Here is a 1,153,433-nt window from a genome sequence, read left to right on the forward strand (position 1 = left end):
ATTGCAGGAAGACCTTGTGAGACTGGAAAATTGGGCATCCAAATGGCAGATGAAATTTAATGTGGATAAATGCAAGGTGATGCATATAGGGAAAAATAACCCATGCTATAATTACACAATGTTGGGTTCCATATTAGGTGCTACAACCCAAGAAAGAGATCTAGGTGTCATAGTGGATAACACATTGAAATTGTCGGTACAGTGTGCTGCGGCAGTCAAAAAAGCAAACAGAATGTTGGGAATTATTAGAAAGGGAATGGTGAATAAAATGGAAAATGTCATAATGCCTCTGTTTCGCTCCATGGTGAGACCGCACATTGAATACTGTGTACAATTCTGGTCGCCGCATCTCAAAAAAGATATAATTGCGATGGAGAAGGTACAGAGAAGGGCTACCAAAATGATAAGGGGAATGGAACAACTCCCCTATGAGAAAAGACTAAAGAGGTTAGGACTTTTCAGCTTGGAGAAGAGACGACTGAGGGGGGATATGATAGAGGTGTTTAAAATCATGAGAGGTCTAGAACGGGTAGATGTGAATCGGTTATTTACTCTTTCGGATAGTAGAAAGACTAGGGGGCACTGCATGAAGTTAGCATGGGGCACATTTAAAACTAATCGGAGAAAGTTATTTTTTACTCAACGCACAATAAAACTCTGGAATTTGTTGCCAGAGGATGTGGTTAGTGCAGTTAGTATAGCTGTGTTTAAAAAAGGATTGGATAAGTTCTTGGAGGAGAAGTCCATTACCTGCTATTAAGTTCACTTAGGGGCGGATTTTCAGAGCCCTGCTCGCCTAAATCCGCCCATATCCGGGCGGATTTAGGCGAGCAGGGCCCTGCGCGCCGGTGAGCCTATTTTACATAGGCTCACTGGCGCGCAGGGCGGCCTATGTAAAATAGGCTCACCGGCGCACGCCGGTGAGCCTATTTTACATAGGCTCACCGGCGTGCGCAGACCCCGGGACTCGCATAAGTCCCGGGGTTCTCCGAGGGGGGCGTGTCGGGGGCGTATCAGGGGGCGGGCCCGAACTGCGCGGCGTTTAGGGGGCGTGCTGGGAGCGTTTCGGGGGCGGGCCCGGAGGCGTGGTTATGGCCCGGGGCGGCCCGGGGGCGTGGCCGCACCCTCTGGACCCGCCCCCAGGTCGCGTCCCGGCGCGCAGGAGGCCCGCTGACGCGCGGGGATTTACGCCTCCCTCCGGGAGGCGTAAATCCCCCGACAAAGGTAAGGGGGGGGCTTAGACAGGGCCGGGTGGGTGGGTTAGGTAGGGGAAGGGAGGGGATTTCGGAGCGGCCTTGGAGGGAACGGGGGTAGGCTGCGCGGCTCGGCGCGCGCCGGCTATACAGAATTGATAGCCTTGCGCGCGCCGATCCAGGATTTTAGTGGATACGCGCGGCTCCGCGCGTATCTACTAAAATCCAGCGTACTTTTGCTTGCGCCTGATGCGCCAGCAAAAGTAGGCCTATTCGCATAGTTTGAAAATCTACCCCTTAGAGAATAGCCACTGCCATTAGCAATGGTAACATGGAATAGACTTAGTTTTTGGGTACTTGCCAGGTTCTTATGGCCTGGATTGGCCACTGTTGGAAATAGGATGCTGGGCTTGATGGACCCTTGGTCTGACCCAGTATGGCATTTTCTTATGTTCTTATGTTTCCCTATCCTTTCCCCTCCTAGCTGTACGCTAACCCCCCCCAAATTATTTAAATACCTTTTGCGCCTACCTCAAGGCAGGCGCAGGTTGAGTGCGCCAGCAGCCTTCCGGCACGTGATCCTCCAACATAGCAGCAAATGGCCGTAGTGCCGGAGTCTTCTGGTCCCACCCCCACCCCTGGACTGCTCCTTTAGTAAAGCCCTGGGAGATAGACACGTCCTGGGGCTTTACGCGCATCACCGAGCCTTTCTAAAATAGGCCCGGCGCGCGAAAGCCATTCTACACTCATAAATCCACTGGGTTTATGTGTGCGTAGAGCTTTGAAAATCCGGCCCTAAGGGTATGCACTGGAAAAAAAATAATTTTATTATATTTTGTGTTTTGGCAGAATCTGCCATGCAATGTGATGGCACTGCCCTTGGTTTGACTGGTGGACATTTTGAAAATCCTGAGCTGTTGGATTGGAGTGACTATGGATTGCTTCTGCCCATGGAAGACCTGGAGATAGAGTAAGAAGGTGTTGAAGAGGCAGGAGGGGATGGAGGAATCTGGGGACCCAGAGGAGGCCTTTTATTTTCCAAAATTAAATGGTGGGAAAAGACACTTGGATCAGGTGGCTTTTTTTTTTTTTAAGGAAATGGCTTCAAAACAAAAAAATGAATAAAATTGTATTCATTTTTCTGTCATTTTGTTATGAAAATTAAATGAAATGGGAAATTAATATATAATTTCTTTTGTGTTTCAGTGAAAGCTCATCCCTGTCCACTGTTAACGGTAACAGAGAATTTACCACATCCTGATGCAGATTTCTGAAACACAGCTCTGTGTCAGGGTATTTTTCTTCACTACACAAGATATACTAAGATAAGTACTTTCTTGTAATTAATCACAAAAAAGTATTTGGCCAATGATTAAGCATAAGGCGAAATGAAGGTTTAATATATGCCGGACGTGCCTATTATGACTGGCCTAGTTGGTATTTAATTGCTCATAAGAGGACATTGTTATTCTTTGTTTATTTATTTTTGAATCCTCACTATTTTACACCTTTTTGTTTGACACAATAATTATGCTTCCAGCACCACAGTCCTTTCTCCTCTCTCAGTTATAACTTTTGCTTCTATCTATGCAGGAATCTTTCATAGGGCAAAGGATCCTACCACCCTCCTGGATTAGAGGAGATAGAGGTCTCAATGGGCAAGGCAACCTTTAAGCTGGGCATCCTTCCATGGATGGCCAAAATCCTGTCCTTGCACAGAGAGTAATCTCTTGTCTCTCTCTCCAGCGGCTGAAGACTCCGGATTGGTATCTTCTAATCTCTTTACAGTTCTTGTACTCACGGTTAGCAGTTTCTTCCACTCCTTAGCTATGTCTCAGTTTCCTTCTCTCCTCTGGATCCCTTAGGGGAGGGATCCCTGAAAAGAGATTCTCTTACCCCATTCTGCTGCAGCTAGGACAAGACAGCCAAAAATCTTTCTTCTGGATAGTTTAACTTAATGTCTCTTTTTCATTAGCCGAATATAATGCCCGAGTTACTCCCCATAATGGGTTACCAACTCAGGGACAAGTGTTCGTTATCCCTGGCTGACCCAGACACAAGGTTCCCCATTCCCTGAATCAGAGAAAGGCCCAGGTATCCAGTGAAACTCCTACCACGGAAAGCTCAAAATCCCCAAAACAACCCAGAGGAGTATCTAAACCAGCTAGGGAGTAAACTGGTAGAACTACCCTCCCAACCCTGGTCAGAAATCCCAGGCTGGTTTAGTCTGTTCTCTTTAATTGGGCCTGAAAAGCACAAAAAAGTTAAGCTCTTCACTACCTCCTAACGCTCCAAAACGTATACAGGAGTCAGGACTGCCTCCAGACTCTCAGGAGAAAGCTGTTATAAAGCCTTCTAAGGGAATGACCATTCCCAGTCCCCTCAAAGGGAGGGACTGAATTTAAATGGCTTTACCCCCATCCACTAACCTATTTTACCTAGTGCTTCTCTGGAGATACCGGTAACAAAAAAATTGCGCTTGGTTACACCTGCAAATGAGATACAAAAAATAGATGAACTATTGTGGATCTGCCAGGTACTTGTGACCTGGACTGGCCATTGTCAGAGACAGAATGCTGAGCTCAATGGCCTTGGTCTAACTCAGCACATCACTTCTTATGTTCTGTTCTTAAGCATGCAGAGGGCATCGTTGACAAGTCCAATTGGCAAACAGCTATTTACATCAAAGATGTATGTTTTTTCCGTTTAAAATCTGTGATTTTCTCAAGAAGTTTCCCATCTACTAGCCTCCCCTCCCCAGTTACCAAGAGGACAATATTTAGCAATATCCAAGCTGGATATTGAGTGGTGTGGTCATGCCGCTGAATATTCCCGGATAAGTTTAAAGTTAGTTGGCTAAGATAACTGGCTAACTTTAGACTTGTTCAATAGCAAATCTAAAGTTAATTAGATATTTTACCTGGATAAGTTTGAATATTTTTTCTTATCCAGCTAAGTCAGCCAGATAAGTAGCTCCTCTCAGTTACATCCCCAATATGCCTATTTTGTATCCAGCCAGATTTTAGCCAGATAATGATTTATCTGGCTAAGATGTATCCTGATAAGAGATTGAATATACCAAAACTTGCCATTTAAAGTTATCCATCTAAATGGCTTTTGAATATTTATGTCTAAAGATGCTTTGTAAGCTTCCTTCTAGCCTCTGGGTGATCTCCCAGTTTGATTCTTCATTTCTCATTTCTTTCTTTAGATGTCTTCAATAAACATCTTACAGTTTCTCCAAATTTTTTCAATACCTTTGGTTCCTGTCTAGCACCTTGGAACTTGTCTCAAATATATAAGGCTGATACATTAAGTGGATTAATACCAGATGGGTGCCACTCTACTTCTCCATGACTTTTTCCCATCCTTCTCAGAAACAGTGGGAGAATGTTCCAGACTCCTTTCATGGATGTGGTATTGAATTTCTCATCTGCAGGAATTAAGATGAGCAGCAAAAAGAGAACCAGAATAGAAATCTAAAAGGTGGAAGAAGGGTGGATAAAAATTCTTTAACAGAAATAAAAAAAAAGAGATTAATATTCTTTCCCAAAAGAAAAACACACTCTTAAAGATTTTCTAGATCCCAACAAGTAGAATCTAAGAGCCCTTTCATTCCAAAAATTAAAAAGAATTAAAAAGAAGCATGAACTGAAATAATCACTCCTGTCTCCTCCAAAGGCTAACTAAAAATCCACAGTGGAAACAAGGGGGCTATGGGATTTATAGCAGAGAGATGGCTACCAATACAGCTCTATTTTAATGTTTTATGTATGGACTGTAGAGATGATATAGTTCATTTTATATTTTTTACTATTTTATGTATTAACATGCTGATTTTACTGTTTTAGGTTATAAGGATTTCAGAATAGCTCATTCTAGCAGAAAAGAGGAAGTCTGAACAAGTGTTTTGATGTATTTTAGGATCATTTATGAAATGTCGCTTTCAGTTTTAATTTTTTGAGTTTTATATTGTTTTATGTTTTACTTGGTTGTTTTACTGTTTATAATGTATTTATTGTTGTAAACCGCTGCGATGGATTCCGAGTGATGGTATATAAGATCCAATAAATAAATACATAAAATACATCAAAGAGCAGTGGAACACAATGTGGCGAGCTCCTAACGTAAATACACTGCCTATATGATCTTAGAAAATAAAAGGACTTAGTAGGGACCTGGTAAGGCCCTGCATAGATAAATTGCAACAAAAAAATTCCATACAGAACTAATGGAACTTACTTTCCAGAATGTTTGCATTTGTGTGTAAACATATGTAAACACCAACCCCCACCACCCAGATGGCGCACATAAAATGAGAGAAGTTTCTGATGCATGTTTAGGATTTATCAATATCTCAGTAGGGTTCCATAAAGAATAAATGGGCAGGCAGATGGTATAGTGGACCAGGCCCAGAGGCACAGGCTGACTGTATTTTTGCTAAGCTGGTAGGGAAGTCCTCGCACAAGCTTATTTTCCCTTCTGTGATCCTCTTTTGACTGCTTTCCTCTCTTTTCCTCCTGGATAACAGACCCTGGACATAAAACCCTCACCCTGAAGGATCACAATGGAAGATAACTTTAATAGAAAACAAAGCTTTTTTTCTGGGGTTTCCAGCAATCAGAGCATGCAAAATATCAAGAGATATTAAAAGACATTGATTTTATAATGGATTCACGGATATCCGCAGCAAGGTTACAGCATTAGCAATAATAAACGTTAACAGTTTGTTTTCCTATCAATTGTGCAGTCCTTCCCTGTTGTCTAAGAGAAATACCCAGAGGTACTCCTCGCTTTCCATCTCTATAGAATATGTCAATCACATTTCGTTCATAATTCACCTTGTTTCCATTACATCAGTACTCACTCATTTGGTCACAATGTACCTCTTCTCATTACAACAGCAAAATTCTGTATCCTTCCCATACCAGCTCCAAATTTCTCCTTCAGGGAGTGATCACTCTCCTCTGAACCTCCTTGCTTCCAAGGTCTTCCATCTATAGTAGGATCTCCAACTACTCCTCTACCTAAGGGACCCTGGTCAAGTTCCCCAGTTGTTTCCCCTTAAGGGGAAATACCTCTCCAGCCTCAAACCTCTCGGCTTGAGGGATAAAAGCCCCTGCAGAGCCCGCTCCTTTAGGAGATCACCCCACTATCCTTGTGGGCCCCTCCAAACTCTGAACACAGCATTATGTACTCTGAAGGATATCCCTCTACAGCAAGTGGAGTGTGGACCACTTTTCGTCCTCCAAAAATGTTATGGACTCACTCAGGCTTCTCTTTAATTTTCGTATGCAGTTAAATAAATGCCGTATAGAAAACTGGTTAATGTCATTACAGATAATATACAATCCAGAATCTTTCATTCAAACTTAATAATAAATAAAGAATTGTTTCTGATACAAACTGTTATCTCTCTCCTGTCCTCCCCCTATGGCCCTTTCATGTTTGCTACTCCCTCTTCTCCCATGACCCCCTTCTCAAAGGCTTTCTCTCCTGCCCTGCTTCCTTCTGTTCATGGCCCTTTCTTTAGTGCTTTTCCTCCAGTTTTCACCCCTCCGCAGTCCTTTCTTTGATTCTATCCCTCCTCTTCTCCCATGACCTTCTGCTGAGTGCTTACCCTCCTGCCCTTTCCCCTTCCCAAGTGCTTCTCTTTTGTCCTGTATCCCCTTACCCTTGGCCCCTTCCTAAGTGTTTTTCTTCAAGCTCTTTCCCCTCTGCAGCCCCTTCTTTGGTTCGATCCCTCCTACTCTTCTCCCAAGACCTGAGTGCTCACCCTCCTGCTCTCTCTCCTCTTCCCAAGTACCTGCCTTCCCTCCTGCCCTGCTTGCCCCCGCACAATGCCCCTTCCCCAATGCTTTCCCTTCTATCCTTTCCCTCCTGTGACCCCCTTCCCTGGTCCTCACCCCAAAACCCATTCCTGAGTGCTTTCCCTCCAGTCCTTCCTCCATGACCTCTTTCTGAGTGCTGCACACCTCCATTTCCCCTTCCCTAGTGCCTTTCATCCTTCAAGCTTGCCTACCCCCATGGTCCCTTCCTGAATGCTTCCTTCATCTCCAATTCCCCTTGAGATTCTTCCTTGGGTCTTCTCCCTCCTCTGCTCAACCCATGGCCCCCATCTCAAATTTTCTCCCACCTTCCCTCCTCTTTCTTAAGGCCCTTTCTGAGTACTTTCACTCCCATGCTCTTCCTCTTACCCTCTCCTCCCTGTGACCCCTTTTCCACCCCTAGCCTCCTTCTTCCTGTTTCCCAACAAGGCAACACTACTTTCTCAGTGCAGAGTTTCTCCCTCTATTAGGCTAGCAAGATAGCCAGAACCCATGTGTGCAGCATTGGTAAAGAAAGCAAATAGAATGCTAGGAATTATTAGGAAAGTAAAGGGATGGAGAATAAAATGGAGAATATATAATATCTCTATAACACTAAATGGTGTCACCTCACCTAGAGTAGTACTGTGTGCAGTTCTAGTTACCACATCTCATAAAAGATATAGCAGAAGCAGAAAAGGTACAGAGAAGGACGACCAAAATGATAAATGGGATGAAACAGCTCCCCTATGAGGAAAGGCTAAAGAGGTTGGGGCTCTTCAGTTTGGAGAAGAAACGGCTGATGGGAGATATGGAGTGTAATGGAACAAGTTAATGCAAATAGGTTGTTTACTCCTTCAAAAATTAAAAAGACTAGGAGACACATCCTGAAGTAGCACATGTAAAACCAATTAGAGAAAATATATTTTCACTCAATGCACAATTAAGCTCTGGAATTCATTGCTAGGGAATGTTATAAAGGCAGTTAGCCTTGCTGGGTTTAAAAAAGGTTTGGACAAGTTCCTGCAGGAAAAATCCATAAACTGTTATTAATTAGGTAGACTTGGGGAAAGTCACTGCTTATCCATGGAGGCAAGCAACATGGGATCTATCTACTGTTTGGCATCCTGCCAGGTACTTGTGACTAGAGATGTGCATTCGTTTATTATGAATTAGGCAATTTCAACGAAATTGCCTAATTCGTTGTGGTTCGGGAGGACCTGAACCACGAAACGGATTTTCCCCGAGCTTTGGGGAAAATGCATTTTTCGGGTTAGTGCAGGGGGAAGGGCACATTTATTAAAAAAAAAACCAAAAAAACCCACTCCAACCCTTAAATTTTACTTTCTTACACCCCCCACCATCCCGATCCAAGACTTACTAAAAGTCCCTGGTGGTCCAGTGGGGTCCCGCGAGCGATCTTTCCCTCCATGCAGTCGGGCCTGCTATGACTCAAAATGGTGCCGATAGCCTTGCCCTTACGATGTCACAGGGGCTACCGGTGCCATTGGTCAGCCCCTGTCACATGGTAGGAGCATGTGACAGGGGCTGAGTCCCCCCCAAGACTTGCCAAAAATCCCTGGAGGTCCAGCGGAGGTCCGGAGCGATCTCCTGCACTCGGGCCGTCGGCTCCTACCATGTGACAGGGGCTGACCAATGGCACCGGTATTCCCTGTGACATCGTAAGGGCAAGGCTATCAGTGCCATTTTGAGTCATTTCAGGCTCGACAGCATGGAGGGAGAGATCGCTCGTGGAAACCCACTGGACCACCAGGGACTTTTAGTAAGTCTTGGAGAGGGATCGGGATGGTGGGGAGGTGTAAGAAAGTAAAATTTAAGGGTTGGGGTGGGGTTTTTTCCCGATTCGTGGTTTTTTTCCCCGATTTTTGTTTTTTTTTAATTAGTTTTTCCGGTTTCGGGTTCGGGTTCCAGTTTTGTTTTTGGCAAGTGCCCGAACCGAAACCCGACCCGAGCCAGAAAAACGAAGCTCATCTCTACTTGTGACCTGGATTGGATATTGCTGGAAACAGGATACTGGGCTTGATGGATCCTTAATTTGTCTTAGTATGGCAGTTCTTATTTAGAAGTGGCCAGAAATGCTCCTCCAAGACATCATTCTGCTTGCTGCCCACATCTGGTCATTGACCAGTGGCTGTTGAAGGTGCTGGTGGCAGTGCACTTTCCCTCTTTCTCTTGGTGCATCTTCAGGCTCCCAGTCATAACAATTAGGCACTCTCTCACCTGCCTCCTCTCCATGTTGATTTGGGCTTCTTGAGTGCAGTCTTCGTCTGCTCAGACAGTGGGATTAGGCAGCAGCAGCAGCCTTGGAGCAGAGCTCCTCAGAGGCGAGATAAGCCTGCTCTTTTTCCTCTACAGTTGCAGTTTGCTGCTCTGTGATGGTCTCAATGGACCCTGGCTTGGAAACCACTGCTCTAGAAGATCTTCTCCCCACACCTCTTAAAGGAAAACAGAGTAAAAAACACAATAACCATTCCATCATGACAGGGCCGATGCTAGCCTTTTTGCTGCCCCCCCCCCCCCCCCCCCCCCGATTCATTCAATGTCTATCCTGGGCCCATCAAATAAAGCCCAGATCTGACTTGCAATCTATATTAAAAAAAAACAAACTGAAAAGCCTCCTTACCCCAGAACCCTTTGGATAGGGAAGGGTATGAGGTACCTTAGGCAAACCTTATGCATTTATAACACATTTTACATGAAAAAGAACATTCAAAAGTACAGTCTTCTGAGGCAATAACACAATATACATATTATATTACATGCACTCCTGTGGTGTGAACTAGAAAACTCTGGAAAACGGACACTTGGAGCTCCTATGGAATTTGACATTTTGTAATGCATATTGGGTGTAAGCTTGGCCCCCAGAAAGCCATGAACAAACAGAATTACCATTACAATATAGTAAACCTCCCATACAAAAACAACCCTAACAACCTTATCTATGAAAAGGCAAACCTGCACATATTACACCAAGTCGTAGAACACCAATATATGCTCTTATTAGGAAACAAGGCTGCTATAGATCCCTACACAGAAATTACATGCCAGAAAAATACCTCACCTCAGTCACATATGCAGAACACAGACAGACCCTCACCAAATGCAGAATAAAGAGATTAGAAAGTATAAACAAAAACGTACTGAGAACTGAACTGGAACCCACAACATGCCAGCCTCTACATGCAGAGCAACAATGGAAAAACAGAAACAGTACCATGCTTCATAAATCATTAAATAAAAACAAGAAATATAAAACATCAATCATAACAGTAAAATCATATTCTTAAAAAGAATACATATTTCACCCAGTTAATGGATAGAATATCCAAAATTTCCCAAATGCCAATAAAATATTTCAAAACATCTGATGAATAAAAAATCCAATAATTAAAAAATGTTCTATCCCCCCTGCCCTCCCCCCCCCCCCACACTGAAAATTAAATATTTCGAAAGAGCAGAATCATCAAATTACACACAATAATTAGAACTAATAATGATTTGAAAATTTTCGGCTCTTCCTATCTGTGATCTTCTGATTTTTGGTCACCCTGAGATTGTTGTGGATTGGGGGAGGTAGGGCCACACAAATTTTATTTCACTCTCACACACACGCACAATAACATATTCATTCTCTCACACACTCTCTCTAACATACACAAGCTGCCTCTCCCTCACAGATACATTATGTATGTTTGTGTGCATGTGTGTGCCCATGCCTGTGAGAGCCTATTATATATGATATATGGGCTCACACAGGAACACAAACATACACAAACACACAGGCTCACACACACACACATAGCTTTCACACTGACACACATACGTGCACACAAATACAGGCTCTCAGACACACATAGACTCTCACTCACTCTCACACACATACAAGCTCACACACATATACACATGGTCTCTTGTTGTCATCGGCCATGATGGGATGAGCTGCACCAAGGCCCCACGGGCCTCTTGTTGTCATCGAACAGTGGAAGGGTGAGCTCCACCATGGCCCCACGGGCCTTCTGTTGTCTTTGGGCCATGGTGAGATGAGTTCCACCATGGCCTATTGATCTTCCTGCTTCACGTGGGGGAGTGGACCAGAAGCTGTGCATAGGCATGAGCACACACACAAAAGAAGGACCGGGCCTCTGTTGAGTGCTGGTAGCCTGCAGTGTCTCTCCTTCTGCGACTGCTGGCAGGTTGAGTGCAGGTAGCCTGCAGCATCTCTCCTTCAGCCGCCAGCAGGTTGAGCTCTGGTGGCCTGCAGCCTCTCTCCTTCTTTGGCTGGTGGTAGGTTAGGCTCTGCCAGTGAACCCATGGCCTCTCTTGCTACTGCCAGCCTGCCACCCATGCAGGTGTGCCATCCCATGCAACTGCATAGTATGTACACCTGTTTGTGCCAGGCCTAAATCAAGAATCTTCGCAAGAGTTAACATACATATAATTCTTTAACCATTCACTGTGCCATCTAGTGGTTGTTCAGAGTAACTGCTAATCTCAGTATTTTTCCCAATCAAATCATTCATTTTTTTTTAAAAATCCATTAACATGTTCAGGAACCTAGGAACCAGTCAAGGATTTTTTCCCACCCAGACGCCTTCCAAGGCTATACTCCAATGACTTAGAGCCCAGTTTGGAGGCCTGTCAAACAAAGGAAAAAAAAATTATGTCTTTAGAGATCTGACTACTAAAAATTTGGTGTTGATAATACTCTCAACACAAAAGTTATTATGGGACCAGGGGACACACAAACATAATGACCCCATAAGCCTTCAGAAAGTAGGTTGAAAACAGAATACAAAGATAAAATACTCTAGAACATTTATCTGGAAATCTATTATTTGGAAGCTCTTTAGCCAGAAAATGGATCTGTGGTTGGGCTTTCCTATTACTCTCCTCTCCTGCCACCAGGGCCTATTCCTCCCATAACAATCACAGCTCAGATCTGTGGTTTGGCGCAGCTGAAGCCTGGATTGAGAGACATTTGGTGAGGAACCCCCAGCCAATACCATCTTTACCTCCTTCGCTCGGCCCTGACGACGTCATCAGGCGGGGCCCACGCGCCATAAAAGCGGCGCGAGAGCGGGGTCTATTTGCAGCTGAAGCCTGGATTGAGAGACATTTGGTGAGGAACCCCCAGCCAATACCATCTTTACCTCCTTCGCTCGGCCCTGACGACGTAATCAGGCGGGGCCCACACGCCATAAAAGCGGCGCAAGAGCGGGGTCTATTCTCAGCTGAAGCCTGGATTGAGAGACATTTGGTGAGGAACCCCCAGCCAATACCATCTTTACCTCCTTCGCTCGGCCCTGACGACGTCATCAGGCGGGGCCCACACGCCATAAAAGCGGCGCGAGAGCGGGGTCTATTCGCAGCTGAAGCCTGGATTGAGAGACATTTGGTGAGGAACCCCCAGCCAATACCATCTTTACCTCCTTCGCTCGGCCCTGACGACGTCATCAGGCGGGGCCCACGCGCCATAAAAGCGGCGCGAGAGCGGGGTCTATTCGCAGCTGAAGCCTGGATTGAGAGACATTTGGTGAGGAACCCCCAGCCAATACCATCTTTACCTCCTTCGCTCGGCCCTGACGACGTCATCAGGCGGGGCCCACGCGCCATAAAAGCGGCGCGAGAGCGGGGTCTATTTGCAGCTGAAGCCTGGATTGAGAGACATTTGGTGAGGAACCCCCAGCCAATACCATCTTTACCTCCTTCGCTCGGCCCTGACGACGTCATCAGGCGGGGCCCACGCACCATAAAAGCGGCGCGAGAGCGGGGTCTATTCGCAGCTGAAGCCTGGATTGAGAGACATTTGGTGAGGAACCCCCAGCCAATACCATCTTTACCTCCTTCGCTCGGCCCTGACGACGACATCAGGCGGGGCCCACGCGCCATAAAAGCGGCGCAAGAGCGGCGCGCCCCCAAAGCCGGACAAAGCCGCGCGCGCCCCTTAGTGTTATTTTCAACATATTAATGAAAGTTTTATGGGTCAAAAAGTCCAAATATTCCCAGACTTATCAAAAACTACACAGGAGAGGAGAAAGGCCTTCCTTTCTATGAGACAAGAAGTGAATACAATGGGGGCAAAGTTACTACTAAGATACCCCTGTAAAGGGGTGGTTACTTTGAATAGAGATGTTTATATTTTTTATGCCCCGGAACAACTTAGAGTATTCATAGACTCTAGAAAGGCGGCCTTTACAACCTCCTCTCCTAACCAGGGAACGGGCTAGATATCCAAATCATATGTAATTGAGGTAAATATTTTTGTAAGCGTGACTTATTTCTTGATCAGATATCTTTTGATATCCCTTTTTGTGTAACTCCCAAGATTTCTATTCTCCTCTATTTATTTTTATTATTTTTCAAATGTTTGTGGTCTAAATACTAGATGATGCCTCAAATCTGTTATATTTTGACAATAATGTTACAGTTTTTTCTGTGCAAAGTTTTCTTTGTAATGATTTAAAAAAATTAATAAAGAATAAATATAAAAAAAAAGATCTGTGGTTTGAACCACAGAACACACCATAGATTAGATTTCCAGATTCTTGATTAATCAATGGAGCATCCCATAGTTCAACCAACTGATCTGTGCTATAAACTGCCCAGGAGGTAAAGGAGCAGCAGCAGGAGGAGTGAATTAGAGAAGAAATGGACCAGCTTGGGCTTCAAGGGGCAAAGTCAGACTACGGGATGAAAGGAGGGTCAGGTTGGGCCATAGAAGGGTAGAGAAGCAGAAACTTTGGTTATCCAGGAAAACTGTATATCCAGAATAGTCTTGGTCCTGACCATTCCGGAGAAAGGTAGTCTAATATATATATATATATATATATATATATATATATATATATATAAAGCAGTAGGTTTTAATACAACATTCTCTACAGAAAGTTTTTGTCAAGAAAAATGTAATTCAAAATATGGGGTCATGCAGTGGATCTGCAAATGTAATTTTTCTAAATTATATCCAGACATACCGCAGTCCTAATATTTATGCAAACTATATCTCACAGCTTTCAGGTACATGCACTTAATCATGTAAAATGAATTAAGTGTGAAATCCCCTGCAGTCCTGTACTAAGTACTAAAAAAATGTTTAAAGGAAAATTGCCTTCTACTTGGACTACAATTATATGCATTATGAAAGGCTGCACCTACATATATGAACCAGTTCATATTGAGATAGCTATTTTGATTATCAGTAATGACAGTAGACTCTATGGGGTGGATTTTCAGAGCCCTGCTCGCGTAAATCTGCCCAAAACCGGGCGGATTTACGCGAGCAGGGCCCTGCGCGCCGGGAAGCCTATTTTACATAGGCCTCCCGGCACGCGCAGAGCCCCGGGACTCGCGTAAGTCCCAGGGTTCTCGGAGGGGGGCGTGTCGGGGGCGTGTCGGGGGGCGGGCCCGGTCGTCGCGGCGTTTCGGGGGCGTGTCGGCAGCGTTTTGGGGGCGGGTACGGGGGCGTGGCTACGGCCCGGGGGCGTGGCCGCACCCTCCGTATCCGCCCCCAGGTCGCGGCCCGGCGCGCAGGAGGCCCGCTGGCGCGCGGGGATTTACGCCTCCCGGAGGGAGGCGTAAATCCCCCGACAAAGGTAAGGGGGGGTTTAGACAGGGCCGGGCGGGTGGGTTAGGTAGGGGAAGGGAGGGGAAGGTGAGGGGAGGGCAAAGGAAAGTTCCCTCCGAGGCCGCTCCGATTTCGGAGCGGCCTTGGAGGGAACGGGGTAGGCTGCGCGGCTCGGCGCGCGCCGGCTATACAAAATTCATAGCCTTGCGCGCGCCGATCCAGGAATTTAGTGGATACGCGCGGCTCCGCGCGTATCTACTAAAATCCAGCGTACTTTTGTTTGCGCCTGGAGCGCAAACAAAAGTAGGCTGTTTGCGCTCGTTTTAAAATCCGCCCCTAAGGGGCGGATTTTAAAAGGCGGATTTTAAAAGGCGCGCGAATAGCCTACTTTTGTTTGCGCTCCAGGCGCAAACAAAAGTACGCTGGATTTTAGTAGATACGCGCGGAGCCGCGCGTATCCACTAAAATCCTGGATCGGCGCGCGCAAGGCTATGAATTTTGTATAGCCGGCGCGCGCCGAGCCGCGCAGCCTACCCCGTTCCCTCCAAGGCCGCTCCGAAATCGGAGCGGCCTCGGAGGGAACTTTCCTTTGCCCTCCCCTCACCTTCCCCTCCCTTCCCCTACCTAACCCACCCGCCCGGCCCTGTCTAAACCCCCCCCTTACCTTTGTCGGGGGATTTACGCCTCCCGGAGGGAGGCGTTAATCCCCGCGCGCCAGCGGGCCTCCTGCGCGCCGGGCCGCGACCTGGGGGCGGGTACGGAGGGCGCGGCCACACCCCCGGGCCGCAGCCACGCCCCCGTACCCGCCCCCAAAACGCTGCCGACACGCCCCCGAAACGCCGCGACGACCGGGTCCGCCCCCGACACACCCCCGACACGCCCCCCTCCGAGAACCCCGGGACTTACGCGAGTCCCGGGGCTCTGCGCGCGCCGGGAGGCCTATGTAAAATAGGCTTCCCGGCGCGCAGGGCCCTGCTCGCGTAAATCCGCCCGGTTTTGGGCGGATTTACGCGAGCAGGGCTCTGAAAATCCGCCCCTATTAGTATAAACCCATTGAAATAACGTTTTACTTAATTTTTACTGTAATCCATATTTGACATATATTTACAATTCAAAGGAAGCAAAAAGAGGAAGAAAAAAAAAAGAATACTGTTTTTTAATGGATTCTCACCAAAATAAGAAATAATTTGTGAAATGAGAAAAAATCAATTTACAGAGGAAGAAATGCTTGAACTTACACAAAATAAATGAGAGGAGATAAGGCAATGTGAACTGATGGAGTATGCGCACTATACTGAGAGAGCTAAAGGAAATATTGACTACAGCCCTCACTTCTCTGTTCAACTTGTTTTTGGTTTAAGAGACTGAAGGAGAGTGGATATGGTCCTACTCTACAAAAGTGGGATTGAGAAGGAAGCAGATTAATTAATAGCCCTGACAGTCTAACTTCAAGAGTGAAAAAAGCTAAAAAGAAAAAAAAAACACTTTTAAAGAAAAGTATAATGCAGTACTTTGAAACTTACAGGAGCCTAGATGATAACATGATTTCACAAGCAAGGGGCAACATCTTGTCAAAAAAGCTTGAATGAATTTTTTTCATGATGTGACAAAAGTAGTTGATCATGGAGAAGCAATGGGTGAAGCCTATTTGGATTTCAGTATGATTTTTACCCAGCGAACTACATGAGTATATAGTAGATACACGGTAACAGATGGAAAATAGAGTTTGAAATTTGAGAGTAGTAATATTTTTGACGCTGTTCTATACAAAATACTGGCAAGCAAACTGTCAAGTACAGGAGTAGGACATAAAGAAGCCAATATTATTTTTTAAAAAGCCATAAATGGATAACTTTAGGCATGAATGAGTAAAATGCAACAAATGAGACCATGGCTGCTTCATTTGTGGACTCCTGAAACAAATGGAGGATGCTCATGAATTTAAACATAAAAGGGTAGATTTTCAAAGGGTTACGCGCGTAACCCCGAAAAACCTGCTCCTGCTCGCACCGAGCCTATTTTGCATAGGCTCGGCAGCTCGCGCAAGCCCCGGAACACGCGTATGTCCTGGGGCTTTAAAAAAGGGGCGGGAAGGGGGCGGGGTGTGGGCGTGGTGCTGGTCCAGGGGCGGGACCGAGGCCTCCGGCACAGTGGCTGTGCCGGGGGATGGCGCACCGGCAGCCAGCCAGCGCGCGCAAGATACGCCTGCCAGAGGCAGGAGTAAATGCTTGAAACAAGGTAGGGCTGGGGATTTAGGTAGGGCTGGGGGTGGGTTAGATAGGGGAAGGGAGGGGAAGGTGGGGGGAGTGGAAGGAAAGTTCCCTCCGAGGCCGCTCCGATTTCATGCGTCAACCCCGGATTTTATAACATGCGCATGGCAGTGCGCGCATGTTATAAAATCGGGTGTACATTTTGCGCGCCGGGTAGCATGCACAAATGTACCCTGTGCGCGCTTCTTTTAAAATCTACCCCAAAATGTTTCATACGTTCATATTGCCCTTTGAACAGGGAAACTCCAGGCCAGCTAGTCTGACCTTTGTGGTGAACCAATTAATGAAGTCGCTGCTAAAACATGCGATAGTGCAATTTCTGGAATCCAGTGGATTACAAGATCTGAGGCAGCATGACATTATGAGAGACAGGTATTGTCAGATAATTCTGATCAGAGTTGGATCAGAGGAGAGCAATGCATATATTATACTTAGAATTCAGTAAAGCCTTTCACATGGTTCCACATAGGTAACATAAATAAAATGAGAACTCTTGATATGGGCCCCAAAGTAACTGAATGGGTTAGAAACTGTTGAGTTGGAGGGTAGAGGTAAATGGAGTTCAATCAAAGGAGGTGGGGTGTTGCTAGCAGTGTGCCGCAGGGCAGGTCCGTGGAACAAATCTTTTCAACATTTTTGTGAGTGACATTGCAGAAGGATTGTTGGGAAAGGTTTGTCTCTTTGACTATGATACCAAATTCTGCAATAGGGTAGACAGCCAGGAAAGAAAACACAAGGATGGATCTAACGAAGCCCAAAAAATGGTCTAGAGTCTGGCAGCTAAGATTTAATGATAAAAAATGCACAATAGTGGTGATCATATGTTTACATATCCCTGGCAGAATTTGTAAGATTTATAGCATTTTAAGAAAACATGAGTAATCAGACAAAACACATTTGTTATTTTTAATGTTTCAAATAAGCTATTATACATTAAAAAAAATAGCACAATTATCATACAAACAATAGTAATAAAGAAAATAATAAAATGGTCCTGTTCAAAAGTTTACATACCCTTGAATATTTGGACTGATAATATACACTCAAGTTGACCACATAGCTGGAGAGGGTAAAGAAGGGTAGGTATCCACACCTGTGCCTTTTTGGATTGTAATTAGTGTCTGTGTATAAATAATCACTTACCCCTAGATTCATCAAAATGCTATAATTTCCGCATGGATAATGCCCATGATAAGAAAAAGGAGCATGGCTATGACAATTTTACAATTACTGCATTATGAGTTATCTTAGCTCAGGTGGTTTATTACAATGTGTGTTAAAGTTTTCACACCCTGTGTTACTTGTACTTCGCTACTTGCAAAGTGCCCACACGGGCATTTCCAAGAGGGAGAGAGAGAGAGAGACTATAAAGCCACTATAGTGGTCAACTGTTTATATCAGTATAGGAGGGCCAGCTAGTATCTTGAAGTGAGGATTTGTTGATGGTGTAGGGTTTTGGAGCAGGCTTTACATGCAGAGTGAAACCTATGAACAACACAGTACACCTCAGTGATGATTTGACATCATTTGGAGTGAGAAAAGTCAAACTAAGATGAGTTTACTTCAGTGTTCTGGTACCCTGGCTTGAGAGTACCCTGGTAGAGAATCCATCAAGCTAGGGTGAGAGAACATTGTAGAAATCTCATCTTTGTGTGACTTTCCTCATTCCAAATGACATCAAATCTTCACTGTTGTGTACTGTGCTGTTCGTACGTCTTACTCTGCATGTAAAACTGGCCACAAAACCCTACATCACTACCAAAACATCACCTTGAATTACTAGATGGCCCTCCTATAGCAGTATAGATGGTTGACTAGTATATGTGCCACCCCAGAGGCTCTCCCTCCCTCTTCCTCCCTCTCTCTCTCTCTTTCTCTCTCTCTTCTTCTCCCTCCCTCTCCCTTGCCCAAAAATGCCTGAAATGGAATTTGCAATATTTATTGCAAATTGTATTACGGTCATTTCGATATATCGCACAGCTTAATACCAGGAAAAAAAGGTGTCGTTATTTCCAGCATTAAAAGCATGCGATAGTGTATGTTACACAATCACACAGTGCGATAATGCCCCTCATTTTCATTAATCCTGCCAAACCCCTCCCCAATCCTGCCCCTTTGAATAAATTTGCTAAATTTTGCATCCGCACCATGCACTAACTATCACATGCGTTATGGCGTTATCGCAGACGTTAACACCATAATGCACTTTGATGAATGACCCTGTTAGTTTCTTAGCTCTTGTGCATTTCATCCAGGCTTCAATGACTTTGGTGGTTACTGAAATATGGGGAATGCAAAAGAACTGTCAAAGGACCTGCGAGCAAAAGTAGCTCAATTTTATAAAAAAAGGAAATGAATATAAAAAGATATCCAAAGATTTGAAAATCTCAGTCAGTACTGTTCCAACTCTGCTTAAGAAATGGAAAATTATGGGTTCTGTTAATACCAAGCCACGGTCAGGTAGACCAAGAAAGATTTCAGACAACTGCCAGGAAAATGTATCAGGATTAAAAAAAAAAGCTCACAAGCAACTTTTACTGAAATATAGGCTTCTCTGAAACAAAGTGGTGTGGGTGTTTCAGAATGCACAATAAGGAAATACTTGAAGAAAAATGGTAGAATTGCTTGAAAAAAGTCATTGCTGCACCAATAACACAAAACAGCCTGCTTACAATACACCAAACAGTACCAAGAGAAGCCTTAAAACTTATGGAACAAAATAATTTGGAGTGATGAGATCAGAATTGAACTTTATGGTCAGAACCATAAACACTATCCGGTCGATTTTAAAACCTTACACAAGCCAAAACCAGAAGATACCTGCATGTCTTGGATGCCATGTGGATTTTAAAAGGCCTGCAACAATGCACGTATCTCCCATTATGTGCACAAACATTTTTTTAGGAAAAAAAGGGATGGGGTGTGGGTGTGGTCTGGACAAGGAATGGGTGGGGCATGGGTGGGCGGGGGCTGAGGCATGAATTCTGTGTGTACATATTGTTAGCTACAGCAGCATAGGGAATTTAGTCAAGATTGATGGCAGGATGAATGCAGAAAATTTTGGATGAGAATTTGCATTCATGAGCCAGGAAGCTGTGCATGGGGCACATGTCCATTACTAGGATATACTTACTCATAGACAAAACTATAATTTTGTTTTTGTTTTTAGGACATTTATTTTTTTAGAGTCTAGCATTAAAAATGCAACTTATGATTGGACATTATTTTTTAAAAGGGGAGGATCCTGAATGTTTGATTGATCCATGCAATTTGCCTAAACCATCAGTGATTGGAGGAGCAGGAGTGTTATGGTAGTTGATAGGTCCTTTCAGTATTCAAATACTTGAAAGTTTGACAACTTATACTACCTAGAGATGTGAATCAGAACCGGAATCGGTTCCGATTCTGGTTCCGATTCACATCATGAAATTTTTTTCGTGCGGTCCGATCGTTTTTTTTTTTATCGGCTGTGCCCAAGCCAATAAACAAAAAACCCACCCGACCCTTTAAAACAGATCCGTTAGGTTCCCCCACCTTCCCGACCCCCCCCCCCCAAAAAAAATCTTTTTAAAAGTACCTGGTAGTCCAGAGGGGGTCCCCAGAGCGATCTCCCGCTCTCGGGCTGTCGGCTGCCACTAATAAAAATGGCGCCGATGGCCCTTTGCCCTTACCCTGTGACAGGGTATCCGTGCCATTGGCCGACCCTTGTCACATGGTAGGAGCAATGGATGGCACGTGCCATTTTTAAAGATGGTGCTGGCCGTCCATTACTCCTACCATGTGACAGGGGCCGGCCAATGGCACGGATACCCTGTTACATGGTAAGGGCAAAGGCCATCGGCGCCATTTTTATTAGTGTCAGCCAATGGTCCAAGAGAGGGAGATCGCTCCCACGACCCCCAAGGACCACTAGGTACTTTTAAAAAGTTTTTTGGGGGGGGTTGGGAGGGTGGGGGAAGCTAAGGGATCTGTTTTAAAGGATCGGGGTGGGTTTAGGGGTTGTTTTTGTATGCCGTTTTTCCCACCCTCCCCCAAAACGATAAGAGAACCCCACGAAAAATTTCATGAGGTTTTCCTATCGGTTTCAGGGAGCCCCCGATTTCTGACGACTTTGAAAATATCGTATGATATTTTCATTCGTCAGAAAAATGATTCACATCCCTAATACTACCGCCATTTTCATTAAGAACCCAGTCAAGCTGTGGAGTACTATGAAGCATTTGAACCAGAGCACCATAGATAATAGTGGTTATCAAAGATATTCTTGTATGTTTAAAATTTGGACAATGATATTCAATTTGTATTTTTCAGAACAATGGACATGCCCTGTTTTTTGCACTGCTTATGACCTGAAGAAATAAAAAGAAAATATGATACATGGGCAGTTTTCTATAATTTAAGAAAGGACACTGTTGATTTTCCTTTGAAGATTTATTGGATGGTTCATCATTAAATGCCATACTCATTCATATTTAGATTAATTGATTTTAAAATGCATTTCTTAAAAATCTAAAACATTTTTGAGACTGATGATTAAAATTCTGAGTGGCTTTAAACGCTTAGGGGTACATTTTTAAACCTGGGCATGGGCGTACATGTGCACGCGCTACTGGGCACACACACATGTACGCCCGATTTTATAACATGTGCGCGCAGGCATGCGCATGTTCTAAAATCAGGGGTCGGCGCACACAAGGGGTTGCAGAATTGTGCACCTTGCGCGCACCGAGCCCATGACAATCCGCGCTGCCTTCCCCCATTCCCTCCCAGGTCATTCCAAAATCAGAGCACCCTCAGAGGGAACTTCCCTCCCCCACCACCCCACCTTCCTTTCCCCTACCTCCCCCACCCTTTCTTCCCTACCTTTTTGTTCTTTTCTTTTTTGTTTTAAAACTTCAGCCCCGGCACAGCGGCAAATGGCCACTGTGCCAGGAGCCTCTGACCCTGGCCCACCCCCTCCCCTCCCCGCCCCTTTTTGGAAGCCCCGGGACCTACACGCGTCCTGGAGCTTTACATGCGTCGCCGGGCCTTTTGAAAATAGGCCCAGCGCGTGCAACCTTTTGAAAATCCCGCCCTTATTGTTCCAGCATGCAATTTACTAGCCTATTGGAACATATTGTAGCAAATATACGCTGCTCATATATAAAAGTCTCTGAATATGATTGATGTTTTGTTGTCAGCCCATGTTACCTTGGTTTTCTTTACATTAGATTTTGTATCCATCAGTGGTAGTTGATTGCTTGGGATTTTAATTTTTCTACTTATCCCTGGGCATTATCAGCATTGGATCTATCTAGAGCCCAAAATTCATAATTGTACTTATTTATTTATTTATTTATTTTTTATTTTTATATACCGGAATTCTTGTATGCAATACAAATCAATCCAGTTTACAAGTAACAAAAAGGTTGCCCTGGTCTGGGAGGTTAGACCGGGGTAATTTTACATAGAACATTGAACAATAACTAATCAACCATTGAACATTATTACAAGGAACATTGAAAGTAACAATAATATTTAACAAATATAAACAAATAACAAAATAACCTGGCTAAGCACCACTTAGCCAGCTAAGGGGCTCATTTTCCAAAGCGATCGTACACGAAAATGGACGTTTCGCACGTGCGATCACTAAATGGGGGCGGAGTCGGGGCAGCATCAAGACCAGATCAGGAGGAGGTGGGGCGGCACCGGGGTGGATGCCACGAAGACATCTTGGACATCGAAAAGATAAGAACTCATTTCACTGCCAATTTCGCGCCCAATAGCACCACCTTTTATGATGGCGCTATTGAGTGCGAAAGCCGGCAGCGATCGCACCGCAGAGGTGCGATTGCTTCCGGCTTTCACAGGCCTGCCCCCGCTTCGCCCCCCCCCCTGCCCCCCTGTACCGTGCAATTCAAAGAGCCCAGCTGTATTAGAGAATCCAGGCCTAAGTTCTGGCTACAATCAGTGTGCACCACTTAGCTATCTAAAAGGCTTAGCTGGCTAAGTTTTAAGCCAGACAAGTCCAAGCGGGGAATAGACAGATTGGGGAGGATTTGAGTTAGCAGGATAAATTTATCCAGCCACCTCTGATCAGGCCAAAAGGCTGTCCTAAAGATAAATGGTTATACATCACTGGCTAACTTTAAGAAGGTTAGGTATATTCAGGGGCACAACTGCATCGCTGAATATACAACACTAATTAGACAGTTATATATAACTGGAAAGCTAGTAGAACCACACGGTAGCTGAATATGGATCACCTACTGTTTTGCATCCTGATAGGTACTTGTGACCTGGATTGGCCACTGTTGGAAAAGGATGTTGGACTTGATAGGCCCTTAGTCTGACCCAGTATGGCAATTCTTATGATCTTATGTTCAATGTGTCATAGACTTACTTATTTATTTATGTATTTATTTATTTATTTATTTATTTGAAATCTTTTCTATACCGTCATTAAGTTATATACCATCACAATGGTTTACATACAGGCACATAAATTAAAAGTTAGAAACAGAAACATGACAGCAGCCTCTCTAGTCTGCCAATCCACATCAATGAATTGCTTTATAGTTCCTACTACTCCCTCAGAGATCCCCAGGGTTTATCCCATGCTTTGGGTATTGAGATACTGTTCTACTCTCCACCACCTCCACAGCTAGGCTGTTCCTTGCATTTACTATCCTTTCTGTAAATAAATATTTCCTTAGATTATTTCTGGGTATATCCACTTTTACCCATACCCCATGACCCCTCATTCTAGAGCCTCCTTTGCATTGAAAGAGGCCTGCCTCCTGTGCATGGAAACCTTGGATCTGTTTAAATATCTCTATCATACCTCCCCTACTTCGCCTTTCCTCTAGGGTATTCATGTTTAGATCTTTAAGATTTCCCCCATATGCTTTAGAACAAAAATCACTGATAATTTTAATAGCCACCCTCTTGATAGATTCCAATGAGTTTATATCTTTTAGAAGGTGCCAGCTCCAGAATTGTGCACAGTATTCTAAATGAGGGACCTATACAAAGGCAATATCACCGTCCTTTGTTTCCTGACCATTCATTGATGTATGCCCCCAAGCATCTTTGTGGCTTTTGCCATTGCCTTATCCACCTTTTTGGCCAACTTGAAATCATCAGATATGATTACCTCCAGATCCTACTCTTTTTTCTTGCTTAAAGTATTTTACCTCCTATACTGTATATTTTCCTTGGGGTTTTGCCACTTATAATTGTGCTCATAAGTTTACATACCCCTGGCAGAATTTGTAAGATGTGTAGCATTTTAAGAAAACATGAGTGATCAGACAAAACACATGCCTGTTGTTTTTAATGTTTCATATTAAACTATTGTGCAAAACAGAATAGCATAGTCATTAAACAAATCAGCAATAAAAGAAATAATAAAATGGTCCTACTCAAATTTTGTATTCCCATAGTTCTTAATATAGTATATTGCCACCTTTTGCATCAATGACTGCTTGCAGTCTTTTATAACAGTTGTAAATGAGGCCCTTTATTTTCTCATGTGGTAAAGCTGCCCATTCCTCTTGGTAAAAAGCCTCCAGATCCTGTACATTCTTTGGTTGTCTAGTATGAACTTCATATTTGAGTTCTCCCCAAAGTGGCTCAATGATGTTGAGGTCAAGCGACTGTGATGGCCACTCCAGAACCTTCACTTTCTTCTGCTGCAGCCTCTGAAGTGTCAACTTGACCTTATGTTTCAGATCATTGTCATGTTGGAAGCCCAAGTGTACAAATCAACTCCTCTTGTACGTTATTAATTCAAACAGCAGAAAGTCTTCAGTATGTCAACTTGGCTGTTCATACCTTCCATGTAGTGAGGGTTCAAGCAGTGACTAAGGGCTGGAAAAGCCAGCAGTTTTCTTTGTTTTGTTTTTCTTTCCCTCTCCTTCCCCCAGAGAGATACACTTCCCATAGAGAGAACATAAGAACATAAGAAAATGCCATACTGGGTCAGACCAAGGGTCCATCAAGCCCAGCATCCTGTTTCCAACAGTGGCCAATCCAGGCCATAAGAACCTGGCAAGTACCCAAAAACTAAGTCTATTCCATGTAAACATTGCTAATGGCAGTGGCTATTCTCTAAGTGAACTTAATAGCAGGTAATGGACTTCTCCTCCAAGAACTTATCCAATCCTTTTTTAAACACAGCTATACTAACTGCACGAACCACATTCTCTGGCAACAAATTCCAGAGTTTAATTGTGCATTGAGTAAAAAAGAACTTTCTCCAATTAGTTTTAAATGTGCCCCATGCTAACTTCATGGAGTGCCCCCTAGTCTTTCTACTATCCGAAAGAGTAAATAACCGAGAGGTACATAGTTTGGAGGCAGCTGAGAAAGAATGGAAGATGGAGCTAGTAATCCAGATTCTTGTTACAGGGTAGGAGCAGCTGCAGTCCACCCTACAAATGCAAATTTACCTGCAGGAGGTTCTTTGAGAACAAGTTATGCAGCAAAATGCAGTGCTAACTCAGCTAGCTCAGGCTGTACAGACCGCTGTGACCAGGCCACATCTCTTGTCACTGGTAATACTTAAGATGACCCCAGGAGAAGAGCTCAACCATTTCCTGAAAAACTGTGAATGAACAGCTCGGCTGATAGGTCAAAAGATATGTAGACTACCAATATGGGGAACCGACTCACTGGGAATAGTCAAGATGCCTTCCAAACTGCCTATCCAGAAGGGAGGGCCACCTAACAGGAAGTCAAGGGCCCGTGGATTACAAAATAGCCCAGCCAGATAAACAAAAGAAAACACAAATCTACCATGTAAACCTTCTGAAAAAGTAGTTTATACAGGATTGCGGAATAATCCAAGAAGAAGAGTTTGGTGCAGAGATCAGACTTGAAGTGGACCGAACCCTAATTCCTTTCAGATAGCAACTGTCCACCAAACAGACAGCTGGCTTAAATCAGATGAGGGAGAAAAACAAGGGGATTGTTGTACTTTGGACACTGAATCTTGGGCCCTTGGTCGCTGTAAGAGATGACACCTCCCACAGGGCTCCGGACTTGCAGTGATAGGCTAGCTCTAGGCAGAGATGGACACAGAGATATATCTTTATTGTACTGCAACGTAGATGGTAACCCGAGGATCGGGTGAGGATTCCAGCTAGGAGAGGAGACCCAGATGATAAGGTTCCATCTGTATGTAGCAGAGTGGAATGGCAGTTTCGCTGTCTCAACAGGCCTGCAGTGCAGGGTAGAGATGTGAATCGTGTGATCGAGCGTCTTAACGATCGATTTTGGCTGGGGGGGGAGGGAATCTGATCGTCGCGGTTTTGTTTTTTTTTAAATCGTTTAAATCGTAAATCGGGGGAGGGCGGGAAAACCGGCACACTAAAACAACCCTAAAACCCACCCCGACCCTTTAAAATAAATCCCCCACCCTCCTGAACCCCCCCAAAATGTTTTAAATTACCTGGGGTCCAGTGGGGGGGTCCCGGTGTGATCTTCCACTCTCGGGCCACGGCTGCGTTAATAGAAATGGCGCCGGCGCTACCACAGAGCAAAGGTAGTGCCGGCGCCATTTTGGTTCCTGTCCCCCGATGTCACGAGCGCAGGAGATCACTCCCGGACCCCCGCTGGACCCCCAGGGACTTTTGGCCAGCTTGGGGGAAGGCCTCCTGACCCCCACAAGACTTGCCAAAAGTCCAGCGGGGGTCACACCTGGACCCCCCACTGGACCCCAGGTAATTTAAAACATTTTGGGGGGGTTCGGGAGGGTGGGGAATTTATTTTAAAAGGTCGGGGTGGGTTTTAGGGTTGTTTTAGTGTGCCGGTATTCCCGCCCTCTCCCTTCCCCTCCCCCGATTTACGATTTTTGACGATAAATCGGGGGAATTCTTATTGTATCGTGCCTCTAACGATTTTTGACGATTTAAAATATATCGGACGATATTTTAAATCGTCAAAAAACGATTCACATCCCTAGTGCACGGTAGATCAGGAGTCTATGGAGAGAGAGATGAGAAAAGTAAAGACAGAACTGGAGCGGCAGTACTCACTCTGAAGCTGGTAGTTGTAGTAAGAGAGAGCCCCGAGGAGTGGAGGTCTCAGAAGAGCAAGGCCCCGCGGAGTGGGTACCGTAGGCATCCTGGTAATAGATAGGCAACCCCGAAGGGTAAATAGGAGCAAGGCAAGGCCCCCGAGGAGCAGGTATTTTAGGCGTCCTTGTTGGTAGCAGATACCCTGGAGGAGCAGGTATTTTAGGCGTCCTTGTTGGTAGCAGATACCCTGGAGAGTAAAGAGGAGCGAAGCAAGGCCCCCAAGGAGCTGGTGCCTTAGACATCCTTGTTGGTAGCAGGTAACCCCAGAGGGTAAAGAGGAGCAAGGCAAGCCCCCCATGGAGCGGGTACCTAAGTCATCCTGGAGCAAAAGGTCACAGAGCGGAGGCATCTGGTAACGAGGAGAGATCAGCATGGAGAATTCTTTGCTAACTCGTAGCTGGAATTGTGAATTGTTTTGGTTTTTTTTTTTAATTCTTTATTTCTCATTTTCAAAAATACAAACAAATCATAGTAAATTTGCGTATAGAATACATGAACTGGCAAGGCAAAGAAATAAACTTTTCCTTCAATTTAATGAAAACAAAATAGCTTAGGCAAAAGAGAAAAAACCACACCAGTATCACTTAGTATTAAACATAATTGAGAGCATGTTGCACAGTAAATGAAAATTCAATGGGGAGTACTTTCCTCGAAAATTTTTTTATAAGGGGCGCATATGACCTGCTATTTTTCTATTCCATTAACTCGAAATTGGGGATGAGGTTGGAATTTTTCGTTGTTCTAGAAACTTTTTAAGTTGTTCCAGTGAAAAGAAGATAAATACATCATTCTGTTTCCTAAGTACACACTTACACGGAAACCTTAAAGTAAAGATATAACCCATATCAATTGCTTCTTGGCGTATACCCAAGAAGGCTTTCCTCCTAAGCTGTGTTGAATAAGCTAAATCAGGAAAATTGGTGAGGTCTCCTTGGAAAGGCTGTTCTAATCTATCATTTTCATTTCTTTTTTTGGTATAAAATAGCAGTTAACTACTGTTATTGTATCTCCAGAGACCTCACCAAGAATATTAATTAGAAAACTTTTTAGAGTGATTGAGGGTAATTCCCCAATCACTCTAGGGAAATTCAGAAATCTTAAATTATACTTCTTGGTGTTGTTCTCTAGAGATTCCAACCTTCTTGAAATTACATCTCTGTCTTTGACAACAGCTGCATGAAATTCCATATTTTTCTTTCGGTGTTTCTCTAAATCTTTAGTCCTGTCAACTAATTCTTTTATTTGTTTCTGTGTTTGTAGTGTGTCTTGTTGATTACCAATTATTAAATTATCTACCTTCCTTTCTAGCCCCTTAATATTAATTAACATTCCCTCCATCATACCCCAAAGAGTATCGAGCATTACCACTGCAGGGTGGGTAGGTAAGCCAAAACTACTATCTTGGTCTGATTGATTCAAATTCCCATTCATGGGATTTAGTAATTCCAAGTCCCTTTCTCCACCTTTTGGAATTACATCCAAAATAGCAGCGGCTCCTTCAATGATAGTTTCTGTAACAGCTCTGTCAGAGCTTGTTTCCACCAGTCTTTGTGCAGGGGGTATGTTGATGTTTGGGCTCAAGGAAGCCTCATCTGTAGGCCCACTCAGCCCTCCCTGGCTGAGTGGCACATCAGAGTCTTTGGACTTCACTTCGTTTAAAGCAGGAGAAAGGAGAAATTTACTGATTTCTTGTTGAATTGGAGATGGTAGGGGAAGTGAGGGAAAAACCTGCACTTTCCCTTTATGTTTTGGAGGCATAATTTAGAAATTAAAGAAATCAGTTCTTTCTCTCTAAATATATTGCTTAAATTTACATGCAACTGATGGTAGCAGAGAGATAGAAAAAAAAACACTCAAGAAATATTACAATACCTCAAAAGGGCCACTTTTTGAGCGATGTTACCGACGTCTGACGAATCCGGGCAAAGCCGGGCAAAGCCATAACGCCGCACGCCCCTTTAGCGCACGCGGCTTCAGCGGCGCGCCGGCTCTGCTGCATGCCGCAGAGCGCCCCAGTTTTATGGGGCACTTCCGGGATCCGCCGCTGGGTCCACCCTTGCACGTCACGACGTCGGCGGGTCAGCTGGAGCTCAACGATCAGGTAGAAGATTTTTCTACCCCCGTGCTCGAAACAGCTTGCAGGAAAGGTGGTCAGTTTCTTGTACTCTGCGCCCTCAAATGCAGTCCAAGATGCCCCAGTTTTATGGGGCACTTCCAGGATCTGCCGCTGGGTCCGCCCTTGCACGTCACAACGTCGGCAGGTCAGCTGGAGCTCAACGATCAGGTAGGAGACTTTCCTACCCCCGTGCTCGAAACAGCTTGCAGGAAAGGTGGTCCGTTTCTTGTACTCTGCGCCCTCAAATGCAGTCCAAGACGCCCCAGTTTTATGGGGCACTTCCGGGATCCACCGCTGGGTCCGCCCTTGCACGTCATGACGTCGGCGGGTCAGCTGGAGCTCAACGATCAGGTAGGAGACTTTCCTACCCCCGTGCTCGAAACAGCTTGCAGGAAAGGTGGTCCGTTTCTTGTACTCTGCGCCCTCGTGAATTGGGTTTAAATATCCTGAGCTTGTGACGTCATGCGGTTGGGACACCCCCGAGATTCCCGCCATGACGCACATAAAGGACGGGGCTGCATGCACTCGTGTGCCCTAGGTGATCCTAGGAGAAAGATGGCGAACGCAAGCACCCATGCCGGTCTGGGGACGCCGGAGGGGTCGGCATAGAGAAGCAGAGGCAGCCATCTTCCCAAGGTGAACAGAGTTAGGCAGAAAAAAGGAAAGCAATAGAGGGCAGAGCCGTCTGTGACCAACGGGCGCAACAGTACCCCTCTTCGAAGAGCCCCCCCAGGGGGTTTCGGCTTACGAGGATGAGACTGATGGAAGTGACGGAGCATGTCTTTATCCAGGATATTGGCCATGGGCTCCCAGGAGTTCTCCTGTCCATATCCTTTCCATGAGATAACGTACTCCCATCGTTTACCTCTCTTGCGTACATCCAGGATGTCATCAACCGTATATGCAATATCTTCTTCTGCATCAAGCGGTGTGGGTTCCGGAGCTTTGCTGGAGAATTCAGACAGTGTGAGAGGTTTCAGTAGGGTCACGTGAAAGGCATCATGAATTTTCATGGATGGCGGTAGCTTCAAACTGTAGGTCAAATTCCCAAGGCGTCGGAGGACACAAAAGGTCCGACGTACCATGGAGCAAAACGTGCAGATGGCAGCTTCAAGTGGAGGAACTTTGTACTAAGCCATACTTTATCACCAGGCTGAAATTGAGGAGCCTTCCTATGGTGTTGTGACCGTCGCTGCCCGACGTCTCCACTCCACCCACCTTACCTCTTTTGCGACTCCCTCTTTGGTTGATGGAAGTTTGGCTGCCACAGCGTCATCTTGCCGACCTCCTCCGTCGTCCCCGGACCAGCTAGACGATGCCTTCTGCCATATTCTCCTGAAGTGTAAGGGCGCGCACGTGGCGCGGCCCCGACTCAAGGACCAGCTATGGTGCGAACCTCAGGGGGTTCCCCCTTAGATGATGTCATCCTCACCAGATACTTAAGGTCTTTGTTTTTGCTAGCTATTCGAGTTAGCAAGGACTTCCTCCAGGTATCGCTGTGGATGGGATTCGCTCTCTGCATACCTTGCTACTCTGCCTCCTCGGAATTTACCAGGGGTACCCGCTCCTCGGGGGCCTCGCTCTCTCTCTTGCTTTTCAGGTCGCAGTCTGGAACCGGTACTCGCTCCTCGAGGGCCCACGTTCCCAGACCTTCTACCGAATACAACTTCTGCCAGGAAGTCACCGCTGCCTACAACACCAGTGAGTTACCATCTCTCTCTCAGAGCTTTTCTTGGAACCAGGTACTCGCTCCTCGAGGGCCTACTTCATTCCAGCCTCTGGGCTGCTTCAAGAGACTATTGTGTGAGTGTTACCATCCAGGTTCTGTTCCTGAACTCTGCATACTCTGCCTCACTATATTCAGTTTCTCTACAGCTCATCCATCCTGGGATCGCTGTTCCAGTGCCTGAGGGACTACAGCCCAGCCGAGCTCTTCCAGTTTACCACTGCCATCTCTGGTGGTTCACTATACAGTTCAATAAAAGATCTAGTGTGTGTCTGTCTCCCAACTCTGAGCCTGACCAGTAGCCCCTCTCGGGATCTTTCCCCGGGAGCGTGGTCATCTGCCACCGGCCCAAGGATCCACCCACAATTATCACAAATAATAACACTATGGTGAGTGTTATAAGTCTTCTTGGCCCTTTCTCCCGCTTTGAGGAGCAGTTCTTTAGTCTGTTTCCACAATTGTTGTAATTCCATTGTGGTGGTTTGAGCTGCTGGAGATGTCACGGAGAGTGGTAGAGGTAATGGAGGTAATGGTTGGCTGCCATATAACACTTGAAAGGGTGTTGATCCCGTGGCAGCAGCTGGATGTGAGTTTAGGGCGAATTCGGCTCAAGGAAGTAATTCTGCCCAATCACTTTGTCTAGTATTCACATATGAGCGTAAACATTGTTTGAGCGTCTGATTCATTTGCTCTGTTTGGCCATTGGACTGCAGGTGATAGGCTGAGGTCAGATCCAATGCAATGTCGAACTTACAACACAGAGCTCTCCAGAGGTTTGCGGTAAACTGGACTCCTCTATCAGACAGAATGTGTTTGGGCATGCTGTGGAGGCAAAAGATGTGTTTCACGAATAATTTAGCCAGTTCTGCAGCAGATGGTAATCCTGGCAGGACCACAAAATGTGCCATTTTCAAAAACCGATCAACGGTCTCCCAGATCGTATTGTTTCTGGCAGGAGATAAGTCCACCACAAAAGCGGTCACAATGTGTGTCTAGGGTTCCTCTGGTACAGGCAAAGGTTGGAGGAGACCCCAGAGACGTCCGGCAGGAGGTTTTTGTCTAGCACAGGTGGTGCAGGAAGCCACATAGGCTTGGACATAAGTCTTCATGGTAGGTCACCAATAGAAACGTTGGAGCATAGCCAATGTACGTTCTTGCCCAGGATGGCTGGCCAGACGGGAGTCATGTGCCCACTTTAGTAATTTCTTCCTTATTCCTAGTGGCACCACTGTTTTCCCAGCAGGGACAGTGTGCATGGCTGCTAAGACCACCTTCTCTGGACTGATGATGTGACGAGCAAAAAAGCGTCTGCTCTGACATTCTTCGCAGCAGGACGGTATTTCAGTAAAAAATCAAAGCGATTGAAAAACAACAAACACCTCTCTTGCCGGTGATTAAGGCGTTGAGCATGTCGTAGATATTCCAAATTTTTATGATCGGTATACACCGTTATTTGGTGCTGCGCACCTTCCAGCCATGGAAGCCATTCTTTAAAGGCCAATTTTATAGCTAGCAATTCTTTATCTCCAATTCTATAATTCTTCTCGGCGGGCGAGAATCATCATGAGAAGAAGGAGCAGGGATGGAGAACATTGGCATCACTATATTGGCTTAATACTGCTCCCTCGCCGTCGGCGAGGGAGCAGTCGACCTTGACAATGAAAGGACATAGAGAATTGGGGTGGCAAAGACAAGGTTTAGTTTGGAAGGCTTCTTTGAGGGTCTGGAAGGCTACAGCAGCCTCAGCAGACCATCGAGATGGATCAGTTCCTTTCCTGGTTATGGCCGTAAGTGGTGCTGTTGGAGTGGAGTAGTGCTTGATGAAGGTATGGTAATAGTTTGTGAAGCCGAGGAAATGGCGTAAGGCTTTTAAGCTAGTGGGTTGAGGCCACTCTTGAATGCTCTTCAGCTTTTGAGGGTCCATCTGGAAACCATTCTTGGAAACGATGTACCCCAGAAATGGCACTGATTCCTGGTGAAAAGCACACTTCTCGAGCTTCGCATAACGGTGATTGTCACGTAGCCTTTGTAGTACCTTTATCACATCTGTCTGGTGGATCTGGAGGTCCTGAGAGAAAATCCGGATGTCATCTAAATAAACCACCACACACTGGTACAGTAAATCTCGCAGAATATCATTCATCATATTCTGGAACACCGCTGGTGTATTGAACAATCCAAAAGGCCTGACTAAGTATTCGAAGTGTCAGTCCCGGGTGTTAAAAGATGTCTTCCACTCATTCCCTTGACGGATTCTGACCAAGTTGTAGGCCCCTTTTAATTCCAGCTTAGTAAACACCTTGGCCCCCTGAAGTCTTTCAAACAGCTCGGTTATCAATGGTAGAGGGTAGCGATCCTTGATGGTGATTTCATTGAGACCTCTGTAATCGATACAGGGGCGAAGAGATCTGTCTTTTTTCCCAACAAAAAAGAACCCCGTGCCAGCCGGGGACTTAGAAGGTCTAATAAACCCCTTTTGCATGTTTTCTTGGATATAGGCCAACATGACCTCAGTCTGTTATTGAGAGGAGATATACCCTTTCCTTGAGAGGCTCCAAATTAGGCGTGAGATTTATCACACAATCAAAGGTCCTGTGCGGAGGTAACATGTCTGCTGCTTGTTTGGAGAAGATGTCCTGAAAGGATGCATATTGCGGAGGTAACCCATGTAATGAGGGAGTTGTCATCATGCAGGGCAGCGGTGAAACCTTTGCAAACAATGATCATGGCACCCTGGACCCCACTCGGAGAGCTCCATGGTGGTCCAATTGAACTGAAGTATGTGTTCCTGTAGCCATGGTAGGCCGAGTACCACAGGGTGAATAGCCTTCTCAAGGAGCAAGAAAGAGATGTTCTCAGTGTCTAAGGCTCCAGGGCGAAGGCAAATGGGCTGTGTGGTAAGTGATACCTCCCCTGGAAGTGGTTCTCCATGTATAGAAGACAGCAGCAGAGTGGTAGCCATGGGTATAGAAGGAATTCGCAGATGGTCTGCAATTCTTTTTAGCATAAAGTTTCCTCCCACACCTGAGTCCACAAGTGCGAGTATAGAGAATTCAAGGCCTCCAGAGATGAGAGAGATGGGGAGAGATAATGAAGGAGAAGGTGCAGTTAGACCTAGGGGGAGTCCTCTTGCAGATCCTAGGTCTGGATTTTTCCCGGACAAATAGGGCAGGTCTGGACAGCATGGCCAGATTGGCCGCAGTACATACAGAGACCTGAGCATCTGCAAAAACATCTCTCTTTAGAAATCAGGTGACTGCATCCTAGCTGCATAGGTTCCTCTTCTTCTTCACTGGGCGCAGAAGATTGGGATGAAGTCATGTGCATGGCTCGAGGGCGATTACCTCCCGTAGGGTGATCTTGTGACTCTTGGCTTCTTGTGTCTGGTCGCATATCCGGCAATCAACTCTCCCAGCTAGATCAATGAGAGATTCCAGTGTGTCAGGCAGGTCACGAGCTGCTAGTTCATCTTTTATACGAGAGTTGAGGCCCTCTAAAAATATAGCATGTAGACATCCCAAATCCCAATGAAGTTCAGATGCTAGTGTCTTGAATTCAATAACATAGACTGGTAAAGGCTTGCTTCCTTGTTGAAGGTGAAGAAAAGTAGACCCTGTGATGGTCTGACGTGCTGGATCATCAAAGATGGATTTGAACAGGTTCAAGAAGTCAGTCAGATCATTCAAAACAGGGTCGCTGCATTCCTAGAGGGGTGAAACCCAGGCCAGGGCTCTTCCATCGAGTAGCGATAGGATATACGTAGTCTTGGAAACCGCATTGGGAAAGTAGTTCAGTTGCAACGAAAAGTGCATACAACACTGGTTAATAAAACCCCTGCACATCTGGGCATCTCCAGAGAAGCATGTAGGAGCTGGTAGTGGTACAGTGCTGTGAACTGCAACCACTTGAGGAGAAGAATCTTTCTCTGGAACCATCAGCATATTCAGTCGGGTGTTCAACTGGGTGAAAGCTGCAGCTAGTGTCTCCAGAGATTTCTGTTGCTCTGTAATCCACTGGGCCAGGCCAGGAATGGCCTGTAAGGCTGCGAACTGTGCCAGGTCCATGGAGTTAGCAATCTGTTGTACTTTGGACATTGAAGCGTGGGCCCTTGGTCACTGTAAGAGATGACACTTCCCACAGGGCGTAGCCTTGTGGGGACTTGCAGCGATAGGCTAGTTCTAGGCAGAGATGGACACACAGATATATCTTTATTGTACTGCAACATAGATGGTAACCTGAGGATCAGGTGAGGATTCCAGCTAGGAGAGGAGATCCAGATGATAAGGTTCCATCTGTATGTAGCAGAGTGGAATGGCAGTTCCGCAGTCTCACCAGGCCCGCAGTGCAGGGTAGATCTGGAGTCTATGGAGAGAGAGATGAGACAAGCAAAAGAACTGGAGCGGCCCTACTCATTCTGAAGCTGGTAGTTGTAGTAGGAGAGAGCCCCGAGGAGTGGAGGTCTCGGACGAGCAAGGCCCCGAGGAGCAGGTACCCTAGGCATCCTGGTAATAGATAGGCAACCCCGAAGGGTAAATAGGAGCAAGGCAAGGCCCCCGAGGAGCGGGTACCTTAGGCGTCCTTGTTGGTAGAAGATACCCCAGAGGGTAAAGAGGAGTGAGGCAAGGCCCCCGAAGAGCGGGTGCCTTAGGCATCCTTGTTGGTAGCAGATAACCCCAGAGGGGTTTAGAAGAAAGTGAAAACTTGGTTTATGTTTCAATCCTTTAACACCTGATGTATGTGTGTTTTAATATATAGTGTTATTTGCAATATGTTCAACATCGCTTTGAGTGATTTTTAACCAGTGAAGTGACATATAAATATCACTAAATAAATAAATAGAGTCTAAGATTAAAAACGGAACCTATAATGGGACATTATTTTTTTAAAAGGGGAGGATCCTGAATGTTTGAGTGGTTCATGCAATCTGCCTAAACCATCAGTGACTGGAAGAACTGGAGTGTTATGATTGTTGATTGGTCCATTCAGTATTCAAATAATTGAAAGTTTGCTAGCTTATATTATGAAGAGAAGAGGCATGGGGGTAGCTTACGGGAATGACAGCTACTACATGGAGATTATTAATACCCTTATTCAATAAACATACGCACTGTCAATGCGACTCCAGCATTGCTCTATGCTTCAATGGTAAGAGGAAATGTGGTAAAAAGGATTTGCATTCACAAAAAACCGGGGAGTAGCTTGCTTGTTGTGGCAGTTACTACCCCAAACCAATTAAGTCTGATACTTCACTTTCAATGCATATCCAGCATAGCTCTCTGCTTCAACGGCAGGGGGGAAAGAGGAAAAGAGGATTTATATTCAGGCAACAACCAACAAGGACTGAATGGCACAGGCTGGGTAAACAAATAAGCGTGGGAGTTGCTTGCTTATTGCAGCAGTTACTACCCCTAACCAATTAAGCTAGATACTTCACTTAGATGCAGCTCCAGCACTGCTCTCTATATCAATGGTCGGGGTGGAAGATAACTAGAAACAGAAAGTTACTAATAAGGGCCAAGAGTAACAGATAAGTATGAGAGAAAAATAAAAACGTGAAAGCTTGCTGGGCAGACTGGATGGGCTGTTTGGTCTTCTTCTGCCGCCATTTCTATGTTACTATGATTACCATATTTATATTTTCAATAATAATATATACAAGAACACCTTGCATAGAGAAGACAATCAAATTTTTGTTTTTTAGAAGCATGGATGTGCCCTCTTTTTTGCACTGCTTATTATGCACCTGAAGATATAAAAACGAAACACATTGGGCCGGATTTGAATATCTATGTGCGGGCATAGATTTGTGCGTGCAACCGAGCATGCACAAATTTACTCCCGATTTTATAACATGCGTGCACAGCCACGTGCATGTTATAAAATCCGGGGTTGGCGTGCTTAAGGGGGTGCACACTTGTGCACCTGGTGCTCGCCAAGCCCTAGGGGAGCCCCAATGGCTTTCCCCGTTCTCTCTGAGGTTACTCCAAAATCCGAGCGGCCTCGGAGGGAATTCTCCTTCCAACCCCCACCTTCCCCTATCTAACCCGCCCCCAGCCGTGCGCTCAGAGAAAAAAAGAAAAACCTGCAAAGAAGAAAACCGCGCCAAGGCCCGCCCACAAAACAACTTGCAGCCTATCAGAGCTAGCCCGGCTGGGCTTTAAATCCAAGTTCCGCTAGGCGCCATCTCCTCTTCGCTGCCGAGCCCCGGATCGCCACCGCTGCCGATTGACCTGCACGACCGGCGCCAAAGCCCCGCCTGGGGAAGGTCAGAGTAGTGATCGCCCTGCACCCGGGAGGCCTCGGTGCCTGCCGCGCGCTCAGAGAAAAAAAGAAAAACCTGCAAAGAAGAAAACCGCGCCAAGGTCCGCCCACAAAACAACTTGCAGCCTATCAGAGCTAGCCCGGCTGGGCTTTAAATCCAAGCTCTGCTAGGCGCCGCGAGCCGAGCGTCGCGCGACAAAGGGGCAGGCCCCTTTGTGCGCCCCTTCTTGCACCCCGGAAGAGCATCCCAGAATTAAGTAAGTTAAGGCACCTAGAACTTTGCTGCTCCAGACCTTGACTCACGCACCGACAGCAAATATCAGCACTTCAGACATGCACAAAAATTAACCCTGAGCGCTTTCCGCATACCGGGCCCTGACTGGCCCACCGTCGTCTCCAGAGACCTCTTCTTACACAGACATCCTCTCTGAAGCCACAGGCATACCCAATCGCCTATTGCCCTTTCTCCCCAAACTCTCATATCAGTGCTGACTGAACCGAGACACAAACCCTTCAGTCCCAACTGTCGGTTCTACAAAATTTTCCCCTTCTCCCGCATTCTTGTTCTCACCTACAGCCTCACTCCATAGCAAAGCACATTCTACTCTTCCCTGCCTCCCACTCAGCCCTAACTCCTTCCCTCCATCATGCCCTATTCCACCATTCCAATCATCCCTTTTCACAGGAGACCAGCAGCTAACTTTACATGCCAATCAACCACTAATCATCAACAACAACAAAAAAGACTCATCCCCATCATGCTTTCACCACTGAACCAAGTACTAGGTCTTACCCTGTTCTCCCTAACTCTGTTGAGCGCCCAATCACTCACAAAAAAACCCCATCTTTTATATGACTACCTTTTGGACGAATTGCCAGACCTATGTGCAATTACAAAAACCTGGCTCAAACCAGAAGACACTGCACTGCTGAATCAACTACCTATCCACACATACGACATATTCTCCATTCCCAGAAAGAAGAAAAGAGGAGGAAGTCTACTCCTTGCTGCAAAAAAAAATTTGGGACTAACACTTCAATCAACCACCTCGTCTAGCTCCATTGAATTTGCAGTTTTCAAATCGGCTCATCTGCAAATAGGTCTCACTTATGCCCCACCTGGAAGCCTAGATTCCGACCCATCTTCCCTGATAGAAATTATAGCTAAATACATCAACTCTGACGCACCGGCCATCCTATTAGGCGACTTCAATCTACATGTGGACGCCACTCCACTTCCCTCTAACTGCGAATCCTTCCTTAATACTCTTACATGCTTGGGATTCAAACAACTCATAAAGGAGCCCACTCATAAAGCAGGGCACACCTTGGATTTAATATTTATTAACCAAAGCCTAGCCCAAGCATCCCACATTGTCTGTCAGCCAATTCCATGGTCTGACCACAAACTTATCTCCACATCATTCCTTAACCAACTCCATACGCCCTCCTCCTCACAGAAAACCACAATTCAACTCAGAAAACTTTGCAATCAGGAAACCTTAATCTCTCACCTCTCTCCAGAGCTTAACCATTTGGACCTCACAGACGCAGACACTGCCTTATCCTCATGGTCCAAAATTACGAGTAAAGTAGCAGACTTGATCTGCCCCCTAAAAACTAAGATTATCCTCTCAAACAAAGACATAAAAAAAACCTTGGTTCTCTCCAGAATTAAAATCCATGAAATGCAAACTTAGAAAAAGGGAACAGAGCTGGCGCAGGAATCCTTCCTCCTCAAACCTAACATCCTTCAAATCGCTCATGCACCATTACAGGATCAAAATTCTTCAAACAAAAAAAGATTTCTACTCCAAGGAAATCCATAATTTCATCTTTGATCCAAAAGCCCTCTTTTCACTGGTTTCTTCTCTAACTAAACCTCCAGTTCCGACTATCCCAGATGAAAAAGCAGCTCTCAAATCCATCGAACTTGCCAACTACTTCAAAGACAAAATAACTAACTTACTGGCTGCCCGCACAACGCTAACATCCCCGGACCAATCATGTCCTCTTCCCACGGCACCCCCTCTCATCTCTATATCTAAGCAACCTCTCAAAGCCTCTTCACCTCATATGGCATTCCTGGAAGAATTCAAATCAACTTCCTCACTAGAAATAGAATCTCTACTGAAGAAACTAAAACCAGCTGCCCACCCTTTAGATGCGATTCCTGCCAATCTTCTCATCTCAAGTGCCACTGAAGTTTCTAAACCCATCTCGCTTATCATCAATGCCTCCTTAGCACAAGGTCATGTCCCGGACCCTCTCAAACTGGCTATCTTAAAACCCCTTCTAAAAAAAACTAACCTCTCCACAGACAACCCAGCAAACTTTCGTCCTATTGCAAACCTTCCTATCATCGCCAAGATCCTTGAAAGAATTGTCAACAAACAACTTTCCAAGTTTCTGGACAATAACAATATACTCTCCCCAGCTCAACTAGGATTTCGCAAAGCCAGAAATACAGAATCTCTCCTTATTTCACTGTCAGATATCACACTCATGAACCTGGAAAAGAAAAGGCCCTGTCTCCTCATCCTCCTAGATTTATCGGCTGCATTTGACACAGTGAACCATCAGTGTCTTATTGACAGGCTAGAGGAGATCGGCATCAAAAATACCATACTAAACTGGTTCAAATCCTTCCTCCAAAATAGGCATTATAAAGTCAAATCCTTCCTCCAAAATAGGCATTATAAAGTCAAGATTAACAGCAAAGAATCCCCCCCTTTCATCTCCTCCCTAGGAGTCCCTCAAGGTTCTTCCTTATCCCCGACACTATTCAATATCTATCTTCTCCCCCTTTGCAATCTACTCTCCGAGCTGAAACTTACTCATTATCTGTATGCGGATGATATTCAAATCCTGATACCTATCACTGATTCGCTGCAAAAAACTCTTCTCTACTGGAATGCCTGTCTCACCCACATTAACAACCTCCTTTCAAAGCTGAATTTGTTACTCAACACTGAAAAAACAGAATACATCCTAATCACACAAGATGGCAGCGTACCACTAAACATCACTCAACAGCCTATGTCCCCTACTTTCTCACCCAAGGTAGGAAACCTCAGGGTAATCATAGACAGCCAAATGAACTTCTCTGGCTTCATCAACAACACAATAAAGGAATGCTATTTTAAACTCCAAGTGCTAAAGCGACTAAGACCCCTCCTCCATTTCCATGATTTTAGGTCAGTTTTACAAGCCATCATATTTTCCAAAATAGACTATTGCAACTCACTACTGCACGGCCTGCCTGATATTTCACTTAAACCTCTCCAGCTTCTACAGAATGCCACAGCCAGGATCCTTACAAAATCCAAAAAGAGGGATCATATAACTCCAATCTTAAAGAATCTTCATTGGCTACCAATTAAGTTCAGAATCCTTCATAAACTACTAACAGTCATTCACAAAGCCATTCACAATATTACCCCTCTAGACCTTACAATACCTCTGCAACTCCACACCTCGGTCCGTCCAATTAGACTAGCCCAGAGAGGCACTCTTCAAGCACCTACCACCAAGACCTCCTTCAGCAAGAGAGCTATATCCGTCTCGGGCCCCAAGCAATGGAACCTGCTCCCTCCTGATCTGAGGCTGGAACAATGTCCAATCACCTTTAAGAAGAGACTTAAGACTTTGTTGTTCAAACAAGCCTTCCCATAATGACTCACCTTCAGCCTTGGCTCTTATCCACATCATGAGGACTCTATCCAACTTGTTGCCTTTATAGTCCCCCCCCATTTAATTTCCCTGCTTTTGCCCAAGTTACACAGTCCCAATTCGCTATACTTTCTGCACCTATTTTATGTTTTTCCAGGTTATTCTACCCTGTTCATTGTTATTTATCCAGGTTATTCCACCCTGTTCATTGTAAAACAAGACTTGTCTCTGTTATGTTTGCTGTTATAATGTAAACCGAAGTGATAATTAATCTTGTTAATTGAACCTCGATATATAAAAGTTATAAATAAATAAATAAAATACCTAAATCCTCCCACTTTAGTTTTGTTATTTACACCTGCCAAGTGCCGGCGAGCGATCCCCGGGCCCAGCAGCAGTGGAGAGGCCTCTGGCCACGCCCATGCCCACGCTCCACCCCACCCCCGCAGTTTTTTCAAGCTCTGGGACTTACATGCGTCCCAGGGCTTGCGCGCATTGCCCCTTATGCGCGTAAATCCACCTGGATTTACGCGCATAGGCTTTGAAAATCTGCCCCATTATGTGTTAAGCAGTTTTATGCATTTGAAAGGGTCAGTAAGATGCCTGGAGTACACTAAAACACCTGTTTTAATATGTACTAATACTAGTATGATTGGACAACTCAACCCCTGTGTGTGAGCAGGAAAAATGCCTAGGGGCCGATGCAAAAAAAATACAATAAAAGCTGGCGCTGAGTGTTCAGCACTCGCTTTCCTAACATGCACCCAGACACCTCTCCTGGGGGCGCCATGCAATATTTTAATTAGGGGTCACGCAGTCTAGGAGGTGCTAGGGTTGATTGCGTGCCCCTAGTGCCTCCTTGACAGCAGGCATCTGGGAGTGGTCGGCTGCCCGTGGCTGTCCACAGCTGTCCGCGGGTTAAGAAAGCAGACGCTGAATTTATTGGCATCCATTTTCCTAATTGGTGCATGATCACGGGTTCAGAAAATAGACTCTGGTTAACTGAGCATTCGTTTCCCAAACCTGACCGCTGGCACTTTAAAGAAAAAAATTGTTAATCTTTTGTTCTTCCTACTTAATATCACCGCTATATTAGGTTGGAGGATGTACAACTTTTTGGGGTGCTTAGAAATTAACTTCTGAATGCAAAAATGTGCGTATTGGACAGACATTTTTTACAGCATGTGAATAGCTAATAGCCTCATACATGCATTTGCATGTGACAAGCAGTATTAGTTTCCTGGCGCATTGGGCGCGTGTTCTGGAGGCGCTAATCCCCCTATAGCATAAGGGGCTGTGGACGCGGGTTAAATACTGTATTGCATCGGCCCCCCATGTACATTTGCCCCTATGTTTACAACCTCTTTTGATAACATTTCCCATGTTCAATATTTTTCACCAAATACTTCATATAAGCCTGCAAAAATGACAGAGAGAAGAAGAAAAAAGAAAAAATGTCAAACTCAGTTTCCCAAACTATTAAAATTAATCTTAACACATTCCTGATATTTTCCATGACAGTGCCCTTTAAGGTAGAAAATACCATGACATTTGATCCACTGTCAAGGAGGAGGCTTACATGACAAAACCAAAGAAAATTTGATAAAATGCCTCTTTTACCAGGAAGAAAAAAATATGATTACTTTCTGTAGAAAATGAAATCATGATAGATGGAAGAATTAGCCTCCCTGTGCCCCTGTTTGGAAAAATGGGATGAAATTAAAACAACATGAGTATCTTTTTTTTTTTTTTACATAAACCATGCTAGAGCTATGAGAAGAATGTGGGGCACACAAATATATTACCAAGGATTGGAAAAATGAATCATGTTCCTAGAAGTCCTAATATTAAACTTGTAGGAAATGAAACACTTTTCTAGAGCTTGATAATAACATTTTTATGAAAGAATATCACTGGTTGTACAGGAGACGGAGGATTTTTTTTATAACAAAATAAAATTTCAGTTAAGATTTATTTTCCTTTATTTCATTTTTTTTAATAAAAATAAATTATATTGCAGCAGCCACTTACGTATAACAGCAAGCTCATTCTCGAAACTCTCACACATAGTACAGCAGAACATGATTGCAATTACTTTTCTATTTTAGTATCTTTTCGTTATTAATATCAGAAAATGTATGCTATATATATGTATACATATACAGTCAATACAAATATGGGCATTCAAAAAATATTCAAGTGTTCAATAATATTCCAAGTACCTATTACAGATGTGATTCGGCTGAACCTTCCAATTCGGCCTTTGTTATTGGCCCGTCGCAGGAAATTTCGTTTTCCCGCAGTTCGAGCTGATTTTATTTCAGCTGCCCCCCGAAACGAAACCTGAAACCTGCCCCAACCCATCAAATGTAATTAATTACAACTGGGGGTTGTAAAAAAAACCCCAAAAATCCAAACCCACCCCACCCTTCAAATTTAATTAATTGCAACCCCCCCACCCTCCCGACCCCCCCAAAACTTGCTGAAATTCCCTAGTGGTCCAGCGGGGGTATCGGGAGTGATCTCCTGCTCTCAGGTCTTCAGCTGCCAGTAATCAAAATGGTGCTGATGGCCCTTTGCCTTTACTGTGTGACGGGGCTATTGGTGCCATTGGCCAGCCTCTATCACATGGTAGGAGCAATGGACGGCCGGTGCCATCTTAAAAAATGGCACGAGACATCCATTGCTCCTACCATGTGACTGGGGCCTACCAATAGCACCGATAGACCCTGTCACATGGTAAGGGCAAAGGGCTATCAGCACCATTTTGATTAGTGGCAGCCGACGGCCCGAGAGGGAGAGATTGCTCCCAGGACCCCACTGGACCACCAGGGACTTTCGGTAAGTCTTGGGGGGGTTCTGCAATTAATTAAATTTGAAGGGTTGGGGTGGGTTTGGGGGTTGTTGTTTTTTTATATTCCCTTTCTCCCCCCCAAAAAAACGATAAGAAAACCACACGACATTTCATGGGTTTTCTTATCGTTTCGTCACCCCCCGAAACGCGACGAAATAGGAAATATCGTCTCTATTTCCTATTTTGTCACAAACGAATGCACAACCCTAGTATCTATGCAATTATCATGAATACTAATGTTATGTATCTTTTTAACAGAATACCTCTCACTTTATACAATCACACTTCTTTATTAAACAATAAACAATAATTTTTCTTTTACACTTTTTTTAAAAACATTGATTTTGTTCACATCATATATTAAGAGTTCAAATGTCCAACTACAAGCCATTTAATGGATCTAAAATTGTCAAAATATCAATTGAACTATTGTTAAATATAATTTATAGATGACTCCAGCACTCTATTGTGTATACTGTCCTAGAGCCAAATGCTAAGCACACAAACAGCAATTTATATGTACACTGCAAATGTGCTGCATGTAGCTGCAATTTTGCACTGCAAATGTGTTGTGTTAGGCTTCAATCCATTCTATCTGCCACATCTAGTGTCCCGTTGTCAACACAAATTCTCCTCAACAAAGTACCTCTGTTTCACCAATGCTTGGCTTCATCAGGAGGACGAGATATAAAACATTTTTCCCACACTTCCAACTGTGAAGACAAAAATAGGTTTATACCAGTCTACATATATAAGGTAATACAACTTAGCATACTTGCTCTATTGATCTTGCACCTACCACACCTTCAGGGGTAGATTTTCAAAGGGTTGCACGCATAAGATACGCGCGGAACCCCCGAAAACCTACCCCTGCCTCCCCCTGCGTGCGCCGAGCCTATCTTGCATAGGCTCGGTACGCACAGAGGGAACCGAGGAGCTGGTCGTCGATGCTTGTCAGCAAAAGTCTTGGCGGTGTGACCTGCTTTTTGTAGCATCTGTTGGGTATGAAACCAGAGCCGTCTCAATTGTGCAGCAGTGAGCTGGGCTGCCGGTGATGGCACCGGCAAAGGCAAAGGCAAGGGTGGCCTGGGTTGTTGTCCAAATACAATCTGAAAAGGTGAGGCCCCAGTCGAGGTACAGGCATGCGAATTGTGTGAGAACTCAGCCCAAGAGAGGAGTGCCGCCCAGTTGTCTTGACGAAAGTTGACATACATTTGTAGAAATTGTTTTAATGTACGATTTGTGCGTTTGGCCTGACCGTTGGCTTGTGGGTGAAACGCAGTGGTAAAGTCCAAGGAAATGTGAAACTTCTTACACAGATGGAGCCAGTAACTGGCTGTGAATTGAGGCCCGCAGTCAGAAGCGATGTGCTGTGGTAGGCCGTGGAGGCGAAAGATATGTAGCATGAACAGTTGAGCCAAACGAGGAGCAGATGGGAGGGAGGGTAGCGGGGTGAAGTGGGCCATTTTAGAAAACTTATCCACTACTACCCATATTACTGTATTGCCCTCTGACAGTGGAAGATCCACAATAAAGTCTGTGGAGATATGTGTCCAAGGTTTTGTGGGCACAGGCAGCGGTTGTAAAAGTCCCCAAGTTTTCCCAGTGGGAATCTTATGTTGAGCACAAGTTGGACAGGAATTGACATATGCTCGTATATCCATATGCATTTCAGGCCACCAATAATATTGTTGAAGAAGTGCTTGGGTCCGAGCTCATCCAGAATGCCCGGCTAACTGGGAATTATGTCCCCAGGCTAGCACTTTGTTACGCAGTCTCTTGGGGACCACCGTCTTACCAGGTGGAATAGTGAATGTGGCTGAGAGGGTGATGCAAGCCAGATCTATAATATGTTGAATGGGCTCCTCATTGTCTTAGGCGGAGAAAGATCGGAATAGGCCATCTGCCTTAATGTTCTTGTTAGCTAGTCGGTATCGAAGTTCAAAGTGGAAACGTGTGAAAAAGAGCACCCAATGAGCTTGGCAGGGGTTCAAACATTGGGCTTGTTGGAGGTACACCAGGTTTTTATGGTCAGTGTAGAATGCTGGCCAGAAGAATGCTGGGCTGCATAGAGAGAGGAATATCGAGTAAGAAAAGGGAAGTGATTATTCCCTTGTACAGGTCCTTGGTGAGGCCTCACCTGGAGTACTGTGTTTAGTTCTGGAGACCGTATCTACAAAAAGACAAAGACAAGATGGAAGCGGTACAGAGAAGGGCGACCAGGAAGTTGGAGGATCTTCATCGGATGACGTACGAGGAGAGATTGAAGAATCTAAATATGTACACCCTGGAGGAAAGGAGGAGCAGAGGTGATATGATACAGACTTTCAGATACTTGAAAGGTTTTAATGATCCAAAGGCAACGACAAACCTTTACCATAAGAAAAAAATCAGCAGAACCAGGGGTCACGATTTGAAGCTCCAGGGAGGAAGATTCAGAACCAATGTCAGGAAGTATTTCTTCACGGAGAGGGTGGTGGATGCCTGGAATGCCCTTCCGGAGGAAGTGGTGAAGACCAGAACTGTGAAGGACTTCAAAGGGGCGTGGGATAAACACTGTGGATCCATAAAGTCAAGAGGCCGCAAATGAAGAGTAGGTGACTCGCCAGAATGATGGCTACTGCCTGGAGACAATACCCTTATTCAATAAACATACACATGGTTACTGTGACTCCAACATCACTCTAAGCTTCAACAGCAAGAGGAAATGTGGAAAAAAGGATTTGCACTCACAAAGACGGGAGTAGCTGGCTTGTTACGGCGGTTACTACCCCAAACCAAATAACCAAATTACTACCTCCACCTTCCTCTATTCCTGATGCCTTTCAACTAGCTTGATCACTCCATTCTTATACTTCACTTTCAATGCATATCCAGCATAGTTCTCTGCTTCAATGGCAGGGGAGAAGAAAAACTGTTACTTCACACATCCAGCAGAGCTCTCTGCTTCAACGGCAGGGGAGAAGAAAAAAGGGTTCGCACTCACAAAGCGGGGAGTAGCTGGCTTGTTATGGCGGTTACTACCCCAAACCAAATGTACCTGATACTTCACTCTCAACGCATATCCAGCATGGCTCTCTGCTTCAACGGCATGAGAGAAAGACTGATACATCACGAATTTCCAGCATAGCTCTCTACTTCAACGGCAGGGGAAAAGAAAAACTGATACTTCACGCATATCCAGCATAACTTCAACGGCAGGGGAGAAGAAAAAAGGATTCACACTCACAAAGCGGGGAGTAGCTGGCTTGTTACGGCGGTTACTACCCCAAACCAAATGTGCCTGATACTTCACTTTCGATGCATATCCAGCATAGCTCTCTGCTTCAACGGCAGGGGAGAAGAAAAAAACTGATACTTCACGCATATCCAGCATAGCTCTCTGCTTCAACGGCAGGGGAGAAGATAAACAACCAATAAGGGCTGTATAACATAATCTGGGTAAAAACAAATAAGCATGGGTGTAGCTTGCTTATTGCGGCGGTTACTACCCCTACTACCTCTAACTAATCAAGCTAGATATTTCACTTGGATGCAGCTCCATCACCGCTCTCTACATTAATGGTGGGGGTGGAAGGGAAATAGAACCAAGAGCTAAGAGAAACAGATAAGTATGAGAGAAAAAATGAGTGAAGCTTGCTGGGCAGACTGGATGGGCCATTTGGTCTTCTTCTGCCGTCATTTCTATGTTTCTATGTTTCTATGTTTCTATGATGTTGAGCTCCCTCCAGCCACTGCCTCCACTCCTCCAATGCAAGTTTAATGGCAAGGAGCTCTTTGTCACCGATGGAGTAATTACATTCAGCTGAAGAAAATTTCTTAGAGAAGTAGGAACAAAAATGGGACATTCCCACAGTGTCCATCTGGCTTAGAACAGCTCCTACTCCTTCAGTCGGGGCATCCACCTCTAACATAAATGGACGTCTGGGATCACGATGTCGAAGGCAAGGTTGTTGAAGGAAGGAATTCTAGAGCGCCTGAAACGCGTTTTCCGCCTCTACAGGCCAGGCCTTGATGTTCACCCCTTTTCGAGTAAGGGCAGTGAGAGGTGCTGCCAATTTAGAAAATTTTTGAATAAAACTATGATAGTAGTTAGCGAATCCCAGGAAGCACTGGAGCGCTCGTAATCCATTAGGTTGGGGCCATTCTTGATTACATTTCAATTTAGAAGGATCCATCTGGAAACCTTGTTTGGAGATAATATACCCCAAAAAAGGCAAAGATTCCTGTTCTAAAATGCATTTTTCAATCTTAGCATAGAGTCGATTTTCTCTTAGGTGTTGTAAAACCTGGGTAATGTGTTGTCGATGTGTCTGTAATTCGGAAGAAAAAATCAAAATGTCGTCCAAATAGACTATGACACAGACATAGAGCAGGTCTCGAAATATCTCATTGATGAAGTGCTGAAATACTGCTGGAGCATTAGTCAATCCGAATGGCATAATGTCCATCTCTGGTGTTGAAGGCCGTCTTCCACTCATCACCCTCCCGTATCCTGATAAGGTTATACGCTCCTCGAAGATCCAACTTAGAGAACACCTTGGCCCCCTGTAAAAGGTCAAAGAGTTCAGCTATTAGCGGCAATGGGTACCGGTCTCTGATAGGAATGGCATTTAGCCCACGGAAATCAATACATGGACGCAGAGTCCCATCTTTTTTCCCGACAAAAAAGAAGCCAGCCCCAAGCTGAAGATTTAGAGCGCCTAATAAATCCCTTCAGTAAATTGTCTTGGATATATTCAGTCATAGCACGGGTCTCCAAGGCGGATAACGGACAGACCCTACCACAAGGCAGGGTAGCTCCAGGAATCAGATTGATGCTGCAATTGAATTCTCGATGTGGAGGCAAAGTGTCAGCTGCCTTTTTGGAAAAAACGTCCGCAAACTGACTGCACTGTGATGGCAATCCCTCAAGACGGGAAGTGCAGATGAAACTACAGGAGGAGTATGAGCCTTTAGTGCAGGTCTTATGTCATGCTGGACCCCAGTGGATATGTTTTAAAGATGTCCAGTCAAACTGTGGATTATGTTGTTGCAATTACGGAATACCAAGAACTATAGGATGGATGGCTTTCCGGATGACATAAAAGGAAATACTTTCCGTGTGGTTCGATGCAATGTGGCACTCCATAGGAACTGTGTGATCGGCCTGGGGATCTCCGTGGATGGAAGATATAATTAACGGTTTTAGACACAGACGAGTAGGAATGTGCAGTTGTTCTACCACATCTTGCAGAATTAAATTTTCTCCAGCTCCAGAATCTACTAAAGCCAGGGTGGAGAACTGGTGATCTCCGAGACACAGGGTGACATGCAGAGTTAGTGGGGGAGCTGGAGAAGTGATGCCTAGGTTTACTCCCCCGATGGAGCCTAGGCTTGGGAGTTTCCCAGATGTGTTGGGCAACGAGCAATGAGATGGCCTGATCCTCCACAATATAGGCAGAGGCCTACATTATGGCATCTAAGCCGTTCCTCAGGAGAGAGAGGACACACGACCCAATTGCATAGGTTCTTTGACAGTCCCTTCTGTGGTAGAGGCAGTTCGAGAGAAGGAAGCAAGAGAGCGAGAATAAGTAGTGCCCTTCAAGTGCCTTCTCGTGCTCGATCCCTCACGAGCTCTTTCCTGTAGACAGCGGTCGATTCTGGTTACCAAGTCAATAATAGAGTCCAAAGAATGAGGTAACTCCCGGGCTGCCATTTCATCCTTAATTCTGGATGGCAGACCCTCCAAAAATATAGACCGGAGACAGCTCTCCTCCCAATGGAGTTCAGATGCAAGGGTTCAAAATTCAATGGTGTAATCAGTGGCCGACTTCCTTGTCGAAGTTGTAGAAGCTTGGAACCAGCAACTACTTGCTTCCCTGGATCGTCAAATATGGTTTGAAACAGTTCCAAAAATTTAGGAAGGTCTTGCAGGACTGGATCCGACAGTCACCAGAAGGGAGAAGCCCAGGCCAGGGCCTTACCCTCTAACAGAGACAGGATATAGGTAGTTTTTGTAAGATCATCCGGAAAGAGGGAGGCATGAAGATGGAAGTGCATACTGCATTGATCGAGGAATCCCTGGCACATGCAAGGTTCACCAGAGTAACATAGAGGAATAGGTAATGGAATCGTAGGACTGGTAATGCCTCTGTATCGCTCCATGGTGAGACCCCACCTTGAATACTGTGTACAATTCTGGTCGCCGCTTCTAAAAAAAGATATAATTGTGATGGAGAAGGTACAGAGAAGGGCGACCAAAATGATAAGGGGAATGGAACAGCTCCCCTATGAGGAAAGATTAAAAAATGGTCAACCCGCGGCATGCGGGGAGGGCCCCCCTTAACCTGGCACTTGCCGGAGAGGGAGGTCCCCCGTTTTCCCCGACTTACCATGGCACCGAGGTGATGTTTCCGGAGCCCTCCCCTGGTAGGGGGGGGCGGGAGGTGATGACACGCGTGGCACGGCAACGCCAGCACGTCATCACGTGGTGACGTCAGCCTTGCAGTTATCGTGAGGCTGGGGTCACCAAGTAAACAGCGGCTCTGCCTCTTTTCGCGATCAACGCTTGCATTTTTCGGTAGGGAGCCAAAAGCGAGGGGATTGCGGCCGAGGCCAGAATTTGGTGATCCAGGCCACATGAAGCTCGAATGGAGCAGAAGAAGGCGGCAACAAATCGGGCAGACAGGCCACAAGCCTAAAAAGAGGACCTGAAGACCAGGAAAAGAATTTTAAATGTACAGGCGGCCCCTTTTTGTGCTGAGAAGGGCTGCAGGGTAGTAGCCACGTGTCGGAGCCCATGGGAAAGCTGCGGAAGGTGGGTAAAGAGAGGACAGACACTGAACTAAATGGACAAAGCCTGAACTGAGAGGTTGGAGAGGATCCAAGGGACCTTGGCAGCACTCCCTCCCTGCAACTTTGAACTGTGAGTTAAAAAAAAAAAAAAAAGTCCCATTGTGCAGTTTGTAGCAAGCATGGCAGGGGGAGGAACAGCAAGAGCACGGGGGAGAGCAAGGTAGCAGAGGATGCAAAACCCTGAGAAACGCAGAAGGAACCATCCCCATGCCCAGGGGAGGAAGGAGGAAGAGCTGGAAGGAGACAGAGACTGCAGGACAGGAGCCAAAAGGAAACAGGATCGGCCATAAGGGGACACAAGGTGCAGAAAGGAAGGAACAGGAGCAGGCAGCAGCCGACGTCAACCCCAAAGGAGCAAGGCAGCGATCAAGGGACAGCAGGAATGCAGTCTGAGGCAGAATGAGGCGGCCCACCACAGTGGGGTTAGCCCATGTGGCCCAAAAGGGGAGAAGTAAAGGTGCCAAAAAATATCATTAATTGGACCAGAGCGTATTTAAGAATGATTCGTGTCATAGGAAAAAAAGACCCATCCCAGTAAACACCCATGCTTAGCTACGCAGACGTGATACTGGAGGTTTACAAAGTATATCAAGGCTGGTGCTGGCTAAACTATGATGAAAAATTTAGAGATAAGATGGAAGAGAACAGAAACATGTCATGGGGGACACAGGATGTAGGTTTATGGTTGCGGCAGATGACCAGTAAGGCCATGGAAATAGGCGTGACACTTAGAACAGGGAAGGCAGGCAATGGGCAGTCGGAACCAGGGAGTAGTCAATGGGGGGGGAGTGGAAACAATAAGGTATGCTGGAGATTTAACAAGGCAGGATGCACCTTTCAAGAATGTAAATTCAAACATATCTGTTCCATGTGCGTTGCACCGCACTCGGCAAGTAAATGTACAAAGAAAGGCCCTGGGCCAGCAGGGACTTTTGGCGGAAGAGGAAAGCAATAACACTTTCAGCAAGGCACCCTCACCGGTGCAATTGGCAACTATCACCAAATGGCTGGCAGAATATTCTAGACAAGCAGACGCTGCCAGGCTTAGGGAGGGTTTCCAATACGGTTTCAGCATAACTTTTCAGGGAAAAATTAAGAGTGCAAGCTTAGGAAATTCCTTTTCTGCAGTTAGGCACGCGGACATAGTACGACAAAAGGTCAATAAAGAAATTGAAATGGGTAGAATGGCGGGTCCATTTGTGGACCCGCCGTTCCAGGATATGATGTTGTCACCGTTGGCGGTAGTGCCAAAGAAAGAACAGGGGGAGTTTAGATTAATACAGAACTTGTCATATCCACCGGGCGAGTCTGTAAATGATCATTTGCCGGAAGAAGTATGTAAGGTGCAATATGCGTCCTTCGACGTGGCAATTACTCTGGTAAGGCAATGCAGAAAGGGGGCTTTAATGGCGAAGGCCGACATAAAATCCGCTTTTAGATTGCTCCCGGTGCATCCCGACAGTTTCCCACTACTAGGTTTCCACTTTAACGGTCGATACTACTTCAACAAATGTATGTCAATGAGGTGTTCCTTATCTTGTGCATATTTCGAGATGTTTAGCACATTCCTACATTGGGCATTCCAAAAAAGGGCTGGGAATGGCAATGTGGTCCACTACCTAGACGATTTTTTGTTCGTGGGACCGGCCAACAAAAACATCTGTGAGCGAACACTATCGACATTTCAAGAGATGGCAGAGGAGTTCGGGGTTCTCCTAGCACAGGAGAAGACAGCGGGTCCTGCAACCATTTTGTCCTTTTTAGGAATAGAGATAGATACGCAGGCCATGACGTCGAGATTGCCGATTGAGAAAGTGCTCAAGTTAAGGAACATGCTCAGGCAGACGTTAGCGCCAAAAAAGGTCACTTTAGCCAATATGCAATCAGTAATAGGAAGTTTGAATTTCATGTGCCGAGTAATCCCCATGGGGAGGGCCTTTTTGAGGCGGTTGGCGGATGCGACCACGGGGAGTGAGGCACCCTCACCACATTAGAATATCACGACCAATAAGGACAGACATATTAATGTGGTGGGAGTTTCTGGACAGCTTTAATGGCATATCAATGTGGCAGGAGGAGGCTGTTTCAAATAGGGACTTGGCCATATACACGGACGCGTCAGGAGGATGGGGGTTTGGGGCGTATTGTCAGGGCGCCTGGTGCACGGCCCCATGGCCGAAGGATTGGAAGGACAAGGGATTGGTAAAGAATATCACATTCCTTGAACTATTCCCTATACTGGTAGCAATCACAGTGTGGGCCCACAAGTTGTGCAACAAACGGATAGTGTTTTGGTGTGACAACCAGGCGGTAGCGACGGTGTTAAATAAACAGGCTGCCCGTTGTTCACAGGTGGTGGAATTATTGAGGGAAGTGGTAATACAAAGTCTGCGTTTGAACATGATCTTAAGGGCCAAGCAAGTACCCAGTACCCATAATTAGGTGGCAGATTCACTCTCTAGGGCTAAGTGGGATCTTTTTCGCCAACAGGTGCCAGAGGCGGAAGAGGAAGGAGTCCCAGTACTGGACCGTTTATGGCGGATTGGAACGAGACCGAACGGGGATTGCTGAGGGCATCCGTGGCCTCCGTGACATGGAAAGCCTACTGTAGGGGTTATGCGAGGATGCAGGAATTCCTTCAGGGGTAAGGAGGAGCGACAGGGATGATAGAAGCCAAACATATAGTGTGATTTATATCATGGGCAAAGGAGTAAGGCATGTCTAGGGGAGCCACGGTAAACCAGTTAGCTGGTTTTGCCTTCTTTACAAAAGCACAAGGGTTAGGGGATCCACTTAACTTCTTCATGGTTAGGAAGCTGATAGGAGGTTGGGCAAGACAGGCGGCATGGGAAGGCGATAAGAGAAGACCAATAACGCACGAGGAATTGGTGCGCTTATGGTACGCAGTACCACAAGTATATACGGAGGCATTTGAGACAATATTGTTCAGAGCGGCCTTTTGCACAGCATTTTTTGCAGCATTAAGGGTGAGTGAATTAGTGGCGCCATCCAAAAAAGATAGTAGTACTAATGGATTACTGCACAGCAATGTTCAGTTGCAGGGCCAGCACATCAGCATACAAGTCCACAAATCCAAGACAGATCAGAGGGCAAAAGGGGTTGAGATTTGATTGGCACAGGTGGGGTCACAGGTGACTTGCCCAGTACAGAATATAAAGAACTATCTGCAAGTAAGGCCTAAGGGCGGGGCCCACCTGATGGTGCATAAGGGTGGCGTCCCATTGACAAAGTTTCAGTTTGCAGCAGTTTTACGCGGGGTACTAGATAGTATAGGGTTAGACCCTAAGGAGTATGGAACATATTTGTTCAGAATTGGGGCCACGACAAGTGCAGCACAAGTGGGTTTGCCAATGGAAACCATCCGTAAGATAGGTAGATGGCAATTGGCAGTGGCCAATCGGTATGTGAGGCCGGAGTTTCCACAAATGGGTAACTAACTTGATTTGTTTCACCCGCAGGCCTGTGGAGACAAAGGAAGATAGCATGGTTAATAGGACATTCCTTCATATGCTGGGCGGCCAGGAGGGCGCAGGAAAGACCATACGGCATGCATTTGGGCTTGGCACCATGGGGGGTCAGCCTGAAATGGATGGGAAGGTCAGGAATGAAATGGGAGCAATTGTTATCGGATCTGCGGGGCAGATTGAGCACATTGCAATGGCCAGATGCAATAGTTATTCACCTAGGTGGTAATGATCTAGGTGTGCATTCAGCCAAGCAATTGATAGGAATGATAAAAAGAGATCTGGAGATCCTGGGAGAGATGACTCCGGGAACAACCATAATATGGTCAGATATCATACCTAGGATTAAATGGCAGGGTAGTAAATTGTGGGGCAGAGGCCAGAAAAAGATAAACAGGTAGGTCGGCTTATGGGCCCAGAAGAGGGGCGTGCAACAAATAAGACATGAATGGGCGGATGAGCCATGTTTAGGCCTATATCGGCCGGATCGGATACATCTATCCGAAGTGGGTTATGACTTATTCAACAACTCCATACAGGAAGCGCTGGAGCAGGTATTCAGTGAGTTTAGGCTGCAGTAGCTGTGGGGTGCCTGGGACAAGTAAGACACTGTCCTAGGTTGGTGGCGGGGGTACCCAAGTCGCTAGTTAAATGGGAACCTTGAGGACACAGTGAGGACAAACCGGAAGTCCTCAGGGAAGGAAGAGTGCGCATAGTTGGGCGTGAGCTGCCTGGAGGAATGGCCCCATGGCTTGAACATGGTGGGGGGCCGGGAAGATGGTGGTGGACTGGCTTAACACGGTGGATGCCGGCATGAAGCCTGGATTACAATATGGTTAAACTCACCAACGACTTGGGTACCGGTAATGTATTACGTTAATGATTTAATAAATGCTGCGGCCTTGTTTTCACCAAAGATCGGAGTCTGAGTAGTATGTTGGGTGATGTAAATGGAAACCAAGAGTCTGGGGGGGGGGGGGAGCGGACATGAAGGTGCAAGCTGCCAATGTTAAAAATGGTCAACCCCCTTAACCTGACGCTTGCCGGAGAGTGAGGCCCCTCTGAGTTTTCCCCGACTTACCATGGTGCCGTGGCGGCGTTTACAGAGCCCTCCCCTAGTAGAGGGGAGGGGAGGTGATGACATGCGCGGCACAGCGACACCGGTGCGTCATCACATGGTGAGGTCAGCCTCGCGGTTATTGCGAGGCTGGGGTCACCAAGAAAACAGCGGCGAACGCTGGGCCTGGCCTCTTTTCGCGGCCAGCGCTCGTGTTTCCTCCCACCCACCCTACTAAGGAAAAGGGGAGAATACAAGGGGTAAGGGGCAAGTAAGGGTGGAAGGGATTGATAGTTAGACGTTAATGTTAAGAAGTAAATAACAAGAATGTATAATTAGTCGCAGCTACATAGTGGCGGGGGTACCCGAGTCACTAGGTAAATGGGAACCTTGAGGACGCGGTGAGGACAAACCGGACGTCCTCAGGGAAGGAAGAGTGCGCATAGTTGAGCGTGGGCTGCCTGGAGGAATGGCCCCATGGCTTGAACATGGCGGGGGGCCGGGAAGATGGTGGCGGACTGGCTTAACATGGCGGACGCTGGCATGAAGCCCAGATTACAATATAGTTAAACAACTCAGGTATCGGTAATGTATTAAGTTAATGAAATAATAAATGCTGAGGCCTTGTTTTCACCAAAGATCAGAGTCTGAGTAGTATGTTGGGTGATGTAAATGGGGACCAAGAATCCGGGGGGGGGGGGGGGGGGGGGGGGGGGGGGGGGGGAAAGCGGACACGAAGGTGCAAGCTGCCAATGTTAAGAGGTTGGGACTTTTCAGCTTGGAGAAGAGACGGCTGAGGGAGGATATGATAGAGGTATTTAAAATCATGAGAGGTCTAGAATGGGTAGATGTGAATCGGTTATTTAGTCTTTCAGATAATAGAAAGACTAGGAGTTAGCATGTGGCACATTTAAAACTAATCAGAGAAAGTTCTTCTTCACTCTTTATAGCCTTGTTTTACGTTGTAAATTCATATATACATCACTATATGCACATATGTTTTTGAGTTGGACATTTCCAGTTAAATTTGTTGTGCCATTTCTTCTATGGACCTACATTCACTAATTGCTGGCTTCTCTGTTCTTGTAGCCTCTTTTGTATTACAGTTAAAGGATGTTTTCCTTGTGATGTGCCTTCCAATGCAGCCCTTTGGCAAAACTCAGATTGTATTGGGAGACCTATTTCTTATGATGTGTGATGATAAAAACAACTCCTAATAAATGGCATCAAAGAACTGTAACTGTTGTGAGTTTAAGAAATTTTTTGTTTGCAATCTTTTTTTGATGTTTTCTATCATCGCATCAGCACCATTATAAATGGGAAGACTAAGAAGGCACTGATAGGGACCAACACAGGATGGCAATTCATATCATCATGTATCAGTGCATGGCAGTGCTTACCTTTCCTCTTACTTTCTTTTTATTTTCACCCAGGAGCATACCAGAACTGAATTTTTGAGAGGGCCCACAGTTAATGCTGAGGGGGGGGGGGGGCATGGTGGGGGAAGGCACTGCTCTAGCCCACACCCTGCTGCGTCTCTTACCCCATCTTATCTGGATCTTCAGGGCAGTAGCTACAGAACCCTTTAATTTCTGGCAGCATTCTGCACTGTCTATCTTTTCACTCTTTCCTTGCCCTGGCTACTTCATGCAAGTGTTAATCTCTATGCTATAGAGTAATCATATAAATAGGCTTCCAACCACTCCATGAAATGAGACAAAAATAAACAGAAAGACTGATGGCCTCAAGCCTGTACAGGACTAGCCCAAGGATAATGATGTTTCCCTGTCCAAGTGAGCTGCCTAAAGGGCAGGGGATCCTGGACTGGCAGTGATTATAGTGTTTCCAGGTCTTCTGACTGCTGTACCTTTAAAGACTGACTCTGATTCTGCTGCTTGGGGAGTGGGCCTGAGCCAAATGTGAGGGGTAACAGGCCCTGATACCCACCCTCTCTCCAGAGCTATGCTCCTGTTTTTACCTCTGATTCTTATTAGAGATGTGAATCGGTTCCGGAATTGTTTCCAGAATCGTGTTCATACTAGAACCGTGGGAAATCTTTTTTAAATATATCCAAACCAGAAAGCCTGTGAGGGAGTCAGTTGGACCGTTAGATGATCGAGGGGTTAAAGGGGCATTAGAGAAGATAAGGCCATTGCGGAAAGATTAAATGATTTCTTTGCTTCGGTGTTTACTAAAGAGTATGTTGGGGAGATACTCGTTCTGGAGAAAGTTTTCATGGGTAATGATTCAGATAAAGAGATAAAAATAAAACATAATACCAAAAAATTAAAAAAATTAAAAGATACATGTATAAGAGAGTGGGTATGTGATTAAAATTAATGGTGCTGTAAGAGCTGATACCGTTTGTGGCCCTATGGGGGCGTGAGACGGTGGATTGACACTATTAAGCACCTCTATTTATGATACCTGTCTCTCTATTTCATATATATTCAATTGTTCTGTTTATTATATTTTTTAATATATTTGGGAATACATTTTCCCTCTCCTTATTATATTATCACTATATCGGGAGAGGAGGTCTAACTTCTATGTTGTGATGGCTTTGTATACAAACATCCCACAGGCAGCGTCATTAGCATTCGTTAAAACGTTATTGCTATCCCAGGATATTCCTGATAAAAAAGCTTGGTTTGTTACGGAATTGGCCTCTTTAGCTTTAACTGAGAACTTTTTCCAGTACAAAAGTCAATTTTACAAGCAAATTAAGGGGACAGCGATGGGAGCCATGATGACTCCCTCGCTGGCATGCCTTTCTGTCTCTGAATTCGAAAAAACCCATGTATATGTATCTGATTTTTGGCAAAACATCCAAATTTGGATGCGATTTATAGCTGACATATTTTTCATCAGGAAGGGGTCAGAAAGAGCTTTACAAGGTTTTGTCATGTGGCTCAATACATAGGATGTTAATTTGAAATTCACTTTAACAAGTCATAAAAAATCTGTATCATTTTTAGATTTATGGGTTTACAAAGATCGACAATTTATTCTAAACCAACAGACAGAAACCATTTGCTTCATTATAAAAGTTTCCATCCTTTGAATTTGCGAGACAATATTTCAACAGGGCAGTTCCTCCATTTAAGAAGGTTATGTGATGGTATGGGAGAGTATAAAAAACAAGCGGTGCAAATGCAAGAGAGATTTCTGTCTAGAGGCTACCCCAAAAAAGCGATTAAGCGAGCGTTCAAACATGGGTTATATGCCAATTGAGACTTATTGCTTCAGACTAAACAGAGATCTGAATCTAATCCAATGGTTTGTGTGTTGCCATTTTCGTCGAGGACACATCAGATTTAAAAATTTATTCTTCAGCATTGGTCGATATTGTCTTTACATCCCCCTTTACAGAATAAACCTATCTTTGCGAGAACTAGGGGGCGCAATTTAAAGGATTTATAGGTGTCTTCAGAAGTAAAGGAAAGTAGTTTCCAACAGGTAAGGGGACAGGTTTGTTGCAATAAGTGTTCAGTTTGTGTACAGGTGTTGATTGGACAGATGTTTGAGCATGAATCTATTCCATATCAATATGCTTTGAGAGGATCCTTTGATTGCAGCTCCAGTAAAGTCATATATGCGATCAAATGTCCATGTCCAAAGTTGTATATTGGACATACTATTTTGCCAATAAGGACTCGGATCATCCAGCATAGAAGCTGTATACTTAGAGAGATTAGAAGCACTTTTAGTCAGACATTGGCTAGAGGCGGCTCATACGATAGAACAATTAAAATTCAGCGTTTTGAAACTGATACCTTGTCCCCAGGGAGGTAACATCTCACAAACACTCAGACAACAAGAGCAAAGGTTTATTTTTCAATGGGACACGCTGACTCCCCCTGGGCTCAACTCAATGATAGAGTGGGAAGCATTCTTTTAAATCAAAGAACCCGCGCAGGTCAACAAGAACAGGCTTGAATAACATAGAAGGTAGGGGACTGGTGGACAGACTAGGAACTAACAACATGACTCCAATGAGTGGAGATATAACTCTAAGGCAGACATGGGATTGGTGACCACGCAATCAGCAGGGCTGCTTTTAAGGGGCGGTTAGTGGTGAACAGCTACCGCATTTGTAAAGTTGTGAGGAGAGTCAAAGGAGGCATCAAGAATAAGTGTCCCGAGGAGAGTCAGTGTTTAAGTGTTTTTTTAGAAAAAATTGAGATAGTGATTGGCAGCACATTGTATATAGCTGAGAGATGTTTTTTTTGGTAAATAGATAATATGGTCGAGGGTAAGATACAGTGGGAGTATGAAGCAGGTCGGAGTCTTTGAGCTCTACAGAGGATTCTGTTAGCAGCGAGTGCAATAAAGTAGTGTGGTGGTGATTGAATGGATGGCAGAACCAAAGTATGCAGGTTTGAGAGGAGGGATGGTTATGAGTAGTAGTTTAAACAACACTGAAGGGTGGGTATATCCCTAGTGAGTTCAATATTGAAATGTGACAAATATGGATAGTACCATGAAGGCAAGGTAGCTGAGCAAACTTGGAATCCTGTAGTAGCGAAGGAAGTGTATTTATCCCTCCATGAAAAGTTATTTAGTAGGATAAGAGAGATATGTATTAACATCGGGTGAGTTTAGAAAATGGAGAGGTAATATTGATCTATTATATTTAGTAGAATTGAAGAGATACAAGCCAAAACTTTTTTGATGTTCAATGTGAGGAGTGAGGACAGCGGCTTGAGAGCTTTCATGCAGGTATTTGAGAGGTTTTATATGATTGGAGATATTTTGTGGAAGGATAAAGAATTTATAATAAATTAATTTGTAAAAATGAATTGGTGTCAACATTTGTTAAAAATTGCTTATATAGATGAAGATTTGGAGTTTCAATCCAAGAAAGCTGAAGTTTTAAGAAACACCAGTGGTGTATCTACCAAATCGGCAGCATATCGTGAATATGGTGAAACAATAAGAATATTTGTAACTCATCTATTCCAATTCCCCTGATGAAGCCGTAAGGTGAAACGAGGGCCCGGTCAGGATTAACAGAAAGATCGTGGGATTAACAGAAAGATATTGATGTCTAATGACTGATATATAATGAAGTATTGGGATTTTGTGATGGGATCAACAGAAAGATTATGGGATTAATAGAAAGATATTGATGTCTAAGGTTTGATACACAACGAAGTATTGAGATTTTTTTGATTCTTCTAAAGAAAAGAGAATTTATGTTAAAATAAGGTTTGTTCAATTTAGGATTTGAGTCATGAATGGATAGAGTGTGTTCAAGAATGTATGAGTATGAGTGGGAATGTTTTTAAATAACTTGTGAAGAAATACAAATGTGAACATTTAATGTAGATTTTACAAATGGTTAATGCAATATGAATGCCTGTTTTTGATATTTTTCTATAAATATAATAAAAGGAAGCGTTTGAAAAAAATATTTTGTGCTTTTACTCCATTCCACAGGGAGTGTTCTACAATAGCAATTATTGGGCGCAAAGAAAAGTGATATATGGCCTAAATTTTGGGTTTATATATGTAGCAAAGACAAATGGCAGTGCTAATAGTCAATCTAAATATAGTAGTGCTTATGTATCATCACCACAACCAAAAAACATACTACTACAGTGAAACTTATAGAAATAGTGTAAAATATTTTTAACAAAAAAGGTAAAAATCCAGTTCATAATTTACTGAAAGTCATCAAGCAAACTTGTAAGCCTGTCAGACAAGTGCCAGCGGGCCTCAAGATTGTAATCAGTACCAGCATTAAAAAAAAACCTTTTTATATATTTTTTAATGTTTTGACCAGATGCCACAATGGAGAAAAATTGTAGTTTTGTAAGGAGAATCCACACTGAAAGATGATAACTTTTAATCAGGCGCACATTTTCCAGCTCGTGCCCAGGGACGTACTATTTTATAACATATGCGCATATATGTGTGCATGTTATAAAATAGGCTGACTGCACGCACAAGTGCACATAATTGTAAGTGGGCACACACCTGTGCGTACAAATGACACTTCTACCATGTAAGTGGGTGGATTTTAATAGACACAAGCGACAATAAAATTACCCATTTTTTCAGTTCATTCCCAGTTCCCCCAGGCAAGGGACTCTAATAGTCCTCCTTCCCCCCTCCCCCCCCCCCCCCCCCCGTTAGCCCTGAGGCTTAAAACCCTGCTGATCTGTTTAATTTTTAATTTTTAGTGTTTGTGACTTACGCTCCATCCATAGCAGAAATAAAGTTATGCAGCAGGGGACTCCAGCGGGCATGTGTGCACATATTTGCATGCTGAATTCATTGAGAAATCCACAAATGCTCATCCCCCATCCAGACCGTGCCCACACCCTGCCCCTTTTTTAGAAAAAAGAATTTTTGTGTGCACAGAAGGAGATATGTGCATATCTGGGCAGCTTTTAAAATCCGCTCAGTGCACGCCGGCCCAACATATTCGCATATTTCCCAGTTTTGGTACACGCTAGGCTTTTAAAATCCACCTAAGAGTTTAGATATAGAAGTAGAAATCTCCTAACTGGTACCTGCTCCATCATAGCACATATTGTAAAAATGACTTCACTTGGGAAAAGCTTGTAATAAACCCTGAGAAAGAACAGCACAAAGTTTAGTGTCGCATTACTACCCCCACTTGAGGCGTCTGTTTTCGCCATCCAAAGTCTGGCTTCTTCAGAGGGATCTAGTTTTAACACTAGCTAGTATCTACAAGAAAATGAAACAAAATCATGAGGAGAAAAAATGTTTGCCTTGTCACAGCATAACATCTTGGATGTATAAGATTATGATCATAAAACTAATAGTCAATTATCAGACACAAATTTCTATTTGCCTTTGGATTTGGATTCTACCTAATCTATGAAATCCACATTGGTTCAAGACTTAAAAGACAAAATTATCAATGGAAAGAAATATCATTTTTTTGTGGGAACCACATCCATTTACGCCAATATTTTACTTGGTTCTCAAGCGTCACAAAAATCTTCAAACCCCTCCCCATGTAAAGTCTTGTGGGGTGATTAGTGTTACTTGCCCTTAACATTACACAGGCTTTACATTTATACTATTTACTCTCTGTCCGGGATACCTGCAGCTGCACAATTATGCTCCCTGGAGATAAACCATACCTAGGGATTTATATCATTTTCAAGTAGCCCTCTGACTAAAGATTAATAGAGATGTGAATCGTGTGCCCGATCATCTTAACGATCGGGTTCGGCTGGAGGGAGAAAAAAATCTGATCGCTGGAGATGTGAATCAGAATGGGTTCCGATTCACATCGTTAATTTTTTTTTAGTGAGGCCCGACCCTTTAAAATTGACCCCTTACCTTCCTCCCCAAAACTTTTTACGAGTACCTGGTGGTCCAGTGGGGGCGCGGGGACCGATCTCCCGCTCTCGGGCCATCGGCGCCATTTTGACTGCCACTCAAAAATGGCACCGATGGCCTGATTAAAAAAAAACCCACCCGACCCTTTAAAGATGACCCCTTAGCTTCTCCCACCCTCCCGATCCCCCCAAAACATAAAATTACCTGGTGGTCTAGTGGTGGTCCCGGGAGCGATCTCCCGTTCTCGGGCCGTCGGCTGCCACTCATAAAGATGGCACCGATGGCCCTTTGCCCTTACCATGTGACAGGGTATCCGTGCCATTGGCTGACCCCTGTCACATGGTAGGAGCACTGGATGGCCGGCGCCATCTTTAAAGAGTGGCAGCCGACGGCTATCTTTACGATGGCGGCCGCCATCTTTAAAGATGGCACCGGCCAGCCAGTGCTCCTACCATGTGACAGGGGCCGGCCAATGGCACGGATACCCTGTCACATGGTAAGGGCAAAGGGCCATCGGCGCCATCTTTATGATTGGCAGCCGACGGCCCGAGAACGGGAGATCGCTCCCGGGACCACCACTAGACCACCAGGTAATTTAAAAATGTTTTGGGGGGATCGGGAGGGTGGGAGAAGCTAAGGGGTCATCTTTAAAGGGTCGGGTGGGTTTTTTTTTAATCGGGTCATCGGTGCCATTTTTGAGTGGCAGCCAAAATGGCGCCGATGGCCCGAGAGCGGGATATTGGTCCCCGTGCCCCCACTGGACCACCAGGTACTCGTAAAAAGTTTTGGGGGTGTTTGGGGGGTGGGGAAAGTGAGGGATTAGTTGTATAGGGTCGGGGTGGGTTCAGGGGTTCTTTTGGTGTGCCGGTTTTCCCGCCCTCCCCCCAAATAACTCCCGTTAGTGGACACTAACGGGAGTAACGATTTTTCACGATAAATGAAAATTTCTCTTGTATTGCGCACTGAACCGATTTTTGACGATTTAAAAAATATCGGACGATTTTTTTAAATCGTCAAAAAACGATTCACATCCCTAAAGATTAATGTCATGATAGCATTTGGTGTCAGAACAAGAAAGAAGGGCCATTGCTTGGTCAGGGTTGATATACCTGCACAATGTTACAGGCCAATGTTTTGTAATAGGTGCACTATTACCTTCACATAGCTAGAGAACTCATTGCTCCCCAACAGAGTAAAAACATAGCTACTGCACTGCTAGTCAAACACTAGCTAGCTAGTGCCCATCTCATATACATGCCCATGTACTCAACAGTTAGCTAAGAGTATGCTCTCTGGAGAAGGCAACTGGAGCCAATACTGAAGCTTCACAGTAAGGAGCTTCCTGTTTAGCTCTTTCTGACTTCCTTGGGCGTACACAATCAGCTTTTGGTTGTATGCCATCTTGCCTGCCTACTTTGAATAGCCACTGGCATTCTAGCATGCAAGGTCATGTGGATCCTGAAACTTTCACCTAGTTAACCTTTAAGAGACAAGCAGAAAGTGTTCTTTTAAACCTGTGACCACTTTATTACATAACAAATGTCAACACATTGAAAGCAAGTCAACATCTTTTGTAATCACATTTGGCAAGGACAAGATATGTAATGATACATGACAGTGTAACTGAAATGAACAGCACTTTGAGTGTAGAACTTTGCATACATTGTTACAAATGCAAACATTACATATATAGTATTAGCACCTTATCCTATTGCACAATCATGATTTCAGCAAGTGAAGGCCCCAGACAGTCCATGTTGAAAGAGCATACTCAAAGGGGAGACAGCATAAGGGTCAAGGCAGCAGAGTTCAAGTGAAAGCCCCAGACGATCCATGTTGAAAGAGCACACTCAAGGGGACAGGCTAAGGGCCAAAGTAGCAAATGTTAAGTAGCAGGCAGCAGAACCGGGACTGGAGAGTGCAGTATGGAGGCAGGAGTATCAGGAGAAGACACAGCAGCATGGAGGTAGCAGACCCAGGAGAAGACACATTAGCCTGGAGGTAGCTGTACCAGGCAAAGACAAAGCAGCATGGTGGTAGCAGCACCAGGAGAAGACACAGCAGCATGGAGACAGCAGCAGGATGAGATGAAATGAGATGAGATGAGACAGACACCAGCATCAGAGGCAGGAGATGAGACATGATGCGAAAAGGCAGCAGCTAGACTGTGACAGGAGACCGCATCAAGGATGCTGGAGTATGGGCAGAGCATCGAGGAGGGCTTTAGAACTAGGCAGCAAGACAACAGTGGCAGACAGTTGACCATCCCCTTCAGCAAACCAGCATAGGAACTCTATAGTGAGGATGGGCCCAGCAGTCTTCTTCCATCTATCCAGCACAGGAACTCTCTCCAGAGGCCCAACCAGTCTTGTTCAACAACTGTAGCAGCCTTGCCATTTACAGGTGAGGTGAATTTACCGGCTCTGGCTCGCATGGTGTCCAGCCACTCAGCCATGTCCTCCTGTTATAGCCATTGCATGAGGCACTCTTCCATGTAAGTCAGCACAATCGGAGAAGGGGCTCCTTTGCCAATCTGCCATATGTACCTGATGCAGTTCGCCACCTTGGTCTTTAACTGGGCCTTTAGGTACCGGTATCTGTGGGCCACATGCTCCCCATTGTGTTTCATGCTTCTGCACCTTGAGATTGCCTGGGTGATGGTAAGCCAGATCTAACCCTTGGCTGCCCTCAGGGTGTTGGTCAGATCTGGCGTATCATCACCCAGGCAATCTCAAGGTGCAGAAACATGAAACAGAATGGGGAGCATGTGGCCCACGGATACCGGTACATAAAGGCCCAGTTAAAAACCAAGGCATTATTGCCGAACAGCATGGCATAATTTTCCAGGACTCCAGCAATTGTTTATTTCATTGTCCTCTGGGTTGAACTTCAATGCCCTGAGATGAGCATGCTGAGCTGCCAAGCTGCCTGAAGAGGGTGCCACTTCTGTTTCCAGAGAGGTGTCCTCCCTTTCCTCATTCTCGCTTCCACTCTTCTCTCCCCACCCTTCCTCCCCCCTTGCACTTGCCCTACCGACTCCCCTCCCCTCTGCCCTCTCTGTCTATCCCTAGCCTGTCTTCTTCATCCCAACGGACATGCCGGCCTATCCCTTTCCCACTTCCATATCCTCTTATCCCTTGCCCATTCCCCATCTCTACTCCTGTCCCAATCCTACTCCTAATCCTACTCCTTCTCCTTCCCCTAGCATTCTTTCCCTTGTTGTCCATCTTCCTCTCTTCCTTCTCCCCTGCCTCATGCCTCTCCTCTCTCCCCTGCCTCTAACACTTCATCCTCTCCACTCCTCAAAACCACCACACCTCATCACTCCTCCTCCGCCTCACCACCATGCCTCACCACTCCTTACTACCACCATGCCTCACCATTCCTTACCACCATGCCTCACTACTCCTCTACCTCACCACCATGCCTCATCATTCCTCCCCCTCTTCACCACCACACCTCACCACCACCTCACCTCACCACTCTTCCTCCGCCTCATCACTGTGCCACAACACTCTTCCTTCTCATCACCACTCATTGCCACCACCATGTCTTACCACTCCTCATCCACCTCACTGCCACTCCTCACCACCACCACCACACCTCACCACTCCTCCTTCGCCTTAACACCACATTACCATTCCTCCCCACCACTCCTCCTCCACTTCACCACCACATCTCGACACTCCTCCTTCTCCTCACCACCACTCCTCACTATTCCTCACCACTCCTCCTCCCCCATACCAACATGCCTCATCACTCCTCTTCACCACTCCTCCTCATCACCACCATGCCTCACCACTCCTCCTCGCCACTCCTCATCCTCACCTCTCTTCTTCCGCCTCACCCAAACACAAAGCCAGACAAACAGGACAAACTAACAAAAACATTCACACATACACATCAAGACAATAGACCAAGGGAAAGGGAAACAGATGAGAAACAAGCCACAGGACATCACACTCAGAAATCACTAACTACCTCCAACCAACTACCAACTACCACCAACTCATCTACTCTCCTCGCCTCTTTCCAAATGCCTGAGATGCCCTCAAAGAGGCACCTGCAAGAAGCTGGTATATTTAAACAAGAAAATAATGCACCATGCACTAATTTACGCATGCCTCGTAAAATGAGGTGCGGCATGCTGATGAAATGCACTACGTGCTAATGCAACATGCGACACGATAACGCAATCTGCCACACATAAATTGCCTATGCAATGTGGTAGATAGGCAATTAGCCTAACCACACCCCTTTTTATCACAGGTGCTATTTCTGCTATATTTATAGCAATTTGATGCATCTAGGCCTTAGATTGTAAACTCTCCCTGGAGCAAGGACCTAACTATTATACCTGAATTGAATTCACCTTGAATATAGATTTGGAAAGGGAAGTAATTAAATCCAAAATCCAAATCCATTTTATATATAGACTATGTAATATATCTATGTTATTATATCCATTATTATTTTTTTCTCTCATGGAAATACTGCATATTCCTTTTTAATGAGTTTCCCTTTGAAAATGAGGCTAGGGTGCTCAACACAACTATAGTACATTTCTACCTGTGTACTTGCACCTGCTTGGAAGCAGGTGGAACGTATGCATATGAAAGTACACATGGAAATTTCAAATTGAAATACTCATGTGTTCTTTCACTCCCTTGACTTAACTCCACCCCTTTCTCCAGGTGGTTAACTAAAAGTATGCATGTGGGTACTTCTACCCAAATATGGGGGGTGGGGGAGGTAATAAATCACATTTTCCTGTGGGTAAACACATATTTACCCCAGAAAGATTGCATAACCTGCTTAAAATAATTACAAAGTTCATGTTATTCTAAAGAAGGAATTATTATTATCCATTGCCATTATTTTATTTTATTATAGTATTGACAATATGTCATTGTCATCCTGCACATGGCAGCTACAAAAAAGTCAGCTCAGAAGTACACTCAATGACTGACCCAAATCATATAGATGCAATAGGGAGATGAGTCCCCTGCTTCCAAAGATCTTTAATCTATAGGGCAGAAAGAAAGAGACAAACGAAAGCTGTTCTTTTTAAAACAGCCTCAGCATTCAAAGACTTTCTTGTATATGAACTTCACAGAGTTCACCCTCCTTAGATGTGATAGTAAAGATCAAAGTGTGGAATACGGATACTTTCTTCCTTTATCTTTTTTGTTGAAGTTGAAGAAGGTACATCTGTGGTCCCAAAATCTCACATAAAACATCTCTGCATAATTATCATGCTAGTCCAACAAAAGGTAAAACAACCTATGAAGAAAACAGTTTTCGCCAAAACCATTAATACTAGTGGAATCAGGTACTATTGGGTCAGCATCGAAGGGTTATTTCCATAAATTTAAAAGGGGTAATTTTCAAAGACTTACATAAGTGTTGTGTGCATTAAATATGGCATTATACATACATAAGTAGCCCCTGGGCGCAGCAAGCAAATATTCAGAGGGCAGGGGTACTCTCGTATTGTTGCGGCTGCACCAAATAGTATGCATATACAAAGAGAGCATTTCTAGGACATTACAGGGCCTGGTTTCAAAGTGAACGCATCTTTACATATTTTATATGCAGAGCGCCTGCATACGTCATCAGACATGTTCACATGCTTTTACACTTGCTAACCAAGTTGCGGTTACTGGATTACATGTGGCTTCTCTTTTGTCTGCAATTTTTGGGTAGGGTATCATCCACAAAAACACAAACCTTTCCTGATAGTCCTTCCACAATATCACTCATGAAAATGTTGAAAAGAGCCAGCCCAAGGACAGGTCCATGCAGCACACAACTAATAACGCTCCTTTCCTTGAAGTGAGCTCCATTTACCACTACCCGTTGTCCCCTCCTACTCAACCCTTTTCTATCCCAATTGTTCACCTTAAGGTTCACTTCAAGGGTGCTCGGTTTATTTAGAAGTCTCCTATGTGGAACCATGCCAAAGGCCTTACTGAAATCCAAATGCACTACATTTAGCACACTCCCCTGAGCCATTTCTCTGGTCACCCAGTCAAAGAAATTGATCAAATTGTTCTGACAAGACATACCTCTGGTAAAACCATGCTGCCTCAATCTTTTTATCTGCTGGATTCCAGATGTATCCCATCTAGTCCCTTCACGTTTTCTACTGTGAAGTCCTTATTCAGCCACGGCTCTGCTAATTAGCCAATTGTACATAACCATCTGACTAGTACTGTATATTCAGCGGCACAATCACTTAGGTGAATGTTACCTGACTATCCTAAAGTTAGCCTGCTATGTATAACTGGATAACTTTAGGACAACCCTTTCTCCCGATCACAGTTGGCCAGATAAATCATCCGGCTGCCTCTGAATATTGAGTTAGCTGGTTAATTTATCTGGCCAACTTGACTCCTCCTGATCCACCCATTCCCTGTCCTTGACTTAAATGACTAAATACAAAGTGCTAAACGTTAAAAGCCCGTCACGCCCAAAAACCAGGAGATACGCGCGTGGCCGCGCCTTGCGCAAACCGAGCGCATTTTAAAAACGGCACGGACACGCGCGTATCTCCCAGTACACGTGGAAGTGCTGGGCTCTGAAAAAGGGGTGGGATGGAGGCGGGGTCTGGGTGGGGTGGGGGCAGGGAAGGGGCCGGCCGGTACAGAGGCCATTAGGCCCTGTCTTGGGGAAGCGTGTGCCGGCAGCTGCTGGCACATGGAACTTACTCCTGCTCAGAGGAGCGGGTAATTTCCAAAAAAAAAAAAATAAATAAGTTAATTATGGGGGTTAGGGGTCAGGGAGGAGAGGGGAAAAGGGAGAAAGGGTAGGTAGGGTATATGAAAGTTCTCTCCCAGTCCTCTCCGTAATTGAAGCAGGCTGGGAGGGAACTGGGCAAAGACCCGATCGTGTCACCATGCGTGCTTTAAAAAAATCCTCCCCATGCATGAGTCACAACCCGCACGCACATGCACGTGCCGATATAAAAAACAGACGTATTTTATAACATGCGTGTGGTGACGAATGTATGTTATAAAGTCGGGTGGCCATATTAAAATCTACCCCTTAGCCAGCGAGTGCCACTTAGGAGGCTAAGTGGCATTCACTGACCATAGCCAGATATTCAGGATCAAGGAGGAGTCAAGTTGGCCAGATAAATTAACCAGCTAACTCAATATTCAGAGTCAGCCGGATGATTTATCTGGCCAACTGTGATCGGGAGAAAGGGTTGTCCTAAAGTTATCCAGTTATACATAGCAGGCTAACTTTAGGATAGTCAGGTAATATTCACCTAAGTGATTGTGCCGCTGAATATACAGTACTAGTCAGATGGTTATGTACAATTGGCTAATTAGCAGAGCCGTGGCTGAATAAGGACTTCCCAGTAGAAAACGTGAAGGGACTAGATGGGATACATCTAAGGGTTTTAAAAGAACTAAGTTACATTCTGGTAGCTTTGCTGGCTGACCTTCCTAAAACTTGTTTAAAGCTGAGTGTAGTTCAGGAGAAGTGGTGATAGGCAAATGTAGCTCCTATTAACCTAATAAAAAGGTGAATTGCCTTATAATATCTGCTTTTAGTTTTGCCTACGGATTTTTTATTCCCCTAGATTTTCCCATCCAGTTGACTTCTTGAGGTACTCTCCCATTTTATCAAAGTTAGTTTTCCTGAAGTCTAGGACCCTTGCCTTACAATGAACCATCACCACCTGTACTCTAATGGTGAGCCACACCATCCCCTATGACAACAGAAACACTGCCCCCACTGGTAAGCAGCAGGTCCACTATCCCCCCTCCCATACGGGTTCCATTACCAGTTGTCGGAACATCTTTTCTTGTAGAGAATCCAGTGTCTCCCAGCTTCTAGAAGACACTGCTGCTAGGGTGTCCTGATCAACATCTGGCAGATTGAGATCCCCTAGCAATAACCCGTCCCCTTTCCTAGCAATTTTATGAACATCCTCATTTAAATCTCTAATTCTTCTCTCTGCGAAGGAGGTCTGTATATATGTCCCATTCCCTCTTTCCAAAGTAATGCTTAATGGGCTAGTTTTTAAAAGGGTTACACATGCCGGGCCTATTTTAAAAAGGCCCGGCGACGCGTGTAAAGCCCCAGGACATGTGTAAGTCCTGGGGTTTGCAAAAAGGGCTGGTGAGGGGACAGGGCGGTCCAGCAGCAGGGCGAGGTCAGGCTCTCGGCACGTGCAACTGACTTCAGGCCCAGGGCTGAAGTAAGTCTCGAGATAAAAAAAAAAAACAAAGTAAAAGGTAGGGGGGAAAGGGCGGGGGAGGTAGCAGCCTGGGAGGGAACAAGGGAAGGCAGCGCAGCTCGGAGCGGGCTCGGCGTGCGCAAGGTGCACAATTGTGCACCCCCTTGCGCGTGCTGACCTCGGATTTTATAACATGCGCGTGCCTATTATAACTATATACATGAAGACTACAAGTGTCATAACAGCTTTCTTTCATATATCATTTGATGGGGGTAGAGACGACCTCATTGCGAACTCACCAAGATACGGGACTTTAGACGACCTTATTGGAAACTTATCAAGTTATGGGAGATGAGACAACTTAATTGGACACTTAGTTTGACGTCATATTCGGGGGAGGTGCAAAAGCCCTGTTAGTTCGCCATGTTTTCTAGATTTGTGAGTCTGAAATCAGACCGCTGAAGAAGGACCACAAGCAGCCACCGTTGATTCCACTAAGGGAAGACTGTTCCTGGAAGATGTGGAGTTGATGATCTCCTTGAAGAAGACGCTGATTTGATGATTTCCCCTGAAGCAGGACCATGAGGTTCGAAATGCAATCGTGCCGGGACTTTATCTTGAGCTAATTACCGAGACTTTGTTCTTTTGAATGGATATATTATAACGGTTGTTTTGATGTCTGGAGTATTTTACCAAAATGGTCCATTAGACTGTTTTGCTTTGAGGTTCCCGTGGCAGTATGGAACAATTTTAGGATAAAATATACAAAAAATTCTAAAAATAGTTGAAATATATAATAAAGTAATGTGACCTTTCCATGGTGGGTCTGATTGATATACAAACTCTTTGGGCTAGATTTTAAAAGCCCTGCGCGCGTAAATCCTCCTGGATTTACGCACGCAGGGCACTCGTGCGCCGGCGCACCTATTTTGCATAGGTCGCCGGTGTGCGCAAAGCCCCAGGACGCGTGTAAGTCCCAGGGCTTCGTAAAAGGGGTGGGAGGGGGCGTGTCTGGGGCATGTCTGAGGGTCATGGGGCGGTCCAGGGCGGGTCCGAGGGTGTAGTGACGGTTCGGGGGCGGGCCGGAAGGGCAGTCCCTAGTCCCCCGTCACTGCGGCCTGTGCCGGGAGATGTGAGGGGGTGCTCGCAAGTTACGCCTGCTTGAAGCAGGCGTAACTTGCCCAACAAAGATAGGGAGGGGATTTAGGTAGGGCCGGGGGGTGGGTTAGGTAGGGGAAGGGAGGGGAAGGTGGGGGGATGCGGAAGGAAAGTTCCCTCGGAGGCCGCTCCGATTTTGGAGCGGCCTCCGAGGGAACGGAGGCAGGCTGCGCAGCTCGGCGCATGCAGGCTGCGCAGCTCGGCGCATGCAGGCTGCCAATTTTGCGCAGCCTTGCGCGCGCCGACCCCGGATTTTATAAGATACGAGCGGCTACCTCTTTGCGTATTGGTCCTACAAAACTACAAAATTAATTACATCTAATTAACATTGGTGTGGCGATTTGTATTGATAAAAAGATTGACCAGTAAACCAGTTTTGATATTTTGTACTTGTACTTAAGGTTTCTGGAGTACACTGTGTGTTTTTGGGCCAATTTGTTGTGATAACTATATATCAACCATGGTTTTCCATGCACCAGGTCTTCATGATAGTGACTACATCCAAGTCAGCCTCTTTTGTGACTGCTGCTAGATCCGGGACTTTATTTCCCATACTATGAACATTAGTGTACATAGCTTTCCAGATGTTGCCCTTTTTCTCATTTCTATATACATGTTAAATGTTTTACTTATCTGAGTACTTTGTTCACCCATCCCTGATGATCCTAGTTTAAAGCAAGGTTTGCAAATCTGTCCTGGAAAACACTGCACCACTTCTTTGACAGGTGGACCCCATCTCTGCTCAGCATTCCTTAAAGCAGCGACCCATGGTCCAGGAGGCTGAAATGCTCTCACTGACACCATCTATGCACCAATTCATTTATCTGCAGAATGTGAACTTCTCTGCCTGGGCCTTTATCCTTGAGTGAATATTTCAAAGATTGTATAAATCTCCTTTCCAGCTTTTATTCAAGACTATCAAAGGTTGTGTTCAATACAGTGACCCCAGATAAAGTTCTAGACGCAGCAATGAAGCACAGTGCTAGAGAGAAAGAGTTGATAGTAAGAGTTGGAGGTTAGACAAAGAAAAGGTTATGTTCTTGTCTCTCCTTCTAGAGTGGATTGAAGGAGTGTCTCCACTCCACAGTGTTGTGAAACTGTGGGTGTCTTGGAAAGGCCAGTTGTCATAAGAAGCAAAGTATTCTAGGTTTGTTTCCCCTTTTTTTCTATTTTCTGGCATGGTGAATTTACCCTTCACAAGGAAATGTAGCCCATGTCTCCATGGGTTGGCATACAGGGAAAGAAAACAGTCTATTTTAATGTATTTTCTGCCACACGATTCTCTAGAAGCATTCTAGAAACCTGTAGCCTTGTCTGCACTATTTTGCCATGGAGGAGTTTTGCATCAAAGTTGGTGTATGGGTGCTTAAACATAAACATAAACATAAACATAAAATCAGGAGCATTGCTTTCATCTGAAGGATTTGCACTATTGCTACCTCCATCATTAGCGCTAGTGCCAAGGCTAAGGGTGAGCACATTTTTATCCCGGGTGACGAGGGGCCAGTATGATTTTTTTTTTGCTTTTTCCTTCCTTTCATGCTTCAGTAGTAATAATCGCCTTGCTGAGATTATTATACAATGAGGTCACTGCATGAAAGTATTCAGCAAGAATTGGTGAGAGAAATGTACCTTTTTCAATTATTCTCTCACCCTCAGACTCAATATATGGCTGTGTGGAAATTGTTTTGTTTTGATTTTTTCATTTGAAGTGGTGCTTTCTGCTCTAATATGGAATATTAGGGTAGTTAAAAGCATGAACAAGTCATAACATTTTCTTCTCCACGTCTGTTATTTGCCCTTGAAGAAATACCAGCTCTCAGTTTTTAGGAGTAATGGGGTAAAGTTTGGTAATGTGCACCTAGAGACTCATTTTTGGACAAAGCCATTTTAAATTAAGTAAATAAAATACATTCTTAGCCTACCATGAAGATTCCATTCCTGCAGACTCTAAGAAGGTCAGTATTAAAATATGGATTTTTTTTTTTTAGAGATATTGCCTGTTCTTTTTTTCATCATGAAGAAACTTATAACGATCCCTGATGTGTCAGCATTAATACAATACTTCACATATTTGAAAAAAATAAAATACGGTTCTCTATAGAGTGTTAAACATGATTTATTTTCATTTGCTTGGGTGACCCCTTTACACGCTCATGGTGTTGCTTTTCTCCTCCACTCATGAGTGAAGCAATCATCCGAGAGAGTGAAGATAAATCACATAGAATGCTCCATGGAGAGATGAATTTTCTCTTTCTGTATATAATATTTATTCATAGTAAAATATAAATAACCAGAAATACCCTCACAGGGATCCTAAACTAAGCCGCAAATTATATCTTGTTTTTACTAACATTCTTTTTATAAATGCAGTCTAAGCTTAAACATAAAATGACTGGTTTAGGACAAACTGAATTAATAGCTATATCGAGTCCTAAATGATAATAGACTTTTATTTATTAATGCCAAACAGCTGCTGTAAAAATCTAAGAAACAGTGTATAGTTTTTTTTAACAAGACCAGTTGATGGGCAGCTGATAGGGGAAAAAAAGGAACTATTTTATGCTAAAAATTCAGCGCAGTTACTTGTTCTGAGGTTTGATCATCTAAAAAAAAAAAAAAAGTGACATTTATCCAGTGCTATTTTAAGCTGAAACCCACTGATACTGCAAAGAAAGATGTGATAAAATCATGGCGCTCATCTTCAAGGCTGTCAGCGCAGCCATCAAAACTCCTGTTCGTCTCCTCCATTTGCTAACTTGTGCTACCCTGTGCTGGATAAACTGTAATCCAAATGACAGCACTCAAATCACAACTGATTTGATTGTTCACATATGATACCACAAGACACCAGAAGCTTAAGGAGTGTATAAAAATGCCAGTATGTCTCATGTAGGCAATCCCTCCTTCAAAATCCCTTGCAAAGGAGAATACATCAGCTCTTAAACCCAAGGTAATTTACAAGACAGGAAAAAGGTCTGGTGGTGCAGTCAGCTCTTATCATGATCTAACTCTCGAGGCATTACTACTGCCAAAGTTCAAAAATGCAGTTCTCCTCAGACTTTATAAAAAGCACAAGCTTTCCCTCCAAGCTTCTGCTCCCTGGCAAGTCCCATACTTTTGCAATCTGTAGATAGGAATTGTTATTGAAGAATAGATTGAAGACCATTTACATTAAAATTGGCACATACATGAGGGAAAACTGTTTATTTTATAACTGAGCTCATTAATTCCAGTGTCACGGGATTCACATTTTCAAACTTCCCGGAGAGAGAGAAGAGAGAGCTGAATTAGTACAAGCTTGTGAATAGTAACAAACTTGGTATGACTTCAAGGTTTTGTTATGTTCCCATCCACTTCCAGCATTCTGTTGTATCTGTGAACTCTTGGACTGAGGTAAGATTGGCTCTGATGCAGGAGGGAACCCTGCAGGTTCTCACCGACAGCAGACTGACTCAGGCGAAGCAGAGACTGGTCTGGAGCTTCACCTTTACCAGCCCACGTTCCCTTAAGATTAAGCCTTTGGGTGCCGGGGCTGGCAAGACTTAGGCAAGGGTTTCTGCAGATGATTAGGGACATACTTCAAGGCCAGGCTAGAGTCATAAGCAGGCAGAAGTCAGGGGTCTTGAGAGTCCAGGCAAGAATCAAGTACAAGCAGTGATCAGGCATATCAAGAGTCCAGGTAAGGGTCAAGCCAGGTATCCTTCTGAGTGAGAGAAAGAGGGATGGATAGGGCTGAGGCAGACTGGGCTGGCAAAGCAGGAGCAGGTTAGGCAGACAAAGGTAGGAGCAGGCTGGCAGGTGATGGTATAAACAGGCTGGGCAGATGAAGACAGGAACAGGCTGGTAGACGAAGGCAGAAACAGGTGGGGGCAGAAGCAACATAGCTGGACCTGTTGTGGAGGCAGTGAGAGAGAGATAGAGAAGGCGTTTTATAGGGCTAAACATGTAATGTCATCAGGAGATGCTGCAGGACTTTTCCTTTATAGACTTAAAGGGCCCTTGAGCCTAGGGGAACGTCAGAGGGTTGGAGGAGGAGCAGTGTCCGACCGCACTTCCAGGAGGCCAATGATGGGGTGAGTGAGCTGGCTCACAGGGCCACTTGCAAACCAGGAAAAGTAACAGTAACCCCCCCCCCCCCTTTTAAGCCTGCTTCCTGAGTCTTTGGGTTTGGATTTATTTGGGTACCGCTTGTGGAAGTCCTCCAGGAGATTGGGGTCCAATATGTTGGATGATGTCTCCCATGAGATTTCCTCTATGCCATAGTTTTTCTAGTAGGCCAGGTACTCAGGTTTTTTGCCTCTCTGGTGGGAGTCCAAGACTTCTTGGACTTCATATACCATGTCTTCCTCTAAGGAAATGTCCTGGGGTTCAGGCAGTACTCTGGAGGGCCATGCAAATATTAATGGCTTGAGTAAATAAACATGGAACATGTTGTGAATCTTTAAAGTGGGCAGTAACTTCAGCTGGTGCATGAAGGGGCCTACTTGTGTAACACTGGGAATGGTCCAATGAAGCATGGTGCCAACTGTAGTGAAGGGTGCTGAAGGCATAAGTATCTGATGCTTAGCCAAACTCACCCACCTTAAATTGGAGAGCTGGTCTCCTTCGGGCGTCAACAGTTTTCTTGGCTTGCACAGTGGCTATCTCAATAAGTCGGTTGGTTTGCGCCCAGAGGCTTTATAATTCTTTTGCTGAAAGTTGAGCTGCAGATAAAGAGGCTGTCACTGATAATAGAACTGGAAGCAGAGGTTGTTTCCCACAAACAATCTGGAAGGGAGATGAACTAGTAGCTGCATTAATGTGGATGTTGTGGGAAAATTCAGGCCAGGACAACAGAGCTACCCAGTTGTCCTGGCACTCAATGACATATGAGTGAAGGAAATTTTTAAGGGTTCAATTAATACACTCTGCTTGCCCATTGACCTGCGGGTGGTAGGCAGTTGTATAATCAAATGTGATGCCAAATTTCTTGCAAATAGAGCGCCAGTTCCAGGCAGTAAACTGAGCCCCTCTATCTGATAGGATATGTTTCTGTAAACCATGCAGGCAGAGGACTGAAAGGTGAAGAGACGTGCCAATTTAAGTGCAGAAGGAAGGCCAGGTAATGGGTTGAAATGTGCCATCTTGGAGAAATGATTAATCACTACCCATATCACGGTGGCGCCGTTAGAAAGAGGAAGGTCCACGATAAAGTCCATGGACAAGTTGGTCCAGGGTTCCCTGAGAGTTGTCAATGGCTGTAAAGCCCACAGAGTCGGCCATGCAAGGTTTATTGCTGTGCATAGGTAGGACATGAGTCGACATAGGCTTTAACATCCTGTTTCACTTGGGGCCACAAATAGTGCTACTGAAGCAGTTCCAGAGTTCATGGCCTTCCAGGATGTCCTGCTACCCAGGAATCATGGGCCCATTTTAACACTTTTTCATGTAATTTGGAATGTAATACCATCTTCCCTGGGGGATGGGTATCACTGTGGCCAGTAATACCTTAGCGGGATTGATAATATGTCTTGGAGCTGATTGGACATCCTTGGTCTGAAAAGAGCAGGAGAGAGTATCTGCTCATTAATTTCTGAGTGTAGGGTGGTACTCTAACTCGAATTTAAAGTGGGCAAAGAACAGGGACCAGCGAGCCTATCTAGGGTTGAGCTGTTGAGCTTGAAATAGATATTCAAGGTTCTTGTGATCTATGTATATAGTAATGCAATGTTGAGCCCCTTCAGGAAGATGATGCCATTCTTCTAGGGCTAACTTGAATGCCAAGAGCTCCTGGTCTCCAATACTATAGTTGTGCTTAGTTGGGGAGAATTTCTGTGGAGAGGAAGGAACACAGATGAAGAACACATTCAGAGCTATATTTGCTGAGGACAGCACCTACCTGAAGGATAGAGGCATCTACCTCCATAATGAAGGGTTGTGTGAGGTCCAGATGGCACTGAAGGGGTCCATGGGAAAAGGCATCCTTTAGCCTTTGAAAAGCCTCAATAGCCTCTGGCGACCAAACCTTAGTGTTGGCACCCTTGGCGGTAAGGGCAGTAAGAGGGGCCACCAAGGAGCAGCAATTAGGGATAAACTTGCAGTAATAATTAGCAAACCCTAGAAACTTTTGCATGTCTAAACCAGTGTGCCTAGTTGGAGTCCCACCCGGTGCCTAGTTGGAGTCCCACACGGTGAGGCCACTCTAGGATGGCGTTAAATTGGTCAAGTTCTTCTGAAATCTGTCTCCTGAGGAAGGGAAGTTCCTCTTGCTCGAAGAGATACTTCTCCAGTATGGCATAGAGGTTATTTTCCTGGTGGCGCAGCAGAATGGTCCAAACATCTCTATGATCCAGAAAACATTTTGTCCAAGTATTTGCTTGCAAAAATTTCCTGCAGACTTTTTTTTTTATTTACTTCTTTAAGGTGCAAAAAATTAAATCCTTCAGCAAAATTGTACTATTTCAAACTTGTTAAGCATATTTAAATGTAATCATAAAGTCTTTATGCTTGCATAGCATATACTCTGCCCCTTCCTTTAGTTAATAGTTAAGAGTTTAATTAGCACAAGTATGAAACTTGAGAGCAGTAGTGCCGATTGACAGGACTTAAGAACATAAGAAATTTCCATGCTGGATCAGACCAAGAGTCCATCAAGCACAGCATCCTGTTTCCAACAGAGGCCAAACCAGGCCACAAGAACCTGGCAATTACCCAAACACTAAGAAGATCCCATGCTACTGATGCAATTAATAGCAGTGGCTATTCCCTAAGTAAATTTGATTAATAGCATAAGAACATAAGAACATAAGAAATTGCCATGCTGGGTCAGACCAAGGGTCCATCAAGCCCAGCATCCTGTTTCCAACAACTTGTCTAGAATTGAAGCCTTAACAACTGAAACTGCTGCTCCCAAATTTCAAGCTTTGCTACTTCAACCGCTGTTCGTGTCTATTATGAGGTGTCCAATATATGTGCACAGATCTCTTTTCAAAAGTGTAAGGCTGACTAGACCTTACAAACAGGCCTATGCAATAAATTACACGTAAGAAACAGACATCCAAACTCGGCACCCATTTTTTATTGCGCACATTCACCTCTCTTGTCGGCCCAACTCAATAGGCAAATGAGCCACCGTGCTAAAAAAGACACGCTAGAGATAAATTGTGCATGTCTAATGCATCCATGGCATCAGGTGCCCAGGAGATGTGGCTGTGCTTGGGTTAGGAAAACGGACGCTCGTAAATTGAAAGTCCATTTTCCTAACCTGACTGCCGTCAAGACTTTTTTTTTTCATGTTGCTGCTTTCTGTGATTCCTCCTACTTAGTACTGTGATGATATTAAGTCAGAGGAACCACGGAAAAGCAGTATTTTCTGCTTTTCTATTCAGGGCTTGGGGCACCTCAAGGCTTAATGCCTGCTCTGGGGCTGGCATTAATCTTTGAGGGTTAAAACATGTATGCAGGAACACAGTGAATTTTTACATTGGGGGTACTAATAGCCTCATCAACATGGCATTTACATGTGACGAATGCTATTAACTAGGCACACTGGTTTAGACATGCGTTTTGGATGCACTGGTCCACTTATTGCATCTGGGGTTATGGGTGCGCATCCAAAACGCACGTCCAACCGCGGGTAAAACTGTGCGCTGGCCGGAGCACACAATATTGCATTGGCCTACATTCTTAGAATGTGGAAACTTCCAGTAATGAGAGGTTCCAAGGGAGCATAGTCATTTATTGATTGTTAATCAGGGTCTATCTCCTATTGGGTGGATCAGTTAACAATATCTATGAAGGTGACTGCCTGAGTCACTAGAGGGAGTTGAAGAAAAGCAGCAGTGATGCTGTGCTTTCTAGGGCTTCAGAAGAAAAGAAGGCAGAGTCTTTTTCTCTCTACTGAGACAATGTGTTTTCTTTTCCATGTTGGGTTAGAGTGAGTTCCAGGAGGAGCTCAGCAAGCAGTGCTCAGGAGGGTTTCTTTCCCAAATCCAAAAGGAGACGGAGACTCATCTGAGAGGTTGAATGAAACCAGCCAGGTACTTCCTTCCGGATCCCCCCCCCCACACCTTCCCTCCATTCCCCTATCTAACCCACCCCCTAGCCCTAACTAATTCCCCCCTACCTTTATTTTACAAGTTACGCCTGCCCAAGGCAGGCGTAACTTGCGCGCGCTGGCCAGTTGCCGGCGTGCCATGTTCCAGTCTGGGGGCTGGTCCGGAGGCCGTGGCCATGCCCCCGGAATGCCCCCTGGGCCGGAAGCACGCCTGCGGCCCCGTCCTCGGAACACCCCCGATGACGCGCCGGCCGAGACTCACCCCTGACACGCCCCCGACAAGCCACCCCCCCAGGAATGCCCCGGGACTTACGCGCGTCCCGGGGCTTGCGCGCGCCACCGAGCCTATGCAAGATGGGCTCAGCGCGCACAGGGGGTGGAAGGGGCAGCTTTTCAGGAGTTACGCGCGTATCTTACGCTCGTAACCCTTTGACAATTTGCCCCAATGTTTTTAAAATGTATCAGTACAGTGAAGGAGGTGTTCCAGGGAGGGCCAAATTTACTGAATAACTTACCCAGATAACTCCAATATTCAGAGTTACCTGGGTAAGATATCTGGCTAAGTCTAGTCATGTTGTGAGACAGTCCTAAATTTAACCTGATAAACTTATTTGAATAACTTTGATTTATCCAGGTATATTCAGCAGCACAATTGCTCTTCTAAATATTTGGTTTAAAGTATCCGGAGAGTGTACCTAGATAATTTTCCTGGATAACCTACAGTCAATATCAGCATCTTAATATTTGTTTTGGAATAACACCTATCATGTGCAGCCTTAATTATTGAGAGACTATGTTGAGATCCCCTGAGCCTTACAGCTTTAGTTGTCACCTACTGGAGATTCCTGATCCAGAGTTGCAGTCAGTTTTTCCCTTGCCTTCTTCAGGGAATGCCATGAGAACAGGGGTTTCAAATGAAAAGAGAGAGAAATAAGAAAACCATTGCTCTTTTCTCTTAAAACACAATGTATACAGCTTCTGCAAACAGGAGAAGGGAAGAGAACAAACATTTATTTATTTCAGATATGGAAAGTGTTAATTCGGGATAATGAAGCATGAGAAGCAAAGACTGGGCAGTAAAGGTGGCTTCTTTGTTGTTGAGAGATAAAACTTGTGTCCAAGAGTTATTTGCTAAGTATGGTAGATAAAGATATTCCAATTTTATAAATTAAGAAATGCAGATACAGATTTCAGAAAGTAACATATCCCCTAACATGCCTTTTTAGACTATTCCTTGCTCTGAATTACTTCATTACAATGCATGCAACCTTTATTATCCTTTTGTTGGTATGTAGTTTCATGACACTATCAGCATCTGCATCTAGGTAGGAGCCATCATACCATGCTCCTACTATAATGTCAACTTATTGTAAGGAACCCTTGGTTTCCTTTTCAGAAGGAGCATACTAACTACCTAGATGGGGAGGTTCAGAGAGATTTAGTAAACAGTAGTTTGGATTTTGTTCCCCCATGTGGGAGACTGATATGGTATAGCCTTAGCCTTCTTCACTACAAAGCACTATTTTAGGTTGTGGAATTTTTAGTTTGATTTCCTGAAGGCAGGAATTTTTTGTTGCTTTTACTAACTTATACCAGAAGGGTTGGTTGTTTTTACCTTTCGTGGGTCTGCTGTTACTCTGACCTACTTCTGATTGCTTTTTGCTCTTTTAATTCACTTTTGGAGATTTCCATTGTGAGACCCTGGTATGAACTGTGTATGGATCCTGGCAAAGACCAGATTTATTTTGCATATTAGAAAAGGAAGAAGGAAGGATAAATGACTACCAGCATGGTTAAAATATGTTGTCACAGAGGCTATGAGAACTAAAAGAACATCTTTTAAGAAATGGAAAAGGGATCCGAATGACGAAAACAGGAAAAAAAGCATAAGCACTGGCAAGTTAAATGCAAAGCATCGATAAGGAAGGAAAGAGAATTTGAAAAGCTTGTCCTGGAAACAAACACTTATAATAAAAACATTTTCAGGTAAATTCAAAATAAAAAGCCTGCGAGAAAGTCAGTTGGATCATTAGATGATCAAGGGGTAAAAGGGATGACAAGCCCATAGCAGAGAGACTAAATGAATTATTTGCTTCAGTCATCACCGAGGAAGATGTAAGGCAGATCCCATGCCAGAAGTGATATTTAAAGATGATGATTCAAAGGAACTGAAACAAATCTCAGTGAGCCTGGAAGATGTAATATGGCAAATTGACAAACTAAAGAGTAGCAAATCATCAGATTCAGATGTATACATCCCAGAATGCTGAAAGAAATAAAAAATGAAATTACGGAACTGCTTTTGGTAATCTGTAAACTCTCATTTAAATTGTCTATGATACCTGAAGACTAGAGGGTTGCCTATGTAATGCCAATTTTTAAAAATGGATCCAGGAAACTACAGACCAGTATGTCTAACATGTATGTCAGGCTAAATGGTAGAAGCGATCCTAAAGAACAAAATTATTGAAAATATAGATAGGCATTGTTTAATGGGACAAAACTAACATGGATTTAGCCAAGGGAAGTCTTGCCTTACCAATCAAAATTAAAATCCTATGTCATACGGCATTTAAACTAGATGATGGGGGTGACAGTAGGACATTAGAATGTCACCCCTCAAATACAAATGCAACGAAAAAAGGCAAAGTGGATAACAAAAGTCAGCTAAATAAATCACAAAGAAAGTCCAAGAAAAGCATTAACCTGTACCAGAATAGCTCGAAAGCTATGAGCACAAATGCTCGTAGTTTGGGCAATAAAATCCCAGACCTGCAAGCCCTAATAGTGGAAGTGGACTTGGACATTGTTGCTGTCACGGAGACGTGGTTCACAGATTCACTTGATTGGGATACTACCATACCGGGAAATAACTTATTAAGGAAGGACAGTGAAGACAGAAAAGGGGGAGGAGTGGCTCTTTTTGTCAAAAGCAATATCCAAGCATCTGAGTTGCAAGGAAGATGGGGCAAAGAAGAAGCTTTATGGGCCATCCTAAAAAAAGATGATGGGGCATCCCTTTTTATAGGCGTGGTTTACAGGCCTCCAAATCAAATGGAAGTACTAGACAGAGATCTGGTTGAAGACATCCAAAAGATGGGTAAGAAGAGAGAAGTGGTGATTGTTGGAGATTTTAATCTGCCGGATGTAGACTGGAGAATCCCTTCTGCGGAATCAAACAGTAGTAAAGAGATAGTGGATGCCCTGCAAGGGGCTCTGTTCAAACAAATGATAATGGAGCCTACGAGGGCGGGAGCTATACTCGATTTAGTGCTCACTAATGGAGATAATTACTCTAATGTCCGGGTGGGTGCCCACCTCAGCACCAGTGATCATCAAACGGTATGGTTTCATATCACTAATACGATACGGAGAAGTTGCACAAAGACCCAGATTTTCAGTTTCAAAAACACTGACTTTGTTGAAATGGGGAAGCACCTGGAGGAAGAACTAGAAGGCTGGGAGAAAACAAGAGATCTGGAACAACAGTGGGCCAATCTAAAAGGAGCAATTACTGAAGCAACTAATATATATGTTAGAAAAGTTAAGAAAAGCAAGAAAAGAATGAAACCTATCTGGTTCACAAAGGAGGTGGCTGATAAAATAAAAGATTAAAGAACAGCATTTAAGTAATATAAAAGATCCCAAAGGGAGGATCACAAGGTAGAATATCTGGTAAAACTGAGGGAGATGAAGAAAGAAATCAAGAAAGTGAAAAGTCAAGCAGAAGAAAGGAGGGCCAAAAAGATAAAGCGAGGTGACAAAACATTTTTCAGATACATCAGTGAAAGGAGAAAAGTCCAAAGTGGTATAATAAAACTGAAAGGTGAAAAAGATCAATGGGTGGAAACAGATGAAGAAATGAATACTTCAGTTCGGTGTTCACTAAAGAAGACCCCAGAGAAGGACAGTTGCTAGTAAACAAGAAACTGGAGGGGAATGGAATGAAACTTTGTTCACAGAAGAGAATGTATGGGAAGAGCTAGGAAAACTGAAAGTGGACAAAGCTATGGGGCCTGATGAGGTTCATCCCAGGATACTGAGGGAGCTCAGAGATGTGCTGGTGGCTCCACTGCGTGATCTGTTCAATAGATCCCTGGAAACGGGAATGGTGCCGAGTGATTGGAGAAGAGCAGCGGTGGTCCCTCTTCACAAAAGTGGGAGCAGAGAGGAGGCTGGAAACTACAGGCCGGTTAGCCTCACCTCTGTGGTGGGAAAAGTATTAGAATCGCTGCTGAAGGAAAGAATAATGAACTATCTACAAGCAGCAGAATTGCTGGACCAGAGGCAGCATGGTTTCACCAAGGGAATGTCCTGTCAGACGAATCTGATCGACTTTTTTGATTGGGTGACGGAGAAATTGGATCGAGGAAGAGTGCTCGATATCATCTACTTGGATTTTAGCAAAGGTTTTGATATGGTCCCGCACAGGAGGCTTGTGAATAAAATGAGAAGCTTGGGAATGAGTGCCAAGGTAGTGGCCTGGATAGAAAACTGGTTGAAGGACAGAAGGCAATGTGTGATGGGAAACGGAACTTACTCGGAAGAGAGAGCAGTGATGAGCGGAGTGCCACAAGGCTCGGTTTTGGGACCGGTCCTGTTCAATATCTTTGTGAGCGACATCACAGAAAGGATAAAAGGTAAGGTGTGTCTTTTTGTGGATGATACTACGATCTGCAACAGAGTGGACACGTCGGAAGGAGTGGAGAGAATGAGACGGGATTTAAGGAAGCTGGAAAACTGGTCGAAGATATGGCAGCTGAGATTCAATGCCAAGAAGTACAGAGTCATGCATATGAGGTGTGGAAATCCGAAAGAAATGTATTCGATGGGGGGTGAAAGGCTGATGTGCATGGAGCAGGAGAGAGACCTTGGCGTGATAGTGTCTAATGATCTGAAGTTGGTGGAACAATGTGACACGGCAATAGCTAAAGCCAGAAGAATGCTGGGCTGCATAGAGAGAGGAATATCGAGTAAGAAAAGGGAAGTGATTATCCCCTTGTACAGGTCCTTGGTGAGCCTCACCTGGAGTACTGTGCTCAATTCTGGAGACCATATCTCCGAAGGGACAGAGACAGGATGGAGGCGGTTCAGAGAAGGGTGACCGAAAAGGTGGATGGTCTTCATCAAATGACTTATGAGGAGAGATTGAAGAACCTAAACATGTATACCCTGGAGGAAAGGAGAAGCAGGGGTGATATGATACAGACTTTCAGATATTTGAAAGGTTTTAATGATCCAAAGCTAATGACAAACCTTTTCCATCAGAAAATAATCAGCAGAACCAGGGGTCATGATTTAAAACTCCAGGGAGGAAGACTCAGAACCAATGTCAGGAAGTATTTCTTCATGGAGAGGGTGGTAGACGCCTGGAACGCCCTTCCGGAGGAACTGGTGAACACCAAAACTGTGAAGGATTTCAAAGGGGCATGGGATAAACATTGTGGATCCATAAAATCTAGAGGATGTGAATGAGGATAAGAGGCATACGGGTGGCTTGCGGGAATGATGGCTACTACTGAGTGATTAATACCCTTATTCAATAAACATACATGGTTAATGTGACTCCAACATAGCTCTATGCTTCAACGGCAAGAGAAAATGTGGAAAAAAGAACATAAGAACATAAGAAATTGCCATGCTGAGTCAGACCAAGGGTCCATCAAGCCCAGCATCCTGTTTCCAACAGAGGCCAAACCAGGTCACAAGAACCTGGCAAATACCTAAACACCAATAAGATCCCATGCAACTGATGCAATTAATAGAAGTGGCATTCACAAATAAGTGGGGGAGTAGCTTGCTTGTTGCGGCGGTTACTACCCCAAAATAATAAGCCTGATACTTCACTTGGAATACATATCCAGTGCAGCTCACTGCTTCAACGGCAGAGGGAAATGAAGTAAAGAGGATTCATATCCAGACAACAACCAACAAGGACTGTATTGCACCAGCTGGGTAAACAAATAAGATGGGAGTAGCTTGCTTATTGTGGCGGTTACTACCCCGAATCAATTAAGCCTGATACTTCACTTGGAATACATATCCAGCGCAGCTCACTGCTTCAACGGCCAGGGGGAATGAAAAAACGATGATTTATATTCAGACAACAACCAAAAAGGACTGAATTGCATAGGCTGGGTAAACAAATAAGAGTGGGAGTAGCTTGCTTATTGTGGAAGTTACTACCCCTAACCAATCAAGTTGGATACTTTACTTTGATGCAGCTCCAGCACTGCTCTCTGCACCAGTGGCAGGAGGGAAGGAAATTAGAACCAAAAAGTTACCAATAAGGGCCAAGAGTAACAGATAAGTATGAGAAAAATAAGTGTGAAAGCTTGCTGGGCAGACTGGATGGGTCACTTGTCCTTCTTCTGCCGTCATTTCTATGTTTCTATGTTTCTATGTTTCTATGTTTCAATCAGCTATAATTTTTAGAGGGTGTAAATGAATATGTGGAAAAAGGTAAGCCAGTTGATATAATGTATCTGGATTTCCAGAAAGCATTTGACAAAGTCTCTCATGAGAGACTTAGGAAATTAAAAAGTCATGGGATTTATTTATTTATTTAACAGATTTTCTAGACTATCGTTTAGTAAAACCATCTCAACGGTTTACATGATTAAGAAAATAAATACATCACTACAGTATAAAATATAAATACATAAAATAAAGAAATAAGACTAGATTTTACAAATAAAATAATTAAAATAATTAATTATAGGAGATATAATAAATAGTACTAAAAGAAGATAAAAGAATAAGATTAGAAACCTTATAAGCTCTGTTAAATAACCAGGTTTTCAGATTTCTTTTAAAAACCTTAAAATCAGCTTGCATTCTAATTTCAGGGGGAAGCTGATTCCAGATTTTTGGGCCTGCTAATGAAATGGCTCCCTCACGCACTTGTGTTAATCTCGCCGAGCTAATGGATGGCACAGACAGTAGGCCCTTATTTGCCGATCTCAAGTTTCTCTGCAGAGTATGTAGTCTTATAGCAGCTTTCAGCCAATCATTCTGATCTCCATATATTACTTTGTGTAGAATACTTAATACTTTAAAATGAATCCGAGATTTCATCGGAAGCCAGTGTAGGGCCATTAAGCAAGGTGTTATATGTTCATTTTTTCTTATGCCAGTAGTATTCTCGCAGCCGCGTTTTGTAAGAGTTGTAATGGTCGAATTGTAGATGTAGGTAGACCCAGTAATAGCGCATTGTAATAGTCAATGCTAGAGAAGATTTTAAAGTAATTTTGCTGTAACAGTGGCTTTAAATGTCTTAATGTCATTAATTTAAAGTATCCTTCACTGACTTTCTTTGAAATGTGTTTCTTAAAACTATGTTCTGGGTCAATTGTTATACCTAAGTGACATACTTTGTCCGCAAGGTTAACTGAGGAGTTATCATTTAAAACAAGTGGTGAGTGAGAAACTACTGTAGATTTTCTTTCTAATAAAATCACTTCCATTTTATTTATATTTAGAACAAGTTTCATTTGTTTTAAAGCTGGCAGATTATTGACAGGTATAGTGCTATTGCTTTGTAAGATTTTTCTATTGAGTCATTTATTGGAATTAGTATTTGTATGTCATCTGCATATACATAGTAGTTGAGGCCAAGTCCAACCAAAAGATGGCATAGTGGCAACATGTATATATTAAAAACTGTGGCCGACAGTGCTGAACCTTGTGGGACTCCAGTCATAAGTTTAATCTTATCTGAAGTGGAATTATTAATTTGTACTCTGTAAGCACAGTTGCTGAGGTAAGAAGTAAACCATCGTAGGGTTGTTTGCTCGCTGCCTATTTCTGCTAGTCTATCTAGTAATATGGAATGATTGACCATATCAAAAGCAGCGGACAGGTCCAAGAGTATTAACATGTACCTTTGGCCATTATCAAAACCTTTTAAGATAGTATCTGTCAATGATATCAAAAGTGCTTCTGTATTAAAAAATTTTTTAAAAACCAATTGTGATGGGAAGAGAATATCATTATTTTCTACATGATCTGTTAGTTGTTTTGATAGTGAGCAGTAGGGGTGTGCATTCGTTTGCATCGTATTGGCAAGCCGCAACATATATGCCATATTTGTTGTATTCGTGGGGGTCACGAAACGTATGGTGAACTCCCACGAATACAATGTGTCACTAATGAATAAACCCCCACCCTCCTGACCCCCCCAAGACTTGCCAAAAGTCCCTGGTGGTCCAGCAGGGGTTCTGGAGCGATCTCCTGCACTTGGGCTGTCAGCTGCCGGTATTCAAAATGGCACCAATAGCCTTTGCTCTTACTATGTCACAGGGGCTACCGGTGCCATTGGTCGGCCCCTGTCACATGGTAGGAGCACAAGATGGTGCCGGCCGTCCATTGCTTTTGGCAAGTCTTGGGGGGGGTCAGGAGGGTGGGGGGGGGTTGTAGTTAATTAAATTTAAAGGGTTGGGATGGGGTTTTTTTGGGAAACGAATACATATGTAGCTAATGAACAGATCGGGGTCCCCTGAGAATGGATGCAACGGATTTGGATCCTGATGAATATGAATACCGAATGGGATGAATCCGTCCCTGCTGCACATCTCTAGTGAGCAGTGTCTTATTATGGATTGGAAACTGGTTAAAAGATAGAAAACCGAGAATAGATTCTAAATGGTAAATTATCTCAAAGGAAAAAGTTGAATAGTGGAGTTCCCCAGGGATCTATTCTGAGATAACTGCTTTTTAAAAAATTTATAAATGACCTTGAAATGGGAACAATGAATGAATTGATCAGATTTGCTAATGACTCAAAATTATTCATGTTAAATCATAAGAGGATTGTAAGAAATTCCAAGAGAACCTTGCAAAACTGGGAGACTAGGCATGCAAATGGCAAATGAAATTTAATGTGGACAACTGCAAAGAGATGTACTTAGGGAAGTGTAACCCAAAAGATTGTTACACAATGTAAGATTCCACATTAGGAATCACCATTCAGGAACAGGATCTAGACGTCATTGTTGATAACATGTTGAAATCTTCTGTGCAATGTGCAGCAGCAGCCAAGAAAGCAAATAGAATGCTAGGCCTTATTAGAAAATGAATGGAGAATAAAACAGAGAATATTATAATGCCTCTGTTTTCCTCCATGGTGTAACCTCATCTTGAATATTATGTGCAGTTCTGGTCACCACATCTCAAACAAGATATAGCAGAATTTGAAAAGGTACAGAGAAGGGCAACCAAAATGATAATAAGGATGGAACGATTTACCTTTGAAGAAAGGCTAAAGAGGTTAGGACTCTTCAGCTTGGAGAATAGACAGTTGAAGGGAAATATGACAGGGGTCTATAAAAAAATGAGTGGAGTAGAATAAGTAAATTTGAATTAGTTGTTTACTCTTCTGTAAAGTACAAAGACTAGGGGACGCACTTTGAAGTTACTAAGTTCTACTTTTAAAACTAATAAAAGAAGATTTTTTTTTTTATTCAATGCATAATTAAGCTCTGGAATTCATTGCCAGAGGATGTGCTGAAGATTGGTAGTATAGCTGCATTTAAAAAAGATTAAGACAAGCACCTGGAGGAAAAATCCATTAACCATTATTAAGGTTGAGTGCAGAAATCCACTGCTAATCCCTGAGATAAGTAGCATGGACTCTATCTACCTTTTGGGAACCTACCACATACTTGTGTCCTGGATTGGCCACTGTTGGAAACAGGATACTGGGCTTGAGGACCTTTGATCTGACTCAGTACGGCAATCTTATATTCTTTTGTTCTTATATTATCTAAACAAATACAAAACAAAATGTATTAAAGTAGGAGTTCATTTCACTGCTTTATACAGCATACTTTCTACTTTCAGTTATAGAAACATTCCAAAAGAAAATAAGAATATATTATGAGCCTTGATTGCATAAGTCTTCACACCTTTTCTCATAGCAAACCCAAATTAGCACCAGTTCAAAAAATTGCTTTAACAAGGCCTATAATAAGTTGGAGACTACTGTATGCAATCACAGTAGTTGAGGTGATTCAAATATGCCTGGATGAAGAATCAAACTGTTTCTGTTGCATGAAGTGAATCTGAAGCAGTGGTTGAAAACATGCAGAACAAGGAGCTAATGAAAGAACTCCGAAATAACATTATGCAAAGGCACAGATTTGGGGGAAGGTTGTAAAAAAAAATTTCAGTGTGTTTGAATAGCCCTTGGGGCATTGTCAGGTCCATCACTGTAAAGTGGAAACAGTTTGACTCCACCAAGTCAGTGCTGTAATCAAGACATTTCTCCAAAATCAGTAGCCGAGCATTAAGGAAAGTGCCGTGGAAGGTCACTATGAAGCCTATGATTAATTTCAAAGAACTATAGATGTCTGTGGCTGAGAGTAAAGAAAATGTTTACTATTTAACAATTTAAAGATTACGTCACAAATGCTGGCCTTTATGGGAGGATGACTAGAAGGAAGCAACAGCTGAAAAAAAAATGTGGCATATATAATGTGCCACATAGTGTTTGCAAAGAAATATTTAGAAGATGCTACATGCATATGGGAGAAGGTCTGATGAGACAAAAGTCAAATATTTTTGGTCTCAGTGTTAATTATGATATAAAGGTAAAAACAAACATAATACATCACCGTCTCTAAAGTAAAGCATGGCTGTGGTGGCTTGTGAGGATGTTTTGCAGCAGTGGGGAAGGAAGGCTTGTGAAGATCGAACTAAAAAAAGGCCATGTTTGGTTCATTCAGAATAGCCTTGCCTGAAAATACCCAAAAATTGATTAATTTTTGGGGTAATTAAAAAAAAGTTGCCTCCCCAGGTTACCTTGGCCCCTGCTGCCACTTCTCTGAATATCTAGGGGCCTTCTGGGGCCACCTATACCCCTCCAATCCCCCACCTTCTATTAATAAGCCATAGTGCAGGCCTATCCAGCTGAGGTGAGTCAAGTTCACCCAGGACCTCTTTATGATCCTTCCAACTCCCCTCCCACCCCTACAAATGAGCTATAGGACTGGAGACCTTTCCAGCCTCCACTTACCTCTTTTCTGGCAGTCTTTTCTGTATGGTAGAAAAGGGAAAGGGGTGATCCCTATTGCTCGTTCCATTGACATCTCTTTCAAAATTACAACGGCCTGTCCTGAGTCTGTTATACAGCCATTTGTTTGTATGTCTGTACAACAAAATGGCACCAAACTGACCCTAAGACTGGCATTGTTTTGATGTCACTTTGGCCTGGTTTTAGGGCTGGCTGCTGCCATTTTTAAGGGAGCTGCAGACCAGACCCACAAAGGAAGAAGTAAATGGGGACTGGGGAGATTCCTGGCCCTGGCTTCTTTGGAGGGTGGTAGGTTGTAGGTTCAGTCACTAGGTGGACTTGGCTCAGCCCGCCCAGATAGAGTCTGACCCCTGCTCACTAACATGATGTGCCTAGTGAGGACCAGCAAGACCCCGGCTTATTAGCGGGTAGGTGGGGGGAGACCTTTGGGTCTGAGGAAGTGGCAGAAGGCTCCAGGGAGACCCTGTGTTGTTCATTTTAGTTTAGTTTAGTTTTCTTATTTAGAGGTTGATTTTCAAAAGCCATTTAGATAACTGAAACGTTATCAGTGTAAATGACAAAATGGCAGTATTATTCAACGCATATGTGGCTACAATGAAGCCACATAAACAGGGTCGAGCCAGAGGTGGGCCAGAGGTATTTCCGGGAGAAGCAGAGTCAGTTAACCGCATAAGTTATGCACTAATTCTGATATCTGGAGTTAGCCGCTTAACTTATGCGGCTAATTCTGGTCAGATCATAGGACTGTCCTAAAGTTAGCCGGTTAGACATAACCATCTAATGTTAAGATAGCCGGGTTGTGAGAATGACTGAATGATATCTTGTGGACTGGAGCAGGAATCATGCTGACTTCAGCCCTTTCTCATGCAATTTCAACTTTTATTAACATAAACAGCAAATAATATCAACAATAACTGCCTACCTTTGCAGAAATCTTACAACACAACTTCTGAGAGAGGGTCAGGAGCTGTTACTCCTGGGGATGTAGGGGCCTCATGAACCCAGTTGGGTTTTGCCTCTAAACCTGTTTGGCAGGATCCTTCCCACAGAGCTTTCTCCCTGTATGGGATTTAAGGTGGACCAGCATCTAGCCTGGTCCTGTTATGTTTTGCCTCAAAAGGCCTTGCATTCTGTTGTGTTTTGGTGGTTTAGTGTGCCCATGGGCCTCAGCCCGACCCAGTCCATCCAGGGTCGAGCCAAGGGTTGACGGTGGTCCCGCATGGCTGAACACTCTACCCTCTGCCAGGCCGGCAAGCTCCCATGGCCAAACATCCGAGGATGTTGGAAGATGAATGGTCCTCCGACCATTCCGGGCCCTTTCGGACCTGCTGCGAGCAACATGGAGCAGCAGGCCTGGCCTGAGGTTGAGGGCAGACGGGCCTTGACACGAAGACACTAGAGTTTATGCAACGGCATCACATGGCATGAAGACACTTGGCAGAAGACGTGACACCAGGGCTGTGGATACAAGACACCAGGATCGATGCGGACGGCATCGCAGACGAGACACTTGACGAGGTTGATGCAGACGGCATCCAAGACGAGGATACATGGCTGGGATGATGCAGACGGCATCCGAGGCAAGACACATGGCTGGATAAGGCAGATGAAGACACATGGCATCAAAAGGCTAACACAGGGCAAGGACATTGGCACTGTCTCTCAGGGCGCCCTACTCAGGCCACCCACGGGACTGAGTCGCAGACCACCCTGTCCGTTACGCGCCCTACACAGCCCCAAGGCTGGTTGCGGACCACGACGGGAGCGGGACAGCGCAGGAAGACACAGCAGGCTTCACGGCTCAGGAGCCAGACGACCGTCCACCGGCAGCCTAGTCCACCCAGGAATACTGCATCTGAGGGACCCCCGGCCTACCGGACCAGAAGGCTCCAGAGCGAGGACGAGGCGGAGTGTAGGCAAGAACATCAGGAAGGCAGGAACACCAGGATGAAGACGAAGAAACCTGGACATGGACCTCAGGTGAAGACGTGGAACATGAAACAAGACATCAGGGTGCGGAGCTCCGAGAAGAAGACCTTACATAGTCTCTGGCAGGCCGGAGCCTCCAGAGTGAAGACTGACCACGATGCAAGGCAAAGCACAATGAGCGAAGCAGCCCTATATAGGGCTCAGGCAGGAAACAGTCCACAAGGTGGGGCCCAGACACTTCCTGTGTCTGGCCCTTTAAATAGTGTAGAGAGACGCGGCCGCGCATCTAAGGAAGCAGGAGCAGGGCTGTGCAGGACCCTGGACAGCGGCCTGCACAGCGTCTGCATGCCGGGAGCGTCAGACGCTGAGAGGAGGCAGGAGAGAGCCTGGACACAGGCTCCGACGAGTGCAGCAGCTCCAGCCACTGCAGGAGGCCCCGAGGGCGTCTCCAGCTGCCAGGAAACACCAGGGCTTTTGCGGCCTCCAGCCGCGAAGATCCTGATGACGTCGGGGGCACTCCCAGCCCTGTGGGAGGCCGCGGCTCCGCCCGCGGAGCTACAGAAGAGGCATGGCGGCCTCCTGGCCACGTGGGTGGAAGGCAGAGCGTGGCTCCGGCCGCGTGGGAGGGCCGACGGCGGCGTCCTGCCACGTCAGCTGAAGATCAGCGTGGGTAAGTCCGTGCCTGCTCGCGGGGGGACCCGCGGGCAGGGCCAATTCATAACAGGTCCCACACAGCATACAGAGGGGAAATAGAATCGCTCCATCACATAACACCCCCCCCCCCAACTTGGACTCATCAGTCTGAGCGTTATTGTTCCCCCTCGATCCCATCCAGGTAAGTACCAGACAACCTTACTCCCTTTCATATGGCCTTCCACCAGCTAGGCTTGGGGTTGGGGCTCTAGGATCACACTCACCTCAACACATTAGGGTTACCCGAGATAGCACTTTTAGTACCACTCACTGCGCTCTTAGCCCAGTGTCCACCCATAGTCCTTTATCTGAGTCCCTCTGGAGCTCTGAGTGCAAGTTTTCCTCCAGTAAGACTTTTGTGACTTCTCTTTAGAAATACTGTTGCGGTTTCTCTTCTTCTCTCAGAGCTTTTCTTTCTTTCCTGGAGGCTCCTAACTCCCAATTCTTTTTCCAAACCTGGAGCTCTTTTGCTGAAGAATCTTGGAACTGACACTCAGCAGACGCATTTCTCTCAAGACTAGCAGTCTTCTCATCCCGTTCATGTAATACTCTGGCTAGATCAGATGTCTATAATAAGGCAAGGTTTACCAATTTTCTTTAAGCTGCTTCCAACTGAGTTGTAAAATGGTCTATAACACCCATTTGTTCCTTGTCTTTTACTTGCAATGCCTCCAGTTCCTTTATCTTAATTCCAGCCACCTGCAGTCTGCTCAAAACACCTTTCAAGGTGTCTAAAGGCGTACTCTTCAGAGCATCAGTCTCTTTTGCCTGAGCAGATCTCTCAGCATCTTGGACGATTTTTAAACTTCCCATTTCATTTTGCTGTTCTGACTTCAACTTTAACTTCCAAAGTTCTATCACCTCGGTATTCTACCTCTGTATTCTCCATGTTGGCATACTCAAGCTTGTTTTCCACAGATTCTTTCTCTCAAGAAATCTTTTCCACCCTAATTTTCCAGGGTATTAGCTTTCTTTCGATAAGCCTCTGCAGTGGTTTTTAAACGTTCTTGCATTCTGATTCTCTCATTGTGGCTTAGCTGCTCACTGGCTGCTTGTGTAGCCTCCGCCTCTACCCGAGAGTTCCAGACCTGAGTAGCCAGCCTGGAGTTCTGGTCCTTGAGCTCCTTAGCCTCCTGCTGCTGCTCTACAAGCTCCTTCTCTACTGCTGCCATCTGTTTGGCCTTCTCATTCCCTTCAGTTGTCAGGCAACCCTTCATGTTCCCAAAGTGGTGAGCTGTGTCACAGAAGGAGAGCTGGGACACCAAGTCCTTCAACTGGGCTTGCAAATCCTGCATCCTTGGCAGGTGGCGCAACTGGCCCACCTCAGCTGATGTCCCCTCATGCTTGCTCTTTATGTCACAGAGCTGTCCTAGCAGTTCTTGGGCCAGCTGTGCACCTCCTTCCAGCGCTTCCTAGCTCACATGCTCCTTCAGTGCCAGGAACTGACATTACATCTGCTTGCCTTTTCTTTTCAAGTCAAATGTGTTTTTGTACATCCTTGAACGCATTCTCCAGTTCCTGGATCTGCTTATCTGCCACCACCGGTTTGCCTGCATTCACTCTGGGTTGCCTTGTGGACCAACTCCTGCAGGAGTTTGGTCACCTCATCTTCTGCCCCCTCATAGTGTCTGTGTAATGTGATCAATTCCCTCCTCAGACCATCCAAGTCTGCAGGGACTGCCTCCTCCCTTTTTTGATCACTGTCCTCCCTGAGGCGTACCTCCTGCCCACGGGTATCCCGTTCCCGAGCCTTGGCTTGCTCCTGGTCGTGACTCTATATGACTTCCTCTAGCTGTTTCTGCAACTATACCAGCTTGCTTTGCAGGGCAGCTGTTTCCTTTTCTAGCCGGCTTTGGTCCTGCTTTCTGGTTGCATCTTCCAACTGTGCCTCCAGGTCAGTGAAAGTGACTTCATATGATTTCCTTAGTTTAGTTTGCTGCCGTAGTGGCACATGCTGAGTCTGCATTGCAGCCACCAATTCCTCTACAGCGACCCCCTCTGGGCTTCTTGTAATGCCTGACTTCGGCCAGTCTACAGCACCTCCCTCTGGCCACTCTGCAGTGGATGCTTCTGTGCTCTAGATAGCGCCATTCTCTGGCTCCTCTGTAGTTCCATGCATTGGCTCCTCTGCAGCCCCTTTCACTGGGGGCTCCATGGCATCTCTCTCTGTGCTCTCCATACCCCCTTTCTCAGGGCTCTCTGTGGCCCCTCTCTCCGGGTTCCCAGCAGCGCCTCTGTCTGGGTCCTCCATGCATTTTTCCGCACTAACCGCGTTATTATATACATGCATAAGATTAGCGCAGAAAAACATGCACAATTCACGTGCACAAACCTGTGCCGGGTCTATCGTAGATTATTACATTGGCCCCATAGAATGAAGAGAAGCCCCCTCTCCCCCAAAACACACACACATCCTCTCCAGCACCCATTGGAATCAACTAGACCAAGTTTTGCAGCTGAAAAGCAGTATTGGACTAATAGTAGAGGGTCTCCCATTTTTGGAGCAGTTAAATCTAGCTGGCTAGTGAAACTTAGGAATGTGGGTTTTGTTTTATTTTGTTTCTTTACTCAAATACATTTTTATGCACATAAAATTATATTTGCATGCATAAAATCAAATGTATCCACATACACAAATGCATATGCATGCAAAAATTGTTGTTATGCAAGTAATGTAAAAAAATTAAATGAATTAAAAAAAAAAACACAACAAAATAAATAAGGAACATTGAAATTATTCCTGTGCAGAACCCTAGTGCAACTAGGCAGCTGGCTTTAGGAATTCTACAGGAGGAACAACTCTCTTTGCAGCTAGATCCTTTTGAAAATGCAACCCATAACAAACAACTGGACTGCTGCAGAGCACAGCAATGCATTCTTTGATTATAAATTAAAAGACAATATATTAAGGTGAAAAAAAATCTAAACTAAACTTCACCTTACTGTTTCTAAGACCACAGTGCCAATAAGTAGAAATGTTTTAAGTGCTGTTAGGTAAAGCTGTCTCATAGGCTAGCCTACATTAATCACTGCATTCACTTCTGGATGACCCTCAGTAAATTTGTACACGAATGCTGAATCTTTTACTTCTAGTTATGCCAGTTCAAATCAGTTCAGGTGATGGTGTCAAAAGTCATTACTGACTGAAACCTGTTGTGACTTCAGTGGGCAAGTGGCCACATCACTCTAAAATAATTACAGTCACAATTGACACTAATTAGAATGGGAGGGCAGATGGGCCATGTGTCCGGTTGCCCATAGTAATATGGTGCCAGGCTCACTTCGAGAGCAGGCCAGAGGGGGGTTGGGGGAGATTGGTTGTGACTGGATTTCCAGTCTGTCAGAGTAGGAACCGTTGCATGGTTGAATTCAAACCATGGTGGGGTCGGGAGCCGATTGGTTCCCGGGCACTGAGCCTGTTGGGTAAGGAGAGGAGTTTGGGGTTTAATGGGTGTGTGCAATACGGCCGAGTTTACTCATAGAAACATAGAAATGACGGCAGAAAAAGACCATTTGGCGCATCCAGTCTGCCCAGCAAGCTTCCACACTTATTTTCCCATACTTATCTGTTTCATCAACCACCGAGTTCAGGGCCCTTGTTGGTAACTGTTTGATTCAAATTTCCTGCCATCCCATGTCATTGATGCAGAGAGTAATGTTGGAGTTGCTCACCTGCCGACGTTGCCGCAGTTGCATCTTGTTGGCTCTTTTCATTGTGAGACCTGGTCTGTATTTGTTGCTGTTTGTTTCCATGGAGTTGGCGGAAGTGGCTGCGGCAGCAGAGGACATCAGGGAGGCAAGTGGTTCCCTGCAGTCTGAGGCAATGGCGGATAACACGCCGGTGCAAGCAGCCCATCGGGCCCTGCGGTGGGTTCAGGTCCTCACTCGGCAAGTGTGCCCGACGGCGCACGGTCCTGGCCTGTCGGCAGGGAGGGAGAGGCTGTTCCTCCCGCCACGCTTTGTGAAGTGGGCGCTGGTTTCCGGGGAGGGCTTGGATGCCAGGGCACATGCTCTCATGTGCGTAGCCACGGCGCTCTTGCTGTTTTATGGGGGGGAGAGGGCTTTGGCGACCAACGCCTCATGGCCCTTGCCAGAGCCTTTTGTTCCTCCTTCCTGCATCGTGGGATCGGTCGACACTGTGCCTGTGAGTCCCGCAGCCTTGTTTCGGCGGCCTGCAGCTGCTGCCTCTGCTGCTGCCGCTGAAATCCTAGATCGCACGTTCCCTGCCCCCTCTGAGGGGCCAACCATTGATTCTTTTTTGAGCCGGGTACCTGACTTGGGTTTAATGGGACCTTGAGGTTTGTGGCCTGAGTGGGGTGGTCCCGGTGCGTGGGGGTTTTGTGTGCTGGTGCCGAGGGTTTGATGGGGGAAGGGTATCCTGGGGAATTTACCTAGTGCTGGTTTTTCTTTGGATTGGGGAATGGGGGTTGGGGGCCAGGCCACTAATTTTAGGGGGCTATGGGATAATTTGGGGCACTATTTTCCTGCGGTGGGAGAGGATTCCTCTGCGCCTTGTTGGGTCTGGGTTTTCAGGGGAGGTTTTCTTCACAGAGTGGAGGTAGCTGGGGCAGCACCCCTTGTTACTAGCCAGTTGGTCCTGATTTGGGGGGAGTTTCATTTGGCATCCCAGGTCAAAAGAGGTGGCATCCTACTTCCGGCTATTATTCAGGTTGGAGACTTTTGCCTGAGACATATAGGGTGGCTGATGGGGGTCCTGGGATGGTGGGGATTGTTGGGCCTGCTGCTTTGGCTGCCTTTTTTCCTTCTCAGGCTCATACCTTGCGCGACTTGACGAATAGTCCAGGTGCCTCACGTCAGGAAGGATGGCATAATGACCCAGTGGCCACGGCGGCCAATGTACCTGGTCCACTGATCCAAGATCCTGGGAAGGTCAAATTGAGCATGGTGCAGCAAGGTGAGTTGATGGCTATTGGTTCATCTGGGACGGGGGAGGCAGTGGTTCAGCCTGTTCCTGCTCCTCTTCTGGCAAGTTCAACTGTTATGGGAAGGTCTCTCGCCGCTGTAGATAAGTCCAGTGATTCTGCGGGGCTTAAAAGGCGCAACAAGGCTAAGCATAAGAAGAAGCATGATAGATGCAGGTCTTCTGATTCTTCGTTGACTACCTCCTCTTCTTCCTTGTCGGGTTCTTCGCATGCTTCGTCTCCAGCCAGTGTAGGTATGAGGGATAAAGGTGCCGATAGAGGGACCCCAGTGTTAATGCCTTTTTTAGAATTGTGGGAGGACATATTTAGGTCTCTTAGGAAGAAGATTCATCATTGCAAGTATATTGATATATTTCAGTTGTTAGAAGGTTGTAGAGGGAGGAGGAAGGAGAAAAAGAGGAAAGAGGGTGTGGAGCATTTCCCAGGAACTAAAAAAAAAAAAGGTTTTGCACAATATTCTTAACTGGATATGATCTTTTCTTTGTCTCATGAGTGTTGTAGGTCATCATGACACTTCGCAGTATGGGCCTTTATTGGGTTACACTGATGCGATTTTGGCTGCCAGTAGGGAGAACAAGGATTGGACCTGGCTTAATTACGATGAGCGATTTTGGGACCATATGGAAGAGAATAAGTTTATGTCCTGGGATACCCAGGATGTTGGTTTGTGGTTAACACAGATGAATAGCAAGGTTTCTTCCTAACAGTGGGTAACATCAGTGATGTAACTAGTGTGTCAAGCGGGGGATCCTTTCAGGCAGCACCCACGTTGGTTGGTGCGGGAAGAACCAGGACAGGTATCCTCAATATATGCTGGCATTTCAACTGTTCAGTTTGCAACTTCCCAGACTGCAGATTCTGGCATGTGTGCTCCAGCTGTGGAGCCAGTCACCCGGTATCCAAATGCCTTAAGTGGATGGATAATGGAGCCACTGGTGGGTCCTCTGTGAAGGGAGATTCTAAATGAGTCCTTTGATCGGGCACCTGCTCTGATTCACATGGGCAATTTGTTGCCTTGGCTCAAGGTTTACCCAAGGGTAGAGGTTGCAATTTTTTTACATAAGAACATAAGAAACTGCCATGGTGAGTCAGACCAAGGATCCATCAAGCCCAGCATCCTGTTTCCAACAGAGGCCAAACCAGGCCACAAGAACCTGGCAAGTACCCAAACACCAAGAAGATCCCATGCTACTGATGCAATTAATAGCAGTGGCTATTACCTAAGTAAACTTGATTAATAGCAGTTAATGGACTTCTCCTCCAAGAACTTATCCAAACCTTTTTTGAACCCAGCTACACTAACTGCACTAACCACATCCTCCGGCAATAAATTCCAGAGTTTAATTGTGCATTGAGTGAAAAAGAATTTTCTCCGATTAGTCTTAAATGTGCTACTTGCTAACTTCATGGAATGCCCCCTGGTCCTTCTATTATCTGAAAGTATAAATAACCGATTCACATCTACTCGATCAAGACTAGGGATGTGAATCATTTTTCTGATGATTGAAAATATCAGAAAATATTTTCAAACTCGTCAGAATTCAGGGGTTCTCATATCATTTTTGGAGGGGCAGGAAGAAAGGGAACTTAAAAATAACCCCCAAACCTACCCTGACCCTTTAAATTTAGTTCTTTCTAATCCCCTACCCTCCCGACCCCCCTAAAACTTTTTTAAAGTACCTGGTGGTCCAGTGGGGGTCCCGGGAGCGATCTCCCACTCTCGGGCCATCGGCTGCCAGTAAACAAAATTGTGCCGATGGCCCTTTGCCCTTCACATGTGACAGGGTATCCGTGCCATTGGCCGGACCCTGTCACATGGTAGGAGTAATGGACGGCCGGCGCCATTAGAAAGAATTAAATTTAAAGGTCGGGATGTTTTGGGGGGGGGTTTCGGCACGATACAGCCGATTTAAATGGGTTAAAACCACGGGAACAAAGATTTTCCGCGGTCTGGATTACTTTTCCCTATGTGCATCACTTTGCACTTGTCCACATTAAATTTCATCTGCCATCCCAGTCTCATATGGTTCTCCTGCAATTTCCAGCAAACTGCTTGTGATTTAACAACTTTTAATAATTTTATGCAAATTAATAACTTTTGCAAATTTGATCTCCTCATTCATCGTTCCCTTTTCAAAATCATTTATAAATATATTAAAAAGCACTGGTTCCTGGGGAACTCCACTATTTACCTTCCTCCATTGAGAAAACTGACCATTTAGTCCTATTATCTGTTTCCTCTCTTTTAATCAGTTCACAATCCATAATAGGGGCATTGCCTCCTATTCCATGGTTTTTTAATTTTCTCAAGAATCTCTCATGAGGGACTTTGTCAAACACCTGAAAATTCAAATACACTATAACCACTGGCTCACCATTATCCACATTTTTATTAAACCCTTCAAAAAATGTAGCAGATTGGTGAGGCAAAACTTCCCTTGGGTAAATCCATATTGGCTATATCCCATTAAACAATGTCTATCTATATGTTCTGTAATTTTGTTTTTTAGAATAGTTTCTGTGATTTTTCCTGGCACACATGTCAGGCTTTCTGGGCTATAGTTTCTTTTTTTAAAGACTGGTTTTACTTTGGCTACCCTCCAATCTTCTGGTACAATAGACAATTTTAATGATAGGTTATAAATTGCTTGTAATAGATCTTCAATTTCAATTATGTGTCCTTTCAGAATTCTGGGTGTATACGATCTGGTCCAGGTGGTGTACTATGCTTTAGTTTGTCAATTTGCTCTATTACATCTTCCAGATTCACCATGATTTGCTTCAGTTCCTCCAAAGGAGCACCATTAAATTTCATTTCTGGCATGGGTATCTCCCCCATATCCTCCTCCATGAACACTGAAGCAAAGAATTCATTTAGTCTTTCCACTATGGCCTTGTCCTCCCTAAGTGCCCCTCTATCATTATCTAACGGTCCAACCCTCTCCTTCACAGACTTCCTGCTTCAAATTAATTTGAAAGTTTTTTATTATGAGTTTTTGTCTCTAGAGTAAGCTTCTTTTCAAATTCACTACTTGTCTGACTTACCAGTATGCTGGGCAGCAACAGTGGACAAACAACATAGCACGGTGCTGAACCAGAAGAGAGATAGGAGATGAGGGCCAGGCAGGGTGATAGGCAGCAGCAGCAACAAGGATCCAAGATCCCAAGGCATCCAGAGAGTGGCAGGGAAGGAGAAGGTTTTATTAATATTTTAAGTTCTGCTTTTGGGCCAAAACACCCCAGTATAATCAGAAGAGAGGCAAGGAAGGAGGAGCAGCAGAGACAGCACCTGAAAAACTGGTAATTGGCAACAACACAGCAAGGTACTGAGGCCAAAGCATGTTGGTATTGGTTTGCTGTGGCTGAGAATGCAGTCGTCCTGAAATTCACATTGAAATTTCAGAGAAATCCAACAGAGGGAGGTTTATCTTTAAAATGATCAACCTTTGCACCTACTTTGATGCCAGTCACGAACTATTTGAACTCACAATGGCCCCCTGCATTGACAATACTTGTTTACTGTTTTCTGGCTAGGAAATGAAATGCTGGGTGACCTTGGTGAGGCCTAGCCAGACCGAGATGTTGTGTGTCCAGTATGCCACTGGGTCTGTCTGTGTCTTCTACGGGCTTTCCAAGGTACCACTTTGGACAGCATCTTTTTTGAGTTGAGAAAGCAGGAAATAAGACATTTTAAATAGTATTTATTTATTTATATTGCACTTTTCAGCACATCGAAATGGATTACATTCAGGTACTTTACAGGGGTCACCTTTGCTGAGGGGGGAAGGATACTGGTCTCTGTTGTTATGGCCTGTGGCAGGAAAGCCCATTGTGTGGTGGCCATGAATGGAGGGGGAGGAAGATAAAGGCAGCGTGGAAAGTTGTAGCTTTCAGGGTGCTACTGAATGCTGACAGACTGCATGGCATGCCCACTCTTCCCTCCTCTATAGCATCTGCACTTCCCCCTGCCTCTGGCACTTGCCCTCTAACCTTTCAGTAAGTCAGATTGTTGGACTATAGAGCAATACTCCATTTCACCTGTTGATCACACAGGGTTGCCAGCATATAACAATCCAGCTTGGTGTGGGGTTTGAGCTGATTTTTCAGTCCATGACTAGTAGCACCTCTTGCCGGGAATTCTGTAATTACTTCACTAGGATATTGGTTATCTTCGATCAGGATGACTGCAGTTGAATTCAGATCATCCATGATATCCTTGAAGGTTTCAGGACTTGTACCATTTGTATCATGTGTAACCAATCTTGATGTCCTAGTTGGCAATCTGCACCAATCTCTGCATCCACAGACAACTTCTGAAGGGGCATTAGTTGCTCCACTAAACTCTGCATCATCAGATCGGTGGAATCCACCTGATGCCTATATCCTGAATAAGTTGATACATAGGTGCCCAGACTGTTTTCTGCTTCTCATGGAATTGCTGGCTATCCTTCATTCTCTGGTTAAAATGCCCTGCTATTTCACTGCACCTCTCTGTCAGCTCCCACAGGACAAAGCTGCTATCTTTCTTGGCCCCCAACTGAAGGGAGTTCCTTACTGCCAGATGAAGCAAATGTCTAAAGCGGGGATCCACAAACTACAGCCTGCAAACCAAACCCAGCCCATGGAGCTCATTTATCTGGCCCTCCACATTTCTTCCTTTCCTTGGCTGGATCTGGCATGAGGAGAAAGGGGTTTTTTTTTTCCTGCTATGTGTAGCCAGAGGTAGTGGGAGAAAGGCTGGCAAGCTTTGTCAAGCCCACCAGCAGCTGCATGAGGGTCAGAGGGAAATAGGAGATTTTATGCCCATTCCCCATTATGCATCCCCCATGCCAAAAGAGGAGAACTATGTCATGGAGATATGGGGAGAAGTCTGGGCCTAAATGTAACAGGCGTAAGCAATGGCAGAAAGGTGGGGAGAGAAGCCTGGGCTTGAGTATCAACATCAGCATTGAAGAGAGGCCTGGGCCTGAACAATAGTTGAGAGGTGGGGAGAGAGGATGAAGCCCAAGGGTTGGCAGCAGCCTGGACCAGGCCTAGTGACATTAGAGGGGCAAGGAGAGAGAGCATTGGCCACTGCATGTGAGCAGAGGCCCAGGACAGAGTGATGTAGGGAGAGGCCCATTCATAGGCATTGGCCATTACGTGTGGCCAATGTCTGAGTGATGGAAGAGATATGGGGTGTGAAGTCTAGCCTGATCTTTGCCAGTAGCATAAGGAGGGAAGCCTGGATGGCAGACATCATGGTACGAGGAGGAAGATGATAAGGGGAAAGGAGGAGAGATAGAAGCTAAAGTTGGAGAGGAGTGGGAAAGAAAAAAAGAAGGTAGGAGGATATAGAAAGAGAGATGTGGTAGGGAGAAGAGAGAACAGGAGATGTGGTAGGGCAAGAGAGAAGGGGAGATGCATTAGTGATTGGGTTAATAGAGAAAGGGAGATGCTGCAGTGGTGAAGTAGAAAGAAGGAAAGATGATGTGGTGGTGGTGTGAAGAGAGAAGGGAGAGGATGAGGTGGTGGTGGGGAGAGGATGAAAAAAGGGGTAAGCTGCGGTGGGGGAAGAGAGAAGGGGTATTGCTGTGGTGATGGTAGTGAGGTAAGAAAGAAGGGAGGGGAGGGGAGAGTTGGGATTGTGCATACCCACACCTTCCTTTATTCCTACTCCAGGGGACATATTCAGGGGAAGGCAGGATTCCTAGGGGTGGGGCAGGATTGTCAACGTTCTAAAAATCTAAAAATAGTATTATTAACACTGTATCTTCTGTCACAACATTGGAAACTTTGTGTGTGTGTCCCCCCCCCCCTACACACACACACACACACACACACACACACACATCATGTCTGAAGAGGGCTGGACATGTGCCTAAATTTCTCCCTGACTCATCCCCTCCCCCTCTCAGCAAACTCCAAGTTGGACACCTCTGGCCCTATCACTTATTTGAAATGTTCTATGTGGCCCTTATCTAGAAAATTTAGGGAACCCTGGTATAAAGCATCAGATACCCTAGTAGCCTCCAGCACTCACTGTCCTGGTCATGGTCTTGACGCTGAAATTTAAGAAAACAGCAATGGTGAGGTGTTTCTATTCTAGCCACCAACCTTCCGTCATACACCTTATTACTGCTAAGATGTGGGCCGAGGTACGGCTCTGGTCTATCACCTGGGTTTGCAGCATAAGTCACCTGCACCCTGCTGGTCCGTCCCCACTAGAGATGCTGCCTGACCTTTCCTCATCCAGCTACTGTCAGTGCACCATCAGGGAGGCATAGACGTGCATAGCATTCTGGCTGATCGAGGTGTCACTGATAATATGCATGCCTGCCACCTTGGCCAGCTGTGCCTGCATCCAGGCATGACACTAAGGGCCGGATTTTCTAAAGGTTATGCGCATCGCCGGGCCTATTTTCAAAAGGCCCGGCGACGCGCATAAAGCCCCGGGACGCGTGTAAGTCCCGGGGCTTTACAAAAGGGGGCCCGGCAGGGCAGGGCGGGGGCATGGCCAGAGGCCTCTGCATGGCCACTGGGGAGTTAGGGGAAGGGAAGGGAAAGTGGGGTGGGGGGTAAGGAAGTTCCCTCCAAGACCGCTCCGATTTTGGAGCGGCCTGGGAGTGAACAGGGGAAGGCAGTGGGGACTCGGATAGGGCTCGGTGCGCGCAAGGTGCACAATTGTGCACTCCCTTGCATGCGCCGACCCCAGATTTTATAACATGCGCGCGCACATTTAGGCTGCGCGCATATGTTTTAAAATCCGGCCCTAAGTGTACGGTAGTGATCACTCACTTACTAAATGTTGTCCTGTAGAGAACATTGTAATTTAGTGCTAAGATACGAAGCAGTTGCTTAAATCACATATTCTCACTCTCCTGCAGGGATGGATCATCCAAGGCACTCGTTTCCCCAGTGATCTGTGCCACCAATTTTGATGCTGCCTGCCTCTTGTCCCAGCACAGTAAAGTGCCTCCATAGCTCTGATGTCCTGTGGGTGCTGCTGCTGAATGCTTGGTTGCTACTGCTGGGGTTAGAATTGAGAGAGGACCAGAATGTCCAACAAGGACTGAACTTCACAATCTGGGTAAACAAATAAGCGTGGGGGTAGCTTGCTTATTACGGCGGTTACTACCCTAAACCAATTAAGCCTGATACATCACTTTGAATGCATATACAGCGTTGCTCTCTGCTTCAACGGCAGGGGGGAAATGTGGAAAACAAGATTTACATTCAGACAACATCCAAACAAACAGCAACAAATACTGACCAGGTCTCACAATGAAAAGAGCCAACAAGATGCAACAGCGGCAACGTCGGCAGGTGAGCAACTCCAACATTACTCTCTGCATCAATGGCAGGGGATGGCAGGAAATTTGAATCAAACAGTTACCAACAAGGGCCCTGAACTTGGTGGTTGGTGAAACAGATAAGTATGGGAAAATAAGTGTGGGAGCTTGCTGGGCAGACTGGATGGGCCAATTGGTCTTTTTCTGCCGTCATTTCTATGTTTCTAAGTTTCTATGTTAAGGTATTGATCTGAATTAATAAGTTCTGCAAATATGTGCTGCAAATACTTGTCAGAATGGAACAGGGAGAGCTGTACTAGTTTTGGCTGATGTCCTCCTACTCCCAGTGCATCTCCTACTGCTGCTGAAACCTGCAACTAAGTCTGTGTTTTTCTTCCCCTGCAACATACTAACAGTAGAGATAGAAGCAGGTGGCTGCTGCTCTCCCTTCTCAGCCAACCCTGCCTTTCAAGTTGTTTTCCCTCTCTAAAAAAAAAATCTCTTCTGAGCCTGGTAGGAGGGCTTCTGGTCCTCAACCTATGCCTCTCAACATCACCACTGCAACTTGTGCTGGTCCCAGATAGTTCTGCATGAAAAGCCGTACTCTCCCATACCACACTTGCTGCTTGATGCCTGTCAGATGATGGAATCTATTAAAATAGATCACTCAGAATAGGGGCTTCTAGTGTTACAATGTTTGCACATCCTACTGTAAATGCATACAGAAAGCAGACCAGTCAATCACTTTTGTCGCAGCGAGTGAACATTCTGTTTGCTTTTTTGACTGCTGCAGCACACTGAACCAACAATTTCAATATGTTGCTGATTGACTACGAACACTAAGGGCCTGGTTTTCAAATACATTTACATGCTTAAGTTAAAACTGGGTTTAAGTGGGCTTTGAAAATTGCTACAATATATGCCATTGAAAAGTCAATGGGCTTTACCCACGTTAAGTGAACTTAATGCGGGTAAATGGCTTTTCAAAATTGCTGTGATAGTAAGCTACATGCATAATTCTTTTGAAAATGTACCTGTAAGTAAATAAGTCAAACTTGGTGCAAGAGTCACATATACAAAAATCAGTACACTGTCACACTGATTAAAATATTTACACAAAGAAAACAACAGGATGCTTCAAGGACACTGCAATGCACACACTGAAAGAATACAGTATATTTTTCTAATCTTTACTTACACTCTAAGTTTTCAAGCAAGGAGCTTAGAATCTTGGTCTTCTCTCTCTCTCTCACTAAGATCCAACAAAAGAATGACAAAGAAAATAGTGACTATTTTAAATCCTCTAAGTTTCACTTTCATCTAAATTAAAAAAAAAATGATTGAAGTCATGACCAGCAGCTGCCATCTGGGTTAGGTTGGTTGAAAAAAGTGCTGAAACATAATTGACCCCACTCCTTCATTGTTCCATCCCCAATCAACTCTGCTCTGACTTCAAGTTCAAAAAATGCATGCTTTGCTTCCCCCATAGACATTAATGGGACCAAACCAAGGCCTGGATTTATCAAAATGCGATGGATTTATCACATGCGATGGGAAAAGGGGTATGTTTTATGGTAACAGGGAGTTTATTGCAATTTGCAATAATACCTATGTGAAAAGCTAAGTTACCACAAATTGTGATCACTTTTTCAAACTTTGAGATAAGAGCCAGAATGTGGTATTTCCTACATATAACCACTGGGGGGGATCATGTGTGAGAGAGAGAGAGAGAGAGAGAACAGAATAGTGCTCTCTTTTGAACATTTGATGACACTCGGAGTGAGGAAACTCACCCAAAGATGAGATTTGTGCAATGTTCTCTCAACCTAGTTTGATGGACTCTCTACCTGGGTAACATGAAGCTAGGTTGAGAGAACATTGCACAAATCTCATCTTTGGGTGAGTTTCCTCACTCTGAAAGTAATCAAATATTCACAAGAGAGCACTGTTCTGTTTGTACATCTCATTAGGGATTTGCAGACCAAATGTTTAAGTTCATAAGTCCATAAGTCGAAAGGGGGTCCCATTTGAGGTCAATATGGACATATGGAGAATTCCATAAGTTGAGTCTATGTCCATATGTGCAAATAAAAATTTAAACCCCTCACCCGCCTTAATCCCCCCCCCCCAAGACTTACCAAAACTCCCTGGTGGTCCAGCGGGGTCAGGACGCCATTCCTGAACTCCTTTGCAAGGAGCACGTGATGTCGGCGTCACGTCGGAGTGACGCGGCGTCACGTGATTCCCCTCGGGTTCACTCCTGGACCCCTCGTTGGGCCCAAAAGGAACATTTGGCCAGCTTGGGGGGGCCTCCTGACCAAGGGGAATCACGTGACGCTGCGTCACTCTGACGTGGCGCCGACGTCACGTGATTCCCCTCGGGTTCGCTCCCGGACCTCTCGTTGGGCCCAAAAGGCACTTTTGGCCAGCTTGGGGAGTTTTGGTAAGTCTTGGGGGGGGGGATTAAGGAGGGTGAGGGGTTTAAATTTTTATTTAGATCAACAATCGCGATTTCCAACGTATTCAACATAGCTATGTTGAATAAGTTGGAAATCCGATCGTTTACGCCTCATCATTTTTTTAAGTTAAAAAAAAAAAAAAAGTTGCGTTTTCCATTTAAGTTCAAAACGAATGCACACCCCTACATCTCATATTGAATGTCAAAGTAGCCCCTACCCCCTACACTAATACCTAAACCTCACCTCGAGTTACTAGGTGGGCCTCCCATAAAGATATAAATACGTATCTAGGGGGATGCCATCATGGCTAGTCTCTCTCTCTCTCTCTCTCTCTCTCTTCCTTCCCCCACTAGGAGCTTCAAACCAGCATCCACAATTACATGATGCAAGCTAGGGCTTTGTAAAATGGTAAACCCAGCCAACTCCTCCTCTTTTTCAGATTTGCATCGCACCATACAATATGGTGCTATCACTTGCACTAACAGCACTTTTCACATGCGATAAGCCCTTAACGCATGCAAAAACACCTTAGCACATTTTGATAAATGAGCCGACCTAAATGGAAAATCGACTCATTTATCATATTTTTCCCTTTTAATCAAAACAAACTCATATCCCTAATATAAATATCTAAACTGCTGAATCTCTCATTTTTCTAAACTCTGTTTCTTTATTGGTTCTTTTCCCTGTCATCATCTCTCCTGTTCCTCTTAAATGCATCATTTTTTTCTAAGTAGCATCCCAAACCACACCAAATTCCTTCTCCCATTCTCCCCACAACCTCTCTCTCCCTTGCTTCTCTCCCCTAAAGTATCATTCAGGCTTCTTTGAATCATCACCCATTTCCTTCCAGCTTTTCCTCTGCGTGTCATATATTTCCTGGTTACCCATCCACCTTAATTCTTCAGCAAATACACACACACCAAATACACCAAATACACACTCACCAAATTCCCTTAATTCCCACCAAATACACACACACACACACACAAAAACATACACATATACACATACATACACATTCCTTCCAACTTTTTAAAAAAATGAATCAACTGGAAGGGTATCCAGACTGTTTCACATACCATACTAAGTGTTTTATTATTTTCAATGTATTAAAATCAGCAATTACTCATTTTGTATTAAAAATTTCAGAAAAATATTGTTTAACTTTGTAGAGGTTGTGCCAGCTTTTGTACACTTAGAGATTCATTGAAATATATAGTTTGACCTGGGTGCCTAAACTTTTGCACACACTGTGGTTTCAAAGGGTTACACGCGTAACACATGCACATAACCCCCGAAAAGCTGCCCCTGTGTGCCACAAGCCTATCTTGCATAGGCTCGGCGGCGCAAGCAAGCCCCGGGAAGCGCATATGTCCCAGGGCTTCGAAAAAGGGGCGTTCCAGGGGCGGGGCCATGGGCGGGGATGAGGCCTCCGGAACAGCCACCGTGCTGGGGGATGGTGCACCAGCAGCCCGCCGGTGCGCGCAAGTTACGCCTGCCCAGAGGCAGGCATAACTTTCACGATAAAGGTCAGGAGGGGGTTTTAGATAGGGCTGGGGGGTGGGTTAGATAGGGGAAGGGAGGGAAGGTGCAGGGGGGGTGGAAGGAAAGTTCCCTCCAAGGCTGCTCCGATTTTGTTCTGATTTCGCCGGGTTGCGCGAACAAATCTATGCCCCTGTATGTGTTAAAAAGTGAGACAGGATTTAGATCTCTGATTTTTCTCTGTATTCCTCCCTTTTATGCTCCTGCTCAATCAAACTGCTCAATTTTATAGTTTAATCCATTGTAGCCATCATCTTACTTCTTCCCTACTATCTTCTCCCCAAATATTTCTCTCTACCAACCTCTCAGTCTCCCCAGGGTCATAGTTCATCTTATACCACTCATCCTCCTTTTCATGATTGTCTGTGTCAGCTTCATGTTCATATCAACTCCTAACTTTTTGAGAACCCTTTGAGTAGCTATAATTTATAACAAGCTATAATTTCTAAAGCACAGGCTTTTAAACTACATCAGTGATCATTTACTTCCAAATATGAACAAAGGTACTGACACTACAATGTATGCAATCTTGTCTGTAATGCAATGTCCTAACTATTGACCTAATCAAACATTATGGCCCAGATTTTAAAAGCTTTACATGTTTATACCCAGAGGTTTACGCGCGTGACCAGTCCTTATTTATTTATTTATTTATTTATACCGCTGTTCAATCTGGAATATCACATCAGTTTACCTCATACCTTGGTTCTAAGAAGACAGGGCCTTCTTATTTTATATTATAACTTCAAAATTAATTCTTATTTTACATTTTAAATTCAAAGATAATTCTTACAGTAAAATTTAAATGGAAACGGGAACCACGATATGTCCTACAGAGTGTCTTATAGTATAACAACATGAATTAAGTAACTTACAATAATTAGGATATAACTTCAATGGGATACAATGGAGCAGAGGCAACATTGTTTTTAGTATCTAGTCAGGGGTAGCTTATGCGCGCCGGGCCAATTTTCAAAGGCCCAGTCACGTGCGTAAATACCCAGGACGTGTGTAAGTCCCGGAGCCGAAGAAAAGGGGTGGGGCTGGGTGGGGCTAGAGGCCCCTGCAGGGTGCCGGCGTGCATTACTTGCACCTGCCCTGAGGCAGGTTCAAAAGGTAGGACACGGGTTTGGGGGGTTAGGATAGGGCTAGGGGGTGGGAAGGATAGGGGAAGGGGTAGGAATGTCAGGCTAGGGGGTAGAGAACCAGGGAAAGCTGTGTGTGCACTGGGTACTATAGTGTTCGCACATGGATGCGCACATGCATTCTTTTAAAATCTACCCCTCAGTATACCACCTTGACGTGACTGCCCAGCCACAAAAGGTGAAATAAAAATTGCAAATTAAAAATGCATTTAAATCTTGACATTCTTATTCTCTTTGATCAATCTATACCTGCTTCCACTTGTCCATGCCAGCCTCTTCTTTCATTATATACACATCTGACACCACCCCTGATTCTGGCTTTTGCACACGCGCACACACACACACACACACACACACGCACATGTCCAAGAATGCTGACTAGTCTATGTTTTCCCTGCAGCTCCCACTTTCTGTTGTGTTCCTTCTGCTAGCTTCAAACACCTTTTATCTCTTCCCTCTCTTAGCTTCTCTAGTTTCTACGGTCCAGCTACACATGAACATAGCAACTACCTCCCATGCACATTACACGACATGAAAGACTGCAATGAAGTTGGTAGACTTTATTTATGAATAAATAGAGATAGGAAGTGCTGCTTGTCAGCACGCATTACTGCTGCACAGTCCATAGCAGTGATAAGCTATACTTACCGTCTGAAACAGCAAAGCTTTGTGACTTTTGCTGCCTCTTATTCAGGGCTACATTTATGCAAATAATTTGTCAGCCAGACTTCTCTTGAACCTTTCTGTGATCTCACTGCAGCTCAAGCATTAACGCAGTCTCACCAGAATGATCTTCAGGTTTCAAAGTTTTTGGAATCAGTCGCCAAACATGAGCTCTGACTTTTTTCGCTGGTAGCTGTGTTGATGTAAAATCCTCTGTTGGGTATCATTAGACTTCACTAAACAGTATATGGCCTTATTCAATAAAGATTATTTTCCATAGGGATGGAAGGGGCATAAGTCTTTTTTGATTGAGACACATGGTCTTTTGAGTCTCTGTAGAATTACTTTACTGTTCTATTAGTAGTAAGAAGATGTACAATCTTGCTGAGAGGATGACAAATTCTGTTACAATCTACTAGTACTTGACAGGTTCGATCAGGAAAACCAAACAAGTGAAGGATATATCTGCTTCCTACCAGATGTCACCAGCAATGAATGTTTCATGAGCCCTACCTGCGAGTGCACATATCTCTCAAAAGGCCAGATTAAAGGAGAAGGAAGAGATGACAATTTTTTTGAAAAAAAGAATTCTCATTTTCCTCTCTATCCCCTGCCCTCCCCCCAGCCCTTCAAAAAGACTAAAGAAGGAAAAAATAAATTCTACAGCAGTTACGATATGTTGCGTGTAAAAAAGGTGGGCTGAAGTGTAACTGCAATTCTCATGCTGGGCTCTCATCTGCTTTGTTGAAATTTCCTTGATTACTTTTGTTTCCTTACCTTTATCATGGGTCAAGCATAAGCAGAAAAATCAGACTTCCCTTCCTGTGTCTTAAATGAATAGCCACGGAATGATTTTTAATGCGGCTGAAAACTGTAGCAGGCTTTGCTTAGTACTTGGAGACAGAGAGGATATCGCCCTGCTTTGCCCTGGACTTTGAGATGTCCTGGAGCCCTAATGATTAAACTCCCCATCCCCATGCCATTCGGGGCAGTTCTCTTTACCTGAGAAGGCAATATAATAAGAAATGAAATGAAATTACATTTGGTGAGACTATTTTGCAGATGGCTGGGGCAAGAATCCAGGCCCTGGTGATGGGAAAGAAGTGGGACACCAGGAAAAAATAAAATGCATCTAGACCACTGCAGGGGAATGGAGCAAATAACCTCAGGAAGGAGAAACTGAAACTGTGATTGCCGTGGGTATTGCTGCAATGGCAGAGTTGGACTATCAGATGATGGAAACACTGGGGCCAAGCAGAATAGGCTTACCAATGATATTAAGTCCCCAAAATGAAGACCAGGATACTCCAGAGTTCAGCTCTGGGAAGAGAAAAAAATCATGCTAAAACAGATTAGGGCAGCATGGCTCATATGGACAGCTTCTCATACTAATAATCACCGTTGCCCTATTATACCTGATATTTCAAAATACTATCAATTCAAATTATGAACAATGCATGATAGGCACCGAAGAGTGAGTCTCCTCAGCACAGGCATGAAATGCTGCCTTAATTAAGAGCAATCTGATTCGCTACCGTAAGATAGAACAGTTGATGAATGCCAGCAGATTTGTCCACAAAAACTGATAGCGGTTCAAGTAATGAACCCTTCGTGGACACAATAGGGCGCCCTGGAGGTTTTACTAACGACTTGTGTACTTTCATACCTTTTTTTGGCAATGGTAAGTTTAGATTTCAGTCCTGTATGGACTGCCAATCTAAGGGCGTAATTTATGGGCTGTGGTGCCCATGCCCTTTATTATACTTTGGAAAATCTGCACAGAGCCTCAAAATTCGGATCATTGAGCATAGAAGTGCCATTGTACGGAATAGAATTGAGGCTCCAGTGGTACAACATTGTTTACAGTTTCGCCATACTTTTGAAGATTTAAGATTTGCGGTTATCGAGAAATTGCTGCCTTGTAATCAAGGGGGTGATTTGACAGTTATCTACTACGTAAAGAACAAAAATGGATACATTTCTTTGATACGGTGGATCCTAAGGGTCTTAACAAAGAGATTGACTGGTCTATTTTTTAGATCTTGGTGATGATGACTAGTCCGGTTTGCATTATGGGAAATGTAGTTCACTATGGTAGTAGTTTGATGTGGATTTCCGGTATCGCAGGATTTGGAGATGCTTTAAATTTAGAAGTAAGGGGGAGGAGGTACTTATTGGAGACACGGTGGCACCATGTTTTGAATTGTCTGAAGAGACGGGTCTTGCCGTCTGGGTGAGTTTCTCTATAAGATAATCTTTTCTGGGTTGTTCTAGGATGTGTGGTGTCAAGTTTTGGAGTATTTGTTCCTGTGAGTTTGTGGGTGTGATTTTATTTTGTTTGTTTTTAATTTGTAGGATTGGAGAATATTTGCCTATATGAAGTTATAATAAAATCCCCTGAAGAAGACTGATATACAGTTGAAACATGAATCACGTTGGGAATGTCTGAGCATTGTGGTGGATAAGCTGTTTTTGCTGGTTTAAACGTTTCAACTTTTTTGGGCTAAGTATTCTACTTTTAACTACTTTTTCCAAATTATTTGATGCTTCAAAATTGGATTTATTAAAATCATTGTTGGATATATTTAAATTTATATTGGGAATAAAAATTATATAAGGAGACACCTTTTTACAAATGACAATTGTTAACCAGTGGACCCTTGACCCGGCACGGAAGAACACCCACCTGAGGAACCGGGATGTCCTTCGTCTCCGGAGGGTGGATACCAGGAGCAAGACCCCTCAGTACCTAGCAAGAGAAAGCAGACAGGTACAGGCCAGGGAGCCCAAGCCGGGTTCCAAGCGAGGCAGGGGTCAGTGAAGATCAAATCCAATCCGGGTCCGGACAGGTAGCAGGTAGAGCAAAGTAAAGTCCAATCCGGGTCGAGGCAGGCAGCAGGCAAACAGAGTACAGTCCAATCCGGGTCGAGGCAGGCAGCGAGCAACCAGAGTAAAGTCCAATCCGGGTCGAGGCAGGCAGCGGGCAAACAGAGCAAAGTCCAATCCGGGTCGAGGCAGGCAGTAAGGCAAAGCAGAATCAGGCACGGTCCGGGTCTCGGCAGGCAGGTAGCAAGGCAAGGCAGAGTCAGGCACGGTCCGGGTCTCGGCAGGCAGGCAGCAAGGCAAGGCGGAGTCAAGTACAGCAAAGTCACACCAGGGCACAGCAAAGCACGGGACCTATTGAGAAGGCGTCTGATGCCTGAACTGCACCGCTTAAATCTCCCTCCCTGCTGACGTCAGTTTCCGGGGGCGGCCTCGTCCTCGCGATCCTGCCCCTTTAAGAGGCGGAGTTAGCCGCGTCGCACCCGATGCCGTCCCGCGACGGCCAGACGTCTGCACGCAGCGAGTCGTGCTCTGGGGGCCCTGAGGAATGGCGTGCCGATCCGCCGGCTGAAAAGAGGTAGGGAGGCCCGATCGCATGCGATCGCGATCGGGCCTCACAACAGTACCCCCCTCTTACGCCCCCTCCTAGACGGGCCTGGTTTCTCCGGATGCTGCAAATGGAACTGGTGAAGGAGAGATTTATCCAAGATGTTGACCATCGGTTCCCATGAGTTTTCCTCTGGACCGAACCCATCCCAAGCGATCAAATACTCCCACCGCCGATGAAGGCGACGGACGTCCAGAACTTCCCGAACTTGGTAAATGGAGTCATCCGCAGAGGCCACAGGGGGAGACGGACATGGAGCAGCGTGAAAGGAGGACGAGATCAGAGGCTTAAGGAGCGACACGTGGAAGGAATTGTGGATCCGGAGAGTGGAGGGGAGACGGAGCCGATAGGTGACAGGGCCCAGACGTCTGCAGATGAAGAAAGGTCCGATGTAACGAGGGGCAAGCCGCATGGAGGGAACCCGGAGACGTAAATGACAGGTAGATAGCCAGACCCGATCCCCCGGGTTAAATTGAGGAGCAGGCCTGCGATGACGGTCCGCAGTACGTTTAGCGGTAGCAGCTGCGCGGTGAAGGCAGGCATTGGTAGTCATCCAAAGGTCATGGAGCTGCTGGGCGGACAACTGAGCAGCCGGGGAAGCCACGGACAGGGGAAGAGGCAGAGGAGGGCGAGGCTGTTTACCAAAAACAATCTGGAATGGGGACTGACCGGTGGCAGAGTGGATGTGGGAATTATGAGCAAACTCCGCCCACGGAAGGAGGAGAGCCCAATCATCATGACGGTGGTTCACAAAGAGGCGGAGAAACAACTTCAGACCCCTGTTGACCCGCTCCGCCTGTCCATTACCTTGCGGGTGAAAAGCAGTCGTGAAATCCAATTGGACCCCAAACTTTTTGCACAGCCCACTCCAATACTTGGCCATGAATTGAGGACCCCTGTCCGAGGTAATGTGGAGTGGGAGGCCATGTAGACGAAAAATGTGAGAGGAAAAAAGATCAGCCAGTTCAGGGGCAGAAGGCAACTTGGCCAGGGGCACAAAATGGGCCATCTTGGAGAACCTATCGACCACCACCCAGACCACTCGGAACCCAGCGGAGAGAGGAAGGTCCACAATAAAGTCCGTAGAAATATGGGTCCACGGCTCCCAGGGGGGAGGAAGGGGTTGGAGGAGCCCCCAAGGTCGGCCAGGCAATGGCTTCTGCTGGGCGCATTTCGGGCAGGAAGCGACATAGGCTAGCACATCTCTCCTCATCTGCGGCCACCAGTAATAACGCTCAAGAAGGGCCCAAGTACCCGCTCGTCCTGGATGTCCCGCGGACAGTGAATCATGCGCCCAGGAAAGCACTTTAGGACGCAGTCTGAGGGGTACAACAGTCTTGCCAGAGGGTATCGTCTCGGTGACTGCGAGCATCAACTTAGCAGGATCAATAATGTGAGTCAACGTGTCAGGTACATCTTCAACCTCAAAAGCCCGAGAGAGGGCGTCAGCCCGTCTATTTTTCGTTGCAGGTCGATACCGAAGAATAAAATCGAATCGAGAAAAAAACAGAGACCAGCGGGCCTGTCGGGGATTAAGGCGTTGCGCTCGGTTGATATATTCTAAATTTTTATGGTCCGTGTAGACCGTGATGGTGTGTTGCGCCCCTTCTAACCACTGCCTCCACTCCTCAAATGCCAGTTTAATGGCCAAAAGTTCCTTATCCCCAATCCCATAATTTTTCTCTGCAGGTGAGAATTTCCGGGAAAAGTAAGAACAAGGAAACAGTACTCCCCGGGCAGAATGTTGGCTGAGAACCGCACCAACTGCGATTTCCGAAGCGTCTACTTCTACCACAAACGGGCGGTTAGGGTCTGGATGATGAAGACAGGGTTCTTGTAGGAAGGCTTCTTTAATATCCTGGAATGCTCGTATGGCCTCTTGGGACCATACTTTGGTGTCAGCCCCTTTTCTGGTAAGGGCGGTGATAGGTGCTATAATGTGGGAATAATGTGGAATGAAATTCCGATAAAAATTGGAGAAACCAAGAAATCGTTGTATGGCTCGTAATCCTTTGGGTTGTGGCCAATCTTGAATACAGGCTACTTTTCCCGGATCCATCTGGAACCCGGTAGTGGATACGATGAATCCCAAAAAAGGTATTGACTGTCTTTCGAACAGACATTTTTCCAATTTCACAAACAGTCCATTTTCTCTTAGTCGTTGGAGGACTTGACGAACATCCTTACGGTGGATCTCAAGATCTTTGGAGTAAATGAGGATATCATCCAGATAAACAATCACTTGCTTATATAGCATGTCCCGAAACACCTCGTTCATCAGGTTTTGAAAAACCGCAGGTGCATTGCACAGGCCAAAAGGCATTACCAGGTATTCGTAGTGGCCGCTACGAGTATTAAAAGCGGTTTTCCACTCATCTCCGGGTTTGATTCGTACCAGATTATAGGCACCTCGTAAATCCAGTTTTGAAAAGATCTTGGCGCCATGTAATTGGTCAAGCAGTTCTGGTATTAACGGCAAGGGGTAGCGGTCCTTGCGAGTAATCGCGTTTAGTCCCCGGTAGTCAATGCAGGGTCTCAACCCTCCGTCTTTCTTTGGAACAAAGAAGAAACCGGCCCCGGCTGGGGATGTGGAAGGTCTAATAAATCCTCGTGCGAGGTTCTCCTTGATATAATCGGCCATAGCCTGTGATTCAGGTCCAGACAGTGGATAAATCCTGCCTCTAGGTGGGATAGCGTTAGGAAGTAGGTTGATTGCACAATCGAATCTTCGATGGCAGGGCAAGATCTCCGCTTTCTCTTTAGAGAAGACGTCTGCAAAGTCGACGTATTGTTGTGGTAACTCCATCCTGACAGTAGCTAAAGATAACGCGGGTTGGTGAGACCAGTGAATACAAGTCTTTTGACATTCGGATCCCCAAGCTGAAATTTGCAGGGTGTCTTTGTAACCAAGGTAGACCAAGGTAGAATGTCTTTGTAACCAAGGTAGACCCAGTACCACTGGGTGGACAGTTTTTTCCAGAACAAAAAACGAAATCTCTTCCTTGTGAAGAATTCCGGTAATAAGAGATATGGGAGTAGTATTACATGTGACTTGTCCAGGTAGATTCTCACCTTGAATCGAAGAAATAAACAGTGGTGTTTTGCAGACCTGTGTTGGAATCTGAAGCTTACGGACGAGTTCGGCAAGAATAAAATTCCACCCAGCTCCGGAGTCGATCAAAGCTTGGGTGGTGAAAGATCCATATCTTCCTTGTAGTGTCACAGGAACTATGAATTGAGGAGCTGGGTTGCCCCCTAGAGTCTGCTCCTCAGAGATCCCTAGGACCGGTAGTTTCCCGGACGCTCAGGACACTGCGCGAGAAGGTGTCCCTTGTTGCCACAATATAGACATAGGCCCATCCTCCTTCGGCGTTGCTTTTCTTCCGGTGTAAGTCGGCTCCTACCGAGTTGCATGGGTTCTTCCTTCTGTTCCTTGGGAACCTCTGGAGTATCAGGAGTTAGGAGTGGTCGAGAGAAGTGAGGGGCCAATGGCGCAAAGCGACGAGGCGGTCTGGATTCCTTGGCCCGTTGTTGAATTCGTCTGTCAATGCGACCAGCCAAATCAATGAGTGCGTCGAGGTCCTCCGGAAGCTCTCGTCCAGCTAGTTCATCTTTAATACGAGGGGACAACCCCTCCAAAAAGATGCCTCGAAGGCAATCCGAATGCCATCCTAATTCGGAGGCCAATGTGCGAAATTCGATGGCGAAGTCAGCTAGGGTATGAGAACCCTGGCGTAGATTAAGGAGTTCTGACGTAGCTGTAGCAAGTCTCCCAGGTTCATCAAATACCTTACAAAAGGTGGAAACAAATCTGGATAAATCGTTCAATATAGGATCACCTTTTTCCCAAAGGGGAGAAGCCCATGCCATGGCCTTCCCGTCAAGTAAGGAGATAAGAGGTCTTAGACCGGTCGTTAGGAAATTGTTGTTCTTGTAATGAGAATCGAATGAAACATTGGTTGATGAATCCTCTACATCCCTTAGCCTCTCCAGAGAACCGGGGTGGTGCCGGTAAATGTGATACCGATACTGAGGCGCTAGGCGGAGGTGGTACCGGAGCTGCTGCTGCGGCCCCGCGTGAGGCATCTAATTGCCATACAAGTCTATCCACGGTAGCATTTAAAGCCTCCAGACTTAGTTGTTGCTGCTGCTGCTGTTGTCGCTGCTGCATTAGCTGTTGGGCAAGCCCGGGAATAGCCTGAAGACCGGATAGATCCACCGGGTCCATGGCCTTCTCAATCTGTTAACCAGTGGACCCTTGACCCGGCACGGAAGAACACCCACCTGAGGAACCGGGATGTCCTTCGTCTCCGGAGGGTGGATACCAGGAGCAAGACCCCTCAGTACCTAGCAAGAGAAAGCAGACAGGTACAGGCCAGGGAGCCCAAGCCGGGTTCCAAGCGAGGCAGGGGTCAGTGAAGATCAAATCCAATCCGGGTCCGGACAGGTAGCAGGTAGAGCAAAGTAAAGTCCAATCCGAGTCGAGGCAGGCAGCAGGCAAACAGAGTACAGTCCAATCCGGGTCGAGGCAGGCAGCGAGCAACCAGAGTAAAGTCCAATCCGGGTCGAGGCAGGCAGCGGGCAAACAGAGCAAAGTCCAATCCGGGTCGAGGCAGGCAGTAAGGCAAAGCAGAATCAGGCACGGTCCGGGTCTCGGCAGGCAGGTAGCAAGGCAAGGCAGAGTCAGGCACGGTCCGGGTCTCGGCAGGCAGGCAGCAAGGCAAGGCGGAGTCAAGTACAGCAAAGTCACACCAGGGCACAGCAAAGCACGGGACCTATTGAGAAGGCGTCTGATGCCTGCACTGCACCGCTTAAATCTCCCTCCCTGCTGACGTCAGTTTCCGGGGGCGGCCTCGTCCTCGCGATCCTGCCCCTTTAAGAGGTGGAGTTAGCCGCGTCGCACCCGATGCCGTCCCGCGACGGTCAGACGTCTGCACGCAGCGAGTCGTGCTCTGGGGGCCCTGAGGAATGGCGTGCCGATCCGCCGGCTGAAAAGAGGTAGGGAGGCCCGATCGCATGCGATCGCGATCGGGCCTCACAACAACAATAAATGATTAAAATTTCAGACTGCTCTAAAGGCTGATTACAGCTTGCGGCCCATTACGTGGCGAGAGGCTGCAGATTAAAATATGTTGGAGCTTCTTTATGATATTGTCATTTGTGATTTAAAATACTAAAAGGATTGTTTTATATGTTTTTGGACTTTGATCCTTTTTCCCTCTCTGTTTGTTTCTATTATCATTTTGAGAGGTGTTTGCTTCTGATTTTTGTGATTATCAAAATTCTATATATTCCATCTTGTATAAAGTAGTTACATTTCCAAGTTAGTCTACTTGAATATATGGAAATAATGGTTAACAAAAATATATAAGGTGATAATTTTTTATTGGGTTAAATTTTGTTGTTGACTTTTATTTGCCAAACTTCCCTTTCAAAGTCTCCCTTTTTGCTAGGCTTTATTAACTACTGGGAAAAAGTTCTTTGAGTTAGTGTTGTGTTAAGGAGCAATAGAGTTACAGTAAAATAAACTGGTCATGCTCCAGTCAAAAATTCTAATGTATATATTATTAATTTAGATGTCCTTGATATATGTTTTTCCTTTGAATCCTTGCCTCTTGTAGGGACTAAATAGACACCATCAGCTTATCACTGTCTTGGGTTTCTTTTTTGATTTTATTATTGCTCCATTGTATTACTATCTGTGTCATATTGCTTTTCAGACATATGTTTGAAATTATTTGTAAATTCTATAAATATAAAGTAAAAAAGATATTTTGAATGTGAAGAACACTACAGGCATTCTTCTGAAAATACTTAAGAATGGAAGATCAATTCCTCAGGATAGACAAATACACTGCACCTATTTATAATCTCACCCTTGAAATTGTTTCCACAATCAAGGGGTGACGAATCAAAGAGAAGAGAAGGAAGAGTTTCATAAAAAGAAGAGAAAGGAGTCAGAATGAGACAAAAGTAGAAGAAGGAGAGGGAGAGGCAGAGGTGAAGACAGAGGTAGAGACAATAAGAATCAGAGCCAAAAACAGGAGCATAGCTCTGGAGAGAGGGTGGGTATCGGGGCCTGTTCCCCCTCACATTTGGCTCAGGCCCACTCCTCAAACAGCAGAATCAGAGTCAGTCTTTAAAGGTACAGCAGTCAGAAGACCTGGAAACACTATAATCACTGCCAGTCCAGGATCCCCTGCCCTTTAGGCAGCTCACTTGAACAGGGAAACATCATTATCCTTGGGCTAGCCCTGTACAGGCTTGAGGCCATCAGTCTTTCTGTTTACTTTTGTCTCATTTCATAGAGTGGTTGGAAGCCTATTTATATGATTGCTCTATAGCATAGAGAGTAACACTTGCATGAAGTAGTCAGGGCAAGGAAAAAGTGAAAAGATAGTGCAGAATGCTCCCAGAAATTAAAGGGTTCTGTAGCTACTGCCCTGAAGATCCATATATGATGGGGTAAGAGACGCAGCAGGGAGTGGGCTAGAGCAGTGCCTTCCCCCACCATGCCCCCCCCCCCCCCAGCATTAACCTTCGGCCCTCTCAAAAATTCAGTTCTGGTATGCTCCTGGGTGAAAATAAAAAGAAAGTAAGAGGAAAGGTAAGCACTGCCATGCACTGACACATGATGATATGAATTGCCATCCTGTGTTGGTCCCTATCAGTGCCTTCTTAGTCTTCCCATTTATAATGGTGCTGATGCGATGATAGAAAACATCAAAAAAAGATTGCAAACGAAAAATTTCTTAAACTCACAACAGTTACAGCTCTTTGATGCCATTTATTAGGAGTTGTTTTTATCATCACACATCATAAGAAATAGGTCTCCCGATACAATCTGAGTTTTGCCAAAGGGCTGCGTTGGGAGGGACATCACAAGGAAAACATCCTTTAACTGTAATACAAAAGAGGCTACAAGAACAGAGAAACCAGCAATTAGTGAATGTAGGTCCAAAGAAGAAATGGCACAGCAAATTTAACTGGAAATGTCCAACTCAAAAACATATGTGCATATAGTGAAGTATATATTATTATATTATTTTAATTTATTATTTTAATTTAAACAATTTGTTATTTTATATTAATGAAAATTTATATTAATGAAAATTTTTGTAATTTATATTTTATATGTCAACCCACTTTCAATCATTATTATTCTTACTTTAACTTTTATTGTAATTTTAATTCGTTTTTATTTTCATTTTTATTATTTTTGATATATGTAAACCGTTTTGACTAAACACTGTTTGTAAAGACGGTATAAAAATACTTTTAAATAAATAAAAATAAATATATGAATTACAACTTAAAACAAGGCTAGAAAGAGCACATCTACCTGCAATGGTTCATTCTAGAAGAAATTGCAAATGCCAAGCTGATCTCAAATCCATACCCTGAGCAAGGTTACTAGTATTAAAAATTGTTATTACTGTGCAGTATCAAACAAGCTGTGTGAATAAGGGAATGTATGGAAAAAAAACCAAGAATCACACCAAAACCCCATTGACCAATCAAAACACTGGTCACATCAATGTGGCAGCGAGCGGCAGAGATGCTGCAGAAGGAGCACCTGAGAGGGAGCACAGCCTACCAGGCTGCATTGGAGCCATCCACCGGCACCGGGACAGCGCTTAGGATGTGCTGAGAGCACTCCACCCCCCGGAAAGAGGAGGGAGAGGAGAAAGTCAGTGACACTGTCTTGGCTCCCCCTTGGCATGCACACGAAGAAGCACAACAAAGGAGCTTGCCCCTTTGTGTGCCCTTTCATGCATGCTTGAAGTGCATTAATTCATTAATTCTTTGATCCCTAGATTGAATATTACAATCATGGACCAGATGTGCTTCATTGAGCCCATAGTAGTACAGGGCCTGAATAGAGATCTAAGGAGTGATCCAAGTAAGAAGCAAAGAAGAAGAAGGATAACAAACTCGGTCTTTCCAAGAATAAGTACTAACGCTTCCACTGTCTCTTTCTGTTTAATGTTTACTCTGCTCCTATTAAATGTTCAGAATATGCAAATAAGAGATCGAGTGTTTTCCATAGCGGGTCCAAAGCTCTGGAATTCTCTGCCTGAGACGTTATGTAATTTACCAGATAGAGAATTAAATGTGAACTAAAATCATGGCTATGCAAAAATGCATAGAATTTAACTTAAAAACACCAAAATATACAAAATCACAAAGACAAGAAGGACAAAAGTTAATAACCCAAATCATGAAGAGCAAATCAAATGAGAGAATGCAAAATTCTCAAAATAACCCACTAACTTGTCAGCTACCATCTCCTCTTGAACTCCAATACATCACAGTCATGGTGTCCCAACAAAACCACCTCTCCTAAGGCAGGCCATATCCCAGCAAAAAGAGATTCTAGCAGAAATTTCCTTCACACTCTATCTGACAGAGCCCATCAAGAACATGATAACAGATCCACTGGCATATCAGACACACAAGGTCGCAGTCTGGCCAACTTGGCCAGTGTGGCTCAGCATTATTTTTCCTGCCCACCAACCAGCATGCCCAGTGAATGTGTCTTCTCAATGGCAGGGCACATCGAGAACTCTCATCATTCAAAATTGTCACCAGATTTGATGGGAAAAATTGGTCTTCTTAAAAATGAAGCTGCCTTTGCTGGGTTTCCCAAAATTTCCATGCAAGTAGCAGCATGACTGAAAGCACCTAAGGTTTTTGCTGTCGTTTTATCTTGCTTCCCTGCTCCTGATGAACCTTGGGGATCTTGTTGGGGCATGAGTGAATTCTGAGCACAGGATAATTAACAGCAGGGTGTTGGGTATTGGAAGTTGTGGGTCTGGAAAGGTGGACAAAGCACAAGGATTTAGTTTTCTTTTAAAATACAGATCTCTGTATTTACAGCCATATAAAACAAGCATGCACCAACAGATTTTAAAGAAAATTTATTATGACCCAGGCATTGTAGGTAGTTTTGCTGGTATAAGTCCTGACTGATTGGCTTACAGATCGAGATGCTTATTCGCCACACAAACCTGCTAGGGTACATTTTAAAAGAAACAAAATGTGGTGAACTGCATGCAATGTATTTTGCATAGGCACGCCCAAACTTGAAGACTGGATATAGAAGTAAGCAAGTGATAGTGGTCACGTGAGAACAATCTCCAGGCAGAAGGACTGTAGCTGTTCATGAAAAGCTTTAGCTTTGTGATCCTGAAAATAAAATAATGGATGTGTATGAGACCCCTAAACGGCTTGAAATGGAACCCGAGCAGCAGCCAAAACTAAAGAGGTGCCATAAACGAAGAGGCATCTCAAAAAAGATATAATTGCGATGGAGATGGTACAGAGAAGGGCTACCAAAATGATAAGGGGAATGGAACAACTCCCCTATGAGGAAAGACTAAAGAGGTTAGGACTTTTCAGCTTGGAGAAGAGACGACTGAGGGGGGATATGATAGAGGTGTTTAAAATCATGAGAGGTCTAGAACGGGTAGATGTGAATCGGTTATTTACTCTTACGGATAGTAGAAAGACTAGGGGGCACTCCATGAAGTTAGCATGGGGCACATTTAAAACTAATCAGAGAAAGTTCTTTTTTACTCAATGCACAATTAAACTCTGGAATTTGTTGCCAGAGAATGTGGTTAGTGCAGTTAGTATAGCTGTGTCTAAAAAAGGATTGGATAAGTTCTTGGAGGAGAAGTCCATTACCTTCTATTAAGTTCACTTAGACAATAGCCACTGCCATTAGCAATGGTTACATGGAATAGACTTAGTTTTTGGGTACTTGCCAGGTTCTTATGGCCTGGATTGGCCACTGTTGGAAACAGGATGCTGGGCTTGATGGACCCTTGGTCTGACCCAGTATGGCATTTTCTTATGTTCTTTGGCCTTCTAAAAGATGTTGAAACAGAAGTTGATACACCAGTGTACAAATCGTACTCTTGCAGGAAGAGAAGCGCAGAAGAAATCACAGAGCCAGAATTTTATGAACTTCCGTTGGGACAAAAGCTTTTTGATTCACAGGATCCAGACTTGGACAATGAAAATGCTATGGACTCTGCAGATATAGAGCTGCACCAAGCCACATTAGATGCTGAAACAGATTATTTGCTGGAAAAGCTTGAGTGTAAGGTAAGAAAAATTTCTTTCCTTGTAATTATGCATTTTAGGGGTTGGGAGGCTGGGAGCTATCTATAATAGAGAGCTTGTTTAGAAGAGGTTTTAATTTAATGTCTACATTAAGTTTTATAGGAAAATGAAGGATCTTTACAAACAGAAGACTATGGGGACATAACAGATATCAGAATGACCTGTTTGTGTTGTTTTTGCCCAAACATCAAAGAACCACCAGACTCAGAAGGTGATCAAAAAAAAAAAATCAAACCTGAATATGTGCATGATTTCAGCTGGTGGAGCTATATAGGGTTTCCAAAACCTCTGCCGGTACATGGCCTTTTTTGAAAAATGACATTTAGATCAATCGTAAGGGTGGCTGTGTACAGCATTCTTACAAAGTGTCTGGCTGGCATTTGCCATGATGACTGTGATGGCTGTCTCAATGATGAACCAAGTCAGGAGGTCCATAGTTGCGTTTATTGGACTGCCTCTGTCACCCAGGAAAAATTAAGGGCCGCTTGTAACAGGTTGTGCCTAGAATGTGTTTTGAATCTGGTCATATATCTTATACATAGTGTAAAAAGTGCTCAAAATCCTATAGAAAAACTAAACAGCATGCTTAGACCTACAGATGAGGTTTTAATGATAAAATATATAAATGTCATCATCTATGGGAGAAAGCACCAGTCCTTTTTTAAAAATGCATAATAAAACAGCCTTTGTTTGCTAGTAATGTTTTTCCTGTCTGTATTTTCAGAAGTGTGTATTGACAATGAAATACTTTGTGATTTTTAATACATTTTGCCATGTGTATAAATTAGTTAATAAAAACAACTAATAAATATATATCAGAATTAACAAAATATGTCAATCGTGATTTAAGGATCTATGGAAGGTTTTTGGGTGGGGCTACAAAGGTGGGATATCTTATGGTTTATTAAGTCTCATTGATAACAATGCACAGACTGTAAAATGTTTGATACAGCAACTATTTCATTAACTAAAGAATGAACATTGCAATGACCTAAGTGTGGGGGAAGTTGTCTGGACTCCGACAGCCGGAGTGCAGGAGGTCACTCCCGGACCCCCGCTGGACATTTGGCAAGTCTTGTGGGGGTCAGGAGGGTCCCCCCCCCCCCAAGACTTGCCAAAAGTCCCTGGGGGTCCAGCGGGGGTCCGGGAGCGATCTCCTTCACTCGGGCCGTCGGCTGCCAGTAAGCAAAATGGCGCCGATCGCCTTTGCCCTCACTATGTCACAGGGGCTGACCGTCGGTCCCTGTGACATAGTGAGGGCAAAGGCGATCGGCGCCATTTTGAAACCAGTCCAGCATCGAGGGTATGAGTGCAGGGGATGGATCCCGGACTCCCCGCTAGACCACCAGGTACATGTAAAAGGTTTTGGGGGGTGGGGGAAGCAAAGGGGTCATTTCTAAAGGGTCGGGGTGGGGGGTTTTTATCGGGCCATCGGCACCATTTTTATTAATGGCAGCCAACGGCCCGAGAGCGGGAGATCGCTCCCGGGACTCCCAGTAGATCACCAGGTATTTCTAAAAGGTTTTGGGGGGGTTCGGGAGGATGGGGGAAGGTAAGGGATTAGTTTTAAAGGGTCGGGGTGTGTTTAGGAGGAGTTTTGGTGTACCAGTTTTCCCGCCCTCCCCCCAAATAACTCCCGTTAGTGGACACTAACCCCATTAACGATTTTTCACGATAAATCGGGGGAATTTCTATTGTTTCACGCACTCTAACGATTTTTGATGATTTAAAAAATATCTGACGATTTTTTTAAATCGTCAAAAAATGATTCACATCCCTAGTCTCTTGTGAAGATTTGATGGCCTTCGGAGTGAGGAAACTCACCCAAAGATGAGATTTGGGCAATGTTCTCTCAACCTAGCTTGATGGACTCTCTACCTGGGTAATGATAGCACTTTGCAGACTGGCTAACCCAGCCCACTCCTGACTCCTCCTGTTTTTCAAATTTGCATCGCACCATACGATATGGTGCTATCTGTTGCGGTCCCAGTTGTGGCAGTCACAACTGGGCCCTTACCTCCTTGGTCCTGGCCCATCTCCGAGGGTCTGTGGCCTGTTTGGCGGCATCCCCGTGGGGGGAGGGGATGCTGCCGAGAAGCCCTGCCTGGACGCCTTCTCCCTAGGCGCGCGCGCAAGCCGCACTTATGAAGCCATTTCCCGCCACTGGAAGCTCCGCCCTATCCCCGATGTCAGACGACGCGGCCTATGTAAGGCCGCCGCGGAGCCCAGGACTTTGCCTTGCAACAGGGTTCCTTGCGGTTCTCTGTTGCGCCATGCCCTGGAGTGTGCTATTGCGTTAGCAACTCCGTTCTTGCCTGAGACTTGTTTCACTCCGTGCCCAAGTCTTGCTTCTGTCTGGCTTGCTCGTAGTAACCTGTTCTGTTTCAGTTCCAGCTTGTTTCCAGTGGCCAGTCCTGCTTTAGCTCCAGTCTGGTTCCAGTAGCCAGTCTTGCTTCAGTTCCTGTCTGGTTCCAGTAGCCAGCCTGCTTCAGTTCCTGCTTGCTTCAGTCCCAGCCTGCTTCAGTTCCTGCTTGCTTCAGTTAACCTGTTCTGCTTCAATTCCAGCTCAGTTCCAGTAGCCAGTCCCGCTTCAGCTCCTGTCTGGTTCCAGTAGCCAGTCCCGCTGCAGCTTCTGCTTGCTCCAGTTCCAGCCTGCTTCAGTACCTGCCTGACTCCTGATCCCTGCCTGCCTGCTCCAGCTTCCGTGATCTCCTAAGTCCCAGCGGCCGGGCTCCTACGGGCTCCTCCCGGGGGAGTACCAGCTTCCAGGGTGAAGCTCACGTCCAGCTCCTGCCTGGTACCCACCTCCCGACCTGTCACTCATTAGAAACTATAGTACACCTCTCCCCAGTCTCACACAGGTCGGCCCAAGGGTCCACTAAACAGTTCACACTCAACACTATTGCATGCATTAAAGACATTTTCGCATGCGGTAAGGGCCTATCGCATGCATTAATAGGGCTTTTCGCAGGCGAAAATGCCTTAGCGCATTTTGATAAATGAGGGCGACAGTTTGGTGAGACATTCCGTATTGTTGTTCTTGTTATATGGAACGGGGGGGGGAGGGGCACAAAGGATTTTAAGGTCTATTCTGTACAGCCAAATTGTACATAAAAAGAGAATGAATTTAATAGATTTGAATAACACAGGTAACGCTCTATGTTTTGCAGGGAGCCTTGCAGCCCTCATGTCACCAATAAAGCTCACAGATGCAGAGCTGTTAGAACGTGCCAAAAAAATTGCACACAGAGCTAGGGTGGTCAGAACATAAAAAGATCATGCTAGATGATGTCTCAACATTTGAACATTTAGGTATAAATATAAGGGTTGTGCTTTATACAAAAGAATGGGATTGCTTTAAGACAAAGGACAGACCTGAATTCCATAAAACTGTTTTTATGTTGCTACATGATGACCATTTTTATGGAATCTTAGATGAAAAAAGCTCTATGGGGAGCGAAACTTCTGTAAATTTTGCCAGAAGCAGTACAGTTACGATCATAATTGCACATTATGGTGCCATCTCTGCTTAACAGCAACGTGTATAGACAATGTTGGTGCCCAACAGAAATGTCCTAAATGCAGACTGTATTGCCATTCTAAAGAGTGTCTACAGCAGCCCCACCACACCTTATGGGAAAGGCCTTTCTCCCACACTTAGGTCATTGCAATGTTCATTCCTTAGTTAATGAAATAGTTGCTGTATCAAACATTTTATAGTCTGTGCATTGTTATAAATGAGACTTAATAAACCATAAGATATCTCCCCTTTGTAGCCCCACCCAAAAACCTTCCATAGATCCTTAAATCACGATTGACACATTTTGTTAATTCTGATATATATTTATTAGTTGTTTTATTAACTACTTTAATGATGTTATATTCTCAGGGAATAACTACTGTAAAGTGTATAATGTAATTTGGACATAATTGTAACTATAGAGATAAGACCTCAGTATTGGCAAGAGATCTGAATTAACAGAAACTTCTGATGGCCAATTGGTCCAATCATCGGTCTTATAATCTCTAATTTTGATTTTATGTATTTTATTTAAAATTGCTTTTATTATAACTTGTGCACACTTACTTTTTATTTTATTAATTTTTTTATAAAATTAGTGTCTGTTAACACCAGTGAAGCAACATTGTGATTAGATATTTTGAATTTGCATTAAAGTTTAACTAGGTTCACTTTCTGTTTCCTAAATGTTGATGAAGTTAATATTAATCATTCATTGTTGAAATCTTATATACTGTGTTGCCTCTTATCTGGAAAGCTATTTAAATGGACAAACACGTCTCCAAGAGGCAAACATAGGGCCTCATTTTCCAAGCACTTTACCGCGTGCAATAAATTCGCAAATCGCGTTAACGCGTGAGAGAGAGAGAGAGAGAGAGAGAGAGAGAGAGAGAGAGAGAGAGAGAGAGAGAGAGAGAGAGAGAGAGAGCGAGCACCTTACTATAGTGCCTATGCCCTACATAGGTATTTCAATCCCTATGGGAGGGCTACCTACTAACTCGGGGTGGGGATTAGGTATGAGCGTCGGGGGTTGGGGGCCACTTTCGCATTCCACATGAGACCTACGGACAGAACAGTGGTCTCTAGTGCAGATTTGCTGGCCGTCGGAGTGAGGACGCTCACTCCAAGCGGAGATTTGGCCAACATTCTCTCCACCTAGCATGTTGTTGCCCAGGTAGAGTGTCCATCAAGCTAGGTAGAGAGAACGTTGCCCAAACCACTTCTTGGAGTGAGCGTCCAAGGCATTGACAGCACAGCACAACGTCAGCACGTTGGCAGCTTGTATTTGAGAACACCTATTGGTGACTTTTTAAGCCAATCAACAGTTTAAATCTAGCGCGGCCATTTTTGAAAACAATTTCAGTCTGAACCCGACCACAGTAGAAGGAGTTTTTCTCTACAAATCGTAAGTGACTTTAAATTTGCTTCCATGCAACATTGGTTTTCTAAATAAAAGGTAAACACCTTTTAATCATTTGTTGCTTAACTTTAGAGTCCGCCCTGAAGCAGCGTTTTTTGCGAAATGCCGGCCGCGTTGGCGGCGGTTGTTAGACCCTCTGGGTCCCAGTCATGGCAGAACAGAGTGAACAGAGTGAATGAACAATCTGTAAGCGTCTGTGATCATCAAACTCACCAAATTTAAGATAAGTGTTCTGCCGTTTATAAATATTGTCGGGACACAAGATTCCATGAGAGACGGAGTGAATTATACCGCCCGTCCCGCAATCAATTGCAAGACTGAAATTTCATTGCTTAAGTTGCATCATATATACGGCTGCAGAGAATTTTGCACCAAATTTTGTGGCACTAAGCCATTGAACCAGTCTTAAACAGTTTCATCAGTCAACATTGTGGTTTATTCATACAAAATCATCGAGTGGTTAACTCACTGTTACTAAGTTGTTTGAACATTAACATTGTTATTTTTTGAGACAATTGAATTCATCAGCATAACACAGCCAATTGTCTGGCTGAGTGAAAATTTTTGTCACTTTGTTTCATCAATGTCATCAACTTGCTGAACAGCAACACTATGTTTGCCTCTTGGAGACGTGTTTGTCCATTTAAATAACTTTCCAGATAAGAGGCAACACAGTATATAAGATTTCAACAATGAATGATTAATATTAACTTCATCAACATTTAGGAAACAGAAAGTGAACCTAGTTAAACTTTAATGCAAATTCAAAATATCTAATCACAATGTTGCTTCACTGGTGTTAACAGACACTAATTTTATAAAAAATTTAATAAAATAAAAAGTAAGTGTGCACAAGTTATAATAAAAGCAATTTTAAATAAAATACATAAAATCAAAATTAGAGATTATAAGACCGATGATTGGACCAATTGGCCATCAGAAGTTTCTGTTAATTCAGATCTCTTGCCAATACTGAGGTCTTATCTCTATAGTTACAATTATGTCCAAATTACATTATATACTTTACAGTAGTTATTCCCTGAGAATATAACATCATTATCTTGCAGCATATATCACATAGCCAGTCATTGTTTTGTCCTTATTGTATACTAGCTATATCCCTTGATTTTGTTGTTTATTAACTACTTTATACACATGGCAAAATGTAAAATATCACAAAGTATTTCATTGTCAATACACACTTCTGAAAATACATTTATTTATTTATTTATTTAAATTCTTTTAATATACCGATGCTCAAGACCAGGTCTTATCGTACCGGTTTACAATGAACTAGGGGGAGAAAACCAGTTAACAATAGAAGCAGGAAATTACATTATAACAGGGAATGTGGAACTTGGTAGTTAGAGGAAAGGATAGGTTAAACAATTTCTAACAGGAGAACAAAGCAAATAAGCAGAAAACGTAAGTGCTTACATGGTAAGCATTATATACCAAAATTACATCGTGTGTAATATTAGGCAAGTTATATTAAAGTGCGGTTGTCCGAGAAACAGTTCCTTTTTTTGAGTTGCTGAAGGACAAGAAAAACATACAGACAAGAAAAACATTACTAGCAAACAAAGGTTGTTTTATTATGCATTTTTAAAAAAGGACTGGCATTTATATATTTTATCATTAAAAACTCATCTGTAGGTCTAAGCATACTGTTTAGTTTTTCCAGGATTTTGAGCACTTTTCACACTATGTATAAGAATATATGACCAGATTCAAATTGTCATTGTTTAGACTTAATAATCCTCTTTTATATGCTGCTAATACAATAAGATTCAAAACACATTCTAGGCACAACCTGTTACAAGCGGCCCTTAATTTTTCCTGGGTGTCAGAGGCAGTCCAATAAATGCAACTATGGTGCTCCTGACTCAGTTCAACAATGAGACAGCCATCACAGTCATCATGGCAAATGCCAGCCAGACACTTTGTAAGAATGCTGTACACAGCCACCCTTACGATTGATCTAAATATCGTTTTTCAAAAAAGCCATTTACCGGCAGGGGTTTTGGAAACGCTATATAGCTCCACCAGCTGAAATCATGCACATCTTTAGGTTTGATTTTTTTTTTTTTATCACCTTCTGAGTCTGGTGATTCTTTGATGTTTGGGCAAAAACAACAGAAACAGGTCATTTTGATATCTGTTATGTCCCCATATTCTTCTGTTTGTAAAGATCCTTCATTTTCCTATAAAACTTAATGTAAACATTAAATTAAAACCTCTTTTAAACAAGCTCTCTATTATAGATAGCTCCCAACCTCCCCACCCCTAAAATGCATAATTACAAGGAAAGAGATTTTCTTACTTTACACTCAAGCTTTTCTAGCAAATAATCTGCTTCGGCATCTAATGCGACTTGGTGCAGCTCTATATCTGCAGAGTCCATAGCATTTTCATTGACCAAGTCTGGATCCTGCAAATCAAAAAGCTTTTGTCCCAACGGAAGTTCATAAAATTCTGGCTCTGTGATTTTTTCTGCGCTTCTCTTCCTGCAACAGTACAATTTGTGCACTGGTGTATCAACTTCTGTTTCATCATCTTTCAGAAGACCTCTTCATTTATTGCACATGCATGTTAAAAAATCAGCACATCCATGTGTGTACGCCAGGAAGCACACGCACATGGACGCGAGCGCACATTTATTAAAATCTACCCCTTCGAGAATAGCCACTGATTTTACTGATATTAGTAGCATGGGATCTACTTAATGTTTGGGTTCTTGCCAAGTACTTGTAACCTGGATGGGCCACTGTTGGAAACAGGATTCTGGGCTTGATGGACCCTCGGTCTGACCGAGTAAGGCAACTTTTTCTGTTCTTATGTTCATAGGACTTCATGTGCATATAAATGTTAATTTAATTATTTATATATATTTTTTTTTTAATTTGTATATTATACATCAACCACTTTTTGGGCCATTTATTCTAGGTCAGTGTTTCATAGAAACATAGAAACATATAGAAACATAGAAATGACGGCAGAAGAAGACCAAATGGCCCATCCAGTCTGCCCAGCAAGCTTCCCTCATTTCTTCTCCCATACTTATCTGTTTCTCTTAGCTCTTGGTTCTAATTCCCTTCCACTCCCGCCATTAATGTAGAGAGCGGTGGAGGAGCTGCATCCAAGTGAAATATCTAGCTTGATTAGTTAGAGGTAGTTTCCTATCCCTCTCTAGGAGGCACTCTTAGCCAGTTTTTGGAATAGATTTTCATACATTGCCAGTATATACAAATCATGCATATTCATTGTGGCAATCCTGAAAACCAGAAAAGGGTTGGGAAATACTGTTTTATATCATATTTGGCTCAGTTCCTAATAAGTTGCCTTTTTTTTTTACAGCTGTGAGTAGGGAGTGGAGGAGTAGCCTAGTGGTTAGAGCAGTGAGTTAGGAAGCCAGTGTTCAAATTCTGCTGCTGCTCCTTGTGATCATTGTCAAGTCACTTTACTTTCTACTGTTTTAGGTACAAACTTAGGGGGTCATTTATCAAAATGAAGTAAGGCGTTTTCGCATGAGTTAAGGGCTTATCGCATACGAAAAGCCCCGTTAACGCATGCGAAAACGTGTTTACCGCATGCAATCGCACCATATCGTATGGTGCGATGCAAATTCCAAAAATAGGAGGAGTTAGCCTGCGAAGAGCTATCGCACAGCCATAATGTCGATTTTAACACCACCTCTTTGGATTGCGTTAGGCTGTGCGATAGCTGCCGTGACCATGCGGTAAGGTTTCATTGCCATGTCTCCTGTAAGTCTGATTTCAGCTGAATTGACAGCTTTGGGGGGGGGGGGGGGGGGGGGGGAGAGAGAGAGAGAGAGAGAGAGAGAGAGAGAGAGAGAGAGAGAGAGAGAGAGAGAGCAAGCCTGGCCATAATATTGTGGCCCATAGGCAGGTATTTGTATCCCTATGGTAGGCTAGTAACTCGAGGTGGGGATTAGGTAAGAGTGTAGGGGGTTAGGGGCCACTTTGACATGCTATGTGACACCTACGAACAGAACAGTGGTCTCTTGTGAAGATTTGCTGGCCTTCGGAGTGAGGAAACCTAGCTCTCTCAAGGTTCTCTCAACCTAGCTTGATATTTCATCAAGCTAGGTTGAGAGAACCTTGCCCAAATCTCATCTTGGAATGATTTTCCTCACTCCGAAGGCCAGCAAATCTTCACAAGAGACCACTGTTCTGTTCGTAGGTGTCACGTAGCATGTCAAAGTGGCCCCTAACCCCCTACACTCTTACCTAATCCCCACCTCGAGTTAGTAGGTGGGCCTACCATAGGGATACAAATACCTCTCTCTCTCTCTCTCTCTACCATTAAAAATGGTCCCCCAGTGGTTGAATGCAGGAAATACAACAGGTCTGGCACTTATCACAATTTGTGATAACTTAGCTCTTCACACAGGTAATTAGTGATAAATGCTATATTAGCATAAAACACACCCCTTTTGCTATCGCGTGTGGTACTTACCACATTTTGATAAATCCAGGTCTTAGACTGTGAGCTCTCTGGGGACAGGGAAATACCTGCAGTACCTGAATGCAGCCTGCTTTGAACTGTCTAAAATACAGAATATAAACTGAATGAATAAAAAAATAAATTGGCAGAAACCCATCTGGTTCACTTCAGTGGCAATTAAATGCCTAGCCTAAAGCATAGCTTGAGAAATCCTGCTTTTTCATTCTTTGTCTTTTTATCTATATTTTTTGAATTTGGAAAGCATTATGAAAGTGGCAGCAGAGATTTGCTGTGAGCCTTTTTCCATTCGATCCTAAAATATTTTTCTAATCTTTTATTAGGAAGACCTGAGAACTTCAGTTCTTAGCTACCCACAATAAGCTATCAAGTCACTGGAGATAACTGCATCCACTCATTGAGAAGACCACCTTTTTACTGCAAAACAGAAAGATAAAAGATATGTTAGGATTTGGACACCTTACATAGACTATATTGATTGAAACAGAAGTGATAGTTTATGCTCCATAAACAAGAGCTCATGATATGAGAGAAAGGCTGGTAGATGCACAGATGACTTTCCCAAAGGAAGCAGTGGTAATAATTAAATCAGTGAAACAATCCAAAGAGATATGGAATAAGCACAGAGGATCCTTACTTGTGAAGAGTTAAGGGAAAACCAAGGGTTAGCTAGGGTCTATGATATTGTAAATTAGGAGGACTAGATGGGGGTTTATCATTATTATTCACCAACAAGTTTCCTTTTTTGTCTGGTAATCGAGATCTAGTGTAAGTGAATAATAAGAACATAAGAACCTGCCATACTGGGTCAGACCAAGGGTCCATCAAGCCCAGCATCCTGTTTCCAACAGTGACCAATCCAGGCCATAAGAACCTGGCAAGTTCCCAAAAACTAAGTCTATTCCATGTTACTGTATCTAGTAATAGCTGTGGCTATTTTCCAAGTCAACTAGATTAATAGCAGGTAATGGACTTCTCCTCCAAGAACGTATCCAATCGTTTTTTAAACACAGCTACACTAACTGCACTAACCACATCACCTGGCAACAAATTCCAGAATTTAATTGTGTGTTGAGTGAAAAAGAACTTTCTCCGATTAGTTTTAAAAATGCCTCATGCTAACTTTAAACTCTGGAATTTGTTGCCAGAGGACATGGTTAGTGCAGTTAGTATAGCTGTGTTTAAAAAAGGATTGGATAAGTTCTTGGAGGAGAAGTCCATTACCTGCTATTAAGTTCACTTAGAGAATAGCCACTGCCATTAGCAATGGTAACATGGAATAGACTTAGTAGACTTAGTTTTTGGGTACTTGCCAGGTTCTTATGGCCTGGATTGGCCACTGTTGGAAACAGGATGCTGGGCTTGATGGACCCTTGGTCTGACCCAGTATGGCATTTTCTTATGTTCTTATGTTCATGGAGTGCCCCCTAGTCTTTCTATTATCCGAAAAAGTAAATAACCGATTCACATCTATCTGTTCTAGACCTCTCATGATTTTAAACACCTCTATCATATCCCCCCTCAGCTGTCTCTTCTCCAAGCTGAACAGTCCTAACCACTTTAATCTTTCCTCAGGGGAGCTGTTCCACACATGTGCCATGTATGCCTGATTTTGGTGCATGCCTCATTGGCAGCAGTAGACCACTAAAGTTTCTCAAGTTGATGCTTATATTAATCCTCTAATTGTACTTTTTTTATGTTTCACATTGGCAAACACTTGTTTATTTATTTGTTTGTTTTATATACTGGCAATCTAGATCAGTGATGGCGAACTCCAGTCCTCTCTCTCCATGAGAGAGATTTGCATATAATGGAGGCAGTGCATGGAAATCTCTCTCATGCATATTCATTGTGGATATCCTGAAAACCTGGCCTGTTTGTGGCACTCGAGGAATCGAGTTCGCCATCACTGATCTAGATGATGTCTGTACAATTTTTATAATATACAGTGCCAAAATATTAAAATGCTAAATGAATGCACTTGACCTTGCTCTCATCTATTGAGTAAAATATTTAAAAAATACTGTGAGCCTCTAGCTCTTGAATTTTGTTCCTGTTTGATCTATATTTGGATGCAATGTGCCCAATAAGGTGGGAATATGAAAAGTGTTATTTTCTTTGTTGTTAGATAGAAAGTGCGTGCCTCGCCTTGATTTTGCAGCATATGAATTGCAGGATAATTTTTTTTCTGGTTAAATGGAAATTTGAATTTTATGGAGTCAATTTTCTAAGACTTATGTGGGGTTGTGCATGCAAAAATGGTATAGGGTCATGTAAGTAGTCTTCTTGCAGAAGGACAGGAGCACGTGCATACTATTTTTGCTACATGTAAAGAGGGAATTTTGAGGGCATTTACATATTTTATAAACAGAGTAAACGTATAAATCATCAAAGATGTGTGCATCCTCTTACACCTACTAATCAAGTCTAAGTAATTAAATCTGGCTTCTCTTTTAGTCTGCAGGCTTTTGGGGTGGGGAAGGTGGAGGGTGTGGCTGAAGTGGTGGAGGGTGTAGGAGAACTAATGAAGCTCTGGGTCTGCTAGTGGAGGTCTAGGCAAACTGATGCTTGGAAGCACCTGCACCAGTAAATTTTCATATGTCAGCCAACTTTATAAAACAGCTGTTTTCACACATAAACTGAGGTTTATTCTGTGCACATGTTATAATTATTTAACACATAAAATATATGCACATGGGGTAGATTTTCAAAAAATATACGCGCGCGTCCATGAGCACGCGCTACCCGGCGCGCACACATAGACGTGTGATTTTATAACATGTGCGTGCTGGCATGCACATATAAAATTCTGGATCAGCACTCACAAGGGGGGTTATTCTTTTGCAAATTCGTGGGGCAACGCATAGGGGCCTTCCCCAATTAAGGAGCGGACTGGAAGAGAACTTCCCAACCCCCTACCCTAACCTTCATTCCCCTTCCCCTATCCTACCCTCCCCCATCCCTATCCTAGCTACCCCTATTTTTTTTTTATTTTACCTTTTATTCCTGCAAAGGAGCAGGAGCAAGTTGCGCGTGCAGGCGCGTGATCCCCCAGCACAGCAGCAAATGGCCACTGTGCCAGGCACCTCTAGCCCTGCCCCACCCTACCCTTGGACCGCCCCCTTTTAAAGCCCCGGCACTTATACGCGTCGGGGTTTTAAAATGCGGCCTTTATTTTTTAAAATAGGTGAATAAACTATGGGGCAGATTTTAAAATCTATGCGCGCAGCCTACATTTATAAAATCAGGGGTCGGCGCACGCAAGGGGATGCACACTAGTGCAACTTGCGCGCGCCGAGCACTCGGGGAGACCAGCTGACTTTCCCCGTTCCCTCCAAGGCCGCTCCAAAATCGGAGCGGCCTCGGAGGGAACTTTCCTTTCCCCCCCCCCCCCACCTTCCCCTTCCTTCCCCTACCTGTCCCGACCCCCAGTCCTAAAGAAACCCCCCCGGTACCTTTGTTGTAGAAGTTACGCCTGCAGTTGGCCGGCGCGCGATCTCCCAGCCCAGCGACCCTGGAGATGCCTCTGGCCACGCCCCTGGACTGCCCCAGACTGCCCCGCCCTGCCAATTTTTTCAAGCCCTAGGACTTATACGCGTCCCGGGGCTTTACGCATGCCGTCGGGCCTTTTGAAAATAGGCCCGGCACGCGTAACCCCCCCTATGCGCATAAATCCTTTAAAATCTGCCCCTATATCTGTGCATTAAAAAACATGGTTACACTTAAACATACATACATATGGTGACACTTGATATTTTATAATCTCTGTGTCTCCATCTGCACAATTAATAAAAAGCATGCAGAAATTTAGGCACACATGTATGTTTCTATGTGCTATGTGCACTATTAAAAATTGCCTTCTCTATAGAATGCTCCCATTGATTTTATTGCTATTTGCAGCTTCCATGTAGCTTAGAATTCTACAAGTAAAAATAGAATATATTTCTTATGGTTTTATTGTGTTTTTTTGCAAGTAATTCAATATACTTGGTTAGAAGACTGGTGTGACTCCAGTTATTCTTCTAAATGGCAAGGTTTTGGATATCAAGCTCAAAGGTTTTTTTCCTGGAATGTGGCTATGGATACTATTCTTAGTTAGCTGAGTTGCACAACCTTAGTGAGCTGAGTTGTACAACCTTCTAGATCCAGGCCTTCTAGACCCAGTAAGATTTATTTTTTAAAGGCAAAATAGCATGTTTCAAGTCAGAATATTCAGATATTTATTTTGAACACCAGAGGATCCTGCTATGCCACGTAAGGACACAAGAGGGAAGTAGCACTGCTGTAACAATTTGCTGGGGTAAATTATTCGGCCATAAAAATGGCTGCCTGGTAGGGTGTAGTCTTTTATGTGGTTTAATGCAGAGTTTGTAATGCAGCCCATAATATGTGTAATAGGTGTAATATGCAAGTGGCGATAACTAGGCAAAAATAGGCACTTTACTGTTCCATTTGGGCTAACAAATGATATCAATAGAAAAATAAATATATAAAATGATAGCTTTTTATCAGACTAAATACATTTATAATTATCCATCCTTCAGGAGCTAATACTCCCTTCCTTAGGTAAGGGAGCATTAGTTCCCAAACGTTAATCAAGAAATATATTAAATTAGTTTGATAAACTGTTATCATCTCATATATTTTGTGTTCAAATGTACTAACACAGCATCCATGCAACCTTTATTTATGACGAGGGCTTCTGAATTTAGGTTTTAACCAATAAACCCTGATAAAATACTCTCAATGCAAAAAAAAAAAAAATGGTGTTTCTAAGATAAGCACCGGAAAACCAGCACCTCCCCTAGAACTCTCTCACCTCTCCTTTGCCTTCCCTGGATCCTCTGCTTTATTTTTGTGCCTTTTCCAAGCTAACGACTCCTCAGCTGCCACATGTATGGATTTGATTCAACCAGAAAAGATACTCAACAATGGCACCTGTACCGCGAAAACATCGATAAACACTGATTTTTGATACCCCCAATTAGTTGGAAAATAAACACCTTAATTTACAATGTATAACCATCTAAAATCAGACGCCTCAGTTATGATACCAAATGTTCACATTAACATCATGTTAATATTCAGCATATGGATGTGTGGAGATTTTGAGGTGAAACTGAAGCAGGCATATTCAGCCTGGATCAGGCTCAACAGAATTTTTTTAAATTTCACAGATTCAGGAAGGAAGTTTGACTAGCCCAGATATGATGTACATTTCTTCCAGATTCCCTAATTCAAATGAATGAGGGTGTTTTTTTTTTTTTTAAGTCTGCCAAATATATTTGCTAAACTCCCAAATTTATTTTGGGTTTGAGGAACTAGCTTGCATATTTTTTTTGTCCAGAGTTCAAACATCCCAAATAAAATCTATAGGAAAATGCACATAAGTAATGCTTTCAAATGTAGAAAATTAAAACATACACATTAGCATTTTCTTCAGGCAAAAGAAAAGGAAGAACGTGGGTGGAACTAAACACTAGTATTTCACTTTACTGGTATGGATGTCCAGGAAGTGTTTGACTCCCTTCCTGAGATAGAAGAAGATAAGGATTATGATGCTGCACAAAAGGCTAGGTGGATATTATTTAGAATTAAGAACAAATTATTACTATTAAAGACATTTGTGTGACTATGAGTCAAAAGAAAACAACAGACAAATGAATAGACTTCCACTAGATTAAGACAAAATAATAAAAAAATAGAAAAAAAGTTGTTTTAGGGATAATAGTATATGTAACCCTGAGACTAGAGTCCTATTTTAAGAGTACACAGGCACACACCTATTTCTAAGGCTAAAGTTCTCATCACATTCCATCCCATTCAAATAGACCCAGGCCAATCGGATGCTTCCATTCGGAGGAAGTGGGGGTGGGGCAGGGAGAATAATTTGCTGGTCCCTCCCTGGGCATTCTCTCACAGTCTCTGTAGTATGTAGTAAAAGTCATGCTGGGAACAAATAGGTGTTCCAACACAACTTTACTGAAAGGTTTCCTTGGAAATGCAATTATGGAATTTTTTTACACGTCTCCTTCTTTTCTCATAATCCATAAATCAAAGTTGTATATAATAAATCTGAGAGTCTGCATTATCTTCAGTTATAAGTTCTCAGACAGCTGCCTCTCTGTTCTAGTGGTAGTTAAAATTCTTTCATGGGAGATCCTTACTGATGGGTTCACTAACTCAAATGTAACTCCCAGTTTTCCATGCCTTGACTTAGATATCCTAGTAATTACCTGTTTACTCTTGTTGTACCTCAATGACACTTCTTCCTCTAATTCCAATAACAGATGATTTCCACTTCTAACTTCTTTCTTGGCACCTGTACTTCTCTTAGACACTGGATTAATGTCTGAACTTTGATCTCTGAATTGATAAAGTGATTCTCTCTCTCAATTGGAAAGAGATAAGAAAACACGCTAGAATCACTCCCAATGCTCATAAGAACATAAAACATAAGAAATTGCCATACTTGGTCAGACCAAGGGTCCATCGAGCCCAGCATCCTGTTTCCAACAGTGGCCAAACCAGGCTACAAGAACCTGGCCAGTAGGGATGTGAATCGTGTCCTCGATCGTCTTAACGATCGATTTCGGCTGGGAGGGGGAGGGAATCGTATTGTTGCCGTTTGGGGGGGTAAAATATCGTGAAAAATCGTGAAAAATCGTTAAAAATCGAAAAACCGGCACATTAAAACCCCCTAAAACCCACCCCCGATCCTTTAAATTAAATCCCCCACCCTCCCGAACCCCCCCCCCAATAACTTAAATAACCTGCGGGTCCAGCAGCGGTCCGGAACGGCAGCGGTCCGGAACGGGCTCCTGCTCCTGAATCTTGTCGTCTTCAGCCGGCGCCATTTTCCAAAATGGCGCCGAAAAATGGCGGCGGCCATAGACGAAAAAGATTGGACGGCAGGAGGTCCTTCCGGACCCCCGCTGGACTTTTGGCAAGTCTCGTGGGGGTCAGGAGGCCCCCCACAAGCTGGCCAAAAGTTCCTGGAGGTCCAGCGGGGGTCAGGGAGCGATTTCCCGCCGCGAATCGTTTTCGTACGGAAAATGGCGCCGGCAGGAGATCGACTGCAGGAGGTCATTCAGCGAGGCGCCGGAACCATACGCGTATGGCCGGCGCCATTTTCCGTACGAAAACGATTCGCGGCGGGAAATTGCTCCCTGACCCCCGCTGGACCTCCAGGAACTTTTGGCCAGCTTGTGGGGGGCCTCCTGACCCCCACGAGACTTGCCAAAAGTCCAGCGGGGGTCCGGAAGGACCTCCTGCCGTCCAATCTTTTTCGTCTATGGCCGCCACCATTTTTCGGCACCATTTTGGAAAATGGCGCCGGCTGAAGACGACAAGATTCAGGAGCAGGAGCCCGTTCCGGACCGCTGCCGTTCCGGACCGCCGCTGGACCCGCAGGTTATTTAAGTTATTGGGGGGGGGGTTCGGGAGGGTGGGGGATTTAATTTAAAGGGTCGGGGGTGGGTTTTAGGGGGTTTTAGTGTGCCGGCTCACGATTCTAACGATTTATAACGATAAATCATTAGAATCTGTATTGTATTGTGTTCCATAACGGTTTAAGACGATATTAAAATTATCGGACGATAATTTTAATCGTCCTAAAACGATTCACATCCCTACTGGCCAGTACCAAAACACTAAGAAGATCCCATGCTACTGATGCCAGTAGTAGCAGAGGATATTCCCTAAGTAAACTTGATTAATAGTAGTTAATGGACTTCTCCAAGAACTTATCCAAACCTTTTTTAAACCCAGCTACACCAACTGCACTAACACATCCTCTGGCAACAAATTCCAGAGCTTAAGTTTGCGTTGAGGGAAAAAGAACTTTCTCTGATTAGTATTAAATGTACTACTTGCTAATTTCATGGAGTGCCCCCTAGTCCTTCTATTATCCTAAATTGTAAATAACCGATTTGCATCTACCTGTGGAAGGAAGGATGCATAAACTTCCTTTAAAAAAAAATAAAGTACAAAAACTAGCTCTTCCTTTCTCCAAAGAGGAAAACTCACAAAAGAGAAAAGTCTATGAATTCTTCTAATCCAAGCCACAGTGTGTGAGGCCTAGTTTTCCTTTTTAATCAAAAATTTGGAACTCAAACAGAACAAACCTCACTCTCTAATTTCAACTAAAAATCCATGAGTGGTCCTGACCTTATATAGGAAACAGGCAGCAACCACTACAGTAGTTTCACAAGGGGCTACTATGAAATATATGGTAGGTTCCTCTAAAGCTGCTCTACCTTCCTTGTTTAGATACCAAGCTGTATTTTAGTAGGGAACCTGATGAGGCCTTATATATATAAACACATACAAGATCTGATCACTGAAAAGTAAAACTCAGGAAACAGGAAATTTCTAGAAAGAGAGAAGATCCTTACATTAGTGAAGTTCTTTTGCATTGTTTAAAACATGCTATACTCGGAAAGGCAGAGCACCCATTCAAATTCTCAACTTGCACATTGTAGGGTAGATTTTCAAAGGGTTACACACGTAATATACACACGTAACCCCCGAAAACCTACCCCTGCGCGCGCCGAGCATATTTTGCAAAGGCTCGGCAGCGCACGCGCGTATGTCCCGGGGCTTTCAAAAATGGGCGGTCCGGGGGCGGGGCGGCGGTCCGACAGTGGTCCGGGGCGGTCCCGAGTCCTCCGGCACAGTGGCCATACCAGAGGTTCTCGCACAAGTTACACCTACTTCAGGCAGGCATAACTTTGACAACAAAAGGAAGGGGGAATTTAGGTAGGGCTGGGGGAGGGTTAGATAGGGGAAGGGAGGGGAAGGTGGGGGGGGGCCAAAAAAAAGTTCCCTCTGATTTCGGAGCAGCCTTGGAGGGAATGGGGAAAGCCATCGGGCCTCCCCTAGGGCTCGGCCCGCGCAAGGTGCACAAGTGCGCACCCCCTTGCGTGTGCCATCCCTGGCGCATGTTATAAAATCAGGTGTACATTTGTGCGCGCCATGTAGCGCACACAAATGTACCCTGCGCGCGTAAGAATAAAAATCTGCCCCTGTGTATATAAGGTCTACTAGGCCTTTACCAGAGAATAACAGGGAAGTTTCCAATAAAAGGTATAACAGTGAGAGTATGTTCTTGTCAAAGGCCCAACCCCAATGAGATGGTCTTTTTCCCAAAGACTAAAAGACTAAAAGTCCTCAATGAGCCTAGAGTACAGGGATGTGCAGAGAAATAATTTTGATTTCAATTCATTCATTCATTTTGTAAGCCATCTCTATTCAGTTCATTAGTTTAAAACAAAAAAAAAATGTTTCTTTGTTTCATTTGTTCATTTGTTTACCATTAAAGTTAATGAGGAAAGCACTGCAGCCTATTTAGGGCTCCAAAATTGGGGTTTTCTCATCAATTGTAAAAACTTGTGGAAAGATACTATCAGAAGAGGAAAAGAACTCCGTGGTACCTAGACTGTGGAAAGAGTGGCACCAAAAGGGGAATGATACCAGCAGTGGCAGAAGCTTTTCAAGGCACCTTTAGAGAAGCAAAGAAGCAGCACGAGTGGAAAGAACACCCTGAGGTTTCAAAAGAGGGCACCGACAGTGGCATGAACCTTTGAAGATAGCACAAGAGGTAAAGTAGAATCAAAAGTGGCATCAACATCCTAAAGTACAATGAAGTGGGAATGAAGCACAAAAGGTGGCAGGAACCCCCTCCCCCACCACACACAGATACATATAACCCAAGGCATCAATAAAGGGACAAAGCAGCACAAAGAGTGGCATCAACACACAAAGGCACCATGAGAGATGCCAAGCAGTACTCCAAAGTGACAAGAACACTCCAAGATATAGAGTCAGGGGTATAGTAGCAAGACTGAGTGGTAGAAAGACCTCCAAAGTACAGCATGAGGAATATAGGGGTAGGGCAGAGTGGCATGGGAGATATCTGTCTTCCTGTACAAGAGAATTAACTGTCATCAGTATCACTTTTGTGTCATAAACTTGCATACAATCCCTACTTGAAATTGATTTTGCTGCTGGTGGAAATTTGGGTTTCATGTGAAATTTGTTTTTGATTGAAATGTTTGTCACAATGAGAACATGAGAATGTCTCTCATTGGTGTTGCTTTCCTTGTAATTTGTGAGATTAGCTTTATTAAGAAAGTTTTTCCCATATTCTGTAGCTGAACACCGTCTTTCTTTTGTTGATTTTCTGGTATTGCATTAGTTCTCTCTTCCTATTGAAACCTTGCCCACATTCAGAACGTATGAAGTTTTCTCCTATGCATCTTTTCTGTGGAGCCTGCATTTCTTCTTATTGACTGAGGGTTTCTAGGTACAACACACCCCAATCTAACCAAGAAAGAAGAAGGGTTTGAGAATTAGGCTGAGTAGAGAACCAGAAAAGAGATGGGGAAAGAAGAGAACTAGGCTGGGATTATAAAGGTGCAAAACAAAAATAAAAAACCATAAAATAGATGGACTAGAAGGTGAAACTTGTTTTTTTTATTCATTTTTAACATTTTTTTTTCTTAGGAGAAAATATCCCAGTATAACTAACAAAAAAACAAGGTGGGAGAACTAGGCTGAGAGCCAAAGTGCAAACAACACAGAGGCACCAAAATTCCCATGCTGGTACATAATAGGCAGGAAGGCATATTAATAGTATATCCCTCACACTGATATGTCAGCTGCATGATATGTAGGCAGGGTGGTAGCAGCAAAACACCTAAGGTGGTATATCTGAGACATGGCAAATAAGCAAACTAATGGGAAAACTTCAAAGGTGGTATACAAGCTCATCTATTGGTATCTGATAAACACATTTTCAGTATAACTGGGCCTATACTTTGAAATAGAGTACCAGGTGAGATCAGACCAGAGAATAACCTGTTATGTTCAGAAAGCAAATAAAAATGTATTTTTTCTCTCTAGCTTTTCCTGACATAACTTAGGTTCGCTGATTAATGAGTATTTGTCTTTCTTCTCATAACTCTGTTTTATTATTTTTCTCTATTTGTTTTGAAATTAATTGCTGTTGCTGTTGTTAAATATTTGTATGTATTTTACTTATAATCTGCTGAGATTTGTGGGATCAACAGAATATAAAATTGTTTAGATAAATAAATAAATAATAAGGGGCATTCCAGGTAGGCAGAGCGATATCAACACGACTCCTAAGTTGGTATATAAGGGGCTTGGCAGGTAGGCATATTGTAACAAAACTCCTAAGGTTTTATATCAAGTGCATGACAGGTAGGTAGAGTGAAAGCAGCAAGACTCTTAAGGTGGTATACCAGGGCTTGACAGATAGGCAGAGCAGCAGCAAGGTCTTCAAGGTGCTTTCAGTTATCTTGCCACTTATATGGAAATTTTGGAAACCCAGTGGAAGAACCATCCAAGATCGGCAGTAGTAGGGCAGAGGCATGGACAGAGGCAGGAAAAATACTATAACAAAAAGCAACTGCACACTCCTCTACATTGGTTGCTGCTTCTGAGGTAATGGAGGAATAATCTTGACAGGGATTCCCTGAATCAGATTTAGGGTCAGGACTTTCTTTTTTATTTCTGCCCCTGAAAAGCTGCCAACATCCCCTTTTCTCTGTGTTCCAGACATGATGGAAGTTTTTGAAGTGCACCGTCTACTGGGAGTTTGGATATTACAAACAATACCATAACTATACACCCACTCACAGTTCCATTCACTGTTTAGAGAACTGTCTGTGTATGTGGACTGAGCTAATTGCACTAGTGCTGACTCATTACACACAAAAATAAAATACTGGCAGCTTATTAAGTCTCTTTTCTTCAGTCTCTGAGTGTGCACTGTTCACCTCACTGGTGTGGTGTGGAAACAAATCACTAGCTCTGCTGCAACCACAATCTCAACACTGTCTGCCACCCTGATCCTCCCCCAGTGAAGAAAGAAATCAAAATCAGCAGCACAGTGAGTGTGTGAGACCACTGCAGCACAGAGAAAAGCAGGAGCAGCCCTTTACTAGTGCCAAATCAAAAAGTATGTAAGCTTTTTAATACTCTTTGAGAGCTTCTAATAGCACATCCTCCATCAGGAGCTAAAACAGAACATTTTGTACATGCTCAGACTTTACAGTAGGAGTGGATGAGCATCAATTAATTCAGACAGCAGCTATAAACTAGTTAAAATATGTTGTATTGTGATGTGTTCTCTGGCTAATCTTGTCAACTTGTCCTGCCTTGGCTTTGACAAGGTTCTAACAAGGCAATGAGGTCACACAGATAAGAGCTGGTTGCTAAGCTACCTACACTTGTTTATTTACTTAGAGTAGAGCCATAGAATTCAGTAGGCCATAGAAATGAATGGGAAACATAAATGAATGAGACAAAGATTATTTGTTTCATTTGTGGGATGCTTTCATTTGTTTTGGGGCTCATTTGTTACGTTTTGCCTATTTAATTCAAATGAGTGCACATCCCTATTAGGGTGAATAGAGATCAATGGAGAGGAGCAGGAGAAAAGTAGCATTTGCCTGGTTCTTTTCTAGTTCCATGAGAAGAGAGGGCAGATTGCCTCTTTCTTCACCAGCAGAACCTGGATTAGTTCTTACAGTATGGAAACCTTCAAAGACCGATTAAAAACCTATTTATTCCTTCTGGCTTATCCTTTGTGAGCTTGGTTCTTAAGATTTTCCTGTATTACTGATATGATTTGTTGTTCTTGTTTGTTAAAATTGTATGAAAGTTTTCTTGTACACCGCCTAGGACCTTTGGCATTGGTAGTATAGAAATTTAAATAAATAAATAAATAAAAAGTAGGACAAAGCTCTGAAAGAGACTGTTTCATAGACATTAACAAGGGCTAGGCCAAACAGGCCACGGTCCAACCAACTTTTAGTTGGACAACATCCCAATTAGCAGAGTTTCCTGTGATTCTGCATATGAAGGATCATATAATTAGTTCTTCACTATACAGACAGGGGTAGATCTTAAAAAAATACGCGATCGCGTACTTTTGTTCACGCACCAGGCGCGAACAAATGTATGCTGGATTTTATAAGATACGCGCGTAGCTGCGCGTATCTTATAAAATCCGGGGTCGGCACACGCAAGGGGGTGCACATTTGTGCAACCTGCGCGCGCCGAGCCCAGCGGCACTGCCTGTTCCCTCCGAGGCCGCTCCAATTTCAGAGCAGCCTCGGAGGGAACTTTCCTTCCCCCCCCACCTTCCCCTCCCTTCCCCTACCTAACCCACCCCCCCGGCCCTATCTAAACCCCCCCTACCTTTGCGCGCGCCGGCCGGCAGCCCCGCTCGTGTTTCGGTCCCGGGGGCTGGTCCGGAGGCCTCGACCATGCCCCCGGGCCGGCACCATGCCCCCGGGTCCGCCCCTGAAATGCTGCGGCACGCCCCCGAAACGCCGCGTCGTTTCGGGAACGCCCCCGGACACGCCCCCTCCCGCCCCTTTTCGAAAGCCCCGGGACTTACGCGCGTCCCGGGGCTTTACACGCGCCGGCAGCCTATGCAAAATAGGCACGCCGGCGTGCAGGGCTTTTAAAATCCGCCCCACAGGGAGCAAGGCCAAGCAGCAATAGCTACTTTGTCATAGGCAACACATCACTCCCCTTTCCAGCAACTGCTAATCCGGACAGATTATAGCAGGAGCAATGGCTCCTCAGGCCTTTCCTCTTCCCCTGCACATGGGCCAGCGCATCATATTAATAAAGGTGCAGTGCAAAGTGCATCAATGCAATATTGCAGACCATGTGCAGGGGAAGAGAAATGACCTGAGGAGCTGCTGCTGCTATTGCTACTGTTAGATTAGTATGCCTGGATCAGCAGCCAGTGGGGTGGGGGCCGACTGGTGCATAGCAAGGGGAGGGAATAGGGAACTGGAGGTGAGTAGGTATTTAAAGTGTGTGAAGTGTCAGAGTGGTGGGGGTGGCAGACTGAGCGTAAGAGGGGGATCAGAGGGAGTGGGAAGAGTATATCTCATTAACAGGCCAATACAGAAAAATGCGCAGGAGAGCTGGCGAGTGCCTGCTCTCCCGGCGTGTGCACAGGCCACTCTCCTGGGCACGCGATTCAGGAGGGTGGCCTATGCAAATTAGGGCCCGCGGTAAAAGGAGTGGCGACTCTCAGCGGGTTTGACAGCCGATGCTCAATTTTTTCGACATCAGTTCTCAAACCCGCTGACAGCCACAGGTTCAGAAAACAGACGCCGGCATAATTGAGCGTCCGTCTTCCGACCCGCGGGCCGCGAGCCGATTTTTAATTTTTTTTTTTTTTACTTTTTACTTTTTTTTTTTACTTTTGGGGCCTCCGACTTAATATCGCTATGATATTAAGTCGGAGGGTGTACAGAAAAGCAGTTGTTACTACTTTTCTGTACACTTCCCCGATGCTGGCTGAAATTAATGCCTACCTTTGGGCAGGCATTAATTTCTGAAAGTAAAATGTATGGCTTGGCTGCACTTTTTACTTTATTGCGTGGGAATAACTAATAGGGCCATCAACATGCATTTGCATGTTGCAGGCACTTTTAGTTTTGGGGGGGTTGGGCGTGTGTTTTTGACGCGCTATTACCCCTTACTGAATAGGGGGTAAAGCTAGTACGTCGAAAACACGCGTCCAAACCTAGGCTAACAGTGTGCTCCGGCCTGTAAGTAAGTAAGATAGGGTTATGGGGAGGTGAATAAATTAGAAAAAAGGTCAGGGAATTGCAGGAGTTGTGGAGGAGTCTATGTGTGTAAGTAAAGGTATTGGCATTGGGAGAATGGGTTTGAGTGCATCCTCCCTCCCTCCCTCTCCTGGATCCCCCTTCTTTCTCCTCCCCTTCATCTCCCCTCATCCTACTTCCATCTCCTCCCTCCGCTCCTCCTTCAATCCCCTATCCCTCTGCCTATTCTCCCTAAGATCCCTTTTTCATCTCTTTCCTCCAAGATCCCTCCTCCTTCTCCTTTCCTTCTCATTTCACAGGTCCCCTACCCTACCTCTATTCTTTATATCCCTCTTCCCTTACCAGCGATAAACACTAAAATCCTTTCCCCCTCATCTACTCCCCCCTCTCCTCCCCCTCACAAACAGAATGAGCAGGGTATGAACAGGGAGAGGCAAGAGAGAGCAGTGAGGGGGGTGAGGGGGTGCTGGGGACAGGGAGTTGAGAGAGAGATATGAGTAGAGGGCAAGGAGACAGAGAAGCAAGGGGAAAGAGAATGGGAGGGCATGGGGGAAGGGAGAGAGAAGATGGCGAGGAGATGAGGCGGGGAAAAGGATGGATGTTGTGGCTCCCCCCAACCAAAAAAGGCATTTTGCTGTCCCTGGGCTGTTTTGCATAATTCAGACTGAACTGGAAATCGATCCAAGGACAAACTGAGTCCTTTCATACTATATGGTTATGTGCTTAAGTTACACTATCCAAATAGAGTTCTTTTTATAATTTATATTGTGTGGAAACTGTCATTGCTGATTCATCTACATCTAACATTTATACTTGTAAGTTTTGCTGTACTGCATCAGTAAAATTTTCCTCTTGCACATGTAATCCGAGCTTTATTGTTGCTGAGTACCAGAGTTACCGCATGCTTAAAAGCACCATTTGCACAGGAGTAACTGGAGAATTGTATGAATTCAAATCAGTGCAGAAATGGCAGCCAAATCTCATCTTAAAGTCTCTTAAAGACTCTCCACCTGCAGCAAGGGGATGAGCCCCAAAAGTGAAGGGTTACAAAAAAAAGTGTCAATGCTTTCCTTATCTTTTCTTCTCTGCTTTATTTTTAACCATTTATGATTCTAATCGGTCTATGTATTACTTGCATATTACTTTGCAATCTGAGCCTGATGTGGCAGGAAACATGCCAATAAAGGAACCTGAATCTGATGTGAGAAAGGCAACCAATGGGGGTGTGGGTTGGGGCTGGAATACACACTCTCTCTGTGATCCCAGGGCTGGGGACTTGGCTGAGGACAGAAAGGTGGAGGAGCAAGACACAGCAGCACAAGTAAGCCAGTATAGTCAGGAAGATGCATTGCCAGTGTGTGAGTCCCACAGCAGCAGGACAGAGGTGGGGCACGTGAGACAAAGGACCCACCCATGTCTGCAACTTTCCTTCCTTTCCCTTGGATTGCAGCAGGCAGCCATGCGCTGCCCTGTAATTTTTCCATTGGGCTGCACAGGGATCATCGGAAAAGCAAGTGCTGAAGAAGACCGAGGACATCTAGACAGCTGCAAGTGCCTGGAAGCAGGCCCTTGCAATCCAATCCCTGCCCCAATCAACCAGTGCTGCTCTTTGCTCCCTGCCATCCTGTCTCTAAAGATATTGTAGCCTGGCCAAAATCCGCCACCTCTCTAAACCCAGGCCCCTGCCCAGGGGATCAAATCCCCTGCTGGAAAGATCATCTTTGGTGTGCCTCGTGATGGGCTTTGTCAGAACCAGGACTGGCCTAAAATCTCCCTCCAAGAACTGGATGACTTGGCATCTCTGAACATTATCCTTCTGTGTATACATCTCAAACAATGCATAGCAGAACTCGAAAAAGTTCAGAGAAGGGCAATCAAAATGATAAAAGAGAGCAAATGGCTGCCCTATAAGAAAGGGTAAACAAATTAGAGCTCTTCAGCTTGCAAAAGAGAAGGCTGAGAGGATGAGGTATGACAGAAGTGTATAAAATCATGAATGGTGTGGAATTGGTAATTAAGGAATAGTTATTTACCCCTTGCAATAATACTAGGGGGCACCATGGAGGCTTGGGAAAGCCACTGCTGATCACTGATTATGAGCATATCATGCCTGGCACTCTTGCAGTTGAGGGATGAAAATATGGGGCCGGGGGAGGGGGTCAGGAGAAACAACCAGCTAATCCAGCAGGCCTGGAGGCAGTTCCACACCAAGGTTAATCATTGAGCTTCATACCCACATGGGGTAAGTACATTATGGGAACTGGGAAGGTGGGTGGAAGTAGGGGGTGGATGGGGTGGGGGTGATAGGGACGGGTTAGGGGAAATTGGGGAACAATTGGGGATTGGGAGTGGGGACGAGGTATTGGAGGGCAATTGTGGAGATGGAAGGGGTGGGGTGTTAGGGTTGGGTTAGGGGAAATTGAGGAAATTAGGGGTTAGTGGTGGGGTGTAATAACTGGGCTGGAGCAATAGGGAGTTAGGGATGGGATGGTGGGGTTAGAAATAGGCTGTTAGTAATTGGGCAGTTGTGGGTTGGGAGTAGGGATGTTGGAGGACAATTGGGGATTAGGTGTTGGATTGGGATGTAAGTGAGCAATGGGGAAGCATTTGAGGGGCTTTTGGGATGGATAGGGTTGTGGAGGTGGGGGTGGGGGGGGGGGGGGGTGCAAGAAGGCAAATGTGGGCTACTGATAAGGCAAGAGGCAATACATATATATGGATGCTGGTTGAGAGAAGGACAACCAGAATGATAAAAGGGATGGAATGGCTTCCTTATGAGGAAAGGCTAAAGATATTGGGGCTGTTCAGCTTGGAGAAAAGACAACTGGGGGCCATGTGATAGTGGTCTATAAAATCATAAGAGGACTAGAACAGGTAAATGTGAATATTTACTCTTTAAGATAAGAAAAGGACTAGGGGGCATTGCATGAAATCAGCAAGTAGCACATTTAAAACAAATCAGAGAAAATTATTTTTCACTCAACGCTCAATTAAAATTCTGGAATTCATTGCCAAATGATGTGATTAAGGCAGTAAGCGCAATTGGGTTTAAAAAAGATTTGGATTCATTCCTGGAGGAGAAGTCCATAAACTGCTATTAATCAAACTGACATAGGGAATAGCCACTGCTTGCTACTGGTGTTAGTAGCATGAAATGTATTTACTGTTTGGGTATTTTCCTGGTACTTATAACCTGGATTGGCCACTGTTGGAAACAGGATGCTGGGCTTGATGGACCCTCAGTCTGACCCAGCATGGCAACCTCTTATGTTCTTATGTAATTGGTTCAAAATACATTATGGCATGATCAATGTACATATAATGATAAAGCATTATACTGAAACAGTTAAATACTAGAGTAGCTAAAAGAGGATTACTTTAGACAAAGGTCATAAACATTGTAAAGGTCCAAATAAGGGAAATAACAGCTGCAGGGACATGTTTCAGTTTCAGGATTTATTACTGGTTTCTATAGCAAGCAGACCAGTGTCCCTGTATTAGAGGAGAGACGAATGGGCCAGTCTTACTTTTAAACCTTCACCCCATTCCCTTTTAAATGATAATGCATCTGAATGGTGTTGTCCAAATGGCTGTACGGGCTTGCTATCTTCCTCCTAAAACTAGGTACTGTTATGAACGTGGACCCTTGGACCGGCTAGAGTGCTGGATGGATCCGCTGGAGGAAGACCTACAGCGGGACTCACAGCCAGAAGGCGGTACTGGACCAGGAGACCGGGCAGGACCTTCACCTATACCAGCCCTCGTTCCCCGCAGGTTGAGCCCTTGGGTACCGGGGCTGGCAGGATTTAGGCAAGGGTCTCCTGGCAAAGAAGAATCCAAAGAACAGTCCGAGTCGAGGCAGGCAGAAGCATGGGAGAGACGGTGATGGTCCAGAGGTCGTGTCAGGCGGCAGCGGTGCGAGATGGAGATCCAGGCCAGAAGTCGGGGTAAGCTGAAGACTAGCGAAGTCGGAGGACAAGCCAAAGGTCAGGATGGGCAGCAGACAGAGAGAACCAGAAGCCAAGCCGAAGTCAAACCAGGGAAACAAGCCTAAGTCCCGATATAACCGGCGATCAGACTCTCTCTCAACGCCTTGCAACGAGGTTCACAACTCCTTAGTTGCTCCCAGTTGCATTCCTGATTGATCTCCACGTTGCCTGCTTCTGACTTCGGTTTGCTCCTGACTCCGCTTCAGCTCGCTGCCTGCCTCCGACTCTGGTTTGCTTCTGACTCCGCTTCAGCCTGCAGCCAGCTTCTGACTCTGGTTTGCTTCTGACTCCGCTTCAGCCTGCAGCCAGCCCCTGACTCCGGTCTGCTTCCGACTCCACTTCAGCCTGCAGCCAGCTTCTGACTCTGGTTTGCTTCTGACTCCGCTTCAGCCTGCAGCCAGCCTCTGACTCCGGTCTGCTTCCGACTCCGCTTCAGCCTACAGCCTGCTCCAGACTCCGGTTTGCTTCTGACCCTGCTTCTCCCACTGCCTGCCTCTGTCTCCGGTTGCTACAGTCTTCGCAGCCCCCCGCTGTCCTGCCTTCAGCCGGCCCTCGGCCCTTTGCAGCCGGTCCTCTGCCTTCCGGGTACCTTGGACTTCCTAGTCATTCTGCTTGCTCTGGTCCCAGCCTACGCCCATCTCAAACTCTGGACATTCCGTACACAGCTCCCAGTCCCGAGGACCCGGGACCCTACGGGCTCCTCCCAGGGGGTCCCTGGCTCCTGGGTGAACCCGTCCAGCTTGTGGCTCCACCCCCCGGCCTACACTGTCTCCCTAGGTAGGCCGGCCCAAGGGTCCACTATCTTTTCCAGCAGCATCAACTGCAACATTCAGGAGGTCACAGAACCAGCAACATTGAATGCAAAACTTTTTATTCTTATTTCTCTTTTAGATTTCAAGAAGAATTTCTTGAAGAAATTCAAGAAATTTTCAAGAAGAAAGCTAGGGTGCTGAGAATCAAGGAAGGGGAGTGGCTGGACCAATTACATGCCTGGCAGGAAGAGATTAATGATAAGTTCATTAAATGCCCATCAGGGAGATGTCATCCTGGTCTGTCTATTTTCTGCTTCCATCACAGGCTCCACTATTTCCCTGCCACTCTACAAGACTCTGTCTCTGCTTAGAGTTGCAAGAAACTCTCATTCACATTAATTTCATCCTTGCTTATTCTCGGGGTCATGGGCAGCAGTGCCATGAAGCACTACTTGTAAGCACTCACATGCCTACTACTGGACTCATGAGGGTATGATAATATACTCCTAAAACTCTTACCAAACAACTACCCATAGAATTGGTGCTGCATCCTTGACGGCTTGCTATCTAGGCCACACCCCAACTCAAACCGATGCAGACAGAGCCTACTTCCAAGCCACAATCACTAGCTAGGAATAATTTTTTCAAAAACAGCTTTACAGAACCTTTTGTATCTCAGAGAATTTATCTATGGCCTTGCAAACCCCTATAGGAAACACTTACCATCATCTTCACCTCTCCCACTAATCCAATGCCTTCTAACTGCTTGTGTAATGACGCACATCACACTCTAGAACATACAAACTGATGGACTGACACACTCTTTTTGCTCTCATTACAGAAAACACTAGCTCAGAGGAGGAGGAGGAAGAAGGAAGAAGATGGTGAGCTCCTGGCCCCTCCCACAGTTGCAGCAGCTGTGCCCACTGCCAGGGAGGAGCAGCCACCACCACCATCACCAGCAACACAACCAGCAGCGGTAGACCTTGCAGCGGCACAGCAGCCACTCCCCCTAAAGAGGCTGGTGAAGGTGATGGAAAGGCTAGCCCAGGCTCAAGAGGGTTTCACTGACACTCTAGATCTTATGGGCATGAGATGGCTGCTACATCCACCAGCCCCCTAGGCCATTCAGGACCTGGCTTCCCATGATTCCTGGGCCCTTTGTTTTATATCTGTAAATAATTTCATCCCTGGTTTATCCCAGTCCTTTCCCAATTTTGTTTATTATAAATAGTTTTAAAAGGTTTTTATTATTCATATTATTATAAAATATTTCTATTATTTTAATTTCTGTTTGTCTCTTATTTGATTCATTCATAGATCCATTTCTACCCCTAATAAAGCCTCCTTTCAGCATTGTCTATTGCTATCACTCTCTCACTCACACACTGTCATGCATGTAGCTTGCCATGCAGGTCTGTCCATGTTGCGACCGCGGGCTTCGGATCCTGATGCAAGCGCGGCCTACAGCTGGTATGAGGGCTCGGAGGCGTGGTCGCTAGTTCATGGGAGAGAGTGAGCCCCTGAACCATGGCATGACTCAAGGAGGAGTCCCAAGGCACACCGTGGGAGGTGAGAGCATGCAAGCATGGGCAGAGCAGGAAAAGCAGGACTGAAACTGAGGCAAGGAACTTGGAACAGGAACCAGGCAGGATCAGCCCTCCGCTGGACCTACAAGCACCAATGAGATCCAGCAACACGCTGGTCTCATGAGTAGCCCTCCAGCCACTCGAAAGCCCTTCCGGAGCCGCCGCTTGGGAACAATGAGTACACGAGGCCAGATGGAGGTTGAGGGCAGGAACAAGACGAAGACTTGGAACTTGGAAGGACTCAGATGAGGACTTGGAACTTGAACTCAGACGAGGACTTGGAAGGTGCAGGTGGGCACTGTCCCTCAGGACACCCTACTCAGCCCGCCACGGGCTGGTCACGGACCACCCTGTCTGCTTGCGCGCCCTACACAATCTAGGAAATCTGGTCACGGACCACGTGGGAATGAGACAAGCACCAGAAAGGGATCCAACCAAACAAGGCTCCAATGACCGGAAACAGGAACCGGATCTATACAGATTTACCCTAAGGGTGGCCATCTGGAGGTCTCGAAGAGCTGGAAGTCTCGGAACTTGGAAGACTCAGAACTTGGAAGACTTGGAACACTCAGAACTTAGAATACTTAGAACTTGGAACTTGGAAGACACGGAACTTGGAACACTTGGAACTTGGAACTTGGAAGACACAGAACTTGGAACTTGGAAGATATGGAACTTGGAACACTTGGAACACTCAGAACTTGGAAGACATGGAACTTGGAACACTTGGAACTCAGGATCATCAGGACTTCAGAACAACAAGACATCTGGAACTAGGACATCTGGAATATCAGGACAAGGCAACGAAGGAGCTCCAACAAGGAAGGAAACCAGGAACATGAAGACACAGAACAAAGAACCATCTCAGATGCATGAAGACCATGGAGGACCTAGACCGGCAAGGAAGAACATGTACAACCATGACATCTGATCCGAAGGCCCCGAGGAACTGAAAGTAAGCCCTTATATAGGGCTGAAGCAGGAAATGAAGGGAAGAGGACTTCCGGTGGGGCCGCAGGCTTTTCCCGGCACTGGCCCTTTAAATAGAGTGAAGAGGAGCGCACCGGCACCTAGAGGAGGGCCCAGGAAGCAAGACAGCATCACGGACAGTGGTATCCCTGCCGCATGATGAAGAAGCAGGCAGAGGTCCCGGCGGCGGTGCACAGGCCACATAGGAGGCAGCGGCAGCTCCCTGCTGCCTGAAGGCATCCCGGCGGCATCTTCCCCTGCTGAAGGCGGAGTCAGCAGCGGCGGCTTGGAGCCATAAAGATGGAGGCCTCCTGGGGGTGGCAGTAGGCTGCAAGAGGGACGTCAGCGGCATCTGGCCACACAGGCAAGGCCCCAGGGAGCAGCAAAGCACAGCGAAGCCACGGCAATGGCAAACCAAGGCAGCAGGACGGTCCGGAGGCGGCCTAGGCCACACAGAGCAAGGCCCCAAGGTAACGGCATCGGCCACAAGACAGCAGCGGTCCGGGGCAGCAGTGCTGGAAGTGAGTGGAGGCCTGCTCGTGGGATGGGGTCCGCGAACAGGATCGTAACAGTCCAATAATTTCTATCCTCCTCTCATCTAATTTTATAGCACCCAATGTGAAACTATTTGGGTGTGTAGTCTATAGTTAGCTTCCCTGAATAACCTTCCTATAATGGACACTATGCTTCAGAGATTTTAGTCTATATTTAATTCTTTCCTCCTCAAGGGGCAAAAGAAATTAGTCCAGCCAAACTATAAGCACAGGTAGAGATTGTGCTTCAGCATTATTAAAAGCATTGCATGGGCAGACTATCTTCGCACATGAAGTGGGCCTTTCAATCAAAGTATAACTTCCAGCAGAGAAGAGGTGTCATCTAAAAGTGGAGGTAGGAGCCCTATTCACTTGAAGCTATCTGCTGCAAGTTGTAACAATTCTCTTTTATGTCCCAACAGCTGTATATGTCAATGAAAAGACAAATAATTGTTCTTACACCATAGAGATGAAGTAAAAAAGTGTCTGCTGTCTCACGTTCTATAGCACCAAGCCTAACCTTCTCCCTTCTCATACTGGCTATCCCTGGTATAGCCCTGATTACCTCCAGAAGGCTCCCAGCTTCCATCTGCAAATCCCTTCATTTATGTGCCCACACTTACAGTATAATCTAAGAAAGATCCACCTTTCAATGGATATCTGCCTGTTAGAAGTCTGGTTAGTTTTGCAAGACATGTAGGATTATGTCCTATTTGAGATATTCCACACAAAAGCTGCCAGTTGTGAGCTATCAGGGACTTCTTTCTGTTTCCATGGCCTTGCTCCTCACCCATCTTCACCACAAGTAATCCATAAGGACCCTCACACTAGAAGCTTCAGAGCTTATCTATCACCTGCAGCAAGATCAGAACTGTGATTTTCCTCAACTGTGTCCCATCCAAACATTAATTACACCATAAAGAGTTTGTAGCATAGTTGAAGCTATAGCTAGGGATGTGAATCGGGCTTCGGACAATTGAAAATATCGTTGATATTTTCAAAATCGTCAGAAATCGGGGGCTCCCCCAAAATGATAGGAAAACCCCACGGCACACAAAAATAACCCCTAAACCCACCCTGACCCTTTAAAACTAATCCCTTAGCTTCCCCCACCCTCCCGACCCCCCTAAAAACATTTTACAGGTACCTGGTGGTCCAGTGGGGTCCCGGGAGCGACCTCCCACTCCCGGGCTGTCCTCCCGGTCCCGGGCCGTCGGCTGTCACTAATCAAAATGACGCCGATGGCCCTTTGCCCTTACCATGTGACATCCAGTGCTCCTACCATGTGACAGGGGCCGGCCAATGGCACGGATACCCTGTCACATGGTAAGGGCAAAGGGCCATCGGCGCCATTTTGATTAGTGGCAGCCGACGGCCCGGGACCGGGAGGACAGCCTGGGAGCGGGAGATCACTCCCGGGACCCCCACTGGACCATCAGGTAACTGTAAAATGTTTTTTGGGGGGTCGGGAGGGTGGGGGAAGCCAAGGGGTTAGTTTTAAAGGGTTGGGGTGGAATTTTTGTTTATCGGCTCGAGCGCAGCCGATAAACAAAACCGCGATCGGACCGGACAAAAAAAAAAACCATGATGTGAATCGGAACCGGAATCCGAGCCGATTCCGGTTCTGATTCACATCTCTAATAGACACCCAATAAAAACTATTTGGCCAATATATAGTAATTCACAGAGTACATACAATTTCCAAAGAGATAGTTTGTTGCTGAATTAATGATCTGTTCCGTGTGGAGTGAAAAACAGGTATAATGAATAAATGCCAAGGCGAAAATATAAAATATCCAAGGTTCTGATGATGAACTCATCATCCACACATGCCTTGCTTTCCTAACACCCAAGAAATACATGCTGGATGTGGGATAATGGCAAACTTTATGTCATGAGGGACTGGCAGAACTGTACCAGGTGTTATCCACTTTCAGGCTGATACTATAAAGTGTGCTCAGCTGAGTGCACTGTTTAACACATGGTTGGGTACGCATTTTCGATATGCGTCCACTAGCCCTTATATTGTAAGGGGTTTAGCACATAAAAAAATGCGCAACCAACCTCCCCGTAACTAATAGACTCATCACATACAAATGCATGTTGATGAGGCTATTAGTTATGAAGCTGGGTTATTGAAAACAAATCTGCATCCAAGCCACACATTTTACACTCAGAAATTAATGCCTGTCCAAGGGCAGGCGTTAATTTCTGAGCAGCCCAAAAAAGTGTACAGAAAAGCAGAAAATTCTACATTTTTGTATGTCCTCTGACTTAATATCCTAGCAATATTAAGTCAGAGGAACCACAAATTTAAAAAAAAAAACTATTTTTTTAAATAATAATAAAAAAAGAAATGTGCTGGTCGTTCATGTTAGGTTAATGGATGCTCAATTTTAGCGGCATCCATTTTCCTAACACATGATTGTCAGTGGGTTTGGAAAACCGACACTCGCAAAATTGAGCGTCAGATTCCTGAACCCGCTGACAGCCACCTCTCCTGCTATTGTCCCTAGTGCCTCCTTTCTAGCCTGACCCCTCATTTAAATACAGGATCGCACACCCAGGAGAGGTGGCTGGGCACGTGTTGGGAGAGCGGCCACTCACTAGTAAGCACCCGTTTTCCCGCACTCTTATTGTATCAGCCTGAATGAAAGCTATAGGGTTAAACACTGGACCAGGTCTGAAATTCCTGATGACATGAATCCTGCTACTATCCCATTTATAGACCCTCTACACAATAGGGATGTGCAGGGGAAAAAAAAATTCATTTTTGTTTTCAGTTTGTTTTCAGAAGGTTTTTTTCTCACGAATTTTGGTTTGTGGATTGCTTAATTTGTTTCATTCATGTGAAAAAAATGGATCAAACAATGAATAAAAAAACAAAAACATAAAATGAAAAGGAGGACTGCCCAGAAAAATGCTGGGGTCGGGATTCCCGGACTTCCACTTATCCGGTCCGGAGGGGATCCTCCTGGACCCTGGCTGAAGTTTAGCCCAGAGGCTGGGTCCTGATGCCAGGGCCTTGACACGGACCCAGGGCTGACAATGAAACCTTGGTCCAGAGGCTGAGTGCCAATTCCTGGGCCTCAGCCTAGGCTGGAGCATGGACCCATCCCAATGCCATGGCCCAGCAGCTCAGGCTCAGTGCTGGGGCCTTTGCCCAAACCCAGACCTGACACTGTAACCCAACCTAAAGGCCAGATCCCAATGCCAGTGTCTCGGACTAAGCCGGGGCCCATGCCCAGGCCTGACACCTGGTCCTTGGCCTGGACCTAGGTGTGACACCATGACCTGACAGGGAGGCTGGTTCCCAATGCAAGTGCCTCAGCTCACTTCCAGGCCCAATGCTGGAGCCTCACCCCGGACACTGTGTCCCGACATCTGTACCTGATCACAGGGTCAAGCCCAGGCCTGGGAGCTCCTTTTATTTGGTGTCTTCTTTCTATGGTGCTTAAAAGCCAAATAAAGCCATCTGCTGGGGTTGTGCTGGAGTTAATTAACTCCTGTGCATTCACCCTAGCAGATGGTGCCATTTTGATGTACAGCAATGTATGTAAATAGAACTTACATGTATACTAGATTAATGGTTAAAGCAATGGGCCCTGGACCAGGGAAGCCAGTGTGCAGATCCTAAAGGCAAATTACCTCTCCCTGTAGAACAAAAAAGTACAATAATGATCTTTTTCCCAGGAAGTGTGCTTTTTGCTTGGTGTCAAACTCCAAGACATTATGGACAGATTGCTGAAAATCCTCATGCATACTGACTACTATCCAATGCTGCTCATCCACGTTGACCATGAATGATACCACAAGGTAGCAAACAGATCATATCAAAAGAGACTTCATGGCTCTAGAAGAAAGGGTAAAGCAGATAGAAGCAGAAGTGGTGCTTTCCTTTATCCTCCCAGTAAAGGATAAAAGCCCAGGCATGAATGTTTGCATAAATGAATGGTTGCTTAAATGGTGTCGATAAATGTGTTTTGGCTTTCTGGACCATGTGATGATGTTTCAAGGACTGCTGAAATCAGATGGGGTCCACCTGTCGAAGAAGGGGCACAATGTAGTTCAACATAGACTGGCAAATCTAATGAAGAAGGCTTTAAAATAGAATCATCAGGGATGGGTGAACAAACCCGAAAGAAAATAATACATTAAATATTTGTATAGAAATGGGAAAAAAAGGCAATATCTGGAAAGTTATGTACACTAATGGTCATAGCAAGCAAAATAAAGTCCCAGATTTAGAGGCAGTCATTGAAGAAGCAGATTTAGATGTAGTGGCTGTTATGCGGTCTTGGTACACAGAAAATCACGACTGGGATATAGTTATACCAGGTTACAATCTATTCAGGAAAGACCAGAGAGGAAGGAAGGGAGGAGGCATGGCATTATCTATAAAAAATTATATTTTATTTATTTATTTATTATTTTTATTATACCGAGTTTCATGATAAGAATCACATCAACCCGGTTTACAATTAACATGTGTGTGGAGGCAGGGAGTAACATAGTGATAAACATTTCCCAATTCAACATTAAATATAGTGTGAAACTTAAAAAATATTAAAACAATAATTAGGACGTGAGAAAGTTACAAAAAACAGGGAATAATAACTAGGACCAGAAAGGGGGAGGGAATTAAAAAAGAGAATATTTACATTTCAGCCAACTGTTTCCAAATTAATAAATATGTATAATGTATATATAAGCAACAGAACTGCAATGCTTATGAGATAAAGAGTTAGCACTGTGGGTTAATTTCGAAAGAGGGAATGGTACATCTATTTATATTGGTATAATATACAGATCTCCATCATAAATCAATAGAGAATTAATGGAGGATATTCACAAAATTGCTATGAAAGGGAAGGTGCTAGATGTTGATTGGGACATCCCAGCTGTAGTGTTTTCTAGAAGCAAGGAGATCCTACATTCTCTGCAAAGAGAATTGTTCTGTCCATTGATAACATAGCACACATGTGAGGGGTGCAGTACTGGACCTGATGCTTACCAATGGAGATATTATCTCTGATCTTGTAGTTGATGGTACTCTGGAATCCAGTGATCACTAGATGGCATGGTTCAGTATTAGAATACAAATGATGATGGTTCATTCATAGGCAAGGGTTTTATTACTTGGTTGGGAAAATCTAGGAGAAGTAGAAGAGCAGTGGACAATACTAAAAGGAGATATTAAAAGGCCAAACTACCTTTCTGTTAGGAAAGTAAATAAAAGAAAGAGGAAAAAGAGACTGCTATGGTTTTCTAAAGAAGTAGCTGTAAAAGAAAGGGAGAAAAGGTTAGCATTCATAAACTACAAGAGATTGCAGAAAGTGGAAGAAAGGCAACAATATCTGTAAAAGCTAAGAGAAGCTGTGAAAGTAATCAGGAATGTATAAATTCAAATGGAAGAAAAAATAGGAAATATGGTAAAATGGGGAGGCAAAACTTTATTTTCAGATACGTTTGTGATAGAAGAAAGTGCAAAAGAGGCATTGAGAGACTCAGAGGTGAAGGAAAGGAATATGTAGAGACTGATAAGGAAAAAGCAAAATTGTTTAACAAATACCAAAATGTAAAGACAGTTTTCAAAGACCACTAGATACCTAATTCTGGTGCTGAAAATACACCACTTAAGTTTGCTTATTTATTTATTTAGATATTTTAAATACCGTCATTCCAAATGAAGATCACAATGGTTTACAAAAGTAACATTCATACTATTGTTATGACCGTCGATCGCAGACAGCTGCGACTGCGTCTACTGATGTCCTGCACCATCCTGCACCGTCCTGCTTCCCTCTCCAGGCCTGCTCATGGCGCGGGCTAGTCTCTGCCGCTGCGTTCCTCATGGCTCCTCTTGGAAGTTGAGGCACCGCCACCACCCACACCGACTCCAGGCCCCCCTAGGCACATGCACGTGCCACAGGGCCTCCTTTGAAGTCTCTTCGGCAGGAACCTTGGGCGCGTCCCTGATTGATGATGTCATTGGATCAGGGTTCTTAAGCTCAACCTTCGCCCTCAGCTAGCCGACTTGGCAACGAATTCCATTACTACTCTATAAGCTCCTGTCTCTGTTGTTCCTGTGGTGATGCTACTGAACCTTCTTGGACTCTGGACCCTGCCTGGTGCCCGCTACTCGGGGGCCAGCATGAGCACTCTACAGGTACTTGGTCTCCTGACCTTCCCCGCTCCTCAAGCTGGCCCTGTGCCTTCCAGAAGTTCTATCTTGCTGGCTCCCTGCTCCTTGGGGCCACCTCTGGGAACACCTTCACCATCTGGGAGTTCTATCTCTGTGCTTCCCCGCTCCTCAGTGCAGTGCCTACGTTCTATACAGAGACAGTCAGTGCTTCCCCGCTCCTCGGGGCAGTGCCTATGTTGTAATCAGAGACTGTCAGTGCTTCCCTGCTCCTCGGGGTGGTGCCTACATTCTATACGGAGACTGTCAGTGCTTCCCTGCTCCTAGGGGCAGTGCCTACTTTCTATACAGAGACTGTCAGTGCTTCCTCGCTCCTCGGGGTAGTGTCTATGTTCTACACATGGGAGTGTTGGACCTCCCTCTCCTTGGGCTGGTCTACATCATCATCTGGAGACTGGACTCGGGCTTCACTGCTCCGTGGGTTGGCCTACATCATCGCATCAGTACCTCCTTTGCTGCACAGCTCTGCCCCTCGGGGTTGCCTCTCTGGAACACCTACTGTGTGTCCTGTCTTGCGCTTCCCGCTCCACGGGCCTGCCTAGCGGCATCCCCTTCGGAGGTCTCTGCCCAGGTACTGATCTCCAGCCTGCCTACTCACTCTGTGGATCCCTCCTTGCTATGTCTTACTCCACTCCTCAGGACCTCTCCACAGTTTCACCCAGAGCTCCCTGTGCCTGACCTCGCCTCCCGATGGTGTGGACCTGTGGGGCTCCTCCCCACAGGTTGCAAAACTCTCACCCACAAACCATTACAGATTGCCAAGGACATGGTCCTCCAGGCCATGGTCCTCCAGGCCATTCCTGGCCTCGCACAAAGGATCAGTGAACAGCAAAAGTTCTTGGAGTCTCTGGCAGCTGCCATGGACAACCTGAGCACTCGTCTAGATGCCACCGTGATTGCCACCATGAAGTATATCAAGCTCAATACCTCCACCTCTATTCCGGTTCCTCGGCCAACTGTGCCCTTACTGGCACCTCCACACATTTCAGGGAACCCTCTTATGTGCAGGGGTTTCTTGAATCAATGCAATATGCACTTCTGTCTGCAACCAGCTTACTTCCCAGACGTGATCACCAAGACTACATACATCCTTTCTCTTTTGGATGGTAAGGCCTTGGTCTGGGTGACACCTCTCTGGTAGCAAGCTGACCTGGTCCTTTGAGATCCTAGGCCTAACTTCACCATTTCCTCCATTGACTGTCCCCATGTCCATTAAGATGGACAACCAGGAGTTTCACACCTTGGCATTGGTGGACTCCGGGACTGGTAGGAACTTCATATTGAAACAACTCATGGAATCCTACTGTAGCCACAAAAAAATAATAATAATTCTTGGTTCTCTTAGGAATTAAGAATGAGGAGGAGTATGGGAAGGATAATAGACTTCATGGTGGCAGTCACGGTGGCATCTAGACGTGTGCTCAGGTTGTCCATGGCAGCTACCAGAGACTCCAAGAATTTTTGCTGTTCACTGATCCTTTGTGCGAGGCCAGGAATGGCCTGGAGGGCTGAGACATCTGCTGGGTCCATGGACTTGGCAATCTGTAATGTTTTGTGGGTGAGAGTTTTGCAACCTGTGGGGAGGAGCCCCACAGATCCACACCGTCGGGAGGCGAGGTCAGGCACAGGGAGCTCTGGGTGAAACTGTGGAGAGGTCCCGAGGAGTGGAGTAAGACATAGCAAGAAGGGATCCACAGAGTGAATAGGCAGGCTGGAGATCAGTACCTGGGCAGAGACCTCTGAAGGGGATGCCGCTAGGCAGGTCCGTGGAGCGAGAAGCGCAAGACAGGACACGCAGTAGGCAACCCCGAGGGGCAGAGCTGTGCAGCAAAGGAGGTACTGATGTGATGATGTAGGCCAACCCGCGGAGCAGTGGCTATTGTCTAAGTGAACTTAATAGCAGGTAATGGACTTCTCCTCCAAGAGCTTATCCAATCCTTTTTTAAACACAGCTATACTACCTGCACTAACCACATCCTCTGGCAACAAATTCCAGAGTTTAATTGTGCGTTGAGTAAAAAAGAACTTTCTCCAATTAGTTTTAAATGAGCCACATGCTAACTTCATGGAGTGCCCCCTAGTCTTTCTATTGCCAATGTGTTCTCAAAGAAGGCCACGGACACTTTACCTCCTCATCGCTCCTATGACTGCACAATAAATTTGCTGCCTATCACATAGCCTCCGCATGGTAGAATTTATCCCCTCTCGCAGACGGAGACCCAAGCCATGTCTGAGTACATCCGTGAGAACCTGGCCAAAGGGTTCATTCGGGCCTCCAAGTCTCCCGCTGGAGCAGGATTTTTCTTTGTAGGGAAAAAAGATGGCTCCCTCTATCCCTGCATCGATTACCGAGGCCTTAATGAAATCACTCTCAAGGATGCTACGCACTACTTCTTATCTCTCTGTGCTTTTCAACAGGCTTCAAGGAACAAAAATCTTCTCAAAATTGGATCTCCACAGAGCCTATAATTTGGTCCAGATCCACAATGGCGACAAGTGGAAGACCGCCTTTAACACATGTGACGGGCAATTTGAATAACTTCTGATGCCATTCAGGCTTTGCAATGTGCCCGCAGTATTTCAAAACCTGATGAACTAGGTTTTTAGAGATATGCTTTACCAGTGCGTAGCTGTGTACCTTGACATCATTTTAGTCTTCTTGCAAGACATGCAAAGTCATCGCCAGGATGTTTCTCGTGTCCTCCAGCATCTGCGAGATAACCAACTTTTCGACAAGCTTGAGAAGTGCTCCTTCAAGCAAGAGACTGTTCCTTTCTTTGGCTACATGGTGTTCAGCCAGGGGTTTAGAATGGATCCTCAGAAATTGAAGAGCATCCGTGATTGGACTCAAACAACTGGCCTCAAGGCTCTTCAGAGATTGCTTGGCTTCGCCAATTACTATTACTCCTTTATTCACCATTATTCAACCCTGACTGCACCACTCATGGCCATGACTCACAAGGGGGCCAACCCCTCTCAGTGGTCACCCTAAGCCATGACCACCTTTCAGGACCTCAAGTCTGCCTTCCTCAAGGAACCATGTCTCCGCCATCCGGACCCTACACAGCTGTTTGTTGTCAAGGTTGATGCCTCCGATGTTGGAGTAGGAGCCGTACTGAGCCAATACTCAACTACTCATACACTACACCCTTGTTCTTTTTTTCCCTAGAGCTTCTCGCCGGCGGAATGTAATTACGCCACTGGGGATAAAGAATTGCTGGCCATCAAGCTGGCCTTTGAGAAATGGCAACCTTGGCTCGAGGGAGCCCAACACCAGATCACCGTATACACGGATCAAAAAAATCTTGAGTATCTACTAGGGATGTGAATCGTTTTTTGACGATTTAAAAAAATCGTCAGATATTTTTTTAAATCGTCAAAAATCATTAGAGTCACGATACAATACAAATTCCCCCGATTTATCATCAAAAATCGTTAAATCGGGCACGGGAATTATTTGGGGGGAGGGCAGGAAAACCGGCACACCAAAACAACCCCTAAACCCACCCCCACCCTTTAAAACCAATCCCTTACCCTCCCCCACCCTCCCGAACCCCCCCAAAATGTTAAATTACCTGGTGGTCCAGTGGGGGGGATGTCCCGGCATGATCTCCTGCTCTCGGGCCATCGGCGCCATTTTGGCTGCCACTAATATAAATGGCGCCGATGGCCCAATAAAAAAAAACCCACCTGACCCTTTAAACCGACCCCCTTAGCCTCCCCCACCCTCCTGACCCCCCCCCAAAAAACCTTTTAAAATTACCTGGTGGTCCAGGGGGGGCGCAGGGAGCGATCTCCTGCTCTCGGGCCATCGGCTGCCACTCATAAAGGTGGTGCCGATGGCCCTTTGCCCTTACCATGTGACAGGGTATCCGGCGCCATCTTTAAAGATGGCGCCGGCCAATGGCACGGATACCCTGTGACAGGGGCCGGCCAATGGCACGGATACCCTGTCACATGGTAAGGGCAAAAGGCCATCGGCGCCATTTTTTTTAGCGCAGCTGATGGCCCGGGAATGGGAGATCGCTCCCCGCGGCCCCCCTGGACCACCAGGTATGTGTAAAAGGTTTGGGGGGGAGTGGGGGAGGCTAAGGGGGTAGTTTTAAAAGGTTGGGGTGGGTTTTTTTTTATCGGCGCGGGCCTTACTAAAAAATATTAGTGATGTGAATTGGAATCGGAACTGATCCCAATTCACATCTCTAACGATCAGATTCCCCCCCCCCCCCCCCCCCAGCCGAACCCAATCATTAAAACGATCGGGCACACAATTCACATCCCTAGTATCTACATCATGCTCAGCATTTAAACCATCACCAGGCCCATTGGTCCCTCTTCTTTACCCAATTCAATTTCATACTGCGTTACCACCCAGCCAATAAAAATGGTCACGCCAATGCTCTCTCCAGATCTTTCATCGCAGAGGATGTACCAGATACCCCATGGCACATAATAGACCCTGCATAGGTCATGCTGTCCGCCACCTTTCCAGTACCACCAGGGAAGTTGGTGGTCCCTCGCCAGCTTTGACAGAAGGTTTTGCAATGGGCTCATGATTCCTTGACTTCAGGACATCCGGGCCAATCCAGAACTCTCACCATTCTTCAGCAGTACTATTTCTGGCCTACAATACGAAAGGACAAACAAGCCATTTTGTTTGCTGGCAGCCGATGGCCCAAGAACGGGAGATCACTCCTGGGACCCCGCTGGACCACCAGGTACTTTAGAAACGTTTTTCAGGGGTTATGAGGGTGGGGGATTCTAAATAATTCGATTTAAAGGGTCGGGTGGGGTTATTTTTTTCAGCTCCAGATAGCCGAAAAAAAAACTGCGAACGAAGATTTCCCGTGGTTTTACTATGAACCCAATACCGGAAACAAGTCCAGTACCAATTCACATCTCTAATATTGGCCTCTTTCCTGTGCTCCACCATCTGTGTCTTGTTACCTACTGACTCCAGCTGCCTTCCTCACTCAAGATTCACAACACTTTCCACGTACTCTGCTAAAGCCTTTGATTCTCTCAGGATTTTCTAAGAAACCACCGGACTCCCAACTGCTGTCCTTGGAAGCAGATGTCAGATATCAAGTTTGAGATATCCTGGACATTAGAAAGCGTGGAAGGAAATGGGACTATCTGCTCTCATGGGAGGGCTTTGGGCCTGAGGAGAACAGCTGGGAACCTGCAGCCATTATCCTGTACAAGGAACTCATTCAGCAGTCCCATGCCAACCATTCTCGCAAACCCAAACCCCTGCAGGGGGCTTAAGATGGGGGTACTGTTATGACCATCGGTCGCAGATGGCTGAGACTGCATTTACTCACGTCCTACACCATCCTGCTTCCCGCTCAAGGCCTGCTCATGGCGTGGGCTAGTCTCTGCCACCACGTTCCACATGGCTCCTCTTGGTGCTCGAGATATCGCCGCCACCCATGCCAACTCTGGGCCCTTCTAGGCGCGCACGCGCACGCCACCGGGTCCTCCTTTGAAGCCTCTTCGGCGGGAATCTCAGAGGCATCCCTGATTGATGATGTCATTGGATCAGGGTTCTTAAGCTCCATCTTCGCCCTCAGCTAGGGCGAGTTCCATTACTACTCTACGAGCTCCTGTCTCCGTTATTCCTGTGGTGATGCTACCGGACCTTCTTGGACTCTGGATCCTGCCTGGTACGCACTCCTCGGGGGCCAGCATGCTCACTCTACGGGGACTTGGTCTCCTGGCTTCCCCCGCTCCTCGGGCTGGCCCTGTACCTTCCAGAAGTCCTATCTTGCTGGCTCCCTGCTCCTCGGGGCCACCTCTGGGAACACCTTCACCACCTGGGAGTTCTATCTCTGTGCTTACCCTCTCCTCAGGGCCGTGCCTATGTTCTATACAGAGACTGTCCGTGCTTCCCCGCTCCTTGGGGCAGTGCCTACGTTCTATACAGAGACTTTCAGTGCTTCCCCGCTCCTCGGGGTAGTGTCTACGTTCTACACTTTGGACTGTCAGGACCTCCTGCTCTTCAGGCTGATCTACATCATCATCTGGAGACCTGACTCGAGCTTCCCCGCTCCGCGGGTTGGTCTATGTCATCACATCAGTACCTCCTTCGCTGCACAGCTCCGCCCCTCGGGGTTGCCTCTCCAGAATACCTACTGCGAGTCCTGTCTCACGCTTCCCGCTCCATGGGCCTGCCTAGCGCCATCCCCTTTAGAGGTGTCTGCCCAGGTACTGATCTCCAGCCTGCTTACTCACTCTGGAGAACCCTCCTTGCCTTGTCTCTTACCCCACTCTTCGGGACCTCTCCACAGTTTTTCCCAGAGCTCCCTGCTGTATGTGACCTCACCTCCCAATGATGTGGAACTGTGGGGCTCCTCCCCACAGGTGGCAACAACTTTCACCTCGGGCCAAGGTTCCACAAACTCACAAACCATTACAACTATAAATCACAACAACATGGATTCATACAAATCTACAGTGATTTTCTAGTACATATTAATTAAAGGTCTAGGACAGCAAGTTTGTAGCACAGCCGATCTAAATCCACAGTTTTCACATAATATTCAGTTAGTTGTCTTAAGATACTTGGAGTCCCTCATTACTTATTACTCATTTTTCAATTATTATCTTTGTCTTTGTCCTTGCTATTGTAGTTCTCTGCATTCTGATATTTTTAAGTTAGGTTATATGCATTTTTGAATAGTCAAGTTTCAGCTCATGTTTAAAACTCTTTCTTTCTGGTATCAGTCATAACGTCTTGGACAGAGAATTCCTCAGCTTTGGGCCCGCTATGGAAAACACACAATCTCTTATTTATGTCAGATGTGTGTTCCATATTGTAGGCACAGTCAATTGTCCTTTATTTTGAGATCTTAGTATTTGCTGAGGTATGTATGGTTGTAGTGCCATGCCTATCAGGCCGGGGTTACTGGAGTGGATGATTTTAAATATTACTGTTAATACTTTATAATAGATTCTGGATTGTACTGGCAGCCAGTGCAGTGATATCAGCGAGGGTGTGATGTGATCAAATGTCCTTGTTCCTAATAAATTTTGTAATAACTGTAACGGTTTTAATAGATCTGTTGGAAGGCCGAGTAATAGGGAGTTACAGCAGTCTATGTTTGAGAAAAGTATTGTTTTAAAAACAGTACAGAAGCCCTTAAAAATTAGTAAAGATTTCAACTAATGTAATATGCACAGTTGGGCATAGCCTGCATTAATTAATTTATTTATGTGATATTTTATTGTAAGGTTTTCATCTGTCTGTATACCTAAGTCCTGTACTTTATCTGAGGGGGTAATGTGAATGCTATCCAGGTCTACAGGCAGTGGTTTAACTATAGAGAAATTTCTGCATAGCCAATAGGAAGAAAATAGGATAAAGCATAAGCGTTGGCAAGTTAAATGTAAGAGAATTTGAAAAGAAGTTGGCCGTAGAGGCAAAAACTCACAGTAAAAACTTTTTAAAATATATCCAAAGCAGAAAGCCTGTGAGGGAGTCAGTTGGACCGTTAGATGATCGGGAGGTTAAAGGGGCACTTAGAGAAGATAAGGCCATCATGGAAAGATTAAATGATTTCTTTGTTTCAGTGTTTACTGAAGAGGATTTTGGGGAGATACCTGTTCCAGAATAGGTTTTCATGGTATGATTCAGATGGACTGAAGCAAATCACGGTGAACCTAGAAGATGTGGTAGGCCTGATTGACAAACTGAAGAGTAGTAAATCACCTGGACCAGATGGTATACCCCCTAGGGTTCTGAAGGAACTCAAAAATGAAATTTCATATCTATTAGTAAAAATTTGTAACCTATCATTAAAATCATCCATTGTACCTGAAGACTGGAGGGTGGCTAATGTAACCCCAATATTTAAAAAGGGCTCCAGGGGTGATCCAGGAAACTACAGACTAGTCAGCCTGACTTCAGTGCCACGAAAAATACTGGAAAGTGTTCTAAATATCAAAATCACAAAACATATAGAAAGACATAGTTTAATGGAACACAGTCAGCATGGCTTTACCCAAGGCAAGTCTTACCTCACAAATCTGCTTCACTTTTTTGAAGGAGTTAATAAACATGTAGATAAAGGTGAACCAGTAGATGTAGTGTATTTGGATTTTCAGAAGGAATTTGACAAAGTTCCTCATGAGAGGCTTCTAGGAAAAATAAAAAGTCATGGGATAGGTGGCGATGTCCTTTCATGGATTACAAACTGGCTAAAAGACAGGAAACAGAGAGTAGGTTTAAATGGACAATTTTCTCAGTGGAGGGGAGTGGGCAGTGGAGTGCCTCAGGGATCTGTACTGGGACCCGTGCTTTTCAATATATTTATAAATGATCTGGAAAGGAATACGACGAGTGAGGTAATCAAATTTCCAGATAACACAAAATTATTCAGAGTAGTTAAATCACAAGCGGTTTTTGATAAATTGCAGGAAGACCTTGTGAGACTGGAAAACTGGGCATCCAAATGGTAGATGAAATTTAATGTGTATAAGTGCAAGGTGATGCATATAAGGAAAAATAACCCATGCTGTAGTTACACAATGTTAGGTTCCATATTAGGTGCTACAACCCAAGAAAGAGATCTAGGCGACATAGTGGATAACACATTGAAATCGTCGGTTCAGTGTGCTGCAGCAGTCAAAAAAGTAAACAGAATGTTGGGAATTATTAGAAAGGGAATGATGAATAAAACGGAAAATGTCATAATGCCTCTGTATCGCTCCATGGTGAGACCACACCTTGAATACTGTGTACAATTCTGGTCACCGATTCTCAAAAAAGATATAGTTGTGATGGATAAGATATAGAGAAGGGTGACCAAAATGATAAAGGGGATGGAACTGCTCCCCTATGAGGAAAGACTAAAGAGGTTAGAATTGTTCAGCTTGGAGAAGAGGCGGCTGAGGGGGGATATGATAGAGGTGTTTAAAATCATGAGAGGTCTAGAACGGGTAAATGTAACTTGGTTATTTACTCTTTTGGATAATAGAAGGACTAGGGGGCACTCCATGAAGTTAGCATGTGGCACAATTAAAATTAATAGGAGAAAGTATTTTTTTGTTGCGATTCCGGGCCGCCCCCGGAATCGCCACCTACCTCGTCGCGTTTCCGGGTCGAGCCCGCATTCCCCGGGCCTCCGGGGACCTCGGCCGCCGCAGGCCCGGCGCCTGTCCACCTTGCCCGGGCCTGCAGCTTCCCCTGCTACCACGTTTTCGCTGCGTCGGAGCAGCCGGCGTCCTGCTGCGGCTAGCTCCGCCCCCTAGACGCGCGCGCGCGGCAGGCCCCGGATCTTAAAGGGGCCAGCGCGGAAAAATGCAGCACAGCCCCCTGAAGACGTCAGACGCCCTCAGGGTATTTAAAACCTGCAACCAGATCTGCTCCTCGCCTTGCAACGAGGTTCCCAGGTTTCCTGTCTCCAGTTGCAGCATCCTGTGTTTTCCTGGTCTTCCCGATTCCTGATCCCGGATTGGCTGATGGTATTCCCTGGCTCTTGACTCTGGACTGGCTTACGACGATTCCCTGGCTTCTGACCCCGGTTTGGCTCACGGTGATCCCCTGGCTTCTGACTTTGGACTGGCAAGCGACGACTCTCAGGCACTCGACTCTGGACTGGCAAGCGGCGACTCTCTGGCATTTGACTCCGGACTGGTGAGCAACGACCCTCTGGCACTCGACCTTGGATCCCGTCTGACTCTGCCCCCGCGGGCGCTCCTAAGTCCCAGCGGCCGGGTCCCTACGGGCTCCTCCTGGGGGGACTCCGGCTTCCAGGGTGAATCTCCTAAGTCCCAGCGGCCGGACTCCTACGAGCTCCTCTCGGGGGAGGTTCGGCTTCCAGGGCGAAGACTTCCTCACCACAGTGTCAGCTCCATCCGTTCTCTTCTTCCTTGCCTAGCCCTTGGTCGCAAAGGGCGTCCCAGGGTCTTCTTCGGTCCAGCCACATCTCCGTCCTTGCCGCCTCCCGGTCGGGGCCTCTGCTGCTACCTTGCAGCAGTTCACCCTTCGGTTCCGATCGGCTCAAGGGTCCACGAATCCAACAGATTGCAAGGCCATGGACCCGGCGGACCTTGCCGGTCTCAAGGCTATTCCAGGCATAGCCCAGAAGCTGCAGCAACAACAGTCCTGTCTTGATACCTTGATGTCGACCGTTCAATGCCTGGCGGATCGTGTGGAAGGGGCCTCCGTTGCTCGTCCCTCCGCATCCTCGTCTCAGGTCAACGTGGGTTCCCCTGTCCCAGTACAGATGCCACCCCCGCCACGGTACTCTGGAGATCCGAATACGTGTCGGGGATTCCTCAACCAATGCTACATCCGCTTCGACCTTCTGCCTGCACAGTTCTCTATGTACCGGGTCAAGACGACCTACATTATTTCTCTCCTGGATGGGAGACCTCTGGCTTGGGCTTCTTCCCTCTGGGAGCGCCAAGACTCCCGACTGAATAACCTCGTGCAGTTCGTCAAGGCTTTCCGGAGGATTTTTGACGAACCGTCTCGTGCCTCTACAGCTGCCTCGGAACTCCTCCAGCTGAGACAAGGTAATCGCCCCCTAGAGGAATACGCGATGGAGTTCCAGACCCTTGCCACCGAATTGGCATGGGGGGAGGACAGCCTGCATGGGATATTCCTGGAGGGTCTTTCCCCACGGCTCCAGGACGAACTTGCGGCTCGGGATCTTCCGGATGATCTCCAAGAGCTCGTAGAACTGGCTGGACGAGTGGACCGTCGCATCCAGCGTCGTTTCCGGGAACGAAGGCCCGTCCAGGGGCCGGCCGCTCGTCGAACCATGCCATCTCGGGTCCGAGCTTCACCTCCTGCGGCAGCTGCCCTTTCGCCTGAAGAACCCATGCAATTGGGCCGAGGCCCTCTCTCGGCCGAAGAACGAAGACGTCGACGCTCGCAGGGGTTATGTCTCTATTGCGGTGGTAAAGGGCATTTTCTGGCTCGCTGCACGGAGCGCCCGGGAAACGCCAGAACCTAGAGTCTAGTGGGGGGTTGATTCTAGGCAGTACCTCTCCGAACTCCCCATGCACCGTTCCGGCGAAACTCTGTCTTCCTGGAGAAGGGTTTGACACCCTGGCACTGCTCGACTCCGGGTCCGGGGGGAATTTTATCCTCCGTGATCTAGTGCAACAACTGCAACTTGAGGTCCTGCCTCAGGAACCACCGCTGCGGGTATCATCCATCCAAGGGGTTCCTCTTCCAGGTTCCATCACTACTCGGACGAGTCCTCTCCAGCTTCAGGTCGGGCTTCTTCATAAGGAAGAGATCTCTTTCCTCATCCTCGAGAGATCCATTCACCCGCTCATCCTCGGACTGCCCTGGCTAAGGAAACACTCGCCAGTGATAGACTGGCACTCGCTTCAGATCACCTCTTGGGGACCAGCCTGCTCCCACAGCTGTCTCCCTGCTCGTCCGCTTCAGACGCTCCCACTTCTGGCAGCCCCGCTGACAGTGCCACCACCGTACCAGGCCTTCCGGGACATCTTCTCTAAAGAGAGGGCTGAGTTACTACCTGAGCATCGCCCTTTCGATTGTGCGATCGACTTACTGCCGGACACCACGCCTCCTCGTGGTAGAGTTTATCCTCTGTCCCTACCCGAGACCAAGGCCATGTCTGCCTACATTAAGGAGAACCTAGATCGAGGTTTTATAAGACCATCCAAGTCCCCCGCAGGAGCCGGTTTCTTCTTTGTGGCCAAAAAGGATGGATCTCTTCGGCCCTGTATCGATTACCGGGGCCTGAACCAGATTACCCGACGAGATCGCTATCCATTGCCCTTGATTCCGGACTCCTAGATCGGCTGCAGGGGGCCCGCATCTTCACCAAGCTGGACCTTAGAGGGGCGTACAACCTCGTACGTATTCGGCCGGGAGACGAGTGGAAGACCGCCTTTAACACCAGGGACGGTCATTACGAGTACCTCGTCATGCCATTCGGTCTCTGCAACGCCCCAGCCGTATTCCAAAATTTAATGAACGAGGTGCTGCGCGACCTCCTGTACACCTCAGTCATTGTCTACCTGGACGACGTATTAATTTTCTCCCGGGACCTTGAGGAACATCGCCAACATGTGCGCCAAGTTTTGCAGAAGTTGAGAGAGAACCGACTGTATGCCAAGCTGGAGAAATGCCAGTTCGAAGAGGAATCCTTGCCCTTCCTGGGGTACATCATCTCCTCGACTGGCTTCCGCATGGACCCCGATAAGGTTGCCACTATCCGGAATTGGCCACAGCCGATGGGAATAAAAGCACTCCAGCGTTTCTTAGGCTTCGCCAACTTTTACCGTCACTTCATTCCACAGTACTCCACCTTGGTGGCCCCTCTAACAGCCCTCACACGCAAGGGCGCCGATGCCCGAAACTGGACCCCAACCGCCGTGCAGGCCTTCCAGGCCCTTAAGGAAGCCTTCCTTCAAGACACCTGTCTCCGGCACCCGGATCCCGAACGCCCGTTCATAGTAGAGGTGGATGCCTCCAGTGTGGCAGTGGGGGCCGTCCTATCCCAGATCTCCAAAGACGGGAAAGCGCGGCCATGTTCCTACTTCTCCCGTAAATTTTCGCCTGCTGAAAGGAACTACGGCATCGGGGACAAGGAACTACTGGCCATCAAGCTGGCCTTTGAAGAATGGCGCCAGTGGTTGGAGGGGGCCCAACATCCAATCGTAGTGTATACCGACCACAAGAATTTGGCGTACTTATCTCAAGCACAAAGGCTCAATCCCCGGCAGGCACGCTGGTCCCTCTTTTTCAGTCGGTTTAACTTCTCCCTTCGGTACCGACCGGCGGCCAAGAATATTAGGGCTGACGCCCTCTCACGCACTACAGAAATTGAAGACACCTCAGAAACCCCTCAGTACATTCTGGACCCAGCGAAGGTCCAATTGTCTGCCACCGAACTGGTGCCCACGGGAAGGACGGTAGTTCCTCTCCGCTCGAGAAAAAGGGTCCTAGCTTGGGCGCACGACTCGCTGACGGCTGGTCATCCCGGGATCGCCCGGACTCTCGAACTACTAACCGAGTTCTACTGGTGGCCAAGGGTAAAAGAGGACGTTCGCCTGTATGTCCAGTCTTGCCCCACGTGCGCCCAGCAGAAGCCGCTACCAGGTCGTCCCTGGGGTCTCCTCCAGCCACTTCCTGTACCCACGGAGCCATGGACGCACATCTCCACGGATTTCGTGGTCGAGCTGCCCCCGTCCCAGGGCAAGACGGTAGTGTGGGTCACCATTGACCGCTTCTCAAAGATGGCTCATTTTGTGCCACTTGCCAAGTTACCCACGGCTCCGGAGTTAGCTGAACTATTCATCCAGCATATCTTCCGACTGCATGGTTTGCCTCTACACATTGCCTCGGACCGAGGACCCCAATTTACGGCAAAATACTGGCGGGCGCTCTGCAGGAAATTTGGCGTTCAGCTAGATTTCACCATGGCGTTTCATCCCCAGAGCAATGGCCAAGTGGAACGCACTAACCGAACCCTGAAAGCATTCCTCCGAGCCTTTGTAGGGGAGCAGCAGGACAACTGGGTGGCTCTCCTCCCCTGGGCCGAGTTCTCTTATAATCGCCATCGACACTCTGCCACACTACAGTCTCCTTTCCAGTTGGTATAGGGGAAGGTTCCCAAGCCTCCCCTACCATTACCGGTACCGGTCTCCTCACCGGCGGCGCAACTGACGGCCAGCCAGATCCACAGACTTTGGCACTCCACGCAGGAGAAGCTTCACCGCACCGCCGCTCGGTTCAAGGCCTACGCGGATCGGTCTCGGCAACCTGCCCCAGTGTTTCTGCCCGGAACCAAGGTATGGCTCAGTACCAAGAATATCCAGCTTCGGATCCCTTCCATGAGGCTAGCGCCTCGCTACATTGGACCTTTCCGGGTAGCCGAACGTGTTGGCGCGGTTTCCTACCGCTTACGTCTTCCCTCTACCCTTCGGATACATGACGTCTTCCACGTCTCCCTCCTCAAGCCGGTGGTCCTCTCTCGCTTTCGACCCCTGCCTCCGGAGCCCACTACTGTCGCTTCCGACCCCGGGGCCACATACACGGTTAAAGAGATGTTGGATGTGCGGGTCCATCGTCATCGGTGGGAATACCTTCTGTCATGGGAGGGATACGGTCCAGAGGAGAACTCCTGCGAGCCCTCTTCCCATATTCTGGATAAAGACCTTCTTCGCCTGTTTCACTCCACGCATCCAGATAAGCCACGGCCCCCCGGGAGGGGGCGTAGGAGGGGGGGTACTGTTGCGATTCCGGGCCGCCCCCGGAATCGCCACCTACCTCGTCGCGTTTCCGGGTCGAGCCCGCGTTCCCCGGGCCTCCGGGGACCTCGGCCGCCGCAGGCCCGGCGCCTGTCCACCTTGCCCGGGCCTGCAGCTTCCCCTGCTACCACGTTTTCGCTGCGTCGGAGCAGCCGGCGTCCTGCTGCGGCTAGCTCCGCCCCCTAGACGCGCGCGGCAGGCCCCGGATCTTAAAGGGGCCAGCGCGGGAAAATGCAGCACAGCCCCCTGATGACGTCAGACGCCCTCAGGGTATTTAAACCCTGCAACCAGATCTGCTCCTCACCTTGCAATGAGGTTCCCAGGTTTCCTGTCTCCAGTTGCAGCATCCTGTGTTTTCCTGGTCTTCCCGATTCCTGATCCCGGATTGGCTGACGGTATTCCCTGGCTCTTGACTCTGGACTGGCTTACGACGATTCCCTGGCTTCTGACCCCGGTTTGGCTCACGGTGATCCCCTGGCTTCTGACTTTGGACTGGCAAGCGACGACTCTCAGGCACTCGACTCTGGACTGGCAAGCGGCGACTCTCTGGCATTTGACTCCGAACTGGTGAGCAACGACCCTCTGGCACTCGACCTTGGATCCCGTCTGACTCCGCCCCCGCAGGCGCTCCTAAGTCCCAGCGGCCGGGTCCCTATGGGCTCCTCCTGGGGGGACTCCGGCTTCCAGGGTGAATCTCCTAAGTCCCAGCGGCCGGACTCCTACGAGCTCCTCTCGGGGGAGGTTCGGCTTCCAGGGCGAAGACTTCCTCACCACAGTGTCAGCTCCATCTGTTCTCTTCTTCCTTGCCTAGCCCTTGGTCGCAAAGGGCGTCCCAGGGTCTTCTTCGGTCCAGCCACATCTCCGTCCTTGCCGCCTCCCGGTGGGGGCCTCTGCTGCTACCTTGCAGCAGTTCACCCTTCGGTTCCGATCGGCTCAAGGGTCCACGAATCCAACATTTTTCACTCAACACACAATTAAACTCTGGAATTTGTTGCCAGGGGATGTGGTTAGTGCAGTTAGTGTAGCTGTGCTTATAAAAGGATTGGATAAGTTCTTGGAGGTGAAGTCCATTATCTGCTATTAATTAAGTTGACTTAGAAAATAGCCTCTGCTATTACTAGCAACAGAGCATGGGATAGACTTAGTTTTTGGATACTTGAAAGGTTCTTATGGCCTGGATTGGCCAATGTTGGAAACAGGATGATGGGCTTGATGGACCCTTGGTCTGAACCAGTATGGCATGTTCTTATGTTCTTAATTCAGTTTTTTTAGTGTTCAATGTTAGTTTAGTTGAGATAGTTCTAGCTATATTGCTTTCAAGTACATTCAGAATGTTGATACTGTTTTTTCAAATGATCTGGTGACTGGGATGTAAAATTGTATTTCACCAGCATATAGGAAGTAGATGATTCCTAAATGTGCTAGTAATCTACACAGAAGGAGCATATAAATATTGAACACTGTTGCTGAGAGTTCTGAACCTTGAGGAACATTTATATCATTATGAAAGGTATTGGATATGTGGTTGCCTAGTTTAACTTGGAATGTCCTATTAGATAGAAAGGAAGAAAGCCATTTGAGAACTCTCTCGCCAATTCCAGTTTTGCTCAGCTGACGGCATAACAAGGTATGTCCACAGTTTCAAAGGAACCTGTTAAATCAATTAGCACAAGAAAATGAGATGCATCATCATAAAACCTACATAGGACAGAGTCCATTAGAGAGATGAGTAAAGTCTCAGTTGAGCAAATTTTTGTAAATCCAAAATGGTTTGGGTATAGAATATCATGGTCTTCCAAGTGGTTTACCAGTTGGGATAACACTGCTTTTTCAAGGACTTTTGAGAGAATGGATAAATTGGATATTGGACAATAGTGGTCTGAATCATCAATTCTACCAGTTTTATTTTTTTAGGATTGGTTTTATCACAGCTTGTTTTGCCGCATCTGGAACCAATCCTTCTGAGAGTGAATGACTGACTATGGTTGCAATTGTTGGAGCAATTATGCTGTTTATTTTTTTCAAAGAACTAGCTGGAATTGGGTCACATGGGTAAATAGCAGGATTCATTTTAGTAATGATTTGACAAATTTCAAGCTTAGAGGGTCATTTATCAAAGTGCTATATGACGTTTTCGCATGCATTAGGGGTTTTCGCATGCGTTAAGCACCTTTAACGCATTCAAAAGCACCATAATGCATGGCGCGATACAAATGAGAAAAATAGGAGGAGTTTGGGGTGGGATATGTGGCCAAGTGGGCTGGGCTCACAGTTTTGCGAAGCCATACCGCACGGCTTTAATGCAAATTTTAACTACACCTTTTTCATTTGCGTAAAGCCATGATTTAGGGCTTTATCGTGCATTGCAATGTTTTCGCACATGCTGGACTCTCTACCTGGATAACATCAAGCTAGGTTGAGAGAACATTGCGCAAATCTCATCTTTGGGAGCGTTTCTTCATTCTGAAGGTTATCAAATCTTCACAAGAGAGCACTGTTCTGTTCGTACATCTCACTTTGAATGTCTAAGTGGACCCTAACCCCTACACTAATACCTAAACCTCACCTCAAGTTACTAGGTGGGCCTCTATAGAAATATAAATACCTACCTAGGATGAGGGCATTATGGCTAGGTGATCTCTCTCTCTGTCTCTCTCTCTCTCTCTGTCTCTCTCTCTCTCTGCCTCTTTCTCTCTCTGCCTCTGTCTCTCTCTCTCTCCTTATAGAAGGGCCCTGACAGCTAGGCTGACTCTCCAGGAGCTTACAACTACTAAACACTAAACATGGTCCCCCCAGTGGCTGTAGGTAGGAAATACAACAATTCTGTAAACTGCCTATTACCATAAAACATGCCCCTTTTCCTATCACATGCGATATTTAGTGCATTTTGATAAATCCAGGCCTTAATTACTCTGTCGATTTCAGTCCGTTTACCTATACTTTGTGTTTCTTCAGGTTCTTTTGTTGGCGAACAGGTGGAGAATTGTGTTTTCAACCAATTGATTTTATCTAACAAAGAAGAGGCATATTCATTGCAAGCATTCTTAGAGAAGTCATAGTTTCATGATATGGAGGATGAAGGGTACTTGATTAAGTGTTTTACAACTTCAAATAGCAATTTGGAATTAAATATTACCCCATGAATCTGTTTAGCATAGTAATCTTTTTTTGCTTTATTAATTAGTGCCCAATATTTTATAGGAGAGATCTATATTTTCCTAGGGATTCAGCAGACAGACATTTCCGCCATTGTTTCTCATATTTTTCTCAAGGTCTGTTTAGTGTGCCTTAACTTATCATTGTGCCATGACTTCTTTTGTTTAGAGGTATTCCTTTCTTTTTGAATAGTTTTCATCTGAACTGGTCTTAGACTATCGGCTATTTCATTGACAAACTGATCCCAGCAATTAAATGCTGAAGGGGCATTAGCTTAATTTAATCAATTATCTTATTTTTTATTGATTCTGCAAGTACATCCATTTCTATCTTTTTCTGAAGGTAAAAGTTTGATTATTATTTATATTTTTATGAGTTGGGCTGAGGAATGTTATTTTTGACCTTTATGAATTGGTGATCAGACCAGGGCAATATTGTGTGGGAGGTATTGATAATACTATTATTGCTATTGGCAAATATTAGGTCTAGAATATGCCCTGTTTTATGAGTCGCGTTAGTAACAAATTGTGATCATCCCATTTCTTCCGTTGACTCTTAGAACATTTCACATGCTGTAGTTTTAGGTGTTTATTTTTAAAAGTCTGCAGAACTGAGTGTTCTCCAGACTTTTAAAGAGCTGAATGTTTGTATTTAATACTAACTGAGTGCATTGTATTGAAAAAAAAAAACCCACAAAAAAAAAAACCCACAAAAAAAGTAGCCAGAAGCTAGAAATAAGCTAGGAGCAGTATATACCAAAGTAAAAAAGTTGAATAGTTCAGCTCAGTTACTCACCTTGTAAAGGTGTTGCGGTAGTGTGATTGGGTTTGAATAGGGACTAACATTTGTTAATCAAGGGAGTAGTGATTCACTCAGGCTGACTAACTAAGTGTGAAGATTGTGTGTTTGTGAATAGGTTCTATTCTTTGTTAATCAGCACAGCAGTGAGTCACTCAGGAAATCTAACTGAAAGGTCACACAGGAAATCTAACTGAAAGGTCACTCAGGAAATCTAACTGAAGAGTCACTCAGGAAATCTAACTGAAGTGTACATCTCCTAAGGGATTGTTTTGCACTAATTTACCTTAGAAGCACATTATAAATTAGAAGGAAAGAGCTCAGTAACTAACATTCCAGTGGAAACACTGAGAGGAGAGGATCACCTTGCTGGTGGCTGAAAGGAATCAGTAAGTTTTTGCTTGGGACATTGACTTTTTTAAAAGTATTGGGGCAAAGTTAACTATTTGGGAATATTATTTAGTGTGTTTATGTGTTTGTGCCTTTAATAGTCAGAAAAGCAGTGAATAAACAAGTTAGACTGTTTTGCATTTTTAAATAGTCAGTCAATAAGGTAGTAGTAGGTAGGCAGTGAATACACAAGTTAGACTGTATTTTTAGTCAGTCAATAAGGTAGCAGTAGGTAGGCAGTGAATAAACAAGTTAGACTGTTTGTATTTTTAGTCAGTCAATAAGGTAGCAGTAGGTAGTGTGTTTATTTTTAAAGGTCTGCAGAACTGAGTGTTCTCCAGACTTTTAAAGAGCTGAGTGTTTGTATTTAATACTAACTAAGTGCATTGTACTGAAAAAAAAAAAAAACCACAAAAAAAGTAGCCAGAAGCTAGAAATAAGCTAGGAGCAGTATATACCAAAGTAAAAAAGTTGAATAGTTCAGCTCAGTTACTCACCTTGGAAAGGTGTTGAGGTAGTGTGATTGGGTTTGAATAGGGACTAACATTTGTTAATCAAGGGAGCAGTGAGTCACTCAGGCTGACTAACTAAGTGTGAAGATTGTGTGTTTGTGAATAGGTACTATTCTTTGTTAATCAGCACAGCAGTGAGTCACTCAGGAAATCTAACTGAAAGGTCACGTTGGAAATCTAACTGAAAGGTCACGCAGGAAATCTAACTGAAAGGTCACTCAGGAAATCTAACTGAAGAGTCACTCAGGAAATCTAACTGAAGTGTACATCTCCTAAGGGATTGTTTTGCACTAATTTACCTTAGAAGCACATTATAAATTAGAAGGAAAGAGCTCAGTAACTAACATTCCAGTGGAAACACTGAGGAGAGGATCACCTTGCTGGTGGCTGAAAGGAATCAATAAGTTTTTGCTTGGGACATTGACTTTTTTAAAAGTATTGGGGCAAAGTTAACTATTTGGGAATATTATTTAGTGTGTTTGTGCCTTTAATAGTCAGAAAGGCAGTGAATAAACAAGTTAGACTGTTTTGCATTTTTAAATAGTCAGTCAATAAGGTAGCAGTAGGTAGGCAGTGAATACACAAGTTAGACTGTTTGTATTTTTAGTCAGTCAATAAAGTAGCAGTAGGTAGGCAGTGAATAAACAAGTTAGACTGTATTTTTAGTCAGTCAATAAGGTAGCAGCAGGTAGTGTGTTTATTTTTAAAAGTCTGCAGAACTGAGTGTTCTCCAGACTTTTAAAGAGCTGAGTGTTTGTATTTAATACTAACTGAGTGCATTGTATTGAAAAAAAAACCCACAAAAAAAAAACCCCCCACAAAAAAAGTAGCCAGAAGCTAGAAATAAGCTAGGAGCAGTATATACCAAAGTAAAAAAGTTGAATAGTTCAGCTCAGTCACTCACCTTGGAAAGGTGTTGAGGTAGTGTGATTGGGTTTGAATAGGGACTAACATTTGTTAATCAAGGGAGCAGTGAGTCACTCAGGCTGACTAACTGAAGCCAAATTTAGGCTCTTAGGTAGAAAGATTAAATCCAGAACCTCCAGGGTAGCATTCTCTGAAATGCTCCCTGTTCCACGCGCAGGTCACCAGAGGCAGTCTCAATGCATGGATGAGACGATGGTGCAAGGAAGAGGGATTCAGTTTTGTTAGGAACTGGGGAACCTTTTGGGGTAGGGGGAGTCTCTTCCGAAGGGATGGGCTCCACCTTAACCAGGGTGGAACCAGACTGCTGGCGCTAACCTTTAAAAAGGAGATAGAGCAGCTTTTAAACTAGAACAAAGGGGAAAGCCGACAGTCGCTCAGCAGCGCATGGTTCGGAGTGAGGTATCTTTAAAGGATACTAATGATGCATTAGAATTAGGGCATCCCGACAGTGAGGTTCCAATAATTAGAAAAGTTGACCAAGTGCCTGTAACTAAAAACTCACCTGAGCTAAAAAATTCTAACTTATCCCTAACAATTAAAAAGCAGAATAAAAATACAAACAAAAAACAAAATTTGAAATGTTTGTATGCTAATGCCAGAAGTCTAAGAAGTAAGATGGGAGAATTAGAATGTATAGCAGTAAATGATGACATAGACTTAATTGGCATCTCAGAGACATGGTGGAAAGAGGATAACCAATGGGACAGTGCTATACCGGGGTACAAATTATATCGCAATGACAGAGAGGAGCACTCGGGAGGAGGTGTGGCACTTTATGTCCGGGATGGCATAGAGTCCAACAGGATAAACATCCTGCATGAGACTAAATACAAAATTGAATCTTTATGGGTAGAAATCCCTTGTGTGTCAGGGAAGACTACAGTGATAGGGGTATACTACTGTCCACCTGGTCAAGATGGTGAGATGGACAGTGAAATGCTAAGAGAAATTAGGGAAGCTAACCAAATTGGTAGTGCAGTAATAATGGGAGACTTCAATTACCTCAATATAGACTGGGTAAATGTATCATCGGGTCACGCTAGACAGATAACGTTCCTGGATGGAATAAATGATAGCTTTATGGAGCAATTGGTTCAGGAACCGACGAGAGAGGGAGCAATTTTAGATCTAATTCTCAGTGGAGCACAGAACTTGGTGAGAGAGGTAACGGTGATGGGGCCGCTTGGCAATAGTGATCATAATATGATCAAATTTGATTTAATGACTGGAAAAGGAACAGTGTGCAAATCCAAGGCTCTCGTGCTAATCTTTCAAAAGGGAAACTTTGATAAAATGAGAAAAATTGTTAGAAAAAAACTGAAAGGAACAGCTACAAAAGTAAAAAATGTCAAAGAGGCGTGGTCATTGTTAAAAAATACCATTCTAGAAGCAGTCCAGATGTATTCCACACATTAAGAAAGGTGGAAAGAAGGCAAAACGATTACCGGCATGGTTAAAAGGGGAGGTGAAAGAAGCTATTTTAAACAAAAGATCTTCATTCAAAAATTGGAAGAAGGATCCAACAGAAGAAAATAGGATAAAGCATAAACATTGGCAAGTTAAATGTAAGACATTGATAAGATAGGCTAAGAGAAAATTTGAAAGAAGTTGGCTGTAGAGGCAAAAACTCACAGTAAAAACTTTTTTTTAATATATCCGAAGCAGAAAGCCTGTGAGGGAGTCAGTTGGACAGTTAGATGATCGAGGGGTTAAAGGGGCACTTAGAGAAGATAAGGCCATCGCGGAAAGATTAAATGATTTCTTTGCTTCGGTGTTTACTGAAGAGGATGTTGGAGAGGTACCCGTAATGGAGAAGGTTTTCATGGGTAATGATTCAGATGGACTGAATCAAATCACGGTGAACCTAGAAGATGTGGTAGGCCTGATTGACAAACTGAAGAGTAGTAAATCACCTGGACCGGATGGTATACACCCCAGAGTTCTGAAGGAACTAAAAAATGAAATTTCAGACCTATTAGTAAAAATTTGTAACTTATCATTAAAATCATCCATTGTACCTGAAGACTGGAGGATAGCAAATGTAACCCCAATTTTTAAAAAGGGCTCCAGGTGCGATCCGGGAAACTACAGACCGGTTAGCCTGACTTCAGTGCAAGGAAAAATAGTGGAAAGTGTTCTAAACATCAAAATCACAGAACATATAGAAAGACATGGTTTAATGGAACAAAGTCAGCATGGCTTTACCCAGGGCAAGTCTTGCCTCACAAATCTGCTTCACTTTTTTGAAGGAGTTAATAAACATGTGGATAAAGATGAACCGGTAGATATAGTATACTTGGATTTTCAGAAGGCGTTTGACAAAGTTCCTCAAGAGAGGCTTCTAGGAAAAGTAAAAAGTCATGGGATAGGTGGCGATGTCCTTTCGTGGATTGCAAACTGGCTAAAAGACAGAAAACAGAGAGTAGGATTAAATGGGCAATTTTCTCAGTGGAAGGGAGTGGACAGTGGAGTGCCTCAGGGATCTGTATTGGGACCCTTACTGTTCAATATATTTATAAATGATCTGGAAAGAAATTGTTCAGAGTAGTTAAATCACAAGCAGATTGTGATAAATTGCAGGAAGACCTTGTGAGACTGGAAAATTTGCCATCCAAATGGCAGATGAAATTTAATGTGGATAAGTGCAAGGTGATGCATATAGGGAAAAATAACCCATGCTATAATTACACAATGTTGGGTTCCATATTAGGTGCTACAACCCAAGAAAGAGATCTAGGTGTCATAGTGGATAACACATTGAAATCGTCGGTGCAGTGTGCTGCGGCAGTCAAAAAAGCAAACAGAATGTTGGGAATTATTAGAAAAGGAATGGTGAATAAAACGGAAAATGTCATAATGCCTCTGTATCGCTCCATGGTGAGACCGCACCTTGAATACCTTGTACAATTCTGGTCGCCGCATCTCAAAAAAGATATAATTGCGATGGAGAAGGTACAGAGAAGGGCTACCAAAATGATAAGGGGAATGGAACAACTCCCCTATGAGGAAAGACTAAAGAGGTTAGGACTTTTCAGCTTGGAGAAGAGACGAATGAGGGGGGATATGATAGAGGTGTTTAAAATCATGAGAGGTCTAGAACGGGTAGATGTGAATCGGTTATTTACTCTTTCGGATAGTAGAAAGACTACGGGGCACTCCATGAAGTTAGCATGGGGCACATTTAAAACTTTTTTTACTCAACGCACAATTAAACTCTGGAATTTGTTGCCAGAGAATGTGGTTAGTGCAGTTAGTATAGCTGTGTTTAAAAAAGGATTGGAGGAGAGATCCATTACCTGCTATTAAGTTCACTTAGAGAATAGCCACTGCCATTAGTAATGGTTACATGGAATAGACTTAGTTTTTGGGTACTTGCCAGGTTCTTATGGCCTGGATTGGCCACTGTTGGAAACAGGATGCTGGGCTTGATGGACCCTTGGTCTGACCCAGTATGGCATTTTCTTATGTTCTTACTAAATAGCCTGCTGAATATTGGCCTTGAGATTTTCAAACTTTTGAGTATTCTAGGGATGTGCAGGCCAAAAAATTTTGTTTTAATTTCTTTTAGGGAATGTATTTATTTATTTCAACATTCATATACCACTAATCAAAATGTCTTTTATTTTGGTTTGGTCTGTTTCCCAAACTGATATCAGCATTAAAAAAGACAAAACAAAATGGGCCTCTCTGAGAACCTACAGCCACTTCCCTCACCTAAGAAAGCTGAGCCTTCTTTAGGCTCTCCTGACCCACCTGTCTGCCCCACACAGAAAGTCTTAGGGCCTGTGCCCTTCCAGCTGAGCTGAGCCAAGTCGAACTGAGGCCTCACTGAGCCCCTCCAAACTCCCTCAGGAAAACCTACCGAGGCTGGGGGCTTCCTCAGCCCCCACTTGCCCCTCCCTTGGTAGTTGATGGCAAAAAATGGTGCAGGAGCTCTGTTGGCTCCTGACTTAACCTGTTCCTTTTTAAAACAGCACCAGCCACCCTAAGGCCAGCACCAAAGTGATGTTACTTTGGTGCCAGCCTCAGGGTGGCCAGTGTTATATTTGGGTATTTTTGGTTCAGATGTACCATTGTTTTAGAATGAAAGCATATTCCTCCCTTGTACTTTTCTAGCAAAAGTCTGCCTTCCACAAAAGTAGGTGCAAGTGACCACATGTGGTTTATATCCTCAGCAAGTTTCAAGGTGAATATAACCTTGAAACTGGTGCAGAGCCCAGAGGAAAAAGGATAGCATGGTCTTTGTTGCTATTTGGATAGTTTGAAAATTGCTCCAATGTACCTACTTAGACTACAAAAACTCCGACACACATCCACCTTAACACAAACATCGCTGTCTTTTTCACAGGTCCACACTCACTTCTACACCTACATCATAGACATCATGTCACCTACATTTTTTACTAAAAGAATTGACTCCACACTATATACAACATTCATAAAAAGACTAAAATATGTACTGAACTTCTCCAGCTTTAAATTAAGAAACTTGTTCATCCCTTCTGGGGGAGTTGCTCTCTGGATCCTTTCCAGTATCACCCAGGTGAGTGAGTGGATTCCTCCAGTTAGTTCTTCCATCAGAGAATGAGCAAGTCAGAGTATGACTGATACAGTTCTGTAAAACAAAAATATTTTCAGGTGATGGACCCCCACATGCAAGCCCTGTTCCTGCTCCATACGCCCTATCTCTCCCCCTTCCTCATTTTGCAAAAGAAACCCCAGACCTCGACCACCTTCCCCCAGCCCCCCTCCTCCATCAAATACCACAAGTGGATGTCATAATGCCTCTGTATTGCTCCATGGTGAGACCGCACCTTGAATATTGTGTACAATTCTGGTCGCCGCATCTCAAAAAAGATATACTTACATTGGAGAAAGTGCAGAGAAAGGCAACCAAAATGATAAAGGGGATGGAATGGCTCCCCTAAGAGGAAAGGATAAAGAGGTTCGGGCTGTTCAGCTTGTAGTAGAGATGGCTGAGGGGGGATATGATAGAGGTGTATAAAATCATGAAAGGACTTGAATGGGTGGCTGTTGAGGGGGGGGGGGGGGCATCCCTTCTGAAATGATTATTTACTCTTTCAGGTAATGCAAGGACTACTTAGTTTTTGGGTAATTGCCAGGTTCTTGTGGCCTGGTTTGGCCTCTGTTGGAAACAGGATGCTGGGCTTGATGGACCCTTAGTCTGAACCAGCAGCAATTTCTTATGTTCTTATCCCTAATGCTCATTGGGGCCTGGTGCCTCCACATTGAAAATGATGCTGGCTGATGAATTTTTCCCCTATCAATTGAGCTCATTACCATTCCCTCATTATGTTGGGGGGGGGGGTTGTGGGGTGGAAGAGATGATGCCTGCTTTATTGCACACTAAAGCCCTAATGCAGTTAGTACATCGCCCCCCTTAGATTGTAAGCCCTCTAGGAAAGGGACCTACCTACTATATCAGAATGTAACTCACCTTGAGCTATCAATGCAAAGCTGTTAGTTAAATGCAAATTAAAAAATCCAAAAGGTCATCATGCATCTACTCGTATAAAGCTTGGACTGGATAAATCAGGCCCTTTATAGAGTGAGCTGCAGGGTCTGTTTACACTGAATAAGAGATATTACAGATGAAGGCGAAAGAAAAGTGCTGAAGGAAGAGCTGGAAACAGCTCTTATGCACATATGAACACATATGCAAATATGCATGCTTACTCTGCACTTGTGTTTCCTTAGCACGCAGCAGAGAATCACACCCAAAATATACAATCAAAAAGCAGCTGGAACACACACATACGGAGGAACAAACAACAGAGTCACAGGTAGTAGACGTGCATTGTAAACGTGGCTGAACTGTGTGGCAATAATGGTGTGGCACCTGCCACACCATTATTGCCAGACTGACACAGAAGGCATGCAAACCACTTTCAGCTCCACACACAGAAGCTGTCATGCAAAAACCTACTGAGGAATAGGGCATGCATTTCCTTCCATAACTGGCTTTCTGACCCATCATACCCTTCTGGACTTCCTACAATCATTAAAGCATCAGAGAATTTACAAACCCTCCCTCCTGGCAGTTCCACAGTCGGTATTCTGGACCAGGACTTAAAGAAAAAACACCATTTAGCACATGGCCTACCTAAGTCTATTTTTGCAATTATTGTTAAGTCTCATCCTTTCAGCACACAGTGGACACATTAACAGTGTGTGACGAGCCCCAAATCGCACAAATTAGAAAGCATACAAATATTCTTTCTTACCAGAATTAGAAGTCAGACCCTCCAGAGCATTATTTTCGGGTCACAGTAGATGTCCTGGCAGACCAGCTATTAACTTGTGCCATCTCTCCTTTCAATCAGGTAAAAGAGGAGAAACTTGAGTTGCTTCCCTTTTTATAACATGTTATGTATCCACAAGGGGGCAGCAGTAGAGCTATTTAAAAGAGGCACATCTGTTGTAGCTTACTTACCTTAGCTGAAACACATCTTTTCAAATATTCTCACAATTCACAGCTGCCTTTGTGAAAGCAACAGAAGGACTGAGTGGTAGAATTTATTATTTTGTCTCCTGATGTGTCAAGTTCTTTGTGTATGCCTTGGTTGCCCATATGTCTTAGTACATGCAGTACAGATAAGAAGTGAAAGGTGAGAAAGTTTTTTTTTTGTTTATTTGTTTGCTTTTAACAACATAAGGCATTTTCTTAATGTGAAGAAGAAATATAGGAGCCATATCATTCATGATCCTATCATGAATGGCATATATGAAGACAGAAAGAGTATGACTGTTTGGGTTTATGACTGATGGAGATGCCCTGGATCTTAGAAGTCAACTTTTGAAAATGATTGGGAGTGTTGAACTCAACACAAATTACAGTGCCCCCAGCAAAAAAAATAAGAAAACAGAATACAGTGGGTTATGAATATGACTGACAAGTCTGTATTTAATTGTCCAGAGAGAAGCAGGTAATGTGAACATGGAAAATACCCATATGGCCAAAACAAAAGCTAAAGAAACACTCGGAGTCTTGCAATTCATTCTTCTCCCCAATCCCAGCTCATCCTTACCAGTCTATTTCCTCCTGCTCCATCCCCCCCCCCCCCACCCTACCAACAACCCATCCATATCACAGTCTCTTCCCTCTCCTGCCACCACCATACTTTCTCAACCTTCCTTTTCTCTCATTCTCCTAATCTACCATCCCTCTCCCCTCCTTACCATGCTATTCTCTTAAATTTTCTCTTCCTACATGGGAATATAGAGGAGACCTTCAGGGACATAGTAGATTAGTACCACCTCCAATCTGGTGGCTCCTGTACTGCCTTGGAGGAGAAGGGTCAGCTGGAAGGAGAGCATCAGCTTGATGAGGCAGGAAGCAATCCTGTAGCTAGGAACTGCCCTCAAGGTGATTATAGTATCCTCTTGCACCAAGAATATTTGATGATTCAATTAATAGGAAGATTTGGTAGCTGGGTGGCTGGTGGACATGAGGATTGCTTAGTAACTCAACTACATGGTGCAAAGATACTACCGGGCCCTGCCCATTCTCCACCAATTTTGTCACCACCTCTTGAAAGAACGTGTGGGTATATGTATTTGGGGCGTACACAGCGCACATCGTAACCTTCATGCCATTCACCTTTGCAATTAAATTGAGAAATCGACCCTTGTCACCAGAAATTTGTCGGATTAATTCAAACTTTATAGTTTTATGTATTAATATCGCAACTCCTGCCTTCCTCCCCACTGCTGGGGTAGCATAACACTGTCCCACCCATTGTTTTTTTAATTTCATGCTTTCAACCATAGACAAATGAGTCTCTTGAAGAGCCGCTATCCCCACCTTGTGCCTTTGGAGAGCACTCAATATTTTTTGTCTCTTAACCGGTGTACTAATTCCACCCACGTTCCAAGATATATATCTGGTCTGACCTATCCTGTAGTGAGTTCCGTCTCATACCACCCCATCCCAAATTTCTGTAGTCTGGCGGGCAGTTTCCCAGCCTGAACTGCCCCCCATCTCAGCGGCACGCCTCTATCTTGACAGCTACTTCCTCCCAGGGTATGATGTTTCCTCCCCCCCCTACAGAAACCCTCCCCTTCCACAATTTGTCTTCCTTCCCTCCCTCCCATCCCCCAAATCCACATATTTTTTAAGCAAAGGGGATAGTTGCTGAGAAATAGAACTCCCCAGGTCCACAATGGCATCCCAGATAGACTCAAGAGAAAAAGAAGGTATGTTCACAGACAAGGACGGCTGAAATTGCAATTGTAACTCACTCGACAATCCATCATCGGAACCACCAACTCTCCCTAATCCTTCAGCTCCAGCAAACACTTTGCCTGGGTGTCCAGAGATGATCACACTACTAACCGCTGCAGAGACTTCTCCACCACTCCCTGCCAAAAGCACCGCGCCGGCTTCTTCATCCAGCAATGCTTCACATGGTGCCCGGGAGGTTTGAGCTGCAGTGGGATTCCCGAGTGGGGTTCTCTCCACTGGGCTCAATGGTGAAAGTGAGCCTGGGGGGAGAAAGGAGCTCAATTCCCCTCCCACTCTCTCCAGTGGCTGACTTCCTGGCGTTGACTTGCTGTGGACAACATGGGCATCCCTCGGGCCCATTGAGAAGTGCGTTGGGTGGGCTGCGGGATAAGACCCAGGCTTCAGCTTCCTCTTTTTTGTCCATGGCAAGTAAAAAAAAGAAAGAAAGGCAAAAGTGTAGGCAAAAACACCTGCGAGAGATCCCACGTTGCCATCTAAAGATCTTGCGTGTGTTGATTTCTTTAACCAATATGCTTTTAATGCAACCACAATATTGTTTCCTGCTTAAACAACATGGGGATAAGAGGAATTTGATTCAGATGGCAACCGAGGGCCCTGACTTCCATGGTCTGGGATACTGTTACACAGAAATAAGGGAAAAAACAGAGGATTGCTTTTATAGCGAAGTACTAAAGGAAACGAAGAAAGCAGGCATGGGGGTAACTTGCTAGTGTGGCAGTTACTACACTTAACCAAATAAACCTTGATACTTTTGATGCAACTCCAACATTGCTTTCTGCTTCGATGGAAGGGGAAAAGGGGAATTGGATTTAGACAGCAGCCATCGAGGGCCCCGACTTTTACTGTCCGCAGAACTAATGAGCTTGGAGGTAACCATCACAGTGCAGCAGTAACTACCCTTAATAGAAGAATGGGATTGCTACCCTTAACCAATAAGCCTTGTTGCTTTTGTTGCAACTGGAACATTGCTCTCTGCATCAAAGGATGGGGATAGGGTCTGAAAGGAAAGAGATATTTTGATTCAGAGACAACCAATATGAGCCATGACCTTTTTGCAGTCTGGAATACTTATGATCAGACATTAAGAAAAAAAATGCAGATCATGCTTTGCTTATGGCCAATAGGGATGTGCAGAGCAAAATTTTATGTTCATATTTTTTATGTCCGAAAGGGGGTCCCACTTGCGGCCAATATGGACATAAAAAAAATCCAATGAGTTGGGTATATGTACATATGTGCAAAAAAAAAATTTAAACCCCCTCACCCTCCTTAATCCCCCCCCCCAGACTTACCACAACTCCCTGGTGATCGAGCGAGGAGTGAGGACGTCATTTCTGCAATCCTTGGCGAGAAGCATGTGACGTCGGTGGCACGTCGAGTGACGCGGCGTCACGTGATTCTCGGCAAGTTCGCGCCGGACGGCTCCTTCGGCCCAAAAAGAACTTTTGGCCAGCTTGGGGGGGCCTCCTGACCCCCTCAAGCTGGCCAAAAGTTCTTTTTGGGCCGAACGAGCCGTCCGGCGCGAACTTGCCGGGAATCACGTGACGTCGCGTCTGAGTGACGCGGCGCCACGTGATTCCCGGCTCGTTCACGCCGGACGGCTCGTTCGGCCCAAAAAGAACTTTTGGCCAGCTTGGGGGGGCCTCCTGACCCCCCCAAGCTGGCCAAAAGTTCTTTTTGGGCCGAACGAGCCGTCCGGCGCGAACGAGCCGGGAATCACGTGACGCCGGCGTCACTCGACGTGCCGCCGACGTCACATGCTTCTCGCCAAGGATTGCAGAAATGGCGTCCTCACTCCTCGCTCCATCACCAGGGAGTTGTGGTAAGTCGGGGGGGGGGGGATTAAGGAGGGTGAGGGGGTTTATATTTTTATTTTGGCTCAACAATCGCGATTTCCCACATATCGAACATATCTATGTTCGATATGTGGGAAATCCGATCGTTTATGTCGAAACAATTTTTTAAGTAAAAAAAAAATATGAGTTGCGTTTTACTAATGCGGTCAATCCGAATGCACACCCCTAATGGCCAAGTCCATAAGTAAAGCACATCATGTAAAACTGATTGATACATGGGGGTAACCTGCATGGTGCGACAGATACTACTATGGAAAGCTTGCTGGATAGACCATCGGACCTTTTCTGCTGTCATTTCTATGTTTCTATAGGAAGATTTCAGAATGCCATACTTATCACCAGGAAACAGCAACAAGATAAAGATCTACTTCCTAGAATCTCCAGATTCTTTTGACAGAGCAGGATGCTGGGCTTGATGGACCTGGCCTGACCCAGCATGGCATATCTTATGTTCTTATGTATTTAGATGGGAAATTAACATCAGATTAGACAGCCAGCATACAAGTTAGTGTGAATGGAATTGTGTGCTCTTGGACCATTAATTATAAATAGTACCAGAACAGTAACAGGAAAAAGTGGGAGCACAGATTCTGAAACTGGCACACAAAGACATGCAGACATCACAACAATAAAGCAAATTTTGAGATCAAAGTGTAATGGAGTTGTCAAGAATGTAAATTAGTAAGTTAACTAGCAAGACATGAACAAGTAAAGCAAATGGAACATCCTGGTGATCTATGGCAATATTTAGCCGTGGATATCATAGAACATAAAGATAATGTTCTATTTTTATCTGTATGGATTATCATCTCCTTAATCATGTTTGGCTTCATTCCAGGTTTAGCTCCTGTTGTCTTTTCTTTACTGATAATTAATTTATGAATGAATAATAACATAATGGAGTGTAGGAGTAGCTTAGTGGTTAGAGCAGTGGGTTGTGAACCAGGGATGTAACCTTGGGCAAGTCCCTTTGCAAACCTAGGGCCTGATTTATTTAGTCTTTTCTCCCATTCTGTGTCTATGGGAAATATGCTTAGTAAATGAAGCCCCTAGATTGTAAACCTTTAGGATAGGGAAATACCTACAGTATCTGAATGTACTCTGCTTTGGAGTGCCTGAAAAGTAGACTACAAATAGCTACTCAAGAAGTATGAAATATGGAAAACATGGGTAGCCCCCATCCCATGTTCTCACAATAAAGACGGGAGTTCTCTGGGGGCAGAAACCTGACACACCTTGTCTAATTTTGCAGGTCTGTCCCAAACAGGAGAGAAGCTTTACTTCAAGGCCCTTAGAGGCCAGACTAGCAATCACGCCAAAGAAGCACTCTTCACACTGACTGTGGTGTTCCAACAATATAAACGTTATATGGAATAGAAGAGAGCCTAGTGATTAGAGCAGGCTGAGAAGCAGGGAAGCCAGGGTTCAAATCTTGTTTCTTTCACTGATGCTTCTTGTGATCTTGGACAAGTCACTTTACCCTCCATTGCCTCAGGTACAAATTTAAGGGTAGATTTACTAAGCTATGATAACGGTATAACGCATGTTATATTGTGACAAAACTGCATACTGTTTCCAAGAAAATCTATCCCTATTGAAATTTGCATGCATTTGCCTACATAAAATGTACTAATGCATGCAAAGCAACTAATGCATAGGTAATCCTATGCAAATACAATAACACGGCTCGCCTCAAAAAAAAAAGCAAAGCACAGACTCATGAGTTATAGATAAAAAGTCCCAGGGCAATCGGGAAGCTAATGTGCATCTCAATGTCCCTTAAAAGGCCACATAGCCCAAAAAAAACCAAACCCAAATTCAAAAAATCCCTCCACCTCAGTCACCTGTCAAGGCAGCCCAACAGGCCCAAAAGTAAAAGTAATGTAAAAAATAATAGTGTGGCAATACCAGCCCCCCCTTCCCAAACTCCTCTCCTTTGGTCAAAATTACCTTCAACAAAAGACCCCCTCTGTATCCAAACTCCCCCCCCCCTCCCCAGTAACAGGCCCCCTTAGCCCCCCCAACATAAATCATAATCCCTAGTAGTCTAGTGGCCTCCCACCCCCTCCCACCCTTCCCCTTACATAGAAAAGCAACCCTTGTGGTCTAGGGGACCCCAAACGCCTCCATTCCTCTGGACCCCTCTTTACCTAAGAAATCAATCCAGGTGATCCAGTGGCAGCCTGAACCACACCCTAGCTCTGGTCTGGTTGATGCTATTTTCCAAAATGGCACTTTGTCCACATTTTGAAAAATGGCATCAACCGGCCTGGAACTAGGGAGCACTCCTGACCACCACTGGAGCACCATGGAATGATTCCTTAGGTAAGAGGAGTGCAGGGGCTGGGGAGCTTTTGGGGAGGCCCCCTAGATCCCAGGGTCTATTTTTTATGTAAGGGAAGGTGGGAAGGAGTGGGGGGGGGGGGGGGAGGTGATAGACTCTCAGAGATTATGATTTATGTTGGAGGAGTGTCGAGGAGGACTGCTACTTGGGTGGGGGTTGGATATGTGACGGTGTCTTTGGTTGGGGCAAGGGTAATTTTGACCAAAGTGGAGGGGGTTTTGGGAAGGGAGGCAGTGTGTCCCTATGCAATTGTTATTTACATTTTTTTTTAACTTTTGGGCATTCTATGCTGCCTCAACATGTGGGGATGGGTGGGTGTTTGAGTCATAGAGAGGGGAGTTTTCCGGGCTTCGTGGCCCATTATGACAATGGGAGCCCTCGGCGATGTGGCCTACCATCACATGGTAGTGAACCTTTCCCCACGATACATTCGATCACTTTTTTTTTCCCTCAATAAAATATATCATGGGGATACTGCTGCAATATTTTTCTGAGGAGGGGTAAAATAACGCTGGAATGCCCCCCCTGTGATATTCCGCCCCTCCCTTGGTAAATATCACAGCTTGATAAATAACCCCCTTAGATTGTAAGCCTTCTGGACGGGGGGGGGACGGACCTACAAACTGAATTTGTGACTTGCCTTGAACTTTGATTTGGAAAGGCAAGAAATTATATACAAATGTTTCTGAATCATTAGTGTCTTCCATGGTGATACTCTGCCAAACAGTAGATTTCCTGGGATTTTAATCCATATCTGCACAATTTTACATTTACAAGCACACTCTCTCATTACCTGTTAGTTTTCTCTGCCTCTGGAGCTCTTAGTGAATGGCTTTAAGGGTTCCTTTACTCTCTGGGACACCCCTTGTACCTAACACCCAGAGCTTTGCCCTGTAGACCCTCTTCTCTTGTAATTAAATGTGTTGGTCAAGTTCCTTTCTCACTTATTTTCTGTACTAGATAGGCACAATTTGCTTTCTCCTCAAATAATGCCTGTATGGCATGTGGATGTTCTGACTGAAAGAGTTAGATTGAAAACTCCTCTCCAAAGCCCTTCAGCAGGCTATTGATTGGTTTTCAAATGCACTACTGGCAAACCAAAAACACAAAACACCATCCTGATTTCTAAATTCTGGCAGGAACAGAAATCTTAAGGGTAGCAGCTATCATCTGAAAGATGGGGAACTCTTCTAATCTCTTCAAATCAAAAGAGAGACAGCTCACCAGCCTTGGAATGGGGTTAGAGGCACTTGTGATAAATGCCCCAAAACCTACACTTTGGGGTGAGGACAAATGCTACTATGGAAACCTGGTCCCCAATGTTCTAACTTCCTGTCAGCACGTGCAACATCACTTCCCAACAACACTAGTTGCCAGAGTTATTTTTGTCTGATACTAATGCAGCTGCAGATGCAGTGCCTTCCTCTTCCCCCTCTCCTGAAGTGGCAGCCACTGCTGCATCTCTCCTCACACCACACACACTCATCACAGAACAGCTGATGCAGCATCACTGTTACCCTGGCAGGCTGGGCTACCTGCATCTCTGCGTCACCAAGGTTTGGGCCACTCTTGCCACATGACCGAGTCTACTGAACTCATGCCCTGCTTCACTTGCTTCCCCTTGCTGTGGACAACAACTCCAAACCAGCATTCAACCTGCAGGAGAAACAACTCTGGTCGCTCTACCATGCATGACCTAGATGGACTTGCTTTTAAGAAGGTAGCACCCTCTTTTACCCACTTATATAATGTATGTAAGAACACAGACACACAACATGATGGAAACCAGTGGTCCAAACATTGTCTTCAGGCCTAGTAGGGGCCCAGGAAGTGGCAGCCAGATGCAGACCTAAGAGGAGGAAAGAGAAGCTTTCTGGCCCTGATTTGGGGATCCAGTAGGATGGAGATTATGTTTTTTCCTCAACTGGGGCTTGGGAGATTGCTGCAGGGCAGAGGAAAGGAGGAGATAAAGGGCTGCAGTAAGTGAAGAATAGAGAAGAGACAGTGAGAAAATAGAGGAGAATGAGAGGGCTGAGAGGGATAGGGGAGGAGGAGGAGACTGGAGGTAGAAAGGAGAGAAGACTGCATCTGGGTCTGCATCTACAGATGTTATAAAATTATTCAGAGAAGTTAAATCACGAGCGGATTGTGATAAATTGCAGGAGAACCTTGTGAGACTGGAAGATTGGGCATCTAAATGGCAGATGAAATTTAATGTGGACAAGTGCAAGGTGATGCATATAGGGAAAAATAACCCTTGCTGTGCTTACATGATGTTAGGTTCCATATTAGGAGCTACCACCCAGGAAAAAGATCTAGGCATCATAGTGGATGATAGAGATGTGAATCGGAACCGGAATCAGCCAATGGCATGGATACCATGTCACATGGTAAGGGCAAAGGGCCATCGCCGCCATTTTGACTAGTGGCAGCTGACGGCCCAAGAGCGGGAGATCGCTCCCGGGACCTTCACTGGACCACCGGGTAATTTTAAAAAGTTTTGGGGGGGTCGGGAGGGTGGGGGAAGCTAAGGGATCAGTTTTAAAGGGTCAGGGTGGGTTTAGGGGTTGCCGTTTTTCCCGCCCTCCCCCAAAATGATAAGAGATCCCCACGAACAATTTCATGGGGTTTTCCTCTCATTTTCGGGGAGCCCCCGATTTCTGACAACATTGAAAATATCGTACAATATTTTCAATCGTCAGAAAAATGATTCACATCCCTAGTGGATAATACCTTGAAATCGTCAGCTTAGTGTGCTGTGGCAAAGAAGCAAACAGAATGTTAGGAATTATTAGGAAGGGAATGGTTAATAAAACAGAAAATGTCACAATGCCTCTGTATCGCTCCATGGTGAGACCGCACCTTGAGTGCTGTGTACAGTTCTGGTCTCTGCACCTCAAAAAATATATAGTTGCACTGGAGAAGGTATGGAGAAGGGTGACCAAAATTTTAAAGGGGATGGAATGGCTCCCCTGTGAGGAAAGGCTAAAGAAGTTAGGGTTGTTCAGCTTAGAGAAGAGACTGCTGAGGGGGGATATGATAGAGGTCTATAAAATCACGAGAGGTCTAGAATGGGTAAATGTGAATCAGTTATTTACTATTTCCATGAAGTAAGCAAGTAGCACATTTAAAACAAATCGAAGAAAACTCTTTTTCACTCAATGCACAATTAAGCTCTGGAATTTGTTGCCAGAGGATGTGGTTAGTGCAGTTAGTGTAGCTGGGTTTAAAAAAGGTTTGGAGAAGTTCTTGGAGAAGTCCAGTATCTGCTATTAATCAAATTGACTTAGGGAATAGCACCTGCTATAACTGGCATTAGTAGCATGACATCTACTTAATATTTGGGTACTTGCCAGGTACTTGTAATCTGGATTGGCCACTGTTGGAAACAGGATGCTGGGCTTGATGTACCTTTGGTCTGACCCAGTATGGGAACTTCTTATGTTCTTATGGGTTGTTATGGTGTTGAGTGGGAAAGGGAAGTGAGGAAGGGAAGTGAGGAAGGGCCATTCTTGGTGGGGTGGCATGAACCTGCACTTTGGAAGGCCCCATATTACTATGTTACCAGCCCCAACTTCCCCAATTTGCTTTTGATGCCATCATCATCACTTTCCAAGAGCTATGATGGACAAGAGCTACATCAGCAGACAGTATGGAGAGCACCTGCTCTCCTTCTCTAGTGTACGAATCTAAAGGTGACAACCTCTTCCCCACTCCAACCCAAGTTTCTACTCTTCAATCAGGGAGGGGCACTTCCTCTGATTTTCCCTGGATCCCTCACCCTTCTAGAATCATCTCTGTCACTGAGTTTGTAGGCAGTCTCAGGATACACACCACAGATCCAGCACCATCTGTGCCCCTCCTGTAGCTCACTGTAGGAAGGAGGGAAAAAATGGCTCCCCTTCCTTCTCATAATTAACTCCATCTGCTAACTTTCAGAACACTCTAGGGCAGTGATGGCAAACTCCAGTCCTCGAGTGCCACAAAGAGGCTGTTACATGTGCCACCCATGGCAGCCCCATGGCACGGCCCTCTCACCTTTTCAGACAGACTCCAGCTCCTGGCTCCTCTTCACTGGTAGTGGTGGGCCACCAGCTCCGACCTCGGTTCCCTCCAGTGCCTCCGCCCCTGCCACGCTACCCAAAGTTGCCAGCCAAGATGTCCCTGTTCGTCGGGCTTCTCCGCGTGGCCCTTGGAGAGACGCCACCATCAGCGCCGCGCGCATCATTGATTCTTTTAAAGGGCCCGCGACAGGAACGTGGTCGCGGACCCAGATGCTGACGTCAGACTCTTCAGCGTATAAAAGCTCAGGCCTCGCTCCATAGCGTTGCCTTTGCAACAGGTCTCCTCATACTCCGAGTACTCATTGCTGATCCTAAAATTGTCTCATCGTTGTGTTCCTGTTTTCCTGTGGTTCCCGGTTCCTGTTCTCCTTGTTCCTGTTTCGTCTATGTGTTGGACTGACTCTCTGGATTTGACCACTACTACACCTGACTACTCTTCAGCTTCTCTCCAGCCCTGGTCCTCCGCTAAGCCTGACCACTCTTCAGCTTCTCTCTAGCCCCGGACCTCCACTATGCCTGACTATTCTTCAGCTTCTCTCTAGCTCCGGACCTCCGCTATGCCTGACTATTCTTCAGCTTCTCTCCACCCCCGGACCTCCGCTACACCTGACCATGTCTGCCTTCTCCATGCCCTAACCTGCCTTGACTGACTATGCCTACCTTCTCCGTGCCCTGACCACTGCCTTGATTGACTACGCCTGCCTTCTCCATGCCCTGGCCCTTGCTTTGTATGACTATGCTATGGAATTTCCTGTGTCCAGAGTTCTACGTTGCTTGCCACAGCTTCCACTCTCCGCCGGCTCTGATCCTAGCCTGTCAGTAACGTCTCCTCTCGCCTATCCTCTGCATGTGGACTTACAAGGCTTAGGCCTTCCTTTGCTTGAGTTCCTCCAGTTATTCACTGATCCTTTGGTGCCTGAGTTCCAGTACCAAATCCAGTCCAGGATAGGACTATGCCATCTACTGGCTGCTGTCTCTGGGCTGAATCACATTTCATCTCTAGCTAACCTCGAGGCCCACCAAAGTCCTGTCGGCCCCGGCACTCAAAGGCTCAATCCAAGGGGAAGGAGGGCAGGTTTAGGTGAAGCTCTAGCGGCCTCTAACTTCAGCCCACTCCACCTGCTGATGGTGGAGACCCATAGGTCCTTGCCTACGGGTTGTGTCACCTCCGACACAACACAGGCCAGGTTTTCAGGATATTCACAATGAATATGCATGAGAAAGATTTGCATGCACTGCCTCCATTGTATGCAAATCTATATCATGCATATTCATTGTGGATATCCTGAATACCTGGCCTGTTTGTGGCACTCGAAGACTGGAGTTCGCCATCACTGCTCTAGGGGATGCATTGCTTGGTAAGGAATCCATTAGGTCTTTACACATGGGTTCACTTCCTAGGCCAGAACTCTGCTCCTTGGGATGGCTGAACCTGAGGATGCTGCAGAGGTAGTGCTCAGATCCCCTAGAGGACAGAGTCCCAGTTATTGCTAAAAGGCAACTTCTAATGGCCAGACTTGGTGTCCACGTTACCAGATTCTGGAGGGAGCCATAGTCCGTGACCCCTGGACAAGAACTGTCAATTCAGTAGCTGTACTAAATCAGTTGGGAGAGGATAGATAAAAGAAACAAAGGTGAAAAAATTCCAGGTGACCGTGAATGAATGCTCATAGCACTTGTGGCTCAGTGGAGGATGATTCTGATTGAATTGAAAGCTCAAAGAGCAGGAGGAAACTGCTGGGCCAAAAAAAAAAAGAAGTAAGTATGAGGTTTTGCCAATCAAACTTCTTGTCAAAATGAGTTTAAAATGATCCATTCCTAGTTTCCTAACATCAATCACTATTATATTCTGCAAGGAAAAAAGCAACACATTGCATTAAAATAAAAGGGGAGAAAAAACAGAACTGGACTAATAGCTCATGATGGCATAGAAACAACAATGGAATCTTACATAATATCAAATTATTTCTCAGCTTTGTGACATTTATTATCTTAGCAACTATCTATTGTCATCCTTTTCCAATGGTTAAACTTGTTCTGTATGTCAGTTAATTTGTCATGTTTTAAAAGATTGTTGCCATAGACACTGATTTGAAGAGATATTTTGTGAAACAGAGCCATCGCTCTCTCAGATGTTCTCTTTGTGCCTTATGCCGCTTTCATTTCTCAGCAGAATGGCGTCATTACTTGCTATGTATCACAGAAGTGTAAGGCCATTGCAAGCTGAGGTGGCAGTCTTCCTATTCCCATTTGATTGCTCAGTGAATGCAGTGTGGAGATATTGTAGCTATGCTGGCCATGAGAATTTGGCTCCTTTGCAAACTGTACTACCGTATTATTTTACCAACATATCAAGATGTTCTCATACTTGAGCTCTGCAGATCACATAGATCCCTTCTTATGTGGATTTAGTGATTAAGCAGCATAAAAGGGATTCATAGCTTCATACCATGGGCAGTGGCAGGATCAAAATAGTAAAAGATTTCAAGAAAGTAGGAGTAAGCACAAAAGATCCTTTAGTGGTCAGAAAGCAGGGATAAGACCAGAAATCATTAAATAAGCAAACATGGGAACATGGGAAGACTTGAAGAGGTTCATATTCAGACATAGTCTGGATAGCAAAGTTAGCCGGATAAATTTATCCAGCTAACTTTGGAGGTGTATTCAATAGTGCAGCCGCACAATTGAATATAGCTTGCTAACTATAGCCAGCTAACTTTAGGATAGATCTTTGACCTGACCAGACTTAGCTGGCTAACCTATCTGACTAACCCTGAATAACTTACCAGCTATCTCAACTCCTTCCAGTTCTACCCCAGGAATGCTCCTAACTTTTTTAGCCAGCTAATATTTATAGGATAAGTGTCCAAATATTAATTTAGCCAACTAACTGCTGAGTTAGTCAGCTAAATGCTTTTGAATATAGACCTAGTAGTCTTTATTTGATGTCGTATACTATATTTTTTTTATTTTATGTGACTAAAAAGCTCACATACTCCAGCATCTTTGGAAAAATGTTATGTTGGACCAATAAGAGGTATTCCAATCTGCAAATGTGTGTGTGTGTGGTGTGGGTTTTGTTTTTTTTTTAGTTTTTAATGTTTATTTATTATAATTGTTGTTTCATGTTCTTGATTACTGTCATTATTACATTTGCTGTATAACACCCTGAACTCTGAGATAGAGTGGTATAAAATGTAATCTATGAATTAATACACAAATAAACCCTTTTTTTGGAAAGGAGGGGGCAATCTGTACAGCTACAAAAACTCTGCATTATGTTTACTGGACAAGACAATGAGAGCAGGAAGGCAGTCTCATTTCAGTTTGCAACAGCCTTAAGCAGTTTCAAAACCTGCAGATAATCCTGTTCTGGAAATGTTCTGTAAATGTTAGCTATGTCTAACAAGCCACAAATTATCAAAATACACGTTAGCCCTAAACCAGAGGATAAGCATTTTATGTATATGCTTTGCTACATGTGTTGCAACAGAAAGAATAAAATACTGAGAGAAAAAGTACCTATGAGTAGGGCTTCTTGAAAAACACCCAATAAAAGGGAAAAGCACACACAATAAAATGTAAATTGCACAATTTTCAGACTTATCTGCAATTTTTGGAGTTTTCCATATGTTCGTATGTTTTGATTATGAATCTCATTGTCCACAGTAAATATTAGACAGATCTTTGCATAACAGATGTGAAAAGTGACATCAAATGAAAAACAGCCATACGTGATTGTTTAAGCCAAAATAACGAAGTAAAAAAAAAAAAAAAGATGGTTTGGCATTAGAAAATGTCATACTTTAATGCGATAGGTGTCATACTGAGCCTAGTTTTGCAACACCCCCTCCTTTTCTTAAGATCAGCCAAAGCTGACATATTGACGTTGTTTGAGAACAAGTGATCTTTCCCAATTTGCCAATGTTGGAATCAAATCAGAGTGGCTTTGGCACATTGCTCATAGCATTCCACGTTAAGAAAAGTGCTTCTTTCTTTGTGCTCTGTTCCAGTGCTGGAGGGTCAGAACATTCAGCTGTTGCAAGCTATAGCTAATCTGAGGAAGAAATAAAACACCTTAATTGAGGCGATGCTGTGCCAACTCCGAGGCTGTCTGTTTTCACAGCCACTTTTTCCCCCTCAACAAGAGCCTGATTAGGGCAAGCATTTGCACCAACTACTGTGGCTTTAAATACTCAATTTATGGAGCAAATCTCTCTCATCATCATTCTTCACTGAGATTGTAAACATGGAAATTATACCCAGGGACTATGACCAGATTATGGTCATCCATTTCTGCTTCCGAAATGTTGGGGTGGTTTGTTTTTTTTTCTTCTTAGTCGTTCTAGACTATGGCTATGACTGATCATGGCTAGCAGGTTTATGACCTTCGAGTTAATTCCTGTCTTCAAATTTTTAGGCGAAGGATAACGCCTCATCATTGACAACACAGGGCTGAGTGAAACAATATGTTTAACATCAGAAAGGGGGGGTGGAGGAAAAAACCCCACAGAGGGACATGTTATGGAGAAAGCAGTAAGCATGCATCTTGATGAAAACTGCTTAGGCATTTCAAATGTATATATTATTGCTACTTTAGGATCACTGGCTATTTGGGGGAGCGGTGGCATTACTTGCATAATACTGAATGCAAATTATTTCTTTAGGGGAGGGGGGAGAAAAAAAATTCGCTTCCATTCTGTTTTGGTTTGTGGGTTTTTGTTGTCGTTTCTCTCTAAAGCGCTGTTTCCTCACATTTGCATCTACCAGCCTCTTTAATGTGATATTCCATTTATACTGTCTTTTAATTGCATGTGCTGCCTTGGCAGAACATGACTGATGTACTAGCGTTAATTAGGGCTCCAGTCAGCGGACTGTGCCAGCTGGAAACTGAGAAACAAGCGTAAATTATTCTGTCATCAATCAGCTCGAAAATGTTTGAATCGCTAATTAGTTTGCAATTTGGGTGACAGTTTATCTGACGCAGGCGGTGTCAAAAAAAAAAAAAAAAACTTAAGACCTAAGATGAATAATTTGCCAGCAACAAGCACATATTCCCTGCTTTTAAATACGCCAAGGTTTATATCTGCATGTTGAAAGGTGGCTCAGCAGTCTTCATTAACTCCCAACCGGGACTATGTAAATCAGGAATCAGTGTGAGGCAGGCACTTCAGTCTGGGGTGGCTTAGTAGATGGTACATAGAAACGAGAAGCCTTTCTCTCACCCAGCCCACTTTCTCCTTCTTCTTATTATCATTACTATTATTTCTATTATTTTTAATTCATAGACTGATAGATGAAGATGGTTGGATTTTAACAGCTTTAAAAAAAACAAAAACATACAATTGCAACAGTTTAAAAAAAAAAAAAAAAAAAGCAATCTTATTTCCTCATGAAAATGAGTTGTGCTGCATCTTGCTGTTTAACTGATTTATTCGCTCCCATTGTCATGTGACTGGAATGTTAAACACCCCATGATTAGCCCTTGTCCTTTAAGACAGGATCATTATTGGGGGTTTATTAAATGGCAGGCTTGTGCTACCATTTAAGAGGATGAAGGGGGCGGGAGGTGGGGAGGAGAGAGGAAGCAGCTACTGGGAAAAAAAAAAAAAAAAGCCTCCATCTTTGAAAGAAATGATTTCCTAACTACCATGCGGTTTCCAAGAAGCCACTCGTGTACTTCATAGGAAGGAGGGTCAAACGGCTAGATTTTCAGCTGATAGCATACATCTTCCCTGCCTTGTAAAAGTCAACTAATATCTTATAGATAGAGCTGTACTGTACACAGGCGATATCTCCTGGACATCTGTGTTACAGTGGGAAATTATTTACCCATAGACTCTAAAAGTGACTGAAGATGTGATTAGTAATGCTTGCTTGAAGCTGCAGCCTGAGTGTACTATTGCTATCTGTAGTTTATTTTTAGAACCCAAAGGCCCAAGGTTTCCTGCTATAACTCTAAATACCCAATCAGTAATTCCAGATATCATTTATGATACCCTATTACAAACACAAATACTTTTTTCCTACTAATTTGTTCAACACACTTGCTGTCATCTCCTAGTATTCCTCTGTTGCCTTCAAGTTTGTTTGTTTGTGTTCGTTTTTTAATTTTTATCTTTTTCAGCCTTTTATAACTTATTATTTGCCTTTCAAAGCTGACATATAAAGTTTTTGTAATTCATTAAAGAATTAATTAAGCCTGTGGATCAAAAGAACAGTTTATGGATAGCTTTTCTCTCCTGCTCTCCATCTTTTCAGCTACCTCTGTCTTAAACGTGTTTTCTTCATTTCCATTTATATAAAATGTGTCTGTGGGAAAGATAGCTCTCGCTCTGGTGTTCCAAGCAAAGCTCCAATCAGGAATCTGATTGGCACAGCGCATCCTGAACACAATCGAATCTCTAGCCTTACTGCCCTGCACAACAATTTGTTTGCATGAATCTCATCCAAAACAGACTTTCATAAGAGTTGCTAGCTACTTATTGTGTGTGCATATTTTATAAATCACAAGAATATATTTTATGGTTTGAAATACCAATATGTTTTCTCAGGAGTTTTTTTATTTTCCAATACAAGGTTCAATCCTCCTGCTTTGCCGGTGACATCGGCTTGTCACTCACTACTAGGGGGTCAGATGGCAGGGCATTAAACCTCCAGATATCATAAAGCATTCAGTTCCAGTCAGAAGATTGAGAATGGACCATCCTGAACTTATTGTCCCAAATCCCTTGTTTGACACTACACTTGATCTTAGCCAAAAGGCTGAAAAAAATGAGGAAAGTCTGTAGAAAGACAGAATGTATTTCTATCACCAGACAGTGAAGGAAGGGGAAGGAGATGCTAAGAAACAGATATGAGTTTTACTTGTAGAGGTATTAATAAGGTAGGGGTTGCATATTGCAATCAGGGGCACTGGAGTTTTACCATCAGAAGATTCTTTCCAGTCTGATTGGTTGAAAAAACGAGCAAACAATAATGATATCTAAAGACAACTCTAAGAAAACAGTAGTGAGCCTTTGTGAAAAATGAATTAATCTGGGGATGATTCACGAAACAGTATTTTTGTTTGTGCACAAACTAAAGTACTTGAACATGCACACTAATGAGTGTGCAATGTACTAATCAATTTAGTCCAGGTGAATAATAACCTTGCTAAATCAAGGGATAATATCAGCACTAAAATTAAGGACAGTTGCATTTTTAAATTATGTAAATGGAAGACATGAGCTCATTAGTTCTTTAACCCCTATTCATTAAGGTGTGAAAACATGACAATATTTTGCAAGACAGATATACTGAATGCAATTGCTCTTCACTTGATGAGGTGCCAAAGGGGCTAATGCACTGACCCAGTGAGCTATCCTCATAGCCACCATGATCTGACACCCCGATCCTGTTTTTAAAACTCTCCCTCCAACTTCTCCCTAGCAACCTGATCTCTTGTCAAATGCACCCCTCCTTTCCCCAGCAATTCTAACTTCCAATACAGTCGGCCATTGCACCTCCCATTTCTGCTTTGGCCTCTCCATACCCAGTTATTTCAAACCTGACCTTCCTCAGCTCAGAACCCCCTCCCCCAGCTATTTCAAACACTCAACCCCTCGGACCCAAAATCCTCCACCTTCCAGGGCAGAGAAGCACCTCCCCCATTATACCCAAACCTCCTCTCCCCATACAGCCAGCGCCAGCATCAGCATCAATTCCAAAATGATGCTAGTTAGTGGTATTCAATAGGGATGTGAATCGGGTGATCGATCGTCTTAACGATCGATTTTTGCTGGGGGGGGGGGAGGGAAATCTGATCGTCATGGTTTTTGTTTTTTTTAAATAGTAAAAAATCGTAAATCGGGGGAGGGCGGGAAAACCGGCACCCTAAAACCCACCCCGACCCTTTAAAATAAATCCCCCACCCTCCCGAAGCCCCCCCAAATGTTTTAAATTACCTGGGGTCCAGTGGGGGGGTCCCGGCGCAATCTCCCGCTCTCGGGCCATGGCTGCGATAAAAGAAATTGCGCCAGTGGCCCTTTGCCCTAACCATATGACAGGGCAAAGGTAGCGCCGGCGCCATTTTGGTTCCTGTCACCCGACGTCACGAGTGCAGGAGATCGCTCCCGGACCCCCGCTGGACTTTTGGCAAGTCTTGTGGGGGTCAAGAGGCCCCCCCAAGCTGGCCAAAAGTCCCTGGGGGTCCAGCGGGGGTCTGGGAGCGATCTCCTGCACTCGTGACGTCGGGTGACAGGAACCAAAATGGCACCGGCGCTACCTTTGCCCTGTCATATGGTAAGGGCAAAGGGCCACCGGCGCCATTTCTTTTATCGCAGCCGTGGCCCGAGATCGTGCCGGGACCCCCCCACTGGACCCCAGGTAATTTAAAACATTTTGGGGGGCTTCGGGAGGGTGGGGGATTTATTTTAAAGGGTCGGGGTGGGTTTTAGGGTGCCAGTTTTCCCGCCCTCCCCCCTCCCCCGATTTACGATTTTTTGATGATAAATCGGGAGAATTGTTATTGTATCGCGGCTCTAACAATTTTTGACGATTTAAAATATATCTGACGATTGTTTTAAATCGTCAAAAAACGATTCACATCCCTAGTATTCAATGCTATAACTACCACAATTTAAGGGCCTTATTTTCTAAGGCTATCGCAGGCTTGCACTAACAGCGCAAGCCGGCAGTGATCGCACTGCGGAGGTGTGATCGCTGCCGGCTAGCGCAGGACCGCCCCCCCTCCCCCCATTTCGGCCCCCCGCCCCTCATTACCGCATTTTTCTAAAGTATCGCAGGCCTGTGATACTTTAGAAAATGAGGCTCAAAGTCTTACCAGAGTATGATCATCCAGATCCACTGTGAGAATTCTTTACTAGTGATGGATGTACTGTAGGGGGTCAAGTTTTCTGGTTTCTCCCATGATGTCAATATATTAATGCAGAATTCCCTCAATGACTACATGTGTACTTGGATCCAGTAGATGGAGTTTTACAGGATAAGTGTGCAATCCTTGTTGTGTTCCCTGGTGATATGAATGTCTTTATATCTTTTGTATTTAATACAGTATCCCTTTCATTCACTGCTTGCAGGTAATAATGGCTATCCCCTGTTGGTCTGATTACTCTCAGTGCAATCATGCCCACCATTTGAACAGGTCCATACTTTTGGATGCTGACAGGGCAATTTCATGCTATAAACCACACTGAAGGCTTTCTAACTTGTGCCAGTGAAAGTCAGCTAGGTTTTCATTGATTTTGGTATGTTATGGAATATTTGCCACTATCACCATCTTCCATAGCTGAAGGAGATAGAGGAGATTTATTTATTAATTTAGTTAGTTAATTAAAATACTTGTATCGCACTTATAGCAGACCAGTTGTACCAGGAGGATCGCATTAAAAACATAATACTCCTTGAAGACCTCATATTAAAAGGAAGACTAGCCTAGTGTTTAGAGCACTGCGCTACAAACCAGCAAAACTTGTGTTCAAATCTTGCTGCACGACCTTGGGCAAGTCACTTCACTCTTCATTGCCTTAAGTACTAAATTAGTGGATCATTTACTAACCTGTGCTATTTTACTACAGGAGGGGCAAAATATTGAGGGAGTAGGCCTTCTTGCAATATTTTGTCCCTTCCTGGGAAAATATTACCACCATGTCCCCACAAAATGTTTTCTCATGAAAAAAATCCACAAGAAAAAATATTGCAGGGAAGGGCTGAAAAAATATGCTGGTGGCCCCTTTCATTTGGGCCACCACTCCCCCATCTCCCCCCCCCCCCCCCCCCCACACCTGTAGATGCAGCCCAATAGTACAAAAAGTAAAAAGATTGATGGAAGAATTATGAGAAAATTCCCCTCTCCCTCCCCAAACCCCTCCTCTTTGTTTAAAAAGGTCCCCCAATCAAATATTCCCCATGCATACACCCCCACACCCCCAGTAATTGCCCTTTACTTCCCACAAAAGCAAGCCCTGGTAGTCTAGTGGTTTTTCTACCCTTCTTTCACACAAAAGCATTCCCTTGCAGTCTAGTGCATCTCTGCCCCTGGACCTTTATGTAAGAAAAGGGATAGGAATGCTCTAAAAGTGATGCTGTAAGAAGCCTATAGAGAAGGACTCAGAATGAACTGCTAGCTTGCCAAGAGCCTTACATAAGACCCATTTAACTAAGAAAAGTATTCTTGGTAGTCTAGTGACGGCCAGAAGAACCTTCTAGGCCCTGGTCTGGCTGATGCCATTTTCCAAAATGGTATCAACCAGCTTTTGCTTCTATCACATGAGACTGGCCCCTTAGCAACCATGGCTTCTAGGATAAGGCATGATCTGATAGCCAAAGCATCTAAGAATTATGAATCTAACAAAGCTGGTTACTTAAAGAAGGTCAATAAGGCATAATAAAAATTAGAATTTTATAGACATAAGCTTACTAGTGCTTCATATGCAGAAACAATGCAAAAGCCTTGAATCAGTGTTACCAACTCCAGTCAGATAAATATCTTACAGTTCTAACAAGAACCAATACTGAAGAAAGTCTTGAGGAAAAAGATTTGCACAAGGACATTGATCTAGAATGTGACAGTTTGGTGCAAGCCACACTTGGTTTCCTTACCAGAATGAGTGAACCAATGATTTGGGGGATATACAGAGAGATTAGTGAGTAGAGGTTGGGACCAGACTCCCCGATGTAGGAGAAGTGTGTGCTTGAGTGTTTATAAACCCCTGACAGTATCTTAGTGGATGGATTCTTGGTTTAATTTTTCCTATGTTGTCTGCATGCATGCACAATAATACACACACACACACACACACACACATACTCATTCACAGTCTTTCTCACATGCACACGATCTGACATACTCACATGCTCTCTCATAGCACAATCACATACATATACACAACACACATACACAGACACATGCTCATTCACACTCTCACATGCACATAATCACACACATACATATGCTTGTTCACTCACTCACACAAACACACACACACACACACACACCCCTGCTCATTCACACTCTCATAAGTGCACAATCACATATATACACAAGCTTGTTCACGCTCTCTCACACTCATACAATCACACACACATGCTCATGCACACTCTTACAAGCACACAGTTGCATACACACATATATGCTTTCACTTTTTTCCTCCCTTTGGAAGCACAAGGAGCAGTAACAGCCTCCTCCTTCAGTTGCTTCTGACTACTTGGGTGGTGGGTTGGAGGGTGATGCTTCTTCTGCGGCCCTGTGGGCCATGCTCCTCATGACTGCTATGGACAGGGGTGGAGGAGGCCAATGTTTCTTCTTTCAGCCTTGCTACTGCTCGGGCCAGGTGTGGAAGAGGCTGATGTTTTCTTGTTGCAATCTTTGGGCCAGGCTGCACTTGACTGCCAGGATGAGGGGGCTGGGAAGCTGATGTTTGTTCTTGCAGCCCTGCGTCTCTTGACTGCAAGGCAGGGGGAGAGGGATTGCACGAGACCAGGGTCAGCAGAAGCATTTGGTGGAGAATGCAGTGGACTAGGGTGCCAGAAGTGGGCGGGGAAGCAGAGTAGCCAGTAAGGGTAGCAGTTTTGAAAGGAGTTCAGGAGGTATGAGATGCGGCGCAGGTAATGCACGGAGCTGGGGCCGTTTTTCTTTTGTATAGGGTATGTATTTATTTAAGGACCTGGGGCTGTGTGATGTGCAATTTGCATCCCATGAAGAGACAGAGAGAGAGGGAGAGAGATCACAAGTGGACGTGACATCATATCACTCCTAAGGCAAATGAATATCCTTGCACCGGCACTGCACAGGCCATGCCTGAGCTGGGTGGCAGTGCTAGTGGTCTTTGTTCCAATTTGCCCCCCCTTTTAAAGGAAGGCCCTGAGGGGAAGGGAGATACCAAGAGGAAACACAGCAGCTCTTCTTCTCCTTCGGACAACACAGTCCTTGAGGCCCAAAAGCTTTATCTGGTGGAGGGGAGGTGACTCTTCAGCCAAATTGTGAAAAAGATGGTACCCACAGGAGGATGCCCAATGTGGCTGAGCTCTGGGCTGTGCAGGTTCAGCCTGGCAGGGCCCATGATTTTGAACTCGGGTGGGAAGGGCGGTGATAGAAGCACTAGGCCTATGACATTAAAAAAAAACAAAACTGCAGCTACATTTAACTGGCCAGTTAAGGCTAAACTTATCTGTCCCCACAGGGATGGAAAATTTTAGACATGTTCTCAGCCACATCTGGAGATAGCTGAATAAGTTATTCAGCTAACTATAAATATCTGAATTAGCTGGGTAAATACTTCTGTTATCTCATCCCCGTCCCAAACTTCTCCAACATGCTCCTTATTTATTCTAAGTCTTATCCAGATAACGACTTATCCAGCTATAAGTTATCCAGATGAGAATATTCAAAACTCACCATTTAGCCAGATAACTTAGAGTTATCCAGTTAAAGGGCTTTAAATATTGGCCTCATTATAAACAGGGAAAAACATTCTTTTTCAAAAAATTGATCCTACTTGCCTTACACATGTAAATCCTTCTTAATTTGTAGCACAATCAGTACGTAGTTCCTCTTTAGTCACATTAAGTCCTAAACTGTTGCACTGGAGGTGGACCCTTGGCCTGGTGCAGGATTGGTACGGCCCTCTGGTCGGACCCAGAGAGTGCCTGCCACCAGGAGGTGGAGCACACAAGGAGACAGAGGCTAGCTGGAGCTTCACCAATAGCAATCCGGGCTTTCCGCAGGTTGAGCCTTTGGTTACCCAGACCGCCTGGACTTAGGTGGGCCTCAGGGGGTCTCTCTGAGAGCTAGTGGAGAGGTGTACCCACCACTAGCAAAGCTGCGCAGCTGATGAGGAATGGATGAACTAGACTTGGATCTGTATCACTGGAGACCTCCGGAAGGAGACGGGAGTTGAAGGTCCTCTGGGCGAGATAGGCAGCACCTATGGGTCTAGCTGGAAGTAAGCTGCTAGTAGCATCCGAGCAGGCTGGTCTGGTTGTCACAGGAGCAAAGAGAGTATCCGAGTGTAGCACAGGGATCAAAGCCAGGGTATCAGTCCGAGAATGGTCAGCCAAAGCAAAGGTCAGTTCCAAGATCAGTCTGTACGTGGTCAGAAGACAGGCTGTGGTCGGTTCCAGGCAGCGGTCAAACATGGTCAGTAGGCAGGCTGTGGTCGGTTCCAGGCAGCGGTCAACATAGGCAGGCAGAGGTCAGTACCAGGAATCAGTCCGAGGAGGTACAACAAGAGGAGGAATGAAGAGCAGGGATCAGGAGAGACACTGGAACAAGAGGAAGACCACGGGAACACAGGAACGCTGGAATGAGACTGGATCAGGCACAGGAACAAGGAACAGCAAACTAGCTACACCGAAGGGTCGACCCGATTGCCAAGGTGAGGTTCTGGGGACGGGACCTCGCCTTTTTATGCAGGAACTAAGTGATGTCATCACCGGGTGACGCGGACCGGATTCCTGCGCTGGGCCCTTTAAAAGGAAGCGTGGTCCACGTGCGCACGCCTGCCTAGGGGTGGGGCCGACGCTGTGGAGGACGCCGAACCCCTGCATGAGGAGCACTGAGACTCTGAAGGCCCCGACGGGACTGGGGACGCCTGGGAGCGCCGCGGACGGCGGGAGCTGGCCACGGCTGCCAGAGACGAGGATCCGGAGGTGGAGGGGAGCGCGAGGTGAGCAGGCCCGGTCGTGGCACCAACGCGGCCGGGACGCGCAACATAAACCTTAGCTTTTAGTAATATATATAATGTGATTCTATCTTAGTTTGATGCAGTATTGTTTATAAATGTATTTCTTAATTTTGTATTTTATGTCTTTTAATAAGTTATTTGTTGTTTTTTTAATATTATGACTTTCCATATGTTTATTCTATTTTTATAATATTTGAGTTTTATAATTTCTCTTTATTCAATTATACTGTACGTATTAATTATAAGTTACATACTTGTTATCAGGAAAAGAAGCTATGAGAAAATTATAAGTAAGAATAAAAATTATTAAACAAGAAAAAATACATCTCAGGTCTTCTTCAATTTCATAAATAATAAGGGAGCTTCAGACGTATGTAACCCGACCATCCTGTCAGTTACCAGGAAGCTGTGGGAAATGCCAGAAAGAATAGATTAGTGGCCATTCATATCCAGCCCCTCCTTTTGAGGGGTCTGGGAATGGCCATCCCTCTGACCTGCTTTATAACAGCTTTCTCCTGAGAGTCTGTGGGCATTTACAGTTTCTAGAGAGTTAGGAGGCAGTGAGGAAATTACCTTTTTTCCTGGCCTAGTCAGAGGAAACAGGCTAACCCAGCCTGGGGATCCTGACCAGGGTCGGGAGGGTGTTCCTGCCAGTCTACTCACTAGTTGGTTGGGAGATCCCTCTGGGGTGTTTTCGGGACTTTGAGATTTTTGTGATAGGAGCTTTGCTGGATACCTGGGCTTTTCCTGGATTCAGGGAATGGGAAACCCTGTGTTTGGAATGCCCAGGGATAGGAAAGACCTACCCTTCTGAGGTGGTGACCCATGGCAAGGGGTAACTCCGGTGTTATCTTTGGTTAAGGGAAAAGGACCTTAAATTGAGACATCCAGGAGGAAGATTGTTTTAGCTACCCCTTCCTTCCTGAATTAGAGCAGTGTAACATACCTGCTGTTATGACCATTGGTTGCAGACGGCTGCGACCGCGTGTACTCACTTCCTGCACTGCTCTCTTGCCCTCCCCGGGGCTGCTTGCGGCTCGGGCCAGCCTTCACCGCTGCGTTCCCCGGGACTCCTTATGGCGGCCTGGACGCCGCCACCATCTTCCTCGACTTCAGGCCTTCCTAGGCGCTCGCACGTGCCACCAGGCCCTCTCTTCAAGCCTCCTTAATGGGAACCTTGGGGGGCATCTCCAGTTGATGACATCACCAGACCGGCGTATATAAACTCCACCTTCACCCTCAGCTAGCCAACTTGGCAACAAGTTCCCTACATTTTCGACTACTATGACGTGTTCCTGAGACTACTCTTCCACCTTGGACTTGAACCCTGTCTGGTACCCGCTCCTCAGGGGCCAGTACACGCCTTGGGGACCCGCTCCCCTTCCCTACCCCGCTCCTTGGGCTGGAACTGCGTCTCCTGGGTTCTATCCTGTATTGCCTCCCATTCCTCGGGGCTACATCTGGGACACCTCAACTATCCATGATTTCTACTAGGGACTTCCCCACTCCTAGGGGTTGCGCCCACTTCCTGAATCATACTGCTCGTGCCTCCCGCTCCTCAGGACCGCGCTTCTTATACTACAGTAATTGCCAGAGCTTCCTCGCTCTTCGGGGTTGTGCTCTCTGGCTTCTCCTGGACTTGTGCGCTCCCCTGCTCCTTGGGGTTGCGCCTACGAATGATATTGGGACTGCATACACTTCCACGCTCCTCAGGGTAGTTCTACGTCATCATTTGAGGCTCAGTTCGGGCTTCCCTGTCCTGTGGGCTGGCCTACGGCGTTACTCTGTCATCCTACGCTGTGCAGCTCCGCCCTTCGGGGTTGCCCTCCGGAGTTCCTCCTAATTGCTCACGCCTCACACCCCCCGCTCTGAGATCTGTCTGGCATTCCTTCCTTTGGGGTCCCTGCCCAGGTACTGCCTCCAGTCTACTCTCATGGGGGTCCTCTCCTGATACCGCAGGACCTGTCTGTTGTCTCACCCAGAGCTCTCAGCTGTCTCTGACCTCATCTCCCGATGGTGCAGGCCTGTGGGGGTCCTTCCCACAGGCAGCAACAACTTGCACTTCTGACCAAGGGTCCACACACCCACAAATCATAACAGATTGCCAAGTCCATGGACCTGGCAGAGGTCTCGGCCCTCCAGGACATCCCTTGCCTGGTACAAAAGAACAGCGAACAGCAAAAATTCTTGGAGTCTCTGGCTACCGCCATCGACAACCTGAGCTCTTGTCTAGATGCTACCATGGCTACCACTACCACGTCTATCAAGCTCAATACCTCTACCTCTTTGCCGGCTCCTCGGCTGTCTGTGCCCTTGCCGGCACCTAAACCTATGCAATATGCATTTCTACCTGCAACCTGCCTACTTCCCAGATGTGATCACCAAGACCACATACATCCTGGCCCTTTTGGATGGAAAGACCTTACCTGGGTGTCACCTCTCTGGGAGCGAGCAGATCCAGTCCTCAATCTATGTTTCAATCCATCTTTGAAGACCCTGGTTGATGAGCCGTGTCCAGTTCATCCCTTCTACATATTCAGCAAGGCGCTCACCCTTTAACGGACTATGTCATCAAATTCCACACCCTTGCATCTGAATTATATTGGGACACCAACTGCTTACTTTCCATATTTATTGAAGGGCTGAGTCCTCGGATTAAGGATGAGCTGTCAGCCCGCGAATTGCCTTCTTCAGTGGACTCTTTCATTGACCTTACTGGGCGCATCGATTGTTGACTACAAGAACACTCTCTGGAGTCCAGAGCATCCCAGAAGGTGGCACCTGGGCCATCCCGAGTCAGAAGCTCATCTTCTCCTCGACCAAACGCATCACTGAACCCAGCGGAGGAGGAACCAATGCAGAAGGGTAGAAGTAGACTTTCACCTAAAGAACGTCATTGTCGACAGAAGTCTGGCCTCTGCCTGTACTGTGGCCAGCCAGACCATGCCATTGCCTCATGTCCGGTCTGTCTGGGAAATGTCCGGGCCTAGGATCTGATGGAGGACTTCTCCTAGGCTTATCCTCGCTATCTCCTCCACTGACCTTTCCTGTATATATAAAGGTGGACAATCATGAATTCCACACTTTGGCACTCGTGGACTCCGGGGCCGGTGGGAACTTCATTCTAAAGTAGCTCACGGAGCATCTACGGATCCCTACAATCCAGTCACCGGTACCCCTACTGCTATCCTCGATTCATGAGGAACCGCTTCCTGGTGAAGTTACCCACTCTACGGCTCCCATCCAACTTTGCACCGGAACCTTGCCTGTGGAGACCATCTTGTTCCACATCTTAGACAAGGCCATCCACCCCGTAGTATTGGGACTAGCTTGGCTACAACAGCACACTCCACACTTTGACTGGGCTACCTTACAGCTCTCTCACTGGGGCTCCGCCTATCACAAGAATTGCCTGGAACCCGTTTCACCATTGCCTTGTATGGTGACCACGACCACTCCTTCCAGCCTTCCACTGCAATATGCATCCTTCTCTGATGTGTTCTCTAAGAAGGCTGTGGATACCTTACCTCCACATCGCTCATATGGATGCGCGATTAACCTACTCCCTAATTCAGAACCTCCACGGGGTAGAGTCTTCCCTCTCTCACAGACGGAGACACAAGCCATGTCAGAATACATTTGAGAAAATCTGACCAAGGGATTCATTCGGCCCTCCAAGTCCCCTGCAGGTGCAGGATTCTTCTTTGTAGGGAAAAAAGATGGCTTCCTGTGCCCCTGCATCAACTACCATGCCTTAAATAAAATAACCCTCAAGGATTGCTACCCGCTGCTGCTTATCTTGGAGCTCTTCGACAGGCTTCAAGGAGCCAAGATCTTCTCAAAGTTAGATCTCCGCGGAGCCTATAACTTGGTCTGGATCCGCGAGAGCAATGTGTGGAAAACTGCCATTAACACCCACGATGGACAACTCAAGTACCTCGTAATGCCATTTGGATTGTGTAATGCCCCTGCGGTATTTCAAAACTTGATGAACGAGGTTTTCAGAGATATGCTTTACCAGTGCATGGTCGTATATCTTGATCATATACTAGTTTTTCACAAGACCTCGAAAGTCATCGCCGGGATGTTTCTCGAGTTCTACAGCGGCTGTGGAAGAATCAGCTATTCGCCATGCTTGAAAAGTGTTCATTTGATCAGGAGACCATCCCTTTCCTGGCCTATGTGGTATCTAGTCAGGGGTTTCATATGGACCCTCAAAAACTGAAGAGCATCTGTGATTGGCCTCAACCTACAGGCCTCAAGGCCCTCCAGAGATTCCTTGGCTTCACCAATTACTGTCGCTCTTATCTACCACTAATCCACTCTGATTGCACCACTTACTGCTATGACTTATAAGGGGGCCAATCCCTCTCAATGGACACCTGAAGCTATGACGGCTTTCCAGGATCTCAAGGCCACCTTCCTTAAGGAACCCTGTCTCCGTCTTCCAGATCCTACGCGCCCGTTTGTGGTTGAGGTCGATGCCTCCAATGTCGGCGTTGGAGCCGTATTAAGTCAATACTCCACTACACATACGCTGCACTCCTGTTCTTTCTTTTCCTGATGATTTTCACCAGCAAAACGCAATTACGCCATCGGGGACAAAGAACTGCTGGCCATCAAGTTGGCGTTTGAGGAATGGTGACCCTGGTTCGAAGGGGCACAGCATCAGATTACCGTATACACGGATCATAAAAATTTGGAGTATCTCCATCAGGCCCAGCTTCTAAACCACCGCCAGGCCCGCTGGTTCCTCTTCTTCACACGATTCAATTTCGTATTATGTTACCATCCTGGCAACAAGAATGGTTGTGTTGATGCCCTTTCGTGGTCATTTCTCCCCGAGGATGTACCTGATTCACCGCGACACATCTTAGATCCCGCTAGGGTCATTCTGTCGGCCACCTATCCAGTGCCTCCAGTGAAGACTGTGGTTCCTCACCCGCTATGACAGAAGGTGCTGCAGTGGACCCATGACTCTCTGACCTCCGGACATCCAGGTCAGGCCAGGACCCTTTCCACCCTTCTCCGCTACTATTGGTGGCCTACTATTTGTAAGGCCTCCCAGCCTACGTTGAATCCTGCCCTACATGTGCTCATCATAAGCCTCCAGCTAGGAAGCCCTGGAGGCTCTTGCAGCCACTCACTGTTCCAAGTTAACCTTGGACCCATATTGCCACTGATTTTATAGTGGTCTTGCCCGTCTCCAGCGGGAAGAACACCATATGGGTCACTGTCGATCGCTTCTCTAAGACGGCGCACTTTGTGGCTCTTCCTGGCCTTCCAACAGCGCCCCAGCTAGCCAAACTATTTTTTCGGCATGTGTTTCTCCACGGCCTCCCGAAACATATTCTCTCTGATCATGGTGTTCAATTTACTGCATGTTTCTGGAAATCTCTTTGCAAGAAGTTGGATATTTCCTTAGACCTCAGTTTGGCCTACCACTCTCAAGCCAATGACCAAACTGAGAGGACCAACGGGACTCTGAAACAATTCCTTTGAGCCTACGTGAATCAGTGGCAGGATGACTGTGTAAAATGTCTGCCCTGGGCAGAGTTTGCATTAAACTCTCACGTATCCACGTCCACCAGTTCATCTCCTTTCCAGTTGCTTTACGGGCGCCAGCCTCTACCACCGCTTTCTTTCCTGCTGTCTGTGGCCTCTCTGGCAGCTCAGGTGACTGCTCAAGAACTACACCGACTGTGGCGTGATACTCAACAGTTGCTCGAACGCACTGCTCAGAGATCAAAAAAGGCCTTCGATGCCCACCATCGCTCAGCTCTTCAGTTTCAACCTGGAGATAAGTGGCTTAGCACTAAGTTCATTCACCTCAAACTGCCGTCAACACGCTTTGCTCCTAGGTATGTTGGACACTTTCCTGTACTACACCACCTGGGTCCTGTTATCTACCGATTTTAGTTACCCTCCTCACTCAAAATTCATAATGCGTTTCATGTTTCCCTGCTGAAGCCTCTGATCCTTTCAGGATTTTCGAAGAAACCACCGGATCCCTTACCGCTATCCTCCGAGGCTAATGTCACCTATCAGGTCCGAGATGTCTTGGACATCAGGAAGCATGGCAGAAGATGGGAATACCTCCTGTCGTGGGAGAGCTTTGGGCCTGAAAAAAACATCTGGGAACCCATGGCCAATATCCTGGAAAAGAATCTCATTTGACAGTTCCATGCCAAGCACCCTCACAAACCCAAACCCCCAGGGAAGGGCCTTAAGAGGGGGGTACTGTTATGACCGTCAGTCGCCGATGGCTGCGACTGCATGTACTCACTTCCTGCACTGCTCTCCTGCCCTTCCCTGGGCTGCTCATGGCTCGGGCCAGCCTTTACTGCCGCGTTCCCCGGGACTTCTCATGGCGGCCTGGACACCGCCACCATCTTCCTTGACTTTGGGCCTTCCTAGGCACGCGCGCACCACCGGGCCCTCTCTTCAAGAATCCTCAGTGGGAACCTCGGGGGCATCTCCGGTTGATGACATCACCAGACCAGCATATATAAACTCCACCTTCGCCCTCAGCTAGCCGACTTGGCAACAAATTCCTTACGTCTTCGACTACTATGATGTGTTCCTGAGACTACCCTTCCACCTTGGACTTGAACCCTGTCTGGTATCTCCTCCTCGGATGCCAAAGGGACCCGCTCCCCTTGCCTACCCCATTCCTTGGGCTGGCTCTGCTTCTCCTGGGTTCTATCCTGCATTGCCACCCGTTCCTCGGGGCTACCTCTGGGACACCTCAACTATCCGTGAGTGCTACTAGGGACTTCCTTACTCCTCGGGGTTGTGCCCGCTTCCTGAACCAGACTGCTCACGCCTCTCACTCCTCGGACCACGCTTCTTGTACTACAGTAATTGCCAGAGCTTCCTCGCTCCTCAGGGTTGTGCTCTCCAGCTTCTCCTTGACTTGTGCGTTCCCCTGCTCCTCGGGTTGCACCTATGAACGATATTGGGACTGCCTACACTTCCCCGCTCCTTGGGGTGGTGCTACTTCATCACTTGAGGCTCAGCTCAGGCTTCCCTGTCCTGTAGGCTGCCCTACAGTGTTACTCCGTCATCCTACGCTGTGCAGCTCCGCCCTTTGGGTTTGCCCTCCGGAATTCCTCCTGATTGCTCATGCCTCATGCCCCCCCGCTCTGTGGTCTGTCTGGCATTCCTTCCTTCAGGGTCCCTGCCCAGATACTGACTCCAGTCTACTCTCACGGGGGTCTTCTTCTGGTACAACGGGACCTCTCTATTGCCTTACCCAGAGCTCTCCACTGTCTCTGACCTCACCTCCCGACAGTGCAAGCCTGTGGGGGTCCTTCTCACAGGCAGCAACAATGTGCACTTTGGGCCAAGGGCCCACACACCCACAAATCATAACACTTGCATTCAGGGATCCCTTCTATCATGGGTCCAGAGAAGAGACTGAGACTGAGATAAGCCTAAGGAATTGGATAATCTGCCTTGAGTAAAAGAACAGTAAAGATCCTAGAAGACACCAATCCAGAGTCTTAAGCCCCAGGGGAGAGAGCAAGTTTACTCTTTGTGCAAGGATAAGATTTTTGGCCATCTTTGGAAGGGGTTTTTCTGACCAGCTTCAGGGTTACCCTGCCCACTGGGACCTCCATTTCACCTAATCCAGGAGGGTAGACAGATCCCTTGCCTGCTTGAAAGATTATTGAACAGATAGAGGTGAATACTGTAATCAAGAGAAGAAAGACTGTGGTGCTAGAAACATAATTATTGTGCCATCTGCAACTATTTTAAAAATAAAGACTATAATTTCGGATACCAACCTAGTGTGTCCAGTGTATGTATTTGGGCACGCAGCATTCACTGAGAAGAGAAATTACCCCTTGCCCAGGGATAATCAGGAGGAAGTTAGTCACCCCTACACTGGGCCCTGAAAGTAGATCTTTCCCCCCAACAAAAAGAATCCATACCCTGGGGAAAGGGGTACAGAGAAGAGCTAGTCAGGGTTCTTATCCCAAAGAACTTACAAATTCTTTTATGGCCCCACCTGTGCAGGACAGGCACACCAGGGTGGGGTTACACTTAAATACAAGAAAATTGAATTATAGAAACATAGAAAAATGTTATGGCAGAAACGGACCATACAGCCTGTCAGGTCTGCCCATCTACACTAATTATTTAGCTTTACAATCCCTCCCACTCCCTCAGAGATTCTGTGTTTTTCCCATTCTTTCTTTAATTTAGATACTGTGTTTGTCCCCACCACCTCCACAGGGAGACTGTTCCATGCATCCATCCCCCTCCCTGCTAACATATATTTCCTTAAATTACTCCAGAGTCTACCCCTTTCCGCCCTCATCTCATGACCCCTTATTCTAGAGTCTCCTTTCTTGTAGAAGAGGCTCACTTCCTTGTCATGGAAACCTTGAAGGTATTTAAACTTCTTTATAATATCTTCCCTATCCTGCCTTTCCTCAAGAGTACACAAATTTAGATCCAGGCCTGGATTTAGGCATAGGCAACATAATCAACTGCCCAGATTGCCAAATTTTGAAGACGTTAAATATCCAAGGCCAAAAGAGGAGCCTGCTTCTACTGGTTTTAGAGCCATATGCTGACGCAGCTTCAAATGGGTGATGACATGGCATTCTGTCTATGGAAACCAAAACCTTAAATCCAGCCCTGTTTAGACCTTTAAATCTGTCCCCATATGCTTTAGAAAGAAAATCATTGACCAAATTCATCCTGTTTATATCCATTGATTTGTGTGAAAGAGAGAGGAACCTGATCGGGAAACCTCGGACTGGTTCTTTTCAACATTTTCATGAGCAATATTGCAGCAAAATTGTTGGGAAAGATTTGTCTTTTTGCGGATAAAACCAATACCTGCAGCAGGGTAGATAGCAAGAAAGCTGTAGAAAACATGAGGAGAGATCTAGCAAAGTTTGAGGAATAGGACATGACCACTCATCTGGAGGATGTCAAAAGAGTGCTGCAAAGACTCCATGAGAATCATATATACGCTAAGTTGTCTAAGTGCGAATTCCACAAGGATTCAGTGCCCTTCTTGGGCTATATTGTTTCCCACCAAGGCTTCCAAATGGATCCACAAAAGTTGGAGAGCATAAAGAATTGGGCTCAACCCACTGGTCTGAAGGCTCTCAGACGTTTCCTAGGTTTCACCAACTATTACAGGACTTTCATCAAGAACTACTCCTCGCTCACTGTTCCGCTTACAGGGATGACGAAGAAAGGTGCCAATGTTGCTAATTGCTCTACGGAGGCCATAGCTGCATTTCAGAAACTAAAAGACGCCTTCTCGAGCAAGCCGTGTCTCTGACACCTGGACCCCACTAAGCCCTTCAACGTTGAGGTCGATGCCTCAGACGTCGGCGTAGGGGCCATGCTAAGCCAAGCTGGTGACTCCAAGGCATTACATCCATGCTCATTCTTCTCTCATCGCTTCTCTCCTGCAGAGAAAAATTGCATAAGAACATAAGAACATGCCATACTGGGTCAGACTAAGGGTCCATCAAGCCCAGCATCCTGTTTCCAACAGTGGCCAATCCAGGCCATAAAAACCTGGCAAGTACCCAAAAACTACTTCTATTTCATGTTACTGTTGCTAGTAATAGCAGTGGCTATTTTGTAAGTCAACTTAATTAATAGCAGGTAATGGACTTCTCCTCCAAGAACTTATGCAATCCTTTTTTAAACACAGCTATACTAACTGAACTAACCACGTCCTCTGGCAACAAATTCTAGAGATTAATTGTGCGTTGAGTGAAGAAGAACTTTCTCCGATTAGTTTTAAATGTGCCACATGCTAACTTTATGGAGTGCCCCTAGTCTTTCTATTATCTGAAAGACTAAATAACCGATTCACATCTACCCGTTCTAGACCTCTCATAATTTTAAACTCCTCTATCATATCCCCCCTCAGCAGTCTCTTCTCCAAGCTGAAAAGTCCTAACCTCTTTAGACTTTCCTCATAGGGGAGCTGTTCCATTCCCCCTATCATTTTGGTCGCCCTTCTCTGTACCTTCTCCATCGCAATTATATCTTTTTTGAGATGCGGCGACCAGAAAATTGTACACAGTATTCAAGCTGGGGTCTCACCATGGAGCGATACAGAGGCATTATGACATTTTCCATTTTATTCACCATTCCCTTCCTAATAATTACCAACATTTTGTTTGCTTTTTTGACTGCCGCAGCACAATGAACTGACAATTTCAATGTGTTATCCACTATGACGCCTAGATCTCTTTCGTGGGTGGTAGCACCTAATAGGGAACCTAACATTGTGTAACTATAGCATAGGTTATTTTTCCCTATATGCATCACTTTGCACTTATCCACATTAAATTTCATCTGCCATTTCAATGCCCAATTTTCCAGTCTCACAAGGTCTTCCTGCAATTTATCACAATCTGCTTGTGATTTAACTACTCTGAACAATTTTGTATCATATGAAAATTTGATTACCTCACTCGTCGTATTTCTTTCCAGATCATTTATAAATATATTGAAAAGTAAGGGTCCCAATACAGATCCCTGACACACTCCACTGCCCACTCCCTTCCACTGAGAAAATTGTCCATTTAATCCTACTGTCTGTTGTCTTTTAGCCAGTTTGTAATCCACGAAAGGACATCGCCACCTATACCATGACATTTTACTTTTCCTAGAAGCCTCTCATGAGGAACTTTGTCAAACTCCTTCTGAAAATCAAGTACACTACATCTACTGGTTCACCTTTACCCACATGTTTAACTCCTTCAAAAAAGTGAAGCAGAATTGTGAGGCAAGATTTGCCTTGGGTAAAGCCATGCTGACTTTGTTCCATTAAACCATGTCTTTCTATATGTTCTGTGATTTTGATGCTTAGAACACTTTCCAGTATTTTTCCTGGCACTGAAGTCAGGTTAACCGGTCTGTAGTTTCCTGGATTGCCCCTGGAGCCCTCTTTAAATATTTGGGTTACATGAGGTATCCTCCAGTCTTCAGGTACAATGGATGATTTTAATGATAGGTTACAAATTTTTACTAATAGGTCTGAAATTTCATTTTTTTAGTTCCTTCAGAACCCTGGGGTATATACCATCTGGTTCAGGTGATTTACTACTTTTCAGTTTATCAATCAGGCCTACCACATCTTCTAGGTTGACCGTGATTTGGTTCAGTCCATCTGAATCATTACCCATGAAAACCTTCTCCAGTACGGGTACCTCCCCAACATACTCTTTAGTAAACACCGAAGCAAAGAAATCATTTAATCTTTCCGCAATGGCCTTATCTTCTCTAAGTGCCACTTTAACCCCTCGATCATGTAACAGTCCAACTGACTCCCTCACAGGCTTTCTGCTTTGGATATGTTTTTAAAAGTTTTTACTGTGAGTTTTTGCCTCTACGGCCAACTTCTTTTCAAATTCTCTCTTATCCTGTCTTATCAATGTCTTACATTTAACTTGCCAACACTTATGCATTATCCTATTTTCTTCCTTTGGATCCTTCTTCCAATTTTTGAATGAAGATCTTTTGGCTAAAATAGCTTCTTTCATCTCCCCTTTGAATCATGCCGGTAATCGTTTTGCCTTCTTTCCACCTTTTTTAATGTGTGGAATACATCTGGACTGTGCTTCTAGGATGGTATTTTTTTAACAATGACCACGCCTCTTGCACACTTTTTACCTTTGTAGCTGCTCCTTTCAGTTTTTTTCTTACATTTTATCAAAGTTTCCCTTTTGAAAGTTTAGCACGAGAGCTGTGGATTTGCTTACTGTCCCCCTTCCAGTCATTAATTCAAATTTGATCATATTATGATCACTATTGTCAAGCGGCCCCACCACCGTTACCTCTCTCACCAAATCCTGTCCTCCACTGAGAATTAGATCAAAAATTTCTCCCTCTCTTGTCGGTTCCTGGACCAATTGCTCCATAAAAATGTCATTTATTCCATCCAGAAACTTGATATCTCTAGCATGTACCAATGATACATTTACCCAGTCAATATTGGGGTAATTGAAGTATAAACCAAATATAAACAAAATCTCTTAGTTCAAATACGCCACGATCAATGTAACATCAAAACAAACAACGTGGTTCAAAATATTTTTTCTATTTGAAATGCTGTAATACTATATATTACTGTATATTATTTCAAAGAAATTTTTTTGAAGTTAGGGACCATCATACCACCCGCTGTGCTTCAAAGTTTTAACTTGTGTATTTTGCACTTTATCAGATCATCTTTAATCATCAGTCCAAATGAGTCCAACATCCAAACATGCAATTTTTTAACTTTTTTTAACTTTTTGTAAAAAATATGAAAGGTATAACTTCCCTTCGGAGTCAGTAGTCCGACGCGCGCGTTTCGCAACACTGCTGCTTCAGAGACATACGCTTTTTGACTCTCCAATCCCGCACTCCCATGCGTCCTACACATGGGACGGTAGACAATACTTCTTCAATGGTACTTCTATTGGAATCGCCAAAAATTACTATAGCGACTTGCTGGAAACTGTAGGTCCACTGTTATTTCTGAAACAACAGAAACTTTAAATGGAAGTATCTTTATAACAATCTTAAGCTTTCAGAAAAACATTTTTCTAAAATATTTTTACGATGCATTTTTTGCAGTTGGGATGGCTTAACTCATGAACGTACTTACCGGACCCGACGCCATTCCTCCGCACAAAAGTTTATTTGGCGGTGAAACAGCTCAGGCCCAGTCTAGCTCTAAATAGGTTATACAGGAATCTACCAGACATTCAATTCATATGTGATTTTGGCGGGAAATAAAACACTCAGGCAGCCACCTAATGTCCAATTCATTTTTGGTTTCAGCAAAAGATCACATAAAGTGAAACCATTCTATCTCCTTATTCAGTCCACCAGGAGTGACTGATTGCAAGCGACAAATCCACTTCTGCTTGCATTGTCTCAGTATCTTTACTCGATTCCCCCCTCTCCAATGTTGATTAACAATTTCCAAGACGGTCCATTTAATATCCTGAAATGTATGTCCTGATTCTTTAAAATGTGCAACCAAAGGTTCTTCAAGACGGTCAGTTTTCAAACAACATTTATGTTCAGTTAGGCAAATTTTGACTTGTCTTTTCATCATGCCCACATATGTTAGTGGGCATGGACAAAAAATAGCATAAACTATGTAAGTGGAATGACATGTAAAGTCTGGCAACACAATCACTTTTCCAGCTGCTGTAGTGATGTGAGTCTGAGAAGATTTAAGTGGACAGAACTTACATTTGTCACAGGTTTTCAATGGTTCCAAATCCGTAGTTGGTTTCGTGCAGCTTGTTCATACAACATAATCTCGAATGTTTTTGCCTCGAGAGTAAGCAATTCTCAATGGTTGATTCAATGAAGGGTGAATCTGCTGGACAATCTCCTAATGCTTTCTCACAGCTCTGCTGATAGAGGTCGATAAGAGCATGTGTCTAAGCACAACCATCTGAGGGTTTGATTCTGGTCCAGGTGTCTTTGGTAAAAATAAATATTCTCTATTGGAATATAATGCCCTTTGGTATGCTTTTTTAATTCATTGTATTGGGTATCCCCGCTGTAAAAAGCGATTAGCCATGTCTTTTGCCTGATCTTTAAAATCACTCTGATCTGTGCATAATCTCCTTAGTCGCAAAAACTGACCCACTGGTAAATTATTTATTTATTTATTTATTTAAATTCTTTTAATATACCGATGCTCAAGACCAGGTCTTATCGTACCGGTTTACAATGAACTAGGGGGAAAAAACCAGTTAACAATGGAAGCAAGAAATTACATTATAACAGGGAATGTGGAACTTGGTTGTTAGAGAAAAGGATAGGTTAAACAATTTCTAACAGTTAAACAAGTTCTAACAGTTTTGAAACTGGTGTGGTGGAAACTATCAAAGCGAAGCAAATTATTGCGGTTATTGGGCTTTCGATGTATGCTTGTGATGACATTAGTATCTTTCCTTGTAATGAGTATATCAAGATAGGCAATCTGCTGTCGATGACACTCCATGGTAAACTTCAAACAGGAGTCCAGGCTGTTAAGCCAAATATGGAATTCCTGTAGAGTTGCTTGGGACCCTTCCCATATAACAAAAACGTCGTTGATGTACCTCTTCCAGTATTTTAAATAGGGAGTCCATTGGCATTTTTCAATGTACTGAGTTTCAAAATTGGCAACAAAAATGTTAGCTACATCAGGGGCCATGGCTGCTCCCATTGCTGTCCCACAAATCTGTAAGTAAAATTCTCCATCAAACATAAAGTAATTTTTACTTAATGTAAATTCCAGTAATTCAATGATGTAAGTAATTGGAATTCTTTTAGGATGCAAATGTAACTTCAAGGCTTCTGTAACTGCTAACAATGCCTGTTCCTGTGGAATCACAGTGTAAAGCGACTCAATGTCAAATGTTACTAACAAACATTCTTGGGGTAGCTGTATAGTATCAAGAAACTGTAACATACTAGTGCTGTCTTTAACGTAGGAGGTGGACTTGGAAACGCACGGCTGAAGGATCTTATCCAAAAAAATCAAAATGGGTTCTAAAATGGATTCATTTGCTGACACTATGGGTCTTCCTGGATGATCACATAAGTGTCTTGTGGATTTTTGGTAATATATATAGAACCGGTATTCTGGGATTTTCATTGATCAAAAACCTTCGTTCAGAACTAGTTAGATACCCTGATTCAAATCCTCTTTCCACTATTTCTTTGATTTCCAACAAAATCTCATTTGTAGGATCCTTTTCCAATCATTGATAAAAATCTTTATTGAAAAGTTGACGATGAACCTCAGTTAAGTATGAAGATTTTTTCATCACCACCACTAGGGATGTGAATCGTTTTCCATATCGTCTTAACGATAGAAATCGTGTGGCAGGGCAAGAAAATCGTCTTAGGCACGATTTTTTAGTTAAAAAATCGTTAAAAATCGTTTTTTCCGATTAGTGCGCACTAACGGGAGTTAGTGCGCACTAACGGGAGTTAGTGCGCACTAACTGGGAGTTAGTGCGCACTAACTGAAAATGATACAATTTGACACTTTTCAGGTCAGTTAAGGTCAGTTTAGGAATGAATATGTATTCCTATTGGCTGCCCTCTTATTTATTCATGTTACCAAGTTTCCTACTGACAGTATATGGGGGATGGGAAATGGAAACAGTTGGTAGCTTGACAAAACAAGTAATGTGATCAGTCAATGTGACTAGAACTTGTGCCCTAACCCTGATACCAGGGGTATTGTGATCTTCCTGCACACAGTGCCCTATCCCTATTAATACCAGGAGTGTTGTGATCTTCCTGCACACAGTGCCCTATCCCTAATACCAGGGGTGTTGTGATCTTCCTGCACACAGTGCCCTATTCCTGATACTGGGGGTGTTGTGATCTTCCTGCACACAGTGCCCTATTCCTGATACCGGGGGTGTTGTGATCTTCTTGCACACATCCCGATATCAGGGATAGGGCACTGCATGCAGGAAGATCACAACACTCCTGGTATTAATAGGGATAGGGCACTGCATGCAGGAAGATCACAACACCCCTGGTATCAGGGATAGGGCTCTGTGTGCAGGAAGATCACAATACCCCGGAGGAGTGAGGGTCAGGCAGCTCCCCCCTGTCTGTGAAGCCAGCCTCTCACTAGTAATGCAGGGAGGGAGCTGTCTCAGACTTCACCATCCTCCCCCCCCCCTTACCCACACACCATTCACTAGCTGGGACATGGGGGAAGTCAGGAGTGAGGGTCAGACAGCTCCCCCCTGTCTTTGAAGCCAGCCTCTCACTAGTAATGCAGGGAGGGAGCTGTCTCAGACTTCACCATCCACCCCCCCCCCCCTCACCCACACACCATTCACTAGCTGGGACATGGGGGAAGTCAGGAGTGAGGGACAGGCAGCTCCCCCCTGTCTGTGAAGCCAGCCTCTCACTAGTAATGCAGGGAGGGAGCTGTCTCAGACTTCACCATCCTCCCCCCCCCTCACCCACACACCATTCACTAGCTGGGACATGGGGGAAGTCAGGAGTGAGGGTCAGGCAGCTCCCCCCTGTCTGTGAAGCCAGCCTCTCACTAGTAATGCAGGGAGGGAGCTGTCTCAGACTTCACCATCCTCCCCCCCCCCTCACCCACACACCATTCACTAGCTGGGACATGGGGGAAGTCAGGAGTGAGGGTCAGGCAGCTCCCCCCTGTCTGCGAAGCCAGCCTCTCACTAGTAATGCAGGGAGGGAGCTGTCTCAGACTTCACCATCCTCCCCCCCCCCCTCACCCACACACCATTCACTAGCTGGGACATGGGGGAAGTCAGGAGTGAGGGTCAGGCAGCTCCCCCCTGTCTGTGAAGCCAGCCTCTCACTAGTAATGCAGGGAGGGAGCTGTCTCAGACTTCACCATCCACCCCCCCCCCTCACCCACACACCATTCACTAGCTGGGACATGGGGGAAGTCAGGAGTGAGGGACAGGCAGCTCCCCCCTGTCTGTGAAGCCAGCCTCTCACTAGTAATGCAGGGAGGGAGCTGTCTCAGACTTCACCATCCTCCCCCCCCCCCTCACCCACACACCATTCACTAGCTGGGACATGGGGGAAGTCAGGAGTGAGGGTCAGGCAGCGCCCCCCTGTCTGTGAAGCCAGCCTCTCACTAGTAATGCAGGGAGGGAGCTGTCTCAGACTGGTATCAGGGTTAGGGCACTGTGTGCAGGAAGATCACAACACTCCTGGTATTAATAGGGATAGGGCACTGTAAGAGATGACTGTAGTAGATTGAATAAAGATCTGATGTTTCTACTCTCCTCACACCAAACAAAAACAACACACAAGCAGAGAAGCCCTTCTTACAAAGCTGAGCTAGTGAGTTAAGTAGGAGGAAAAGTAAACATACTGGTGCCAGTGTGGCTACTTAAAAAATACACTTACCAACAATCAATTACATATATTTGAACTGTGTACAGTTCCAGCCAGGACCACCTTTCTAAAATGCACAGTGATTGGCAAATTCAACATGCACTAGCATTTCAGGTGCCTGCTAACAAAAATAATAAACAAACAAGTTCTAGTCACGTGAGTGCTGATCATTACATTACTTTTTTTGTCAAGCTTCCAACTGTTTCCATTTCACATCCCCCCAACCATATTGGTAACATCAATAGATAAGAGCACAGCCAGCCAATAGGAATACATACATACATATTCATTCCTAAGTGACCTTTACTCACCTGGGAAGTGTGAACACTTTGTTTCATTTTCTGTTGGTGTTCGTTAGTTTCCAGTTCCATTTCCCATCCCCCCAACCATCACCTCAGTGGTAACCTTGGTAATATCAATAGATAAGAGGGCAGCCAGCCAATAGGAACACATATTCATTCCTAACTGACCTTCAGTGACCTGGAAAGTGTTTATTTGTATCATTTTCAGTTAGTGCGCACTAAATCGAGTTAGTGCGCACTAACTCCCCGTTAGTGCGCACTAACTCGAGTTAGTGCGCACTAACACGATTTAACGATTTTTAACGATAAATCGTTAGAATTTCTATTGTATCGTGTTCTATAACGATTTAAGACGATATAAACATTATCGGACGATAATTTTAATCGTTGAAAAACGATTCACATCCCTAACCACCACTGCACCTCCTTTATCTGCAGGCTTTATAACCAGATCTTCATTGTGTTGTAACTGGTCGTGTCTATAATATGACATGAGAAGAATCTCAGGCTTTGTACCAGTTACAACACAATGAAGATCTGGTTATAAAGCCTGCAGATAAAGGAGGTGCAGTGGTGGTGATGAAAAAATCTTCATACTTAACTGAGGTTCATCGTCAACTTTCCAATAAAGATTTTTATCAATGATTGGAAAAGGATCCTACAAATGAGATTTTTGTTGGAAATCAAAGAAATAGTGGAAAGAGGATTTGAATCAGGGTATCTAACTAGTTCTGAACGAAGGTTTTTGATCAATGAAAATCCCAGAATGTAAGTTCTGTCCACTTAAATCTTCTCAGACTCATATCACCACAGCAGCTGGAAAAGTGATTGTGTTGCCAGACTTTACCTGTCATTCCACTTACGTAGTTTATGCTATTTTTTGTCCATGCCCACTAACATATGTGGGCATGACGAAAAGACAAGTCAAAATTCGCCTAACTGAACATAAATGTTGTTTGAAAACTGACCGTCTTGAAGAACCTTTGGGTGCACATTTTAAAGAATCAGGACATACATTTCAGGATATTAAATGGACTGTCTTGGAAATTGTTAATCAACATTGGAGAGGGGGGGAATCGAATAAAGACACTGAGACAATGCGAGCAGAAGTGGATTTTTCACTTGCAATCAGTCACTCCCGGTGGACTGAATAAGGAGATAGAATGGTTTCACTTTATGTGATCTTTCGCTGAAACCAGCAATGAATTGGACATTAGGTGGCTGCCTGAGTGTTTTATTTCCCGCCAAAATCACACATGAATTGAATGTCTGGTGGATTCCTGTGTACCCTATTTAGAGCTAGACCGGGCCTGAGCTGTTTCACCGCCAAATAAACTTTTGTGCGGAGGAATGGCGTCGGGTCCGGTAAGTACGTTCATGAGTTAAGCCGTCCCAACTGCAAAAAATGCATCGTAAAAATATTTTAGAAAAATGTTTTGCTGAAAGCTTAAGATTGTTATAAAGATACTTCCATTTAAAGTTTCTGTTGTTTCAGACATAACAGTGGACCTACAGTTTCCAGCAAGTCGCTATAGTAATTTTTGGCGATTTCAATAGAAGTACCATTGAAGAAGTATTGTCTACCGTCCCGTGTGTAGGACGCATGGGAGTGCGGGATTGGAGAGTCAAAAAGCGTATGTCTCTGAAGCAGCAGTGTTGCGAAACGCGCGCATCGGACTACTGACTCCGAAGGGAAGTTATACCTTTCATATTTTTTACAAAAAGTTTAAAAAGTTAAAAAATTGCATGTTTGGATGTTGGACTCATTTGGACCGATGATTAAAGATGACCCGATAAAGTGCAAAATACACAAGTTAAAACTTTGAAGCACAGCGGGTGGTATGATGGTCCCTAACTTCAAAAAAATGTCTTTGAAATAATATATAGTAATATATAGTATCACAGCATTTCAAATAGAAAAAATATTTTGAACCACGTTGTTTGTTTTGATGGTAATTGAAGTATCCCATTATTACCGCACTACCAATTTGGTTAGCTTCCCTAATTTCTCTTAGCATTTCACTGTCAGTCTCACCATCTTGACCAGGTGGACAGTAGTATACTCCTATCACTATAGTCTTCCCCAACACACAAGGGATTTCTACCCATAAAGATTCAATTGTGCATTTAGTCTCATGCAGGATGTTTACCCTGTTGGACTTTATGTCATCCCAGACATAAAGCGCCACACCGCCTCCCGAGTGCTCCTCTCTGTCATTGCGATATAGTTTGTATCCCGGTTTAGCACTGTCCCATTGGTTGTCCTCCTTCCACCATGTCTCTGAGATGCCAATTAAGTCTATGTCATCATTCACTGTTATACATTCTAATTCTTCCATCTTACTTCTTAGACTTCTGGCATTAGCATACAAACATTTCAAAGTTTGTTTTTTTGTTTGTATTTTCATTGTGCTTTTTAATTGATAGGGATAAGTTAGAATTTTTTAGCTCAGCTGAGTTTTTAGTTACAGGCACTTGGACTACTTTTCTTATTATTGGAACCTCACTGTTGGGATGCCCTAATTCTAATACAACATTAGTATCCTTTGAAGAAACCTCTCTCCGAGCCATGCGCTGCTGAGCAACTGTCGGTTTCCCCTTTGTTCTAGTTTAAAAGCTGCTCTATCTCCTTTTTAAAAGTTAGCGCCAGCAGTCTGGTTCAACCCTGGTTAAGGTGGAGCCCATCCCTTTGGAAGAGACTCCCCCTTCCCCAAAAGCGTCCCCAGTTCCTAACAAAACTGAATCCCTCTTCTATGCACCATTGTCTCATTCACGCATTGAGACTCCGGAGCTCTGCCTGCCTCTGGGGACCTGCATGTGGAACAGGGAGCATTTCAGAGAATGCTACCCTGGAGGTTCTGGATTTAAGCTTTCTCCCTAAGAAACTAAATTTGGCTTCCAGAACCTCCCTCCCACATTTTCCTATGTTGTTGGTGCCCACATGTACCACGACAGCCGGCTCCTCCCCAGCACTGTCTAAACTCCTATCTAGGTGACGCGTGAGGTCCGCCACCTTCGCACCAGGTAGGCATGTTACCAGGTGATCCTCATGCCCACCAGCCACCCAGCTGTCTACATTCCTAATAATCGAATCACCAACTATGACGGCCGACCTAACCCTTCCCTCCTGGGCAGTAGGCCTTCGGGAGATATCCTCAGTGTGAAAGGACAATGCATCACCTGGAGAGCAGGTCCTTGGTACAGGATCCTTTCCTGCAGCATCAGGATGATGCTCTCCAATCAAGAGACCTTCTTCCTCCAAGGCAGCACCAGGGCTGCCAGTCTGAAGTTGGGAGTTGGCTACTATATATATATATATATATATATATATATATATATATTTAATTTTTTATATACCAACATTCATCTCAATTGAGACATCACACTGGTTTACATTCAGGTACTGTAGATATTTCTCTATCCCCAGAGGGCTTACAATCTAAGTTTTTGTACCTGAAGGTCTCATCTATATACCTTTCTGTTTTTGTACCTGAAGGTCTCATCTATATACCTTTCTGTCTGCCTCAGCTCCTCCAGGTCTGCCACTCTAGCCTCCAGAGATTTGACTCTTTTTCTGAGAGCCAGGAGCTCTTTGCATCGCATGCACATGTACAATTTCTCACCGGCGGGTAAAAAATCATACATGTGACACTCGATGCAAAAGACTGGGAAGCCCCCCTCTTGCTGCTGGACTGCTGCCTTCGTCTCAAATTTGTTCAGTTCCTATTTAAGTTTTAGGTTGCTATGGGAGTAGGAATGTGTCTAATTAATGTCCTTTAAATGTATTAGTGAATTCACTATATGTCTGGTAGTGGCCTACACGGGAATGATCAAACTCTCAATAAGGTGTTGTTTTGGTTTTTTTTTAAAGTGGCACCTGCCTATAAATTAAAGGATGAGCTAGGGGTGGGTGGGCAAGGGGTGGGAGGGTTGGGAAATACAGTCTAACTTCAGTTAGTCAGCCAGAGTGACTCACTGCTCTCTTGCTTAACAAATGTTGGTACCTAATCAAACCAAATCACACTACCTCAACACCTTTCCAAGGTGAGTAACTGAACTGAAGTTTTCAACCTTTTTACTTAGGTATACACTCCTCCTAGCTTATGTCTAGCTTCTGGCTACTATTTTTTGTTTGTTTGTTTGTTTTTAATATACAAACACACTAACTACTGCTTACTAGCTGCCTTACTGACTGACTATTTAAAAATACAAACAGTCTAACTTCTGTTCATTTGCTGCTTTACTGACTATTAAAAGCACAAACACACAAACACACTAAATAATATTACCAAATAGTTAACTTTGCCCCAATACTTTTAAAAAAGACAATGTCCCAAGCAAAAACTTACTGATTTCTTTCAGCCACCAGCAAGGTGATCCTCTCCTCTCAGTACTCCCACTGGAATAGGAGATAAAGAGCAACTGGCAATAAAGATGGCATTCGAGGAGTGGCACCCTTGGCTCGAAGGAGCGCAACATCAAGTCACAGTCTTTACAGACCATAAGAATTTAGAGTACCTCTGCCACGCACAGCGCCTAAACCATAGGCAAGCGAGATGGTCTCTGTTTTTCAACAGATTTGACTTTGTGCTGAAATACCACCCTGGAGATAAAATCATCAGAGCAGATGCCTTATCTCCCTCATTCCTCTCTGAAGATATTCCAGAGGAACCGCAACACATCATTGACCCGAAAAGAGTTATTTTAGCAGCTACTCACTCAGTACCTGCAGGAAAAACCATCGTACCCAAGAACCTCAGAAAAAAGCTGTTAGCATGGGCTCACGACTCCAAACTGGCTGGACACCCTGGTCAATGCAGAACTCTGTTTAAACTGCAAAATGTTTACGGGTGGCTCACCATGAAGGAAGACACATTCTCCTACGTTGCTTCCTGCGCAAATTGTGTCAGACAGAAGGTGCCACCCGGTCATCCTTGGGGTCTACTCAAACCCTTACCAGTACCAGACAAACCATGGACACACATTGCTACAGACTTTGAGGTGGACTTACCACTCTCAGGAGGAAACAACACGATTTGGGTAACTGTAGATCGGTTCTCAAAGATGGCTCACTTCGTGGCTCTCCCTGGTTTACCCACAGCTATGGAGCTTGCCAAGCTCTTCATCATGCACATCTTCCGCCTACACGGCATGCCTAAGCACATAGTCTCCAATCGTGGAGTCCAATTCACAGCTAAATTCTGGACGGCATTATGCAAGAAGTTTGACATTTCTCTCGACTTCACCTCAGCATATCATCCTAAATCTAACGGACAAACAGAGAGGATGAACAGGACACTCAAGCAGTTCACTTATGCCTACGTGAACACTCGCCAGAATGATTGGGCAGAACTATTGCCCTGGGCTGAATTCGCCATCAACTCTCATCCAGCAACATCCACTGGATCAACACCATTTGAAGTGGTTTACGGATGACTTCCATTGCCATCATCTCCACTTCCACTGTCCTTGTCGTCCCCGGCAGCTCAATCAACTGCCAAAGATATTCAACAACTCTGGACTCAGACCAAAGAGATGCTTCTCAAAGCAGGACTTCGAGCTAAAAAGGGATACGATGCTCACCACTGCAAGACTCCAGATTTCCAGCCTGGTGACAAAGTCTGGCTAAGCACTAAGTACTTAAGACTTAAAATACCTTCAGCTCACTTCGCTCCATGCTTCATTGGACCATTTCCTATTCTCTGACGATTAGGCAATCTCACCTATAGTCTGAAGTTACCACCTACATTGAAGATTCATAATGCATTCCACATCTCACTATTGAAGCCATTGATCCTTAGTGAGTTCTCTAGCAAGACACCTGAACCTACACCAATAGATGCAGAGGAAGACATCAAGTACAACATAGATGCTGTCCTTGACGTAAGAAAAAGAGGCAGAGTATGGGAATACCTCCTGTCATGGGAAGGTTATGTAACTGAAGATAATTCTTGGACACCTTTGACTAATATACTGGATAAAGAGATGATACAAGATTTCCATAAGATGCATCCTCAGAAACCAAGACCAGGTAGGAAGTCTGGAGGACGCCCTTTGAAGGGGGGTACTGTTGCGTCCATCGGTGCTAGACGGTTTCACCCCATTTGCTTCATCTTGTTCACGGCTCCTCCCGCATCGCTAGGGAAAATGGCTGTGGCCACGTCTACAAGCCGACCTCTCCAGTGTCCCCGGAATGGCTATGGTGCTGCCTCCCGCCATGCTCCTCCCAAGGGCCTACTAGGGTGCGCGTGCACATGCCACCTACGTCTTTATTCCAGCTATGGTGTGAACCTTGGGGGGCGTTCCCCTCTAATGACTTCACGCCATCCAGGTATATAGCCTGTACTATGTTGCTAGCTAATTGAGGTTAGCAAGGACTTGGTCTCGGCCAGTCTAACCTACTCTGCCGCTTCCATGCTGCCGCTGGAAACTCTCTCTCTGCCCTTCGGGATAATTGCTAACCTGGGTATCCGCTCCTCAGGGGCCCTCTGCTTTATTTCAGGTGCCTTACAGGGATCAGGTACTCACTCCTCGAGGGCCTGCTCTTCCTGCCTCGGTGCCTGTACCATCTTCTTCAACCTGGTAGAATCGCATACCTACAGCAACCATCTAGTGAGTAATCTAACTCTCAGTCTATCTCATCCTTAGAACTGCCTGACTGGAAGACCATCCAGAATTCCCCTTTACCAACGGGGTGAGAAGGGTCCCCTCTTCCGAGGGTCCTGAGACTGCTACATCCAGACTACCTCACTACTGCCACCTCTGGTGGTATACTTCAAGCTGACTAATAAAGAACTATTCTGTGTTTGTGCATCCTGCGTTTAGCCCAGTTCTGTGGCACCTCACGGGGCTCCTCCCCATGGGCATGGTCATCTGCCACAGTACCCAAGAATCCACCCAAATACCGCTTAACCATAACATCTTGTGTTGGGGTAAGGTTGATGCAATCTACAAGGAAGGCCCTGTAGATCTTCCCCACCAATTGTTAGAACAGATAGTGCAGAGGCTGGGCTGGAGCTTCGCCTACATAAGCCCTTTTCCCCTTGGGTTGAACCTTTGGGTTCTGGGAACCTGCAGATCTTAGGTGGCAGTCTCTGAGGCACAGGCAGAAACATAGTTTTGTTGGCAGGTTGAGGTAAAGGCAGGAGGCAAGCAAGGATGGTTGTGGTCCAGGCTGAGGTTGAGGCAGGTAGAAGCAAGGATGAATGAGGCACAGGCTAAGGGTCAGTTCTAAGAATTAGTCCGAGGGTTGGCTTCCTCCATTGACTTCAACATAAAACAAAAAACAAATGAAATTAAAAAACAAAACATTTTTTTTCATTTGAGATGAACTTGTCGAAGGGTTGTAACCTTTGAAATAAATGAATAAAGTGAAAAAAAAATTTCAAGACTAGACATCCCTATTTGCTATACTTTCCTGCAGCCCAATATCCATTACTGCTTCAAGCATGTATTTTAAACAATTAAACACATGCCACTAGGTTGTACTTTCCTTTAACTCCACTATTAACAATTAAGGATGCTATGGGTTTATCGTAAGCTCTCTTAAACTCCATTACTGTTTTAGCTGCACGTCCCCTACCAAGAGAGTTTTCCACACCTCTACCATTCTATCTGTGATAAAAGATTTCCTGGTGTTCATATGGACTCATGACACTCCGCATCAGTCTTTCTTTGTCTGGAGTTAACACATCTCCCATTGCTTACTGGCAGCCCTGCTAGAAAGTCACTTGGCCCTGGGTCTTTCCGTAACAAATTTTTGTTTGGGTTTTATATTTTATTTATTTTGAGTTGGCTTTAAAGATGATGTATTGTTTTGTTACATGTTTTCGACACATATACATTGCTTAGTGCTCTTATGGAAATGAGGCAACTCATAAGTCTGATTAAATAAACTTCTCTTCCCTGCATACTGTAGGCTTCCTTCACACCCCTCTCTCCATGTCTTAGAGGAAAAGTATTTGGATCCTTCTCACTGGTTGGACTTGGGGGGGTTTCTTGGGGCATACCATTATTTAGACTCAGAACTATACAAGCAATGTATTATTCATCTGGAGTTGCTCTAGATAAATGAATAATAATTTGAAACAAATAAATAATAATTCATAAAAACAAGTGATACAAGTATTTCAATAATCCAGGTGAGAGATGATAGTTTAGTCTTTTTCAATATATTGATCTGGGCATTCATTGCTCTCCAGAACTCAATTGATACTTAAAAGTACTTACTGTTTTGGCAACATTGGCATCAACTGATCATTTTAATGCATGACATCTCTGAAAATCCTGATGGTGAGATTGAACTTGGTGATCTGATGGAATATGTCAAGCATCAGAAGCTTCAGTAACTTTCCTTTTTAACACTGCCAGTATGCATCACATCCTTGAAGATTTGTGTTAAAAAAAAGTGCTTTTTCATGCTTTTTTCACTTTCTTCCTTGGTAATTGGAACTCTTTACTTTTCAGGTTCCATTATGTTCAAAATAGTGCTACTTGATTCCTTGCTGTAACAAAAGATATGATCATATTTTTTCCATGTCCTCAGAAGAGTTCACTGTTCCCCATCTCTTTTTCAGAACCCAGTTCAAAATTGCCCTATTCATCTTCAAAATACTGCACAAAGTGGTCTGAGAATTTCCAGGGTAGATTTTCACAGGGTCTAAATGGATAACTAGCAGGAGTTAACCAGCTAGACCCAAAGCTCTAAATGTCCCCTTACTGAACAGCTACATATACTGGTAAACTCTAAAAGGAATGCGTGTGCGCCCATAAATGCATGTATTGCAGCGTAAGCAAAAATATGCCTTATATTATAAAGTGCACACAGCATTTAAAACACTGTTGCCACACATACTTCTCTACAGCCTTTTGGAGAGAGAGAGGGAGAAAATCTCTGGATAGAGGCAGTCTGATATTCTGTATATTTGTACCACTCTAAAGGGGCACTTTGAATCAGGGTGGGTTTTCGGGAGATGGGTTGAGGTTGGGGGGGGGGGTATTGTTACAGACACAATCTATTCACTGGTAAAATTGACATCGGTAAAGAATTGTAGTCCTTATAAGTGATGAAAGAGGAGTTGATTTGTACGCTGCAGTGCTAGCTGGATTGTACAAATCTACTCCTTTTCGTCACTTATGAGGCGCAGTAGCAAAGTTACACAGGCAACATACGCACACTGCCTTTGCAAAACTTGTAGTTATGTGCGACAGTCTTGGCCCCGCCCCTTTTCTGCCTCCTTATTCTGCATGCGTGTCTATTCACGTGCGCGCACCCTTCCTCGCTTCTTAAAATTTGCATTGCTCACGCGCATATGTGGCTGTTTTTGCACGAGCAACGTTTTTAGAATCTACCTCATAGTTATTTAGCCAATGAAAAGTGGCCATTCTTGGAGGCATGCGAGAAACTTAAAGGCCAATATTATGCAGTAGGACATTTAGTGGACAAAGTTACCGACTAAGATTAGCTGGATAACGTGTTCCGTGTATTCAGCAGGATAAAAGTCCCGCTGAATACACTTGCTTAAAGTTATCCGGCTAGATATAGCTGGATAACTTAAAAACATAAATGGCTGTGTTTTAATACGGCCGTTTAAGTTTTTAAGTTATCCAGCCTTGTGTGCCTGGACAACTTGCTACTTATTCGGATATTTGCAAAAGATATCCAGGTAAGTATTGCTTTTTCCTCCAAGCAAAAACAAAAATTAAAGGGGTCATGGCCCAATTTTTGGTCTCCCCTACCTATTAGGCAAGTTGCCCTATCTGGTCTTGCATGCCCCACCTCACATCTTTAAGTATAATGAAGCAGGCATGTGCCCCTCCACCCTTTATTCAGACAAAAAACTAATGAGGCCAGGCCCTTCCTCCCTACTGCACCCCAACCCCTCAAGCCTTTCTCCCACTTGGGGGCCGATGCATGTGAATGAGACTATTACTCGTTCACTCTGCATGCAAAAAAAATAAATGTGCATCTCAGACGCACATTTATCGCTCAATTATTAACGCCTGCCTGGAGCAGGGGCCATAGGCTCCAGGCACAGCAGCCATTTGCTGCTGTGCTTGGGATCGCGCTCCGGCCAACTCCCCAGGGCTGAAGTAAGTTTGGAAACAAGAAAGAAAAAAAGAAAAAGGTAGGGGGGAAAGGGCAGGAGAGGTAGCGGAAGGGAAGGGAAGGTGGGGTAGGAGGGTAGGGAATGGGGGAAGGCAGCGCAGCTCAGAGTGGGCTCGGCACGTGCAAGGTACACAATTGTGCACCCCTTGCGCGTGCCGACCCCGGATTTATAACATGCGCGCACCTGCACGTGCATGTTATAAAATCGAGAGTATATGTCTGCGCACTGGGTAGCGCGCACACATGTACGCCCGTGCACAACCTTTTAAAATCTAACCTTAAGTGAATATTTGAAAGGGGCAGGGCATAGGCATGTTGGGGGAGGCCAATAAATGTGCCCATTATGCTTAAGTGCACAGGTGTGTGCCGCGGGCCCCTGCCTTGTAACTTTACTACTGCTATGGATGGCATGTAAGTCTGAAAAAAAAAATTCTAGGCTACTGATTGGGCTATTACAGATTGGGGTTAACAGGTGAAAAGGAAGAAAATTAAACTAGAGGGGTTTGGAAGTCCTATCCCTAGCCTGGGTGAACTGGGAACAAACTGGTGAAACTTGCAATGGCATCGGCGCATGTCCCTTTTAAGTGCAAACATTTGTATTAGCCAAAATTACCAAATAGGGATGTGCAGAAGAAAAACATTTGTTTCGGTTCATTTATTCATTTCGTTGGGACCCCATTTCGTTTCATTAGTGTCAAAGCAAAAAAAAATATTTGTTTATTAGTTTGATTCATTTTTCGTTTGCCATTAAAGACAATGAGGGAAGTATTGCAGCCTATTTTTGGCTGCAGAATTGGGGTTTTCTTATCAATTTGGACAAAACTTCTGGAGAGCAATCATCGGAAGAGCAAAAGAGCTCCAAGGAACTTAGACTGTAGAAAGTGGCACCAAAGTGGCATGAATAGCCTAAGGCACCGTAAAGGGGCAAAGGGGTACCAGGAGTGGCAAGAGTGCTTTAACAGAGGTGCAAAGCAGCAGCAAGAGTGTCAAAAACACCCCACAGCTTCAAAAGAGGGCACCGATAACAGTTTCATGAACCCTCAAAGGCAGCACGAGAGGCAAATTGGCATGACAAGTGGCATCAACATCCTACAGCACAATGGGGGAACATAGCAAGCAGAAAATGTGTCAGAAAAAACCCCAAGGTGCCAATAAAGGGACAAAGCAGCAGAAAGACTAGCACCAAATCACTGAGGAACTGTGATAGTGGCAAGAACACCACAAAGATTAGAGTCATCTGATGTCTGGTGTATGGTAGCAAGGCAGAGTGGCAGAAAGTTGATAGAGGCAAGACAGGCAGGCACAGTGGAGGTATAGTCAGGTCCCTCTGGTGTTGACAGGGCAAGACAGGCAGGCTATTGCGACCGTCGCTGCTCGACATCCTCACTCTGCCCTCTTTACCTCTGTGGCGACTCCCTCCGGGTCTGATGGATGGCTGGCTGCCGCGGCGTCTCCATGCCGTCTCCTTCTGGCGTCCCCGGACCGGCTCGACGTTGCAGATCTGTCATGTTTGCCTGAAGATGTAGGGCACGCGCACGCACTCTGATTGAAGTACCAGCAAGAGTGCGAACCTCAGGGACGTCCCCCTGAGATGACGTCATCCGCTTCCAATATTTAAAGGTCTCTGATATTGCTAACAAACTGAGTTAGCATGGGGATTCGTTACCTAGCTTCCTCCTGGTCGCTGCGGATGGGATTCGCTCTCTGCAACCCTAGCTACTCTGCCTCCTAGGACTTACCAGAGGTACCCGCTCCTCGGGGGCCTCGCTTTTTTTCTTTACTTTCAGATTACAGATAGGAACCGGTACTCACTCCTCGAGGGCCTATGTTCCTGGACAGTCTGAAGATTCTCTACTGCCTGGAAGCTATCGCTGCTACAAACAATTGTGAGTTACCATCGCTCTCTCAGAGCTTTCCCTGGAACCAGGTACTTGCTCCTCGAGGGCCTAAACCTTTCCAGCTCCTGAGCTTCCTTGAGACCTTATGTGAGTTTTGTCATCTAGTTCTGTTCATGAACTCTGCCTACTCTGCCTACTCTCTTTCTACAGTTTCTCAACAGCTCAGCCATCCTGGGATCGCTGTTCTAGTACCTGAGGGACTACAGCCCTGCCAGGCATACCTGCTCACTACTGCCACCTCTGGTGGTTTCAAAAACCTGTTTAATAAAAGAACTAATGTGTGTCTGTCTCCATACTCAAGCCTAGCCGGGGGTCCCTCTCGGGATATCCTCCCGGGGGCATGGTCATCTGCCTCCGGCCCAAGGATCCACCTAGCATCAGAGCTTTCCTAACAGTTTGCTAACTCCTCCCTCTTTCAGGAGCCCGCAACACAGATTCATTACAGATTGCTAAATCTCAGCTCTAAAACAGAGCTTTTCTAACACAGGCATCGTGGAGATAAAGTCAGGTCCCTCTGGTGTTGATAGTGGCAAGACAGGCAGACACAGTGCAGTTAGACAGGTCCCTCTGGTGTTGATAGGGGCAAGACAAGCAGGCACAGTGGAGTTAGACAGACCCTCTGGTGTTGATAGGGGCAAGACAGGCAGGCACAGTGGAGGTATAGTCAGGTCCCTCTGGTGTTGATAGGGGCAAGACAAGCAGGCACAGTGGAGTTAGACAGACCCTCTGGTGTTGATAGGGGCAAGACAGGCAGGCACAGTGGAGGTATAATCATGTCCCTCTGGTGTTGATGGAGACAAGACAGGTAGGCACAGTGGAGGTAGTCAGGTCCCTAAGAACATAAGAACATAAGAAATTGCCATGCTGGGTCAGACCAAGGGTCCATCAGGCCCAGCATCCTGTTTCCAACAGAGGCCAAAATCAGGCCACAAGGACCTGGCAATTACCCAAACACTAAGAAGATCCCATGCTACTGATGCAATTAATAGCAGTGGCTATTCCCTAAGTAAAATTGATTAATAGCCATTAATGGACTTCTCCTCCAAGAACTTATCCAAACCTTTTTTGAACTCAGTTACACTAACTGCACTAACCACATCATCTGGCAACAAATTCCAGAGCTTTATTGTGCGTTGAGTGAAAAAGAATTTTCTCTGATTAGTCTTAAATGTGCTACTTGCTAACTTCATGGAATGCCCCCTAGTCCTTCTATTATTCGAAACTGAAAATAACCGAGTCACATCTACTCGTTCAAGACCTCTCATGATCTTAAATACCTCTATCATATCCCCCCTCAGCCATCTCTTCTCCAAGCTGAACAGCCCTAACCTCTTCAGCCTTTCCTCATAGGGGAGCTGTTCCATCCCCTTTATCATCTTGGTTGCCCTTCTTTGTACCTTCTCCATCGCAACTATATCTTTTTTGAGATGCAGTGACCAGAATTGTACACAGTATTCAAGGTGTGCTGATAGGGGCAGGACAGGCAGGCACAGTGGAGGTATAGTCAGGTCCCTCTGGTATTGATAGGGGCAGGACAGGCAGGCACAGTGGAGGTATAGTCAGGTCCCTCTGGTGTTGATAGGGGCAGGACAGGCAGGTACAGTGGAGTTAGACAGGCCCCTCTGGTGTTGAAAGGGGCAAGACAGGCAGGCACAGTGGAGGTATAGTCAGGTCCCTCTGGTGTTGATAGAGGCAAGACAGGCAGGCACAGTGGAAGTAGACAGGCCCCTCTGGTATTGATGGAGGTGGAGTCAAGTCTCTCTGGTGCTGATGCGGTGAGACAGTCAGGCACAGCAATGAGGTCAGGCCCTTGTAGTGACATAAGGGGCGAGACAGACAGGCACAGCAATGAGGTCAGGTCCATGTGCTGATATATCTGGAGCATATGAGGAAGGCAGAGATGCTGCAAGGCTTTAAAGTGCTTTATTCATCTTGCCATTCACAGTGAAAATCTGGAAAGGCAGGTTTATTTTCAAAAACACTAGCTTTTCCATGAACTCTGGTGCCAGCCTTGAGCGATGAGGGCTCATGATATCCCCTGTCATTGAAAAGACATGTTCACTGGGCACACTGGTTGGTAGGGATATGCAGAGGGATGCAATACGTTGCATTCGGGATTCGTATTCGTCGGGGGGCAGATACGTTGCACTCGGCAAGGGGGGCCCCTGATATGTACATGCATTAATTCTTATTTGTTTCCCGGCTAAAATTGAATTAAGTAGAACCCCCCACCCTCCTGATCCCTCCCCCCCCAAGACTTTCCAAAACTCCTTAGTGGTCCAGCGGGGGGTCCGGGAGCCATCTCCTGCACTCACACCCTCGGCTGCCGGTATTCAAATGGAGCTGATAGCCTTTGACCTTCTATGTCACAGGGGCTACCGGTGCCATTGGTCAGCCCCTGTCACATGCTAGGAGCACAAGATGATGCTGGCCATCCATTGCTCCTACCATGTGACAGGGGCTGACCAATGGCACCAGTACCCCCTGTGACCTAGTGAGGGCAAAGGCTGTCGGCGCCATTTTGATTACTGGCAGCTGACGGCCCAAGTGCAGGAGATCGCTCCCGGACCCCGCTGGACCACCAGGGACTTTTGGCAAGTCACAAGACCTCCTATGTCACAGGGGCTACCGGTGCCATTGGTCAGCCCCTGTCACATGGTAGGAGCACAAGATGGTGCCGGCCATCTATTGCTCCTACTATGTGACAGGGGCTAACCAATGGCACCGGTAGCCCCTGTGACATAGTAGGTCAAAGGCTATCGACGCCATTTTGAATACCGGCAGCCGAGGGTATGAGTGCAGGAGATGGCTCCCGGACCCCCCGCTGGACCACCAGGGAGTTTTGGTAAGTCTTGGGGGGGGGGGTCAGGAGGGTGGGGGGGTTGTTTAAATTGGCTCCTTTAGATGGCCGAATAATTTGTTGTATTCATGGGGAATCGCGATACGTTTCGCTTCCCCACGAATACAACGAATATGGCCCTATACGTTGCGGATTACAAATACGTAGGAAACGAATGCACACCCCTATTGGTTAGTGCACAGGACAGATATCGCTGAGCCACGATGGCTAGGTGTGGCCAGACAGTGGACTTGTGTGCCCAATATGCCAGTGGATCTGTCTCCATCTTAGGGATGTGCAGAGCAAAATTTTATGTTCATATTTTTTATGTCCGAAAGGGGGTCCCACTTGCGGCCAATATGGACATAAAAAAAATCCAATGAGTTGGGTATATGTACATATGTGCAAAAAAAAATTTAAACCCCCTCACCCTCCTTAATCCCCCCCCCCAGACTTACCACAACTCCCTGGTGATCGAGCGAGGAGTGAGGACGCCATTTCTGCAATCCTTGGCGAGAAGCATGTGACGTCGGTGGCACGTCGAGTGACGCGGCGTCACGTGATTCCCGGCGAGTTCGCGCCGGACGGCTCGTTCGGCCCAAAAAGAACTTTTGGCCAGCTTGGGGGGGCCTCCTGACCCCCCCAAGCTGGCCAAAAGTTCTTTTTGGGCCGAACGAGCCGTCCGGCGCGAACGAGCCGGGAATCACGTGACGCCGACGTCACGTGATTCCCGGCAAGTTCGCGCCGGACGGCTCGTTCGGCCCAAAAAGAACTTTTGGCCAGCTTGGGGGGGCCTCCTGACCCCCTCAAGCTGGCCAAAAGTTCTTTTTGGGCCGAACGAGCCGTTCGGCGCGAACGAGCCGGGAATCACGTGACGCCGGCGTCACTCGACGTGCCGCCGACGTCACATGCTTCTCGCCAAGGATTGCAGAAATGGCGTCCTCACTCCTCGCTCGATCACCAGGGAGTTGTGGTAAGTCTGGGGGGGGGGGGGATTAAGGAGGGGGAGGGGGTTTAAATTTTTATTTTGGCTCAACAATCGCGATTTCCCACATATCGAACATATCTATGTTCGATATGTGGGAAATCCGATCGTTTATGTCGAATCAATTTTTTAAGTAAAAAAAAAATATGAGTTGCGTTTTACTAATGCGGTCAATCCGAATGCACACCCCTACTCCATCTCCTCAGTGGGCTCTGTGAGATATTATGTCAGTGACATTTATGCTGGTGTCTCCTTTGCTTGGGTGGGCTGAGAGTCCTTCTTGCCAGCTGCTGTCACTCTAGCCTGTGCCAGAAGAGATGATTTTTTAGGGGCAACATGGCTTTGGCGTACTGAAGTTGAGGAGGAGGTACTAACTGTCGCTGACAAAGTGCTGCTCCTACTTGGGCTTGCACTACTCTCTGAAGTGCCCGCTGTTTCCTCCTCTGCTTCATGCCTAATCTGTCTCTGCCTGTGGTGCTTCTGTTCACAGACCTTTTTTAATAGGGATGTGAATCGTTTTAGGACGATTAAAATTATCGTCCGATAATTTTAATATCGTCTTAAACCGTTATGGAACACAATACAATAGAGATTCTAACGATTTATCGTTATAAATCGTTAGAATCGTGAGCCGGCACATTAAAACCCCCTAAAACCCACCCCCGACCCTTTAAATTAAATCCCCCCCCCCCTCCCGAACCCCCCCCAAATGACTTAAATAACCTTCGGGTCCAGTGGCGGTCCGGAACGGCAGCGGTCCGGAATGGGCTCCTGCTACTGAATCTTGTTGTCTTCAGCCGGCGCCATTTTCCAAAATGGCGCCGAAAAATGGCGGCGGCCATAGACGAACACGATTGGACGGCAGGAGGTCCTTCCGGACCCCCGCTGGACTTTTGGCAAGTCTTGTGGGGGTCAGGAGGCCCCCCCCAAGCTGGCCAAAAGTTCCTGGAGGTCCAGCGGGGGTCAGGGAGCGATTTCCCGCCGCGAATCGTTTCCGTACGGAAAATGGCGCCGGCAGGAGATCGACTGCAGGAGGTCGTTCAGCGAGGCGCCGGAACCCTCGCTGAACGACCTCCTGCAGTCGATCTCCTGCCGGCGCCATTTTCCGTACGGAAACGATTCGCGGCGGGAAATCGCTCCCTGACCCCCGCTGGACCTCCAGGAACTTTTGGCCAGCTTGGGGGGGGCCTCCTGACCCCCACAAGACTTGCCAAAAGTCCAGCGGGGGTCCGGAAGGACCTCCTGCCGTCCAATCGTGTTCGTCTATGGCCGCCGCCATTTTTCGGCGCCATTTTGGAAAATGGCGCCGGCTGAAGACAACAAGATTCAGTAGCAGGAGCCCATTCCGGACCGCTGCCGTTCCGGACCGCCACTGGACCCGAAGGTTATTTAAGTCATTTGGGGGGGGTTCGGGAGGGGGGGGGATTTAATTTAAAGGGTCGGGGGTGGGTTTTAGGGGGTTTTAATGTGCCGGTTTTGCGATTTTACGTTTTTTCGATTTTTCACGATTTTTCACGATATTTTACCCCCCCAAATGGCAACAATACGATTTCCTCCCCCTCCCAGCCGAAATCGATCGTTAAGACGATCGAGGACACGATTCACATCTCTATTTTTTAACAGCAGGTTCTTCACAAATGTGAGACAATCGGACTGTAGGGTGAGTTTCCCTTTCACACAGGGATCACAGACTGTGGCGAGCATGTATCTGTCGTCTTTTGTTAAAGGTCCTATTCTCTCTTGCACCTGTTTCTGCTAAAAGTCCAGACAACGCAGCACCTCTGCTGTCATTCCCTCTTCCTGTTTAAAGCCCTCCAAATTTTCCTCCAGAATATTAACTATAGGGATGATGTCAGCCAAGGAGGCTGACATCATCCCTATAGGGATGCCACCGCTCTTCTGTGGCATCCTTGAAGGGCTTCAGGATTTTACCAGCTGACTCATGACTACCCAATCATGATACCCTAGAGGACTATGCATACCTATCTCCATTTCCAGAGAAAGTTCATGAAGGAGTGTCTCCTGCTCCACTAACCTCTGCAGCATCATATAGGTGGAATTCCACCAGGTGCCATTATCTTGAATGAGACACTTGTGAGGCATTCCCAAATCAGTCTGCTTTTGACGGAGAACCTGCCCCGCCTTCACACTTCTGTGGAAGAACATAAGAACATGCCATACTGGGTCATACCAAGGGTCCATCAAGCCCAGTATCCTGTTTCCAACAGTGGCCAATCCAGGCCATAAGAACCTGGCAAGTACCCAAAAACTAAGTCTATTTCTTGCTACCGTTGCTAGTAATAGCAGTGGCTATTTTCTAAGTCAACTTAATTAATAGCAGATAATGGACTTCTCCAAGAACTTATCCAATCCTTTTTTAAACCCAGCTACACTAACTGCACTAACCATGTCCTCTGGCAACAAATTCCAGAGTTTAATTGTGCGTTGAATGAAGAACTTTCTCTGATTAGTTTTAAATGTGCCACATGCTAACTTCATGGCGTGCCCCCTAGTCTTTCTATTATCTGAAAGACTAAATAACCGATTCACATCTACCCATTCTAGACCTCTCATGATTTTAAACACTTCTATCATATCCCCCCTCAACCATCTCTTCTCCAAGCTGAAAAGTCCTAACCTCTACAGTCTTTCCTCATAGAAGAGCTGTTCCATTCCCCTTATCATTTTGGTCACCCTTCTCTGTACCTTCTCCATTGCAATTATATCTTTTTTGAGATGCGGTGACCAGAAAATTGTACACAGTATTCAAGCTGGGGTCTCACCATGGAGCGATACAGAGGCATTATGACATTTTCCATTTTATTCACCATTCCCTTCCTAATAATTACCAACATTTTGTTTGCTTTTTTGACTGCCGCAGAACAATGAACTGACAATTTCAATGTGTTATCCACTATGACGCCTAGATCTCTTTTGTGGGTGGTAGCACCTAATAGGGAACCTAACATTGTGTAACTATAGCATAGGTTATTTTTCCCTATATGCATCACTTTGCACTTATCCACATTAAATTTCATCTGCCATTTCAATGCCCAATTTTCCAGTCTCACAAGGTCTTCCTGCAATTTATCACAATCTGCTTGTGATTTAACTACTCTGAACAATTTTGTATCATATGAAAATTTGATTACCTCACTCATCGTATTTCTTTCCAGATCATTTATAAATATATTGAAAAGTAAGGGTCCCAATACAGATCCCTGAGACACTCCACTGCCCACTCCCTTCCACTGAGAAAATTGTCCATTTAATCCTATTGTCTGTTTCCTGTCTTTTAGCCAGTTTGTAATCCACGAAAGGACATCGCCACCTATACCATGACATTTTACTTTTCCTAGAAGCCTCTCATGAGGAACTTTGTCAAACTCCTTCTGAAAATCAAGTACACTACATCTACTGGTTCACCTTTACCCACATGTTTAACTCCTTCAAAAAAGTGAAGCAGAATTGTGAGGCAAGATTTGCCTTGGGTAAAGCCATGCTGACTTTGTTCCATTAAACCATGTCTTTCTATATGTTCTGTGATTTTGATGCTTAGAACACTTTCCAGTATTTTTCCTGGTACTGAAGTTAGGTTAACCGGTCTGTAGTTTCCTGGATTGCCCCTGGAGCCCTCTTTAAATATTAGGGTTACATGAGGTATCCTCCAGTCTTCAGGTACAATGGATGACTTTAATGATAGGTTACAAATTTTTACTAATAGGTCTGAAATTTCATTTTTTTAGTTCCTTCAGAACCCTGGGGTATATACCATCTGGTTCAGGTGATTTACTACTTTTCAGTTTATCAATCAGGCCTACCACATCTTCTAGGTTGACCGTGATTTGGTTCAGTCCATCTGAATCATTACCCATGAAAACCTTCTCCAGTACGGGTACCTCCCCAACATACTCTTTAGTAAACACCGAAGCAAAGAAATCATTTAATCTTTCCGCAATGGCCTTATCTTCTCTAAGTGCCACTTTAACCCCTCGATCATGTAACAGTCCAACTGACTCCCTCACAGGCTTTCTGCTTTGGATATGTTTTTAAAAGTTTTTACTGTGAGTTTTTGCCTCTACGGCCAACTTCTTTTCAAATTCTCTCTTAGCCTGTCTTATCAATGTCTTATATTTAACTTGCCAACACTTATGCATTATCCTATTTTCTTCCTTTGGATCCTTCTTCCAATTTTTGAATGAAGATCTTTTGGCTAAAATAGCTTCTTTCATCTCCCCTTTGAACCATGCCGGTAATCGTTTTGCCTTCTTTCCACCTTTTTTAATGTGTGGAATACATCTGGACTGTGCTTCTAGGATGGTATTTTTTTAACAATGACTACGCCTCTTGCAGGAACCCTGCTATGTTCCTGCACTTCTATATTAATGTATGCAGGTATTCATTGTCTTGGTGCTTGGACTCCAATCCCAGAGCTGACTTCACTACCAGGTGCAGAGTGTGTGCAAAATATTGGATGTTCTGAAAGCTCGATAATCCACAGAAGCAAACCTTGCACATAAGCAAGTACTCAGGAACACTGGTGCAGGGAAAAGTTCAATTCCATCCAATAATCAAAGTGTTTTTTTATTGTTGAAAGTTACAGGAAATTCAATACGGCAACTCCATTCAAGGTAACAATGAGTGATTTAAAGTCCCCCGACACGGTCCCGTGTTTCGCGGTAGCTGCATCGGGAGGGACCAGATAGCAATTTTTTAATCTACAATATAACAATAAACAAATGTAAGTAATGGAACACGGTGGCTGCTAAACAGAGTCTACAAGTATAATCACATACCTTTTTATCATGAACTCAGGAGCGCAAGTGCCCTCAAACTTTGACAGCCATTTAAAGAGCAAAAAGGCGCGAGAGGGAACTCTCGCGAGATGCTGTTACTGGCAGGACAACACATGTGAAAAGAATAACATTAACAACACTCTCAATAAAATAAATGCCATTCTATGTCTTTGTTGAGACCTTTAGGGAAAACTGTGTCAAGAGTGAAGATCCATCGTTGCTCCCTCCGACCAAGTATACCGGCGAAATCTCCTCCCCGAGGGGGGTGCGGGACCACCTTTAACACCAGGAAGGAGAGAGCAGCGATGGAATAACCAGACTGGAGCCAATGTGATACTAAAGGCTCATCTATTCTAGAGGACCTAATGTTGGAACAGTGCTCAATAATACGTGTTTTAAACATACGTGTAGTCTTACTGATGTATAACAGGGAGCAGGGACATTTCACAACATAGATTACTCCTCTAGTGGTGCAGTCTGACAGGGAGTACAATTTGAACACACGTCCCGTCCGGGGATGTATGAATTCTGTCGCCGACTCTGAGTGACTGCACATAGTGCAGTGACCACAGGGTACATGATGACCAGTCAAACTAGGTTGATTATGAGTAGGGGATAGTAATGTGTGTACTAGCCGGTCACGTAAATTAGTGCCCCTTCTAAATGTAAAATGCAGGGGGCCATGGAGAAGGTCTGTAAGAGATAGGGCTGACCAATGTTGTTTTATCATATTTACTATGGTTCTCCCTACAATAGAGAAAGGAAGGATACAGTTATGAGTAATGTCATCAGAGACTAAAGGAGATGTAAACAGCCATTCCCGATGTGTGTATAAGGCACGTTTAAATGCCTTTTTAATTACCCTCAATGGATATCCCCTTTCTACAAAGCGAGTAAACATACTATGCGAGTAAACTATGCGAGATGTTCTGAAAGCTCCCATCGGATATTGCCTTTACCATGTTTGCCCCATTGTCTGTGACAAAGAACCCTGCCTGAATATTCCTGGCTCTCTGGTGTAGCTGCCACCCCTCCAGCATGTCTCTGATGCATGATAGCATATTGGCCAAGGAATGGGCCTTGTCTGTGAGGTGGGTGTGCAGTAAAGCCCACCTGCACCCTGATACTTGGTCACTAATAGAGCTGCTGCCTGCCCCTGCCTCAGCCAGGTCCCACCAGTGTGCTGTCAGGGAGAGGTAAGAATGTGAAGCATTTGTGGTGGTCCAGATATCACAGGTGAAATGCACACTCCCCTCTGCCTTAGCTAGCAGTGCCTGGATGTGACTGTGACACTGTTGTACAAGCTGGGGATGACCTTTCTGCTAAATGTGCTTCTGGAGGGGGCTTTGTAATTTGGAGCTAAGACCTGCAGCAAACGCTTGAAACCCACATTCTCCAGTACCTGCAGGGGCTGGTCATCAAGGGCAATCATTTCCCCGATGCTCCTGGTTACAACTTTTGAGGCTGCCTGCCTCCTTCCCTGGGATAGCGTTACCGAACACCACCCCATTTCCTCCATGGTGGGTTGTCACTTCTGACGCATGGCAGGGGGCTGCTGGTCTGCCACCTGACTGCTGGAAGGGGCTAAGGGCGTAGGATGACTCTGCTCCTTTTCAACCACTTTACGCTGCGTGGAAAAAGGGGTCCCCTGACTGGTACTGCCACCATTCCTAGATATCAATACCGTTGGATGTTGCTTCTGCATATGATGCATAATTCCAGAATTAGTTAAATGGCCCACTTGCTTGCCTCTGCTAATATCCCTGGCACAGTAATTACACTGAGCAAAATGTGGGTCCTCCCTCACTTTAAAGTGGCTCCAGATCATAGATTTCTTTCGTGATCCCTTCTCTATAGCCTTTGGGGTGGATGCTGGCACTGGAGTTGAGGTAGTGGGTGCATCCTGAGAAGCAATGCCAGGGGCATCAGTCACACTCTCTGCCTGTGCTGACTGCTCTTCCTCATCATCATCACCAGTTTCCTCTCTCTCCTCCAGCACTGAAGTGGAGGCTCAGATGGAACTAACTAATCCTCCTAAACCTTCTTCAGCTATTATATCTTCCATTTCTGATAAAGGGAATTCCATACAAGATGATTCTTCATCGGAATCAGAAGCAAACAGTGACTGTGCTGCATCGTCAGCGCTAACTAGAGTATCCTGTCCTGCTTTTGGGACTCACTCTTTTACTTTCTCCACTACTCCAACGGCCTTGGATGGCTCAGCCTCCCCTTCCCTCACCTCCAAAACATAGTCAGAAACAGGTGGTGGCGGTGCATCATCTTTAAATTTAAGTTTTTTCTGGCTGGAACTGCCTGCCCCTCTAGAGATTTTAGATTGAAACAGGTCCCTTTTTAACTTTAATGGGGAACTGCCTCTTGAAGTTCCTCCTCTGCCAGTGCCTTTCCCTGACATCATGGATTTTAATGTCACAGCCTACTGGGGATTTCAATTAAAAGGATTATTTCTTTATTGGTTGTACTGATCACCACTGTACCAATATATGTGAGTGTGGAAAACTATACACACAGACACACAGTACAGTGTCTTGCTGTACATTACAACTGAGACTGCTCTATGTGTACAAAAAAAAACCTAAAACTCCAGATGCCTACTGAAGATTTGGATTAAAAGAACACCACTGTAACAATATATGTGAGTGTGGAAAACTACACACACACACACACACAGAGACAAAAGGGCAGTGTCCTGCTGTACACTACAACTGAGACTACTCTATGTGCACAAAAACAGTACTGAAACTCCAGATAAAACACTGGAAGCATCAGCCTGTCTACTCCTGCTGTGAGTCTGCAAGCCCAATTCCTACAGTACTCACTGTGATGCTGCCTGCAACCTACCCCAGGGGGGTAAGAACAGCAGCAAAATGCCACTGCTGGCAGCTTGTCTCCGTGGGTGAGACAGAGAGACAGTCTGAGTGCACTAAAAAAAAGCCTGGCTGCCTGGCTGGCACAGCAGCACATAAGGACAAAAATATTTTTCAGTAATAGCAATAGCTCTGTTTTTCAGCAATTGAATAGATAATTGAGACACTCTGAGAGAGCTCAATCAGCAAATACCCTTCTCAGATAGAACCCAAGAAGAAAGTTCACTGTGGTACACTTGCTGAAGGTAGAAAAACACCAGGATGAGCATCACAGAGCACCGATTGGCTGAATTTAAAAAATGCTTTGCTCGGATATGTTGGCATTCTGGCCTCCTTGCCAACCTGTCCAAACCACTCTATGACAGGGCTGTGAGGTCACTTATGACTCACAGGAAAGGGCTGACTGCTACGGATACTCCCACATGACCTTCTCCTATTTCAAAAGGCTGCTAAGAAAGCACTGTGAACCAAACGAATGAAACTAATATGATATGTTTCATTCATGGGGGATCACCATTCGTTTCACGGTCTCACGAATGAAATGAATAGGGACTTTTTGTTGCGGATGTGACATTCATTGTAAATGAATGCACATCCCTACCAAATACACAAACCTTCAGAGTGCAGTGTCTCTTACGCACTCCAAAGGCAAATCACAAAAACAATCATACATTTGCCATTTTCGACTTCTTGATTCTGCTCAGCACCCTCCCCCACCTTACAGCCCTGAACAAATCCACACAACTCCCTATCATATCCTTAACATCCCCCTAGTTATGTGATGAAAGCGGGATTTGCGAGCACATGTGTGTGTATATTGAAAATAGGATGCACATGTTAGTGTTTTCAGGCTATTTGATACCATGTGCATATATATGAGCTTAACTTATAATGGTTGCAGCCACAGTATTACATAAGTATGTATATGCACGCATGGTATCAAATAGGATGAAAGCGCTTACATGTGTGCCCTATTTCAAATGTATGTGCACATGTGTGCGCAAATGCTGCGTCCATCACATAACTGGCCCAGTGAAGCAGACAGTATCCCACTATTAGTACACTGCCCCCTAATACAAAGAAGAGTTAGGGAGACAAGGCAGTTAAAAAAGGGTGGGGTTTTTTTTTGTCTAGCAGGGCTATGTAGGTGTGTATGTGAGAAAAGCCCTCATTTTATCGCTCATGATAATAGTCACCATTATAGCCGTGACCCACAATAACAGAAGTTAACCCATGATAAACATGTTTTCCACTCTACTGCACAAAAAAAGGTGTTATTTACGATGTTAAATCCCACATTAGTGTGTGTTAAATTTTCATGACATGTGGTACAAGTCCAATAATTTGCATAAAAAGCTAGCTTTTGCATACTCATTATATAATTTGCATACAAACATGCTACAGGATAAACATTGTGCGTGTATTCTACATTAGACTTCTTTTATCGTGCAATGAGGCCCTAACACAATTTGATGAATGACTCTGTTAGCCTGATATATGCAATATTCGACAAAGTTAGCTGAATAACTGAACTCCTCCATGGAATGCCCTAGTAATGGATAAGTAGTTATCCAACTATAATTTAGCTGGATAAGTGGCTAAAAATGCCACTTCTGCCATTTAGACGGATAACCTTTGAGATATCCATCTAAAAAGCACTTTTGAGTTATCCATCTAAAAAGCACAAAATGCTAGAGATTGTCGCTTGGTAGTTATGAGAGAGCCAGGAATACTTTTAATTAAATTCCACTATATAAAAGCCTAAACAGAATTAAACAGGCTTTGAAATTTATATAGAAAGAAGAAGTGGATCAAGGCAGGATCAGTGGCAATGTGTGATTTTTGCAATATTTTTGTGATTTTATCCTGAGCCCCAAGGACAGCATCCCAGTCACTTTACTTAAAAAAAAAAGTTTTTGTTCCCTAACCTATCCCCCTTACCAAAGATTCACATCTCCCTGCACACTTTTTTTTCTCATTGATATTTATATTTCCTAAGGAAATTTCTTAAAATTTGTAGCCAGAATGCCCAAACTGTCCTTATCAAAGCATGAGATAAGTGAATGCAAAATGAACTTATTCAAAATGGATAGGAAATTAAAACTGAAGAAATAAATAGTGAACAAATTGTAGGATTTTATTTATGTATTTTTTAAGATAATTAAATTATGAATGTACTGAATTATGAATGTATATGAAGAATGCACCAAAGGATGGTAGCTGGGTTGAAACTTTTACAGTGAAGCTATTGCTCACAACTCTCAAATTTGTGCTAATTCAATCCCTTTTTTGTGTTTTTATCTTGTCCAATATATGTGCATGCATTCTTCAGAAAATTCAAATCTAACGTACATTAGTAGAGCTTAACCAGGGAGCTAATCTTTAGAGAGAGCATTCAAATTCAAAAGTGAGACACATAGGACAGTATTTCTCATGCTGGACGTGTCATACCCCCTAGCCAATCTGTTTTTCAAGATATCCACAATGAAAATGCATGAAATAAATTTGCATACACTGGAAGCAGTATATGGAAATCTATCACATGCATATTCATTGGGGATATCTGTAAACCAGGCTAGATAGGGCAAGGGTGGGTAACTAGACCTTGAGCTTCACGAACTGGCTAAGTTTTCAGGATAATTTTAATGAATATGCATGAAACAGATTTGCATACAATTGAAGAGTATGCATGAAAATCTTTCATTATTGGATATCCTGTAAACCTTACAAGCTGCTGGCCTTTAAGGACTGGAGTCATAGAAGAGCAGCTCTAATTAAAGTACATGGAAACATTCTAGATAGAACTGTATATTTAGGGCAGTGGTTCTGAACCTAGTCCTGGGGACACAACTAGTTAGTTGGGTTCTCAGGATGCCCACAATGAAAATGCATGAGTTAAATTTGCATACAGTAGAGGCAATGCATGCAAATGCATCACATGAATACTCATTGGGCCAGATTTTAAGAATTACGCGCAGGCGTAGATTTGTGCACACAACCCGGCACGCACAAATCTATGGCCGATTTTATAACATGTGCGTGCAGCTGCACGCATGTTATAAAATCCGGGGTCGCCGCGCACTAGGGGGTGCACACTTGTGCACCTTGCACGCGCCGAGCCCTAGGGGAGCCCTGATGACTTTCCCCGTTCCCTCCAAGGCCACTCCGAAATCAGAGTGGCCTCAGAGGGAACTTTCTTCCACCCCCCCACCTTCCCCTCCCTTCCCCTATCTAACCCGCCCCCCAACCCTACCTAAATCCCCCCCCTGCCTTTACTTTTTTATTTACGCCTGCCTCTGGGCAGGCATAGGTTGCGCGCGCCGGCCGAGTGCCGGCGTGTGATCCCCCGGCACAGTCACTGTGCTGGAGGCCTCGGTCCCGCCCCCACCCCACCCACTCCCTGCCCCTTTTTTCAAGCTCTGGGACATATGCGTGTCCCGGGGCTTGTACGCGTCGCCAGGCCTATGCAAAATAGGCTCGGTGTGCGCAGGAGCGGGTCTTAAAGGGTTACACACATATATTACGTGCGTAACTCTTTTAAAATCCGCCCCATTGTGTATATCCTGAAAAGCAGCCCAGCTGGGATGAGAACCACTGCTCTAAGAGACTTTGATTAAATTAAATAGAATATTGTTTCACTGAGCAGTTTCCTGCAGTTGCTCATAGTCTCTGAAAGAATTACTAAATCTCTGACTTACCAGCTCTTTCCATTCTAGCTGTATTTTTCCCCTTCATGGGAATCCATCAGGAATAGTGGGTAGCAGTGGTCTCTGCCACGCCAAGGTATGATAAGAGCCTGAACCAGGGCTTACAGGGAGCCAAGCATGGTCTCAATAGTTTTTGCAGAGCTGGCCTCATCACAGAACTCTCTGGTATCAAACAAGCTGAGCAGTCCAAGAGCTGAGCAATTCATTTCAGTGGATAACTGAGATATGCACTAGATAAATCACTTCACATAGAACCATGGCGCAACATACAGACTGAATTTATCCTCTCTTTCTCATTTTCCAACCTTACAGGCCGAAACAGTACAGTACAGTACAGTGGAGCACACTGTTACCCCGTGTTTGGACGCGCATCTAACCCCCCCCCCCCCCCGAGACTAATAGCGCCCGCAACATGCAAATGCATGTTGATGGCCCTATTAGTCATTCCTGCACGATACAGAAAGTAAAATGTGCAACCAAGTCGCACATTTTTTTTCATAAATTAGCGCCTACCCAAAGGTAGGTGTTAATTTCTGCCGGCGCCGGGGAAGTGCACAGAAAAGCAGTAAAAACTGCTTTTCTGTGCACCCTCCGACTTAATATCATGGCAATATTAAGTCGGAGGTCCTGAAAGGTTAAAATAAAATAAAAAATGTAAAATCGGCCCACGGCTCGTGGGTTGAAAACCGGACGCTCAATTTTGCTGGCGTCCGGTTTCCGAACACGTGGCTATCAGCGGGTTTGAGAACTGACGCCGGCAAAATTGAGCGTCGGCTGACAAACTCGCTGACAGCCGCCGCTCCTGTCAAAAAAGAGGCGCTAGGGACGCGCTAGTGTCCCTAGCGCCTCTTTTTACCACGGGCCCTAATTTTACTAAATTAATTTACTGAATCACGCGCACAGGAGAGCGGGCACTCGCCCGCTCTCCCGCAATTTTTACTGTATCGGCCTGTACGTGCTGGAAGCAGAAGTGCATCGTACACTTTTGCCCCACAATTTGACAGTCTCCCTCTGTCCTTCCACCTTATTGGTTCCTGCTTTTATTTTCATTAAACCGGGAACCCATCTCCGATCCCAATCCAAGGAATATTACTGGTATTACAATTAATTCTTGTGTTGTCAAATACATACATAAAACACATTTTCCCTCTCCCCTTGCCCCCTATCCCGCCAGCCTTGATTCTTATCTTCATCAGATTCCTCAGCTATTTACTGCAGCTATTAACTGTTTAGGGAGTGAGTCTGAAGAAAATGATACGTCTGTGAGGTATATTCTACTATAGGTAATATAAGACCACAGCTTGTAGGAGAGAGTCCATGGAAATGTTCAACTATTAGATTTCTCTATATGAGGTATGGATAATCAAAATATCTTCACAAGGTTTCACTAAGATTGTGCTGCATATTATACATAACATTATCATATCTCACCAGCAGGATTTTGAGCTCTGCTCAATGAATATAAAGACTCAGCTTGAAATGGAGATACATATATCCACAAAATCTAGAGTATATAGATTATATTTAGTGTATGATATATACTTTTATTATATTTATATTATATTATATTTAGTATAACATTATATAATATATATATTTTATTTCATTTCTGGTTTATTTTTATTCCAGTTTTCATTTATTTAATGTTTATTTCAGTTTGGTTTAAAATGAACCAAAATAAACAATAAATACAGAAAAAAAATAGAAAAATGAACTGAAATAGAACCGTAAAGTATACACCCATGAAATGAAATGGCATTGGTCTCAGGGCTGGCTGGTTGCATGGCCTTACAGCGAAATGGCCTTAGGGTCAGCTGCTGCCATTCCACAACTGGGAGTCGGCAGGGCAGAAGGGGTAAGTGGGGGCTAGGGAGGAAATGTTTCAGCTCCAAGTGGGCGCAAGGAGGTAAAACTTTTTTTTTTTTTTTTTAAATGAACCGAAAATATCTGAAAACATTCAAGTAATTTCTTGCTTCTGTTGCGTCCGTCGGTCGCAGACGGCTGCGACCGCTCTGCCTCACCTCTCTTCTACCCTTTTCCTCTTCCATTGGAAGAATGGCTACCTCCGCTGCTGTTTGCCGAAACCCTCGGCGTATCCGAGCCAGCTTGGGCATTCTCGTCTGCCATGCTTCTTCCTGAGGCCTCCTAGAGCACACGCGCGCACACTGCCTACGTTTTTGAATACGTCATGGCAGGAACCTCAGGGGCGGCCCCACCGCATGATGTCAGTACCTCCGGGTATTTAAACCTCCACTCCACTCCAATTGAACGAGTTAGCAAGGACTTTGGTTTTGCTACTCTGACTGCTTCTAAGCTGCTTGCTTGATTCCTCACTCCCTCCGGAGTATCTCGCTCCTACGGAAGCTCTTGGTACCCACTCCTCGGGGGCCTCTCGCTTCTACTCGCCCTCTGGGGTTAATCTGCCTAACCATAAGGACACCCGCTCCTCGGGGGTCCTGTCTGCTTTCTTTCAGGAACCCTCAATGCTCCTAGGTACTCACTCATCGAGGGCCTACTCTACTCAGGGTATCCTGCACCTCGGACCACAGGTCCCTTTCCTCTTCAACTACCAAAGGAAGTTATCTGCACTGCTACTCTGTGAGTATCACTACGCTCCAGCTCTCTTCATCCCACTCTTCAGGTGCTCAGCCTATCCCGCGCTGCGGAACACTACCGCACCTTTGCTACATCTGGGTGAGACGATCAACTACAGAGACTATCTGAGCTTACTGTGTTATCGCTGGACTACAGTACTGTCCGTTCCTTGGGCAAGATTCAACTCTTCAACAGCAGTATAATAAAGCTTTCTTTCCTCAGTGTCTGCTTACTAGAGTCTAGCCAATCGTTGTGGTTCCCCACGGGGCCCCTCCCCATGGGAGGAGTCATTGCCACTTCAACCAAGAGTCCACAATATGCCACAAACCCAACAGCTTCATTTGTAATAAACTTTTTCTCTACGAAATATGCATTCATTTAAAACAAATGCACATCCTTGCTAAGCATACTTTTGTAGGCACATTTTTGGTTAGCATGCTGTTTTTAACTGCTGCTGCATTAGCATTCTATTAACTTGCTGCATTGGGGTTAACTCTTATTTTAGAATGTGAGTATGGAAAACGCGCGCTGAACTTAGGGGCACATTTTTTTATTTGCGTCATTTTTACATGGAGGCCTCAGTTCTACAGTAAAAACATCAAGAAAGGAAAACCTAATGACTATCACTTTATGTTGAGAACTTGTGATGGCTTTTAAATTGCAATAGCGTAGAAGTGTACTATGTACTGCTATATTTCAGCTTTAGTAGAAATTCGTTTGTGGAAGATCTTCACAGTGCCAGCCAATCAGGGGAAAAAGGAGAATTGGATTCAGAACCCTGGGCCCGACTTTTATGGTCCAGGGTAGTGATCCTCAGACATTAGGGATAAAGCAGAGGACTGCTTCTACAGCCAAGTCCAAAAGCAAAGCACGTTCTCGCAGCAGCGTCTAAATTATCATGAAGGCTGCTCACTCTGTGAAAATGTTGCTAGCAGTAACTTTGCTGTGGGTTTGACAGTTGCTTGGTTTTGATTGTAAATGTTGCTACCCTTGACATAAGGCTTGGGGGTAACCTGCACGGAGCAGTAGTTACTACCACAGGAAACTTGCTGAGCAGACAGGCTGGACCATTTAGGCGTTTTCTGCCATCACGACTATGTTACTAAGTTCCTATGTAATGCTGCTTCAGCGTCAAGGCTTTGTTTGCCCAAAGATTTTCTCCCAAAAACGTTTTCTGAGAAATAGGCCTATAACTGAAAGTCTTGAACCAATACCCACAAATATAGTCAGATCTGCAAAACCAGGGAAGGAATGACTTGCTGAATCTTCTTAGCATAATTTCTGGAACACTGCAATAAAATCTGTGATTATTATGTTATCCAAAAAAAAAAATTAAAGATAAATATAGAACAAGCAGGAAAGAGTTAAAATTCTCACCTTTTCTAACTGGCTGAAGAAAGAAAGGAGCAGCAGCAATGGTTAGCCCATGTCATATCAATTAAGGAGCTACTTAAGCAGTCTGAGAGAATTTGCATGCAGATAAGGTTAGATCTCCACAGGGTGCTAGAAGCACACCCCTGAGGGAGAGAAACCCAATAAGATAAGAATATTTTAAAGTCCTTGTTTAACAGGCTGTAGAAGGCAGACCTGTGTGTTCTGGGAAGAGCATGCAAAAGCTCTCCATAGTGCGAAACCGGAGACCAAGACAATGCCAGAGGAGCCTCGGTCAAGGTCACAAAGTATACCTTTCAAAGCCTATTTCCCTCTTGGAGTGAAGGGGAAAATCTCCATTTTCACCATGCACATTTATGGGAGCTCTGACTGTTTTGTACAAAAAGCAGTAAAAAAAGTAATGGTATCAGCAGTTGAGTGAAAGGATTGCACAAACATATGTCAAATGCTAACCCTTATGCCAAGGCCCCTTAAAGGATCCCCCTTCGCTTTAGAATTCCCCTTTTTCTCAAAAGACAAGAGGAAAGGAATGATTCAGGAAATAGCTTTCATCCCTTTTTGGTAAACAAAAGAAAGACTATTTCATTTTCTGTGCTTGCTCAGCACTCCAAATTCCACGTTTCTCTACAATCTGTCACCCTGGCTCTGTATCAAGGAACAGATTTGGCTGCACTGCAATACAGGGCAAGTATCCTCTGGACTCCGGTGAAAAAATAGCTCCAAAATTCAACAGGACTGACTGAGTGACTCTGTTCCATGTGTCACGGTCCCAGCAGCAGATTGTAAACAGAATGTTGCCAAAACAACAAGGAGGCTGCAGCATCTTATAGACTACGTGATTTATTGAGGCAGGAGCTTTCCAGGAGTCCACTTTGTCAGATGCCAGGAGCAATAAGCAAGGGCTAAAAAATACAAATGTCTCTCTTTTCTTTTAACAAAAAAATGATCTGGTAGATCTGGAGTCTGCAGTCACCTTCCCTGCCAGCATGCTGGCATGGAGATCAATTTCGAAATTTGTGGGATAGCTGGGGCAATCTTGTTGTGCAGTCAGCTTGTTAACTTAGAAGATGTTCTCCTACTACTGGCACATAGGTAGGAGTGGCAACTGGGCAGGTGGTTGGTTATGAGCCAGCTTTTTGCAGTTGTTGGTTGGGATTGACTTTGCCATGAGGATCTCCTCTCCCCATTGTGCCGCCACTAGGAGCTGCTGGTAAGGCCTTCGCCACCATAAGACCTCCCTGGAACAATAGATTTGCCGCTCTGCCCCCTCCCCCCAGGAGGAATGACTTTCCCCGCTGTGATGAACACCCCACCCTAAGTAATGCCCTCTCCAGAGCAGAGCTTATGTTGCTACAAGGATCCCTGCCTACTTCTGGGTAGGGACTGGCACTGCAGCATCTCCTTAGGAGATCTTGCAAATGTTTTTGCACTCTGCCCAAAAAACATTGCTGACCCCTATGGTAGATGTTTCCGGAGCCTTTCTTTTTTACCGTGTTTTAAAGGGAAAGGGAGCTAAACTTGTTGTAAGAGCAGCGAAGGTAGCCAATACCTGTCCTCAAGAGCCACAAACAGGCCTGCTTTTCAGGATGTCCACAATGAATATACGTGAGATAGATTTTCATGCATTGTCCCATTGTATGCAAATTTATATCATGCATATTCATTATGGATATCCTGAAAACTTGACCCATTTGTGGCTTTTAAGGACCGAAGCTGGACACCCCTGTCTTAGGGCTTTATTTACTAAGCTTTTTTCCTCGTAGAGAGACAGAACAGGAAAAAAGTCTTAATAAGTCAGTTACTAATGTCAAATCTTTACAGTGTGCAATGATTGGTATTCATTGAATGCTGTAAAAATACTGAAACGTTTGCTTGACATTATGTATAATCTGGAATATTATATCAGTCCTCATTTTCTTACTGTTTTAGGTTAGTTTCACTTAATATGTGTTGATATAATGCCTTCCATAAAAATATTGAAACTTAAAAAATACAAAAGTGTTAGCGTTTATTGTCAGCCAGTAAAAAAAAACATTTTGCAAATATATATTCTTCTTGATTTGCAATGTTAGAGATTTTTTTATTGCAAATGCCAACATTTTCAGACAACAATTAAAGCAGCAGCTTTTTCCTGTGTTAATTAAGGGACCCATTGCCTCTTAAAAAATGAAGCAGCCATAAAGAATAAAATTACGGTGCCTCGAGCTGATGATTTGTTTTTTTGATTTCAACGTAGCAATTCGACATCCAACTATGGCATCTAATTTTTAGTGTTGCAAAATTGCTGCCCCATTACTGGCTGAATATGAAATTCTTGGGAGTGCCTGCCACAATCATGATGGCAAAGCATTGAAATCTTGTGTAAAGTAGGTTATTTAGAGAGAACTTGTCATCTTCGTGTACATGACTTCTTCACCCTGTTCCTTCACTGTGCTCAAACCATGATTATGTGCTCCAGGATGAAGAGCAAATTCAGCCTACATACTCATTAAATTCGGAGCTATTTTGAACATACTGCCACTTTTGTCAGGCTGCCGGGGAGAAACAAAATCTTGCTCGTTTTTTTTTCTCAACTCGGTACTTGTCACTCCAAATGCCATTTAAACTGTTTCCTCGGAGGCCAAATTCTGGTATGGAATTTCTTCGAACTACATGCGAGCAGAGCAATGATCTTCAGTGCTCAGAGTACTGCGACGACAGGTAGCAGAAATGAGCGCTAGCACTGACCACTTTCACAATTAGCCATGGCATACTCATGATTTATTTTGTTTTTCACTTATGCACAGTATACAGCATCCTAAACCATTCATGAATTAGAATGGCACAGAGATCATGGAAAATGAATCAGAAAATGCAAACTGAACTGAGCAATAGGTTTCAATGAAAACTGTGATGTGCTGTGTTTTGGGGGTTGTGTTGGGTTTTTTTTGTCTTTTCCTCTTTAAAACCCTTTCTCCCCCACATCTTCTGCCCATGTACACCCTAAATAGTATGCTTGGATTTTACAGAAACCCTTTATGGTTAGAAGCATTTCCTCCAAGGCACTCCTTAGTGTCAATCATTGGTAGGCAGGGACCATTATACTGTTAGCAGCCATCATCCCTCCCCTGGACTTGAGAGAACCACCTCAATAGTGCCATCAGATCTAACAACCTGGACCAATGCTGTATGTAAACTATGGATGTGCAGACCCAAAAATGTCATGGCATGTTGTTTGAGGGATAGATTTTTATTTTGCTAATGTTTTCCCATTTCTTGTACATATTTTTTTACATTTCAGAAAGAGTGCGCACTATTTGCAAAAGAGTACGCACTGTTTCCAGGTAGTGCACACTATTCAGAAAGGGGTAGATTTTAAAAGAAGCGCGATCAGCCTACTTTTGCTTGCGCATCAGACTCAAGCAAAAGTACGCTGGATTTTAGTAGATACGCGCGCAGCCGCGCGTATCCACTAAAATCCTGGATCGGCGCGCGCAAGGCTATCGATTTTGTATAGCCTGCGCGCGCCGAGCCGCGCTGCCTCCCCCCGTTCCCTCCAAGGCCGCTCCGAAATCGGAGCGGCCTCGGAGGGAACTTTCCTTTGCCCTCCCCTCACCTTACCCTCCCTTCCCCTACCTAACCCACCCACCCGGCCCTGTCTACACCCCCCCTTACCTTTGTCGGGGGATTTACGCCTCCCGGAGGGAGACGTAAATCCCCGCGCGCCAGCGGGCCTGCTGCGCGCCGGGCCGCGACCTGGGGGCGGGTACGGAGGGCGCGGCCACGCCCCCGGGCCGTAGCCACGCCCCGTACCCGCCCCCAAAACGCTGTCGACACGCCCCCGCAACGCAGCGCGCTCCGGCCCCGCCCCCCGACACGCCCCCCTCCGAGAACCCCGGGACGTACGCGAGTCCCGGGGCTCTGCGCGCGCCGGGAGGCCTATGTAAAATAGGCTTCCCGGCGCGCAGGGCCCTGCTCGCGTAAATCCGCCCGGTTTTGGGCGGATTTACGCGAGCAGGGCTCTGAAAATCCGCCCCAAAGAGTGCGTATTAAAACGACATAAGAAAAAACATGAAATTTTGTGCTTTTTTTCTATAGTTTCTTTTTGAAAACGACAAGAAATGACATAGACAATGTCGTTGACATTAGCAGTATCACTTCAAATGAATGCACATCCCTAATTGTAAACTCTGATTCCTCTGCAACACAGCATATAGCATTAGGACTCAGAAGGTGTTTTTTTTATAGTAATGTAAACATTCTCCCCCTAGCAAATGAACTGAGGTAATCAACCCTTTTCACAAAGACTACCAAAAATGTTCATACATTAATTACTTTTGCAATCATCAGATTGAGCCAAATTTAAACCTGTGGCCTAGAAGAGATAACACTGTATATTAGTACAGGAATATTGAACTCATCTAGTGCCCCATCATAATAGTGATCATAGTTTTTATTTATCTGACTTATGGACAGATTTTTTGTCGAAGTAGAGAAAAAAAACTGAATAATCTTGTGTCGCCCTTGCTTGGCCACTAGAGATCTTTTATAATCTAGGATGGGGAATCAATAGTGGGACAAAGATTTGTAAGCAAAGTATTACAAATACCTGTTGATATCTCCCTGAAGGAAATGTTACCTTCATTCTGGTCCTCCCAGACCCACACCTGGATCAGCCATTCCCACGTCTTCCTTCTGAACTCCTGGGCCTTAAGAACATAAGAACATAAGAACATGCCATACTGGGTCAGACCAAGGGTCCATTTAGCTCAGCATCCAGTTTCCAACAGTGGCCAATCCAGGCTATAAGAACCTGGCAAGTACCCAAAAACTAAGTCTATTCCATGCTACTGTTGCTAGTAATAGCCGTGGCTATTCACTAAGTCAACTTAATCAATAGCAGGTAATGGAGCTCTCCTCCAAGAACTTATCCAATCCTTTTTTAAACCCAGCTACACTAACTGCACTAACCACATCCTTTGGCAACAAATTCCAGAGTTTAATTGTGCGTTGAGTGAAAAAGAACTTTCTCCGATTAGTTTTAAATGTGCCACATGCCAACTTCATGGAGTGCCCCCTAGTCTTTCTATTATCCGAAAGAGTAAATAACTGATTCACATTAACCCATTCTAGACCTCTCATGATTTTAAACACCTCTATCATATCCCCCTCAGCCATCTCTTCTCCAAGCTGAAAAGTCCTAACTTTAGTCTTTCCTTATAGGGGAGCTGTTCCATTCCCTTTATCATTTTGGTCACCCTTTTCTGTACCTTCTCCATCACAACTATATCTTTTTTGAGATGCGGTGACCAGAATTGTACACAGTATTTAAGGTGTGGTCTCACCATGCAGCGATACAGAGGCATTATGACATTTTCCATTTTATTCACCATTCCCTTTCTAATAATTCCCAACATTCTGTTTGCTTTTTTGACTGCCGCAGCACACTGAACCGATGATTTCAATATGTTATCCACTATGACACCTAGATCTTTTTCTTGGGTGGTAGCTCCTAATATGGAACCTAACATTGTGTAACTACAGCATGGGTTATTTTTCCCTATATGCATCACCTTGCACTTATCCACATTAAATTTCATCTTCCATTTGCATGCCCAATTTTCCAGTCTCAAAGATCTTCCTGCAATTTATCACAGTCTGCTTGTGATTTAACTACTCTTCTTCTTCAGTTCCTCAGTCAATACAGAGAAATAGAAATACTAAGCATATTATTTTGATTTAAGGCCCCCTCATTTGCCCCCTACCACCATCAGCCCTTCCTCCAATAGCCACCCTGACCCATATCCAACCTCTATATTGCCGCAGCACTCCTACCCCCAATTTTTCCCCTAGTATCCCCTTAACCCACCTCCACTACCCCTACCACCCAATACCCAAACCCCTACCCTACTCCATTTGCTCCACAAAGACTCCCCATAACAACACCCCCACTCATAAACTACATTTATGCCCCAAATTGTCATTGCCAAAGCCACATTAAGCCTTCCTAAACCCATCCCCAACCCCCAAACCCATATTTAAGCCCCCTTAACTCACACCTAACCCTTCAAACCCACATTTAAGCCCCCTATACCAACACCCAAAGCCATTCCACACCCCCTTAACTTACCCCCAGTCCCATATTTAAGCCCCCTAAACCTACCCCCTACTCCTCAAATCCACATGTAAGACCCCATAAACCCACCACCCCCTCAAACCTACCACTCCTACCCAAATTCCACAGGGAGTCTGTTCTGTGATTATCGAAGGCCTGAAAGTCCCTCCAGGCCATCCTCAGAAGGGCATTGTGTCGCTCTTTCCCCCAGCGTGGGAAGAGCATTTCCTCATGCTTGTCCACCAGGAACACTAATTGGTAGACATCCCTGGTGGTAACATTTGGTTATTGTGCAGGGGAAGCCATTTTGGAATAAGCCTACTCCAGAAGAGCCAGAAGTTGACATCCACGGAAAAACATATTCATACATCATAATGTCATGCTTACGTTCATGTATGATTTCAGTTCACATACATGCACACATTTTTACGAGTAGCTAACATGCACATGTATGTTTTCTCTATAAGATACGTGCATTTTATAATCTGTGCATGCATATGCGCATAGATTATAAAATACTAGACTACAATAATATGGGGGAGAAATTTAAAAAAATGAAAGGGAGAGAAATCACAATTTAAACTAAAGGTCCTGATTTCTTTATGTTGCTAAAGAAGGGATCTCACTTGAAGTAGTCTTATCAAGTATAAATGTCTCAAGATGCAAAGGGTCAGTAAAGATACATTTCCTAGCGTGTAGCAGATGGACTCAGGACCAATGGGATATAGTGTACTCCTGTTAGCAGTTGGAGACGGATCAGATTTCAATCTGATGTCAGCCCCTAGTACATATACCCCTGCAGGAAGTGTAGCTCTTCAGTATTTTCCGTCTCCATAGCAGTTAGGGACTATCTGCACGCTCTCACAGCGTTAGAACCAAATTCAAAGAAGAAAACCAAATTTTAAAGGAAAAACCTACCTGAAGACGAGCCCCGCTCTCCTGTGGTGATACCCTCGGGTCCCTCCCCCAGTTGAGATTCCCGAAGTGATTTCCGTGGTCCCTCGGAGGTAAGCTTCGGTCCGACGGCCGAATCCGGGTGAGGACCTAGCCCCCGATCCTCGGGCACGGCTGAGAGGCAGTGGGTGCACCCTCGAGCGTGGCGGTGACGGTATTTGCCCTCTCCCCCCACAGCTGGAGACCGCCCAGAATGAAACTGGGAAGCGCCGTAGACAAGGTAAGGTAGAAATCTTCTGCTTTAATCCGGTCTCCGAGGATCGAGGAGAAGCACAGGCCACCGGCCGGGACCAGTGCCACTGGGTTGATCTGGCGTAGCAGGGCCAGGCCCTGGTTATTTCCAAGGGTCTACCCATGTGGAGACCCTCCAAAGGGGGTCGCCATTTTGCCCGCGTGCTCGCCGTCGCCATCTTGGCCCATTTCGCCGTGCCGTTCGCCGTCCAGCCTGAGCGTACAAAACCGAGTTAGGAGCACAAAACCCTTGTGCGCATAGACTTACACGCACATAAAACCTTGTGCGCATAAGTTGCACGCACAGAGCTGTGCGCATATCTACGGCTGGACGCACAGCTACGCGCACAACTCACACGCTCACCTTGAACGCACAGAGCGCATAAGAGTTTACGCGCCGACAGCATGGCACCACCAGAAACAGGGATAAAAGCTCAAGGCCTCTGACCAGCATGCCACATCAGAGATGCACAAAGCGAGGAGGCCGATGCCCTGTGCACGCAGTGTGAGGAGGCCCTGGGAGATCCAGTTCAGGGCCAGTCCCACCCAGGGCCAAGTACTAGCTCCTAAGGGAATACCCCGGACCTAGCAGATCCCAGTGGGACCTCCCCACAGACAGGGACCCCCAGGGAATCAGCGCCCCTCAGCTTGGATCCAGCGTCAATCTCATTGGTGGATTTCTTCAAGGGGATTCACGCCTTTGTTCAAATGCAAACTGAACCTCCGGCCGGTACCTCTGTGGAATCTCAATCTCGTTTTGGATTTCCTAGCGGGAACCGCCTTCAGACCCCTCTGAGGACTGTCTCTCCGCCTGTTAACCTTAAAGACGGTGTTCTTGCTGGCAGTTTGTTCAGCCCGCCGCATCTCGGAACTACAAGCACTGTCCTGCCGTGAGCCATTCCTCAGGCTCACCCCAGGAGCCATCCAACGACGCACGGTTCTCTCCTTCCTCCCCAAAGTGGTCTCACACTTCCACCTTAACCAGACCATCTCGCTACCAGCGACGGATGGCTTGAAGAATTCGGAAGAAGCCCATAGTCTACGCCACCTCAACATCGGCAGACTCCTATCCAGATACCTGGAAATGTCGGAAACTGTACGAAAAACGGACCACCTTTTCATCCTGCACAGCAGAAAGAGACAAGGGGAAGCGGCTTCGCGGGCAACCATTGCCCACTGGATCAAGGAAGTCATCAAGGCGGCCTACGTAGAAGCTGGCAAGCCACCACCTCTACAGATCAAAGCCCATTCTACCAGAGCCCAGGCAGTATCCTGGGCAGAAACTAGAATGCTGTCACCTGCCGAGATCTGCAGGGCAGCAACATGGTCCTCCATCCATACCTTCTTCAAATTCTACCGTCTGGATGTTCAGGCTCGGGAGGACACGGCATTTGCAAGGGTAGTACTAAGTGGGTCATGGGCAGCCTCCCACCTGGTTTGGGAGTAGCTTTTATACATCCTATTGGTCCTGAGTCCATCTGCTACACGCTAGGAAATGGAGAAATTACTTACCTGATAATTTCGTTTTCCTTAGTGTAGACAGATGGACTCAGCATCCCACCCTTGGCTGCCGTTATGCATGGTATTTCAAATGATTCAAGGATAAGCCACGTTTCATAAGTCATGGATGAACAATTTTGCACAACGGGGTTACCCTTCACATATCATCAAAAAGGCATATAAACGTGCCCGTTGGATTAATAGAGATCTATTACTGCAACCTGCTCGAGACAGCTATGATACAGATCAGATGGTATATGTACTACCATTTTCAACTCAAATTTATAGAGTACAAAAGGTGATCAAAAAATTCTGGCATGTGTTGAGTCTGCATGAAGGTTTTCAACGTTTTCCAATTTTCGCGTTTTAAACGGGGGTAAGAACATCAGAGATTTGATTGTACATTCAGATTTTTCTGATGAGACATGTAATAGCATTACGAATGTAAATTTGACTGCTGGGCACCGACCCTGTATGAAGTGCTCTGTATGTAATCAATCCTTTGATGGCACAAAGTTGCCATTTTTTGCAAAAGGAAATTTTAAATTAACAGCTGCTACTACCTGTGAATCCAGAGGGGTGATTTATGCCCTATGGTGCCCTTGCCCGTTATTATACATTGGGAAAACCAAGAGATGCCTCAAGACGCGAATGATTGAACATCGTAGTGCTATAACTAGGAGCAGGTTGGAGGCACCGTGTGTTCAACACTGTATTGAGAACAATCACACGTTTGCAGAGTTGAAATTTGCAGCAATTGAACAGCCAGTTCCGAGTAATCGGGGCGGTAATTTTGATCTCTTTCTGACACAAAGAGAACAAAAATGGATACATTTTTTTGATTCAGTGATTCCGAAAGGGCTCAACAAGGAAATTGATTGGTCAGTTTTTTAAACCGATTAAGTTAAAGTTGGGTCGTGAATTCTGTATATCAATATTGGCAGCTAACGCTTGCATGGTATGTCGGGACTAGTAGTTTTTAGTAGGCGATTAAGCAACCGGAAAGCAGTTCCATTTTTATTTCCAGTCCCACAGATCTTAGCGGTCTATTTAAATCTGGCTAGACAGGTAGAATTGACAAAGGCGTGAATCGCCATGTTGCAAACTGGAGAAATGTGATTCCGGCGTCCCGGTGAGTTTTATGCTGAGAATTTTGTTGTATTAGAGGGAAGTGCTTGTGTCAAAATTGTAGTCTTCGTGTGCAGTTGGAATGTATGATAGTTTGAATATTTTTCTTTTGTCTTGTAGGGTGCGTGTAGATTTTGAGTGTTTTTAACTTTATATATTGCTTCACAGGAACTAAACGAAAATAATTTACCGGTGATACAGAGAGCCGTTACATTCATTCCCCTTGAAAAAGACTCATTGTGAGTCGAAACATGGACCATGTCGGGGTTGAATAACTGAATTATTCCCAATGCTTGATTGACCACTTTGTGGCTAAGTATTTTTTGATCAATATCTGTGGGTTATCAGCCGGTTTAATGATACAAAAAAAGTTGTTTTAATAATTTGCACTTTAATGGAGGAGGACCATTGCCTGGACTCAATGAGGCACTAGAAGTGCCTCCCACACAGTCACTAGTTAGCAAACCGTTCACCCTATTCAGATGAATGTCCATAGGGTCATGGACAGGTTGAAGAGTGGGTGAAGAAGTAACAATCTTAGCTTTCCTTTTCTTCCCCATTTTAGATCACACAAAACAAAAGGACAGAATACTTATGCAAGCCAGGCAAAGCCAGACGAAGCCGCGCACCCTTCAGCGCATGCGGTTTAGGTGGCACACCGCTGAGCCAGAAGATTTAAGAGACGGAAGACACGCCCCAGTGACGTGTGCAGCAACGCACCAATCAGGTTGGATGGTACGCCTGATAGAGTTCCCCGGGACAGGTACTAAGTGGGTCATTTTCAAAGGCTTATCGCGTGCAATAAGCCTCTATCGCACGCGAAAAGGCCCTTTTTGCGTGCAATAGCATGCTGGGGGCGGAGTCGGGGCGGCAAGGGGAGCAGACTCGGCAATGTCTTCGCTGGCGACGATAAGGTTAGTAACCTTATCATCGCCAGTAGCACGCCGAATAGCACCACTTTTCACGGTGGTGCTATTTGGTGCGAAGGCCGGCAGCGAAGACACCGAGGTGGTGCGAAGGCTGTCAACTTTTGCAGGCCTGCCCCCCACTTCGCCCCCTACCTTCCATTTTCACAGGATTCATCATTCTGCAATAGAATGATGAATCCAGGCCTAAGGTGGAAAGTCGACCAGAATCCAACCATGAATCAGGGAGCACCCGGTAACTCCTCTCCCTTCAAGTAACTCCCCCTAAATGCATAAAATAGTTTTAAGGAGAGATCATTTTTATGCATGAGCCTTAAATTTGGCACAAAATGCATTATAAATGCATAATATTTGTAATTGTGCTTCCTTTTTTCTTGCCCCTAAAACTGCCTTATAGAATTTGTATAGGGACTGAAGTGGAAAGAATAAAAATCTTTGTTTGCAGCAGAGAAAAATGCAGTAAAGCGTTTTCACTAAGTATGACTTAAGGAAAAGACTGCACATAACATACACATATCTCATTCAAAAGGAGTATCACGGTGACACTAACAGCAGCATCAATTACAGAAATATTACCAACAACAAAAACATTCAGTTTCCTAGGAAAGGTCAGCGGTAAATCTCTCCAAAATATGTACAGCTCATAAACATAATAGGGTTGCAACTGTGATTGAAACAGATGTTCACAAGATCAGCATTGAAAAAAAAAATAAACGAAAATAAAGACACTATAAAATATATGATGACATGGATTAATTTTACAGATGATGCAAAATGATTTGCTGCTCACTGTTTGATGCAGATTTGTTTTTTGCTTTTTTTTTATTTATCACCAAAATCGGTGAAAGAATGAAAAATAAAAAGCCTATGGGATCTTGAAGCTTGCTCTGTATGTTTTAGCAAGATGCAGAATTTGCTCAAATCAAGCAGCCTATGTAACAAGAGGCAAGAACATGCACCCGCTCAAATGAAAGAGCCTGTCTGCTGTTGGATTTTGAAAACCCAAATCCATCTGTATAAGACAGAAGGACCTCTGCTGTTCTTGGCAGTTCCTGCTATTCTGAAATCAAGAATGTGACAGCTTAATTAACATTATTCAGATATTTTTAAAATTCTAAGCAGTGAAATCTTAAAAAAAAAACCCACATTTCACCCTTATTTATTTTATCATATGCAATATCATTTGGAAACACCCCAAAAAGTACTATTTAAAACAAAAAATGGGTGTGAAACTAGGAAAAGACACCTAATATATCTCGGTGTTATCCTGTCTTCAAAAAAGTGTTTTGGACACTGCTATGCAGTGTAAGAAATGGTATGTTTTCTATCATAATGTAGTATTGTTTTAAATTCAACACTACCTGAGGCCCGACACTGCGGGTCTGGTCCAGAGACTGGATCCTGATAACAGGGCCTTGGCATAGGGCCTAGACCTGGTTCCAGGCCTAAACCCAGGCCCAGGCATTGAGTTCAGACCTCGTAGCCTGTGCCTTGCTTAGGGCCCAGATTGAAGTCCCAGCAACCTACCGCATCCTAGGCCTACACAATGCCGAAACTTTGGTCTGGGCCTATGTGTCAGGACTAGGCCTCAAAGCATAGTCCCAACAGTTGGGCCCAGGCTGAAGCCTAGGCCTTGTGTAAGTCTTGGCCCAGCTTTTGGCCTGGACCTAGACTTCAATTTTATGGCAATGCCTGTCTTCATAGCAATACTGTACGAGTATCAAAATTCACATAGATACAACTAAAGCCATCCAAGGTTATCAATCAGGAAATATAGAGAAAGGAATCCTAACTTTCAAATCTAACAGTGGAGCAACATTTGTGCACATAAACTGATGCACAGAGATTAATGGTAATATTTTATAACCTGTGCAGTGGGAGCTGCACATTTTTAAAAATAACATGTATTACTATTTTAAAGAGTACGCACGTATGTTTCAATATGCAAGTATATTTCCAATAGAAGAAAATGCATACTTTCTCTACTCATTTTATAAATATATTTGTGCATATTTTATGCCCAGAATAATTGTGACACTGTGTAAATAAACAGCCAGAATTAAATGCAGAGGCAAGTATTTTATAAAATATATGAGTATACCTATTAAAAATACTTTCATGCAGATTTGGAACCACCAATTAACCGAATACTTATTCACTTCATCTAGACCCTCTAGCATTTCATCCTGAACCCCCACCAGTTCACCCTGTCATCCCATCCAAAAACTGCAAACAAGTCTGATTTCACTTGCGTAAGTCAATAAGCAGGTGCAAATGTATGCAAGTAAGTTCAGTAATGTATATAAAAAAGAAGCAGCTGGCAGGGGATATAGCAATCGAAAAAGGAGAGGGACAGACTTCTCACCTTTATTCCCCTGACAGTTCTCGCCCATGCCATGGGCGGCTGGCCAGTCGCATCCCTCGGTATGGCCAGCTGCTCGATCACGTTACCGCATTGTAACCCAGCATGCAGGGAAGGACCTGGAAGAAGCTGCACCAGCCATGTGGTATGGTCTCATCTGGAGGGGCGGGCGGCCCTCAGTGCCAACTACACTGCCATGCATCCCCCCACCTTACCACTTGTGGGGGCGATCCAGCCATCCACGAAGGCTGGAGAAGAGGCCTTGGCACCCCATGCACACCAGCATTTCAGCAGTCACCCACATAACTCTTACAAAACTGCAACCACTATGCGTACTTCTGAACCCCAACCCAGAATGCCTCTAATCTGCCCCTGTTTATCCCCTGGTAAAATGGACATGCGAAACGGAAAATACACATATAATCTTAACATTTATAAAATAGCATATACACATGGAACCTCTTTGAAAATTCACTCTTAATGTTATAATTAGATCTAGGGAAAAAAATTACATTTCATGTCTGTGAGAGTGTATATAAGAAATTCTCTCAGACCACCTTAAAGTTCCGGCCACAGGTATCTTTACCCATGCTCCTTAAGGAGGCCCCGGAGAACAGAGAGGAAGCCTTCTAAGAGAGGACAGGATACAACTGATGTTGAATACTAGTTGTCAGAACAGCAAGGTGAGCTGCATTTATTCTACTGATTTGTAACAAACTCAATGATAAGACAACATCGGAAATAAAATCGTTACATAATACTCAAGCTATTATTCACAAAGTAAGAGATTTAGGCATCATTTTAGATGGCAAATTCAATTTCAAGAAGTCCATTAAAACTATAGTAACGGAGGGATTTCACAAACTACAAATCCTAAGAAAATTTAAACCTTTATTACATACCAATGATTTCAGAACAGTTCTTCAGGCCCTTTTATTTTCCAAACTTGATTACTGTAATGCTCTGCTATTAGGCCTCCCTGCATCAACGATTCGCCCTTTACAACTTTTACAAAATGCCGCAGCTCGGCTCTTAACCAGCAGTAAAAACATTCGATCATATCACTCCGATTCTGAAAGACCTCCAATGGCTCCCCATTTACTACAGAACCCATTACAAATGCTTGACCCTAATACACAAAACAATATACGGTGACAAAATCGAATGGTTGAAAGCCGCCCTACATATTCTTACTCCTCAGCGAAACATACAATCTCTAGGCAAGGTATTATTATCCATACCGTCCCCAAAATTAGCACATTTAAACTCTGTTCGTGACAGAGCGTTATCCCTAGCAGGCCCTAAAATATGGAATGCATTGCCTTTGGACATAAGGCTTGAGTCACACCCACATTCTTTTAAGAAAAAACTTAAGACATGGCTATTTGAACAAGCATTTTCATAGTCAGGCTGGTCCCCTTGCTTTAATAAATAATTTAGTTTACTGTATTTATATATTTTTATTTTATTTATTTATTAGTCTTATGGGCAGCTTGAATTACTTTGGATGTTAGCAGCTGAATCTTTTTTAAATGATTTATAGTAATTGTGTTTTAAAATGATTAAAATGTTTTAAGATTGTTTTTAGCTTAGTTTATTTATTGATTATTTAATGTTATGCATTGCTGGATTTCTACATTGAAATGTGATGTAAACCGATATGAAGCTCTCACGAATATCAGTATATAAAAAGTGAATAAATAAATAAATACATTTTTCTGTTTTGCTTTCAGTGTAAATACAAGTGCATATAAGGAAACAGCCAGAATCTGCCTCCTTTGTTTTCCTAGCTGTTTCCCAAGCTGCTACGATCCAAGTTACACATATGGTGTTAGTAGTGGGATCTATCGCCTAAGCAGAAAGCATAGGCAGAAGCCCACAATGCAGCATAAAAAAAAACATAACCCTGCAGAGTATTTTTTTCCTTTTTCGGGGGCCTCACAGTTCCACTCCCCCAACTGAAGGTACAACAGGCCAAGGGGGTTAGCCTCGCATGTGCACTCAGGGGTGAAGCAGTGAGTTAGGACCGGACAGGTCAGCAGGAGTATTTTTTGCTTTTATTGCTTCTCCTTCCCTGAAGAGATACCCTGGCAGGAGGCAGCCCTGGAAGCAGGGAAGATGGAGCAAGTGATGCAGGTCCTTAGTATAGGGCAGTAACAATTGCAGAATGCCATATAAATGCAAACTGACCTGCAGCAGGTGCTGCGACGGCAACTTATGCAGCAAAACACAGTGCTAACGCAGGAAGCACAGACAGTGCAGACCGCTGTGACCAGGATAACTCAACTGAATCCAGTACCTCACATCCTGTTTAAAATGTAGGCTGGTGAGGACCCAGCTATCTTACCAAAAAACTTTGAGAGGACCACCTGCCTATCAACTTGGCCTGAAGTCAACTGACTACATTCTTGGCAAACTTGCTCACAGGCAGAAGTCAAGTGGTGTTCCTAACAGCCAACCCAGATGGGAGGGCTACCTATGCGGAAGTCAAGACCGATATCTTGGAGAGAGCTGAGTATACCTCAGAAACCTACCAGCAGCCATTCCAGTGGGGGTTCCTACAGCCCAGGGAGAGCCCCTGAAATCTGTTTCATTGCCTGAAGGATGCCGGCTGGAAGTGGCTACAGCCATAGGCAAACAGTGGCCTTGAAGTAGCCTGACAGGTGCTTCTACAGCAGTTCTTACTAGACAAGCTTGAGTGGCCTATGCAGAATTGGGTTTGCCAACACACAGGGCTCATGTTAGAAAAAGTTCTAGAAATGGCGGGTGTCTTCTGCCACGTGCAATTAATGCCCGACGTGGTACAGAGGCTAGAAAGGCAACCTGTAGAAATTTCCTGGCAAAGCACAGAGAGTAGATGTTTCCAGCAATGTCTCTCAGAGGCAGATAACTTGTCTTCTGGAGCCAAAACCCAGGCCACAGTCCTGTCTACATGCCTTAACTGTGGTCAGAAGTCATTTGGTAAGGGACTGCCGATTTGAGAGCTCTGAAGTTACGGGTGCATATTTATGAGCACATCTCTTGGTCAGGATCTGAAATGCCCACGCTCCACCCAGACCACGCCTATATCATTTTTGGAAATTTTTTAGATGTGTGCGCCGCAGCATTTATGCACATATCTGGGCGCTTTTTAAAATACGCAAGTCCAAATTATTCACGCATTCCCCGATTCATGCCCATGTTGGGCTTTTAAAATTCACCGTATAACTTTATCCGCATTTATTCAGCAGCAAATGTATCTGGGTAAGGCCTTCTGAATATCCAGGAAAAGTTATGCACGTAAATTTACCCGGATAACTTACCCAATTGCCAGCTCTCTGTACACTGACCCCTGAGCGGTCTCAGCTTTTTGGACAGCAGAATATTTTTATTTTAAGAGTTTTCAAACAAAATTATGTTTTTCTTCTTTCCAGAGCAGATAAATAAGGAGCAACAGGACAGTTTAGCATCACTCTCTTTGTCTCTCTGGGTGTCATATACTAAAAGCATATGAAAATGAATGCTCACACTAAGCATTCTAATCATGTTCTAGGTGCAAAATCCATAATGTGGGGCAAAATATGCATCCTTTAGCATTTAGCCAGGCTCTTTAAATCTTTTGGGGTTTTTTGGCCCAGCAGTTTCCTTTTGATCCTTTGCGCTTCCTGTTCAATCAGTACCAGGACAGGGATTTGGTGCCATGATTCTTCAATGGCAACAACATGGGGATTTTTTTTCCCTATTCTTTATCCACATCCTATTTTGGCGAGTTGCCATGCACCAGGGATCTTTCTGGAACCTAGCAATCTTGGACCATAAATCCAGCCACTAAGTGTTATCATTTCACGATGACTGAGGCTTCCTCTCCCTTCCTGCCCCCCCTCCCCCACCCCCACCCTGAGGCTGTAAATGTTGCCTCTGCTTTATTGCTAGCCCTGGGCAAACTAGGGAGCAGAGGACCTAACCCAGAACCCTCCAAATAGTGTGTAGCATTACTACTGATCCAAAATCTTAACATCAGTGCTTCTTTAACTTTTAATATGCCCATACGTTCGTAGCATGCTAATGACCTTATTAGTAATCATCATGCTGAATATTAAACCCTCCTTAATGCAAGCTAAATTTAACACACACCTATATTGTATAGAATATAAGACCTGTCAAATCAGCTTTTAGGAAAAGCATAGCTGATTTGAACAGTTTACTAATGGGAAGGCCAAGTCATCGGTTTCCCCCAACAACTTGAAAAACCTCCACCCACCTTCAGAAGCCTTCCAGTAAAAGAAATACCCTGCTGAACACCCCCGGATATCAGACCTCTGAACACCTCTCCCCTCCCCTCCATAAACACCACTTTTCTGTGGTAGACAAAATGTCATCCCCAGTCCCCCACTGACCTTCTCTCACAGACCTTCTCTCCCAAAAGCTATTATTCCCTCAGACAAATGCCATCACAGCTGATACCTCACCTAACCAATCCCCCAACAACCATTGCCCCTGAAACCATACCCTCTACCCATTCCTTGAAAGAGATCCCCCCCAAATGGCTCTCCGCACACCCTTTCTCTTGGACATCCCCCAACCCTATGGAGCCTCCTGTAGCACTCTTCAAAAAGACGCCATGCCAAACCAGCAGGAAGAAAATCCCTTACTTCCTACTGACTTGGTGTCCTTCAGTCTCAAGCTGCCTAGCAGCATCGAGAATTTTCAACCACATGTACATGATTCAAAGTTCTTGCTGCCGCTAGGTGGCACCAGATTATCAATGGACACAAAGCTGATAGGAGGCAAGGGACTCTCCTCCTGCTGGTTCATCATAGGTAGGTACCTTAATTTTCTTTATTTTGCCCAGGAATTTATTAGGTTTTATTTTGACAAGAACAACAACAGTAGAAAATCAGTTGAAAAAAATTACTCATTATTTTTCCAGGTATATATCAGAGTTTAATTTAGTGGAGAGAAGCCAGGACAGTAAAACAAGATTAACCGATTCTCCCACCCACCCTCCCACACAGCAGCAACCTTATCTCAGTCCCCATCCCTTGCCTAGCATGCTCCTCTTTCTCTCCTCCCACCCCACTGAGAATTGCCCTCTCTTCTCCCCCACACCCACCATTCCCTGCTCTGCAACACTGAACGTCTGCTTTTGTGCAGGACCAGGGAGTCTGACCAAAAGTGCTTCTAGTGTACATGGTCTGTTTCAAATACAAAAGCAAACAAAGAGCCTCGTTGCAAACCTATATATGCCCAATATAGAAAAAACACAAAAGGTATCGCTTAAACAACTCCCAAAAAATGCTCTTCACCAATCAACCCAAAAAATTATTGTATGAAACGGAACCGCATCAGCAAGCCTTAGATGATGTGCTTAGTAGTGTGCTAAGCCCTCCGGTCTTCTCTATCATTTGCGGTCCGACAAAGATTTTCAGTTGGCACCATCTGGTGATCACAATGTCTCTAGTCATTTATCTATGCCCATCTAACATGACTCAATTTTCAAGTTTACCTTTGGAGATTTACAAATACTAAGCATATGTTAGATGTGCTTAAATAACTGACTAGAGACATTGTGATCACCGGATGGTGCCAACCGAAAATCTTTGTCAGACCGCAAATGATAAAGAAGACCGGACAGCTTAGCTCACTACTAAGTACATCATCTAAGGCTTACTGATGCGGTTCCGTTTCATACAATAATTTTTTGGGTTGATTGGTGAAGAGCATTTTTTGAGAGTTGTTTAAGCGATACCTTTTGTGTTTTTTCTGTTTCAAATACATTCATGGTATCAATCAGCAGGCTGTTTAGGGGGATTGAGTAGGTGGGACTTTGAAAAACAGCATGCACTTTTGCCCACACTGGCTTCCACAGTGGTTGAAGAATTTGAAACGATGCTTCTGCATCTCTGGAGCAAGTTTTTAATCATCCTAAAATTAGGGTGAATATTGGTTTAAACTAATTGTCACCTTTGGAAAAATCTGGGAATTTATGAATGAAAATTGGATTAAACTGAAAAGAAAGGACCCTAAACATAGAGAGTTTTATGAAGAGTCCAATAAGGAGGATGTCCAGTGGATATCATTTTAGGGAATGGATCCATAGGAGATCAGGTTGATGGTATTTAGGGAGTCTGGGGAAAGTCCTGTGTACCCTCAGGGAGAGGTAAGCATGAATAGCATTCGCACAAGCCAAGATGTTGCTGGTGAAAAGCACGCTACTTCCTACTGCCTTAGCCAGCTGCCCTTGCATGTGGCTATGGCATTGATTTTACAGGATGGGGATAAACTGCCTCCCAAATGTAGTCCTGGAGAGGACTTTATAACACCTTCCTTCAACTGATTGCCTTAATGCAGTGAATACACTAAGCAAAGCATGGATTCTCCCTCACTTTAAAGTGATTCTGCTACATTTGCTCACTCACCCAGCACCGCCAGCCTAGGAACGCTGCCATGCCTCGTGGCCAGGAACGCTGCTATCTCCATCATTGGGGCCTTCCTGTAGACATGTGCACCAACCTACAAAGGCCCCACAGCGGGAAAAGACACTTTCATTGCCTACCAGTGACATCACATGGCCAAGTATTTAAACCCCCACTGTGCACCACAGACTCACTACAGGAGTTGTTGCTTCCCCCATGCTTTCTTCTGGCTTCAGCTGTCTTTTGCTTCTGGCTTTCTGCAACTAGAAAAGTCTCTTTTAAGGTTAGGGGCAGGGCTATCTTTTTTCTTGCTGCTACTACTAATATTTATTGTACTTCTCACAGGCTAGGATAGCTCTGCAGCAAATTCTCTGCCAGTGCCATTCCTTTCTCTGCCCTTTCGACACAGTGTCATGATATAAATCAAAGAGGTGACTTGGGGTTTTGATATTATAACAGAATTTATTGATATTGTACCAGTACTCACAGTACCACTCTAGTAGTGAATCAGTGTGTCTGTCACACACATTCAATCTAGTTGATAGACTGAGTTCACATCAGTGCTTAGCAAGCCCAGAGCCAACTTGCCAAGCAGATTTAGAAGCATCAGATTGTTAGTGGTGGCGCAAACTCAGTCTCTGCCTTTCCAGGGCTATTTCTCACAGTGTGTACAAAAATGTCTCTGTAACACACACAGACACATATACAGTGCATGTGTACGCACTGTTGACTGACTCTTTTTGCACACACAAAAATCTGTTAGAAAGAGAACCAAGAAGAAGAAAGGCTATGCTTCTCTTCACTTCAGTCAGTGTACTGCTAAATAAAAATCAATCTGTACTGGTATTGCTTCAATCTCCATTCCAGATCACTTCTACCCTGTCCCCAGTGAACAAAGAAAGCAGTGCCAGTGCCTTTCACTTTCTGTCACAGTAAGTGAGAGACCACTGACTGCAGGAGAGAAGATCAGAAAAAAGCCCTTTGGCAAATCTAAGCCATCTTTTTAAAAGCTTTTCTTCCACTGAAAGAGAGCTTCTAAATGAATAACTCATCTCTTAAAATGCAAGAGAGCAAATAGAGTTTTTTGCACATGCTCAGACCATTCTGTGGGAGGATGTCAGCATCACTTCATATAGATGGCAGCAATAGGCTAGCTAAAAAATACTTCACCGTGATTTGTCCTCCAGCCAGTCTTCTTACCAATTTGTCCTGCCTCCGCTCCCAAGAAGCTTCCATGTCACACAGACAAGAGTTGGGTTAGTTACCAATTAGTCCCTGTCTACATCTGCTGTTTACTCAGTAAAGTCATAGACTTGAATAAGAAACAAACAAATAAGACAAAAATGTTTGTTTAAATGCATGGGCACCCTTCATTTGTTTTGGAGGTCCATAAATGAATTGAAAATGAATTCATTTGCTGCATTTAACCATTTGTTTCAAATGAATGCACAACTCTATTATATAGTAGTCGCTAAAGCAATGAAGCATTTTTTTTATATATTTAGCTTTTCTTCTTTTTTTTTTTGTTCTTTCTCTTCTATTTTATTTTCCCAGACTAGAATCTGGAATACGATATACTTTGCCATATTTATTTTTTATTTGTTTATTTAAAAGTTTTTATATACCAGTATTCATAGGTACATCATATTGGCTTACATGAAATGTAACATATTACATAAAACATTGCAGAGAGAACAAGGGTAATAAAACAAAGGGGAACAGGATAAGGAGAGGAATTTGAATTGGGAATGGGAGGGGAGGGAGTTAAATTGGGATAATTAAAATGGATTCAGGTATTATAGTTTATAACTGTTTGTGTATTACCATTCCTTCTTTGGTTTGACTCCTCTGTGGTGACCTTGAGGTCCATGTTCAAAAGTCATTTAAATGGATAACTCAAAAGTTATCTGTCTAAATGTCAATTGTGGCATATTCAGCCACTTATCTATATAAATTATTGCCAGGTAAGTAGTTATCCAACTATAAGTTAGCCAGATAAAAAAGGGGTGTTTTGGGGCCACTCCAGGGAGGGGCTGAGATATCCTGCTAATCAAGCTGAATACTGGGTATATCCAGCTAGATTAGTTGGATAACTTTAGACCTGCTTCTGAGTATATAGCTATGGTGGATGCCTGCCTGTACTTCCAGTGTAACTGCTTAGCTATGCCAGAAGAGTTGGGCCTGGGACATGGTAGGAGGCTAACGCCATCTGGGCTAAAGAAAACCAGAATTATAAGGTAGAACAAGGGTGGGAGGGTTAGGGCTGGGTAGAGGGAAGGGAGAACTGGGAGGAAGAGTTATTTTTATAATAAACATAAATCGGACAATGGAGCGAGGGGTGGGGAGAGGGGAGGAGTCTGTCACAAACCCCAGCCTCTATTTTTAGTAAACCAGACAATGCAGTGCATTTTTGGGACAGGCAGCAGATTCAGCCCTGCAAGGAGGGGGGGCTGACTGGAGCTTTTGGCTTCAATTCTTTTTTTTTTTTTTTAATGCTTCAGCACTTAACCAGCTATAGTTTTTTTTTTAATATAGCCAGTTAAATCTCAAGTTATTTAGCTAAAACTAGCCGGATAGCTTTAAACATCACCAGATATTGAAAAGAATGTTAGCTGGATAACTTAAATTGGGGATATTCATTAGGACATTTACTCACTGAATATTCAGGGCAAATTATCCGGCTAACATTAGCCGGATAAGTTGTTCACAAAGGGACAGATTTTCTAAAGGTTACGCGTGCCGGGCCTATTTTAAAAAGGCTTGGCGGCGCCATAAAGCCCCGGGACGCATGTAAGTCTAGGGGCTTTACAAAAGGGGCGGGGTGTGGGTGGGGCAGTCCAGGGCAGGGCGAGGCCAGAGGCCTGCAACACAGCAGCCATTGCCTCTGTGTCGAGGGATCGCGTGCTGGCGCGTGCAACTTGCGCCTGCCCGGAGGCAGGTGCAAAAGGTAGGATAAAACTTTTAGGGGGGGGAAAGGTTAGGGGAAGGGGTGGGAAGGTCAGGCTAGGGGGGTGGGAATAGAGGAAGGCAGTGCGGCTCAGTGCACGCAAGGTGGTGCACAATTGTGCACCCCCTTGCACGCCGACCCGGATTTTTTAACATGTGCATGTTATAAAATTGGGCATACATGCACACGTGGCCTACATGTGTGCGCGCTACCCGGCGCGCACGCATGTACGCCCAATTTTATAACATGCGCATGTTATAAAATCTACCCCTAGTCCAAGAAAGCACTGGAGCACAAGTGCACTCTGCACAGGAAATTGTAAACACCAAAAGCGCACACAAATCTACCCCTAAACATTCTACTGAATATGGCCCCCCCCCCACCCCTTAAGTTTTAATAAAATATAAAATGGTACAAAATCAGGAATGGATTAGCAACTCGTGTTGACACAATTTGTCAACAGTAGAGGAGTCTTGCACAATACTATATACTCAGATTTGCAATTTTTAATGTAGACAGGCAGTTACAGTAATCAATTTTCAAGATCTTAATACTATCTATATCTATAAAAACATCTTTATATGAATAACTGCTTAAACAATTGCTTCCTCTAATTCCATGTATTATGATAGCTTTGTATGCAATGCATCATGGGAGTGCAGGGTAGGAGAAGCCAGGTATGATCCTGTTGCTTCCCTATTTCATTGCTTTTTAAGTGCTTCTTTGTGGAGGTAAAAGGCAAATGAAAATCAGCAAAATATCTGAGCAACTTAGCCTACTTTTTATGCTTTGCATTTTGTGAGACCTCTCTGAACAATCTAATCAGAAGACTATTTTCTGTAACAATCTGGCTTGCTAAAATATGAGACAATACAATGCCTAATTTGTCCTGGTTTGGGTAACCCGAAAACCAAACCAAATTTTCCCAAAATTTCAGGAAAATTTGGTTTTCGGGTTAGTGCGCAGTCGCACTAATGGTCTGTGGTCTGAGGACCTTAAATATCTGTCTTATACACTTGCCATTTCAGGTCTGGGTTGCAGTTATACTGTTACTGTGAAAGTCCAGGCAGAGGTTGGTAAGCTGAGCATACTTTGTGCCAACCACTTTTGATTGCTTAGAAACATCTGTGCTGCATGTCATCAAATATTTCAACAATTCAAAAATGTTGTCTATTGCCTGGCAGACAAGATATAGAGTGTTATTATCAATGCAAACACTTAAAGGAATAAGTGCTTACAACTCTATCTCTGATTTCCACTTGCTTCATGCTCTAGCCCCTCCTTGGAGAAATGCTAGCAAATAGCTTTTTGATGGTTTGAGTAACTATTTCATTGCTGGCTAGAAATAGCAAGTAGACTTCACAAACAAAATTAACTTCAGGGCTGGCAATTTTACAGTTTATCCTAGCCAGACCTAATTCCATGAGAAATATCTTGGGTTGGCAACAAAAAAAATATGTATTTGATTTGTATGGTGATTAGAATGATCGGGTAATAAATGAATTACTTAAGAATAACAAGGCAGCCATTAGATTAAGAATAAAATAGCATGTATGTATTAATTTATTTATTTATACAACTTCTATTCCGCTGATTTGCTAATCTCAGCAGAGTGCAAAAACATACAAAATAAAATCAAACAAACAATAACCAACAATCAGTGTAACTCAGCAAGAACCGGAGAAATGTGACAATGTAGAGAGGCGCCAAAGATTAGATGAGCCGCAGAATTATGAATTAGAGGGCATGAAAATGAGAGTTGGGTAGACCTAAGAAAAGACCATTTCAGTAATCTAGGGGTGAGAGATTAGGGATGAGGACACATCCCTCCCCCTAACCCCCCCCCCCAGCATATACACAAAGTTGTATAGCTATCAGGGAAACCATGCATTTTCTGTATTCATTTTTTTTTATCACAACTGTACTCTCCTCACCACTTAAATTAAAATTGCCCCTTTTAAAACATATTTTAGTCTATTTTAACATGCCTACGTTTATATGAATGAAAAAGTCTCATCAGCCATGATATCTGACTTAAGAATGAACTTATATTTAGCTTCAAACTTGGTTGGATGGCAGGATGCACATTTTTTAGATGAGGATGATGATTAAGGACAGCATTCATAGAGACACAAGCCTAGTCTTTTATCAGATGTTGCTCACCACTGAGGAAACTACTTACAAACCTCTCTAAGTAGAATCATTATATAAATTGTACTATTTAGTAATCACAATGTTCATTATGAGAGGCTTAATTATGGTCATCATTTATGAAAAAAATCAAAGTCTTGTCAGAGAAAGCATAATAATGAATGTCTCTTGTTTAAAAATTAATGAACCATTTTTAATGAAGGTTTGCAGCCTGCTAGTCTGCAGGGTGTCGTAATTTTTATTCTCTTGTTTAAAATGGATTAATATTCATGAAATTTAGAATCCAAACCACTGCATGACAGAGGAGAGGGGGGGGGGGGGGTGCGTGTCCTGTGTTGAAATACATGTGCTTATTTATTTGCACACAGCCAAAAATAAAAACAAAGGTGGTAGGCTAAAATTAATTTCAGTAGGTGGCATGACATTGAGGTGTGTTAAAGATGGTGTTTAGATTGTTCAGTTTTATTGCTGTACTGGAATGGGAAGGAAGGAATGTTCTAGAGTGCTAGATACATAAACGATTCTTATGAAGTGAGGATATTTACAATGCCACTGATAGCAATGCAACTGACATTTCATCTGTGACCTCCTGAACTTGCAAGGGTGTTCTGGAATATAGAAAAGTGTTCATCCATAAATGAAGCAGGCACTTTGTAAGAGTCATACCTCTGAACAGAGGTAGCTGCTTTCCAAATTGCTCTAAATTAGACCTCAGTAGTTTGGGAGGGGTTTTTTTTCTGCTTTTCTCAGCTAGCATTACAAACTATGAGGGTGAAAATACTGCTCTTTAGATTGATGCCCTGCCCTGTTACATCTTCAAAGCAATTTTTTTTCTAACTAGATTTTACTGCAAGGAGCATCCACATTTCCACTTGAGTTCTGAGCTCCTCTGATCTAGTATTGTAAGTAATGCGATGAAAAACCTCCTACCCTCCCCTTGTCCCTTCTCCCTTCCCCAACCACTGAGGAAAATATCAGCTCAGCACATTGGGCAAAGAGTGGAAAAAATTAACAAGCTAAGCTAAGTAAAAGAATATTTCAGCTCTATTGAAATACCTTAGAGGTCACTGATTAGTTAAAGTTATTGCAGTGAAGGACATTTAAATAATTAATTCACAGACTGGGCATCTCTTAAATGAGATGACCTCTGGGTCAATAAATTGTAGCTGTAATTTCTTTAATAAGTAAAAAGAATATGAACCTATGGTCAATTAGTAGGAGGTGTGTTGTAATGTAAACTGAATTTATGCTTGTCACTCTCTTGTTGCCCAAGCAGATTTATTGCATTTATTTGCCTACATTCACAACGCCAGTTCATAAACCTTCAATGAAAGTTTATTCATGCAGAGAGGACACATCAAGGAGAAGGTCTAGTCTAAGGATTAGAGCACTGAATTTTATGGATGTACACATAAAACATTTTTGTTTTGATTAATTATTTCAGTTTGTTTGGCTCCATGATTTGTTTTGTTTGGTTGGGGCACAAGCTTGAATTCATTTATTTGTGCCATTTTGTTCATTCATTCTCCATTAAGATCGATGGGGGAAGCAATGCCCCGTATTTTGGTTATTTTGTTGTCTAATATTGGAGATTCTTATCCAGTTTAATTAAACCAGCAGGTAGGTATCAGCAGAAGTGGGAAAGCACTCTGAAGACACCAAGAGTGGGGCAAAGTGGTAACTACAGATGTGCAGTTGGAAAATTTTCATATTTTTTTCATTATTATTATTATTCATTTTGGGGTTTTGTTTTGTTTTTTTTCATTTTATTTTTGTTTTAGTGGGCACTGAATTGATTTACTGAACAATAAACTGCATTAGTGCACACTAATTTGATTTAAGGCACTGAAGAAATGAGTATGCACTAGAAACAAAAACAAAAAAATAAATGAAAACACAAATACATAACTCTAGTGGCAACAATAGTGACCTGAATTGCCCAAGGGACTGAGAAGGGGCAAAGTAGTCTAAGGCATCATGAAAAATGCAAGGTGGGGACAAACACCCCAAAGTAACATGGAAGAAGCAAAGCAGAATCAGCAGTGGCATAAACACCCCAAGATACTGTGAGGGGGGGGTCAGAGCAACCCAAACAAAGGCATGAACACCCCAAGGCACAGTAGGAGTGGCAGGAGTATCAACAACAGTAGCAAAAACAGCCCATAGCAGCAAAGTGGAGCAAAGCAGCACTAACAATTGCATGAATACCCTAAGGTATTGTATTGGGGGAAAGCAGCCCATAGAGGCAGGAACACCTCAAGAAATTGTAAGAGGGGCATGGGGTAGCAACAAAAGTGGCATGAACAGCTCAAAGCACTGAATGAAGATTAAAACAGCACTAACAGAGGAATAAAACCCCCCATGGCTCAGTGAGGGGAACAAAGCATCCTAACCAGAGGCAGGAGTACCCCAAGTCACAGTGAGAGAGGTAAGGCTGCACAAACACTAGCAAGTACATCCCAAGACATTGAAAAAGGGGCAAAAAGCACCAATAACAGTGGCATAAACAAAGTATAATGACAGGGGCAAAGAACACCATCAACAATGGAGCAAGCCCCCCATGGTACTAAAATAGAGGCAAAAGACATCAACAACAATGACATGAACATCCCAAGGCATTGTGAGAGGGGCAAAATGGTACCAGAAGTGGCAGATCTCCAAGACAGCATGAAAAGGGCAAGAGCAGGCTAGGCACAGTAACAGTGGCAGAACAACACAGGAAGGTGTTGAAAAAAAGAGAGTTGGGGGCAGGCAGGACAAAACACCCTAGTATAACCAAGAAACAGGCAAGGCAGGAGGAGCTGGCTATACAGCAACAGTAAAGTAGAAAAAGAAATGTATAGGAGGAGGAACAAGTCAGGCCACAAAAGTAATACAACAACACAGCAAGGAGCCAGACCAGGAGAAAAGTAAGGCATAACAAGCTGTGGCTACACTGGCAATTGGCAACAGCACAGCAAGATGCTGCAGGCAAAAAAACTGTGGTCATTAGATCACTGTAGCTGTGCACTCAGTCCTCCTACTTCTTGCATGAAAATTCAGGGAAACCCATCAAAGGAAGATGCATTTTAATCAAGTCCAACTTCGCCACCAACTCTAGTGCCAGCCAAGAATGACGTAGGCTCACAATGCCACTTGCCACTGAAAATATTCATTTATTAGTAATGCTGGTTGGTGGGTAAAAAAGGAAGTGCTGGGCAACCTTGGCCATGTCTGGTCAGATCATGGCCTTGTGCCAGAAGGTCAATGGATTTGTAGTTATATCCTCAATGGGCTCTGCGAGATAGTGTGTGACTGAAATTTGTGCTAGGATCCTGTGTGTTAGTGAGGATCCTGTGCTAGGATCCTGTGTGTTAAACACACAGGATCCTAGCACAGGATCCTCTAACTAACGCACAGGATCCTCACTAACACACAGGATCCTCTAACTAACTAACACACAGTTAGTGACTAACCTGTGTGTTAGTCACTAACACACAGGATCCTGTGCTAGGATCCTGTGTGTTAGTGAGGATCCTGGCCGCTGCAAAACGCAGCGGCCAGGATCCTCACTAACACACGGCGCAAGGACCATATCACTCCAATCCTAAAAATCTTCAATATAGAATACTTTTCAAAGCTCTAACTATCATCCACAAATCCGTCTACCAAAAATCCACACTCCAACTCACCTTCCCTCTCGAACTACATACTTCCGCAAGGCCGATCAGAACTGCTTACAAAAGTTCGCTCAAGGCCCCCCCCCCCAACAAATCCTCGGTCCACAACTCTATTCACAAGCGAGCACTTTCGACAGCAGGTCCGCTACATTGGAATTCGCTTCCACAAGACTTACGCTAGGAACAATGCCATCTTACATTCAGAAAAAAACTGAAAACCTGGCTGTTTGCACAAGCCTACCATTGAAGGAACTTCTTTCAACCAACACTGACTCTCACCCTTTGACCTCTCCCTAATCCCTCCCCCCTACTCACCTCCCCTCCTCTCCTCCTCCCACTGGACATACGGTTATTAACACACCATGTTAATAACCGCCTAGGATAAATCTCTGTTTATTTATTACTAATATATTGTTTTTGTTGATTATATCTATCACTCTTCAGTTGTTATAGTTTAAAATCTGCCCTGTCTTCCATCTCCCATGTTTTTACGCTCCCTGTTTAATGTAACTTTACCTTCTACCTAGATGTTAATTGGTTTCCCCCTGTTCTATTGTAAACCGGTACAATAAGACCTGGTCTTGAGTATCGGTATAGTAAAAGAAGTTAAATAAATAAATAAATAAAGGATTTCCTTTGCTCAGAGAGATAATTTCTGCTGCTAACTCATGAGGCTACAGCCTGTATTAGAAGACCCCACATCGGGGATGGCAGATAAAAGTAAGTGAGAAAGGGGTAGCTCAACACTTTTGATGTCTTGTGGGATCTCTCTCCCTTGTTTGGATCCTTAGGTGCTGCTGCTGTGGCTTGGGTTAAGGGCAGATTTGGAGAAAAAAGACCAGAGGCATCTATTCCATTGTCTACTATTTAATCATTTTAGGGTTGCTCTTTGCCCTAACATTATCACTTGCTGCCTCCAGGAGCTGCTTTCTGGATAGGATGCTAGTATCTAGACTCCCCAAATCCTCCCCAGCTACTAGATTTAAAACATTTTGTAGAGAGCATTTTTCCACTCAACACACAATCAAGCTGTGGAATCTGTTGCCAGAAGACGTGGTCAAGGCGACTAGCATAGCGGGGTTTAAAAGTAGTTTGGAGAATTTCCTGGAAGAAAAGTCCATAAAGAATTTTAGCCAGGAAGACTAGGGAAAGCCTTTATTATACTTGGATCAAGTAACAAGAAACAGATCTACTTTTGGGGAAATGCTGGGTACTTGACTGTCCACTGTCACAGAGAGAATACTGAGCTTGATGGACTTTGGTCTGACCAAGCATGGCTTATCTTATTATTATATTCTTATGCTAGGACTTCTAGTTGTTACAGTATTTGCAGTATGCCAGACAGACCCAACTGCAAATTCAATTCCCTGCTGCTGTGAAATTGCCACTATCCATTAGGGATATGCAGAGCAAAAGTTTATGTCCATATGTCCATATGTCCAAAGGGGGTCCCATTTGCGGTCAATATGGACATAAAAAAAATTAAATGAGTTGGGTATATGTCCATATGTGCAAAAAAAAAATTTAAACCCCCTCACCCTCCTTAATCCCCCCCCAGACTTACCACAACTCCCTGGTGATCGAGCGAGGAGTGAGGACGTCATTTCTGCAATCCTTGGCGAGAAGCATGTGACGTCGGCGGCACGTCGAGTGACGCCGGCGTCACGTGATTCCCGGTGAGTTCGCGCCGGAAGGCTCGTTCGGCCCAAAAAGAACTTTTGGCCAGCTTGGGGGGGTCAGGAGGCCCCCCCAAGCTGGCCAAAAGTTCTTTTTGGGCCGAACGAGCCTTCCGGCGCGAACTCGCCGGGAATCACGTGGCGCCGCGTCACTCAACGTGGTGCGACGTCACATGCTTCTCGCCAAGGATTGCAGAAATGGCGTCCTCACTCCTCGCTCGATCACCAGGGAGTTGTGGTAAGTCTGGGGGGGGGATTAAGGAGGGTGAGGGGGTTTAAATTTTTATTTTGGCTCAACAATCGCGATTTCCAACATATCCAACATAGCTATGTTGGATATGTGGGAAATCCGATCGTATATGTTGAATCCTTTTTTTAAGTTAAAAAAAAATATGAGTAGCGTTTTACATATGCGGTCAATACGAATGCACATCCCTACTATCCATCCCTTTTACATATATGGTCCTAGTTCCAGCTGCCTAGATTAACTTTATGCCAGTATTGCCTGTGACTAGTGATGTGTATTCATTTGAAATGAATGGGTAAAACAACATACCAAATGTACCTATATTCATTTCATTCATGGTCCTAAAACTAAATGGAGTCCCATGAATAAAACAAATAATCTTCATTCCATTTATTTACCAGTATGTTTTCCATTCATATCTATGCCCAATGAAGTCTATGGCGGTGTACTGATGAGAAAAAAAACTGTTAACTATAGCAACAAGCTCTGGTCTGTGTGAATGCATTGCCTTGTCAAAACTTTGTCAGAGCCAAGGCAAGGAGACTAACCAGAGAACAAATCACAGTGCGGCATCTTTTTAACAAGCCTATCTGGATCAAGTGATGTTGACTTACTCCCACTATAAATTCTGAGCACATCCACGAAGCTCTGTAGTTCCTATTTAGATCTTGGTGGAGAAGGATATGCTACTAGAAGCTCCAAAAGATTTTTTTAAAAGCTTACAAACTTTGGGATTTGGCACTGGTAAAGGGCTGTTTATTTTCTTCCCTGTGCTGCAGTGGTCTCCTACATTCACTGTGCCTGAAACAGAGGCAGTGCACTGCTACTGAATTAGATTTTTCTCTTCACTGAGGAAAGGTCAAAGTGGGAGACAGTGTGGAGATTACAGTTGTGGCAATGCTAGTGATGTTTTTGGTTTCTGTCTGGACACCAGTGTGGTGAACAGTGCATACTCGGAGACTGAAGAAAAAAGTCTCCCCAGGATGCAATCTTTTTTATCTGTTGGTTTTTAACAGAATGCAAGAGTGTGGGGTCAGTCAGCTCTAGTGCATACAGCAGAACACATATATACTGTATATCTGTGTGTGTGTGTGTGTGTGTGTGTGTGTGTGTATCACATGGTTCTCCATACAAGTGCCACTGTGAGTGGAGTACAGTTACAGTTTCAATATATTCATTTGTAATAACTAAACCCCCAATAGGCAGTGCACTTCAACAAATTCTATCATGTCTGGAAAATAAAGGGGGGGGGGGATTTTGGCAGGTTTGACAGCTTGGCAAGAGCAGCAATATAAAAGGTAATTCTGCACCTACATTGATGAGGGACTTTTTTAGGTCCAGAAATTTGGAAAGCATGTGCCACCACCACCTGTTTCTCTCCTTTTTTGTTTTGGAGTAGAAAGAAATGGTGGGAGAATCATACAAGACTAACATTAGCAAGGCAGAAGTAGCAGAAGGGCAATGCCCAACCCAGCAGTGTGCTTCTCTTTGGTTTCTGCTTCTGAGGCAATGAAGGCAACTACACTAATAGCTTTTACCACATCCTCTGGCAATGAATTCCAGAGCTTAATTATACATTGAACAAAAAAAATATTTTCTCTTATTAGCTATAAAGGTATCACCTAGTAACTTCATTGTGTGTCCCCTAGTCTTTGTACGCTTAGAAAACATAAACAACTGATTAATGTTTACTCGTTCTACTCAACTCATTAATTTATAGACCTCAATCATATCTCCCCTCAGCCATTTCTTCTCAAGTCCTAATTTCTTTAACCTTTTCTCATGGGGAAACGTTCCATCCCCTTTATCATTTTGGTTGCCCTTCTCTGTGATTTTACTAATTCTGCTGTATCTTTTTTGAGATATAGCCCTGGATTCTCTAAGGTCGCAGAACTTAGAGAATCCAGTGGTAATGGGGGGTGGGGGGCAGTCCTGCAATAGCTGGCAGCGATCGCACCTCCGCGGTGCAATCACTGCTGGCTTTCGCGCCGAATAACTACAACATAAAAGGTATAGTTATTCGGCGCGAAACTGGCGCCAATAAGGAATCTTACCTTTTGCCACCAGCGATGTATTCACAGTGTCGGCGCCAGTGCCACCTCCGCCCCGACTCCACCCCGAGCTAGCTATCACACGCAAAAAAGGACTTTTCGCGTGCGATAGCATTAGAGAATGACCCCCATAGTGACCAGAACTGCACACAATACTTAGATCACAGCATGGAGTAATACAGAGGCATTTATATATTCTCTGTTTTATTCTTCATTCCTTTCCTAATAATTATTAGCATTCTATTTGCTTTGTAGGCTGCTGCTACACACTGAGTAGAAGTTTTCAACATATTATCAATGATGTTGCCTAAATCCTTTTCCTGAATGGTGACTCCCCTGGGGTGACTGCCAGGCTGGGAGCTGTCCCTGCTCCTCCCATGTGGCTTCAGGCAGCTTCTCCCCCTCGGCCGGAATCCAAGATGGCAGCCGCCATCTTAGGTGCAAGGCCGCGCCTCCTCACTAGATTTAAAGGGACCTGATCCCTTTAACTACTTTCAGCTGTCTTCAATGAGCCAGAGCAGAGGAAGTATAAAAGGAGGCTTCATCTGCTCATTCCTTGACTTGGCAACATTCCACGTAGTCAGGTCTGCTTGCTTCGGTGAGTTCTTGTACTTTGGATCCTTGCTCCTTGGTTCCTGTCTCGTCTCAGTGATTCTTGGTTCCTGACTTTGGATTGGCAAGCGGTGATTCCTGGTATGTGACTTCAGACTGGCAAGCAGTGATTTCTGGTGTGTGACTTCGGACTGGCAAGTGGCGATCCTTGGTGTGTGACCTCGGACTGGTAAGCAATGACCCTCTGGTACTTAACCTTGGACTTCTTCTGGACCTTTGTCTCCAAGGGCCCACCTAAGTCCCAGCAGCCCAGGTCCCTACGGGCTCCTCCCGGGGGGACCGCAGCCTTCCAGGGGTGAAGCTCCAGTTAGCCCTTGCACTGATCTCTCGACGCCATGACCTCTCAAAGGTCCACCTAAGTCCCAGCGGCCCATGTCCCTACGGGCTCCTCCTGGGGGGACCGTGGGCTTCCAGTGGCGAAGACACAGTGCCTCTCTTTGACGTCATGACTCTTTGTCTGCCTCCACAGTCACCTCAGTTTCCAGTGCCGAGGGTCAGCTGGTCGCATCTTCTGTTCAGCATCGCCACCCGACGGGAGAACCTACAAATCCACCTCCTAAAGTATACCATCCTCCCATCGGTCCAAGGGTTCACAAGCCTGAGCATAACATATTGCCAAGTCCATGGACCAGGCGGAGGTATCTGCCTTCCAGGCCATTCCTGGAATGGCCCAGCTTCTGATGGACCAGCAAAAGACCCTGGATGCCCTTGTCTCTGCAGAGGAGGGCCTGACCCAGTACTTCGAGGCATTGGGGCCCATGTTCCCCACTCTGCTGTCCCCGCCTGTGGGTTTCGGGGGCCGTCCAGTTATCTGCCTGCCTACACCGTCACGCTTCTCAGGGGAACCTTGGGCCTGCAGGGGTTTCATTAACCAGTGCAACATGCACTTCCACCTGCAGTCGACCCTCTTTCCCGACGACGCTACTGAGAGTAGACCACCTTCATTCTCTCTCTCCTCGAAGGGAAGGCCCTAGAGTGGGCTTCCCCCCTGTGGGAATGGGATGATCCCGTTCTGAGCAATCTGAGGGAGTTCTGGGAGCTCTTCCGGATGAGCTTCAGTGATCCTATGCAAGAGCTACACCAAGGTTCAAGGACATTGGCTGAGTTTGCCATAGAATTCCGGACCCTATCTTCGGAGCTCAGTTGGGGCCCCGACTGTCTATGAACCATCTTCCTTCAGGGGCTTAGTCCCAGAATTAAGGACGAGCTCGTGGGCCGGGAACTACCTAGGTTCTTGAACGCCCTTATCGATCTGGTAGGGCGTATAGATCGGCGCCACCAAGAGCACCGCCAAGAGGTCCAGATGACATCGAAAGCCGCAACTCCTTCCAGGCACCCCTGACGCTCGCCTTCTTCCAAGGCTAGATCGGGAACCTCCCGACCACCGCCCGAAGAGCCCATGGAATTGGGTCGTGGGAGACTTTCCACCCAAGAGCGCCAACAGCGAATAATGGAAGGACTCTGTTTTTATTGCGGCACAGCGGGCCACCAAATAGCCGTATGCCCGGTGCAACCGGGAAACTCCCGGGCCTAGGACCTGAAGGAGGTCTCTTCCTGGGCCTAACCTCACCCGCACCTCCACTAACGCTACCAGTGGCGCTAATGTCTGCGGCCGGAGAATTCCACACACATTAGCCGAGTTTGCCATAGAATTCCGGACCCTATCTTCGGGTTAGACTCTGGCGCCGGCGGCAACTTCATTATGAAGAGTCGGGTGGAGCACTTGAAGATGCCACAGGTCCGTGTTCCAGCCCCACTGGTCATCTCATCAATCCAGGGTAAACCCCTCCTGGGACGTGTGACACGCATCACGGAACCCATCCAGCTGAGGGTTGGACTCCTCCACTATGAGCGGTTTCCCTTCCACATCTTGGAGCATTCCACACATCCTGTTGTCTTGGGCCTCCCCTGGCTCCAGGAACACGGTCCCCAGTTCAACTGGAAAACCTTGCAGCTATCTCACAGGGGGCTGAATTGTCACTTCAATTGCCTCCAATCAGTGATTCCAGTCTCATGCTCCATCGCCTCTACCAGTCTTCAGGGCCTGCCGGCCCCCTATGCCTCGTACATGGATGTCTTCTCTAAGCAGAGATACTTCCACCTCATCGATCACTCGATTGCACCATCAATCTCCTCCCTGGCACTGAGCCCCCTCGGGGGCGCACCTATGCCCTCTTGCCTGCAGAGACGCAGGCCATGACACAGTATATCAAAGAGAATCTGGAGAGGGGCTTCATTCGGAAGTCAACATCCCCAGCGGGTTCTTCTTCGTTGGAAAGAAGGACAGAACCCTTCACCCTTGCATCGACTACCGGGTCCTGAATGCAATAACGGTCAAGGACCGCAACCCCTTGCCCCTCATCTCCGAGCTCTTCGATCGGCTGCAAGGTGCAAGGATCTTCTCCAAGTTGGATCTCTGAGGGGCCTATAACCTGATCCGCATCAAGGAGGGTGACAAATGGAAGATGGCCTTCAACATCCGAGATGGCCACTATGAGTATTTAGTGATGCCATTCGGGCTCTGTAATGCTTCAGCGGTGTTCCAGAACACCATGAACGAGATACTCCACGATCTCTTGTATCGATGTGTGGTCGTGTACCTGGATGACATTTTGATATTCTCAGATTCTCTGACCACTCACCGTCAGCACGTCGTTCAAGTATTGCAATGCCTAAGAGAACATAGACTGTATGCGAAACTTGAAAAGTGCCTTTTTGAGCGGGAGTCCCTTCCCTTCCTGGGGTATATTGTCTCCAGTGAGGGTTTCCGTATGGACCCCCAGAAGCTGAAAGTCATTCAGGAATGGCCGCAGTCATCTGGATTAAAGGCACCAACGGTTTTTGGATTTCGCCAACTATTACCGATCCTTTATCCCTCATTATGCATCCATCATTGCCCCAATGACAGCCCTGACCTGGAAAGGCGCGGATCCCAAGAACTAGCCTCTGGGAGCATAGGCTGCCTTCCTTTGCCTCAAGGAGGCATTTCTGCAACAGCCATGCCTACGCCATCCGGATCCACAGCGGCCATTTGTCATCGAAGTGGACGCATCCTCAGAAGGCGTAGGGGCCGTTCTGAGCCAGACTTCCAAAAATCACAAGTTATGCCCGTGTGCCTTCCTCTCTTGTCAGTTCTCTCCAGCAGAGCGGAACTATGCCATTGGCGACAAGGAGCTCTTAGCCATAAAGGTGGCCCTAGAAAAATGGCATCCTTGGCTAGAGGGGGCACAACACCAGTTTATGGTCTACACAGACCATAAAAACCTTGAGTACTTGCATTGGGCACAACGACTCAATCCTTGACAGGCATGCTGGGCGTTATTCTTCACCCGATTTAACTTTGTTCTACGCTGTAGACCTGCCGGGAAGAATATCGAGGCCAATGTCTTATCACGTGTCTTCGAGGCTACAGAGACTTCTGATGACCCTCAGCTCATCATTGAGCCGTCACGTGTCCTACTATCCGCCACCATGACTATTCCCCCCGGGGAAACTCTGGTTCCACCGCACTTGCGGAAACAAGTCCTGGAGTGGGCTCATGACTCCCGTTGCTCCGGTCATCCAGGACAATCTTGGACCTTACAGACTCTGAGCCGATACTACTGGTGGCCGAAGGTCAATAAAGATGTCCGGTCTTACGTAGAGTCCTGCCAGTCATGTGCCTGTCATAAGAGGATCCCAGGTTCGACCCCAGGCTTGCTTCAGCCTTTACCAGCTCCCTCGGAACCATGGACCCATCTTGCGATGGACTTCGTGGTTGATCTGCCGTCATCCAGTGGGAACATGGTCATATGGGTGGTCATCGACCGATTTAGTAAAATGGCACACTTCGTGCCTCTCCCAGGGTTGCCGTCCGTACCCCAGCTGGCCCAGCTGTTCATCCAGCACATTTTTAGACTACATGGTCTACCTAGAAGTATCCTCTCGGACCGAGGTCCTCAATTTACTGCCCGATTCTGGAGGGCCCTCTGCCAGAAGTTCGACGTCACACTGGATTATACTTCTGCTTACCACCCGCAGACCAACCGTCTTGCGGAGAGAACGAACCAAACATTAAAGCAGTTCCTCCGTATCTATGTAAATGAGAAACAGGACGACTGGGCAAGTCTGCTGCCATGGGCAGAATTTGCACTCAATTCTCATCTTTCCACGGCTACCGGATCCTCGCCATTCCAGATAGTTTATGGGAAGCAGCTACGCCCGCCGCTGCCAGTTCCTATTTCAGTCATGTCCCCAGTTACCCAACTCTCTGCAGTTGAGCTACACCGCCTGTGGATTTCCACATGGCACGCATTGATCAAAGCCAGTCAGGTGGCAAAAAGGCATACCGATCAGCGACAAAGACCCTACCCGCCTCTGAGGCCGGGCCAAAAAGTATGGCTGAGCACCCAGTTCATCCACCTGAAGCTGCCATCAGCGCAATTGGCCCCTCGATTTATTGGGCCATTTCCCATTATTCAACAGGATGGTACGGTATCTTATCAGCTTCGTCTGCCGCCTTCACTCAAGATACACAACACATTCCATGTCTCCCTCTTGAAGCCCCTGGTGTTATCTTGGCCTTCCAGTATGCCTCTGTCCCCAACCTTTTGCCTCCGAAGATGACCTCATCTATCAAGTCCGGGAGGTGTTGGACGTGCGGAAGCATAGAAAGAAATGGGAGTATCTGCTCGCCTGGGAGGGTTTCAGCCCCGAAGAAAACACCTGGGAGCCGTTGGCCAACATACTGGACCGAGGCTTGCTTGAGCAATTCCACAGAGACCATCCGTCTAAACCCAGGCCTCCAGGGAGGCGCCCTAAAGAGGGGGGTACTGTTGTATTCCGCACCCCCTACCTGACTGTGACGGCGACCCGCTGCGGCAGCATCGGGAGAAGAGCTGTGGCCAAGTGCTCGGTGTTCCCACGCATTGGCGCGGGTCCCTGGGGTGACCGCCGGGCTAGGAGCCGTCCCTGCTCCTCCCGCATGGCTTCAGGCAGCTTCTCCCCCACAGCCAGAATCCAAGATGGCCACCGCCATCTTAGGCTCGAGGCTGTGCCTCCTCACCAGATTTAAAGGGACCTGATCCCTTTAACTATTTTCAGCTGTCTTCAATGAGCCAGAGCAGAGGAAGTATAAAAGGAGGCTTCCTCTGCTCATTCCTTGACTTGACAATGTTCCACGTAGTCAGGTCTGCTTGCTTCGGTGAGTTCTTGTACTTTGGATCCTTGCTCCTTGGTTCCTGTCTCGTCTCAGTAATTCTTGGTTCCTGACTTCGAATTGGCAAGCGGTGATTCCTGGTGTGTGACTTCGGACTGGCAAGTGGCGATCCTTGGTGTGTGACCTCGGACTGGTAAGAAACGACCCTCTGGCACTTAACCTCGGACTTCTTCTGGACCTTCGTCTCCAGGGGCCCACCTAAGTCCCAGCAGCCCGGATCCCTATGGGCTCCTCCCGGGGGGACCGCGGGCTTCCAGGGGTGAAGCTCCAGTTAGCCCTTGCACCAATCTCTCGACGCCTTGACCTCTCAAAGGTCCACTTACGTCCCAGCGGCCCATGTCCCTACAGGCTCCTCCTGAGGGGATTGCGGGCTTCCAGTGGCGAATACACAGTTCCTCTCCTTGACGTCATGACTCTTCGTCTGCCTCCACAGTCGCCTCAGTCTCCAGTGCCGAGGATCAGCTGGTCGCCACCCGATGGAAGAACCTAGGGATCCACCTCCTAAGGTATACCATCCTCCCGTCGGTCCAAGGGTTTACAAGCCTGAGCATAGCAGTCTTGCTAACAGTGGCAAAGATGCAGAAGGGTTCCCATTGCCAGTAGTATCCATATTTATGCTCTTTAAGAAATACAGTGGTAAATGCAGTCCTAACTCTCTAAAAGGCATACTAATCCTGATTTTTAATACACTTTAGTGAATAGGTAGCAAAAATGAAAATTTCTCATTTTATTTGATTCACTAATGAAGCATTCTTTATATTGACAGTAGAATTACACCCATAGTTTGTGTGTTCTGTCTGTAGACTTTTGTTCCTATTGTTGGTTAGGCAGAACTCTTCTTGAGTGATATGAAAATGGAGAGTATAAAAGAAAAATTTAAAAAGTTTTTCCTGCTGGGAGGGGACACCCTATGCCATATATGGCACCCCCTGATAGTGTCTATGGCCACGCTAGAGCTGCAGTGAACACTGGCTTCTGCAGAGAGGCTTTTGCGCTACCTCTTGCGGTTTCTCTGTTCTCTTGAGGGGGGGGGGGGGGGGGGAGACCCGAGAGCAAGTGCTGCTGTGGCTCACCCAACAGCCGCAGAAGAGAAAAGGAGGTGTCAGAAGATATGGGAAGGCTTTCCCTACCTCCTGTGGTCCCTTGGAGGGGGGGGGGGTGGCCAGAATACGTGCTTTTGCTGTTATGGTGTTGCTCAGCCATGGCAGATGAAAGAGGGCCTTGTTGCTGCTGCAATAACATGGGTTCCGGCAAGAGGAGCAAAAAAAGAAAAGTGGCAAAGAAGCCAGGGAAAGCTCCGTGCCACAATGAATCAGGCTTCTTCCAGGCCCAGAGACCCAGCAATGATTTTATCATCTGGTGACTCTCTTAAAAGGGCTGGGTGACAAAAGCACCGCGGAAGAAGGCAGAGTAAAATAAAAGAGAATAGAAAAGAAAAAAATGAAATCAAAATAATTTAAAAATATAATAAAATCACGGGGGGAACAGAAAGCAGCAAGGGATGCTCGACAAGTCTCTGCCATGGCAATCAAGACCTCTACCACCTCAGAGGTGCATTGGGACATACGGGGGAATCCCTGATGCTGCTACAGACTGTGCTTGGGAGAAATGGAAGACCAAGAGACCAATAGTAACACATCCCGGGGGAGGGGTGTCATTTTAAAATGAATATTGGGCCAGGATGAGTGATGGCATTGCCAATACATGCCCCATCACCTGTACAAGGGTGTTTGGGCACTTTAATGTTGCCAGGGAAAGCTCATATGCTGGACTCCAGTCTAGGCAGGAATACATGACAGGTTTTTCCTGTGCTTGCAGTTGCAAGCAGAAAAGCACAAGGGCTAGCTTTGTGGCTTTTGCCAGTATAGGGATACAAAAGAAATGAGTAACCAGCCCTTGAGGACCTTGTTTTGGACAGTACAGCTACTTTAAACATTATGGAAATTAAACAGAATCAGCCAAAAAGGTTTAGAATGGCAGTGCCAGGCAAGCTAACAGTTTTTAAAAGTGTCACTACTTTGGGTGATGGAGCAAGGTTCTATTCTGGGAAGAAAAAGGGTTGGCACATACAAACTGACAGGAGAAGGCAGGAGGTGTTTGGAGGAGGCAGAAGCGCTAATCACCAGCTCTTCCAGACTCCAAAGAAACTTGGTGAAGCCAGCCTGCACCAAAGGGGAACAGCCACAGGAACCAGTAACACTTGTTTTACTGAGAGACCGTGGAGTTTGAAGAAAAGAAGAAAGAAAAAAATCATGAGTTTAAATTCTAAGTTATTCCTGTGCCCTGGTTTAAGGTAAAAAGGATACATGATTAGGATAGTTAACAATAATGAAGTGAACAGGAACAGGGTCTAATTGAATCTGTTGTAATTAGAAGGGAGTGTGAAGATTGAGGAAGTGAATGCTGTTCCCCTGAGAAATTAATGACAGGGAATATTTGATTATTTGTTATTTTCTTTAGTTAGATCATCAGTTTCACCAAGCTATGGAACACTTAGCTGCAGGAAGATACTTAGTGCCAGAGAGACAGTTTCTGTTATTGATATGTTATAGCCAGGTAGGAGGTAACCCCTAGAGGTGGATACAGATGGAGGAAAACCTGACACTCAAGACATCAGGATCCTTCACCAAGAGATGGTGGCCATGCCAGAGACCATTGCCTCAGAGTTTGCATCACAACAGACTAAGGGCCTCATTTTCTAAGCAGCTCACATGTGATAAGGGACCTTTCGCACGCAAAAAGTCCCTTATCGCGTGCGATACCAGGATGGGGGCGGAGTCGGGGCAGAGTCGGCCCCAGAAGAGAAGGAGTCGGGGCGTCACTGGGGCCAACTCCGCTATGACGGCATGCACAGCAAAAAGGTAAGTGCTTTTTCGCTGCCTATTTCGCTCGCAATAGCTACACCTCCTATGGTGGCGCTATTGGGTGCGAAACCGGCAGCGATTGCACCGCGATGGTGTGATCGCTGCCGGCTAGCGCAGGCCCACTCCCCATTTCGGCCCCCTGCCCCTCATCTTCTAAAGTATCGCAGGCCTGCGATACTTTAGAAAATGAGGCCCTAAGACTCAGAGATTCCAAGTAAGTGTGTACACACATCTGTGAGATACACCCTAGGTCTGACCCAATTATCAGTCTAGAACAATTATTGAGCTCAATAGAAAAGCAACATAGAGACAGACAACAATGAAAAATACCACAAACATATACAGAGAAGAAAACAAGGAAGCTTACCATAAGAGGGACTCTTTGTTTTGAAGTGTCTGAAAGAGAAAAAAAATACAGTGACTCAGGGACCGATGCAATAAGATATAAGCTGAAAATGGGTGCTCGTACTGAGCATCCATTTTCCTAATGTATATGCAGCTACATTCCCTGGGTACGTGATGCAGTATTTAAATGAGGGGCTGCATAAAAAGGGCATGCAAGAAGAGACTTGTGCATCCACAGCGTTCAATTGTATCAGACAAGCACCCATATTTTCAATGGGCACTCAATACAAGTGTCTGTTTTTATCCTGCTTCTTCAGGCTAATTTTTTTGTTATTTTGCAGAGGTTGCCATATGTGTCTAAATTGTGTGGCCATAAGATTTTTTTTTTTAATCAAGCCAATAAACATTTTTTTCTCCACCGCAAGCAGTAAACTAAAGTGTTACAATGATACTCACTCATTGTAGCACAGAGGACCATATTTTTTTTGTTTCTCATGAGCTCTTGACTTGTGAATTGATTTTACTCCAACTCTGGGGCTGGAGTTAAATTTGCCATGTTAAAAAGTATGCATTGGGTGCCCAGCACTTTCCTGTGTTGGGGTAATAGCTAATAGTTTCAGCTACATGGAACTTACATGTGATGGGCACTATCAGCTATGCATATGTTTGGGCATGCATTTTGGACACTCTAATCTCCATATTGCATTGGGTGCTAGTCTAGCATGTCCAAAACACATGTCCAACATATGTAAACCTGTGCTCTAGGCTGGGAGCACTTTATTGCATTAGCCCTTCAGTTTCTTAAAATACAAGTTTAGTGTCTGGGCTCAGAGTAAAGTAATGGCAAATACAAAAAAATAATACTTATCTGATTCTGAGTTGAATTTAGTATAAAGTCCTGCAAAAAAAAAAAAAAACCAGAATAGAATTGTTAATATTGTTAGGTATTGTTTATGTGAAAAGAAAATTTTGAAAGCATTTAAAAATTTCAGATTGTTGTCTAATTGTTGCTAATATACATGTGAAAAAAAGGAAAATGTTTTTGAAATATTATTCCAAAAATACAGGTTGAAAGAACTTGTATACTTATTATTGTAAAATTACTCCTAATCCTTTTCTTTTTAGTAAAAATAAAATTTGTTAAAACATTTACTTTAGGAGTTATGTATTTCAGAGGTTCTCAGGACATTTACCCTAACTTTATCCCTGCTTCCCCTCTCTACTCCAAGGAAACTTTGCTGGGTGGGTACTGGACCCCATTTCTGAACAGGAGACCCAGTTGGGAAGATGACATCAAAAAGTACACCCTGTAAGATTCCAACTAGGGATCTTGCAATATAGAAACATCTAACACACCACCAACCAGGTTTCTTCCACAAGGTGGCTCTGTTTAGATGAATATTGTCATTATAAATTACTCTATGAAATATTTCTTCTTTATTTAAAACAGTTGACTATTAATATTCATTTTTGCATTATCATTTTTATTACATATTTATCTCTTAATTTCATTACTTTTCAATGTAATACAATATGCAATATTGTTCTTTATAAAGAATAATCACAACACAATATCATATCTTGCTCAGGTCGGTTAGTCTACAAAATGTTTGATTTTCATCACAAGATGTTTGTCTTCCATCAATACCTTTACGATAAAAGATCATGTTGATTAGATGTTTTCACACTAGTGATATACTGTCTCTCTTCTTATAAAATCCACAACTTCTGAACTGGATATATATGTCAACATGAGATAATATTGATCACTTATTAGTCCATTACATATACATTCCAATGTGTTAGGATTCACTTTTTGTTTTAATAAGTATCCCTTTTATTTTGTCTATTGATTAAACTTACTTTATGGTTTATTTATCAAAGTGTGTTAATGCTGATACAGGTGTTAATGCAGATATATAATGTGTTAAATTAAAGCATATGCGTAATAGTAATGTACTTTTGTGAAGATTAACACTGATTAATGTGATATGAGCTAATACAATGTAAAATTATACTAATCAGTTCTTTAAAATGAAATGAACTTTAATTCCAACCATTCTGGATATGAAAAAGGCAGGTCCTCAATTATAAAAACACTAGATGCTTGTTCAATATCTTGCAGTTGGCTATTAAGGGGAAAATCATAAGAGATTAAGAGCATAAAATATGCCATGCTGGGTCAGAAAAAAGGTCCATCAAATCCAGTATCCTTTTCCCAATAGTGTCCAAGCCAGGTCACAAGTATCTGGCAGGATCCCAAAAGGTAAATATATTCCATGCTGCTTATCACAGGGATATGCAATGGATTTCCTCAAGTCCACCTTAATAATGGTTTATGAACTTTTCCTCCAGTAACTTGTTCACAACTTTTTTAAACCTAGCTATTCTAAAATTTTTCAACACATCCTCTGGCAACAAATTTCTGAGATTCTGCACTGAGTAAAAAATATTTTCTCCTATTTGTTTTAAATGTACTTACTTAGTAACTTCATTGCATGTCCCCTAGGTCTTTGCACTTTTTGTAAGCGTAAATAACCAATTCACATTTACTCATTCCATTCTGCTCATTATTTTATAGACCTCTATCATATCTCCCCTCAACCGTCACTTCTCCAAGCTGAAGAATTCTAACCCCTTTTCTCATTTTGATCATTTTTCTCTGTACCTTTTCTAATTTTGCTATATCTTTTTTGATCCGGTGACAAGAATTGCACACAATACTCAAGATGTCGCACCATGGAACAATACAGAAGCATTATGATATTCTCTGTTTTATTCTCCATTCCTTTCCTAATAATTCTTAGAATTCTATTTACTTTCTTAGCTGTCTCTGCACACTGAGCATAGGATATCAATATATTATCCACAGTGGGGCCTATATCCTTTTCCTGAGTGATAATTCCTAATGTGAAACTTTGGATTGTGTAGCTATAATTTAGATTGCTCTTCCCTAAATGCATCAATTTGCACTTGTCAACATTAAATGTTACCTACCTTTTGCATGCCCAGTATTCCAGTTTTGCAAGGTCCTCTTGCAATTTCTCAGAATCCTCTTGTGATTTAACAACTTTGAATAATTTTGTGTCATCTGAAAATTTGATCATTTTACTCATTCCCATTTCTAGGTCATTTATAAATATATTAAAAAGCAGTGGTCTCAGAACAGATCCCTGGGGTCCTTCACTATTCTTTCTCCATTAAGAAAATGTATCATTTATCCTCCTATAGAAGTTCAAAAACCATATAAATGGGCCTTATTTTGAGATAGAAAGTAATTATTACAATACACCAATGTTAATAAGACACAATTTGGAAGGGTAATTTGTATAGTTCCATTTTCAAACATGGCTGTAGGAATTAAGTACATTATTTATTGTCACTGGCAAGTATTGAGTTTACCTCTTTTTTGTAATGTCTGTCATGTATTACATACTCACATGGTTCTAATATATGGGATAAATTAGTCTCTGCTGATTTGAGACCACACACTGAAGAATTACAGAGGCAAAACATAGATTTGCTTCTTGGACATAAGTGTGTTCACTGCAGCATGTGATCTTTCACTTTGCACATTTAAGAAATAAACACTTTCAAAGAATAAAAGAAACTTGTACTCTTAAAACAAGATCACTCTAAAATATGCACCACTACCTGAAATAGCACAATAAAAATAGTTATAAATCACATGTGGATATACTCAAGGACTGTGTTGTAAAATGCTCATGAAATATATATTCTCTTTTCAATTTGAAAAGTACAGCGACTGGGTGATGATTAGAGATATTAGTGGTACATATATGAAGGGATTATTATTTATTTATTTTATTTATTTGACAGTTTTATATACCGACGTTCTGGTAACATAGTTACTAATCACTTCAGTTTACATTGCAACAAATAACTTGACAATATATAGAATAATGTCTTACAATGAACAAGGTAGGATGAACTTAAAAATATTTTAACCACAATTTATGAATGCCTGCTGCTATGTTATATTGAAAATTTGTGGATTAAACTCTACTTTGTTTTTCTTGTTTATGTCATTGTTGTATTATTGCCTTATCTGTGGTACATTCCCTATTAATCTGTTCTTTACTACTTTTAATCTATTAATCTGTTCTTTACTACTTTTTCCTTTCGTGACCGCCGCGATTGCACCGCCCGACCAAGACTGCAGCTCTAGGCCTGTGCAGCTGGCGCTGAAGCCCGTCGGGGCAAGGCCTAGATTATACACAGCACTCACCACTGGGGCTTCAGCAGCGGCCACGCAGCTCTTCCGCTCGTCCCTCCGCTCCGCCCCCAGAGAAGCAGCCAACCGGGGACAGGATCGCAGGACACGTCAGCAGCCAAGGTAAGCGGGGGATTTAAATCCCTGCCGCTCCTCCCGGCGTCCTTTCCTTTCGCGAACGCCGCGATTGCACCGCCCGACCAAGACTGCAGCTCTAGGCCTGCGCAGCTGGCGCTGAAGCCCGTCGGGGCAAGGCCTAGATTATACACAGCACTCACCACTGGGGCTTCAGCAGCGGCCACGCAGCTCTTCCGCTCGTCCCTCCGCTCTACCCCCAGAGAAGCAGCCAACCGGGGACAGGATCGCAGGACACGTCAGCAGCCGAGGTAAGCGGGGGATTTAAATCCCTGCCGCTCCTTCGGCGTCGCGTGCCGAAGGAGCACGACAAAGGGGCCCACCCCTTTGTGCGCCCCTTCGTGCAGCACCTGAGGAAAGCCCTGACCCCATCTCGCGCTCGACTCTGCGATTTTCCTCCGGGAACCATCCACATCACCTCAGACTGCAACCTACTACATCGCTCAGCACAAGACAGCGGCAACAACCGCAAAACCCTAAACCACCCGCAACAGCACACGTCTGCACCAACCCTCCAAGAGGCAGCTACGACAGTGGCACTCAATCAAGGCCTACGCAAACAGCACCAATGAACCATCGGAGCCCAGAAGAGGAATTGGTGCCAGGTGGGCGGGAAGGAGATTCAAGACCAGATGTGTTAAAGTGCTTTGAGGGGTCTCTGTAAAGATAGACCAGCTGGTGGCAGTGAAGAGTAGAAGAATCTGAAGCTGTACAACAACCTCTACAACAATCACTATTCAGACCACACCAGCAATCAGTACATACCTCACCAGCTCTCATCCGAACAATTATTTACCATGTACACATTCGCTGTACCAATCATTTATAACCAAAAGAGATACTTCGTAAAAAACCTTACCACACCAAATCTCATCCAAAAAAGAATTATTCCCATCATGACTTCGCCATTAAACCAACTGTTGGCCTCACACTATTATCCATAACACTTATCAATGCGCAATCTCTCTCAAAAAAAGCGCATCTCCTCGATGACTACCTAACAGACTCAAAACCTGACATTTTTGCAATCACCAAAACATGGATGAAACCTGAAGACACGGCACTAATCAACCAACTCCCCTCACACGAATACGACTTCTTTTCCATTCCAAGACCTAAAAAAAGAGGCGGCGGTCTTCTTCTAGCCGCCAAAAAACAACTTGGGCTTTCTCTAAAGATCTCGAACTCATCCACCACCCTCGAACTAGCTATATTCAAATCTAAATTTCTCCAAATTGGCCTCATTTATGCCCCGCCAGAAAACCTGGAATCTGACCCCTCACCGCTCATTGAACTATTAGCTAAACATATCAACACTGATTCACCCGCTATAATAATGGGAGATTTCAACCTCCATGTGGACAAAACTCCCCAAACCCCCAGTTGTGAATCCTTTCTCACCACTCTTAATCACATGGGTTTCAAACAAATCATTAAAGGCCCGACTCACAAAACAGGCCACACACTGGACTTAATTTTCATAAATGAAAGCTTTACCCCTGTATCATCTATGACTTGCTCCCCAGTTCCCTGGTCAGACCACATGCTGGTATCCACAACTCTAAAGCACACCCAACCCATCACCCCACCATCACAAAAAACCACGTTCCAATTCAGGAAATTATGCAATCCTGAAACCCTTAGCCCGCATCTTTCTTCTGCTCTAGAACATCTAGACCTCACGGATGCTAACTCTGCCACAACATCCTGGACAAAAATAACCAACAAAGTAGCAGACCTCAAGTGCCCTCTAACCTCCAAAAGTAACCATCCTAATTCGAACAACAGGAAACCCTGGTACACCCCACAACTTAAAACCCTTAAACAAGAACTAAGACGGCTGGAACGCGTATGGCGAAAAAACCCTTCCACATCTAACCTGGGGGCTTACAAATCTCTCATGCACCGATACCGGATATCCATTCTATAAACAAAAAGAGACTTTTTCTCCCAAAAAATTCACCATTTCATATTCGACCCTAAAGCACTTTTCGATATCGTCTCATCCCGCACCAAATCTCCACCCTTTTCCATCCCGGATGATCAAGCAGCCAGCAAAGCTTCAGAACTAGCCACATTCTTCAAGAAAAAAATCACCGATTTGATCAATCCATTAAATGCCAACAACGCCACCCTTCCTCCTTCATCCTACTCAACACATATTCAACTGAACACGAGTCTTGAATCCTTCGAACTGACTTCTTCACTTGAGATCGAATCAATCCTTAAGAAATCAAACCTGCATCTCACCCCTCAGATGCTATACCTTCAAATCTACTAATCGCTAGTTCAAAAACCGTCGCCAAACCGCTCAAACATCATTAACTGCTCTCTAACGCAAGGCTTAGTCCCCGATCCACTGAAACTCGCTATTCTGAAACCACTCCTGAAAAAGCCGAACCTGTCTCCAGATGACCCTGCCAGCTATCGCCCGATCGCTAATCTCCCCTTCATTTCCAAAATTTTAGAAAAAATAGTTAACAAACAACTTTCAGAGTACCTCGAAGACAACAATATATTATCCTCCTATCAGTTCAGCTTCCAAAAAGCTCGTAGCACAGAATCTCTCCTAATCTCCTTAACAGACACTATTCTACTAAATCTTGAAAAAAAACAACCCGGTCTACTCATTCTCCTCGACCTCTCTGCCGCATTTGATACCGTCAACCACCTAATACTACTAGATAGGCTATCTGACATCGGAATCAAAGGCACGGCTCTGAACTGGTTCAAGTCATTTCTATTCAACAGATTTTACAAGGTCAAAGTCAACAATAACGAATCACACCCTGTCCACGCTTCCTTGGGAGTACCACAAGGATCATCCTTATCCCCAACCCTCTTCAACATTTATCTTTTACCGCTCTGTCAGCTCCTTTCCAAACTAAAACTAACCCACTACATCTACGCAGACGATGTACAAATATTTATCCCGGTGACCGAATCCTTGCAAAAATCACTAGAACTCTGGAACAGCTGCCTACAAGCCATCAACAACTGCTCACGAGCCTTAATTTAATAAAGAGCTCACACTCATGCCATTCACAACAGATTATTGAGGCAATGATCTTGGTGAACGCAACTTCACAATAAGCCATTGATGTCTTGGTCACCCAAGTGCAGGAGCAAAAAACTAGCTTAATTCCTTGAGTGGTTTCCTCTATGGGTTTACACACCAGGTTCAGCAGCAACGTGATAAAGTAACTGGTTTTCTTCAAACTTTGACAAGCAATTAGATACAGTATAAGTCCAACTTCCGAGTCCAGTCCCAGTACCAGCTCTGGTGAACCCAGCACTGGCAATTGTTTGCACCATGGAACCTATGATGCAGCTTTTGCCACCTCTGAGGTCTAGTGGCGACTCCAATGGGTGCAGAGGGTTCCTCAATGTGCAGAATGCATTTTGGGCTACAGCCAGCTCATTTTTTCTGATCGTGTCAAAATAACCCTCATCCTTTCCTTGTTGGATGGCCCCACTCACGCCTGGGCTTCTCAGTTCCATCTGATCTTTGACAAACCCAGACACATCTCATTCACCGCCAAAGAACCGCTTTGTATTCATCAAGGCACTTGTACTGTTGGCGAATATGAGGTAGAATTTTGTACCTTGACTTCTGAGCTTGGTTGGCATGAAGACAGCCAAACCACCATTTTCTGGCAAGGATTATCTGGAAGAATAAAAGATGAGCTAGCAGCTTGGAAAAATGCTCCATACCTAGATGGACCTTCCTCCATCCCTAAAAACATTTATTACCTTGGCTATCCGAGTTGATCTAAGATTCCAGGAACAAGCTCGAGAGAAGACTTCCCATCGATCCAGTCACATGGCTCTTAAGCTTCTGAACCCCCTGGATCCAGTCTCAGATCTTGCAAAGAACCTATTCATTTTGGGCAGCACACGGCTCTCAGTAGAAGAGAAACAGATGCAAAGATTGCATAACCTCTGCCTCTACTGTGCAACACAGGGACATTTCACTAACCATTGTCTCTAGAAACCAGGAAATTCCACGAACAGAAACATAGTTGGGAATACAGTTTTCAACCATCCATCTTCCTTCCCAGAACTGGTAATACCGGTGTCTCTCACCTTCAGTGAATATTCCATTCAAACGGAAGCCTTACCACTCTCTGAGCCAGGGGCAATTTTATTCAGGAATCAGTGTTACACCAGTTTGGGTGCTCAACCATCACCTTGACCACATCCTGTGTTATTTTTTCCATCTATGGTGAACCCTTGCCTGATCACATAACTATGGTCACCTTGCCTATTACCATGCAGATTGGTTCTCATTGAGAAAACCTCCAGTTCTGTGTGCTACCTAATGCAACCAATCCTCTCATACTTGGACTTCCCTGGCTCAGACTCCATCAACAGTCTAGTGACTTTAGCACCTTACAGATCAACCATTACATCCTTCCTGTCAAGATCATTGTCCCGCTTCATCTTTTCCTCCAGCTACTCCATTCCGGACCACCCAGAATGTTCGAATCTGCTGCTCCGATACATGTCATGTGTGACTTATGCTATGAGCCACGACCTAAAGCCTTAGCATCCTGCAAATATACTGACTGTCCAACATCATTGAAGATCATCGTCGTGGAGGTAGAGGCCACTGTCAAAATAGCAGGGGTTGTCTCATTCTACATTATGATCCAGATGATCTTTCTGTAGAAAAGAACCAATCAGTAGATGCTTCTTCAGTTTGACCCAGAAACCAAGGAATCCCTGGACATCATGTTGAACCTCCCAAGTCTCCTAATGGTAAAAATGTACCCTCTGTTACGCGCGCCGGCCGCAGCAGACCCGCAGCTCGGCCCCCTCACCTCTTTCAAAGTAATCCATTGCCTAGTCCCTTGTCTCTGGCGGCTATGGGCCTCCGGCTCCGACCTCGGGCCGCCCCTGCTGCCTCCAGGCTCTGCTACTACTCCCAGCGCTCCGTGCCAGGCTTCTTCGCATAACCTGCGGAGAGACACCGTTTTGACCAGGGCTGCGCCCCTCCCTAGGTACGCGCACGCGCACAACCAGACCTTAAGTAGGGCCCGCGGTGGGAACCTAGTTGCAGGCCCCAGATGATGACATCAGCGGAACTCCAGTATATAAGGCCAGGCCCCGCTACCTCAGAGTGCCTTTGCAACAGGTCCCCTCACTTGTCGAGTGCTTGTTGCTTCTGCTGTTCCTGGTTCCTGATCCTGAGCATCCTTGTTCCTGTTTCCTCGTTCCTGCATTCCTGTTCCTTCGTCTCCCCTTTGGACTGCTGACCTGGCTTGACCTCTGCATTGACTGACTACTCTGTTGCCTCTCTCCAGCCCCGGACCTCTGCAGTGCCTGACTACTCCGTTGCCTCTCTCCAGCCCCGGACTTCTGCATCGCCTGACTACTCCGTTGCCTCTCTCCAGCCCCGGACCTCTGCATTGCCTGACTACTCGTGTCCTCCCTCCAGTCCCAGACCTCTGCATTGCCTGACTACTCCGTTGCCTCTCTCCAGCCTTGGACTTCTGCTTCGTCTGACCATCCACTTGCTTCTCTCCTCATCCAGGCCTCAGCCTAGCTTGCCACTACTTCCAGATTGCCACCAGCCCTGAACCCAGCTTGATCAGCGATGCCTCTTCAGCCCTTGTCCTGGACGTGGCTTATTCAGGCTTCAGCCTGTTCTTGCTCGGGCGCCCCCTGTCTGACTGTGTTCCTATTGATGCCCGGGTCTCCGGGACGCCAATTCGTCCAGTACAGACTGATACCCTCACCTATTGCTGCCTCTGGGCTGACCTCGATCCATCCATCGACGACCACCAACGGAGGCCACCTAAGTCCAGCCGGACCCGACACCCAAAGGTTCAACCTGCGGGAAATGAGGGCTGGTATTGGTGAAGCACCAGCCGGCCTCTGTCCATCAGCTCTCTCTGCCTGCCAACAGTGGGGACCTGTAGGATCCCTCCTATGGGTAGCATCAACCCCACCTCGGCTGAAGGGTCCACCTCCAGCTCATTACCCTCGATGTCTCCCCCAAAGCTGAAGATAAGAGGTTTGGGAAGGGGGCAGAATAGGGAGAACTGTTACATTTGCCACTCGCAGGGCCATTGACTTACCCCAAAGACCCCAGTGGTGGCCTGCGGCCAGGATGTCGCCATCGTTGATACTGCAGTATCACAATGCAGTATCACAATGCCAGCTGATGGCACAAACGCCATCAGCTGGCATTGACCTCCATAGGAATGCGTGCGCATAACGCAGCATCTTTTGAAGGCCCTGCCGCAGGAATCTTCCTAGCGGGCACCTCCAGATGACATCAGATGCCTGGGTATGTAAACCCAGTCTCAACTCCTCTCCCTCACCTCAGCAACAGGTCCCTTGCCTTTTTAAAGCCTGTGCTTCAGCCTTGCTTCATTCCAGCCTTGTCTTCAACCTTGCCTCACTCCAAACTTATCTTCAGCCTTGTCTCCAGCCTTGCCTCTAACCTTGCCTCACTCCAGCCTTGTCTCCAGCCTTGCCTCATTCCAGCTTTGTCTCCAGTCTTGCCTCAAGCCTTGCCTTGCTCCAGCCTTGTTTTCTGGTTCTGACCCTAGTTTTGGACTTCAACCACACCTTGTCAGCCACCTGCCCCAACTCAAAGATTGTCCTGGACTCTGCCTTAGCTGGTCTGTTCCAAGGCATGTTTGCCAGCTGTCAGCATAGACCTTGGACCCTACCTGTGAGGATGCACCAACTGTGTCACAGCAAAAAGGGATCTCACGCCGTTCACAACAATAAGATGAGGCAGCAGCAGGTTCAGGAGATGACACATGATGAGAAGAGACACCAGCAGGAATGTGACTAGAGACTGCAACAAGAAGACAGGACTACAGGCAGAGCATAGAGGAGAGCATAAAAAGGAAGCAACAGGACAAGCCTGGCAGACAGATCATCCACATCAGCAAGGTGGCACAGAATGCCCAACAGGCTTCTTCCATCTAGCTGGCACTGGAACTCTGTACATAGGACAGGCCTGGCTTGGTTGGAACTGACATCTTTGAGTGGAATTTGTAAGGGTTGGTTGGCACCAGTCAGCTTCATAGGCCTTTTCCTCCCTGGGGCTTTGTGCTGGATGGGAGTGGCATTTGTTTAGGAGGCTTACCCCTGGGCCATCCTGAAATCTGGGGACTGCTTCTCGAAATAGACTCCTGTGAGGATGGTGATGGCATGAGTTCAGGCTCTGGCATAGGCTGAATGAATTGTATGACAGCTGTTGTTAAATTATTAATGGAGGTTGAGATTATGGTAAAGTCCTGTGTTAGGGCTGCTTTCTGCTGCTGCATGACCTGGGTGAGGGCAACCTGAGCCCTCCTCAAGCGGACCATTTCTGCCTGTATATGTTGAAGTTGCAACCCATGCCTCCTCTGAATGCGGTCTAATATGGCCTGCACTGTTAGATCCACTGCTGGTGCTGCAGGTAGTGAGATTGGTGGTTGCTGAGGTGTTATGCCAATGCTGGTATCACGGGGCTCATAGTATGAGCTGGCTGGCTATTTTCTACATCCTGCTGGTCATATGTCATGCTGGAGGCGACTGGGCTGTATCCTCCCATGGGTAGGGGTGACCCAAGGGGTTGAAGTAGCAACTGCTGCTGCTGTGGCTGCTTCTCCTCCTCTTCCTTGTTCCACTGTGTCTCTCCATCCAATTGAAAGGGGTGGGTGAGATAGGGGAGCTGTGCTGCTGGTATCTCTGGCTTCATGGCTGGGATTGGGGGTTTCCTGGGTGAGAGCTGTGGAAACAAAAAAGAAAATATGGGTATGAAGCTAAGAAGTGCACATGTACTATTTTGCATAAGATGTACCCTTTACATCATTCAATGTGAGCATCCTATGCAAAAAAAAGTGTGGATATCTGTAGCAGATTTGACATTTATAGGTTATTCAATTTACCGGCCTTGGCTCGCGTCATATCCAGGGTTTCGTTCATTCCCTTAAACATGTCCAGTCCCACCCATTCATTCAACCTCTCCTCCATCGGTATCAGGACAGTTGAGCAAGAGGTTCCTCCTCCTGCCTGGTGCATGCATTCATTACTGCTTGCCACCTTATTCTTTGACTGTGCCTTCACGTCCCTGTAGCAGTGGGTAACCTGCTCTCCAGTCCTCTTGATGTTGCTCCGTTGAGGTATGGCCTGTGCGATGGTCCACCATATCTGGCCCTTGGAAGTCCTGAATATCTTTGCAGCCCGGTTGCCAAACATTAGGTGGTAATTCTGAAGGATGCCAGCAATGAGCTGTTCGTTTTCCTCCATGCTGAATGTGTAGGTGTGTAGATGAGCCAAGCTGCTCCTTGGGTGCTGGAGGATCAGGTTGCCACTTTCACTTCTGGAGAGGTGTCACTATCCTCACTCTCACTCCCACTCCCCGCTCCCCTCCCTTCCTCGCCCCCCGCATCTGCCCTGACAACTCTCCCACCATCTGCCCTCTCTATCTAGCCTAGGGATGTGTGAAGTACAAACCTATTGGTTCGGGCTTCGTTTTCAGCCCGCCGCAGGAAATTTCATATTTCTCACAGTTTGGGAATTTAAAATTTGGGGAGACCAGAATTTCGTTTTAGTGCACACTAACTCCCGTTAGGGCGTGCTAACATTTTTTCATTAGTGCGCACTAAACTCAAAAATGAATATTTCTTGAAATTTTGGGGAAAAATTCCTTCAGGTTTCAGGCTCCCCGAAATTGCCTAATTTGTCCTGGACGAATGCACATCCCTAATCTAGCTCTATCCTGCCATCCTCCTCCTGCCACACTCATCTGCCTAGCCCCTTCCCACTCCTGCTTCCTCCTATCCTTCCATTCTCCCTATCTCTACTCCTACTGTCCCTGCTCTTATTCCTCCTACTACTACCACTCCTGCCCTCTTCCTCACCTCCCTCCTGCCCCTCCTCCCTCATTTCCCTCCTCTCCTCATACATCTCCTCTCCTCTCTCCCCACGCCTTCCATGCTCCATCGTTTCCTGATCCACACCACTCCTCCACCACACCTCTCTTCACCTCTTCTATACCATTCCTCTCTAAGCCACTCCTCTCCACACCACTCCTCCAACATTCCTCTCCTTAGCACTCCTCCACCATTCCTTTCCTCCACACAAAGGGACAAACAAGACAAACTCACAAAACCTTCCACATACAGATAAAGACGAGAGACAAAGGTAAAGGAAAACAGATGAGAACACTAAATAGGATAACTCACTCAGGTAATCACTAGAAAAAGCTCCTAAACTCTAACTAACCACCAACTCATCTCCTATCCTCTCTCTCCAATGCTTGACATACCCTCAAAGAGGCAGCTGCAGGAAGCCGGTATATATAAACAAAGAAAATAACGTGCCAGACGTAAAATGCCACGCATCGGGTAAAATGAGTTGTAGCTAACTTTTGATCAAATGCCATATCTTGCCATCTTCACCTTAAGCCCCAATGTTTGATTTGCATATTAATGAGCTGATTTGCATTTATTTACGTGCATTTTCATGCAAATCAGAGCATTTTAATACCTACATTCTTCCAGTTTTTTGGGGGGAATATAACAAGTGGAGATTTAAATTTCTCATGCTATCTGTGTGGTAAGGCATCTACCGTGCTATAAAGCCTTATTGCAGCTTAGTAAATCAACCCCTATATTTGATATTAATGTATTATTTTAATATAGTTATATGGATGCACACTAAAAACTAAACTGTTTTCCTCCATAGTATAGCCTCCAGTCTCTCACTGGCTACCTCTTAAAGAAATAACAGACCTGTCAGTTCACTGTAAGCTTATAAAAGTTTCAATGAATTTTATATTAGTGGTATTAACACATTCCCTTTTCCAGTGGTAAAGAATTGCTCTAGTATCATGCTTATAAGTGGATCCTTTTTATACTTATCAGGATCCAATGTGTATTGCTGGCTGAAACGTCCCCAGGATTTTCTGAATATTATTTTTTTGGTTATAGTCTGGGGGTGATATTAGAGGCATAAAATAGAGCATCTTCATTCTCCCTTACCACTGTGTTACATAGGTAGATTTCCGTGACCAGACCCAGACATTTCACAAGCCAGTCAGAATTATCCTGCAGCAAGTGAAAAAATGACAATGGGTGGATTTCTTTCTCTGTTTTCCCACTTTTATGCAACGCCGTAATGCCTCGGAACTGAGCCCTCTGAGAATAATGACTTTTTGTTAATTTTCATTTGAAAATTAACAAAAAGTTAATTGCCACCTTCACCTCCTCACCTTGCAACTAACCCTCACTGCCCTAAGCACTATGTTAATATGTTAATATGTAAATATCTTTAACCCTTTAGTTTCAACTTTTCAGGCTCACATATAGCGCCTCCTTCTAGCTGCAGCACCTTTGTTGCAACTTGTTACTCTTGTTGCTCCCCTTTCCCCCCTCCCTGTTTTTGGTATTTTCCACCTTTTTGTTCAGATGTAAACCGATATGATGTGCCCTCTAATGTCGCTATAAAAAAGCTGTTAAATAAATAAATAAATATGACACAGAATACTGTGCAGCATATGGGACTCAACTGGCAATTAACCTGGATTGTGAATGTATTTGTAGAACAGATTCTCATTCTTGAACACACTTTCATTTGTTTGTGTTATTTCATGGCTCCCTTTCTTGCTTGTTTTAACTGTCAGGTTTTCCCCTATAACCTAATGGAATTATGACTGGGCAAAAGCAAACATTAGGGTCTCCACAGCTAAGGTTAATCTTATTATAATGTGCTAATAGTGTTAGATACATTCTACGGACTTTGATCCATAACCCAAACTATCAACACCAGCATCAGTACTTTCAACAGAAAACAGCATTCCACCTCAATCAGGGGCACTCAACTCAAGTCATTGCAGGATAGAAACAATTTTGGTTTAACCTGGGTCCACAAAATAAATATATTTTCATTATGGATACATGGAAAACCAAATTAAGGGGCCAATGCAATAAAGTGTGCTCAGCATAGTGCGTGCATTTTGGACGTGCTAGATTAGCGCCCGACTCAATAAGGAGTTTAGTAGAAGTGTGCAAAATTTTTTTTCGGGTCCATTTCGGTTTGGGGGTGGGCCATTTCGTGTCCACCCCTGGATTGGCATTTTTTATTTCGTTAAAATTTTTGTATTTAAAAAAACCCACCCCCAACCCTTCCTATTTATTTAAATATAAAGCCACCCACCCTCCCAAGCCTCAACCAAAGTATGTGGTGGTCCAGCAGGGGGCCCGGGATCCATCACCTGCTCCTGGGCCGGTGGCTGCCAGTAATCAAAATGGCATCAGCAGCATTTTGCCCTTACCATGTGTCAGGGGCTACTGGTGCCATTGAGATTGCTCCCAGGTCCCCCTGCTGGGCCACCATGGACTTTGGGAGAATCTTGGAGGTCGGGATGTGGGCGGTGGTGCTTTATATATGTATAAATGTGAAGGTTTGGGATGGGGTTTTTTGGGTTTGGTTTTTTTTTATTAAACTGCATTATAACTGTCCCCTAAAAAAATGCTAGCACAAATCACACAAAATTTGTGGGTTTTCCTATCGTTTCTTTTTATTCCTGAAATGCAACAAAATAGGAAATATCATTATTTCCTATTTCATTGAAAATGACTGCACATCCCTAGAGATTAGAGCATCCAAAATGCACACCAAATGAAATGTGTATCCAATAGTGTCCAGATATAAATTGCATATAGATGAGGATATTAGATATTACCACCAATGCAGTAAAGTGCTGGGTGCCCAACACATACTTTTTAACATAGCAAATTTAACTCATCTTGGAAGTGGAGTAAAGGCAACTTGCAATCAAGGGCTCATGAAAAATATTAGAAAATAGGTTCTCTGTGTTGTGAAGTGTGTCCTCTCCATTTGTATCATTGTGACACTTTAATTTACTGCTTTTGGTGGTGAATATTAATTGTGTATTTTGACTTGATTAAAAGAAACCCACTTTTCTTATGGCCACACAATTTAGACGTCCATAGCAAGGAGCACCAAACATTTTGCTGAGATTGCTGAAGTGAATTATGATTAAAAAAAAGAAGCTGGATGAAAACAGACGATTTCCAGAAACTATAGCTGCCTTCATTGAAGGAGGCTGAGTGTAGCTCTGGCTGCTTTTCCACTCTTCAGCCTTCTCCTCAACCAGCTTCAGAGGATCTGGTCTGGTCAACCTCTGTTTCAAGCCCTGCTTCAGTGCATCTGTTCCAACCAGCTGATTCCGGCTCTGCTGTATAGACTCCAAGCCAGCCAGAAGCATCTGCCTCTATGCCAGCTTCAAAGAATCCAGTCTAACCAGCAGTAGCAGCTCACTCCAGTTTGCCCCTGAGGATCCACTCCAGCCAACAGTTGTCTCCAATCTTGCCCCAATGGCTGCCTCCAGTCTTGTTCCAGAGGAACTGTTCCAGCCAGCAGATGTGGCCAGTCATGCTCAAGTCTTTGCTACTCTGCAGACTCCAGCTCAGCTGGACTGCTCAGTGCTCACTATCGTACTGCTCTTCAGACTCCAACTCAGTCAGGCTTTGATCAGGATCTTGCCACTGTGTAGACTCTAGGCCAGTTGGACCCCACTCCACATCTTGCTACTTTGTAGACTCCAGCTTAGCTGGATTCCTCTCCAGGCTTTGTCACTCTGCAGACATTGCTCCAGCCAAATTCCATTCCAGGTTTTGTTGCTCTGCAGACTCAACTGCAGCCAGATTCTGCTCCAGGCTTTGTCATTCTTCAGAATTCATTCCAGCCATATTATATTGCAGACTCATTGTTAAAAAATACCATTCTAGAAGCACAGTCCAGATGTATTCCACACATTAAGAAAGGTGGAAAGAAGGCAAAATGATTACCAGCATGGTTAAAAGGGGAGGAGAAAGAAGCTATTTTAGCCAAAAAATCTTCATTCAAAAATTGGAAGAAAGATCCAACAGAAGAAAATAGGATAATACATAAACGTTGGCAAGTTAAATGTAAGACATTGATAAGACAGGCTAAGAGAGAATTTGAAAAGAAGTTGGCCACAGAGTCAAAAACTCACTGTAAAAACTTTTTAAAATATATCCGAAGCAGAAAGCCTGTGAGGGAGTCAGTTGGACCGTTAGATGATCGAGGGGTTAAAGGGGCACTTAGAGAAGATAAGGCCATCGCAGAAAGATTAAATGATTTCTTTGCTTCGGTGTTTACTGAAGAGGATGTTGGGGAGGTACCCGAAATGGAGAAGGTTTTCATGGGTAATGATTCAGATGGACTGAATCAAATCACAGTGAACCTAGAAGATGTGGTAGACCTGATTGACAAAATGAAGAGTAGTAAATCACCTGGACCGGATGGTATACACACCAGAGTTCTGAAGGAACTAAAAAATCAAATTTCAGACCTATTAGTAAAAATTTGTAACCTATCATTAAAATCATCCATTGTACCTGAAGATTGGAGGATAGCTAATGTAACCCCAATATTTAAAAAGGGCTCCAGGGGCAATCCAGAAAACTACAGGCCAGTTGGCCTGACTTCAGTGCCAGGAAAAATAGTGGAAAGTGTTCTAAATATCAAAATCACAGAACATAGAGAAAGACATGGTGTAATGGAACAAAGTCAGCAGGTTTTGCCTCACAAATCTGCTTCACTTTTTTGAAGGAGTTAATAAACATGTGGATAAAGGTGAACTGGTAGATGTGGTATATTTGGATTTTCAGAAGGCGTTTGACAAAGTTCCTCATGAGATGCTTCTAGGAAAAGTAAAGAGTCATGGGATAGGTGGTGATGTCCTTTCGTGGATTACAAACTGGCTGAAAGACAGGAAACAGAGAGTAGGATTAAATGGACAATTTTCTCAATGGAAGGGAGTGGTCAGTGGAGTGCCTCAGGGATCTGTATTGGGACCCATACTTTTCAATATATTTATAAATGATTTAGAAAGAAATACGACGAGTGAGGTAATCAAATTTGCAGTTGATACAAAATTGTTCAGAGTAGTTAAATCACAAGCAGATTATGATAAATTGCAGGAAGACCTTGTGAGACTGGAAAATTGGGTATCGAAATGGCAGATGAAATTTAATGTGGATAAGTGCAAGGTGATGCATATAGGGAAAAATAACCCATGCTATAGTCACACAATGTTGGGTTCCATATTAGGAACAACCACCCAAGAAAAAGATCTGGGTGCCATAATGGATAACACATTGAAATCATCGGTTCAGTATGCTGCGGCAGTCCAGAAAGCAAACAGAATGTTGGGAATTGGTAGGAAGGGAATGGTGAATAAAACGGAAAATGTCATAATGCCTCTGTATCGCTCCATGGTGAGACCGCACCTTGAATACTGTGTACAATTCTGGTCGCCGCATCTCAAAAAAGATATAGTTGCAATGGAAAAGGTACAGAGAAGGGCAACCAAAATGATAAAGGGAATGGAACAGCTCCCCTATGAGGAAAGACTAAAGAGTTTAGGACTTTTCAGCTTGAAGAAGAGACGTCTGAGGGGAGATATGATAGAGGAATTTAAAATCATGAGAGGTCTAGAGCGGGTTAATGTGAATCAGTTATTTACTCTTTCGGATAATAGAGACTAGGGGACACTCCATGAAGTTAGCATGTGGCACATTGAAAACTAATGGGAGAAAGTTCTTTTTTACTCAACGCACAATTAAACTCTGGAATTTGTTGCCAGAGGATGTGGTTAGTGCAGATAGTATAGCTGTGTTTAAAAAAGGATTGGATAAGTTCTTGGAGAAGTCCATTACCTGTTATTAATTAAGTTGACTTAGAAAATAGCCACTGCTATTACTAGCAACGGTAACATGGAATAGACTTAGTTTTTGGGTACTTGCCAGGTTCTTATGGCCTGGATTGGCCACTGTTGGAAACAGGTTGCTGGGCATGATGGACCCTTGGTTTGACCCAGTATGGCATGTTCTTATGAATTTTAACTTATAGTTCCGAAATTTCATTTTTTAGTTCCTTCAAAACCCTGGATGCATACCATCTGGTCCAGGTGATTTGCTATTCTTTAGTTTGTCAATCTGGCCTACTATATTTTCCAGGTTCACAGTTGTTTGGTTCAGTCCATCTAACTAATCAGTCTTGAAAACCAATTCTAGAACTGGTATGTCCCCAACATCCTCATCAGTAAACACAGAAGCGAAGAATTAATTTAGTCTTTCTGTAATGGCCTTATCTTCCTTAAGAGCCCCTTTAACCCCTCGGTCATCTAATGGTCTAGCTGACTCCCTCATAGTTTTCTTGCTCCGGATATATTTTACAAATACTTTATTAGGAGTTTTTGCCTCTATGGCCAAATTAATTTCAAATACTCTCTTAGCCTCTCTTATCGATGTTTTACACTTAACAATGCTTATGCTTTTTCCTATTTTCTTCAGATGAATCCTTCTTACAATTAATGAAGAATGTTTTTTTGGCTAAAACAGCCTCTTTCACCTCACCTTTTAACCATGTCGATAATCGTTTTGCCTTCTCTTCCACCTTTCTTAATGCGTAGAATACATCTGGACTGCGCTTCTAAGATTGTATTTTTAAACAATATCCATGCCTGTTCTACACTTTTAACCTTTGCAAGTGCACCTTTCAGGTTTTTTTTCTATTTTCCTCATTTTATCAGTTTCCCTTTTGAAAATTTAGTGTTAGACCTGTAGATGTACATATTGTCCCCCTTCCAGTCATTAGTTCAAATTTCATCATGTTATGATTACTATTTCCAAGTTGCCCCACCAATGTTATCTCTCTCACTAAATCCTGCGTTCCACTAAGAATTAAATCTAAAATAGCTCCCTCTCTCCTTGCTTCCTGAACCAATTGCTCCATGAAGCAGTTGTTTGTTCCATCCATGTTGCGAATACGGGCTAGTGGACCCTTGGGCTGGCCTACAGGAGACTTGGGAAGAATTTCAGTGGTCTCGACTGAACAGGCCGGGAGGCAGACTTCAGGCGGGCAGGTCAAAGCGGTTTCACCCTGGAAGCTGGTACTCCCCCCCGGGAGGAGCCCTTGGGAGTCCAGCCGCTGGGGCTTAGGAGATTCACCCTGGAAGTCGGAGCCCCCCTGGGAGGAGCCCGTAGGGACCCGACCACTGGGACTTAGGCGAGGCGATCGATGGAGAAGAAGCAGGCAAGTATCAGGCTTGGCTGAGGCAGGCAGGAACGAAGACAGGCAGGAACCTGGCTAGGGCTGTAGACAGGCTGGAACCCGGCTCGGGCTATAGGCAGGCAGGAACCCGGCTTGGACTGGCTGGCAAGAACCCGGCTTGGACTGGCTGGCAAGAGCCCGGCTTGAGCTGTGGGCAGGCAGGCTTGAGCTGGCTGGCAGGAACCCAGGTTGAGCTGTAGGCAGGCAGGCTTGAGCTGGCTGGCAGGGGCCCGGCTTAAGCAGTAGACAGGCAGGCTTGAGCTGGCTGGCAGGAACCCGGCTTGAGAGGTAGGCAGGCAGGCTTGAGCTGGCTGGCAGGAACCCGGCTTGAGAGGTAGGCAGGCAGGCAGGCAGGCTTGAGCTGGCTGGCAGGAACCTGGCTTGAGCGGAAGGCAGGCAGGCAGGCAGGCAGACAGGAACCAGCAGGCAGGCAGGCAGGAACGGAGTAGCCAAGATGCTGGCAGACTCCGGAGCTCGGAGCAACGGGGGACCGAAGGAACCCTGTTGCAAGGCACTGATCGGGTGTCCGCGGTGGCCCTAAGTAGGCCGCCGCGTCTGACTTCAGACTCGGGGCAGATCCACCCTCCGGCAGGAAACTGTCTAGAAAAGCACGGGGCATTCGCACACGTGCGCGCCTAGAAGCAGGCCAGCAATGGCGTCTCCCCCACGGGGACGCCCAGATCCCGACTCTGCTTTGTTCCCAACAGGCAAGAACCATCGAGGTAAGGACTGGGACTTGAGCTTCACGGACTAGACCGCAACAATCCAGGAACTTTATGTCTCTAGCATGTCCTGATGTTACATTTACCCAGTAAATATTGGGGTAATTGAAATTTCCCAATATTACTGCACTGCCAAATTGGTTAGCTTCCCTGATTTCTCTTAGCATTTCATCATCTGTCTGACCATTTTGGGCAGGTGGAAGGTAGTATACTTCTCTCACTATGCTCTTCCCCAACACACATTGGATTTCTATGCATATAGAGGGGGGAGAGGAGAATGGGGGGAGAGGAGGGGGAGAGGGAGAGAGAAAGATTACCAGAATTAGAGAAGGAGATTAGACATATGGCAGAGACTATTACCTTTTCTGAAATATTACCTGTCCATGGAAAGGGAAAGGACAATCTAAGTCATATAGAAAATTTCAATATATGGTTCAAAACATTGTGTAAAGAAATTAGATCTGGATACATTGGAGACTGGAGTCAGTGAAAGACTATACAGCCTACATTTGACAATGGCAGGAAAGCAGATGATATGTGAGAAATTCAGGATTATATGCCAGGCATGTAAACGAGAGGACATAGGTGGCAGGAGGTGGCAGAAGGTGGCCAATGAAATCAGGATGTAGCCCCCAAGTAATACGGAAAGTGAGAGTCAAAAATAAAATCAATCAGCTCGATATTCCACACTTAAGCAAAAGAGCAGAAAATGGGACTAGGAGGAGCAGCAAACCAAGGAAGAAAATCTGGAAAGCTATGGCCACAAATGCTCGTAGTCTAAGCAATAAAATCCCAGATCTGTAGGCCCTAACGATGGAGGTGGACTTGTACATTGTTGCTATTACACAGACATGGCTCACTGAGTCTCATGATTGGGATACAGCCATCCTGGGCTATAATTTATTAAGGAAGGACAGAAAAGGGGAAGGAGTAGCTCTTTATCCAATATCCAAGCAATGGAAAAGAAAGGGCAGTGGAGTAGGGAAAACGCACTATGGACTGTCCTAAAAAAAAAAGAAATGGAGCTTCCATTTACACTGGTGTGGTCTACAGGCTTCCATCTTGCTGCCAGACATTGTCTGCCTCTAATATTTTTCCTGGTTTTTTTTTAGAGGTTAATAGGGTTTTTTTGCATTTTGGGGATCCTCCCCCTGCATTATCCCCACATTTTTGTGGGTTGTGGTTTAGGAATATAAATTGAGCATTTGAGCATGCTCAGAGGCAGTGTGTTAGAACATACTGTGAATTGCACAAGGTCTTTCTGCAGAGTGATCAAGAGGGGGCTTTTTGCTCCCTGCTAGACTGAAGAAATTGGAGGGTTGCTGCCTCTTGCTAAGAGGACTGAATAAAGGGCCTCTCCTGCTTCACGGTAGATTGACCCAGGACTTGCTGGAGAAGTGAAGACTGAGGTATTTTGAGAAGAGAAGAATTTTGGAAGTTTGAAGTTTGCAGGGTTTTTTTTTCAATGGTTGATCAGTTACTGAAAGAGGGACTCTCCCCCACCCTCTACTGTCGAAGATATGTATCTTGAGATTTTCTTTGCCTTTGTGCCCAGAGAGCAGCAGAGGTGAAGACCTAAGAACATAAGAACATGAGAAATTGCCATGCTGGGTCAGACCAAGGGTCCATCAAGCCCAGCATCCTGTTTCCAACAGAGGCCAAACCAGGCCACAAGAACCTGGCAATTACCCAAACACTAAGAAGATCCCATGCTACTGATGCAATTAATAGCAGTGGCTATTCCCTAAGTAAACTTGATTAATAGTTAATGGATTTCTCCTCCAAGAACTTATCCAAACTTTTTTTGAACCCAGCTACACTAACTGCACTAACCACATCCTCTGGCAACAAATTCCAGAGCTTAATTGTGCATTGAGTGAAAAAGAATTTTCTCCGATTAGTCTTAAATGTGCTACTTGCTAATTCATGGAATGCGCCCTAGTCCTTCTATTATCTGAAAGTGTAAATAACTGATTCACATCTACTCGTTCAAGACCTCTCATGATCTTATAGACCTCTATCATATTCCCCCTCAACTGTCTTTTCTCCAACCTGAACAGCCCTAACCTCTTCAGCCTTTCCTTGTAGGGGAGTTATTCCATCCCCTTTCTCATTTTGGTTGCCCTTATCTGTACCTTCTCCATTGCAACTATATCTTTTTTGAGATGCAGAGACCAGAATTGTACACAGTATTCAAGGTGTGGTCTCACCATGGAGCGAAACAGAGGCATTTTGACATTTTCCGTTTTATCCCTTTCTAATAATTCCTAGCATTCTGTTTACTTTTTTGACTACTACAGCACACTGAGTTGTCGATTTCTAAGTATTATTCACTATGATGCCTAGATCCTTTTCCTGGGTGGTAGCTCTTAATATGGACCCTAACATTGTGTAAATACAGCAAGGGATATTTTTCTCTGTATGCAACTGTTGCATCCATCGGTCGCAGACAACTGCGACTGCTCTGCCTTTCCTCTTTTCTTCCCTTTTCCTCCTCTTTGGGCAAGATGGTTGCCTCTGGTGCTGAGTGCCAAGGGCCTCGGCGTCTCCAGCTTAGCATGGGCATTCCAGTCCGCCATGCTCACTCCCGTGGCCTCCTAGGGTACACGTGCGCACATCTCCCATGCTCAAATACACGTCATGGCGGGAACCTCGGGGGGGGGGCGTCCCCACCACATGACGTCAATAACTCTGGGTATTTAAAGCCTCCACTCCGCTACCACCTTTGAGTTAGCAAGGACTTTGGTTTAAGCTACTCTGACCGCTCTAAGCTGCATGCTTAGATGCCGCTCTACACTCCAAGGGCCTCGCTCCTTTAGAAGATCAAGACACTCGCTCCTCAGGGGTCTCTCACTTCCATCACCCTTCAGGACCTCTACTAACTGAGACAACCGCCCCTCAGGGGTCTCTCTCTCTTATTCTTTTCAGGATCTCTTGACTATCAGGTACTCTCTTCTCGAAAGCCTACCAGTCTATGTATCCTGTACCACGGACCTTTGGTCCCAACATCTCACTACCAGGAAGACGCATACACTCCTGTGAGTACCTCTACAACCCGGTACTCCAACTCCACCCACCAGGCTCGGCGTTGCCCACACCGCGGGTCCCCCACCTCTCTTGAACATCTGGGTGAGATTCTACATCCGAGACTGTTGAACATATTGGCACCTCGCGGACCTCAGTGCCTTACCTTCCTGCTTCATACCATCTATCTACAGCAGTACAATAAAGCTTTCCATTCATTCCGTGTCTGCTATCTGAGTTTAGCCTATCACTGTGGTTCCCCATGGAGAACCACAGCGACCAAGGGTCCACAATGCCACAAACACAACAGCAACACCTTGCAGTTCTCCACATTAAATTTCATCTGCCAATTGGATGCCCAATCTTCCAGTCTCGCAAGATCCTCCTGTAATGTATTACAATCTGCTTGTGATTTAACTACTCTGAATAATTTTGTATCATCCTCAAATTTGATAACCTCACTCGTCGTATTCCTTTACAGATCATCTATAAATATATTGAAAAGCGCAGGTCCCTGAGGCACTCCACTGTTTACCCTTTTCCACTGAAAAACTTGACCATTTAATCCTACTCTCTATTTCCTGTCTTTTAACCAGTTTGTAATACATGAAAAGACATCACCACTTATCCCATGACTTTTTAGTTTTCTTAGCAGCCTCTCATGAGGGACTTTGTCAACTGCCTTCTGAAAAGCCAAATACACTACATCTATCTGTTCACCTTTATCCACATGTTTATTAACCCCTTAAAAAAATGAAGCTGATTTGTTAGGCAAGACTTCCCTTGGGTAAATCCATGTTGACTTTGTTCCATTAAACCATGTCTTTCCATATGCTCGATGATTTTGATCTTTAGAATAGTTTCCACTATTTTTCCTGGCACTGAAGTCAGGCTCACTGGTCTATAGTTTCCTGGATCACCCCTGGAGCCCTTTTTAAATATTGGGGTTACATTGGCCACCCTCCAGTCTTCAGGAACAATGGATGATTTTAATGATAGGTTACAAATTTTAACTAATAGGTCTGAAATTTCATTGTTTAGTTCCTTCAGTATCCCAGGATGCATACCATGTGGTCCAGGTGATTTGCTACTCTTTAGTTTGTCAATCTGGCCTACTATATCTTCCAGGTTCACTGTAATTTGGTTCAGTTCGTCTGACTCATCACCCTTGAAAACCATCTTCGGACTGGTATCTCCCAACATTCTCATTAGTAAACATGGAAGAAAATAATTCATTTAGTCTTTCTGAAATGGCCTTATCTTCCCTAAGAGCCCCTTTAACTCCTCAGTCATCTAATGGTCCAACTGACTCCCTCACAGATTTCTTGGTTCAGATATATTTTTAAAAGTTTTATTATGAGTTTTTGCCTCTACGGCCAACTTCATTTCAAATTCTCTCTTCGCCTATCTTATCAATGTTTATGCTTTATCCTATTTTCTTCAGATGGATCCTTCTTCCAATTTTTGAAGGATGTTTTTTTGGCTAAAATAGCCTCTTTCACCTCACCTTTTAACCATACCGGTAATCGTTTTGCCTTCTTTCCACCTTTCTTAATGTGTGGAATACATATGGACTGTGCCTCTAAGATTGTATTTTTAAACAATGTCCATGCCTGTTGAACACTTTTAACCTTTCCAGCTGCACCTTTCAGTTTTTTCCTAACTATTTTCCTCATTTTATCAAAGTTTCCCTTTTGAAAATTTAGCGTTAGAACTGTAGATTTACTTATTGTCCCCCTTCCAGTTATTAGTTTAAATTTGATCATGTTATGATCACTATTGCCAAGTGGCCCCACCTCTCTCACCAAATCCTGCATTCCACTAAGAATTAAATCTAAAATACTTCCCTCTTTCATTGGTTCCTGAACCAATTGCTCCATGAAGCAGTCATTTATTACATCCAGAAAATTTATGTCTCTAGCATGACCTGATGTTACATTTACCCAGTAAATATCGGGGTAATTGAAATCTCCCATTATTACTGCACTGCCAAATTGGTTAGCTTCCATGATTTCTCTTAGCATTTCATCATCTGTCTGACCATTTTGTCCAGGTGGACAGTAGTATACTCCTATCACTATACTCTTACCCAACACACATGGGATTTCTACCCATATAGATTCTACTGAGCATTTAGTCTCTTGTATGATCTATATCCTGTTGGACTCTATACTCTGTCTGACATAATGTGCCACACCCCCACCAAGTTGATCCTCCCTGTCATTGCAATGTAATTTGTACCCTGATATAGCACTGTCCCATTGGTTATCCTCCTTCTACCAGGTCTCTGTGATGCCAGTTATGTCAGTCTCATCATTTACTGCTATACACTCTAACTCTCCCATCTTACTTCTTAGACTTCTAGTATTGGCATACAGACATTTCAAACTGTGGTTTTTGTTTGTATTAACAACCTGCTTTTCCGTTATGGGGATAATTTGGAAATCTTTAGCTCAGGTGATTCTTTACTTATAGGCACATGGACTACATTTGCTTTTATTGGAACCTCTTTGTTGGAATGCCCTAACTCTTCTGTTTCATTAGTATCCTTCAAGGATACATTTCTTCAAACCATGCACTGCTGAGTGACTGTAGGCTTTCCCCCTTGTTCTAGTTTAAAAGCTGCTGTATCTCCTTTTTAAAAGTTAGCTCCAGCAGCCTGGTTCCACTCTGGTTAAGGTGGAACCCATCCTTTAGGAAAAATCTCCCCTTCCACAAATGTTTCCCCAATTCCCTACAAAACTGGATTCTTCTTCCCTGCACCATCGTATCATCCACACATTGAGACTCTGGAGCTCTGTCTGCCTCTGGGGACTTGCGTGTGGAACAGGAAGCATATATTATTGATGTTTTTGAGAAAAGTTTGGTTATCTGGTTTGCTACCAAAGGATTTCTCCCTAACACCCAGCACCTGATTAATGCTGGAACTTGAAAGAGATTAGCCTACCCTCCAAGGGGAAGGCCTTTTTGAAGTGGACATTGGTTAAGTTCTAAGGCAGAGAGTGAGAGAGAGAGTGGATGTTGTACCATGGATCAAGAAACCACAGTTTTTGTTGTCATGTTTTTCATCTTGTTATTTATGATGTTTGCTACCATATCCTGGAGCATCTTTTTTAAGTTATAGTAAAGTTTTTTAGTTGAATACCATCATTGGACTCCGTGCCATATTCCAGTGTGCCTACTTACCAGAAGACTCTTTTACTGTGAATATACCGACTGGTGTGAGCCAGTTGGGGTATGAGTTAAGAACAGAGACTGTGTTACCCATCATAGCACCAGGGCCCAGAAGGTTAATCCTCCCCTCTGCTGAAAGAACCCCAATTTCCCCAGGGGTTCTTATGAGACATATTTGAGAGTAAGAGAGGAGCAGTCTGGGGAGCTGTGTGACCTCCTTTATTCAGTACACCCCATGAAGGGGGGTTATAATCTCAAACAGAAGAAATGGACAGAGATCTGGTCAAAAACATCCAAAAAGTGGAAAAGATGGGAGAAGTGTTGCTCACTGGAGACTTTAATCTGCCAGATGTGGATTAGAGTATCCCTACTGCAGAATTTGCAAGAAGTAGAAAGGTAGTTGATTCCCTTTAAAAGGCTCTGTTCAAACAAATGATGATGGAACCCATGAGGGAGGGAGTGATACTTGATCTAGTATATGTAAATAGGAATAATGTCTCTAAAGTCCAGATAGGTGACCACCTGAGCACCAATGATCAACAGACAATATGGTTCAATATCACAGCCAGGACAGAGAGAAGTCATATGAAGATCCAAGTTTTGAATTTCAAAAATACTGACTTTGGTAAAATGGGGTCTGACCTTGAGGAGGAACTTGAAGACTGGGAGAAGAAGTAGAACAACCGTGAGCCAAATTTAAAAGAACTATTATAAAAGCAACACATCTCTATGTAAGAAAAAGAAACAAAAGTAAGAGGAAAAAGAAACCAATCTGATTCTCAAAGGAAGTAGCTGTAAAATAAAAGCAAAAAGAACAGCATTCAAAAAGCACAAAGAATCCCAAAAAGAGGAACACAGGGAAGAATATCTGATGAAGATGATTGAGATGAGGAAAGAAATCAGGAAAGTAAAAAATCAAATGGAAGAAAGGATTGCTAAAGAGGTAAGGCAAGGTGACAAAACATTTTTCAGATATATCAGAGAAAAGAGGAAGGCCCGAGGTTGTATAATAAAACTGAAAGAAAACAAGGAACAAATTGTGGAGAAAAATGAAGAAATAGTACAAATATTAAACAAATACTTCAGTTTGGTGTTCATTAAAGAAGACCCTGGTTGACAAAAGCATGAGCGGGAGTGGGTAGATGCAACCCCGTGTATAGAAGACAATGTATGGGATGAGCTAGGAAAACTGAAAGTGGACAAGGCCATTAGACCAGATGGAGTACATCTCAGGATACTAAGGGAGCTCAGAGATGTGCTGGCGGCTCTACTGAAAGACCTGTTCAATAAATCCCTTGAAATGAGAGTTGCCACAAGATTGGAGAAGAGTGATTGTTGTTCTGCTTCACAAGGGTGGTAGCAGAGAAGAGGCTGGAAACTGCAAATCAGTTAGCCTGTCTCAAGTAGAAAAAAAAATAATGGGAACTCTGCTGAAGAATAGAATAGTGAATTATCTACAGTCTCGTAGGTTGTTGGACCTGCATCAGTATAGATTCACCAAGGGAAGATCCTTTCAATCAAATCTGATTGATTTTTTTTTATTGGGTGGCTAGAAATTTAGATCAAGTAAGGGCACTCGGTGTAGTTTACTTGGATATCAGCAAAATTTGATGTGGTCCCACATAGGAGGTGTTGCGCTAATGGTGGACCCGTGGCCCAAGGTGGGGTTGATGCTACCTGCAGGGCAAGCCCTACGAGTCCCCACCGTCGGGTGGCGGAGCATGCTAGGAGATGGAGGCCAACTGGAGCTTCGCCAATACCAGCCCACATTCCCCTTAGGTTGAGCCCTTGGGTGCTAAGGCTGGCTGGACTTAGGCAGGCCTTCATGTGATGACTCCCAGTTGATGTAGACAAGGGTATGCCAGGAACCAGCAGAGGTATTGGAGGGCCGAAGTCAGTCCAGACGAGGCAGGGTTCCAAAGACCCAGACGCCAACAGGAACAAAGGAGAGCAGGGGGCATCCAGGCAAAGATAGGCTGAAGCCTGAGAGGCCAGGTCTGTAGGATACAAGGAGAGTCCAAGGCAAGCTGGAATCAGGGCAGGCAGCAGGAAGGCACAGTGCCGGAAGCAGAGCTGAGATCAGAGCCAGGAGATCAGATCAAGCGTAGTCCAGATGAAGCAGGGATCAATACCAGAGAATCAGTCCAAGCATAGTCCAGATGAATGAGGGGTCAATCCCAGAGAATCAGTCCAAGCGTAGTCCAGGTGAAGCAGGGGTCAATACCAGAGAATCAGTCCAAGGGTACATGGAGCAAACAAAGGGACAAGCAGGAACAGGAAAGAGGAACAACAACAGGAACAGGAGACAGGAAACAGGAACAAGCAACAAGCACACGAGCAATAGTGGAGACCTGTTGCCAAGGCAGGGAATGAGTGGCTGGGCCCTACCTTTTATACAGAGGCCCAGTAATGCCATCATCTGGGGCCAGTGGCTACTTTCCCGCCGTGGCCTCTTTAAGAGTGCGTGAGTTGCACATACGTGCACCTAAGGCAAGGTCCAGTGGAAGCATGGTGGCGGCGTCACTCCGCAGCCCGCACAGGGAGACCTGCTGGGCACAAGGAGGAACTGAGCAGGAGTCAGAAGCAGCAGAGGTTGCTGCAGGCACTCTGGGATGGAGGCGACTGCCCATCGCCACGAGCGAAGTGAACCGGAGCTGGCAGCTGGATTCCTGGGGTGAGTAGGCCCGGGCGTGGACCTAGCACGGCCAGGACATGAAACAGGAGGCTCATGAATAAAATGAGAAGCCTGGGAGTGGGTGCCAAGGTGGTAGAGTGGATTACAAACTGGTTGACCAACAGGAGACAGAGTATAATGGTAAATGGAACCTAATCTGAAGAGAGAACAGTGTTAAGTGGAGTGCCTCAAGGATCAGTTTTCAGATGGGTTCTTTTCAAAATCTTTGTGAGTGACATTATGGAGTAGTTAGAAGGAAACAATTGTCTTTTTGTGGATGATACTAAGATGTGCAATAGAGTAGATATGCCTAAAGGAATAGAGAGAATGAAAAGTGTTTTAAGAAAGTTTGATCATATATTTGGTAGCTGGGATTCATTGCCAAGAAGTTCAGAGTCATGCATCTATGGTGCAGTCATCCAAAAGTATATGCAAAGAGGGGTGACTAAAGTGCACGGACTAGGAGAGGGACCTTGGGGTGATAGTGTCTGGTGATCTGAAAGCAGTGAAGCAAAGTGATAAGACAGTAGCTAATAAGGGTACACAAGGGTAAAATTTTAATTTTGTTTTTTAACCTGGGGTGTTTTTAACCATCAATTTCATATTGTTTAATGTTTATTTCATTTTCTTTAGTTTACAAAATGAAATAAACAATTAAAAAATGCATTAAAAAAGAAATGAGGCCCCCTAAGGCCACCCAGTCTGCACCATCCATCCCTCCCACCTGAAAAAATGCTGGGGGCTGGATCCTCTCGGACCCTACTTACCCAATCAGGGGGGGGGGGGGAGGAATCTGTGGACCAGGCATACACCCAGGCTGAAGCATCAGCCTTGCATAGTCCTAGGCCACTTTAGGTCAATGTGACCTCAGCCTAGGCCCTACGCAAAGCCCTGGCTTCAATGCCTGGTTGTGATGACTTGGCCTAGATCCAATACTAGTGCCTAATCTGGACTCCAGGGCCTTGAACTTGGCCTATTCCAAGGCCCAGGCTGAGAGCTGATACTGGGGCGCAGTTCAGAATCCAGGTCCCGACACCACAGCTTTAGCCGGGACCCAGGCCAGACACTAGGACCCAGCCAGGAGGCCGGGTCCCAACGATGGGGCATTGGCCTAGGTCAAGGCCCAGGGTCCTGGTCCAGAAGCTGGGTCCCGATGCAGGGCCTCGGTCCAGATTCGGGCCCATTGCTGAGGCCCAGCTCAGAGACTACTTCCCGATGCAATGGACTCAGCCTAGGCCAAGGCTTTTGCCCAGGCCCAATGCTGAGGCCCAATATGGAGGCCAGTTCCTAATGCTGGCAGCTTGACATGGACCCAGGCCAGACACCAGATCCTCTGCCTCGGCCCAATGCTGGGGCTTTTGCCTCAGCCCAGGCTCAGGCCCTGGTCCAGATGCCAGAGCCAAGGCCTCATATCATCATTCTCTTCTTTCTTCTTCTTTAAAATGAAGGCGTTCACTGGGGACGCCTATTCCGTAGGTGAGGCACTGGCCTTGGGCCTGAGCTTAGGCCTGACAGATGACTTTTTTTTGTTTGTTTTCAAAACGAAACATGAAAACCAATGAAATCTCATCGGATATTTAATCATTTTGTTTTAAGAATGAAATGAAACAAAATAGGAAATTTTATTGTTATTTCCTAATTTGTTTCTCCCGCATGCACATCTCTAGTAGCTAAAGCCAGAAAGATGCTGGGGTACATAGGTAGGGGAATAACCACAAGATAAAGGTGGTGATAATACCATTGTACAGGTGCTTGTTTAGGCTTCACCTGGAGATCGTATCTTAAAAAGGATAGAGATAGAATGGAAGCAATTCAGAAGAAGGCAACCAAAATAGTGCAGGGTCGGCTTTTGGAAGACCTATGAGGAGAGGCTGAAGGATGTAAATAGATTTACCCTAGAAGAGAGGCGGTTCAGGGGAAATATGATACAGATCTACAAATACTTGAATTGAAAGGTATCAATGATGCAGAAACATCAAAACGTTTCCATTGGAAAGGCAACTGTACATCTAAGGGTCACGATATGAAACTCCAGGGAGGTCAACACAGAATCAACATCGGGAAATATTTCTTCACAGAGAAGGTGATGGATGCTTAGAATGCCCTCCCAGAAAAGGTGGTGAAGACAAGAACAGTAAATGAGATAAACACTGCAGATCCCTGAAGGTTTGAGGATGGAAATGAAGAACGAGGGTAAACTATGTAACTTTAGGTGTAACATTTCTGCAGGGGGGTAACCTGTACAAACTGATAGTTACTACCCTTAACAGAAGGCATGAGGGTAACATGTTATTACCCTTAACAGAGAACATGGGGACAAGCTGCACAGTGCTGAAGTTACAATCATAAGCAAATTGCCGGGCACACTGGATCTATCTGCCGTCATTACTATCTTATGTATGGCAGAGTCCGTGCTCAGATTATTTTGAATAGTCGCTTTCCAGTTGCTTATTAACCTTACTGTACACTGAGTTTTTTCTCTTCAGTCTCTTCCACTCTAGAAAGATTCAAGTTACCTCTACATTTTCTGAAAACTGTACTTGTTTTTGTTTTTTTTTTTTTACCAATCATTATTTAGTTTAATATTATCAGTTCTTTCGAAACCATTTAAATTTGCCATTACTATTTTTTGTGTTTTACTGATTCACTGCCTCTCTTTTATACGATATTGCATGCTGTGTATATAATTTTGCTTACCCCATTATTGCTGCTGCTAAGTAAAGGTTTAAAATTTACCTTTGAGTATATGGTTCTTTTTAAATTGCTGGAATAAAGGACCTGAATAATTTGCCATTTTCTCCATTCTGTGTTTAAAGGTATCTTTTTTTAATTTTCTTACTAATCCCCCTCTCCTACAAGCCTACACACGCAAGGTGGAAAGGGGGGGGGGGGGGAAGGAAGGGAAGGGTTACACAAGCATAGGAGGTTTAATAGTTAAATGTAAACAACTATGCCCTCCACACTTCTGGGCACATAGCAGTCCATAGAGGACACATTAGTGAAAATTGAATATTTTCTGTCAATGCACCTTCATCTTTTATTTTTAAAGACAAAATCATCCCCGTCAGTCCCCATGCCAAAACAAGGAGTGCTATGTGATCCCGTGCTCTCCTTCACTCAACACATAAAAGCTGTTGTAAAATCTTCCTTTTTCAAATTACGTATGTTCAAACGGTTTTGTCCTTATCTAGAACATGATGCTTTTCGGACAATCATCCAGTCATTAGTAATGATGAGTGGTATTGATTCGTTGTGCATTTGTCTCCCTCAATGCAAGGGGCAACCATTACAATTTGTCTAAAATATGCTGCTGCTTGCATACTAGCAAACATTCCCATATGAAAACATATTTCCCCAATCTTAATTTCTCTTCATTGCTTATCAATAAAATAACAGGTTAAATATAAGATCTTAAATCTGATTAAATAAAAAGGAAGTACATTATTTTGACATTAAGTGCTGGACCAGCTCAGTCCTAAGGATATATTGACCCGCACGCTCTTTAAGGTCTGAATGGAACTTTTTGCTTGAAATACCCTCTGTGAAGATGGCTAATTTAGAACTGATGTAAGACAAAGGGCCTCATTTTCCACGCCACTCGCACACGATAAGGGACCTTTCACACGCGAAAAGTCCCTTATCGCGTGCGATACCAGGATGGGGGCGGAGTCAGCCCCGGAAGAGGAGGAGTCGGGGCGTCACTGGGGCCAACTCTGCGCCGACGCCACGGACAGCGAAAACGTAAGTGCCTTTTCGCTGCACCTTTCGCTCCCAATAGCTACACCTCCTATGGTGGCGCTATTGGGTGCGAAACATAAGAACATAAGAATATGCCATACTGGGCCAGACCAAGCGTCCATCAAGCCCAGCATCGCTGCCGGCTAGCGCAGGCCCTCCCCCCGTTTCGGTCCCCTGCCCCTCATCTTCTAAAGTATTGCAGGCCTGCGATACTTTAGAAAATGAGGCCCAAAGCCTTTTCTTTAGTAGGTCCTACACTTTGGAACTCTTTACCAGACTTTATTAGGAGAACTGGCAATACCAATATGCTTAAAAAGGCCATAAAGACTTATTTATTTTAATAAAGCCTATTACTTAGAGGTTTAAAAGCCCAGCTTCAATGAGCTGCCTTTGATCTCATAAGTAAAATCTAGAGCATGGCAATTTATTGTTGTTTTGTACTATTCATCTATTTTATTTAAACTGATGTTTTTTATTATGAGTGTTACTATGTAAACCACCCTTGTAATGGTTCTCCCTGTGAAAGTGCTGAATATATGTTTTTAATAAATTCAAATTCAAATTTTCACAGACTTGTCAAGATACCACTTGCAACAATGCTGGAAGCATCATACAATCTGCAGTTTAAGGCTACAGATAGGGTAAAAAAAATGCCTAAAGATCTATATTAAGCCTAAAATAATTCAATATAAGATCACGTACAGTAGCTACTAAATGACAACCAACATTTTTACACCTTGTATGGAACCATCTTTATCATAATCATCATCATCATCATCCTTTATTTATGACATGCTTTTCTATCTGGGGATTTCAAAGCGTGTTATAGGAGAACAGTTTGCACGATGTAGTGCAATAGATTCATACAAAGTACATACTTAAGAATCAGGAGAATGTTGTGATTCTGCTTGTCATACAGCCTCCCAGCCACCAGAGGTCCTCCGGGAGCTGCCTCTACCCTCTTTCCAGCTCTAGCCTTGGTGACCTCATGACTCAGCAGATCTCTGCCTATTATAGCCCTGCCTCAGTCTACACTTGGTGCCTTGTCATTCAGTCTGAGTCTGCTTGGCTCCTTGCTTGGCCCCTCATATCTTGTTCCTTGTGGCTGTCTGCAGCCTTCCACCTTGTGGCTTTCCAAAGCCTTCTTGCCTTGTATTCCTTGTAGCTCTCTGTAGCCTTCTGCCTTGTGGCTTTCCAAAGCCTTCCCACCTTGTATTCCTTGTGGCTTTCCAAAGCCTTCTGCCTTGTGGCTTTCCAAAGCCTTCTCATCTTGTATTCCTTGAGGCTCTTTGCAGCCTTCTGCCTTGTGGCTTCCCTAAGCCTCCTCGTCTCAAGCATCGCTCCCTGGCTTCCCTAAGCCTCCCTCTCTCAAGCCTGAGTTCAGACCCACCAGATATCAGCCTTCAGCCCTGCAGCCTGCATCCCAAGTCTCCTCTGGCTCCTGTCTCCAGTCCTGTCCAGCGTCAACCTACAGCCCTGTAGCCTGCTTCCTTCAGTCCTGCCTGACTTCTGCCTCCACTCCGAATTCCAGTCCAGCTTTAGCATTAGGTCTCTCCCTTGTTTAAGTCCTGCTGGCCACCAGAACTCAAAGGCTCATCCTGCAGGGAAGGTGGCTGGTATAGGCAGAAAATCCCCTAGTTTAGCATGTCCCTGGAGTCCTAGACTGTTCCCGTGGGGGTTCCCCAGCCGAGCTGGGTTCACAACCCTAACAGAGAAAAGGAAATACACTACAGGACTAAATCAATACAAAATATTGCAATAGTTAAAAATAGGTTCAAGTTGGCCAAAGAGCTAGTTATACATCAGTACCACACAGTGCAATGGTTAAAAATATGTACATTTGGCCAGAGGGGGCAGATAGTTTTAGAGGGTAAATAAAGCGAAAGAAGATATAGGAGGCTATGTACAAAGATTTTAACAGGACTCATGTTACAGTTGGCACTAAATGATGCCTCAAAGAGCCAGGTTTTCACCAGTTTTCTGAATGATAGGAGCTCTGGATTGCATCCAATGTGAGCCAGTAGAGAATTTCATAGGGTTGGGATCAATCCTGCAAAGGTTTTTTTCCTGGTGTTCGTGAGGTATGTTGTTCTGGGGACAGCACCACTAGCGAGCCTGTGCCAGTAGGTTTAGAGAGTATGTGGGCCCAAATGGGACTAGAGATCCATAGGTTGGTGCTAGGTCTCTAAGAGATTAATAGGCTGAGACCAAAAGTTTGAATTTGATGTGGTAGAGTTTTGGGAGTCAGTGTTGGGTATTTAGGATATGATTTATGTTATCAAATTTGTTTACTTTCATTTTCATGCATTCTACAGCCTTTTGTATGAGCTATAAGTGGTGGTTCAGGGTGTTATGGACTCTAGCATAGAGTGAGTTACAGTAAATCATGTGAGAGATTACAGTGGCTTAAACAGCAGTTACAAAAGCAATGTCACCTAGTAAGGAGATAGAGATGGTACAGCAGGAGAAGAGACAGAAGGCCATTCTGATTACTGCTTAGATCTTGGGCTTGGTGGTATATTGGGAGTCTAGAATAAAGTCTAAATTCCAGATTTGGGAACTAAAGGTTAGGACTGTTCCTTCAACGTTCACTTTATGGGGGAAGGTGGCTAGGTTCCTGATCCATAGCATCTCTATCTTTTTCAGATTTAGACTTAATATGTTTTGGTACAGCCAGTTAGGACATTTTTTCCAGCCAGTTGTTGAGGTTGGTAATGGTTGTGTCTTGGTTTATGCTGAGTAGGATTAGTAGCTGAATGTTATTGGTGTAGGAGTAGCATGAGATTTAGCAGTCTCTGATACATTTGCTGAAGGAGGCCATGAAAATGTTGAAAAAAGGTAGATAAAAGGATGGAACCTTTTGGAAAATGATTGCAGAACTGAAGAATATTCACCGCATAAGTCACATAAAATAAGTTGAAAAGAGTTATACATTGCTGAAATAGGGATGCGTTTGGGGTTCATGTGATGCCAAAACAGGACCAATCTGAACCAGGATTTCCTCACAAATTTCAGTTGAGAGTCATTCCTGTATTTAGATAAATCAGTACTGTATTTGTGCCACTGCAACATGTGCATGGATGGACAGAGAGAAAGACAAACAGACATAGACCAATCATTGACAATAAACTCTTTGTTCTGACAAATGCATCTAAAACCCCTTGAGCTTCTCACCAAAAAATGTTAGCATCATGATGTCATATAGAACCCCACAAAAGAAATATGACTGACATGTAAATGAAAATAACAACATGAAAATAATTAAATAGAAAAAAGGATAAGCACCTCCTCAAATCACATTTACAGTTCATGTAAATATCAAAGTCTAATTCCTAATGCAAAATCAATTGCTTATTCAAGGAGGGTAATGGGCACTGGATAATCTCAAAAGCAGAAAATGTAGTTTTACAATATCTTATACTCAAGTCTCCTTTTTAGGCATATGCAATGAGAACATTCTCAGAAAGACCAAAATATAAAGAACAGTCAAGTTTCATCAATCCATCGAAATGCTGGGTAAGTTGAGGGAGCTCTCCATCTTTTATTTTAGCTCACTAAGCAGAGTTATCAATTGTTCTTGACGTATTAGGAAATGCAGCCATTCTCATATTAATTGTGGCAATACTACTTTCTTATGCTGTAGATAATAAACAGTCCCATTGTTTCAAGTTATAATGTCAGAATGTAGTAGAATAGGGTCTTAATTTTTACCTGGTAACAACAAAATTTCAAATTTCTAAATACCTATACCTAAACAAACATATGATGCTTTCACAGTTAGAATACATTTGCTTGGTCTGAAATATACTTACTGACCATGGGCAAAATAAAAATGAGAATATAGTTTTTTAAATACATGTAAAGTCCCAATTTCTTCTTCTCTGACAGTTTCCTTCTTAACTGAATTATAGTACCAGGACACAGGGCCATTAAAATGGAAAGAAAAACAGGTATATCTGGAGTGTCAGGCCAGCAAGGGTGCCAGTGTGCCATGTCATTGCTGTCATTATCACAGAAGCTCCTACTCAGTCATGTCATCAGAAGGAGCCTAATGGTTAAGGTTATGTCATCAGAGGGAGACTTCCCCTTCCCTAACTGCATGGGGTGATATTTAGCTTGGTGATGGTCCTGTTAGTCCCAACAGAAATCAGTGGTCAGACAACTTGATACTGGTTCAAATGTAAAAGTTATGTATTGTAAAAAATAAATATAAGATAAAATCTTCTTCATGAGGAGTAAATTAATTCATAGTTCTCTTACTTTAGAAAGACATACAGAACTTTTCCCAGTTGCCTGAGTAGCATTTATGAGCTAGTTCAATTCTATATTGCAACAACAAAGAGGTGATTTACTAGTGGTTTCCTTCTTATTGCACATCAGTTAAAGCAATGAACAAAAACTTAACTGTCCCTAGCTGAAAATACATTTCTGCAACCTCCTTTTTGAATTGCTCAGTGAGTATGATTAAATCTTCACAATTTTCTTGCAAAGATGAACTGGGGAAAGTAAATTCAGCATCGTTCATCTTGGACAGTCATGTTTGCAAATGTATTGCTCAAAGTCTTGTTACCAAAATCCCAGACCTGAAGGCCATTATGGCAGAGGCAGACTTAGATATAGTTGAAATCATTGATTCTTGGTACAATGAAAACCAAGCAGCCATTCAGACTGTAACCTCTTCAGAAAAGACAAAATAGAGAAAAGTGGAGGTAGAATTAACTCTTTATATTAGGAACATACTGAAATAAAGAATACCAGGGGAAAACTGAATCACTGTGGGTTGCTCTTGAAAAACCTGAAAGGATTACTTTAAAACAATTGCATGTGAGCCATTCATGCGCATATGAACTCGCACATTCATGTGCATGCTTTTTTTTTATCATGTATGCACACTATATAAAATAGGTGTCAATATAACATAGAAATTATGTGTGTACATTTGCATATATTTACATGTGGCCATGCATTTGCGCAGGTATGCTTCCACACTGCTCAGCTTCCAGTTCTTCCAGGGCAGGTTTATACAGCCTTGCCATCACAAACTAAACTTTACCGCCAGGAACATTGCCCACTTGGCATCCCTGGTGGTGGAGTATGTGAAGGATCTGATCCCTGTCAATGCTATCTGGTGGAATCTGCACCAGAAGAAGGAGGCCTGGCACCTCCCTTGCTGTTTATTCAACTGCGGAGCTTTCTATATACATGGGATAAGTAGAATGTGAGTAGTGAAGTGGGGATAGGTTAGAGTGTGTATGGGGGTTATTAAGGGGCCTCTAAGGATGTGAGGGTGGGAATGGTGGCGTTAGGATATGTATCAAGGGTCACAAGGGGAAGCCCCAATGTGGCTTATAGATAGGGCAAGAGTGACTAAGTAAGTCTAGATACTGTAACAGATCCATTAATAGCATGATTTTTGTACAGGTTGCCAATGTTATATAAGGTATGCATGTAATAGTTGATAGAGATGTGAATCGGAACCGGAATCGGTTCAGATTCCGGTTCCGATTCACATGCGTTTTATTTTTCATCAGGCCCAATCGCGGTTTTGTTTATCGGCTGCGCCCGAGCTGATAAACAAAAAACCCACCCCGACCGTTTAAAACTAATACCTTGGCTTCCCCCACCCTCCCGACCCCCTAAAAAACTTTTTACAGGTACCTGGTGGTCCAGTGGGGGTCCCTGAAGTGATCTCCTGCTCCCAGGCCATCGGCTGCCACTAATCAAAATGGCGCCGATGGCCCTTTGCCCTTACCATGTGACAGGGTATCCGTGCCATTGGCCAGACCCTGTCATATGGTCGGAGCACTGTATGGCCCATGCCATCTTGTGCTCCTACCATGTGACAGGGGCTGACCAATGGCACCGGTAGCCCCTGTGACATAGTAAGGGCAAAGACTATCGGCGCCATTTTGATTACTGGCAGCCGATGGCCGAGTGCAGGAGATCGCTCCCGGACCCCCGCTGGACCACCAGGGGCTTTTGACAAGTCTTGGGGGACCCTCCTGACCCCCACAAGACTTGCCAAAAGTCCAGCGGGAGTCTGGGAGCGACCTCCTGCACTCAGACCGTCGGCTGCCAGTATTCAAAATGGCACCGATAGCCTTTGCCCTTACTATGTCACAGGGGCTACCGGTGCCATTGGTCAGCCCCTGTCACATGGTAGAAGCACAAGATGGTGCCGGCCATCCAGTGCTCCTACCATGTGACAGGGCCCGGCCAATGGCATGGATACCCTGTCACATGGTAAGGGCAAAGGGCCATCGGCGCCATTTTGATTAGTGGCAGCCGACGGCCCAGGAGCAGGAGATCGCTCCAGGGACCCCCACTGGACCACCAGGTACCTGTAAAATGTTTTTGGGGGGGTCGGGAGGGTGGGGGAAGCTAAGGTATTAGTTTTAAAGGGTCGGGGTGGGTTTAGGGGTTATTTTTGTGTGCCATTTTTCCCACCCTCCCCCAAAATGATAAGAGAACCCCCACGATCAATATCGTGGGGTTTTCCTATCGTTTTGGGGGAGCCCCCGATTTCTGACGATTTTGAAAATATCGTCCGATATTTTCAATCGTCCGAAGCCCGATTCACATCCCTAATAGTTGACAAGGATGACAAGGGATGACTTAAACCAATAGTCACAAATATAGTAAAGTTATGAGAAGATCTAGCTCATAGATTTAATAGTGGTCCCAATAGCACAGAAAACCAGAGATTTGGCCCTGTCACATGCCTAGCTTGTTCCCGCATGAAAAGAAATACAAAATAACATAGTAACATAGTAATGATGGCAGAAAAGGACCAAATGGTCCATCCAGTCTGCCCAGCAAGCTTCTTAGGGTAGCATCTGCCACACCTTGCAGGTTACTCCCATGTTTCTCTTAAGGGTAGCAACTGCCACTTCATGCAGTTATCCCTGAACCATACGATAACCCATATAAAATGTACTGCTAGCAATATGACATGGCCGTACAAGCTATCCTGTGCTTTTTACCTTATGTCTGCATATTAGAACCCCAGACCATAAAAGCCATGGCCTGTGCTGGTTGAATCCAATTCCCCTTCACACCCCCAACCCCCGCTGTCAAAGAAGAGAGCAAAGTTGCAGTTCACAGACTGTCCCTGTTTTGGGCTAATTTCAGGCCTGGTGGCAGAATACCACTACTAAGTGCATTAAGGGAGTGCAAAGACCCATACTACTTACCTCAGGTGTCAGTAGAATATATTGATATATACCAGTATGGAGGTCACGTTAACAACTATAGCACGCACTCAACTTTGTAATCCTATTTCTCTCCATAGATTAAGGACATGAAGAAGGAGGCCCAGGAGCTGCAATCAGAAGCAACAAAGATGACCCGGACCGACTGAAAGCCAGAAGGGATGGGAGATAAGTTAATGATATGGCCATCAGGGAGATTTTCTCAAGGTCTGTCTAAGTCCTGTTTCCATCACCAATTATAATATAGGCCTACCGCTCAGTAAGACCCTGTCTCTGCCTTGAGCTTAAACAAACCCACATGTAAACATACTAATACCTTCTGGGTCATGGGCAGCACTATCATGAAGCCTAGCTGGAAACCCTTCAGGGTGTTCACAACAACTCCTAAATTTATTCCCACTATACAACTATATATTCCCCTATACAACTATGCATTGTCTCATGATCTTAGATGCCTTGCTATGTAGTCCACAGCCCAATGCTAATAACCCTAACATTGAGTCTATGAACCCATATCACAAGTAAGGCACCATCTAGTAAAATACCACACAAATCAAGGTTCTGCATGTCATGGGTATCCCATAGCTAGGAGCAATTCCCTTTGCCAGAATCTCTCCTAGAAAAGGAATGCTCTCTAACTGTCTATATGATTGTGCACATAACACCCTGGAGCATTTGAGCACACCAAATGACATACATTTGCTGTTCCCTTCACAGGTGAAAATTCCTTTTAACTATCTGAGAAGGAACAGCAGGAGTAAGAAGACAGTGGCAAGCTACAGGCAGCTGATGCTACCACTGAGGAGAAGCTGGCTCCTCTTCCCTCAACCCCTCCACCACCAGGAGACCCTGTGGTGGCTGTCCAGCCCCACTCCATGCCCAACTGACCTGCCTCGGGCTGAAGATGACATTATCCCTCTCCCCATCCTAATAGGGCCTCCCCCGTGTTATGTCATGGGATGTAGGGATGCTTGAAATCACTGGCCAAGGGAGGCCTGGATCCTCCTCTACTTCCACCACCATCATCTGCTGCTCTGCCAAGGACTCCTGAGCTAGGTTGATTGTCTGGAGCACATGCTCTAGGTAATAAGCCGATTAATCAATGAGCTTTTCAGAATGGTGTACAAATGATGGTGGAGGTGATGAAAGGGATCTGAGCTCAGAAGTCTGCTTGGTATGTTGGGCTGCCTCAGTGAAACAAAAGAGCACCTCACTGTGGCAATGCAGCTCATGGCCATGAGGATCCCACCACACCAACCAGATTTCCTAAGTCTGCAGCACCTGGCCACCCTAGTTCCTTGGGGTTTTTTTTGTTTCTATAAATAGTTTGCACCCTAGATTGCCCCATCCCTGTTCTATTTTATTTTTATATATTATAAATAGTTTTTGAAAAGTTTTATATTTTTGATATGTCATAGAAAATGTTTATAAATTCATCTAAACTTTGAGTGTGTGTGTCTATCATTTACTAGCACTATAGTTTATTTTCAACTACACTAAAAATAATTTAATCATAACCTATAGCCATGACTTTCTGAACCATACATAGCCCTGCATGTCACTTGCCTTGGTGATTTCTCCAATAATTGTTGATGCCTCTAATCTACCCTTGGTCCTCTGAAACAGCTACCAGTAAGGAAGACTACAAATCAATATCCACAAGTACCACTTTCTCCCCAAAGGGCACCAGATATGAGTGCGGCAAAGCCACAAGCAGGGGTTTAGTGTATCAAGTTTCTAGTATGTTAGACATCCCCTAAAATTAAAATACAGCATAGGGAGATAAGGAGCATATATGAGGTGGTCCTTTCAGAAATACTTTAAATTCCAGAGAAAGACGAAAAAAATGGTGGGGTTTCTCCATCAACTGACGTATGAAGAGAAATTGAAGATCTTAAATATGTATACCCTGGAAAAGAGAAAGTGTAGGGGACATATGATACAGACCTTCAGATACCTGAAAGGTTTTAATGATGCACAATTGACAAACCTTTTCCGTTGGTAAGAAATCAATAGAACTAGGGGTCATGTAATGAAACTCCAGAGAGGATGACTCAAAACCAACATCAGGAAATATTTCTTCATGGAGAGGGTGGTGGATGCCTGGAATGCCCTTCTGAAGGAGATGGTGAAGACTAAATCAGTGAAAGATTTCAAATGGGCATGGGATAAACACTGTGGATCCCTAAAGGTTAGAAAATGGAAATGAAGAAAAGAGTACATGTGGGTAACTTGCTGGTGTGGCAGTTACTATCCTTAACCAATAAGCCTGATACTTCTGATGCAACTCCAACATTGCTCTCTGCTTCAACAAGAGGAAATGGGAAATTGGACTCAGACAGCAACCAGCAAGGGCCCTGACATTGAAGCTTTTGGGAAACTAAATATGGGGATGACCTCTACGGCACGGCAGATGCTATGCAGCAGATGCTAAAATAAGCTTGCTGGCAGACTGGATGGACTGGTAGGTCCTTTTCTGCCATCATTGTCTAATTCACAACAGAGAAGAGGTGTGATTTAGAGATTCTGGTAGGAGCTGAATTCCCCTGAAGCAGGCTGCTACTTAAAGGTCCCACAGACTTCCGATGTTACTGAGAAGATTTGCAATTTTCAAATAGAACAGAGGTGGAAAGCCTCCCAGCCTTAAAACAGGTGTAGATTATTGACCAGCACCCAGCCTTTCCCTCTCCATGCTCACAATGCTTATCCTTGCAGGTAAGGCCCTGCCTTTTGGCTGAAGATTCCAAGATTCTATCTCCAAGTCTTTTCAAAAACTAAACCAAATGTAGAACTCTCAAACCCCAACCTTTCAAAGGATATCTGCCTGCTGGAAGACTGCTAGGCTTCTGCTCTACAAGACATCCATGATCATATGCTTTTTTTTAGGACTTTTAGACCAAAACTACCAGCTGAAAGCAATCAGTTACTCCTTGGTGATCTCATTAGCCCTCGCGACCTCTTCCACCAATGGTAAACAGAACACTGGACTAGAACACTGACCTGATTTAAGGGGATCATCAGAGCTTGTCTAGCACCTAGAGGTGTAATTGTCAATAGCTGCTTCCCATTCTTACTGATTTAAGAGGACAAAGGGTTAGGAGGGTCAAAGAAAAGACAGAATCTAAATAGAAAATCTGGGCCAGATATACTGTGGAACACAGGACAGATATAAATGAAACAAATGTGCTGCATTTTTCTTTTTGTTTCATTTCAATTAGTGCACACTAAATCAAAATAGTGTGTACTAATTTCCAGTATCACCTACTGGATTTAGTTTTGATATTTCCATTATGTAGCAATTTTATTTATTTGTATATATTCTTATCCTTTCCTACCTTTCACTTTATGATTCTATTTTGTCTGTATATTTAATACTTTTTTTTTTATTTTTATTTTTGATCATTTGCTTCTTGCTTCCTCTTCTCTCTCTTTGCATACATTCAACTACACTGGCAAATCGCAGTCCTTCTTGGTTAAGAACAAGGGATACGAAGTTGCCGAGAGAAAGATACAGAGGAATTAGGAGGAAATACTTCTTTATTGAGAAGGCAATAGATATCTGTTTTAGCTTACCAGCAGAGGTATTAGCAATCAAAGCCATGAAAGAATTTAAAAATGCTTGTAATAGATACAGAGCATAGTAATAAGGGCTGGTGGAGGAAGGGGGTGCATAACAGGTAGAAGAAATAAGGGAGGAGTCTTCAGTGTTTACTCAGTCACATGGGCCGTAGAAAGGAAAATTAAATCCAATGTGCAGAGATTGGCAGCATGGCTACAGCAGGCTTCCAAGAAAGTTAGGACAACCTAAACAGAGTGGCCATGGTTACAACATTAACATCAGCAGTACCATCACGGCAGGTTTTCTAGAAGACTAGGGTAATCTGCACATGGTGAAAATGAGTTACAATCCTAAAATCAATAATATTACTGCACCAGGCTTCCAAGAAGGTTGGTGAGAACTTGCATGATGTGGCATTTGTATCAACCCTGCCATAGATGTAGATGGGGTGGCCAGATGTTTGGACAACCACCTCACTCAGGGCCTGAATTATTAAGCCTTTTCAAGTCTTCTGTGTCTGTGGGAAAAATGCTTAGTAAATGAAACCCTAGTTTTTTGATAGCTGTTTGGATTATTACAAATCTTGGTCATAAGACATGGGAGGGAGCAAGAATGCTGGATTAAGTGTGAGTCTTGTAAAAACAAAGAGGAAGACAACAAAATCTATCAGTATAAACAGTAATTTTCTGCAGACAGCAGACTTCTACAGCTGATAGTTGTAATGTATCCTTAGTAAATTATGATAGTAATAGCCATTCAGATGGGATGGGCTACTTGGTCCTTATCTACAATCATCTTCATCTATAGATAGATACAAAGAAATGAAAGGAAAAACAGAGCTCAACTGGGGTTTATGGCACTGTAGTAGGAAATAAAATGGATAGACTAGAAAGGGCCTTTAGGCTTTTGCAGTAACTTCTGTCAGATTCATGCATTAGCTAATACAGTTTCCCAATTGTGTGTAGTATTTGCCCTTCATGATATCGCCTTAGTTCAGGATATCAACAAGCATAACCCCTTCAGTATCCCAGAAGTTTAATAATAATTACCTTTCCTGCCAAAACAACACAAAGTTGTTGGGAGGCACAGATAATGAGTGTTTCGAAGTCATGCTTTGCAGTTTGGTGTCTAGATCAAAATGATAAACCCATGTTTCATCATTGGTATTCAAAGGGGATAGAAAGTCCTGCAGTTTCTGCTAGAACTGTTCCAAAATTGCAGTTGACATCTGCAGCAAAGGTGCCTTTTGTTCATCCATCAGCATTCATGGTACCTATCTTGCACACATTTAACAGCTTCAAGCAGTGAATTAATATTGAGTGCCTTCCACCAAACAAAATGCCAAAAGACTCACAAATTTACCTGACAGTCAGTCGATGATGATCATTCATGATAAGATTATGCACTTTCCCAGTAGTTTCTTCTAAAATAGATATTGATGGGCACCCAGACCAGTCAGCATCTTCATGAAAAACGCTGCCATGATTAAATTCAGCATGCTACTTAACAACAGTTGAATAAACCAGATCAGAGTCCTTTAATGTCTGTTACATGTCAGCAAGTACTTCCTGCAGTGTAATGCCCATCAAACAGAGGCATTTAATGACAGCACACATTTCAGATTTTTCCATTTATATTTTTTCCAGACATGCTTCACAAAAAAAAAGGTTTACATTAAAAAAGAAATTGTTAGTACAATGATACAATTTCATACACTCTAAAATCAGTTATTTTTGAAGGCGGTAAAAACTTCAGCTCTATATATCAATTTCTTCTGGGTTAAAATTCAAACTTTTTGATTAACATACTGTGAAAGAGAGTTGCTGATAGCTACATCACATTCAATCAGGCTCCTCATCGGTGACCATTCCAAAATAGTTAGGTTCCATTAGCAACAGGCTCCACTGCAAGAACCTTACTCTCCAGCCCAACAGGAATCTTGTTGTATTGGTAAAGAAAAGTAAAGTTACAAAGGGGAATGAGGTTGGGGAACTCTCCCTCGTGTTGCCTCTTTTTCCATCATTTTTTCAGGATCTCTCTCTCTCTCTCACTAAACTCTCTTGGCACCAGTCTGGGAACCCTAGTGACAGGGTATACCAGTTCTTCTCAACCCAGTCCCCAGGGCATACCTAGCCAGTCAGCCAAGTGGAATACTGGGAAGTAACAATTTGGAATTGTGCAAGGGGGTTATAGATTGCTCTAAGATAAGGTTCTCATTTTTCCTATCACAGAAAAATTCCTCCCATTGCCTATAATGTCAGAATTGCTCCCATTTCCTATAATGGGAGGAACATAGTAAACTTCAAGCAGAATAAATATAATGAGTTTGATTGCTCTGGGAGATAAATAAAAGGTGTTGGATTTGTGGACCCTTAGGCCGAGGTGGAGTAAATGCAACCTGCAAGGAGGAGCCCTGCAGGTCCCCACCGTTAGCTGGCAGAATCCGATGAGGCAGAAGCATAACTAGAGCTTTGACTTCATGAGCCCAAATTCCCCTCAGGTTGAGCCTTTGGATGCCAGGGTTGGCAAGTCTTAGGTGGGGGCCTCTGCTGATGGAGGAGAGATCCATCAAGATCATTGGGTCAGAATGGATGTAAGTCAGGAGAGTCTGGTAGCAGGCAGTAGTCGGTGGCAGGCAGTGGTCAGAAGTATCCAGTGACAGGCAGTGGTAGGTGGCAGGTGGAGGTCAGAAGTATCCAGGGACAGGCAGTGGTCAGTGGCAGTTGGTAGTCAAGAGAATCCAGAAATCAGGCCAAGGTCAACATTTGGTATCCAGTGAAAGAAGGATGAGGAGAAGAATAGGCGCGCAATGAGGAGATGAAGATAACTGAAGAACTGAAGACAAGGACGCTGGAACTGAAGATGAGGATAAGAACCATCGGAACTGGACAAAGACAAGGATGCTGGAACTGAAGACCAGGACAAGGACCACAGGAACTGAAGATGAAGAACACTGGTTTAACTCATACTACTAATAAGTAGGGAGACCTGTAGCCGAGGCTAGGAAGTGGTGTCCTGAGGAGCCTTTTATAGTCCAACTGTGTGAGGTCATCAGCCCACGCCATGAAGCTCTTTCCTGCCATGAGTTCTTTAAATGTGGATGCAGCAGCCGCGTACGCACCTAGGGGAAGGTGTGGTGGCAGGGAGTCGGTGGCATCCAGCTGCATAGCAATTCACCAGTAAGCTGCTGGGAGAAGAGGTGGGACCCAATGCAGAAAAGAGCAGCATCCCGCCGCACCAGTGTCGCGCGGGAACTGAGGCTCATCCTGGAAGGTGAGGGTGGCGGGTCACGGGGTTAGCCCTTCGACCACTGATTGCAACCAAAGGCATGTATGTGTGAGGGTAAATAACCATTTGAAAGCAGGCCTATGCACAGAGCAGAGGGCATTGCTGAAGCATCTATAGTGACTCTTTCACCTGCGCAATTCAAATATTCATGTTTTAGACCCTGAGGTACATTTCTTCAATCATCACGAATATCTCCCAAATTTCCCCTTTTATGACAATTGCTGCTAGGAAAAACCTGAATATAATATAATATAATGAAATAGTGCTCACAAACATTTCCAGTGTTGGTGCATTAGGGCAGTGTATCCCAACCAGTGTATCATGGCAAACTGGTGTGCCTTCAGACCTGATCAGGTATGCCATGGAAAAGTCACCACTCTATGGTGCCCAGATTCAGAACAGCACCTGGACTCTGCTCCTAGCATCTTTCAGCAATAAGAGACACCAGAGCTGACTCTTAAACATGTAGGAGCTTCTTTCTGAGAATGTGTATTCATGAATGCTGATTCTTCCTAGCTACAGCAAGAGCCCAGAGTGTGATAATTAATGGATAGCAAGACAGGCACGCATAGCTGGGTCCCATTTTGGGCAGCACACACATTGCACAAAGCACCTCTTCCTTTTCCCCACCCTGAGCCTCCACCGAGTCCTTCTAGCCTCTGTCCTATCCCCATGCTGAGTGAGATGGGGAGAATATGCACTGAGCACCAGATGTGACTCATTCTGAGTGTGGGGAGCAGCAGCAGTGCAGGAACTCTGGTAGCCACATGTGGTAGCCAAGCTAACAAATTTAGGGCCTTATTTACTAAAGGCTTTTCTCCCATTTTGAGTCTATGAGAAAAATGCATAATAAATGATGCCCTTAACCGACTGCCCCCACCTCCCTGTCTTCTCCCTTCTCCTGCACTTCTATATAGAGGCAGCGCTAGTCTATCTTGGCAGGTACGTATGTGTCTCTGCCCGCTCTCTCCCTTTGTTTTAAAATGTGGAAGAGAGACCGGTGGGTCTTTTAGTGCTTCCCTAGCTCTTCTTCTAAGCATACAACTCCTCCCGTGTCTTCATTGCCTGCCTCATGGGGGTTGATGCAAACCAAAGTTTTTGTTAATATAGGTGTGCCTTGGGCTTGAAAAGGTTGGGAAACACTGAATTAGGGCAGATATTTTCAACTCTGTCCCTGAGGAACACTTAAACAACGTGGTTTTCAGGATACCTCTGAACATAGAGGAAATAGATTTGCATACACTAGAGAGAGTCCATATATGCTAATTTATCTCATGCCAATTCATTATAGAAATCCTGAAAAACAGACCAGTTAGGTACAATTCCATGACAAGGTTGAGAACAGCTTGAAGTATATTAAAGGATGGCCATCAGCTAAAGACAAGTTTGCGTGCATTTAAGCAGGTCAATCAGATTTCCGTGGCAGTCAAAAAAAACTTTACCCAATGTTATCTAAGATCTCATTTCAAAATAAAAAGACATTTTTAAAAACTTGCAGAGGGCTAAAGAATCATCTTTCCACTGCCGTGTTTGCTGCTCAGCCTTTTGACATGAATCCTCAGAAGAGAACCTCCTGTCTTTATAGCATGTTTTTATACATATGTATAAGTTTGGCTGCTGGCAGATTGTACCTTCTATTTTTGCATTCTGATGGGATTATATATCCCATCCGGGGTGGAAAAAAGGCAGACATAAAGTCATCGAGTGCTGATGGCAACAGGCAACCTTGCAACTTCTTGTTATACACAGGCCCCAAAGCTAGCTGCAATCACACAAGCCAACTTGGGCCTAGGTCTATCTCGTACACTGTGCAGAATGTTTAAAACCCATGAGGTTCTAATTCTTCTGGTGCAGTACCTCACTGTTTTTCACATCAGCCTGTCTCATGCATATGCATGTGATGCCAGCTGTTCTGGTGGTTATGTAGCACTCCCCACCTTGATAGGACAGAAGCTTTCCCTCTGAAGGAAACAGTATAACCTGAAGTGTATGCAGGCTACTGGCACTACATGCAAGGAAGTTTTTCAAATTTGTAAATCATTTATAAAAAAAAACAAAAAACAGAACATCAGTATTACCTCATGTAGCACTGACAGACTTTTCCAAATCAGCCTCACTTCGTGGCAATGGTTTCATTTTTTAAGTTAACTTCTACTGTGTTTTTATATTCATAATTCAAATGAGGAAGTTGCTATTACACATACTATAGTATGCAAATTTGCAAATTTTCTCTTATGCATATTCATTGTGGATATCCTGAAAACCCGACTGGCTGGGGGGTTCCCCAAGACAGGGTTGGGAACCACTGCTATAGAATAAATTTATTTCATAAGAATATAAAATGTTCTGTGCTGCATTAAAGCAAAGGTCCATCAAGCCCAGCATCCTGTCTCTGACAATGACCAATCCTGGTCACAAGTATTTATTTATTTATGTATTTATTTTAAGCATTTGATATACCGAGATATGTTGGGAACATCATCTTGGTTTACAAATAACTCAACATAGCAAAAAGCTTCACAGGGAACGGTTGTCAACAGAATTAACAAGGGACAGGATGGGGGGGGGGGGGGGGTGAACTGGGTGAGAAAGGCAACATATGCAAATTTATACGAGATTTACAAATATATACAAGAAATTAACAATAGATTACCAATTTTCAGGGGGGGAGGAGGCAAAGGGCTGAGGAGGATTAGGTGTAGGTGTCTTTAAAGAGCCAGGTCTTATCTCAAAGTTTAAGCCCACTTCTTGTTACTTGATCCCAGGGATAAGCGGTGACTTTCCCAAGTCCACCTTGCTAATAATGGTTGATGGACTATACCTCCAGGAACTTTTCCAAATCTCTTTTAAACCCAGCTATGCTAGATGCCTTGACCACATCCTCTGGCTAGAAATTCCACAGCTTGATTGTGCATTCAATGGAAAATACCTTCTCTGTTTTGTTTTAAATCTACTACCTGCTGGTTTCATGGATTGTCCTCTACTCTTGGTACCATTTGAAAGGGTAAATAACTGTCTCCTATTTATCTGTTCCTCCCAACTCATAATTTTATAAACTGCAATCAAATTCCCTCTCAGTCGCCTTAGCCACCTAAAGAGCCGTAACCAACCATACCCGGTTTAGCCTCTCTTTATTATGGAGTTTTTCCATTCTCTTTATCACTTCTGCCGCCATTCTCTGTACCTTTTCTATGTCCTCTATGTCTTTTTTGAGAAAGGGGAACCAGATCTGCACACAATACTCAATGTGTGGTCATACCATGGATTAATACAGAGGTATTATCATATTCTTCATTTTATTCTCCATTCTATTCCAAATAATTCCTAATATTCTATTCGCTTTTTTTTTTTTGTTTTGTTTTACCACTACTGCAGACAAAAAAGCAAAATAGGATTCCAAAATAAGAACATTTTTGGAAAATAACTTTCTGCATACAGATAGGGCCTGATGTACTAAAAAAGATTTCTCATTTTCTCTCTATGCTTATTACATCTGTGGCCTGTTGTTAGGAATAGTGACAATCTGCTGTCCAAGCTAAGCCTTAATTCTAGAAAACAATATTTTGTTTGAACATATTTGTTCACTATTGGAGCACATTCTGTTCATGCATTTTTTTTATTCTTCACTGTTGGAGCTGATTTATAATTATTTTTCAGTATTTAGCACCCTTTATAGGACACTTTGTAGAGATTTTGGTATTGTTTGTTACACGTCTCTTTGATAGAAACATAGGAGATGTCAGCAGATAAAGACTACTTTGTCTAACCAGTCTGCCACAAATATATTAAGTTATTATAATTAGAAGGTACCTCCGACAGCTTATTAGTTGACCTAAATTTCTATATATCTTGATGGCAAACACTCTAGTCAAGAAAATATCTCTGATAGGTTGTCATATGTACTGTAGTCCCAGTACATTTATCCTCAGCTTCCATTGTTAAGCCACAGTTTTCGTTCTTCATTTATTAGTAAGCATTTCAGTCCATCTTTGCAAAATTAAATGTTCTTTGCTTTGCAGACTTGTAAACCTCACTGCCCTGCTACACCCTACCTGACACCTATATATAATAGGCAGTTCATTTGTGTGCATTATATTTGCTTGATTCAGTGGCCCCTACTGCACATGTATGGGCAGACGCACGTAGCATACAGCAAGCACTATATGTGGCCTGTCCATCAGCAATGCTGGACAGGAATGGGCCTGTGGATCTTGCACAGTGCCAGCCTCCTGAAGCAGGAGCTCTGCATGTCCCGCAGGTTGGATGAAAGCTAGATGGTAGTGGCCCATGTGACTGCCAGAACCAGTGTACGTACAGCAGGGGTGAAGGCGGCTAGAGGATAGCTGGAGCAGTGGCAGATAAACTGTTACAGGTCAGGAAGCCAGCTTAGCTTGTCAATTTTGACAGGCCTTAACTAGTTTTAAATAATGCCCCCTTCCCTTTGAACATTACGGGCAGATTTTTAAAAAATACACGAGTGCGTACTTTTGTTCGCTCACCAGGCGCGAACAAAAGTATGCTGTATTTTATAAGATACGCGCGTAGCCTATAAAATCCGGGGTCGGCGCACGCAAGGGGGTGCACATTTGTGCAACCTGCGCGCGCCGAGCCCAGCGCGAGCTGCATGTTCCCTCCGAGGCCGCTCCGATTTGCGCGCATCGCCAGCCCCCCGTTTCCGTCCTCCGGTCCCGGGGGGCTGGTCCGGAGGCCTCGGCCACGCCCCCGGGCCCACCCCTGAAACACTGGGGCACACCCCCGAAACACTGCGTCGTTTCGGGAACGCCCCGGACACGCCCCCTCCCACCCCTTTTCGAAAGCCCTGGGACTTACGCGCGTCCTGGGGCTTTACGTGTGCCAGCGGCCTATGCAAAATAGGTGCGCCGGCGAGCGAGGGCCCTGCGCACGTAAATCCGGAAGGATTTACACGCACGGGCCTTTTAAAATCCGCCCCTATTTGCAGCACTGGAGTTTTCCTAAAATGTATTCTTAATTAAGCAAAATCTTCTCTATTTATCTCCAGTCTGAGAATTGCAGATAACAGAGTCTTAAGATTTTCATCATTTGATCTTACCGGAGAGGTCTCCCAAGGAATATAGTAACATCTAGTGACATCATAAATTACTGTAGAAAAAGAACCAATGGTCCTTCCAATCTGCCCAGCAAGCTTTTATTTTTTTTAGGGTAATAACTGCTGCTCCGTGCAGATTACATCCCTGCCCCATGCCTTCTGTTAAGGGTAGTAAGTGCCACTACATGAAGGGAAAAAAAAACTTTCCAAAATAACCTTCAAAATTCTGTTCATTAATTCACAAATACCAGGGTCAGAGATTAAAGAAAAATCTGCTACTTCCTCTGTAAATTCCTCTCCCATTTTCTCATCCTTTCTCTATAAAGCCCTCTGATAGAGTCTCTTTAGTGGGGGGGATCTTCTTTTTAAAAAGATGTATTTATTTAAAATCATTTATCACTCACTTATCACAGACAAAACCATCCTAGAGTAGAATTTTAGTAAGTAGTCTTGGAGGAAACTAATCTGAATTGTCATATTGGTAGCAAGCCCTTTTAGAATAACCCAGAGCCACTTGCAACAAATGGAAATACAATTTCATGAAAACCGCAGTCTTGGCAGGTGGTGATACCATCTCAGAGGAAATTTCTCAAAGCCATTCACCCAGGTGAATAGCGAGTTACACCTGTAAATTGACTGAAAAGGATTAAGCCCCCTGAAGCAGACTATGTGCGAAACATGAATTCATGTCAGGGTATCATTTCAGATTGGATTACAAGCCAAGTACTGCTTTGGTTCCTTCACGCTCACTTTGATAATTCTGATAACTTTGATAATTTTGAACTTTGTTACTTTATTGGATGACAAGGATCATTTTTATTTGCAACAAAAATCCTTAAAAATATATATAAAAGTGGACTTTTTAGTACGAACAGCTCTCATACATGTTGTGAGCTGACTCCGTGTCAGTCCTACAAATTTAATTAAGATCATTTAATTCCTTTAGACATATATATTAGAAATATATGACCAATAAACCAATTCTGAATGTTCACTTCTGAACCACATCATCTGATGATCACTAGATCACAGATGATAATCTAAGTCATCAAAAATGCTGTCCCTAGAATTTCCCCCTCCCATGATCCATAATATGATTTTTAAAAGGAAAATTCTTCATTTGTTCTAATAAAAACTCTTCCTTAAAATCCCAAAAATATCAGCACACTATTTTTTAATAGAGTTGGACCATCATATAAAGCAGCAACTTGAATATATATCAGTTTTTTGATAATCAGTCCATATATGTCAGTTCAATATGTCATTTGGCTATGTCAGCAGAGCATCAATATAAATGTGTTTTAGGTTCAAGTTCAAAATATTTTGAAAACATTGAACTGACATATAAGGCCTGATGATTTAAAAACATTAAACCACCATTGATATATATTCAAGCTGGTTCTTTATATGATGGTCTAACTCTATTAAAGAAAGAGTGAGGTAAAATGTCTGTAATTTTTTTTTTTTTTTTTTAAGGAAGAGTTTGTATTTGTTATTGTCCTTCCTTCATTCAGTCCGTTTTGAGCATTAATAAAAAATCCTTCCACTCTCTCCCATCCCCAGCATAAACCCCAATAATCTGTTTATCATAGCCGGGGCCGCTCTGGGGCAGCAGCAGCAATATGTGGTGCAGGGACAGAGGCTGAGGGCTGAGCTAGGGCACACTCTGCCCCTGTAACCCAGCAGTGGCCCCTGTCCCATCCTGGATTCCGAAAAAGGAGGCAGGGCCCAGGACTCAGTCCTCAGCAGGCACCCCAGCACTGTATGCTGCTGCCACCTGTCCTACTCTCAGGCAGCTGAGAGAGGTGGCAGGCAGCAACCACGAGAGGGACCCAGCAAATGCAGGAGGCAGGTCAGTTTCTAGGGCTTTTCTGTTATAACTGAAAAGCTGATTTTGTCATGGACAGGGGGCTCTTGGTGTTTTTCAGTTATATAACTGCATATCGGAAGTCCTAAATATATCCCAGCATTTATAACTTTTATTTGGGCCAATGTAATTTAAGCCATGCCAATTACAATTAGGGTTAACATGTTCCCTGCAGTTGTTAATTCTATCACAACTGCCTTCCTTTTACAAAGGTAAAATGTTGATATATTCACCCCATAGTGATGAAGAGCTATTGATGCAAGACAATCTTAACTAAATTATAGATTGCTACTGATCTATATCTGATTAGGTAAAGTAAACATTCCCATGCTTACACACACATCCCATCACAGATGGAATATAAAATTACAGGCTGCAGAAAGTTATTGCATGGACTATTATAAAGTACAGAGTCAGTCTTCGAAAACTCATATATCTGAGATGTGTATTCCATTTTATGTTTGCTACATTTTTACACAAAATTATACGTCTAAAAGTGCATTTTGTTTTTATTTTACTTTTTTCTGTATAAACCCCGTTCCCTTAAATATTTGTGACCCCAATTAATAAAAGACTGTAAGGAAAGCTTCAAAAGAGACTGAGTCCTTCTATACATCGCATGCATTGCATATGACTGCTTTGCATCTTTCCCTACACACCACCAAGAAATTAAGGTAGTCAGCCCCATCAGACAAGAAGGACTAAACTAGGTGCTTAATATTGTCAAAGCCATGAAACTGGCACTATAAATGTATTTTTAATAATAAGAACTGTCCTCTCAAGTTGACTTTGTAAACATTTTCCAGAGTTTGAGGTTGCGAGCAAGAGTTTGCATGCTTACTTGTATACAATGAAAACACAGTTACGCATCTTGAAGGGATTCTTCTCCTCCATATCTTTGGGATTTTCTGGGCTCTCTACTGTCTTTATATTTTTCTAGCTCTTATGCCTCACCCTTAAAAAGAAATGGCTCATCGAACGGACATGTATGGGTAAAGAAATTCCATCCATTTGTTCTCATACTACGAGTGGAAGAGATTTTTGTAGTCTTTCCTATATTAATAGGGATGTGAATCGTTTTTGAACGATTAAAATTATCGTCAGATAATTTTAAAATCATTCTAAATCGTTAGAGTGCACGATACAATACAAATGCCCCCGATTTATCGTCAGGGGCATTTGTATTGTATCGTTAAATAGGGCATGGGAATTATTTGGGGGAGGGCGGGAAAACCGGCACACCAAAACAACCCCTAAACCCACCCCGACCCTTTAAAACCAATTCCTTACCCTCCCGAACCCCCCCAAAATGTTGTTACCTGGTGGTCCAGTGGGGGGGGGGTTCCCCAGCGCGATCTCCCGCTCTCGGGCCATCGGCGTCATTTTGGCTGCCACTAATTAAAATAGCGCCAATGGCCCAATAAAAAAAAAACCCCACCCGACCCTTTAAATCGACCACCCTTAGCCTCCCCCACCCTCCCGACCCTTTTTTTTTAGGGAGGCCCGCGCCGCTAAAAATAGGGGCTGATGAGTAAAGATGGCCTGCGCCATCTTTAAAGATGGTGCCGGCCATCTAGTGCTCCTACCATGTGACAGGGGCCGGCCAATGGCACGGATACCCTGTCACATGGTAAGGGCAAAGGGGCATCGGCACCATTTTTTTTTAGAACAGCTGATGCCTGGGAACGGGAAATCTTTCCCCGAGGCCCCTCTGGATCTCTCCTCTCCCCGAGGCCCCCCTGGATCTCTCCCCGAGGCCCCCCGAGGCCCCCCTGGACCACCAGGTAATTTTAAAAGGTTTTGGGGGGGTCGATTTAAAGGGTCGGGTGGGTTTTTTTTTTTAGCGGCGCAGGCCTCCCTAAAAAAAAAAGTAGCGATGTGAATTGGAATCGGAAACGATTCCAATTCACATATCTTAACGATCAGATTCCCCCCCCCCCCCCCAGCCGAATCTGATCGTTAAGACGATCTGGCACACGATTCACATCTCTATATATTAATGCTTATGATCCATCTTGACCACCTCTACCCTGTACCCATCCCCCAATACATCAATAAACATTATCCTTCTTTTATTTATTCTGCTGATAAGCCAACACATGCACACATAAATACAGATGACATTCTATTTTTCTATTACTGGTAAACTCCTTTGTTTATCCTGCCTACCAACATTCTTGATACCTGACATAAAGGTTAAGACAATGCATTTCTCTTCTACATTTACAAAAGTTTAATTTATTTACTTTGAATCTATTTTTGGCTTCCCAGAATATAACCTATTGGAATATAAATTCATGTTCATTATGAAACTCAGGGATGCAATAAAGGGCTTCATTTACACTCAAAAGAGATAAGAAGAAAAGAAAAATTGGTTAACATTTTTACTAGCCAATTAACTGAAAGATTCAGCAAATATTACCTAATAATAGAAATCCACTGAGCAGGAAATAAAATGGCGATGGTCTGCTTAGACTCTGCAAGGATTTCTTAGAGCTCTTTCTATCTTATATCTACATGAGTCGAAAGGGGGGGAAAAAAATCTACATTCAAGCTTCTGAATCTGCTAGACAATTGATATGGATTCAGAGGTGGGAACCATGCTGCCTCAGCCCGGCAGGACCACAGCAGTGGTCTCCATAATGGCAAGCAATGTTTCCCTTAGCCTAAAGGTGAATTTTTCACTACCATTAGCATCTGTGAGTAGAGCCTTTTTTAAATTAGCCTGGCATTGTCTCTATGAGCCACACTGGAGCATCAGCTGAAATCTGACAATGCATGCATAGGAATGCAACCAACAGATTTAAAACAAATCACTCAGCGCACAATCAAACTGTGGAATCTGTTGCCAGAGATCATGGTGAAGGCAACTATCACAGCAGGGTTTATAAGAGGGTTGGAGAAATTCCTGGAGGGAAAGTCCATAAAACATTATTAGTTAGGAAGACAAAAAGAAAGCTATTGCTATCCCTGAGAATAACAGGAAATAGATCTACTTTTGGAATTTGCTGGCTACATGTCACCTGGACTGGTGGAGATAGGATGCTGGACTTGATGGACCTTGCTCTGACCTAGCATAGCATTTTTTATGTTCTTATGCTCTTATGTAATAGTGACAGTGGTGACAATGAATGCTGTCATTATCTGCAGCCCAGGCAGGAGACTCTCCAAGTGTGCAGTGTATAGTCTCTTTCTACCTGTGGGAACAGTGTGTTTGAGTTTGTGTGATGCCCTGATAGTTCCCCTGGATGGGATAGGATGACTGGTCTCCATTTCCAAAGTGCTATAACTAGTCTATGCTGAACAGACTGGGAGCAGGAATAGGAGAATGGTGGAGCGTCATGGAGAGCTTGTCAACCGTTACTTGGAAAGAGGGCATGTAAGGCAATTGTCTTGCTAGAACTCATCATCTTCATTCAAGTCCAGGACCTATCTTTATTTCTTAAAACTACAGAGGGAGCCAATTTTCAAAATGATAATGAACATCCAGCTTGGCTGGATAGATTCTGACCTGATAAGTTGAAGTATAAACTCAGCTGCAACCTAGCTGAAAATAAGCCCAAATTAACCTGAATGACTGAGTGGCTTTACCAGTGTAACAGAATATGAAGATCCCAGACCCCTCCTCCCTTCCACCTGATGTGAAAGAAAAATTAATCCCTCTGATCCCTCTTCCCCTCCTATCCAACATTCCAATGAAACAGAATGAAAAGTCCATCACCCGCACTTACCCCAAGAACTGCAATAATTCTTAAAGTCAAGTCAGCAGAACACAGCTTTACATCCTTTCTAGCCTAGCATCCAGTGTTACTCTGCACTAGGCAGAATAGCAGTCAATACTGGATGCTGGGTGCCAGGCCAGTAGGAAGCAAGGCTGTGTCCAACTGCCAGCTCAGCATTAGGAACCTTTGGGAGGTTCTGCGATGTGATGAGATGAGATTTAGTTATCTTTTTTCTGCCGTCCTGGGAGCAAAATGTGTGCAGTTTTGCTACCCAACTCAGTTGCATGGGTAGAAAAGTTGTGCATGAAGGAAGCCACTAACCCACAGGAAATCCCATGGGTTAGTACATCGGCTTCTTGAAGAGTTTCTGTATATAAGAGAAATTGACAAAAATTGGATTCTAAAATTCTACCTTCATTAAAGGGACTCGTCTTATATGAGCCAAAACATTTTTACTGACATCTCTTGGTTCACCCAGACTAAGTATAAGAAATTTTAAAGTCTCTGACAGGAAACAGTTCAGTTAGGCACACAATTCAATGTGAAGTGTCCTTGAAAATGCTTAGTTAAATTCAATTACAAAGAGTACAGATTTATATATTTAGACTCTGAACAGTTTGTGGTTTTTCTTAAAAGTAAGGCCAAAGAGTGCTCCCCATCTGAGTACTAGGGATGTGCATTCGTTTGCGACGAAATAGGGAATAGAGACGATATTTCCTATTTCGTCGCATTTCGTCTCGTTTCAGGGGGCATCGAAATGATAAGAAAACAATAAGAAAACCCACAAAATTTCGTGGGCACATTTTAAAAAAAAAACCCAAACCCACCCAACCCTTCAAATTTAATTAATTGCAAACCCCCACCCTCCCGACCCCTCAAGACTTGCCCGACACCCCCCCTCCCCCCAAGACTTACCGAAAGTCCCTAGTGGTTCAGTGGGGCAGTGGGGTCCTGGGAGTGATCTCCCCCTCTCGGGCCATCAGTTGCTACTATTCAAAATGGCGCCGTTGGCCCTTTGCCCTTACCATATGACAGGAGCTTTCGGTGCCATTGGACGGCCCCTGTCACATGGTAGGAAGAATGGATGGCCCGTGCCATTTTTTTAAGATGGCGCCGGCCATCCTATTAATTAAATTGGAAGGGTCGGGGCGGGTTTCAGATATCATTTCGGGGGCAACCAAATTAAAATCAGCCCGAACCACGGGAAAATAAAATATTTCCCGCGGCAGGCCGATAACAAAGGCCGAACCAAAAGGTTCGGCCGAATCACATCTCTACTGAGTACTATCACTTCTCCCTCTTTCATGGATAACTAGTTTTTCATTTCTCTCTTGTACATTTAGGGCCAGATTTTATAAATGTGTGCGAACGTGTACTTTTGTTCTCGCACCAGGTGTGAACAAGAGTAGGCGGGATTTTAATAGATACACATGTAGCCGCGCGTAGCCATTAAAATCCGGGGTCGGCGCGTGCAAGGCTGCCCAAAATCAGCAGCCTGCGCGCGCCAAGCCACGCAGCCTGCCTCCGTTCCCTCCGAGGCCGCTCCGAAATCGGAGCGGCCTTGGAGGGAACTTTCCTTCCACCCCCCCTGCACCTTCCCTTCCCTTCCCCTACCTAACCCACCCCCCCCCCCCCCCGGCCCTATCTAACCCCCCCTACCTTTGTCGGCAAAGTTACACCTGCTGAAAGCAGGCGCAACTTTGCATGCGCCAGCCGGCAGCCCCGCTCTGTGTTCCGGTCCCGGGGGCTGGTCCGGAGGCCACGGCCACGCCCCCGGAACACCCCCGGGCCGAAACCATGCCTGCGTCGCCGCCCCCGAAACGCTGCGTCACGCCCCCAAAACACCGCGTCACTCCGGGCACGCCCCCGACACACCCCTTTTACAAAGCCCCGGGACTTACACGCGTCCCGGGGCTCTGCACGCACCGGCGGACTATGCAAAATAGGCGCGCCGGCGCACGAGGGCCCTGCGTGCGAAAATCCGGCCGGATTTACGCTCGCAGGGCATTTAAAATCCGCCCCTTAAGGAGCAATTTTCAAACTGTCCACATTGGGACAAAGACCCTGCGCACGTTTTACCTGCAGCTTTGCACTAATTCTCAGTATGAAAGTATGCCTGTGTTTACTGTGGGTAGAATTTGCTGGAAAATTGTAATGATACTGGCTGCTTGGCAGTCCCCCTGACAGCAGGTGCCATCGCTTGGCCACATTCAGACCCACTCTAGCCTCCATTTGAAGGCTGCATGATGCAGCAAGGCCAGCCCTATAAATCCCTTCCTCACAGATTACTCCCTGCCTCACTGTTGCCCCTTGTCCTTGCTCTGGGATTCCTTTTTCTTGTACGCCTTTTCTGGTTCTTTGCTCTGTCTTGTGTTAGGCTTTCCAGTGGCCTTCCTTTCCTGTGTGTTCCTAGCTTTGCTCCCATCCTATGTCAGGTATTTCAGTGGCCCTTTGTCCATGAGATTCCTTTGTGCTATCTCTTGTTGTTCCATATTTTGTCAGGTTCCTTGTTTGGTCACTGTGCTTGTCTTGTGCTTATTTGTTGGTCTGTCTTGTCAGTGCTCACCCCTGTTTATGTTCAGTTGGCCAGGACTCCTTTTTGTCCCCTTGCTTCTCACTGCCTGCCAGTTCCAGTGGGTGCCTTGTCCCTGACCCTGCACACTGCCTTCCATAAGACCTGCCAGCCACCAGCATCAGAAGGCCCGACCCAAAGGGAAGGTGGCTGATCAGGCAGAAGACCTACACCTGTCATCTCTGCTCCTAACCCCTGCAGAAGACCTCATGCCTGACCTGCTTGCTCCTGACCGCGCAGGAGGTACCTTCAAATCAGCCAGAATGTGTTACAGTTTTGCCTGCTATGCAACTTCACCATGCCCTGGTTTTATCTGTTATGATGCCTCCCCACTAGCAGAGGCCCCCAGCAAGGTTCGCTCACAGTTCTGTCAGTCACATCCTCACTGGTCATACCACTCCTCAGCCTCAATCATATTTAACCCAGCCTGCTCACTACCTCTGGCCTCTTCATCGAGTCACCTTGGCTTCCTGACCTGGCCATCCTGTCTTTACTGTCTTGTCTTGCCTTGCAGCCTACCCAGGCCTCCTGCTTTCCCTTGTGGCCTCTCCTGGTCTCTTGCTTTGCCTTGCAGCCTCCCAGGCCTCCTTGCCTTGCTCTGTAGCCCCCTGGGCCTCTCTGCCTTTCCTTAAAGCCTACGGGTCTGCTAAGTTCTCCTAGCAAATCTTGTACTCTGTTGGGCTTCCCTGTTTACTGTTGCCCGTTCTATCTAGTTTAGTCCTGTCCTTTCTAGTCTAGTTCTGTCCTCATCCCAGTTCTGTCTTGGTTCCTGTCTTTGCGGTGTATCTTGTATCCAACCCCAGCCAGTCTCAGTACTCAGTATGTATCTGTATCTAGCTTCAGCCGGATCCTGCATTCTGTGTTTGTATCCAGCCCCAGCCAGTCCCTGCATTCAGTCTTTCTTTGTATCCAGCCCCAGCTGGTTCCTGCATTCAGTCTGTATCTGTATCCAGCCCCAGTCGTTCCCTATATTCAGTCTGTGTCCATATCCAGCCTCAGGTTGTCCCTGCATTCAATCTGTCTGTATCAACCCCCAGCCCGTACACTGCACCTAGCCTCCAGCCAGTACCTATATCCAGCTTACAGCTTGCACCATGATATTCAGTCAGAGACAAGCCCTACCGTCGCCCAGAACCCAAGGGGGAGGGGGTTAAATAGGCAGAAGAAAAGCTCCAGTCTTGCCCTGCAGCCCTATACTTCCTCTGAGGGGGTGCTCCCAGACTGCAGCCTGCCAGCCCATGACAATGTAAAACCCCCAGGAGAGGCAGGCGGTAGTCAGTTAAGTCTACATTATTTTTTGCCCTAGTAATGCCTTGATTCAAGACTAGGCCATGTTGGATCTCTGTACATAAAACATTTCCTTCTAATAGAATATCTGGATTGTATGCTCATAACCCTAAAGTAACCTCTAGTATCTGTTCCTCAGCCCCAACTCCTGTAGCTTTTCCAACTTTTATTGTTTACTGAGACTGCAAGTGCCAATTTAGGAACCCACCCTTGGAATCGATGTGTCTCTAGGGTTACCAACTGGCTCCAGATTTTCAGGACAAATTGTTTCAGTCTTAGTTTTTCTCCCCTGCATTCAAGTACTTAGAGTCCTGCTTTTGTTCGGGAATGCAATAGGAAAATCAGAACAAGTCCCATATGCGAATGGGTAAAACAAGGACTGGATCATCCTGTCCAGAAAATCTGGGGCCACTTGGCAATCTTGTGTGTCTGTGTGGTTTCTTTAATCCTGCTGTTTCTGTTGTAACTTGTCTCCTCTGTCTCTCACCAAAACCAGATCCTGAAATACAGATCCCAGCCCCAGATAGTCTATCTGCCCTCACAGAAGTTCCTAGCCATTTCTGAAACTATTTCAGTACAGCAGACATCTGAGGTAGTAGCAATTTGCAAACAAACATTACAGGAACAGTCTGTGATAAAGAAATCATGTATTTCTGTTCCCATTATAACCATCATGGAAGCCATGCTGGCTAAATCTGTTACTATGCTAGCTTCTGCTAGACCTGCAGTTATTCCAGCCCTAGTCAAACCTAGTCAAACTTCCAAGAAATCAGTATCTGCTAAACTGAATCCTGTTCCAGAGTGCAGTCCAGCAGTTGTTCTGGTGTCTCTGTTTCAGTTAGCAGGGTCCACTCCAACTTTAGGGTCTCCTAATCAGTCAGCTGTTCCCAGCTCAGTGTCTGAGAATACTGCCTATCCAGGCACTTTCAGTTCAGAGTCGAGAAGGGCATCCGATAGCATATCGGGTGCCCGGAGTAATATGGGTGCCAGGCATGATTCGTGCTGGCTCCCGAGGGGGGAGGGGGGAGCTGCTGAGTGCTCAGCAGGGAAGGCTGCCGAAATGACGAGGTTTGATTTCAAAACTCTGGGGAAAAACGCAGGAACCTATTGGTTCCCCTGCCGTGGTTGCCCAGATGGGAGGAGTTTGCGGGGAATTATGAGGGGGGAGTAACGGTCAGAATCACTCATCTGCCGTTGCTCTCCGAAGCCGTTGCACTTCCTGAGTCCTGTGGGCTAATTGAGCTCTATAACAAAAAACAAAACAAAAAAAAGGGATTAAATTCGGATGCTTCCTGTAGTGATTCTGAGGAAGCTGCCGAGGTGGAAGTGGAGTCAGGGGCGGCAGACAGGTCTGCGATTCACCTACCTTCTGAGCCGGGTGACCATGAAATGGAGGTGGGACAGGGCTTAAATACCGATCTGCCACGGGAGGTTAAGCAGGCAGGCTCCCGGAAGAAAGGGGCGGGAGGAGTTGAGGCGCAGGTGCCATTAGCGGAGGGGGTTGGCCGGAGGTGCTCGGGTGCTGAGCAGCGTCAGGTTCGAAAGCGCGGTAAAACTGTGATGGCCGGGAAGGGAGAGCCTGTTCGTGTCAGCGGTGCCTCAGGCCCTGCCTTCCCTGCATCAGCAGGGGGAAAAGAGGCTGCAGCAGCGGCTCTGGGAGTGGTGCTGTCCGGGGTAGAAAGTGCTCATCCTGGGCAGGAGGTTACGGGGAGGGCTGAGACTGATCCCAAGGCCTAGTTTCGGGTTTGGAGAGGAGCATAGGTGCTCGCAGGGGAGCAGGTGTGACAGTGGGGCAAAGGGAGACTAATTCTGTGTCTTGTGGGATGCAGGGGGCGGCGCTGAGCGGCACTGCCCAGACTTTACCGGATAGTGAGAGGCGAATGATGAATAGAGAGGATGCAGGGGATCTGGTCGGCGCTAATGCAGGTTTTGGAGGTGATGAGGGAGCGGGGGGGGGGGGAGCTGGCTTATTCCGCCCGGCTCGGGCTATCCAGGAGAGTGGGGATTTGGGGGTTTGGGTATTGGGCGTCAGTTTAGTGACTGGGGAGTTGGGCTGGGTGGTGAGGGTCCACATGGTCCATGGGTAACAGCAGCTCCCTGGGCTTCTGGCGGACCTTCTGCACATATAGCTTCTCCACTGGGTCCTAATTGGGGGGTTCCGGCCGGATATTGGCCAAGGGGGGCGAGATGGGATTCCCATTTGGATTTTTGGCACCACATGCTTGGAGATCCCCGGGTGCAGTCCCGAGTTAGGGTTTGCTGGGAGAGTGAGCACGGTATGAAATGGGTAATGTAAGCAGGTCAGGTGTGCTGGGTACTGCTGCTGCTGCTGTGCCTTTACCTTCGCAGAGCCCTGGAGGACAACTGATGCCAGAAGGTCCAGGCACGTCGCGGGAGAAGGAGTGGCGTGGGAATCCTCGGTCTGCAGCAGCAGGTGTTGCCGGCAAGGTGGATCATACGGCGGGTGAAGAAGACGGAGGGACGATTCATGGGGGTGAGTGTAGAGGTGATGCAATGGCGATTGCAGTTAGGGAAATAGTGCGGGTAAGGGAGGGCAGGAAGAGAAAGAGAGTAAGGGTATCGGGAACTGAGGAGACTGGGACAGAAGAAGGGGGGCAGAGGGTGATAAGGGCGGCTGGGAAGAATAAACACAAGCGAAAACGTAGTAGCTCTAGTTTGTCCGATTCCTCATTGTTGTCTTCCTCTTCTTCGTCGGTGTCCAGTTCCACTTCGGGTGGTGAAAAGGAGAAGGATGAAAAAGGGCCAGATAGAGGAGCGCCTGCGCTCGTATCGTGTACTGAGCTGTGGGAGGTGGTGCCGAGGGCTTTATGAAAGAAAATAAAAGGATTCTAAGAAAGGTTGAGCATTTTCCAGGAACTCAAAAGAAAGTGGCTAGGAACATGATAAATTGGATCAGAAGTTTCCTTAGATTTGCTAGCATGATCGGACATCAAGATAATGCTCAATATGGCCCGCTGCTTATGTATGCGGATACCATTTTAGCTGCAAGCAAAGAGTATGATAGCTGGTCGTGGTTGAACTACTATGAGAGTTTCCGTGATCAAATGGAAGAAAACAAGTACTTCACAATGGATTAATTCACACCAAACCACCACTAGTGTTCCAAGAGATTACTCATTCCAAATATTCATATCTAAACAAAAGACTTTTTCAACAGTTGCCACCAAATATCAACAATGAATGACCTGGAATGTTTTACAACATGTGTTGAGAGCGGCCTCGAAAGGCCTTGCAGTCTGTTGAAAAGGGCCTCGAAAGGCCTTGCATTCTGTTGAGAATGGGGTGTTTAGTGTGCCCTTGGGCCTCAGCCCGGGCCCAGACCTTCAGGGCCGAGCCGAGGGTTGACGGTGGCGCCGCATGGCTGATGATCTTACCCTCTGCCAGGCCAGCAAGCTCCCATGGCTAACATCCAAGGATGTTGGAAGTTGAATGGTCCTCCGACCATTCCGAGCCCTTTTGGACCTGCTGCGAGCAGCATGGAGCAGCAGGCCTGGCCTGAGGTTGAGGGCAGACGGGCCTTGACACGAAGACATGACAATGATTGATGCGACGGCATCTAGATGAAGACACTGGGTTGATGCAACGGCATCCTTGGACGAAGACAGAGGGTTGATGCAACGGCATCCATGACGAAGACACATGGCTGATGCAACAGCATCCATGACGAAGACACATGGCTGATGCAATGGCATCCATGATGAAGACACTTGGCTGATGCAACGGCATCCATGACAAAGAACTTGACATCCAAATAGGCAAAACACAAGGCATGGACATTGGCACTGTCTCTCAGGGCGCCTTACTCAGGCCACCCGCGGGACTGAGTCGTAGATCACCCTGTCCCACTGCGCGCCCTACACAGCCCTTGCAGGCTGGTCACGGACCACAAGGAGAACGGGACAGCGCAGGAAAGATCCAAGACATGACAGCTCGAGAGAGCAGGATACCAGTCCATCTGCAGGCCACTCCAACCCGGGAAAGACGTCGTCCGAGGGAGTCCGGCCCACAGGACCAGAAGGCTCAGGAGCGTAGAAGACGAGACACAGGAACACACATCAGGACGTGGAGGAACATAGCGAGACATCACAACATGGACCGGGACCTCAGGCGGAACACCACGACATGAAGACGTGGAAGAAGGCAGACGAGACGAGACGAGGAGCTCCACGAAGACAGAAGACCTTACAAGGCTCTGACAGGCAGGAGCCTCCAGAGTGAAGTCACCACGATGCAAGGCCAAGAACAGACTGACGACGCAGCCCTTTATAGGGCTGAAGCAGGAAGTCCCATCAAAGGTGGGGTCAGCACACTTTCTGTGCCTGGCCCTTTAAATCTTGCAGAAAGGCGCGTGCCGGCGCCTAAGGGAAGCAAGCAAGAAGCTATGCAGGACCGCGGACAGCGGCCTGCACCGACGTCGACGTGGGAAGAGGCAGGGCTGGGCCTAGATGCAGGCCCTGATGTCAGCAGCAGCTCCTGCCACTGCAGAAGCCCTGAGGGCGGCTCCAGCCGCCAGGAGGATCCCGGGGCTTGCGGCCTAGCACCGTGAAGATGGCATCAGCGTCGGGGGTGGTCCCGGGCCGCAAAGAAGGCTGGAAAGTCCACGGCTCTGGCCACGGTGAAGAGGAGAAGCACGGGCAGCCTCCGGGCCGCATGAGGAAGGAAAGTCCGCAGCTCCTGCCGCGCGGGGGGGGGCCGACATCGGCGGCATCGCACCACGAAGAAAAGGCAGCATGGGGTGAGTAAGCGGAGCCTGCTCGCGGGGAGACCCAAGGGCAGTGCGTTCATAACAACACGACAACAGCAAATGTTCTCAACCTTAACTCCACATTTCCACAGCTAGGAAAAAATCTCCACAGGTTTTTCTACCCTTTTTTTTTCAAAATCACCAGTTCCCGTCGCCATCAATTAAAATGATTTGAAAACTCCGCGGCTGATGGCGACGGGAACTGGTGATTTTGAAAAAAAAGGGTAGAAAAACCTGTGGAGATTTTTTCCTAGCTGTGGAAATGTGGAGTTAAGGTTGAGAAAATTTGCTGTTGTCGTGTTGTGAAACATCCCAGGTCATTCATTGTTGATATTTGGTGACAACTGTTTTTTTGACCCTGTTCCATGGCTCCAAGTTATTCTTTCCTTGTTAAATGTAAAAGCATTCTTACATGCTAGTTAATGTTATTCTGTAAACCGAAGTGATATGTAATTTTCTACATGAATTTCGGTATATAAAAGTGTTAAATAAATAAAATAAATAAACTGTTGAAAAAATCTTTTGTTTAGATATGAATATTTGGAATGAGTAATCTCTTGGAACACTAGTGGTGGTTTGGTGTGAAGTAATCCCTTGTGAAGTAGATGTTACATCCCCTGATGAAACCATGTGGTGAAACAGGAGTCTCTTGTTGGGAAGAAGAATTCAATGGGAAGGAAATTCTAATTAAATAAATGAAATAGATACAGTTGAAGATAGTGAACTGACAGGATTACACCACCGTAAAAAAAAGAAGAAGTGGATAATTAGAGATTGTGTTTTAATTGGTTTATTATTTGTAAAATGTGAAATTTGTTTTTTGTAATGTCTTTATGATGAGTATGAATGGTGAGTGAATGATTTGTGGGTATTGTTGTATTTTGTATGACATTATACTAACAAAGAATTTTTAATGAATTGTCTCTTTTTATACTGTTAAAATAAAAATCGATAAAATACTATATATACACAGATTTTGAACTTGATATATTGCCTATTACTAATGGGAGGACGCCATATTCACCACGAATGGGTGTGGGATTATAACGAGGGGTTTTTCGGAGGGGATGGGATCCATTTGTCTTTTATTGGAATGGACTAGTTTTTAAATTCTATTCAGGAGGCCTTGGAGGATTTATTGCATTAGGGATCCGGAGGCTGCATCTTTGGGGGGTCACAGGATGGGTCATCCTGTGCTGGTGGCGGGTTGCCCGAGCCAATAAGGTGCCAAAGTGCTCTTGTATGGTACGACGACCTGACAGCTGTCAGATCCGAAAGGCAAGCAGGACAATTGGGTGCAGTTGTCCTGTGGGAGGCTCCTTGCTGGCTGGTGGCAGGAGCTGGTTTAACAACCCCTTGCTGGAACATGGCGGTGGTGGAAGTGGAAGCATATGAATTATGCTATTGGTACAAGACCGGCAGGTCTGGACATGTGTGCTTTGCTGGGGCGTGGCTGGTGCATTATGTGGCCTAGTTATATAAGGTTTACTTGAGCTCGGGCACCTGGAGTTATTGTTAATAAAGATGCGGCCTGTTTGATCCCAAACTGGAGTCTGTATTTTATTGTTGATGTAAGAGGTCAGGTGAAGGGAGAAGAGTGAGTCCTGGCTACCAATATTATGTGATTTCACTCCAGACTGCTGCCTTTAATTCAGCCTCCTTGACTCTTAAATCATCCAGTTGATTCTTGCTAGCAAGTTCAAATTCCTGTTCCACCAGCTGTTTCACGTCAGGCCTTAACGAGATTTGCTATAGATCCCAGGAAAGGCAGGTTGCGCTTTCCACACTGCTACTTCATACCTGCCAATTGGAATTAACATAAAACAATGTTAAGACAAACAACAATAGAAAATAAAATATTAAAATCAGTCAGAAAATGCTTCAGTAACTAAAACTGCTATAACTTACTTACAAAATATTTTAAAGTCTGATAAATCTTGTAATTCAACAGGTAAATCATTCCAAAGGGAAACACCCCTAAATCTTAGTATCTTAATAATGAATTTCCTTCACAGGAGGCAACTCTAGCAGTTTCCTAGAAGCTAAGGGGTAGATTTTAAAAGCCCTGCACGCGTAAATCCTGCAGGATTTACGCACGCAGGGCAATTGCGCGCCGGCGTGCCTATTTTGCATAGGCCGCTGGTGCGCACAAAGCCCCGGGACGCGCGTAAGTCTCGGGGCTTCGTAAAAGGGGCAGGAGGGGGCGTGTCTGGGGGCATGTCGGCAGGCCGGGGGTGTGTCCGGGGTCAGGGGCGGTCCGGGGCGGGTCCGGGGGAGTGACGACAGTTAGGGGGCAGGCCGGGAGGGCGATCCTGAGTCCCCCAGCACTGCGGCCTGTGCCGGGGGATGCCGAGGCGGCACGCGCAAGATACGCCTGCCTCAAGCAGGCGTAACTTGCACAACAAAGGTAGGGGGGGTTTAGATAGGGCTGGGGGGGTGGGTGGACGCGGAAGGAAAGTTCCCTCCGAGGCCGCTCCGATTTCGGAGCGGCCTTGGAGGGAATGGAGGCAGGCTGCGTGGCTCAGCGCGCGCAGGCTGCCGATTTTGCGCAGCCTTGCGCACTCCGACCCAGGATTTTATAAGATACGCGCGGCTACGCGTGTATCTTATCAAATCCGGCATACTTTTTTAAGATCTACCTCTGATCGTAACATTTGAGATGGAACATATACATTAAATAAATTGGTTTGAAATTTTGGGGCCAAACCATGAATCGATTTAAACATAAGGCTCAGGATTTTAAACTTGATCCTCTGTTCCACAGGTAGCCAGTGAAGCTGGAATAATAACGGTGTAACATAATCTTTTTGAGAGGTGTTCAAAACCAATCTGGCTGCAGAGTTCTGCAAAAACTGTAAATTCAAAAACAAACAAAAAAGGATAGATAGGAAGGGTTTAGGGGGGTGGGAGAGGAGAGGGGAAGAGGGAGGGAGTTTAGGTAGGGGGTAAGGAAGTTCCCTTCCAGTCCGCTCGTTAATTGGAGCGGACCGGGAGGGAACGGGGGAAGGCCTATGCACACATATGTGTGCGGCCCACGGATTTTATAACGTATGTGCGCCAGCGTGCGCACGTTATAAAATTTGCGTGTCCATGTGCGCTTAGTTTAACCAAGTTATTATAGGTAGAAGTATTTTTAATTAATAAATAAATCATAGCTATAATCAACAGCACTATTATTTAAAAGCTTGTGAAAATAGATGTGCTTTTAGTTGTTTCCTGAAGATAATATCATTAATCACCTGAAGGGTTACAAGCAAAGACTTCCATAATCTTGGCCCTATCACCGAAAAAGATCTAGCTCACGTTACCTGCAATCATTCTGCCTTTACTGTGGAGATTACCAAAAGATTTTTATCAGCCAATCACAATGCATAGCTAGGAATGTAACATTTCAAAAGATCAGCTCTATAGGAAGGGCCTTTCAATTTCAAACTTTATATATCAAAAGTAAAACCTTAACTTCAATCTAATGTTTAACAGGAAGCCAATGAAGTTTCAGTAATAGGGGAGATTCATGCTCCCATCGCTGCCCCTCCCGTCACAAGTCTGGCTAAAGAATTTTGTAGCACTTGTACTGCTTTTAAAGAAACAACAGGAAGCCCATCCAAAAGGGAGTTACAATAATCCACTGCAGACAGCACGAAGGCCTGGACCATTGTCTGGAAATCATTCGTATCTAATATATAGTTTGTGCCTTAGCAATCTGGGAGTTTAAAATAACCAGATTTCTGCCTTCTTATTAAATCAATATACCATCATAATGGGCACTACTGGCATAATACCTTCATTGAATTTTTCTTAATCAAATGGCATCCACAAGTAATATCCCAAAGGTTGGGGTTTTTTTTTTAATTTTTTGTATGCAAATAAAATACTTCTCTGTTGTCTCTGCTTTTTCAGTTCATATAATGACCCCGACATGATCCAATTAGGAAGTTGTCTAAAGTTGACAGGATCTACAAATTGTTTATCATCGTTTGTATGCCCCTGTCAGAAAGCATATTCAGAACTAAACAAAAGATCCATATTTGATTAACAGAACATAAGAGCCGCATCACTGCGAACAAAGTACAACCTCCATTGGTAATGCACTGCCTGGAACAAGAACATGTATTTGAGGACTTGCACTGGGGCATTCTTGAACATAATGAGTTGCCTAGAGGAGGTGATCATGAGATGTGTCTCAATGTTCGAAAATAATTCTGGATTTATTTTTTGAAGACTGTCACACCATATGGATTTAATTTGGAGCTAGAATGAAACTCAAAACAATACAAAACAATGCAAAACAAATAAAAAATATTTTTTCATACACTACTTGCTTTTACTATATAACCCTTTCTTAAATCTGAGTTACTTCCTGCTTTGAAATTTGGTGCCAAAATGTCTCTAGCCACCAGTGTTTGAAGGGTGAGCGGTGCTGGTGCAATCTTTGGTGAACAGAGGACTTTATTTTATCTAACTTACTTGTTTTATATTGTAGTGATACGGCATTGATATATGGGGAATAAGACCCCTTTGTAGTTCCCTGATGTAGAACTGTGCTTTGAAACTTGGATCATGTTGGAGTGATTATATGAAATGAACAAGCAGAGACAGAGGTAAGTCTTTTATTTGCATAAAACAAAATTTAAAGAACTTTGGGACTTTACTATTAAGAAAGAGGCAATAAAGGTACTATGCCAGTAGTGCCTATTTTGATGGCATATTGACTTACTAACAAGATAGATATATATTTTGGAGTGATTATATAGTGAGTATATAGTGTTCAATTAATAGCTTCCAACCCTGTTGTCCAATCAGTAGAACATATTGAATCTGTTCACTTTTTTAAGTGGTATGGAATATTTTGTTTGATTAATTTGGATACTGTTCTGTTTATTTCTATTTGTTTGGACCCATGGCTTAAATAAGATTTTGTTGCTGTTGAACCAATTCCAGTTCAGATAGATTCTATCAAAGTCTATGTATAGTTAAAAAAAAAAAAAAATTAGAAGAATGCAAATGCACTTTTTTAAAAACAAAGTTTTGTTTTGTGAGTTTGCACATTTTTTTTTTTTCGTTTCCTGAGTTGCTTTCAAGTCTTTTACTATACACTAATTTGTGGGGCAGCAGACTCATCAGTAAGTTTTAAGTGGTTTGTTCTCTTCACTCATTTTCTTTCCTGAAATCAGTCAGTAATGTGGGCTGAGCAGCACATTGTACGACAGAAGGAGACACTAGGCACCAGTCAGAGTAAGACAACAGCCATATTTGTCTATGATCCAATTTTATATTCTTTAAAATTCTTATTTAACAACTTTTGAAAATGTATAGGCCATTAAACAACTCTGATTAATAGTACTAGGACAAGAGAAAATAAAGATAAAACTCAATTAAATGCTACAGATCTTGGGCAAGTCCTCCAGATTAGATATGTTTTCTGCTGTTTATCACTGCATTGACCCTAAAAGCAGGGCTGGCTCTTCCATTAGAGGAACTAGGAGATTGTTTAGGGGTGCCCAGTTTTGGGCAGTGATACAAATCCCAGAAGCCTCCAATTGTTTCCTACTCATTTCTAAGGCATGGCACCACAAGGAAGAAGGGAATGGATGCTAGGTAGATGTGGCAGAGTGAAAGCCAGATGGGTAGAGAAGTTGTGGAGAAAGGGTGCTGGGAAGATGATGGTGGGGTGCAGAGAGAGAGAGGATTTGGAGCAGGTGGGGGTGGAGACAGAGGATGCTGGACACTGCACAAAGAGGGCCAAGAGACTGGGGCAATGCTGGTGTGCTGAGCAGGGAGTGAAGGGGAGAAAAAGGGGGAGGACATGGGGGAGAAGAGAGAAAGAATCCAGGGCACTACAGACAGAGGGCAGGGTAGGGAATGCAGGTCTTGGCAGAGCGTGACAGGAGAGTGAGGGACGGATGCTGAACGCAGCAAGGGAGAAGAATGCTGTGCCAGAGCTGCTGCCAATAAGCAGGTGTGTAAGGGGGAGAGTACAAGATTGAAGGTTCACCCAAGGCACCTAATATCCTTGCACCAGTCCTGCTGCAGGTGTACATCTCCTAAAAGTTATTGCTTATCCATTCTCTGATTTCTGGGGGGGGGGTTGGAACTTGGCATGAATGAATGCAATGCCTCAGCCTGGAAGCCATCTTCTCACCCCCTGCCTCCCTCCTTTGTCCCACAGAATTCTGATGGCTGCCTCTCCTTGTCCATCCATTTGATTCTGACAGGGGGGGGGGACTCCAAGCTGGGTAACAAGCATGCTTTTCCATCACTGGTGGCCCGTGGAGATTCCAGGTCCTCCTCCTGCAGTGACTGAAGTAAATAAGAAGCGCTCCCTAAGTTTGAACGCATATATAATCAGGATGAGTAAAGGTATGAATGGGATAGGGAATGCAAAGGATGTAAGGGGAGTGAATAAGGATGGAGACTGTGTTCCAAAAATGAAAGGCATCCCTTTCTAGTCTGCACACTGTTGTCTGGAGCAGTGTCAGAATTCTTAATTGATGCATCTGGTGCCAAGACATCAGTATACTCTATGTGGTATTAAACAATTCCTTTTAATATAATTGCATGCTGTTAAAATACCATATTTATTTGTTGATGTTTTAGTGAAGACTTGCTTACGATGCCATACTGTGCATGATATTCTAGCCGCAGCCATGTGTTTCACCCACTGGATCGGTAATGTATCCCAGATGAACTTTAAAACATAGATTCAGTATGAACTATTTGTATTTCAAGAAGATCAGAGACGGTACAGATAATGACATCCTCTCCTAGTCACTTTGTGTCCTGGAATAGGTCGGATAATGGGAAAAAAACTGGATTTCTGGCCACTTGTCATCTACTACATGGAAGAGACAGCAGCAGATTTGAGTCAAAAAGACAAAAGCTGGCACAAGGCAGTGTTAGAAGAGGCAGCAGTAGGTCTGAGGAAATGGCAAAGGCAGTGACAGGCGCAGTGGTGGCAGGCCCAAGGCAAAGTCATGTCTGAGACAGGGGTAGAAGAGGTGGAAGTGATAGTGTAAAGCCCAAAATGAAAGAGAGGTTGAGAGTTGTGGCCTCCAAGTTCCAATCAAGGCAGCTGGCATTGGTCAGTTAGATGAACTTATCTGACCTCAGGACATCAGCTGCCAAAATGGTTAACTGGGCCAATTAAATAGTTTGTGGTTGGAAAATAGCTCCATGTTGAAAAGCAATTCCCTCTACAGAATCCCTGGGACAGCATGTAATGCTGCCAATATGCCACACAAAATAAAGTTCAATATAGGAGAAATAAAGTCAATATAGGAGAATTCCAGAGTAGTTCCCTTCAAACAATGACATTTCTGCTGCAATTCCTTCAAGTCCTACTCTCCTCAGCACAGCAAATAGCAAGGCTCTAAAACACAGTTTAATCATCCCTTTGACCTGAAGAATGGAAGGTGGCCAATGTAACCCCTATATTTAAAAAGGGCTCCAGGGGTGATCCAGGAAACTATAGACCAGTGAGCCTGATTTCAGTGCCAGGAAAAATCATGGAAACTATTATAAAGAATAAAATCACAAAACATTTAGATAGACGATTTAATGGAACACAGGCAGCATGGATTTACCCAAGGGACAAATGCAAGGGACAAGTGCAAGGTGATTCATGTACGGAAAAATAACCCTAGCTATTGTTACACGACATTAGGTTCCATATTAAGAGTTACCACCCAGGAAAGAGATCTAGATATCATAGTGGTTAATAGGGATGTGAATCGGGCTTCGGACGATTGAAAATATCATCGATATTTTCAAAATAGTCAGAAATCAGGGGCTCCCCCGAAACAATAGGAAAACCCCATGATATTGATCATGGGGATTCTCTTATCATTTTGGGGGAGGGCGGGAAAAATGGCACACAAAAATAACCCCTAAACCCACCCCGACCCTTTAAAACTAATCTCTGCTTCCCCCAACCTCCCGACCCCCCCAAAATCATTTTACAGGTACCTGGTGGTCCAGTGGGGGTCCCGGGAGCGATCTCCCGCTCCAGAGCCGTCGGCTGCCACTAATCAAAATGGCGCCGATGGCCCTTTGTCCTCACCATGTGCCAGGGTATCCGTGCCATTGGCCGGCCCCTGTCACATGGTAGGAGCACTGGATGGCCCGCGCCATTTTTAAATTCTGGTCACTGCTTTTCAAAAAAGATATAGTTGCACTGGAGAAAGTACAGAGAAGGGCAACCAAAATTTAAAGGGCATAGAATGGCTCCCCTATGAGGAATGTAATCCACTTTGGAGCTGAAAGAAGTGTGAAAAGCGGAATATAAAAATCTAAAATAAAATAAATAAAAGGCTAAAGAGTTTAGGGCTTTTCAGCTTGGCGAAGAGGCAGCTGATAGAGGTCTACAAAATCATGAAAGGACTTGAACAGGTAAATGTAGATCAGCTATTTACTCTCTCAGACAATAAAAGGAGTAGGGGGCACTCCATGAAGTTAGAAAGTAGTTCATTTAAAATAAATCAGAGAAAATTCTTTTTCTCTCAGTACATAATTAAGCTCTGGAATTCATTGCCAGAGGATGAGGTTATGGCAGTTAGTGTAACTGGGTTTAAAAAAGGTTTGGATAAGTTCCTAGAAGAAAAGTCCATAAACTGCTATTAATCAATAAGCAATAGTAGCTTGGGATCAATTTAATCTTTGGGTACTTGCCAGGTACTTGTTGTTATGCTCAGGCTTGTGAACCCTTAGCCGACGGGAGGATGGTATACCTTTCGGAAGATCCGTAGGTTCTCTCGTCGGGTGGCGAGGCAGAGCGGAAGACGGGGCCAGCTGACCCACGGCACTGGAGACTGAGGCGACTGAGGGTGGATGAAGAGACGAGAAGAGGAGCTGTGTCTTCACCACTGGAAGTCTGTGGTCCCCCTCCAGCAGTTCTCCTACTCCTCTTCCATGCAGGCCACAGCACACAGCAGAAGCAGCAGTAGAGGCTAAGCTCTATACTCATGGTCCTCTTCCTTATTGCCCATGTCTCTCACACACACACCATACCAGTCATGCCCCCATGACCAGTTTCTGTCTCTCACACACCAATCATCTCCCAAACAGTCTTTGACACACACACCAGTCACCTTCCTGAACAGTTTCTCTCATGCCATACACACACACAGGCTTCCCACTCCCGTGTTCCACTTACATATATGGGCTTCTCACTCTCATAATCACTTTCTCTGTCTCACACACACACACACACGCACACTCACAGGTCTCTCACTCCCATGCTTGTTCTCTCCACATGCACAGGCTTCTCATTCCCATAATCACTTTCTTCTCTCTCTCTCACACACACACACACACATAGACACACAAACACACACCAGTCACCTGATCTCTCTCATGCATACACACACACAGGCTTCCCATTTCCATGTTCTGTCTTACATATACAGGCTTCTCCCTCCCATGCTGTGTCTCACACACACCTAGGTTTCTCACTCCCATGCTCACTCTCTTCACATGCACAGGCTTCTCATTCCCATAATCACTTTCTCTCTGTTACACACACACACACACACACACACACACACACACCAGTCTCTCTCTCATTTCCATGCTCGCTCTCCACTGCACAGGCTTCTCATTCCCTGAATCACATTCTTTCTCTCACATTCACACACACCAGTCTCTTTCTCTCACACACACAGTCACCTTACCAACCAGTCTCTCGCTCATGCACGCACACACACACAGGCTTCCCACTCCCATGTTCTCTCTCACATAATCAGGCTTCTCACTCCCATGCTTTTTCACATACCCAGATTTCTCACTTCCATGCTTTTTCTCTCTCTCACACTCACATACACATCAGTCATCTCTCTGAGCAGTCACTTTCATTGTCTCTCACATATACACACACACATCAGCTCTCTAACCAGTTTCTCTCAATCACACACATGCTCTCAATCAAATACATTCTCTCACTTACACACAAGCTGGCTGGCTGCTTCTCTCTCTTTCTCTCATTCACTTCCTCCTCCCCCCCCCCCCCCCCAAAGGGTAGCTGCAGCAGCCCAGCCTCCTCCTCCAGCCCCCACAGACCAAGAAAGAAGAATCCCATCGGCCGCGGGAGGCTCATGCTGCTGTCTCCTTTCTCGATTACCTGCTGCTTCAATTGCTCGGGGGCCGATGCTGCAGCCGCCACTGCTACTTTATCACACGGCCCGGCTCTTTCTCCTTCCCGCACACCACTCTGTGTATCACTTCCTGTTCCGGGTCACGGAGGGGGGGGGGCAGGCGCGGAAAGAAGAAAAGGTTAGCCATGGGTGCCAATGCTTCTTCTACCATCGCTGCCATTCCCACTGGGCTTGAACGTTCTGATAGCCCGGCGGCAACGGCAGCAGGGAAGGAAGAGCAGCAGGAGAGACCGGGAGCACGCAACACACCAGCCGGTGCTTGGTGACACACTAGTGTTTCGCGACACACCAGTTGAGAATCGCTGCATTAGACTACAGGGCAGTATTGTTGAGTCCTAGGGGGGGTCAGGAGGGTGGGCTAGGGTTTTCAGCTGGTGGGAGGAGATCAATATTCTACTAAAAGAGAAGGGCTAAAGTAGGTTTGGGTTTTTTTGCTTGTTTGTTTTTTTTAAAAAAGAAAAATCCAGTCTGGGGATGGATCTGAAATGGCCACACCCGAAATGAAAATAAAAAAACACAACAACATTTTGTGGGGCTACCACCTCTAATTGTTATAATAAATTTAGTATTATGTAGTACTGTGTACATCACTGTACCAGTACTAGAGTGAAGACTGGAGACACACAGAAAGAGTGATGTGTTTTCTCTCACAAAGTGACACTAACAAAACAGAAAACAGCACAAGCCACCCTGCTTTAAGTTTTTCTTTTCTTTCTAAATCTTTTTTTAGCCTTTTTCTTTAACTCTGAGAAAGAACTTCAGAAACACAAGCTCTCTGTCTGAAATTCAGCAGAGAAATGATTATGACAGCTCAGAGTTACAGCTTGCTTTCAGTTTCAGGTTTAAAAAAGTAATGAGGAACTCATTGTCAATCCATGCAGGTGCCAGCTGAGATAGACTGGTTACAAAAATGCTTGATCTTGATTGGTGCTGCTTCTTCCTCGTCCCTTCTCACCCCCACTCTATTCTGACTTCAGGGCTTGCCTTGTGAGGAAGAAAAAAAAAAAGGCTGGGATCCAAAAATTAATTCAAAGGAAAATTGTCATTATTTCTGGGGCACTATCCATTTGTTTTATTTTACATGAAATGAAACAAAAATGCCCAATCTCATTTTAGATTACCCATTTTAAACAAATACATATCCCTACAAACTTTGGACTGTATTATGATCCACTGAAGGAATAGCAAAATTATATGAACTTCCATGGCTTCACGCTGATTTTTAGGTAGCGTCAAAATACGAAATCCAGTTTATATTTAAAAGCGCTACATTTGATAAACCTAGATGATATATTTGTGATTTTGGCATGTATTATGTCAATGAATTTGTTAAGAAAACTTATAATTTCATTAACCATTTGTTAGAATATATTAGTTTAATCATTCATTTGCTATTAACAATGGACAGGTCTGCACAGAGTACATATGCCTCTCTTTGAATACCTTGGGTTGCATAGAAGGCATGATTTATTAAGAAAATATGGTATGCCATGCACATCAAATATTATCCTAGGTGTGAACTTATTTAGTGTGAGAAATTCACAGAATGCTTTAAAACAAGAGTTGATAATCTAGGAGTGGTTGACTTATTCCTTAGATCTGGAGGTAAAAAGAAAACTTTAAGAAACAAAAAAATTGGTGATATGACGCTGTAATCAGAACAGAGAATGGAATGAAGGTGAAAGGGGATAGACTCAATGGTAGACTCAATGGAGCTGATTTTCAAAGCCCTATGCACGTAAATCCAGAGGATTTACGCGCATTGGGGGGGGGGGGGGGGTTTACGCGCACCAGGCCTATTTTATAAAGGCCCGGTGACACACTTAAAGCCCCGGGACGCGCCTAAGTCCCAGGGCTTTACAAAAGGGGCAGTCTGGGGGCGGGGCCAGAGGCCTCCAGCACAGCGGCCATTAGCTGCTGTGCCGGAGGATTGCATGCGGGCAGGCTCCTGGTGTGTGCAATTTGTGCCTGCCCGGAGCAGGCGCAAAAGGTAAATTAAAAGAATTGTGGGGGGGGGGTTAGGATAGGGCTAGGGGGCAGAAGGGTTAGGGGAAGGGGTGGGAAGGTTAGTTTAGGGGGAAGGGAAGTTCCCTCCCAGGCTGCTTCAATTTCAGAGTGGGCTGGGAGGGAACGGGGAAAAGCCGCGGGCGTCGGCGTGTGCAAGGTGCACTAGTCTGCACCCCCTTGTGCGTGCCAACCCCCAATTTTATAAAATGTGCACGCATGTTATAAAATCGGGCGTACATGTGCACGCGTATGTATGAAAATCTACCAAAATATTTCTTTACAGAGAGGATGGGTGATGCATGGAACAGACTCCTAGTGGAGGTGGTAGAGACAAAAGCAGTATCTGAATTCAAGAAAGTTTGGGATAAGATGAGCGATCTCTAAAGAAGTGATGGAAATTGTAAAGCTAAATTAATTGGGGGAATGGGCAGACTTCATGGGCCATATGGTCTTTTTCTGCCATCATGTTTCTACATTTCTAACTATGTTACCGAGCTTATCAGGCACCTCCGTTACTAATAATAGGAACAGATGCATGTACAATTTACTATACGTGCCTCTATGTAAACCGTTGTGACGGTAATCTACTGAACGACGGTATAGAAAAGATTTTAAATAAATAAATAAATTTCTGTGATCTGCCAGCAATAGAGGATTTACAACATTGTGCCTTGTTTTATATATTCAATTCCAAAGAAATAAGGGCGAACCAGCTAGGAATATAGACACCTAAAGAAATGTTACAGTAGCATTTGTCAGTTAATGATCAGCAAATTGTCCATTTATATGCTGTGTGTTTCTATGTTGCAGAACAATGTAGGACAAGGAATAGAGGGAATGTTTACCCTGTAAAATTAGACCTAGAGCCTTTGTGGTAGTATTTTACTGCCTGCTTTTGAATTTTTACCTATAAATTTTATTTGTTTGTTGTCAGAATGCTGTCATCAAGGCAAAAGGCAAGAGGCAATGCAATAATTGAACTGATGTGCCATGCTGCACCACATTTTCATTTTTTCCCTTTTTTCCAGCTGACAAAATATATTTATTTGGTCTATAACCCAGAGGTTCAGAAACCTGTTCTAGGGGAGCCACAGTCAATCAGATTTTCAGGCTATCCACAATGAAAATGTATGAGATAGATTAGTATGTACCTCCTCCAATGCATGCAGATTTAACTTATGCATATTCAGTGTGGATAGCCTGAAAACCTGACTGGCTGGAGGACCTTCAGGATAGGTTTGGGAACCTGTGGTCAAGATAGCCTAGTAATTGTTGAAGAATTCTGCATTATCTCTCCCTCTTATAAGATCCTGCTGCTGTATTATTGTTAATATGCACACGCATTAAACGTGGCAAGAATCATTCCACAGACTGAAAGAATTTCCTTTTAGTTTTACAGGTTTTTAACAAAAAAAAAAAAAGGAAGGAATAAAAATCCGGAGTTTTACATTGATAAACAGCACGCCGAAAGAGAAAAACAAATTCCAAAAAATGGAGAGAGTAAAGGGGAGAAAAGGAAAAGGAAAGAGAAAAAAAGACGGCACACTGACAATAAACAAACCACAAGAAGAAGAGGAATTCCACAATTATTACTGATTTTAAAGTTTCTTCCTCTACATGGTGTCGTGTCTGTCACCAAATTTCTTTTTGCTTTTTTTGTGTATACTTAGGTATTAAATGTCCTTGGAGTAACACATGATTTCTTTTTCTAGAACATCTTTAGCAGAGAGGGTGGTCCAGCGTGTTTACATTGCACTGGCTGGTTCCACTGCAGGGTCACTTGCTCCTCTGATCATGCAAGAAAGAGCTATCAAAGCATTTCCTTTCTTAAGTCTGCCTATATGTCGGCCAGCCAACTGGAAAGCCATATTTTAATTCTGAAAACAACAGTAAAAGTGCACCACCAAATCCCTATTCTAGGGCCTGACATTATAGAGCAGAGTGTTTCTGAAAAGAGGAAAACCGTTAGAGAATAGCACATTGTGGTGGCATCTCTAATGCAACAATGTGTTCCAGTACATCATGGGCTGGGAGTTCAGGGAGACATACTTGCCATGTCTAAAAATTGTATTATTTCTGTTACTATTACCTTCCACGTGACGGTCAATGCACTCCGTGCTGTACAAATGCCGTTTATGTAATTCAGCACTAGAAAGAATGACAGTGAGACAAAGCTAACTGCAAGACAGAATGCTGTGCCAGTGCCTCTCAATCTATAAAGAAAGATGACAGATAAACGTGGTGGGGAGAGGAGCTGTGGAGGAAAGGGAATCGTGGAAAAGGAACTCTGTGCCTGATGACATGTGAAAGAAAGGACAGTAGATGCTCTTGAGGAGAAGTGATGAGAAGGAAAGAGAATGTTAGATGTGGAAAGCTTTGCAAAAGAATATGGGCTTTATTGGGACTTCATATTGTTATTCTCCAGATGAAAAACATTAATGTATTCCTATTGAGAGGAGAGGGAAGAAAAGTAAGCAGAAATATTTATTTTGGAATAAAACAAGTTTGATAGCTCTGTTTTAAACACAAGAAAGCTTTGTACTTTTGAGGTTGAATTTCTTGAGGAATGTGCTTGAATCTATTTTAGCTCCCACTCCTCTCTACAGAGCTAGAAGAGCATTGTAAGGGCTCGTGCAAAAGTTGAGATGCTTTTTGGAAATTAACCATCTGTGTTTTCATACATTCCATTTCTTCCCTAAGGCCTAGCACATTACCTCTAATTTATGCCAAGCTTCACAGGAGAAGGAGAAGGAGATGTTAAAATACTATTGAATCTGCCATCATATTTTCTTTAAATGTTATACAGAAAAAAAAATGAATGCATCTTGTAAAATATACAGGACTCTTTAACAAGCTGATTGCAAACCCTAAAACGATAACTTTTAAAAAGGTGCTCGGGTGCACATGTCCACGCGTTCATTGTCCCGCGCCCAGGGGGTGTGGCCATTTTATAACTTCTTTGCATATTATAAAATAGCCTGACCACGCACACATATGTGCAAAATTTTAAGTAGACACAAACCTTGTGTCAAATCCTGCTTCTACATTGTTAAGTGGGGGAATTTTAAAAGACTCGCGTGCCACCATTACCGGTTTTCCCAGTTCATTCCCAGTTCACCCAGGTAAGGAATAGGAGTTTGAAACCCCCCCCCCCCCCCCCCCCCCCCCAGTTTAATAGCCTCCTGTTAACCCTGACCCTTAAATCCAGGAATGCCCATGCCCCACCCAGACCATGCCCACGCCTCGCTCCTTTTTTGGAACTTTTCATTTGTGCACATAGCGGCAAGTACAAGCGTACTTGGGCGGTTTTTTCACGCTGGCCCAATGTCTGCGCATATCTCCCAGTTTTGGTGCTCTGGGCTTTTTAAATTCACCTTTAAGGAATTTGTCAAATAAGGATGAAAGCCCTAGATAGTGCTGGAAAATGTAATAATGTAAGCACTATGATGATCAGTGCAATCACCTACTTCAGAGAAAGGTATAATCCAGTATTACCCTCAGATCTGTACCTAAATGTGGCTGTCCAATAGTAGGATATAAGAAGACATTGTTTGGAACTGTCCAGCTTTTGCCAAGGAAGTGAAGAAGGATGATCTAAAAGAGAGTAGGGATGAGCATTCGGGAGAAACGAAATAGGAAATATCTACCCCTTGGGATGCTGCCAGGTACTTTTGACCTGGATTGGCCACTTTTAGAAAAATGGATATTGGGCTTGATGGATCTTTGTTCTGACCCAGTATGGCAAAGCTTGTGTTCTTATGTTCTTATAAAATGAGACGAAATTTCCTATTTCTTTTCACGTCGTTTTCAAAATGGAACAAGTTAATTTCCAATGAAATGTCATTGGAATCTCATTTCGTTTTGAAAACTGATTTTTAAAAAAGTCATTGGTCAGGCCTAGCTCACCTAGGGGATAGGCTCAGGAAGTTTCTTGACCCCTGCCCACATACTTACCAAATTTGATGCCATGTCCTGGCCCCAATGCCCAGGCCCAAAGCCAGGGTCATGATGCCTGGGCCTTAGCCTAGGCTAAGCCCTGGAGACCAGGTACTGACATTGGGGCCTCAGCCCAGAAGCTAGGTACCAAACGCCAGGGTCTTGAATTTGAGGCCAAGTACCAATAAAATAGCCTTGGCCCAGACCCAGGCCAGACACTGGAGCCTGGCCCTGAATGCTTGGTCCTGATGCCTGAGCCTCAGTCCATAGTCAGGCCTAGGCCTTAGAGGTCCTCTTTGTAGGTTTTCTTTATTTGATCTTCTTACTTCAAATGGTGGCGTCTGCTCAGGGATGTACCGAAATTAATTAACTCTGGCATATTCTCCCCAGCGGAGGATGTCATTTTGATGTATTGTAGTATGACAAACTTGGCGCATTCCTGAGTGGACATTGCCATTTGAAGTACAAAGACAATACCTATGAAGAGGACCACCGAAGCCTGGGCCTGACACTGGGCCAAGGCCCAAGCATTGGGTCTGGGTCCTCGCAAAGGCCCTGGTGTCAGGATCTGGTATCCAGGCCGGGCTGCGATATAGGACCTGGGTCCGGGCTGAGGCCTTGGAATTGGTACCTTACCTCCGGACCCTCACTAGGCCAAGGACCAGATGTTAGGTCCAGGCCTCGAAGCCTGATCCTTGCATAGGGCCTAGGCTGAGATGGCAGTAACCTACCTGATCCTGATGCCTAGGCCCAGGCAGAAGCCTTGGCTTTGAGTAGGTTTAGGCTGTGGTAGGTTGCCACAACCTCTGCTTAGGTCTTACGCAAGACCCAGGCTTCAGCCTTGGCCTAGATCTCATCTGCGGATCCCCCCTGGACCTGGTAAGTAGGGTCCAGAGAGCATCCTCACCCTGGCATTTTTCCAGGTAGGAGGGATGGGTGGTGGGCATGGGAGGTCTCGGTATCCCCATTTTATTTTCAATTTTTTTTTTTTTTGCTTTATTTGGGGTTTTTTTAAAACTAAAAATACAAAATAAATATTACAAGATTCAAAATTCATAGGAACCCCCTCAAAAAAACAAAACAAAAAACAAAACAAAATTTTTATTTCTTTCCACCCCTAAAAGAAAGTATCTTTCTCTATTGCAGAGAAACACGTGGAACTTGGATTCTCACTAAGAAAGTGTGGAGTGTGGCTTGTGGAATCTCTTTTTATGCAGTACATCAGCAACAATAGGGACTTCAGATCCTGCCCTATGGATTGAAATTATTAAAATACTGAACCAGTCTAATGCCAGAACTGTCAGTAGACGTTTTAAGAACATAAGAATTGCCATACTGGATCAGATCAAGTGTCCATCAAGCCCAGTATCCTTTTTCCAACAGTGGTCAATCCAAGTCACAAGTATCTGGCAACTTCCAAAACATTGTGGACTCTTTGTGGAAAACCCTGTTCCAGATCAGCCCAGAACTATTAAAAGAAGCAGGATATCAAATTATTCAGTAGTAGACAGAAGAAGCCAGCTTGTTTGAAGTAACTGAGTAGATGGAATCCCACTGGGAACCCTTCACCTGGGAGAGTGAAACTGACTGGATTGCTGAACATCCAGTGTTAATTATTTGTTTGGTGGAAGAGATGAGCTTCGTTTTTTTCTACCGGGTCATTTTTTGAGTCGGACGCTTCGGGGTAAAGTTTGTTTTCCCTCGGTTAGTTTTTGGAAAAACGAACAAAAACTAAGCAGGGAAAAATGAAACAGGCCCAAAAAATGACGCGGGAAAACAAAGCTCAAAAAAACCCACCCCAAGCATTAAAATTGACTTTAATACATTAAATACAACCCCCCCACCACCACCATCCTGATCCCTCCCCAAGACTTACTAACATCCCTGGTGGTCCAGCGAGGTCCAGCGAGGGATTTCTCCCTCCGTGCTGTCGGGCTTTCCGGCCTGCCTCGCATCAAAATGGCGCCGATAGCCTTTGACCTACTATGTCACAAGGGCTATGGTGCCATTGGTCAACCCCTGTCACATAGTAGGAGCAATGGATGGCCGGCGCCATCTTGTCCTCCTACCATGTGACAGGGACTGACCAATGGCACCAGTAGCCCCTGTGACATAGTAAGGGCAAAGGCTATCAGTGCCATTTTGATTACTGGCAACCGACGGCGAGATCGCTCCCGGACCCCCGCTGGACCACCAGGGATTTTTGGCAAGTCTTGTGGGGGACAGGATTCATTTTTCCCCGTTTTTTCCCAGTTTAGTTTTTGTTTGTTTTTCCTAAAAACTAACCGAGGAAAAACAAACTTTACCCTGAAGCGTCCGACTCAAAAAACGACCCGGTAGAAAAAAACGAAGCTCATCTCTTCCAACAAACAATTGATTAACACTGGATGTTCAGCAATCCAGTTAGTTTCACTCTCCCAGGTGAAGGGTTCCAGTGGGATTCCATCTACTCAGTTACTTCAAACAAGCTTGCTTCTTCTGTCTACTACTGAATAATTTGATATCCTGCTTCTTTTAACAGTTCTGGGCTTATCTGCAACAGGGTTTTCCACAAAGAGTCCACAATGTTTTGGAAGTTGCCAGATACTTGTGACTTGCCAAAAGTCCCTGGTGGTCCAGCGGGGGTCCGGGAGCGAACTCCTGCACTCGGGCCATCAGCTGCCAGTAATCAAAATGGCGCCGATAGCTTTTGCCCTGACTATGTCACAGGGGCTACCGGTGCCATTGGTCAGCCCTTGTTACATGGTAGGAGCACAAGATGGCGCCGATGGCCATGTGACAGGGGCTGACCAATGGCACCGGTAGCCCTTGTGACATAGTAGGTCAAAGGCTATCGGCGCCATTTTGATGTGAAACAGGCCAGAAAGACCGACAGCACAGAGGGAGAAATCCCTCGCTGGACCCCGCTGGACCACCAGGGATGTTAGTAAGTCTTGGGGAGGGATCGGGATGGTGGGGGGGGGGGTTGTATTACAGTAAATTGTAATGCTTGGGGTAGTTTTTTATTTAAAAAAATAAAATGTGCCCCTCCCCCCGTACAAACCCGAAAAACTAGTTTTCCTCGTAGTTCAGGGCCCCCGACCCACGACGAATTAGGCAATTTCGTTGAAATTGCCTAATTCGTGATAAACAAAGCACATCTCTTTCTATAAGATTCTGAGAAAGGAAGCAGCTTGCTTTGACTAATGCCTGCTAATCCACATTGAAACTGACTTGGTATGGATAGGCTGCCTTCTATACATAATAGTGACCTCACTGAGGTTGAAGTATTGTGAAATTAATTTTGTAATCATTTAGTACAACTTCTACCTCAACAATAAAATCCTTGGAAATAATTTGCACTTTTATGAACATTCCCATGGGTAGTAAAGTAGGACTTTAAAGTGATGTTTCCTCATTGGGAGCTGAAAGTGTCATTGGCATTAAAATATATGCAAACCTGGTTGACTCTAAACTTAACTAGAGAAATCAGGGTACATTACATTTATAGTTTCTATCCCTCGTTCGATGTAAACCGATCTGATATGGTATTCAACCATGAAGCTCGGTATAGAAAAATGTGAAATAAATAAATAAATAAAATTTATAGGAGGAAAGCCCCGGATAGGAACACACATGAGATCAAATATTAATATTGCAGCTCTTAATATTAACAGAAGCATTTTCTGCTTCTGATTTAAAAAAAATGATAGAAAACTGATAAAAATACATAAAACTGATAAAAATACATAAAACTAATCTCATGACTTCTGAGACAAATCATTAAAAAGAAAATAAGAGAGTAAAGAAAGAGACCTGGGGTTCTGCTGGGTACTCCAAGAGTCCTAGCCACATTTTAAAATGCTAAATTCTTTCCAGACCTTTACTAAAATATTTTCTCCTTGTGATCAGACAAGGGATTAACAGCTCTCACTGGAAATGAACGTATTAGACTTCAGATAATATAAATTGTGTGCTTGTTTAACAATGTTTAGACTTTTCACACCTCCATACCATAGTCGGATGACTGGCTTATACTACTGGTTGAATCACAATAATTGCTCAAAACTGGTTTGGAACCTGTGAGCTCTAGCACGGCAGTCACAACTAACCATTTTACAGACCATATGACCTCTTTATAAAATAAAAAGGCAAAGTTTCTTCATATCAAACTTTAAACACAATTTATAATTATATTTTTAAAGACAGACACAGATAATCAAATGGGTCAACCCCTCACCTTCCCAACCCATATCAAAATGAATATGCATAGATCACGTGATACAGCAGCTCATGGACTTAGCCCCCACCCGATCACCATACTTTATTATAATTTTCTGCATACCATGCCTGCTACTTCTAGACTTACACAAAAACTTGTTCACTAGATTATGGGCTGAAAAGGCAGCTAAATTGCAAGCTACGGAAGGACCTCTTCTCAGAGGAAGACACCTGGAACAGTTATATTGTCCTCCCAGATTTTGCTAATTTGATTAGAAGATATCTGGACAAATTTTAGGAGTGGCTTATCCCGCAGATTAACTCAAAACTGGAACATAAGAACATAAGGCTTGCCATACTGGGTTAAACCAAGGGTCTATCAAGCCCAGTATCCTGTAGCCAACCAAGTAACAAGTCCCTGACAAGTACCCAGGAAATTGAAGTGGAGAAGGTGGCACAGCTTGTGTCCTCTGTGAAGGAGCAGAATGAGCAAATTAGAGGCCTGGAGGTGCATGTGGGCAATCCAGAGGTTGTATGTACTGTACTTCCTATAGACAGAAAATTGAGAGATTGGAATGGCAGCTGAAGGTTATGGAGGAAAAACATGACCATCTGGAGAACAGAAATCATAGAAATAATATATAGTATAAAATGTTGGCCTTCCAGAGCAGATGGAAGGCGCAGACCTGGCTAGATTCGTGGCATAATGGCTACCAGAGCTCCTTGGACTAGAAGTGAAGGGCGCCAACATTAAGTTGGATTGCACACACAGGAACTTGGCTCCTAAGCTTGATAAAAATGGGAGAGCAAGAGCCATTACAGCACGTATTCATAATTTCAAGATAAGCAAAGTATCGTGGAGATGGCTCACCAACGTGGAGCACTGCATTACCAGGGCAAATGTAATTTTATTTTCAGGACTTCTCTCAACATATGCAGAAATGTAGGCAGAGCTGCATGGAAGTGAAGCACAACTGTGACAATGTGGTTTTGCCTATACTATGGTCTTTCCTGCCAAGCTCCAAGTTTTGGACAATGGTAGGGAGATATTTTTTACTAGCCCTGATGAGGTGAACACTTTTGTTCAACAAAAGGTGAGAGAAGCTACTGAGACCTGAATAAATATGAGGATTAGGTGGAGCATAGAAGTTTAGATGTGTAGAGCATCTGAATCTCTTTTCAGCTATTTTGTTTCTTTCTTATTTTTCCTTTCTTTTTTTTTTGGTGAGACTATGATATTTTGATGCATTCTTGTTTTTGCTTTAACTGTTGGTTATCAGCTTTCAATTGCAGAAACTTATTTTTTCTTACTCTTTTTCTTTTTGAATGGGCCCGATGGACTACCTTGCTGGACGAATTTGACCTCAGCCGCCCTCTGTTCATTTTCAGAACTGTGCGAGTAATGGCTCTCTGGACTATATTGGCATTTATTTGTTAGAGCCAGGTTTTTTGGTTTTTTTTCATTTTGGGAGCAAAGGTTTCTCTTAGCACTCTTGCTCATTTTTTTTTTTTTTTGCACTCTACTTCTCGGGTCTCAATTATGGCTCACCAAATGGATCATTATGTTTATTTCTGCTGGTATTTTGTTTTTCATTCGGGTTTTCTGTTTGGTCTTGTTCATGACTATTTGGGATGTCATCACCAGGTTTTTTTTTGTTGTCGCAGGCCGGGGACCCAGGTTGTCCCCTGCCTTCAGCAGCATTTGGATGGCAAGTGCAGTCCCTGTATTACAGTCACTGTTTTACAGGCAACTGTTGGACTTACGGTCTTGCTCTGGTTCTTTGGAGACATGCTTGAATGAGGATGACGAGAGTGGGTTTTTCTGGGGATTTTTTTTGGGGGGGGGAGTGGGAAATAGGGAGGGGTGGATAGTTAAACAAATGGGCACTTGCAACTGTTGATAGAAGGGCCTATTGTTGTCCTATACTAGGTGGGAAGGGATGGTGACTTGAGATGGGTTGCGGATGGGGAGAATGTTTCTTGTTGATTTTGTTATTTTTTTTTTTTATAATAAATACTTAATCACATGGGGCGACTTTGGTGGGAGAGTGAGCTGTGGCATAGATTGTATTTTTTCCCACATTGAACGTGTTACTTCTATTGTAAGTTTGACTCTAGATAATGCATGAATGCAATATGATTATTTTACTAGTAATGAGCATATCTCTTCAAATTGTTTCTTTGAATGTAAGAGGGATATCTACTCCAATTAAAAGATTGAGAATACTGAACTTTTAAAGGAGCAAAATGCCCAAGTAGATTTTCTCCAAGATACTCATCTGGACCAGAAAGAACATGACAAGCTCCTTATAGGTTGTGTGGGACATGTTTTTGCAAACTCATATAACTCTAGGAGTGAACGTACATGTATATTAATTCATAAATCTCTTCCCCTTACAATTAATAGCTCCTTTAAAGATCCTGAGGGACAATATGATATACTAGAAGGGATCCTATATGGTGAATCCATTACTTTGGTTAATGTTTATGGGCCTAATAATAATTCTGGGGAATTTTTCCAGTCCTTTGTTGCACGGTCGACTACCTTTGACAACTCGACACTGATTATTGGTGGGGACTGGAATATGTGTGTTCACCTTAAACTGGACAGATCTAGCTTATCTAGTTCACAACTAGGCCCCCCCGGGAGCTTGCAGATGAGTATGCAAATGTTCTCCTTGCAAGATGTGTAGAGGGTGTGGAATTCTAGTATTCGTGACTAAACTTATTGTTCCCCTCGCTATGGGACCAGGTAAACCATTTTTTATTATTATTATTTCTTGTCAACGAGAATTGAGGACTGCGATACCTTGTCCAATTACTTGTCAGATCATCACCCTGACTCGCTTACTGTTATCTTTTTTAGACAGAAAAGGTTGGAGAGTTGATTGGATGCTTAATCTTTCTATTCTTAAAAGCATAGAATTTGATTGTATGATCAGGGAAAACTTGGATAATTCTCAATATCACAATCTGGCAGACACGTTTAACCCATTACTCTGCTGGAAAACTCAGAGGATATGTTATAGCATTCAACAATCATTTGAATAAGCAGAAATTAACATAACAGGCAGACCTTTTGGCCTGGTTGAAAGAGTTGGATGCCAAACATAAACAAGGGTCTCTCAGTAGATGTACCGGGCTATGATCCTGGTGAGGGACAAACTGAGTGCTCCTCAGAGTGCTCAAGTAGAGAAATCTATGCGATACGCTAAACATAAATTTTATGAGAGTGAAAATAAGCCGGGATCACTTAACTAGGTCAATCAATACCCAAGAGAAGACTACTGTGATAAGTTCAGTTGGCAGTAATAGGGGGGAGGTTCACTACTGGCCTTTACAATTGTTAGATACTTTTCAAACCCATCTTGAGGCATTATAGTCAGATCCAAGGGAAGCTGATATGAGTGACATTGAGCAATTTTTAAACTCAGTCTTGTCTGTTCTCTGATAATCAACAACTTCTAGCTGCTCCAATTATGGATTTGGAGATTATATGTGCATTCAAATCTTTAGCTTTAAAAAAAATTCTTGGTGTACATAGCTTTCTACTAGACTTTTATATATACTTTATGGCGGAATTTATTCCGATTGTTTAATTTTCTGAGGACTATAACTCATTCTTCTAGCCATCTACTGGGCAACTTTATCACTCTGCTTTCTAAAACAAGGAAAGATCTTTTGGACTGCAGTGCTTATAGATCAATATCTCTTATTAGTGCTGACATTAAGACCTTTGCTAAAATACTCCAACTACAATTGTAACATATTATGCCATTACTGGTTCATTCTAACCTGACTAGTTTTATCAAAGGCCAGTCATCCATTAATAGTACTAGGAGACTTTTCAATCGTATCATTTGGCAAAAAAACCATGGAATGCTGGGTCTGGTCCTCTCTCTTGATGCTGATACAATTTCATGCTCAGAATTTCTGTGCTTCAGAAACTGGGCTTCCCTGATGAATTTCTGTCTTGGCTTAAGGCCTTGTATTGAAATCCTAAGGCTCATAACAGGGTAAATGGTTAGCTATCTGACTCATTTGCAATTGCCTGGGGGGTGCGACAGAGATGCATTGGAAGTTCTGGTTCAAAAGATTAAGGAGGACTCTCGGAAATAGGGCTTTCAGTTTGGTGAGTTTCAGGATAAAATTGTTCTCTGTGCTGATGCTGTTCTTTTGTTTTTAACTAAGGTCCCTAAATCCACTTTTACATTATTATCCTTGCTTCATGGGTATAATAATCTATGGGGCTATCAGATCAACTCTTCTAAATCAACGGTTCTGAATATTGAACAGAAGATCAAGCTCCCTGATTGTGTTAATTCCTTTTCGTTTGTAATGACTCATTTTAAGTACTCAGAATGAATGTATCAGCCAACATTTCAGATCATTTCAAGATTAACTAACTTCAAAGTTATTAAAAAACAAGTCTGATATTGTTGCGCATCCCAGCCGCGCTAGTGCCGCAGCCAGGCCTGCTCACCCCACTCCGGCAGATCCTGGTCCATCTTCCCTCGCAGCTGCAGCCATCTCCTCTCGCCCGCTGTGTTCCCGGGCGTCCCCAGGCCCGTCGGGTCCTTTTGACTCACAGTGCTCCTCATGCCGGGCTTCGGTGTCCTCCTCGGTGACGGCCCCACCCCTAGGCACAAACGCTCATGGACCACTCAGCCATTTAAAGGGCCCAGTGCGGGAAACCGGTCTACGGTGCCCAATGATGACATCACCTAGCCTTGGTATATAAGGCGAGGCCCTGTCCCCAGAACCTCGCCTTCACAAACAGGTCGACACCATCGGTGTAGCTAGTTGCCATCCTTTGCTCCTTGATCCAGTCTCTGTTCCAGTGTTCCTGCGTTCCTATGTTGTTCCAGTGTTCCTGCATTCCTGTGGTCCCGTGGTCCTCTCTGTGTCCCAGTGTCTGTCCTGGTTCCTGCTCCACTTTCCTCTTCAGTAGTACCTTCTCGGACTGATTCACGGTACTGACCTCTACTTACCTGACCATGTTTGACCGCTGCCTGGACCTGACCTCTGCTTGCCTGACCACATTTGGCCACTGCCTGGAACTGACCTTTGCCTGCCTGACCATGTTGACCGCTGCCTGGAACTAACCTTAGCTTGCCTTGACTACGTACAGATTGATCTTGGAACTGACCCTTGCTTTGGCTGACCACCCCTTGGATGGATACCCTGGCTTTAACCCTTGTGCTTCACTCAGATACTCTGTTCGCGCCTGTGTCCATCAGACCAGCCTGTTTGGACGCTGCCCACGGCCTTCCTCTGACTAGACCTATAGGTGCTGCCTATCTTGCCCGGAGGTCTTTCATATCCTGTCTCCTTCCTGAGGTCTCCGGTGATCTCTGTACAGGTCTAGTCCATTCTCTCGTCACCAGCTGCGCACCTTTACTCATGGTGGGCACACCTCTCCGCTATCTCTCTGGGAGATCCTCCAAGGCCCACCTAAGTCCAGGCGGTCCGGGTACCCAAGGGTTACAACCTGCGGAAACCCCAGATTTCTATTGTTGAAGCTCCAGCTAGCCTCTGTCTCCTTGTGTGCTCCACCTCCTGGTGGCAGGCATTCTCTGGGTCCGACCAGAGGGTCGTACCAATCCTGCACCATGCCAAGGGTACACCTCCAGCGCAACAGATATGGATAAATGGACTACTTTTCCCTTATCCTTATTGGATAGGGCATATCTTGTGAAGATGGCAGTTGCTCCTTGCCTGCTCTATTTATTTAGCATATCCCTTTTATAATCCCCATAAAGTTTTTACATCTATTAAAGGCGCTATTAATTCTTTTTTGTGAAGAGGGAAACTTCCTCAAATTAAATGTCATATACTACAACAACCATTGGATTGTGGAGGGCTTATGTTCCAAATTTTTTTCATATTATTTGTCAGTAAGGTTGTTGAGAGTTTGGAGCAAAGTATCTTCCTAGTCTTGGCAGAAACTAAAGGAGTGGCAGATAAAAGGGTAAACTCTCCCTTCATTCTTATATTGCCCTGCTGACTTCTTGGTTCTTGCCAGGATTCACAGGGGGCATCTCATTGTTTCACACACACTGTCAGGATTTGGCTTGATGCTCTTAAAGTATCAGGACTCTTTCTTATTCAATTTTTTCCTTTATCCCCTCTATTGTACAATCCATCCCTGAACACTGTTACCTCCTCCCCTGAAATCAGGGTGTAGGTCACAAAGATTTAAGATACCTTGTGCAGTTCTCCGTAAAGGACACATTTAAAACTTGCCTAAACCTAGTAGCTGAGTTTGCTACACTGGCTTACACACATTACTTGTTTCTCAAAATTCAGAGAGATGTTTTTCGTAAGAGAGGAGAGCTGCATATTTTGCGAGTTAAGACCAGTTTGGAAAAACTTTTAATCAGAGAATTATCTAGTAAAATGATTTCTCATATTTATCGTTATATATGCAGTCTTATTTGTGAATCTGAAACACAAACTAATTGATTGACCAGTGGAACTTTGAGTTCTCCCTGGAAGTGGATGCTACAGTATTCTATCTCTGAACTGTCTATTTACAATAAGAGCAGAGACTTGATGTTTCAACTCTTGCATAGTACATACAGATTTCCTCTCTTTTTTTTTTTGTGTGTGTGTTGTAGGTAGATCCATAACTAGCTTCTGAAAAACTCTTAATTTCTTGCCACATTTCCTTGGAGGAGACATATACTTAGTGCTTAGTTGTTGATGTTATCAATGTATGTTTGCGCCTCGTGGACAGAATCGAACACCTTGGCCTGTCCATCTTTCCATATTTTCAATTTCACAGGGAAAAGCAAAGCAAATTTAATCTGCCATTTGAAAAACTGGTTGCAAACTGGAGTAAAGTTCTTCCGCAGAGCCGTCACTCGGGCCGAATAGTCCTGAAACATACGAACTTTCTGCTCTTTATAACTCAGTTCCGAGTTCTTGCGGTAAGCCTGCATGATGACTTGCTTATGTGCAAAATTTAAGACTTTTGCAATCACTATCCATGGTCTCATCTCTTTCTCTTTGCAAGACCCAAATCTGTATGCTCTTGCAATAGAGAAAGACTGGCGCAGGTCAGGCAGATTCAGGATTTCCAGAAGCTATGTTTCTAGGAAGGTACCGAGGTTTCTATCTTTGATGGTTTCAGGGAGTCCTAGGAACCTCAGGTTATACCGCCTAGATCTAGTCTCTAGGTCATCTAGTTTGTCTTCATATGCTGCGAGGGTTCGCTCTAGAGCCACCATCTTGACTTCTTATGCCATCATATCGTCCTCGAGAACCAAAATCCTTCCTTCTGCTTGATCTATTCTAGGGTTGAGATCTGCGAGGGCTTGTTTAACTTCCTGCAACTGGGTTGAAATGCTGGTAAGTTTTTCTTCTAACGCAGAAAGCACCACTGCTTTGATACCGGCGAGAGCCACGTCATTAATAGTCATTATTTCTCCCGCTGCCGACGAGACCACCATTTTTGTCTCTGCACCTCGGGGTTTTTCTTTCTACTTTTTTGATCCCTTTACAGGCATACCTGATGGAGATTTGTTCATATATGGCACAATTGACATGTGCCCTCCTGGAGATCCAGGTTTCTTGCTTGAAAAGGATCTTTAAATTGCAGATTTAAATAAAAACAGATTTAACATAAATTGCAGATTTTCAGTTAGTTAGGAACAGGGCACCCGGAGCTTAAGAAGAAACGTCCTCTCTAGCTCATCCCATCACGTGACCCTCATTTCCTCTCTATTTTAACAAATTCAGTTCTTCTAATCCTTTGTGTTGGAGGGGATGTAGATTGATATTAGGGATGGGCATTCGGGAGAAATGAAATAGGAAATTAGCAAAATTTCCTATTTTGTTTCATTTCATTATCAAAGTGAAACAATTGAAAATCCAACAAAATATCATTGGTTTTCATATTTTGTTTTGAACACAAAATTTATCCATTGGGCCTAGGTCCAGGGCCAAAGCCGGGGCCTTATCTATGGAATAAGCTAACACCCCAAGCAAGGGCCTCGGCCTAGGTCAGGGTGCAACGTTGGGGCCTGGGCCTAGGCGTGAGGCCGGGGATTCACCTAGGCATAGGCAGTGGCCCAATGCATGAATCACAACCTAGGCTCGAGTGCAATACCGGGGTTTCAGCTGAGGCCTAATGCCAGGTCCTTGACTGAGACCTAAAAAATGTAAAAATCGTACCTGCTCCAGGGATCCAGCATTGTTATTCAGGCACAGGCCTGATGCCTGAGCCTCAGCATGGGCCCAGATGCAATGCCAGGACCTGACCCAGAGGTCGGGTCCTGATACCTGGGCCTTGACCTAGGCCAGGGCCTGGTCCCAATGCTGAGACCTTGGCCCAGACCCAGGAGGGACACCGCAACCTAACCCAGAGGCCAGATCCCAATCCCTGAGTCTCAACCCAGGGTCAGGGTCAGGCCCAGGCCTCAGAGCCCGGGCTTGGGAGCTCCTTTTCTTCATCTTTTTTTCTTTGGCACTTGATAGCCAAATGACGCCGTTCACTGGGATGAATACACCAGAGTTAATTAACTCCGGAACAACCCTAGTGGACAGCATCATTTGGCTTTCAAGAGATTCAGTCAATTATGGGTAGGGGCCTCTTTCCATTTCCAGACAGTTATGTTTACTGGGTAGTCGATGGGGATCATTGTCTTTTCCTAATAAGGTTAAACAGCATCTCATTTGTTGTATGCCACCCATCTAACTATTGCTTCTCACTTGACATCCAAACCTAATATAGAACATGAACAAGGAGGTATTTGGTCAGTAATAAAGAAAGTTCTCACTATAGGTGCTGCAATAAACAAGAAGTCCATGAAACAGTGGTTCGTAGCATATCATCATGTCGGGCATCACAATTGGGAAGTATGCTTCTTGATTTTTCATGAGCATAAAAAGACTTTTAAAAAAAATTTCATGAACAGTATAATATATTGGACTGATGATTATTTACGCCCCATCAGCATTGAAAGTACTGAAAGTGTTGTAACAAATCTTTTCAGCATGCATGGGCTGTTATGAAGGTCCTCAGTTTAAAGGACATATTGTTGGGTTTCTCTGTGCGAGTCTATTAATTTAGGTTGAAGATTCAATATTGTATATTCAGATGTCACTTTTTTTTTTAGTTCCTCTGGTTATGGGTGCCATAATATTAAATCTGGCCCTGCTATGGCAGCAAACATTTTAATCTATTAAATTAGTCCATTCCAGATCGTGCTTCTTGTTTCAAACTGGAGGGAAAGTCCACAATCCAAATACCCAAGATGAATGGATTAAAAGCAACCCAAAAGCTGAAATAGCATAGAGCAGAGCTGGGAAATATGTTCATAGCATCAGAAATTATTATATGCATTATTATTAAAAGAGCATTGGTCAATCCTTGTGTGAGGGGACAGATGGCCGCACTGTGGGGATCTGGAAATGAGCTGGCTCTGCATACATCATGCTTCTTTATTTAAACACTGTCAAGATAGCACTGGAATTTGTACCATTAGAAAAACTGCATGTGTGGGCTTGAATGGATATGTATGTTTTCATTAATCTAACGCTGTTAGATTTATTATTACGATTATTTCACGTGGTTAAATCGATTTGGTAGGGAAGGAAGAATTTTATTTATTTTTTTAATGCCTTTAATGGAACTCATGTTAGGCTTAGAAGATCCGAGATAAAGCACTCCCATTACCTTCTTATAAAGGCTGCAACCTTTGCATTATCAGCCATTACTGAATGACATGGTGCAGAAAGGCAGTTATAGCAGGCTAATGCCTATACAGCTTCTGTAATGAGGAAATGGGAGGTTTAGGCATGGAAAACTGCAGCTCCAGCAGAAGTTGCTGAAAAGATATAGATAAGATTAGTGACATATGTAAGGGCACAGATACTGTGTGACAAAGTCTGCCTAGCTGAATAGGCTGGAGCCGGCAGTAACAGAAAGCCCATGTTCTACCTAATCCTCCCAGATAAGCTGTTCCATCCAGAATTATCAGAGCACAATCTTCAGAATATCAGACTGAAAATGAAGTTTCAGACTGCTTTGATTCCTCATCCATAAATGAAAAAGTGCCTGAAGGATCTTTATTTATTCTCACTCCTGGCGAAACACTCTTCAAAAAGTACCAATATACTAGCAGCAACAGATGCAAAAAGCCTCCCCTGCCTGGATTGGCAGGACATGATATAAAATTTAAAAAAAAAAAAAAAAATCCTCTAGCTTGACATTTCAGTTTTATAAGTCTCCTAGCAAGAAAAAAGCAAAGAGAAAAAAAATTACTTCTGATCCAAATTAAATAATTCATAGATCTTAATCTGGGAACCGCAGGCTAGTGATTTGTGATTAATTTGAGTAATTGTAGTTACCCAAATAAATAGCCAGCAAGCATTGCAATTTGCATATTTCTTAATTTGGATCTGCCAAGGATTCCCCCTAACAAATGCATGGTTTTCTCCACCACAAACAGAGTGGGGAAAGGACCGCATTCAGGATTGAATGGAAAAGAGAGTGCCATTTTTCTATGCTGGTTGGGGAGAGAATTATATCCAAACCTAAGATATCCCTCCTCTTATGTCAATCATGTACCCATAGTGACATACAGCAACACTTATCACATAAGGCAAGTAAAGCATACTCATTAGTCACAATTTCATCAAATTAAACATATTTTTCTTATCAGTTATCATATTTTTCTAATCAGTTATTTGTTAATAATGTAACCTATTTATTCAGTTATTTGTTATAATTTAACTTTTTTCTTCCGATCTCTCTTCCTCCTCTTCCCTATCATTTTATGTAAACCGATGTGATGTCCATACGAACTTCAGTATATAAAAATGTATGTATAAATAAATAAATAAATAAATAAATATTACAAACAATAGAAATTAAGACTCAATATTCAGACCATAATAAAACATCAGCAGCATCAATAAACTCAGAAACACAGAGGGGTACATATTGAGGACATTTAGTAGACAAGTTATCCGGCTAACATTAGCCGGATAACTTGCCCTAGATATTTAGTGGGATAAAGGTCTCACTGAATATCCCTGATTAAAGTTATCTGACTAACCATAGCTGGATAACTTTAAGCATAACCGGATATTCTTTTGGTTAGCCGTATTATCTGACTAACCATAGCTGGATAACTTTAAGCATAACCGGATATTCTTTTGGTTAGCCGTATTATCTGACTAACCATAGCTGGATAACTTTAAGCATAACCGGATATTCTTTTGGTTAGCCGTATAACTTTAGACTTAACCGGGTAAATTCAAACAATAATATATCCAGTTAAGTAAGGTTCCATTTAAAATTTTAAAAAACCTCACATCATGGCCTGTCATCTGCCTCCCTCCCACCCGAGCTGCAAAGGCCCTACAGGGCCGAACTTGCCACTCCCCCAAAATGGCCTATTTAATGTTAACAAAAATGTACTAAGGCCGGGAGCACACCCCTCCCCCACCCCCTGCTCCTATTTCCCCTTATACTTAAAAAATTAAACCTCGTGGGCTCCAGATCCCTTCCCCCAATCCTTTCCCTTCTATCTCCTTTCCCCTCCCTGTACCCTTATTTGAAGATGGTCTCCAGGATCACGATAGCCTCCTACCGCGATCCAGATCCGGCGCCTCTGCTGATACCTCTGCCCTTGCTAGACAATTGCCATGGAAGTGTACGCAGAGGCGCTGATCCTTCAAATAAAGGTACAGGGCGGGGGGAGGGGTAGAAGGAAAAGGGTTTGGTGGGCATGGGGGGGGGGGAGAATCTGGAGCTGCAGCCCCAGTAAACGTTTGTTAACATTAAATGGGTCATTTTGGGGGGTGGCAAGTTCGGCCCCGTAGGGCCTTTGCAACTCGGGTGGGAGGGAGGTGGGAGCAGGCTGCGATGTGAGGTTTTGTTTTTAATTTTAAATGGAACCATACTTAACTGGATATATTCTTTTTTGAATATATCCAGTTAAGTCTACAGTTATATGGCCACAGGAGACTGGATAACTTTAGACCTGCTGCCAAGCAGGTCTAAATATATGTGGATAACTTAGCAGGATATACTCGATACATCCGACACACCTACAAAATGCTCCTTTTATATCTGGCTAAATTATAGCTGGATAACAACATATCCACTATAATTTAGCTGGATAAGAGGCTCAATATGCCATATAATCCATTTAGGCAGATAACTTGTGAGTTATCCATCTAAATGGCTTTGGAATATGGACCTCAAAAATTTCATGAAAAGACTGTTACGGGAAATGGTGGAAGAGGTCCCATTTCTGGAGATTGTGTACCCTTGGGCCATGACGCAACTGCAGAGGAGCTCTGGGGAAGTGCCGAGGCAGGTGAAGAGTGCCCAAGCATGGGTGAACAGGCTCAAGATACTGGACCCTGGACTCTGCCGAACCTGAATGCATCAAAGAGACCCAGCAATGCAATGTTGGTCTCTGGAGTAGCCCTCCGGCCACTCGATAGCCCTTTCGGACCTGCCGTATGGGAATGGCAGCTGCAACAGGATGGACAGAGGCTGAGGGCTATAACAAACAGGTTCAGACGAAGACTCAGGATACTTGAAGAGGTGAGATGAGACTCAGGATACTTGAAGGACTCAGATGGAGTCACAGGTTGCTTGGAGATTCAGGATTATGGAGAGTACTGAGTAGGTACTGCTACGATACATGCCCTACACAGCCAATCAAGGCAGGTCACGGACCACGCAGACGATGAAGCAGATTCCAGTCTCAGAAGAAGACGAAGACTCCGGCGAGGCCTGTACCAAGACAGGCCCTCCACAGCCAATCAAGGAAAGGCATGGGTCAAGCAGGAACAGAACAGGTTTAGGCAGAATTCTTAGGCATGAATAGAGGCAGGCACAAGGAACTCCAAAGACTGGGATAGGATTCGGAGAAGGATTTGAAGAAGGACCTCAGGATCCAAGACAGAGCAAGAAACTCAGAAACAGGACTCGGAGCAAGGAACACAGAGACAGGACTTGGTGCAAGGAACTTGGAGCTTATAACCTGAAGCTTGGAGAATTAAAAGCCAAGATCTTCTGGGGGCTTGTGCTGCCGAGGAGAAGGACATCTGGATAAAAGAAGTCATCTAGCACATCAGGAGGTTTCGAAGATTTGAAGAGAAGGACCAGAAGAACATTGGGACAACTGGAACTTCAGGGGATCTAGAAGACGAGATATCAGGAGGTCGGAACATCGGAGCTTGACAGGACAAAGACACGGGATCTGACGAGAGACCAAGATGAAGATGAAGACATGGAATTCCAACATGGAACAGAGTGCCTAGGAGAAGCTGGAAATGAAGAAAAGGCCTAAGGAGGACTGGCTCCTTGCGAAGGCCACGAAGCAATGAAGACAGGCTCTTCTTATAAGGCTGAAGAGAAACTCCCACAATGAGGTCATCAGAAGGGGCCGCAGGACTACTCCCACTGCGGGCCCTTTAAAAACTGAAGAGAGGCGCAGCCTCACGCCTAGGGACAGGACCCTGGAGAGCGGTGTCCATGCCGCAAAGCAGAGCAGGAGTGGTGCTAGGCCGCAAACCCAAGCCCAGCATGAGCGGCGGCGTTCGAGCTGCAGGGAAGCAGCCAAGGGCGGAGGCTTCCCCGCGCAGGAGAGAAGAGGACGTTGGCGGCCTCCAGGCCGCATGGAGGAGCGGCAGCAGAAATGTCAGCGGCCTCTGGGCCGCGTGGAAATGCCATCGGTGGCCTCCTGGCCGCAAAGGCTGCACCCGAGCGGCTCCAGCCACATAGAAGGAGCGACGGCGGCCTCCGGGCCACCGAAAAAGGAAGAAAAAATGAGGTGAGAGGCTGCCCGCGGCTCCGGCTGTGGGTAGAATCGTAACAGACTTGAACAAACAAGGAACTCTTTGGTCATTTCCTAAAATTATAGTAATCATTTATGGTCCTAATTGAAGAACTTAAAGAATTGTAAAGCTTAACAGTTACAATGTAAAACGTTTTAGTCCTTGTACCAACCAGCTTTACATCTGTAGCCAAAGGGACACATAAGAAAACGTCACTAGAAGAGCAAAGCTGTCTAACAGGAAAATAGCAACACACCCAATTTTTCAAGTAACTAGGTGCCAAATCATGCAAAAACATAAAAACCATAGGTAGAATATTAAATCTACATCTGAAAAATACCAAAAGTCAGTGCAAAGAGTTAAGTTCTGAGAATAAATGCTCCCAGGATCACAGGCCTAATAACAACCTACCTGCAGAGTTTGAACTAACTGTAGCTTTGCTAGGTATTTCATTGGCAAATCAATCCAAAGTGAATTGCAATAATCCAACATGTTCATTACAAAAGCCAAAACAAGTGTAGATAAATCAGATGTCTCCAAAAGGGGTGCAATTTATGTAGTTCAGACAAATATAAAAGGTGTGATTTATCAGCCTCCTAGTGTGTGAGGAACCATTGTCAGAACACTGTCTACTCAAAATATGAGCCTGTTTACTCCTACAAAGCTCCACTCCCTTCAAATCCAGAGCTGGACTGCGAACAAGAAGAGATGGATTTTGAATCCATAGTATTTCTGACTTTTGAGCATTACGTTTCAGTTTATTCTCAGTCATCAGGACTGCCACAGCAGTGCCGCCAACTCCCCACAGACCTCAAAATTGATCCTGCTTCTCTTCCCTCCACCTGGACTTCCAGTCCAATCCTATTTTCACCTCAGACCTTTAATATGATATCCTCACTCACTCACAGACTTAAGATCTGATTTGCAATATGGAATTCAAAATTCCCATCTTTCAACCAGACCATTAATTCTTTCACTCCCTTATGGACCTTAGTGCTTCAGAAGCACAGCAACGGAAGGCGGTGTGTGTGAGGATGGAGTCAGTCAATACTCGCAGGCCCTACTTATTGCATGGAAATCCAGAGAGGGCAGGGCCACTGTGGTTTCTCTGAGCACAGGCTTACTCATTCCCTGTGCTCACAGCTTCCTATAATACCACCACCAGAGCTCTGAGTGGCAGGAGCAAAAGGTTTGGAAATCCAGGGCCAAGGCAGGAATGGAAGTCTACAGAGGATGGCTAGAGATTTGCCACCCCTAAGAACTTTGCTGACCTAGGCATGAGTAGGCCTGTGAATAAATACAGGGCTGAGGGCTTAGCCCCATGGCAGTACCATCAGGACAGCTCCCCAACCAAGTTCTCCTAATGCTTGCATTTTATTTATTGCTCATTAAACAAATTTAGATTCCAGGGCTGATGGAAGAGTATTTGGCACCCTAGAAAAAGCCTGAGTCATGCATTCCCCTCTCTCAACTTATCTATTGAAGGCAGCTCCAGCACAGTGCTCCCTCCTACTGGCAGTAGTGGCTCTAGCACAATGTGAGGCTCTCCTCACCCCTCTGAGCCTCACACTGGTGGGAATTTGCTGCTCCCCCCTCCCCCGCTTCCCTATACACAAACAAAATTTCGGCACTCTAGGTGACCACCAGTTTGCCTAATGGAAGCGCCGGCCCTGGCAGATTCTCAGTTTAATATTTGCAGGACAATTTATATATTACTTGATCTGAAAAATATATTGTTCAATTTATCTTTTAAAACAATAGAGTCATGCAAAAAGATGCATGTAGCATCTTTTTGCATGACTATTGCATGATAAACTCATACTTAATAAGTTAGGGAAATGGAAAGAAAAAACATGTCATCCTTTCCTCTCCTCCTCCCCACTCCCACCTTTTCACCCCACACACAGAGAACCTAACAGGGAAAAAAAACAACCTACAAATGAGACTTTATATGATTGGTGATTTGAATCTATTTCCCTGTTAACACACACAAAAAAATAAACTACTGAGGAATGGCTGCTAATAATGATTTCCCCATTAATCTTCAGCATTAAATTAGTTTGTCCTTTAATATCTTTTACAAAGGGGGGTTGTGTTGTCCTTGCATTCACAGCATCTGTAGTGCACTAATGACATAACAAAACCTAAAACCTGCTGATGAAATAGCCTTCTCCCCCCCACAACACGGACACACTACCACCACCACCACCACCAATTCAGTTCCTGTTTAACCTAACCCTCCACTCAGCCCTGGGTGCCCTCCCCCTTACACACCACCTCAATCCTGGATTCAATGTTTACTGCCCCCACCACCCTTCAGCTATCCTCCAATTTTTACTTCTCCCCTTCTTCCCTAGGCAATCCTCCAATTTGTACTTACCCCTCCTCCCAGATCCTTTAATTTGTATTCCCCTAGACAATCCTCCAGTTTTCATCCCCTTCCCCAATTACATTTCCAATATTTACTACCTTTCCCCCCACACATTCATCTGGCCCCAGGACTCACTCCTTCAGATGAAGGTAGTGAGAGAAAGAATCAGTGCGGCACCTATGGTGGCCCTGCACCCATCTCCCTACAGACTTTCTTTTATCAGGAATCAGTTCTAGGGTCAGTTCTAATCAATATCTTCATGAACAAGCAATATTGTGGAGGAGTTAGTAGGAAAAGCCTGTCTTTTATTATTGTAGAGGAATGTGTTATGTTTGATTTATTTTCTTTTCTATTGTATCTTTTTAATTTTTTTTTGTTGATTTTATTCTGTTTTAATTTAATGAAGTATGAATTGTTTGTTTGGTCTTAATCAAAATAAGTATGATTAGTTATAATTCTATTTTACTCTTTTTATTGATGGATAAATGTAACTGGGTAAATGTGACATCAGGACTTGCTAGAGACAAAGTTCCTGGATGTAATAAATGACTGCTTCATGGAGCAATTGGTTCAGGAACCAACAAGAGAGGGAGCTATTTTAGATTTAATTCTTAGTGGAATGCAGGATTTGGTGAGAGAGATAATGGTGGTGGGGCCACTTGGCAACAGTGATCATAACATGATCAAATTTAAACTAATAACTGGAAGGGGGACAATAAGTAAATCTGCAGCTCTAACACTAAATTTTCAAAAGGGAAACTTTGATAAAATGAAGAAAATAGTTATAAAAAAACTGAAAGGTGCAGCTGCAAAGGTTAAAAGTGTTCAACAGGCATGGACATTGTTTAAAAATGCAATCCTAGAGGCGCAGTCCATATGTATTCCACACATTAAGAAAGGTGGAAGGAAGGCAAAACGATTACCGTCATGGTTAAAAGGTGAGGTGAAAGAGGCTATTTTAGCCAAAAAACATCCTTCAAAAACTGGAAGAAGGATCCATCTGAAGAAAATAGGATAAAACATAAGCATTGTCAAGTTAAGTGTAAAACATTGATAAGACAGGCGAAAAGAGAATTTGAAATGAAGTTGGCCATAGAGGCAAAAACTCATAATAAAAACTTTTTTAAATATATCTGAAGCAAGAAACCTGTGAGGGAGTCGGTTGGACCATTAGATGACCGAGGGGTTAAAGGGGCTCTTAGGGAAGATAAGGCCATTGCAGAAAGACTAAATGAATTCTTTGCCTCCGTGTTTACAAATGAGGATGTTGGGGAGATATCAGTTCCGGAGATGGTTTTCAGGGGTGATGAGTCAGACGAACTGAACGAAATCACTGTGAACCTAGAAGATGTAGTAGGCCAGATTGACAAACTAAAGAGTAGCAAATCACCTGGACCGGATGGTATGTATCCAAGAGTACTGAAGGAACTCAAAAATGAAATTTGTGATCTATTAGTTAAAATTTGTACCTATCATTAAAATCATCCATTGTACCTGAAGACTGGAGGGTGACCAATGTAACCCCAATAATTAAAAAAGACTCCAGGGGCGATCCTGGTAACTATAGACCAGTGAGCCTGACTTCCATGCCAGGAAAAATAGTGGAAACTATTCTCAAGATCAAAATCATAGAACATATAGAAAGACATGGTTTAAGGGAACACAGTCAACATGGATTTACGCAAGGGAAGTCTTGCCTAACAAATCTGCTTCATTTATTTGAAGGGGTTAATAAACGTGGATAAAGGTGAACCGGTAGATGTAGTGTATTTCGATTTTCAGAAAGCATTTGACAAAGTCCCTCATGAGAGGCTTCTAAGAAAACTAAAAAGTCATGGGATAGGAGGCGATATCCTTTCATGGATTACAAACTAGTTAAAAGACAGGAAACAGAGAGTAGGATTAAATGGTCAATTTTCTCAGTGGAAAAGGGTAAACAGTGGAGTGCCTCAGGGATCTGTACTTGGACCGGTGCTTTTTAATATATATATAAATGATCTGGAAAGGAATACGTCAAGTGAGGTTATCAAATTTGCAGATGATACAAAATTATTCAGAGTAGTTAAATCACAAGCAGACTGTGATACATTACAGGAAGACCTTGCAAGACTGGAAGATTGGGCATCCAAATGGCAGATGAAATTTAATGTGGACAAGTGCAAGGTGTTGCATATAGGGAAAAATAACCCTTGCTGTAGTTACATGATGTTAGGTTCCATATTAGGAGCTACCACCCAGGAAAAAGATCTAGGCATCATGGTGGATAATACTTTAAAATCGTCAGCTCAGTGTTCTGCAGTAGACAAAAAAGCAAACAGAATGTTAGGAATTATTAGGAAGGGAATGGTTAATAAAACGGAAAATGTCATAATGCCTCTATATCGCTCCATGGTGAGACTGCACCTTGAATACTGTGTATAATTCTGGTCGCCGCATCTCAAAAAAGATATAGTTGCAATGGAGAAGGTACAGAGAAGGGCAACCAAAATGATAAAGGGGATGGAACAGCTCCCCTATGAGGAAAGGCTGAAGAGGTTAGGGCTGTTCAGCTTGGAGAAGAGACGGCTGAGGGGGAATATAATAAAAGTCTTTAAGATCACGAGAGGCCTTGAACGAGTAAATGTGAATCGGTTATTTATACTTTCGAATAATAGAAGGACTAGGGGGCATTCCATGAAGTTAGCAAGTAGCACATTTAAGACTAATCGGAGAAAATTCTTTTTCACTCATCGCACAATTAAGCTCTGGAATTTGTTGCCAGAGGATGTGGTTAGTACAGTTAGTGTAGCTGGGTTCAAAAAAGGTTTGGATAAGTTCTTGGAGGAGAAGTCCATTAACGGCTATTAATCAAATTTACTTAGGGAACAGCCACTGCTATTAATTGCATCAGTAGCATGGGATCTTCTTAGTATTTATTTATTTATTTTATTCATTTTTATATACCGTCATTCGGTTCAGCCATCACAACGGTTTACAGAAAATTAAACAATATCAGGTCACTTAAACATAGATTCAGTACAATAACAATGGGAAGGAGGGGGAAATGGAGAGAACGGGAGCTGGTGGGGTAAATAATAGAGGGGAGGGAGAAAGTGGAAGAAAGGGAAGGTAAACAGTATTAGTGTAAAGTCATTTTAAAAGAGGGTTTCCATCATTAATACTTATACTTTGCAAATTACAGTAATTGTGGCTGTTGTTGGTTGTGATTACTGTATCTTTCTTGTATGGAAATTGTTGCTTGTGTTGATTGTAGTTGGAATGTTGATTTAGTTGATCATTAATGTAGATTTTATGAAAGAGGAAAGTTTTTAGATCCTTCTTGAATTTCTTGATATTCGTTTGAGTTCTCAAATAAGGCAAGTAAGTTCTCAAATTTTGGGCCAGCAATGGAGAATGCTCTATTTCTAGTGGATGAAAGACGAGCATCTTTAATGGGAGGAATTTTTACACAAGATGTGTAGTTAGATCGAAGATTATTTTTGGTAATTTTAGGAGAGACTTTTAAACTAGTTTGTTTATGATGATCAGTATTTATTAATTTGTGCATGATTGTTAGGATCTTATATTCTATTCGGGATTAAATAGTAAACCAGTGGAGCGACATAAAGACTGGTATAATGTGAACATATTTGGGTACTTGCCAGGTTCTTGTGGCCTGGTTTGGCCTCTTTTGGAAACAGGATGCTGGGCTTGATGGACCCTTGGTCTGACCCAGCATGGCAATTTCTTATATTCTTATTCGTTATCTGTGTTTGTAACTTTTTTTATAGCATTTATGCTTTACTGTACATCGCTTAGATTACAATTGTAAGATAGGCGATCAATTGTGTATAAATAAATACATTTATTATAGATAATACGTAAATCTTCAAGTGAGTGAACATCCCTGAGGATTCAGGCAGAATGAGAAGCAATACTCTGACAGCTAGTAAAGGGTAAATTTATCTAGGTCTATATACCCGGATAACTTTGAAACCTAACTGGTGATATTCAAAGGTAGCTGGTTAGGTTTCAGTTATCTGGCTATGTGTAACCGGGTAACTTTTTAAAAGAACATTCAGCGGGACATTTAGCCTGTTGAATATCCTTGATAACTTGTTTGACTAATTTTAACTGGATAAGTTATCCATTTTCATTTTTTTGATTGTTGACCTCTAAGTTTCAATACAAAACAAAAGGACTGCATTTGGGGTGCAGAAATATAAAAGGATAACTTTCAAGCCGGTGCACAGACACATGTGCGTGTGTTTGTCAGCCCACACCCAGGGACAAGGCTATTTTATAACTTGCACTCATATATGCACGCATGTTATAAAATAGCATGGCTACGTGCAAGTGTGCCAAGTTTTAAGTGGGCCCTCGCAAGCAGCACAAATGTCGCTTCTACTGCGTAAATCATAGGACTTTAAAAGGGGCACGCACCAACGCCATTTCCAGTTTTACCAGTTCATCCCCCAGTTCATCCAGTTAAGAGATAAAACTTCCAAACCCCCCCCCCCCACCACCACCACCTAGTTTGATAGCCTTCACTCCCCCAGTTATCCCTGACCCTTAAAACCCCGGCACTCTGCCTATTTATCTTTATTTTATAACTTATACAGCATCTTTAGCAGAAGTAAATTTATGTGGCAGGCGGCATTGGCATGCACACATCTCAGCTTCACTCCCCAAAATGCCCATTCCCTGCCCAAGCCACACCCATGCCTATTTACTAAACACTTTTCCCATAGATACAAAAATGAAAGAAAATCTTTAGTAAATAGGCCCTTTGGTTAGGTTGAAAGACCAGCGATCCATTAAGTCCCACCTACTTCATCTATAACATAAGACATTACTTCATGTCAACTGCTCACTTAAATAGGTTTTCAGGGTATCTAAAATATGCAAAATAACCATATTCTTAGACCAAAAATATGTAAATATGTCTTATTTGTATTCATTGTGGATGTCCTGAAAACCAGACATTTTGGAGAGGAGGAGTATCAGAAGGAGCAAATTTGGAAGCCCCTGACCCATACTGGCGTAGATTTTTTAAAAAAGCGCGATCGCGTACTTTTGTTTGCGCAGCAGGCGCAAACAAAAGTATGCTGGATTTTATAAGATACGCGCATAGCCGCACGTATCCTCTAAAATCCTGGATCAGCGCGTGCAAGGCTGCCGATTTTGGGCAGCCTGCATGCGCCGAGCCGCGCAGCCTGCCTCCGTTCCCTCCAAGGCCGCTCCGAAATCGGAGCGGCATCGGAGGGAACTTCCTTTCGCCCTCCCCTCACCTTCCCCTTCCCCTCCCTTCCCCTACCTAACCCACCCCTCCGGCCCTATCTAAACTCCCCCCTAACCTTTGTCCCTAGATTTACGCCTGTGAGAAGCAGACGTAAATCTACGCGCGCCAGCGGAATGCTGGCGTGCCGTCTTCCAACCCAGGGGCTGGTCCAGAGGCCTGGACCACGCCCCCGGGCCGGAGCCACGCCCCAGTCCTGCCCCCGAAACGCCACATCCCGCCCCCGAAACGCTGCGTCATCCGGTCCCGCCCCCAACACGCCCCCTTCAAAAAACCCCGGGACCTACGCACGTCCCGGGGCTCTGCGTGCGCCGGCAGCCTATGCAAAATAGGCACGCCAGCGCGCAAGGCCCTGCTCGCGTAAATCCGGGCGGATTTACGCGAACAGGGCTTTTAAAATCCGCCCGACTGTGTATTCTGTCCTTGAACAACACTGACACTGTAAAACTAAGCAGGTCTTTTTTTTTTTTTGCTTTTTCTTTTATTAGTTCATTTGTCAGACTTATTATTTCTCAGAGAATAAGAGGAATGAAAAGAGATATTTTTCCAGTTTGGCCTGGAGATTATTCTCTTGCAGGCATTCCAGGATGAATGAAGTGATTGTGTCTTTGTCCATCGCCTAGGATATGGGCGATTAGTAATAAAATACAAATAAAAGAAAGATGATGTGAACATCTCTTCTGTGGGAACTCAGGGTCTGAGAAAAGATCAATAGCTCATCTAAGTATACAACCATACATGTGTACAGCAGGTCATGAGAGATCTTGTTGACCATTTTCTGGAAAACCAATGGGGCATTGCAAAACCCAAAGGGCATGACCAAGTACTCATATTGTCTGTTGCAAGTGTTAAATGCGTTTTTCCATTCATTACTAGCCTAGGTGCAGATGAGATTGTATGCACCCCTGTGATCCAACTTTATGAAAATCTTGGCATCCTGTAGGCAGTCCAAGAGCTCCACTATTAAAGGCAATGGATAACAGTTCTTTTTAGTGATGGCGTTCAGGCCACAGTAGTCAATGCCCAGCTTGAGAGATCAATTTTTCTTCACAACTAAGAAGAACCCAGCCCCTGCCAAGGAGGAGGAAGGGCAAATAAATCCATGTTCCAGATTCTCCTGAATGTAGGCAGAGATGGCCTAATTCTCAGGGAGAGACGGGGTAAACCCATTCGTGTCAGATTAGCTCAATGCCGCAATCATGCGTACAATGAAGTGGCAATAATTCAGCACTCTTTTTTGAGAAGATATCCTTGTAATCCACATATTGGGGTGGATGTCCTAGAAGTAAGGAAGCCACAGTCACTGGTTGAGGGGGGTTCTACCAGCAACAAGCAACAGTCTGTACAGCCGTGGACTCAGCGGGCGAGTTATAAGGTAGACCAGTCGAAATGTGGTTGATGTTGTTGGAGCCATGGCAGACCTAGTATGATGGAATGGATGACTCTGGAAATTACATGATTGATTTTCTCTTGCTGCAAAAGGCCAGTGCATTAGGCTATAGGTGTCGTGGTCTGAGTAACCTGGCCCAGAAATGAATCTCCGTACACAGAGGAAATCACCAGAGGGAAAGTCATCTGGACCATGGAGATTTGGAGTTGATTGACTATGTCTTGTAAAATGAAGTTCCCCCAAGAACCAAAGTCTACAAAGGTATGGGTGGAGAAATGTTTGGAGCACAATTCCAGTGTAACCAGCAGGAGGAGTTAGGGAGCCATAACTGTAGGGCATAGGGTCATCTCCCCAAAAGACCCTAGGCATTTAAGTTTCTTGCTCTCTGAGGACTTTGGGCTGAGAAATGGCCTTGGATTGCACAGCAGAGACAGAGGCCCTGCAGAGACTGAGGCCTCTGTCTTCTGGCAGAGACAAAGGCCCTGCTATCTTCTGGGGCCAAGCGGAAATATCTCAACTGCATCAGCTCTTCTGGAGCAGAAGATGTCGAGACTGAGGTAGCTGAGGACGAGAGCAGATGTTGGAAGCAAGGCTCCAATGACACACTCCTCTGTGCTGGACGAGTTTCTCAAACACTGTATTGCAGATAACAATCGACTTTGCCAGTTAGGGCAATGAGATCCTCTAGCGAGTTAGGAAGATCCCGGGCAGCAAGCTAGTCTTTGATTTTCCCAGAGAAGCCTTCTAGGCAGATGGTGGCTAAACTGTCCTCTTGCCAGTTTACTCAGAAGCCAGTACCTGAAACTCCACTGCATATTTAGCCAGGGTTCAGGGAGCCTTGACGGAGGTGAAGCAAATCAGAGGCTATTGCTGCTACATGACCTGGCTTTTCAAAGACGGTGTGGAACTGCTCCATGAACTGTTGCAGGTTGAGAAAGAGGTGAACATCTTGCTCCCAGAGGGAAAAGCCCAGGCCAATGCTGTTCTGTCAAGCAGGGAGAGGGTATATGTTGTTTTAGCTTAGTTTTCAGGGAATAGTGGATCCTGCAACTGGAAGTGCATTCTGGACTGGTTCAAGAATCCCCAACATTGCTCGGGATCCTAGCATACCTGGGTGGAGCTGGCAACTGAGCAACGGACTAACTGGGTGCTGAAGGAGGTAGCGTAGTTGTGTGGATGGAAACGGTACTGCAGGTGTGATCAAGTCGTCTAGGTGGGTGGTGAGCCAGTTCATCACAGTGGCAAGGTGCTCCAGGGTACCTTGTTGGTCTTGCTGTCTGCAGGCTATGCCAGGGATGGCCTGTAGTGACATCAAGTCCATGGCCTCAGCAAACTGTTGTGTTTGTGGACTCTTGGGCCAAGGCAAGATTGATGCTACCTGCAGGGAGGAGCCCTGCAGGTTCTCACCATAAGCAGGTGGACCTAGGCTCAGAAGATCCCAGTCAGGACCTTCAACTATACCAGTCCATGTTCTCCTTGGGTTGAGGCTTTGAGTGCCGGGGCTGGCAAGACTTAGGTGGGATCTCTGCTGATGGCAGAAGGGAAGGTCCATAGTTAGCTAGGGTCATAGGCAGATGGCAATCGAGCATATCTGGGATCCAGGCAATGGTCAGAGGCAGGTGGAGGTCAGGCATATCCAGGGTCCGGGCTGAGGTCAAAACCAGGCATCCATCCGGAGGAGAAGATGGACGGATAGGCAGGACATGCAGGCAAGGGCAAGAGCAAGTGGGACAAAGACTGAAGACAAGCTGTACGAAGGCTGAACACAGGGAAGCATCACTGAGAAGTAGCTGGACCTGTTGCTGAGGAGATGAGAGAAGGCCAGGGAGAACCCTTTATGGGGCTTGGCATGTGAAGTCATCAGCAGGCACCATGGGGCTTTTCCACCTAAGGAGGAGTACTGTTGGATGGGCCTAGTGGCGTCTTGCTGTGTGCAGAGCTGATGGTATCTCTCCATGTTGGAGTATGACATCTGACCACAGGGAGAGGCGGCGATGTCAGGCCACGATGGGAGTCAGTCAAGATAGCCTGGCTGGGGAGGTGAGTGCTGCAATTCACAGGGCAGCCCGCAAATCGCCAAACATAAGATCCACTTACCGGTACTGTTCTATTTCTTCCTACTTAAATCATATACTTACCGCATGGTAGCTGTTTGACTTGTATCATCATGTGTGTCATTTATTGTGTTCCTGTATTGGCATAACTATGTTTCTCTGCACAGCATTTATCATTCATGCTTGAAAATTATTTTAAATGGCACATGGTGCCTAGCATTACTATAAAATGGGGCTGCTTTGAGAAAGAAGAGTCATAAACTTCCTGCTTCTTGGAGCTTTGTGTGTTTGTATTTGTGTGAGAGTGTGCGTGTGTGTGTGTGGTGTACAGGGAGAACCATGCCAGCACCCAATGCTGAAAAAACAGTATGATTAAGAAAATGAACATGTTATTAAAGGGAGGAAAGATTGCAGCTTCCAAAACAGGAGCTTGTGGGGAGTCTCCTAAAAACACAGGGATGGTCAAAACAAGCCTCTTTCTTTTTTCTACTCTCTTTTTATTGGCAGTTTTCCATACCCACAGATTCCTCTTGGCTCTGGGTGCCAGGATCACCAAAGGAGAATGATGCCGAAGTGACAAGGAGCAAAGCGATTAAACTACCAATCTGAGGATTCCTGAGGCTCTACTGACTGCCATTTAGTGAGGGATGCGGCCAGGCACAACAAAGGAATATTCTCCAAAAGGTCCTGAAATATTAAAACCACAGGTATGGAAAAAATGGGGACTAAAAAGCATTTTATCTCCATAAAAGAGACAGCATGCATTTAGTAGCTGCTTGGGGCCTGACTGTACTGTTAATATTTGCCTTAACCAAATGAAATGCAAAATAACAGTAGAAAACAAACTTTGCTCGCTTTGATCAGATTCCCATTTTGCTGGGACTTTTGTCTCTGTTTTGCAAAATTTGGAGGTATGCAAACAGTTATGCAGACAGCATAAATCTTTGTGGTAAAGAGCCAAATACCCTTTGAACCAGCCTGAATATCATTTTATGTAGCATGAAAAAAATACTGTATGGTGAAGGAATAGTTGGTTCAGATAGCTGGTAATTTACATGGCTCAGGAAATATGCAGAATTGATGCCTCTGTCTGTAAAGCACAGACCTTTTGTCGTTAGATGTTAAGTTTAGAGTTTAAGGTGCACTATATCTCCCCCTTCTTTTCAAAGAGAGAACTTCTCTCTTTCTCTTTGCCTCACAAAAAAAATTAACATGCAATTTATTCCAGGTCAAAAAATCATAAGGATATATTGGAATAGCAAATGTGATGTTAAAATAGGGACATAGCATCTTCTTGAGAAACCTGCACAAGTGATTCTCCGAGTGTATGCAGTCAATAGATAACTTATAGAGCAAACTACCTAATTATCTTCTGCTATTTGAGAGAGTTGCTGTTAAAACAGGAGATGCAGAGACTGGGACTTTGCACTGGCCAAACATCTGGGATCTAACATGCTTAACTAAACTACTTCTTTCTACTGGGAAATGTGCTTGATTGTGCCTCTGTAGTGTAAAGAACCCTTTTGTTTACTTACCAGAGGAATATGCTAACTTGCTGGGGAGGTTCAGAGAGATTTACTAAACAGTGGGTTGGATTTTGCTCCCCCATGTGGGAGACTGAGATGGTATAGCCTTAGCATTTTGTACACCAGTCACCATCTTAGGTGTGGGAATTTTAGTTGGAGTTCCTGAAGGCAGGAGTTCTCTGCCTCCTGTTATTTTGTTTTGCTAACTTAGTTCAAAAGGTTTGTCTGTTTGTATCCTCTGTGGGCTAGCCTGTCAGTCTGACCTACTTCTGGTTGTTCTTGCTTTTTTAAGCCAGATTTTGGAGACTTTCCCTGTGAAAGCCTTGATAGCTCTTCACACAGGATTGGGGCGTCCCTGTGTAAAGTTAGATCAAGGGGTAGGGAAGATTCTGGCAGCATTCTATCACTCCTCCAGGGGATAGACCTGTCCACGACCTGATGCAGAGGAGTTTCAACCTTGAATTGCCTTACTTCAGTAACTATCTCCTCATTTTTGAGGCAAGGTAGTTTTTCCACCCTTTGTCTCGTTTGTTTTTTTCCCCTTTTTGAGTCAAAGTCTAATATTGTTCCACCTGGAATTGAGTGTCCTTGGTACCAGGGAATCCGTTTCCAATCTATTGAGAGAAGTCATGTTTTTCAACTAGGAAGAGCCTGAGGAGTAGAGATTTCATCAGAGGAGAAATGGATTCCTGACCATTGCCAGAGGGAAGGAGCAGAAGGTATCGTGCTGCTGACTCAAGTATGCTGTATTTGAGAGGAGAGTGTCCATTGGTACTGTCATAAGGAGATCTAAAATATTTAAGAAGACTTTGGGAAAGGTATGAGAACTGGGATTTACATTCTGATAAATAATTAGGACTTTATTCTAACCATTCTGCAGTGGGGATAGGATATGTTATAAAATTGGGAGTAGAAGGAGGATTGAACTATCTTCAATCTGAGTAACATGAAAGAGAAGGAAATGAAGTGTAAAGAACTGGCTTCCAAAGAAAATCAGATGTCATCCATTTATTAATCTTTCTTCTGCCTTATTGTTCAATTACTTTATTTGAAATCTGATCTGAGTGCTGTAAATATTCTTCAGTCATTTAATCAACTATCAGTAAAGAAGTTGGAAATCACATTGCTTCTCATTGTGATTTTTGCTACTGTAGACTGTAGAAATTATCAGTGCTGTATACAGAGGAGGAAAAAAGGCTGTGTACTTTAGTATTGCAAAAGAGCCCTGAAGCTTCCCCACACAGGGAGCCCTGGAACTCAGATGTGTGAAACTATCCGTAGAGAACTGGTTGAGGGTAGGATCCAACTCTCTTTCTATGTGCTTCTGGATTCAATATATGGGAGCCATCCTGCCCAGGGTTTACAATAGTTTATTTCCTTTTACTGTAGAAGACAAAAGGCATTTAGTTTGCTTAATTGTGCATGTGTAGTTTATTTGTTTCTGCTTGGAAAGTTAGTTTCTCTCTGTTTAAGAGTATGATAGAGCTGTTTTCTTGTTTGTTTATAGCTGAATAAAGATTTACTTGTTTGAAGTGTAGTGTGAATCATAGAACTTCTTTGTAGGAAATGTTGAAAAAGCAGAAAAATAGAAAAGCTAGGGCAGAACAAACCTTAGTCTAAATAGATTAATTTTCAAAGAAGTTATACATGTAAATGTAACATACTATCATAGCAATTTTCAAAAGGCATTTACCTGTGTTAAGTGCACCTACGTGCATAAAACCTATTGACAATTCAATGGAATATATTGTAGCAATTTTCAAAAGCTCACTTACACAGGTAAAGTGCATTTACACATGTAAAACCTAGTTTTAATCTTGTAAATACTTTTGAAAATCAGGCCCTAAGAGAGTTGCTGTCCAAGCAGAAGCTTCTGAGAGTGGGACATGGAACTTAGGAAGCATCTAGGGTCTGTCTAACTTGCTTCTTTCTGCTGAGAAGTTTGCTTAATTGTGCCTTTGTAGTTTTTTCCTACATGGGAGGCTCATTTGCTTAATTATTCCTTTTCTAGTTTATTTCATTCTGCTTGGGAAGTTAAGTTTGCTTAATTGTGCTTTTATAGTTTCTTTCTGTTTGAGTGTGATAGAGTTATTTCCTTATTTATTTTGCCCACTCACCCTTAGCTCTAAGCTACACTTATTGACTTGCCCAGTTAGAAAGCTAGGAAAAAATTAGACAGTGAATTTTAGACAGTGCTAGGGAGGAGCCGGCTGTCGTGGTACATGTGGGCACCAACGACATAGGAAAATGTGGGAGGGAGGTTCTGTAAGCCAAATTTAGGTTCTTAGATAGAAAGCTGAAATCCAGAACCTCCAGGGTAGCATTCTTTGAAATGCTCCCTGTTCCACGCGCAGGTCACCAGAGGCAGGCAGAGCTCTGGAGTCTCAATGTGTGGATGTCACGATGCTGCAAGGAAGAGAGATTCAGTTTTCTAAGGTAGTGAACCTTTTGGAGAAGGGGGGAGTCTTTTCCAAAAGGATGGACTCCATCTTAACCAGGGTGGAACCAAGCTGCTGGTGCTAACCTTTAAAAAGGAGCTAGAGCAGCTTTTAAACTAGAACAAAGGGGAAAGCTGACAGTCACTCAGTAACACATGGTTAGGAGGGAGGTATCTTCAAAGGATACTAATAACACATTAGAATTAGGGTATCCCAACAGTGAGGCTCCATTAATAAGAAAAGTAATCCAAGTGCCTGTAATTAAAAACTCACCTGAGCTAAAAGATTCCAATTTATCCCTATCAATTAGAAAGCAGAATGAAAATACAAACAAACAACACACTTTGAAATATTTGCATTCTAATGCCAGAAGTCTAAGAAGTAAGATGGGAGAATTAGAATGTATAGCAGTGAATGATGACATAGACTTAATTGGCATCTCAGAGACATGGTGGAAGGAGGATAACCAATGGGACAGTGCTATGCTTGGGTACAAATTATATCGCAATGACAGCGAGGAGCACCCGGGAGGAGGTGTGGCGCTTTACATCCAGGATGGCATAGAGTCCAACAGAATAAAGATCCTGCATGAGACTAAATGCACAATCAAATCTTTATGGGTAGAAATCCCTTGTGTGTTGGGGAAAAGTATAGGGATAGGCGTATAATACCATCCACCTGGCCAAGATGGTGAGACAAACGGTGAAATGCTAAGAGAAATTAGGGAAGCTAACCAAATTGATAGTGCAGAAATATTGGGAGATTTCAATTACATTTACCCAGTCAATATTGAGGTAACATCAGAACATGCTAGATGGATAAAGTTCCTGGATAGAATAAATGGCAGTTTTATGGAGCAATTGGTTCTGGAACCGACGAGAGAGGGAGCAATTTTAGATCAAATTCTTAGCACAGGAGCACAGGATAAGATGAAAAAGGTAATGGTGGTGGGGCTGCTTGGCAATAATGATCACAATATGATCAAATTTGAATTAATGACAGGAAGGGGGACAGTAAGTAAATCTACGGCTCTAGTGCTAAAGTTTCAAAAGGGAAACTTTGATAAAATGAGAAATATAGTTAGAAAAAACTGAAAGGAGCAGCTACAAAGCTAAAAAGTGTGCAAGAGGCGTGGACATTGTTAAAAAATACCACCTTAGAAGTACAGTCCAGATGTATTTCACATATTAAGAAAGGTGAAAGGAAGGCAAAACGATTACCAGCATGGTTAAAAGGTGAGGGAAAAGGCTATTTTTTTAGCCAAAATATCTGGAAGAAGGATCTAATAGGGATGTGCAGAAGGATGGCATACGTTGCATTCGGTATTCGTATTCGTCGGGGAGCAGATACGTTGCATTTGGCAAGGGGGGCCCCCCCGATACGTTCATGCATTAATTCTTATTCGTTTCCCGCCTAAAATTGAATTAACTACAACCCCCCACCCTCCTCCTGACCCCCCCCCCAAGACTTACCAAAACTCCCTGGTGGTCCAGCGGGGGGGGGGGGGGGGGGTCTGGGAGCCATCTCCTGCACTCCCGCCGTTGGCTGCCAATATTCAAAATGGCGCCGATAGCCTTTGACCTTACTATGTCACAGGGGCTATCTCTGCCATTGGTCAGCCCCTGTGACATAGTAAGGGCAAAGGCTATCGGCGCCATTTTGAATACTGGCAGCCGACGGCCCAAGTGCAGGAGATCGCTCCCGGACCCCCGCTGGACCACCAGGGACTTTTGGGAAGTCTTGGGGCCGGCCATCCATTGCTCCTACCATGTGATAGGAGCTGACCAATGGCACCGGTAGCCCCTGTGACATAGTAAGGTCAAAGGCTATCAGTGCCATTTTGAATACTGGCAGCCGACGGCATGAGTGCAGGAGATGGCTCCTGGACCCCCGATGGACCAGTTTTGGTAAGTCTTGGGGGGGGGGCTCTGGAGGGTGGGGGGTTTGTTTAAATTCACTCCTTTAGACGGCCGAATAATTCAGTGAAGATTTGTTGTATTCGTGGGGAATCGCAATACGTTTCACTTCCCCACAAATTCAACGAACATGGTCCTATACATTGCAGATTACCAATATGTTGGAAACGAATGCACACCCCTAGGATCTAACAGAAGAAAATAGGATAAAGCATAAGCACTGGCAAGTTAAATGTAAGACATTGATAAGACAGGCTAAGAGAGAATTTAAAAAGAAGTTGGCCGTAGAGGCAAAAACTCACAGTAAATGTTACGGTCTCGGTCGCCGCTGTGGCGCCCGAGTCCTTACCTCCTCTGCTGGGTCCGGGGCCCTGCCGCGATCCGCGGGATTCGGGGTCGGTCGGGCCACGTGGTGATGGCCTCTCCTCGTGCGGGACGCCGCCAAGCTCCGCGGAAGTCTCCTCCCCCTCGGGGGAACGCGCGCGCGAGGGTCGGGCTTTTCACGGTCCAGCACCCGGATGTGCTGAACCGCCCCCTGATTGACGTCAGCACCCGCGGGGGATTTAAGTCGGCGCCAGCCCTTCTGAAATTGCCTTGCAACGAGGTCTCCTGTGTGAGTTAGTTGCTGTTCCAGGTATCCCTGTTTCTGCTCGCCAGTTTCGGAGTTCCTGTATCTATTTCTGTGCCTGATCGTCGGACTGCTTACTCTTTCCTGATTCCTGCTGCCTGCCTAGACCACGGACTGCTTACTCGTTCCTGATTCCTGCTGCCTGCCTAGACCACGGACTGTTTACTCGTTCTTGACCCCCGCTGCCTGCCTAGACCACGGACTGCTTCCTCGTGTCTGACTCCTGCTGCCAGCCCAGGTCCGGTTGGCTCTCTATCTACTCCGGGTTCCACTCCGGCTCCAGTTTCGCTCCGGGAGTTCTTCCACGCCAGCTTATCTCCTAAGTCCCAGCGGTCCGGGTCCCTATGGGCTCCTCCTGGGGGGACCTCGGACTTCCAGGGCGAAGACACCTAAGCCCTAGCGACCCGGGCGCCAACAGCTTCTCTGGGGGCGTCTCGGGTTTCCAGGTGAAGATCAGGCCTCAGCTAGGCGCATCTGCCTCCCGACTGTTCATTCGACGGTCGGCCCAAGGATCCACCCTCTACCATAACAGTAAAAACATTTTTAAATATATCTGAAGCAGAAAGCCTGCGAGGGAGTCAGTTGAACTGTTAGATGATCAAGGGGTTAAAGGGGCACTTAGAGAAGATAAGCCCATCGTGGAAATATTAAACAATTTCTTTGCTCAGGTGTTTACTGAAGAGGATGTTTGGGAGATACTCATTCCAGAGAAGGTTTTCATGGGTAATGATTCAAATGAACTGAACCAAATCACGGTGAACCTAGAAGATGTGGTAGGCCTGATTGACCATCTGAAGAGTAGTAAATCACCTGGACTGGATGGTATACACCCTAGGGTTCTGAAGGAACTCAAAAATTAAATTTTAGATCTATTAGTTAAAATTTGTAACCTATCAATAAAATTATCCATTGTACTTGAAGACTGGAGGGTGGCTAATGTAACCCCAATATTTAAAAAAGGGCTCCAGGGTCGATCCATGAAACTACAGACCAGTTAGCCTGACTTCAGTGCCAGGAAAAATAGTGGAAAGTGTTCTAAAGATCAAAATCACAGAAAATATAGAAAGATATGCTTTAATGTAACAAAGTCAGCATGGCTTTACCCAAAGCAAGTCTTGCCTCACAAATCTGCTTCACTTTTTTGAAGGGGTTAATAAGCATGTAGATATAGATGAACCAGTAGATATTGTGTATTTGGATTTTCAGAAGGCATTTGACAAAGTTCCTCATGAGAGGCTTCTAAGAAAAGTAAAAAGTCATGAGTTAGGTGGTGATGTCCTTTCGTGGATTACAAAACTGGTGAAAAGACAGGAAACAGAGTAGGATTAAATGGACAATTTTCTCAGTGGAAAAGGGTATACAGTGGAGTGCCTCAACGATCTGTGCTAGAACCCGTGCTTTTCAATATATTTATAAATGATCTGGAAAGGAATACGAGTGAGGTAATCAAATTTGCTGATGATACAAAATTATTCAGAGTAGTTAAATCACAAGCAGATTGTGATAAATTGCAGGATGACCTTGTGAGACTGGAAAATTGGGCATCCAAATAGCAGATGAAATTTAATATGGATAAGTGCAAGGTGATGCATATAGGGAAAAAATAACCCATGCTGTAGTTACACAATGTTAAGTTCCATATTAGGAGTTACCACCTAGGAAAGAGAAATAGTCAGCTCAGTGTGCTGCAGCAGTCAAAAAATCAAACATTGTTAGGAATTATTAGGAAAGGAATAGTGAATAAAATGGAGGATGTCATAATGCCAAGTAGATCACATTGAGCGCTCTTCCTCGATCCAATTCTCTAGTCACCCAATCAAAAAAAACAATCAGATTTGTCCGACAGGATCTTCCCCTGGTGAATCTATGCTGCCGTGGGTCCAGCAACCCACTAGATTGTAGACAGTTTGCCATCCTTTCCTTCTGCAGCATCTCCATTAATTTTCCCACCACCGAGGTGAGACTAACCGGCCTGTGGTTTCGAGCCTCCTCTCTACTACCACATTTGTGAAGCAGGACCACTACTGCTCTTCTCCAGTCCTGCGCACCACTCTCGATTCCAGGGATCTATTGAACAGGTCACACAGTGGACCCGCCAGCATATCTCTGAGCTCCCTCAGTATCCTGGGGTGTATCTCATCTGACCACCTGGCCTTGTCCACTTTCAGTTTGCTATCTCTCCTCCCATACATTCTCTTCTGTAAACAGGGGTTCATCTACTTCATCCCCATCTACGGTCTTGTCAACCAGCAACGGTTCTTCTCCAAGATCTTCTTTAGTGAATACCGAACTGAAGTATTTGTTTAATAATTCTGCCATTTCTTCATTACCTTTCTCACATTGTTCCTTGTCACCTTTCAATTTCACTATACCACTTTCTGGCCTCCCTTCTTTCAATGATTTATTTATTTATTTAAAATCTTTTCTATATCATCGTTAAGTTATATACCATCACAACGGTTTACAGACAGGCACATATAGAATTATGGGGATTGTATATATTAATACTATCTATAAAAGTGACATGAAATTCCAGTAACAGTTTCATAATAAAGACTAGCTGAAGAAAGTTGTAAATATTGTCCTTTTTTTACATGTCTATGCATAACTGTATATTTTACTAATGTTAATGGTACAATAAAATAACAAAATCGCACATATTAAGTGCTGTGTGCTGGTGTTCTGCTGCCTGTATTCATTACTCTCCTATACTCCGTTTTCTCTAACAAATGCTTGTTTAGATAGCCAGGTTTTTAAACTCTTTTTAAAAAGTTTATAATCTCTCTGATTATAATCTCTCTGATATATCTGAAATATGTTTTGTCTCCTTGCTTTACCTCTTTAGCCATCCTTTCTTCCACCTGACCTTTTGCTTTACTTATTTCTTTCTTTGTCTCTCTTGGTTTTAACAGATATTCTTCCCTGTGTTCCTTTTTTGGGATCCTTTATATTTCTTGAACACTGTTCTTTTTGCCTTTATTTTTTTAGCCACCTCCTTAGAGAACCAGATCAGTTTCTTTTTCCTCTTATTCTTGTTTACTATTCTAACAGAGTTGTTGCTTTTGTAATAGCTCATTTTAATTTGGCCCACTGTTGTTTCATCTCTCCTATTTTCTCCCAGTCTTCCAGTTCTTCCTCCATGTACGTCCCATTTTGACAAAGTCCGTTTTTGTGAAATTCAAAACTCAGGTCTTCATGTGACTCTCTGTCCTATCCTATTTGCAAAATTAAACCATACCGACTGATCATTACTGTTGCTCAGGTAAGCCCCTACCTGAACATTAGAGACATTATCACCATTGGTGAGCACTAAATCGAATGTCACACCCTCCCCTTGTGGGTTCCATTACCATTTGTTTCAGCAGAGCCTCTTGAAGGACATCCACTATCTCTACTTCTCATAGATTCCAGAGACAGGATACTCCTATCCGCATCTGGCAGATTAAAATCACCAACTAGCAACACATCACCCTTTTTTCCCACTTTTTGGATGTCTTCGATGAATTCTCTGTCCAGTTCTTCTGTTTGAGTCAGTGGCCTGTAGATCACACCAGTTAAAATGGAAGCACCATCTTCTTTTTTCAGGACAATCCATAATGTTTCTTCTCTACCCCACATCCCTTGCAATTCAGTTGCTTGGATATTGCTTTTGACATAAAGAGCTACTCCTCCCCCTTTTCTGTCATCTGTGTTCTTTCTTAACAAGTTATAGCCCAGGATGGCCGTATCCCAATCAAGAGAATCAGTGAATCGTGTCTCTGTAACAGCAACAATGTCCAAATCTGCCTCCATCATTAAGGCCTGAAGGTCTGGGTTTCTGTTGCCCAGATTATGAGCATCTGTAGTCCTAGCTTTCCAGCTGCTCTTCATAATCAACTTTTCTGCTTTTTTGAACTGATTGATTTTGTTACTTTCTCTTCCCGAGAAATAGAAAAAAAGCAGAACATATGGAAAGCTATGCACATTGATGTTAATAGTATGGGAAATAAAGTCCTGAATGTAGAAGCAGGATGTGATACATGGAAAAACATGGCTGGGATATAGATATACTAGCCCCAGGCTATAATCTATTCAGGAAAGACAGGGTAGGAAGGAAAGGAGGAGAAGTGGCATTATATATATAAAAAAATAATATTAAAGCAACACAACAGCTCCCTCTCTCCAACCCTGGAGTTCACCTGTCTGCTGTTACCCAAGCTGCTGCCTGCTGCGAGGAACATCTCTGCAGCACCCCAAAGCCCCGCAGGACTTCCTGCCCTGCCCCTTGCTGACAACATCAGGGCAACGGGCTAAACGGGCCAGCATGTTGCCAGTGGAATCATTTGGTTTTGCTTCCTCAACTCTCTCTCTCCAACCCGGGAGTTCACCTGTCTGCTATCTGTTACCCGAAGCTGCTGCCTGCTGTGAGGACCATCTCTGCAGCACCCCAAAGCCCCGCAGGACTTCCTGCCCTGCCCCTTGCTGACATCATCAAGGGAACAGGCTAAAGGGACCAGCATGCTGTCGGAGGCACCAAGCACCGAAGGAGCACGACAAAGGGGCCTGCCCCTTTGTGCATTCCTTTGCTGCCCTTCTCTCGTTGGTCTTTTTGATCATTCTGTTTCTCTAAAGTTGGTGTTTGTATTTCTTTTACATACTTCAATATGCAAATTTTGACTGTTACATATAATGGTATATATGGCAAACTATTCAAGAACACATAGATCTAGAAACTCTTTAATTTCTATTATGCTGCACTCTAACGCCATTTTGTTTTTGATCTCAATTATCTTTGTGCTAATTTTCAATGCATAATCTATAAGGAAATAAATGCCCATTATTTATTACTTAATTTCTGTTACAAATCCAGATTATGTGTTAATATCTGAATCATGGCTTGCTGATCATGACATTGAAACATTAAATAAACTCTATCCCCCAGATTATGCGCCTATCTCTGAGCCTAGACTGAACCACCGAGGTTGAGGTTTATTGGCTATTGTAAAACCTGCTTACAGCCTTGCAACAAAATTGTAGATATTAAAGTCCCTCATGAAGTTTTATTAATTTTCTCATCTATTGTCAACTTCTGTGTGGTATATTGCCCACCTAGATTATTAACCTCTGATTTATCTCCCCTACATGAAATCTTTTTCTTCTTCACAACTGACTTATCCAAAACTATCATAGCCAGTGATTTTAATTTACATATTGATGCCTCTCCTCCACCACTTACTGTATCTATATTTCTTGAGGCAATGATCGGTCTCGGTTAGAAACAAATGATCAAAGAACTGACACACAAACATGGTCATACCCTTGATTTTGTATTTTGCAAACCCTGATTTTATTTGTACATCCTCAGTAAATTTGAATTTGGAAATGGTACCTTGGTCAGATCATTCTCTGATTTCCATAAGTTGGGCGATCATTTCTGTGAGCCTTAAAGACTTAACAAAACTCAAAAACTTTTGAAAAGAAAATAAGTCGAACCAAATCAGTTAACTGCTTTTCTTCCAATCATACCATATATGACTTTGAAAAATCAATACTGTTGTAACAGAATGGAATGCCTCTATTCTTGAGACATTGGATTCTCTTGCACCTAAAAACATCATCAGTTTTAACAAGAAACTATTGTACCTTGGTTCACTTTACAAGGCATCAGAAGCGAAGCGGGAAAAAAATTATCTGATTGAACACAAAAACATCAACATAGCTTTTTTGGTTAAACAAATTGATAAAGAAAAAAAATGTTATTACTCAGAGAAAATTCTGCAGGTAAAAGTTAACCCTATGATTTTTTTCAATATTGTTATGTCTTTTGTTGCGATCCCCCCTGCTGCTGCGCTGCAGGAGGTCTCTTACCTTCCTCCAGAGGCCGCCTTGAAGCCAGGGCCTCGCCTGCGCATCATCCAGGACTTGCTCCAGAGCCTGAGAGGCCTAGCTGCTCCTGAGGCATGCCTGTGGCTTGCAAGCCTCAGCGTTTGGACTTCCTGCTTCCAGCCACGCCCGTTTCTCTAGGGGCTGGCCCGCAGCTCTCTACCCTAGTTATAGGACCAGCGGTGGGCGGTCCTGGCAAGCTCCTCCCAGGGAGTTGCCTTCTACCTCCAGTATTTAAGGACTTTCTGTTCACTGTGTCTTGGCCTTGGATCTGAGCATTACAGTCGCCTGTAACCTAGCCGATCCAGGTCCTCCATGTTTGATGGCGCCTTGTCCTGTCTCTGCTTGCTGTTCCTGATGTCCAGTGTCTCTGCCTTGATGTCTGTCTCTGACCCTGCCTAGATGTTTGTTCCTGTGCCTGCCAGCCGTAAGGGCTTCGGATGTGAGTTTCCCAGCATCGGAGTCCTGTTCGCCTGGGTCTTCCCCGCGCCCTCCTTCTCAGCGTGGTCCGCGACCAGCCTCTCAGGACTGTGTAGGGCGCGTCTGGGACAGGGTGGTCCGCGACTCAGTCCCATGGGTGGGCTGAGTAGGGTGCCCTGATGGACAGTGCAATGTTCCCGTCCAGCCTTGTCTACAGTGTCTGCTTCAGCCCGTACCCTGATGTCTTCCTCTGCCAGCCGAGGGGGCTTCGGATGTGAGTATCCCAGCATCGGAGTTCCTACTCGCCTGGATCCTTCTAGTGTCTCGCTTCAGCCCTTGTCCTGATGTCTCCGTCTGCTTCAGCCTGCTTCTGCCCTGTCTGATGTTGTCTGTTTAAGGACTCTGTCTGCCCTCGCCTCTGTCCGGCCTGCTGCCCATTGCCGTTCCCTGCGGCAGGTCCGAAAGGGCCGGGAACAGTCGGAGGACCGTTCGCTAGTCAACTTCCCCGTGTTGGCTACCATGGGCACGCAGGTCCGGCTGAGGGTCGGACTCCCTGCTTCTGTTTCTGCCTGCCTGGCTCACCATGCCTGCTCAGCTCACCTCCCACGGTGTGGCCTTGGGCTCCTCCTGGGGTCCTGCCGTGGCCCAAGGGCTAACCACCCGCCCGAGATGACCGCGCCCCCGCGCGCTCGTAACATCTTTAGCATCCTTAGGATAGAATACTCTACATAACATTGACAATAGGTTTTGTAACAAGTTTGCTCAGTTTTTTTAAGGAGAAAGTAACATATTTTCACGGAATTCTCCCATCTCTCTATGTCAAAACTTAATATTTCATTAATTCCTTGTATCTGAGACTCCTTTCAAGAGGTAGGCTCTCTGATGATCTCCCAAATTTTATCAAAAATGAAACCTTCATCTAGTCTATTAAATCCATGCCTGACATACTTATTAAAAGCTGCCATGATCATATCTCTTTACCATTATCTCATTTGGTAAACCTATCTTTTAGTTCTGGCATATTTCCTGAGGCCTTGAAACAAACATCAATTCTGCCTATTCCAAAAAAGAATCTCATTAATTCAAATGACTTTTCTAACTTTCAACCAATTGCTTCGCTCACAATCTTACCACAAATCATAGAGTCTGTTGTTTTGTTTCAGTTGACAGCTTATATAAAATGAGAATTCCATCTTACATTCTAAGCAGCATGGTTTTAGACAAGGCCACAGTACTGAAACATTACTGCTATCGTCATTTGATACAATTATAAAAGGTTTTGATTCAAACACCGATTACATTTTAGTTTTATTAGACATATGTGCAGCATTCGGCACATTAGACCATGCAATCTTACAGATCTGGAATCTATTGGAATTTCAGGCACTGTACATTTATTTATTTATGATTTATATTCCGCTTTTCGCACTTTTTCAGTGCTTCAAAGTGGATTACATAAATGATTTACCTCATATTTACTCAATTGCACTCAACAAATAAACATTGGTGCACATAATTCAAATTGGTATTTCATTCCTTCAGGTGTCCCACAAGGCTCTTCTCTCTCGGTCTTACTCTTCAATATATATCTGCTCCCTCTCTACTGTCTTCTATCTGGGTTGTGTGTAGATTTCAGAACCTATGCCAACGATATACTATTTTTTAATCCATATAATGTTTCTTGGGATAACACTATGTTCTTTATTAGTCTTTGCATAAATTCTGTGAACATCTTGTTATCTCACAATCATCTGAAACTGAATACATTAAAAACTGAAATTATACACTTAACCACCATCCCATATTCATCTCATTGCCCACCCAGTACATTGAAAGTTGATGGCAATTCTTTCCAATCACACAAAAAGCCCAGAACCTCGGTGCAACACTAGATGCAGAGCTGTCAATGACCCATCATATATCTGTCATTGATAAATCCTCAATCTTTAAAATTTACTTATTGAAACAGCTTAAGCCATATCTTGATAGAGTTGACTTTTGCTTAGTTTTACAAGCGCTGATTCTCACTGGCCTAGGTTACTGTAATGCCCTCTATATAGGCCTTCCAGCCAATTCAATCCAATCTCTTCAATTAATTCAGAATGCAGCCTCTCACACATTAGTGAATTCTACCCAGCATGAACATATCACACCCATCCTCCGATCCTTGCATTGGCTACCTATATCCCTTCATATACAGTACAAAATTCTCACAATGATTCATAATTTAACATACAATAACACTTCTATCTTGTTATGTACACCCTTGCGTAACTACAAACCTGGAAGACACTTCTGTTCAGCAAATAAAAACCTCCTAGACATTCCTACAACTAAGATAGCTGGACTTGACTCACTGGAAAGTGTGCTTTTTCTATTACTCACTCTCTGGAAAGCTTTGCCTGACTTGCTCTGCTTAACATCTGATATTAAAGAGTTTAAGAAAAATTTTAAAACACGTCTCTTTAAAAAGGCTTTTAGCAACACAGATTGAAAAGGTGTTGCGCACCCCGTCCACGTACGGGCCTGCTCACCTCTCTGGCTCCTCTGCAGGTCCCGGGTCAGCCGCCCCAGCAGCAGTCGCAAGCTCCTCCAGGCCTCGGCGTCCTGCGGCGGCGTTCGCCGGGTCGTCCACGGCGCACCAGGCCTCACGCCGGAGTTCGGCGTCTCCCATGGTGTTGGCCATGCCCCTACACACGCGCGGACCACCCGGCCTCTTGTAGAGCCAGGGGCGGGTCCTAGCTCCGTGGCGCGCCCTGATTGAGGAACTACATAAGGAAGTTCCTGCCTGCACTTCCTTGCCTTGGCAAATCTGGTCGGCATTGCATTGTGTGCTAGATTGTCACTGCGTTCTAAGCCTTGTTCCAGCCCTGTTCCTGCATCCTACTGTTCCAGCGTCCTTCTGTTCCTTCATCTGTCTGTTCATCTCCCAGGTAGTACCCTCGGACTGTCTCTCTGGTACTGACCTCGCCCTGCTCCTTGACCTTCCTGTCTGCTGCCTGAATCTTCTCAGCCTGCCTTGTGACCTCATCTGACCTCCAGAACATGACCTATGCCTTCTTGACTACTCCTTGGACTGGCCCTCGGATTCTGACCTTGGCCTGATTGACCACGTCTCCTGATTCTGGCTTTGTCCCTTGCCTTGTCGTCATCTACGCTGTTTGGGTCTTCCTTGCTTCTCCAGACCAACAGTGTGAAGCCCGACTGCGCTCCTTTGTTGATCGTGGGCACGCCTCTCTACTACCTCTCCAGGAGACCCTGCAAGGCCCAACTAAGTCCAAGTGGCCCGGGTCCCTACAGGCTCCACCCGGGGGGACCTCAGGCTTCCAGTGGTGAAGCTACTAGTAGCCTCTGTCTCCTCCTGTGCTCCGCTCCCTGGGGGCAGCTGCTTCCTGGTCCCTACCAGGGAGCCGTTCTCCGCTGCGCCCCAGGACAAGGGTCCACCGCCAAGTGCAACAAAAGGTTTCTGTCAATTTAGATTAATATTTTTACTATCTAAATACCGAGGCACGTCAGCATTAAATGTTTTCTTTTCCTGTAAATTGTTCACTGTATGTTTAATTTCATTTTTTTAATTTTTGCTTTAAATGTCCTAAGTTGTTTTATTATGTAATTCTGTGAATGTCATATTGTAAACCACCCCGATCAACATTGTTTGAAGGGCGTGGTATACAAACATTTAAAATAAACAAACAACTGCAGAGTTTATAAGGTAAAGAGTAGGCACTATGGGTTAATCTGGAAATAGGGAATAGACCATCTATTTATATTTGGCAGAAGTAATGGAGAGATATTTATTAGAGGATTTTTACAAATTTCCTATGAAAAGTGGGGTGCTATTGCTAAGTGATTTCAATCTACCAGATGTTGACCGGTTGCAGTGTTATCTAGAAGCAGGGAGATCCTGAATTCTCTGCAGGCAAAACTGTTCTATCAACTGGTAACAGAACCCATATGGGATGGGTCAGTACTTGACCTGCTGCTTACACATGGGTTTGGACCTTCATTTTCATTTTAAACTGATTTTTACCATTAATTCCAGGATATTTTACCCTATGTGACTGTGAAGCCATGCTCTGGCTGATGATACAGTTCCAGCCCTTTCCCAGAGTATTGGGCTGGAACTAATGCTTCAGCCAGAGCATGGCTTCACAGTCGCCCACCCAAGTGGAGATGAGCAGCAGTCCCCCACCAGAAGTAGTTTCTGGAAGGATCGCTGCCTCTCCAGCACAGTGCAGACTCAGAAGTTCAGTGTAGGGCTGCACTGCAGAGTGTGGAAACGTGAGCATGCTGCCGAAAATGGAGCGAGGAGAAGACTAGAGTCATCACAGCCAGGAAGAATGAACGTTTTATGGGTAGGGAGATTTTTGGAAAGAAGAAAGTCAATGAGCAGAAGAACAGTGGAAGACAAAGGGGAAATGGGTAACGGGAACAGGATCACCTAAAGAATCATTTGAGGGGAGGCTATATAGGTGAGTTGGAAGGGAATGAGAACGTGGGAAGTTTCTGTCCACCAAAATAAATTCCGATATTCTCCCAGAAAAATGACAATTTTTTTCCTACTGGTTTTCTCTTGTGTTTGTTCTTGTCAAAATAAACCCTGATAAATTCCCAGGAAAAATTTAAAAATGAAAACTGAAAGGTCCCTACAAATGAGGAATATAAGGTTTCTACAAATGGGGAAAGTGTTTCTGATGACATAGTGGATGATCATCTGGGATCCAATGATCGTCAATGGTATGGTTCTGTGTTGTAATACAGACGGTAGGGATGTGCAGAGCAAAATTTTATGTTCATATTTTTTATGTCCGAAAGGGGGTCCCACTTGCGGCCAATATGGACATAAAAAAAATCCAATGAGTTGGGTATATGTACATATGTGCAAAAAAAAAAATTTAAACCCCCTCACCCTCCTTAATCCCCCCCCCCAGACTTACCACAACTCCCTGGTGATCGAGCGAGGAGTGAGGACGTCATTTCTGCAATCCTTGGCGAGAAGCATGTGACGTCGGTGGCACGTCGAGTGACGCGGCGTCACGTGATTCCCGGCGAGTTCGCGCCGGACGGCTCATTCGGCCCAAAAAGAACTTTTGGCCAGCTTGGGGGGGCCTCCTGACCCCCTCAAGCTGGCCAAAAGTTCTTTTTGGGCCGAACGAGCCGTCCGGCGCGAACTTGCCGGGAATCACGTGGCGCCGCGTCACTCAGATGTGGCGTCACGTGATTCCCGGCAAGTTCGCGCCGGACGGCTCGTTCGGCCCAAAAAGAACTTTTGGCCAGCTTGGGGGGGCCTCCTGACCCCCCCAAGCTGGCCAAAAGTTCTTTTTGGGCCGAACGAGCCGTCCGGCGCGAACTTGCCAGGAATCACGTGGCGCCGCGTCACTCAGATGTGGCGTCACGTGATTCCCGGCAAGTTCGCGCCGGACGGCTCGTTCGGCCCAAAAAGAACTTTTGGCCAGCTTGGGGGGGCCTCCTGACCCCCCCAAGCTGGCCAAAAGTTCTTTTTGGGCCGAACGAGCCGTCCGGCGCGAACGAGCCGGGAATCACGTGACGCCGACGTCACGTGATTCCCGGCAAGTTCGCGCCGGACGGCTCGTTCGGCCCAAAAAGAACTTTTGGCCAGCTTGGGGGGGCCTCCTGACCCCCTCAAGCTGGCCAAAAGTTCTTTTTGGGCCGAACGAGCCGTCCGGCGCGAACTTGCCGGGAATCACGTGACGCCGGCGTCACTCGACGTGCCGCCGACGTCACATGCTTCTCGCCAAGGATTGCAGAAATGGCGTCCTCACTCCTCGCTCGATCACCAGGGAGTTGTGGTAAGTCTGGGGGGGGGATTAAGGAGGGTGAGGGGGTTTAAATTTTTATTTTGGCTCAACAATCGCGATTTCCCACATATCGAACATATCTATGTTCGATATGTGGGAAATCCGATTGTTTATGTCGAATCAATTTTTTAAGTAAAAAAAAAATATGAGTTGCGTTTTACTAATGCGGTGAATCCGAATGCACACCCCTAACAGACGGTGAAAGTTCTTTTAAAGATGAGTGTCCTAGAATTCAGGAAAACTAACTTTGCTATAATGAGGAAGTACCTTAAGGAGTCATTAGCTGAATGGGGAAGTTGAAGAACAGTTGGCAAAACTAAATAAAAGAAGCTGCTATGGTTTTCTAAAGAAATAACTAAAAGAGAAAGGAAAAAATGATAGCATTCATAAATTGCAAGAGATCACAGAAAGAGTAAGACAGGCAACAATATCTGTAAAAGCTAAGGGAATCTGGGAAAGTAGTCAGGAGATCAAAGATGTAAATGGAAGAAAATGACTAATACTGTAATACAGCGGGACAAGACTTCTATTAGATATGTTCGTGATAGGAGTCTACCCCACCCAGCACTCGGATGTAGTGATTCTCCGGTGAATCCCTGTTAACCTACATGAGAGTAGAGAGAGGAAAAATGTGCTCTTCTTCTGGCTGGGTCTTCTCAGAAAGAAACAAGGGACAGAACCCACTCAAGCAGTCTCCCAGGGACAGAGAGGGAAGACAGAGTCCTGATAGCAATAATTCATATGGAGTGCAGTTATATATAAACAAAATTTAAGTGTTCAGCTTTCTTGGTTACACTCTAAAATATTTTTACAGCACTAAACATGCAATGGCATTGTCACTAACAATATCAGTCAGTATTTAACCCTTTTCTCTTATTTCTACAGATATCTACAACCTTAATCATAAAAAAATGATTCTTATATCCTAAAAGAGGACTCATCAGATAAGTTTGATTACTTTCAAAACTACTTTACTTTACTCTTTGTAAAATGTAATTGATTGACTGCTATTTCCTTAAAGAAATTGAATCTTTGTAGTAACTTTTTGGTTTTCAGGTGCGGTGAATTACCACTGTTTCCTGGATATGCTAAGTATTAACTATTTGTTCTCTTGTTTACATTTGTCTGTGTTTCTCCTACTTGTTTTCCTTATACATGTATATCATTTTCTCTGTCTCTTTAATTTAATAGTAATCTCTGGATATCTCTGTAGATGTTTTTTTCCTTCCTTTATAGTTGTTAAATCAGAACTGGTAAGTATGCTTCTGTCTCTTTCTCTGTGATTCACTGTTTAGGTGTTGGTAATGTCTTAGTTTTATGATGATCTAGCTACAGTATGAGTTAACAATGCACTTAGCTGTCTCTGATGCTCTCCCTCACTGGTCTTCATCCCCTCCACTGATGTTTGACAGCATAGCTGACTAAACGCTGTTAGAGATTGCAAGCTTGACCAACTGGAGGAGCTCTGTCATCAGAACTATTTGTGGAACTGTTATAATCTGGTGTGGTTGTAGACCCTGGATCGTAGTGAGAGCTGACTCCACCCACAGGGAGGAGCCCCGAGGGACTCACTATAATGGGCATGACCTCAGCAGAGATGGACACAACAGTGAGAGACTTTATTGTACTGGAATGGTGGATGATACTCACAGTATGGAGAGAAGACACAGTCCAGAGTAGAAAAGCTGCTCAATGCAGATGTCTCTGGTAGTGGTCCACAGAGCGGGGTATGCCAGGGAACTCCTCTCGAGATGATATCCTTAGAATAGATCCGGTAGTGGCCAGCAGTGTGGGGTATGCAGAGGATCAGCGAGTAGTAGTTCAGAGAGGTGCAGAAGGTCAGCACAGCGAAGCAGATGATGGTACTTACTCCGGAGTGTAGATAGGTAGCTGGGATGAGCACGGTAGTGGCACGAGGCATGGGGTACACCAGCGGTTCCGTCAGCAAGATGGGAGCGATGATAGTACTCACAAGACTGAACTGGCAGGCAGGAAGGCCCTCCGAGGAGCGGACAGCCAGAATGTAACAAGGCCCCCGAGGAGAGGGTACCTAAGGTGTTCTAAGATCAGGAAGCAGTTCAAGTAGAAGCAAAGCTTTTCCGAATGGAGTGGAATTGCAGGAAGGAAGTCTTTGCTAACTCATAGGAAGCATGGTTTAGCTGGGTTAAATTCTTCTGGTGGGTGAAGTCATGCGGAGGGGATGCCCCCGAGATTCCCGCCATGACAATGATAAGAGAGGGCCTGGCACGTGCACGTGCTCTAAGTAATCCCTGACTCAAGATGGCGGATGGGATCGCCCACACTGTCCCGGGGATGCTGAGGGAGGCGGCGTTTGCAGGCTGAGTCCGCCATTGTCTTGAGAATTGCTGTAGCAGGGAAAAGAGGTGAGCAGCAAAGGTCACAGCCGTCTGCGACCGGGCGCAACAGTACCCCCCTTCTTAGGGCCCCTCCCAGGGGGTTTCAGCTTCCTTGGGTGAGTTAGATGAAATTGGTAAATGAGATCCTTGTCAAGGATGTTATTAGCAGGTTCCCAGCTGTTTTTTTTCCGGCCCATATCCTTCCCAGGATAATAGGTATTCCCAATGCTTTCCACTTTGACGTACATCTAAGATCTCATCCACTTGGTTCGTAATGTCCTCTTCAGCAGACAGAGGCTGTGGATCTGGAGTCTGTTTTGAAAACTCAGAGAGGATGAGTGGCTTCAAAAGAGATACGTGGAAGGCGTTGTGTATCTTCATGGAAGTGGATAAATGCAAGCTATAAGTTACAGGTCCCAGGTGGCGGAGAATAGAAAAAGGGCCAATGTAGCGTGGAGTGAATCGAACAGATGGCAGCGTGAGATGGATGAATTTGGTACTGAGTCATACCTTGTCTCCTGGTTGAAACTCAGGCACTGCTCTGTGATGAGCATCATAATATTTCTTGGCCCATTGTCCTGCCTTCAGCTGAAGCCTGGGCTGCTGGTGATGGAACTGACAAGGGTATTGGTACAGGAGGTAATGGCTGACGGCCATACACTATCTGGAATGGTGTGGATCCAGTTGCAGCAGATGGGTGTGAATTTAGGGCGAACTTGGCCCAGGGGAGCAATTCTGCCCAGTCACTTTGTCTGGAGTTGACTTAGGAGCGAAGAAACTGTTTAAGTGTACAGTTCGTTCTTTCGGTTTGACCATTTGATTGAGGATGGTATGCTGACGTTAGGTCTAAAGAAATATCAAACTTTTTGCAAAGAGCTCTCCAGAACTTTGCCGTGAATTGCACCCTCTATCTGAAAGAATATGCTTCGGCATGCCGTGCAGGCGAAAGATATACCGTATACACAGCTTTGCAATTCTGGAGCAGATGGGAGTCCAGGTAATGCCACAAAGTATGACATTTTTGAGAAGCAGTCTACCATGACCCATATGGTGTTTCCGCTGGACACTGGCAAATCAACGACGAAGTCAGTCACAATGTGCATCTATTGTTCCTCTGGAACTGGTAAAGGCTGGAGAAGGCTTCAAGGGTGACCAGCCAGAGGCTTCTGTCTTGCACAGGTGATGCAAGATTCTACATATGCTTGTACGTCCTTCTTCATTGAAGGCCACCAGTAGTATCTCTCTAGGGTGGATAGCGTATGGGCTTGCCCAGTGTGACCGGCTAATTGAGCATCATGAGCCCACTTATGAAGTTTCTTTCTTAAGGTCTGAGGAACTACCATCTTTCCAGCTGGAACAGAATGGGTAGCAGCAAGAATCACTTTATCAGGATCCTGAGAGAGCATCTGCACATGCATTTTTGTCAGCAAGGCAATACATGAGTAGAAAGTCAAACCGATTAAAAAACAAAGACCATCGGGCTTGTCTATGATTGTCGTTGCGCATGACGCAGATATTCCAAATTTTTGTGGTCTGTGTATACAGTTATCTGATGTTGTGCCCCCTCTAGCCATGGATGCCACTCTTCGAAGGCTAACTTGATAGCCAGCAGCTCTTTCTCTCCTATGCCATAATTCCTCTCAGCAGGAGAAAAACACCGGGAAAAAAAAGAGCAAAGGTGTAGAGTATGGATATCACCGTTCTGGCTAAGAACAGCCCCTACACTGATGTTGGAGGCGTCAACCTAGACTATAAATGGACGTCGAGGGACCGGGTAGTGAAGGCAAGATTTTTTGAGAAAAACCTCTTTGAGGGTTTGAAAAGCCACAACAGCTTCTGGAGAACACTGTGAAGGGTTGCCTCCCTTCTTCGTCATTGCAGTAAGTGGTGCAGTCAAGGTAAAGTAGTTTTGGATGAATGTGCAATAATAATTAGTGAAGCCGAGGAAGCGGCAGAGTGCTTTGAGACTAGTGGGTTGAGGTCAGTTCTGTATACTTTTGGTCTTTTGTGGATCAATCTGGAAACCCCTGCTGGATACCACGTAGCTCAAAAAGGAAACAGACTCCTGGTGGAAAGCGCACTTTTCGAGCTTAGCATACAGACTGTTATCATGTAGTCTTTGCAGGTCTCTGGCAACATCTGCCTGATGACTTTGTAAATCCTGGGAAAAAATTAGTATGTAGTCTAAATACACAACCACACATTGGTAAAGCATATCTCGCAGAATCTCATTCATCATATTTTGGAATACGGCTGGGGCATTACACAGGCCAAAAGGCATGACAGTCTACTTGAAATGGCCATCGCGAGTATTAAAGGCAGTCTTCCATTCGTCTCCTTGATGGATGCAAGTCAGGTTGTATGCTCCTTTTAGGTCTAATTTTGTGAAAATCTTGGCTCCCTGGAGTCTGTCAAATAACTCTGAAATCAGAGGCAAGGGATATCGGTCCTCTGTTGTCTATACAAGGACAAAGAGATCCATCCTTTTTGCCAACAAAAAAGAATCCGGCTCCAACAGGTGACTTGGAAGGCCGGATAAACCCTTTTTGCAAATTTTCTTGAATACAGGCAGACATGGCCTCAGTCTCTGAAAGAAAAAGTGGGTAAACCCTTCCTCTAGGGGGCTCTGAACCAGGCTTCAAATTAATAGCATAATTGAAGGACCTGTTTGGTGGCAATACAATTGCTGCTTGTTTTGAAAACAGATCTTGAAATGCAGAGTATTGTGATGGCAAACTAGGGAGAGAAGTAGTAGTTGGCATGCAGGGATAGGTGTTACCTTCTTCAAGCATCGGTTGTGACAGGCTGCTCCCCATTGTGATAGTTCCAGGGTGCCCCAGTCAAACTGGGGTGTATGGTCTTGCAACTAGGGTAGGCCAAGTTCTACTGGATATTAGAGATGTGAATCGGAACCAGAATCGGATCCGATATCAGTTCCGATTCACATCTCTACTGGATATATGGCTTTGTCAAGGACCAGAAATGAGAGGGTCTTGGTATGAAGAGAACCTGTGTGCAGGCATATTGGTTGCATGGTATAAGAGACTTCTCCTGGAAGAGGCTTTCCATGTATAGAAGAAAGGAACAGCGGAGTTGGTGTAGGGACAAGAGGAATCCGGATATGTTCCACCAGTCCTTTTAGAATAAAATTGCCACCTGCACCGGAGTCAACAAGTGCAAGGGTCTGAAATTCGAGAGTCCCGGAAATGATTGAAACTGGGAGAGTCAGTGGAGGAAATGGTGTAGTAAGACCTAGGAAGAGTCCTCCCACGGATCCTAGGTCTGCATGTTTCCCGGACAGATGGGGCATGATTGAACTGCATGGCCAGGTTGTCCACAGTACATACAGTGACCTAATTGCTTATGGTAGCATCTCTCTTTGGCAGTCAGGTGGCTGCGGCCTAGTTGCATGGGTTCATCTTCTTCAGTAACAGGGGAAGGCGGAGTCTGCAGAGCAGGTGTAGGTCATGAGCAAATACTCCCTAATGAATGTTTCTTAGGACTCTTTACCTCGGACGAACGCTCACGCAGGCGATGATCAATTCTGCCAGCAAGGTCAATGAGTGAGTCCAAAGTATCAGGCAAATCACATGCGGCCAATTCATCCTTGATACGAGAGTGAAGACCCTCTAGGAAAATTGCTCGCAGGCACCTCTGGTCCAATGAAGCTCTGAAGACAAGGTCTTAAATTTGATAACATAGTCCGGAAGTGGCTTAGCCCCTTGTTGGAGGTATAAAAGAGCTGACCCAGTGACTGTCTTGCGAGCTGGATCATCTAATGACTTGAAGAGAGCAAGAAAACCTGGCAAGTCACTGAGAATCGGGTCATTGCATTCCCATGGAGGGGAAGCCCAGACCAGGGCTCTCCCATCTAAAAGAGACAGGATATATGTGGTCTTGGCTAATTCAGTAGGGAAGTAAGATGGTTGTAGAGAGAAGTGCATACAGCACTGGTTGAGGAAGCCCCTACACATCAAGGAATCTCCTGAGAAGCGAGTGGGGGCTAGTAGAGGTACAGCAGTTCAAACGGAAACCACTTGCGACAAGGCATCATTATCAGATGTGGTAGAAGAATTCAGTCTAGACCTCAACTGATTAAAAGCAGCAGTCAAAGTCTTTAAGGTCCTCTGTTGTTCAGAAATGTGTTGGGCCAGGCCTGGAATGGCCTACAGGGCTGAGACCTGAGCTGGGTTCATGGAGTTAGCAACCTGTTATAATCTGGTGTGGTTGTGGACCCTGGATTGCAGTGAGAGCTGACTCCACCTACAGGGAGAAGCCCGGTGGGGACTCACTATGATGGGCGTGGCCTCAGCAGAGATGAACACAACAGTGAGAAACTTTATTGTACTGGAATGGTGGATGATACCCACAGTATGGAGAGAAGACACAGTCCAGAGTAGAAAAGCTGCTCAATGCAGATGTCCCTGGTAGTGGTCCACAGAGCGGGGTATGCCAGGGAACTCCTTTCGAGATCATATCCTTAGAATAGATCCGGTAGTGGCCCGCAGCGCAAGGTATGCAGAGGATCAGCAAGTAGTAGTTCAGAGAGGTGCAGAAGGTCAGCAGAGCGAAGCAGATGATGGTATTTACTCCGGAGTGTACATAGGTAGCTGGGATGAGCACGGTAGTGGCCCGAGGCATGGGGTACACCAGCGGTTCTGTCAGCAAGATGGGAGCGATGATAGTACTCACAAGGCTGAACTGGCAGGCAGGAAGGCCCTCTGAGAAGTGGATAGCCAGAACATAACAAGGCCCCCGAGGAGCAGGTAACTAAGGCGTTCTAAGATCAGGAAGCAGTTCAAGTAGAAGCGAAGCGTCTCCAAATGGAGTGGAATTACAGGAAGGAAGTATCTGCTAACTCGTAGGAAGCATGGTTTAGCTGGGTTAAATTCTTCTGGTGGGTGACGTCAAGCGAAGGGGATGCCCCCAAGGTTTCCTGCCATGACGTGGATAAGAGAGGGCCTGGCGCGTGCATGCCCTAAGTAATCCCTGACTCAAGATGGCGGACAGGATTGCCCACGCCATCCCAGGGACGCCGAGGGAGGCGGCGTTTGCAGGCTGAGGCTGCCATGGTCTTGAGAATTGCTCTAGCAGGGAAAAGAGAGGTGAGCAGCAAAGGTCGCAGCTGTCTGCGACCGATGGGTGCAACAGGAACATAGTCTCCTTGCTTGATTATGTCCCTAACTAAGCTTTAAATAACAAAAAATAGTGTACTCCTAACTAAACTGATACCTATGGTATCTTCCGCAAGTGTACTAATTTGAGTTCCCTCAAACTGAGATCCAGGAGCCTTGTTGGACTAGGCTATCTTAGTGAGTGAAATAAATTAATAATTCAATTTCCTTTTCTTCTATCTAAGCAGAGGAATTTCTTCAGTGTGCTGAGCAATAATCACATACACACTCACTCTATTTACTCATACATAATGGCTTCAGGTCACTTTTTCGTACTAGCAGGCCACTGCAATACCGTGTAGGGATGTGCATTTGTTTGCGACGAAATAGGAAATCTAGACAGTATTTCCTATTTCATTGCGTTTCAGGGGGGAAGGTCACCGAAATGATAGGAAAACCCACAAAATTTTGTGTGGTTTTCTTATTGTTTTTTTTTTGGGGGGGGGGGGGGGGGGGGAGTAAGGGCACATTAAAAAAAAAAAAGGGCACATTAAAAAAAAAACCCAAACCCACCCGAACCCTTCAAATTTCATTAATTGCAACCCCCCACCCTCCCAAGACTTGACCAAACCCCGCCCCCCCCCCCCCCAAGACTTACCGAAAGTCCTTGGTGGTCCAGCGGGGGTCCCAGGAGCGATCTCCCACTCTCGGGCCATCGGCTGCCAGTAAACAAAATGGCGCCAATGGCCCTTTGCCCTTACCGTATGACAGGGCTATTCAATTCAGGTACAGACAATAAAGGCAATTGCTTCCAGCACCAAATAATTGATAGGGGCCGGAGCGTTGTTGCGGCTCCCTTTCATCTATCCAGGCCCTCCTTCAAGCTGGCGGGCGCTCTAATCCAGCAGCAGCCAGAGCAACAACTTTAAAAAGGAAATTCAGTATGGGGCCTCCAGCCACACATTGCATACTCAAGGACCTGCTACAGTTCTGCCCCTCACACAGGCTTCCATAGTAACAAGAAGCCCATTTGAGAGGAGGGAGCAGAGTGCCACAGGGTCTTGAGCACCTCACAGGGAGCTGGAGACCCCGCACTGAATTTCTTTTCCAAATTTACTGCTGCTGCCGCTACTGTTGGATCAGAGCACCAGCACTCTAGCAAGCAGATTGGAGGTAATGAGAAGGACCAGAGAGATAAAATGGACAGGAGTAATCTAGGGTCTCTTTCCCCCTCCCTCTTCCCCCTGCTACTTCATACTACTCATGTCTCCTGTAATGCTTTACTTAAGTAGAAGGTCAAGCTGGCTCATTGTGCTGTTAAAATTTAGTGATGATAAATACTATGTAGAAGAAATGCTAAAAATGGTAGACATGATTTTTTTTTTCTTTTTCTAACGATGTTTAAGCTTTTTTTTGGTCATGCCTGACTGACTAACAATACTGACTAGGTACAAGCATACCACAGGCATTGTTGAGACTGTCCCGGGCAATTCACAGGCCGATTCAATAAAAGTCGCGGGAGAGCGGGCGAGCGCCCTCTCTCCTGTGCGCGCGATTCAGTATTTAAATGAGGGCCCGCGGTAAAAAGAGGCGTTAGGGACACTAGCGCGTCCCTAGTGCCTCTTTTTTGACAGGAGCAGTGGATGTCAGCAAGTTTGACAGCCGACGCTCAATTTTACTGGCGTCTGTTCTCAAACCCGCTGACAGCCACGGGTTCGGAAACCGGACACCGGCAAAATTGAGCATCCGGTTTTCAACCCGCGAGCCGCAGGCCGATTGTACATTATTATTATTTTTTTTTTACTTTGGGACCTCCAACTTAATATCGCCATGATATTAAGTCAGAGGGTGTACAGAAAAGCAGTTTTTACTGCTTTTCTGTACACTTTCCCGGTGCCAGCAGAAATTAATGCCTGCCTTTGGGTAGGCGCTAATTTCTGAAAGTAAAATATGTGGCTTGGCTGCACATTTTACTTTCTGAATCGTGCGGGAATACCTAATAGGGTCATCAACATGCATTTGCATGTTGCGAGCGCTATTAGTTTTGGGGGGGGGTTGGACACGCGTTTTCGACGCGCTATTACCCCTTACTGAATAAGGGGTAAAGATAGCATGTTATAAACATGCGTCCAAATGTCGTGTAACAGTGCGCTGGAGAGCACTGTACTGTATTGGCCTGTCAGTCAGTAACGCTCAGTCCTTTCCTTCATTAACCCTGCTAGTTTAATTCTTTCTATGAGAGAAAGACTCAATTGCACCACACAGAGATTGTTTTGTGATGAGAAGGAACAAATTTCAGTAAGCATTAACAAGTTGAAAATACAGTACAGTGACATTCATTACAGCCCTTTTAAAGTACATACAATGTACGTGCAACACCTCTGAACATGTCCCAACTATAATAGTAAATACATCAGAGGAAATAATACAATATATAAAATATCTATATGCGCTACATATTTTCACAATATCTTTTCATTATATTTCACATACAAAAATGTGTTCACAAATATTATTTCACAAATCTTAAAAAATGGCGCAGGCCATCCATTGCTCCTTCCATGTGACAGGGGCCGGCCAATGGCACGGATACCCTGTCACATGGTAAGGGCAAAGGGCCATCGGTGCCATTTTGATTAGTGGCAGCCGATGGCCCGAGAGCGGGAGATCACTCCCGAGACCCCCACTGGACTACCAGGTACTTTAAAAAAGTTGGGGGGGGGGGAGCTAAAAGATGTGTTTAAAGGGTTGGTGGAGTTTTTGTTTATCAGCTCGGGCGCAGCCGATAAAAAAAAAAAAAAAAAACGATCGGACCGCACGAAACAAAATTTCACAATAGTCCCCGAACCCAGAACAGATTCCGGTTCTGATTCACATCTCTACTTATTACCATTTTAGGCAGCCACCACCCTTTCTGTGAAAAAATAATTCCTGACATTGTTTTTGACCCTTAGTTCTACAACATCCTTTCTGAGGGTAAACCTTAGAGGAGATTTCTCTATAGTCCTCCTGGATAGTAAGGGTAACTTAAGTTGCCCTGGTATGCCATCTGGGGATACCTATAAAAGGTGGGAAAGGGACAAAGACATCTTAAAAAAGAATAAGGGCATTCAATATGTTCATTTTAGATTTTTAAACATTTTTTGTGTTTCCATTTGCAATCAAATTTACAAGTAACTTGTTTTAATCAAATAAATATTTCTATATCATGCATTGACTATAAAAATTATGAGTTTATATTCCATCTTCTTAAGTCTACCAACTGGGAAGAAAAGCATGTAAACTATAAATTGAGAAAGCAAAATCATGTTCTCTGAATTCTAACAGAACAAAGGAAGCAAACACTAAACATTTTGTTTCATTTCTCATTTTGTTTTAAGGAGGTTCCCCACAAATTTTGTTTCATTTAATGTTTATTTCAGATATTTTGTTTTAAAAATGAAATAAACAAAAAAAAAATCAAACTGAGGTCTCCTGTCCCCACCACCCATCCCGCCCACTTTAAAAAATGCTGGAGCCTCGATCGTCCCTGGCCCCCACCTACCCGGTCCAGGGTGGGGGGGGGATCAGACAATGAGGCCCAGGTCCAAGCCTAAACCTCATCCTTGAGTAGGCCTAGGCTGAGGTAGATGGCCGTGAACTCGGCCTAAGCCCTACATAAAGCCCAGACTTGAAGGCCTGGTCCTGACACCAGAGCCACAGTCTAAACCAAGGCCTGAGCCCAGGCCCAATGCCAGGACCTAGTACAGTAGCTAGGTCCCAATGCTGGAACCTTGGCCTGGACCCAAATCCTACCTGAAAACAAAGTCCAGATGCTTGGGCCTGGGCCTAAGCCCTGGCACAGGCCAGGTGGTCAGAGCCCAGGCCTCTTGTGATATTTTCTTCTGTCTTCTTTTGTAAAATGAACAGCCATTCACCAAAATGGTGACCTCCACTGAAGAAGAAGGCACCAGAATTAACTCTGGTACATCCCCAGCAGATACCATTTTACACAAGACAGAAGAGGATATCGCAAAAGGCCTGGGCTCTGACCTAGGCCAAGCCCAGGCATCAGGACTTGGCCTCCAGGTCAGGCACTGGTGATGGGCTTGGGCAAGGGCCTTGACCTAAGCCCAAGCACTGAGACCCGTCCTATGGAATGGGCCCTGGCAGCAGGCCTGGGTCCACACAGAGACCCCAGCATCGAGACCTGGCCTCTGGACTGGGCCCTGGCATTGGGCCTAGCTCTAGGATTAAGCATCAGGATCTGGACTCCAGGCCGGGCCCTGGTGTCAGTTCCTGGCCTCAGTGCTACACCCAGGCCAAGGCCCCAAAAGGACCCGGCCTCTGGACTGGGCCCCAATATCAGGCCTTTGCCTAGATCAAAGCCCCAGCATTGAGACCTGGCCTCTGGACCGAGCCCCAGGCCTTGGTCTAGGCTGAGGCCCAGGTATTGTGACATAGCCACTTGGCTGGGTCCCAGCATTAGGCCTGCGCCTCGGCCGCGACACTGGATCCCTGATAGAACAGGTAAGTGTGGACAATTTTTGGAGTCTCAACCAAGACCCTGACGTCAGGCCTGGACCTTGGCCGAGACCCTGGTATTATGCTCGGGCCTAGGCTGTGGTTCCTGTGTTGGGCCACAGTCTACACCTAGGTGAGGCCCCTGGTCTAGGCCCAGGCCCCAGTATCATGCTACGGTGTAGGCCCAGACCCTGCTTTGGGCCTTGGCCTATTTCCTAGGCAAAGCCCAGACCTTATCACTAGGCTCAATGGATCACGTTTCTAGTTTGTTTTTGTTTTAAAAATTAAACATGAAAACCAATGAAATTTCATTGGATTTTCAATTGTATTGTTTTGAGAACAAAATGAAATGAAATAGGAAAGTTCTTCTCATTCCCTATTTCATTTTTCCCAAATACCTATCCCTAACAATTATTAACATTTCCATTCAGATTCAATAATATAAACATTTAAGCATGCAGCCTTCAGAAATCATTTTAAACTTATACAGACATATTAATTACAGTCCTCCATCCCTACCTCTTCCCCACACTTTAAGGCAGCGATTCTCATCCGGTGTGTCGCGATATACTAGTGTGTTGCCAAGCACCAGCAGGTGTGTCATGTGCTACCAGTCTCCTGCTGCTCTTCCTTCACCGAGCAAGAGGCAGATGATCTTCTACTGCTGCTGTTGCCGCCCGGCTATCAGCATGTTCAAGCCCAGATGGGAACAGCAGCAGTGTTAGTGGAGGCTGGCAACTCCGGCTGGCCTTTTCTTCTTCCCGCACCTGCCCCCATGGCCCAGAACAGGAAGTGATGTGCAGTGGTGTGCACGGGAAGAAGAAAGTCATGCTGCATAGAAAAGCAGTGGCGGCAGCTTCAGCCCCAAGCAGTAGAGTGGGCCCGGAGCAAAATCTAAAGCAGCCGGCAATCGGCAAAGGAGACAGCAGTATTATCCTCCCGCAGCCAATGGGATTCTTCTTTCTTGGCCTGCAGAGGGTAGAGGAGGAAGCTGCTGTAGCTACCATTTGTGCTCTGGGGGAGAGGCAGGAAGTGAAAGATAAAGACAGCCAGCCAGCCTATGTGTAAATGAGAGAATGTCCATGTATGAGAGAGAAAGCATGGAAGTGAGAAATCTGTGTATGTGAGAGAGCATGGGAGTAAGAAGCCTGGTATGTGGGGTATGTGTGAAAGAAAGCATGGGACTGAGAAGCCTGTATATGTGAGAGATATGGGAAGCCTGTGTGTGTGAGTGTGTGTATGCATGAGAGAGAGACTGGTTGGTGAGGTGACTGGTGATTGTGAGAGAGAGAGAGAGACTGATGTGTGTATGTGACAAAGAAAGTGACGTCCGCGTCACTCCGACATGACGCCGACGTCACATGCTTCTCCGCGCCTCCGCTCCCGGACCCCCGCTGGACCCAACCGGAACTTTTGGCCAGCTTGGGGGGGTCAGGAGGCCCCCCCAAGCTGGCCAAAAGTCCCGGTTGGGTCCAGCGGAGGTCCCGGAGCGGAGGCGTGGAGAAGCATGTGACATCCGCGTCACTCCGACGTCACGTGCTCCTCGCAAAGGAATACAGAGATGGCTTCCTGACTCCCCGCTGGACCACCAGGGAGTTTTGGTAAGTCTTGGGGGGGTCAGGAGGGTGGGGGGTTTAAGTGTTTATTTAGGTTCAACGTATTCAACATAGCTATGTTGAATAAGTTGAAAATCGCGATGCGTTGCGCATCATCACTTTTTTAAGTTAAAAAAAAAAAATAAGTTGCATTTTACATTTGCGTTCAAAATGAATGCACACCCCTAATGTGAAGAGAGCAAGCATGGGAATGAGAAACCTGGGTGTATGGGTATGTGTGAGACAAAGCATGGGAGTGAGAAGCCTGTATATGTAAGACAGAACATGGGAGTAGGAAGCCTGTGTGTGCATGAGAGAGAGACTGTTCAGGAAGGTGACTGGTGTGTGTGTAAGAGAAAGACTAGTCGTGAGATGATTGGTGTGTGAGAGAGAAACTGGTCGTGTGTGTGTGTGTGACTGGTGTGTGCGGGTGTGTGTGTGTGTGTGAGTGTGTGAGAGAGACAGAGAAATTGGTCATGGGCCCTGAGGAAGAGGACCATGAGTACAGAGCTTCAGTCATTATTTATTTCTTTATTATTTATGAACTTTTCTATACCGATGCTCATGAAAAGTAATATTGCACCGGTTTACATATAACTCAAGGTTGAAAATACATCAAACAGGGTGATTTAAACAGGATTAGTAACTTGAAAACTGAGAGGGTAGTCAAGAAATTAACGGTGGGGGAGTAGAGGCAAAGAAACTATATACAGAATTTAAATACAGAAGAACATCTATGTACAGAAGAACATCTATGAGGAATCTATGTACAGAAGAACATCGAGCAATAAGAGTTTACAACTGTAATTAGGAAGTGAAAGATGTAATATAAAGTCTGGGGTTAGCTTCCCTTCTTCAGGGAGACGCTTGGCTAAAGAGCCACGTCTTAAGCTTTTTCTTGAACGTCCGGTGGCAAGGTTCTTGGTGGAGGTCCAGTGGTAGTGCGTTCCATTGTGCGGGACCAGCAGTGGAGAGGGCACGTTTTCTAAGAGAGGACTTGGCAGGAGGTGCATAAAGGGTACCTTTATATGTTGATCTTATTGGTCTGGAGGACGTGTGAAGTTGGAGAGGGATGTTTAAGTCGAGAGACTTTTGCAAGTTGATGGTCTTATGTATCAACGTTAAAACTTTGTGAAGGATTCTGAATTTAATGGGAAGCCAGTGTAAGTTTTTAAGAACGGGGGTGATGTGTTCTCGTCTGTTGGAATTTGTCAGGATCCTTGCAGTAGAGTTCTGTAGCATCTGTAAAGGTCTGGTAGTAGTGGCTGGGAGGCTAAGTAAGAGGGGAGTTGCGGTAGTCTATTTTTGAAAGAATGATGGCTTGTAGTACTGTGCGGAAATCTTGTGAGTATAGGAAGGGTTTTAGCTTTTTTAGGATTTGAAGTTTGTAGAAGCATTCTTTTGTAGTATTATTGATAACTTTTTTTAGGTTCAGACGGTTATTGAGAATAACACCGAGATCTCTCACATGGGAGATGGTGGTTGGATGAGGCGTACGGAGGTTGTTGATTGCAAGATTGTTGACGTCCTGTGAGATAAGGAGTAGTTCAGTTTTTGAAGAATTGAGTACTAGATTGAGGCTGGAGAAGAGGAGGTTGATGGACTGTAGGCAACTGTTCCAGAAGTTAAGGGTTTTGGAGAGGGATTCATTGATTGGAATGAGAATCTGGACGTCGTCGGCATAAATGAAATGAGTTACTTTTAGATTTGAAAGGAGTTGGCAAAGGGGGAGGAGATAAATGTTAAAAAGAGTAGGGGAGAGCGAGGATCCTTGCGGGACTCCAAGTGTTGACCTTACAGGGTGCGATTCTTTGTTACTTATTCTGACCTTGAAGTTCCTATTGCAGAGGAAGGACTTGAACCAGTTGAGGGCTGTTCCTGAGATGCCGATGTCTGAAAGACGGTTAATGAAGATGGAGTGATTCACGGTGTCAAACGCAGCTGAAATATCGAGCAGTGCTAGAAGAAAGGTAGTTTTTTTATCAAAGCCCAGAAGGATATTATCCATGAGTGAGATTAGTAGTGATTCTGTATTCAGTGATTTGCGGAAACCAAAGTGAGATGGGGTGAGAATCTTGTGTTCATCATGGTATTCTGAGAGTTGTTTGACAGTTTTCTCCAAGAGTTTGGCGATAAAAGGGAGGTTGTCGATGGGTCGAACGTTTGCTGGGTCCGTTGGGTTCAGGTTGGGTTTCTTTAATAGAGGTTTGATAGAGGTGAATTTGAGAGCATCTGGAACTGATCCTTGTGATAGTGAGCAATTGATAATTTCTGCGAGTGGCTTAGAAATTGTATTGGGGATGGTGAGCAGATGTTTTGAAGGGATAGGATCCGTTGGATGATAAGATGGTTTCATCTTTTTTAGAATGTTTTCTATTTCAAGGGGAGAGGTGGGTTCGAATGAAGAGAAGGTTGCATTTATGTCGTGGGAGGGGGAGAGGGGGGGAGGTGGTTGAAACTTTGAGGAGGAGAGTGGGGCTAGGAGGTTAGAGATTTTCAATTCAAAAAAGGTAGCAAGCTCTGAGGACTTGGATTCGGCTTGGTTGTCAGGGATAGTGGGGGAGGAAGGATGTGTCAGATCCGTGACGTAAGAGAACAGTGCCTTAGAGTCGAAGAAGAAGTCATGGATTTTGCTGGCGTAGAAATCTCTCTTTGTGCGGAGAATGATGTTTTTGTAGTTGTGCAAGGTTGTTTTGTAGGCTGATAATAATGCAGTGGAGGGATTCTTGCACCATAGGTGTTCTTTGTGACGTAGTTCTTGTTTTAGAATATTGAGTTCAGGTGTAAACCAAGGTTTTTTCTTCTTGAGGGAGTGATTTAATTCTTTTGTTGTCATGGGCATAATATGTCTGCGACATTGTTTGTGATATTGAACCAGGAGGTAAGGGCTGAGTTAATGTCAGATAAATCAAGGTTCACTAGACCCGTCGTGAGGAGGGAACTGAGGTCTTCCCTAGAGCAGGGTTTCCTGAAGTGGATAGTTGTTTTTGGAAGGGGGGGGGGCAGGATTTTCTGATATAGAGAAGTGAGTAGTGATCAACCAGTGGTCTGACCAAGGGATAGGGGAGCAGTGTGGTGGAGAAGTTAGGGTGAGGCCTGAGTTAGTGAAGAGGAGGTCCAGTATATGGCCAGCTTTGTGAGTGGGGCTATTGATGGTTTGGTTGAAACCCATGGCCTTGAGAGAGGAAAGTAAGGTTTCGCAATTGGAGGAGAGAGGCGTCGAATGAATGTGTAGGTTGAAGTCTCCCAAAATGATAGCTGGGGAGTCCATGTTAATATGCTTCGCAACTAACTCAATGAGGTGAGATGGTTCTGATTCAAGTAGACATGGGGGGATGTAAATTAGACAGATTTGAAGTTGTTTTGACTTGAAGAAAGCGATTTCAAGTCTAGAAACAGATTTGGTATTCTGGATGGTTAATCTTAGCTCTTTTTTTGCTGCTAATAGAAGTCCAGCACCTCTTTCTTTGAGTCTGGGCACAGAAAAAATGTCATAGATCTGAAGTGGTAGTTGGTTGATTAAAGCTATGTCTGTGGGTTTCAACCAGGTTTTGGTGATTGCGCAGATGTCCGGTTGCGAGTCCAGTAGGTAGTCATTGAGTATATGAGTTTTTTTCGAGAGGGATTGGGCATTGAAGAGTGTTAAGGAGAAAAGAGAGAGCCCCAGGAATTGAGTGATGGGGGAGGTAATTATGGGTAGCAACCTATTATGCTGAGGGTGGGGGGGGGGGGGGGAGGGTGGTATGTTTTCTTCAGTTATTGTAGAGGTTCTTTATGGTGAGGATGGGAAATGATAACATATTGAATAGGATGAGGAGTGAGCTGAATTAAGAGGAGGTAGGAGGAGGGGAGGATATTGCTGTGTGTGTGTGGTCCTGGAGGGTGGAGAGGCAGGCGGATCGTGGTTGTGTTATAGGGTGAATTGGAAGCAGGCATTCCTGCACTCAGGGCTTCTTGTAAAGGCCTGTGTCGAATGTGATGGCGCTGCTTAGATTCGGTCGGGGGGGGGGGGGTGGCGTAGGCCTGTCAAAGTGAGGCCTGGGCAACTGGGGGGGTCTTATCCTGTAGTGGGCGCCACTGTGTGGTAAGGGCCTCCTGAACCCTGTGTTGCTTGAGGTGGGAGGAAGAAAGCGAAGGAGGAGTTCGCATGTGAGTGTTCCCAGAGTGAAGTCCAGTTCGTCGAAAGATTCTGTAGGATCTTAGAGAGGGAAGGACACACTAAGGGGCACACCAAGGGGCAGGCCCCTTAGGTCGCACTCCTTCGTGCGCGCAATGCCCAGCACACAGCACCGTGGGATGCAGCCCAAATTTAAGGGCCTTCCTTCCCCCCTCCCAGGCACTAATGTCAGCGCAGCTCTGACCTGTGGTTGGTTGAGAGCCGAAGAGGCAGCGGCCGGAGCTCAGGGAGAGGGATGTCGGGCTGTGGTCACGTGGTCCGGAGTCGGAGGCTCGGGGTGCTGGTGGCGTTGGCGGTTCGGTAGGGCCAGAAGATGCTGGGTCAATGAGCAGGCAGGCAGTCAGGTAGGCAGAGACGCCGGCGAAGAGATCGAGCCATGGGATGCAGCCCAAATTTAAGGGCCTTCCTTCCACCCTCCCAGGCGCTGATGTCCGCGCAGCTCTGACCTGTGGTTGGTTGAGAGCTGAAGAGGCGGCAGCCGGAGCTGCTTCTGGTGTGTGCTACTTGCCTGCATGGAAGAGGAGTAGGAGAGCTGCTGGAGAGGGTAAGTAAAGATAGATTTTTAAGTTTATTTTTCTTGATTGACTGCCTTTTTAATTATTGAATATTATGTGATGTGTCTGTTTTGAAATATTTTATTGGTGTGAACAGTCTGGATAATTTTTAATAATTTTTATGAGTTTTTAATTGTTGGATGCTATTCTGTTCATAGCTGTTTTGAAACATTTATTCTGTTTATTAGTATAGTTTGAGGGCACACAGGAAGGGCGGAGTAAATAGCACACACATAAAAAGCAAATGTAACGTGAACTGATGTGTGGCACACATAAATCCCTGATCCATATATCTTGGCAGCAAAAAATGTATTGTAGATACAATCACAACAATGGTGTACATTAGTCAAATAATTGTAGTTTATAGTGTGGAAACTAGGGCCCTGCCATGGCTGTGTTTCACATCGGGCTGCGTCAGGGGGACCATCACTGTATATATCTATAAACGGAAAACAATATATATAATATTGAGCAGGAGGCAAACAGCAGATGTAAAGGAAGGTTAAATATATTTAAGGAAAACATTGAGGAGGAAGGCAGATGAATAATTAACAGCAAATGAATACTAAAATATGGGGGGGGAAGGAGGAGGGGAAGGGGAGAGAAGGGGTAAGGGGGGAGCCGATGATTTCAATGTATTATCCACTATGATGCCTAGATCTTTTTCCTGGGTGGTAACCCCTAAAATGGAACCTAACATCTTGTAACTGCAGCAAGGGTTATTTTTCCCTATATGCATCACTTTGAACTTGTCCACATGAAATTTCATCTGTCATTTGGACGCCCAATCTTCTAGTCTCGCAAGGTCCTCCTGCAATTTATCACAATCCACATATGATCTAATTAATCTGAATAATTTTGTGACATCTGTAAATTTGATCACCTCACTCGTGGTATCCCTTTCCAGAACATTAATAAACTCGGCAGCACGCAACCTCACCAATGCCCACCGAGGTGATCACATCACCCCAGTCCTCAAACACCTACACTGGTTGCCCATCAATGCCCGGATCTTATACAAATCCCTAACTATTATGCACAAAACTATCTACAACCAAGACATGCCCTGGTTCAAAGAACATCTACGATTCTGTATCTCTAACAGACCTATCAGATCGCAACACTGTGCCGCACTACATACTCATTCTCCTAAAATTGCAAAGCTTAAGTCTACCAAAGAACATGCTCTCTCTATAGCTGGTCCCACCCTTTGGAACAAGATGCCTCCCTCCCTCTGCCAGGAGCCTTGCCCAAAAAGATTTAAACAAGATCTAAAGACTTGGCTCTTAAAACACTCTTACACTTAAACTTCCTCAGTGCACCTCTCCCCCCCCCCCCCTAAATTCATAGATTTCTTGCAAATTTCTTGTAAATATTTGCATTCATACCGAGTTAACCATCTCTTTAACTTGTTTCCTGTTGATACTTTTGATTTGTGTTCTCTGTAAAGCTTCTTGCTATATTTAGTTAAATGTAAACCGAGATGATGTTCCCAACGTATTTCGGTATATAAAAATCCTTAAATAAATAAATAAAGTATTAAAAAGCACCAATCCACGTACAGATCCCCGAGGCACTCCATTGTTTACCTTTTTCCACTGAGAAAACTGACCATTCAATTCTACTTTCTGTTTCTGTCTTTTAACCAGTTTGCAATCCACAAAAGGACATTGCCTCCTATCCCATGACTTTTTAGTTTTCTTAGAAGCCTTTCATGAGGGACTTCATCAAATGTCTTCTGAAAATCCAAATACACTACATCTACTGGTTCTACTTTATCCACATATTTATTAACCCCTTCAAAAAAATGTAACAGATTTATGAAGCAAGACTTCCCTTGGATAAATCCATGCTGGCTTTGTTCCATTAAACCATATATTTTCTGTGATTTTGTTCTTTCAAATAGTTTCCACTATTTTTCCCAGCATTGAAGTCAGACTCAACAGTGTATAATTTCCTGGATCACCCCTGGATCCCTTTTTTTAAATATTGGGGTTACATTGGCCACCCTCCAGTCTTCAGGTACAATGAACGATTGTAATGATACATTACTGAAATTTCATATATATTAGTAAAAATTATTTTTTATTTCTTTCAGAATCCTGGGGTATATACTATCTGGTCCAGGTGATTTGTTATTCTTTAGTTTGTCAATCTAGTCTACTACATCTTCCACGTTCACTGTGATTTGGTTCAGTTCACACAAATCATTACCCTTGAAAACTGTCCCTGGAACCAATATCTCCAACAGCCTCATTAGTAAACATGAAAGCAAATTATTCATTTAGTCTTTCTGCGATGGTTTTATCTTCCCTAAGAGCCCATTAACCCCTCGATCAGTTAATGGTCTAACCGACTCCCTCACAGGTTTCCTGTTTCGTATATATTTTTAAAAGTTTTTATGTGTTTTTGTTTCTATGGCCAACTTCATTTTGAATTCTCTCTTAGCCTGTCTTATCAATATTTTACATTTAATGACAAAACCTATGCTTTTTCCTATTTATCAGATGAATCCATCTTCCAAATTTTTGAAGGACATTTTTTTGGACTAAAATAGCTTTTTCCATCTTGCTTTTTAACCATGCCAGTAACATTCGGCCTTCCTTCCACCTTTCTTAATGAATGGAACACATCTGGACTGCGCTTCTAAGACAGTATTTTTAAACAATATCCATGCCTGTTGTACACTCTTAACCTTTGCAGCTGCACCTTTCAGTTGTTTTCCTCATTTTATCAAAGTTTCCCTTTGGAAAGTTTAGTTTTAGAGCTTTACATATTGTCCCCCCTTCCAGTTATTAGTTCAAATTTGATCATGTTATGATCGCTATTTCCAAGTGGCTCCACCACCAATACCTCTTCACCAAATCCTGCATTCCACTAAGAATTAGATCTTAAATAGCTCCCTCTCTTATTGGTTCCTGAACTATTTGTTCCATGAAGCAGTCATTTATTCCATCCAGGAAATTTACCTCTCTAGCATATTCCTGATGTTACATGTACCTAGTCAATATTGGGGTAATTGAAATCTTCTATTATTACTGCATGCCAAATTAGTTAGCTTCCCTGATTTCTCTTAGCATTTTGTTTTCCATCTCATCATTTTGGCCAAGTGGATATAGTATACTCCTATCACTATACTCTTACCCAACACACAGTATTTCTACCCATAAAGATTCTACTGTGCATTTAGTCTCTTGTATAATCTTTATTCTGTTGGACTCTATGCCCTCCCGGACGTAAACCGCCAACCCTCCACCATCATTGCGATATAATTTGTACCCATCATTGCAATATAATTTGAACCACTTTCCACCAGGTCTCTGAGATGCCAATTATGTGTATCTCATCATTCCAATTCTCCCATCATACTTAAGATTTTTGGCATAGGCCTACAGACATTTCAAAGTGTGTTTTTTTTTTGTATTAACAACTTGCTTTTCAGTTGATAGGGATTATTTGGAATAACGTGGATTTCAAAGCCTAGATCACTTGCCGTGACCTTTCAAGTCCTTTCCTAGGGGCCGCTGGGAATTGGGACTGTGGAGATCAAAACCTTAAGTTTGCTCACCATGACCTCAAGCCCTCTCCCAGGGACTACTGTGAACAGTATGCAGATAAGTCTTCAGGTCCTCTTCAGCTGCAAGGAGTGTGGGGCCTCTGGAAGATGGGGCTGTGGATTTCAAAGCCTGGAACACTCGCCTTAACCTCTGGCGTTCTCTCCTGGTGCCGCTGGGAATAGCCTGCAGATGAGCCTTCCAGTCTTCTTCAGCTGCAAAGGTTGTGGAGCCTATGGAAGCTGGGGCTGTGGAGTTCAAAGCCTGGATCACTCGCCTTGACCTCTCCCAGAGGCTGCTGGGAATGATATGCAGATGAGCTTGACACAAACGTGTTTCGATTACCTGCATCAGGATTTGTCATTAATACAAAATTGCAATCGTGTATGAATAAAGTGTAGTCAGAGGGTTAAACTTGTCTTAAAAGTACAGAAACTTCTTTCTCCTCCCTTGTGTTAGTTTTGATATCTCAGGAAACATCAAGATCTTAAAACTTATAAAATGTTATATTTTTTTTTTGTTTTGTAGAAACAGTTTTATAATCCATCTGTTATCTGATATAAATACAGGTTTGAAAACTTTACTCCAGTTTTTAATTTGATGCATTTTCTTTTCCATTACTTTCACTTTTTCTTCACAGTCTCTTGATTCACATTTTCCCAAAAATGTAAGTGATTTGTAACTTATTTCATCTGGTCAGTCAGCTTACTCTCAAGATTCAATAACAGTTTGCCCAATACGTGATGGGCAGAACTCTGGAGAAGGGGGACCAAAATTGGGCATATTAACTTTAAGCAATTCTGATACAACTGTCTGGAAAACAGGAATATGATGTGTCCAGCCATTTTCTCTTTTTTGGTAATCGTTTAGTATGAGAAACTAGCTTCAGAGGATTCTTCAGAAACTGGTAATTGACCTTCAGAGATTGGTAACTCTTAACACTGTGGCCACAGACAATGTAAAAAATTGATTTATGGGACCAGAAAGCAGGTTCAGAATTATTCATCAGCTACCTAAGTTACAGTTTAGGGCTTCAGATTAGGAAGTGCTTCTAAATATAAAATACATTACTAAATTTCTATGTTTGTTAATGCTATGAGGCCTCTTAAATTTGACATAGTTTAGGACAGTGGTTCTCAACCCTGTCCTGGGGACCCCACAGCCAGTCGGGTTTTCATGATATCCACAATGAATATGCATGAGAGAAAATTTGCATGTTATGGAGGCAGTGCATGCAAATTTTCTCTCATGCATATGCATTGTGGATATCATGAAAACCCGACTGGCTGTGGGGTCCCCAGGACAGGGTTGAGAACCACTGGTTTAGGACCTCCACCTATCGTAATCTAGTCCTGGCAGACAGGGCCGATGCTAGGTATTTTTTGGTGTTTTTTTTACTGCCCTGTGTGAAAAATTACTGTGCTGTCATCCCCCCACCCCAAGATTCATTCAGTGCCTGATCCAGGCCTATCAAATAAAGCTCAGCTCCGTCCTGCAATCTATATTTTTAAAAAGTGACAAGCGCCCCCCCCCCCCCACTGCCTAGAACCCATGGATAAGGAAGTCTTTAGGTACCCATGGCAAACCTTACAGCCTTGCACACACGCCACCTTCCCCAAACACACACAATTAAATTATGCATTTATAACAAATTTTACATGAAAAAAAAGCATTCAAGAGTTCAGTCTTCTGAGGCAAAAATATCACTTATAACATGCATATTATATTTACATGCACTCCTGTGGTGCCAACCAGAAAACTGCAAAAAAAGACACTTGGAGCTCCTATGGAATTAAATTTTGTAATGCTTATTGGATGTGAGCTTGGCCCTTAGAAAGCCATGAACATACAGAATTACCATTACAAAATAATAAACCTCGCACTAATTTGGAGATATTGCTCAACAATATTAAGAAAATGCATAAAGACTTTCAAAGGGCTGGATTATTTATTCAAGATATAAAATGGAATTGTTTGGTCTATTCTTCAGCAACTTTGATTATGTGCATTAAACTTACTCCCTATGTGACAATTAACCAGAAAGTCTGGATTGCACTTGGACTGTTGTGGCTAATATTTATTGTACCATAATTTCACTTCACTTGGTCTCTGAAAGAACTTGGTCAAGTCCAAATTTCTGGTATATTTTGAGCCTTGCTCATATAACCAATGTTCATTTATTTTTATCTTAACTGTGAATATTTCAACAAGTAATCCTGTCATTAGTAACGTGTACTTTCTTTTCTTTCACTTGCTACTGTTAATATTATTGTAATTTGAGTCAATTTCAGACTTCTTTTTAAAAATGTTTTTCTAAACCGTTGTCCAAGGTCACTCATGTTCATGTACTGATTTATCTTGATCTGGAAGTCATAAAATCACTTTTGCCATCATATATTTTTGTATTATCTACTTTCCATTAGGGCACCATATAAAAATGAGAACGTGTATGTATGTAAAGTAAGGTCATAAAATAAGGCCTTTCTGCATATACTATCCCTAAAGACAGCTAAATTAATGGGCACATGGAAGAGATCTTTTTTTTCTCCAGCCCCTTCTCCGTGGAACACTCTTCCTACAGATTTTTATTATACATAATAATAAAAGTAACATAGTAGGAAAATGCCATCTAGCTCATCCAGTCTGCCCTGTTATTCTGTCCATGCTATCCACAATAAAGCCAATCAGAATCGAGCTTCTAAACACCTACAGTGTGCTTTGGTTCACCCAAACAACATAGTAAAAGCAATCGTAATCATGCTGTGACTCGCGCGCAGGAAGGCCAGACATCGATGCAGAAAGTAGCAGCGTTCATGTCGCCATGAGGAGACCAGAGGAACGCAGCAGTGTAGGCAGGCCCACGCACGAGCAGACCCAGGGAGGGCAGGAACGCGACGCGGGCAGTGAGTACTCGTGGTCGCAGCCGTCTGCGACCGACAGGCATAACAGCCTTCTTGATAATTCAGAAATGCTGTTTGAATATGCTTTGCTTTTGGACTTGGCCACAGAAGCAGTGTTGTGCTTTTTCACTAATGTCTGTGTATCAGTACCCTAGACTGTAAAAGTCAGGCCTAGCATTGGCTGTCATTAGAATCCAATTCCCCCTTTTTATTTTTCCTTCCCTCTCCCAGCTGCTGAAGAGGAGAGTGATGCTGCAGCTGCGTCAAAATCACATAAGCTAATTGGTTAAGGGTAGTAATCCCCATGCCTTTCTGTTAGGGGTAGCAGCTGCTGCTCCTTGCAGGTTACCCCATACCCCATTTTCTTCATTCGACCTCCAGTCTTTAATGATCCATACTGTTTATTTCATGACTTTTTGAATTTTCTGTTTTCATCACCACCTCTTCCGGCAAGGAATTCCAGGCATCCACTAACCCCTCCATGAGAAATATTTTCTGATGTTGGTTTTGAAGCATCCACCCTGTGCCAGCATCGGGCACCGACCGGTGACCGTCCGGCGTCGACGACTTCCCGGCCATCGACAACCTCTACTCCCCCTCAAGATCGAGGGGATCATAGAGAGAAAACATCAGCATTGACACCGAAAGCGTCGGACCATAGATGAAGGAAAATCATCAACTTTGCCATTGTCTGAGACGCCGAAGAAACCCCATCCAGACCCTTTCCGAGGGTCTGGATGGGGTCACCGAGGCAACCGAGGGTTGCCTCGGTTGCCCTTTCTGGGACCGGGTCACCGAGGCAACCCTCATCCGGATGGGTATCAGGAGCCGCAACTCTGCCTTTAACGGTGGTCCCTCTGGCTATGCCTCTGCCTCCTTCTTCCCTTCTGGAGCCGGGGCTGCTTGCTCCAGGTCTCCGTGAAGAGCTAGACCGGATGGTTCAGGAGGCCATCGCTAAGGTGATGACCAGGTTCCAAGTTCCTCAGACGCCGACACCGGTGCCGATTGTGTAACCGACCACCGATCCCATTCCAGCAGCATTGGCACCGCTGCTCTCGAAGATGGAAGTGCTTATAGCCACTTTTCCACCGATGGATCCTGGGTCACCGGTGGCTCCGGTGCCTTCTCCACTTACTCTGTCATTGGGAGGAGAAACACCGTTCTGTATTCCTCCATCTGGAGTCCTGGCAATGCCTCAGCCATTGATGCCGATCCGGCCATCAGCACGACCGATCCATCCATCGATGCCCTCGATGGCTGCACTGGTGCCCTCAATGCCTTCATTGGTGCCTCCAGTACTTACCTCAATGCCTTCAGAGCCTAGATCAGGACCTTCAGGAATACCATCGTCCCGACCTTCTCAGGTTCCTAGAGGGACAGGTGCTGATCCTTATGACACCTGGACTGACGATTCATCTCAAGACACCAATGATTTACCATCTCCTCCTTCTCCTATGGAAAGCAGGAAGTGTTCTTCTCCAGAGGACTTGTCCTTCATAATTTTGTGAAGGAAATGTCTGAGTTGGTTCCCTTCCAATTACAGACTGAACAAGATGATAGGCACCAAATTGAAATAACCTCCATCCCTATCCATCAGATTCTTTTGGATCTTCTCAAAAAGAAATGGGAACACCCTGGTTTGATAGCTCCAGTCAACCAAAAGGCAGATACCACTTACTTGGTCCAGTCAGCCCCAGGGTTCCAGAAACCTCAGCTGGATCACCAATCCGTGGTGATAGAGTCTGCCCAAAAGAGGGCACGACGCTCAAAACCCCATCTTCCTTCCCCCAGGTAAGGAACAGAAATTCCTGGATACCATTGGCCGGCGTGTCTTTCAGGGATCAATGCTCATCTCTCAGATTGCCTCTTACCAGCTGTATATGACCCAGTATAATAGGGTCTTATTCAAATAGATACAGGACTTTGCAGAGTCCCTGCCTCAGCAATTCCAGGAACAGCTTCAAACCCTGGTACACAAGGGTTGTAAAGCAGGGAAGCATGAAATAAGATCCTCTTACGATATCTTTGACACCACTTCCAGGGTATCTGCAGCTACCATTTCTGCAAGAAGATGGGCTTGGCTTAAGTCTTCGGACTTGTGCCCTGAAGTACAAGACAGATAGTCTGATCTGCCTTGCATAGGAGACAATCTGTTTGGCGAACAGATCCAGTGGACGGTGGCTGAACTCAAAAAGCATTATGAGACCTTCGCCAACTCTCTCTGATGCCTTCTGAGTATTCCTCCAAACAGCCATTCAGGAAGGATACTAAAAAGTAATTCTTCCATCCAAAGAAGTCCTATCCACTACCTTCTAGAAGTCGTTCCACGAGACCTTTCCAGAAGGCCCAGCCTTGTCAACCTCGGAAACAAAAGCCACAACCAGCTCCTCAGCCGGGCCCTGCTTCCCGCTTTTGACTCCTGCATAGAGAGCAGCAGCCAGCTTCCACTGCCTCAGATACCAATGGGGGGGGGTCGATTGTGCCATTTCAACAACAGATGGCACACAATCACTTCAGACCAGTGGATCCTTGCCATAATCTCTCAGGGTTATCACCTGAACTTTCTCTCCATCCCACCAGATTCCCCACCTCGACTGACGTGGGGAACATCCAACCTCTCACCACTCCTGGAACAGGAGGTTTCCCTCCTCCTCCAGCCCAGAGCAATAGAACCAGTGCCCTACTCCCAACAAAGCCAAGGATTCTATTCCAGTACTTTCTATTCCCCAGAAAGTCAGGCGGCGTTCGTCCAATTCTGGACATATGTGCCCTCAACAAGTACCTCCAACGAGAAAAGTTCAAGATGGTAACCTTGGGTTCCCTCCTTCCTCTTCTGCAACGAGGAGACTGGCTCTGCTCTCTAGACCTCCAGGATGTGTACACACAATTTGCGATAACTCCATCTCATCGCAGATTTCTGAGATTTCTGGTAGGCCCCAAGCACTATCAGTACCGCGTGCTACCGTTCGGCCTGTCATCTGCACCACGAGTCTTCACCAAGTGTCTCGTAGTAGTAGCAGCCTTCCTCAGGACTCAAGGTGTTCACGTCTACCCCTATCTCGACGATTGGTTGATCAGGGCTCCCACTCAGCAGGCTGCTCTGTCATCCCTACATCTCACCTTACACACTAATTTCACTAGGATTTCTCGTCAACTACGCAAAATCCTGCTTAGTCCCATCTCAGACTTTGTCCTTCATAGGGGCAGACTTGGACACCTTTCAAGCAAAGGCATTTCTGCCTCAACAGCGAGCTCTCACTCTCATTTCTCTCGCACACCAGCTACAGTCTCAGCACCGCTTGACTGCACACCACTTCCTCATCCTGCTGGGACACATGGTGTCCTCAGTACAGGTTACTCCAATGGCCAGCTTGGCCATGAGAGTCTTGCAGTGGACTCTAAGGTCACAGTGCAATCAATCCATCCAACCACTATCGACCATTGTCCACATCACAGACCCATTTCGTCAGTCTCTAGCCTGGTGGAAAAATCAAATCAATCTCCTCCAAGGCCTACCATTCCAGGCTCCAGACCCTCACATAATTCTCACCACCGATGCTTCCAACCTCGGCTGGGGAGCACATGTTGCCAATTTGCAGTCCCAAGGAGCTTGGTCTCCAGAGGAAGCCAAACACCAAATCAATTTCCTGGAGCTACAAGCAATCAGATATGCTCTCAGGGTATTTCAGGATCAACTTTCCAACCAGGTCATCCTGATTCAGACAGACAACCAGGTGGCCATGTGGTACATCAACAAACAGGGAGGGATGGGCTCCTACTTACTGTGTCAGGAAGTGGCACAGATATGGGCGGAGGCCCTCTCCCACTCGATGTACCTCAGGGCCACCTACTTGCTGGGAGTGGACAATGTGTTGACAGACAAGCTGAGTCGCGCCTTTTAACCGCACAAGTGGTCCCTCAACCCCACTGTTGCAGACTCAATATTCCAATGTTGGGGTTACCCCCGCATAGACCTCTTTGCATCACCTCAAAACCGCAAAGTAGAGAACTTTTGCTCTTTCACTCGCAGTCAACACTCACTGCTGGTTGCAGGGTTAGTGCCATCCTGGGCTTGCCCAGTAGGTGCAGTCAAAGTTCTAGAAACTTTGATAAAAGTGTTCCGTGATTGGGTTCCATCCTGTGATGTCACCCATATGTGAGGGCTAACATCCTGCTGTCCTGTGAGAACACCTGTTATAGGTAAGCAACATTTGCTTTCATGGAGGCTTTTCATTCACTGTAATGTTTTTTATGTTTGTTTTATTTTATTGTTGCAGTGTTTTTAGTCAAGTATTATGATAATGTTTATGAACTGGATTCTGGTAATTATAGTGGTTTATAAATTATTGTTACGTAAATAAATAATTGATTCCTTTTGACTCTAAGATTGCAGTGAACACCAGCCTGACTTTCTGAGTTTACATGTGCGCAAAAGGAATCAGCACAGCATGTGTGAGACATTTTTGCACACACTGTAAGCGTTACTGGGTGTATAACTATAGTATACTACATAGGCACAGCAAGCCAGTAGTCAGTGTGTACCTCTGTCAAGCATTCTAACTCTGCTTGTTAAGCAGAATCACTATTTTTTTTTTTTTTTTGCTGCATTGTTCTGCACCTACCATTTATGATTATTAATGCCAATGCCACTGCTGCTGCCTTAAGCCTCTCTTGTTACCTTTGGGAAGTTCTGCCTCTGCTCTGGCTGTCTTTAAGATTCTTTTCAAATTCCCTTATGGTACTTACTGACTTTTCATCTTGCTATGGCAATCCAGTGCTTTGCACACTGGCTGCACCATTCGTGGACCCTTGAACTCTTCATGACATCTGGTACTTCTTTGCTCTTCTTGGTAACTTGGGCTTTTGATGCCATTCTTCTTCCTACAGCGCTCACTGTACATCTTGAGACCTTGATGCCACTCTTCTTGGTGCATTGCTCTGCATCTACCATCTTGATTTTAATGCTAGAACTGCTAAAGCTGCTGTTCCAAGTCTCCCTTGGTACCTTTGGGTGGTTCCTCCTCTGCGCTGTCTTCATGGTTTTTCCAAATTTCTTTCCCTTTGTTGCGTGTCCTGGCCATGGCAAGCCCACAACTAGGCCTACTCACCTCCAGCGCCTGGCTCCCGGCCCGTCCTCACTGGTGGCAGTAGGCAGCCGTCTGCGCTCCTGCACCCCCGTTGCCTCCTCAGGCACTCCTGGCTCTTCTGTGGACCCCTTTGGCTCTCGGCGGTTCTCCTCACATGTGGCACGAGGAGATGCCACCGTCCAGCATCCTGCCTCTTCCTAAGCATGTGCCTTGCCGGCCTTTAAAGGGGCTGTGGCGGGAAACTAACCCACGGCCCCGGATGATGACATCATCGGGCCCTGCTACTTAAGGGTAGTTAAATCACAAGCAGATTGTGATAAATTGCAGGAAGACCTTGTGAGACTGGAAAATTGGGCATCCAAATGTCAGATGAATTTAATGTGGATAAGTGCAAAGTGATGCATTTAGGGAAAAATAACCCATGCTATAGTTACCAATGTTAGGTTCCATATTAGGAGCTACCACCCAAGAAAGAGATCTAGGCGTGATAGTGGATAACACATTAAAATTATCAGTTCAGTGTACTGCAGCAGTCAAAAAAGCAAACAGAATGTTGGAAATTATTAGGAAGGGAAAGGTGAATAAAACAGAAAATGTCATAATGACTCTGTATTGCTCCATGGTGAGACCCTACCTTCAATACTGTGTGCAATTCTGGTCACCGCATCTCAAAAAAGATATAGTTGTGATGGAGAAGGTACAGAGAAGGGCGACCAAAATGATAAAGGGGATGGAACAGCTTCCCTATGAGGAAAGACTAAAGAGGTTAGGTCTTTTCAGCTTGGAGAAGAGAGGGCTGAGGAGGGATATGATAGAGGTGTTTAAAATCATGAGAGATCTAGAACTGGTAAAAGTGAATCAGTTATTTACTCTTTTGGATAATAGAAGAACTTGGGGGCACTCCATGAAGTTAGCATGTGGCACATTTAAAACTAATCTGAGAAAGTTCTTTTTCACACAATGCACAATTAAACTCTGGAATTTGTTGCCAGGTGATTTCGTTAGTACAGTTAGTGTAACTGGGTTTAAAAAAAGGATTGGATAAGTTCTTGGAGGAGAAGTCCATTACCTGCTATTAATCAAGTTGACTTAGAAAATAGACACTATTACTAGCAACAGTAACCTGGGATAGACTTAGTTTTTGGGAACTTGCCAGGTTCTTATGGCCTGGATTGGCCACAGTTGGAGACAGGATGCTGGGCTTGATGGACCTTTGGTCTGACCCAGTATGTTCTTAAGGCAGGGCCTGCCATTCATTCCTGCCTTGGCATCAGGTCTCCACGCTAGTCGTGTGCTTCGTTGTTCGTCCCAGTTCCTGACTTCATTCCTGGTTCCTGACTCTGTTTGTGATTCCTACATAGCCTTTGCTTGGACTGATTATTGGCTTTGACCCTTGCATCGTTGGACCACGCTCAGGCCAGATTACCGGCTTTGACCCTTGCTTCATTGGACCATGCTTAGGACTGATTATTGGCTTTGACCCTTGCTTTGTTGGTCTATGCTCTGGACTGATTACCGGCCTTGACCCTTACTCCACTGTACCTCACCTAGCTCTGCCGGCTGCCCCGACTCCAGCCTGTTCCTGATCACGCCTCTGGTACTCCCTGGACTTGGCCTTCTTAGGCTTCGGCCTTCTGTTGCCCAGGCATCACCTATCTTGCTTCTGGACTGTCCTTGCCGCCCGGGCCTCTGGATCCCTGCCTTGATCCCTCCAATACCTCTGCTGGTCCCTGGCTACCTGCTACAACTTCCACTGGGAGTCGTCTGATGGAGGCCCTCCTAAGACCAGCCGGCCCTGGCACCCAAAGGCTCAACCTCTGGGGAACGAGGGCTGGTATTGGCGAAGCCCCAGTTGGCCTCCGTCTCCCAGTCTGCTCTGCCTCCCGATGGTGGGGACCCGTGGGGCTTGCCCTATGGGTAGCATCAACCCCACCTCGGGCCAAGGGTCCACCACCAGCACTTCCTAACTCTTGGTCTTACCCTTGCAATCCGATGCTTTATGCAGACTTTACACTGTTACTTTTAATTGTTTCATGCCCTCTTGGCCTTTTTCTTCAAACTCTCTTTCCTTACAGTTATTTTATTTATTTAAATAAGGTTTTCTTACCTGCCCTTCTAAAACGTTCAGAGTGGAGTACAATAAAACATACGTAACTCATTAAAATGTATTTATTTGTATTTATTTTCACAATTTATATCCCACTCTAACTGCAGGTCTAGGTGGGTAACAAAAGTACATACATAATTAATACAAATAAACACAAAAATAAATAAATGAAATAAAATTTAAAAACATAATAAAACAACAAATAAAAAATAAGACAATGAAAGTAAAACAAACAAAAAGAAACCATGTTGTAGGGATGAAGGAGCTGGTCAATTGGTCAATAAAACAACAATCAACTTAAACTCAAATGTGCAGTTATTGGCTGAAGATAATTTGGGATCTCTTGTCATTAGCATTTTAGCCTCTGGTGTGGAGCTGGCGTAAGCAGATGATACTGACAGGGCTTATATTATACCACAGCAAAGGAGAAGACTAACCCCAAGCCCGAACCATCAGCCCCTTCTCCAAATGATGCCATACAGAAACTACATCAGGTTTCCTCCAGGGATTTTCTTTGCTTCTCTCTGCCTAGAGCTTTGTACCAATTTGGTTGGTGTCCTTTGCCCCTCATTTGGAGCCTTGGGGTATTCTTACCACTGGTGATGGTTGCTTTGCACTCTTGATTGCATTCTTCATGGCACTCTTTTTGCTGATTTGACACTAACAGTGCCTTGTGGTTTTTCCTGCTACTTTTGGTGTTTCATTTTGTCTTCATGGTTCCTTGAGCTGTTCATGTCATTGTTGGTGACCTTTGCCCTCTTTGGAATCTTGGGGTATTCTGGCTACACATGCTGTTGCTTTGCTCCTCTCATGGCACCTCAAAAGAACCCCTTTTACTACTCATACTCTTTTTCCCCTTCATATTGACTTGGGCTATTCATGCCACTTTTGGGTCCATGTTGACAGAGGGGCAGATTTTCAAGGATTTAAGCGCATGGGGGGGGGGGGGGGGGGGGTTTACGCGCGCGGGCCTATTTTCAAAATGTCCGGCGGGGCGCCTAAAGCCCCGGGACACGTGTAAGTCCCGGGGTGGGGCATGGGAGGCCAGGGGCGTGGCCAGAGGCCTCCGCACAGCTGTTGGGCCAGGGATGGCACGCCGGCAGTTGGCCGGCGTGCACAACTTACATCAGCCCCAGGGCTGAAGTAAGTTTTGGAACAAAGAAAACAAAAAGGAAAAGGTAGGGGGGAAAGGGCGAGGGAGGTGGGGTGGGGGGGGCTAAGGAAGTTCCCTCCCAGGCCGCTCCGATTTTGGAGCGGCCTGGGAGGGAACAGGGATAGGCAGCGCGGCTCAGATAGGGCTCGGCGCACGCAAGGTGCACAATTGTACACCTCCTTGTGTGCGCTGACTCCGGATTTTATAACGTGTGCAGCTGTGCGCACATGTTTTAAAATCGGGCGTACATTTGTGCGCGCCGGGTTGTGCACACAAATTGTACGCCTGCGTGTATGTTGTAAAATCTGCCCCACAATCTTGGTGTATGGGCATGCTCTTCACCCGTCCACTGATGCCTACCCATGTTTCATTAGAATTGATTAGAAAAATCCCAATTTAGGAGCCAAAAATAGGCTGCATTGCTTCCCCTATTGATTTTAATAGAAAACAACTTTTTTTTTTTTTATCTACAAAATGAATATATAAACCAAAACAAAAATTTTGCCCTAATAAAGATGTTATGTCACTGTCAGGCCCAAATCCCACATCCTGAGAAGTGATAATGGAAAAGACCAAGCCATGAAAAGAAAGGGCAAACAGGGCATGCAATAAACAAAATACATATTTGTTACCTCAACCCTTTTCCAGCAATATCAAATCACTAAACTGGTAGGCAAGAAATGTATTATGAGATGTGTTTTGAATGAACAGGCATTAGAAAGATTTGGGACACTGGGGCACAAGTTTGCATTGTTTCACATACCTGGCATAAGAACCCCAATAAAAGCCAAAGGGCCAGATTTTAAAATATGCGCGCACACATGTACGGCCGATTTTATAACATGCACATGCATGGGGGTGCACAACCTCCTTATCCCCCACCCCACCTTCCCTTCCCCTACCTCCCCCACCCTTTTCCTTTTCGTTTTCTTTGTTCCAAAACTTACTTCAGCCCTGGGGCTTAAGTAAGTTGCGCGCACCAGCCCAGGCCCAGCAGCCATGCAGAGTCCTCTGGCCACGCCCCGCCCCCAGACCGCCCTTGCCCCGCCCTTTTTTCAAGCCCCGGGACTTACACACGTCCCGGGGCTTTACGCGCGCCGCCAGGCCTTTTGAAAATAGGCCCGATGTGCGTAGGTCTTTGAAAATTTGCCCCAAAAGTTGCTAGGACTGAGTTCTAGGATTGAAATAGGAACTAGAATTAGTAGCAACATATGAAGCACCTATCCCCTACAGGCAATGGATAGAATTATATTTTCAAATTACACTATAGCATACAGCAGTAGCAATTTCCATTCTGGTAAGTTCCCAGCAGATCAGTATAGACGCCGTTAACTTTAATGTGATTAAATAAATTGTTAAGCAAGCATGATGAAAACTCAGCCCAGTCACAATCTACCCTGTTGACAACCTTGGGAGTGCCAATATCCTATCTCGTCAATAAAATAATAGAGACCTTGTTTCAACTGATTAACTGAAGAGAGGATATTGACTTTGGTACTTTTTTAGGAAAGAGCAGAGTTAATCTTTAAAAAAAAGGGGAAACAGCAATGTGAATTTGAGCTCCTTCTAGAACAGATGGAGCCTATCGGTGACACTATACAGTTACCAGAGGGAACAGAACTCTCAAGAAATCCTGGTTATATTCTCACAAGAGTTAGCTTGGAGAGTGAAAATATAGCACAGAATTCAGCCAGTTTTAACATTCAATGGTAGGGAAACCATAATTGATAAAGTCTGAGATTCCATGTCATGTCATGGTAGAGTTCATCTTAATATTGCATTATCATCTTGCAATTAACTTCTGTAAATCCCTGTTACTCCTTGGGAACTAGCCATAGAGTTAAAGTATCTGAGCTAGAATAAACAGAAGATGGTACGGCAGCTACTAAGGGCAGAAGTGTTTTCATCTTGAATGAGGAAGGTATAGCAAGTACTTCTATCCTGAAAATGAATATTCAGTTGACTGACAACTCTTCTGTAAGGAAGAATTATGTCTTTGTGATAGAATCCCTGTTTCAGAAAGTTAAAGCCTACTTGCAAAACTTGTTCCATCGATCACCAAACCACAATTAGCCTATTCTTCCTCTGTAATCTGTGTGAGGAAACATGATGAGAGTTTTAGTAATCCCTACATCTGATTGACACCCATTTTCCCATTATTCAAGACCCCACGGTAAGAAACACATGGTTCTCAGTGCTAGATCAGGGGAAAGGCTATTATTAATGGCTATGGTTAATGGAGATACAAAGTACCCTTTTTCACTGCATTTGCTACTCCTGTGGGTTATAAAAGTGAGTAAGAATTCCATTTGGATTAATGAATGCTCCTGCAGCATTTCAAGGATGAATGGAAGACTATGGAATGAGGTGTCCCTTTAATCTGGACAATGCTCGTTTTCAGGAAGACCTTCTCTAATCATGTGAAGAATGTAAGGAAAGTATTGTAGAGGCCGAAGAGTTGTGCAATTAAAGTAAAACATGGCAAGGCTGAGCTCTTCAAGAAAAAAGGCAAGATATCTTGGGAGAAGTATCTCAGTCATGGGATAGATCCAAATAATGCAGTAGGCATATTATCTCAGAAAGAAGGCCATCCACCATGGGAGAACCACGCAAGCTATTAGGGTTGATGGGCTACTACTTCTTCAAAATGTCAAACTGCTATATGATCTACTTTCAGTAGAGTAAGAACACAACTATCATCAAAGACTGGTCTTGGAAGCTGTATAAGTGCAAAATACACAGCAATATCAGAAATACTCCGATATGTGCCATCCATATGGTCCTACTTTTGAACCTGAAAAGGGAATGGGAATTTTTTTTAAATCAGGGGACCTCCCAGTATCTTGATGAATAAAGTTTCATTTAAAACTTTTTGTTACAGAACTAAGACCTAAATTAACAATCAATTTGCAATTCTAATTACTCACAATCCTTAAATATGAGAATAATGCAATTTCCTTTCATTCTTGCTCACCCTATTGACAGAGCTAACAGTTCACTAAATCAGCCTACAGAATGAATTTGTGAAAAGGCAAAAGTGCTCTGACAAACACCTGTCCTGAAAAAGAATGTTTTTTTCTTTTAGAAGTCTCTCCCATAAATTACCTTTGTAAAGATCACAGGTCAACCACAGATATCGGGCTGAAATTTAAAAGGTTTACGCGCGGCAGGCCTATTTTAAAAAGGCACGGCGATGCGCGTAAGTCCCGGGGCTTGCAAAAAAGGGGCGGGGTCAGGCTCCCGGCACAGTGGCCATATTTGCTGCTGTGCTGGGGATCGTGCGCCAGCAGTTGGCTGGCGCATGCAACTTACTTCAGCCCCAGGGCTGAAGTAAGTTTCGAGATAAAAAAAAAGTAAAAGGTGGGGTGGGGGGGGGGGGGAAGGGAATGTGGGTGTGGCTCAGCATGGGCTCGGCGAGCACAAGGTGCACAATTGTGCACCCTCTTGCGCGTGCCGACCCCCCGATTTTATAACATGGGCCTGCCTGCTCATGTTATAAAATCGGGCATACATGTGTGTGCGTGCCAGGTAGCGCACGCACACACATGTATGCTACGTGCGCTCCTTTTAAAATCTACCCTATCCTGTGTAAGCCTAAAAATATTCCAAATCCTGTTTGAGCCATTGTTTATCACGCTATTTTTGGGAAATTTGGTCCTTTTGGAGTTAATACAAAATGAATAAAATGCAAAACTGCATAGATTTGAAAATATAAAAGAATGAGGAAAAAAAAAATCACTTTTGTTTTTTTAACATAGCTCCCTTGAAGTTCAGGTAAGAACACAATGCACTTTTTTTTTTTTTCCTGAAAAGCTCAGTTTTTTCACAGGTTAGCATTTCTGCAATTAAATCTCTAGAATAGAGAATCAGGCATTGTGACACAAAGGAGTCAATATGACAGTGTCAGTCTTCACTTCACAGAATACGGGCACCTCATTTCCATATCGTTTTACAGGGTGATTAAATGGAAACTGGCATAAAGGCAAGAGGAACCCCACTGAGCTGCCTTCAACTATGTGCTTTTTTTTTTTTTTTTTGGTATTTTAACATAGCTGATCGCCCTTTACACTCTTTTCTAACAGAGCAAGCATGTTTTGCAATCTTTCAACCAAAGATGCAGAGAAAATTGTAACTATGCTTTTCTCATCATCCTGACCCTGTTTCTAAATGTCAAAAATTAAAAAAAAAAGGATGATTATCACAAGTAAATTAAAAAATCAGCTAAAAACGAGTCATGTATGTGTTAGGAAATTCAATAGACATTCAGATTTGAATGAATAATACCAGCAATACACCAAAGAACATGGAGAAGCAAAAAAAAATACCCAGGAAGTTACTTTGTAATTAGCTACAATGGGTGTAGAAATTCACAAAAGGATCACAGAGAGTAAGGGGTAGGGGAGGAAGAGGGGGTTCAACAGATTTCTTTTTTCACTGTTTTAAAACTTCTTTAAAATGATGCTTTGTCAAGTTAAAAAAAATTCTAATTCATTTTATTACTTTGTGTTCGACATGGAAAAATGTTTTGTCTCCCAAGTCAAAAATAATTTGCTCTCACTGTAGGACAGGTTGTTTGGTTTTTTTTAAAGGTTGTCTGCATTCCATGTTATGGTTGAGCAGGTACAAAACAGTTTTCCAGAAAAGCACTAATTAAGATGTCAGGTGAGCAAGTAATAAGGGTGTTTAACTCATTCAGAGACCTTCTTTGTAAATGTATCTGAGGCATCTTGATTTAGAATATTAGGAACACCTGACCGCTTATACAGTCCTCAAGGACTGGAGAGACAGGCTACAGTTATAAAAAAATTAAGAAAGGCATCAAAAATGCTAGTAACAAATCTAGCTTAAAAAAAAAACCAAAATAGTTACAGTAAATGTGTTTAGTCACTTAAAACCTAAAATCAGAGGCCTTAATTGTGATATTACACCGACACACCCAAATGTAAAAAAATCATAAATACTGGTCCCTAGTACTCTTTTCATCCCTCCTCCTTTCTGCCTTGGATCCTCTACTGTTTTTGTGTCTTTTCTGTGCCAACTACTCAGCTGCACAAATGTATTTGACTCATCTTGAAAAGGTACCCAACAATAATACCTGTGCTGCAAATACGCAGATCAACAGCAATTTTCCTCAAAGAACCCCTAATTAGCTGGAAAATAGACACCTACATTTCCAGTTTATAAAGATCTAAAAATAGAAGCCCTAATCAGAGGCATAGCCATGGGTGGGACTGAAGAGGCCTGTCTCCCCTCACCCCTAGCAGCAAGGTCATGTCCCATCTGAGTCAGCCCTTTCAAGGTGCAACAGTTAGGGGGGCCTGGAGGCATTGGAATCAGTCCATGATCCCCTGCACCTTTAAGGAGGCTAACTTGAATGTGGAAACACCACTGTCTTCAGTGGTAACTCAAGGTGAATTACAGTCAGGTACAGTAGGTACTTCCCTGTCCCCAGAGGGCTTACAGTCTAACAGGGTCATTCATCAAAATGCGTTATCGCATTAATGTTCTCATAACGCATGCGATAATTGCGGTACCGCATGGCGCGCATGCAAAGGAGCGGGATTGGGGAAGGGTTTGGGTAGGATTAATGAAAATGAGGGGCATCACCACATGTTTTTAACACTGGAAATAACTATACCTTTTTTTTTCTTGACATTGAGCTGTGCAATATGCCCAAAATGGCCATAATGCAATTTGTGATAAGGATTGCAAATTGCATTTTGGCCATTTCTGGGCTTGGGGGGGGGGAGGAGAGTGGAGTACAGTAGAGTACAGTACAGTAGAGAGAGAGAGAGCCTCTGGGGAGGCCTTCTCAGTATTCAACTACTTATATCACTATAGGAGGGGCCAGCTAATAACTCGAGGTGAGGTTTTGGTGGAGGTTTATAGTTTGGTCCATAAAGCTAGGGCGAAAAAACATTGTAGAAATCTCATCTTTGTGAGACTTTCCGCACTCCAAATGACGTCAAATCTTCACCGAGGTGTACTAGGATGTTCGTACGTCTCACTCTGTATATCAAACTGGCCCCAAAACCCTAAACCACCACCAAAGCCTCACCTCAAGTTATTAGCTGGCCCTCCTATAGTGATATAAATAATTGACTACTATGAAGGCCTTATAAAGAGTCGCTCTCTCTCTTAATATCTATTACAGTGTGGTAACTCTAAAATGATCATAGCCATACCCGTTTTCCTTATCATGGGCATTATTCATGCAAAATTTATAGCACTTTGATGAATCTAGGCCTTAGGGAGTTATTTACTAAAGGTTTTCTCCAATTTGGGGGTTTATGGGAAAAATGCTTAGTAAATCAGGCCCTAAGTTTGTACCTGAGGCAATGGAGGGTGCAGTGACTTGCCCAAGGTTACAAGAATTGTCAGTGGGATTTGAATCTTGGTTTCTCCGGTTTTCAGCCTGTTGCTCTAACACCAGGCTACTCCTCCATGCCACACAAGCATTTATGCACTAGCCCCCTGGCTAGGCTATTGTACTGTACTGCACGCTGTGCTGCAAAGTGGAAAGCTGGATTTCTGGAACAACTTCATTTCTCCTGCTCTCCTGGTTTGAATTTAACTGCATTAATTAGGTGAAACATCTAAGGGACAGGCAAGAGCCTGTCATAGCATTGATTGTATGAAGTTCAAGCTCCCCTTGATAGCTGGTGACGGAACAGCATTTATACTTGTTTGCTACTTGCTCTGTGGTTGCTACCTGTCCCATGTTAACCCTACTAGACTAATCCAGTACTAGCTTTGTGTCATTGCCCTTAGTCTTACTTTTCTGATTTTATAAGAGAAATTGGGACCACGAGTTCATAGATGCAAAAGGGTAAAAAATGCAGCCTAATTTGTTCTCAGAACCATAAGAAAAGTTATTATGTAGATAGAGGAAGAGGAGTCTGGCCCAAGACTCAAACTCTCAGAATGGATCTTCTGCTTCTGTAGGGGCAGCCACTAATATTTATCACACAGAGCTCAAGTTTATCACCTTTATGACTAAATGTTATTCTCTAATCTCTCAATAGCACAAATATCAAAACTGTATCCTAATAGTACCTCTGTACAACAATCTATAAATAATATTATATAACAAAATAAGGCTGCACACCAAAAAAAGCAAACAGAATGTTGGGAATTATTAGAAAGGGAATGGTGAATAAAACAGAAAATGTCATAATGCCTCTATATCGCTCCATGGTGAGACCACACCTTGAATACTGTGTACAATTCTGGTCACCGCATCTCAAAAAAGATATAATTGCGATGGAGAAGGTACAGAGAAGGGCTACCAAAATGATAAGGGGAATGGAACAGCTCCCCTATGAGGAAAGACTAAAGAGGTTAGGACTTTTCAGCTTGGAGAAGAGAGGGCTGAGGGGGGATATGATAAGAGGTGTTTAAAATCATGAGAGGTCTAGAACGGGTAAATGTGAATCTGTTATTAACTCTTTCGGATAAAGAAAGACTAGAGGGCACTCCATGAAGTTAGCATGGGGCACATTTAAAACTAATCGGAGAAAGTTCTTCTTTACTCAATGCACAATTAAACTCTGGAATTTGTTGCCAGAGGATGTGGTTAGTGCAGTTAGTATAGCTGTGTTTAAAAAAGGATTGGATAAGTTCTTGGAGGAGAAGTCCATTACCTGCTATTAAGTTCACTTAGAGAATAGCCACTGCCATTAGCAATGGTAACATGGAATAGACTTAGTTTTTGGGTAATTGCCAGGTTCTTATGGCCTGGATTGGCCACTGTTGGAAACAGGATGCTGGGCTTGATGGACCCTTGGTCTTACCCAGTATGGCATGTTCTTATGTTCTTAATTATTTCAAATCAGGGCCTCACATAAAATGAAAAATCATAGTCTGTTCATAGGAGCCATGTGTGGTGTAATTGGAGTTTGTTTGGCCTCCAAACCCTACCCCTTTTCTCAAATATGGAATATATTATCTCCCTCCTTTAAGTGTTTCTTCCCATCATTATTCATTTTTGGATCAGTGTTTCCTTCATGACATTTTACACATCTGAAATAAGAGGCTTAAAGAATGCTACAGTACACACCACCATAGCTAATGTTACCACAGAGTTTGCGCATGAAGTCAAACATGTGTGCTTATGCTTCCAATAACATATAGTAACATAGTAATGACGGCAGAAAAAGACCAAAATGGTCCATCTAGTCTGCCCAGCAAGCTTCCCAAGGTAGTAACTGCTGCTCCATGCAGGTTACCCCCATGTTTCCCTTAAGGGTAGCAACTGCCACTCCGTGCAGGTTAGCCCCATGTTTCTCTTAAGGGTTGTAACTGCCGCTCCATGCAGGTTACCCCCATGTTTCTCTTAAGGGTAGTAACTGCCGCTCCGTGCAGGTTACCCCCATGTTTCCCTTAAGGGTAGTAACTGCTGCTCCGTGCCGGTTTAGCTTTTTTATTTATTCCCATCCTCTAGCCTTTTAGGGATCCACAGTGTTTATCCCATGCCTCTTTGAAATCCTTCACAGTTTTAGTCTTCACCACCTCCTCTGGAAGGGCATTCCAGGCATCCACCACCCTCTCCGTGAAGAAATATTTCCTGACATTAGTTCTAAGTCTTCCTCCCTGGAAGACAGGAGGAAGTTTTTGGCAATGTTTCCACTAGTTATAGGCTCCTATGAGCACTGCTTCCAAGGAGTTAATCAACGTTGGATTGCTCAGCTCAAAAAGAAGATGTCTGGCCAGGTAAAACCTAGTCAAGCAGTCTCTCAACGAAATTTCGTAGAGCTCTAAAGGCTCCCCCACTGGACTAGCCCACTTTGGCACCTCCCAAAGAAAGGATGCACTGGATAACAGGTCTAGTCCATTTTTTACACTCACTACTAATAGGTTTTCCAGTACAGCCGATACTTAAACCTGGTAAGGATCGTTAGGGCCCTTACAAATATGTTGGTTTTAATTAGAACCCATATACCTTTTGTCATTTATTTAAAATTTGATTTCTGCTGTAGCAATGATTCACAATATCTATAATAAGGAAAAACATACAAAATTCTTCCATCCTTCAACGCCACCCCCCCCCAAAGATCGCCAAATATTTCTATATCGCCAACCTCCACACCCTCCCTCTCCTAAAATATAAAGCTATAAATTTTACATAAAATAAAAAAAAAGCCCAAAATAAAGTCACTGTCAAGTGTGAAAAACTGATTTAAAAGGACAAGAACTTTTTAAGGAAATATTTTTCCCCCCTTGAGTCCCTGCTTTAACCTACTGTATGAGGAACTCCTCAATGTCTGACAAAGAAAGGACAAGCAGCTTATGATACGAAGATCTGCAGTAGAAGGGTGTTGTGATTCTGCCCAAGGCAGTCTCTTACCTGGTCTCCACCAGCTGGCCCGACCCCCGACGCCATCTTCTGCATGGCGGGCCTAGCTGCTGTGCTCTCTTGCAGCAGGAGCCACCGCTGATGTTCTTCCTTGGCCCAGAGGCTGCCTTCTTCCTTCAGGCACGGCAGGGCCGTGCCGGTGTTCTAGAGTGGCAGGAGCCGCTGACGTCATCTGTTTCGCGGGATCCCTCCTCGTCGTTCCTGGTCTCTTTACTTCATATTCCTGATGTGTTCTGATGTTCCGTTGTTCCTGACATCCTGATGTGTCCTGATGTCTTCACGTCCTGAAGTTCTTTGTCCTTGTTCCTAAGGCTCTGTCATCCCATCCCTGCATAGTCCGCGACCAGCTTGGCTGGGTTGGTAGGGTGCACAGTGGCCCAGTGGCCCGCAACCACCCCCGCTGGGGTGTGTAGGGTGCTGGCTGGATTCCTCCATCCCACGGGGACGAAGATCCTCTCCGTCTGTCATGTCCTGATGTCTTCTCGTTCTGGGTTGAAACCTAGTGGCCATCTTCAGCTCAACCTCAGGATTCCCTCTGTTGCATCTTCCACGCTGGGTCGGAGGTCTCGTCCTCCATCTATTGACCTGTCAGGTGCATCAATCATGCTGGGTCCCAAGGCTCCTTCCAGGACATTGCTGCTTGGAGTTTGGCCGGATTCCTTCATCCTCCTGTCCAGATGTCCATCTGCTGTTCCCGGATTCCTTCTGGGGCAGTTGTCTGTCCTGGCTCATGGCTGCGAGCAGCAAGAGGCCCTATGCTCTCCTGGAGTCCCTGACTTTTATTCTCATCTGATTTTAACCTGTCTTCATCTGTTCCGCTGTCTTCAACATCCACATTCAAGTCCTCATCCTCGTCTGCCTCATGCTGGCCTGCCGCCTCTGCTGTTACCCAGCTGCAGGTCCGAAATGGCTTGGAGTGGTCGGAGGACTACTCAGAGGCCAACTTGCGTGGTTGGTCTCACTGAGGCGTGCAGGTCGGCAGGGGCTCGGTCTACGCTCCACTCCCAGATGAGGCTACATCTCACTGCAAGGGCACACACTCCTCGTCCCGCAATGGGGAGCGCCCCATAGCGCGCTCCCTTCCATCACATTGCAACAAAGGGACATTGGGGGCAGTCTTTGTGGTTGGGGAGGCCAACCAAACTCCACCCCTAGCTCCACCTCCACTGCCAATTTCTTATTTTGTTTACAGTTAATGTCATGCTTTCTTTTGTTTTCTTTGCATAAATCATAGATTAGAATTATTCATTCCCAAAACTACCAATAAAATATTTGATGCTAGAAAACTGCTAAGGTCTTCTTTCTGCCTCTGAGTAGGGATGGCCTTCCCCTGAGATAAAATTGGATGGGTTAGGGCCTGGGTGGCCCACTCCCTTCTGACACCTATCCATTGTTGCCAGCTCCTACTTAAAGAAAGTCACTAGATTCACTGTAAAGTCTAGAAAGTAGCTAAAATCATGTTGTTGCACAGTGGTGTTGGCATAGTTGGTTGAGCCTAAATTTGGTGAGGGAAAAGGGGTAACTCACACTCGCATACACTGTCTTGCTGTCACAGAAACTGACACATGCTCACATACTCTCAGTGACACACACACAGTCACACACTTTCCTACTCTGACGCACACACACAATATATGCTTCTATTGCTGCTCATGTGCTTACTCAGCAAGTGTCCCCTCCTCTGGACTGACTAACTAAGGGCACTACAGCATCATCATGTAAAGTTCCTGCCCCTGTTGCCAGCCCTTACCCAGCCTGCAACAGCCTTTACACTTCCTCCTCACTCTTCAGGTAATCACTGTCTCCATTTGCTCAGTCAATGGGGCCCACTCTACTGCCCTTCTCTGAGATCAGTCCAGCCAGCTCACACAGAGGCCTAACAAGGTAGAGATCTTCCCCTGCCTCCCAGGAGCACAAGAATAACAAAAAATTACTGATGATAAAAAAAAAACATAGCCTTTGCCTTGTCTTATGATCTTCTGCTGCTGCAGTAAGTCTGTCATAAGGTGCTTTTTTTTTTTTTTTTGGCTGACTGGGATTGGTCCTCCTTCCAGCAGAGAGCACTTGTCTGAGACTGAAACAGCAGAGCCTGTTCTGAAAGGGAGGGGCAGGACCAGGAAGTGCAGCAATCTAGCCAGAGGTCTCTATCTCTCTCTTGCATTCTCCTGCAGAACTCTAGCCAGAGGCGGCCACACTCTCTTGTACTTTTCAGCTTCCAGATGTCTGGTAAGTAGGGAGCCCAATGGAAATTTAGGAGAAGGGAGCTGTCATTGCCGGTGATGGCCTGAATTTTAGGGGGGGGGGGCATAGTTGCTGTAGCCTCCCCTTTCCACTGCCTACAAGGGAGATGGGGACATGGTATATGGGGGGTGGAAGAATATGAAAGGGAAAAAACATTGGAAGAGAAGCCAAGGGTTTAGAAAATAACTTCAGTATGAAGAAAAAAAAAAAAAAAGAGTAAAAGCTTTGGATTAAGGATGCCAAAACCCATTAGCTGTGTGTTAGAAGATCAAGAACTGTCAAATGTCAAGTGGGAAAGAGATCTAGGAGTAATCATCCCAGATGACCTCAAGGTAGCCAGTCAATATGATAAAGCAAGTGGGGAAACCTAGCAGTATGCTTGGTTATATAAATGGAAGTATTATTAGCAGGGAAAAGGAGGTAATATTGTCTCTCCTTGAGCTCACCAATTACTGTCAATTATGTATCTGGGAGCTGGCCATGGAGCTGGATGAAGGAATAGCAAGACATGAAGCCTTGACAAAGCAGTACTGCTTACAAATTTGAAAAAAAAAAAAAAAAAAATTGCCCTGTGCACTATTTTCGAAACAATGTGACATACAAGTTGTTAAATTGCTTGCACTTTTTTTTAAAATAGATTTTTGCAATTTTTCTGGAGCAGATATTTAAATGAGATTGAACCCTAGTCAAGAAAGCTAAGCAATCTTGGCTTTATATACACTTGTTAAAAAATGAAATTTACCTACTAGGCAAGGAAGAGGGAAATTGTTCATTTGCCATAGATAGCAACTCTGAAGAAGCAAGATTAGTGTAAGCACATAGTCTCTAGCGGATTTTTTCTTTTTGCGGGGGGATGGACAACCTCCCCCACTAAATGACAATGTAAAACAAAAATAATTTTGATTAAATCTGAAATCATGCCTTCATTTTTTTTTCCATGCTCCACAAAATAAATGAAATCTTCTACATCTAACATGTAACTACAAAGTCCAGAATCAAAGACAAGATCAAACAAGGGAACAACGCATCTTTCTGTCAGACATGAAGGGTTGCAGCAGCTCATTTTCACCCCACCCCATCACAATTTTGATAGATATATATATATATTTTTTTTTTTTTTTTTGCTGTGGGCTTGGGAGACAGAACCCAAGAAGTTGAGGAACCAGAAACAACTCAAAACCTAAGTTCTTAACGCCTCTTACACCAATGACATAGCACAGCAGAATCCCAGTGAGGCAGCAGGCCTTGTCCTTTTTTTTTTTTTAATTTAAATATCTTTGTTGCAAATTTTCTGCAATGGGGGGGATTGATCTGTAGCACAAAGTCTGAATTTCCTCCAAGTGCAAACAATCATGGGCCCAAAACCAGTTTGCAATGTTGTACAAGTTTAGGTGCAACTCAATGCAGCACCTTTAAAACCTGGCCTTTGGCATCCGAAACCTATTGGAAAAAAAGTACACAGCTCCCAGCATGCACGGTAGGCTGACTTTTTCAAGACAGCTTTTGTCCAGGTCTGCACTTGGGTAAGGCCACACCAGTGGGGTTGCATTAAATAGGTTATTAAATAACGTGAACGTACACCAGAAGAGGGGACGGAAAACCTTTTCGGAAATATTTTCTGGGCTTTTCCACTGGAGTCTTCTCCCCCCCAGGCTTTTCCAAGAGGCGAGTGGCTACATCAGAGCTACATTCAAAATACACTATTTAGAATAGATGCCACGGGATAGCATTAACCTTCAATGTTTATGTACTTTGTTCTTTGGTTGAGACTAATATTTATACTGTGTATGAAACAAAGGAAACAGTCATCTGTTATTTGCTTGAGCTCTGCTCCGCCTTATCTTGTAGCCTAACATCAGCCTGACAAAAAAAAGTGTTCATTTATATATTAATAAATACATAACCTTCCCTTCTGCTGAATCCAGATCAAGGGCTTTCATCACTGCCATACCATACAAACTGCAGCAGAACAGTATTTTTGAACTGCAACTGAAGAATTCGGGACACTTTTTTTTTTTTTTTTTTTTTAAAGAAAATAGAATGAGTCAAGGTTTGCAATAGCTTAAAAGCCCTCAAAAACCACACGAGTATTTTTCATAGACCGTCAAACAAGATTCACAAATAAAAAAAACCCAAAAAGAGAGGGTGTGTGTGTGTGTGTGTGTGTGTGTGTGTGTGGTGGGGGGTGCGATGGATGTTTGTTGGAACTTTGTTAAAATTAAGACTTGGCTGTCATGCTGTGGAGCTGAAGTCATAGCACAAGGGGTGGGAGGAACCACCGACAGCACAATCCAAGGGAAAATATGCAAACTGATAGAGCATAAAGATGCTTTGTTTGAGAACAGTGAATATATTTCCAGCAGCTATCAGGGAGGGGAAAAATGCAGGATACAAGGGAATGTAATTAAATAACAAAACTAAACTAGAAGAGAATCATTATGAAGCAGACAAGGACACTTTGTTTTTAAGTGCACACAATGAATCTTAAAGACCTTCATTCTGGAGGGGAATAAAAGTATCAGGCAGGAATGACACATTTGATGGATGGGTGGGCTCTGGAAAACCACATTATCCATTACTGGGTTGTTGGGTTTTTGTTTTTTTTTTCTTTCCCTTGTTTGGCTACAATCCAGCATTTTTTTTTTCTTTTTATGTGAACAAGCCACATGCTGGCACAGTTCAGATTGCAGGAAGCGACTGGTTGTTGGTAAAGGATACTGTTTCATTGATGTCCTTATCTCATTCCTCTCCCTCTGCTTTCTGATAGAGAACCAGATAGGACAAGCAGTGTTTTCAGTTGGTACAAAAAAATAAATAGATTGAAGGTATGTCACAAACCCACCCAGTATTTTGCTCTCAGCCTGTTAGTCTGACTCCAGCGCTAGTTGTACTTTTCCACTGGTTTGGTACTCAGTTTGTCGTCACCCTTCTGACCTTGATTTTAGTTTTAACACAGATTTTGTTTTTTGTTTCATGTTCCCTTCCTTTTAAATGTGTTAAGAAGCACACGGTTCGGTCAGCAGAAAGAGTAGCTGTGACTTTAAAAATGTCAAACAAGAATGGCTGATATAAGAGGTCCCAGAGGTCACCCCAAATGCAACCTTCAAGGGCTCAGAAGATTCCCCCCTTCCCCGTAAACAAGAGGGCAGTGCCTTGATTTTCCTCTCTTTAGTTTAGTTACATTTATTTTATCCAGGTTTCCGCTCCCAGCAGCATGAAAATCTCATTTACACTTGGTAGTTGTGCCAAATCAGCAGCCATTTCTGCAGGCAAACTCTGGCATGGGTCCAGAGCTCACTCACTTTCACCAGCTTCAACCCTCACTCACATACATACAAGTACGGTGCACAAGAACATGCTTTATTTTCTGAAGCAGCTATAATTCATCAGGCTATAACCCTTATTGTGGATGCTAAAGCTTTGACTTCGGACCCTGGAATTACACCCAGCAGCAAGTTATTTGCAGCATCTTGCATAGCTAAAGCTCCTGGCCTCATTACTAAACAGCATGGAAGGGCTCTGCTCCTCGCCCTGCTGTGCGAGGAGGAGAGCAGCAGCCTGCAATGTAGGCCTTCTGTGACCCAAGGGCCTGGAACAAGCACTATGTATTAGCAGCTCACCCCGAGAAATGGAAGGTGTATTTTCAGCAGTTATGTGCTGGATCTGGTTTTGGATCACGTATAAAACCCTTCAAAATGCCTTCCCATGTACTTTGTAACAGTACTAGAGCAGAGGGGGCAGCATGGCCTGCCTCCTCCCTCAGCTGGAAAGGGATTGAAAGAACATCATTCACTGCTTTGGGGCCGAGGCAGTAAAAAGCGCAGAAAGCGGGCGCTGCTTTCCTAATGTGCGCTTGGCGCCCACAAGGGGAGGCGCCCTGCAATACCCAAATTAGGGGGTCGTGCTAGCAAGGAGGCGCTAGGGTCGCTTGCGCGACCTTAACGCTTCTTTGCTGATGCGACCCGATGCCGGTAAACTTGGCGATGGTTTTCATAACCGGCCGTCTGCCAGTAATGAAAATGGCCGAGTTTACCAGCTTCAGTCTTCCTAACTCGGCAGTCTGCCGAGGTTTTGTTTTGGTTTTTTTTTTAGTTAAGAAGTACAGAAAAGCAGTTTCTTCTGCTTTTCTGTACTTCTTTTACCTGTGCTCAGCTGTTAACACCTGCTCCCGGCAGGCGTTAATATCTGAGAGCAAAATGTGCGTCTGATACGCACACTTTTTTTTTTTTTTTTTAATGCGGAGTGAATGAGTAATAGCGCTCATTCACATGCATTTGCATGTGATGAGCGCTATTGCATTCACTCCGCGTCCGACGTGGGTTAAATAGGCGCTAATCCCCCTATTGCATTAGGGGGTGGATTAGCGCCTATGTAACCTGCGGAGTGCGAGTCGGCTGAGCGCACTCTATTGCACTGGCCCCTTTGTTTGTTGCTGCTCACAGGACGGATGTACCTAACATCAGTACGGGGACTGGATTTTAAGTAAAGGCTCACCCCATTTTGTACAAAGCCTGTTATGCCTAGCTATGTGGGTACTTTGACTTAGCTGGCATATTAAATTTGAGAAGGGGATGGTAACTCTTAAACAGCCTCACGGGCATACTCGCACAAATGCCGGCTCGCACCAATGGATGCAACATTTTGTAACCTATGCGCATATATGCATGCATGGTATAAAATAGGCTGTACACAAGTACGAGTGCACAATTTTATACAGAGGTGCGCATGTGTGTAAAAGTGCCGCCTCTACTGTGCAAATGGGGGAATTTTAGTAGACACGCACGCTAACCCAATTACCAGTTTCCCCAGTTCGCTCAGGTAAGGGATATGGACTTCCTAACCCCCCTAATTAAACTAGCCTACCTGTTAGCTCCAACTCTTAAAACTCTGCTAACCTCTTTGGTTCTTTTTTGTTTCAGGACATACACACCATCCACAGAAGTAGTAAAGTTACCCGGTAGGGGACCCCGGCACGTGCTTGTGCAGATTTCATTGAGAAATCTAGGAACGCGCATGCCCTGCCCATGCCACTTTCTGGAAAAAAAGCTATTGTGCGCATACCAAGAAATACTGTGCGCAATATTGTGCGCATACCAAGAAAGTTGACTACTGCAACGCACTTCTACTCGGGTCTCCCTACCTCTTCTACTAAACCTCTACAGATGCTGCAAAACGCAGCGGCCAGGATTCGTACAAACACACGTCGTAAGGAACACATCACACCAGTCCTAAAAATCCTACACTGGCTACCCATCCACTATAGAATACTCTTCAAGACTCTCACTATTATTCACAAATCGGTCTACCAGCAATCCTCACTCCAACTCTCCATCCCTCTTGAACTTCACACCTCCATAAGGCTGATCAGATCCGCATACAAAGGTTCTCTCCAGGCTCCCCCAAGCAAGTCCTTGGTCCACAACTCCATTCATAAACGAGCACTTTCGACAGCGGGCCCGCTCCATTGGAATTCTCTTCCCCCAGATATATGCCAGGAACAATGCCATCTATCCTTCAGAAAGAAACTGAAAACTTGGCTGTTCGCCCAAGCTTACAGTTGAAGGAGCCTCTCTCAACCAACCTTGACTCTCTCTCCTACCTACCCATTCCCTATTCCCCCCCCCCCCCTGCTCCTGTCCCTGCCCCGCCCTCAACCCCCCCCCCCCCCCCCCCCGGTTACCTCCTCCGTTCTTCCTTCCTCAGGAAATATTATGCTGCCTAAGATAAATCTCTAGCCGAATTCAGCAACCTTGTGTTATCCTTTATATGTCTCACTACTTAAATGTTTTCGCTGACTATTTCAGTACTCTCCAGTTGTATTAGTTTGAAATCTTTCCTTTCTTCCTAATTCCATGTTTATGCTCCCTGTTTAATGTAACTTTACCTTCTTTTTTTTTTGTGTAAATCATTTTTATTAAGATTTCCGAGAGGGTCACACAACATTCAGCGGGAGGCAAATGTACATAACCAGGGAGAACAGACTCCCACAAGGTATAACAAATAACAAACAGCCATAGTAACCAGAGGCCCATATCAAACAAAGCACTGAACATAGAAAGTACAATATATGAAGTACAATATATGACGGACTGCCTCTCACATTGGAGCTAAACTCCCCCACGTAGAGAAGCAAAATGTCACCATTTGTATAACTGTGATGAAACCTTCTCTCAATTTTTCTTCCATCCCCCAGATAACTCATTGAGCCCCTCCCCCCTTTTTTTCCCTCCCACCCACCCCCCCCCCCCCTTTTCCTACTGGTACTGAACTAAAGGGAAATGGAAATGGAAATGAAAATGAAAAACGCCTCAGGTATGTAAATGAGGTATAGACATGAACAGCGTACAGGCATCAAAACATATAGTTCTCCAAGGTAAACTGTAGGTAGGCTGCTGCCGCCCCCGTCAGGCATCCTGAGGCCTCCACTCCGCCACTCCTCCCAGCAAGTCCCGAAGGCAACGTCCACTCAGCAAGGCAAAAAAAAATTTTCGCCCTCGGGAAGCCACAAAATATAGGCAGCCCAAAGTTGCTTCGTAGCTGTAAATTTTGAAACAGAAAACTGCCGGGCAGTCAGCAACTCCATATGCATAAGCCACGACATCTTCTTCTTCCACACTGGTACATACTGAGGTCTAGGTTCAGTCCACTGCGCCAGAATCGCTGTTTTTGCAATCAGAATAAATTTCCCTATTAATTTCGCTTGACATTTTGGTAATGCACCGCCTGGGTTTTCAGGTAGGCCGATCAGCCACTTCTCTGGATCCATGGGTGGCGTCCAGCCCCACAGCTGGACAATTAGGCGCCCAATGAAATTCCAGAGCTTTGTCACCTCTGGGCAAGTTCAAAAACCATGATAGAAGTGAGGGAAAGGGTCTTCACAGCGTATGCACCGACTGCTGGAGACTACCCCCATATGGAATGCTTGGGTTTGAGAATAATAGGCTTGGTGCAGAAATCTGTACAGTTTTTCCCACAAGGGCACATTTTCTACGGTATTCGGAATGTTCAGAAAGCTGGCTCTCAGGGCCTCCACTGAAGTGGCAGTCGGAAGTATTAAGTTCCATTTTGCGACAACCGACACCAAGCCTTGATTTTTAATGAGATCCTTCAGAGCAGCATAGTATTGGGAACAAGCAGTCCTCTTACCGTCATCACCAGCCAGCAATTTGCCCAAGCTTGCAGACTGAGACAGACTGGCGTGAAGTCGGCTTTCAGTTTGTAAGAAATGTCTCAGTTGCAGGTAGCCGTAGAAACCTTCCTGAGGAAGCTGATAACGATCTTGCAACTCCTGGAAACTGAGAAGTTGGAACGTTTCAGAGTCTGCCTTCATGACTTGCCGCAGAGAACAGAGGCCCAGAGTTGCCCAGGTTTTAAAGAGATGTTGAGTCATACCCGGCACAAAGCGGGGGTAGCCGCGTATGGGTAGGTGAGCCGTGAAACGAACATCTAGCTGGAAATGGTTACACAGCCAATGCCACTGTAGCCGTAAGGGTTTGATAATCACACTCTGTGCAATATAGACCGGCAGCTCACGACGGTCCAGATGTAGTACGGCCCCTGGAGCATAGGGGGCCAACCAGTCTTTGTATAAATCCATCGGAGAGTGGAAGTCCGTTTCTAGAATCCAATCCCGAATATGTTGAAGCAAACTCGCCTGGTTATAGCTTTCCAAATCCGGGCACTGTAGACCCCCTTCCTGCCGGGGCGTCATGAGGGTGTTTAGAGAAATACGCGCTCGCTTGCCATTCCATAAGAAACGTCTGATGCTCCTACGTATTTCCAGGACATCCTTCTTTTTTAGCCACACAGGGAGCATACGGAAGAGATATAACCATTTGGAAATTTCCATCATTTTCAATAGCAGTATTTTCCCCGATAGCGTAAGAGGCATTCCACGCCAACTGTCCAAGCGGCTAAGCAATTTCTGTTTCAAAGGACCAATGTTTAAATCATACAAGTGCTGTGGCTTGGCCGGTATATAGACCCCCAGGTACTTAAGAGCAGTTTGGACCCACCTCAGAGGGAAACAGCCCGGCCAGGAGACACGCAAGGTTCCCAACACATCCAAAGCCTCAGATTTTTCAATGTTAATCTTAAGCCCAGCAAATTGCCCAAAGGCAGATTGAATCTGTAATACTTTTGGGAGCGCTTCCACTGGGTTGGTTAAAAAAACCAGCATGTCATCTGCAAAGGCAGCGACTTTAAATTGACACTGCTTATAAATGAGCCCTCTAATATCTGAAGTTTCAGCAATTTTTCGTAATAAAGGGTCTAAAATCAATATATACAGAATAGGTGACAATGGACAGCCCTGGCGTACTCCCCTCTGAAGTGGGATTGCTTGAGAAGTTACATCATTAGCTCGGATATACGACACAGGAGATTTGTATAGAATAGAGATGGCATCAATAAACGGGGCCGGGAACCCAAAACGGTGCAAGACCGAGAACATATAGTCCCAGGATACACGATCAAAGGCCTTTTCTGAATCGAATCCTATGGCTAGGGCTTCGATATGGGAAGTATGAGCCATTTCTATTGCAGAAATGAGCCTTAGGACATGAGCTCCCGCGTTTCTACCATTTACGAACCCCGCTTGATAGGGAGATATAATTTTCTGCAATATGGAAGACATACGCCCTGCAAGGATCCTGGCATACAGCTTGAGGTCACAGTTTAAGAGAGAGATTGGGCGGTAGGAGGCCGCCTGACAAGGGTCTTTCCCCGGCTTGGGCAACACTACAATATGTGCATCTGTGAAATGCGCAGGGAAACTTTGTTGCTCCCGAGCACTATTAAAAAAAGCCGTCAAGGGGCCCAGTAAACACGGATTCAAGATCTTATAGTATTCGGCCGTAAGGCCATCCGGCCCTGGGGATTTGTGCGGTTTACTAGTGTGTATGACTCCCCTAAGTTCCCCCTCCGTGATGGGCCTACTGAGGAGAACCTGCTGATCCGAGGACACCTGAGGTAAAGTTAACCCCTTGAAAAAATCAGCCTCTTCTAGCCGCCCCCCAGGCCTGTCCTCTGTATAGAGGCCCTCATAGAACTGGCGCAGGATTAACCTTCTTTTTGTTGTTAATTGGTTTCCCCCGAGTTCCATTGTAAACTGGTACGATAAGACATCGTCTTGAGCATCGGTATATTAAAAGAAGTTAAATAAAATAAATAAATAAATAAATACACGCATACTCGCACACTTTTTAAAATCCGCATGATGCACGCCAGTCCAACTTCTGTGCAAAGCTTCCAGCTTTGACGCACATAGGGCGTTTAAAATTCACCTTTAAAAGTTTTCTATTCACCAAATTTGCAAAAATATATATGTGTGGAGAGAGAGAGACAGAGACAAACAAAAACAGACAAAGAAATATCTATATTAATAGTTCCCCCTCAATACAAAATTATACCAATTCAAACAAAGGAACTTCCATATATCAGCGACAGAGTGTGTTTCCATGCATATCAGCAACAAGATGTACTTCTATGCACAACAATCTTTTCTATTTAGTTGAAGAATTGTATTGCCATTCATAAAATGAATTTTGTAGAAGCAAAGAACCTTCCTTTTGTACACACACACACACACACATATTTATTGATTTATTTATTTATTTATTTATTTAAATAAATCCAAGGGCAAGAAACATTCCATGGGAAGCAAGATGAAGAAATGGGAGAGATGGATCACAACAAATGGACTTGGCTCTGGTGGACAAGGTAAGATCCTGGAGTCTAGTTGTTTCAAAGTATAGAGCCACTGGGGAGCTGTAGATTTCCCCAATCATTTACAAAGAGAAATGCGTATTATTATTTGTGCTCTGTTTGGAGACTAATATTTAAAAGGCACAGTTTAAGGTAAGGAAGACTAGCTTTATATCATCTCAACAATTAACATTTGTTCCCTTTTTCTTTTTGGGTCTTGCTTCTTCCCACATCATTTTTATCCATCACGTGATTCACATTTATAATCAGTCATCCAGACAATAGAAAGAAGACAGATGAAAAGAGAGGGTTTCTTAAAAAAAAGGTCTTTATTTATTGAGATGCCACAGATCTGCTATGTGGATGTCCGATGCACGTCTGTACACACTACTTACACTATCACACTTTAGTTCTTAAAGAGCGAGAACTTGAAGGCAATAACCAGAAAAGTTAAGCAATCTAGAAGCAAGTGGTTTTAGTGCTTTTTAAATACAGAAATAGGTGAAGCATGACAGAAGTAAGCAGGTAGTTTGATTCAGAGATGGAAGGTGACAGAGCATGAAGAACAAGATCTGAAGAAGTCGTTTGTTAGGCTCACTATAACTTAACTATTTCATCTACACTTTTCATCCCACTGCTACCTCTGTACCTTAATTTCTTGATCCCATGCTGGGAAGCTTACAACTAAGAAAAAAAAAACAAAACAGAAAAACGGGGCGGGCTGGGGAACAAAACAGCGATGTAGCTGTGGATCAAATTCCATCTTAAGGTGGCGATTACTGCTGCAATTTTTTTATTTTTTTTATTTTTTTTTTTTTACAGTAGCACTAAGAATATTGCTAGAAAATGAATTTCACAGTAGGGCCTTAGCTAGAAATTAAAAGTGCCTGGGCACAGGATTTTTTTTTTTTTTTTTGTAGTGAAGATGGATTTATAAAGGTGGTCTTGCCTCAAAAACACTATCTAGATGAATTGCTCTTACGGATTTTAAATTTTCTAATCTTTTCACTACCACTGAGCTTAGGAACTTACATAACATGCCCCTCAAGTGAAGTGAGAAATCACCCAGTCTAAGCAGGAGAGACTGCAAATCAACCTGAAGGAATTCATGTGAATGCAGTAGCGGGCTCAGGGAGTCCACTGAATGCAAAGGGGCTAAGAGAGGAGTAAGCAAAAAGGTAGAGACTGTGCAAGCTGAGCGCCCGTTGCTTTGTGAGCAGTGTATATGGCAGAACACCCAAGGGTCCTAAAAGAAAGAAAATCCAAAATATTTTCTTTGGCAGCAGGTCTTCTTGTGGTCACATTGCAGTGTTTAATGCAGCAATATATACATTCATTTAGATTTTATGAAAGATATAGCATTATACCAACTGCATACTATTCAGTTATTGATTGTCCAACTTGTGGGATTGCTGTGTATGGACACATTTTGTTTGATATTACATTTTTGGTCAAGATTCCAAAATAGTAGCTGGAGTACTTGAACTCTTCTCCAGATTCACTCCTCTGTACTTCAACTGGTAGGTAAGAAATTGTCTCTCATCCTGTATAGTTGCTGGGCACTATGGTAGTTCAGAGTTTAAAGTTTTAGAGCAGGCTTGTCAAGTGGCACCTGCCAGTTGGATTGTCAGAATATATATATGAGGTATTTCCATGCACTGCAGGATCATTGTGGATATCTTGAAGAGCTGACCAATTTGCAGAACTCAAGGACTGGAATTACCGATCCCAGTCTCAAACCAGGGGGGTGGACCAAACTATAGATCATTACCACCTTTTTCCTAAGCTCCATTACCTCTGGCTTGCAGATGCCCAACATCATCGATGGCATTTCAAGCCTTTGAGAACCTCAAGCTGGCAAAAAAAAAAAAGAGAGGCAATCCAGTGGGAGAAAAAAAGGGGAGCCAGCCTCCATCACAGAAGGGGAAGCCAGGGTTACTGAAGGGAAAGAAGGGAAGGCTGGAGCTTGGATTTCTCACTGAGAGCACTAGGCCTGTATCTAGGGTGGCAAAATCTTGAGGGGGGGAAAAAGAGTAGGCTGGCTGAAGATTTGCTGCCTTCCAGCTGTGCTGAATCTTACTCAGAGAAGAAACCTCTGCTTCCTGATCCATCCTCTCCCTTACTAGCAGGCCGATACAGTGGAGCTCCGGTGGAGCGCACTTGTTCACCCGCGATTGGACGTGTGTTTGACGCACCAGCTTTACCCCTTATTCAGTAAAGGGTAATAGCGCGTCAAAAACGTGCGTCCAACCCCCCCCCTCCCCTCCCCAAACTAACAGCGCCCGCAACATGCAAATGCATGTTGATGGCCCTATTAGTTATTCCCACACAATTCAGAAAGTAAAATGTGCTGCCAAGCCGCACATTTTACTTTCAGAAATTAGCGCCTACCCAAAGGTAGGCGTTAATTTCTGCCAGCACCAGGAAAGTGCACAGAAAAGCAGTAAAACCTGCTTTTCTGTACACCCTCTGACTTAATATCATGGCGATATTAAGTCGGAGGTCCCAAAGGATAAAAATAATCAAAAATTTAAAAAAAAAAAATTAAAAATCGGCCCACGGATCGCAGGTTGAAAACCGGATGCTCAATTTTGCCTGCGTCCGGTTTCCAAACCCGTGGCTGTCAGCGGGTTTGAGAACAGATGTCGGCAAAATTGAGCTTCGGCTGTTAAACCCGCTGACAGCCGCCACTCCGGTCCAAAAAGAGGCGCTAGGGATGCACTAATGTCCCTTGCGCCTCTTTTTACCGTGGGCCCTAATTTGAATATTTTTATTTACTGTATCGCACGCACAGGACACTGACCTGTGCGCTTGCCCGCTCTCCCGTGTTTCTTTCTGTTTCGGCCTGTAGGATAGAAAGGTGTGATTCTTGTAGCAGACAGAGCAAAGGGAGATCATTTTGTGGAGGTGAGGAGGGGTAAGTGGGGATCTTTGGGATGTGCAGAGAAAGGCCGGTGGATAAGAGGAGGTTAGTGCAAGATGTATCTGTGTGTGAAAGGCGTTGTGCAAGGTTTGTGTGTGCGTGACAGATTGGGTGGGAAGTTAGAGAGGGAGCAGGACTGAAGCAGGGTAGGGACATCTACCACCCTCCTGGAGAATTCAGATCCTCTTTCCCTTGATCTTGGATTCTGTCCCCCCGATCCTAGAACTTCCCTCCCTTTCAACCTGTTTCCCCCCCGATCCTGGAACCCACTCCCTAACCTCTTTACTCCCTCTTTCCCTCTTCCTCAATATCAGATTCTTGCTCTAGCCCATCTCCCATCCCCCCATAGCCCAGTCCTCTCACCCTCTTCTTCCCCTATCCCCAGTCCTCTCACCTCGGCCCTTTTCTTGTCACCCCATTCCTGGTCCTCTCACCCTTTCCTTCTCCTCGCCCTCATCTCAGAGATCTTCTCCTCTACTGAGGGATGGAGAAAGGAAAAAAAGGAGATGCCACAGATTCTACTCTTGGGCTGCCGCAGAAAACTGTGAGGCTGTTCCTTAGACTTTCTACCCCATGTTGTTTGACCTCACAAGGTGGGAGGGAGGGGGAGGGCTTAAGGGGCAACAGCAGCAACGGTACCTAGGGGTGGCAAAACCCTAAATCCGGCACCGACTTGGAGGCAAGGGGGGAGGGGGTGCCGTGGTGCCTGGCTGGAGTCAGAGTGCTACGTGTCTGTTGGGCAGCAAGGGGACCACCACCACCTCCTCCCCAGTCCTGGTGCAGATGAGAGCCACAAAATGTGGTCTCACAAAGTTTTTCTAGCCCTGTTTTAGACTATCTCCAGTGCCATAGTGAAGGAAAAGCGCAGAGTTTTTGGTAGAAGGCCGGGGCCCATTTGTTCGTGGAAGCAACATGCATTTATGCTTGTCCATTAAACTTTAATGGACTGCTATAGCAACTGCATGGTCACATTATCCTATATAAAAGTCTACCTCAAGGCTAAGATAACCTATAATTACTTTATATAGAATCTATTAGGTTTAATTAAGACTAGCATCTTATGGAGGGTACAGATTTGCAACTTTTCTATTGCAAGCTTTAGTCAGAGTCTTTAGACTTTTTATTTTTTGGGCACATTTTGATTTGGCACTATTTTGGGGTTGGAGTCATTTTTTTTTCTAATTTTTCCTGGTACAGCAACAACCATAATGATAATCAAAATGGCTACCTGGACAAAATTACACAGGCTATAGCCATAAAGCAACTGTAGAAAGAGCCAACAGGAGCAGATCAGTATGCTGCAGGGGTAGAAGGTCGTATTAGATACACTCAAATATACTTATGACTAGTAAGACAATAATAGTTCCTTCAGTTGTAGCATACTCTGAAGTCTTCATCCATTCACAGTGGTCATAAGAGATCTTAGAGTCTGTCACCCAAACTTATTGAATAAAATGCCCCAGTGCTTACATGAGTAACATAAGTAAAAGAAAACATGTTTTCAAATGTTTAAAAGGCTGCTTGTCAATGTCCCTCACCCATTTAGGTCTGTGGCCATACAGCAAAAAAGTAGGCATAGGGTACCACACTGACAGATGACTGTCATCAAGTTGAGGAAGAAGTGAACAGTTTTCCATGGAAGTTTTATTAATGGATTTGACAGACTTTGTTTGTCAGGGGGAGGAAAGTGACTCTGCTGAAAAGTCACAGGCCAAATCTTGATAATAGGGGTGGGAGGAGTTATTTTTTTGGCCTGAACATTTCCTTCTGTTTCTTACGCTTGCAGTTCAATCAGAAATAGCCTCTTTTAGGCAACAATGCCATAAGACTTCATTTACAATTTGCCAAGTTATTTACCCTATTTTTAATAATCTTCATTATCCAAGCCATTGTAGTGCCAGTCCTGGACTGGGAGCCATAGAACTATTCCCTCACAAATTCAGTAGACATGCAATCCAGTTCCAGCCAGTAGGTGTCACCATAGAGCAATGAGCAAGGATCTGTATGCAGTCCCAACTGGCCAGCAGGCAGATACAGTACAGTGTGCTCCGGAGCGCACTGTTAACCGGCATTTGGACGCGCGTTTGACGCGCTAGCTTTACCCCTTATTCAGTAATAGTGCTTCCAAAACGCGCGTCCAACCCCCCCCCCCCCCCCCCCCCGAACCTAATAGCGCCCGCTACATGCAAATGCATGTTTATGGCCCTATTAGGTATTCCTGCGCGATTCAGTAAGTAAAATGTGCAGCCAAGTCGCACATTCTACTTTCAGAAATTAGCGCCTACCTTAATTTCTCCGGGCACCGGGAAAGTGCACAGAAAAGCAGTAAAAACTGCTTTTCTGTGCACCCTCCAACTTAATATGGCGATATTAAGTCGGAGGTCCCGAAAGTTTAACACAGTAAAAAAAATTAAAAATTTGAAATAGGCCCGCGGCTCGCGGGCTGAAAACTGCTCCTGTCCGAAAAGAGGCACTAGGGACGCGCTAGTGTCCCTAGTGCCTCTTTTTACCGCCGGGCCTAATTTAAATAATTTTTTTTACTGTATCGCACGCTCTCCCGCTTTTTTTTTTTTTTACTGTATTGGCCCGCAAGAGAGCAAAGGCTGTGCCCAGGAATTAAATCTGGGTCTTTTGCATTGTCGATGAGCTATCACGCTGGCATGGGCATTCTTTCACTATTACTACTAGTTAACATTTCTATAGTGCCACTTGATATATGTAGAGATATGTCTTCAATTTGGTCTTTTAAGGGCTAACATTCCAATTTCTTTTTTGTTATTATTTAAATAGGAGTGGAATGGGGCAGTGGTGGGATTAAGATATATAGTTATGGACAAAATGTAATAATTAAAAAAAAAAAAAAAAAGGATTTAACCCACACATATCTCAGATTTTATAGGTAAAACCTGAAGCTGCTACTACAATTTGCTGACACAGGGTTCATGTGTATGAAGGAGACTCCCAAGCATGCATAACCTGGGTATACTGGTAGTGATGTGTTGAAGTGCACAGAGAGGGAGTAAAGATTTTTGCTGCTTTTAGAACGCCATTGAAGTCGTCTCATCAGAAACCTCTCTCTAGTCCTATGACCAAACTGGGTAAAGGATCAGCCTGTGGAGGAGAGGGAATGGTCTCTCTCTTCCCCAATTTTCATCTTTGTATTTATTAATCGCCCATATCCTGGGCGATATACATAGACACAATCACATCATTTACATAAAATCGATAGTCATAGTACTAGACAAAATACAGCACAAAATAAAACCTTCTTTAGACTTAGTAAAAAGTTTTTCTGAACAACCATGTTTTTACCAGAGACTTTAAGGACGTAGCATGGTCTGCCATCTGTAATGCTTCTGGAAACAAATTCCAGGTCACTGGGGCACTCTCTGGTGGTATTTAGCCTGGCGTGAAGCAGTGAGAGCATGGCCAGGAGCCCTCGTTGTGCTGAACGAAGCTGTCGGGTCAGGCAGTATAGCCGTAATAGGGCATTACTACACGGTGATGCATCAGAAGAGATAAGATTGAACATGATGGTTGTTGTCTTGTATTTAATTCACTCCGCTCATTCTTATTCACTCTCATAAGAGCCTACTGGCTCAGGAGTTGCACCTCTTATCATGGCTGCACTGGCTAAAGCTCCTGCTTGCCCATGTCAGCTGCTAAGCCTCCTGGCCTGGCTGAGCAGTAGTTTCCTGTTGGAACCCACCCCTTTAAATATCACAGGGGCCTCATGGCCTGTGGTGGTTCTAATGATCCTGGCCCACAAACATCCATGTTTTAAGGGGGAAAACTCCAACAGGACAGGATGCTACTTACATAGCTTTGCCTCCCACCCCAGCCCCCTCTACTGCCTATTCAGCTCCAGAAATATGCACCTTTTTATGTGTCTCTGGAAACCCCTAAACCTAAACAGATTCTTACTACCTCAAGCTGTTTTAAGCCGAGAGGAAAGCAAACTGATTAGAAAAGTTTATTTACTCTTTTAGAAAACTAGGAACACTAACTGCAACAAGCCTTCTTCTTTCACTTCATCACAATTTTTTTTTGTTTTAAAAACCCTTCCTTTTATTTATTTATTTTAACATTTTTATATACCGATAACAGTTTGCACATCGTACCGGTTTACATAAAACAGAATAGAGGTGCCAGAGAATGGGCGTATCCTTTACATAGAACATAAAACTGTAAGGAAAACTGTATCAAATTATACTAAATTACAATGTTGATGAAAGTAGAGAATTCAATTTAGGAGTTAACAATAACTAGCGAGAATAGATAAAAATAACTGGATAGTTAGAGTATATGTACGGGCTATTTATAAAATATCTAGTGTACATATTATAAAGCGACTCTCAAAAATACATGCCCTTATGTCGATAGGTTAAAAATGGCTACTTTTTCCTCCCAAAGAGGGCAATGCTGCTTCTCTTGCAAGGGATCCCAGCCTCAACTGTGAAAAGTTTTGACCTGACATAATACTTTCCTTGTGCAGCATACAAATCTGCTATCTTCACCTAAGCATGCTTTCGCATTAATTGATCAATGAACGTCTGCTCTCTCAGACCTCATAACAGATACAAGTGCATTCTACATACTTTCTATATGTCGGCAAACATATCAATCTGTCATCTACTCGGCCACACAGGCATAGGGGTCTCTTCTCGGGAATAGCTGCAGATGGACCATACGCAAACAGCACCATTATGCAGCTCTATTCCATTATTTAAGATGACTCGCACACAAAATCCCCCAGTGCTGCCTATGTATCTTTATCTCACAAAGATAAGACGCTCATAGCTTAATCAACCATGCGGCAGGCAGCAGTGGAGCCCTTACCTCCGTCCTGCAGAACTACTGCTTATAGGGCTTCTCTCACTCCTCTGGGTTTTGGCCTTCGTCCAGCAGCCAAAGCAGGAGCCCCGTTGCATAGGTGAATGAAGAGACAACATAACCTAACAGGTTCTTACCCCCTTCATTACAGAACATACCCTTTAGCACGATACTAAAGAAAGGTAAACTGGCAAGACAGTGGGGGGAGTAATCCATGCATGAAATTATAACTGAGAAAGTAACAAAGATTGATACAATCCATAATTACAGTCCAAGCACAATTATAAACCCTGAAATACGGTGCCATAGCAAAATATGAAAGAGGTTTGTACTGCGCTGATCACATGTACAATAACCAACTAATGAAACCTCCACTCCCGACATAAGCATCAAGAATCCACCAAAAACTGACACTCTTGTTCTCGATGCATGCATTGAGAACGCAATCCTGGAGGGCTAAAATACAGTCTAGTTTTTGGAACATCTGCCGTGTATATGAAATGCACAGTGGCAGCAGTTCATGCAAATCTCTCATGTATAGTATACTCACTAGGCATATTCTGAAAATCAGATTGTTTGCAGCCCTCCCAGATTGCAGCTCAACACCCTGATCTAGAACTATGCAGTGCAACTAAAGACAAGTAGCATTAACATGTTTAACATTTTATTTATTTTAGACAAGAGATTGGCAACCTCCAACACACCAGCTTTCTGCTGGCACATCATCTCTCAGATCAGCACAGTCAACCTGTGAGTTTTGAAAATGATTGTGGTGCTGGCATTTTTTCATCAAGTGGCATGATGGGTATATGTGGGTGGATGAGTGGCCACAGGAAGCTGGACCCTGGATGGATCTCATCAGGGTGTGGAGGAGGGGGGAAGCCTTCTGTGATAGCATTTCACTGGGGGTGGGGGGTGGGGGGAAGAGAAGGAATACCCTTTTTCTGGCACTTTGCATAAAAGGAATGCAGACCTGAGGGTTAGACTGACACTAGGTCATACAGAGCAGCCATGCTATCACAGGAGCATTCAGACTGTCAGCACGTTTACACACAGTGTCATGCAAGCACTTAAGTATACTTGACGAGATGAAAAGCATGCTCACAGTTATCCCTTAGTTAGGGGTACCGGTAGTAATCAGGGCACCCTGTCTTCAAGGATCCAGTACTCTGGCCTCTCCTCTGCACAAAGAAGCAGGTTGTTGCCTCTCCACCAAGAAAAGATGTAAAAAACACAGAAAACACATGCAAAAAGTTATTACATATTTAATCTAGGCTGTCAACAAGTAACATAGTATGATGGCAGAAAAAGACCCAAGTGGGCCATCCAGTCTGTCCAGCAAGTTTCCTATGATAGCAACTGCCGCTACATGTAGACTGACCCCATATTTCTGTTAAGGGTAGAAACTGCCGCTTCGTGCAGGTTACTCCCAAGCCTTATATATCAACAAAGCAACATTTTTACTGAGTGAGGAGCAGTCTTGAAAATTCAGACAATGGTGCTTGACGTGCTTTGCTTTTGGACTTGGCCATAGAAGCAGTCTTGTTCTTTTTTCCCTTATGTCTACGTATCAGTACCATGGACCATAAAAGTCAGGGCCTGGGTTGGTTATCCTCTGAATCCAAGTAATCCTACTGTAATTATACACCTATGAGCAAACAGAACCCTATCACTACGTATGCACCCTCCACTTATTACAGAAGCTTGCATCAAAAAACAAAAAAGAGAAAACACACTTATGGGAGATGCAGGATCACCTTCTAGGGTACCTTTCCTCAGGGTCTCAGTACTCATCCCAGCATACCCATAAAACGGGTATGCTGGGATGAGTAATACCCATATAATGAGTAATACCCATGAGTAATACCCATATAATGAGTATTCTGGGATGAGTAATACCCATATAATGAGTAATACCCATATAATGGGTATGCTGGGATGAGTACTGAGATCCTGAGGAAAGGTACCCTTGAAGGTGATCCTGCATCTCCCATAATAGACACCTAAAATAAAAAAAATAAATAGTCACCAGATGGCGTGATGCAGCAGTCTCTGGCCTTTTAATTAAAATACACATCTTATGGCAAAGCTGTGAATTTCAGCTTTCTTCAGTTAATCTTTTATGATTTTGGTTTCCTGAGCCCTCATTTAGGGTCAATTCAATCACTCAGCCTTGGAATTCAGAAAAGTTTATGACTGAAATATATTCTTTAAATTTGGCTTCTGAAAAGCAATCCTACCCTATTAGAAAAGCCAAAATAAAGCCCCTTTAGGAGGGCTTTATGACCAAACCATCTACTTTCAAGCACATAACACATTAACAAGCTTTGTTATAACATGAATGGATCTCAATCCCTGTGCAGACAGGTAAAACGGCTCTGCTTATTGCTACTGAAATCTGGACCACAGCATGAGCTTAGATTAAAAGGGAGGCAAGAAGTCCAAAATTCCTACATCTCATTTACGTATCTACTTCAGCACTTTGAATCCCCTGCTTCCTAGGGAAAAAAAATTGGGGAAAAAGAATTTTAAAGAAAAGGCCAAATAATAAAATGTTGGCTCAAAAATCAGCTATAATATTTACAATTAAAGTTATACTCATGATGTACATTAATTATGAAATAGCCACATTACACCAAGTCATTTACCAAATGCAATTTCTCAGCTTATTTTAACCCCTGACCTTGTCCTTCTTGGCAGAACCACTTATATTTGCATATCAAGGGCAAACAAGTTCTCACAATCCGAACAAGTCTCTTCTTTCATACTCCTATAGAAACAACCTGTAAGTGCACTGCTCACCCATTAGCATGCGGTCAGAACTATGCACGATATAATGCACATCAAAAAAGGTAGGTGGGCTGGGGAGTTTATTAACAGGAAGGGGGGAAAGTGTTGCTGACTGCTTCTCCCCCACCACCCCAAAAGAATTAAGTCTTGTTGTGTGCTATCATGTAGAGGGGGCCCATAGGAGCAGAGTACAGACAAAACATGGCTTCCATGTAGCAGCGCATGCATCAGCACAGAGAGGCCTCACAACTGCGCACTAAATCACAGCATTGCCAAGGACAGTAGATGCCTTGGTCACAAATCCCACCTAAAGGGGATTTATTTTGGCTTTTCCAATGGGTCAGGATTCTTAGTTGCCTTTTTCAAAGTGTAGGATAGGATTGCTTTTTATAGGCCGAATTACAGGATATATTTCAGTCATAAACTTTTCCGAGTCCCAAGGCCAAGTGAATTGACTCTAAATGAGAGCTCAGGAAACAAAAAATCAGTGAGACAAGCTGAAGAAAGCTGAAATGCACAGCCTTGCCATAGGATGATGTGTATTTTCATGAAATAGCCAGAGACTGTTGTATGACATCTGGTTTGGTGGCTTTTTTGTTTTGAAAGATTTTAGGTGTCAATTAACAGTGGAGCCAAAACAAAAAAAAAAAACCAAACCAGCCATCATGGCCATCAAAATTCTTTCAAGTGATGAATCTCCGAGAATGTCAATCTTCTTCACAATGCACATTTGGTCGGCTACTCTAGGTGCCAAAGGTAACAGGATTTGTTTACTTTACTTTTCATGGCTGTAATGATTGCCTTTCAATGTTTTGTAATTGTGCATTACCCATTGTCACACAATTGGTGGATATGGGCTCTTTGTAACTCACTCTGGGCTGGGTAGGGTAAGGCAGGGTAGGGCAATTAACGAAACAAAAATAAAAGAAGCTGCTGATCACCTTCACGTTGCTGGCAGACATGAATCAATCCACAATGTGGACAATCAACGTAGTCTTTAGTCCATGGGAGGCATGAAAATAAATAAAGCAAGCAAACACAAATAAATCCCCTTCTCAGTCATACGGTTTGTGTTCTTCCATCCTAGAGGGCTGTGCTGAAGCTCCTCAGAGGCTAAAACACCAGTTCATTGCAGAAAGTGAAACTTCTAAGATGTGTGTATGCATGGCAGACTTATTTCATGGCCCTTGCAAACAATAAGAGCAAGACTGTAAATGTGCTGCCAAGTTCCAGCACCAGAAACCCTGGCTCAGCATGAGAAATTTTTAAAATTTGACACCAGAAGACGGGTGCCAGTTCAATTGAAAAGCCTCATGTGACTATTTTTTTTTTTCCTTTAAACCAAATTACATAGGGTGTTTAAGTGTGTGGACTAATATGGAACTTAGCATAAGGACTCCTGTCTGTGCAGCTTGATGCATCAAAGATTTTCAGCACCTCTTTTGTAACTTGCAAACAGCAAAGGAAGTACTCCGACTTTGCTTAGCAACTCCGGTACTAAAATAAACTCTTACATCTTTTGGAGTGAAGCAGCCTCCTAGATTACTGAGAGCTGCCGGGTCCACCTTCATCACAGGTAACTGCATTTTTTCCTGTCGAGGGAATATAACCCATCCCGGTTACTGCCATAAACAAATATTAATGACCTTGATGCAAGTCCATAGAGATTTTCCCTTCATGGGACCTAGTTAATAATTCCATGGTGCTTTAATTTCATCATACATGTTATGTAAAAATATGCTGACGGCAGCAGAGATGCTATCAATCTTTTTCCCCCCCGGACTGGGTCCTTGTCCAGGTTCTTATCGGTAGAGCCTGGCTTCTCACATCCTTCACAATAGCTTGTGGGGCAGAGTTATTAATCACCAATAGCTAACACCTGACTTCTTAATATTTAAGAAATCTTCTAATAAGTATATATCATAAGGCTTCATACTGCAGTAGCTAAGAGGGATTTGCTCCTTACATTCTAACAGGTTTTTCTAATTCATGCAGCATTTGTTGCCCATTTGCTTCCATACTAATTATTCCAGCAGGAAGGAATCTGTCTGGGCTTTTGGAAGGGGGTGCAAGGGGAGAAACAGGATTGTTTTTACTTAGATGACTTGCTCAGGACACTTTAAAAAAGGCAGATGGTGAAATATGAAACAGTCTTATTGTTACATATAATCAATAAAACAAAGTGCACAAAAACATGATTACAGAGACAGACCTAATTGAATAATATGTTTGGATTCTTATTCCACCTTTTCAAAATGATGCTCAAGGCAGCTAAGAGCATTATTCAAATTCTTGTGCAATAATAATGCAAAGTGTCACACCAAACAAAGGAAAGGGATGGAAGCAAAAATAACCAAAACACATATCTTAAAAAAAACAAAAACAGGCACCTGCTAATTAAGCTATCTTGTGGAAAAAGCAATTATAAAAATGTAACTGTTAAAGCTGAGCCCCAACAACTACTTAGCAGAATTACTCTGAATTGAGATGTTCAGGATTCCAGAATAAAAAAGGATTGCCTTTGTATTTGCCTTAACTGGACAATTCAATTTGAACTGAGCTCCTAAACATCTTTGAGCTACAAGCCAAAAACAACTTTCTCCACTCATGTGAAGCAAAGGAAAGACACTGGTTGGTAACAAACAGACTCTTTTCTTTTTATGGCTGCAGATTTTGGAGGACAGCTCTAGAAATGTGCAGAGATATAATTTTTGTTTAGGTTCATTTATTCATTTTGTAGGTTACCTCCATTCATTTCAAATATAAAAATAAATGTTTGTTTCATTCATTTATTTGTTCCCCCCGACTGGGTCCTTGTCCATTTTGAGCTTCAAAACTGGGGTTTTCTAATGAAAGTTTGGGTAGACACAGGGCCGGTGCAAGGGGATTAGGCGCCCTAGGCGAGCCTTCTCCCTTGCGACCCCCCCCCCCGGTCTCAGTCCCAACTCCTACATCGTTCTCGATCATGCCCACCAACTGTGTGATTTTCTGGGTCGCGAGCAGACCCAGCCAAATCTCCACTCCTCTTTGCTACCGCTTGCAGCCCCATATGACTCGCACCCAGTGGGGCACAAAGGGTCTCCGGCGCCCTGGGGCCAATGCATGTGTGTGCCTCTCCAGCATCCCCCCCCCATCCCTAATCCTTCTTGTACTAATGCTTAAGGTCACAGAAAATTAGTGGCATTTCTAGACATAAGATTTTTTTTTTTTTTGGGGGGGGGGGGGGGGGGGGGAGCCAAAATGACATTTCTTCATCTCACCCACCTCTATAGCATGGATCCTGCTTTAAAATTGTTAAAAAAAAAAAAAAAAAGTGTTAATAAAAAAGCCCAAAGAGTCTTCTGCGAAATTTTAAAAAGCTGGCCAGTTTCACACTTCTAGTAAAACTACTATAAAATTATTTGATAGCCTCATTCAACTAATTCTATATGGCTATGAAAGTGAAGTCTGGAATATATAGGAAGGGACAGAATGTCAATATAAATCCTGCACCTCCAGTTCTGTAACTCTGTGCATCCACTGAAATTCCCCCAAACAATGGAGCTTGGATGTTTCCCTTACAGCTCATCATACTAAAAGATATTTTCAAATTCTGGTGTCACCTCACAGTAACAGCAGCACAAACACCTTCCCACTGCCAGACACATTGTGAACTAACACAAAACCCCGCACTCAAAATCTATACTGCAATCCCATCATAACATAACAGTAATAACACCAAGGACTAAAACAATAACCCTACCTGTGAAAAAGCAAGGGTAAATATTATACTGGGTCCTAGAATACCAATACACCACCTACTGAGGAAACAAAACAAACCCGATTGCTATAGATCCCTATGCTAGCAGAATCTCTCATCACGGTCACACACACAGAGCAGAGACAGACCCTCACCACATACAGAATACAAAATAAAGGAGCACAAATTAGACAAAAACTGAAATGGAAACTCCAAGAAGCCAGACTCCGTGTATTAACAATAGAAAAATAGAACCACCATTCCTCATAAAACAGTTATAATAGTAAAACCATAATAAAAGAATATTTTAAAACTACTGATAAATAGAATTTCTATTAATTAAAATCATATACATTTTTTACAATTTCCCAAACACCAATAAAATATTTCAAAACAGCACATATAATAAATAACATCCAATAATTAAAACTAATAAGGATTTTAAAAAGCCCCTGCTGTCCCCTTCTGTGGGAGCTCTTGATTTCCAGTCACCCTGATATTGTCGAGGATTAGGAGGTTATTCTCTCTCTCTCACACATACTCACATGTCCATTCTCTCTCACACATATACTGTCACATACATACACATTCATGCTCTTATACCCACCATAACCTCTCGCTCTCACAGACAATCACACACTCTCAGGCTCTAATACACTCTCTCCCCCTCCACAAGCCCCCCCCCCCCCCCACACACACACCCACCCACCCACAAACTCTTACTCCCCTGGATTTTCTCATACACACTCATTGGCTCCATAACATACACACAAACACACAGACTCCCAGGCAGGCTCCGATTCATTTTAACACCACTCCCTCCCCATCCCCAAGGCATGCACACATTCATTCTCACACACACAGACCCCCCCCCCCCCCCCCCCAGGCAGGCACCCATGCATTCACACACATACACCCCCAGGCAGAGTCCCCTTCATACACATTCACACACTAAAGGCAGACCCCCCTCTCTTTCTTTTGCCTGCAACCTCGGAACCTCTCTCATTCCTCTGCTGCCACTGTCACTGCTGCCATGTGGCTATTGGGGAGGCGCCGATTACTGCTACTGGCACTGAAGCCCATTCTGCTGCCTCCTCCGTGCAGGCCCCGTGGGCTTCCACTTCCTCCATGCTGATCTCGTACATTGTGAGATCCGCATAGAGAAAGTGCTACTCTTGCACATTCCCAAAGATAACATGTGTCAATCACTAAAAAGTAATTTTTTTTTTGTTTTACCTTTGCTGTCTGATCTTAGTTTTCTAATCGGTTTGTCACAGGCTTTTTTTTTTCCACCTTCCCTTTCTTATTTTTTTGCTAATTCCTTTTATAGTCTTTATTTCTATTTCTTTTCTCTCCATCTTCTTCCCTCAAACACACAGTCAGGTTCTCATTCTCACATACTTTCTCTCTCTCACACACACACACACACACACACACACACACACACACACACACACACACAAAGGCTCTCACTCTCACCTGCTCTCTCTCATGCAATCATTCATACACAGAGCCTCTCACTGGCACATGCTGTCTGACTCTCTCACACACACATGCATGCTCTCTCACTCCCACAAGCTGTCTTGCTCAAGCACAGGCTCTCACTGTCACATGCTGTCTCTCACACTCACAGAGGCTCTCACATGCTGAGTATGCAAACATTCAGGTCCCTCACTCCCACACACAGTCTCTCAAATCATCTCATATACACACACACACACACACACTCTATAGGCCCTCAGCCTCTCTCTCACCTCTGGGTCTCCTCTTCATGGGTCGCCGCAGGATGGGCTCTGCAGCGGCCCTGATTTTCTCGGGTCATGGCGGCCCTGCTACTGGGCCTCTTCCTCTTCTCAGGCTGCTGTGACTTGGGATTCGCGGCGGCCCGTAAGCGCTGCTCCTCTTCTACACGCGCTGATGCTCCTCCTCCTTCCTGCCTGCGCGGCTCCAGCAACGTTTTCTTCCGAGGCCATGCAGGCAGGAAGGAGGAAGAGCATCAGCTCATTTAAATGGGTCTTTTTCTTCAGGCCGTGGTGACGTGAGCTCCACCACGGCCCTGCTGATCTGCCTGCTATGTGTTGCTGCTCAGCCGCCAGTGGGATGAGGTCCACTGGCGGCCGCATGAACTTCCCTGCGCCTGGGGGAATTGGCTTCCCTCAGGATACCACTGCTCGCGGCGCCCCCTAATACAGGTTCAGGCCTAGTTCACCTAGTGCATCCACCAGCCCTGGGTAGACAACATCAGAAGGAGGAAGAGAACTCCTTGTGACATTGGCCAAGTCACTTTACCCGCCTTTGCCTCAGGTACAAATTTAGATTTAAGCCCCTCTGGGTAGATGTGTGCATTGTTTTGTAGTTTCGTTTTGGGCTTCGTTTTCGGGGAACCGAAGGAAACTTCATTTTTCCCGCGGTTCGAGTTTTTTTTTTCTCGTGGGCCCCCAATTTTCGGATTAGTGCGCACTAACCCGAACTACGAATTTTTCCGAAATTTCTGAAAAATTATTTTCAGGTTTCGTTGCCCCCGAACCATACTGAATTAGGCAATTTCATTGAAATTGTCTAATTTGGCAAAAACGAATGCACACCTCTACTAGAGATGTGATTCGGCCGAACGTTTTGCTTCGGCCTGCCAAGGGAAATTTTTTCGATTTAACTACTAACATATCCTTCTCTGTCTTTCATACATGTTCAGACTTTTACAGTGTGTGTGTTGGGAGGGGGGGGGGGGGGGCGTGGCATCAGCATCACTTGATCTAGATGAGCAGCTATAGGCAAGTTTAGAAAGATGCTTCACTGCGATTTATCTTCTGTGTGGTTTCCTTTCCTACTTGTCCTGGATTGATGTCGAACAAGGCTGTGAGATCACACAGGTTGATATAGTTACCCCTTTTTTTTTTTTTTTTGCTCAGCAGTAAACAATCATTGACTTGAATGGGAAACAAACGAGACATTTTTTGTTTCATTCATGAGACCCCTCTATGGTTTTGTTGAGTTTTACCCATTCATTTGAAATAAATTCATACTCTTAGACAGCTCTCAATTACCCAGTTAACCAGGCTCAAATACAAAATGTACGTATTAGTGAGTAGACCTTTACATAGAAACATAGAAATGACGGCAGAAGACGACCAAATGGCCCATCAAGTCTGCCCAGCAAGCTATGCACTTTATCCATTTTTTTCCCCTTTTTCTCTCTCCCACCTGTTACTATTGGCTTCCAGTACCCTCCAGCCCTAATTCCCCTCCACCCAATTTAGAGAGCAGCTTTGAATCTGCATCCAAGTGACATCCAGCTCAATTGGGGGTAGCAACTGCTGTAACAAGCAGGCCACCCCCTTGCCCCATACTCTTACCCACCCCTGTTTTTATTTTTATTTTTGGAAATAGCAGCCCTCCATCCTTCCGCTCCGTGAAGGTGGAACACCAACTACTGGCCACTGGCTTCCCGCTCCGTGAATGCCTCTGTGGCTACTGCCGCTCCGTGCAGTGTTTGAATGCCTCCATTTTATTCACGCCCTCTAGACTTGATGGATCCACAGTGTTTATCCCATGCCCCTTTGAAGTCGTTCACAGTTTTAGACTTCACCACCTCCTCCGGAAGGGTATTCCAGGCATCCACCACCCTTTCCGTGAAGAAATACTTCCTGACATTGGTTCTTAGTCTTCCTCCCTGGAGCCTCAGCTCGTGACCTCTGGTTCTGCTGATTTTTTTCTGACGGAAAAGGTTTGTCGTTGTCTTTGGATCATTAAAGTTTTTCAAGTATCTGAAAGTCTGAATCATATCACCCCTGCTCCTCCTTTCCTCCAGGGAGTACATATTTAGATTCTTCAATCTCTCCTCGTATGTCATCCTATGAAGATCCTCCACCTTCCTGGTCGCCCTTCTCTGTACCGCTTCCATCTTGTCCTTGTCTCTTTGTAGATACGGTCTCCAGAACTGAACACAGTACTCCAGGTGTGGCCGCAACAAGGATCTGTACAAGGGGATAATCACTTCCCTTTTCTTACTCGATATTCCTCTCTCTATGCATCCCAGCATTCTTCTGGCTTTTGCTATCGCCTTGTCGCATTGTTTCGCAGACTTCATATCATTAGACACTATCACCCCAAGGTCCCTCTCCTGCTCCGTGCACATCAGCCTTCCCCCCCCCCCATCGAATACAGTTCATTCGGATTTCCACTCCCCATATATATGACTTTGCACTTCTTGGCATTGAATCTCAGCTGCCATATCTTCGACCACTCTTCCAGTTTCCTTAAATCCCGTCTCATTCTCTCCACTCCTTCCGGCGTGTCCACTCTGTTGCAGATCTTAGTGTCATCTGCAAAAAGACAAACCTTACCTTCTATCCCGTCCGCAATGTCGCTCACAAAGATATTGAACAGGACCGGTCCCAACACCGATCCTTGCGGTACACCACTTAAAACCTCTCTCTCTTCAGAGAAAGTTCCATTTACCATCACGCATTGTTTTCTGTCCGTCAACCAGTTTTCAATCCAGGTCACCACCTCAGCACTCACTCCTAAGCTTCTCGTTTTATTCACCAGTCTCCTGTGCGGAACCGTATCAAAAGCTTTGCTGAAATCCAAGTAGATGACATCGAGCGCTCTTCCTCGATCCAATTCCTTGGTTACCCAGTCAAAAAAGTCAGATTTGTCTGACAGGATCTTCCCTCTGGTGAATCCCATGCTGCCTCTGGTCCATCAATTCTCCGGACTGTAGATAGTTCACTATTCTCTCTTTCAACAGTAACTCCATTACTTTTCCCACCACTGAAGTGAGGCTAACCAGTCTGTAGTTACCAGCCTCCTCTCTGTTCCCACTCTTGTGAAGCGGGACCACCACCACTCTTCTCCAATCACTCGGCACCACTCCCGTTTCTAGGGATCTATTGAACAGGTCGCACAGCGGTCCCACCAGCACATCTGAGCTCCCTCAGTATCCTTGGATGAATCCCATCAGGCCCCATGGCTTTGTCCACTTTCAGATTCTTTAGCTCTTCCCATACATTATCTACTGTAAATGGATTTTCATCTGTTCCACTTCCCTCCAGTTTCTTGTTGTGTAGAGATGGTCCTTCTCCAGGGTCTTCTTTAGTGAACACAGAGCTGAAGTATTCGTTTAATATTTCTGCCATTTCTTCGTCTCTCTCCACACATTGATCATTTCCACCTATCAATTTCACTATACCACTTTGGACTTTTCTCTTTTCGCTGATGTATCTGAAAAATGTTTTGTCACCATATTTTATCTCCTTGGCAATCCTCTCTTCCGCTTGACTTTTTGCCAACTTGATTAATTTCTTCGTCTCCCTCAGTTGAATCAGATATTCTTCTTTGTGCTCCTCCCTTTGGGATCTTTTATATTTCTTGTATGCTGTTCTTTTAGCTTTAATTTTGTCAGCCACCTCCTTTGAGAACCAGATAAGTTTCATTTTTCTTTTGCTTTTCTTTACATTTCTAACATATAGAGCAGTTGCCTTGGTGATTGCTCCTTTTAGATTGGTCCACTGCTGATCCACATCTCTCTCATTTTCCCATCCATTTAGTTCTTCCTCCAGGTACTTCCCCATTTCCTCAAAGTCTGTGTTTTTGAACTGTAAAACTCTGGTCTTTGTGCTTCTTTTCCATATTCTTTTAGTGATATTAAACCATACCGTTTGATGATCACTGGTGCTGAGGTGGGCGCCCACCTTGACATCAGAGACGTTGTCTCCATTATTGAGCACTAAGTCGAGTATAGTTCCTTCTCTTGTGGGTTCCAATACCATTTGTTTGAACAAAGATACTTGCATGGCATCCACTATTGCTCTACTGTTTTTAGATTCTGCAGATGGGATTTTCCAGTCTACATCTGGCATATTAAAGTCACCAACGATCACCACTTCCCCCTTCTTACCTATCTTATGGATGTCTTCAACCAGGATCTTTGTCCAGCTCTTCCTTTTGGTTTGGAGGCCTGTAAACCACTCCAATATAAATGGATGCTCCATCATCTTTTTTTAGGTCGACCCATAGTGCTTCTTCCTTGCCCCAACTTCCTTGTAGCTCAGATGCTTGGATATTATTTCTGACATAAAGAGCCACACCTCCCCCTTTTCTATCCACTCTATCCTTCCTTAACAAGTTATAGCCTGGTATTGCCGTATCCCAATCATGAGATTCTGTGAACCATGTCTCTGTGATAGCAACGATGTCCAGTTCTGCCTCCGTCATTAGGGCCTGCAGATCTGGGATTTTATTTCCCAAACTATGAGCATTTGTAGTCATAGCTTTCCAGGTACTCTCTTTAAGGTTATTGCTTTTCCTGTACTCCTTATGAGACTTTAGTTGAGATTTGTTATTCACTTCACTCTTTCCTTTTGCAGTTGTGCCATTGATGACAGAGTTATCCATCTCAATTAGCTGTTTCTTTTGGTTATGGATCTTGAAATTCTGCATGCATTGGTATTTTCTCTTTTCTGGTAACACGTCAATGTTTTTCTCTAGAATTTCTTCAGTTGTTAATATAGGGAGGGCTTTATGTTCTTGTTGCATTTGATACTGTGTGTGTCTCCTTGTTACAGGTCTAATTCTACCAGAGCCCACCGTGATCCTGGTTTTTAATGATTTACTTGACCTGATTGAGTGGGGGGGGTATACTTGTTGGCTTCCCATCTGTCAAGAATGGGTGACTGTGGGACACATGTGTTATCCTACCTGAGTCTACTGTATTTCTTTTTTTTGACTCGTGGTTATTCTTTGGTGTTGGGGAATTATTTTCTTTAAGCCATAATTTTTTATTTATTATGGCTTAAATTATTTTCTTTAAGCCATAATAATCACAGATTCTTTCAGAACTTGCATCAGGTTTCCACTAGTTAAGGCAGGTGCAGAATGGGTTTCTTCTAGTGGCTGTTTTTACTTTTTAGGAAGTAAGCTTTTCTTAAGAGGCAGCAAGCTTGTAGTTCTGCTGCAGAGAGGTTAACAGCCCTCAAATTCCTCACTTTTCAAAGATTCTCATTTCCTTTTGATATCATCATCCTTAACCAGGGCCCTTTGGTCTCCCATGATTCCATAGAATGACCACAATATCTGCCCCTTCCCCTACAATTTGCTCGCCCCTGTAGCACTGCCAAGGGAGACTAAGGAGCTGGTTCCTGCCAGGTCAAATCCTGTCAAAGTGCATCTGTCCCTTTGCGACTAGGGATGTGCATTCATTTGCGACGAAAAAGGAACGATATTTCCTATTTCGTCATGTTTGGGGGGGGGAGGGGTGACGAAACGATAAGAAAACCCACAAAATTGTGTGGTTTTCTATTTTTTTTTTGGGGGGGGGGGGGGGGGAGAGAGAAAGGGCACATAAAAAAAAAAGCCCTAACCCACCCAAACCCTTCAAATTTAATTAATTGCAACCCAAGATTTGCTCGACCCTCCCCCAAAACATACTGAAAGTCCCTGGTGGTCCAGTGGGGTCCCGGGAGCAACTAAAAAATGGCACTGATGGCCCTTTGCAGTTACTGTGTGACAGGGGCTATTGGTGCCATTGGTTGGCCCCTGTCACATGGTAGGAGCAATGGATGGCCCGTGCCATTTTTTAAGATAGCGCCAGCCATCCATTGATCCTACCATGTGACAGAGTTCAGCCAATGGCACCGATTGCCCCTGTCACACAGTAAGGGCAAAGGGCCATTGGTGCTATTTTGATTACTGGCAGCTGACAGCCTGAGAGTGGGAGATCGCTCCCGGGACTCCCGCTGGAACACCAGGGAATTTCGGCAAGTCTTGGGGGGGGGGGGGGGGGGGGGTGGGGAGGGTTCCGTGTTTCGTTTCGGGAGGCAGCCGAAATAAAATCAGCCTAAACCACGGGAAAACGAAATCTGCTGCGGTGGGCCGATAATTGAGACTCACTTTCAAAAAATCTCCTGCCCCCTTGATGACATAGCAAGGTTGAGAAGAGAAACAGCATGTCAGACTATGTTGTCTTCCGCCAGTGCTTTCAACCATGGCAAAGGAGGACGCGACCCTATGTACTATTACTCTTCTCCACCTTGCCACAGTGATCAGTACTGGCATGGCTGGGGGAAGGGATTTGGGTTAGTCTGGTGAGGAAGGGGGAGTAAGGGAAAGAGAAGGTGGGAGGTTGTGTGACTAGAGGAGAGTGGTATGAAAGGGGGTCTGGGGAATAAAGCAGGACTCATGGTCTCTTATGACAAGGATAGCAAAATCCAGTCCTCTCTCTGGAATTCATTATTCTTTGCAGAATTACCGCAGAGGACTGAGGATGGAGTTTTAACAGTGGCAGTAGGAGCAGCAGCCCTCCTAATTCCATCATGCTGTCACCCCCTCCCAGAACTGTAGTGCAGCTCAGTGCCTCATGCTACATACTCACCTTCTGCTTCCAGTCCCATGTCATTTTTGATCTGTGTGGCACTACAATGTTCCATGCCATTCAAAGTGTGACAGCAGTCCTAAGAAGCGTGGGGGAGGATGCAGCTTAAAATGCTGCACTGCTTTTGTGCTGCAAACAAGTCAGGATGAAAGGTTAAGTGAAAGGACTGAGGAGAGAGTAAGAGGTGTTTGAGTAAGTCAAGAGTATGTAACCCCTGGGCTAGTGTCCCATTAAAGGACTCCAAAGACCACAACTCAAATAAAGATTTAAATGGTAAAAGTCCTCTCCTGCTCTTCATACATGAAGAAAATCAAGAAATCCCCATCAGAATTTGTGTGGCGTGGGTAGGTAGAATATTACTTCCTAGGTCCCGAGTGGTGTTCAATAGTCAAATCCAGTGTCTTTTATACAGCACTAATAAATCATGCTGTAAGTAATTGATGGTTTCCAGCTTAATTTTTACTGATTAAAAGATGGAAAGTTTATTAAAAAAAAGTTACAAGTTTTTAATTTACAATCCATTTTATAGTTTCAGATCTGCCAATAAAGTTGTGATTTTCAGCTTCCATTTAATATATTCTGTTACTGTTGTCAATATATGTTTCTTATTCCTGATCCATTGTAATTAATGGGGTAGTTTTGGGGCTTCCTCCCAGAATTCAGAGAATAGGATACTGTTTGTCAGTTTAAGTTTACTTAAGTCCCATTTTTCATACTTTCAGTCCAGTTGTTCAGTCATTCTCCTTTCTTTCCCATTTGTATCTGGATGATATCTCCATACTCCTCTCTAACATCTTGACGATATAGATATGGTGCCACAGATGTTCTTCACACTCTCCTCTCTCCAGCCAGGAAATGAACCCAGATTCATCCATCCAGCAAGTTTAGGCCACCCGTGTTCCCTGCCTGACACTGCCCACTCCTCTTAGATGGCATGCACTGAGCCCTAGTGTCCTCGGGAGGTTTGAAAAACAAAAAAAGTCTTAAAGAAAGGGAAACCTTAAATAGAAAAAGGGTGGAACGTCCTTCTCCAAAAGAAAAAGATTTCGAAAAGGCCATAGTAAGATTAGGAAAAAGAACCCTTTCTTCTTTTCCTTACCCTAAGCCTAATCCTTAGAGGCCTAAGGGTCCTTCTCTAAGTGAATCAAACAAAAAAAACACAGGAGACCGAATAGGGACATGCTACCCCTAGAGGGGATAACTAAAAAGTCCACAACCTAAGATGGTGGCAGGGGTTTATTTACTGTGAGAACTTACCAGCTCAGGTTCCTACATGAAGGAGCTAGAACCCACAATAATACAACTCTTTCTCCAATAGTTCAATTAAAAAAATATATATGCAAACATATCTACTATTTTTAAATTAAAAATTGGTATAACTGATGCACATTACAAAATTACCCCTATACACTGACCATGCAGGCAAATGCACTGGGGAAGCCAAAGTGCTACATAATACTGGCTGATTCTTACTGGATGAACGATATGCTGCCAGTCTTTTGTTTAGGGACTCTCACTGGCTCTGTTCCACTTAAAGAGGCACCTTTTGTTTTCACAAATTATCTAAACCCAGTGTTTCCCCAACCCTCTCCTGGAGGTACAACTAACCAGTCTGGTTTTCAGGATAGCCGCAATGAATATGCACAATAGCTTTGCAGACCCTGGAGACCCAGTGAATGCAAATCTATTTCATGCATATTCATTACGCATATCTTGAAAACCATTCCAGCTAGCAGTGTCTCCAGGAGAGGGCTGAAAAACAATGATCTAATCCTCAACCATCTTTCTCCACATAATTAAAATGTATACAGAACATACTATAACTTAATATTAAAAATTATATTCCAGTTACAGGGTTCTTGGCAGACAAATTACTGGAACGGCATAAAAATGGTCTATAAATATTTTGTATGAGCTTTTCAAAACAAAAATAGGTCCATTTTTCAGATGTCACATCCGATACATTAGGGCAGAATTTAAAAGTTACACGCGCGGCCTACATTTCTGCGCGCTACTCGGGTACAAATGTACGCCCGATTTTATAACATGCACGCGCAGCCACGCGCATGTTATAAAATCAGGGGGGGTCAGCGCGCGCAAGTGGGTGCACACTAGTGCTCCTTGCGTGCGCCGAGCCCTCTGGGAGACCAGCTGGCTTTCCCCGTTCCCCCCCCCCAGCCCGAAAACTCCCGTACCTTTATTTCACACGTTACGCCTGCCAGAGTAATGCTAGTCACCTTGACAACATCCTCTGCCAATAGCGCGATAGTACGCTAAGTGAAAAAGTACTTTCTACAATCTGTTTAGAATGTGCTGGTTTTTTTTTAGTTTTGTGACGTGCTCCCTTGCTTTACTATTATTTGAAAGGGTAAATAATCATCCTTTATTTACGCGTTCCACCCCACCAGTGATTTTATAAACTTCTAGCGTGCCCTCTCTCAGCTCAAATGCTGAAGAGCTCTAAGCAGCTTAGGCTTTTGTAATAGTAGAAATATTCCATCCCTGTTGTTTTTCCTGTTCTCCTCTGCACCTTTTCTAGTTCCGCTATGCCTTTGTTGAGATGGGGCAACCAGAACTGCACACAGTACTCAAGGTGCAGTCAAAACCATGGCTCAATACAAAGGCAATACGTTTCCCATTTTATTCTTTTAGGATAATCCCTAACATTCGATCTGCCACCACACACCGAGCAGAGGATTTCAATGTCCTGTCCACAAGGACCCCCCCCCCCCCCCAGACCATTTTCATGGGTAGTGATTCAATACACAACCCAGCATTGGGTACCTGCCGTTGGGATTATTTTTCCTTATGCGCATCACTTTGCACTTTTACACATTAAATTCCATCTGTTGTTCAGTTGCCCAGTCTCCTAGTTTCACAGGGTCCTTCTGCAGTTCTTCACAATCCGCTGCTGTTTTAACAAACTTTGAATTTTCTGTCATCTGCAAATTTGATCATCTCACTTGTCTTTTTCCAGGTCATTTATAAATATGTTAGACAGCACAGGACCCAGTACTGACCCCTGTGATACTCTAATACGACCTTTCTACATTTGGAAAAATGACCATTTAGTCCTACCCTCTGTTTCCAGCTTTTTAACCAGTTACCAATCCACTATAGACACTGTCTTCTATCCCATGTCTTTGTGATTTCCTGAGGAGTCTCTCATGGGGGAACTTTGTCAAATGCTTTCTGAAAGTCCAAAACATATTACATTAACTGGCTCACCTTTATCTACATGTTCTTTTACACCTTCAAAAAATTCTAAGAGACTAAGACAAGACTTCACCTTACTAAAGTCACATTGATTTTTTTCCATTAAGCCATGTCTAGCTATACGGCCAGTGAATGTTTTCTATCATTTTGTCCTGTTCATCAGTCTATAGTTTCCAGGATTACCCTTGGAGCTCTCGAGGCATGGAGGTGAAAGGGACACCTCATGAGGGGAACAATTCTTATGCTCTGGACTTGAGGGTTGAAGGGTGCCCTCCCTATCACTAGCTCCTGGTGAGGCAAAGAAAGCCTTCAATTCTATTACGTGCTCTATGGACTGCTGTGTCCTCTAACCAGGAGCTGAGGGTGAGGGAGAATGACATCCTCTTCCAAGACCAGTATAGGTTTGTCCTCTTGAGAAGCTCCTAATGGACTCCAGGAGGGAATCTAGTGGATGCATGGAGACCAGAGGCTCCAAACGAAGTCCTTACTCAAGGAGACAGGACAAATATAACAGTGAAATGGAGGAAATAAATGCAGTGAATCACTCTCAGAGCCTCTCAATGATTGTTCCCATCTTGAATGCTTTGAGTGCATTGACAAGGCTAGACACCAATGTTTTACTTGTGCCAGGGCATGGAATGTTGATGGATCTGAAGCAAGGACGAAACAAACAGCTGGATCAAGGCCTGATGTGTTTCATGGGACTGATCCTGATCTCAACTTCGAGGGTTTCAATTGCACTGCTGGCTCTGACACATGGCACTTTTTTTCTTATGCGTCAATGAGCCCCACAAGGCTTGGGAAGGGTTCACAACACTTCCGCACCTTGCTCAGCCTTGGCACTGATAAAATGTCTTGTACAATATTATAAATTAGGGTAGAGAGTAATTTATGTACTTGGTTATTGGAGGCAGAAGAAGAGGATGAGGCCTACAATGACTCTGCTCAACACAGCATAGAGGGAGCAGAGAAGGGCCAGCTTTTCTTCAGCCTGCAAAGTTCTCATTTCTCTGGGTCCTTTGCAACATCTGGTTGTAGTCTTAGCAGTTTTCTGCGTCGTGGGCTGGTGCTAGACATTTTTAACAGATATTATGGCCATCAGTAATGGACATTTGTTAGTCACATGTGCAATCCTTGAAGCCACCGAAGTTGCCTTCTTGGTGTCGGACATAGCATATACTTTTTATTAATCTTAAAACATTATTTTTGGTAGAACTTAAAAGTGCAGTTAAGGGGCTGCTGAAGTAGCAAGGCAACTCGAAGTGAGTTTACAAATAGAAACCATAAAGTACCAAACAGATTAAAGAGAGAGGGAACACATTCGTGCAGAAGCTCAGACAAAAAAATAATAAAGACAGGAGCTCACAAGGCAGTGCATGCGGGAACTCTAGTGCATGCTCAGTAGAGCAAAAGCTCTACAAGCTAGGAGAGAAGAGGCCATTTGGCACTGTTGGATGATGTCACCACATGTCATGGCTAATTCATCCCTGCTTGTCGACAGAAAACTACCCATTTGTAGGCCATTACTCATAAATTTGATAGTTTCATATCTTTTTTCACCTATGTAGCTGGAGTACTGACTCACAGCCCAGTCTCTGGAATGCAGTAGTGCCACATGGAGACTAGTCATCTCTGCTCTGTTAGAGATCTTGGCTTCCATTGGTCACTTTATGGCAAAAGACAAATCATGCTTAATAATACTATGCATCACCAAGGAAACAAAACAAACACCAACAACAAAAACACCCCACACACTTCCTACACAGTTTTCCAGATGAGAATGGTACAAAAGCCTCCAGTGTGATCCAGACATCAAAACCTTAGTTTTAATAGCCCACAGACATGCGCTCAGTAACTGCCCCATTACTGAGCATGACTGTGGGCAATACACTGCACTATAGTGCTCCTCTGTGGCATTGCCTCTGTGCAGAAAAGGAACCAACAGACATGTTAACAAGAGACAGTCATCACCTACAAACCCACAATCAGCAGTAGCACTTCTGTATCCGTCTGCAGTTACCTTTCCCCACAAAGACTCCCATTGTTTCCTATTGTGACATCTGTGCTCCAGAATGGGAGTCACTTCACCTCTAGAAGTAAGTACTTTCCAGCCTGCTAGCTGCACTGTAGTAAAACTTATCTTGGAACCTCTTTTGTATAGCTTATCTTCAAGCGTAAAAGAAACATTTGAGTCATGTTGGCAACCAGGTCCAGTGTTCGCATTTTCATGCTGATGGCCTTCTCTGTAGCAACAACAACAGATAGTACTTGACAACACTGAAATGTTACTATGTCCTTGTTCAGACAATTTCATTATAATCATTTGTTACGTTACACTGTCCTTACGGGGATATAAGTAAGTCGTCAGTCAAGGCCAAATTCTTATAAGGCCTTACTCAACAGCAGGAGGAGAAACTCTACCAGCAGCAGTGATAGGGGCAGCATTGGTAAAACACCTAAGTGACACCTTCAAACCCCCCTCCAAAAAAAAAGAAAAAACATTTCTGAAAAATAAAAAAACAAACATTCACATTTTCAGTAAATCATAAATGCTGGTTTGTGCATTTCATTTTTCTTCAGATAAGTGCAAAAATGGCTAGGCCAGAATATAAAGAAGAAAAGAATCCTTGTGTAATTATAAATAAAGGTGACAGTCCAAACACGACCTGTTCCGACTGAGCTGGAAAACCAAGGGGCCAAGAGGAAACAATTGGGTCAATTAAACCTCCCTCCTCAATGAAAAAAACCCAAAAAACTTTAACATAGTCAAGAGAAAAAAAAAGGGGGAAATAAGAGAAAGGTTCAAATATCTCAAAAGGTAATAATACATAAGTAACAATCATTTTTAGCAGAAAGCACGTTCTCGAAGAAGTGGTTATATGAGGCTCAGAGAGGGAAGACTCAGGAGAGACACTGGAAAATAATTTCTTCACAGACAGAAGTGAAAATAATTCCTTGTGACCTGGGCACCTAAACCTAGGGGGGCTCTGGCACCTGTTTGAAGAGATGCCAGCCAGGACCAGGTGCTGCAGCATGGGTGACCTCCTCCTCTAAGGAGAATCTGTGGCTGTTAGTGGGGGCTGAAGGGAGGGGAAATAAAATTCTTAAAGAGGATAGGAAAGAGCAAAGGAAAGCAAAAGGTAAAGATAAATGAAAAGAAACAAACATAAAATAAAGAGAAAAAGCCAAAAGAAAAAAAAAATTCAATTCCTCTTAATGGCTCCTAAAAATTTTGGTTGGTGCCTAAGTTTTCTATATATTTTTCCACGCCTATAGAGAGAGGGTGCAATGAATGGCCTCTCGAAGGCAGAAACAGTAACGAAAATCAAGAAAATATGGGATAAACAGAGGGTGTTTAGCTTTAAAAAAGGAAAGGGAAGGTCAGATTAACAGGGATCTGTGACACAGCATTGGGAAATAAACTAGACAAACGGACCAGTGCAATTGAATTAAGCACCCTAGGCAAAACTTCAGCCTTGGACCCAGTGATGGATTAAGGATTTTGTAATCCCTAGGTGCTATTGAGGCTGTTGCTCTCCCATCCAAGTCAGAAAATAGGGATTATAAAAAGTCTAAGGCACAGCCCTAAAATTTCCTGCAGCAACTCAAAAGGCAGATTGTATGACAAAATTTTGATACGCGATTGACAAGACACTTTATCTTACATTACAAAACAGGGATGCTCTAACCATTTAAAGGGCCATGGGCAAACATATGGATGAGCCCCCTTTTATTTTTCACACATTGATCCCCAATCACCCTCAACTCCATAGACTCTCCTCCTTCCCTATCCCTCTGTTAATCTGATGCTGCCAGTCCACCACTGCAGCTTTCTTTCTCTGTGCCAGCAAACAGGAACAGGTCTGGATTTAGGTAAAGGAAACCTAGGCAGCTGCCTAGGGTGGCCAAGTTATGAAGGCCAAAAGAGGACCGTGTGCCATCCCATCTTCGAAGGGGTGTCCTTGTGGCACTCTGCCTTTGGGTGCCAAAATCTTAAAATCCAGCCCTCGAGGGCAGTAGCATGCCGCTTCTGGCCTGTGCAAGCCAATGCAAAACACATCTCCACTTGTTTGCAGCCCATGCAGGCTGATGCAATCACACCTCTAGCTTCTGGTTTGTGTGGGTGCATTGAAAATAAATGTACATGCAGTGGAGATAGTGCATGCAATTCTCTCTCATGCATATTAATTGCAGATATCCTGTTAACCCTTACTGATTGGGGGTCCACCAGGACAGGTTTACTGACCACCGACCTAGATGAAATTTTAACCTTGCACACAACCTTCTAGTTAAAGACTTTCAGGCCCATAAAGCTTCATCCCAAGATGTCGATGCTTAAATGCAACAATCATTATGACCCTCCCAAAACAATACTGTAAAAACACAATTAGGGCTGTGTGTTTGTGTTTAAACAAAATGAAAAAAAACTGAGATGAAATTGCTTGCCACTGTTTCATTTAAAAAAAAAAAAAAAAAAAGGAAATAAATCCCCCACTCCAATGAAAAGATCCTAAAAGGCTGGAAATTCAACTCTTCCCCCAGACCATGCTTAATCCTTCCACAAGGGTCTGCAGTGTAGAAAGGGGCTGGAGCATTCCCTGCCAACTTCCTGGTACAGTAATGGTGCCAGCTAGGCCCAAGACCAACACCGTACAGTCGTATGCTGTTTAATATAACAGCACCAGCCTCAGGGCCAAGCGCACCACCCCTGAACAAAGATCTGGCAGAGCAGGAGTGACCAAAAATCACTCTTACTCCTTTCTATATCAAGAGTTCCTGGCAGAAAGAGTAAGCATATTCTGGAAGGAGGTTTTTGTTTTTTTATAAATCCTGTTTATTTTGGTTTAGCAAATGAAAAACATTAAATAAACTGACAGATATGTAAAACTAACCCCGAAACATTTGTTCCCCCTTGCACATCCCTCATATAACTGGACATTATGGGGTCAATGTTTAAAGCGGTGCGTCCAGCTTAGTTTGGATTTCGCTAGAAAAAAAATGCAGGATACAAAACCCCACCAGACTGATTGCCTCGACATAACTGAATGTGTCAGAGGCAGAGCGGCGTTATCCGACTAATAGGGAGATTTATCAAGCTGCGATAAGGCTGTAACACGCATTGAACAGAGTGTATTGTGCGATAAAAGCTGTATATTGTGGCAATATTGTGCATTGTATTTGCAATCCGCCCGCTATAAAACTTTAGCTGCTTTGCAAGAATTAAGTTACATAATGCATGCAAAGTAGCTAATGCATAGTAAATTCTATGTAAATAAAATAATGCAGCTGTCTTAGAAATTGCTTCATTATTTTATCTACAGCTTTAGAGTTATTCTAGTGCAGGAGCACCGGGACCTTAACGTGTGTATCGCGATAATGCTGCAATATTGTCGGGGAGGGGCTAACTATTATGAGACCCCCCCACCACCATCGCAATATTGGGCTTCTCCGCAATAAAATATTACAGTTTTGTAAGTTTTCAGCATTATCCAACTAACTTTAGGACTGCATATAAAAACAGGTCTAAGGAACTTTGTTGACATCATGTGAAGTAGAGTTTCCATTTAAATCCATAGGCTCTCCTAGTTGGGTTTTTTTTTTCTGGCAGACACTATTATATCTTCAACTTCCTTCGGTAAGGAAAAATTTAGCCATCAGCAAGCACTCAACATTTAAGCCACCAAGTTGCGAGAGGGAAGGTTTGCATGATACAGACATCCCTCTTCTTGAGTTAATAGGGATGGATCAGAGAGAGACTGAAGGACTGCGGGACAGCTATACCAGGCATGGAAACCAAACTTGTCTGGGCCACAGGTTTGGGCATTAGTAGGATGAAAACCTGTTTCTATGGAGCTGAGCTATCCTTGGTCTGATCATTATAGCTATTGATTTTAAATTGTGAATATTTTTATATACCACTCACCTAGAATGGTGGAAAGAATGGGAAATTAATAATCATAATAAAAAGGATAAGTCAGGCCTCATCTGAACACTTTTTGCATTGCTCTGGCTATCAGTGGAATTGGTAGAAAAGCATACATCAGATCTGCATTCCAATAGAGCAGAAAAGAGTCCTGAGTGGATCTGAATCAGCTGAGAATAGAGCAAAATCTTTCTGCTTTTTCCCCGATGCAAAGAGGTTGATTACTGGAAGTTCCCATAGCCCATACAGTCTGTCGGCTGTTGATTGTTGCAAAGAAATCATGTGGGGACAAAAAAAACTCTGCTGAGGTGATCTGCTAACCTGTTGGAGATCTCTTAAAAGTAGGTTGCTTGCAGGACAGCTTGAAGTTTGCATGTCCATTCCCATATCTTTATTGCCTCCTGGAAGAGAGGAATGACCATGTACCACCCTGTAGAGCATGGCTACCTGGTTATTGGTTTGAATATGAATGCTCTTCCCATTGAGGACACAAGTGAAAGTTGTTAGAGCCTATCCAATCACTCGTAATTCTGTGAGACTGATCTGAAAAAGTCAGTCATAGAAAGACAAAGTTGCTCGAGTTTGAAAGGTTCTTGTGTGGGAAACCAACCCTTTGGGGAGGCATCCATAGCCAAAGTTGGCAGGGCAATAATAAAGGGAGATTTCAATTACCCTAATATTGACTGGGTAAATGTAACTTCAGGACAAGCTAGCGAGATATAGCTCCTGGATGGAATAAATTACAGTTTTATGGAGCAGTTGGTTCTGGAACTGATGAGAGAGGAAGTCATTTTAGATCTAATTCTTAGTGGAGCACAGGATTTGGTGAGAGAGGTAACGGTGGTGGGGCCGCTTGGCAATAGTGATAATATGATCTGAATTAATGATGGAAAGGGGGAAGTAAGTAAATCTATGGCTCTAGCGCTAAACTTTCAAAAGGGAAACTTTGATAAAATGAGAAAAATAGTTAGAAAAAACTGATAGGAGCAGCTAAAAAGGTAAAAAGTGTGCAAAAGGCGTGGTCATTGTTAAGAAAATACCATCCTGGAAGCACAGTCCAGATGTATTCCACAGGTTAAGAAAGGTGGAACAAAGGCAAAACGATTACCAGCATGGTTAGAAGGGAGGTGAAAGAGGCTATTTTAGCCAAAAACTCTTCATTCAAAAATTGGAAGAAGGATCCAACAGAAGAAAATAGGATAAAGGATAAGTGCTGGAAGTTACATGTAAGACATTGATAAGACAGGCTAAGAGAGAATTTGAAAAGAAGTTGGCCATAGAGGCAAAAACGCACAGTAAAAACTTTTTAAAATATATCCGAAGCAGAAAGCCTGCGAGGGAGTCTGTTGGACCATTAGATGATCAAGGGGTTAAAGGAGCACTAAGGGAAGATAAGGCCATCGCGGAAAGATTAAACAATTTCTTTGCTTCAGTGTTTACTGAAAAGGATGTTGGGGAAATACCCGTTCCGTAGAAGGTTTTCAAGGGTAATGATTCAGATGAACTGAACCAAATCGCAGTGAACCTAGATGTGGTAGGCCTGATTGACAAACTGACACACTCCAGGGTGCTAAAGGAACTCAAAAACAAAATTTCAGATCTATTAGTTAAAATGTGTAATCTATCATTAAAATCATCCATTGCACCTGAAGATTGGAGGGTGGCTAATGTAACCACAATATTTAAAAAGGGCTCCAGGGCCGATCTGGGAAACTACAGACCAGTTAGCCTGACTTCAGTGCCAGGAAAAATAGTGGAAAGTGTTCTAAAGATCAAAATCACAGAACATATAGAAAGACTTGGTTTAATGGAACAGTCAGCATGGCTTTACCCAAGGCAAGTCTTGCCTCACAAATCTGCTTCACTTTTTTTGAAGGGGTTAATAACATGTTGATATAGGTGAACTGGTGGATGTAGTGTACTTGGATTTTCAGAAGGCATTTGACCAAGTTCCTCACGAGAGGCTTAAGAAAAGCAAAAAATCATGGGATAGGTGGATTACAAACTGGTTAAAAGAGAGTTGGATTAAATGGACAATTTTCTCAATGCTTTTCATTTGTTGCATGGGTTGGTGCCCATGCTCGATGTCTGACCCTGCTTACCTTTATTTTGGGCTTGCGATTGGGGCTTGGCCTGACTGCGGAATTAGGTCTGACCGTGGCGTTGCCGTTGCTGTGCACGCAGGGGCCGGAGCTCTGTCCTCAGACTTCAGCTTTGCGTCCAGGGTCAGGTCGATGCCTGGATGTTGGTGGGTGCGCGGCCGGAGTGGCTCAGGCAGTCTGTGCTCTGCCATCTTCGCTGGGGTTTCTAAGTGCCACTGTCATCCGGGCTCTTTAGGCGCGTGCAGTTTAATTTTAGTTTAAAGGACCAGTAGCTTTTTTCCTTGCGGCCCTATCTTTGACATCACAGTGCAGGGAATATGTAAGGATAGTCCCTTGGCAACGACTTTTTCCAACGCCTGGCTCTTTTGTATTCCTGGGCATCCTGAGTTTTTGTTCCTAGATTCCTGTAGTTCTTGGTTTTCTTGTGATTCCTTATTTTTTTCCTGCGCTTCCTAAGACTCCTGTGGTTGCCTGAATTTCTGATTCATTTATAATTTAGTTTGGATATGTGAAGGGGATGAATGGAAGACTGCATGCAACACCAGGGATGGCTACTACGAGTATCTAGTTATGCCGTTTGAACTTTGCAATGCTCCTGCTGTTTTTCAAAATTAGATGAATGAGATTTTTCCGAGATCTCCTCTATGATTGTGTGAGTTGTATATTTAGATGATATTCTGATATTTTCCAAGGACCTGCAGTCTCATCAACAGGATGTCGCCAAAGTGTTACAATGATTACAGGAGAATTGCTTGTACGCTAAATTAGAAAAATGTGTTTTTGAAAAGGAGGCTCTTCCTTTTCTAGGTTAAATAGTCTGTAATCAAGGCTTCCATATGGATCCAGAAAAACTTAACATTCGAGATTGACCACCACCCAACAGCCTGCATGCCCTCCAAAGATTCCTGGGTTTTGCAAATTATTACCGCAGCTTCATCCAGAATTATTCTAAATTAGCCACGCCACTTACTGCATTAACACGCAAGGGAGCTAACACCAAGCAATGGCCCATCGAGGCTGAGGTAGCTTTTCCAACTCCTAAAGAGGCCTTTCTCCAGAAACTGTGTCTTCGACACCCAGATCAGAGACTCCCTTTGGTGGTGGAGCTGCATGCCTCATCCGGTGGAGTAGGAGCAGTGCTCAGTCACACGATTCCTCAGGTACCTTGCATCCCTGCTCCTCCTTCTCCAATAAGTTTTCCCTCAGTCGAGTGGAATTATACCATTGGTGACAAGGAACTCCTAACAATCAAACTCGCATTTAAAGAATGATGTCAATGGCTTGAAGGAGCTCAACACTGGATTACCATCTATATGGACCACAAAAACCTAGAACATCTCCAGCAGGCTCAACGCCTTAATCCATGTCAGGCTCGTTGGGCTCTTTTTTTTAAACATTTTGACTTAGAGCTTTGTTATAGACCCGCAACCAAAAATCTTTGTGCGGATGCTCTTTCCCATTCATTCTGCTCTGAGGAACCTGCTGAGTCTACACAAAACATATCGGATCCAGCTCGAATCCTCCTTACCGTCACTGGGACCATTCCTCTGGGAAAACAGTGGTTCCCAAAAGAGTACGGAACAAAGTTTTATCTTGGTCTCACGACTCCCACGTTGCTGGTCATCCAGCATGTGCCAGGACCCTGGCTTTACTTCAGCAGTTTTATTGGTGGCCAAATATGTGCAAAGACGTCCGGGCATATGTGGATTCATGTCCAGTCTGCGCGCAACAGAAAACTCTGGGAGAACGTCCTTGGGGGAAATTACACCCACTGCTGGTTCCTGAGGAACCGTGGACACATATCTACTGACTTCATTGTGGGCCTTCCAATCTCGCAAGGCAAGACTGTCATTTCAGTGGTAATTGACCGCTTTTTCGAAGATAGCACACTTCATTGCATTATCTGGCCTTCCTTCGGCCTCCCAATTGGCTCAATTCTTCGTGCAACATATTTTTCGTTCAAAGAAACAAACCGGAAACCGATCCAATGGTCTGGTCACATATTTTTCATTTGCATGGACTTCCTAGGCACATTACTTCAGATCGCGGTACTCATTTCACTGCAAGATTTTGGCAAAATCTCTATAAAAAAAAATCGATATAGCTCTAGATTTCACAACCGCATATCACCCTCAAGCTAATGGCTAGGCTGTGCGTACTAATCGATCTCTAAAGCAATTTGTCAGAACCTACGTCAATGTTCAGCAAGATGACTGGGTTGATCTACCTTGGGCCGGGTTTTCCCATAACTCTCATCCCTGCATGGCCACAGGAGGCTCACCATTTCAAATAGTCTATGGCAAACAGCCGCTTCGATCCTTGCCACTGATTTTCTCCGTTCCATCTCCAGCAGCTCAACTGATGGCCGAGAAATTGAAGCAGTTGTGGAATAAATATAGTCAACATATGATTAAGAAAGCAAGTTTGACAGCCAAAAGGTTCACAGACCACCATCGCAGACCGGCACCCTAATTTCTGCGAGGAGACAAAGTTTGGCTTAGTACTCACAATATCCATCTAAGGGTGCCATCCATGCGTCTGGCTCCCCGATACATTGGTCTCTTCACAGTACTCAAACAATTGGGACCAGTGACATATCCACTTCGACTACCTCCTTCTTTAAAGATTCACAACTCCTTCCATGTCTCTCTTCTTAAGCCTCTCATACTCTCCTGGCCTGCTCGAGGAGTTCCTGATCCACCGCAGTTTGCAGCAGAAAATGACACTATCAAGTACATGAAATCTTGGATGTTCGAAGACGAGGACGAAGGTGGGAGTACCTTTTGTCCTGGGAAGGATTCAGCCCAGAGAAGAACTCATGGGAACTGGCTTCCAACATTTTAGACAAGAATCTAATTAAGCAATTCCATGCGGATCATCCAGGGAAACCCAAACCTCCCGGAAGAGGGCCTAGAGGAAGGGGTACTGTTGCGCGGGTCAGACGCACTGCTCGATGTCCGATCCCACTTACCTTCATTTTCGGCTTGCAATTGGGGCTTGGGCCTGACTGTGGCAATGCTGTTGCTGTGTGCGAGTCGGCCTCGGTCTGACCGCGGCAGTCATTGCTGTGCACGTGGGGGTCAGAGCTCTATCCTCATGCTTCAGCATTGCATCCGGGGTCAGGTTGCTGCCTGGACGTTAATGGTGCGCGGCCAGAGTGGCTCAGGTGGTCAGGGCTCGGCCGTTTTTGCCGGGGTTTCTAAGCGCTGCTGTCATCCCAGCTCTTTAGGCGCGTGCATTGTTTACTTTTAGTTTAAAGGACCAGTAGCTTTTTTCCTCACAGCCCTATTTTTTGACATCACAGTGCAGGGACTATATAAGGATAGACCCTGCACTTTACTAGTGCCTTAGCAACGACTTTTTCTAAAGCCTGGCTCTTTTGTATTCCTGGGCATCCTGAGTTTCTTTTGTTCCTAAATTCCTGTGGTCCCTGGTTTTCTTGTGATGCCTGATTTTTTCCTGCACTTCCTAAGTCTCCTGTGGTTTCAGAGGTACTGGTGGTTGCCTGAATTTGATTCTTCTTAAATCTTCAGAATGACACCTGTTTTGACCTTCGCTTGGACTGACCATGAATATCGCTGCTTGCTTTGGATCTGTGCCTGGACATCAACCACAGAAACCCCAAAAGTCCTGCCAGCCCCAGTACCCGAGGGCTCAACCTAAGGGGAACGTGGGTTGGTACTGGTAAAGCTCCAGCAGGGTCCTTGTTTCTCTCCAGCCTTGCCACCTGAAGGAAGGGATTAGTGGGGTTTCTCCTCACAGATTGAATCACTCTCCTTCTGTCCAAGGGTCCACATACAGAACACCCATATATTTATAAAAGTGATCTGGAAAGGAATATGATGAGTGAGGTAATCAAATTTGTAGATGATACAAAATTATTCAGGAGTAGTTCAATTGCAAGTGGATTGTGACAAATTGCAGGAGGACTTTGTGAGACTGGAAAAGCGGGCATCCAAATGGCAGATGAAATTTAACATGGATAAGTGCAAGGTGTTGCATATACGGAAAAATAACCCATGCTATAGTTACATGATGTTAGGTTCCATATTAGGAGCTACCACCCAGGAAAAAGATCTAGGCGTCATAGTGGATAATACATTGAAATAGCTCAGTGTGCTGTGGTAGTCAAAAAAGCAAACAATGTTAGGAATTATTAGGAAGGGAAGGGTGAATAAAACAGAGGATTTTATAATGCCTCTGTATCACTCCATGGTGAGATTGCACCTTGAATTCTGTGTACAATTCTGGTCGACACATCTTAAGAAAGATAAAGTTGCAACAAAGAAGGTACAGAAAAGGGCAACCAAAATGATAAAGGGGATGGAATTGCTCATTTATGAGGAAAGACTAAAGAGGGTAGGGCTGTTCAGCTTGGAGAAGAGACAGCTGAAGGGGGATATGATAGAGGTCTTTAAAATCATGAGAAGTCTACAACGGGTAAATGTGAATCTGTTGTTATTTACTCTTTCGGATAACAGAAGGACTAGAGAGCACTCCATGAAGTTAGCATGTAGCATATTTAAAACTAATCAGAGAAAATTCTTTTTCACTCGACGCACAATTAAACTCTGGAATTTGTTGCCAGGGGAGGTGGCTAGTGATGTTAGTGTAGCTGGGTTTAAAATAGGTTTGATAAGTTCTTAGAGAAGTCCATTACTTACTATTAATCAGGTTGACTTAGAAAATAGCCACTGATACTACTAGCATCAGTAGCATGGGATATACTTAGTTTTTGGGTACTTGCCAGGTACTTATAGCCTGGATTAGCCACTGTTGGAAACAGGATGCTGGGCTTGATGGATCCTTGGTCTGACCAAGTATGGCAATTTCTTATGTTCTTATGTACTTGGAGAGAAAACAAGATTTCAGAACCATTCTGCAAGCAATCATTTTTTCAAAATTAGACTATTGTAACACCATCCTACTTGGCCTTCCCGCTTCATACACCAAACCGCTTCAGATGGTGCAAAATGCAGCTGCACAAATTCTGACAAATACCAGGAGAAGGGACCACATAACCCCTATTCTAAAGAACCTCCATTGGCTACCGATACACTTTAGAATAATATACAAGGCCATTCTCACCACATACAAAAACATCCACCAACTGGCTCCCATTGACCTACAGATCCCTCTCCGACTACACAATTCGTCAAGACAGACAAGAGATGCATACAAGGGTTCGCTACAGGTACCACCGCCCAAATCTACCAGACACAGCACACTAAGAGACCGAGCTTTCTCTACAGCCATCCCACCGTTATGGAACTCCATACCCTCAAATCTCAGAATAGAACCATGCATCTCAACCTTCAAAAAAAAGACTAAAGACCTGGATATTCATACAAGCCTTCCCAGACGTCAATTGATCTAATACTTCCAAGCCACCCCTAATCTCCATCTACACTATGGTCGACCTTATCTCCTATCGTTTACTTGTGTAAATTAATAACCTGTCCTTTCTCTTCCTCTAAGCCAAGTTCTTATCACCTTGTTATATGTAACTGCCTTTTCAGCACCATTGTTATTGTTATGTTTACTTTGCACCCCTGTTTTATGTGAACCAGCATGATGTGACTGCTGTCTCGAATGCCGGTATATAAAAAAAAATCTAAATAAATAAATAAATAAAATAAATGGCGTGGTTCTCCCTTCTGAAGGATGATGGGATCTAGTTACCAGTGCAGGTCCTTTATCATTTCTTTCAAAATCTCTACTTTGGTCCTCAAGGGTTGAGTTAGTTGTTCCCATGGGGAATGGAAACTGCACTTCAGGAGCCATATATGAAAACAAGTTAGTGAATATGTGAATTGCTGCTGCCATATGTCCCAGAATGACCAGTGCTTCCCTGGCCATTGACTGACTCACTTTCAACAGTCTGTATACAATAGATCGGACAGTGTTTGCTGATTTGACTGAAGGAAAGCTCTCTTGCAGAGAATCTATCCTTGCACCAATGCATTTCATTTTCTGGAAATTCACTAGGAATCCTAAAGACTGCAGAAACTGAATTGTCTTCTGCAGGAGTTCAAAATGCTTTCCCAGGAAAATGCCATCACAAGCTAGTTGTCCAGGTAAGGGAAAATCTGGATGCCCCATCGCTGAAGACGAGATGCTTTACCAGCTAGACACTTGGTGAAGACTTTAGGTGCTGCTGACAGGACAAACGGTAGAACTCTGTACTGATAGCAAGAGGATAGTGCCAATGGAAAGAATGAATGGGTACAAAAGCATCCTTTACATCCACAATGTACATTCACATCCCTTTTTGGCTAAAGGGAAGAATTATGTGGAAGGAATTCATTTTGAATTTCTCCCAGGCTATATGCTTGTTCAGGCTTAAATTCAGGATGGGTCTCAATCTCCTGGTTTTCTTGGGAATAAGGAAGTAGCGGGAGTAGAAACCCCTGCCATGTTGATAGGGCTCAACAGGTTCTATTGCCCGCTGATTGAGGAGTGACTCAACTTCTAGGCAGAGCTACGGTGAGTGAGACAAATCCGGATTGAAAACGAATGGGTAAATTTTAAATGGGCACATGCGTAAGATACAGCGGTTATGCTGTATCTTACGGGGGGGTAATCCCCTTGCGCGCAGAAGTGCTGGGCCCACAGAAAGAGGCGGTCCGGGAGCAGAGAGGGGCGGGGCTGGAGGTGGCTGATACAGTGGCCATTTGCTGCTGTGCTGGGGGAGGTACGCGCCAGCACCCTGGTGCCGCGCGCAACCTGCTACTGCTCCTGATGAGCAAAAGGTAAAAAAATAAAATAAAAAATCGGGGGTTAGATAGGTTAGGTAGGGAAGTTTCCTGCTAGTCCACTCCTTAATTGGAGTGGACTGGGAGGGAACTGGGGAAGACCAAGATGCATCGCTGCATTAAAATTGCATAAGTACCCCCTCCCTTGTGTGCGCCGCCCACACATTTGCGGCCCCTGGCTTTTATAACATGCGCGCGCATGTTATAAAATCAGCGCGGCCATGTGTTCGCACTGGGAAGCGTGCGCGTAAGTTTAAAAATCTACCCCTATGTGATGAGGAAGCACGGGAAGCAAGGAGACATGCAAGTACTATTCAGACTCTACAACTTGAGAACCCAACAATTTTTAGCAATCTTGCACCATTGCTCCAGGTAGTGCTGGATTCTTCCTCTTTCTAGAGAGGATGTTTATTGGGTTTGAAAGGTGGTCAAAAACTTGATCCAACTTTGGGTTGGACATGCTGTATTGCTTTTGGTTGGCAGTGCTCAAGTTGCAGAGTTCAAGCCAGAGGTAGTTGTGGAAGTAAAGAAGAGTTGCCGGAAGGAGCATCTCCAGAAATAAGGTCTTTTACACGCATAATGAGGCCTCCTCAAAGCAGACTGTTCTGATCCCGTGAAGAGGGATTGAACCACAAGTTGCTCCTTTTCTGAGCTACCATTTCTCTGAGCTTGTCTCTGAAGAGGTGATCACCCAGCAAAGGACCTTCTCTAAATTGTCATGGGCACCATCATACAAGCTACTGGATCTCAACCAAGTCATCTGGCATGCTCCAACAGAGGCTGAGGAGGAGTGGGCATTGTACTGAACACTTTGTAAATGGACTGAATAAGATGATACATACACTCTTAGGCATCCAAAAGTGGCTGATATATAGAACCACTTTCACTGAGCGGAACAAAAGGCTTTAGCTTTTTATGGAATCATAAAGTTATTGGCTACAGTCTGTGGAATGCCCAACCTGGGGTGATTAGGAGTATCACTCACTATAAAACTTTCAGGAAACAATTGAAAGCGCATTACTTTCAATCGGCTTTCACTTAAAGGCCTGTCTTATGATTAATGTATGATATTGTTTTATTGTATGCTTTGTATTTGTTTTATTATTTGCCTGAATTTTTACTTTTGATTAAACCGCTTGGCAGTTTATCTGATATAGTGGTATAAAAAAAAATCATGTAAATACATTATTGAATCATGTAGAAATAATGAACAGAAATCTATGCATTTAGCATGAGTTATGGAATATTTTTTTTCCAAAATTGCCCAGTAGTCTGGGATTCTTCCCTGGTGAAGTATTTGAGAATATTCTTATTTTCTTTGCTTTTTTTAAGAGTTGAGTTTTGCACTCAACTCTTCAGGTCTTACTTTCCTTGCAAATGGGGCACATGAAATTGGATTCTTCCACTTTTTTTTTTTTTTAATTCTTTCAGTATATCATAGATTGGAATGGACGATAGTTCTGCCCAGCTCTCCAAAATCTGGAGAAGGCTGAAAAGCATAGAGGATCTTTGCTTTTAGGCACATTGACTCCAAATGTTTTGCTCAACTTGTCCACAAACCTGGAAAAAGAGGTGGAATCGAGTGCTCTATAAGCTCCAGGAAGGGGGGGTTGGAGGATATCTCTGTCAAACCTTATTTAGGGTCTAGTGATGAGAGAATACTAATTCAGGACCATGATGAAGAAGGTGACTAAGGAGGAATCCTTGGTCATCTCTGAGTGGTATACTCCTGGTGCACATCCTCTGACTGCCTGATCTCTGCTGCAAACAAGCATTGTCACGGGGACCTCAACTTTTAATGTTTGGGAATCCATTACCTTTTAAGAAAAGAGCAATGCTGTCTAACAATCTGGGTATAAGCTCAGTAACTAGTTATACGAACAGAGGAATTCAGACAGAAACCTCTGATATGGGATTCTGCTTGTCTCCTACACATACACAAATGAATCACAAAGAGCCAATACAGAGGGAGACCAGGAGAGAGGGGAACAGATGAGGTAGAATGATCAGTTTTTAGATATGTGAAGTATCACACATCCCTGCATATTATTGCATTGTAATATCTGTGTTTATTATAATAAAAAGAATTGACAAAAAATAAAAAGTATAAACAGAAATGTGCAAACAAAAACTGAACTGGAAATTGAAACAAGCCAGACTGTTTGCAGTGCAACAATGAAAAAACAGAAACACCATCATACAACATAAAACTATAAAAAAAAAAAAATTGTACTCATAAAATGAATATTTTCAAAACAGCTGCCAAAAAGACTATCCATTAAAAACTCAAAAATGTAATATTTCCCAACCACCAATTAAATATTTCAAAACAGCAAACACATGAAATAACATGCAATAATTAAAACACATAAGGATAATAAAAAAATATTCCCCACTCTCCATACCTGGGAATTTATAATTTACAGTCATCTGGAGATTGTTGGGGATTAATGGGGTGGGGGGGGGGGGGGGAGAAGAAAGGTGCGCAAACTTTCTCCTCATTCCCATACACACACTTCTCTACACATTTTGTCTCTCACATATGCAGACACATGCCTGTGCTCTCTCTCTCTTCCTGCCCTCAGAAGAGAGGCAGCAGCAGCTCCTTGTGGGGCCTGCACAGCTTCTCCCATATGTTCTCACACACCCATACTCTCTCTCCTCTCTCAGAAAGGGTAGGCAGAAGCCTCCTCCTTGGGCCTGCGTCTCTCGCCCATGCACACACAAACAAGCTCTTCCACACATGTCATTGATCAGACTCGCTTGGCTGCAGGACGCAGGCGGCAGCAGCAGCAGTCTTCTCAGCCACGCAGCCCAGACTCACACAACAGCCTCCCCTTAAGTCTGACTGCAGGCTCGGCAGACGCAACAGCCACCTCTTTTCGGCTGCACGAGAGAAGGGACCCAGCAGAGCAGAGGCGATCTGGACTCCCTCTGACTCAGAGCATCACAGCAATGATCAATGATGCACTGCTGCCTGCGGCGGGGTAAACTGGGACAGAAAAGACAAAAAAAAAATGAATGGAGCCATAATACTCAGAACACAGCCCCTCATGCTCATTGGCAATGAGGCTCCTGTCCCCCTTCCACACTCTGATTTCTCTACGTGGGATGGTAGGGTTATTCTCTGCCGAATGAAATTCAGCACAACTGGAAGACAGCACATTTTCAGCCAGACTGACCCCAGATTTTTATGCCTTTAGGAACAGGTCTCATCTGCTTATTGACAAGTCTAGGCCCTTTTAGACCCCCCCATCCACTGGCCTCAGCATAATGCTCCCACCTACCACCAACAGCCCTGGGCCTGCTTGTACAGTCTGAGTGAGAGATGCCCTCCTACATTCTTTGGCTGCTGGCAGAAATAGCTCTGTCAGCAGCCCAATGTCACTGCTGCCGCCACAAACGTTTTGAAAATTCATAGGCTGGCATGTCTTGTAATGCATAAGGTCAGCAATCAGGAAATGCTTACCGCAAGCTTTAAAAGTGTTTTTAGTTGGTGCCATGCCTTCCTTAAAAGTGGACAAATGGCAGCAGGTTTGGGGGATTTTTCCCCTCCTTCCTTATTTTGACACTGTGGGAGCATCTAGTTTGCTTAATGGAAGGGCCAGTCCTGGGCAGATTAAACACCATTATATTTTAGGTTACTTTAAATCCATAGATGGATATCAAATTAAGAACCTGGATTTACTAAGGATTTTTCCTCCATTCTCTCTATGGAGTGGGGGGGGGGGGGGGGTAGAGGACAAAATTAGTAAAACAGGTCTTTAAGTGCACGAATAGCTAACTCCAGTCCTCAAGAGCCACAAATAGGTCAGATATCCATAAAAAATAACATGAAATATTTGTATACAATGGAGGTGGTGCATGCAAATCTCAAATATTCATTGTGGATATCCTGATACCAGATCTGTTTGTGGCTTTAGAGGACTGGAGTTGACCACACCTGTTTTAGGATTTTGCTACTCATATGCCATCTCTTTTACTACACCCAATATTTAAAAAATGTTTAACTTCTTCGCTGCTACTGTTCCACCTTCCTTATTCCTACTGTTCATGCTCACAGTATATTTTAAATTTGAGAACTTGCCATTCAGTTTCAGAAAGAACAAAAACACTGGAGCAGGATCAAATAATTCATCCCTCTAGAGAAAAAAAGTACAACCTACAAAAATAAAAAAACAGCAGAGAAGGCTAAATTTTGCAGAATTTGAAGTTTGGGGCAATAAGTTTTCATTGTATCTCTGGCCTGGACTCATTAGCGTTAGTGGTTACACGCTAAAAACAAGTAGCACAGTTACTCAGCCACGAAAGTCAAAAGCTTGTAGCAAGCCAGAAGTATTTTAAACACATGGGCTACAACATTACATAAACTTTACAGATAGGGGGGGAAACCCCCCAAAGGATTCTACATTTTCACTGGAATCCATTTAAATTTGTGGGTGGTTCCTGCAAGTTTACAGCTGCTCAAAGTGGGCCCTAGTAGAAAAGCTTAAGAACCACTACAGGAAATGCATACATAAGATGAGAGTCTACATAGCACTCCTGATTACAGCTGAACCAAGCCAAGTGTTAAACCAGAGAAACGTTTTTTTTCCGTTCAGCCCTCTTGCTAGCCCCCTTCTTGATTATAACATCAGTTATTTCTCATACAGAACAGCAGCAGTCAACAAACCCAATGCTGCATTTTAATTGCTACACTCGCAGTAGCATTCTCCTGTGGTAAACCAAATCAAGGAGTCTGTGAAAGGGATATTACTTATTTCAGAAACCTTCTAGGAAAGACACGGTCGGACAAAGCTTGGCTTTACAAATGACAAGAAACACATTGCTTCCAGTCTCGCCCCCTCCCTTTAAAAAAAAAACAAAACCCATAGTAATTGGCTTTCAAAATAAAAGCTATAATTTGAATGTTGACAAAAGAAATGTGGTGTTCCTCGTTAGCAACATAACCCTCTTCAGCTTCCGACAGTGCAGGATATAAAAACGGATAGACAGTCCAAAAAAGCATTCATAATACACGCAGCCAATAAAATCTAAACTAGCCCAGCGAGCACCGAGCTAAAAGCTCGGTTCCCATGCACACGCTGCCAGCTCCGGCGGGGCGTGAAATTGATGTACATAGGGAGAAGTAGAATCAGCGAGATCCTCCTCCCTCGAACCAACAAGGGACTCTCGGCGCGTTACACAAGACCGATCTTGTCTCTTTAAGGAGCCACTGCACCCTAATTAGTCAGCGTTCCATCCGGACGCAAGGACAAGAGCGGCCAACCCAGGACACCCCGGGCGGGGAGGAGGGAGAAAGAACGGGAGCGCAACGCGCATTCCCCACCCACTCTGGCTTGTTTTCAACACGGTTCACCACCACCACTACCGCCACCCAGCACTCACCGCGCGCGCGCGCACACACACACACTGGCAGCTTACGAGCCCCACGTTACTTTGATTGACAGCAGAACAAATGTTTCCCCTGTTCGAACGCTCCAACTGAAGAACGTCAGAGATTCACTCTCCGCTCCGCTTCTCGCCAGTTCTCCGATGAGAGAGAGGAGGGGATCAACACACTATTGTTGATTGGCCACAGTCTTCAGGAGATGCGGGGCCCCACGTGGGAGTTAGGAGGACGACGCCCCGCCCCTCCTCGCGCCCCATTGGTCAAAAGGATGGACGTGCTGGGCATTTAATACAATCGAGGCGATTAGAGACCCGCCGCTAGTGATTGGTTGCCAGAAGACGCCCTGGCTGGGCGGTCTTTGAGGGCTGGCGGACAAGAGCTGGGGCGCTGTGCTCTCTGGGAATGGTAGTTTTCCCTTGCGGGCTCGGGGGCCTGAGTTGACTGGCGCAGCCGTCGCCAGAAGACTCCATTTCCCAGCGTTCCGACGCATTGCCTGCCCTTAGTGTTGTGAATATGTATCAGAATGTTAATAGTGTGCTGCTGCTAAATTTGGTCAAAGAAGTCACCTACACAGAGCGTGTTGTGAGAGCGGAGCGGTGGCTGGGGCTGCTCTGTGTGTGTGTACGCGCGCGCGCGCGCCCCCCTCTTATTTTCTTTTCCCTTTTGTAAGGAGCTTGTATTCGGTGACACTTCAAAGAGTACAGAAGGAAGGAAGGAAGGAAGAAAAAAAAAAAAACCTCACGTCGTCGACTTTGTTTTTTCCTTTCTGTATTTTTTTTTGTTGCTTCCGGCAAGATCAGAAAGAAACCAAACCAGAAAGAAAAAGAATCACTTAAAAAAAGGAGGAAGAGAAAGCGAGACATTTAGAAAGAGCGGAACGAAAGAAGAAGCGCACTTTGCCGGAGCCGAGGAGAGAGAGAGAAAGAGAGAGTCGCAGCTGGGGCACGGCGGCCGCCTTACAGGGATTTCCAGCGCCGGGGTGGGGGAGAGGCGCCCCTTGCCTGGGATTGCGGCGGTGGGTGCTCGCGCTCCGGTGATCCTCCCCCCCCCCCCCTCCGGGAGCTGCTGCAACGCCCGAGCAGGAGCTCCGTGCCCTCCCGCCGCCCAGGGGACGATGAGCGCCCGGCCCTGACCTCCCTCCTTGCCTCTGCCCGTGCCATGCTGGCGCGTCCCGTCCGGGGAGCTCCCGTTGCTCGGCGCTGCCGCCTCTGCCCGTGACCCCCCCACCGGGGGCGGGGGGCTTTTGTGCCCCGAGATCTCGGTGGTGGTGGAGGAGGAGGAGGAAGCTCTCTTTCGCTCTCAGCTGGCGGCTTGGATGATTCGGGACTTGAGCAAGATGTACCCTCAGAGCCGACACCCGGTGAGTGCCCCGGAGAGGGAGGGGGGCAGCGGGTGACAGCCTCTCCTCTGCTGCTGCTGCTCTGGAGCGATCGCGCTCTCCCAGGAGCAGCGCGGACTTGACTTGTTGTAGCCATTTTCTTATTGTTTGTGCCGAGAGAGGCTGCTGCACCGCTCTTGCTCGACTAGATGTTGTCGGAGTTTTGGTGATGGTTGGTTTGGTTTTTTTTTTTTTAATTTCATTTGGTTCATTTTTATTTATTAATATTTTATATATTTTTTGCTACTGTGTTATGGTTGGGGGTTGGTGGAAAGTAAACTAATCCCAGCCCAGTCTTTCGGCTTTGCCGCCTGCCCTTACCTTCTCTACCGCTCTGGGCGCAAAAGAGGAAATACTCTCTTTCGAGTAACGCGCAGTTGGACTTTACTGTCTTCTCTCCCGCTTTCCTTTCCCTTCGCGATCTGCTCCCCCCCCCCCTCCTCCTCCCCCCTTTCCGCCCGGGTCGGTTCTTCAGCGCTCTGTGGAGGGGGGAGAGGGGGGTTGCATTCGACCATCCCTTCCTTCCTCCCTCTCTCCCCACCTCACTCGTTTACTTCTCCCCGTCCTGACCTGTAACTAATGTTTATTGTTTTAGGCTCCGCACCAGCCAGCTCAGCCCTTTAAATTTACCATCTCCGAGTCCTGTGATCGGATTAAGGAGGAGTTTCAGTTCTTGCAGGCTCAGTACCACAGGTAATGATGTTTACTTTCGCCGATCCTCGTGTTTGTTTAGTTCTTGTTGTCAGATTATTTGCTTTTCTTCCCCCCCCCTCCCCCCCTTCCTCTTTGCACGTCGTCGACTGTTTTTAACTCTAAAGAAAAGAGGAAAGACAGGTTCACCCCGTTAGGCAGGTCAGCGAGATCGGCGACTTCTGCCGCTATGACACAATGGGAAATAAAAAATGAACGGGGGGGGGGGGGGGGGAGTGTTGCTGGTAGTCCTGGGCCAGCGCAGGAATGAGGATTTGGGGGAAAGGGCTCCATGGGGTTGGATTGCTCGCAGCTCTGTGATCATCCTCCGCAAAAAAAAAAAAAAAAGGGGGGGGGGGGTGTGCGCTGCCCCAGCACACTGCATCCTCTCTCTTGCTCTCGCCAGGCTGCCATTTCGGGATCTTCAGCCGCGATGGCTTTCTTTCTTTTATTATTGTTGTTGCAACTGCTGATTTTTAGACCTAACTTTGGCGCATTTATCTCGCTGGCAGCGCTCAGTCCCGATTCCAACAGTACTTTGCAATTTTTCCTTTACAGCTCCCAGGCAAACTTTATATTTTATTAGGGGGCCCCGTTGATTTTAACAGCAGCCCTGTAAGCAGGAATCATTCTCTGGTGTTTGATAGGTTATGATACCTTGTATTGACCCAAGGTAAGAATTAGCCAAATAATTTGTACCCGAGCCTTTGGAACCCTTCGGATGTGTATTATGATATTAAAGCACAAGGGAAATGTCCAGACTTCAAAGGAAGAAGCACTTTTTTTTTTTTCCAGTACTCAAGCGCTCAGCTTGGATGTTTTGTCTAAATTTGCTCAACTGGAATTTGCTTAATGGACAAGTTTCACCTGATCTTATTAGTCAGCTAATGGGAAAGCTATACTAGAACCCAACGCAGGCCACTTTAGGCTTTGTTTTTTGTTGGTGTGCATCCGGCAGGGGAATGGATAGATCATTTCATTCTGCCTCTTGTTTGAAATACTTTCTATACTTGTGTTTTCAACAGTTTAAAACTGGAGTGTGAAAAACTGGCAAGTGAGAAGACTGAGATGCAGCGACATTATGTCATGGTAAGCAAGCTGCAGAACAAATTCACATCTTTTATTTTGTTGGGCATGCTAAACTCCTTTGCGCCAAACTTCTTACTGGAAGGTAAATGCATTGGATATACAGCATGTGCTTTGATTTCTGTAGCTCTCAGTTTTTTAGATTCTAATAACCTCCATTTTCTTTTTTTTTTTCCCTCCTCATAGTATTATGAGATGTCCTATGGGTTGAATATAGAGATGCACAAACAGGTAGGCAAACTTTTCTTGTGAGTGATGGTTCTGTGACTCTTACTTTGTTTATCTTTTAATTTGGACAACTGCATAACTGAACTAGCTTGATTCCTTTTGCTGTTTATGGGCGAGATTGCACAATGGAGATAAGTCATGTTGACTTTGTGCATGCTTTTATGAGATTTTTATAATTGTTTTCTCAGAATTAATAAGTAACTCCATGGCATTGCAAAGATAATGTAAGGTAGATATCCTACAAAATAGCTTACCTTGAACCACACAAACCTTAAGAATTTTTAAGTAGAAAGAAGCAAAATCAAGACTGTGTTGGTAATTTTTGTGTATCCTTTGTAAAGGTTATCATACAAAGAGCTTGGAATATGAAGACCTCTGCATATTAATATATTTATAGAAAGGTTTCAAAGAACCAAGCAGAGAGAAAACTCCATACTTTTTTTTTTTTTTTAAACGTAAAAGTCACTAAAAACCGTCCCCAAAAGAATTGTAATCTAATCTTCATAACTAAACACTGAAGACTACTAGGGAGTGGGCCTTACCAGAACGGAGTGTTCCAAATTTCATAGGTGATGGAAGGCATGATGACAAGTTGTTCTTTGCTTTGAACTAGTCAGCAATTAGTCAAAATAAAGCATATAATGATCAGGCAAGTGCTGAGGTTTAGATTGAATAAAAAATTATGGAGTCCTGTGATCCATCTCATACTTAACATTAATATTATTTTTTTGGGGGGGAGAATTATGCAACTGAATAAAAGGGTGGCATATTTTTTTGTTCATTATGGGACATAACATTTGTAAATAAAATGCACATAAATATATTTCATGAGGTTAAAATAATATGCATTTTTGCACAAAGGGGCAAACTTGAGTTACTTCACCTTTCTGGAGTTTTTTCTTTTGTACTATTAATGGTAATATGAAGTCTGTACATTTAATGGCACACTTTTTGTATTTAAGCTTTTAATTTCTGAAAAACAAATGTGTGCATCTTGATACTTAATTTTATAATTGAGTAAACTGACACTTTCATTTCAAATATTTGTTGAAATGTTGAATACATTTATGTTGATGGTTAGGTTCACAGTTTAACCGAAGCTTTATGCCCAGCTATGATTAGATTTTCAGATAACAGGATTATATTTTAGTTTATTTTTCAGCCCCCTCTTTTACTGTCATTTCTGTTCAGTAGTGTAAACAGCACACCCTTCCTTATTCATTACACATTAATATTTGTGGATGTCATCAACCGCTGTTGGCTCAAATCTGAAAATGAGGTTTCTTAAGTAATTACGGGTGTTTAAATTGGATTCCTGGCTTCTGTTTCGTATGTCACAAATTTTTTTTTCCCTTCTGAACATCAAAAATAATTAGGAACTTTAATGATTGCTTCAAAGACTTTGGGCCTGATTCACAAAAGAAGACTTTTTGATGTTTTTCATTGCCTCTCACCACTGTTGATATCTGCTGGTCTAAGATCTTCCACACCTTGTGATAACCAGAAGAGAAATTGGATCTGTTTCTCTTGTTGCTTTTCTCTTGCCTCATTTGCTTCCTAGATATAAAATCCTAGGACCTCCTTCCTTTCCTGCCTCCCTAGTGAAATTGAGCGGTTTTTTTTTTTTCCTCAACGTCCTAAATGCAATCATATCAGAAATCCTGAGGGCAGTTTATCACATTATAAAATACAGACAGCCCTGCAAACCACCTACTTATTATATTTTCTCTCTCTTCCCCCTTGAGCGCAGAGGCATATCTGTCTTTATTTGTTTTCCTAGGCAGACAGCCTTGGTTCCTCTTAGCCTTTTTTTTTTTTTCTTCTTCAAGATATGTTCACTGGATGCCCTTATAATGGAAAGCAGGCAATAATGCAGTGCAGTTGCCCTACGGCGTAATTGGGCCTAGTTCTCAAGATCAGGTTAGGCTTATTCATTTATTAGATTTGTCTCTCTGTGGGTTCAAGAGTAGGCCTCCCCTGGGGTCTTTGGAAGAACTCTGGTATTTGAAACCTTTTGTGTGTAATTTTTTTTTTTTCCCCCCTGTTGAAGCTCCTGTATTTTCCCGTCTGCTCTTGGCCGTATAGTGTTTATTTTTATAGGTTTTTTTTTTTCCCATTGGAACAGAAAATGATGTCTGTGATGGAGTCATGGCTCAGTGACTTAACAGACTGATAAAAGGATAAATACGTACAGCAATCTAACAGTGGGGGGGGGGGGGAGGGGGAAGGTCAGGTCGATAGTTCCTTTACCCCCCCACCCCCCAAAACACCTCATGTGACACTCATCATTAGTCATCCTGTGTTGATTTTCATAGAAGACTATTAAAGTTGAACCTATGGGGAATTTGTCATTCTGAAAGGAAAGCTAATGCAATTAGTACCAATTAAAGTACATTTAGTAAATTGGATTTAATCTTAATTAAGTCTGCATAATGTGGCCAATTTTTAACAATTATGTTTGAGAACCTAATTAATTTAAATTTTGGTAACCGAGTAAATAGCAATAGGCTGGTAGAATCTCCCATTTTACTTCTTGTGAGAACTACGGTAGGGGGTACCCTGAAGTACTTCTGTGGTGCTGTCCTGGAGAGTACGGGCTTACTTGTATATTTGCATTGATTGTAACTTGGGGGAGTGGGACTGGATTTATTACAAGTTAACATATCTGTATCAGTTTAATAGGTGTTTTGAGGGCTTAGAAGGCTGACCGATCCGTAAAAGGATCAGCAGAGTGCAATTACTTCATTTTTTTTGTTCTACTGCATAACATAGGAATGCTGTGGAAAGGGGGCTTGTCAAAGCTTTGTTATCTTGATGGATTCTTCTCTAAATAATGTTTACTTCCCACCCAATAAGCACAAATTGGGTGAATCCTCTTAGCAGATCTATCCTTGTTCTCTGCAAAAAAAAAAGCAACAAGTAGCAAATGAGCATCACAAACTGAAACCCCCCCCCCAGCAATTTTTGAGTAGCAGGGGACTAGCGTGTGTATCCCTGTCTGTAAAAACAGGGAAACCTCCCCCCCCCCCCCCCTTTAAAATTCCCAGTCTTGTTGGGCCCACTCAGTAGGCATGTATTTTTGCAGGCTTCCTAAAATAAGACCTTTTGGCTGCTGCACAGAAGCCAAAATTAAAAAAAAATATTTTAAATACCTCAGAATTTTTAGTTTCCTCTGCAAGAAATAGAACTACATTGAAAAAAAAAATCATTGCAGGGCACATAAAGGGTTCTGCTCAACCCGAGCAGCGACCATTTTGAGTGCTGCTGAAATATTAATTGACTGGAAGGGAGCGGGGCTTGGCTGGCTGATAGGATATCATAATCGTAGCAGCAGCAGTCGATGGTAAATGATGATAAATGGCATTAGGAACCTTTTAGCAAACTGTAATAACTACGAGGAGGGAAGCTGTATGGATTTGCATTCTATCTGATACCCTCTAGTACCAAGCGGATTGCCAATACTGCTTGTTTAGCATTTTCTAAGGGCAATAGGATATTGATTTCTGACTTACAAGGGAACAGCTCTATTTTCGCCATTGAAAAGTATTGCAGGCTGTTAAGAAGGAATTGACTCGGAGAGGCCTGACTGCTGCCCATCATGGAGCAAATAAAGCCGAGCTGCCGGAGCACAGTGGAGCGGTGAGATGGGGGGCCCCCTCAGCAATTTGCCGCTATTAATTTACCGTGCGCGACAGCAAATCAATCGGCATCTACTTCATCTGCTGGAGAAAATGCTGTCCAGGGCAGATAAAAGACCTTGCGTGGTACAGGCAATAGACTGGCTCGGGCCAAAAGGAGGCTGAAGTTAATGTGTAAATAAGTGAAATCAAGGTCTGCCGGCGCAGAGGAAGCTGTTTTTAATTAGGTTGGGGCTTTTTAGTGAGCTATTTTAGCAAACTACTAAAAGGGCTGGGAGAGCAAGCAAAGATTTATTGCCTGCTGAAGTAGTCTGTGGCTTGTAGGACATCCTAGCCTTGAGCTGCCTGGCTGCTTATGTATTTAGCATATTTTTGGTGAAAGGGTAAATGTTGGAATCTACTTGATTAGTTTAAATTAGCATTCTGAGTGCTTCAAATCCTCCCCCCATCCTTTCTGAAGTGCCTGTCCTTTCTGATGTGTGTATGTTTGCTCTTAAGATTTTTCTTTTTTTTTTCTTTTTCTTTGTTTAATAGAAGTAGGGCCACTGCTAACCGTTTCTGTCTGGGCAGAGGTGCATAACAGCTCCAGTTGTGTTCCTTCTGCACCGAGTAGAAAGTTGGAGGCTTTGCGTGCGGTGCAAGCAATGAGGGCGAAAAGGTCTAGGGATGCCTGAACGATTTCAGGGAGGAAAAGAAAATATGCGATGAGGAGGGGGAAATGCCTCCTGGTTTCCATCTGGAATCCAAATGGAAAGTGAAGTGGGGGAGGGCAGGTTAGTGCAGCGACAGCCGTGCATCATCAATCCTGCTTTAATATCAGTTCGCCTCAGTAAGCGAAGCCAAATGGTATTGCTCATCACCCCCCCCCCCCCCCCCCACCTCTGGCCCCCTTTTTCTCTTAGCAGGAAAGTGAAATCCTTCCGTATTCCCCTTGGCTGTGATGATGACAGCCTGCCCATCTCTGCATTTTATGATTAGGTTATGGATTATTGAATTCTTGATTTCACCCCATTCACCAATGGCTGATTTCTTTGTCGCTCTGTGGTCCTGTCAAAGGGCAGCTGCTGCTTGCAGATTTGTCTCCTGGAAATCTGCACGGATACACCATCTTGGGTTTAAATGCATGGTCCAACTGTGTTTGTGCACACAGCAAGAGCTAGAGGGAAGAGTGTGAGACATGCTCTGTTGTTCCGAGGTAACCTAGAATAGTTTTTGTCATGTTGTAACAGTACTTTTTTTTTTTTTTTGTTGTATGTGCATTTTAAAAAAGTCTGTATTCCACGTACCATAACCCCAATACACTACCTCTCTCTCTCCCCTCTAACCTTGTTTTTTGTTTTTGTTTTTTAAAGTGGACATTTAAAAAAATGTTGTCACAGGATGTTAATTCCTGGGAAATTATAAAGTTAAACCGATAGAGCTATATGTGCTTTTCTTCTATATTCTGAGTGGGTATCGGACCAGTTTAAGACTTCTATATCATTCGGTTCACTATGCAGTCAGGCAGTGATATATTTGAGGTTTCTGTTGGTTAAGGCAGGATCGCTGTTTGTGTTAGGAGGGGTGTGTGTGTGTGTGTGTGTGGGGGGGGGGGGGCTCTCTCCAGGGCCTTTTGGCTCCCTCTTCCGATTCTCCAGTCTGCCAGCAGGGGTGGTAGTAACCGAAACAACAGTGCTATTCCTGGGGCTTAAGTAACAAGAATTGGATTTTCTTTATGGGATCTGCTAGGTAATTGTGAATTGGATTGGCCACGGGCGGAGAAGGGATGCTGGGCCTGGCCCTTGGTGTGAATCTAGTACAGATAGAGAGGGGTCAAAGACGAGGTGAGAGAAGACCGATGGTGCTTGAGTTGGATCTGCGATGTCACAGGTAGGGGACAACTTGCAAGCTTGGTGGACCATGAATCTTTATTAGCAAGAAGACAATATACAACTTTGGTTTATATCCTGCTTTTCAAGTATAAAATACTACTCCTAGCAGCTAACTTACAAGTAAAATGTCAGAAAAGTATAATCCAGTTTACAATACGAATAATAAAAAAAAAAAAAAATGTGGCTAAGATCAAATGTATCCATAGCTGATATTTATAACTACTTTTGGTACTTGTATAAGTTACAATAGCCCCTGCCTGGCTTAGATTCTCCCCTTGGGGCTGACTTCTCACCCTAAGAATCTTTTTACCCCCCTCCAAGGGCCCAGAAGAAAGCAGCTCCTTTGCTGCTCACGAAGGTGCCTATATATATCCACCTTGCAAATGGGAGGCAGCCTAGAAAAGTTGGCGTTTGTTATCGGACGGCACATTTTGCCATTGTTGTGGCTGGTAATAAAATGGCTGGTCTAGGAGAGAGGGAGAGGAAATCCGTTCACCTTGAGAAGTGTGCAGAATTAAGATGGGGATGTGATGGTTCTGCACTTATCCAAGACCCTGACATTGTAAAATGCGATTAGACAATTGCTTATTTTTTTTTGCTGTAAACTTAATTTGTGTAACCGTTGTGACCCTTACTTGAGGAGAATTGTAGTTAGAACAAATAATTAGTTTGGTTAGATTAACATTCAGACCAGTGTGTGAAAATTTAATTTACTGCTTCATTATAGGTGTGCTAAGCAAACTTTTCTGCTATCGGATGTCCTTGCTGTATAGTACTGCTGGCCGGCGGCATTTGACTTTCATGATTTATTTTCAGAATTTGCTTACTACGGTTTTGGTTGGGTGGCGACGGCTGCAGGGGAAGAAAACAGTGTTCAGTTTCAGTATTGTTGAATACCATCCTCCCCGAAGAGTAGCTTCTCTCCTGCAGCTGTGTTGTGTGTGGTTTTTTTTTTTTGTCATTGGCTACCTTACCTCAGGAGCTATGCCTGGAGGACATGGGGAAATACTTTTTCTTTTAAAGGCTGGATCTTCAAATACAAGTAATTCTTCTTTTTTTTTTTTTATTTTGACTGGATACCGATTCATACCTGATCAGCAGGAGCAGTGCTGCACCGGAAGAATCAAAGCGACAGGCTGTTGTCTGATTTTTATGGAGGGGATAAAGGTCCTCATGGTCCAGTTAGTATGTGTGGTTAATTGCATTGACACGTGAGGCGTGCTTTTGTCTTGAGCCTTGTAGTTATAGACCCTTTGTAAATCATCCTGCTGCCTGTTTGAGGAATGTGCAGGTGTACGGGCGGGGCGAGGCAGGGCTGGGTTCTCTGCCTGTGGGGGATGGGTGGGGGATGCTGAGTGGGTGACACGTGGTTATGTATCTCACAATGCAGTTCACTGTGCTTTTTCAGTGGGCAGTAAAGTCACCTTTTTCTTTATTTAGCTTGTGTTGCTTTAGTCAAGATGCCGGTGCGTGTATTGCATTTGTTGCTAGTGATCTCCTGGAGGAGAAGAGCAGTATGCCTTTTTTTTTTTTTTTTGCTGTGTTAGTCCCACTCAAATGTGCAGAAGTAAAGGTCAGCCAACAAAAAACATCAAAGCGATGCGCCATTACTGGACTGAAGGGTCGCTTTTCTTCATCCGGTCAAAACAAAGAAGCCCCTGTACTGTCCTTCCTCCCTCCCCTCCCCCCCCCCCCCAATAGACTGTCTGCCTCAAATTATATTGGCTGTCTGTCCCTAGGCAGCTCTATTTTTTTATTTTTTTTTTCCCCCATGCTGCATCTCCCGGAAATTAGCCAGGCTGGTATCTTCGCTTCCCCCCATCCCTTTCAGAAAACGTGGGAGTGGCACGACCGTAACTTTTTGTCCTCGGCGGCTGATGCATTTCTGTAAGCCAGGTCGGATCCCACTTATTGTGCTGCTGGAGAGTATCCTTTCTTTTATTGCTTAAAATGTCAGCTGTTGTCAAGTGCTCTACTGAACGTAGCTGAATAGGCAGCCTTTATGCAGCCTTCATCACGTTCATCAGCAGTTACACCTGTAATATTCAAGGGGTGATAATTGTTTGAGTATTGTGTCAACAGCTGTCAATCAGGTTCACTTAACAGCTGTTCCTGTAACTCATACTCGGTACAGTATAGTACTTGTATTGTGCAGATAATGTAGTGGAGTCTTGGGCTGGGATTTTTTTAAGGACTGACCAAAAATGTGTTGCAATACCACAAATGTTTAAGATTATACAAGTCTCAGCTTCCTCGTTTGAAGAAAAGAGGCCTGTGAGGGCTCAGAAGCTCATATATTACTTTTTTTTTTTTTTTTTAATGTTTTGTCTGTTCTTTTAAAAGGTCTGACAACCTACAGACTCCAATTTTCTTCAGAGCCAGTGTGGCTACTAGAGCTGTGGATAAGAGTGGGATTTTGTTTTTAGTCTTAAACATAAAAGATTTTGTGTGTTAACGAAAGCTGAATACTGGTGGTAATGCACAGTATCGACTCTTGGTGTAAAAAGAGATCTGTCCATTGCTAGACGCTGGCTAGGAGGCTGATGTTATGCGTACCGCAGACAGATGGCGTGTGATATTTAACAGGACTGCACTGTGAAAGGGAGTTGGATGCAATATTCAATGAACGGCATAGAAAGGAGCCTTCAAAAACGCATCTCTTAAATGCATCATGACTACTGATGCTGGCATGCAGCATGGGGATGTGGGGTTTTTTGCTTCTGTTGGACTGACAGCGTGCCTGATTCTGTATTTGGATACTGAGCTTTGGCGAGTGTTCTGGCTGTTACAGAATCTACAATTCACTTCTCCCTGGGAGACTGTGTGTGCTTATTTCCTTTTCACCAGAGTTCCCAGTCCTTATGCCAGTCCTGTTTGGCCTTGCATGCAGTCTGTTTTTATTTATTTATTTATTTATTTATTTATTTATTTATTTATTTATTATACCTAAATTAATCCTTTAGTATAGCGTCAAGTTCTTTAAATAAAAAAGTGTATCGGGTTAAGAATTATTATATGTTTTAAGGTGATACTGAGCGAAATTCCCAGATCCATCTCCAAATTTTGGAGCAGTTTCTCCAAAGGCTGGGTATGGCAACTGGCAGCAGTTGATGAACATTTTCCAACATTTTGTAATAGCTAAGAACATTTGAGAAATCTTTTTTTTTTTTTTTTCATTTTAACAGATGATCTTAAGCCACCTTGATAGTCCCAGCTCTGGAGTGAGATCAGCCAGAAATCCAACTCTTTGGGGACTTTCTCCCAAAATACACTGGATAACAGGAAGGGCCCACCCGACATGTATACGAGAACCACAGAGCGCCACATTTCTCCCCTGTACAATGGGAGTGCCTGGGGATTGAAGTTAAGAACGTAAGGCTTGCCATACTGGGTCAGACCAAAGGTCCATCAAGCCAAGTCACAAGTACCTGGCAGGATCCCAAGGGTTAGAGAGATTCCAAGCTTCTTATCCCAAGAACAAGCAGTACATTTCTGCAGCCCTAACTTAAAAATGATCAATGGACTTTTCCTCCAGGAACTGGTCCAAACCATTTTTTAAACACAAATAGCTTTCACCACATCTTCTGGCAACAAATTCCAGAGCTTAATTATGCATTGAGTAAAAAAAAAAAAAGTTCTCTTATTAGTTTTAAATGTATTAGCCAGTAACTTCTTTGTATTTTTCGAAAGGGTTAAACAACTGATTAACATTTGTTTCGATTCCACTCATTGTTTTATAAAAAGCTGAAGAGTCCTAATCTCTTTAGCCTTTCTTCATAGGAGAATTGTTCCATCCCCTGCACCATCTTGGGGGGAAAAAGATAGAGAACCCGTATGTACAATGGAGAAGTCTAAATGCAAACTTCTGCAGCATAGCGAAGATTGGTTTGCTGAGTTGCAGCAGTCACCAGAACTTGCAGGATCAGGAGTGCTCTGATGCATTTACACATGAGATTTTAATTCAATAGTGCCATCTGTCTGTTCAAGTAGTCCCTAATTTTGTATATAGATAGAAAACAGAAATCACTTTAACGTCCCTTTTGTACAGGTAGTATTTCCACAATGGCTGGACTTCTCATCTTTCAGTTTTGTCTGACTTTATTTTTATATTGGGAGGGGATTGCGGGGAATGCTGTACTTCCTGGGCAAGAAATCAAATGACTTTAAATACTCGTTAGAGGACCAGATTTGCCATATAACTTGTAAGCCCTGTTCCTCGCGTTTAGACAGTTGGTGGGAAAAAAAAAATTGCAATCAAGATAACTGAATTGTTACAGATGGTGAAAAATTGGGGCTCTTTCTGGTTGACGCCAGGCTGCATGCACATAAAATGCCCCGGTGAGAGCATATTAGATATGAGGACGGTTTTTGCTTGGGAAGAGAAGGATTGCAGGAAGCTCAGTACCTTCCAAAAAAAAGACATTTTGATAGCTAGTCAAACAGAAAAAAAGAAAAGGCTTAAGCCCACTGGTTGTTTGTGTGAGAGCACTCTTGAAACTTCTGATCAGCATAATCCACATGGGGACCGATGTGAAAAAGTGAAATCTATTTGTGTGGTAAAGCAGTTCTGTCGTATTGCTGAAGAGTCTTGTTACAGCTTGGGCTTTGAGTCTGCTAAATTCCTGTCACGTAGATCGGTATATTTCAGCAAATATTTGACTTGTGACCCTGTTTTTTTTTTGCTCTTGTGTATGCTGGAAAAACTGCATGGGCAGCTGGATTGAGGGTTAGTAGAAGCTGTCCTGCAGAGGTGTACAGCCTGTGCATAACATCCCTTTATGTGTATCTGAATTTTGCTGCATGGAGTCCTTTGCAATATTTGTGGGCTTGTAGACTTTCTTTGCCAGGCAGCTGTCACCAGTTACTTGGTGTATCAATTTTTTTTTTCTGCAGAGGGAAGAATAACAGCAGTTTGTTTTATTTATGTATTTATTTATTTTTATTGATACAGCAAGTCTGACTAGTGGTTTGGGTCATTTTATTCATTTCAGTATTTATATAAGCAGCTTAAAGCAGAACACCAAACAGGTTAGTGATACTTAAGGCCTCTGATTTTAGGTTTTAACTATTAAACTCCGATAAAAGACCCCTGATGCGAAAAATATAGAATAGGTATTTATTATGTAAACACAGGGAAAACAGCATTTCTCCTCCGTACTCTCTTCATCCCTCCTTTCCCTGGGTCCTTTGCTTTGTTTTTGTGCTTTTTCCATGCTAACGACTCCTCATCTGCACAAATGTTTATATTTTGATTCAGTCGGAAAAGGTACCCAATAATAGTACCTGTGCCACAAAAACACCAATGAACACTGATTTTTGGAACCTATAAAGAACTCCTGAGTTTCAGCTGGAAAATAAAAACCTGCATTTACAAACACCTAAAATCAGAAGCTCCAGTGATTTAGTGAATCTGTGCCCTGAAAGAGTTTACATTCTAGGGGTCTGATTTCAATGGGAATTTTTTCCCAACACTGAATCGAGCCCTAAGGGTGGATACTTTTAGGCAGATGGGAGACAGTGTATAGTTCTTGGACAGAGCGAGTGCTGCTGACAGAAATGGGACTCACAATCTGCTTGATTGTCAGCCCACTGCCACTTGGCCACTTCCTGCCCTGTCGTGTTTTTGGTTTAACCTGGTATAAATGTAATATGCACTGGGGGCGTGCTGCAGTTAGTTTGTTTTGTGCAGCATACAGTAGTAGCTGCATTGTGCTTTCTGCCCAGTGGTTTTGGAATTTGAGTGGTAAATGCTGGATTCAAGTCATGCTTTTTCTATCCAGAAGGTCTTCGGAAGCTTGTGCATCTGTCTAATAACAAATGACTGACTAGACATGCTCGTTTCTTGAGGAAGAAAGGAAAACGGAGAGAAGCAGTAGGGAGATCGTGCACCCGTCCCTCGTCCTCTGATTGTGCTGCATATTTTCATGGCTGCAGATCACAGTAGAGACCCAGGCGCGATCCATGGGTCACGTGTCTTGCCAGCGCAGACACTAAATCATTTACATATGGGACCTCTGGTATTGGTTTCGGAGCTGGACAAGCAAGGATTTTTCTTCTTCTCTTCTTGCTGGCTTGTCAGTTGTCTGCTTCTCAGCACTTCGCTTTCTGCTCTGCTGCCTTGATCATCTGTCACAGGGGGCCGCACAAGAGCTGTTGGGAAGTAACTAAGGGAAAAAAGTCTGGATAATTAACACAACAAAAAATCCAACAGACATAAAGACCTGGTATTTGTGCTGTTAGTACAGTATTTTGGTTTTATGTAGTAAGCACAAAGTTTGCTGGCAAATAGTCTGGAAGAGGCAGTGTTGTGATGTTGGTCTTTTAAGCTTCCCGTGATGCTGCCAGAGACTGCAGAATATCCCTATCCAACTGACAAGTTGCAATGATGTTAAAACGGAAATGACTGAAGTGCTGCCAAGTTCAGCATGTGTGGTTGCTTTTAAATATCACGTTGTCTTGGGGAAACTATGCCCTTTTTCCTACTGAACATAGGAAAAAAAAAAGATTAAAAAACTGAAGTGTGGGCCTGAGCAAGAGAAATGGCCTCGTGTGAGCAGGCTACACACATCCCTCCCCCGGCTTCCTCTCATCGTACAGAGGCTCGGAGCGAGTAAGTCAGGAATACGTCTGCATGTGGGGAAACTCGGGCCACGGCGGCTTCATTTAACGTGACGAACGCTGAGCATTGCGAGACCCTGTAAGGCAGACCCCACTGAAGGCAGCCTGCAGCTGTAGTGGTATTTTGAGAATTGGTTAGTTTTGGTGCAGCAAGAGGGTACAGGTCAGTGCCCCATTTCCCCAGGGTCTGCATTACTAGTGTTCATTTCAGGAGCACCAAAAGCAAACCAGAAAGGAGCAACCTGTTTGTTGGAGTCTGCCAGAGTTGTGCCCCCCCCCCCCCCCCCCATCCCTTTTGCTTTGCTTGGGTGCTCTCTTGATTTTCCTTGGTGGATTTCAGGGACATCTGCTACAATGTGGGAGGCGACCCTTGATGCTAGATTCCTGAAGCTGCAGAAAATGTCAGGGCTACCAAAAAAGAAAATCATTTTGGCCAATCTGATTGCCTTTGTATCGATGGGATTCCTTACCTGAATATTTCGCGTTTTGCGCTCTCTGGAGGAAGCTTGCATGCACATGCCCACTGGACGCAGAGGCCCGATGTGATGGGTAGAGGAGGCCCACACATCAGGCAGGTCATGGGAAAAGCAAGTTGATGCTCCATTCTCCTATTAAGTTTCACAAGGTGACGGCTAATGTTTCCCCAGACTTAAAACTATTTTTACGGATTGTTTATGTACGTGTACTACTTGGATTGAATGCCAGTATTGATCAGAAATCTGTAAGCAATCAGGCCAATGCAGAAAACTGCATTCAACCGAACACGCCTTCTGTGCGCAAAGCTTATTGTCGATGCAGCAAGGAGCTTTGCATGTGGAAAATGCTACCCGCTGACAGATAGCCGGATAAATCGGTATTTATCCAGCTAAGTATGGGTGGCTGTCTGGGATACTTCTTTCTCTTCTCCCCACCCCATCTTCCTGAGTTAAAATGTGTGTTCGTCCTGTGCCGTGTCACAGGTCACTTTGTGCATATTGGGGTAACTCTTTTGTCTATATACAAATGAATATGAGCTAATTCACATACCATTTGTAGTGTGGCATAAAGTGAAGTATTTGCTTTTGTGCTAAAGATTATTTATAAAGTTGGTACTGATGTCCTAGGACTAGTCTTAATAACGCATAAGGGAGTACTTACTGTAATTCTTTGCAAGTTTGTATGAAATGGGTGAAAAATGACTTATTGAATTCCATGTCACCCACATAACTGGGAGCAAATTTGAATTGCTTGGTATGGGGTGGGGAGGTCTAGGATATCTACTGCAGGAGCAGGGTTTGATTTAACATTGATTATGAGAGCAGTTACTAACAGCTCAATAACTGCTAATATGTTTAGGTTTTGAATAGATATTAAAAATTGCTCAAGTAAGCATAGCAGTATTAAAAAAGAGGTAGAAAGTTTCTTGATAGTTTTGATTCATTATTCTATGCCTTACTCATGGGGAAAACTGCCAACTTTGTTCTCCAAAATTACTCTTCAAAATTAAAGTGTAAGTCTGAGCCTACAAGAACTTATATCCTTGTTAATTTGGTGGAGCTAGGTCCAGCCATTTTAAAAGTTTTATAAAGGGCAGAGGTGGGTACAAACACAGAGGTATTCAATACCCTCAGATAAGCCTCTGTTCAAGTAGAACTGAGACTAATGAAAAATGTGTGTATTCACACGTGTATTTATGTATGAGAAAATATATTGAGGAAACGTGTTGGGGATGATTTTTTCCTGCTTTCTTGCTCTCCTATTGCTGTTTGCTTATTTTGTTTGACTTTTTTCTTTTTTTATATATTATTATTTTGATCCTTCAAAGTGCGGTCTCACCATGGGGCGATACAGAGGCATTATAACATTTTCAGTTTTATTCACCATTCCCTTTCTAATAATTCCCAACATTCTGTTTGCTTTTTTGACTGCTGCAGCACACTGAACCAACGATTTCAATGTGTTATCCACTATGACGCCTAGATCTTTCTTGGGTGGTAGCACCTAATATGGAACCTAACATTGTGTAACTATAGATTGGATCCCCAATTTTCCAGTCTCACAAGGTCTTCCTGCAATTTATCAGATTTTGCTTGTGATGTAACTACTCTGAACAATTTTGTGTCATCTGCAAATTTGATTATCTCACTCATTGTATTCCTTTCCAGATCATTTATAAATATATTGAAAAGCATGGGTCCCAGTACAGATCCCTGAGGCACTCCACTGTTTACCCTTTTCCACTGAGAAAATTGTCCATTTAATCCTGTCTTTTAACCAGTTTGTAATCCACGAAAGGACATCGCCACCTATCCCATGACTTTTTACTTTTTTTAGAAGCCTCTCATGAGGAACTTTGTCAAACACTTTCTGAAAATCCAAATACACTACATCTACTGGTTCACCTTTTATCTACATCAGTGGTCCCCAAACCTGTCCTGGAGGGCCACCAGCCAGTCGGGTTTTTGGGATATCCTCAATGAATATGCATGAGAGAAAATTTACATATTATGGAGGCAGTGCATGCAAATTTCTCTCATGCATATTCATTGAGGATATCCCAAAAACCCAACTGGCTGGTGGCCCTCCAGGACAGGTTTGGGGACCACTGATGTACATGTTTATTAACCTCTTCAAAAAAGTGAAGCAGATTTGTGAGGCAGGACTTGCCTTGGGTAAAGCCATGCTGACTTTGTTCCATTAAACCATGTCTTTCTATATGTTCTGTGATTTTGATCTTAGGAACATTTTCCACTATTTTTCCTGGCACTGAAGTCAGTTCACTGGTCTGTATTTTCCTGGATTGCCCATGGATCCCTTTTTTAAATATTGCGATTACATTGGCCACCCTCCAGTCTTCAGGTATTTTGTATTTTAATGGTTTCGTTTCTCTGATTTTTAGGTGCCCAATGCTGAGATTTTTCTAGCTACACACAACTTCTTTCTTCCCAAAATCAAAATAGTCGATTTATCTGGAGACAGAATTTTAAAATTTCTATTTATTTGGAACGTATCAGGATTGTTGACTTAGGACCTTAGGTAGCAGCAGTTCTGGGTTTGAACCACAGATTTAAACTCTGTTTGGGTTCAGTTTTACAGCCATTGGCTTTCTCCTCCATTCAATGTCATTTAGAATACATTTGAAGAATACAGTGAGGATATTCATTGGGTATGGGCAAGTGAAACATATTTAAAAATAAATAAATTAGGTGACAACTAAAGTTTTTAGGGGCTGGGGGAAGAGGAGAGAATCAAATTATTTACTTTTGTTTTTGTGCTAAATTTTTACATTTTTTTTTTCCTTTTCTTTGCTTTTTGCCATTGTTTGCTCTGCCTTTCTCTTCCCACCCAGTCTGTCTCTCTTCCCTCTCAATCCTTTTTTTCTTCTGTGGCTCCTGCACAGCCCCCATCCATCTAGGCCTGGTGCCAGGTGGCAAGCCTGAAATGTTAAGCTCCCAGGCATCCTGGTGCCCAGGTTTTTTCCAGCCCTGAATATGGATCTATTCCAACTCTAGGGCAGGGGTGAGCAAACGTTTTGAGCCATGGCCCCCCTTGCATTCATGAAATTGAAATTGGTTGAGGACCCCCCCCCCCAAGGTGCTGAAAGGAGTAAGCTCGCACATACACACAGGCACAGAGAGAAACAGATACCTCGTACTCAGACAGAGAGACACCCTACTCTTAGACAGAAAGAGAACAAAATAGACCTAGTATAGGCCACACAACAATAGCAAGGGATGGGTAAAAATGAGGTGGCAGTCCAAATGTTTTTAAGAGTTGAGAAACTCCATCCCACCCTGCCCAACTTATTTTTTTTTTTTTTTTAACTGTTCTCACTAATTTTTTCCCTTTTTTTTTCTGTTTCTATACTTAGGTTGCTTATCTTTATTTTCTTAGGTTTTTGATTTACTTTTGTTTTGTTTTACACCATTTGCCTTTATTCCCCCTTCCCCCGCCTCCTCCATCCCTCCCCTCCACCACTCAATCTCTCTGACCTCTCTGTCCATTCCCCTCCTCTACTTCTTTCTCCCAGGGCTTTTGCAACAGCTGTGGCCTTTCTCCTTGGGTGGGGGACCTAGGGGGGCAGCAGGAACTCCTCCTGCTCTGAAGCCAGAGGATAGCAGATCTTGTAGAACGCTACAATGGGCTGCATTCATGTCCGGTTCTATCACAGAGTAAGCAGCTCCTCTCCCCAGGCCACTGAAAGAGATGCAAGCTAAGCTGTGGCATGCTTACAATGATTATATTCCGGCAGCCCCCTTCAGAGTTTTCAGTGCCGCCAGGGCACCAAGACTTGACAGTGCAGCCATTTATTTTTTTCTTCCCTGTTCAAGCCCCCCCCCTCCCCCAATTTGCTCACCCCTGACCTAAAATCAGAACCAATTCCTTTAGTATATAAAGTCCAATGAGTGCACCATGCTGGGTCAGACCAGGGTCCATAGAGCCCAGCATCCTCTCTGAAAGTGACCAGTTTAAGTCACAAGTACCTGGTAAGCCCCCCTCCCTCCCCCCCAAAAAAAAAAGCTCTATCTGCTTAATATGGTTGACACTGGAATGACAGAATATAAAACATTTTAAAATACAATTTAGATCTTTTTCTTGCTCCTAACCCCCCACCGATAAGTGATGGTTTTCCCAAGTTCCTTGGCTAACAATGCTTTATGGACTTTTCCTCTTGGAACTTGTCCAGATATCTTTTAAAAGCCACTGTGCTAGTTGCCTTGGCCACATCTTCTGGCAACAGGTTTCATGGTTTGATTGTGCGCCGAGTGAAAAAGTACTTTGTATGGTTTTTTTGTTTTAAATCTGCTGGATGGCAGTTTCATGGAGTGCCCCTTTGTTTTAGCAGTATTTAAAAGGCTAAATAACCATTCCCTATTTACCCATCCCACCTCACTTAATAACCTCTGTTGTATCCTCTCCTAGTCATTTCTTTTCCAAGCTGAAGCATCCTAACCTGTGTAGCCTTCCTTCTTCATAGGGGAGCCGTTCTATCTCCTTTATCTTTTTCATTGCCTTTCTCTGTACATTTTCTAGTTTCGCCGTGTCAATTTTTTTTGAGGTGAGTGACCAGAACAGCACGCAATATTTGTGGATCGATGTAGATATGTTAAAAGTATTTGCTATTCTATTTTACATTCTTCTCCAAATAATTCCTAACATTCGAATTTTTTGCTTTTTTGACTGTGTTGCACACTGATCTGAGGACTTCAAAATATTGTTCACAAGGCATTCAAGGCTCTCCTTTCCTGAATCCAACCTTGTGTGCCTTTTTTTAATTGGGATTATTTTTTCCCTGCGTGCATCACTTTTCTCTTGCCACATGAAATTTCATCTGCCATTAAGATGCCCAGTCTCGCATCATCCTTCTGCAATCACCCAGTCTACTGCTGTTTTTAACAATTTTGACTAATTGTCATCTGCAAATTTGATCACCTCAGTCATTGTTCTTTTTTCCAGATCATTTATGAATGTTAAACAGCTTAGGTTCCAGTACAGATCCCTGGGGCACTCCACTCTTGACCTTGCTCCATTTGATAAACTGACCATTTAGTTACACTCTCTGTTTCCTCTTTATTAACCAGTTACCTACCAAATACATGGGCTGATGCAATAAGATGCGCTCAGCAGAGCACATAGTTTTACCCACAGTAGCGCAAGTAAGGGAAAGAGCACTGTCACTGGCTGGTCCTGTACTCTGGAATACCATGCCACTCGAAATAAGACTACAGACAAATCTGAAATTATTCAAAACTAATCTGAAAACCTGGCTTTTTAAACAAGCATTTTATAAAGATAAAGAAAAGGAGAAAAATAGTTGAGCGATAAGGATGCACCAAGCTAGAAGATTTTAGTAACCTACATGAGCATATTAATGTTAAAATCAAACTGCCTAATTTGTTCCTAACAATCAGGTTTAATTTACACACCTAGTTTATTATTTTACATTGTTAGCGTACTATGATGGCACACGAGTAATTTGTAATCTATACCACCCATATTTCTCTTTATCGTGCCCTTCTGTAAACCGTTGTAATGGTATTTAACTTAACGATAGTATAGAAAAAATTTTTAAATAAAAAAAAAAGAGTATTTTATTTTGTATGCAAATGTTATTCCCAATGCAGCAAGGAGTTTTACATACAAAAAATACGTATGTAGAACTGTACATTCTATTCAGTGCCCTTGCTAATAAAGGCATTAACTATTACTCAGTAATGCAGAGAGCTGCGCTGGATTAACTCGTGTGTTTTTTTTTTAAAGCTCTAAAAACATTACTCCTGGTCAGAGGTGAAGTAAATTCCCCCCCTCCCCCCCAGTGTTAGGACCTGTAGTCAGGATTTATGTGCAGAAAACATGCTCTGTGCACACAAAGCATGTTTTCTGTGCATAAATGATTTATGGGAACAAGGTTTTCTGCACTGAATGTTTGTGCACAAATCAGTTTGTGCACATAAGCCATGTTTGAGAGACTCCTCCTTCCCAACTCCTGAGTTAAAATGTGTGATCAGATTGTGCTGAGTGCATATAACTTGGCTTTATGGGCACATTTCCAGTTGGCACACCTTTTTTAAACTCCTGATGCATTAGCATACTTCTAGCTTACTGCAGTGGGGCTAAATACATTTTTAACCTGCATGTTAAGAAACTGAATTGAGTTTCAACACAGTCTTAACCCACACCTTATTATATCGGTCCCCACAATTGGTACTTCTCCTATCCAATGGCTTTTTAAAATTTCCTGATGAGTCTTTCATGAGGGACATTGTCAAATGCCTTTTGAAAATCTAAGTATACTATATCAACTGGCTTGTCTATATCTGGATGTTGATTTACATCTTAAAAAATAAAATATTGGTAAGGCAAGACTTTCCTTTGCTATAATCATTATCTATCTGAGGGATAGACAACTCTGGTCCTGGAGTTCTGTTTTCAGGATATCCACAGTGATTATGTATGCACTACCTCCATTGCATGCAAATGCATCTTATGCATATCTTTGTGACGTCCTGAAAGCTATTGCCACCTGCTGTTCACAGATCTCCCAGGGAACCATCTCTCTCTACTACAATCTAAAATCCATCTTTTGCCAAAGTTGCTACATCCATTTAATCCCTTGTCTCAAGTCACTGTTCCCGCATATAGTTCAAGCTCCTCTTATTCACCAGGAACCTTCATGCTTCAGCACCTCACTACCTCTGCTCTTCTCTCTCTCTGCACTCCTTCTCGTGCACTCTGCTCAACAGGCAAGTCAGTCCTTACCTGTGCTGTGCCCTTCTCTACCAATAATTCCCAACTCTGTTTTCCAGCCGGCTATACCATATGCTTGGAATAGACTTCTGAGCTGGTGCGTCATACTCCCTCACTTACTTATTTAAATCCCATCAAAAAAAACCCCATCCTTTTGAGGCTGCTTTAAAATCTTAACCCATGATTGTTCTGCTTACAGCCTTATTGATTTTGACCATTTTTGTAATAAATGAAATTCCCAAAGTCTCCTTTTTTTTTTGTTCCGTATGTTTTGATTAAATTGTATCTATTATCTGTTTTTTTACAGTGTTGCTTATGCCAAGTAGCGCTATAGAAGTATTAAGTAGTAGTAGTAGTAGACTTGTTGCTTAACCCTCATTTATCTATATGGCCAGCAATTTATTTATTTATTTTTTTGAAAGAATAGCTGTTGCAATTTTGCCTAGCACTGACATCAGGCATATTTGTCTATAGTTCCCGGATGATCCCCCTGGTGCTCTTTTGTTACATTGGCTTACCTCCTAGTCTTCAGGTACTGTGGCTGTTTTAAGTTTTAGGTTACATGTTACTATTAACAGGTTTACAATTTAATGCTTGAGTACTTTTTGGACTGTGGGGTGAATACCATCTGTTCATAGTGACTTGTTACTTTTTAGTTTCATTTTGATCTATTACATCTTCCAGTTTCACAGTAATTTATTAGTTGCTCAGTCATCGCCATCAAAGAATGTTTGTGGTGTGGATATATCCTCAGCATCCTAAGAACATAAGAACTTGCCATACCGGATCAGGCCGAGGGTCCATCAAGCCCGGTATCCTGTTTCCAACAGTGGCCAATCCAAGTCACAAGTATCTGGCTAGATCCTCCTCAGTAAATACCAAGGCAAAGAACTCTTATTTTTTTTCTGCTATTTCTTTCTCATCATTCATCACCTCTTTTATCCCTTGGCCATCTAGGAGTCCAACAAACCCCCTCACTTCTTTTTGTTTCAGATATACTTGAAAAAGGTTTATGGTATATGTCTTTTCAAATTCTTTCTTAGCCTATCTTATTGGGGTTGCTTGCAGTATTTGCGCTCTTTCCTATTTTCCTCATTTGGGTCTGATTTCCATTTTTTTTTTTTAGTTTGATTTGACTTTAATTGCCTTTTTATGCTCAACATTTAAACCATTTGATCCTTTTTATTACATGGAATACATTTTGTCTGAGCTTCCAAGTTGTTACTTTTAAACAATGTCCACAACTCATGAACATAAGAATTGCCATTTCTCATTTTATCTTGGTTTCCCTTTCTTAACATTTAAATGCTGTTGAAGTAGTTCTACTTGGTCAACTTTCAATGATTTTTTTTTTTCAAGATTTAGTTGCATTATGATCACTATTGTCAAGTAGATCCACCACATCTACCCTTTGCACCAGGCAGTTCCTCTTTTCCTGAGAACTGTATCTAAATAGATCCTCCCCCCCCCTCCCCCCCTACTCTGTGGTTTCATGTCTAGCTGTTGCATAAAGTAGTCGTTCATAGCATCTAGGATCTTACCCATTTGTACTGGAAGTTTCAAGAAAATACAAAGCTGCTTCCGTTACTACCTTTAATTCTGTTTTGTATCTTTTTAGTGGAGGAAGAGGGGGGAACATTTTATATAAGTACACTATATGCTAGAGTATGAGTATACCAGGTTTAGTCTAAAAATAGCCATCTGTCTGAAGGCCTACCTCTCTTCTGGAAATTCGTTTAATTGCAGTTTGAATCTGTTATTAATATGGTTGATAAAAATGTGCCTGGAGTATGAAAGATCCCAATTATATCATTTACCCGCTTCTCTTCTCAGCCCCAGTTTTAATTCAGTCATTACAGTCATCCTCCGTAACATTCAAAGGGCCTTAACATATCTCGCTAGTTATGCAACTAGGAACCACCTGCCAAGTATCTTACACGTCTAACCTCCTAATTCTTAATTGTAATTGTTCTTTGTTTACTGCCTCCCCCTACCTTACTTTCTGGCTAACTTAACTTCCAAGTTACTCCTCCTTGTTGATTGTAACTGTGCTCCTTGTTTAAATGATTCGTTAAAGTTAAATTTATACCCCCCATGTTCTCTGTAAACCCATCCGATATGGTCCTGACCATGAAGGTCGGTATAGAAAAGTGTTAAATAAATTACTTGATGACTGTTAGCATGTCTCGTTTTTTTGAATCCTGATTAAAGTTAATCAGTTTTTTGACCCATTGCTATAAGGAAAATTGGTGTTAAATGTTTGCTGAATAGAAGCTTAATTACAATTTTTTTTTTTTTAGGTGGGGGGGGGGGAGGGAGATAAATTACCTGTAATGTTCCCTAAGCCAAAATGTCTGTATTTCAACCTGCTTGACACTCTTGGTTCTGTGGAACCTGAATATTCATGAACTGCTTTGAAGTTCTTTGACAGTGTGGCAGTGGTGACTTGCCACTGTTTTTTTGGAATGCCAGGAGAAATTGAATTTGTTAGCAGGTAATTTGCTCTTCACACTTCTCCTAAGGTATATATCCTGGTCAGTGCTAAATTTACAGTTCCCTCTAATGGAACACATCAGGGCTACCCCCTCTCTCCTCTCTTGTTTGATATGGCCATTGAGCCTCTTGTTCAAGCTATCTAGGAGTATGATGGGATTAACATAGATGGGGTGCAGCACAGTTTCTCTATGCTGACCATATCTTTCTTTTTTACTCAGCTGAATAACTCATTTCCTCAATGTGGTTAAATGAAGGAGTACAGGGCAATATTGGGCTGCCAAAGTAACTCAATTAAATCTGAAGAAGTTCTTTTAGGAGGGCCTGGTTACCACAAAGTTTGCAATGGTTCAGGCTTGTTTCAGGTGGGTTTACATAGGTATCAAGATCACGACTAAGTATATGAACCATCTTTTCAAGCTTAACTATGGTCCTGTACTGGCTTCCATTAGGGAAGACCTCAGGGACTTGGACGGACCTGCACATTTCATGGTCTGGCTGTATTAGTCTCATCAAAATGTGTATACTACCCAAGTTGTTATATCTGTACCAGTGTATTGCCTGCCTGGTCCCACATCATATTTGTATGAGCAAATGAGAAGTGCTTTTTTTTTTTTTTTTGGCAAAATAAATTAGCTCACACTAACCTAGCTGCTCTATATAGGCCTAAAGTTCAGGGGGGCATGGGATTGCCAGATATTCAAAGCTATTGGACATCGAGGCTGGCCTGTTTTCGAGAGTGGTTTGACCCCCATCTCTTCTTGTGGCTGACTTCTATTGGAATGAGCACAAACTGAAGGAATAGAGCTTCCTTTGTTTTTGACTTCATATTATCCACAACTGCTAGGCATATTCTTCAAAGCTGCCTGTACTAGCTCACATAGTTCAAGTTTGGTTCACAGTCTTGGGGCTCTCAACTTCAAATTTTTTTTTTTTCCCTATTTGAGTAAAAATCCAAAGCTCTCCTATTTTTCCTTCTTTCTTGATATGCTGGGTTGGCAGTGTGTGGGGTTTGATTCTTTTGGCAAATATGATATGGTGGAGGACAGTGTTTACCTTTGCTGAATTAGCTGTTAAATACCACATTACAAACGGTACCCATTATACATATCTACAAACTTTGAAAGGTTGAGCATGCATTCCCTGCAACTTGAGCCCTCTGGAAAGGTTCTTAAGTGATCTCATTGTACAGGAGAGTTTATTTCTTGTCTTTATAATTGCATAACAGATGTGGACCGTATCCCGGACAGAATGTTTTCTTCATAAAGAAATGGAATGAAGATTTCCAGCGGATTTGTATGAGATCTGGCAGGTGGCACACACTCTTATTTTTATCTGCCCTAAGAGAGTGGATCTGCTGATTAAACTCTTGTACCGAGAGTATAAACGCCCCCTCTTCATCACTGCCTGCTCTAGGCCTGCCTCTTCATTATGTTGATGTGGGTGTGATCGTACTGTCACATTTTCATATGTGGTGGTCTTGTCCTCCGGTCTTTTCCTTTTGTGGAGACATAGAATGAACTATTTCTTAAAACTAAGAAAAAAAAAATTAACCTCATTTACACCCTGTGTAGGGCTGTTGGGATACTTGAAGGATACTACGTGCTGGTTTTGGCTGAGAACAAAACTCTTATTACTCAATGATTTCATGCAGCCAGCCACACAATAACATTATGGAAACGCACCAAGCATTACTCAATGGCAGCTGCAACTAACAGATATAGTGCTAATCGAGAACATTACTTATTCACTGCAAGAAAAGTTGGGTAAACATGATTTTCTGTTCATAAGCAGGATGAATGAGCCATGCTGTCTGGGTGACATCATCCAGTATCATGGGGCGAAGCCATCTCTCCAAGCTTACAGAGCTTGGCTCTCCTGAGCATGTGCGGTCGTTTTTGCGCGATTATCTGTGAATCACCTTGGTTCTGTTTTTTCCACTCTACATACGGATGTGTGGAACACCTTCACTCCTAATTTTTCTCTCCTGAAAAAAAATTTTTTTTTTTGCATTGGTGAACCCCCCCAACAGCATTTTTAAGTGCTGCCATGTCCAAAAAAACACTGGGCTTTAAGTATTGCCAATGCAAGCATATTCTTGTGAAGAAGCATATTATGTCCGACATGGATGGACATAATTCTTTTATCTGTCTTGGATCTGACCATAACCAAATGATATGTTGGGATTGTGGATGGATGTCTCCACGAGCACAGAGGCAGAAATTCTCAAAAGATAGCATGTCTAAGAGAAGAAGAGAGCATTGGGCAGCTATACTCCTTCTTCTCTACTGGATTAAGGTCCATCACCCTAGCCTTCACAGACTAGCCTCGTCTATAGACCCAACAGGGAAAGTCGAGTGCTTCGTCCAAATTGAGTTCTAAATGGATGAACAGTCACGAGGTTGCACCACACAAAGAGAAAGCAACAACTTTTGTGGCTAAGTCCATGGCACAGGCTGTCCCTGCTTCCCCAGGGCCTGCTCTAGATGTGTCGAAGAGTACTAAATAAAACAAAAAAACATCAACGCCTCATGTACCAGGTGATGTCTCACAGCTAATGAAGCAGGATGCACTGAGGAACAAGAAGCAGGCTGCGCATGACACTCCAGGTCATGATGCATCGTGCACCAATACACGAAGTGCAGAAATGTGTTGACTGGCGTTAAGAAGTGCGACATCCGAAGCAATTGGTGCAAGTGCCAGTGAAGAAACCTATGCTGGCAGCACTGACACAGGTACTGCATTGCAAGGACAGATCTGCAGCAAAGATGATGCAAACTTCCACTGAGTTCAGAGAGTCATAAAAATGCCAAGGAATTGACTGCTACCAAAGAGGGTGCAGCATTGCTACTTGCAGTTCTGAGTCAGCAGAATCCAGAAAGGGTGAAGAGTGAGCGTTCCACTTTACCACCTCACCTTCCAGTTCAGAGGACTGGAATTAGAAAGTTTTTCTGAACATGTGTGATTTGTCTCTGTTGCCTGCCTGACCACGCTGTAGTGCATCTTCAGTCTTGTTGCAGAGAGAGAGAGACAAGTTTACTCTGACCTCTTCAGTATCTATAAAAAGATGCGACTCATCCTATCTGCAGGAAGAACTATTCATCAGATGGAAGAAGGTTGTCACCTCTTCCATTTTTTTTTTAAACTACTTATTTATATATTTCAATCATTTATACATTTATAGATTTCAAACAAGGGGTGGGGAGAAGTATTACAGATCTACAATATTTGGCAACCTAAATACCATTACATATAAAAGAATACAGGAGGCATTTAATTGAGAATAAAGGAAAACCTAATCTGCAGGAAAAAGTTACTGATAAATTAATATCTAAACTAACTAACTAGAGAGGAGTGTGGCTTGCGACTGAATTCTGGCATCCAGAACAGCAGGGAACACCCAGACGGCTTTATATGCAATATAAGCATCAATATGATCTTAGAAAACCTTATAAACAATATCCACCATTCCACACTTCTTTCTAACAATGTCAGGTGACACAGGCAAGAGGCTGCCAGAGAGACTAAAGACCGCAGAAACAGGTGTCAGTCTCAGCAATGTTTTTGATTCCCATCCAGCCACAGCCGCCAATTAAGGTCGGAGCAGAATAAGTCATCATTTAACAGCATGGACCAAGATAACGGACAAGTGGGAATTAAACACAATACATCAGGGCTACCATCTAGATGTCATCAGACACCCTACTATTCCCAGCTAAGGAGCATTCTCTTGGGACCCATCTCAGCTGGTCCTCTTAACCCAGAAAACCCAGAACTTGCTTGTTCAGAATGCAGTACAGTTGGTACCAGTGCATGGGGGGGGGGGGCTTTAACTGATCTTCAACTTCTGTTCTTACAACAAGTAGAAAGGAGAAATTCAAGAAGAAATCCCTCAAATCGATTTTTGCCCATCCTTCAGCCCAGTGATTGGATATGCTTCCTCGATTTCAAAGATACTTATATGAACATACCAATCCACCAATATTGTTAGTTGTACCTCTGTTCCAAGATAGGACTCGATCACTACCAATAGAAGGTACTCCCATTTGGACTCTCCTCTGCCCCCAGAGTCTTCATAAAGGGGCCTAGCTGTGGCCGTCTTAGACTATTGGCTTACATTGTAGTTTCCCAGAGTTCAGAAAACCTACAGGATTCCTAATAAATTACGAGAAATCTGTACTCAGACTGACTCACATTCTACAGTTTATAGGAGCAAGAAAGGATGCGGTTCTTTCAAGGGCTTTGTTTCCCCAACAATAGAGCCCAGCTACTCTATCAATTGTGTCTTCAAATTCATCAGCAATCTTCTTTGACAATATGCTGCAAACTAGTATTTGGCCATGTGGTAGTGGCAATTCATTTCACAATACTGATAACTCGTGTCCACCAAAATAACCATAATGGCATCCATGAAACCTGACACTGCTTGGTGCCTGACACCCAGACGTTTTGACCCCAGATTTGTCCCCTTTCAAGTAGCTCCACATCAGATAATCCTTTTAACAGATGCGTTGACTTATGGATGGCTCACTCACGTACTCCAGTATAAGACTCAAGGCTTATGGTCTCCAGAGGAAACGCCTACTAAATCATCTGTTAGAGCTAAGAACAATACAGAATGCCATTCACATGTTCTGTCACATACTGCAGAACAAATTTGTGATGATCCACACAGACAATCAGGTAGCCATGTTTTACACAAACAAGCAAGGAAGGTCTGGTTCCTGGATACTCTGCAGAAAGGTGGTGAGCATCTGGAAATGCATGGAAACACGCTCTATTTCCCTTCAGATGATGTACCTGCTGGGGATAATGAATACAGAGGCCAACAGACTCAGTTTTTCACCTGCACGATTGGTCCCTCAATCCTCAAGTAGTGGACAATATATTTCGTCATTGGATAGACTTGTTTGCATCAGAATAGAACAAAAAACTGAAGAGATTTGTTCTTTTCATCCCAGTTCCAGCAGGGAGACCCAGGATATGTTTCTTCTCTTGTGGTCGAAAGGACTGGTTTATGCCTATCCTCCAATTCTGTTGATCACTCGGCTAGAGCAAAAATGATTTTTATCTCTCCAGCATTGCCAAGGCATACCATGATATGACATCTCGTACAATTTTCAGTTCAAACTCCAAGATCCCTAGGAGATTACCTAGATCTCTTTATGCAAGGAGGAGGATCTCTTCATTACACTCATCCCTAAAACTAACAGCATGAATGTTGAATGCACAGCTCTAGCAAGATTCAATTTGTCTGGAACAATTAGACATTCTCATTTCCACAATGAAAGTCTATTCGCCACAACTATTCATTTAAGTGGCGCAGTTACTGAACATGGTATGTCTCTAACTCCGTCGACCCTTCCATTTGTGATTCTGGATAATTGCTAACATATCTACATAAATTGTTCCAGTCAGGTCTGGCCACTTCTTAAGTTAGGGTGTAGTTAAGTATTATCGCAGCATATCACAATAGAGTTGGATCACTGATTTCAACACATTCTCATATCTCTGGTTTCATGAAAGGCCTCCTTCGGCTTATCCATCTTGTATGTAAACCGGTGTTGTGGGTTATAAATGTCTTTCTGTCAGCATTAATTCCCGCTTGAATCTTTGGAATCTGCATCTTTAAAACACTTAACATGGAAGGTTCTGTTTTTGATGGCAGTGACTTCGACAAGAAGAGTAAGAACTTCAAGCATTAGTTCATTTCCTTCTGTATTTGCAGTTTTCCATGATAAAGTAGTACTTCGAATGCATCCAAAATTCCTGCCAAAGATGGTGTCGCCTTTTCACCTAAACGAGTCTCTCCCTTCCTACCTTTTTCCCTAAGCCACACCAGAATGAAAGGGAACAGCACTATATACCTTGGATTGCAAACGAGCCTTGGCTTACTACAAACACAGAGCTCAAGGCCATAGACACACATCTCAGCTCTTCATCTCTAATAATCCAAATTTATTGGGAATGACAGTAACAAAAAGGACCATATCAAACTGGATCACTCAATGTATACAGCTCTGGTATAACTCTAATTCATTGCAGTTTTTGACCTCAGTGAAGATGAATCAAGTGCATGCAACTGCCTCTTCTAGAGCACATCCACATGAGGTACCCGTTGAGGACATTTTGCAAGGCACTAATGTAGTCTATTCATATTGTCATGTCCCACTGTTGTCTAGACCAACTGTCTGCTTCAAACAGTTCAGTGAGTAGAGCAGTCTTTAAAGCACATGGCAGACAATTGATGGCTGTCCACCAGGAGTCCTGATTGCAAAAAAACAAACAAACCCAAATGCTAAGAAGTAAAGTCACATGACTTCAGTCAGCTTGGGATTCCCCAGACAGCATGGCTAATTCAGCCTGCTTATGATGGGGATTAAAGCAAGTTTGCTTACCATAAATGGTGTTTTCGGAAATAGACTGAGTTAGCCATGTGTACTTGCTCTCCTCCCTGGACAGCCTTCTATGGTGCACACCTACTGGACGCTTTGATACGAACTGAGGCGATTCACAGATAATTGTGTTGGAATGACCGCTCATGCTCAGATTAAGGTTCTCTAAGCTTGGAAAGATGGGTCTGCCACATGCTATTGGATAATGTCACCCAGATAGCCCGGGCAATTAATCTATCTATGGAAAACAGTTTATGGTAAGCAAAACTTGCTTGCAATTTGGGGGACATTTTGGGAATACAAAAACTGAATTGCATTTCTGGGCTTTCAAACCAAAGTTGGGGGAAATGTTATTTTTGAATTATGCTGTGTAACTCTGAAATTCGATTTGTCATTTTTTGGTATCATTATACATCTGATTTATATGGTATCTATATGTGTTCTACTTTTTAAAAAGTTAAAAAAACAAACAAACCCCACCCCGCCCCCAAAACCGGAATGGGGCAGATTAGGCAGATAGGATATCATTGAGTAGCAAAAGATCAGAAGCCTGCTGGGGTTGGATGGAGTTATTTTCTTTTGTGTGTCTAGGAGTAGCTTAGTAGTGAGATGAGGTAGGAGTCTTTTGAGGAAAATGTTATAATGGTTTGTGATAATGACAGACATATAGTCCCTGTTTATGACAGATGGCCTGGGAGCCAAAATTCTATTAGAAAGAGGATTTGTTGTAGCAAAAATGTGATTTGTATAATGAATATACACGAATCACCTGGGGAGACTAGACTTCTGTTATCGTCCAGATTTGTTTTAGAGAGGCTTATTTACATAGAAACATTAAAACATGATGGCAGATAAAGATCACACTGCTGTCTGCCCATCCTCGACTCCTGCAGTTAGGCAGTTCAGTGAAGCGCTGGGATTAGCCCCATACATAAAATATCACACTGGAATTTGTTCGGTTGTGGGGTTTTTTTTTTGGTTTGTTTTAAATAGGTAAGATCATTTTAGGTACACTTTAAAAGCCATTGTGCAGCCGTATATTTTGATTCTCATTGTGGCACAGGATCCCTTATAGGTTTTCTTCTATTGCGTCCCTTAATAATGTGCCAGACTGTGGTTCATGCTGTCAGTATTCCAAGAAGTTGATGGTTGATATTGATATCCATATCGACTCTGCTCGTTTCATACTTATTTGGAAAATAGACTGGGTCTGATTTATTTAAGGGGGTCAAGAGAAAAGCAAGCATCCTCAAAGAATTGAGACCCTTCTGGCTTTGTAATCATAGAGTACGAATTTCCACTTGTTCATTACTTCCTTAATTCTATTGCATACATATGAGGTAAACCATGGACATGTTTTTCTCACTTTTATTGCTGACTTCGTAGGGGTTTCAATATTTTATTTCCGATTTGGGGTGAAAAAGTACAGTAAAACAGCTCTCCTTGGTGTCCAAAAATAACAGTATACTTAAATCTATTATGTACTTTAAAAAAAAAAATCACCTTTAAGTACCTATTTTTTGACTATTGTTCTTGGAAATAAAATGATACTGACATTTTGGCATCAGATTTATTACCTTTTTGGATTAGGTAGTTAAATAGTAGATAACTGTGTCCCATCAGGTTTGTCCACTTATTCCTGTTCACACTGCCAGTGATATAGCTCAGCTGTCAGCCCATAGAGCATGATCACTTGTTGGACATCAGTCCTTATTCAAGACAGTTTTAGCTTCTTCCTCCCTTGTGCTTCACATCTCTGGGACGTTCATACCTAGCATCCCCTCTCCTCCCATGTCCAACCACGTCTGGCAATAATCCGATTCTGGCCGTTGCCCAAACCTGCGTCATTTACAGATGATATCCATCAACCCAGTATACCGTCCCGGTCAGCAGGAACACATGGCCTGCCAGACAGTCCCAACTACACGAGTGCCTGCATTTCCACTAGTACTTTGAGTTATCACTGTCCTAAAAAAAAAATAAAATAAAAGTGCATGTATGCATAAGTGTCAGGTCCACACAGTGGCCACCTTCCCTGATAGTGCAGGTGTCCAGTCCCGATGAATAGCTGGTGCTGAAATAGGTTTGGCCAAAATAAGCCACACCAGTTCATGTCCTTGTTGTGATCCTAATGCCTTTTCTTTAGGCATTTTCTTCTGCTTGGAGCACAGTTGGGCTGCACGAGTTTTAACTAGTCCGGCATGCTAATGCTTTTTATTTTCCTTCGCAAGTCCAAATTCCTGTTTTCATAGAGGGAGCCACTCCCGAAGCACTCTTCTTTGGTAGGCAGTAAATAACTGAATAGCTTTCGTCCTACCCAAACAAATGTTTTTTTTTTTTTTCTTTCAAAGGATTCATCTCCACCAAAATAGCAGGTAGTGATTATCTGCACACCAGTTTGTAAACAGTGATTGTTCACTGATGCTGGATCTTCTTTAGTGATACTTCTGGCACATTCCTAATGAAAACGTAATAGCAGGACTTGGTCTCTGATTGTCATAGGGAAGCTAGAACGTTTACAAAATAGTAATTATGCTTCTGCATATCATCATTCAAGGCAAGACAGCTATTGTGCATTTTTTTCCCTTCGATGTGCTAATATAAAATACAATGCGGTAGTGTCTGAATTATTGGGTTTTTTTTTTTTTTGTGTTCTCAGAGTTGACTACAAAGTTGGTAGTTTCTCCTTGAACGCTGTATAACATCTGTCTAGATCTTTAAAGAAGGGAAAAACAGCATGCTGGAATCAGTAAGCCTAATAACTTCAGTTTGGTAAACCAAGATATTGCTCTGTGGTGCAAAGCTACAGATCCATTAAAAAAAAACAAAAAAACCCCATCTATACATGAGTGTAGGACTGTGGTTTTGCTGTTTGTCACGCAGCTTGTTGCAACTGACAGGAAAACGTAGGTTTGTAAGGATGGAGTAGGTTATGTGAGTTTATAAAGCTTTAGTAAAGGACTGGAGATGTGATATGTTTTCAGGGCTATTCTTTTTGCAGAGGCACATTAACTTGGATACTTTTTTTTTTTTTTTTTTGGTGTGTGGTATACTTTTAAATGGTATTTTGGGATTTGGCTTAAAGGTGCACAATTCACTAGGCTGTCACTGGAGAGTCTGTTAATCTTTCTGCATCTTTTGTTACTTGGAGGAATGTTCAGTTTTATTAAACTGTGTTAGGTTCTTGTAGTCCAGTCTCATATGTTACTGATGCCCAAGGATTATTGTATCATGCTATACTGTACGTTGTCTGAAGCTTTTTAAAGTGAAACTTATTAGTCTAATGTGTAGTGGCTTCCAATTTAAAGCTGTTATACCTTTCACAATAATACCCTTTGCACAGCTTGGAAACGATTCGGTATGTTGGTTGTGCTTTTGGGAGAATTTTGCAATGATGGTTGCTAGGTAGTTTCCCGACATTTAAGCAGAACAGAAACCTAATGCGGCTTAAGCATTTTAATTTTGCCCAATGTTTTCTTTTGTAGTTGATCTTGCTTTCTGGAATATTGTAAAACAATGGTGCCCATTGCTTGGGCACGGTGAAAACCTGTGGGGTAGGTAGGATATTGAGATTTATTTGTAACATGAAGGGGAGCCTCCCGATCTGTTTTCTGCAATGCTTCCACCTGAGGTCTGGTTGAGATGCCCCACATGAATGGTTATGGAGATGGCAAGAGACATGGAAGACTGAGTTTTTTATTTTCATTTTGTTTTCCTAAGTGGAGTTCCTCTAACATTCCCAGTGGTTCTCTTCCTGTAAGAAATATTTGCCTTCCTCCCTGAAGCTGATTTATCATGCTGTAAAATGTGCATGGTATAGTGTGTTTTTTTTTGTTTGCTTTGGTAAGAGTTCCTCACTGTTGTCCACATACTGTCGAAGTGCAAAGTCTCACCACACAGCATTCATTGCATGCAGGCCTCGCCCCGACCATGCCACCCATAGTCCTATGTCAGAAGAACATTTTAGTTTTTGTTTTCACTTTGTTTTGCTTAGTATTTTGCCACAATGGCTTGTACCACAGCTTCTATTAATAAACCTAGGACTGTGGATCAATATCCTGTATTATCTTTTTAATATATAAAAGGGAGAGCTCTGTATGTGCACACACCCTAATAACTTTTGTGTCTGATATCCCATTCACACCAAATTTTAAGCAAGTCTGAAAGGGTGGGAGATAGAAGGATTTCTGACAGGTATGGGCTTTTTTCAGATCGGCGCACATGCATGGACTCTGGACGTGTGCGCTCTGGAAAGTAAGTTCCATTAGTTCTGGGTAGAATTTCTTGTTTCATTTTTGCATGCTTTTTATTTTTCCTATGGATATAGATATTTAAATGTTTGGCTGAAGACTTGTTGACAGTGGTTTGCCCGTTTCAGGGATAGAAATCTAGATTAAGAAGCATTTGACGGCACTAGTTTTGCCTCGCTCATCCTGGTGCCAGGGCTCTGCTCATACACTGGGTAAGGATAGTATATGTTACATATGAGAAAATCCATGCCATGGTGTTACATGTCTTAAAATGGATGCGTTCAACTAGCCCAAATCTTAAGGTGTCCAGTAACTTATTCAGTAATTTCTGGCATTTTATTACTAATTATAAAATGGATCACTGAAGCATTTTTGTTTTAAGAGGAAGGAGATTAAGCCACTTCTTGTTAATGCTGTTTTCTTCATCCACATGTTTATTATCTATCAGTCTATCCAGCAAACTAGTGAATACATTTAAGTTCTGACAAGGGGTGTCTGTCTCTTGGGGCCAGTGATATGCAAAAGTGTGTGTGCTTGTGAGACTCTGGTGACTCTGTGGGCAGGAAGGAGACCGATGCATTGGTTTCCCACTCGCACAACACAACCTGGGTGAGGAAAGCAGATTGGTGGGCCAAAAACCTTTTTGGAGAAATGCCTCTGGTTGACTGATAATAAGGAGAGACTGACTTAAGAAATTCTGAAGTGTGGTAGTGATTGCATTTGCAGCAGATGCAGTCAGCGCTGCAAACTGGTTCCCCAAGGGTGATGTCCATGACTGGGAGGTACACACACAGCAAGAAAAATCTCAAAGAACTAAAAGAGCCTGTTTTCTGAACTGCAAACATGCAAATTCCATGGATATGTGTGTTTATGAAATAAAAACCCCACAGCCCCTCTTGGTGGTCTTATGTCCTCCCAAACATGCCCTGAAAATTGGGTATAAACGAGAAAAAACAAAAGCCTTACAAAATGTTACTAAGGATAAGACACAGCAATCACATAAGCCGCCTTTGCTTTCAAAAAATAAATTGCATGTCCTCAAGTAACCCTTGACCAGTTGAGTTCTCAGGATATCCCCAGTGAATATGCATGAGACAGATTTATATGTAAACTGGCTAAAGGGTACTCCAGGATAGACTTGAGAAATACGCCCTCCGGTCATCTTGTTGGTGTTGGTGCTTGTTAATGTTGGTGTTAGACTCTTTGGAGAGGATCTGAGAGTTGTAAATATTTCCAAGCATTGAGAATTGATAATCGGAAATATAAACTCATTCTAATCGTGCCTAATTCTGGAGAGTAGCACCATGGTGGGTCTTAATTTTCACAATTAGTTTCTGTCTGTTTTTTTTGTTATTCTTGTTTTGAAATTTAGTAATGAGCACTGGAATTTTATCAGCAGGGAAATGCAAATGAAAAATATCTTTCATGTTGCATGGTAATTATATTTTGAGAATAAAAGTGGGTCAGCGATGACCACAAACACTTATGGGTTTCCAAATGTCCACAGCAACCACCACACCAATGAAGCATCCGGCTGTCAGTCAACGCACAATTAAGCTCTGGAATTTGTTGCCAGAGGATGTGGTTAGTGCAGTTGGTATAGCTGTGTTTAAAAAAGGTTTGCATATGTTCTTGGAGGAGAAGTCTATTAACAGCTATTAATCAAGTTTACTTAGGGAATATCCACTGCTATTAATTTCATCAGTAGCATGGGATCGTCTTGGTGTTTGGGTAATTGCCAAGTTCTTGTGGCCTGGTTTGGCCTCTGTTGGAAACAGGATGCTGGGCTTGATGGACCCTTGGTCAGACCCAGCATGGCAATTTCTTATGTTCTTAAATGACCCTTCTTCCGTGGTTACCCTGTTTTGTTTTTTCAGCCAAACCTATGGGGGGAAAAAGCAGTGGTTGTATCTACCCCTACTATAATCTGTGGGTCATTGGACCTACATGTCCATAAATCTAATTCACCACTGCAAGATTCGAGAATGGAGTTAGCTGGGATTTCTTTATCCTCCAAAGCATGTTCTCCTCCACCTAAACCCCATACTTCATCAGATATGTTGCTGGATGATTCCAGTATTTCTTTGAATTTTTCCTGTTTCCCTCAGAGAGACTTGGCTATTCGGGATGCTCAGAGGGACTTGAGGGTAACAGATAACTCCAGTATTCCACAGTCTGAGACTGTTGCTGAAACTACAGTGTCTGACTGCTGCTGGTCAATCTATCATGGACCCTGATCAATTGAACCTGTCGAAGGAGGGAGTCTGTGTTAAGCTCTCAGGAGGAACCAGCAGAAATATTTCTTCGAGATTATATGGAGAGTGATTACTAGAATTGATAACTCCTTAGCAAGTTCCATGAATCAACTTTGTCTTTATACTAAAAAAGCATCTGTGAATTTTTCAGATTTGGAAAGAAGATCCTTCAAATTAGAATCAAATGCAAAACTGCAGGCTGGAGCTATAGCTAATCTGCAATTAACTTCAGTTGCAGGCATTAAGGATAACCTAATTATTCACCAGAAATGTGAGATTTTGAAGAATAAATTACGTTCAAAAAATGTACAGTTAAATTTTCCTATAACGCTCCTCCTTTCAGGAATCCAGTTATTTAAGAAATAGGTAAATGAGGTTCTTCAGTTTTCAGATAAGATTTTTCTGCTATCTAATTTGCAGCCCCACTTGTATATAATCCCTTCCCCTCACACCTTTCTCTTTTCCTCCCCTACCCAAATTTTTATCCTCTCCTTCCCTTGCCCCCCCTTATTCTCCCTTGACTCTGTTATAAATTGTAATGTTATAACTACTTTATATAATATTATCATTATATATCTATTTATATTTTATAATTTGTTTTGTTGTTGTTACATTTAACAGTTTTTAATGTAAAGTTTTCTCAGTTGATTTTCTTACTGTTTTATGTAAAACGCAATTGCGGATTTTGTTCTATGTACACCGACGTGATATCTCTGAGCGGCGGTATATAAAAACCAATAAATAAAATAAATAAATACATTATTTGCCTGTTAAAAAGAAGGGGGTGTCACCCTGACTTCTGTCCACAGAAATAAACTGCAATATTTACCTATAAAAATGAGTCCATTTTTTCAACTGATTTTTTTCTGTTTTTGTCATAATAAACCCTGACAAATTTCCATGAAAAAACAAAAACCCAAAATGAAGGTCCCTAGGTATGTTAAACATAGGAGCAGTGATTTGTATATCAGTATTAGTGAGGATTTTAGGTTTTGGTTAAAATTATTTCATAGTGCTGAAGAAGTCAGGAGGTTTTCATCTACTGTTGGACCTCATGAAACTGAGCAAACTTATCATACAGAACACTTTATTTTGTAGAATTATGTCTATCCTCATTCAAGCTGTTGGGCCTCAAAATTTTCTTTGGCAAATTGGAAATCACAAGAGACATTTTCCATATTTCCATTGCTTCTTCTCCAGAAGTACTTTAGTATTCTGGTTGGATGATCAACATTTAAGGTGCAGAGTCCTTCCATCATTAGTTTGGCATCATCTCAAAGGGTATTCCCAAATATGCTTGCTGCCCTCATAGCAGTGGTAAGCAAATTTTGTGAAGCCTTATCTGGAAGACAGACTGATAAGAGCCACTTCCCTTTTGGCAGTAATACAGTGTTGTGAAATCTCTCTAGGGCCATAGCTGAATCATTTGTGAAAAATCATGTCCTCAGAATCAGCATTATCTGGGAATTTTGTCATAATAATAATATTTTATTTTTATTTAACGAGTTTTATATACAGTCATTCGGAAACGTCAAAATAACGCCATCAAAACGGTTTACAAAATAAGGTTATTAGGGATAAAGGGGTTGACAAGGGGTGGAAAAACATAACGTTGTTATTAGGCTTAGTAGTAAACAAATTCATGCTTAAGATCAAAACGAGTTCATTCTTATTTTAGAAAAGTATAGTTGTGCTGATATTCATTTAATGATGAGGTTGTAATGGAGGGCGGTGATGATTAGTTGAGTCTTTGGATGGTTTGATATGCTTTGATGAACAACCAAGTTTTTAATTCTTTTTTGAATGTTTTTAGGTTTTCTTGAATTCTGAGTTTAGTTGGGAGGGAGTTCCAAAGTTTTGGGCTACCAAGGGATATCGCTCTATTTTGAGTAGAGGTGAGTTGATTTGAGTGCGTTGGTAGTGTTTTTAGGAATCTTTTATTTGCTGACCTCAGGTTTCTACTTGGGGTATGGAGTTGAATGTAGGGGCTTAGCCAATTTTTCTGTTCTTCTTATATAATTTTATGTAGGATGGAAAGGACTTTATATTCGATCCTGTGTTTTATTGGCAGCCAATGAAGTAATATGAGGGTTGGGGTGATGTGGCATGTTTTTTGGCACTGAAAGGATTCTTGCAGCTGCATTCTGCAGGATTTGGAGAGGTTGAATGGTGTTTAGAGGTAAGTTGAGGAGTAGAGAGTTGCAGTAGTCTATATTGGAGAATATTAATATGGTATCAATGCCAGGGGTCAAAGGTAGTCATCTGCTGGAGAAGGCCAGACACCTGAGATATCAAAGTAATGATACAATATGGCCGACACCTACTATGCTTTGAGAGCCATGATAGGGAATGTACTATGGGCATGATGCCATATGAGAACTTACAATCTCTTTAAAAAAAAAAGAAAGCTGCCAAGAGCCAAAAACTATTGTATCCTATCTTGGACTTGATGGAGTTGGTAAGAAAATTTAGAGAAAGGGAAGATCCTTTAGTTTAAAAATTGGATATTCATTTTGGCTGATAAGTTTGCTTGGATAGGCAACTACTCAGTTAAGGCTTTCAGTTGAAGGGCTTTGTCTTAGGGCAAGAGAAAGCTGCACATGAATATTGCGTAAAAAGAGGTTATTAGAGAACGTTAATTAGTAGTCTTCTAGTAAAGGATGGTGCAAAAAGATGTTTGCATAAAATTCAGATAATTTTGTAACTGTAATGAAACTAAATAACTTGGGACTCCATATTCTCATTTATCATGTTAAGCGCTGGAAAATGTTCTGTCGTGTGGAGAGAAATCTTCTCAGTTGGCAGTCCATGTAGTAGGGAAGACCAGTTCGCAAGTAGACTGGCTGAACAGACACGGCCTATAATTAAGTCTTCCTGTAAACACGCAAGAGGTGGGACATGTCAGTGCTCTGTCTTCTGGAGTCTGTTTGAAAGAAAGTTTCTCTCTTTTTATTTTTGTGGATTTATAGGATCCGTAGGTGGTGGTTATGAATACACAAACTTAAAAGTGGAGAGCTCACTGCAGTAAATGTTATTTTCTTTCATGGTCTGCATGTAGTAAGAAAAGTAGTAGGAAAGATAGAAGCGCGCCAGTCCGAAGAGATCATGACAGCATCTTACTGGCTGAGAAGGCTGTGGTCTCTGGACCTTGTGGGAATGTCGCTAGCAGCCTCGGACTTCTTCTAGTGACATTACAGTTGACCAAGGACTGGCCTCTTATCTGAACTCAGATTCATGGTCTCACAACTTGGGAAGTTGAGAGGCTTTCCCTAAAGAAAAAGGGCAATTCAGGTAGCATAGTGGGAAGTTAGGATAGCTCCCACAAATAAAGCTTTGTTATATTTGGATAAAATTTGTATTCAGGTGTTAAGAGAGTAATGTTTCCTCCACTAATGCCTGTTTGCAGTCTATTTTGGAATTCTTGTTCAGTGGCCTCAGTAAAGAATTAAGAATACAAGCAAAAGCATTGTGAATACAAGGTGCAATGGCAGGAAGAGAATCTTCTTCCTACTGAGCTCTTGCAAAGTTGTTGCACAGCTATATTTTCTAACCTTTTTGGGTGGAAGTCCATTACAAAGTAGATTTTATATTTGGCTTGAAGGCACTAAGGAGGCTACCTTTTGAACCTTGGGCCTCAGTTTTATTATTTAAGTTAAAACTGTTTTCCAGGTGGCACTGGTGATTATTATTTTTTTTTTGTCTTCCATTTCTCTTTTTTTTTGTCAGTCCTTTTAATTGTAAGATAGATTTAAGGACCCATTCCATCTTAATTCCTAAAGTGAATTGAGCTTTTCATTTGAAACAGGAAATAGTATTGCCCAAGTCTCTGTTTATACTGTAAGTAATTTAAGAAGTGTTTAGAATTTTAGTTGGAGAGGTCCAAATCCTTCTAGATATCAGAACAGCTGTTTAGTTGGGGGGGGGGGGGGGGGGGGCAAACAAGGGTAAGACAGCTTCTTAAAACATTCATTATGAAATGGATAAAAAATTGCACTCTTTGAAGCTTATGAGGTATGTGTGGGAAAGGGGAGCCTTTTAGGCTGAAGCTGTAGGCAGAAAGCATGAATGCGTCTGTGGCAGAGATTTGTAAGGTGGCTCCTTGGAAGTCAACACATACTTCTACTGAACTTTATTGTATAGACAAGGGAGCATTAGTGTATGTGATGTTCAGAAGAGTTCGGCAAGCTTTATTTAGCACCTCCCCCCCCCTCCCCCCCCAGTAGGCCACTGCTGATAACAGAAGATGAATTTTCCCACCTAATTCCTTGTTCTCTTGCCAGTTTCAGTCAAATCTACCCTCATTAAAGGTAAGGGGACAGAGGGTATGGACTTGATATGATTATGTGTGTTGTGCTTAGTTATCCTTTCTAGTGCCTGTACTATTACTTGGGGAAGTGCTCAGAGCATCAGAAGGGATCCTATGAATGGGCGTCATAGGATCTCTTCCTGGTAAAAGTAGCATTGGTCTGCTAGGTCAGCAAGTGATCTTGTACCCTACATGGTCCAGACCTGTAAGAGGCTTTTAAGAGTGTTAGGTCCAAAAATTTCTGGTTTGCGTGTGTTTGATTATCTCAGAAACCAGATTTGTTTATAGCCCTTATGGATTAGTGCTGGCGATCTTTGCTCAATAATTCCATAGAATTTAGTTTTCTGGATCCTCAATCAGCAGCAGTTCTATAAGTTCTGTTACAGTACATAGTTTCTGGTTGTTTAATGTTTCTAGTGACTGAAGTGTTTTTTGTTTTTTTAAATATTCACATTTTGGTTTGCAGTTTAATGGTAGTTCCATATATTACATTTAGATCTCTGTCTGCTGGAGCAGTTTGTGGTGGTTATTTGTGACATATCTAAATAGCAAACTAAAGCTAGGACTACACTTTCTTGAATTGCTATTCTGAGCTATAAGAGCTGTAGGTTTTTAAAGGGAGTTGGGGAACTGCATACACCAGCTGCATATAAAGCAGGGGGTTGGGGAACTGACCTTCAAGAGTCAGATTTTCAGGATATCCCTAATGAATATGCATTTGACTATGCAAATCTTTCTCTCATTTTCTTAGGGGTATTCTGAAAACCCGACTGGTTTGTGGCCCTCAAGGTCCAGAGGTTTCCTATCCTTATTTTAAAGCCGTACTATTGGCAAAAAAGAAAAATTCAGTTGGTGGTAGAAACATGCAAAATTAATTTCTCCAGAAACAAGTGGTCATGAATTGGCTATTATGTGTGGGATATTGTCATCCGGCACAGACATGGAACCAGCTCTCTGAGTTCAGTAAAACTTTACTGATCATGTATGGGAGTTTTGTGGGTGCACATTACAGTGAGACCCTCAGTCTTTTTTGGCGAGAGCTGTCTCACAGTCCTGTTCCAGTCTTTCATGAAATTTTTTTCTAATTTGGGCCTAGTGCCCCTATCTGCCTCATTGCCATAAGGACACACAATTTATGCCTAGCATGTCCTTTTTAGTACGGCAGCTCATTTGCTTATTGCATTAGGGTGCCCAGGAGAGGCGATTGTGCATGCATTAAAAGAAATATGCGCCCAGTTTGGATGCACGATTTTAGCATGTTTATATTGCATCGGCCTGAAAATATGAAATCTTCTGTTCAGTGTGGCAGTGGCCAAGAAAGCAAATAGAATGCTAGGAATTATTAGGAAAAGAATGGAGAATAAAACAGAGAATATCATAATGTTTCTATCGCTCCATGAAGTGATTGCTCCTTGAATACTGTGTATCGTTCTGCTCACCGCATCTCAAAAAAGATATAGCGGAACTAGAAAAGACATGGAGAAAGGCAACCAAAATGATAAAGGGGATGGAGCAATTCCCCTGTGAGGAATGGCTAAAGAAGTTAGGGTTCTTCAGCTTAGAGAAGAAATGACTGAGAGGAGATGTGATAGAGATCTATAAAATGTTTATGCTTTCAAAAAAGTACAAAAACTAGGGGACTTGCAATGAAGTTACTAGGTGATACATTTAAGACAAATAGGAGAAAATACATTTTATTTAACACATAATTAAACTCTATTTCATTGCCAGAGGATGTGATAGCTGTTAGTGGAACTGAGTTTAAAAAAAAAAGTTTAGACAAGTTCCTGGAAGAAAAGTCCATAAAGCATTATTAAGGTGGATTTGGGGAAATCCACTGCTTAATCCCTGGGATAAGCAGCATGGAATCTATTGAATTTTGGAATCATGCCAGGTACTTGTGACCTGGATTGGCCACTGTTGGAAATAGGATGCTGGGCTTGATGGACCTTTGGTCTGACCTAACATGGCAAAACTTAGGTTCTTATGTTCTGAAATTGCTGAAATTCCTCCCATTCATAACTACAGTACAACTAAATTGTGGAGCTGCTGTGCAGATTCTTATTAACAAGACCCTTGTCTGTTTGCAGAGATTATGGGATGCAAGTCTTTGCAAAGGAAAATCAGGAGTGTCGAGGGTTTTAGCTGGTGTGGGATTTGCCTGCTGGTCCTTTGTCTCTGGAGGCACTTAATACAAGGTTAGGATGCTGTGGAAAAGCTGAGAAGTGTCTGGACAAGTGAGCATCTTACAGATGCAGAGGAGACAATGATTTTTGAGGACACGAGTTAAGAGGACCCCAACCCTGACTTAGTGGAGCACTATCCGCAATGAACATGCATGAAACAGACTTGCATGTGCTGCGTCTATTGTATGCAAATCTGTCTCATGCATGTTCATTGTGGATATCCTGAAAGCCAGACTGGCTATGTCTGCCTAATCTGGAAACGAGTCTCTTTTTTGACCAACAGTATCTAAAGCACATGAATTGAAGGTTATGGAGTACTTAACATGGACATCTGAGAAAACAACCCAGCAAGAGACACTGTCTAATGGAATTTAAAAACAACTTTGTGTCACAGAAAGGGGATAAACCTGGGAGAGGTTCTTCTGAGCCTTTTTTCTTACAAAGAGGAATCTTTCAAATCAAAATGCAACCCGGGTGAAAGTGAGCAAAATAGTTCATGATCCTAAAGAAGGGAGTGGTGTAACTTAATGTTATTTAACTTAAAGCTATTTTTTTTTTGTTTAATCTTTATTCAGATTTGGATCTTATTACATAAAGACAAATTTCAGAAAGATTAAATATTATTATAACAGTAAACAAGCATTTTCAATTTGCTTAGCCCACATTAGGGTGACACTTAACAATAAATAATGGGCCAGATATTGAAAGCGCGTTGAGTGCTCGATGGCCAGATAAGTAGTATCTGGCTATCTCTTAGCCAGCTTGATAGTGAGTGAACAGATCTGGGCGGCAACGATATTTAGCCTTAGTTGGATATGTTATGAAGGTAAGTTATATCTGCCTATGAGCAGGTTTAACTTAGCCGAATATAACTTCTCCAGTTAAGTAGCAGCTTGTACGCAGATATTTTAGCTGCATAGCTACGCTGTGAATATTCCTTGTAACTTAGCAGGATAAGTTATATCCAGGTAAGTTACTTCAATGGGTAGCTTTCAGTTTTGGGCCCAATAACCAAAGATAAAGAAAAGAAGTGGGAGGCATTATTCATATGTACATTCAATACTCCGGTGCCTCCGTAGCCAAATATAATCTATCCACTTGCTTTATCACTCAAAAACATTTCAAGATGCATATATATATATTTTTTTTTAATACAAGGAAACTTAAGGAATAATATTGCACCAAATAGAAAATGCCTTGTTGCAATGTAAAAACATTTCTGCATAACTGAGTAATAGTAACATCCAAAAACGTTTGAAATTTTTGTCCACAAATCTGAAAGTCCTTACAGGAAAAATACTTTAAGAAAACAGACTCTCCTTATGTCTCTCTAAGCTAAAAGAAACCAAGAGATTGGCCCGTGGAGAAACATCCAAAGAAGATTCTAAAAAGGGGGAGAGGCTCGCTTCTTTGGATGACAAACGAACTAAAATTCCTTCTATATTAATGCTGATAAATGAATCATAGGAAAATGTATAAACCATAGATCCCCCCCCCCCCCGGATGTTTTCATTATTTTCTAAATAGTTAAAGATAACCAAACTATCCTTAATAGTAGCAGATTTTACATCCTGGGTTTTCACATTTGCTAAATCTTTCTCAGTTGACCCTAGGTGAGAGTCTTCAGACATTTTACTTATCTGTTGAGATAACTGAGTTAGTTGTGTGTTGTTTTTTTCTGTTCTCGACACAATCTCCCAAACATCCATCAAGGGTATATTAGTATGCAGCAGTTGCAGATGTTGAAGAACCAAGTCCCGGCAGTGCAACATAAACTGGGCTCAGCCCGCCAGTTGAATTGGTATTAAAATTTTTACCCACCGTAAAGTCTCTACCAAAGGGGACATCCATTCTCACCCCTTACACCAGTCTAGCCTCTCCACCACGTTCACGTGATTCTCCATCTAGCCTTCTTTGGGTGTTGAAAAGTTGGCAGATTCCCCTCCCTCCATCCCGGGAGGAGTCAAGTTGCCCATTGAGGTTGCATGGGGACCAGGGCTTAAAGAGGATCCAGATGAAACAGAGCACGCTCCTTCCATGTCCGTAGAGGCTAACGAAGGTGAGCAAACCACATGGCGATCCATGAGCCCGCTCGATGGCAAGAGAGCAGGAGCTCTGCCTTTTCCTTCACATCGATTGTTAGCGGCTCTCTACAAAAAAAACCCCTTTGCCCTAGGAGGGCGTCCTTTGGGTGCATGGCTTCAGAGTGCTGCAGCCCTGCCACTTTTAAGACCTCGAGCAGCCCTTTTAGATGACGTTATGGGCTCTGAACAGGGAAAGGGAAGGGTAGGTAACACTGGCATCGCTCCCGAGAGATCTCTCATCAAGCCCCTTCTCCTGTCTCCTCAGCTGGTGTCCTCAAGCAAGCTGATTTTGGAAAGTATGGTCCCATGGGAAACAAATCTGAAGGAAAGAGTTCAAAATAACTAGCTCTTACAATGGAAAAGGTACAAGCACAAAACACCCCTATACAGAAAACTATTAGGGAGTATATTAGACAAAAGGGCTCTACCAGTTTTTGTGTCTATAGAAAAATTGCTTAATGCATTTAGCCCAAGTTAGGAAATCTGTAAGCGTCTTAATAACAGATGACAGACAAGGCTGAGGCACTTCATTCTTTATTTGGTTTGTGGGTTTTGTTTTTTTTTTTTGTTTTTTATATTTACTATGACCTTTTTAAAAAAAAAAAAAAAAAAAACTAGACTGGGATCAAATAAGCAAAATGTCAGCAGGTAAGGTGGAGTTCAGATCAGCATAAGTTAGTGTGGGTTTTTTTTTTTTTTTTTTTTAATTTAGACCCCAATGTGCATTATAGATAGGGACCTTCATTTACAGTTTTTATTTTATATTTCCTGGAAATTTATCAGTGTTTGTTACAAAAGCAGGAGAAAATCAGTGAAAAAAATGACTCATTTTTCCAGTTTTAGTTTATTGTGGTGGACAGAAGCTAGGACAGTAAAACAATATTTAAGCAGGTTCACCACTCAGCAGCATCCTTCTTTCTACCCCCCCCCCCCCTCCGTTCCTCTCTGTCACTCTCTCCTCCATCACAGCGGCATTCATCCTAACCAGCGGTGGCTCCAGGCTGCTTCCCCCTCCATCAGCTGCATGTGTGCGATGGCTCCTGCACTTCTGTTCTTGTCTGGAGCCAGGGAGCCTGCCGGGCAATGCTTCGTGTGGGGAGGGGGGTTCACTTCAAACACTGCGCTGGGGGGACTTGACATTCCGCATCAGTGGCCCTGGAAGGCAAGCACTTTCACTGGTGAGAGGTGGGACGTGAAACACAGCGCATACTTTGGCCCGCACTGGCTTCCAGCTTTGAAATGCTGCATCTGCAGCTCTGGAATTGCTGTTAAATTATCCTAAAATTAGGGTGAAAATTGATTTGGGATAGTTTTCGTGTTTGGAAAAATCGGGGAAATTAGGTGAAAATCTGCTTAAAACTGAAAATGAAGGACCATAATTAGAGTGGCAGAAGTTATCAGAGCCATTATATATATAGATATAGATATATATATATATATATAGATAGATATATATAGATATATAGATATATATAGATATAGATATATATATATATAGCAGTTAATGGACTTCTCCTCAAAGAATATCTATATCTCTACAATGACTACATAGTGCCAGTTCTTGAGGAAGGAAAGCATGCAGAGCCATGGCTTTAGAAGTACTTTGAGAAAAGGTTTGGAGAAGTTCTTGGAGAAGTCCATTAACGGCTATTAATCAAGTTTACTTAGGGAATAGCCACTGCTATTAATTGCATCAGTAGCATGGGATCTTCTTGGTGTTTGGGTACTTGCCAGGTTCTTGTGGCCTGGTTTTGGCCTCTGTTGGAAACAGGATGCTGGGCTTGATGGACTCTTGGTCTGACCCAGCATGGTAATTTCATATGTTCTTATGAAAAATAGATATGTGTCTGGGTGTGTTTATGATGGAAATGTATTTGGTGGAATATAAGGGTGGGTGTAGGAACATGTGGTGTACTTGTGGGCAGTAGGGGGTAAAATAAATACTTATGTGGGGGCATGGAGGGAGGTGTGCATGGGCAAGTGAGCATTGGCAGACCTGGATTTGGATTTAGGGATAGGTAGCGGCTGCTGGCACCATATTTTTATAGCTACGCAAGTGTCGCTGCCACTGCTCCTGCAATGCTAGCCCCACAGCACTGGGCCTCCTACAATCATGGTGCATTTACAGGCCCTGCAGTGCCCCAGCCCTTGCATAAGTTTCCATGTTAACAGGAAGCTTGTGTGGTAGGAGGGGGGCGGAGGTGCCAGAGGGCCTAAAAGTGCATGACTGCTGCAGGGAAGCCTTGCACTGGCATTTCGCTGGTTACTGCTGCTGTAGAGCTGCTCCTGGACTTGAAGGGAGAGAGGGGGCAACCACCCCAAGAGGTGAAGATTTTAGCATATATGAGGAGAAGGGGAGTGTTGTACCCTCTTGCGCCCCCATTGCCTAGGGGCACACTCAATTGAAATCAGCCCTGAGATGTAGGGGGATTTGGGGTGGATGTGTGCTGAGAGACTTAAGGTAATGTGTGTGTGGTAACTTTGGAGGAAGTGGGGGAGATAGGTGGGCATACGGGTGTAAAAGTGTTTGAGTTGTGGCTTTGTGTGGAGGGGGATGTTGCAGGTGATTGTGGGTGTAGGAGTATGTGTGGCGGTTATGTGACTTTGGAAGTGAGGGGAGGTTTCTTTTGAAAGTGCCTTTTGTTGCCATCTGACGCCTGCTTCTTGTAACAAGTAACTGCCCGACCCTTGGCACTTAAGGTACAGAGTCTCTCAGAATTAGCTACTGCACTGGCTGATCTTGAAACTCTCTCTTGTAGTAATTGCCTAGTCTATCTAGCAGCAGTGATCCATGTCCTGGAAGCTCCCGACTGAAACAGTCTTAGATGAGTCCCCTGATGGAAGCTGTACAGAAAGAGGACCCCTGCTTGCACCCCTCCGCTGATCTAAATAGTCTCCAGTGCCTTGTCTCCAGTGCTTCCTGCTCAGTGCCTGATTGCCGACGCACGACTGACTTCAGATCCTCACCGGGTCCCTGATCCAAGCCTCGGCCTGCCTGCGACCTCGGATACTAACTGTGGCCTGCACCTGTGGGTGCAGCCCATGCGGAACAGCTGTGGCATTGGGTGAAGACACCACCCGGGTTCTGTTATCTTATGAGCTTGCTTCCAAGTGCTGCTAACCCAGACCCCCTGGCCTCTGGATGCCGTCCTTGTTCTCCCTTGGAGGGAAGCCCGTGTAACACCTGACACTTCAGTTATTTTTTTCCCTGTCTGACTGACTCTCTTGCTGTGGGCCAGAGTGCTGGAATGGTTCAGTGGGGTTTGGAATGGAGCAGTGGTCGGCTATGGGGATTTGCTTGGAGGCTCACTTCCTTGAAAATACTGACCTGATGTTTCTAGTTTTCAAACTCGTACGAGAGATTCACGTTTCTTCCTACATGCCAAATTGAATGAATGTCTTTTCTTTGGAGATTTATTGTGCTGATAGAGAGATGGATAGGCATGGATATCATTTTTTTCCAACCTTCCATATGCTAGAAACCTAAAGAACAAAAGGAGGAATGCAGGGAATTGTAGGTAATAACATGCATTACCCAGAAAATATTGCAACACATTTTTCAATTAATTTGCATGGGTGCTGAGAAACAAATCTATGTGGATTTGTGAAGACCAGTCGTGCCAAAGCAACATTTTCTTCTATGACAAAGTTAAGTCCCTGTAGATAAGATGTAATTTTATCTTGATTTCAGTTAAGCATTTGACTCACATGATATAAACGAACAAGGAAATTTTAAGTGTTCGAAAGATGAACAGTTGGTTGGAAGACTGTACCAAGTTTATTAATGGCTTACTGCCAAACTGGGAGAACAAATCAAGTGAAATTCTGCAGGGTTCCTTACTGGTTCTGATTTCTGTTCAGGTATACGTGCCATCAGTTTTAGGAGATGGAGTGGCACATAAACTTCTAAAATTAGTGGATAGTACTGCTTTGTGATGAATAGCAAGTGCACTGGAGGGCAGGATTAAATTCTGAATGAATCTTCACGATCAGGACAGTTGTCATTAATAAATGAATTGAATTAAACAAGAGTTTCCTTCAGAACCAATGGATCCTGCTTTATGGAGCGTGTGTGTGTGTGAAGCCAGGGTTCAAGTCCTGCTGATGCTCCTTGTGACCTTGGGCAAGTCACTTCACCCCCTCCATTGCCTCAGGTAGAAGCTTAGGTTGGGAGTCCTCTGAGGACAGGGAAATATCTACAATACCTGAATGTCAAATGTGATCTAAATCAGGGTCCAAAAGAAAATATCCCCTTGAACTGAAAGGAGTGGAGGTGGTGGTGATAGAGTAGTTTTCAGATATATAAAGGACATTTGTATTGAAGACGACAGTTCTAATTCTACACTGGGTTTCTTGCTGGGAAATTCTGCAGCCTCTGTTTGTGCAGATAACACAATATAATCACTTTCTTTGAGTAATCGTTAACTTTTTCTGGATTGTATTATAAATTACTTAAAAAAAAAAAAAAGTTTGCATCTTTAACTTTTTTTTGTTGTTGATTTATCCCATCATAAGGCCTGGCCCCTCCAAATTGCTCTCCCCTTATGGCTTTCTCTCTGTCACCCCCTCTTTAGCAGGACCCCCAGTTCTCGCCGTCCTTCCATCCCCCTCAGCTCGCTGTCTGCCCTGCTGTTTAAAGCTTCATTAGGCCCCTCCACTGCTTCCTCTTTTGTTTGGGCCGTGCAAGCCAAGGCTCGCGTAGGCTCATCTCTTCCGGCCCTCTCTGTTCACCACCGACTCTTCCCAACTGTTTTCCGGTCCACGTATGCCAGCCTGCCACTGCTGACTTCTCACTTCCAACAGACACCGAACTATCCCTTTCTCCCTTCCAGCCCATGCAGGCCTCTGCTGTTTCCTGCTCCCTGTGTCTTATTCTGGGGGGGGGCAAATGCAGAATTCTGCGCAGGAGGGGAATTCCCCCAGGAGGAACTGATGAAAGGAGTCGTGTAATGGGCATAAACTACAGCCGGGGCAGTTTGGGTTAGCGCAGACACGGGGAAGACACTAACCGTAGCTGACTACTGGAACAAATTAATGAGGAAGATGGTAGAATCCATGTTGCTGGAGGCTTTTTAACAGCAGGTCAGACAAATATTGCCTGAGGTGATACAGGTTTAATAGATCTTGCCTGAAGGCAGAGAATGGACTAGATGAGTTCTCAAGGTCACTTCCAGCTGTGTTTTGTGTGTCGATGGTATATGTAAAACATGAATGTAGTCCTCATAGAGTGGATTCTGGGAATGAAATTTGAAAAATACAGAGGGTGTGGCCACAGTAATTAGCATACATATAGGAAAAAATATAAGAAACAGAGTATTAGAACAGTCAATCAAGGTGTAACCCCAAGATTAAAACCAAAAGAGGAAACCATATAGCCAAAAAAGACTGATATTTGAGAGGCTATGGCTAGTACTGTTTAATACAGCTCTCCCTTTCCCTTTACTGTTTCGTCTTTCTGAGCTTTGTTAGCACAAGTCAGTTTGCAAAGATTAACTTTTCGTCCGTCCTTGAATATTCTACATTATGAAGAAGGCCAAGTGGATTAACATTGCTAGGATGTTACTGTTACTCGTAAGTGCCCTATTCATATTGAATCCTAATGTTTTCTTGTGTTGGGTTTTTATTTATGGCTTTTGAAGTGGTACGTTAATGAAGTCTGATTTGCAGCATCGTATGATTTGTCATGTGCTCTCCTGGCATCGGGCCCCTGAGGGGGAGGGGCAGCCTCTTGTAATTGTTGTACTGTACTTGACTAGATTGTAGTTGAGAGAGTTCAGATAGGACCTGAGTTAACCTGAGTATTCAGTGCATCTTCCAGCTTGATAACACAATGCCAACACTTTTTTCCTGTCAGCACTGAGTGCCACCCACTCACTAACGGCTGAAACTTGGTATTTCCTGACAGATGGTTTTGTGTGTGTGTGTGTGTGTGTGTGGTTTTTTTTTTTTTGTTTAGATACCGGTGGTGCCATTCGACATAATTCCTGAGACATACATAAGTAAAGTGCTTAGAAATATTCAACCTGTATAATTTTTTTTTTTTCCTTTTTCTTAAAGTCCCCTTCCCCTCCCTAGTTTTAATCCTTTTGCACTCTTCTTTTTTTTTTTTCCCCCGGCATCGAGGCCGCTGTGGATACACTAAGTGTTTTCGGTCTTCAGCATTCAGAATGTTGAACCTGACATGAGTAAGGCCTGCTGCACTGCTCTTTAGTTCTGAACTTTGATAATACAAGTTCACCCTCTCAATCACTCTTGACCTTTGGAGCGGTGTTAAGTACTATAACCATAGCACTGAAGATGTATTTAGGATAATGACGACGGATAAGCTATCTTTTGAGTCTTAGTGGAAAAAGATCCAGATCTATGGGGGGAGTGGCTGTGGACATGCAGCTGGTTTTAAGGCAGCAGTCCCATCTTGACTTGAAGTGTTTACTGCTAAAGCCATTTCTTTCAAATGTGTATGTGTATATATAGATAGTAATAAGTAGTCCTGTGCAGTTCTGTTGAGAAAGATATCAAGCACGTCTGCCCTAAAAATAGTATTGAAAGAGCCTCTTCTCTTCCTTCTGGCAAAAGTTTTTTGAATAACAAATTAGCTAGTGGAAATCTGAGAGATGCTTGCTTGGGACTGCATGTTTATTGCCCGCTGAGAGCTTGAGAAAACTGTGGGTGTGGGGCCATTTCAATTCTTAATTTCCTAGTGTGTAGCCAGATGGACTTAGGACCAATGGGTAGAGATGTGCTTAGTTTTAAGTTTTCGGGTCGGGCTTCGGGTCGGCCGCTTAATGGAAAACTTCGTTTTCCTACATTTCTTTTCTTTCTTTTTTTTTTGCAAAGCAGACCGAAACCCCCCACCCCAACCCTTCAAATTTACTTAATTACAACCCCCTCCCCCCCCCCCCAAGACTAACTGAAAGCCCTGGTGGTCCAGAGGGGTCCCGGAAGCGATCTCTCCCTCTCGGGCTGTCGGCTGCCACTAATCAAAATGGTGCCGGTGGCGCTTTGCCCTTACCATGTGACAGGGGCTAGGGGCTACCGGTGCCATTGGTTGGCCCCTGGTCACATGGAAGGAGCAGTGGATGGCCCGTGCCATTTTCAGAGATGGCGCTTGCTGCAGGAACTCTGTTGGGTTGTGAACACGGGCAAGAGCAGTCTATAGCCCTCTCAATCGCTAGAGTACCTGGGTGCCCATTTCGACACCAAACAGAACAAAGTCTTCCTCCCTCCCCCGAAGAGAAGGAAACTGATGGAACAATTACGACGATTGATGACCAATGCACACCCCAAGGTATGGGACTATCTTAAAGTCCTCCACCTTATGGCATCAACCTTGGAAGTCGTCCCTTGGGCAAGGGCCCATATGCGACTGCTCCAGCGCTCCTTACTGTCACGATGGAATCCATTGTCCCAGGACTACTCAATTTGCCTCCAACTACCAGCAGAGGTACATTCTCAGCTCCAGTGGTGGCTACAGGAAGACCCACCTAAGCAGAGGAGTAAGCCTATCCCCACTGAACTGGATCTTGCTCACCACGGATGCGAGCCTGCGAGGGTGGGGAGCCCACTATCAGGAACTGACAGCCCTTAGACAATGGAACAAGGAAGAGGTGGAATGGAACATAAACCGCCTGGAAGCTCAAGCAGTCAGACTAGTGTGCCTGCAATTCAGCCACAGACTCCGAGCAAAGCAATTTGACTAAGGTCAGATGACGTGACAATGGTTGCTTGCGTCAACCGCCAGGGAGGAACCAAGAGCCAGCAGGTGTCTCTGGAGATAGACCCTCTCATGGCATGGGCGGAGATAAACCTACAAGGGATCTCGGCCTCCCACATCGCAGGAAAAGACAACGTCTCAGCAGAGAGAGCCTGGACCCGGGGGGATGGACTCTGTCGACCACAGCCTTCCAACTGATCGCTGGGGCCTCCCAGCCATGGACCTACTGGCCACCCATCTCAGTGCCCAAGTCCCCAGGTTCTTCAGCTGCAGACGAGAGCCGCAATCCCAAGGAATCGACGCTCTCGTCTAGACTTGGCCAGAGGAAGACTTACTGACGCCTTTTCCCCCATGGCCACTACTGGGTAGGGTCATCTGCAAGATAGAACATCAGAAGGGACTAGTTCTACTAGTGGCCCCGGATTGGCAAAGGTGACCATGGTATGCAGACATGCAAAGACTCCTTGCGGGGAACCCTCTGTGCCTACCTCCACACAGGGACCTTCTCCGGCAGGTTCCGATTCTCCATGGAGATCCGTCTCGATTCTCTCTTACAGAGACTGGCCCTTGAGAGGACTCGCCTGAAGAAGCACGGTTACTCAAAGGCTGTGATTGACACCCTGCTCCGAGCGTGCAAGTTCCCCACATCCCTGTCATACATTCGGATCTGGAGAGTATTCGAAGCCTGGTTCCCACGCTTTGACCTGATCAAACTTAAACTAATAACTGGAAGGGGGACAATAAGTAAATCTGCAGCTCTAACACTAAACTTTCAAAAGGGAAATTGTGATAAAATGAGGAAAATAGAAAAAACTGAAAGGTGCAGCTGTAAAGGTTAAGTGTTCAACAGACATGGACATTGTAGCTAATATATGTAACATTAACACCCTCCCATAAAGAATCCAGGTTGGCTTAAGACACATCAGAATACATCATTAAAAATACAATACAATGGCATATAAACTCAAAATCCCCACTATTTATTTGTAGTGGACTCTACAGTCACTTCACACCACAACTTACTGGTAGCGTATCAGCTAGCTAGTGTAGGAGGGTTCAGAGGGGAAGATCCATTCAAATACAGCCCCTCCTTCTGCTGGGTCTGGAATGACCGTCCCCCTGGTGATGCTACGTTGGCAGCTCCCTTGCTGCAGCTTGGGAGGGCAGTCCTTTTAAGTTTGCAAGAGAATTCAGAGGTAGAGAGGAGCTTATCTTTTGTTTTGCAGGCCCAATCAGAGGAGCCAAGCAAGCCCTGTTTGGTCCTGACCAGGGTCAGGAGGGGTCTTTCCAGTCCACTCACTGGCTGGTCCGGAGTTTCCATTCTGGATGCATTTTTTTGGAATTTAACTTTTTAAGTGGTAGGAGCCTTACTGGAGCCTGTTCAGCTCCTGGGCCCAGGGAATGAGAAACTCTGGGCCAGTTAGGGAACATCTGCCCTGCATACCCTCAGCTAGGAAGGGGGTGGGGTGGGGGTATCAGTGACCTGCTGTAAGGGGTTACATATTTTATCTTGTTAATGAACATTTGATATTCTCCCACTTCTTAAGTTAACCCCAAGATGAATAAATTGTTACAATCACCATGATAAGAGGTAGCTTCTCAGAAGTTCTTTAGGTTCCAGTCCATTTGGCGAATTAGATAGTAAGAATATAAATAAAGGTGGGCAGAAGAGTACAAATGCATATGTGATAAGGCAAGCACCTCGTGCAGAGGCAGTAAGAAATAATTAAGTATGATTAGTCCAGTTGTTGCTGAAGATGTGATCTCATGATCAAGAAGTTCTGGTACTGATGGTAGAAGGAAGAGCCTCTGCTGTGGAATCTAGGGAAAGGCCTGGCAATTCCCACTTCTCCATCCTTCCTCCGTCTCACAGGAAATGAGGAGAATGTGTACACACTTCCACCCAGTATACCAAAAAAAAAAAGTAACTCAATCCTTCCCGGTTGCTCCCAGAGGAGTAACTTTTTTCAGGGATGCAACTTCCAGCCCCAGTGTTGGGCTCTGAGTCCTAGTCCCTGCTGGATAATGAGGGAAGGGGTGGACACCGGGCAAGACCTGGGACTGGAGCGAGCAGGCTGTGGGTCTGGCGGAACATAAGGATACTTTAATATATGTCTGTAATCCTCAGACCATTATAACTAGAGTGACTACTCAGATCTATGTTCATGGGGTGATGAGCTGACCAGTTTGCTCTTACATTCATTACATGCAGGTAATTGTAGTCTTGATTGATTAGGGGGGAACTACATCTCCCTGCAAACTCTGAAGTAAAACCAAGGCTGGCTCAGCTTGTTCTCTTGCACATGCAGCTGTAGGATCACTTTAGTTGCCCTCCCTTACCTTGTCCCTTGGTTGAAAATATGATTTTATTTTGCCGATTCTGACCAGTCATCAGTGAATTGACTAAGTTTAGTACTTACTGAGAAAATCAACAGGAGCACTTTTTTTTCCATCCACACCAGGAATATTTTTATTTACCTACCATAAACCTTTTATTGCTGGGCATGAGTTTCCACTGTTGGCTTTCATTTGTGTAAATTTGAACGGAAGCAGGCTGCACAAACCCAAGCCAGGGTAATTCAGAAAGGACCCGATGAGCGAAGCCTGCATGCGCTACGAGCCTAGCGCAGCGCTTACATCAGTACTCGGGCTGAGTCCGCTTGAAGAGGCCAGTACATTCTCTCCTGGGCGTTTTCTTCATCAGGCAATAATGGGTGTGGTCCCACGCCCCCACCCCTCCTTGGGATGTGGTGGTTTCTCCCCAAAATGTAATATTTATTTAAAAAGTAACTTGAGATTTTAGTTTGACTAGTTGGAAGTCCAAAGATTTTTGAAGGCCATCAGCTGGTGTCTCAATTCAAGAGATCGTGAACAATAAAACTGGGAGATGACAGGGGAAGGAAAAAAAAAAATCAGTAAATGAAAACACCCTATTGGCAAAAGTGACTGACTTTGAAACCTTTTTAAAGTTTGCTCCCGTAATCTCCTTTATAGTTTATTGGTCTGGCAGGGATTGTTCAAATTTTTTTTTTTTTTATTGCTTTCCTTAATTTCTTTAAATTTCAATAAATAAAGGTAACACCATCTCCTGCTCATTTCTTTTATCACTTTGCTTCAGTTCCAGAAAATTAAGTGCATTAGTTAATTACGCTTGGATTTCAAGTACGTGTCCAGCAAGTTGAAATCTCTGCTAATAATTTAGCATTTTAGTGTGGAAGTATCATTTTTTTAAAGACTTCAGGCTGCTCCTCTATGGCAGCCTTTACTGGAGTCCCCGTGGGTGGAGGGGGGTCTTCCATTAATGGAGTGCATAAGCGAGGTCCAGCCAAACTGGGGGCCCCGATTTTATAATAAGGCGCGCTAGGTACCTGATTCTGTACATTTTACACACAAAAGTGCATACAATCTTGAGTAAAAAAGTATGCACAGATTAGTGCTCCTCCATGCAAATCCCATGTTAGTCCAGCATTAGGTATTACTGCCCAGTGCAGAGAGGTGCGTAGGTTTAACTCGAGCTGGAAACTGAACTCCTGGTCTATAGCCTTTAGAGCAAGTGGAATTTCTGGTGTCAAGCTCCTGTACTTAGCATTTTTGCACAAAACACCATGCATTTTATGCGTACAACTTTTAAGACGTTTTGAGGCACATAACTCTTTGGAGCACAACTTCTGCTCTTTGCTCCTACGAGCAGAACTTTTGTATGCAGAGAACATTTGTTTATCTGCACCATTACATTTTTTTTTTTTTTTGTGTGTGTACATTTTTAGATGTAACTTTTTTTTTAAATCCCTATGCATTGCATACGTTTAGCTTACTCTTTTGGGAATTAACGCTTTTTAGCATGTGAGTAGTAAAAAAAAAAAAAAAAGCGCTAAAGTTCATCCACATTTTTTACTCATGTCTTATTACGTTGGGGCCTAGGGGATGGATTATAATCTGAAGACAATTGCATTGGAGCTTCTTTTAACTTTTTTTTTTAAAATGAGAGCTATGAAATGTATAGAATGAATATAGTTTGGCAATATTGTTTTGTGTGAACTTCAAAAACATGCAAAGCCTGTCCGAGTCAAATGGGGCAAGGCAAAAGAAGCTTCCTAAGTTGAGACACACCTGCCAATTTCATAACTTACATGCTACTAGGCAAAAATGTTTCTTTCCTTGTCGCTGTTCTGTATTTCACTTTCATTTCTAGAGAAGGCTAAATTCATAGCTGAGAGACTTTAAATCCAGATTTCATTAGTAGCCCTCTTCTAGCTTAGACAGATTCGACACCAGCAGCCTTATCGTGTGACTGATTTAAAACTGCAGTCCATCAGTTAATCACGAGTCAGCGTGATTACTGTGATGTAATAAACTGGGTTCTTCCAGGAATCAGTCTTTAGCATTTGAAACTGATGTAGAATGAGCGCCCACTTGGTTTAAGATGAGAAGCTGACTATCTAAAATTCAGATCCTGAAGACCTGGTTCTTGACCCAAAATGATTTGTTCAGAATGAACTGTGTTGGTACCGAGGATGTGGATATGTCTTTTGAGATATGCATGTAACTCATGCACTTATTAGGCCACGCATAAAAATGGGTAGTGTGCCCATAACTTGTTAAAAGTTATGGGCACACTACAGTAATTTATGATGGGATGTGAAATAAAGATAAGTTTTGGGCTGGGTTTTAGAATTTACACGTGTTAGAGATATGATGGGGATTGGAGGGGTGACATTTTTATGGAGCGGGAGGGGGGAAGGGTTAAAAATAAATGAAATATATCATACTTTGCCATCTGGTTTAGAAGCGTATATTAAAGTTTCAGTAAATAAATAAATCCCAATGCATTTCCTTCCAGATTTCCAGCTCTTCCATACAGCTCTGTGTGTAGCACTTTGTATGTTAACTTGAGGGCCCCGAAGTTTGGTTCAGGGTAGATTAGCAGTTACCTCCTGTGACATATGGAGCCTGCTTATTACCGTGCCCTTTTTCAGATTGGTGTGGTATGTCTTGTGTATCTTATTAGTAGCAGAGATGTTTTTCCTTACTACTTTTCTTTTCCTCATGGCTATGTGAATTGCTTAATTGGAGCATATGGGAATCTATTTGTCGATGTTAAACGCTTAATGTAGCGGATTCATCCTGCTTGCCAAATGCCGTGGTGCATTGTAACAAATTAATAAGACTGAAACTGTTGGTATTCCATGGCTTTTTTTTCCCCTTTGATTTCCTGGGTGGCTTTTGAGTAGGGTTGGGAGGGGGAAATTTTCTCCCCCTCCTATTTCTTCACCTGGGTTCTCAACAAGAAATGATTTCCATAAAACATATGTAGTACTCAATGTTTTGGGGTTTTGGTTTTTTTTTGGCTCCAATTTGATAGATTTCTCAGCCATGCAGGTAAATCTAAAAAGGAAAAAAGTCATATGCCTAATAATGAGGTAGATGGATAAGCTTTTGTGTTGGGCCTATATTTCCAGTCATTTTACTTTCCTCCTCGGGCTACAACAAATATAATCCAGCAGAGAAATGGTCCCATACTGGAGATCCCAGTGAGCTTACACAGACTTCTTTCTGTATGTGCATCTTTATATAGTTGCATACACTCCTTTCTGTAAACTCACGGGCTCTCCAGTAAGACTGTGTGTGTATGTATATAAATCTTAAATGATATTAATGGATGGATGGTCAGGGGGTAGTTCTATCCAGGTTATAGGGTTCTGATATTGTCTGTGATTGAATAGGTATTGTAGTGGACCAGGGAGTTTAATCCCTTACTGGTAAAGGCTATCCAGATGTCTCTGTGGCTGGTTAGACCCTCCTGTTAATAATAGACTAGTAGTAGATTGAGCTTCCACTTTTGTGTTAAGATTTGATAAGCACAGACTACTACCAGATTTGTGGTTCCGAAATAGATTTGTCTTTATTTACAGGAAATGTATATTTACGTTGGCCAGGCCAAGAGAACACTTCACAGTAAGACCAGCCTTGTCACTTCAGAAAAGGATGTGATTCTTTGTGAAACTTTGCCATGGGAATAATCAGACCTACAACCATTTAAATAACTACAGCATTGTCTGTGTCCCTGAATGCTTGAGTTGGTTCAGATTGAGACTTAAAATAGTAAGGAATGTTCTCCAGGTAGAGACGTTCCAGCTAAGGAGCCTAGCGTTCTCAGTTCCTCATGTGGATAAAGTTTCTAATCAGTATTTAGATGCTTGCTACCAGAAGGGTCTTCCAGAAGAACAGAAGTTCTGGTTGTATTGCATAAATCTCATAGAGGCATAAAATAGACCCAGCTGAGGAGTGGACTGGACAGCTGGGACCCTTCCATAACTGAGGCAGGGGCTGACTTGATGATATGGTTATTCTTCTGCTGCCTCCTGCAGAACTAACTGCTGCTTTAAGAGCTGAAACTTCTAAGGGTCTCTGAGCACATATAAAGGGGTCTCTTAATATAGAGGTCACTATAATAAGGTGCGCTCAACAGAGCACATAGCTTAACCCACGCAAATTGGTGTGCAACTTTATTGCAAATGCAGCAAGACGTTTTGCACATAAATGTGTGTGTAGGTTAGCAGCCTCTCATGCAAATCCCAGGCTAATGTTGGCATAAGATATTACTCCTTCTCCAAGGGCAAGCAGAATGGTAGTCCTCACACATGGGTGACATCAGATGGAGCCCGATATGGAAAACTTATGTCAAAATTTCTAGAAACTTTGACTAGGCACTCTGAGCATGTCCAGCATGCCCTATACCACACATCCATACTGGGTCCCTCTTCAATCTCTTCTTTTCCATGGAGATGGAGCCTTGTGGTTGGTTGAGCTCTTAAACATTTTGGCTTTTTGGCCTAGTGGAAAACTTTTTCACTCGTTCGTGGTTTTTTTCTCTGTTCCGTTACCTGGGCCCTCTCTGTGCCTTTCCATAGTGTCCCCAGTTAAGATTTTCGACGTCTTTAGGTAAGTTTATTTTCTCGGTCGATTCCTCCATGATGGTGGTGTCTTGGTGCCCGCTGGTCATAGACGCCTGCCGTCACTGTTCCATCCTTTGGCCCCTTGGTGGTCATAGACGCCTGCCGTCACTGTTCCATCCTTTGGCCCCTTGGTTCTCTCTGTCATGGCCACATCTGGTTTTCGCTGTTGCTTCCAGTGCCTGAGGACCATGTCAATTACTGATCCGCATAGTCTTCATCCTCTGCCTGGGTGCATTGCATGACATCTAGGGTTACCATTTTGTGTGACCAGATGATCCTGAAGGGACGTCAGCTTTGACTTGACAAGATGAAGCACATTTTCGGTCAAAGAAGTTCAACCCTCCTCCCCTCCCCTTCCCCCCCACCCCCGTACACATAACCCTGTACATAACTCCCCATGTTCTTCCCAGTTTCCTTCTTGCGCTGGCTAAGTTTCCAGTTCGAACCAGCAAAAGTTTCTAATTTGAGCTAGCTATGCTAGCAAAGTTTCTAATCTGTTCCGGACAACCCTGCCCATATGTTGCTCATACGCCTATGTTCAGTCCCAGACTATTTGCCATTTAGTCCGAGTTCTCATAAACCTCTGTTTTTTTCCTCTGTTTCCCCTTTAACAGTTCCTCGTAACTTTGCTTTGTTCTGTTTTGACCGTTCTATGTAACAAATTTGTTCTATTGTAAACCGGGGTGAAGGCTTTTGCTAAACCTCGGTATATAAAAAACCTCAAATAAATAAATAAATAAATAAACCCATCGATATTGGCATCAAAGGACCTCTGAGCTGAAGTAATTGACACCTTGCCATTGACATTGGCAGGACCGTCAGTTCTGTTGGTCGCTGGTTGATAGGAATGCCGGAGACAGACTACTGTCTATCTCCTCCAGATTGAGGATGCCAGGTTTATAGTCTTCACCCTCTGCACTAGGTAAAGACTGGGCCAAGCATCGTGGGAAGTCCAAGAAGCATGGGTGCTGATCCCAGACTATGCACGGTGCTGGGCTTGAGGATGCACCGGCCTTTGTCATGATGCCTCCGAAGTGACTCCATGGTGAGGAGCACTAGTCCAATATCTGGGGTCCGCGAAGGTCTCCACTGGTCCTGGTGCCAGTTGCTGATTCCCCCCTCAAGGGTCCACGAAAGATCTGGCTACCCCTCCTTCCTCTCAGTCGATGTTGGTATCGGCAACATTTGAGGAGGAGCTGGAGTGTCGCATCCTAGCTGGTGGTGGAGCAGGTGCTGCAGGGCCACAATCCTCTGGCACTGATGGAACTGGAGCAGGTATCGCCTGCTCAATGTGCTCATTGGTGCCTTACCGACTAAGTTGGCACCAGTGCCCGACATGGCACCGGGGCCTCCTACCAATATGGTAGCTGTCACTGGTTCCTCCGAGGAGGAAGCTCCGCTGAGGCCTATAGCCCCCCTTCTAGTTCCATCAGTGCCTGCACCTCTGGATTTTGGCCGAGCACCTAGGGCCCAATGCCCTGTGATGTACAGTGAGGATGAGGGTCCCTATGACCCCTGGGGGGATGATCAGACTCAGTCTCCCTCCGAGGACTTGGATGGTCTCCCGTCAGACCCTTCTCCTCCAGAGGAGTGGAGTAAGTCTCTGCCTGAGAACTTAACTTTCGCAGGTTTTGTGAGGTTGATGGTAGAGGACAATGCCCTTCCAGCTGTTGACGGAGGAGGATGCCAGGCACAAGTTGCTTGAGATCCTTCAATTTGTGGAGGCTCCTAAGGAGATTGTGGTGGTCCCAGTACACTAGATCCTTTTAGAGTTGCTGCTGAGTATTTGGGAACACACTCTGTATCTCCTGTCAATAAAAAGGCGGACGGGTTTTAGCTTGTCCAGAAGGCTGTCTGATTCCATAACTGTCAGCTGCCCCTACCCCTGTTCTATTTGCTTTCTTAACTGCCTTGCACTGAGCCAAGGATTTCAAAATATTGTCCACAAGGACTCCATGGTCCTTTTCCTGGGTACCTCTAGTTGGAATTAATTTTCCCTGTGTGAATCACTTTGTACTTTTCCACATTAAATTTCATCTGCCATTCAGTTACCTGGTCTCCTAGCCTTACGAGGTCCATCTGCTGTTCTTTACAATCCACTGCTGTTTTAACAAATTTGAATAATTTGTTTCCTCTGCAAGTTTGATCACCTCACTCGTTTCCTTTTCCAGGTCTTAGTCCTTATCTCTGTGGTACTCCGCTAACAACCTTTCTCCATTTGGAAAACTAATCAATTAGTCTTATTCTCTTTCCTGATTTTTAACCAATTCGTAAGAGACCACTGCATCCTATCCCGTGACTTGCAGTTTCCTGAGGAGTCTCTCATGGGGTCTTTGTCAAATGCCGTCTGAAAGTCCAAATACATTATATCAAGCAGCTTACCTTTATCTACATGTTTATTTGCACCTTCAAAAAATTCTAAAAGATTGGTAAAATAAGACTTCCCCTTGTTTAAAGCTGAGTTGACTCTGCCCCATAAGCCATTCTGTCTATATCACCAGTGATTTTGTTTTTAAAAATGGCTTCTACCATTTTGCCCAGCACCAATGTCAGGCTCACCGTTCTATAGTTTCCCTGGTGGCCACATTCCAGTCTTCAGGAATCATGGCTGTTTTAAATATTTAGGTTATAGATTAGTAGTAATAGATTAGCAATTCCATGTTTTAGTTCTTTTAGAACTCTGGGACGGATGCCATCCAGTCCCAGGATTTGTTACTCTTTCGTTTCAGTCTGATCTCTTACATCTTATTTGTTTTAATTGCTCAATATCTTCACCATTTAAGAATGTTTCACTGTATGTAAGTTCCCAACATCTGCTTTGTAAAGACTGAAGCAAAGAACTCATTCAGTTTTCTGCTGTTCCCTTGTCCTTCTTGCGCACCCCTTTTGCTCCTCTATCATCCAGCAGCCCAGTTGATTCTTTCACAGGGTTTTTGCTTTGAATGTACTTAGTTTTTATTAGTTTGCCTCAGTGGCAAGCTTTTTCTCAGTCTATCTTGGCTTTTCTAGCTACCACTTCATGTGTTAATTTGACAATACTTTTGCTCTTACCTATTTTCATTGTTGCGGTCTGCTTTCTATTTTTTAAACAATACCCTTTTAGCATTAACTACCTTTAACCTCACCATTGAATGACGCTGATAGTCGTTTGATCTTCCTTCAACCTTTTGTATGGAATACACTTTATCTGGACTTCCAATATGGCATTTTTAAACAATGTCCATGCCTTAAGCAAACTTTCAACCCTTGTTTGAGACGTGCACTGCCTAATGAGTCCCCTTAGTCATTTATGTCTGAGCTTCTGCACAAACATATCCTCTTTCCCTTCCTTTTTTTCTACTAAACTTGTTTTTTGAGTTGGTTCGCTGCCTCTGGCCAGCATTTTTCTGTGCAATCCTGTTCTTGCCCCTCCCCCCAAAAAAGTGACTATTCATGATGTTTGTTTTCAAGAAGATCACTTCCTGTGGCTTCAAGCAACTGTTTGTTGCTGCAAGATGTCCATCATAGCCACAAGATCTATTACAGGTGCCTTTGACCTAATCACAACTCATCTATTGCTGATTGTGGTCAGATGTCACTGAGATCCGTTAGGGACAAGCCCTAGACAATGGAGCAATTTCACAGGTCAGTTAAAAGTTGGAGCTGTTACTTCTCTTGAAGCAGGTCCTCTTCGGACTCCCTCCATGCTGAATTGAGCAGGAGCTGCTCAGGTAAAGCCCAACTGAGCCACTGGACTCCAGGTCTGCAAAGTTCAGGAGTTGAGCAAGATGCAGAAGCTCAATTGTCCAGAAGTGACATGCATCTGAGCTGACACTGTGGTCTGTGGTGCCGAAGCGTGCGTTGTTTATGCACCAGGTCCTGGTGGTGCACTTGACACACTCTGTGAATGAACTGGCATTTGGGAACCCAGAGGAGACTTCTTATACTTAACCTTTCTTCATGTTGATGTCCTTATCTCCATTCCACCTTCTCATCCCAGACCTTGCTTTAGTTCCTATGCGGCCATAAGTGCAGTTTGCCTAGGAGGGAGTCTCTTCTTGCAGTTGGTACATGCTTCTCAAGAGGATGATCATGTGCTGATTTTAGAGAAGGATGTCTCTTATCTAACTCTGGGTCAGATGACACAACAGTCTGTAGACCACATTACTGAATTGGTGTTTATTTACCTCATTGGTGGCCATTGACGAGAAGGGCATTCTTCAGTCTCTCCTGTCCAATATGTTGATATAGTTACCTCAAGGGGAAGTCCTTCACACCTCAAGGGGAAGTCCTTCACACCTCAAGGGGAAGTCCCTCACTCCTCAGGAGCTCCTGTTGACATTCCAGTGGTGGGAACAACTCACATCAGGCAGGCAAGCCATCCCTCTCTGAAGGAATCTAGCAAGCAGTCCAAAGATGGCGCATGGGACTCCATCATTTGGAGTATGTCTCAAGAATATTCTCCTCAAAGATGACTGAGGACCTTTAGTGTATCTTCATCTCTCTTTTCAGAGGAAAGGTCTAAGAGAATTCCCTTAGAACCCCTTGCCTGACTGTCAAATCATTCATCTCCAACAGAAGTCCTCTCGGCCTTACCCAGCTTGTCTGGAAATTTAGAGTATATCAGGTTCAACATCCTTAGGGACAAGGTTCCCCATACTGAAGTCTGGAAGTTTGGATTACTTTGGAGTCTGGAAATGCCTTTCAAACCAGTAGTGATCCTGATCCATCAGGTCCTGAAGGATATTTATAAATGAGAATATCTGAGAACCTGGCCTCCTGCCCTCTGTTAACCAGAAAATTAGTCCTTAAATATAGAGTTCAGCTATCTCCTGAGTTTGAGGTACTTCAACTACTACATTAGTTGGCAGTAGTGAAATCAGCTTTAAAAAGTGTTAACAAGACTAGAATTTTTCCAACACCTTGTTGGCTAAGGACCCCGGAGTTTCGGGAAGAAAGTCTTCCAAAATTTGATGTACCAGACTTAAATTGTGGCTCATCACCTATATACAGTGCAGTACTTTCATGACTGCATCAACAAACTCAAACCTCTCGCAGAGTCTCTGGACAGTGAATTGAAAGGTTTTTCAGCAGGTTCTCCTGGATGCAGAGGAGTGCGACTGCCACTGTATCCTCTGCAGCAGCTATTTGAGCACAAAGGATGGCCAGGTTGAAGGCCAGCAAGCCTATAGGAGGATCTTCATTACAAAGTCAGGAAATGTCCCTTGTCCCCAGAACAATATCTTAGGAGACAAGATCAGGGAAGCCATGACCCATATTAATAGACAACATGCAGCCATTCATTTCATGTTGGCAGGACAGCCTTCATCCTCTAGATTCCTTACTTTGCTTTTAAGTATTTCTTTTTCCAGTGACCCCTTCCCCGCCAATTTCAGCAGTATCACACTCCACTTGTGCTGCCGCAACAGCAACGTCCAACACATAGACAACTTGCATGAGAGACGTCAGCCTAGGATACCATAATAGGCTCAGCCTGTTACCCATACAGCTAAGTATGGATAAGAAATCATCCCTCGATTGGCTCCAGATCCAAATGTCCTGGAGATAGGTGCCCCTCCCTGTTTATGGTTAGCAAATTTGCTTTACTTCTCCTTTGTATTTCCAGCACAATTGGACCTGGGGTTGGGGATCTGGCACCATGGGTTTTTCTTCATAACTATCTGGGCATTTTCCCCATTTCCCCCCTGACATTTCAGTGACTGTCTCCGGTTGCCAGGTTTCACCTTTTGAAGCAATGACCATGGTTGTCTCCCCATTGGGGCTGTGGATCCTGCCTTTGCAGCATCCCCAGCCCCAGCTAGCTCAGGCTTAAACTGAGGGCCCTCCACATGGCAGTGCATAACTCTTGCCACCTGGCCAGCCCAAGTTTGTTTTTAATCCAGCAAAGGTAATGGAAATGCTTTATTAAGGATATGGCAAAAAAAATTCCTGAACGTATGACCTTGAAAAGACATTTAGCAGTTCATGTGGTTAAAAACCTCTGTGTGTTCAGTTTTACTGGACATGCTGTTTTCATCCCCCTTGTTGTTTTGAACCATTCTGTGTCTACCTTAGCCTGAGCTGCTTGAAAAAAGCATTATACAGCAGAACTGCAGTATTAGGAGGTTCAGTGGTTTGGGTTCCCTCTCCCCTCCTCAAATTAGATTTGCAAAGGAGTATTGGGATTAGGCAAATGCAGTCTTGTTGCATTAATAAACCTGCTTGAGGACTGGTCAGTAAACTTTCACAGACGACCAACAACTCTGGCCCTTGGTATTTGCTGAATTGTAAGTGGAAAATACCTATTTGTTTTTCTAAAAAAATATATTTTTAATGAATTTAAAGTCTTGTTGTTTGAAATGCTTATTCCTCCTGCTTTTGTGTGCATATTTCTGAAAGTGTAATCTTTGTTTTTAACCACACAAAATAATGGTTTACCAAGAAAACAAATTATATATATTATCAACCTTTGTACCTATTTCTTTTAGCGCAAGTATTTCAGAGTGCATGAGGAAGGAAATCCTGAACGTGTACAGATGTGAGAGATGCTCTGCTTTCCCATGAGCACTTGTGTTCTGCTGGTTCTATTTGTGTTGCTTTGGCGTGCTATGTTGCATCGATGGGCAGTAATTTAGTGGCTGTTTTGGAAGCCTCGTTTCTTAGTTATCGAGGGAGTAACATTGCAGACTTAGCAGCAGCTTCTCGGTACCTTAAACTAGGCAACTGGGGAGCCATGTCCCTCTTCAGGGACGCATGACCCCGCCGAGCCAATAAATCTGAATGGAAGTCGATGCTAGCATGTAGACTGATGGATAGCAGATTAAAGCTCCGATTAACCGTGTTACTCGCAGGCATGGGAGGGTGAAGGGGGGGGGGGGGCGGTATTCATTGTCTGTCTAGGCGAGGTTCACTGGCTGCAATCAGAATTTTGAAATGGTCAGATGAAATTCAAATGTGCAGAGAAACACATCTTCAATGAATCTACTCCTCAGCCTAAAGCTGTCTGTTATTCATCAGGAAGCAGGTCGCAGTTCAGCGAGCAGAAGAAAAGATTTTAATAGAAGCTGTGCCAAGGGCTGTAATGCATCATTTTAGGATCCTAATTACATTACAATGACAAATATCGACGGTGACAACAGCAATAATCTACATCCTTTAATGGCCTGTGCTGCAAAAAAGAGTTTGAGCTCTGAGCCATTAGATTAGGACTCAGTTTCAAAACACAAGACCATTAGAGGTGTGCATCCATGGCATTACTGGGCAATAACGGAGGCCCAGCCGGAAAGGCCAGAAAATAAATGATGCTTTTCTTAAGCTCTGTCCTGTGAGACGAGAGAGAGGCAAAATTAGGGGATGACCATGTGAAAGCTTCATGAAAAATTGTGTAAAACCTCTTTAAATAGTAATAAACCCTCTACCCCACACAATAAATATAAATTTAAGATGGCTATTTAAGTACCCCCCCCCCCCCCCCACTTTGATTTAAAAAAAAATTCATGGCTTTTATTTTTGTCGGAGGAAAATAAATGCTAATTGTTGGAGGCGGTTTTCACAACTTGAGTGTGGAGGCTCTTCCATTGCACAGCAGTAACACCTCGGCGCTAGTCTCATGGTGGAAGTCTTTTTTTTTTTTTTTTTTTTTTTTTAATTTTGTTTTGTGGTCCATGGTTTAGGACTGTCACAGTAGCAGTACTTGCATTTTTTGGGGGGAGGGAGGAAGAAGGTTGACTGGTTGCAGTGGCTTATGGGTCCGTGGCATTGCAGAAGCCTGTTCAGATTTGACTTGGAAGCTCAAAGGAGCAAGTGAAAACTGTTAGACTATATAGATGCATGTTTTAATTTTTAGGGAACATGAACTCAGCAGCAGCATTTGATCTTAACTTTTTACCTTCCTAGTGTGAGGAATTCATGAGCATGTGCCTCCATCATGCCTGTATGTGCAGTATTGCATGTGATGCTCTGTAGGGCCTTGTTTGGTATTTTAACATAAATCTTGTAGAAAGATATTTTCATAGTTAAAAAAAAAAAAATTGGGGAGGGGTGGTGTTAGAGACTTACACCATATCAATGGCTGCCATTTTACGTACAAGCAGCTGTTACCTGCTTCTGTTGGTCAGATTATAACATTGGATGCCACCTTGAATTAAGAGGCAGGTCTACACAAGGAGAAGAACTGGAGATGTGAAGATAAAACATGTTATTTTGTCACGGAGAGGGTGGTGGATGCCTGGAATGCCCTTCCGGAGGAAGTGGTGAAGATAAAAACTATGATGGATTTCAAAGGGGCGTGGGATAAACACTGTGGATCCATAAAGTCTAGAGGATGTGAATGAAGAGAAGAGGCATGGGGGTGGCTTGCAGGAATGACAGCTACTACCTGGAGATTAATACCCTTATTCAATAAACATACACACAGTTAATGCGACTCAAACATTGCTCTATGCTTCAACGGCAAGAGGAAATGTGGAAAAAAGGATGTGCATTCACAAAAAAGCGGGGAAGTAGCTTGCTCTTTGTGGCGGTTACTTAACCCCAAACAAAATAAGCCTGATACTTCGCTTTCAATGCATATCTAGCATAGCTCGCTGCTTCAATGGCAGAGGGGAATTAAGAAAAGAGGATTTATATTCAGACAACAACCAACAAGGACTGAATTGCGCAGGCTGGGTAAACAAATAAGCGTGGGAGTAGCTTGCTTACTGTGGCAGTTACTACCCCTAACCAATTAAGCTAGATACTTCACTTAGATGCAGCTCCAGCACTGCTCTCTACATCAATGGCGGGGATGGAAGGTAAATAGAACCAAAAAGTTACTAATAAAGGCCAAGAGTATCAGATAAGTATGAGAAAAAGTGTGAAAGCTTGCTGGGCAGACTGCATGGGCCGTTTGGTCGTCTTCTGCTGTCATTTCTATGTTTCTCCTTAGCTGTAATTACCTTTCCCTTGTTGCAGGCTCTGAGCTGTATGTATTACGGTTAGATGAATGTGGTGAAATAGCTTGAGAAACCTCTGTGAAATATTTGTTCTGTTGGTTTTCTTAAAAGCACAGACTGCTTTATGTCCAGTACAGGTGTTTTAAATTGTGATGCTTTGCATTTTTTTTCCTATTTTTTGTGTCCCGTCTAGCACAGTGGTGTGAAAAAGAGAGCCTGTGGCATGCTTTTTCTGAGGAGTTACCTGAAATGCTCAGATATTTAAGTAAGCTTACCCCAAGCATCAACATACAAGACATGATTGTAGGGTATGTGTCGGATTACTTCTTGACATTTTTGGCTAAGACCAGGTGTAATGCGTGAGCTATGAGCTGACGACAGCTCCTTCTTGGCCTTTAGTTTGAGCTTGAGAACCTGTACAGGACTGGGAGAATTAATATTCTGTCTGGTGACAGAAAACCAATTTGGTCTGTTATCAAAGCTGGAGGATTAAATCACCTATTCAGAAGAAAAAACTACAAGGTTCTCTGCTTAAAAGAAATAAAAAACTGGGTGGTACAAGATATATCCAACTGTCACCCAACCATCGTTTTTATTTTATTTATTTAAACTAACATTTTTTCCCTCCTAGGGTGGGAAGAAAAAGCCCCAGGGCTCAAATATCTCCAGATATTCAGCCATTTACCTGACCCAGTAAATTTTATATAATGGAGACCCAGTGAACCTTTTAAGTATGGTATTTAATTTTTTTTTTTTTTTTTTTTACTTATCTTTTCTTAATCTTGATGATGTGCACTGTGGCAGTTCCTGCCACATCTGGGCAAGCGCTGAGATACCGAGCTGCTTGTTTACTGTGAAGTCTTAACATGCCGATGGTATTAAGTGCCTGGTGTGAAGATGATTCACGTGGAATATATGAATCAAAACAAACCTTTAGAAGCAACCGAAGGCCTTTGTGCCTGTGGCAACAGATGACTCTGCCTAGCAGAGCTAATACAGAAGAAATGACGATTTGTTTTAATTAAAGGAGCTTCACTCGCCCTCCTTAAATTTTTCCATGGTACGCAGACTATTTTTGCTGTATGTTTTGTAAGGCTCATGGATTTGTAACGTGCATTTTTTAGCTTCCTGATTTTATGCTGTCCAGCAAAATTAAAATATCCAGTCAGCTTTAAGTCAAACTAATTATCGTCAAACCAAGTTAATCTACAGCATGAGTTTCATCAGACACACACAAGCAGATGGATGAAATCATGAATACAAGTATCATGTTTAATTTTTGCAAGTAATTTAACAACCTTTTTTTTTTTTTCTCCTATCCCTATTGTTTTGTAAAGTGTTACACATTTAGATGTTTTCTGATGGGCCAAACACTAGCATGAGCCTTAGTCACGTGGCCCATCTGTAGGCCTCCTTGTACTGCTGCTGTCAGGAATCATCTGTTACATATTAGTGACTTATTTCTTTTCCATGGACAGGGTTTCACCAGCTCTCTGCCAGTGAGAATGGCATGTCATGAGACCATTCAGAATAGTATTTGTTTTCTATGGTGGTGGCATGCTTAGAAAACTTCGGGAGTTCTTGCCAGGGTGCTGCTGGGTACACACAGACCTGATTTGCTGGAAAAATTTTTTTATTTTAATTAACCTATCCCTTTTGACTCATAAAGCCTGTGACCTATGTTATTTTGTAACCAAGTGCTGTCTGCCAATAACTTCCTGAATGCCCTCTTCCCTCACCTTTATTTCTGATACTGTAAGTAATTTCTGAGCAGTGCACAACTATTTAACTGTCTAATTCATAGAAACCTTAAACCTGTTTTTTGTTTTTTTTTGTTGTTTTCTTGGGTCATAAAAAGGGAAAAAATAGTGTGGCTTTTAGACGTGTGAAAGCTGGTAGTGGAGTGGTGACGAAAGTTAGTCATGAATCTGAGGCATGAGCCGAGAATCACTTGTTGATCTGAGCATGAGCTGAGAATTGCACAGTGCCTCAGGACTTCTGGGGCAGTGGTGCTCTGGTGAAGAGAGAGATCGTGTGACTTCCCTTCCTAGCCACTAACTGCCAGACTGTCAGTTGGTCAGAAACGATGTTATGTTCATGCTTAAGAATTGCCTTTGTATTGTCCTAGGTTTATAATTCACACAATGCATTCCTCTGTGCTCATTGGAAATACATTAATAAAACGGTTATTAATGGCAAATCGAGCTTCAAGCTAACTGGGTTTCTACAGATAATGAACAAGAAAAATCAAAAAGGAAAACCACAAATATTAAATGCCAAAAATAGTTTTCTTTTTGCTGTTGAAGGATGCCAGGCTTTGGCTCTGAAAATCTAGAGGGGGAGGGACTTTCTGTCTCAAAACCTTATTTGGATTGAAAGAGATGGAAATGTTAATCAGTAATTGGTATGAAAAGAGTAACAGATTTTTTTATACTTTAATATGGTAGTCTAACCAAAGGATTTGAACAGTAAGTTTGAATGGGCTGTATTTTTTGAATGGGTGTTTCCATGTGAAGATTTTGAAAATAGAATTTTGTGAATGATGGAAATTTGGTGCATTTCTTTTGGTTGATTGAGATTGGTGGGATTTGGCGATTTTTTTTTTTTTTTTTTATGAAAGATGACATCCTACAGTTGACCAACTTGCTGTCGAGTGCGTTAAATATTTTTGATATCAGTATTTGTGTGCTTGTTAATGACATGGTGCAACCTTTCATGTCAGGCAGGAACAGATGGGAATTTTGCGAAGAAGCCCCATGTTTAGTAAAACATGTTTTTTTGGGGGGGATGCTTTGCCACTAGTTTCTTTCCTCACTGGAGTATTGGTTTGAAACTTTGAATGACCTTTTGCTGATTATTGCTAGAAATGTTGGGTGGTGGATGACTCATGGAAAAATGAGTATGTGCTTAATTCCTCCCCAGCCCCCTCAACTCGAACATTCTCCCTTCCTTTTTCCTCCCCCGCTTCCCCCCCCCCCACCACCACCTAAGGATCCCCAGAAGAGACAACATCCCCCCTCTACTTACTTTATCTCTTTTTGATAATGTGCGGTTTTTAATGTGTTTTTTGTAAGAAATAGTATTTTGTTCTAAGGTTATAAGAAATAGTAATTTGCTCTAAGGTTACATTGTAATGGTTTTCTACTTTTATTTTCTATGTACATTGTTTTTATTGTTTTATTGTATCACCCACCTGAGTTTTTTGTAAACCGGCATGATGTGCTGCACGAATGTCGGTAAATAAAAGTTAATAAATAAATAAATAAATAAATAAATAAATAAAATAAATATTGGCTCCAGAGACTTTCATCTTAGCAAGTATTCCTTCTCATCTGCTAGACCAGTCTGTTATGCTTAGGAATTTCCCTGCTCCTCGGCTGCTGGAGACAGAGGGCATGCCCCCTTGGTGACCTCATTCTTTTTTATAAAATGGGGGTTGTTCGTAGGTCCTGCCAGTAGCTCTCTTGTGTTTGACAGCTGTGGAGAGGGACCAAAAAAATAAAAAGAAGAATAAGGAAGAAGATTGTGAAGGTCTAGAATCAGGCTTTGGCCTAGGTCTGGGCAGCTACCCTTTGGGGTAACTTCCCTCAGGGTAGCAGTCTCCCAGGTCCCCCTCCCCACTAGTCAAGGAGCCTAGGCAAGGATCTCGCCTTTGGGCTGAGAATCCCCCTAGGTGGGTTCCCCCCCCCTTGGGAGCAGAGAGGTGGAGAGCTCAGGACTACAAGTTCTCACAAAGGTTTAAAACAAACAAAAAAAAAGTCCAAGGTTTCTCCCCCCCCCACCCTTCCCTTTTCCTACTATTTCTTGCACAATTTGCCAGGGGAAAAAAAAAAGACACCATGAGGGGAGAGCACTGAGACACAGCAGTTTGTTACTGTGAATTCACCCCCAGAACCCCCGGCAGTTGATGTCCTCCCCGGGGGGGGGGGGGGGGGGGGGGGCAGAAGCAGAGCAAGTGCCTTTACATGCACGCACTCATGCACTAGAGATCCAGGACAGGCCCCTGAGTTTGGGCCTCAAGGTTTCTCACCAGAATTTGTGTTAATGCACCACATATTTCTGTACAGTGCTGAAGCCTGGCAGGGGGTTGCCATGAAGTCTCTCTTCCACAGGGAGGAGGGCTTACTATAGGAACAGGTCTGGCCTGAGCCCAGGACACACTCCAGCTCCCACACCACACTGCAGAAGAAGCGCTGTTTTATCCCTGGAGTCGGGGAAGGGAGGGCGGGGGGGGGGGGGGGGGGTGTCTGTCTTTCCCCAGGAGGACAAGCAAGCCTCGTTGGAGGAAGAAATGGCAAACAACATACGGCTCTTTTGGAATGAAGAGCTCGCAGCTCTCACTTCGGGAGTTCAGGAAGTGCTGAGGCTTCCAGGCTCTCCAAAGTCCCCAAGCCTGCAGAAGGGGAGACCCCATTTTCCAGGGAGTGAGAGAGCATTCCAGAGCATTTCCGCTGCACAAAGCAATAAAGCAGATTGTGGTAGCGGACTGGAACACCCTGTTGGGAACTCTGAGAGAGGGCAAAGACCATTGAAAGGGTATTTTCCCCTGCTGGTGGAAGAGAGAGAGACGGTCTGCTGAAGATCTTGATGACAGATGTGGCGGTTGCAGCAATAGTGCGTAGGGCAACTATTCCAGTAGAGGTAGGTGCTACATGGAGCAGCCCACAGGACTGCTAGATAGACTGTGCTTGAACAGGCCTTTTCCATGGGAACTGGGGCCATAGAGACATCTTTTTTGGGGGCTTCATTGCACGGGCAGTCCTATGCTGGGTGCAGCAGCTCCTTGCAGGACTGGGAACCTGTGCATTTAGAGTCGGTGGTAGCCTTCCTGGCAAATACTCTGTTTTGGTCAGACCGTCTTCTAGGACTGCAGCAAGGGTCATAGCAACCAGAAGAATGTTGTGGCTGCTCAAATGGGCAGTAGACGCAGTGTCCAAAGCCAGTCTATGCAAGCTCCCCTTTAGTGAGGGGGGGGGGGGGGTCTTCTATTTGGAACAGACTTTTGGAGAAACCGGTGAAGAAAATTCCAGAAGCACAGATTCTGGTCATCCACGAGAGCTCCTAGGCATCATGTTATGACCCACTGCAAAAATAAGGCGGCAGCCTGGACTACCCCAGTGGCAAGGGCCTGGTCCCAGCCCTCTTATGGAGCCAAGTGACCAAGAATGGACCCTTCTTCTATAGGTCCCACTTATTACCCTAGCAGCTGCGTTTTGCACCATCTGCAAAACTTGAGACCTCTTCTGCTAGGCTCACAAATAAACCATTACAATAGTCAACATGGCTCAGCGTTAGGGCCTGTACCACAGATCTAAACAGGTACTGGGGCAGCAAAGTTTTTTTTTTAGTGATTTTTACCATCCGAAGCTTACAGAACGACACTCTGGCTACATTCTTTACATAATTCACCATGGCTAATTTGCAATCCAACAACCTGCCCAGGCTACAAATCTCAGTAGTATGTGGGACAGGTAGATATGAGCACGTCACTTCTGTGCTCAAGGAACTACACTGGCTCCCCATAAACCAGCAGTCCAAATTTAAAATGATGGTACTAGTGCACAGATTGTTATATTCAGAAAATAAGTGCAAAGTAGCTAATAAGTTAAGGCACTATGAGACGAGATCATTGATGGCAAAGGCACAGGACTGTTGGCATTACCTGATGATCAGGGATATTGTCTGCAGATCACTAGGTAAAGGACTTTTTCCTTTTCAGTGCTAATGATGTGGAATGCATTACCAGAGGTTTTGTGGAGAGAGCGAGATGTAAAGGTTTTTAGAAAACAGCTAAACACACTGTTACGTCTGTGTTTTTAATGATTGATCTGTCTACATTATTTTATATGTATGTTGTGCTCTGTAACGTGCCATGGACTATTGTATAGGAAGTGGTGGGATATAAAATGTGAATACGTAAAATAAATAAATACAGAGAAATCAATTAACTGCTATTAATCATATTGACTTAGGGAATGGCCTCTGCTACTACTGGCTTCAGTAGCATGGGATCTTCTTGGTGTTTGGGTACTTGCCAGGTTCTTGTGGCCTGTTTTGGCCTCTGTTGGAAACAGGATGCTAGGCTTGATGGATCCTTGGTCTGATCCAGCATGGCAATTTCTTATGTTCTTATGTTTGGTACCAGAGATGAGACGAGCAGCAGAATTTAGCAGGAGTTGTAGTGATTTGATGTGTGTTTGTGTGTTCGAGAAATGCCAGTATATAAGCTGTTGCAATAATCAAGAATTGGAAAGATGGATGCTTGAAGCTCAGTACGAAAGTCTGATGAATGTAGTCCCTTTTTTTTTTTTTTTAAACATTGGAGAGTGCACGGAGTCTGTAAAATCCTTGCGAAATGACCTACTTAATTTGAGAGAATGGAAAAAGAGTGCTGTCAATAAGAGCTTAAACTACGAATATGATTTCGAATAGGATAAGATTGACCTCCTAAACTATGGATTTTTCGTTGAAAGTTCAGAGGACTGTGTATAACTAGGAATTCAGTTTTGGACATGCTTAATGATAACTTGTGTTTTGAGCCAGGAGATAATAGCGGAAAAACAGATATGAAGATTGTGTAAAGTGTGCTGCAATGATGGTTCAATGCAGATAACAAATTGTATGTCAGTGGCATACAATTTGTAACATGTAGTCGGCGAAGAAAGAGAGAATTTTGCAGATGGGGGGCTAAGCAAGTATATGTTAAAAAGGGCCGAGGAAAGAGCAGAGCCCTGTGGAACACCAATCTTGATATGTGAATAGGAAGGGAATTCATTGTGAATTTAACGGACTGAGAGCGCTGAGACAGGTATGAGCGGAACCATGTGAGAACTGTAACATTAAGACCAAACTCCTGCAGAGATGGTAGAGTAGGATGTTGTGATCAACTGTGTCAAAGGCTGAAGAAATGTCTAAAAAGACAAGCAGATATTGTCAGCCAGAATCAATACCACATCTAAATGTAACTATCAGAGACAAGAGAAGAAGTTCAATATTCAGACCATGTCTGAAGCCACACTGGTGTGAGGGTCATGTAAATCATGTCTGCCTAGATGATCTGAGTTGTCAGTACTGCAGATTCTAGAATTTTTTTAAATAAAGGGTAATGCTGAAATCAGTCTGTAGTTTGTTGGCTTAGTTGAGTCAAGGTTGCTGGGGTTTTTTTTTTTTTGTTTTTTTTTTAAAAAGGAGTGGCCAAACTACTGCTTGTTTCAGAGATGTGGGGACAGATCCTTCATTAAGGGAGTAATTAATCAATTTAGAAATGATGGGAGCGAAAATATTACTGCAGGCTTTGAAAAGTGAAATGGGGCACAGTGCTGCTGGACAGAAAGTATTATTGGTTTTAGTAATGAGATTTTCAACTTCTAGGGTTAAAACATACTCGAAACTTTCCCCAAGGAGAGTTGATGATTGGTTCCAGATTGGCGTACCATTGGGATACTGACAAGAAGGGAAGACATAGTTTTTCTGTTTTAAGATTGAAAGCAATTGAATAGGAATTAGCAGTTAGGATAGAGGAGGTACAGGTTTGTGAAGGATCTGTAAACCTTCTAACTATGGCAAAAAGAACTTTCAGGTTGTATCCAATTTTATGGATTTTTTTTTTTTTTGAGAAAAATGATCTTTCGTAGCAGTATTGACAATGGATTGAAAAGTGACTGAGCAAAATGATTGTGCATATTTAGATGGCTCTGTGTTTTTCCATCTTCGTTCTGCTTTTCTGAGTAGCTAAGAACATAAGAACATGCCATACTGGTCAGACCAAGGATCCATTAAGCCCAGCATCCTGTTTCCAACAGTGGCCAATCCAGGCCATATGAAGCTGGTGTGTGACAACGTTTTGGGATTTTAGCCAAGGCAAAAAGGTGGATTTCACATGGTTAAGCGACTTAAGTGGAGCTACTTCAGTTGGAGTGGAGTTGAGGAGGGTATCCAATTCCTGTACTGCATCTTGGATATTATGAAAGGATGTCGAGGCTAAGAGGTGAGATTGTGGTAATAAATTTATCAGTATCAATAGGGACCACTGGAGCAGTGTGAAGTTTAGTGTCGGGACTGCACCGGGAAGTTGAAACTTGATGAGAAAATGATCCGACCAGAACACAGGTGTGAAGTTTATGGTTTGAGAAGAGAATGAAAAAATGGATTCATTAACAAAAGATGTTGAGTGTGTGTCCCAGCTTGTGAGTGGGAGCTTTGATCATTTGGGACCATCCAAGAGAAGATAGGATTTGCAGAAAGAGATTATAAGAAAGTGAAAGAGGAGCTGCATCAGCAGAAAGAGATTATAAGAAGGTGAAAGAGGAGCTGCATCAACATGTAAGTAGAAATCACCCAAAATTACCATTTTATTGAGATCAAATTTGGAGAGAAGTAATTGTTCTAAGAAAGGAGAGAGATCAGCAGATAATTTCGGAGGAGCATAAACTAGGCAAATGTCGATATTTAATAAAACAGTGATCATTTCAAGGAGGGAGTTACCATTTCTAAGTTTTGAACCTCAACATGCCATTTTGATTTACGGAGAATGAGAAGTCCCCTGCCATGCTTTTTGGAGCGCGGCTGGGACATAATTTGGGAGGACATAATTTTAAGATAGTGTGATCAGAGCCTAACAACTGTGATTCTGTAAAGCAATAGAAGTCTTAGCTGTTCAGTGTGTATGAAATCATGGATTAAATGAGATTTGCTTTTGACAGATTGAGCATTGAGGAACCTTCTCCTGGGTGGAATTTTTCAAAGGGCTGCAAACCTTTGTCCAGGCGCAACCAGCCTTGGCTGTCCACTTGACTCAAGCTCTGCCAGAAGCACAAGCACTTCTCAGCACCTCTCGAGGATCTCGAGACATGCCTTTCCTATCCAAGATCATCCCGGATGGGGGAGCCAGACACCTCAGAGAAGGAAACAGACTCCCTGGAAGAAGGGGAAATCCCTCAGGGATGGAGCCATATCAGACCATGCTCAGATTCTTCCACAAAAACGAATTACCAGCCCTCGTGTCCCAAACTATGAAGACACTGGGTCTCCCAGGCACGGACCCTACATTGGAACCTAAAAAGAATCCCATGTTGGTGTACCTCCGTAAAGCCTCATGCTATTTTCCTATGTTGGAGCCCATCAAGGAACTGATTGACTTGGAATGGAATGCTCCAGAGGCCAGTTTTAAAGGGGGACGGGCACATATACATGCTACCTTTATGTCGCCTACTAGCAGGTTTAGGAATTTCGCACTATATCTACGCCGATAATATTCAGTTAATACTCCCAATTGACAACACAATTGAGAAAACATTAAACTTAGCCAACATGTACCTAGATATAATAAAACAACTTCTAAAACAAATGGAACTAGTGATCAATATAGAGAACTGAATTCTAACACCTAGAATGAAAAGACATAACTATCATTCAGAACCCAATTACACTCAACAACCAAAAAATACATCTAGCTGAGAAAGTAAGAAACCTAGGAGTGATAATTGACCCAAAACTAAGTATGAAACAACATATATCTCAAAAAGTAAGAGGATATGCCAAACTTATGACTCTCAGAAGATTAAAACCACTACTAACTCCTACCAACTTCCGCTCAGTCTTACAAGCCTTAATCTTTTCCAGTGCCGACTATTGTAATGCCCTCCTACTGGGCCTGCCATACACCACAATAAGACCATTACAGATTCTACACAACACAGTGGCAAGAATTTTAACTGGGAAAAGTAAGAGACCATATCACTGAAACCTTAATAGAATTAAACTGGTTACCCATTGAACAAAGAATACAATACAAAACTTTATGCACCATTCATAAATTAATACACGACAAAAAAGCAGAGTGGCTGAACACAGCCCTCTGCGTACATACCCCCCACAGAAATCGAAGATCAGCAAACAAAGCACTGCTAACTATTCAGTCAGTCAGTCAGTCAGGACGGCCAGATTAACACAAGTAAGGGACAGGGCCCTATCCCTAGCAGGACCTATAATATGGAACACCATGCTGGTGGAAATCAGATTGGAAAGAGACATCAAAACATTCAGAAAAAATTTAAAAACATGGCTATTTAAGCAAGCATACCACAAAGAGAATCGAGAGTAGAACCCAGGAAAATGTTAGTTGCGGTCAGGCAAACTCCCACACACACACACACCTTTCTTCTTAAAGTGTGTCTTCTCTTCTATATTCTAAATTCTTCTTTTTATTTTAAACAACAAAAGAACTAGAGTTAAGTAACACCAATCTTATAGCGGAGTTAGAAAAACTGGATATGACTTATAGCACTCACCAAATAGTATTGATTATGATATGTTACAGTATTTTTGATGGCACCTGTTTAAGAGTTAGAATTCTAGACACTTTATACAACATAGTTTTTGTGCCCTATTGTGAACCGTTGTGATGGCACCCGCTTAACGACGGTATAGAAAAGATTTTAAATAAATAAATATACTCACTGGAAACCACGGCCAAGGAACTTCTATGCTTCCCTAAACTGAACGCTATGATCTGTGGTGTCTCAAAAAGCACCACAATCCCTGTGGAGGGAGGAGTGGCACTGAAGGATGGCCAAGACAGAAGGTTGGAAGCCATCCTTAAGCAGTCCTTTGATGTCTCAGCAATGACGCTACAAATTGCCTCCTGCTGTGCCTTGGTGGCATGTTCCTGTTTGATCCTTTCCAGAGACGCTACCATGCCCGGAGAAATGATGGAACCTGCAGTCTCCTTCCTCACCGATGCTACTGCTGACCTTGTAGGCACATCAACCAGGGATGTTGCTGCTGCAGTGGCGGCCAGAAGACAATAATGGCTCCGAAACTGGTCGGCTGACGCAACTTCCAAGGCGAATCTCACAAAAATGCCTTTTAAAGGATCTCTTCTGTTCGGAAGCGAACTGGAGAAGTTAGCCAACAAATGGGGTGAATCCCCAGTATCCCGATTACCTGAAGACAGGAACAAAAGAACATATCAGCGCTCCTTCCCCCGAAGAACCAAGGGTATAGAGGATTGCAGCATTTTAAACCTTACAGGAACACACAGTCCCAAGCACCTCGTACTTCAGGAAGGTTTCAGTCCTTTTGGAACAAGCACAGTAAGAGAGGAGCAAGCTCAGGAGCAGGCTCCGGCCGTGCCCCACAATGAGAAGATGCAGACCCATCCACAGGAAGAAGACATAGGGGGCAGACTTACCCTCTTCTACCAAAGATGGGTCGAAGTAATATCGGACAAGTGGGTCCTAACTATCATTCAAGAGAGGTACACTCTGGAATTCCAAAGCACCCCCCCAGACAAATTTGAGATCACCGTGCCACTCCCACTCTGAGACTGGCAGTGGAAACCACGCTAGCAAGACTACTCAGCCTGAAGGCAATAAATCCGGTGCCTACTTCTCAACAAATTCCATCTATTCCATCTATTTTATCATTCTCAAGAAAGAAGGAACATTCCGACCCATCCTGGACCTCAAGACCGTCAACCGTTACCTGAAGGTATCACACTTCCTCATGGAAACCTATGCTCCGTTATAATGGCAGTGCAACAGGGAGAATTCTTAACTTCCCTGGACTTCACTTCCTTCACATCCCGGTCCATCAGGACCACCAGTGCTTCCTGTGCTTTGCAATACTAGGCAATCCTTACCAATTTCGAGTGCTACCCATCGGACTAGCCACCCCTCCCAGAACCTTCACCAAAATTATGGTGGTAGTAGCGGCTGCACTGAGGAAAGAAGGAGTTCTGGTACATCCTTACTTGGACGATTGGCTGATCAGAGCAAAGTCTCCAGAAGAGAGTCGCCACGCTACCACCAGAGTCAAGAACTTACTACAAGAACTCGGGTGGGTCGTGAACACAGCCAAGAGCTGCCTACAGCCCTCCCAGTCACTAGAATACCTGGGAGTCTGGTTTGAAACCAAGCTGGACAAGGTCTACCTTCCCCCTCCAAGGAGAAGGAAACTGATGGGTTAACTGCGAAACCTGTTGAACTCGGTTCGACCCAAGGTATGGGACTACCTTCAAGTCCTCGGCCTCATGACCTCAACTCTGGAAGTTCCGTGGGCAAGGGCCCATATGCGACCACTACAACGCTCCCTTTTGTCACGATGGAACCCAGTGTCCCAGAACTATTCAATTTGCCTCCAGCTACCAACAGAGGTTCGGCATCAGCTTCAATGATGGCTACAAGAACACCTAAGCAGAGGCGTAAACCTATCCGCACCAAAGTGGATCTTGCTCACCACGGACGCAAGTCTGCGAGGGTGGGGAGCCCACTGTCAGGAACTAACAGCCCAGGGACAATAGAACATAAACCACCTGGAAGCGCGAGCGGTCAGGCTAGCCTGCCTGCGATTCAGCCACAGACTCCGAGGCAAATCTGTCAGTCATGTCGGACAATGCCACAACCGTGGCCTACATCAACTACCAGGGAGGAACCAGGAGCCAGCAGGTGTCTCTGGAAATAGACCCTTTCATGGAGTGGGCAGAAACAAACCTGCAAGGGATTTTGGCCTCCCACATCGCGGGAAAAGACAACATCTCAGCGGATTATCTCAGCAGAGAGAGCCTAGACCTGGGGGGATGGTCACTGGCAGACACAGCCTTCCAGATGATAGTGAATCGATGGGGTCCCCTAGGCATGGACCTCCAAGCAACTCGTCACAATGCCCAAGTCCCCAGATTCTTCAGCCGCAGATGAGATCCACAGTCTCAAGGAATAGATGCTCTCGTTCAGAACTGGCCAGAGGAAGATCTGCTGTATGCCTTCCCACCCTGGCCGCTACTGGGCAGGGTCATTCACAAGATAGAACACCACAGGGGACTAGTCCTACTAGTCGCCCCGGATTGGCCAAGAAGGCCATGATGTGCGGACATGCGAAGACTATATTGGCAGGGAATCCTCTGCGTCTACCACCATACATGGATCTTCTTCTGCAGGGACCGATCTCCCACAAAACCCGGCTCTATTCTCTCTTACGGTTTGGCCCTTGAGAGGACTAACCTAAAGAAGCGCGGCTACTCGAAAGACGTAATTGACACCCTGCTCAGAACACGCAAGTTCTCCACATCTCTGTCTTACATACGGATCTGGAGAGTATTTGAAGCCTGGTGTGAAGACCAGGCCCTCCTTCCGAGGACAGCCAAGATTCCCACAATCCTAGAATTCCTACAGGACGGCATGCAGAAGGGGTTGTCTCTCAACTCCCTCAAGGTTCAAGTAGCTGCACTGGCCTGTTTCAGGTCCGAAGCGGACGGCATGAGACTATCAACTCATCCTGATGTGTCTCGCTTCCTGAAAGGACTTAAACAACTGTGGCCAGTGCCTCTATGGAACCTCAACCTAGTACTAGACTTCCTAGCAGGGGAGCCTTCAGACCAACAAGCTACGCCTCTTGACCTTAAAGACTGCATTCTTGATCGCAATATGCTCAGCTCGGCGCATCTCTGAACTTCAAGCATTATCCTGTCAAGAACCGTTCCTCAGGTTCACCCCAGGCACCATACAGCTGTGTACGGTACCATCCTTCCTTCCGAAAATGTTTTCCAGTTCCATATGAACCAGACCATATCCTTATCACCAGATGAACACAGAGATTCGGAAGACTCACGCCTCCTTCGCCACCTGAATGTCTGCAGAATCCTAGTCCGATACCTCAAGAGATTGGAATCCTTGCGCAAAACTGATCACCTGTTCATTCTTCACAGCGGAAAGAAACAAGGGGAAGCGGCATTGCGGGCGACTATAGTCCGCTGGATCAAAGAAGTCATTAATGCTGCCTACATAGAAGCAGGAAAACCACTACCTCTGCAGGTCAAGGCACATTCTACAAGGGCACAGGCAGTCTCCTGGGCTGAAACCAAGCTGCTTTCACCAGCCGAGATCTGTCAGGCAGCAACATGGTCCTTCCTACACACCTTCTCCAGATTCTACCGCATGGATGTCCAGGCCAGGGAGGATACAGCCTTTGCAAGGGCAGCACTAAGTGGACCACGGGCAGCCTCCCACCCGGTAGGGGAGTAGCTTTTGTACATCCCATTGGTCCTGAGTCCATCTGGCTACACGCTTGGAAATGGAGAAATTACTTACCTGATAATTTCGTTTTCCTTAGTGTAGACAGATGGACTCAGCATCCCACCCACGTCTGCTCCAGCAAAGGAGAACATCAGATATCAATCTCGAGACTGTATAGGTAAGCCTTGGCCTACCTTTATGTAAAGACACCCGCAGTTACCTAGGTGTCTGCGTTTGTTTCAGTGCACCGGTGGTCTCCAGTGCCAAAAGATTTATATATATATAATCTGTTGAACCTGTTCAAAGTTAATCAAGTATCAAGCAACATATATCCACACTGGCTTTTCGAAGAGAATATTGAAGAGCTAAGCATGCACGGGTATATGTAGGCTGACGTCAGCTTTGAAATCTGACTCAGTCTCCCATCTGCTATCAGGAGAGCACAATACCCATTGGTCCTGGGTCCATCTGTCTACACTAAGGAAAACAAAATTATCAGGTAAGTAATTTCTCCATTCTTTTAATTGTGATTGTGGCCAACTCGGTCGCACTAGGTGCCTCTCCGTTCATCAGCTTGATCAGCGCGCGCCCCCCCCCCCCCCCAACCCCAGCAGAACTGCGCTCAGTGTAATTACAGTCCCCACAGCAGCACTGCTTACCCCCTCAAGTTTCTTTTCCAAACAGGAAACCTGTGGGAAGCAGGGACTGGGAGGTAGAACTGCCACAAAGGGACGGTGAGCACATGCTGTGACCTTGTTGCTAGTTTCTTACTGTGGAAAGCAGTGCCCTGCACATCTCTTGGGGGGGGGGGGGGGGGGGCGGCGGCGGAGGCACTGATTAACTGGGCAACTGATAGTTAGCAAGGAGCTAAAGTGGAAGCAAGAGGCGCATGAGTCGGGTTCTGTCATTTCTGAGGGATGTTATACATAATGCAGCTGCTGCTGCCCTACTCGCCGATTAACTAGGAAATGGAATTCAGCAACAGTTTACTGATAGCTGGTGCGTTGCACGATGCACCAGCTGTGACCGCGCACAGATTTTGTTTTGAGGTGTAGCCTGTGCATAGGTTTGAGGGGAGAATGCTTTTTTGTCTCTGGTAATGATTTTGCAAGCAACAAAATTCTACCCTATGAGGAACTGATCCTGTCCAGAAGCTATTTTTAGGATGTCTTCAGGGTTATTTTGCAGTGGCTTCCTCTTTCCCTTTCTGAGCAAAATGTTTCAAGTTTGGTGTATGACTTGCGGCTTGTGACATATTTATGGTGGTGCACTGAAGGCACTAGCTGTAGTGGAATGCAAACCTCAGGCTGGTTTATTTGTTGCTGACAGGCAGGAGTAAGATTGGGCTTGTTTAGTGATGCTGGCTCCTGAAAGAAGTATCCAGAATACTGAAGAAGTTTTGCCAGTGGTGTTTTTTGGAGGAATGGTGGGGCAGGGAGGAGAGGTAAATAAAACAGATCCGATGTCTAAATCGTAGAATATCTGTACATAAGTTAAGCTGCAACCTTATATTTACACACTGTTTTGTGTTGGAGCTTGCTTATAAAAGTCTTGTCATTTCCTAATAAATGCAAAAAAGCAACAAAAAAAAAAAAGTCTGAGGGAATGGGGGAATATTTTTTTTTTACCCCCAAAAATCTTAATTTGGGTTTTTCAAAAATACTTACAAATATCAGATGTTTGAGTCCTTGTTTCAGGTTAACAAGAAGATATAACAGCTCCAGGCCAAGTTGGTATAAGCCAACAAGTCTTGGTTGGTACATTGGACAAACCAAAAAACTGTCAAAACCCTGGACTAGGAACGTGAACTTGTGTGTACAGGAAAAGCACAGCTTAAGACAAAATGTACAGAGAGGCATGGAACAAACCCTTCCCCCCCCCCCAAGACTGCATAATTCATAATTTAAATATCTTTAATCACATTCAGTGATGCAAAATATAGCACTGCGGGAATAGCATCCATTGCTCCTGAAGTTGGAGAACGTTCCAACCGTTGTCCAACAGTGACACCTGCTGCCTGATATGACCTGTATTGGGTTCTGGAGGAAGCCATGTTCTGTGCCTCTCTGCCAGAGGACTGGTACTGTAATGACTAAGGCTCCAGTTGTAAAAGTGGTTGTGGGAGTTGGGGATCTCGGGGTAACACTGAATGAAACCTCAGTGCTGCTGCCCCAGTAGGAAGTAGATTCCGATGGAACTAGAAGAGCAAAGGAACGAGATGAAACAGACTGCTCAAAGAAAGCATTGATACTTGGAGAAATGCACAATACAATCATTGATTTGTTTTTTGGTTTCAAATATTTTCTTTTTTTTTTTTTTTTTTGTGCAGGCAGAAATTGTCAAGAGGCTTAACGCTATCTGCGCTCAAGTCATTCCTTTCCTATCCCAAGAGGTAAGGGGGCAGCATCTGAAACGTTTGAAATGGCATGTATGGTTCGGGGGCTTTGTGAACCTATAATGTCCGCTGTTAACAAATCAATCTCAAAATGCTTTTTTTTTTTTTTTTTGTGCTCCCCCCAACTCCTCCCCCCCCCCCCCCCCCCCCCAGCCTTCTCCATCCCCCTGGTGCTGTTCTCATTCCAGCTTCAACGCCTTATTAAAATGCAGCAGAATATAATTTAGACGCACTTTATGTAATGGAGAAATGTTCTATGCACCAAGCCAAAATGCAATTGTTAAAATGTTTTTCCTGTCAGGTACAATGCAGTGTTGCTCAGAATTATGACTGTTTGTCAAAATGGCGCTTAATAGGATGGATTGAAAAATTGCTAGACAGGCAAAGTTGTTCTGCATTCCTGATGATAGTTTTGTTTTGTTTTTTTTTTTAAAGTTGGCAGAAATGTGCAGTAGGCATATCTAATGGAGATGCTTCAGAAAGTAAACAAACTAATGCAGCTTTTGGCCAGCTGGGGTTATTTTTTTTTTTTATTGCTCATTATTACCTTATTAAGTGTTTTTATATTGTCTGTGCTCTGGGAGGGGGGAGGAATGTTCAGCGGATGTAATGGCTGTTAAGTTAGCTTTTCTCTTGAGTACCAGTATTTCTTGGAATTACACCGCACTGGCAAGAGCTTTGCCTGCACAGGGTGAGCCCTTGAGTGTTTTTGAGAGGGGAGGTCAGAGAGGGCAGCCATGATCCCTTTGTTACCATCAGCAAAGGTGCTTTGCCAGCAGTGTTTTGGGCCCTGTTTTGGGGGATGGGGAGAGCACTGTGATCCTCGGGGAGGGATGCCGTTTAGAGTGGGTGTACTGGAAAGCTAAATTATACTGCACTGATTTATTCTAGTCTTATTAAAAGCTGTGTTGGAAAAGTTTAGCTTAAACGCACAACCTGTATTTTGGTGTCACTACAACTTTTGCACCAATCTATAGTTAAGGGTTGTGTCAGTGGCGCAAACTGGAAACGGTTCAGGGCTCTCCGTCCCATGTTCCAGTTTTTCAGTGCTGCCGGCTTTTTTTAGTTTTGGAAAGCTGTTTTTAAATTTGCTAGGTTGAGAGAGAGGGGGGGGGGAGGGGGAGGCTGGGTGCACGTAACTCAGGTAACCAAGTGATTCTGTGAACACCAGCCCATCGGGGTTGACAAGCCCCATGCCAGATATTTTTGGAAGCCTTATTCCGCGCCCCCCCAACAGCCCAAGGTTAAGATGAGTTTCTGTATTCATTAACATTTTTGGCCACCCAGTGCTGCAGTCTCTCATCTAGTGAGCAATGTGCAATTGTAGGAGGCTCGCAAGGGTGAGGCTGTAATTAGTGTGGGAGCTGGTGGTTAACTGGATGCTGAAGGAGCTCACTACATGCCAAGTCCAGATTGCTGCTGGATGTGCTCTGGGTGCACTGCTCATAACTTTGCAGCTGGAATTATAAAAACCTAAAGGGAAAAAAAGCTGTATTCATCTTGATTCTGTAGGGGATTTTTTGTTTTTTTCTCTTGCTGAGTGTACTGTAGTAATTGTGCAAAGTTAAAAAAAAAAAAATAAAAAAAATAAAAATGTACACACTTTTTTTTTTTTAGGGTGATTTTCAAAGCCATTTCCGTGCCATGCTTTACCTGCAGGTAAAGGCTTTAAAAATTGTCCTTACTCCCCCCCCCCCCCCCCCCCCCCCATGTGCAGGTAAACTTCCACAGTTAGTGCCACTAGACGTGCAGCTACCCACACTCAGGACAAGGGGAGGGGGTTTGCACTCATGCACAATGCTTTTGTAAATTCATAAATATCAGTTTTCCTCAGGGGGGGAAAACTACTCACACAAAGTAGCAGGTGTAAGTGTGTACTGGTAGTTTTTTCTGGGATAAGTTTCAAAGGGGAAGTACACGTGCTCTTTCCCTTCGAGAATTTGTGTAAAATGTCCGTGGCTAAAAATGACCTGCAGACTTTGCACCAGTTTGGGCAGTTATGAAATTCTTCCCTTTAATGACATAAAAATAGAATATGTTATGACTTGCTTGTAGTCTCTCAAAAACTCCTCTTTCTTTATAAACAAGTTCCTTTACCTGACAGTACTTGAGCGTGTACCCAAGATTAAGCATTTTAAATCGTGCCTGGTCACTTTTCTTGGGCAGGGCTAAGGGTGTGTGAAAATTTCTGTAGACCTAAGTTTGCAAATTATTCTTGCTAATACCAAGCATAACATTTGTACTTGTGCTTATTCTAATTTTAAACAAATGCTAGGTGTGGGGTTTTTTTTTTCCTTTTTTGTATGTTTGTTTATATTTACCAGTTAAAGAAAAATCATTGAGCTATTTTTAATATACTGTGTTTGTAACTTAAATCTTACTCCTGAGGGGAGATATCTTGTATTTAAAGTCCTTGACATCTTCTCCTGCTTGGTCACACTCATCCCATATGAAATAAGCAAATTGGCTCATTGGCATGTGGCTCCCCATCAGAACCCCATTTAGACATTTCATCATGTAATTGAAGAGTGGACATAGGGGAAGGTTAATTATTTAAAATATATGAGCAAGGCCAATCAGAGAGGAGAGGGGCAGGAGGGGGCCTCCAGTTTAGATAGGTTGAATTTTTTTGGCATTGGATAACTTCTTTGAGGTCTCTGTTGGACTAAAGACCTCAAAAGCTGGAAGTGGCCCGTGCATTTCTGGATCTTTTAAGGGCCTAGAAAGACCCATCATTTTTTTTTTCTAAAAGAGCATAACACACATTGGCACATAAGAAAATAGACATAGTGGGATAGATTTTAAAAGCCCTGCGCTTAAATCCTGCTGGATTTACGCGCACAGGGCACTCTCACGCCAGCGTGCTTATTTTGCATAGGCCGCCGGCGCGCGCAAAGCCCCGGGATGCGCGCAAGGCCTGGGGCTTGCTAAAATGGGCGTGTCTGCGGTCTGGGGGTGTGTCTGCAGTCCGGGGGGCGTGTCTGCGGTCCAGGGGGGTGGCCGAGTGCACCGACACAGCGGCCTGTGTTGGGGCCTGGCTAGCCGGCGCGCGCAAGTTACGCCAGCGGCAGGCCTAACTCCATCGAACAAGGTAGGGGGGGATTTAGGAAGGGCTGGGGGGGGGGGGTGGGTTAGATAGGGGAAGGGAGGGAAAGGTGGGGGGGGGGTTACAAAAAAAAAAGTTCTCTCCGAGGCCGCTCCAATTTCGGAGTGGCCTCGGAGGGAACGGAGGCAGGCTGCGTGGCTCGGCAAAATCGGCAGCCTGTGCGCGCGCCGACCCCGGATTTTAAAAGATACGCACGGCTACGCGCTGTTTTTTAAAACGTACCCCAGTGGGTGCAATAGACCCAAGAAACAGGCAAGCTGATATTTATATGTTTCTAAGGAGTACTGCTGTTTTGAAAAATTTGTTTCCCTGAAAGCTTACTTGAGTTAAAGGTTGGCTATGGAGAAGTTGGGAAAGCAGTCAATATATGGAAACACTTTAGAGAAAAGCTATATTTCTATAACCGTGCATGGCTGATAAGAAACAGGCTGACTTTAAACAGTGTAAGAATACAGTTCTACAAACCTTTCACACAATTGCATGTTTTTATGTTTATCTTAGCAAACTACATAGGACCTTATTTAAACCAGTGTGGGATTACATTGCATTGTGGTCATTCGTGGACATACAGTACAAGCATGTTATACAAAATGGCAACAGATACGGACTGAAAAGCCCATCGATTCTCCCCATTCCTGATGCAGTACTACAGTGCTTACCCAGTCCTAGGTTTTACCCTCACATTTTCTCACCTGAGGATATTCTGTGCTTACTGTAACTGTACTTTCCTGAATTCTGCTTTTGTTTTAGTCTCTGCCACTTGAGCTTACAATGGGCTGGAAAACTCCAGCAGGTTACTCGGGCACCGAGGATTTGCTGCCTGGCACCTGCCCTGGTGCGAGTGTCCACCGAGGGCAGGCCGATGAAACCCATTAACTCTGCAACTGGGCCTGGGCAGGGAAAGGCCCATTGCTGCTGAGAAGGAGGGGGGAGGGGAAGGAAGAGAACAGTTGGAGAGGGAAGAAGATAAAACACTGGAGGGAAGTGGAGAGCAAATGTTTAGTTTATTAATTTATTACTCGCTATCTCCAAGTACAGACCAAAGTGAGTTACAATAAAAGCATACATAAAATGTAAAATGCAGTAACAAGTAAAAAAGACATTAAAATAAATAAATATATACAGAAATGACTAGTGCTCACTGTCATCCGGGAAGGTATTAATCTTAATTGCTGAAGCCAAATGCTTCACAGAACAAATATGCTTTTAGCATTTTTTTTTTAAACGGCTTCTGTCAGACAGGAGACGCAATGGTTCTGGGAGCGCATTCCACGCTTATAGGACCTGCTATAGAGCATGCACGTTCAAGTACCTCAACCAGGTGAGCAAGCTTAAGTGATGGAACCTCCAACAGTCCTTTGTTGGCTGACATACGTGCTCTAACTGGCTTGGATATTCTCAGTATGAAATTCAAACAAATTGGGTTAATCTCAAAGATTAATTTATGCATCAATAGGAGAACTTTATATTTCACAGGCCTGAAAATGGGTAGCTAGTGTAGATCAGCCAACATGAGTCTGTGATATGATTACGAATTCCTGTTTCAGTCAAAAGTCGTGCCACACTGTTTGAGACAATTACAAATTGTCTCAAACAGTGTGGCACGACTTTTGACTTTTGAGACAATTACAAATTGTCTCAAAGTGTAAGCAGGAAGACCCAACAACAGCGAGTTATAATCTATTGGTGGAAAAATTAAAGCTTGCAATGTAGTATGGAAGTCAGCAGGATCTAATAGCGGTTTCAGTCTCTGCAATAGGTATTTATTTTATTTTATTTAAAAACTCTTCTATACAGTCGTTGAATTGGATAACCATCGCAATGGTTTACAAAAAGGCACGATAATGAAAAAATATGAGTGGTATAGATTACAGATTAACCATGTGCCATCATAGAACGGTAACAATTTAGTATAAAAAACTGTGTGTGTAAGTTAAGCTTGTTTGTTAGGAACATATTAGGCGGTTTTAATTTAACATTAAAATGCATCTGTAGGTATAATTTAATATAAGATGACTTAATAGATGTTCTGACTTGGCATTGTATTGATAAGTTGGTATCTCTCATAATTCTTAGATTTTGTTTGACTGATTTAATTGGGATTTGAAGACCATCAAAGGCAATAGCTGATGGATACTGTCTGGAAGAGAATCATGTTAGAATAATTTTCTGTTGTGGGCACAGTAAGAAGCAGTTGATTGTGAAACAGCCATTGTTTAATAGAAGACAGAAATTTCACAGTTGATGTCCAGGATGCTGTATTTGGGGGAAAAAAATTTGTATGTCATCTGTATAAAATTTATAAGCTACCCCAGGGATGGCCAGCAACTAACAGAGGGGTTGGATAAATATTTTTCTCCTAGGACAAGCAGGATGATAGTCCTCACATATGGGTGACGTCAGATGGAGCTCGGCACGGAAAACTTGTTAAAGTTTCTAGAACTTTGACTGGCACACTGAGCATGCCCAGCATGCCCTAACTCACGCGTCCCATGCAGGGTCCCTCTTCAGTCTTTTTTTTTTTTCCAATGGAGCTTTCATCTCTTGGTGTTGGAGCTCATGCTCTTCTCTTCTGGAAAACTTTCCACTGTGGGATTTTTTTTGTCCCTTTTCCTGCACCAGGTCCTTCTCTGTTCCTCCAGCCTTAGTCAGTCCCTGCGAGGCAGTAAGCTTTTTTTTTTTTTTTTATTTTTCTTTTCAGTCTGTTCCTGCAGTGGTAGTGCTTCGGTGCCTGCCGGTCATCGACTGTTTTGCAGCTGTCATTATGGCGTCGGGTTTTCACAGGTGCCCCCAGTGTCCCCGGATTATGTCCATCACAGATCCACATAATGTGTGAATCCTTTGCCTGGGGTGTCCTTTTTACAATCAAATGACCACCAAAGGCCAGCGTGCCCGCCTTGATAATATAGCAAAGCTGTTTGGCTCGAAGAAACCTGAGCCTTTTATGTCTGCGTCAGTGTCTTCGATACCGAGGGATCAGGAGGAACAGATGGACACTGATCTCTCACATTGGCCTCTCCACTGGTGCTGCTAGAAGAGGGGTGTAGGGGATTGGGTATCCTCCAGGTCAAGGATGTCTGCATCTTCGACTTCTACTTCGGTGCTGGGGAAAGACCGGCCAAGCACAGAGGGAAATCTCATAAACATTGCCATTGGTCTCCGGCGCACGGAACTGGGCTCGGGTTGGCACTGGTTCTTGCAGTGATAACCCCCGAAGCATCCCCACGGCAAGGAGGATATACCCTCCATAGATGCTGGGGGTCCCAGGCACCCACCTATCCTGGAGTTGGGCACTGACCTCCTTTGTGGCTCCGAGGAGGATCAGGCCACTCCTCCTCCTCCATCCCAGCTGGTCCTGGCATCCTGCAGCCTTCGAGGAGGAGTTAGAGTGCAGGGTACAGCTGGCCGTTGATTGAGCCCTACAGGGTATTGAGCTGGTGCTGCCACTGGGGCCGATGCCTGCTGTGTCCCTGCTGGAACCGCTGTTGGATCGCTTCGTTATTCTCCTGAGTATGCCCGTGGGGCACAGTCGCTTTCTCAGCCTGATGCGGTCCTCGTTCATGGCTTCTTCAATGAGGAAAGTCCATCGGGGCAGCGGCATGGTTGTGCCCCATGGCCAGTGTTGTCGGGTCCACCTGCGGGTCATCGGGGCCATTGATCGGTGCCTAGGCCTTGGGATGGGGGCAGAACACCTGGGCCTTCGTCCGCAGCAGCTTTTAGTGAGGAAAACACCCCTTATGACCCCTGGGGGATGATGCCACCTCCAACTCCTCTTCAGAGGATTCTGATGACCTCCACTTGGACCCATCTCCTCTGGAGAAATGTCGGAAGTCCCTGCCCAAGGACTTAACCTTTGCAGGGTTTGTTCAGACGATGGCGGGGGCTATTCTATTCCAACTGCTGATGGAAGATTTATGTATTTATTTACCGGTTTTCGTATGGCATATCATATCGGTTTACAAGTACCTCAAAAACAAGAGAGAAAGTACATTAAACGAGGGGCATGCAAGGGGGAGGGGCGGGTAGGGGGATAAGCAGAGCTTAAAGCAAAGCGATACAATGTGGTTAATCACTAGAGGAAGTGATTAAGAGAGATACATTAATTTACAAGATACATTATTATTTACAATTAGGAGGATTAAGACTAGACATTGCAATTATTATTTACATGTAGAGGAAGCCACTATATGGTTGTTGGGTGGCGGTTAGATTGGGGGGGAGGAGGAAGATGATACCAGACATAAAATGCTGGAGATTCTCCAGTTTGTGGATTCTCCGAAGGATATTGTGGCTGTCCCAGTTCACAAAATCCTCATGGAGGAGTAGTGCAACAGTCAGCCGGTCTCAGCGCAGCAAATGTTGCAACTATTGGGCCATATGGCTACAACAGTCCATGTTACTCTTAGAGGCGTGCTTACACATGTACAGAGCCCAATGGACCCTGACGTCCCAATGGCGGCGAGACACCCAGAGCTTCCAGATGTACATCCGGGTTACTCATCCCTCTGGAACTCCTTGTCATGGTGGGGAAGTCCCTCTCCAACTTGGTGCGGGGAGTGATGTTTCAATCTCCCCCTCCCCAAATTGTTCTCACTACAGATGCATCCAAGTTGGGGTGGGGCACCCATGTGGAAGGGCTCCACACCCAGGGCAGGTGGTCCGCCCAGGGAACACAGTGCCAAATCAACTACCTGGAGCTATGGGCGATCATACTGTCTCTGGGCCTTCAGGGATCAGCTAGCCAACAAGGTAGTTCTGATCCAGACCATCAACCAGGTGGTGATGTGATACATCAACAAACAGGGGGGCACAAGATTGTTCTTTCTGTGCCAGGTAGCAGTCCAGATTTGGTCTTGGGCCCTATCCTAGGGGATGGTGCTCCAAGCCACGTATCTGGCGGGAACGGAGAACATGGTAGCAGTCTGCTTAAGTCGAACTTTCAGGCCCCACGAGTGGTCCCTAAACCAAGCAGTGGCAGATCGGATCTTTTGCCTCTGGGATCTCCCAGGTATGGATCTATTTGCATACCCCAGCAATGGGAAGGTGGCCCAATTCTGCTCCCTTTATAGGGGGGAACTGCTTACCGGCCTTGGATGTTTTCTGCCTGTGATTGGAGCCAAGGCCTCTGTACGCATATCCTCAGATTCCTCTGATGAAGACTGTCCTGAAGCTTCGTCAGGATCAGGGGACTATGATCTTCATAGCCCCTCATTGGCAGAGGCAAATCCTGGTTCCAGCTTCTACAGGATCTCTCCCGGGAATGGATCAGCCTGGGGACATCCCCAGATCTCATCCCTCAGGATCAGGGCAGGCTGCGGCATCCCAACCTCTGGGCCCTGTGGCTCATGGCCTGGATGTTGAGAGGTTAATTCTGCACTTTTGACCTTTCTGAGGATGTGTTTCAGGTCCTTGTGGCTTCCAGGAAGCCTTCCACTAAGAAGTCTCATGGGCTGATGAAGTGGAGGAGCTTTTCCATGTGGTATGGGCAACGTGGCCTAGACCCCCCTTCTCTTGCTCCACTCCAAAACTGCTTGATTACCTCCTGCTGGACTGAAAACCAACTCTGTTAGGGTGCATTTGAGTATGATTGGTGCCCATCACCATGGTGTGAATGGCTTGCCCATCTCTGTCCAACCTTTAGTGGGTCAGTTTATGCATGGGCTGCTTCAGTTGAAACCTCTCCTGAGGGGCCCCCTGCTGTGTCCTGGGACCTCCAATGTGGTTTTGGATCAGCTGATGAAAGCTCCTTTCAAACTGCTGAGGTCCTGCGACCTGAAGTACCTGACCTGGGAGGTCTTACTTTTGCTGGCGCTCACTTCAGCACGCCGAGTTGGTGAGCTTCAGGCGTTAGTAAACTACCCACCGTACACAGTTTTTTCAAGATTGTGTGGTTCTTTGCACGCACCCTAAGTTCCTTCCCAAGGAACTTCCACCTTAATCAGTCATCATGTCTACCTTCTTTCCTAAGCCTCACTCACACCAGGGCGAGCGGGCTCTGCACAGTTTGTATTACAAAAGGGCCTTGGCCTTCTATCTGGAGCTGACAGAAGGACATAGGCAGTCCATGCAACTCTCTTTCTCCTTGGACAATAATAGATTTGGGAGTTGCTGTTGCCAAGCAAATTCTGTCCAATTGGCTGGAAGATTGCATCTCCTTCTGCTGTTCTCAGGTGGGACTGCAGCTTGAGGGCCATGTCAAGGTTCACTCTGTCAGAGCCATGGCAATGTCGGCAGCCCACTTGTGTGCAGTTCCTCTGGAGATTTGCAAGGCTGCAACACGGAGGTGTCTTCACACATTTGCCTCTTAATATTGCCTGGATAGGGATGGTCGGCGCAACAGTAGTTTCGGCTAGTCCGTCCTCTGGAATGTCTTTCAACTGTAAAACCCAACTCTTCCTGCCTAGGGCCCTTTTTTTGGGTTCAGGCTGTCTCCCTATGTTACCAGCAGCACCAGTGTTGTGCCCATTGGCACCTGGTTGGGTGACTATTGGTTCCTTTATTGGGAACAGACTGCAGCTAGGGATTCACCCATATGCGAGAACTATCATCCTGCTTGTCCTAGGAAAACCCTGTTACAGGTAAGCAACTCTGCTTTCTCCTAGGACAACAGGATGTTAGTCCTCACAAAACCTGCCCGCCACCTTGCGGGCAGGTTTGGGTTTTTTTTGTAATTTTGTGTTACGAGACTGAAGAGGCACCCCATGTGGATGCATGGATTAGGGCATGCTCAGCATGCCAGTCAAAGTTTTTTGGAAACTTTGACACAAGTTTTCAGTGCTAGGCTCCATCTGATGATGTCACCCACATGTGAGGACTAACATCCTGCTGTCCTAGGAAAACACCTGTTACAGGTAAGCAACTGCTTAAAAAATCTTTTTTAAAAATGCGACCGATAAGGCTGAAGCCTGTGAAATTCCAGTAGGAGTATGATACCATGAAGTGGTGTTAGTGATAATTTGTACTTGCTGTTGATGATCTTCAAGATAAGAAGTAAACCAAGAGTACTGTGCGCCTCTGGCCGATAGCACCAAGTTGAGAGTTTGTCGTGGGCTGGAAGCAAGAGCTATCACCAGCAGGGAGAGATTTAATCCGCAAAGGATGGTTGCTTCACAGGTACGCCGATGTTATCGCAGCAGAAACTCTTCTTCACTGGCATAGTACAAGGCAGTCATGTCAAAAAAACAACACAAAAATAAACAAAATAAGCATAAAGTAGTTCAAAAAGTTAAGGCGAAAAATCAGTCTTCTATAAGTTCTTGGTTGGTGTCCAAGTTTGTTTATATATTTTTTCACACCAGCTATTACATTTATCCACCACTTTCTCTACTAAGAAACATTTTTGTTACTCCAGAGACGCTCCCGCCGAAACCATATCCCTTGATCACTTGTAGAACTCTTTCCATTGAAAAATGTTTGCTGCTTGTGCATTATTAATACCTTTGAGGTATTTGAATGCTTCTATTGTAGTCCCTTCTTTCTTCTAGGTGATACATATTTAAGGATTTATAAACCCAATGAAATTATATTTCGGTACAGAGATTGCACAATTTTGGTAGCCTTCCTCTGAAATGCCTCTAACCTGATAAGACCTTCAAGATCGGATTCCATACTGCAGATGAGGTCTCACCAGTGGCTTATATAGAAGCATTATCAGCTCAGATTTTTTTTTTTTTTTTTTTTAAATTAGGAATACCTGTCCTTGTACAGCATAGCATTCTTCAGCCCACACCGCTGTCTTGCGGCAGTGCATTCCTATCTTAAGGTAACCAGATAATATCATCCCAAGATCTTTCCAGTTTGGTGCACATCAGTATATCGCCCTCCATCAAGTACTGCTGTCTTCGACTTCTTTACCCCAAATGTATGGCTACACTTTTTTTTTCTTTTTTTATACTTTATTGATATTTTTTTAAATACACAGAAAAGACACAGAGTTTAATCACAAAGCAATAAAAGGACAAAGTTCTTTTTGCCCAAAGAGGCACAATTTAGGAAGTATGATGTAACCAGTCTCTTTAGCCAAGGGCTTGACAAATCCCAGCTGCCAGGTTGCCATGGCACTTAGAAGTTTCACCATTGCATTTGGCACCTAGCAAGGGGCTGGTGGCAGCATCTGTGCTGTGCTTCTGCCCATCCAGTTGGAGCCTATGTGGCTGGCACAGCCACAGGGCAGGAATACAGGAAAGAAGAGATCCATGCAACCTCTGTTTTTACAGCCCTGCACAGAGCTGCCACTGCCTCCCATGTTCTGAAGCACAAGAGAGACACCTGGCCTGTTAACCCCTCAGGCTACATCTGCAGTGTTTAGGTAGAAGGGCTGGGGGGGGGGGGGGGGGGGGGTGACCAGGGGATCAAGAGAGCTGCTGCCTCTGGGAAAGGAAGGAATTTCTGGAGTAGCTTGGAGAGAGGTCAGTGAGGGGGAAGGGCAGCATTTTTGGAGAGACATTCCCCCTCCCGCCCATGCCTTGTTCAGAAGTGATTGCCCACAGGAACCACTTCTAGCTCCTAGATCCAAAGAAAACGTTTCAAGCCCTGTTGTAGCTCACCATAAAAGAGAAAGCAAACCAGGAATTACTGCCAAGGTCACCACAAAAGTAAATAGTGATGTCCTTTGCAATTAAATGTCTAATCAACCAGTATTGGAAGAGAGCATCAAGGAAGAGAATTAAGGGAAGGAATTGTCAAAACTTAAAGAAATATTCTGAAGATCAAAGAAAATCTGCCTAGCCCCCAATATCTAAATAGGCATTTACCTTAGGAAACAAACTTGCACCCTTCCTGATAAAACCACTCTGTTCTGTGCAAGAAATTGCTTATGCCTGAACTGGATTGCTGTAGAGATATCGGGGGACAATGAATAGATTTTTAAGCCCAAACATGTCTCCAACAGAATTTTTTTTTTTAAACAAATGTTGACAAAAACAAAAATATATATAAAGTGATACTTTTATTAGAGTAATTTAGAAATTTCTTGACCAACTTACCTTTTGGACTTATAAAACAAGAGGGTAGGTTGTCTAAAAATGCCGTTTGGGCAACAATAATATGGATTAGACACCAATGTAGTCCAAGTGAGTGGAGACGTAAAATTCATACAAATACCCGACTCAGGCCGAGTTTAGCCACGGTTGGGGCTGTGTGGTGATGTTCTCTCTTTATATATCAGAAAACTCTCTTAGGGTAAATACATCAATTAACTAACAGTCTGGTAGTTCTGATGGTAGTGCAGATATGCGTCTCCGCTCAGGTACAGCAAGGACTACGCGTATGAATTTTACGTCTCCACTCAAATAAAAGTTTACACTTGGACTACATTGGTGTCTAACTTTCCTTTTGGACAGGTAGTAAATCTTTGCTATTGGAGACAGCTGATGCCAGATATTCCAAGACTTCATGGGATTTTTTTTAACATTTTTTTGTGGTTATTTAAGCAATATTACACTTTAAAATTTAATATTAAAAAAAAATTTGTTACATAGCTTTTCATTGATTCAAACTATATTAGATCACTCCTAATTTTTTTTTTTTTTATGCATCTTCATCTAGACCCCTCACCCTGTTCCAGGTCTTTATATCATCTGCTAAAAGGCAAACCTTTCCTGTCAGTACCTCTGCGACAATAGTTCTCAAACTTTTTCCCGTCAGGACACACCTGGCTGACAATGCTCACATGTGTGACACACTGCTCATTATAATCCATGGCAGAAATAATAATAGAAAAAAAATACTGGGCCATTTTTTTTTTTTTTTATTATTGTTAAGAATGACAGAAGGGCAAGATAAGTATTCTTTCTGAACAGAAATTACATAAATAATAAACCTCCCATACCAGAACAGCACCAACTTCCCACACTCAAATAGTAATCACCTTTAAAAAAAAAAAAAAAAAAAAGGTAGCACTGAAAATATTACACCAGGCCTTAGAAATCCAGTACTCCTGTTAGGAAATGGAACAAGCCAGGCTGCTATAGAGCCCTACACAGAAACAACTTGCCAGCAAAATTCCGCACCTCAGTCACATGTGCAGACCCTCACCTAACAAAGAATAAAGAGACCATAAAGCATAAATAGAAACATGCAGACCAAAACTGAACTGGAAACGGCAATAAGTCAGAGACTGACTGCAGCGCAGCAAAGGAAAAGAGAAACAGCACCAGTCCTCAAAACAAATCAAGAAATATAAAATCAATAGCAGTAAAACCATATTAACAAAAAGAATAGATTTCAAAAACAGCTGATGAATGGAATATCCAATAATCAAAAACTCATATAAAAAATTTCCATACACCAATAAAATATTTCAAAACAGCAGACACAAAAACCCAATAATTAAAAATAAGGAATAAAAAAAAAACCATGCTCTGCTCGCCATACCTGGAAACATTAGATTTCCGGGTGCCCCAAGATTGTTGTGAATTAGGAAAGTGGGGGGTGTTGCTTACAACTTTTCTCCTCTGTCTCACATAGGCTCTCAATCACATGCTGTCTCTCTTACTTAGTGTAGGCACTGAATTGCACAGTTACACACATGCTCTTTCTCTTATACGCACAGAGGTAGATTTTCAAAGGGTTACGCGCGTAATATACACACGTAACCCTTTAAAACCTATCCCTGCATGTCCCGGGGCTTTGAAAAAGGGACAGGTCTGGGGGTGGTCCCGAGTCCTCTGGCACAATGGCTGTGCCGGGGGGCTGGCACACCGGCAGCCGGCCGGCGCGCGCAAGTTACGCCTGCCACAGGCGTAATTCCTGCAATAAAGGTAGGGGGGGAGATTTAGATAGGGCAGGGGGGGTGGGGAGCGAAAAGAAAGTTCCCTCCGATTTTGGAGCGGCCTTGGAGGGAACAGGGAAAGCCATGTGGCCTCCCCTAGGGCTTGGCGTGCACAAGTGTGCATCCCCTTGCGTGACCCCGGATTTTATAACACGCGCGCGGCAGCGCACACATGTTATAAAATCGGGTGTACATTTGTGCGTGCTGGGTAGCGTGCACAAATGTACCCCCCTGCGCGTAAGATTAAAAATCTGCCCCACAGGCTCCTAATCATACATACATGTGCTCTTTCACACATACAGGTTCAATCACACAGATCAGGCTTTCAATCATTCACTTACATGCTTTCTCTCTCTCTCTTTCTCCCTCACACACACATACACACGCTCTCTTGCTCGTTCTCCTGCCCCGCCCTCCCCCATAGAACAACTAGCGGCAGCAACAGCCTCCTCTTCCAGGCCTTAAGAAAGGAGTCCCATTGGCCTCGGAGGCTGACATTGCTCCTCCTTTTGTTCTGGGCTGTGCTGTTCTTCTCCTTTGGGCCGATGTTGCATGCACTTGTACCTAGCATGGTCTCTTCTTCCTCCACGTGCAGCCGCAGCACACCACTTCCTCTTCTTGGCGGTGGGGGGTGGGAAGAAGAAGAGACCATGCTGATAGTACCGCTGAGTGTTTCTTCCAGCTCTCCTGCCATGTTCCGTCTGGCTATCAGCATTTTAAGCCCGTGCGGAGGCAGAGTTTGCATCTTGCTGGGGCAAGGGGGAACAGCTGAGGCAGCAGTGGACCACAAAGTGTGGTGAGACACCTGTGTGTGCTTGGTGACACACCGATTGAGAACCGCTGCTCTGCACTTGCATGATTACAAAATCGAACAGAAGATCTACAACTGATTCTGGAGGCACTCTACTGATGATCATACTTTCTTTGGATTGACCTCCCTTTACGCTTCGCACTCCTGTCTGTCAGTTGACCACCTTAAGACTCACTCATAAGCTGTTCAGCTTATTCAGAAGTCTTCTGTGTGGACTTGTCTAAAGCTTACATCCATTATTCGTCCTTGATCAAATTCTTTGGTCACTCAGTCAAAGAAATTGTTCAGATTTGTTAATGTGATGATCTTGTGGTAAAACTTTGCTATCTTGCATCCTGTAACCTAATTGGATACAAGAGATTTCACTATTTTTTCTTTAGTAGTAACTGCCCTGAGTTCATACTACAGGTGGTATTCATTTCCTGTCCTCAAGGGCCTCAAATAGTTTAGGTATTTTGGGCAAGTCACTTTACTCTTCATTGCCTCAGGTACAAACTGAAAGCCTCATTTGGTAAGCATTTTCACCATAGACTCAGAATGGAAGAAAAGCAGACCCTTAGATTGTAAGCCCTCTGGGAACAGGAAAATATTGTTCAACTACCAGTATAATATTGCACAGAAATGTATTTCTCACACCATCATTACAAAACTTTTTTTTAATTAGGAGGAAAAGACTTGAGATGCCAAACCAGTGAAATCTCACAGACTTGGTTGCCATACAAAATCATGAGTCAGAAAACCATTTTTTTTTTTAAATTTTATGTGATGAAACCCTACTACAGTGTTTCTTAAAATGTGATTTTAACATTGTTCTCTTTCAAATAACCTTCAAACTTTTAAACCCAGAAGCATGTATGAGTCTATGAAATTGGATTTCTTTACTGAAACATGGAAGCATAGGAATCAGTTCAAAGCTTATGTATAAAATGATGAATGGATTACAGTATACTTGTACCCATTGAAAGCAACTTGAAATCATGTAAATATGCTTGTCTTCTAAGCCCCTTTATAAGTCACTCAAAACACTCTGACCTGGCCAGTGTTTTGCCTGTGAAGGCTGCATCAGGGAATAAGCTCTCAAGCGTCTTATTTAATCACCTTAGTGCTTCCTTAGTTGCCTATATCCAAATAGAAAAAAATAGAAAAGTTTTCATGAAATTCAAACAGTTCAAAAAATCACTAAATCCAATTCAGTCCTATGTTGTGCATAGAGGGAAGCAAAAGAAGCATAGGCATTGATCTCCATTGATGCATAATACCAAGACGACAATAGTCTGATGCCTTGCTGACATGCCGGGGACTTGTGACAGTTTCCACCGATTCTGGTAGCTGTTACTGATCCACCTCTCAGTTTCGAAGAGAATGTGACCACTCCTTCTTCCCAGTTGATGTTCGTTTCCGTGATTTTCAAGAAGAAATTGGAGGAAAAGTTCTCTCAGGCCTTGGAGAAGGTGCAACAGGGCCTTTGTGCTGGAGCATCGAGAGCGCCAAAGCCAGTATTGAAGAGCCTTGAGTCTCTGCTAGACTCCCTTCAGGTGCTCACCAGCGATGCATTGATGCTGATGCCCAGAGAGGCATTGAGGGTCGATGGCTGCCAACCTGCTGCTGATCTCCAGTTGCTCGGTTCCCTGAGATGATGAAGTTTGTTGAGGTGCAGGCCCAGAGAGTCAGCTGCATTGATCCACACCCACTAGTTGAGGACAAAACACAGAGAGCCCTCACCTGCAGATCACAGCGACTCTGTCTCTCTTTGTGGGAGTACAACTGTGACTCTGCAAACTGCTCTAAAGAGATGTCTGAATCTACCCTCTGTCCCCTCTCCTCTGCCAGACAGAGGAAGTCCCTTTCTGAGGACCTCTCCTTTGCAGATTTTGTGTGGAAAATGACAGAAGCCATTCCTTTTTCATTGCAGATGGAGGAAGAGTCCGGCATCAAGATGGTGGAGCTATGTATACTGTTGCGAGAAAGGATGCTATGTGGGAAACTAATATAGGTTTTTCAGGGAGTTGTTATGGGTCAGTACATGTGTGACATTCTGAAGCAAGTGCAGGGGATGACCAAGTAGCTTCCTCAAAAGCAGGAAGACATCCTCAGTCACTAATGTACAAAGGGCTAGAGTGCAGAAATATATGATCTGTTCAACCTATGATGTTTTCAAAACAGCATCAAGAGTGTCTGGTTTGGCTATAGAGGCACACACTCTCCTGGCTGCAAGCCTCTGATATCTGTTCAGAACTGTGCCATGTACAAGTGAGATTCTTTAGAGAGAGGGTCAAGGATGCTGTAGCACAGATCTGAGATCATTGGACAATGTGCCAGGCTTGGCCTTCTCTTTTAGAATGTATCTGTGACCAGGGCAGAGGAGACGTTTCTTCCACCCGAGGAAGCATTATCCTCTGCCTCTTTATTCACCTGTAGTCAGTGCCAAAGTCCTGATGCCTCAGAACACCTATTTATAGGTAAGCAACTCTGCTTAATTACCAGCTTCCTTCCTTTGCCTACTTCTGTGAAGCTAAATGAAATCTGCTCAAATCAGTCTTGTCTGTAAAGTTGAACAAAACTGTCAGTGGAAGAGCTAGAACCTCTTAAGCTCCTCAACAGTGGCACCCCTGCCCCAACGCAAGGTGCAGGTGAAATAACCAAGAGGACTAAGGAGAGGGGGGTTCCCCTATGAAGTCTGGCCAGTTTGGTGATTTGAAATGCTGGGGCAAGAGGGAGGAAAGGGTCGGAGTTCCTTGAGAGAATAGCAGGTAGAGTGTTGGTAATAATATTTCTAAGTAGTTGGCAATTCTGCCATACTCTTAGTAACTCTACTGCCTGCCTTCCAGCATCCTAGCAATACTATCTGCTTCAACAGAACAGGGGGCTGGGAATTGGAACCCTAGGACAAAAAAATGGGCCTGGACTAAAGGTCTGTGGATCCAATGCAAAATAAGATTGCTGGGCAGACTGGATGGGCCTTTTGGTCTTTTTCTGCTGTCATTTTCTGTTTTTGTGTTTTCCCCCAGCATTTTCCCCCTGGGAAATTGGGTGAATGATGGGGTCTGTGTGTGGAGCACACTCTCTCAGGGCTGGAACAAGAGTATTAGGTTTGCCTAGGGTCTTTACAGCTCTGCACCACTCTTCCCACACATAATTAAAAATTATACCTTTATGGGGGGTGGAGCAAGATGGCTGCATACACATGGATGTAGAGTGCTGCTGTGCCAACCCCGTGTTTTCCTTTGACGTTTTCTTTGATATACCTTCTGAACATAAAGGGAAGGTCAAGGTTTTCCCTTCCAAAAGTATTCATCTAACTGGTCAGCAGTCGATCATCATCTTTATGTCTGGGTCTCCTGAATTGGTGGGTGGTGAAGTCCCTGTTGCAGTCCCAGGTGAAGGAGCACTAGTATCACCAGGGGATGAGATTTCTCTTAGCCCTTGGGATAAAAATATCCTGCCGAGAGAGAGAGAGAGACAGACCATTCCTTCCAAGGAGCTGCCGCGGCATGTGAAGATGTCACTTCAGCAACCATAGGGGAGAGACTTGAGGAGGTCTCTGTTTCTGGGAGTCTTATTTCCTTGCTGGCTAATTTGGATTCCTTTGTGGTTGATACTGCTCAGCAATTTTTTGGACTTGTCTCAGATTGAGACTGTTCTGAATGTTAGATGAGAGATTTCCTCACCTGTGGTTCAACCAAAGCAGTTTAGTGGTGAGTCATTTTAATAGTCTGTAAAGCCAGTGGTGGTTATACTTGAGTCACTGTGGGAGCTTACAGCTAGGTTTGGCCAAATTTTGAATGATTCTATTGTTAAGCTGGATTTCCTAACATCTAAGCTAGAGCTTCAGGTCTCGAAGCACAAAGGTCAATTGCTGGAGAATGACAATAAGCTTCAAGTTTTGGAAAATGAGATTAAGAATATTCATCAGACTCAGGCTACAGTGTTTTAAGAATGTAGAGTTTTGTCTTGAGAGAACTGAATTTTTGGAAAATCGTTCAAACTGTCTTAATTTACTTTATACTGAGTTTTCACTAAAGTTATGTGGGAACTCCCTTTAGTGACACTAAAAAGATATATTTTATGGAAGCTCTGCATGTGGCTGTGGTAGCAATGACTTCTTTAAACAGAGAGTGTATTTTTACCTGTGACTTCCCATTCAAGTGCTCAGCAGAATCGGGATTCTCCAACCACTACTGATGTAGTTTGACTACAGTTTTGGAAATTTCTGGAGCTGAGACTGAGCACGCTACTTTGCTTATTTCTTTTGTGTCTGATTATGATGATCTTAGTAATGTTATGCTCTTATATTTTAGAAATTTGAGTAACAGTTTTTAGGAAAAACTATAAAAATTTACCCAGATCTGTCTAGAATTACTCAGGAGAGGAGGAAAGCTCTTCTTGCCTTTAGGGAAAGAAGCTTTAGCTTTGGGTGCTTTGTTCACTTTGAGATCTCCTTGTAAATGTGTAACTAAGTGTTAGGTTTTCTTTGCTCATGAGCAACTTAAGTTCTTTTCAGATTCTAGGAGAGTACTAACATCATTGGCTCCCAATTAGATTCAGCAGTGTTGATCTGTCTAATATGCAGGATATCTCAATTTAAGGCTTATTTTTTATTTTGTTTTCTCATGTTCTCTTGATTTTTCTCTTTCCATGATTACTTAATGGTTTGAATGGTATAGATATGTTTGTATATATTTTTTCTTTCTTCTCCTCATTTATATTTCTGTGCAAAGCGTTTGAGCTTTGTATTAATTATATTCAATAAATATGAAGTTTAAAAAAATTATGCCTCTAAAATATTTTTCCCACAGATAAGTAGGGTGAATTAGCCATACTGTTTGGGTCATCCCTCCGGGGCAGCTAGCCAGAGCTTCTTAAAGATGACAGAGCTTTGTTCTGTGTGCAGCTGCACGTCCTTTCCCGCATGGCTCCGTTTTCTCCTCAATCTGTTCTTTCCGCGCTGCAGGCTGCACGCAGAGCCTTTTCTCTCCTCAGAGCGCTTTGCTTTTCGTCAAAATGCCTCCAAGGCCGCCTGGCTTCAAGTTCTGCCAGTGAGGGAAAATTGTTGGTCACCTACAGGCTTAATTACTGGTACTTATGCCTGGGCATGGATCATGACCAGGTGCCCTGCAGGAACTGCGGTTGCATGTCCCCCTGGGCCCCCAGCACCAACGAGTCGCCAAGATTGCCTTGCTGCGAGAAGGAAACTCGGGGTCTTATGCCACCAGCTCTGAGTGCCTTTTGGCTCATTCATCTCTGGAGCTGCACTTGGACCGCCCAAAAAAGTCCAAAAGGGCCGCCTCCGTGGGGCCGCTGGACAAGTGGCAAGGTCAAACCCCCCTCCATTCCTCAGCACCCCAAATCAGCCAGACATGTGGAGCGTTGGGAGATGCTGGCCCAACTGCTGAGGGAATTGGCATTATCTGGCATCAAAGCTCCAATGCAGCCAGCCCAAAGCACACTATGAAGCGCCACGTGCAAGATGCACCTTCGACGCACGTGTCGAAATTGAAGCAGATGGAGAATTTGTCTCTTGGCACTTTGCATCACTAGACATCATTGGGATCAACGCAGGACAGCCCTTCGATGCAGATGCCAACACAGGGCCATGCTGCATCGCACACCTCTATGCAGAAAGCGTCCAAAAGTCACCAGGATCCAGCCGCCTTCAGTCTTTCGGCTAGGAAGTCCTCTCAGAAGCCTCCTCTGGCTGTGGACCTGAAGGGAGTCTTCACCGCTGAAGAACTGGTGGATCTCAGATTCTACGATGTGGAGCCGGCATCTGAATGTGTCCATGGGCTCCCCTCCCCCGGTCCTTAGAGCGCATCTACTCGGATTTGTCTTCAATTTCCAGATGGAAGAGGTCTTCCTAGCAATTGCAGGAAACCCTCCGAAAGTGGCACAAGAGTTCTTCCTCAACTGAATGGTCGCAAGTCTGGCCCAGAGGCCCTGACTCTGACATTCTGCTGGCAGCATTGCCATCAAAAAATCCCACGGGGAACCTGGCCTCACAGGTGATGTCGCAAATTTTCAGGATCTTGACTCATTTCCTCTCCTCTATCGAATATCAGGAAGGCAACAAGTTTCATCCTATGCCACATGAAGATTCCCTCCTGGCAGACCACCTTCACCTCCACAAGAGGGCATTAGTCCGGAGCTTCGGCCCAGCCCCTCAGCATTCTCTTCAACCTGATGTCTCCCCACAGCTCTCGCCACCTACGTCACCGGGCTCCTCGACGGGGTACCCATCTAACCCACCAGAGGAACAGCCTGAGCCAGCCTTCCCACCTCTCCTCTTATTCAAAATTCGTAGAGAAGGTGGGCATTTGACTCAACATTGAAACACGAAAGAAAGGTGCCTGACCCTCGCGATGAGGTGCTAGGGATCCTGAAGATCTTCAAAGCGCCGGCCAAGCGAACCATGTTGCCATCCCACACAGTGCTAGACTCTGTTATGACGAAGGTTTGGGAGTCCCCGTTTTCCAGTCAAGCGACCGCACAGAAGACAAGTCTCAAATTCCGGATGCGTCAATCTCCGTTGTACAGTATGGTCCAACTACCACACAACTTGGTCGAGTCTGCCATGAAGAGTACCAAAAAATCATGTCTCCATTCAAATACTCTTCCAGAGCATGACTGTAAGTACCTAGATGATGTTGGAAGAAGGGTGTTCCAATAGGTATGTTGAATGTGAAGATCCAGCAGCACCAATTCTACATTACACAGTACCTATATAAGTGCCTGCAGTCAATAAAGTCCCTCTTTGCCACTGCTTTGCAGGATGAGGCCCCACCACAACAATTTCATGACCTAGAGAAGGATGGGCCAAGACATCATTGCAGACAATATATGAAGCCTTCAAGACTTCTGCACAGACTACAGCAGGAGCCATAGCCTCTCTGAGAATGGAGTGGCTTCGGGCCATTGCCATTTGGGAGGATGTTCATGAGAAATTGACTGACCTCCCCTGTCTCCCAGACAACCTCTTTGGAGACAAGCTCTGCGAAATTGTAGCCCAGTTAAAGGAGCAGAACATAGTGGTCTTGTCCTTGACATCTCCCATTGACCAGCAATCCTTGGGCAAGAAGTATTACCCATCCTATAGGAAGGCCTATTACCAGCGACGGCCATACAGGCCATATTCATCTTACTATCCACCTCCTTATCCACAAACCCGACCACAGTTACACAACAACAACAAAGCTGCAGCAGGCAGTGGAACCAGAGACAGCAGCGCCTGCCCCTGAATAACAACACGAAACCTCAGCAGGGTTTCTAGAGGTATCTGGGCCACTCATCGCAAAAGGTGGGAGGGAAAGTTTCCCTTTTCCACCGTTGGGTGCTGAGCATTATCAGAGAGGGATACCACTTGAACTTCAGGAAGTTACCAGATCTCCCCCATCAAGTATGGCCGCATTGGCCTACCTCAGAGAACCATCGCTGGCTGTGAGAGGAAGTCACCAAATTGCTCCAGCAAGGTTCTGTCCAGCAGGTTCCCAGTAGTCAGCTGAACCAGGGATTCTATTCCAATTGCTTCCTCATCCCCAAAAGATCAGGAGGGCTCTGCCCAATACTGGACTTATGAGCTCTCAATAAATTCCTGAAAAGGGAGAAATTCAAGATGTCTGTCAAGACCATCCTTCCCTTTCTACAGCCCAACGATTGGATGTGTTCGCTGGATCTTGGAGGTACGTACTCTCACATCCCTATGCACTATGCCTCCTGATAGTACCCATGTTTCCAGGTCAACAAACACCACTTTCAGTACAAGGTGCTCCCCTTTGGTCTCTAGTTGGCACCGAGAGTCTTAACCAAGTGTTTAGCGGTACCAGTGGCCCACCTCAGGAAGCAAAGAATCCAGTTGTTTCCTTACCTCGACAACTGGTTGATAGTAGCACCACATCCTGCAACTCTTCAGAGCAGCTTGGAAGCAAAATCCATTGTGTGGAAGGGCTCGGATTCATTATCAATTACGAGAAGTTCAGTCTTTAGCCAACGCAGAACCTTCAGTTTATTGGGACCAATATAAGTACCGGCTGGGCAGAGCATTCCTTCTGGCGGACAGAGCTTGCCCACTATGCACCCTGGCCATCCAACTGAGAGACAGTACTCGTGCTTCGGCCCGCCAGATCTTGACCCTTCTGGGCCATATGGCAGTGGCCATCTATGTGGTGCCATGTACCCACTTGTATATATGGCACCTGCAGTGGGGACTGAAGATACAATGGACACAGTTCGCTTTCCCGATGAGTGAGTCTGACCCAGAGCATGAAAGCTGTCCTGGGCTTGTGGTTGCGCCTCACAGCTCTTTCTGGTGGGACACCACTTCACCCCCTGACTCATCAGCTAATTTTCACCTCAGATGCCTCAAGCAAGGGGTAGGGAGCCCATTTGGACCAGGTACAGACACAGGGGCTCTGGTCTAGCCGGGAGACACTCAAACAGATAAATGTTCTAGAGCTCCGAGCGATTGGGAATGCCATACGCACATTTGAGAGATTCCTGCGGGGCAGAACCGCCATGGTCCACATGGACAATCATGTTGTGATGTTCTACATTAACACGGAAGGAGGGTCCGGTTCTTCAGTGTTGTGCAAGGAAGCAGTGCATATCCTGGAAGGGCAGAGAAGCACAGAAAAACAAAGAGGTAGGCGATCTATAATGGCCGTCAGGTGAACAAAAAAGAAAAATTAGATGCCTTGATCTTTTCCAAATATTTATTAAAGTAGAGACGTGTTCATAAAAATGCCCAACTCAGGCCGAGTTTCGCAGCTCAACAGCCGCTGGCTCAGGGGCTACAAATAAGCCAAAATAAAATCAATCAACCTTAATAAATCTAATACAAAACCAATTATTATAAAAACATTTTTTGTTAAATTTTTGATTGTTTGTAGTCATTTAAGTCTTTTATTGTGCCTTATGCCTTTTCAAACAAATTCATCCATATCTGTACTTGCCGGCTGGTTTCCAGCCTTAGCGTTATAACTACTGTAATTATTCATTGTGTATAAATACCAGATTTTCACTATGATTTGGTTTTGAGGAATAAATCAATTCTTTTGCTAAGGCATTTTTTAGTGAATGCTTGCGATTTTGATCGCCGTCATTAGATCATTCAATTAGCATTTTTTCAGAACCACATACGACTTTTTGTGTTCGGCAATTTTGTAAATAAAAATTCTTGGGCGCCTTAGTTTTCTTTTAGCAGCTGGCAGCATTTAAATTCTCTCCAAGTATGCACTCATTTCACTCCTAAGTTGCAATTCTTTCACATTTTTAAGTCAATACTAAGTTTATTACTTTTATTATTTCATACAACAATTTAATTTGTTTTAAAAAAATGTGCTGTGTTCAACACATTAACCTTTTTAAAAAATATTTGGTAAGAAAACCATAGATACATTGTAACACAAGGACTTCAATTACCAAAGTTTATGTAAAAGACATCTTTTGGGTTTTGTGGATAGTCATAACAAAGATACAAAGTTTCCAATGTTTTCTGAAGAATACATTTACTGCTTGCACATTTCTTATAGTTATCTGTCGGTGCTGGTGTATTGCAAAGACTGGCACATTTAACTAAGTATCCATTGTTTTTCAAAGGTTACATTAATTGCTTGCACATCTTTTATAGTAATCTTTCAGCGTTGGTTCATAGTGACCTTCCTTTGATTTCACACCACTTTCATTCATCTGAGATTCTTGATTGTCTAAGGTAAAGAGCTTCAAAAATAATTGTCATTTTTAGTGATACAATATACGTGTTTCTGTATAAGTAATGTAACATCAACGGTTATCTTTTTGTGTCTGTTCGAACATAGATGTCACCATTTTTAACAAAACATTTTTATAATTGATTTTTTATAATAATTGGTTTTGTATTAGATTTATTAAGGGTGGTTGATTTTATTTTGGCTTATTTGTAACCCCTGAGGCAGCGGCTGTTGAGCTGCAAAACTCGGCCTGAGTCGGGCATTTTTATGAACACGTCCCTACTTTAATAAATATTTGGAAAAGATCAAGGCATCTGTTTTTTCTTTTTTGTTCACCTGAGGGCAGAGAAGCACTCCATCATTCTTCAGGCAACCTATTGCCTGGAGTGGAGAACACCAAGGCAGACAGGTTATGCAGGATCTTCCATCCACACGAATGGGAGCTTCACCAGGACGTGGTGGATGGCCTCTTCCAAACTTGGGGCCTTCCATGCATGGACCTCTTCGCCACGGATCGCAACAGGAAAGTACAGACGTTCTGCTTAGTCTACCCTAGCAGGGAATAACTTGCGCAGGACGCGTTTCTCGTGTCATGGTCGCTTACCCCCCAATCCCTCTCATCTTGAGTACGATATGGAAGTGTATTGCGAACGTCGCCGATCTCATCCTGATAGCTCCGGCTTGGCCCAGACAACTGTGCTTCACCTATCTAGAACGTCTCACCATCGAACCACCTATTCCCCTTAGTGACAGTTCAAATCTGCTGACACAGGACAACGGCACCCTGCTTCACCCCATGCACTTCTCGTTGCATGGAGGTTGAAAGGACAGAATTAATTCACCTACACTTGCTATCTGAGATCCAAGAGGTCCTGGTGTCATCCAGAAAATCTTCTACCAGAAGAAACTATCAGGGCAAGTGGCTCAAGTACTCGGCATGGTGCAACGACAAGGGCTTAGACCCCTTCTCCTGCTCACTGGAACTCCTAGAGTATCTATATTCCCTTTACCAAGTGGGACTGGTGACAGTTTCGGTGAGGGTCCACATCAGTGCTATTGCAATCTATCATCATCTCTGCAATGGCTTACCGGTGTCCAACCACCCACTAGCCGCCTGGTTCATGAAGGGCGTTCTATGGCTGTGACCACTGGTGCAGAAGCCACCTGTTCCATGGGACCTCAATCTAGTACTGGAACAGCTTACGCTTCCCCACTTCAAACCTCTGGAAAGTGCTCATATGAGAGCTCTCTGGAAGGTTCTATTTTTGGTTGCCCTGACTTCCACAAGAAGAGTCAGCGAATTGCAGGCTCCTGTTCACTATTCGCCATATCTTGAATTTCATAACAACAAAGTGACCTTACTTACCCAAGGTGGTTTCAGCTTTCCATATTAATCAAACCATCATCCTGCCGACCTTCTTTCCAAAGCTGCACAAAGATGAAAGTGAGCAGCGGCTCCACACGCTGGACTGCAAGTGAGCCTTGACCTATTGTAAGCATAGAATGCACTTCTAATCTAGAACCTCACAGCTATTTGTTTCCTTTAACCCGAATGCCCCAGGACTGCCTGTCTCCAAGAGGACTCTCTCGACTTTGATTTCACAGTGCATTCACTTTTGTTACAATAAAAGATCAGAGACCCTGACCAGTGCGCCAAAGACCCATCAAGTGAGAGTGATGGCAGTGTCAGTAGCTCACCTGCGAGAAGTTCCTATAATGGAAATCTGTAAAGCCACTACATGGTCCTTGCTGCATACTTTCACTTCCCATTACTGTCTCGACCAGCAAGCCGCTTGCAGATGTGGTGATGGGCAGGTCCATTCTCCTGTCAAGGACCACGTAAAGAGACCATCCGCTAATCTGGATCAGGTTGGGCACAACACGTCTTTCTCAGCCTTGGGAACTGCACAGAGTTCCCACAGGGGACCCTTCAGACTGTGCTCACAACCTTCAGCTGGTCCCAGATAGAATGGCTAATTTCAGCCGCCTTTTCTGCGGGGGAAAAAAGCAAGTTTGCTTACCATAAACTGTGTTTTCCATAGATAGCAGAATGAATTAGCCATGCTGACCCACCTACCTGGACAGTCTCCACTTCACACTTCGCAGACATACTTTGGAATATACTGAGGGGAAAATGGAGCCGCGTGGGAAAGGACGTGCAGCCGCACCCAGAGCAAAGCTGTGTCATCTTTAAGCAGCTCCGCCTAACCACTCCGGAGGGACGTCCCAGACAGCATGGCTAATTCATCCGGCTATCTACGGAAAACACTGTTTACGGTAAGCAAACTTGCTTTTACACGAAAAAAGGGAAGTCAAAGTACAGTCTTGAGGTAAAAAATCACTACATATATATTTATTACTGCTGTGATGCCAACCAGAAAATCCTGCAAAAAATGACACTTGAAATATATATGTTATTGGACCTATATTAAAGTGGGTAAGGTATGGGCTTGGTTCTCAAAGTTATGAGTAAACTGAATTACAATATGGTAAACCTCCCATACCAAAACAGCATTAGCTGCCAGCACTCAAACAGTAACAGCCCTACCCAAGAAAAGGCAACACTGCAAATATTACATCAGTACATTTCCTACTGGGAAACTAGAACAAGCCAGGCTGCCATAAATCACTACATAGAAACTATATGCTAGCAGAATACCTCACCTTGATCACACATACAGAAAAAGTCTCACCAAATAAAAGAACAAATGACCATAAAGTATAAATAAAAATGTGTAAACAATAACTGAGCTGGAAACCACAATGAGCCAAACTTTCTATACAGTGCAAAAAAAATTAAAATCAAGAAATAAACATCAATCCTAATAGTAAAACCATACTAATAAAAAAAACCCCCAATATCTCAAAACAGCTGATGAATAGAATATAATTTAATAATTAAACTTGTATGACAATTTTTTTAAAAAAGTTCCCAAAAAGAGTAAAATACTTAAACAGTAGACACATCAGATATCACCCAATAATTAAAACTTTGCCCCCCTTTCCTTTCCCTTGCCTCAGTTCCACCACTGGGTCTTCATTTTTCTTCTTCTTGCTGTTGGGGTGTGGGAATCCCACTGGTATGTCATCCTCTGGTATGCATGCCGTGGGAATGGAGAAGAACCCGAGAGCGACAAGAATCCTAGGGCAAGGGGGCATTGAAGAAGACTGTCGGGGAGGGAAAAACGAAATACCCGTGGAAGCATAAGAGAATTTGAAGAGAGACCTTTTGGGGCAGGGTGAGGAGATAGGAACTTAATGGGGTATGGGAGATGTACCAGAAGGACAGCAGGGGGAGCCAGAGAAGATCGTTGAGATAGCCAGTGGAGAGGAGCCTGTTGCGTGGAGATGAAAAGGAACCTGGAAGGAGCAGAAGGGAAAATGAGTGAATGAGTTTGGGGAGGAGTAAACGAATGATACTGCATCATATCAGCTGCATACCCCTTTTTAAAATTCTAGGTCTGTCCATATGTATCATGTTATGAATTTCAGTTGAATTTCTTTTCCTGTGTTAAGGTCAGATTGCAGAACAGGACAGCGTTGCATCTTGTTCTTGCTTAAACTTATCTATCCATTGGCTTTCTCTGAACCCTTTGAACACTGAACAAGCGTATTGGTTCAGATTTTCTACTTTTTGTCATTCACGTCTTATAAACCCATTGCTGCACTTTGTTTTCACTAAGAAAGGTAAAGAGTCTTGCTGTACTTTTTTGCAGTCTTAGCTATTTTTTACTCAGCTTGTGCCTTTGCTGTCCTAACAAACATATCTGCTTCCTTTAGTTTTTCCAGATATTTGTCCCTTTCCTACTTTTGCTAGTATACCTTGTACCTTTTGAATGTTAATCCTTTTTCCCTTACCTTTCCAGCCACCTTTTGAAAGCTCTACTAGACTTTTTTTTTTTTTTACTTATTTTACTTTACTTTCCTAACACAGTTTTATAGCTATATAAGGGCTCCTATAAGTTTAGCCCAATATTCTACTTTACCTAGATTTTCCCACCCTATCGGTACCTTCCGAAGATACACCCATATCTTAAAGTTGATGCTCTTGAAAACCAAATGAAAAACCAAAACAATGAGTAAAAGAAATGATTCTGCTGTTCTAGGTGCAATATGCCACAATACTACTTATCCTGGAATTTTCTGAGCTCCGTATGTAACTAGTACAGTCAAGGTACAACAATAAAACTATTAAAAAATTTTATTGGAGAATGTGGTGAAGTGTAGTGGTATAGCTGAGTTTGAAAGGTTTAGACAAGTTTCTGGAAGATAGGTCCATAGACAGTTATTAGCCTCATAGACTTTAATGTGTATGCCTCTTAATTTTGGGAGTGAGAAACATGGAATGGTTCTCAGCTGACAAGCAGGTATGAATAAGCCATAATGTGGGTGATGCTATCTAATGGCACCAACATGGATCCAGCTCTCAAAGATTGGGAGTTCCTGCACATATGTGCTGCCTTGTGAGTACCTCAGTATCTTGTTCTTTCTTCATCCAAGCTACTGCAAATATGTATCTGAGTCTCAAATCTTTAAACTTTTTGAGGCCTAGTACCTCTTCTGACTTGTTGCCTAAACTTTTTTTGACTGTTGCCTCGGCAGCACCTCCAACATAGCATTTTAAGTTTTAAACAGCAAAAAAAAAGAAAAAAAAAGATGAAAATGTCAAAAAGTTCAAGAAACTGGTTATTAGCATGTTTAAGGCCTGCATCTGTGGGTGCTGCATGACCCACTCAGTCTGCTATTGGTACTTGGGCCCAGACCATGACACATTGAGCTGCTACAATTGTGGTTGTATGTCTCCCATGAAGCAATAATTCTGACCTGGAAGATGGAGACTTCTTTGAAATTATGGAATATGGCAACCATGTGCACTTCTCTCACCTTCCTCTAACCCATTGTATTTTGGTCTTCAGTTGAAACCCATCTGCCCAGCTGAAGTTGGAAGTAGTCACTACAGAAGGTGATTAAATCTGTACTTTCTCATGTGGCCAAGGATTCTATTTATGATATTTCTTAATTCCCAAAAATTGGGAGGATTTGGGCCTATGCTGGATTTATGAAGATTGAACAAGCTGCTGGTTCAGAAGAGGCTCAAGATGAACTCCCTCTAGACAATTCTTTCTTTTATTCAGTAAAAGGATTGGAAGTGTGCTCTGGCTCTAAAAGATGTGTTCACTCCAGCTACCTGAAGTTCCTCAGGTTTGTGAAGAAAGACACATAAAGTACTTTGATAGTGGTGGGTGGCTTAACTTCATCAGCAGGGAATCTGCATGATCCTATACCTAGACGATTGATTAACTGATGGACCCATCCTTGTTAGGGGTTCTAGAATCATTCGAAGACCATAAGTCTTCTCCAGTCCCTGGGTTTACTGGTGAACTTTGCTATACCAAACTTTGTTTCTGTTAAGAACATAAGAAATAACCATGCTGGGTCAGACCAAGGGTCCATCAAGGCCAGCATCCTGTTTCCAACAGAGGCCAAACCAGGCCACAAGAACCTGGCAAATACCCAAACACTAAGAAGATCCTATGCTACTGATGCAATTAATTCACCAACTCGAGCGTACAAGGGAATCCTTGTGCGGTGGTAATCTTGTACGGAGGTATTTGATGAGGATAACCGATTTGCAGTTATCCTTTCTTTTACCTCCGTCTATTATTCTTTTTACTAAGGTCAAAAAATATTTTTTAAGTGCTCTTTCGTGTGTTTTTTTCTTAAAATCCCTTCTCCCCTGCTGCTTTTCCGTCCCACTGCTAGTCTTTCGTCATACTTATCAAGGGCATCGCCTTTGTTGATTTCTCATGGGTACGGAGCTGCTTGTCCGACACGGGCCATGTTTCGGCACGGGTGCCTGCTTCAGGGACTGTGGGAGAGTGTGCTGTGTCCTATGTGGGGTTCACAGCATTCTAAAGTCTTGTCAAAAGTTTCTGCTGTCTCTCGTGCACGCCTTCTGTGTTTGCACGAGAGACAGCAGAAACTTTTGACAAGACTTTAGAATGCTGTGAACCCCACATAGGACACAGCACACTCTCCCACAGTCCCTGAAGCAGGCACCCGTGCCGAAACATGGCCCGTGTCGGACAAGCAGCTCCGTACCCATGAGAAATCAACAAAGGCGATGCCCTTGATAAGTATGACGAAAGACTAGCAGTGGGACGGAAAAGCAGCAGGGGAGAAGGGATTTTAAGAAAAAAACACACGAAAGAGCACTTAAAAAATATTTTTTGACCTTAGTAAAAAGAATAATAGACGGAGGTAAAAGAAAGGATAACTGCAAATCGGTTATCCTCATCAAATACCTCCGTACAAGATTACCACCGCACAAGGATTCCCTTGTATGCTCGAGTTGGTGAATTGTTGAAAAGGGAAAGAGGTTGGTTAGTGATTAGTGAATACTGATGCAATTAATAGCAGTGGCTATTCCCTAAGTAAAATTGATTAATAGCCATTAATGGACTTCTCCTCCAAGAACTTATCCAAACCTTTTTTGAACCCAGCTACACTAACTGCACTAACCACATCCTCTGGCAACAAATTCCAGAACTTTATTGTGTGTTGAGTGAAAAAGAATTTTCTCTGATTAGTCTTAAATGTGCTACTTGCTAACTTCATGGAATGCCCCCTAGTCCTTCTATTAAACAATGTCCATGCCTGTTGAACACTTTTAACCTTTCCAGCTGCACCTTTCAGTTTTTTCCTAACTATTTTCCTCATTTTATCAAAGTTTCCCTTTTGAAAGTTTAGTGTTAGAGCTGCAGATTTACTTATTGTCCCCCTTCCAGTTATTAGTTTAAATTTGATCATGTTATGATCACTGTTGCCAAGTGGCCCCACCACCGTTACCTCTCACCAAATCCTGTGTTCCACTAAGAATTAAATCTAAAATAGCTCCCTCTCTTGTTGGTTCCTGAACAAATTGCTCCATGAAGCAGTCATTTATTACATCCAGGAACTTTGTCTCTAGCAAGTCCTGATGTTACATTTACCCAGTCAATATTGAGGGGAAAAGGAATACTCTAGTGGTTAGAGCAGTGGGCTACGAACCAGGAGACGAGGGTTCGAGTCCCACTGTCACTCCTTGTGACCCTGGGCAAGTCACTTTACCCTCCATTGCCTCAGGTACAAAACTTAGATTGTAAGCCCTCTGGGGATAGGGAAATACCTACAGTACCTGAATGTAAACCGATGTGATATCTCAGATCGAATGTTGGTATATAAAAATAAATAATAATTGAAATCTCCCATTATTATTGCACTGCCAAATTGGTTAGCTTCCCTGATTTCTCTTAGCATTTCATCATCTGTCTGACCATTTTGTCCAGGTGGACGGTAGTATACTCCTATCATTATACTCTTACCCAACACACATGGGATTTCTACCCATATAGATTCTACTGAGCATTTAGTCTCTTGTTTTATCTTTATCCTGTTGGACTCTATACCCTCCCGGACATAAAGTGCCACACCCCCACCAAGTTGTTTCTATCATTGCGATATAATTTGTACCCTGATATAGCACTGTCCCATTGGTTATCCTCCTTCCACCAAGTCTCTGTGATGCCAATTATGTCAGTCTCATCATTTGCTGCTATACACTCCAACTCTCCCATCTTATTTCTTAGACTTCTGGCATTGGCATACAGACATTTCAAATTGTGTTTTTTGTTTGTGTTAACAACCTGCTTTTCAGTTGTTAGGGATAATTCGGAAATCATTAGCTTCGGTGATTTTTTACATATAGGCACATGGACTATGTTTGCTTTTAATGGAACCTCTCTGTTGGGATGCTCTAACTCTCCTGTTTTAATAGTATCCTTCAAGGATACATTTCTCCGAACCATGCACTGCTGAGTGACTGTTGGCTTCCCCCTTGTTCTAGTTTAAAAGCTGCTCTAACTCCTTTTTGAAAGTTAGTACCACCAGCTTGGTTCCACTCTGGTTAAGGTGGAGCCCATCCTTTCGGAAAAGTCTCCCCTTTCCCCAAAAGTTTCCCCAGTTCCTAATAAAGTTGAATCCCTCTTCCCTGCACCATCGTCTCATCCACGCATTGAAACTCTGGAGATCTGCCTGCCTCTGGGGACCTGCACGTGGAACAAGAAGCATTTCAGAGAATGCCACCCTAGAAGTTCTGGATTTCAGTTTCCTACCTAAAATCCTAAATTTGACTTCCAGAACCTCTCTCCCACATTTCCCTATGTCGTTGGTGCCCACATGTACCAAGACAGCTGGCTCCTCCCCAGCACTGTCTACAATTCTATCTAGATGACGCGTGAGGTCTGCCACCTTTGCACCAGGCAGGCAAGTTACCAGGTGGTCCTCATGTCCACCAGCCACCCTGCTATCTACATTTCTAATAATCGAATCACCAACTTTGGCCGGCCTAACCCTTCCCTTCTGAGCAGTAACCCTGGGAGACTTGTCCTCAGTGCGAGAGGACAATACATCACCTGGAGAGCAGGTCCTTGCTACAGGTTTACTTCCTGCTACACCAGGGTGATGTTCTCCTACTGGGAGACCTTTCTGACTCAAGGCAGCACAGGGACTGCCAGACTGTATTTGGCTACTATGTCCCTGAAGGTCTCATCAATGTACCTCTCTATCTGCCTCAGCTCTTCAAAGTCTGCTACTCTAGCCTCCAGAGATCGGACTAGTTCCCTAAGAGCCAAACAAATTCAGTTTATAGGAGCTTGAATAGACTAACTTTAGGAGAAAACATTTCAGATGGCCAAAGGGACTACATTGCTGAGGAGCCTCGTAAGGTTTCTCCCTTCAACAGGACTGAGCATTAGTAATGTGCAGGTAAGAAAATTTTTAAATAAAGAAAAGCAACCTATTGGTTAGCTCATGGTAGTTTTCAAAATAAAAACATACATAAAATACAATAACATAAAGAAATCTTCAGCCACAATATTTTCTTCAAGCTGCGATTCCTGCCTGAATCTTTAAAGGCTAGCATAAATAAATGAGTCTTTAATACTTTTGAAGGGTTTAAGCATCTGTGCTGAGTGTAATAGGTCCAGTAAATCATTCCACAGGCATAGGCTGGCCTCTGAAAACACGCTATCTTGTGATGTCAAGTCTTGCTAATTTAGCAGCTAGAGTGTCCAATAAATTTTTATTTATTGAAGATGGTCAGTTTGTATACTCATAATGTTGATGTCAGCTATGTTGAGGATACATATTACATAATTATGAATGTGAGGGGGTGTATTTTGTATTGTATTCTCCAAGTTATGGGTAGCCAGTGTAATTCGATGAGACAGATGTCCTCCAAGGTGCATGTAGCTCCTTTGACTTGTTTGCACACACAATGCTTTCAGTAGGGCCTTTGAAACCAATGGGATAAACTTTATCAGCTTTTATCTTATCAAATTTCAGTGACCTCCCAGGATTAGAGCATCACTTCAGTGGTGGATGAATCCAGAAGTTCTCAAGATGGGGGTCTGGCTATAAGTTCATGGCATCAAGTGACTGCCAATGCTTCCATCAAAGAATGGGGCATGTGCAGCAGTGTGGCATGGACGCACAGATTGTATTCTCCAGTTGAATCATCTATAGATCGACTGGAGCTGCAAGCCATTTGTTACACTAAAAGCTTTCTTTTACCTCCTCCAGTAAAGAGAATCTTAATCCAAATTGACAGCCAGGTGACCATGTTCTATTTTAACCAGAAAGTACAGGCTCTTATGCCATTTACTAGGAGGCCATCCAAATGTGGTCATAGGCAGGTAGTCACAATGCCCATCCCCAAACTTCTTATCTTCCAGGAATTCAGAATATGTTGCAGACCACCTCAATAGTGTTACAACCACATGTGTGTGGTCATTGGATCAAAGTGTTATGGATGACCTGTTCAGTCCCTGGAAAAAGCTGGTGGTCAACTTGTTTGTCTCATAAGTAAACAGGTCAAAGAGTTCTGTTTCTTTCATCCAAGCAGCTAGAGATTGGCTCCTGGCATTCTTCTGCTAAGTTGAAACATATTTGCTATACTCACAGACTCCTCTAATCACTAGGATTGTCCAGAATATCCTTTGGGACAAGACGAGGATAATCCTTTTTGCAGCAGCCTGGCCATGGCAAGTGTGGTTTTCATAACTTGTCCATCTATCACTGCAGTCTCCAGTTCTGTTGAAGATATTCCCAACCCACAATACACAAGAGGAAGGCAGGCTCTGCCATCTGAATCGGACGTCCTTAATCCTCACAGCATGGATGTTAAACACGCAGTAGTCTTCTTTTTACTGCTTCCAAAGAAAATGGAGAATGTACTTATTTTGGCTACAAAATCTTTGGACAAGAGCAATAGCCCATGTGAGGTAATTCCAGAGCAGTTGGATGGAACCAGTTTTGTGAAATTTTGAGATGAGAAGATTAAAGACTATTTCAGGCAGGTTAATGAAGTGATAATGAATGACAATGATCTGAAATGAAGGATGAAGTTGCAGTGTGGTTCAGATAGACGTGGGGAAGTCGGGTGTAGATACATTTTATTCAGAAGGGGTGAAAGTGCTGCAGGGGATATTATTCTCTCGTAGAGCACCAACGTGCCAGTTCGATCCAGTTGATTTATTGGGGTGGGGTGGGGGGGAGTTGCAGAAGATTGGGAACTTATCCTTGAAGGTTGTTTGCTGGCCCAACTGAAACAAATGGTAGTGTTCCACTTTTGAAAAAATCCATGTTGGATGGGGAAAGCTGTGCTAGTTATTGGCCATTAGCGAAAACAGCCCCTTCTTGGCAAAGACAATTGAGAAAGTGGTTTGTTTTAGGCTGTCTATATATTTGGAGGAAGTAGAATGATTGAGTGCCAGTCTGGTTTTAGAAAGGGTTATAGTACAGAGACAGTATTGGTGGCTTTGAATACTGCTATTTTGAGACACAGCGACAAAGGTGATTCAATAATTTGAATATTATTGGACTTGTCAAGTTCATTTGACTTGCTAATTCAAATAATGCATTGAAATGAGGAGTTAGGTATGGGGAGTCAGGTCTTAAAAAGGATTTTGTCTTGCCTAACAGAGGTCAGCTGTAGTGTGGGTTGGGGTGAATTGTCCATTCCTTTTACAGTGTCGTGTGGGGTCCCTCAGAGGTTCCATTTATCACCTTTCTTATTTAACCTGTCATGAAACCATTGGATCTGCTTATTGAGAGATTTGGTTTTCTGGGGTTTTTGTATACAGGCGATGTCCAGCTTTTGTGTCCAGGCCTGGAGCCCGATTCCTCTTGTTAGGGTTAATGAGGGGTTGAAGATGATTGTCTCGTGATTGGAAAGAAATAAATTGATATTAAATGAAGGAAAAATGGAATAGTGGTTTATTATGGGGATGATGAGGTGTTGGGTCTTCTGAGACTTAAAATTAAGGACACATTATGTTTCAAAAAGTGAGAGATTTGGGGCTATATTTTGACAATAGGATATCTTTTGAACCCCATATTTCTTCAGTGATGTGAAAAGTGTTTTTCAAACTTTGTTGAGCCTTCCTGTGTTTTGTACAGTTGTTCAGGTATTAGTATCACCTATATTGAGTTACTGTAGTGGGATGTTGGCTGGTCTACCTTGTAAGTCTATTCAAAGTTTACAAGTAGTACAGAACATAGCAGTAAGGTTGTTCTTTGCTTGCCATCTGAGATTCTGTGCCACACTATTATTGCATCAATTACATTGGCTCCCTATCAGAGAGAGAGTGTAGTTTTGATGTTCAAGGTGGCTTGGGGGGCGGGAGCCAAATATGTAACTGGTCAGGAGTTATATCCCTAACCATAATTTGCACTGAGCATGTGGTGTGTTCAAATTCCATCAGCACATGAGGTCGACACTATTATTGGGGGAATGGGGTTTAATTTTTTGTTTTATTTTGTATGATTTTGTTTTTGTTGTATTTTACTTTGTTGTACACTGCACTGGTGAGGACTAGTATCTGAATGTGAGGTATCTAAGAATTTGGAAATAAATTGTAGGACCTCTTAGTTTTATTTTTAAGTGGAAGAAGTTCTTGACTTGGTGTGAGACCAGCTATCTGGATCCTATCTCCTATGGACACACCAAACAAGCAGATATGTTGACTGGAGCCTTGAAAGAAGGATATCATCATTTCCCCTGATGAAAAAATTTAAATTTTTCGAAACATGGCTGTGTCGGGAGGGCTTCATGTCGGATAGAACACTTTTTAAGTTAAGTACAAAAGCAATGGAGGATTTGTGAAGCTATATTATCAAGCAAAAACTTTTTTGTGTTTGGTGATATGAGCAGAATGGGACATGTGAGTTTATAAGCTGCTTGAGCGGCGTCTGACATTTTCAAGTATTTTTGAGAAATTTTACAAAGAAGAAAAATCATATAAAAGAAAATATATTTTGTAATTAGTGGGGTTTCTGGTTCATCACATAGTGGGAGGTGGTATGTTGATGATTATATAAACAAACAACACCAGAAGTTAAACCATGAATTTGGTGTGTTGCTAAATGGTCAAAATATGAAACTACCACTTTTCGACTTCACTACATTTTTTTGGGTTTATTAAGAATATTTTTGAACAGAAATTGTACACCCCGGGACGTAAGGTAGGAGTGGGGTTTAGCGTTTATAGTTTTGGGTGACATTTAACCCCTGAAGTGGAGAATTACATGATAGTGCTTTCTTTCTGAGACTATATGTATACAGAGGAGACAAGCTTCTTCGCTCCTTGGACTGTAAAAGAGCCCTTCCAAATTATTTTAGAGACTCATAATCGTTGTCGAGCTTCTCAACTGTTTGTATCCTTTTGTTTCCAATAGATAGGGAATGGTAGCAGTCAAGTGAACTTTGTTAATTTGACTAGCACCCTGTATTGTGCACTGGCTGGCTTGCATATTACAAACTCTATCAAAGCATATCAAGGGAGAGCCATGGTGATTCAGTGCTTCACCTCAGAACTACTTCCATCGAAGACATTGGCAAAGCTGCTACTTGGTCAATTGTGCACACCTTCACATTCCCTTATTGCATGGAGAACATATTATGAGGAAACACTAATTTTGATAAAGCAGTTCTGCACATCCTATTCTCCCACTAGTCTAGTCTGCACCTGGTGGGACTGGAGGGACTGGATTGTACTTAAATGTTTCCACTGTGCAACTTCTCAGCTTGGGGCTCACCATGTGTAATGGCCAATTCTTAACTGCTTGTTGATGGAAAAAACAAGTTTGTTTACATGTAAACTGGGTTCTCCATAGACAGCAGGATGACTTGGCCATTCTTAATACCCTTCCTCCTCCCTGGAGTATCATCTACCTTGCTAAAGCTTAAACTCTGGAAAAGACTGAGGGGCTCACAAGGCAGCGCATGCACGAGTGAACTTCCATGCGTGCTCGGTAAAGTCTTCAGTGAGCTCTGAGAGCTGAATCCATGCTGATGCCATTGGATGATGGTACTCACGTGAAAGTGTGACTTCATCCTACTAATTACAGAAAACTCTGATTACAGGTAATCAAACTTGCTATCTTCCAGGTACTTCCAAGTGGCCCAGATTGGCCACTGTCAGACACAATGCTGGTCTTATTCAACCTTTGTTCTGACCTAGCATGGGACTTTTGTTCTTATAACTAAGTCCTTCCTTCACTAGGAGTTTGCTTTCATTTTAATCTTTTTAGCCCCTACCACCCCTGCTGGGTGGAAAAATTGGCAGGACTGCAAACATTTTTAAATATGTCTCTCCCTCATCCCTCTCCTCTGGAGCCACCTTTCCCTATCCTTGGATCTGTAGAAATCAAAATGAGGCAGGAGCAATCCCCAGGTGCTCCTGCCCTGCCAGGCATTTTCTTCAAACTGGTGCTAGCTGTTGCCATTTTTAAGAAGGAACCCAGCAGGTCAGGAGTGCCTAGGAATCACTCCTGCCCCATTTGGATTTCTACAGAGACATGGATAGCATAAGGGGGACTTCAGTTGTCATGGAATGTGAGTCTTTTGGGCTGAAGGTGAGGTTGGCACTGCCTGGCTGACAAACTAGCTAGGCTTCTGCCGCCAGCAGGCAGACACACAAATGCTAGGATAAGGGCTAGCCTTCACCTGTATTGGCTCTTTTCCTGGCAGGTTGAGCCCTTGGGTTCTGAGGCTGGCAAGACTTAGGTGAGGGTCCCATAGAGAGCAGTCAGGCAGAGTCAATAATCAGGACAGTGTCAGGATAGGCAGAGATCAGACAACTTTAGTATCCAGGCAATGGTCAAGTCCGAAAGGCAGAGAAAAAAGAAAAACAAGGAAAGGAGGCAAGGAGGCAAGAGACCAGGCTAAGGATAGGAGTGGAGTAAGACAAGGCATGGAGCAGGAATAAAGCAAAACACACTGCAGGCAGAGCACAGCAGGGGACCTGTTGCTGAGGCACTGGCTGGTTGCAAATGGCTTCCTTATATACCTGGCCAGGATGTGATGTCATCATCCAGTGCCCCAGGAAGCCTTGGCTGCCAGACCTATAAGAGTAGCTCAAGGGAAACAGGAAATGCTATAAGCAGCCCTTGGATGCAGCAGGTGCGGGATGCTGTGCTTGAAGGTAAAGGGGTGTTACATTAGGTTGGAGGGGAAAATCTGAAGGACTTCAATTTTTATCTTGAGTTACTAGAACTATTTGATTTGGTGTAGGTGGAGGAGCACCATCCCCTATGTGCTTCCCATTTGGTTTATTTTATTTTGAATAAACAAAGCAAAACATTTTTTTAAAAAAATGTAAGGACACGCCCCTGACCTTCACTACTCCTATTCATATATTGACGTACAGTTTTTGGCTTTGAATTTGAAGTAAAGGTGTCTTTTTTTAAATCTTGTAAGATATATTTATCAGCAGTATTGTGAACGATTGTTTAATAATGACTTGCTATTATGATGTAATGTGAGTAGTACATAATACTGCAAACTGTACTTTTGGTATAGAAAAAAAGCAGGAAGCAACATTAGCTTGAGAGTTTTAAGTATGAAAGGACATTGTATGATTTAATATTACACTCATTCTATTTGCCTCCTTACTTGGTGTTAGATTACAAATTGCAGCACACTTTGGTTTATTTCATTTGGCATCACCTATCCATAAAATACCATTGCCTCTAGCTCTGAAAATGTTGAAGCAAAACCAAACCACAAAACTCAAACACCACAGGGTAGCAAAAAAGGACAAGGACTTCAAGGGCATTCATCCTGTCAAGACTTTATAGGCATGATTCCCAGCTTTTCTGTTTCAATTTGTGGTCTGATCCCAGTAGGAATATTCTTCTGCCCACTCAGCGGGCTGCCAGGACTGTTCTCAAGCAGTGAAGTCGTGGTCTCGGCACCTGGCGCTTCACGTTTGTGGTTGTCGAGAAACATCATAGTTTTGCCCCCCTGTAGAAGTTTTCAAAGTGAGGGCTGTAAGGTTTAAGATGGCTGGCTGGCATGCCTTGGCATAATCTGGCTTTCCTTGATCTGATTTGTTGCGTTGATAGGAACTTTTTTCTCGACCATCAAGTGCAGTGCACGGGATTCCTGGTTTCTTACCTTCCTGTGCAGATGCAGAGTTAGCATCCATTAGTGTAACTGTTGCTTCCCTTTTGAGTAAGGTTAATTTTAAGAAGGGGGCTTGAGTTAGAGTAACATTTTAAATGCCTACTTGAGATTTGCAGCACTTATTCTTAGTAGGTGGAAAAAAAATAATCGAAAAATGGGCCAATATACAGTTCTGGAAAGAAATCTTGGTGCCTATTTCCCCTTCAAAGTTAAGGATTTTGATTACTTAGTTCAGTCTTTTAAAAAACGAAACAGACCCACTTTGAGGGCCACAGTCCTTGGGGAAGGAACATAAGGCCTGATTTATTCTGTGTCTATGGGGGGGGGGGGGGGGGGAGGGAATAGTTAATAGGGCCCAAAGTTAGCTTGAGGAAGAGTTCATGCTTTGTGTCATTTAGGGAAGTGCTCAGAAAGGTGACTACCAGCTGGTGGCTGGTTTCGTTTCACTAGGATAGATTTTGCTTTTAATTGTTATGATTTATTCGTGTGTATCTTCAGAAAGAGAGGCAATGAAGGCAGACACTGCTGCTGCTGACACATTGCTCAGATCCAGCTATGAATTCCTGATGATCACTTCCCCTGCTACGTCAGTTCTGTCATGTCCCTGCATCCCTCAAAAAGCAAATTCTTACCAGGGAATACGAAGGTCACGGTAGCTCTTTGATGCCAACAGATGTTAGCTAGATTTAGTTAGAACCCCATACTTATTTTGGTTGGTTTCTAACCTGGAATTAAATTGCGGTTTCTGGAGAGAAACCTCTAATTTGCCAAACCACGGACACACACGTCCTTTTACCCTTTCTTCTTCTCCATCAAGCCAAAACTATATTTTTCTTCACTGCTGCTGTTAATTCTCTGACATTTATGAAAGTGTGTGGCAGCTTGCACTGTGTGATGATGATAACAGTTTATATTGGTACCAACACGATTAAACTGGGATTGTCATTGCTTGGAATTTTTAACACCAAATTTTTCAGCTCTGTAGGGTTTAAGCATATCAGATCTTTGACCCTTTTTTTTTTTTTTTTTTTTTTTTTAATTTTCATCTGCCAGCTGTAAAAATGTTGGTTAAAAACGCTCAATGTTCCAGTTCTGCAGGGAGAGAAGCACACTGGTTACATCTACTGCCTAGAATAGACAGACAATTGTGCTTATAGAGTTATCATGATTTCTACGGACACAGCAGGTTTTACTGCCTGTGTTTATGATGGTGCCATATTGCTGATCCATTAACCTTGAAGGGCCAGGGTGTCAACTAGTGCTTGCCATAATGTGGAGGGCCAAGGTGCCTTTTCACTTCTCCAGCCAGGGCAACAGGGTGTAATACCTAATAGGTTGGTGTTTGTTGGCTACACTGATGCATGTGTTTATGCTAATACAGTGTTTCTGTGTAGATAGACAAAATCATAGCAATGTCAATATGAAAATTGGCATGGGCACAGACATTTAAAAGGTTTTTGATCATTTTATTATGAAAAGTTTGTTAAAGGAACATGATTCTGATGTATGTACTTTAAAAAAAAAAAACAAAAACCAAAACATAAAGGTCTGGAAGTTTGTTGATGGATGCGTCATCATCCAAAAGGCGCCCTTTTACAGTATCGTGGCATGACATCCCAAACGGGGTCTATCTCTCCTCCCCCCCTCCCCCCCTCCCCACAAACACCACCACATCACTCCCTGTTTCCCTTCTGTAACCTTCTTCCATCCTCTCACACTTCCACCAACTCTCATCTCTCATTCTCTCATTCCATCTGTTTCCCCTTCACTTTGTCACACCCCTCAGTTATCTTATCTTTCTCTCCCCCCCCCCCCCCCCCCCACACACACACACACCCTACTACCTTTCAGGCTGATTCAGTAAAGTCTGCGGGAGAGCGAACGAATGCCCGCTCTCCTGGCGCGCTCACCGGCCCTTCGCCGGTGCGTGTGATTCTGTATTTAAATTAGGTGACGCGGTAAAAACAGGGAAAAGGAGGCGCTAGGGACACTAGCGCGTCCCTAGCGCCTCCTTTTTGACAGGAGCGGCGGCTGTCAGTGGGTTTGACAGCCGATGCTCAATTTTGCCGGCATCTGTTCTCGAGCCCACTGACAGCCACGGGCTCGGAAACCGGATGCCGGCAAAATTGAGCATCCAGTTTTCGGCCCGACAGCCGCGGGCCGAATTCAAAATTTTTTTTTTTTTTTACTTTTCGGGACCTTCCACTTAATATCACTATGATATTAAGTCGGAGGGTGCACAGAAAAGCAGTTTTTACTGCTTTTCTGTGCACTTTCCCGGCGCCGGAAGAAATTAGCGCCGACCTTTGGGCCGGCGCTAATTTCTGAAAGTAAAATGTGCGGCTTGGCTGCACATTTTACTTTCTGTATCCCGCGCACATACCTAATAGGGCCATCAACATGCATTTGCATGTTGAGGGCCCTATTAGGTGCCGCGGGTTGGACGCGCGTTTTCCTCCCCTTACTGAATAAGGGGTAAGGGAAAACGCGCGTCCAAGAGCAGGCTGACAGTGTGCTCCGTCGGACCGCACTATACTGTATCAGCCTGTTTATCAGCTACTTATCTCTCCTGATCTTGTTCTCTTAGCCCCTCGCCAGCCCCCATGGTTGTCTCTCACTTCTCTGTCCAGGTTGTCTTGGTCGCTTCCCTTTTCTCCCATCACAAACAGTAATGGTAGCGCATGCCATGGGGACAGGGATAAAGAACAGGTGCCATGCCTTCTCTCTTAAGTTGGATGCTCAGATTGCAGAAAGAGGCAGGAACAGTGAGTACGTGCTGTCTATCCCTTTCCCCTCGGTGCACAGTTTTTTTTTGTTTTTTTTTTTTGCTTTTCCTGTTTTAATGCTTATGTAGCAAGCACTGTGTTTACGTTTGGAGATCTAGCGGGTAATTTGGGAGTGGAGCCCAAGCCCTGGCGTTTTCCTGGAAGATCTGGGAGACTTGGCGGCAGTTTCCTTATCTCCTTATCCTTCACCGGAGCACTGGGTGCCCATCTCTGCCGCTCTTGATAGTCAATTGCCCTTTCTGGCTCTGCTGCTTCTTATTGCAATATAGTTTCGAGCAAGGGGGCTGTCTTCTTATTGCTCTGATGTGCGTTTGGAAGAGACACAGGTGGGCCTGGGATGGGACAGCATTTGAAATAGTGGGGTTAGTCTCCAGGCAATGTTTAGGACCAAGTCTTTGGCAGCTTATCTGGGGGTTTTGGGCACCTGTAAATATTCTCTGGGGCTGTGAGCAAGAAAAGTGTTCCCGTAGTCGGCATCTTGGTTGGGGAATGCTGCACCTTTTGGTATTACATGGATCATGGCGCTTCAGAGATTTCAAAACAGGAAAAAATTGTAACATCTGGCGTCTCACATAATGGTGGGATAATGCAGATAAACCATTTGTGTGGATGTTTGAGGTAGGGACACTGCAAAGTCACGGCTGTGGGATCATGCACAACACTAAATTTCCTGATACTTGCACAATTATATTAGAGCCAGGACTTTTTAATTATCTTATTTTGCATATTAATTGCCTTAGCAATTACCTTTAATCATTAGGCAGTAGCATCTAAATTTATATATACAGAAAACCCCCAGTGCTATTGGTAAGAGATTTAGAAGAAAGATCAAATTCAGGTTTCTGTTGCGAGAGTAAGCCCCACAGCAGCGGGATTCTGTTAGATTTAGGCTCCTTTCCTTTTTTTATTTTTTTGTCAACTTTTGTTGTAAATCAGTTCTTTTCACTAAATGTTTTCTTGCTAAGTCAGTAGAGCCTTCATTTTGGTTTACAGCTTTTCAGCAGAACTGTTTCCCTAATCAGCAGAGCAAGGGCCAACTTGCTCCCAGAAAGCTCTGAGTTGTTGACTTGAAGGGTTTATGGGGGAAACTGGTGACACCGCTGACTTTTGAAAATACTTCTCCCCATCCCCTCTGACCTTCCATGTAGCACTGCCAACTGCCTCCGTGTCGACAGTAGCGGGCTGATCCAGTTCTGGGTTTATCCTGTCGCCTGCGTGGAATTAAAAGCAGCCCTACAAGTCCATTCTTGCAGTAAGGGGTAAAAACCCAGGACTGGATTGGCCCATTCCTGATGACATGGAGCACGCTGGCAATCCTCTTGGGGGAGGGAGGGTGTTGGAGGGGTGGGGAGCACCTACATTTGGAGGTCCAGAGAAAGCAGCTTTTTTTTTAGCTCTGTGAGCGGTGGGGCAGTAGAAGTCAACGACTGGGGGACGGGGAAGCTGTACATAAGTGAGCAGAAAAACCAGCAAATTTAATCTGTTTCTGATCTTCATTTATAGCACCAGCAACAAGTGGTGCAGGCTGTGGAACGTGCCAAGCAAGTGACCATGGCAGAACTGAACGCAATCATTGGGGTATGTGGTCTTTCCATTTTAGCTCTCATAGTCTTTGTAAGTACCTCTTATTTTTCAGTGGGTGCCAATGCAGAAAAAAAAACAAAAAAACTGCAGTCAAGCAGCCCAAATGAAAATTGACTGCCACATAAGTAACATCTGATTTCACTGTTGCAAAACAAAAAATAAAATAAAAAACAAAGCAATAAACTAGTGTCCTTTTAATTCCGGTCCAGTGGCATCATTCTTTATCTGATGAGTGCTGTTGTGGACGGACCGATCTTAAACCTGTGCTTTCTCAGTCCCTCCCTCGTCCTATACATTCAAAAAGGAATGGACATGTATTTGGGGGGAGGGAGGTGGTACTTTCCAAACTTGTCCGCATGGGGGCAAAGGTCGCAGGTACTTTATACCCATGCGGGCTCCGCACAGATTTTCAGAGCAAAAAAAGGGCACGTGGTCACTTTTCGCATGCTCTTTCTGCAGGTAGAATTTTTTTGCTTAAAAAGGCCGCGTGAAGGTTTAGGGGAAAAAAAAATGCAGATCCCTTCCCCCCCTGCATGTGATATCCCCCCCCCCCCCCCGCCGTGGAACGCCGCTGCCGCCTCCTCGGCGTGACTAAAAGGGCGCACATTGTGGAACAATGCCTGCATGCGCTTTTCGCTGCATGGACGCGGGGTCATTTTCAGATGCTGGATTGACGCAAGTTAAAAACACATTTTTTTTTTTTTTATCCATGTATATCGCTTTGAAAATTGTCCTCACTTTTTCTGTATGTAGAGAGGTTTTATCTTTTTTTTTTTTTTTTCCTGGTTTGTTTTCCTAAGTAATTTCACCAAAGGAGAATGGCAGACAGAGTGGTTGCTCCCCTCTTGCCTGAATATCTATCTCCTGCACCCTGCCTCCCACAAAAAAAAAAAAATTCATTTTAGCATCCCTACGGCCTAATGCTGCAGAGAAGTCAGGCGAGGCTTTGTTAGACCTGTTTATATTTATGATGCCAGGAGAAAGGGAAAAACCCCCCCCAAAACAATGAAATACTGGCTGTTCACATCACATAGCATAAAGGTGAGAAATCAGAGCTTAATAGTGCATTATTCGCATCTGTAATTATACAGCTGGTGCAAGCAGTTGCTTAAGTTATTCTAATGAAGGCCTTAGAACTGTACTTCACTTAGCCAGCCCCCTCCTGTATGCTTTATTCTTTTGTGTGTAGATTATACATAAAAAAGAAGACGAGGAGAAAGACTTTTTTTTTTTAGTCAGTGTATCAAACATACTTTGAAATGCTAATTATTCCATTTACTTTCATTAAAATTCAAATTGCTGAGTTGAAGATGTGAGTAAGGGTCGCGGAATAATCAATCCGAAGGTATTGCTGCCATTATGCCTCCTTCCTTTAACCAGAAAATCGGAGCCCCCTCTCTGCCCCGCTGACCATGGCAGAACGCTGGGGGGGGGGGGGCCCCCATTGTAGCCCTGTTTTATGGGCGAGTTCCAACTCCCTCTGCTGTCCCTCTGAGCACCTGAAAATGCTGGCAGGCAGGCAGGAAGTTGTAGACCTCTTTTGGAGGCACCACCTATCCAGTTGTTTTCAGGATTGCCAGGATGCATATGCATGAGGGAGATTTGCATGCACTTGGGTCCTCAATGTATGCAAATCAATACGAATATCATGAAAAACCCACCTGGTTGGGTGTGCCTGCAGGAGAGGAGGGTTGGAGAACCCTGTTGTAGATGAAAGCGAGAAATCTTTTTTTCCCTTTGGTGTGGGGCTGTCTCTTGTGGAAAGAATGGGGGAGAGAGAGTTTTGGAGAATCATTAGCAGCCTCTTTGTATGTCTGATTATGCTCCAGTGGGAGGCGCAAGTGGGAGATGAATGCATTCCCCAGGTTAGATTTTATTACTTAAGCCAAAGAAATATGGAATTTGGTAAGAATGCTTTTTGTTTCTGGAGGATGGGGGCGGGGAAATAGTGTTTTTAAATCTAAAATCCAAATTTTTTTTTTTCTTTAATTACTCACCTTTCCAAATCTGAGCTTGGAAGGCAAAGAAGCAAGAAGATGAACAAAATAATGTATATTCTGTAAAACGTGTATCGTTTAAAGAGAGCCTATTTCTGTCAGTTGAGTGTCTACATTTTTCACTTCATTTGTCATGTATATACTGCCTCCAAACATTGATACCAGTGAAATGAGCAGTCTTTAGACTCAGTCTGACTGGTTATAATGCAGCATCTATCAAGCTGCGGGGATTTTCATTTCATTTTATTACTAAAATTTTTATTAGCATTAGTCATTGACTTTATGAAGTTAGAGGACTGAGGTCAATACCAGGACCATTGCATGAGGTGTGCAAAAGGGGCACCTGCCCTGGTACCAAGCCAGGGGCAGGTGCCACATCATCCTTTCAAGTCAGTCTGCGAGCACATGAGGCAGAAAGGGAAGAGGGGGGGAGGGGTGTCACCAAAACAGCTCTTGTCCAAGGTATTTTTGTCTAGGGGCTACTCCAGCTTAACCTTTCTGCCCCTTAACTATATATATATATATATATATATATATATATATATATATATATATATATGTATCTTCACCATCCTGTGAAACTGTTTTTAGATTGTCACCTTGGGTGTAGCCCATCTTTTCCCTAAATGTTCTAATTTCTTACTGGGCAGGGGGAATGCAAATATCATCATAGGCCCAGATATTATAAGGTGTTCTGGGCTGTGCACAAAGTTTTACCCACAAATGTGTGCATTTTATTTATTTTTTTTTTTTTTGCATAGACTTTACTCTTGATGCAGCAAGGAGATTTGCATGCAAAAAGATGTGCATGCCCAACCTAAAGCTGTGCACAGAAATTAGTACCCCCTCCATTTAAATCTCCTCATATTGAAGACCTTATCCACGATGCCCTGGTGCAGAGCAGTGCGTAGGCATAATGCATGGCTTCTTAATGCTGGAAATTTAACACCTGGCTAATGTTAAGTCTATAGGACTGAACTCAGTTTGCAGCGTGAGGTCCTGTGTTTATTCAAAAACACTTATGATCCGCTGCTCCGAATGACTTATCAGCAGAAAGCATCATAAATATAAATACCTCCTATACATAAAGTTAAACTCGTCTAATTTAAAATACAAATAGTAAACCACATATAAAAAAACCCCACAAATTTAAGCAGTTACAGAATAGATGGCTTATTCTTGCAGAAAAGCCTTGACTTTCTCTCATATTTGCAATCTTTGCACATAAAACACAATTTGTGTACACACTTTCTGCACATAAAGCATGTTTTATGAACAGAATATGCTTTGTACACTTTCTCTGCACATAATCTTGTTTTAAAAAGGCCCGGCGACGCGCGTAAAGGCCTGGGACGCATGTAAGTCCCGGGCCTTTACAAAAGGGGCGGGCGGGGGCGGGGCCAGAGGCCTCCTGACAGAGCGGCCATTGCCGCTGTGTCAGAGGATCATGTGCCGGCAGGCTGCTGGCGCGCTCAATTTGCGCCTGCCCAGAGGCAGGTGCAAAAGGTAAAATACACATTTTTTTTTTGGGGGGGGGGTTAGAGTAGAGCTAAGGGAAGGAAAGATTAGGGGAAGAGGTGGAAGGTCAGGTTAGGGGGAAAGGAACGGGGGAAGGCAGCGCAGCTCGGCGCGCGCAAGGTGCACAATTGTAAAATCGGGTGTGCATGTCTACCCCGCTGTGCATGTCTTCTGCACACATTTTTTGGATTAGTTTGCTGCTTTTTTTTAAAATCTTGATGCTTTAGCATTCCTTTACCATACTGCATAGGGAATTAACTCCATTTTTAATGCGTGAATAAAGAAAATGTGAGCTAAGTCTTAGCCTGCATTTGTTTTACTCATGTCTTATTACATTGAGCCAGGATAACTCTGAAATAAGTGGCTGACACTCCGGTTATGAATTAAGTATTAGTACCAGAAGATGAATCGATTTGCTTGGTAAAATTATACCTGTAAAGCAGTTCTCAATATAATCATTAGCCTCTGGAAAGTTTTTTTTTTTTATGCAATTGGTCACCTAAGGTACTTAGCGATAATTCATAGATGCCCACATATAGATGCGTGACACGCTTTCCGTAGTTTTGAAATCTCTCCTTCAGGGGTAACTGATTCCTGAATGGTAACAATGGAGTAGGAGACATTAATGTGGATGGAAGCTCTTAGTCACAATCTGTTCAATTCAAGTGCCTAAGGTACTCTCAATTGGTTTATTTTGATTTGTATATTACGCTTTTTGGCACTTCTAAGTGGATTATATTCAGATACCGTAGTTATTTCCCTATCGCCAGAGGGCTTACAGTCTGTCTGTACCTGAGAGAACAAAGGGTAAAGTGACTTGCCCAGTGACACAAAGGAGCAGCAGTGGGATTTTAACCCAGGTTTGTAGGCTGCTCCTCCAGGTTGGTTATCCACTCATTCAGTCAATGGGACAGTTCTGCACGCTTTTCATCCAACAGAAGGCAACAAACCGAAGAGTTCCTATAAAACTCAATGCAAACAGAACCATTCAACTTCCTCATTTATTTCTTTGGGTGGCAGAGTGAAAATATACAGTATTGTTCATGCATATTCAACTTGGCTTCTCTATCATCCCCACGCCACAATAACCGAACATACTCAGTAATCCACCTCAGTTCTTGAAATGAGAGCCAAATGTAAGACAGGTGCTCGACCATGTGTGCTTGTTCTTAGGATGTAGGTAAATGCCGATGTTCAGTGAGACATTTTGCACCACTTTTTTCATCCAACCATTGTACATATTTGAATATACAATGTCCAGTCCGTATTATTTCATAATTAAAAATGAGCCCCCATCTTCCTGTGATAGAACAATTTCCCCCCTCTCAGTTGCCAGTGAGTTGAAAGCCATGGTGTCTTGAACCCAGGCACACTCTCTTATTTTCCATGGCATGCTGAGCAGAATTTGTTTTAAAATCTCCTTGGATGATTACTAGCCTTGAGCAAAGTGGTCATTTTTTAGTAAATGAAAAGGCAGGGTGGGTGCTGTATTTTCACCAGGGCTGTATTCTACATACACATGTCAGGTGCGGAGAAGGGGAAATAACACACAAATCCATATAAAGAAATTCTTGCGCTATTTTTAAAGAGCAGCAGTTTCTAGTTTGGAAGGATTAGGGAATAAGTTGATTTATTTGTATGGTATAACCTCTTCATACCCAACAGAAGTAGAGTTAAAGTAAGAAATACTGAGCACTTTCTTAGATAACACTAGTATGTATTCGGCAACTGTTTTTTTAAATTTCCAATCTATGCTTGGTAACCTATCTTTTCATATGATCGAAACTGTCTTTTTCTCTGTGCATGCCAGGTTCTTCATTAGCTACTAAACAGCACTGCAAGCCAAGTTGACCGTGCTGTCCTGTTGATTTTGCTTGCAATGTAGGCATTAGGTAGCCCGCTGTAATTTCCAACTCCGTGTTTTACCTTCTTTGTTGTCTTCAAATTGAAAAGCTGAATTCTGCTCCTGTTTGTATTTCAAGCTTCCTAGTCTTCTTTTTTTTTTTCTTTTTAAATACAGCCCTATTGTGGAAGTGAACCTCACTCCTGTTGAGATTAAGTTCAGCTGTTGTGGTTTGGTTGAACTGTTAAGGTTAGAGTACTGTGTAGTTTTGTGGTGCGATCATCCATTGTGAAACCTGCCCTGCTAGCGTCAAACTGGGATTTATCCTTATGCACAAACATCTAGCTGGTGATAACTGTTTAGTGTGTATAGAGAACAAATCTAATACACTCCTTGTTTTAGCAAATTTCATTTGGGAAAACATCTGTATATGTAAAATGTCAAACTGGACTTCCTTTGAAAATTAAAATTTCCTGTCATCATTGGCAAATGAACCAGGGAAGAATACTTTAATTGAGACCAAGGTCTGAATATTCCTGGGGGAATTCTGTGTTGTGCAAAATCCTTCATTTGCCCCACAGAATTGGGCGGGGAGACCAGGAATCAGCAACAGTGAGGATGGAGGCCTGCGCAGGCCAGAAGAGAGGAAGGAATGGCATTGATGTCAGCTGGAAGCGTGAAAGGAGCAGCAGCAGGCTGGGCCTATGCAGACTAGGAAAATAGTCGGGACAATTGGTCCTGCAGACTGGAAGAGACGTCTGCTCTGGCCTGCAAAGGAGGAATTTAGTGAGGTCCATTGGATCCTGAGCAAGAGAAGTAGATGGCAAGCTTGGGGGGGAAGGTAGGAGAAAGCTGGGGGGTTTGCTAAAGAGGGGGTGGAAGATAGAGAGAAAGCTAGTGGGCCTTGTTAAAGAAAGGGGGAACAGACGGAGAAAAAGCTAAGGGATATTGTTGGGGTGTGAGGGGAGAGAACTGGGGGAGGGTTTGATTTGTCTGCCTCAGGCATGAAGCCTAGGTGGGGGGAGGCAGAGAGAAAGCTAAGGGTCTTTCTGGGGTGAGGAAGAGAACTGGGGGGGCAGAGCTGGTGAATTTTTCAAGCCTTGCATGAGACGGAGAATATAGGGTCTTGCTAAGGCAATAGAGTTGGGGGAGGAAGAGAAAGCTTAGTAGTCTTGTTGGGGGGGGGGGGGGCACGTGTTGGGAGAGAAAACTGGGAGGAAGGAGGTCGGGGGGGGGGGGGGGGCTAAGGTTTTTCTGGGGAATGTTGGAGAGAATGGGGAGAGGGGATTTCAGCCTGGTGGATCAAAGAGAAAAGGCAGTAGGGGGGAAGGAATGGGAGAGAGTTTGCTCTGTTACCTGAAGAAGAAGAGAGCAAGCATGGGGAAGGGTTTCAAGCCACAAGGGGTCGAGAGCTGGGAGGGTTGTGTTTATAATTTATTACTCAAAGACCATGATTATATTATGTTATCTGAGCAAATAGTCTGCTGAATTTTGCAGAATTTTAAATTATTGTGCACAGAATTTGTACTTTTACTTGTGCAGAATTTCTCCAGGAGTTAGGGTCTAGAGAACTTCCCTTAATTCTTAACAGCAAACCTGCTGTGTTTAACAGCATGAAATATATTTTTAGGTCATGTTCACTTTAAAACTGCCTCTTATTTTTGTAAAGGAGATATTGAAGCTATTTTGCCCTGCCTGCAATCATTAAAGTATTTAGAGATTGGGGCACTTTTTTTTTTTTTTTTTAAAGTATGTATTCTAGGTTTCTGAAAGGCCCAGGGTTCCCATTTTTGTTCTTGCCATGTGCTTAAACCCGCATCGTTAAACTAAAAACCGTGCACACGCAAACTGCTGAGTTATGCAGGAGACCGTCTTTAAATCTTATGCTCGCATCAGGATTCACTGTTCTCCGACTGAACAGCCCAGAATCGGTATAGCAGGCTTTCAAAATGGTCGCTCTGAGTCTGCTGTATCATATATGCGGCACTTGGCTGGGTGAATGCAGACCTCCGACAAGTGGGAGTTTACGTGTGTGCGGACTCCTAGAAGACTTCTCTCTGAAATGCAACTTCATTAGCTGCTTTACTCTTTTTAATATGCATATTAAAATTAGACTTGAATTCCATGTATGCCATTATGGATGTACAGAGCAATCTGTATATGTTTGAGTATATATGTAATATATTTTTGCATATACATGTATATAAGCTATCACATATATATATAAAATGGTGTCCAAAATAAATGCAGTTTAGAGCAAGGAATGCTGAAGCTCAGTTTTTAGCAGTGACATTTTAATGATAGGAAGTCGGCAAAATTATTTGCCATCAATTGTGAAGGCAATAACAAGCCTTGGTGGTTTTTCACACTCTCTGTGTTAAGTGCTTTCAGAATGACAGCGTAAACTGTGTTAGAGAACTCCAAGGAAGTAAAACTGATTAAAATGTTCATGCTTGAATGGTGCTGATGGAATAGTTCATTTGGACTTTCGCTACCTCCTGCAGCTCAAGCTGAAATATTAAAATTCAGTGGATTTAAGTCGCTCTCCCCTCAGTGCAGGGGGAAAAAAAAAAACATTACGTTTTAATAGGTTTTAAACTCGTAATTCATTGGTTTGGAGCTGCATGTATTAAATCTATTTAAATATTACTTGTATTGCCAAAGAAGTGATTTAAATGATTTTACCTTTGGCATCCTGTGTGCTCAAAATGTATTTTTCTGTGTGCATGATTGGGGAGGGTTGCTTCCCATTACTTTTAATATCTTCTTTTTTTTTTCTTTAATGCTGGCTGGAATATCTTAAAAATGAAGGGTTTGGAGAGAAATTTGATTATCTGAAAACACATCAATTGCCGCACAATCATTTTTTATAGTCCAGTAATTAGCAAGCTGCAAAGCTTTCCGTTCAAAGTGCTGACTGCCAAAGTTGGCACATTTAAGTGACCCATGGTTGCCCCTCTTCTGGTTTGCGTGTTGAATGTTGTTCAGATGCCTCTCGTGCTTTCACGGCCCAGCGAGTGAACGGAATAGGACTGTGCATCTTTCAGCTTCCTTTTGTGCACAGAGCTCAGGAAGCTTGATGGCTCTGTGCCTGTTTTCTCATAAATGCATCACCGCTTGGTGGCGTTCCCTTTGGCGCTGGCAGTCTGCAGCACCTGCCGCTGTAAAACAATGTAAATCTGAGTGGTCAGGTTTCTTGCCCTTAGGAAGAACAGAGAAATTACTTAACACGGTGAATCTTAAGGTACAAAGTAGGAGCTTCATGAACTATCTTAGTGGCAGAGCAAAAGGGAGTTTATAAAGAGGGAAACGTTTTATCTTCTTTTTATCTCTGTTAATTACGAGCATCACATTTAAAAAAATTATATATATATAGTGATTCTTCCACTCAAAATGGCCTACTACAAAAAAGTGACAAGCCTGAAGAATAAACCAGGCCATAAACTTTAAATGCAATAGGGCTTGTGCTTTAAAGTAAAAAGAAACTAAATATGTCAGGGTATTGACAGGATAAGCTTAATCTTAGCTGTATTTATTATGTGCTTTGTTTTGCTTAAATACTTTTTTTTTTTTTTTAAACAATAAAAGGAGGGGGGATATATATACCAAGTAGGTAATGATGCTCTATATTTCAGAGGCTTCTGCACACACTATATTTTGGAGCTTTAAAAGCCAAAACCTGGATTACATACTGTGCATTCCAGTGTCTCTTTATTTCAAACCTATGGCATGATTTTGTTTGTATGGGAGAAGGCCTCTTATGTTGACGGATGGGGCCCAGTTTTCCCATTTGCACTCTAAATTTTAACATGCCTTGATCTTCTGAGCTACATTTCATTGCTGTTGCTTGCCTGCATCATATGATAATTGTTGATGTATTTCTTTTGAGCGAGCTGCACTCCAGTGGTCTGTTCAGCTGCAGCGTTCTGCAACACAGCCTTTTACACCTGGCTGAGCTCAAATCTTTACCCCAGAGTCCTTTATTTTTGCCCATTTTTGTTTACCAGCCACATTTAGCTAGCAGTATCTATTTTATGCCTGCAGTTCCACTTTCTTTGATTTTTTTTTAATTTTTTTTGCTCTGGTTTTAAAATGAATTCCACTCTGATCCATGTTAAGAACATAAGAAATTGCCATGCTGGGTCAGTCCAAGGGTCCATCAAGCCGAGCATCCTGTTTCCAACAATGGCCAATCCAGGCCATAAGAACCTGGCAAGTACCCAAACACTAAGAAGACCCCATGCTACTGATGCAATTAATAGCAGTGGCTATTCCCTAAGTAAACTTGATTAATAGCAGTTTTCTGATGACCAACTAGTTTCACTATTTCATATCATTATTAAAGCAGTCAAAGAAGTTTCCTCCTCTGCTAGGAACATAGAAAAATGTCAAGGCCTACCGGTAGTAATGACAGAAACTAAAGATATCATGGTATACCTACACGGTGTAAGGAGAGCTTGGTACTTGTTAAAATGTGTGTATTTTGGACACGGAGAAAGGATTCGCCTCTGGGGAGTGTTGGAGCTTTCCTTTTAAAGTCTAGCAGTACATTTCATTAAGTCAGATCTCTCGCCTGTTTTTCCAAGGAGTTCAGAATTTGTTACAATATAATAGTTACAGTACAGTTCAGATAAACCAGTACATCAAAACAAACCAAGTGTAAACCATAAATACCATAGACAAACACATGCATTACATGGAATCCATTAAGTAGAAACAATATCTATCAATTTTGTAAATACATAATGCAATTAAGCCAGTACAAAAACCAGAAAATCTTAAGACAAGGCCAGCCCACAACCGTCCTTTAAACTAAGATGATAAAATTTGCTGGATTAAGCCAGAGGTCGATATATTAAACCAACCCCCTAAGTTAATCATATCGAAGTAGACTACCTCCCCTATCTTGGGGGAAGCGCAAGAGATTCAAAACATGCTGTTAAAATAACCAGGTCTTTAAAGGATCTAAAGTAGATCAAGCAGCTGTTGATTCCAAAGCGTGAGGGGTTGGGTGGGGTGCCGTGGTTTTGAAGGATTGCTGCCAAGTATAGTGATATTCCAGGTAGTTTTCTTTGGCGTTTTTTGTTTTGTTTCGTTTTGTTCAGCTCATTCAGAATGCAGCTGCTAGGATTATTTCTCAGGTTCCTTATCGGGTGCATATTTCACATGGTACTTTACAACCTGCATTGGCTACCAGTTGCCTGGCATATCAAATTAAATTACTAGCACTAGTTTTCCGGGCAGTCCACAGCCTAGGTCCTGCATATTTAAGTGACCACCTTTGGATTTATGTTCTTTATAGAAGTCTTCTGTCGAAGGGAAAAATGTGTGTTCCAGCCGTTAGATATGCTTGACTGTGTAGTCACTAGGGCCTGTGCGTTTTCAGTCGCTAGACCTATTGTTTGTAACATACTCCCTTTATTTAGATCTTTGACTGAAAGATAACTCTTTTCCTGAAAAGTATATAATTGCCCATTTGTATTCTCTTGTTTTTTTTTTTTTTGTGTGTGTTTGTTTATTATGGAGTTCAGGAATTGGATGTTTAATTAAATAAGGGGTTGCTTTAGTTTTTAACTTTCTGTTATTGTACGTTGTATGTTTTTTAGCATAATATTATGTTGTCCATGTGTCTCTTAAATTATGGGTGTTATGATGTACCCCCACAGGGAGCAAGATTTTTTTGACTGATCTGAGGGTTAAAAATGACCTAAAATAAGTTTTAGCCTTTTAGATTTTTCTTAGTAGGAAAGCATAAAGAGTCTTGACTGAGAATGGAGAGATTGACTAGAAATATACTTCTCTGGTTCAGTTCTTAACTAGCTTGGTCCTAATCTGTGCAGTGTTTTGAATACCATAATTAGTACATTTTAAACTTATTGAGAGGGGTAATCAGTATCCATTGTAAACTTTGAAAACTAGGCGATATGTTGCCTGCAACCACTGCCAGTCAGCAGCCAAACAGCAGAATTTTGGTCTGACTGTAAACCTTTGAAGCCTTTTTAAAAAAATTTTACATGGAGAACAAATCTCCTTCCTTTGTGTCTGAGGGACCCCAAAGATGATAGTCTTTTTTTTTTTTTGTCCTGTTAATATTGGCGTTTTCTCTTTCCTTTTCTGGAGAGACATCCAACTGGTCTGTTTTTCAGGATATCTGCAATTGAATATGTGTGAGAATTTGCATACCTTTCCCTTTCTATGCAAATCTGATGCATGTTCATTTTGGCTATCCTGGAAACCAGACTAAGTGTACCTGAAGGACAGGGTTGAGGACTGCTGGTGTAAGACTGGAGAAAAATGTGGCAGAAATAGCTTTCTTAGAGCTGCTAAATTGGCATAGTCCAGTTTATGCTGTTAAATCAAAGCAGCTATCAACAATGATTCTAGAAGGAGATGGACTGGAAAAACCTTGTTGTAAAGCCTGTCAGTATTATTGAGAATTTCCCCCCATGGTTGAGGCTTATTAGATTATAAAATGAATGGAAATCAGGGAGATTCCCATTCCCCCCTCCTCTTCTAGGTCTACCCTAATATGTTCTCAAGAATATTGTATGCAGCAAAATTATTACACAATGGTCGGGCTTTCAGTTTTCCTTTTAAATTCTAGTTTGGGTTAATAAAAATAAGAAATTCAGTCATACTTTAAGGACATTGAAGACGTTGGATAGGTCTTCATTACACTACCAGTACTAGTACTAGTGCTAACATCCTCAGGGGTATTAAAAGATGCCAGAAGATGGTTCCAAGGGATGACTAGATTAGAAGCCATGATTTGAGATCAAGAAAAATACAATGACAATTGTACAATGACAATTGCAATAAAATATTGTTATATTCGTTAGTTGAAGGGTGCTGGATAAGTTTTTATGAAGGTAACTGTTGGAGGTGGTGCACTAAATTTCTTTTGAGATTGTAGGCACACAAGTATTTTTTGCATTTCCTGTCCTTGTTTTTTAAGCAGTGCTGCTTGCTTCGTCTTATTCCTGGATTTTCTTTCTCTTTCTCTTTTAATCTTTTTTACATTCTATTTCATACATGTACATTTTTTTTTTAATTAAAGGTGGATCCTTCAAGCTATCCTATTCCACTCCATATTTTAAAGAAATGTCCTTTCCCTAAGCCTATGTTTTACTTGATGCTGTTTTGTTCGTGTTCTCTGCATCTGTCCGTGTAATCTGTATGGAGTTCTGATGAGGATCAGAGGCATGTCATGCTAATTCACATAGGAGTGGTAAAGTAGGATAAACTTTCCAAAGTATTAAATGTCAGCTGATATTCTCTCAGGAATTAAATTCTGAAAAAAGAAAGATCCTTATGATTTTGTTCTAACTACCAATTGAATTTTCTTAACGCCCCCTCCATAAAAAATAAAAAAGAAATTTCTGAAAACAGATCCCCAGCAGGAACAACCTGCCTTGCTTCATGTCAAATTGAACACTGAGCTACTCAAATGTCTGGCATGGCTGCAGTTTGCTCTTGGCCAAGTTCACCATCCAACCTAGTTCCTGTAGCAAGCAAATCACCTTGCACAAGGCCTTGAAGACTTTTATGCTCTTGGTCTGAATTAGCCAGTCATCCAAGTATGGGTGGACCAGAATGCCATCCTTTCTCAACACTGCCCCTATCAGTACCATGACCTTGGAGAAAGTTCTGGGCGGGTGGCCAAACAAAAGTGTAGTGCACGAAACCGATGTCTCCCCCAAAACAGAAAAATGCAGAAAACCATTGATGCTCCAGCAGGATGGAAAAATGCAGATATGCCTCTGACAAATCCAGAGATGTAAGAAACTCCGACTGTACTGCCATCATCACAGAGCGTAAGGTTTCCATGCTGAAACAAGTCGATCGCAATGATGGTTGACTCCCTTGAGATCCAGAATGGGGTGAAAGGAACCCTCCTTCTTGGCTACCACAAAATAAATGGAATATCAGCATGTATTTTCTTGTGACATGGGCACTGGGATCATGGGCCGCAGGCTGAGGAGTCTCAACAATGTACACTCTACTGCCTGTCTCTTCTGCAGGGAGATACCATAAAAATGTCCCAAGGAACACTGAGAAACTCCAGAGTAGGTGTGACTATTGACAGAAACAATATGCCGGACTGTGTGGTCTTATCTACAGGTGCTCGGGTTGATGGCAGCCACTCTAGAGATGGTTACTTGGGCAAGGGTGCATATGCCTCCTCTTCACACACTGCTTGCACGTTGGAGTCCACAGTCTCAGGATTGCTCAATACGGGTTCAGTTACTGCAAGCAGATTATCTAAGGAATAGCATTCCACTGTGAACACCAGACTGGCTAGTACTCACGACAGGTGAGGGGGGGCTCACTGTCAGAAGTTCACAGTGCAGGGGCGCTGGAGTACAGAAGAGTCTCTCAGGAACATCAATCTGCTGGAAGCCCATACCCTTCAGGTGGCATGCTTGCAATTTGTCAACCACTTGCAGGGTCAAGCAGTCCGAATGATGTCTGACAATGCAACGATGGTGGCTCACATCAATTGCCAGAGAGGAACCAAGAGCCAGCAAGTGTCGCAGGAAATTGCCGTACTCATGGAATGGGCAGAGGTACGTCTTCAGGAGATCTTGGCCTCACACAATGCAGGAAAAGCCAATGTATGAGCCGACTTTCTCAGCAGACAGTGTCTGGATCCAGGAGAATGGGACCTCTCATTTTTAGTCTTACTGGCAACATCACACCATGCGAAGGTTCCTTGCTGCTTCAGTTGCAGGAGAGATCTGAAGTCTTTGGGTATTGATGCCCTCGTACAGGAGTGACTGGAAAGCTTGACGTGAGGAACGAGAGGGGTTCATCCTTGTGCGGTTAAGATCCCGCTTATTTTGGGTTTTTTTGTAGGATGGGTTGATTAAGGGCTTGGTTCTTAATTCCTTAAGGTACAGGTGGTAGCATTTGCCTGTTTACGAGGTCAGGTGAGTAGTGAACCTTTCGCCCATTTGGATGTGGCCTGGTTCTTGAAAGGGGTGAAGCATGTTCTTCCTCCCTTGCAGTTGCTGGTGCCCTTGTGGAGTCTTAATCTGTTCTGGATTTTCTGGTGGGTCCCACCTTTCGACCACTGTATAGCCTCTCCTTGAGGTTACTTTCTTTGAGGACGGTGTTTTGTGTGTAGAGTTTATGAACTGCAAGCTTGGTCTTTCTAGGAACTGTTCCTGTGAGGGACTCCAGGGGTGGTCCAGCTGTGAGCTGTTCAATCCTTTTTGCTAAAGGTGGTCTCAGATTTTCACTTGAATTAATGAGGTTTCCCTGCTGACACTGGACAGAGAGAGAGATGTGGAGGGATAATGTTTGTTTCGGACCTTGAATGTCAAGCGGCATATTATGAGGTATTTGGAGGTTTCTAAAACCTCTCAGGAAAATGGACCAGCTCTTTATAGTCCATGGTGGGTTTAAATGGGGTCATCCGTGGACTACAATAGCCTGCTGGATTAAGGAGGTTTTCATGGCTGTGTATATAGATGGCTGAGCAGCTGTTACCTAGTCAGGTTAGGGCTCATTCCATTAGGGCTCAGGCAGTGTCATGGATAGATAGATATTAGATTTTCTCCAGTCAAGACTTGCCGAGCTGCCACGTGGTCCTTCATACACGCCTTTTCTAGGCACACTTCTTGTCTGAGCTCAATGTTTTCTTGTTAACCGAGTGCTTGAATGGTTGTCTTTTAATAATTCTGATCATGTATTGCTTAGATATCCACAGTTGGCTTTTGCAGAAAATACTGGCGGGCTGATGTCAGTGCAGGGGTATATATACCATGATGTTAGCTTTGTTCCGTTTCCATCTGCTAGTAGAGGTGCATAAACTCACTGGTCATGGATTAACGTGTTTTCATTAAAGAAAAGGAAATTATCGGGTAGGTAGTAATTTCTCCTTGCAAAGAGCCTTTTGTGTACCAAACAAAGAGGTGAACAGTTGGGCTCTGTCCTCTCTTGAATGTATAGTGCTGTATCAAGGTTAAAAAAGTGCACAGCTGTTCCCATATAGGGCAGGGGTGGCCAACCCTAATCCTCAAGCACCACAAATGGGTCTGGTTTTCAAAATATTTCAAATATGCATGAAATATATTTCCATACAATGGAAGCAGAGTATGCAAATCTTTCTCATGCATATTCATTGTGGATATCCTAAGAACCAGACCTCTTTGTTGCTCTTGAGTACTGGAATTGGCCAATCCTGCTATAGAGGGAGCAGCATCTCAAGGAAAGTGTGAACAGGATCATTGAAATTATGCTTATAAATTATTTTTAAAACAGTGGGGCCTTATTACATGTTGCCATGACTTTGGTGTTTGTTTAGCACAGGGATAGCCAACTCTGGTCTTCAAGAGCTACAAACAAGTTTGGGTTTTTAGCATATGTACTGAAAAATGTTTGCATACATTGCCTCCTTTATATGCAGATACATGTCTTGCACATTCATTATGGATATCCTGAAAACCAGGCCTGTTTGTGGCTCTTGAGGACCAGAGTAGGCCACCCCTGGTCTACCACAATGGTGAAATGGCTTGGAAATAAAGGACCTGATGGCAAGAAAAGACAAGTGAGGCCTGAGGTCTCCTGTGTCTGATGCTGGCAAACAAGTTCTAGTAGACAGATTGACTCCATTGGCAATATCTGATAAGGCAATGGCATTTAGGTCTCTGGTTGGAAGCACGTCTAGCTAAAAAGAATGTTTGGCTAACTTTTCCTTATAGGCACACTTGATGAGGTTACTATTTAGTTCACAACTACATAAGAAACCTGAAAGAGTAAGAACTTGCCTATTATTGGAGAGCCTCAAAGGGCCTATCTTTTCAGTCCCCCATCAGAAGGATTACTGAAAGATTTAAATTAAAACCTTAATCAGGATCAGCAAACAATTTGTGATTATTTTATATTGGACTAACTCAATACATCTGTGACTAACTTTCGAGAGCTATGCTGCTGCCTCAGTTTAGTGAGGAAACAATAAGGTTACACTATTCCCAGATCTGAATTGTTAGATATTTTGTAATGGGGTAATGTTTACAAATGGGTTTGTTTTGCCAGTGCCATGCATTTAAAAATTCTTATAAACTGCATCTCTTATTCAACAAAGGGATACCTGAAGCAGTGTACCGAAAGAACATACATAAGGAAGTACAATAAAATAATCTCCAACTTGGCTTTAGACGTTGACATCAATATACATGATTCCATCACATATAACCACCAAAAGATTATAGGAAGCAAGCCACTCCACACCAACCATATTTGATTAAGAAACCCCATCAAGTAATCAGAAAAAACTCGGCCAAAAACAAACTAAGGAAATACAAAATTAAACTTTTATTGAAAGAATTTTCCTGTTGAATATCAGCAGGGAGCAAGTTCTACAGAGATGACGCAATGTCAGAAAAAGTTCTAGCTTAAAGCTACAGCCACCTCTTCTCCTTGGAGCAACACCCTTGACTAGACCTCAACTAATGGCCTGGAATATAATACAATTTATTTCTCAAGTATTCCAGATCTTGACCCCACAACACCCAGATCATCACTACCCATAATTTAAATTGTAACTGAGCACTAATTGGCAGCCAGTGCAACCCAGGATAGGAAAAATCAAAGTTCTTGGTGCACAGTCAGATAGTTCCCTGTGTACTGTGTTCTTGACTAACTGCAACCTCTGTATGAGCCACTCAGGGAGGAGCACACACATTTTGTGATGGTAGTCCAGATACAAAATCACCATAGCCTGGATCATAGATTTAAATGTTCCCATATTCAAAAAAGGGCAAAGTTTCTTAACTGTTCAGTTTCCATAATATAGTCTGAACTACTTGAGAAATCTGCTATTCCAAGAAAAGTTGGGGTCAAGGACAACTCATAAAACTTTAACATAAGCTGCAGGCTTCACTATCTCTGACCCCATATCAGTCATTAACTGTTACACCTGTCGGTTGCAGATGGCTGCGACCTCTCATGCTCACCTCCTTTTTTTTTTTTTTTTTTTCCCTGCACCATCAATTCTGGGAGGAATGGTGGCCTCCGCCAGCCAACACCGACCTCCCTGGCATTCCCGGGACAGCGTGGATGCCGCCGACCACCATCTTGACTCCGGAATCACCTAAGGTGCACATGCAGGGGCCTCCTTTGTACACGTTATGGCGGGAACCTTGGGGGCGTCCCCTTCCAATGACATCAACTCATTGTTGTACTTAAGCTGACTGGCCCTCTGCTACTACGAGTTAGCAAGGAGTTCCCTTGTTGCTGAATGTGCTCCATTCCTGGACTTCAGTTCGTGTTCCTTCTCCTGGCATGTGGATGCTCTAAGTACCTGCTCCTTGGGGGCCTTTCTGCGTTCCTGGCTATCAGCTCCCTAGAGGGCCTTCCTGCCTTGGACTATTGACCCGCTTCTCGGGTTACTCTTCTGAACCACTTCTTGTGAGTACCTCTCCTACTCCTACTTCATAGATACCAACCTGTGGTGTACCCCGAACCTCAGGCCACTACCGTTCCTTTTCAGTACTGGTGGTCCCAGTATATACCCTGTGCTGCAGGGTATTGCCGTACCAGCTCAAGATCCACTTCTGGGTTCCTGTACCTCAGACTACTTCATCTTCAGTACAGTCATCCTCTGCGTACCCTGCGGTGTGGGCCACTACCAGACCTTCATACCACCAGCATCATCCTGGGTATACCCCACTGCTCAGAAATGTATTTAATTGCATTCCCGCTCTGTGGGTTCTGCTTTCCTCCCTGCATAATAAAGTCTCTATCGTTCAGGGTGTCCTACGCTGCTGAGACCACACCTACTGACAGTGAGGCCCACAGGGCTCCTCCCTGTGGGTGGAGACCTCTCTCATCTCGGCCCAGGGTTCACATCCATACAAAAACATAACATTAACAGAGAAAAATGTAAACCTAATCACCAATAATCAACTATTCTTAAGGATTTTTAGATGACTTCATCAGCAGATTGTTTCTCAAAAACTAATCTTAACTTTCCAACAACTTTAAACTCTGTTTAGAGCAAAACGTAGACCTGTCTTCATTAATTGATACCACAATTTATATATCATCTGCATAGAATTACATGACGCCAAGTCCTTTTAAAAACAAAAAAAAAACTTGTCTGGATGTAGAAAGATGTTAAATAGGAAAGGGGAAGGTGGAGATCCATGAGGGACACCACAGCTCAACTCTTTTGGAGATGACAAAGCATTCTTCACCATTACCCTAGTACTCATTTCCTACCCAAGTGATCCAATGAAGAGCAGCATCGCATAATTGAAGATTTTAACTCTCATCCTGGAGAATCAGTTGATCAACCAAATCAAAAGGAGAAGTTAGATCTTAACAAAATTAACACTATCTATCTATCTATCTTTATTTATTTATTTATTTATTTATTTAGAATCTTTTATATACCGTCGTTTAGTAATGCACCATCACAACGGTTTACATATAGGCACATATATTTAGTTTGGTTACAAAGGTATCTACAAAAGTGCCATTACAATGCCGGTACATGCTTATATAAAATAAGGTATAGGATAGGTGGCATGGATCTAGTCCACGTATATGATTAATAGGGTAATCATACAAGAGTTGTGCTTAAACTGGAGTTCTCTAACATAATTGAGTATAAAATGAAAAAATGTGGGACCACGCATCTAGGTAACCTTGTTCTGTGTTTTTTCATTCTTTGTTCTCATTGTGAAATGCTTTTCTGAATAGCCAGGTTTTTAAACTTTTTTTTGAAGATTTTTGGATGACCCTTACCTAAGCCATCTCAAGATGTTATTAACAGTGACCAAATCAGTCTCCATACTATATCCAACTTGAAGACCAGCTTGATAGTCAAACCCACCTGACTCTTCCAGGAAAGATGTCAATTGACTGATTGCCTTCTTTATACTTTTTGAGACAAGGATATTAGACACAGGTCTATAGCTGGAGCATTCTGAAGCCTTCAAAGACTTTTTTTTTTTTTAATAGAATAGAGATACTTGGTGTCTAGAAACAATGAAGAACTAAATCTATCAAAGAGCCACTTGCCAAACACAAACAAAACACAATCTCATCTGAAAGACCCTGGTCTAGGATAGACTCACAAGTCTAATAGTCAAAATATTGCTCTTGCATCTGTTAAAATCATTTTAAATGTAAGTAATGTTAACCATCTCAACCAAAACTTCAATCCTCTCCAAACTATTTTTTTTTTTTAGCTAAATCATTCACTGAATTAGGTATCTTAGATGAAAAATATTAAGCAACACAGTGCAGTCTGGAGCCCCTTGCTGATCTTTACTGCCAATTACATCTTCCCCTAAAACAGCCCTGGGCTTGTTCACAGCTTTCTCAATTTATTAAAAACATTTGCCTTAAAGTTTCTTTATAAGTATTGGCCAACCTTCACCACTGTTTCCTTCTGGTTGAATGTCTTGTCTTCTCTAAACTCCTCACCTTCCTTTTTAAAATACTTAGGACATCCTTTAAGTTGGTTTACTGAAATCTTTTCTTCTTTTTCAGATCCTTGCAGTAGGTAATTACATTCAAAGCATCTACCACTGATTCTATTTAGCTGCTAAAAATTCACAAGAGCCCTCTGTCAGTTTCTTACTAATAAGTGAGAAGTCATGTGATGCAGTGAACCAAAAAAGACGTGGAGGACTTGGGCTCCCAGTACCATCCCTTGAAATTAGCTTTCATCCCAATGTTTTTTCTGGCTATGATAAATTATTGAATTAAGGGTACAAAGTACATTTCCTGTGGCACCTATAATTATATTGATTAGCTTGATGTGTGACTGACTGCATATCAAATCAAGTATTAAGGATATGCATGTGGTTAGTGACAAACTGAGAACAATTTTGGATATTTGTGAGTAACCAAAAACAATTTAGGTAACAGGTGCTAAGCAAGAAAATGGTATTCCACATCATATAAAACATTGTGGCAAAACAGGTGCTAGTTATGAGCATGGGTTTTGATTACCGCGAGCAGCTAAAAAAAAAAAATAAAATAAATTATGCAAATGATTTGCACGCAGAAAATCCGCACAGTCATGAAGAAATGCGTGTACCTAAGCATAGGTAAAGCCCTATGTGATAAGCGTCCTCTTCCTTGCTGAACAGGTCTCCCTATTCTGTGAAAGTACGAACCTGGAATGTATTTTTAATATTTCAAATAACTCTATGCTGAAGGAAAAATGGCAGTTCCCTGTACGTACAAGGATCAGTCCAGACTGTGGGTTATGCTCCCAGTCCAGCAGGTGGAGTCAGAAGCAAAAATTAGAGGGGGTTCTATATGACGTGACCCCCTGTGCCTCAATCCTCAGTATCTTCTGACTCCAGCAGGTGTGAGCAGGGGACTGTTCAGTCCCCAGCACAGCTTCTTTAGGTCTTTTCCTATTCTCTTGAGGGATCAAGAAATTTAAAAAAAAAAAAAAAAAAGGGAAAGAGCTTCATAATTTTAATATTTTATTTGGCTAAAGCTTTTATTTCAGACTTTTGTCTGCTACTGACAGGACCTTGTTAACTTACTGTTTCTGAACACCTTTCCTCTCTTATTCTCTCTTGGGGGAAGAAACTTTGGGGTAAGTGTTTTAATACTTTTTTTTCTTTCAGAAACAGTGAATTTTACCTCTTGCCGTTTTTGGGCGGCACTGGAGGACAACTTTCTGACAAAAAGTTTTTCCTGTCAGTTTCACCACCCTCCTCCCGAGTCCGTCGTGTCTTCCTACCCGCGGTCCCGCGACGCGCCATTCCGCGGGGCTGCTGCCTGCTGGGAGGCCCTTTCCCCGGCAGTGCTTGGGCTGGTAGGAAGAAGGAGGGTGTTTTTAGCGTTGTTCGCTATTTAATAGTACCTGTTTCAGGTCTCTGCCGCACCGTTTGGTTCCTGCCTCCCTGAGGGAAGAAACTCCTCCTTCATGTCGCGTACTCCTTCTTGTGCTTCCTGCGGGCGTTTGGGCAGCCGCCTCTCTGCCGAGGGGCTGTGCTCCAATTGTACCCTCCCCGAGAAAGTTAGCACACCATCAGGGGAAGGCACAGGACACCACTTGGAGGACGGCACTTCTCGTCAGCGGCAGGCTCTGTTCCCGTTGAGCGCGGGAACGGCGGCCATTTTGTTTTCTGAGGGAGAAACCGGCGCTTCTGATTGTGAGGACACAGGGGATTCAGTTTCTCGTCCACCGGCCATTCTGACACCCACGGTCGGCTCAGAAGACCCATTTACGGTAGGGGAACCCCCGGGGGGGCTACCTACAGGACTACCAGGTTTTTCCCCGGAATTTGTAGTTTTAATGCACCGCGCCTTTTTACAGAGCTGCGGTCAGCCTATGGGTACGGCCGGGGGTCCTCCTCCTGCCAAGTTACCACGTTTGGATCCTTCATTAGGGGGACCTTCGGCACAGGGTGTGGCCCAAGTTACAAGTGCTACTCCACTGCCTAACAAGCCTCCCGTGGTTCTACCACGGAATTCTCCGGTTACTCCACAGGGAAATGTTCTACAGGATTTGGCAGGAGATGATCCTTCTCTTTCAGTTCAGCTGGAAGGGGACGATCCCCGAGTGCTTCGCATTTTTCAGCTGGAGGAGTTGGAAGGTCTCATTCCACATATTCTACAGGAGATGGACATTGATCCTCCTCCGGACCCAACACCCTCAGACCCTAAAATTAAGAAGGGAGACCCTCTCCTGGCGGGCCTTCGACCCATGGCAAAGGCTTTCACTACTCACCCCAGTTTCTTACAACTGATTTCTAGAGAATGGGATACTCCAGAGGCCTCCCTCAGGGTCAGCAAAGCTATGGAAAAGTTATATCCTCTTCCTATGGATTTTCTAGACCTTTTAAAAGTACCGGCAGTAGATTCTGCGGTCTCTGCGGTGACTAAAAGCACCACTATCCCTGTAACGGGCGGTACAGCTCTGAGGGATCTGCAGGATAGGAAGTTGGAGGTTTTTCTTAAGAGAATTTTTGAGGTCTCTGCTCTCGGAGTGCGTGCGGCTATCTGCACTGCTCTTGCGCAGAGGGCTGGCTTACGTTGGATTCAACAACTACTCACCTCGCAGGATCTCCCTACTGCTGAAGCTCAACAGGCAGATAGGCTAGAGTCTGTGATAGCCTATGGTGCGGACGCACTTTATGACCTTCTTAGAGTTCTCTCTCGGTCAATGGTTTCAGCTGTTTCGGCCCGCCGTCTTCTCTGGCTCCGCAACTGGTCGGCGGATTCCTCTTCCAAGACACGTCTGGGTTCTTTACCTTTTAAGGGAAAGTTCCTTTTTGGAGAGGATTTGGACCAGATAATCAAGTCCCTGAATGAGAATGCGGTGCATAAGCTTCCAGAGGACAGACCTCGTTCGACTAGGTCTTTTAGTTTTTCCAGAAACCGATCTCGGAACCAGCGTCGCGCTCGAACAAACAGGCAACAGCCAGCTTCAAGGACTCCTTCTTATCGCTCTCAAGGCTGGAATCGGTCCTTTCGAGGTAGGCGAATGGGCAAAGAGGCTACAGCCTCTCGCTCAACCCCTAAACCATCACAATGATGCCAAATTAGCCCACGAGCTGACCCCGTGGGTGGGGGGCTGGCTCTCCCTCTTTTACAGGGAGTGGGCTCGCATCACGTCGGACCAGTGGGTTCTGGACATCCTAAGTCAAGGTTACGCATTGGATTTTGTCTACGCCCCCAGAGACAGATTTCTCTTCTCGCCTTGCGGTTCTCTCCACAAGCAGCAAGCCATCCGTCAGACTCTTCAGCGTCTGCGGGCTTTAGGAGCGATAAGACCAGTGTCCGTCACCGAGCTGGGTTGAGGTCACTACTCCATTTATTTTGTGGTTCCCAAAAAGGATTGATCTTTCCGACCCATTCTAGACCTCAAGACCGTCAACAGGGCACTCAGGGTACCTCGTTTCTGCATGGAAACGCTCAGGTCTGTGTTAGCAGCGGTCCATCGAGGAGAATTTCTTGCTGCTTTGGATTTAACGGAGGCGTACCTCCATATTCTGATCCATCCGGATTTTCAACGCTTTCTCCGCTTCAAAATCCTAGGGCAGCATTTCCAATTCAAGGCGCTACCTTTTGGTCTAGCCACAGCTCCTCGAGTTTTTACAAAGATTATGGTTGTAGTCGCAGCGGCCCTTCGTCGGGAAGGAATTCTGGTTCATCCATATCTCGACGACTGGCTTATTCGGGCAAAGTCCCGAAGACGGGATCCTTGCAGTGGACAGGGTAGTGTCCCTGCTTCAGTCCCTGGGCTGGATAATCAACTACGACAAAAGCCGTCTTACTCCATCTCAGTCGTTGGATTTTCTGGGCGCTCACTTCAACACGAGAGAGGGAAAAGTGTTCTTACGTCCAGAGCGAGCGCAGGCATTGAGAGAACAGGTCTCTCGTTTCTTGACTCTCCAAGTTCCAACAGCCTGGGATTATCTACAAGTACTGGGAACTATGGCCTCCACGATCGATCTAGTTCCATGGGCCTTTGCGCATCTTCGACCTCTACAGAAGGCTCTGCTATCCCGTTGGAAACCGACATCTCAAGAGTACAGTGCGGTTCTTCCAATTCCACCGGCAGCTCGACTCAGTCTCCTTTGGTGGTTGGATCCTCACAATCTGGCCCAGGGAGTATCCTTGGAGACACTGGATTGGTTAGTAGTCACCACGGATGCCAGCCTCACGGGTTGGGGGGCGGTATGCCAGTCGAGCTCCATTCAAGGAATTTGGACACATGAACAGAGTCAGTGGTCCATAAACCAGTTGGAGACAAGGGCCGTTCGCCTTGCCTTACAGGGATTCCTTCCTCTTGTTCGTCAAAGAGCAGTCAGGATTCTCTCGGACAATTCAACCACGGTATCTTACATCAACCGTCAGGGAGGCAAGAGGAGTCCCCTGGTTGCGTGGGAAGCGGAAAGGCTAATGCAGTGGGCGGAACAACACTTGTCTCGGATAGCTGCCTCTCACATCGCAGGCATAGACAACGTTCAGGCGGATTTTCTCAGCCGACAACGTCTGGATCCGGGAGAGTGGGAGCTCTCCAGAGAGGCGATGATTCTCATAGAAGATTGTTGGGGTCCCCCCCATGTAGATCTCATGGCCACAGCCAAGAACACAAAGGCCACTCGTTTCTTCAGCCGCAGAAGAGAGCACGGGGCAGAAGGGGTAGATGCTCTGGTACTCCCATGGCCCAGACAGATTCTGCTGTATGTATTTCCCCCGTGGCCCCTAGTGGGACGGGTACTTCGTCGCATAGAAGTTCACCCAGGACCGGTAATTCTGGTAGCCCCGGAATGGCCAAGGAGACCATGGTTCGCGGACCTACTTCTTCTAGTTCGCGAAGGGCCAATACGTCTCAGTCATCTTCCTCGTCTTCTCAAACAGGGTCCAATATTTTTAGAAGAGGCAGATCGCTTCTGTCTTGCGGCCTGGCTTTTGAGAGGCGCAAGTTGAGACATCAAGGATATCCTGAGGCGGTTATTTCCACTCTGTTGCGGTCTAGAAAGACTTCCACCTCGGTCACTTATATCAGAGTTTGGAAAGTTTTTGAGGATTGGTGTGTTGCTCGTGACATTGTACCGACTAATGCCTCGGTAGTTCAAGTCTTAGCTTTCCTTCAAGATGGCCTTGACATGGGTCTTGCATATAACTCCCTTAGGGTGCAAGTAGCAGCATTGGGAGCGTTGTTGCAGACGGGAATGATTTCTCCACTCTCTTCTCATCCAGATATACTCCGTTTTCTTAAGGGTGTGCGACAATTAAATCCTCCTTCCAGATCGCCATGTCCCTCTTGGAGTCTCAATTTGGTTCTCGAGGCTCTTGTAGGACCTCCTTTTGAGCCTTTACGCATGGCCACCATCAAAGACCTCACTCTAAAGTCTGTCTTTCTGGTAGCCATAAGTTCAGCTCGTCGTATTTCAGAACTCCAAGCTTTGTCTTGCCGAGAACCTTACCTCCGTATTTCAGAGGACGGTATTTCCCTAAGGACTGTTCCCTCTTTTCTTCCAAAAGTGGTTTCTTCTTTCCACTTGAATCAGTCGGTAGAACTCCCTTCTTTCTCCGTGTCTGATTCCAGACAACTACGTAGTCTGGATGTTAAAAGATGTCTCATGCAGTACTTGGAATCTACCAATGACTTTCGTCTCATGGATCATCTTTTTGTTCTATGGTCTGGCCCCAGGAAGGGTCAGATGGCTTCTAAGACAACCATTGCTCGATGGTTGAAAGGTGCGATTTCTGCTGCATACATAGGGAAAGGGCGCCAACCACCTCTGGGGGTTAAGGCACATTCCCTCCGGGCGCAGGCTGCGTCCTGGGCAGAAAGTTCTTTGGTGTCTGCTCAAGAAATTTGTAGAGCGGCCACCTGGAAATCTCTACATACTTTCTCTAGACACTATCGTTTAGATGTTCGGGCTCCGGGTTTCAGTTCCTTTGGAGATAGTGTCTTGAGAGCAGGGCTGGTATCGGCCCACCCGGAGTAGGGAAGCTTTGGTACATCCCACAGTCTGGACTGATCCTTGTACGTACAGGGAAAAGAAAATTATTCCTTACCTGCTAATTTTCGTTCCTGTAGTACTAAGGATCAGTCCAGACGCCCTCCCTAGAATTTAAGGGTTGTTTTTGGAATAAGCCTCTGCTCTTCACTCCTATCATTTCTACTGCTTCTTCTTTCAAGCTCGTCCTGGGGTTTCAGGACTTTCTGTTCTTACACAGTTTCGGTTTGACAAGTTCCTTTTGTAGGTTGTTTGTTATTAGTTTAATCTTCGTTCATTATTGTTGAACAATTGTTATTCTTGATCCCTCCGTCTCTTCTCTTTGGCTTTTTAAGTCTAGTTACTGAGGATTGAGGCACAGGGGGTCACGTCATATAGAACCCCCTCTAATTTTTGCTTCTGACTCCACCTGCTGGACTGGGAGCATAACCCACAGTCTGGACTGATCCTTAGTACTACAGGAAAGAAAATTAGCAGGTAAGGAATAATTTTCTTATATTTTCATGGATGATGATTCACAGTGGCATGGCAGCAAGATAAGGTGCTCAGCTGGCCATAAATCTGGAGGACTGGGTGCCTAGGTAATTGTCAATCTGGATGATTGGGCGCCCAGAAAAGCGCCTATATAATCACCAATCTTGCTGCTCGGGCGTTGAGATAGGCACTGTAACTAAACTCATGTTCTGTCCGTGGCAGTAAAAAAAACAAACAAAAAACAAACATGCACTCGTGCAGAAAAAAACGCGGGTCAGTAAGTGCGTTCGTACACGCTTTCTTTTTTCCCCGCGCACAAAACCCTTATTACATCCCCGTATAGAGCTTTGCATGGGAAAACGGGCGTAAGTCGCGCACAAACCCGTGGCAGCTTCAGTGCACCTTAGAGTATAAGAGGGGTAGCGCTGATGGGAGGAGCGGTTGGTAAACAAAATAAATAAAAATGTGAAGTCTGGTAATGTTGATTACTCTGGAGCCATGTATAGGTAACTGTTCAGGTTCCATATTAGGTGCAACTACCCAAGAAAGAGATCTAGGCATCATAGTGGATAACACATTGAAATAGTCGGTTCACTGTGCTGCGGCAGTCAGAAAAGCAGACAATGTTGGGAATTATTAGAAAGGGAATGGTGAATAAAACGGAAAATATCATAATGCCTCTGTATCGCTCCATGGTGAGACCGCACCTTGAATACTGTGTACAATTCTGGTCACCGCATCTCAAAAAAGATATAATTGCGATGGAGAAGGTACAGAGAAGTTTGACCGAAATGATAAGGGGAATGGAACAGCTCCCCTTTGAGGAAAGACTAAAGAGGTTAGGACTTTTCAGCTTGGAGAAGAGACGACTGAGGGGGGATATGATAGAGGTGTTTAAAATCATGAGAAGTCTAGAACGGGTAGATGTGAATCGGTTTTTTACTCTTTCGGATAATAAAAAGACTAGGGGACACTCCATGAAGTTAGCATGTGGCACATTTAAAACTAATTGGAGAAAGTTCTTTTTCACTCAGTGCACACTTAAACTCTGGAATTTGTTGCCAGAGGGATGTGGTTAGTGCAGTTAGTATAGCTGTGTTTAAAAAAGGATTGGATAAGTTCTTGGAGGAGAAGTCCATTACCTGCTATTAATTAAGTTGACTTAGAAAATAATCACCGCTATTACTAGCAACGGTAACGTGGAATAGACTTAGTTTTTGGGTACTTGCCAGGTTCTTATGGCCTGGATTGGCCACTGTTGGAAACAGGATGCTGGGCTTGATGGACCCTTGGTCTGACCCACTATGGCATGTTCTTGTGTTCTTATCCTTAACTTGACAGGAAATATTGTATAGAATCAAGGCAGGAGGGCCACAAAACTGTCTTCAATTGTGTGTCCTTTCTAAAGAAGTGGAAATTGGTGGATCACAAGCTTTTTCTGTACAGAGCATAAACTCAGGATGACATGAACTTTTTCCCTCCTGGAAAAGTGGGAGTATTTCCAGATAATAGCATATTCCATCTGTGGAATTAGTCCACAATTCTGTCAATAGTTCCTGTAATGAAACTTAAGTAAAAGAAAGTACAAACAGCGATCAAACAAAGCAGAAGCATGATAAAAGCAAACAAATGGAGGGATACGCTAAGCCAGGGATGGCGAACTCCAGTCCTCAAGGGCCGCAAACAGGCCAGGTTTTCAGGATATTCACAATGAATATGCTTGAGAAAAATTTGCATGCACTGCCTCCATTCGATGTAAATCTTTTTCATGCGTGCTCTTTGTGTATATCCTGAAAACCTGGCCTGTTTGTGGCCCTTGAAGACTGGAGTTCGCCATCCCTGCACCAAGCAATAATTAAATAAAATATGTACAATACTAACACACTTACTTGATGTGCACTAGTTTTCAAGGGAACTGTTGCTCGGTCTGGCACACAGCAGACCCCCTCTAAGTGGTTTTAAAATTCTTGATAGATGTTCACAAGTTTGCCCTCAGGATGATGACCCCACTGTGTATGTGTGTTGGAATGTAGCTGAGTTGGGAACCTCTATTAAAAGAGAAAACGTATTAAAATATTTGCAACAGTTGAACTGTAATATTGCCTTTCTACAAGAAACCCATTTGCCAGACAAAACATTTCAAGTTGAAACATTAATGTGCAGCACAAGTTTGTCTGGTGCTACTGAGAGATATGGTGTGGCAGCGCTGCGTAGAAATGTCTCTTAAATTGAGAATTTTGATTGTAGATCCTGAAGGCAGATTAATTATTCTTTTGAGATCTCTACTTGGGAGAGTGGTCATTCTTGCTTCTTTCTGTGCACCTAATCAATATAATCATGCTTTTCTTACCAATTTAATTATGCATGTCTAGTCATTGGGTAACTGTCCTATTATATTGGGAGGGTGGGAATGGGATAGGTGTTCCAAAATACTCAGACACCCAGCCCCATAGCAATATCCAGTTCTTGTGCAATAATCTACAGTTGTAAGATTTTCCAGGCATCCACCATCTGGAGATGAATGATTTTACTTGTACATCTAGGGCTCATGATACCAAAACTAATGTTGGTTATTAATTTCCGAGGCTCTCTTTCCTAAATTATCCACAGCTGATGTTAGAGTTCTGGTAACTTCAGATCATAGCCCAGGCTCATTTTACAAGAAACCTTTTTGGAAAGAGGACATGGGATGAACTGGAATATGCTGCTTTGGCTTGTGAATAAGCAATTAAAACAATTCTTAGAGAATTGGCAGTTTTATGAGATTAATAATGCTTAGCATAAAGAAAATACCATATTATTCTGGGAAACAGCCAAGGTGGTTCTTGGGGGAGGGGGGGAGGGAAATGATAGGTTTATATGAGTGGTAAGCGCAAATCTTTAAATGCTGACGTCTTACGGATAGAAAAACAATGAGGGTTTTTAAAGCAACATACGATAAATGACCATTCCAGGACTGTTAACAAACAATATATTCAGATTTTACAGTCCTTAAATGATTTGTTTTATCAGAGAGCAGGTGCATCCTTGGATTCTTTGAAACAAATTGTATTTATGTGGTAATAAACTCAATGGGATGTTGGTCAATTTGACGAGAAGTCAGCAAGCTTCAAAATGTGTTCCTTAGATGAGAGATAAACAAGGCAAACATGTATATTCTCAAAAAGCTATCTGTTTAGTCTTTAAGGAGTTCTATAAAGACTTATATACAGTTGAGCCGGAAGATATTACAGCTATTTGTGATTTTTTTTTTTTTACAAGATTTTCCTTTTACCTATCATCTCCCACATAGAGCTGGAACATTTAAATGGACCTTTTCCATATTGCATTTTCAACAGAGACTTATTTGCCTATTTCCCGATCAGGCACTATATTTGCTCAGTGCTGCTTCAAGATGTTGGTGCATATGTTTCACTGTTTCAAGCATTGATGAAGGTGTATCAGAAAAATCAGGCATCTCTGTCATGTTTATATACATTTCTTCTCAATATTAAACCACACAATATGTTTAGTGTGATGGCAACAAGATTTAAATCTGTCCTTGGAAATTAAATATTTGAAACTTTATAATACTTTAATATATCGGGGTACTGTAAATGTCCTTTTGCAAGACATGCAGTTGTATATTTTATATAAAATTTTCTTATCGCTTATGAGAGAACCTACTCCAATGACGAAACCTTTGTGTGTTGGGTCATGTTTCAGAAGGAACATTTATAGGATAGCACAATTTTTTTTTTTTTTTTTTTAAATTAAAGCTTCCTTAATAGCAAAAAGATGTATTTTCTTAAGTGGCTAGAAATTAGAAACTTAGAAATGATGGCAGAAAAGGACCAAATGGTCCATCCATTCCACCCAGCAAGCTTATGGTAGCATCTGCCACGATATATAGGTCACCTTCATACTTATCAGTTTCCCAGACTATAAAAGTCAGGGTCCTTGTTGGTTGCTGTCTGAATCTAATTCTCCTTTTCCTCTTTTCCCCCTTCCATTGAAGCAGAGAGCAATAGCAATGATGGAATTGCATCAATAGTATGAAGGCTTATTGGTTAAAGGTAGTAACCGCCACACCAGCAAGTTACCCCCATGCATTGTTTTCTTCATTTCCATCCTCTAGCCTTATGGGATCCACACTGCTTATCCCATGCCCCTTTGAAATCTTTCACTGTTTTTTGTTTTCACCACCTCCTCTGGAAGGGCGTTCCAGGCATCCACCACCCTCTCTGTGAAGAAATATTTTCTGACATTTAGAATGGAAAAGATTTGTCGATTGTGCCTCATGGATACCTGTCAGGTATCTGAAGGTCTGTATCATATTTCCCCTGCACCTCCTCTCCTCCAGGGTGTACATATTCAGATCCTTCAGCCTCTCCTCATAAGTCATTTGATGGAGACCCCCCCAATATTTTGGTCACACTTTTCTGGATCATCTCCATCCTGCTCTATCTCCTTTGAGATATGGTTTCCAGGTGAGGCTTCACCAAGGACCTGTACAAGGGGATTATCACTTTTTCTTACTGGTTATTCTCTATAAAAGGCAATAGGTTCCTCCAAGAATTTTAGTGTTATAACAAAAAAAAAAAAAAAATCAGTGGAAACAATGACTTTTGGACAGAAGAAAAACCAGTGTAAAAGTAATTTTCCTGTGACTTTTTTTTTTTTTTGTTATAACATTGAAATTCTCAGGAAAAATGAAATAATGGGAAAAGAAGGGCTCCAAATATTGGCTTGTTTCGATTCTAATTTGTCTTAATTTTAATCTGAATCTTTTTATGCCTGCAGTATAGGGAGGAGGGACTACAGAATGGAGTATGGGAGGAAGGCGACATTGTAGGCCCGCTTGTAAAAAAAAAAAAAAAAAAAGACTGCTACTGATCTACCAAGCCAGCATATGGCACTGAACCCTACACGATTCAGACTGGCAGGAGGCTGTAGAAATAGAATCAGCAGATAAGAGAAATTCCTATCATATTTTTAAGGATTAAGTAGTAGGCTGGTGGTGGTGGTGATACCAAGCAAAAATATTTGGAGCCAGGTAACTGAGCATGATTGCAGCCTTTATAGCATGATGATCTCTCCACCTCTATTCCCCTCTCCTCCGTTTTCCCTCCTTCACTTTCTCATATAAAACAAAAGTAGATGCCAACCCCGAAATCCTAGGTACCGACAACCAGGCACTTGGATTTTAAGCTCCTGACTATACGGTGGCTTGCAAAAGTATTTGGCCCCTTAAAAAGTCAGCATATTTGTGTGGATTACAAATAAAACTTAGATTGTTCCAGACAGTAAGCTTATTGCAAACCAGTATATTCTTAAAGTAAATTTTCAAAGTCACAATTCATTATTTCTCTGCATTTTTTGTAAAATAAAATAAACTGAAAAAGGATGCTTGCATAAGTATTCAACCCCTGTGCTGTGGAAGCACAGTTTATAAGTTTAACAGCTTATAAATGGTCTCTACCTATGAATCATTAAAGGTCAGCTTTTCTGGATAAGACCCCCTAATTCCAGTATCATTGGTCAGACTATGTATCTGATAGAAAACTGTGAAAACGAAGACCAAAGAGCATTCTAAGGAAATTAAAGATAAGTTATAGACCTGCACACAATTGGAAAAGGCTCAAAATAATATCCAAATGCTTGGATATCCCAGTGAGCACTTTTGGATCAATTGTGAGGAAATGGAAGCTGCATCATAGCACCCAGTCACTGCCTAGACAATGCAGCCCTTCAAAACTCATCGTATGAGGAAGAAGGAAACTTGAGGGAAGCCACAGAGAGTCTAGCAATCACTTTGAAGGAGCTACAGAGTTCAGTGGCTGAAACTGGCGTGGAGGTGCACCAATCGACCATATCAAGAACTCTGCATACAACTGGCCTACATAGGAGGGTGGCTAGAAAGAAGCCATTACTGAAAAAGAAAACACATCAAATCACATCTGGAGTTTGCCAAAAAGCATCAGTGACCCAGCTGAAATGTGGGATAAGGTTTTATGGTCAGATGAGGCAAAAATTGAGTTTTTGTTTGGTCAAAATTGAAAATCCTGTGTGTTTCAAATCTTAACACTTGCACATTCCTCAGCAATCACCTTCCCAACAGTAAACTATCGGGGTGGCAGCATCATGTTGTGGGGATGCTTTTCCACTGCGAGGACTGGGCATTTTGTTAAAACTGAAGGACAGATGGATGGTGCAACATACATGACAACCTGCTTCAGCCTGCTAAAAAACTAAAACTTGAGAGAAAGTTCACCTTTCAGCGGGACAGTAATCCCAAGCACAAGTCCAAAGGAACACAGGAGTAGTTGAACAACAAAAAGGTGAATGCTGTACAATGGCCAAGTCAAAGTTCAGATCTCAATCCAATTGAGAATCTGTGGCACTGTTTTGAAAATAGCAGTCCATAAGCATCATCCAGTCAACCAACCTAAACAAACTGGAACAGATCTGCCCGGAAGAATGGGCAAAAATCACTCCCAAACAGGGTGCAAAGCTGGTAGAAATTTACCCCCAACAGACTTAAAAGCAGTTATTGCAACAAAAGGTGCTTCTACCGAGCACTAGGCTGAAGGGGTTGAATACTTATGCATGCAGCATTTTTCAGTTTTTAATATTTTACAAAAAAAGGCAGAGAAATAATGAATTGTGACTTTGAAAATTTACTTTAAGAGCATACTGATTTGTAATAAACATACTGTGTGGAACAATCTGTGTAATGGTTATTTCTAATCCAGACAAATCTGACTTTTAAGGGGGTCAAATACTTTTGAAAGTTGCTGTATATATTTTTTTTTTATAAAGTGGTTCACTGTTATGCAAAAGGGCATAACATACTCTTCACATAAAATTGTCTGTAGAAAGGATAAATGTCTAGAAACTGCTGCAGGAATGCTATAATGGTTTTTTGTTTTTTGTTTTTTTTACATCACTCAAAATAATGTTGGCAATGGACTTTGAAGAAGTATTTTCTATTCCTGTGATGTTTTGACAAGGCACCTACCTATATAGTGCTCCCTTACTAACATCACATGTTTTTAGACATGGAAAAAACTTGTTGTTTTGTGTTAAATATTTTATGCATGCAAACCTAAATTGCAGGTAGGTGTCTTCCTTCAAGCAGTAACCTGTGCCCATTTTTAAAGGGGTAAAGTGTGTGTGCCTTTCTGTAATCCACTCTTTTCCCCTTGATCAGGCACATTTATTAGCTTAACCTGGAGGGTCATGCATAATGAGGCAACCCTTGTTACGTGGAGCTGGCTAGTTTGTTGAAACACTTTGCCATGAGAACAGCAGTAATGTCATCCTTCTTCCATACACTTTGGGCTTTTATTACTAACCCACGTGCTACGCTTGGCATGTCTTGCCATACTAGTTTCTTACTGTGGGGACAAAATCTTTCACCAGAGGTGAGAGCAGACGTCTTTAGACTAGCACAATCTCTTAGGTGATGGCTATGTTGAAATTTACATTTTAAAAATACATATGTAAAGTAGTAAAGTTGTTTTTTTTTATACAGTTTATTAAAATGCCTCCTTGCTTCAGCTGCAGTTGCAGAGCTGTGATCTTCAACACAAACATCATAAATGACTTTCCTTAAGTAAACAGCCACAGGTAACAATTTTACTAACCCAGTGGCTTCCAAAGTAAATTTTTGAAGAGCAAGTGATAATTCTTTCTGTGGCATAATTTTACACTTTTGTTAGAATATGAGCTTTGGAATATCTTCTGAATGTACTCCTTTTTAATACAAAAACAAAACACAAAAGGCTCCCCCCATCCTTCTACAAAGTAGATGTTATACTGGCATTGGGCTTTCTGTCCAATTTACACTTGTCCATTTGCATTTTATTCAGTGCTAGTTTTATTCCTGCTGGTGTGCATTTTTTTTCTATGCATCCTGTTCCATTTTGACCTTTGCTGACACAGCTGCTTAAACCTGACCTCTCTCCAAGAAGTTCAGTTTTAATCATAGAGAATGATTCTCTAAACATGTGAGAAATATGTGCTGCCTTTGTGTATAAATTCAAAATGTGTAATGTAAATGATTTGCAGCAAAACCTTTTTTTTTTTTTTTGTTTTTGTCAGGCTCTTCCATTTTCAAATAAAGTTCTTGTAAATTAGTTAAAAAAAAAAATTCTGTTAAAATTATTTTTAAAGATAATCTTCCAGAAGAAAGCAGCATATTAAAAAGTTGGCATTTTTCTTTGATTAAAATGTGAATTCTTTACGGATTTCAATGCTTTTTATTGACCCAACATAATCAGATGTGGTGCATGGCATTTTTCTAGCCATGTAAGATCCCGTCTTCACATGATACTGGAGCTATAAACATGTTGATTGACTTGTCACACACTGATGCACCTTGGTCCCCAGGATTCTTGAAAATCTGTGTGGAAATGAGTAAAAGAAATACAGTTTACTATGAAGCTGGGTTAGAAGTCCAGGGTAGAAATCTTTAAGAACTGATTGTGCATCTTAATTGGAATCGGAGAACTGTCAGGTTAAAAGCCTTATATTTCCAGCCTTGTTCAAATCAACCTTATGCTGAACATAAAAATGGGTCATCAAGTAACAAATATTTTGAGATAAGTTGCTTCAAGTTGATGTCCCTCAGATTGATACAAGATAATGCCAACGACCTTTTGACAGTATATAATATATTTTCTGCAGAGCAAGAATGTATCTGTGATTCATAGCAGTTCTTAGTCTATTTTATGTAATGATATACACAGGATGCAGTCCTAAACTGCATAATTTGTACTTGTGTTGAGAAAATTAGAATAATGCATAAGATGCAAAAAAAAACCCCAATAAATGTGCAGATGGGCAATATAATACCTTTTTGTTTTTATATTTCTAACACTTTAATTTAAAAAAAAAAAAAAAAAAGCCAGGGACACTACATAAAAACACAGTTTGCATCAAACAATCTGAACAACTGCATCAACTATTAAACTATAAAAATGTTTGACTTCTGCACTGCTCAGCTTTTCCTGTCTTATCTCAGAATGTAGCATCAGTAGAATTGTTTTCATGTAGAGTTTGAGGTTTATATTTAAAACACATTGCGCAAAAAGTACCATCATCAGAATTATAAAACAGAATGTGATGGCAGTTAAGAAACATTAGGCCCATACAGTCTACCCAATGTCATACTTACAGGCTGATGCAATACAATACGCTCAATGGTTACTTTAACCCATGGTTGGACATGTGCTATAAGGGGATTAGTGCGTCCAAAATGGGCGTCCAACCCCTCTTGAAGCTAATGGTGCTTATCACATGCAAATGCATATTGATGAGGCCATTAGCTATTCTCCTCTGAATTAAAAAAAAAAAAAAAGTGCTCCCAACACGCACATTTTTACTCAAAACGTAACGCCTTCCCAGAGCAAGTGTTAATTCTTGAGCAGTCCGAAAACTGTACAGAAAAGCAGAAAATACTGTTTTTCTGTACTTCTTCCAACTTAACATTGACTGTATTAAGTCGGAGGAACTAAAAGGACATTTAAAAAAAAAAAAAAAAAATGTGCCGGCAGTCAGGTTAGGAAAAGGGACGCCTGTGAAATTGAGCATCTGTTTTCCTAACCAGTGACTGCCACCTCAACTGGGCACCCACTGCTGAGGAGGCGCACAGTTGCCCCTAGCGCCGCCTCCTTACCGTGGTAGCAGATTTAAATATTAAATTGGTTTCCCTGGAGAGGTAGATCGGTGCGTGTTGGGAGACCAGGCGCTCAATCATGGGCGCTCGTTTTCTCCGCACCAATATTGCATCGGCCCGTTAGTGCAGTACCATAGATTCCAGTCAATCTCTTTACAACTAGGTATCCTCTGTGCTTATCCCACACGTAAATTCCATTACTGTTTTTGTTGCAATGGTTTCCAACTCGGAGGCCATTCCATGAAGAAATATTTTCTGATAGTTCTCCTGAGTCTACCTTCCTGGAGCCTCAAAATGTGACTTCTTTTTCTAGACAAGAATTCTTTACTCTTAAAAAGGTTTGCTTCTTGTTCTGAGGTATTTTAATGTCGGTACCATATCCCTCCTTTCTTCCCTTCTCCTCCTCTTATGTTTGTGATCCCTGGGTGGAGGCGAGTCTCGCCTTCCAATCCCAGCATCTCACATTCATGAAGGGAGATGCTGGTAGCTAGGGTGCATGAACAAGGGAGGCAGAGAGAGACAGTGGGGATATAGCACAATAAAGAGGCCACCTCAGAGAGTAGTCAAGGAAGAGCAGCACCTTGTCAGCTACCACTTCCTTCCCCAACTCAATATGCTAAAGCCATATTGCAGAAACAGAACCATCTATCCTAACACATGCCCTAACTAAAGCAGCAGGAAAGAGAGATCCTCTGTCCACCCCAGCAAAGGAGACTGCAACTCAAATTTCTGTGACATCAGACATGAACACTAACGTTTGGCAGTTCGCAGAATGGCCCCACGACTGGCCGCTGTTAACCCCGAGGTCACTCACGCTGTGGCAAGGATGCTGCCATCTTGCCGCCTGCTTTGGGTCCCCTTATGCATGCGCATGCGGAGCACGCTGGATAAGGACTCCGTGGTGGGAAACGGTGATGCCAGCAAATGACGTCTATACGGGCTGGGAATTTAAACCCCAGCTGCGCTTCCAGACGGTGCCTCAGCAATAAGCCTTCCTCTTGCAGTGCGTGTTGCTTTGCTGTCTCTTTCCCTTGCTTCCTTTTTGTTGACTTGCCTTGCCTCCCTGTTTTTTTGCCCTGCCTTACCTTGTCTATTCCTGCCGTATCTGGGTTTCTGTTCTTGTCTGGCTGTTCATCTCTTCCTGACTTCTGGATTGGACCCTGGCCTCAGACTCAGAGTATGCTTTTGAACTGCTGCCTTTCCTGACCATAGCTAGGACCTCGACACTGCCTGACCTCTGCCTAAACCTTGATACTGCTTGCTGGCTGCCCGCCCTGACTTTGGCTTGATACTAGACTTCATCTGACTACATCTTACAGGACTCCTGCCTAAGCCCTGCTGGCCCCTGAAATCCAAGGGCTCAGCCTGTGGGGAACAGGGCTGGTATAAGTGAAGCTCCAGTCCTAATTCTTGTAAGAGCATGTCCACCTGCTGTTGGTGTGGGCTTAGTGGTTTTGTCTACTAAGCTGAATCAGCCATTCCACAGCCCAAGGGTTCACATCCATGACAATCTTAGATGTATGGCCATATTTGACATAAAAGTCCGCAGTCTGCTCAGACCTAGCAGAGTGGCTCCATACTATCTTTAGTGCCTGCCAACCAGAATACTCGGAGAAAATGAAAGGGAACCTCGTGAGCCCTCCTTGCTCAAGGCTGGTGCTAGAGTTGATGTAAAAGCTGGTAGTTTTAATAACCAGTCTGCCTTTGTTTGGGTTTCCCGAATTTCATGCGAGAGCCAAGATGACCAAAAGCACTTTGGAAGCTGTGCTGCCGCATGTATGCATGCCTGCTGTGTTCAAGATGAACTACCTTGGGAGTCTTACTGCTACTGCTCTGCCTACCTGCCATGCCTATGATTTACCAGCATGGGAGTTTTGGTGCCTCCCATGTTTGCTTTTTGGATCTCTGCTTAGTTTATTTATTTTTATTTATCAATTTTTATATACCGTCCGGTTTCGCCATCACAACGGTTTACAAAGTTACGATGTTTAACAGTGTTTCCAAAACCAGTTCATATGGTTGCTAACAAAGAAGATATCATTTATGAACTAAGTTTGTAGATTAATCAAAACATATTACAGAACTGAGTAATAATCACATGCTTATTGGGTTCATCTGTTTTCCTAGTGTTATAGGATGGGAGCAGAGTTTTGCGTCAGTGGGTGAGTTGGTAGGCTTTGGTAAACATCAATGTTTTAGCTCTTTTGAAAGTTTTTAAGTTTTCTTGTATTCTGAGTTCTATTGGGAGGGTATTCCAGAGTTTGGGGCTTCCAAGTGAAATTGCTCTCTTTTGAGTTGAGATGAGTTATTTGGATCGAGACAGAGGAATCTTTAAAGTCCTTTATTTGTTGATCTGAGGTTTCTGTTTGGAGCATGCAATTGTATGGATGAACTAAGCCAGTTTGTTTGTAGTTCTCCTACCCTGTTGGCTATATTGCGATGTTTGTCCCCCAGAAAAGTTTTTTTGAAAAAAATGTAAGTTTCTCTTTCTACTCCACCTTTTTTCTGGTTCTTATACCTCTCTACAGTCTCAGCCTAGTTCTACCACCCTATTTCTTTCTTGGTTATATTGGTGTGTTTTATTCCCAGAAAAAAATATTTGAAAAAAAAAAATATTAAATTTTCTTCTCCCACCACATCTCTTTTCTGGTTCTCTAGGATCGTAGTCTAGTTCCCCAACTCTTCTTTCTTGGTTACACTGGGGTATGTTGTCCCCAAAATCTGTCAGAGGGAAGAAATGCAAACACAAGAGAGAAGATGTATCGGAAAGACCTTTTCTGAATATGGTAAAGGTTTCAGTAGGAAGAGAGAACTAATGCAAGACCAGAAAATCAACAAAGGGAAGAGACTGTGTTCAGCTACAAAATATTAGAAAATCTTTCTTAATTTCCAAGGTTTGCTTTACCAGGAAAGCCACACTGATGAGACCAACTGAAACTGTTACTAAAGTTTCAGTTGGAAAGTAAATTTCACAAGAAATCCAAAATTTCTTCCAGCAGAAAGATCAGTTTCAAGTAGGGAATGTAATAAAAGCTTATGTCACAAAAGTGATACTGATGACAGATCATTCTCTTCTACTAAATCTGACAATTTCCAATTACTTCAACAGGAAGACAAGCAATTCTTATGCCATTCTGCCTTGCTCCTATACCCCTCATTCTACAAATTGGGGGTCTTTCTACCATTCAGCCTTGCTGCCATATTTCAGCCTCTACACTTTGGGAATTTCTTGCCACTGTGGGGGGAATGCTTTGCTCCTGTCATGGTTCCTTGGTGTGTTGATTCCACTTTTTGTTCTGCTTTGTCCCTTTATCTGTGTCTTGGTATTTTTCCTGCTATCTTTTCTGCTTAGTTTCCCCTTCATGTTGCTTTAGGTGATGATGCCACTTTTGGGGCCATTTTGCCTCTTGGGGTGTTCTTCCCACTCTTGCTGCTGCTTTGCTTCTCTGACTGTGTTTTGGAGGACTCCCGCCAATGCTATGTACTCCTTTGTCCCTTTATAATAATGCCTTGGCTATTTATACCACTTTTGGTACCATGTTGACATAGTCTTGATGCAATGCCATGCCTTCTAATGATGTCTACCCACTAGCTTTATTAGAATTGATAAAAAGCAAACAACCCCGATTTTGGATCCCAAAATAGGCTATAGTGCTTCCCTGATATAATTTATTGGTAGATGAATGAAGAAATAAAATAAGTAAATTTTATTTTTGTTTTAAAGTAACAAACCGAAAAGAGGAGCCCATGAAACAAATGAATGAACTGAAAAAAAAAAATGTCCTCTGCTCACCTGAGCCCTTAAGTCTTGTTTCTCGTGGCTTTTGGTGTAGACCTTAGGCCATTTTGATACTCTTTCTCTGGATCCTCCTTCATAGGTGAGTTCTTGCCAACAACCTTATAGAGGCAATATTGTCTACTTTATTTTTGGGCCATTCCTCTCCTTATGCATCCTGGCATCCCTCTGGCTTTGGCCATTGCCTTATCACAGTGTTTCACTGCCATGAGGTTATTAGATAAGATCACTCCCAAATCTCTCTCCTGCTTGGTGAAAACAAAATATTTTGCTCCCAGTAGCCTCAGATTATTAGTATTATAAGGGAAATCATTGTTTCTTAATGTTCCTTTTTCAATTTTGCAAATAAGTTTGTGCGGTTTCAGAAAACTCCCTTCTTCTAATTATATGGAAAGGGGCACTATTCAAGCCCCAAAGCCAGCATACATATTGTTAATTACAGGGCTAGATGTACTAAAGGCTTTTTGCCATTTTATGTCTAAGGGGAAAATGCACAGTACTTCAGTCCCACAAAGAGGTGATTTACCTTTCAGAACACTGTGAATATGTCAGTCTGGTAAACTTAACCCTTTTTCCAAGGTGCATATTCCCTTTGGGATAGCATTGATCCGTGTGCCTGCTGTTGCTTGCATGTTTCTTTTCAAAATATATTGGCAGTCAATTCGCTGGGGACTTCTGCCACCCAGTCAGCTATAGTTTGAAGAAAAATAGATTATGGAGGGATTAATATAGTTGATAAATGTTGTACAATTTATATCAGATTATGTAGTTTAGGTTCTAATTATGTTTCTCGTGTCTTTTTCTTGGGTATCATATAGCATAGGAAATGTTGGGTATTATTGCACCTTGGAATGCCCTTTAGGTTACACATAATTTTGTTTGCTATTTTCTTTCTACAAAGAAGTTAATCTGTTTGGTGGTTTCGCAGATGGCTCATCCTATTAATCCTTAGGCTTTTTTTTTTTATGATGCATTATCTTTGAAATAAGATGTTGTGTTTGAATGTTGACTTGCAGCAGTCCCGTTTGACAAATAAAAATATTACCAAAGGGTTTTGTTTTTGTTGAAAAGTTGATTAACAGTATGAAATATACAGCCTTTTTAATTATATACAGCATTGTATTATGAAAGATTGTGTTGCATGTGGTATTTTAGTGATTTGAGGAGCCTTTATGAGGCACTGCTAATGAATGAAACTATTCAGCAGGGTACCATTTAGTGCCACCATAGATGTTACTAAAGTAATAATAGTATTAGACAATTCTAGTTTCATTTTATTTTTTGGTTATACCAGTAGGGATTTATTAATCGTCTCAACCGAAGCATGAAATGAGAACATGCCTTGTTTAGTAGAAGGTACCATTTTATGCATCACTTTAACACATTTATTTATTATTTTGATTTGTGGCTGGGATTTTTTTTTTGATTTCTTAAATCATTTTTTTTTTAATTGATAAATTCTGTCCATAACTTTTTTTTTTATGCTACCATAACCCCCAAATTCTTTCCAGACACACAGAGAGAGTGTAGTTGCATCATGGGAATGCATCAGAAATTGTTTTCAGGATGCTGTGTATGGTGGTGCAATTGCTGGAAAAGCTGAAGAGGGGAACTATAATGCTTTGACTTTCTGAAGGTCATGTTGGGGGAAGGGCATTGATGGGCTTCATGCCTGGCATCCTGGATTTCCAGTTCTGAAGGCACTGTGGCTGGAAGTGCACCTGTCCTATCCTATGGTACTTCCAATTGGTTTTTCAAGATTTTCACAATGAATATGCAGGTAACATATTTGCATGCATTGGACGCAGTGCAGATGTATCACATACACATTCATAGCTGACACCCTGAAACCCAACTAGCTGGTGATACTTTTGGCAACCGCTGCAGTAGTAGAAACGGTAGAAGACAAGAGGATCATATTCCAAAGCAGGTTGAATATTTTGAAGGAAACATGGAATTCTTTGCATTTACAGCAATCCGTGTGAACAAAACAAATGCACAATCATTATTCTAGAACTGTTCCAATGAGCAAAAAAAAAAAAATGTTTCAGGCTGGTACCATGTCTGAATCCCTAACTGTCCTGTGTCTGTACTAGACTGACTTTTCTCTGCTTGTTATGATCTACAATGCAATGCAAAACTTAACGTGGAAAAGTTGTAGATCACAAAATGAGTTGGTCCCTGCGCTAGAAATTTACATACAGGCTTGTGTGAGCAATCTGGCATAAACACCTACATTTGGTCCTAAATATCTGTAGTAAGAGAAGGAAGTGTGTATCCCTCATACTCCCCAGCACCCTAAAAATAGTAAATATTTGAAATAAAATTGTCATCTTAGAGGAAAGTAGCTTGTTTTTCTTGTATTTAATTGCTAAATCTATAACTGCCATAACAAACACATTCTTTGGAGAGGAATAGCAACTGATGCAATTGATGAGACTCACACAATCCTAGTAATAAAATACATACCATATAAAATAATAAACACATATCCCATATAAATGAAAAACACCATGAAATAAACCGACAGCATAATCCCTTCTCAGTCCCCTAGCAGCCAACTACTCTTCCTCCAATCTAGAATCCTAATCTAGTCCCCGAAAAGCTGCCTGGAAAAAATACATCTACCACTTTCCAGAAAGACTCCTAATCAGTAGTCTCCCAGGCTTGAAGAGACCATTTGTTCCACAAGTGATGTGGTAAATGCTGTCTGCTGATGATATCCCCTTCCTTTTTTTTGTTTTGTTACTGGAGGAGGGGTGTCTAGAACACCCCCCACCCCCAAGTAAAATTATTTAGATTTAGTGCATGCCTTATTGATAACTGGAGGCGAGTTGGCAGTCAGGTATTCTAGATATTTCTCTATTTCCAGAGAGCTTACAGTCTAAGGGGCTATTTACTAAGCCACAATATTTTTTCCCCCAGAGCGAAAAATACCACTGGGGCTTCAAATGCTGCTGTACTCTGTACTGCAGTTTAGGAAACGTCACAATATTTTCCCCAGTGATACAATTCCACGGGGAAATATACCACAGGGATGCAAAATACGCACATCAGTGGCCCCTTTGCCCAGAGCGGTCCTTTTTTTTAGTCATAGTGGCCCCACAACCCGATCACTATGGGTAAACCCCCCCTAGGCGTCTTGTAAGATCCCTACCCAGCTCCCCATCAACTCTAGAGGTGATTATCATGTCCAAAAATTTTAAAAACAAAGAAAATCAGTGTCATGTGGCGAATGTCCCACCCTTCCTCTTCAAAAATTCTCCTCCCATAGCTCCAACCCCTTCCCTGCCAGCAATAGTATCTTAATATCCCTCCGTGATGGGGCACATCTTGTATCACACTAGCCAGCACCATTTTGAAGGCAGAGATTGTTAGGCCTGGAGCCTAGGGGGGTGCTCCAGGACCCCCCCCCCCCAGACCACCAGGTATGCCTGGAGGCATATAGATTAGAGCAGGGGTCAGGAACCTTTTTGGCTGAGAGAGCCATAAACGCCACATATTTTAAAATGTAATTCCATGAGAGCCATACAATATGTTTAAAACTAAATACAAGTAAATGTGTGCATTTTATGTAAGATCACACTTTTAAAGTACAATAAGTCTCTGAAAATATTACACCAGGCCTTAAGACACCAATACATCTCCTATTAGGAAAACGGACCAAGTCAGGCTGCTATAGAGTCCTACACAGAAACTACACGCCAGCAGAAAACCTCACCTGAATCACGTGCTGTCCCTCACCTAACATAGAATAAAGAGACCAAAACGCATAACAAGAAGCATGCAGACAAAAACTGAATTGGAAACTGCAACAAGCCAGAGTCTCTGTATGCAGTGTAACAAAGGAAAAAAGAAACATCACACATCCTTATAAAACAAATCAAGAAATATAAAATCAGCAGTAAAACTGTACTAACAAAAAGAACATATTTCGAAACAGCTGATGAGTGGAATATCCAATAATTAAAAACTCATATAAAACATTTCCAGATACCAACAAAATATTTCAAAATAGCAGACACAAAGATCCAGTAATGAAAAATAATAAGGATACAAAAATTTTTTTGCTCTGCATACCTGGGAACGTTTGATATCCAGGTGTCCTGAGATTGTTCTGAATTAGCAGGAGGTGAGGTGGTTTGCTTGGAACTTTCTCCTCTCTCAGTCACATACCAGCGCTCTCTCTCACACTGGCTCTCAATGACACACCTATACACACATGCTCTCAGTCACTCACATATACAAATGTTTTTTCTCTCTCACTTATATAGGCTCTTAATTACACATTTACACACATGCTGTCTATCTTTTCACGCTTACACACACACAGGCTTTCAATCACATAAATACATGCTGTCTTTTTCTCTCACACACAGACTCTCATTCACATGCTTACAAACATGTCCTCTCTTTCTCTCATTTACACACAGGCTCTCAATCACATACTCACATGCTCCCTCACCTAAATCAGCTCTCAATCACACACATACACACATGGTCTCTCTCTCATTTAAACACAGGCTCTCAATCACATACTCACATGCTCCCTCACCTAAATCAGCTCTCAATCACACAGACACACATGGTCTCTCTCTCTCATTTAAACACAGGCTCTCAATCACATACTCACATGCTCCATCACCTAAACCAGCTGTCAATCAGACACAGACACACATGATCTCTCTCTTACTTATACACACAGGCTCTTAATCATACATACACATGATCTCTCTCACACACAAAGGATCTCAATCATACACACATACTCTTTCAAACAAACAGGTTTTCAATTACAAACTTACACATACAGGTTCCCAATGGTAAACTTACATTCATGCTCTCTCTCTCACAGGCAGGATCTCAATCACAGACATACTCTCTTTCACATATACAGGCTCTCAATCATTCACATACATGCAATCTCTCACTCACACACACAGGATCTCAAACACACATGCTTGCTCGCTCATTCATTCACTCTCTCTCTCCCCCTTCCCCCCCGGAACTCGCGGCAGCAGCAGCCACCTCCCAACGCTAACCTCCTTCATTTTCAGCCCTCGCGGAGGCGAAGGCGGAGTCCCATCGGCCGCGGTTGAAGATTTTCATTTTCCTCCGAGCCGCGCTGCAGTCTTCTTCCCGTCGGACACTAGCGTGCCTGCGCGGGTCTTCCCGCGCAGGCACCCGATGCTCTCCACTTCCTCTTCCGGGCCGCGGGAAGAAGAGAGCACCGGCGTGCTCTCTTCTTCCCGCGGCCCGGAAGAGGAAGTGGAGAGCATCGGGTGCCTGCGCGGGAAGACCCGCGCAGGCACCCGATGACTCCAGCGCTGGCACCCGGCTGACACCCGATGACTCCCGCGCAGGCACCCGGATGACTCCAGTCGGCGTGCTCTCTTCTCCTCCCCCCCGCGGCCCGGAAGAGGAAGTGGTGAGCATCGGGTGCTTGCGCGGAAGAAGAGACCACGCTAGTGTGGTCTCTTCTTCCCGCGCAGGTACCCGATGCTCTCCACTTCCTCTTCCGGGCCGCGGGGGGGGGGGGGGGAGAAGAGAGCACGCCGGTGCCGCTGACTCCAGCTGTCCTGCCGCGTTCCGCCTGGGCTGACAGCATTTTAAGCCCGGGCGGCGGAGGACCGGGGAGCAGCTGGGTCAGCGGGGAACCGCAAAGTATGGCGACACTTGTCTGCGAGCCAGATGCAGCCCTCAAAAGAGCCATATCTGGCTCGCGAGCCATGGGTTCCTGACCCCTGGATTAGAGGGTACTGCAAGGTTATTGCTGGAGAGAGGAGTGTTTCTGGAGCCGTGGGGGCGGAGACATTTTTAAAAGGGGAGATTGGGTAGGGGAACAGGGTGAACATGAGAACCAACTCTACAGGCAGCAGAAGTGTTTTACTCACTTTCTAGGGGGTTTGTGGGGCATGTATGGCCTTTTAAGAGATGATCCGGGAACCTTTGGATGCGCATTAGCGTCCCAGTGCTCCCCAGAGAAAATTAATTACAGCTCCTAAGTTGTAGCTTACTTTGAGGAAAATAATGCAGCTTGTGATTTCTTTCTTTCTTTTTTTTTTTTTTGAGGCAAGCAGAGTTATTACTATAAAAATAACTAGATTTGAGTGGCTTTGCATTCATTTGCAAAGCATAAACTTGCAAAACAACTCATTACTGTTCTTGGTTTATTTTGGGTAAAATAACACATGGTATTTAAAATACCACATGTTACTGTTGTGTTAGGCATTTACCATGTGGTAAATGCCTAACAGAGCTTAATGAATAACCCTCTTAAATTTGTACCTGAGACAATAAAGGATGAAGGTTACAAGAGTTCCTGACTTCAGTGCCAGGGAAAATAGTGGGAAGTGTTCTAAAGATCAAAATCACAGAACATATAGAAAGACATGGTTTAATGGAACAAAGTCAGCATGGCTTTACCCAAGGCAAGTCTTGCCTCACAAATCTGCTTCACTTTTTTGAAGGAGTTAATAAACATGTGGATAAGGGTGAACCGGTAGACATAGTATACTTGGATTTTCAGAAGGCGTTTGACAAAGTTCCTCATGAGAGGCTTCTAGGAAAAGTAAAAATTCATGGGATAGGTGGTGATGTCCTTTCATGGATTACAAATTGTTTAAAAGTCAGGAAACAGAGAATAGGATTAAATGGACAATTTTCTCAGTGGAGGGGGGTAGGTAATGGAGTGCCTTACGGATCTGTACTGGGACCCGTGCTTTTCAATATATTTATAAATGTTCTGAAAAGGAATACGACGAGTGAGGTAATCAAATTAGCAGATGATACAAAATTATTCAGAGTAGTTAAATCACAAGTAGATGGTGATAAATTGCAGGAGGACCTTGCGAAACTGGAAAATTGGGCATCCAAATGGCAGAAGAAAGTTAATGTTGATTAGTGAAAGGTGATGCATATAGGGAAAAATAACCCAATCTATAGTTACACAATGTTAAGTTCCATATTAAGAGCTACAACCCAAGAAAGAGATCTAGGCGTCATAGTGGATAATACACTGACATTGTCAGTTCAGTGTGCTGCAGCAGTCAATGTTAGCAATTATTAGGAAGGGAATGGTGAATAAAATGGAAAATATCATAATGCCTCTGTATCGTTCCATGGTGAGGCCGCACCTTGAATATGGTGTACAGTTCTGGTCGCCGCATCTCAAAAAAGATATAATTGCGATGGAGAAGGTACAGAGAAGGGCAACCAAAATGATAAAGGGATGGAACAGCTCCCCTATGAGGAAAGACTAAAGAGATTAGGACTGTTCAGATTGGAGAAGAGACTGCTAAGGGGGGTTGTGATAGAGGTGTTTAAAATCATGAGAGGTCTAGAACGGGTAGATGTGAATTGGTTATTTACTCTTTCGGATAATAGGAGGACTAGGGGGCACTCCATGAAGTTAGCATGTAGCACATTTAAAACTAATCGGAGAAAGTTCTTTTTCACTCAACGCACAATTAAACTCTGGAATTTGTTGCCAGAGGATGTGGTTAGTTCAATTAGTATAGCTGTGTTTAAAAAAGGATTGGATAAGTTCTTGGAGGAGAAGTCCATTACCTGCTATTAATTAAGTTGACTTAGAAAATAGCCACTGCTATTACTAGCAATGGTAACATGAAATAGACTTAGTTTTTGGGTACTTGCCAGGACCTTATGGCCTGGATTGGCCACTGTTGGAAACGGGATGCTGGGCTTGATGGACCTTCGGTTTGACTCAGTATGGCATGTTCTTATGTTGCTCCTGCTTCCAGTGGCTTCTGGTCCAAGGGGGAAAAAACTGCAGTACCCCTCTCCCTGATGTGGCCCAGAAGCTGAAGAGAAAAGCTGGTGTCTCCACCACCACCACCTTCTTCCCTTTTCCTCTTTCTCCCCTCATGTGCTGGAGAGGGAGGCTCTAGAGGCAAAAGGAAAAGGTTAGTAGCGCTGTAACACTGACCGTTCTCCTGCTGGCAGGGGCTGGGGTTGTATAGAGGGGTAGATGAAGAGGAAGAAGCCTTGGGATGCAGGAGGAGTTACAACTTTGATGCTCAGCGGTGGGGAGAAATTGGGGATTGGGGCATTTTGTGGGGTATGGAGAGTGGAAAATCAAATTAGAAGCTAGAACAGAACTTAGGGTATAGTGGGGACTCTGAGACTGAAAGGGAACTTGGAGCTTGGTGGGAAGGGAACAGAGGGGACTCTGTGATTGGATGGGGGTGTGAGCAGGGTATGATATAGTGTAAAATGAGGCACCTGAAGGACAGGGAGGGTTTTGCAGAGAATGTTAAGGATCTGAAGAGCTGGTGAGGAAATAAGATAGTGTAGGAGTGAGCAGATGGAAATTGGAGGGGATAAAATAAAGGGACAGAAGGGGTAGTGCATCAGTGACAGGGATGGCATTTGAGCTGGTGTGGGGATGAGATGTAGAGGAAAGTATATGAGGGCTGGGGAGGAAGATATTAGAAGGTGGCAATGAGAGACTAGGACGTGGGTTAAAGACTGGAGGGAAACAGACTAGTGAGGGATGGGGTGGAATGGAAGAGCTAGGGTGAGATTGGGAGATGGAAAGCAAAAAAAAGAAAAAAAGGGAGATTGAGAGCTGACAAGGACCACAGGGATAAGTGTGATGGGGAAGGTGGAAGAATCAGACTGAAAATGGGGAGGTGAAGGACATAAAAGATGTGAGGAGGGAGCAGTAAAGAGATGGTAAGGGATGGGAGAAGATAAGAGGGTGGGGATGGAGGAGCTTGGAAGGAGGTGAGGGTAAAAGGAAATGATTGGGAGAAATGAGAGGGGATGGTTGGAGAGTGTATACGTGGGGAAGTGATTGTCGTTTTGGGGGGGAGGGGGGAGGGGGCATTTGAAAGAGCCAGAAAGGAGGTCACATTTGAGAGGCAGGGCAGAAGAGCCAGACAACTGAAGATTGATAAGAGGAGCTACTCAGGGAGGGGGAAGATGGAGGACTGAGGTGGGACAATGGAAGGGAAAGTTGGGGAAGTGGCGTTGAGATGGGGAGAAAACGAGGGATGGTATCTAGCAATGAGTGGCTATAGAGAGAGGAGAGAGAAATGAGATTAATTGGAAATATCAAGTCAGACAAATGGGGTTAGAATTAAGAGACAATCAGAGACCCTGGAAAAGGAGTTGGGAGACTTAAGAGGAAAGTTGAAGAAAAAACTAGGACCGAAGCAATTATGAAAATAGTGTCTAGATCAGAGCTTTCCAAAGTGTGTGTCGGGACACATTAGTGTGTCGCTTGTAGTGTGGAGGTGTGTCGCCCGGTCCACAGGGCCGGCGGAAGCAGGGAACTATAGCAGGAAGATCGGCGGGCAGTGGTGGAGCTTACATCACCACGGCCCGAAGAAAAGGGTCACGTTCACTCCTCCTCCTTCCTGCCTGTGCAGCCCTGGAAGAAAAACGTTGCCGGAGCCGCGTGGGCAGGAAGGAGGAGGAGCATCTGCTGCGTACAGAAGAAGAGCAGCATTAATGGGCCGTTGCGGATCCCACGTCGCGACGGCCCGAGAAGAGGAGGAAACCCGATAGCAGGGCCACTGCGGATCCCACGTCGCGACGGCCCGAGAAGAGGAGGAAACCCGATAGCAGGGCCGCTGCGGATCCCACGTCGCGGCGGCCCGAGAAGAGGAGGAAACCCGATAGCAGGACCGCTGCAGATCCCATGTCACGGCCAGGGAAGATCAGGGCCTCTGAAGAGCCCATCCTTCGGCAACCCGTGCAGAGGGACAGCATGTGCCAGTGAGAGCCTGTGCTTAAGCAAGAGAGCATGTAGGAGTGAGAGAGCCTGTGTGTGTGAGAGTGAGACAGCATGTGCACGAGAGAGACAGTATGTATGTATGTATGAGAGAGAGGCATGTGAGAGTGAGAGCTGTGGATGTGTGAGATTGCATGTGAGTGAGAGCCTGTGTGTGTGAGAATGTGTGAGATAGCGTGTGAGAATGAGAACCTGATTGTGTGTTTGAGGGAAGACAGATGAGAGAAAAGAAATAGAAAAAAAGACCCTGTAAAAGGAATTGGCAAAAAAACAAGAAAGGAAAGGTGGAAAAAAAAGCCTGTGACCAACCGATTAGAAAACTAAGATCAGACAGCAAAGGTAAAAAAAAAATTACTTTTTAGTGATTGGCACATGTAATCTTTGGGAATGTGCAAGAGTAGCACTTTCTCTATGCCGATCTCACAATGTACGAGATCAGCATGGAGGAAGTGGAAGCCTGCAAATATTTATTATGAGATAGGTTGTGTTGTGAAACATTTTATTTATGTACATATTTAAGGAAACACATAAATTGTTGAAATACATTTTGTTCGTTTAACCTTTAACTTCTGGTTTGCTGGTAGACTGAATTACTGTGTCACGAAATTATGTTTGTCTAAAAAGTGTGTCACCAACATGAAAAGTTTGGAAAGCTCTGGTCTAGATAATAATAAAGGTAGTTTAGAAAAGAAGTTATTTTGTTTTTAGTTTAGTGGTTGGAAAATGTCAGCTTTGCACAGTAGAAGAGGAAATGTTTCTTTCTCTAGTATTGTAGTGCATGCAGTCTGGCTTCTTGGAATATCAGTTTCAGTTTTTTCTCTGCACATTTCTAGTTTCTAATTTGTGGTCACTTATTCTGTATTTATAGCTAAAGTGGGGGGGATTATGCTGGCAGGGATTGGTAATATGTTTCTCCAATAGGAGGTGTGTATTCTAGTGCTTGTTGCAAAATTGGTAGTGAAGCCTTTTGATAGATGGGGTTGTTGCTGATTGATTCCTGGCAGTGAGGACTGTTACAGTGTGGCAAGTTCGCTATATAGCAGGTGTGGCCAATTATGGTTCTCAAGAGCCACGAACAGGTCTGGTTTTCATGTTGTCCCCCGTGAATATGCCTGAGAGAGATTTGCATGTCTGATCATATTCATTGTGGATATCCTGAAAACCAAATCTGTTTGTGACTTCTATGACCAGAGTTGGCCACTCCTACTATATAGTTTATATATGTATCTTTTATAGGGTTTTATATTACTTTTCAACATTCAGGTTAAATGATTTCAGAATTTGATTTTTTTTTTTCTTTTATATGGTGAGTTGGAAGGGGAAAACCTTCTAATTCTGGGCTGAATCTATTGGTTGGGTTTTTTTTGGTTTGTTTTTTTTTTTTGGGGGGGGGGGGGGGAATTGCTGTGAATTTAGGTAGAATTTATGCTCTCTCATCCTATATAGACCATTGACTTCATATCTGACCTTCAGTGCCTAGGGATAGGAAAAACCTATATCCATCCTGGGACTCACCATAACTTGGTTAAAAGCAAATTACAGTGCTTTTATATAATAAAGGTAAAAGAGAACTTTTGTGAATGATAATTTGCCAAATGATTAAACATGCCCTTGTGAAAGATTTAGGGGTCTGTGTGCTGACCAGTGTTTGAGCATTTCCTGCAGGTTGTAATGCTGGTGTTTACGTCCAGCTTTAACGCCTGATGTATGAAAGTAATGATCAGCAGTATTACCATGGCCACAAGACAGCGTGATCATGGAAGGTAATGCAGGCCACGCTCTGCATGTGAGCTTTCTCTGTCACCCTCTCCTCCTCCTTCCCACCCCAGAACAGTTGAGACTCTGGGCTTCCCCATCCTCTAACAGAAACCATTGGGCCCTCTGTCCCTGTGAAACAACCCCCATCTTATCTCCAGCCCCCCACTTACCTGCTGATAGGTGTTCCTTGGATCTTTGCCAGCAGGAAGGAACCAGGAGGGAGCTAATGCCTTTCCTGCCCAGCTGTAATGAATGTTGACCTCCATGCCAAAACATGGGGAACCAGCGATAAGGATGTGCATGTCGGTGGCACAAGTTAATATTCTTTGTACATGGATATTAACTAACGCCCCATCACCGCTGACACCCATCAATGCATAGGTTCTTATAGTTAACGTTTCTTTCTGCTTTTTATTTTTTTGGTGGTAATCGATTTTAGTAATTTTTCTTATAAGCTGGTAATATACAGGAGTCCATTTTCAGCTGCTGTGCGGCTCAACTAGTTAGCCGGATAAACTTATCCAGCTAACTAGCAGGATATATTCAGCGGCATAGTCGTGCCATTGAATATACCTGGCTATCTTTTTTTTAATTTACCATATTTTATGCTCCAGAAGACGCACCTGACAATAAGACGCACCTAGGGGAAAATTAAAAAAAAAAAAAAAATGGTGTGCTAAACCGGCTCTGTTCACGGGCGTCTGTGCGTCTTATGGGGCAAATTAGGGGAGGGCATAAAATTGTTTTTTGTCCACATTTCATTTTCGGGTCTGGGGAGGCTCCATTTCGGTCCACTCCCCAGATCAGAAAACTTTTATCGATCTCTTTCTGGGGAAAAAAAACAAAAACATCCCAACCCTTTAAATTTAATTAACTACAACCCCCCACCCTCCTGACTCCTCCAAGACTTGCCAAAAGTCCCTGGTGGTCCAGCGGAGGTCCGGGAGCGATCTCCTGCACGTGGGCCGTCTGCTGCCAGTAATCAAAATGGTGCCGATGGCTCTTTGCCCTTACTATGTCACAGGGCCTACCGGTGCCATTGGTCGGCCCCTGTGACATACTAAGGGCAAAGGGCCGTCGGCGCCATTTTGATTACTAGCAGCTGACGGCCCACGTGCAGGAGATCGCTCCTGGACCACCAGGAACTTTTGGCAAGTCTTTGGGGGGGGGGGGGGTCAGGAGGGTGGGGGGTTGTAGGTAGGTCTTTTTTTTAATATTCGCTCCATAAGATGCACAGACATTTTCCCCCCACTTTTGGGGGGGTGGGGGGGAAGTGTGTCTTATGGAGCGAAAAATATGGTACACTTTATTGAATTTCTATTACATTTTACAATGGAAAAGAAAATACTTGGCTATCTTAAAGTTAGCTATTTATATCTAACCAGCTAACTTTAGGAAATCCCTAGGAGCCCAACCAAAGTTAGCCACACAAGTTAAGTGGCTAACTCCAAATATCAGAATTATCCACTTAGCGTTGCGGCCTGTCTCTATTTCTCTTCAGAACGCCCCTTGCCCGCCTACAGAATGTCCCCTTCTTATCCAGCTAAATTCTAGCTGGGTAAGACATTTAGGAAGATAATTGCTACATTATCTATCGAATATTGACCTCACGGAGACTAACCAAGGTTTGTTTTTTGTTTTGTTTTTTTTTTTTTTGGGGGGGGGGGGTAAGATATTGTCATTCACCATCAACAGTAAACAGCTGTTCTCTATCCTCCTTCCCACCAACATGGTTAGTGTAACATCAAGCAGGTTGCGGCTTTGGCTGAGGTCAAGCACTCCCAATTCTCGCCTCCTCAAGGGCTTTCTCTCTGTGTTGCCAGTGCACTGGTAAAAATGACTTTAAACTCTTGTCAGCGTAGCTACTGGTGCATGCATCACAGTCCCACTCAAATAAACCTGTCACAACACCAAGTCAGCAGCCGGGGAAGAGTACAAGGGCAGGCCTCCAGCTTTTCCATTCGAGCAGCACTAAACGTGCACAGAGTGCCCAATTATTTCAGCATTATTGAGCAAGCCTACAGGAGGACCCAGGCCTTGCTACATTAGATTTTCTTTAGTAATTTGCTCAAGTACCGCTGAGGACACTTAAAGGGCTTAAAACGGTGGCTGCAACCAGTTTCCTTTTCTGGGTTGTTAATTCAGGTTTTCTCTTTCAAATTAACTCTCGCTGCATGCTGCGCAATAGTGCTGGGAGAACTGTTTAACACTAATTTTCTCAATTTTTAGCTTTCTTTTTCCTTTTTTTTTTTATAGCATAACTGCTTTCAAGCTTATTCATTTCTGTCTGTCGATAAGAAATGTATATATGTGTTAACCCTGTGTATATCTTTAGCTGGATGCAAATAATGCGTGGATAGGTTCTGGCAGTGGGAATTGGTTTGACTGGAGCCATCAGCTTGCATTCTCTTTGCTCTGGGGTTTTTGTTGATTCTGACCTAATACTGAACCAGAGTGTGTGTGCTGTGCCTCCTGGATGTCCTGGATGCCCTTGAGCTGTTTTATTACAAAGGGACTGTTTGTCAGCTTCTTCATGCTGCCCTCTCATGCAAGGTGGTGAAACCTGTTGGCGCTCTGACAGGTTGTCCCAAGGCCCGACCTTGACTTCATGTGATAGTTGCCAAATTCCCAAACCTAATTTGTAAGCCTGCACAGTGATTATTTTGGTTGATTTCTGCTGATTATGCCTACTTCCTGGCATTCCCATGCCTTTCTTTCTAGTTTGCCGCCTCTATACATTTTGTACTTTTAATGAAATTTGAGAAGGGGAAGCCAAATTAGGTTTAGGAAGGAGATGGAGTAGAAATGTGTAAGTTTGAGCTGTTAAGTTTGTGTAGCAGTCCAAATTAGCTGAATGTTTTTTTTTTAATTTAGTAATGTGACATCACAGTTATATTATCCCACTTGATGTCATAAAATCCTCGTTATGATTTTTCTTATTTCCTGTTTTACATGCAAGTGAATAAAGAAATTGCTAGATATATTTAGAGAGCTGATGGGGAGGGAAGGAGGACAGACGGGACATTTGGGTAGATTCATGTTTGCACGGCTCCATGCATCTTTGTGATATTTGGAAGGGGGGGGGGGGGGGGGGGGGGGGGGGGAATCAGCTAGATTTGTCAGTCTGATGGAAGGAATCAGCTGTCTCCTGTGATCATTACATCTCTGACTACCTCTCATTGTTAAGTTTTGAAAATAATTGCCAGTAAATTGCAGAGCGTTGGGGCTGCACAGCATCAGCTCACTGATTGCCTGATTCAGGCAGCAGTGTTTGATGGAATATCACAAAAAGGAAAACCTAATAAAAGCAGACACACCCACCCATTAAATAATTAAGACAGCACTTGTTTTGCTGTTGCCCTCTTTAATGGTCCAATTCAGAAGTGGACAGGAAGTAATTTTATAAACTGTGCTGTGCCATTTTGTTCCTTTTTTTAAATTTATTTCTTTTATTAATTTTAACAATATCAAAAACACTTGATAATGGAAATTACAACAATCTAAAAAAAAAAAAAAGACAGAAAAAGTGTAAGTGAAAAAACATAATCTAAACTTAAATATGGGGGAGAATAGAAAGACAAATAACATTTAACAAGGTGATGTATTACTCTGTAACATAGAAACATAGAAACATAGAAATGACGGCAGAAGAAGACCAAATGGCCCATCCAGTCTGCCCAGCAAGCTTCACACACTTTTTTCTCTCATACTTATCTGTTTCTCTTAGCTCTTGGTTCTATTTCCTTTCCACCCCCACCATTAATGTAGAAAGCAGTGATGGAGCTGCATCCAAGTGAATATCTAGCTGATAAGTTAGGGGTAGTAGGGGTAGTAACCGCCGGAATAAGCAAGCTACACCCATGTTTATTTGTTTTACTCAGACTATGTTATACAGCCCTTATTGGTTGTTTATCTTCTCCCCTGCCGTTGAAGCAGGGAGCTATGCTGGATATGCTTGAGGTATCAGTTTATTCTTCTCCCATGCTGTTGAAGCAGAGAGCCATGCTGGATATGCATCGAAAGTGAAGTATCAGGCACATTTGGTTTGGGGTAGTAACCGCCGTAACAAGCCAGCTACTCCCCGCTTTGTGAGTGTGAACCCTTTTTTCTTCTCCCCTGCCGTTGAAGCAGGGAGCTATGCTGGATATGCGTGAAGTATCAGTTTTTTCTTCTCCCCTGCCGTTGAAGCAGAGAACTATGCTGTATATGCATAGAAATAGAAGTAACAGGCTTATTTGGTTTGGGGTACCCACCTCAGTAACCTGATTCACTAATGGAAAGCAACAGAAGGAGAAACTCCGCTTTGAAGAAGCCCATCCAGTGGCGTAGGGTCATAAAAACAAAAATCTGTTTTCATCTGTCTTCACCAGGCACTTGCAGGGAAACTTCAAAAGGAAACTTGCACTGGAGGAAATCACATAGAAACATGACGGCAGTAAAAGACTCTATGGCCCATCCAGTCTGCCTATCCTCCCAATTAATTTAGCATTATAATTCCCATCAGTTTAGAGCAAATCTGTATATTTATCCCATGCTTTCTTGAATTGAGATACTGTTTTTGTCTCCACCACCTCCACTGGGAGGCCGTTCCATGCATCCACCACCTTCTCTGTAAAGAAATATTTCCTAAGTTTACTCCTGAGTCTACTCCTGTGCATGGAAATCTTTGTGATATTTGAATGTCTCCTATCATATCGCCCCTATCTCACCTTTCTTCTTGGGTATGCATGTTTAGATCTTTACGCTCATCCCCCATGTGCTTTAGAAAGAAGACCACCGACCACTTTAGTAGCCACCCTCTGGACAGACTCTATCCTATTTATAACTTTTGAAGGTGCGGTCTCCAGAATTGTGCATAGTATTCCAAGTAAGGTCTCACCAGGGACTTAGAAAGGGGCAGTATCACCTCCAGTTTTCTGCTGACCATCCTCTCCCTGTGCAACCAGTCATCTTTCTGGCTTTTACGGTCACTTTATGGTTTAAGCAATAAAAACATCTTCTTTTGCAATTGTCACCTTTGCTATGTCTGATGAGCCATGAATATATATATATATACATGTACATTTTTTTAACCCTGGTTGGGAACAGTTTGATATCTGTTTAAATTTCTCACAGCAGCAACAACTCCAGGCGCAGCATTTGTCTCATGGACATGGTCTCCCCGTGCCTCTCACGCCGCACCCGTCTGGCCTGCAGCCTCCAGCCATCCCGCCCATCGGCAGCAGTGCAGGCCTCCTGGCCCTCTCCAGCGCACTAGGTGGACAGTCCCACCTGTCAATCAAAGACGAGAAGAAGCATCATGATAGTGATCACCAAAGAGGTGAGAAATACTAACTCTTCATTGAGTTTTTGGTTTTTTCTTTCCTTGCTTGGTTTAAGTTTTTGCCTTGCAAAATGCATTGGGCTGGTTGACAGGAGTTTAATTATTGATGAGAGGAACATTAATTTCATCCTGCATGTTAGATACTATTTCTAGCACACAACATAACATTATGGAAACTAACTGATGTTTTTCTGTTCTGTTTCCCCTTCATTCTCTCTGGTTCTTCTTGCCACCAATCTGTGTACAGACAGAGACTCCATAAAGGTAGGACTTTGGAAGAATTATTTGAATACTTTTTTTGGTGTATTTATTACGGTGCCAGTGATTCTGCCGTTCCAGTGTGATTTCCTTGCAAAGGAATAGTCAGCAGAGTTATGGATTGTAGCATCAGATTTGGTGACTTTCCATGTCGATACTTCTTTGCTCCCATATTCATCTGTATCTAAATATATTCCTGGACAATATAGATTAGGGTAAAGGAGGTTTATCATGTTTTGCTGGATTAAATTATGTCCAGGTTTCCTGGCTATACCACAAATAGAGTTTAATCATTTAGGGTGAAACCTTTGTAGCAAACGTATGTTTGATAAAGTCCCTGTCAGGAGGCAAACTGCTTATTCAGTGGAGATTTTTGAGAGATAATAGTATTTTGCATCACTGCAGAAATGAAATTATAGGCTTTGCATTTTGCTGCTTGCTTTTAGGGCTTTGAGGGAGTTTTTAACATATTGAGGTCTCCTAGTTTCCTGTGACAGATTATATAGGTAGATTCTGCATCAGATTTTTCAAGATTCTGCAACAACTAGATTTGCTTCTCAGTATGCACAGAAAAGCCAATTTTTACTGAAAATATTTCACATTGTACTTAAACAATATGTAAATGATATACAAATTAAAACAAATTACCATGTACATAAAAAAAACCCTATTTAACAAGTAAAGACCTGCAATAAGTTACAGACTTTAACTGTGAATTAAAACAGTGTGACCATTCTTTATATTTTCAGGGGTAGTTTGTCTTTCCAAGTATAAAAGCTTATGTATGCTAAAACTATGCTCGCTCACCATGAACAGAGTTCGTCACACTGCATTGTAAATAACTAAAATTAATGCATGAAATTAATGTTTAATTTATAACATTTCAAATAGATTGAATAAAAAGAACCACACGTGGAGAAATACAACAAATTGTGCAATATATACAGACAACACTAGAGAGAGCCATCACAAAAGACAGTAAACCATGACATTTCTGATCCTAATAAATAGATTTGTACAACATCACACATGAGGGGGGCAGCTCTCTGGCTCAAGCCACAAGATTTTGTCCTATGGTGCAAAAGGATCCCACAAAGATGGTGCATTCAGGCCCAGGGAGGGGGAAGGAAGATGGCTGCTACTAGTGTGTCTAACCAGTGGTACTGTGGGTGCATCTCAAAGGAGGTGCCCACCCATCCCTTGGATTCGTGAAAGTACCCTGAACCACTTCAGAATGCCATTTGGGGAGGCTAAGGAGGGGAGGGAGCAAAACAGACAAAAAGACAATATGTAAATACAAATCATAAATAAGATATAATACAATAATAACAAAATTAGAATGCAGAAAAGGTAGTTTATGCATGTCTGCTCCAAGTGAAGCACTGCATCACTAGTTGATGGGCTTGTAGTTCTCCCTTCTGGTCAGTAGGTGCCAGTAGCAAGCCTGTCCCGGTGTGCCCAAAATCAGAGAATCCTCTAATCTGATTTGACGAATCAGAGCCAATCAACCTCCAGCACAGTACCAACAGACAAATTAATTGAATTCTACACAGAGAGCTTAGTATGTGTCCTCCCCTGCAGCTGCAGATTTACGGGAGACCGGGGGCTATGATTATTATAATCTAGGAGTTACATGTATTTTGAGCAGTTTTATTGCTGAAATCCAATTTTTTGGATTATTCAAAACAAAAACATTAAACTGGCTATGCATGTGTGTTCCGGGTCATATTTCTCCATTGTGTAGATGCATAATATTTGTTTTACAAAATGAATAAAATGTTAAGGTATATGCTACACACACAGAGCACCCAGTAGAATGTGGAGTTGTTTTAAAGAAAATAGAAAATTTCTGAAGGCTGCAACTTAAAGAAATGTTCAGACTTATAAGCACAATAAGCTAGCCCATTTCTTGGTTTATTTTTTCTTGTTTTTTTTTTTTTTTTTAAGACCAGGCTGATTCAGTCCTGGTTTTACCCTGCTTCATACAAGTATTTGTCCTACTTTTCTTGGGGAAATCTGACCTGCTAGCCAGTGTATTCAGTGAGGTGAAGTGAGGCTGGGCCATTGTCTTCTGGAAAAATGAAAACTGTTAGCAACCCCACAGGCCCTTTAAGTGTTATCCTTGTGCATCGTAGAACCTAAGGATTCTTCCTGTACCTGAGACTTAAATTGCTGCTGTCAATCTGGAATTCCCCAATTAAGTGCGTTAGATTTGGGATCAGACTTACTAAGCTTTTTTTTTTTTTCCATAGACACAACATTGTGGAAAAAGCCCTTTCAAACATCTGGCCCTTGGATTTGTAATCAAAAAATTCTAAATACCGTAGTAGATTTCCTAAACCTGTTTTGGTGACCCACACGCTCAGTTTGGTTTTCATTATACCCATAATGAATGTGTGTGTGTGTATATACATAGATACCACACATTTGCATATGTACAATCACTATATAAATATATAGATAGATGTGAGGTAGAGGTGTATTTGTATCCATCTTTCTATGGTCATTATCCACAGGAGGCAGATAGTGTGCACTATTCATGTTTAGTGCACGCTATTTCCATGTTGAGAAGGGGCATAGCAACCACAGAACTAACCCCAACCCCCTCCCCCGTCCACACACACACATGAGTTTGCCTGTTTTGGCCCCTCCTTTATCCTAGTGCCAGCCAAGATTTTAAAGACCGGGAGTGATACCTAATTGCTCTTGCTCTGCTGGCACCAAAATTCAAAATGTCAGTTGACGCATGGGTTTCATTTACCCTCACGGGAGGAGAAAGGGAGGTGCGGTTAAGCTCTTGTCATTTGGAGACTGGCAGGACAGTAGCAACTACGGCCATTCATACTTTTCCTTCCCATGGCCATATCTGACCCGCGGAGTTATGGTTTTTTACTTCCCCTCCCCCATCAGGTGTGGCAGCAGCAGAAAGGCAGGTGGGGGTTTTCCAGGCCCCCCCCCCCCCAAGCAGAAAGAGGAGCCGGCTGGACCTGCAGCGCCAATGAGAGCCATTGGTGGGAAGGCCAGGCCCAACAGAGGAAAATCAAGATGGGTGGGAGGGAAGGAGGGAGAGTGGTGAGCGAGAAGAGAATGGGGTAGAGGGAGTATGCCACCCACACCCCTATATCTGAGGAGACCAGATGCAGGGAAAGGGGGGGGGGACGGGACGGCGGCAGCTTGGTTTTCAAGGTATGACAGGATTGCCAACTTCTGAGAAATCTACAATTGACACTCTTACTGTCTGTGCCACTACCCTGGGACCCCCCTTCCCCTGCATCCCTTCTTTCCCAGCATTTTCAAATCATTGAAATGGCCAGACATCTCATTCCCACCCCATCCCCCTCAGCAAATTCAGAGACTGCAAAGGGGGGGGGGGGCCCACACACCCCCCTGTCCCGTTGGTCCTCTTGGTGATTTGAAATGTCCTATCCGACCTTTCCCTTCCTTTGAAGAGTTTTTCATGGCTTATCTATCCACGTTAGAAAATACGGCTACTTATTTCTGTTGAACTGCAGGGGGGCCGATGCAATACGGCGCGCTGAGCCGAGCGCACTGTTAACCTGCGGTCGGGCACGGGTAGAATAGGCGCTGATCAATCCCCCTAACGCGTGTGAATGAGGCTATTTAGGCATTCACTCCCGATTAAAATCGGCGTTTGTTTTCAGCGGCGAAGATAGTCACGAAAACCGATGCCGGGTTTATCGGCGTCTGTTTTCGTTGGTGTCCGCCGGTAAGGTAAACCGACGCCGATTAAACTCTGTGTCGGTTTCCCTTACTGCCGTACGCCGGTCATGAAAACAGAAGCCGTGTTTATCGGCGTCTGTTTTCGTGACCGGCGTACGGCAGTCCCGAAAACCGATTGGGATCGCGTTAGCAAGGGATGCGCAAGGGTCTCACGCGCGCGCGTTAAGAGACAGCGGCACTTGCCTGTTCAGCGCCCGCTTCCTACGCGACTTTATTGTATCAGCCCCTTAGATTGTATCAGCTTACCCATAAGACACAGTCCTAGATTTGGGGAGCTTGTAGTCTAGTTAAGAAATAGACAAGTCAAATAGTTTTCATGAAATTTATTTCATTAAACGTGATTAAAATCAACAAAGCTATGATTGGCAAGAGCCAGGGCTTAAGTATTTTATTTATTTATTTATTTATTTTGTCGCCTCAAAAAGGTAGATGGTTCTGTCCTTTCCACTGCAAAACTTTATCAAGCAGTTGCATGAGCGAGCTGCCATACGGCTATAACCGTGGGCCGCTGATTTACTAGGAAACAATTGCTATAAATAGCCACTTGCCTTGTACTGGCCTCAAATTGTGAGATGGTGTGTGTCAACAACTGCTGGCCTTGCAAGGTGAAATAGTTTGCTAATTTCCTTAAACGTTTTCAGCGCGGCCCAGAGTAGCAGTGCAGTCGCTCGTCCCATCGATCCGTCCGCCCTTAAGTGGCTCCTGGTTAAGAGAGGCTTTTTATGATTGTCTGCCCAGGGACTCGAGATGCATTTTATCAGCCAAAGCGTGCCAGTTGCCAGCAGTCGGAGCCTGTGTGCTTCTGTGCAATAACTTATTCATGCAGAATAGTGCTCCTTAACATTTAACAGGTAATGAACGTGACATAAATTTCCTCCTCGCTTTTAATTTTTCCCTTTCCTCTGCTGCTAATGTGCAAACAGGCAGCCCCGGCGCGCTAAATAATAAGTAATTTTTGGCCATCTGTCAAAAAGGAAATTTCAAGACAAATTTAAATTAATGGTGCCTGAAATTTTTTTATAGCTCCTCTAAAAGCTTTTAATGTGCAGAAAATTCAGTGTCTGCTGGTAGTAATTAGTGTAGCATGTAATGAGGATGTGGGCAGTGTTATACAGCCCCTGTGCAACATTTTGATATGGCAGCAAAAAATTTTGATTTATACAGGGGCTTGAGGATAGGTTTAATTGAGAGAGGCACCGTAAAATGTTTTCTCTGCGACACAGATTATTAAGCAGGGCAGCTTTCAGACTAGCTCATAAAATGTAAATGTGGGCTTCTGGTACAAATGCAGGTAATTAAGGTGCGTTTCTCACTGGTGTGGAGAAAGGGAAAAAGGAATCTGTTGAATCTGATTATAACCCCAACCGCCGCTGCCTTTCGGTGGTCTGTTTTTCCTGGTAGATTTCAGGAGTGCTCTGGCAGATTTTTCTGCTTGGAACGTCTGTGTGCCTGTCAAGTTGGCCTTTGCACCCCCGTTTCTCAGAAGAGTGTGTGTGTGTGTGTGTGTTTTTATGGTTTCTGTCCGTTAAATATAATTGAAGTTGCTGTGTCGATGAGGTTGGCATGGGATGCGTGTGATTTCACCTCTGCTTTTACATGCTCTGTTTGTTTTAATGGTTGGTAAACAATTGTATGTACATGTTTGGGGAGGTGAGGTTACTGTGGGTTTTTTTTTTTTTTTTGGAGTTGGGAGCTAGGGGGGAGGGCTCAGTCTCGGCCTGTGCCATCCTCTGTGATCCATCTTGGGGAGTGGAAGAAGAGAGGACGCGGTCTCTTTCTCCACCAGGCCGGCTCTGCTTTGCATTAGTGAAACATGATGTGATTAGTAACCTGACGAAAGCTGACCTGGAATTTGTGCAGAGGCTGTGGTACAAACAAATTGTGTTTGTTTTTTTTTTTTGTTTGTTTGGTTTTTTTTTAAAACCAAAGAGGTTCAAGCCAATCCAGAGTCTGGGCAAGGGGAGCTTTGCGCACACCCTGTGTTATAGAACATGGGCCCTTTAGGTTTATCTCGGATTAGATGCTGTGTAAAGCGGTGATTGAATTAAACAAATGAATGGTCGCTTTCTTGCTGTTCCAGCGGTAGCTTACAGCGAGTTAAAGAAAAACCTAAAACTGCCTACGAGCCACCTTTAGCTGTTCAGGTGTGGCTTTTCATGCTGCAGAGTTACAAAATCTGCTCAGATTAAAGTGGAGCGTGGTGTGCGTTTTACCCTAAATTAAAAAGAAGAAAATAATTGAATGTGACACTCTAAGAGCTGGTGATCAAGGGTGAATGCTAGTCATGCTGCAAAATGTCTCATTGATACTCTGAGCACTTGGGATGATTGCATTTTTCCACCAGTTGTGGTGTGTTGTTTTTGGGGTTTTTTTTCTGCTACTCTATTTGAGGCTTTGCCACATCATTGAGACCCCAGTTTTATAATGGTGCACATAAAGCTAAAGGCCACAAGTAGAAAGTACTCACAGACTTTAGCTCGAATTTTCAAAGTGGACTTATGGCAAGCCCACGTCGAAAGTTATGGCTGTGGTCCACAACCCTGTCAGAGTTGCACGCACTTGTCTACACCTCCTCCAGAGCAGGTGCAAATGTGTGCGTGCATATTTATGCGTACACATCTGAACACCAAAAGTACGTGGGTGAATGATTTCCATGCCCCCCCGAGCCCCTCTATCTTGTGCATGTGCTTTTATACACACCCCTTACTAGGGCAATTTTTAAAACCTATATACATAAGCAGGTTTTAAGCATGTAAATGCTTTTGCAAATCAGGCCCAAGGAACATAAGTGGTGCTGTGCTGGGTCCATCAAGTTCAGTGTCCCGTCTCCAACAGTAGCCAATCAAGGGAGATACCTGGCAGGGCCGGATAAGAAAGTCCATTACCTATCGCTCGCTCTCACAAGCATGAGATTTAGCCAGACAGACTTGGGTGTCTGATAATCAGTAATGGATTTGGCCTCCAGAAATTTGTCCAAATCTTCCTTTAACGTCAGCTCTACTACTAGCTTTGGCCATGTTCTCTGGCTGGAAATCTCATAGTTTCTCTTGACTAAAACTATTAAAAGTGGTTGTTAATGAAGAAGGTCTAGGTTTTGCTGCTATAATTAAATTTTATGAAATGTTTTTATTGTATTTTGATGAAACAAATATAGACCATTGTACAATAAATATGAAAATACACAAACTAAAATTGATGATTAAACAAAGATTTAGCTTAGTAATGCCTAAAACAAAGTGGTCACTAGCAAGTCTGTAAAGTTGAACTTAAGAAATTGCCATGCTGGGTCAGACCAAGGGTCCATCAAGCCCAGCATCCTGGTCCCAACAGAGGCCAAACCAGGCCACAAGAACCTGACAATTACCCAAACACCAAGAAGATCCCATGCTACTGATGCAATTAATAGCAGTGGCTATTCCCTAAGTAAAATTGATTAATAGCCATTAATGGACTTCACCTCCAAGAACTTATTCAAACCTTTTTTGAACCCAGCTACACTAACTGCACTAACCACATCCTCTGGCAACAAATTCCAGAGCTTTATTGTGCGTTCCGTGAAAAATAATTTTCTCCGATAAGTCTTAAATGTGCTGCTTGCTAACTTCATGGAATGCCCCCTAGTCCTTCTATTATTCAAAAGTGTAAATAACCGATTCACATCTACTCGTTCAAGACCTCTCATGATCTTAAATCATATCCCTCCTCAGCTGTCTCTTCTCCAAGCTGAACAGCCCTAATCTCTTCAGCCTATCCTCATAGGGAAGCTGTTCCATCCCCTTTATCATTTTGGTTGCCCTTCTCTGTACCTTCTCCATCGCAACTATATCTTTTTTGAGATGCGGCGACCAGAATTGTGCACAGTATTCAAGGCGTGGTCTCACCATGGAGCGATAAAGAGGCATTATGACATTTTCCGTTCTATTAACCATTCCCTTCCTAATAATTCCTAACATTCTATTTGCTTTTTTGACTGCTGCAGCACACTGAGCTGACGATTTTAAAGTATTATCCACTATGATGCCTAGATCTTTTTCCTGGGTGGTAGCTCCTAATATGGAACCTAACATTGTGTAACTACAGCAACGGTTATTTTTCCCTATATGCAACACCTTGCACTTGTCCACATTAAATTTCATCTGCCATTTGGATGCCCAATCTTCAAGTCTTGCAAGGTCCTCCTGCAATGTATCTCAGTCTGCTTGTGATTTAACTACTCTGAATAATTTTGTATCATCTGCAAATTTGATAACCTCACTCGTTGTATTCCTTTCCAGATCATTTATATATATATTGAAAAGCACTGGTCCAAGTACAGATCCCTGAGGCACTCCACTGTTTACCCTTTTCCACTGAGAAAATTGAATCAGACACGAACCCCCACCTCTAACACACCTTCACACACAAACTTGGCAATTTTATAAGCTTGGGGTTTCTTCCTTTGGGAATTGCATTCAGAGTCTGCATACTCAGTCAGAGATGAGCCAAAGAGCATAACATGCAGAAGGAAGGAATATGGAGGGTCAGAGAATGTGCTTGCTACATTTACAGGCGAGGCGGTCTCAGAGTCACAGTATGCATGTCAAGAGTGAATGCAAAAAAAAAACCCCTGTGACGTGCAGCTCATCTTTAAGACTCTCGAATGACTGGAAGGGCATGTAGCTGCAGAACACATTATTATTTTATATACCATTGCTCTATACAATTGTGGCAGTTCACAGCAAAGTTAAAACAAATTACACAGCATTTACATACTATAAATGCAATCACCTATGAGTTATTGTTATCGGTGAACAGGTGTGAGGCTAGAAACCAAGCCGTGGCTGTGTTGGTATCACTTTGGTGCTGAAGAGAGTGGAGGCCTTCTTTTATTGCCACAGTTCACCTTGAAAATGGGTGCCTTGTTCAGAATAGTTACTCTACATGAGCAGGCACTTCGTTTATATGCACAATGTTTTTGGTGCTTTATGGTCTGTTTTCAGAGCTGCTTATTTCTGCAGGGTGCTACTTCTAAAGCTCTGCCTTCCCTCCCCCCTCCAAAAAAAAAAACCCTTAGCCTCACTACGAGGGACAGTGTATTACTGCAGTAAGGAGGTAGTTTTCAAAGGCGTTACACACATAGACGTAACATACTGTCATAGTAGGTTTTCAAAAGCCATTTATCTGCGTAAAGTGCACTTACTCAGGTAAATCCTATTGACAATGAGGTTTGTATCTTCTGCCTGGGGGTGTCGCATGATGTCCGCAGGTGTGCTCACTGCAATCAGATGACTCCCAATGGTTGTCATGCCAGTCTGGATATGATGGGAAAGCTTTTTGGGTCCAAAAATTCTGATCCATCTACCCCGGCATCAGGGGCGTTGACACCGGGAGGCTGTCCCTCTCCACTCCTCAATCGGGACCCTTTCGAAAGAGAGGGGTCTGAGATAGGCCATCTCCGGTGTCCTCGCATTCCAAGACATTGGGATCTTTGCTTTCCTCGGTGCCAGGGAAGGACCGGGCCGAGCATCGAGGGAAGTCCCGCAAGCATAGTCACCAGTCACCGTCTCTACATGGCATCGGGACAGGTGTGGCACCGGCTGCAGACCCGGGAGTCCCAGACATTCTCACTGGTGTCTGTGCTGGGCACCGAGCCTCTTCAGCCTCCAAGGAGGCTCTGGTGACCCTGTTGCCGCCTCCTTGGTCCATTTGTTCTTCAGAGGACTTTCAAGAGGAGTTGGATCGCAGGGTTCAGCTAGCAGTGCTACGAGCCCTGCAGGGTAATGTGCTGCCATCGGCACCAGTTCCCGTGCCAGAGCCTGCACAGTCTCTCTTGGCACCCCTGAACGAGTGTCTAGATGTCTTTTGGGCGTACCTCCAATGCCACCAGAGCCCGGGGTACCATGGGTGCCCCAGTGGCCACCAATGCCCCCTCCAGAATGATTTCCATCATCAAGTCCTTTGAGGAGGAAGAATCTATGCTGCCAATGACACCCGCAGAGGCGCTAGTTCCGTGGCCACGATTCCCTGATCCTGGGCCATCGGGGATCATGGTGTCAGTGCTCTTTGTGCCCAAACCGAGAAGCTTAGGCAGGAACCCTCCACGTCAGCCCCCAGAGGACCTTAGCGAGGATGAGCCCCCATATGATCCATGGGGGATGATACCTCCAAGTCCTCTTCAGATGACTCATGCAAACTTCTCTCAGAACAATCTCCACCAGACGAAAGGTTTAGGTCGTTGTCCCCCCCCCCCCCCCCCCCCCAAAGACCTTTCCTTTGCAGGCTTTGTCTGGGCAGTGGCAGAGGCCATCCCATTTCAGCCCCTCACTGAGGAGGTCACCCGGCACAAAATGCTGGAAGTCCTCCAGGTTGTGGATGCCCCAAAGGAAATAGTGGTGGCCATGAGACTTTCAAGGAGTTGCTACTCAGGATCTGGGAGCACCCCATGACTGTTCCTCCAGTCAGTCGGAAAGCAGGTGCGATTTACTTGGTACAGCAAGCATTTGGGTTTGAGATGCGTTACCTCCCACATCAATCTGTTGTGGTGGAGTCCGCCCTCAAGAAAGCCAAGCACTTCCACATCCACCTCTCTGCTCTTCCAGGTTTAGTGCATAGAGCATTAAATGCTCTAGTTAAGGTCTTTCAGGGCGCTATGCTCATTGCCTTTATTGCCTCCTACGAACTGTATATGACCCAGTACAACCAGAACCTGTGGAAGTAAGTCAAGGAACTGTCGTTGCGCCTATCTCAACTGCAGCAGGACACCTTTTCAGCAGTGGTTCAGCAGAGTCTGGAGGCTGATAAACATGAGGTGAGATCCATCTATAGTGTTTTTGAGACAGCGGCCAGGGTGGCTGCAGTGGCATTGGCGGCCGCAGGATGGCCTGGCTCCGTGCCTCGGACCTTCGACCGGAGTTCCAATAAAAGCTGGCAGATCTGCCCTGCACAGGGGAGAATTTCTTTGGAGATAAGGTCAGGGACGCGATGGTCCAGTTGAAGGACCACCATGAGACCCTTTAGCACTTTTCGGTCAGTACCTCTGATCCACTGACCTCAGATAGAAAATCCTCGTGACAGGGGAAGACCTTCTATCGCCAGAAAAAATATTACCCTTCTGCCCCAAGGGTACACATGCCACACGTGGCTTCCTGGGGTCGTTCCAGGCAACAGAGTGCCCCTAGGACTCTGCCAATCCCCCAGCAGAACCCCGCTATGGGGTTTTGACTGGGCGCGGGGGAATGAGAGCCAGACTGCTGGACCCTCAGTGCCCTGCCCTCCAGTTGGGGGCAAGCTGCGTTTTTTTGCAGTATACTGGTCCCACGATACCTTAGACCTGTGGGTCCTCTCCATTGTTTGCCTAGGGTACTGGCTAAACTTCAAGGATGTCCCCGCGAACTCTCTCCCATGTCCATCATGGGCCTTGTCCACTTATCAGGAAATACTTTCGACAGAGCTCTCTGCCCTTCTAACGACTGGGGAAGTTGACCCTGTTCCTCTGCCAGCGGGGACGGGGGTTCCACTCTTGGTATTTCCTGATACCAAAGAGAACAGGGGGCCTCCGCCCTATTCTCGACCTAAGAGCCTTGAACAAGTTTCTGCAAGGAGAAAAGTTCAAAATGGCCTCATTGGGTACCCTGATCCCACTCCTGCAAAAAGAAGACTGACTGTACTCCATCAACTTAAGACGCCTACACCCACATTGAGATCTTCCTTGGTCATAAGAACATAAGAAATTGCCATGCTGGGTCAGACCAAGGGTCCATCAAGCCCAGCAACCCATCTCCAACAGTGGCCAATCCAAGCTACAAATATCTGGCAAGTACCAAAAAACTAAGTATATCCCACGCTACTGATGCTATTTTCTAAGTCAACTTCATTAACAGCAGGTAATGGACTTCTCCTCCAAGAACTTATCCAAACCTTTTTTTAAACCCAACTACATTAACTGCACTAACCACATCCCCTGGCAACAAATTCCAGAGTTTGTGCATTTAGTGAAAAAGAACTTTCTCCGATTAGTTTTAAATGTGCTGCATGCTAACTTTATGGAGTGCCCCCCCTTGTCCTTCTATTATCCGAAACAGTAAATAACTGATTCACATTTTACCCGTTCTAGGCCTCTCATGATTTTAAACACCTCTATCATATCCCCCTTCAGCCGTCTCTTCTCCAAGCTGAACAGTCCTAACCTCTTTAGCCTTTCCTCATAGGGGAGCTGTTTCATCCCCTTTATCATTTTGGTTGCCCTTATCTGTACATTCTTCATTGCAACTATATTTTTTTTTAGAGATGCAGCGACCAGAATTGTACACAGTATTCAAGGTGCAGTCTCACCATGGAGCGAAACAGAGGCATTATGACGTTTTCCGTTTTATTCACCATTCCCTTCCTCATAATTCCTAACATTTTGTTTGCTTTTTTGACTGCCGCAGCATAGTGAGCAGATGATTTCAATGTATTATCCACTATGACAACTAGATCTCTTTCCTGGGTGGTAGCTCTTAATATGGAACCTAACATCATGTAACTATAGCATGGGTAATTTTTTCCCTATATGCATCACCTTATTCACATTAAATTTCACCTGCCATTTGGATGCCCAGTTTTCCAGTCTCAAAAGGTCATCCTGCAATTTATCACAATCTGCTTGTGATTTAACTACTCTGAATAATTTTGTATCATTTGCAAATTTGATTACCTCACTCGTCATCTTCCTTTCCAGAACATTTAGAAATATATTGAAAAGCATGGGTCCCAGTACAGATCCCTGAGGCACTTCACTGCCCACCCTTCTCCACTGAGAAAATAGTCCATTTAATCCTACTCTTGTTTCCTGTCTTTTTAACTAGTTTGTAATCCATGAAAGGACATCGCCACCTATCCCATTATTATTTACTTTTCCTAGAAGCTTCTCATGCGAAACATTGTCAAATGCCTTCTGAAAATTCAAATATACTACATCTACCGGTTCACCTTTATCTACATGTTTATTAACCCCTTCAAAAAATTGAAGCAGATTTGTGAGGCAAGACTTGCCTTGGGTAAAGCCATGCTGACTTTGTTCCATTAAATCATGTCTTTCTATATGTTCTGTGATTTTGATAGTTAGAACACTTTCCACTATTTTTCCTGGCACTGAAGTCAGGCTAACTGGTCTGTAATTTCCTGGATCGCCCCTGGAATCCTTTTTAAATATTGGGGTTACATTAGCCACCCTCCAGTCTTCCAGTACAGTGGATGATTTTAATGATAGGTTACAAATTTTAACTAATAGATCTGAAATTTTATTTTTTAGTTCCTTCAGATCTCTGGGGTGTATACCATCCGGTCCAGGTGATTTACTCCTCTTCAGTTTGTCAATCAGGCCTACCACATCTTCTAGGTTCACTGTGATTTGCTTCAGTCCATCTGAATCATTACCCATGAAAACCTTCTCCGGAATGGGTATCTCCCCAACATTCTCTTCAGTAAACACCGAAGCAAAGAAATTTAATCTTTCCGCGATGGTCTTATCTTCTCTAAGTGCCCCTATAATTCCTTGATCATCTAACGGTCCAACTGACTCCCTCACAGGCTTTCTGCTGGATATATTTTTAAAAGTTTTTAACTGTGAGTTTTTGCCTCTTCGGCCAACTTCTCTCTTAGCCTGTCTTATCAATGTCTTACATTTAACTTGCCAATGCTTATGCCTTATCCTATTTTCTTCTGTTTGGATCCTTCTTCCAATTTTTGAATGAAAATCTTTTGGCTAAAATAGCCTCTTTCACCTTACCTTTTAACCATGCCGATAATCATTTTGCCTTCCTTCCACCTTTCTTAATGTGTGAAACACATCTGGACTGTGTTTCTAGGATAGTTTTTTTTTTTGTTTTTTTTTAACAATGTCCATGCCTCTTGCACACTTTTTACCTTTGTATCTGCTCCTTTGTTTTTTTTCTAACTATTTTTCTCATTTTATCAAAATTTCCCTTTTGAATGTATAGCACTACAGCTGTGGATTTGCTTACTGTCCCCCTTCCAGTCATAAATTCAAATTTGATTATACTATGATTACTGTTGCCAAGCGGCCCCACCACTGTTAACACTCACCAAATCCTGTGCTCCACTGAAAATTAGATCTAAAATTGCTCCCTTTCTCATCTGTTCCTGAATCAATTGCTCCATAAAATTGTAATTTATTCCATCCAGGAACTTTATCTCTCTAGCATGTCCCGATGTTACATTCACCCAGTTAATATTGGGGTAATTGAAATCTACCATTATTACTGCACTACCAATTTGGTTAGCTTCCCTAATTTCTCTTAGCATTTCACTTCCGACTCACCATCTTGGCCAGGTGGACGGTATTATACTCCTATCACTATAGTCTTCCCCAACACACAAGGGATTTCTACCCATAAAGATTTGATTGTGTATTTAGTCTCATGCAGGATCTTTATCCTGTTGGACTCTTTGCCATCCCGGACGTAAAGCGCCACCCTGCCTCCCAGATGCTCCTCTCTGTAATTGCGATATAATTTGTACCCAGATATAGCATTGTCCCATTGGTTATCCTCCTTCCACCATGTCTCTGAGATGCCAATTAAGTCTGTCATCATTCACTACTATACATTCTAAGTCTCCCATCTTACTGCTTAGACTTCTGGCATTAGCATACAAACATTTCAAAGTGTGTGTGGTTTTTTTGTTTTTTTTTTGTATTTTCATTCTGCTTTTTAATTGATAGGATTAAATTATAATCTTTTAGCTCAGGTGAATTTTTTTTTTTTTTTTTTAATTACAGACATTTGGATTACTTTTCTTATTGGAACCTCACTATTGGGATGCCCTAATTCTAATGCATCATTAGTATCCTTTGAAGATACCTCCCTCCAAACCATGCGCTGCTGAGCAACTGTCTGCTTTCCCCTATGCTCGAGTTTAAAAGCTGCTCTATCTCCTTTTTAAAGGTTAGCGTCAGCAGTCTGGTTCCACCCTGGTTAAGGTGGAGCCCATCCCTTCAGAAAAGACTCCCTCTTCCCCAAAAGGTTCCCCAGTTCTTTACAAAACTGATTCCCTCTTCCTTGCACCATCGTCTCATCCACACATTGAGACTCTGAAGCTCTGCCTGCCTCTGGGGACCTGCACGTGGAAGAGGGAGCATTTCAGAAAATGCTACCTTGGAGGTTCTGGATTCTAGCTTTCTGCATAAGAGCCTAAATTTTGGCTTCCAGAGCCTCCCTCCCACATTTTCCTATGTCGTTTGTGCCCAAATATGCCACGACAGTCGGCTCCTCTCCAGCACTGTCTAAAATCCTATCTAGATGGCGCATGAGGTCTGCCACCTTTGCACCAGATAGGAATGTTACCAGGCGATCCTCATGCCCACCAGCCACCCAGCTGTCTACATTCCTAAAAATCGAATCACCAACTATGACGGCCGACCTAACCCTTCCCTCCTGGGTAGTAGCCCTGGAAGGGGAAGGGAAGTATCTCCGATTTGTTATGGACAGGGAACACTTCCAATATAGTGTGTTGCCATTCGGCTTTGCATCAGCCCCTTTGGTTTTTACTAAGTGCCTGGCAGTTGTGGGGGCGCACCTTTGCCAACGGGGGTGTACGTGTTCCCCTACCTCGACGACTGGCTGGTCAAGAGTGCCACTCAGCAGGGTGCGCTATGAGCACTCAGTTCTGACCATTAGAGTGCTGCAGTCTCTGGGGTTGGTCATCAGTTACCCTAAGTCCCAACTCATCCCTGTGCCATGCCTGGGATTCATCGGGGCCAGACTGGTCACAGTTCAAGCCAGGGTTTTTCTGCCCCACAATCAAGCACCCCCTGTCGTTCCTTGGAAGTTTGGTCCGCCGATGCCAGCAGGTTTCGGCTTGCCTTTTGCTTTGTTTTCTGGGTCTCAAGACAGCATCTGTCCATGTTATTCCCTTGGCCCATCTGTGCATGTGCAGAGTGTAGTGGACACTGCAATCTCAGTGGACACAGGCAACCCAGGACCTTAGTGCATGTTTCTGCATTACGCAGTCTCCCTGCCCTGGTTGGAGAACCTGTCCAATCTGGAGCAGGGGTTCCAGTTTCAAGTTCCCCTGCCCCAGGTCATACTGACCACTAATGCATTCCCCCTGGGTTAGGGAGCGCATGTGGATAGCCTCCGTACACAGGGTGGTGGTTCGGCTCAAGAATCTCAATGCCAAGTTAACTTCTGGAGCTTTGGGCAATCCACTACGCTCTTTGGGCATTTCAGGATCGCCTTTCCCACAAAGTGGTCCTGATCCAGACAGATAATCAGGTGGTGATGTGGTACATAAACAGGGGCATTGGTTCGTTCCTTCCCTGTCAAGAGGTGGTGCAGATATGGACCTGGGCTCTGTCACAAGTCATGCTCCTATGAGAAGTGTACCTAGCAGAGATAGAGAATGTGCTTGCGGACCATCTGAGTCAGGTTTTCCGACCGCACAAATGGGCGCTGGATCAAACAATAATGGACTGGATCTTCTGCCTGTGGGGAATCCTGGACGTGGCCCTCTTTGCCTCCCCTTGCAACAGCAAAGTGAGTCACTTCTGCTCCCTGTTGAGGGCAGATGGACTACCAGCCTCAGATGTCTTTGCCCGCCTTTGGGGGCAAGGGTCTTATGTATGCGTATCCTCTGCTTCCCCTGGTAATGAAGACTCTTGAGGCTCCAGCAGGATAAGGGGACCATGATCCTAGTGGCCAAGACAGGCCTGGTTCCCACTCCTGCGGGTCCTGTCGATCAGAGATCCAATCAGTCTGAGGACCTCCTCCAATCTGATTACTCCAGGATCGGGGCAGCCTGCGCCATCTGAACCTCAGGAGCTTTGATGGCCCGGATGTTGAGAGGCTAGTTCTGCGGTCCCTTGACCTCTCTGACATGTCTCAGGTGCTGGTTGCTTCTAGGAAGCCTTCCATCTGGTGCGAAGGTCATGGCTTGGATCCATTCGCCTGACCCACTCCAAAGCTGCTGGACTATCTGTAGCACCTCTCTGAGGCTGGGTTGAAAACCAATTTGGTCAGGGTACACCTAAGTGCCTTCAGTGCTTACCATCAGGGTGTTGCTGGTACATCCATCTCTGGGCAACCCTTAGTAGGGTGGTTTATGCGGAGTCTGCTTCAGCTGAAACCTCCCCTCCAGCCTCCCGTTGTGCCCTGTGATCTCAACGTGGTATTGGCGCAGCTCATGCAAGATCCTTTCGAGCCTTCACTCCTGAGATCTTAAGTTTCTCACCTGGAAGGTTCTCTTCCTGGTGGTGGTCACTTCAGGCTTTCGTTATGTATCCACCCTACACGAAATTCTTTCATAATAGGGTGATTCTGCGTACGCATCCTGAGTTCCTGCCTAAGGTGGTGTCTGATTTTCATCTCAGTCAATCATCCTGCTCACCTTCTTTCCAAGGCCTCATTCACACCAGGGCGAACGGACGCTGCACAGTTTGGATTGCAAGAGGGCCTTAGCTTTCTATCTAGAACGCACAGAAGGCCACAGGCAGTCCACACAACTCTTCATATCTTTTGACAATAGATTGGAAGTTGCAGTGGGCATGCAAACCCTATCCAACTGGCTGGCGGATTGTAGCTTCTGCTATGTGCAGGTGGGCCTTCAATTTGGAGGCCATGTCAAGGCTCATTCTGTGAGAGCTATGGCAGCGTCGTTAGCCCACTTGCGGGCAGGTCCCATCTCCGAAATATGCAGGGCTGTGACATGGAGGTCCTACACGCATTCACTGCCCAATACTTCTTGGACAAGGATGGCCGGCACAACAGTATCTTCGGCCAATCTGTCCTTCGCAATCTCTTCTAGCCTTAAACCCAACTTTCCCTACCTGGGGCCCATTGTTAGGGTTCAGGCTGCCTCCCTCTGTTACCAACAGCACAGTAGTTTCTTGTGCCCATTGGCACCCTGTTAGGGGCTGTTGGTCATTGTATCTGGGACCAGCCTATAGCTTGATATTCATCCACATGTAAGGACTACCACCCTGCTTGTCCTAGGAGAAAGCAGAGTTTCTTACCTGTAACAGGTGTTCTTCTAGGACAGCAGGACGTTAGTCCTCAGGAAGCTCGCCCACCACCCTGTGGAGTTGGGTTCTCCTGCGTTTTATTTTTTCGCTCGTGAATTCTATGTTACGAGACTGAAGAGGGCATCTACTTGGACGCGCGGATAGTGGCATGCTGGGCATGTTCGGTGTGCCAGTCAAAGTTTCTAGAATTTTTGACACAAGTTTTCCGTGCCAGGCTCTATCTGATGATGTCATCCACATGTGAGGACTAACATCCTGCTGTCCCAGGAGAACATCTGTTACAGGTAACCAACTCTGCTTTTTCTACTTTCCCCATCTTCAGTTCTGATTTTTGCCATTTTCTTTGTTTCTGCATCATTCAGAGCAAGGTCAGTCTCACAAATGGGACTAAATTGACCCCCAAGAAAACTCATCTTGCGCCTTTTCCCCATGCAGATAGGGTCAACCGAGGCCTCTTATTCTTCCTCCGCAGCTGCTGCTGCTGTTGCTGTTCTGCTACTCTTCCTGCTTGCCGGCCCCATGGTATTCAATGCTTGCGCTGCTAGCACGTCCTCTGTGCTCATCTTGTGCGTCGCGAGATGAGCATAGAAGTAGTGCTAACGCATTGAGCGTAGGATTCCGAGGGGCCTGCACATGAGAAGCTGCAGGAGGGGCTGCTTCTGCTCTGGGAGTAGCAGTGAGGGCCTCCTGCGTTTTCTGCTGTGGGTGGTATGGGGTCTGCCGGCAGCCACACGGGCTTCTCCCTCCTGCTGCTGCTGCTGCCCTGTGCAATTGTACGGTTTGCACACCTGGTAATACTTAGGCTTTTTTTTTTTTTCTTTACGTTCAGCCGTGAATTGTTGTGAGCGGTGTCACGCATGTGAGCATTTTCCATATGGATTGTCGCAACAGGAAAAAGATTGAGAACCATTGCAGTAGACTTAAGCTATGTCTTCATGCATTGTTGTTCCTTACTTTTGTTGTGCCGATCTTGGGAGTGGCTTGTTCCATATTGTTTTGGGGATTGGAGCTTTCTTACGGTCTCATTCTTCTGGGGCAGTTTTAACTCTGTGTAATGACACTGTCCCCAGGGCCTTATCTACCTGAGAGATTTGCACTGGAAAATGAAGTGACTTGCCTGAGGTTACAAGCAGGGAGGCTGACTGGCTCCAGATTTTCAATACAGGCCAATCTTTTCTTAGTTTTACCCAACTGTGTATGCAGGAACTTAAGTCTTGCTTTTTTAAGGGATTGCAAAAGGAAAGTCGGAATTACAAGCCCCAGCATGAAATGGGGTAAATCCAGGACTGGATCGACCTCTGCTGAAAATCTGGAGCTAGTTAGCAACCATAGCAAGGAGTGTCAGTGGGAGAAGCAGGATTTCAACTCTGGCTTCTGTGGTTCTCAATCCACTGGTTTAACCACTAGGCTATTCAGTATTAGTCCTCAAAACTTTTTTTTTTTTTTTTGTTTAATTTCAGGATGGTGAGGGCACTGGTTTGAGACTCTCTTTTTTTTTTTTTTTTTTTTTTTGTTTAATTTCAGGATGGTGAGGGCACTGGTTTGAGACTGTCTTTTTTTTTTTTTTTTTTTTTGGGGGGGGGGAGGGTTAAAGAACAAAAGTAGATTATTCAAAAGATGTAATGAGTCAGAAAATATCTGGATAGTATCTTGCACCTTGTGGATTGTAATTCTCACAGCCTGAAAATAAGTAGTTTTCCCCTTCCCACTGTTTAATTCTTCAACTTTCTTGTTCCTATGGTGTGGGCTTTGTCTCTTTTATATAAGAATTTAAGCCGCCTCCTTTGCATTTTTTTTTAATGCACACAAGGGGGCCAGCACTTACTGTTCAAGACCCAGGTGGCTCAGCTGGCTGCTTCTGCCTCACTTCCTCCTTGTTGCATGGATTCTGGGAGACCACATGAGACGGTGCTCACATGCACAGCAAGTCCAGCTATGCCAGGGAGATGGTAGATAAGACATGTTAATAAAATTTTCTCTGCTTAAATTCCTAAATAACCATTCTCCTAGACAGACCTAGAGATCTTGGCTTCCCTCCATATTTACTAATTTTATATTAGGAATTTCCATTAATATCTGCATGGCCTAATTTTACCTGGTTATATACCACAGAGTTCCCCTGGGGTCAAAGAAGAGAGGCTTATCAATTACCCTTTGAAGATACTGATTAATGCCCAAAGGTTTTATTGTATTTCTATGATGTGAACAAAAAAAGAAACTGTTCTTGAACTACCTGGAATTAAGAGATTTGTCTGTGGTGACATGTAATGTATAATTGAATAAAAGCACAACACGATATTTGGGGGATTATTTGTGTATTACTTGTTTGATGCTGTGACTTACTATACAACACTGTACTGTTGTGTGTGCTAGGTAGGACAATTTGCAATAAAGATCATTTAAGATCTTTAAAAACAATTACTCTTCATGGCACAGACCGCATGTGCTGCAGTCAGCACCACCACCACTTAAACTTGTTATAGAGCTGCATGTCCGCATGCTTTTTATCTATCAGGGGCTCTAAAAAAAAAAAAAAAAAAATTACATTACATTAAAAAAAAATCCAGTTCTCTAGGGCTACAAAGGGGCCTGGATTTCACAAGAGCCAAAATGAGCTAAAGTTCACCCTTTCTCAGGAACCACTGTCTGTTTTGTTTGGTTTTTTTTTTTTTTTTTTTTGCAATGTGAACACATTTTGTTGGAAGTATGCTGAAAATCCAAAGCTGCTGATGCTCCTTGAGGATTGTGAGTCTGGCACCCGCTGGCCCTGGAGCTAACATATAAACAGCATTTGTTAAACGAGAGAAACAGTGAACAACAAAATCCAAGTTCCTGTTTCAAGACTGTTTTAATTATTCTAGAAAACCTTGTGAGAGCTATTTATACAGCAAATTGGAAAAAAAAAAGTTCTACATTTTCTTGAGTGACATTTGGCCTTTGGAGCAACAAAATAAAATTGGAAATGCTAATGTGTTGCAGCCAACTAGGGAAATAAAATTTAAAAAAGAAAAATGTCACCATGGCAACAAAGCTGCTTTCTAGATGGTTTGCTAAGATATGACTGAACTAGAAGCAGATGTCTGATTTGAGAATCTTACTGCTTTCAATGTAAACAAATAACTTCTAGGCAGGTGCTGGAAATAATATGGAAATCCTATTAAGGGGCCCAAGGTTCCTGTCAACCAGGAAGCCCCTGCCACAAAAGGACCGGTCGCTGGAATAAAAGACACAGAGTAAATTCTCATTAGGCTTCTAGCTTTTCCCAGGAAATGATTGCCTCTGCATGGTGTTTTTTTTTTTTTTTTTTTCCAGCTTTTGAATCTTAATATAAGCTCTATTGCTTCTATTGATCTATTTCGCTTGCTCCTTTTCTCTCTCTCTCTACACTCGGTCTGGGCTAGTTTTCCGATAAGATGGCACTGGCGGTTTTTACCTGTCCTTCACCCCCCCCCCCCCCCCGCCCCCCACCACACACACACACACACACACACACACAGTTCGCCCATCCGCAAATCGAAAGCTGGTTTGCAAGGCTGCCGCTGCCTGCTCGGAGGGGGAGGAGAAGGGGAGAATGCGGCTTGGATTATAGAAGGAGATGGCCGAAGTGAAGCGCCCGTGCATCCGAGTTAAGCGCCCTGGATGGCTGGGAGAAGGCTGCGTTTCTGTCGAACGTCCTTAATCCCGAGGCGGCGGCGGCGTCTCGGCATTCCAGGAATAAAAACAGCAGCAAAGTTTTCGCAGACTTAGAATTGCCCGGGATTTCAGGGGGGTGGGGAGACGAGATGTCGCAACCCTGCCTCTTAGGATAACATTTTCTTTTTTCCGGCTCTTTGTGCATTTCTCTTGTCTGGAATTACAGTTCGCATCCCCCCAGTAACCTGCGGTGGAGCTGAACGAAGAGCAGCTTCCTTTGCTGTAACCTAGACTTGGTGCTGGTGTTTTGGAAGGTTTCCGGGTCTGGATAAGTTGTTTTTGGTTGGGGGGAGGGGGGGGGGGCTGGAATGAAAGACGAGGGTGTGCACAGCAGTGTTCATATAGTACTCGGGGTTAAATGTGGATGAACACGGTATGGTGCTCCCAAAAGCCTCCTTATTATCCGCCAGCGTTTCTCGGACTGTAGCCCCCAAGATCCACTTCATAAAGGCAATAAAGCACACGCTGGTGGTCTCCAGTTGCCCTGGCAACAGGACCGTAGGGCACAAGAGTATGTGAAATGCATGAACATCTGTGAATTAATCTTTTTTTTTTTTTTTTTTTTTTTTAAGCTTATTCTTTTGCTTGGCACTGATTGGGCCGCCCTGGCTTGCGCCTATGACATTGCGTGAGGAAGGGATAAGGCGGGGTAGGTTCCCCTGGGGTCCTGCCCTAAGTGGTTGGCAGAATGGGAAAGTGAAGTGAGATTTATCCGGGCAGTGGTTGAGGGATTTAACCTGACAGCACTCGCAGTGGGATGTTATTAGCTTGCTTTCTGCTGCACAGAGAAATGAATATATATATAAAAAAAAAAATCTAGTAAAGCTAGAAATGGGAACATAGTGTTTAGCTGACTAGAGTCTGGGAATTAGTAAATCTATTTGTAAATCTGGCCATTATGATTACATTTTGTGAATCTTCCTTGGCCAAAAAATAAATATATTCCAAGGAGAATATTTGATAGGATCACTTTTTTTTTTTGGTCTGGACATTAGTTGTGATTTTCTCTTATTCCTATTCAGCCAGACCAGAAATATTTTTCTAGTCTCATTGAATCCGTGAATGAAAATTTAAGAAAGCAAGACGAAAAGGACATTTTTATAGTTACATTGGTACAAGTTGTTTTTATCTAGTTTACAAAGAACACATTTTAATTGTTTTTCTATTCCATAACAAATTAACATAAGTAGGTCTTGCTAAGCCAGTTCATATTAATAGAAAATCTGTTACCGCTTCGCACACATACCTGCATCACCCTGTCATCCTGATGTTTACTCTGGACGCACATCTGAGGACAGTGTGCCCAAACCTTTGTGGTCTCTGTGTCTGGCTTAAAGGACACTAGGAGGAAATCTGAGGCTGTTAGAAACCATCTACGATGACTGATGCTAATTTGTACTTTTTAATGAAGTTCTGGAGTGTCCCTTTAGTCTCCTTATTGCATGGAGAGCAAGCCAGCTTGGCTGGTAACACACTTTCCCTTATGAGCGTAGCCTTATAAAGAGTTGCCTTGAAGCATGGCTTTTTTTTTTTGTGTTTTGTTTTGTTTTTGTTTTTACAGCCAGCCAAGCAGTCTCCAGTCTTTGCATATGTGCGTGAACTGGCATTGGCGCTGACCTGTTCTTTTGTTCTGATTTAGCTGCAGGAGGTAATGTGCTTCTATTAGAAAAACAAAATCATACTTGCTAATAAATAGCAGCACTTGGAGGTGAACGGCAGCAATGTTAACCTGATGTGGTGTGCACTCAGTAGTGGAAGTGGCCATTTACCACAATTTTAGTGGTTCTATAATTTAACGGTCAAATGCCAGGAATAGTGTACTTTGAGCAGATACTGCCAAGATGACTGTCTACAGCTGCAGCAGTGGTAGTGTAAAGGCCCTGATTATGCAGTGGCTGGAACAGTATTAGAGCACTGCTGTGTCTGTGATTACTGAGCTTCAAACAGAACTGCACAAGGTATGAACATTATAAGAGGAAAACAGACACAAATGAAAGCACTGTAATAGTTGTGCCAGTTTTTTTCTTACTAGTTGAAAATTCTCACTTGATTTTGAAGGGGGTGTGTGTGTGCGGAAAAAGCAGTCTGCAAAGCCGCCGTTGGACCTGTCCCACCGGCGGCTGAGAAGAGGAGGAGGCCCGTGGAAACCACTGGTAGATCACATTCTTCCGGCGACCTGGAAGTACAGAAGGGCCCGTGAGGCCGCAGGTAGACTCCATCCCACCAGCAGCCCGGAAGAGGAAAAGATCTGTGAGGCCGCCAGTTAACCCCCATCTCACTGGCAGCCCGGAAGAAGATGAAGCCGCCGGTGGACCCCATCTCGGCGGCCTGGACGAAGAGGAAGCCCGCAAGGCTGCCAGTAGAGACTCCATCTCACCGGCGACCGGGAAGAGGATGAGGCTGCCGGTGGAGCTCATCCCGCCGGCGACTGAAGAAAAGAGGAGCTCCTTCTCTGTGCTGGCGCATACGCTGTTCAAAGCACGTGCAGCTAGCATGTTTTCTATGCTGATCTCGCAATGCACGAGATCAGCATAGAGGAAGTGCTAGGCCCGCGTGATTTGATTAACACACGGGCCAGCACACCAGGAGGCGCAACAGGAATGGCTTCTGCTAGTGTGTATGTATAAATGAATGAGAGCCTGACCTGGGGATGTTGTGTATGTGAATGAGAGCCTGACTGGAAGGGGCAGGGGGGGGGGGTTGTTATGTGAATTTGAGCCTGACTGGAGGGTATGTGTGAGAATGGGAACCTGTCTGGGGAGGGTGTGTGAAGAAAATCTGTGCTGCCTCACTAATCCATGCCTTACTCAGGATGACTGGAAATAAAAAAAATTTCAGGTATAGAGAGTGGTGAATTTTCTATCCTTATTACTTATTGGATGTCTCTGTCTGCCATTTTGAAATTTGTTTGGGAAATTTTTAAACTTTTTTATGAGCTCTTAATTATTGGATGTTATTTTATTCCTTAGATCTTTAGAAATATTCTTTTTATAAGTATGGTTTTACTAATATGATTGGTTTATGCTTCTTGATTTTATTGTTTGATGAATGATTTATGAGGACTGGTGATGTTTCTGTTTCTCCATTGCTGCATTGCATACAGAGTCTGGCTGGCTGCGGTTTGCGGGTCAGTTTCTGTTTATAGTTTATAGTCTCAGAATTTGAGGGTGAGTCTGTGTTCTGCATGTTTAAGGTGGGGTGCTCTGTGTTTAAAAAAAAAAAAAAAAAAAAAAAAGGAGGGGGCAGCACAGTAATTGTTCACACTGGGCAGCAAAAATGCTAGCACTGGCCCTGTGTGTGTGTTTGGGTGATTTGTTTTTTTGAAGATTTTAGATACTGGCGAAGTACAATTATAAAAAAAAAACAGGATGTGGTTAAAAGATCTGTCCTGGACCTAAATTTCCCAGCTACGACCCCTCCACCCCCTAAATCATTTTCATTTGGTGCTTTAAGGTGGAAGGAAGATGACAACTTGTCAGTCAGGTTTCTTGTTCCTCCCCCACCCCACTCTGACAGTCATCCTCCTTGTTGGGCAATTAGACGGATGAAAAGCGTCTGACATAATGAAGAGCCGTTCCCTGGCTAACGTGTGCAAGGCTGCTGAATAATTCAGACCGCAAATTATCAAACAAGCGCCTGCCCATGTGACTGAATTACTGCAAATGTTTGCAGAAGCAGTGAAGCAAAAGAGCAGAATTAGGAGTACAGCATGGCAGTATTAACCTGTTATTGTTTTTCAATGTCTCCCCCTCCCCCCCCCCCCTCACCAACAGATACACACACACACCCACCACTCACACTCCCTTGTTGACATTGGTGTGGGCCGAAGCAGCCTGGGCAGGCACCAAGCAGCTGGGTTTGGATCTCTGTGAAGGATTCGCACTAGCTGCCTTGTCCGCACCCCATCCCACTTCAACCATTGTATTTGTAGTAGGCTGTTTGCTATTTGACTTCTGTTGAACTGTTGACAAAGGCATTAGATACAAATGAGAACAAACAAAATGGCTAGGCTCCAGATGGGCTGGGCAGTAAATGGTGTGTGGGGTTTTTTGGTTTTGTTTTTTTTTAATGCTGACAGTGACAACAGAGGGGGTGGGGTGGGGTGGAGAGGAGTGGTGCTATAGTTCAAATGGCTGGGATCTGGTGGGTATATACAGGGTTAGCTTAGATTGTTTCCCCACCCCCATCCCACAAACCCTTGTCTGTGAAATGTGAGACTCCTACTTCCTGATCGCGGTTTTGTAGCCATTATGGCTGTCCCTTGTGTGGAAACAAATCATGCATAAAGAAGAGTTAAAAACAGCAAGAGACCAGGTGAACAGTTGCTCTGAAACTGCTCTAGTCAACAGCATTTATTATTCACCAGAACACTTTCAGTTGACTTTGAAAATACAACAGTATTTAGTTTAAGGTAGTATGCAGACAAGTGTCAACAAGACAGATGGTAGCGTGATATTCATGTTTAATTATTATTATAAAGGTGTGGTACCATAGTCTGTACAGTAAGACTTGGAAAGGGCTCAGGCCAATAATAGGTGATTTCCTGGACTATCATGCACTTTTACATTTTCTCTTCACCTGCTTTACATACATTAATATTTATTTTCTTCAGTTCAGAAACTGGGTACAAGTCTATACAGCTGATTTCCTTCTGGGGGGGGGGAAACCCAGAATGACCAAACACTTTACCAGTACACACGGGGGGGGGGGTTTGGGGAGAGCAAAAAAAAATTTATTTTTTTTTTGTTTTGGCCTAGAAGTAGATCTTTTCTCTTCCAGCTCGGTCAGAACCAGCGCCCAAGATTCTGTGCCACGAGTCTTCATTCACAACTGCCCAGGAACTATTTTCCTCAATTTTAATAAATGCAGACCGTCCTAGTCTGCCCATTGCGGCAGTGGTCCTGAGGCCGGGAGCCCATACGCAGGGCTCCTTGCAGAACCCTGTGTCGTGGACTCTTTAAATCTGGCTCAAAGGTGTTGCCCTCAACAATGACCATGGCAGCCTCCCCCCCCCCCCCCCCCCTCCAACGACTGTGAACGCTGCTGCCTCAGCATCCTCGCCCGATCTGGGATTCGGAAGGCCCAATCCTAGGCTCCAACCATGGTGGCAGGGCAAGAAGGCACCACTTGAAGCAGGCTTTCAGCATCTGAGCACTGGGAAACCTGTCTTGTGTATCATCTTACTATATCCCTGTGCTTTATTGCACATGAACTTGTAATTTTAATAAATAGGCAGTGCTACAAAATGCATTTAAGCATCTTTTGGAAGAAAAGCTCACATTTTCAAGAATGCTTAAGTTTTTGATGGCCAAGAGCTCGTTCCCCCATTATGAATTGAATTAAATCGAAGTGGTTCTGCTCTGGTCTGACTCCAAAATTGACACCTGGAAAATGTGAATATAATGCGATCATCCGAATAATGACCTCCCAAAGAGATTTTAAGCATGGGACTGAGGGCAAGAATCAAAGGATGTACACAGTTGTTTTTTTTTTTGTTGCTTACAAGTGTAAGAGATGGTACACAGGCACGAGAGAGAGAGAGAGGACGCAATGAAACAGGAGGCCCAGAAAGCCAGCAAGTTGATCATTTGGAGGCATTTGTGGTTGTACTGCTGCCGAAAACCTCATTTTCTGCCCGCCTCCCTCCCCCCCTGGAAAAAAGGGCCAAGTTCTTCCCTTTCAGCAAATATACCAAAGGTTGGCTCACTATGGCAACCCTAAGCCTCTGCTCAAATAAGCTTTCCAGCTTAAGGTGCAACTTTAGTGTGCGGCTTAAGGGAAGTGGTATGTTCCGACAAGCCTGGGTCACTTGCAGTCTGTGTTCATTGATAGTAATGTGATCTGCCCGATTGGCTCTTGCGCGTTTAGGTGGCAAGAAAGGTTACTCGTTTTAATTCACCGACGACGACGGTACAACTTCACTTTTTTTTTTTTATTCTGGTAGCATAAAAAGGCAGTTGCGGGCTGCTTATGAATTGTTGACTTGAAAAGAAAGGAAATATTGATCTCTTATCCCCATGTTCCATGACCACATGCTCGCTGTGTCTGTGGAACTGAAATCTAAAATGGAAATTTTATATTATTTGATCTAGCCGTACCTTCGACTCATCTTACAAGTTGGTTGCCCTTGGAGCAGGTTCCGTGTTTTCACTGAAATTGTGGTTCTGACATGCTGTATTTGGAAGCTCTGCCCAACATGCGCTGTCGCCTTGCAGATTGGGTTTGAGAATGTGGGGGGTTCACCTGCCGAGATATGAACCCCAAACCATCATGTTTTCTATTACTTGAGGATTCATTAGAATTTGCTCAGATCTCCCATTAAGGCTTTCTTCAGAAAGTGTCATGGATTACATGGCACCCACTAGCATCCTGTTTGGTTGAATGTCTAGGACAGCACGTTGGTCTTTTTATTATTGTGAACTATCAGTTCCCTTCTACTCCTTTATACTTTTAGCTCAGACTTGAACAAGGGCTGGGATCTGGGCCCCCATGAGCCTTCGTTTGCAGTTACGTGGAGATTTTCCCACTGACTTTCTGTCTCCCAACTTAACCTCTAGTGCAGCCATCATAGTGACGGTCGCCAGCCAGAGCCTATGGCTGCAGAGTCTCCCTCCAGAGCCCCTGCAGTCAGGATTCCTCACCTATCCCCCGGGTGCTGCATTTGCCCAATGATCATGACTCCTTCCCTGCCACAGGGCTGTGAATGCTGCCTCCGCAGAATCGCTGGGTGGGGCTGGATGCCAGAAGCCAGGAATCCGAATCTGTGGGGGTACCCTCCATGTGACAGGGCAGGGCACGGGCCAGCCCATGTTTGCCACTTTTTGACACCACAGCTGCTCATGATGAGTGTACTGCTCATCTCCAGTCACGTTAAGATGCCAGCACGTTTAGTTGAACAGTCCTTTGACTGGTTTCACCCTTAAAATCCTTCTTCTTTTTGTTCCCTATTATTTTGTTTTGAAACAACTGCTGTTTAGCCTAATTTTCAGGGACAGGTGTAGATTCTGAAGTCTCTGAATAATTCAGAGAATATACCACGTTTGAAACATGAAGCTATGATTTCATAGGCTCTGGAATCACTCAACCTTAGAAACAAAGTGCTCTGGAGACTAGTAGCAGCTCTGCATAATGCATTTCATTTTCTGTGTTGTGCTGCCCTAGTGCACATTGCCACAGTTTATTTCATAAATTCACCTGTAGGGGCTCCGGTGTAGGTACAGTAAACACAAATGCCTTACATCATAGAAGCATTTAGCCAGAAACTGGAAACCTTCATGACTGTTCCTAGGATCTTGTGACCAGCTACCTATATCCATTTTTAACTAATCTAGCCAGTTGTGGTGTTCATCTGGCTTTGATTCTTGCACTGCTAGGTGGCAATTTATTAAACTATTGTCACATTGTTTGTCCAATCTGACGAGCACAATTTCGATGCTGAAAAATGCATTGTCAGCATTAGTAGAAAGAATGAGATCATATAAATGACAAAGTCAGGATGTCATAAAAAAAAAAAATCACCAACAAACCTAGGAATTCATAGATGAATTATTTAGGCACTTTTAGCTCCCTTGCTTAAAGGGGCACTTCAGCTTGAAGTTCTCCTTTTCATAAATAGTAGTTTGATTGTGCTGATGCTGCCCAGTAATAACTTATTTCAGCTGAAAATGCAGTAACTTAAAAAGGACTGTCAAACTGCATACACTATGTGTGAAAGAGTTTTTCAAAATGTTGTATCTTTTTTTAATTCCTTATTTTTTTTTGCCCAGCAGTTTCTTACTGCTCATTTTAGGCTTCCAGCTCAGTTGGAACTGACCTCTGTTGGACTTTGGTATCAAGAGCCTTCATTCGTTACTACCTAGGGTTTTTTCCTCCTCTCTCTCTCCCAATTAAGCTTGGCCCATCTCGGTGATCATCCTCAGCCAGGAGCCGCAAACCCCTGCTCCCTCTGGAGCTCAGCTCATGTGAACACTAGGTGTTGCCATTGAGTGGTGTCTGAGACTCCCATTCACTCCACCTCTCCACCCAGCATGCGCACACTTAATGGAATGTCACTAATCAAGAAACCGAGCACCCTGGCTAGGTGTTGAGGAAGCATGAATCTGTCTTAGTTCTACTTTAAACCCGAGTAAGAGAAATAAATGGGCTGCTGCTTACTAACCTCAAAACTATTTCCAGGTACAAGAGGTCTGAAATATTACCCGGATTCTCTTTGAGCATTTAGAAATATCCTATCCAGTTTTTCTTTTTGATTATTTTTTTACACACACTCTTAAATAATAAGAAAATTGTCAGATTATATGAATTGTTCCATATCCAGCATGGAGTTTAATCTTTTGACCTTTGGTTTTTTTTTCATCTGCAGTTTGTTTTCAAAAGATGAGACAAATTTATGGGCAGTTTTGTACAATAGTAATGAAACAGTAGAAGAAAAAAAAAAAAAAAAAGCGGCCTTCCTTTTCCATGTCTGTCTCCCCTGAGTGTTTTTTGCATTATTAATTGAATGCTAAAACCAATGTTAGAAATCCACCTCTTTTTTTTTTGTATTCATTGAGCTGTTGGGGATTTTGAACTGTTTCGTTTCATTCTATTTTATTCCCACCTTCTGTAACCATTTGAAAAATGTCAGTGACCCAGAATGATAGTAAATGCCTCAGCATCAGAGAAATTACCTACCTTTGACTTGTAAAATGTCACTGACACAAATCCAGCAATGTCATCAGCTCAGTGCCACCTGCCTGTCAGCCCTTTTAAACTTTGCAGATCCCTCACGTCCATGGCTCCAGTTATTTCACTGCATTCTCTGTGCTCACTCCTCTCTCTCTCTCTCTCTCTCTCTCTCTCTCTCATTCAGATTCAGGAAACTTTATTGGCATGACACTAAATGTATTACCAAAGTAATACGTAAAGGAGAAAAGAGAAATAAAGAACATAATAGTGATAATAGTAAAATAAAATGCAGGGTGCAGAGAGTAGTATGAGAACAAAGACGATTCCCTGTTTCGGGTCCCTGATCATATCGCATTTCTGACCAGGTAGCAGGATGAAACACATTTTTCTGCTGTTCCTCCCAGGATTATGCAGATCATTCTTTTGCTAGACGCCTTTCCCTCTCTAGCTCTCTATCTCTCTCTTACCTGTCATTTAACTAGCATACTTTTAGGGCCAGCTCCTGCGCGTTGCACCCTGAGGTGATCTCCAGGAGATTGCCGTGCCATGTATAAGCCCAAATGCAGTTTCAGAAGCTGACGTGTGCCTATGGTTAGAATGGTCATCTTGGCTTCATTCCAAGGGCAACCTGCAAAGTGCCAACCCCGTACATTTCCCTCTGTGTACAGACAGCACTTGTGAGATTTATCCTAATCCTGGCACTCTGTTTTAGTGATGATTGGAGGCTGTTGATCTAATTAGAGATATGCTACTTTTTATTTTAAGACACTGCATACAGAGATTTGCCAAGACATTCTTTTCGGGGGGGGAGCGACAAGGATTTTATTCTCTCCCTCCCTTCAAATGAGTGCTGCTGAATGGGAAGTGTTGTAGTCTCTGCAAACTTCCTTTTCTGTGATAACCTCCCTGCCTTCACAATGCAAATCATTCTTGACGTTATTAGCGTGCTAGAAATCCTTGGCAGCCCATTTCTGCTGCATGTATGCCCCCAGGCTCTCTTCACTCTATTGCTTTCTCAGGATTTATATGCTGGTGCTTTCTTATGAAATTGTTCATTGTATTTGCAGGCACCTGCTGTTGTGTGCTCATCTTGTCCTAGTGCAAGGCTTGGCTTGGGTCTCTTTGGGGTTAAGACTGTTTCACGCAGGACTAAGATTGCACTTAGTCCGCGATGTTCCTCGCCTGTCTCCCCTGTTCCCATTTTTTCAGGCTTTTTTTTTTTTTAGCTCTGAGTTGCAGAAGAGAGGCTGATATTTCTTTTCTGTTGGCGGTATTTCCTTCCTAGCTCTGAGTAACAGGAGCCCGTTCTTTCTTGCAGCTTAGCTAGCTCTGTCACCTTTCATCTTCCTGTTTTTCTTAGCTAACATTTAAATTAAACTCAAAGGAAAAATAAATCGCTGTGCATGCCGGTGTGACTTGGGCATCCAGTGCCCTTGGTACATGCTGACAGGGATGTGTGCTACAGATTAGCTTTCCTTGCAGAAAAAAGTGCAGCTGTTGCCATCTGTTAACTTCCACTGACATAAGATGGCTGATGGCTGGCTGGGCAGGAGCACACCTGAAGTTAAACTGCAGTCTTGAAGCCTTCATTTGCGCACAGGCTTGAAAGAACAGACACCACAGAACACTATTCCTCTCATTTCCAGTTGGCTGCTTTATGCCTTCTAAGCATGCTGGATATCCTTGATGACTCTTGCCTCTCGTCCCCCCTCTGTGTGATAATCTTTCCCCTAATGCTAGCTTTCCGTGGTCGCGCTTGTTGTGTGTGCCTTTTGCTTGTCTCCTTCCACTCTGCTGCTGTCAGTAGCAATTAGGCCTTTCCCCAGCTCCTATCCCTCAGTCGATGATTACAGGGGAAGCAGTCACTTACAGGATTTATTTTAAAGACTCTCACCTGCCAAGAAGCCAGGCTGTATCCTCATCACCTGCTGTAAATATCTCCTCATTTTGCCTCCCATCTTCCTCTGGCACACTGAAAGGGGGGCCTCCGTGGTAACAGCGCACGCTGGTAGTACCAAGCTTCACATGCGCCCTGCTGCCTCTGCTGCAGCCTCTTCTGTTCCTGTCCCTGGTGAGAAGGAAATTGTACATGCTTCCATCTAATTATATTATATTACACTGAAATTAGCATTGTGCATGTTCATTGAGCTATTATATGTTTTTGACATAGTATATGTTCGTTTTTTTCTCTTAGGACACACAGAGGAAGGAAACAAAGGTGAAAAAATATTTATAAGAGAGAGCTATTACCCCAATTTTTTTTTTTTTTTTTTTTTTAGGAACAGGGACAGTGTGATTTTTTTTTTCATTCTTTATAATGTACTTTTTTTGGTTTTGTTTGGTTTTAACTTATTTTGCTCTTTGCTAATGCTTTTCTTTCTTGCCTTTTCCTCTTATGTTTCTTTCCCTCATCCAGTCTCTGCTAACCTTCTTATCTTTGTGTCTGACAGTCCAGTTAGGACTAGCAGTGGATTACTAAAGATGTCACTGTAGCCGAGTGCAGTCCCTGCTGGGCTACCAGCGGGAACACATGCTGACCTGGCCCCTGCCAGAGGACATGCACCAAAAGACTGAAATGTATGCTTCCTCTCTAAGTATCACTGGAAGAATGGGAGGCCACACAAGATTTTAGTCTGAATTCCCAGGACGCTTGGCCATTTTTCTGTCTTGTGCTGTTTGTGGCTATTGTAATTCAACTGAATTTAAATAAAATCTAAAGATGGCATCTGACGAGTCACCCTATTAAATTGAGACATGCTTATGTCTACTAGCTGCTCACTTTGCTAGCCAAAGTCACTCCTGCTCTTTTACCCAGAGGAAATGTTTGAGGAGGCAAGATTGTAGGTTTCCTCCTGATGTAGGTTTTACCCTCGCCACTGTCCTTGTTGTGTAATGTCTGTTTACCTTTTGCCTTCCATTGCAGTAGACTCTACTGTTGTGGAGTAGTGTAAATCTGTGGGCAGATGCTGAATAGCCTTTGTCAACAGAGACTGAAAGTAATGGGAAAACTACAGAAGCTGTCACTGCCTGTGGATAATAGCTATCCATCTTCTGTACTGATGTTCAATGCCAACCAGAGGCTTATTGTAAGAACAAAAGGTGACCTGTATGCATTTCATTGAGATAGGATGGTGCCAGTATGAATAAGGTTTATCATTGTGACTGAACACTTAATACTGTGCAAACAATGTCTATTTCAGTGCAAGCATAATGGGATTTAGATTCTTAAGTAGTTAACCTAACAAATAAGTGATTATAGGACCTTTGAATATGGTTGTAGTAGATAGTGATGGTGGTATAAATGTTTTTAAAGTGTGCAAATGCTGAAGGTGTAGGTTTGCCTTTTCAGCCCATTTCCCCCTCCATATCATTAAAAATAAATTACCTTCACTGGTCACCTTGACACCTTTATTGTCAATCTTAACAGAGAAACTAAAAATTGAATAAACTTGGATGCAGGATTTCACTTGTTACTTAGTTCCTGCAAAAATAGGGAAAATGTTGTATATTACACACTGTCCACTTGTGTAGAATAATGGAAAAAGTTAAGGTTTCAGTGAAGAGTATTGAACCTTATAAGTATCAGATTCACAAAATATTGCAATAAAACCATTCTGTAAAATTACTAAACCTACGCCACCTTGTGCTCAAAGCATGACATTATATAGCCTGCATAAAAAATCTCTTACTAAATGGTCATGAAAAGTTTGCCAATCAGGAGTATCTAAGGTTCAGTACCTCCTGATGAAACGGCAAGCTAATTCCAATATTAGAAAAAGATCTTCCCGGAAATCTCTTCTGTTGTGTTTTTTACTCTCTTAATTTTTGGGTTGGTCTACTGGAATGCAGAAGCAGGATTCTCCTGCTCTTCTGATCTTTATTTTGCATGTAAGAGGCACTGATGGTTCTCACAGTGCTGCAGAAACCTGTCTGAAGAGTTTCAGTGATCTTCCTAATAGCCTGTCTTTCTGAGAGACTATGTCAGAGCTTGAAAGGGGCCATGGGATTGTAGTTTCAAGCCCAAAGTTTGACTGAAGCCGTATTAATCCTTTCATTTCCTAAAATTTTAGGAATGCTGAAGGCCTACGTGCTGAGAATTCACACCTGGAATAACAGGCAATGCCTGAGTTATCTAGTGTCACTTTTCTGAGGGAAGAGCCATCTGGGCAGGAAGGAGGGTTTCCTGGCCAACTAGCAGCAGGAGAAAGTAACAGCCAGCATCTGATTTATTGAGAGCTCCTTGTTTCATAGAGAAGACGTCTAGAGTAAAAAAAAAAAAGAGGTATATGGTGGGGGGGGGGGGGGGGTGCATTCATGTCTGGATTGTGGGAAATGATGCATCCCACTAGTGCCAGTTAGATATGTCTATTCTGAAGGTAAATTGAGCATGAATGAAAGACTTTGGAGTGGATAGAGGAAGATACCAAGAGGGAGATATTGAATCTTTGTGTTAACTAATTGAGCATTTCAAGACACACACCAATCTTTCATTGAATAAAAAAGCACTAGCACTACACAGTCCTTCCACCATGTGTGAGAGCAGGAGGAGTAGATCCGTTTCTTTGTCTTCTCCAGAGTCCTCGCAGTCTGGAACTGTATTTAGAGAGGGATTTCCAGTATCCATGGGGAAATGGTCTACCTACACAGAAGAGGAAGACGCAGCAACTGTAAAACTTCAGTTGTTCACAAAATCAGTTATAGCACTGTTAACCATGCAGATGGTGTCAACACTCTTGAAGTTGAAGAAAAAGGAGTCTGAGAAGGCAAATTCTTGGGAAGCTTTCCCATTCTCACCCATCAGTAAGAGAGATTACAGAGTGAATGAATTTACCTGGACCTCTTGGCATGCGTTTCCAAAGAATAAGGTGATCCTGTATGGCTCAGCCCGTTAGGCTCTAGGCTCTTCCCAGGGGAAGAGGGTGAAAGAAGGATGGATGTATGTTAAACCGTATATTGGAGTTGGGATTGCACAATACATCGCATGAGAACACACATTGTAGCGAAACACCATGCAAAGGTTTTTCGCCACAGAGTGAGTAGAAGTCTTTAGGATTGCTTGGGAGTCAAGGCACTTGGTATCAAGCAGGAAAGGGGGTTGTACTGGGTAATTCAGTCTGGTTTCTCTTCCAGTCCTCACCCATGGACCTCCAATTCCCTCCCCTGCTAACCTGCAGCGGACTGTGGAAGAAGCTCAGCCTAAGCCCCTGGAGAGATTTTATGAGAAGGGCAGTATCCACTGCCGACAATCAGTGGGTATGGAGCCTCTAAAGCAAGTACTTTTTACAGACCTCAGAGTGGTCCTGCCTATCCATAAAAGTTTTCTAATGGGAAACCCATTCATGAGCAGGTGGAGCTTTTGCAGGCTTTTGAAGACTCATGGACTCAGACAAGCCCTATACTGAGAGCAGCCACTGCCATTTCTAGACTGTAGTTGCTGGGGGAGGAGGTAAGAACAGCCAGATGTGTCCATACCAGCCCATTAAAGCTGCACTGGGGGGTGGCATGTGGAAGAAAGGGAGGGCATTAAGGCAAATTTTAGGAGACTAGGAAAATCACTGATGGAGACGATAAGATAGTTGTTACACGTAGAAGCTGAGAAGATTTCAGGTATCGGTTCAAATTATTTTATGTGCAAATCAGGGAAGGTGGGTAAAGGTTGCTTTTTTTTTTTTTGCCTACTGTTGAAATTCAAGATACTGAACTCATTTGTTTTACAGAAGGTGTTGCCATCATTTAGGCAGTCAGAGTGAAGGATTTTCTGTGTGTCTTGGATCTGCAGAACACCTTTCTCTACATTTCCAGTACTTGGTGTTATCAGAAGTACTGTCTCTTTGTGGTGGGCAGTCAGTATTTTCAGTGCAAAACCCACTCCCCTTCCACCTTTCATCGGTTTCAAAGGTGTTTACAAAGGTGCTAGTTAGGTTCCTAGCAACTCTTCTAGAGCAGTATATCTTTGTGTATCTACTTGAATAATAAATACATTAATAAGAATTACAAGATACAGATTTGTGAAGTCTCTGTAGGATTATATAGCTGGATCATCAAATGGGGAAAAGTAATTTCTATAGTCATCATAGAACATGTATTGACGGCAAATTTGCCAATCAGAACAATATGGTAATGTGACTTGTGTAATGAAGGAAGCCAGATGCACAAGATTACAGAAAGCAGTGACAATAGAACAGTATTTATTCCTACTAAGCCTCATTGGTGGTTATGACAATGGTACCGTGGGCATGGTTCCATATGAGAATGTTTGTTAGTAAAGCAATGGAAGCTACCGAGAGGCAATCCCAGACAGTTTTCACTTGTCACAGGATGTGTCCAGTCTCTGACTTGGTGAACTTGGAACAATTTAGAGAGAGAAAGATCCTTGAGAGACTTTCATTTCAAAAACTTAGGTTTTGTAAAGAGAGAAAGTTGCACAAAAAATACTCCTGAAGTGAGAGGCAGTGGAGAACCTTTTAGTGGCCTTATAGCAAAGGAGTATATGAAAGGATGTCATAAAATAAGGAACTTACGTACAGTAGAAACAAGAGGTACATGGAGTCAGAAGCTGTTGAATGCCAAAAAGATTCTTTGAGCAAAGCGGAATCTTCTGTGCTTATCAGTTCATGTAGCATGAAAGATGAATTTGCAAGTGGACTAGCTGAGCAGACAGTTCTATAGCCAGGTGGTCTGTTAATATGCAAAAAGTATGGCATCCTAGTAGTGGATCTCATGGCATTTGGCTTCAACACAGTGGTTCCAATGATTTACAACAGATTCAGAGATCCATGGGAGAAAGCTACTGATGCATTATCTCAGAAGAGGAGCAACTTGCTGCTTTTCTTTTATGGTCTATAACAAGGGTGGCCACCTCTGATCCTCAAGAACCACAACAGTTCTGGTTTTCAGGATATCCACAATGAATATGCATGAGATGCAATTGCTGGGCATGCAAATCTATGTAAATATTTCATGCATATTCATTATGGCTGTTCAGAAAACCAGGCCTATTTGTGGCTCTTGAGGGCCAGTTCTGGTCTATAATGTAAGAAGTGGTAGGAAGCATACCAATTTAAAATAATCACTAACAAATTAATAGCCAAGAAAACTATGCTTTTTTTTAACTTTGTGGCAATGTCTGTGATGGAGGTTTTCAGACTTCCAAGAAGGATATAATCAGCCACGGACCAGTCCTTTTTCTAAATTCAGACTGTGGAAGATTGAATGGCTTCCACAAATAAAGCTTGTATAATTTGGAAAAGATAGTTTTCTGCTATAGGGAGAGGAACATTTTCCCCACTAAAGCCTCTGGAATGTTTTGTTTTGGTGGTCTTAATAAAGACCTAATAGCTATTCAAGTAGCAGTACTGTCTGTGGTACATGAGCCAAGAGGCAGATATAAAGATTTAGAAGGTTGCTAAACTATCTAATCCTCAGTTAAGAAGTTTATTACCAATTGGTAATTCAAATCTGTTTATGAAGGCACTAATGAAACCACCTTTTGAACTGTTGGCCTTGGTTTCCTTATTTTTCGACAAAACGGTTTTCCTGGTAACAATTTTGGTGATCAGTTAGTTTTAAGGAAGATTGCCAACTTCATTACTAAGGCAAATGTATCCTTTATTTATATAAAAGATTCTTATATACCGCATATACACACATTGGTGGATCTAGGCGGTTTACAGTTAACACACAAAATCATTAAAAATAGACAAGGCTAAAACAAAGGCAAATACAGCAAAAGGTACAAGAAACTTAATGCTATTCTAAGAGGAGTTAACTCTGGGAGTTTGGAAAGACCATAGAGAATAGGTATGTTTTTATTGCTTTTTTGAAGTCGTTTTTGGTAGTAAGCTGACGGATATAATTTGGTATGTAGTTCCATACTTTAGGATCGGCAATAGAAAAAAATAGTTTCTAGTAAGGTCTGAATGAGCTGTTTTAACAGAAGGTATTTCGAGGTAGGTTTTTTTTTCCGGAAGAACGAAGGTAGCATTTAGGTTGATATAAACGGAGAGTGGAATATGACCATATGGAGGAAGTATTATGAAGTAGCGGGTGAATTATTCTTAAAATTTTATATTGTATTCATTGCCGAATTGGTAGCCAGTGAAGTTGTTTAAGTACAGAGGTGATATTGGTATTTCGAGGAGTGTTGGTAAGGAGTCTAGCAGCACACTTCTGAATTAATTGAAGGGGTTGGATTGAGTATTCTGGGAGACTGATATATAGGGAGTTACAGTAGTCAATGCATGTTAGAATTAGACTGTAGTACTGAGCAGAAATAGTTAGGAAAGAGTAAAGGTTTAAGATTTTTTAATAGATTAATTCTATAAAACATAAATTTTGTAATAGTTGAAATGTGAAATGACAAAGTTTAGAATCGATAGTGACACCTAAGTTGCGAGCATGATTGCGTAGGATTATGGTATGGTTATCAAAAATAAATATGGGGGTGAGGCATAGGTGGAGTTAGGAATGGTAGATAAATGTACAATTTCAGTTTTAGCTGCGTTTAAAGTGAGTTGATTGTTAACTATGTATTAATAGTGTATAAATAAAGAGTTGCTAGGGAAAAGGTGTATGGTTCCAAGATATACTGTATGGGAGAATGAATTGGATGTCGTCTGCATATATTTTATAGTTTACATCGAGGCTGGATAAAAGGTGACATAATGGGAGAAGATAAATGTTAGAGAATTGCGGAGAGGGCGGATCCCTGAGGAACTCCATAATTGATAAAATACCATAAACTTTGAATCAGATGGTCTGGCTTTCTACCTTTTCTGCTTGGAACCAAGTTGCACTGTTTAGATGTTGAAGTGTTTAAAGTTATATTTGGAAAAGCCTAATTCCCTAACAGAATCAGAGCAATTTGTTTTGTCTGGCGACAGACAAGAATAAGCCAGCATCTAAGACTTCCATTCTTAAATGAAATAGCATCTTTCAAGGCTTACAAACAGTGGGGGATTGGAAAATGACTTTTCAGCTACTGGTTCAGTGAGAGTTTAGAGATCTAAACATGTATACCATAAAAGATTGGGGAGATATGATAGATATTTAAATACAGCCAAGATATTAATATACTGGAGGCAGGCTCTTCAATGGAATGGAGGCTCTTGAACAAGGGGTCATGGGATGAGGGTGAAATGGAGTTGACTCTGTATCTAAGGAAATATTTTTCTTTAGAGCGAGAATGGTGGATGCATGGAACAGTTATTCAGTGAAGGTGATATAGACCAGTATCTGAAGTCAAGAAAACATGGGGCAGGCACAGAGGAGCTCTGAGAGAGTGAGAAAGATTGTATAGATGAGTAGTTATGAATGGGCAGACAAGATAGCCATATGGTCTTTTTCTGCATTACATTTATGTGTGTTTAACTCGAGATCAAAATATTAAGTGGTATTCTAATAAATAGTGCAAAATAGTACATCAGTAATACACCATTATTAGTTACTGGTCAATGGGTAGGGTATTTGGGTGGTAACTTGGGAGGGTATTAGGGGAGAGATGGTGGTGTCAGTGTGAAAATGGGTAGAGAGCTAGGGTGAGAAAGTAATCATTCAATCTGTTTGAATTTCTTGTCAGTCGTGGTTCTTGGTTCTTCTGGCAAAACATTTTAAAAATTCAAAAGCATATTGAAACTGAACACAATGTTGAACCAGTGGTGCATTCATTCTTCCATTCTTTAAACAATACCAGTGTTCTATAAGTCTGGTCTGTAATGCTCATTGAGTCTTTCCCACTTAAATTTTATTACAAGGGCATAATATAATGTATATTATGAATGTTGAACACAGTGAAAAAATGCCACAATTATACACATTGAGTAGCATGGTGTTCAAATGCCTTCGATTGAGTCATATTCTAACATACAGTGCAGTGAACACATTTATAGTGGCCATTCGGTTTCTCCGCTATTGTAGTTTGTATACTGAGAGATGTAAAAAGTGATGGTGATGTTTTGAAAGCACTGAAGAATTATTGCAACTTCTCAATGTTCACAGATACATTTAATAATTTCCTTAGATCATGGATTTCCAAGCCTGTCTTGGAGACCCCACGGTTAGTTGTGTTTTCAGGATATCCACAGTGAATATGCATGAGATAATTTTGCATATCACAGTGACTCAGTATATGCAAATCTATTTCATGCATATTTATTGTGATGCAGTGGTCTGGATTTTGTATTCATATTTAACCCACCCAACTAGGGCCTGCTAAGGTATTATGCATGGTATGGATTGGCAAAGACATAACAGAATTAACACATATGAGAAATTCCTTTTCTTTCTATTAGTTTCTTGCCAGTCTGGATCAAGCCTACCCTGTGAAAGGTACTAACTATGTAAGATGGTGTGAGTTTTGTATGAGCATAATATGGCTTGTATTCTGATAGGTCTGTTTTTAAGCATTTTTTTTCTGAGAGCAGCTATTGTCAACGCTCATTTTGTATGTTCGTCCATCTACACACTTGTGTTGGACCCTGTCCATGGATGATGGATTTGCCTGCAATTTGATAGAATATCTTACAGAAGTGTCAACACTTCTGCTAAATTTCAGCCACATCCATCCAATGGGAGGTTGCCTGAAGTGCCAAGAGACAGGCAGGGATCATGGGAAACTGGATCCTACAACACAGGAAAACTGTGAAATGCACCACCTTTGTGTTACGTTATAAACATACACTTTTCCAACTTTTTTTCTTTCTCAGTATTCTATTTATAGGATTGCTGGGGAAACATTCATAACAAGGGAGGAAGAGAAGTGGCAGAAGGGATCCTGAGGGAAGAGGGAAAATAGGAAGTCTTACAAAAATGATTGGCATTTCTCTATTAAGCCAACAGGTGGCACTGTAATTTCATGGACTAGGCTGGCAAGAGACCAACAGAGAGAGAATTAGCAAGTAAAAAAATGTTCCCCTTTCCCATGCTCAAAAATTAAATGCAAAGAATATTGAATACGCAGTCTTTTCAGTTTATGTAGAGATTAATTTTAACAGATTCAAATTATTTTGATTTTTGTTCCCCTTCTTCCTGCCCTCCTTGAAATAGTTCTCCAACACTTTCCACCCAAGTCCAGTTGCCCAGATGACCCTAGTACCCTTTGCTTGCGTGAGGCCAGGAAGGAAAATCGCGTGTCCTAACACTTCAGTACTACTTGAAGGGTCAGTTGTTCTTTCTGGATGGCTTGAGTTTATTACGTCTGGTATGTTTGCACCTTTCTGGCATGGATAAACAGGAAACTTGAAGATGTACCACCTGTACCCCAGTGCTCTAGCCAAGCTACACTAAAGATTCCAGTTCCCTTATGCTAAGGACACAGCGTTCAACCTGAAACTGTTCTCAGAGTTGTTTTCCTAAGATGCATGTTCTATCCATCTGTTTCCATATTTTTCTGTTTGCTGAGTTTACAGCAGCAATAATACTCTTCAGATGAGCAATTATCTTAATTGACCTTGTGATAAGCACCCTTGACTTTTACTGCAGTTTACTTAATACTTCAAGATGGTCAATTATCTCATAATGCCCACTTCGCTGAGTATTATTGTTTTTAATTATTGCATTCAAGACACATCAGTTTGTTAGTACTACAGGGCTTGCACTAGGGAATATTCATATTTGGAAACGCTTCAGTTGTTACAGTCTTTAGCTGCTAGTTTCACCCTTGCTGCCAGTGGTAGGATTGTGCAATGCTAATTCAGTGTAATGGATGTTTTTTTTTCTAAACAGGATAAGAAAGTAATCCTTTTGCTTTTGCCATATTTTAATCAACCATGTTGGATGATCAGTTAGTGCTAGCTATAGGGCCCATTAGTCAGTGAGAGTCATAGATCAAGCACATGGATTATCTGGTTTTCTTGCAGTCTAGCCAAAGAGTGAAAAGAAAAAAAAATGTGTAAATTTTCAATACAGATGTAATCAATGCAGTGGGCTAACTTTACTGTTTTCAGTAATATTTGGATTTTTAGCCCACCTTCTCAAATGAAGCTCAAGACAACTTTACAGCATTGTTGAAATTCAGGTACAATAAATTCAGGCTCCCATAAAGATCTGAGGCAACAAGAGATAAAATGACTTGCCACAGGTCACAAGGGCTGTCAGTTTTTAGGCTTTGGATTTTTTTTTTCGGGGAGGGATTTGAACCCTGTTTTTCAGCCTATTGCTCTAACCACTAAGTCATTCCTTCTCTTTAAACTTAATAAATGTGACCCCTTTTTCTCTGGTCTAAATATATAAGGAATATCTATGCACTTGTAGGATAGACACCCATCTTAAAAATTCTGTTCAACCCTTCAGTAATTTTTCAAGAAGTATTGTATGTTTCTTTCTAAATTTTTGTTCCCCAAAAAAGCATCTGCATGATTTTTACATATAGCAAACTCAGACCTTTAATGCAGTGGTCCCCAACCCTGTCCTGGGGGCCCACCAACCAGTCGGGTTTTCAGGATATCCACAATGAATATGCATGAGAGAAAATTTGCATGTTATGGAGGCAGTGCATGCGCATTCACAGCACTTTGCAGTATGATCTATTACAGCTTAAATTATGCTAGGTGACAGCACCGTGTTCAAGGTGTACTAAAATTTCAGTGGAGTCAGTTGAACATACAGTGAAAAGGTGCACACTTTCTATGTTATATTTAGAGAGAGATTGAGATTGGTTTTACCTTGAAAGTAAATTTTGTGGACGTGGTGGTTGTGGGACGCTTCACATGTACAATAACACACTCCAGAGTGTGCATCAAAGAATTTCACCTCATTTGAATGCACCCTGCTTTGTATCCCACAACATAACTGAGACAAGCAGTTTACTTCCTTCTTTGTGGGTATACGAAACCCATTTCTTTTTAGAACCTTAAGGTACATTTAAAACTAATCGGAGAAAGTTCTTTTTCACTCAATGCACAATTAAACCCTGGAATTTGTTGCCAGAGGATGTGGTTAGTGCAGTTAGTATAGCGGTGTTTAAAAAAAGGATTGTATAAGTTCTTGGAGGAGAAGTTCATTACCTGCTATTAATTAAGTTGACTTAGAAAATAGCCACTGCTATTACTAGCAACAGTAGCATGGAATAGACTTAGTTTTTGGGTACTTGCCAGGTTCTTATGGCCTGGATTGGCCATTGTTGGAAACAGGATGCTAGGCTTGATGGACCCTTGGTCTGACCCAGTATGGCATGTTCTTATGATAGCTTTAGAATTGATATACAATAATGCATCAGACTAAACCTGGCCAGTCATATGCAACTTCAATCAGAGCTTCCTACTTTTATAGTGGTTGATATTATTGAAAAGGAAGCTATGATAGTAAAATCAAAACAGCAACATTAGCAGCTCATATATTATCTTTGTAAACAAAATATCATTCTCACATGGACAGAAATATTTTCCTGTCTATAAGCAGGCTGAATTAGCCACGCTGTCTGGGATGTCCTCCGGGCGCCTCGGGGGCACAGCTTCTCTCAAAGAATACAGAGCTTTGTCTCTGTGCACCTGCGCAGCTGTTCCCGCGCAATTGATATTGATACTGCCAGGAAAAATAGTGGAAAGTGTTCTAAACATCAGAATCACAGACCATATAGAAAGACATGGTTTAATGGAACAAAGTCAGCATGGCTTTACCCAGGGCAAGTCTTGCCTCACAAATCTGCTTCACTTTTTTCAAGGAATTAATAAACATGTGGATAAAGGTGAACCGGTAGATATAGTATACTTGGATTTTCAGAAGGCGTTTGACAAAGTTCCTCATGAGAGGCTTCTAGGAAAAGTAAAAAGTCATGGGATAGGTGGTGATGTCCTTTCGTGGATTGCAAACTGGCTAAAAGACAGGAAACAGAGCTTAGGATTAAATGGACAATTTTATTTATTTTATTTATTTATTTAAAGTCTCTTTTATACCGATGTTAGTTTGCACATCGCATCGGTTCACAAATAACAAAAACTTTTGGGCAGAGCCCTTACATATAACAGCAGAATATAAATAACTTTCGGGCAGGGCCCTTACATGTAACCAAAACCAAAAGAATACATTAAACAGGGGGAGGGTAAAATACTGGTTAGGCGAGGCGGTATTCCAAATAATTAAATGGATACCATAAACTATATACATATGGATACCATCAATGAAACCATCAATGGATACCATCAACTATATACATAAATAGGAGAGTACAAAGTACAAAATCAGCAGGCATTCCTTAGTCATACATCGATAAGGCATTCTTGGTCAATTACACGACTTGTTACACGACTTGTTGAATTTTCTCAGTGGAAGGGAGTGGACAGTGGAGTGCCTCAGGGATCTGTATTGGGACCCTTACTTTTCAATATATTTATAAATGATCTGGAAAGAAATATGACGAGTGAGATAATCAAATTTGCAGATGACACAAAATTGTTCAGAGTAGTTAAATCACAAGCAGATTGTGATAAATTGCAGGAAGACCTTGTGAGACTGGAAAATTGGGCATCCAAATGGCAGATGAAATTTAATATGGATAAGTGCAAGGTGATGCATATAGGGAAAAATAACCCATGCTATAATTACACAATGTTGGGTTCCATATTAGGTGCTACAACCCAAGAAAGAGATCTAGGTGTCATAGTGGATAACACATTGAAATCGTCTGTTCAGTGTGCTGCGGCAGTCAAAAAAGCAAACAGAATGTTGGGAATTATTAGAAAGGGAATGGTGAATAAAACGGAAAATGTCATAATGCCTCTGTATCGCTCCATGGTGAGACTGCACCTTGAATACTGTGTACAATTCTGGTCGCCGCATCTCAAAAAAGATATAATTGCGATGGAGAAGGTACAGAGAAGGGCTACCAAAATAAGGGGAATGGAACAACTCTCCTATGAGGAAAGACTAAAGAGGTTAGGACTTTTCAGCTTGGAGAAGAGACGACTGAGGGGGGATATGAAAGAGGTGTTTAAAATCATGAGAGGTCTAGAACGGGTAGATGTGAATCGGTTATTTACTCTTTCGGATAGTAGAAAGACTAGGGGGCACTCCATGAAGTTAGCATGGGGCACTTTTAAAACTAATCGGAGAAAGTTCTTTTTTTACTCAATGCACAATTAAACTCTGGAATTTGTTGCCAGAGGATGTGGTTAGTGCAGTTAGTATAGCTGTGTTTTAAAAAGGATTGGATAAGTTCTTGGAGGAGAAGTCCATTACCTGCTATTAAGTTCACCTAGAGAATAGCCACTGCCATTAGCAATGGTAACATGGAATAGGCTTAGTTTTTGGGTACTTGCCAGGTTCTTGTGGTCTGGATTGGTCACTGTTGGAAGCAGGATGCTGGGCTTGATGGACCCTTGGTCTGACCCAGTATGGCATTTTCTTATGTTCTTATGTTCTTAATTGCTTCTAGTTTTTTTCTTTCTGTGTAGCTCATCGAATGCACAGAAGCACTTCTCTCTCCTCCTTGCTATTTTCTTTTTCTTCACCTCAAGTGAACCCCAAACAGCACTTCTCAGTGCTACCATGGCATACAAAACACTACTGTCAATCTGGCAAGATTATGTCCATAACAGATGGACTTAATTACTGCTACTTGTACTTGGGACCTGACCATGATCAATCGGCTTGCTGTGATTGTGGGAGGATGTCACCCAGGGTCCAGTGGCAATGCACAATGAAGATTGCCAGGCTAAGGGACGCAACAGCGCTTCCACAGGTTCCTACACATGAGTATCATTATGCCCCAGAGCATAAGACACACAGTGTCATTCGAGAGAAGTGGGCATTGGTGGGCCTGCTGTCCTCTTTGGATGGTCATGCGAAGTAGAGCCAGGTGGGGAAAGTTCCCATAACACTTGACGTGCCCCAGACCGCAAAAAAGCCACATAGAGCAGTGAGTGCAGCAGAAAGGGCATCATCCTCCAAAAAGAGCATCGAAAATAGAGAGACACTGCAACGCCCGACACACACGAAGCACGATGCAGCCCATAAGAAATGTGTGCACTAAGGGCATACTACACAGTCGACACACAATGCAGAACAAATAGCGGCGTCGCACCAAGCGCACACAAAGCAGCCGACGCACACAACTAGCTGCATCGCTTGACGCCAACACCATGTACCTTGACTCAGGTGCCTCGGCAAAAGGATTGTGATGCCTCTGTGACGAATAAACAGCGCTCGTCACATGCCTCGCAAGAGCAGCAGCCATCTACAACATATTCACAGCCCAATCAAACATCGGCTCCAGTGAAGCTGTAGAATGTTCAGACTGCCTCTCAGCAGCATACGCACAAGCTTGCTCAAACACTCCTCAAGGCCATTGAGGGAACAAGAAAGGGATCCACAAATAGTGTTCCTGCCCGAAGAACTCTTGGGTTCTGATACTTCAGAGGTTGAAAAGGTGGTATCCTCCCTGGGGAGCCATGTTCTGGTGGATCCTCGGCATAATCAGAGGGTCTATTAGATATATCCTTGTCAAGAGGAAAAGACTGTCTCCTCAGTTGCAAGAACCTCTCACAAAGAGCCATAGGTCCTCTGTGGTGTTCAGATGGATTTTAGTCACCAAGGGACACTGATTCTTCCATTTTACTAGCTGCCTTGCCACCAGCTAAGAAGGCAAATGGGAAGGCTTCTCGACATGTTGGTCCACTGAAGGATGCAAACACAATCCCGTAAAAAATGACACGTCTTCCTAAGGTTGGGGGGAGCCTCTGAGGCCAAGACCCAACTATTAGCTATCCTACAAACATTCTTTGCATCTTTGAAAGGCAACAGCCAGCTTCATCCGCCACCTAGTCCATCCATGAAGGATTTCTCCCAATTGCAAACTCCCTTTTCCCCAAACCAGGACAATAGTCCATAGAATCAAGGAGAGCAGCCAGTCCTGCATTCTCTCTGGAGCCAAATATGGAACTGTGAGATTTGCCTTCAGATTCTCCAGGAACTTCATCGAGAATTCCATCAGAGCCTTCATCATCCTCAGAGGACCTAACATACTCTGTGTATTGAAAAAGTGGGATCCGTTCTCAAGATCGAAACAAAGAAATTTCCAGATCCTAGGGCCAACGTAATGGGAATATTAAAAAGTTTTGATGTTCCATCTGAGCCTACTGCTTTACCATCACCCGTAGTTCTTGATGCAGTAATGGAAAAGTCATGAGTCCCCATTTTCAGGGCCATCGACGTCTCGCAAGAAAGACTCAAATTCCGCACAAGGAAGTCGCCACATTAGGGTACAGTGCAACTTCCCCATGCTTAGGTGGCTGTATAATCTGTGATAAAAAAAAATTGAAAAAATTGTCTGCATTCCATCACACCTCCGGGTACTTGGATGAATTTGGACATAAAATCTTCTAAGTGGCAATGCAATGCTTAACGCAAAAATTTAACACCAATTTTACATCACTCAATGTTTGAGTGCTTACAAACTCTGTCACACATTTCACCTGCAGCGGCAGACCATGCTGTACCTCAGCCTTTTACAGATCTGGAAGAGGCCTTCGGCTTCTGCTTAGAACCATTTATGAGGTCTATAGTGGCCCTCAGAATAGCCTGGCTCTGTGCCAGCACTATATGTGAAGATGAACATGAAAAACTTAGCAGATTTGCCATGTGAGGGAGACAACTTGTATGGGGGACAAGTTTTGAGAGATAGTTTCACAACTAAAAACAGAATGCAGCGGGCTTGTCCCTCTCTTCTCCATCAGAGCAACAATCTTCATCAAAGGGATGATATTCTCCCTACAAGAAGCCATACTACCAGCGGCATTTGTACAGGCCATACACAACCTACCAACCAGCTCCATACCAGCCCCCTAGGTGCAGCAAACCCAAACCAGGGACCGTTCCAGAGGACAACGTACACAAACAGCAAGGTCTAAGCCAAAAGCTGCAGCAGAATTTTTAAACCGGGTTCGCCACAACAATCAACGGGGGGGGGGGGGGCAGATTATCTCATTTCTACCATTCCTGGGAATCCATCACTTCAGATCGTTAAGAATTAATATAATTCACAATAGTTACAGGCTAAATTTCAAGAAGAACCCTTTTCTCCTGCATATTGTTCCTTTGACTCAGGATCAGGTGCAGAATATACTGTTAAAGCAGGGAGTTCACTCTTTTCTCTTCATCAACAAGCAGTTCAGCCTTTTCCTCGGTACCAATGCAGCAAGGGGTTTTATTCCCAATACTTCCTCAACCCGAAGAAGAGTGGAGTTCTCTGTCCAATTCATATCCATTTGAAAGGAGAAATTCAAGATGACATCTCTCAAATCCCTCCTCCCATTCCTCCAACCCAATGATTGGATGTGTTCACTGGATCTCAAGGAAGCTTACTTCTATATCCCAATGCACACTATCTGTGTTTTCAGGTCAGTGCTCACCACTATCAGTACAAGGTCCTTCCCTTTGGCCTCTCATCTGCCCCGAGAGTCTTTGCAAAATGTCTAGTTGTAGTACCTGAATGTAATCTGCTTTGAAGTGCCGAAAAGTGGAATATATATATAAAAAAAAAAAATCTGAATCTGTGGCCCACTTGAGGAGAAAGAGGGGATACAGGTGTTTCCCTATCTGGATGATTGGCTTCTAGTCTCTCCACAAGCCAAGACTTTCCACACAAAGTTTGTGGACACAATAGTCTGCCTGGAGAGCCTGGGGTTCATAATAAACTACAAAAAGTCCAACCTTCAGCCCACGCAAGTGCTGCAATTCATACAAGCAAGGATAAATACAATTCTCTGCCAGGCCTTCCTTCCCAACAAAAGAGCCCGGACATTGCACACTCTAGCTTAGCAGTTGAAGCTATGCATGCATCCCTCAGCACGTCAAATTCTTCTTACCCTACTGGGGCATATAGCGGCAGTGATTATACATCGTTCTACACAATCGCCGCCATATGCAACTGCAATGGGGGTCTCAAGACCCAATGGTTTCCATACAATCAGCTAATGTCAAAAAAGATGGCTCTGACGTGAGCTGTGAAAAGGGACATATGATGGCTATCCCTGTCTATATTAATGAGGGAAGCCCCAATCCGCAAACCCATGTATCAGCTTGTTCTAACCATAGACACATCAACAAAAGATTGGGCTGCTTATCTACAGCATCTAAAAATGCAGGGGTTGTAGTCTTCCATAGAAAAAACTTTTCAGATCAATCGCCTGGAGCTGAGAGTGATAAAGCCTGCAGTCTACACATTTGAGCAGCAGCTTCAAGGGAAAAATGTGATGATACACACTGACACCCAAGTAGGCATGTTTTACATAAACAAGGAAGGAGAGTCTGGTTTCAGGATGCTGGGCAGAGAAGCAGTTCAAATTCTGGAATGGACAGAGGCATGTTCAATAACGTTACAGGCAACATACTTTTCCTGGAGTAGTGAACGTGGAAACTGAGTCTCAGCAGGATCTTCCACCCACACGAGAGGTCTCTAAACCTGGACAACAAAAAGGTACAGAGATTTTGCTCTGTCTACCCAAGCTGGGGAAGGTTCGGGCGAGATGCGTTTCTCATTCCCTGGGAGGGGAACCTATTCCACATGTATCCACCAGTACCGTTGATAGCCCGAACAGTTCAGAAATGCATCATGGGCGAAGTGGATCTAATCCTTATTGCCCTGGCTTGGCCCCGGAAGCCGTGTTATGTCTATCTAGTTCGACTTTCCATCAGTCCTCCAATTTCATTAGGGAATAATGCAGATCTTCTGATGCAGGAAGAGGGCATCCTTTTACACCCCATGCATTCTTCCTTACCGTTGATGGCATGGACATTGAAAGGAAAGTATTAAACCACCTCCAATTATCATCAGGGATTGAAGAAATCATTCACAAGGAAGAACTATGCATTCTCCTAGGACAAGCAGGATGGTAGTCCTCACGTGGGTGACATCACACACTGAGCATGCCCAGACTGCTGCTATCTGCGCATCCACATGAGGTCCCCCTTCAGTGTCTTCTTTTCTACGGTGCAATTGCCTCGTGGTTTCTGGAGCTTTCAATTTTCTTGTTATTTTTTTCTCTATCTTTCAAGTTTCTCCCAATTTCCTTATCAGGTCCCCTTTGCAGTCTGTGCCTCCTCGGTGTGGTATGTTTTCTTGCCTTTTTCCAACTTTGCAGTCGATTCCCGACTTTCACCTCATGGGAACCGCACGCCGGGTGTCTTTTCATGGTGTCGACCAGTTTTAGTCTGTGCCCTCAGTGCCCGCGGACCATTTCCATCATGGATCTGCATGAGGTTTTCATTCTCTGCCTGGGGGCTTCGCATAACGTCCATGGGTACTGTCTGTGTGATCAGATGATCCCCAAAGGAAGTCTGGCACACCTTGATAAGATTGAAAAAAATTTTGGGGCTGCAGCCGGTGCCAGAGGGACCCTTGGTTCCCCAGTGGCCACCAATGGCCTCCACCGGAATGATCCCTTTCCTCGGGTTCTCCAAGGAGGAAGATACGGCCAGTACTGTTTCCCAGACCACGGTTCCCTGAACCCTTGCCGTGTCCTTCCAGCCTCCCGCGGCCTCCGGTCCCCTTGATGCTAGGAAACCATCAATTCCCACAGTGCCCTTGGAGCCCAGGGCTGATGCCCCTCACGGACCTCACCCACAGCACACTGGTCCCAGTGAGGAGGAAGAGCTTTACGACCCTTGGGGTGATGACTCTACGGAGTCTTCAGTTTATTCGGATGACCCCCCTCGGAGCCTTCCCCTCTGGAGGAATGGTGTCGGTGTCCCCCCCCCCCCCCCCCCCCGAGGACCTGTCCTTTGCAGGATTTGTCAGGGCCATGGCTGAGGCCATCCCCTTTCAACTGCTCACCGAGGAGGACACGCCGACATAAGATGCTGGAGGCTCTTGAGTTCGACACTCCTAAAGAGATTGTGGCAGTTCCTATCCACGACAGGTTCAAGGACGACCTCCTCTGCATGTGGAAGCACCCCATTTCTATCTCACCTGTCAGTAGAAAGGCTGATGCCACCTACTTGTTGCAACAGGCCATGGAGTTTGAGAAGTGGCACCTCCCCCACCAGTCGGTGGTCGTGGAGTCCACCTTGAAAAAGGCCCAGCACTCCCACACCCATGCCTCCGCCCCTCCGGGGTAAGAGCACAGGGAGCTGGATGCCCTGGGCAGGAAAGTCTTCAAAGGCACCATACTGGTGGCCCGCATCGCTGCCTACCAGCTGTATATGACCAAATACACACGCAGTCTCTGGAAACGGGTCCAGGACTTCGCAGAGGGCCTACCTCAACAACAACAGGAGACCCTCTCGGCCATTGTCCTGCTGGGTCTCGAGGCCGGGAAGCATGAGGTGCATTCCACCTATGATGATTTCGAGACGGCAGCCCACATAGCTGCGGTTGGCATCGGTGCCAGGAGAATGGCGCAGCTCAGGTCCTCTGACCTACGGCTGGAGGTCCAAGGCAGGCTAGCCAATCTCCCCTGCACAGGTGAAAACCTCTTCGGAGATAAAGTCCGGGATGCAGTAGTGCAATTGAAGGACCATCATGATACCCTTCAACAGCTTTCCGCTAGCGCTTCTGATGCCCCGTCCTCTACCAGGATCCCGGAAGCCCTTTTACAGGCAGAGGAAGTATTATCCTCCAGTCTCTAGGACTTGCACACCTTGCACCAGCTCCAGGGGCTACCCTCGCTAGCAGCGAAAGCCTAGGCCACAGCCGGTGCCCCGGCCACAGGCTTTTGACTGGCGGCAAGGGAGCGAAAGTCATTTGACCATACCCCTGATGTCGGATCCCCCTGTTGGAGGTGGGCTCTTGAGCTTTGCCCATCGCTGGGAAGAGATCACATCGGACCACTGGGTCCTTTCTGTCATTCATCAGGGATACCTTCTAAACTTAAGCTGGCTCCCAGAGGCCTCTCTCCCATGTCCTTTGTGGAGTTCCTCCACCCAACTGGTTATACTTTGGACGGAACTCTCTGCCCTCCTTGTAGCAGGTGCAGTAGAACCGGTCCCTCGCCATCAGCAGAGCCAAGGGTTCTATTCGAGGTATTTCCTCATCCCAAAGAGGAATAGCGGCTTGCGCCCTAATCTCAACCTTAGGGCGTTGAACAGATTTCTCGCAAGAGAAAAGTTCAAGATGGTGTCTCTGGGCACATTGATCCTACTCCTCCGAAGAGGAGACTGGCTTTGCTCCCTCGACCTCAAAGAGGCTTACGCTCACATAGCAATCTTCCCCAGCCACCGTTTTGTGGTGGGGAAGAACCATTACCAATACAGGGTGCTGCCCTTCGGGCTAGCCTCTGCCCCCCATGTATTCACCAAATGCCTAGCGGTGGTGGCTGCCTCTCTCAGGCATTGGTCGGTACATGTCTTCCCGTACGTAGACGATTGGTCAAGAGTGTTTCCTGTGCAGGGGCCTTGGGTGCTCTGGCCCTAATGGTGCAGACGCTATAGACTTTGGGGTTTGTTATCAACTACCCCGTCTCATCTCTGTCCATCTCCCCAACTAGACTTCATAGGAGCCAGAATGGATACGCCGCAAGTGAGCATTTCTGCCCAAGGATTGGGCTCTTGCCCTCTCCTCACTGGCCACCCTTGAACAGAACAGCCGGCAGGCGTCCACCCGCCGCCTTCTCCACCTGCTAGGCCACATGGCGGCTTCCGTCCACGTGACCCCTCTTGCTTGCTTGTGCATGCGGAGGGCTCAATGGACCCTGTAGTCCCAATGGTGACAGGCCTCCCAGGACCTTGAGACTCACATGGTGGTCATGGACCCTCTGCGAATGTCTCTGTCCTGGTGGGAAAAATCTCTCCAACTTAGACAGGGGGCTCCCCTTTCAAGTTGCTTCGCCTCAGGTGGTCCTCACCATGGATGCCTCCTCTCAGGGTTGGGGAGCCCATGTGAATTCTATCCATACGCAGGGTCTCTGGACTGCCTCCGAAGCCCACTGTCAAAGTTCCTGGAGCTTTGGGCTACCTGTAATGCCTTGTGGGTGTTCAGAAATCAGTTGTCGTACAGGGCAGTCCTGATTCAGATGGACAACCAAGTCGCAATGTGGTACTTCAATAAGCAGCATGGCATGGGCTCGTTCCTGCTCTGTCTGGAGATGGTACACGTGTGTACCTGGGTCTTTTCACAAGGGATGTCCCTGTGAGCCACGTACCTGCTGGGACACCTGAATGCACTGGTCGACTGCCTAAGCCACTCCTCCCAGCCTCACGAGTGGTCCCTCAACCCAGAGGTAGTGGCCATGCTGTTCCACCAGTGGGGCACACTAGATGTGGACCTCTTCGCCTCACCCCACAATTGTGAGGTGAGCAAGTTCTGCTCCCTATGGTCCCTATGGGAACCAGACCTGTCGGGGCCAAAAGGGTGCCTCAAGGATCACAGGACAGAGGGACTGTGATCCTTAAGGCACCCTTTTGGCCCCGACAGATCTGGTTCCCACTTCTGCAGAACCTATCAGTGCGGCCACCGTCCGGCTGGGGACGGCCACCCAACCTCATCTCCCAGAATCAGGGCATCCTGCAGCATCCGAACCTCCGGGAGTTAACGTTGACTGCATGGATATTGAGCACATAGTCCTTCAGACCCTGGTGCTCTCAGATTGTCTCTCCCAAGTTCTGATGGCATCTCGAAAGCCTTCCACCGGGAAGTCCTACAGTTTAAAGTGGAAAAGGTTTTCCATCTGGTGTGCGGGACATGACTTGGATCCTTTCTCATGCCCCCCTGCCTCGGCTGCTGGACTACCTGGGCACCTTTCCAAGTCTGGGTTTCAAACCAACTCAGAGTCCACCTTAGCGCTGTCAGTGCGTGCCGCTGAGGGGTCGCTGGCGTACCCGTATTGGTGCAACCTTTGGTAGGCCGTTTCATGCGGGTTCTCCTCCAACTGAAGTCCCCCCTTCGGCCTTCTGTAGTGTCCTGGGATCTCAACGTTGCCTGGCACGGCTCATGCGCTCTCCCTTTGAGCCACTGCGGTCCCGCGACCTGAAGTTCCTCACCTAGAAAGTTATATTTTTGGTGGCAATTACTTTGGCTTGCAGGGTCAGTGAGCTGCAGGCTCTGGTGATGTACCCGCCCTACATGAGGTTCTTCCACGATCTTGTGGTCTTGCGCACACATCCTAAGTTTCTGCCCAAGGTTGTAACTGATTTCCACCTCAATCATTCCATCATTCTACCCACCTTCTTTCCCAGGCCTCATTCCCACTCAGGGAAACGGGCTGTGCATACTTTGGACTGCAAGCGGGCCTTGGATTTCTACCTAGACCGCACAGACCACTACAGGCAGTCCACCCAGCTCTTCGTATACTTTGATTCCAACAGGCTGGGAGTGGTGATGGGTAAACAAGCCTTGTCGAATTGATTGGCGGATTGCATTGCTTTTTACTGAACGCAGGCAGGCCTTCCACTTGCTGGCAGAGTAAAGGGGCCACTCTGTGTGGGCTATGGCGATGTCGGTGGCTTGTTTGCGGCTCATTACTGTTTGGACAAAGACTGGCGTCAGGACAGTGGTTTTGTCAATCCGTCCTGATGCAACCTGTTCCACACTTGAACCCAACTCTTCATGTTCGTGCTTCTGCGGGAACCAGACAGTCCTCAGCTGACCTACAGCGTTGCAGTTGTTGTGCTTGTTGGCACCTTGTTCAATAGCTGCTGATCTTCTCTGTTCATTCGGACAGTCTGGAGCTTGGTACTCACCCACATGTGAGGACTACCATCCTGCTTGTCCTAGGAGAAAGTGCAGTTGCTTGCCTATACCAGGTGTTCTCCTAGGACAGCAGGATGTTGGTCCTCAGGAATCCTGCCCACCTCCCCATGGTATTGGGTTCTCCTCTGGTTTGTTTTATTTTTTTGCTCGTATTTTTCTATATTACAAGACTGGAGAGGGACCTCACGTGGATGCGTGAATAGCAGCAGGCTGGACATGATTAGTGTGCAGGTCAAAGCTTCTAGAAACTTTGACAAAAGGTTTCCCTGCCGGGCTCCATCCGATTTCACCCACATGTGAGGACTAACATCCTACTGTCCTAGGAGAACACCTGTTACAGTTAAGCAACTGCACTTTCCAATGGCAACGTTATTTTGTTTAGTGTCAGGGAAGGGGCATAGGTCTATTTTCCTGTTCACTGGAAACACTGTTGGAGTATTTACATGCGCTCTTCACAGCAGGGTTGGTGACATTGTCTGTACATGTACACTTAAGTGCAATAGCTGTGTATCTTTCCTCACAAGGTGGGCTCCCCATTTCAAACCATCTACTGGTATCGTGGTTCATGACTTCTAAGACTTTGACCACCAGTCTCTAAAGCTCCCATTCCTTGGGATATAAACATAGAATTAGAGACGCTCATGCTTCCATCTTTTGAACCAATGGACACTGTCTCTATGAAGTAATTAACTTGGAAAGTAGCTTTCCTAGTTGCAGTAACTTCAGCAAGAAGAGTCGGTGAGCTTCAAGCACTAGTTCTCGGTTCTCTTTAATTATAATGTCACCACAACAGGCACCCTGCGGACGCATCCGTCCTTAACAAAAGTTGTTTCAGCTTTTCACCTGAATCAATCACATTGCCTACCTTTTTACCAAAGCCACATAAGAATGACAGGGAGCAACTACTTCACATCTTGGACTGTAAGAGGGCCTTGGTCTATTACAAGAAAAGGACTTGTGCAGGAAATCGAGCATCCCAACTCTGTGTCATTCAGTCCAGATGCACAGGTTTTGCCAGTAGCAAAAAGGATTTTGGCTAATTGGTTAACTCGAAGCATTCTGCCAAGTTGATGACCTCAGTTAAGGCACACCAGGTCAGAGCTGCTGCAACTTCTATTGCACATCTCTGTGCCTCTGTGCCTTTGGACATTTGTAAAGCAGCTACATGGGCGTCTCTCCTTACTTTCACAACTCGCTACTGTCTTGATCAACAAGCAGTTGCATATGCCACGTTGGGATTGGCTGTGTTGCACCATACCGCTGGAACTCAAGGCTGTCCACGGAATTTGCGGGTTGTATACACGACAAGCAATTAATTCCGCAAATTGAACTGTACCATTCTTTATCTGTAAACTTCAGTGTGCATGAAAGCAGCTCTAAGCTGGGGACTCCTAGACAGCATGGTTAATTCAGCCTGCTTATCGACAGGGCAAAAAGCAAGTTTGCTTACCGTAAATGGTGTTTTCCGTAGATAGGATGAAATAGCCAAGCGAACCCACCCTCCTCCCTGGACAGCTTTTTTACCTTCGCTGCACTTGATGGACTATCTTATCAATTGAGGAGAAGAAGCAATCAAGCTGTGCAGGTGCATAGAGGCAAAGCTCTTTATTCTTTGAGAGAAGCTCTGCCCCTGAGTCATCCGAAGGACATCCCAGACAGCATAGCTAATTTTTCTTGCTGTTTATGGAAGTCACCATTATCTTAGCTCCTGGCTTTGAGTTGTAGAAATACCTTCCCTTGTTCTTAATTAAGAATGGCACCTTTAATTGGCAACAGTTTATGTATTGTGCATCTGTATGGAAGATAGCTGTATACAGGGGTGCAGATATGTTTGTGTGTGTATATATAAAAATAAGTAAAGCTTGATTGTAAGTAAAACGGTTGTCTCATGTTCACCGTGTATACTGACGCTTGCATTGGGTAGAGATAAAGAGGGTGGTGAAGGGGCAGTGATGTCAACAAATCAAGCAATTTGACAAACTGAACACTTTTTGATATCATAGTACCACAGTCCCGTAATTTATCATTCTTAGAGGACAAGCAGGATGGTAGTCCTCACACATGGGTGACATCATCTGATGGAGCCTGGCACGGGATTTTGATCTCAAAGACTCTAAAACTCTCAAACATGCTTTACTGAGCATGTGCAGTTGTAGTCATCACCCTTCTCCTTAGGCAGAGTTCCTCAGTCGTCTTTTTTTTTTCCCCCCCCCCACGGAGCTGTGTGGTCGCGGAAGCTGTGTGTTCACGGCATTCAGCTTTGCTCTTTTCTCGCAATTCTTGTAAGTGATTTTTTTTCTAGACCTGCAGCTGTTTTGTTTTGTTTTTTTTTCCCTTAAGGTAGTTTTATTTCTTCTCTTTTTCCTCTTTCCAACTGTCTCCTGGCTGCATGGTGAGCTTTCCGCTGTGTAGTCTGGAAAAGTCTGATACTATCTTACGAAACTACAGGAGCAGTTTTTTTTCTTTTTTTTAATCTGTGTTCTCTCCTTGCTGTTTCTGCTTTTTCTCCTTTTCTGGGTGCTGACAGGACTGACTTGTACAGTCCGGTGATCCGTGTAGGTCGCTGAGCCTGGGAACTTGCCTGAGTTCGACCTGGGCTGGAGTTCCATGTCGTTTCACTGATTGACTGACATTGATGGAATTGGATGGTGGAGGAATCGAGGTCCATGCCGTTCCTGTGGAGGGGAGACTTTACCCTCCCCATATCCCAAGGAACTAGTCTCCACGGACTGGAGCCCTGGATGACGTAGCTTCCCCCCCCCCCCCCCCCCCCCCCCCCGCTTTTCCAGTCTTGGCAGTGCAATCTCCTTAGGAGAGAGGGTGAGCACGAGCCTGGACGAGCAGCTTGCTGCTGCACTTTGGTGCCATGTCCAGTAATGGTTGCCCTTGCACATCTGTGACCAGTGCACCGTTTGTCTGACGCATTGATGTCAGGTCCAGGTTGAGGACCAGGCCCACCACTGAGCACCTTGGTCACCCTTGACACTGTCGAAGGGCATAGATGCCCTTGATGCCATCGAAGTGCATGACCACCCATGATGCCATAGAAGCCTTCTTTGCCATCTGCATTGGTGGAAGTGGAGTCTTGCTGTGCTGACTTGGGCATCAAGGTGGCGGAGTAGCAGTGCAAATAAACACATTTGATGCCTCAAGGCTGCACTGCCCTCTATGCTACAGTGCCTTTGATGCCGCGGTGCCCTTGGTACACTAGATGCCACCGTGCCCTCTCTACACTCAATGCTGTGCACCCACAGTACCATTGATGCCACTGTGCCCTCGATGCTCACAGGGCCCTCAACAACATCCATGGTGCCAGATGTCATTGATGCCCTCTATTCCATCATGGTACATGCATGGCCACCCTCGAGGCTGTCTAGGTTGAAGCGGTGGCAGACCCTCAGTTCTATCAAGGTGCGTACCCTCTATGCTGTGACAGCCCACTAGGTCATTGTGATGTGTAGCAACGCAGAGTGTGACCTCCGTGTCATCACGATGCGGTGCTGCCCCAATACCATTGACGCCCTCAAGGCCACTGAGGTGCAGAGCCACCGTTGAAGCCCTTGGGCTACTGATGCCTCTTGTTGCTGCCTCGACTACGTCCAGCACCAACCAGGCGCTGGATTCATCATTGAGCACCCTGGTCATCCCTGAGGCCATCGACCGCCGGGGCTCTCGGTAGCCCCCGCGTGACCCTGGAGCCCTCAGGTGGCAGGTTTTTGACCTTGAATGGAGAGTGCTATCTACTCGAGGCACCCTGGTATGTTGGGACATCTGAGCGCAGTGGTCCTGTGCCCTCAGCTCTTTGGTGGTGTCCTCTACGAGGCACTGAAGAGCTCTGTGCTGTCTCTTCATGGGCTATGGCTATTGGACCATGGCTGCCGATGATCTCTGCATTGGAGACCCCACCGGATTGCGTACATCGGTGTTAATAGGCACTAGCAGGTCTCTCATCAGCCTATTTGCAAGGCCATTGAGCTTGCAGCATCAATTCCCTCAGATGAATAAGTGAGCTGAGGGGAACAGTCGATGGCATTGGCGGTCATCGGATCCTTTCGGGCATCTATGATCTGTGTATGGGTTACAGAGCCTCTCTTACAGAAGTCCATGGCTTCCTTGGTGCCACTGGTCCATCGATACCTCCAGGCTCCGGAGTCTCTATTGAGACCACCGGGCGGTCTGTGTCTGCGGCGCCTGTGATGCCGGGGATGACACTCTTATTGAACTGTTTATGGTTCAGTTATGCGCCACCAAAGCCCTGTGTGGAGAATCATTGGGTACCCTTGTTGTGGCTTCCTGTTGGTGAGTGCAAAAGTGCCATAGGCCCTATGGGCACTGTCACTGCTCTGGGTACCAGTGTCTGCAGTCAGAGGCCGCAGGATAATTAAACCTGAATTCGGAGAGCACTAACACGAGGCAGACTGGTGGACTGCCGGGGCAAGCATAAGTCTCCAGGTTGTCTATCAATGCAAGCCAAATCCTCAGGGAGTTACCCACCAAGATAGAGCCCTCAACTTGCTTGGAACAGTGGAAATTGAGGCGAATGCCCCAGGGGAGAAATTCCACTAGGAGATGGGAAGCCGGGGAGTCACATGAGGAAACCCTGGTAGAACAGGATTTCATTACCGGCCCAGAAACCCGAAGGGCACTAGAGCAAGCCCAGGGCAATCTCGGAACAGATTGTCAAACACCTGGCTGAGGTATCACTACTCCAGCCACAAGTGCATATACCTCCCCCCAAGGAAGCACAGGGTCCAGCAATGGACAATCGTTGCATGACCCAGGACTCCCCTGTCCACAGACAGAGTGAACCCGAAAAAGGGGAAGAAAAGCTATTGCAGGGTCACTCGGCTCCCAACTCCCTTAGCCATGGACATGGCAAAAGGGTGAAAGGCATGCTCATCCATTTGATGGACTAGAACTCTCCTCACAGAGGAAGGTCCCACAGGCAAGAATGACTGGTGATAGCGGTCCCTAAGGAAAGATGCCCACAGAGTCCAGCAGGTATCAAATAGACTCCTGAGCAGGGAAACCTGTGGAGGATCACCAGGGCAGGCATCCTTGTGAATGGACTTGCAGCATCTTAGAGTGACTGAGGGAGAGCGCTACCACTCAACCAGTTCTCAGGGCTGGCAAGAAACAGAGTGCAAATGCCAGCCAGAGCAGTGCCATTCCTTCTCTGGGAATGGAGTAACGAGGAACACCCCTTGAAGACACTCGTGGTATATCTTCTGTATACCTGCAGGGAAGAATACACCATGTTTTTTTCCATATATTTTCGCAATGCTCTGGCTGCCTTTATCTTTTCTCATTTCTCTAGGTTGCCCAAGGACCTTCCTACTCCCTTGTGCTATCCTGAGGAAAAGATTAGATGAACATTTTCTTGATAGGTGCTCATGGATGAGCTTCAGGCCTATCTCATCTCCCTGCTCAGGAGTGTTCGGCTACAGATCTGTTTCGGGAATTGCCCTTCATCCCCTGAAACTCTTAACGCTGTCCTGCACGGTCAGCTAGGTCTGATGCTTCAGCATGCAGTGTCTATCCCCAGGCCTTGCCGTGGTTTGCCACTTGTTCTCCAAGCGTTATTTGGGTTTTCTTCTGCCCATTATGCCTACCAGTCAAACCTGTGCACTCTTCTGCAGAGACATTCGGTCCGTCAGATGTCAATGGACCGCAGTTTCTTTCTGGGGGGGCTCTTGAGCCCCAGTTTGTTTATTGGTTTGGTTTTTTTTTTGTTAAACACCAACGGAAGCAGTTTTCATCCAAGTGTCTCTTGTCTACATCTCTGGATTTTTCCTGTATCCAGGAGGTTCCAGACCCTCTGTCAGGGTTTCCTTGTCAGGAACTTCGCTTGTACTGTTTTCCATGATGCGGAGTTTGCTTCTGCTTGCACTCGCATCACTCCTCTGCCTTAGGCACCCCTGCTACGCATGAGGGTTTGTGTCTCAGTTTTAACTATGGCTTTTCTTTGTAGAACCCAACTCTTCTCAAGCCTAGATCCCTGGTGGGTCAGCTGCCTCGCAGGCAAGGGAAGAGAGGTACATTTTCCTGATTTGTCCTGCTCGGTCAGCCTATAGCTAGGGATTCACCCATATGTGAGGACTACCATCCTGCTTGTCCTCTGAGAAAGCAGAATTGCTTACCTGTAACAGGATTTTCTCATCGGACAGCAGGATGTTAGTCTTCACGAAACCCTCCTGCCTCCCCTGGGAGTTGGTTGCTCCATGTAATAACTATATCATTATTATTATTATTTTATTTGTATGCCGTCAATTCAATCTTGGCAGTTCACGATAATTTAAAAATACATAGAAACATAGAAATGACGACAGAAGAAGACCAAACGGCCCATCCAGTCTGCCCAGCAAGCTATGCATTTTTTTTTATTTCTCTCATACTTCTGTTACTCTTGGCTCTTAGTAACCTTTTGGTTCTATTTCCCTTCCACCCGCACCATTAATGTAGAGAGCAGTGTTTGAACTGCATCCAAATGAATATCTACCATAGTTAGGGGTAGTAACGGCCACAATAAGCAAGCTACACCCATGCCTTTGTTTACCCAGACTATGTAACTCAGTCCTTGTTGGTTATTGTCTGTATATAGATCCACCTTTCTACGTTCCCCCTGCCGTTTAAGCAGAGAGCTATGTTGGATATGCATGAAGTATCAGACTTCCTCCCCTGCCATTGAAGCAGAGAGCTATGCTGGATATGCATTGAAAGTAAAGTATCTGGCTTATTTAGTTTGGGGTAGTGACCGCTGTAAAAAGCTAGCTACTCCCTGCTTTTTGTGAATGCAAATCATTTTTTTCCACACTTCCTCTTGCCGTTGAAGCTTAGAGCAATGTTGGAGTCGCATTAACTGTGTGTATGTTTATTGAATAAGGGTATAATCTCCAGGCAGTAGCCGTCATTCCCGTGAGCCACCCAGTCTTCATTCACGTCCTCTAGACTTGATGGATCCACAGTGTTTATCCCACGCCCCTTTGAAGTCCTTCACAGTTCTGGTCTTCCTCCGGAAGGGCATTCCAGGCATCCACCTGGAATGCCCTTCCTTCTCTGTGAAGAAATACTTCCTAACATTGGTTCTGAGTCTTCCTCCTTGGAGCTTCAACTCGTGACCCCTGGTTCTGATGATTTTTTCCCGATGGAAAAGGTTTGTCGTAGTCTTTGGATCGTTAAAACCTTTCAAGTATCTGAAAGTTTGAATCATATCACCCCTGCTCCTCCTTTCTTCCAGGGTGTACATATTTAGATTCTTCAATCTCTACTCATAAGTCATTCGATGAAGACCCTCCACCTTTCTGGTCGCTCTTCTCTGGACCGCTTCCATCTTGTCTCTGTTTCTTTGGAGATACGGTCTCCAGAACTGTACACAGTACTCCAGGTGAGGCCTCACCAAGGACCTGTACAAAGGGATAATCACTTCCCTTTTCTTACTCGTTATTCCTCTCTCAATGCAGCCCAGCATTCTTCTGTCTTTTGCTATCGCCTTGTCACATTGTTTCGCTGACTTCAGATCATCACCATCACCCCAAGGTCGCCATCACCATCACCCCATCACCATCACCCCAAGGTCTCTCTCCTGCTCCGTGCACATCATGGATACGTAATACATATAGAAACATAGAAATGACGGCAGAAGAAGACCAAACGGCCCATCCAGTCTGCCCAGCAAGCCACGCAGTTCATCCATTTATTTCTTTATTTATTTTTTTTCCCACCCTTTTTCTCCCTCCACCCTTTTTCTCCCTCCCACCCATCACTATTGGCTTCCAGCACCCTCTGGCCCCAACTCCCTTCCACCCCTCCACCATGCAGAGAGCAGCGCCGTATCTGCATCCCAGTGAACATCCAGCTCAAACAGGGGTAGCAACCGCCGCAACAAGCAGGCCACACCCCTGCCCCATACTCCTACCCACACCTGCTTTGTTTGTTTGTTTCTTGTTTTAGTTTTTTTTGGAGATGGCAGCCCTCCGTGAAGGCGGAACACCAACCACTGGCCACTGGCATCCCGCTCCGTGAATGCCTCTGTGGCTACTGCCGCTCTGTGCAGTGTTTTGCTGCCTGAAGGTGGAACACCAACTACTGGCCACTGGCATCCCGCTCCGTGAATGCCTCTGTGGCTACTGCCGCTCCGTGCAGTGTTTTGCTGCCTGAAGGTGGAGCACCTACTGGCCACTGGCATCCCGCTTCGTGAACGCCTCTGTGGCTACTGCCGCTCTGTGCAGTGTTTTGCTGCCTCCACTTTATTTACGCCCACTAGACTTGATGGATCCACAGTGTTTAGAATGTGTGAAATTAAGTTGCAGTATGGGTAACTGCTGTGCGTTAGCTTTGTTCCATGAACCCTTGGCATTCCTATAACCCTGATCATGAAATGTGTTGGGTTCTTTTTTTTGCTTTAGAAGCTTATTTTTGTCTTTTTAGACTACATATACAGTGCATGATGCTGAATCACATCTTGGAAACATTAAATTCTTGCTGCCTGCGGGTTGGGATTTCCTGCTGTAACTACCAGTTCAAGATAAAATGCGTGCTGAGTCACGTGAGCTCTGAGACCCTTGGAATTGACCTTTAACTAACATTGAATATTTTAATGCTTAAGTAATTAAGAAAAATAACATTGTAAGGCAGGAAACTAGCTAAAATGAACTACAATGAATTAAGAGGAAGAAAATGCCATTCTTAATACAGCATAATTAGGTTTTCTACTTGTTAATCCATGGGGGCCCTATTGTATTTTCTGTTTAATACTGTATATATAAATGGTTTCTTGGTGTCAAAGGAGAAAAGAGTAAAGATTTGTGCCCAGACCAAGTATAGTACTGTCTGCTGCTGGGGAAACAGCTGTTCTAGTGCTTTCAAGAGGTCTTCCCCTTTTGCCCCAGGCATCACCATTGGGCAGAGAAACTAGGATGGCATTTATGTTGATTGAGGTTCCCTGATGCAATCCACATTGCATGCAGGGTCCTGTTTATTAAATGTCACTTTGGACTAACCGAGCAAGAGCAATTAACCCAGAGAGGACATTCTAGCCTACTTACTGTTCTATAATTAATACTTTTAAATTATAAGTACTTTTTTTTTTTAGCTCAGTTTGCAGTTGTTTGTTAGACCTCACTCTGGCTGATGAATATAAAATGCAAGTAATACAGTACTGTAGATGGATCTTACCTGGTTAATTCATATAAGGGAAATCATGACCAAGACGGATTAAATGATATAGAACACAGCATACAGTTGCCGCTCGGTGTCTCAGCTGTGTCTGCCAACAGCAGGATGAGTTCAGCAACAGCAGTCCTGCTCCAGAAGACAGATTTATAGTCGTGTATGGTCCCTATTTTAGGATCCACTTAAGGAGCTATAATAGAATTAGGGGAACTATGCATAAATATTAAAATAACATCAAAATTCAAATCTAAATGAGACTTATTTTTTCCGCTATAGTTTTAGTGCTCATGATAACTTGGGTTTATTGTCCGTTTATAGGTTTCTGTTGTGCTGTTCTCCTTTAATAGTGTTTCTGGTTGGATGTACCCAATTGGAGTTTATCATATAACCCATCTGAAAGGTTTTTGGGAGCCACTTAGTTAGTGTTGTAGAAACGCTGAAGGCCTCTCCCATTTATATTGTTAGTGGCATTCACAGAACAGCAACTTCTGAGTACCTTGCTTGTAATTCCGCCTTGCTGTTTCTCAGAAATGTTGTCAACCAGCCACCTCTTTATATGCCATGTTCTTTCTGTCCTTTCTCTTGCTTTGCATGGGTTTTGATTTTCTTATTTAAATCAATTACACTTTTTATAAGCCCAACTTTTAGGAATTCTTGCTAAGAAAATGCCCAATGTCCTGGTCACATCCAGCTGTCTGTTCCATCTGTTGACTCTCTTAGATGCAGTGCTTCAGGTCGTGATGCACGGGGAGGCGGTGTCGGCAAATACAGCCCAGGACCTTGTAGCTGTCAGATTCCAGGTGTCTGCACGAGCCAGGAGAGCAGGCACCAAAGTCAGTGCCAGCGTCCAGAGCAGGTAGTCTGTCAGGGATCGTAGGTAGCATGGTTGGGTGTGGGGAATGCCCCTTTTTGTTTGCCTGCTCCTCTCCTCAGTAGTTGCTGTTCATTTACACAGTGCTGGCATGCTCTTGTGTAGCATTTTCTTTGTCGTTACTGAATCTAGACAGAATGTCCCAGCATTGTATAAAGGGAGGAGAATTACTGCTAGGAAAAGAGCACAGTAAAAGTAAAAGGCAGCATGTATATACAAAGCTGATTTTTGAAGAAAAAGCCCAAAGTACATTAGAAATATGCCATGGATAAGTTAGGGATAGGAAAAATATAATTTTCCCTTCCTTTCACCTCAAGAAAAATGACTCAACTACTCGCATCAACATTTTGGATGAAAATGAGAAGAGATGGACTTGAAACTTTCAAAAGAAAGTATGGGTTTATATGGCTTGGCTGTAACGTATGTGTCTGTGAGAAGGATCAAGGGACCACCAGGCTTAGGATGTATGAGATATTGCATGGTCTGACAGAAGATATGTAATTTTTACAAGCTAGCAGTGGCTTCTGTGGCAGAATGAACGGTTGATATGTCATGTTGTGACCAGATAAATTTGTATTTCTAGTGAAACAGATGATTTTTTTTTCTGTAACTAAATCATTCGGTATATTTTCCAACTAGCCTAATTTCAGGATTCTAGCTGTGTCAGGGATCAGATTTTGAAATGATCTTTTATCTTGCAGTCAACCAGCTGGCTTTTAAATGTGACTGGTAGTAGGGACTTATAAAGATTTCCCCTAGTAAGGCTTTTAAGTGGGATATGTCTGCTGTGTAGCCTTTGCAGTAGAGTCACCAAGTCAGGAGAGAAACAAATTGTCAAACATGGAACCAAGGCTGGACAAATGCCAGGTACAAGGTTGCCCTGGAGTCTGTGGGAGGGAAAGGGGAAGTGGCCTTCCCTTTCCATTTTGGAGAAAAGTACAAAGACTTCCTTTGTCCTGGAGGTTGTAAAGAAGTGGTTGTTAAGTTTTAGTGAGAGATCTGCATCCATAGAAAGGTATCTATCCAAGGAGCATCAGTGTAAGGCGTTAGAGTGCGTGTAGTCAAGGGAGAGTCCATAGAAGCAACAGAAGATCCTTCAGTTAAGAACATAAGAAATGCCTTAATAGGTCAGACCAAAGGTCCATGAAGCCCAGTCTCTAACAGTGGCCAGTCCAGGTCCACAAGTACCTGGTAGTTTCCCAAAGAATGTGCAGTTCTTCTTGCTTGTAACCAGGATAATCAATCAGTTTCCCAAGTCTAGATGGCTAATAGTGGTTTATTGACTTTTTCTCCAGGAATGTGTCCAAATTCTTTTTAAACCCAGCTATGCTACCTACTTTTACCACATCCTCTGGCAACCAATTCCAATGTTTAATTATATGCTGAGTGAAAAAATACTTTCTCCGATTTGTTTTACAAGTGCTATCCATTAACTTCATGGAATGTCCCCTAGATTAGTACTGTTGGAAAGGGTAAAAAACAATTCCCTATTTACCCTTCCACACCACTCATGATTTTATAGACCTCTGTCATATCTCCTCTCTGACATGTCTTCAAGCTGAGGAGCCATAACCTGTTTAGTTGCATCGAGACCTGTTTTATCCCCTTTCTCATTTTGGCCACACCTCTCTGCACTTTTCAAATTCTGCTATCTTTTTTTGAGATGGAGTGGCCAGAACTGCTGTTGCACAAATAAACAATACAGAGGCATTATATCTTCTGTTGCATTTTCCATTCTTTTCCCTATAATACCTAATGTTCTATTTACTTTTTTGACCGCTACTGCACACTGAGCTGAGGATTTCAAAGTATTGTTCACAGAGACTCCAAAATCCTTTTCCTGAGTGGTGACACCTAATACAGAACCCAGCATTGTGTAATTATAGTTTGCGATATGCATCACTTTGTATTTGCCCACACTAAATTTAATCTGCTATTTAGATTCCTAATCCAGTTTTGCAAGATCCTCTTGCAGTTCCTCACAATCAGCTTCTGATTTAATTACCTTGAACAATTTTCTGTCCTCTGCAAATGTGGTCACCTCACTCATCTCTCCCTTTTCCTGATCATATATAAATAGATTAAAAAGTACTAGTCCCAGTACAGATCCCTGGGACACTCCACCCTTTATCTGCCTAAATTGAGAGATGTGACCATTCAGTTCTACTTTGTTTTCTCTTTTAACCAGTTAGCATTCCACAATAGGACATTGCTTCCTATCCCATGACTCTATAATTTCCTGATCAGCCTCTCATGAGGAAATTCGTCAAACACCTTTTGAAAATCCAGAAATACTATATCAACCGACTCACCCTTGTCCATATGTTTAACCTCTTCAAAAAAAAAAAAAATCCAACAGATTTGTAAGACATTTTGTTGACATTAATCTGTCTCTTTCCAGATGTCCAGTAATTCTATTCTTATTCTTTAGAATAGCTTCTGCCGAGAGATCACGTGATGCAGTGGGGGGAGGATGATGTATCGCTTTCTCTCTCTCTCTCCCTCCCAGGCCTTCTGCATCGGACCCCATCTGCACCATCAAAAGGCACAAAGAAGGCTAAACTATAACTGAGCTGAAACTATATTACTTGAGACTCGGCTGGGCTCGGAATGTCAGCTCGTGTTGTCAAAAAAGATAAGGGAAAAGAGTGCCAGAAACCCGCAGAAGCCCCAGTAATGGCCGCTAATAGCCCGCCAGACAGCCCCCCCCCCAGTTGTGGCCCTCGCGGATATAAAGTCAGCGGTCCTACAGGCATGGGGTCCTGATATTAAAAACATTTCCACTAAAAATTTCCGAAACATCGGCAAGATCGAGGCCCAGTTTGTGGAATTAGAAAGTTGTGTGTCTGAAGCCCAAGATGGCCTCCGGACTGCCCAGATATCGGGGCCTTGCCAGGCGGCGGTGGAGAAACAGGCAGCCAGGATTGAAGACCTGGAGAATCGATCTCGCAGGTCTAATCTGCGGTTTGTGGGGCTGCCAGAAGCCTTAGAGGACAGGAACTTACCCGTGATTTTGGAAGCGTGGCTGGAGAAGGAATTGATTCTCTCTCGAGCACATGGCAAGCTGCGCATTGAGAGAGCGCACCGACTGGGTCCCCCGAATGCACAATGCAGCTAAGCCTCGGGTTGTAGTGGCAAGAATTTTCAATTATGCCCACAAGCAGGAAATATTGCAAGCGGTACACACCAAAAAAAGAGCTGTCATACGACAATGCATGGATACTCGTCAGGACTTCTCTGTGGCGGTGCAGCAGCGAGCTATGGCCCCAGTTTGTACTCAGTTAATCGCACAAAGTATGCGGGCTACGTTGCTCTATCCTGCTCTGTTGCGAGTCCCTACAGATCGAGGCGTTTCGTGGTATAACACCGTCGAGGAGGCTCGGGTGCTGCTGAGAGCTGCGACGCCAGGAGCAGAAAAATCGAATGCCGGGCAAGCGAGACGTAACATTCAGTGCCCATAATGGGAGTGTAGTGGCTTGCTTATTTTTATTGAGTCACCAGCTCACGGCATATGTGGCAGCCAGTGGCTCAGTCAGCTTAGATAATCAATGTATTTTTTTGTTCCTGACTATAGCTGGCTGCCTCAGCCTTTGGGGTGGTATAATTGCTTATATCAACCCACTGCAGTTCCGCTGGTTACCTCAGACATTATACAATGGCTGCACAGCCAGTTTGTTTCCTTTTTCTGCCTTTTTTGACAGCCTGTTTACCAAGTTTCTTTGAACGGTTGAGAATTCTCTTGGTTCACTTTTCAATGCATTGCTTTACATGAGGGGATGCCCGGAGGGACGTGTTTAACCTTCGGGTGATCGGTCCACTGCCAGCAGATCACTGAAGCCTGGGTTGAATGGTGTTTTTTCTGAACCACAGATCCGGCAGTTATGCTACAACTGCCTACTATACTGACAGTCTCAATTGCTGGTTCCAGCTGGTTTTACCTGACTACTTGAGAATTGGTGATCCCACAATTGTTTGGCTCCCCTGTCTTACACATCATAAGGCTCACCTCTTCTTACACCTCATAAGCCTACCAGGACCCTTGGAGCGCTGCTCTCTGGCATCTGCATTCTGGGCTACATGGGGTTGGTTGAGCCACAGACCTGGCAGGTACAGGGCGACTCCCTAATTTGTCAGTAAGCATCGTCGATGATTTCTTGATTAATTCTGGCTATTTAGAGGCTTAAAGGTTCTAGCACAGTTCACACTATCCGCAGTTGAGGAATCGGGGTACCTGCATATCTATTAACCCCTTTGGATGGTCTCTGGACCCTAGTGCAAGTGGGGAGCTAGCATATGGACTCCACAACCTGGGCTAAGTATTTTCTTTTGGGTTTTTTTGAGCTATAGCCCTAGACTTCAAGATGCAAACCACTTATCGGCTCACCTGGACAGGGAATGCTTTTTATGGATTCTAACTGACAATAGGGGATTTCTGAATGTTGTCATTGTTTCTGTTACCTGCATTTGTGTTTTTCTTTTAAGCCTATGCCACACCTCTAGAGTTTGTTTCTCTGATTGTTTTGACCGTAGGGCCTAGTCAGCCTTACACATCACATTATCGTTATACAATTGTTACCACTGACTGGGCATGGTGTGGTGCAGATGGGGGGGCAAGCAGCATGGTGGTGATCTTGACTTCCATTATGGGAGGCGAGTCGGAGGGGGTGGGGGGAAGGGAGGGACGGGGGAATGGGATTCTTGGGGTGGGTTAAGATTTGTAACTGTTCATCATGTGCTGCATTATACGTTGTGTTCTCACTCTGGAAGGTCAATAATTAGGAGTCAAATGTCGGGCAGTTGGGGATCTCTGCTGGGAGGGCCCTCGCTGCGGTTCAAAAATGGTACATTCTCTGCAATAGACTTAACTGCATGTTATTTCTAGTAATGTCACTGGCTTAATTACTTGGAATGTATGTGGGATCAACTCGCCCATCAAGAGATCTAAGATTCTGTCCCTACTATAAAGGAGGAAAGCCAATCTAGCCTTTTTGCAAGAAACTCATCTTAGTGATGCGGTACTCGAGAAATTGTGCCGGCACTGGGGGGGTGGAGGTGCACTATGCTTCTGCCACCACCAAGTCGGTGGGAGTGGCCATTTTGGTTAATAAAAACTTACTCCTCAGAGCGCATAACGCAATTAAGGACCCCTTGGGACGGTATATTATACTGGTCGCAGAACTATACCGGACTCCAGTGCTCTTATACAATCTTTACTCCCCCAGTAATCATAGTCCCAGTTTCCTTTGGGAGATCTATCAACTCTTATTGCCATACTTAGGTGAATTAATAATAGTGGGAGGTGATTTTAACACAATCCGGGATTCCGAATTAGATAATCTCCTCCCTCTGGACAGACATCTGGCTATGGCAAAGAGCCTTCCTTTCTGGAACAAGGCGTGCAGTTGATAGATGTGTGGCGTGTCTTGCACCCCGGTGAAAAAGATTTCACCCATCTATCTAGGGCACATGGTACCCTTTCTAGGTTAGACTATTTTTTTGGTCAGCATGAGTGGTATGTCCAAGGTGTGCGCAGCTGCTATTGATGACATTATTTCAGATCATGCCCCGGTACACTTGGACCTAGTATTGGACTCTTCCAGCCCTGCCTCCTTTCATTGGCATTTTCCATTCTATTTAGCCAATGATGTTAAATTTCAGGAATATTTACGAGCTAAATGGACAGACTATGCAAAGCTAAATGCGCAACATGCAACATCCCCGGTGCTATTTTGGTATGCCGCAAAGGTGGTGTTGAGGGGAGATATTTCATATATGGCCCATAGGAAAAAGGCTATGGATCATAGAATCATGACTCTGACTGCCCAATTAAACAGAGGGCAGGCTAACTTGAACAGGGTTAATACAAGTGTGGCTCATGCACAATTCTTGACAATCCAAGGGGAGCTGAATATGTTACTACACCAGAGGGCCCGGAAGAGTTTCCTGTATTATCAGTATAAGCTCTACCAACATAGTAATAAATCTGGTAAACTATTGGCAAATTTGGTGATCTCTGCCCGGGGTCCCGGACACATACCAGCGTTATGCTCTTCATTGGGTCAGACACTCAAGGAGCAAACCGCCATCTTGCAGAGATTTAGGGAATTCTATAGTACCCTATACTCATCGGAAGGGTGGGATGGAGAGGCTTGTGATAGATTTTGCTCCCAGTTCGATCTTCTGTCGCTAACTGTGGAACAAAAAACTGGGTTGAATGTGCAATTACACTGGAGGAGGTTCTTTCGGTGATCAGGAGGGCAAAACGTCTCAAAGCTCCAGGTCCAGACTGTTATGGTGCGGAGTTTTACAAGTGTGTGGTGGACTTGGTGGGAGCCCCATTAGTATGTGTTTTCTCAGAGCTGCTGGATCTAGGCTCCTTCCCTGTTCATACAAATACAGAGAATATTACTCTCATTCATAAGTCAGGGAAGGACCCGTTATTGTCTGAATCATATCGCCCCATATCCCTATTAAACTTCGATCAAAAGATTTTCGCTAAAATAATGGCAGACCGATTGGTGGAGATACTTCCATCCCTCATTGGGATGGATCAAGTGGGCTTCATCAGAAAACGCTATGTGCTCACTAATATTTGTAAAGTGTTGGCTGCCATGACGATATGTCAGCAAATGGGAGCCCCATTCCTTGCAATAAGTTTTGATGCTGAAAAAGCATTTGATAGGGTGGAATGGGAGTATCTCTTTCATGTTCTGAGTAAATGGGATTTGAAGGACTTTTCTTTAATGCAATACGCCTCTTATATCTGGCTCCAGAAGCGGTTATAAAAGCTAACAGTTCAAAATCAGAGGCGTTCCCGGTTACTAGGGGCACCCATCAAGGATGCCCTCTTTCACCGTTATTGTTTCTCCTCCAGCTAGAACCCCTACTCAGATCGATCCAGTCTGCTAAGGGGATGAAGGGTATACGATTTCAATCTGTAACATTTAAGTACGCTGCCTTTGCGGACAATATACTAGTCTTTCTAACAGACCCACGCAGATCCCTTCATGCCCTCCTCCAAATAATTTGGGCTTTTGGAGTTTTTTCGGGCTTACGGCTAAATATGAATAAATCTACGGCCTTGGCCTACCCGGAAGACATGCAGAGGGACTGGGGGGATGATTTCCCTCTCCAATGGGCGTCTGACTCTTTCACTTACCTTGGGATTATTATCCCCATACACTCACGCACCTCTACAAAGTAAATGTCCATCCCCTGCTTACGGCCTCTCAAGATAAGCTGATTACTTGGACCCCCTTGCCGTTGTCATTGGGGGGATGGGTCAATCTCTTTAAGATGAATATTCTCCCCAAGTGGTTGTACCTGTTTCAGAATTTGCCTCTCCAAATGCGACGAGTAGATTTGTTGCAGCTGGATAAGGCCCAACGGAGTTTTTTTTGGCGGGGCGGGAAGGCTAGGGTCCCTCTGACCTGGTTGAGAGAGAGGTGAGGTTGGGGAGGTTTGGGAATCCCAGACTTAGCGCTTTACAATCTGGCTAGCAATCTCCGGGTAGTCAGGGATTGGTTACTGGTCATGTCCACCTTTATTAATGTCTTGGCAGATAAAGTGTTAAATGCCCCCTTAGCTCTAAAATTTGTTCTGCAATCACAGTCCAATAAACTTCCCTCATTCCTGGTGCACAATGTTATTACTCGATCCATTCGTCTGTCTTGGCTTAGGTTTACACTTTATTAACGACTGACTGCGTCTGTGCCTGTTTTTTTGCCAGTCCAAGGGAACCCAAACTTTACACCAGATTCACAAACGGATGACTTTCACTGCTGGGGAGGCAAGGGCAGAACACAGCTGGGTCACGTCATTACGCCAGAGGGTCGGATCTTACCCTTTCTGGAGTTTCGTGAGTTGTACGCTCTCTCCGCGAAAGAGGTATTCCCATATTTACAAATTCAACATTGTACTGGGTCGTTGCCTTCCGCTTCCCGACAGGCTTCGACTTTTCAATCCTTGGATAATATTTTTTAGTTTGAAAAGTCCAAGGTGCCCTTGTTATCGATTTATTACCACCTCCTTCAGCAGTTAACTATACTTGATACCTGTTCAATTCTGGTAGAGCGGTGGACCCAGTTTTCACGGTTACTGAGTTAATAATTAGCGCGTGTTTCAAACGAGTATCCCAAATTTCAGTGAACATGTATTACAGAGAAATGCAGTACAAATTTATACGTCACGGATATATCTCAGCCCAAGGCGCATTTAACTTGCTTTCCGCTGCTTGTGGGCAATGTCAACACGCGCTTAGCACTCTATCCCATGCTTTTTGGGAATGTCCTCCTATTCAGAGCTTTTGGGTTCAGGTGGTTAGATACCCTGTGACCTTACTGGGGGTTCAGGTTCCACTTTCCCCACTATGACTCTTTTTTGGCTGCATTTCTCCATTAAGAGTACGAGATATGGGATCTCAGTTGCTTATTCGTAAAGTCTGTTTAGTGGCCAAGAAGGTCATCTTACTGCATTGGAGAGAAGACACCCCTCCGCCATATTGGACGTGCATAACTGCCTTCATCGTATGATGCAAATGGATGCAGCGATTATGTGACAGTCTCCGCGACATAAGAAACAATTCTTGACCATTTGGGACCCATATCTGCAATCTCTCCCACATAGATCTCGTAGTTTGATATTGAATGAGGGGCATTGATTCGCACAACAGCTCCTGCATCGTTTGCTATTGGACAGAGTGATGGACAACACATTGGAACACATGGACAGAGTTTTTCTACAGTTGAGGGGGAGGGGCTTTGGGTGGGAGGATGGAGTGGGAATGATTAATGCCTGTTTCCAGTTATGTTATATTAACAGGGAATGTCTCAGGAACTCAGCATTCTCTGTGTAATGTTGTATGGCCTTTAAAATAATAAAAAATAGTCTCACACTAGAATAGGTTTTGCTTGGTACCAATATCAAGCTCACCAGCCTCTGTTTCCTTGTTAATCCCTTGATCCCTTTTTAAAAATGGGCCTTATGTTATTCACTCTCCAATCCAATTATTGAAGCTTATTTGAATGAGAAGTTAGATTACTAGTAATAAGACTTTACTTTCATTTTTTTTAGTTCTTTCTGAACTCTGCATATTGTCTAGACCTAGTGATTTCTTACTCATTAGTTTGTCAGTTCTGTTACATCTTTCTGGTTCACCATGATTTGCTTCAGTCCCTGTGAATCATCACCCTCAAAGAATGTATCTTGCCGGTATCTCCCCAAAACCACCCCCCTCAGTAAAGACAAAAACAAAGAATTTATTTAGTTTTGTGTTGTGGTCTTCCTGAGCGCCTCAATCATCTAGTAGTCCACCAGACTCCCTCACATACTTCTTGCTTCAACTATACTTGAAAACGTTTTTATTTTGGGTTATTTCCTCTGACAATCTTTTTAAATTCTCTTTTGGCCTGCCTCTAACTTACCAGTGGTTGATGCTCTTTTCTGTTTTTGTCATTTTGATCTACCATCCAGTTTTTGGAAGATGTTCTTTTAGCTTTAATAGCCTTTTTACCTCATCATTTAACTATGCTGGCAGTCGCTTGGTTCTCTTCTTACCATTTCTAATGTGTGAGTTTGTCTAGGCTTCCAAGATGATGATTTTAAACAATGTCCATGCTTCATGCAAACCTTTAACCTTTCTCGGTGCTCCTTTCAGTTTTTTCCTAATTTTATCATAGTTGTTTAAAATTAAATGCTACCATAGAAGTTTTTCTTAATGTCATCCCTTCAATGATTGTTAAATGTGATAGTTTTGATCCTTTTTATCTAGCAGCCTCATCTCTGTTAATTCTCCCACCAGATCCTGCATCGTAATGAGGATTAGATCTAGAATATTCTTCTTTTTCATCTGTTCTAGGACAAACAGCTCTATGAAGCAGTCATTTATAGCATCCAGAAACGTTAAATCCTTAGCATGTCCTGCCAAGATATAATATTGTGGTAATTGAAATCTCCAATTAATATAATGATGCCTAATTTGTTAGCTTTTCTAATTTCTTTTAGCATTTCACAGTTTCTTTATGCTAGCCAGGTGAATGGTAGAACATCCCCACAGCTATACTTTTCCCTATCACTCAGGGAATGTCTCTCTGTAGAGATTTCCCATTGTATTTTGTGTCCTGTAGGACTTTTTTTCTTGTTTGGACATATGCCCTCCTTAACATATAGTGCCATCCTTCCACCAGTTTGACCCAGCCTATCATTTTGATATAATTTATATCCTGTTATCACAGTGTCCCATTGGTTATCATCGTTCCACCAAGTCTCTGAGCTGCTCATTATGTCTGCATCTTCGTCCAGTGCCATATAACTAACTCTCCAATCTTATTTTTTTACCCTTCTGGCATTCACATGTAGACAATTCAAAGTAGGATTTTAAAATTGCATTCACATCCTACTTAGTAGTTGGAATGGGTAGTTTAGAATCATTCTTCTCTCCTTGCTCTTTATTTAAATGCAGCTGGGCTTCTCCTATCTTTATTATAACCTCTATATTGGGATTTTCTAAGTTCCCCATTATGCCAGTATCCTTTCTAGATACCTCATTCCAAACCATGTGTTCATGAGCAACTGTTGGCTTTCCTCCATGAATTAGTTTAAAAGCTGCTGTATCTCCATTTTTAATGTTAATGCCAGCAGCTTAGTTCCACCCTGGTTAGGATAAAGCCCATACTTTTTGGAATAGGCTTCCTCTTCCCCAAAATGTTGCCAAGTGCCCAATAAATTTAAAACCTTCTTCCCTACTTCATTATCTCATCCACACATTCAGGCTCCGGAGCTCTGACTGCTTCTGGAATCCTCCGACGCGGAGTGAATGGGATAATGCTCATTCACTCCAGATGCAAAAAAATAAATGTGCATCTCAGACACTCAACTATTAATGCCTGCCTGCTTTTCTGTACTTTTAAAAGTTTAAAAAAAAATAAAAAAACTGAGCCGGCCGCATTAAGAAGATAGACGCCGATATGCTTGGCGTCTGTTTTCATAACTGGCAGACCGCCGGTAACCGCGGGGTCGCGTTAGCAAGGAGGTGCTAGGGTCATGCAAGCGACCCCCTAATTATAATATAGCATGGTGCCCCCCTTGCGGGCGCCATGCGCACATTAAGAAAGCGGGTGCTGACTTTTCAGCACCCGCTTTCCATGCTGTTTTTTACATCGGCCACAATGTGTTTAGAGTTGGGAGGGGAAGAAAACACACTAAAAATTAGCCTAGATTTCTTTTAAATTGGGTACACATATTAAAAATTAATTTATCCCACAAATTGTCGTCTTCCTTATTCTTTAAGTCAGTCTTCCAACAAAGCAATTGTTTCCTAGCATGTAGACATTTGGACTTCGGACCAGTGGGTTATGCTTCCCTGCCAGCAGATGGATACGGAGCAAGCTGACGTCACAGTATATATACTCCTGCAGTGACCCCAGCGTGCCAGTATTCTCCGATTTCAGCCGATGGTGGACATGCATCACTCTCTGGAGATTGCTTCAGGTTTTTTTTGGAAGGAGAAATTTGAACTAAGGAAAAGAGAGCCCTGCTGTCCTGCAGTGATACCAAAAGGTCCCACCCCCAGTTGAGAATTCTTGAGGTGATTTCTGTGATTCCCTCAGAGAGGTGTGCCTTGGTCCAGTAGCTGGGTTTCCCGGCATGAACTTAGTTGCTCATTCAGCTGAAAGACAGCAGGTGCAGGAAGCTGAGCATGGCGGTGACGGCTGATGCCCTCTCCCCCCGCTGCTGAAGATGGTCTCTACTCAGCCGGCAAGCGCTGAGCTCATGTAAGGTTATGGCTTTGGCTGGAGGGACATCAGACCTTGATTCTCCCTTGACTGGCTCCTCCGCAGGAAAGGGCAGATCTGTGGGCCCTGCTCCAGTTCCTTCTGGGCTTGGTCTGGATCGGCTGTTTTTTCTTGGGTGGAATTTTTTCAAGACTTGCAAGCTTTCTTACAGGTGAAGTCTTCAGTTTCACCCAATCCTGACAGGTTGGACCCTCAGCCGGTGGCTCCTCCCTCTTCCAGTCCTATGCTAAAACACAGGGGGCTCATCTCTGCTCCCTGCAGGTATTCCTGACAAGACTCCGGATGACACTGATGAAGCAGATCCTGATTCACTGGAAGATGGGGAAATTCCTCCGGAACTGGAACTGTATCGATCCATTTTGTGGTTCTTTTATAGAGATGAATTGCCAGCCCTGATTTCCCAGATTTTGGATCAGCTGGATGTTCCAGGTCGGATGCCATGTTGGAACCGAAGAAGAATCCCGTTTTGGTTTCCTTGCGTAAAGCCTCATGTTTTTGTTTCCTGAGATGGATGCCATTCAGGAATTGATTGATCTTGAATGGGACGCCCCGGAGGCAAATTTTAAAGGGGGTTGTGCATTGGAAGGCTTGTATCCCTTGGATTCAGCTCTGAGGGAGCATTTGCGTTTTCCCCAAGTGGATGCACTGGTATGTCCTATCTCTAAGCGGATAACTATCTCTGTGGAGGGAGGAGCTGCCTTGAAGGATGTTCATGAAAGGATTGAGGCCATCCTTAAGCAAGCCTTTGAGGCAGTAGCTATGACTTTACAGATCGCTTCCTGTTGTGCCCTCATGGCGTGATATTGTCTGCTTCTCTCTCAGGAAGTTGATGATTCTGGAGTGGTTATAGAGCCCACTGCTGCCTTTTTAGTAGACATAGGCTGCGATTTGGTCCATACCTCGGCCAGAGGAGTGGCTTTGGTGATAGCGGCCAGGCGTTGCCTCTGGTTATGGAATTGGCTGACGCAGCCTCCAAGCTAATCTTATCAAGATGCCCTTTAAAGTTTTGCTCTTGTTTGGGAGTGAGTTGGAGAGACTGACCAGTAAGTGGGGGAAAATCTCCAGTTCCTATTTGCCCAATAATGTGGTCTTATCTACAGGTGCTCGGCTTGATGGCAACACTGGAAGTGGTGCATGGGTGAGGGCACATATGCATTCTCTTCAGCGCTCCTTACTGTCTCATTGGAACTCGCAGTCTCAGGACTATTCGATTCTGCTACACTTGCCGATGGAAGTCTGCTCTTGCCTCCAGTGGGGATGGCAGGAGGCTCATCTGAGGAAGGGAGTTTCCTTGTCCTCCCTGACCTGGTTGGTACTCACGACAGTTGCAAGTCTCCAGGATTGGAGGGCCCATGTCAGGAGCTGACTGCTGAAGAGTCTCTCTGGAATATCAATCACCTGGAAACCCAGGCGGTCTGGGTATGTCAGACAACGCGACGATGGTGTCCTACATCAATCGTCAGGGAGGAACCCAAGAGCCAGCAAGTGTCGCAGGAAATAAACTGACTTATGGAATGGACAGAAGGACACATACAGATGATCTTGACGCCTCATATTGCAGGAAAAGACAATATAAGAGAGCAGGGAAAGTCTAGACCCAGGAGAATGGGTGTTTTCAGCTGAGGCATTTTGACTGATTGTGGATCGCTGCAGCCTTCCGTTCCTAGACCTGCTGGTGACTTCTCGCAATGCGAAGGTTCCTTGATTCTTCTGTCGCAGGAGTCATCCATGGTCCTGGGCACAGATGCTCTCATACAGGTGTGGCTGGAAGACTGGTTGCTTTATGCCTTTCCTCCATGGCTCTTGCTGGGTAGGATAATTTATAAAATCATAGGCCACAAGGGACTAGTACTCCTAGTAGCGCTGGACTGGCCCAGGCATCTGTGGTATGCAGATCTGCGAAGACTCCTGGTGGAGACCCCCCTTTATCTTTCATCACACATGGATCTGTTGCAGCAGGGTCTGGCTCTTCACGAGGATCCTGTCTTATGGTTTGGCCCTTCACGAGGATCCTGTCTTACGGTTTGGCCCATGAGAGGGCTCGCCTGTTGAAGCATGGATATTCTTCTGTGGTGATTGCCACCTTACTCTGCGTTCAAAGGTTCTCCACTTTCTTAGCTTCTGTGCAGGTTTGGAGGGTATTGGAGGCCTGGTGGTGAGGAGCGTGGTGTTCTTCCTCATTCTGTTAAGATCCCACACATTCTGGAATTTTTGCAGGATGGGTTGCATAAAGGATTGGCCCTTAATCCTTGAAGGTGCAGGTTTCAGCTCTTGCCTGTTTCCAGAGGCCCATTGAATGGTGGTTCCTTTTCTCATCCTGATGTAGTCTGTTTTTGAAGGGAATGAAGCATCTTAGGCCTCCCTTGAGGTTACCGGTTCCATTGTGGAGTCTTAACTTGGTGCTGGATATTTTGGCAGGCCCTACATTCTGACCACTGCATAGCCTTTCTTGCGGTTATTGACCTTGAAGACAGTGTTCCTAGTAGCTATATATTCTGTGCATTGAATTTGAGTTGCAGGCCTTGTCTTGCCGGGAGCCATTCCTTCAGGTGACTCCAGAGGCATTACAGCTGTGTACTGTTCCATCCTTCTTGCCCAAAGTGGTCTTGGAATTTCATTTGAATCAGTCCTTTTCCTTGCCGTCCCTGGGAAAGGTCAGGGATGTGGAGGAGTATCGTGTCCTGCGCCCCTTGGATGTCAAGAGACTTGTCAGACAGTATCTGGAGGTTTCTGAACCTTTTCAGAAGACGGATTGCCTGTTTGTCCTCCATGGCGAAAGTAAGCAGGGCATTTCCAGCTTCATGGGCTACAATAGCTCGCTGGATTAAGGAGATGGTCACGGCTGTGTATATGGATGCTGAAAATCCATTTTCTATGCAGGGTCAAGCTCAGGCAGTGTCATGGGAGATTAGATTATTGTCTCCTGTCGGTATCTGCCGAACTGCAACATGGTCCTCCTTACATACTTTTTTCCAGGTTTTATCGTCTGGATGTGCAAGCCCGGGAGGACACAGCCTTTGCACATGAGGTGTTGACTGGACCGAAGGCAGCCTCCCACCCCATTGGGGAGTAGTTTTGGTACATCTGACTGTTCCTGAGTCCATCTGTCTACACGCTAGGAAATGGAGAAATTACAGCTTCCTGCTCTCGGCTGCCACATGAGTGTGTCAATAGTCCTTCCATTGGGCTCCGGATCCCAAGGGATTGCTTGTAATTTGCATCCAGTCCCTAGATTGGGATACTTAGATTCTTATGTGAGTTCAGTGTTTTTCTTGTTAGATGAGTACAGTTATGGTTGCCTGTTTTTAATCAAGTGTTTTGCTAGTCTGTCCACAGTTGCTTTTGAAGAGAATATTGGCAGGCTGTGGTCACTGCGGGAGTATTTGCTGGAAGTGTAACTATAGCCATTTATCCTCAGTAAACTGTGATTTTTATTGGAACAACACTCTTGGTGTGAAGATTACATTGTTTTTCAGGGACTGAGGTATAGGATCCTTTTGGACCTAGGAGCAAGTGCTGACCCTGATCTAGAAGAGCTCCCAGGACTATTGTGAGTTTTAAAAGGACTCAACAGTGCTTAAAGGTGGCCCCTACTTCAAAACCAAGGAGGATCCTGGAAAGAGATTTACAAGCTAAAGGGAGCTCAAACTTTCTGGCCAGTCCAGTGAAGGATCTGTTCAGATCCTTGGAAACAGGAATGGTACCACAAGATTGGAGAAGGGTCGCTGTGGTCCCTCTTGAAAAAAGTAACAAAGGAAGTTGGAAACTACAGGCTGGTTAGCCTTACTTTGGTGGTGAAACAATTAATAGAAACTCTGCTGAAAGAGAATATTAAGGTTGCAGAAGTTGAGGCAGCATGGTTTTACCAAAGAAAGATAGTCAAATGATTTTATAGATTTTTTTTGATTGGGTGACTAGAGAATTAAATCAATAGCATGGGCTGGTTGTTTACTTTAGTTTCAGCAAAACCTTTGGTACCAACCTGTATAAGAGGCTCGTGAATAAAATGAGCAACCTGGGAATGGGATTGGATTAGAAATTGGTTGACTGAGTGTAGTAGTAAATGGAAGTCATTCTGAAACGAGAAAGTTGATTAGTGGAGTATCTCAGGGATTTAGTTTTGTGACTGGTTCTGTTCAATATCTTTGTGAGTGAAATAACAGGTTGGATGAAAAAGTTCTATTTTGCACATGACACTAAGATCTGCAACAGAGTAGACACCCGAGAATGAAGAGTAGTTAATGCTTACACTTTTTGGCATTTAATCAGTCATACATTTGGAGTGCAGAAATCCAATGGAGTTTTATTTTATGGGGGTAAGAGATTGAAGAGCACAGACAGGGGAAGAGATCTTGGGTTGATAATGTCTGATGTCCTAAAGATAGCAAAGCAGTGTGACAAGGTGGTTGTTAGGGCCAGAGGGGATGCTAGACTGCATAGAAAGAGGCATAACCAGCAGGAAAAAGGAGGTGGTGGTGCCTATATACAGGTTGCTAGTAAGATCTCACCTGGAGTGCTGGTTCCATTCTGGAGGCCGTATCTCAAAAAGGATTGATAAAAGCAGTTCAAAGAGAGAGGCAACCAAAATGGTGCAGGGTCTGCTCTAAAAGTCATGTGAAATGAAACTTGAGAACCTGACTACATATGCCCTAGAGGAGAAAGGGATATGATTATAGACAGGGTCAGTGTCTGAGATGTATTAAAAATTCAATACAAGTTCCTTTCCAATGGAAAGGAACTTGTAGCATTAGCAGGGCTGTTGCTTCCATTAGGTGAACTAGGCGGTTGTCTAGCGTGCCAACCCATAGGGAGTGGCAAAATTGCCAGCGTGAGCCTCTGATCATTGGCCAAGAGCAGAGCCTAATCTTTCTGCGGCTGAAGATGAGTAGAAAGGTCTGGCAAGGCTGCAAGTGGAGCCCATCCCACTGGCGGCCCAAGGCTGAAGAGTCCAGGAGAGTGAGAGAGGAAACTTGTATTGAGGATGTGTGAAGGAGGGAGTGAGGGTGTAAGAGAGCATATGTATGTGTGCATTTGTGTGAAAGTATATATTTGTGTGAGAAAGAAAGCATGTTTGTGTGGGTCTGTGAGTGAGAGCATGTGTTAGTATATATGAGAGTGAGGAGAAAGTTTGTACACAACCACCCCACCCCCACCCTCACCCCATCAGCTAACCCACGACATTGTAATTATTAGATATCCTGTTTGTCAGCTCTTTTGAAATATTCTTTTTAATGGAATGATTTTGCTATTATTGTTTTATATTTCTTGATATTTTATAAATGGCAGTATCCTGTTTTTCCATTGTTGCACTGCATTACAGTGTCTGTTGTGGTTTCCAGTTCAGTTTCTGTCTACATATTTTTAATTGTTACTTTATGGTCTCTCTCTCTCTATTCTGTATTGGTGAGAGTCTGTCTTTGTTCTGCATGTGGTGATTGAACTTGAATATTCTGCTAGCCTGTAGATTCTATGTAGGGATCTATAGCAGCTAGGCTTGTTCTGTTTTCCTAATAGGAAGTGTATTGGAGTTTAAAGGCCTGGTGTAATATTTACAACATTGCGCTTTTATAAGTAGGGTTTGTTATTGATTGAGTTCTGGCAGTTAGTGCTGATTTGGTATGAGAGGTTTACTATATTGTAATTGTAATTCACTTTACTCATGACTTTGAGTGCCAAGCCCACACCTAACATATTACAATGGGCCTAATATGATATGGGTTCCAAGCATCTTTTTTTGTTTTAGCAGGGTGTTTTGGTTGACAAACAATATTTATTATTTTCATTTTTTTACCTCAGAAAAAATGTACTTTGTAGATATCCCAAAAACCAGATTTGTTTGTGGTCCTCAACTATCATTGCCTACTTCATCTTTGGCATGCAAGAACACCATGGTAAACAGTGTTTTCAGAGGTACACACACATAAAAGAGAAGAACAAGATGAAGTTGTGTTTAAGGTAGCCACACCTTCATTCCACGAATCCTCTCCTGAATGCAGCTCCTTTGGAGCTCGTTTGAATCATACTTGGTGATGCACTTTGTCTAATCAAATTAAGTGTTATTTATCTTTTACATAGGTTTTGAGTCACATCTAAAGGATTTTCTATTCCTGTTCGGATGTTGACAATATCTTTAAAAAAAATCATTTTATACACTTATTTTATAAATTTGTTTTAGCATGAAATTTAAGGATGTTTTAGTTGTAAAATCCTACTTATGTGTGTAATTTTAATGTAAACTGTTTTGACCAATATTTTATTGAAAAAGTGGTATATAAACAATTATAAATAAAATAAATGTTTTTTAATTTGAATTTTGTGATTCAAGGGTTCATTTTGTCCAATAGTTCGGTGGTCAAAGAAGAAAAAAATCACTGCTTTAAATTTAATTGGAAAAAAGCCAAAGGCTTAGGATAAATAATGCTAGTTAAAAATCACTTATTTATTATTTATTACCAGGGTGTTTTTTTAACTGTTTCCTAATACAGTGCATGGAGTAATGTATAGAGTTATCAAGTGGTTTAAATCCATATGATAGTGAAGACATCATAGTATCTTAGCACAGGGATGGGTTGAAGAGGCAAGACTGAAAGGATAGAGGAAATAGTGCGGTACATATAATACAGTCAATCAAATGTACATATAATACAATCAAATATACAGTACAGTTCAAAATGTAGTGCAATACAAATGAACAAAGATAGATTAACAAGTAGGTAGCATGCTGGCTATAGTATATATATGCAGTTTGCTAAGGTCAATACTGCTGACCATGGGGGTCGGAGGGTAGATTTGATGGAAACACTAGATAGCCAGGTGACGGAATACTAATATATTCTTAGCCCAGCTGGCCTCTTTTGGGAAGGGAATTCCAGAGCCTAGGGAGGAGCAGGGCGAGGGTGGATGTGTGGGTTCAGGCCAGCCTGAGATCTTTAGGGCAGGGAATTGTAGGAGAGCCTTTATTTTGGATCTTAGCCTATGGGTGGGTTTATAGGTAGACAGGCATTTTTTCAGATAGGTAGGGCCTGATCCCTTTTGCAATTTGAAGGCAATGCATAAGGATTTGAATTTGTGCCAGTAAGGAATTGGCAGCCAGTGAAGGCCCTGGAGAGGATTAAGGAAATGTAATCCCTGTAACTGCATCTGGATAACATCTAGGCAGCAACATACTTCACTAGCTGTAGGTGATACAGGAGTTTTTGTGGGAGATCTATGTACGGTATGTTGCAGTAGTCCAGGAAAGGACAAACGCATAATTCAAAGTGGCCAGATGACCTTTCTCCAGGTACGATGTTATCTGCTTGAGTTGCCTGAAATGGTAAAGGGCATTCCTAGCAACTATGGATATTTGAGAGTCCACGTTGTGACACCCAGGCTTTGGACTTCGGGTTTTATTGTGAGGGTGGCATGGTGTTGCTGAACATCAATTTCAGGTCATCAGGAGGGGTAGGGTTGGTATCTAAGACTAGTACTTCTGGTTTACTCGATGTTGCCCATTTCCAGGTCTCTGAGAGGCTGTCTTGGTACATGTGGGTACCAGTGACATAGGAAAGTGCAGGAGGGAGATTCTGCAAGCCAAATTTAGGGTTTTAGGTAGAAAGCCGAAATACAGAACCTCCAGGGTAGCATTCTCAGAAATGCTCCCCATTCCACATGCAGGTCCCCGGAGGCAGGCAGAGCTCCAAAGTTTCAATGCATGGATGAAATGATGGTGCAAAGAAGAGGGTTTTAGATTTGTTAGGAACTGGGCTTAATTTTGGGGAAGGGGGGACCTTTTCCAAAAGGATGGGCTCCTCCTTAACCAGAGTGGAACCAGGCTGCTGGCACTAACCTTTAAAAAGGAGATAGCGCAGCTTTTAAACTAGATCATGGGGGAACGCCGATAGATGCGTATAGTTCGGAATGATGCATCTTTGAAGGATATTAAGAGAACAGGGAAGATAGGGCATCCCAGTAGAGAGGTTGCAATAAATTCCACTGGATACCAGGTGCCTTTAAGTAAAGTGCAGAAAGATTCCAAATTACCCCTGTCAACTGATGAGCAGGTTGTTAATACAAACAAGAAACATACTTTGAAATGTCTATATATAAATGCTAGAAGTCTAGAAAATAAGATGGGTGAGTTAGTGTGTAGCACTGGACAAAGGTAGATATACCTGGTAGAAGGAGGATAACCAATGGGACACTGTGATACCAGGGTACAACTTATATAGAAATGATAGGATGGATCAAATTGGTGGAGGGGTGGAATTATATGCTTAAGATAGCATTGTGTCAAACAGGATAACATTTCTGCAGGAAACAAAATGCAATCTGGAACCTTTATGGATAGAAACTCCAGGTGAAAAAGGAAATAAAATAGTAATTGGGGTATAGTACTGCCCACCTGGCCAGAATGAACTAACAAATAATGAAATGCTAAAAGAAATTAGGGAAGCTAACAAAATCAGCAGCACAGTAATAATGGGTGATTTCAATTCCCCCAGTATTGACTGGGTGAATGTTATATCAGGACATTCTAAAGAAGTAAAGTTCCTAGAAGAAATATGACTGCTTCATGGAGCATAAGTAAGCTCTGGAATTTGTTCCCAGAGGATGTGGTGAAAGCTAGTAGTATAGCTGCATTAAAAAAAAAAAAAGGTTTGGACAAGTTCCTGGAGGAAAAGTCCATTAACAGTCAAGGTAGAGTTGCATAAATCCGCTGCTTATTCTTGAGATAAGCAGCTTGGAATCTATCTACCCCTTGGGATCCTGCCAGGTACTTGTGACCTGACTTAGCCACTCTTGGAAACAGGATACTGGGCTTGAGAAGACCCTTGGTCTGACCCAGTATGGCAAGCCTTGTGTTCTTAGATGTTTGCTTTTTGTCCTTCGTGGCATAAATTATATCCCAGAAATGGGAAGACCTGAGCTTTATCAGTGAAGATCAGGGGTGGCCAACTCCAGTCCTCGAGAGTCACAAACAGGCCAGGTTTTCAGGGTATCCATAATGGATATGCACAAGATAGATATGCATACAATGGAGGCAGTGTGTGAAAATCTTTCTCATGAATATTAATTGTGGATATCCTGGAAATCTGACCTATTTGTGGCTCTCGAGGACCGAAGTTAGCCGCCGCCCCTGATAGAGATGAAGCATTGGAGATTGGATTTTCTGATTTTTGTCAAATCGGGAGTCTCTGAGATGTTGAACAGGGCTGGGGAGAGGATTAATCACAATGGGGTTCCGCATGGCAGGTGTTTGTCAGATGAGGAATGGCCCACAATGACATTTGTTCTTCCTGTTACAAATAATCGGAACCAATTTAGGGCTGCACCCCTGGTACCAGTTTCAGCCTATCTGTCTTATCAGGCTGTCGTTGTCAGTGGTGCCGAAGGCTGCTGAAAAATCAAGTAGGATTAGGACAGAGGGCTTTCCAAAGTCTGAGAAAAGATGTCAGATCCAGGACTGTTTAAATTAGTTGGAGGGAAGCTGTTTTGTTTCATTTTTCTCTGCCTAGTCAGTTGTAGCATTTTTAGTTTTACATTAATCCATGATTGTGTTGCAGGCTATAGGTACACTTTGCAACTCCTTGTTAGATTGATGAAGTTTTAATCATTAGTTAGCACCAAGCCACAAGCTCTGCTCTGATACATATGTCTTGATGGCAGAATATTTTTGAGCCAACTTTGGATGTTGTATAACAGAAACTGAATGCAAGCTCCAGAGTTAAACAAGATTCAGTGTTTTAGCAGAACAAAATGTCTGCAAATTTAGCAAACACATTATAAAACGCTTATGCACTGTACATGCTTTTTCAGAAGTTAAGAAGATTAGCAGTAATCAACAGACACCTTTAAAGGATAGGCATAGCTTCACTAAGATTCACAAATATATAAAAGTTATTATATATTCCTCTAATTTTATTATTATAGCAATGGAAATGCATTTACTCCCCCCCCCCCCCCTCCCATGTGCCTATAACTTTGAGGGAACATAACCTCCAGGTCAACATTCCTGCAATTCTGTTGGACAATCTTTTTGACTTAGTAACATTTTGATAACAGTTAATGATCCTTATTCAATAAAGGTGGATTGTAGATGATCCCTGGAAGACGTGATCTAGCAAGAAAGTGATAATCCAATTAATTAAATATCCAGCAGCAGATTCTTAAATTTGTTTCTTAATGGAAATGAATGTCAGTCATGCTCTAGAGCTCATTGCATATATGTTGCATTGAACATTCTTCTTGGGTTGGATATGGAACAATATTTTTCTTTCCAGGGCCGGAGGAGGATTGCATTTTTTTCTGTTTTAAATAATTGGCTAATTGTCAAATTTTGTTAATTTGTACCTTCGCGTAGCCTCATAAAGCAGCTGTAGCGGCTGAAATACTAACAGAGTCCTGATCCAAAGACTGCCACCAATTGCCATCCTGGCTGTACTGAGATAATACCACTAGCCATCGCCTCAGGAAGTAAAAGCTAACCTTTGTGGCTATTTTCCCTTCTCTAATTTCAGAGCTCTTCTGTATCTCCATCAGCCAGTTTCAGAGCCGCAGAAAAGCACAGAAGCTCAAGTGATTATTCCTCAGACAGCAAGAAGCAGAAGACGGAAGAGAAAGAGCTAGCTGCTCGCTATGTAAGTAACAGCAGGGCATTGCCATTGTGCTGAGCTGCTCAACCTTTACCAAGTTCCTGCTGTTAAACAAAGAATTGTAATGAATGGGAAGAATGCTGTGACATTGCAGTCCCTCCCTTATTTCCCATTATGCCTTCATACTGTCAGCTGTGTTCAACATAGACTCTTTTTTTTCTCTCTCTCTCTCTGTGCCCAGTGATAATTTTCTGCCAGGTTGCCGACCTGGAACCTTTTTGTTCTTCCGTTTTTCCCATTGTAGCTTGAATAGAAAGTGGAGGCTGCCACTGGCCTTGACCTGGTACCTTTTTTTTTTTCCCCCCGCTGGAAAATTATCACTGTGCTTGTCTCCTCATCTTTAAAGCCTTCCATCTTCATGTCCAGTACCTCTGAATCTCGTAGTTTACTTTGCGTGCAGGACACCACCTCCCTCCACCCGACTCCATTAAGTCCCCCTTAAAGACATATTTTCAGAGAAGCATTTCACTAGTCCCTCCTAAAGCAATCACTTCTGTGATCTACAACCAGCTTCCCTAACCTCAAAACTCTTGCAGCTCTTCCCTTTTGCCCCATTTAACCTGTAATCTCTTTGGGGAAGGGAACTGTAGCATTAGTGTTCACTGTATCCCCATATTTGCTAGTGTGGTTTTTGACTTGTATACTGCCAGTGCTATGTAAAAGTAAAGTAGACATTTACCTTAAAGGCAAACCTAATCTGAAATTTAAAAAACTGGAGTGGTCCCTCTCTTCTCTTTGTAAACTTTCATGGTTGATTTATCTATTCAAGGCAAATGAAGCAAGCAACAGCTGTGATTTGGCAGTTTGTACAACCCCCCCTTTCTGTTGAGTGCTTTGGTTAAAAGTACTGTGTAAGAATGATGGCGATATTGTAACTGAGATTGAAAAGTAAGGAAATGTGGAATATGGAGTGCATCTTCAAAGCAAACAGAGCAAGCATCCTTGAAGCGCTCTTGTTTTACCCATACAGGATAGTGATGGAGAGAAAAGCGATGACAACCTGGTGGTTGATGTTTCCAATGAGGTATGTAGTGACTTGCTTTCACTACCCGCCATACACTTGCAATCCTGTCTTTCTCAACTTGATAGTTGGATGGTGCTAGTGGGTGCTTTTCCACAAGTGTTTCCTACAATCTGACCATTTCTGGTCAAATTTTAATTTAATTCTTTGTAATTTTGTCTGGAGCTCTTTAACAAAATCCTAATTATAGATGCGCTTTTTTCTGCTGTCTCACCCTAGACTGTACCGGTGTACACAGTGCAACATGCTAGAGTGAAATCAGTGGCACTTCAGGAATTTTTAGCTCTTCCCTTCAGGATGTCACTTCCTCCCTAGCACCAGTCTTATTGGTTTGGGGTAAAAAAAAAAAACAAACTTTAGTATTTTTATTTATTTTTATGCTTGTAGCCAGTTTGCCCCAGCAATTTGCTGCTTTCCCACTCTGTGGGGAACAATTGATCAGATCTGTCTAGTTGGGCCACAGCATTAGGGAGAACCCTGCTTCAGCTGCTCTCCTCCAGAGCTTGAGAAGTCTGCTTCCAGTTCTTCAGTGGCTTTGGTGACCATTTTGAATTTTTTTACCTTGGTGCAGGCTTCTGCTCCACAATCTCAGATCTTTCATGGTATGGCAGTGAAACTCAGTAGGGGGGAACTTCAGGAGTTGTTCTGCCCCGGAAGTCTGGATCTTGTCACTGGGCAATGTTTTGGTCCTTGGGCTGGTCATCAGCCCTCCAGGCTTCTCGTCCCCCTTCCCCCCCCCCCCCCCCCCCCCCCCAATGTAGACATCTGTTTCAGCCCTGAGCTCCTTTGCGCTTCTGCCATTCAAAAGGGGCAGATTTCACTCCCCCACAATATAAGAAGTTAGCCTGCTCACAAACTGGGAAGGCAGATTTCCTGGTCAGCACAGAACTGTATGATTGCTAGAATGTAGGAACCCAGCAGGACGTCTAACTGCTAGTGTTGAACCAGCTCAGAAACTCTGGAAACAGATACTTCTGTGATTGGGGTGACTCGTCAGACACAAGACTGGGGATTCCAAATAGAAGCCCTGGTTGGCACCAAGGGGTTCCCTGTCTGGTTCCCTGTCGATGGGGGTCAGATGTGGTCAATGCTATTACCTTAAGAGCCTGCTCTTATTCTGTGGCTCAGTTCATGTGTCAGGGTTAATCCAGACTTAGTGGGAAAACAGAGTTCCTTCCTTCTTTGACCCAACCTGAAGTCCAAGCCAGAGACAAAAGTGGCCAAAGCCCCCGATCCTCCCTATTCAGGCACTTTGAAATCCCTCCCCCAAAACCCTCAGGTCATTCTTTTGGTGGGAATCGGATTTCCCACTGTTGAAAGCTTGGGACCCATGTAGGATTCTCTGACAGAGGTCTCCAGATGTGTAGCTGATAATTTTGTGGCCCCACTTCCCTTGTTGGGAGGGCTTCTGGTTACCGTCTGAATTTGGGGCATTGAAAAGGGGAACAGGAGTCAGAAAACACAGATTCTGCAACATGTCAGACATGGATTTGTTTAATGAGCGGGTGACCTGAATGCTCAAACTTGTTTGTTTATTTCATGTTACTTATAGCCCTTAATCGCAGCACCAGCCATTCTAGGTGGGGGTACAAAGTACATAAATATTCACAAATCACACAATATAACAACATGAAAATAAAACACACAAAACCTACTACAACACTTAGTTGAAGGCTTGCATAAAAAAATATTTTAAGCTCTTGTGAACTGTTTCACATGTAGCTTAGAACGCGTTTTCAGTGAAAGAGTTCCACATTTTAGGACCCACTATAATCCCTCGTTGAAACAAGTTTTGCTTCCGTGATTGATAGAATGAACATTGGGTCCTGATCTTCAGATCATAAAGTACATTGAGGGGCATAGGAGCCAGTATATCTTTTAAATATTGAGGTTTCGCCTCATGTGCAACTTCAAAAACCAATAGTAGCACTTTAATTCATTCTGTATTGCATGGGTAATCATTGCAATTGCTTTTAACACGGGAATTTTGTGATCAAAGTTTGAGTTAAAAGGAGCAACAAGGGAATTCACAGGAGGATGCAATCTTTGGAGAGTGACTAGATTGTTTTCCATACGTCTGTGATGAGGACCGTGAGCAATGACTGAGCCAGCCTGTACAAGAGGGGGATCCACCCTTAGCCTGGAGGGCTTTGAAAGAAAATGATCTAAGCAGATAGATAAGCCATGGACCTTGTAAGAGGCATATCTATCCCAGTTGAGAATTTTTTTTTTCCATTTGATAATCTGGATACGATGGAGTCAAATCTTAAGTGATCATGTGAACTTTGTGTTTTCCTCCTCCTGGCAGCAATATGTTTTCTACTCTGCATTCCCAAGTGGTCCAACAGATGGAGACTGACCTCTCGATCTCTCTTAAATCCTGATCTCACTTACTGCAAAGTACCTTTTTAATATTGCCTATAAATTAGTGGCCTTAGCAGCAAAGTCTGTGACATGAAGAGTCACAGCCAAGAGAGGACTGTGATTACGACTGAGAGCTGTTTTTTTTATCTTTCAGGCGTTGCCTTTTGGGACAAACTGGATAAGATAATGCTGAGGCAAAGAAGGCCATGTTGGCCTGGAATGTATCCAGAGATGAGAGTGGTTTGCACCATCTGGTTTGGAAGGAATTTGTCAGGTAGCAGCCAAAGGGGACATAGAGGCAGGGGCTCTTATGCTTCTCAAGAACAAAGCAAAAGTGGTAAACCAGTGGCAGCTGAAATGCCCCCATTTGTGCAGCGCTCCTAACACAAAAGTCAGGATTAGGGGGCAGGTTAGCCCTTTTTCTTCCCATTATGGTCTTGGTCTGTTCTGAACTCATCCCAAATATTGTGAGGAATGGATGTTATATATAGAATTTGTTTGCCTTCTAAGATGCATGTTTCTCGGTTCTAAGACTTTTCAAAGAGACTGTGATACTGGACTCTTTAAACATTTGATATAGGGGTGAAAATAAATGTCCCACAGATGGGATTATTCCTCCAGTTTTTCTTATTTGTGGTTCATTTTCAGTGCACAGTACTGCCCCTTGAATTAGCATCTCTGCCAAGAGTGTTTTACCAAGGTCTTAGTGACAGCAGTTTTAATTCCCAGACTATATCTGTACCCATACCAATATAACTCCTTGATCAAGACCTTCCTCATTCCAGACCTTCATGATGACAGGGAACATAGACATTTCAGACCCGCAACTGGATCATCAACTGAGAGGTTCTGCTCCACCCCCCTCACAGGACCCCACATTCAGTTGGGGCAAGAGGCCAGACCACATCTGGCATGGTCAGACTTCTAGAGGATAAGATCCCTGCAGTGATAGAAGAGGTCTGGTGGTGTCCATAGCAAAAGCAGTGGCTGTACCTTTTGGCATTCCTGGTGTCCTTCATACAGATGGTTCCCAGGGTCATAGCACACACAAAACGAACTGTAACACAAACTGCTGAAGCATTGGAATCTGCCCGAGAGAGACTTATTCTAACACATCAACTTGCTGTGGACGTAAAGAGCTTGCTTTCTTAGTGAACTGTGCTAAGAAAATTTGGCAAAGAATACAGACATGGGCACAGAATGGATCTCTATTTTCATTGATTCAAGCCAGCAGAGGTAGGGAGCCATCCTGTGGACTTTATAGATCCAGTGCTTCTAGTCTTCCAGTGTATGTGAATTTTCTGTAAATGATGGCAGTGTGGAAAAAGACATTGGTGGCCTTTCAGCCATAGGTCCACCACAAAAGATGTGCAGTTGAACAAATGTGAAAGGACAACCAGCCTCAGTGCTATGCTAGAGACTGCCAAGATTTTCACATGGCCCAGCTAGCCTATCCATAATCTTTTTGCAGGTCATTTGGAAAGAAAGGGGATTCTCAGGCAGATTGGAAGGGAAGAGAAACACTATATGGCTAGAATGGAAGATGAAAGCATCCACCTTCCAGCTCATCTGTGAAAGGTGGGGCTCTCTGGCTATGTGACTCACACCATGAAGGTTAGTGAAGGAGAGGACCACAATACTTCAGGTTCAAAGACCCTTGGGAAGTGAGTATAGATGCGCTCACTCACAGGTGATGCATGCACCTTCTCTAAGTGACTGATGACCTGATGTCCATGCTGGAAAAAATGGTTGAAACTATTATAAAGAACAGATTTACTGAACATTATTGATGGCTTAATGGAACATTATTGATGGTTCAAAGGGACAAAATCAACATGGATTTAGCCAGGGGGAGTCTTGCCGCACCAATCTGCTACATTTCTTGAAGGCATGAATAAACGTGGATAAAGGTGAGCTAGTTGATCAGGTGTATCTGGATTTTCAGAAAGCATTTAACACAGTACCTCATGAGAGACTCTTGAGGAAATTAAAAAGCCATGGGATAGGAGCTAAGTTCTATTGTGGCTTGAGAACTGATAGAGAGCAGGGCTAAATGCTCAGTTTTCTCAATGGAGAAGGGTGAATAGTGAGTGCCTAATGGATCTGTACTGGGACCATTATTTAACATATTTATAAATAACCTAGAGATGGAAACACATGAGGTGATCAAATTTGCTGGTACAGAATTATTCAAAGCTATTAAATAAGATTGTGAGAAATTGAAAGAGAACCTTTTGAGACTGGTAGACTGGGTATCCAAATGGCAGATGACATTTAACATGGAAGAGTGCAAAGTGATGCACGTAGGGAAGAGCACCCCATATTATAGCTACACTATGCAAGTTTCCACATTAGGAGTCACCACCCAGGAAAAAAAATCTAAGCGTCCTCACAGATAATGTTGAAATCCTTTGCTTAGTGTGCAATGGTGGCCAAGAAAGCAAATAGAATGCTAGGAATTATTAGGAAAGGAAAGGAGAATAAAACAGTATATCGTAATGCATCTGTATTGCTCCATGGTGAAGACCTCACCTTGAGTATTCTGTTCTGATCACCACATATCAAAAAAGGATAGCGGAATTAGAAAAGTACAGAGCAGGGCAACCAAAATGATAAAGGGAATGGAACTATTCCCCTATGAGGAAGGACAAAATAGGTTAGGACTGTACAGCTTGGAGAAAAGATGGCCGAGGGGAGAGATGATGGAGGTCTATAAAATGTGTGGAACGGAATGGGTAACATGAATCTGTGTACTCCTTTTCAAAAAGTACAAAATCTCTGGTGCATACAATGATGTTACTAAGAGACAAATAGGAGAAAATTTTTTTTCTCAATAGATAATTAAACTCTGGAATTTGTTGCCAGAGGATGTGGTAAAAGCTGTTAGTGTAGCTGGATTGAAAAAAAAGCTTGGACAAGTTCCTACTACTACTATTACTTAAAATTTCTATAGTGCTACTTGACGTATGCAGCATTGTTTACATGAGACAGGTTCTGCTTAATAGAGCTTACAATCTAATCAAGACAAACATATAGGTCAAGAGATTTGGGGAATTTCATATAGTAAAACAATGGTTAAAATTTGTTAAGGCTAAAGGCAGACCAGGCTTAAGTTCCTGTAAGAAAAGTCAATAACCATTAAGGTGGTCTTGGTGAAATCCATTACTTATCTCTTGGTTAAGCAGCATGGAATCTGAATTTTTGGGATCCTGTCAGATAATTTGACCTGAATTTGGACACCTTTGGAAACAGGATACCGGGCTTGATGGAACGTTGGTCTGACCCAGTTTGGCAAATCTTATGTTCTTATGTGGTTCTACCTGGTCAAATTCAGGAGGGTTTTGGAAAGGCGCTGTCCAGATCTCATGATATTTGTGACACTAAGACTTCCAGGACTGATATTATCAGTGTCAGACTTGCTGGAGCTCACACTAGAATTAGGACATAATCAGGATCCACTGTTTCATTCAAACCCTGGGTGCCTGCAACTGGAAGATGAGGACTAGCTAATGAGTTATTTCATAAAGGTCATTTTTTGCTTTTCTGGCTCAGGAAAATCCTTCACCAATGAATCAAATCTCAAGAAGCGTACTCAGAAAAATGTGTTGTCTTGTGACATAAGAGCCATTTGGCAATTCAAACTGCCATTAAGTTTGTTTTGGAATTATCATCGGATATCATAGGCAAAGGCATCAAGGGGAAATCGCTCAAGATTTCAGGTAGTGGAAGTTGCCTTTATTAGCAGACAGGAAATTATTTCTCTACTCACCAGGACTTTTTTTTTTTTTTAATAGCCAAATTCATTTGGATAAAAGTGAAACTCGTACCCTCCTGGAACCTAAATTTGTTTTTAAGGGTGTTTATGAAGGTTTTTTTGTTTGTTTTTTTTTAAAGCAACTGAACTTTCTCCTTATTTCTTCATATCAAAAATGGTGTTTTTAGTGGCTGCTTGCAGAGCCACCAGAGTAAGTAAGCTGCAAGCTTTGTCCTCAGTATCTTTCAGTTCTTTCCTGAAAAGATAGTACTTAAACAGTACCAACCTTAATATAGCATAGGTCAGTTTAACCTTCTGTCCCATTTGAGGTATATCTTCTGACGCTTCCTAGAAAAGGGATTATACTTAATGTAAAGAGTTGTCTTAAATTCTTTCAACATAAAATTGCCACATTCTGTAAAGCTGAGCAGTTGTTTTCTGCTCTGTGTAGCAAATAAGCGGCAATTCCCTTGCTGATGATTCCATTGCTAAGTGGGTAAAGAATTGTAGTTTTGAGGCCTTCCAGATCGGTAACTATCTGATTCGTGTTTTGAGAAGAGGAATGGTTATCTGTCAGGCAGGGAATAAAGGCTAAGCTGACTGGAGGTCGATGCACACATTCGAGACGGTGTTGTATGGACATGTAGACATCAACCGATGTGGCTTTTGCATGCAGAGGTCTCCCTAGAAGTGGGCTGGTATAGGGTCCTATCTGGTACAGTCTGGAGTGGAAAGCCACAGAATAGAGTTACTTTTCTGATAACTCCTTTCTGTTAGTCTCACGACAGATTGGACCAACCTGCCTCGTGTATCTTGATTGTGGTACAGAGTTAACGTATAATGCCAAACTTTCCATACAGTTAAGGACTACCATGCAAATAATTTAGACTGGTGCAGGGGAGGAGGGAGGGCAGGGAGTGTCCTTATTTTGAAGGGAGGAAAGAGAGGAGCTAAATGTTTCTAAAGTGCTGCTGGTTTCACCCCAGTAGGTGGTGCTGTTCTCATCATGTCTAATCTGATGTGAGGCTAACAGAAAAGAGTTACTAGGTAAGTCATTGTTTATTAAGCATTAGGTATCCTAAATTGATGAGGGAGCAAAACCTTATTCCCCCCCAGTAACACAGCTGTGTAGCTAAACATTTATTGTCAATTGTGTATATGTGAGAATGTGTATACAGTGATAAATGTACATGATTACTGGCCTATCGGCCCATACCCTTGAGTTCACACTGAACTTGTAATCTGTACTGTGTTCCTTGTTAGGATCCCTCTTCCCCAAGAGGAAGCCCAGCACATTCTCCACGGGAGAACGGCTTGGACAAGACCCGCCTGCTGAAGAAAGATGCACCGATCAGCCCAGCCTCCATTGCATCCTCCAGCAGCACACCTTCCTCAAAATCCAAAGAACTTAGTCTTGTAAGCAGCTTGGCGAAATCTTTGTCCTGCTGTTAGTGTCTTGTATATTGTGCACTCGGTATAACAATAAGGGGTAAATGTGGTTCGCACAAACTCTAAAATGTACATGGTATGTTGGGAGAAGTGACAAAATGGGAGGGAAGTTAACTAACTGAAGGAGCAAGCCAGACCAACAGGCCGATACAGAAAAACGCGTGGGAGAGCCAGCGAGCGCCCGCTCTCCCGGCACACGCACAGGCCACTCTCCTGGGCGCGCGATTCAGGAGGGTGGCCTATGCAAATTAGGGCTGGTGGTAAAAGGAAGCGCTAGGGTCACTAGCACGACCCTAGTGCCTCCTTTTTGACAGGAGCGGCGGCTGTCAGCGGGTTTGACAGCAGACGCTCAATTTTGCCAAGGGCCGATTTTACATTTTTTTTTATTTTAAAATGTCTTTAAAATTGTGGGGCCTCTGACTTAATATCGCTATGATATTTAGTCATAGGATGTACAGAAAAGCAGGTTTTTCTGCTTTTCTGTACACTTCCCCGGCGCCGGCAGAAATTAACGCCAGCCTTTGAGCAGGCGTTAATTTTTGAAAGTAAAATGTGCGGCTTGGCTGCACATTTTGCTTTCTGGATCACGCGGGAATAACTAATATGGCCATCAACATGCATTTGCATGTTGCAGGCGCTATTAGTTTTGGGGGGGTTGGCCGTGCGTTTTTGATGCACTATTACCCCTTACTGTATAAGGGGTAAAGCTAGCGCGTCGAAAACGCATGTCCAAACCCGGGCTAACAGTGCGCTCCATCGGCCTGCAAATTAGATAACTTCCTTCAATAACTCTTGTCATATTTGCATCTGTGTAGGGATTTTCTCACATGGTGGTACTGATATTATCTTGGTTTGCCTTTCTCTCATTTCATTCTCTTAGTTACTTTTTTTTTTCAGTAACAGAAGATGGAACAGTATAAACATTTTTGTAGGACTTTACTAATCCAGATATAATATGTTGGTATGATCCTGTTTAATAAACAATTCCGAAAAAAAGGAACAGTAGCACGCAATATTGAAAACGTTCTCTGAACAGCTTCAGCACAGAGCGCATTAAAAAAATGCATGCAAATTGATCCAAAGAATATTTCTTTCTAAAATAACTCGTGGGAGGAGAGTTATCCCCCTCTGCCCCCCCTCAAAAAAAAATACTTTCCAGGGTTTCCTTTAAAATTAAAATCATAATCAACAGGGGAGTCTGCATTGTACAAAAAACACACAGTGGTTAATAAGTACCACATCCATATAGTGTATGTTGCATAAGCTTCCCCAGCCTCCACTCTCAGGTGCGTCTGTGGTGCAGTCTCTCCTGTTACAATACAAGCTTCAATAGGGACTCTAAATACTTAGCATTTTTGTTTTTGACCCCCCCTTTCCCTTACTAAGTAGTAACAATACATTCATCTCTTCCTTTTGTTAAAATTGATGAAAAAAAAAAATATGGAAGCCAATGTTGGCTGCTCTCTCTTATTGTCCTCTTTTGAAAGAGAAAAGATGCTTTAACATTTTTGAACATCTGGCTGTATTATGTTTGTAACACTTAATAATATTTAAGTCTCTGAGTACCCGATTAGGTTCTAATGTATGTTAGCGACTCATCTGACTCTGCAGGCAATGTTTTTTAACACGGAAATGATTTAAGAAAGGGATATGTTACAAAACAGCAACATTTAAAAAGAACAAAACAAAGAACTCTTTGGATTTCAGTTCTTTTAAGGTCCAAATGTTAAGTCCTTTTGTTTCCGTCGATAAACAGTACTGAATTAGCCATGACATGTGGTGATGTCATCCAGTGGCACCAAACAGACCTTTCTATTATAGCTAGTAGAATTTTATTTCTGCTGAGCATGTGCGGGAATTCCTGCTTGGGTATTACCTCATGCGCTCCCTCAAGCTTTTTTTGTCCAAGCACTAACACGCATGTGCTGCTACTCCCTCTCATTTTTCTTTTTCTTTTTTTTTTTTTTTTATAAATGTTTAATAGAACAAAAGGGTTCATTACAAGAAGCAAAAATGTATAACATTTTAGAAAATGCCATGTAAAGTGACCCATAAAGACCTAGTCAGGCTATGGGCAACATATCAAATAGGTCTAAACTCCATAGTAAACAGAGGAAACCATAAAAACGTAAACAAGAACAGAGCACGCAGCCTGCTAAGAAGGTCCCAAAATCACAATCTCCAAGAATAATGAAAACAAAAACAGCAATTATATAAATATAAAGGAAACATGATAGATAACAATTAATAAAGGGCAATAAAATTTCCAAAGGTTCGCCTCTTCCTTCCTTACCCATCACATCCAGAAAAGGCTTCCAGATTTTATTTGATTTATATTCTGTTTTTTTGCACTTCAAAGCAGATTACATTTAGGTACTAAGGATATTTCCTTGTCCCCAGAGGGCTCAAGATCTAAATTTTGACTCCATCCATATAAGAGTCTTTAACTTGCTTAGTCAGTCGCTCCATGGCATACATATGCCACCAATTTTGAAACCATAAGAGTATTGAGGATTTAGGAAGATGAGCACCGTTGTAAAGCAATGAGGCCCTTTGCGACTACTAACATGTAACCAATAGTAAAAAGTTTGTCCTAACAATATCAATGCAGGCTTTGAGGGGAGTTTTACCTTAGAAATTTGAAAAATCCAAGAGAGTACGGTATGTCAAAACTCGGTTATTTACACTTTTGAATAATAGAAGGACTAGGGGGCATTCCATGAAGTTAACAAGTAACACATTTAAGACTAATCGGAGAAAATTCTTTTTCACTCAACGCACAATAAAGCTCTGGAATTTGTTGCCAGAGGATGTGGTTAGTGCAGTTAGTGTAGCTGGGTTCAAAAAAGGTTTGGATAAGTTCTTGGAGGAGAAGTCAATTAACGGCTATTAATCAATTATACTTAAGGAATAGCCACTGCTATTAATTGCATCAGTAGCATGGGATCTTCTTAGTGTTTGGGTAATTGCCAGGTTCTAGTGGCCTGGTTTTGGCCTCTGTTGGAAACAGGGTGTGCTGGGCTTGATGGACCCTTGGTCTGACCCAGCATGGCAATTTCTTATGTTCTTATGTTCTTAAAGAGATAGTGGAAAAGTACCCTGCTCTTCATAACCTCTCCAACAAAAAGGATCTTTCCTACATCTCATTTTAAACAACCTCACTAGCATGAAGTACCACCTATAAAAATAAATAAATAAATAAAAATCCACCTATCCTTCCTTATCTTAAAACAGAGATCATATTTCCATAGTTATGAGACTTATTACCAGGAGTATGCAACCATACTTTTCAAACTCTGTGAGGCCTCTACCACATGAAATTTTGAATGGCTCTGAAAGAGCCCAACTTTTAAGTTGCAAGTATTGAAAAACAGGGATATTTGTAAAATGAAATTTGTCCTGGATATCTTTCATCAAGAGAGAGAGACTTGCCTTTGAAGGCCACGAGTATGCCACATTGGGAAGTTTGCCTCTGTAACATGAACATTCCAAAGGGGTCAGATGGGAGAATGAAAAGATTGCTGCTTCTAGGAAGATCACTGCTTAGACCAAGGAAGTAAAGGGATGAGAAACCAGGATTATTGTTTTTTGGATGAATCATTTTCCAGATAAACACTGGAAAGGAGAATTAGCTAAGAGTAAAACTTTTGCAATCCATATTTGGGCCTCACCTCCATTGAAAAAACAGTTCTTCAGCACAGTCACCCAATAATAGATCCTAAATGTAAGAAACTCCATTCCACCCTTACTTTTAAGGCCAGTTAGTACCTTGAACTGCATTCTAGGCTTCCTGCCCTGCCAAACAATGTCAGAGGCCAATTTTTGTAAGTCTCTTGAAGTTAGGTGGAAGTAACTTCCACCTAACTTCAAGAGAAGTTAGGTGGAAGTAACTTCCACCTAACTTCAAGAGAAGTTAGGTGGAAGTAACTTCCACCTAACTTCAAGAGAAGTTAGGTGGAAGTTAGGCAGCATATTGAACAAGAATAGAAAACAGGGAAATACATTCATTTTAATAGTAGCTATTCTACCAAAACATGAAATTTGGAGGGGAGCTCAAAGAATTAAATCATTCCTCATCTTCCTCAGCAAAGTTAAATAAATCATCTCATTCAATTTATCCATCCTATTTGGGATCAATACTCAAATATTTAATGGAATCTTTGCTCCATTTATAGGGGAATAACTCCTCCAATCGTGTCCTTCCTTCTCCCTGGGCAGGTCAGATTTCTAAAATTTCCATCTTGGGTTTATTTACCTTATAACCCGCAACCCTACTGAATCTATTAATTAGCTCTAGAACAACCTGCAAAGTCTAGTTTGGGTTTGACACACATAAAAGCACATCATTTGTAAACAATATGCAATACGATAATCACTACATCTGCTCCTATCATCCCTGAAAATCCAGGGCACTGCTTGATCAATGCTGCAAATGTTTCTATGACGAGTGCAACAGAGGAGGCAAGAGAAGACAACCCTGTCTACACGCCCCCAAAAAGAGAGAAACTCTGGAAAGCATTCCCATACACCTTAATCTGGGTCATAGCGTTCATGTAGAAGCACTGAACCCATTTAAGAAAATTCCCCTTGGAAGCTAGACTTGATAAAAGATACATACAAATAAGACCACTCAGCCCTATCAAATGCTTTCTCAGCTTCTAGGGAAACCAAGAGACTCTTCCCACTTATGCTTAGCATGGTACATCAAATTTGTCTTTACGTTTTCCATCCCTTGCCTTCCTCTTATAAAACCGGTATGATCCCTCCTAACCATCAAGAGGGGGGAGGGGGCATCCGCAGTACCTGTTGGCCAGCCAAAATCTTGTTACTGTAATTTAAAAGCAGGATTGGTCTATAGGAACTACATTCTACCGGGATCCTTTCCTACTGTGTGTATATCGAAGATAGAGGCTAAAAGGAAAGATGGTTTTAGGGATTCCCCCAAAGCACTCTGTTGCACATTGTCACCAACCTATGAGGGAGAGAATCCAAAAAATGTCTTATAGAATAAAGTGTGAAATCATCTTCACCTGGACTCACCACCATCACGCCTTTAGAGCTGCAGTCGCTGTCTTAACCTCCTGAACCGTAATTAAGGACTCAAGATACTCAGCCATCTCTTCTTCTAGTACCCCAGGGAAAGACAAACTGCTTAAGAAACTAGAGAGCTTAGATGTTTACAAGTCACATATTTTCCTAACATCAGAAGAAAGTTCCCCTAGAGGGATCCTGATCTTGATGAGATTAGAGTATGTCGTGATCTTCAACTTGTGAGCCAACAGTCTATTTTCCTTATTTCCTTTATCAAAGAATATCTGCTTGATTCATTGGAGTTTTGGGGGGGGGGGGGGTTTATCAGCTTTCTTCACAATAGAGTTTGATAGCTCTTTTATTTTACACCACTTCATGCAGAATAAAGGATTCATGGCTTCGGCCCTCTGTATCTCCAACCACACTTTTTCCTTCTAAGAACTAAAAGCACTTTCTTGCAACATTCAAAGTGATCAGCTTTCCTCAGTTTACTGGCCTTAGCGTCCTCCCACAGAGTAGCCCAGAAACCTTGCCATTATCATTGATTTCAAAGAGCTCTTCAGTGGCCTCCATGATAGAACAGCACACTTCCTCATCTTTTACAGTCATCCAATTCTGCAAAAATTGATCTCTATTTTCCAGAAAGCAATGCAGGGTGACCGAGGCAAGATCTGACTCTTCAGTGACTCCCACATCTGTAGAACAATGCAATCCCAAGTCCCTCTTGTCAATAAAAATAAAATCAATCCTTGAATATATATTAGGGATAGAGAGAGAGAAATAGTCCCTTTTACTGGGCTACAGGTGTTTCCAGGGATCTACCAACCCATGCTCAGCCAGCAGCCACTCCAACAACTGAGCCTTATGCTACAGGTTCTTAGCGATCAAACCAGTGTTTTCCCAACTCAGGGGACAAGATCAGGTTAAAACTCAATCCCAACAAACTCACTCCCCTTCGAAAAAGCCAAAAGGTTCAGCAAAACGCATTGAGGTAAAGGGAATTTGATCATTATTAGGAGAGTAAACTTGAGGCCAGAGTTACAGGACACTCTGCCACCCTACCTTTTAATAAAGATATAACGTCCCCTTGGATCTTTCTGAACACTGCAAAAGGCAAAACACCTGAAAAAAGTATACTTTCTCCCCCTTTTTCGATAAAATCAGAGACAAAGTAAGAAAAGGAATTATTTGACAGAGTTCCCTGTCTTTTTTAAAATGCGTTACTCCAGAGTTTTTTGGGGGGTTTTTTAAGCAGCTTCCCTAACAAGCCTTCCTCTTTTAGTAAGGGAGTTTAGCCCCTTCACATTTAATGAACAGTAGAAAAATTCAAAAGAATCCGACATAATACAACAAAAACACTAGCATGGTCAGGGACTGATTTATGCAACAAAAATACCTAAAGAAATGTGTAAGAAGCCACAGTTCTCCAATATGTGTCTCATTCTGAGAGACCCTCTCCTTCAAGTTTTTGACCAGCTTTTAAGGTCATTGATGGCACGACTAACAGCAGATTTGAAACAGCTTTATTTCCCCTGACAAGGTCAAGAGATGACAAATTCTGCTGCTGTCATATCAGGACTTGGTATAGATCCGGATGGTGCCTTAGCCATAGGATCCTCGGAGGCTGGATCATTATAGCTCCTCTATTGAACTTTGTGAGAGTCACAGCATAAGAAGACTTCTGTTCCATTATTGCACTCCCAGGGAAGAGAGATTCTGAAAATGTACCAAGAAATTGGAGAGATCAACAGAGCCAAAAGCGATGAGTCCACAGGATAAAAATGAAAAAAAAAATAGCACCCTGTTCACCTGGACACTCTTCGCACATCACCAGAATAGTGAAAATGAAAGAAAAAGAAACTGAAGTGGACATGCACAAAGATTTTCGTAAAGCCCCCACAAGAATAAGAGTAGGAGAGGAAATATCAGTGTCTCTGGAACTGAAGCATGCACCCTATCAAGGAGTTTCTCCGTGCTGAGAAATTGGGAAGTGTCATGCAATATTCTTCAAACTGGAGCATAAACTTAGCCTTCGCCACTGAAGGGCAGTGTGGAGGACCTTTGAGGCTCCCATAGGCAACCTCAGTATAGGCCCTGAGCTTGCCCTGCAGTGCCCACGCTCATCACATATAGCATACCCTCACTCCTGCTGCGTATCCTCAGATCTGCCACAATCAGCTGCCATTCCAGCGTTCCGAGGAGCCTGCAGGCCTTAATTCAGCCTTCCCCCACACCCCCAATGATGAGCGGACCAGAGTCAAAAACTAACAATGGTCTCCTTTAGAAACTTTCCTGCCCAGAAGAAGGTCAGTATAGCCTAATCCCCTGCACATTGCCTATGATGGAGTCAGCTGTCTCCTGCGCCTCCGTGGTGAAAGCCTGCTTCCCACTTAAAGCCTTCCAGGGCTCACTCAGCTTAATTAAGGCTTCCCACATCTAGGGTGCACCACCGCAGCAATCCAAGTAAAAAGGGCATGCAGGTTACAGCCGCAAGAAGCAGAGTAGGAATTGCAAAAAATGCCTTTGGGAACAGACAAGCAAAGGAATTGGTAAGGCCTGCTAGTGCCCCCACCCACCCCTTCATGTTTTCTATAAAAATCTTATTAACTTTATTCTGAAGAGAAGATACGATGTTTTTCTTAGAATAGTTAGATCCCCAACAGCGCTTTTCAATGCTACTGAAAAAAAAAAAAAAAGATAATCTACTCCTCCTTGCCTCAGGTGTTGAGACAAGCATGGAATTCTCTTCTGGCTTCTCTTTTGGTGTTCTAATTCGGGTCAAACAGGGTGCTCTGCCCTGGGGACCAGAGCCTGAAGTCTCCATGTTGTTATGCCAGGCTTCATTCCCTGCTGGGGGCTCCGAGAAGAAGCACCAGCCTCCAACTTCAGAATTCCTGGTGCCTTTACAGCATCCGTCTTCTTTAATGTGCACTCCCTGGTAGGTGAAAGTCTGCCATCATCCAAGTCTGGCTATCCTTGCATTCCAGTTCTGTTGGTGCAAGGCTTATTCCAGCTCTGTCGACACTAGGCCTATCCTGGTGCTGTGGGTGCAAGGCTTGTTCCAGTATCACTGGCCAATTTGAGTGTAGCCGACACAAGCCTGAGTGTGGCGCTATAGATGCACATGAGTATCCCTGCACTGCCAGCACACAATTAGTGGAGCAGCATCAGTCCTAGTAAAATCAGGTGCTATAGAAATAAGGCCAACTTCACAGGACTCCATGCGCTCTTGAATCCAGCATGAAGACAGTGCTATTCAAGTGCTTCTTCTTGGCCAGTAATCTTCTTGCTTGTGTAATTTTTCCCTGATCTCAGACTGGGTTGGTCACGGACAGCTCCTGTTATGAGGCTGTCACATTTTTAGTCTTAAAAGGCATATCTTGTCCAATACTTGTTCACAGGTCTCTGCAGTCCGTGGATCTCCTTTCAGTGTCGGCAGTAGCCCCCTGCCTGTTAGCTCAAGAAGAGGGACATCTGTTTCATATGAACCTTCCCTACTTCAGCTTGACGGTATAAACGTTGAATGATCTGTGATCTCAAAATTGTCCTTACCCAAGGAGTTTGAGGACATACTAGTGTGTGCAAGAAAACAATAAGCCTGTGAGTTTAACTAGAAAAGGTTCCCTACATGATGTCAACACAATACCTTAAATTCATTCCATGTGAATCCAAAGAGTTACTAAACCACTTTCTCTTTCTGCTTCAGACCTGGCCACCTCATCAGTAAGAGAACATCTGTGTCATAGCTGCTTACGAGGTTCAAATAGTAAGCCTATCTCACTCATCCGTTATCTGAATTATTAAAAGGACTGTGGCACTAAACCTCAAGTTATAAAACCACATATTCATGGGAACGTGATTCTGACCCAACTGATGAAACCACTTTTGATCCATAAGGGTCAGTGTCTCTCAGGTTTCAAATGTAGAAAATATTTCTTTTAGCAGTCATTTTAGCCAGAAGAGTCACCAAACTTTAAGCTTTAGTTTGTTACTCTTCCAATATGCAAATTTCCACAATAGGATAGTGTTCTACACCCACCCAAAGCTTCTGCCAAATGTAGTATCAGCCTTCCATATTAATCAAGCCATTGTGTTTCCTATGTTCTTAATGAGACCACACACAACATGAAGCTGAGAGTCCTTCATGCGTAAGACTATGATAAAGCTTTGGCTTATTATGAAAAAATTTAGCCACATCGTCAAGCTTTACAACTATTCACCTCTTACAATCCTAACAGACTGGGCATAGCAGTGGTCAAATGTATCTTGTCCAGTTAGCTAACAGACTGCATCACACACGTCTATCAGCAGGCCTGCAAGTCAGACACCATCAAAGCTCATCAAGTTAGAGCCATGGCTGCATCAGAAACTCCTCTGTGAACCGTACCACTCTGACATAGACAAAGCTGCAACATGCTCGCCAATTCACGTCGTTGCTTGTCCAAATTCAGTCATTCTGAGAGATTTTCCAGTTTTCCGTACACCCAGTAGTCTACTCTCCATGGTGAGGTTTGGTTTCCTTATTCTGTAAATGCTCCTCTGCAACCCCCACCTTGAGACTCCCCACATGTCAAGGCTAATTCAGCCTTGCTTATTGACAAAAAAAAAGCAAGTTTGCTTATTGTAAGTGATGTTTTCTGTAGATAGGATGAATTAGCCATATTATATCTGCCCGTCTTCCTGGAGAGTTAACTGTGTAGCTAGATTTGGCTTTAAAATCAACTGAGGGCTCTTACGAGGAACACCCAAGCAGGAATTCCCACACATGCTCAATAGACCTAGCAAATCATTTATAATTGCTGTCAACGACATCTGCATTTTTTCCATAAATGTAATTGCCTGCTTGGATTTCATTTTGCAGTCTTTTCTAGCTGTGTAATTGGGGGTGAAGGTGCAGTATCTACAGCAAATTATCATCTACAGCAAATTATCAATCTTTTCAAGCAGGTTCAGAGCGATGCATTTATTTATTTATTTTTTATTCTGGTTAGAATGAGAAGTCTACCACTCCAGTATCAAAATCAAACACCCCAACCCCCCGAACTGATGCCCCAACTCCAGGCAGCAACTCTACTCCAGGCCTGAGGCCTGCACCAGGCAAGCCCCCAGGAGTTGACTCCTTAGGTGAGTGAGCACAGTCCTCTGAGAAATATTCCCACACCCGGGGCTTTATGAAGGTGCGTGACAGCTGTTTGCTTTATAAGCCATGAGTTGCCTTCTCCCCCCACTCCCCTCCCCCCCGCCTTGGAAGCAGGTTTCGATGCCTATTCAAACTGAGCAGTATGTGGTTTGGAGAAGAAAATATAAGTATTGAAACATAAAATCTTTTATCCCCCAAGAGAATGCCTGAAGCGAGGGATGAGATGGTGCCCCACTCGCCTGCCCCCCCCCCCCCCCCCCCCCCGCGTCCCTCCTCCCTTCAGCTGCCGCCGGCGTGGCCTCCAGTGGCGGTATCCTTCCGCCGCCCTGCCCCCAGTGGCGGCCCATGGCAACGTCCTTCCTCTCTTCTGGCGGCAGCTCGCAGCATCGCTTCTGTCTTCTGCAGTCGCTGGCCTGGGTCGGCAGGCGCAGTAGGGGCCAAGTAGTGTGAGGCAGATACTACAGCAGCATTTTGAGAAGGGCATTTTTTTGCCTCCTTAAAATTCTGCCGCCTGTAGCGGCTGCCTCATAGAACCGCCCCTGCCTATTCATGTCCCTAATACTTTTATTTCCTTTCAGCTGCAGGTCTGAGGACACCCATGGCAGTTCCCTGTCCCTACCCTACTCCATTTGGGATTGTACCACATGCTGGGATGAACGGAGAGCTGACCAGTCCAGGAGCTGCCTACGCCAGTCTCCATAACATTTCACCTCAGATGAGTGCAGCAGCTGCTGCCGCTGCAGCTGCTGCCGCTTACGGGAGATCTCCAGTGGTAAGTTGTCTATTGAGAATACTCCAGGGTGTGGTTTTTTTTTTTTTTTTCTTTTTTTTTTTTTGGTTTGTTTTGGCTTTGGTTTGTTTTCCTTGAAGATGTATATATCTGTCTGCAGTATGCATTGGCAAGCAAACTATTTAAACTGCAGAGCAAAGAAAGGGGCTAAATTGGAACTCTCTTGAGAATATATACAGTGGCCTACAAAATTATTTGACCCCCTCAAGTCTGCAGACATTTGTGTGGATTACAAATGACACATACAGATTGTTCTAGACAGAATGTTTATTGCAACCCTGTATGCTCTTAAAGTAAATTTTCAAAATCTCAAGTCATCATTCCTCTGCATTTTTTTGTAAAATAAAATTAAAATTGAAAAATGCTGCTTGCATAAGTATTCAACTCCTGTGCTGTGGAAGCTCTAAGTTTAGGCAGATGAAAGACATTGCCCTAAAAATTGGCTTACAATTGTCCCACCTGTGAGTCATTTAAAAAAGGTCAGTGTTTCTGGTTTAAATACGCCCTAATTACAGTTCCATTGATCAGACTGTGAACCTGAAGGAAAGCTGTGACAATGAAGACCAAAGAGCATTCTAAGGAAATTAAAGTTTCCTGTACGTACCCGGGTCAGTCCAGACTCCTGGGTTTTGCCTCCCCACCAGCAGATGGAGACAGAGAAGTTTTGACTGACTCTGCCCTATACCGTGAGGTGCCACCTATAGTCCATCAGTATTTCTCTGTCTCCAGCAGATGGTGGAGGTGCTCAACCCTACATTCTGTAGTTAGTAAAAAAAAACAAAAAAAAAAAAAAAAAAAAACAACAAATAGGGACCGGCGAGGAGATTTGCTCGAGCCTCCCAGGGGGTTGGCAGGTCCCAAGGGGGCCATCCCCCCTTGTATTTGAGGCTAGGAGTGCTAGGGGTTGAGGACCCCGTTGCCCTGAGTTTCGACTTCATCGGGGGGGGGGGGGGGGTGATACCGGGGAGCCCTGCTCTCTCACCCCAGGAAGGACCAGATCTGGTCCTGCAGTGTCAGGTTTGAATCGAAAAAAGAAAGGAGAAGTAGCGGGCTTGCCTGCCGGGCAGATTCTCCGTTTTCTTTGACACTGGCGTTCAGCCTCCGCAAATTTTTTGTTCCCTGTGCTGCTGTTTCTTCTTGCCGCGGGCCATTCTCTCTGTTCACACAAGGCATAACCAGAGCTTCTGGTTATGCCTTGTGTGTGGTGATGCCTGGGCACGTGTTTCGAGGGACGGCCTCTGTTCGGCTTGGCTCCCCGGTGGTGAGGGAGCTTCAGGAAGCACCAGGGATGGCGTTTCTAAGTCGCGCAGAGAGCCCAGATGGTTTGCAAGACCGCGTCCTGCCTCACAAGATTTGCTCCTGCTGAGCGTGGGAACGGACGCTGTTTTGTCAACCATTCACGCGGCAGCGCAAACCACAGAGGGGGAGGGGAATTCCCCTCTCCCTTTGTCCCCACAGAGGGGGGGAGGCGGGCCGTTGGATGATTTACCACTGCCGACAGAGGAGAGCCCCCCCCCCCCCCCCGAGGGGGCTTTGGACTCCTCCTCTTTTTCGCCTGAATTTGTCATAGAAACATAGAATTGATGGCAGAAAAAGACCAATTGGCCCATCTAGTCTGCCCAGCAAGCTTCCACACTTATCTATTTCATCAACCACCAAGTTCAGGGCCCTTGTTGGTAACTGTTTGATTCAAATTTCCTGCCATCCCCTGCCATTGATGCAGAGAGTAATGTTGGAGTTTAATCAAAGGTGAGCATAAGGCTTAATATTTAAGGGTAGTAACCACCGCATCAAGCAAGTTACCCCGATGCTTGTTTACCCAGACTGCACAGATCAATGCGTTGTTGGATGTTGTCTGAATGTAAATCCTGTTTTCCACATTTTCCCCCTGCCGTAGAAGCAGAGAGCAATGCTGTATATGTATTCAAAGTGATGTATCAGGCTTAATTGGTTTAGGGTAGTACCGCCGTAATAAGCACGCTACCCCCACGCTTATTTGTTTACCCAGATTGTGAAGTTCAGTCCTTATTGGTTGTTATCTGAATGCTAATCCTCTTTTCCACATTTCCCCTTGCCATTGAAGCAGAGAGGCTTCTAAGAAAACTAAAAAGTCATGGGATAGGAGGCGATGTCCTTTCATGGATTACAAACTGGTTAAAAGACAGGAAACAGAGAGTAGGATTAAATGGTCAATTTTCTCAGTGGAAAAGAATAAACAGTGGAGTGCCTCAGGGATCTGTACTTGGACCGGTGCTTTTCAATATATATAAATGATCTGGAAAGGAATATGATGAGTGAGGTTGTCAAATTTGCGGATGATACAAAATTATTCAGAGTAGTTAAATCACAAGCGGATTGTGATACATTACAGGAAGACCTTGCAAGACTGGAAGATTGGGCATCCAAATGGCAGATGAAATTTAATGTGGATAAGTGCAAGGTGATGCATATAGGAAAAAATAACCCTTGCTGTAGTTACACGATGTTAGGTTCCATATTACCACCCAGGAAAAAGATCTAGGTATCATAGTGGATAATACTTTAAAATTGTCGGTTCAGTATGCTGCAGCAGTCAAAAAAACCAAACAGAATGTTAGGAATTATTAGGAAGGGAATGGTTAATAAAATGGAAAATGTCATAATGCCTCTATATCGATCCATAGTGAGACTGCACCTTGAATACTGTGTACAATTCTGGTCGCTGCATCTCAAAAAAGATATAGTTGCGATGGAGAAGGTACAGAGAAGAGCAACCAAAATGATAAAGGGGATGGAACAGCTCCCCTATGAGGAAAGGCTGAAGAGGTTAGGGCTGTTCAGCTTGGAGAAGAGACGGCTGAGGGGGGATATGATAGAGGTCTTTAAGATCATGAGAGCTCTTGAATGAGTAGATGTGAATCGGTTATTTACACTTTCAAATAATAGAAGGACTAGGGGGCATTCCATGAAGTTAGCAAGTAGCACATTTAAGACTAATCGGAGAAAGTTCTTTTTCACTCAACGCACAATTAAGCTCTGGAATTTGTTGCCAGAGGATGTGGTTAGTGCAGTTAGTGTAGCTGGGTTTAAAAAAGGATTGGATAAGTTCTCGGAGGAGAAGTCCATTAACGGCTATTAATCAAATTTACTTAAGGAATAGCCACTGCTATTAATTGCATCAGTGGCATGGGATCTTCTTAGTGTTTGGGTAATTGCCAGGTTCTTGTGGCCTGGTTTGGCCTCTGTTGGAAACAGGATGCTGGGCTTGATGGACCCTTGGTCTGACCCAGCATGGCAATTTCTTATGTTCTTATATTCTTATTAACCGTGCAAAGGTTTTTGAGTAAGGGTAGTTAGTAATCACCAGGTAGTAGCCACCATACCAGCAAGCCACCCCCATGGCTCTATTCTTCATTCCCATCCTCTAGCCTTTATGGATCCACAGTGTTTATCCCATACCCCTTTGAAATCCTTCGCAGTTTTAGTCTTCACCAGTTCCTCTGGAAGGGCATTCCAGGCATCCACCACCCTTTCCATGAAGAAATACTTCCTGACATTGTTTCTGAGTCTTCCTCCCCGGAGCTTCAGATCATGGCCCCTAGTTCTGATTTTTTTCCAACGTAAAAGGTTTGTTGTTGACCATGGATCATTAAAACCTTTCAAGTATCTGAAAGTCTGTATCATATCACCCCTGCTCCTCCTCTCATCCAGGGTTTACATAGTTAGGTTCTTCAACCTCTCTTCATAAGTCATTATATGTAGACCATCCACCTTTTTGGTTGCCCTTCTCTGGACCGTCTCCATCCTGTCTCTGTCCCTTTGGAGATACGGTCTCCAGAAGTGAACACAGTACTCCAGGTGAGGCCTCACCAAGGCCCTGTACAAAGGGGATCATCACTTCCTTTCTCTTACTAGATATTCCTCTCTATGCAGCCCAGCATTCTTCTGGCTATAGCTATTGCCTTGTCACATTGTTTCGCTGACTTCTGATTGTTAGACACTATCACCCCCAAGGGCTGTCTCCTGCTCCGTGCACATCAGCCCTTCACCCCCATCAAATACAGTTCTTTCGGATTTCCACACCCCATATGCATGACTCTGCACTTTTTGGCATTGAATCTCAGCTGCCATATCTTCAGCCACTCTTCTAGCTTCCTTAAATCCCATCTCATTTTCTCCACTCCTTGCGGCGTGTCCACTCTGTTGCAGGTCTTAGATCTGCAAAAAGACAAACTTTCCTTCTATCCCATCTGCAATGTCCTGCATAAGGCTTTTAAAGCTCTGAGGTCAGCAAAAAGGCAGTCAGGGAGTAACGCAGGACACCATTTGGACACTACTGGAGGCCGGACCCCTAAGAGGCCCAAACCTCTGGAAGGGGGCAGGGGGCTGGAAGACTAAGCGCCCCCTGCAGACTGCCTTGTCTCGCCCGGGGGCGGACTCCTTCTCTGAGGATTCAGAGCCAGAGGAGCAGGATCTCAGGGGCAAGCCCCCTCCGGGGACGGATCCCGATATTGACCAGGATCTTTTTTCCAGTCAAGGGCCCCAGAGGAATGAGTTAGGATCCTTTATCCCTGCAATCCTGGAGGAATTGGGCATTGACAGCCCTCCGGAGGACTCTCGGATGGGGTCCGTGGATCCCGGTCATGGTTGGTCTTCGAGGTCCGACTAGGTCCTTTCCCTTTCATCTGTCAGTCACTGACTTGTTTCGCCAGTGGAACACTCAGGATTTGGGTCTGAAAGTCAGCAAGGCGAAGGATAAGCTTTACCACCTGCCAGAAGAAGCCCTGGACCTCCTCAGAGTTCTTAAGGTGGATGCGGCGGTGTCCGCTGTTACTAAGAAGACTACCATTCCGGTGACAGGGGCGACAGCCCTCAAGGATCTCCGGGATCATAAGCTAGAAGTCCAGTTCAAGAAGATTTTCGAGGTATCCACCTTCGCAGTGCGGGCTGCTATGTGCAGCAGTTTCTCCTTAAGGGCAGGTCTATGCTGGGTACAGCTATAGAAGAATAACATGTCATTGTTGGAAAAGGAGGTTGTTCAGGCGGGGCGCCTAAAAGCTGCAGTGGCCTACAGTGTGGATGCCCTTTATGATGTGTTACGGACCTCCGCCCGGTCAGTGGTCTAAGCTGTTTCTGCCCGCTGGCTGCTTTGGTTGCGGAACTGGTCTGCTGATGTCTCCTCCAAGGCCCAGTTAGGTTCTCTGCCTTTTAAGGGCAAGCTGCTCTTCGGGAAAGATTTAGAGGATATGATTCAATCCTTGGGAGAGAACAAGGTGCATCGTCTTCCAGAGGATAAGCCTAAGACGAGAAGTTTTCCTTAGTCTCGGTCTCATTTCCGGGGACATCGGAGATTTTGATCCTCCTGGTCGGTGGGCTCCTCAACTAGGTAGAATGCAGGCAGACATCTGTCCTGATTCCAGTCCTTTCAAGGGCGTCGATTTGGCAGATCTGGGTCCTCCCAAGCCGCAGGAGGAATTAAGTCAGCACAATGAGGTGAGGCCAGTCCATTCCTCTGTTCCAGTAGTGGGAGGCAGGTTGTCTCTGTTTTACGAGGAATGGGCCAAGCTGACATTGGACCAGTGGGTCCTCAGCGTGATAAGACACAGCTACGTTTTAGATTTTGCTCGGTGCCCTCAAGACCACTTTCTCGTTTCCCCGTGTTTGTACAAGGAGAAACGTCGGGCGGTGGGGGACACCTTGAGATGATCTCGGAGCCATTGTTCCAGTTCCGCTGGCGGAGCAGCAAAGGGGCTGCTATTCCATCTACTTCATGGTTCCCAAGAAGGAAGGCACGTACCGGCCCATTCTCAATTTGAAGAGTGTCAACAGATGTCTTCGAGTGCCCCGCTTTCGCATGGAGACCATGCGATCGGTCATTGCGTCTGTACCCAAGGGAGAGTAGCATCGCTGGATCTCACGGAAGTGTATTTGCACATCGGAATCCAGGCTGCTCACCAGAAATTCCTCGGTTTCCATACTGGGTCACCATTTTTAGTTCTGCGCTCTTCCTTTTGGATTAGCCTCGGCACCAAGGACCTTTACCAAAGTCATGGTGGTGGTGGCAGCAGAGTTTCGGAAGGAAGGCTTGTTAGTCCACCTCTATCTGGACGATTGGCTTATTCTTCAACTGCTGAGGTCACTGGGTTGGGTGGCCAATTTTTGGAGTTCTTGGGAGCCCTGTTAGACACGCATCTTGGCAGGGTTTTCCTCACTGAGGAGTGGATCGTCAAACTGCAAGGTCAAGTTCGGGACTTGCTATCTGACAATCTCCCCAGAGTTTGGGACTATTTACATGTCCTCTGCTCGATTGCTTCTACTTTGGAATTGGTCCCATGGACCTTTGCTCATATGAGACCTCTTCAGTCAGCATTGCCCTCCCGCTGGAGCCTGGTATCTGAGCAATTTCATTTTCCACTGCCTCTTACGGACTCTGCACGTTCCAGTCTCATTTGGTGGCTTCTCTCAGACAATTTGCGCCGGTGGGTCAGCTTGGAGGTTCCCACTTGGACGGTGGTCACCATAGATGCCAGACTCTTTGGCTGGGGAGCAGTGTGCCAAGGAAAGTCTGTTCAGGGCCAATGGTCTGTGGAGGAATCTTGGTAGTCGATCAATCGCCTGGAGACCAGGGCAGTGCGGTTAGCGCTACAAGCCTTTCTCCTGCTTCTACAGAGGAAGTCTGTCCGGGTTCTATCAGACAGTGCAACACAGTGGCCTATATCAATCGCCAAGGGGGAACCAAGAGTTGACCGGTGGCGATCGAGGCCCAACAATTGATAAGCTGGGCGGAACAGCATCTAATCAGCATCGCAGCCTCTCACATCGCAGGGGTGGACAATGTTGAAGCTGATTTTCTCAATTGTCAGCATCTCGATCCCGGGGAGTGGGAGCTCTCCAAGGAAGCATTCCATCTCATTTGCAGCAAGTGGTCCAGACCAAGTGTCGATTTGATGGCGACCTTCCGGAATGCTAAGACCCCTCGTTTCTTCAGTTGACGCCAGGAGCCAATGGCGGAAGCGGTGGATGCTTTGGTTCTCGCTTGGCCAAGATACGTCCTTCTGTATGTGTTCCCGCCATGGCCTCTCATCGGCAAAGTGCTGAGGCACATTGAAGCTCACCCATCCGAAGTGATCCTAGTAGCTCCGGAATAGCCGAGGGGTCCATGATTTGCAGATCTCGTAAACCTGTCAGTGGAAGGGCCCCTGAGGTTTCGGGATCTTCCAAATCTTCTGCATCAGGAACCCGTTTGTTTGGAAGAGGCAGATTGCTTTTGTCTTGCGGCATGGCTTTTGAGAGGCAAAGACTGAAGAGCAAGGGTTATTCGGACACGGTCGTCGCTACCCTTTTGCATTTCAGGAAGACCTCCACTTCTTTAGCTTATGTCAGAGTGTAGAAGGTCTTTGAGTCTTGGTGTGTAGACCGCAAGGTGGATCCTACTCTGGCTCTAGTGTCCAACATATTATCTTTCTCCCAGGACAAGCAGGATGGTAGTCCTCACATATGGGTGACATCATCAGGATGGAGCCTATCACGGAACACTTTTGTCAAAGTTTCTAGAACTTTGACTTGGCACACTGAGCATTCCCATCATGCCACCAACCCTGCATCCAGCAGGGGTCCCCCAGTCTCTTTTTTTTTTTTTTTTCCGCACGGCAGTAACCACATGGGTTAAGGAGCTCTTACAGTTATTCCTGACAGGAATTCCTCACAAAATATTTTTTCTAAAAAATTGATAGGGGGACACCGGATGGGGTGAATTTTATCGACTATCGATATCCACTAATGTTAGCTAAGACTTTATCTTGTTTCACGGTCAGTTACCGACGGTTCCCATTCAAGGCCTGACGGCCACTGACTGCATCGTGGTTAATTTTTCTTAATTATGGCGACGGGTTTTCGAAGGTGCCCCGATTGTCCGAGGACGATGTCCATCACGGACCCGCATCAGGTATGTGTCCTATGCTTGGGGGTTACCCATGACGTCGCGACCTGTACCAACTGTGCCTTAATGACCCCTAAGGGCCGCCGGGCCCGCTTAGAGAAAATGGAGCTTTTGTTCCAAACTAAGCAGCCTCCTCCATTGAAAACCTCAACGTCATCAGCGCCGTTGCCTTCAACTTCTCAGCACCGGCCAGACACCGGTGGTTCTTGGCGCGCTGGATCCCTTTCGAAGACATCCACCTCTTCGTCCTTGGCGCCGGAGAAAGACTGGGCCGAGCACCAGGAAAAACAGTCATCGGCATCGAAAGGCTCCGTCCACCGGTCCAGGCAAAGCTTCGACGTCTGCATTGACAGAGCCACCGAGGAAAAAGGCTCGCGCAGAGGAGCCCCCATCCTCCTCCATGCCTGGGACACTGAGGCGTTCCCCCAGCTTCAGTGGTGCAGGGAGCTGAGGCTCCACTTTCACCGGTAGACCCTCCGGTGACACCAGCGCAGCCTACAATTCCGTAACTGGCAATTCAAACGCCAGCTTTCTGCAAGGAATTTAGCCGGATGGTTCAAGAGGCAGTCAACCAAGTACTTCAAGGACTTCTGCCTCCACCGGCACAGACTCCGATCTCAAGCACGGATCTGATGCCCACGGTGCTGGCTCCATTACTGGACAGGCTGGATACACTCATCGGCGCACTTCCAGTGCCTCCGAAAACACCGATATGTCCACAGCCGCTGTCATCGGAGGATCTGGAATCATCGATGCCAGACCTGATTCCAGGGCCATTGGGGATTTTTCCACCGAAGTCACAGATTCCATCGGTGCCTCCTCAGTCTTCGGTGCCACATCGACTTTTACCAGTGACCCCTCCGATACCATCGGTGCCACAACCTGATCCAACCAGAATAGGCCTGTTCCTTCCATCAGGAGGCCCACCAGATGCTGTTGATTAACCATACCTGCCCTGGAGTGATGATACCTCGGAATCTCAGGACACTGATGACATCCCCTCGGAGCCATCTCCTCCTGATGAGCGAAGGTGCTCCCCTCCTGAGGATCTCTCCTTCATCAGCTTTATAAAGGAAATGACAGAAACCATTCTTTTTAAGCTTCAAACAGAAGAAGTCTCCAAGCACAAGATGCTTGAAGTCCTTCAGTGTGTGGATACCCCCAAGGATGTTATGTCTCTACCAGTTCACAAAGTCCTCCTTGAGCTTCTACAACGTACCTGGGAGCATCCAGGTACTGTACCACCAGTGAACCGGAAGACAGATGCCACCTACTTAGTTTAATCAGCTCCTGGGTTCCAGAAGACCCAGCTGTCTCACCATTCTCTAGTAGTGGAGTCTGCTCAGAAGAAGGCAAGGAGACCTGGGCCTCATTCTTCTACACCTCCAGGGAAAGAACAGGGATTTCTTGATGCCTTGGGACATAGGGTTTTCCACGATTCCATGCTGATTTCACATATAGCAGCCTACCAGATATACATGACACAGTACACAAGAAACCTCTTCAAGCTGCTGCAAGACTTTTGAGTCCCTTCCAGAAGAGTTTCAAGACCAGCTAAACTCCATCCTCAAGAAGGGCCTTGATGCTGGGAAGCACGAGGGCCGAGCTGCATATGACATCTTCGACACTGCTTCTAGAGTGTCTGCAGTGGGAATAAGTGCCAGGAGATGGGCATGGCTGAAGTCATCAGATTTGCGGCCCGAAGTTCAGGAGAGGTTGGACCTCCCCTGTACAGGTGATAATTTATTCGGGGATAAGATACAAGAAACTGCCGCACAACTCAAGGACCACCACGAGACATTGCGCCAGCTCTCTGCTGTACCCTCTGATTTTCCCTCTACTTCTAAACAGCTGTTCAGAAGAGAGGCCAAGAGGACGACCTATAAAGCTCGTAGGTATTATCCTCCCCCATCTCGCACTCACCCAACCAGACCATACTAGAAAGGTCAGGCCCGTCAATCCAGACCTCAGAAAACCCAGCCAGCTCAGCAGCCTGGCTCTGCTTCGGGGTTTTGACTCCCTTCTAGAGAGCATGTGTCAACTTCTACCTCTACCATCTCTGCCAGTGGGCAGCCGCTTGTGCCATTTCACCAACACATGGCGCTCAATCACCAGAGACCAATGGGTCCTCTTTGTAGTGGCTCAAGGTTACCATCTCAACTTCCTTTCAATTGCATCGGACTCCCCACCTCGTCCGGGGTGAGGGGTTAACCGACCACTCACCACTTCTGGAGGAGGAACTAATAACCCTCCTCCAATCTAATGCCATAGAACCAGTACCCACCTTACAGCGGGGAAAAGGGTTCTATTCTCGATATTTCCTAATACCGAAAAAATCAGGAGGCATTCAACCAATTTTGGATCTTCGTGCCTTAAACATCTGCAAAAGGAAAAGTTCAGAATGGTAACCTTGGGCTCCCTACTCTCTCCAAAAGGAAGATTGGCTTTGCTTTCTAGACCTACAAGACACATATAGCGATTACCCCGTCTCACCGAAAATACCTCTTGTTTCCTAGTCGGACACCGTCACTTCCAGTACCCGGGTCCTACCGTTCGGCCTAGCATCGGCACCTCGAGTCTTTACGAAATGCCTGGCAGTAGTAGCAGCGTAGTTAAGACGGCAAAGCATCCACATCTACCCCTACTTGGACGATTGGTTGCTAAGGGCTCTGTCTGAAAAGGCAGTTCTAAATTCTCTTCATCTAACCCTACAACTGCTACTGTCATTGGGATTTCTCATAAACTATCCGAAATCTAATCTGACTCCTTCACAGATCCTCTCCTTCATTGGAGCAGATTTAAACACCATACAAACAAAAGCATTTCTCCCAAGGGATCGAACACACGCGATTGCAACCCTTGCGAAAATAATAGACTCGTCTATCCACAATGGCTCATCAATTTCTAACCTTGTTGGGTCACATGGCATCCTCGGTTCATGTTACTCCAATGGCTCGTTTAGCCATGAGAGTAACACAATGGACCCTAATGTCCCAGTGATCTCAGGTCCTGCATTGTCCAAGTCACCAGGCAGCTTCGTCTCTCACTAGCTTGGTGGATTCAGGAATCCAGTCTTCTCAGGGGACTACCTTTTCAGTCTCCAGAACCTTAAATAACACTGACAACAGATGCTTCCAACCTAGGCTGGGGGAGCCCGTGTCAACAACCTGCAAACTCAGGGAACCTGGTCGGCAGCAGAATCACAACATCAAATACATTTTCTGGAGCTCAGGGCAATCAGATATGCCCTTATGACCTTCTGGGATTGTCTATCCAACAAGGCAATCCTTGTCTAGACAGACAACCAGGTAGAGATGTGGTACATCAACACTCAGGGTGGAACGGGCTCATACCTGCTATGTCAGGAGGTACCACAGATTTGGGCCTGGGCTTTCTCTCACTCCATGTTCCTGAGAGCAACCTACCTGGCAGGCATGGACAATGTGATTGCGGACAAGTTGAGTCGGACCTTTCATCCTCACGAATGGTCCCTAAATCCCACAGTAGAGGAGAAAATCTTCTAGCGGTGGGGCTATCCACACAGATCTGTTTTGTCAATTCACAACCGCAAAGTGGAAAACTTCTGCTCACTACATCGCAGTTACAGGACACCCCCAAGGGATGCTTTCGTCATCTGGTGGTCAAGGGGTCTCCTGTATGCTTATCCTCCACTTCCACTCATCAGCAAGACTCTTGTGAAGTTATGACAAGACAAGGGCTTAATGATTCACATAGCCCTTTACTGGCCGTGCCAGGTGTGGTTTCCCATACTTCACGACCTTTCAGTCTATCAGCAAATCCACCTGGGGGCAGATCCGTCTCTGATAACACAGAACGGACAACTGTGTCAACCCAACCTCCAGGCCGTGTCCCTGACAGCATGGATGTTGAAAGGTTAATCCTACAATCTTTAAACCTCTCGGACACTGTATCTCGAGTCCTCGTAGCTTCACGGAAGCCTTCTTCTAGGAAATCTTATCATTGCAAATGGAAAAGATTTTCCTTATGGTGCACGTCAAAGGAGATAGATCCCTTTACCTGCCCCACAACGAAGTTCCTAGACTACCTCTGGTACTTATCGGAGTCTGATCTACAAACTTCCTTCATCAGAGTCCATGACAGTGCCATAGCTGCTTACCACAAGGGCATAGGAGATGTCTCGATATCGACACAACTCCTTACTACCTCTAAAGACCCCACTTCGTCCTCCAGCCCCTGCTTGGGACCTCAATGTGGTATTAGCACAGCTCATGAAACCTCCGTTTGAGCCTCTATACTCCTGCGAGCTGCGTTATCTTACGTGGAAAGTGCTCTTTCTCCTAGCTATAACATCAGCTCGCAGAGTCAGTGAGCTACAGGCGCTGGTATCATACCCACCTTACACACAATTTCTCCATGATCATGTGGTGCTTCGCACTCATCCTAAATTTTTACCAAAGGTAGTATCTGAATTTCACTTAAATCAATCCATTATACTACCTACTTTCTTTCCAAAACCCCACTCACATCCAGGTGAGCGAGCGCTACATTCCTTGGCCTGCAAACGTGCGCTAGCTTTTTATTTGGAACGCACTGCAGCCTATAGGAAGTCCATCCAGCTGTTTGTCTCCTTCGATAAAACCAAACTGGGAGTTCCGGTGGGCAAGCAAACCCTATCTTCCTGGCTAGCAGACTTTATTTCCTTCTGCTACAAGCAAGCAGGCCTTCCGCTACAGGAACGCGTGAAAGCGAATTCTATAAGAGCCATGGCAACATCTATAGCGCACCTCCGTTCGGTGCCTCTTAATGACATCTGTAGGGCTGCTACATGGAGTTCTCTCCATACCTTTGCAGCTCATTATTGTCTGGAGAAGGCTTGCAGGCAAGATTCCATTTTTGGCCAGTCTGTTCTGCGCAATTTATTCTCAGCTTAATAACCCAACTTCCTTCTAGTGACTCACTGGGAATTTCAGGCTGCCCTTTTAACCAAACCCACCCCGGTTGTTGTGCCTGTTGCACGTCATTGGGTGCTTTTGGTACATTTACTCGGGCATCCTCCGCTCGCTATTCACCAATATGTGAGGACTACCATCCTGCTTGTCCTGGGAGAAAACAGAGTTGCTTACCTGTAAAGGTGTTCTCCCAGGACAGCAGGATGTTAGTCCCCAGAAACCCGCCCGTCACCCCGCGGAGTTGTTTTCGCTTATGATTTATTATTTTATTTTTCACTCGTCCTTTTACTGTAAACGAGACTGAAGGGGGACCCCTGCTGGATGCAGGGTTGGTGGCATGCTGGGCATGCTCAGTGTGCCAAATCAAAGTTCTAGAAACTTTGACAAAAGTGTTCCGTGATAGGCTCCATCCTGATGATGTCACCCATATGTGAGGACTAACATCCTGCTGTCCTGAGAGAACACCTGTTACAGATAAGCAACTCTGCTTTCCTGCAGTCCGACCTAGCTATAAAGGCCTCTAGGGTAGCTCTTTGCAGGTACAGGTAGTGGCCCTCTGTTTCTGTGGTAAAATACAAGGTGTACCCTTGGCTGCTCATCTGGACGTGGCACGATTTCTCAGAGGGGCAAAACACCTGCGTCTTCTGGTCAGGAATCCTTGTCCATTGTGGAGTTTAAATTTGTTCCTCTGAGTTCTATGTGCGGTACCTTTTGAACCTTTAAAACGGGCGCCGCTAAAGAATTTTACCTTAAAGGTGGTTTTTCTCGTGTCTATTTTCTCAGCTCGCCAGGTATCAGAGCTCCAGGCTTTGTCCTGTAGGGAGCCCTTCCTAAGAATTACGGATATGGGGGTCTTTTTACATATGGTTCCTTTCTTTCTTCCAAAAGTGGTATCTGCCTTTCACTTGAATCAGTCGATAGAACTCCTGTCTTTTCCAGACTTGTACCGCTCTGATCCCCAAGATAGGAATCTGAGGAAACTAGACATACGCCGTGTTCTGCTACGTATGTCTGTCCTAAACGAGGATTCAAGGCGTCTAGGGCTACGATCGCCCACTGGTTGAAGGAGGCTATTAGTTCAGCCTACCCGCTAATAGGTCGGTCTTAAAACGCATTCTACGCATTCGCAGGCAGCCTCGTGGGCAGAGTGTCAGCAAATTTTGCTGCAGGAGATTTGTAGAGCTGCTACTTGGAAGTCTTCGCACACATTTGCTAGGCATTACTGATTGGACGTTCAGGCCCCAGGTTCTGGGGGGTTTGGTGAAGGTGTGATCTGAGCTGGACTCTCAGGGTCCTGATCCGGATACATACAGGGAAAGGAAAATTGGTTCTTACCTGCTAATTTTTGTTCCTGTAGTACCACGGATCAGTCCAGAGTCCCACCCTTTTTCAGCGTGAAGGTAATGGAAGAGTCCGCTCGTTCAATACTTCTTTATATTCTCTTCGGACAAGTTCTCCAAAGTTTTTCAAAGTTTTCAAGGGTTCTACTCCTACTTGGGTTTAGTGAGCGGATTCTTTTATCACCGGTCATAGCTGGTATGAAGTTCACAATTAGAATTAGAGTAATTGGTTTTAAGATGTTCTGCTTTGATACAATGAAATACTGACGGACTGTAGGTGACACCTCAGGGCAGAGTCGGTCAAAACTTCTCTGTCTCCATCTGCTGTTGGGGAGGCAAAACCCAGGAGTCTGGACTGATCCGTGGTACTAAAGGAATGAAAATTAGCAGGTAAGAACCAATTTTCCTTTATAAGAACATAAGAAATTGCCTTGCTCGGTCAGACCAAGGGTCCATCAAGCCCAGCATCCTGTTTCCAACAGAGGCCAAACCAGGCCACAAGAACCTGGCAATTACCCAAACACCAAGAAGATCCCATGCTACTGATGCAATTAATAGCAGTGGCTATTCCCTAAGTAAACTTGATTAATAGCAGTTAATGGACTTCTCCTCCAAGAACTTATCCAAACCTTTTTTGAACCCAGCTACACTAACTGCACTAACCACATCCTCTGGCAACAAATTCCAGAGCTTTATTGTGCGTTGAGTGAAAGAATTTTCTCCGATTAGTCTTAAATGTGCTACTTGCTAACTTCATGGAATGCCCCCTAGTCCTTCTATTATTCGAAAGTGTAAATAACAGATTCACATCTACTCGTACAAGACCTCTCATGATCTTAAAGACCTCTATCATATCCCTCCTCAGCCGTCTCTTCTCCAAGCTGAACAGACCTAACCTCTTCAGCCTTTCCTCATAGGGGAGTTGATCCATGCCCTTTATCATTTTGGTTGCCCTTCTCTGTACCTTCTCCATCGCAACTATATCTTTTTTGAGATGTGGCGACCAGAATGGTACACAGTATTCAAGGTGCGGTCTCACCATGGAGTGATATAGAGGCATTATGACATTTTCCATTTTATTAACCATTCCCTTCCTAATAATTCCTAACATTCTATTTGCTTTTTTTAATTTTGGCCATGGACAAGATAGGAACATTTTTGACATGCACAAGATAGGAAAAGGCTTCAAAATAATATCCTGCTTGGATATCTCAGTGAGCACTATTGGATCAATTGTGAGAAAATGGAAGCTGCATCATACCACCCAGACACTCCCTAAACAGGCTGTACCTCAAAACTCAGCATCAGAGCAAGAAGACAACTTGTGTGGGAATCAACAGAGGCCAACAATCACTTTGAAGGAGCTACAGAGTTCAGTGGCTGAGACTGGAGTGGAGGTGCACCAGTTGACCATATCAAGAGCTCTGCGTACAACTGGCCTGCATGGAGGGTAGCTAGAAAGAAGTCATTACTGAATTAAAAACACATCCAAGCACTTCTGGAGTTTTCCAGGAAGCATCAGAGTGACTCAGCTAAAATGTGGGATAAGGTTTTGTGGTCAGATGAGACAAAAATGGAGTTTTTTGGCCAAAACTCAAAATGCTGTGTGTGGCTCAAACCTAACTACCCATTCCTCAGCAAACGCCATTCCTACAGTAAAGTATAGGGGCGGCAGCATCATGTTGTGGGGATGTTTTTCCTCAGCGGAGACTGGGCATCTGGTTACAATTGAAGGACGTATGGATGGTGCAACATACAGTGAAATACTGCAAGACAACCTGCTTCAGTCTGCTTAAAAAAAACAAAAAAAAAACCTAAAACTTGGGAGAAAGTTCATCGTTCAGCAGGACATTGATCCCAAGCACAAAGCAGTATAGGAGTGGTTGAACAACAAAAAGGTGAGTGTTCTACAATGGCCAAGTCAGAAGTACAGATCTCAGTGCATTCAAGAACCTGTGGCACTGTTTTGAAAATAGTCCATAAGTGTCTTCCAACCAACCTGAACAATCTGGAGCAAATCTGCCAGGAAGAACGGGCAAAAATCACTCCCAAATAGTGTAGAAACTTACCTCAGCAACCTTAAAGCTGTTATTGCAGCAAGCAATTGTTCCTCCAAGTACTAGTCTGAAGGGGTTGAATACTTATGCAAGCAGCATTTTTCAGTTTCTAATTTTTTTACAAAAAATGCAGAGAAATAATGAATTGTGACTTTGAAAATGTACTTTGAGCATACTGGTTTGCCATAAATATACTGTCTGAAACAATCTGTTTGTGTCCTTTGTAATCCACACAAATCTGACTTTTTAGGGAATCAAATACTTTTGCAAACCACTCTATGTATTTTGTGGCGTACGGTGTAATATTCTCTTCTGGTTTTTTTTGGTTTTTTTTTGGAAACTGTAGGTTGGTTTTGATCCACATCATCACATGCGAGTGCCTGGAATACCTCCAAATCTGACGGGCATCCCTGGAGGAAAGCCGTGAGTATCTGCATTAGAACTTACACAGCTAATCGCTTATTGAATTTATGTGCCTTGGGTATTCGCCCTATCCCATGACAGCAGAGGACAAGTGTTTGAAATAGTTTGGAATACCTTTGGGGATTTTTTTCTTGTGCATCTGTGCAAGCTTTTTCCAGCATCTTTTTTTCTTTTTTTTTTTAAATTATATAAAGAGAGATGCTATTTTGCAAAGGAGTTAGTGTGTTGTTTTTAGTGTGAAGCTGCAGACCTTGCTTGCATTAGGTCAGCATCAAATTGTGATAGGAGTCTTTGGCAAACACCAATCAATTTAAAAATAATCGCTCTTTTGCTTAGAAATCATTCAGTTCATGGCTTTGTTCAGCATAACCCATCTTGCTGAAAATCCACTGGCATTGAATGTTTTTGACCTTTTTCTTTGCCCCATCTGCTCCACAAATATCAGCCATAGCTTCTATTTGTATTGTCTTCCCTGCCCCCATGCTATCAGCAACACGCCCATACCCTCCGAGCTGGGTGGCAAGAAACTCCTCCAGTATAAATAGATTTGCAGGCTTTCAGAGACAAAATTCAGTGCTTGCATGCATTGGGCTCTTTCTTCCTGCTTCCCCTACACACACGTACACACACACACTTTATCATATTTAGTTGATTTATGTGTGCGCATGCTCCCCAATGGGTCAGAGGACAAAACGTGTCGAGCTCTTCAGACAGCATATGGCATCACAGCAGAAGCTATCTTTGGTCTTTTCTTCTCTCTGTTTTCTCTCCTCACCTTTGCCCATGCTGATTACTTGAGTGACATAGGATCCCCTTGTTAGCTAAGGATGGGGGGAAAAAAGTCACCTCTGAGACCAATGCTCATCAGTTCTCTTGCGCCAACAGCAGTAGTCCTACCCCAAGTGCATCCTGTCCATGACATGTCCTGATAGACTGGAAACTTTGGTAGACGTCTTCATTGCTACAGCTTACAGTGCTGCAGTTGAATCATGGCTCTTGCTCAGTATCCATGTGTAATACAAACCTAGGCACTTTCCTCCTTTAAGCTTTTTATTTTTGAAAGATATTGACTCAGGGCTTCCCAAACCTATCCTGGGGACCCCACAGCCAGTCGAGTTTTCAGGATATCTGCAATGAATATGCATGAGATAAATGTGCATATATTGCATCTCCATGTTATGCAAATTTATTTCATGCATATTCAATGCAGATATCCTGAAAACCCAACTGGCTGTGGGGTTTCTAGGACAGATTTGGGAAGCCCTGGATTAACTTGAGAAAATGGGCCAGAGCAGAGTTAAGCAGCTCTGGTCTTGGAGTGCTACAAACAGGTCTGGTTTTCAGGACATCCACAGTGAACATGCATGAGATATATTCGCATACAGCGGAGTATGCATGAGATAGATTTGCATACAGCGAAGTGCATGCAAATATACCTCATGCATATTCATTGTGGATATACTGAAAAGCACTTTGGACTGACATTGCTTACCCCTGGGCCAGAGATTATTCTAGAAAAAGAAAAAAATGGTTGTGTCAAACACCATTCATACTTAAAGCAGTTATCTGCTTTGGAGATTAAAATTTGCTTCATATAAGAATTACTGTCTGTGGGATAATGTAGAATATTTCAGTGTTCACCCTTGGTTCCCATGCTTGGGAGGTGTCACATTAACATAAAGCAGTTTATTTAGAGGAAAAGCAACAGAACAGATTATTTCTGTAATCAGGTTACAGAGCATCTGTTAGTCTACACAGATGTTCTGTAACCCGATGATCCATTTTGGGCCAAACTACTGACTAATTACATGATTTATACATTTTTCTTCTGCCTTTCTTTCATGTTGAATAGTAGGTGAGGAGCCCAGTACTTCTGAGGAAAAAGGAAATGCAGTAGCCGGATATTTGTAAAAACTGTAAATTGCTATTTTGATTCAGAAACGATGCATGGTGCTGAATAAACCATCTGCACCAGTCACTTGCTAGTATAGCAACATCATGCAGTTCTCTGCTACACACACGGTGCCCCTCCCCTGAAACAAAAATTAAAATCCTTTTTCTCAGTTTTGAGGACATAGCATAAGCAGTGACCCCCTAGCACACTATCATCTGACTTTTATCTGTAGATATGGCCTGGCTTGCACTGATGGTTTGCTGTGGTAGATAGATCTTTCATTATTTAGCACTAGAATATTTTGTTCACATTCTGGCATTCTTTAGAGCAAAGTGATTTCATTCAGGAAGCGCTGTCCCTTGTAAACGCTTTTCGAGATGGATTGGTCTGAATGGCAGAGGCACTGGAGAGGAAGCTTGTGGGTGGCCGAACCCAGACAGCACATGGCTTTGTTTTGCTGGCTTTCTGATTCCCAGCAGGCGAGGGTTTTGATTCTTCAGTGTCATCGTCCTGGTGCAACAAATAGTTGATGTGCTTAATGATGCGTCATTTAGTGCTTTGTACCCTGAAGATTTAAAACTGATGTCTATGCCTTTTCAAAGCAAAGTTACTGCAACCATGCACAAGCAAGAGGGTCAGCGTTTTTGTGTTGGGGCCACAGAACAAATATACATAAATAGATACATAGATTTTTTTTTTTTTTTTTTTACAAGCGAGCTCTTTGATTTTCTTTTTTTTTTTCTTGAGGGTTTACAATTTTTCTTCTTACTTTGTCATCTCCATTGCCACAAGGGCCTACTCATTCCATGTAAGTGCGGACGGACAGATGCAGCCTGTACCTTTCCCACCCGATGCCCTGATTGGACCAGGAATCCCCCGACACGCTCGTCAGATCAACACCCTTAACCACGGCGAAGTGGTGTGTGCCGTTACCATCAGCAACCCCACGAGACACGTGTACACCGGCGGGAAGGGCTGCGTCAAGGTCTGGGACATCAGCCACCCAGGGAACAAGAGCCCCGTCTCTCAGCTGGACTGCCTGGTAAGCGCGTTGGGTCTTTGTTGGGCTTGCCCCCTTATCCCCCTTTATTTTGCATGGGCGCGCACGATGCCAAAATATTGAAAGAGGAGCCCTGAGAAGAAGATGCGGTGGCCATGCTGTCGTATCGTTTCCGTATTAAGTGCAGTATTGCAATTCGAGAAGATTATCAGGAAAGGTATTTTTGTTTTGTCTGTTTATGCGGAGTGATTTATCCTTTCTCCCCCCACCCCCCGCCCCATCCCTTCTTTACCCCTCCAAAAATCCTATCTACTGTGATCTTGTAAAAAAACCAACTCCCTTGACTTTAGTTAGCAACAGACCAAGGAATTCAAGTTGATCCGAAGATGTTTGTCCTCCAAGTGGTACACCTCTCTGTTAAGAATACTTCACCGATGGCTCGCTATATAACTTAAGTTTTCTTTTCTGTTCTTGAAGATTCCTGATGCTGCTGCTAGTAGTTTTTACGTTCCGCCAGCTGGGATGGATCTTGTGGTCAGGGGTGGCTCCATGGCCATATATCCCATGGGGCTGGTTCCAGTGACCCTCCTAAAAATAGAAATTTAATTTAAAATACAGCCTGATCAGGTGTAATGTGCACATTTTGTCCACATTTGACTTGCTGTGTAAGCTTTCACCCTTTCATCGGGCACCCACACTCTAAATTCTGCCAGAATCTGGAAAGTGTAGGTTGGCAGTTGCCTCTGAAATGTGGTGGATCTGAAATCCAGCAGTCACTCGGTGCCTCTATTCCAGGAAGTAAAAGTAGAAGAAATCTGTCGCCTTGTATCTCCTCCTGGTGTCCCTAGGGCCTATCATATCTTGAGAAATCCTTTCATCTGCCTCTGGGTTGATTGGTCAGTAATGTAGTGTATATATCCATTAACTTAAATCTTTTATCTTTGCACTTCTATTTCTGGTTGAAACTGTAGAAATACAGAGCACAGATAATGCTTTAGCTTGGGTGTACAGACCTCTGTGTTCTGATAATTGAGATTAAATATCTCACAGTACTACATTTTGTAGATCAAGTTTAAGTGCTTCCCTAATGTCATGTAATTTTCTGGCATTAATCCACTTTATCATTGTCATAAGTATAAATGGCTCATTAAAACCAGGAGGGAATACAGTACTTTTTCATGGATTCCTGCTCTCATGTTAATGCTGTTTTCCTTTTCCTCCTGAGTGATCTCCTGATGGTTTCTGTCTCCACAGAACAGAGATAACTACATCCGCTCCTGCAGATTGCTCCCTGATGGCCGCACCCTGATCGTTGGCGGGGAAGCGAGCACGCTATCCATTTGGGACCTGGCGGCTCCGACTCCACGCATAAAGGCAGAGCTGACGTCCTCCGCACCTGCCTGCTACGCTCTGGCTATCAGCCCCGACTCCAAGGTCTGCTTCTCCTGCTGTAGCGATGGCAACATTGCCGTGTGGGACTTGCATAACCAGACGCTAGTCAGGTAGGTCAGCGGAATCAGATTACCAGGTCATGAAGATTTAATTATCTCTAGTTTGGAGGGGGAGGATATTTTTTTTTGTTTGTCTGTTTACCTAATTTGTTACAAGCTGTTTAAATATCTTTTCTGCCAGATTGTTGGAACATTTCATTATTGGCATTGTAGATTACACGGTCTTGCTTTTAAAAAAATTAATACATCACATCTGTTTTATGTAAGACTTAAGATTTTATCCTGATGCTTTTGGTAAGCAGTTGAAGACTGCTGCTTTTAAATTATTTGTATTACAGACTGATGGGTGATGTCAAGTGCCTTGTGCAAAATGAAGCAGCATTGGCAGTGGGATTTATTTGTGGGTCAGAGTAAATCGACACTGCACAGCATATTGTTGTGTGATCCTACCTTGGGTAGACATCTGTTTCTGTAGACCTTGTGTATTCCCTATAGTAGAGAGAGAGCGTGTGTGTGCTCTTCTAACATAGTGGCCTAGTGGATAGAGCAGAGGGCTGCAAGCCAGGGTTCAAATACTACTACTGCTGCTCCTTGTGACCTTGGACAAGTCACTTCACCCTCTATTGTCTGAAGTACAAACTTAAGGGGTTTTCTCCCATTTTGTACTATGGGAAAAATGCTTAGTAAATAGGACCCTCAGATTGTGAGCCCTCTGGGGACAGAAAAATACTTACAGTACCTGATTGTTATCCGCATTGAAGTGCCTGAAAAAGAATATAAATCAAATAGATAAATAAATATATATTGCAGGCATGTGTGCCACGTGTAATACATGGGTTGCATTGAGGCCCTGTCATATTATCAGATGTCTTGTGTGACTGTATTCATATGTCCAAACTGTAATTAGAAGACTTACATCTGTCTCTTTTGTTAGCACCATTTTGTGCTAACAATATCTAGGAATGCGAGGCACTGAGTTTTATCTTTAACAATGGTTTTCATTTTAATATGTTTCAGGGACTCTTTTTCCTTGGAAATTAAATATTGATATGTAATTTTATTTTAAAAATAAAGCACTTTATCCTACTGTAATATTAATAATTTAGTGACTTTGGCATACAGACCACTGTTAGCAAGGGCATCACCAGCAGCATGGTCCATGAACCTTGCTCCTGTGCATATCATGAGAAGCCTTTTATTATTCTTTTTATTAAATACTTAAGCATATTTCACTGGTTTATCACATACATTTCTGAATTATGTTTCACTGTGTCATTGACTGCATGGGTTAATTTTTTTATACATATTTACACTCTTGTTTGTCTCTGTATTTATATAAATATTTTTTTTCTTTCACCAGTCTCTGTTTCTAGCAGTTAAGAGTTGCTGCGCTGTAATTCCAGTTGTTCCTTGTGCCCAGTGTTGATAGTCCCTGTTTTTGTCCATATATATGTGTGGTTGTGATAAGTGAGTTTCCCAGCCATTCCAAATTAACTGAATTGGACTGTCCTTTTGTAAAGTCCTTGAAAAGCCTGCCTGGCTGCGAGGAATAACTTAAGATATTACTTTTCTATTCAAGAGCCCCCTGAGGTTACTTTATTAATGGCTACTGCATGCAGTACTAAAAACTGAAACTAGGCTTTGCAAAATGTATAGGAGGCAATGATAACATTTATTCTTGCTTCGAATATGAATTATATTTGTGACTTTGTATATTCAGGCAGTTCCAGGGCCATACGGATGGGGCCAGCTGTATTGATATTTCCAATGATGGCACCAAGCTCTGGACGGGAGGTTTGGACAATACAGTGAGATCCTGGGACCTGCGAGAAGGGCGACAGCTTCAGCAGCATGACTTCACGTCACAGGTGCGTGCTCACAAACCCTAGCAAGCATTGGTATGTCGGGGATGGGTTAAGGTGGGGAAGGTGCTCTTTAGAGTCAATCTAGGAAGAGCCTGGCTTCCCGATAAGTTACCATATACTCTTGATCCTTAGTTGATTTTATTTTAAATTGTTTTTGGCCTTAAGTACGAGGGGGAGACTTAATGAAATATTTCTCTGCACCTGCCAGCCATGATCATAAAGGCAACAGGACAAGAGATGAAACAATCCATCCTAAATTCAGCTGGGCAACTTATCTTTCACCAAAGTCACTAGCCCCTCTTCTGAAGTCGCTGCATTGGCTCCCTATCTGTTCCTGGAATACAGTTCAAGCTCTTCTTACTCCCCTACTAGAGCCTTCACTCTCTGTGCTCCTCACTACCTTTCCTCTCTTATCTGTCTCTGTACCCTTTCTCTTCCACTTCATTCATCAGGCAAGTCACTCCTATCTTTGCCCTTCTCCTCTACTGCCAATTTCCAGCTCCATGCTTTTCACCTGGCTGCACCATGTGCTTGGACCAGGCTTCCTGAGTTGGTGCATCTTGCTCCTTCTCTCACCTTGTTAAAATCCCATCTAAAACCCCACCTTTTTGAGGCTGCTTTTAAATCTTAAGCCTGTTGGTCTGCCTTCAGCCTCCTTAACTAATTTTAGCAATTGGCTGTTGAACTGTAAGTTTGTCTTGATTAAATTGCAGGCTGTTTTGAGCAGGGAATGTCTCTTCTATAGTGCTCTATAGTGGGTAGAGATTAAGAAGATCAGTCTTTTTCTAACCCGGGGCATTACCCCATCGAGCACAATATAAATTTAAAATGATTTATTAGATCTACGTTTTGCATTTTAGATTTTCTCCCTTGGGTATTGCCCAACTGGTGAATGGCTGGCCGTGGGAATGGAGAACAGTAACGTGGAGGTGCTGCATGTTACTAAGCCAGACAAATACCAGCTTCACCTTCATGAGAGCTGTGTGCTCTCACTCAGGTTTGCCCACTGTGGTAAGCTGAACTGTTTCCTCTCTTTTGGATTCTGCATGTAAAAAAAAAAAAAAAAATTGTTTAAATGATATATTTTTAATAGATATTATATTGTGGTTTTGTAAAGTATAATATCTGGGTATAGATATTGGTTGTGTATATGTATGGGGAAAATAAAAAAAGGGACCAGAATTACTACTTTAGTTGGAATTTTTGTTTCATTCAGAGCTGACCCTGTGTCTCGAGAGTTTGGATGTGAAGCTTGTTTTGAGATGATTAAATAATAAAAAGAGAATTTCCCATTAAAGACTACCGCCTTTTTTTATTTCTGCAATTGCAGGCAAGTGGTTTGTGAGCACAGGCAAGGATAACCTTCTAAATGCTTGGCGAACACCATATGGAGCCAGCATATTCCAGGTAAAACATTTATTTGGTTAATCCTTCCCTGCAATGCCTCTCCCTACTTCCTTCCCATCAGACCCCATTCTGCACAGCTCCCAGTACTTTGCCTGTATTCTCTGTTGCACCTCCATGCAGAGGCAGGGGGCTGCATGGAGCCCCCTGCCTCTGCATGGAGGTGCAACAGAGCCTCTGCATGAGGTGCAACAGAGCCTCTGCATGAAGCTCGGTGCAGTACTGCTTTTTCATCTGCTGGTGATGAAGCACCTGGGGTTTCCCTTCTCTGCTGCTAAGACACCTGTTCTCTCTCACAAGGCAGCATTCTGCCTCTATTGCACTCATATCTTAGATAATAGTTACTTTACCTTTGAAAGGCAACTTAAGAAGTGGTTTTCACAATCACAGCTTTCTACAGCTCAGAAAAATGACAGATCAAAATTATTAAAACACCTCTGCCCCCCCCCCAAAAAAATATATGCCAGATGTCAAAACATTTACCTGTCATATAATATGCTTTATTTAATGCCCACAACTTATTTTGCATTTTTCCTCTTATAATAATTTTCTTACTTAATGCAAACACGCTCTTTTGCTCTTTTTGAAGCATCTGATCAACTCTGCCAGTTATTTCCCAATAACTTTGGAATGAAGAGACTTTATTGCATCTATTCCCCATGATAGCAGCTCTGTTGCTTTTGAGATTTGTGCTGTAGTTCATTTGTCTCCCCCCCCCCCCCCCCCTTTTCTGGGTCTGGTTCTGTTTTTAATATTGCCAAAACCTAACTTTATGTATGTCTGTTTCTTGCAGTCCAAAGAGTCCTCATCGGTGCTTAGCTGCGATATCTCTGTGGATGATAAGTACATCGTCACTGGCTCTGGAGACAAGAAGGCTACAGTCTACGAAGTTATTTATTAGAAGCAACCCTGAATGCAAACAGGACTCCTACTAGTAGCACTTTGCTGTATAATCCTCCCCCTTCCTTTTTTTTTTTTTGGTCTCTTCTAAAACAGACTTCAAATTCTCATCAAGGTTTGGGAGTTTACTTCCTCCCCCATCACCACCACCATCCTTCTCCCACCCACCACCACCTCCACATCACTGGCTTCTGAATTGTGAATGCTCATTAAGGACTTGATACCAAATCTTCACTTAATCTCTTTGTGAAATACAGTGGAAGGGGAGCATTCTTAACAAAAGGACTCAGAATCTTTAATTGTGTATCATAGCTGTAATATATTTATTTTGTTTAAAAGAAGACTTTCTAACAGTGAACTGACTAAACAGAGCTGGCTTTCTCCACCGAGGAAATGAAGGTATGTTCATTTGTTTTCTTAATAGCAAATGTATAGAATTTTTAGTTGCATTTGGAATTGAGCAGTGATGGTAGAGTATGGTCCCTTCATCACTTTGATAAATAAGAACCCAAGATATAATTGCTCTCTGTACTTAATAATCACATCCTTTGTGAATAAAAAAAAATTAAAGTAGATTTTTTGTTTTAAAATTAAAACAATCTGTGTGTGAGATACAAAAATAAGCAGTTTTTTATATGTCACCATTGAAGTCCCAGGTATCTTTTAAGGATTTGGTTTTTAAACCCACTTGATCTGTTTTTGCCTTGTGCCTTCTGGTGAAGCTTACATTGAAATCTGCAGTGGCCTAGGTTACTGACTGGTAGGATGTGGGCCTGTAAAACAAAATTTTCCTCTGGAACAAATGGGTCAGCAGCCACCCTTAGCTGTGGGGTGGCTGGAGATTTATTTATTTATTTATTTATTTAAGGTTTTTCTATACCAAATTTCTTGATGCAGATCAAATCAACTTGGTTTACATCGAACAAAAGTTTTAACAATAACATAGCCAATAAACATATTACAAGAGGCAGATATTTGCAGAGTCAAAAGTTACATTATAACAAGGGCGAGCAACTGGGGATTAGGAAAAGAAAGGGGGGAAAACAAGAGTATACAACAATCAGCAAACTTTATACAGAGTGTGAGGGTGGCTAGGATAGCCAATCTCTAAGGATACTTCTAAACATTAAGACATCTATGCGATATAATGAGTGATTATGCGAGCACACGTGCTGCCACAGCTCATTCATAGTATGGGTGGAGAATATAGCTGCTTGACCAGCAGTTTTTTTCAGCACATTAAAATTTTAGGTGAACTCGTTGCCCTTATGATGTTATAAGGGAACATATTCTATATTATTTGAAAGAACTTTACTAACTTACTCAAATTTATATAAGGCTATTAGTGTGAACATTTTTAGGATGGCAAATGCAGAATAACTAGCATAGCTAATAAAAATGTATCAGTGTCCTTCCAACTTCTGCTTAATTTCTCCTTTGTTATTAACTTCTTACCCCCATCACCTACCAGAGTATGAAACAAAGCAATTGAATGATCAGGAGGAGTAGTCTAGTGGTTAGAGCAGCAGTCTGCAAATCCTTGTGACCTTGGTCAAGTCATTTCACCCTCCCTTGCCTCAGCTACAAACCTGCCCCTGAATTCACCAAAATGCTATAATATCACATGGATATCGCCCGCAGTAAGAGAAAGGGGTGTGTTTAGGGTAATTTTTAGAATTACTGCACCACGCGGTAACATAGTGCTTCCATAGGTAGTATCAAGTGGTGCATTAAGTTTTCACACCCCGTGATACTTCTATTTCGCAGCTCGCAAAGTGAGCAAGACAGGCTTTTACTATGAGAGAGAGACTATTTATATGGCCTTCATACTAGTTATCTATTTTTCTCCTAGGACAAGCAGGATGGTAGTCCTCTCATGTAGGTGACATCATCCGATGGAGCCTGACATGGAAAACTTTTGTCAAAGTTTCTAGAAACTTTGGCCAGCAGACTGAGCATGCCCAGCCTGCCACTATCCGCACGTCCACTCTAGGTTCCCCTTCAGTCTCTTCTTTTCCACGGTGCAATTGCCTTGCGGTCTGTGGATCTCCAACTTTCAAAAATTTTTGGCGACTTTTTCGCTGTTTTTTTCCTGATCATTGTTTAGTCCCCCTTCGTGGTAGGTGCCTCCTCAGTACGTCCATTGCTCCTACCATGTGACAGGGGCCAACCAATGGCACCGGTAGCCCCTGTGACATAGTAAGGGCAAAGGCTATCGGTTCCATTTTGAATACTGGTAGCCGACGGCCCGAGTGCAGGAGATCACTCCCAGACCCCCGCTGAACCACCAGTGACTTTTGGCAAGTCTTGGGGGGGGGGTCAGGAGAGTGGGGTGTTGTAGTTAGTTTTTTTAATATTCAATCCATAAGATGCACAGACATTTCCTCCCCATATTTGGGGGGGGAAAAAGTGTGTCTTATGGAGAAAAAAAATACGATGGTACTTTGTTTTCCAAGGACAACAGGATACATAGGCCTCATCCCATCCTCTTCCTCTAGGAGTTGGTTCTACATTTCTGTAGCTTTATAGTGAACTGAGAGAAACCCCATTTGTGCTCCATTGATGCGAGAAGTCCCACACATTCTCTCTAGAGCATTTTTTTAACTGTTGACTTGAGAGAAGCTCTGACCTGGGCTCCATCAGCTAACATAACGCATGTGTGAGGGCTATGTATCTCTCTGTTCTTGGAGAACACCCATTACAAGTAAGCAGTTCTGCCTTCTCTGCTCAAGTGGGCTTACAGTTCATGTTTGTACCTGAGGCAGTGGAGGTTTAAGTGACTTGCCTAAAATCCTAAGCCACATCTGTGGGAGAAGCAAGATTTGAACCCTGGCTTTTCTGGTTCTCAGCCCATCTATTAACTATTTAACTAGGTGGCTACTACACTTTCTATTTTGCTCCAGTTGTTTCCTCCACTCCTGGGCTTCCAACTCATTTGGAAACTGGCACCTGGAACCTTTATTTGCAACCGGTTGAGAATTTTTCCCCTATTATATATCCTCTCCCAGGTAGTGCCATGACGGTACTTGCCAGGGGTCAGCCATTAGGATGACTCCTGGGTTCTGGAGGGCAGAAGCACTGAGACAGAAATTGTGAACCCAGGTCCTTTCACATGGTAGTGCACAGCATTATCACTGAGCCACTGTGTTGACCCCACCACAGTTTTAAAGCTGTTGATTTTTAGCATTGTGTGCCAAACATTGTGTAATAAAAAATTGTGGTAGTATACACTGGGAATCAGTCTCTTAAAGCATCAGTACTAATGCAAATATGAGTTTATTTAAATTGTATTGGTGCTTAAAGTCAGATTCCTGTCAAGTTTGGCTTTGTATTTCTTTCTTAATGATATATTTGTGTTTGAAATAGTATTTTTTTAAAAAAAAATTTTAAGTGACTAATCAGCTCTAACACAACATTAGTCTAAGAAAGTGAAAGCATTGACTCCAGACTTCAGTCAAGCATCATACTGATGTGTCTGACTTAAAAGACAGTGAAAAGAAGTAAAAACCTGTTCAGGAAACATTTTTTAAGAACAGAGGGTGTAGAGGACAATAAATTATACATATCTTTCAGTCCCCCCCCCCAAAAAAAAATACATTAGACATGGGGGGGGTAATATTTTTATAGCATGCCTAAATTAGGCAGTAAATACACTTGCGAATTACACCAGTTTTCAAAGTAAACTTGACTGAAAATTATCACACAAATTTATCCACACACATCTAAACCTGCTATTATGTGCAGAGAAAAATTTCAGAAAATTCTGCACACTTACTTATGGCGACACCTAGGTGAACTTGCAAATGTACAGGACATGCACATATGTAACGCAACCAATTTTGTAAAAGACCTTTTCTGCAGGTAAAATACTATTTTACTCATGGAAGTGCCTTTGAATATTACCCTCAGAAGAAGTGAAATATGAAGAGAAAAATGGACGAGAACAAAGATAAAGAAATAAAACCAAAAAAGGCAGCAGTGGAGTCAAAGTGGCAAGATGAACTGGGAATGATCCAGACAGTATTGCTGCTTTGAAAAATAGAAATGAAGATAGAAGATATTTCTGTTGGTAGTTCTGAAAGAATATTTAGGAAGTGGAATGAAATATGCACTTCCATCTTCATCCTCCTTTGGGCCGTAGCATGAATTCTGTGCAGGTTGATTAATTTTATTGAATCAGTGTAAGGATTATCCACTGATGTATGTAGTCTTATGGGCCTATAGAACTCCCTTTATTTGTACCATGGGATCTTGGCACAATGTGATTTGGCTGTCACGACATTTTATACATGCATTCAGCATTTCAATTTCTGATTAATATTGTCCTCTAACATTAAGACTGTAAGCCAAACTACCTGCATGTTTGTGACCATGGTAACCCACACTGTTTTACACAGGATACAGAATACACCTTTCATTGCCAGTGAAGGCAGTGTTTGAGCTCTGGATTAGACCATTCATAGCAAGACTATCCACAGCATGAGAAAGGGAATTTGGTGTTTGGATATCAACAGATTGTGTTGAAGCCTCTTCCATTAGAGATGGCAACATATTGCACAAGATTTTTCCTATCAAATCCTTATGACCATAACTTTTAGATGGTTTAAGGCAGATAATGTCTTACCTAGTGTAATGTGTCCATTAGCTATTGCTGTATTTAGAGTGTAGAATTTACACCCTATCGGGAAATGAAATCAAGAGCAGCATAAGTTTGTTGACGTGAAATTATGCTATAATTTCATTGTCTACTCTGAGCAGTATATTCCTTACACAGAGACATAGAATATGAAGGCAGATAAAGATCATGCAGTCCATCCAGTATGTCAGTCTATGCAAACTACTTCGTTTTACAATCCCTTCCTCTCTCTCGGAAATACGTTTTGGTTTTTCCCATGCTTTCTTTGAACATCAGCAAAGGCTCACTCTCTACCACTTCCACTGGGAAGCCGTTCATCACCCTCTCCATAAAGAGAGATTGCCTTAGTTTACTCCTGATTTTACCCCCTTTTACCCTCATTCCATGACTGCTCATTCTAAAGTCTCCATTCCATTAAAGACCTGCCTCCTCTGCATTTAATCCTTGAAGGAATTTATACGTCATGCTTTCCTCCTTTTCTCCAGGGTTTGTATGTTTAAATCTTTTAAGTCTATGCTCATGTGCTTTATAATGAAGACCGTTGAGTACTAGTGTACATAGCTTTCCAGATTTTGACGTTTTCCCCATTTCTGTACAGTTAAATGTTTTGCTCTTATTTTGATTTGCCGCTTTCAGTAGTAGTAATTGCCTTTTGCAAGTTGGTCCATGGTGATTACTGTTTAATTGCATCTTCTCACAGTACTTCTGAAGTCTTCAGTGAATGCACTATATTGTTCAATACTTGTATGGTTTTGTCATTACAATGCTTACCCTTTCTTTTATTATATTGCAGACGGAAGTATGACAACTGGCATCAGATTCAGAGATTTGTCGTCATCTCTCCCAACCTTTTTTTTTTTTTTGCCACATTTCATTTATTATAATGGAGATGTATGTCTTTTGGACAATGGTAGCGACATGGTTTTCTGCAGATGGTGGCATGTGGACAGCATACATGTTGAAAGCTGCACAGAGATAGACTACTGCAAGCCAAGCTACTAGAAAAGAACTACATAGATGGCAGGGGGTGGAGGATGTCACAAGAATGTACCTACATTGGCAAAAAGGACTTGCTCAATTTCCAACATGTTCCTTTCCTAGACCGCATTGGATGTCTCTGAAGTGGATGCAGGCTGAGCCATCATGCCAGAGGCATCGTGTTATCTTTTTATGTTGTTGTCATTGCTGTTTAAACTATTGAGCTGTGATTTTTTTTTTTTTTTGAATGCTTTAAAAAAAAAAATAATAAAATCTTTTAAGTCTGTGGATCTGCTGATGTACAGTGCCTTTGCTGCTATGGATCAAAATCAAAAGAACAGTGTAGATAAAACATTATTGTGTAAGTAGACAGTTACTTAATTTCATACTAGAAAGGGATTGATGCTGCAAGTTAAAATGGACTGTTTATCAGAGTTCCCAAATGTGGTAGCAAAAAATGGTGTCTTAAGTGCTGAGTGTTTGATGTCTTTAACAGTTTCGTAATATTCTACATTGTAGAAAGATTTTGATACTAAACTGTGTCCATTGTACATAGTTCTGATGCATTGTATTGACCACCCGTACTTCTATAATAGTAGACTATTGTTTGTGCATTCAGACTTTTAAGCATTAAACATAAGTAACTTCTAAGAGGCTGCTTTTTTTTTTTTTCTTTTGGGGAACAGAAAATATTATAAGGTTCATTTCTTAGTCCATAAAAGGGAAGACCGAGCAAAAAGGATTATGGTAAAGAGCATATTGCAGTGGATATATCTTATTGGCCTGAATAGAAGACATTTTGAACATTCTGCATGTCTGAAAAAACCTTCTCATCTTATCTCAGCCAAAAGCCTCCCACTGCTAAAGAGGCTTTGTGGAGTCCATCCTGTGAATAAAAGAAGATTGCTGCCAGGGACAATCTGCGGAGTCTGCCGCAAGAATGCACAGCGAAGCCCATCTTGGCTGCCAGAAACTATCGGGTTTTCCAGTTTAATATGCACAGTCCTGAAAGGTAGAAAGGGGGGGTCCTTTTTTATAGCTAATGTTTTATAGGTCATCTTTAACAGCACTCGAGGTCAATGGTAGTCAATTTTCCTACTTTGATGAATTTATGAAGAAGGATGCATGCTTTTCTGAAGGCTTTATCACTTTAAAAGAGACATTGTCTTCATTTGTCTTGGTTTTGAACTAAATTCAGCAGTATAAAAGCAATAGTCTGTATAAGCCATGATACGTTTTCAGTGGAGGTCAGTATTCTGACATAATTTAAAGCAATTTAACAAAGAAAAACTTTAACATTTACATACAATCTGTCTGCATGCTAATTTCTAACATCGGGACCTGAAAATCAATAAGCATACCAAAAAGTAAAATATTAGAGGAAGAAGATGGGTGAAGTAGAAAGGGGAGGAGATGCAGAGTGGGAGTAATGGAAGTAAAGAAGAGAACAGTGTCAGATGGTGAGAAGTAAAGGAGGAGAGTCAGGGTAGAAAAGCAGACAAAGGAAAAAAGCAAACTGAATGAAGTCATGTGAAGAAAAGCGAGAGAATAGATTACAGGAAAGAAAGGTAAAGTTTTTTTCAGTTTAAAATCTGGTTTTGTGGCTTTGAAAAGCTTCATTACACATTATTTTAAAAATACTTTTTAAAGTTTCTGGTGTATTAAGTGAAAACTTGATGTGGCATGTTGATCTTGAATTTTGCCATTAGTGGGTAGGTTGGGGGTGTTGTATACCTTTGCATCCTACACACATTCACACTTACAACATACACTCATGCTCTGAAGGTCCACAAATCAGACTCTGCCTGTGATTAGCACCATGGAATGTTTGGGTATTAAATGTCTCTACTGTATGCTAAAAGGTGTTAATGGTTGATATTGCAGATCTGTTGGATATACCAATGTATATCCAACAATATAGTGTAAACCCAAGCCAGTCTGTGGATGATCCAGCTAATTGTGATTGACTGCTGCTTGGGGTATTAACTCTTGACCTTTTCTTTTTTTTTTTTTTTTTTTTTGTTCTGTTCCTGTCAGCAGAAGCATTTCAACTTGGCTGACACAAGTTGACATTGTTCTTTCTGAGAGTGGGTGGCACATTTCTTTATCTTTGTGGTGTAAACTAAATAAAATTACATTTTTTTCCTTGGTAATTGAAGGTTTTCTTCTCTGTGCATAATAGCCCCTAGTTTCTTTCTGTCACCATGTAGACTAGCACATACAGCCTTGGGCTCAGCCTGGTATTGGAATGGCACTAAGAGTAGCAACAAATATTTTCTTAGCATACAGACAGGTGGATCCACAACCAGTGGGTTATGCACCTCTACCAGCAGAGGGAGACAGAGCAAAGCTGACATCATGATGTATATATACCCCTGCAGTGACATCAGCCCACCAGTATTCTGTCTTCAGCAGATGGTAGACATGCATCTCCTTACTGGGGATTGCTTAAAAAAAAATTGTCAAAGGAGATTATGCCCCGCTCTCCTGTGGTGATACTTTATGGTCCCTCCCTCAGTTGAGAAATCCTGAGATAATATCTTTGGATTCCTTCCTCGGATGAGTGCTTTATTCTTATAGCTGGGTTTTTTTTTTCAGCCGGCATGGACTTACTGTTTAAAAAAAAACAGCTGAAAGGCAAGCAGGTGCAGGAAGCCAAGTGTGGCAATGAAGGTCCTTGCTCTCTCCCCTCATAGCCAGAGAAATAACCTTGTACTCAGTCAGGATAGGCTGAGCTCAGGTAGAGTAATTTTTTTTTTTTTTTTAAGTTTTGTAGGGATTCCTCTCCCCTCCGATCTCCATGCTCGGCACACCGATCCAGCGTTTGTTCCCGCCTCCAGGGCAGCTTTAGGGGATATGGGCAGACTTTTGGCTAGGCTCTGCTCTCGGGCTTTTCTTGTTCACCATGTGGTAATCAATGGCAGCATTTCGTACGTTTTTCCTGCACATAAGGCTGCTCTCTTCAGTTCTGTCAGTTCGTGCTTGTGTGTCCGGCTGCGCGTCTGGTTGGGTCCCTATGTGGGTGCATAAGGATGTTTTCCTGGGTGTTCATATGCAAATGCTTATTTATGCACATGCTTATTACACGCACTGCGCAGCCTCGTGGTAACTCAGTTTTTGGGCACTCATCGAGATATAGTGTTAGGCGCTTAATTTTTGGACACTTAAATTTTGGGTGCCTAGTTCTTTTGCAGCATGATTCCAGTTGGCTGCACTCTTCTCAGATGACTGTAAAAGCATACTGACAGACTGATAGCGCCTATAGCAAAGAAGCGTAAGTGCCTTACCCTCTGTGCTGCTTGCCATATTCAGACATCCCAGCCTGACATTCCCTCTAACTTGGGACTTGGGTCAGCGCTGTTTGGAGACTCAGGGGGAATTGTCCTCATCTGATTTTACTAAACCCAGTTTTTCCCAGCCTGATACGGGAATGGGAAAAGAGCTGCGAATGGGGTCGCCTGATTTTGGAGCTCCACTAACTGATTCGTCAGCAGGGGAAGGTACTTCAGTGGGCATAGGACAGATGCCCACTGGTTTTGGCATGGATCCCTCTGCCTTTTCTTGGGTAGAATTTTTTTCAAGCACTGCAGTCTTTTCTTCAGGCGCAGTCCTCAGCCCCGGCCAATCTTAACAGATCAGGATCACAAGTGGCAAAATCCTGCACACCTGGTGCTGCAGGTAAGCATCGGAATACCCCTAGATCTGCTGTGGTCTCCCCAATAGGGACCCAGATAGCATGGATGATGAAGCCGATCCTTACTCCTTGGAGGATGGGAAATTCTTCCAGGATTGGAGCCGTATAGAACTATGTTGCTGTTCTTTTATAGAGATGAGTTACCGGCTCTGATTTCCCAGACATTGAAAATGCTGGGAGTACCGGAGGCTGAATCCATGTCTGAGCCAAAGAAAAATCCCATTTTGATTTTCTTGTGTAAAGCCTCATGTTTCTTTCCTATTATGAAGGTCATTCAATAATTGATTGATCTTGAGTAGGCTGGCCGGAAGCTAATTTTATTTTTTTATTTTTTTATTATTTTTTTTTAGACCTTTATAAATTTTTCTGATCAGTTAACAAGCATATACTTGGCAAGAAATGAAATACAGAGAAAAAACTTTTACATATTGTTAAATACATAAGGCGGCAAATATATCCCTGACATTAAATCTCTGTAATATCCTGTCAGACCACATAATTAAGGGGATTCCAATTGCAAATATGGAAGAAATATATTAAACTATAAATAAATAGGAATAAACCACAATAGCTAGCTAGTGTTACTTAATCTTTTTCTATGGTCTGTTTACTTGGAGCTGGTTCTAGGGATTGGAGAACCTGGATTTACTTTACTATCCAAAAAGGAATTTAACTGAAGGTGGTAAAAAAAAAACATATTTAACCCCAGCATGCTTAATCACACACTTGCAAGGATAGTATAACCAAAAAGAAGCACCCAAACCAATAACAGCCGGGCGCATCATTAGGAAACATTTTCTTTTAGCTTATGTTGATTTTGCAATATCTGGAAATACACAAATTGTTTTTCCCAAAAATAATATATCTCTTTTCCTAAAAATACATTTTAAGGAAAAACTCCCTATCCGAGTCCAGAACTAATGAAACAATTAAAGTTGAAGTTTTCACTTCTTCGTCTATTGAAGTCTCTAGAAACGAAGAGAAATGTGAAGTATCTATAATGGGAGATACTGCCGACTTTGTATTCACTTGCATAGGTGACTTTATCGGCAAATAATAAGCTTTAGAAATAGGTGGTAACATTTCTTCTTTTATTAGAAGTACTTCCAGGAAATATCTGCGAAGCATTTCTATCGGGGAGACTAATGTTTTCTTAGGAAAATTTAACATCCTAAGGTTACAGCGACGTATGCTGTTTTCCATGTTTTCCAGTTTATTTTGTAAGAATATATGGCCTTTTACAATCATGTCCACAGATTTTTGCATGTTAATTTCCTTAGTTTCCAAAGCTTCATTTTGAACTTTCATTTCTGAGATTTGATATTTTATAGAATTAACTTAACCAGTTAATTCTTGTTGAGAAACAAAAGAAGATAGCTGGCTTGTAAGATTTGTAATTGCCTCCCATATATTTTCTAGAGTTACTTGTGAAGGCTTTAAGATCTTGAGATTTATTACCTCACTTCCAAGTTGTGAAGATGTTGATTGTAGCTCTTTTGTTATTTCAAATCCAGCACCCTGCCAGTCTCTGTCCGGCTCACAGCCCCAGCAATTTGCCCTTCCATTGCGGCTCCACCCGACGCTGAGGCAGCTGGCTGCCTCCAATCATCTGTGTGCGATGGACAGGGGCTGATCATGTCAGTGCTCTCCACGGGGGAACCAGGTTGAGGAGGGACCCGACTCAGCTCCAGCATAGCAACGATTCCATGTCCGGACCAGGCTGCGTTGGAATACCACATGCCTCACTGCCCATGGACTTCACTACAGAGCTGGTTTCGGGGTTCCGGACAATGTGCTGATCCATTGGTCCAGTAAGAGGCTACATTTCACTCGCTTCAGGGTAGGTCTGAGCCAAAGAAAAAATCCCATTTTGATTTCCTTGCTTAAAGCCTCATGTTTCTTTCCTATTATGAAGGCCATTCAAGAATTGATTGATCTTGAGTAGGCTGCCCTGAAGCTAATTTTAAAGTGGGATGAGTCTTGGAAAGACTATACACCCTGGATCCAGCTGCATGAGAGCAATTGTGCTTTTTGAAAGTGGATGTGTGTGCCATTACCAAGCGGATCACTATCCCCGTAGAAGGGGGAGTGGCCTTGAAGGATGCACAAGATAGGAGAATTGAGGCCATCCTTAAGCAGGCTTTTGAAGCAATGGCAATGAATTTGCAGATAGCTTCTTGTTGTTCCCTGGTGGCTCACTCTTAATTTACTTCTGTCTCAGAAGGTCGATGACTCTGGTGTGAATTCCAAGATGGAACCAGCAGCCACCTTTTTGGCAGATGCAAGCTGTAATTTGGTCCGCACATTGGCCAGAGGAGTGCCATTGGTAATAGCGGCCAGACGTCAGTTATGGCTAAGAAATTGGTCGGCCAATACAACCATGAAGTCTAACCTTACGAAGTTGCCCTTTAAAGGCTTGCTTTTGTTTGGGAGCAAGCTGGAGAAAATGGCCAATAAGTGGGGTGAGTCCCAGGTTCCTCAGTTGCCAGAGGATAAGATATGGATGCAGCACTCCTTCAGAATGAGAAGTCATACTAGGGGATCCAAACATTTTTGACCCTATAGAGAAGCGGTCTTTCAGAGGGCTCAACCTTTGGGTAGGTCTCTCTCCTTTCATCCCAGGCAGCCCAGACGGGGTGCAGGCTCGAGTAGTGGAGCCCCCCAATGAAAATGTGCTGACCCACCCTGGGAACAGGAGATAAGGTGTTGCCTCTATTTTTTATTGGAGGTGGGTCGAATTCATGTCAGACCAGTGGATTCGGGAGGTGATAAGAAATGGCTATGCGTAGGAGTTTTGCAGTGTTCCTCGAGATGTTTCATAGTGTCGCTCTGCAACTCTCCGCAGAAGAGGCAGTCAGTGGAGTGTACGTTGTCAAGTCTCCTCAGCCTGTGGACTGTGGTTCCAGTGCCCACATCTCAAGAAGATATGGGCTGATATTCCATTTATCTCATTTGTGCCTAAGAAGGAGGGCTCCTTTTGCTCTATCCTAGATCTCAAGGGAGTCAACCATCATTTGCATGTGACTCATTTTCATATGGAAACTTTGTGCTCTGTGATAATGGCAGTAAAGTCAGGAGAGTTTCTGATGTCTCTGGACTTGTCTGAGGCATACCTGCATATTCCCATCTGGCTAGAGCATCAACAATTTCTGTGTTTGCAGTTTTGGGGCATCGTCATTTTCGAACGCTACCTTTTGGTTTGGCCACCGTACCCAGAACTTTTTCCAAGGTCATGGTGGTGGTGGTGGTGGAGTTGAGAAAGGATGGGATTCTGGTACACCTGTACCTAGACGACTAGCTGATTCGGGCCAAGAATATGGAAGAGAGCCTCTGGATCTCATGCAAGGTGATCTCTTTGTTGCAGGAGCTTGGTTTGGGTGGTGAACCTGGCGAAGAGCGATCTTCAGCCATCACAGTCACTAGAGTATCTCAGTGTTTGGTTCGACACGAAGCAGGGCAGGGTGTTCCTGCCGGAGAGCCGTATTCAAATGCTGATGGTTCAGGTGCATCTATTGGCAAACACAATACATCCAACAGTGTGGTCTTACCTACAGGTACTCGGATTGATAGCAGCAACCCTGGAGGTGGTGCCATGGGCGAGGACACATATGCATTGGAGCCCACAGTCTCAGGACTATTAGATTCGGCTTCTCCTACCATTGGAGGTCTGCATATACCTGCAGTGGTGGTTACAAGTGGATCATCTAAGAAAGGGGGTTTCCCTAAAGTCACTGGACTGGCTAGTACTCATGACAGATACGAGTCTCCAGGGTTGGGGAGCTGACAGTGCAAGGGTGCTGGTGTACAGAAGAGTGTGGCGCATCAATCAGCTTGGAAGCCCATGTGGTCTGGTTGGCATGGTTGTGATTCAGCGACCGATTGCAGGGTTTAGTAATCCGGATAATGTCGGACAATGCAAGACAATGGCTTACAGCAATCGCATAGAGGAACCAAGAGCCAGCAAGTGTCGCAGGAAATAGATCAACTTATGGAATGAGCGGATGCACATCTTCAGGAGATCTCAGCCTCCCACATTGCGAGAAAAGATAATGTAAGAGCCGACTTTCTCAGAAGACAGTCTGGATCCAGGAGAATGGGAATTGTCAAACACGGCATTTCAGCTAGTAGTGGATCATTAGGGGCTTCCATTTATAGACCTGCTGATGACTTTTCACAATGCAAACATTCCTTACTATTTCAGTTGCAGGAGAGATCAAAAGTCCTTCGGCATTGATGCCCTCGTGCAAGAGTGGCCAGAGAGCAGGCTACTATAGGCCTTTCCCCCGTGGCCTATGTTGGGCAGAATGATTTGAAAAATCGAGTCTTACATTGGGATGGTGCTTCTGGTGGCACCAGATTGGCCCAGAAGAGCAAGGTATGCAGATTTGCAAAGGTTTCTGTTAGATTCTCCCCTCTGGTTTCTGTCTCACAGGGATCTGCTATGGCAGGGGCCTGTTCTTCATGAACATTAGACTCAATTTTGTCGTATAATATGGCCCTTGAGAGGGCTCAGTTGCTGAAGCTTGAATATTCTACTACAGTGATTGCTACCTTATTCTGAGTGAGAGAATTCTCCACTTCCATAGCCTATGTGTGGTTTTGGTGAGTGTTTGAGACTTGGTGTGAACATCAAGGGGCTCCTCATCGTTCAGTTAAGATTCTGTTCATTTTGGAATTTTTGCAGGATGGATTGAATAAAGGGTTGGCCCTTAATTCATTAAAGGTACAAGTGGCAGCTCTTGCCTGTTTCTGAGGTCAGGTGAATGGTGGACCTTTCTCGTCTCATCCAAACATGGCCCGTTTCTTAAAAGGAGTGAAGCATCTTCATCCTCCCTTGTGGTTGTCATTGCTTTTGTGGACTCTTAATCTAATTTTGGATTTTTTTGGCGGGCCCCCCCTTTTCAACCAATGCGTAGTCTTTCCTTGAGGTTACTGACCTTGAAAACGGTGTTTCTTGAGGCAGTTTGTTTTGCGTATAGAATATCCAAACTGCAGGCCTTGTCTTGTCAGGAGCCGTTTTTACAAGTGACTCCGGGGGCGATACAACTGCATACTGTTCGAGACTTTTGGCTAAAAGGAAGGATTTTCACTTAAATCAGTCAATCTCCCTGCCTCCTCTGGACAGGGAAAGAGATGCAGAGGAATATCGCCTGTTATAGCCCTTGGAAATCAAGAGGCATATTTTGAGGTATTTGGAGGGTTCTAAACAATTCAGGAAGACAAATCACCTGTGTGTTCTCCACAGTGGGAGTAAATGTTGATACGACGTCGCAGGCTACAATAGACCACTGGATTAAGAAGGTAGTTACGGCCGCGTATGTGGATGCTGGGCAGCAGTTACCTAGTCAGATTAGGGTTCATTCCACTTGGGCTCAGCATTGTCATGGGCGGAGGTTAGATTGCCGTCTCGCTTCAACATTTGCCGAGCTGCAACGTGGTCCTCCTTACGCACATTTTCCAGGCATTACCGCCTGGATGTGCAGGCCCAGGAGGACACAACCTTTTCAGGTGCGGTGTTGATCAGACCCTAGGCAGCCTTCTGACCTGTTTGCGAGTGCCATCTCACCGTCCATATGCTAAGAAAAGAGAAAATACTACTTACCTGATTATTTCCTTTTCTTTAATTAGGACAGGTGGATCCACCTTCCTGCCCTTGGCTGCCAGATGGTTGTGCTAACATATTACACCCATTCTTCAATCTCTTCATTGGTTACCCATAAAATATAGAATAAAATACAAAGTTCTGACTATCATCCATGGTTTAATAAATAGTTCATCTTCCACATGGCTCTGTTCACTACTTCGCATTTATAAACCAGTACGACATTTAAGATCTCTAACTCAAAATTTACTAGATATTCCTTCCCCACGACAGGCTAGACTAGACATCACCAGAAAAAGGGCCTTCTCAGAAGCAGGACCCTCTCTCTGGAACTCTAACCTCAATTCACTTCGTCTATTATCCAATTCTCAACAATTTAAAAAAATCATTAAAAACATACTTATTTCAAATAGCATTCAACATCCCTCCACACTCCAACCAACAACACTCTATTACCTAGTATCTTCCCCTGCTTCCATAAGTTTATTTTATTTCTCTTCATTGCAAACTCCCTCCTACCCCTTTTTCCCTTCCATGATTATAAAATGAATTACGGCTCGGCTCCATTATTAGTCAGACTTTTGTTAATATCAGTACCTTTTTAGGTATATGCCAGTTTTTGTATTTTAACATTATTTTAATTATTATTTTACTTTAATTTTATTTTATTTTTACCCTGTAAACCGTTTTGACAAAAAACCCTGTTTTGAAAAACGGTATATAAATACTTTTAAATAAATAAATAACCATCTTTCTGCCTGAGCTCAATGTTTTCCTGTTGGCTAAGTGCAGGAATGGTTATCTGTTAATAATCAAGTTTTGTTAGTTTGTCCACAGTTGGCTTGTGCAGAGAATACTGGTGGGCTAATGCCAGTGCAGGGGTGTATTTATTTAGTTAGATTTTATATACCATTGTTCCATAAGATCACAATGGTTTACAGTAACAGCATTCATATTCATGATCTCCAATCATATACTTTGTGCCCACATTCAACTTCTAATTCAACATCACATCAAGTACATATTCTAGTTCATAGTTAATCTAGGATATCAAAGTAGCTACTATATAATTTAGTTCATATTGATACTTTTCTAGTTCAACACAACAGTAAATTTAAGTACTAATTATATTAGCAATACCCTTTATATCATTCATTATATATTGCTCGCTCATCTAGCATTAACTCTGGTACTATCATTGCTATTATCAGCATATTGACATTTTACGTTAAATCATATACCATTCTGAAGAGCCATGTTTTCAGTTCACACTTGAAATTCTTTCTGTTATCTGATGTAATGACTCTGGAAATGGGTTCCACAGCTTGGGGCCTACTATTGAAAACATTTGGTCTCTTATTTGCATTAGGTGTGTGTTCCGAGTGGAGGGTACCATTTGAAGTCCTTTGTTTTGTGATCTTAGGTCTCTCTTTGGTGTGTAGGGTTGAAGTATCTCATGCCTAATAAGCATGGATCGATATTGTTGATGATATTGAAAATTAGGGATAACACTTTATAATGAATTCTGGATTGTACAGGAAGCCAGTGTAGGGTAATCAATGATGGAGTGATGTGTTTGTATTTCTTTGTCCCCAGTAAAAATCTTGCAGATGCATTTTGAATTAACTGTAGTGGTTTTATTATACTTGACAGGAGGCCTAGTAACAGTTGAACTGCAATAGTCTAAGTCTGAGATTATAAGTGTTTGTAATACAGTGCGGAAGAATTGTATTGCTAATAGAGGTTTTAGTCGATGTAATATTCTCAACTTGGAGTATCCTGTTTTAATTAATTTGCTTATATGCTTTTTCATAGTGAAGTTCTCGTCTATCTGAATTCCTAGGTCTCATACTTCATCTGATGGAGTAATATTGGTAATTCCTAGGGGTATAGTATAACGTGATGTCAGCTTTGCTCCATCTCCATCTGCTGGTAGAGGTGTATAACTCACTGGTTTTGGATGTACCTGTCCTAATTAAAGAAAAGGAAATTATCAGGTAAGTAGTAATTTCTCCTTTCTGATTGCACACCAAATTTTAGATCCTGCAGAAAATATATTTTTTAATTAAAATGTTTTTCCGGGGCTGTCCTGAAGGCTCAGCTGCAATGCTATGCTGAAGCCCCAGGTTCAATTCCTGAGGTGAGCCTCTGCTCCCCAAACTGGCTAGGGATGCTGTAGAGAACAGGCTTCATGGGCCCTGGTGGCAGTCTCTCAGCTATTTTTCAATGGTGAAGTCTGAGGAGAGAGAAAAATTGAAGTAAATTTCTCACCAAATTTGAGTGGTCCCCTCCTTATATAACATCTGGACTAAATCTCAACAAGGTGAACATTACTATGGAAGTGACGGGGGGGGGAAAGAAAAATTCATGCTGGCTGCAAGTCGTCCAGGATAAAATGGTGCTCACCCTTATCTTCAGCAATAGGGCTAATGATGATGGTAGCAATAATGTGGTCCTTTCAGGTGAAGAAGATAATCCTGGTGCAACTATATGCTATGGTGACTTTGTTCATGGACCCGCTGTAGCAGCTGTGACCTACCCATAGAATTTAATGGAAAAATTAAGAGAAGATAGTTATCTGGACCCCTGAAGACAAAAAGGAGATAATATACTGCTGTTTTTTAGTAATAATTTTGAGACAGAAATCATAGTTTTCCTAGTGTGTAGCAGATGGACTCAGGACCAATGGGTATAGTGTGCTCCTGATAGCAGTTGGAGACTGAGTCAGATTTCAATCTGAAGTCAGCACTACATATACCCATGCACGAGGCTCTGTTCTTCAGTTTTTTCTGTCTCCATAGCAGTTCGGGACTTTACACACGCTTGCACAGTGTTAGAAAACTAAACTCCAAATTTAAAAAAGAAATAAAGAAAACCTTATCTCCAAAACAAGCCCCATTCTCCTGCGGTAATACCTAAAGGTCCCTCCCCCAGTCGAGATTTCCTGAGGTGATTTCCGAGATCCCTCAGAAGTAAGCCTCGGTCCCGGCGTGGACTTAGCCCCCGGGAAAGGGAGCGGCTGAGAGGCAGCGGGTACAAAACTGAGCGTGGTGGTGAAGTTAATTCCCTCTCCCCCCGCAGCCAGAGACCGCCCGGCAGAGGACCGGGAAGCGCCAAGACAAGGTAAGGTAGAAAACTCTCTAAGTCTCCTATCTCCGAGGCTCGGACAGCCACACAGATCGTCACTCTGGCATCTACATTCAGGTTGAGGAGCCACATCCGGCATGACCCCGATCCGGCAAGAGGGTCCTCCCACGTGGAGACCCCCTGAGGGGGCCGCCATCTTACTGCATGGTCGCCAGCACCTTCCCCCCCTTGGTCGCCACATTATCCACACAACCGAGCCGTGTGCACAGCGGCCAGCTGGGCGCACAAAGTATTGTGCGCATAGCGGCACGCGCATCTACGCCGTACGCACAGCGACGCACACATCGGGGCCGGGCGCACAGTGGCATGCTCAAGGGTGCCGAGCGCACAACTAGGCCCGTGCGCACAACGTAGGTGCACGCGCACCTGTACAGGATACAAGCGCAAATCATGGCACCACTGACCAAGACAGCTAAGGGTCAAGCCCTCTGTCCGGCATGCCACCTGAGAGCGGCGCAGTCCGAGATGACCCCCGCCCTGTGCCTGCTATGCGAGGAAGCTCAGGGAGAACTGAGACAAGGTCCCCCTCAGCCCGTAGAGGACTCCGGATGCACCAGCGAGACTACCCCAGACCTCTCTATTCCTGGCTCGGCCCCTCCACAGTGGGGGCCCTCGGGGAGCACCATCGGACCCAATGCGGTCCCAGGCAACTTCACCTGGACGGGATTCTTCGCTGAGCTGCAATCCTACATCCATGCACCGACAGGGCCACCAGCAGCACAGCCACAACCCCTGCCAGTGGCCCAGAACCTCCCAGGCCCCTCCCAGCCTCCATCAGATGAGCCTCGCCTGGACAAATACCTCCCCTTAGGGGACACAGATGACTGAAGCAGAATCAGAACCTCTGAAAGAGGGGGAAATCCCTCCAGGAATGGATCCATATCGAACCATATGCGCTTCTTTCCAAAAGACGAATTATCAGATCTTGTACCCACGAGTCTGAAGGCATTGGCCATCCCGGACACATGCAACACGGCAGAGTCCAAGGCGAATCCCTTCCTGGCCGGGCTCTGTCAGACCTCACGCCATTTTCCTACACTACAGGCCGTACAACAACTGATCGACCTGGAATGGGACGCTCCAGCGGCCACCTTTAAGAAAGAGCGAACCCTAGAAGCTCTCTACCCCTTGGATCCCACAACAAAGGAACTCCTGAGGTTTCCCAAGGTCGACGCCCTGGTCTGCGCCACCACAAAGTGCACTACCATGCCAGTCGAGGGACGAGCTTCACTCAAGGATGCCAATGACAGAGACAGGAATCCATCCTCAAGCAGTCTTACGATATATCAGCTATGACCTTTCAGATCGCTGCCTGCTGTGCCGTGGTATCGCGCGCCTGCCTAACTATGGCCAGGGACGCAACTACGCCAATCGAGGCATTAGACCTGGCAATATCATTCCTCATGGATGCGACCTCAGACCTGGTAAGCATCTCAGCCAGGAGCCTCTCATCCATAGTGGCAGCCAGAAGACAGCTCTGGCTCCGAAGCTGGTCAGCCAACGCAACCTCTAAGACAAAGCTCATGAGAATGCCCTTTAGAGGAACACTCCTGTTCGGAAGCAAACCCGACAAATTAGCCGACAAATGGGGCGAGTCCCCAGTACCCCATCTATCGGAGGACAGAAGCAAGAGGAACCAATGCCCCTCTCCCCGGGCACCCAAGAGCAGAGGATCCCAGCACTTTAGACCATACAAAAACACTTACCAAGCCCCTCACCCCACCGGCAGGGGACAGTCCTTTCGGAACAAACACAACAAAAGAGGAACCGGCTCGGGACCAGACCCCAGCCACAACACACAATGAGAATCAGCAGACCCATCTACAGGAAGAGATCATAGGGGGCAGACTCGCCCTATTCTACCAAAGATCGGTCGAAATAATGTCGGACAATTGGGTCCTATCCATCATCCGAGAGGGATACTACCTGGAATTCCACAGCATCCCCCCGGACAAGTTTGTGATTTCTCTGTGCCACGAGCCCTCCAAGAGGAAGGCAGTGGAAAACACACTATCAAAACTCCTCACTCTAAAGGCAATAACACCGGTGCCCACGCATCAACAAAATTCTGGGCACTATTCCATCTACTTCATCGTGCCCAAGAAAGAGGGAACATTTCGGCCCATACTGGCCCTCAAGACCGTCAATCGCCTCCTGAAGGTACCCCGCTTCCGCATGGAAACCTTGCGTTCAGTCATAAAGGCATTACAACCGAGAGAATTCCTGACCTCCCTGGATCTGTCTGAAGCCTATCTCCACATACCGATCCATCGCATCCATCAGCGTTTCCTACGCTTCGCGATATTGGGCCATCACTGCCAGTTCCAGGCCCTACTGTTCGAGCTAGCTACGGCTCCCCAAATGTTCACCAAGATCATGGTGGTAGTAGCGGTGACACTGAGGAAAGAAGGAATCGTCGTGCATCCATACCTGGACGATTGGCTGATCAGAGCAAAATCGCCAGAGGAAAGCCATCAAGCAACCACCAGAGTCAAGGAACTACTGCAGAGCCTCATGTGGGTCGTCAACACACCCAAGAGCCACCTGCAGCCCTCCCAATCCCTAAAGTTACCTGGGAGTCCAGTTCGACACCAAATGGAACAAAGTCACCCTTCCCCCTACAAGGAGAAGGAAATTGATGGAACAACTACGAGCATTGTTGAACTCCACCCTTCCCACGGCATGAGACTATCTCCAAGTCCTCGGACTCATGGCATCAACCATAGAAGTCATCCCGTGGGCAAGGGCCCACATGTGGGCCCGTACAACATTGTCTACTGTCGCGGTAGAACCCGATGTCTCAAAACTACTCCGCTCCCCTCCGGCTACCGGTGAAGGTTCGGAACCAGCTACAATGGTGGCTACAAGAAGACCACCTGAGCGAGTGAACAAGCCTATCCCCTCCGGAATGGACCTTGCTGACCACGGATGCGAGCGAGTGAGGATGGGGAGCCCACTGCCAGGAGCTAACTGCTCAAGGGCAATGGGACAAAGAAGAGTCGGCATGGAACATAAATCAACTGGAAGCCCGAGCAGTCAGATTAGCCTTCCTATGGTTCACTCACAGACTCCGGGGCAATACAGTCAGTCATGTCAGACAGTGCCACAACTGTGACCTACATCAACCGCCAGGGGGGAACCAGAAGCCAGCAGGTGTCTCTGGAAATAGAGCCCCTAATGACGTGGGCAGAATCAAACCTACAAGGGATATCAGCCGCGCCCACATAGTGGGAAAAGTCAACGTCACTGCAGACTACCTCAGCAGAGAGAGTCTGGATCCAAGGGAAAAGTAAACCACTGGGGAACCCCAGCCATGGATCTTCTGGCAACCGGGTCCAACACCCGGGTTCCCAAGTTCTTCAGCTGAAGACGGGAACCGCTGTCCCAGGGAATCGATGCCCTCGTCCAGACCTGGCCACAGGAGGACCTACTATATGCCTTCCCTCCATGGCCACTACTGGGCGGAATCATCCGCAAGATAGAACACCACAGAGGGCTGGTACTTCTAGTGGCCCCGGTCTGCCAAGAAGACCGTGGTACACAGACATGCGAAGGCTTCTGGTGGGAAACTCTCTACGCCTACCTCCACACAGGGATCTACTCCAGCAAGGACCCGTCCTCCACAAAGACCCAACGAGATTCTCACTTACGGTCTGGCCATTGAGAGGTCTTGCCTGAAAAAGAGTGGATACTCAGGACCAGTGATTGACACACGGCTCCGAGCACGCAAGTTCTCCACCTCCTTAACATATATATGAGTATGGAGAATATTCAAAGCCTGGTGTGAGGACCGTGACATCCTTCCACAGACAGTCAAAATCCCCATGATCCTGGAATTTCTGCAGGATGGCGTGAACAAAGGGTTGTCCCTCAACTTCATCAAGGTGCAACTGGCCGCCCTGGCCAACTTCAGACCCCGGGTGGATGGCACCAGCCTAGCAGCCCACCCAGATGTCTCCCACTTCTTAAAAGGGTCAAGCACATTCGGCCACCTCTAAAGAGGCCGATACCCCTATGAAATCTCAATCTAGTGTTAGACTTCCTAGCAGGAGCTTCGTTCAGACCAACTCGCGGTCTGTCCCTACGGCTCCTGACCTTGAAGACTGCGTTCCTCGTGGCAAACTGCTTAGCCTGCCGAATCTCTGAACTTCAAGCACTATCATGCTGGGAGCCATTCCTCAGATTCACGCCAGGATCCATACAGCTGCGCACTGTACCCTGCTTCCTGCCAAAGGTGGTTTCTCACTTCCATCTAAACCAAACCATCTCACTGCCATCTCCAGACGAGCATAAGGACGCTGAAGAATCGCGCCTTCTTCGCCACCTGAATGTCTGCAGACTCCTAGTCCAATACCTGGAAAGATCGGAATGTGTACGAAAGATGGGCCATCTGTTCGTTCTTCACAGCGGGAAGAAGCAAGGGAAAGCGGCCTCGCGGGCAACCATAGCCCGCTGGATCAGGGGCTATGGTAGACTTGTAGAGGCAGGACTTGTAGAGGCAGGCAAGCCTCCACCTCTACAAGTCAAGGCCCGTTCCACAAGGGCCCAGGCAGTGTCCTGGGCAGAAACCAAGATGCTGTCACCCGCAGAGATCTGTTGGGCGGCAACGTGGTCCTCCATCCACACCTTCTCAAGATTCTGTCGCCTGGATGTTCAGGCCAAGGAGGACACAGCATTCGCAAGGGCAGTACAAAATGGGCCACGGGCAGCCACCCACCCGGTTCGGGAGTAGCTTTTGTACATCCCATTGGTCCTGAGTCCATCTGCTACACGCTAGGAAATATAGAAATTACTTACCTGATAATTTCATTTTCCTTAGTGTAGACAGATGGACTCAGCACCCCACCCATGGCTGCCTCGTAATCAAGAATCCTCGGGGGAACCTCCCCTCGAGAGCAACACAAGCACGGGTAAGCCAACCCTTATCTCTAGTTCAGACACCCATATTACCAGGTGTCTGTGCTTCTCGGTTGAGTGCCCCGGCGGTCTCCAGCTAGAAACCATGCCAAACAATCCGAGTAATCAAATTACTCAATTTAATCAAAATTATCCAAAACACACACATCCATAATTGCATTTCGAGGAGAAAACTGAAGAACAGAGCCTCGTGCACAGGTATATGTAGTAGAGATGTGAATTGGAACCGGAATCTGTTCCGGTTCTGATTCACATCGTGAAATTTTTTTCGTGCGGTCCGATCGTTTCTTTTTTTTTTATCGGCTGTGCCCGAGCCGATAAACAAAAAACCCACCCCGACCCTTTAAAACAGATCCCTTAGCTTCCCCCACCCTCCCGACCCCCCCCCCCCCAAACTTTTTAAAAGTACCTGGTGGTCCAGTGGGTGTCCCGGAAGCGATCTCCCGCTCTCGGGCCGTCGGCTGCCACTAATAGAAATGGCGCCGATGGCCCTTTGCCCTTACCATGTGACAGGGTATCCGTGCCATTAGCCGGGACCCCCACTGGACCACCAGGTACTTTAGAAAAGTTTTTTTTTTTTTGGGGGGGGGGTCAGGAGGGTGGGGGAAGCTAAGAGATCTGTTTTAAAGAGTCGGGTGGGTTTAGGGGTTGGTTTTTGTGTGCCGTTTTTCCCACCCTCCCCCAAAACGATAAGAGAACCCCACAAACAATTTTGTGGGGTTTTCCTATCTGTTTCGGGGAGCCCCCGATTTCTGACGACTTTGAAAATGTCATACGATATTTTCAATCATCAGAAAAACGATTCACATCCCTAAATATTATGTAGTGCTGACGTCAGATTGAAATCTGACTCTGTCTCCAACTGCTATCAGGAGCACACTATTCCCATTGGTCCTGAGTCCATCTGTCTACACTAAGGAAAATGAAATTATCAGGTAAGTAATTTCTACAATACCCTGCCTTACAAGAGAGGTTAATTCCTGACAAGGTATGTGCAAAATTGACCCATTTTGGAAACATTACCCCATGTGACTCCGACTGTCAGATTTAGAGTACACCACCCGCACTGGTTTTCTGAAGGCATCATAGTTAATGGGCCCTGGCTAACTCCTATCACTCTGGTATGTGTGTGGTGTGGGGGGAGGCAGGAGAGACCCAGAGCAGTGGCAAATGAAAGTTTGTGGTGCCACAGTCCGGGCACAAGCCACAGGCTTGTGCTAACTTAGCTGGATCTCCAAACAGCAAGAAGAAACTACCAGGTAAAAATAATTTCTCCTTTTGTGGTGGGAGTGGGGGATCTATAGCACTATTTTAACACGACATTTGTTTTGTCCCCTCCCCTTGCATTGGCTTATTTGTGCTCTTGAATAATTAATTTTAGCCATCTTTTTTGAATTAAGTAGATTGGAATGGCTTTAGTTGTGAATTGTATTTATAATAAAGGTTGTGGGTCTATTTGCATTTGTTTCTGTGGGTGCCGAAGGGTATTAGGGGAAGTTGCTCTCAACTGTATGTACTGTGGCAGTTTTATATTTCTTATTTCCACCTTTTTATTTCTTTTCTGCTACCTTTTAGTTATTCTTGACTGTGACTATCCTGGAAGTGATGTGGGAAATTTGTGTTTTGTTTTGTTTTTAAGTCATACAAATTTAAAATGCTTTCTATGTAAGGGATAGATTCCTAGCATAATTGTAATCACCTCAGATAAGCTGCAAGAGATGAAGCCCTGAGGAGAGGAGACTTCTGTAAAAGGTTGTCTTTGTAAGCTTTTTAAATAGCGCACCTGCAGCGTCTACTTCTTGAACCAAGAGTTACCAAACATGGCCCTTGAGATTTCGTGTTTTTGTCCGATATTTGGAGAACAGCAATTCCATCTCGCAGCAAAAAAAATTTATGTCAAAACCAATAAGTGTTCTTACTGTTGCCAAATGATTTTCTGTCCTGGGTACAAGAGAACAATATTATAGTGGTTTTTTTTATTGTTAAAAAAAAATAATAGTCTGACATTTATAACATGTCTATAAACCTGTTGCTGAGTACAAGGGAGCACTTCTATGGACTTTATCCTACAGTTACAGTAAGAAGAAATGTGCCAGGTTTCTGCTTTTTTGTGAACCAACCATTTTGTGTATATTTTACATACAAATTTCCTAGCACTTATCCCATTTATCAGTCCTGACTTAATTACAATTAATTACTCCAAGATTGTTAACACAATACACTCTCACAAAAGTGAATCTCATTAATTCTATGCCAAATTCAGGTCCTGTAGGTTATGCTGGCAAGTGCTACCCACAAGAACTAAAGATAAAGCATAGTGATTAAATTTTACTCTAGCTGGGCCCTCTTTCATGGACTCTCATTTATCAATGCTTACTTAATTGCCTTGATTTCTTGGAGATAATTGGTGCATCATTTTAAGCATGAATATATTTGGGCACCAAGATGAGAAGTAGTGTGCACTATTATTCTTTAAAAGAGCAGACTAGAAAAGAATCAGATGACTATTTTAACTTTTATAGTAATGTTCTGTTACATATCTGTGCTTTGGTTAGAAAACTGAGTGCTTGCATACTGCCATTCACCCGAAAGTTAGCTTCTTTGTTGCCAGCAATAAAGCAATTCAAAATTGCATATGTAGTAGTAACTTTTTTGTTGACACATGGCATTTTCTTTACTTTTTATTGTGACGTGAGACACCTGAGATCGATAAAGTCAGAGCTATTAATAGTATATTCTGCAATGTGGTACGTACACTAAAAACCATGGAACGTGTAGTTCAGAAAGCTATTTGCATCACTGGAAATATAGCCACATCAGTGGCAATTTAGCCTTCTGTACTGCACTTCCCTGATGCTTAACACTGGACTGGAATCTGCAATGGTCAGCACAATTCTCCCCAGCATCCAGAGGAAACTTTGAGGGGGGAGGGGGCATTAATGGAGGCCTGTTATAGCTACATGTCACTCTTTTCTACATAGAATTTACCTCCAGTTCTTCTATCAATATAAAAAGCATTTAGTTTGCCAATCAAAAATCTAATTTCTTATTGCATTTGTTTTCTAGGGTGCGTCAGATTTACACAGTGCAAAGATCTCTACAGCACTTCATCCCATACGATGCAGGATGTGCCAAGGATGGCACACAGCGCTGACAACACAAGAGCCACACAAATCAAGCTCACATGCCACTGGTGCCCATAAAAGGGGGTATCGGGTAAAGTATAAGGATCATGAATATTGTGCTTATGGTAGTCTCTTACCATATGTATTTATTTATTTGTGACCTTATGCAACACTGTGAGCAAGGGGATTTTTTTTTAGTATTAGAAACGGGACAAAAATTATAATCTGAGCCAGAGTTACTAAGAATTTTCTCCCATTCTGTATCTGAGAAAAAACGCTTAGTAAATCAGGCCCTATTTTTGTAAACCCAGCCATAATCCATATGTTTTCCCAGGGATGAGATTGCTTGAATTACAATTGTAGATTATGATGGCTAACCCAGAAAAAAATCACAATATGTCTAGAAGCCAGTTCTCTGGTATTTTTGCCTGTTGTAATGTTGTGTTTATACTGGTGGCTGCTATGCACTTGCATGCAACTCAAATAGCATGTACTAACTGAGTATCACATGGTGATTGCATTTAACATATGGCTGTCAGGGATGTGCGTAGCCAACATTTTAATTTTGGTTTGTTTCTTTTGTTCCTGAGCCAAATTTCATTTGAGAGGTTTCGTTTGTTTTTTGTTTTTCATTTTTATTCTTTGCAGAGAATAGTGTGCACTATTTTCTGAAGCCAATAAAAACAAAATTGGGGATTTGTGGTGCAATTTCAACTTGTTTTGAATGTAACAAAACAAAAATGGCTTTTTGCTGTTCAGATTACAATTTGTTTTTAAGCAAATTCACATCCCTAATGGCCATAGCAGCTGCCAGAACAAAACTTGCCTTATACCTGAATTGGAATCATATCAATCCCCCAGGCCTCCTGCCATCCTCTTATGGTTATCCCGCCCTTGAGTAAAGGGTAAGGCCCAGTCTCTCTTGTCCTGCTGTCACTGAAGTCATTTCCATTTTCAATTTACAGTAGTTGCCTGCAGATCAGGAGTGATTGGGCATTGCTCCTGTTTTTGAACACCTTGCCTTTCCCTGGGGTAAGGGGCAACGTGGTTTTTCAGTTGGGTGAGGGGCAGGTTTTCTGACAGGTGAAGGGGGCAGTGGTGGGTTTAACATTGGATGGGAGGGAAAGGGGGGGGGGGGGGGGGGTTATGGCAGCAGGGACAATGGGAGGTATGTGGGATTTTTTCCCCATCATGTCACAATTTGTTCCACTAGTTGAGAATAAGAGCAGGCAAACCAACTAGTCTTCTGTCATTTAATCTTCAGTTTCTTTCACGTATCTCTGATCACGTCTCAGTAAAAAATACACTGATAACATGGATTACTAAAACGTTTTTGATCACAGTTCGTTTTTTTGTTTTGGTCGGGGGGGGGGTTTGGCGGGGGAGAGGGATGGGGAGTTGTTCATCCCTACTGACCAAGGCGAATTTCTATTTAGAACAGAAATGTTGAAAATGAGCTAGGTTTTCTTAATTTTGTTTCTCTACAGTAGATCTGGAAACCATACAAAGTAGTAGCTTGCCTGTGTGTATACATAGTTTTTTTGTCAATAAAGCAGACTGAATTAGCCATGCTGAATGGGTGTCATCATCTGGTGGCACTAGGCAGAGCTGTCTCTCAAAGCTTTCAGAGCTTTAGCTCTGCTGGGCATGCACGGCAGTTCCCAAACGATCGAGTTTTCTAGAAGTCTCATCCGTGGGGTTTTTTTTTGTTTTTGTTTTGCCCTTCACATGAAGGGAGGAATCCTTTCTCACAGGACAAGCAGAATGGTAGTCCTCACATATGGGTGACATCATCAGGTTGGAGCCCAATCACGGAACACTTTTGTCAAAGTTTCTAGAACTTTGACTGGCACCACTGAGCATGCCCTGCATCCAGCAGGGGTTCCTGTCTGTTACCGGTATAGGCCTGACAGTCACCAATCGCGCGCGTGTGGCCTAAGTTTTCGATGGTGATGGGTTTTCGTTGGTGCCCTGATTGTCCTAGGACAATGTCTATCACAGATCCTCACTAGGTCTGTATACTTTGTCTGGGCCCAACACATGACATGGACTCATGTACCAACTGTGTCCAAATGACCTCGAAGGGCCGCTGGGCTCAGTTGGAAAAAATGGCTTTATTTCATACAAAGCAGCGCCCACCATCGCAGACTTCCACATCATCTGTGCCATCGCCAGCCAAGTCGCATCAACAGTAGGACACCGAAGACTCTAGGTCAATGTCGAAGACTACTGCGTCTACATCCTCGGTGCTGGCCACAGGTAAAGCAGAGCACCAAGAGAAGCATAGGCATCGTAAATCTGTGCCATCTGAGCCAGGTGCACCGGTGGCTTCATCTTCTAAATCCATGGAGCCACTGAAGAAAAAGTCCTGTGCTGAGGAGCCCCCAACCTCTTCTGAGCCGGATACACGAGGCGTTCCCCCGCCTTCGTTGGGCATGGCAGCCGAGATTCCACTGGGGACCGGTGGACCCTCTGGCGATGCCATCCATGCCTCCTACTCCGGACCTGGTGTTAGCCGCACCAGCGTTCCATGAGGAATTGCACCAGATGGTGCAAGAGGCAGTGGTGCAAGCCCTACATCGCCTTCCGAAGTCATCGATGCCGACGCTGATTCCTGTGCCAACTCCGGAACCAATGCCACCGATGCTTGCTCCTTGACAGGCTGGATGTCCTCATCGGTACTCTGCCATCATCACCGGGGAAAACACTGATACTGCTTGGTCCTTCGCCCATTCATCTCTCTTTGGACGAGGAGGATCCATTGATGCCGGACCTGGTTTCAGGGCCTTCTGGAGCATTCCCACCGAGGCGTTCCCCGAGGTCACCGATGCCTTTGGGGCCCCTTCGTCCTTCACCGGTGCCAGCACCGATACCCTCGGTGCCCAAGAAGGTCCTTTTCTGCCAACTGAGCCACCATTGGGTGCTGGGGATCAACTTTACCAACCTTGGTCTGATGACTCTTCCGATTCCCAAGATATTGATGATATCCCATCTGAGCCTTCTCTGCCTGACAAAAGATGCAGGTCTCCACCAGAGGACCTCTTTCATTAATTTTATTAAGGAAATATCGGGACTATACCTTTTGCCCTTCAAACTGAAGAAGACTCCAGGCACAAAATGCTGGAAGTCCTTCAGTTCATCGATGCACCGAAAGAAATAATGTCCATCCCAGTTCATAATGTCCTGCTTGATCTTCTGTAGCGCAACTGGGAGTACCCAGGTATGGTCCCTCCGGTCATCCGTAAGACTGATGCTACTTATTTAGTCCAGTCGGCGCCTGGTTTCCAAAAAACTCAGTTATCCCATCATTCAGTGGTGGTGGAATCTGCCCAGAAGAAGGCCAGGAGAACACGGCCTCATTCTTTGGCACCTCCTGGGAAGGAACAAAAATTCCTCAATGCTTTTGGACATAGAGTGTTCCATGGTTCTATGTTAATCTCTCGTATTGCGGCATATCAGCTTTATATGATCCAATTCAACAGGAATTTGTTCAAGCAATTACAGGAATTTTCTGAGTCTCTCCTGGATCAGTTCCAAGACCAACTGAACTCCATTGTAAAAAAGGGCTTTGATGCAGGTAATCATGAGGTTAGATCAGCTTAAGACATCTTTGATACGGCTTCCAGATTATCAGCGGCCGGGATAAGTGCAAGGAGGTGGGCCTGGCTGAAATTCTCGGATTTGCGCCCAGAGGTACAAGACCGCTTAGCAGACCTCCCCTATATGGGGGACAGTCTGTTTGGTGAGAAGATCCAAGAACTGTCGCTCAACTCAAGGATCATAATGAGATGCTGCGGCAGCTTTCCACTGTACATACTGACTTCTCTACCTCTTCTAAACGGCCGTTCAGGAGAGAGGCAAAAAGAACTGCTTACAAAGCACAAAGATACCCTTCACCAGCTCGGTCTCATCCATCTGGACCCTATCAAAAGCCTCCACCTTGACAACCCAGGCCTCAGAAGGCACAGCCACCTGTGCAACCTGGTCCTGCCTCAGGGTTTTGACTCTCCACTAGAGACAATTGTCATCTTCCCCCTCTGCCATCCCTGCTGGTCAGCAGCCGACTCTGCCACTTCACCACCGTGTGACTCAAGGTCACCATGGACCAGTGAGTCCAGTCAGTTGTAGCTCAAGATTACCATCTAAACTTCCTCTCCATATTATCGGACTCACCACCTCAGCCAGGGTGGACTTCCTCCGACCACTCTCAAATCCTACAGGGAGAGATAGCTTCCCTTCTGCAGGCCAACACCATAAAGCCAGTTCCTCCTTTACAAAAGGGACAGGGCTTCTACTCCCAATACTTCTTAATACCAAAAAGGACGGGAGGCATTTGCCCCATATTAGACCTTCGTGCCCTAAACAAACATCTTCGAAAGGAGAAGTTCAGAATGGTAACCTTAGGCTCTCTACTTCCTCTTCTCCAACAGGGGGATTGGCTTTGCTCTCTAGATCTAAAAGATGCATACATGTGCACAGCAATTACCCCATCAAAATACCTCCGGTTCCTCGTCGAAAACCAGCACTTCCAGTACAGAGTGCTTCCGTTCGTTCTGGCATCGGCCCCTCGTGTCTTCACGAAATGCCTGGCAGTTGTAGCTGCATACTTAAGATGACTAGGCACTCACATCTATCCTTATCTAGATGACTGGTTACTAAGTGCTCAGTCTCCGGAGGTAGTTCTTCACTTCCTCCATCTCACCGTGCGGCTACTACTGTCCTTGGGATTTCTAATCAATTATCAGAAATCCAATCTGATTCCGTCTCAATCCCTCTCCTTTATCGGAGCGGATCTCAACACTATCCAAGCAAAAGCTTTCCTTCCCACGGACCGAGCTCATGTGCTTACATGCACTGTACAGTCTTGCCGAACCACCACTGGTCGTCATATCCTCGTCTTGTTGAGACATATGGCATCCTCAGTCCATGTTACCCCAATGGCTCGACTTGCCATGTGAGTAACACAGTGGACATTAAAATCCCAGTGGTCCCAGGCCCACCATTCAATGTCCAACATTGTCCATGTCATCAGGCAGCTTCGTCTATCACTGGATTGGTAGATCCAAGAATCCCACTTGCTCAAAGGGCTACCATGTCAGGCTCTAGAACCTCAGCTAATTTTGACAACTGATGCTTCCACTCTAGGTTGGGGAGCACATGTCAACCACCTGCAAACTCAGGGAGCCTGGTCTGCAGCGGAAGCGCAACATCAGATAAACTTTCTGGAGCTCAGGGCGATCAGATATGCCCTTCTAGCCTTCAAGAATTGCTTATCCAACAAAACCTAATCCAAACAGACATCAAGTAGTGATGTAGTATATCAACAAGCAGGGGGGTCCGGTTCCTACCTCCTGTGTCAGGAAGTAGCGCAAATTTGGGCTTTAGCTCTCTCTCATTCCATGCTACTGAGAGTGACCTACCTGGCAGGCGTGGACAAACTCAGTCGTGCATTTCAGCCCCATGAGTAGTCCCTAAACCCCGCAGTGGCAGATCAGATATTTCAGAAGTGGGGGTATCCGAGCATCGACCTCTTTGCATCGTTTCACAATCGCAAGGTGGAGAACTTCTGCTCCCTACATCGCAGTCACAAAACTCTTCCGAGGGATGCCTTTGCCCTCTCTTGGGCAACAGGTCTCCTGTATGCCTACCCCCTACTTCCTCTCATCAGCAAGACTCTCATGAAGCTATGCCAGGACAACAGCCTCATGATTCTCATAGCCCCCTACTGGCCGCATCAGGTTTGTTTTCCCATCCTTCGCGACCTCTCAATCCATCCACAGATTCGCCTGGGCACAGATCCATCTCTGATATCTCAGAACGACAGATAACTGCACCATTCCAACCTTCAGGCCTTGTCACTGACAGCTTGGATGTTGAAAGGCTAATCTTGTGGCCTCTCAATCTTTCAGACTTTGTATCCCAGGTCTTGGTAGCTTCAAAAAAAGCCTTCTACTAGAAGAACGTATCATTCTAAATGGAAAAGATTTTCATTGTGGTACACTTCAAAGGAATTGGATCCTTTTACTTGCCCCACAACGAAGTTTTTGACTACCTCTGTCACCTCTCGGAATCGGGTCTACAAACTTCCTCCATTAGAGTACATGTCAGTGTGGTGGCTGCCTTCCCTAAGGGTACAGGAGATTTCTCTATTTTGACTCAACCCTTAGTAGTACACTTTATGAAGGGCTTGCTTCACCTCAAGCCCCTCTCTGTCCCTCGGCCCCTGCTTGGGACCTTAATGTGGTATTAACGTGACTCATGAAACCTCCGATTGAGCCTCTGCATTCCTGCGATTTACGGCATCTCACTTGGAAGGTACTCTTCCTTCTTGCTTTGACGTCTGTTCACAGGATTAGTGAGCTACAGGTGCTGGTTATTTACCCCCCTTACACAAAATTTCTTCATGATCGGGTGGTCCTTTGCACTCATCCTAAATTTCTACCGAAAGTAGTCTCTCAGTTTCATTTAAATCAATCCATAGTTTTGCCTAATTACTTTCCAAAACCCCACTCACATCCAGGTGAGCGAGCTCTGCATTCCTTGGACTGCAAGCGTGCGCTGGCCTTTAATTTGGAATGCACTGCAGGCCATAGGAAGTCCACCCAGCTATTTGTCTCCTTTGATAAAATTAAACTGGTAATCCTGGTGGGAAAGCAGACCCTGTCCTCCTGGCTGGAGGACTGTATTTCCTTCTGCTACCAACAAGCAGGCCTTCCACTACAGGGACGCGTTAAAGCGAATTCTATAAGAGCCATGGCAACATCTGTAGCACACCTTCGGTCTGTACCTCTTGCTGACATCTGCAGAGCTGCTACTTGGAGTTCTCTCCATACCTTTGCAGCCCATTATTGCCTAGACAAAGCTGGCACACAAGATTCTAGGGGTGTGCATTAGTTTTGAACTTATAGGTAAAACGCAACTTTTTTTTTTTTTTTACTTGAAAAAGTGATGAGGCGAAAACGATCAGATTTCCAACTTATTCAACATAGCTATGTTGAATACGTTGGAAATCGCGATTGTTGATCCTAAATAAAAATTTAAACCCCTCACCCTCCTTAATCCCCCCCCAAGACTTACCAAAACTCCCTGGTGGTCTAGCGGGGAGTCAGGACGCCATTTCTGAACTCCATTGCGAGGAGCACGTGACGTCGGCATCACGTCGGAGTGACGCGGACGTCACGTGATTCCCCGTGGGTTCGCTCCGGGACCCTCATTGGACCCAAAAGGAACTTTTGGCCAGCTTGGGGGGGTCAGGAGGCCAGCTTGGGGGGGGCCTCCTGACCCCCCCAAGCTGGCCAAAAGTTCCTTTTGGGTCCAACGAGGGTCCCGGAGCGAACCCGCGGGCAATCACGTGACGTCCGCCTCACTCCGACGTGACGCCGACGTCACGTGCTCCTCGCAAAGGAGTACAGAAATGGCGTCCTGACTCCCCGCTAGACCACCAGGGAGTTTTGGTAAGTCTTGGGCGGGGGATTAAGGAGGGTGAGGGGTTTAAATTTTTATTTAGGGAATCGGTGCACGTATGGACATAGACTCAACTTATGGAATTCTCCATATGTCCATATTGACCGAAATTGACCCCCCCCCTTTCGACTTATGGACTTATGAACATAAACTTTTGGTCTGCACATCCCTACAAGATTCTATTTTTGGCCAACTGTTCTGCGCAATTTATTCTCAGCTTAATACCCAACTTCCTTCCAACAGCCTGCTGGGAATTTCAGGCTGCCCGTTATCCAAAATCACCCCTGTTGTTGTGCCTGTTGCCCGTCTTTGGGTGCTTTTGGTACATTGCTTGGGCATCCTCAGCTCGCTATTCACCCATATGTGAGGACTACCATCCTGCTTGTCCTGTGAGAAAGCAGAGTTGCTTAACTGTTACAGGTGTTCTCACAGGACAGCATGATGTTAGTCCTCACGAAACCCACCCAGTGGAGTTGGGTACGCTTGCAATTTATTTTATTTTTCGCATGTACTTTTTACTATACATGAGAATGAGGGGAGACCCCCTGCTGGATGCAGGGTTAGTACCATGCTGGGCATGCTCAGTGGTGCCATTCAAAGTTCTAGGAACTTTGACAAAAGTGTTCCGTGATTGGGCTCCATCATGATGATGTCAACCATATGTGAGGACTAACATCCTGCTGTCCTGTGAGAACACCTGTTACAGGTAAGCAACTCTGCTTCCTCTTGATTCCTCTCTTTAGTTTCTTCTCAAATTTTTTCACTTTAGCAAACCCCAAAGAACACTTTTCAGTGCTGAACAATACCCAGAGAAAGACCTCTGGTTTCAGTATTGTTCTTGGCTACAACTATTGCTGTTTTTGCCTGGGACTGGACCACAACCAAGTCAATTGCCATGATTGCAGCAGGATGTCTCCTAGAGTCCAGAAGCAAAGGGCAGATATGATTGCTAGTCTCTAGGCAGAAAGCACGCTGGCATCAGAACACTCCTCTGTCTTGGCTTCATCCTCATCCAGTGAGGGAGGTCAAAAAAGGTCCCAGACTCAGGAATGCCGACCGGCCTCTGCAGGAGCCTTGTACAGGTCACGTACACTGTTGGAAAGCTCCTGGTGGAAAGGTAGAGACTCATAGCACTGAAAAAAAAAAAAAAACCAAAATCCCAGCACCAAAAGAGTGGTGCACAGCGCATCACGACCATTGCACAAAGGGAGGATTTCTACAGTGCACAATGCGCTGCAGATGGCGCATAGTGCAAAGATTTCTACAGCGCATCATCCCATACAACGCAGAATGCACAGAGGACAACACAGCATATCACTGATGATGCAGGAACCACACAAACCAAGCTTGCATTCCAGTGGTACCCATAAAAGGGGGATAGGTGGAAAAAGACTGGCAGAAGAAGGTTCCTTACCATAAAAAAAGAAACGGAAGAAACATGACAAAAAGGGGACTGTGCCTCTGTCCAGCAAAACAAACTGCATCCAGGGACCGCAATAAGTCGCAAACTGAAAAGAGACCTCCACATTAGGAAGAACTCTCCACAAAGAGTCAGCCCTTCCTCAGAGACCATAGAAATCTAGATCACCTTCAGAATCCTCCAGAGGAAATGGGCAACAGATATACTCAGATCTCACATCTCCCAGGAAGGAGATCCAGCATAAGGAAGATTGCCCAAATTCCAAGTTTTCCCCTATGCCCCATGCCAGCTCATGACATATTGGCTGCAGCACTACCACCACCAAGATTATCATAGGGAATCTATCCTCTTACGAAATGGCAATCCATGTTCCTTCAGAGGGACCAAGCTCCTTTTTAGCTTCCAGCCAATGGCAACAAGGTCTCTGTCTCCAAACACCAAAGCCTGTTTGTTCTATTCTGTCAAGGGGCTCCTTGATCACTATAGAGCAAGAGCAAGTCATGGTTCCTGAAGAGGATGCCCCTCAATCTCCTGTCCTCATGTCTCAACAGACGGTAGAATAGATAACTGACACTGTGAGGAATTTCTTTACATCATAAGTCTAGCCACCAAGTTTTCCTCCTGTGTACCCCATTCTGCCAGTATCAATGGAAGCAGTAATGCGAGGAGCACCCCTGCTTCCTGCACCCAAATCCATCAGAAGACAATGTGGAGAAACTCCCACCACCTTTCATTCCTTCACGAGAGCCATCATCAGCACCTTCTCCAAAACTGGAGAGTCCCATGCTGCCCTCTCCAGGGGAATGCCAGGAAGCTCAACAGGCATATAATCTGACCCATTAGAAGAGTCTCCAGATCACTCCTCCCCTCCAGAGGCTATGACGTATTCTCAATTCATGGGGAAAAAAAAAAGGAACACATCTTAAAGTGGAGATATAAAAGGATCCTGCTCCCTGTGCCAGAGGTAATGAGAATCTTGAAAATCTTAGCCCGGTAGAACCAACCACTGTCCTGTCTCATGCAGTACTAGATAAATTACTGATAAAGACATGAAGCCCCCTATTCAGGGACAATGGTGACATGCAAATTAGATCTTAAATTTTGATTTAAAAAGACAAGTATATGGCATTTTGCAACCTCTTCATAACTCAGTGGTGGTTGAGTCTGCAGTGAAGAGGGTGAAAAAATCAAGGCTCTACTCTCTCATCCTAGAAAAGATCAAAAACTATTGGATGACTTTGGAAAGAAGGTTTATCAAAGTTCAATGCTCACGTCATGGATCCAGCAGTACCAGTTTTATATGGTTCAATATTTAAATGAGTGCTTGTAATCACTAAAGCCTTACATTAAAATGGAAGAGGGCCAACCAGTCTCACCCACAGCCTCTTGACAACCTAGAGGAAGAGCTATGACATCTCCTTAGATCTGTGTATGAGGGCTTCAACAGCGGCCAGGACAGCAGTTTGTTCGACAGCAGTGAGACGCTTTGCATAGCTACAGGCAAACAGCATAAGGAAAGATATCCATGAAAAATTGGTGGTTTTCCCTTGTTTGAGCAACACCCTCTTCGGTAAAAAGCTGAAAGAGACAGTCACGCAAATAAAAGAGCAGAATATCACTGTTCAGTCCCTGTGTGCTATTGGAGACCAGCCAAACACACAGGCATTTTTACCCCCAATATAAATGAGCCACCTTCCCAAATCAAAATTTCAGGCCATATCAATCCTACCAGCAAGCTTCATACCAACTGCCATGTCCTCAGCTGCCACCCTCTCAAAATCGAGGATATCAAAGAGATCGGCATCAGAAGAAATCACAACAGCAGCCAGCAGCAAAGTCACAACAGAATTTTTTAAATTACCACCGTGTCAGCAGCTAATTCCAGTCAGGCAGAATACAACATTTTGTAAATAGCTGGTCCACAATAACTATAGATCAGTAGATGTTGACAATAATAAGAAAGGGGTTGTAGGGTAAATGCCAGCAACTCTAAACAGGATGTGCATCATGAATTTGAGGCCTATTGCTATGCACACACAGTGAGTAAAATTGTAGGCCTAAAGCATTGCAGGTGTGGAGTTTTGCATCAATGTGATGGTTTTAGTACTAGACTATTTTTCATACAGAGGAGAAAAGACTGTTTCTTCAAATCAGATAGCTGACATCACCTCCCAAATGAGGAGAACCTTGGACCAGAACTGAGAACATGTCCTTGAAAAACTTTGTATCCAGCCTGAAACCAGCAATGAAAATGGTATTGTTCAAACACCTGTTTTGGTGATGGATTATAATGAGCATATGAGAATATTCCTATGCATCCTGACCCAGACAATGACATTTGTATCCCACCAATCCTGACTTTTTAGCAGGTGGCAATATCCAATCCGGATCAACGTTGAAACCTTATGGAATTGAATATCAAGAGGGATTCTGAGTTACCCAGATGGACTTTGATATTGGACATTATCCTGGGGACACTCTCTGAAAGAGCCTTTGCTAAGGGCTCTTCCCCATGACTTTTTTAATGGAACCAAAATCTTTGCCAAGAGAACATTAACAGAACTTTAATTGCTGCAGTGAACCTACAAGCTAAGCTGAGTTTCAGGTACTTGGTACAGTCTGTTCTGTAATTGAGAAGCAGCTATTCTTGTCAACACCCTTTCAAAGACTTTGGCAAACTAGTAAAGTCACCTTTTTTTCTGCCATCATATCTCACAGAGACATATGAGACTTTTGGGGTTTTATACGTCACCAACCAAAAAGGGCTTTATGGGATTAATTCTATGGTGTCGAGACAGTGACTTGTTCAGTACCTTGGTGGGTAAGAACACTGGCTTAATTACCTTTCAGCTGGGCTAATTACTTTGGCATTGCGTAATTTCTAAGTGCACAGTTGATCTTAAAGGTAATGCTTATAAGTTCTGATTATTTTCACTATACTGCATTGCACTGTAAAACTAAAACTAACAAACCAAAGAAAGAAAAATAATTGTACCATATTTTTTTACTTGTGCTGCTAATAAATTGTCTACCTCACAAGTGTCTGTTTCTGCTCCCTAAAACTAATCAATTTGTATCAGAAGGTTAACATATTAAATTCTGTTAATCAAATATAAGATATCCACATAGATATTTCCTATAGGGTTCCACCTCAACTTTAAAAGCCTGCCTCAGACACCTTACATGGCTTTTTTCCCACTTGACCAGCCCTAAATGACCCTTTTGAATCTAGCGGTACAGTCATTTCTGAAGCAAAACACCATCCAAGAACTAATCCATTCTCAGTACAACCAAGGCTCTTATGCCAAATATTTTCTCATTCCCAAGACATTTGGGGGTCTGCACCCTATTCTGGATCTCTGATCTCACAACAAACACCTTCGCCAAGAGAAATTTAAGATGTCACTTGGGATGATTCTACCTTTAATTCAGCCACAGGACTCTCTGTGCTTCCTAGATCTCAAGGATGCATAACCTACTGCATCCATCCTCTTGGCATCATCTCTGCTTCAAGGTGAGGGAAAAACACTTAGGGGCGGATTTTAAAAGGGTTACATGCGTAACCCTTAAAAAAAAAAAAAAACCCTATGCGTGCCAAGCCTATTTTGCATAGGCTCGGCGGCACGCGCAAGCCCCGGGACCCACGTATATCCTGGGGCTTGCAAAAATGGATGGGGTGTGGGTGGGGCCATGGGCGGTGGTCCGGGGACATGGCTGAGTGCCCAGACACAGCGGCCTGTGTTGGGGCCTGCCGCGCGGGCAGATAGCTGGCGCGTGCAAGTTATGCCTGCCAGAGGCAGGCATAACAAAAAAAATAAGGTAGAGGCGGGATTTAGGAAGGGCGTGGGGGTGGGTTAGATAGGGGAAGGGAGGGAAAGGTGGGGGGGGGGGGACAAAAAAAAAAGTTCCCTCCAAGGCCGCTCCGATTTCAGACCAGCCTTGGAGGGAACGAGGACAACCATTGGGCCTCCCCTAGGGCTCGGCGTGCGCAAGGTGCACGTTTGCACCTCCTTGCGTGTGCCAACCCTGGATTTTATAGCATGCACGCAGCAGCGCGTGCATGCTATAAAATTGGGTGTACATTTGTAGCGCGCAATTTAAAAAAATCTGCCCCTCTGAGTACAAAGTACTCCTGTTTGGCCTCTTGTCAGCCCCGAGAGTTTTTACAAAATGCTTATATGCATTGGTAGCCCACCTATGTCACTTGGGAATAAGGATTTTTCCTTATATGGATGACTGATAACAGCCCCTTCAAAATGCTCTGCACACCCACATGGAAGTGACCATTACCTTCCTGGAAATGCTGGGTTTTATAATAAATTATGAGAAATCAAATCTTCAGCCTACCCAACACACACAATTTATAGGAGCTCTGTTAGACTCATTACAGTCCAGCACTTTCCTTCCCCAAGGCAAAGGTCAGAAAACTTTATTTCTTAGCAAGCCATATACTTCTCCAGACCTTCACTTCAGCTCGACAAATCCTAACGCTGCTAGGACCGCATCACATTATACTAACCACGGTTACTTCTACTCAAAATTGGGGAGCTCATCTTCAATTCAAGAAACGGGCTGTGGTTTCCCCAAGAGTCTTTGTGCGAAATAAATCTGCTATAACTAAGAGCAATGTGACACAGATGTTTTTCAACATCTGCTTCAAAGGAAGAACATGATTCATACAGACAATCAAGTAGCTATGTATTATAGAAAGAAGCAGGGAGGAATAGGTTCTTGGGCTCTGTCAGGAGGGAATAAAAATTTGGAATTGGACAGATCTGCTAGCGGTGTATCTTCCTGGGATTACAAATAGAGGTGGACAGACTCAACCACACAAGTGGGCTCTATTGCAGGAGATGGCTGATTGCCTGTTTCATCATCTTTGGATAGATCTGTTCACCACAGAAGTGAACAGAAAGGTGAGCTGTTTTTACTCCATTCATCCCAGTCTGCACAGAAAGGCACCGGACGCCTTCCAGATCTCATTGGCAAAAGAAATACTGTAAGCCTTCGCCCCAATTCCATTAATAACCAAGACAGTGCAGAAATGCATGCATGACCATGCCAAGATGATTTTAATAGCCCCAATATGACTGAGACAATTTTGGTATGCTTATCTCATACAACTTTCAGTAGGTCCCCCACAGGGTCTGGATAGTGACCCATCACTACTGATGCAGGAAGAAGGTTTTCTCCTTCACCCCTTACAACCTTCAATCAGTTTTACGGCATATTTGTTAAGTACTCAATATTAGTGTAACAACATTGAGGACATTCTAGTATTGGCAAGAAAATCATCTACCCATCATAATTGTGCCTTCAAATGGTTAAAGGTATTCTACATAGTACAGAGACTGTTCCATCAATCCATTTACATGCAGACCTCCCCAGTTACTGGGGCCTTGTAACCTCGTCGATTCAAGTGCATCTCAGCACTATAGCGATGTATCATAATCAAGAGAATGGATTTTCATCATGTCCCCCCATGTAAAACCTGTTGTGCCCTGGGGCATAAATATAGTGCTAAAAGCACTAACAGAACCTCTATTGAACATTTAGACACTGCCAGACTAAAATTCCTAATGTGGAAAGTGGTCTTCTAGGTAGGGGTTACATCCACAGGAAGAGTGAGTGAATTGCAAGTATTAGTGCACTTCCCACCATATCTGCAGTTTTCCACAACAAGGTAGTCCTTCAAACCCATTCAAAGTTCTTAACAAAAGTAGTAGTATTGGCTTTTCACATATCAGTCCATCACCCTTCCCACTATTACTAGCAATGGTAACATGAAATAGACTTAGTTTTTGGGTACTTGCCAGGTTCTTATGGCTCGGGTTGGCCACTGCTGGAAACAGGATGCTGGGCTTGATGGACCCTTGGTCTGACCTAGTATGGCATGTTCTTATGTTCTTAACTTACATGGGTAAACTACATATACACATGTAAAACCCAGTTTAGAGCTTGTAAATCAGGCCCCTACTTTTATATGATGCTTTTGACTTAACACACTTACTGATGGAGAGAGTATGAAGTGTTTAGCTAAAGGGCCAGCTGCCTGGAATTGTGTTCTTACTGTTTTTATTTTATTATGCTTTTTTAATATTTTATTTCTATGTATTTTATGGTTGAATATTTTATTTTTTGGAGTATGTTTTTGTATAATTTTGTTCTGTTCTTTTGGTAATGTTGAATTATGAATATAGAACTATGAACTGACTAGAACCTGGGATCGCATGGCATATATTAAAAAATATCCCTTTTACAAAGGTCATGTTGGGGAATGTAGGAAGATATGACCCAATTGATACCATACCCATAGGAGGTTGCTACACCTTCAGATATCTAAAAGGTTTTAATGATGTACAGATTTCAAACCTTTTCTGTTGGAAAGAAAATAGAACTAGGGATCACGAAATGAAACTCCAGGTGGATGACTTGGAGCTAACATCAGGAAATATTTCTTCATGGAGAGGATGGTAGAGGCCTGAAATGCCCTTCCGGAGGAGGTGGTGAAGATGAAAACAGTCAATTCAAAGGGGCATGGGAAAAACACTGAGGGTCTCTAAAGGCTAGAAGAAGGAAATGAGATAAGTTATCCCCCCTGCACACTTAACATAAGAACATAAGTACATTGGTACAGCAGTTACTACCCTTAGCAGAAGGCATGAAGATTACTACCCTTAACCAATATGCTTTGAAGCTTTTAATGCAACTGCAACATTGCTTCCTGCTTAAATAGCAGGGGGGAATGGGGAATTGGATTCAGCCAACAGAGGGCCCTGACTTCCATAGTCTGGGGTACTGTTACGCAGGCATAAGGGAAAAAGTCCAGGGCTGCTTCTATGGCCAAGTCCTAAAGGAAGCTAAGAAAGTGTGCCTGGGGCAATTTGCTGGTGCGGTGGTTTCTCTTTGTTATAACGAAACACAATAGTTGACCTTTAGGTAAAGGGACTTTTCCCACTGAACATTCATTAGCTAAAAGGTTTTCCCATCAGAACCTGTAGCTTCAGAATTCATGAGTTAGGAAATTACCCTTCTTCTCTTATCAGTGAGAATAAAACCTTGATATTGGTAACCTAGAACCTTGTACTTCAGTCTTGCCTATGTGCCTGTATGGTTTTTGGAGGGGTTTTTTGGGGGTTTTTTTGCCTGATAAGAACCCTGAAGGTATTCCCCAGCTGCTTTGACCTTAGAAAAAGTGGTTTGGTGCAGTGGTAAAGCTTTTCATGGTTGATTCTTTACTGCTTTTTCCCTGTGTTGGTAATAATATGACAAAAGCATGATAGTCTAAAGGAAGGGAACAGAAACTTAGCTTTTATGATCTGAGAGTAGAAGAAGCACTTCAAAAAGCAAGTGTTTGAATCTTGTATTTCAGTTTCCTGTGGATTTAATAATACTTATGACAAGTGCCAAGTTGACAGTATTTGAAACTAAAACCCGTGATCTACAGAACAGACAGAGCACAAGTAGTGGCAGTGCAAGCCCTCCATATTGTACCGGAGGGGTGATTATTAGGGGTGAGAGGATATGTCACTTTCTGTGCTAAGTGTTAGGACTTTCTTTTAAGACTATCAACCTCTGTGCCAGGGATATGCAATCCCAGTCCTGGAATGCCACAAAAAGGTCTGGTTTTCAGAACATCCACAATGAATATGCATGAAATATATATTTTCATACAATGGAGGCAAGACATGCAGATATACCTAATGTATATTCTTTGTGAATATTGTGGAAACCAGATCAGTTTGTGGCAGACCAGGACTGGAGTTTCCCCACCACTACTCTTTGCTTAGTGAAAGCAGTTTTAGATTTGCAAGTTCCACTGGGAACTAGATTACCATAAACTAAAAAACAATAGCTTTCAAGCAATGGTTTTCCTTCACTAATGTCTTATACTGAGTTTCATTTGGCACCATAGGAGAGAGATCCCTGTATAATTTGGTGAGCTGCTCAGTCTCCTAGAACCCTTGAAGATTTAAGACTATATGACTTAAAAATTCTTAGCACTCCAGTCAGGTGAAATATGACCTTGGTTATCTTTGTAATCCCAGATTTGGGTACTGTCCAATAGAGGAAGGCAATAATGTAACCTGACATCCTCTCCTCCACAAAAATAAATGATACATACACACACACCAGTGCTTAGCTATTGTAATTTTGTTGCCTACATAAGCAGGTCTCATATGTAAGAAGATGATCAGATTGTGAGAAGTATTGCTTTGGCCCCAAAAGATTGTCTTTAGAATGAGTGTGTCCCTGTTATAAAGACTGCTTGTTCTAAAAGCACTTTAGTCATCTTTGGCAGCAAGTTAAAGGAATCCTTCACATCTTTTGACCTTAACATTAGACTTGCTGCCTTTTTCATAAGTGTGCGCCTAGATAATGCCAGGTTGCACTCATTATTACAGTAAAAATTGTAGCTTGCAGAAGGTTTGCTCTTGATACTTTTGACTCTTGTTTCCTGGAGATCCTTCTTTCCTTGAGTTACATGGGTAATGGAAGTAAAGTAAATTTAAAATGTCATCTTTCTCCAAACAAGCCTATGATCATCACTTTACACTATTAGATTTTTGGTAGCACTAGAAATCTGTTGGTCATATGACATTTGGAATCCATTAAAATTCCAGTTTATTGGAATAACAGAACTGCAGCATTTCCTGTAGGTAGAGGCTGGTAACATGCTCCATTTCTCTGATACATGAAATGGAGTCATAAGATGCTTTAATGCTTTCCTAAGTAGGATCCCTCATTCTGCATTCCTAATCAAACCACTTCTGTTATGCAGAGCTTGAAAAGATACACACAGTTTGTTATAGGTTTGGTTTATATAAGGATTGGAGTCAGCAATGGTGTCAATTATGTAAATATTATATAAAAGTTAAGGCTCCAGAGATGAAAACAATATATAATAGAGCAGGTTTGCTAGTGGGAATTAAGCTTTGATAATAACCAGAGACTCTGCTCCCTCTGTGTTCTTCTCCCACTTATAAAGAGTGTCAAAACAATCTTTTAGTAACCAGAGGAAAATCTACAAATGTTTACTTTAAAGTATTTCAAGCTCTCCATCCACTTCAAATTGTCTATGACATATGGTACAGTGCACCTATTTAGAGAAAACCCTTCTTCTTGCAAAGATAAAAGACATATGTCTAATTTCCTTTCAATAAGGAGGTGCTTGCAATTTTTATACTCTGCAATTAATATTGTAATCTTCATTATCAGTATTATTAATCTTATATATTGCTTAGTAATGGACTCAGTGCTTCTCATTTTGTTTTAGGTGAAAAGATCTTGTATTAGGTTCTAGTCAAATTGTATTTCATCTAGAGAACATTGTTTCTATGCAGGTAAAGAAATTACAGATTTATTACTTGCACATTGAATTCAGAGTGAATAATTTTTGTCTTTTGCCAATTTAGCGACAAAACATGTTCCAGAATGAAAAGTCACTAATCACATCGACAGCCTTGCAATTTTTTTTAATTCAAGTTTTTTTATTTTTATCATGCAAAACTGCTAAGCATCTCTGACCTCAATTATGTAAAATCCCTGAGTGCCACAAATGAATGAATATCTTCAGGCTCTGACTTTTTTTTTTTTTCCTTATGCTGCCAAAAAGATTTGTAGACCACATTGGGAAATTGGGGAGTGGGATTGCTCAGCTCTATCTCGCAGAGATTTCCTCTTGCTCATCTTTTTTGCATTCCTTTGAATTAACAGAATTAAAGCCTTTGTAAATATTACTGATCTATCCTCTCTGCTTTATCCCCAAAGTGCTTGCTCTCTGTCCTGACCTCCAGCTCATGGTACAGTAATGGCAGCTGTGCGGCGTAACCATGTTCTTTTCTATATGGAGCATTCTGTTTCTACTATAAACTGGCTTCCCAATTATTCATGATAAATATTCCTTGATATTGAATAGTTTTATTCAAGGATTACAAAGTACACAATGCTGCAGTGTTAGTATTACATGCGTTAGGGAATATGTACATTATAAATTAAGACTTCAAATGATTTTATTCATTTCTTTAGGCATACAACCAATAAAGCATATATTTGAGATTTTTGTATGAAATGTCATGTTCATAATAAAGCAGGCTAGAACCAGATGTGTCTGATGTAAAAGAGGTGACACGATCTGCTGATCCCAGTACCAAGAGCTGCTGATCCTATATAAATGTTAGGGCAGAAGAATTGTGGGTGTTCGTTAAAAGCTGACTGGCTCCAACTTGAACTCAAACTCGGGATCCCAGCATGATCAGGATGGGCTTCCCAGAGAAGATGAGCAAGGTAAGTTCTGTTTACGGTTAGCGATGTGCAAGAACAAACACATTTGTTTTGGTTGGTTCATTCGGTTAGTTGGGACCCATATTGATTTCATTAGTTTCATACAAATTTGTTTTTCGTTCATTCGTGTCAGTTTTATTCATTTTCCAATAAAACTTAAGGGGGAAGTATTAGTTTATTATGGGCTCTAGAATAGTGATTTTTTTTTTCTCAAATGAAACTTGAGAAAAAATCATCAGAAGGGGGAAAGAACTGCAAAGTATTTAGAGTGTGGCAAAGTGGCATAAACAGTAGTGTAAGGCTCCGCAAAGGTGTACCAGGCTTATGGGATTAGCAGGAGTTCTCTAATGTAATGTGCGTGAAGCATGGGGGAGAGCACCCCAAGGTTTAAAAAGAGGATGCCAGCCCAGAAATAGTGCCATGAATGCTTGATGACATCAAGAAAGGAAAGGCGGCACCAAAAGTGGCATCTGCACCCTAAGGCACCATGAAGGAGGAATGAAGCAGAAAATGTGGCAGAAAAAAAAAATCCCAAGGTAAAGATAAAGGGACCAAGAATCAGAAAAAGTGGTATCAAGATTTCAAAAGCATAGAGGTGCACAACAGCATCCTAGATTTGCAAGAAGCCCTCAAAGTGTAAGAGCTGGAGTATGCCGGGCTGCAGTATGGGCAGCAGGTACAGTGACAGAAAGTAGTGAAGAAACCCCCAAGGTTAGGGCATGACAAAAAGTGGGCAGGTACGGTAGGGGAAAGGTATTTGGCAAGCACAGGAAGCACCCGCAGGTACCAAGACCAGCTTGGAATGGCAGTGGCAGCAGTCGTGCTGGTATATGTTAAGAACTTGAAAGGTAGGAGCAGAGCAATGTACCGAAAAGGGTATTCATATAATACCTACAAAGGCATTTCTCAGTTCTTGCACATGCACAGAGCAGTGGATTGAGTGAGCACCATATTGTGGCAAGAATGGTTTGGAGCAGCAGGAGAAGAACTGGTATCTGTTGTTAATTTTAAAAAAAATTGGAACCGTAGGAGCAGAGCAACACAGTGAGGAGTGTAACAGTAACATCCCCAAAGCTGTGTTGTCCGTTTTAGGTCTATTTAGCATTTGAGAATTGCAAGTAGAAAATGTAACATACTTAGGGACTGCAAAGTTTATTGAAAATAATTAAGGATGCCAAGCCTTGCTAAGACTGTTTTTTTTTATATGGTTGGAGGATGACATGCTGAAGCTGGAAGTGTCAGGTTTCAGGGGTTGTGGTTGGAGAAAGACAAGCTAGTAGGATACATCAGGCCCAAGTGGATATGATTGTGCATGGGATGCTGCAGCTGGAAATGTCAGGCCACGAACGTGATCGCTGCAGAAAGGCTTATGCAGGATACATCGGGCCTGAGTTGATATGGTGGAGTATGGCATGCTGCAGCTGGAAATGTCAGGCCACAGTGGTAATGGTTGGAGTATGGCATGCCACAGTTGTGAGTGACAGGGCCTCACTGGTAATGGTTGGAAAATGGCATGAGATAGCTATAAGTGACAGGCCTCAGTGGTTAGGGTTGGAACATGGCATGCCGCTGCTGTAAGAGACAGACCTCAGTGGTTAGCGTTGGAACATGGCATGTCCTAGTTGTAAGTGTTGGGCCTCAGTATTAATAGGTTTAATATGGCATGCCACACCTGTAAGTGTCAGGCCTCAGTGGTTAGAGTTGGAATATGGCATGTTATAGCTGTAAGTTCCAGGCCACAGTGTTTATGGTTGGAACATGGCATGCCTCAGCTATGTCAGGCCTCAGTGGTAATGCTTGGAGTATGGCATTCTGCAGCAGCAAGTGTTAGGCCACAGTGGTTAGAGTTGGCATAAGTCAAGCTGATAAAGGATAAGTTATTCTTTAGAGGTATGACTCCACCGACCTCCCTTGCCTGCTTTGCCTCAACAACCTTTTGGAGCAAAGCAGCCAGGGGGAGGTTGGTGGAATCATGCCTCGAGGGTAGCATTTGGGGAAAAAGAGCTCAGTGGAGTCATACCTTGGAGGTTGCATTTGGGGAAAAAGGCAGAGGAACTGAGTGGAGTCGTGCCTCAGAGGATGCATTTGGGGAAAAGGGGGCAGAGGAACTGAGCGGAGTTGTGCCTCACAGGTTGCATTTGGGGAAAAGGGGGCAGAAGAACTGAGCGGAGTCGTGCTTCAGAGGTTACATTTGGGGAAAAGGGGGGCAGAGGAACTGAGCGGAGTCATGCCTCGAAGGTTGCATTTGGGGAAAAGGGGGCAGAGGAACTGAGCGGAGTTGTGCCTCACAGGTTGCATTTGGGGAAAAGGGGGCAGAGGAACTGAGCAGAGTCATGCCTCGAAGGTTGCATTTGGGGAAAAGGAGGCAGAGGAACTGAGTGGAGTCATGCCTCGAAGGTTGCATTTGGGGAAAAGGGGGCAGAGGAACTGAGCGGAGTTGTGCCTCACAGGTTGCATTTGGGGAAAAGGGGGCAGAGGAACTGAGCGGAGTCATGCCTCGAAGGTTGCATTTGGGGAAAAGGAGGCAGAGGAACTGAGTGGAGTCATGCCTCGAAGGTTGCATTTGGGGAAAAGGGGGCAGAGGAACTGAGCGGAGTTGTGCCTCACAGGTTGCATTTGGGGAAAAGGGGGCAGAGGAACTGAGCGGAGTCGTGCTTCAGAGGTTACATTTGGGGAAAAGGGGGACGGAGGAACTGAGCGGAATCATGCCTCGAAGGTTGCATTTGGGGAAAATGAGGTAGAGGAACTTAGTGGAGTCATGACATTGCAGTGGTGCTTGAAACATGGCAGGCAGACAAAGAATGTATCAAGTCCCTGAGGTTATGTGAGGAATGGCAGGGTAAGGCTTCTGCGGGATTTGCTGCCAGATCCCTGTGCTGTTGGTGTTGGGGAATGGTGGTGAAAGGCTTCTACTTGATGTGCTGTCAGAGCCTTATATTGTCAGGGCCCAGTGTTGTTAGGGGATATGTCAGGAGGAAGAAAGCTGATCAGACCCCATTGTCGAAGGGACGTGGTAGGAGAAAGCAAGAGGATTGAAGCTTCAGTAGTGTTGTTGGGGATGTATCATGAGGAAGTAAGCTGAGTCAGACTCCATTGTTGTTGAAGGGGATGTGTCAGAAGGATGCAGGAGGATTGAAACCCCAGTGTTGGGGACGTATCAGGAGGAAGCAGGAAGACTGAAGTCCCAGTGTTATTGCTGGGGATGTGTCAGGAGGAAGTAAGCTGAGTCAGACCCCCATAGTTGTTGAATGGGATGTTTTAGAAGGAAGTAAGATTGAAGCTTCAGAGTTGTTGGGAACATGTCAGGAGGAAACAAGAGGATTGAACCTCCAGTGTTGATGTTGGGGACATGTCAGGAGGAAGTAAGTTGAGTCAGACCGCAGTTTTCATCATAAGGTCAAGTCAAGAGGAAACATATTGTGATAGGCCTCAGTTTTCTCATGGGGACAAGTCGGGAGGCAGTATGTTGTGACAGGTCACAATTTTGTGGATGGGGACAAGTCAGGAGGTAGCAGGATTGGTCAGACCCCAGTGATGGCAGACACTAACAGGGCAGGCGGATTGTCTCATTGCATGTAATCATCTGTGATGATGATGATGATAAGAGCAAGGCAGGTGGATTGTGTTAGTGCATGTTGGCTCCTGTGATGTTTTTAGAGACCTGGCAGGATGAAGCAGGATGTGTATGGCCCAACTGGTGGTTTTGGGGACCCAGCGGAATTCAGCATTGGTGTGTTGTGATCCTCAGACTGCCTTTTCTGGCCAGGGAGGAGGCAGCAGCAGTGTGTTTGTTGAAGTGTGGCCTCACTGACAGTGTTGGGGACACAGCAGGACTCAGCATTGGTGTGTTGTTGCTCTTGGAGTGGCTTTAAAGGCAGGGGCGGCAGCAGCAAGTTTGGTTGTTGATGTGTGACCCAACAGGCGTTGGGAACAAAGCAGGCAAATGCAGTCAGTCAGTCACTGGATGTTGCTGGTTGCTGGATGTAGACCCTATTAGGGATGTGAATCGTTTTTCTGACTAATTGAAATATCGTATGATATTTCTAAATTTTTTAATATATAGGGTAAAAAAAAGAAACTATCACTTTTCCCCCCGAATTTTTGTAAAAATCATCTTTTGGGTTAGTGAGCGCTAACTCCCGTTAGCATGTACTAACAAAACAAGTTTATTTTTGTTATTTTTTGTTACTTTTCACTATTTTTATTAGTGTGCACTAACATAACTCCCTTTAGTGCGCACTAACCTGAAAAACGATTTTTCACTAAAAAAAAACAAAACAAAAATGGGGATCCGTGGGAAAATGAGATTTTCCCATGGCCAGACGATCCCGAAAGCGGGAACGATTGGGCATCCGATTCACATCCCTAGACCCTATTGCTGCTGTTGAGGCACAGCAGGCAGAAAGGCAGAGCAGCCAGCTACAGGACCTTCAAGTTCCTTTCATTTGTCTTGCTACTTGCATGGCAAATCTGGAAAGCTAAACAAAGGCAGATTAATTTATCTCCAAGAGTGGTGATGGCCTGGAGTGATGAGGGTTTATGTTTCCTATCATGGGAAAACACTCTTTTGGTGGAGACACTTGTTGGTGGACATGAGATAGCTCTGAGCCCTCTTGCTAGTTCTGGCCACATGCTGGATGTATGGGACCAATATGCCAGTATATTTATCACTATGTCCTCCCAGAGCGGGAGATAACATCTCACTGAGATTTGAGCTGCCGTCTCCTTTGTTGTTGTTGGACTTGTTTCTTTCTTTCCAGTTAACTTTCATGATGGCCTGGAAAAGACGTACGGATTGTTTCTGTTTTACTGTGCTGGAAGGAGTGCTAGGTGCCAATGACAGGTCGCTGCTCTGACTTGCACTACTCTCTGACCTGAGCAATGACGGTGTTTCCCCCTGTGCTATATCCCTCCTCTCCCTCAACCTCTAGCTCTCTAATGACTGACCCCCCCCTTTGTCAGCATGCTCTTCATCTGTGTCAGATTGTTGGCCTGCAGTGCGAGTCTCCTTTTCGCACGTGGCTCACATAATGTAGTGAGCATGTATGTGGGGTTTGTGGTCAGAGGTCCTAGTTTCTCTGTCACCTGCTTTCCCAAGGTCACAAAACAGTGCTGCACTTCACCTCCCTTTCTCTCTTCCTGTTGAAAGCCCCTCCAACGTTTTAATAGGGTTACGTATAGGGATGACTTTCCAAAGTGGTGCTTATGGCACTCGGCTCCTCTGTGGCACCCTTAAAGGGCTTCAGGATTTTCACAAGCTGTCTCATGACTGACCAATCATGATGCCCTAGGGAGCCTGCACATTTATCTCCATTTCCAAAGACAGATCATGCAGAGGTGTCTGCTGCTCCACTGGCTTCTGCAGCATCGGGTAGATTGAATTCCAGTGGGTACCCACGACTATCCTGCTTTTCAAGGAGAAGGTCCTTTGCCTTCACACTTCAGTGGAAGTGCCCAGCTATTTTTCTATACTTCTGTAGTAAACCAATCAGGTACACATGCTCTGGGTCCCTGGACTCCAGCATCTCCTTCACTGCTAGGTGCAAGGTGTGAGCAAAGCTTCATACACCCCGATATCCCCTGTTGGATACTCCCTTTACCATATTAGAGCCATTGTCTGTGATAAAGAACCCTGCATTAAGACTTCTGGCTCTCTGATCCAGCTGCCAGCGATCCAGCATTTCTTTAATAGCTTTTAAAATATTTGCAGAGCTACGGGAATGGCTTGCCAGTTGCGTGTGCAGCAAAACCCACTTACCTCCTATTGTTCTGGCCCCTGTGAGCTGCTGCCTCAGGTCTCACCAGTGTGTGGTGTTTGTGGATGTCCAGATGTCACTTGTGAAATGCACACTGCTCCCTGTGCCTTTACCAGCAGTGCCAGTAGATGGCTACAGCAATGCTTGTATAAAGTGGGGATGGCCTTTCTGCTGAAAGTGATTCTAGAGAGCACTTTATAGTTTGATACTAACTGCAGCAAACGCCTGAGACCCACGTTCTCCATGACCTGCAGGGGCTGATCATGTAAAGCGATCATCTCACCAATAGTCCTTGCCACCACTTTGGATGCTGTCTGACTCTCCCTGTGAGAGTGCTACTGAACACCACCCCATTTCCTCCCTTGTGGGTTGTTGCTTCTTAGATATAGCTAGGGACTACTGCTGCTGCCAGCCTGCCACCTGACTGGTAGAAGGAGCCGAAGGTTTGGAAGCAGCTTGAAGAACTCTTGTCCCCTTTTCAAATACTAGTGTGCTCTGGCTTGTAGAAGGGGCCCCCTGGCTACTTGCTACTACCATCCCCAAGTGCATAATGAAGGGGATGCTGCTGCTTTAGGAGTTGCTCCATCCCAGAGTTGCCTAAGTGGCCCAGTTGCTTCCTTCGGCTGATGTCCTTCGTGCAAAAGTTACAACGTGCAAAGTGTGGGGCCTCCCTGATTTGAAAATGGCTCCAGTTCACAAATTGTTTTTTGTGATCCCTTGCCTCTGTTTGCATCCTTGGGGGTGGATAATGCTGCTGGCTCTGAAGTGGTGTGGGGCCAGAGGGAGCCTGAGATATTGCAGCAGGGGATTCACTCATCCTCTCTCCTGTACTGTCAGTGTGGCCTGCTCTCCCTCAACAACATCAGCTCCTGCCTCTCTCTCCGCTGTCAGTGAAGTGGGCAGGGTTAGGATTAGCTGCTGGAAGTATGCACACCGACTTCAGTTTGAAATTCCCCCACATTCTTTCCCCCGCATACTTTGCACCTGTTTTTATATGATCTTTAATGATTCTGCTTTTTAAAATACTATAATATTTATTTATATATGTATGAAAGATGCTTTTAACACACGTACACACACCTGGGCCACAGAGGATTTCTTCCTCCCCCACAGAAAAGAGCTCACTCCCTGGGAAGTTCTGGAAGGAGGGGAAGGATGGGTGAGAGCAGCCCCGACTTACAAATATTTTTCATGGCCTTAAGGGAACCCAACAAAACCCCAGCAAAAGGGTTCCATAAAATGACACCCAAACCACGTGGGGCTCGAGGGTACACAAAAGGGGTTTTCTGCTGTAAAGCCATTGAAATAAAGCCATGGACCTGCCAGTACTCCACCAAATGATTGTCTATGATAATTGTCTGACGGGAAAATGCTGTGCGTGTTGGTAGAGGGAGATGTCATGACTGCCTATATTGTGATTGCAGTCTCCTGTAACTTAATGCCCATTTGTCTTTTGGGCTTTTATCCCTTCAGAGTTTTGTTTGTGGGTGGAAAGTAGTTTTGTGACTCTGCGAGCGTGTGAATTATTTTTCTGTGCGGTGTTGTGTGGACTGGTGACACTTTTTTTTTTTTTTATAAAGAGTACAATTAGTATTATAATTTGTAAGTGGAATAAATAACATTCCCTGTTCATTGCCTTTTGTAAGCAGAATGAAAGAAAAGCTGTTCCAAGAATTCCAAGCCCAAAGGAAATTGTGAGAGTTCAGAGTAGACAAAGTTCATCCATCTACTTGTGTGGCTCCAGCATGCTGGAATTCTCTGCCACTGGAGTTAAGGGCTTTGGAGGAATAAAAGTTGTTTCAAAAGCACTCAGAAACCCAGCTTTTTTGGTCAGATGTTGGAATGTTGACTCTATTAGATTGGAAGTAGGAGTGGGGGAGGCAGTGAGGAATGAGATATAGAATGAAGATAATGCTTGGGGATGGCGGGGGTAGGAGGAAGTGTGGCTCAGGAATAGAATTTCTTACATTTATTGTATACTAAATTTCCAGTTTAGCTTATACTTATGGCCATTTGATGTTTTTATGCATCTGATTGTTAGCCACTTAATTTCATTTCTTACTGCATTTTTTGAGTAAATAAACTTTTTAAAAGCAGTTCCACAAATCCACCTCCAAAGGCTGGTTAGTTTTTTTTTTAAAAGCTACCCAAAAGTGCAGTGCAAAATATTCTCACACAGTCAAAAGGAGAAAATAGATTCTCCACTGATTCCAAGTGCTGCACATTTTGGAGTCCTCTGACCCACTATCAAGCTTTAAAAGTGAGCTGGCATGAGAATATATGGCTTTACCTGACAAGCTCCAGAGAAGCTTGAACTTGACCAAGCAGGGTGAACAAATTCTGCTGGAATATTCCAGTCCCCAGAATGTCATACTTTTCATCTCTTGGGTCCATGACATGTGCCTTTCTTTGGTTTACCAACATAGCAGTGCACAATAAGCTTGTACAGAGCACCAGGTTTTTTTGTTTCAGCTTACTGCTATGTCAACAGAAAACCCAGCATTTCATACAAGTACTTTGAAAGTACAGAATGATGATCTCTGTTTTTCATATATATTTTTTTGTTTGAATAGAGAGACTGATGATCCATGGCATTTATCCATTTTTTGCAATGGTTTTTCCTTATAGTGGATAGGTTTGTGGTTTTGCTGTTTTCACATGTTGAGATGCATAATTATCAGTCGGGGTATGGTGTTGTATAATACGAGTTTACTAAGGAACTTAGCTTGGAAAGCCTTTAGGTTCAAATGACTTCTTGTTGCACATGCAACAGTTCTAGGAAGTGGCACAAGCTCAAACCAAACCACAATTGTTGTGATAATGGCTGCAGCTCAAGAACATTGCTCTGAAATTTCAATGTAAGTGTCCTACTATATATATATAGTATCTTTAGTATCATGTATCAGTGACGGTAAAAATCATAATGGATAACTCAGTAGGCTGTGATACCAAAGATACCAGCATCCTTATGATCTCAACTAGCATTAGAGAGAAGTGATTTTGGTAAAATGAGAGCTTGTTGGTTGTAACTCAAGACTCGTCTGTGACAGATCAGTGCCGGAAGCACCAGGAATGGTGCCTCACTCCCAGCAGGGCACTTAAAGATATTGGGGTGAGGGTCTGGGGGGCGCTCCCATGGCACAGAGGAAATATTTGAGTGGCTGGGTTGTCTAGGTGAGGAGGGAGAGCAGGACTCCCCGATTTTAATTTTTAAGAAGAAGGGAAGGGAGGCCAAACTGTGAGCTCCAGAGAAGAAGGGGGGGGGGGGATGAATGGTCCGATGGGACCAGATGTGAAATTTGATGGGGGAGGGAATGGATTGGGCTACAGGCCCTTTTACATGTGTGCTTTTTTTTTTTTTTTTTTTAATAGCACTACTTACCCGGATATCTTTTGAAGATATCCGGATAAGTAGCAAATTATCTAGCTGTATAAAGCTGGATAACTTACCCTAAATGACTGAATTCAAACATAACTGGTTAGGTTTTTAAGTTATCCAATTACATGTAGCCGGATAACTTTAAGCAAGTATATTCAGTTGCCCGTTTATCTTGCTGAATATCTGGGACAAGTTATCTGGCTAAACTGTAGCCAGATAACTTGTCCACTAGCCAGATTACTGAAAATGACCCCTCTATTGTCCATGTCTCCTGACCCCCTATCTTGCCTTATTGGCTGCTTGGCTGGACATCCTCTGCTACCAGTTTTAACCCTGCAGAGCTATTGATGGGACAGAAACTTAGTTGCATGGTCCCCATTATTGATTCTCAGCTCAGTCTATGTTGCCCTTAATGCCACACATTTTGGGACTGTAGAAGAGGGCCTATGTTGATCCCTAGAGCCCCCGAATTGTGGAGAGAGAATTGGGTAAAGGATTTCTATAGAAAGGACAGTGCAAAGAATTGCAGAAACCCCTCAAACTTATTTGGTTGCAGTGCCAAATGGCACTATTCATTGCATCTTGTTTTAGAGAGGCATCATTAGATAATACCACTGCAAAACAGACTGTGGAAACTATTTCCAGAGACATTCCCTTGGCGGAGTGCCCACCTTCTGTCCCCAACAGGACACTAGCTCCCAATTCACTGGTGAGTACTCTACAAAATTAACTCTCACAATTTGATGAATATTGTTAAATCCTCATGGATCCTCTCGATATTAAAAATCCACTACCCTGCTTTGGAGTCTTTGGTCATCTGGTAAACACCTTCTTAACATCCCCTCTCCTAAACTGGCTCACCTAATAGAGACAAATGAGTGTGCTTTCTCTATGGCAGGTCCTCTTGAAGTTTGCAGCATTTCTGATGCTAAAATATTTGAGTCCTGAAAACCTTTTAGTTCAAACAGGCCTTTGAGATCCCTGATTAGACACCTTTACCATCGGTTGATTTTAGTTAAGAACTATTTGTTTGCAGCATGAAGTAGTCTGAATTTATATCAATGTATACTAAGATGTTTTAATTTATTTAAGCATTGTATATCTTTTGTCTGTTATCACATCGTTGTGGATGTAGACTTGTACCTTGCCCCAAACTAATTGGAGGCTATAAAAAATGGCAAATAAATGTATCCAGCCAAGAAGAAGACAACCTCTAGTGTTTTTGAGAGACAATATTGTACCCAGAAGTCCACAGGATGTTGGGTTAATGACTGGCTGTCAGTAAGGCAGAATAATTGCTTACAGGAAGCCCTGACAGGGTTATCATATGTCCAGGTAGTCTCCCCTGGCCTTCAGAGAATATGACAGCATTTACATTTACTTAAAGGTGGCGATGTATTTTGTGTGAAGAATTGTCATTCCTCTCATTTAGAAAAGGTGATGTGGTATAAGTTGTACAAATATCAGAGCTACTTCATGGCAGTAGTAATAGTTTCATTTTCCAGCTCAACATGATGTCCATGTCTCTCTAACACCACACACAATCCATTGTTGCCAGTCTTCACCTACAAAATACAACAGGAAAAAAGAAGGGGGTTAACCAGACCCCCTGCTGTAATTGTCATCCAACTGCCTGAGATAAGATACATAGACTGTTGAGTGCCACCTACCAATATGCTGTATGGCACTGGTCAGCATGCCAAAGATTGCCATCTGGGCAACTTTGGACTACTGAATACACAGGAACAACTTGTCACTTGAAATAATAAGAGAGCCTAGCAAATTGCACTCTGATTGTTGTCAGCAGCTGCCACTAACTTGTCGATCTTCAGTGAGGCAAAGAAGGCTAAGGAAAAGACCATTCAAAGGAGTGCTTCCTCAATATACATGTTATGTCTGCCAGCAATATTAGCAAGTGCTCAGGTGTCCCTGTACATTACAAGTGGATCTATGTCCTACACCTACCCAGCCATGACTTTAAGAACATAAGAAATTGCCATACTGGGTCAGACCAAGGGTCCATCAAGCCCACATCCTGTTTCCAGCAGTGGCCAATCCAGGCTACAAATATCCGGCTAGTACCCAAACACTAAGTAGATCCCATGCTACATATGCCAGTGATAGCAGTGCCTATTCCCTAAGTCAACTAGATTAATAGCAGATAATGGACTTGTCCTCCAAGAATGTATCCAAACCTTTTTTAAACCCAGCTGCACTAACTGCACTAACCACATCCTCTGGCAACAAATTCCAAAGCTTAATTGTGCATTGAGTGGAAAAGAGTTTTTCCAATTAGTTTTAAATGTGCTACTTGCTAACTTCATGGAGTGCCCCCTAGTCCTTCTATTATCCAAAAGAGTACATAAGCGAGTCATGTTTACCCATTCTAGATCTCTCATGATTTTAAAGGCTTCTATCATATCCCCCCTTCAGCCATCTCTTCTCCAGGCTGAACAGCCCTAACCTCTTTAGCCTTTCCTCATAGGGGAGCTGTTCCATCCCCTTTATCATTTTGGTCACCTTCTCTGTACCTTCTCCATCGCAATTATATCTTTTTTGAGATGTGGTAACCAAAATTGTACACAGTATTCAAGGTGTGGTCTCACCATGGAACGATACAGAGGCAATATGACACTTTCCGTTTTATTCACCATTCCCTTCCTAATAATTCCCAACATTCTGTTTGCTTTTTTGACTGCTGCAGCACACTGAGCCGACGATTTCAATGTGTTATCCACTTTGATGCCTAGATCTTTTTCCTGGGTGGTAACTCCCAATGTGGAGTCTAACTTCATGTAATCACATCAAGGGTTATTTTTCCCTATATGCATCACCTTGCATTTATCCACATTAAATTTCATCTCCCATTTAGACACCCAGTCTTCCAGCCTCACAAGGTCCTCCTGCAATTTATCACAATCTGCTTGTGATTTAACTACTTTGAATAATTTTGTATCATCTACAAATTTGATTACCTCATCACATTCCTTTCCAGATCATTTATATATATATTGAAAGCACTGGTCCAAGTACAGATCCCTGAGGCACTCCACTGTTATCCTTTTCCACTGAGAAAATTGACCATTTAATCCTACTCTCTGTTTCCTGTCTTTTAACCAGTTTGTAATCCATGAAAGGACATTGCCTCCTATCCTAAGACTTTTTAGTTTTCTTAGAAGCCTCTCATGAAGGACTTTGTTAAATGCCTTTGAAGATCCAAATACACTACAGTTACCGGTTCACCTTTATCCACATATTTATTAACCCCTTCATAAAAATGAAGTAGATTTGTGAGGCAAGTCTTCCCTTGAGTAAATCCATGTTGACTGTGTTTCATTAAAACCATGTTTTTCCATATGCTCTGTGATTGTGTTTAGAATTGTTTCCACTATTTTTCCTGGCACTGAAGTCAGGCTCACTGGTCTATAGTTTCCCGGATTGCCCCAGAGCACTTTTTAATATTGTAGTTACATTGGCCACCCTCCACTCTTCAGGTACAATGACAGGTTTAATGATAGGTTACAAATTTTAACTAATAGATCTGAAATCATTTTGCCTTCCTTCAACCTTTCTTAATGTGTGGAATACATCTGGACTGTGCTTCTAGGAAGGTATTTTTTAACAATTTCCACGCCTCTTGCACACGTTTTACCTTTGCAGCTGCTCCTTTCAGTTTTTTCCTAACTATTTTTCTCATTTTATCAAAGTTTCCCTTTTGAAAGTTTAGCACGAGATCCGTGGATTTGCTTACTGTCCCCCTTCCAGTCATTAATTCAAATTTGATCATATTATGATCACTGTTGCCAAGCGGCCCCACCACCGTTACCTCTCTCACCAAATCCTGTGCTCCACTGAGAATTAGATTGAAAATTGCTCCCACTCTTGTCAGTTCCTGAACCAATTGCTCCATAAAACTGTCATTTATTCCATCCAGGAACTTTATCTCTGTAGCATGTCCCGATGATACATTTACCCAGTCAATATTGGGGTAATTGAAATCTCCCATTATTACTGCATTACCAATTTGGTTAGCTTCCCTAATTTCTCTTAGCATGTCACTGTCTGTCTCACCATCTTGGCCAGGTGGATGGTAGTATACTCCTATCATTATAGTCCTCCCCAACACACAAGGGATTGCTACCCATTTACTCTCATGCAGGATCTTGATCCTGTTGGACTGACTCTGCCATCCCAGACATAAAACGCTACACCGCCTCCCAGGTGCTCCTCTCTGTCAATGCGATATAATTTGTACCCCGGTATAGCATTGTCCCATTGGTTGTCTTCCTTCCACCATGTCTCTGAGATGCTAATTAAGTCTGTCATCATTCACTGCTATACATTCTAATTCTCCCATATCACCTCTTAGACTTCTGGCATTAGCATACAAACATTTCAAAGTTTGTTTTTTGTTTGTATTTTCATTCTGCTTTTTAATTGTTAGGGATAAGTTAGAATTTTTTAGCTCAGGTGAGTTTTTAGTTACAGGAACTTGCACTAGTTTTCTTATTATTGGAACCTCACTGTCAGGATTCCCTAATTCTAATGCATCATTAGTATCCTTTGAAGATACCTCTCTCCGAACCATGTGCTGCTGAGCGATTGTCTGCTTTCCCCTTTGTTCTAGTTTAAAAGCTGCTCTATCTCCTTTTTAAAGGTTAGCGCCAGCAGTCTGGTTCCACCCTGGTTAAGGTGGAGCCCATCCCTTTGGAAGAGACTCCCCTTTCCCCAAAAGGTTCCCCAGTTCCTAACAAAACTGAATCCCTCTTCCTCGCACCATCGTCTTATCCACACATTGAAACTCTGGAGCTCTGCCTGACTCTAGGGGACCTGCACCTGGAACAGGGAGCATTTCAGAGAATGCTACCCTGGAGGTTCTGGATTTCAGCTTTCTACCTAAGAACCTAAATTTGGCTTCCAGAACCTCCCTCCCACATTTTCCTATGTCGTTGGTACCACGACAGCCGGCTCCTCCCCAGCACTGTCTAAAATCCTATCTAGGTGATGTGTGAGGTCCACCACCTTTGCACCAGGTAGGCATGTTACCAGGCGATCCTCACTCCCAGCAGCCACCTGGCTGTCTACATTCCTAATAATTGAATCACCAACTATGATGGCCAACCTAACCCTTCCCTCCTGGGCAGTAGGCCTTGGAGAGACATCTTCGGTGCGAAAGGACAATGCACCACCTGGAGAGCAGGTCCTTGCTACAGGATCCTTTCCTGCTGCACCAGGTTGATGCTTCTCCGATCATGAGACCTTCTTCCTCCAGGGCAGCACCAGGGCTGCCAGTCTGAAGTTGGGACTTGGCTACTATGTCCCTGAAGGTCTCATCTACATGCCTCTCTGTCTGCCTCAGCTCCTCGAGGTCAGCCACTCTAGCATCCAGAGATCGGATTCATTGTCTGAGAGACAGGAGCTCTTTGCATCGCATGCACGTGTACAATTTCGCACCGGTGGATAAAAAATCATACATGTGACACTCAATACAAAAGACTGAGAAGCTCCACTCTTGCTGCTGGACTGAGCTGACGATTTAAAAGTATTATCCACTATGATGCCTAGATCTTTTTCCTGGATTCCTAATATGGAACCTAACATCGTGTAACTACAGCAAGGGTTATTTTTCCCTATATGCAACACCTTGCAGCTGTCCACATTAAATTTCATCTGCCATTTGGATGCCCAATCTTCCAGTCTCGCAAGGTCCTCCTGTAATGTATCACAATCTGCTTGTGATTTAACTAATCTGAATAATTCTGTATCATCCGCAAATTTGATTACCTCACTAATTGTATTCCTTTCCAGATCATTTATATATATTGAAAAGCACCGGACCAAGTACAGATCACTGAGGCACTCCACTGTTTACCCTTTTTACGGTGAGAAAATTAACATTTAATCCTACTCTGTTTCCTGTCTTTTAACCAGTTTGTAATGCACGAAAAGACATCGCTTCCTATCCCATGAATTTTTAGTTTTCTTGAAGCCTCTCATGCGGGAATTTTTCAGACACCTTCTGAAAATCCAAATACACTACATCTACCGGTTCACCTTTATCCACATGTTTATTAACCCCTTCAAAAAAATGAAGCAGATTTGTTAGGCAAGATTTCCCTTGGGTAAATCCATGTTGACTGTGTTCCATTAAACCATGTCTTTCTATATGCTCTACGATTTTGATCTTTAGAATAGTTTCCACTATTTTTCCCAGCACTGAAGTCAGACTCACTGGTCTATAGTTACCCGGATCACCTCTGGATCCCTTTTTAAATATTGGGGTTACATTGGCCATCCTCCAGTCTTCAGGTACAATGGATGATTTTAATGATAGGTTACAAATTTTAACTAATAGATCAGAAATTTCATTTTTGAGTTCCTTCAGTACCCTAGGATGCATACCATCTGGTCCAAGTGATTTGCTACTCTTTAGTTTGTCAATCTGGCCTACTACATCTTCCAGGTTCACAGTGATTTTGTTCAGTTTGTCTGACTCATCACCCCTGAAAACCATCTCCGGAACTGGTATCTCCCCAACATCCTCATTAGCAAACACGTAAGCAAAGAATTAATTTAGTCTTTCTGCAATGGCCTTATCTTCCCTTAGAGCCCCTTTAACCCCTCAGTTATCTAATGGTACAACCGACTCCCTCACAGGATTTTTGCTTGGATATATTTAAAAAAAAATTTATTATGAGTTTTTGCCTCTATGGCCAAATTCATTTCAAATTCTCTCTTCGCCTGTCTTATCAGTATTTTACACTTAACTTGAAAATGCTTATGTTTTATCCTATTTTCTTCAGATGGATCCTTCTTCCAATTTTTGAAGGATTTTTCTTTGGCTAAAATAGCCTCTTTCACCTCACCTTTTAACCATGTCGGTAATCGTTTGATCACTGTTGCCAAATGGCCCCACCACCATTACCTCTCTCACCAAATCCTGCGTTCCACTAAGAATTAAATCTAAAATAGTGCCCTCTCTTGTTGGTTCCTGAACCAATTGCTCTATGAAGCAGTCATTTATTACATCCGGGAACTTTGTCTCTAGCAAGTCTTGATGTTACATTTACCCAATCAATATTGGGGTAATTGAAATCTCCCATTATTGCACTGCCAAATTGGTTAGCTTCCCTGATTTCTCTTAGAAAACAGTCTAACTTCTGTTTATTTGCTGCCTTACTGACTATTAAAAGAACAAACACACAAAAATACTTAATATTCTCCAATAGTTAACTTTGCCTCAATACTTTAAAAAAAAAAAAAAAAAAGAAAATTTCCCAAGCAAAACTTACTGATTCCTTTCAGCCACCAGCAAAGGTGATCCTCTCCTCTCAGTGCTCCCATTGGATTGTGGGTTACTGAGCTCTTCTCTTGCAATATATATTGTGCTTCTAAGGTAAATTAGTGTAAAACAATCCCTTTGGAGATTTATACTACAGTAGTTGTCCTGAGTGACTCAATGCTCTCTTGATTAACAAATGTTGGTACCTAATCAAACCAAATCACACTACCTTAACACCTTTCCAAGGTAAGTAACTGAACTGAACTTTTCAAACTTTTTAGTTAGGTATACACTACTCCTAGCTTATTTCTAGCTTCTGGCTACCTTTTTTTTTTTTTTTTTTAAATTTTCAAACACTCTAACTTCTCCTTATTAGCTGCCTTACAGACTATTAAAAATAAACACACTACTGCTTATTAGCTGTCTTACTGACTGACTATTTAAAAATACAGTCTAACTTCTGTTTATTCGCTGCCTTACTGACTAAAAGCACAAACACACTAAATAATATTCCCCAATAGTTAACTTTGCCCCAATACTTTTGAAAAAGAAAATTTCCCAAGCAAAACTTACTGATTCCTTTCAGCCACCAGCAAGGTAATCCTCTCCTCTCAGTAGGTTGCCAACTCACTCCAGGTCAACTGAACAGGCTATTCCATTCCTGGTTTTGTCCTATTGCTTGCCTGGAGTATTAGTTTTAATTTCCCTATTGATTTCCCTTAGATAATCAGAACTATAACTCCAAGCATGCAAAGAGACAAAACCAGGATGGATCAACCTCTTTGGTTGATCTGGTGTGAACTGTAAACACAAATCTGATATGAACCACTTTCTATCTGAGATCTATAAATCAAGGCTTGCTAATCTGCAATCTTGTTCTCCTCTCCCTTGGGGACATCTTTGGTGGTGGGGGCATAGGAGATATTGTTGAACTAAATGGCTAGCAGTTGTTACTAGCGTTCTGCTGCCATGCCTATGGGACCATTCTGGTGGGCTTGTGTCTGAGGCCTAGTACTCAATCACCTGAGAAAGCTGAAAAGTTTCACCTTCTACCCCTTGCCCTTGGCTCTGGGGACACTGCCAGTGGGGCTTCCTCTGGGGGAATGGGTGTCTGATACTGCACCCCCCAGTTCCTCTACACTGAAGATGGTGTTGAGTCATGAACTGTATTGTACATCAGGAGGAGAGAGGTGCCATGCAACTTCATCTTCCAATTCTTCTTCCCCTTCTGGCTTATTCCCCATTGTCCTGCTCCTGCCACCCTCACTTGAGCGTTAACAGCCCAATCACTCTGGGCATGATAGTCTTCTCCAGCCCATCAGCATCCTTTCTCCTATCTCTTGGAGCCAGAAGTTTAGCCTAGTTCCTCATCAGTGAGCTTTATGCCTTTCTTCTACGCATCCATACTTAACCCCTTTTGGTTTCCAGTTGTGTCACATGGTGACGATGTGGCGAGCTATGACTGTTGCTGCAAACCAATGGGACATACTGCTTTGGGGCTTTTTTATTTTTTAATGTGGGAGGCAGGAATTAAGAAGAGTCACTGCCATATCTTGGAACTTTAGAGTTTTGGCCAGCCTTAGATTGGCATATGTAGCACTTCCCTCATGGTATAAGTGTACCTGACTGCCAAGGGAGAAATCATTGCCCAGAAGACTCCCCTACTTCCCACTTAGTCTTGTGAGCGGAGGGGGTGGGGTGGATTAAGGGTTACTATATAGCATCTGGAAGAAGAAAAGTCCTGTGCCTTCCATGAAAATTGTCCCCCTTCACATCCCCTATTCTGTGTTGTAGATCACTAGTGGCAAGAATCACCACATATAGGAAAAACTGAGAATAAATATTAGAAGAAACAGTAGATGGTGAAAATATTATGTGGTTAAACCATATAAAATAATACATGCATGACATCCAAAAGGACACAAATAAGTCTTTATGTAACATGGATATGACAATATTCTATTATGCAGATATGTCATTTCTCTAGAATGAAACTATATGGTAAAAATTAATACACGTACGGTAGTACTGCAGGTACCTTGTATCTGTAGAAACCTATAAACCCTCCCCCTCCCCTCCCTCCATCACCAAATACTTGGGAACTAATGTCCCCAGTCACAGTCCCAAGCAATGCATACCACTCTTCAGGTCTTTGAAGATTGGTTTATCCCAGATAGGAGGGCCAATCCAATGGTTGTTTTGCAGTGTGAGGTGGCACACTTCCTGTGCTGGCTCAACTGTTCCCTCTTTCCCTCTGTTGAGGTGGGTTGCAGCCTCAGACATTTGGTCCCAGAAATCCTGGTTTATACTGCCTGCTCAGCACAGAAGGGCAGTCTTGTAATTGGATACATGTGTAAACAAGTCTGCACTCCACACAGGCGGGGGGGGGGGGGGTCCTCTCAGCTGTGAAAATACAGGAGAATGAGAGAGAAAAAAATCCCCTCCAATCTCACTTGTAATGAAGAGTGTTTTGTCCCTGGATTTAGCTGGGATGTGAAACTGAGGGTTTACTTAGCTTTAATCCTGTAGCCCGCAGATCACTCCAGCCAGGCTGGGGCCTGGGGATTTGTTGTGAAAGTTTCCCTCTCAAGCTGCAGTCTCTCTCTCTCTCCCCTGTTTTTCTTCCCCAGCTCTGGCCTCTGTCTCCTCCCTTCCGCTTTCTCACAGGTTTCAACAAACCTGTCACTTGCTTCTCCTCAGCCAGATCTGTCTCCTAAGGATCCACATGGTTCCACCAGCCAGGGAAAGAGACAAAATGTGCCTTTTTTCTGGGCGCCCATTGGCTGAACTCTTCAAAATCTCGCTTCCTGAAACAGAGTTCTTATTTGCTGTATCCAGTCATGCAACCTCTAACGTCAGCTTCACTATGTCAGCCTGAATGAGGAGGGAAAGGGAATCTCTCTCTCTCTCTCTGTTGAAGTTTAATCCTGTAATTCCTGGTGCTGAAGAGATACCAGCTGTGGCAGTAATAAATCTTCATCTTCACTCAGAGAATTCCCTTCTTTTTACTATGTTCTTTGTTTATAGCAGAGGACTGTCAGATTGTGAGTGCAATCCCATGAGGCTCAGTGTAGCATTCTATTAGTAATCATTTTTCGTGCATTGTCCCCTCACCAATATAAGCTCACAGGGCAGAGACCTGAATTATAATACCCTGCCACACATAAATTAGCAGGGTGTGCAAACTTTTTCTCTCTTCCCTCACTACAGTCACTCTAACTCAAATGTACATATTCTTACTCTCATGTAAGTATGTTTTCTTTATCTTATGCATGCACACTCTTCCCCACCCCCCGCCCCGCCCCTGCCAATTCTGACCCCAATACTCTACCTTTCCCTGCCTGTTCTGTTGCCAATTCTGCTGCCGCCTCCTCCTAGCCTACACAGGTCAATTGAGGCAATAACTGGAGATTTCTGGTGTTTCTGCAGACTCTGCAGAGTTTGAGTGAAACCTGAAAGGCTCCTAGTAATGGGAACTGCCCAGCTCCATCCTCTTTCCTGTGGGGACTCTTTATCCATACTAAAGATTAAATTGCCTTAATGAGACCTAATCACATTCCTGCTATAGAGAATGTTCTAGTACAAAGAGGGAGTGGTAATATTGCTATTCTGCTAGTAGGATAGTGAGGAAAGATTTTATTCTGAGCTTTCCCTTGGTAGGGGAAGGAGCTAGAAAGACTAGCTCTTGCCTCTCCCCTGAGTTAGGGGGGCTTCTCAGAAATTGAAGAGGGGAGAAAGAACCTAACTTATAATTAAAAAAAAAAAAAATCCTAAATCATGAGCTATACTCAGAGATGGGTAAAAGGAATCTCAGAGTTATATAAGGATCTTTGAAAAGATTTAGAGTAATCTTGGGAAGCCATGAACAATAGAATCTGGAGCTGATAATTAAAGAAAGAGTGAGCGTTAAAGTTGCAGAGGAAATACTTGTAATGATTGGTTCCTAAGAAGCCTACAGAGAGGGAAGAAATCTTTGAAGTAGTGAAAAGTGGAGGTCAGGGTGAGATCTAAAGGAGGCAGGGAGTCTCTGACTGCTTATGCACTAAGTAGCTATAGTACCTGAAAGTAATCCGCTTTGATGTAAACACTTTGAAGTGCTGAAAAGCGGAATATAAAAATCCAAATAAATAAATAAAATAAGTTTGGAGGAGAATATAAACTAGAAGCAAAACTTCAAAGAAAAATAGAGAAAGTAAAGTAAGGAGCGCTAGAGCTTGTCCTGGCTCCAAAAAGCTTACCCTTTTTCCAAGTTTAAGAAAGGAGATAAGGAATGCTCTGTTAAATTAATTTGTTCAAGTTGAAATCTGTCCTGGGCCCTCAGGAAACAGTGGAACAGTAACAAGATGCTTTCTCTGGTAAATATTTTTCTTTATCAATTTTCCTAAAGTAAAGAGACTTTAATTGGGAGCCACGCCTATGGTATCCTGTGTTATTACTAACAAGTAACAAGTAGTGTGTAAGAATCCCTGCACGTCATTGATGGGCCCAAAAGAGTCATCTCCATTCCCCCCCCCCCCCCTATTGAATTGGGTGGTTACATCCTTTTGTCAGGGCCAGTGGCTTGGGAAGCTGCAGGCTGGAGCCCTCCAGGCAGAGACATGCTGGCTGTGGATAACTGGGGAAACAGCCTTATTTCTATCCTTAACATATTACAGGGTGAGACAGTCTCGGCCTAAAAGGAGACACATCCTTGAGAGAACACCTAAGTTTAGTCCTGCTCTATGGTGAGTAAACTTACATGGATTTTTATGCAGCTAACTCCAAATATCGGTATTTAGCTGTTTAAGTTATATGGCTAACTCACTCTGCCCAGTACATGCCTACATTTTGTGCATGTAAATTGTAGTCCTATAAGGACTTATATGGCTAAGTGGCAGCTGCTGAATGTACATGCATATTCAGTGGCTGCTACTTAGCCACTGTTTATCTAGCTAAATAGTGCTGAATGTACTTTGAATATTAAGCCCCACAATGCTCTGGTGTAACCAATCACCTTCAGAAGCTCACACCACATGAATTGGCCCCACTTGTTAGTTCTTTACTGATTCACATGACAGCATAAATTCAACAGTTCCTGTTGATTCATTTTGCTAGGTAGAACTTTTCAAAGCAAAGATCCAAGCATCAGCACCAAGAAGCATTCAAAAAACTTCTGGGACAAAGTGCTGGCAAGGCACAGAGTTGATATGGGTATAAAAAAAAATTGTAAAGTCCTTGAATATTCCTTGGAGCATGATCAAGGTGATTATTAAGAAGTGGAAGGTACATGACACTAGCAAGATCCTGCCTAGATCGGGCCATTCCTCCAAACAGGATGACCAAGCAAGACTGATCAAGGAGCCAACCAAGAGGACAATGTCAGCTTTGAAAGAGTTATACTTCCATGGCCAAGATTGGTTAAATGGTACATGTGACAAAAATTACCAAACCCCTTCACAAATCTGGCTTATAGGGTAGAGTGGCAAGAAGAAAGCCATTACTCAAGAAAACCCACCTTGAATCTCCAGTGCAAAGAAACACGCAGGAGATAATGTGGCAAAGTTTTGTGGTCCGAGGAAACAAAAATATATAACTCTTTGGTCTCAATGCAAAGCATTACATTTGGTACAGACCTAACAAAGTCCTACTGTGAACCATGGTTGTGGCAGCATTGTGTTTTGCGAATATTTCTCATCAGTAGAGACTGGTACACTTGTCAGGGTAGAAGGGAGATAATTACAGAAAAGTCCTAGAGGAAAACCTGTTGACCTCTGCAAGAAAGCTGAAATCAGAAAGGGAGATCACCTTTCAGCATGACAACCCCAAGCACATAGCCAAAGCTACAATGAAGTGGCTAAAGAACAAAAAGGTAAATGTCCCAGTCAATTGTCCCAGAGTCAATTGAAAATCCATGGCATGACTTGAAGATTATTGTCCATCAATACTCCCTGCCCTCCTAGGAACTGGACAGTTTGAACAATTTTGTAAAGAAGAATGATTTGCTATTGACAAATCTAGTTGTGCAAAGACAGAGACCTGTCCTAAGAGACTCATAGCTGTAATAATTGCTGCCAAAGTTGCTTCCACCAAGTGGAGATGGAGACTTGTTGAATTGTTGGGTTTCAGATATGTCTATCTTTTGTACTCAAGACATTTTTGGCCTTGAAAAATGTAGTGTATAGTGTGTTGAAGAGGGGGGGGGGGGGGGGGAAGCTAGTAATTTAACTGAAGGCCAGTCTTGACAAACTGACAGAATAAAATGTAATGCATATTCAAGGGGGTGTAAACTTTCAGTAGTCATGTATTTGTAAGAAGACCAAAAGTTTTCCATCAGTAAAGTCAGCCAGCCACTATCGTGCTGAGAAAGCTTCCTTTTGTATTCTCTTGCTCTACACAGTGGATGACTATAGGAAAGAGGAACATGCACAATGTGCCTAATATCTGCTTGGCAGCTAACCAAAGCACAAACTTTCTTGGCTGCTCAAGAAAGGATACACAAGGAAAGTCTGTTAATGCAAGACAGAGCAATTCTAGCCTGGGGGGAAAGTGTCCTGCTGAGTAGAAAACCAATTAACCAGAACCACTGATCCTCATTCATTATATATATATATATAATTTTTTTTTTAACAATCACAGTAATTACATTGCAAGAATTCTTCACATTCAAATGTACCGTATTTGCCAAAAACGTATTTTACTATTTAGCAGCAGGATGTGCATATATTGCTAGATATGCTCATATATGATATAATGATTTAATATTTATGCCATTAACTAAAAGAGATGCTTTTATTCAAAGATGGACATCTCTAGTAAAAGGTGAACCTTTCCATCTTCCAAGTGAACAGAGACAAGTAATTAGACACATTTTTAATCAAAAGAGAAATAGATCAGTTCTACAAGTGACGAGCCCATTGATCTTTTATGACCAATCAATGATAGCTAAAAGGATCATGAAATCACCATTACAAATGATGGCCAAGTAAGATAACTATAGCCTGAGAAATCTGGTTGAGGCCTGGATGTACCTGGTAATATACCTGACTTAAAAAATACATAGTTATATCCCTGCAAAGTAACATTACACTTACAGAGGTATTTAAGAAGAAAAACTTCCAACGTGGAGGTCATCTGTAACGCAAAGCAATAAATATTTTCCACTGGAGCTGTGTAGCTCCACTGTCATCTAGGAACATCTGTACTTTAAAACCAAGGAATTCTGTTTTTTATAGCAAAACCTAAGTGTAACCTCTTTCTCTGATTCAACTGCAAATGTTACTAGAGTGTTGTAGGAGGTAGCCCCTTTTTCCACTAAAGACTGAGTGAGGTTCAAGATGTCAAAATATTTTCCTCCCTCTGTCCCAAACTCCCTATTCCCTCTCCACATGCTTAGATGTTGAGAGACATAAGACCTTAACAATAAAGAGAAAGGCTTCCTTGGGAATCTCAAATTACTGCCTTTAAATAATGCTTATATATTAAAAAGAAAATACTAAGCTGATGTGGAAAATGAATAAAATATTATTTCTAGTAGCATTCTCAAGACTTTCCAACTTCCTGTAAAGAATACAGGTCTGGATTTATGTACAAGCCTACTCTATGCTTATGGCAGCAAAATTTGAGGGGGTGGCAAATTTTCTGCCCGTCCCCCCAATGCAATCCTGCCACAGATCTCCAAAGGTATCTCTCCTGCTGCCACTGCACCTTCCCCCAAGCCCTTGGCTCCAAAATGCGATCCTTACGGTACAGTAGGGGTGTGCATTCATTTTGAACTTATATGTAAAACGCTACTTATTTATTTTTTTTAACTTAAAAAAGTGATGAGGCGGAAATGATCGGATTTCCAACTTATTCAACATAGCTATGTTGAATACGTTGGAAATCGCGATCGTTGATCCTAAATAAAAATTTAAACCCCTCACCCTCCTAAATCCCCCCCCAAGACTTACCAAAATTCCCTGGTGGTCCAGTGGGAAGTCAGGAAGCCATTCCTCTATTCCTTTGCGAGGACCACGTGATGGCCGCGTCACTCCGACGTGACGCGGCCGTCACGTGGCCCACCGTGGTTCCTCTCCCGGACCCCTCGTTGGACACAAACGGAACTTTTGGCCAGCTTGGGGAGGTCAGGAGGCCCCCCCAAGCTGGCCAAAAGTTCCGTTTGTGTCCAACGAGGGGTCCGGGAGCGGAACCGCGGTGGACCACATGACGGCCGCGTCACTCCGATGTGACGCGGACGTCACGTGCTCCTCGCAAAGGAATAGAGGAATGGCTTCCTGACTCCCCGCTGAACCACCAGGGAATTTTGGTAAGTCTTGGAGGGGGATTAAGGAGGGTGAGGGGTTTAAATTTTTATTTAGGGAACCGGTGCACGTATGGACATAGACTCAACTTATGGAATTCTCCATATGTCCATATTGACCCCCCTTTTCGACTTATGGACTTATGAACATAAACCTTTTGTCTGCACATCCCTACGGTACAGTGAGCATGGGAGCTAAGTCTGCATCACAAGACCTGCCCCATCTGGGTTTATATGAGCTGTGGCGGGGCAAAGCCTGTGAGCCCACGTTTAGTCCCTGTGTTCACTGCGCTTGTGAGGATCATGTCACTGGAGCCAAGAACTGGGGGAGGGGTAACACAGAGCTTGATTTGCTCTGGAGGGGGGAGGAGGGGTTTTGCCATGAAAATGGCACTGGTACTGGCACTGAATCAGTGCCTATGGGCAGTGTTAGCACAAATCCATCCCCGAAAGAATAGTTTGTTTTCACAAGGTCTGTATTCAAGTCCTATACTGTTCCCATTTGGGTTTCCAGAATTTACACACAACCAGGAAATTCCTTAACGTGTCTACTTGAGACTTAGTCTGTGACTTAAATTTTACAACAGTTTAATGAAAAGAATCAATATGACAAACAAAATGTTTCAGCCTGGCAACCACATTCCAAATCTCCTCCGGTATGTTGTTGGCTGTCATGGAAGCACAATCTGCTTTCCTACATCAGTTCCTGATACCATGGAGCTTATCTTGAATCCCCTCCCAAAGAAACCTTGGGGCAAGGAAATGCTTACCATTTCAAAACTGTTGGACTCAGCAGAGACCTTGTCTCACAATCTTTCTGATCCAACTTACTCTTTCCTCTCAAGCGTGAACTTAAAGCCATTTCTTCGGGACGCCATTCCTCCCACTGAAGTATCGTCTGAGTTGGCCATTCGTATTAGCGTAGGAGGAACTCGCAACTCGGGAGATAGTGATGTCTTAAGGTCAGGGCAAGAGGGATCTGTGGAACCCATGGTTGTCTCCACCCCTAAGGGCATCTTTGAGCTGGTCTCCAAGTCAAATACAAAGGTAGTCATGGGGTGGTTATGGGGAGAAAAGTTTTCAACCTGCCCTTCCTTTTCCTCCATTCGGTGTGTCTAAGCCAGAGTTGGTGAACTCTGGTTCTCGAGTGCCACAAACAGGCCAGGTGTTCAGGATATCCACAATGAATATACATGAGAGAATTTTGCATACAATGGAGGCAGTGCATGCAATTCTTTCTCTTGCATATTCTTTGTAGATATCCTGAAAACCTGGCCTGTTTGTGGCTCTTGAGAACTAGAGTTCGCCATCCCTGGTCTAAGCAGAGAAACCAGAAAAAAATTAAATGACCATATGAAGGGTAAATAGGAATTACATAGAATCCTGCGCAGGTGCTGCTGCTCAATATAGCCATCTTGTTTTCACCTGCACAATACATAAAATAAATATTTTATAGCAATATTATATTAGTTGGAAAAGGGCAGATAGTCCAAGTTTGCATTGCTGACTTCAAAGAGGCAAGGGTGAGGAGGAAATATCACTAGTACTTGTGTTTCTGGGACTGTACTGAACTGGTTCCAATCTTACTTGTTTGATCATGCCCAACATATTCGGTGCAGTGATCGGATATCCTCTTAGTTTCTCTGGCAACAGTTTTAACATAGGGCTCAACACTTTCAGATATTTTGATCCCATATGCAAGCTCTTGGTCTATATTTATTATAAGCTATATGCTTGCTGATGACATTCAGCTTTTCTTTCCTATTACATCAACACTTCCAAATCCCTTAGTCATCCTTATAATTTATTTGAATGCCTTCAAGGTCTGGCTAAAACATAATAAACTATCTTTAAACATCATAAAAACTAAAATTATCTTAAGTCTCTGCCATCCAATCCTCTCTTGGCTTTCAGTTTAATAATTGGATTATCCCTGTTGCACGCCAGGTTTGAAATCTGGGAGTCTCTTTTTTCCACCCAAATCAAATCCATTGTAAAAAGTGCTTTATCTAGAATTATGACACTGATTTTCATGCAGTCCTTCAATCACTTGTTTTAACAGAACTGGTTTAGTGTAATTCTATTTATCTTGGCCTCCTTGTATTTGTATTGACTGGCTAGGACCACATACTCACTGTACTGTACTTCTTCCACTGACTTCTGGTCCAGCGGAGGCTAAAATTTAAAATTTTAACTCTAATATGTAAATGTTGTGGGCTGAAAGAAATAATTAATACCAGCGGACAAACAAGAGAGAAAAATATTTTATTCAAAGTAAGATAACCCAGGAGAGTACTATTACCAGGAAATACAATTTAAGGGCATTCTCAAAGGTTGTTACTGATACAGTAGGTTAAATAGGTCTCCATTTTCAATTAACACACCAAATGAGATAGCTACTTAGTTAACATAATATTTCTGTAATCAATTAAAGAAAATGTCTTATCACTGTCTTCTTGTAAGATGAGCCTGCGGCTGGGATGCTGGCTAGAAGAAACGATATGATGCTATGCATCAGTTCTCACTTGAAAATCTACAGGGAGCTAAGACTGGTCGTTGCCTCTTAGGCATCCCAACTACCCGGTTAGTAGTACAGTTAGTGGTCTATCGTGAGAAGACATTTGCAGTGGCTGACCCCATGTTGTGGAGCTCCTTGCCTGAGCAGCTGCAGAAATAATGATGCCTTGTCATCTTCAAGAAGCAGCTAAATGTTTAGTTCAAGGAAGCATTCAGGCTCTAACCCGAAAGTCATCAAAATTTAGACCTATTCTGAGCGCCTGCAGTGATTCTGCCCTCTTTCCATAGCAGCTGTGGATGCAAGAGGTCTGCACTATGAACTGAATTACTATCCTCGGCAGGTCTGTTATTTGTAATAAATTTTGTCTTTGTTATTTATGTATGTTTTATTATAAGTAGCCAAGAACATTGAATTGTGCAGCCTATAAATGTTTTAAATAAATTAAAAAAAAATAGATTTATCTAATGGCTCACTTACCCCCCACCCTTAAAAAAAAAAAAAGGCCAAAAATAGCATTTGGCACATTCTAGGCACAGATACTAAGTGATAAAAGAAATAAGGCTAAAGCAGGGTCATTTGATAATTCTTACATGTAAAATATTAAAGATTTAAAATAAATTGTACATGGAATATAAAATTTCATAACTCAAAAGCATTCATATTCCAAGGCACTAATTGAGCAAGAGAGCAGGAGCAAAGATAAAAATAAAACGCCAAGGCAATGCAAGAAGGGGAAAGCACCAGAAACCGTGGCATGAACAATCCCAGGCTCCGTGGGAGGGACAGGAGAAGTGACACGTACTGCAACATTCATCAGTCCTTTTAAAAAGGTGTCACATCCCCCCAAAGACTCCATTTTTCCAGGAATAATAGAGCTCCTAAGTTCTTCTTAATGCACTAAAGCCAATATTACCTCTCAACAAACACGTTCATGTGTTTAAAAAATGAAATGCAGCTTTTATCTCAAGCCTGTAAACATGAGAAGGCAAAATGACATGAAGGTAAGGTTTTATTTCATGCTGATCCCTGGAAGAACGCTTGGCAATGCAGCCTAAAATGAGTCGTAAAGTTCATGGAAGGCTAAATAATGGACAAGACCAAAAGTTAGTAAGTACCTTAAGGGATTTTGGAAAGAACTTTGAACTAAGAGAGCATGAAAGTATTAGAGATGAATGGGTAAGGTCCGTATAATATTCCCAGAGGATTCAAACTGACGGTACAGTTGGTCAGAGGGGGATGGTGGATTGCCTGTATCATGTATAACCAATCCTGATAACCAAGGCATTGAGTGAAGGCCGAAACAGTAGAGGTGAGAGCAAAAACATTGCAAGGCACCAAGAGAGGAACAAAACAGCAGGAGCCACTGGTATTAAAAATCCAAAGCAGAGATGCACAGAGTGGCAGCAAGAATAGTGGTATCAACTCCCCATTGCACAGCAGCAAGCATAGTGGCAGGATAACATAGCAAAGTACTGAATGGAGAGGCAAGGCAGGAGAAGCAGTGATGCCAAGACCCTGAGACATTCAGAGAAGAGCAGGGGGAAAGTTTTTTTGTTTTTGTTTTTTTTTTAAATGTTTTTGCACTGGGGCGTTTTGGTCTCAAAAACAATCAAAAGAGAGGAAATGCAGCAGGAGCAGTCTAGGCAAGAGCAACATAAATGGCAAGAATACAGTAAGGCGTGAAGTGCAAAAAAGTGTGGGTGTTGGTTTGGTGAAACTATGCACTCAGTCCTTCTGCCGCTATACTGGAAATTCAGGGAAATGCAGCAGAGGGAGGTTTATCTTAATGAAGTCCATCTTTTCTACCAATTTTGCTGCCAGCCATGAATGATGTGGACTCATGATGGACTCAAGATTTCTTCTCCAAAAAAATCCACCATTTAATTTTCGATTCCAAAGCCTTATTCTCCTATGTCTCATCTCTCACAAAACCTTCCCCCCCTACCATTCCTGACGACCAAGCACTCAACAAAGCCACCGAGCTGGCCATCTATTTTGAGAAAAAAATAGCAAACCTCATAAAGCCACTTGCCGCTTTTAACTTGGGAATCCCCCCTTCTTCACCCAATTCTCCTAACCAAAACTCCACCCTTAGAAGCCTTTGAGACCTCCTCTTCTCTAGAAATTGAAAACATCCTCAAGAAGCTCAAACCTTCTTCACACCCATTGGACTCAATTCCCTCCAACCTCCTTCTCTCCATCCCGAACATTATTTCAAAATCTTTAGCAGATACCATTAACTGCTCTTTGACACAAGGGATGGTTTCAGACCAACTTAAACTAGCCACTCAAACCCCTACTAAAAAAACCCAACCTTCCAACTATTGATCCTGCAAACTTCAGACTTATAGCTAACCTACCCTTGATCTCCAAAATTATGGAGAAAATAGTAAACAAACAACTCTCAGAATACCTGGAGGAGAACAATATTCTTTCCCCATTCCAGTTTGGATTCTGCAAAACCCTAAACACAGAGTCCCTTCTAACATCACTGGCGGATACCATTCTCCTAAACCTTGAAAGGAAACAGCCTTACCTTCTAGCACTACTCGACCTATCTGCGGCATTTGATACCGTGAATCAGTCCATTCTTTTGGAGTGTCTAGCTGACATTGGAATCAAAGGAGTGGCACTCAGCTGGTTTAAATCCTTCCTTGACAATAGATTTTACAAAGTTAGGATTAACAATAAGGTATCTCACTCCATCAGATCAAACCTGGGAGTCCCACAAGGCTCAGCCCTTTCTCCTACACTTTTTAATATCTACCTGCTCCCACTCTGCCAATTACTCTCCAACTTAAAATTAACGTATTATCTTTACGCGGATGATGTCCAGATTCTTCTCCCTATCACAGACTCTCTTAAAAAAAACCTGGTCCCACTGGAATACTTATCTGCGATTAATAGTCTTCTTACCAGCCTTAATCTGATCCTCAATACAAATAAGACCGAGATCCTCATTATATCACCGGATGAAAACCAAATTCTCCTCAGCTCCCCAAGCGCATCGCAATTAGCCACAACTGCTATCAACCACTCCCCTTCTGTCAGAGATTTAGGGGTTCAACTCGACAACCAATTCAATCTTAAATCATTTGTCCAAAACACCTCTAAAGAATGCTTCTTTAAATTACAAGTACTAAAAAAACTGAAACCTCACCTACATTTTCGAGACTTCCGTCTGGTGCTGCAATCCATTATCCTTTCTAAAATAGACTATTGCAATTCCCTCCTGCTAGGTCTCCCTGTGATATCTATCAAACCTCTGCAGATGGTACAGAGTGCCGCCGCGAGGATACTCACCAACTCAGATAAAAGAGATCATATCTCTCCCATCCTGCAGTCACTTCACTGGCTTCCCATCAAATACAGGATCTCTTTCAAAGTTCTCATGATGATCCACAAGGACATCCATAACATCGCCCCTCTCAAGCTCAGTAACCAATTCCGTCCACACACTTCTGACAGACCAGTCAGAAGAGCGTACAAAGGTTCTCTGTATGCCCCCCCCCTGCTAAATCTTCTCTAAGAAAGCGAGCGTTATCAACAGCAGGGCCGACTCTATGGAACACTCTCCCACCAGACCTCTGTCAAGAACGTTGTCTTCAAACTTTCAAGCTTTCCACAGAAACCCAAGATCTCTCTGACGCCACTCTTAGAACATGGACTAAGACTAGTGGTTAAATGGGCACGCCGTATTCTCCACATAGCCCTCCCAGGTCTCATCTGTGTTTCTTCCTCCTCTGCTTTCTGCCGTATGCTCTGCCCCTCGCTCCTCCTTGCCCCTTACCCTTCCTCCCACCCCTCTCTTGCCATTATTTCCCTCCTCTCTTACCCCCTAATCCAAGCATCTTAACCAATTATTTTATTTCTATACTATATTGATGTATTTTATTCACACTACGTTGAAGCTTCTTTCAGCTGGCAAATGTTCCTTGTTCTTTGAAATGTTTTTGACTGTTATAATGCTCTAATGTTTTATGTATTGCCTCCCAGCGAAGGTTCTGTTTTACTGTAAACCGGTGTGATCTGTATTCTTTACAGGAATGTCGGTATATAAGAAATAAAAATAAATAAATAAATGTTCCTTGCAATTAAGAATACCCGTTCACTAGGCACACTGGTTGGTGGTAAGAAAAGGAAATGCCAGGTGGTCTTGGTGCGATTTGGTCAGACTACAGTCTTGTAGGCCGAGTATGTCAATGGTCTATGGCAAATGACATTGATGGGCTTTCCAAGTTACCACATCAATGAAATTTGTGCAGAGGTCTCTGTGGGAGAGGAGGATACTTGTTTCTGCTGCCAACCTCTGAACTGAATGCCTATTCTGCATTAAGCATAGGGGAGGTGGCAGATAAAGATGGGGGGGGAAAAAGGGGTACCTGATAGGATGCTGCTGATGTAGATAGTACTGCATGGAAAGCCCCTTCTTTCCTCTGTTGCATCCTCACTGCTACTTTGTCTCTGTCTCTGGTCCTGCATCCTAACCACCAGTTTCTTGTTCCAGCAACCTAGAGCACTAGACTGGAGGGTGATACTCCTTTTCACCCATGGATCACACAGGGTAAAACAAGTCAGTTCAGTTCATTGAGGAATTTGAGATAGTTTTGCAGTTGTAGCTGCAAGGAGACCATGAGCACTAACATCTCTGGTGCCAGTCCCTGTTCCTGCCAGAAACTCTGTAACTTCTCCACCAGATTACTGACTATATGTATATTACCTGGGGTAGCTGTTCTTGCACTCATGGCATCCTTAAAGGACTTCAGGACTTTTATCACCTGCATCATGTGCAACTAATCCTGATGCCCCAGGGGGTGAGCACTGATTTTGGCATCTAAAACCAACCCATGCAAGGATGCCTTTTGCCCTACTAACTTCTTTGTTATCAGACAGGTGCTGCTTACATCCAGAATAAGCTGGTGTAGAGGAACTCCATTATTTCCTGCTTCTCAAGGAGTTGGTGTCCAGCTTTCACTCTCTGGTTAAAATGCCCTATTTTCTTGCTTCTCTCTCAGTTCCCACAGGACAAAACTGCTCCATTGCTTGTTCCCCGGCTCTAACATGTTCCTTATTGCCAGATGAAGCAAATGTACAAAGCTTGGGATCCCCTGGTAGCCCCCATTACCCATCTCCCAGATCATGTGCCTGCCTTAGTCTGTTACAAAGAAAGTTAAGAACAATCGTGTTTCTGGCCTAGCTGCCAGCCTTCCATCATCCCCCTTATTGCTGCAATGGGTCATAGAGTGATTTTGTTTCATCACCTGGTTCTGCAGCACAACCTACTTTTACCCTGCTGATGCACCCTCACTTGAGCTATTGTCTCATCCATCTGCCACATGTTTACCATCCGTGAGAAGTAGATGAGTGCAGCATTCTGGCTGCTCCATAATGTCATTGGTGAAATGGATGTTACTCCCCTCTGCCCCTGTGCTTGCACCCAGGTATGGCACTGTCAGTGGGGATCATCTGTAATTGCATATTTTCATGCACAATTTGTAGTACATTATAAAATTTTACTGTATTTACACAGTTGATATTTTAACTTTTGTTTTTAAATTTTTTGGTTATTGCATTTAATTTTATATTAACTTTAAAAACATTTACTATCAACAAATCAAAGCCCTACATTGAATTCCTTTGTTGTAAATCATATGATACTAACCGTAAAAAAACCCCACTGTTGGCACAGACTGTACCCCTCTCTCCGACTTCCTTTCCTCTTCAGTCAACTCTATATTCTTCATTTCCTTTCCTTCAATCCTAGTACCATCGTTGCTAATTTATGTAACCGAAGAATTTGCTGTATTGTCCAGCCCCATATATATATAATCCCTTCCTCCATGGCCCTCTCTCATCTTCCCCCCATTTTAAGTTTATACTTCCCCTCCTATCCCTCCCCTCAATTATCCATTGATACTATAATAAGTTATTCTTTTACAGCTATTCCATATTTATATTATTTATATAATCTTTTCTGTTACTGCAGTTAACTGTTTTAATGTATTGTTCCTCAGCTGTTATCATACTGTTTTATGTACAATGCAATTGCATATTTTTTGTTCTCTGTACACCGACGTGATATCTCTGATGAGTGGCGGTATATAAAAACCAATAAATAAATAAATAAATAAATCAAAACTTTTAAATAGATTGACAAAATGCAGAATTCTTGTTTTTACTCATTGCAGAGCATCAGTCTGTACACCAAAATAATTTGTTTTCCTTCAATTATAGAGTCTAAAACATAATTGCATATTTTCATGCATGCAGATCTTCTAGGGTGTAAGCCACTCTGATAATCTTCATTCGCTGTAAGAAAGCCAATCTCTGTATATTTCCTGCAGACACTGATATAAGTTACCTGCTGTAGTGTTTGTCTTATCCTGATGATATACACTATAACTCTGACAATTTTTCCTGCTACTATTACAAACTATAGCTAGGGTATAGAGACAATGACTGTAATACCACACTTGCTTTCTTTTCTCAACCTAAAACATTTTTTATAAGCTAATTTTTAACTCTGAACTTTTGAATCAATGAGCTTTAGAACCATTGGCTTTTCTTTTTCAGATACATCAAAGGAATGGCTGAAGAAATAATGACTGCTCATAATTTCACTTTGTTTATTTAAAATCGCTTATGTTCTGCTGATCTTAACATCAATTAACGTCAGAGAATTCAGTAATAAAACAAATAACAGAGTAAACAGACAATGGCAAATAGCACAAGAAACGAGTATCAATTTTAAATAAGCTATTAAAATTAAAAATAAGCCATTGTCTATATTTAATTAAAAAAAAGATGAAGTCATGACATGTAGCTGCCAGTTGGGATAAGTTGGCTGAAAATATGATTGGTACTGCTTTTTCCTTGTCTTGTCCCCAACCAGCAAATTTGTCTGGCTTGAAGTAAAAAAAAAAAAAAAAAAAAAGTAATCTTTGGTCAGTACAAACAATGGTAAAAGATTGAATGGGATCTTCCCAAACACAGACCAAGTATAAAATATGAAGAGAAATAATTCCACTAATTTTAACTGAAATGCAAAACTCCTTCAAAACCACTACCAGCTATTTGGCATAGGGATATTCAATAATTTCAATCAATGAAAGAGTAAGCCAAAATACTCAAATTATATGATAAGTGAAGGGTAAAAAAGCCAGTTCATCACTTTATTGATTTCTACTAAAGTTTTTAAATTAATACTGTAAAAAACACGCACCACTCACTTTCCCCACACCACAACTGCACTCATAATGTGCAAAATGTTGTTAAAAAATTATACAGCAATATGCTTTTTAAAAAAATGTTAAATAATATGATCTTAAAGTTTTCAAATAAAGCCTTTTGCATAGTTGGTTCCAAGCACTCATTTAAATTGAACCCGTATTATATTATAGCAGACACGCACATAACCCCATTGTTCTTACAAACAATCATAGACCCCTACACAAGCCTATGTTTCACTGCTCCGCGGATTCCTCAGGGGAAGTCATAAAATTAACTTGATCTGTGAGTGCTCATCATGTGGTGAGCATGTATCTTGAGATTGCAACATTGAATGTCTCAGCAATGTCAAAACTGTGTGGGACCACATGATTAAAGTAGAACTTCAAATATAGACAAACAAACAGAAACAAAAATATTCAAGAACTCTGTAAACCCTTCTTATCAAATTGTTTAACACCCAGAAGGATCCACATAACTCCATTACTCACCAACAGCTCAACACACACGCCCCATAGTTTAAAGCCCCAGCCTCCAGAGAGTGACCCACTTCCCACAAATCTTCAACTAATAAAATACTGGTTAATGTACCACCAGATAAACAAAAGAAATATAAATTTATAGAAATAGGATCATTATAAAAATGCTTCCCATTCTATAGCCTGGTTTAAACTCTCTGGGTGTACTGTATGCCATGACAAAATAAAGGATTGTTCCCTTCTCCATAAATATAAAAAAACATTTCCTCCATGTTGCAGTATAAACAATAAAGAAACTCAGATCCCTACTACACTTCAACGATTTCCGCACAGTCCTCCAGGCTATTATTTTATTGAAGCTCGACTACTGTAATGCACTCTTACTCGGCATTCCTGCATCACACACCAAGCCCCTTCAACTCCTACAAAATGCCTCCGCTCGGATATTGTCAAACACAAAAAAAAGAGACCACATCACCCCCACACTTATTCAACTACACTGGCTCCCTATACAGTCACAAATTCTTTACAAAACACTCTCGATCATTCATAAGAGTCTAGTAAATTCTAACCTGAACTGGATTAACCCCCCCATCTCACCCCGTTCCTCCAATAGACCCACCCGCCCAGCACTCCAAGGAACACTCCATGCCCATTCTATCAAATCTTTTAAACTCTCCTCTACTATTAACAGAGCCTTCTCTCTTGCCGCACCCACCTTATGGAACTCACTGCCCCATGATATTCGAATAGAGACTTATACCCCCATTTTCAAAAAGAAACTTAAAACCTGGCTCTTTCGGCAAGCCTACTCCATTTCACCCCCTATTACATAAACCCCCATGTGAATTGTTAGATTGATATCCTGGTATGAACGCCTTTATGTCTGCTGATTCTGTACTGTGCACTTTCATGTATATAGTTCTAGTTATAATTATTATAATCAGCATCTCCCCATTGATGCTTGTTATATCTAAGGGCTCCTCCCGAAGATTATCTATATGTTACTGAGTTCACCATCTTTATTTGTTATATGTAAGGGCAATGCCCAAAGTTTTATGTTCACTGTGAACCGATACGATGTGCGAACGGATATCGGTATATAAGAAATGTTAAATAAAAATAAAAAAAATAAAATAATAATAAGCTGGATACAAAAAAAAAACAAAATTGTTCAAGAATATGTTCCAGAGTTAACCAATGACTCACTGATGGATATGCCATCTTGGAGTTGCGGATGTAACTCTTATGCCCAATAATCCTGAGCTTAATATTATGTTTAGTATGTCCAATTTAGATTTTGTTGCAGGGGCATAAATAACTTGGGCCTGGATTTATCAAAATGCGATAAGTATCGCATGCGAGAGCAAAAGGGTGTGTTTTATGCTAATAGACAGTTTATTGCAATTTGCACTAAATATCTGTGAAGAGCTAAGTTAGTGCAAATTGCTTTGTGATAAGTGCCAGACTTGTATTTTCTGCATACAACCACTGGGGGAGCTCAGAAGAGAGAGAGAAGCCATAATATCTTCTTCCTAGATAGGTATTTATATCCCTATGGGAGGCCCCACCTAGTAACTCGAGGTGAGGTTTAGGTATTAGTGTAGGGGGGTTAGGGGCCACTTTGACATTCAAAGTGAGACGTACGAACAGAACAGTGGTCTCTTGTGAAGATTTGATGACCTTTGGAGTGAGGAAACTGCACAAATTTCATCTTTGAGTGAATGTTCTGGGTAACATCAAGCTAGGTTGAGAGAACATTCACTCAAAGATGAAATTTGTGCAGTTTCCTCACTCCGAAGGTCATCAAATCTTCACAAGAGACCACTGTTCTGTTCGTACGTCTCACTTTGAATGTCAAAATGGCCCCTAACCCCCTAACCCCCTACCCTAATACCTAAACCTCACCTCGAGTTACTAGGTGGGCCTCCCATAGGGATATAAATACCTATCTAGGGAGAGGACATTATGGCTAGTCTCTCTCTCTCTCTCTCCTGGTGTGCCAGGAGCTTTAAACTTACTAAAACAGGCCTTTGAGGAGAGAATGCACTATCACATAGCTTAACGCTACTGAAAATGTTGTAGCTAAAATCAGCATTAAAGCTGAGCAATAGGTTTACAATTTTGCAAAGTCCTAACTCCTCCTCTTTTTCGGATTTGCATTGCACCATACGATATGGTGCTATCACATGCGATAAGCCCTTAATACATGTGAAAACGACAGCACATTTTGATAAATGAGGGGGTTGGTTTGTTTCACAGTTAAACTGGCCTTGAAATCTATGATGTATTAGAAGTGTGGGATGGTGGAAAACAGATAGTTTTAAACCAGATGGATTATCCATCTTGGGTGATTAAAATAGCCTCTAAACAGGCACTTTTTTCCAATAGGGACCTTTTGTTGCAAAATAATCCTAAATTGTCAGTATCTCAGCCAATGTGTGTGTTACTATTTTTGCCTCATTTAAGAGGTGTTCAACAGATTATTCTGCAACATTGGAACATTTTGACTGCTTATGAGGTATTTAAGGAGAAGCCAAATTTTGCAATTACTTGGAGACATAATTTAAGGGACCGGTTAACAAGTCTACGGTGGATCTTGTAAATTAGGGTCACTTAAGCTGTAGAAATTGTTCAGTCTGCATTAATTGTTTACACCTATCTGTTTCCCCCCCATCCCAAGCTTCCAATCCATTATAGATTTCAGGGCCAGTTTAATTGTGAAACAGACCAGGTTATTTATGCCATAACATGCTCCTGCAACAAAATCTACATTGGTTATGTCTAATAGAACCAATTCAGTGCCATGGTCCTTCCTGAAGCTGGATTGGTGGAGGTGCAAGATGTTTTTCTCTTCAAGAAAGTCAAGGAATTGGAAGTAGACTACCTTCAACTAGTTTGGATAAGAAGAGAAGTCTGGAAACTGGGTGGCAGCTATTGATTATTTTGGGGTCAGAGCTTGGTTTCTTCAGGATTATTTTGATTAATATTGCTTTAAGCATGGCAGGAAGTAAGCTTTAGTATAAGAAGCTATTGATTATATTGAACAGCCATGGGCCTAGATCATGCTTTAGGTCAGGGGTGGGCAAACTTTGCTCGCAGGCCAAATCTAGCCCATCATCAACTTTATTCTGGCCTGTCTATTGATCTCAAATTTACATGATATGCAGCCCGCATGACTTCAGGCCTGAATGGTGCAAGAAGAGGACCTGGCTGCCTTGTGGCAAATGAAATTATGTGCTAGCAGAGTTTCCACCACTGTCAGCAGGAAGAGGACCCAGCTGCCTTGCGGTGAATTAAATTATGTGATGGCAGGGTTCCCATCCCCACCAGCAGTAAGAGGACTGGCAACATGGCATAGTTCACTAGTAAGGTTCCCCGACTTGCCAGCAAGAACAGGTCCTTTGGCATTATGATGTCATGTGCTGGTGGGGCTCCCATTCCCTGCCAGCAAGAAGAGGCCTTCAGTTTGGTGGGCCTGAAGTTGACCTGCCAGTGGGCTTCCAGCACCCAGCTGGCAGGAAGAAGATGACAGAACCCTGGCAGGAAGGTTGAGTCACAGGGTGGGTTGGAAAGGGGTGAGGGTGGGGAGTGCCTGAGAAGGAAGAGAAGGGAAGGGAAGGGTGTGACTGAGAAGGAAGGGAGTGAGTGGGAAGGAGAGCCTAACTGAGAGGAAAGAGAGAGAGGAAGGTGAACAATTTTTGGGGGGCTCCTGAAGTTGTGCCTGAAAAGGCACATAAAGGGGTAAACTCTTTGATGTGGCCCTTTGGCATCAGAGCCACTAACAGGAAGGCCTGCCTAAAGGTGGCTCCTAAAAGGGCCTCAAGTTTGAAGGGTTAAAGCCAGTGAACCTAAACAAGGATGTGCTTAATTTGAACCTGAATCAGCAACTATGCACAGACAAACCAAAGTACAGGGCTAAGCAACACAAAGATGCAGTTTTCAGCCACGTGATCTTGGCAACTTTGAATGGAACTGTAACTCTCACAGAGGAGAAGAAACTGCAATTGTTCTTCTCTATCTGACATCTGTCTGCAGCTGACAATGTGCTAGAAAACCTTGAACAAATGAACTGTAAACATATCCTTGGTGAAAACTTTGATTCTAGCCATGAAACCAGCTATGAAGCAGGTATTGTTCAGCAACTGTCTCACTTATTACCAAGAGTGAAAATACTCATATGCATCTGGACTCAGATGACATCATCAGCATCCCACCAATCCTGTGTCTATAGATAGTGGTGACATCCAATCAAGATCAATTTTGGATCCTAAGGAACTGAATATGCAATGACATTTCGAACAGACAAAAGGACTCTAAACTATACAGACTGCAGATTTTTCTCAAGGGATTTTCTCAGGACCTTTTCCTATGGGAGTTTTCCCCAGTTGACTGATTCAGTTCCCTATACCTGTGAACTAGCAAGTTTAAGACTGAGTTCTGTGCTCAACATAGTTTCTTTGTTAACGTTCTCATACTTGCTAACTTTATTCCCTGAAAGAACTTTGGCATGTTAAATCCTTCTTTTAATCACCCTAGATGGATAATCCATGTTGTATACAACTCTGGGTTCTATTTTTCTGTCATTTGCCTGCTGGAGTTGCTGGACTCCCCACAATGCTTCTCTGCAGGAGTGTGACCCGGCAACAGTTAAGGGTGAGATAAAACTGGCTTAATTACCTTTCAACTAGGTTAATTATTTTGCCATTACGGATTTGTCAAGTGCAAGTTGACTTGGAGATAACTCATGAGTTTATGCTTATTTTATATAACCGTGCTTTGCCTTGTTAAAACTAGAAATTTAAAAACAAAACTACAATTTACCATAATATATAGTGTATACTTATACTGCTACAATAAAGCTAATTGATTTTCTCACAAAAGTGTAAGCAACTTCTTCCTTAAAAATTAATGAATTTGTATCTTAAGATTATCAGTTAAATCTGCTAATCACTTGTAGGCACTATTTATCCTACAAGTGGAGCAGGAGACAGTAGGGGTGGTCCTGTGTAGGGGCTAGTCCAGATTGGGCCTGCCATGTTAGAATCATAGTGGAAGGGAAGAGGCAGGACCCTGGGGAATAGTAGTGGAGTCTTCTTACTTCTAGGTTCTGCTGTGTCCTGGGAAACTGGCCACTGGATCTTCCAGCCCTTCCAGGGGCCTCAGGTAGATGGAGGGGCTAGTCCCAGGAAGGGTCTAGCCAGATCAGGCCTTTACTGGTGGAATCATGGTATCGGCAGCAGGAGGGAGAGGAGCCCTGGAGAGCAGTGATGGGTCTACCCTCCTCATCTCTAGGTCCTGCTAAATCTTGGGAAGCTTACAGCAGAGTTAAAAGAAAACAAAACAAAAAAACAATTAATTGCCTGGGCCCCTGAAGAATGTTCGTGGGAGAGACAGTGTCAGAGCTGCATTGGTTCTAACAGAGATGCTGTGTGGTTTTGTTTTGTTTTTATTTATTAATTGCTGACCTGTAGAGCCCATCTGCAGAAAGGAAATGTAAACAAGGAAGTATACAGCCAGCAGAGAAAAAAATATGTAGACAAAGCTCAAGGACAGGAGAGAGGAAAAGTAACCAAGCAATTGGCCTGGAAGATAGCTCAGCCCTTCAAAAGTTTAGCCAGAAGCTGAAAGTAGTAGTTTAGGGCAGTCAGAGAGCGACAGAGGGAAGAAGAAGTATACTAGGGTAGCTGCTGCAGTTTGCTCTCTGTTAGAGAGCAAAATAAATTGTTTGCAAGAGAAAAACCCCTTAATCCCGGCACAGTTTGCATTCTAACCCAGCAGTGAAGTACTAGGGGTACTAATAAAAGCCTTTAAGAGAGAGAGGCTAATCGAATTTGTGTGGTAGGAAATGTAATTTAAAATTAAAGTTAGCAGCAGAGATGCGCAGAAAAATAGTAATCTGCTGTAGTTAAATGTGTGAGTGAAGAAAAGCTTGAATTTAATCTGTTTATTTGTGAATTTGGACAAAAGACTAAAGGATTCGTTTAGTCAGAAACTGGTGTTTTAACCAGAAGCTATAACAAACTTACTGAAAGAGTGTTTTGAGTACTGGCTCTGCACACATACTCTGACAGAGTGAACTGCTGGCATAAAGGATAGTTTTGAGACATGTAAAGTTCTTTTTTTGGATGGGAACTAAATTGCCTAGTAAATACTTGGGGAAGATAAAATTAAAGAAGATTTCTCCACTAAATAAAACCGTTCTCTGCTAGAGTTGTCTACCAGTGAGACTCATACATATAATCAGAGAAAGAAAAGTAAATTTTGGTAACTGATAAAAGTTAGATAAGGAGATATGTTTTTTTATGATTCCTTTATATTAGCTAGTACATATCTCAGTTTAGTGGTTCCAGTGATTGAGGAATACATAGACATAGATTCTGCTGGAAGATAATTCACAAAAAATGTAGATAGTCTCTTTTTTTTTTAATTTTGTTAAAACTCAGGATAGTAGGTTCTATGTTGTGGCTAGTCATGGACCAGAAGAACTGAGGACCAGAGGACCAAAGAGTGCAAAAAGAAGGAAATATGCCTATGCACTTCAGCATCAAAGGTTGCAGAACTGTAAGCTATATTTTGCACATCTGCTACACCAACACACAGAAACTGGTACACAGGCTAGAGAGAGATACAGGAGAGAAAGATTGACAGAAATTTAGTGTTTTCACTTGAAGGTTGAAATCCTTTATACTTACCTGAGTGATTTTCTGAGTTAGAACTGAACCTTTCAGACTCAAAAAGTAACAATATTTTTAGGTATGAATCATATTCTTGGTTTAAGAAATCTGTACTAAGAGCGGGGCCAATGTAATAAAACCCATGCTAAAATCAAAGTTAAATTGTAGCACAAGTTTTATTTAATTGCACGTTAAAATACCGGAGTCACCGAAGGATGCTGTAAGCTAATGAGCTGCAAATTGAATGGGAGTAAAAAGGCCTGCTAGATGAAAAAAATCACGCTAAAATGTGAGTTAACCTGAAAAATCTCCACTAATGCAGAAAAGTGCTTTAAAAGGTGCTTTAAAACAGGAGTAGGGAGGAAAATGCTTGAAATTGGAAGACGAATGAGCAAAATAAACTTGCATGCAAGACTGGCACTGGGCATCCTGACTTGGGTACACTCTCGCATGCAAGGCCATTTAGGCAAGACATGCCAAGTGAAATCAAAGGGTAAGCTGTCTAGAGAGGGCACTTATAGCCAAACAATATGCACTTTGGTGCTGTGCATCCCAAATTAGGGGTGTGCAGGGACATTTTTTTTTTTCATTTTTTGGTTCATTTTTGGGATGTTTTGCCCCATGAATTTTGGTTCGTGGAATATTTGATTTGTTTCATTCATGTGAGAAAAAAATAAATCAAACATTAAATAAAACAAACTAAAAAAATAGAAATAAAACAAAAATAGGGCCTCCCGTTCCTTTCTCTCACTCGAAAAAATGCTGGGGCCAGGATCCCCCACCCTGGTCTCCACTTACCCTGTCCACTGGGGATCCACAGACGAGTCCTAGGCCCAGGCCAAAGCTTGGCCTAGTATAGGTGGAGGACCTGGTAGGTCACTGTAACCTCGATCTTGGCCTATGCAAGGCCAACACCAGCCTAGGTCAGAGCTCGGGCCCGGGCCCAGGCCTGATGCTGCAGTCCAGCCCAGAGGCTGGGTCCCCACATGCCTGGTGGCTGGATCCTGAAGCCTTGTGCTTGGCCTAGGCCAGAGCTCAGGCCTAAGGCTGACACTGGGTCCTGGTCTTGAGGCCAGGTCCCGATGCTTGGGCCTTAGCCTAGGGTCAGGCTCAGGCTCAGAGCCCAGGCCTCAGAGCAATTTGGATGATGTCCTCTTCTTTTCTTCTTCAACTGATTTTGTCCGCTGGGGTTACACTGGAGTCTGGCAGAATCCCAGCGGATGGCATCAGATGAATAAGAAATGAAGAAGAGGATAGGGCTGTTCTAAGGCCTGGGCTCTGGGCTTGTGCCTGACTCTAGGCTGAGACACAGGCATTGGTACTTGGCCTCCAGACTAGGCCTTGGCATCAGTTCTGGGCAGAGGCTCCACCACTGGAACCTGTCCTCTGGGCAGGACCACAGCATCCGGCCTGTACCCGGGCTATGACCAAGGTTGAGGCACAGGCATCGGGACCTGGTCTCTGTGACAGGATCCGACATTGGACATGGGCCTGGGCGAGGCCCCGTCAGGACCCGGCCTCTGGGCTGGGCCATGGCATCTGGTTGGCCCAGACGCCAGGTCCCAAGGCTTGCTATTGAGGAAGTCTAACTTGGAGAAATAAGTTATTTATTAAAGGCTGAAGATTGCTACTTAGCCAGAGAACTTCTCTGGCTAAGTAGCGTAGCCCCAGTCCGCCCATTGCCCGCCCACTTTTTCTCCGGGTAAAAGATAGCTAGATAAGTGATTTATCTAGCTATCTAGCAGCTTCTGAATATAACCGGATATTCAGCGGCCCATTAAATAGCTGGATAAGTCCTTTGTTATGTATTTAAACAAACCAATGATTGTAAAACAGCACCAAAAGCTTCTTGAAATAAAAATACCTTCAATTGTTTTTGAAAATATTTAATAACAGGAAGTAAATGTATGAGTTAAGGCATTCCATAACATAGGGCTGATGACAGGAAATGTCCTAGAATGAGTTTCTACCATGTGAATATCCTTAAAGGAAGGCACAACCAATAATGTATCATTTTGGAGCTCAAAAATCAAGAGGGGGCATATAAAGTTAATTAACAGAATAAATAGGCTGAACCATCTCCCTTAATTACCTTATATGCAAGAGCTAGATTTTAGCTGTCTCAGTGAGTCATTTACTAAATTGTGGTATTTTCCCCATAGGAAAATATCATAGAAGAAAATATTCAGTACCACAGTTTAGTAAATTCTGTGGTATTTTTCTTGTGGTAAAATGCAAACAGGGAAAAATACTGTGGCTTTGCTGCCACAAGAAAAATGCCTGGGGCTGCCATTTAAAGGGCCAGAACGATCCAAACAAAGCTCCTCCCCCTCCGGAAATCTAGTGAGACTCCCATCCTTAATTCGTTGATGGCTGTGGAGGTGGCCCCAAGGAACTAAAAGTAATATGAAATAAAAGTATGCGGTGATGCCCCTTCCCCTTCCCAAACCTGTCTCTTTGAAAATTGTGAATCCTCAGCTTCTAAAGCACTGCCCTTTACTTCAAGGCTTGTTTATTTTACATTTATATTCTGTCTTTCAGTCACTTCAAAGTGGATTACATTCATGAATATACCCTCCAGCCTACAGAACCTTCAACCTCCATCCTCCCCCCCCTTCCAGGCATAACTATCAGTCACTGCTGGCAAGTGGAGCCTGGAGCGCCCCCTAGGCTCTGGGCTGTGCACTGTCTGAATAAAAAGGCCCAGCCAGCCACTTATTTACCTATGCCCTTATCATATGATGAGGGCAAATTGAATAAGCAGCCAATCAACACCATTTTTTGTCAGATGGTGCAGAGTCTGGAGTCTAGGGGGTGCTTCAGGGATACACTGGTATGATGGGGGGAAAGTACAATGGGGTGTGGGTCCTGGGGGGATCCAGAACTGCGTGGAGGCATTTTGAAGGCCAGGGTGTGGTGTGTTTTGTTTTGTTCTGTTCTTTTACAAAGGGGTGGGGTTGAAAAGAGAGGGGACAGTGTCTTGCAATTTTAAACTTGTTTTTTTAAAATTATTATTCACCTAATGGTGCCAACTCTAGAAATGGCAGGGGTGGGACAGGGAGTCTCACAAGACCCACATGTTTTTTTTAAAACTTTTGTGGGGTGAAGGCATCATTTAGGCCGCTCAGGCCCACCTTCGCATGGTAGTTGCGAGCCATGTGATCCATGGTATTTTTCCCGGTGGTATTTTACTGCTAGGGAAAATACTGCGCAGTTTCCAAAGCTTGTGGTACTGAGTTCTGCAGCTTAGTAAATCATGTGATATTTTCCTCCTCCAGAGAAAATTACCATGGCTTAGTAAATGAGCCCCTTAACCTAAATATTTTGGTTGAAAACAGAGGCATCTATGTTTGCTTGAGAATTCTCTCAAATTTAGGCACCTAAGGTAAGCACTGAGCTTTTTCTGAAAAATGACCTCTGTGTTACTAGGAGAGCATGTACTGACAACTCAGACCTGAACTATATATAGTATCCTGGCAAAGGAAGAGTAGACAGATGGGGGGGGGGGGGGGGAAAGCAGCTTATCTGCCTTATAAAACAGAACCATCCTCACACTTCTGTACTCCATGATCTAAAACACAGCGCAACTCAAACTGCACAACTATAATACGTAAACACAGTCTGCCTCAAACCCAAATCAGGTATCTAAGGACAGCATTTCCCAACTTGAACATTTTCACATCTATCTGCTAGGACTCAACGGAAGTAATGACTCGTTCCAAACTCTCTCTAAAGTTAAAAGGCATAAAAGAACTGCATAACTGTTACTGTGTTCCATGTGGGAGCAAATATTTTGGGATCCAAGGCTCCTTGAGGTGAATAAAATGGGGGTTAATTTTCAAAAGGATTTACATGCTTAAAACTGGGCTTTACACGTATAAATGCACTTTGCACGTGTAAGTGGGCTTTTGAAAATTGTTACAATGTATGCCGTTGAATTGTCCGTAGGTTTTACATGTGTAAGTGCACTTTTAGGGGTTGATTTTAAAAGGTGCGTGCACCAGATTTTAAAATCCGTGCTTGCAGGGGGGGAATTTTAGTAATTTACGTGCGGCGATGCAATCAGGCCTTCTCCCCTGTTCCCTCCCAGCCCTCCCCAATTAAGGAGTGGACTGGGAGGGAGCTTCCTTACCCCCCCCCCCTACCTATACTCCCTTCCTCTTCTTCTCTCCTCCCCACTCCCTAAACACTTCGTTAAAGCTTACCTTTTGGGGGTTTTCTTACTTACTGCTCCTCTGGAGCAGAAGAAAGTTATGCATGGCTGCTGGTGCTAGGGATGTGCAGACCAAAAGTTTATGTTCATAAGTCCATGTCGAAAGGGGGGTCAATTTCGGTCAATATGGACATATGGAGAATTCCATAAGTTGAGTCTATGTCCATACGTGCAGCGGTTCCCTAAATAAAAATTTAAACCCCTCACCCTCCTTAATCCCCCCCCAAGACTTACCAAAACTCCCTGGTGGTCCAGCGGGGAGTCAGGACGCCATTTCTGTACTCCTTTGCGAGGAGCACGTGACGTCGGCGTCACGTCGGAGTGACGCGGACGTCACGTGATTCCCCGCGCGTTCGCTCCGGGACCCTCGTTGGACCCAAAAGGAACTTTTGGCCAGCTTGGGGGGGCCTCCTGACCCCTCCAAAAAAAGTTGCGTTTTACATATAAGTTTAAAACGAATGCACACCCCTAGCTGGTGCGCACTTCCCCAGGACAGCAGCTAATGACTGCTGCCCTGGCCGGCCTCCATGCCGCCCGGCTGCGCCCTACCCCTCCCCGCCCATATTTTAGGGCCTGGCACTTATGCGCGTGGCTGGGCCCTTTAGAAAATGCACACGGCGCGCGCAGGGCCCGGCCAAGCACATAAGTACCTATATTTGCACGTGTGGCCATTTTAAGATTTGGCCATGAGCATGTAACTCCTTTGAAAATTGCCTCCATTTTGTGTACTTGGGTGTTTGTGGGTGAAGTGGAGGGTTGTAGTATCAGTGGGGGTCCCTCTTCCTGTACACTCTGAATATCTTTTGGGATTTTTTTGGGTGGGGGGGACATGTCAAATATTTTCTTTTTATGCCCAATCTCTTCTTTTACTGCAGTTCTATGTGAATAATTTCCATCCAAGGCCTAAAATAAATATGGACGAATCAAATCCAAAGTTAGTCCTGGCTTAGTTCCCCAAGTAACAATAGTTATTCAAAGAAGCATGTGAGATCACTTCCCAAATCTCTTACCTACTGAATACAAAAACATCAATTCATCTAGCAGGCAGATGTGTTCAATACCATAGGAAAAGTGTCTGTAAAGGCAGTATATAAAACTCACACTCTTTGCATCTTTACAGACCTTATTCCTGTTGTACAACAGCAAGTGCAATACAACTAGTGTCTATTCCTTTTGCAAGATCGAAAAAACTCCCTCGTCTCCGTCTCCCTGACACCTTACATCAAAGTCAAGTATACAGTAAAGACATCACGTAGTGTTAATTGAAGGTGCACTGATTTGCCTTTGCTAGTTTAGTATTTAGAACATGCTAAAACAGCACTGCATTCATAATGAATCTTGAAAAGAGCTGCCTTGATAATGCAAACAATAAGCTGTCAAGTGGAGCACTCAGGCAATTTGCACTACACAGACAACAAAGAAAAGGCACTGCTTCACCACCACTATCCATCCTCCTTCAAGTCTGTTTTCAAAAAATGAATGAAAATATTCTCTGTTTGTCTCTGTAAGTGGTTTCTAGCCAGCTTTTTCTATTGTTTACTGAAACCATGCAGCATGCTGGCATAGCTCTCAGAAAAGGTACTCAAGGCCAGCTCAGCGGTGATAACGCGCATCGCCATGGGAAGGATCTGAATTGGATTCCTAGGCCAGGACTCTGCTTCCTGGTCTACCCCAGGAGATGCTGGAAAGACTGTGTTATCAGCCCCTGGTGGGGAGAAGAGAGTCCTAGCTAATGTTCGGTGGTGGCACCTTGTAGCCAGACTGAAGGTCCACAATACCACATTCTAGAGGAAGCCACAATCTGTGGCCCCTGGCTGAGGGCGGTCACTGCAAAGGGGTTGGTTAAGTGAGCTCAGTCAAACTTGTATCTGAGGAATTTCAAATTCGTCTAGGAGAACTCTGTAGGTGCCACTTAGACATGGGATACCCTCATCGGTTATATCCAGTCAGCATCCTATTAAGGGTTCTCCACATGATAGGCAGAAGGTAAAAACCTGGGGATCAATATTTAAAAGGGTTTGGTCTGGCTAAGTTTGGGGCATAACTGTATAAATCCGGGGTTTCAAATATCCCACCCTACAGAATGGGACCCAGTGGTGAAGGAATGACTGGGGCTGGATCTTGCTCCGTTTCTTCTAAGAGTAGCTGAGGATGGGTGCCAGGTGGGTGACTCGCTTCTCCTTTCTCCTCCTAAGTCTTTGGAATTGCTTAAGTATCCACTTTTTCTCCTGCACTTTCCTGGCTGAGCAATTGGATCCCCTGGATTAAGGGAAATCACAGCTGAACAAACAACTCCTTTCTTACTGCAACTGGGAAGGAAGGGGGAACTAGAAACTTCTTCCCAAAACAAAATCTGGTTCTCAGAAAAGATACTTAAAAATAACATAGCAAATCTACTACTCGTTGAGTATGCGTTTAAGATTAAAAACCTCCTTACTTCGTCTTGGCTCGCTTATCCTAAGCTTAGGCTGAACTTTAACAAATTAACAGGCCGATACAGAAAAACGCACGGGAGAGCCGGTGAGCGCCCGCTCTCCCGACGCGCTTACAGGCCACTCTTCCGGGCACGCGATTCAGGAAGGCCGGGTACGTAAATTAAGGCCCGCGGTAAAAGAAGGCGCTAGGGACACTAGGGCATCCCTAGCGCCTCCTTTTTGACAGCCGACGCTCAATTTTACCGGTGTCTGTTATCAAACCCACTGACAGCTACAGGTTTGGAAAATGGATGCCGGCTAAATTGAGCATCCGTCTTCCAACCCGCAGGCCACGGACAGATTTACAATTTTTTTTTTTTTAATTTTAATTTTTTTTTTAATTTTTGGGGCCTCTGACTTAATATCGCTATGATATTAAGTTGGAGGGTGTACACAAAAGCAGTTTTTTCTGCTTTTCTGTACACTTCCCCTGCCTTTGGCAGGCGTTAATTTCTGAGACTAAAATGTGCGACTTGGCTGCACATTTTACTTTCTGAATTGTGCAGGAATAACTAATAGGCCCATCAACATGCATTTGCATGTTGCGGGCGCTATTAGTTTCGGGGGGGGGGGTTGGCCGCGCGTTTTCGACGTGCTATTACCCCTCCACCGAGCGCACTTTACTGTATCGGCCTGTAACAGAATCTAAACAGAAAAGTTCTTTCCTTCTCAAAAGCAAATTCAAAATCCACAAAGGCCACTAGGGGGCACCTTTTTTTTTTTTTTACCAGGAGGATCAGCCCATGGAAGCAGCCTCGTGTGTGTGTGTGTGTGTGTGTGTGTGTGGGGGGGGGGGGGGGGGGGGGGGTGCTGTAGCAGACATGATGCTTTCCTTGTTCCTCCTCTAAATGCATGACCCTTCTATGAGGCCTTAACTTTATAGGGATCCTAGTGGGGCTCTACATGTAAAACAAACAAAAGTATTGAGGCATACAAAATGAATTAACAAAACCGAAATGACAATATTTTTCCACTCACATCCCTAGCACACATGCAGGGGTAATTTTGTAACTGCCTGTACAGGTATAAAGTCTGCAGGTATCCTTTATCCATGGACTTGGGAAAGTATGTGTGCACTTTCCCTTTGAAAATGATCTCCAAAATATTACCTGCAAACATTTACACCTTCTAATCTGTGCAGGTATTTTTTTTTTTGGAGAAAATAACATGCATACATTTGAAGATGCAAACCTATTTATACAAAGGCCAACCCCTCCCCAACTCCATTCCTTGGAATGCCGTCTCCTTCTGCCCCAGGTAAAAGTATTCACATATACGGTAGGCAATTTTCAAAAAGCACCCTGCTGGAAAAGCAGAGATTTATTCACAGAGGGGCAGATTTTCAAAGGGGTACGCATGTAAGATACGCGCATACCCCCCGAAAACCTGCCCCAAGCTCCCCCTGCGTGCACCGAGCCTATGTTGCATAGGCTGCCGGTGCATGCAAAGCCCCGGGACGGCGTGTCGGGGTCGTGTCGAGAAGGGGGGGGGGGGGCGTGTTGCGGCCAGCGCGTCATCGGGGGCATTCAGGGGGCGGGGGCGTGGCCACGTCCTCCAGACCAGCCCCCGGACCAAAACATGGTGCGCCGGTAGCCGGCCCGGCGTGCGCAAGTTAAGCCTGCCTCGGACAGGCATAACTTTTCCAACAAAGGTAGGGGGGTTTAGATAGGGCTGGGTGGGTGGGTTAGGTAGGGGAAGGGAGGGGAATGTGCAGGGGAGGGGGGGTGGAAGGAAAGGTCCCTCTGAGGCCGCTCCGATTTAGGAGCGGCCTCGGAGGGAACGGAGGCAGGCTGCGCAGCTCGGCGTGCACAGGCTGCCGATTTTGCGCAGCCTTGCATGCGCCGACCCCAGATATTAAAATCCGGGGTACTTTTGTTTGCGCCAGTCGTGCGAACAAAAGTATGCGCAGTCGCAGTTTTTTAAAATCTACCCCAGAAATGGTTTTAAAGTAACCCTCTCACTATGCTTTCCTTTCCTACTGGAGTAGTCTTTACCCTAGCATTTTACTGTACATACACTTGTACCAAAATACTACTGTATTTCATGTAGCACAACCTGTCCTTAATATATAAATAGATGTATGAAAATTCATTGTATTTTTATTAGAAAACATTGAAACAGGGTCTGCAAACAGTGATGTTAGTTTACATTACCTTTGCTGTTAATGTTCTTGTCTGAATACAGATTTCACCCAAAAGGCTCCATAGAAAATATTCACTCTTTTTTTTTTCACTAATTGCTCAGCTGAAATATGAAGATAGCAAATTAAAATCATACACTTCTATGCCATTAATAGTAACATTCTCCAATTAGCTTTGTTTACAGTATTTTAATATGCAAACCAAGAACTAATTAGTGCTTCTCTAATGTTTCTACTCCAGTCGCCTTATTTGCCTCTGTGTAAATTATTAGAACTTTGGAGTTCAGCAGAGGATACACAGCATGCCTTTAATAACTGTTATGAGCAAGGGAGCCTACCCCAGCTGAACTGAATCAGTTGTGATATGCATTAATCACATTGCTGGATTGCAACTAGCAAGCCCGTAGGCTGAAGGATAGTCAAATGTACGTCACACAATTTTCTACCTATAGCTCCAACAATGATCTATGCACCTAGCTATATATTACCAACATGGAAACCAATATCAAGTGCAGTCACTACTAGTGCTCCTGCTTTCACAGTCACTGCCATTCTAATTTCTTTTTTAACTAGATGTAACATTTTATGGTATGCTGCTCCCTTCTGTCCTTACCCCACCATCAAAATTAAAATTTAATCTGTTATCATGATCTTAATATTTATTAATCTGATCCCATTGGTCTTAACAAACTGCTTACTTTACTCAGTGGAAACATAGGAATTGAGTCCCCCCTTTTGTGGCGAGCAAGGCGGCTGAAATGAGCAGCTACTGGGACAAGCAAGTGAAGAAGAGTAATTGCTATTAAAGCTGGAACAGACACTGTACCAGCGCACGAATAGAGACAAACTGGATGAAAACTGGTGCTTAAGGCTTTTTGGGCCCACTGCATTTTGACTTGTGGAGACTGCCTCATTTTCCTATGTTTGAGCCTCATTATCCAATTATTGGACACACCAGTTCACTCAGGTGACATCTATCCTCTATTGAAATAGGCAGGGAAACTACACTAATCATGCTTGTCAGCAAAATCTTAAGAGCAAGAAATAAAAAAAAAAAATACCTGCCCTCAAATTTAGCTCCGCACCACCTTATTTGCATACTTCCTGAAACACTTATTCACCTGAACTCCAAGGAATCAATCAAGAAAATCCTAGAGTTACCACACTTACAAGCATGTATTCTCTGGGGTTTGCTCTGCAGTTTTAGTTGAATATGCTGTCATCTTTTCTGTTTTGAGTGTGCTGCTTTATTCTTTGCTTGTTAGCCATTCTGAGTGACTCCTTTGTTTTTATTTCAGCATCACCTATAGATACTGATGTGATAGGAGGAGGTGTTCCCTTGGAATCAGAGGGAGGACACTTGCCCGTTAGACATTCAGAGGGATAGCTGTGTTACTCTGGTGTAGCAAACATGGCATGAGGTGGGTGACACCTAAAGACTAACAATGTTACTATGTTAACTAGAGATGTGCATTTGTTTTTCCCGAATTAGGCAATTTCAATGAAATTGCCTAATTCGGTATGGTTCTGGGGAACCAAAAAACAAATACAATTTTTCCGAAATTTCAGAAAAATTCATTTTCAGGTTAGTGTGCTCTAATGGGATTTAGTGTGCACTAACTTTGACCCGTTAGTGTGCACTATCGGGAGTTAGGGCCCCCCCCCAAAAAAAACCCCCGAACCATGGAAAAAATGAAATTTCCCATGGGGGGGGGGGCCCGAATCGAAGCCCAAAATGATTAAAATAAACGCTGCACATCTCTAATGTTAACCTCACATGGTAGTATGGCATGAGGTTAACATAATAACATCTAATGAAATGTACTCCTTCCTTGAAAGCTCAAGATTCAATAAATTGCTTAGTCTATAAGGTGCCACCCACCTCATGTCATTTTAACCCATTAGAAGCTCTGGAAACCCAGCAACCTCATTCTTCCATTGTAATTGTCAGCTGTTTATGGTAGTGGCCTCAGGACTGGTCTCAGCAGAGATGATATCTGTGGGACATAGGGAGGACATGGGGGGGGCAGAGGCAGAGATGGGATCCACTGGTAAGAGAGAGTGATGCGCAGGGCCAGTGGAAACACTAGGCAGCCACCTAGAGCACCACAGGTTTAGGGTTGGCAACCTAGTGCTTCCACTGACTCTCTTTAGCCTAGAGCTTAGAGCAGGACTGTGGAATTGGGCCTCCTTCCCGCATGTGAGCTGGAAGAGGAAGTAGGCCCATGCAGGTGGGAAGAAGAAGGCCCGATCTGAGACTGGAGGCAGGGGCTCTGTGGGGCTGGAAGAAACTACCAGCACCGGAGGAGAGGATCTGGAGCAGTGGCAACTGGGCCCTTCTGGCTGAAAAGAGGACTGGGAGCAACTGCAGCCTGTGTGGTTGAAGAGAGGATCAGGAGGAGCTGTAGTCTTTGCAGCTGAAAAAAGTGTCTGTCCCACAAACGATAGAAAGAGGTGGCTTCCCGATACTGCAGTGATGTAAGAAAATGGCTGCTGCTGCTTGCACTATCTGAGGAAATAGTGCATGTGTGGTGTTTCAGATCATGTATGTGTGGGGTGGGTGGAAGACAGAGAACATGGATGTGAGAGCATATATGTGTGTATGGGATGGAGAGGAAGACCATCTGTATGTGTATGTGTGTGAGAGTAGGCATGTTGCGGGGGCCAGGGGACAGAGAGCATGTGTGTGTGTGTATTGGAGGGGAGATGGGGGTCACAGAGTGTGGGAGGAATGGCATGAGGGACAGAGAGTGGGGACAGGCATCGGGGACAGGCAGCACATGTGTCTGTGTGTGTGTGTGTGTGTGTGGGGTATGGGGGACAGACAGCATATGTGTGTGTGAGGAGTACAGAGAGCATGTGTTTGTGTGAGAACATGTGTATATGTGTGAGGAGGGAACAGAAAGCATGTGAGGGACAGAGAGGAGAAAGATTGTGTGCCTCCATCCTGTCTCTGCTAACTAATCCATGACAATCTCAGCATGACTGGAAATCAAAGTTCCCAGATATGGCGAAGAGGGTTCTTTAAATCCTTATTAGTATTAATTATTGAGTGTTATTTGATGTGTCAGCTGTTTAGAAATATTTTACAGTATTTGTATATGAGTCTAATTATTGGATTTTATTCTTTTTGTCAGTATTTTGAAATTTTTATTTTTTATTTGTATGGTGTTACTATAATGATTGAGGTTTTATGAGGCAAAGTGATTCTGTTTTCCAAGTTGCACTGCATACAGAGTCTGGCTTGTTCTGAGTTGAATTTTGCCTACAAGTTTCTATTTATACTTTATGGTGTCTTTATTCTGTATTGGGTGAGGGGTCCATCTGAGTTCCGCACGTGTGACCGAGGTGAAGTATTCTACTAGCATGTAATTTCTGTGTAAGGATGTAGAGCAGCCTGACTTGTTCTGTTTTTCTAATAGGAGGTGTATAGGTGTTTTAGGGCTCGGTGTAATATTTGCAGTGTTTTCTTTTTATAAGTAGGGTTGTTACTGTTTGAGTGCTGGCAGTTGGTGCTATTTTGGGAGTTTACTATATTGTAATTGTAATTCAGTTTACTCATGGCTTTCTGAGGATCACACTCAATATGTTTTGGCAGGGTTTTCTCCTTGGCACCATAGGAGTGCATGTAAATATAACATGCATTTTGCAAGTGATATTTTTATCTCAATGTCCTTTTCCCTGTAAAATCTTTTATTATAAATGCATAATTTTTAATTGTGTGTGGGAAGTTCAGAGAGTGGTGGCAGGTTGGGGGAGGGGCGCCATGCTATACGTTTCACCTAGGGCACCTAATACCCTTGAACCGGCCCTGGTGATGAGGCCTGCAAAATTTAGAAAAAGAAGGATCGAAGACCTATGGAGGGCAAGATATAAGTGTTGATAAGGAACCAAGCAAAAAAAGGAGTTGGTTTAAGTCTTGCTGGCCTTCCTCTCTTAATTCCTGCCAGGCCAGCCAAGTAGTGACTGGTTGGCAACCCTATATTTCCTTCTCTTTTGCACATCTCTCCAACCTCAGCACTGATCCTCTTTCTCTTTCCCAAGCAATAGTCCAACTCCCTTCCTCCTTATTTCTCCCATCAGTATTGACTTCTTCTTCCCCTCTTCCTCCTTAGCACTAGGAGCCGAAAGGCAGTAGTATGAATTAAGTTAACATAGTAACATAGCAGATGATTTCAGATAAAGATTAATTGGTGAACCCAGTTTGTCCAGTTATTCTTGTCTACACCAATAAAGATAAGATATATCCCAATTGCCATTTAAAGAATCTTGACTGCGTGTAGGATGATGCTCATTTTGATTGTTTTATTGTTGACTACTTTTTCTTCCTTGCTTGGATCATCTTTGATGATCAAGTTGGCTATAAATATTCTAGCATCCCTGGGTATTTGAACGTAGAAATTCCCATATTTAATTCAAGGCCCAGCCCCTCTTTCCTTGAATGTTTTTTTACCCCCTCCCCCCCCCCCCCCCAGTTTTGCAATAATCTAAACAGCTACTAAAATTAGTGAGGCTGCTACTTGAACATCTGGCTGTGCAGGTTCCTGCGGCTTCGCTGGATAGTACCCCCCCAGCACCAACCTACCAAAATTTACCAGGTTGGCTCCCTTGTCTTCAGGCACTGGCAGGATGAGCTCCTTTAGCGACCCAGTGCTGGCATTGCAATCATTTTTCAAACTTGTAAGCAAGCACGTCTTAACATCCTGACTGATAATCTTGAAATGCATGAGATCGGCAATCAGAAAGTGCTGTCCCACAAGTTTTAAAAAAATATTTGTGGTTGGTACTGTGCATTCCTTAAAAGTGGATGGGCAGCACCTGAAGGCTTCTGGGATTCTGATGCCCCCTTCAAATTTTGGCGCTATAGGCAATTACCTAGTTTGTCTAATGGAAGAGTCGGTAATGCTGCCATACAACACACTCACAATCCTGCAGCTGTTTCAAATTATTTTATTCAGTACCATCTGGAAGGAAACAAATGCAAAGAATGTCAGCTCTTTGCTGGTCAGATCAGCAGTCAGCATGACAGCAGTACACAAAATGGAGGAGGGAATTAGGGACCAACATAAATTATATGCCCCCCTTAGTACAAGGCACCACAGCTAAATTACCAATTTTGGTGAAACTGCTAAAACATTAATTAGTATAACATACAAAGACTATTTTTTAATTGCTTTTACTCAATGGGAGTCCCTGCTTTTTAGTCAAATATGCCTCCACAGCTAAGGGTAGAGTATAATACATCAAAGGAATTTGAAGCTGTTGGAAACTAAAATGGCCATCATCCGTTCTTCATTTTATAACTCCTAAGATGTAAATGTTTTTTGTTTCCCCTGGAACAAATTTACTATTGGATGTTCAGGATTCCACCTATCTCTCTATTCTTCTTTCACAACTTAAAACCAACTATTTCCATTTGGCATAGTCCTTAGCCTATTTTCATATCTCTGGCTTGCTTTTCATTTAGTTTTGTACTCTGTAATATTTGTTATTCATTTCAGTGTAAGACAAACAAATAAATCTAAGATATTTCCCCATTCTCACAAGTTTTGTCCCAAAATATTGTTTAACCCTTCTTTGTCTATCCTCCCTGCTAGGGGTAGGAATCAGAAGGCTAATATGGGCTAAACCTTCAAGGTGCTTGTCACCAGGTTTTACTATAATTAGAATTTCTCCTACTTATCAGAACCTGACAGACAGGAAGAGATACACATTAAGCCAATTTGTACGATTTGGAAAAATGTATTCAATAGCCAGCAAATATCTTAGTGGATAAAAAAATCAATCTCGCTTAGGGGTAGATTTTCAAAGGCTTACGTGTATAACCCCTGAAAACTACCCCTGTGCGCGCCGAGCCTATTTTGCATAGGCTCGGTGGTGCGCGCAAGCCCCGGGACGTGCGTATGTCCCGAGGCTTTCCAAAATGGGCGGGTCGGGGGCGTGGCAGCAGTCTGGGGCGGGGTCAAGTGCTCCGGCACAGCGGCCTGGGCCGGGGCATGGCGCGCAGGCAACCGACCGGCGTGTGCAAGCTATGCCTGCCTTGGGCAGGCGTAACTTTTGGAGCAAAGGTAGGGGGGAGATTTACTTAGGGATGAGGGGGTGGGTTAGATAGGGGAAGGTGGGGAGGGGGCCGAAAAAAAAAGTTCCCTCCAAGGCCGCTCCGATTTCGGAGTGCGCATGTTATAAAATCGGGCATGTTATAAAATCGGGCATAGATTTGTTCACGCCGGGTTGCGCAAACAAATTACGCCTGCGCGTATCTTTTAAGATCTGGCCCTTAGTGTTTAATAGTTAAGGTTTATTGCAATCTCTTCCTTCTTGTGGAGAGAATTCCAGGATTCCTAGAATTTGCAAGAAATCCCTCTTCAGAGTACATCTTATTAATAGGCACCTTTGTGTGTGTGTGTGTGTTTGTGTGTACATGTGTCAGCCAGCACATTTATTGCTGGTCAGTACTTTGTTACTTTCCCAATGTCCAGCCTACACCTGTTCATACTGGCTCTTTAATTCTAACCATATCCTCTCCTTTCATTTGCTCTTCATTCTGCCATTTATTCCCTCCCCCCCCCCCCTTTCCTTCAGGCACAGAATTCAAATCTTACCCCGTGCAGTGCATACTGAGATTCCCTGGCTGCCAATTCAAAGCACGTCCTCAGGGCTCCTCAGTGTTCCATATGTTGCTATTATTATAATTTTATACCTGGATGTTCCATATGTTGCTATTATTATTATTTTTTTATATGTAAACAGTGGCCTGTGGGGTGAATACTTCTGTCATGGCTGCAGTGCATGTTAAATAAATGTAGTCCTGTTTGACTAGGCAGCAAGTTTTCTGATGTTATTTGCCCACAAGACACAAGATTTATATATGCCCTAGCCTCTAGAATAGTGACTCAAGTTTCAGAATCAATGAATTCAATTGAGCAAGTAAGGATTAAAATAATGCATGACTTTTTATTCAAAACAGTACTTTTTCATTAAACATATTACTCAACTATTATATGTAATAAACTCACATAAAGTATATAAGTATATATCATTTAATTGTTCTATTTTATATCTACTTTAATGTATATATATATTTTTAGAAATTCTATTTAATAAAGCAGAAGTCAAGTTATCATGGACGTTAGCAAAAACACTGTCAGGTAAGTTAATTTAATTTCTTGTCTATTACTTTATATCATTATTCAGTCTGGAATTCTAAGCATTGACAATTTGTGTCCAATTTCTTTTTACAGCATCAACCCACTTGTACAAAGAAGTCCTATTCGAGGTAAGTACTTTATTTCTTTTTTACTTTCAATCAGGCTGATACAGAAGAACGTGCGGGAGAGCCAGCGAGCGCACAGGCCACTCTCCTGGGCGCACGATTCAGGAGGGTAGCCTATGCAAATTAGGGCCTGTGGTAAAAAAGAGGCACTATGGACACTAGCGCATCCATAGTGCCTCTTTTTTATTTATTTATTTATTTATAACTTTTTCTATACCGAAGTTCAAAAAACAGAGTTAATTATCACTCCGGTTTACATATCAACCTTGAACAAACAGTGACAAAAATTGTCTTACATAGAACAGGAGGAGAAACTTGGATATAACATAAGCAAAGGGAAAATATAACAAATCGAACTGTTAAGAGCTAAATGAATTGTCTAGTTGGGGTGAAAAAGGAGAAATCTAAGGGAGGGGTTGAAGAGATGGGGGATGGAAGAGATGGATGGAAGAGATGATGGAAGGGATGGAAGATTGAAGAGATGGGGGATGTCTTTTTTGACAGGAGTGGCGGCTGTCAACGAGTTTGACAGCCAATACTCAATTTTGCCGGTGTCGGTTCTCAAACTCGCTGACAGTCACAGGTTCGGAAAACGGACGCCAGCATAATTGAGCATCCATCTTCCGACCGGCAGGCCACAGGCCGATTTTAATTTTTTAAATTTTTTTTTACTTTTGGGGCCTCCGACTTAATACCCCTATGATATTAAGTCAGAGGGTGCACAGAAAAGCAGTTTTTTCTGCTTTTCTGTACACTTCCCCGGCGCTGGCAGAAATTAACTCCAGCCTTTGGCAGGCATTAAATTCTGAAAGTAAAATGTGCGGCTTTGCTGCACATTTTGCTTTCTGGATCACGCAGGAATAACTAATAGGGCCATCAACATGCATTTGCATGTTGCGGGTGCTATTAGTTTCGGGGGGAGGGGGGGGTTGGACATGCGTTTTCGACGCGCTATTACCCCTTACTGTATAAGAGGTAAAGCTAGGGCGTCGAAAACGCGCGTCCAAACGTGGGCTAACGCACTGTACTGTATCGGCCCGTTTGTTCTTTTCTTTTCCTCTCTCTCTTTTATATGTTTTTATATTACTTTTGTAACTATGAGCTCAGGCCTGGCTCCTAAATGCATGCATTTTTCTGTTTCCTTTATGCTTCTCCTTCTGTAGTTCTCCTCGGTTTAGGATTTCTCTATTTCCTCCTTTTCTTTTTACCTACTATCCTAAGCTTTAACCAAATCAATTAAAAAAAACAAAACAACTCCCTTAACTGATTTTATAATCTTACGCATACTAAATCATTCATATTCCCTCAGTGTATGCATGACCACAACGACTTATTGTAACTGTATTGATTCTGACTAAAGAAAGCAAAATATAATTAGGTGACCCTATTCTAAGAGAAAGTAACAAGTTTTTCTCTACCCATTCATACTTTCAATCTTTTCTTTTCTAATTGTTTCTGCTGCTTTTATATCACGTGCTTTCCCTGGGATTAATATTTTGGAATCCTGTGGTTCGCCTTTAGTGATTCCTCAAATAATTCTTGTTGTCAGCTAGCACTGCATTAATTTTATGTTCAGGGAGGTTGCTTTAAAACACCATGTCTTTAGCTGTTAATTTATCATGTGCATCACAAACAATACTCTCAGGGATGGTGGCTGGGGCAAGTGTGTGTGTGGGGGGGGGGGGGGGGAGCGAAAAGGGGTGGGACGAGGGGGGGCACTGCCTCGTCCCTCACCTTAGGTGGCAGATTGCCTTGAGCCATCTCTGATTTTGGCTGTAGGTATTTTGAATATTCTTGAAAATCTTTACTAACGTTTTTGCTTTGCGCTGGGTCCCTGCATTGTGACTGGGGTTTCTATAAATGAGCCACCCCCATTACTGGTTGTCAGGGAAGCCATTGCTAAGGTGCCATGGTTACAGCTTTGATTTTTGATGCAGTTGTCAAGGTGGTGCTACTTCAACAGCGAAGCTTTGGGTTGTGTTGAGAAGGTACCAACATGATAAAAATTTTAATTATTTATTGTATCACTGTTCTAAACATTCTCTCATTTACTTTAAATAATATATTTTTATAATTATGCATGTCAGCTTCTGTCAGCATTTGTTCTCTGCTACTCTCAGCTCTGTCAAATAGGGATGTGAATTGGGTGCTCGATCATTCCCGCTTTCAGGATCATCTAGCTGCGGAAAAAAATCATTTTCCCGCGTTTCCCCATTTTTTTTTTAGTGAAAAATCATTTTTTTGGGTTAGTGCGCGCACTAACAAAAATAGCAAAAAATAACAAAAAGTAACAAAAATAAACATTTTTTTGTTAGTGCACGCTAACATGAGTTAGCGTGCACTAACCAAAGTTATCACTTCTGCAGCTTGACCAGTATTTGGGAAGGGTCCTCAGGTAAGTTTTATTTTATTTTTAATTTTTGGGTACCTCCCTTAACCTGTATGTTCTGTCCACCAATATCCTTCTGTCCAGTGTAGCAGAGCTGGCCAGGCCCTACCACACAAGGATCAGTCATTCTTTGAACTATTACAGCTGTGCTGGTTTCCCACAACTATGCATATTTCTACAATATGCCTTTAAATAACACTTGAAACTTGACTAGTCTCCTAACCATACATTTTAATGGCATTAGTCTCTTAAAAATGTTATTTCACCCTGGATCTTTACTGGGCTTTCAGGAAGTGAAAGAAAAGTTTGATCTGCTTAACATTTTGATAGTCAAATATTTACAGATAAAATGAACAATATTGAAATTTCCATATAGAGAGAATTGTAGTAGAGCTTTTACTCCTTTGGAGTATGCATATTTATTTATTTATTTAAAAGTTCCTATTAATCACCTCCCCAACCTAGGCAGGCCACCCATGACAGTGTACAAAAGAATACAAATGACAAAACTTAAATAAAAATAAAACAAACACATAAACCAAAAGCCCACAGAAACCCACATGGCACAAGTTCCATCTTCCTTGCACCACAGTGGTAGCATCTTTACAATCCAGGGATGCCACTCAAATTGCCTTCTGCTCAGCAAATCACTTGGCATCAGATATTATTACACCCTATCATTGTTGAACACTATAGCCCTCATGCTAATCATCAATTGCTTCAAATTAAGAGATAGTCACCTCATACCACCAGATAGTTCCATCATTAAATCTTAACCCTCTCATCTACTATTTCAATAAAACTCCAAAGAAGAACACTGTTCTTTCTAGTGTAATCCCCTCTTTGCAGGGGGTCTTCTTTGTGAACTGCAAAGGTGGAAAAATCGTTCCCCAGCCCTGGATAAGGATTCATCCAGTGGCAGATAGCATATGCTATAAGGTCCAAGGGAAGTCAGATGCACATCTTCACTCAGAGTTTGGTCCAAAAGGAGAATAAGAAAGTCTAAAAATCAAAGTCCAGAAAGAGCAGAAAAAATAATCAAACAAACCAAAGATAGAGCTGCTTAGTCAAATCACAAATTTCAGTGGTTACTCACTCATTTCTCATGCAGCTTGAGCCACCATATAAAAAATTTTTCCAAACTCATCACCAGGTCCCCTTTCTTCCTTAGCCCCAGTGACAGATAGGAAACCTCTTCTCCTTGATTCACACCCCAGGCAGAATGGTGTCCCTATAGTCTGAGAGGTCCTTATCCTTCCAGATGGCTCTCAGTCTGTACTGAAGGGAGTTTCCTTTGCTCCTCCAGCAAATCCACAAACTTCTACAAGCTAGCCCTACACTCTTTGCAGGCTGACTGCAGATCTCTCAATAACACAGCTCCTCAAGGAACCCCTCAGACTTCTCTTAACTCCTCCAAGTTCTTGTGAAAACATTCTATAGCCACCTGAAAATCTATTCCCTTTGGGGGGAGGTACCTTTCATTCCTTCACTCCTTAACTCGCACCTTTCTTGGATCTCTTACTGCTGGAAAGTTCCAAATATTAAATATAGCATACACTTCAACATTATAGTAAGGCCTAAGTTGCCTCACCCAATCTGAGAAGAAAGCCAGGTTTTCACTTTTTCAATATGTACAATAACTCTGCTCCAACCGGATATCCAGAAGTAATACATTCCCAAGGAAAGGATTGCTACTGAGAAGGACTTTGCCCACAGACAAATATGCGCATCTCTTTAAAAGAAGAAATAGAAGTAAGGCTCCTTCTATATATATCTTATTTAACATTTTGGAGAGGATCATAATAGTTTGCTGTTCAGATACTTGGGACCAGTCCCCTCCAAGGCCTGAAAATCTAGTGTAAGAATCTTAAATTGTGAATGAGCCCTTGTTGGAAGGCAATCCAATGCTTGCAAGACAATGGTAATAGAGGCCCGATTAGCACATCCTGCTGCATTCTGAACCACCTGCAGCCTATGAGTGAACTGTTCAGAGTGGCCCATGCAATGGTCTAGATTCGATGTAACTGTAGCATGGGTTGTGGTTATAATAGATTTAAATCAAGAAAGGGGAGAGGCCTTCTAACTAATCTTAATTTCCAAAATTTGGTATAAATTACTTGGGAGATGTGGAACTCTAAATCAAAGATGGAGTCAAAGTTAATGCTCAGATCTCTCATCTGGCTTTAAATTATTTGAATCCACATTGATTTAAATGGAAGAGACATCCCAAACATTCCCATCTGTTTTCAAAATCTTGGTTTTCTTGGAATTCAGTATTAAATTGTTTCCCAAGAACCAGTTAGAAACCTCAATAACCTCTCATTCAAGTGAGAGACAGCAGTTGTCTTATCCTTACCAACTGGAACAATAATGTGGACATCATTAGCATATATGTAAAATGTGAATGTTGCCATTGTGATCTTTTGGAACGATGGTATATAAAATGCCTAAATAAATAAATAAGTGTATCCCTACAAACCAAGGGTATGAAGTATTTTCCCCAATGGCTGTATAAAGATGTTAAACAATAAAGGAGATAAAGGTAAACCCTGCGGAACCACACAATCAAAATTCATAGTAGACAAAGCATCCCTTACAATTACAATAGCTGATTTCCCAGGCAAAGAAAGGATTAATATCCAAATTATATGCATTACTGCAATCAAACTCTATGCCTAACTCAATAGCATTTTGAAAAGCTTTGGAGAGAGACTGTGGTGAAATATAGGACTATTAGTGGATTACATTTTTTGAAGAGATTGTGGAAGAGGAATTCTATAGGTGTGAATGTGCAAGAAAATGGTTATAAACTGGATTATAGATAGTAATACACCCAGTAAAACTATAAAAATGGTATTAAAGTGTTCCTTACTATCTGAGTGTCTTCACAGATTCTTATGGATGAGGCCAGTAAAGAGGTGGATGTTGGTGTTTCGGACATGTTCCACTGGTGTGGGGGGGGGGGGGGGGTGAAGAGTAGTTCCATATTGCAGAGGAGGTGGAGCTCTTTTAGAAAAGGAAGTAGAGGTTGGGTTCCAGAAGGATGTTTCTAGGTAGATTACCTTTATTTGTCTTAAGAAATGGATTTACATGCAGAATAGTGGGGATCTAAGATGTCCAATCGATGAAGCCATGCTGAAATGCAGTTTTGATGAGGGGCACTTGTTTTTTTGCTATATATTTATCCTAAAGTTAATGCTGAAAAAACAAAAAGGAAGATCAGAGGATGTACCCCTATGCCCCCGAGCCTATCTGTGGCTAGTCAAACAACTATCACCAGCTTTCTGGAATATCTTAGTCAAGGTCTGTGGGAGGGTGTGATGCAGGAGACAGAGATCTCCCTTAGCCCTGACATCCGTGTAAACCGTCTGCAGCCATCCCATGGAGAAGACGTGTGGAGCTGGGATCTCATGGTGATGCTAGATAGTTGTTATGGCTCCATGAGTCCATTTTGTTAAGGCTTCCTGAGTCAGGGGCACACACCTGAGAAATGGCATAGAATGGCAAGGCAGACGTTGGAACAAAAAAACGGGCCAGTCTTCTGCCTAGCTAGCCCCCTCCCATGCAGTTTGAACCCTTGGGTTCTGGGGGCTAGTATATCTCTGCAGCAGTAGTACATCATAGTGGTGAGTCCACACAGGCAAGGCTGACACAAGAAGGGCAAAGCAAGTTGGACACAGGTCTTGGATGAGGCAGGCTGGAGACAATGGCTGGAGACAAGACAGGACTGGTTTGGGAAGCAGGACAAACCAAGGCTGGAGACTGTGACTTGGATCTGTAACTAGACAAACACAGATCAGACAAGGCAAAGGCAAAACTCTAATACAGGCAAAACTGGACAGGATACTGGAACAGACAAGACAAGACTCAGGTATGGACAGGACTAAACACAGCAAACTGGGGCAGGAGTAGACAAGGCAGACAAAGGAACACTGAACAAAGAACACATAAGCCCAAAGGCAGCAAGACACCAAACAGAGTCAGCCCGAAGGCCTCAAGGCAATGCACAAGGCAGAAGGCTCGTAGGCCAAGAGACAAGGCTAGAGTAAGGCAGAAACCCTGCAGGCCATAAGACAAAACTAGAATAAGGAAGAAGGCCTACAGGCCACAAGACAAAGCAAGATAGAACAGGGGTCAAGTCATGGAGCCAGAATAGACAACATGAGAAGAAAGGGAGCTTCTGGTAAGGCAGGTTTACATAGGTCTGGGCTTGGGCGTGACAAAGGCAGTGAGGAGGAGTCTGGCAAAGCTAATAGAGAGACTTATTGAGGGCCTCTGCTGCTGGGGAGGCAACAAGAAGGTAGGATAAGGCTGTGAAACAGGCAAAATTCTAGAAATAGTTATCCAGTGATGTGAGAGTTGGGGGACTGGGAACTCCAGAGTGTGTGAGAGTAATACAGCATAGTGAATATAATTGCAGAACATCGTGGAAAACTGGAAGAACCAGGCACCGAGGTGACTTCTCAGAGGCCGGCAGTGCAGGAAGAGTTAATTCTGTTAGGGGTAAATGTATCTGGAACCCTGTCTACTCTCTTAACTGGAACAAGCCCTTCTGTGATTTCTTCTTTGATGGAACTTCACCAAAATGTCTCATGTTGGATAAAGGCATTAAGTAAAAGTATATTATTAAAGTACTTAAATACTGGTTTATTCAGGGCTCAGTTTTAAGTTTTAGGTACAGTGCATTCAGCCTGGAAACAAAGGAGTGGATTTGGTAACTTCTTGAGTTCTCTGTTACTATGAATAATTGCTCACTGTACTTTCCTCTTTGCTGGTAAGATAAATGTTTTCAGTTACTTTCTATTTACCAAGTTTAAGGCTGTAAAGACAGGAGCAGTAGCCAATGTAAACTTAGCTTCACCTTTCATGCCAGTTTTTGGCATTACACCGATGCACAGAGATTCTTTGGCATTAAAGAGCTTTACAATTTTAAGAAGTTTAAGTACTTAACATTTTTTTTATTGTTTTGGATGTAATTTCCTTTGTTGCTGCTGAATTTTTCTGTTTTTACTGTATTCAGCCACATGAAGCTGTTCCCAGCTTTACTACCAAAATAGTTGAAAATAGACTTCATAATTCCACAAACTCATTGTTTCATGTCTCCTGTGTACTATGCTCTTCTGTTTAAAAAAAAAACAACAAACTTTTAAAAACTATTTCTTTAGGGGACAGCCTCGATTCTGCAACATAGCAAGCACAATTGTGCACAAAAACTTTGATTTTTTTTTTAAGGTTTGCCATCAGTTTTTCTAACCCATTTATGACTGAATTTATCCACATTCCTTTTGCACTTTAGAAGGTGAATAGTGGAAAAAAATCAAATAGAAGCTGTCTTAAAAGCAGATATATGTAGAAGACCAGACAACATTTTTATTTATAATTTAAATTTGATTTTCTGCTATACGTCCAAAAATCCCACAGCAAAAACAATTCATCTGTATAAAAATAGTCAGACATTAAAAACAATAAAAACCTATCCCAATGCCCTCAACCTATCCTCCAACTCTCCCTTCTCCTCTCATCTCACTCCCCCAATAACCAAATTTCCTCCTCCCAATTCCCACCAAGCTGTACCCATTCCTCTGCGCCATTACCCATCCCAACCCCTCAAAGCACTACTATGTAGATACTTGCTAGAACAACCATGCTTTGATTTCTTTCTGGAATGTCCTGTAGTTCAATTCTAATCAAGCCTCTAGAGGAACTGTATTCCACAGCACAGCACTAAAGCAAGTAAACACTGGTTTTTTATTAGTAACTAGATAAATTTCAGGAAATGCAGGCACCATCAACAGGTCTTGCAGTGAAGATCACAGTGATCTCTGTGGCTAAGTAAAATGATTTTTTCACCTGACAGACATTTGATCATCAGTATCAAGACCTTAAATTGGACTCTACTGGGAGTCAATGTAATTCCAAAGGATCAGTGTCACATGATCCAAACTTTTTTTTTTGCCCATAATTATTTATTTAGTTAATTCATTTTTTGCTCATACTTATTTATTTTAAAAGTTTATAATCCCCATGTTTCAACAACACTGCCTTCAGTGCGGAATACAAAGTTAAACATTTATAAAATTCCATGAGAAACACATTACATATTAAAATTATTAAAACATTGAAATCAAGTAACACATTTAATAAACTGGCATGCCAATCATAAGCTTCCCTAAAGAGGATGGACTTTAACTGCTTCCTGAACACTTGCATAATCTTCTTCAGCCCTGAGCATTATTGGCAAGGAGTTCCGAAGAACAGGTACAATTTGTGCACCACCAAACATGCCACCCAGCAATGCCAAGTAAACTCTGCACGATGATTCGAGCAGAATCCTGACTACTAGGGATGAAGGCATCCAACACTATCCACATAATCCGTCAGTACTTAGTAGACCACTCTCTCAAAGATCTTACTATGAAAAGGAAAATTGGTGATAATTCCCTAAAACCTATGAGCCGGATCTTCAAAGGGTTACACGCGCCGGGCCTATTTTCAAAAGGCCCGGCAACGCGCGTAAGTCCCGGGGTTTTACTAAAGGGCTGAAGTAAGTTTTGCAATAAAAAAAAAAATAAGTCATCAAAGGTAGGGGGGGAAGGGCGGGGGAGGTAGGGGAAGGGAATACCCCTATGAGTAAATTTTCAAAGGCATTTTAATTTGTAGTACGCACATACAAGCGATTTTCAGTACAAGCTGAGTATATATGGGAAAGCATGAACAATGTGGACATGTTTGGAGTGTATCAGGGTATGGTTTGGATATTCATGCATACTTTATAATTTTATAAAGAATGAACATGTGAACATCGTCAAGAATGTGCTATTTAACATGCTAATTTCAAACTTGCTTTGTCTTTTTGGACCTAGTGTGTGTCATGCTGGCTTCTCCTGATGAGTGGTCAGGGCTTCTGGTTAGGAGGAGTGGAAGAGGTGGGTGGGAGACTATCAGGGAAATCCTTGTCCATACCCTTAGCATTTTTTTTGTTGGATTTGTCCTTCTGTATGATATTAGATTTGCTTCTATTCTTTGGGGAACCCTGCTATGAGGTGAGTGGTGCTAACTAGGGGTGGATGGGTATGTCATTGGGGCTAAATTGATCTAACTGGGGATGGGTGGCTGTCACTGGGATGACTGGGGGGTGAACTGATATTGAATATGAGTGTTAGAAAGTTATGGATACTCATGGTGCAATGTTTGAGAGAAAAGAGGAGGAGAAGGTGCCCCTTACAGAGATTATACAGGACAGGGCACAGTTTTTGGATCTGTCTGAAGAGCAAGTCTTGTGCAGGTTCAACAAGGAACCCATATTATACCTATGCCAGCAGTTTGAGCAGGACCTGCACCCCTCCACTCAGAGAGGCCTTGTGTTGATAGTACACCTCAAGGTCTCTACGGCCCTGGTCTTTTTGACTACCAATGCCTTCCAGACACCACTAGGGGTTACAGCTGGAATAATCCAGTCAGCCACTTCCATATACTATATATTGTTCAGTTTCTGGCTGCATTTTGCAGGAAAATACATCACTATATAGCTTTCCTTCAGTGAAGACTGCAACAACAAATTGTGACTGATATATAGAAATGTAGAAATGTGACTGCAGAAAAAGACCGTATGGTTTATTTAATCTGCCCATCTACCCAACTAATTTAGATTTACAATTCCCATCACTCCCTCACAAATCCCCTGTGTTCATTCCCATGCTTTCTCGAATTCAGTAGCATTCTTATGTCTCCACCACTCCCGGGATGTCCCAAACAACATCCGGCAGATTGAAAACCCCTAGCAATAGCACCTCCCTTTCATAGCAGTTTTGAGAATATTCATTAAATCTCTATCAATTTTTTCAGTCTATGATGAAGGTCTGTCTGTTGCACCAATATAAATAGATGCTCTATTCCCTCTTTCCAGGTTAACCCACAGTGCAGCCTCCTTACTACTTAAACCCTGCAGTTTTATTGCTTAAATATTTTTTATTTATAGAGCCATGCCTCCTCCCTTCCTTCCTACATGGTCTTTCTTGAATACATTGTAGCCCAGTATAACTATATCCCATTCATGGTTTTCCATGTACCATGTCTCCATGTCAGCCACTATATCCAAGTCAGCTTCTTCCATGTCTGCTTCTAGATCAGGGACTATTTCATATACCATGATAACTTGTGTAAATAGCTTTCCAGATTGCCCTTTTCTCCCATTTTTATTTATTTATTTTATTTATTTAAAATCTCTTATATTCTGCTACTTCCAAATATCTGTCCAGTGTGGATTACAGAATGACAGTCATAAAACATATTTAACATAACATAATACAGCAAAACTAGACAACAATAAAACAAGTTACACAAGTATTTAATATTTTACTTACCTTAGGGTTTGTTCACCCATCCCCAATGATCTTAGTTTAAAGCCCTCCACAGTAGGTTTGCCATTTTGTGTTGGAAGATGCTGTGCCCTTTCTTTGACAGGTGGATTCTAAGGCTGCTCAGCAGTCCTTGAAACATTATCCCATGGTCCAGGAAACTGAAACATAACATAGAAATGATGGCAGAAGAAGACCAAACGGCACATCCAGTCTGCCCAGCAAGCTTTCACACTTATTTTTTCTCATACTTATCTGTTACTCTTGGCCCTTATTAGTAACTTTTTGGTTCTAGTTACCTTCCACCCCCACCATTGATGTAGAGAGCAGTGCTGGAGCTGCATCAAAGTGAAGTATCAAGCTTAATTGGTTAGGAGTAGTAACCGCCGCAATAAGCAAGCTACTCCCATGCTTATTTGTTTACCCAGCCTGTGCAATTCAGTCCTTGTTGGTTGCTGTCTGAATATAAATCATCTTTTCTTCATTCTCCTGCCGTTGAAGCAGTGAGCTGCACTAGATATGTATTCCAAGTGAAGTATCAGGCTTAATTGATTCGGGGTAGTAACCACCGTAACAAGCAAGCTACACCCATGCTTATTTGTTTACCCAGACTATGCAATTCAGTCCTTGTTGGTTGTTGTCTGAATGGAAATCCTCTTATCTTCATTTCCCCCCTGCTGAAGCAGAGAGCTATGCTGGATATGCATTGAAAGTGAAGTATCAGACTTATTTGGTTTGGGGTAGTAACTGTCGCAGCAAGCAAGCTACTCCCCCGCTTTTTTGTGAATGCAAATCCATTTTTCCACATTTCCTCTTGCCGTTGAAGCATAGAGCAATTTTGGAGTTGCATTAAGTGTGTGTATGTTTATTGAATAAGGGTATTAATCACCATGTAGTAGCTGTCATTCCCGCAAGCCACCCCTATGCCTCTTCTTTTCATTCACATTCTCTAGACTTTTTGGATCCACAGTATTTATCCCACGCCTCTTTGAAATCCTTCACAGTTTTGGTCTTCACCACTTTTTCCGGAAGGACGCTCCAGGCATCCACCACCCTCTCAGTGAAGAAATATTTCCTGACATTGGTTCTAAGTCTTCCACCCTGGAGTTTTAAATTGTGACCCCTGGTTCTGTTGATTTTTTTCCAATGGAAAAGGTTTGTCGTTGACTTTGGATCATTAAAACCTTTCAAGTATCTGAAAGTCTGTATCATATCACCCCTGCTCCTCCTTTCCTCCAGGGTATATTATTTAGATTCTTCAATCTCTCCTCATAAGTCATTCGATGAAGATCCTCCACCTTTTTGGTCACCCTTCTCTGGACCGCCTCCATCCTGTCTCTGTCCCTTTGGAGATATGGTCTCCAGAACTGAGCACAGTACTCCAGGTGAGGCCTCACCAAGGACCTGTACAAGGGGATAATCACTTCCCTTTTCTTACTCGATATTCCTCTCTCTATGCAGCCCAGCATTCTTCTGGCTTTAGTTTTCACCTTGTCACATTGTTTCGCCGACTTCAGATCGTTAGACACTATCACCCCAAGGTCTCTTTCCTGCTTCGTGCACATCAGCCCTTCACCCCCTATCGAATACATTTCTTTCGGATTTCCAAACCTCATATGCATGACTCTGCACTTCTTGGCATTGAATCTCAGCTGCCATATCTTCGACCAGTCTTCCAGCTTCCTTAAATCCTGTCTCATTCTCTCCACTCCTTCCGGCGTGTCCACTCTGTTGCAGGTCTTAGTATCATCCGAAATAGACAAACCTTACATTTATCAACACCATCTATGCAGCCATTCATTCATTTCTAGAATGTGAACTTCTCTGCCTGGGCCTTTATCGTTGACTGGGAAAATGGAGGAAAATGCCACCTCTGCACCTATCTGCTTTACCCTCTCTCTCACAGCTATGAAGACACTTTTGATATGATCTGTGTGGTACCTAGCAGTATCATGCATGAACAGCATCAGCTAGTAGTCCTGTTTCACTTTCCCCTCTGTTCTGGGGGCTATTGATTGCACTCCTGTCCCTATAAGGGCACCTGTGGGCATGTTATAGTATTAAGATCTGAGTTCTGTCTGACTTTGGAAGCTAAAACAGGAAGAGGTTTAACTTTCTGTATAGGCTACCAAGCCTATACATCAGGAACTGAGGACAGAACAGTGAAAAGAGCGCAAAATTAAAGAAGTTCTTAATTAAGGATTACAGGAGGTCAGGCAAGGCTCCTTTCCTTCAACTTGTGGAGATAAGCAGTCCCCTTCCCTTTCTCTTCCTTGATCCTCATCAGCATCTTTTCCCATGACATCTGGAGTAAGTGGTTGTCTAGCAAAGGCTCATCCTGCAACAAAGGCTGGGTGTGCTACTCATCTGTTGCCACATCCCTCTCAGACTCCTTTCTGTCAGTTGCAGTTTTTACAGACCTCAGCTCTTCTGACTCATTTTGTTGGTCTGCAATGCAAAGGGGATGTAATGCCATGTTTCTGGGATTCTGTCATGATGCCTATATCTTCTCACAGTCAGGAATTCATGGCCCGGTCCGGGAAGGTCTCTTCTCTGGGGGTTGGCTTCTAGGTAGGATGTGGTTCTCCTTCAAACATATAACAACTAACCTCTGCCCTTTTCCCTCCCTCGCCCAAAGCAATCTTACCACTTTGGCCGAGGAGGCCCACTCCAGCTTCTACCAGAACATAAGAATTGTCATGTTAGGTCAGACCAACGAGCCCAGCATCTTGTTTCTGACAATGGCCAATCCAAGTTGCAAATATTTGGCTGATCCCATAAAAAAACGTAGATCTAATTCCTGTTACTCACTTCCAGGGATAGCAATAGCTTTCTTTAATCTACCTGGCTAATAATGTGTTATGGATATTTCCTCTAGGAACTTGTCCAAACCTCATTTAAACCCTGTTATGCTTGTAGCCTTGATGATCTCTGGCAATAGATTCCATAGGTTGATAGTGTGCTGAGTGAAAAATTACTTTCTATGGTTTGTTTTGAATCTACTGGTTATTAGTTTCATGGCATGTCCCTTTGGTTTTAGATTTATTTGAAAGGGTAAATAACCATTCTTATTTACTCATTCTACCCCACTCATGATTTTATAAAATTCTATCATACCCCCCTCTTAGCCATCTCTTTTACAAAATAGCCCTAGCCTGTACAGCAGTTCATCATATGAGAGATGCTCCATCCCCTTTATCATTTTTGTCATCCTCCCTACACTTTTTCTAATTCTGTTATGTCTTTCTTGAGATGGGGCAACCAGAACTGCATAAAACATTCAAGGTACAGAGGCAATATATTTTCTATTTTATTTTCCATTCCTTTTTAGATCATTCCTATCGTTTACTTTTTTGACTGTCGCTGTGCACTGAGCCAAGGATGTCAATATATTGTTCATAAGGACTCCAGGGTCTTTTTTCTTGGGTGATTCCGAATACAGATCCCACTGTCATGAACCTGTAACTGGGATTATTTTTCCTTAATAATCAATTTACATTTTTCCACATTAAATTTCATCTACCATTCATTTGCCCAGTCTCTTAGACTCGCAAGGTTCTTCTGCAGTTCCTTACACTGCACTGCTGTTTTAACAAATCTGAATAATTTTGTATCATCTGCAAATTTGATCACCTCACTTCAGCGTTCCCTTTTCCACATTAGTCTGTTAAATGCAATTACATCTTAACAAATTGTTATAGCCCAGGATTTTGCAACCCAGTCCACATAAAGCCAGAAATTCCCTCCTCCTCCCTTCAAAACAAAATCCAACATTGGTGCCTCTTATACCAAATTCAGCTTAGAAGCCCTCATGTTACATATCAAGCATTCCACCCCTTGCATTATTTAGAGCTCTCCATCTCCAAATGGAGGGATAAGTGCCCTATCAAAGCTCCCCTCCCCATTTTCCCAGCCTTGGTTGGTGAAAAAAACATACCCTGGTGGGCATAATTGGTCCAAACTAACCTCTTTCCCCTCTTTTACCCATGTTTCTACAAAGAATTGGATTGGCCACTGTTGGAAACAGGATGCTGGGCTTGATGGACCCTTGGACTGACCCAGTATGGCATGTTCTTATGTTCTTAAGAATAGAATACTAAAATAGTAAAATTATTTTCTTTTTTCAAATCCCCTACCCAGGGGGATTAGTCAGATAATGAGAAATTTCACATGAGGAAAATGGCATGAGAGGCCTAAGCTTGACTATAAAAGCTTGTAGTGGAATTTAAAAGGGTTTTATCCTATATCACTGCAGGTGAGATAAAGGATTTCAATAAAGGGTTGCCAAACTAGAAAGTATAGGCTGTGTGATTTGGCATCAAAGATGGATTACTGGTTTACCTATATATATATATGCGACTGGGATAGGGATCATTTTTACAGATGTTTTTTATACTCGGGAAGTTTTTGGTGCCATTCCATATCTAGAAGAGCTGCTTTTAAATTAATACCTTGTTAATAAATCCCATCAGAGGGTGGCAGAAGATGCTATTGCCATTATTATGCCCTCTGTGCACATATGTGTCTCCTCTTATGGATTTCATGGTTGTCTACACTAACTCAGTACATGCAGTATTTTTGCACTATAAATGAAAAATAAGATGTGCAGAAGTATGATATAGGCTACTACCTCATCATCTATAAGTCTGATGATTCTTTGTTATCTTATCCAGGTGACCACACTTTCCCTATTCTCCTAACCCTATCCACATTGAATAGTTTGTTGTGTAATGTGTAGTATATAGATCTGAAGAGGAGTGGTGTGGAGAATAAATCGACAGGATAATGAAAAGTAGGCATGCATTGTTTGTGAAGGGGTTGCTTTTTCTTGATTGTCCATTATTGCTAGTGCTATGAAGACAAGGAAAAATATGCACATAGGATGTCTTATTATTCATCTTAATTTTTTTCTGCCTATTCATGAATTTTCCTAGATAGCACAGTCTTTAATATCCTTCTACTTAATGACAGTGTCAATTTTCCTATCTCCCCATTGCTTTCTAAGTGCTTCTGACCATATTTACGTGAGATCGTATGGTCATTGAAGTGTTGGTCAAGCATGATTAGCTGCTTGCTTTCAGGATGACTTGGTATAATTAATTATGTCAATTTGTTCATTGTAGGGGTTTTTTTTTTTCCCACACCCAATTCTGGATATTGGTGATAGTGGAAAGCAACTGTTTATCAGAGCCGGGACCAGCTTTTTCTGTTCCCGGGGCACATATACAGAATTACGGTCCGCAAACACACACACTTTCACTTACCAGTGTCTGCTCTGACACAGCACTTTCTCCTTTAGCAACAAAGACACAGCTGTCCTTATAGTGGTGGCAACTTAGGCAAAGCACCCCCCCCCCTCTCTCCCTCCTCCTTCCCAACATACCCCTTTTTTCTTCCACCACCCTGTGCACAGCAATCCCTTTCTCTTCCCCTCCCCTCCTTCCCCCCCCCCCCACTCATGCTAGGCCCTGAATCCTCCTTTTTCTTCCCTACTTCTCATCCTACATCCCCCTACCCACCTATCCTAGGTCTTCCCCTTTCTCCCTGACCCACTACTTATCTTGCATCCCCTCTCTCTCTCCCACACACCCCTGCTCAACAGCAAAAGCCCCTCTCTTTTTGCCCTTCCAATCTACTGCACAGCATCAGTCCCTTCTTTGCCTCCCCTCTTTATCCCTGCCAAGTGGCAGCCCCCCTTCCCCTCCCCGCACCCTCTTCCTGACTCTCCTGCCTCCTCTTGTCCTCGGGCTGCCCTGCTGTAGATCTTTCTGCAGTGGCAGCAGCAATAGCTGAAGAAACATAAAATCAACACAGGGCCAGAGATCCATGAGGCAGCCCCCTGCCTTTCTCCATTAGAAACTTATTCATTGCAATATCCTGAAAACATGAGTTGACCGGAGGTCCCCCAGAACAGATGTGGAAACCACTTCCCTAGGTCCTTCAGCCTTTGTGTATCCTCCTTAATTAATGTTTAGGCTCATAGGCTCCCCCTGAGTGTTTGCAATTAAACTCAACTTATCATTATGTCCCCACTACAACCTTTCCCAGAACAATCCTAAAACTAGACATCATACTTTAAAATATTACACTTTGCTTTACAAAATATGTTTCAGAAATCATTTCATAGTATCTGATGCATATGTGTTCTGTGTTTTTTGGAAATAGACTGCAGTAAAAAAGATCCCAAGGAATACCTACATTTATTAATTAAAAGGTCCATATTCAGCCGCTGTGCAGCTCTGCTAGTTAGCTGGATAAACTTATCTGCCTAAGTAGTGCTGTATATTCAGCGGCGCAGCCATGCCACTGAATAGACTTGGCTATCTTAAAGTTAACTGGATATGTTTATCCGGCTAACTTTAGGACAGTGGTATGAGATGACCAGAATTAGCTGGATAAACTTATCTGCCTAAGTAGTGCTGTATATTCAGCGGCGCAGCCATGCCACTCAATAGATTTGGCTATCTTAGTTAACTGGATATGTTTATCCGGCTAACTTTAGGACAGTGGTATGAGATGACCAGAATTAGCTGGATAAGTTATCCGGCTGACTTGGCTCCTTCCCGAAATGCCTCTGGACCACCTCTGGAATGCCCCTCACTTATCCAGCCAAATTCTTGCTGGACAAATAAAAATCCTTCTAGAATTTAGCCAGATAACTTTGAATGCATTTGAGTATGGACTCTAAAAGATATTCATATTACAGTGGTTGAAGGTAATCTCTGAAATGGCGGAGCTGAACTGAATTGGAATTGTTTCCCTTTACTGCTCACCATAGGAAAACATTCAGATTATGTTGTCTCTTCAGTTACAGTGACACAAAGTCCCTCCATTACCAGGCACTTTTGTGAGGTAACACAAAACCCTGCGTAAAGTCACTCAGAACCTTTATAGCAAGCCTGCCACACCAACACAGCATAAACTCCCAGAACGCAAACAAAACCGTAAATATTCCACCTGGGCATAAAACACCAATACACCTTCTAGTGGGGGAACAAGAAGACGCTGGACCACTGCAGATCCCCCACACAGAATACTTCACCTCCATCACACATGTAGAACACAGACAGACACTCATCAACTATAGAATAAGGGATCACAAATTAGAAACAGAAATATGCAGATAAAAGTGTAATTCTTCTTTCTTCTGCTACCCTCTTCAGTCCCCCTGCCCCCCTTTTCTGTTCCCTTTAGAAAGGAGGAGAGAGAGGGGTGAATAAGTGAGGTGAAAGGGGCTGGATTAGGGAGGGGTCATCTTTGCTTTGGACTGTGCTCTGTCTGCTCCAGACTCACCTCCGCCTCCATCCAGTTCCTTGCACGCTGCCTGGGAGGGGGAGGTGCTGACCTCTGCTGCCTGAGATTTAGAGCACCGGCCTATGAAGACATCAGGGCAGAGCCTTGTGTGCTTATGCCCATAGGTAAAGGTAGCCTTGCTGATGATGCCCCCTTGGGCCTGACCCACGGGGCAGCCACCCCTTTCGTGCCCCCCCCCCCCCCCCAAATCTGGCTGTGATGCTGATTGGAAAATGATAATGAGGATAATGAATATGTTAATGAAGCAGATAATGTACTATTCTATTACAAGTGGCAGTTTGTCTAGAACCATATGTAAAGGTGGTTAATATTTTCCTAATATGTGATGTTTTTGACCATGTTCTTGAACATTCTTTTTTTTTTTTTTTTCTCTTGTGCCCCTTTTTCAAGCTGCTCTTGGGCATGGGGGGCACACGAGAAGAGTCATGGACCATGCAAGATCCCGTGACCTCCCAGGATTCCTGCACAGGGGGAAAAGATTCATTTTTCCAGGCCCTTCATATAAGGGCTCGTCCTGCATACCAGTTTAGCCAAAAATAACAACCCCCTCCCCACACACCCTGACACACACACTCAAATTGTTGTTTAAAAAAAAAAAAAGTCCTTGACTGTAAATGGTAGCAGGGTAAAAAAAACAAAACAAAATCCAAAACCAGTATACAAAAATAAACTTTAGCTATCTTCCAAAATCTACCAAATAGCTTTTCTGGATAGGCAACTCTTCTTCCCTGGATCTTCCCAGTACCTTTTTGGGCGATACAGATGTTATTCTCTACTTCTCTGAATCTCTTCTCGATTATTACTCTCAATGGTCCATCTGGCTGATTTATGTGGTCGGTCAGCAACTTTTTTTTAGGACTTTTCCAGGGCAGGCTATTTCTTTCTTTAACTGCCCATGGACAATCCTCAGCAGAACTTGGTTTTTGAAGAAACCCCTTCTTCTCGGGAACCTCGTATTCAGAAATTTTACAGGAACATTTCTGTAGTCGTGTCCTGGACTGCCAGGACTTTAATCCTCTGGGAATCCTTCCTCCTTGCTCCCAATAAGGCCTGGCCAGCCTCTTCCTTATGTCTCAATCACCTTCCCAGAGCAGAAACAGTTTCTTCTGCTTCTCCTTGAACCTACTGTATGGACGGATGGACAGACTCAATAATACCACTCTTTCGAACTCCAACTACTGGAATCTTTGCCATACTGGACTATTGCATTGCATGAATGTGGCACTTTTATATATCCTCCCAATCCCTCCTAATGGGGAGAGGTACACTTCATTCATACACCTGCACCACACTGCCCTCACAACAGGGGCAGGGTCTGGCTGAGACCCCTGAAACTCACTAAGGGCATTAGACCAGCTAAAGCCACTGCTGCCATTTTTTGTAGGGGATATATAACTGATTTTAATGGGAAGAATTGGGCACCCTGTCACACTCTGAAATCAGATGAAGGTTGCACTTGATAGATCTCTAGTTTCTTTCAAGAAACAACAACTACATGAACTTACTTAGCCCTTTAATTTTTAAGCACTTTTGTAGATCTGAGTAAAACAACAGAAGCAATACGCTGATATGCAAGACAAGCCAAGACTTTGTTGCCAATGAAATAGCCAAACCTCCCAGCTTAAAAAAAAATGAGAAGGGCAGAAAGCTCTTGATCTTGGATTGTGATCTGAACTTCATATCATCATCTGACTATTTTCTGTTGGCAGAGGTTTAGTGGATTGTAGTCTGAGATTAGATCTGGAAGCCTGGACAGATGGGGGATATAAATAAATCCCTGATATGATCATGATCTTCTGATTTCCTATCCTTTGGAAAATACCTGCATGCTAAACTTTTTGCCAGTCTGCATATCATAAAATGTTTGTGCTGCCTCCTACAATTTCCTTGGTATATAAACGATTGGTCAGGGGTTATGTAAATAAGGTTGAAATCTCTTTACATGGCACTCAGGTCTAGTTTTGCACTAGTCATTGTTCCCTTGAAATTTTGCTGAAAATGCAATGTAGTTGAGTGCTTAAAAAATAAGCAGAGACCCTTAAAAAAACAGTAAACAGTGATTGCACTCTATAAAATGCAGACATGTTAAGCAGACAAAAGAACACTAGGACAGCAGGCAATGCAAGGAATATAATGTCTTTCTTTATTGCCTGAAAATAAAATAAAGCAACAGGAGACATTGCAGGGAATAAGTAAACATTTATGAGCAGAAAAGTAGGCCAATTTCCTGAGGTTTTCTCCATGAATTTATCCTTCTTTTCTTCATTTGGGAGTCTTAGTGGATTGCAATACCTTTTAAAGGACCAACATAAAGAAGGTAGTGCGGAAACGTTCAAGACCACAAATGTCCTTTCTTCAGATAAAGAGCCAGCACTGAATGTTTCTGAGGCCAGTGTAGGATCAAAATTATGTGACCCCCCCTCCTATACCCCTGCAAGTGCTGCTGCCACTCGCCTGTTTTTCCCGGAGAGAAGTCCTGCTGTTAGTCCATGATTCACTCTTTTTTCATACCAATTCAACAGCAGCTCTTTTCTGAAGCTGTGCTGCTGCTCCGGATGGTCCGGGGGCCTGACTGATCATAGCAGTGGCAGAACTTTTTTTCAGGGAGCATAGAATTGTGATCCAGTATGATCTTGCAGTCCCTGTAGCAGCGACCCCCCCCCCCCCATCTCCATTAACACCATCCTCTCATGTGGGTTATTCTTTGGGAAGAAAGCCCACTCAGAGAAGGAGTTGCCCCTAGGATTATAAATGCATGCTGGCTCATAGTCCCACAGTCATTGAGAGGGCAGACACTGATGCTGCTGCAGCTGCTGTAGACTGCTGATAGCACCCATAGCAACACTGCCTGAAAGTAACTTAGTAGGTAAGCTGTGGGTGGGGGAAGAGGGGAGGCTGGAGGTGAGTTGGAGAGAGTGATACTTGTATGGGAACATTTGGGTTTTGTTCACTCTGAGATTAGTGAAAGCAATGAGGGGTTGAATTCCCTTGGCTTTTTCTAGTATATTTGATGGTGTCAGAAATCAATTCCCCAGGGATTCCTAATATTTTCAGATGTAGGAACCCCTTTACAACATACAAAGGTTTTAAGGACTCCCAATGTGTCCTCACCAGTCTCACTCCTCTTCCTTAGTAACTCCTTTTTTTCTTTAGCATCTCCCACTAGTTCCATCCCATCAGACTCTACCCACAGGTCTCTCTTTCCCATCGCCAGTCTTTCTGCAGTATATCTTAAGCATGTTTAGAGGCAAACAATTTGTTTTTTTCATTTATTTGTTTCATCGTTTGTAGTCATTTATTTGGTTTGTTTCAAACAAAAAACATTATTTGTTTTGTTTGTTTTCCATTATAGTCAATAGAGGAAACAATGAAACCTATCTTGACCTACCAAATTTGTGTTTTCTAATCATTTCTATTAAAACTGGAGAGTAGACCTCATCACAAAAGTGAAGGCCTCCAACGCTTCAAAGCTATGCTAGTGTGGCATGAAAAGTTCAGGGACCCACAATGGAGGAAAATGGTACCATCAGTGGCAGGAGTTATCCAAGTCACCATCAGAGGATCAAAATGGCAGCAAGAATAACCAGAACACAACATTTGGTAAAGGGTACCAACAATAGTGGCATAAACATTCCAGGACTGCACAAAAGGGGCAAAGAGGCAAAAAGTGTGGCATGAAAAGCTCAAGATACCATGAATGGAGATCAAATAACCAAAAAAGGCAGAAAATCCCACAAGGAAGTAATAGTCAAAGCAACAAAATGATTGACATGAAATCCCAAAGCATCATGAGAGGTATAAAGCAGCCACCCAGAGTGGCAAGAATACCCCCAAAACTCTAAATGAGGGGAAATGGGCAACAACCAAATTGGAACAAAGCCTTAGGCAGGGAGAAACCAAAGGAAATATGAGGAGGGGGGTTGATGTCATTTCTGTGAAGGAGCTAGTTGTTTGGGCTTGGGGTTGTCTATCCCTTTCCTGTATATAATCTAATTCTCTGCCTTGCTGGTATCATCTGCTTACTTTACCTCCTCACTAGAGGCTAAGATGCTACTAATTAGAGACATCAAATGCTCTTCCGCCACTAGCTGTTTAATATCCTGTGATTTAGGGAATCAAAGACATGATTCTTCTTCTGAAACAGTTTTTGTAAATACTGCTTTCATTGGGACAGATTTTAAAACCTGTGCATGGGTGCAGATTTGTTTGCGCAACCCGGCGCGAACAAATCTACGCCCGATTTTATAACATGCGCGTGCAGCTGCATGCATGTTATAAAATCCAGGGTCGGCATGCATAAGGGAGTGCACAATTGTGCAATTTGCATGCGTCATGCCGTGCAGCCTGCCTCCGTTCCCTTCGAGGTCGCTCCAAAATTGGAGGTGCCTCGGAGGGAACTTTCCTTCCACCCCCACACCTTCCCCTCCCTTCCCCTACCTAGAACCCCCCTTACCTTTGTTGAAGAAGTTACACCTGCCTCCTGGCAGGCGTAACTTATGCACACCGGTCGATGGCCGGCCCGCAATCCTGGGCATAGCGGCAAATGGCCGCTGTGCCTGGAGGCTCAGGCGACGCCCTGCCCGCGGACCACCCCGAACATCCCACGTCCATCCCAGGGCTTGTGCGCGCTGCCAAGCCTATGCAAAATAGGCTCGGCGCATGCAGGGGCAGCTTTTCGGGGGTTACGTGCGTAACCCTTTGAAAATCTGCCCCATTGCCTAAGAAGCAGTAATAATGGAGGACTATGGTCCTGATTTTGGGTGTTATACTATTGCTGCTTCTTCCTTTTGCTATTGTATAATTTGTAGTGTCAAAGGCTAAAAAGTGGAAAAAAACAATAGTCTTAAGAACTATAAGGGAAGGGAGTTTGAAGACAAAATTTAAGAAGCCATGAAACTATTAAAGATAACTGAGTAAGGCCTATGAAAAGCATCAGATTACCAAAACAAGATCAAGAGTGAGCAAGTACTCTAGGCGAAGGAGATTTGTAAAAAACTTCAAAGACAGATGGAGCAGAGAAAGAAGCATCCTAAGGTATCAATAATGGCTTGGAGTGGTAGCATCAGGAGTGGCATTGCTGATTAAAGTCAGAAATGGTAGGAGCAGAGCAATGCAGCAAGGCCCCAAGATATGCCTTGAGAGCTTAAGCAGGATGAAGAATTGTATCAAATGCCCAAGACACAAAGAAGGGCAAATCAGTAGGAGTGGAATGAAAGACCTGATGTTCCATGAGTGGTGCAGCAAGTATGCAAAGCATCAAATTGCCAGGGCAAGACTAAGAGTTGGCAAATACTATAGGGGATCTGGAAAGTGGATCTGGAAAGAACCTTGAAGAGAAATGGAGTGCAGCATCAGCAGTTACATTTGTGATTAAAATAAGAAATGTTATGAGCAGAGTAACACAGCAAGAAAAGTAACATATTAATGACGGCAGAAAAAGACCAAAATGGTCTATCTAATCCGCCCAGCAAGCTTCCCAAGGTAGTAACTACTGCTCTGTGCAGGTTAACCCCGTGTTTCTCTTAAGGATAGTAACTGCCATTCCGTGCCAGTTAAGTTTGTTTTATTTATTCTCATCCTCTAGCCTTTTAGGGATCCACAGTGTTTATCCCATGCCCCTTCGAAATCCTTCACAGTTTTAGTCTTCACCACTTCCTCTGGAAGGACATTCCAGGCATCCACCACCCTCTCAGTGAAGAAATATTTCCTGACATTGGAAAGTGGCAGCAAGAGCCCAAAATGTAGTGTAGGGGCTGAGGCAGGTGGAAGACTGGCATCAAATCCTCCAAGGCATAGAGTGCAAGGAATCAGATATGGCTCAAAGACATTAAAAAAAAAATCTCCAAGGCATGGAATGTGGGGAATAAAAAACAGCATATAGGCATCAAAATCCACAAGGCATAGAATTCAGGGAATTGCAAAAACATAATGACATCAAAATCCCCAAAGTGTAGAAGAAGGAAAATCATAAATAGTAGAAAGGCATAAAAATTACAAATTACCTAGTGCAGGGAATTGTAAACAGCACAGAGGCTTCAAAGCCACAAAATTATAGAGTGCAGTGTATTGAAAATAGCACAAAAGCATCAAAACCTTCATGGTGTAGAGTGCTGTGTATTACAAAAAGCACAAAGGCATCAAAACTCCCAAGGTGTAGAGTATGACATATGGCATCAAAAACAGCACAGAGACATAAAAACTATCAAGGCATAGAGTGTGAGTTTGTTATCTCAAATAACATAGTCATTAAACCCCCCAAAGTGTAGAGTACAGGTGGGATATCACAAACAGTGTAAAGGAATCCATACCCTCAAGGCATAGAGTGCATGGGATCACAAACAGCCAATGGCATCCAGACCCCAGGCACAGAGCATGGATGGGCTATCGCAAACAGCAAAGAAACATAAAACCCTCAAGGCACAGAGTATGGGTGGGTAGGTAGGTATGGTATTGTAAAAAGCACAGAGGCATCAAAACACACAAGGTGTAGTGTGTGGGGTATTGGAAGCAGAAAAAAAGGGATATAAACTCCCAAGGAAAACATAGGTATCATGAAAGAGACAGAAACAGACAGGGCACTTTGCTCGCAACCCTGCTCACCATTTTGCTCCTTTGTGCATGCATTTTAAAAACAGAAAAATGTTTAATTCCTGTTCTTGTTGGGAGAGGTAGGTATGGTGGGAACTTGAAAGCCAACCTTAAATTTATAGCGGAATTGTACTGGTTACCAGTGCAACTGTATCAATAAGGGAGAGACAGTCTTTATATCCAAGCCCTCCCAACACTTTAGGCCAGGGCTGGTGCAAGAGTATTTGGTGACCTAGACAAACCTTCAGTCATGTACCTCCCTCTTCCAACTTACCTACTAGTGGCAGCTCCAATGCATCGCTCCCTCCTACCGTGGCAGTTGCTCTAGCACAGTGCTCCATTCTTTGGTATTGGATTTGATGCAGCAAACGTCTGCGCCTTGCATTGGAAAGATTTTGCTGCCCTCAAAATGTTGGTGCTCTAGTGACCACCTAATGGAAGCACTGGCTCTCTTTAGCAAATCTATTTTGTACATGCTGACGTTTCCCTATAGCCGTTTGTGGCAGGTCTACATAGAGTGCATTGCTATAATCTAATCTTGGTAATATTAATGCCTGAATCATTGTGGCCAAAGAAATGCCTTCAATTGACATATTATATGCAAATAGCCAAAAGAGGATTTCACCACCACAGAAATTAGTTCAGGGAGAGATAGTGTAAACCCCCATCAATGGGAGGGTGCACATAAATAACTCTTCTTCTCAGCTGTGTGATTTAGAATGGGCTTGTATAGCGTAATTAAAAGTGCTCCCAGGGATGGAGAGGGAGAGGCTAGAGCAGAAAATAAAAATAACATAAAATACAATAGATATACAATATTACTAATGGAAATAATATAAGAAAATCACTGCATGCATATTTACATAACACATTTGGATTCTTACACTCTATAGGAAACAGAAGCACATGGCATTATAAAAAAAGAAGGCTTTATTAGCACTGAACATTAAGAAAGTGTTCTCTTTGAAGCCAGTCATTGCCTTCAACCCTTCCATCTTTTTGGACAAACAGTTCCCTGTCCCTTTCTCTTCTGGATGTCATCAGCAAATATATGATATTGCAAACATACAGCTCACAACATATTACACAATGGTGTCATATATGTATTAAACTGATAAGGGAAGAATTGCCCCTTATCGTATCCCACACTATCTCTCATGGTCAAGACTTAAACTGATCTGTTTTGATCTGTTGAGTCTATGCCATAAGAAAAAGAGGTAAACCACTGCAGTTCCTGGCCTTGTATTGCTACCACTATCAACCAGTCAGCTAAAAAAAACGTTTGACTATATCAAAGGCAGTTGTAAAATCCTGGAAAATCAGTACCACATCATAACCCTTACTTTGATGCTCTTAAAATAGGTCTAAGACCGATCTGTCATTCAAATATTCCAGTAGTTAACTTGATACCTCTTTATCTAGAATTTTCCCCCAAAAGTGGCAAATTTGAGACAGGTCTAAAATTTGATTTCATTCATCCATCCAGAAAAGGCTTTTTAAAACAGAGATTTCATCTACAGACTGCTTTTAATGTCTCTGTGATAGTATCCTCTGTCAAGGAAGCATTATAGCTGTAATCTTTGTAACAGACCCATCCCCTGCTGTCTTTATCAATACAACAGGGCAAGAATCCAGATCACACCCTGTTGCTTATAATGTACATAAAATACCAGTTACAGTGCTTTGCAGAAATTTTTATATCCTTGTAAATTCTTAATATTCTTATTTCTTAAACTACAAACCAAAATGCATTGAGTAGGAATTTGCTTCATGGATTTATACAACATACAGTACATTTTCATCATTAAAGAACAATTATAGAAATATTCCAGAAGTAATTAAGAATACAAACCCTTGAAGTTTTGATTGCATAAATCTTTACATCGCTTGAATAAATATTTGATGTAACCCTTTCGCAGCAATAACAGCCTTGAGTCATTTAGGATAAGAGTCTGCCAACTTTACTCAGTGGGATGGTGCAGTTTTTGCCTATTCTTCTTGGCAGAATAACTCAAGCTCTTTCAGCTTGGTTGGAGACTGTCTGTAGACTGCAGTCTTTAAGTCTTGCCAGTGATGTTCTGTTTGATTTAAGTCTGGGCTTTAACTAGGCCACGCAAGGACAGCCACTTCCTTTTTGCTGAGTCACTCCATTGCTGCTTTTGCATTTATTTATTTATTTGTCGTGTTTTGTATACCGTCATTCGGTTTCGCCATCAGAACGATTACATTGCACGTAGGATCTTCGTTCTGCTGAAAGGTGAATCTTCTCCCCAATTCAAGGTCTATGGCAGACTAGAACAGGTTTTCTTCAAGGATCAACCTGTACTTTCATCCATCTTTCCCTCAATCTTCATAAGCATAACTGTCACTACTGCTACAAAACATCCCCACAACATAATACTGCCTTCACCATGCTTTACTGTCGGGATGGTGTTTTATAGGGTGATATGCTGTGTTTCTTTTACCCCACACATCTGCCCAGATTTTAAAAGGCCTGCGCGCGTAAATCCTGGGGTTTACGTGCGTGGGCGGGCCTTGTGCGCGCCGGGCGAATTTTCAAAGGGGCCTGGCCACGCATGTAAACCCCGGTACACACACAAGTGCCAGGGCTCTTCAAAGGGGCGGGCCGGGGTGTGTGTTCTGGGCGGGACGGTGGCCAGCCTGGATAACAGCCACTGGTAGCCAGCCAGTGCGTGTAAATTATGTCTGCTCCCGAGGAACAGCTTTAAGGGGTGGGGAGGAGAAGAGAAGGAAGGTTAGGCAGGGGGTTAGGGAACTGGGAAAGGCCTGAATGCATTGCCGTGCGGCGTTTGCATAAATTCACCTCTCTTGCGTTCACTGCCTGCACATACGTGCACGGATTATAAAATCTGGCACTCGTGTGTGCGCGGCCCACAGTCTGTGTGCGTGCCGGGAATCATGCGCACATGGACACGTATGCGCATGAATCTACCCCATATTGCTTAGCATTGAGACCAAAATGTTCCACTTTGGTCTTATCAGACCAAAAATCCTTCTCCTACATGTGTGCAGTGTCCCCTAAGAGTTTCCTTGTACACACACTAAGTGGCACATCATATGATTTCCTTTTTGTCACACTCCCCATACAGGCTGTGTTTGTGGAGAAAACTTGAAATTGTTAGACAGTCAACATATTCCCCAGTTTCAGCCAGGCCCCTCTGTGGCTCTTTAGAAGTAATTTTAGGCCTCACAGTGATCTTCCACAGTGGTTTCCTTAACCCACGGTTATTGACTTTGGAGGGATGGCCTAATTGCGGCAGCGTTTTGCTGGTTCCAAACTGTTTCCGCTTTACAATGATGGACCTGACAGTGCCACAAGGGATATTAAAACAAGTTGAAATTCTCTTAGAGGCCTAACCAAGTCTGTAACTTTGAATAACATTATCCCAAAGTTCTTTCGGCAGCTCTTTGATTGACATGTTTTGACCTTTGTTTCTAATTTGCTTCATCCAAGAGAAATTATTTGATTCTTCATCCAGAAGTATTCAAATCAGCTCAACTATTGCGATTGGACAGAGGTGAGCTCTTTTTAGCTTTGTATGAACCTTGTTATGGCAATTTTTGAAGCCAAGCTAATTTGGGTTTGCTAAGACAAATGATGTTAAGACATGCAATCAAGACTTTTTTTTTTATACTTAATTAGTTTTGGAATATTTGGCTAATTGTTCTTTCACAATTAAAGTGTAGAGTATGTTGTGTAGACCAGTGAAAAAACTCCTACTGTGGTGCATTTTGATTTGTATATTTTAGACAGCCGTATGTGAAAAATGTGCAAGGGTATGAAGACTTTTGCAAGGCACTGCTCCCCTGTCACCAACAAAACAATCTCCCAAACATCTTCTTTTACTTCTCCTGATCTTTCAACAACTTGTATACTACTTTGGGGTGATTAAACATACTTTTCTACTGATCCACTGGACTCCAATATGATCAGTCACATCTTGGAATTCTTCACAAATCCAATTTATCTTAGCCACAAACTCATTATACAGCTTCTCTGAACTGTTGGTAATACTGCATCTCCTCAGTTTTGCTGATAACGTTTTAACTATAGACAACAGTTCTTTTGGCCAATTCCAGGCAGCTTCTATCTTTCTATCAGTATAACTCTATTTAGCTGCATTCATTGTTTTCTATACATTCTAAGTCCAAATACTTCCACCTCTTATAGGTTTCTATAGACCTATAAGAGGTGGAAGGATTTGGACCCAGAATATAAGAAAGTAGTGAGAGTAGATAAACATCAATATCCACACTGTATCCACAGTTACACAACGTAAAATGAATGGTACTATGACCCACAGTGCAGTACAAATATACAAATGATAGATTCACACTTCTTAAAGTAACCCTATCAACCAAAGATATTAATTTTTAGGAGAATACAGTGTTTTATTTTTCGTGTTGTTTTTTGCTTAATTTTGTTATGTGTTTTTTTTTAATTATGTGTTTTTTTTTTTTAATTATTTTTTCCCTAATTTCATGCTTAGTGTACACAGGGGACGGTGGACATGTTTGTCGGTTCATTCCCAGGGACATAGCCATTTTATAGCATAAGTGCATATATGCATGCATGTTATAAAATAGTCTGACCGCACGCACATGTGTTTGCAATTTTAAGTGGATGCACGTCTAGGTGCGCAAATGCCGCTTCTACCGCGTAAGTTGGGGGTTTTAAAAGACACGTGCATCAATGCCATTACCAGTTATCCCAGTTTGTTCTCAGTTTGCCCAGGTAAGGGATAGGATTTCCAAACCCCCTAGTTTAATTGCCTTCCTTCTTCCCTGTTAGCTCCAACCTTTAAAACCTTGCTGATCTTCCTAGAATTATGGGGTAGTTTTTAAAAAAGGAGTAAAAACCTGGCTTTTTAATCAAGCATTTAACAACACCAGCTGACTCTGATTGGGCTTATTTTATTGTTACAGTTTTTATAATTTTATGATTTTATTTTGAAGTATAGTTCTTTAGTTTCTTATTTAGAGATTTTATGAAAAACTGATATTATGTATTTAGATTTTAAATCATTAGTTTTAAAATGCAAATGTGTTAATTGATATCTGCTTTGGGATATAAACCGACGTGATGTGTTTTTACATGAATGCCGGTATATAAAAACCAATAAATAAATAGATTTTAAAACATGCACATACGGCTTACATGTGCGCGCACTACCCAGCGCACACACATGTACGCTCGATTTTATAACATGCGTGCACAGGCGCGCGCATGTTATAAAATCCTGGGTTGGTGCACAAGGGGGTGCACAATTGTGCACCTTGTGCGTGCCGAGTCGTGCTGCCTTCCTCCGTTCCCTCCCAGGCTGCTCTGAAATCGGAGCGGCATGTGAGGGAACTTCCCTTCCCCCTAGCCTGACCTTCCCACCCCTTCCCCAATCTTTCCCCCCCTAGCCCTACTCTAACCCCCACCAAAAGTTTTATCCTACCTTTTGCGCCTGCCTCCAGGCAGGTACAAGTTGCGAGTGCCAGCAGGCTGCCGGCATGTGATCCCTTGACACGGCGGCAATGGCTGCTGTGTTGCAGGCCTCTGGCCCCACTCCTGCCCGCCCACGCCCCGCCCACGCCCTGCCCCTTTTGTAAAGCCCCGGGACATACACGCGTCCCGGGACTTTACGCATGCCGCCAAGCCTTTTTAAAATAGGCCCGGCATGCATAAACTTTTGAAAATCCGGCCCTATTTGTTTTACACTTAGACGTCATCCACAGCAGAAATAAAGTTATGCAGCAGAGGACCCTGATGTGCACCAGTGCACATAAGTATTTATGCGCAAGGTTCGAGTTTGAATCCAGGAGTGCCCAATGCTCTGCCTAGGCCATGCCCACGCCCCACCCTGTTTTAGCTTTTTATTTATGTGTGCAGAGGCAAGAATGCATGTATTCAGCCGGCTTTCAAAATCCACTTGGTGAGCGTTGGCCTGACATTCGTGCATCCCCTAATTTTGGTGCATGTCAGGCTTTTAAAATTCACCTTTAAGCCCAATTAGTGTGCACTAACATGATACTAAAAAAACAACAAAATTTCATCATTTTTTCTTTCGTATCATTGTTCTAACAAAATGAAATGAAATAATGTCATTGACATTGTCTATTTCATTTTAAATAAGCATATCTCTATTAATTTTCATTTTTTAATTTGCAAGGCTTTATCTTAAAATCAGAGATGAGGCCTTTAAATATAAGGGAGAATTTTAAATCACTGGCGTGGGCCAATACCGGCAAATTCATGTGTGGCTGGGCCGCGTGCACGGAGCGCATATTCATGGCGGTCCGGCCACATTTTTTTCTGCTGGTATGAACGGAAGTGTTGGGTTCTTGAAAAGGGGCGGGGTCTGGGTGGTGGGTGGTGAGGGGTGGGGGCCCGGCTGGGATATCGCCATTAGATGCTGTCCCAGGGAAGTGTGTGCCGGAAGCTAGCCGGCGTGCGCTACTTACTTCAGCTCTGGAGAGGAAGTAAGTTAAAAAAAACAAAAAATATTAGATTAGTACGTGGGGATTAGTGGTCGGGGTGGAGAGGGGAAAAGGGAGGAAGGTTGCTTAGGGGGATAGGAAACTGGGCAAAGGCCTGACCGCGTAGCCGTTTTTTTTACAAAATACCTCCTCTTGCGCGCGCGAGTCAGAACCTGTGCGCACATGCTTGTGCCAATATAAAATTGCTGCGCACATGTTATAAAATCTGCACATCCATGTGTGCACACTGGGACCCACACGCACATGGACGCCTGCACACCACATTTAAAATTTACCCCACAATGAACTAATTCCTAAGCAGCATCATTGCTTAGATCTAGCAATATATCAAGGTTCAGTTTTCTTGGTTTTGTTCTTCCTTCTTTTGATTTTACTTATAGAACTACTCTTTTGCATCTCTTATTTTCCTATTTGTTTAACATAAAAACTCTGTACCTTCAATGAAGAATACTTCTCTTCCTCATCTTCCCAATCCTGTCCTGTCGACCCAACAGCCAGTTGAGTTTTCAGGGTATCCAAAATGAATAAGCATGAGATAAATATGCACTTTAGCACTCATTAAATATAAAACTTGTTCTAAGCAGATAACAAGAGGTGCTTCAGAGGATGAAGCAACATAAAGTGAGTGTTCTCTCCCTTCTTCTTGCCTTAAGTATCACTGTTCTCCTCCCACCCATAATCTTGAACTATCTTTGACATCTTCCTCATCACCTATTTAATTATCTTATCTTTATATGCTCTTCACTTTTCTTTCATCCTCTTTTTCTCAGTACCATACCTCCCCCCCTCCATCTCCCCATCATCTTCCTAACTATCTCTATCTCCCTATTTTCCCCAATGTCTCCTTTCTTTTCTCACCACATATTTGTGCCTTTGGATTCCTCTCTTTCTCCCTGCTCTGAGTCCCTAGCTCCTTCCTTCTAAAAGATTCTTCCCACCTCTAATCCTTGATATGTTCCTTTCCCCCTCTACTCTTCCTCTCTGCCCTTCCCCTAAGCCTGTTACGACTCAAGGCTCCTTTCTTCCTCCATTTCTAAACAAGAAGCATGTGGGGTAGAAGAGGAGCTACTGAAAGGCTGTTGCGACTGTCGCTGCTCGACATCCTCACTCCGCCCTCTTTACCTCTGTGGCGACTCCCTCCGGATCTGATGGACGGCTGGCTGCCGCGGCGTCTCCATGCAGTCTCCCTCCGGCGTCCCCGGACCAGCTCGACATTGCAGATCCACCATGTTGCCTGAAGACCTAGGGCGCGCACACTCTGATTGAAGAACCAGCAAGAGTGCGAACCTCAGGGGCATCCCCCTGAGATGACGTCATCCATTTCCAATATTTAAAGATCTCTATTTCGCTAACAAACTGAGTTAGCAAGGACTCGCTTCGGCTATCCAAGCTACTTTGCCTCCTCGGACTTACCAGAGGGACCCGCTCCTCGGGGCCTCGCTCTTTTTCTTTACCTTCAGATTACAGATAGGAACCGGTACTCGCTCCTCGAGGGCCCATGTTCCTGGACACTCTGAAGATTCTCTACTGCCTGGAAGCTATCGCTGCTATAAACATTTGTGAGTTACCATCGCTCTCTCAGAGCTTTCCCTGGAACCAGGTACTCGCTCCTCGAGGGCCTAAACTTTTCCAGCTCCTGAGCTTCCTTGAGACCTTACGTGAGTTTTGTCATCTAGTTCTCTTCATGAACTCTGCCTACTGTGCCTACTCACTTTCTACAGTTTCTCAACAGCTCATCCATCCTGGATTGCTTTTCCAGTACCTGAGGGACTACAGCCCTGCCAGGCATATCAGCTCACTACTGCCACCTCTGGTGGTTTCAAAAACCTGTTTAATAAAAGAACTAATGTGTGTCTGTCTCCATACTCAAGCCTAGCCGGTGGTCCCTCTCGGGATATCCTCCCGGGGGCGTGGTCATCTGCCACCAGCCCAGGGATCCACCCACAACTATATCAGATTCATTACAGATTGCTACTCCCTTAGCAAGACGATATCTGAGACACTACAAGATTGCTGACTCCTCCTTCTTTAGGAGCCAATAATAACAGATTGCTACTCCGCAGTCTAACTAACAGCAGATTTATTACAGATTGCTAACTCCCAGCTCTAACACAGAGCTTTCCTAACAGATTGCTAGCTCCTCCCTCCTTCAGGAGTCTGCAACACAGATTCCTAACAAAGGCCCTGAAGTCTATGCTCACTATTTCCCCACACTGTTGGGAGTGGGAAATACAGTAGGTTAGAGATTGGGGGTTGGGTTGGAATCAGGTTTTCTTTGATTTTTAGTAGGATGAGATCCACAGCTGCTGTTCTTCCTCTCCAAGGATGAACTGGCATGGTGATATACCAGCACATACTGCCCTAGTCTGAGCCCTGAGATTGAAGTGTAGAGTATCTGTGTGTTAAGTTTGGTTGTATGTTTATGCCCTTTACATCTTTATCTTCATGTCAGAAGTGCCTTTGGCTCTATGGGAAGTGGTACAGGAATCTCTAGAATAATGGATCCTCTGTGCTTCCTGACTATTGAACTGATTCACAGTTGATGATTATTTGGGAATGCAGAGAATATCTAAATTTTTTCTTAAAGGGCCACATTTAAAATCTAAATCAGATTAGTAGCAATTAATCCAAATGAGTCAAAATATAAGCCTGGTTGCAACTGACTCATTCACATCTATATAGTGAACATATATGCATGTGAGGAATGTGTTTGTTACTTTTATAGATCTCAAACATTTAAAATAATTCATAGGCCCACATATAGGTATCTGGCAAACTGTCTAGGTTGTCTGTAATATCTCTACAGAAATGAAGTTTAACAATAGAAGGCATTGCTCTCATTTCACAAAAGGAATTGCATAGATTTCCCTTTTTCCCTCAGGATTTCTCAAATACCTACGGATACTTTTGCTTGGTAAATATGATTAGATATAAGTTTTTGCATGTCCTTGTAGGACAGAACTAATATTGTTTTTCTCAAGGAGTGCCTATCTTACTTGCAGTTCCTTCCATCCACTTATATATGATTTATTTTAATGAGCTCGAATGGCTGCTTCTCTCATGGGTAATGGTGTGAAGTACTCCCATATGTGAATAAAGCAGTAATCCAAATATTTTGTCCTTAGCAGAACAGTATTGCTGTACAGGCTGGGCTGCATTAAATGTCTGGGATACTGGAAAATAAAGTGAATATTTCTTTTTAGGCATATGCATCCCTCTTATGATATGAGAATATTTGTACTAATAGATTAATTAAATGATTATTTATATGTCTATAAATGGATGAATGTCCTTGCTTGCAGCCCCGCTCAATTTGGATTTTGATTTGATTTTCTGAGTTCAACCTAATTTGAGTCAAAATTAGAACTGGCTGACTCTGATTTGTTGAACTTCCTACTGAGTAAGAAGTCTCACTCTTTGTATATGATTTTATGTCAGTTTGTGTCTCTCCTTGTTCTCTTTAACTCTTGTATTTGAGCAATTTTCTGATAAGGACTCTGATCACATTAATCTTACACTTGTTCCTCATAATTTTGGTTCTTATTTCTTCTCTTCTTTCCTACTTCTTATCTTTCCTTCCCTCTTCATTCATATACATCCATACCTATTTCTCTTCTTCGTTTATCACCATCTGGAGCACTTTGGAATTTGTAACTTGTACCAAATAAAGCTTTGTTGACTCACTAGCCTCACTGTGATATGGAAGTATGATCAAATTCCCCTAGTATTAGCCAAGCTTCATTGGCTTCCTATTCAGTCTTGTGTGTGGGGGAAACATTTGTTTTGTTTTTTTATTTCATTTCTGGGGTGTCTTTTTTTTTCACAAATTTCATTTCATTTAATGTTTATTTTGTTTCCTTTAGTTTAGAAATGAACTAAACATACAAAATAATACCTCAAAACCAAAAGAAAAAAAGAAAAAAATGCAAAGTGATGCACATAGGGAAAAGTAACCCACATTGAACTTACACAATGTTAGATTTCATATTAGGAGTTACTTAGGAAAAGGATTTGGGCATCATGGTGGAGAATACTTTGAAATCCCCAGCTCAATGTGCAGTGGAGGTCAAAAAAGCAAATGAATATTAAGAATTGTTAGGAAAGGAATGGAGAATAAAATGGAGAATGTCAGAGAACCACTGTATCTTTCCATAGTGAGATCACACCTAGAGTGCTGTTTGCAAATCTGGTTGCCTCATCTCAAAAATATATAAATGATCTAGAAAAGGTACAGAGAAGGATGGCTAAAATGATAAAGGGGATGGAACAGCTCCCCTATGAGGAAAGGCTGAAGAGGTTAGGGCTGTTTAGCTTGGAGAAGAGATGGCTGAGGGGGGATATGATAGAGGTCAAATAATACAAAAGCTAAGGGACATGCCATTTATGTATTTATTTATTTGTTTATTTATTTAAAACCTTTTCTATACCGGTGTTAGTGTGTACATCACATCGGTTTACATCATAACAAAATGCTTGGAAAGTACATTTAACAAGGGAACAACATAAGTTAGTAAGTAGCACATTTTAAAAAATTGTAAAATATTCTTTTTTTTTTGCACAGCTAAGCTCTGGAATTCATTTCTGGAGGATGTGATAAAGGCAGCTAGCATTTATAAAAGGTTTGGATAAGTTCTTGGAGGAGAAATCAATAAACTGTTAATAACCTGATAGTCTTGGGAAAAACCACTACTTATCCCTGGGCATTAGCAGCAATGGATCCAAGAATGTTTGAGCTCCTGTCAGGTTCTTGTGATCTGGCTTGGCCACTGTTGGAAAGAGGATACTGGGCTTGATGGACCCTTGGTCTGACCCAGTATGGCAATTCTTATGTTCTTAAAATGAGGCCTCCCAAAACTTCTTCTCCTTACCACCCATCCCTCTCACCCGGAAAACTGCCAGGGCCAGGATCCTACTCGGCCCCCACTTACTCGGTCAGGGAGGGATCAGCTAACGAAGTCTAGGCCCATGCCGAAGCCTTGTCATTGAGTAGGCCTAGGCTCCGGTAGGTTGCCTTGACGTTGGCCTAAGTCATGTACAAAGGCCTGGTTCTGACACCACTACCTAGATTCGACACCAGAATCTTGGCCTCGGTCTACATGAAAATTCAATGCTGAGGCCCAGTCTAGAGGCCAGGTCCTGACACCTGGGCCTCATCCTAGACCAGTGATGGTAAACTCCAGTCCTTGAGTGCCACAAATAGGCCAGTTTTCAGGATATATACAATGAATATGCCTGAGATAGATTTGAATACAATGGAGGCAATGCATGCAAATCTTTCTCATGCATATTCACTGTAGATGTCCTGAAAACATGGCCTGTTTGTGACACTCGAGGACTTGAGTTCACCATCACTGTTCTAAAGCAAGGGCCAGGCCTAGGCCCAGCCCTGACATTGGAGCTCAGTCTGGAGGCCAGATTCTGATGCCAGGTCCTTGGCCTAGGCCCAGGACTGATGCTGAGGCCTGGCCTGGAGGCCATGTTCCAATGCCTGTGCCTCAGTCCAGTCTCAAGCTCAATGTTGGGGACTGGCCTGGAGCCTGGGTCCTAACACCTGGGCCTCAGCTTAGGCCAAGGCATGGGCCCAGAGGCCGGAGCCCAGGCCTCATACATGCTATCCTCATCTTTCTTCTTTAAAATGATGGCATCCGCTGGGGACACACCGGATTTAATTAACTCTGGCACCTTCATCCTCAGCACCATTTTGGGGTACAGCAGTTCATTTAAACTGCCATACAATAAAATGGTAGTGTTCACTGAGGAGAAAGATGCCGGAGTTAATTAACTCTGGCATGTCCTCAGCAGACACCATCATTTTAAAGAAGAAACAAAAGATGATGATGACATGAACAAGGCCTGGGCTTCAGCCTCCTGACTTGAGCCTGGGGTTAGGTCAAGGCCTCAGTGTTGGGACCCAGCTTCTGGGCCTGGGCTTGGATTGAGGCTCAGGCATCAGACCTGTGCTTGGGCGGCAGCATCAGATCCTGTTACGGACAAGGTAAGTGGTTGACTGGGAAGTTTCAGGCCCCAGCAACATTTTTTGGGGCCTGGGCCTTTGCTCGGTTCTTGGTCAAGGCCCTCGTATTGGGCTCAGACCTAGGCTGAGATCCCAGCATTGCACTCATGCGTAGGCTGTGGCCTATGTTCGGGCTGCAGCCTATGTCTAGGCATGGCTCTAGCCTTTGACCTAGGCCTAGACGGAGGCATCGGTTTTGCACTCTGGCATAGGCCAAGGCCCCTGCTTTGGGTCTCAGCCTATTCCCTAGGTGAGGCCCCAGTCTTGGATCTGGGCCTTGGCCTGGTGGGTGACTTGTTTCTTTTTTTTGGGAGGAGGTCAAAAATAAAATGTAAAAACTAACAAAATTTCCTCAGGTTTGCAATTGTTTCATTTTGAGATGAAATGAAATAGGAAATGTTGTTGTTAACAAATGCACATCCTTAGAATATAATGTAAGGTTTTAACATTATTTCAAAAATTCATTTACAATGCTGACACTTCCTGCTTAGGCACTAGATTGGATGTACACACACCTCAATGCTGACTGCGCTCAGCTAATAATGAACTACTGGATGTCCCTACAATTAAAAGGCCCATTTAGGGGAAATGAGGGAAAAAGCTATTTCAGTAGCAAGACCAACACTGTGGAACACCATGCCTGAGAATTTACATCCAAAGCCTCTCATATCTAGTTTGTTCTAATTTTATGTGTCATGGCTGTGAGCCCTTGGGCTGTGGCATGATTGACATAGCCTTGCAGGTGAACCTACTAGGCCCATGCCAACAGCAGGCGGACTCACTCTTACTAGGACTGGAGCTGGAGCTTCATCTATATCAACCAACCCTATTTTTCACAGGTAGAGCCCTGGGTTCCAGGGGCTGGCAGGGCTTAGGCGAAAGTCCTGTAAGAAGCAGTTTGATGAAGTCAAGTCTTGGGCAGAGGTCAGGGCTGGCAGTGAGCAACAGTATGCAGATACAGGCCAAGGTTGGGCAGGCAGCGAGCATAGAGTATCCAGGTCCAGGCTGAACTCGAGACAGGCAGTGAGCAGGAATGTCGAGGTTCAAGTTAGGGTCAGGACAGGTGGCAGTCCAGAAGAGAAGTCAGTATTCATAGCAGAGGTCAGAACCAGGAATCAGGCAGAGAAGGATGGATAAGACAAGACAAGGTACAGGGGACCAAGACACAGGCAGGGCGGACAGGGCAAGGTAAGATAACAATAATGCAAGGCAGACAAGGTAAAACATGGCAGGTCAACAAAGATGCAAGACAAGGCAAATAGGCACAAAGACAAGTATCAAAACTGCACTACAACGCAGGAGGACCTGTTGCTGAGACACCGGACTGTGGTTTTAGTGATGCTCAAATAGGGCTAGTGTGTGATGTCATCATAGGGCACTGCAGAGCTTTTTCTGCCTCAGGCTCTTTAACCTTCAGTTCATGTTTAAGGAGGCCCAGGAGAAGGAGGAAGCATAACGGCATCTTTGCCATAAGAAGAAGTCCGTGTCGGGGTGAGTGAGGCTGACTCTGCGACCATCCTGTGGTGGCCAACCATGTTGCGTTTGCCAGTCCACGGGGCATGCCTGTGGACTGCTGCACTAACCTCCAGCCCTGAGTCCAAAGCGACATCCTCCAATGCTGGAGCAGGCCCCTGAACAGACGCACAGCAGGCCTCAGCGCTCAACCTGTTTCCAACGCCACTACTTCCTCCAGGCCTTCCTAAGGTACATGCGCGCCTGACGTTGCTCTTCTTGAAAGACCTGTGGTAGAAAAATGCTGGTGGTGCCCAATGATGACATTATCAACAAAGGCCTATAAAAAGCCAGCTCAGCAGCACCTCCTTGCCTCGGCAATAGATTGACTACTGTTTAGTAGAGCAAGTTGCCTCAGTGTTCCTGGTCTGTGTTCCTGAGTTCCTGGTCCATGTCTTCATCCTGTGGTCTTCTGTTCTTCGATGTCTTCTCCTGCCCGTCTGTGCTGTACCATGCCTCCCTTCTTACCTATCTGTCCCATTTTCCCTTGGACGGATCTTCGGCTTTGACTTTGGCTTGACACTCTTCTACGATTGAACTCTGTCTCACACTGACCACTGCCTGACTCACAACCATGCCTGAACTCTGCCTGCCATTGACCACTGCCTTGACTCACAACCATGCCTGAACTCCGCCAACCACTGACCACTGTCTGACTCTTGATCATGCCCAAACACTGCCTGCTTTGACCACTGTCTGTCTCTGAATATGCCTGTATGCAGCATGCTCGGACCCTGGCCTGCAATCCAACTTTCTCCATAGACCTCCAATTCGATAGAAAAAGCCCCACCTAAGACCAGCCGGCTGATATAGGCGAAGATCCAGTTGGGCGTCTGAAATAGCCAACTATGTCAGCTGACAGTGGGGACATGCAGGGCTTCTCCCTGCAGGTTGTGCCAACTCCCCCTCAGCCAAGAGGGTGTTAGTGCTGGTGGAAATGAGTATCTTCTTTGCCCTGCACAAGAGGCAAAAAGGGGAGACTTGAGACTGGGGAAAAAGGGGATACTGGCACCATTTTGGATTATGGCATTGCAGGGTAGGAGTGATTGGAGATCACTTCTGCCTCATTAATACCTGATATTCCAACTGACTAGGCAGGTATTAGTAGGGTAGAGGACCTGGAGGAGTGCTAGCATGGTGTTAGGATACCATTTTTTTGCATTTTGGGTAGAAGTGGCCAGAGTTCTGAACTTGAGAAGTAGGATATGCCTTTTTACACATGTTAGGAGGGGAGATTCTAGGGTAGGGAGATGTCAAGGAGGGGAGATCTGGAGGGAGTACTTGAAACTTGAAGTTTCCTGTCTCCTAAAACATTACCTTGAAGATAGCGTAGGGGGGTGGGGTGGGGCGAGTTGTTTTGGAAGATAATTGGCAGAGGTATTACTCTACCAATGCTTGTGATACAATTTAACTATCCTGTACCTCTTTAGGTATAGTTAATTTTTGTTGCATAATGCAGAAGATTGTGATGTTTATCACAAACTGTGATAAGCCTTTAGAATGTTAATGAGCTTCTTTGCATTCATTTGCATATGATGCAGGTCATTAATTGTTGGTGCTTGTCGTGTCTGATTTTTGCAACATTATCAGTAAAGCTGAAGTTTGTTACCAATAAAGTGTTTTTAACACATGAGCATGATCAGCATTTAAAGCATGCTGCCACATTATCTCAGCTTAGTAAATTGGTCCCTTCACCAGATAACCTCCATTAGCTGTTTAGCTGAATATTCACTTAGCCTGCTATCCAGCTAATTGTTTGTCTACATATAGCTGGATGTTCAAACTTAAGGGTACATTTACTAAACCGCAATAAGCGATTACTGCATGAAAAACAGCATTTATTGTGTGTAAAATGCTGTTCATCTCATGATAATTGCATATCGCCATTCGCCATGATATGTGATATTTGCATAAATAAATCTGCCTCTAGTGCATTAGATATTTTGCATGCATAAAATGTACTAATGCATGCAAAACAGCTAATGCATAGGTAATCCTATGCAATTAAAATAATGTGACATCTCAAAAAAAGCAAGCTACATTATATTTTTCACAATCTCATGGGTTTTATCTAATTCCCAGATGCACTGGGACACTAACACGCATCCTGATGGCTTTAGGATGCTTCTTAAAGGGACATGAGGCCTAAAAAAATACTATCCCAATGTGACAAACTCCCCAGGATTCCTGAAAGCCCCTGCCCATTGCCCTATCCCCTATAGAGGAGGTGCAGCTGTAAAAAAAAAAAAAAAAGTGTACAAAATAGAAAAAGAAACCCATCTCCTTTCTACCCCCCAGTTCTAATCCTCCTCAAGGGCATCCTACCTCCACTCCCCCCCCCCCCCAGGGCCACCCCCTGGATCCTCCCAAAAGTAGTAGTCCCTGGTAGCCTAGTGACCCGCTCCTCCAACATTGGAATCCCCCTATAACTTTAGAAGAAATCCCTGATGGGACCTGGAGTGCCCACTAGGCTCTGGGCTGATTGATGCCATCTTTCAATGGCATCAACTAGCCTTTGCCCCTTTATGTGATCTCAGGAATTTTGTAGCTATATATTTTATATCTATTTATCTATTTATCTATCTATATTATTCATGGGGTAAATAGTTATAGGAAAAATAACAGATGATGTTTTATTGATTCAATAGATTTAGAAATGTAATTATCAAGGTAGGTATAGGCATTTTTCTTTGGTGTAGATATCTAGCATCCATATTGGTACTGATCATCTGACAGAGAGTCCTCTGTGATCTTGAAAATGTGTACATCATTGTCTTTGGATAATTCTCAACCCTGCAAATATCTGCGTATATTTTCCTAAACCTTTGTTATCTATATTTAATTTTCTTGGTGTTACAGATTTCATACATGCAAGCCCAGCATTTGCCGTAGGTATAAAATTCCTCAGGTTTGCACTGTAGTTATTTATCTACAGCAGGTGTATAATGATGCTAAACTAGGCTCCACAGGAAAATAATGTGCTCCATGTATTGTTATAATGACCAACATTGCTCTTCCATTGCTTTAAACCTGTCCTATGACATTTGCTACAGGCAATACTCATTTATAGCTGCACATTTGAGCTTAGCTGTCTTAATTGAGGTAGAATACATCTTTAATTGACTGTAACTGGTAGAGGTAGTGATGTTAACAAAGCATTTCATTTCAGAAGTTGGCAGCTTTCATGTTCACTGCTTTGTTTTGCAGGGCCGAGCACTGAACTTCATTTAACCTGAAAAATTATGAGCAGTGTAGCAAGATATTTCCTCCAAACAGTTGCACTATTTTAATACACTTTTTTTTTTTTAATTGGCTCTGGAGTTCTTTGTTTTCCTCCTAAAGTCAAAGACACATATTAGCTTGTTCATCAGATTATGACTGTTAAATATGCAAAATATGCATGCATTCTTTATTCAACTTGAAACTAAACACTCTTCAGTTTCAAGGTGTGCACACTCTATTCTCTAGGATATACTGTACATAGTCTGTTTAGCTTCAAGATATACACACCCATGGTACACACACATGTTTTTATGCTGTATTCTGTTCATTTTCATGGTATTTCCACTCTATTGGCTTCAGAAAGTACACATTCTATTTATTTTCAGGGTACACCCACTCTAGTTAACTTCAAATATTTCCATCTTTTGATGGTAACAATATACAATAATATGCCTGGGGATTTGTGGTATCTGTCTATCTGTGGATGTTTGCTTCTGTAGTAGCCACAGGGTGGTAGTATCTAATGATTATAATAAATGATAATGATACCTTGTGGCCAATGTTGGTACTGCAGCCTCTCACATTTCCTGGAGAGGATCATGAATTACTGGGTTGCCCCTTCGAGAGGCCTGGTTTTCATAGCATTACCTAGGCTATAATGCTATCCCCATTTTTTTTTTAATTTTACAATTACGTGTAGCAGCAAAACTGAGGGCACCTGCTAAGATCAGCATTGTGATCAGCAAGGGGCCCTAGAGATGTAGGACCATAGTTGTGGTAGATTGGATTAGGTTTATTTTTAATATACTGTCTTTCCCAAAAGAATTAAAACAATGTATAAATATAAAAATCCCAAAACAACAGAATTCAGGACTTAAAAAGTATCTTACTCCATAAAAAACATACATAAACATAAAATAACATTAAAACATATCCTACATTGTTCCTAACAGTTAAAGGTGCAAAAGGGAAAAAAACAAACCACATTAATTTCATTAAAAAAAAAAAAATCTATGAAAAACCTGACTAAAAAGCCAGGTCTTAACAAGCTTTCTAAACATCATATATATTTTTTTCTAACTTTGCTTGTAATGGTAATGAATTCCACAATAAAAGGGCTTGATACTTGAAAGCAGATTGCCTCATTTTTCTAGGAGGTGGAAGTCTCAATAATTCTTGTGGGAAGATTGAAGCAATCTCACTGGTCAATACAAAAAGATAAGATTAGCTAAGTAAAGGGGGCGGCACCCTATATAATGCCCTATAAATCAAATAGAAAATTTTAAATGCAATTCTACATTGTACGTGCAGACAATGTAATTCTTGTATTAAAAACATAATGGGGCAGATTTTAAAAAACTACGTGTGCGCGTACTTTTGTTCGCGCACCAGGTAGGTTTTCGGGGGTTACGTGCATAACCCTTTGAAAATCTACCCCAATGTGTTCAAAATTGAAACATTGAAATTAACCCTGGCTGTGGTATTTTGCAGTAACTGCACCCTTCTCAATGCCGTTCTAGTACATCTCATGTACCACACATTGTAGTAACCTATGTGAGACATAAGGGCATGCGTCAAAGTTTCAAGTTCAGATCTTTCCAGAAAAGGTTTCAACTTTCAAACCATGCAAAAGACTAAAAGTAATTTTAGTGAGATCAGATATCTGGTTTGACATTCACAAATTGCCATCCAATTCAAATCCCAATGCCATCACTACATTAGATAAGAGAATACTAATACCTACCATCTCTGGTAGCATTTGAATATCTGTCTTATGTCTACTAAACCAAACTTCTTTCATATTTCCAGGGGTTCACTTCAGTTTATATACTCCCAATCTTATCCAAAAATTGATTACATTTAATCATCTCTAATAGAATATCTGGATTAAAAAAAAAAAAAAAAGCTAGGACCAGTATATTATCAGCATACATGTAACAACTATGTTCTAGATCTTGAATCAACGTCCCCAGCAGTGCCAAGAATAAATTAAACAGGATCAAAGAGAATTCGGATGCCTGCGGCACACCCCATGTTTATTGTATTTAACATTTATTTATTTATTTATTTATTTATTTCAGATTTTTATATACTGGCATTCGAGACAGCAGTCACATCGTGCTGGTTCACATAAAACAGGGGTGCATAGTAAACATAACTATAACAATGGTGTTGAAAAGGCAGTTACATATAACAGGGTGATAAGAACTTGGCTGAGAAGGAAGAGAAAGGAAAGGTTATTAAATTCACACAGGTACAACGATAGAAGATCAGGATGACAATGGTGTAGTTGGAGATTAGTTAACCATGTTGGAGATTAGTTAACCATGTTGGAGATTAGTTAACCATGGTATAGTTGGAGATTAGGGGTGGCTTGGAGGTGTTCGATCAATTGGCGTCCGGGAAAGCTAGTGTGAATATCCAGGTCTTTAGTCTTTTTTTGAAAGTTGAGATGCATGGTTCTGTTCTGAGATTTGAGGGGATGGAGTTCCATAACGGTGGAATGGCTGTAGAGAAAGCCCGGTCTCTAAGTGTGCAGTGTCTGGTGGATTTGGACGGTGGTACCTGTAGCGATCCCCTATATGCATCTCTTGTCGGTCTTGACGAATTGTGTAGTCGGAGAGGGATCTGTAGGTCAACATGTTTTATATACTGCTTTTTCAATGGAAGTAGATCAAAATGGTTGCCAATAAAATACATACATAATAAAATATAGAACTTTATTTTGTTTGTTTATTTTATTTGTTTATTTTATTTAGCCATTTTACATACTGTCGTTCTATGAGAAGATCACAATGGTTTACATCATGACATAAGTATTATAGGAACCAATTACATTCACTTGACATGTTCATATGTCATACAATTTAGGTATAAGACAATTTAGGTATAAGACATACATTTAGGTGAAAGACACAGATGTTGACTGAAGCGGCCAGGTGAAGGGGAGATATGAAGGGACAGGGTTGTAGGGGTGAGGGAACAATAATGGCAAAAGGTGCTGGAGGGGGATGTAAAGAAGGGAGTTTAGAGAAGATGTTTGGGGTGGGTTGGAAGGAATGAGGTGATGAGATCTTTAAAAAGGTTCATGTTGAGTTTGTTCATGTAGTAGCAAGAAATGATTTCAGAATCATTACTTAAAATGCTATCAGGAAAACGTAGAAGGCATAAGACAACTCATTCAACATAACACAACAAAAAGTAGCTGTAGCTTGCCTCAAAGTGGAAACAGTTGCTTAAAAGCCAGAGCACATAAATAGGTCTTTAATTTTTTTTTAATTCCTTAGGATTTGACAGGAGCCTTAAAGAATCGGGGAGGGAATTCCAGAGTGTAGATATTTATTTATTTAAAATATTTATTGTTTGCATACTCCATAGTTTGAAGCAGGTTACATAACTTTCACAATAAATAAAAAAAAGTGAGGCAAAACATAAATAAAAAAAAAATTAGAGATGCAATGCCTCTCATGACTGGCTTATATGACCACGTTATCAAAATATCTTTTACTCAATAAAAAAAAAAAAATCATCCTTAACTGCGTTACTGACAATCTGTAAGATCACAATTCTACTCTTTAAAACAAAGTGCTTGTCTAAACAAGAATGTCTTCAATTGATTTTAAAGGTTGTCAGGCACTTCATCCCTTGCAAGATGTCCGGTAAAAAGTTCTAGAGCCCAGGCCCAACAACTGAAAATGTTATTTCCTAAACCTCTGCCAAATGCACAACTCATGGAGATGGTTCATCTAATAATCTGCGAAAAGCAGAGTGCAGAGACAATAATGGCTGATAGATCCTTAAAACTGTATTGATGCAAAGTACTGTTCCATCAGGCCACAATGTTTAGGCTACAAAGTGGAAGAAAGTTGGGTGCAGTAGAGTTAAGATGGAAGAGAGGTGGGTCACACATTTGCCTGCAAACGTTCAGCTGCATCAGGGCCAGAGGCAGTGGTTTGGAAGCATGAAGACAGTGTCGGCCAGCAGTGAAAGCTGCGGGACCAGAGACACGTGTGGTTGGCTTTTTCTGTATCAGTCAGCTGCGTGGGTAGTGCTCAGGGTGAGAATGATGACAAGGCAGGATGCTATATGTAGAGCATGGAAACTGGTTGCCCTTGTTACAGTGGGGGAGGGGGGAAATGGAGGAGGGGGGAGGGGGAGACGGGGATTGTGATGAGGTGGAGGCAGAAGAGGGGGAGACAGAGGGAGGAAGAGGAGTGAAGAAGATAGGAAAGTTGTAAGGAGATGATGGGGAAAGGGGATAAACACCTGGGTAGGAAGAGAGGTAATTCAATGCAAATCCTCATTTAGCTGCAAATATACTGCAGGTTCAGCTAGTACAAAAATAATATGCATGCATAATCCCATTTTGTGGTAGTTTATGGAGGGGAATATACAGCACAATAAATAGAGAGAAATAAAATAAAAACTGTGTTCCACTCCAGAGAAGTTTGACAGAGGTTTCATAATCTTCTTAGGATAGAACAGCTTCAAGTTCACCTTATATTTTTTTTCATTTTGCTGAAATGACCTTAAGCATATTTACTTCCCTAAGACAGTGGGCTCTATTACCAAATAATTGCCCACTGTTGCAAGTTGGAACTTTCAAACCAAAGGGGAGATTCTCTAATGGAAAGTAAAGGGCAATTATAGCAGAAGAATCTGATACCGAGGGAACTAGTGGTTTTCAAAAATGGAATTTTAACAAATACAAAGAAAAAACATGATCGAAAATGCTTTTCCTCTTCCCAACAGACTTGTGGGATTGTTTTTTTTTTATCCCCTAATGTTGCAGGCTGCTGCAAGAAAGAAACTGCTTTCTGTCCTTGCTTTAAAATTAGAAATTTCCTGGTTCTGGCTAGCCAAAGTAAGTTTGTATTTTCAGACAGCAGTCTCTAATTCCCGACACTTATTTCTATGTTTTAAGTAAAATTGGCAGAGCCTCTGGAAAAAATGTCCTGGCTGAGAAGAGCAGGTAACAGTGTGCAAGCAGGGATGTCTCAGGGTAAAACTGTTAGGATCATTTTAGTTTGTAATGTAGCTGAAGGGGAGAGAACAGACCCACAAGCTTAGACTTTATTGATTTTCAGCACTTAGAATTTCTAAATATTTTGTTGGGGGAAAGGGAAGACACTCAGAGGGTGTGGTGGGTTCAGAGAAAAGGAGATCTCTTTAACTTAATGACACATTCCTGATTGGCCTGTGGTGCTATACCTGAACCTTGCCATGCACTTGACCTAGTTTGAGCAAACAGGGCTCAAGTTATTTCTTAAGCCTTTCATAACAGGAATTGGCTTTCTGTTCCAATTAGTTACTAATTTCCCCACTGTCAGTCAGAAGGAACATAAAAAAATTACTGTTTTAGGCTCTTCCTTTTAATTCTGATTGTTCATATATTAAGAACTATTCACAAGTTTGGCGCCAACTTTTGTCTCACCAGTATTACATAAGCTTATTGCACTGTGTGAACTGCTGGCTGCATACCAAGTGTCCTGTGACTTTTAAAAAGCTTTCAAACTGCACCCGCAGAATGGAATCGGTGGTTAGCAAATATCTAGCAATCTCTAGCAATCTCTAGCAGCACTCATCCAGGCTACAGAAGCACACATCCAGTCTCTAGCAGCACATCCAAGCTCCGGTAGCACTCATCCAGCACCGATCCAACCTGAACAATAATGTACTACCGACCACGCACCTACAAATCACTCATCCCAATCATGATTTCCCCCACTACACAGTTACTAGGCCTCACCCTATTCACCATAATCCTATTCAACGCCCAATCTCTCACCAACAAAACTCTTATACTCAACGACATACTGCAGGACACAACCCCAGACGTTTGCGCCATAACAGAAACATGGCTCAAATCCACGGACATCACACTCATTAACCAATTACCAACGCAGACTTACGATTTCTTCTCCATCCCAAGACAAAAAAAAAGAGGAGGGGGTATCTTCCTAGCTGCAAAAAAATCCTTAAGGTTCTCACACCACCCCATCAGTACAGTAACTAAACTAGAACTAGGATTGTTCAAATCAGAACAACTCCAAATCCTGCTAGTCTACGCCCCGCCAGGCTTACTAGAGTCAGACTCCTCTCCTATCATCGAAACCATAACTCTGCATCTCAATCTTGACTCCCCTGCTATAATCCTGGGTGACTTCAATTTACATGTTGACAAAGTTCCCCTCTCTACAAACTGTGAAGCCCTCCTCACCGCACTGTCAGCGATGGGATTCAGACAACAAATCAATAAACCCACCCACAAAGCAGGCCACACGCTCGATCTACTCTTTACAAACACTGGTATTTCTCTTACAAAACAACCAAATTGCAAAAAAGTCCCATGGTCAGATCATTCTCTAATCTCCACCAGTTTTTCCTTACCTCGATCAGACTCCAAACTCAACTCAAGACCCTCTTTCCTATACAGAAAACCTTGCAACTCGGAACATCTAAGTAAGCTCTAACCTCGGATCTACCACTCATTGAAGTATCTACCCCTAACGCTGCCCTCCAATCCTGGTCCAAAATAACAAAATCTATAGCAAACACACTCTGCCCACTGACAACCAAAACAAGGTCTGCTAATACATCCAAACGTCAACCCTGGTATAATGATGAACTACGAAAACTCAAACAATTACTTCGGCAAAAAGAAAGAAAATGGCGCAAAGCCCCTTCACCAGCCTCACTCTCTGATTACAAACGATCACTCCATCTTTACAAAAGTACCACGTTGAAAATCAAAAGAGACTACTATGCCCGAAAGGTTCATCATCTCAGCTTTGACTCAAAAGCTCTATTCGCCTTCGTTTCCAGCCTCACTAAACCTATCACTCCAGATATACCACCCGAACAAGCCCAGACTAAAGCAGACGAATTGGCTCTTCATTTTAACAAAAAAATATCGGATCTCCTTAATCAGCTGATTCCAAACACTACGTCTCCAGATAACACATATCTTCCCCAAAATAAAGACATCCAGCTTAATGCCTTTGAACCCATCACAATCACAGAGATACAAAATGTATTAAAAAGAATGAAACCGTCATCACACCCATTTGATCAAATCCCTACCAAAATGCTTCTTCTTATCCCGGACACAATAGCAAAAACCATAGCAGATATTATAAACTGCTCCTTATCACATGGCATCTACCCAGATGACCTAAAAACTGCCTCAATCAAGCCACTGCTAAAAAAACCAAATCTAAATGCATGTGATCCCAACAACTTCCGCCCTATTTCCAACCTACCATTTATAGCTAAAATCATGGAAAAACTGGTAAACACCCAACTATCCAACTACCTAGAGGACCACAGTATTCTGTCCCCAAACCAATATGGTTTTCGCAAAGCCGCAAGCACCGAAACGCTACTAATTTCACTCATGGACTACCTACTCTCTGGTATTGATAAAGGCCAAGCATATTTTCTAATCCTCCTTGACTTCTCGGCGGCCTTTGACACCGTCAACCACGCCCTTCTTCTAAAACAGCTGGCAAACATTGGTTTAACAGGTGCCACACTAAACTGGTTCAAAACATTTCTAGAAAACAGAGGATACAGAGTCAAAATTCATAATAAAGAATCCCAATACCACCCTTCTAATAGAGGAGTGCCGCAAGGATCATCACTTTCACCCACCCTTTTCAATGTCTACCTGCTACCACTCTGCCAACTACTTACAAAATTAAGCCTGAAACATTTCCTTTTTGCAGACGACGTACAGATCGTAATCCCTATAAAAGAATCAATCTCAAAAACAATGGAATACTGGGACAGTTGCCTATTAGAAATTAAACTTCTCCTCAACAGTCTAAACCTTGTACTCAATGCTTCGAAAACAGAATTCCTGCTCATATCACCGGAAAACAATAACACACTTCCTAAACCACCCACACTCCTTCAAACAACCCACGTAAGAGACTTAGGAGCCATCCTAGACAATCGTCTCAACCTCAAAACATTCATTAACCAAACCACCAAAGATTGCTTCTACAAATTACATATCCTGAAAAGAATAAAACCGCTGTTTCACACTCAGGACTTCAGAACAATCTTGCAAGCAATAATATTTTCCAAACTAGATTATTGCAACTCATTACTATTAGGCCTCCCAGCTTCTTACACCAAACCTTTACAAATGGTTCAGAACTCTGCAGCCAGAGTCCTTACAAATTCCAGGAAAATTGACCACATTTCACCTATTCTCAAAAACCTCCATTGGCTTCCGATCCACTATAGAATCATGTACAAAACCATTAACATCATATACAAAACTATCAACCAACACACGCAACTTGACCTACAAATACCACTTAAAAAATTAACCTCCGCCAGGCCTATCAGGGAACACTACAAAGAGTCACTCCAAATTCCAAAGGCCAAAACCTACCAACATAAATCCTTGAGTCTCAGAGCCTTCTCATCAGCAGGTCCAGCTCTCTGGAACTCGATCCCACCTGATTTGAGACAAGAGCCATGCTCTTTAACATTTAGGAAAAGACTAAAAACTTGGCTTTTCAAAAAAGCATTTCCAAGCCTTGAATAAAACCTCCTCTCACTAGCACTAACTCGTATGCAATAATGGAATGTAAACACGAATCAACCAACCTCAAACCCTCTCTCACTAATTCCTGCTGAATATTTATCATACTATTACCATTCACAACTGTCATGTTTATTCATTTGATTACCTATGTACCGTTTCATAGTCTTATTTTTTCACTTGCTATTCTAATGTATCAATAGGCTGAAATGTAAATATTGTGCTGTTCAATTTCTCCCCTTCCATCCCAAGTTTATTTTCCTTGTTTTTTGTAACTTTCCCTCTCCCTTTTTCTGATTCACTGTATTTAAAGTTCAAGGTTCTTATTGAAAATATTGTTTTTTACGTTACGTTATGCTTTACACTCCTTGTTATTTGTAAACCGGGTTGATGTGATGCCTATCATGAAACTCGGTATAACAAAAACAATAAATAAATAAATAAATAAATCTCCTCTTTTACTTTCTGCCCTAATCCTTGTGATTGCTGGGAAAAAATGTGAGAAACCTTTCACATTTGTAGGAATAACAAAATGGGTATGGTATTCCCTGAAATTTCTGCAATGAGCAGTTTTTTCTCTTCTTATTGCCTTAGATATAGTTTTTTGATACAATTCTGTACATCCAATAACATTTTTAGCATAACTCAATATTTAATCTATAACTGAAATGGTTATCAGCAGGCAGTGGGAAAGACTTGCACAATAGGCCAAAATTCCCTTCTGTATCTATGTTACTATATTGAGCGTGGTATTGTAATGTGGTTACCATGTTAATGTTCATGAATATGTGGAAGTAAGGGTCAATAAATGAGCTGTAGCTGATACATTTTTATTGGACTAATTTAATTTATCTTGGACTAACACTCAAAAGATAGTCCTGAGGATGGAAGCCTAGCTCTTGAAAACCAGTTGCAGATGTATTAAGTTGTTTAATAAAAAAGTATCAGCTAGTACTTCTTTGTTGACCCTTATTTTTCTATATGAACTTTTATGATTGTCCCACTGCCATAATTGCATACATAATAAGACTGTCTTTTTATAGTGATGATTAATTGTGTTACTGCAAGATCTGAGTGATTTTTACATCAGTGCCTCATTTAAGGCATAAGCAAGAGGAGTCAATGACCACACCTACAGGCTGATGCAATATTGACTCATAGAAACTAATGTTCACCCAATCACCTCTTCTGGGCACCTGATGTCATGCTTAAATGTCCTGCTGTGCTAAAATGGACGCAATAGGGAAAATTGTGGATCTCTAGAGCGTCCTTGGCATCAGGCGTGTAGGAGACAAGACTTGGGTGCCCAACATCTGACCTGACTTAAGCTCCCTCCCCCTAAGATCTGGCTTAATGGGCCAAGCAGTGTGGGTCAGACTCAGGGGTCCAGTATCTGAATTCGGGAATTTGACGTCCTTACCATAAAACCGCCCTTGCCAGTCTGCAAATCTTCTCCCTCCTGGCCAGGAACCGCTGCCGAAGACCCTCCTCTCACACAAACCACACCTTGTAAATGGCAAAATGACACAGTCTTGATATATTCAAAAGACGTATTACTAACCTTATTAACTTATATTTTATATTTTTGGGACCATCATATTATCCACTTTTTTTGTCTTGTAGAACATGAATTATGCTCCATCAATAGACTAACATTTGTCAGTAAAAGGACCAATCCCCTTTCAGGACAGCCTTCTGAAATGTGATTGGTCCTTTTACTGATATGTGACAGTGAACAGACCAATCGGCAATAAGTGAAGGAGTGAATAAATTAATATTAAGTGCCTGACACTGTCACATGTCGGTGAAAGGACCAGTCACCTTTTTTTAAGTAGTATCAACTGCCACTCCATGCAGGCTACCCCAAGCCTTCTGTTAAAGGTAATAGCAACTGCTGCTCTGTGCAGGCTATCTCCAAGGTATAATAGAAAAGTTACTCCCTTTTTTCGTATCCATTCTCTAGCCAGCAGGGATTCTCTGTGTTTGTCCCATGCCTGTTTGAATTCCATTACTGTTCTCATCTTCAATCCTCTTCCGGGAGGACATTCTATGCATCCATCACCCTTTCTGAGAAGAAATATTTCCTGACATTGTTTCTGAGTCTTTCCCCTTGGAGTTTCATAATGTGAACCTCTAGTTTTACAGCTCCTTTCCTATCAGAAATGCATGACTCTGCATTTCTTGGCATTGAATCCCAACTGCCAAACCTTTGACCACTTCTTGAGTTTTACTAGGTCACTTTTTCGTTCTCTGTACTCCTTCAGGTGTATCCACTCTGTTGTAGATCTTAGTGTCATCCACAGGATCTTCCTCAGATAAAACCATGTTGTCTCAGATCCTGTAACCCATTGGACCGCAGCTAGTTCCTTACCCTTTCTTTTAGCATTCATTTTATCACCACCGAGTTAAGGCTAACTAGCTTGTAGTTCCCAGCCTCCTCCCTGCTACCATTTTTGTGAAGTGGGTACACAGCCACTGGCACTGCTCTCATTTCCAAGGATCTATTGAACAGGTCTGCCACTGGACCCCCCAAATCTTCTGTCAATGCAGAAAAAGTGTGAAGACAGAGGGTCCTTCAAGTGTTCAGGGAGTGCTCTACCAGGTTATTTTGATGCATATTTGTATGTAAATATGTTAAAGACTGGATTTTGGTGTTGAGAATAAGAAGAACTATATTTGCCTCTCTGGGACTCTCTCCACTTGTGCCTGAATTTTGAATTTGAGTTGATATGCAAGCTGCACTTTACTTGAAATTGGACTGTGGTGTCCTGTCCTCATTTGTGATGTTAAACACTGCTGGGTAGGGATGTGCAGAGCAAAATTTTATGTTCATATTTTTTATGTCCGAAAGGGGGTCCCACTTGCGGCCAATATGGACATAAAAAAAATCCAATGAGTTGGGTATATGTACATATGTGCAAAAAAAAATTTAAACCCCCTCACCCTCCTTAATCCCCCCCCCAGACTTACCACAACTCCCTGGTGATCGAGCGAGGAGTGAGGACGTCATTTCTGCAATCCTTGGCGAGAAGCATGTGACGTCGGTGGCACGTCGAGTGACGCGGCGTCACGTGATTCCCGGCGAGTTCGCGCCGGACGGCTCGTTCGGCCCAAAAAGAACTTTTGGCCAGCTTGGGGGGGCCTCCTGACCCCCTCAAGCTGGCCAAAAGTTCTTTTTGGGCCGAACGAGCCGTCCGGCGCGAACGAGTCGGGAATCACGTGACGCCGACGTCACGTGATTCCCGGCAAGTTCGCGCCGGACGGCTCGTTCGGCCCAAAAAGAACTTTTGGCCAGCTTGGGGGGGCTGACCCCCTCAAGCTGGCCAAAAGTTCTTTTTGGGCCGAACGAGCCGTCCGGCGCGAACTTGCCGGGAATCACGTGATGTCGCGTCTGAGTGACACGGCGCCACGTGATTCCCGGCTCGTTCGCGCCGGACGGCTCGTTCGGCCCAAAAAGAACTTTTGGCCAGCTTGAGGGGGTCAGGAGGCCCCCCCAAGCTGGCCAAAAGTTCTTTTTGGGCTGAACGAGCCGTCCGGCGCGAACGAGCCGGGAATCACGTGACGCCGGCGTCACTCGACGTGCCGCCGACGTCACATGCTTCTCGCCAAGGATTGCAGAAATGACGTCCTCACTCCTCGCTCGATCACCAGGGAGTTGTGGTAAGTCGGGGGGGGGGGGGGGATTAAGGAGGGTGAGGGGGTTTATATTTTTATTTTGGCTCAACAATCGCGATTTCCCACATATCGAACATATCTATGTTCGATATGTGGGAAATCCGATCCTTTATGTCGAATCAATTTTTTAAGTAAAAAAAAAATATGAGTTGCGTTTTACTAATGCGGTCAATCCGAATGCACACCCCTACTGCTGGGCACTGCTGTAGGAACACACCAGAGGTTTCACTGCAAAATATGAATTCTAAGTTCCATAGATACTGACCAGTGTTCCAGCAAAAGAATACAGAGACAGCATAGAAAGACAAGATGAGGAACTTTTGACCAGGACAACACTGTTGCCCTGGTTATCTGATTGGCCTGTTTAATTTAAGGGCTATAAGCTTCTTTCTGCAAATAATGAAGCAAGCTGCCCCAGGACACAAGGACAGATCAAAGATGCAAACAAACAAATCTGCCTTGAGATAAAAAAAAAAAAAAAATTCCAAGAAGGGGGTCGCAGGTAAAGTCTGAAAATAACGCAATCTACCCAGAGCAGAAAAACAGCCTATATAAGAACAGTTCATTAGACAGAAGTTGTGATTACCCCCCTCCCCTCCCCCATCCTGGGAGAAAGGGGGTAGGTGATCTGAAATGAAGAAAATCACTGTCCTAGCAGAGCAGTGCTGGTCAAGAAGTGACCACTTTAGGGTGGACAGTGATCTTGAAGTAAAGAAACAACACCATCTGCCCGCTGCTTGACTATGCACAAGCTTTTCTGCATATGCATGTGTGGACTATTATAAGCAGCAGGGAGGAGGGCCAGAAAGAGGGGTCAGAGAATGAAAGATAATCAACACCCGAGACATCATCCTTGCCCCTCCCAGCAGTGGAGGGAGCACTCCTGTGTCCCAGATGAGATGCCTTAAGGTAAGAGATTCCTGCCTGTTCCTGATTGCTCAGATAAGCCTTCTCAGCCCAGCTAGCATGGGGAATATGAATGCAAGCTCTCGTCATCTAAGACTGTCTACGAGGCCGCAAGCCAGAGACTGCACCAGAGTGAAACAGAAGGCAATCTCCTAAAGTTGGAGGGCTAATTAGAGGGCTAATTAGATACATTTACCCGAGTTGAAGTCTGATATGTTTATGTGCACTAGGGATGCAGGGCTTTACTTAGTATAAACCGATGCTAAGCTGCAAGGACTTTAGAGATATGTCTTATTTATTTTATTCTAACTACTAAACCTGAAAAGTCTGGCAAATAAACGTGATTCTGTGGATAAACCCTATGGTCTTTTTTGAGCTATTCGGATTGTATAAGTATAAAGGAGTAATAGAGATAATTGTCTGTAGCACTGCCAGTCCTGATAGGTGTTGGGGAGGGGAAAAGAAGTGCACAGTATCAGAGAGGTTTCAGAACACATTCATACTTCGGCCCTGAAGAGAGCCGTGTCGCTGGAGGTATTGTGCTTGATTCTGGTTTAGGGGAGTAAGAACTGTGCTTGCCTCTCTGCGGTGCCCTCTGCTTATGTATGAACTTTGAATCATTAAATTGCTTTTATTTGCTGCATTTACTTGAGCTCAGGCCATGAGGCCTTGTCCTCATTAGTCTAGCTCTAGTTGGCATGAATGCCAGTGTTCTTTTCAGGGGTGATTTTAGTATAGAGAAGAGAACTTTAGCCAAATGTAGCAATTTGATGGGGACGACAGTTGCTTGTGCTATCCCTGTGATGTGGGGGCAGAGGAAGTTTTGGAGAATGGGAATTGTTTCATCTCGATTTGTAGTTTGAAGGATGGATATTGGTGGTATCAGCCAATCTCTGCAGATTGGATTTTTGAATGTCCAGTCAGTGGGGAATAAAACTCAATTAATTAGTGACATTATTGGGGAACAGAAATTAGATGTCCTATGTAGGTAGGTGGGTAGGTGAAGAGGATCTGGGAAATCTTGTGCATATTATTGCCCAAAAATCAAGGATGATGAAGCAAGGGAGAAAGGTAGACATTAAAACATCTATCTTTGCAAGTTTATGCCCAGGCAGTTTTGGCTGGTTTATTATTTTTTTATTATTATTGTTTATTAGTCAAATTTTTGGGGACTTAGATTAGCTTATTGCTGATCTGCCACCTGCTCTCACATGATCAGTTATTAAACAAACTTGGTGAAATGATTTCTCATTTTTATTTGTCTAATGATGATGTGCTGGTGATAAAAGACTTTAATGTCCATTCTAATTTGCCTAAGAGTTGATCAGAACAGGCTTTTTGGTGGCCATACCAGTTTTAGGATTGAGTTGGGTAGCAGATTCTCCCATACATAATGCAGATCATTGTTTAGATCTGGTTTTTTACTTCCATTGTAAGACTTGTGTGTAAATCCACAAAAAACCTAGGAGTAACCATCGACAGCCAACTCAACTTTAAACGACACATCTCCAATATAATCAAAGATGGATTTTTCAAACTTCAAACACTTAAAAAACTCAAACCTCTCCTCCAACCGCATGATTTCCGAACAGTACTACAATCAATTATTTTCTCAAAACTCGACTACTGCAACTCCCTCCTCCTTGGACTTCCTGAAATCCACATCAAGCCCCTCCAAGTTCTACAAAACGCCGCCGCCAGAATTATCACCAATCACAGAAAATCCTCCCACATCACACCCACTCTCAAAGACCTCCACTGGCTGCCCATCACACAAAGAATCCAGTATAAAACCCTCACCCTTCTTCACAAAAAAATAAACAACAACAGAATGGTCTGGCTAAACAACAACATCCAACCATATTTCACACAAAGAAATCTCAGATCCACCAACTCAGGTCTCCTCTCCATCCCAACTCTTAAAAATGCTCACCTCAATACAACACGCAAACGAGCCATTACAATAGCTGGCCCTACCCTCTGGAACTCCCTCCCCCCCACAGCTCAGAAACGAACCCTCACCGCAAGTCTTTAAAAAACAGCTCAAAACATGGCTGTTCTTGAAAGCATTCCCTCCTGAACCCCAACATCCTATAATAAACGCTCTTGAAAGCCTTACCGCATAACTTCTACTCTGCATGAACGCATAACCCCTCCCCCCTTCTCTATCCTCCCTTTTCCCTGTCCCCCACCCTTCTCGTAACCTCCCTTTTCCCTGTCCCCCACCCTACTCATAACCAAGTCATATTGTACATATTGTATATAGGCTATATGCCATTTCTATATACCCACATCTAATATTTAATTTTAATTTTATTCATATGTTACAATGTTCCTTATATTTATTGTTTAATCAACTGTTCTCTTGTTACAATGTAAAATAGGGCAGTTCCGGCTCTATTCAACCTGTTTTCTGGAAACCGATGTGATATCTCGATCGAATGTCGGTATACAAAAGAAATAAATAAATAATAAATAAATAAATAGTCTATCTGTCCCTGATCAGCTATCCTGGACTGATCAATGTATGGTGAAATTTTGTTTGGAAGATTGAATTCAACCCATTACTAAAACAAAAAAATTGAAGTTAAAGATTGGAAGGCTGAATCATTAGAGACCTCAGCCTTGACCTTAACCTTGATCCCTTGACCTTGTTCAAATGATCTCCTTTACAGGTCGATACAGTAAAGTGTGCTCCGTCGGAGCGCACTGTCAGCCTGCTCTGGACGCGTGTTTTCCCTTACCCCTTATTCAGTAAGGGGAGGAAAACCCGCGGCCCACCCGCGGCACCTAATAGCGCCCTCAACATGCAAATGCATGTTGATGGCCCTATTAGGTATGCGCGCGGGATCCAGTAAGTAAAATGTGCAGCACATTTTACTCTAAGAAATTAGCGCCGACCCAAAGGTCGGCGCTAATTTCTTCCAGCGCCAGGAAAGTGCACAGAAAAGCAGTAAAAACTGCTTTTCTGTGCACCTTCCAACTTAATATCATAGCGATATTAAGTCGGAGGTCCCCAAAAGTAAAAAAAAGTAAAAAAAAAAAAAAATTTTGAATTCGGCCCGCGGCTGTCGGGCCGAAAACCGGACGCTCAATTTTGCCGGCGTCCGGTTTCCGAGCCCGTGGCTGTCAGCGGGCTCGAGAACCGACGCCGGCAAAATTGAGCGTCGGCTGTCAAACCCGCTGACAGCCGCCGCTCCTGACAAAAAGGAGGCGCTAGGGACGTGCTAGTGTCCCTAGCGCCTCCTTTTCCCCGTTTTTTCCCGCGTCACCTCATTTAAATACTGAATCGCCCGCACCGGCGAAGGGCTGGTGCGCGCGCCGGGAGAGCGGGCGTTCGTCCGCTCTCCCGCGGTCTTACAGTATCGACCTGTTAGTAGATTCACTTGAACAAATTGACAACTGGAATATCCAGCTGCAGGAGGTAGCAAATTAGGTTATTCCTTTGTAGTACAATCTGAGATTGCAATTAGAGAAACAACATGTTCTCCATTTTGAGAGATTATGGAGAAGAGATAAATCTGTTGGTAATTTTGAGGCTTGTCAGAGGGCAATTAAACAATACAAAGAATTAGTGAAAAAAAAGCTTTAAAAAGCCCCTTTGGAGCTGAGCAATTGAATAGAACCATTAAAAAGCCTAAGAAACTGTTCTGGATACAAACCATATGCAAAGTCCCTGATTTGAAAATTCTATTCAGAGCATATGAGCTCCCAAATAAAACATGAGTAAAAAAAAACTGTGGAACCCTGCTGGACTTAAACTTAACTATGCTCCCACAAATCAAGGCAAAATTAAAGAACTGACTTGTCAAATTATGCAGCCTATGAGAAGAATCTAATCACAGTAGTCCATGCAATGGTAACCACATGGCTGGATTATTGTAATGTTTTATACAATAGTCTTATAGGTAAGGCCCTCCACAAGCTCCAGGTCATTCAAAACTCTGCTGCATAGCTGATAGAAGGATGTAAACTGTGTGACCATATTACAACAGCTTCCAGTCCTCTACAAATCCAAATTCAAATCACTGACACTGATCTTCAAGGCTGTAAAAAGAGATGGACCAACATTAGAGTTTTAAGAGCCATTTGTGGTCTTTTTGATCCCCAAAGAAACATCCTAAAACCATGCTGATATTCTAATGTAAGACTTTGTCAACCATACTGCCAGTAATTGAAGTGTGTATAACCATTAGGGGTGTGCATTCGGATTGACCGCATTAGTAAAACGCAACTCATATTTTTTTTTTACTTAAAAAATTGATTCGACATAAACGATCGGATTTCCCACATATCGAACATAGATATGTTCGATATGTGGGAAATCGCGATTGTTGAGCCAAAATAAAAATATAAACCCCCTCACCCTCCTTAATCCCCCCCCCCCCGACTTACCACAACTCCCTGGTGATGGAGCGAGGAGTGAGGACGCCATTTCTGCAATCCTTGGCGAGAAGCATGTGACGTCGGCGGCACGTCGAGTGACGCCGGCGTCACGTGATTCCCGGCTCGTTCGCGCTGGACGGCTCGTTCGGCCCAAAAAGAACTTTTGGCCAGCTTGGGGGGGCCTCCTGACCCCCCCAAGCTGGCCAAAAGTTCTTTTTGGGCCGAACGAGCCGTCCGGCGCGAACGAGCCGGGAATCACGTGGCGCCGCGTCACTCAGACGCGACGTCACGTGATTCCCGGCAAGTTTGCGCCGGACGGCTCGTTCGGCGCGAACAAGCCGGGAATCACGTGACGCCGACGTCACGTGATTCCCGGCAAGTTCGCGCCGGATGGCTCGTTCGGCCCAAAAAGAACTTTTGGCCAGCTTGAGGGGGTCAGGAGGCCCCCCCAAGCTGGCCAAAAGTTCTTTTTGGGCCGAACGAGCCGTCCGGCGCGAACTTGCCGGGAATCACGTGACGTCGCGTCTGAGTGACGCGGCGCCACGTGATTCCCGGCTCGTTCGCGCCGGACGGCTCGTTCGGCCCAAAAAGAACTTTTGGCCAACTTGGGGGGGTCAGGAGGCCCCCCCAAGCTGGCCAAAAGTTCTTTTTGGGCCGAACGAGCCGTCCGGCGCGAACGAGCCGGGAATCACGTGACGCCGCGTCACTCGACGTGCCACCGACGTCACATGCTTCTCGCCAAGGATTGCAGAAATGACGTCCTCACTCCTCGCTCGATCACCAGGGAGTTGTGGTAAGTCTGGGGGGGGGGGATTAAGGAGGGTGAGGGGGTTTAATTTTTTTTTTGCACATATGTACATATACCCAACTCATTGGATTTTTTTTATGTCCATATTGGCCACAAGTGGGGACCCCCTTTCGGACATAAAAAATATGAACATAAAATTTTGCTCTGCACATCCCTAATAACCATTTAGGGAATTGCATCATTTTGAATAATTGTATTTTACCACTCAATGACAATGGCAATAGACTTCATTCTTATGGTTTATTTCTCATTTTAGAAAGCAAAGATGAAGTATTACTGTTATATATATTATTTATCTCTATGGGAATACATATTCCTAAGTACCTCATTTCCTTGCTGACCCACTTTAATAAAAAGTCAATTCCCCAATTATTTTGAAGATTCCCCAACACATCTGTTATGATCCTGCCTATTATGAAGCCTCCCAAGCTCCAGAGCTACTCAAGGTGTTGCTCCTACACTTGCTCTAGTCATAATCTCCGTGATCCCATGACTTAGCAGGGCTCAGCCTATTTAACCCTGCCTCTGGCTATGCTCAGTGCCTTGTCATTGAGTCTGCTTGGCCCTGCCCTTCATTGGAATGCTCTCTGGCCTCCGGGTCTTCCAGCCTTGCCTTGTTGCCTCCCAGGCCTTCTGCTTTTGCCTGTGGCCTTCTCAGGTTTTCTGTACTTGCCTTGCCCTGTGGCCTTCTCAGGCTTTCTTTTCTTGTTTTCCCTGTGGACTTCTGCTCTTGCCTTGCCCTGTGGAACATCAAGCTAGGTTGAGAGAACATTGCCCAAATCTTATCTTGGAGTGAGTTTCCTCACTCCGAAAGTCATCAAATCTTCACAAGAGACCACTGTTCTCTTGTGTCACGTAGAATGTCAAAGTGGCCCCTAACCCCCTACACTCATACCTAAACTCCACCTCGAGTTACTAGGTGGGCCTACCATAGGGATACAAATACCTACCTATGGAGATGACATCATGGCCAGTCTCTCTCTCTCTCTCTCTCACAAAAATGGTCCACCCCGTGGTCATATGCAGGAAATACAACAGGTCTGACACCTATCGCATATTCTGATAATGTTATCGCAATGGGATGATATGGTTGTGAGGAGGAGTTATTAATAATGTTTCTGTTTTTGTGGTGTTGAGTGCAAGGTTGAGACTAGAGAGGAAATTGCTGATGGCAGCAAGTGAGGTTTCCCATGTTTTGATGGCGTTAGGTAGGGAGACTGTGATTGGGATGACGATTTGTACATCGTCTGCGTAATATGCGTATATGTAGTGTTTGAGGTCAAGATCTGAGAGGATGTTGCAGAGGGGCAGAAGATAAATGTTGAACAAGGTGGAGGATAGAGAGGAGCCTTGGGGGACTCCTTGTAGTAGATTGAATGCCTATTCTTACTTTATATTGTCTATTTTTTAGGTAAGAGGTGAACCAGCGGAGTGGGGTTCCTGTGATACCAATTTCGGATAGCTGATCAAGTAATAAGTTGTGATTTATGGTGTTGAAGGCTGCTGATATGTCTAGAAGTGCGAGTATGAATGAGTGGCCTTTATCTAATCCTTTGAGGAGGTGGTCAGATAGTGATAATAGGAGGGTTTCAGTGTTGAAGAATTTACGGAAATCATATTGTGAATTGGATAGGATATTGTTGCTTTCTAGATATTCCGTAAGCTGGAGGTTAACTATTTTTTCCATAACTTTTGATATGAAAGGGAGGTTGGAGACTGGATGGTAGTTTGTAGGTTCATTTAGGTTTAGTGTGGGTTTCTTAAGAATGGGTTTGATCACTGCTTGCTTTAAAACCCAGGGGACTTGTCCCAGGGTGAGAGATCTATTAATAATTTGGGCTATTGGTTGGGATATAGTGCTGGGGATAGTGAGGAGGAGTTTGCTGGGTATGGTGTTGTATAGATGTGAGGATGGCCTCATTTTTTTCAGACATGATTCGATTTCAGAGGGGGTGGTGTTCTCAAAGGAGTTCAGGGTTGCTTGTGATGCAATTGTGTGGGTCTTGGGTGTGGTTGTTGATAATGGAGATGGGGTTGTGTGAAATTGTCATGATTTTTGCTATTTTATCATGGAAGAATTGGGCTAAGTCCTGGCATTTGTTTGCAGCTTCTTCATCAGGGATAGGTGTGGGGGGGGGGGAGGTGTTGGTTAGGTTGGCTACGTATTCGAATAGTGTTTTGGGGTTGAAGTGGAATTCGTGTATGTGTTGCACGTGAAAATCCCATTTGCTTTTTAGGATGTTTTCACGGTATATGTGCAGGGCATGTTTGTATTTGGTCAGTTGTGCAGCAGATAGGTCTTTACGCCAGTTCTTTTCTAATTTTCTAAGGTTACATTTCAGAGGTTATTTTCAGTGGTTTCAGTGGTTAATTTTCTTGGAGTGTGAAGGGCATAGTTTGTCAGCAATATTACTAGTGATTTGGTGCCAGGATGAGAATGCGAAGGAAAGGGGAAAATCTTCCAGAGCCTGGGAAATCTTCTGTGTCAAGGGTGTCGCTCATCTCCCTGACAGACAAGGGAGATACATCCCCTCAAGGGCCTGAAAATGAGGGGAGATTAAAAAAATGCCTTGGCTTTCCTGAGACCAGGGGCTGTTTTGAGATTCCACTGGAAGGAATTGGTTAGAGCTGATATCCTCTCGAGGGATCCCAGCAGGGAGCAGCCAGGAGTGAGGCTGGGGATTTTCCACTTAAATCCCTAGATGCCCAAAATAAAGGGTGAGAGACTGCTCAGAATGACTCTGCTCAATTAGGAACCTACACTGAGCCAGAGAGTACTTGCCTTGGGCTTGGAGAATCTTGAAGACATTTCTGACAGGTTTTTCCTGTAGCTGAACAAATGTTTCAGTGATCTATCTGTTGGAGGAGTGGAAGAAAATACTAGTCTGGTTTTGCAAAAGGGGACAAAGGAGGGAGAAGAAACAAAGTTACTGGAGACCTTGTGTTACATCAAGAAACTATTTTCATAAGGGGAGTTTATGAAGAGAGGACTAAAAGCTTTCTTTGAGCTGTGATTTCATTTAAGTTGTATTTCTACTTGATTGTCACTACGTTTAATGCTGAAGATTCTGTATTAAACCATCTTTTCTTTGGAGCACAGTTAGAGACTGGAGTGTGATTCATTTGGATGGAGTGTTCTTGGCCAGGCACTGACCCTGCAGGAAAACCTGCCCCCAGTTCTCAGCCCTAGAGAACTGTTTCTGTTATATTTTTGTAAGAATGTGAACCCTGGGCTGAGATGAGAGGTGTCTCCGCCCACAGGGAGGAGCCCTGGGAGCCTCACCATCAGCAGGCGTAGTCTCAGTCGCGTGGGACACAGCTAGAAGTAGAGACTTTATTCTGAAGGAAGGAAAAAGTAATGTCCACAGAGTTGGAGATACAATAGTACAGTCCTAAGCAATGGGGAATAACCAGAGCGAGGCCACAGATGAGGAGATCCGGTAGTGAACCGCTGAATGGGATATGCCAGGGATCCCCTCTGACGAGTGTAGGCACCTCAGGAATACAGATCCAGTAGTGGCCCGTGGAGCGGGGTATGCCGAGGAAGTCTGTAGTAGATGTTGAAGAACTGGTAGAGATGCCGGAACCCAGAAATGGCTCCCATAGTTGGTGTGTCAATGCTCTGCAGCCCAGGAAAGCTGAATAGCTTCTACTGAAGAAAGGCGGTAGTGGCACGAGGTTCGGGGTACACCGCGGGGAATCCTCAATACAGTTTGTATAGTAGAAGTCAGTAGAGGTACTCACAATAGATGGTTCCTGTTGAGAGAGAGAGAGAGAGAGACCTGAGATGCAAGTCTAGTAGCAGTCAGGCAGGTAGGCCCTCCGAGGATCGGATAGCCGGGAACGCAGGGGAGCCCCCAAGGAGTGGGTACTCAGAGCGTTAGATGTCAAGACCAATGTCAGGAACAGGAAGTCCCTTAAGTGAGGTGGATTCAGCAAGACGGAACTCCTTGCTAACTCGAAGAAGGCAAGGGCCAGTCAGATTAAATACACTAGCGGGTTGACGTCATCAGAAGGGGACGCCCCCGAGGTTCCCGCCATGATGTATTCAAAAGAGGCCCTTGAGAGCGCGTGCCTAAGTGACTCCGGGTCCAAGATGGCAGTCAGCAGTGCCCACGCTGTTCCGGGAACGCTGGAGAGGTCGGCGGGGATTAGCAGAGACCGCCATTCTTCCCAGACTTGACAGAGCAGGGATAAAAAGAGGTGAGCATGAGAGGTCGCAGCCATCTGCAACCGACAGGCATAACAGTTTCCCCACCTTGGGGTTGTGAATACCAAGCACTCTGTACTGGGAAGGTAGCCCCAATGAAAGGGGGGCGGTTACACACTTAGGGGTAGATTTTAAAAGGTTGAGCACATGTCGATGAGCACGCACTACCCAGCGCACGCACATGGACACCTGATTTTATAATATGTGCACACAGGTGCGCGCATGTTATAAAATCGGGGAATGGTGCACAACGGGGTGCACAATTGTGCAACTTGCGCGCGCCGATGCCCGCGGCCTTCCCCTGTTCCCTCCGAGGCCTCTCCGATTTTGAAGCGGCTTCAGAGGGAACTTCCCAACCCCCTAACCTAACCTCCCTTCCCCTTCCCCTAACCCTCCCGCCCCCTAGCCCTATCCTAACCCACCCCCCCCTGATCTTTAATTTACCTGTTGTGCCTGCTGTGCCGGAGGCCTCTAGCCCTGCCCCACCCCCTCCCTGCCCTTTTTTCGAAGCCCTGGGACATATGCACATCCCAGGGCTTTACGCGTGTCACCGGGCCTTTCTAAAATAGGGCCTGCACGTGTAACCAGATTTACGCGTGTATGCTTTTTAAAATCTACCCCTTTATGCACAATTAAGATCTGGAATTTTTGCCAGAGGATGTGGTTAATGCAGCTAGTTTAGCTGGGTTTAAAAAAGGTTTGGATAAATTCCTGGAGGAGTCGTCCATAAACTGCTTTTAATCAATAAGGAATAGCCACTGCTTTTTGCTGGCATTAGTAGCATGATATCTATTTAATGTTTGGGTTCTTGCCAGGTAATTGTGACTTGGATTTGCCACTGTTGGAGTCAGGATACTGGGCTTGTTGGTTCCTTGGTCTGATTCAGTATGGCATGTCTTATGTTCTTAAAAAATTATTTCTAGCTGTATTAATCAGTCTGCTGGAAGCCACCCAGCCTTAGTATCCAGCTGTACTAAATAGGAATTGCAGAACCTTGTCACCCTGTAGATGCCACAACATCAGTAGTTGAGTATCTTCTGTTTCAAAGGCCCTTAACTCCCTCCCTCCCCTTTTCCTAATCCTCCCATTCATGCCCTTATCCCCAGAAAACAACCAGCTATGACTGAGTCCCAAATAGGAGATCACTTAATTGAATGCACGGGTGCCTCCCTTGCAATGTCAAAGAATACATTGAACCATTAATAAGAAATATAGAAATGGTAATAAACATTGAAATGAAATCATGCTAACGAGAAAACAAGTATTAATAATTTTCTATCACAGATCAAACAGGCACTAAATATTTTACTGCCGCCATGTAAAAAAATATCAAGCAGTTTTTAATGCCATAACAAAAAAGTTCGTCCCTTTAGCAGAGTCAAAAGTGCACCAGGTTCTATTAACTTTACACATAGGCAAGTTGGATATTATAGAGAGAATTTTATCTGTTTTTTAAACAATTCAGAACAGACAGAGGCAAATTATTTTCTCTTTTGTGCCACACTATTGGAATAATCCTGAAAAATTAGACTTTGGGTTCCTTCATATTTTAGCTCTCTGTGCTTCTTCTGGTAGGCTTGCAAAATATACAGCTTATGGGAAAAGTTTAATAATTTTGTGATGACTACTCTGTCTTATCGAGGCACCGTCCCTAGACCCAAGCCTGTGAGCAAGTTCCACATGGATTTACCCTCTAAATTACCAAGGCCCAGGAACTTTAATAACCAGCCCTCTAACAATAAATGTATTTCACGATTGGCTAGAGATTCCAGGAATCCAACAAACCTTAGGTTATTCCAGTGGGCTCTGTTTTCCAGATCATCTATTTTTTCTTCAAGTTATACGATCTGAGTGGTTAGCTTTGCCAGTGCCACCGTCAGTGTCTGTGTTTTCAGTTTCAACATCTGATACTCGGCATTTCATCGCTTTTGCTTGCTTTTTGATTTTTATCAGTGTCTCATTTCCAGATGCAATTTGTTTTAAAATATTTTCCAGCTTCATATTTAGAGCACTGACTACTGCTTCTTTTAATTTGCTTACTAAAGATGCTGTTGTTGTTACAGTTCATGGGTTAGAAGACCCATATGCCATTTTAAGCTTGGTTTGCTTCCCCAAAACTTTCTCTTTTTTTTTTTCGTTTTTGATGACCTCTCATTGTGCCTTTAACCACAAAATTGTCCATACATCAGGAGCCATAAATAGGGCTGAAATACTGTTTTTTTTTTGTTTTTTTTACCAACTTACTGAGGGCAAAAAAAGATCTTTGCAAGAGGGGCACCCGGAGCAAGCTAGATTCACGTCTTACCTGCTCATCGCATCATGTGATCTTCCTCAGATAGTTCTTTAGGTTGTTTTTCATACTTTCAGAACAACTGCTACTATAAAGTATACTAGAATTCTCAATGTTCTTTCATTCATCAGTTTTAGTGTGGTGTCCCTCAAGGACTTCTTTTCAACATTTATCTGGATTGTCTGACTTCCCTGATAGAGAGTTTTCATATTGACTACTACCTTTTGCAGATGATGTACAGCTGATGGTTTAAGTTGTGGAGGATCAGAGGGAGGCAAGTGGAAATACTGAATACCTGTTTGACTATAATACTACATTGGTTGGCAACCTCTTGGCTTAAGGTCAATCCATTGAAAATAGAGGCTTTATGGATCAAAAGATTATTTATCATTGAAAGAAGAGTTCACTTGCTCCTAAGCAATATGTGTGCACTTTAGGAATTTTTTTTTTTTTTTTATTATAGATGAGAAGATAACCATGTACAAGCAGAATTCTGCTGCAGTGAAATTCTCCTTTTTTCATCTGCATTCTATCTGGCAGCTACTGCACCTTTTGACTCATCTAGATATGGCAAATTTAATTCATACTTTAGTCTTGATCCATGTAGACTACTAAGGGTGTGCACACAGTGATGGTAACATTCAACAGTCAGGCAAAACTACATGTATACGCAGGGCCGGTGCAAGGGGATTAGGCACCCTAGGCGAACCTTCTGCCTCGCGCCTCCACACCCCCCTCCCGGTTGCGCCGCCACCCCACGGTCTCAGCCTCGACTCCTTCCTCATTCTCGATTGTGCCCGCCGAGTGTGTGGTTTTCTGGGTTGCAAGCAGGTTGGGCACTGCTCATGGCCCGCCAAATCGTCACTTCTCTTTACCGCCACGTGCGGCCCCATATGGCTCACACCCAGTGGTGCACCAAGGGTCTCCGGCGCCCGGGGGCCAATGCATTTGTGTGCCTCTCCAGCATCCCCTCCTTAATCCTTCTTGTACTAATGCTTAAGGCCACAGAAAATCAGTGGCGTCTCTAGACAGAAGAATTTGGAGGGGGGGGGGGGGAGCCAAAATGACATTTCCTCATCACACCCACCTCCATAGCATGGCCCCCTGCTTTAAAATTGGCTATAAAAAAAAAAGTCTTAAGAAAGACCAAAGGGTCTTGTGTGTAATTTTAAAAAGCTGGCCACTTTCACACCTCTAGTAAAACTACTATTAAAAATATTTGATAGCTTTATTCAACTAATTCTATATGGCTATGAGAGTGAAGTCTGGAATATATAGGAAGGGGCAGAATGTCAATATAAATCCTGCACCTCCAGTTCTATAACACACTGTGTATCCACGGAAATTCACCCAACATTGGAGCTTGAGTGTTTCCCTTACAGCTCATCAGACAAAAAGATATTTTCAAATTCTGGTATCGCCTCACAGTAATAGCAACACAAACACCTTCCACTGCCAGACATGTTATGAACTAACACAAAACCCTGCAAAAAAGACACTCAAAATCTATAAGGCAAGCCTAATGTAACATAACAGTAATATCACCAAGGACTCAAACAACAATAACCCTACCTGTGAAAAAGCAGCACTATAAATATTACACTGGGTCCTAGAATACCAATACACCACCTACTGAGGAAACAAAACAACCCCGATTGCTATAGATCCCATTCCCTACATAGATGCTACACGCTAGCAGAATCTCTCATCCTGGTCACACAAACAGAGCAGAGACAGACCCTCACCAAATACAGAATAAAGCATCACAAATTAGACAAATTGAAATGGAAACCCCAAGAAGCCAGATTCTGAGTGTAACAATGATAAAACAGAACCACCATTCCTCATAAAACAAATAAAATCAAGAAACATAAATCATCAATTATAATAGTAAAACCATTCTAATAAAAGAATATTTTAAAACTACTGATAAATAGAATAATTTTTATTAATTAAAATCATTTACATTTTTTTTAAATTTCCCAAGCACCAATAATATATTTCAAAACAGCATACATATCAAATAACACCCAGTAATTAAAACTAATAAGGATTTTTAAAAGTTCCTGCTGTCCATACCTGGGAACGCTTGATTTTCAGTCACTCTGAAATTGTCGAGAATTAGGTTAGGGGAGCGCACAAACTTTATCCTTCTCTTACACATACTCACATGTTCATTCTTTCTCACACTTACACTGTCACATACACACACATACATGCTCTTATACCCACCATAACCTCCCTCTCGGTCACAGACAATGACACACTTTCAAGTTCTAAGACCCTTTCTCCCCCTCACACCACCCACACACAAGCTCTCACTCCCCTGGATTCTCTCATACACACACATGCTCTCACTCTCACTGGCTCCCTTACAAACACACAAACACACACCCCCAGGCAAGCTCCCAGTCATTCTCACACACATACACACACACACACCCACCCACACCCATATACACCCACACTGACCCCCAGGCAGCTCCCATTCATTCTCACCTAGCTCCCTCCCCACCTCCCAGGTATGCACACATTCATTCTCACACACACACACACAGACCCCCAGGCAGGCACCAATTCATAAACATAGAAACATAGAAATCACGGCAGAAGAAGACCAGATGGTCCATTCAGTCTGCCCAGCAAGCTTTCACATTTATTTTCTTTATACTTATCTGTTACTCTTGTCCCTTGAAAGTAACTTTTTGGTTCTATTTCCCTTCCTCCCCCGCCATCGGTCTATTTCCCTTCTACCCCCGTCATCGATGTAGTTAGCAGTGCTGGACCTGCATCTAAGTGAAGTACCTAGCTAATTGGTTAGGGGTAGTAACCGCCGTCATAGCAAGCTACTCCCACGCATGTTTATCCAGCCTGTGCAATTCAGTCCTTGTTGGTTGTTGTCCGAATATAAATCATCTTTTCATCATTCCCCCTGCCTCTCTCTCTCTGAAGCAGAGAACTATGTTGGCTATGCATTGAAAGTGAAGTATCAGGCTTATTTGGTTTGGGGAAGTAACCACCGTAACAAGCAAGCTACTCCCTGCTTTTTTGTGGATGCAAATCCTTTTTTTTTCACATTTCCTCTTGCCGTTGAAGCATAGAGCAATGTTGGAGTCACATTAACTGTGTGTATGTTTTTTGAATAAGGATATTAATCTCCAGGTAGTAGCTGTCATTCCCGCAAGCTGCCCCCATGCCTCTTCACTTCATTCACATCCTCTAGACCAGAGCTTTCCAAAGTGTGTCGCCTGCAGTGTGCCGGTGTGTTGCACAAGCCCGGTGCACGTGACACACCGGCAAGTGGGAGCCAATGCGGCCGCCGGTGGACCTCATCCCACTGGCGGCTGAGCAGTAAAGAATCGCTGTGCTGTGTGCCGCAGACACACAGCAGGAAGATTGGTAGGACCGTGGTGGAGCTCACCTCACCACGGCCCAAAGAACAAAGTCATGTCGAAACATGCAGATGCTCCACCTCCTTCCTGCCCACGCGGCCCCGGAAGGAAAATGTTGCCAGAGCCGCACGGGCAGAAAGGGGGAGGAGCATCAGCCACGTGCAGAAGAGGAGCAGCGTTGTTACAGCATGCGAGAAGAGGAGGAGGCCCAGTAGCAGGGTCCCCACCGCGGATCGGTCCAAAAAGATCAGGGCCCCCACCGCGGATCGGTCCGAAAAGATCAGGGCATCGCCGCGATCGGCCCGAGAAGATCAGGGCCGCTGCAGAGCCCATCCTGCAGCGACCCGTGAAGAGGAGGCCCAGAGGTAAGAGAGAGGCTGAGGGCCCGTAGAGTGTGTGTATGAGATAAGTTGAGAGATTGTGTGCGTGTATGAGGTGCATTGAGAGATTGGGTGTGGGAGTGAGCACCTGAATGTTTGCAGAGACAGCATGTGAGAATCTGTATGTGTGTGAGAGAGACAGCATGTGATAGTGAGAGCCTGTGCTTGAGCAAGACAGCATGTGGGAGTGAGAGAGAGCCTGGGTGTGTGAGAGTCAGACAGCATGTGCAAGAGAGAGACTGTGTATGAATGATTGTATGAGAGAGAGCATGTGACAGTGAGAGCCTGTGCTTGAGCAAGACAGCATGAGGGAGTGAGAGAGAGCCTGGGTGTGTGAGAGTCAGACAGCATGTGCAAGAGAGAGACTGTATGAATGATTGTATGAGTGAGAGCATGTGAGAGTGAGAGCCTGTGTGTGTGAGAGAGAGAGAGAGAGAGAGAGCGAGAGAAAGCATGTGAGAATGAGAACCTGACTGAATGTTTGAGGGAAGAAGATAGATGGAGAGAAAAGAAATAGAAAAAAACATAATATGAAAGGAATTGGCAAAAAAATAAAAAAGGGGAGGTGGAACAAAAAAGCCTGTGACCAACCGATTAGAAAACTAAGTTCAGACAGCAAAGGTAAAAAAAAAAGAAATAAATTACTTTTTACTGATTGGCACATATAATCTTTGGTAATGTGCAAGAGTAGCACTTTCTCTATGCGGATCTCACAATGTACGAGATCAACATGGAGAAAGTGGAAACCCACGGGGCCTGCACAGAGGAGGCAGCAGAAAGGGCTTCAGTGCCGATAGCAGCAATCAGCGCCTCCCCAATAGCCATGCGGCATCAGTGGCAGCAGAGGAATGAGAGAGGCTCCGAGGTTGCTGGCAAAGAAAGAAAGGGGGTCTGCCTTTAGTGTGCATGTGTATGAATGGGAGTCTGCCTGGGGGTGTATGTGTGTGAATGCATGGGTGCCTGCCTGAGGGTGTGTCTGTGTATGAGAATGAATGGGTGTCTTCCTGGGGTTTGTATGTGTGAGAATAGGTGCCTGCCTGTGTGTGGTGTATATGTGTGTGTGAGAATGAATTGGTGCCTGCCTGGGGGGTCTGTGTGTGTGAGAATGAATGTGTGCATGCCTGGGGGATGGTGAAGGAGTGGTGTGAAAATGAATGGGAGCCTGCCTGGGGGTCAGTTTCAGTGTGTGAGAATGACTGGAAGCTTGCCTGGGTGTGTGTGTTTGTGTGAGAATGATTGGGAACTTGCCTGGGTGTGTGTGTTTGTGTGTATTTGTGTGTATGAGAAAATCCAGGGGAGTAAGAGTTTGTGTGGGGGGTGTGTGTGGAGGTGGAGAGAGTGTCTTAGAGCCTGAGAGTGTGTCAGTGTCTGTGAGAGCGAGAGGTTATGGTGGGTATAAGAGCATGAATGTGTATGTATGTGACAGTGTATGTGTGAGAGAGAATGGACATGTGAGTCTGTGTGAGAGAGGATAACCTCCTAATCCTGGACAATATCAGGGAGACTGGAAAACAAGAGCTCCCAGGTATGGATAGCAGGAGCTTTTTAAAATCCTTATTAGTTTTAATTATTGGGTGTTATTTGATATATGTGCTGTTTTGAAATATTTATTGGTGTTTGGGAAATTGTAAAAAATGTATATGATTTTAATTAATAGAAATTCTATTTATCAGTAGTTTTAAAATATTCTTTTATTAGTATGGTTTTACTATTATAACTGATGCTTTATGTTTCTTGATTTTATTTGTTTTATGAGGAATGGTGGTTCTGTTTTTCCATTGTTAATACACAGAGTCTGGCTTCTTGGGGTTTCCATTTCAGTTTTTGTCTAATTTGTGCTCCTTTATTTTGTATTCTGTATTTGGTGAGGGTCTGTCTCTGCTCTGTGTGTGTGACCATTATGAGAGATTCTGCTAGCATAGGGATCTATAGCAATCGGGTTTGTTTTGTTTCCTCAGTAGATGGTGTATTGGTATTCTAGGACCCAGTGTAATATTTACCCTTGCTTTTTCACAGGTAGGGTTATTGTTGTTTGAGTCCTTGGTGTTATTACTGTTATGTTACAATGGGATTGCAGTATAGATTTTGAGTGTCTTTTTTTGCGAGGTTTTATTTTAGTTCACTATGGGGTAGATTTTCAAACAGCGCGATTTGGCATACTTTTGTTTGCGCATCAGGCGCAAACAAAAGTATGCTGGATTTTAGTAGATACGTGCATAGCTGCGCGTATCCGCTAAAATCCTGGATCGGCGCGCGCAAGGCTACCGATTCCGTATAGCCGGCGCGCGCCGAGCCGCGCAGCCTACCTCCGTTCCCTCCGAGGCCGCTCCGAAATCGGAGCGGCCTCGGAGGGAACTTTCTTTTGCCCTCCCCTCACCTTCCCCTCCCTTCCCCTACCTAACCCACCCGCCCGGCCCTGTCTAAACCCCATCCTTACCTTTGTCGGGGGATTTACGCCAGAGGGAGGCGTAAATCCCTGCGCGCCGGGACGCGACCTGGGGGCGGGTACGGAGGGCACGGCCACGCCCCCGGACCACCCCGGGCCATAACCACGCCCCCGGGCCCGCCCCCAAAACGCTGCCGACATGCCCCAAAAACGGCGCGGTGCTCGGCCCCGCCCCCGACACGCCCCCCCCTCCGAAAACCCCGGGACTTATGCGAGTCCCGGGGCTCTGCGCGCGCTGGTAGGCCTATGTAAAATAGGCTCACCGGTGCGCAGGGCCCTGCTCGCCTAAATCCGCCCGGATTTGGGCGGATTTAGGCAAGCAGGGCTCTTAAAATCCGCCCCAATGTGTCTGGCAGTGGAAAGTGTTTGTGCTGCGCTTACTGTGAGGTGAAACTAGCATTTGAAAATATCTTTTAGTATGATGAGCTGTAAGGGAAACATCCAATCTCCATTGTTTGGGGGAATTTCAGTGGATGCACAGAGTTACAGAACTGGAGGTGCAGGATTTAGATTGACATTCTGTCCCTTCCTATAAATTCCAGACTTCACTCTCATAGCCATATAGAATTAGTTGAATGAGGCTATCAATAATTTTATAGTGTGAAACTGGTCAGCTTTTTAAAATTACGCAGAAGACCCTTTGGACTTTATTAACACCAAATATTTAAAAGCTGTGTTCATCCCATCAAGCTCATATATCTCATTAAAGAGGTAAATTGAATAACACAATAACTTTGTTTTATTATTGTTATTCATAAATTATAACAATAATATTAATCTTGGAATATTATATATTTTTAATATAAATGAAAGGTTTTCACAAGATAGGTTGTGTCGTGAAACATTTTATTATGTATATATTTAAGGAAACATACGTAAATTGTCAAAATACATTTAGTTTGTTTAACCTTTAACCTCTGGTTTGCTAGTAGACTTAATTACTGTGTCCCAAAATTGTTTGTCTAAAAAGTGTGTCACCAACATGAAAAGTTTGGAAAGCTCTGCTTTAGAGGTTTGGAGTCTTCAGGCCAAATCTGGAGTGTTCTCAGGTATGGCCATATTACTCTGCTCCTGGAAGGGTTGCTTTGGTTGTATATCCAATTCAGACTGAAATTTAGGTATTTAGTAACAGTATTTAAGTGTCTATATGAAATGGGCCCTCAGTACTTGAGGGATGATTTGTCTTGGAATAAGTCTTCACTGTATTAAGGTCATCTTCACAATTGCTGCTGTCCAGGTCCTCTGTGGGATTAGCCCAACTTTCAGTGATGCAAAAACTACTTCAGGAATCTAGAATGGGAATCTGATGGACACTTGTTGTGAGTTAAACTAACTTAAATTTAGAAAGTTGGTGAAAGCCTGTTTTTTTTTTTTCTTTTTTTGGCCTTTACATCTAGCTAAGGGTAAGGGGATAATTGCATGGGTGGTTTGCAATTATTTTGGATATTAGTCAGTAGAATGCATTTAATTGGTCCACAGCTTATGATGCTAGGGTTAGGAAGATTGAGTATGGATTGCCATGATTGTGCGACTATTTTAGTGGGGGAATTTTTTTGGAAGTTTGTGAGATTGGGGTGGTTTTCATTTACAATGTATTGAGAATTATTTGTAACCTGATTTTATGTATATGAAATTGCTGAATATCAAGCCATTACTAGTAAATAAGTAAGGCAAGGTGGTCAGGTTTGTGTGACAGTATTTTTCCAATGTTTGTTCAATCAATAAGAACATAAGAACATGCCATACTGGGTCAGACCAAGGTCCATCAAGCCCAGCATCCTGTTTCCAACAGTGGCCAATCCAGGTCATAAGAACCTGGCAATTTGATTTTTTTACTTGGGGGATATTTTATTGGTGTATTTTTTTAAATTGAAACCTATAATCAAAAGAAGACTTCATTATATTTCATGCTACTGTCTGTTTGTTTTCAATGATTTATTTCTGCAATTCAGGATAATTTAGGTTAGAAAGTATAAAGAATAAATATTTTTTAAAAGTTTTAATTCCCTTTTTAAATTTGAAAGTTAATAAAAATGTTCCCAAGTTCTACTCTGGACCTCACATAGTCTCTAATTACAAATACTGGTGGGATTGAATTTTTGCAGGTTTCACCCCTCACCAGTGTTATTCCAAATCTATAAAAGAAATCTTAATTTAAGAGAAAACTAAAAGTTCCACAAGCAAAATTTAGAGTCTGAGACCGAGGACCTGCAAAAGAGTGTTAAAGCAGCAGGTGCAGCTGAGAAAACATCATTAAGAGTAGACGGGAGAAAGTGAAAGTGGGGTTATGCTTCTGTCTCAGCATAATGCTGATGGATGTGACATAGCAGCTCCAACTGTTAATGAATCTAATGATACCAGGTCCAGCGGGGAGGAGCAGATTTAGAACAATGCCACACAGATAGTGAAAGAAAATATCTCTTGTAGCCATAAAGTTGGTTTCATTACAGGCATTCCCAGCCTCTATGAGTGCGTCGGCGGACAGTCAGGAGTGTGGGCTACCAAAGAGCAGGTGAATGTCTATGTACCTTCTTAGTCATGAGGTCTCTGGCAGGACTCCAAGAAGCAATAGCCTGGTTCAGTATCCAGAAGCTGGGCTGGAGTCTAGGAGGTAAGAATCAGGCAGGAACAAGGCTAATATAATAGGGGTTAAAAAAAAAAATCCTTTCTATATTTACTTGGTGGTTTGAGGCACGTCTACTCCTTGGCAAGGATGACTGTGGTGGGCAGGCTGGTGCATTATGGGTAACTTTCTAAAGGTTAGCAGGGCTGGCTGGAAAAGGAGCTGTCAAAGCACACAGAAGAAAGGAGTGAGCACTAATTAGCCCAGGTGCAGGGCTGCTTGTGAAGAGCCCCCATTAGTTTTTTCTTAACTTTCACTGCAGAGAGCAGTTCAGGGATGGAGGCAACACTAAGCTGCTGGAGAAGGAGCCAGCAGTGGCGGGAGTGCTGCTGACTGTCTCCTGCTGCTTTGTGAGACTGACGGAAAAGCAGAGCAAGCACATAGAGTCACTGATTCTTCTCCCACTTTTAACCCACCCTTCTTTTGTGGTGTGACTACCCTCCTGCTGTCTGGTGGCTAAGGATTGGTAAGTTGATTTTAAGATGGTTTTAATTGGGAGTTACTGTTCACGAATAGGGTGATTAAGAGAAATACTCTCCTTTCCATTGGGACACTTTACCAAGACTAAGGAGAATAATTCCCACCCGAACAGCCTCTCAGAAGTAGAGGGGAAAGGCAGAGTTAATAGATGCAAATATGCAAATGAGAAGAAAACAATTAGTTTTATATTTTTCTTTTTACTTTTATAATTTAAATTAAACAATGTTCCTTATACAACCAGGGGCGGATTTTAAGAGCCCTGCGAGCCGGTGCGCCTATTTTACATAGGCCTACCGGCGCGTGCAGAGCCCCGGGACTCGCGTAAGTCCCGGGGTTTTCTGAGGGGGGTGTGTCGGGGGCAGGCCCGATCCACGCGGCGTTTTCGGGGCGGGACGTAGTGTTTCGGGGGTGGGTCCGGGGGCGTGGTTACGGCCCAGGGTGGTCCGGGGGCGTGGCCGCGCCCTCCGGACCCGCCCCCAGGTCGCGTCCCGGCGTGCTAGCGGCCTGCTGGCGCGCAGGGATTTACGTCTCCCTCCGGGAGGCGTAAATCCCCCGACAAAGGTAAGGGGGGGGGTTTAGACAGGGCCGGGGGGGGGGGGGGGTTAGGTAGGGGAAGGGAGGGGAAGGTGAGGGGAGGGCAAAAGAAAGTTCCCTCCGAGGCCGCTCCGATTTCGGAGCGGCCTCGGAGGGAACGGAGGTAGGCTGCGTGGCTCGGCGCGCGCCGGCTATACGGAATCGGTAGCCTTGCGCGCGCCGATCCAGGATTTTAGCGGATACGCGCAGCTATGCACGTATCTACTAAAATCCAGCATACTTTTGTTTGCGCCTGATGCGCAAACAAAAGTATGCCAAATCGCGCTGTTTGAAAATCTACCCGCCAATGTATTAGAAAAAAAAACCCATAATAGCAATCTTAGGCCTAGATTCATCATTTTGCTATAAATTTCAAATGAATAGCGCCTGCAACGAGATAGAGATAGATAGAGAGAGAGAGACTGACTCTTTAAAAGGCTCTCATATTAGTCAACTATTTAGTATTTATACCACTGTAGAAGGGTTAACTAGTAACTCAAGGTGAGGTTTTGGAGGTGGTCTAGAGTTTGGGGACAGTTTTACATGCACAGTCGGAGGTATAACCAGCATAGTATATATCAGTGAAGATTTGTTGTGATTTGGAATGAGGAAAGGTACACAGAGTTGAGATTTCTACAATGTGCTCTCGTAGCTTGATGCACTCTCTACCTAGGTACTATCGAGTTACTCGTTGACCCGCCTACAGTGGTATAAATAGATGATAAATATGTGTGCATCCCCAGTGGCATTCTCTCTCTCTCTCTCTCTACTCCACTCCACTCCCTCTCCCCTTTCCCCTCTCCCTCCTAAAACAGGATTTGTGATATTTATTACACATCCCGATTCGGGCATATCACACAGCTTAATGTCAGGAAAAAAGGTGTAGTTATTTCCGGCGTGATAACATGTGTTATGCTATCGCACACAATGTTAAACATCCCTCAATTTCATAAACCCCATCCAAACTCCTCCCCTTTGACTAAATTTTCAAAATTTGCATACGCATCTCGCAATGTGAAAAATAATGCATTTGTTGAACCCATAATAATGCCCAAAAGGACTTTTTAAATTGCCTGGTGTGTGTAAATGCCGGCCTTTCCATGCATGGCGAAGCGAATCTTCCAAGAGACCCGGCCATGCGAGTAAAGGCAGAGACACACTCAAATGCCGCGCCTCTTGGAAGAGGTGGGCTGGAGGGCGTGTTTTGGGTGGGGCAGGGTGGGAGTGTAGGCTAGGACAGCGCCATTGTTTGCTGTCCCGGAGCCTTGTCTGCCAGCCAGCTGCCGCTGTGTGCAATTTACTTCAGCTCAGGAGTTGAATTAAGTTGAACAAAAAAGGTAAAATCAAAATAAAATTTAGATTTAGGGGTTGAGGAGGAGAGGGGAAGGGAAGGGAAATTAGGGTAGGGAGTAGGGAAATGGAGAAGCCTGCGATGTGTCGCCTTGCGAATTTGCACAATTTTACCCCCCCCCCCCCCTTGCCCATATGCACGTGCAGATTATAAAATCTGGCGTACATGTGTGCGCAGCCCGCCAATTTTATAACATGCACGCGTCGGCACCCGCATGTTATAAAATTGGTGTGTCCATGTGTGCGTGCACCTTACAAAATCTACGCTCAAACGCATTTTGCTGAATGACCCGGTTCTTTCTTTTTCAGATAATCAGATATTACAGAGCCAGCTCAACCAATTTCAAGAATGCTTATCAGATAAATATTTTTTTTCTGCATAAAGCAACTTTAAAACATTCAATAACAAACTAGAATCCCTCAAGTTTATTTTTTTTCTGTGCTGTTTTCTTCTTTTCTCAGTCTTTGTCTTTTGTAATGTAGCTATGAATGGTGTTGGTGCATGTACACACTAACCTATAATGCTGCTTCTTCAGTATTCTTTCTACGGTTCCGCACAGGAGACTGGTCAACGAGAAGCTTGGGAGTGAGTGCTGGTCAACGAGAAGCTTGGGAGTGAGTGCCGAGGTGGTGACCTGGATTGCAAATTGGTTGACGGACAGAAGACAATGTGTGATGGTAAATGGAACCTTCTCTGAAGAGAGAGCGGTTTTAAGTGGTGTACCGCAAGGATCGGTATTGGGACCGGTCCTGTTCAATATCTTTGTGAGCGACATTGCGGACGGGATAGAAGGTAAGGTTTGTCTTTTTGCGGATGACACTAAGATCTGCAACAGAGTGGACACACCGGAAGGAGTGGAGAGAATGAGACGGGATCTAAGGAAACTGGAAGAGTGGTCGAAGATATGGCAGCTGAGATTCAATGCCAAGAAGTGCAAAGTCATGCATATGGGGAGTGGAAATCCGAATGAACTGTATTCGATGGGGGGGGGGAAAGGCTGATGTGCACGGAGCAGGAGAGGGACCTTGGGGTGATAGTGTCTAATGATATGAAGTCTGCGAAACAATGCGACAAGGCGATAGCAAAAGCCAGAAGAATGCTGGGCTGCATAGAGAGAGGAATATCGAGTAAGAAAAGGGAAGTGATTATTCCCTTGTACAGGTCCTTGGTGAGGCCTCACCTGGAGTACTGTGTTCAGTTCTGGAGACCGTATCTACAAAAAGACAAAGACAAGATGGAAGCGGTACAGAGAAGGGCGACCAGGAAGGTGGAGGATCTTCATCGGATGACGTACGAGGAGAGATTGAAGAATCTAAATATGTACACCCTGGAGGAAAGGAGGAGCAGAGGAGATATGATACAGACTTTCAGATACTTGAAAGGTTTTAATGATCCAAAGGCAACGACAAACCTTTACCATAAGAAAAAAATCAGCAGAACCAGGGGTCACGATTTGAAGCTCCAGGGAGGAAGATTCAGAACCAATGTCAGGAAGTATTTCTTCACGGAGAGGGTGGTGGATGCCTGGAATGCCCTTCCGGAGGAAGTGGTGAAGACCAGAACTGTGAAGGACTTCAAAGGTGCGTGGGATAAACACTGTGGATCCATAAAGTCAAGAGGCCGCCAATGAAGAGTGGGTGACTCGCCAGAATGATGGCTACTGCCTGGACACAATACCCTTATTCAATAAACATACACATGGTTACTGTGACTCCAACATCACTCTAAGCTTCAACAGCAAGAGGAAATGTGGAAAAAAGGATTTGCACTCACAAAGCTGGGAGTAGCTGGCTTGTTACGGCGGTTACTACCCCAAACCAAATGTGCCTGATACTTCACTTTCGATGCACATCCAGCATAGCTCTCTGCTCCAACGGCAGGGGAAAAGAAAAACTGATACTTCACGCATACCCAGCATAGCTTCAACGGCAGGGGAGAAGAAAAAAGGATTCACACTCACAAAGCGGGGAGTAGCTGGCTTGTTACGGCGGTTACTACCCCAAACCAAATGTGCCTGATACTTCACTTTAGATGCATATCCAGCATAGCTCTCTGCTTCAACGGCAGGGGAGAAGAAAAACAACCAATAAGGGCTGTATAACATAGTCTGGGTTAAAACAAATAAGCATGGGTGTAGCTTGCTTATTGCGGCTGTTACTACCCCTACTACCCCCTAACTAATCAAGCTTGATATTTCACTTGGATGCAGCTCCATCACTGCTCTCTATATTAATGGTGGGGGAGGAAGGGAAATAGAACCAAGAGCTAAAAGAAACAGATAAGTATGAGAGAAAAAATGTATGAAGCTTGCTGGGCAGACTGGATGGGCCGTTTGGTCTTCTTCTGCCGTCATTTCTATGTTTCTATGTTTCTATACTTTATTCTATCTTTTCTCTACTTCCTATCTTCAACAAAATAAAAAAGAGAAAATCTGACTCCCTTCTCTGTTCAGTCTTCCGCAGACTAATGTATGAAATGTTCCCTCAGTGTATGTCTTTGAAATCTTATTGAAAACTGTCACGCTATCTAATTTCAAAATAAAACAATTTTAATTTAGCCCTATCTATGGAGAAAGAACAGTGGCATACTATGGCTATCACTGCCCTCATTCACTCTTAAATTTGTACTTTTTTTTTTTTAATTAGCTGCTACTTGTAGCCTATACAAGTGTTCCAGGCAAGGTTATTACTATGTATCCTCTTTCAGCAACCTTAGCAGATATTGCTGACTGCAAGGAGGAAATAAAATACGTTTCATTCTTCTCTTAGTGGTGGACAAATGATCAGTACATAAGTCGGCGTTTTTGGTATTTGTACCAGTTATTACCACTCAAGCTCGCTCAATATCTCAAGTCACCCTCAATCTCAATTAAGCTGTCTTTAATCACTGCAGGACAGCATCAGTATCACTTTTTACAAGACTTTCCTTCACCTTACCTTGCTAGGATATAGTGCTTAAATTCATACACACATACCATTCCTATATTCTTATGTATGTGTTTTCACTTTTCTTTCTCCTTAAATTATAACACGATTACTTTTTGAGAGCAGCTAGACAGAGCTTCCACCCTGTTCAACTGCAGCCACGGGTCTGATCACATTCTAAACTGTCTTAGCTTTTCTGTGTTTTTCAGATTCTTGCGCATTGATGTCATTGGGTGTTATTTTTTATTTTGCTGGATGGCATCCTTTAAGCAGGCGTTACTTCATTTTTCCATTACTCTGGGTCATTTATGCAGGGTGCCTGGAATTTTTCTGTAAATTTTATTTTTACTTAGTGATGTTAATATTTGAAATCATATTTGTGCTTTAACTTATGCTAGTGATATTACGCTGAGCAGTTCACCAGTTGTTAGGAAAGCTGGAACTGTATATCCCCTGGATATAGCTTCAGTATTTTCCTCATTGGTATAGCAGTCCTTGCTTATTTTGGGATGTCTTGACCGGTCCACGAGTTTTGGGAGTGGTCGGACACCACCAATAGTTTTAAAATATTCATTTCATTATTGCTGTAGACATCTAAAAATATTTTCCTTATTAATAAATAAATTGTCTTGCTTCATTAAAATGTATGCAGGTTATTTCGTCTTAAAAAACATACTTTTACTGACAGACGAGATTTATTTTTATCATTTAAAATATTTAATTTCCATTTTTTAAATTTTTCCTGGGCTGGGGTCTCCAGGATCTCTCTCTCGATGTCCATAATTAAAATCCCCTGGTTTCTAAGGATTTTTATGGGGTTTTATCCCCTAATTTATGATTTCTCCCAAATGAGGCTGGTAGCATTTTATAAAATAACCCAGAGGTCAGAAAGTGAGGTTGTTCAGGAGGCCAGGATCCTGAAGGTAGCATGACAGTTTCCTCAAGGCCCTCATGCTCATTTTTCCATTTTTTAAAAATTGTGTTAGAGGCAGTGGGAGCAAGAAGAAGGATCGAGTACTCACCCATTGCAGGTATCTCGGCAGAGTCGGTGGCAGCAGGATATTGGGTCAAATTGGGGTGTGGCACATAGAGATGATTAGCAGTAGGAGAGCAGCATCAGGTCCCAGTAAAAACACAGTCATGCAGGAGGAAGACACTAGAGATGTGAATCGTGTGCCAGATCGTCTTAACGATCAGATTCGGCTGGGGGGGGGGGGGGGGGGGAATCTGATCGTTAAGATATGTGAATTGGAATCGTTTCCAATTTTAGAACAGCTGATGCCTGGGAACGGGAAATCTGTCCCCTAGGCCCCCCTGGATCTCTCCTCTCCCCGAGGCCCCCCGAGGGCCCCCTGGACCACCAGGTAATTTTAAAAGGTTTTGGGGGGGGGTCGGGAGGGTGGGCTCGATTTAAAGGGTCGGGTGGGTTTTTTTTTTTATCGGGCCATCGGCGCCATTTTAATTAGTGGCAGCCAAAATGGTGCCGATGGCCCGAGAGCAGGAGATCGCGCTGGGACCCCCCCCCCACTGGACCACCAGGTAATTTAACATTTTGGGGGGGTGGGGGAGGGTAAGGAATTGGTTTTAAAGGGTCGGGGTGGGTTTAGGGGTTGTTTTGGTGTGCCAGTTTTCCCGCCCTCCCCCAAATAATTCCCGTGCCCTATTTAACGATACAATACAAATGCCCCTGATGATAAATCGGGGGCATTTGTATTGTATCGTGCACTCTAATGATTTAGGACAATTTTAAAATTATCTGACGATAATTTTAATTGTTCAAAAATGATTCACATCCCTAGATGTGATTCACATCCCCAGTTATACATCCTACCTCTATGCCAGCTCCTTTTCAAACTTAATCTTAAACATTTCATTTACGCAGACGACGTACAGATATTGCTACCGATTAAAGAATCCATACAAAAAACCCTGGAATTCTGGAACACCTGCCTCTTATCCATCAACAACTTGCTTTCAAGCCTTAACCTAATCCTCAATTCTAACAAAACAGAAATACTCCTTATCTCTCAAGATGGGAACTATGTGAAGCCAAATTCGAACCAAATTAATCACCCACCATTTTCTGCTCAGGTACGAAACCTCGGAGTCGTCATGGACGATCAATTAAACCTAAAGAAATTCATCAATAACACTGCTAAGGAGGGATTCTTTAAATTGCAAGTCCTTAAAGTCTCAGACCACTCTTACACTTCCAGGATTACCGATCAGTCCTCCAAGCAATAGTTTTCTCTAAAATCGACTATTGTAATTCTCTGCTAATCGGCATCCCTGCTAACACCCTTAAACCCCTTCAAATGCTGCAAAACGCAGCAGCCAGGATACTGACCAAGACCAACAAGAGAGACCATATCACCCCCATCTTAAGAAATCTTCATTGGCTCCCAATAAAGTACAGAATCTTATACAAAACACTAACAATCGTTCACAAAACCATCCACAAACACATCCCGCTGGAACTCAACATACCACTTCAACCACATCTTCCAACCAGACCTACGAGAACAGCAAACAAAAATACTCTTTTAACAGCACACATCAATTCTTCTCTAAGCAAACGTGCCATGTCCGCAGCAGGTCCATCACAATGGAACTCACTTCCACCAGCACTTCGGGCAGAACCATGCCCAATCAACTTCAAAAAGAGACTAAAAACTTTGCTATTCGAACAAGCATTCCACTCATGATAACTATTTACCTCTACGCCACCACCCGGCCCTAAGCCTAAATAAAAACTCTCATACCATTCTTATATTAGAACACAGATGCCTATTAAGATAAAGTTGCTTTCTTCCCTATTAAGATAAGAACATAAGAACATAAGAAAATGCCATACTGGGTCAGACCAAGGGTCCATCAAGCCCAGCATCCTGTTTCCAACAGTGGCCAATCCAGGCCATAAGAACCTGGCAAGTACCCAAAAACTAAGTCTATTCCATGTAACCATTGCTAATGGCAGTGGCTATTCTCTAAGTGAACTTAATAGCAGGTAATGGACTTCTCCTCCAAGAACTTATCCAATCCTTTTTTAAACACAGCTATACTAACTGCACGAACCACATTCTCTGGCAACAAATTCCAGAGTTTAATTGTGCGTTGAGTAAAAAAGAACTTTCTCCGATTAGTTTTAAATGTGCCCCATGCTAACTTCATGGAGTGTCCCCTAGTCCTTCTACTATCCGAAAGAGTAAATAACCGATTCACATCTACCCGTTCTAGACCTCTCATGATTTTGAACACCTCTATCATATCCCCCCTCAGTCGTCTCTTCTCCAAGCTGAAAAGTCCTAACCTCTTTAGTCTTTCCTCATAGGGGAGTTGTTCCATTCCCCTTATCATTTGCTTTCTTCCCTCTCCAGTATGTTCCAAGTTTTGCTTTACTCGGACCCTATTTTCATACCTGTATTATGTATTTAATATTAACATTAACATTCTCATGCTTGTTATCACAGTTCCATGCAACAAGCATTACATGTAATTAGCATTTAGCATTACATGTAATTAGCATTTAGCATTCTATGTTATCAGCGTTCTATCAGCATTTTATGTTCTATGTAATTAGCATGCTCTCATGCTTGTGTTCAGTTTCAATGTAAACCGAGACGATATGCAATATCTTGTATGAATCCCGGTATATAAAAATGTTAAATAAATAAATAGAAGACACCGCCAACAGCAATGGTGATCACTGAAAGCACCTACCATTACCAGCTGACTGATTCCTCCTGCGATCTCTGTCCCTCAGTTGTGGCTCCTGTAAGGCAATGTGGCAGCATGTGGTGGAAGCAGGCTCAGTCTGTGGTGATGATCCAATGCTGCTGTCTTCACTCTGGCTAGCCTCCTTTCTTTCTTTTTTTTTTTTTTTAATTATCTTTTCAGCTTCTCTCTTCTCTCAGGCCCTCCCTGTTTTTTTTTTTTTTTTATTAACAATTTTTATTATCATAAACAAAGAGTCATAGGGGCGGATTTTCAGAGCCCTGCTCGCATAAATCCGCCCAAAACCGGGCGGATTTACGCGAGCAGGGCCCTGCACGCCGGTAAGCCTATTTTACATAGGCCTACCGGCGCGCGCAGAGCCCCGGGACTTGCGTAAGTCCCGGGGTTTTCGGAGGGGGCGTGTCGTGGGCGTGTCGGGGGCGGGCCCGAACCGTGCGGCATTTTCGGGGCGTGTCGGGAGCGTTCCGGGGGCGGCCCCGGGGGTGTGGCTACGGCCCGGGGGCGTGGCTGCGCCCTCTGGACCCGCCCCCAGGTCGCGTCCCGGTGCGCAGGAGGCCCGCTGATGCGCGGGGATTTATGCCTCCCTCCGGGAGGCGTAAATCCCCCGACAAAGGTAAGGGGGGGGTTTAGACAGGGCCGGGTGGGTGGGTTAGGTAGGGGAAGGGAGGGGAAGGTGAGGGGAGGGCAAAGGAAAGTTCCCTCCGAGGCTGCTCCGATTTCGGAGCGGCCTTGGAGGGAACGGGGGTAGGCTGCGCGGCTCGGCGCACGCCGGCTATACAAAATCCATAGCCTTGCGCGCGCCGATCCAGGTTTTTAGCAGATACGCGCGGCTCCGCGCGTATCTACTAAAATCCAGCGTACTTTTGTTTGCGCCTGGAGCGCAAACAAAAGTAGGCTATTCGCGCTCCTTTTAAAATCCGCCCCATAATGTACATAACCATTAGGATAAGAAGAATCAACAATGTAAGTAAATATGCATTACATTACAATATAATACATCACATCCTCCCTCCCCCCATTCATAATATGCCGCTAAAGTTTATAAAAGCTGTGGATTTGGTGGTGTCTTTTGTACAGCAGAAATATTAATGTCACTCGGCATCAAGAATCCTCGTCGGAGAAGGGCAGTTGTCTCCAAGTCCAATAGGGTTCCCAGTCAATGTTATATTGATGGAGTTTGTGGTGGCGATGAAAGGCAGTTAACCGATACAGTGTGCAGATGCGATCCAATCGGCAGAGAATCATGGCTAAGGTAGGTGGTGCTGGATCCTTCCATAACTTGGCAATTTCCATCTTTGTGGCTGTGCAAAATTGGTAAATGAGAGATTGTGCTGGTGGAGAAAAGGTGTCGTCTGGTAAATTGAGAAGCACCATTGTAATTGTCAACGTGCATGGGGCATGCAAATCTTTCTGGAGAGGGTCTGAAATGGCTTTCCAGACTGGTTGAATGAGAAAACAGTCCCACCACACGTGAAGATAGGATCCAGGTTGTGATCACTTTCGCCAACATTGAGGATTAAGTGAGGCACAAAATTTATGTAGTCGAAGTGGCGTTAAATGCCATTGATAAAGCAGTTTATAGTTTGTTTCCATAATCCAGGTGGAAATCGAGCCATGGGAAATTCTGGTGTATGTTCGAGACCAGTCAACAGTAGAAAGACAGCAATTGAGGTCCAGCTCCCAGGCCTGAAGGTGATGGGGCTGATTTAATAGTCGAGAGTTTAGCAGTTTATAAATTTTAGAGACCAGACCGTTGGGCGGACATTTTGAGGAGCAGTAGCCTTCAAAGAGAGATCACTCGGTTGCCAAAAGGCCTCTTCACTTTGCTTGTAAGATATAATGACTGAGTTGCAAGAAGGAGAGAAAGTCAGCATTAGATAAGTTATACTTAGAGCATAGAACTGTAAATGGTATAGGTGAGCCTTGGGAGATAAGATGAGAAATCTGAGTGATACCTGAGCACTTCCAGTGTGAGAAAGCAGATATGGGAAGACAGGGTTGAAAGGTAATATTATGGAATAGCGCTGTTTGTGAAAAATAGGACACTCTGCCTACTAATCTCAGCTTCCAAATAGACCAAACATTCAGTGTGTGCCTAGTTGTGGGCGCCATGTCCGGGCATGGCTGCCACATTGAAAGTGGCTGCCATGGTGTCCCTTGCAAGTGCATATCTAAGAGCCAGGCTTGTTCCATCTGTACCTATTGTTTCATGTCGGCTATCCTGTGCCAGTCTATTGTCGGTCTTAGTTGGGCAGCCGCATAGTACCATATCAAATGTGGTAAACCTATTCCCCCATGTTCCTTAGCTTGGAAGAGTACTGTGCGAGCTACCCTTGGGGGGCGATGCCTCCAAAGAAACCGAAGGAGTTTCCGTTGCCAAATTTTGAATGTGAGATGGGATATGGCTATGGGCAGGGTTTGAAACAAATATAAGAATCTGGGTAACACGTTCATTTTGAGGGTAGATAACCGGCCAAGCCAGGATAGTGGAGGTTGTTCCCATTTACTGAGGTCACGATCAATATTTTGAAGTAAAGGAATATAATTAAGTTGATAGAGATCAGTTATATGTTTGCCTATGTTGACTCCCAAATATTTGAGTTTAGTGGAGGCCCACTTGAAAGGATGACGGAGTTTCAGCTCAGTCTCCATCTGGGGCAGGCAGGAAATGTTGAGAATTTCAGATTTGTCCCAGTTTATTTTAAAACCAGAGACCGCATTGAACTTAGCAAGCTCAGATTCAATTTCGGACAAGGACAAGTCGGGATAACCGACAGTGAGCATAATATCATCAGCGAACATAGACATTTTATAAGTATGTTGTCCTAAAGTATATCCATGGATACCAGAATTATTCCTTATCTGGATAGCTAGGGGTTCCAGAAATATGGCGAAGAGTAGCGGTGAAAGGGGGCAGCCTTGTCTAGTGCCCCTCTGCACCAAAAAGGAGTCAGAATAGCCTCCATTAATTTTTAGACAGGCCTTAGGAGAGGTGTAAAGAGCATGTAGCCAGTGGAGGAAGGAGTCGCCACAATTCATGGCCTCCAGGTCTGAAATAAGAAAGGCCAGTGAACCATGTCAAAGGCCTTTTCTGCATCGATGGCCAGTAACAAGATGGGCATAGACTGTTTAGTAGAGCCCCACAAAGTGTTAATTTTACGCACATTATTGCTTGCCATACGGCCTGGGATAAATCCAGCCTGATCAGAGTGGATAATTTGTGCCATAAAATAATTTAGCCAATTTGCTAAGATTTTAGCTAGAATTTTTAAATCCAGATTAATCAGGGAAATGGGGCAATAGGATGCACATTAGTGCAGGGTCACGGCCTGGTTTGGCAATGATGGTGATTCTGGCCATATTACAAGATGGAAGAAGTGAGCCTCCCTCCCAGAGGTAATTAAAGTGTTGTTGCAAGTGTGAGACAATATGTGGGCCAAGAGTTTTGTAAAATTTAGCGATTAGGCCACCGGGGCCTGGGGCTTTGCCTATTTTTAATTGCTTTAGAACCTCTAATATCTCGGGAATAGATATGGGGGCATTTAATATGGTCCTCATATCCGGTGATAGGCATGGTAGAGTTATGGATTGTAGGTATGTCTCTATAGATGCCTGGGAAATATTTGTCATGGCTGCATATAAATTCTGATAAAATTTAAGAAATTGCTGTGTGATAGCTAGGTTGGAGGATTCAATCTGCACCTGGTCATTTTTGATTTTAAGAATGTGATTCTGAAGTGATATATTTTTAGTTGGTGGGCTAAAAGTTTACCGGCCTTATTTCCCCCCTCAAAGTGAAGCTGGCGGGTCAAAGATAAGGAGTAAGTGATATGGTCTAGTTCTAATCTATGGAGAATCCTCTCTAGCCCTAGTAAGAGCAGTAAGTATTTTGGGTGATTTACCTTGCATATGTTGGTGTGAAAGTGTTGCAATATGGTTTCGCAACTGAGAGCGATCAGCTTCCCTCCTCTTTTTCAAGTATGAGGAACGAGAGATGAAGTGACCTCTGATGTAAGCTTTTAAACATTCTGACACCACGATCGGAGACTGACAGACCCTGCATTGGTATGAAAGAAATCATATACCGTTGTGGTCAAGGCAGTAATATATTGAGGATGATTGAGCAGGGAATAGTTAAGTCTCCAGAATCGGCGTCCTTGGTCTTGAGAGGAAAGGCCAATATCTATAAGAATAGGAGCGTGATCAGACCAGGTTATGATGCCTATTTCTGCTTTCTGTATCAGATGGTATAGGGTTTTATCCACCATCAAGTAATCAATTCTGGAGTATGAGTCATGAGCTTTCGGGTAAAAAGAATAAGAATGAGATCGTGGGAATTTGACTCTCCAAGTATCGATTAAATGGAAATCTGTCATGAGAACCTTCAGTGCTCGAGTATGGGAGAAGGCTGTAGAGGTGTGGCCTTTGGAAGTATCTAATGACTGGGAAAGCACAACATTAAAGTCACCGCCTAGTATAAGCATGCCAGCATTATGCTGAAGAAGCAGCTGATGAATTTCCATGAAGAATTCAGCTTGATCCCTGTTTGGAGCATATATATTAAGTAGGGTATATTCAGTCTCCTTAATATTAACTCGTAATAATAGGTATCTGCCTTTGGGGTCCAGCTTATATAAGATATATTCTACTACCAGACTGGCAGCAAACAGGATTCCCACGCCGGTATATTTGGCCGATTTATAATTGGCTGAGTAATACTGAGGAGTAAATTTAGAGGACTTCATTAAAGATTCATATCTGCATGATAAGTGGGTTTCCTGCAAGAAAATTATCTCAGGCTTGAGTACATTAAGTTCTCGAAAAAGCAGAGACCGTTTCTGAGGGGAGTTTAGCCCCTTAGTATTAATGGAGACTATTCTTAGTTTATCCATAATAGTAAGTGGACCCAGGGTAGGGATAAATAGTGGTAGTAATTCAACTTGCCACCATCCATCATTATAACATTCAAGAAAGTTATACAGTATAACCCACCGTATAATATGTTAAGATTAATTGCCTGTGGAGATGAGAAGTCGAAACTAGCCCCGTAGGTGAATGGGTGGATCTCTAGATCTCTAGCTCTTGAGTGAGAGTATAGCGGATGTACACGTCACAGCATAAATGATGTAGCATATCATGAAAACCCAAAGGGCAACAGTTGCCCAAATATAAATGAAATTGACCTGCGATTCCCTCCATGGAGGCTAACCCCTTCCCTTAGTTGGGGGGTGAGACAGTAATGGACAAAGATGGCCCCCATGGTCTCATCCACCAGCCCCAGTAAAACATTGAGAGGTCTAGTGTGAACCTAGATAAATTATCCAAGGGTTTAAATGAAATACTAACATGTACAAAATTGAACAATATAACATTTTAACTGAGAGAAAGAGCACCGTTCAATGTTAACTTAACACTGAATCTTGTGGCTGAGTAATAATTGTTCAGGTAGAGCCATGGCTATGTGAGGAACCTCCAGATTGCCTTCGGAGCCTGCCTGATTGTTTACCTGCCCTCTGCCAGGCGGGGAGCAGTATAGGGGCAGACGGAAGTCTGCGTTGTTTAGGTGGTGGTTGATCACTGACATACCCATGTGGGGCAAGAACAAGTTGGGCCTCGGCTGGTGACAGGATTTTATGTGTAATCCCATCTAAGTTAACTGAGAGACCAAATGGGTGTAGCCAACGATATTTAGTGTTATTGTTTCTGAGAAAGGTGGTAGCTTCTCTCAAGGACTGCCTATTTTGCAGGGTTGCAGAGGATAGATCAAAATAAACTGAAATGTCTAACCCTTTCCATTGCCAGCAAGGTCGTGCTCTGGCTGCCTGCGCCTCTTGTTCCTTGATAGAGTAATCAGAAAAGCAGACAATTACATCGCAGCTACGGTTGGGCTGTGGAGGTCTAAGTGCTCTGTGTGCCCTGTCGAATTTGATAGCAGGAGCGAGGTAGTCAGGTTCTGGATTAGCCTCTGTGAGTAAATGCAGGCAAAACCCTCTGATGAGCTCGTGGCAGTCTTCCGGTGCCTGAGACTCCGGGAAGCTGTGGAATCTCAAGTTTCCTCGGCGGGCTCTGTTTTCTAGGTCGGCGATTTTATCAGTCAGCTGCTGCGTGTCCGCTTGTAGAGAAGAGTAGGCCGATTTAGTTTCCGAGACTAGCGCTGCCTGTCCATCCACACAGGTATCAAGGTCATCTACCTGGTGACCCAGGGAGCTGATCTCTTCTTTAAGCTCTTCCACGTGGGCTATGAGCTCCTGGCGGTATGTTTTAATATCCGCCCCTATAAGCGCAAACCATTCTCGGAATTCGCCGAGAGTAGGGTGCTAGGACACTGCCGATCCTGCGGCATCGAGTGTCACAAGATTTTTGTCTGGGCTCGGGGTCCACGATCGGGCGCCATCTTGGTCTGCCGGAGCAGTGTCATCTAGGCCTTCCAGCACGCGGCGTCCCTCTTTGCTAAAAGAGAAGCGCTGGAAATCGGATTGCTTTTTTTTCGCCGCCATGGTGATACAGTTTGTTGAGTATTTTATAAGGTGCTAGATGAAGTTTGAGCACTCGGATGAGAATGGATGATTAGGGCTGGTGTGGGAACTCATGGATTAAGCAGCCATCTCTAGCCGTGACATCACGGCCCCCCCCCCCCCCCCCAGGCCCTCCCTGTTTGACAACAAGCCAGGCTGCGACGCTGCACATCCTCTCAGCCCTTCCTCTTTAATATATATTATTTTAAAATCACGGCAGTCTGGCATAGCAGTGAGGCTTCTCACAGGCACTTTTGTTCTGCTGTTCAGGCCTTCTCCTCGTGGCAGTCCCTCCAGGCTTCCTCACTGACCAGCTCCACTGAACTCAGTGGCAGGAACAGAATGCTGGCTTGGGTTTGACGGTGCTCCCAGCACTCCCCTTCAAGTATTTATTATTTATTTATTTATTTATTTATTGATCTAGCCCCCTAATACATTCCCACCACTAAAATCCAATCTTGTCCCCAACATTGCCTATATCCATCTGAAACTCACTCATACCACATTCATATTTACACCGTATCTATCAAGGTAGTGTGGAAAGTAAGATGGTTCATGTCAAATATATTTTCATGTATCTAATCATAATACATTCTGTAATGAGTGTCTTCCTTATTTAAGAACACATAAAGGTGGAGACAGCAATTTCCTCAACACAATAATTAATTGAGAAAACTTTATAATCATTCCTCTCACCTACCAGCTTAGCCCTCCCTTTTTTGCTGTTGTAGGGATATGAAGTAACCTTCTATTCATTCTAATCTCTAATACATTATAAAATTTTAATAGTAGTCAGGTAATTTTCCTCTGTTGTATTGAATGGGCCTGTTTATTGTACCATCCAAGATTTCATCTGAAATGCAGCTTCCTCTGCATTTCTGGAAACTTGTACCTCAGAAGATATTGCTTCTATTCTTTCTACTGGCATCTCTAATAAATATCAGCTTTTCTTGTTTGTTTCTTCTCTAGATTTTTCTGAGGTAGTTAGAGTCTCAGTTTGGTCAGTATTAGGTTTGGGTTCTATTTCACATATATTATTATTAACCCTAATGGATGAGTCTGGAATAAGAAATAATTTTAATAATTTTATATTGTTTCTATGTACAACTTTCATTCTACCATCCTAGGACTTAATTTTAAAATTGGTTTGGGAGGTTCAAATATATGTGTTACCTCATAGGGATGTTTTTTCCATAAATCTTCAATTTTTCCTCCTCCCTCTATGCTCAAAGTTTCAGAGCAATACCCTGTCTCCTACATTGAGGATTGCTCCTCTGGTTCTTCGGTCAAAACTTCTCTTTTGATGTTGAAATTCTCTTGTGGATGCTTGTTGTGCTATCTCATTGGCCTTCTTGAGTTCTATCCATGGGTCCAAACCGGATGATGTTTCTTCTATTTGTGTCAAGAAGTCATATGGCATCTTGGCATCTCTTCTAAAAGGTAAATAAAATGGTTATTAACTTGTTGAACTATGAATTAGAGTATTGTATCACATTACTAGTTCGGGTTGAAATTCTGCCGCCTTCTTTTTTTGTTCCAATAATGTGGGAAGCATGTCATGTATGGTCTGATTAAATCTCTCTCATTCAACATTTCCTTCTGGGTGGTATGGTGTGATCCTACTCTTATTCATCAGCTGGTGTAGGGGCGATGCGATTTGTGCTTACCTGGGACAAAATATCTATAGTAACTGGAAAAACCCATAAACCTATGGACTTCAATCATGAGTTTAGGAGGTTGCAACTTTTTTAACACATTGACCTTCTCTGAGTCCACCGTGATTTCCTCCTTGGAGACAGTATTGCCAAGGTAGTTTACTTTCTGGAAAAGTAATTTGCACTTGGTTGGCCACACTCAGCCAATTCTTTTAAGACTATCCAACCATTCTAGATGGCTATTGAGATCTTTGGAGAATACAAGGATGTCATCCAAATAAAGAAGCAGTATATCAAACAGATAGGGGCAGATTTTCAAAGGGTTATGCGCGTAACATACGCGCGAAATCCCCAAAAAGCTGCCCCAAGCTACCCCATGCGCGTGCTGATTGCATAGGTTCGGCGGTGCTCGCAAGCCCTGGGATGCATGTATGTCCCGGGGCTTCGAAAAAGGGGCAGAAAGGGGGCGGGTCCAGGGGCATGGCGAGGGTCCGGGGGCAGTCTAGGGGCAGGACCAAGGCCTCCTTCGTTGCGGCCATGCCAGGGAATGGTGCGTCCGCAGCTGGCCGGCGCGCGCAAGTTAAGCCTGCCCGGAGACAGGCGTAACTTCTGCAACAAAGGTCAGGATGGGGGTTTAGGTAGGGCTGGGGGCGGGTTAGGTAGGGGAAGGTGGGGGTGGCGGAAGAAATGTTCCCTCCGAGGCCGCTCCGAATTCGGAGCGGCCTAGGAGGGAACTGTGAAAGCTATTGGAACTCCCTTAGGGCTCACCGCATGCAAGATGCACAAGTGTGCACCCCCTTGTGCGCGCCGACCCCAAATTTTAAAACATGCGCGTGGCAGCACTCGCATGTTATAAAATCAGGTGTAGATTTGTTCACGCCGGGTTGCGCGAACAAATCTACACCCACGTGTATCTTTTAAGATCTGGCCCATAATCATTTAAGGCCATCTCCATAAGCCTTTGGAATATTGCAAGAGCATTGCATAAGCCAAATGGCATACATGTCCATTTATAGAAGTCGAAGAGCGTAGTCACTTCACTCTTATCTCTAACTTTCTTCTTCCATGGCTACCTGGAAGTATCTGGCCATTAGGTCAAGCGAGGAGAATAAAATAGCTTGGCTTAGTGCATCCAAAGACTCATCTATATGCAGTAGCAGATAAGCATCTTTTGTAGTAACTTGATTTAATATGCAGTAGTTGCAGTAACATCTAATTGTCCCATCTTTTTTGTGTATTATGACTGCCCCTGAAGCCCAGGGACTCTTATTCTCTTTTAAAATCCCTTGTGACAATAAATCATGGATGTGATATTCAAGTTCCTCATAAATATGTGATGAAACTCTATGGTAGCGCTGTTTGATTGGCGCAATATCCCCTGTATGTATACCATGTTTAACTATGTCTGTATAAACTATGTCCTTATCTGAGATGGAAAATATACTTTTTTGTTTCATTAATAATAGTAATTCTGCTTGTTCCACTGCTAAATAATCCCAGTGCACCTTCACGGGTAATAATGAAATAGTATCTTTTGGAACAGTACTGGTTTGTATGTTTCATGGTTGGACTTTCATTACGTTCTCATTCTCCTGGAATGAAATTGGGACCATTGCATGTACCTCAGTGGATCTTATCACTTCTGCACTTTGCGAACTAGGGGTCAATTGCCTCTGTACTGGTCTATTCCTGTCCTTTGTCTTTCTTGGCATTACCAGAGTGTTTACCACTAGTACACTTAAAGGAAGGCTTGCCAGGTGCGTGTTCCTGACTACTACCTTTTCCATTGCCATCTGCTGTAAGCGCATGCACTTCCCTATTAATAAAATTTCAGCTAGTGGTGGCAATTTAACTTTCTTGGGTCCTATGTTAACAAACCAATCCTCTCAGTGCTTTGTTATTGTAAATTTCTCCACGTCTTAGACAATCTGGTCTCATTAGTTATTTTAGCTACAATATTTGATCGGTTTAAATCTTGCAAAATATTCATTCTCAGGGTCCCTGGAATTTCTAGGCCACTAGAATGTGCTGTTGAGTCATTTGGAACAACAAAGATGTACTTCTGTTTCATTTTCTGTCCCAAACAATTTATATCTGCTTTAATACAGCCCAGTACCCGTAATACTAACCCCTTGGCTGCTGTTAATTTCACCCAGCTGGCATCTTCTAAATTACCGTACATTCCCTCTCAAAATGATTGTGAAAGTGCATGGCTGTAATAGTAGTCGCATCTGAACCTGTGTCTAGATAGCACTTGATTCGCACGAACCCTATTCAAATTTCCAAAATGAGACTCTTTTCTTTTCCAGATTGGCTACTGGAGTAGCTTTCCCTGTTTGAAGCTTAATAGTAGAAGTCTTTGGAACTTCTTCTGTCTCTATATTAGTTAACATCTGTATCTTGAAACTCTGCCTCTGTACTAGTCTATTCTCCTGTTTTGACTTAATTTCTTTTCGCTTTCACAGTCTCGTGTGAAGTGACCAGGCTTGTGACATCTGTAACAGACAATGTCTCCTCTCTCATTCCTGGAAGGAGGAAATCTACTAGTAGATAGCTTTGTCTATTATTATTTCTTCCTCTGAAATTTAAGGGAGCATATCCTTCCATGTAAGGGTTATATTGCATTGCATGATAGTTATTTTGGTTTTGCTGTGGTGATTGTTGTTGTTCTTGTTGTCTCTTGTCTTTGGATTATTTCATCCTGTCCTCTTTGTAAACTCATCATCATCCAGCTCAATTCTTCTACATTTAGAGATGTTTCTGAGGACATGGTTCTCACCGTCACTTCATTTTTCCCATGGACCAATATCTTAGGCATTACCTCTTTGGTTGTGTATCCTTCATTTTGAGCTGCCCACAGAATGGATATCACATTACCTCTTGTAATGTTCATTCTGGATGTTCAAATTGATTCAGCTGTATCTCCCATCTAAGACCACTATCTCTCAAGCCTATGGCAAATCTTTCTTTTAACATCTTATCATGATCAGGTATACAATAAGGATATCTCAACAACACTCTATTCAATCTCTCCTATAAACTATGGGGCTGATTTTCAAAAGCCCACGCGCACCAATCCCAGGAGATACACGTGACTGGGCAGTGTGTGTGCTGCGGGCATTTTCAAAGGCACACGGCCACGATCGTATCTCATGGTATGCGCAGGAAAGCCGGCAAACAAAAAAGGGGTGGGCCGGGGAGGGGCGGGGTCTGTGCAGGGCATGGGCGGCTGTCCTGGTGAAGCGAGCTTGAGCAGCCAGCCAGCACTTGCAATTTACTTCAGCAGATATTGCTAACAGCAAGGAGGAAATAAAATATGTTTCACTCCTCTATTAGTGGTGGACAAATGAACAGAGTTGATGACAGTACATAGCTTTGCGCTTTTGGTATTTGTACCAGTTATTACCACCCAAGTTCAATTTCTCAGTCACCCTCAATCTCAATTAAGCTGTCTTTAATCACTGCCGGACAGCATCAGTATTACTTTTAACTAGCTTTCCTTCACCTTACCTTGCCAAGATATAGTGCTTAAATTCATACACACATACCATTCATACACTCATATGTATGTGACTGATTTCACTATTCTTTCTCCTTAAATTATGATATGGTTACTTTTTGAGACCTATGGGTGAGAACAGCTAGACAGAGTTTCCACTCTGTTAAAATCCAGCCTCGGGTCTGATCAAATTCCAAATTGACTCTAGTTTTTCTGTGTTCTTCAGATTATTGTGCCGTGATTTATTTTATTTATTTAAAAACTTTTATATACCGGTATTAGTATGCATACATCATACCGGTTTACAATGTAACTTTAAAGGCAGAAATTACAATGAACAGGGAGGGCGAACAAGGAGGAGTATACAAAGAGCAGGAGGTGGAGGAATTAAAGCAATAAATAAAACTGCAACGGACTATTTACAGGAATATACAAGGCGTAGGCAAGATACTTGCGGAAGTCAGTGTACTTAATCAGGGTAGGCTTGTCGGAAGAGCCATGTTTTAAGTTTTTTTCTGAACTTGGCGTAACATGGCTCTAGCCCAGGGGTCAGGAACCTTTTTGGCTGAGAGAGCCATAAACGCCACATATTTTAAAATGTAATTCCATGAGAGCCATACAATATGTTTAAAACTAAATACAAGTAAATGTGTGCATTTTATGTAAGATCACACTTTTAAAGTACAATAAGTCTCTGAAAATATTACACCAGGCCTTAAGACACCAATACATCTCCTATTAGGAAAACGGACCAAGTCAGGCTGCTATAGAGTCCTACACAGAAACTACACGCCAGCAGAAAACCTCACCTGAATCACGTGCTGTCCCTCACCTAACATAGAATAAAGAGACCAAAACGCATAACAAGAAGCATGCAGACAAAAACTGAATTGGAAACTGCAACAAGCCAGAGTCTCTGTATGCAGTATAACAAAGGAAAAAAGAAACATCACACATCCTTATAAAACAAATCAAGAAATATAAAATCATCAGCAGTAAAACTGTACTAACAAAAAGAACATATTTCGAAACAGCTGATGAGTGGAATATCCAATAATTAAAAACTCATATAAAACATTTCCAGATACCAACAAAATATTTCAAAATAGCAGACACAAAGATCCAGTAATGAAAAATAATAAGGATACAAAAATTTTTTTGCTCTGCATACCTGGGAACGTTTGATATCCAGGTGTCCTGAGATTGTTCTGAATTAGCAGGAGGTGGGGTGGTTTGCTTGGAACTTTCTCCTCTCTGTCACATACCAGCGCTCTCTCTCACACTGGCTCTCAATGACACACCTATACACACATGCTCTCAGTCACTCACATATACAAATGTTTTTTCTCTCTCACTTATATAGGCTCTTAATTACACATTTACACACATGCTGTCTATCTTTTCACGCTTACACACACACAGGCTTTCAATCACATAAATACATGCTGTCTTTTTCTCTCACACACAGACTCTCATTCACATGCTTACAAACATGTCCTCTCTTTCTCTCATTTACACACAGGCTCTCAATCACATACTCACATGCTCCCTCACCTAAATCAGCTCTCAATCACACACAGACACACATGGTCTCTCTCTCTCATTTAAACACAGGCTCTCAATCACATACTCACATGCTCCATCACCTAAACCAGCTGTCAATCAGACACAGACACACATGATCTCTCTCTTACTTATACACACAGGCTCTTAATCATACATACACATGATCTCTCTCACACACAAAGGATTTCAATCATACACACATACTCTTTCAAACAAACAGGTTTTCAATTACAAACTTACACATACAGGTTCCCAATGGTAAACTTACATTCATGCTCTCTCTCTCACAGGCAGGATCTCAATCACAGACATACTCTCTTTCACATATACAGGCTCTCAATCATTCACATACATGCAATCTCTCACTCACACACACAGGATCTCAAACACACATGCTTGCTCGCTCATTCACTCTCTCTCTCCCCCCCCCCCCCCCCCGGGAACTCGCGGCAGCAGCAGCCTCCTCCCAACGCTAACCTCCTTCATTTTCAGCCCTCGCGGAGGCGAAGGCGGAGTCCCATCGGCCGCGGTTGAAGATTTTCATTTTCCTCCGAGCCGCGCTGCAGTCTTCTTCCCGCGCAGGCACCCGATGCTCTCCACTTCCTCTTCCGGGCCGCGGGAAGAAGAGAGCACGCGGGAAGACCCGCGCAGGCACCCGATGACTCCAGCGCTGGCACCCGGCTGACACCCGATGACTCCCGCGCAGGCACCCGGATGACTCCAGTCGGCGTGCTCTCTTCTCCTCCCCCCCGCTGCCCGGAAGAGGAAGTGGTGAGCATCGGGTGCCTGCGCGGAAGAAGAGACCAAGGGGGGGGGGAGGAGAAGAGAGCACGCCGGTGCCGCTGACTCCAGCTGTCCTGCCGCGTTCCGCCCGGGCTGACAGCATTTTAAGCCCGGGCGACGGAGGACCGGGGAGCAGCTGGGTCAGCGGGGAACCGCGAAGTATGGCGACACGTGTCTGCGAGCCAGATGCAGCCCTCAAAAGAGCCATATCTGGCTCGCGAGCCATGGGTTCCCGACCCCTGCTCTAGCCTGAGAGTGGTAGGGAGGGCGTTCCATTGTTTAGGGCCTGCAATGGATAGTGCACGGTCCCTAGTAGAGGAGAGGTGGGCTTTTTTCAAAGGGGGAATGGAGAAGGGTGCCTTTGTTGACAGTGCGAGTGGGTCGTTCAGTGCGTATAGGACGAAAGGGTTCATCCAACCAATTGGAATTGTGCGAGTGGATGGACGTGCACTTTTGCACTTCTTCTTTCAGCCCTTCCTCTTTATTATTGTTATTATTTTTTAATCACAGCAGTTCAGCACAGCAATGAGGCTTCTCCCAGGCACTCTCCCTCTGCTATTCAGGCTTCCTCCTTGTGGCAGTCCCTCCTCCAGGCCTCTTCACTGTCCGGCTCCACTCAACTCAAGGGAACAGGATGTAGGCTCAGGCTTGAAGGTGCTCCCAGCACTCCCCTTCAGGTATTTATTTATTTATTTATTGATCTAGCCCCCTATTATATCCTGAAGTGACTGAAGAAGGGAAGCCTCTGCCACTGCTGACTTTTGCTGCTCAAGGGCTCCAGAAGAGCAGGAAACTACGGTAGGAAGCCCCCACCATTCCATTGAGATTGTGACTGAACCAGCAGTAATACAGAGATGATGTCATAATTTGGAAGTGCACAGGTGATGTCATCGGATGTTATTCTAACCATAGTGCACAGGTGATGTCATCGGATGTTATTTTTTATTTGCTGGATGGCATCCTTTGAGTAGACGTTAGTTCATTTTTCCATTACTCTGGGTCAATTATGCAGGGTGCCTGAAATTTTTCTGTAAGTTTATTTTTGCGTAGTGGTAGTGGTATTATGCTGACCAGTTCACCAGTTGTCAGGGAAGCGGTAACCGCGTATCCCCCAGATACGGCTTCAGAATTTTCCTCATAGCTATTGCAGTCCTTGCTTATTTTGGGATGACTTGACCAGTCCAAGAATTTTGGGAGTGGTCGGACACTACCAATAGTTTTAAAATATAAATTTTATTATTGCTGCAGACATCTGAAAATATTTTCCTTATTAATAAATAAATTGTCTTGCTCCATTAAAATTTATGCAGGTTTTTTTCTGTCTTAAAAAAAACATTCTTTTGCTGATAGATGAGATTTATTTTTAACATTTAAAATTTTTAATTTCCATTTTTTAAATTTTGCCTGGTTTGGGATCTCCCTCATGTCCATAATTAAAATCCCCTGGTTTCGAGGTATTTTATGGAGTTTTATCCCGTAATTTGGCATGTCTCTTAAACAAGGTTGGCAGTGTTTTATAAAATAATCCCAGAGGTCAGAAAGTGGGGTTCTTCAGGTGGCTGGGGTCTTCTTACCTGATCACCACTGTTATTTTTCCCAAAACCAGTTTAATTTGCTTTATTCTTATTAAAATTGGGCCCCCACCCCGGAGCAACATGAGTCTCGCTGACGTCATCACTGACATCAGCGTAGCAAGCCCGACCATCCTGAAGGCTGTGTCAGGGCTTCCTCAAGGTCCTGATGCTAGTTTCTCCATTTTTAAATTTTTTAAAAATTGTGTTGGCGGCAGTGACAGTAAGAAGAAGGATTTAGTACTCTCCCGATTGCAGGTATCTTGGCAGAGTCAACGGCAGCAGGACATCATGTTCAGTTGGGGCTCTGGTGCCTATGCAGCAGGAGAGCAGAATGAAGCCCCAGTAGAAACGCAGTCTGGCATGGGAGGAGGATGCCTCCAATAGCAACGGTGATCACTGATTGCACCTACCACTGCTGGCAGGCTGAATCCTCCCGTGATCTCTGGCCCTCAATCGTGGCTCCTGTTAGGCAATGAGGCGGCATGCAGTGGAAGTGGATCTGTGGCGGTGATCTGACACCGTTGTCTTCGCTCTGGCTGGCCTCGTTTTTTTTGTTCTTAAATTTTTCTTTTGGCGTCTCTCTTCTCTCAGGCCCTACCCCTTTTTTCAATGAGCCATGGCAGTGATAGTAGTAGTAGTAGAAGGTTCGGGTCATGATGCTGCACTTCTTCTTTCAGCCCTTCCTCTTTATTATTGTTATTATTTTTTAATCACAGCAGTTCAGCACAGCAATGAGGCTTCTCCCAGGCACTCTCCCTCTGCTATTCAGGCTTCCTCCTTGTGGCAGTCCCTCCTCCAGGCCTCTTCACTGTCCGGCTCCACTCAACTCAAGGGAACAGGATGTAGGCTCAGGCTTGAAGGTGCTCCCAGCACTCCCCTTCAGGTATTTATTTATTTATTGATCTAGCCCCCTATTATATCCTGAAGTGACTGAAGAAGGGAAGCCTCTGCCACTGCTGACTTTTGCTGCTCAAGGGCTCCAGAAGAGCAGGAAACTACGGTAGGAAGCCCCCACCATTCCATTGAGATTGTGACTGAACCAGCAGTAATACAGAGATGATGTCATGATTTGGAAGTGCACAGGTCATTGTGCCAGTGCCGAGGAGGGCAGAAATAAAATTTAAAAAATATATATATAATCAAAGTAAACATGTTAAGCAACCAGGAGAACCCAGAGGTAAACTGCAGCACTACTGTGTCAGCGGCACTGGGTGGATTATAGATTAATGAGGGCATATTCAAGTTTTGGGGTGCCCTAGGCAGGTCTCCACCATCCCTAAAAATTACAAAGTTTCTATTTGTTTGAGTTAGAAGGAGCGCTGAAAAATGGGCTCCATAAAAATACAAGAATTCCATCCTATATTTTATATCTAGCAGCTGCCTGTTTGAATGTTGTCATGGTAACAGAGGCGTGCTGAAGGTAGCAGCTTTGATACATGGGAGAGTCTTGTGGTAGAGTTAAAAGAAAAAAAAAAAGCCACAGTGAAATGCCAATGGAGATACATCAGAGGAGCATAGAGACCAGCTCCCCTGAAGTTTTTGGAGCCAGTTCAGCCAACTTAAAAAATGTTAAATTAAAATAGAAATGGCAGCCTCCTATAACAGGGTGGTGAGGATGGTAAGAGAAAGCTGTGTAAGGAACGTGAGGACTATTAAAAATCACTACTTTTTAAGTGATAGCTGAGGAAGGATGTCCTAGAAGGGCTAAGAAATTACAGTTTATACAGTTCAGGCCTGATTTTAAAAAGCATTTACACATTTAAAATTAATTTTATATGTGTAAATGCGCTTTACCAGTGTAAGTGGGCTTTTGAAAACTGCTACAATTTATATCATTGAATTGGCCATAGGTTATACACATGTAAATGAACTTTATGCGCATGAATGGATATTAAAAATTGCTATAATAGTATGTTACATTTAAATGCATAAATCCTTTGAAAATTACCTCCTAAATGAGAAGATGGCTGATGATTGAACTGGGCAGGACCAGTGTGTAATGCCTCTACCAGCATTGTGAAACATCAAAAATAAAACACCAACAGATTGAAGGAATGATTAGGGATTAATGAGTATGTGTGAATATTAGTGAATGTGTGAATTTTTGTTAGAAACTTTCCAATTTTTGGAAGCAAGTTAAGAGAAGACAGTTCAATATAAATTTTTGAGCTGAACTGCGGAAGGTTTAATCAGCTCTTCTTAAATGTGAATTTGGAGAGTGACTGAAGTCAGAATTAAATATAGCATTGTTTTATTAATTGGTGAATGGACACATTACAGTTCTCTGTACTTCATGAAGAGAACTAATTTGCTGAAGGACTAGGAACATTCACACAGCCTAATTATTCCCAGATTCCATCTAAAATCATATTTGCTGGCAGTACCAGGAAGCCTGGAATTGGTATTTAATAACAGAGAGTTTCTGGAATACAGAGGGTGGGGGGGGTTAAAAAGGGATCAAAGCTAATGAACAGAGGCCTGAAGAGGACCCTGATGATCAGAAGAACTCTGGTTACTAACTGGCTCTACTGCTCATGAACATAAGCTGCCCTCAGGAATATTAAAATGGAGAGGAACTGAATTAAATAATATTGAAATAAATTCAGACCAAATTTTAGAAAAGTACACAGTTTATGCTAGCTACTATAGCTGTAATACAGAAGATAAAATAGAAAGTTGTCACTTACAGGTGCTGACAGTTGAGAACAGAATATTAGATTAGTTAGCTTATTTTATGCAAGAGTATGACTGAGAATGTGAGTATAAATTGAGAAATCTAAATATATATTGTTTTCTACAGTAACTAAAAATCAGACAGGGACTTTTCCTCTTTTTTCATTTTTGGCTTAGTTAGAACGTAATACACCTAGCCATCATGTACACAACCTATGGAACTCTTTAGTAAATCAGAAGATTTACAGGTTAAGGGTAGACAGCTTCTCTTACTGGTTTAATTAAAAGTGAGGCTAGGATGTACCAAGTGCTCACAGTGGAAAGAAGACAAGAAGACTCACAATTGACCAGCAGAAAGGCCAGAGAAGGCAACACACCCAGCAAACTAAAAAAGAAATGCGTGCACAGTTACACAAAGAGACATACAATCTGGTCAGACAAAAACAACTGCAGATAAGAAAGAAAACCAAACCTATAAACAAAAGAAAAAAAATATAAGAGGGAGAAAAAGCAAGAACATAAGAAAATGCCATACTGGGTCAGACCAAGGGTCCATCAAGCCCAGCATCCTGTTTCCAACAGTGGCCAATCCAGGCCATAAGAACCTGGCAAGTACCCAAAAACTAAGTCTATTCCATGTAACCATTGCTAATGGCAGTGGCTATTCTCCAAGTGAACTTAATAGCAGGTAATGGACTTCTCCTCCAAGAACTTATCCAATCCTTTTTTAACACAGCTATACTAACTGCACTAACCACATCCTCTGGCAACAAATTCCAGAGTTTAATTGTGCGTTGAGTGAAAAAGAACTTTCTCCGATTAGTTTTAAATGTGCCCCATGCTAACTTCATGGAGTGCCCCCTAGTCTTTCTACTATCCGAAAGAGTAAATAACCGATTCACATCTACCCTTTCTAGACCTCTCATGATTTTAATCACCTCTATCATATCCCCCCTCAGTCGTCTCTTCTCCAAGCTGAAAAGTCCTAACCTCTTTAGTCTTTCCTCATAGGGGAGTTGTTCCATTCCCCTTATTTTGGTAACCCTTCTCTGTACCTTCTCCATTGCAATTATATCTTTTTTGAGATGCGGCGACCAGAATTGTACACAATATTCAAGGTGCGGTCTCACCATGGAGCGATACAGAGGCATTATGACATTTTCCGTTTTATTCACCATTCCCTTTCTAATAATTCCCAACATTCTGTTTGCTTTTTTGACTGCCGCAGCACACTGTACCGACTATTTCAATGTGTTATCCACTATGATGCCTAGATCTCTTTCTTGGGTTGTAGCACCTAATATAGAACCCAACATTGTGTAACTATAGCATGGGTTATTTTTCCCTATATGCATCACCTTGCACTTATCCACATTAAATTTCATCTGCCATTTGGATGCCCAATTTTCCAGTCTCACAAGGTCTTCCTGCAATTTATCACAATCTGCTTGTGAACACAAGTACAATAGGCACTAAAATTTACTTAGCCAAGAAGCAGAACCAGTAAACTGGGAGTTTTGGAAATAAATAAAACCATAACAAAGAAACAAGAGATGAATGTAACAAGTTGGCAAGCTCAGTTAAGAGAAAATAAAATAAAAAAACTTATCCGATCAGACATCTTAACTCTTAAGAACTGGTTCTAGAACAGGAAAAAAAAGAGAAGAAAGTAACCTATTTGCTTAAAATATTATACTGCTAATTTGGGATTTTAACTCTCAAAGGTTTTTTTAAACATTCTATTATTTTAAACCTATTTTACTGAGGAGGTTTTTAACATATTTATTCAACCAATAAACTGTTTTGAATCTTTGTTTTTAAATGCTTGTTGCCAACTGATTCAGGGCCAGATTTAAAATTATGGCTCCCATAGGCAGGGGACCAGGGGTAGGAGATTGTGCCCCCAGAAATCAGACAGCAGCAGAGGAAGTCCCAGTTTTTGGGCACCTTCAGAATCTGGAGCAGAAGGCACATCCCTGTTTTTTCAATGCCTACATCTATCCCAGAGCTGATTATTTTAATCTTTAGAGTGAAATACATTTTAATCAGAAGCATTATTTTGTGATTTTTAATTTATTAAACTGTATTTATTATTTTACATTTGTACACCTTTGCTTTCCCTCTCTAACCCTGAGAGACAATACTGAGGGGGTCATGTACCCCTTCCACATACAAACTCAGTAGGAAAGAGGCATTGTCTGGTAGCTTTATTCCATAAGTTTACTATCTAGGGACCTTTTTGAAATATACAATCTACTTACCCATCACTACACTGATAGTGGGAAGGTACCTACAATGGGCAGGGGCTATTACACCAGATAAGCAGAGGTTGCAGAGAACATCTCTCAGGATTCTGTAGTTCTAGCGAGGATTTTATTTATTTATTTAAAAATATTTATATGCCACACAATCCATAGTCCTAGGCATTTTACAACTAAAACATACATATTTCCATAAAATAATACAGATAAAAGAAGAACACTCTGCTGCACTAAATACATCCTGACCATAACATATTTCATACTACTTACATTATATATAGAACAAGCCGTTAAGCCCGTTAAAACGGGCTACATCCCTCTGTCTCTCACCTCCCCCTCTTTCTCTCTCCCCTCACTCTTCACCACCCCCTCCCTCACCCACTCCTCCCCACCCTCCCTCTCCTATCACTCAGTCCCTCCCTCCCACTCAGTCTCACTCACTCCCTCCCCCCTCTCTCCCTCCCTCTCACTCAGTCCCACTCACTCTCACTCAGTCCCCACTCCCTCCGTCCTCTCCCTCAGTCCCACTCCCTCCCTCCCTCTCTCTCCCTCAGTCCCACTCCCTCCCTCAGTCCCTCCCCCTCACTCAATCCCTCCCTCCCACTCAGTCACTCCCTCCCCCCCTCCCTCTCACTCACTCAGTCCCACTCACTCTCCCTCACTCTCCCAGTCCCACTCCCTCCCTCAGTCCCCCCTCTCCCTCTCACTCAGTCCCACTCCCTCCCTCTCACTCAGTCCCTCCCCCTCACTCAATCCCTCCCTCCCACTCAGTCCCTCCCTCTCACTCAGTCACTCCCTCCCACTCTCTCTCTCCGTCCCTCCCTCCCTCCCACTCAGTCCGTCCCTCCCTCTCTCTCTCTTCTCCCTCCCTCGCTACCGCCCGCTACCGCCGCCGCTCGCTACCGCCGCCGCTCGCTACCGCCGTCGCCCGCTACCGCCGTCGCCGCCCGCTGCCGGTACCACCGCCGCTCGCTACCGCCGTCGCCGCCCGCTGCCGGTACCGCCGCCGCCGCCCGCTGCTGCCACTGGACGCCGCCATTTTTTTTTCTTTCTGAAGCTGCCTCAGAGCGACGTGCTCGCCCGCACATGCGCGGTAGAGCTGGTCTCTACTGCGCATTTGCGGGCCGTCGGTCACAGGCCATTTATAAGGTAGATAAAGCTCAATAATTAGAGATGTGGATTCCTTTAAAAGAAATGTGCAAAACGTGACAAATAAGGGTAATTTGATAAGGGTAATTCATTTTATTCAGGGCCTTCAAAACAAACTGAGAACCCTTGAATGAAACAAACCTTATTTGTTGCATTCATTTTAAAGGAATGCATCAGGCCTAGAACATAGGCCTTGCCCCAAAGCAGGGGCCACAGTTTACACACGAATGCAACACTGGTGCCTCATACTAAAACTGGGGCCTCGCCCAGGGCATATGCTAAAGCCCAAAGCAGGGGCTACAGCCTAGGTCCGAGTGCAACAACGGGGTCTCTGCTTAGGCCTGGGCTGATGCCGGGGCCTTAGCCGAGACCCAAGCCCCTCCCAAACAATCACTTACCTGATCTGTCAGGTATCTGTGGAAGTGACCAGGCTGGTTCCCAATGCCTGGGCCTCAACACGTACCCAGGCCAGATACTGGAGCCTGGCCCAGAGGCTGGGACTTGATGCTTGGGCCTCGGCTTAGGCCAAATCTTGGGCCCAGTCCTGATGCTAAGTCCCAGTGTTGAAGCCGAGACCTGGACCCAGGTCTATGCCAAGGTCTGACCTGGAGGCTGGGTCCTGATGCCTGATCCTCGGCTTAGGGTCAGGCCCAGGCCCAGAGCCCAAGCCTCAGAGCAGCTAAAAAATGTCCTCCTCTTCTTTCTTCTTGCTGTCAGAGTTAATTAACTCTGGTGAAACCCAAGAAGAAAGAAGTAGATGTCTTCGAAGCTGTTCCAAAGCCTAGGTTCTGGGCCTGGGTTCCAGCTTAGGTTGAAGCCACGGCATCAGGACATGGCCTCTGGGACAGGTATAGCACTGAGCCTGGGCCCAGGACAAGGATCCATCCTTGGGACCCAGCCTCAGGGCCAAGTCATGGCATTGGGCCTGGGTCCAGGGTCTGACCTAGGCTAAGGCTCAGGCATCAAGACTCAGCCTTCAAGCCAGGCCCCGGCATCAGACCTGGACCTGGACCCTGGCCTAGACTGAGGCCCAAAGTTTGAGACCTGGCCTCCAGACTGGGCCCCCCAATGTTGGGCCTGGGTCCAGGTTGAGGCAGCAGCATCAGGACCCAGCCTCTGGGCCACAGCGTCTGGCCTAGACTGAAGTGATCTCCTGCATCCTCAGCCTATGCAAGGCCAAGACTTTGCCAGAGGATTTCCACCAGACCAGGTAAGTGGGGAATGGGAATGATCCTGGCCCCAGCAATTTTCAGGGTGGGTGGGAGGGAGGCCTTGGCAGGTCCCTTTTTTTTCTTTTTTTTAATATTTGATTCATTTTTTTCACATGAATGAAACATATAAACATTCCACGAATCGGAATTTGTGGGAAAAACCTTCTGAAAATGAACCAAAGAATGAAAACACATTTTTTTCCTTGCATACCCTATAATGTTTTTCTTCACAAGGAAAGGGGTACTATTTACTGCAGATCGAATGCTTCTCTGAAGAAAAGAGCCTTTAGTTGTTTATTTATAGATTTATGGCACAGTTCCTCCTGGAGCTTTTCAGGTATTATATTCCATATAACAGCGCCTGGTACAGCAAGTATTCTCTATTGAAGCTCAGCTAGCTGAATTGCTCTCAGTAAAGGAACATCAAGAAAGCATCAGCCTACAGACTGCAGGTTTCTAGTAGGTCTTTGTATCTTAAGAAGAAAACTAATACAAAATAGTACATCAGTGCCTTGAGCCCTTAGTATTAATGTCAGGATCTTAAATTTTATCCTCCACTGAACAAGAAACCAGGGGAAGGACTGCAGGACAGGGGTAATGTGGTCATTACGAGAAATTCCACTGAGTATTCTTGCTGCTGAGTTTTGCACACTTTGCAAAGCCTTCAATGCAGTTGCTGGTAGGCCAAGATAAGCAGAATTACAGTAATCCAATTTCATTAAAATGAGAACTTGCAGAACTGTGCAAAAATGTGTAGGGCTAAGGTAAGGTTTCAATATATGTAGTGTATGAAGTTTAAAGCAAGCAGATCTTATAACATTTAATTTGAGGCTAGAATGCTAGAGGAGCATCACAAATAATTGCTAGATTTCTAATCTGGTTCAAAACTGGAATGTTGTAATATAACAAAATGCAAGACAGGATTTGGACTGAGTAAAGGCGATCTATTTAATATCACAATTTCTGTTTTAGTAGCACTTATTGCTAATTCATTGCCAGCCAGCACTTGATAGCATTTAAATATATGCAGGGCAACAAGTCTAGGCAAGTCAAGTCGAGCAAGATATTTATAAGGAGTAGAAACTTGTTTTGTTCATCAATGTGGATTCTACAGAGCAGCAGCATGAGAGATCTATTGTATTTATATCACAAGGGGGGTACCTAGGCAGACTGAATATGGATAGTGGCAAAGGAGAATGGGGAGAATGAATTTGTTTTTAATGTATGTTATTTATTTTTCAATTGTTTTTGTGTAGTTTATGATTTTATGTTGTCTTTGAGAATATATTGTGAGTTTTGAATACTGTGAATGTGTACTGAAAACCACCAAGAAATGGTGAATGGACTGGCAGTCTAGAAAGTTTGTAAACAAACAAACAAATAAATATAGTAGCATAAGAAAATGCCATACTGGGTCTGACCAAGGGTCCATCAAGCCCAGCATCCTGTTTCCAACAGTGGCCAATCCAGGCCATAAGAACCTGGCAAGTAACCAAAATCTAAGTCTATTCCATGTTACCGTTGCTAGTAATAGTGGTGATTATTATCTAAGTCAACTTAATTAATAGCAGGTAATGGACTGCTCCTCCAAGAACTTATCCAATCCTTTTTTAAACACAGCTATACTAACTGCACTAACCACATCCTCTGGCAACAAATTCCAGAGTTTAATTGTGTGTTGAGTGAAAAAGAACTTTCTCCGATTAGTTTTAAATGTGCCACATGCTAACTTCATGGAGTGCCCCCTAGTCTTTCTATTATCCAAAAGAGTAAAAAACGGATTCATATCTACCCATTCTAGACGTTTCATGATTTTAAACACCTCTATCATATCCCCCCTCAGCCGTCTCTTCTCCAAGCTGAAAAGTCCTAACCTCTTTAGTCTTTCCTCATAGGGGAGGTGTTCCATTCCCTTTATCATTTTGGTCGCCCTTCTCTGTACCTTCTCCATCGCAATTATATCTTTTTTGAGATGCGGCGACCAGAATTGTACACAGTATTCAAGGTGCGGTCTCACCATGGAGCGATACAGAGGCATTATGACATTTTCCGTTTTATTCACCATTCCCTTTCTAATAATTCCCAACATTCTGTTTGCTTTTTTGACTGCCGCAGCAGCAATGTGTTATCCACTATGACGCCTAGATCTCTTTCTTGGGTAGTAGCACCTAATATGGAACCTAACATTGTATAACTATAGCAAGGGTTATTTTTCCCTATATGCATCACCTTGCACATGTCCACATTAAATTTCATCTGCCATTTTGATGCCCAATTGTCCAGCATCACAAGGTCTTCCTGCAATTTATCACAATCTGCTTGTGATTTAACTACTCTGAACAATTTTATATCATCTGCAAATTTGATTACCTCATTTGTCGTATTTCTTTCCAGATCATTTATAAATATATTGAAAAGTAAGGGCCCCAATACAGATCCCTGAAGCACCCCACTGCCTATTCCCTTCCACTGAGAAAATTGTCCATTTAATCCTACTCTCTGTTTCCTGTCTTTTAGCCAGTTTGTAATCCATGAAAGGACATCGCCACCTATCCCATGACTTTTTATTTTTCCTAGAAGCCTCTCATGAAGAACTTTGTCAAATGCCTTCTGAAAATCCAAGTACACTACATCTACAGGTTCACCTTTATCCACATGTTTATTAACTCCTTCAAAATAGTGAAGCAGATTTGTGAGGCAAGACTTGCCTTGGGTAAAGCCATGCTGACTTTGTTCCATTAAACCATGTCTTTCTATATGTTCTGTAATTTTGATGCTTAGAATACTTTCCACTATTTTTCCTGGCACTGAAGTCAGGCTAACCAATCTGTAGTTTCCCAGATTGCCCCTGGAGCCCTTTTTAAATATGGGGGTTACATTAGCTATCCTCCAGTCTTTAGGTACAATGGATGATTTTAATGACAGGTTACAAATTTTTACTAATAAGTCTGAAATTTCATTTTTTAGTTCCTTCAGAACTCTGGGGTATATACCATCCAGTCCAGGTGATTTACTACTCTTAAGTTTGTGAATCAGGTCTACCACATCTTCTAGGTTCACCGTGATTTGGTACAGTCCATCTGAATCATTACCCATGGAAACCTTCTCCAGTACAGGTACCTCCCCAACATCCTCTTCAGTAAACACCGAAGTAAAGAAATCATTTAATCTTTCCGTGATGGCCTTATCTTCTCAAAGTGCCCCTTTAACCCCTCGATCATCTAACGGTCCAACTGACTCCCTCACAGGCTTTCTGCTTCGGATATATTTTTAAAAGTTTTTACTGTGAGTTTTTGCCTCTACGGCCAACTTCTTTTCAAATTCTCTCTTAGCCTGTCTTTATCAATGTCTTACATTTAACTTGCCAACATTTATGCGTTATCCTATTTTCTTCTGTTGGATCCTTTTTCCAATTTTTGAATGAAGATCTCTTGGCTAAAATAGCTTCTTTCACCTCCCCTTTTAACCATGCCGGTAATCGTTTTGCCTTCTTTCCAACTTTCTTAATGTGTGGAATACATCTGGACTGTGCTTCTAGGATGGTATTTTTTAACAATGACCATGCCTCTTGCACACCTTTTACTTTTGTAGCTGCTCCTTTCAGTTTTTTTCCAACTATTTTTCTCATTTTATCAAAGTTTCCCTTTTGAAAGTTTAGCACAAGAGCCGTGGATTTGCTCACTGTCCCCTTCCAGTCATTAAATGATGGGAAAAAATGGATATCAGATTGATCAGCATATATCCTGTAGTTCATGCCCAGTCCAGACAAAAGCTTACATATTGGACTCAAATGAATATTGTTACACGTGCCATCCATGGCAGACCCGCGGCACAGCCCCCTCACCTTTCCATAATGACTGCAGCTCCTGGTTCCTCCTCGCTGGTGGTGGTGGGCAGTCGGCTCCGTCCTCGGGCCTCCCCCGGTGGTGTTTCCGGTCCTTTTTCCACTTCTTGTCGGGCCTCTCCGTGTGGCCCATGGAGAGACACTGTTACTCGCGTTGCACCCCTCTCACTGAAGTTTAAGTAGGGACCGGGGCGGGAACCTATCCGCAGCCCCAGATGATGACGTCTACACTGCTATAGTATTTAAGCTCAGGCTCCGCTCCCTAGCGTTGCCTTTGCAACAGGTCTCCTCGCTGGTCGAGTATTCGTTGCTTCCTGAGATTCATCTCATCTCTGCATTCCTGTTCGTTTGTTCCTGGTTCCTGTTTCCTGTTTCCTCATTCCTACCTCATTCCATTCTTTGGATTGACTACACGGACCTGACTCTGCTTTGCCTGACCACGCCATTGACTCTCTCCAAGCCCAGACCTCCGCTTTGCCTGACCACACCATTGACTCTGTCCAAGCCCAGACCTCTGCTTTGCCTGACCACGCCATTGACTCTCTCCAAGCCTGGACTTCTGCTTTGCCTGACTATGCTATTGCCTATCTCCAGACCCAGACCTCTGCTTTGCCTGACTACGCTATTGCCTATCTCCAGACCCAGACCTCTACTTCGCCTGACTATGCTATTGCCTATCTCCAGACCCAGACCTCCGCTGTTACTGACTATGCTTATCTTCGTGATCAGATCTCAGCTTGCTTGCCACAGCCTTCGGATTGCCGCCATCTCAGACTCAAGCCTGTTCTTCGGCGCCTCTTCAGTTTACTCCCTGTACATGGTTTATGCAGACTTCGGCCTGCTCTTGCTCGAGCGCCCCCTGTCAGCTCTCGTCCATTGGCGCTCGGGTTTCCAGGACATTGCCTTGTTCAGAGTAAGACTGTATCATCCTCTATCTGCTGTCTCTGGGCTGCATCAGACTTTACTGTGACTCTACCCCAAGGCCCACCTAAGTCCTGCCGGCACCCAAAGGCTCAACCCATGGGGAACGAGGGCTGGTATAGGTGAAGCTCTAGTGGCCTCTTTCTATCAGCCCACTCCGCCTGCCGACGGTGGGGTCCCACCAAGTGTCCACCTCTGACGCAACAGGTTGCAAAGGCCATGGACTCGGTGGAGCCACGTGCCTTTTAGGCCATACCAGGTCTGGCATCTAGGGTACAAGAGCAGCAGCAGTTTCTTGAGGCACTGGCCTCCTCAATTGATCGTCTCCATGCCCGGCTTGATGCCTTCACCAGCAATCCGGTTTCTACATGCTTCCTCCTCATCAACAGCCATCACCAGCAATGCCTCGGGCCCTGCTGACCCTACCAGCGCCCCCACGATTCAACAGTGACTCTAGGCTCTGCAGGGGGTTTATTAACCAATGCTATATGCAATTCGCTCTGTAGCCCTCCATCTTCCAGGATGAACTAACTAAAGTCACTTTCATCCTGTCTCGTCTTGAAGGGAAGGCACTGGCCTGGGCTTCACCCCTGTGGGAATGGTCGGACACCCTCCTGAGGGAGTTATCCCATTTCTTGGCTGTGTTTTGACGGACCTTTGATGATCCTGGGCGGCATGCCGTGGCAAGCACCAATCTGTTACATCTTCGTCAAGGTCAAAGAAGTCTCTTCGACTATACCATTGAGTTTTGGACTTTGGCTTCCAAGCTCACCTGACAGGAAGACTGCCTCTGAGCAATTTACCTAGACAGACTTTCCTCGCAGCTGAAGGATGAACTGGCTTCAAGGGAGCACCCTTCCTCTCTTGAGGACCTTATAGGCTTAACAGGTCGAATCGACCATCGCCTCCAAGAGCGTCAGCGGGAGAGTCGGATGCCCAAGAAGCCCGCTCGGGTTCAATCTCGTTCACCAATGACCACCAGCCCTGCCCCGAGTAGGGTCTCCATTGTGGCCAAGATGGAAGAGCCCATGCAGTTGGGCCATGAGCGGCTGACACCAGAAGAGTACCTCTGACGGAGACAAACCAGTCTATGTCTGTTTTACGGAGCTCCTGGCCACCACCTACAGGCCTGTCCTGTCCGTCCGGGAAACTTCCTGGCCTAAGTTCAGTAGGGGTCCTGAACTTGGACGCAACTTCTCCGGCCCCTCAACTGTCTGTACCAGTCACCCTGATCTGGGACTCCCGGTCCTTCCCAGTTCTTGCTCGGGTGGATTCTAGAGCAGGAGGTAATTTCATTCTCAGACATAATTCAGCTCCTGGGTATAAAAACCTGTTCTTTGGAAACCTTCCTGTGTATAGCCTTTATCTATGGGGAACCATTATCAGGCCAAATATTCCTCACCACTGAGCCAGTTCAATTGTGTACTGGTGCCCTACATACAGAAAAAATTGAATTGTTGGTATTGGAGAAATCTATCCATCCGGTGGTCTTGGGCTTTCCCAATTTGATTGGGGGTCATTGCAACTGATGGAGTGGGGCCCAGTCTGCCACCAGTCTTGTCTACAGAAAATGGTGCCGCCATCCATGGTTCCTCTGGCGGTCACTTCTTCAGGTATACCCGCTCCTTATGTGGATTTCGAAGCTGTATTTTGGAAGCAGAAAGCAGATCTTCTCCCATCTCTTCGGAGGTTTAATTGTCCCATTGACCTCCTTCCTGGGACCACTCCTCCCCGAGGACGCACCTATCCCCTGTCTCTCCCAGAGAAAAAGGCTATGTCAGAGTACATTCAAGAAAACCTTGCGAAGGGATCCATCCACCCCTCTGCCTCTCCCACAGGGGCAGGATTCTTTTTTCTGACCAAGAAGGATGGATCACTCAGGCCGTGCATTGACTAATCGCGGCCTAAACTCCATCACCTGTAAGGACAAGTACCCTTTGCCGCTGATCTTGGAATTATTTGATCGCTTACATGGAGCATCCATATTCACTAAGCTGAATTTGCATGACACATATAACCTGTTACGGATCCATCCCGATGACATTTGGAAGACTGCTTTTAATACCCGGGACGGGCATTACAAATACCTGGTGATACCCTTCGGTCTTTGTAATGTACCCGCAGTTTTCCAGCGAATGATGAATGAAATTTTCAGAGATCTGCTGTACATCAAGGTTGTGGCATATTTGGACAACATCCTTGTCTTTTTGAAGGATTTGGCCACACACTGCGCTGATGTCCGCATCATCCTCCAGCGCCTTCATGAGAGCCACTTGTTTGCAAAATTGGATAAGTGCTTATTCGTGAAACCCATTCTGCCTTTCCTCAGGTACATTATCTCCCAACGAGGATTTTCTATGGACCCTGCCAAATTGACAGGAATCCAGGATTGGCCACAACCCATGAGTCTCAAGGCCCTCCAATGCTTCTTGGGATTTCTAAACTACAATTGCCATTTTATTCCACACTATTCCACTTTGGCCGCTCCTCTGACAGCACTGACTCGCAAGGGCCAAGACACTCGAAATTGGACACCGGAAGCCATTGCAGCCTTCCACCACCTTAAAGAAGCTTTCCAGGTGGTGTTTTGCCTACACCACCCAGACCCAAACCATCCATTTCTAGTGGAGGTTGATGCCTCCGCAATCGGGGCTGGGGCGGTCCTTAGTCAATGCGCTGCTTCCGGCTCTACAGTGCCATGTTAGTTCTACTCCCGCAAGTTTTCACCTGCTGAACAAAACTATAGTATTGGTGATCGCGAGTTGCTTGCTATAAAATTAGCCCTTGAGGAATGGTGCCCGTGGTTAGAGGGCACATAACACAAGTTCATCGTATTCTCTGACCACAAGAACCTGGAACATTTGAGCCATGCCCAGCGTCTCAATGCCCGTCAGTCTCGATAGGCCCTATTCTTTTTCAGGTTCGATTTTGAGCTTCGATACCGTCCAACTGAAAAAAACCTCCAGGCAGATGCGCTATCATGCTCCTTCAAGCCCGAAGACACCCTGGAAGAACCCAGTCATATAATAGATCCAGCTTGTATCTGCCTATCCACTACTCACCCAGTCCCTGCTGGGAAGACTGTTGTGCCCCGATGGCTCTGAGAAAGAGTTCTCCAATGGGTGCATGATTCTAAGTTTGCTGGTCACCCAGGATGAGCACGAACCTTGGTGCTGCTCCAGCAGTTCTTCTGGTGGCCCACTATGGTCTCTGACACTAAGGCATACGTCGAATCCTGTAACACTTGTGAGCAACAAAAGCCCCCGGTTGGTTGACCTTGGGGTTTACTTCAACTGCTTCCAGCTCCCGAGGAACCGTGGACCCACCTGTCTATGGATTTCATTGTGGATTTGCCACCATCTAAGGGTATTATCGTTATATGGGTAACCATAGACCGATTTTCAAAAATGGCCCACTTTGTCCCTCTACCGGGCCTACCATCTGCTCCTAAACTGGCACGCCTATTCTTCCATCACATCTGCAGATTACATGGCCTATCCAATGATATTGTCTCGGATAGGAGTCCTCAGTTTGTTGCCAGATATTGGCGTGCTCTTTGCCAAAAATTCGGCATTAATATCAGGTTAACCACTGATACCCCCAAGCCAACGGACAAGCTGAGCACATGAATCACTCCGTAAAAGCCTTCTTGCGTACTTACATCAACGACCGCCAAGACAATTGGTCTGAACTCCTCCCTTGGGCAGAGTTTTCTTACAACTCCCACATTGCCACAGCTACAGGCACCTCACCATTCTCCATCATCTATGGAAAGCAACCACGACCACCACTGCCCATACCTTTGTCTGTACCGTCCCCTGCAGTGCAGGCTACTGCGGATGCCCTCAAGACTTTATGGGAACAGACGAATCTCTGCTTACGTCAAGCTTCTTCCCGGGCCAAGAGAGCTGCTGACAGTCGCCGACGCTCAGCCCCTGAATTCCTTCCAGGCCAGAATACCTTCCCAAAGGTCCACTCCAAGGTACATTGGACCTTTTACGGTCACCCGACGCATTGGACCAGTTACATACCAGCTTCGGCTGCCTCCTATGCTGGGAATACATAATACATTTCACGTATCTCTTCTAATACCTGTGGTCTTGTCCTGGCCTTTCCAAAAGGCCCCAGAACCACTTCCATTTGTGGCTGAGACCAATACAACCTACAACGCACATGAAGTCCTCGATGTCCGCTGTAGGGGCCGCTGGTGGGAATATCTCCTTTCTTGGGAAGGTTACGGTACTGAAGAAAATTCTTGGGAGCAAGCTCAAAACATCCTGGATAAAAGCCGCCTCCTGAACTTTCATCGTGTCCATCCAGGCAAATCCTGACCTCCAAGAGGGGGCGTAAAGGGGGAGTACTGTTATGTATGCCGTTCACGCAGACCCATGGCAAGGCCCCCTCACCTTTCCTCAACGACGCCAGCTTCTGGTTCCACCTCGCTGGTGGCGGTGCGCCGTTGGCTACGACCTCAGGCCTCGCCCAGAGCCTCCGGCCCTGCCGTGTTCCCTGGCGTTCCCGGTCCTGTTACCACTTCTCGTTGGGCCTTGCCGCGTGGCCCATGGAGAGATGCTGTTACTCGCACTGTGCCCTTCCCTAGGCACGCGTGTGTGTGCCACTGAAGTTTAAGTAGGGACCGCAGCAGGAACCTAGCCACGGCCCCGGATGATGATGCCTACACTGCTATAGTATTTAAGTTCAAGTTCTGCTCTCTAGCATTGCCTTTGCAACTGGTCGAGTACTCGTTGCTTCCTGAGATTTGTCTCATCTCTGCTTTCCTGTTCCTCGTTTGTTTTTGTTTCCTCGTTCCATTCTTTAGATTGACTACATGGACCTGACTCTGCTTTGCCTGACCACGCCATTGACTCTCTCCAAGCCCGGACCTCTGCTTTGCCTGACAACGCCATTGACGCTCTCCAAGCCAGGACCTCTGCTTTGCCTGACCACACCATTGACTCTCTCTAAGCCCAGATCTCTGCTTCTCCTGACTACGCTATTACCTATCTCCAGACCCAGACCTCTGCTTCACCTGACTATGCTATTACCTATCACCAGACCCAGACCTCCGCTTTTACTGACCTCACCTGACTATCTTCGTGATCAGATCTCAGCTTGCTTGCCACAGCCTTTGGATTATCGCCAGTATAGACTCAAGCCTGTTCTACGACGTCTCTTCGGCTTACTCCCTGGACATGGTTTATAGGGGTGTGCATCCGTTTTCCACGTATTTGTAATCCGCAACTTATTTTTTGCAATCTGAAAAATACGTGGTGAGGCGAAACGCATCGCGACTCCCCACGTATTCAACAGATATCCTTTGTATTCGGCCTCCTAAATAAACATTTAAACCCCCCACCCTCCTGACCCCCCCCAAGACTTTACCAAAACTCCCTGGTGGTCCAGCGGGGAGTCAGGAAGCCATCCCTGCACTCGTATGCGGTTTCCTCACGGCGCCGATAGCCTGTGTCACAGGGGCTGCCGGTGCCATTGGTCAGCCCCTGTCACATGGTCACCGGCGCCATCTTGTGCTCCTACCACGTGACAGGTAGGTCATGTGGCAGGAGGTCGCTCCGGGACCCTCGTTGGACCCAACCGGAACTTTTGGCCAGCTTGGGGGGGCCTCCTGACCCCCACAAGACTTGCCAAAAGTCCAGCAGGGGTCCGGGAGCGACCTCCTTTCACGCCGTCCGTCCGATCCCAATACTCAAAATGGCGCCGATCGCCACCATTTTGAGACTCAAAATCGCCGTCCCGCCAATACTCAAAATGTCGCCGATCTCCAAAGGCGATCGGCGCCATTTTGAGTATTGGCGGGACGGCGATTTTGTGGGGGTCAGGAGGCCCCCCAAGCTGATCAAAAGTTCCGGTTGGGTCCAATGAGGTCCAACGAGGGTCCCGGAGCGACCTCCTGCCACTTGACCTGTCACGTGGTAGGAGCACAAGATGGCGCCGGTGACCATGTGACAGGGGCTGACCAATGGCACCGGCAGCCCCTGTGACACAGGCTATCGGCGCCGTGAGGAAACCACAAACGAGTGCACGGATGGCTTCCTGACTCCCTGCTGGACCACCAGGGAGTTTTGGTAAGTCTTGGGGGGGGGGGGGGGTCAGGAGGGTGGGGGGTTGTAGTTAATTTAGTAGTATTGTATTTACAGATCGACAACTTATTGAATTCGCCATACGTTCGCATTGAACGGAATTGACCCCCCACGAATACGTATCGCGTACGCAACGAAAACATTTTGCCTGCACATCTCTAATGGTTTATTCAGGCTTCGGCCTGCTCTTGCTCGAGCGCCCCCTGTCTGCTCTCGTCCATTGGCGCTCGGGTTTCCAGGACATTGCCTTGTTCAGAGTAAGACTGTACCATCCTCTACCTACTGTCTCTTGGCTGCATCAGTCTTTACTGTGACTCTACACTGAGGCCCACTTAAGTCCTGCCAGCCCTTGCACCTAAAGGCTCAACCCGCGGGGAACAAGGGCTGGTATAGGTGAAGCTCTAGTGGCCTCTGTCTATCAGCCCACTCCGCCTGCCGACGGTGGGGACCCATAGGTCCCTACCTACGGGTTGCGTTAACCCCACCTCGGCCGAAGGATCCACCTCCGACGCAACAAAGATTAAATAAGGTAGTCAAAAGAATAGAGCCCTGACTGTTGCAGTGGAAACCAGGAAGAAACAATGAAGTCAGATTGAACTCGCTGAGTATGTTTAGTCAAATGTCAGGAACCATTTTAAGATCATAAAAGAAATACCCAGATGAGATAACTGAGGTATCAAGTTGCTGCTATTCAGGGTATCAAAAGCTGAGAAGTATCAAGCAAAATCGGCAAACATTTCATGCCAGCATTGAAACACACTTTGATGGTATCAGTATTAGAAAGTAGCAAGACGTCAGTGCTAGATTTGGGCCCAAAGCCATACTGATGGTTATCTAGGAAATGATTTTCATCTAGGAACTGCCTCTATATTACTGTCTCAAATACTTTTGCCTTAAAAGTGGGAGATATTAGGTGAAAGTTTGAGGGATCCATATAATCAATATTTGGCTTCTTTAAAATAGGCCTAATTAATGTTTGTTTTAGTAAAGGTGGTTCAGAGCCTTCAATAAATAAGGCATTAACTAAAGAGGTTAATGGCTTGGCTACTAATCTTGTCCACAACTGTTTCATATGGGTTAAGCAGGTATGTTGAGGAACACAGATTTTATAAAACTAGAAATATCCTCTTCTGTATTCAAACTAATTTGGCTCCATGTTGATAGAGTGTCATTATCAGAAAACATAGAATTATTCAAATCAGCTGGAAATCTAGCACAAATCTCATCAACTTTCTTCTGAAAAAAAAAAGCTAGCAAAAATGTCTGGATGAATTGGACTCAAGGAGTTTGTCCTGCTATTTATAGAACTGAGAGAAGAAATAGTTAGCTGTGCAACAGTAGCAAATAGTTTGCAGATATTATTACCAGAAATATATATTTTTTTGGCAACGAACTCCTTTTTAGCTTGAATGATTGCCTTGCTATAGCTAGCAAGTGCATGATTATATAATACCAAATCATTTTCAGTTTGTGTCATGCACCGACAGCTCTCAAATTGATGAAGAGATGATATAGCCTTTTTTAAGTCAGGTGAAAACAATGCAGCTATGTTCTTCCTACATGGGGGTAAACGTTTTAACTGGAGCAGTGCCATCAAGCACACAACATAATGTATCATGCCGTGTAAAAACCTCATCATTAACTGTCACTGAGGACAAAAGTGTTCCTTGATGAAGCAAAAGAGGCTCTCTGAGTGTGTGCCCACCTTCTTAGCAGATGGAGGGTAAATATCTCCTGGCTTGCCTTTGTTTCTCTGCCTCTTGTGGGCTCCATTGTAGGCTTCTGCTCTTTTCCCTTCTAGGGTCACTGCTTCAAGCCCTGTCAATCCTGATAGAAGGCGAATGAGTGATTGTCTCCCAGTGTGAAAGACTGCCCTGAGAGGCAGGAAGCTTGGCAAGTTTTGAATAACTTCTGAACTTTGACAAAAATGGAGGCAGACCATAGAAATTGAATTTTCTATGTAAACTTGCCCATTGGCATGCCCATACAAACAAACATACCCAACTAACACCATTTGTTCTTTGCTTATGGGATGAAACTATTCAGACGGTCCTAGAGTGCTTGGCTTGCTAAAGACTAAAAAGTATAAGGGAGGTAAAACAATGATTATTAATACAGAAATAAAGCAAATGTAATCTCATATTTTCTTTTCTCAGTTCTTACTGATATTCATTTGATTCAAGAACATTCTTTTTGTTTATGATTAAAGGCAAAAAGAGGTATTACACTCTTCTTAAAACAGGAAATGTCATATGGACAGACATTGTCTGCAGTTATTTCAGTTTCAGAGACTGAAAGACCTGTTTTTTTAACTCCCTAAAATAAACTCCCTGTAGTCATAGTGGCTTCAATGTTGCAGAATAGAATAGAGAGAGAGAGAGAGAGAGAGAGGCTGGAGCACAATGTGCTCGTTCATAAGCATTTGACAGGTATGGAAGGCATAATTTGGAGGTTGCCATCCAAAACTGTAGACAACGAAGTAACTTTTTAACAGGCCTAAATCAAGCATAGAAAATAAAACAGCTTTAAGATTTTGGTCTAAAAATATGTCACATTGCATGGAAGAATACTTCCCCTATTTGATCTGCCACTGGAACTCACAAAACATGACACTCCTTGAACATAATATACTTTGATGATAAACTAGATTAACTTTCCCAGTACAAGTGAAAGGCCACCTGTTGCCAGAATGCCCATATTCCTCGTTGGCTGTCTTGTAGCTGTCATCACTTCAATGCAATCTGCACCCAACGCGTTGGAATATAATGAATATGTCAGGAGTTGGAGGTCAGCCATCAAAGTACATGAAAACTTGGCTTGCATACAGTGTCAGCATGGAGGCCTCGCCTATCATCTTGTGCAAAGGATTTCTGCACCACTTGATTTGTTTGCATAGGGTTTGTTGCTGTTGGATGGAGCACATTTATTGAGAGGCTTTTTGACAGCCTATTCAAACATTTTCAGTTTGGAAAATAACGCTTCCTGTTTCAAGCTCCTTTAGTGATAAGCAGTGTGAATTTGCCACTGGAACTGATTGTATTATATGTTTACTTTATTATTTTTGTTATGTTTTAGCTCTGCGAAAAGATTAATGAAGAGTGTTGAAGTGTTTTGACTGGATAGGAAGACAGATGATGGATATGCTACCAGTAAAATCCTTGAGTGTAATCTACAATATTTACAGTGTAAATATTACACTTTAATATAGCCTTATGCAGTAGAAATTCAAACCCATTCTCCTTTGGATAGAAATGCAAAACTATTTCAGTATCTTAGCTCTTTGTGGGACCTGTTCACAGTGTTGATCCAAGTTAAACATTCAGCCATACTGTACCATACTTTACATAACTGGAAAAACTCTATGCATCTTCAGCGTGCACAGAATATAAACGCTGGGACTTTGTTTAATTTATAACCAAAAGTTATTTTTGAGTTTGGTCAATGAAATCAATCATATTTTGTTAAAGATAATATAACTTGAAAACCCTGTGCATGTTTAGAAGTCTACTCTGAATAAACCTCTTTCATGCAGGTTTTGTTGGCTATTCTTTGCATTCAATTGCATAAAACATTGTCAGTTTCATTGGAATAGACATGAGTTTCATATTCTCTATTCTGACATGTTGCTCACTCATCTGATATCATCAACATCTGGAACTGGATAGAGGAAGCCACTGAGTATGGAAGCATCAATATCTTAAGCTAAAAATGTTTTCCTAAATGTTGATCACCACACTGTCTCATTTGAATATGCTCAGAATAATTATATGATCCAACTCCATAGAAAGTAATGGGGGAAAAAGAAAATATTAAACTTTCATTGCTAGTTGAATAAACATTATTATAATAAGGAAGAAGTTAATGAGAATGTTATTTAGGCACTGGGGAAGGTTTATGCTTATGCAAAAATCTGCCCCCACCCCCACATCCAAAAACAAAAGTCTCATCTCCTTTGAACATTGTATTTTACCGTCTTTACCTTATTAGCAGTAGTAAACATCAAGCAGAAATGATCTTCACAAACAACAAATGCCTGCTTCTTACCATTTTGAAATGTCATTATAAAGACTACCTCTCCTAAAATAGAATGCCTATAGAAAGCAAACCAATAATACAGGGAAAATAGAGTGAAGTATACTTATTTACTTCACAATACATTGATCCTATGCAGCCTGAAACACTATCAATCAGTCATCTACAACACACCCAACTCTAAAACCTCAAAGGAAATCCTGAAGCCAAATATCTGAGAAATAATGATATCTATACATTAATTTTTATTATTTTATATATTTCTGTGCAACTTTTTCTACACCATGTGCTCAGAAATATTATGTATGGCACCAAATAAATGAGTGATGCCCTGTAATGTGATGTGGGTTATAGTGTGCGAAGTGTTTAAGTAATATATGTGCCCACTAGCTTCTGTGCTAGATAATTGATTACATAATAGTTGTGCTTAGGTAGTCATTGTGAGCATGTCACGCTTGAAAATGTTACACTGCTCTATTAGAACTGTAGCAGTGTTTTATGATCACCTTACTACAAGGATGGCTAACTCCGGTCCTCAAGAGACACAAACAGGCCTGGTTTTCAAGATATCTACAATGGATTTGCATTAACATAAGGAGGCAAGGCACGCGTTTCGCTTTTCCTTTCCTCCTCCCCGAACAAAACACAGGACAAAGTTGTGGCTTTATAAAAGGCTGCAGTTTATTTGCCATAACTGAACCCGAGCCCGAACAACCTTAATGGATAATCGGTAACATCACAGCCTGTCCCTACCACCTCCAGCCAATACACATACCACCACGCCCCCAAAGTGTTGCGTTCGTGCCTGCTCTATGCCCTCGCTCCACCCTCTCTATCTCTGTGGCAACTTCCTCCGGGTCTGATGGATGGCTTGCTGCCACGGCGTCTCCATGCCGTTTCTCCCCGGCGTTCCAGGACCGGCTCGACGCTGCGGATCTGCCATGTTCCTGATGACATAGGGCATGCGCGCATGCTCCGAAGTATGTACCAGTAAGGGCGCGAACCTCAGGGGCGTCCCCCTGTATTGACGTCATCCGCTTCCAACATAAAAGGTCTTCACTTACGCTTACGATTTGAGTTAGCAAGGATTGATTGCGGGGATTCATCCGGACCTGCTTCTCTCCACGCTACTCTGCCTCCTTGGACTTACCAGAGGTACCTGCTCCTCGGGGGCCTCGCTCTCTCTTCTCTGTTTCTGATTGCAGATAGGAACTGGTACTCGCTCCTCGAGGGCCTATGATCCTGAACACTCAGAAGACTCCCTATTGCCTGGAAGCGATCACAGATACCAACATTGTGAGTTACTATTTCAGATTATAGATAGGAACCGGTACTCGCTCCTCAAGGGCCCATGTTCCTAAAATACTCTGAAGACTAGTCTCTACTGTCTAGAAGCTATCACAGATACAGACATTGTGAGTTATTATTTCAGACTACAAATAGGAACCGGTACTCACTCCTTGGGGGCCCATGTTTCTTAAACACTCTGAAGATTCTTTACTGTCTAGAAGCTATCGCAGGTACAGACATTTGTGAGTTACTATTTCAGATTGCATATAGGAACTGGTACTTGCCTCGAGGCTCATGTCCCTGAATACACTGAAGATTCTCTACTGCCTGGAAGCCATTACAGATATAGACAATTGTGAGTTGCTATCGCTCTCTCAGAGCTTTCCCTGGAACCAGGTACTCGCTCCTCAAGGGCCCAACACTTTCCAGCTACTGAGCCTTCTTAAGAATCTATATGAGTGTGTCATCTACTACTGGCTTGTATACAGTATATCCTGCCTACTCACTATCTATAGTCTTTCTACAGCTCAGCAACCCTGGGATCAAAGTTCCAGTATCTGAGGGACTTCAGCCCTGCCGGGCACATCAGCTCACTACTGCCACCTCTGGTGGTTCTACTAACCAGTCTAATAAAGAACTGTCTGTGTCTGTCTTCATACTCAAGCCTAGCCGGTGGTCCCTCTCAGGATATCCTCCTGGGGGTGCTGTCATCTGCCATGGGCCTAAGGATTCACCTATTTACATTAGAGTGCTCACTCCTCACACTTCTGGAGCTGAGCACAACAGACTGCTAACTCTCATCTGCTTGCTTCTCTCTTCCGCAGAGCATATCCTAGCATCAGATCCGTAACAGATTACTAACTCCGCAGTCTAAACCTTAACAGATTGCTGACTCCTCCCTTCTACAGGAGCCAAAGCATAACAGATTGTCAACTCCTCCCCTCTGGAGGAGCAGATCATCACAGATTGCTAGCTCCTCCCCTCTGGAGGAGCAGATCCATAACACAATGGTAAGGCTAAACGATACATCCCCCAATCTCTTACCCCGCCCCATCCCAGCGAGGGTAAGCATGCAACCTGAGCATCAGCCCCCCTTGCTCATTGGCCATTTCGTGTAGCAGCCCCCCCAACTACACAAGATCCCCCCCAATGCCCCTTTAATAATACAATAATGACAATTAATTTTTGGACTCGGGTTTCCAGCTCCAACTGCAACAATGAATGTACAAAATAACCACGATCACCCTGCCATTACATGATAGATGCACAACCGGGAGGGAGGGAAGGAAAGACGACACTTGCTGCTGCTTCAGTCGCTGCCCGACACCGACTAAAGGTAACGGGTGTGTTGGCTCCCTCTAAGGGGCCCATAACCAATGGTGAGGCAGCATTTCAAAAATTGTTGCCATCGCCAATGGCTAAGCAATTCCCCCAACCCTCACACCCCCTGCTGCTAGCTCCCATAGCTCCGCATTACTTTTCCTATGTTAATGGCGGTTGCCAGGGACAAGCCCAAGTATCCTTAACATAATAGAGGCAGTGCATGCAAATACACCTCATGCATGTTCTTTGTGGATATCCTGAAAACTAGATTTGCTTGTGGTTTTTGAGGACCAGAGTTTGCCAACTGTGTCCTAGTTTCCTGGGGATCCTGATGTGTTATAGAAAAGAAATATGTATGTATGAAAAAGTATTTGGATGCATATTGAAATAATGTGGTATAAGGGAATTAGTATGAGAAAAATAGAATATAAACTTGTGAATAAAAGAAATAAGAGGCATAGACTGGGGTGAGAGAGGTTGTATGAATGTTAAATAAGCTAATTTAGATATGAGGGTAGATCAAAAGCTAGTAATACTATCCTTGGTAAGAAAAGGACATTGGCCCTTTAAAAGTAGCGTTTGTATGGGAAATTTTAGAAAATGGATTTTTTTTGGAGTGGGGGCATTAGTTTTTCCTTCTCGGTCTTTTGTGTTTCCAATTCATTCACAACTGGCCCATACTGGGCTTCAGTGCCATGAACTTTCATTGGCATCCATCTTGAGTTTTTATCACTTTATGAACCTTTCCAAATTAGTCAGCAATCACAGTGATGGTCCTTGACTCAGGGGGCCCAGGAATCTGGATCTCAGTGCATGTGTATTCTGAGCCTGGTCACCACATGCTGCATTTGTGGAATAGTTGAAATTTCCTCCTTCTTCCAGAGGTTTTGAATGTTGCCTCTGAGTATCTTCAGCTATGGCTGACCTAAGGAGCAGAGGTTGCACAAGTTGAACCCAGGCTTTTTACTGTATATGGCAGCAAGCAGTATTACTACTGAGCTATCATGCTCGCCCTTTAGATAATTTTTAAACTAATGGAAGGTTGCCATAAAACATTTAATTCAAGTATATTTTCTATTTTTCTAAGAGCATAAAAAAGTGTCATATTCACCCCCATAGGATGTAATGGGCAATGCATGGCAGCAATACTGCTCCATCCTAGAATTACTCTTATTTGGAGTAAGTATATTACAGTCTGAGGACTCTCATGGGTGAATCACAGACATATATTGTTTTCTAGGAAGATCTGTGGGCAGAGTGGAGGGTTTTAATTACTGTGACCCCTCTTGTCTGCCTTTTTTCAGGCCATGAAAAATATTTTTCTTTTTTGCTGAATATCTCCTGAATATTAGTTTTTGTTTATATCTACTGGATGGAGTTTTCCCACTATTTACCTTCTAGAGGTCAATAAGATTGCATGAGGTTATTAGCCTGATTTGAATATATCCCCCCAATGATTGGATACATTTTGTCAGGGTAGCTCATTACTCACACAGTTTTTCACTGGATAAAAAGAAGCAGTGATGGAGGCATTCAACTGATACTTAGTTTTAGATGGGTAAAATTAGCTGGGTAAGTCTGGTCAGAAAAATACCTGTCCTAAAGGCATCTGGATAACTTTATCCAGATATACTCAATGGACACTTATCCAGGCATGTTCCTATGGATATTCGGGTAACTAACTAGATAACTTTTCTGCCCACCACTGAATATTGATCTCTGTATGAAGTCTGGGCTGATCCTTTGTTTGTATCAGGCCCCGGAACTTTAAGCATGCTCTTTACGGATGAGTAAACTAGGGAGGTGCAGTTCTTTTGTCATTTTCTAAATGAAATGACAGAAAAAAATGATACAACATAATTTTTTTTTGTCATTGTTCTTTTATGCGCACAATAAACACAAAAAAAAAATGAAATAAAAATGAAACAAAATTTTTTTTCAAAAGTCACAAAACAAATGAAAAGAAACCAAAATCAAAATCGCATTTTTATTTATTTTTGCATGCACACTCCTAGGGTAACTCTTTCCCTCATTTTATAAAGAACAGACATTTACTTTTTTAACTACAAATTGAAAAGCCAATTTGGATTAAATATAGCCATTTCCCACCAGTGGTGGGGAAAAGTTTGACCTGTAATAATAGCATCCTTTCTGACTTTGCTTTAGAAATGCCAGCAAACAAGTTGTAGGTGGCACCAGTTTATTGGACCAGCCTAAAACATTTGTAGCTGGTTTTCAGGAGCTATGTCCTTTTCAACAGGTCCATGTATGGACTGACATGGCAACCATATTACGAGCCCCACCTTTGCTTGCTGGTCTTGCAGTTTCCCAGGTACAGTATAAAAACCTCAGTGGCAAAATGCAATGTGATCAGAACAAGACAGTCACCAGTTCTGATGCTTAGGGACAGAAGGTTCATTGGCAGGTTTATCCTGTTTATCCCTACTTTGACAGACACATCTGTTCTTTATTGCCAAGTGCCAGGCAGTCACCCCAAATTCCTTCTAGCTTTCCCAAACTTTGATAAAGTTTGGTGGCTTGGTACAACTATGGCCTGGTAGATTATAAGGTCGGGTGTCTGAGCCAGATCATAGCAGTTGACTCATGTATATTTACGTTTATCCCCAGGCTGCAAGGATTTCTATATGCACTTGAAGCAGCTGAAGGTGGAAAGAAGGTGAAACGATTACCGGCATGGTTAAAAGGGGAGGTGAAAGAAGCTATTTTAGCCAAAAGATCTTCATTCAAAAATTGGAAGAAGGATCCAACAGAAGAAAATAGGATAATGCATAAGCATTGGCAAGTTAAATGTAAGACATTGATAAAACAGGCTAAGAGAGAATTTGAAAAGAAGTTGGCCGCAGAGGCAAAAACTCACAGTAAAACCTTTTTAAAATATATCCGAAGCAGAAAGCCTGTGAGGGCGTCAGTTGGACTCTTAGATGATCAAGGGGTTAAAGGGGCACTTAGAGAAGATAAGGCCATCGCGGAAAGATTAAATGATTTCTTTGCTTCAGTGTTTACTAAAGATATGAATTGGAACCGGAATCGGTTCCAATTCCGGTTCTGATTCACATCGTTAATTTTTTTTTGTGCGGCCCGATCGAGGTTTTATTTATCGGCTGCACCCGAGCCGATAAACAAAAAAACCCACCCGACCCTTTAAAACTGTTCCCTTAGCTTTTCCCACCCTCCCGAACCCCCCCAAAACTTTTTACAAATACCTGCTTCACTTTTTTGAAGGAGTTAATAAACATGTGGATAAAGGTGAACCGGTAGATGTAGTGTACTTGGATTTTCAGAAGGCGTTTGACAAAGTTCCTCATGAGAGGCTTCTAGGAAAAGTAAAAAGTCATGGGATAGGATTAAATGGAAAATGTTCTCAGTGGAAGGGACTGGGCAGTGGAGTGCCTCAGGGATCTGTATTGGGACCCTTACTTTTCAATATATTTATAAATGATCTGGAAAGAAATACGACAAGTGAGGTAATCAAATTTGCAGATGATATATAATTGTTTGGGGTAGTTGAATCACAAGCAGATTATGATAAATTGCAGGAAGACCTTGTGAGACTGGAAAATTGGGCATCAAAATGGCAGATGAAATTTAATGTGGATAAGTGCAAGGTGATGCATATAGGGAAAAATAACCCATGCTATAGTTACACAATGTTAGGTTCCATATTAGGTGTTACAACCCAAGAAAGAGATCTAGGCGTCATAGTGGATAACACATTGAAATTGTCGGTTCAGTGTGCTGCAGCAGTCAAAAAAGCAAACAGAATGTTGGGATTTAATAGAAAGGGAATGGTGAATAAAACGGAAAATGTTATAATGCCTCTGTATCGCTCCATGGTGAGACCGCACCTTGAATATTGTGTACAATTCTGGTCACCGCAACTCAAAAAAGATATAATTGTGATGGAAAAGGTACAGAGAAGGGTGACCAAAATGATAAGGGGAATGGAACAGCTCCCCTATGAGCAAAGACTAAGAGGTTACGACTTTTCAGCTTGGAGAAGACGCAGCTGACGGGGGATATGATAGAGGTGTTTAAAATCATGAGAGGTCTAGAATGGGTAGATGTGGATCGGTTATTTACTCTTTCAGATAATAGAAAGACTAGGGGGCACTCCATGTGGCACATTTAAAACTAATCTGGTAAAGTTCTTTCTCACTCAATGCACAAACTCTGGAATTTGTTGCCAGAGGATGTGGTTAGTGCAGTTTGTGTAGCTGTGTTTAAAAAAGGATTGGATAAGTTCTTGGAGGAGAAGTCCATTACCTGCTATTAATTAAGTTGACTTAGAAAATAGCCACTGCTATTACTAGCAACGGTAACATGGAATAGACTTAGTTTTTGGGTAATTGCCAGGTTCTTCTGGCCTGTTTTAGCCACTGTTGGAAACAGGATGCTGGGCTTGATGGACCCTTGGTCTGACCCAGTATGGCATGTTCTTATGTACAGCTCATGCCATGGAATCAAATGCCTGTTTGTGTGAGGATGTCTTAAAAATCCTGCCAATTAACTTATTGGGGTTGGCTTGCTCACATGTCCGTCATAATCCTAAATGTACATTTCAGGCCTTATTAGTTTGTTTAGGCTCAAAGATTCAAGCCATTTAAATCTGTCTATAACTACAGTGCCTGTGATATTGTTCTCTTCTGCATCTTTGCTGCTGCTGCTCTAATGACCACTGTAAACAGTAAGCGGTGGGACTGAGGTAAGGCTTGACTTTTTCATAGCACAGGAATAGCTGGCCAAAAGCAAATCCAAAACACTTTATAATTGCTGGATTAGAAGCAAAATGATTAGTACAAAACCTTTCTTGGTTGTGTCTCCTGCTGTGGGGATTATTAAAAGAGAAATGAATATTCAGGGAGTGAGCGGCAATGAATGGTAAGAAATGGGAATCCATCTTCCATCATAAGGAGTGCTGAGAGCCACACACAAGCTAATTTTTTTTTTCAATAAGAATTGCTTCCAGTGCAAGATGGCTTTAGCAGACAGGTAGACTAAGGCATTGAAAGATAACAAAGTATGTTTACTAAATATTTAAAGCAAGATTACAACTCCTGTTTTATCTGGGCTATTTTTCTTTTTTAGCCTTAGGTATTTATTTATTTTAATTAGAAAATCTTTTTAGCATTGACGTTTGCTTTGTTATTAAGGTTTGCATGCTGACTGAAAAATGGGCTGGATCTCAAGGGGTGTGGGATGCAGGATACTGGGTTAAGTGGGGGTGGGTGTTGGGAAGAGAGACAAGGTGCCTGGTGGGTAGATGGGGTAGTGGAATGGTAAGAGAGAGTACTGAGCTGATGGAGGCTGGAGAGCACGTATGCTGGACAAGTGGTGGGGTACAGAAAGCGAGAAGATAGTGAGTGGGGAGAGAAACTGACAGCTGTCAGGATGGAGAGAGGATGCTAGCAGGTGAAACTGCCCGGGCGCATCGGGATGCATGTTAATTGTACAGCTCCTGAGTTGGAGCTAATTTGAGGATAATAATGCAGCTTGCAATTTTTCAGGCAAGCCACTTAATTTTATTTACATAAAATTTACCAGTAAAGCAGCACATTACCATTATTGTGATATAAAGGGTAAAAAAACATATGGTATTGAAAAAACTGTGTATTATGGCATTTACTACACAGTTCATGCCTAATGAGATTTAGTAAGTATACCCTAAATTTGTATCTGAGACAGTGGAGAGTAAAGTGACTTGTCCAAAGTCACAAGGAGCATCTGTGTGATTTGAGCCTTGGTTTCCCAGCTCTTAGCTCACTGCTCTATTTATTTATTTATTTATTTTATTTAATTTATTTATTTTTGAACTTTTCTATACCGACCTTCATGTTGAAAGTAACATATGAAATCGGTTTACAGTATAACAACAATATTGCACAAGGCATTACATAAAACAATATTGCACAAGGCATTACATAGAACATGGGGTTACATAGAACTGGGAGAACAGGGGAGAACTGGCGAAGAATTAGCAACAGATAACGTGAGAGTTAACAAATGATAAAGTGAACAAACAATTGGGGACAGGGATGTCGATTAACCACAAAGGAAGAGAACCTGCAACCAACGTGTATGCAAATTAATGAAATAAATATAAGTACAATTATAAAGTCTGGGAGCAAATTAATGAAATAAATATGAGTCCAGTCCAGATAGGGGGAAATCCAGAGCTATATAGGAGTGTGAACCTGTCAGGTGGGTAACAGGATCTTGTGGAGGGACGAGCTAGGGCGTTCCTGAGTTGGTGGAGGGATCGTAATGTTATGGAAAAGCCTGTTTGAATAGCCAGGTTTTAAGTTTTTTTTTGTAAGTGAGAGGACAAGGTTCTTGCTGGAGATCTGGGGGAAGGGCGTTCCATTGTGATGGCCCCACGGTGGATAAGGCACGTTTCCTTAGGGCTGTCTTAACTGGAGGGGCATAGAGGGTGCCTTTGTAAGCGGATCTAATCAGTCTGGAGGATTCATGGAGACGAAGAGGTAAGTTCAACTCCAGAGGTGATAGATTGCGTGTGGCTTTGAAAATTATCATAAGGACTTTGTAAAGGATTCTAAATTTGATGGGAAGCCAATGTAGGTTGCGAAGTATGGGAGTGATGTGCTCTCTTCTGTTGGCGTTAGAGAGGATCCTCGCGGTGGAGTTCTGAACCATCTGCAAGGGTCTGATAGTGTTAGCTGGGAGACCTAGAAGGAGCGAATTGCAGTAGAAGATTTTTCAAAAAATGATTGATTGTAGAACCGTGCGGTAGTCATGGAAGTAGAGAAGGGGTTTCAGTTTTTTTAGAACTTGTAGTTTGAAGAAACAGTCTTTTGTAGTAGTATTGATACATTTTTTTAGGTTGAACTGGTTATCAAGAATAACGCTGAGGTCTCTGACATTGGGGGAAATATTTATTTGAGAAGTGCTTGGATGTTTGTTTAGACCATGGATGTCGTCATGGGAGATGATAAGGATCTCCATCTTGTTAGTGTTTAGGACTAGGTTAAAGGCTGGTAAGAAGGTGATTGATTGATTGAAGGCAATCATTCCAGAAGCAGAGGGTTTTGGAGATGGAGTCCTTGATGGGGATTAGTACCTGCACGTCATCCGCGTAGATGTAGTGGGTTAATTTGAGATTGGAAAGGAGTTGGCATAGCGGAAGGAGGTAAATGTTGAAGAGCGTTGTGGAGAGAGAGGAGCCTTGTGGTACTCCCAAGGAGGAGCTAATGGGATGCGATTATTTGTTGTTAATTTTAACCTTATAGCATCTATTATTAAGGAAAGACTTGAACCATCTATGTGCCGTACCAGTAATACCAATGTCTGTGAGACGATCTAATAGTGTAGCGTGGTTCACTGTGTCGAAAGCTGCGGATAAATCAAGGAGGGCGAGAAGGTACAATTGTTTTTTTTCAAGGCTGAGGATGATAGAGTCGGAGAATAAGATTAGAAGCAATTCTGTGTTTAGTGATTTTCGGAATCCGAATTGAGCTGGGGCTAGAATCTTGTGGAATTCCAGGTAATCTGATAGTTGCTTATTGACTATTTTTTCCAGTAGTTTAGCAATAAATGGTAGATTGGCTATCGGACGGAAATTAGCAGGATCCGCTGGTGACAAGTTTGGTTTTTTTAGCAGCGGTTTGAGAATCGTGATCTTAAGAGTGTTTGGAACTAACCCTTGTTCAAGAGAGCAATTGATGATATCTGAGATAGACGTCACAATGATTTTAGGGATGGAGATGAGGAGATTTGATGGTATTGGGTCCGAAGGATGAGATGATGGCTTGACCTTCTTGAGCAAGCTTTCAATCTCCAGTGAGAAGGTGGGCTCGAATGTTTCAAGTCTGGAATTTTGCTGAATCGTGGAGATATAAGGGAGATGTGGTTGGACATTATTGGACTTAAGTGGTGCTACCAGGTTGGAGATTTTTTTATCAAAGTAAATCGCTAATTCTGTAGCTTTTGATGAAGCTTGGTCATCAGGAATAGTTGGTGGGGCTGATTTTGTAAGAGATGAGACGTACGAGAATAGGGCTTTAGAGTCAAAGATGATGAATTTTTTGGGTGAAGAAATCTCTCTTTGTTCGGAGGATCGTGTTCTTGTAATGGTGCATGGTGTCTTTGTAGGCGGCCTGGGTCTCTGTGGAAGGGTTTTTGCGCCATCTGTGTTCTTTCCTTCTTAGATCTTGTTTGAGGGATTTCAGTTCGGGTGTGAACCAAGTTTTTCTGTTATCAGTGTTGGGGTGTATTACTATGGTGATTATAGGGCAGGTAAGATCCGCTACTTTTTTGGTTATATTGAACCAGGAGTGGTGGCTGCCTCTGCGTCTGAGAGATCAAGATGATCTAATTCTGTGGAGAGGTGTGAGCTGAGGATGTCTAAGGAGCACGTTTTCCTGAATTGGATTGTAGACTTAGTAGGTGGTTTGGATGAGGTTCCGGTGATGTCTAGGGTTGTGGTAATCACTTGGTGGTCTGACCAAGGGACAAGTGTACAGATAGGTTTGGAAGCTGAAGACAGTCCTTCATTAAGGAATATTAGATCCAGTGTGTGTCCAGCTTTATGACTGGGACTGTCTATTATCTGTTTGAAACCCAAGTATTTGCTCTAACCACTAGGTTATTTCTCTACTCCTTTTAGTGCCAGAGCCATCCTAACCATACCTTTCTGTTTTCTCAAAATATATCTACCTCCAGGCCTCCTCATCCCCAGACTCTGTAATCCCAGCCTGAACTCTATTGCTCTACCTGGAACCTGGAAAAAACCCCAAGGCCACCGTAATTGCAATACACATTCCTGGATAACTTTAAACCTAACCAGCTACATTCAAACATAGCTGGTTAGGTTTGAAAGTTATCTGGGAAATGTTACCTGGAAAACTTTAGTATATTCATGATAACTTTAGTATATTCATGATAACAAAAGAATGTTTCTTTAAACTACAAACCTTAAAGAAACTAAAACCACTCCTTCTATACAGAGACTTCCGCATGGTGCTACAAGCCATCATACTCCCAAAACTGGACTACTGTAACTCTCTCCTTCTAGGCCTACCAGCATGCACCACAAAACCACTTCAGATGGTCCTGAATGCCTCGGCAATAATTTTCTCTGCCAAAAAAAGAGACCATATCACCCCAATTCTTCATCATCTCCACTGGCTTCCGATTAAATACAGGATCCAATTCAAGTCCTTAATGATGATACATAAGGCCTTATATAACATCGCTCCGCTCAAGTTAACGTTTCAAATTCAGCTACACACATCCATGAAACCGACTAGAAGCGCATATCAGAACAGACTAATCACACAACCGGCGAAATCCTCTCTGAGGAAACGCGCTCTATCCACAGCGGGCCCTTCACTCTGGAACTCGCTTCCTCCAGACCTTCGCCTTGAACCATGCCACGCGACATTTAAAAAGAAACTTAAGACTTGGTTGTTCAAACAAGCATTCCCTTAGAGCTAAGAGCAGGAAGAAAGACATTCTCATATTATCCGTTTTTCCCCCAGCACATATCTTCCTGAAGAGATCAATATTGAACTGTACTTAAACATATAATCATGTTGACAAACATATAACCATGTTATTTACTTATTAACTCGCATGTTATTTATTAACTGTTTAGCAATATTATATACTATTCTGTTACTTGGATTAATTATGTTCATTGTAAACCGCTAATTGAAGCGATAGTTACTGTTCCCTGTAAACCGGGGTGATATGTATATTATACAGGAACTTCCGGTATATAAATCCTTAAATAAATAAATAAATAAATAAATAACTTATCTGGCTAATCTTAGCCAGATAAATTGTCCATTACATGTTTTTCTAAATATTAGCCTCCCTGTGATTTGACCACAGAATGAGACTTCCTGCCTGCAGGGCCGGTGCTTCCATTAGGCAAACCAGGCAGTCACCTGAAGCACCAAAATTGTGAGGCCAACAAAATCCCACCAGCACAAGGCCCAGAAGGGGAAAACCAATAGGGCCAATGAAGAGAGCGCAATGCTGGAGCTGCATGACAGAAGCTCGCCTAGGGTGCTAAATACTCTTGCACCTTTCCTGCCTGTCTGCACACTATGTAGACCTCAGTCCTTGTGATGTATGCTCTCAATGAGGCTTCTTCCTCATTGTGTGGGGATGTGGTTTATTCCTCTCCTTGTCCTATATGGATACATAGTAAGATTATAGAATATCCTTTCTTTGCATGCTGCAATTGCATTCTAATATATTAGAATCCAGCCGTCTTTCCAGACTCACTCATCTGCTGCTGGCATGGGCCTCATGACTCTATCCCTGAGGCTGCATCATGGTAAGAGGGGCTCACACATACGCACTTCCTTACAGTTTGCTGAGGCCATGAACTCGGCGAATGTGTTCTTGTGATGGGACATTGCTGCCTTGAACACCCAGATGCAGGAGCAAAAACAGAATTGACTGGACTTCTGCAACAGTTTATGCAACAAGCCCAGCAGCAACTTGATCAAGTAAAAGACTCATTACAGACATTGTCACAGCGTTAGAAGTAATACAAGTCCAATGTCCAGCTTCAGTCTCAGTTCCAGTTCTGGCAAACTCTGCACTGGCACTTATCCAGACCTGTGAGTCTTTGATTCAACTACCGCCACCTCCAAGGTATGAGGGTGATCCAGCGGCGGATTCCTGATGAAGACTGGTCAGGGGATTTGCTGCCCAGGCCGGCCCAGGAGACACCACGTGGTCTGCCGAGCGTGGCTCTGTCACGGCCACGCTCGGCAGACCACGTGATTAGTGCGACTGGCCCACCGCGGGATGCCCGATCCCCGATAGGCCAATCCACCCCTGGGGTAATCCTAAAGCATGCAGAGGATTCCTTAACATGTGCAAGATGCAATTTGAATTACAGCCAGCTCATTTTTTCTCTGACCGTGTCAAAATCACTTAAAGACTCTCCCAGTTGGATGGTCCAGCTCTTGCTTGGACCTCTCCGTTGTGAGAATAAGATGATTTTCTTCTCAGGAATTTAGATAATTTCATTCAGCAATTCTGTCTGATCTTTGATCAACCTGGGCATGTCATATCCACTGCCACAGAGCTCCTTCGTATTTATCAGGGCAATCGTTTTGTTGGCAAATATGTGGTAGAATTCTGTACCTTAGCTTCTGAACTTGGTTGTGGCAAAGAGAGCCAAACCACCATTTTTTGATCAGGATTATCTGAGAGAAGAAAAGATGAATTTACATCCCGGAACCTTCCTCTGTCCCTTGAAGCACTCATTGCTTCGGCTATTTGTATTTACCTGAGATTCGAGGAATAGGCTCGTGAAAAGAAGAACTCTCGGCAGACTTTGCTCGTGCTTCCCAGATCTTCGAATCTCTCACAGTCCATCCTGGAACCACCAAAAGTGGCTGCCTTCAAAGAACCCATGCAATTGGGTAATACCAGACTTTCGCTTGATGGGAAACAAAGGTGAAGATCGCAGAATCTTTGTGTCCACTATGCCGCACAAGATCATTATGTCGATCAGTGCCCCCTGAGACTGGAAACTCTATAAAGAGAAGTCTTATCAGGAAGGCAGCCTTGCACTACTCTGCTTCCTCTCCACTGCTAACTGTTCCAGTGTGTCTTACCTACAGAAAACACTCAGTTCAGACCTAAGCTTTAGTATATTCCAGAGCCGGGTCAACTTTATTCAAGAATCACTGCTACATCAATGTGGTTTCCCTACTACCATTTTAACCACCCCCTCTGTCACTTTGTCTGTCAAAGGAGAGCCCCTACCTGATCGTGTGACTACAGCTTCCTTGCCCATCATGATGAAGAGTGAGTCTCACCAAGAGAACATTTAATTCTATGTACTATCTAAAGCATCCAGCCCTCTTGTACTTGGACTTGCCTGGCTGAGTCTTCATCAACCATCTATTGAATGGAATTCCTTAAAGATTGACCAATGGGGTCCATCCTGCCAAGAACATTGTATTGTTTCATCTTTGTCTCTGGCCTCTTCACTTTGAACCACCTTGTCTGAAGAGCCGATTTTGACGCTTCAATAAACATCTTGTTCCTACATGAATTCTGAACTGTGTTGTCCTCCCGCCAAAGAACCTTTGTCCATCGATCAGGACCAGTATCAGTCCTTGTCCAAGTTTTCAATGTTTTCCTCAGTTAAGTCTTCGCTTTGAATGTCTTTTCAGTCCAGTCTCGAAACCAAAGAATCTCTGGATCCTGGGTCTGGACCCCTGAGCCCCTAGTTGGTAAAATAGTACCTTCATCTCCTCAGAAGCTGAAGAGAAGAGGCTTGAGAAGGGGGTACTGTTAGAATCCAGCTGCCTTCCCAGACTCTTCAGCGGCAGACATTCTCCATGCGGCAGGGAGCTGCCATTGGATGCTCTGACGCCTGTGATACTAGGACCCGGCGAAGAGATGCTTAGGGCATGTGTACACAATGGTGTGCATGATTCGGCGCATCAGTGCGTATGATTTGGCACACAGTGGCAGGAGAGTCGGATACTTGCATCGATGATGATGTCACATGCTTGGACTTGGATTTGTTGCCTCAGCAAGAAGGTCTCCTGGTTCCTTCTCCTTCTGGTTCCAGTCTTCAGTCTTGATCTAGCCCTTCAGCCTGGTTCTTGCCTTCAGGTCCAGCCTGATTCCTGTCTTCAGCTTCTGTTTTGTTCCATTTTCTCAGCCTTCAGCTTTGTTTCGGTCTCTGCCTGTGGTTCCGCTACAACCTCAGTCTTGTTGTAAGCCATCTGCCTTGTCTCAAGCCGTCAATCTTGTCAATGCCTGGCTTTAGCTGCAGCCTGGTCTTTGTATAGACTTTTGAACTCAGTCATAGTCAAGACTCGCTCACCTGCCGATTGCATGGGCCTTAGGACTCTACCTATGAGGCTGCACCACGGCAAGGGGGTCTCATGCATATGCAGTTCCTTACATTTTTATTAATTAGAAACAGAAGATGTCAGTAGATAAGGGTCATTTGATATACCCAGTCTATCTATTTGTGGCTGCATACTATGCTGTCACAATCCTTACATAATCTGTGATCTTCTTCTGCCAAATGCCATTAAGATTGCTTTGTGCTTATCCTATTTTGGTCAGTTCAGTGAAACAAAAGAATCATCAGTAGTTTATAGGATGGCATATGATAAAAAAAATAGCTTATACAGGAGGTATGCCTCTTTCAATTGAAAGGAAGCTCTAGAACAAGATATCATAGAATGAGGGTGAAAGGAGAAAGATTAAAGAATCTATGGAAATATGTCTTCACAGAAAGGGTAGTGGACAAATGGATCATCCTCCCAATGGCAGCAAGTACAGTATCAGAATTCAAGAAAACATGAAGCACAGAGCATCTATGAGGAAGGAAAAGGCATAGTAAGGTTATGAAAGAGGTGAAGACAGCCAAATAATTTGGATCTTTTGGTCTTTGTTTATCATCATATTCTATGTTAGGGAAGTGCAGTAGGGTGATTCAAACCAATAATAGCCAGGAAAGGAGGAGTTGCAGCCCTCACGATTGAGAAAGTCAGAGGCAAGCAGGGTTAGGGTCTATAAAAGACAAAGAAGGGAGTATGGCAATTACTCCACAGTCAGGTTTAAAGAAGCTACTGAGAACCAAAAGGTTATTTCCAGCAGGATACATTTCCTGCTGAATAGCGATGAAAAAAGTTATGAGGCTACCTTTAGCTGGATAACTTTAAACTTAAAGGGCTATCTTTGAATATAGACAATTAGGTTTAAACGTATCTGGGTACATGTACATGTACCCAGATAACAGTAAGCTTATGTGGCTATATTCAAAGAATTTAAAAAAAAAAAAAAAAAGTCCTACGAGTTGGCGGCCAAAGCCTTCATTCCCCCTCAGAGTGGGGCACAAGTTGGGGCCCGAAGACCCATGCTCCCACCCCTTGAAGGCCCTCAAAAATCTTATACAAATGTGGCAGACAGCTGAAATGGTGGGCCAGCTCACCCCCCCCCCCCCCAGTGATTCCACCTAATGAAATATAAGAGTATTCCATCTTCTTCCCATCTCTTCCCACCCTCTTCTCACCCCCCCCCCCCCACCTCCATAAGCCAACCACAACACTCCCATCCCATCCAGCACCCACTAAATTTCCTCTGCCACCAGGGCTGCAATATAAGCATATCGTTCCTGGTGGTGTCAGGCATTGCCTTGCAATGCTGGTAGCAAAAGTGGCCACGTGGCCTAGGACTGATCGCTGGACCTTGCCCTATGACATGATAGCAGCAAGGTCATGTCAGTGCCATTTTAAAAATGATGCTGACCATGCCTGGGGCTAGCGGGCACCTGGCCCCCATAGAGAGAGTTTCTTTAAGTTTTGAAGGTATTGGGGGTGGGGAGGGGCAGGGATGACCTGAACCCCAATGCTTTTTTTAAATACATTTAGGGGAGAGGGGAGGGGGAGTAGAGGTACTATATCCCCAAAAGTTTTAGATCATGGAGTGGGGGTTGGGAGGGGGGCTAGTGTCATGATTTATAGTGTGAGACAGGGTTGGGAGGTGGGAGGTCTTGAGCCTGCCTTGAGTTGACCGTTCAGCATTTACCCCCACTCAACTTATATTTTTTGCTGCAGCAGGTTTTTTTTTTTTTTGCATGAACCTTTAAATGTAATGTGGGAACCTCGGGGCTGCCATGTTACATTTAATGATTCCCTATGCGGTGTTATTTTATTGCGACTGATTACTTTCTCGGTCAGCTGCAATACAATTTTAACATGAAATTGCCTAGTAATGAGCATTATTCATGCATGAAAATCATGCTTCCATCACCCAATTCCCCGCTGCTGTTCAGCCTAGATGGGAGGCCTCCATGGTGGGACCGGTTTTTGGTTCATTGCTTCGGGGGTGGGGGGTGATCACATTGGAGAAGCCTTTACCAAGTGACTCCAACCTTCTGGGTATTGTGGCACAGTCTGATGAATCAAGCCAGCCAGATGCGAGGTGGTCCGGAATGGCCTGCAGCCAGCCTGGTGATGGAGGGACTATTACTGCGAGATAACACTAGATACATTGTTGGCTCTATGTATGTGCAGATTTCTAGAGATCTAGTATTGCTTAAACTTGCATCTGGAATTACTCAGTTCATCTCTTCAGATATGGGTTCAAATATTCAAAAATGATTTTTCCTGGAACTTTCATTTTGGAAAAATCTCCCATAATTTAAGTTGAATGGACTTTGGAAGGTTATCTCTAATATGGGGAATCAGTTATTGGGACAAATTTTTCATTTTAAATACAGATTAATGATTTGAAAAAATAAACGAAAAGTATATGAAGATCAATAAAAACAGTGTCAAGCTAAGATGGAACAAGTTGATAAGAAAATTGAAGAGCTGAATTCTGCTGTTACAAAAAAGAATCAGCAATTAAGTAAGAAGGCTGAAAATTTGGAAAATTTCATGCAAGGGAAGAACCTTAAGATTTTATAATTTTCCAAAGTTTTCTTCAATGATTTCATTGAATTTATTTAGGCAGTGTCTTAAGGATTGTTTGCCTTTTTCTGCCAAATCTATGAATCAGTTTATAGAATTTTATATGCCCTTCCATTTCATAAAGCTGAAGCTTCAGTAGAGGATTTGCCTGTTCCTGAGTCAACACTGGATAGCATGGATTTTTCCTTACTGATTAGCAGGTAAACATGAAGTCAGAGCTGCCTACGATTCTTTTGAAACAGCATCCAGAGTCTTGGCAGCAGGCATCAGTGCTAGACGCTGGGCCTGGCTTAAGGCCTCAGACCTATGCCCGGAAGTGCAGGACAAATGGGCAGATCTACCCTGTACCAGACACAACCTGTTCAGGGATAAGATCCAGGACACAGTGGCCCAGTTAAAGGACCATCATAAGAGCCTGCGCCAGTTGTCAACTGTCTCCCCAGATGTTCCCTCCATAGCCCACAGGGCCACGCATAGAGAACCCAAGAAACAATTCTACAGGCCACGCAGATATTACCCTCCTGCATCCCATGCACGACCGGCTCAGGCACCTCAGAGGGAACATGCGAGTGCCAAACTAGAACATCTAGACCACAGCCAGCTCCACAAGCTGGCCCCGTGTCTGGATTTTGACTCTTTCCCAGAGAACAGCAGCCACATTCCAGTGGGGGGCTACCTGTGCCACTTTGCAACAAATTGGCATCCAATCACCATGGTCCAGTGGGTACTGTCTATCGTAACCCATGGTTACCGTCTAAATTTTTCAAAAATACCACTGGACTTCCCACCCAATCCATCCTGGAGTTGGGACAACTACACAGGAAAACTCGAGTAAGAGCTTTCAACCCTTCTGTCAGTTAGAGCTGTGGAACCGGTTCTACCAAATCAGCAAGAAAAAGGGTTCTACTCCAGATATTTCCTTATTCCAAAAAAGACCGGCGGTCATCAGCCTATTCTGGACCTCCATGCCTTGAATACATTTCTTCGCAAGGAATGGTTCAGGATGGTATACCTGGGCACCATGCTTCCTGTACTTCAACAAGGGGATTGGCTCTGCTCTCTGGAACTTCAAGACGAATACGCCCATATTGCGATCTCCCCTCCTCATCGCAAATATCTGCGATTTGTGGTAGGCCGCAGTCACTATCAATACAAGGTACTACCATTCAGCCTAGCCTTGGCACCTGGAGTCTTTACGAAGTGACTGGCAGTCGTGACTGCGCAGTTACACAGCAGAGGAGTATACGTTTTTCCATACCTGGATGACTGGCTCATAAACAAGGAGCCCTCAACTCTCTCGGTCTCACCATAAGGCTTCTAAACTCATTGGGATTTCTAATAAATTACCCCAAATCCCAATTGACACCATCTCATCTTCTTTCCTTTATAGGGGCAGACTTAGACACGACACTGTCCAGAGCATTCTTACCCAACGACCGTGTGATTACGCTATCCAACCTTGCCAGCTTTATCCGCCATCGAAAAAGCCTCAGCTGGCCAGCTACTCAGGTTGCTCGGCCACATGGCAAGGCATGCCATAGGGGTGACATGGAAAGTTGATGCCATGAGAGAGTGACCCAATGGACTCTGAAATCCCTGAGGCGACAAGCTACTCAGCCGCTGTCGTCCATGGTACACATAACCAGCCAGCTTCATCTGTCCCTTGCCTGGTGGACACACAAAGCCAACTTTACAAGTGGTTCTTTCTTTCCAGCAACCGGCTCCTCAGGTGACCTTAACTATGGATGCCTCCAACCTAGGTGGGGGAGCCCATGTCCAAGGCCTTCAAACTCAAGGGACTTGGACAAAAGCCAAAGCGACCCATCAAATCAACTTTCTGGAGCTTTGAGCGATGCGGTATGCCCTTTCTGCATTTCAGGAATACCTCTCCAACAAAGTTAACCTGATTCAAAAACCAAGTTGCAATGAACAAACAGGGATGCATGGGCTCTTATCTGTTTTGCCGGGAGGAGGCACAGATTTGGGCCTGGGCCCTGTTGCATTCCATTTTTCTGCGAGCCACTTATATAGCAGGCACACAGAATGCACTGGCGGACCGCCTCAGCTGACGTTTCCAGCCCCACGAATGGTCTCTGGATCCCTCGGTTGTGAACAGAATCTTCCACCGGTGGGGTCATCCGACCATCAACCTCTTTGCGTCCAGTCAGAACCACTAAGTGGACAGCTTCTGCTCCCTGCACAGGGACCAGCATGCACCAGCCAGGGATGCCTTCACCCGTCCCTGGAACAAAGGCCTGCTTTATGCGTATCCTCCGATTCTGCTAATAAGCAAGACTCTTGTGAAGCTACAACAGGACCGGAGCTTAATGATGCTCATAGCCCCGTACTGGCCATGCCAAATTTGGTTTCCCATACTTTGTGACCTTTCTGTCCAGGACCCCATTCGCCTGGGCACGTCCCCAACCTCATAACACAGAATCATGGCAAGTTACGCCACCCGAACCTCCAGGCCCTCTCTCTGATGGCCTGGATGTTGAAAGGCTGATACTACAACCACTCAACCTTTCACGTGACATATCTCAAGTCCTAGTAGCTTCACAGAAGCCTTCCACGTGGAAATCCTATCACTCTAAATGGAAGAGATTTACCTTGTGGTGCACAGAAAAGGGCTTGGATCCTTTTTCTTGCCCCACATCGAGTCTGTTGGATTATCTCTGGCACCTCTCGGAATCTGGTCTCCAGACATCATCTATCCGAGTACTCCTTAGTGCCATCTCTGCTTACCATCAAGGAATAGAGGATGCCCCGATAATGGCTCAACCCCTGGTGAGTCACTTCATGAGAGGTTTAGTACAGATTAGCCTCCTCTATGGCCACCGGTCGTGGCATGGGACCTCAGTGTCATACTTGCACGGCTCATGCACACTCCTTTTGAGCCCTTGCACTCTTGAGAACTCAGATAACTTACATGGAAAGTTCTTTCCCTAGTAGCAATTACATCTGCATGCAGAGTGAGTGAATTACAGGCCCTTGTGACCTACTCACCCTACACAAGGTTCCTCCATGACCGCGTGGTTCTCCGCACTCACCCTAAATTCCTTCCTAAGGTGGTAACTGATTTCCATTTAAATCAGTCCATAGTCTTGCCCACTTTCTTTCTAAGACCTCACGCTCATCCAGGTGAGCAAGCTCTCCACACCTTGGACTGTAAGCATGCTCTTGCATTTTACTTAAACCACACTACAGCCCACAGGAAGTCCACCCAACTCTTTGTTTCTTTTGATAAGAACAAACTTGGGAATGCGGTGGGCAAGCAAACACTGTCAAACTGGTTGATAAACTGCATCACATTCTGTTACCAGCAAGCAGGCCTTCCAGTACAGGCACGAGTGAAGGCACGCTCAGAGCAATGGCAATGTCAGTAGCACACTACCATTCAGTACTGATTGCTGACATCTGCAAGGCTGCGACATGGAGCTCTCTTCATACCTTTGCAGTTCACTACTGCCTGGACAAGGCTGGGCGATAGGATTCTGTCTTTGGCCAGTCTGTCCTAAGAAATTTGTTTTCAGTGTAGGAACCCAACTCCTCCTACCTCGACCTGCTGTGAATTTCAGGCTGCCTCATCCTTGCTAACAGCACCCCAGTTGTTGTGCCTGTTGCACATGTTCGGTGCTACTTGGCCTCATACGTAAGCCTGTAGCTTGCTATTCACCCATATGTGAGGACTACCATCCTGCTTGTCCTGGGAGAAAGCAGAGTTGCTTACCTGTAACAGGTATTCTTCCAGGACAGCAGGATGTAGTCCTCATGAAACCCACCCGCAACCCCGTGGAGTTGGGTTCGCTTACGTTTTATTATTTTATTTCTCAATCGCACTTTTGCTACAAACGAGACTGAAGAGGGACCCCTGCTGGCTGCAGGGTTAGTGGCATGCTGGGCATGCTCAGTGTGCCAGTCAAAGTTCTAGAAACTTTGACAAAAGTGTTCCGTGACAGGGCTCCATCTGATGATGTCACTTATATGTGAGGACTACATCATGTTGTCCTGGGAGAATACCAGTTACAGGTAAGCAACTCTGCTTTATCCACTCTGATTCCTAGATCTTTTTCTTGGGTAGTAATTCCTAATATGGAACCTAATATCGTGTAACTGCAGCATGAGTTATATTTCCCTATATGCATCACCTTGCACTTTCCACATTAAATTTCATCTGTCATTTGGACGCCCAGTCTTCCAGTCTTGTAAGGTCCTACTGCAATTTATCACAATCAGCATGTGAATTAACTACTCTGAATTATTTTGTGTCATCTGAAAATTTGATGACCTCAATCATCGTATCCCTTTCAGATCATTTATAGAAGCACCGGTCCAAGAATAGATCCCTGAGGCACTCCATTGTTTACTTTTTTTCCACTGAGAAAAATGACCATTTAATCCTACACTCTGATTCCTGTCTTTTAACCTGTTTGCAATCCACCAAAAGGAATCAACTCCTATCCCATGATTTTTTAGTTTTCTTAGAAGACTCACATAAGGAACTTTTTCAAACACCTTCTAAAAATCCAAATCTACTACATCTACTAGTTCACCTTTATCCACATGTTTATTAACCCCTTTAAAAAACATGTAGCAGATTTGTGAGGCAAGTTTTCCCTTGGGTAAAATCCATACTGGCTGTGTTCCATTAAACCATGTCTTCTTATATGTTCCGTGATTTTGCTTTTTAGAATAGTTTTCACTATTTTTCCCAGCACTGAAGTCAGGCTCACAGGTCTATAGTTTCCCTAATCACCCCAGGAGCCCTTTTTAAATATCGGGGTTACAGTAGTCACTCTCCAGTCCTCAGGCATTATAGATAATTTTAATGTTAGGTTACAAATTTTTACTAATAGATCTGAAATTTCATTTTTTTAGTTCAGAACCCTGGGGTGAATACCATCTGGTCCAGGTGATTTGCTACTCTTTAGTTTGTCAATCTGGCCTATTACATCTTCTAGGTTCACCGTGATTTGGTTCAGTTCATCCAAATCATCACTTTGAAAACTGTCTCCAAAAGTAAAACTGGTATCTCCCCAATATCCTCATTAGTAAATATGGTTGGCAAAGAATTCATTTAGTCTTTCCGTGATGACCTTATTTTCCCTAAGAGCCCATTTAACCCCTCGATCATCTAACAGTCCCTTGCAGGTTTCCTGCTTCAGATATATTTTAAGAAGTTTTTATTATGAGTTTTTGTCTCTATGACAACTTCATTTCAAATTCTCTCTTAGCCTGTCTTATCTATGCTTTACATTTAACTTGACAATAGTTAATCTTTTTCCTATTTTCTTCAGATGGATCCTTCTTCCAGTTTTTTAAGGTAGGTTTTCTGGCTAAAATAGCCTCCTTTACCTTGCCTTTTAATCATGCCAGTAATTGTTTGGCCTTCCTTTCACCTTTTTTAATATGAGGAATACATCTGGACTGATCTTCTTGTATGGTATTTTTAAAAAATGTCCACACCTATTGTACATGCTTAACCTTTGCAGCTGCACCTTTCAATTTTTTTTTCTATTTTCCTATTTTATCAAAGTTTCCCTTTTGAAAATTTAGTGCTAGAGCTGTAGATTTACATATTATTCCCCTTCCAGTTATTAGTTCAAATTTCATTATGTTATTTATTTATTTAAATCGTATATTCTGCAGTTTCCTTGCACAAAAAGTGTTCAATGTGGCTAACATAATAAAAACATCATTCAAAAACACATTATTTAAAATATACATATTTAAAAACATACAAAAACTCACAAAATTCATTATTTAATTAATTAACACTGGCTTACCACTTTAATCAAATGCTTCCTTGAACAAGATTGCATTAACAACTTTTCTGAATGCCATATTCCTCTCTTCCTGTAGCTGCAATGGCAATTCATTCCAAACTGTTGGTGAAATTAAAAAAAATGACCTTGCACTTGAAAACTGATTTTTAGAAACCCGATTAACAGGTATTTGCAACAGCTTTTTACCTTCAGAACATAATGAGCGTGTGAGCTTATACCACTCAATCCTCTCTTTTAGAAACATGAACTCTCTGAGTACATCAATTTATGTATAATTGTTAGTAATTTAAATCTAGTTCTATATTTGTCTGGTAACTAGAGGAATACCTTCAGTATCAGCCTTATATGATCGTATTTTGATAAACTCATGAGTAGCTGTGCAGGTGCATGTTGAATCAATTGTAACCATGCAATAACTTATTCGCAAGCCTCACACAAACTACTGCAATAATCTAAATGTCTATTACTAAAATCTGGAGCACTGTTCTAAATATTTATGCTGGTAATCAAGATTTTAGTGGGCTTAATATTTTTAATTTATAGAAAGTCTTGGCTATCTACTTTACTTGTGGGCACATAGATAACTGAGAATCTAATACAACACCGTAGTTTCTTACCTCTGATAGCAATGGTATGGAATTACCTTCAGTCGTAATAATGGGCAAATTTTGACCAGAGGAATTCTTTTCAATTCACTAAGGGGTGGATTTTAAAAGGCCCATGCGCATAAATCCTTCCGGATTTACGCACGCAGGGCCCTTGCGTGCCGGCGGCCTATTTTGCATAGGCCGCCGGCACGCGTAAAGCCCCGGGACGCGTGTAAGTCCCGGGGCTTTCGAAAAGGGGAGGGAGGGGGCGTGTCCGGGGGTGTTCCCGAAACGACGCAGCGTTTCGGGGGTGTGCCGCGGCATTTCGGGGGTGGGCCCGGGGGCGTGGTCGAGGCCTCCGGACCAGTGCCCGGGGCCGGAGGACGGAGCGGGGCTGCCGGCCGACGTGCGCAAAGTTACGCCTGCTTTCAGCAGGCGTAACTTTGCTGACAAAGGTAGGGGGGGTTTTGATAGGGCTGGGGGAGTGGGTTAGGTAGGGGAAGGGAGGGGAAGGTGGGGGAAGGTGGGGGGAGGGCGAAGAAAAGTTCCCTCCGAGGCCGCTTCGAAATCGGAGCGGCCTCGGAGGGAACAGGCAGGCCACGCTGGGCTCGGCGTGTGCAGGTTGCACAAATGTGCACCCCCTTGCACGCGCCGACCCCGGATTTTATAAGATACGCGCGGCTACGCGCATATCTTATAAAATCCAGCGTACTTTTGTTTGTGCTTGCTGCGCGAACAAAAGTACGCGCTCGCGGATTTTTTAAAAATCTGCCCCTAAGTTAGTTTCCATTATATTGAGACATAATCCACTAGTAGCTAACCAAGTTTTTATCTTAGTCAAACACTTCTGTAAAAACCTATCTGGAAAAATAACATTTGCATCACATGGTCTATAAAACTGTACATCTTCTGTATATAGATAATAAACCAGCCCCAACCCTTTAAGAATAGCCCTAATGGGAAAAGATATAAATTGAAAAGTATAGCAGCCAGGGCTGATCCCTGAGGGACTCCAGAGGTCAACTTCCTCCATGCTCGGATCACTATTCCCAAGTGGCCCCACCACAGTTACCTCTGTTAACAAATCCTGCGTTCTACTAAGAATTAGCTCTAAAGTAACTAGTCAGTTCATGAACAAATTTTTCCATGAAGCAGTCATTTGTTCCATTGAGGAACTTTACCTCTGTAGCATGTCCTGATGTTAAATTTACCCAGTCAATATTGGGGTAATTGAAATCCTCTGTTCCTGATGAGAGATGGTTGAGATGCCAAGTCCAGTTTAAAATGGCACAGATTCCAACTCGACAAAGAAATTGTTTAAGAACTATTTAAATGCCCCTGAAGAAGCACTGCTGTTGCGAAACAGTGGCGGGTGCTTTTTAATGATTTTCAGAGCTTGTTTTGGAATATAATTTCTGGACTGTGGTTAATATCTAAATTTTAAAGCAAAAATAATTTTGAAAAATTCTAAAAAATTCTTAAAAGTATAGGGGCAGATTTTTAAAGGGTTATTTATGCGTGTAATATATGCGCGTAACCCTTTTAAAACTCTCCTGCGCGTGCTGAGCCTATTTTGCATAGGCCCGGCGATGCGCACAAGCCCTGGGACGCTCTTATGTCCCGGGGCTTGAAAAAGGGGGTGGGGTATGGGCGGTCCGGGGGCAGGACAGGGGCGGGGCCGGAGCCTCTAGGCACAGCGGCCAATTGCCGCTGTGCCCGGGATCGCGGGCTGGACGTTGGCCGGCGCACGCAACCTACGCCTGCCCAGAGGCAAGCATAACTTAGAAGTTAAAGGTAAGGGGGGTTTAGGTAGGGCTGGAGGATGGGTTAGGTAGGGAAAGGGAGGGGAAGTTGGGAGGGCGGAAGGAAAGGTCCCTCCGAGGCAGCTCCAAATTCGGAGCGGCCTCGGAGGGAACGGAGGTAGGCTGCGTGGCCTGGTGTGCACAAGTTGCACAATTGTGTACCCCCTTGCGCGCGCCGACCCTGGATTTTATAACATGCGCGTGGCTGCGTGCGCATGTTATAAAATCGAGCGTAGATTTGTGCACGCCGGGTTGCACGCACAAATCTACGCCCGCACACAATTCTTAAAATCCAGCCCATAGTGCATTAAAGTGTGAAGGTGAATGACTGAGAAGTCCGGTTGGTTTCGGTTGAAACAACGTCAGGCTTGCTGACACCTTCATTTAGGCTATATTTGAAAACATTGATTTGTTGTTCCCATTTGGTTTGATCTGGGTATTTCCTTACTTGGGTAATTTTTTGACTCTATTGATTTTTATATGGTAATTGAAATCTCCCGTTATTACTTCACTGACAAATTGGTTAGCTTCCCTGATTTCTCTTATCATTTTATCATCTGTCTCATCATTTTGGACAGGTGGACAGTAGTATACTCCTATCACTATAGCCTTACCCAATGCACAGCGGATTTCTATCCATAAAGATTATACTGTGCATTTAGTCTCTTGTATGATCTTTTCCTGTTGGACTCCATGTAACGTATAGTAACATGGAAATGACGACAGAAAAAGACCAAAATGGTCCATCTAGTCTGCCCAGAAAGTTTCCCAAGGCAGTCACTGCTGCTCCAAGCAGGTTACCCCCATGTTTCTCTTAAGGGTAGTAACTGCCTCCCAGATATAAAGTGCCCCCCCACCAAGTTGATCCTCCCTTTCATTGTAATATAATTTGTACCCTAGTATAGCTCTGTCCCATTGTTTATCTTCCTTACACCAGGTCTCTGAGATGCCAATTATGTCTACCTCCTCATTCACTGTTATACACTCTAACTCTCCCATCTAACTTCTTAGACTTCTGGTATTAGCCTACAGACATTAGGGGTGTGCGTTCGTTTTCGCCATATTGGCGATCCGCAACGTATATTGCACTATTCGTAGTATTCGTGGGGAAGCGAAACGTATCGCGATTCCCCACGAATACACAAATCTTTGCCGAATTATACGGTCACCTAAATAAAAATTTAAACAAACCCCCCACCCTCCTGAACCCCCCCAAGACTTACCAAAACTCCCTGGTGGTCCAGTGGGGGGTCCGGGAACCATCCTCTGCACTCACACCCTCGGTGCCGGTTTCATCATGGCGCCGATAGCCTTTGTCACAGGGGCTACCGGTGCCATTGGTCAGCCCCTGTCACATGGCCATCGGCGCCATCTTGTGCTCCTACCATGTGACAGGGGCTGACCAATGGCACCGGTAGCCCCTGTGACATAATATGGGCAAAGGCTATCGGCACCATTTTGAGTACTGGCATCGGACGGCCGGCGTGCAGGAGGTCGCTCCCGGACCCCCGTTGGACCCACAGGGACTTTTGGCCAGCTTGGGGGGGCCTCCTGACCCCCACAAGACTTGCCAAAAGTCCAGCGGGGGTCCGGGAGCGACCTCCTGCACGCCGGCCTTCCGATGCCAGTACTCAAAATGGCGCCGATCGCCTTTGCCCTCACTATGTCACAGGTACCGACGGTCGGCCCCTGTGATATAGCGAGGGCAAAGGTGGGGGGTTGTAGTTAATTTGAATTTTAACTGGGACACGAATAGAAATCACCGTATTAACGCATCGGGGCGCCATACGGCCGAATGCAACGTATCTGCTCCCCAACGAATCCGAATCACGAATGCAACATATAGCGTCCCTCTGCACATCCCTAAACATTTCAAAGTGTGTTTTAATTTGTATTAACAAACTGCTTTTCAGTTGATAGGGATAATTTGGAATCCTTTAGCTCAGGTGATTCTTTACTTATAGGCACATGGACTACTTTTGCTTTTATTTGAACCTCTCTGTTGGGATGCCCTAACTCTCCTGCTTCATTAGTATTCTTTGAAGATACCTCCCTCTGAACCATGCACTGCTGTTGGCTTTCCCCTTTGTTCTAGTTTAAAAGCAGCTCTGTCTCCTTTTTAAGAGCAAGTGCCAGCAGACTGGTTCCATTCTGGTAAAGGTGGAGCCCATCCTTTCAGAAAAGACTCCCCCTTCCACAAAAGGTTCCCCAGTTCCTTACAAAACTGAATCCTTCTTCCCTGCACCATCATCTCATTGACGCAGTGAGACTCGGGAGCTCTGCCTGCCTCTGGGGACTTGCACATGGAATAGGAAGCATTTCAGAGAATGCTACTCTGGATGTTCTGGATTTCAGCTTTCTACTTAACTTAAAAACTTAAATTTAGCTTCCAGAATCTCTTTCCCACATTTACCTATGTTATTGGTGCCCACATGTACCATGACAGCTGGCTCCTCCCCAGCACTGTCTAAAATCCTATCTAGTTGATACGTGAGGTCTGCCATCTTTGCATCAGGCAGGCAAGTTACCAGGTAGTCCTCACATCCTCCTGTCTACCCATTACCTACCTTTCTACATTTCTAATAATCGAATCACCAACTATGGTGGCCGACCTAACCCTTCCATCCTGGGCAGTAGCCCTGGTAAACTTGTCCTCAGTGAAAGAAGACTATGCATCACCTGGAGAGCAGGTCCTTGCTACAGGATCACTTCTTGCTATACCAGGTTGATGCTTTCTGACCAGGAGACCTTCTTGATCCAAGGCTGACCAGAGCTGCTGACTTTAGTTGGGATTTGGCAACTATGTCCCTAAAAGTCTCATCTGTATACTGCTCTGTCTGCCTCAGCTCCTCCAGGTCTTCCACGCTAGCTCCAGATATTGGAGTCATTCTCAGAAGAGCCATTAGCTCTTTAGACTGGGTTCACACATGAAACCCTTCACCAGCAGGTAAAAACTCATACATGTGATACTTGATGCAACAGACTGGAAGGCCTCCCTCTTGCTGCTGGGCTATTGCCTTCATCTTAATTTTGTAGAGTTCCTAGTTAAGTTTAGGTTGCTATGAGAATAGGAATGTGTACAATTAGAGTCTTTTAAATTTATTGTATATTATATTATTCTATACTAAAATCAATATAAATAGCAGCACTTTCCTAAAACAGTCCTAAAATCTATTTGCTTTCCGCAAAAGCACACTTAAAAAGCCAGGTTTTTAATTCTGCCTTGAATTTCTTTATATCTGCCTGAATTTGCTAGAGGTGTGCATCCGTTTTCCACGTATTTGTAATCCACAACTTATTTTTTGCTATCTGTTAAATACGTGGGGAGGCGAAACGCATCGCGACTCCCCACGTATTAAACAGATTTCTGTTTTATTCGGCCTAAATAAAAATTTAAACCCCCCCCACCCTCCTGACCCCCCCAAGATTTACCAAAACTCCCTGGTGGTCCAGCGGTGGGGTCCGGGAACTCACTCACACCCTCGGTGCTAGTTTCATCATGGTGCCGATAGCCTTTGTCACAGGGGCTACCGGTGCCATTGGTCAGCCCCTGTCACATGGCCATTGGCGCCATCTTGTGCTCCTACCATGTGACAGGGGCTGACCAATGGCACCGGTAGCCCCTGTGACATAGTATGGGCAAAGGCTATCGGTGCCATTTTGAGTCCTGGCGTCGGACAGCAGGTCGCTCCGGGACCTCCTTTGGACCCACAGGGACTTTTGGCCAGCTTGGGGGGGCCTCCTGACCCCCACAAGACTTGCCAAAAGTCCAGCGGGGGTCCGGGAGGACCTCCTTTCACGGCGGCCATCCGATCCCAATACTCAAAATGGCGCCAATCGCCTTTGCCCTCACTATGACGGCGATCGGCGCCATTTTGAGTATTGGCATCGGACGGCGATTTTGACTCTCAAAATGGCGCCGATCGCCGTCATAGTGAGGGCAAAGGCGATCGGCGCCATTTTGAGTATTGGGATCGGACGGCCAGCGTGCAAGGAGGTTGCTCCCGGACCCCCGCTGGACTTTTGGCAAGTCTTGTGGGGGTCAGGAGGCCCCCCCAAGCTGGCCAAAAGTCTCTGTGGGTCCAACGGGGGTCCCGGAGCGACCTGCCGTCCGATGCCAAGACTCAAAATGGCGCCGATAGCCTTTGCCCATACTATGTCACAGGGGCTACCGGTGCCATTGGTCAGCCCCTGTCACATGGTAGGAGCACAAGATGGCGCCGATGGCCATGTGACAGGGGCTGACCAATGGCACCGGTAGCCCCTGTGACAAAGGCTATCGGCGCCATGATGAAACTAGCACCGAGGAAGGTGTGAGTGAGTTCACGGACCCCACCGCTGGACCACCAGGGAGTTTTGGGAAGTCTTGGGGGGGGTCAGGAGGGTGGGGGGGGGGGTTGTAGTTAACTTAGTAGTAATGTATTTACAGATCGACAACTTATTGAATTCTCCATACTTCCACATGAAACGGAATTGACCCCCCCACGAATACGTATCACGTACGCAACGAAAACTTTTTGCCTGCACATCCCTACAATCCTGGCATTTCTTATAAGGAACCAGGAATGTAGGACTCCTAGTCAGGTTCCACCAAGAAGATTTATTTTATTTATTGATTTATTTGGGATTTTTATATACCCTCATTCTAGGTGAGAATCACTAGATCACAGAGGACACTGTGCCAACCTTGTTCAGGAGCAGAAGAGAAGATGCAACTGGATAGGTATTTGTGGTGGCCTATAAAGGTAATCCTTCTCATTAAGAAACAAACAGGACCTAAGAGAAGATGAATTTTATATGTAGCACACACATTTTTGGAATGAGAGCATAGAAACGGCAATTTTCAGTTACCAACTGAAGTTACAGTTTGAAAACATTGCCTTAGAGTGGTAAAATTTGTGGTGGGAGTAAAAAGGAAGCAGAGAAAACCAGAGGCAGAAGACAGTAGAGATGTGCATTCGTTTGCGACGAAATAGGAAATATAGACGATATTTCCTATGTTGTCGTGTTTTGGGAGGTCGCCGAAACGATAGGAAAACCCACAAAATTTTGTTTGGTTTCTTATCATTTTTTTTTTTTGGGGGGGGGGGGAAGGGCACATAAAAAAAACCCAAACCCACTCCAACCCTTCAAACTTCATTAATTGCAACCCCCCAAGACTTACCGAAAGTCCTTGGTGGTCCAGCAGGGTCCCGGGAGCGATCTCCCCCTTTCAGGCCATCAGCTGCCATTAATCAAAATGGCGCCGATGGTTCTTTGCCCTTACCATGTGACAGGGGCTATTGGTGCCATTGGCTGGCCCCTGACACATGGTAGGAGCAATGGATGGCCCACGCCATTTTTTAAGATGGCACTGGCCGTCCATTGCTCCTACCATGTGACAGAGGCCAGCCAATGGCACCGAGAGCCCCTGTCACATTGTAAGGGCAAAGGGCCATCGGCGCCATTTTGATTATTGGCAGCTGATGGCCCAAGAGTGGGAGATCGCTCCCGGGACCCCCGCTGGACCACTAGGGACTTTAGGCAAGTTTTGGGGGGGTCGGGAGGGTGCGGGATTTTAATTAATTAAATCTTAAGGGTTGGGGTGGGGGGGGTTTCGGTTCAGGACAGCCGAAAAAAATTCGGCCCAAACCGTGTGAAACGAAATTTCCTGCGGTGGGCTGATAACGAAGGCCTAACCAAAAGATTTGGCCGAATCACATCTCTAGAGGACAGCGAGGGACTGGAGGGAGAGAGAGATCAGAAGGGATCACATAGGATGATGAGGGATAGGGTTTCCAACTTTTAGCTGTGAAAATTCTGAAACTTTGGATGTGGGGTGTCAAATTTTTCCAGTGTTCTTTTATACTACTATTATTTATTTATTTTACAATTGTACTAAGTCTTATCCCTAGAAAAGTCTGCATAAAACAAGGTACAATCAAATGGTCCCAAATATAAGAATTTCAGTAACATTCCATTACAACAGATAGGTAAACTGCAATTACTTCACAATTTCCACCCCTACCATTAGAAAAACAACCATTTCATTACAACCCAATTAAAATTAGAATTATAGATAGATAGAGCTATATTGAATATTAAAATGATAAGTAAAAAAGGTAGTGGAATAGTGTGTCTCACACACACACAGCCTGTCATGGAGACACTCAGGCTGTCACTCACACTTACACAAACTCAGTCTGTCTCTCACATACAGGCCGATACAGAACGGTGCGCTTGGAATATAATATAATATAATAGTGCGTGGAAAACGCATGGCTAACCCCCCCAAAACTAATAGCGCTCATCATATGTAAATGCATGTTGGTTATTTAGTCACCCGAAATACAGAAAGTAAAATGTACGGCCTGCTTAAGTTCTAAGCAACCGTGAAAAGTGTACTGAAAAGCAGAAAATACTGCTTTTCTGTACACCCTCCGACTTAATAACCTAGCGATATTAAGTCGGAGGCACCAAAAATAAAAAATTTAAATTAAAAAAAAATCTGCCCGCTGGTCAGTGGGTTCGAAACACCAATGCTCAATTTTGCCAGCGTCCATTTTTCTAACCCGTGGCTGTCAGTGAGTTCAAAAACCAATGCTGGTAAAATTAAGCGTCAGTTGTCGGACCCGCTGATAGCCACCTCTTCTGCTAATAAGTAGGTGCTAGGGGCGCACTATTGTCCCTAGCACCTGCTTATTAGCACCTGGCCTCATTTAAATAGAGAATTGAGCACCTAGGAGAGGTGTCTGGGCGCGTGTCGGGAGAGCAGGCGCTCAACTCGGAGCTCCGGTTCTCCTGTACCTTTTATTGAATTGGCCTGATAGATAGTCACTTTCACACTCTGTTACACTCGCTCATACCCTCCATTTCCCTCCATTGCACCTCATAAGCCCTCTCTCATTCAGTCACTTATACACCTACCATCTCCCTCTGTCTCACATACTTTTCCTTTCTGGCTCACTCACACAGATGCTGTTTGCATTTAGTGCATGCTAGTTTGCTTTAGCATACAATAAAATGGAGGGTGGGTTGTGGGGAGATGACAAAGGGAGAGCCTGTTGCAGCCCAAACAATGTCATCCCCTCCCACACAGTGGCGTAGCCAGAAATGATTTTTTGAGGGGTGCCCAAGGTTAATATGGGTGGACAGTAGGCATACAGGTTTGAGCCCCACTATTGCATTCTAATCAATAAATAATGTCTTGGTGTACATCAGACCAGTGGTTCTCAACAGGTGTGTTGGGACACACTGGTGTGTTACGAGGTCCTGGGAAGTGTGTAGCAGGGCCAGCAGGAGGCTGCTTTCTCCTTATCAGCCCAGGTGGGAGTTGGTTGACTTCTCTTATGTTGGGCATGACTAGGGATGTGCATTCGTTCCCTACAAATTGGGAATCCGCAACGTATAGGGCCCTATTCGTTGTATTCATGGGGAAGCGAAACGTATCACGATACCCCCGAATACAACAAATCTTGGCCGAATTATTTGGCCGCCTAAAGGAGCCAATTTAAACAAACCCCCCACCCTTCTGACCCCCCCCCCAAGACTTACCAAAACTCCCTAGTGGTCCAGCGGGGGTCCGGGAGCCATCCCCTGCACTCACACCCTCGGCTGCCGGTTTTAAAATGGCGCCGATAGCCTTTGACCTACTATGTCACAGGGGCTACCGGTGCCATTAGTCAGCCCCTGTCACATGGCCATCGGCACCATCTTGTGCTCCTACCATGTGACAGGGGCTGACCAATGGCACCAGTAGCCCCTGTGACATAGTAAGGGCAAATGCTGTTGGCGCCATTTTGATTACTGGCAGCCGACGGCCCGAGTGCAGGAGATCACTCCCGGACCCCCACTGGACCACCAGGGACTTTTGGCAAGTCTTGGGGGACCCTCCTGACCCCCACAAGACTTGCCAAAAGTCCAGCGGGTGTCCAGGAGCGACCTCCTGCACTCTGGCCGTCGGCTGCCAGTATTCAAAATGGCGCCAATAGCCTTTGCCCTCACTATGTCACAGGGGCCGACATCACATGGTAGGAGCACAAGATGGCACCGATGGCTATGTGACAGGGGCTGACCAATGGCACCGGTAGCCCCTGTGACATAGTAGGTCAAAGGCTATGGTGCCATTTTGAAACCGGCAACCAAGGGTGTGAGTGCAGGGGATGGCTTCCCGACCCCCCGCTGGACCACCAGGGAGTTTTGGTAAGTCTTGGGGGGGTCAGGAGGGTGGGGGGTTGTAGTTAATTTAATTTTAGCGGGGAAACGAATAGGAATAAACGTATCGTGGGGCCCTCTTGCCGAAATCAACGTATCTGTCCCCGACGAATACGAATCCCGAATGCAGCGTATGTCATCCCTCTGCACATCCCTAGAATCTGCAGTTCTACTGGCAATGAGTTCCACAGTTCCGGGCCCGCGATTGACACTGCTCTATCTCTGACTTCAATTAGATGTGCAAATTTTATATTAGGAATTGTCAGTAGGCCTTTGTTGGCCGACCTTAAATTTCTTTGTGGTACATATATTCGGATTGTCGTATTTAACCATTCTATCTGTTTTGTGTACAGGATTTTGTGCAGTATGCATGCGGTTTTATATTGGGCACGATATGAAATCCGTAGTCAATGTAATGATATCAGCGTTGGGGTTATATGATCATACTTTCTTTTTCCTTTCAAGATTCTTGCAGCTGTATTTTGCATCACTTGTGGTGGTCGAATTGTAGTGGTGGGAAGTCCAAGGAGCAATGTGTTATAGTAGTCTATGTTAGATAAAATCAGTGATTGTAATACAGTTCTAAAATCATTCTTTTCCAATAGTGGTTTTAATTTATGTAAGGCCGTCTGGTCTTATCTATCACTTGCGACCCGTTTGTTCAACCTGTTTTGTTATGTCCACCTTCCGGCGGTATCAAACAAAGCTGTAGATATAATATTCGCACTTATAGCCTTCTATAACGTGTTCTTTTTTTGGTACTAATTGAATCTGTAAATAAGATCTGTGACCCGACAGCGGCCGTGTTTCGCATCCGTATCGCTGCTTCATCAGTAGTCATCAATATATATTATAAGTTTATCGGGAACCAAGTCTCCTCCAGTATTGACTTACAGAACGCCGGGCTAGAGCTCCGATGGAGCGCACTGTTAGCCTGCTCTGGGACGCACGTTTTCCCTTACCCCTTATTCAGTAAGGGGAGGAAAACGCGCGTCCAACCCACGGCACCTAATAGCGCCCTCAACATGCAAATGCATGTTAATGGCCCTATTAGGTATGCACGCGGGATACAGAAAGTAAAATGTGCAGCCACCTACTATGCAAGACTTAACCACACATCAGACAAGCAGTGATGGAAGCCTTGAAGACGCAAATTCCGGCGACCACACTGGGAAAGTGCACAGAAAAGCAGTAAAAACTGCTTTTCTGTGCAGCCTCCGACTTAATATAGCGATATTAAGTCGGAGGTCCCGAAAAGTAAAAAAAGTTTTGAATTTGGCCCGCGGCTGTCGGGCCGAAAACCAGATGCTCAATTTTGCCGGCGTCCGGTTTCCGAGCCCGTGGCTGTCAGCGGGCTCAAGAACCGATGCCGGCAAAATTGAGCATCGGCTGTCAAACCCGCTGACAGCCGCCGCTCCTGTCAAAAAGGACGCGCTAGGGACGTGCCTCCTTTTACCCGGATCTACCGCGTCACCTAATTTAAATAGAGAATCGCTCGCACCGGTGAGTGGCTTGTGCATGCGCCGGGAGAGCGGGTGTTCGTCCGCTCTCCTGCGGACCTTACTGTATCAGCCCGTATAGCAGGACTTGCACATGTATTTGCAACTACACTGGACAAGCTTGCAGCTTGCATCTGGATATATTTATTATGATGATGTCCAAGATATAATCTGATTGCAGCTGTACATGATGAATGCATTCTCAGCTGTTCTATGTTCATAGAACTATTGATAAAACAGTGATGGCGGCGAACTAAGCCAGGGTACGTTTTATGTTCACATAGTGGGCCTTCCTTCAACAGTGTGAGATTATGATATGAATGGTCGGTATTCAATTGCGTTAAATTGTCTGCCGTCACTGAACATTACAGACACACATTTTACTCAGGTTTTTTTTTTTTTTTTTTGCATAGAGAGTGCAAATCTTCCACAGGGAAAACCATCTCAGCTTCTCCCCCCTGCCCCCCAAATTCAAGCCCCAAATTTCACCTCTAGCAAAAGAATCTCCATGATGCTGACTGTGTTACCTTTTGCCTGGCTGAGGTTCAGAGTAACTCAATCTTCAGACCGACAAAAGACAGCAGAGTGTGAGATAGGTGGACCCTAAACCTTTTCCTTCAGTGAATCATTGAACTAGGTTCCCAAAGCGCATCTGTCACCAAACACAGAGCAACCTGAGAGTTGTATTGCTATCTGGAATGCATTTCATCCAGTGCTCGTGGTGCCTACAGCAAATCTTTTGTCTACCAGGTTTTTTTTTTTTTCCTTAGTTGCCACTTTCTTTAAAATCTAAGGCTCTTCACTTAAATTATTTTTACATAATAAGGTCCTTTATGAAGGGATGGAACAGGGAAACTGGATATTAAGTGCTGGTTGGAAACACAAGGACATGTCTGTTTATTAAAAGCAGTAGAAAGAATTTGATATGCGGGGGAGGGGATGGGGGGAGGATACTGGGCAGTGGTCAAATACTTGTTCTACTGCTTTTATATCCTGGTGATATTTATTTAAAACTGTTATGTTCCATGCCATTTTTAATATCCCTTCTCTCAACAAAACAGAAGTAACCCCACTTTTATGAATAACAGTTTCATGAGTACAAGAAAACACAGTTTGGCAAGGTAAAACCACAAATAACCTTGGGCTGGATTCACCTAAATTCTTTTTGACCTCTGAAGGTGATAGTTCTGGAGCCATTCAGGTTTTGATAAATAGTTACTATTGTCAAAGGAGATATTCCTCAGATATTGGGCGCACAAGAAATATTTAATAATTGAGTCCACCTGAAAAAAAAAAAAAATATATATATATTTCATAGAATATAGAAATAGGAGCCACCACCAATGATGTTCTAATATCAACTACCAATCTGCCCACAGACCTGCCCCCACTCATCCAAATAGACAGCTATCGTTTATTTACTTCCAGCAGTACTCTCGCATACAAACAGAATAGAAGAATACACTGAGAGCCAGAAATAAGATATTACAAAGTAATAAGACCTATCGTATCCCACGCTGTAGCAAAAAATGAAGAGTGAGTCTTGCATTGATGAACATAATTTGCAAAACTTCACCTCCCCTTGCGCGTGCCCACCCGCACATGCACACGCGGATTGTAAAATCTGGTGCACATATATGCGCTGCTGCCCGATTTTATAACATGCGCACGTATGTTGTAAAATCAGCACGTCCATGTGCGCACACCAGGAACCACGTGCACATGGACGCGCACGGGCATCTTTTAAAATATACCCCATAGGACACATTACTATGGGGTCGGCATTCACTAATACATGAGTGGCAAAGATTATCTGGCAATTTTAGTAGGTTATCTTTAGCTGACATTTCCCCTTTTTTAATCAACTAAATTAATGTGCCTTGTGGATTTAGGAGGCCAAATTTAACTGATAAGTGAGGGATAATTCTCATCAAGAGAAGTTTAAATGCCAACTTCCAAAGTTAAGCTGGATAAACCTTCCCAAAAGTGTCTCAATTTGTCTACCCCACTCTTTAGTGATAGTTTAAGACCTAAAGCTAATTTATTGGAAACGTTCTTGTTGAGGTGAGGAGGTTAACTCACCAGGGCACCTAATCAGTATCCTAATACCCTCCCTGAAGCACCAACTGAAGAAAAAAGGGGACGTCTTCAGTCAGGATGGCAGAGCCAGACACTAGCAATTGCTGACATAGAATCAGAAGGGTAATGCCAGAACATCTGTGGCACTCGTGTCCTAAAAGACTTCTGTGTGGCCACAAGATCAGTGCAACAAATGCATTTTCTGGGCCTTAGTCCCTTTCTTACAACTAATAATGATAATAGAATAATGGACTTCAAAAAAAAGGGCTGACTACATAAGACAGTCAGATGTGGGATGTGACTTCCTTCTCAGTTAGTCTGGCTAAGGTAGTGGTTCCTTTGCCGTGCATGTCTGTGGCAACACGAGCAACCCTGCTATTTCATGAACACTGTGGCAAACACAAAAAGAGGTTGAATTAGCACAAGTTTGTGAGCAGTAGCAGCAATTGTCAAGGCTTCAAACCTGGCTACTGTCATAATTTCTATGAATATTATACAAATGTCAGGGACACTCGGATTGGAGCTGGTGACCTGGAATCTGCAGTGCTGGGCGCCTCCCCTGGGAGCTATCACTTCACTTCACTCTGAAAGCATCTGTAGCTTATGTTCTCCTTTTTCTGCATCCTGAATTGCCCCTTCTTTTCAAGTTTCTTATTGATCTGCTGTTGCAGCGTCTAATTGGAAGGACTATGCTACTTCTTCATGCAGGGAAAACTGTTACTGGAACAGCAGCTTAGCTGCCTACTGCCCTGCAACTCCCTTCCTGTTACACTGTGGATACAAAACCCCAAGTTTCTACTTTTCTTCACTGGACCCTCCTTAGGCTTACTTGTCGACTTTCAAGGACCTGGTAATCTGTTCCTTGCCTTAAAAAAGAAATAAAGTGGGATTCGGCCAGGGTCTAATGATTGCTAAGCTGTTAAATTCAATCACCAATCATGTTTCTCAAATGATAATCAGAAAAAAAAAATGCCCAAGATAAAATGGATACATCCCATCAATGTTGTGAGAATATTCTAGGGGATAGGGGGGGAGGGGGGGGGGGGGAAGGAATTTCCTGAGGTAACTGTCCTTGACCTGGATCTTTAATCGAGTGAAATTTCATCACTTTATCTAATATCATGCTTCATGCTTCAGGCTCCCAGCAATTCTATTTTAGTGTGGTCTAATGGGCAGCTGACACATCCACTCAGCACCAGACTATATAATATGTGCTGACATACTGTGTGGTGAGCACCCTACCGAGAGCTGTTTATTTGTGCCTGGCAAAAGAAAAATTTCATCCAGTATAAGTCTCTTTGCAACAATTTTGGTCTCAGTTTTCAGTGGAGCGGGCAGGTAGGGGGTGGGGGAAGGGAACCTCAGTGGACTTCGCCATTTTCGAGATTTCAGAAGCACTCCCTTCCTGGAGGTCTCTGAATTGGGTCGCTGTCCATTATCTGCCACCTTTAAAATGAAAGATTGTAAAAGCGGCAGTTCTGGTTGTCTGAAAGCTGAATCTAGATAGCGTACTCTGGAGTGTCATTCTCAGGGCTGAGCAGCAGGCAGCCCTTCTCAGAACCTTTGATTCAATTTGTTATTCTTCGGTTAACTTGGTGTATTGGGAATGAAAGTAAGAGTGCCCAAGAAAAACTTCTTTATTTATTCAGTTCAGTAAGCATAGCAAACTCACTGGGGTTATTTCTACACTGTGGGCATGGCCAGGCTTACCTTGATGTTCTGATTTTATAATAGCTTTATTTTTTTCTTCAGTTCTACTTTAGAATTGAACTGCATTGCATGTATATATATTTATACCGTATGTTATATTTAAAGGCCACATATTTATAGTTTCCAACATGTGAAATTTTGGAAAGAATTACATAAAAGGTCTTGATGTCAATCTGTAGGCACAATAATGCTGATAAAAAGGGATGAAAATTCTCCAACTTTGGCATGCAGGAAAAGTAAAGTGAATATCTCGGACGAGTCCAAAAACCAGACACAAAGAGCTGAGCCTTCCCAAGATCCCCGTTGCTGTCAATGGGATACTGTTAAAAACTGTTTGGAATTGTTAGAATGCTGACTCCATTCCAAATACTATCACCCATCCCACCCTTCCAGCACTTTGCCACAGAGCAACAAAGGCAGAGACAAAGACAGGGGGAAAAAACTGAAGCAACTGGCAAAGGATAGCACAAAAAAAAAAGGCACTTCCAAAGTACACGCATACTCACACACCACCCCTCCACTCACACCCACACATAACCATAAGCAGCCACTCATCCTTCATACTCACCCCCATACGCATACCTTTTCCACAATTCCTCACATGCACCCACCACATCCACAAACACGCCTGTCCTAGCACACTCCTCCCCCCTCACAGAGACAGGGAAAATAAATGATGTAACTTCTCAATTCACCCCCTATATATACACTTTTGTACAGACATACAGTCCTTGCCCCAACCATATTCCCATCTACACACACACACACACACACATATATCCATATCTCCCAAGAACACCATACCCCATGACACCCCCTACACTCACACACAATGCTGTCACACATTAAGCACACACACTCACAAACCTGTCCAAATGCACACATCCATCCTCAAACACATCCCTAATATCTACAAACTGACTTACAACTCCCCATACACTCATATACACCCATATTATCCCCTAGATACCCCCACAAACACAACCCCTTCACACACATCTAACTCCACTCATTCCCACCGACAAATAACCGTACATACTCCCTCACAACCACACGTGCTAATTACAAACACACAGCCATACCTCCAAAAATCACATCCCACAACCCCGATATACACATAAACCCCTTAACCATTCAAAACACACACAACCTATACATCCATCTCCCCAGATAATCCCACATACATATTCCCACATTAAACACAGTCCTATACTCCCTCCCACATACACACCCACATCCCTAAAGTCACTGTCCACACACAATCCCACATGCACTGCACCCAGCTATACCCCCCTTATATACCCATATCCTCCAAGCCACTTAAATACACCCTGACCTCAAACCCACCACCACTACACACACACACAGTCATCAGTGACTTCTGCAAATCTATGTTGGAAAGCATTCCAGAAGCCATGCCTCTACATGCTTTTTTTTTTACTTGTTTATTTAAAAGAACTTCCCTGTCACCATAATAACAGAGTACATTAACATAAATTGAGTAATGATAAGGATAAAAAATGAAAGAATGCAATCCTTATTTTGATCTTAAGCGACAACAACATTTGAGACAATACACAAAGAGAAATCTCCAAACTCTAAATATAGGACTTACAAAAGAGGCCTTATTTTCTTCTCTTGTTATTTTTATTCTTTGTTGTCAATGCTTATTTTATCCCTCAGAACCAGATAATCCTCATAATTCTTTCTTTTCTATTATGTTTTCCTTCTTGAAGTGACTTCCCAGGTATGATTAGTTACGATTGAATCAGAAATATATACTGCATGCATATAAAGGTCAGTCACTGGGAAGGGAGAACACTGTGGATTTTTTCAACTGAAAAATAAAGTAATTTCAGGATCTCTTGCATCTGGAGGAGAGAGACATAGTAGGTTTCAGCTCAGTAATTTACACATTCCTCCCCATTCACTGTGAGGTCAGGGATTAACAGCAGATCCCAGGTTTGAGTGTGGAGTCTGAGGCGGAAAGGGCCTAAGGGAGAGGGGAGGTGGTCCCTCCTAATGATTGCTTCCTGACATGAAGAAAGGAAAGAGAAATGAGAGGGCAGGAACAAACCTGCGATTATCAGTAAGCTGGCTGCAGCTGCATCAGGCCTGCCATCAGCCAATATCTTGACAGGCATGTGTGTGTGCCATTTATCCAAATGCCACAGAAGTGGAGACTAGAGGGAAAGGAGCATCAAAAGTAAATGCTCTTTCCCTTTCCTTATCCGCCTCTTCTCAGTGATCTGGAACTTGGAGCAGAACTGTCAGCACAAAAATGAAACACTGCCCTTAAACTGACAGCTACCAAGATGTAGGCTGACGGCAGCAGAACATTCTCCACCGCCACCTTCACCCTACCTCCTCATCTCCCAGAACAGCCCTTAAATTGATATAGAGGTCTATTCCCTAAAGAGCATATTTAATACTTTTTTATGCATTAGTCTGTGTTAATGTTAACACCAAAAGTTATATTTATTTAATTATCTATTTATGTATTTATTTATTTAGGTGTTTTATATGCTGTCATTCCAAGATAAGATCTCAACTCTTTACAAATTCATTGTTCTGTTTCTGGGTCAACATTCCCATTTTAGGTCAGCATTCATATTCTGTGTTTAATACAAACAGTTATTACATAGCCGAGGTCATATTCATGCATTATCTAGTTTCTTACAATTATAAATACTAATTCTAGGTCAACACAATATCATTAAGTATGCGTTTATTAAGGTGGCATTTCATTTCATTATCCTATGTGCCATGCTCATAATGTAATCTTTTACACTTTATATCACCTGCAAATGCATGCAAAGCAGCTCATTAATATTAAAATAGGAAACCGTAAATTGCATAAAATTACATGATCTACAGTAAACCCCAACTTAATGCTAAACTTAACTATACCTCAAAGTGTAATTAGATTTTTGAGTAAGCATTGGCAGACTCATGCACTTGTCGATGTGGCTGTCTTCCTTGCACCTTAGTATAAATGAATTATTCTTCATAACCCAGAGTCACAGCACTCTGTACCCTTCTGAGTAACAATAAAGGGGTTTCCCCCAATCTTTAAACCATCAATCGCCTACCTATTAACCCCTACCAAGCAATACCTTCATCCAAAAGATTTTAAAGGTTCTCCAAGTCCCAGTGTTCCTTGTAAGAATTTGTTGCCGAGTGCTCCTTTGGCCTGCAGGTGGTGATGTGAGCTGCTTGATATGTCTGTCTGGTCCTCCTAGCTCTGTGCTTCTTACTTTCCCCCTTATGGCCATCTTGTTTCCTGTATAGGCTTGTACTTATAGTGAGACAGCCTCAGCATTCAGTTGGCAGAACTTGGTCTTACCTCCTGGTCCTCATACTCTGTTTCCACTTCTATTTCCAGAAGACTTAAATATCATCAGTTTCTACATTCAGCACTTCTGCTTGTTCTTCTTCCTGGTTAGTTCCTGTTCCTTACCATATGTAAGGTCTCTCGCTTCTTATTCATGTCAGGAGTTTCCACTGTTTCTCATGCCTCACCGGCCACCAGCACTGGAGGGTTCAACCCGATGGGAAATTGGCTGGCCTAGAGGGACGTTTATCTATCGTCAGTTGCCTGGATTTGACTCTCCTGGGATTAGGCCTCATCCACTACCTGAGTCAACACTGTTGGGCTTCAAGTCCTGAGGTCCTCCCCTCCACTATTACTATGAATTCGCCCATAAATGTAAAATGGAATTTTGTATGCATATATAGGCCTTTTGAAAATTACCCTGGGAGTTATACACATAACACTACACATTCAAGCAATTTCATGCATACTTCTAGATGCAATTGAAAAGGCATTCCCAGGGGTGAAGTTAGAGCGGGGAAACCATTTATGTGCGTACTTTCTAGAATCAAAAGTATGTGCATAAACATACGCATGGGCATTTACACCTACTCTCATACTGGTATAAATGTACACGTGTATGCCACACAAGGGTTCATGTGTGCCTGCTAATTTTCAGTTTTGAAAATTATGGCTAAAATCCATGCATACTTTGTATACATGGACTTCAGACCTAAGCACTATGTATACAACTAAGGTCAATATTTCTAAAGTGCAACTAGAGGTATGCAGCACTGTACAGATACACATAATAGACAGTCCCTACTCTATGCATATGCTACTCTATGCATATGCTTCATAGTCCCCCTGTAAATTCCTTCCCCTGTTGCAGTTATTTTCCCTATACTGTACATATCCCCCTTCCCGTTTGTAAATTCCCTCCCCCCCCCCCCGCAGTTAGCCTACCCAAAATGCAGTATCCCATTATTACACATTGTTACACCTTGTTACTTGTTCTCTGTAAAGCTCCTTGCTGTTTCTGTTACCTGTAAACCGAGATGATGTTCCCAACGTATCCCGGTATATAAAAACACTTAAATAAATAAAATAAATAGCAAAATTGCTTACCTTGTAATAGGTGTTATCCCAGGACAGTAGGATGTAGTCCTCATATATGGGTGATGTCACTGACGGAGCCCTATTGTGGGAAAACTTCTGTCAAAGTTTCTAGAAACTTTTGACGGGCACTGTGAGGCCACTGAGCATGCCCAGCATGCCATGATATTCTCTGCCACAGGGGTCTCACCCTAGTCTCATATGTAGCAATAAGCTTTAGCAAAAAATAAAATAATAAAAGGTATGAGACCCAACTCCGCGGGGTGGCGGGTGGGTTTCGTGAGGACTACATCCTGCTGTCCTGAGATAACACCTATTACAAGGTAAGCAATTTTGCTTTATCCCAGGACAAGCAGGATGCTAGTCCTCACATATGGGTGATTAGCAAGCTAGAGGCTGAGTCATTTTGTAGTGAAGCAATGGTGAAGTATTGTTGTTGAAAATGAATCAGCTGAAGACCACAGCAGGTTGGATGTAGAAGGAGTTGGGATTAAACTGGAAACAAGTTCTTTAAGACAGAATGTCCATAGGCTGAATCTTGTCATCCTTCCTTGTCCAAACAGTAATGAGCTGCAAAGGTATGAAGAGAACTCCATGTTGCTGCTTTACATATGTCAAGGATTGGCACACTGAACGATAGTGTGCTACTGAAGTTGACATTGCTCTTACTGAATGTGCCTTTACTCGCCCTTGGAGAGGAAGGCCTGCTTTTTTATAGCAAAACTGTATGCTATCTGCTAGCCAATTGGATAGAGTATGTTTACCTACTGCTTTACCCGGTTTGTTTGGATCATAGGAAACAAAAAGCTGATTGGATTTCCTGTGGACTGTAGTGCAGTTTAAATAGAAAGATAGTGCACGCTTACAGTCCAAAGTATGTAAGGCTCGTTCTTCTTGGTGAGAATGAGGCCTTGGGAAGAACGTGGGTAAAACTATGGATTTGTTCAAGTGGAATTCCGTAACTACCTTGGGAAGGAATTTTGGATGTGTATGGAGAACCACTCTGTCATGTAGGAACTTTGTATAGGGTGAGTACGTGACAAGTGCTTGTAACTCACTAACCCTTCTAGCTGATGTAATGGCTATGAGGAAGATAGTCTTTCATGTGAGAAATTTAAGATCACAGGAATCTATGGGTTTGAAAGGAGAACGCATGAGTTTTGTTAAAACCAGATACAGGTCCCATTCCGTGACAGGTGGCCGAATTGGTGGTTTAAGTTGAGTTAAACCTCTCATAAACCTACTGACAAGAGGTTGTGAGGATACCGGTGCATCTCCCATCTTGTTATGGTAAGCTGAGATTGCACTTAAATGTACTCTTACAGATGAAGTCTGGAGACTAGATTCTGAAAGATGGTATAAGTAGTCTAGTAGAGAAGTAGTGGGGCAAGTGAAAGAATCAATATTCTTCTGTTCGCACCACAAAGTGAATCTCTTCCATTTGGAAGAGTAATTGATTCGTGTTGAAGGTTTACGTGAAGCTATAAGCACTTGAGATACATTGGTTGAAAGATTGAGTGGTTGTAAAATCAAGCTTTCAACATCCATGCTGTCAGGGATAGGGATTGAAGGTTGGGATGGCTCAACCGACCCTGATCCTGAGTTATGAGAGTGGGGGCTATTCCCAGACGAATTGGATCCCTGACTGAGAGGTCTAGAAGTGTGGGAAATTATACTTTGTCCTGTTGTAGCTTCACTAGAATTTTGGTTATGAGCGGTATTGGAGGATACGCATAAAGTAGGCCTGAGGTCCAAGGGTGAGCAAAGGCGTCCTTGGCTGGCTGGTTCATCTGTTTGTGTAGAGAACAGAATTTGTCCACTTTGTGATTCAGATGTGACGCAAAGAGGTCTAATGTTGGTTGACCTCAACGTTGAAATATCCTGGTCGCTACTGAGGGATCCAGGGACCACTCGTGTGGTTGGAACTGACGACTGAGTCGATCCGCTACTACGTTGTGAATGCCTGCCAGATAAGTGGCCTGGAGGAGAATTGAGTGTTTCAGGGTCCAGCCCCAAATCTGTGCAGCTTCTTGACAAAGGAGATACGAGCCCATACCTCCTTGTTTGTTGATGTACCACATGGCTACTGTGTGGTCCGTTTGGATTAGAACAGTCTTGTGTGAAAGGCAGTCCTTGAACACATGCAGTGCATAACGTATAGCTCAAAGTTCCAGGAAATTGATTTGAAATGTTGCTTCGAGTCTTGTCCAAGTTCCTTGAGTTTGGAGAGTGTCTATGTGTGCTCCCCAACCCAAGGTGGATGCATCTGTAGTTAATGTTATCTGTGGGACTGGTTGTTGGAAGGGTAGGCCCTTGCGCAAATTGTCCTTGTTCACCCACCAAAGTAGAGAAGAACGTAGCTGGTGGGTTACTTGAATTGGAGAATGCAGTGGTTGAATGGCTTGGATCCATTGAGATCGTAAAGTCCATTGAGTTACCCGCATGGCTAGTCTTGCCATAGGAGTGACATGAACTGTGGAGGCCATGTGGCCTAGTAAGGTTAGAAACTGATGAGCTGTTGCTTGTTTCTTTGAGTGAATCGAGTTTGCCAACAGAGATAATGCTTCTGCTCGATCCTCGGGTAGAAAGGCTCTTGATAGGATAGTGTCCAAGTCTGCACCTATGAATTGAAGTAGGTGAGATGGAGTAAGGTAGGATTTTTGATAATTGATGAGAAAACCCATGGAGTGAAGTAGGGAGATTGTTCGACTGAGAGAGGTGAGAGCTCCCTCTTGAGATTGACTTCTGATGAGCCAGTCGTCTAGATATGGAAAGACATGGACACTTTGCTTGTGCAAGTGTGCTGCTATTACTGCCAGACATTTGGTGAATACTCTGGGAGCAGAGGCAAGGCCGAATGGCAGTATTCTGTACTGGAAATGTTGATGACCCACCATGAAGTGCAGATACTTGCGATGAGGAGGGAATATTGGAATGTGAGCGTAAGTGTCTTGTAGATCCAGAGAACAAAGCCAGTCTCCTGTTTGAAGAAGTGGGAGCATGGTGCCTAGAGAAACCATCCTGAACTTTTCTTTCTTCAGAAATTTGTTGAGATTTCTGAGTTCTAGGATGGGACGTAGGCCTCCGGTTTTCTTTGGAATGAGGAAATAATGGGAATAGAATCCTCTTCCCTTCTGAGACCAGGGTACCGGCTCTACTGCCCTGGTTTTCAGAAGGGTGGATAATTCTATTTGTAATTGAAGCATATGATTTTTGCTGAGATGAGGTTGACTTGGTGGAAATTCTTGGGGAATTGAGATGAAGTTGAGTTGATATCCTTGATATATTATTGATAGGACCCATTGGTCTGATGTTATTGATATCCAATTGTTGTTAAATTTGGATATCCGGCCTCCCACTGGTAGTCCTGGCTGAGGATTTGAGTAAAGGCTCAGTTCTCTGGATAAAATTTCAAAAACCAGCAGCAGGTCCCGTTTGTGGAGCAGGTTGGGGTCTAGCTGCTCTCTGTTGCCGTGGTTGCGGTCTATGCTGGGTTCTTGAGGGCCTGGGTCTAGATGCAGGAGGATAATATCTCCGTTGTCGGTAGAAAGGCCGTCTGGTATCTTTCCTTGGAGGTCTACGGCTAGTATGTATGGAGGGATCCTGTGGAAGGGAAGATAGCTGTCTTAATGTTTCTGTGTGCTCTTTTAATTGAGACACAGCATCCTCTACCTTGGATCCGAATAAGTTGTCTCCTAGGCAGGGGAGATCCACTAACTTATCCTGCACCTCCGGCCTAAGGTCTGAGGCCTCGAGCCAAGCCCACCTCCTGGCACTGATGCCTGACACAGCCACTCTTGAAGCCGTCTCAAAGCCATCGTAGGCAGCTCGGACTTCATGCTTTCCGGCTTCTAAACCTTTGTTTATGATGGCCTGTGCAGTCTCCTGGTATTGTGTGGGGAGAGATGGAACAAACTCCTCAATTTGTTTCCATAGATTTCTCTGGTACTGGTTCATATAGAGGAGATAGGATGAGATCCTGGAATTCAACATTGCACCTTGAAAGACCTTACGGCCCAGGGAATCCAGGAATCTATGGTCTTTACCTGGGTGATTTGATGAGTGGACCCTTGTTCTTTTAGACCTTTTCTGCGCTGATTCCATGACCACTGAGTGGTGGGGAAGTTGTGGTTTCTGATATCCAGGTGTGGATTGTACAAGGTAAGTACTATCCATGCGCTTATTTACTGCTGGGACAGAGCATGGATGTTCCCAGAGATGGTGTTGCATTTGCAGAAGAACATAATGTATAGGAATTGCAACAATTTGCTTTGGAGGGTCGACAAACTGGAGTACCTCCAAAGTCTGCTGTCTGGTGTCCTGCTCTGCTTGCAATTTAAAGGGGATGGAGTCCGCCATCTCCTGTACAAAGGTGGTAAAAGTGAAATCCTCTGGAGGATGTATCCGAGGCAGTGTTGGACCAAGTGTATCCGAGGCAGTGTTGGACCAAGTGTCGTACTCCTGAGTTTGATGATGAGGTGTTCTAGTCCTAGGAGGAGGAGGAAGACCAGAAGGTCCTGGTAAAGGGTCTTCGAGTGGAGTGTCTTCTGGATCCTCTTCTCTAGGATCAGATGGCAAGGAGGCTAATAAATCCTGGTATCGCTTGGTAAGGATACTATGTAGCGCTGCTTCTGCAGAACCTGAAGTCTCAGGAAGATGTGGCGCTGTTGGCGGATGTTTTGGCATCGAAGATTTTAGTTTAGTCGATGCCTTCTTGGCAGATACCGATGTCTTTTTACTGTATTGTAGGGTCGGTGCTGTAGTGTAGATAGATATCGGCTATGGAATCGATGACGTCGTCGACATCGATGTTGGTAAAAAAGAGAACATCGATGTGAGAATAGTCATCGAGGACATCGATGTCGCTGGCATCGGGGTTTTCTCCGACATTGAGAATACTCCGGTTGATGTCACCGGCATCGAAATTGTCATCAGTATTGGTACTACCGGCATCGGTGATGTGAGTGTAGAAGATGTCACTGGCATTGGTGCGCTCACCGACATCGGCATGACCTTTGGGTCGGCGCTAATTTCTGAAAGTATGCGCGTCGTCAAGAGGCTTGCTGATGCGACCCCGTTCTATAAATATTTTACAGTACATTAGTACATATTGATGGTGAAAGCCTTTGACTTAAAATTTGAGGTGATACCTTTTGTTGTTTGTGGATTTGTACCTTCCTGCAGCCATGACCTGGAACTGCCCCAACTTCCTCTGCGTGAGCAGTGGGAGGAGTCCACTGTGCCGGAGCGCCCGGTTGGGGCAGTCTAAGCTTCCTGACGGCCGAAAGAGAGGATGGCCAAGGAAGTGAACTGTTGCTATATTTTTTTCTGTTATTATTTTTCACTTTTCTTTTATTTGCACTTTTTGTGCACACTTGTAAATAAATGCACTATCACCTACTGAAATGGCTTTCTATGAGAGTGTTCCTTTGTTGTATTGCCCACATTTGACTCAAGCGATGGATTTCTGCCAATTCCTCCTGAATCAGCTGCACGGCCCCATCCTCCTCATTCTCTTCAGGGGCCTCCTCTGGTAAAGGAATGTGTCTGTTAAGTGCAAGATTATGTAGCATACAGCAGTCTAGGAAGATCTCACACACTTTAGGCAGGGAGTACAAAAGGCATCCCCCAGATCTGTCCAGACAGCGGAAGCGGGATTTCAGGATGCCAAATGTTCTCTCTATGACAGCACTGTTCTTACGGTGTGCCCTGTTGTAGCGAGTCTCAGCTGCAGTGTTGGGGGTGGCCATGGGAATCATGAGCCAGGTTTTCAGTGGATAGCCTCTGTTACTAGTAGCATAAGAGAGAACATCAAGGTTAAATTCCTTCTGTGCTTCATTGGGGTACAGCTCACAGGGCTTACAAACAGGATGCCTACTGTGGCACCCTAAATATAAGGGTTCTACTAATATAGGTGGGGGCTCATGGGAGCAGTTGGTTAGCGTACTACCTAGGAGCCATCCCCCAGTGATGTGTCGCAGCTGGAAGTGTTGATAGATTCTGGATTGAGAAAGAATGTAGGCGTCGTGAGTGGATCCAGGAAAGCGGGGCACCACATTGGTGATGAGGCCCTTGGAGTTGCACACCACTTGCATATCTAGTGAGTGGAAACCCTTGCTGTTGTGGTAGATGGCCTCATCTCCTCCTGGTGCCCTTAGGGCCATGTGAGTGCAATAATAGCTCCCAAGACTGAGGGGAAGTGTGCAATTTGGTAAAAGTCTCTCATTATTTCTTGCTGTTCCTCCCTTCTGAAGGGGAAGGAGATAAAGTGTTGTGTTTTTTCTGAGCAAGGCAGCCAGGAACTGCTCCAGACACCTTGATTTGGCAGACTGAGTGATTCTGGAAGTCACGCCAAGCGATGTTTGGAAGCTGCCAGTAGCCAAAAAAGCCAGGGCGGTAGTCACCTTGATGTGTACGGGCAAGGCATGGCCCCTTTGGGTGATAGGTTGCAGGTCAGCCTCTAACATTTGGCAGAGGTGCATTACTTCCTCCTCAGACAGATCCAGAAATTGTGTGCGAGTCCTGTAAACTCTATGTAAAGGGCACCGCATCTGTCTTAGCATTCTTCTCCTCCTCCTCCTCTCTCTTTCTCTTCTGAGCCGTATAGAGTGCAGGACCCATATCGCTTTATTATAAACATGTGTAGCAACAGGAATAACCAAAGAATAGCTGTTGAGTTTATGAGCTCCTGAGGCAGTCTGGTACCATTATACACACATCAACAGTGCCTAGGGAAATCGTTTGCAGTTTCCCAGTTATCACCAGTTAGGCCCCCACAACCTCTTCCTTCCACCTTCTGCCTTTCTCCAGAATGTAGGGTACCTGAGTGATGAGAGGCAGCAGGCACGGATGCTTCAGTAGTTGCTTGCACACACACACACAGAGGCAGGCAGTAGTAAATATACGTGCGTGACAATGGCATTGCGCGCCGGTGGATTTGTGCGCGTCGCTTATAAAATACGTCTTACGCGCGTACGTCAGGTATATGCTCTGACATGCCCCTTTCTTAGTCACGTAAATTTACGCACACAGGGTCATTTGCGCGCATAAATACCCCTATTCAAAATTCAAGTTATTCGCGCTCCTGTCACTTATGTGCATACGTGCCGTTTTCTACGCACGTAACCCTTTGAAAATCTACCCCAAAATGAAAACAAAAAAATTGTGTGAACATCCCTAGTACCTGTTCCTGGGGATTCCAGCAGTGGGTTGGAGTGTAACCCTGCACTGTCGGAGTAAACATCTTACCCAGGGCCTTCCTCTCTATGGAGTAATAGAGACCCTGTTCCTAGTTTATGGTGAATGAAGATCTACATGGGAACAGCAAGAAGTGTGTGTTAGATACCTTTCTGGAGGTAACTATTCATTGTGGAAGGAGAAGAGATGAGAATTGAATTCTTTTCCAGTGATCCAGAAGTCCAAAGGAATTCAGGAGGAGAGAAGGAGAACAGTGTGCATGTCCTAATGAGGCACTGACCCAATCAATACCAAGGTAATTGAAATCTCCCATTATTATTGTGTTGGAAAGTGTATTAGTTATTGTATTTTAATTTTAACATGTCAGTCTGTTCTTTCATTTTGGCTAGGTGGCCAGTTTTATATAGTCACTGCTATACTCTTATCTATCACACATGGAATTTCTATCCATAAGTATTCCACAGTGCATTTTGTTTCCTGAAGGATTTTATCATGCTTGATTCTATGACAATTTTTACATTTAGTGCAACCCCTTCACCCATTTTAACTGTGCTATCACATTGATATCATTTATACCCTGGTATCACAGTATCCCATTGGTTATTCTCCTATCACATCTCTGAAATGTCTCTAATGTCTAAAGCCTCATATCATGCCGTACATTCTAACTCACCAGTTTTATTTCTCAGACTTCTGGCATTTGCATACTGACGTTTTAAAGTATGTTTTTTTTTATTTGCAATTTATTTTTTCTTGCTATTCATAACCTTTTTGATAGCAAATGATACAGGCAGTTTAGAGTCATTCACATCTGGGTGCTCATTGTCTACATCCGTCTAGTCTACTTCAGCCTTAAACTCAACCTCTCTACTGGTATATTCTCTTTGCTGTTTTGAAAGTATCTTTGGAAGATACATCCCTCTGAAACATGCACTTCTGAGTGACTATTGGCTTTCCCCCATCCGCTAGTTAAAAATGCTCTGTCTCCTTTTTAAAGGCTAGAGGTAGTAGCCTGGTTCCACTCTGGTTAAGGTGGAGCCCATCCCATGGGAAAAGGCTCCCCCTTCCCCAGAAAGTTACCCAGTCCCTAACAAACCTAACACCTACTTACGTGTACCATCGTCTCATCAACAAATCGAGGGGCAGATTTTCAAAAGGCCCGGCAGCGTGCAAGTCCTGGGGATTGAAAAAAGGGGCGGGGTAGGGGCGGGGCCAGAGCCTCCAGGCACAGCGGCCATTTGCTGCTGTAGCTGGGATCGCGGGCCGGCCATTGGCCAGCGAGCGCAACTTGCGCCTGCCCAAGGCAGGCGTAACTAGGTAAAATAACTTTTTTTTAGGGGGGTTTAGCTTAGGACTGGGGGGCAGGAGAGTTAGGGGAAGGGAAGGGAAGGTGGGGTGGAAAGGTAGGGGAAGGAGGAAAGCAGCGCGGCTTGGCACGTGCAAGTTGCACAATTGTGCACCCTCTTGCGCGCGCCGACCCCTGATTTTATAACATGCACGCGGCTGCGCGCGCATGTTATAAAATCAGGCATACATTTGTGCGCGCCGGGTTGTGCGCACAAATGCACGCCCGCGCATATGTTTTAAAACCTGCCCCTGAGACTCTACAGCTCAGCCTGCCTCTGGGAACCTGCATATGGAACTATTGCCAAGAGATCCGCTACCGTAATCACTTGCACCAGTTCCTACTTTTCACTGAAAACTAGATCTAATATAATAATAATTCTCCATGGCCTGCAGACCCTGCAGGGACTGCATGCAGGATGACATGTAAGAACTTTACCTCCCTCGCATTTCTTGATGTAACATTTACCCTGTCGATATTTGGGTAATTGAAGACTCCCATTATTTTTGTGTTGCTCATGTTACTAGCCAGCCTAATCTCTGTTAGCATTTTACATTTTGTACTTTCATCCTGGCAAGGCGAGCGCTAATATATCTCTATTACTATAGTCATCCCTTTTAACCAAGGAATTTCTATCCATAAGGATTCCAGAGTGCAGTTTTATCCTGCAAAACATTTATCTTGTTTGACTCTATGCCATCCTTAACACATTGTGCCATCCCTCTACCAATTTTATCAGTCCTGTCATGTTGATATTTATTTATTTATTTATTTAAAGATTTTTTTTATATACCGGGGCACGTTAAAAACATCACCCCAGTTCACATTGTAACATAACATAGCAACAAGCTTTACAATAGTGTAATGTCAAGCAAACAGTAAGAAATCTTACTTACTGTTGATATAATTTGTACCTTTGCATCGCAATGTTTCATTGGTTGTCCTCCTTCTACCAGGTCTTTGAGATGCCTGTTATGTCTTTATCTTCCATTAGTGCCACACATTCTAATTCTCCAGTCTTACTTTTCAGACTTCTGGCATTTGCATACTGAAATTTTAAAGTAGTTTTATTTGTATTTGTATTTTTATATGTACCCACAATCTGCTTATTGTTATCACATGATAGAGGTAGTTAGGAGTTAATTTTATCTGCATGCTCTGTTTTTAAATACATCTGGGGTTTTTAAAAAAAGATTTTATAACCTCCTCTCTATTTAAACATTCTAACTTGCTTGGTTTGCCAGTATCCTTTGAAGATACTTCCCTCTGAATCATGCGCTGCTGAGCGACTGTAGGCTTTCCCCTTTGTTCTAGTTTAAAAGCTGCTCTATCTCCTTTTTAAAAGTTAGTGCCAGCAGCCTGGTTCCACTCTGATTAAACTGGAGAGCATTCCTTTGAAATAGGATCTCCCTTCCCCAGAATGTTCCCCAGTTCCTAACAAACACAAAAATCTCTTTCCTGCACCATCATCTCATCCATGCATTTAAAAACTAGAGCTTGGCCTGCCTTGAAGGTCCAACATGTGGAACAGGGAGCATTTCAGAGAATGCAGCCTGGAGGTTCTATATTTCAATTTTGTACCCAAGAGCTTAAATTTAGCCTCCCAAACCTCTCTCTTGCATCTTTTGATATCATTGGTACCCATCTGTATGTCACAACTTGGTCTGCTAAGGACGGGGAAAGGTGTGATGGCTAAAACAGTTGTATCTTGAGAGGCCAGGTGGTCTAGAGCTACTATCATCTGCCTAAGGTAGCCGCTGTTCCCTGCGGGCACATGTGGGTGTCAGAACCTCCATGGGAGAACAGGAACTGGAATGGTTTGATGACTAGGACTGGAGTAGGAAGCAGGAGCACAGCTGAAAGCCAAGGCTAGATCAGGAAACAAAAATGTAATCAAAAGCTAATATGGGAGCAGGAACCATGATAACACAGGCCAGGCAACAGGATAACACAGAGTGAACTCAGTATTGTTGGGCAAGCAAAAGTGTGGCAGGCTAGAGCTCCTTATATTCAGTTGTCTATTAGGTCCACATCTAATGCTGATCCAATAGGGAGCCTCTGGAGGTGGTCTCCCTAACTTTGCTTTGCTTGATATTTACTTGAGAATTATTATCACCACAGAGTCTCTGTGGCTCCAGTGCAAGATCCTTTGGTCTTGCATATGTGGGGCCACAGGTTTCCTCCCTACTGCCACTGACAAAGTAGTCCCTTCTGGGGCTATCAATCTTGGACTTTTAGGGTGTTACTTGCTGCGGTTTTGGCCGAGAGCACCGCGGCCAGGCCCTTACCTCCGAGTTCCCAGACCTGCTCCCGCTTCCAGAGGCCTGGTTTATGGCCTGGTTGGCGGCATCACCGCTGGGGCTGTGCCGCTGCAAGCCCTCCCATGGACATCTGGTACCTAGACGCGCGCGCGCGCCACTTGGATGCTTTTCTAGGCCGTTTCCCGCCAGTGGTGACTCCGCCCAATTTCTGATGTCAGACGCCGTGGCCTTGATAAGCCGGCCGTGGCCATCCAGTCTTGGCCTTGCAACGGGTTAGCTTCCCAGTTTCCTGTTGCGCTGTGCCCCGGAGTGACTTGCTTCGTTTCGTCGCTCCGTTCCTGCTACAGAACCTGCCTGGTTCCTGCCTGCTTGCTACAGTACCTGCTGTTTCCTGCTCACTTGCTACAGTACCTGCTGGTTCCTGCTTGCTTGCTACAGTACATGCTGGTTCGTGCCTGCCTGCTCAGTACCGGTTTGGTTCCTGCCAGCCTGCTACAGTACCCGGTGGGCCCCAGTCCGCCTGCTACAGTTCTTGCCTGGTTCCAGTACCTGAATCCTGCTACAGCTCCTGCCTGGTCCCAGTGCCCGGTGCCTGCTGCTGTTCCTGCCTGGTCCCAGTACCCGAATCCTGCCACAGTTCCTGCCTGGTTCCAGTACCCGAGTCTCGCTACAGTTCCTGCCTGGCTCCAGAACCCGAACCCAGTTACAGTATTGCTACTGTCTTAGTCTGGTTCCAGTTACCTGTCCTGATCCACAACCCGCCTAAGTCCCAGCGGCCGGGCCCCTACGGGCTCCTCCCGGGGGGGTTTTGGCTTCCAAGGGTGAAGCCACCTAAGTCCCAGCGGTTGGGCTCCTACAGGCTCCTCCTGGGGGAGCACCAGCTTCCAGGGTGAAGAGCATCTACATCCTGCCTGAACATCTGCCTCCCGGCCTGCTATTCACTAGAGACTTTGACCATCTTTCCCCGTCTCCAGCAGGTCGGCCCAAGGGTCCACTAAACAGAGACTCCCATAACAGATTGCAAGGCCATGACTGGGCGGATGCGCCTGCTCCCTTGGACCTACCGGGGTTGGCCCAGCAGCTGCAGTATCAACAACAGTACCTCGAGGTCCTTACCAGTTTGGTAGGGGAATTGTCGGCCCGGTTGGATGCCAGGGCCTCATCTGCCCCAGAACCAGGACTCAAGGCCCAGGACTCATCAGTGACCCAGCTGCCCGTACCCTCTCATTTCGCTGGGGATTTAAGGACCTGCCACGGCTTCTTGAACCAATGTTTTGTACGGTTCTCCTTGTTGCCTCGGCAGATCCCCTCGGATGCGGTGAAAGTGGCATATATCCTGTTCCTGCTTGATGGGAAAGCCTTAATCTGGGCTTCTCCCCTCTGGGAAAACAATGATTCTTCGCTAATGGACTTATAACTGTTCATCACGAACTTTCGCCAGGCCTTTGATGAGTCCGCCCGAGTAACCACAGCTACGTCTGACCTGCTGCAACTTCGTCAGGGGGCTCGCTCCTTGGCAGATTATGCAATGGAGTTTCGGACTTTAGCCCAAGAAGTAGGTTGGCAAGATGGTAGTCTCAAGGCCATCTTCCTGGAAGGCCTCTTCGGATGCATAAAGGATGAAATTGCTACTCGAGACCTGCCGGGGGACCTCAATGCCTTGATTGAGATGGCTGGCCGCATTGATCGCCGCCAACAACAACGGGCCAAGGAGCAACGCTCCTCCCGCCATAGTCCGGCTCGAGGGCCAAAGCTGGTGCCTTCGCCCAAGAGTTCTCATCCAGATGCTCCCACCTGCGAACCTATGCAGCTGGGATGGGCCCCACTTTCCGCTGAAGAAAGGCAATGTCACCGTTCGCTGAAGTTGTGCTTGTATTGTGGCCAGAAGGGCCACTTCTTGGCATGCTGGCAGGAGCGTACGGAAAACGCCAAAGCCTAGGAGATCAGGAGGAGCTCCTCCTAGGCTGCGCTACCGCTCCTCAGTGTACTGTTCCTGTTACCTTGGAATATCCCGGAGGTTCCTTTGAGACAATGGCATTCCTGGATTCCGGAGCCAGAGGTAATTTCATCCTGCAGGACTTAGTCTCCCACTTGCGTATCCCTATGCTCAGACGGGAGGTCCCGTTACGAATTACCTCTATCCAGGGAATGCTTCTTCCAGGACCTGTCCAGATGTGCACGGCACCCATTACGGTCTACACCGGGGCGATCCATTTGGAGGAGATAGCCTTCTTAGTGTTGGCGAAGGCTATCCACCCTGTGGTGCTAGGGTTGCCATGGTTACAGAAACACTCGCCCACGATTCAGTGGGATACGCTACAGATTCTCAAATGGAGTCCCTTTTGCCTAGCTAATTGTATGACAGGGCCCAAGACTCCTGCACTACCTTTGATGCACGCTGCCGTGAATCCTCTGGCACCTACTGAGGACTTTACGGATGTATTCTTCAAGCCCAAGGCGGAGTTTCTCCCGCAGCATCATCCGTATGACTGTGCTATGGGCGTGCTGTCTGGTACTATGCCCCCCCCAAGGAAGGGCTGGTCCCTTACCCATATCTAGCAAGATGGACGGCTCATTGAGCCCGTGCATGGACTATCAAGGCCTAAATTCTATTGCCAACTGAGACCGTTGCCTGCGCCCGTCAATCCTGGAGCTCCTAAATCGGCTTCAAGGAGTGAAGATTTTCACAAGTTTGGACTTGTGAGACGATTACAATTTAGTCAGAACCCGTCCCGGAAATGAGGTGTTGTGGGACCTTCTGAACACCTGTGTAATGGTTTATCTCGACGATGTCTTAATCTACTCCCAGGACCAGCCTGGGAAAACCGGCACACCAAAAAACCCCTAAAACTCACCCAAACCTTTAAAACAAATCCCCCATCCTCCCGAACCCCCCCAAAAATGTTTTAAATTACCTGGGGTCCAGTGGGGGGGTCCCGACATGATCTCCTCCCGCTCTCTGGCCACCGCTGCGTTGAGAAATGGCGCCGTGGCCCTTTGCCCTTATGTGACAGGGCAAAGGTAGCGCCGGCGCCATTTTGTTTCCCGGACCCCCGCTGGACCCCCAGGGACTTTTGGCCAGCTTGGGGGGGGGCCTCCTGACCCCCACAAGACTTGCCTAAAGTCCAGCGGGGGTCCGGGAGCGACCTCCTGCACGCGGGCCGTATTGCCAATCTTCAAAATGGCGCCGGCGCTACCTTTGCCCTCACTATGTCATACGGGTGGGTTTTAGGGTTTTTTTGGTGTGCCGGTTTTCCCGCCCTCCCCCGATTTATGATTTTTAACGATTTTTAGAAAAAAAAAACCTCGACGATCAGATTTCCCTCCCCCCCAGCCAAAATCGATCGTTAATACGATCGATTACACGATTCACACCTCTAGTGTGTGGTCCCTGCTGCTTTATGCACGTCTGCCTGTATGTTTAGTCTACATAAGGGTATAGCAGGTAATCGGGTGGCAGGTTTTTTCTAACCTACAGTTTAGTGTGCTTTTAGATGGTAGACAGTGTGTGTAGGCCAGGGCCCTCAGACACTGTACCACTATGTACTAGGGTCACTATGGTTTCATATATTACCCTTCGATTTCTACAACTTATGACAGCACTCGGTGAATGTGCTGTTCATGCTGGTACAGAGATGGGGCCGGGACCAGTGTTATTTAATGATTTGTTACTCACCATCCGGTATATGGGCTCAGCTTGCACCAACCACCACAGCAAGGATTGTTCCGCAACTGTTCGTACGTAGTCACATCATTTACAGTTTATGTGTACTTTGCCCACTCCATCATTCACATACCATTGCTATTCATGCTGCCATTTTCAATACTGAACTGGGTGGCACATGCCTATGTGCATGTGGGGCAACCTGGAGAGTGTCAGTACACAATGATTAGTTTCAGCATTCACTCAAAATAGTTGTAATAGCCATGTTCCCAGCATGCATATAGATAGAAAGGTGCCTGATTCGCTTTCTGTGTGTATGAATGGCCATGCAATGACACCCCACACACCGGGATTGGGCTACAGCTGTCGCTCTGCATATGTATGTGTGACGGTGTGGCAATAGCATACACCACAGGACCACTCCTATTTGCCGCCCTCACCAGCTCTGTATGGGGCATATGATATAGGGAGCCTTTACAGTGTCAAGCTACAGGTACCCTAGGTAATGTTGGTGAGGACGCCTGTATGTCCCGTTTACAAAACCTGTGTATGGTATATCATACCTTATGAACTCAACTAACAGCGACCCCCTTCCTTATCTTCACAAATCCTTAGACGCTATTGTTATTGACCATCATAATAGGCATCATTGTGTGGTGATATACAGCCATTGTCACTCTGCATTATATTTAATGGGCATGAAGTAGCAATTTGTTAAATCTCCACATTGCTTGAAAGTTGGGGCATGAAGATCATGGTTGGTTGACAGCAAAGGAAAAACGTACAATGATGATGAATGGCGACATGAAGATAAGTGTATTTAATTATGCATATTGATATCGGGACTAATATATAGTGTATAACATGATTTCATTTTAACTATATGGGTGAGCGAAGCACAAAAAATCAAAAAAAGAATTTTGTTATTATAGCATGGACTAACCTATGATTAAATATAAGGCAGAGTGACAATGGCTGTATATCACCACACAATGATGCCTATTATGATGGTCAATAACAATAGCGTCTAAGGATTTGTGAAGATAAGGAAGGGGGTCGCTGTTAGTTGAGTTCATTATTGCTAGACCTTTTCCACCATATAACTTGGTCGTTCTGAGTGTAGTAGTAGTGATATCATACCTTATACTACCATTGTGTTCTAGTTAGCTGTGGTTGACGTGAGTGGTCTTACACTGTATAAACTGCCTTCCCACACATGGAGAGCAGGCCTACATCAGTACTGTGTGGATCAGCATCTGCTGAGGTGGCAAGTAGCACAGTGGTATTTGTCTCTGTATCAGGAACACCTGTACAGTCAGATTCCCATGCCTGTGCTGTCCTCCCTTGTGGGTGTGTTACGTATGTTTTTAATAAGGCTTCCCTTATACCTACTGTACAGACTCCCGAAGAAAGGTTGTATGCAGATGGCCAGTACCATGATGCATAATATGGAATGTAATCCAGTATCCGGACAACTGCTATGAATTGTGCTGTGAATGTGCTAAATATCCCGTGAATGGTATTTAAGCAGTGCTAAACGTAAGGTCAACATGAATACAATGGCATGAGACCTTTGTTTCATGTTAAAGGCTAATAGCATAGCAGGTTGTCAGTAAAAAGCTATGTATTGGAAAGAAACAGATACAGGTACTACATGCAGTGTAAGGGCATATTGTACCCCCATGTGGATCAGCATAGCCGCCATTTTCTTTGTGTACTGGGTCGTTGACAGACAGTTCATGTGCTGTAACTTCCACTGTCATACAAACATTGAGATGGCACACTCCCATGGGTAAACGGTATGTACGGGAACATTGGCTTGCTATTAAATATATGTTTTGACTCATTGAACCTGCCATGTACTACCACTAGCAAGGTATATATTTGTCTATGCACCCTCTTTGTCACACTGTGTCTGGCAATGTACAAAGCTCGCAATGCAGTGTCACACACAGCATGCCTTTTTACTAGCACTCACTGTTACCTACAATACTTTGTTTTACAACAACATGACGTGTATGTTGTGACATACCCTTGTATTTAACATTTACAACCTTACACATTGTATAGAGTACCCTCCTTGACAGTCCTTTATAATTGCCTTGAACGGCCAGCAGATGACCGCCCACTATATGAAGAGTTGGCATGTTACGTACACAGCTGTGTGACACAGGAGCTTGAAGGCCCCATAATCATTACGTTCAGCATGTGCAACCCTTAACAATCATGAAGCACAAGCACAGCATAGACACATGCTGAAACGTCTGCAAAGCTGTGAGCATTTTATTAACAGATTGTAATATCCATCTGCTGACATACACGGCAATGTCTTTGGTTATCCAAATCAGCAAGGACATGTGATAACACATCTTACAATAATGCCTGTTCACTGAACAGCACTGTCATTATGAACCTGTACATAATATATATATGGAAACAGCAGAATGACATATACAGGCATAGCAGTGTAGACATATAGCAGATTCATGCTTACACAAAGGACATGTAGAAACTGGAAGTGGCACCCCTGCTACAGTACTGATGTTAAGAGATAAGGTTATGATGCTGTACAATGTGATTAAAGCCAAAGGCCCCAGACTGTCCATGTTGAAAGAATGCACTGAAAGAGGACAGCCAGAGAGCCAGGGCAGCAGAGTTCCAGCAACCAGCCAGCAGGAGAACAAGCACAAGGTCCAGCAGCAGCAGTGTTGGAGCAGGTGAAGACACAGCAGCATGGGAGCAGGAGGCCCAGGAGGAGACACCCCGCAGCAGGCAGCCACATCTTGGAGCAGATGAGAAGAGGAGACACCCCGCAGCAGGCAGCCACATCTTGGAGCAGATGAGAAGAGGAGACACCCCGCAGCAGGCAGCCACATCTTGGAGCAGATGAGAAGAGGAGACACCCCGCAGCAGGCAGCCACATCTTGGAGCAGATGAGAAGAGGAGACACCCCACAGCAGGCAGCCACATCTTGGAGCAGATGAGAAGAGGAGACACCCCGCAGCAGGCAGCCACATCTTGGAGCAGGTGAGAAGAGGAGACACCCCACAGCAGGCAGCCACATCTTGGAGCAGGTGAGAAGAGGAGACACCCCGCAGCAGGCAGCCACATCTTGGAGCAGGTGAGAAGAGGAGACACCCCACAGCAGGCAGCCACATCTTGGAGCAGGTGAGAAGAGGAGACACCCCACAGCAGCCAGCCACATCTTGGAGCAGATGAGAAGAGGAGACACCCCACAGCAGGCAGCCACATCTTGGAGCAGATGAGAAGAGGAGACACCCCGCAGCAGGCAGCCACATCTTGGAGCAGATGAGAAGAGGAGACACCCCACAGCAGGCAGCCACATCTTGAAGCAGATGAGAAGAGGTTAGCGCACAATGATTCTTTTCCTTCCATCTCGACGGCACAGGAACTCTGTGAAGGGCCCACACAGAGTAACTGGAGGGAAGGGGTTATTTGACCATGGGATCAAATTTAGGGCCCTTTGCCACATGGGCCCTTGCCTCTTGGAGGTGGCATTGTTTTGGAGGGACGACCCCTGCGGCCTCGTCCACGTCCTGGACTGCGGTGGGGGGTTGATGCCAGTGAGGAGGATTCTGATGCCTGGTAGGGCATGCGCTCCAGGATGTGGCTAAGTACGTCGGTCATGGTGGTGACCGCAGCGGCTATGGTGCTCGCATCCTGGGAACTGGAAGCTATCCCATGCTGCAGGATCCTGTTCTGTCTCTGCATTACCCGACGCAGGTATCGGATTTCTGCTCCCAAGCGCAGACCCTGTGAGGTTGTCATGGGCTGATCCAGTGCTGCTGCCGGTGGAGCTTCCAGTGGTGCTGTAGGGGCTGCTGCTGGTGGAGCTTCCAGTGGTGCTGTAGGGGCTGCTGCCAGTGGAGCTACAGGTGGTGCTGTAGGGGGTGCAGCCAGTGGAGCTACAGGTGGTGCTGTAGGGGCTGCTGCCAGTGGAGCTACAGGTGGTGCTGTAGGGACTGCTGCTGGTGGAGCTTCCAGTGGTGCTGCCGGTGGAGCTACAGGTGGTGCTGTAGGGGCTGCTGCTGGTGGAGCTTCCAGTGGTGCTGTAGGGGCTGCTGCTGGTGGAGCTTCCAGTGGTGCTGTAGGGGCTGCTGCTGGTGGAGCTTCCAGTGGTGCTGCCGGTGGAGCTACAGGTGGTGCTGTAGGGGCTGCTGCTGGTGGAGCTTCCAGTGGTGCTGTAGGGGCTGCTGCTGGTGGAGCTACAGGTGGTGCTGTAGGGGGTGCAGCCAGTGGTGCTGTCAGTGGTGCTGCGGGGGGGGGGGGATATGTTGGTGTTGGCTGGCTGGATGGGGTCGATAGCCCATGGGGCCTCAGCACTGGCATCCCCTCACTGCCTGAGGAGTGGGTAGGGCTGCTGGTTCGTCCTCTCCAGGCAGCTGTGTCCTGCATGAAGGTGTCGATGTCCAGGGAGACATTCAGGCCGGTGAATGGTGGGGACTCCTGTGGGGGTATCAGCTCCTCCTGCTCCACCTGTGTCTCTGCATCGAGCTGTAAGGGACGCTGCATGAGAGGGGTGGGCTGGCTGACAGATGGCCCTTGCCAGCTGGATCCTGGCAATTCCTGGCTGGGACCCGGGCGTTCCTGAAGGCGAGCTGTGGAAACAGAAGAGAAAAATAAAAACATCATAAGTATATATGGCGTAACAAGCTGTCCAGCTGTTTCTCATTTGTGAGATTACAGAGTGCTCATCTAATGCCATTTCTGTGTGGCATTCACTACTGTGTTTGGGTCATTCCATGTGAATGGCAAAAACACATAGTCTTTGACACAGTAGGTGTGTTGAGTTGCTGGGTGGGCCTTTATGGACCATGGGAACTTACCAGCCGCGACTCGTGAGGTGTCCAGCCGTGGCTCCAAACCTTCAAAGACGTCTGGGCCCAGCCGATCCAGCAACCTCTGCTCCATTTCTGTTATTACAGTTGGACAAGGTGCCCCTCCACCTGTCTGCTGCTGGTACCGCCTGCATGTGGCAATTTTCCCTTTCAGCTGGGCCTTTACATCGCGGTATCTGTGTGATACCTGCTCCCATGTGCGTGGTATGCCACTGTGCCAGGTGATGGTGTCAGCTATAGCTTTCCAGAGCTGGACCTTGGCTGCCTTGCTGGTCTTCACTGCTCTGTTTCCAAACAAGTAGGCACAGTGCTCCAGCACACCGGCTATCAGCAGCTCGTTGTCCTGGCTGCTGAAGCGAATGGCCCGCACTCTCTGGCGTGGTGCTGGCTGGCTGCGTGAGGGGGGTGCCACTTCCAGTCCCGGAAGGGTGTCCTTCCTGCCCTCGCTCTCTGTCCCGCTCTCATCTCACCTCCCTTCATCCCCCCCCCCCCCAACTCTTCCTGCCCTGGCCTATCCCTTCCCCTCTCTCCTGTGTCTCTGACTTCTTCCCCTCCTCCCTCCTCTCTTACCTGACTAACCCCTTCCCCCTCCCCCACCCTCCTATCCCTTCCCTCCTGCCTGTCCCTGCTGCTAGCCCGGGCCCTACTTCGACTCCTACTTCTCATTCCCCTTCCACCCCTCTCCTCCCCCTCCCGCTCCCTCTCACTCCTCCTCCCTCTACTATCCTCACTCCTCTTCTCACCTCTCTTTCCACTTCTCTCATGCTCCATTCTCTTCCACGCCTCCTTCGCTCTGCTCTCCCACCACTCCTCCACCACTCCTCCACCACTCCTCCTCCAACACTCCTCCAACACTCCTCCAACACTCCACCACTCCTCCTCCAATCCTCCACCACTCCTCCAACACCCCACCACTCCTCCACCACTCCTCCACCACTCCTCTACCACTCCTCTGCTCTCCCACCACTCCTCCACCACTCCTCCACCACTCCTCCACTCCTCCACACAAATAGACAGACCTAACAAACACCACTTGCACTCCAACAAATATGACAGAAGACTAAAGGTTCAGGGACACAAGGGACAACAAAGAAACAGTACAACTCAGAAATTGATGAAAAGCTCTCCAATACACTGCACTCCTCTCCTACACCTCCAACCACTAACACACCCTCAAAGGGGAAGGTGCAGGAAGTGTGCTTTTAAACTGGAAACATTATCGCGGAACGCGATGACGTTTTTGCAGAACGCGATGATGATTCGCGCAATGCGAAGATGTTTTCGCTAATTGCGAAGCTACTTCGCCATGCACGAAAATACTTCGCACATTGCGATACATACCGCGAAATGCGAATACTTTCGTTGCGAAGTGGAACTAGCCTTCATTATCATAGACACGCCCATTTTGCTATCGCATGCGTTATTGCTGCGATGCTTTTCACATTTTGATAAATCCAGGCCTGAGTGAGCTTAGGTAGTCTGGCAAGGAGTTCCATAGATTCGGTCCCGCAATGGAGAGTGCTCTGTTCCTAGTGTTGGAAAGCTTAGCTAGTGGGAGAGATGGTATGGTTAGTTTCATTTTACTGGTGGTTCGAGTCGTGCGTTGTGATCTGTGAATTTGAATCATGTTAAGAAATGCTAAGAAATCGGGCTAAGAAATCGGGCCTTCTCCACAGCCGGTCCTACCTTATGGAACTCCATCCCCCCAGATCTTAGAATGGAACCCAGCCTCTCAACCTTCAAGAAAAGACTCAAGACCTGGCTGTTCATGCAGGCTTTTCCTAACTCCAATATTATTTAACTCCTAACAATCAACACACATCACCATCAATATCACTATTAGCTACCTCTTACAATGTAATTATATGTAATTAGCTGGTTTTCCTTTCCTTTTTCCTTCTCACTCCAAGTTCTATTTTTCCTTGTTACATGTAACTGCTTTTCCGCACTATTGTTCAAGTTTAAGTTTATTTTGCACTCCTGTTTCATGTGAACCAGCATGATGGGACTTTTGTCTTGAATGTTGGTATATAAAAAACTTAAATAAATAAATAAATAAAATGTTGTTGAGGGCGGTGTTTTCTTCTTTGTATATTGCATTATATAAGATTGTTAAGGTTTTGAATTCAATTCTTTTTTCAACTGGTAGCCAGTGAAGACTTCTCAGAACGGGGGTGATGTGGTCTGATTTCTTCTTGCCGGTTAGTACTCTAGCTGCGGCATTCTGAAGTAATTGAAATGGTTTTAAGGCAGTTTTTGAAAGACCAATCAGAAGTGAGTTACAGTAATCGAGGCTGGTGAAGATAAGAGATTGTAGGACGGTCCGGAATTCATGTTGGTGAAGAAGTGGTTTTAGGTGCTTAAGAATGTGAAGTTTATGAAAACCTTCTTTTGTTTTCATTGCGATGTTCTTTTTGTAACTTAGTTCATTGTCAAGCCAGATACCGAGGTCTTTTACATTGTTCCTTAGTTGGATGGTAATGTTGTTAATTTGTAATGGAGGTAAATGGGTTATTTGCCCTGTGCTGTTTCTTTCAATGAGGATGCATTCTGTTTTGTTCATGTTGAGGCATAATTTCAGGTGGTTCAGCATGTCTCTGATTGAAACAAGGTGGTTGGCAGTTAGATTTAGTGCATCTTCGATGGTGGTGGTTATTGGAATGAGGAGTTGGATATCGTCGGCATACAAATAAAATGTTACGCCTATATTTGATAAGAGTTGCTATAGAGGGAGTAGGTAGATATTAAAGAGGGTGGCCGAGAGGGCGGACCCTTGTGGTACTCTGGTTTCAAGGGGGATGTCATCAGAGGAGTTGTTGTTAATGGTGACTTTGAAGTATCTGTCTTTTAGGAATGATGTGAACTAGAGATGTGCATTCGTTTTTGCTGAATTGGAAAAATGCAACGAAATTGTCCAATTCAGCATGTTTCAGGGAGCCCGAAAAAAATCAGGATTTTCCTGTTTTTTCGCAAAAATTCGTTTTTCCGATTAGTGCGCACTAACGGGAGTCAGTGCGTGCTAACTCCCCGTTAGTGCGCGCTAACTCCCGTTAGCGCGCGCTAACAAAAACTAACAAAAAGTAACAAAATCTAACGGTTTTTGTTAGCGCGCGCTAACGGGGAGTTAGCGCGCACTAACTAAAAATTGATTTTTCGCGAAAAAAAAGACCCGAACCGAAAAAAAACGACATTTTCCATGGCGGCCGAAAAACGAAGAATGACACGAACACAAAAAACAATGCACATCTCTAATGTGAACCAGTCTAGCGTTTTGCCTGCAAGACCTATGCTTGCGAGTCTTGATATCAGGCTTTTGTGGTCAACTGTGTCGAATGCCGCGGAGAGGTCGAGTAAGATTAGTAAGTGGTTTAGTTTGTTGTCGAATCCTCTTATTATTTTGTTTGATAAATTGAGTAGCAGGGTTTCTGTGCTGCGGTTTTTTCTGAAGCCATGTTGTGTGGGATGCAGTATTTTGTTGTTTTCTAGGTGTTCATTAAGCTGTATCAGTGCTGCTTTCTCTGTCAGTTTTGCCAATAAGGGGAGGTTTGAGATAGGATGGTAATTATTCAAATCATCTGGATCCAGGTTCTTCTTTTTTAATATAGGTTTGATTGTTGCAGTTTTTAGTTTAGTTGGAAGTTCACCTTCGTCAAGAGATTTGTTTATGATTGCTGCTAAGGTTGGGGCAATGATGTGTGCTATTTCTTTTAACTCTCGTGATGGGATTATGTCAAGATCATATCGAGCTGGGTTTATTTTCCTTAGCATGTTTTTGGTTTCTGTGTTCGATATTGGGTCGAAATTAATCCATGGTGTTATATTTGTTAGGTCACATTGGTCTTCTGTGATCGAGGAATTGGTTATTGAGCCAGTCATTTTGCTTACTTTGTTCTTAAAGAAAATGGCTAGGTCTTGGCTTAGATTATTTGTTTCAGTTGTAGGGGTGTTGTTATTATTTTCATCTTTGAGGTTTTTTACAATGTTGAAAAGGGAGTTGGAGTTATTTGAGGAGTTTTTATCTTTTGACTGTAGTAGTCACGTTTGGTGTTCAGAATCATTTTTTTGTAAGCGGCGAGTTGCATGCGGTATCTTTGCAAGGTTACTGTGCAATTGGATTTTCACCATTCCTTTTCCATTTTCCTAAAGTTGGATTTCGTTGTTCTAAGTTGAGAATTGAACCATGGGTTATTTCTGTTTCTTTTCTGCTTTATCTGTTTAGATTTCTCGGGGTTTATGTTGTTTGCCATTTGTTCTGTAAGGTGGAACCAGGATTGTAGAGCGTTGTTTATGTTGGAGAGGTCTAGATTTGCTATTTGTTTTCCGAGCTCTTGTTGGAGTAGGTCAGGTTGGAAGAGAGGTCGGTATTTGATTGATAGTGGTTCTTTTGTGCTTGTTGTTTTGTTGGCTTTTACTTGTGTCCTGCATTGTATGAGGTAGTGATCCAACCATGGGACTGGTATGGACGATATTAATGTGTCGGAGAAATAGTGGTTGGTGAAGATCAGGTCCAGAGTATGTCTTGCTTTGTGAGTGGGGTTGTTCACTTGCTGGTTCAGGTTTAGGCTAGATAGCATGTCGAGCATGGTTTGGCAGTTTTGTGATCTGGGGTTAGCATCTGTGTGAAGGTTGAAGCCCCCGAGTATGATAGTAGGTTTTTTCATGTTGATGTTTGTTATTAGGAATTCTAGGAATGGGGAGATTTTGTTATCTAGAAGTTTAGGAGGGCAGTAAACTAGGCATAGTTGAAGGCGATCTGAGTCAAAAAGGGCAATTTCATATTTCTTTGGGAGGTTGTGTGTGATCAATTTCATTGATAGATGCTTTTTTATGATCAGGAGTAGGCCTCCTCCTCTGCGAGACTTGCGTGGGATTGAGAATATGTCATAAGCATTGTTGGTTAGATGATTCATTAGAACTTGATCGGTATTTTTAAACCAGATTTCAGTTATGGCGATGAAGTCGGTGTTCTTTTCTTGGATTATGTCTGATATTAACATGAATTTTTTGGTTAAGAATAGCGCGTTTATCAGAAAGAAGGTTAAATAAAATAGGTTTTTGATGTGTTTCATAAGTGGGATGTTGATCAGGTGTCTGTTCCTCATCTGATGAGTCATATTGTGAGGGGAGGCCATGATTGTGCTGTATAGTATTTTTTGGAGAGCTCGACATTTTTTTTTCTGGTTCTGGTGCAGTGGCCTGAGTGTGTTTATGTAACTGAAGAAGTTTGTAAGAGGATGGTGGTTGATAGCGTGCTGGGGGAAGCTGGGAAGAGTCTTGGATGGTGTTGTTCAGTGTCGGGAGAGGTTAGGATGGTCGTTTGAAGAGATCTGAATTAGTGCATGAGCTGGTTGAAGTTGGATGCGAACTGGATGATTGCTGAAGATCTGTATGAGTGAAGTAAGCGCACAGGAAGATTGTTGGTTAAGATCTGGGTGAGTGCTGAGTGCTAAAAGGATGCATTCAGGGATGGATCAGGACGAGTGCAGGATGGAGTCAGAAGGAGTGCTTAATGAAGTCAGGAGGAGTGCTGGATGATGTAATGACAGTGCTGGATGTAAACTGGATGAGTGCAGGATGAGATCAGGTTGAATGCTGGTAGACGTCCATAAGAGTGCTGGAGCTGGAAGCGTGCTGGGTGAGGTTAGAATAATTGTTGGTGCTGGAAGTAGCTGGAGAACGAGGGCTAGATGAGCGTTGAAGTTGGTAGGGCTTTGGATGAGATAGGGCTTAGTTTTGGAGGTAGCTGAGAGCGGCTGTAACAGAGCTATTGGGGAAGGTTGTTGGTCTGAGGGAGTTATGGTGTGTGAAGTATGATTATATAAGGCTTTCTCTGTCCTGTGTCCTGGGGCTCAAGAAGGGGCGCACTAAGGGGCAGGCCCCTTAGGTCGCGCTCCTTTGGGCGCACGATGCCCCGGCGAACGTCGCCGGATTTAAAGGGCCTTCAGCTGAGTTGTGATAGGCTGGGAGGGTTATGGTGGGTGCGGCAAGACTCACCACGTGGGTCCTGCAGCGTTTCGGCTGGTGATTTTTTTTTTTCAATTTTTCCCGGCTCTGGTTAGTTTAATGGGACAAAGCCAACATGGATTTAGCCAAGGGAAGTCTTGTCTCACCAATCTGCTACATTTTTTGAGGGTATAAATAAAGATGTGGATAAAAGTGAGCCACTTAATTCAGTGTATCTAGATTTACAGAAAGTATTTGACAAAGTCCCTCATGAGAGACTTCTTAGAAAATCAAAACATCATGGGATAGAGGCAGTGTCCCATTAAGGAATGCAAACTGGTTAAAAGAAAACAGAGAATATGGCTAAATAGTACATTTTCTCAATGGAGGAAGTTGAATGGTGATGTGCCTCAGGGATCTGTTCTGGGACCATTGCATTTTAATATATTTATAAACAAACTGGAAATGGGAATGAGTGAGGTGATCAGAGTTGTCAATGACATAAAAATTATTCAAAGTTGTTAAATCACAAGAGGATTGTGAGAAATTGCAAGAGGGCCTTGCAAAACTGGGAGACTGGGTATGCAAATAAAATTTAATATGGACAAGTGTAAAGTGATTTACTTAGGGAATAATAATTTAAATTATAGCTACACAATGCAAGATTCCACATTAGGAGTCACCATCAGAAAAAGGATCTAAGCATTTTCATTGATAATACATTGAAATATTCTGCTTAGTGTGCAGCAGCAGCCAAAAAAGCAAATAGAATGCTAGAAATTATTAGGAAAGGAATGAAGAATATATCAGAGAATATCATATTGCCTCTATCGCTCCATGGTGCAACCTCTGGAATTTGTTGCAACCTCTGGAATTTGTTGCCAGAGGATGTGGTTAGTGCAGTTAGTATAGCTGTGTTTAAAAAAGGATTGGATAAGTTCTTGGAGGAGAAGTCCATTATCTGCTATTAATTAAGTTGACTTAGAAAATAGCCACTGCTATTACTAGCAACGGTAACATGGAATAGACTTAGTTTTTGGGTACTTGCCAGGTTCTTATGGCCTGGATTGGCCTCTATTGGAAACAGGATGCTGGGCTTGATGGACCCTTGGTCTGACCCAGTATGGCATATTCTTATGTGATAATTCTTTTCAGCAGCTGTAAGCTTATGAGAATAGAAGGCACATAGATAAAGGAGGTCTTTAGGTCCTCTCCTCTGCGATAGTATAGCCCTGATAGCCACCCTCGATGCATCAGCCTCCATTATAAATGGTTGTTGTGGGTCTGGGTGTACTAAGATCGGGGCAGCCATAAAAGCATTCTTCAACTGATCAAATGCTAGTTGCTGTTTATGAGTCCACTTGGAAGAGTTCCTCTTCTTAAGGACCTCTGTTAGATGAGTTGTCAATTTGAAAAAGCCCAGGATAAAACATTTGTAAAAGTTTGTGAACCCCAGGAAGCATTGGATTTCTTTAACATTTTTTGGGACAGATCAATGGGCCACTGCACTGAACTTACCAGGATCCATAGGTATTCCTTAGGATAAAATTGTGTGTCCCAGGAATTCCACTGATTGCTTTTTGAACTCCGATTTCTCAAGCCTAGCATACAATTATTATTTACGGAGATGGTCCAGGTCCTGACAAACCCAATGGTCACACTTTCACAGATATTTTCTCCTGCTGTCCTCTTTATGTGATCTTGAAGTTTATGAATGCTAATCTTATTTTCCTTCCCAGAAAACACACATAGACATATACTCCCACTCCCAAGGGTTATGGCTAAAACATTTACGTAATTGTCTGTCTTTGGAAAGACTATGCTGAAGCCTACTGCAGGCAAGGTTTAAAACACTATCTCTCTGTAAGCTGCTTGAATCCTGTGATTCCTAGGAGATCTTTGTTATAGATGCTTGCAAGGCTGTTCTGATTGCCTCAGGAACTCAAGTTATGCTCAGGGGGAAGATGGCTTTAATTTGCAATGATGCTCTGAATGAATGACAAGATTATATGAGATGCAATTTTTGTTTTCAGTTAGCAGCCTCTCAAACAATTTCTCTTCGGAAAATACCATATTTTCCACAAGAACTTTGACTTCATTTACTTTACATGCCAGTCAGAAGATATGGGAATATCCTGAGGGCCTCACTATCTATTATTGTTTTAATACATTTCTTCTCATAACTTAAGAATTGATATACTTACTAATCAAACTAGTAAAATAAGACAAAGTAAATAAAATAGGCATCTGACTGCTGAACCTATATGACTGGTGCAGTACTAAGGAAGGCTATCATGACTGATTGTTTAATAACAAATATGGCCTACCATTGAGGTCAGTAGTAGCAAATATTGACCATATGGAAAAATGTTCAACAGAGGATTTTTTTCCTGGAATCAAAGGAAATAAAATCCTCTGTTGGAGAGTATTGTCTTTGGAGGTCACTGTTCCATATCAAAATGCCAATATTTTTCTAAGACTAAACAAAAGTGAATATATATTTGTTATCTTTTAGCATTCAAAAAGGAGGAAAAGGAACATTACACTTACCACTCACAGGATAGTCCCGCAAGCTGCTGCATGCTCCAACGCTCCACATGGCAGGGAAATACCACTGGTTTTGACCTGCTTCTAGGTGCATGCACGTTTCTTACAAAGACTGCTCATCTTGTCACCCTTCAGAGCACGAGGTGTCTAGCTCACCAATAATTGGATGAATATTTAGAAGAAAATTTGCTGTTAAATCCTAATCAGTATGGGCAAGATTTTAAAATCTATGCCCGATTTTATAACATGCACGCACAGCCGTGCGCATGTTATAAAATCCAGGGTTGGTGCGTGCAAGGGTGTGCACAATTATGCAACTTGCACGTGCCGAGCTGCGCAGTCTTCCTCCATTCCCTCCGCCCCCCCCCCCACCTTCCCCTATCTAACCCGCCCCCCAGCCCTACCTAACCCCTCCCTTACCTTTAATTTTTAAGTTACGCCTGCCTCCGGGCAGGTGTAAGTTGCGTGCGCCGGCGACGGCTGGCCCACGATCCCGGGAATAGCGGCAAATGGCCGCTGTGTCTGGAGGCTTTGGCCCTGCCCCTTCCCCGCCCCCACCCTGGACTGCCCTGCCCACTCCACACCCCCTTTTTCAAGCCCCGGGACATACACGCATCGCCAAACCTATGCAAAATAGGCTCAGCACGTGCAGGAGGCATTTAAAAGGGTTATGCGCGTATCCCTTTTAAAATCCGCCCCTATGGATTTAAGAATGATCATATTACCAAAACTTTCCTATTATCTTTAATTGATACAACCTTAAGGGGTTTCGATCAGGGGCAAATGTATTTATTGGTCCTTCTAGATATTTCAGTGGCATTTGATACAATGGATCATACTCTGCTCTTCCATCTGCTGACTGAGCTGGTATAACTGGCACTGTTGAAAAGTGGTTTTCTTATTTTCTTTCCAAGAGATGTTGTCAGGTGATTTACAAAAATTCCAACTGGTGTCCCCCAGGGTTTTTCTTTATCTGCCACCCTATTCAACAAATATATTGCACCATTGTGTAGGGTTTTGAAGTTGTTTATGGATGATATAAAATTCTGATTTTCTGTTGGAGATTCACTACCAGAAGCTCTGAAAGTTTTAAGTTTAACTTCAGACAATAAAAAGGTGGTTCAGTCAAAACAGACTGTCAATAAATGTAAATAAAACTGAAATTATAGTGTTAACTAAGAATAATCTAAATGGTATCAATTTGCCAGTTTATTAATTTGAATGAGCGGATTTGAAAATAGCTAGAGTTGTTTGCGACCTGCGGGGTACAGCTGGATTCCAGCTTATCAATGAAGGAACATGTTCAAAAACTGGAAAAAATGGGTTATTATAAGCTGCTTATTTTACAGCACCTGAAACCATACCTTGAAAAGGATGATTTCCATTTAGTTTTACAGATGTTGATTTTTAATAGGGATGTGAATTGGTTCCAGTTTCGGCATCGTGGACCCGCGGGAAATCTTCGTTTCCCGCGGACCAGATGGGTTTTTTTGGCTGTCCTGAGCCGAAAAAAAAAATCCCCACCCCAACCCTTTAAATCTAATTATTTAGAATCCCCCACCCTCCCGACCACCCAAAAACTTTCCTAAAGTACCTGGTGGTCCAGCGGGGGTCCCAGGAGCCATCTCCTGCTCTTGGGCTGTTGGCTGCCAGTAAACAAAATGGTACCAATGGCCCTTTGCCCTTACCATGTGATGGGGCTATCAGTGCCATTGGCCGTCCGTCCATTGCTCCTACCATGTGATAGGGGCGGGCCAATGGCACCGATAGCCCCTGTCACATGGTAAGGGCAAAGGGCCATTTGCACCATTTTGATTAGTGGCAGCCAACAGCCCGAGAGCGGGAAATCGCTCCCGGGACCCTGCTGACTACCAGGTACTTTAGGAAAGTTTTTTGGGGGGTCGGGAGGGTGGGGGACTCTAAATAAGTAGATTTAAAGGGTCGAGGTGGGTTTGGGGTTTTTTTTTCTGTGTGCCCTTTCTCCCCCCCCCCAAAACGATAAGAAAACCCCACGAAAATTTCGTGGGGTTTTCCTA

At 43.9% G+C, this 1,153,433-nt stretch overlaps 1 protein-coding gene and 1 long non-coding RNA gene across 6 annotated transcripts; one reads left to right on the forward strand and one right to left on the reverse strand.

Moving 5' to 3' along the window:
• Positions 1–371,524: 371,524 nt before the first annotated feature.
• Positions 371,525–534,514, reverse strand: LOC115081540. The gene is made up of 4 exons (XR_003853822.1): positions 534,384–534,514; positions 500,354–500,431; positions 497,155–497,254; positions 371,525–371,892 (listed from the first exon to the last, which is right to left on the reverse strand). It is a non-coding gene; the product is annotated as an uncharacterized LOC115081540 (long non-coding RNA).
• Positions 534,515–534,861: 347 nt separating this feature from the next.
• Positions 534,862–860,323, forward strand: TLE4 (TLE family member 4, transcriptional corepressor). Of its 5 annotated transcripts, none has more exons than XM_029616577.1 (21): positions 534,863–535,697; positions 536,311–536,408; positions 537,431–537,494; positions 537,678–537,722; positions 620,963–621,025; positions 665,212–665,286; positions 721,674–721,878; positions 722,129–722,145; positions 809,189–809,308; positions 810,294–810,347; positions 817,726–817,878; positions 827,934–828,066; positions 828,661–828,854; positions 845,465–845,541; positions 848,228–848,477; positions 849,690–849,937; positions 851,607–851,754; positions 852,612–852,762; positions 853,082–853,158; positions 853,949–854,454; positions 859,485–860,323. In XM_029616577.1, the coding sequence occupies exons 1-20, from the start codon at positions 535,653–535,655 to the stop codon at positions 854,054–854,056; spliced, it is 2,325 nt and encodes a 774-aa protein (XP_029472437.1). In that variant the 5' UTR covers positions 534,863–535,652; the 3' UTR covers positions 854,057–854,454; positions 859,485–860,323. The 5 variants fall into 5 exon arrangements, with proteins under 5 accessions (XP_029472454.1, XP_029472437.1, XP_029472445.1 ...); XM_029616585.1 differs by having other exon boundaries at positions 721,677–721,878; XM_029616594.1 differs by lacking the exon at positions 810,294–810,347 and having other exon boundaries at positions 534,862–535,697.
• The last annotated feature ends 293,110 nt before the right edge of the window (positions 860,324–1,153,433 follow it).

Source organism: Rhinatrema bivittatum, chromosome 1, assembly GCF_901001135.1.
Source record: "Rhinatrema bivittatum chromosome 1, aRhiBiv1.1, whole genome shotgun sequence".
Lineage (NCBI taxonomy): Eukaryota > Metazoa > Chordata > Amphibia > Gymnophiona > Rhinatrematidae > Rhinatrema > Rhinatrema bivittatum.

Excerpts from the sequence above, each read along its gene's own strand:
- TLE4 (XM_029616577.1), top strand. The coding sequence starts at position 535,653 with ATGATTCGGGACTTGAGCAAGATGTACCCTCAGAGCCGACACCCG. Across the intron at positions 665,287-721,673 it reads AACTGAACGCAATCATTGGG|CAGCAACAACTCCAGGCGCA; the intron begins GTATGTGGTCTT and ends AATTTCTCACAG. Across the intron at positions 848,478-849,689 it reads TCTCTCAGCTGGACTGCCTG|AACAGAGATAACTACATCCG; the intron begins GTAAGCGCGTTG and ends CTGTCTCCACAG.